Source organism: Saccopteryx leptura, chromosome 2 (assembly GCF_036850995.1).
Source record: "Saccopteryx leptura isolate mSacLep1 chromosome 2, mSacLep1_pri_phased_curated, whole genome shotgun sequence".
Taxonomy (NCBI): domain Eukaryota; kingdom Metazoa; phylum Chordata; class Mammalia; order Chiroptera; family Emballonuridae; genus Saccopteryx; species Saccopteryx leptura.
Genome location: NC_089504.1, coordinates 107,250,304 through 108,403,736, shown reverse-complemented (window position 1 = coordinate 108,403,736; position 1,153,433 = coordinate 107,250,304). Strand labels below are relative to the sequence as shown.

General features: G+C 37.2%; 2 protein-coding genes, 1 non-coding gene and 1 pseudogene across 5 annotated transcripts; 3 read left to right on the top strand and 1 right to left on the bottom strand.

Annotated features, from left to right (window-relative positions):
- The first annotated feature begins 85,246 nt into the window (after window positions 1–85,246).
- On the top strand, window positions 85,247–85,378 carry LOC136396030 (small nucleolar RNA SNORA57; annotated as a pseudogene).
- A 255,554-nt stretch (window positions 85,379–340,932) lies between these two features.
- Window positions 340,933–913,693, top strand: SYT1 (synaptotagmin 1). Of its 2 annotated transcripts, none has more exons than XM_066368502.1 (11): window positions 340,933–341,265; window positions 447,458–447,565; window positions 518,570–518,630; window positions 699,222–699,404; window positions 754,607–754,791; window positions 760,617–760,730; window positions 764,169–764,336; window positions 767,859–768,026; window positions 807,652–807,769; window positions 905,954–906,087; window positions 910,572–913,693. In XM_066368502.1, the coding sequence occupies exons 4-11, from the start codon at window positions 699,239–699,241 to the stop codon at window positions 910,776–910,778; spliced, it is 1,260 nt and encodes a 419-aa protein (XP_066224599.1). In that variant the 5' UTR covers window positions 340,933–341,265; window positions 447,458–447,565; window positions 518,570–518,630; window positions 699,222–699,238; the 3' UTR covers window positions 910,779–913,693. The 2 variants fall into 2 exon arrangements, with proteins under 2 accessions (XP_066224599.1, XP_066224598.1); XM_066368501.1 differs by having other exon boundaries at window positions 760,608–760,730.
- TRNAS-AGA (transfer RNA serine (anticodon AGA)) lies at window positions 568,993–569,068 on the top strand. Its single transcript has one exon. It is a non-coding gene; the product is annotated as a tRNA-Ser (tRNA).
- Window positions 913,694–1,032,304: 118,611 nt separating the features above from the next.
- On the bottom strand, window positions 1,032,305–1,151,945 carry PAWR (pro-apoptotic WT1 regulator). 2 transcript variants are annotated; one of them, XM_066368499.1, is made up of 7 exons: window positions 1,151,806–1,151,945; window positions 1,150,706–1,151,328; window positions 1,073,305–1,073,436; window positions 1,063,233–1,063,267; window positions 1,042,305–1,042,452; window positions 1,038,577–1,038,681; window positions 1,032,305–1,035,860 (listed from the first exon to the last, which is right to left on the bottom strand). In XM_066368499.1, exons 2-7 carry the CDS (start codon window positions 1,151,222–1,151,224, stop codon window positions 1,035,774–1,035,776), a joined length of 1,026 nt encoding a protein of 341 aa, XP_066224596.1. In that variant the 5' UTR covers window positions 1,151,225–1,151,328; window positions 1,151,806–1,151,945; the 3' UTR covers window positions 1,032,305–1,035,773. The 2 variants fall into 2 exon arrangements, with proteins under 2 accessions (XP_066224596.1, XP_066224597.1); XM_066368500.1 differs by lacking the exon at window positions 1,151,806–1,151,945 and having other exon boundaries at window positions 1,150,706–1,151,364.
- Window positions 1,151,946–1,153,433: the final 1,488 nt, after the last annotated feature.

Sequence of the window (1,153,433 nt, the reverse complement as noted above, 5' to 3'; positions counted from 1 at the left end):
TTGTTTGTTTTTGGTCTGGGAAGTTTCTTATTTCTCCTTCAATTTTAAATGATAGCCTTGCTGGATAAAGAAGTCTTGGTTGTAGGCTCTTGTTGTGCATTGTAGGTGATCAACTGCTTTTCTCTTTCAGCTTTTAGTATTCTTTCTTTGTCTCTTAGCTTTGGTATTTTAATTATGATGTGTCTTGGTGTAGGTCTCTTTGGTTCCTCTTTAATGGGATTCTCTGTGCTTCTTGAATTTGTGTGACTTTTTCCTTCATCAATCTAGGAAAGTTTTCAGCTATGAATTCTTCAGTCAGGTTCTCTACCTCTTGTACTTTCTCTTCTCCTTCAGGAAGCCGTATTATGCAGATGTTGTTCCTTTTCATGTTGTCATAGAGCTCTCTTAAAGTTTCCTCATACTTTCTGGGCCTCTTTTCTTTTTGCTGCTTTACTTCCATGCTTTTGTTTATCTTGTCCTCTAAATTGCTGATTTGATCCTCTTTTCATCCAGCCTGCTTTTAATTCCTTCTAGTGTAGTCTTCATTTTTTATATTGAATTTTTTATTTCTGTCTAAATCTTTTAAGGATTTCAATGTCCTTTTTGATGCTTGCTATCTCTTTGTTTAGGTGCTCATTATGTCCATCTATTGTTGCTCTAAGATCCTTGAGAATCCTAACAATCATTATTGTAAACTCTACATCTGGTATCTTGGTTATTTCCATCTCATGTCATTCTTTTTCTGGGGATTTCTCCTGTTGATTCATTTGAATTGCATTTCCCTGTCTTCCCATTTTGTCTCTGTTTAGATTGCTCCTTTGGATTTGCTGTTTGTGTAGCTAGCTGAGTATAGGGTTGGTGTTGTCTGCCTCCAGCTTTCAGTTATGTTGTTTCTATATCTTCTTGGGTTGGCCTCAGACATTGTTTGTAATCCACTGTGGGCAATTTGTCTGCTGTTACTGTTCTTTATGCTATTTGTGTCAGTGTTATCTATGCCTTAGCTGGGCCAGGTGTGAGGAGCCCTTCCTTAAGATACTACTCTAACTAGGGTTGTTAGGTCCTGAGCTGATGCTCTCCATATCTGGCTGCTAGATGTACCAGCCCTGGAACTCCCTGGCTGGAATCTGGCAGAGAGCAGTGGGGGTTACTGCTTATGATTGGCCCTTAGCAACCTTCTTGGTGCTACTGGCAATCCAGAATTTGTGGCTGCCTCTGCTGGACCCTGATGCCATTGTAAATATCAGCTGCACTCCTAGGCTGGCTTTTATCTACTCTTGGCCAGTGTGTGTGGCCTCTCTACTCCTGAGGTATGGTTTTTTGGCTGGCCCATGTCCACTGCCGCCTCCTCAGACACTTGGGCACTGGTACTGCCTGGCATGTGGGTTCGCATGCCAATGCTTGGGCTGCCCTGTGGGCATGCTGGATGTCTCTCTGGGCTCTGCCCCTGTGGGTGTGTGGGACACTTCTCTCTGCAGGGATCCTCCCCCGTGGGCATGTGGTACATTCTGCCAGGTTCTGCCCCCCATGGGCACAGGGGATTCCTCGCCCCACTGGGCTCTGCCCCAGTGGGTGCACTGGGGATGCCTTGTCCCACCTGGCTCTGCTCCCCATGGGCACACAGAACACCTCATTCTGCCAGGCTCTGCCTTCTGCCATCACGCGGGTTAACCACCATGGCCACCTACCCAGTTGGATCCACCCACCCTTCAGAGGTTACTCAGCAGTTTGGGGGGGGTGATATAGCCCAGACCTCAGCACTCAAAACCTGTGTCCTTGATGTGCCCCCTGCTTCTAAGCATATTTTTGCACTGACTAGAACATGATTGCCTTTAGTGGGTGGGGTAATTGCTTTCCTTTGCTGGTTTTGGTTCTCCCAGGAAAAATGGCAACTTTAGGTTTGAGGAGTGGCCCAGTACAGGGGTCAGGGTGGCTGTACAGTCTCTCCCTGTGCCCCCAAAAATACACTCCCTTCTTGCAACTCCAGTTCTCTTGGTGCTCCCTGCACCTAGAGCCCTGGGTAAGTGGCTGTGAACAAGGATTTCTGCACAGTCCCTTTAAGATGGAGCCTGTGACTGAGAGTTCTGTCTCCCTCTCACAAGCAGTAATCCAGCTCTTCTTTAAGCTAAATACTGTCCGTACACCTCTTCTAGTCTCTGGGGTTCCAGGCTGGGGTTCTGGTCCTGGGGCTGAGGGCCCACAACTCTCCAGGCACCCCACCCCACCGTGAAAGACCCTCTGGGCTGACTCTTGCTCCTAGAAGTGGGGCAGCCCTTTCTGCATCTCCACCCTTCTTACTAGTCTCAGTGTGGTGTGGTTTCTTCAGTGATGCTTGGTTATAAATTCCTCTTAGTTTAGTCCAAAGTTGGTTTTTGAAGATGATTGTTCCTAAGTTAAGTTGTAATCCACTTTGGTTCTGGGAGGTGGGAGTTGTAATGTCTGCCTACTCCATCGCCATTTTCTCTTCCTCCTTCCACCATCACTTATATTTTAAGTACCCTGAAGCAGAAAGCAGATTAAAGTGTTCATTTGGAACAACAGTTAAAAACACTTACTAAAGCCTGACCAGGCAGTGGTGCAGTTCATAGAGTGTCAACCTGGGATGCAGAGGACTAAGGTTCAAAACTCCAGGTCACTAGCTTGAGTGCAGGCTCATCTCTCTTGTAATGGGTTCACCAGCTTCAGCATATGGTTGCTGGATTGAACTTGGGGCCATAAAATGACCCCTGGTCACTGGCTTGTGCCCAAAGGTTGCTGGCTTGAAGTCCAAGGTTTCTGACTTGAGTCCAAGGTCGCTGGCTTGAGCAAGGGGTCACTCCATCTGCTGGAGCCTTTCACCTGTCCAAGACACATATGAGATAGCAATCAATGAACAACTAAGGTGCTACAACCATTAGTTGATGCTTCTCATCTCTCTCTCTCTTCCTGTCTGTGTGTCTCTCTCTTTCTCTCACTAAAAACAAAACAAAACAAAAAAACACTTACTAAAAGTGGTCAAGTGGTATTGGCATTGAAATATGACCAGGTCTTCAGTTTTCAGGTAAAAAGAGAAGAGGGAACTTCTAGAAAAAATATTTAAAGTTAAGAAACAAAAACATAGCTCTTCTAGATTTTGGTCATAAAGTGCTAGAATTTTGTCTTTATAGTTTGTCCCCTATCAACTTAATGAAATTAGAGTATTTGGTGGGTTACAATGTTTATTTTGAATTTAATTAATTAATTAATTTTTAAGAATTATTTTTTTAACTTAGAAATAAAATTTAATGGGGTGACATTGGTCTAGATGAACACTTAGGTTTTAGGTACACACCTCTATAGCATGTGAAATATTCATTTTGTTGTGTGTCCATCATCCAGTTTTATTTATTTTACATTTAAAAAAATATTAAGTGTAATTTTTCTGTTCTAATTTCAAAACCACTACATTTATTTCTTTTTAAAAAAGAAGAAAAAGTAAGGAAGATAAGAAATAGCTGGGTTGGTATTAGTTTTCTAAGCTCTACTAAAGCAGATTGGAATGGATTATGAAGTTGTTTATTCGTGAGCAACCGAATATCCCCTTCTTAGCTGAAGTGCTAGCTTTGGTTAAGTAATTGTGTTGCAGGCAGAGAACCATAGCACAAGTTGTTCACATGGGCAGTTTGAAGAATGTCCTGCTCTTAACATATGTTATATAGACTTCAGCCATTAGCAATGTTTTTTGTTGTTTTTGTTATTAATGATCAATATCCTTACTTTTTCTTATGCTTCTCTCTCTGGAATCTTTGCTAATGGAAACCTAAACGATAAGTAGTTCTCACCACAAGAACTGAATAAACAGTTCTGTTTGAAAATTTTTTTGTTTCCTAAGCTTTCGGTTTCCAGCATACCCCTGAATTCCCTTCTCTCTACCCTTGAAACATTCTCTGGCTTTCAGTTTCCAGCATACCCCTGAATTCCTCTCCCTCTACCCTTTAAATATTCTCTGGCTTTCAGTTTATGTCAACAACTCACCCTGCCTAATCAATCTCTCTTGTCTGTTCTGTTGTAGAAACTGCCATCGCAGGAGTGTTGGCTATAAAATTGGAGCTTTAATTTCCAATCCTATATGCTCTTTGACCATGTCCTAAGGAAGCTGTGAGATTTCACTATCCCATTTTTTTAAGCAAGTATTTGTTGTAAATAAGGCTGGCAGATGGCCACAACACCTGGGACAATCAAGCCCCAGGGATGGATGAATAGTTTCTAAGGTGAGCGGAATTTCCCATCTGCTCAGATGGTGCTGGAGGGGTTTAAGCAAGCCTGGGTTGGCTGCCCAGGATGTGTAGCTCACATAATCTTACTTTTTGGTCCCCCAGATACTTTTTGGCTATCCTTCCAAAAATTGGAAAAGCTGGCAAATAAATATTTACTCTATTTTACAGCTGTCTTACTGCTGGAAATGGGTAACTTAGCTCTTTTGGGTTTATTTTTAAGAAACAAAATGAATTTTAATGAAATTCCACTCACATTCTAAATGCATTACTTATTTGGTGTATTCTGTTGTAGAATAATCCACAGCCAGAATCAAATGTTAAAGAATAAATTAGCCCATTTAAAAGACAGCGGTGTATCATGTAACAGATTGTGGCTACCAACATTCTGAATCAGGCCCTCCCCACCAAATGCCCCATCATCCCTACATGCACACACACACTCATTAATATTGGATAATAAAATCTTAACCAAAACAGTGTTATGAATGTATTGTTTGGAACCTATGTTATTATTTTGATGGGTTGTTTCTTAGGATAAAGCAACAGAAAATCTTTTGTGAACTGGGCAAAGTTTTTTACTTGTTTATTTGTTTTCTATTTGAGAATCTATAATAAGTCAACTAGTACAAGGAAATTCTTACATCCCTGAAAACGTTTGTCACATCGCCATATAAAGTCATTGCCAAGTTTTCAAAAATGAGTCTGGACTGCTATTCCAATTCACCACTGTTCTGCCTCCACAGCAGATGGCATTTGCCTAGGTGGGCGTCACAGCTGAAAATGCATAGTGGCAGTATCATTCCATTGCTAAGATTTAGGGTTTTGTTGCTCTGAAGAACTTGTATGCCTGAGAGCAACAGCTTCTCAGTCTTCCTCACTTGCCATCCCTGATTGGTGTCTACTTTCATACCTGTTTTTTCTAGACTATCACTCCTCAGCATCATTCCTAGACCACCACTCTTACCTTTCTGAATTATTCCTTGTAAGCACATTGACTGATATGGTTTTCTGATAATTTCTAAATGTGCATTGTTAGCTTTGAATCTCAGTGCTTTCTGGCTTAAATATCCGTGTGATCTATGGCATTACTTGAATAAATTTTTAAATGTTGACACCCAACCTGTTAAAAAGTTGAGGCACCATGAAGGATGGAAAGAGCATGGCTCTTGGATTCAGACACACCAAATTTGAACTTCTCGTTGCCATTGCTTATCATTGTAGCTTCTAGGCATATACTTGACCTATGCTACTTATAAAATGGAAATAATAATTCTCTAGCAAACTCACATGGTTTGGAGCATTAAATGAAATTGAATCTTTATGTCTCATGTAACAAATGATAAATGTTTGTGTTCTCATTGCCAATTTCCCATTAGTTGTAATCTTCCAACATTGGAATTATCTTAAATTTTTTACTAATTTACCTTCTAAAAAAACCTATTGTCATGTTCTATTAAAAATAGTACCCCTCTTTTTCTGTGTCCATGGTTACATTAAATATAATAATATTTTTTCAATTACTGTTGGCATACAGTATAATATTAGTTTTAAGGGTACAACATAATGATTAGATATTTATAAAACTTAATAAAGTGTTATTCCTGGTAAGACTACTGCCCATATGACACAATGCATAGCTTATTACAATATTATTATAATATATTCTTATATGTTTTCTAATATATATTCCTTATGTTATACATGGTCCCATTTTTTTTTTTTTCTTTCATTTTTCTGAAGCTGGAAACAGGGAGAGACAGTCAGACAGACTCCCGCATGCGCCCGACCGGGATCCACCCGGCACGCCCACCAGGGGCGATGCTCTGCCCACCAGGGGGCGATGCTCTGCCCATCCTGGGCGTCGCCATGTTGCGACCAGAGCCACTCTAGCGCCTGAGGCAGAGGCCACAGAGCCATCCCCAGCGCCCGGGCCATCTTTGCTCCAATGGAGCCTTGGCTGCGGGAGGGGAAGAGAGAGACAGAGAGGAAAGCGCGGCGGAGGGGTGGAGAAGCAAATGGGCGCTTCTCCTGTGTGCCCTGGCCAGGAATCGAACCCGGGTCCTCCGCACACTAGGCCGATGCTCTACCGCTGAGCCAACCGGCCAGGGCCTCACGGTCCCATTTTTTATTGGTTCTGATCATCGTTGCAAAACAGAAGTAGTACTCTATTTTGCATCCAAAAATTTTTAACCTTTTTTTTATCCCATTTAATTAAATTTTCTTTCAATTTAGCAAACATGACTTGGAAGGTGCTATGTGCCATGAAGATTATTGCTAGGCCGTATCACAAATGAGGTTGTGGGACTCCTTTGGAAGACACTATTAGTTAAGGCTTGAGCTCTGGGGCCGCATTGCTTGAGTTCAAATTCCAGCTCAACAATTTATTGGCTCTGAAACTTTGGAAAATTAACTTAATATCTCTTTATTTCAGCTTCCTCATCTTTAATGAGGATATAAAAATAGCATTTCATATGATAATTATTTTTATAAGAAATAAATATAATGCATCTAAATATGCCTTACATGTAGAAAGCACTCATAATTGTTCATTTTTATTCTTAACTATCTTCAAATATTTTTTAGCATTGGCCTGCAATTTTGAACACCTATAATGACCACCTCTTCATTTTATATAAAGCAGAAGCTTATAGATATCAGTTCTCCATTAATTTCCTTTTATTCAATTCACACCAAGTTCTTTGCTATTTGTTAAGTACATATATTCAGGCTGCATATACACTCATTAATTTCTCCTCTGTGTGAGTCTTAGACCTCCAATCATCAACACAATTTCTCAACAATATAGACTGTCTCAATCAGACCATTCCTCTCAGCCATATTTGTTCATTTTGATTTGATATACAGATCTTACGACTCAATGCATTTACCTGTCATTCCTGTTTTACTGTTTTTATTTTTTACTAATTTTAGCCATTCTGCTCAGAATTCACTTTTCAAGACCCTTTCCCTTACTAAGTGTGCCTAAAAGAACCTCTTTTGTCTTTTTCTTTGCCTTTACAACAATTAAGTTATGCTTGTGCTCTGTTGACTATATTACTCTATAAGCCTACTTATATCTTTCTGCTCCAGCCCCCTCGGGCTCCTGCTGTTCCTGCAGCATGCCAAGTGTTCATCCATTTTAGGACCATTACATGTGCTTTTCCCTTTACCTGAAAATAATGTTTCCTGTAGCTCTCAGCATGGCTTCTGCTCTTGCTACATTCAGGTCTCTGCTCAAATACCACCACAGAGGATCATCCCATCATCCTTACTGGGTTGATATTTCTTTGTAGCATTTGACATAGGTAGTTCTAATGATGTCTTTCTTCCCCACTGGGAGCCAGAACCACGGTCTGTTTGGTTCCCTGCTCTGCCCCAGCTCCCAGCACACTGTCATTGATAGAGTAGATTCTCAATTAATATTTATTGGATGGATAAATGAGTAAGTTGGAACCTGAGATCCACCGCCAAAAATAATTCTAAATACTTAAAATGTTGGGACAATATCTTTAATTTTGTTATATACCACCATGTATTTCTAATAGAGAAAATCATGCCCAATGTATGCCAGTTTAGGACAAAACTGGCCCAAATTCTTAATTATTATCTGATCAAATCTTCAACATATTAACATATAAAATATGGTAATATCCACTCTGATGATTAATTTTGTCATCTTACCTGGAGTACAGTGCATAGTTGTTAGTCAAATGCCAGTTCAGATGTTGCTATGAAGGCATTTTAAAGATGTAATTAACATTTAAGTAGACTTGAATAAAGCTGATAACATAGTGTGGGTATTCAATCAGTTAAATGCCTTAAAAGGAACTACTAGGTTTCCTAAAGGAGAAAGAATTCTGCCTCAAGACTGCAACATAGAAACTTAGCCTGGGTGTCTAGTGGGCAGATTTTGGACTCAAGATTATAACATCAACCCTTTCCTGGACTTCTAGCCTGCTGGATTGCTTTAAAGATTTCATACTTATCAGCCCTACAATTGTGTGAGCCATTTTCTCTGTGCCTCCTTCTCTCTCTTTATATCCTATCTCCATGTGTGTGTACCTGTGTGCATGTGTGTGTATGTGTGTACTTACATATATACCTACCATATTATATTGGTTCTTTTTCTCCGGAGAACCTTGGCTAATCAACCTACCTTGCCTGGTTGAAGTTAGGATTAAATGAAATAATGTGTTTAAGATGCTCAATATGATAAATGAGTGAATAAGTAAGTGTAAGAAATTGAAATGCCCTCTGAACAAATATTATTCCAAATGACTGTAAAAGGACATATGATGTGGTCTCCATTAATCATCTCTGAATAGTCTTTGAGGCCGATGTACAGCACAATGCATTCCCAGTGAAGGTCTACGGAAGCCTGCTCATATGCAACGTAAGTCACTGGAAAGAAGTTAGTATTTCTTTTATGATGCCAAAGTTATTGTCTGAGAAGAAAAGGAAGCTGTATGCCAAATCACTCCATGAATTTCCAGCAGCTTTGAGATAAACTCCATTTTCTATATCTGAAAACACTTCCTAAGGGTATTTTGAACACTAATTAACTAATTGGGACAATGTTCTTTGAAAAAAATATGTACATGTTATACAAATATTAACTATTTTAGTTCAGATGGAAATGGGAGGTGGTGTTGCATTTTTTTTTTTTTTTTCTTTTTTCTGAAGTTTGGAAACAGGGAGAGACAGTCAGACAGACTCCCGCATGCGCCCGACCGGGATCCACCCGGCACGCCCACCATGGGGCGATGCTCTACCCACCAGGGGGCGATGCTCTGCCCATCCTGGGCGTCGCCATGTTGCGACCAGAGCCACTCTAGCGCCTGAGGCATAGGCCACAGAGCCATCCCCAGCGCCCGGGCCATCTTTGCTCCAATGGAGCCTTGGCTGCGGGAGGGGAAGAGAGAGACAGAGAGGAAAGCGCGGCGGAGGGGTGGAGAAGCAAATGGGCGCTTCTCCTGTGTGCCCTGGCCGGGAATCGAACCCGGGTCCTCCGCACGCTAGGCCGACGCTCTACCGCTGAGCCAACCGGCCAGGGCTTGGTGTTGCATTTTTAAAGTGTTTGAGCATCTGGAAACTAAGTACACAAATTTTAAGAATATATAAATTTAGATTGTGCTATAGAAGAATGTAGTATGTTCCAAAGAACTGAGAAGTTTAAAATAGTTCCTGTAGAAATTTAACAGAGTTATAACAGTGTTATAAAGGTATTTTGCAACATATGCACTTGGAGGCTTATCAGATACTCTCATATCCAGGGTCTCTTGAAGGTATCAACTAGAAGACTAAGAGGTAAAGCCATGTGTCATGGATGGAGGAACAAATACCAGGACAGTGGTAGAAGAATTTAGTGACAACCAGGAAAGCTCACCAAAACCTAGGCTTTAGGGAGCATATGAGAGTAGGATAGAGTGATTGAAAAATGCAACATGAGATGCTGGAAATCAAATTGTCTATCTTCAGTTTTGCTTAGCTTCCTGACCATATTCCTTCAAAAGAATATGGGATGTTTTTATATTACTTTGAGAGAGAAAGAGAGAGAGAGAGAGAGAAACATCAGTCTGCTCCTGTATGTGCCCTGACTTGGGATTGAACTGGCAACCTCTACGTTTCAGGACAAGCTATCCAGCCAGGGAAGAAAATGTTATTTTTAAACTCCATTGACATTCTTACTGTGGTGGATATATCCTGAAATTCAGCAGTGGTTCTAGTCATCTTCAAGCTTTAATTTAGGACAAATCTTCAATGCTACTGCCTCTGTCTTTCCAATGCTCCTTGATTTGCTAGCTGAGGATGAACACTCTAATGAGAATGTCTTATTAATCTGGATGGGAACCTGCCTAAAAAAGAAAATATCTCTACCACTTGTAAATATGCTTGTGTAGGCCCTGTCCAGGTAGCTAAATTGGTTAGAGCGTAGTTAATCCTGATACACCCAAGGTTGCAGTTTCGATCCCTGGTCAGGTCACATACAAGAATCAACCAATGAATGCATAAATAAGTGGAACAATAAATCGATGTTTCACTCTCTCCCTCTTCCTCCTCTCTCTTTTCTGATCTCTCTCTCTCTCCCCCACTTCCTTCCTTCCTCCCTTGATCTGTAAAATCAATAAATAAAAATTTAAAAGTATATGCTGATGTGATAAACCTACTTCCTGGAATAACCAGCTCCTCAAACACCATTCAATACTTACTTAAAAAACATATTTTAACAATTTTAGATTATATCAGGCTCTGTTTATTTCAACAGATGCTATAATAAACCTACCAGTTTAATGGGAATTTGAACAACAAAAAGGGGAAATGTGTAGATTTTAACTCTTTTCTTACTATTTAAATTCAGGGCAACTATAGGGTATCAGCCTCTAGATGTGTTCAAGAAGTCGGGAGTTGTTTATTGTTTGTTTGTTTTTCAATGAAAGTTACACAGATATTGAAACTATTCAAAGTAAAGGAAGTACACATTAAAGAGATCAAAGCAAGTTCACAGATTTATCCCTGAAAACCTAGGGTTCCTAAGTGACATAAAAAGTCTTGTGGCTGTGTGTGGCCAAGTAAAATGATATTTTTGACATGAATTGAAAATCCCAGTCTTGAAAAAAGAGAGATATGTCTTAGAGCAATGAGCTTACAAAAATAAGGTACCATAAGCTGAGCTGTATTTAAAATTCACACTAGCATTCGTGCCCCATACCATCAGCATGCAGGAGTTGTCCCCCACATTGTCTCTTGGTGTCATCAGTGCTCATTTGACTTGTACTGGGCAGATGGCTGGGAAGCACCAGTAAAGAGCACACAGCGCTTGGGAAGCAAAGGGAGATGGCAGTAGCAGGGTAGTAACAAGAGTGGTCTTGACAGGAAGCGCATGGAGAGGGCTGGGGCAGCCATCCTCAGAGGTAGGCGGCAATGTGAGGAAAAGGTCAGGGTGACTTAGGAAAAGCCATGGAGCATTCTACTCTAATTCAAGGGATCTATAATTTGAGTGATCGAGTCTCTGAATGTATTTTCCCAATTCCATTATTATTTTTCTCTAAGCAAAATGTAATTTGTTACAAATGACTGTTCTGTTTAATTGCACAGGTCTAAAGTGCTTCAGTCTGATTACATTAAATAAACTGTGAGACACCGCAATCCGTGTGCATTTTTTAATAGAAATTAAAATAGTTAAGGTTTTCCACTAAAGCCTTAAACAGGGAAGAAGCTTCCCCTCACCCCACATCTCTAGTTTTTTGCAAGCTCCACATTATATTGTTTTGAGCATAGCTATTTCATGGGCCTTTTCAGAAAGCCTTGTTGCCCATTAAAACTATCTGCCACTTTGGATATTAAGAACAATGCATGTCCTTATTGATATTTTTTGCTTGTTTCTTTTCACTTTTGCTAGATTGCAAATACATCATTCTCTGCACAGCTGGGCATTCTACTCTTTCAAATATTTTTCCCTTCTGAGAAACTAAAAAGTGTATATATATGCCAAATTATCTTTCTTCAAACACACACAAAAAAATCATTTTATTAACTCACTATATTCTTCAAGGTGACAGAAGGTAACTTCAGAAACCTGTCACTAAAGGGCTAGATAGCTGGCATTGCTTTAGACAGGCAACCAACATGTTGGCCACAGGCTTTATTGTCCGAATCTGCTCAGTGAATCCCCATATCAACAGTGGTCATTATGCAATAGAGCTACAGATACTGTCAGAGAATCTAGAGATCATAAAATCTGCATTCTGCATGCATAAATTTGCATATGTAATTAAAGAGTTCTTAACTCCAAGTGGGAAAACTAAGTGATTTCCTGAACTTAAAGCTTTTATGTTTCATCTCAAAGGTCATGTATGGACATCTGAACTTTACAATTGGCTGTGTCATGATGCTTAGGAAGAGGAAGGTAGGAATGAGCATGTTCCTAGCCACCAGCAGAGAATTAAGCTTCAGATGATGCATTTAGATACAAAGAGATAAAAAGGTTTCTGTTCTTATTGTCTCCTTTTTCTGTGTGTGTGTGTGTGTGTGTGTGTGTGTGTGTGTGTGTGTGTGTGTGTGTGTATCTTAGAGAGAGGAAGGGAGAGAAGGAGAGAGACAGGAACATCAATCTGTTCCTGTATGTGCCCTGACTGGGGATTGAACTGGCAACCTCTGTGCTTCGGGATGATACTCCAACCAAATGAGCTATCTGGCCAGGACGTTTTCTCCTTTTTCTACAGGGTAACTGAGGGTAAAAATTTAATTTTATATTTTTATTCATCTCATATCTCTAGTCCAACACTAGCAAGTGACAGAGAAAAAACTGGACACATGTTTCAGACTCCTATTATTTTGATATTTTCCTTCTATTATATTGCCTTAATATAATAAACTACATCTACAATAAAGAATTTGGAGACAATTCAGATAATTTTGCAAGTACTTACTAGGTTTCTCCTTCTCTAATTCCACAAGAGCTCTCTGAATGATATTCATGGAAGCTGAAGATAGCCAGTGACTTGCTCTTTATAGAACTACTTCCGAGAAAAATACATTAGGAAGAGGCTTACTCTGACTTTTCTAGCATATATACCCAATCATATCAGCTCAACATACAAAAACAATTTAATAAATCTCTTAAAGATTCACTACTCCTGGGCTTGCAGTTATATCAATGAAGATTTAATGAATTAAAAGTTTTTCAATCATATTATTGATCTTTAGTCATTTTTAACTTAGCCAAACCAAGTAATATCGACATATACTAAGTATAACTCTTATTCAGTAGGATGAGTAAAAAATAACTTATCAACAACTTTTCTCAAGAGGGATTTGCATTTCTTCCTATTCTATAATTACAAAAATTTTTATTGATTAATTTAGTATATACTGACTGAAAATAAACTGTCCCATGGGCACTGTGAAAATAATGAATATAAATAACCAGATCTTTCCCACAAGTAGTTTAAAAAGGTCTAAGAGCTTAAAAGAGACTGCAGAGAGCTTTCGATCTAGTCTGTTACAATACTCTTCACAGCTGCTGCTGCATATTTCATGGAAAGGCTGGTGGCAACAGCCCACGTATGGAAATTGGAAGACAGTTAGAATTCTGGCTCTGTTGTCTGCTTGCTGAGTAGCCTTGGATAAGTCAATGAAGAGTGACACTCTCTTTTTAAAAAAATTTTATAATTATAGTTGACATTCTATATTGTTTTACATTAGTTTCAGGTATACAGCATAATGGCTAAACACTTTTATAATCTAAGAATTGATGCACTAATAATTTTAGTACCATGTGGCACCATCCATAGTTATTATATTACTGACTGTACTCCCTGTGCTGTACTTTCATCCCCATGACTATTCTGTAACTACCAATTTGTATCTCTCAATCACTCCACCCTTTTTAACCTTCTCATCTGGCAACCATCAATTTATTATCTGTATCTGTAAGTCTGTTTCTGGTTTGTTTATTTATTTTGCGTTTTAGATTCCAGATATAAATGAAATCGTATTGTATTTATCTTTTTCTGTCTGACTTATTTCACTTAGCATAATACTATCTAGGTCCATTGATGCTTTTGGAAATGGTTAGATTTTATTTCTTTTTATGACCAAGTGTTATTCTATTGTTTATGTGTGCCACATCTTCTTTATCCATTTGTCTATTGATCAGTACTTGCTTTCATATCTTGGCTATTGCAAATAATTCTGCAGTGAACATAGGAGTACATATATCACTTCAAACTAGTGTTTTGAATTTCTTTGGATAAATACTAAGATCTTAAGCTATGCCCTAATTCAGTGGTTCTCAAACTTTTTGAAGTCGGGGCATATCTAAAACCCTACAAATAATTGTAGGTGCACTATATACAAATTTCTGAGAAATATGTTATAATTATTAAGTCAAATGTTAATGAAAAAAATATAAAGTCCAAGGCCCTGGCCGGTTGGCTCAGCGGTAGAGCGTCGGCCTGGCGTGCGGGGGACCCGGGTTCAATTCCTGGCCAGGGCACATAGGGGAAGCGCCCATTTGCTTCTCCACCCCCACCCCCTCCTTCCTCTCTGTCTCTCTCTTCCCCTCCCGCAGCCAAGGCTCCATTGGAGCAAGGATGGCTCGGGTGCTGGGGATGGCTCCTTGGCCTCTGCCCCAGGTGCTAGAGTGGCTCTGGTGGCGACAGAGCGACGCCCCGGAGGGGCAGAGCATCACCCCCTGGTGGGCAGGCCTGGTGGATCCCAGTTGGGCACATGCGGGAGTCTGTCTGACTGTCTCTCCCTGTTTCCAGCTTCAGAAAAATTAAAAAAAAAAAAATATATATATATATATATATATAAAGTCCATACGTGCTTTCATGGTAATTAAATGAAATAAATACGACAAAATTAAATTTATTTTGACATTAAAAAACATTTTTATGTTACATTTTTTGAGTGGTGCTTTTGAGAATTTATACAAAAGAGGGGTTAAAAATAAAAAAAAATGAAAAAAAGTTATCTTTTTATATATATAGATGCATTCTTAGTAAGATTTGGTAAATTTGGCAAGTCCTGGAACAAATGTGTTAAGTTTTTCCATTCTTGTGTTTATGAGCCTGATGTGTCCTAGCAATTTCTTCAATGTTTGGGCATATATTTGAAAGGCAAACTCTCATTTCCTTGACAATACATTGAAGAATTCCTCTTTTTTTACTCTTAATTGTGTTGAGTGCAGAAAACCCCCACCATACATATCATCTTAACTTTACACCAAACAAAGGATAGAAGAAACTTGCCTCCAGTCTTTTTGGGGAACATGTGGGGTAGTGTAAACAACCCAACACCACAGCTTAACAGCCTTTTGCAACCTAATCAGGCAATTGAGGTGGGGGGTTAGGCAGACTGTCAGCTTACAGCCAATTCCCCACACCTCTGTCCCCCAAAAATTTAAACTCCAAAAACCCTGTTGGTTTTTTGGTCCTCAACGGGCACATATTTCTCTGGAATACCATAGGGTGCACCTGAAAATTATCTAGGGTGCACCAGTGCACCCTGGCACACACTTTGAGAACCATTGTTCTAATTTATACAATAAGGATGTGATAATACTTACCACTTAGGGTTGTTGTAAGAATGAAGTAAACTGATAATTATGTCAAGTACCTAATATATGGTAGTTACTTGCATAGGTTCCCCATGATATATAGTAGGTCTTTTTAAGGAATTAACATCCAAATAAGGCAGCTTATTCTTTTTTACAACAGTTCTAATTGTCACAAAATTCTGAAATCCACCTTCCTGTAAGTTCCAACTACTGGAACTCATTATGCTCATTGGAACAGGTAAGCTTAATGCTCTCTTCCACATGAACACCCTTAAGATGTTGGAATAGAGCTTCCACCCATTTTATTTTTCCCAGTTGAGCATCGGCAGCAAATATGTATTGTTAACTAGCTAACTAGGTCTTAAGTATAATGAATATATTAAGACCTTCAAAAATCATTTATGCTAAAGTGAGGATCAATATAGGATAGAACATCTTATTACCTAACTTAGATTTGCTTAATTGAAATTAGAAAAGTCTCTCCTCGAGTTTCACTTAAAAGAAGATAGCTCTCATTGACTTGGTGGCTCCTAGCCCATTTCTAGCTTACTAAGCCATGTTCTAAATCCAAATCTGCTTTTCTACTCATTGCCCTAAGTGAAACCTCAGCTTACTTAGTAGAGTGGTTTTCAAACTTTATGGTGGCCTGACCCCTTTATAGCCTTAAAATTTATGGATTACTTCCAAAAGCTTTTGTTTATATTGGTTAAATTTATGTGTATATACTGTTCTAGGAACTAAAACTGGGATAAATATTTATTAATTTACTTAAAATAACAGAAATAACAGCTCTATGATATATTAACACAGATAACATTTTTTTTTATGTGCCTTGACCGCGGGCCTTTAGCAGACCAAGTACACCTTGTTTGAGCCAGTGACGTTGGGTCCAAGCTGGTGAGCTTTTGCTCAAACCAGATGAGCCCTAGCTCAAGCTGGCGACCTCGGGGTCTCGAACCTGGATCTTCCACATCCCAGTCCGACGCTCTATCCACTGCGCCACCGCCTGGTCAGGCCAGATAACATATTTTATGTAAAATAATACATTTCCAAAACAAAAAGAAATTGTGAGCAGACTGGCATTGGTTAATATTCTTGCAAATAAATATTCAATGTTTAGCTTAATAAAAATCAACTGACATTTTGTATCCGCTTCTTCATTTAGTCTGTTGTAATATGTTGTTTTGGTGGAGGTATGTGATAAATATAATATCTAACATAGATATGTACTTGGAAAATAGAATATTTTAATAGGATTTTTCAGGTAACAGTGAATATTCTTCTTTGTTACTGTATCAACTCTCTACAAATGATAGATTCTTATAGGGTATTTGAAATGTCTAATCTCAAATGATATAATGACCTTTTTTATTCTGCTAAATTAAAATATATTGGTCTAGCCTGACCAGGCAGTGGCACAGTGGATAGAGCATCGATCTGGGATGTGGAGGACCCAGGTTTGAGACCCCAAGGTCACCAGCTTGAGCGCAGGCTCATCTGGTTTGAGCAAAGCCAGCAGCTTGGACCCAAGATCGCTGGCTTAAGCAAGGGGTTACTCGGTCAGCTGAAGGCCCGCAGTCAAGGCACATATGAGAAAGCAATCAATGAACAACTAAGATTTCGCAACAAAAAACTGATGATTGATGCTTCTCATCTCTCTTTGTTCCCGTCAGTCTGTCCCTATCTATCTCTCTCTCTGTCACTGTAAATAAATAAATAAATAAATAAATAAATAAATAAATAAATATATTGGTCTAACTTGCATTTTAAAAGTGTTTATTTTTTTAAAATTTTTATTTATTTATTTTAGGGGGGTAGAGAGAGAGAGAGAGAAGGGGGAGGAGCAGGAAGCATCAACTCCCATATGTGCCTTGACCAGGCAAGCCAGGGTTTTGAACCGGCAACCTCAGTGTTTCCAGGTTAACACTTTATCCACTGCACCACCACAGGTCAGGTGGTCTAACTTGCATTTTAAAAGAAACATTTACTTATGCATGATTTTGTAATGTCATGTATTGGTTATATGGAAAATACTGGTTGATTGAGTTATACAGATATTCCAAAGGTTGATGCATTTCATTATATACTATCAAAAAAATCACATCATTCATATCACCCTAAATCTCATTTTAAAAAGTTGTAACTATGGGAAAGATTTCAAACTCAGGGTGGCAGATACAAGTTTATCAAAATTTTAATTTTCTCTAAAACTTGAATTTTGTCATTGGCAATATATATTGTCAGTTGTTTACCTTACACTGACAAGTTCACTGCACTCGTCTTCAATAAACTATCTGCCAAATTCGCCTTAGTATTATAAAACTTGCTATGAAATTATAGGATGTCTGATAGAGTGTTGGCAACTACAGGGGTCCCCAGATCACACTTTAAGAACTGCTCTCTTGGTCTTTAATAAGTTTCACTACAACTTGCAGCCTGCCTCTCCCCCTGCCCCCCAGCTTGTCTCTAATCTGCTCTGTCCTTCCCATATACCTGTTCTCTAGAACTCCTGAATGCTCTTAGTTTCCTGAATACCCTGGGGTTCTCTCATACTTCTCTGCCTGTCACACTCCGCTAAAGACTCCTTTTTCTGGCCAAGATTCATGAAATCTCTTTTGCATTGTTTCATGTATTATTGAAATATTATTAACTGCTGCTCTCTTGAATCTTTACTGTTTACCTTGTAGTTACTTTTAGCACTGACCTCACAAAATTTCATTTGTTTATATACCTATATTTTACCTTTGCACATTAGTTAACTCAAGTACTGCAACTCTTATTATCTATACATATCAGAACTGACACCTAACTCTATTATTTATTTATTTATTTATTTTTGCATTTTTCTGAAGCTGGAAACAGGGAGAGACAGTCAGACAGACTCCCGCATGCGCCCGACCGGGATCCACCCGGCATGCCCACCAGGGGGCGATGCTCTGCCCCTCTGGGGCGTCGCCATGTTGCGACCAGAGCCACTTTAGCGCCTGAGGCAGAGGCCACAGAGCCATCCCCAGCGCCTGGGCCATCTTTGCTCCAATGGAGCCTTGGCTGTGGGAGGGGAAGAGAGAGACAGAGAGGAAGGCGTGGCGGAGGGGTGGAGAAGCAAATGGGAGCTTCTCCTGTGTGCCCTGGCTGGGAATCGAACCCGGGTCCTCCGCACGCTAGGCCGACGCTCTACCACTGAGCCAACCGGCCAGGGCCCTAACTCTATTATTAACTTGAACAAGTTTCTTAATCACTCTGTCTCTGATTTCTCATCAGTAAAATGGAGTACTGTCATTTACTCTAGAGAAATATTGTGAGGACTGAATGAGAAAATGCATATATTAGCCTAAAATAGAACTATAATTATTATTACAAAATGTTTTGAGGGATTACCCCATTGATGAGAGAGTTCTCTTTCAATACAAAAATAATTAGCTAGAATTGAGTCTACAAAACTGAATCTATAAGGGTTTCTTTTTCTCTTTTTTTTCTTTCTTTTTTATTTTTGTGACAGATACAGAGAGACAGAGAGAGGAACAGATATGGACAGACAGACAGACAAAAAGGAAGGGAAAGAGATGAGAAGCATCAATTCTTTGTTATGTCACCGTATTTGTTCACTGATTGCTTTCTTACATGTGCCTTGACTAGGGGGCTACATCAGACTGAGTAACCCCTTGGTCAAGCCAGTGACCTTGGGCTCAAGCTGGTGAGCCTTGCTCAAACCAGATAAGCATGCGCTCAAACTAATGACCTCAGAGTTTCAAACCTGGGTCCTCCGTGTCCCAGTCTGATGCTCTATCCACTGTGCTACTGCCTGGTCAGGCTAATAAGGGTTTCTTGTATTATAATTTTCTATCTAGGGCCTACATTCTGGCAGTAATATATTTGGGTAATGTTTATGTTTTTATGAACTCCTCTTTGGTAAGCAAATACTTTCAGATATCATACTCCTGCCAATGTGTTTATTCCACGGAGCTCCACATTTTAGGCACATATCTGTGCTTCAGGCTGTCACTGATGTCATACAACTGGCTCTGTCCTTTGTCTGACCAGAAAGCCCATTAACCACATCCTGTTGTCTCTCATGAAATCCTTCAGCTCTTATTTCTAATGCTGCCATTTCAGTTTAGACTCATATCTTTTCTCACCTAGACTATTCCAAATAATGTCCCGTCTCTCCTATCCACAATTCAATCTCTATTCTGATTCCAGAAAGATCTTTATAAATTTGAATATAGTTAAGACTTTATTAGCTCCTTGTCATACACAAAGTGAAGTCAAAACTTCTGCAAGGGATGTTCAGGCTCCATATGCTGTCTTCTCTTTATTTCTTGCATATAAGCTTCTCTCCTCATTCCATCTGTCCCACCCCTCTCTTGCACCTGCTATATTGAGCAACTGAAATTCCTAAAGTGTGAGATATCTGTATTTTATGGCACCAGTTTTTTTTATTCTGTTCCTGAGATGCCTTTCTAAAAAGTGCCACCGAGCTTTTCAGACTAAGCTTTTTTTCTGCTCTGATGTCATTCTCCTCTGACTTGCTCCTCTCCTGAGGTAGATTAGCTCTGTGTCCTCTGATGATTTATGCCATAGCTCGCAGCACTTTATTATCTCTGTTTGTGTTCCTATCTGTCTCCCTTCATGTTCTAAGGCATATTTACAGAACCTACCAGTCATAAACTTTTACAGAGGAAAATGTTCTCCCTCAATCCCTGCTGTATAAAGGTCCATGACTTGGACCACATAATTCTGTTCTCCTGGTAAGGTTTTCTGACCAGTAATGTCCCACTGATGAGAACGTAGCTAATCCAAAGGAGGCTCATGGACCTATGACTTATGACCAGTGGCATACCAAGCAGGAATATTTGAGTGAGGCTGACTAGATTCTCTTTGGCAAATGGAATTGAAAATAACTAAATCATAACTTGAATGTAAAAGAACTTCTAGCAGTCTTGTCACTAGTGCCTACCTCCATGTCTGCTCTCCCACCTACATAGTGCTGTATCCTCTGGCTCAGGCCTTTACCACAGACATGCTTACCCACCTCGCTCACGTAAGGCTACTCCCACTGGTGGACTTGATCCTAGCCATTCGCATTCAGTCGAGAACCTCAATCCAGCAATTATTTTCTCTTTCTCCTATCTTACTCTCTCCTTCTGCTAACAAACCATTCTTATCAACACATAAATATGCTGTAATTCCTTTTATTTTTAAAAAAAGTTTTCTTGACTCCACATTCTCCTCTGGCTAATGCCCTTTTTCTCATCTCTTTTCCAGGACAAAATTTCTGGAATACAATCATCTATAACACATGACATATAGAGTCCTCTAATTCCCTGAATCTGTTTTCATGAAGCTTTAACTTCATGGCAGAGGTGACTTTTTTGGCTTCCTCTTTCTTGAAAAATCATAGTTTCACCCTGGTCATCAAGTCCTCTCCCTTAAACCACTTCTCTACCTGTCCTGCAGGAACTCCCACTTGCCTGGGTGTCCCTCTGCCTCACTGATCCTCCTTTGGAACTTCCGTAGCTGTTTTTCCCTCGTTTTCACTCATTAAGGCAATTCTTTTTTCTCTCTCTCTTTATACTGTTCCCATTAAGATATTATCTAGTCAGATGGTTTTATATAGCACCTAAATATTGAGGGTTCACAGACTTTAGTCTCCAGTTCACACCACTCCCTCAACTTCATGTTCCAAATGCGCCCTGTGTATATACACACCTGTATGTCTCCCAGCTTCTTCATCTACCTCTCCCAACAATACTTTTAGTAATGCTGAAGCTAGAGTAATCTTTTTATAAGGTTAGTCAATGGATATTACCCTTCCTCTGTAGCCATACAAAATAGAAGTCAGAGTTCTTGCTTTAATGTAAGGTCCCTACACGACCCAGTCTGACTCCTCCCTGTTATCTCCTGGACTTCAACTCCTACTACCCTTCTCTTTGGTCTCTGGACTCCCATCAAGCATGTTCCTGATTCAGAGGTTTTGCACTTGTCCTTACCTCCATCGGGAATGCTCTTCCCATAAGTATTTCCTTGGCTTAATTTTACTCCCTTCAGAATTTAGCTCAAAGGTCCATGCTTCATTCTCCTTTCTTTTTCCTATAACACTGACTCATTCAGATACACTCTTATGTCTGTTTACTGAAACTGTATTTATTTGTTTATGTTCTACAAGTATAGAGTCCTAGAATATAAGCTTTCTGAGGGCAGGGATTTTTGTTTATATTTCTCCCCCTGCTATATCTCTGACCAATAGAACTTTAACATTTCCTTTAGCTTGACTAAACTGTAGACTAGCATATTTCTGAGTATAGGGCCCTTGACCTCTGTTTTCTTAGAGCATTTATTTTATAAAACTTGAAATTATAAATTCTTTCTCTAACCCTTTGAGATGTAAATTATCTCGCAGCTTCTTGCCAGGTTTACAACCCAAAAATGTCTTTCTCAAAGACCTGTGAGCCATGCCTTTGAAATGGAAGCATCAAAAAAAAAATTAAATTATCTCCCCATCTCAGTGGGAGGGCAGGAGTCTAACTTCAATAAGTACCAATTAGCAAACACAAATGGCCTAATCACATTGACCAGCTTCCCTGGTAACTTCCTCTAGTACTTTTCTACTAGCTCACTCCAGTGAGTAAAGCTCTCCTGCTCTTTGTTTCAATAAAATGGAATTCTGTTCTATAGAACTCCTCTCCCCTACTGCAGTAACTTGAAGAATCTATCTTACCAGTTTGAATGTCAGTGCAATTTCTCTTTAACATCTTGTCCACTGTGCCTACACAACGTGTATGTTTAAGAAATGTTTGTTGAATGAAAAAAATGTATTCAAAGACTCATAACACCTATAACTTTGAAAGGGTAGGAATGAAGTATAGATAATAAAGAATCTAGTAGATAAAGGGAGAATGAGAGAATATACATTTGAAGAGTAGATATGAGGAAAGAAGGAGGGGGACAGAGAGTGAAGCCAAGATCATCTCTAGACTACAGCTACTATTTTCTCATGTATGTGTGTGTGTGTGTGCACATGTGTATATATATGCTATATATATATATACATACTAAAAGAAAGTATTAGAGCATGTATATAATATATATTAGAAAGTATTAGAATGTATATATAAATATATATTATAGTATAAAAATTAGAGTTTATATAGTATATATATAATATATAATATATATATAAAACAAAAAATTAGGGGATATTTCAAAATAAATATGAAGCTATAAAATATCCCTTAATTTTTGTGAGTAGTTATATAATAGAGATATAATAATAGGTATAGCCTTACAATAAACCTGTTTTTATTCCAGTTTTGTTGAGTGAATTTCCTGAATCACTGATCCTTGCTACTTGATGAGTTCAGTTAGAACTCTCCATTAGGCTATGATTTTTATATAAGATCTCATTTTTGAATCTTGGGTGCCTGCCTTTGCTATGTATCAGGCACTCACTGGCAAGATATTGAATAAAAATATAAATATACCAGTATTTTACTGTGTCATCCTCATAAGTAGTTCTTCTAACAGTTTATGAAGAGATTATGGACAAAATATATTCTATATGGTTAAAATTAGAAGGAGAGTTATGTAGTTATCTTATTTGGGGATAGAAATAATAACTTTGAATACCAACAGAAGCAAATCAAGTTCTTTTGGAGCTGGTAATTGTTCATTGAGTCCCTCACCAGTTTCTGGTTATTAGAAATCAGAGGAGGCAATTTAAACAACCTCTAGACCTACTAAGAGAAAAAATGCATTTAGATTCCAAGCTTCAATTTTATTATGACTTCTATACGTTTTGCCCACATAGGGTGCCTAGGTTTGCTGGAAAATCTTATGAAAACTCTCAGAGACAAGAGCCAGTAATTGTATAGCATAGACACATTTTCCACCAGCATGACCCCTCTACTTTTTCAATTCTGATCTTCCATCCAAACACCTTCTTGGATGGGCTGCCTTACTTTGCTGTTGTCTTCATAAGGCAGCAGGTCTTGTTCCCTTCTCACATATATTTTTAGTCTAGAAGATGAAAAGGGATTCTGCATAGCTTCACAGTGCCATCTTTGTCAGTTAACTTTGATGAACTTTGTGTCAACTCACCACAAAAAAAAGACTTTACCACCTGACCAGGCAGTGGCACAGTGGAAAGAGCGTTGGCCCGGGACACTGAGGACTCAAGTTCAAAACCCTGAAGTCCCCAGCTTGAGCACAGAATTGCCAGCTTGAAAGTGGGATCATAGACATGACCCCATCATCACTGGCTTGAGCCCAAAGTTGCTGACTTGAGCAAGGTGCTACTGGCTTGGCTGGAGTCTCCCGTCAAGGCACATATGAGAAAGCAATCAATGAACAACAAGATGCCACAACTATGAGTTGATGTCTGTTTGTCTTTCTCTAGCGCACATACCCATGCTAAAGTTTTTCATATACTTATACTTCTCTCTTAACCTCTAAAGCAAAACAAAAAGTATCTGAAGGATTGTTAAGTTCTTCATGCAAATTATTTTAGCAATTTGACCAAAGAGGAAGATAGATATTATGCCTTTGCTTATCTGTTTCAACTGAACAACATTTTGTGTGAAATAAATTTTTTAAGCAGCCAAGAGAGATGTTAGGAATGCATATGTCTTTGACTTTAATTCAAAGGGCTTCTTTAGAACTAGATCTAAAGGGATGTGTATCAATGATGCACAATATGTCTAAAGATACAGAATTTGCTTCTTTTCTAAGGTCCAAATGTCAAAGCCGAGGTGAGGCTCTTGTGGCAGTCTTCAGTCTTATGGCAGTCTTTTATAGGGCTCTAAAAATCAATGCTTTCTGTCCATTTCTCAGCAGGTTAGACCTGCCCTAGCTAAATGTTAAATAGAAGCCAAGCACAAACTATACATGAAGAGGAGGCTGAGGGGACATGTTGTTCCGTGTAGAGTCAAATACATGGTTCAAATCAGTCTCATGGCATCCTAGTTTCTTAGAAAAAGAAAGTATAGGTATTGCGTGCAGTGGATGGTCCAGTGAGACTATGTGTTTTATTCTGCCTCTGTAATGTAAAAGGATTCAGGGAGAGCTGGAAACAAAATATATATAAACCACCCACATGGGTGCATGCACATACATTCATTTAATCATCTAACCATTTGCTTTTATTTGACAAAAGCAAAACTATTTAATGCAAAAGATTGAATAACCCCTCAGGAGACAAGGTTTAGAACATCATTTATTAACGTTGCAGTGAGAAGCTCAAGTATCTCATGTTTTCCATACTCTTTGGGAAATGTGATCAGATGGTAGCAATAAAAATAGGGTTATATTGATTCTTACTCCAAGTTCATACTTTTCTTACTTGTTTTGCTTTAGCTTTTAATTTTATTTAACACTTCTTATTACATATTAACCATACTGAGACATATTATATCAGCTCTTTCCTAGGAGGATTTCACCTGATATTTCCAGTAAATTTAAGTTTTTTCACTTTTCATTCTAGGGAAAAATTATGGAAAGTCTAATTTATTGTTTTTCGATTCAACATTTTGTGGATAAACAAAATGTTTCCAAGAAATTATGGTTTAAGAAGTTTAAAAGGCTTTATTTATTGTATTACCTTTAGAAAGACTTAAACTATGATAACTGCTTTTAATAATTATTGTTACAATGTATACTAGCCTGAAAAATATGGTAATCAGGATTAGAATATTTATTTGTAGTCCTGATTAATATTCTGGAAATTACTAAGGAGCCTTGAACAAGGAGGAAGACTATAAAAACCTATATGCAAAAAGTTTTAGACCCATACAGCTGAGAAGTAAAAATATTGTCAATAATTTAAATATTTCTATATCAGACATTATACATATAAATATTGATTTATTTGTGCTTGCCACTATGGAGCATCACATTGGTGCAGAAAATAAAAAAAAAAATCTACTATATACCCTAAGGAAGTCATTCTCCTTGATGATAACACTTGGCATTTACCTGGTATTTCACTCACTCATGCATTCATTCAATCATGCATTTATTCAAAAAATGTCTAATAGAGATCCTACTGTCAAGCAGCATATCAGCCCTAGGATTTAAAGATGAATAAGATAGCTTAAAGGGGCTTATGCTTGCTAAGAAAGGTGAATACATTGTGGAAGTTATACAACTATGTTATTAGTACTGAAATAAGTAACCAGCATAGTCAGAGAAAGGAGAGCTCTTTCAAAAATGATGAAGGAGCCTGACCAGGCAGTGGCACAGTGGATAGAGCATCGGACTGGGATGCAGAGGACCCAGGTTCAAGACCCCAAGGTCACCAGCTTGAGCCTGGGCCCATCTGGTTTGAGTAAAGCTCATCAGCTTGGACCCAAGGTCGCTGGCTCGAGCAAGGGGTCACTTGGTCTGCTGAAGGACCACGGTCAAGGCACATATGAGAAAGCAATCAATGAACAACTAAGGTGTCGCAACGAAAAACTGATGATTGATGCTTCTCATCTCTCTCCGTTCCTGTCTGTCTGTCCCTATCTATTTCTCTCTCTGACTCTTTCTCTGTCTCTGTAAAAACAACAACAACAACAAAAACAACAAACAAAAAACCCCCAAAAAAACAAACAAAAAAAAATGATGAAGGGCTCTTCATTGCATTTAGAAGAATTGAAACTCTTTGACATGGCCTTTCTCTCTCAAATTCCTACACTTTTTCTTTTGACTACTTTGCTGCAACTGCATAGGTCTTTCAGCTTTTTGACAAGGTTCCTTCCTCTGCCTGCACCACTCCTGCCCTGCTTTCTGCATGACTCTCTCATCCTTCACCCTAGAGTGAGTAGAACAGCCACACTGTGGTGTTCTTCCACCCCCTTATCTTTGAAGGCTACCTGTCTGTTTCTTTCTCCTCCTCCTCCTTTTCTTCTTCCTCTTCTTCTTCTTCTCCTCTCAGCCTAGACAGAAATAAACACTAAGTGTTCTGCCTGATGTGTGGTGGCACAGTGGATAAAATGTTGGCCTGGAATGCTGAGATCACTGATTCAAAACCCTGGGCTTGCCTGGTCTAGGCACACACAGGAGTTGATGCTTCCTGCTCCTCTCCTCCTTCTTTCTCTCTTTCTCACTCTCTAAAATGAATAAAGTCTTAAAAAATTTAAAATAAAAAAAATATTGAGCTTAAAAAAAAAAACCACTTAAGTGTTCCAAATCACACTGTTTCCTGTTTGGGACCCCAGGAAGCTTCCATGTTCAGATATTTCATATCTGGTGATAATTAGAAACTTCAGTGTGGCATTATGCAGCAAAACATTTAAAATATTGATTTGAAAAAGAAATCTACATGACTAGGCATTATTTAGTCTAACTCTATATTTTAACTTTACAGAAATAGTGCTATAGTTTTTCTGATGAAATATATATAAATTTATAATCTCTTTCTACTTTTTAAAAGTTGTCAGAGGCCCTGGCTGGTTGACTCTGTAACAGAGTGTTGGCCTGGATGTGGAAGTCCTGGGTTCGATTCCTGATCAGGGCACAGAAGAAAAGCAATCATTTTCTTCTCCACCCCTCCACCTTCTCTCTCTCTCTCTTCCTCTCCCATAGCCATGGCACGAATGGTTCGAGCAAGTTTAGCCCTGGGCACTGAGAATGGCTCCATGGCCTTGACTCACATGCTAAAATAGCTTGATTGCTGAGCAACAGAACAGTGGCCTCAGATGGGCAGAACATATCCTGGTATAGGGCTTGCTGGGTGGATCCCAGTTAGTGTGCATGTGGGAGTCTGTCTGTCTGCCTCTCACTTAATTTAAAAAAAAAATTGTCTGAAACTTTAGAAAGCATTAAAGATTGTGAAGTTTACATATTCTAGTTATATAGGATATGCTTTTGGCATTTTTGTGTAAATTCAATCTGTTATTTCACTGTTCTTTATATTGTATTACATAAGCCTAAATTACAAATGCCTTGTGCTTCTACTTTTTCCTCTTTTCTGGTAAGTGACTTCATACTTCTTTGTAAAAATCCAATCATCTCATGCGTCCATATAAACCATTTTCTCAGAAGAGGCTATTTTGCTTTGAGAGCTCCCATCATTCTTGAAAAACTCTGCTTGTTTCTTCCTTGTGGTTAAGATAAACTGTTGTACCTCTTGAAATTTTAGCTTGTAAGTCAAATAGCAGGACACAATGACTCTTCATCCTGAGTCATAACTTCAGCATACCTGATTAGATAGGGTATACAGAATCTGGAAAATTGAAATGAAACCCCAAATAACAAGCCACTGAATGTCATTAAACTTTTGGAAAAAATTATATAAATTGTTCTGTGAGGATGAAAACTAAATTCTATCTTTAAGTGGTTTGTTTTTACATCAACACAGCAGAAGAATAGAATTTGAGAACTCTAAACTAAAAATGAGTCATGATGGTAGTTTTAAAAATCAGCATGTTACTGGATATAAAACCAATTATATAATTTCTAAAAGCCACAAAATGTTTGATTCTAGAAATAAAAGGAATCCTTTGGCCACCAAACTGGCTCTTTAGAATCAAACAGTGGAAGTGTTTAGAAATCACTTTTCTTAATTTTGTTTAAATATTTGATGCTATTTTATAAATAAATTTACAATTGCTCAAAATGGCTTTAAAAAAATGGACTTTATGAGTTGGGTTATACTGAGATTTGGGGGCCTGAAATGGGGGAAGTGGTGGATGCACAATGCAGATTTTTTATGAAAAATATGAAATTTTGTATTAAGGATTTTGCTAACAGTGGTTGCTTGCCATGGTAGCAAGTAGTAAACATAGATACAAATGGGGGAAAATGCCTTGTAGTAGTATCCGATTGGATCAGAATGGTAACAGAGAGTTTTATGTTCTTTCTAACCTGGAAGAAAAAAACAAACAAACAAACAAAAAACAAAAATGAAAAGTGAGGTTGTCTAGGACAGTTGAGTACCTCACCCATGGACAAGCCTCCAGTATGGAAGCAGGACTCCCTCTCAGGAGTTACTGCCAGGTCTCTAAATTCTTCTGTCCTGATGCTCCCACGGGGTTCTTTTGGTGGTCACTCTAGGTATTAGTTTCCTATATCTTTGGTAACATATTGCCACAAACTTAGTGGCTTCATACATCCAAAATATATCTTTTCTTACATTTCTGGAGGTCAGGAGTCCAAACTGGATCTCACTAGGTCAAATCAAGGTGTCAGTGAGGTTTTTTTCATTCCTTTGTAAAAGCTGAAGAGTCATACACCAAGAAACATAAGAAAGTTTTGCAATTAAGCAATACAGTTAACTACATTGTCAAGTGAATATAATTAGGCTCTCAAATTTCTTCTCTGTAATAAAAAGATTAAAGACATAAGTGCCCAGAGGGGTGTGTGTGTGTGTGTGTGTGTGTGTGTGTGTGTGTGTCTGGTTAGGGCGTGGGAGTGCAACCCATGAATATATTACCTATCCTAATGATCACCCACTTATGAAAGTCAAATGAAACAAAAAAATATATACCATGAATATACTATCAGTAAGGAGATTTTAGACTTTATTTCAAGAATCTGAATGAAGAACCAAAAATGAGAAATAAGGAACATGAGTATTAAAGTAAAAAAGGTGTAAGGGTCTTCCTTAACTTAGTTTTATTATCTAACTACGAATAGCACTGGCTAGCAAAGAATAGTAATGTTCTGGATGATTTTTGTTTATTACTTCAACTTTTGGAGGGTTGTTTTCCAAAGTTTAGACAATAAACATATTATTTTTACAGTATTGTATTGCTATGACCTGAATGATTATGTTTCCTCCAAATCCATATGTTGAAGCCCTCACCTCCAAGGTGATAGTATTAGGAGGTGGAACCTTTGGAAAATCATTAGGTTTAGAAGAGGTCATTGGTGTGCTGGAGTTGGCTTACACCAGTGCTTATGACCTTGCTGTTAGTAGTTTCTATTCACAACACAACTCTGTGTTCAATGGCATCATGTTGTCATCTTGAAGTCAGCCATGTGGAAGTAAAAATTAGCAAATGCTTTCCAATAGGGCATTCCTTCTTACAAGAGAGCCAGTGATTATATATTTAAACCAATGCTTTTAACAAAATTCAAGCTTGTAAACTATTGCCATGCATATATCTACCTAGAATATACAACACAGAATAAACAAAATCTTTGACTTTATGGTAATGGTTTCTAATTTACTGCAGCTATATGAAGCCAATTCATATATACTACCTCATTTTATGCCACAACTGAGTAGCGTTGATTCAACTTATAGATGGAGGACAAATGCTTTGTTTAATTCATTCAAATAGTTAAAGACATGGGCACAATTATAGAGCCAAATGACTTCTCTTTCATGCTCTTCACACACACTTTTAATTATGTAATCCATGAAAAAATTATTTTGAAATTTTATTAAAATTTAAAAGTATACTTTTACATTAAAATTATTACTTCAGCAGTTAATAAAATGACTAGAATCTTATTAACTCTTCATTTTAATGAATTCTGATATGACTATATGCTCAATTTCCTCAATTAATGTGATGGTAGTTAAAAAGTTAAGTGAAAATGAACAAAGAATCTAAAATAGGGAAGAGAGGAATTTCGTAAAGGACTTGCTGGCACCTTCTGCAAAACCGATGGAGAAACTTCAAAAATTTAAAGAGCTATTGGAATTTTTTGAAATGGATTCTAGACTGTTGTTTTTTTCCCCCCCATTGTACATCAGTCTTATTTTGAATCAGGTTATTAAATTTTTGAGATGAAATTTGATTGCAGTCAGTTCTAGTTTATCTGCAAATGTTTTTACTTTTAAAATTCCATGCAGTCACTTTCCTTTCACTCCCAGATGGGGTCCAGGCCTGGTGATAGGGGGTCCTTTCTGAGAGATCAAACCAAAGTACTAAATTGTTTAAATACAAGCACCTTGCCAAATGCTCTGCTATAGTTTTAATATCTTAAAAACTATTAAAAATTAAAACTATATCATCCTTCTATAAAATTAGAATTGTGCAAGTTTGGTTGAATAAATAATGATGCATTTACAACAAAGATCATTATGTAGCCACTTAAAAGAAGGAAACTGACTCAATGACCTGGAGTGATTTGCAGTTTTCACAAGTTGTTGCTGATTGAAAATAACACACAGAGAGGTAGGATAATCGTTTTGAGTAGACTCTTATAAATAATGTAAAAAATAACATATCATGAAAGTTTACCTATGTGTGTATGCCACTTAGAGTGTGAAGAATACAGATTCTTACGCTCAGATGATTTAGAAACAGTACATAGAACTTCTGGTACCATTGTGGTTAAAGTGAAGAAAGTGTGGGGTGGGGGTGGAGGGTTGGAAAGAAGAGAAGTAATAAGGAAGAAGAGGCAACTACATAAAAGAAAATAGTATTAAAATTATGTACATATATGAATACATTTATGTAACATTTTATATGTGTATCAGTATATATTGGGAGATAACAGAGGTATAAAAAGTTATGTTTGTATCTACTGACTAGTAAGAGAACAAATGTGAGAATATTAGCACATAAAAATATTTAACAATGGTCTCAGTTTTATGGGATATAAGGGATATATGTGTAAGGTAATATTTAGCTTTGCCTTTGAATCATTTCATGTATATTATTTAAATCAAGATATTATATATGGTAGAAGGTGTAGACAGATAGTGTTATATTGAGTTATACACTTAAAACCATGTCAATGCAATAAATTTGAAAATTAATTTTAAAAAATTCTTTATAAATGCATCATTTATGCAATCAGAAGAGGAGCTGGAGATAATTATTTTTTCTAAGCATTTTTTTATGCAACGAGTACATAAACTTAGAACTGATTTCATTTTAGGGTAATGTAATTTTAAAACCAAAGGAAATCACATCTATATCATAAAGAATACTCATTATCACATGAACATTTCTTGTATCACCTATAATCTTTTTTAGTTGTTTAATAATCTCATTTCAGTTGGATGTACATTTCAAAGAAACTAATTGGTAACATATTCTTTACCAAGTTTTGAACAGATCATCAAGTGCAAGAACATGAATATGTCATAAAATATTAGTATTATATTATTGAATGCACTCTAATTATCTCTGTGTTCGCTTCTTTGCTGGAAGCATGTTTTCTCCTTACATAGTCATTAATTTTCACAAGTATGAATTTTTAAACTATCTTAAAATTATTTTCTTTTGAAATTTCACACTCCTTACCAGCAGGGTAGCCTAATTTGATGATGTTGGCAGAAGAAACTGAATTAATTAGTTTTTGAGTAAATACAGTAACAATATACTGCTCACAAAAATTAGGGGATATTTTATAGCTTCATATTCATTTTAAAATATCCCCTAATTTTTGTGAGCGATATATTTAATTTTTAAAACAATATATAAAATCTCAGATATCAATGGTGAGAAGGAAAAATATTACCTACCTATAGTATTATTTCTCTTTCTATAAATACTTATGTAAGACCTGTAGATATTATCACACCAAAATAAATATATGCTGACTAATTTCAACCAAGGAATACTTATAAATAATTTTTATAAGTAAGAGTATATAAATTGTTAGATATTTTAACATACAAATCTTCATATTTTTATAACTAAAACTTATTATTTTATTTTGTAAAAGTATATGAACTTGAGTTACCAGTAAAGACTAAATATACAACTCCTAAAAAAACATAGCTCATTAAAATAAATTAAATATTTAAATAAAAACATTAAAAATAAAAATGTTCAGAAGTTGAAGTACATTGTATTACCTTATTATGTATAATACTGTAAAACTAGATTTTTTTTAAATCAAGGAACAAGCAATTGTTTCTATAAATTAATATAATTAATTTTTAAATTTTAGCCTTTCAGACAGTAGCTATCATGAAAAAGAAATGATAGCAATGCTATGTACATGGCACTGTATTAAGAGAGGATCTTAAATAAAGGTACACAAGACAGTCCTAGAAATGAAACATGTATCAATAGTAATGTAAATGGAGAATTTCTGATTAGGTAATTAGTATCCCATATATACTGGGGATTCTTGGCCTCTCCTCACAGGGAGAATTTCCCAACCAGTGCTTTTCTTTTCCAGTGCTTGCTTATAGAGGAAAAGGCTCCCTGGTGTAGTGAAATAAGAAGGGGCTTAGGAAGCAGAGTACCCAACAGTGAATCTTTGTTGACATTCATTCAATCGCAAGACTCTTGGTCAAGTTTCATAATCTGATTCAGTAGCATTTTTTTTTTTGCTTGCCTTCAGAATGGGAGTAAATAACATCTACCTCACATGGTTGTAAGAATTATTAAACAATATCATGTATCTGCACATAAACCTGTTATTTTTCCATCTTAATGAAGCCCTTTCTCTCCTCCATTTCCACTTCTACAACTTCTGCATTTACAGTAAACCCCTGGAAAGAGATTTCTAATGTTCATTTATAATCCACTTTCTCTTCAACTCTAATAAGGCTTGCATTCCTCCACAGAAACTGCTCCTATCATATCTGCAGCCATAGCCACATTGTTCAATCTTCATATTGTCACAGTAGGTATCTCCTCCTTCTGGCAATATGTTTACTTATGTAGCTTCTGTGACACCAAGTTCTTATCACTTCTTTCCTATAGTACAGGCTGCTTCTTCTCAATATCTTTTGCTATTTCTTTTTATCTACTCAATCTCTTACTTTTGAAGTGCCTCCAAGCTCAGTTCTTGGACCTCTTCTGCGTTCTCCTAACCACTTGATGACCACACTCTAAGACAGGGGTCCCCAAACTTTTTACACAGGGGGCCAGTTTACTGTCCCTCAGACTGTTGGAGGGCCGGACTATAACAAAAACTATGAACAAATCCCTATGCACACTGCACATATCTTATTTTAAAGTAAAAAAAAAAAAAAATGGGAACAAATACAATATTTAAAATAAAGAACAAGTTAATTTAAATCAACTAACTGACCAGTATTTCAATGGGAACTATGGGCCTGCTTTTGGCTAATGATGGTCAATGTGCTCCTCTCACTGACCACCAATGAAAGAGGTGCCCCTTTTGGAAGTGCGGCGGGGGCCGGATAAATGGCCTCAGGGGGCCGCATGCGACCCACGGGCTGTAGTTTGGGGACCCCTGCTAAGACATGGTTTTAAACATAGTTTATATGCTCATCCTTTCCAAATATTTTCTTTCTAGTATGTGTTTCCTTCTAAACACTCCAAATTTGTATATCCATTGCCCTTTGGACATCACTAGTGGGTATTTAATATATGTCTTAAAGTTAATAAGGCCAAAATTGAACTTCTAATATTCCTTCCCATACCTTAATTTTCCAATATTTCCCCCATCTCAGTTACTAGTCACAGCAGCAGTCCAGATGTTCAGGACAAAAATCTTGAAGTGATCACTGACATAGTCAATCAATTGAAAGTCAGTTCAACTTTAAAAATAGCCATGTTAGACAGACATATCATTACCTCTGCTGCTATCACTCTGGTCCAAGCCACCATCTTTCTCTGTTGGATAATGGCTATATCTTCCTAAGCAGGTTTTCTTTTCCTACTTTTGTCTTGTTTCTTCTCAACCCAAAGTATAGTAATTAAAAATAAACAAACAAACAAACTATGGCAGATGATGTTTTTGATCATCTCTGATCCCTCCAATGACTTCCAGGTCACTCAAAGTAAAAAAGTCGTTCTTAAAATGGTCTTCAAGCCCCACATCATCTGTTCTGGCATTAGTGGTTGGGCCGACTTTGCAACCACTCTTCCCCTTTCTCATTTGCCTTTAGCTATGCTGGCTTCCTTGCTGTTTAGAGAGCATTTCTGGCATATTGTTACCTAAAACCTTCATAATCTTGTTTTTATTCTCTGGAATGCTTTTCTTCCAAGTATCAGTATAGCTTGTTTCTTTGTCTTCTTAACATTTTTTCCCTGACTTTCCTCTTTAAAATGCAAATTCTCAACACATCTTTCTTTCCCTACTTGATTTATTTTGGTACACTCATCACCTTGTTATACACTGCATCATTTACTTCCCCAAGGAGACTGACTGTAAACTCAGTCAGGATAAGGATCTGGGTCGGTTTTGTTCACTACTATATTCCCAGAACAGTGTCTGTCATATAATGAGTAATAAATAAATATTAATGGAATCATTGAATGAGTAAATGTATAAGAAAGCACTTAGTGAAATATAAAGCACTTTAAAAACAAAGGTTATTATGTTTTCCCTGGTATCATAGGAAATACTCTTAAAATGACTAAACATTCATCTAAATCAGTGATGGGCAATCTTTTGAGCTTGGTGTGTCAAAATTCACCAAAAGACCAAGCATAACTCAGGTGGTGTGTCACTTTGAGAAGAAAACCCCATAATTTTGTGGTATTTATAGTTTAAATAACAAAAATGTATAATCGTAATATATAACTATCTTTAATAAACCAAAAACTAATTATTTAATTTACCTGCTTAGTGACTTCTTTGTTCATCTGTCAATCGGTTTCTTTTGTTGGTCTTGTTATTATTTACCTTATGTGGGGAGCCATGAACTAAGATAAGTGAGGGAGAGGGGGAATTCTTTAACTGACCTGCCTATTACTGACTTTTTTGTTGCTGAATTTCATTGGCTAAATCTTCAATTGAAGGTTGGTATTTTGTACACTTCAAGCCCCAGCAAGCGCTACTAACTTCATCTGTCAATCTGTTTCTTTTGTTGGTTTTGATATTATTTAACACTGAGAATAAGGTCTCACAAAAGTACATAGAGGGAAAAATTATGAGTAAAGCGGTTGCTATATTTTTCAGGGTGCTAAAAGTGTCTGGTAATCGGTCCCAGGCACTTTAAACTTCCTATTCGTAGTGGCACTCCTCTTGATTCTCCAAGGGGCACCTTTCCAGATTCTCAAGCTTTGACCTCAAATCGACAAACACCTGAGCCCAGATGCTGTCTTGAAATTCTGCAGGTTGCACCTTATGTAAATTAAGATGGCTGCTGCTATTTCTAATGGCGGGAAACAGCACCCATAGCACAGGCCCTCGCCTCTCCTAGCCTCCCCCTTACTTATCTCAGTAATGATAGTCAATTAGAAATCCACAACACCCCAGAACAGTAGATTGGATGATGGTTGCTGTGGTTATGTGGTTGCTGGTAATGGCGATCACAGGGCCCCCAGAGATGCATCCCCTGAGGCATTCCACTGCTCCCTGCTCCGCCAGCCGGAAGTGAGGTCAAAGATCCTCTAACGGCCTAACTGGAAGTCCCAGAACTAGACTCTCTGTGCTGGAGTTCTGTTGTTTTGGCCTACAGATCTCCGGCACAGAGTGTCTACACTACAGCAAATATTTTATCCTTGGCTACTGCACCTGGCTGTGCAGGAACCAAAGATGATACATCCTCCTCTGCATGCGGCCCCATACTTCTCTGGTATGCAGCCACATGCCATCGAATATGGCTATGCGTGTCATAGTTTCACTCTGAAGGATAAACAGGTATCAGGGATGAAACTATTCTTGTCTACTACATTTATACTCAATTATTACATAGAATATACATATTAACTATCTTGTCTACTATATTGGCACTCAGTTATTAGCAGTCTGCCCTTTTTTTTAGAGTATAAGCATTCTGAGAACAAGGATGATAAAAAAGAGGCCAGGTTAATGTGATGTGACAGTGTGGTGAGGTGTTGGATTTAGCTGTTGTGCCCCACTGAGTAGGATATAGTAACAAAAGTGCTCAGAAATTAAAACAAGGATTAGAAGAATCAACTTAATTCTGGAAGCAGGTTTTGAGAAAGATATGGGTGTGTTTCCTTAGAAGTCTGACTTAAATTGCTCCTTTATGAACATTAAACCTCTTTGACCTGAAACAGCATTGGTTATAACAGAGGGTTTTTGTGATGACAGTAGTCTGCGTGTTAATGGAAGTGCCCAGTGTGAACAGAAGAAAAAAGGTTCCATAGAAAGTAACCTCACTGAGTGATCTGATCCTAAATTCTTTTTTTTTTTTTTTTTTGTATTTTTCTGAAGCTGGAAATGGGGAGAGACAGTCAGACAGACTCCCGCATGCACCGACCGGGATCCACCCGGCACGCTCACCAGGGGGCGATGCTCTGCCCACCAGGGGAAGATGCTCTGCCCCTCCGGGGCGTCGCTCTGTTGCGACCAGAGCCACTCTAGCGCCTGGGGCAGAGGCCGAGGAGCCATCCCCAGCGCCAGGGCCATCTTTGCTCCAATGGAGCCCTGGCTGCGGGAGGGGAAGAGAGAGACAGAGAGGAAGGAGAGGGGGAGGGGTGGAGAAGCAGATGGGCGCTTCTCCTGTGTGCCCTGGCCGGGAATGGAACCCGGGACTTCTGCACGCCAGGCCGACACTCTACCACTGAGCCAACCGGCCAGGGCCTGATCCTAAATTCCTAATGGGCCGGGCATGTGGGTAGTCATGCCCCAGGCATATAACATTTAGTACAAGGTTTATCTTTGCCTTAAGCATGCAAGCCCTGCCCATTGTTTCTGTGCATCTAGTTTAACACATCTTTGAAATAACCCATAACCATCCTCAAAAAAGCACGTCCTATTGTTCATCCTGTGGTCATTCTCACCCCACCTTGCTATTCACACCTCCATGTAATATTTCTCTTTCCTCCTTAATATTAAATCCAGCTGCAAACTGCTATTCTCTGGAGCATTTGAAATCTTGTGTCTGGCATATGTCATCAATTTGGCTCAAACCTTTTTAAAAATTTTCTGCAGGTTTGGACATTACTTAGGATGATACTAGCAACCACATTCATTTTTTTTTTATTTTATTTATTGATATTAGAGACAGAGAGAGGGAAATACTGATTTTATGCATTCATTGGTTGATTCTTGCATGTGCCCTGAGCTGGGATCAAACCTACAAAACAACTCAGGCATATTAGGATGGTGCCCTAACCAACTGAGCTACCCAGCCAGGTCTCATATTCATATTTTTAACTGACTATGTCCTATCTGCTGTTACATATCTCTAAACTCTTCTTATCAGACATTGTGTACAGAATCGTAAATACCTTGGATGAGTGCAAGTAGTAAGTGTTGAGCAATAGACTTCCAGTTTTAGCTTATATTTACTTTGAAAGCCAGAACAGAAAAGTTTTCTGGCAGAAAATTAGCTATAACACAATATTCTGAAATACAGTGTGATAAAATTGCTGTTTTAAGAATGAGACAGAAAAGATCCACAGTATATTCTTCTTTCCCACTGTAACCACAGCAACCTCAATTGTGACTGTATTTGAAGCCTTTCAAAAACAACTTAAGCTTCGCATAGGGAAAAAAAGAGAGGGGAAGAAAAGTGGACACAGTAGCATCCTCTCTCTCCATCTCAACACCTAGTGCCTTTGTTCTGCACGCATTTTTCCAGGGCTATTGCCACTGTCTTCTTACTGTTTTTGCTGATTCCATGCTCAGCTCTTCCCATCCTCCATGATGCTGTCAGTGATTTTCCTAAAACATGAATCTGGTTTGTTTTCCTCTGCTTTACTTTTTTCTTTAAATGCCTCCTGCATATGCAGTCAGTATGAAACCTGAGCCCTTCCAGGAGCCCATTTCTCCGTGATGATGATGAACAGGATGTGGGGGAGGAGGGAAACAGCGATCATCATTGAGCACCTTATTTATCTAGACACTATAAAGATAGCTTAGATTCCTGTTTCATTTAATCATCAAAGAATTCCAACAAGGTAATTAGCATTCTCTCCTTCTAACAAATGAGACTCAGATTAGTTATTTCATATGCTCCAAGTTGCACAGCTACTTTGGAGTGGGTCAGGGCTATGACATTGTCTGACTTCAGAGTTCATATTCTTTCCTCTGTGGTCATAACTTACATAACTTATACCTCAGCCAGATGAATCTATTTGGAGTTCCCAGATGATTCTCTTATATACCACTATGTCTTTGTGCAGTTTGCTCTCTCTGTCTGAAACACTCTCCTTGATCACTTGCAAAGTCATTATTCATTCATCAGACAACTAGGGCACTCCTTTTTCTCTGAAGCCCTCCCTGCTATCCTTACTGCCTAGAGGCATTTAGGCAATTATCTTCCTTTACTGCCTTCAGTGAATCCTGCATAGAACTCTATTATAGCATCTGGGTTATCTCATTAATGATGAAGGTTTGCATATGTGACTCAAATTTTAGACCCTAATTTCACTAGGGCAGTTATTATAAATTATTTATTATGCATTTTATAAGAGTAATTTTAAGTAATTCTGACACATTATAATCAAAGTATAAGAAATATACTTTGGCAATAATTGAATTTTATATGTTTTGTGCATTGCACCATCTGCTGTTGAGAGACACTTGTCTCTATTTAGTCATGGAAACCCCTATTTATTTTTCTAAATTGACTCACTTGGTATTTCTGAATTGAATTCTTTGAGACTACATTTTCCCGCTGCTTTATGCTACCCAAGGTATTCCCCTTGTGTTATATGTTCCCATTTCTACTCCTGCGGCTGAATGACAGGCCTGATATCTGAGGTCTTCCCGTGGTTCTGAGGCTCACTGGTAAGTCTAGATTCCCTGGGCAGGGGGTGGGGTGAGAAGATAAAAAGAAAGGATGGTCCTATTTCAGTTAGCACAGAACTTTCCATAAAAACTGGGAGAATGAGTAAGCATTAATGGAGGTAGCAGGTTGTCTATTTGAATAATATCTTTTTAGGATCATGGCAGAAAAAACATGTTGAATATCTGTGCTTAGTAACATCCTGTTTTCTGCTGCTTGTCAAAATGAATAGTGATTTTAGAAGGTACATCCTGGTTCTGTTTCTTCTGACCTCACTGGCCTTCCTTTGTCCAGCTTACCCTAACTTGTATATTTCCATCGTCTCTATGTTTTCAAAAAGAATTTTTAGGTCCCTAATACCTAGGCATAAAAAATGAACACTTTCTTCTGCCCCTGTGATTTGAAGCAGGAAGGAATAGAGAGCATAACTAGGAAGACCACCCCCTATGATTGCCAGACAGAGACTATGATCGCTCTTTTGGTACCACACATTTAAAAGCTCAGTCTACAGCTGTTGAGCAAAGGATAATATAGTTAATGCAAAAAATAAGACTTGCATTCTCCTACTTTACAAAAGTAAAAAGTAAATTAAAGTTTTCACTTGAGCATCTTTTGATGCTGAGGATTAAATAGACAGACATTTGTAGTTTTAGATATGCTACATGCATTAAAGAAAAAATTAATACTTTATGAGTACTTATGAACCTAACATTATTGTAGGTACTTTAATTACTAAAATAAATAAGATTAATTTCTTCTCTCAACAATCTTTGGATTCTAGTTGATGAAACAGACATATACATAGATGATGATAATACAGTGTATAGAAAATTGAAGTCCATTATCTTATAATGCAAATAAATGCTTCCAGAACAATCTTTAAAAATCTAGGCATATTGTACTCCAGTTTTAAATCCTTGAATATTTTTCCATTGTTTAATGTATAACAGTCAAACTGTTATACATTAGTTAGGTCTTCTGTGATCCAGACCCTGAATACTTTTCTAAACTTATTCTTAAAGAACCATTTTAACAGTCCATGCCTTCGCCAAATCAACCTACTATGCTTGCAATAATCTTCTCTTCCTCTAAACTTAGTTATGGACAAAATTATTTGATACAATGAGAATATATATGTATATATAAAATGTATGTGCATTGTGTATATAAGATTTTTGATTCCACAACTAGGTTTCAAATGCTTAGAAAAATAAATCTTATATCTTAGATTCATTCTTTGTCCTGACCCAAGGGATAACATGCGAAACCAGTATGAACGTGCATGATACACATATTAGAGAGTGCAGATCAAAAGGCAAGAAAGAGAAAGGAAGGAATAGTTAGTAAAGAACAAAGGTGAGAGGGAGAGAGGATGATGTTTGGCTCCAAAGATTGAGACTATAACTGCTATAGCTGCATGCACTGGACACTACCAGTGCTACTCATTGCATGTGGATACTTCAATATAAAGTTAATTAAGAAATTAAATAAAATTCAGTTCCTCAGCTAATCTAGCTACAGTCTATGCCGTTGCTATCTATATGTGACTAGTGGCTTCAGTCCTGGAAAATGAGATTATTTTATTATTGGAAAAAAATTCTCTTGGTCAGTGCTGAGACATAATATGCAATAAATGCTGTTCTTAAGTTTAGAAATTCCCTCAACTATAAGAAACCTTTAGATATTTTTTAAAGTATTAGAATAAAAATATTGAGATGATGTCAGAGTAATGGCAGGGTAGGAAGCGATACCAATAAATCTCCCCCAAAACTCAACAAGATCTTCAACCAGAAACAGAAAAACCTATCCTTGGAGCCTCCAGATGCTTCGCAATACACCCGAAGGTATGGTCGAGTGAAAAATTGGCTAAATATATAACCAAACCCCGAAGGAAAAAGGGAGTAAGAAATGCTCCGCCTTCCTCACTAACCTAAACAGGGCGGCTTTCTCTGGTAACTGTGAATATAGAAACTGAGGCGGGCAAAGGGGGTGAATAGATCCAGGCCGCGGCACAAACGGCCGAACCAGGCTGTGGCACGGAGATCCAAGCCGAGGAAAAACTGATCCTGTGGTAACCCGGGCAATACAAGCTAACACTCGCACCAAACCCAAACAAAGAAAGACAAGCGGGGCAGCCATTTTACCCGATCTCCTGGTCGGCGCACGCGCAGTTAGTGGGCGAGAGATTTCTTCCTAAGCCCCGGGAGTGGGTGCCCGTGTTACCCCACAAGGCAGAGTCAGAGGACTTTCTGTGGGCCGAAAGCAGAATCTCTGGGCAGCCCCAGCGCCCTGGGAAAGCCGCGCACGGGAGGGAGTGAGAACTAATTCCAACGGTGGAAATTTTCCGTGCTGGTGGGGGTTGCACTCAGAGGGAAACGCAGCCGGCCTCATATCCTGGTCTGCGCGCGCAGATAGTGAGCGAGAGATTCCTCCGAGTGCCTCGGCAGTGCGCGCCCGTGTTATCGCACAGAGGGGCAGAGTCAGGGGCCTTTTGTGTAGACCAAAGTGGAATCTCGGGCCGCCCCAGCGCCTTGCAAAAGCCGCGCATGGGGACAGAGCGAGAGCCAATTCCAACGCTGCAACTTTTCCATGCAGTTGGGGGTTTCACTCAGAGCATGAGACTGCTGGCCGGATATCCTGGTCTGCGCGCGCAGATAGTGAGCGAGAGTTTCCTCCAAGCGCCCCGGAAGTGGGCGCCCGCCTGTGTTACTGGACAGAGTGGCAGAACCAGAGGTCTTTGAGTGGGCGGAAGCCCCGCCTGATTATGCTAGCAGCTCTGACTGACTGAGCCTTACCCAGAGCCCTGTGCTGAGTGGAAATAGAGTGGGGAGTTGCCAGCTCTTTGAGCCTCTTACTATCCAAGCAGAGGCAGCAGCAACCCCATAGCTGGATTATCAGGCTACAAATTGAGGAAGGAAAGACTAGGAGAAAGGCTCCAGGAACATGGACTCTCTCACTGTCGGAGCCTATAAATGCTAATGAGCCTCGACTGCCAACGAGACTAAAGCACAATACATGACATTGCCATAGAGACTTATCAACTGCAAACATCTACCTGAGCGTGCCAAAGGGGCAGAACCTGGGGTACAGAGTCACCGACCAGGAAGAGGGAGAGAAAAGAAAAAGCAAGAAGATAACCTCTCAAAATCAAGAATAATCTGCAGACTTTATAACCTATCCCATTTTATTATATTTGTTCGTTTGTTTCTCTTATCTTCATTCTTGATATTTTTTTTACTCCTCCAATTTGGCCGATTAACTCTCTGCCGGTCTTACTCTCTCCTCTCCTTGAACTACACTACCCATAAGTGTTACATATCTCATTATCTTTTCTCTCCTCTTCCTTTCTCTCTATGAGGGTTGCACTCCAAAACCCTTAACTCTCTCTCTCTCTCTCTCTCTCTCTCCTCTTTTTTCTTTTTTCTTCTTTAGTGGTTCCCTCTTTTCTCTCTCTCTCTCTCTCTTTCTTTTCTCCCTCTATATTAGTTTCTTCCTTTCTCCTTTACATCTCCTCTCATTCAAACCTCAATAACAAACAAATTATCTTATCTGGGACTCAAACTTACGTTTGTGGCATTTTGGGGGTTTTTTACTTCACCTTTTTAACTCACTAGCAGTGCTCCCATCCCTGGCTCTCCATTTTATCTAGTTCTTGTTCCACTAAATACAATAGTAATTTTTTAATTTGTCCCCCCATTTTTCTGTTTTCCTCTTATTCCTCTCATCATAACTCTTAGACAACCAACACCTAAAAGCAAATCATTTTATTCTTGACCCAAATTTTTTCCTTATTTTCTTTTTGTGGGTCCATACCCCCTTCTTTTTTCTTTTTCTTTTTTTCTTTTTTTTTTCTTTTTTTTTGCCCCTTTATTACTTTTCCCCAATTCAGGCCCTCCATAACAGGCATTGTTTGTTATAATTAACAGTTCACCACAAGATTTTCTCAAGAAAGAGGGGAGAGGAGAGGAGAGGAAAAAAGGAGGGGGGGAATAATTTCCTTTTTTTTAATTTTTATTTTATTTTATTTTTCTTTATTTCATTATTAATTTTTTTTAAAAAACAACAACTCTTTTCGATTTTTTATTTTTTTAACTTTTTATTCTTTATTAAATCTCATTAATACTATCAACAAAACCACCCTCAGATGCCATTAAGGAAGAGAAAATCGAATATCATGGATACAAAAGAAAGAGAGGTAACACAGCTAGATGAGGAAAAATCTATGGAGAAAAAATTTAATATATTGGAAACCTTGGAGCTAAATGACAGAGAATTCAAGATAGAAATCCTAAAAATCCTCCGAGATAGACAAGAAAACACAGAAAGGCAATTTAGGGAGCTCAGAAAACAACTCAATGAACACAAAGAATATATGTCCAAGGAAATTGAAACTATAAAAAAAAATCAAACAGAGATGAAAAACTCAATTCACGAGCTGAAAAACGAAGTAACAAGCTTAGCTAATAGAACAGGTCAGATAGAAGAGAGGATTAGTGAAATAGAAGACAAGCAACTTGAGGCACAACAGAGAGAAGAAGAAAGAGACTCAAAAATTAAAAAAAATGAGATAGCCCTACAAGAATTATCTGACTCTATCCAAAAGAATAACATAAGAATAATAGGTATATCAGAGGGAGAAGAGAGAGAAAATGGAATGGAGAACATACTCAAACAAATAATACATGAGAACTTCCCAAGCCTGTGGAAAGAACTAAAGCCTCAAGTTCAAGAAGCAAACAGAACTCCGAGTTTTCTTAACCCCAACAAACCTACTCCAAGCCATATCATAATGAAATTGACACAAACCAACAACAAAGAAAAAATTCTCAAGGCAGCCAGGGAAAAGAAGAATACAACATATAAAGGAAGGCCCATTAGATTATCATCAGATTTCTCAGCAGAAACTCTACAAGCTAGAAGAGAGTGGACCCCAATATTTAAAGTCCTGAAAGAGAGGAACTTTCAGCCACGAATACTATACCCATCAAAGCTATCCTTCAAATATGAAGGAGAAATAAAAACATTCACAGATACAGAAAAGATGAGGGAATTTATCATCAGAAAACCCCCACTCCAGGAATTACTAAAGGGGGTTCTCCAATCAGATACAAAGAACAAAAAAAAAACAGAGCCACAAGTAAAAGCTCCAAGAAGAACACAATAAAACCAAATTTAAACTGTGACAACAACAAAAAAAAAGAGGGGGAGAAGATGGAGATTAACAGTAGCAAAGGACGATGGAGTGCAAAAGTACTCACAAAATAGTTCGCTACAATGAACAGGGTAGGGACCTTTTTCATTACTCAAAGGTAACCATCATTGAAAAAACTACCACAGAAGCACATGAGATAAAAGAGATAGCAACAGAGGAAAGATGTATGGAATACAACCAAATAAAAACAAAAGATAGAAAAACAAAAGAGAAGGATCAAACAAGACACAAAACTAACAGAAAGCAAGATATAAAATGGCAATAGGGAACTCACAAGTATCAATAATTACACTAAATGTAAACGGATTAAAATCACCAATAAAAAGGCACAGAGTATGGATTTAATCCACAGAGAATGGATTAAAAAAGAAAATCCAACTGTATGCTGCTTACAAGAAACTCATCTAAGTAACAAGGATAAAAACAAATTCAAAGTGAAAGGCTGGAAAACAATACTCCAAGCAAATAACATCCAAAAAAAAGCAGGTGTAGCAATACTCATATCGGATAATGCTGACTACAAGACAGGAAAAGTACTCAGAGACAAAAATGGCCATTTCATAATGGCTAAGGGGACACTGAATCAAGACAACATAACAATTCTTAATATATATGCACCAAACCAAGGAGCACCAAAATATATAAGACAGCTACTTATTGATCTTAAAACAAAAACTGACAAAAACACAATCATACTTGGAGACCTCATTACACCGCTGACGGCTCTAGATCGGTCATCCAAACAGAGAATCAACAAAGACATAGTGGCCTTAAACAAAACACTAGAGCACCTGGATATGATAGACATCTACAGGACATTTCATCCCAAAGTGACTGAGTATACATTTTTCTCCAGTGTACATGGATCATTCTCAAGAATTGACCATATGTTGGGCCACAAAAACAACATCAGCAAATTCAGAAAAATTGAAGTTGTACCAAGCATATTTTCTGATCATAAAGCCTTGAAACTAGAATTCAACTGCAAAAAAGAGGAAAAAATCTCACAAAAATGTGGAAACTAAACAACATACCTTTAAAAAATGAATGGGTCAAAGAAGAAATAAGTGCAGAGATCAAAAGATATATACAGACTAATGAAAATGACAATACGACATATCAGAATCTATGGGATGCAGCAAAAGCAGTAATAAGAGGGAAGTTCATATCACTTCAGGCATATATGAACAAACAAGAGAGAGCCCAAGTGAACCACTTAACTTCCCACCTTAAGGAACTAGAAAAAGAAGAACAAAGACAACCCAAAACCAGCCGAAGAAAGGAGATAATAAAAATCAGAGCAGAAATAAATGAATTAGAGAACAGAAAACGTATAGAAAAAATTAATAGAACAAGGAGCTGGTTCTTTGAAAAGATCAACAAAATTGACAAACCCTTGGCAAGACTTACCAAGGAAAAAAGAGAAAGAACTCATATAAACAAAATCCAAAATGAAAGAGGAGTAATCACCACGGACACCATAGAGATACAAAGAATTATTGTAGAATACTATGAAAAACTTTATGCCACTAAATTCAACAACCTAGAAGAAATGGATAAATTCCTAGAAAAATACAACCTTCCTAGACTGAGTCAAGAAGAAGCAGAAAGCCTAAACAGACCTATCAGTAGAGAAGAAATAGAAAAAACCATTAAAAACCTCCCCAAAAATAAAAGTCCAGGCCCTGACGGCTATACCAGCGAATTTTATCAAACATTCAAAGAAGACTTGGTTCCTATTCTACTCAAAGTCTTCCAAAAAATTGAAGAAGAAGCAATACTTCCAAACACATTTTATGAGGCCAACATAACCCTCATACCAAAACCAGGCAAGGATGGCACAAAAAAAGAAAACTACAGACCAATATCTCTAATGAATACAGATGCTAAAATACTAAACAAAATACTAGCAAATCGAATACAACAACATATTAAAAAAATAATACATCATGATCAAGTGGGATTCATCCCAGAATCTCAAGGATGGTTCAACATACGTAAAACGGTTAACGTAATACACCATATCAACAAAACAAAGAACAAAAACCACATGATCTTATCAATAGACGCAGAAAAGGCTTTCGATAAAATACAACACAATTTTATGTTTAAGACTCTCAACAAAATGGGTATAGAAGGAAAATATCTCAACATGATAAAGGCCATATATGATAAACCATCAGCTAACATCATATTAAATGGCACTAAACTGAAGGCTTTCCCCCTTAAATCAGGAACAAGACAGGGTTGTCCACTCTCTCCACTCTTATTTAATGTGGTACTAGAGGTTCTAGCCAGAGCAATCAGACAAGACAAAGAAATAAAAGGCATCCATATCGGAAAAGAAGAAGTAAAGGTATCACTTTTTGCAGACGATATAATCCTATACATCAAAAACCCCAAAGAATCCACAAAAAGACTACTAGATACAATAAGCCAATACAGTAAGGTCACAGGATACAAAATTAACATACAGAAGTCAATAGCCTTTCTATATGCCAACAATGAAACAATTGAGAATGAACTCAAAAGAATAATCGCCTTCACGATTGCAACAACAAAAAAAAAAATACTTAGGAATAAACATAACAAAGAATGTAAAGGACTTATATAATGAAAACTATAAACCATTATTAAGGGAAATCGAAAAAGATATAATGAGATGGAAGAATATACCTTGTTCTTGGCTAGGAAGAATAAATATAATCAAGATGGCTATATTACCCAAAGCAATATACAAATTTAATGCAATTCCCATCAAACTTCCAATGACATTTTTTAAAGAAATAGAGCAAAAAATCATCAGATTTATATGGAACTATAAAAAAAACCTGAATAGCCAAAGCAATCCTAAAGAAAAAGAATGAAGCTGGGGGCATTATAATACCTGACTTCAAACTCTATTATAGGGCCATGACAATCAAAACAGCATGGTATTGGCAGAAAAATAGACAATCAGACCAATGGAACAGAATAGAAAGTCCAGAAATAAAACCACATATATATAGTCAAATAATTTTTGATAAAGGGGCCAACAACACACAATGGAGAAAAGAAAGCCTCTTCAATAAATGGTGCTGGGAAAACTGGAAAGCCACATGCAAAAGAATGAAACTGGACTACAGTCTCTCCCCCTGTACAAAAATTAACTCAAAATGGATCAAAGATCTAAACATAAGACCTGAAACAATTAAGTACATAGAAGAAGACATAGGTACTCAACTCATGGACCTGGGTTTTAAAGAGCATTTTATGAATTTGACTCCAATGGCAAGAGAAGTGAAGGCAAAAATTAATGAATGGGACTACATCAGACTAAGAAGTTTTTGCTCAGCAAGAGAAACTGATAACAAAATAAACAGAAAGCCAACTAAATGGGAAATGATATTTTCAAACAACAGCTCAGATAAGGGCCTAATATCCAAAATATACAAAGAACTCGTAAAAGTCAACAACAAACAAACAAACAATCCAATAAAAAAATGGGAAGAGGATATGAACAGACACTTCTCCCAGGAAGAAATACAAATGGCCAACAGATATATGAAAAGATGCTCATCTTCTTTAGCTATTAGAGAAATGCAAATCAAAACGGCAATGAGATGCCACCTCACACCTGTTCGATTAGCTGTTATTAGCAAGACAGGTAATAGCAAATGTTGGAGAGGCTGTGGAGAAAAAGGAACCCTCATCCACTGTTGGTGGGAATGTAAAGTAGTACAACCATTATGGAAGAAAGTATGGTGGTTCCTCAAAAAACTGAAAATAGAACTACCTTATGACCCAGCAATCCCTCTACTGGGTATATACCCCCAAAACTCAGAAACATTGATAAGTAAAGACACATGCAGCCCCATGTTTATTGCAGCATTGTTCACAGTGGCCAGGACATGGAAACACCCAAAAAGCCCGTCAATAGATGACTGGATAAAGAAGATGTGGCACATATACACTATGGAATACTACTCAGCCATAAGAAATGATGACATCGGAACATTTACAGCAAAATGGTGGGATCTTGATAACATGATACGAAGCGAAATAAGTAAATCAGAAAAAAACAGGAACTGCATTATTCCATACGTAGGTGGGACATAAAAGTGAAACTAAGAGACATTGATAAGAGTGTGGTGGTTACGGGGGGGGGGGGAGGGCGGAATGGGAGAGGGAAAGGGGGAGGGGGAGGGGCACAAAGAAAACAAGATAGAAGGTGACAGAGGACAATCTGACTTTGGGTGATGGGTATGCAACATAATTGAACGACAAGATAATCTGGACTTGTTATCTTTGAATATATGTATCCTGATTTATTGATGTCACCCCATTAAAAAAATAAAATTATTAAAAAAAAAAAGAAAAGGAATAAAAATATTAGAGTTTTAAGTACTGTCATAAAGGAATCCTACACAGAAGAAAAGCTTAATATGTGTTAAGTTAACCCTGTATTTGTGGTAACTACTCAACTACTCTTTTCACAATGGAAAGCCACATTTTATTCACATAGACTTACTTTCTAGCCAGTTGCATACCCCCCTTCATGAATATACCTACTTTGGTTTACTAAAGGTCTGATGGCCCAAAGAAGATTCTTAGTCAATAATCATTTATAACCATTTATGTTTAAAAGGTACTTGGCTATATGAAATCTAATATACCTTAAACATAAAGTTAATATTTTAGGGTAACAGATCTCTGACATACACTGCAAGTTTCAAATTCATTCTATTAAAGTGGATATTTAACCCATCAGAATAATCTGTCTATAAACAAATGAAAGGTAAAAAGTTGAAAGTCTGTTTAAGGTACCATGATGATTGTGAATGCAAACAGAAAAGAGATAAAACTATTAAATCTTATAAGAACTTTGTAGAAAACATTTATATATATTAAGGCAGGTATTCACTAAGCCAATATTTTTATTTCCTGATATATCTAAAGCTAATACCATGCTTAAGAGTGGGCATTCATTGGCCTGGTGAGTTGGCTCAGTGGTAGAGCGTTGGCCTGGCGTGCGGGAGTCCCAGGTTCGATTCCTGGCCGGGGCACACAGGAGAAGCACCCATCTGCTTCTCCACCCCTCTCCCTCTCCTTCCTCTCTGTCTCTCTCTTCCCCTCCCGCAGCCAAGGCTCCATTGGAGCAAAGTTTGCCCGGGCGCTGAGGATGGCTCTGTGGTCTCTGCCTCAGGCGCTAGAATGGCTCTGATTGCGGCAGGGCGACGCCCCAGATGGGCAGAGCATCGCCCCCTGGTGGGCATGCTGGATGGAGCCCGGTTGGGCGCATACGGGAGTCTGTCTGACTGCCTCCCTGTTTCCAACTTCAGAAAACTACAAAAAAAAAAAAAAAAAAAAAAAAGAGTGGGCATTCGTTATAGAAATCTAAGTTGTTACGGGAGGCAATCATTTTGATAAGAATAACTCAAATCTTGGACCATAGCAAATGTCCAAACATTCCCAAAGGATTCTCATCTTACTTAGAAAATGAGATTTGAATATATGTTAATAAAGTGTTCATATTCAGGCCATTGGGTATTTGAAGCACTTGTTCTTTTTTGCAGGGAGTTGTTGGAGATCAAGTTAAGCAATATTTGTCCTCAGTTACTGAGATGAATATCATTTCAAGGATCACTAATAGAAAAATGACAGATTTGAGTGAGGTTTTCTTTCTGTAAAAGAAAAAAGATAAATTAAAGCAGAATAATACTCCAAAGCATTGAACCTGAATGTTAAGAATGTGGTCCTGCTTGTTCTGATAGTTTGAAATCTGCATTAGTTGTTAATAAGGTCATACTAAATCAGATACAATTTTTAATGTTGAATGCAGCTCTTATAATTGGTATGTTCACTAGATTACAATACATATTCAAAAAACTAAAAGGGAAAACTTGTATATATACTTTAAACATTCAGGTTGAGTATGTAGAATTTGTTTTTTAAGAATTTTTAAAGTGACTTTTATTTTATATTAAAGTTCTACAAACCTTTTGTTTTTATTTGAAAAAAAATGTATTCTAAAGTAACATTTAAGAAAATAATAATGGGTGTTATTTGGGCTGTTGTATAATTTTTATAACCTTTTAAGGCATTCACCGTACACTAGCCTTCTGTACTAATTCCCTGTCTCTGAAATAGGGACAATGTTGAAAGTATTTTTTTCCTACCATTCTCCCTTTATACTTCCTTTCTTTTTAATGAGATTTAGTGAATACCTGCTCTGTGCCACAAACTGTGGTAGATATGGGGTCATCTGCAATAAGCCAAAAAGAGTTTAACCTTCTTGAAATTTATAGCACAGAAGATACCAAGTAAAAATTTATGATGAGATGCAGCTATAATTCTCCAATTCCATTATAGAGGCAAATTCATATCACAAATTACACAAGTTACAGCTGCCAAGATAATCCACCAATACTCTCTAAAGTGAGTTCTCCATTTGTATAGCTTAGTTTGCAACTAAGAGAAAATTTGAGTCCATTTGCTTTTTAAAAAAAACACACAGGGTTCCATTACCTTCATAATCAGATGTCAATGGGGCAGGTATGATTCTGTCAAGGCTCACACCTCTGCCTCAGCCCTTGCAGGCATCCCTCATGCTGTATCTGTTGCCGGACTCAGAATAACACATTACACACCCAGAGAAGAGAGAAACTTTTTCAGATGCCTTGATCAATCTTCGTATTTCTTAGCAATCTGAGTCTAGTCAAATACTCACCAACTGTTATGTCAATTCCAGGAAAATGCAAGGCACCATAGCAAGGAAGGGAGATCCCTAGAAGTTAACAGGAGTACTCCTGGTGGAATGAGGAACCCATGAAGGCTGAGGAGGCAGCCAAGATCCATTCTTTTCATCATACCTTGCATTCCACTAAACATCAAATAATACAAGTTGTGCTAACTGTGAAGGTGGGGAAATAAAGGCAGTACTTTTTGAAGACTTGGTTTTATGGTCCTTCTTTTATAGAAAAAAAAGAATATAAAATGTTATATTACATGCAATCCAGAAAATCATTCATCACTTTTTTAACATTCCCCCACCCCTAGTTCCTAAGCAGGCATAGCGTGTACAGACACTCTGGAACTTTTAGAAAATTTACAGAAACTCAAAACCAGCAGATCCTAATATTTTTAATGATTACATATTTTGCAATATGTGGTCCAAAATCTCGTTGTTACATCCTGATAAAGACTGAAGATGAGGATATATGGCCAGTGCTTCACATGTAAATGTGGTAGGAAAACGGTACATATTGGTTACTGTTGACACAGTGATTGTCCTTGTTTGTTCATTCAATAACTGCTTGACTTTGACTAATTTACTTAATAACGATGTGCCTCAATTTATTAATCTCAAAAATGAGGCTATTGAGGCTCTGTTATGTAACTGAAAACATTCTAATGGGTATGAATCAAGATTGCGTATATTGAGTCACATGGACAAATAATATACAAGTATGAAGTAGTAATATTATCTGTTGATTAGTACTACAGAGCTCTCATTGATTAGTAATACAGAGCTGTCACTCTTGCTAACAAATATTCGAAAATGGATGAAAGATTATATTTTACGTAGAAGAGTTGGTAAAAGTAGTTAACAAATAGTTGCCTTAACTATTCCTCTTATCTGGAAACTATCTGTTCCCCTTAATCTGACTCAAGTATTCACTTAATAGCTTTAGATGTTTAAGATGCAATGATATTATATTTTCAATGCAAGATATTCCATTCAAGGTGCATAAAAGCACTCTGTCCTACAGAGCAGGAAGGGCCGCAGGAGGTCAGTGCCCAGTGGTGAAGCAGGACAGAGAGACTTATTGTAGTTAAGAACTGGTTCAGGCCCTGCCGGTTGGCTCAGCGGTAGAGCGTCGGCCTGGCGTGTGGGGGACCTGGGTTCCATTCCCGGCCAGGGCACATAGGAGAAGGGCTCATTTGCTTCTCCACACCCCCCTCCCCTTCCTCTCTGTCTCTCTCTTCCCCTCCCGCAGCCAAGGCTCCATTGGAGCAAAGATGGCCCGGGCGCTGGGGATGGCTCCTTGGCCTCTGCCCCAGGCGCTAGAGTGGCTCTGGTCACGGCAGAGCGATGCCCCAGAGGGGCAGAGCATTGCCCCCTGGTGGGCAGAGCATTGCCCCTGGTGGGCGTGCCAGGTGGATCCTGGTCGGGCGCATGCGGGAGTCTGTCTGACTGTCTCTCCCCATTTCCAGCTTCAGAAAAAAAAAAAAAAAAAAGGAACTGGTTCCTAGGTCAGATGCCAGATGGGTCCATTGACTTTTGAAAATTTAACTTTGTTTTCCTACACATACCTTTTCCTTTTCTGGCATTGAAATGTTATATTCATTTCCCTAACGGACAACAAGGAAATGAACTGTGACAAATACTCAGGTCCTAGAGAATGGTAAGGGATTAGAGCAACTACTAATATTATTAAAAGATCTCATCTTTCCATTGAACAAAACTGCAGATGGTGCGATGGTTGTTGAAAACAATTATGATCTTAATATCAAATTGCCTTTTGAACTGGTTTGAGTTCTTTGCAGAGGTAACACACAGATTTTAACTGGCTAAATCCATAGAGATAAATGAATTATAAAATATTAAATGAAGGACCTGAGAAAAGGCCAATTTCATGTTCCTCAGTTGACAACATTCAGTCAAGGCTTAATACTTATGACTGATCTTTGTTGAAAACTCTGAAGCATATATCCAATTAAAATTTGCACGGTTGTATGCAAATAAATAAAATAAATTTATTCTATATTTTAAAATTTATTCATTTTAGATAGGGGAGAGAAAGAGAGAGAGAGAGAAAGGGGGAGGAGCAGGAAGTGTCAACTCCCTTATGGTCCTTGACCAGGCAAGCCCAGGGATTCAAACCAACACCGTCACCGTTCCAGGTTGACACTTGATAAACTGCATCACCACAGGTCAGGTATTCCATATTTTATCGAGTGAGAAACTTCTAAAATTTTAACTATACAGAAATAAATATCTTTATATTACCAAGTTATGAATTGCTTAAACTAATTTTGTAACAATAACATTGCTTGTCGCATATACAGAATGCCTATACCTGTTTATCAACAGTTATTATAATTTAAAACATATTCTACAAAATATTCATTGTGAAGCTGATATGCCCAAATTATGCCCCCTTCCCCTATTTTTTGATAATTGAACTATTTTTTCCCCTCAGGTATGAATACAATGCCATGAAGTTATTGTTAAGAAAATCGTTTCTTTACTACCCAGAGATAAATGAAAAATCTAAAGGCTCAAAGTTAAAGTACCTGGCCTAATTTAACCAACTAGTAGATATAACCAGGGCCAGTTAGTCAGATCACTAGTTTTTCTGTACACTTCTCTAGCACATGTCACCAGGCATAGAATGGGCCTAGAAATAATTTAAACCTATCTTTTACTCGCTATATCAATCCAGATTATAGTAGCTTCAGCATACTATCACTCATTTCATTTTTAGATAGTTATAAACTAAGTTCTTAATAATATTAAGCTGACAGTTGCTTTTGCACAACTTTGATTCATTGCTTCTGCATTTATGATGTAGTATAAAAAAGAACATGTACTTCTTTCAAACAATAAAAATCAGCTTTTATAACATCTTCACCCCCATCAACTACACAGTGCTGTCAATCATTCTTTATCCCTGGCATGCAATAGGCCCTCAAAGAAAGCCAGCTGTAATGAATTTATATGAATTGAGTTATTTATAGCTCTCACCATGATTTCTTGAGTATAATTCTTTATAATTGCCCAACAGAAATTTCTCACCTAAAACAACCAAAAGAAACCTACAGAATATACATAAAAGCAAACAAAATTATAATACAGTTTGACCAATTAAAGGATAGTAAAATGTTAAGTGTACTTAGTTTTGTATTAAGTTTTATAAATGCTCTTCTTACCTAATATCTTTGTGGCCATTAATGTACATTTGTCAGATGACTTGTTTGCAGAGATGGTCCTTTGGCATAGGACATAGAGGTTGCAGCTATGAAGTAACAACAGTATTATGTCTCCCTCAAATTCATGAGCTAAATTATATCTGTTACTTCTTAATGTTTATTACATTGAAAACACCCTAAAGTTGAAGACCATGCTAAGAGGCATGGCTTACAGGGGGTTCCGGTCTCTGTTTCTCTTCTGTAATTCCAGTTTATTGTTTCTCACATGAACTAATCTTAGCACCAAAACAGCTTGCTTGCCTCAAGTTGCTTCCCCAGTTCACTCCTCATATTGATAATAGGGTCAATTTTAAAATATGCACTTTATATTTTGGCTATAGGTAGAACTTTGGCTTACTTAAAAAAATAAAACTTAGAAAATTGGCCTTATTATATAGGGCCTTGTACATTAGGTCATAGAAAATCATATAAGTAATAGAGTCATTAAAAGTTTTAGAACATAGAACAAAAATTTTGAGCCATCTGACCAGGCGGTGGCGCAGTGGATGAACCATCAGACTGGGATGTGAAGGACCCAGGTTCGAGACCCAAAGGTCACCAGCTTGAGCATGGGCTCATCTGGTTTGAGCAAAGCTCACCAGCTTGGACCCAAGGTCGCTGGCTCGAGCAAGGAGTCACTGGTCTGCTGTAGCTCCCCCCCCCCCCAATCAAGGCACATGTAAGAACTCAATCAATGAACAACTAAGGAACCGCAATGAAGAATTGATGTTTCTCATCTCCCTTCCTGTCTGTCTGTCCCTATCTGTTCCTCTCTCTGACTCTCTCTGTCTCTGCCAGAAAAAAAAAGGAAAAAAAATCTTCCTAAAATAAAAATTGAGCCAAGAAGATTGTTCTAGTATTATCTGGCAGGAAAAAAAAAAAAATCACAAGATGTAAACTGGAAGTAAATCACACATAAAATTTACACTTGATTTTTGCTCTCTTTCTGACAGGCTAGGGAAAATAATATAAGAAATTTAACCCTCTTCTTGCTAGCCTATGAAATGGGTGATTCTACTATTGTACAAGAAGCAAAAATATGCATTTATGTGATAGTTCGATATAAATGTGTTGCACCTATAAAGGAAAGGTAAACAAAAATTATGGTGAAAATATAATGAACTACTCAAATTTGTAATATTATATAAATATGCACAGGCAGTATCTTCAACATTATAGCTTATCAAATATTCTTAGAATTAAAAATAATGAAAATGTAAGAATTATGTCCATTTTAGTTCATTGATTAAGATATATGATATTTAGCAGGAATTGCTTTATTTTTTTTTAAACATTTGCTTTTCTTTTTTAAAAAAAGATTTTATTTATTCATTATAGAAAGGGGAGAGAGAGAGTGAGAGAGAGAGAGAGAGAGAGAAGGGGGAGGAGCAAGAAGCATCAACTCCCATATGTGCCTTGACCAGGCAAGCCCAGGATTTTGAACAGGCAAACTCAGCATTTCCAGGTTGATGCTTTATGCACTGTGCCACCACAGGTCAGGAAAGGCATTGCTTTCTTTTTTTTTTTTTATGGTAGAAAAAAAAATTTTTTTATTATTAAATTTAATGCAGTGACATTGATAAATCAGGGTACATATGATGAAAGAAAACATCTCCAGATTATTTTAACATTTGATTGTGCTGTATACCCCTCACCCAAAGTCAAATTGTCTTCTGTCACCTTCTATCTGGTTTTCTTTGTGCCCCTCCCCTCCCCCACCCCTTCTCTCCTTTCTTGCCCCCTCCCCCAATGCCCACCCCCCACCCCCGTTGCCATCACATTCTTGTTCATGTCTCGGAGTCTCATTTTTATGTCCCATCTATATATGGATTCATATAGTTCTTAGTTTTTTCTGATTTACTTATTTCACTCCGTATAATGTTATCAAGGTCCATCCATGTTATTGTAAATGATCTGATGTCATCATTTCTTATGGCTGAGTAGTATTCCATAGTATATATGTACCAAAGCTTTTTAATCCATTCGTCCTCTGATGGACACTTGGGCTGTTTCCAGATCTTCACTATTGTGAACAATGCTGCCACAAACATAGAGGTGCATTTCTCCTTTTGGAGCCGTTCTATGGTGTTCTTGGGGTATATTCCAAAAAGTGGGATAGCTGGGTCAAAAGGCAGTTCGATTTTCAGTTTTTTGAGGAATTTCCATACTGTTTTCCACAGTGGCTGCACCAGTCCGCATTCCCACCAGCAGTGCAGGAGGGTTCCCTTTTCTCCACATCTTTGCCAGCACTTATTCTGTGTTGTTTTGTTCATGAGCGCCATTCTGGCTGGTGGGAGGTGATAATCTCATTATGGTTTTAATTTGCATTTCTCTAAAGATTAGTGATGTTGAGCATTTTTCCATATGCCTATTGGCCATCTGTATGTCCTCTTTGGAAAAGTGTCTATTCATTTCTTTTTCCCATTTTTTGATTGGATTGTTTGTCTTCCTGGTGTTGAGATTTACAAGTTCTTTATAAATTTTGGTTATTAACTCCTTATCAGACACATTGTCAAATATGTTCTCTCATTGTGTAGTTTGTCTTTTTATTCTGTTCTTATTATCTTTAGCTGTGCAAAAGCTTTTTAGTTTTATAGTCCCATTTGTTTATCCTGTCTTTTATTTCACTTGACCATGGAGATAAATCAGCAAATATATTGCTCTGAGAGATGTCCAAGAGCTTACTGCCTATGTTTTCTTCTAAGATGCTTATGGTTTCACAGCCTACAATTAAGTCTTTTATCCATTTTGAGTTTATTTTTGTGAGTGGTGTAAGCTGGTGATCTAGCTTCATTTTTTTGCAGGTAGCTGTCCAATTTTCCCAACACCATTTGTTAAAGAGGCTGTCTTTACTCCATTGTATTTCCTTACATCCTTTGTCAAATATCAGTTTTCCATAGCGCTGTGGGTTTATTTCTGGGTTCTCTGTTCTGTTCCATTGATCTATATGCCTGTTCTAATGCCAGTACCAGGCTGTTTTGAGTACAATGGCCTTGTAGTATAACTTGATATCAGGAAGTGTGATACCTCCCACTTTATTCTTCTTTTTTAAGATTGCTGAGGCTATTCATGTTCTTTTTTGGTTCCACATAAATTTTTGGAATATGTGATCTATATCTTTGAAGTATGTCATTGGTATTATAATTGTTATTGCATTGAATTTATACATTGCTTTGGGTAATATAGACATTTTAATGATGTTTATTCTCCTAACCATGAACACGGTATATGCTTCCACTTGTTTGTATCTTCCTTGATTTCTTTTATCAATGCTTTGTAATTTTCTGAATACAAGTCTTTAGTCTCCTTGGTTAAGTTTACTCCTAGGTACTTCATTTTTTTGGTTGTAATAGTGAAGGGTATTGTTTCCTTAATTTCTCTTTCTGACTGTTCATTGTTGGCATATAAAAATGCCTCTGGTTTCTGAGTATTGATTTTATATCCTGCCATTTTGCTGAATTCATTTATCAGATCCAGTAGTTTTTTTACTGAGACTTTAGCATTTTCTATATACAATATTATATCATCTGCAAATAATGAGTTTTACTTCTTCTTTTCCAACTTGAAAACCTTTTATTTCTTCTTCTTGTCTGATTCCTGTGCCTGGGACTTCCAGGACTATGTTAAATAAGAGTGGTGAAAGGGGGCACCCCTGCCTTGTTCCTGATCTAAAACGATTGCTTTTAATTTTTGCCTATTGAGTATGATGTTGGCTGTGGGTTTGTCATAGATGGCTTTTATCATGTTGAAGTAAATTCCCTGTATTCCCCCTTTGCTGAGAGTTTTGATCATGAATGGGTGCTGGATTTTATCAAATGCTTTTTCTGCATCTATTGAAATTATCATGTGGTTTTTCTCCTTCTTTTTGTTTAGGTGATGAATCACATTGATTGATTTACAAATATTGTACCAGCCTTGCCTCCCCAGAATAAATCCCACTTAATCATGGTGTATGATTTTTTCCATATATTGTTGGATCAGGTTTGCTAATATTTTGTTGAGGATTTTAATATCTATATTCATCAGAGATATTGGCCTATAATTTTTTTTCTTTGTGTTGGCTTGGCCTGGTTTTGGAATCAGAATTATGCTCGCCTCATAAAAAGACTTTGGAAGTCTTCCTTCCTCTTAAATTTTGTAAAATAGTTTTAGAAGGATAGGAGTTAGTTCTTCTTTGAATATTTGGTAGAATTCAGTTGTGAAGCCATCATGCCCCGGACTTTTCTTTGTTGGGATTTTTTTGATAATGGTTTCCATCTCATTTGGTATAATCGGTCTGTTTAGGTTTTCTGATTCTTCCAGATTGATTTTTGGAAGATTGTATGTTTCAAGGAATTTGTTCATTTCATCTAGGTTGTCTAGTTTTTTGGTATACAATTCTTCATAGTATTTTCTAACAATATTTTGTATATCTGTTTTGTCAGCTGTTATTTCTCCACTCTCATTTCTAATTTTATTTATTTGAGTCCTCTCTCTCTTTTTCTTGGTGATTCTAGTTAAAGGTTCATCAATCCTGTTTACCTTTTCAAAGAACCAGCTCCTAGTTTCATTGATCCTCTGTATTCTTTCTTTAGCCTCTATGTCATTTATTTCTGCTCTGATCTTTATTATTTCCTTCCTTCTGCTATATTTGGGCTTTACTTGCTGTTCTTTTTCTAGTTCTTTTAGATGCATGGTTAGGTTGTTTATTTGAGCTTTTTCTAGCTTCTGAAAGTGTGCCTGTAGTGCTATGAACTTCCTTCTCAGTACTGCTTTTGCTGTGTCCCATAAATTTTGAGTTGTTGTATGCTCATTATCATTCGTTTCTAGGAATTTCTTTATTTCTTCTTTGATTTCATTCTTAATCCATTCGTTATTTAACAACCTGCTATTTAGTTTCCATGTGTTTGAGAGTTTTTGAGCTTTTCTGTTGTGGTTCATTTCTAGTTTCATGCCATTTTGATCCGAGAAAGTGCTTGATATGATTTCAATCTTCTTAAATTTGTTGAGACCACTTTTGTGCCCTAACATGTGGTTTACCCTAGAGAATGTACCATGAGCACTTGAAAAGAAGGTATATTCTGCTGCTTTAGGGTGAAAGGTTCTGAAGATATCTATTAAATCGAATTGATCTAGTGTGTCCAATAAGTCTGCCATTTCTTTGTTAGTTTTCTTTCTTGAGGATCTATCTAGTGATGTTGGTGGGGTATTGAAATCCCCTACTATTATAGTTTTGCTGTTGATCTCGCCCTTTAAATCCAGCAAAGTCTGCTTTATATATTTAGGTGTTCCTATATTAGGTGCATAGATATTTATAATAGTTATATCTTCCTGTTGGATTACTCCCTTTATCATTATGTAGTGGCCTTCTTTATCTCTTACTATATCCTTTGTTTTAAAGTCTAATTTATCTGATATAGGTATTGCTACCCCAGCTTTTTTTTCATTTCCATTTGCATGAAATGTTTTTTTCTATCCTTTTACCTTCAATCTATGTGCATCTTTTGTTTTAAAGTGTGTCTCTTGTAGACAGCATATGGACGGGTCCTGTTTTCTTATCCACGCAGCTACCCTTTGTCTTTTGATTGGGTCATTTAATCCATTTACATTTAAGGTTATTATTGATATGTAGTTGTTTATTGCCATTTTATTATTTAAAGCTGTATTCCTTTTTTGCTATATTTTTTCCCACTTTGATCTGTTTACAACAGGCCCCTTAACATTTCTTGCAGCATTGGTTTGGTTGTAATGAATTTCTTGAGTTGTTTTTTGTCTGGGAAGCTTTTTATTTCTCCTTCAATTCTAAATGATAGCCTTGCTGGATAATGTAGTCTTGGTTGTAGGTTCTTGTTCTGCATTACTTTGAATATTTCTTGCCATTCCCTTCTGGCCTCAAGTGTTTCTGTTGAGAAGTCGGAAGTCATCCTTATTGGGGCTCTTTTGTAGGTAATAGTTTTTTCTCTTGCAGCTTTTAATATTTTCTCTTTATCACTTAGCTTTGGTATTTTAATTATGATGTGTCTTGGTGTAGGTTTCTTTGGGTTTCTCTTTATTGGAGTTCTCTGTGCTTTTTGAACTTGTGAGAGTTTCTCCTGCATTAATTTAGGGGAGTTTTCAGCTATGATATGATTGAACAAAGTCTCTATCCCTTGTTCTTTCTCTTCTTCTTCAGGAACTCCTATGATGCAGATGTTATTTCTCTTCATGTTGTCACAGAGCTCTCTAAGAGTTTCCTCAGACTTTTTGAATCTCTTTTCTTTTTTCTTCTCTGCTTTCTTGCCTTCATTGAAGTTGTCCTCCAACTCGTTGATTCGATCCTCAGCTCTATCCATCCTGTTTTTAATTTCTTCCATTGTGGTCTTTATTTCTGATATTGTATTTGTCATCTCTGACTGATTCTGTTTTAATATTTCAATATCCTTTTATATAGGTATTTATAATGACCATCCATTGTTTTTCTAAGATCCCTAAGCATCCTTACAATCATTATTTTGAACTCCGCATTTGGAAGTTTGATTATTTCCATATCACTCAGTTCATCTCCTGAAGGTTTCTCTTGTGGTTTCATTTGGATTGCACTTCTTTGTCTTCTCATTATCTGTGTGTGGGTGTTTTGTCTGTAGAGTTGGTTGAGTCTAGGCTTGGTGTTGTCTGCCTCCAGTTTTCAGTTGTGTTATTTCTAGGTCTTCTTGGGTTGGTATCAGCTATTATTTGTAACCCACTTTCAGATTTGGGCCACTTTGAAGTCTTGATTTGTTTGTTTTCTTAACAGGTGATAGTCTTGTTTACTGATCTCAGCAGAGGGCTTCCTTGAAATTATCCAGGAATGCGGTGGGTGTAACCTGAGACTCTGAAGGCCTCTTCCACCAACTAATCTCTCTGGGGGCAAGGTGTTTTCTCAGCTTCAGTAGTGGGAAGTGTATCTCAGATCTCCATGCAGACCTGAGTTACTGCCCCTCCTCCCCACTTCTTGTTTTCAGCTGTGTTTTGTTGCACTGATTGGAGATGGAGAGATGTCTGGATATCTGTGGTCCGGAAGCAATTCAGTACTGTTTTGTGGGGAAGGATCAGTCCCTCCCCCAGCTATGGCTGCCTCCAGCATGGAGTAGTCAGCTTTTTTTAGGTTGTCTCCTGCATTTTTTAGTCCCTCACAGTCTGTCCCTCTCTCTTTCTTTTCCACTTGGGAGATAAGCTGGTCTTTTCAACGCACCTCGCTCCCTGGTCACCAGGCAAGTGGCTGTGAGCAGTATTTTCTGCTCCTTTCCCTGGCGTGAGATCCCCTCTGAGCTCTCTGCCTCACCATGCCCCTCCATTCCTGTAAGCTGGGGAGATTGAGGCACTCCCTACCAGGTTTGTTGTGGCTTTTCTTTGCTCCTTGGTTTTTGAGAGCAGTTCTTGTAGTTCAGTGTTGGTTTTTCACACTGATTTTTCCTAAATTGATTTGTATTCCAGTTTGGTGGTGAGAGCTGGGTGTCTGCGTCTGCCTACTCCGCTGCCATCTTCAGGTCTATCAGGATTTGCTTTATTGATGGTGATGAGTAGTTGGGAAGTTATAGAGTCTGTATACGAGCATAATAGACAGAAAATAACCAAGATTACAGAACATCAGCCTTACAGCTTTTATAATTGCTATTAATTATTAATCCTCTCAGTTTAATTTAAAGCAATATACAACACAGTTAACAAAACCAATTCATGGTTACCATCATAAATTCAAAGACATAGAGAAAGCCAGCTGTGAATCACTATGCCAAACATTCAATTATTAACTGAATCAGCTTCAGTTAAAGAACAAATACTGTGTTACACAGGCAATTAATAACCACCACAGAAGAGCCAAGTGGTTTGCATACTTTCTCATTATTATGTGTCAGGAAATACTTTGATAGTATTACCCACATAACATCAACATACTAGGGTCACCAGAACTGCAAGTAATTTCTTATCCTAAGGTAGAAATATGTTTGAATTTATAATATAGAGTAAAAGTTATAAAATATTAATTTATTCTGTTTCAAATGTATTTTGTATACAGAATTAATAGTAATTGACAAAAATTATAGTAATTTACAAAAATTACTATTCTTTTACCAGTCTTAGTCATAGTAAGCACTATGATGTATAAACAAACTCATTACTAAAGTTGAATAAGAGTAGTAATTCAAATTTTATGACTAATTAGTAAAAAACACCTTTTATCAATCAATGTAAATGGACTGATTTTCTTTACTTAAAGGTGCCAGTATCAGTATATTGCAGAGTGTTCTCTGTATTCTGTTCTGTGTGTGTGCATGTGTGTACATGTGTGTGTGTGTGTGTGTGTGTGTGTCTTATCTGTTGACTCAGAGCAAAGGAGATAAGGCAGAAATTGAGCATCTCTAGAGGATGAATACCTTGTAGGCAGAGGTTTCTATTCACTTTGATCACTTTTTTTTAAATTCCCAGTGAGAGACAGAATAGATTCATACAAGATATCTTTATAGTGAATGGAAAAAAAAGTGTTTAATAAAAAATATATTTATGGAATAAGTAATAGTCCTGGTTCCTTTTGGGAATTATTTAAAAAATAATTAAAAAAATAATTTTAAAAAGGAATTCCATAGTTGTTTTAGGCAAAATAACCTAGTTGCATATATGGACAGATCAATATCATTTGGTTATGTAGACTCTCGTAAGTGCATTCTATAAAAATCATGTCCCATTTATATTCACACATTTAGTTAGTCTTTAAAGTCCTGAGCTTGAAAAGGAATTTCTAAATCCCTGACTGAAGGAAAAAGAAGTGATCTAGCAACAATCAAGAAGATTACCTACTCAACAGTCCTGTTGTTCAAAACAAATCCCTTTTGTTTCTTTGATATCTTCCTACAGAAAGCATCAAGTAAAAGACTCAATATATATTCTTAAAATCACATGTCTGAGTTGGAGTCAAGATTTTGATGTTCAGGAAAGCAAATACCTTTTCAGAATGCCTTTATAGCCAGAATTTTGGTGTTAGTTTCTCAATTTATTTTACCAATATCTGAACACTTAAAAAAATTTTTTTTATTTACAGTTTATTAGCTGTGGGTTTTGCTATTATTTCTAACAGTTTGAGAAATCTTTTCCTTATTTGTTTAATAAACATGTATAGACCATGTCTTCTGTGCCATCACTCGACTCGAGGATACATATTTAAGATGCTTAAGATCTCATGACCCACTTGGAGTAAGCAGGCCATAACACGTAAAGGGGGCATACTAGGATCCTGACCAGAGACATGTGGCCTAAGAAAGAAGGGTGCAAAAGGTGGGTGGTAAGGGCCTATAAGTTTGAAGTCATAAAGCTAACCAGGCATACATAATTTAAAAAATAAAAACAACAAAACTTTTTATGTTTAGATATTTTCAACAGGCAATAGTGTGCAGGAAAAGGACGTGACAACTGGTTTGATGAAAGAAAAGTTTTCTCAGGCAACACTGTGGATGGAGCAAAAGCAAAGAGACTAGAGACAATTTGACAAACTAGAAGCATATTCTGATAGATAAGCCAAAATGATGAAAGCCTGACTGAAGGAGAAGCCATGGGAAAGCAGAAAGGAAGATAACCAAGAGAGCTGATAAGCTGATATAATCGACAGCACTTACTCATCATGGAAGGCTGGTGACAAGGAATGGTCTGAAAGGAATATAAAACAACTTGGAAGACTGAATGAATAACAATAGCCTTCACTAAGAAGGGTACAACAGAAGAGAGATGGAGATTTGGAGAAGAAAAATGATATCTACTCTGGACCCTAGGTTTAAGTTGCCAAATCGTGAGTAAAAATGTCCAGGAGGCAGATAAATGTGTAGCTTTGGAATTTAAGAAAAGTCTGGGCTAGGGATCACATTTGAAAATGGTCAGCATAATAATAACCAAAGCTCTGGGACATAGGAGGTTATACTGGGAGAGTGATGAAAGGATGTTCATGTCTTTGTTTTTGTGGGAAAAAATGTCAAGAAAAATCATGTAAGGGTTACATTTTAAGAGAGTTATGTGCCTCAAATATTAGGAGTTCTCAAGCAAACTACTTAAGAAATCTGTATGGGTTTGTAGAGGGTTATGATGCAGAGGAACTTAGAGATATCTGTGCACAAAAATGGCATGCAGTTGTCTCATCCCTTCAGATTCCCTCCTTACTACAGTGTAATTTTAAACAGAAACCAAGGATATCTGTTGATCAATCAATCAATCGATAGATATGAATGTATATTAACTCTGGCTTCAAATTGGAAGTGAATTTAAAAGGTGAAAAGGTTTAAACATTTATTTAATTCTTTTATATTTGCTTAAGAATTATACTCTTCATTTTCTACACAGATGAGTTAGTACTCTTCTAGCTACAATGAATAGAAAACTAGAGTCAAAGTAGTTTAAACAATAAAAAAAAGCATTGGCTTACATCACCAGAAAATTAATGGTGGGGAATGCTTGACCCAGTGATATAGTGACATCACCAAAGGCCATGTGTTTCCATCTATATCCTCTGTCATTGGCTTTATCCTAATGCTGGTTGCCAACATGATTCCTCATGGTGGTAGGATGGCAGTCAGTAGCAAAGTTACATGTGCCCATGCTCACATCAGCAGTGTAAAAAGAGAGGCTTTCTAAACCTTTCATTTATGAATGAGAGAGATCAGTTTAAGAAGCCTCTGACTATCCTCTGAGGAGAGGTTAGTATCATTGGCCAGTATTGTACAACTTGATGGGAATTCTTTTCACACAATTCAGATGTACTCCTAAAATTGAGAGGTGAAGTCAAGTTCCCTCAGCCATATAGAGTTTTGTGAGATAAGGTAGAAATGTATACAAAATTGAAGATCTGTTTGGAAAGCATGAAGTAGTTTTCTATGTGGGTTAGTGTCAGCAATGTTGGCTGCAAGATGCTTCAGTTCTATATTATTCACATTCATAACGCTAATAGTTTTAGAGAAATGTATCAGGAAAAGTGCTAGGTATTTTATATGAATTATCACATATACTTGTCATGACACTAGTTAAGTGGCATGATTACATACATATTGCAGCTGAAGAAATGGTAGTTCCTAGAGACTGCATAATTTACTTGTAGCCTAACAAATGCAGGTCTGGATTCCAGCTTGGTCTGCCCCCCAAACTATTTGCAAGGACATTTCATTCCATCTCAAGGAGAACTCTTTATATTTCTGCCTCATTTCCCTTTTGTTGATAAATATATTGTTCCTTGGCCTGACCTGTGGTGATGCAGTCGATAAAGCTTTGATCTGGATGGAACGCTGAGGTTGCTGGTTCGAAATACTGGGCTTGCCGGGTCAACGCACATATAGGAATGGATGCTTCCTGCTCCTCCCCTCTTCTCTCTCTCCCCCACTCCTCTCTCTAAAAAATAAATGAATAAAATCTAATATAGTATATAATATAAAATTATATATAGATTATATATATATTATGTATAGTTTCTTTCCAAACAATTGACCAAGGCCTGCTTGGTGACCTAAAATCATTAGGTGTCTGAGAAATGTCACTCATATAAGAAATATCTTTCCTATTGTGACCCCTTTCCATCCTCCATCCTTGAGGTCCAGGAAAATATCTTCAAGTTGCATGCTCAAAAACAATGTTATTCCTGGAGACTCTTGTGTGCAACGAGCTCTATGCAGCAGTTATGCTAAGACATAGGCATGAAAAGAATTCCTTCACAGCTCCTGCTTTATTGTGGTGCTCAGAAAGAGGAACAAGGCTAGAGCTTTCTATTGGAAATCCATTTATATAACAAATTAGAACTAGCAGTGTGGATTTGAATTTAAACTTAGGCTGCTTCATGAAAGCATGTCTTCTAGTTTAGAAAAGCTGCTTGGGGAGTCCAGCCTTTTAAAGGTCAGGAGATAGTAGCAAAATGTTATTTTCCTTCACTGGCTATAATACATTAGGCAAAGTGAAAAAATTTCCTTTTATATCTGAACTGGAAAATGTGGATGTAGAGTTTCTTTTGTTAAACATGTGTCATTTATTTATTTATTTTTGTATTTTTCCAAAGTTAGAAGCAGGGAATCAGATTCCCACATGTGCCTGACCAAGATCCACCAGGCATGCCCACCAGGGGACGATGCTCTTCAAATCTGGGGCATTGCTCCGCTGCAATTGGAGTCATTCTAGTGCCTTAGGCAGAGGCCATGGAGCCATCCTCAGTGCGAGGGCTAACTTTGTCCAATGGAGCCTTGGCTGCAGGAAGGGAAGAGAGAGGCAGAGAGGAAGGAGAGGGGGAGGGGTGGAGAAGCTGATGGGCACTTCTCCTGTGTGCCCTGGCTGGGAATTGAATCCAGGACTTCCATATGCTGGGCCGACACTCTACTGCTGAGCCCATGGGCCAGGACCATAACACCATCACTTTTGATGGCACTTATGAGATTTATATTATATTTTAGTTACTTAAATACAAATCTTATTTTCCTATTTCACAATCAGCTACTATATGGTAGGATTCACACCTCATTCTATGGAGAGTCCTTGCCTGTATAAATATGTTTTTAAAGTAAATGAATAAAAATTGTTTCTATTAGAAAATATATTATATTGAAATAGCTTCTTAAACGAGGAAAGAATTTATTGTCTTCCTCTCCAACATTTGTCTTGGATTTTACATTTTCCCAATCAAGAATTCTATAAATACTTAGCAGTTCTAATTATCTGAACTATCACCTCCTAATTTATCTAATATGCAATTAAAATTATAATCAATTTTTGTTATATGGACTTTTGATCAGGTAATGTGAAGACCATCTTAACCAGTATTAAATTAGAATATATCATGCATCTTAAGATGAAGCCTTTGGTTTAATTTTCTTCATAGTTCTCTCTCATCTAGAAAAAAAACTATCAATAAATGACATATGGCTCTAGCTGGTTAGCTCAGGCACTAGAATGGCTCCGGGTGCATGCAGGAGTCTGTCTGCCTTCCCCTCCTCCCCCAACCCGGCTTCTCTCTTTGGAAAAATACCCAAAAAAAATAATAATGGTGTTGCCAGTGGAAAAAAATATTACACTTAATCGAATAATCAGGAAAGATTTGCTAGGCCTTGAGCCGTATTTGAGGACTTGGACTTGCAGAGAATAAAATGAGGGATATTTACAGAGTAGGATCATTACGATGATCAAAATGGGAAAGCATGAAGTGTGGATATCTGTGGGCGGGCAGATTAATTGAAACGGAGGAGGATCCTGCAGGGCAGTGTGCAGTCCTTGTTTTTTTTCTTGGAGGAGGAGCCTGATCTTATCTAAAATTAAAATTCTTCTCATCTAGGGCTTAAGAGGTAGTGAGTTATGTTTCTAATCTTGAGTTTTCCCTCCCTCAGATCCAGGGACAAAATCAACGTAAACTTTTTGTCTGAAACATGGAAGGAATGTTCAGGGTAGCAGTGAGGCTGAGCTGGGGACCACTGATGAAGTGGGCTCAGTTGTTTCATTGTGTGTGTGTGGGGGGGGGTAAAAGTGAGAGAGTTTGGTGGGGAGTGAGGAGGAGATCTGGCCATGCTGTTTCTGAAAGTCTGTATATCTGTCTTGTAGTGGATTCTGTTTACACTATCTTCCTAATATTTTCAAACATTGAAAATAAAGGTCATTTGAGGAAAGAAAAAAAAGAAAGAAAGAAAGAAAGAAAGAAAGAAAGAAAGAAAGAAAGAAAGAAAGAAAGAAAGAAAGAAAGAAAGAAAGAAAGAGAAAGAAAGAAAGAAAGAAAACTCTGTATAGCTAAATGAGTGGACCTTGAATATCCTATAAAAGAATTGGGATTACTGGCCCTGGCCGGCTGGCTCAGTGGTAGAGTGTCCGCCCCATGTGAAGAAGTCCTTGGTTCAACTCCTAGTCAGGGCACACAGGAGAAGAGACCATCTGCTTCTGAACCATTCCCTCTCTTCCCCTCCAACAGCCAGTGCTGGAATGGCCCCAAGCTCTGAGGATGGCTTACCTCAGGCACTAAAATAGCTCAGTTGTTGAGCAGCAGAGCAGAGGCCCAAGATAAGCAGAACATCAGCCCCAGACGGGAGCTACCAGAGTGGATCCCAGCTGGGGCACATGCGGGAGTCTGTCTTTCCACCTTTCTGCCTTTCATTTGATTAAAAAAAATGAATTGGGACTACTTAGGAAAAAATCAGCTCAGTGCTAAATGGTCTGGGAAAAGGGATTAAACATGTTCAGATTTCTGAAATGTTAGAGTTATAATTCATTTGCCTTTAATTCATCAGTATCTAAGTATAGCCCTATAAAAACCAGAAGCTTACTGAAAGTTTTTATACTACTCACAAAAATTAGGGGATATTTTATTATTGCTTCATATTCATTTTGTAATATCCCCTAAATTCCATGAGCAGTATATTTTGAGTTCTTGGATATATCAATGGATAGCATGTAGTGAATGGGGGAAAAAATGGTACAGGTAACTGGAAAAATGATTTAGTAGAAGGGTTGCAAGAGACCAGTATTGAACCTAACTGGGCCTTGGCTAAGGGCAGTGAGGTTGGCAATAGGGAGAGGCTATAAGCAGTAAATAGTTCAAAGGAAGAACTGACTGGTTTTGAAAACTGATGGAAAAGATGAAAGTTGATTCCTAATTTTGAACCTGGATTTTGTGAATTTGGTGAAAAAAAGAACAAACAAACATGAGGAAAGCAAAAAGAATATTTTGAAGTAAGATAAAAAGTTTAGCCTGACCAAGCAGTGGCACAGTGGATAGAGCATCGAACTGGGACACAGAAGACTCAGGTTTGAAACCCCAAAGTCGCTGGCTTGAGCACGGGCTTATCTGGCTTGAGCGCGGACTCATCAGCTTGAGTGCTAGATCACAGGCTTGAGCATGGGATTATAGACATGACCCCACAGTCACTGGCTTAAGCCCTAAGGTCAATGACTTGAAACCCAAGGTTGCTGGCTTGAGCAAGAGGTCACTTGGTCTGCTGTAGCCCTCTGGTCAAGGCACATATGAGAAAGAAATCAATGAACAACTAAGGTGCCTCCATGAAGAGTTAATGCTTCCCATCTCTCTCCCTTCCTGTCTGTCCCTATCCGTCCCCCACTTTGTCTCTGTCTCTGTCACAAAAAAAAAAAAAGTTTAGTTTTGAACATGTGTTTAAGGTGACAGATATCTTTTATATGTTTAATAATGAGTATTTAGGTGAGCCTGACTTTGGCATATAAGGTAAGGGCTAGAGGTGAATACCACAGAGGTATTTTGAATCATGGAATTGAGAAAGAAGAGACTTAAGTAGAAGATGAGAGCCAAGGGCAAGTTTTGAAGAAATCTTTATTTAAAGAAATTTGAAAAGAACCTGAAAGGCATATTTTTCTTTCTTTCTTTCTTTCTTTCTTTCTTTCTTTCTTTCTTTCTTTCTTTCTTTCTTTCTTTCTTTTTTTCTTTTTTTTTCTTTTCTTTTTTTTTTTTTTTTTAGCAAGAGAGAGACAGGAAGAAAGAGAGATGAGAAGTAACAACTCATAGTTGTAGCACTTTAGTTGTCCGTTGATTGCTACCTGAAGATATTTTTGTAGACATGATTTCAATAAACTATTTTGTGAAATGACAGTATTAGAAATTAATGAGAGAATAGCAAGCAGAAGTAACAGGACTACAGTTGAACTTCTTCCAGACCAAGAAAAGAAAAATCCAAACTCAAGCTTAAGCACCAGGATGCAAGTCCACAAGAGTAGCACTCTTTTTTTGTGTGTGTGTGACAGAGACAGAGAAAGGGACAGACAGGAAGGGAGCGAGACGAGAAGCATCAATTCTTCATTGCAGCACTTTAGTTATTCATTGATTTGCTTTCTCATATGTGCCTTGAATGGGGGAGGGGGGCTACAGCTGAGCCTATGACCCCTTTCTCAAGCCAGCGACCTTGGGCTCAAGCTGGCTTGAGAATTGAGCCTTGCTCAAACCAGATGAGCCCTCCCTTAAGCTGGTAACCTCAGGGTTTCGAACCTGGGTCCTCCGCATCCCAGTCTGACACTCTATCCACTGTGCCACTGCCTGGTCAGGTAAGAGTAGGACTCTTTATTGGACATAGCAGTTGTTCAATAAATATGTAAAGATATTTGAATTAAATAGGTCAAAAGTCAATAATTTATGGTGGAATAATTACCTTGTTCTTTTTGTTTTTGGTGATTTTCCCCTTATAATTAGAGTTATAATATATGCTTATTGTAAAAAAAATGCAGAGAAAGTATACAATAAATATTAAAAAGTAAATTACTATGAATGTTTTATATGTATATTTTTAGACATTTTATATGCAACAAAAATGTATATATTTGTTCATATTGGAATTTGCTCTTTACCCTTCACAATACTGTATATAATGGGAAATTTATCATTTTTAGTACATGTACATCTTTCTTATTATTATTAACAGCCATGTATAATATTACATAATACAATGTAGAATAATTATCTTTACCATACAACTACTAATGGGCTCTTAAGTTGTATGCAATTTTTTTTCATATTTAGTAATGATGCTACATTGCACATTCTTATAGGAATATCTTTGTACATAGGTGTTTATAATTTGTGAGACAAATTCTTTTTAGTCAGAGACTATACTCATTTAAAATTTTGTTAGTTATTTCCAAATTGTTCCTCAAGCAGACAGTGGCAATATGAACTTTCTGCAAATAAACAAGCAAACATATAAAGTAACTCAAGCACAGTTTCTTTGCTCATTGCTATTTGGACTAATATGAATTTAAGTTCCAAGCATAACTTTTATTTTAAATATTAAAAATAATGTTTGCTATGTAAAATCTGTACCAATGAACAAATATATCCTGTAGTGAAAATAATCCAGACTAGTTTTCTCCTTCAGTCCTATCTCCTGACTCCACTAAAATATTCATGTTCATTGTCAGAGTTGGGCTGATTGCAATTGAGTTGTTTAGTGCAGGTACGATAACGGTAACAGGAACAACAAACCCACATATGTCCAGGGGACAAGAAGGTAATAAAAATATGAGAAGTTGGTCATGTTTGATACAATTGATATTCTGAACAGGAAGAACATATACCTAACATAGCAGGAGCATTCAGATTTTATTTTATAGTAATTTTCATATTAATATTTCAAATTCAATGCTACTCAGTACTGTATATGTTTGTTTGTTTTTTGTTTTTTTGTATTTTTCTGAAGCTGGAAACGGGGAGAGACAGTCAGACAGACTCCTGCATGTGCCTGACCGGGATCCACCCGGCACGCCCACCAGGGGGGACGCTCTGCCCACCAGGGGCGATGCTCTGCCCCTCCGGGGCATCGCTCTGCCGCGACCAAAGCCATTCCAGCGCCTGGGGCAGAGGCCAAGGAGCCATCCCCAGCACCCGGGCCATCTTTGTTCCAATGGAGCCTCAGCTGCGGAAGGGGAAGAGAGAGACAGAGAGGAAGGAGAGGGGGAGGGGTGGAGAGGCAGATGGGCGCCTCTCCTGTGTGTCCTGGCCGGGAATCGAACCCAGGACCTCTGCATGCCAGGCCGACACTCTACCACTGAGCCAACCGGCCAGGGTGTATACTGTATATGTTTTTAAGTTATGCACATCCAACGTAGCACATCTGTGGGGCAGATTCTACTAGAACAATGCTAGTTTTGACTTGGTTCCTAATGCTAATGCCTGAGTTCCAAACTGGGTCTGAACGGATGATTCACACCATATCTCTGACCTGGGAGACCCTTGGCTACTAGAGAAGAAGAAGGGTCTAGAGGACTCATTCAGTGTCTACAGAAGGGCATTTGGATCCCCTCTGAACACCTACTGCTTGTCCTCCATAACTATATTTATAAAACAGTTTTACTAAAAAATAATGAAAAAAATGTATAAATCAGTTAAATTTTATAAACCCTTGATAAATTATTATTGACATTTTATAGATCCGAAATTGAAGAGGCCCAGATAAGTAACATGCTCCAAATTTACATGCAAGTAAATGGCACAATAAGCCTCCAACTTACATTTAACTACAGAGGTAGTGCTCTTTCTTTTTTTTTAAGATAGCAATTACTCCTGTGCGCACCTGAACTGATTTCTACAGTAAAATTCTTTGGTGAATCCCAGACCAGGTCTCAAACTACTCTGAGTTGTGCATTTAAGCATTCGAATACTAAAAGGTGTAAGTGGCTCAGTTTCTGTCCCTATGGGGGTACCTATGACTCAGGACCTTTCAGGGTAATGCATGGCCTCAGTACAGGAACTGGAGTGTTATGCAGCATTAGCAACCAGTAAAAACAAGCTACAAATAGTAAGGACTCAACATTTAAACTGTATATTTCTGTGGAAAGTGAGAAATAACAACCAAGTTACTTGAAATACAAAAGTGACAATATATATCTGAGAATGTCATCGTCCTTTAAAAGGGCAGTTATAAAATTTTGTAAGTAGGATTCACTGGAGTTAGTATTTTTCATGGGCAGTAAAAATAAAATAAAATCTAACCAGCTCAATAAAAATGACCAATACTTAAATTGTAAAAATTTAAATAACTTTAAACATGTTTAAGCTGACTTGTATCATCTCAACAAATGCACCAAACTGTTTATTTTAGTTTTACAAGTAATTTTAAACTGTTATTTTCCCAACATTTACAAAATGAACATGATTTCTTATCAGATACATTCCTATTACCCCTGACATCTATAAAATCAGCATTATTTCTTATCAGATGCACTCATATCACCCTATCCTCCTATCCAGCCACATGTACATCATATCTTTCTATTTCACTGAAATAAGAAGCAGCAGCCAATACTTGAAGTGAATTAGAAAAGCAGAATAAAAATGTATTTCATTTGTCTATGACTTGCTATGTAATTCTCTTTAAGGACAGCCTCATTTATTTTTAAACATACACTCATTTACAATTTAATACAGACTCTGTAAGTATATTTAGTCACCGTATGCTAACTGCTATAACAAACCATCCCAAAATCTCACTGACAACAGAATAAACTGGCAATTTCTTTCCTGTGTTGCCATAAACCAGTGTGGCTAGTAATTCTGGGTCTTGAGGAAGAATGTGGGAAATTAAGAAAATAGACTCACCAAGAAAAGAGGATGGGATCAGGAGGCCTCTTCAATGCTGATGGCAATATAAGAGAGCAAGCCCCCAGTCTTTGCTTTATTATATAGCATAGACAATTAAAGCCTTTAATCCAATATACAAATAGCAAAGTCTCTGCTGCAAAGCCACTCACCTATGGCATAAATTGGATTCCTCCTAAGAGTACACAACCCTACATCATGCAACAGCCAAGGCTGTGGAGAAAAGCTTAGTGTTGAAAAGATCTTAGTATAAAAAGATCTTAGTATGAAAAGATCTTAGTATTAAGAGATCTTAGTATTAAGAGAGTGGGAAAGGCTCAGTCCCAAACCAAGCCTTAGGCTACAACGACCCTGCCAGCCTACAGCCCGTCTCCCACACTGTGCATAGATGATTGTGAATTAGAAGAGGAAAGGCAATGCTCCCTGCAGTCATTTAGGGATCTGGGTTCTTTATAGTTATGGCTGCATCATCCCATGAGGCTTGCCTGTCCTCCAGAAGTTATTGTATCCAGGCAGCAGACTAGGAAAGATAACTTGGAGGATCACATTAGGGAGATGCTTGTGGACCAGGTGTGATAATGGTATACATTGCTTTATATGTGGTAATCGATGGGCCACAAAACCTAATCATGTGGTCTCACTTAATATTTAGAGAACATTTAGAAATATAGTTTGTTTTTTATGTGTGTGTGACAGAGACAGAGAGAGAGACAGAGAGAGGGACAGATAGGGACAGGCAGACAGGAAGGGAGAGAGATGAAAAGCATCAATTCTTCATTGAGGCTCCTTAGTCTGCTTACTTATTCATTGATTGCTTTCTCATATGTGTCTTGACTGGGGGGGCTACAGCAGAGGGAGGGACCTCTTGCTCAAGCCAGCAACCTTGGGCCCAAGCCAGTGACCTTGGGCTCAAGCCAGAGGCCATGGGATCATGTCTTTGATCCCATGCTCAAGCCAGCAACCCTGCACTCAAGCTGGTGAACCTCCACCTAATCTGGATGAGCCTACACTCAAGCCAGTGATCTCGGGGCTTCGAAACTGGGTCCTCTGCATCCCAGTTTGATGCTCTCTTCACTTCACCACTGCCTGGCCAGGCTAGAAGTATAGTTTTAAAGGAGGAAGCCAGAACATAGACCTAATTTTGTACTAGCAATCTTTACCACCCATAATTAAGCTTTACTTTTTATAGTCCGCCAGTCTGCTGAGAACTACCAGTGTCAGGTGGAAAAACTGCTCAAGACACAGACTGTTGTCAAGAGAAGAGGGAGAGGCAGTCATGAGAGACTAACCTCCTGACTCTCCTTCTCCCAGAGCTTTTATTGATCAAAAGTGGAACAAAGGTAACAGAACTGCAGGGAGGGAGAAGAGGTGATAAGAAGAACTGATGTACTTCTTGTTGATATAGAAAAAGGGCTAGGGTCAGTAAATTCTTTTTCTTTTGCTAATTAACAAGCACAAAGGGAGGAGCAATCTATACACCTCTAGGCTAATATCCTAAAGTCCATTCACAAGTGTTCCATTGTGTTTGCACAAAGGTTACTCATTCACACAGATTCTTGGTGTTTGCATCCAAGAAACCTGCTTCTCTGTGTTGCAGCAAGGATCACATTCACATGCCATTCACATTCAGGGCTTTTTAACTAAAGTTCCCAGTCCAGTTTATAGAGCAGGGGTCCCCAAACTACAGCCCGCGGGCCACATGCGGCCCCCTGAGGCCATTTATCCGGCCCCCACCGAACTTCTGAAAGGAGCACCTCTTTCATTGGTGGTCAGTGAGAGGAGCATAGTTCCCATTGAAATACTGGTCAGTTGGTTGATTTAAATTTACTTGTTCTTTATTTTAAATATTGCATTTGTTCCCGTTTTGTTTTTTTTACTTTAAAATAAGATCTGTGCAGTGTGCATAGGGATTTGTTCATAGTTTTTTTTATAGTCTGGCCCTCCAATGGTCTGAGGGACAGTGAACTGGCCCCCTGTGTAAAAAGTTTGGGGACCCCTGTTATAGAGGGTCCAAGATCAGATAGGTGATTCCCTACAACTTTTAACCAGGACTAACAAAGATTTTAAAAATTTATCAAGAAAGAAGAACAAAGAACATATAGATATTTTTTTATATTTTTGTAAAACAACTGCTATTTTCTCTAAATATGAAAAGCAAATACCTTTATATTTTGTTTTTCATTATGTTAATGAAAACAGAAGATTAAATATTAAATAGTTTTTAAATAGCTAGGAGAATAGTTATATAAATTATGATTTATCTATGTGATAATATACTATACGTTAAAACAAAATATTTTTTAAAATGTTTAACAAGATGAAGAAATTATTATTATTTTTCATAGTTTTATTGAGTATAACTGATATATAGGACACTACATATATTTAAAATGTACAGATTGATAAATTTATACATTTGTATGTATCTGTGAAATTATCAAGAAAATAAACAAATCTATCATCTTGAAACATTTTTCTTACTCATTTATAATCCTTGTCTACTGCTGCCCATCTCCAAGCATCCAGCTATTAGCTTTTGTCACCTCAGTTCTTGTTTATATATTTTTATACAAGTGAAATGATACAGATGTATGCTCTTTGCTTCCTTTTACTCAGTATAATTATTCTTAGATTAATCTATGTCTCAAAGTTTTTTTTGTTTGTTTGTTTTTTAATGTCGAGTAGGAGTCCTTTATATGGATATACAATAATCAATTTCTCTATTCATCTATTGATAGACATCTGCCTTGTTTCAAATTTTGGACTATTAAAAATAAAGGTGCTCTGAACATTCATGTATAAGTCCTTATATGGACTTGTGCTTTTTATTGTCTTGTCTCTATTTTATTTACTTGTGCTTTTTATTGTCTTGAGTAAATATCTAGAAGTGGGAGGGCTAGATCATATGTAAGGTGTTATGTATAGCTCTTTAAGTGAAATTTTTCAAATGGCTTTTCAAAGTGGTTACATTTTATATTCCCACTAATAGTTTATGAATTTCCAGTTCATTCACATCCTCACCAACATTTTGTGTGGTCAGTCTTTTTAGTTTCAGCAATGCTAGTAAATTCATAGTGGTATCTCACTGTGGTCAAACTCTCTGGATAGACTGTTAATTTTCTAAATCATCAAGTTCTTGTTTGTTCTGTTTAACAGTTGCTTTTTAAATGTATCTCTTTTCTCTCACATTTACTATAAGCGGAAAGAAGCAAATAGACTACATCTTCAACACTTGGATGGAAAGTCTCCTCAGCTTATTATCCAAGTGCATCCCTTAAAGGTCCACTTTGTACCCAACAGAAGAAAACAATTCAACCAAGATGTTTGCTACTTCACAAGAGACTATATATCTTTTTATGTGTTAACTATAGGTATTTTGTACATAAGTGTCATCATCATGTATACAAATTTATCTTAATTTTTTTTCCTTTGCTAATACAGTGGTACCTTGAGATACGAATTTAATTCATTCTGTAACCAAGCTCGTAAGTCAGTCAACTTGTATATCAAACTGCGGATACTGGACCCATGCGCCAATGTGCTAATTAGTGGCAGCTTCCCGAATCACAACTCGTATCTCGGAATTTCGCTCAGAACAAAAATACGAACCAAGTCACAGCTTGTATCTTAAAAAAACTCGTATGTTGGTCTGTTTGTTTCTCAAGGTACCAGTGTATATTTAAAATATTATCCTATTTTGATTCTCATACATGCATAAACATACACACCGATATAATTATTTTTAACGTTTAGATGTTATTATAATTTTTAGTTTCATGTTCTTATCCATTTCTTAAAAGTTGTTTTAGGGCAAATTACTTAATTTTTCTCTACTGCTGCTTTCTTATCTAAAACAAAACAAAACACAACTGATGCTGATAAAATATTTATCTCATAGGTTGGTTATAAGAATTGAGTTATAACCCATGTGAATCCATTAGAACACTATCTAGCAGATAGTAAGCACTAATTGTTACCTATTATTATTATTTCCAAGATTCCATGCCAGTTCTTATGCCTGTGACCAGAACTCTTGGACACAAACAGTTTCTTTTAACAATGTTAAGAATGAGGTGTTCCTTCTATGAGTAGTCTCTCTGCTTTTGTTAAGTTCCCATTTAGCCTGTGGTATAGCCAGTCACTCAGCTGATCACAAAATTGACCACTGACAATGTAGAAAGGCAGTCATACCCTGGATTATGTAATTGTCACTTTCACTATCCTAGCAGGTTTCCTCTCCATCCACTGCCTGCCAGGCCCCCTTCCACACAGCACCCTCTACCTGACAGCCTCTGTCAGTCTGCCCAGAAACATCTTGCTGTAAAGTATCTGTGACCTTCTCAGTGGCCCTCATAATCAACCTTGTAATATGACATACCAGAAAAATTTCATCCTCGAAGCAGCAAAATATTCTTTAAATTTTTTTAAATTTATTATTTTTATTATTAAGTGAGAGTAGGGGAGGCAGAGAAACAGACTCCCACATCTGCCAGACCGGGATCCACCCGGCAAGCTCCCTAAAGGCAATGCTCTGCACATCTGGGCCCGTTGTTCCATTGCTCAGCAACCAATCTACTTTTTAGCACCTAAGGTAGAGGCCAAAAAGCCATGCTTAGCATGTGGAGCCTGCTCACTCAAATTATCAAGCCATGGGCCCTGGCCGGTTGGCTCAGCGGTAGAGCGTCGGCCTAGCGTGCGGAGGACCCGGGTTCGATTCCCGGCCAGGGCACACAGGAGAAGCGCCCATTTGCTTCTCCACCCCTCCGCCGCACTTTCCTCTCTGTCTCTCTCTTCCCCTCCCGCAGCCAAGGCTCCATTGGAGCAAAGATGGCCCGGGCGCTGGGGATGGCTCTGTGGCCTCTGCCTCAGGCGCTAGAGTGGCTCTGGTCGCAACATGGTGACGCCCAGGATGGGCAGAGCATCGCCCCCTGGTGGGCAGAGCATCGCCCCTGGTGGGCGTGCCGGGTGGATCCCGGTCGGGCGCATGCGGGAGTCTGTCTGACTGTCTCTCCCTGTTTCCAGCTTCAGAAAAAATGAAAAAAAAAAAAAAAAAAAAAAAATATAAAAAAAAAAATTATCAAGCCATGGCTGTAGGAGGAGAAGGGGTGTGGCAGAAAAGCAGATGGGTGCTTCTCCAGTATGCCCTGATCAGGAATCGAACCCAAGACATCCACATACCAGATTAACACTCTACCACTGAGCCAAACAGCCAGGGAGCTAAAAAAATTCTTAAGTTCAAAAAATTTGTTTGTAATTGTTTTTTTGTTTGTTTGTTTGTTTTTGGCAGCGCAAGTCTAGTAGCCGCAGCCGCTATCACAGCCGCCTGGCTTTTGCAGGTTCGCATTGGATTCAGACAGACAGTAATGAAACAATTGAGCCAAGAACTGGTGGGCCATTTTCTTTTATTTCTAGCCTCACACTCGTCTGGCAAGTGGAAAACAAACACACAGGCACCAAAACCCACTCATTCAACACTCACAAATCTACTGATACATCTGAGTTTTCCAAGAATCAAAGGCCCTCACCAGTTTTATTCACCTCTGTTCCTCATCTCCTTCTCCTGCACAAACTGGCTTCTCCTTCAGCACTCCACCATTTTGGCTACCTCCCTCTTCTACAACCACGTGGCCTCTCCTTCTCTACAACAATGTGGTCTCTCTTCAAAAATGGCCTCCTAGCTCCTCCTTTTAAAACTATTTTGGCGTAAAAGCCCCTCCAGCACACATTAACATAACCAAGCCCCTTCCCAAGCATGAAAGGCAATTAGCTGTATCACGTGAGAGCATCATCATGTGAGCAGCAGACATCTTTAACAATAAGAGTGAGCAAAACCAGAAAATAGAGATCACATCCCAACAGGCAGAGAGAGAAAAAATTTAACATGAGATCAAAGAGTGTTGGATTGGTATAATCCTAAAAGGCAATCAACCATTACTTTGGAGAACAGAATATGATGACATGTATTCTCATTGAAAATTTATTAATAAAAATGATAACCATTAAATTTATCAATTTGTATCATCAATTTTCAAACAAATAAGTAGTTAGTAAAGCAGAACTATATCTATCGTAATCAGATAACTTAATCTACAATCAGGTGTGAGTTTCTTAAAACATCTCTACTTCAAATTCTCTAGGAAAATTGCAGTGGGCAGGTACCAAAAATATGTTTATATATTTTTGAGTCTTCATTTATAAAATCACAATGATGTTTAAGTCTGTGACATAAATTTCAAAAAAACTGAATTCACGGAGTTTGTTGTGTTTATCATGTTTTCAAGAAAGATGATATTTGGCTTTCTTTTTGAAACTGGATACAAACCCGTTAAAGGTTAAGGATGCCACACACTCCTTAGGCTTTAGGACAGTCTTCTTCTTTTTTTTTAAAGGGTTTATTTTTCAGAAGGTGGCTGCAGAAAGTGTCTCCCTTCGCCCCACAGCAGCAGTTAAAAATCCATTCAGAGGTCTTAAGCAAAGTTCACTTGATTATAGGTCAATACCCAGTGGATAAATCACAAAATAGCTTCAAATCATGTACGTGATTTGCTTTCTCCCTGCTGAGGAGAAGCTCTGAGCTGAGAAAGCATAAGGTAAGAATTGTTTCCTCACCCCTAAGGTGAATGCCCCCATCACAGCTAAAGTCACTGTCAAGGAAACAAGGACAAGTAGCTTAAAATGCAACTGTTTTCATCAATCTGCCACAGGCAGCAGAAAACAAATGACTGTGGTTCCTGTCTCAGCCAGGGGCAGGGCATTTGTTAAAGTACAAAGATAAGAAGAGAGAAAGGGACAAGAAATCCTCTGGCAAAGAGTGTGAATGAAATATGCCACAAAAGTGCAAGGCCTTTCAAAAATAGTCTTTTGTAATCACTGAGTCATGTTAGGGCAGCAGAGTAATGATTTGGTGAATGTGGTAGGTGTAAAAATGGTCCCCTTTATAGTATTAGTCCGTTGACCCCCTGCTGCAAACATAATATTCTTCAAGCACCATTTTCATCATGTCATTCCTGCTCAAGGACCCTTAGGCAAGAGCGCCCTGGTGCCTACCATATTAAATCTAAACCCTTCAGCCTGGTATCCCCAGTGGTCCTCTCCAACTGATCCTTGCCTCTATTGCACCAGCAAATTGTCCCTCTTCAGTCCATTTGAATAGATTGGCTTGCTTTTCTCTGCATGATTTTTTTTTTAAAAGAAATGGGCTTTAAGATTTACTCCTCATTCTCCTTTAGCCTTGAATGTTCTTATTCTCAAAGCTGGGCACTCTTGCATCTGTTTCTATTCCATGCCTGTTGAATTCTCTAAGATTAGCTTTGAAATTGGTTTCCCTTGGGGAGTCTTCCCTGACTAACCAGAGTCCTATTTTATTAATTTTGATCTAGAATCTCTATGTTCAATTCATACTTTATTTATTCTGCACTATGAATTTGATTTCTGTAAGTCTAGTAACCCAAACTAGAGTCAAAATACAACAATGGTAGCATGTTTTCTTTTGTTTTCCCAATGACTTGATTGACATTCATTCCCTTATTTATTCAATAATTGTTTGTTAGTTAATTACTATATGTAAGAGACATTGCTAAATTCTGAGTCCAAAAATGGACAATAACATTTTCCAGTTGGGGGAAATAGGGAATACTTATATTCTAGTTGATTTAAGAAGAAAGTGTTCTGTGAGTATGAAAAGTCAGGCAAAGATTTCTGAAGCAGCAGCCACCTCTTAATCTATATGTGAGCACACAGGGATAAACTAGGGATTTCTGGAAAGGAGAAAACAGGCTTAAGAATCTCACTAATATTAACCGTTTGAGTAGTGTGAACATTCATGTATGTCCCTGTGCCTCCTGAACATCCAGAATACAATCGTACAAAAGTTTTTATTTTAAAAATGTGTAAGGCAACATTAAAAAAGGCAAATATATGTTCTTCCTGTTTCCATAAATTAGTTATCAAACAAACACGATTTTAAGTTAATAAAACTGTAACTGGAACTAATTTCTTTCTTTTTTTTTTTTTTTAAATTCACTTCTGGGGGTCAGCGAGCATGAAAAAGACCTCACTACACAAAGGGTTAGTAATAAAAATTTGTGGGAAGTTAGAATATAAATATGATTCTTGAAAACCTTGAGTTTAACTTCATGTTAGCACAATCATTTTCTCTGTCATGGGCCGATATGCCAAATGGGGGGTAAGGGCTTTGCAAGGGAGGTGGAGGGATAGAGCAAAGAAGGACAGAAAGTATCCCAAAATCTCGTGGACAACACTGTGGTGATTGCTAGGGGAGGGGAGGTGGAGGAGTGTATTAGGGGATAAATGGTCATAGATGAAGACTTGGCTTGGTGGAGTGAACACACAATACAGTGTACAGAGATGTGTTGTAGAATTGGGCACCTGAAATCAGTATAATTATGCTAACTAGTGTCACTGTAATAAAGTCAATGAAAAAATTTGATTCCTCTAAATAAATGCCATACTAAGTATCATGTTACAGAATTATTTATAACTTACCTGGTGGTTTCAGAAATTAAAAAGTATTATGACCCTACATAGGTCATAACATTTAGATATATAATCACCCCAAATTACCTTTATTCATTGTCCTTAACCTTTCAACAACTATTCCTATTAATCATTTCTTCAGGCACAAGGTTCTGTTTCATCCTTTACCTCCCAACAACTTAATGTCTTTTTTTCCCCTTGCAAATATGGTAAATTTCCATGTTTTAGAACTTGCTCGTTTCCTTCTTATTTATATTCTCACCCATGTATGTTCTGTGGAAGAGGGTATTTTTTTTTTACTAGCTTATCCTCAAGAGAGGAGAAACTATTTCATGTAACTGATGAGAATTTGAGATATTGATTAGGTAAACCCATGTGCTTCTTTCTCTTTGCACTGCCAACTGCCTGCCTGGATGGGATGAGGAGCACTAAGAGCCCTAGACCTTTAGGGAAGATATTCATCTTGCACATTTCTACCTCCTCTGAGAATGAAAGGAGATGGATAAATTAACCCAGCATTCACTGTTCAGATTGAGCCATCTTGCTTCCCAGGGCTTCCATGACCTTGATCTTCTTCATCACCTAGATTCCTGCTGATGTTGTCTTCAATTGGAGGAAGCACTTGCCTCTCTTCTTTTCTTCTGCATGGCAAACTAATAAGGCCAAATTAAGACCAGAGTCCTAGACCAGGTAATATATAATACTGATGTGCATGTGCTATTATTCCTATATTATTGAAAAATTGTTTAAGACAAAAAATAGTTTTTCTTGAAAAGTCAGATTTTCAGTAGGTAGTCTTTTTATCTGTTTGGATAGATAGACTTATTTTTATTAAATAGTTTGATACTTATATTATTTCTTCTCCTTTAACTTGATAAAACAAGTCAGCAGGTCAACTTTGAAACAAGTTAAGTCTCACATGAGCTACAGAGTATAAATATATTCACTTTTAGGCTTAAATATTAGTTATAGGAATTTAAGTTGACAGCCACACCTTGGAAGCTATATTGATATTGGTCAAAGTTCTCCAGAGAAACAGAATCAACAGATCCAATAGATGTGTATGTGTGTGTGTGTGTTTATGTGTGTGTATGTGTCCAAAATTTACAGAGCAGTCTTGCAGGCTGGAGGCCCAGGAAACAGCCAATATGAAGTTCAAGTCCAAAGGCAGTGTGCTGGAAGAATTCCTTCTTATTGGGAAAAGAGAATTCTTTGTTCTATTATAGTGTTCAGCTAATTGGTGAGCCTTATCCATATTACAGAGGGCAATCTGCTTTACTGAATGTCACCAATTTAAATGTTAATCTCATCCATAAAACAGTCTCACAAAAACATCGAGAATAATTCTTGACAAAATATCTGAGCACTGTGTCCCAGCCAAGTGAATATATAAAATTAGTCATCACAGAAACCAAAAGGTTTCAACTTTGTCTTACTTGAGACCTCATTAAAAGTTAAGAAGGGAAAGCGGTAAGAGAGAAAATAGAAGAGAAGATGGGATCAGAGAAGGGAAAGAGATTAATGAAATTATATATACATAACAGAGCATTATAGAGAACAGAACAGCAAATCCTAGAGGGAAGGGGGGAAGGTATTGGAGGGAGGGGGCATGGGGGAGCTGAGGGGGGGTAAGGGGTGGGGGAGATATATTCGGTGGAACACTTGAATCTATGTAAACACAAATTAAAATCATAAATAAAAATTTAAAAAAAGAAGAGGAAAACTTACAAAATAAAAAAAAAAAGTTAAGAAGGGAACAGTCCAAAGCTCACCTTTTGAATTCACCTGATTTAACCATGGACTCATGAATCACAATTCTTTATCACTGCCACCCCATCACAGCTACCATAAACTCTAACATTGGCTCTGTATTATTCACTAAAGTATTCTTACTTCTGGTTAATCAACAAATAAAATAATTAAGTATCCCTTGATGGACAAATAGATAAAGAAAATTTTGAATGTACTTGTGTATGTAAGTGTATGTGTGTGTGTGTGTTTATATATATATAATTGAGCCATGAAAAAGAATGAAATCTTGCCATTTGTGATGACATGATGGACCTTGAAAGTATTGTGCTAATGAAGTGTCAGACATCAGACATATAATCTCATTTATATATGGAATCTTAAAAAAACAAGCAAACAAAGACAAGTTCATAGATACAGAGAACAAATTGGTGGTTGCTTGAAGTGGGGGGAGATGAAATGGGTGAAAATGGTCAAAAGATGCAAATTTCCAGTTATAAAATAAGTAAGACTTGGGGATATAATATACAGCATGGTGACTATAGTTAATAATAATTTATTATAGATTTGAAAGTTGCTAAAAAATTAGTCTTAAATTTTCATTACAATAAAATTCTAAATATATGTTGTGATGGATATTAACTAGACTTTTGCTGGTGGTCATTTTACAGTATACACATCTATTCAAACATTATGTTGTATGCCTAATACTAAAATGGTATATGTCAATTATATCTCAATAAACAAAAATAATAACCAATTTTTTAAAATTTTTATTAATTTTAATGGGGTGATATCAATAAATCAGGGTACATATGTTCAAAGAAAACATGTCCAGGTTATCTTGTCGATCAATTATGTTGCATACCCACCACCCAAAGTCAGATTGTCCTCCGTCACCTTCTATCTAGTTTTTTTTGTGCCCCTCCCCCTCCCTTTTTTCCTCTCCTTCCCCCCCCCCCCCCCCCCCCCCCCCCGTAACCACCACACTCTTGTTTATGTCTCTTAGTCTCTTTTTTATGTCCCACCTATGTATGGAATAATGTAGTTCTTGGTTTTTTCTGATTTATTATTTCACTTTGTATAATATTATCAAGATCCCACCATTTTGTTGTAAATGATTCAATGTCATCATTTCTCATGGCTGAGTAGTATTGCATAGTGTATATGTACCACATCTTCTTTATCCAGTCATCTATTGAAGGTCTTTTTGGTTGTTTCCATGTCTTGGCCACTGTGAACAATGCTGCAATGAACATGGGGTTGCATGTGTCTTTATGTATCAATGTTTCTGAGTTTTGGGGGTATATACCCAGTAGAGGAATTGCTGGGTCATAAGGTAGTTCTATTTTCAGTTTTTTGAAGAATTACCATACTTTCTTCCATAATTGTTGTACTACTTTACATTCCCACCAACAGTGAATGAGAGTTCCTTTTTCTCCACAGCCTCTCCAACATTTGCTATTACCTGTCTTGTTAATAATAGCTAATCTAACAAGTGTGGGGTGGTATCTCATTGCAGTTTTGATTTGCATTTCTCTAATAACTAATGAAGATGAGCATCTTTTCATATAACTGTTGGCCATTTGTATTTCTTTCTGGGAGAAGTGTCTGTTCATGTCCTTTTCCCATTTTTTATTGGAATAATAACCTATTTCTAATGAGTGGTTAGTAGGTTTCATGCACTATCCCAGGTAGTGTCCATAACTTATTTTTGTAGAGCTTAAATCCTTTCAAAGGCCATAGACAACAATAAAAAGATGATGATGATGATAGATAGGTAAATAGATAAATAGATGATAGATGATAGATAGATAGATAGATAGATAGATAGATAGATAGATAGATAGATAGATAGAAGATAAAGTAGTAATAGCTGCTATGAAGAAACATAAAACTGGGTATTTGAATAGAGAATAGTAAAAAGACCTATTTATTTATTAATTTTAAAAATATTACTTTCCTCACATCAGATTTGTCTGAAGGAAAGTTACTCTACCATCCTCTGTATGCTGAGGGTCAGGCATGAGGCCTGGTCCGGGTAATGCAGAGAGACAGGGGGAAAGGGCTTTGGACCCCTCAGTCTTCTGTGCCCAAGGTTACCAGACCTTGACTCTATCCTAAAGTGCCAGGATTTGACAGAAAGAAAGAAAAGTAATTCTATGTTGCATGCTACTACATTATAAATAAAGTTATTGGAGAAGCATCATTGTATGGTCTTTGTGTATAAATATTAAAAAAAAAGACAACAAAGTAACAGTCGTATTTTTCTTCAAGGCACCTCCTCTGTCTGTGTTTTCAGCAGTTAGAGAAGTTGGGGCAGGGCTGGGCATGGGGGAGTGTAGGAACACAAGTTTCTCTGCCTCCGTGGTGATTTTTAGCTGAGCTAACAGGTTTTCCACATTTGCCAAGAGTCTGTTCTCTCTTAACATTCAACATGTTTAACAGAAGTCTTGTAATCGTTCCAAAAATAATAAAACTGGTTCCAAGCATAAAAACGATACATACACAACACATTGGTTTTTTGTCATGGCTTTGGTTTTAAGTACTTTTAAATAATTTTACTGTCAAATCATGGAGAAATGAAAGGTTTTTCTTTACAGTAATAAAACCCACTGATGAAATACAGTCAATGACTTGTGCAGAGAGTAAGAATTATCTGCACAGAGCACAGCCAGGACAGTGTGGCCATATGGATGTCTAAGACGTCCCACGAGTGATACGTGGAAGGCTTGGTTAACTTCACTGCTGTATCCTCAGAAGAGCAAAAGCTTATTCAAAGTGTATGCTTCTGATAATTGTACAATATCTGTGAGCTGTTCTTAATCTGATGAAATCCACTTCTCACATTGTCAGACATTAACTTGAAAAAGCAATGCTAGCTTAAATTTTATCTGACCCTTCCATCACTCCTAAGACTAAGTGTCCCAACAAATCAATTTCTCTGCTTTCTAGTTAGATATTGACAAGTGAAAACATTTAGACATCTTTTTAAATTATCACTGAATTTAAATGTTATTAATATTCTTTTTATTGTTATAATTATGATGATTAAATCATCATGTTTTTCTTTAAATAATTTTTTTATTTCTCAACTACAGCTGCCATATATTATTATATAAATTTCAAGTGTACAGACCAGGGATTAGGCATTATATGATTTACTAAGTGGTCATCCTGATAAATCTAGTACTCATCTGACACCATACATAGTTATTAAAATATTACTGACTATATTCTCTATGCTGTACTTTGCATTTTTGTGACTGTTCTTTAACTACCAATTTTTACTTCTTAATCCCTTCACCTTTTCCACCTATTTCCCCAACTCCCCTCACATTTTAAAGAAGACTCTTTAAAATATCTTGTAATACTGGTTTGGTGGTGATGAACTACTTAAACTTGTTCTTGTCTGGGGAACTCTTTATCTGTCTTTTGATTTTAAATGACAGCTTTGCTGGTTAGACTAATCTTGGTTGCAAGCCCTTGCTTTTCATCTCTTTGAATATTTCTTGTCAATCTAATCTGGCCTGAAAATTTTCTGTTGAGAAATCAGTTGGCAGTTTTGGGAGTTTCCTTGTAGGTAACTACTAGTACCTGCTTCTCTTTTGCTAATTTTAAGATTCTTTCTTTGTCTTTAAAATTTGGCATTTTAATACTGATGTGTCTTGGAGTGGGCCTCTTTAGGTTTGTCTTGTATGGGACTCTGTACCTTCAGGTCTTGTATGTCTATTCGCTTTACTGAGTTAGGAAAGTTTTATGTCATCAATTTTTCAAATTGAAAAAGTTTTTCAATTCATTGCTCTATTTCTTCTTCTGGCTCCTCCATGATGTGAATGTTGTTATACTTGATGATGTCCCAGAGGAGACGCCTTATATTATCCTCTTATTTATTTATTCTTATTTATTTATTTATTTATTTATTTATTTATTTTTGCAATTCTAATTGGGTGTGTTCTGCTTCCTTATCTTCCAAATCTCTGATTTGATTCTCTGCTTCATCTATTCTGCTGTTGATTCCCTGTAATGTATTCTTTAATTAAGTTAGCATATTCTTCATTTCAGGCTGGCTCTTTTTATGTTTTCATTCTTTTTTATTTTTTAAGTGAGAGGAGAGGAGATAGAGAGACAGACTCCTGCGTGCACTCTGACTGGAATCTACACAGCAAACCCTGTCTTGGGCCAATGCTCATACCAACCAAGCTATTTTTAGTGCCTGAGGCTGATGTGCTCAGAACAACTGAGCTATCCTCAGCACCTGGGCTGATGCTTGAACCAATTTTGCCACTGGCTGTGGGAGGGAGAGAGGGAAAGAAGGGGGAGGAGGAGGGATAGAGAAGCAGACAGTCACTTCCTTGTGTGCCCTGACTAGGATTTGAACCCAGAATGTTCTTATGCTGGGACGATGCTCTATCTACTGAGCCAACTGAACAGGGATTTTGTTTTAATGTTTTTGTATCTCTGTTTTTATATTTCCTACCTCTTTGTTGAAGTTCTCACTAAGCTTATTGAGCATACTTATATACAGTGTTTTGAACTGTGCTTCTAGTAGATTGCTTGTCTCCATTTTGTTTAGTTGTTTTTTTGAAGTTCTGTTCTGTTTTGTGTCTTGAGACACATTTCTTTGTCTTCATATTTAGGTTACATTCCTGTGTTTGTTAAGTAGAACTGCTATGTCTCCCAGACTTGGTAGACTAGCCTTATGTGTCCTGTAGGGCTCAGTAACACAGTCTACCCATTCACCCAACCTGGATACTTCAGATGTGCCCCCATGTGGGCTGTGCATATCCTCCTATTATAGTTGAGCCTGATTGCTATTGGCACCTCAATGGGAGGGATTTACTCCCAGGACAATTGGCAGGAAGAACCAGCTGTGACCACTGCAGAGATCAGTCATACAGGGGTTGACCCTATGGAGCAGGACTTACTTCAGCAGGACTCTGGTTTCTCTTGAGTCTTCTCTTTAAGTGTGCCTCTTGTCAAGGAGGTTGGGTGGTGCTTTAATATGGTCTGAGGTTGTCTACCATGTGCACTGGCTCTGGGGCCTCCCAGGAGGAGCAAACCAAGTCAGCCACACCCTGTGCCTTGCCTGGACATGAGCTACAAAATGAGATGCTACTTGTGCTGGCATGGAGGTGCTTACATGAAGCCAAGCTGTGAACCAAAGCTGGCTGCTGCTAGTGCCGAGCCTCGGGCCATTTAGTGAGTGGTACAGAGTATACCAAGGCCAGATGTTGCTTGTTTGAGGGATTTTCGGAAAGTCCAAAGTATTTGTATGGAAAGTTCAGGCTATTTGTATGGAAAAGCCACTGAAAATAGTTTGGGTAGGGACTGAATGTTGGGTATGGCAGAGTCTTAGTTAATCACCAGGGCAGGACAGTGTGAGTCAGGTTAATGGAGACTCAGATATGACACCTGCCTGCCAGCTCTGTGGGCAGAGGTCCAGGCAAAGAAATAATGGCCTCTCTGCCAGTGGTTCTGTCTGAGAGGAAGTTGCTCTCACACTGTCACTTGATGCCAGATAATTCAGTTTTCCCCATAGGTCCCTGGTGCCCTTCAAGCTGCTGCCCCTTAGTTGGAACTCGGAGTTGGGAGTGGAGATTATCCTGGTCTGTATCTCCTCCTCTCTTACCAGTCTTGATGTGGCTTCTACTTTACATCCTTTGTTATGGGACTTCTGTTCAGCTAGATTTCAGGCAGTTCTGAATGATAGTTGTTCTGTAGTTTAGTTGTAATTTTGATGTAGTTATTGGAGGATACTAATATGGAGTTTACCTATGCTGCCATCTTGATCGGAAATGCTGAGAGAACTCTTTTACACAGTGTGGTTAGAGAAGCCTCTCTGTGAAGGTGATGCTTCTGTTTCAGCATGAACCTAAAGAAGTGTGGGGGAAAAAAGAAGTGTTGGAACAAACTAGCCATATGTTTGAGAGAAGTGTGTTCTATTCAGAGGAACTAGCATTTGAGAAGTCCTGAGATGGTTCTCACATTCTGTGTTCAGAAATAGTAGAGGTCAATGTGGAAAGAGCTGAGTAAGAGAGAGAGGAGAGGTAAGAAATAAGGCCAGATGCAGCCAGGAGCAGGCTGTAGCTGGCGATTTCAGGGATCCAAGCTATATATTTAAGTACATTGCTGTGGCAATTTTATTAGTGACTAGAGAGAAAAGTAATTTTGAATCTTACTTTATAGGACAAAGTTTTCCAATGTAAATGCATAGCTGGGCTGGCCACATAACAAAAATGTGTGAAACCTGTTGGTGGAACTATGGAGACCTGGAGAGTAGAAGTCTTATCAAAGGGGGTTACTGGTACCAAGTTCCAGCCAGTTATCATCATGAAGGGAATTCAGCTTGCAAATTATAAATTTGAGACTTCTGATAAAATAGTTTGGTACATTGATCATTATGTGGTTTAATGTAAAGAACTTGCATTTATTGCATCCTTTTCTATGCTAGACATTTTAAAAATAGCTTTCACATGTATTATCTCATTAAATCCTCACAATTATAGGTACTTTTCCAAGAATAATATAGCTATGTCAGAAGGTAGTTTCTAACTTACAAAAATCAGCAGCAACACTGGCAATATGTTGGCAATCTGGATTGATGCATGTTCTGTCACACAGTTAAGCCAGTGACATGATATGTTTACCTGGGACTCATCCAGTTTAGTCTGAGCCAGAAGAATGTGATAGCTGTCACTTATCAGAGACAGATCCTTGAAAGTTTAAAAATTGTTCCCTGAGAACTAGTTACTCTTAACTCCTAACATCTACCAAGGTTACAAGATAATTAAGAGTAAGACGGTATTTTTTTAAAATAAGGATTTCATTCTTGTTAGCCATCCTATGCACCCTACTTCTGGAAGATTAAGGGGTAGGGATATTGGATCATCAACCAAAAGCCTAGGAAGAAAGAATGACTTCTGTAGGATAAACTCAGGAAACATTTGTCTCCTAAATCCCATTGGAAAAATTTCAAAAGCCAGAGATAGCTGATGTGAGGGCAGAAGATAAGTAAAAGTTGCTGCTGTATTATTATTCAGTTACAGAAAACAGTGCATAGAGCAGTTGAAGTTATGCAAATAACCACAGCATCACAGGCTATATTTGGTCCTATACAAACAGGAGGAAACAAAACTATGCTAGATACCTACTGACCATAGAAATACTAAAAACAATCTGATAGAACATGTATCAAAAGAAATTTAGATAAGATGGCCCCAGTGAAGGCAGAGTTCTGGAGAACATGCAAAAATGTTCCATATGAGAAAGTCAGTTTAAATTGGCCCAGCTCATAGAACTTGATACCAACTTATGAACCAGCATTCAAGTCCGGTTTTCACTGCCCCCTTACCAGCCCCGCTTTCTATTCCCCAGCCTGAAGAAGTGCGCCCTTCCTTCATGACAATGATGTTGATGGACAGAATACACAAAACTGTGTATTTTTTAAATCAGTAATAACTTCAAGAAATGTTGGTGGTTGTTTAATCATCTCTGGATCCAACCAGTACAATTTATCTCCTTCATACATAACTTCTTTGCCTGAAGGTAACAATTCTCCCACACTCACCCATAGACATTTTTTAAGCCAGAAGTTGATAAACTTTCTTTCTGTAAAGGGCTAAATAATAACTGTTTTACAAATCTGCAAGCCAGATGGTTTCTGTCACAGCATTACAACGCTGCCATTTTTAGTTTGATTGCCTTAAGAGACAACACCTAAATGACTGGGAGAGGCTATGTTCCAACAGGCCCTTATTCACAGAAACAGGCAGCAGGGGGGATTTGTCTCCTGAGTCATGGTTTGCCAGTGCTTGCCCTAAGTGGTGGAAACGACTTTATTCCTCAGTTTTGTTAGTATTCTCATTATGTTATCCTTGAAACAGTGAGTAGTCCAATTGCTAAGACAACTAAAAGCCATTACTACTTACTCTTGCAGTAACTGAAGGCTTAATTAACTCTACTTGTCTAAACTGCTTTTTTTTGCCTCATTACTTCAAGTACAAGATTTCAAACTTTCTATAATTACTTCATTTTGCCTCTTCTCTATAATATTTGGGTGACTCTCTATAATTTTATATATTTGAATTTTTTTTACTACACTTGATATTGCTCCCTACTCCAATAAAATGAAACAATTTGCTTTTGAATCAATAATACACCTCCAGATCAATGAACATCTAGATTTCTAGTGTAAACAATCCTAGTGGATCAGTTGATAGATATAATAGCTCCATGCATGTTTATAATCTGGTAAGTAGATAAAAGGCTAGAAAAAATAGCTGTGTCCAGTAAAATCTTTATATGCCTGAAGAGTAGAAGTTTCACTTCAAGTACTTTGTCACATTGAATAAACTGTCTAACATCAAAGAAGTAGATGTAATTGTACCAGTGGTCTTTAAAATATAAGCATGAGAAATAAATTTAATTCTTGTATTTGTAACATTGCTTGTCTTAGTTTTATTCATTTATTAAATATTAGGCATAATTGGGGGGATACTAAAATCTATATAAAGACAATAAATTAAAATCAATAAAAAGAAATCTAATGAGGTACTGCTGCCTTATTATCAGCTTATGGAAAATACTGCATAGACCAATTGTAGTAATATAAATGATTATAAATAAATCAAGTAATAAATTTGATTAATTGATTTTCAGGGTGTGACTCAAATTAGATCTGTATATCACATATCTTGGTGGATGTTAGAGTAGAATTATCTCAAAAATATAGCAAACAGGTTAAGGTAATCAGAGAGTCAAACATCAAAATAATATGTAAACAGATTATCGGAGGTGATTATTTCCTCAGAAAGTAAATTTATAATATGCTAATAGTAACTTATCCTTGATTTCAGATAGAGAAAAAAAGTAATAAGGCAAATGTAATGAATTAACAAGTTATTTATTTGTAAAGAGGGGGTACCTATTAGGCTGGAAGTTTTGTGGGTTTTGTTGTGATTTTATTCTTAGAAATAGATGTTAGGTCTAGAGGTTTTCTTTCTGTAGTACTGTGGCAGGCTAAAAATATATTCTTTCCTCCATTAAAGCTTAGAAGTACTCTAAAATATAACAAACAGTCTTTCGGATGCACAGCTGAGTTTACATGAAAGGAAAGGAAAATATCCCCAGGGTCCAAAATGAAAGAAAAGTCAGGAAACCAGAATCATCAATAGAACTGAAGCAATATCTGCCCCTATGGCCTTTGTAAATCGCAGAAACCAAGAACCTGGGACTATAAAAGCCACTCAGAATTAAAAAAACAAACAACAACAACAAAACCCACCTTAGGACTATGCAAGGACCAAGAACTCAGGTTTCCATACAAACCTGGCACCCTAGCTAGAATACTGCTAACAGTGAAAGGAAGATTGGAGAAAAATATATTGTTCTAAGGACTGAAAAAAAAATCTATTTATCTCCATAAGGAAATGACAAGGAAACAACATCAGCAACACGAAAAAAAGAGAGTTCCCGAGAATTAAAATCTATAGTACTAGTCTTCTGGAAGTTTGAGGTATGTATTTGTATTTCCTCCAAAGTACAGAAATTTTTTTAAAAATTAATAAAATTGTGGTGTTCACAGTTGGTAGCCTGCAGAGATATATTTCAGAAGTAAAAGTGAATTCTTTCTTGTGAGGCACTATGTATGAGGATCATCAGAAACAGCAGACAATATTATTAAAATTCTAAGATAATATTATATAATTATAATATCAAAAAGGAGTACAAAACATGTAATACACACACACACACACACACACACACACACACACATATATGGAAAAAAAGTAACTGCAAATATAAGCAAGACCTGGCTGGGTAGTTTAGTTGGTTGAAACATCATCCCCATATGCCAAAGGTTCCATTCCCAGTCAGGGCACATAAAATAATCAACCAATGAATGCATGGATAAGGAGAATAGTAGGTTGATGTTCTCTCTCGTTCTCTCCCCATTTCTCTCTCTCTCTCCCCATTTCTCTCTCTCTTTCTCTCTCTCTCGTCAATAAAAAATTTAAGAAAAGAACAAAAGAGAATATGTAGCAATAAAAATGAAAATTTTTTAAATTAAAGCTCAATGGGTAAATTAAAATACACGAGACCTAACAGAACAGAATTAGTGAAATGTAAAAAACTAATCTGAAAAAATTACACAGAATATAACAAAAAATTAAACATTTAACAGTTAAGAAATTATATTCTTCCCAGTACACATGAAATGATGAAAAACTATTATTAACTGAACAGAATGCATCACTTTGGACACTAATAGCAAAAGAAATTAAAAAGAGCAACTGGAAAGTTTAAAACACACTACAAAAAAGTAGTTTTATAACATTTGGAAAATAATTTTAATTCTATAGCATTATATATCAAACCTATGAAAAATAGCTGAGTGTTGCAAAGAAGAAAATAAACACCTAAACTTTTGTGTTGTATAGTAGCATCAAGCTAAGATTCTAACCAAATAACTTAGAAATAAAACAACAGAATAAATTCAAATAAAGTGGAAGAACTGAAAAAATAAAGATAAAAGCAAATATTAGAGATCAATAAAGCCATGTTAGTTTAAAAATAAAAGATTGATATAACAAATTTTGACATGAGTAATCAAGAAAAAAGAGAGAAGATGTTAGTAAATGTTACTAAAAATGAAAAGGAAAATAGTATAGTTAGAGATAGAATAAGGATTAAAAGTACTAAAGCAAACATTAGGAAAAACTCTAGATCATTAAATTTGAAAACATTTAAAATAGTGAACTGCCTAAAATCAAAAAGGAACTTATATAACAATAACTCCAAAAGAAACAGAAAATCTGGATTTTTTTATTATTAACCCAATTTAATCAGATTAATTAGTAGTTATAAATCTACTTATCAAATACTATAACTATTAAACTACTAGGCCTTTATTTTTTTACAAATAAATTTTAATAGATGTTCAAAATGCAAAGAAACCTAATAGTATAGATTAGAAAAGGAAATTTTTCCACATTCTTCTAGTGTACAAACTAGTGTGATCTTGATGACTTAACTGGCCAAGGATGAAAGAATAAAATTATCAGTAAATCTAATTTGCAAAAAAATACAGAAATCTGAAACAAGTAGTATTTTTTTTTTAATAATTTTATTTTTTTAATGGGGTGACATCAATAAATCAGGATACATATATTCAAAGATAACAAGTCCAGGTTATCTTGTCGTTCAATTATGTTGCATACCCACCACCCAAAGTCAGATTGTCCTCTGTCACCTTCTATCTTGTTTTCTTTGTGCCCCTCCCCACCCCCTTTCCCTCTCCCATTCCCCCTTCCCCCCCGTAACCACCACACTCTTATCAATGTCTCTTAGTTTCACTATTATGTCCCACCTACGTATGGAATAATACAGTTCCTGGTTTTTTCTGATTTACTTATTTCGCTTCGTATCATGTTATCAAGATTCCATCATTTTGCTGTAAATGTTCCGATGTCATCATTTCTTATGGCTGAGTAGTATTCCATAGTGTATATGTGCCACATCTTCTTTATCCAGTCATCTATTGATGGGTTTTTTGGTTGTTTCCATGTCCTGGCCACTGTGAACAATGCTGCAATAAACATGGGGCTGCATGTGTCTTTACGTATCAATGTTTCTGAGTTTTGGGGATATATACCCAGTAGAGGGATTGCTGGGTCATAAGGTAGTTCTATTTTCAGTTTTTTGAGGAACCACCATACTTTCTTCCATAATGGTTGTACTACTTTACATTCCCACCAGCAGTGTATGAGGGTTCCTTTTTCTCCACAGCCTCTCCAACATTTGCTATTACCTGTCTTGCTAATAACAGCTAATCGAACAGGTGTGAGGTGGTAACTCATTGCCGTTTTGATTTGCATTTCTCTAATAGCTAAAGAAGATGAGCATCTTTTCATATATCTGTTGGCCATTTGTATTTCTTCCTGGGAGAAGTGTCTGTTCATATCCTCTTCCCATTTTTTTATCGGATTGTTTGTTTGTTTGTTGTTGAGTTTTATGAGTTCTTTGTATATTTTGGATATTAGGCCCTTATCTGAGCTGTTGTTTGAAAATATCATTTCCCATTTAGTTGGCTTTCTGTTTATTTTGTTATCAGTTTCTCTTGCTGAGCAAAAACTTCTTAGTCTGATGTAGTCCCATTCATTAATTTTTGCCTTCACTTCTCTTGCCATTGGAGTCAAATTCATAAAATGCTCTTTAAAACCCAGGTCCCTGAGTTGAGTACCTATGTCTTCTTCTATGTACTTAATTGTTTCAGGTCTTATGTTTAGATCTTTGATCCATTTTGAGTTAATTTTTGTACAGGGGGAGAGACTGTAGTCCAGTTTCATTCTTTTGCATGTGGCTTTCCAGTTTTCCCAGCACCATTTATTGAAGAGGCTTTCTTTTCTCCATTGTGTGTTGTTGGCCCCTTTATCAAAAATTATTTGACTATATATATGTGGTTTTATTTCTGGACTTTCTATTCTGTTCCATTGGTCTGATTGTTTATTTTTCTGCCAATACCATGCTGTTTTGATTGTCGTGGCCCTATAATAGAGTTTGAAGTCAGGTATTGTAATGCCCCCAGCTTCATTCTTTTTCTTTAGGATTGCTTTGGCTATTCGGGGTTTTTTATAGTTCCATATAAATCTGATGATTTTTTGCTGTATTTCTTTAAAAAATGTCATTGGAAGTTTGATGGGAATTGCATTAAATTTGTATATTGCTTTGGGTAATATAGCCATCTTGATTATATTTATTCTTCCTAGCCAAGAACAAGGTATATTCTTCCATCTCATTATATCTTTTTCGATTTCCCTTAACAATGGTTTATAGTTTTCATTATATAAGTCCTTTACATTCTTTGTTATGTTTATTCCTAAGTATTTTATTTTTTTTGTTGCAATCGTGAAGGGGATTATTCTTTTGAGTTCCTTCTCAGTTGTTTCATTGTTGGCATATAGAAAGGCTATTGACTTCTGTATGTTAATTTTGTATCCTGCGACCTTACTGTATTGGCTTATTGTATCTAGTAGTCTTTTTGTGGATTCTTTGGGGTTTTCGATGTATAGGATCATATCATCTGCAAAAAGTGATACCTTTACTTCTTCTTTTCCGATATGGATGCCTTTTATTTCTTTGTCTTGTCTGATTGCTCTGGCTAGAACCTCTAGTACCACATTAAATAAGAGTGGAGAGAGTGGACAACCCTGTCTTGTTCCTGATTTAAGGGGGAAAGCCTTCAGTTTAGTGCCATTTAATATGATGTTAGCTGATGGTTTATCATATATGGCCTTTATCATGTTGAGATATTTTCCTTCTATACCCATTTTGTTGATAGTCTTAAACATAAAATTGTGTTGTATTTTATCAAAAGCCTTTTCTGCGTCTATTGATAAGATCATGTGGTTTTTGTTCTTTGTTTTGTTGATATGGTGTATTACGTTAACCGTTTTACGTATGTTGAAACATCCTTGAGATACTGGGATGAATCCCACTTGATCATGATGTATTATTTTTTTAATATGTTGTTGTATTTGATTTGCTAGTATTTTGTTTAGTATTTTAGCATCTGTATTCATTAGAAATATTGGTCTGTAGTTTTCTTTTTTTGTGCCATCCTTGCCTGGTTTTGGTATGAGGGTTATGTTGGCCTCATAAAATGTGTTTGGAAGTATTGCTTCTTCTTCAATTTTTTGGAAGACTTTGAGTAGAATAGGAACCAAGTCTTCTTTGAATGTTTGATAAAATTCGCTTGTATAGCTGTCAGGGCCTGGACTTTTATTTTTGGGGAGGTTTTTAATGGTTTTTTCTATTTCTTCTCTACTAATAGGTCTCTTTAGGCTTTCTGCTTCTTCTTGACTCAGTCTAGAAAGGTTGTATTGTTCTAGGAATTTATCCATTTCTTCTAGGTTGTTGAATTTAGTGGCATAAAGTTTTTCATAGTATTCTACAATAATTCTTTGTATCTCTATGGTGTCCGTGGTAATTACTCCTCTTTCATTTTGGATTTTGTTTATATGAGTTCTTTCTCTTTTTTCCTTGGTAAGTCTTGCCAAGGGTTTGTCAATTTTGTTGATCTTTTCAAAGAACCAGCTCCTTGTTCTATTAATTTTTTCTATAGTTTTTCTGTTCTCTAATTCATTTATTTCTGCTCTGATTTTTATTATCTCCTTTCTTCGGCTGGTTTTGGGTTGTCTTTGTTCTTCTTTTTCTAGTTCCTTAAGGTGGGAAGTTAAGTGGTTCACTTGGGCTCTCTCTTGTTTATTCATAGATGCCTGAAGTGATATGAACTTCCTTCTTATTACTGCTTTTGCTGCATCCCATAGATTCTGATATGTCGTATTGTCATTTTCATTAGTCTGTATATATCTTTTGATCTCTGCACTTATTTCTTCTTTGACCCATTCATTTTTTAAAAGTATGTTGTTTAGTTTCCACATTTTTGTGGGATTTTTTTCCTCTTTTTTGCAGTTGAATTCTAGTTTCAAGGCTTTATGATCAGAAAATATGCTTGGTACAACTTCAATTTTTCTGAATTTGCTGATGTTGTTTTTGTGGCCCAACATATGGTCAATTCTTGAGAATGATCCATGTACACTGGAGAAAAATGTATACTCAGTCACTTTGGGATGAAATGTCCTGTAGATGTCTATCATATCCAGGTGCTCTAGTGTTTTGTTTAAGGCCACTATGTCTTTGTTGATTCTCTGTTTGGATGACCGATCTAGAGCCGTCAGCGGTGTATTGAGGTCTCCAAGTATGATTGTGTTTTTGTCAGTTTTTGTTTTAAGATCAATAAGTAGCTGTCTTATATATTTTGGTGCTCCTTGGTTTGGTGCATATATATTAAGAATTGTTATGTCTTCTTGATTCAGTGTCCCCTTAGCAATTATGAAATGGCCATTTTTGTCTCTGAGTACTTTTCCTGTCTTGTAGTCAGCATTATCCAATATGAGTATTGCTACACCTGCTTTTTTTTGGATGTTATTTGCTTGGAGTATTGTTTTCTAGCCTTTCACTTTGAATTTGTTTTTATCCTTGTTACTTAGATGAGTTTCCTGTAGGCAGCATACAGTTGGATTTTCTTTTTTAATCCATTCTGCTACTCTGTGCCTTTTTATTGGTGAGTTTAATCCGTTTACATTTAGTGTAATTATTGATACTTGTGAGTTCCCTATTGCCATTTTATATCTTGCTTTCTGTTAATTTTGTGTCTTGTTTGATCCTTCTCTTTCATTTTTCTATCTTTTGTTTTTATTTGGTTGTATTCCATACATCTTTCCTCTGTTGCTATCTTTTTTATCTCATGTGCTTCTGTGGTGGTTTTTTCAATGGTGGTTACCTTTGAGTAATGAAAAGGGTCCCTACCCTGTTCATTGTAGTGACGTATTTTGTGAGTACTTTTGCTCTCCATCGTTTTTTGCTACTGTTAATTTCCATCTTCTCCCCCTCTTTCTTTTTGTTGTTGTCACAGTTTAAATTTGGTTTTATTGTGTTCTTCTTGGAGCTTTTACTTGTGGCTCTGGTTTTTTTTGTTCTTTGTATCTGATTGGAGAACCCCCTTTAGTAATTCCTGGAGTGGGGGTTTTCTGATGATAAATTCCCTCATCTTTTCTGTATCTGTGAATGTTTTTATTTCTCCTTCATATTTGAAGGATAGCTTTGATGAGTATAGCATTCGTGGCTGAAAGTTCCTCTCTTTCAGGACTTTAAATATTGGGGTCCACTCTCTTCTAGCTTGTAGAGTTTCTGCTGAGAAATCTGATGATAATCTAATGGGCCTTCCTTTATATGTTGTATTCTTCTTTTCCCTGGCTGCCTTGACAATTTTTTCTTTGCTGTTGGTTTGTGTCAATTTCATTATGATATGCCTTGGAGTAGGTTTGTTGGGGTTAAGAAAACTCGGAGTTCTGTTTGCTTCTTGAACTTGAGGCTTTAGTTCTTTCCATAGGCTTGGGAAGTTCTCATCTATTATTTGTTTGAGTATGTTCTCCATTCCATTTTCTCTCTCTTCTCCCTCTGATATACCTATTATTCTTATGTTATTCTTTTTGATGGAGTCAGATAATTCTTGTAGGGCTATCTCATTTTTTTTAATTTTTGAGTCTCTTTCTTCTTCTCTCTCTTGTGCCTCAAGTTGCTTGTCTTCTATTTCACTAATCCTCTCTTCTATCTGACCTGTTCTATTAGCTAACCTTGTTACTTCGTTTTTCAGCTCGTGAATTGAGTTTTTCATCTCTGTTTGATTTGTTTTTATAGTTTCAATTTCCTTGACAAATATTCTTTGTGTTCATTGAGTTGTTTTCTGAGCTCCCTAAATTGCCTTTCTGTGTTTTCTTGTCTATCTCGGAGGATTTTTAGGATTTCTATCTTGAATTCTCTGTCATTTAGCTCCAAGGTTTCCAATATATTAAATTTTTTCTCCATAGATTTTTCCTCATCTAGCTGTGTTACCTCTTTTTCTTTTATATCCATGATATTTGATTTTCTCTTCCTTAATGGCATCTGAGGGTGGTTTTGTTGATAGTATTAATGAGATTTAATAAAGAATAAAAAGTTAAAAAAAATAATAAAAAAAATAGAAAATAGAAAAGAGTTGTTTTTTATAAAAAAGTTAATAATGAAATAAAGAAAAATAAAATAAAATAAAAATTTTTAGAAAAGGAAATTATTCCCCCCTCCTTTTTTCCTCTCCTCTCCTCTCCCCTCTTTCTTGAGAAAATCTTGTGGTGAACTGTGAATTATAACAAACAATGCCTGTGATGGAGGGCCTGAATTGGGGAAAAGTAATAAAGGGGCAAAAAAAAAAAGAAAAGAAAAACGAAAAAAAAAAGAAAAAAAAAGAGCGTATGGACCCACAAAAAGCAAATAAGGAAAAAATTTGGGTCAAGAATAAAATGATTTGCTTTTAGGTGTTGGTTGTCTAAGAGTTATGATGAGAGGAATAAGAGGAAAACGGAAAAATGGGGGGACAAATTAAAAAATTACTATTGTATTTAGTGGAACAAGAACTAGATAAAATGGAGAGCCAGGGATGGGAGCACTGCTAGTGAGTTAAAAAGGTGAAGTAAAAACCCCCCAAAATGCCATAAACATAAGTTTGAGTCCCAGATAAGATAATTTGTTTGTTATTGAGGTTTGAATGAGAGGAGATGTAAAGGAGAAAGGAAGAAACTAATATAGAGGGAGAAAAGAAAGAGAGAGAGAGAAAAAAAGAGGGAACCACTAAAAGAAGAAAAAGGAAAGGAGAGAGAGAGAGAGAGAGTTAAGGGTTTTGGAGTGCAACCCTCATAGAGAGAAAGGAAGAGAAGAGAAAAGATAATGGGAGATGTAACACTTATGGGTAGTGTAGTTCAAGGAGAGGAGAGAGTAAGACCGGCAGAGAGTTAATCGGCCAAATTGGAGGAGGAAAAAAAGTATCAAGAATGAAGATAAGAGAAACAAACGAACAAATATAATAAAATGGGATAGGTTATAAAGTCTGCAGATTATTCTTGATTTTGAGAGGTTATCTTCTTGCTTTTTCTTTTCTCTCCCTCTTCCTGGTCGGTGACTCTGTACCCCGGGTTCTGCCCCTTTGGCACGCTCAGGTAGAGGTTTGCAGTTGATAAGTCTCTATGGCGATGTCATGTATTGTGCTTTAGTCTCGTTGGCAGCCGAGGTTCATTAGCATTTATAGGCTCCGACAGTGAGAGAGTCCGTGTTCCTGGATCCATTCTCCTAGTCTTTCCTTCCTCAATTAGTAGCCTGATAATCCAGCTATGGGGTTGCTGCTGCCTCTGCCTGGATAGTAAGAGCCTCAAAGAGCTGGCAACTCCCCACTCTGTTTCCACTCAGCACAGGGCTCTGGGTAAGGCTCAGTCAGTCAGAGCTGCTAGCATAATCAGGCGGGTTTTCCGCCCACTCAAAGACCTCTGGCTCTGTCTGCCACTCTGTCCGGTAACACAGGCAGGCGCCCACTTCCGGGGCGCTTGGAGGAAACTCTCACTCACTGACTGTGCGCGCAGACCAGGATATCCTGCCAGCAGTCTCACTCTCTGAGTGAAACCCCCAACCGCAGGGAAAAGTTGCAGCGTTGGAATTGAGTCTCGCTCCGTCCCCGTGCGCGGCTTTTGCAAGGCGCTGGGGTGGCCCAGGATTCTGCTTTGGCCCACACAAAGGCCCCTGACTCTGCCCCTCTGTGCGATAACACGGGTGCACTGCCGAGGCACTCGGAGGAATCTCTCATTCACTATCTGCGCGCGCAAACCAGGATATGAGGCCGGCCACGTTTCCCTCTGAGTGAAACCCCTAGCAGCATGGAAAATCTCCACTGTTGGAATTAGTTCTCACTCCCTCCCGTGCGTGGCTTTCCCAGGGCGCTGGGGCTGCCCAGAGACTCTGCCCTCAGCTCACAGAAAGGCCTCTGACCCTGCCTCTCCGTGGGGCAACACGGGCACCCACTCTCGGGGCCTAGGAAGAAATCTCTCGCCCACTAACTGCGCACCGACCAGGAGACCGGGTAAAATGGCCGCCCCGCTTGTCTTTCTTTGTTTGGGTTTGGCGCGAGTGTTAGCTTGTATTGCCCGGGTTGCCCCATGTAAAGCCAGGAAGCAGGGCCACTATCACAGCAGCCCAGCCCATGCAGGTTCGCATTGGATTCGGACAGTCGGTAAAGAAACCATGGAGCCAAAAACTGGTGGGCCATAGCCTTTAATCCTACCTTGCACCCGGCGGGCAAGTAAAAATACACACTGGGCTCCAAAACCCAGTCACACTCAGTGCTCACAAAGCCACTGACTTATCCGAGTTTCCTAGAATCAAAGGTTTCTAGCTCACCAGACTTATTCTCCTCAGTTCCCCATCTCCTTCCTTATCCCAGATACAAACTCTACACAAACTGGCATCTCACTCAGCACTCCGCCATCTTGGCTGCTTCTCCTGGCCTCCTCCACGTGGCCTCCTTTAGCTGCTGGCTCTACTCTCTCCACTCTCTCATGCTAACCTCAGGAACCAAGAGCCAAACTCCCGCTCCGTTCCCATTTTATAGTGTAGAAATCCAAACCCTTAATCCAATATACATAATAGGGAAGTCTCTTAATACAAAGTCACTTCTCTGAGGCATGATAGGATTGTACCACCTTATACCAAAAAGGGTAGGAAAGGCTTAATCCCAAAACCAAGCCCCAGGCTACAAGGATTCTGCCTGCCTTTAGCCCACCCCAACACACATTAATATCACCTGGGCAACGGCCTCTTTAACAAAGTAAGCATAATACATTTTATCTGCCCAACACCCCAGGATCAGTTTTTCCTCGGCTTGGATCTCCGTGCCACAGCCTGCTTCGGCCGTTTGTGCCGTGGCCTGGATCTATTCACCCCCTTTGCCCGCCTCAGTTTCTATATTCACAGTTACCAGAGAAAGCCGCCTTGTTTAGGTTAGTGAGGAAGGCGGAGCATTTCTTACTCCCTATTTCCTTCGGGGTTTGGTTATATATTTAGCCAATTTTTCACTCGACCATACCTTTGGGTGTATTGCGAAGCATCTGGAGGCTCCAAGTATAGGAGCCTGTTTCTGGTTGAAGATCTTGTTGAGTTTTGGGGGAGATTTATCAGAATGGCTTCCTACCCCGCCATTACTCTGACGTCATCTCCTGAAACAAGTAGTATTAAACTCATCCTAACAATATACAAAAGATTAATGTATCAAATAAAGTGAAAGTAGTTTAACATTAAAAAATCTGTAAATGTACTTTTCCACATTGATATTGAAGCAAATAACAATATGACATGTTCAATGGACTGATGAAAATCATTTGATAAAATTGATTTATTAATGCTAATCATTAATGATAAAAATAAAATAATGAAATTCTGTAAAACTAGGAAGATATTGTAAAATCCTTACTGTGATAAAGGAAAATAATTTAGAATTAAAGTGTCATTGGCAAAATTTATGAGCAGTTCCTTTAAAGTCAAAAGAGCAGTGAGGCCTGTTGCTGCTACATTAATTCCCCCTGGGACTGAAAGCTTCGTGAATACTAAAATAAAGGTGGATTCAAGAGGAGAATAAAGATTATAAGTGAAGACAAATTATAATCATCCAGAGATTATTTGTTATTCACTTAAAAGGTTAAAAGCAATCAAGAAAAAATATTAGAAAAATAGGACTCTAGCAAGGTGGCTGGATGTACATTTGGTAAAGAAGAATAAATGGCTTTCCTACACAATTTTTGGAAAATATATTTTTAAAAGATAATTTACAAAATTAACAGAAATATAAAATACATAGTTATACATGTATAGGTATATATGTATATAAATATACACTTAAAAATTAGAGATACATCACATGAGTGGTAGCACAACTCATATCTTAGAGGTAATAATACCTTCCTCATTGCAGGAGCTATAATCCTGAGTTGGTTTTTTATCATGACCTTGACAAGCTAAATTAAAAATGAAATTTTTTTGGAAGAGTAAATGGCCAAGAATAGACAACTCAATATTAAAACGAATAAAAATTGAATTTTCAGTTACCAAGATTTATTGTATATTTATTATAAGCTATCAAGATTTATTATAAGTAAATCATAGACATTCATCTATGGAAATTTGATTGATGACAGTAGAAGCACTATATAGATTATAAGAAAAAATGAATTGTTTAATAAAAGTTGTGGTTAACTGTTGGTTCATCAGATGGAAAATAATAGTGGCTTTTTACCTTGAAAAATGCACACGTGTGTGTGTGCATACACACACACAGACACACACATACTGCAGATTAATTAAAATATAAATATGAAAACCAAAATTGGTAGAAAAATAATGCAATGACTTTTGTTAGAAAATAATTTCTTAGGAAACAAGAAGTAGTAACCAGGAAAGAAAAGACAGTTAAACTTTATTGCTTAAGATTAGAAACTTCTGTTCATGAAATGTGACAAATGCAAGGTAGACACAGGGAAAAAAATGTAGTAATGCCTGTAACTAAAAAAAAAATTAGTGTATAAACTACATGAAAACCATTTCCAAAGTAATAACAAAAGACAAATTTTAATGGAAATGTGAACAGAAGATACATTTTAATGGAGGAGATAATACCAAATCTCTAAAATATTATGACAATATTATTAATTATATTACTAAACTTTCTTAGTAATGGATTCCTTTGAATCCAAAATGAAACCACAATCACATATCATTTTACACTAAGTTGGCCCCCAAAATACTGGTCTCCTGATTCAAAAAGGTGGATAAATGAACACTACCCTGCTGACAAGGACATCACTAGTATAGCTTTCTGTGAGAGACTATATACAACCTGATAAATCAAAAATGAATAGAGACTATAAAATTAAATTTAGGTATATAGTTTACAGTAGCAACTTTTAGCTGCTGTGCTACAAGAATTTTTAAGACATGCAATACTTGACTGTTTAGTCAGGGGCACTAATTTATTTTCTCTTAGATTGTCAAATTAAAAAGTAACAACAGCCAATGCAACAAAGCCATCCAATACAAATGAATCAAAACTATACCTATTTTTTGTCAGATCAGCAAAAAATAAATTTTGAGGAGTGCTGCATTATTTTAGTAATTAGTTCATGTGTTCATGTGGTGCAAGTAAATGACCTCCAGCCACATGTATTAACATTAATGAATTCCACAAACTATACTGAATAAAAATTTGTTACTTATGGATAGTAAAGAGAATAAAATGTGTCTGAGAATTACAGATAAAAAAGTTTAGGTTGTTTCCCTTCTGAAGGAGAAAGGAGTACACATTATATGTAGACTACCTGGTATGTTAAGTATATTGCTTATACATTTTCTCTCGTCTGAAAAATTTATGAGTAGTTTGTATAAAGAAAAGAAAAAAACCTGCTTAAATAATTTAATCTCCTTTTCTTTATTATGATGTGGCTTACCAGTCTAGGACACCATTCCCCCACACCCACCCCAGAAAAATGTTGACTGACATTTCGTAGTAGTAATATGATATGTCTATATATAAATGATATCTGAATGGATGTTCATATATCTCTGTCTTTACTTTCTAATTCTTATGTTGTTCCAAATTCGCAATACTTCTTGAGCAAATATTGTGAAAGAGATAGTATAGTACTTACTTTACAATAAGATAAACAACACTGTAAAAATCTCTCAAGTATATCCATAAGTTCCAAAAGTGTTTGATATCAAGAAAAGTCTGTGTTCCCAGCTCTAGAAGCACTTGAGCTCTTTAGAGAAATATTCTGAACCTCAGTAGTCCATGAGTGCAGAACTAGTGAACACCTGTTTAATCATTCTCTGTTTGTAAGTGAATTAAAGCATGTGTGTACTGCATTTTCTGCCCTATTTAGTTGAGATCATAAGTATATTCAGTGATGTAAGCAAGGAATGAAACTTTGTTGGTGTAGGGGTTTAGGAAATGTGATATGATTTCCTTTTAAAATATGCATGTAAAAAATACAAGCAACCACAAATCATGCAAGTAGGAATAAGACATATATAGGCTAAACAGAGGAATTTGGCACTGATATTTTACTAGTAAAAATGGCAGTACAGTAAATGTTGCTACACAGATGAATAGATTTATTACAAAAAACTAGCAAGAAGAAACCTTAAATCAGCATCTTTGATAAAGTAGGGGGACAAACTCAAGATGTAGTGGGAAGATGCTATCCATAGTGTATGACTCTCAGAAGATGTTGATAAAATTTCTTCTTTGAAACACAACATTCAAAAGAATTCTAAGGCTTGTGTGCAATAAAATAGCAACATAGGGCTCAGCATGGGATTAGAGAATTCATTCAGTGTGTAATCACTGCAGTAGGACTTGATACAACTCAACTATGCCGTGTGTGTGCACAGGCTAGATTGTCATAAAATTGTCAAACAGCTGCAACAGGAAGAAATGAGACATCTTCCTGCTGGAGAAGCAGAAGCAAGGAAAGGATGAAGCATGCTGTGGTGCAAAGGAGCATGAGAAGACGGAGCCATAGGGTAGCTCGGAAGAGCAAACCAACCAGTTTGCTTCTAGCAACACGAAATCAAGTTGGCCCCATAAACCAGAAGCAGCTGTGATTGAGTGAACTCTGAATGGGGAACTTTGCAAAGAAATATTTATTAGGCCATTTAACTTGGGGACAAGAAATCATGCACTCCCCTAATCCTGAAGGAGGCCTTGGAGGAGGTTGCCTAGGCTGGGTCTTGAATGAAGTAAGAAATGATCCTGAGCAAAGAACGTCCTGGAAATAATACAAAGGCACTAAGCCAGAAGCACTCTGGTGTGAAGATCCAATACATACAGGAGAAACTCTGACAAGCCCAGCTTCAAAGAATCTTTAAAAAGAATTTTTAGTATTTTTTCCTTTTTTTTTTTTTTTTTTTAAATTTCAAAATCTGTGTGTTATTGTCAGGGCTGCTTTTCTTAAACACTTACTGGTGTGGTATGTTAGATGTTTCACGTCAGAGTCCCAATCAATGTCACTGCTTAGCATATTCCCTGGTTCATAACAGTAAGTTTGCATTTAGTAAATGAAATGCCAGGTGTTGTGAGAGTTCCTTTAGACTAGGTCACTGATACATATTTCTTTTAGTTCCACTGGCATCGCCACCACACTATTTCAATCATTCTCAACCCTTCTGGCAGCCACTTTGCCAATCAGTCTCACTGTCGTCTGCCACCTTCTGGGTCCATCACTGTTCAGAGCTCCCACTGAAGTAATCCACTTGAAAAGCAGTTTCATCTAGTTGTCTCTCTGATCAACAACTCGTTCTACATTGGTTACAGAATAAAGTTAAAACGTTCTTACCTGATATTCAAGGCTTTTTCCAACTGCACCCCAGCCAACTTTGAAAATATTTCCTACATTAGTCCAGCTTGAAATATCTTGCTCATTAACCATGCTCAGTGCTCTGTACCACCTTACATAATATTCTCCTCCCCCAATATAAATCTAAGTCATGTGATTCATATTTTTAAAGACCGTTTCAACACGTATTTTCTTTTAAAGACTTTTTATTACCACCACACAGCTCTCAATTCTCTTTCTTCCTTCCTAATTTCAATGACATTTCTTGTCTATAATACTAATGTGATATATACAGGCATGGCAATTATATTGTAAGTTTCTAAAAAGCAAAACAAATTACTTCTTTTATTTCTGTTAATCCCAGAAGGGTAGTTGGCTCATAACAAGTACTTGACATGTATGTTGACTGATTAAACATATACATATAAATTACTATAAATAAACACAATTCATGAATTTTTTAATACACTTGCTCTTATTTCGTTATCAGTCAAGGTTTGGCTTGTTTCGTAATACTTTTCCATTTTTCCCTGTTATCTCTCCCATTCTTTATAAAATGGGTCCTGTCTATATTTGATATATATATATAATACACACACACACATTTGTATTATACATATATACATACCACAAGTGCAGAATCTATCTATACATAACATGTATCAGATATAACATACATATGACACAGTGTTGGTTTGACAACGTTAAGTCACATTAACTGCTACAGCTTAGGTTATCATTAAATTTTGTTTCTAAGATTAAATAAACCAAGGGGTGGCAAACCAAACCTATTACTTGTTTTTGTCAGTAAAGTCTATTGAAACACAGACATGCCTATTTATTTACATATTGCCTATTGCTTTCCCCTTAAAAGGAAAGTTGAGTAGTTGTGTCACAGAGTATGTGGCATGTGAAGTGCATAATATTTACTGTGGCCCTGCACAAAAACAGTTTGCTGGCACCTGATACAAAATAAAAAATGTAAAGCTTTTTGTTTGCATAGTTCTTGAGACCCAGTTGTCCTATGTGGATTGATAATCTTCTTTTTGACTTCTTTCTTTATTCAGGTATAATAGGAAACTGACACCAGACATCAGAAACATTTACCCAAGGGGACATTATTTTGCAAATCATCCTTTTGTTGTTCCAAACATTCAGTTTGATACATACCGGTCTTGAAAAATGTAGAAAATGTTATAAGAAGAGCTCAGAAGGTGTAGTAGTTGAGCTTAATGCGGAATTATTTTCTTCCAAAGTTCCTTTGATTATGCAAGGCCTAATTAGTAATCTAAATCATAACAGGAAGAATGTGTTTGGTTTGCAAAATCAAATCAATTGCACAATTTATGTTCCCTGCAGCTGCTACTTCTGACTTTTACAGGAACAGGTTTATTCCACTGTGGAGACAAGCAGCTCTGCCTCACTGATAGTGGAGATGTTGCATACTCATCAATACAGATGCACAATCAAGGCTTTTAAGCAAATTTCTATTTTTTTTAAAAAAGGCCAGTAAGATGGAACTGCAATTTAACTACAATTTAATGTATTATAGATGTTTAGAAAGCCTGTGGGAATAGAGTTATATACACCATTTCATAGTAACATATCAATTTCAAGGTTCATTCTACTGATTTAGGATTTGAATTATATTAACATAGTAATACATCCCAAACTGACATATTAAATTACTAATTTACAACAAATTCTAAAAATATAACATTGAAAAATAGTATTTTTATTCTTTTATAACATAACCTTAAACAACTAAAAAGTGGATGTACTTCATTTAAAAGAGACAACAGATCTTTTGAAAATGAGTTAACAAATTATTTCATTTGACATTCTTAGTATGTTTCATTGACTTTATCACATTCAAGCATACATCTGTGCAGTATAAGGTATGGATTTTTACTTAGTCTTTTCTTATTATCAGTGTCTATTTTTCATACATTAGCACAGAACATTCTGCATTTTTTATTGTTATATATTTATTAATTTGTACCTTATATTTCAAAATTTCTGCTTATACTGGGATATGGGTATACTTAAGGATTCTTATCACAAATTATTGTGAACAGGAGAAAGGAATTAAAGACTATAAGTCACTGTAATGACATGTGATATTATTAGAAAGCCTAAGAGATTTGGAATTTTTACATTAGCATAACATTTTTATTTGTGCATATAGCAATTACTTTTGAGCTGACATTCATTTAAAACTTAATTTAAGAAAAAATATTCACGTGGCATGTCTTATAATGCCATTAGCACCAGCTGAGGAAATTTCCTGAACTTCCCTTGGTATCCGAGTCAGCAGGAAGACTTGTATATATGCATAAGGAAAACATTTGATGAAGGAATCTAAGAGTAGGAAAAATTCAACAGTATTGCTTCATATTTCATAAAATGTATTTCTACAGGGGAAAAGAGTGAATATATCCTCTTTTTGGAATTAAAGAGATAGAAGGTGGACAAATTTCACAGTCGATGACATTTAATTTAAAATAACTTATTAATAAAATAATATCATAGAAAATAATCATCATTAAAATTGATTAAGAAAGTTAGTTTGCATATGACAGTGCCAAATCATTAAGGTAGGTCATAAACCACAAGAAGAACTCTGTCAGATAACTATACCATCTATGACTAGCTATGGCTGGCCTTGAGTAGCAATGGCAAACTTTTTGAGAATTTACTGTGTGCAAGGCATACTTAAGTACTAGGCATACTCTTCGGAACAAGACACCGATGTCAGGCTAAGCTTCTAACAGTATAATACAAAAACCAAACACCAAACACCAAACAGCCTGACCAGGCAGTGGCACAGTGGATAGAGCATTGGACTGGGATGTGGAGGACCCAGGTTCAAGACCTCAAAATTGCCAGCTGGAGCATGGGCTCATCTGGTTAGAGCAAAAAGCTCACCAGCTTGGACCCAAGGTCGCTGGCTTGAGCAAGGGGTTACTCGGTCTGCTGAAGGCCCATGGTCAAGGCACATATGAGAAAACAATCAATGAACAACTAAGGTGTCTCAATGAAAAACTGATAATTGATGCTTCTCATCTCTCTCTGTTCCTGTCTGTCTGTCCCTATCTATCCCTCTCTCTGACTCTCTCTCTGTCTCTGTTAATATGTACACTTGAAATCTATACAATTCTATTAACCAATGTCAGTCCAATAAATTTAATAAAAAATAATAAAGAAATATGTTCTGTAAAACAAACAAACAATGTGAATAGGCAATTAAAATAAGTATTTTGACAATAAATGTAGGCAAAATGCTGCCTGATTTGGTAGGTCAGTTATTGCATTTCTGAAGGGTTTACTATGCTTAGATAGAGGGGTGAACAAAATATTCTTGTGTTTGCCCTCAGGAATTTATAGTCAGGCCCTGATTCTAGTTGTATGTGTATGTATGTATGTATGTGTGTGTGTGTATGCATATGTATGTGTATAAACATAATATATAATTTAAAGTTACCTCCTTTGTAAGAGAATCTAATCGTCTCAGTTGCTGTATATGCAGTGGTTCAGCTTCAAGACTGAAAAATGGATTATTGTAATTGTTCAGTGAATATTGTGCACATAAATCCAAACACTCATGCATTACAAACTCTCTGGTTAATACCTAGTTTGCTCGCTATTGGAGAGTTTTTCTCAATGTGCCATTCATGTTTAGGATAAGTATATGCCTGAGCTATTGCAGACAGCTTTGCCAGACTGGAAAGTTCGTCTTTTCAAAAAGTCTGCTTCCTTATCTTTGTGATTTTTTTTTACATTAATTTACTTTTGTTACTTGACTACAAAGTGGTGACCATACTCTCCAGCGCCTTTCATCACATTCTTTCAGGTTTCTTTTTTTTACAAGATGCAAGGATTCATCTTGAACACCTGAGATAGAACTCCAGAGCAGCGTTCTTTGTTGAATCTCTGCTCTCTGCCTGTTGTACCTCTAAGCAATCTTCTCGCAACACATTCCCAAGCACACGCATAGCAGTAGAGATTTCTGTTTCCAGCAGGCTTCTCACCAGTCTGTTTTAGTACTAGCTGCCATCTCAGCCAGGGTCACTAAAGAGTGGTCCATAACACTTATCTCTATGCTACTGGCATACAGATTCCCTCAGGGGAAAATGACTACATCATTTTGAAATTTATAATAGCAAATCAGATAGTCATAAATGTGCGTTAGACTTTAGCAATATAATATTTTGATAAGAGTTTTCATAATTCTTCTGCTTGGATAATCTTTAAAGAAATAGAGTTTGAGAAGTAGCAGATGATCAAAATATGAAATTTTGACTGTACCATTACAAATATTCTCAATGAGGAAGACCTGGACTGTTATCTAATTAAACTAAAATGATATTCACAGATAAAATAAAAATTTTAAGTAGATGTGTACAAACAAGTTAGTATATATAGAATAGTGGTTAAGGTCTGCAATGGTTAAATTTTTGGAGTTTCGATTTGAAATTTTTCTCTCACCAGCTCTGTAACTTTGAGCAAGTTACTTAAGCAGCCTGACACCTGCTTCCTCATCTGTAAATGGGAATAATAATATTTACCTATCTCAAAGGGGGTTTGATGATTAATTTAGATGATATTTATAAAGCAATTATCTTCATGGTTGGTGAATAAGTATTCAATACTCAATACTGATTTTTAAAAAGTCTGCTTCCTTCTCTTTGTGACAAGTCACATGATTCATCAGAAAGAAGTACAAGTGTTATCTAAAAAAAAGAAATACAAAAATTAGCATGATAAAATTAGAGAAACTGAAGCATCCAATATGGTGAAACATAGAAAATATTTTAAAGAAAATAAAAGGTTCACAACTTCACATCCTACAGGTCACTGTTCAAGTCACACCTTCTTAGGGAGGCCCCTCTCCCCAGTGGATTTAAGAATTTGAATCCCACCCTATCCCCACACTCTCTATTTTATCATCTTTCTTATTTTGTTTCTATCAAGCACCTAGGCCAGTTCTTGCCCCATAGTAGGTGCTAATATTGGTTGAATAAATAAATGAATTATAGATTAAGTACAACAAAGATAAAATAAACTCATTGCTTAGGAAGTGTGATATAAACTTAACTGATAACAGGAAAAATAGCCCACTGGTTATCTTCACATTCACCTTCCTTCATAATGAAAATCTTTTCAAAGTAAAAGAGAAAGAGCACATATTAAAAAGGAAATAATCTTTCCACATCAGGATAGACAAGTCTATGCTGGAATTAAAACAATGCCCACAGTTTTATAGTCCACTATAGGTCTGGTGTTCTTCTTACCAGGACACAGCTTATGGACTCTTTTATCTTGTGTTTTTTTGTGTGTTTTTTTTATAAATAAATTTTTATTTTAATGGGGTGACATCAATAAATCAGGGTACATATATTCAAAGAAAATATGTCCAGGTTATCTTGTCATTCAATTCTGTTGCATACCCATCACCCAAAGAGAGATTGTCCTCCGTCACCTTCTATCTAGTTTTTTTTTTTAAACTAAGCACCATTTATTTATATATCATTGTATATAAAGAAAAACATTTTAACCCCAAAATACACAAGTATGGTTCAGACCAAGAAAGAATGCTTAAGAATTTTGATGTATAGTTTTGTTTGTTTGTTTTTAAATTAATTTTATTTTTATTTTTTTAATTTATTTATTAAATTTAATGCAGTGACATTGATAAATCAGGGTATATATGTTGAGAGAAAACATCTCCAGATTATTTTGACATTTGATTGTGCTGTATACCCCTCCCCCAAAGTCAAATTGTCTTGTCACCTTCTATCTGATTTTCTTTGTGTCCCTCCCCTCCCCCCTCTCTCCTTCCTCGCCCCATCCCCCCTCCCCCCACCCTCCCACCCCCGTTGCCATCACATTTTGTTCATGTCTCTGAGTCTCATTTTTATGTCCCATCTTTGTATGGATTCATATAGTTCTTAGTTTTTTTCTGATTTACTTATTTTACTCCGTATAATGTTATCAAGGTCCATCCATGTTATTGTAAATGATCCGATGTCATCATTTCTTATGGCTAATATTCCATAGTATATATGTACCAAAGCTTTTTAATCCACTCGTCCTCTGACAGACACTTGGGCTTTTTCCAGATCTTCACTATTGTGAACAATGCTGCCATAAACATGGGGGTGCATTTCTTCTTTTCGTACAGTGCTATCTTTTTTTTTTTTTTTTTTTTTTTTATTTTTTCTGAAGCTGGAAACGGGGAGAGACAGTCAGACAGACTCCCCGGATCCACCCGGCACGCCCACCAGGGGTGACGCTCTGCCCACCAGGGGGCGATGCTCTGCCCCTCCGGGGCGTCGCTCTGCTGCAACCAGAGCCACTCTAACGCCTGGGGCAGAGGCCAAGGAGCCATCCCCAGTGCCCGGGCCATCTTTGCTCCAATGGAGCCTCGGCTGCGGGAGGGGAAGAGAGAGACAGAGAGGAAGGAGGGGGTGGAGGTGGAGAAGCAAATGGGCGCTTCTCCTATGTGCCCTGGCCGGGAATCGAACCCGGGTCCCCCACACACCAGGCTGACGCTCTACCGCTGAGCCAACCGGCCAGGGCCCATACAGTGCTATCTTGTGTTTTTATTTTAACTACATGGTTCCTAAATTCATTATGGAAAGGAAGAGAGGGAATTATACAAGGGTTTTATGGCTCAAGCTGGAAGATTAGATAGATAGATAGATAGATAGATAGATAGATAGATAGATAGATAGATAGATAGATAGATATAGATGATGATAGATAGATAGATAGATAGATAGATAGATAGATAGATAGATGATAGATAGATAGATAGATAGATAGATAGATAGATAGATAGATGTTTCTGTATATCTTACTGGTCAAAATTCAGTCATGTGGTTCAAATGTAACTGCAAGGGAGCTTGGGAAATGTTCCCCAGTACCCAAGAAGAATTACTTTGGGAAAAACATGAGACAGTCTTTGACACAATACTCAAAGTAGATAGCCATTTTAAGTAAGTTCAAGTCCACAGCCCAAACTAATCAATTATCATAAATAAGGGATTTACATGTTTAACTATAGAATTAGTAAGAGTAATAACAGTTACGTTTTGAAAAAATAGGAGTGATGCCAAAAGAATTGAGTTGAGAAATGTTTTTTCAAATTATGTGTTTAACATGGTACAAAAGACAAATTCTAAATGAATCAAACTGGCAAATATATAAATTCTTTGTAAAACTCTGGAAGAGATAATTAGGCAGATGGTTTATGAACCCTCCTGAAAGCAAGTGGTGATAGCTAGGAGTGAACATAAATTCATTAGTAAGTCGGCATAGTTGGCATAATTATCAAATAAGTTCATGACCTAAGAAGGCTAAGGTGGACAGAAATGGAGTAGACAAAATTATTAAGCTTAACAAGTCTTTTAATAAGCTGTAATGAAGAGACATAATAATTGTCCAATGTTCAAATGAAAAGAAAATAGGGACATTAGTAGACTGCGAACTCAATTTAAACCAACCAGGTAAAAATATAATCAAGTTATTCTATTTTTAACCTGTACAGTGATAGATCAAATTCCAGTAATTAGTTGTTTACAAGGCCTGTCATGTCAAAATGTGATTCTGCTTATTTTTTAACAATCAACAAATTTCAAACTAACTATATTTATTTTCTTTCTTTTATAACCAATTTCTTATGTAATCTCTAGCCTGATTCATGACTTCACTATCTAATCTCACAACTTAAAATGTGGGAGTTGTTGATTCATTCATCTGTTTTACCTTCTATATTTTATTAAAGATTTATGTAAAAATCAATATTTTATATTCTATATTTGTATTTTTATTGATTCTATATTTTATTAAAATTTATGTAAAAGTTGAGTTTATATTTTTATTTATCCTATATTTTATCACTGTGTTCTTTGATTATATTTTCTGTTTACTGCTCCCCGGGATTTATTTTCTTCTGCAGTATTATATTAGTCCCTGAAGTAAGCTGTTTCTTCCAGTGCCAACTCTCTCCAACTTAACCTCCACACTGCTGGGATAACATTTCTAAAACATACAACTTGATTAAGTTAGTCTCTCAGTTGAAGTTCTTTACCTACAGTCTATTTATTTGTAAGTTAAATTTTAAATTCCTCAGAGAGACATACAAATTATGGCATAGCGCATTATTATTAGAACAGTAAATTATGTGGTTGCAAAAGTAATTTACTCTTTTTTGACCAACATTTCTAAAAAAATTTAAATAGACTATATCTGAATGGAAATATCCAGATAATTCACACATAATAAGAATAACTAAAATTTTAGGATACTTGAAACATGCGCGCGCACACACACTAATTTATGACATAAAATACATTTCTTACGGTAGATTGCAGTTAACAAAAATTTACTTTAAAGTCACTGGCATACTGGTTAAGAGCATAAACTCTGGAGCAAGAAAGCCAGCTTCATCTTGTATTTATTAATTGTGTAACTTCAAGTAGTTACTTAATATCTCTGTGTTCCAGTGTCCTTGTTTGTAACAAGGCAAAGAATATTCTACTTTTGGGATTATTTTGAAGATAAATTAGTTATATATATATGAGAAAAATACTTGACTGAAAGTATATATTCAATAAATGTTAAGATTTTTGGAGGTTAACTTGTTTTAGTAGTGTTTAAAAATAAATTCTGGCTCCTAGCCAAGGCCAGGTAGCTCAGTTTGTGAGAGCATCATCCCAATATGCCAAGGTTGCAAGTTTGATTCCTGGTCAGGGCACATACAGAATTAACCAATGAATGCATAAATAAGTGGGGCAACAAGTCAATGTTTCTCTCTCTCTCTTCATCCTGCTCTTTCTCTCTCTGTGTCTCACTTTATCTCTCACTTTTCCTCACTCTCTAAAATCAATAGTAAAAATGATAAATAAATAAAATTTGGCTCCTAATCAAGTTTTTTTTTTAAGTGATAAGAGGGGAGATAATGAGACAGATCCCAAATGCGCCTCAACTGGAATCCAGACAGTGACCCCTGTCTGGGGCTGATTCTCAAATCAACTGAGCTATTTTTATTTTTATTTTTTTTGTTTTGTTTTTGTATTTTTCTGAAGCTGAAAATGGGGAGAGACAGTCAGACAGACTCTCGCATGCGCCCGACCGGGATCCACTCAGCACGCCCACCAGGGGCGATGCTCTGCCCACCAGGGGGCGATACTCTGCCCCTCTGGGGCGTCGCTCTGCTGTGACCAGAGCCACTCTAGTGCCTGGGGCAGCGGCCAAGGAGCCATCCCCAGCGCCCGGGCCATCTTTGCTCCAATGGAGCCTTGGCTGCGGGAGGAGAAGAGAGAGACAGAGAGGAAGGAGGGGGGGGGGGGGTGGAGAAGCAAATGGGCACTTCTCCCATGTGCCCTGGCCGGGAATCGAACCCGGGTCCCCCGCACGCCAGGCCGACGCTCTACCGCTGAGCCAACCGGCCAGGGCCTCAACTGAGCTATTTTTAGTGCCCACTGCAGATGCTGGTACCAATCAAGCCATTAGCTGCAAGAGGGGAAGAGGAAGAGAAAGGGAAGAGGGAGAGGGAGAGAAGCAGATGGTTGCTTGTCCTGTGTGCCCTGATCAGGAATCTAACAGGGACATTGGCACTCTGTGCTGACTCTATCCACTGAGCCAACCAGCCAGAGCCCTAATCAAGTCCTGTAGCCTTACGTTACTGAACCGCCCCTATCTCCCATACTTCACTACAGCCTATTTGAATGAACATTCTCTGAATGTACCATCAATTTTAGCACTTACTAAAGAAATTACTGAAGAAACTGAGACTGAGAGGAGTAACAGACTTTGCCCAAGTTCACAGAGCCAGTTCCTCTGCTGTGCTGAAAACCAGAGCTCAGCTCTCCAGCACCAGGCCACACTGCCTCTGTCACTTTCCTGTAACCATCACCATAGCCAGCCAGATCCATCACTGCCACTCATGTCCTGTGCATCACTTACTGAAATTTCCAACTCCATTGTTATAAATACCTTTTGCATTAGATTGGTTTTCCTGTACTTGAAAAGTTGATCTCTTAAAAGGTTTCCTGGAAAAAGTCCTACATATCATTCTAGATTCTTCTCACAGGCATCCCTTTCTAAATGCAACTCCTAACAGACAGAATTAATTACCATTTTCTTGTACTCTGAAAGGGCTTTGTGATTTCCTCTAACAGAATTTTTCAATTTGTGTTATAGGAAACTATAGTCTCAGGAGATGCCAAAAAATAGGTCACTATGATCAAGTGTTTGGAATGTTACCCACTATGCCTTCTTTTACTTAGGAAAATAAGAAAGTATATTGACATTTTAAAGGCTCAGAGAAGACCTGAAGGAAAGGTGGCAATTTTTTTTTTGTTTTCCAGATTTGAAACATAAGCATGGAAGCATTTTGATCTGATGATTACTGTATTAAGAAATCTCTTTGAAAATGCTACACTGTTAGCATTTATTTTCCTATGTTAAAATTACTTTCTATGCCTACACCTTTCATTTGAATATTGTAGTGGATACGTGTTTTGGATATCCAGTGGTGGAATGCTCTTTTGGTTTGTAAAAATCCTTAAATACTTGGAAAACATAGCTTCACCCACCAATATGAAAGCAGAAGAAGCTGTATTACCTTTTGGTACCTAATACGTACTTAGTTTTACCTGGGAATTTGACACTTAAGAAAATCAAGGAAGTATAGCATATTTATAACAATTATTTTTTAGCAACATCTCTGGCTCTCAGTGTCCAGTAGTACTGGGGACATTGCTTCCCTGTGCCACTCAGCCTTTGCTGCTCAACAAACAAAAACCATGGTGGCATTCAGTGCTTCTCACTCATGTGCCTCATGTTAACTGGGGCTCAGCTGGATGTGGCTGCAGGCCGTGCCTCATGTTTAGGTCTCTTCCCTGTGGCTCAGGTTTTTCTGGGACAGCAGGATACCTAGTGTGTGCACATTCCAGGCCCTAGCTATATCATATCCACCCATATCCCACTGGGCACAGAAAGTCACTTGGCCAAGCCCAAAGACAAGAGGCTAGAAAATACCCCCCCCCCATTTTTCTACCCAGGAGACCATGGCAGGGGTGTGAATCTACTGTGTAATTATAAGGGAATAGAGAAGTGAGAAAAATAACACACTCTGTTTCATATCGCAAGCATATTGTTCTGTGGCTGAATCTTGGTTGAATCTTAATTTCATTTGTTCCTGATGGAGAGTATTTCTACAGTTTTATTGATTTTGTGAGCTACATGAATGCTTCAGCAGTGACATTTCCATTAACATGACATCATATGGGCAGTTGGGAGAGTGTTTGGGTATAAAAATGTTCTCACATGACATCAGGAGCAACGACCTACCCTATAACTTAGTAAATCCAAATTCTGATTAATAAATTATTTTCTACGATACACTGTTCTATCGAACATTTTGTTATAGGAAACATTGATTATTGTATAGGACATGATTTTAAGATATATAATTTAAAAGTAATGTGTATCATCTTTATTAGGATAGTATTTCAGGTATTTTCATTCCAAATTCCTGGTTTATAATCTTTTACTTCAAGATTTTCACCAAAACACTTTCAGAATAATGAATTGGAAGTAATGATATGTATTATTTCTAATTGCTTTTTCTATTTAGAAACTAAAATTAATGGGGTCAATAAGAATACATAGATTCAGGTAAATATCTCTGTAGCATTTGAACTGAGGATTGCGTTGTGTGCCCATCACCCAAAGTCAAATCATTTTATAATTGCTTTTTACCCCCCAATTAGAAAACAAATTTTGTAGGGGAGGGTGTTTCCAAATACTTACCTTATAAAATTAAATAATTGAGTTGAGTTTCAAACAGTTAGCAGTAACTATATTTTACACAAATGTCATAATTATCTGGATTGCTAAATATGTAGCTGGTATTTAATATTACCATTAATTAGTATTAAGGCTTAATATTTAAAATAGTGCTTTTTCACTTGAGGGTAGACAATGTATATTAAACATCAAAAGAATGCTAGTTAACAAGAAAATATGGAAACCAAGTCCTGGGATGAAGAAAATTTCCATCATGTGAGAGAAAAACAAATATGCCTGATGATCAGTCACTGTGAATTATTCTCAGTGCTTTCCCTTATGGTTAGAAATTGGAGCATGCAGAGTAATGCACCTGCACATCTGTGACTATGAGAGGGAATTGAGGGAAAGCACTACTGTCTATCCAAAAAAAAAAAAAAATGGCATTTTAAAATACCTTGTAATGCAAGATAACGAGCTGATCTGATAGACCCCATTAGCTGATAGACCCCATTACATCCACAGTACCATTCTGGGGTCAGTCTGGTGTTCCTCTTCTCTCACCCCAGATGACACTCTGCTACTATTTTGTCTCCTTCCCTTTACTGTTTTTACTTCTACTTTGTATATTTAATCTTGTTCTAAAAAAGAAACTTGGTGAATGCTGCTCTAAGTTGGTATCAGGTATCTGAAAAGTAATTAAAAAACAAATCAATGCTTTGTAAACTCCAGCAAAGAATTTTGACCACCTAATAGGGAGATGCATCACTGATGCATAGTCAGTAGCGATATAGTCAGTAACCTATATGCTTGTCCTCATTTGCAACAAAACAGAACAGCTTCTTCAAACTGCAATTCATTTTTTTTTGTGGTAGGATATATGTTCCATGGAAGCTGTATCAGTTAGCTTATCAGTTGAATTTAGTTGAATGTAACTATGTATAACTATATAAAATCTATGTATAGCAGATTTTAAAAGGTGGGGTTTATTATTTTGTCAAGAAAAACAGGTTGGGGAGTAGACTCTCCCAACTTCCACTCTCATTATCAAGAATTTAACCACTTGACCAATGCTACCTGCAAAGCACTATTATTTTTTTATTGAAAATATTGCCTGACCTGTGGTGGTACAGTGGATAAAGCATCGACCTGAAACACTGAAGTCACCAGTTCAAAACCCTGTAGTTGTCTGGTAAAGGCACATATGGGAGTTGAGGCTTCCTGCTCCTCCCCTGCCCCATTCTCTCTCTTTCTCTCCCTCACTCTCTCTCCTCTCTAAAATGAACAAATAAAAATAAAAAAAAAATATTGCCACATTAAACTAAATAGTAAGGAAGAAAAGATAAAAGATATATAGTAGAATAGTAGCACACATAGTCACATACCTAACCAACAACAAAAATTCTGAAAACTGATTACATTTTAGGACACCACATTTCCAAATAAGATCATATTCTGGGGTACACAGGAGATGGAATTTCAACATATGAATGTGGGGGGAACAAAGTACAACCCAAAACAATAACAAATATCCTTGAAACCTTTTACTCTTTTTTGAATGATGTTTCTCCCTCTATTTGAAATTTTAAAATCTTTTCTGGTATTTTATGTTATTTTATATACGAATGGATCCATAAACAGCAAATATTATTTGGTATATTCTCAATTTTTATATAAATATTACATTATATTTATTACATTGTAACTTATGTCCTTTGTTCAACATTATGCTTTTAAAATGTATTCATATGTTTATAATTTGTCCTCTATATTCATTCTGTATATTATTGTTTTATTAGTATTGTGCATTTCAAATATCTTCTCACTTTCATGGCTTTTCTTAACTCTTTATTCAAGGTGTGTGTGTGTAGTACAAAAGTCTTTCATTTTAATGAAGTAGCATGTACAGCTTTAAAAATTATGTGTACTATTGGGGCATTTTATTTAGAAAAACCTATATTAAAAACCTTATAGACCTGAAGGTTGGGGGGACCTGAAGATGGCAGCAGAGTAGTCAGATGAACAGACTCCCAGCTCACAACACCGAACTGGATTACAAACTAATTTATGAACAATCAGTGTGAAAAACCAACTCTGGACTACAAGAACAGCTCTCAAAAATCAAGGAGCAAAGAGGAAGCCACAAGAAATTTGGTAGGGAGCTCCTGAATCTCCCCTGCTTACAGGAACAAAGGCGGGGGGATGAGGCTGAGAGCCCAGAGGGGCTCTCAATCCAGGGAAAAGAGCAGAAAATACTGCTCACAGTCACTTGCCTGGCAACCAGGGAACAAGGTGTGTTGAAAGGGCTGGCATATCTTCCAAGAGGAAAGAGGAGCGAGAGTGACTGACAGTGAGGGGCAGAAGAATGCAGGGGACAACCTGAGAAGTTGACTCATCCAGTACTGGAGGCAGCCATATCTGGGGGATGGCTGATCCTTCCACAAAACAAAAGACTAAGTAGCTTCCAGGTCACAGATCTCCAGACAACTCTCCAGTTCCAATCAGCACAACAAGACACAACTGAAAACAAGAAGTAGGGAGGAGGGGCAGTTACTCAGGTCTCCATGGAGATCTGAGATACACCTCCTTCTACTGAAGCTAAGAAAACACCCTGCCCACAGAGAGAGTAACTGGTAGAAGAGGTTTTCAGAGTCTCAGGCTACACCCACCGCATTCCTGGATACAGTTTCAAATAAGGTTCCTGCTGCAATCAGTAAACAAGACTATCACCTGTTAAGAAAACAAACAAATCAAGACTTCAAAGCAGCTCAAATTCGAAAGTAGATTACAAATAATAGTTGATGCCAACCCAAGGAGACCTAGAAATAACAGAATTAAAAACTTGAGGCAGACAAAACCAAGCCTAGACTCAACCAACTCTACAAATAAAACACCCAAAAACACAGACATAATGAGAAGACAAAGGAGTGCAATCCAAAGGAAACCACAAGAGAAACCTTCAGGAGATGAACTGAGTGATATGGAAATAATCAAACTTCTGGATGTGGAATTCAAAATAATGATTGTAAAGATGCTTAGGGATCTTAGAACAATATGGATGGTCATTATGAAAACCTAAATAAAGAAATATAAAGTATAAAAAAAGGTATTGAAATATTAAAAAAGAAACAGTTGGAGATGACAAAAACAATATAAAAAATGAAGACCACAATGGAAGGAATTAAAAACAGGATGGATGGAGCTGAGGATCAAATCAGCGAGTTCGAGGACAACTTGAATAAAGGCAAAAAAGCAGAGAAGAAAAAAGAAAAGAGACTCAAAAAGTCTGAGGAAACTATTAAAGAGCTCTGTGACAACATAAAGAGAAATAACATCTGCATCATAGGGGTTCCTGAAGTGGAAGAGAAAGAACAAGGGACAGAGACTTTGTTCATTCATATCATAGCTGAAACCATCACTAAATTAATCAGAAGAAACTCTCACTAGTTCAAGAAGCACAGAGAACTCCATTAAAGAGAAACCCAAAGAAACCTACACCAAGACACATCATAATTAAAATACCAAAGTTAAGTGATAAAAAGAAAATATTAAAAGCTGCAAGAGAAAAAAAAGCTATCACCTACAAAGGAGGTCCTATAAAAATGACATCCGACTTCTCAACAGAAACACTTGAGGCCAGAAGAAAATGGCAAGAAATATTCAAAGTAATGCAGAACAAGAACCTACAACCAAGACTACTTTATCCAGCAAGGCTATCATTTAAAATTGAAGGAGAAATAAAAATCTTCCCAGAAAAAAAAAATAAAAAACTCAAGGAATTCATTAAAACCAAACCAATGCTGCAGGAAATGTTAAGGGGACTGTTGTAAACAGATCAAACTGGGACAAAGAATATAGCAAAAGAGGAATACAGCTTTAAATAATAAAATGGCAATAAACAACTACATATCAATAATAACCTTAAATGTAATGGATTAAATGATCCAATCAAAAGACATAGGATAGGTGCATGGATAAGAAAACAGGACCAGTACATATACTGTCTACAAGAGACACACCTTAAAACAAAAGATGCACATAGATTGAAGGTAAAAGGATGGAAAAAAACATTTCATGCAAATGGAAATGAAAAAAGAGCTGGGGTAGCAATACCTGTATCAGACAAAATGGACTTTAAAACAAAGGATATAGTAAGAGATAAAGAAGGCCACTACATAATGATAAAGGGAGCAATCCAACAGGAACATATAACTATTATAAATATCTGCACACCTAATATAGGAGCACCTAAATATATAAAGCAGACTTTGATGGATTTAAAGGGCAAGATCAACAGCAATACTATAATAGTAGGGGATTTCAATATCCCACTAACATCACTAGATAGATCCTCAAGAAAGAAAACTAACAGAAACAGCAGACTTAAAGGACACACTAGATCAACTTGATTTAATAGATATCTTCAGAACCTTTCACCCTAAAGCAGCAGAATATACATTCTTTTCAAGTGCTTATGGTACATTCTCTAGGATAGACCACATGTTAGGGCATAAAAGTGGTCTCAACAAATTTAAGAAGATTAATCATATCAAGCACTTTCTCTGATCACAATGGCATGAAACTAGAAATGAACCACAACAGGAAAGCTCAAAATTCTCAAACACATGGAAACTAAATAGCAGGTTGTTAAATAATGAATGGATTAAGAATGAGATCAAAGAAGAAATAAAAAAATTTCTAGAAACAAATGATAATGAGCATATAACAACTCAAAATTTATGGGACACAGCAAAAGCAGTACTGAGAGGGAAGTTCATAGCAGTATAGGCACACTTTAAGAAGTTAAAAAAAGCTCAAATAAAGAACTTAACCCTGCATCTAAAAGAACGAGAAAAAGAACAGCAAGTATAGCCCAGAAGTAGTAGAAGGAAGGAAATAATAAAGATCAGAGAAGAAATAAATGACATAGAGGCTAAAGAAACAATACAGAGGATCAATGAAACTAGGAGCTGGTTCTTTGAAAAGGTAAACAAGATCAATGAACCTTTAAATAGACTCAACAAGAAAAAGAGTGAAAGGACTCAAATAAATAAAATTAGAAATGAGAGTGAAGAAATAACAACAGACACAACAGAAATACAAAATATTGTAAGAAAATACTATGAAGAACTGTATGCCAAAAAACTACACAACCTAGATAAAATGGACAAATTCCTTGAAACATTCAATCTTCCAAAAATCAATCTGGAAGAATCAGAAAACCTAAACAGACCTATTACACCAAATGAGATCAAAACAGTTATCAAAAAACTCCCAACAAAGAAATGTCTGGGGACTGATGGCTTCACAAGTGAATTCTACCAAATATTTAAAGAAGAACTAACTCCTATCCTTCTCAAGCTATTACAAAAAATTCAAGGGGAAGGAACATTTCCAAGCTCCTTTTATGAGGCTACAATAATTCTGATTCCAAAACCAGGCAAAGACAACACAAAGAAAGAAAATTATAGGCCAATATACCTGATGAATATAGATGCTAAAATCCTCAACAAAATATTAGCAGACCGGATCTAACAATATATGGAAAAAATCATACACCATGATCAAGTGGGATTTATTCTGGGGAGGCAAGGCTGGTACAATATTCGCAAATCAATCAATGCGATTCATTTACATAAACAAAAGAAAGGAGAAAAACTACATGATAATTTCAATAGATGCAGAAAAAGCATTCAATAAAATTTAGCACCCATTCATTATCAAAACTCTCAGCAGAGTGGGAATACAGAAAACATACCTCAACATGATAAGAGCCATCTATGACAAACCCACAGCCAACATCATACTCAATGGGCAAAAATTAAAAGCAATCCCCTTAAGATCAGGAACAGGGCAAGTGAAATAAAAGACAGGATAAACAAATGGGACTATATCAAACTAAAAAGGTTTTGCACAGCTAAAGACAATAAGAATAGAATAAAAAGACAAACTACACAATGGGAGTATATATTTGACAATATCTCTGATAAGGGATTAATAACCAAAATTTATAAAGAACTTGCAAATCTCAGCATGAGGAAGACAAACAATCCAATCAAAAAATGGGAAAAAGAAATGAATAGACACTTCTCCAAAGAGGACATACAGATGGCCAATAGGCATATGAAAAAATGCTCAACATCACTAATCATTAGAAAAATGCAAATTAAAACCACAATGAGATATCACCTCACACCAGTCAAAATGGTGCTCATCAACAGAACAACACAGAATAAGTGCTGGCGAGGATGTAGAGAAAAGGGAACCCTCCTGCACTGCTGGTGGGAATGCAGACTGGTGCAGCCACTTTGGAAAACAGTATGGAGATTCCTCAAAAAATTAATAATCGAACTGCCTTTTGACCCAGCTATCCCACTTTTAGGAATTTACCCTAAGAACACCATAGAACTGCTCCAAAGGAGAAATGCACCCCTATGTGTATGGCAGCATTGTTCACAGTAGCGAAGATCTGGAAACAGCCCAAGTGTTTTTCAGTGGACGAGTGGATTAAATAACTTTGGTACATATGTACTATGAAATACTACTCAGCCATAAGAAATGATGACATCAGATCATTTACAATAACATGGATGGATCTTGATAACATTATATGAAGTGAAATAAGTAAATCAGAAAAAACTAAGAACTATATGAATCCATACATAGATGGGACTTAAAAATGAGACTCAGAGAAATGGACAAGAATGTGATGGTAATGGGGGGGCTGTGGGGAGGATAGGGTGAGGATGGGGAGAGGGCTGGTGGGGGGATTGGAGGGGCCCAAAAAAATCAGATAGAATGTGACTGAAGATAATTTGACTTTGGGTGAGGGGTATGCAGCATAATCAAATGTCAAAATAATCTGGAGGTATTTTCTCTCAACATATGTACCCTGATTTATCAATGTCACTGCATTAAATTTAATAATAAGAAGAAAAAGAATTCTGAAAACTAATGGTAATAGAATATTTTATGTTAATAAAGACAAAAACAACCAGGAACTGGAATATAATTTCATTTCACAAGAACAGTAGAGTAACCAGATGACTATGGCAGCAGAACATTTCGAACTTTGAAGGACTAACTATACCATACAGAGTTAAATAGGCAGGAAAGACTTTATTCAACAGGATTACAATAGGTGAGAAAGATAGAACCAAACTCAGTTGAAACAAAAGATGGAAGAGGTTTTAAGCACAGAATGAGCTAATGGAACAGTACCAGAAAACACTGGTTTGAGAGGACCTTGGTCAGTGTGATTATGCCTTCTGTGTTTGCTGATTGGCATTTACCAAGATGAGACCCCAACCCTCCTACAGAGACCAGGAGATATGAGCCCTAGCTTTCTTGACAATTACATTTTAAAGTCATGACTCCCAAGTTCTCAAGTAAGACAGTTCTGGGTTGTAAAAATGGAAAGAGGTTAAGAGAAGATTTATATCTTAAAGGGGTAACTGTGAGGAAAGAGGGTTCAGAGGCCTATAGTCAGAAGGAAACTTTTCTAAAGTTTAGTCAAGTTGACAGGATCATTAAGGACCTCTTGGTCATTCTCACTGATGTCATTTGGAAACACTATTCTATGGTGATGATAAAAAGATTAAATTTAAGTTCATTTTGAAAATTGGTTTTAAATTCTTTAGAGTCAATATTTCCCCTTATTGCTTGTACCTCATGTAGACTGCTCTCAATACCTACTCTATCCTACTGCAGGTAAAATTAATTTTATAGACTACTCAATAACAGCTTTAAATATGTGTGTTTAGTAATCTGAAAGACACATATGAAGTCATAGTAGTCATTAAAATTAACAAAGCAAAAGTATGTAGAAATGAAACAAGATTAAGTGTAGGTAGAGAAGCAGTAAGACATGTTGAAAATGAAAATACCATTCACTGAAATAAATATTCCATCAGACTCAATATTAGAGGATAGTGAAGAGTATAGTACCAGACACTCAGCACAAAAGGGCAGAAAACTTAAGTGATTTGAATAATAATTTGAAGAACTCAAACAAATATCTAACAGGAATGTTTGAATAAAAGAATTGAGGATAGTAGAAAAGCAATATTTAACTGTCTAAATACTGCAAATTTTTCCAAATTAAAGGCACAGGATCTCAGATACAAAGTTTTAATATATATAAGTTTCAAGCAAAATTCATAAAGAGAAAGCCACATCTAAACATATACTGAAACTAGAGAACATTGGTGACACAGAGACAAATTTTAGAAAAGTAACAGAGTGAGTTTAAATTACCAACAAATTAAAAATATTAGAGGGTAAACAGAAATTTCATCAGAAGTGAAAATAAAACATCTTTAAAAAGTAAAGGACAATAATTATGGAACAAAAATATTATAGCTATAACTCATTTATTAGATTAAAATTAAAATTCAGCTGCACTTATTATAGCTGAATTTGAAGTTATACAAAATCCTGGAGAATTTATATAAATATTAAAAGTATGTTAAATCTTCAGCCAGATATTTTTCAGATAGAAAAAAAGAATAGAACATAAAAAATTAATGATTTCTATACTAACAAAGATCAAATTGGGAAATTCAATGGAAAAAAATATAGTTTTCAGAATAACTACTATAGGAATAACTCTAATATATGCAATATCATAACATAATGGAAATGTTTTAAAACATTGATGAACATAAAATAGCACCATAATAAGTGGAAATTTTAAATCAAGTGTTTATGAATAAAAAGACTCAGTACCTTAAATATGTTCGAATTTTCCTTAATTACTCTATAAATTCATAACAACTATAATCAAAATTACAAGAAGGGTTTTCATGGAACAGGACAATCTGACATTAAAAAAAGCATAGACATGTACAAAAAAAAACCCAGCTAAGGTTATTATGAGAAATGGCTAATTACTGATATTCTTTGCTAAATAGCAAGTTTTACTATCATAATGTCATACTAATTAAGAAAATCTGGTTTAGATAAACATAGAGAAGAAACAGAATAGTGAGCCATGCAACAGATTTTCATATACTATATATGAAAAGTTGGCCCTGGCCAGTAGGTTCAGTGGTACAGTATTGTCTGGTGTGTGGATGTCCCAGGTTCTATTCCCAGTCAAGGCGCACAGAAGAAGCTCCCAACTACTTCTCCACCCCTTCCACTCTTGTTTCTTTCTCTCTCTCTTTCTCTCTGTCTTTCTTTCCCTCCTGCAGCCATGGATTGATTGGACCAAGTTAGCCCTGGGTGCTGAGGAAGGATCCATGGCTTTTTCCTCAAGCACTAAGAAGAGATTGGTTGCTGATCAATAGAGCAATCTCCAGAAGGGCAGAGCACTGCTACCTAGTGGGCTTGTTGGGTGGATCCTGGTCAAGGCACATGTGGAAGTCTGTCTCTGTCCCCCCTCCTCTCAATGAATAAAAAAAAAGAAAAGTTAAAGTATGAATAAAATACAATGCTGCGTGGAAAGAATAGATCACTCAAAAACACCACCAATATTTTAATCAAATGGGAAAACATTAAAACAAATTTAAACCTTTTAATACACACACAACACACACTTTCTAATTGGAAAGTGTGTTTCAAAACTTTGACAACAATGATTTTAGAAAACAACACATTTATAATTTCAATATAAGGTTTTTTATCTTATTTTTATTAATTTTAATGCAGTAACATTGATAAATCAGGGTACATATGTTCAGAAAAAACATCTCCAGATTATTTTGACATTTGATTATGCTGCATACCCCTCACCCAAAGTCAAATTGTCTTCCATCACCTTCTATCTGGTTTTCTTTGTATCCCTCCGCTCCCCCCCACCCCATCTCTCTCCTTCCTCACCCCATCTCCCCCACACCACCCCCCAGTTACCATCACGTTCTTATCCATGTCGCTGAGTCTCATTTTTATGTCCCATCTATGTATGGATTCATATAGTTCTTAGTTTTTTCTGATTTACTTATTTCACTTCGTATAATGTTATCAAGGCCCATTCATGTTGTTGTAAAAGATCCAATGTCATCATTTCTTATGGCTGAGTAGTATTCCATAGTACATATGTACCAAAGTTATTTAATCCACTCGTCCACTGAAAAACACTTGGGCTGTTTCCAGATCTTCGTTATTGTGAACAATGCTGCCATACACATAGGGGCGCATTTCTCCTTTTGGAGCAGTTCTATGGTGTTCTTAGGGTAAATTTCTAAAAGTGGGATAGCTGGGTCAAAAGGCAGTTCGATTATTAATTTTTTGAGGAATCTTAATACTGTTTTCCAAAGTGGCTGCACCAGTCTGTATTCTCACCAGCAGTGCAGGAGGGTTCCCTTTTCTCTACATCCTCGCCAGCACTTATTCTGTGTTGTTCTGTTGATGAGCACCATTTTGACTGGTGTGAGGTGACATCTCATTGTGGTTTTAATTTGCATTTTTCTAATGATTAGTGATGTTGAGCACTTTTTCATATGTCTATTGGCCATCTGTATGTCCTCTTTGGAAAAGTGTCTATTCATTTCTTTTTCCCATTTTTTGATTGGATTGTTCGTCTTCCTCGTGCTGAGATTTACAAGTTCTTTATAAATTTTGGTTATTAATCCCTTATCAGAGATATTGTCAAATATATACTCCCATTGTGTAGTTTGTCTTTTTATTCTGTTCTTATTGTCTTTAGCTGTGCAAAACTTTTTAGTTTGATACAGTCCCATTTGTTTATCCTGTCTTTTATTTCACTTGCTCGTGGAGATAAATCAGCAAATATATCGCTGTGAGAGATGTCGGAGAGCTTACTGCCTATGTTTTCTTCTAAGATGCTTAAGGTTTCACGGCTTACATTGAAGTCTTTTAACATTTTGAGTTTATTTTTTTGAATGGTTAAGTTGGTGGTCTAGTTTCATTTTTTTGCAGGTAGCTGTCCAATTTTCCCAACACTATTTATTAAAGAGGCTGTCTTTACTCCATTGTATGCACTTACCTCCTTTGTCAAATATCAGTTGTCCATAGAGCTGTGGGTTTATTTCTGGGTTCTCTGTTCTGTTCCATTGATCTATATGCCTGTTCTTATGCCAGTACCAGGCTGTTTTGAGTATGGTGGCCTTGTAGTATAACTTGATATCAGGAAGTGTGATACCTCCCACTTTATTCTTCTTTTGAGATGGCTGAGAATATTCGTGTTCTTTTTTGGTTCCATATAAATTTCTGGAATATGTAATCTATATCTTTAAAGTATTTCATTGGTTTTTTAATTGGTATTATATTGAATTTATAAATTGCTTTGGGCAATATAGACATTTTAGTGATGCTTATTCTTCCTAACCATGAGCACGGTATATGCTTCCACTTGTTTGTATCTTCCTTGATTTCTGTTACCAATGTTTTATAATTTCCCGAGTACAAGTCTTTAGTTTCCTTGGTTAAATTTACTCCTAGGTACTTTATGTTTTGGGTTGTAATAGTGAAGGGGATTGTTTTCTTAATTTCTCTTTTTGACTGTTCATTGTTGGTGTATAAAAATGCCTCTGATTTCTGAGTATTAACTTTATATCCTGCCACTTTGCTGAATTCATTGATCAGGTCCTGTAGTTTTTTGACTGAAACTTTAGGGTTTTTATATACAATATCATATCATCTGCAAATAATGATAGTTTTACTTCTTCTTTTCTAACTTGAATGCCTTTTATTTTTTCTTCTTCTCTGATTGCTGTGGCTAGGACTTCCAGGACTATGTTGAATAAGAGTGGTGAAAGGGGGCATCCCTGCCTTGTTCCTGATGTTAAGGGTATTGCTTTTAATTTTTGCCCATTGAGTATGATGTTGGCTGTGGGTTTGTTATAGATGGCTCTTATCATGTTGAGGTATGTTCCCTGTATTCCCATTCTGCTGAGAGTTTTGATAATGAATGGGTGCTGGATTTTATTGAATGCTTTTTCTGCATCTAATGAAATTATCATATGGTTTTTCTCCTTCCTTTTGTTTATGTGATGAGTCACATTACTTGATTTGCGAATAGTGTACCAGCCATTCCTCCCCAGAATAAATCCCACTTGACCATGGTGTATCATTTTTTTCATATATTGTTGGATCTGGTTTGCTAATATTTTGTTGAGGATTTTAGCATCTATATTTATCAGGGATATTGGCCTATAATTTTCTTTCTTTGTGTTGTCTTTGCCTGGTTTTGGAATCAGAATTATGTTTGCCCCATAAAAGCTTGGAAGTGTTCCTTTCTCTTGAATTTTTAGAAATAGCTTGAGAAGGAGAGGAGTTAGTTCTTCTTTGAGTATTTGGTAGAATTCACTTGTGAAGCCATGAGGCCCCAAACTTTTCTTTGTCTGAGTTTTTTCATAAGTGTTTCGATCTCATTTGAAAACCTAAAAAGGTTTTCTGATTCTTCCAGATTGATTTTTGGAAGATGGAATGTTTCAAGGAATTTGTCCATTTCATCTAGGTTGTCTAGTTTTTTGGCATACAGTTCTTCATAGTATTTTCTTACAATATTTTGTATTTCTGTTGTGTCCGTTGTTATTTCTCCACTCTCATTTCTAATTTTATTTATTTGATTCTTCTCTCTTTTTTTCTTGGTGAGCCTCGTTAAAGGTTCATCAATATTGTTTACTTGTTCAAATAACCAGCTCCTAGTTTCAATGATTCTCTGTATTGTTTCTTTAGCCTCTATGTCATTTATTTCCACTCTGATCTTTATTATTTCCTTCCTTCTACTATATCTGGGCTGTACTTGCTGTTTTTTTTCTAGTTCTTTTAGATGCAGGGTTAAGTTGTTTATTTGAGCTTTTTCTAGCTTCTTCAAGTGTGCCTGTAGTGCTATGAACTTCCCTCTCAGTAATGCTTTCGCTGTGTCCCATAAATTATGAGTTGTTGTATGCTCATTGTCATTTGTTTCTAGGAATTTTTTTATTTCTTCTTTGATCTCATTCTCTATTCATTCACTATTTAACAACGTGCTATTTAGTTTCCATGTGTTTGTGAATTTTTGAGCTTTTCTGTTGTGGTTCTTTCTAGTTTTATGCCATTGTGATCAGAGAAATTGCTTGATATGATTAATCTTCTTAAATTTGTTGAGACCACTTTTGTGCCCTAACATGTGGTCTATCCTAGAGAATGTACCATGAGCACTTGAAAAGAAGGTATATTCTGCTGCTTTAGGGTGAAAGGTTCTGAAGATATCTATTAAATCAAGTTGATCTAGTGTGTCCTTTAAGTCTGTCGTTTCTTTGTTAGTTTTCTTTCTTGAGGATCTATCTAGTGATGTTAGTGGGATATTGAAATCCCCTACTATTATAGTATTGCTGTTGATCTTGTCCTTTAAATCCATCAAAGTCTGCTTTATATATTTAGGTGCTCCTATATTAGGTGTGTAGATATTTATAATAGTTATATCTCCCTGTTTTGCTCCCTTTATCATTACGTAATGGCCTTCTTTATCTCTTACTATATCTTTTGTTTTAAAGTCCATTTTGTCTGATATAAGTATTGCTACCCCAGCTTTTTTTTATTCATTTCCATTTGCATAAAATGTTTTTTTCCATCTTTTTACCTTCAATCTATGTGCATCTTTTGTTTTAAGGTGTTTCTCTTGTAGACAGCATATGTTCGGGGTCTCTTTTCTTATCTATGCAGCTACCGTATGTCTTTTGATTAAATCATTTAATCCAAGTTATTATTGATATGTAGTTGTTAATTGCCATTTTATTGTTTAAAGCTGTTTTTCTCTTTTACTATATTCTTTTCCCACTCTGATCTATTTACAACAAGCACTTTAATATTTCCTGCAGCATTGGTTTGGTTGTAATGAATTTTTTGAGTTTTTTATTTTGTCTGGGAAGCTTTTTATTTCTCCTTCAATTTTAAATGATAGCCTTGCTGGATAATGTAGTTTTGGTTGTAGGTTCTTGTTCTGCATTACTTTGAATATTTCTTGCCATTCCCTTCTGGCCTCAAGTGTTTCTGTTGAAAAGTTGGATGACATCCTTTTGGGGGCTCCTTTGTAGATGATAGCTCTTTTTGTTCTTGCAGCTTTTAATATTTTCTCTTTATCTTTTAGCTTTGGTGTTTTAATTATGATGTGTCTTGGTGTAGGTTTTTTTGGGTTTTTCTTTAATGGAGTTTTCTGTGCATCTTGAACTTGTGAGAGTTTCTCCTGCATTAATTTAGGGATGTTTTCATCTATGATATGATTGAACAAAGTCTCTATCCCTTGTTCTTTCTCTTCTTCTTCAGGAACCCCTATGATGTGGATGTTATTTCTCTTCATGTTGTCACAGAGCTCTCTAATTGTTTCCTCAGATTTTTTGAGTCTCTTTTCTTTTTTCTTCTCTGCTTTCATGCCTTCACTCAACTTGTCCTCCAACTCACTGATTCGATCCTCAGTTCCATCCATCCTGTATTTAATTCCTTTCATTGTGGTCTTCATTTCTGATATTGTGTTTGTTATCTCCGACGGATCCTTTTTTAATATTTCAATATCCTTTTTTATACTTACTATTTCTTTATTTAGGTGTTTGTAGTTACGATTCATTTTTGTTCTAAGATTCCTAATTATACTTACAATCATTATTTTGAACACCGCATCCGGAAGTTTGGTTATTTTTATATCACTCAGTTCATCTCCTGAAGGTTTCCTCTTGTGGTTTCATTTGGATTGCACTTCTTTGTCTTCTCATTATGTCTGTGTGTTTGGTTGTTTTGTTCGTAGAGCTGGTTGAGTCTAGGCTTGGTGTTGTCTGCCTCCAGTTTTCAATTGTGTTATTTCTAAGTCTTCTTGGGTTGTCATCAGCTATTATTTGTAATCCACTTTTGGTTTTGGGCCACTTTGAAGCCTTGATTTGTTTGTTTTCTTAACAGGTGATAGTCTTATTTACTGATCTCAGTAGGGAGCTTATTTGAAACTGTATCCAGGAATGCAGTGGGTGTAACCTGAGATTCTGAAGGCCTCTTCTACCAGTTACTCTCTCTGGGGGTAGGATGATTTCTCAACTTCAATATGGGGAGGTGTATCTTTGATCTCCATGGAGACCTGAATTACTGCCCCTCCTCCCCACTCCTTGTTTTCAGCTGTGTCTTTTTGAGCTGATTGGAACTGGAGAGATGTCTGGAGATCTGTTACCCAAAAGCACTTAAGTCTTTTGTTCTGTGGAAGAATCAGTCCCTCCCCCAGCCATGGCCGCATCCAGCACTGGATGAGTCAGCTTTTCAGGTCATCCCCTGCATTCCTCTGCCCCTCACTGTCTGTCTATCTCTCTCCCCTTTCCTTTTGGAAGACAAGCCGGCCCTTTCAACACACCTCACTCCCTGGTCACCAGGCAAGTGGCTGTGAGCAGTATTTTCTGCTCTTTCCTTGGAGTGAGAGCCCTTCTTGGTCTCAGACTCACCCCCCCTTCTTTTGTTCCTGTAAGCAGGGGAGATTCAGGTGCTCCCTACCAAGTTTGTTGTGGCTTCTTTTTTGCTCCTTGGTTTTTGAGAGCTGGTCTTATAGTCCAGAGTTGCTTTTTTACGCTGATTGTTCATAAATTAGTTTGTAATCCAGTTTGGTGTTGTAAGCTATGAGTCTGCGCATCTGCCTACTCTGCTGCTTTCTTCAGGTCCCCCAGACCTTCAGGTCTATAAAGTTTTTAATATAAAAATTTTTAAATAAAATGCCCCAATAAAACATAATTTTTTTTGTATTTTTCTGAAGCTGGAAACGGGGAAATGGGAAGAGACAGTCAGACAGACTCCCGCATGCGCCCGACTGGGATCCACCTGGCACACCCACCAGGGGTGATGCTCTGTCCACCAGGGGGCTATGGTCTGCCCCTCCGGGGCGTCGCTCTGCTGCGACCAGAGCCACTCTAGTGCCTGGGGCAGAGGCTAAGGAGCCATCCCCAGCGCCCAGGCCATCTTTTCTCCAATGGAGCCTTGGCTGTGGGAGGGGAAGAGAGAGACAGAGAGGAAGGAGGGGGGGATGGAGAAGCAAATGGGCACTTCTCCTATGTGCCCTGGCCAGGAATCGAACCCGGGTCCCCCGCACGTCAGGCCAATGCTCTACCACTGAGCCAACCAGCCAGGGCCAAAACATAATTTTTAAAGCTGTACATGCTACTTCATTAAAATTAAAGACTTTTATACTACACACACACACACACACACACACACACACACACACACACACACCAGGAATAGAGAGTTAAGAAAAGCCATGAAAGTGAGAAGATATTTGCACAATATTTATAAAACAATAATATACAGAATGAATGTAGAGGACAAATTATAAACATATGAATACATTTTAAAAGCATAATATTGTACAAAAGGCACAAGTTACAATGTTGTAAATATAATGTAATATTTATATAAAAATCAAGAATGTGCCAAACAATATTTGCTGTTTATGGATCCATTCATATATAAAATAACATGCAATACTAGAAAAGATTTCAAAAATTCCAATAGAGGGAGAAACATCATGCAAAAAATGAGTAAAAAGTTTCAAGGATATTTGTTATTTGTTATTGTTTTTGGGTTGTATTTTGTTCCCCCCACATTCATATGTTGAAATTCCATTCCCTGTGTACCCCATAATATGATCATATTTGGAAATGGGGTTTCCTCAAATGTAAGCAGTTAAATTAAAATGAATTCATACTGAATATTATGGTTCTTTATTCAATATAAGTAGTGTCCCTAAAAGAAAGAAAAATCTGGAAAGAGAAACATACAGACATGGAGAACCCCTTGTAAAGATCAGAGTTATGCTACCATATCCCAAGGAACTATTAGAAGCTAGGAAGCTGGAAACATATCTTTCTGTGCACATTCAAAGGGAGTGTGACTCTTCTGATACCTTAACTTCACACTTCTGGCCTCCAAATGTGAGATGAAAAATTTCTGTTGGTTAATTCTCTCAGTTTGTGGTTCCTTGTGAGACAGCCTTAGCAAACTAATTCAGCCAATTTTTTTTAACTTAAAAATTATCTACATCAAGTACTGCAAAAAATTTTAAACTGATGAAACTGGATGATAATTACATGCAGCCTACATGTAATTATCTCTAAACTTGAAAATGTAATGATTTTAAGAAAATAAAATAAAATTCCAATCATCAAAGACATAATAAAATAAAAAAAGATATTCAACTAAGGAAGCTAGAATGCGAGTATTAAAGACAATTTGACTCATGAACAGGAAGAGAAAAGTACTAAATAGGAGTAAATCTGAGTTAGTAAACTAAAAATTAGTACAGTTCAGAAAATTATTCATTAAACTTAAAACACAAACTGCAAAATCCAATTAAGAATAAAGATTTATGAGCAGAAAATATGTAAGTAAGACATGGATTATTTCAATATATAGAGAGACAACTTTTAAAAGAATAATAATTAGCAAACTTATATATACTAATCTATTTAAATATTTTCTTCAGAGAGAAAATAATTTTTAAAAAACTATGAATCAAAGGTGACCAACTTTTTTACAATGAAAATAGGAGAAAAATAAATCAAAGAAAACAATATCATAAATAAAAGAAACATTTTATTCATTGCAACAATAATACACTATAATATGATATCATAATAAAAACATTTGTAATATATTATAATTATGCTTACATGCCTATTAATTTTTAATAATAATTGTAAGAAAAAAGTACTCATTTAGATACAAATATGTCACATCACATGCAATGGATCGACTGCATCAATCAAATACAGACATTTACAGATTAGTCTTCCAATATCAAAAAGGAGGACATGTAGGAGGACACTTTTTGAGGGAGGAAGGTTCTTACAAAAGAAGGACTGTCTTCCCTAAAGGACCATTGGTCACCTTAATAAATCACATCACTCTGAGAGATTTCCAGTCAAGATGGCGATAGAAGTAAATGTGGTACTGGAATAATCCTAGAACGACATCAAAATTACAACTAAATTATAGAACCATCATCTTTCACAATGACCTGACATCTAGCTGAATGGAAGTCCTACAACTAGGGATTTAAAGAAGTCACATGGAGACTGGTAGGAGGAAATGAGACATGGAAAGTTGGATCCCAAACCCACATGTGACAGGTAAATATCTGGAGGGATGCTTCAACTGCAGAGGTCTTACCTAAGGAGTAAACAATCCTAACCCCACAACAGGCCCCCAGCCCAGGGTTCCAGTGCCAGGATGAGAATTCCCCATTACTCCTGGCTGTAAAATCCCATGGGGATTGTGGTTGAGAGAGAAGGAGGGCTGGAGTCCCAGGCACCTACTCTTCAAGGGCTCACAGAGTTACTAGGACATAATCCCTCTGAGCTTCAGCGCTGGGAAAGTAGTTTGAAAGGAACCAGGGACATACAGAAAGGAATAGATTGTCTGCCATTAGGAAAAGAGCTGAGAGGGCAGCTTTTGCCAGACAAAAGATGGCAGAGGCCATTGCCCTTTCTTTGAAACTACCCTCCCTCTGCATTGAGCCAGCAGGCAGGCACTATACAGCTGAGCCTCTATCAACCTGACTCACACTGTTGCCCCCATCCAGGTGATTCCCTGAAGGCCCACATCACCCAAATTGCAGGGCCACTCAAGTCTTTTCAGGTGGCTTTTCCATACAAATGCCCTTTCTTGCCATATGCTTCTGACCTTCCTAAAATCTCTCAAACAAGCAGCATCTGGACTCTGTGTACCCTGTACCTTCGTCTAAATGGCCCCAGGCCCAGCACTAGTAGAAGCTGGCCTTGGTTCACAGCTTGGCCTTTCTTGAGCACCTCCAAGCCCAGCGCAAGTGGCAGCCATCTACACATTGCCCTGTTGCACATGCCAGTGGTCCCAGGCAGTACACAGGCAGTGGCTGACCATGCATCTCAGGGGAGGCCCCAGAACCAGTGCACCTGGTGGCCAGCTTAAGACCATGCTGGATTAGTTTAAATACTGAGGTCACAATTATAACTGAAGGAAATGAGAGGTGATAGAGTATTTTGACACTCAAAAGTAGAAACATGACTGAAAACATCCTCTTTGCATTGTTCTGTATATATCCCTTTACCTATTTTTCCCACTAGATTTAAAGTATCTTCAATGCAAGGATTTGGGAAGTTTATGCTTTCATAATCCTTGGCAGTTAAGAAAAAAACATATTACATATATAAATTAGAATGCATAATGCTTGTAGTTTTAAGGTAAAAAGCAAACTTTTTACACAGTTGGGAAAAATGAACATTATTATAAGGTGACCAATTGTCCTCCTTTAGGGAGGAAAGTCCTTCTTTTTAAGTTCCATCCTCCCTCGAAAAGTGTCCTCCTACATGTCCTCATATTTGATATTGGAAGACTAATCTTTAAATGTCCATGTTTGATCAATGCAGAGTTGATCCATTGCATGTAATGTGACGTATTTGTATTTGAAATGATGATTTGTCAAGGATCAATACTGTGTGTGGAGACACAATTATAAGACACATGTGCTCCACATGGGAGACCTTGAGAGAGAGCGCGATATACTGAGCACACAAATGGCTTTGTGTACTTCTTACTAAAACAAAACATGGCACAAACGACATTGTAGACTCACGACTGTTTTATTTTCAGTGAATAGTCAATCATAGATAAGTAAGCACAATTCATGTTTTATTAACTCATTATCTATTTAATAATTTTTAAATATGTGTAAATTCTAAAAATTAATACAATGGGAAAATGAACATGTCAATATTGACAAAAGATGGGTGGAAATATTTAGCCATTTCAAAAATGAACATATTCCATGTGAATATTTATTCTTGTTCAATTTACATTGTGCTGCCTTGGAACTAATGCAGCAGTTGAAAGGGTTTTTTCAATTGCTAATGATTTTTGGACAAGTGAGAAATTGAGATTGAATGTTGATACTCTAGCTGCAGCACTTGCTGTAAAATTCAATATGAAAGATATTTCTTGTTCAGATATTTCCAATATATTGCTTTAAGATGATACATTAACAAAAAATATTTATTCAATTTTTTTACAATTATTATTAAAAATTAATAGGCATGCAAGCATAATTCCAGTATAAAATATTACAAATGTTTTTATTATACATTTATTATATTATAGTATATTATTATTGCAATGAATAAAATGTTTCTTTTATTTACAATATTGTTTTCTTCCATTTATTTTTGTCCTTTTCATTGTAAAAAAGTTGGTCACCTTAGCATTAAATACTCTGAGGAGAGGTTGAGGAAAATGGCAGTGGAGTAAGCAGATGAACAGACACCCAGCTCTCAGCACCAGACTGGAATACAAATCAATTTAGAAATAATCAGCATGAAAAACCAACTTTGGACTACAAGAACAGCTCTCAAAAACCAAGGAGCAAAGAAGAAGCCACAACAAACCTGGTAGGGAGCACCTGAATCCCCCCTGCTTACAGGAACAGAGGCAGGGGGTGAGGCTGAGAGCCCAGAGGGGATCTCACTCCAGAAAAAAGAGCAGAAAATACTGCTCACAGCCACTTGCCTGGTGACCAGGGAGCGAGGTGTGTTGAAAGGACCGGCTTATCTCCCAAGTGGAAAGGAGAGAGAGAGGGACAGACTGTGAGGGGCAAAGGATTGCAGGAGATGACCTAAACAAGATGACTCATTCATGCTGGAGGTGGCCATAGCTGGGGGAAGGACTGATCCTTCCACAAAACAACTGAATTACTTCCAGATCACAGATCTCCAGACATCGCTCCAGCTCCAATCAGTGCAACAAGACACAGCTGAAAACAAGAAGTGGGGAGGAGGGGCAGTAACTCAGGTCTCCATGGAGATCTGAGATACACCTCCCCCTACTAAAGCTGAGAAAACACCTTGCCCCCAGAGAGATTAGTTGGTGGAAGAGGCCTTCAGAGTCTCAGGTTACACCCACCGCATTCCTGGATACAGTTTCAAGGAAGCTCCCTGCTGAGATCAGTAAACAAGACTATCACCTGTTAAGAAAACAAAAAAATCAAGATTTCAAAGGGGCCCAAATCTGAAAATAGATTACAAGTAATAGCTGATACCAACCCAAGAAGACCTAGAAATAACACAACTGAAAACTGGAGGCAGACAACACCAATCCTAGACTCAACCAACTCTACAGACAAAACACCCACACACAGATAATGAGAAGACAAAGAAGTGCAATCCAAATGAAACCACAAGAGAAACCTTCAGGAGATGAACTGAGTGATATGGAAATAATCAAACTTCCAAATGCGGAGTTCAAAATAATGATTGTAAGGATGCTTAGGGATCTTAGAAAAACAATGGATGGTCATTATAAACACCTAAATAAAGAAATACCAAGTATAAAAAAGGATATTGAAATATTAAAACAGAATCAGTCAGAGATGACAAATACAATATCAAAAATAAAGACCACAACAGAAGAAATTAAAAACAGGATGGATAGAGCTGAGGATCGAATCAGCAAGTTGGAGGACAACTTGAGTGAAGGCATGGAAGCAGAGAAGAAAAAAGAGAAGAGATTCAAAAAGTCTGAGGAAACTCTTAGAGAGCTCTGTGATAACATGAAGAGAAATAACATCCACATCATAGGGATCCCTGAAGAAGAAAAGAAAAAACAAGGGATAGAGACTTTGTTCAATCATATCATAGATGAAAACTTCCCTAAATTAATGCAGGAGAAACTTTCACAAGTTCAAGAGGCACAGAGAACTCCATTAAAGAGAAACCCAAAGAAACCTACACCAAGACACATCATAATTAAAATACCAAAGCTAAGCAATAAAGAGATAATATTAAAAGCTGCAAGAGAACAAAAAAAGCTATTACCTACAAAGGAGCCCCCATAAGGATGACATCTGACTTCTCAACAGAAATACTGGAGGCCAGAAGGGAATGGCAAGAAATATTCAAAGTAATGCAGAACAAGAACCTACAACCAAAACTACATTATCCAGCAAGACTATCATTTAAAATTGAAAGAGAAATAAAAAGCTTCCCAGACAAAAAACAACTCAAGAATTCATTATAACCAAACCAAGACTGCAGGAAATGTTAAGCGGCCTGTTGTAAACAGATCAAACTGGGACAAAGAATATAGTAAAAGAGGAATACAGCTTTAATAAAAAAAAATGGCAATAAACAACTACGTATCAATAATAACCTTAAATTTAAATAGATTAAATGATCCAATCAAAAGACATAGGGTAGCTGCATGGATAAGAAAACAGGACCCGAACATATGCTGTCTACAAGAGACACACCTTAAAACAAAAGATGCACATAGATTGAAGGTAAAAGGATGGAAAAAAACATTTCATGCAAATGGAAATGAAAAAAAAGCTGGGGTAGCAATACTTATATCAGATAAAATGGACTTTAAAACAAAGGATATAGTAAGAGATAAAGAAGGCCACTACGTAATAATAAAGGGAGCAAAACAGAAAGATATAACTATTATAAATATCTATGCACCTAATATAGGAGCACCCAAATATATAAAGCAGACTTTGGTGGATTTAAAGAACAAGATCAACAGCAATACTATAATAGTAGGGGATTTCAATACCCCACTAACATCACTAGATAGATCCTCAAGAAAGAAAACTAACAAAGAAACAGCAGACTTAAAGGACACACTAGATCAACTTGATTTAATAGATATCTTCAGAACCTTTCACCCTAAAGCAGCAGAATATACATTCTTTTCAAGTGCTCATGATACATTCTCTAGGATAGACCACATGTTAGGGCACAAAAGTGGTTTCAACAAATTTAAGAAGATTGAAATCATATCAAGCACTTTCAACGATCACAATGACATGAAACTAGAAATGAACCACAACAGAAAGCTCAAAAATTCTCAAACATGTGGAAACTAAATAGCAGGTTGTTAAATAATGAATGGATTAAGAATGAGATCAAAGAAGAAATAAAAAAATTTCTAGAAACGAATGACAATGAGCATACAACAACTCAAAATTTATGGGACACAGCAAAAGCAGTACTGAGAGGGAAGTTCATAGCACTACAGGCATACCTTACGAAACTATGAAAAGCTCAAATGAAGAACTTAACCCTGCATCTAAAAGAACTAGAAAAAGAACAGCAAGTAAAGCCCAATTGTAGTAGAAGGAAGGAAATAATAAATATCAGAGCAGAAATAAATGACATAGAGGCTAAAGAAACAATACAGAGGATCAATGAAACTAGGAGTTGGTTCTTTGAAAAGGTAAACAAGATCGATGAACCTTTAACTAGATTCACCAAGAAAAAGAGTGAGAGGACTCAAATAAATAAAATTTGAAATGAAAGTGGAGAAATAACAACGGACACAACAAAAATACAAAATATTGTAAGAAAATACTATGAAGAACTGTATGCCAAAGAACTAGAAAACCTAGATGAAATGGACAAATTCCTTGAAACATACAATCTTCCAAAAATCAATCTGGAAGAATCAGAAAACCTAAACGACCGATTACAACAAATGAGATCGAAACAGTTATTAAATACTCTGAGGGAAATTAATTTGCAATATTTATCAAAAACCTTCAATTTCTTATTTCTGCACTCAATCCATTTCTTCATCCAGTCTAAAGAAATAATCAGGAATTCAAACTGATAGGGGAACTCAAGAGTTAGAAATTCAGCTTTAGTAATAGTAGTTTTTAGTTATAATCAATAGGCTTAAAGATTAATGCAAGTAAAAAGCTTTGCTTTAGGTGCTGGATACCCGAAGGGGGCCTGAATGACTTTAGGAGGCTGAGGCTGCAAGCAATCCACCTTTCTGCCCCAGGCCCAGGAGCTTCACAAAGCAAATTGTATGTAGCCCCAAGCTCCAAGGACAGAACACCCAGCTGACAGGGATTTGGTTTTGATCAGCATTTCCCTGGTGACTAAATGATGTTGAGCATTTTTGTGTGTGCTTAATGGCCATTTGAATATCTTTGAGAAAATGTCTCCTCAAATCTTCTGCCCATTTTAAAATTGACATGTTTTTTTTTTTTGTTGTTGAATGGTAATAGTTCTTTGTATATTCTTAATACTAGAATCTAATCAGATATGTGCTTTTCAAATATTTCCTTCCATTCTGAGTTATATTTTCACTTTTTTAATAGTGTCTTTTTGAAGCCCAAAGTTTTTAACTTTGATTCAATACAGTTTATCTGTTTTGTTTTCTTTGCTTGTGATTTTGGTGTCGTATTTCAGAAATCCTCTAATTTAAAGGTATGAATATATATGCCTAAATTTCCATCTAAGAATTCTATATGTTTAATTCTTACAGGTAGATAGGTAGGTGCACTTAGGCACTTGAAGTGAACCCAGCATTCTGGACATACATATGCACTTAATTCACTTCTTATCAGTATGACATGCCTACCATTAACTGTGCCCGACTTTCCTCATCTGAAGAACATCTGTTCTGCAACCTTTAGAGAATAAGTCCTGCCTCTTCTCCCAGAATTGGAGAGGGAAAGGCAACAAACTGCATGAAGTAAGGGATGGGATTGAGGCACCAATAGTGTCTTGGGAAATTTTTAACAAATGATCGTCTTTTCAGCCCTCCCTCGCCCCTACCTCAGAGGTTCCAGGTGCCACCAGAACTTAATTACAATGGTCAGGTGGCAATGTCTCTGCTTCAGGTTGGGCTGTTTCTGAGCTTTCCTCACAATAGTTTTGGGATCCTGAACCCTAATGTCTGGTAAATTGGCTCTTTTCTATTTAATTTTCCATTTAAAAACTGTGCTTTGTTTTAGTCTTTCCTTGATGTTGGTCTTATGTCAAACCCACCCTGTAGTTTCAGTAAGAATTCGAAAGCAGGCAAAAGTAAATGCCTGTATTCTGCTATCTTTACCTAGAAGTTGGAAGATGTGTTTTTATCAAGTTATCTGATTCCTGTGTCAAAAATCCAGAAACAGCAAAATTTAAGTCACCGAATAATCAAATAAACAGTAGTTAGGGTTTATTGCACATATAAGAACAGTTTGTGAACTGAGAAACTAGGAAAGTAAAAATTGACATGAAGCTCAGGGTCATGAAGTTACAAAATGGATTATAAAGTGAAAATGAAGAGGCTGTTTAATCTTAAAAATGGTTGATTACTATAATGTAGATTTCTAGACAGTAAGGTAAAGCAGTGGTCCCCAACCCCCGGGCCACGGACTGGTACAGGTCCACAGAGAAAGAATAAATAACTTACATTATTTTTGTTTTATTTATATTTAAGTCTGAACAATGTTTTATTTTTAAAAAATGACCAGATTCCCTCTGTTACATCCGTCTAAGACTCACTCTTGATGCTTGTCTTGGTCACTTGATACATTTATCCATCCCACCCTAAAGGCTGGTCTGTGAAATTATTTTCTGACATTAAACCAGTCCATGGCCCAAAAAAGGTTGGGGACCACTGGGGTAAAGAGATTGGTTAGAAGGGATTATCTCACACTATTTTTATGGTTGTCAGAAGCATTTACAAGAAATAACCTAAATTTGGTTATGTTTATAAAATAAGCAAGATTTAGTTTTGCTTACATGGCTTGAATGCTTTTGTCTGCTCAAGGAATTCCCAAGTTTGGTCTGCATTTTGTATTTATTTTTAACACCTGAAACAAAGTCAAGCCTGTGCTGTGTGAGTTTTCTCTGCATTGGTTCTATTTACGTAATAATGTTATTTCCTCTCACATACTGTTATGTTTTCTGACAGACTTGGTTTTCTGAGTTTTTCAAAAATTGTGCCTATGAATATCTTAGTAATAGATTGAGAGAAGTTGTATTAGAATCTTTTAGTTAGCGACCATTTTGAATTAGAAAGTATTATTTTATTTTTTATTTTTAGAAAATTCTTCTACAGGATTGGTTGAAAAATTAGCATTGCAGATGCTGGCTTTTGTTATTTTATTTAGGAGGAAAATAGAGCCTTTACCATATTTGCAAAAATGACTTTTCTTATCACCTGAGGCCTATTTTATTCTATCCAGGTCATCATGCATCACAGGTGCTAAAGGAGTGCAGCTAGGCAGCTACTCTCTGAGAACTTCTCTTACAGAAAAACTCCTTAAAACAGCCATCTGCACACACTTTACCCTGCTCACTCCCTGGCTAGTGTCATTCAACTTCATGACTCTAAAATGCTATCAATAAGATGATGGGTTCAAACTTATAACTCTGACCTTCTTAAAGTTTGAACTCATTTAACTGCCTACCGCATGAGTGCCTAGTGGGCATCTTAAAGAAGTCTTAATTCCATTCTCCTGCCTGCTTCTTCTCATCAAATGTTGTTTCTTTCATCAAATGACTACCATTTACCCTGTTGCTCAGGACCAAATCCTCAGTGTAATTTTTTAAAAATTGAGATATAATTGACATATATTAGTTTTAGGTATGCAACATAATGATGCAATTGTTAGTACCAATTGTGAAACGATCACCATCATAAATCTAGTTAACATCAACCCCAACACACAGCAAATGAGGTTCGTTCATGTAAAATGTGGGTCCTTTCAAATGGATGCTTCTGCCTTGGGCCCTGGGGTGAATGTGAATCTGGGAATAAGTCAGTGAAGAGTCTTTTCTCAGTTGTTCCTGACCCTGTGCTTGTCGTGGGCACAATCTTGTTGGTTTTCAAGCTAGATGCTCTGGGGTTTGTCTTAAATGTTGCAGTGATAAATGTGGGTGGGATACGAACTCTTAGCTTCTCAGGAAGAAGCACTGGGTGTTGTGTTCTCTCAGTTGTGAGGGTAGAGAGGACTGTTAGAGGCATGATGATGTTTCAGCCTTTCCTAACTGCTCGCATGTGGTTGCTTTGCTAATTTTTAGGGATTTTTCCCTCTCAGAGGAAATGGCTCCATAGGTTGATGTAGATTCAGTGTTTCCTTGAAAGGAGGCAAGCTCAGGATCTTTCTATGTCACCATCTTGAACATTTTAGGAAGAAAATTTAATAAATGAGTTTCTATCATGTGTGTTTGCTGCTCGAGCATAGAACTCTCCTGTGATTATTCATGATCTGCTTTCCAAAATCACATACTAATTTTGTGTATCGGAATGTTTAAAATGGGTAAAATTCATCTCTTCCTATATAATTTTATTAACCAGTGTCACCCTAATAAATTTAATTTAAAAATTCATCTCTTGTAAAATGGTTATAATTACATACAAATTTTAGCAAATTTACAGATCACACAGATATACAGATAATACTTTGTAAATTTCATTTTAGTATAAATGAAATTAAATGGCAGCAGTGTTGTTTTAATCTGAAATCATTCTGATTATTCAAAAAGTATCATTTTCACCATTCTTCCATCTGTGCCTTTGATCTAGATGAAGTGCTGAGCATTTTATCCCTTACAAATTAATCTCCAGTTAAAAGCTGCTCCTCGGAATGTGCTGATCATTTTAATGAGGAACAATGAAATAACTAATTTCATGTAATACTTAAATATGGTAGAATTTCATAAACTCTCAAATATACATCTTTTAAAAATAAAACAACCAAAAGCAACTGAACATATTACTTTTAAGGTAACTCAAACAGAAATATCTTTTTTGTACTCATTTTCATGCCTGCCCTGAAAATTATATGCCTAGATCTTTTCTAGTTGAACAGACACTTGTCTTTTTTTTCTTCTGTTTTACAGAAGACTGTGTCCTTTAAAAAAAGAAAGACACTGAAACACTGTAATATTGGAATATTTAAAAAAACAAAATATACAATGGAAAACTGAATTCTACAGACTACATAACTCAGGATTTCTGTCCAATTTTCTTAAATTAAAAATCTAAAAAGACAGGGAGAATTTCCTTCTCAATTATGTAGTATGTACATCCCTACTTGCATGGAATATTGTCTAAGACTGAAAGCTACTTTTGACAAACACAAAGATTCCTGGTTAAATGCCAACAGACTCTGCTAATCTCCCCACAGTAGTGGATTTAGCTGAAGACAAATGTTAAACAAAGCTCTCTCACTCTGTGACTTCCTGTTGATAGGCTTTATAAACCTCTTTCTTCCTAAAACAAAAGCCAGAGATTTACCAGGAAGGCTGCAATTCACATATAATAATAATGCCAGTTTTGATCCATCTCCTTCAGTGTATTTGTCTTTGAACTATCAAACTATACAATACACTGTTTAATTATTGGTCATTTGCTTCCACACAGGCAAGCATCGGTGATTCGGTAAATTAGATGATTGCCTATATTTTGAGAGAAATTGTAAAAACATGAACTAAAGATTTCTGTAGTAAGATCACATTTGAAAAATGTTGAAAACTAAGACAAAATAATCCTTATTAATAATTTTAATTAAACCTCTATCCACCTATTTATTTTTACATTCAATTTTTTTTTATTTGTATGTATGTATTGGGCTGAAATTGGATAATAAGATTACATAGGTTTCAGGTATACAATTCTATGATACATCATCTGTATATTGCATTGTGTGTCTACCAAAGTCAAATCTTCCATCACCATATTTTTAACCCCCTTTACTCTTTTTTTTTGTGTGTGTGTGACAGAGACAGGGAGAGAGTCAGAGAGAGGGACAGATAGGGACAGACATGGGAAGGGAGAGAGATGAGAAGCATCAATTCTTTGTTGCAGCTCCTAAGTTGTTCATTGATTGCTTTCTCATATGTGCCTTGATCTGAGGGGCTACAACAGACCAAGTGACCCCTTGCTCAAGCTATTGACCTTGGGTTCAAGCTGGTGAGCTGTGCTCAAACCAGATGAGCCCATGCTCAAGCTGGCAACCTTGGGGTTTCAAACCTGGATCCTCTACATCCCAGTCTGATGCTCTATCCACTGCGCCACCACCTGGTCAGGCTGACCTCTTTACTCTTTCCTACCCCCAGCTCCCCTTCTCTTTGGTACTCACCATGCTGTTGTCTGTGCCTGTGAGTTTTTCTTTGCAATAACATGGGTAGATCTTGAGGATGTCATGCTAAGCAAAATAAGTCAGAAAAAGTCAAGAACCATATGATTTCACTCCTGTGGGATATAAAACTGAAAACAACAAATGAACAGACAAGAAAAACAAACAAAAAACCATCAATTTATTTTCATTGTTGTTAAGTGAAGAGATAGATGCCTGGACACAGAAACTTTTCTTTTAATTGAGGTGGACTTGACATTTAGCATATATTAGTTTCAGGTATACAACTTTATTTAATATTTGTACACATTGAGAATGATCACCATAATGAGTCTAGTCAACATCCTAATAGTATGGAGTTACAAATTTTTTCTTGTGATGAGAATTTTAAGATTTGTTTTCTTAGCAGCTTTCAATATGTAATACAGTACTATGAGTGGCAGTTACTATTACATCTTCATGCCATTTATTTTATAACTAGAAGTTTGTGCCTTTGAACCCTTCATTCATTTTACTCACCTCCTTCCCTGTGCCTCTGGCAACCACTAATCTGTTCTCTGTATCCAGGAGCTCAGATTGTTTGTATTTTAGATTCCAAATGTAAGTGAAATCATGTGGTATTTGTCTTTTTCTGTCTGACTTATTTCACTGAGCATAATGCCATCACAGTTCACCCATGGTGTCACAAGTGGCAAGATTTTTTTTTATGGCTAAATAGCATTTCATTATACATTTATACCACATCTTTTTTACCCATTCATTTGGATACCTACGCTGTTTTCATAACTTGGCTATTGTAAACACTGCTGCAATAAACAGGCAGCTGCATATATCCTTTTTTAAATACACATTTAGTATAACTAAATCTTTTTCTTTTCTTTTAAATTTTAATTAAATAGTTTTTGGATTGTAGTTTACATTTGGTACTACATTGTATTAATTTCAGGTGTACAGCATAGTGCATGTACTTTTTTAAATTACCAGTTTGTATTTTCTTTGAATAAATACCCAGAAATGGAATTACTAGATCATATGGTAGTTTTATTTTTAATATTTTGAGCAACTTCCATACTAATTTCCAAAATGTTTGCACCAACTTACATTCCCACTAACAGTGTACACGAGTTCCTTTTTCTCCACATCCTCAGCAAAACTTGTTATTTCTTGTTTTTGGTAATAGTCATACTAACGGGTATGAAGTCATATCTCATTGTCAATTTTATTTTTATTTATTTATTTTTTTTATTAAGTGAGAGAAGGGGAGGCAGGGAGGCAGAGAGACTAACTCCTGCATGTGCCCTAACCAGGATCCACCTGGCAAGCTCACTAGGGGCTGATACTCTACCCATCTGGGGCCGCTGCTTGATTGCTCAGCAAATGAGCTATTTCAGCAACTGAGGTGGAGGCCATGGAGCCATCCTCAGTGCACCAGGGCCAACTTGCTCAAACCATTTGAGCCATGGCTGCAGGAGAGGAAGAGAGAGAGAGGAAGTTAGAGAAGGGGTAGGGAAGGGGAGGAAAAACAGGTGGTCACTTCTCTTGTGTGCCCTGACTGGGAATCAAACCTGGGACTTCTATATGCCGGGTCAACACTCTACCATTGAGCCAACTGGCTAGGGCCTCATTGTCATTTTGATTTGCATTTCCCTGATGATTAGTGTTGCTAAACATCTTTTCATGTACTTGTTGGCCATCTGTATGTTTTCTTTGGAGAAATGTCTGTTGAGATCCTTTACCTGTTATTTTAATTGGGTTTTTCTTCCTTAGTTACATGAGTTCTTTACATACTAACCACTGTTCCTCTAAGTACTGTGTGGCTGTGAGATCTGAATGATTCACATGGATTCTGCTCTGTGCTGGTACCTTCTGACTTCCCATCACAGATGGTCCTCTCAGGAATAATCCATTTCCTTGGTGTTTAATGGGCCACTACTTTGAAAGGGATGTCACAGAGGAGCCAAGGAGCCATCTCCCTCACACCTTACCTGGAGAAGGTAATGTCCTATAACAAATTCTACTTTTAGTCAAGCCAAAGGTTAAATGATTTTCTCATAACAAGGAAGCCATCTGGATGGAGGGAGTGAGGAAGACAGCTGTACTGGCCCCTCATGGACTTTGGAACGCTCTGCCCTGCAGCTTCTAAGAGTCTTGATGTTTCACTGGTCTCCCACATGTCCCCAAATGTTTTTTTTTTCCTTTTAATTTACATAGCAAACATCTTTCTTCTTAATTTCCAAGAAATAAAGTTTTAAAGGTCAACTATGTTGGAGAGAATATAAGGTTGTTGGATAGCTGCTTTTTGCTAAAAGAAAAATAATCTAGTATTTTTTCATTGAAAAAAAATATTTTTTATTTCTTTTAAATGTTTTACTTATACAGCTCAAAGCTGCATGGCTTCTGAGCAAACCTAAAACTATAGGGGCTAACTAGTTAAACATTAGAATGTGTGAAAAACTTTCACTCTATTATTTATTTTATATTACTGATTTTATTAGCATATGTCCTAAATTTTGAATAGAGAAAAAAAATAACAATAGGAGAAAGTTTCTACGGTAAATTTTCTGCAAATAATTCTTTAAAATTTCCAATATGGCAAAAGACTTGCTGGTATACTTTGTATTTGAAAAATTGGGGCAGGCGGTCAGAACTGGAAAATTAAACAAATAAAATATTCCCATAGAGTCAGAAGCACTGTGTTTCACAACTATGGGAAGCAGGATTAAAAGTAAACACTGGTGTTGAGGTTGAAATAATTAATTCATATGCTTGAGGTACGACTATTGAATACTGGGTGTCCTCGGGTTATGACACAGTTCCATTCCTATGACAGTGATGTAACCCAAATTTTGGTGTAAGTCAAAACACACCCTAGCCTGAGTCACTTACCTAACCTAACACAGTTGTAAAATCATAATCTAGAGCAGTGGTAGTCAACCTGGTCCCTACCACCCACTAGTGGGCATTCCAGCTTTTATGGTGGGCAGTAGTGGAGCAACCAAAGTATAAATACAAAGATAGATTTAACAATAGTAAGTTGTTTTATAAAGATATATTCTGCCAAACTTAGTGAAAATCTGACATAAAGTACTTGGTAAGTAATTATTATATGCTTTAACTTGCTGTAACTCTGCTTTATAAATTTTATAAAGTAAAGTAATTTCCCTACTTTATAAATCACCATTACTGTGCAACCAGTGGGCGGTTAGAAAATTTTTCTACTAACAGAGATACGAAAGTGGGCGGTAGGTATAAAAAGGTTGACTACCCCTGATCCAGAACAGAAAAACACTACTAAGACACAGAAAAAGGAACAGGACATAAATATACTGTGCTGTACACTGTACTGTGTATTCTTCCACCATGCGCAGCCAAACTAGTTTGCCCATCTAGTCCATTAGTACAATGCTAATGGCATAAGCCAAAACACTCAGGTCTCAATTTTTTAAAGATTTTATGAGAGTTGCCTGACCAGGCGGTGGCGCAGTGGATAGAGCATCAGACTGGGATGGGGTGGAGGTAGCCAGCTTGAGCACGGGCTCATTTGGTTTGAGCACAGCTCACCAGCTTGGACCCAAAGTCACTGGCTCAAGCAAGGAGTTACTCGGTCTGCTGTAGCCCCACAGTCAAGGCACATATGAGAAAACAATCAATGAACAACTAAGGTGTCGCAACGAAAAACTAATGGTTGATGCTTCTCATCTCTCTCCATTCCTGTCTGTCTGTCCCTATCTATCCCTCTCTCTGACTCTCTCTCTCTGTCTCTGTTAAAAAAAATAAAAGAAAGATTTTATAGGAGCGAGTGTCATCAACTTAAAATGTCATATGTCGAGACTGTCGTAACCCGAGGACCCTCTGTATTTACCAAATGTGTTAACATTACAAAAGGCTATATTGACATTTTTCCCCAGAAAATTTCAGATTGTCTCATCACCAAGAAGAGTGGAATGACAAGCTCACAGTAAATCAAAGATCAGACTATTCTTTCTCCTATCCTTAACTGTCCCAAATCATAAGTGAAGGCTAACTCTTACTATAGTCATTCTCTGCTTGGCCTCAAGCTCACCTTATTACTTTATAACCTGAACTCCTCTGTCACTCTGAGGACTACAAGGACATTGCTTTATACGGGTCACTAATGCCTTCCTAAATTGTCCAGGGTCTCACCCTAGAAAAACCAAATCTTCGGAGATCATAGCAGGTTTGCAGTCCCCCCCAAAATAGTTAAAGGGAAAGTGAAGAATCTAAGTTAGTTAAGGCACGTTGAGAGGAGTAGCCCTTTTCCATCCTATCCTTTTCACACAACCTCAGGAAAAGTGGCACTACTATGAACCAAGACCTTGATATTGTGTTAGCAGTTATGCTAATTGTTGAGCTTTGTCAGCAAAGGGGTAAAAAATTCTATGCGTACGAGGCTGCTCTCTCTTCTCTCTTCTCTGGTACAATTGCTAAATAGATGGTGGAGAACTAAAATGAGAATAAAGGGTATTGATTTTCTTCTCATAAGTCTAGCTATTTTGTTGTTTATCTCTCCTCTCTCCCTTGACTTTCACACTCCCTCCAAAATAGAGTGGCTCTTGGAAGTTTTCTCTTGGCCTTCGGAAAAAGTGCTCTGATTAGCAAGTTCACTTTCTTAAGTTTGTTCATTAGTTTTTAAATGTAAAGATAGAGCCCCAGCTTGGAATAAACACCATTCTATACATACTTTCCCCATGACTATTTTTTTCTTGGAAACCTGAAGTAGAAGTGTGGTTGATCTAGAATAAGTCTAAATGGTATAACTTAATTTTAGTTTTCATATGATGATATTTGTCTTAGACACTTATATTGAGCTATCTTTAATTTGATATTATTTATAAGTATTATTCCAATCTACTAACATTATCTAACTCATATAAGCAGAATACTGAATTAAGTTCCAAGAGAATATAATATAATCCTGCCCATAATCAAGTTATAATCTAATTGGGCAGATTAAATAAATAAATATATAAATAAATAAATAAAGTAAAAAAGTACTAATAAGTATCATCAGAACAAAAAAAAAAAAAACACCTAAAACCTTAGTCTCTCTGACAAGATTTTTTTCTTTTCGGTTATTAAGGAACTTTTCATAGAAAACTGAAAGCAGGGTATTGATGAATTAGGGGAATGCCAATAGTGAAGGTCATTTCTAATGCTTATTTCTTGTAATGAGAATGACAGAGAAAAGGCAAGAGAAGTTGAAAAATGACTGGTATACTCAAAAACTACAGTCTTTAAAGTTTTTCTGAGCATACTTAATACAACTGTTAAAATTATAACTCAAAATTGAATTGGGATCAGATCATTGAAGAATATGAATACTAACCTGAGGTCTTCACAGTTTATTCTGAAGAAAATGAGGGTCTACACTGGGTTTTGGAACAGGGATTCAATTAATGATGCAGTGGTTCATTTGATAATGTTATGCTTGCTACTTCTTCCCAGGCCAAACACACATCCTCTCTGTTCATTTAAAGGGCTACCTTGTTTGCCCTTAAATCTGTCAATACAACTTCCAGAGTAATTGCAACATGACAGAAGATGAACCATGCCCTGTCCAAACCCGTCAATGGCTCTTTGATTCTTATGGGATAAAGGAAACATGGTTCCATGTGACTTCCCAGACCCTCCATGCCTGGGAGTCTGCCTCTGCTTTAGTGTAATGTTCTAGCATTCTCCACAGGAAAAGTAAAAAATATATTTCTGTGAGAAACTGAAGAGAACTGTAAAATGTAAAACCTGTAAAATTAAGTAAACGTAATATAAGGAAAGGATATTGTTGTTGACTATATTGAGTGACTCGTAAAATGGTGGTAATCATTTAAAAAAGTTAAGAAGAAAGATGGCTGGATTAGTTAGGAAAGAGAGAGAATCATTTTGCATTTCTTCTTGTTGAGTATGAGACTTGCACAATTATCTGGTAAAAACTTCCCATGTGCAGTTGTGAGATGGGGTGCAGAACTCAGCTGTGAGTAAAAGTAGATTGAGAAATTCAACTTTGATCATTTTAGCCATAATGATGAAAGTGGAAGCCATACAGGTAATTGAAATTGACAAGGAAATTATATAGAAAGAAAGATGGCAAAGATCTATTGAATATTTAATAATGTGCACAATTAGTAAGTGGGTATAAGATGCACCCAGGAAGAGAAGTATCTGACTAGAGAAAATCCCTCTAATGCAGGGGTCCCCAAACTTTTTACACAGGGGGCCAGTTCACTGTCCCTCAGACCGTTGGAGGGCCAGACTATAAAAAACAACAACAACAACTATGAACAAATCCCTATGCACACTGCACATATCTTATTTTAAAGTAAATAAACAAAACGGGAACAAATACAATATTTAAATTAAAGAACAAGTAAATTTAAATCAACAAACTGACCAGTATTTTAATGGGAACTATGGGCCTGCTTTTGGCTAATGAGATGGTCAATGTGCCCCTCTCACTGACCACCAATGAAAGAGGTGCCCCTTCCGGAAGTGTGGAGGGGGCCGGATAAATGGCCTCAGGGGGCCGCATGCAGCCCACGGGCCGTAGTTTGGGGACCCCTGCTCTAATGTATATAATATATTTCCCCTCATTAGATCTGAGACTTTGTTTCATTTCCATTTTATTTCTGCTCCTAGAATAGTGATTGGCACATGGAAGGATTTTAATAGATCTTTGTTAAAATAGCTGAATAAAAATGAAGGCATAAGCCCAAATGACATAGACATTTTCCAGCAATACTGAGCATTCGAGCATTTGTAAATGCAGAAAACAATGGTTTACTTAGGGTCACTCAGGATTCTGGATGAAGGAATTCTTAGGAGTTATCATAGCCATTGTTGAAATGATGGGTCAATAAACCCAACTAAGAGGCAAGTAAGGCTAGAGGGGATTATAGTTTTGGAGAAAAAGAAGAGTATTTATTAGTATTTTGAAAGCATGAAGACGTGACAGAGGAGACATTGTGGAGGTTGTAGTAAAAAACAAGCAATGTTAAATTCAAGATCCTGCATTAGTTCATATTTTTCTCTCCTTCAGTAATTTATATATTTTCTATCCACTCCTAAGACTCTACCACTAAATGAAATATCTTGACCATTGGCTCTAAAGAAGAAATCAATGAAAATTAGCTATTGCCTTTTTTGTGTTGTTATTTGCTTATATGCACACAAGTTTCTGACTTCCCTCCAAAGCTCCAAGTATGTTGTTCCAATGCTGATTCAAGCAACTCAGATTTAACCCATTCAAAATAGAAGTTAGCAATCCTTTATAAGAAAAAGCTTTTTTCTTTTCCTGTGCCTCAGTAAATTACATCACACATTTAGTTGTACATGTTAAAATATTACAATCATTAATTACCATTTCCTTTCAATCAGTCACATTCAGTCACCACATCCTGCCAATTCCCATTTAGAATGTTTCTAAAACCTTATCTTCAATCATCCAAATTGCAGCCTTTCTAATTTAGGCACCCACCATTACTCTCCTAACCTATTAGTGCAACCTTTGGTTTCGCTCATCAGCTCCTTAGACATCTAGGCCATTCTCCATCCACACTATCGTCACTGCTATTTTTCTAAAACTATAATCATGTCACCACAATTCAAGATATTTGATGGTTCCTAATTAACCACAGGATAAAACCATTCATTCATTCATTATGCACTACTCACCATGCCAGATTCCTGGGGTACAATGATGAGCAGGGCAGTTGTGATTACCCTTCCTATCCTGACTTTCCCTTCTTTCTTCATGCTCATCTACAAGCATTTCCTCCCCATGTCGTCTCTTTCTTCCACACTAGGTTCTTAACATGCAAGAAGAGTATTCTGGCCCTTTTCATAATTTATTGTCTTTGTACATGCTGATGTTACTATCTAGAACATATTACCTACCTGTAACCAAGTCAAAAACTTCTCAAATGCCATTTCTTCTATAAAATATGTGTATGCCAATGACCAGGATACTTTCTCTTACCTATCCTAGGATTCTGCTTATGTTCTGGTTATAATACTTACCATGTTTCTCTTTCCCTTCTCCCTTTATTGTGACTTCCTGTAAAAATGTGTATGCCTAAAGCATAATACAATGCCTGACATGTTGTCTACACTGAGTGAATAATAAGCAGTACTGGAAAATACTTGAATACTCTGGAGACAGGATAAGGTCAAGAGAGGGTTACAAGCACAGATTTTGGAGGGAAACACAACTAATTTGAATTAGTCATTAGTTTATTTTGTTGTTGCAGCAGAACTTGAACAAGGCATTTAATATATATATATATATTTATTATTATTATAGAAATTTTTAAGTGTATACATAATCAGGGTATTATATTATGAACCTCACCTTGTGGAATCATCACCCATTATAGCTATTATCAACATATGTCTACTCTTGCTTCAACTATATCCTGTGTACTTTTTCCCTCTTCTTCTGAACATTTTTGAAGCAAATTCCAAACTTCATCACTTAAATTCATAAATAATTTATTGTCTATCATTAAAAGACAAGGACTCTATTTTTAAAAGATCTTGTAACAACTAAAAAAGTAATAACATCTTAATATCAAATATCCATTTTGAATTTTATCTCTATCTAAATATGTACCAGTAAGCATATCTATTGTCTTAACAGCTAGTTTGTGTGAATTAATATCCAAATAATTTTCACGTATTATATGTTGATAAATGTTTGAAATTTAATGTTTCCTCTTTCTCTTTATTTTCTCCCACTTTTTTGCTGTTGAAGAAACCAGTTTCTTGTTATCTGGAGAGCAGTGCATCTCAGGTATTGATGAACCTATGAATCAACTGAGAATCTTGTTTAAAATGCAGGTTCTGAGTCAGCAGTATTGGTTGAAGCCTGTAAGTCTGCATGAATAATCAGTTTCCAACCAATGTCAAAGCTGTTGGTCCATGGGTACACTTTAGAAACAAGAGCAGAGTATCTCATATTCTGGCTTTGCTAATTTCATCTGCATGATGCCATCTGCCATGTTCCTCTATATTTTGTGATGTTCTATAAACTGTTAGTTAATTCCAGAACTATGCTTTTCAACCTTGGCTACACCATAGCATCATGGAGTAACTTTTTAAAATCTTCAGGTCCAAGCCATACTACAGACAACTTATTCAGGATAAAGCTCTTGAATCTTTACCTTTATTTACCAGTTGTTAGAACAATGAGTTATATCTCTATAATCTTCAAAAGGATTTTACTTAAGTGCACTTATTTAAGTATACTACTATGATTATATCTACTTACCTATCTACACACACATATAAAATAACCAGAATTGTTACTAGAAAAGGAATCGTGTATTTTGCAGCGTATATTTTGGTGAACCACGTATATGTAAAACAGGTAGCTGTGTTTTGTGGTGGTAGTGGATATATTTTTCTTATTTCTCTTTTGCTTTTCTTCTTATTGGAAGTTATAAAAGCACAATAGTCTTAATGAAAATGTGCCACATCAGCAACAAGTACACCTTGACACTTGGCCCTGACATCTCTCCAAGGCCTGGCCTTCCCCATGCAGAGGATTCTGCCTTTCCAATTGCAAAGACATGTCCCCTCTCTATCCTGGGGCCCCAGAGCAGAGACACAGCAGGACTGAAAGATGAAGAAACTCTTATATATGTGCCTAAAGCTACCCTCACCTCTGTAGGTAGGCTGAGTATAGACTTTCATCAGGGACAGGAAAATTGTTTGTCTTTTAAAACAGTGCTGCTTTAAGCTCTGTTAAATCCCTCAAGGCAATGAAATAGTGGACCTTGATCACTGGTTAGGAATAGAGAGAGCTGGGAAAAGTATGGAGAACAGAAACTAAAAACACTTTTTCCTCTCACTTAGAATTATTGCTGAGATCTACTTCCTCACTTTCTTAATAAAGCTTCAAAGAGAGCATTTACATTAAAAATCAGTATGCTTTATTGAAGCATAACCGAAGATTTTATGGATAAGGATGGTTAAACATATATGTAGGCCACTGAAAATTTACAGTTAATCTGAAAATTTTCAGAAAAGATTTCCGCATATGTATTTGTCCATCGTAGGATTAAAGATTTTAATCTGCAGTCTGTCTACAAATTGGGTAATATTTAAGCAGTGAGCTTCAAATAAACATAATACCCTTGAATACAATCAATTTCAAGTAGGGATTTTTTTGTAGTTTACAATGGGATTTTAAAAATAAAACATATACAAGATCAGAATACTTCTGAACATTTGTGCAAACTCGCTCTGATTTTTCAAACACAGAGGCTTAAAATATGATAAGATCTAAAAACATTGTCAGAAAATAAACTATACTGTATGGTTGGTTAGAGGCTAATATTTTTCCACTGCTCCTGTTAATTTATATCTGTTCTTCTCCTCACCATAATATTATGGAATATGTGGAAAAGTGGGTGCTTTAAAAATACAAGTGGTAATATAATTATTATGATTATCATAACCCTTCATAAATTACAAAATATAGTGAATGTATATATGCTTATACAACAGTTCAAAAGCCATTCAAGCCTTATAATACCCCCAGGAGACAGGTACTACTATTATGATAACATTTATTGAGATGGGAATTGAGACTCAGAAGAATAAAAGCTCATATACAGAAATCAATCTGTTGGAAACTAAAACTTGTGTTTTCTGATTCTAGATTCTGGTGTGCTTTTTCCTTTATGTACAGCCTAGATCCAGATAAGATCTGGTATGAGAGGCATAATTATGTTTAGGACTGGTCATATCTATGATTATATCATCAAAGAAAATGGTTTGCTAACATACTAACTAAGTGACCATTTGGATATCACTTTAAACATTGGCGATACTTTTACTGCTTTATTCTCATTTTAGCCCTCTACGAAGTCTGTGAGTTAATATTTTAACACCTAATTGACAAGTGAGTCAACAGAGGTTTAGTTGAAGTTCCAGCATGCATCCCAAATTACTAATTACATTGTGACAAAACCAGAAAATCGTCCTTCTGATTCCCCAGAATGACCCTTTCCATTAGAATCAGTTTTTTATAAATATTTATGTAACCTAAAACTTACCAACAAAATCAGATTTTTTTTATAATAATTTTATTTTTTTAATGGAGTGACATCAATAAATCAGGATACATATATTCAAAGATAACAAGTCCAGGTTATCTTGTCGTTCAATTATGTTGCATACCCATCACCCAAAGTCAGATTGTCCTCTGTCACCTTCTATCTTGTTTTCTTTGTGCCCCTCCCCCTCCCCCTTTCCCTCTCCCATTCCCCCCTCCCCCCCGTAACCACCACACTCTTATCAATGTCTCATAGTTTCACTTTTATGTCCCACCTACGTATGGAATAATGCAGTTCCTGGTTTTTTCTGATTTACTTATTTCGCTTCGTATCATGTTATCAAGATCCCACCATTTTGCTGTAAATGTTCCGATGTCATCATTTCTTATGGCTGAGTAGTATTCCATAGTGTATATGTGCCACATCTTCTTTATCCAGTCATCTATTGACGGGCTTTTTGGTTGTTTCCATGTCCTGGCCACTGTGAACAATGCTGCAATAAACATGGGGCTGCATGTGTCTTTACGTATCAATGTTTCTGAGTTTTTGGGGTATATACCCAGTAGAGGGATTGCTGGGTCATAAGGTAGTTCTATTTTCAGTTTTTTGAGGAACCACCATACTTTCTTCCATAATGGTTGTACTACTTTACATTCCCACCAGCAGTGTATGAGGGTTCCTTTTTCTCCACAGCCTCTCCAACATTTGCTATTACCTGTCTTGCTAATAATAGCTAATCTAACAGGTGTGAGGTGGTATCTCATTGCCGTTTTGATTTGCATTTCTCTAATAGCTAAAGAATATGAGCATCTTTTCATATATCTGTTGGCCATTTGTATTTCTTCCTGGGAGAAGTGTCTGTTCATATCCTCTTCCCATTTTTTTATTGGATTGTTTGTTTGTTGTTGAGTTTTATGAGTTCTTTGTATATTTTGGATATTAGGCCCTTATCTGAGCTGTTGTTTGAAAATATCATTTCCCATTTAGTTGGCTTTCTGTTTATTTTGTTATCAGTTTCTCTTGCTGAGCAAAAATTTCTTAGTCTGATGTAGTCCCATTCATTAATTTTTGCCTTCACTTCTCTTACCTGTGGAGTCAAATTCATAAAATGCTTTTTAAAACCCAGGTCCATGAGTTGAGTACCTATGTCTTCTTCTATGTACTTAATTGTTTCAGGTCTTATGTTTAGATCTTTGATCCATTTTGAGTTAATTTTTGTACAGGGGGAGAGACTGTAGTCCAGTTTCATTCTTTTGCATGTGGCTTTCCAGTTTTCCCAGCACCATTTATTGAAGAGGCTTTCTTTTCTCCATTGTGTGTTGTTGGCCCCTTTATCAAAAATTATTTGACTATATATATGTGGTTTTATTTCTGGACTTTCTATTCTGTTCCATTGGTCTGAGTGTCTATTTTTCTGCCAATACCATGCTGTTTTGATTGTCGTGGCCCTATAATATAGTTTGAAGTCAGGTGTTGTAATGCTCCCAGCTTCATTCTTTTTCTTTAGGATTGCTTTGGCTATTCGGGGTTTTTTTATAGTTCCATATAAATCTGATGATTTTTTGCTCTATTTCTTTAAAAAACGTCATTGGAAGTTTAATGGGAATTGCATTAAATTTGTATATTGCTTTGGGTAATATAGCCATCTTGATTATATTTATTCTTCCTAGCCAAGAACAAGGTATATTCTTCCATCTCATTATATCTTTTTCGATTTCCCTTAACAATGGTTTATAGTTTTCATTATATAAGTCCTTTACATTCTTTGTTATGTTTATTCCTAAGTATTTTAATTTTTTTTGTTGCAATCGTGAAGGGGATTACTCTTTTGAGTTCGTTCTCAATTGTTTCATTGTTGGCATATAGAAAGGCTATTGACTTCTGTATGTTAATTAACAAAATCAGATTTAGTGGTCTATACCCATGTTAGGATGACAAAGCTATTTAAACTTTTGTGGATGGAAATATGCATACAAGAAAATGGGTAGTCTTTTTAAAACAAAATCTTCAGTTATGGCTACACTGGTTTATATGCACTACTAACCTTTACTCATTACTTTTATCCTTTTAGCCCAATATTTAGCCATAAAGTAAATTATAAAATAAATATTTAGTGCAAATGAGAGCAGACATATTTTGCTTCCAAAGGTAAGGCTATTGACCTGCTTACATATTACTCTCAGAGAAACATTCCACATCATTAAGATTTTGACTTATCAACATTACACCTTCAGAATTTTCTATCCCTCAGACAAACCTTGTTACAGAGAAACTAAACCTATTGTACAGTTGAGTCCCCAGGGCCTCCCAAGTCACACAGCTATGAAAAGCTCTTCTCTTGAAGTGAGTTGGGCTGACATAGAAAGGTTTATTTAAGCCCATATAAAAGATGATTCAGGACAGAAGTAAATTTCAGCCTGATTACCACCAGCTGAGTTGGGAAATCTGTCTTGATGCCTCTATCTAAGGGAAGAATATTTGGCTATCTGATACTTTATGGCAATGATTGAGGTGGGCCCTGATAGCTAGCATGCTAAGTATTCAACTAAGTCTCACACGAAAATTTTAGGTTCTTCTGATAGAAGGTGATTTCATTGCTTATAGTGACACCAAAGATTCAATGTGAGTCAAATATGTTTTGATGATTCTGAGAATTTGCTGGGCATTCCAGACAGCCCATCAGCAAGCTGGCCATGTGACAAACCAGAGGTGACTTAGACCTGCCAGCTTCCCAGCCAGGGAAGCTTTCCAAAGAGCCATATGCCACTAGAAATACGTCTGTCACAAGTTAGCATTTGAACCTCATGCTTGCTTTCCAGCTTAAAGAAATGGTAAAATGCTTCAACTTCCTACTATCATTTTTTCTTGCATTTAATTAAATTTTTATGTTATTTAGTGGCGAGAGGATACAATGACTAGTTATGAATATAAAAAATCATAAGTCATAAGAACAGGATCCTGAACTTCAGAAGCAAACAACCTTGTTAAAATATAGCAGTGTTGTTGTACTTAACACTGCTCTAAATTTTCCCAAATCCTCAAGGTCTTGATTCTTGAATAACAAAACCCAGGCAAAAGCAAGGTGCTGAAAATATCATGCATACTGTTATGACATAAATATGTCTGTGCTCCCAGGATTTTGCATGTTAATAGAAACCAAGAAACCTTAAGTAAAAATAATGACACTCTAGGGAATTACCCTGAGGCACCAGTGAGCTGGAGGGAGAAGTATATTTTAGGGCACAGGTCCCTGTTCAACACCTAAAAATATCATACAACATGAACAAATGACTTACCCAGTTCTATGTAAGTTTGGTCCCAAAACTGAGACTATATTGATCTGGTTGCCTATAAAGCAAGGATTTCCTTTATCCCAATAATAACAAGAAAAATATGATCACTGTGCATTAGTTGTTTATACATTAGTTTATCCTTAACAACTTTAAATTATGCAAAGCACTTTTTTTTCTACCTTTTTCAGGAAAGAAAACATAGACTCAGGGGATCTAGATTATTTCCTAATAAATGATAAGCCTTACGAATTAAAATGAACTTCTGGCCTGAAAAAGTGGAGTACTCATTGATTATGACAATATATTATGGAGGCATGCATATCCATCACAAAAGGAACGTTTTTATGAAACGGAAAATGAGAAAAGTAGCTGTTGCTACACTGGGAAATGCTATGATTATGACAGGTAGGAAAAAGCAAGTAGAGACCAGAAAAATAAAATGAAAGGAAAGGAATTAATAAAATTAAAGGAAGTAATATAAGAAATAAAAATTAAATAAAAGGAAGTAATAAAAATGTCCCAGCAATTCTGTTTCTGTAGTGGGAAAAGTGAAGAAAATTGATTATGATTTTTATATTTAAAGATGTTTCCTGACCTAGTCTCAGTGAGATATAGACTTTGCATTGTGAAAAGTATGAGCCTTCCAAAAAAAAACTCACATTCTTGAGCAAAACACTTTGCAAGCTGTTGCCATATGACAAGATGAGACAGAGACACTGGAGGAGACAGAGAGGCACCCACAGAGCAGTTTCTCCATGGACACACAAAATTTCTGCTTAAGGATTATGCCTGTTGATTTGATGACATTACCTCTATTTAATTATATACTGTAATATTAATCACCATTGAGATACATCCACTTATTCAAATGAACTTAGTGGAAGAACAGAATATTTAAAATCCTTAGACAAAGCACTTGAAGCAAGATTAGGAGTAGAATATTGAGCAGGGTAAATAGAGCACTCAGAGGTTTCTCTGTATATTTGAATATCCCACTTTCTAATAATGTACTATATTTATAATATTCATATTCAAAATCTCTCCCATGATCAAATATAAAATATTAAAATAAGTTATGTTTTAAGCCTCAATAATAATATAATATTGTAAAGAAGAGCTTATATTATTACAATGGAAACTCCCATTCCATTTTTTTCAATGTGCTTTTAGGAGAGCTCAAATATGCAGCATCATTAGGAAGTACAGCAGTAGGCTTCAGAATGGTTGACCAAAATTATCTAGACTTGGGAAAAAGATACATTAGGAAACTGTATCACATAAAATGAGATCCTTCAGTTTTAATCTCCACATGTGTAAGAGTTGGGGTAAATTTTAGGCCTCCATTAAATGTTAACCTAATCGGTTAACACAATTATTGATATTGTTCATGTTCCATTGCTTATGCTAGACTCTTAAGGGAATGAGATTAGTTTTGGGGACAGAAAATAAAAGGAGCCCTGACGGTTCATGAAACCAAGGGTAGCAGAGACAGGAGATGTTAGTTCTGGCACACCAGCTGCGTGTTTCAAGTATGGGGGTATCTGTCTCATGTCTGAAGGCCTTTTACAATTAAATCTGTCAAAGCAACAGTACCTACTAGAGCTTAATTTTTTCTCCAGTGAAAGGGCACTTACTTGACAATGTTGAAACAGGATTCTTTAGTTCACAGAAAATTCTTACTTTAAAAAAGCCTAGTTTTCTTTATGCATTCTGAACTTAGACCTTTCATTATTGCCTTCGTCAAATCTGACTACACAATCCTGAAGAAATCTGAGTACAAGTGGGGCAAACCCACTGAGAGCACCATCTACAAGAAACTCCTTAAATAGAGAAGCAATAGAAGTCCAGTATGAAAAGCTCTGAGATTACTGAGGGCCGATGGAAGACAGCATAGCCAGAGGGAGACTCTCAATCACAGTTCGTGAAGAAACCAAATATGACCGTTATGACCACAGATAAAAAACTGATCATTAGGAACCAGGTACCTGCATAGCCTTTACAAAACACAATCCTGGGCCCTTTGATACTGGTAAGGGTGTGCTAGGACAGATAGCTGCCTTTTCAGTTAGTCACCTCCATTATAGACTTGCTGAAAAAAACAATCCCAATATACACTGTATACTGCTTAAAGTAAGCACTACTTTATTAATAAATTAATCCAGAAATATTAGAGGATTAATCAAATAGCTGTAATGGAATTGGTTATCTGTTCATTGAAAATATTGACTTTACATCCTTGGAATAAAGTTGTTGCTGAGAAGCAACTCTCCAAGCAAAAGCTTTATTTTAATCCACATGAAATCAAGTGAGGAGGCATATGACTGAGTCCTGTCTAATGGAATATTGGTAGAAGAGACTTACCACACTATTAGGCCAATCCTTTGAAAAGCAGACAAACAACCTACCTCACAAGTGCAATGTACCTCCATGTTTCCTCCTTAACAACATGGCAAGGTCCAGGGAGAGCAGAAACCATGTACAGAAAATGCCAAACTTCTTTCAGCTGAATTTCTGTTTCAGTGGAGTAGAAATCTCTACCTCAACCGCTGGCAACATTTGAAATTTATGAAGTTTACAAACTGTCCAATTCTTTTTTTTTTATTTTTTTTTTTTTATTTATTCATTTTAGAGAGGAGAGGGAGAGACAGAGAGAGAGAAGGGGGGGAGGAGCTGGAAGCATCAACTCCCATATGTGCCTTGACCAGGCAAGCCCAGGGTTTGAACCGGCGACCTCAGCATTTCCAGGTCGACGCTTTATCCACTGCGCCACCACAGGTCAGGCCCAAACTGTCCAATTCTTGATGAACTGAATTTGTCTAATGTTTGCTAAATTCAGCCTATAGGAATTCCTAAACTATTTCCTTTCTCCTTTCTAAGAGTTATAGACAAGGGGTAGTCTGCCTTCCAAATGAGCTTTCACTACATCACATGGATCAACAGCTTTCCAAAAACCAATATTGGTTATCCTTTAACCTCCCACCTAACTACTAAACCAATGCCACATAGTTTAGTTTAGATTTTTTAATGACACTTCATCACATCTGATACCAATTTCTCTATCAATATAAATAAACACTAGAAGTGTAACAGATAAATCCTAGAGTCTTAGGGCTAAGACAATAACATGGTATCGTCTGACCCAAGTAAAAACCAAGTGGTAACAGAGAAGAAGGGAGTTCTAGATGAAATGCAATAGCCTTTCTATATATTGTTAGAAAAAAATTCTGTCTCATATTTTACTGATACAAATTTAAATAAAAATATTTTGGAAAGTAATTCTTTTCACCTGATCAGTTATTTTTAGAAAGTTCTTCTAAGCCAAAATAATTAAGTACAGAAGTAACACTGAATACATGATGTTTTCTAGCTTTCTTTACACAAATGAAAAATAGGAAGAAACATACATAATTTAGCAATACCAAATGGATAAACATCCTTTCAATGTAATCTAACACAAAAAATTAATGTTCATAATCATTCAAAATACTTTAATAATGTAGAAAATGCTTATGTTGCTATATAAATGAAAATACTATCCTATATTCTATCTAATATGAGCATAACTCTTATATAGCAAATTAAAAACAAAACATAATGTATAGAAAACTAGAATACACACAAATATTAATTGTGGTTATTTTATGTGATTGGAAATAGTTGCATTTATCTTTATTTTTTTAATTGGGTGTTTTTTCCCTCACAGTCTCTTGCATGGATGAATTTTATCATAAAAGAAAAGATCTGACCTTTTATTCTAATGAGTACAGCAGAGAATTATATTTGTAAAAGTATGAGTGATTAATGCAATTATCATCTGCAATCAGCACTCTGGGCATAACACCTTCCATGACCTGCTCAACAAATACACAATCATAAATGTCGATGATATGCTAAGTAGCTCCTGAAACCCCATCAGAATATGTAGTTCTATACACACTGTATTTCACTTAAAACTAGTTCATTAGTTTTTCCTATACAGAAAAGTAAAGTTCTGAGATTTTAAATTATTATAGGACATCATCATTACCATCATTATCATCCCTATTGTCATTATCTCACTTTAGATATTTAACATACTCAGAAAATCTACACATGCTGTTCCAGAGTAGAATCCTAATAAATTCAAAGACTTCAGATATACTTTTACATATTTGATGAGCTGTCGTTGAGAATTTGTGTTCAGAAGTTTCATCCAAATCTTTGGTCAACTCATTCTAAAAGGAGGGCAGAATATAATGTTTTACAGGAAAAGATGTACCTGTTTGAAGGACTGCAACACCATTACTCATTTTAACAATACTTATCCCATGAACCACTCTGCATTTACATCTGGTTTTGTTACTTTATAACTTAACTGCCACCTCCACCCTGAAAAAGCCTTGATACGAGAAGCTAATTTCAAAGTATGCTATGGGATCCTGACTATTTGACCCCCACATTGTTTATTTCCATCACCTCTTAAATAAATTATTATATCAGGTTCCTAATTCACATCTTGTGTTAGTCAAACCCTTTTTGCAATTCTGATATCAACAAAAGAGCAAGCCAGATTTCTCTCTAATAATGACATTCTATTGTTATTTGACATAACAAAAATTAAACTCAGATATTTTCTACTGTTAACAGTGCTTCAATTCACTTACCTACTAAAAATGCACATTTACTTGCTATTTTTTCACAAACCAAAACATCTCAGGTGCTACCTCTTCATGGAAGTCTTCCCTGACCCTGCAGGGTGGGTTAGTTGTCTGTGTTCTTGTCACCCCCACCCTACAAAGCTGCTCTCAGGGAGAAAGTCTATCCACCTGGAATGATAAGTTAGCATATGGCTAAAATGCTGGCCACCCAACATTGCTTCTACCGAAACCATTATTAATTAACTCAGACATAAGTCACATACAAAGGAAAATGGCCATTACTTTAGATGCACGAAAGCCTCAGCATCTAAGACCATGTCTACCTATATGATCCTCTGAAAAGTGTTACTCTGGCTTAAAGCACATCAGTGATTTGCCGTGCCTGCCCTCACTGAGAAAGCAATCAATCTCAAGGCCCTTGAGCTTTAAATCTGGTGGTACTCAATAACATAGTCCCATTATTTCCTCAACTGTTTGTCAGACATGATTAATCACCTCTACACATGGAAACCGTACACTCCTAATCTCAGGTCATGTAAACTATGCATATAAAATGTACACCCTGCAGAATTATGGAACATGAGGCAACTGGTGGAATGAAAAAGGTTTAGACTCAAAGGCAGGCCAGATTGGTTCTTTTGTCTTTTGTTGATTATAACCATTGTGAGGTCCCTAGTCCACTCCTTTCCCTGTTCAAAGGAGGAAATGGTACGAAGGAGGAATAAGGACCCTCAAATTAGGCTGAATTCTGGCTTCAGTTCCATGAAAGGGAGGTCCTTCAGGGGATGCCATGGGGAATGAGAAAGGTTGGGTAAGTAACAGCTAATCAGACCTTTGCATTGTCTAACAACATTCACAATGCAATGACCAAAATGAAGGGCTGCATTCTCTGTGCTTGTTTACCAGAATTATTAAGAAAACATTCCATCTGGCACAAAAGGGGTGAAGTTTTTTTTCAATATGGAGTATATCAGAGAAGACAGGCCCACTGAGTCACCCAGGCACTCTGCGGAGCTTCTCAGTGTGGCCAAATGGCCAAATGCATCTCTCGGGAGCAAGCCAGGGCACTGCATCTTCTGTCGGAGCTGCTAACCCACTTAGCACTCTGTGTCCAGGCCTGGCCTTTTGTTTGTCTGCCTGGAGCCTGGACCTGATTTAGTTAGACAAGAAGCCCCAGCCAGATTCTTGTCATTCAAAATAACTTCCTGGCTCTTTGTTTTATTAATATCACTAGTGTGTGTCCGTGACACTCTGGAAAGACTTTGTCAATTTTCATGTTCTTCATACATATACATTTAAATTCCAAAATAAATTTAAATAAGTCACTTCAAGTTGGATTTTATATTGAAATCCATTAAAAGCTCACTTGACAAGCTTGCAATTTAAAAGAAATGTGTGAAGGAAGTACTTCTGTAAGGCAAAGCGGCCAGAAAGAAAAGAGGGAGGACTGTGTGGTAGAATAATGAGCATTGGACTGGGAGGTAGACATTTGGGTCCCAGCTCTCATGCAGGCTGACTGTGCGATCTCAGGCAATTGAAACATCTAACCTTTCAGCTTTAATACTGTGTCTTTCCCTGGAGGACAGCTAATCTTTATGTTCTCATTAGCTTTAAAATTTTGCTAAATTATGTTTTAAATCACTACCTGAATTATGAGTATCCAGCCTCTACATAATTGTCAACACAAATGACCCATTACAGACAGCAGTCTCCAATTCAGCCTGTGAACTAGGTCTGTCACGGCACACGCCACCCACACAAAAATAGGAGGCTCTTTTTCTGTATGAAGACAATTGTAGCTCATGTCAAATTAAACATTGGTTAGTTTTCCAATCTACCGCTTTATACATATTAATTTCTCACCTTTAAAAGGTATGCTAGGCCCTATCTGGTTGGATCAGTGGTATAGTGCCATCCTGGTGTGTGGAAGTCCCAAGTTCGATTCTGGTCAAGGCACACAGAAGTGACAACTTCTCTACCCCTTCTCCTATCTCTCTCTCCTGTTTCTCTCCTCTCTCTCCCTTCCTCTTCCACATTCATAGCTTGAAGGGTTCAAGCAAGTTGACCCCAGGCTGCTGAGGATGGCTCCATGACCTTGCATCAGGTGTGAAAAAGAGCTCATTTGCCAAATAGTGGAGCAGTAGCCCCAGATTGGCAGAGCATACCCTGTTGGGGTCTTGCCAGGTGGATCCCAGTGGGGGCGCGTGTGGGAGTCTGTCTGCCTCCCTGCTGCTCACTTAATAAAACAATAAAACAAACAAACAAAAATCAATCAATAAAAGATAAGATAATTGTGCCCTTTTTTCAGAGTTGTTATAAAGATTCCTTTAGCCCTGGCCGGTTGGCTCAGCGGTAGAGCGTCGGCCTGGCGTGCGGGGGACCCGGGTTCGATTCCCGGCCAGGGCACATAGGAGAAGCGCCCATTTGCTTCTCCACCCCCACCCCTCCTTCCTCTCTGTCTCTCTCTTCCCCTCCCGCAGCCAAGGCTCCATTGGAGCAAAGATGGCCCGGGCGCTGGGGATGGCTCCTTGGCCTCTGCCCCAGGCGCTAGAGTGGCTCTGGTCGCAGCAGAGCGATGCCCCGGAGGGGCAGAGCATCGCCCCCTGGTGGGCAGAGCTTCGCCCTTGGTGGGCGTGCCCGGTGGATCCTGGTCCGGCGCATGCGGGAGTCTGTCTGACTGTCTCTCCCTGTTTCCAGCTTCAGAAAAATACAAAAAAAAAAAAGATTCCTTTAGATAAGACATATTCTGGTGCTAGTATATCTGGGGAGAAGAGAATGAGTCTGATTTTGACGTTTAGATAGAATTTCCCATAAGCCATTAGTTATTCTGGTCTAAAACTATGAGAGTAGTTTCACCAGAAGTAAAGCTGTTAACAGTCAAATAATTTCTGTCTTCTTCATTTCCCCCATACTCTTCACTATCCCTAATGAGACTTTAAATTAATCTGTAGCAAAGCTCATGCTCATAATTAAATGTATGTAGTGCCTACAGTGTTTGGCACTGTACTTAGCCCATTGTAGGGCTTCTTGTTTGGAGGAAATCACGGAGTTTTGCAGATACCCAAGAAGAAATAAGTTCAGAAAAATTCAAGTTGACCTGTTAGAAGGCTACTATAGTAATGCAAGACAAATGTTATCAACTTAGAATATATTATTAGCAGGGAAGATAGAATGATATGGGTACACTTGAAAGACATTTGCAAGGTAGAATCAGCAGCAGTAGTAGTAGGTGATTACACGTATGTGACTGGAAGGGAAAGAGTAGAGTCTGCCAGATTTTTAGTTTGAATTGGGTAGAAGATGGTGTCATTTACAACATGAGTAGAGGTTTGCACATATTAAATCTGAGTGACTGTGAACAATTCAAATGTCAAACAGATGGTTGGATATGAAAATCTTGAAATCAGAAGCAATGTGAGAGCTCTAGAAAGGAGTAGCCAGATTATAAATTCATGGAAGTGTATGACATTTCTGAGATGAAACAGTATAGAATGAGAAAATCTAGAAAAGGATCCTGACATTTTCTCACATATCATGGTATATATAGTTCATAAGGAAGGATCAATAAACAAGGCCAATCAATAGATGACAGATACTGGAGCAAAAGCTGGAGAGGTGGTACTGTGAGAGCGAAGAGCATAACGTAGTATTTCTAGGAAAAGGGAGTGGTCCACTGTACCGAATGTAACTGAGTCCTGAAAATGACAAGTCCTTAGAGTCATCCATTTGACTTAGTAACATGGAGTGCCTTGGTGAACTTAGTAAGAGCAGTTTCTGTGAAAGGGGAGGGGAAACTAAATTAGCACCTAGTCAGAAGTGAGAAGTGAAGATGCTGAGGCACTAAGTATAACCAACTTTGTTTTTTCATTGCTACATTTGACCCTTTTCCCCTTTGTATTGAGTTTATTGGTGTGACTTAACAAAAGTAAACAGGTTTCAGGACCAGAATTCTATACCATATTGTCTGTACACTGTATTGTGTGATCACCACCCTAAGTCTAGTCTCCATCCATCAGATAGAGCAGTGAGTGGAAAAGATCATGCTGATAAATAAGGGATGTTTCGTCTGCTTATCTGTTTTCAAATATAGGTGAAATGCAATTATATTAAAATGATAATTGGAAGGAGCTGGTAGAAAAGTAAGGTTTGAAAATACTATAGGAAAGAAGTGAGCAAAACAATAATGTTTTTGAGAGAACAAATAGGTGGGATTCCAAATAATGGGAGAGGAACTGTTCTTATTTCTTTCATTGTAACTAGAATGTAGAAAGATGATAACTATGGTTAAAAAAATTTTTTCTTAATATTTTATTTATTCATTTTAGAGAGAAGAGAGAGTAGGTGGGGAGGAGCAGGAAGCATCAACTCCTGTAGGTGCTTTGACCAGGCAAGCCCAGGGTTTCAAACCAGCAACCTCAGCATTCCAGGTTGACATTTTATCCACTGCACCAGCACAGGCCAGGCAAAGGAAGGTTTAATAAACACAAGTTGAGGTAGTTCCCATTTAATAGCATCAGTTGAGAGTAAGGGTAAGGAGGGGAATTCAGAGATTTGACTAGGGTAAAGAAGTATAGAGTAATCAATGGGAAGAATAAGAATATTGAAGAAGAATAGAAAGAAAAACAAAGATATTCCATGAAGAAAACAAATTAATAATAAAAATAATAAAAAAAATTAAGAGTAGAAAGCAAAGAAAAGGAGTTCTTAAAAAAACAGACCTAGCCCTGGCCGGTTGGCTCAGTGGTAGAGCGTCGGCCTGGCGTGCGGAAGTCCTGGGTTCGATTCCCGGCCAGGGCACATAGGAGAAGCGTCCATCTGCTTCTCCACCCCTCCCCCTTTCCTTCCTCTCTGTCTCTCTCTTCCCCTCCCTCAGCGAGGCTCCATTGGAGCAAGGATGGCCCGGGCGCTGGGGATGGTTCCTTGGCCTCTGCCCCAGGCGCTAGAGTGGCTCTGGTCGCAACAGAGTGACGCCCTGGAGGGGCAGAGCATCGCCCCCTGGTGGGCAGAGCGTCGCCCCCTGGTGGGCATGCCGGGTGGATCCCGGTCGGGTGCATGCGGTAGTCTGACTGTCTCTCCCCGTTTACAGCTTCAGAAAAATACAAAAAAACAAAAAACAAACAAAAAAACCAGACCTGGTCAGTCACTAGAAACAAGTGCAGGTCACCCTACACCGTTTGCCCACATGTTGCACCATTGACAGATCATTTCATTGCAGAGTAAATTTTTCACAACTCCCCATGACCCCTCTCTTCTAACTTCTGTAGTTACTGCCAGAAAATACTTTACTCTTTCTTTTTGGTCAAGGTAGTTTCTGCTTTCTTTGTTCTATTCATGAGCCTCAATTTTACTTTAGTAATGGTTTGTCAAGGCACATATGAGAAAGCAATCAATGAACAACTGAGGTGCTGCAACAGAGAATTGATGCTTCTTATCTCTCTCCCTGTCTGTCCCTATCTGTCCCTCTCTCTGTCTCTGTCACACACACACATATTCAATAATAAAATTCAATTTTAAAATATGTATCCTGTTTTCATATTAATAGTATTGTAAATAATTTGCAAACTACCAAAAATTAAAAAGAAATTCATGATCCCATTACTTTGAGATAGTTCCAAGTAACATTATACTTAGCCTACAAGTATTTGTTTGGCAGCACATCCTGATAATTTAAATATCTCAATCATAGTAATATGGATTATTTTGCTTTTTCTTTTTATGTGTGTGACAGAGAGAGGACAGATAGGAACAGGAAGACAGAAAAAGAGAGATGAGAAGCATCAATTCTTCACTGCAGCACCTTAGTTGTTCATTGATTGTTTTCTCATATATGCCTTAACGGGGGCCTACAGCAGACCAAGTGACCTCTTGCTCATGCCAGTGACTCAGGCTCAAGCTGGTGAGCTTTGCTCAAACCAGATGAACCTGCGCTCAAGCCAGCAACCTTGGGGTGTCAAACCTGGGTCCTCAGTGTCCCAGTCCAATGTTCTATCCACTGTGCCAGTGTCTGGTCAGGCTATTTTGCTTTTTCTTAAAAATGACATGTTACTACAGTTATAGTTGGCATAAAATTAAGTCAGGCATTGTAAATTTGTTTTAAGCACTGTAGGTACTTAGGCTACCAATGTGTGTGTGTGTGTGTGTGTGTGCGCGCGCGTGTGTACAAGTTAATAAGGTATGATTTAAAAAACAAGAGGTATGAATAAAATAATAGAAAAAACAAATGATTAATTCAGAAGAAGCATGATGGAAAAGTATCCTTCTTGGGTCTTCATAGGAACTGACAATCCTAGGAAAGAAGCCTAATTATTTTCCTAATTTTATAGATAATTAAACTGAGACATAGATGATTAATAACTTGTCTGAAGCCACACAGATAATATGGGATGAGACCTAACACTCTCATGGCCGAGACATCTTTCTTAATCATCAGGTGATGCTATTTCCTTTCACCAGCAGGGTCTTATTTAGCAGAAGGTATATAGAAAGAAAAGACAATAAAAGTCCACAATCTACTCAAGGAAAAGTCAGATATTTTCCCTAGTTATAGTAGAGGATTATTATAAGGTAATGAAAGTGATAACACTGGAAAAGTAGTTTGCAAATAGATTGTAAATAACATTTAAAGTCATGTTAAGGAATTTGGACCTTGTTCTGTAAGCAACAGGGAGCCATGAAGGATTTTAAGCAGGAGCAAGACATGGTTTCTGTGTAGACTTCCAATCTGTAGAATTGGCATCACCAATTTTAAAGATAGAAATCACTTGATAATTGCTTTATTTCACATCATTATATTTTTAACTTGTTTTTAAAGGGACAAAGATATCACCAAGAACATTCACAGTAATAACAGCTTAGATGGAGCATGAAATTCTGAGCCTAACTCCACAGGGAAATTGGGAAAATGTTAAGATAGGTACTATGCATCTTTGTCTAGGTATAATGAAATGAATTCAGAGCTTTTGCCACCAGCTGGAAGGTCAATCTTCCTGTCTCTTGTGTTTCTCATATAGCCTTGGTTATACTGTAGAAACTGTAGAAGGTGCAGGTCAATGAGGCCCTAGCATTAAAGGTTAAGTAGATACCACTGATTAAGTGAAGGAGTGTAAATTTACTACTGGAGATAATACCTCCGATTAGGGACTTTTCTGGTGTCTTACTAGTCACTCTTTACTCTTTTATGACTGCAAGTACATTCTTTGACTTCATCTTCACTCCTTGTGGGATACACAATCATTTTACTAAAAAGACATAATAGAACTTCAAATCGCAGATATAAGTTGTATTTTCCAAAACTGAAAAATACTGTTTATCTACTTGGGAATCGGTCTTTTGGTTTCCATTGTATTAGCTAGCATACAGAACAAGTGTTTAGGAGATAGATCACAGACTTACTTATTTTAAATTGGTATTGCACTTTCTACCTCAAATAACTCTTTTCCTAGCTCTATGAAGTGTTAAAGAGACTTGGTTGAAGCTTTAGATCTTGATTTTTCTTTTCTCTTTCCAATTAGGAGTGCCAGAGAAAACCAAAATGACTAAAAGATGTGAAGAAAAAAGGCATAAAGGATAGAGCTGAGTCATTTCAGAACACTGGTACTAATAGAATTTGTTCATGCTCTATTTTAGCAGATAGCCATTAAAGGGACAGATCATGTTTTCTTATTTAGCAAATTAGGCAATTTTCTTTCTTAGTTAACTATTAACAACCAGCCAAACTTTATGAGCTTCCTTTTATTTTGCAGCTGAAATTTGCAGAGCTATAGACTCTGCTCTTCTGCTTCCTAGAGGCCAAAGGTAATTAGTTATGGTTTGCCAAAAATTCAGTCTGAAAGCAGACTATTGAATTAAGGTGAATAAATATTTCCCCCTTACCCTGAGTTAGGAAACCTCAGCAGCAGAATGAATCTTAAAAACGAAAAGAAATTTTGCTCTACTTGGTAGATTAAGAGCTAGAATTGAGGCTTGAAATTTAGGGCCGAACTCTGTCTGCCACTCCCTTCTTACCTGTTTATGAGAAACTCTGTTTCAGCCAGAAATGCCCTACGCAAGTATCTCAACTTATTTGTCTCTTCATTTTCTTCCTTTCCTGCATGTGTTTGTTCTACACATCACCCTGCCATCACCAGCTGTTCCTTTTTAATCTAATCCACATACAAGTAACAGTGAATTGATATTGCCAGATGATGTCTAGAACAAGAAAAGCTAATCCTAAATGAACAATCTCTAATAATGAACTTCAGGCAGTATAAACCCTGAATCAGCATACTTAATTTAAAAAACAAAATTAAATTATAGTTGACATACAATAGTATGTTTACTTTAGGTGTACAACATAATGATTAAACATTTATATACCTTTTGTCACAGTACATAGTTACTACAACATATTCCCACACTGTTTTGAGGCAAATGAGTGTATTGATTCTATTGTTTCTCACAGAATCTTAATAATAGTGCAGCATGATTATGCTCTTCAAAACACAGTCATTGGATCTAGACTGCCTGAACTTGAATTCCAGGTTCACTGTGTATATACATTCGATGCAGCTGTGGAAATGTACTTGGGCACAGTGCATCATTTCTGGTTTTAGTTTCCTCATCTCTACAGCTGAAATGATAGTAAGAGTGCTTACTTTATAGGATTGTGGGAGGATTAAAGGAGTTACTGCATGTAAAGTGCTTAAAACTATTTCAGCAACAGCAAATATTCAATCATTTTTAGCTGTTACTCATTTTTACATTTTCTCATTTTTTTAAAGAAAAATAAAAGATGCTTGGCATTAATTTTGATATTATTTCCCAAGACTCATTATTAATATGAACTAAGAATCAGAGGCAGATTAAGGTCCGTTAAGGCCCTAGGCACAGAAGAAAATATTGGGCCCCTTGTCATTAAAAAAAAAAAAAAGTGTAAAGTTAAGGTTTTGCAGGGCCCTTCAGAAGTCAGGGCCCAGGGTGCATGCCCGGTGTGCCTGCCATTAAATCCTTCTCTGGTAAGAATATATGTTGACATTTTAATTTATGATTTGTGGGTTCAATTATTTGCAATTTCATCTGCCATACTTACTGTCTTACTGTTTATAGAGGCAGGAGAGCTGTTGTCTCAGGATAGCGTAGAAAAAAGCTTGGGCTTACAAGACTTATTTCAAACCCTTGCCCAGCCACTTAAATTTTTCTAGTCTAACTTAGTCCTCTGTAAAATGGAGGTTGGGTCACGGTTGTTTATCAAGGCTAACACTTCTCCATACTTAACAAAATGGAATATTAAAGAATGGAAAGAAGGTGGCCTGCCGTGGGATATAGGTCACTTATGGTAAGAATTATGTCCCTCCATTTCTACTTTATACCAAATATCAATTCCTACCAAGTGATCCCCTAATGTTAATCTAGCTGAATGGCCACCGCTTTTTTAATGTCCTTTGCGAAAGCCAATCTGCCAGTCTGCAGCATTGACTAACATTCTCTACATCAGGGGTCGGGAAACTTTTAGGCTGAGAGAGCCATGAATGCCACATATTTTAACATGTAATTCCATGAGAGCCATACAACAACCCATGTACGTTATGCATTATCCAATAAAAATTTGGTGTTGTCCCGGAGGACAGCTGTGATTGGCTCCAGCCATCCGCAACCATGAACATGAGCAGTAGGAAATGAATGTATTGTAATATATGAGAATGTTTTATATTTTTAACGTTATTTTTTTTTTATTAAAGATTTGTCTGTGAGCCAGATGCAGCCATCAAAAGAGCCACATCTGGCTTGCGAGCCATAGGTTCCAGACCCCTGCTCTACATGTTTTTCTCTTGGCTTTTAAAATATGTTTATTTTTCTCTTACTTTATTGGCTGTGCTTTTTGGGATGGTTATTGTGGGAGTATTTCTTTATAACTCCTCCATTCAAAAGTCCAGGTTATTCAATGTTCTTTCCACGTCTCATTCTATTTCTTTTGGATGATCTTAATAGCTTTAACTACCATTTATCAGCTGATTACCCACCATGCATACCTATCTCTAGGTCAGCTTTCTCTGCTGTACTTTGGACTAACTAGCTACTTATGTAACCCTCCATGAAATATTGTAATGCTGGTGACTGAAGCCATGCAGGTCCACATTGGATTCGGGCAGAGAGTAGAGAAATTGCAGAGCCGGAAAGGGTTAGGCCATTCTGTTTAATAAAGTCTTGCAACAGCCGACAAGCACACAGGCAGAGGAAAACCTCTTCTCTGACACACAAATAGCAAAAATGGCCCTTCACCATGGCAGTCAACCCGCCATTCACAATCCCCCATCTCTCTCTCGAGCGCAAGTACCCCTAGCCTTATATAGGCTATGCACACGTGCCTCTGCCAGGTGCTTACTCACTAATCAAAGTGCTTGTAGCTGGTACACCAGTGAACAAGCCTGACACAGCTGCTCCACATTCCACCCCTTTAAGGTTTCTTGCCTCAAAATGGGTACATTACATACATACCAAAAATGACAATTACAAAGGTACCCTTCACAATGTCTCCCTGAGCACTCTGCCCAAGGAGACAAGGCCACCCATCATATCATAGGTGGGAGGACTGTACAGTCCAGGGCCATGTCCATTGAAACCAAAAAGTGTCCTTGGTGTGTCTCTACAATGGGGTTAGAACAGCTTCCTGGTGCAGGAAGGCTTCCACAGGTGCCATGCCCCGCACCCCATCAGGGTCTCTCATAGTCATAGTCCAAGATCAGTCCATGGTAGACAACCCAGTTGTCTGTGTAAATCACCAAGGAAAAAGTTCATTGCAGGCAACTAGCCATTTAGCTCTTTATTAACGGACCTCAGTGCCTTTTCATAAGCGTGCTGTCCATTGCCACAAGCCCCACCCAACCCCCCAGCAGCTTTCAGGACCTGGAAAGGTCAAACATATTTGAGGCCTGTGCTGCCTTGACAGTTCTCTGCTGCCTGGCAGATGCCAGGGCCACTGCTTCCCTTGCTTTTTCAGCAGCTGAAACCTCTGTTCTGACTTAAGCTGTCAGCAAAGCTTTAATGAGACTCTGTTAGTCTTGCCATCTAATTTCTCCCTATCTGCATGGTTGCAGTCAGATCTATCCACATCTGTGTTTGGGTGACCTTTACAGGCCCATTTCTCCTGCTAGTCAGGGAACAGCATGAGAAGTAGCCCTCACAGACTTAAAGTCCACCTGTGTTCTGGAGCACATGATGCAATCCACTGCTATGTCCTGCAGCCGCACCAAGCAGGCTGCCAGAAGCTCAGTGGATTTCTGCCTGAATTTCACCCCCAACTCCATCAGCTCTGCCTAGTTGTAGGGCCGGACCACAGAGTGCTCCACTATCTGTGGAGGAGGCTGTGGATGCCCCAGAGGGACTCTTGGCTGCTGGGTCTTTCCCTTCTTGGTGACCACCAGCCGGGCTCTGAGTCTGTGAACGGCATTTGCAGCCTGAGCCTCCCCTCAGAAGAGGAGTTGGAAATGCCTACTCCCACCCACTCAGAGCCATTCCAATGGCAGGAATGCAGCTCTGTCTTCTGCGCCCGGCCTCGGCTCCTGTGGCTGCTGGCTCTAGGCTTAAAGGTGACTCTTGAGCTCCTGAACCCACAGTTGTTTCTCCAACAGCTGTCACTGCCAACATTTGGCTTCCAAGGCAAACTGCAACTCATGAACCTGCAATTCCTTTTCCAGAGACCAGTTCCAGGCGCTGTTGGTGCTCAGCCTGAAAATCACAATGCAACTCTTAGACCCAGTCAGCCTCTCTCTCCAGCACTTACTCCAGTTTATACCATTGTTGGCACTCAGTATGCAGCTCATCCTGGAGCTTTCGACCTTTCTCAGCTTCCCACACAGAGCTCCTGGTTTCTTCTCACAGGATTGTAAAAACCACCCAGCCCACAGTCCCCACCAGGAGAGTCACTGGGAACAGCCACTCCTCTACCCTAACCCTCAAGGGTGTCGGTGGCTCCATACCAGTCTGTTCTGACAATTCCTGCTGACTGTGCCTGCTGGTGGCTGATGCCAGACAGTCCACATTGGATTCAGGCAGACAGTAGAGAAACTGCGGAGCCAGAAAGTGTTGGGCCATTCCATGTAATAATGTCTCACAACAGCAGACAAGCACACAGGCAGGGAAAAACCTCTTCTCTGGTACACACACAGCAAGAATGGCCCCTCACAGTGGCAGACAAGCAACCCACCATCCACAATCCCCCATCTCTCTTGAGTGCATGCACCCTTAGCCTTAATGAGGCTATGCACACGTGCTTCTGCCAGGTGCTTACACATTAATCAAGCAAAGCGTTTGCAGCTGGCACACCAGTGAGACAGCCTAACACAGCTGCCCCACAGATATCCCAAAGTCATTTGAAAATCAATAGTCCAGTACTAAACACTGACCCCAGGCAAAAAATATTTGCATACATTTCAAAAAATGGCATGGCTACTCACCTGGTCATTCAAACCAGAAACCTGAAAAACAACTTAGCAAATTGCTCTGCAATTTGCTCTCACCTCTTACATATTCTTCTTCCTTAATATTTCTCACATCTCCATACCTCTCCCTTGTTTTAATCCATGGCTTCCTGACTGAGTATAATAGTCTTAAAGTGGTCTCCCTATGTGTAATGTTTTATCTGCAAGTCTTTCCTCAAATTGTGATCATAGTAATATCTCTTAAGGCAAAACTGAACTTGTCTTTCTCTTCCTGCTTAAAAACAATAATTGATCATGACTTAATTCCCTCTATTATAATGGCCTCCCACAGATTTTAGGATGTAATTTAAAATACCTGGGCTAGTCCATGGGTATTTCACCTTCTGCCCTTGTTTTTTTGTCTCCTCCCTGGAATGTGCATGTAGTCTTCACATTTATTACCCTGAAGTTACAGGTCAGTCTAACAGAGACATCAAAAACAGCAGTGAGATTCAGGCGGTGCAAAGAATCAAAGAATTACATTTGAGACACTCCCTCTATCACACAAAATTACTTTCAGAAACAAAGAAATAAATTAGAACTGGCTTCCCATCATTTGGGAGTTGTTGAGGATCCAGGAGATTTGGATTTGGTTACACACTATTCAAATAATGTTAGTTGGAATCTGCAAAATCATGTAGAGTAGAGGCTATGGTGTATCTTTTAAACTTTAAACACTCTGGGTGTAGGAATCATATGTTAATGGACTTTTTATACCTTGTGTTTAATATCATGCCAGCACATATCAAGTACTAATTAAGTGACATTTAGGGACTATGAGAGAAAGCATGGAGGAGGACACCATGAGCATGTATCTGACCCTGAACTCACTTCCTGTACTTCTTTATGATAATTAATTCAATGTGTTAAATGATGAAGAGAAAGGAGAATATTACCAGAAATTTAAAATATTTTTATGGAGACAGATTGACATACAGTAAATTCACATTTCTTAACTGTATAGTATGCTGTACTTTGACCAACATAGACACCAATATAAACATTGTCTCAATCAAGATACAGAAAATTTCCACCATCATCCTAGTATTTCATGATCTCTTGCAGGCAATTCCCCATTCCCACACAAACAACCACTTATTTCTAACACGATGAATTAGTTTGCCCGTTCTTGAGCTTCATGGAAGTGGAATCATGCAATGAACATATTTTTATGTTTGATTTCTTTTGCTCATCATGTTTTTAAGATTCATTTATGATGTTGGCAGTATCAACATTCTTATTTTTAATTGAACAGCATTTTATGGGATGAATATAAATATACCAAAATTTATTTATACATTTACTTGTCAATGAGTGTTTCCCCCTCCCACTCCTACATTTTTGGCTATTATAAATAAATATAAGTGGATTTTTTTTTAAGTGAGAGGAGGGGAGGTAGAGACAGACTCCTGCATGTGCCCCGATCAGGATCCACCCGCAAGCTTACTAGAGGGTAATGCTCTGCCCATCTGGGGCCCTCACTCTGTTGCAACCCAAGCCAGTATTTTTTTTTTAGCACCTGAGGCATAGGCCATGGAGCCATCCTCAATGCCCACGGCCAATTCACCATTGATTCATGACTGTAGGAGAGAAGGAGAAGAGAGAGATAGATAAGAGAGAGAGAAGCAAGAATGGGGGCGTGGAGAAGCAGATAGGTGCTTCTCCTGTGTGCCCTGGCTGGAAATCAAACCTGGGACTCCCACGGGCTGACACTCTACCACTGAGCCAACTGGCAAGGGCCTTATGTTGAAATTTTTATACAAATCTTTCTGTGGACATGTCTTTCATTTCTCTTGGGTAGAAACTTAGGAGTAGACTGCTTGCTCACATAGTAAGTACATGTTTAAATTTATAAGATATTGTCAAAATGTTTTCCAAAATAATCATTAGCTTTTATACCTCTACTAGCAGTGAGTGAGAATTCTAGTTGCTCCACATTTTCATAACACTTGGAATTGATGATGTTATAATTTTAGCTATTCCAGTGAATTTTAATTAATGGTTTCAACTTGATTTCCCCTGACTACTACTGATAATTAGCTTTTATTTAGGTGCTTATTTCCATTATATAACATTTTTTGTGAAGTATCTGTTCAAATATTTTGCTTATTTTTTTCTGAGTTGTTTGTGACTTTCATGAGTTATAAGTGAGACAACTACCTTATATAATTCTACAGGGAGTGTATATATATATTTCCTGAGTCTGTGGCTTATGCTTTTATATTCCTAATATTGTCTTTTGAAGAATAGGAGTTCTTTTTTAATTTTATGAAATCCAATTTATTACTATTATATATTGTGTTTATTACCTTTTCTTTTAATTTTAAGAATCTTTGTCTACCCAAAATTATGAAAGCATTCTTCTATTTTTGAACTTTTTGTGCATACATGAGATCTGAATTAAGGTTTATCATTTTTAAAGTGGGTGTCTAGGGTTTCAGATAATTTGTTAAAAATTTTTTTTTCTCATTAAAATGCTTTGTCACTTTGTGAAAAATCCAAAACCCCATGAGTTGATTTATTTCTAACTTTGTTCCACTGATAAACTTATTGATCCTTATACCATAGCATACCATTTTGATTGCTGTAGCTTAATAGTAATTTGTAAAATTAACTAGCATAAGTCTGTTCTTTCAAGAATATTTTCTTTATTAGATGTCCTATGAATTGAATAATTTTAGATATATTTTAAAATCAGTTTGCTTTATTATCATGAGAGAATAAAGTGGGAGAGAGGGAAGTAGAGGAGGAGGATGGAAGAAGGGTCAAAGGAGACTTGCTGAGATTTTGATTGAGATTAACCTCTTTGGGTGGAATTAACATCTTAAATATAAGGTTGAATCATACAATTAATACACTGGTATATATCTTAATTTTATATTTCTTTTGTTTCCCCTACCGTGTTTTAACATTTTCCATTGTAGAGATCTTAAATAATTTTTACTAAATATATCCTTTTTTATGGTATTATAAATGATATTTGTTTCTAATTTTCATAATCTAACTGTCCTTAGTTTATAATAATGCAGTTGATATTTGTATATTGTTTTTATGAACTATATCCTGGATTAAGTTGCTTAGTAATTTTAGTATTTTGCTTCTTTTAGGGAGGAGGTAGATTTTTAAAATCAATTATGAACAATGTTGTCTATGAAAAAATATGCATTCCACATTTCCTTTTCAATCTTTACTATTTTTATTTCTTTTATTTGTCTTATTGCACTGTATGGAAACTCCATTACAGTGTTGTTAGAAGCAGTGAAAACAGATCATCTTTCCTGGCTCTGTTAGGAAGAATTCAATCAGTAAGTAATGATTCTAACTATAGATATTTTCTCATAGATGACCTTTATCAGACTGAAGAATTTTTCTCACGTTCCTGTTTTATTGAGAATTTTTTTTATCATAAATGGGCCTGAAATTTGACCATATACTATTTTTGTTTTTATTGAAATACCTGTACAAATTCTTAAAATTTTATAAAATTCATCAGTTTAGTCACTTGGGTCTAATGTTTTATTGGTAAAAGAGTTTTAAATTATGACTTCAAGTTAATTAGTATAATGCTCTTCAATATCTCTATTATTGGATTAGTTTTAATATGATAATTTATGTCTTTAAAGGAATTTATTTTTTTCTGAGTAGTCAAATTTATTTGCATTAAATTTCTTATAATATTTTCACGTAACTCATTGAATGCCTGTAATAATTCTTTCTCTTCATTCCTGATATTGACACTAGGCATTTTCTTTCTTTTGTTTTTGCCACTACTTATCATAGCTATAGTTTGATCACTTTTGTTTCTCTTTTCCAAGACTGGTTTTTAGTTTTTCTGATTTTCTCTTTTTCTATTTTCTACTTAATAAATTACTATTCTTATTTTTAAATTTTATTTTTTCTTTGGGTTTAAGTTGATTATCTTCTTTTTACCTTCTACAAGTGGAAACTTGGATCAAATATTTTAGAATTTTTTTTTCTATGTCTATACATTTACTCTAGAAATGGTGTAGAAGCTGTCACTATATTATGCTCAATAATGAAAGCTGCTTTCTCCCTGGGACTTATTTCCTTGCAAATGCTACTCTTTCTTAAGCCAACAAAGAAATATGATTTCCATTTTGTTTTTATTTCTCTTATTTTTATTATGGAAAGTAAAGTTTTTCAAATTCTCTGCACCTTCCCTGGTAGTAGAATCTATTTAATGGCTTTTTAGAGTAGATATCCTGAACATACTGAGGTTCTGATATTGTTTTAAAACTATTCATATAAGATCATATAAATCTTTCACCTTTTAAAACTATTCATATATCTTTACCATCTTTTTCCCATTTTCCTAATTACCCCTAAGTGAAATCCTGACATACTAATTCTAAAAGACTTCAGAAAACAATTACTTTAAAAAGTGAACTGGTAGGTGAATATAAGAGGTTTAGCATTTCTAGGCAAGAAAAAAACTAGCTAATTATTTTAATTCTTTAAATGAGTTGCCGAGCTGTTAAATTCCAAGATAAAGTTATACAATGTATCTTTCACATTTCTTTATTTCTGTTTTTAAAAGTTTTAATATTATGCTTTGAGAAGTTGCAAAAGGAAAAAACATTTTTGTTATAAAATTTATCTATCAGATATTACATGTTTTTAGGTAAAAGAAAATCTTTCCATGAATAACAGCTATTACTTCTAGAACATGTATACTTCATTACTCAGAGAAATTGCCATGGACCCCCAAATACCCACCGTTAGTATTATAGATTCCTCATGTCACATTACCCTGCTGTGAGAAGCTAAATCCATGCCCACTTGATAATATTATTTCAATAGATTTCATTTTCTTTTTCAAAATTGCCATTTTACTCCCTAGTTGCTTTAGAAAAGGCACGGCAAAGAGTCCTATTGTGAAGAGAACCAGGTAAAAGCTTGGCTGCAGGCAAGAGCTAATTACCTATTCTGTAAGGACTGATCCTTGTCTATCCTTCTGTAAAAGCTAAGGGCTCGGTAGGCCCAATGCACTCAGCCATTCTAGAAAGAAGTTGATGCTTGGGAACTAGTATTCAAATGAGGATTATTCATGAGTGCCTCATTGAACATAAAAATACAATTACATCTACTTGATATAAAAGATGACTAGATTAAAAGAATTAATCCTTTAGACTTGTCAATATCACATAGATTTTTGTAAATGTGATAAGTTTTGGATGAGGTGCTCCTGAATATCAGTTTGAGCATTGTGGCAGATGATGATTTCAGCTGAAAGAAAATAAGTAAAATCTCTGACCTGGAAATCAGCCTTGTATCCCCAAGGTTCTTTGAAGAATTAACAATATTTAAGTGATGTCATTTAAATAACACAGTGACTGCTCTTTAGTATTCAGACATTTTAATAAAAGAAATAAGCTTTCCTATATAAGATGTTTTTGCCCAACATTCCCAAAGGTAAAAGCAATTTCTCTTTCATATGAGTAGTTTGTTATCTAAAGGCATTGCCATCCTCTGTATATCAAGTCTTGTAAGCGGAGAAAGGATCATGACTAGAGAAAGAAAGTGAATGAGAGGAATAAGCAGCATAAAATTGGGGATAATTAAAGTTCTTCTTTTATAGGTAAAAAGCACAGTGGCTTTGGTTAGATTCAGTGTCTCAGCTGGGCATAGCATGCCGTCAGTGTGAGCAATGTAATCAATGCAAAAAGAAAGACCTCTAAAATATCTCTCTTCACTTAATTACATACCATTTCTTTTGATGATTCATTTTAGTTATTTAAAAGAAACCATAATGTTAAATTGCTTGCAATTTTATGAAGATATTGAAGTTTGAAAATAATTTTGATTTACCAAATACTCATAATTTAAAATTATATGCTACTGTTTTTATCATTTCCAACTCAACAGTATCAGCTTTCAGTATTATTTGAAATGATATTTTGAATCTAAAGGCAAAAAGTTAATTTGTAAAAGGGATGCACTCTCTTCATGATGTGTTAAATGTAACCTTGTTTATGGGTAAGCATGTGGGGCTTTATGTAAAAATCATGCTTCACTAGATATATATTCACTTAACACCTTATTCACAAATGTGTATTATCTAGCACAGCAGTCGGGAACCTATGGCTCACGAGCCAGATGTGGCTCTTTTGATGGCTGTATCTGGCTCGCAGACAAATCATTAATAAAAAAAATAATAACATTAAAAATATAAAACATTCTCATGTATTACAATCCATTCATTTCCTGCCACTCATGTTCATGGTTGCGGGTGGCTGGAGCCAATCACAGCTGTCCTCTTGGACAACACCAAATTTTTATTGGATAATGCATAGTACACAGATCGTTGTGAGGTCAGAAAGTAAACTTCCCTCCTTTTAATCAAGTAGTCAGCTAGCTAATTGCAGAAACCCTTTTGTCAAAGAAGATGGCTAAAAGAAAAAAAGACGAGGAGTATCGTACTTTTCAGCAGGAATGGACAGAGGAATTCACCTTTGTAGAGAGAGCAGGTTCTACACTGTGTCTAATATGCAATGATAAAATTGCATCGATGAAACGGTCAAATATAAAGTGGCACTTTGACACATGCCATACTACATTTGCATTGAAATATCCATCAACGTGCATTGGTTGTCAAGAGGGAAGGTGCTCAGCCATTTTGCAGCTTGTCTGAACGAAATTCAAGACTTTTCTTGAAATGAAAAACATCAAGCATCCTGAGTTAGCTAACACTGAGTGGCTCCTGAAGTTCTACTATCTCATGGACATGACTGAACATCTGAACCAGCTCAATGTGAAAATGCAAGGCATTGGAAATACAGTCTTATCCCTTCAACAAGCAGTGTTTGAATTTGAAAACAAGCTGGAACTCTTCATCACCAACACTGAAACAGGTCATTTACTACACTTGGAAAAACTGGGAGAGTTTAAAGATGCATTCACAGCAAGTGACCCTGCTCAACATCTTGATCTCCCACTGGCTACACATCTAATCTGCAGTCATTCAAAGCGCGCTTTGGAGAATTTCATGAACGCACTCGTCTTTTTAAGTTCATCACCCATCCACACGAGTGTGCAGTGGACAGAGCCAACCTGAGTTACATCCCCAGTGTCTCTGTCAGAGATTTTGATCTACAAGCTGCTGACCTGAGGAACTCAGACATGTGGGTGAATAAGTTTAAGTCACTGAATGAAGATTTGGAAAGACTTGCACGACAGCAAGCAGAGTTGGCGAGCAAACACAAGTGGGGAGAAATAAAAAAACTTCAACCCACAGACCAGCTGATTGTCAAAACTTGGAACGCGCTCCCGTCACATACCACACACAGCAGCATGTGAGTATTGTTGTACTGTCAATGTTTGGCTCTACCTATGCATGTGAGCAGTTTTTCTCACATCTAAAGAACATTAAGACCAACCTATGATCACGGTTAATGGATGGAAGTCTCAATGCTTGCATGAAGCATAACCTTACCATGTATCAACCAGACTACAAAGCCATCAGCAAAACCATGCAGCACCAGAAGTCGCATTAATGGTAAGAAGTACTTTATTCATCATTGGTTAGCAACAGCATAACAACGTTATTAAAAGAATTCAGAGACTTATTGTACTTTAAAAGTGTTGGTCTTACATAAAATGCACACATTTACTTGTATTTAGTGTTAAACATATTGTATGGCTCTCATGGAATTACATTTTAAAATATGTGGTGTTCATGTCTCTCTCAGCCAAAAAGGTTCCCTACCCCTGATCTATCATTTGAGTGTTCTTATATATGTTGAATATTTAACAGTCTACTTATGCTAAAACAATTTTAGTTTTGGTCTAAGCAAATAGAAAGTGCACCATTATGTTTTTCTTTTTAGTATACTAGAATATATATTAAACCCTAAGAGTTATATTACTTATTGAACACTTTTTATGAAAGCTCTCTCCAAGGGCTTCAGTTTGATCAAGAGAAAAATGAGTATAATCTACATGATCTCTTATATCTCTAATAGTTTTAATATTCTATGATTGTGTGATTATAGTCATTACTTATTACAAAGGGTAAAAATAGGCATAGTTTCTTTCTCCAAGAAAGTTCTCTCCAAAAGTTTTCAGATTGCTGGTTTTGTCCCTATGCAGTTGTGACCTTTGAGAGATTTAGGAGCATGAGGAGCAATTTACTTTTGAAGGTTAAAATGCATTGCTCATTCTTTGTAAAGAATGAATTTTGACATTCTCTACAGATTTAGTTATTTGAAAAGGAACTATAAAACTAGGTGAATTGCCAATGGTAGCTATGTGGCTGAAAGACACATCTTTACTTAATTGTGGCTCCTAAAATAAAACTAAGCAACTTCACAGTTAACAATATATAATATGTATGAGCACTAAATATATGCCAAAAATTCTAAATGCTCTACTAGATGAATTTATATAATAAATTAAATAATTTCTGAGGCAGTATTATTATTTTATACCTTATTATTTTATACTCACAAGAGAGTAAGTAACTTGCACAAGACACTAGTAAGAAGTCACACTAAAGATTTCGCCCATGTGTTATGGCTTCACAACCTGCATTTCTCAACACTATAGCGTTTTTATAAAATTGAAAGGGTTGAGTTGGACACTGTCAACAATAAGTTCATGGTTATTGCTTTCATTTTTTTTTTTTATCACCAAATTGGGTGACATGGATCATCTTAGTGGTCTATGGCAGCTGAGTTTTGCTTAGAACTTCCTTTGATGCAATTATCAGGGCTTTTCCTTTCCAGATGCTGAACTATTTATGTATTCATTCAACTACTGTATTGATTTTCTATAAAAGGCCACAGGCTTAGTGAGTTTGGGTTACTGTAACAGAATACCATAGATATGATGGTTTAAACAACAGACATTTATTTTTTCACAGTTCTGTAGGTTAGCAGTCCAAAATCAAAGAGCCAGCATGGTTGTGTCTGGTGAGAACCCTCTTTCTGACTTGAATATGGCTGCCTTCTCACTGTATCCTCACATGGCAAAGAGATAAAGCTCTGCTGTGTCTTCCCTTCTTAGAAGGGCACTCATCCCATCATGGAGGCTTTAACCTCCTGAACTTGTCTAAAATTATTTTATTCAGTGAGAGGAGGGAAGGAAGAGAGACAGACTTCTGCATGCACCCTAACTAGGATCCATCTCACAAGCCCACTAGGGGGCACATTCTGCCCATCTGGGTCATTTCTCTGTTGCTCAGCAACCAAGCTCTTCCCAGTGCCTGAGGCTGAGGACATGGAGCCATTCTCATTGCCCAAGGCCAGCTCGTTCCAATAATGGCTACAGGAGGGGAAGAGAGAGGGGAGGAAGGGTTGGAAGCAGATTGGTGCTTCTCCTACGTGCTCTGATGGGAAATCAAACCCGAGACATCCACACAATGGGTGGATGTTCTACCATTGAGCCAACTGGCCAGGGCCACCTCATCTAAATTTAATTGCTTCCCAAAGACCTCCCTTCCTAATACCATCACATAGAGCAGGGGTCTCAAACTCAACTCGGCATGTGGGCCACAGAGCAAGATCATAGCCGTTCGGCGGGCCGCACTAGGTCTACAAAAGGCAACTGTTACGCAACACTTTTCTCACTGCAGTTGAAAAAAAAAAAAAATCAGTACAACAAGCACAATCGTACATGCAGTTTACTCAGTGTCACAAAACGACCAGAAACTGTAGTTCGCATCACAACTGCTGTTAACTAAGCTAATATCTAGCTAGGATGCTAGAGAAATGAAAAATACAAGTAGGCCCCTAGGCTTACTTAATTTTATCCAAAATATTTTGAACTTAGTGGATTAGTCTGCGGGCCGCACAAAATTGTTCGGCGGGCCGCATGCTGCGGCCCGCAAGTTTGAGACCCCTGACATAGAGGGTTAGGGTTTCAACATAAGAGTTTGGAGGGACTCCAACATTACATTCCTAACAGCCAGTTATTGCTTTAATCTCTGGGGAATAAAGTAATAAGCAAAGCAAACAAAAAAACCTTGCCCATGTGGAACTTATAGTCTTATGGGGGGGGGGACAGATAATAATAAGAAAGAAAAATAAGTAAAATAAATAGATAGTAAGTGCTAAGTGAGAAAAAACACAGGAAAGAAAGCTAGGTTATATAGGATGTTGAAATTTTAGATAGGATGATTGAGAAAGTCAGAGAAATTGGCTCTTCATCTGAATGAGCCAAGCTGGGGGAAGAGCCAAGGTAAAGGGTTTGAGGTGGAGAATAGATGGCCTGTACAAGACAAGGCAGGGTGCCTCAACTGGTGTGACTATGGGACTAAGTGTGAGAGATGAGCTCAGAGAAGGTGAGGCCCAGATCATGAACATTCTTGTAATTCATAGAGCTAACCTCAGATCTTATTCTGAATGAGATGAAAGCCTCTGGAGGATTTTTGAGAGGAGGTGTGACATGATCTGACTTTCATTTGTACAGAATAATTCTGGCTGCTCTGCTGAAAATAAACTGAAGAGGGGAACAAGAGCTGAAGCAGAGAGACCAGTTAGGAGGCTATTACCTGTCAAATTATTAAAAGAGATTAGGCAAATGGGTGCTAATCATGTCTCATCTGAATTGATCAAATGTTTTGTTTGCTGCACAGAGAAAATTTGAATGTGATTTTAATGCTAATTTGGGAAGACTTCCAAGAATGTTAGCAAAGTGCACAATGCATTAATCTCTTTCAAAAGAAGAAAAACAACCCAAATTGGATATAAACTACAAATATACTAAAATTGAGCAGTGGCAACAGCCCATACTTCAAATTCTAAAAGTTAACTGCTAGATAATATACAATTTAAACCTACATAAAGCACTTCTCAACTCAAATAATACTGCTTAATATCCTAATATGACCAAAAGTTTAGAAGATAAATTCTCTAGTGTGGGGGCTAATAGTGGGTGATGTTTGTGGACTGAATCTCATTCCATAGAACAGGAAGGGATTTTATCACCACACATCCCTTAAATAACCATGATTTATAATTTAACAGGAAAGAGGGCAGATTATAGCTATAGCTAGTCAAAGAAGAAATAAGGGAACGATAGTGCAGGAATATTTGGGGTCAACAAAGAATTCTTTGTCTAGGTTCAATAGCAAAATCTTATGAGCCATAGGGATTTACGTGGGATAAAAGTTTTCCAAGGTGATATTTGCTTCAGGAAGTCTAGAAATGGAGATTTCATTCTGACCTAATATTTATTTGACTACACATGCCAGGAGGAAATGGAAATCAATAAATCTGTAGGAAAAGTTGACAAGAAATTGACTGTCTAATGCCTTGTTTCCCTTAGTAACCACCCCTTCGAGCAGCTGAATAAGCTGAACAATTGGACAAAAAATAAAATCATTAATAACATTGAACCTTTTCAATTTAACATATCAAAAGGATGCTGTAATAAGAGGTAAGAAAGTATAAGAGAATCTCTGCACAATATTTAGGGACAAATATTGGCCTCAGTAAGTCATAGTAAAGGCAAAATTAAAAATAAGGGCAGCATTAAATCGATGCAAAAACTCTCCATCAAAATGGAAGAAGATAAACTTCTGTGCAAAGCCTAGGTAAGTATGGATTTTGGATTTTGAGAAAAGAATTGCTTTATACTCTCAGGTAAAGACATCAAAGGTAAGATGCAAAATATAAAATAAATTATCAATTAGAAAAGGAGCTACCAGAATTAATAAAATAGATAATATCAAAAATTGTTATATTGAAAAAGTGAAAAATTATATTACTAGAATTTATTCCATGCTATCCCAGACAGACTTGAGGAGTATAAGAAAGTACTGAGAAAAAGAGAAAAGGAATGAAGAATATTGTCAAAATAATTTTTTTTTTTTTTTTTAACAGAGACAGAGAGAGGGATAGATAGGAACATACAGAAAGGAACAGAGAGAGATGAGAAGCATCAATCATCAGTTTTTTGTTTCAACGCCTTAGTTGTTCATTGATTGCTTTCTCATATGTGCCTTGACTGTGGGCCTTCAGCAGACCGAGTAACCCCTTGCTCGAGCCAGAGACCTTGGGTCCAAGCTGGTGAGCTTTGCTCAAACCAGATGAGCCCGTGCTCAAGCTGGCGACCTCGGGGTCTCCAACCTGGGTCCTCTGCATCCCAGTCTGACGCTCTATCCACTGCACCACCGCCTGGCCAGGCAAAACAAAAATTGTACCAGACAGACAAGACTTAATTCAAGGCTGTTACCATAGGAAAGAAAAACCAGAATGAAGTCTGAACTCAACTCTCCTAGATAAAAGGGGGAGTTTTTAAGTTTGTATCTTTGTTACCAGAGATAGTTTTACATCTTGGGAGTGAGGCAGTTAGGATCCTACTCTCCCACAGAAACTAGGGAACTCTCTCCCTTAAAGACTACATTATAAAGGGATGACTCCCAGGTCCTGAAGAAAAACCCTCCTAGCTTCTAAACTAGCAAAAATGTTTCTAAAATGATTGCAATCTCAAGAAAAGAGAAACAATTTATAATGACAAGTTTTCTAAAGCAAGTGCTCTAAGGAAAAGGAGGGGTGGGACCTCTGTTGTTAGACATTTGCATTTTATAAGACAGATAAGAGGGAGGTCCGAGGCAAGGAAGAAGCCTGAGGGAACAGGGCAGGTTGTCTTGGTCAATGGAGATGATAATGTAGTTGAGATAGAAGGCCAGACAATGAAGGTGCACGCACAGGTAAACACAGGGGGAGGGGAATGTAGCTATTTGTATGGAAAATAATACAATAAGTAATAAATAATATTACAAGAATAAACATTTGTGTACTCACAGCTGTAAACTTACTTTTGCCCCACCATGTCTAGACAAGGCTTTAAAAGCCATAGTAAAAGAATAATTCCTGAAATAAATTAACACCTGGATCAGTGCATGTTCAGATCATTTTCTAGGATAATTTCACACATAGGCTTATCTTGATAAAATAAACGAACTTCAAGGATAAAAGAATATTTCATAAGTTCCAGGAAAATAAAACCATAATAGAGTTCCAAAGGAAGAGGTATATTTAGCCAGGCGATCTTCAGCCTTCAGAGATAAGCAAATGTGATCCATTGTAATTTGAGTATTTTCAGAGACTGGTCAGATTGCCGAGAGCAATAAATTTTTAGCTAAGAAAGTTTGTCTTTATTCTTTTCCCCCATGTACTTTTTTTTTTTTTTTACAGCTTTTTGAGGTATAACTGATATCCAATAAACTACATGTATTGAAATGTAATCAATTTTAATATATGTATATGTCTGTGTATATACATGTGTGTGTGTGTGTGTGTGTGTGTGTGTGTGTACACAAACACCTGTAAAATGAGTAGCACAGTTAAAATACCAAACATTTCTCTGAACTCCTGAATTCCCCAGTGCTCTTCTGAGATCCAGCTTTTGGACTCTTCCACCACCCACCTGAACACCCACTGATCTGCCTTCTGGCCGGCTGTATATGTGAATTTGCATTTTATAGAATTTTACAAAAATGAAATTATATTTTTACACACTTTTATAGGAGAAAAGAATATGATTTCTTAATACAGCATGTTTGCTTTGAAATCTTATATGAACCAATGGTTCTTTTTTTTTTTAATTACTGAGCAATATCCCACTGTGTGATTATACCACAATTTGATGTATCGGTTCATTGTCATTTGGGTTGTTTCTAGCTTTTCATTAAAAGACTCTAGCTTTTAATAAAGAATCCCAAACACATAAATCTCCCATGAACATTTGTGTGCAAGTAAGTCATTGTGTAGACTAGGCTTTAATTTATTTACCTATGGAAATGCTGTGTCATAGGTAGTTGTATATTTAATTTTTTAAGACTGTTGCCATCAGTAGTATATAAGGGAGTGCCAGTTGCTCTACAACAATGCATACAAACACTTGTCATTACTAGTCTTTTACATTTTAGTAATTCAAGTGGGAGTTTGATGGTATCACATCATGTTGGAATTTGCACTTCACTGATGACTAATGATCTTGAACTTTTTTTCTTGTCTTTAATTTCCATTTGTAAATCTTCTTTGGTGAAGTGTCTGTTCAAATCTTTTGTCTGTTTTTATAATTGGGGTGTGTATCCTTTTATTGACTTGTAGGAGTTCTTTATATATTTTGAATTCAAATTCTTCATCAGTTATACATCTGCCAACACTGTCTCCTTGTCTGTGGCTTGCCTCTTCCTTGCCTTAACAATGAGTATTAAAGAATTAGAAGTTTATAATTTTGATAAAGTCTCATCTATCAATTATTTATGGCTCATTTTAATGTTTTTTCCCTAAAAAAACTTTTTATAATATAAAACCACAAAAATTTTTTTCTAGTGTTTTCCAATAGACATTTTATAGGGTTAATCTTTATATTTAGATCTATGATCCATTCAAGTAAATTATAGCATATGGTATAAGTTAAGAGCCCAAGTTTATTATTTTGTATATAAATAATTGGTTACCCCAGCACTATTTTTTGAAAAAAAATTTCTTCCTTTATTGAAAATTATATTTACACATTTGTTAAAAATCAATTAGCAATGTATAGATGAATATTTTTTTAGACTCTCTATTCTGTTTTGTTGTTTTAGTCATCTATTTTTGTACTAAGATTATATTATCTAAATTACTGTAGTTTAATTGTAAGTCTTTAAATCTGGTAGTATAACTCCCCCAACACTATTCTTTTCTTTTTTGAAAAATATTGTTTGTTCCAGGACTTTTGCATTGTCATATAAATTTTAAAATCATCCTGTCAATTTCTATTTTAAAAAAAATCTGATATCTTGATAAGAATTATGTTGAATTATAAATCAAATGGTAAAGAATCAGCCTCTCAACAATAATGAGTCTTTCAGTCTGGGATCATGGTATATGCTGCATTTTTTAATATTTTAAATTTCTCCCAGCAATGTTTTATGTTTTCATTATAAAAGAATTATAAAATTTTATCAAATTTATCCATTAGTATTTCATATATTAATATTATTAGTTATATTTTAATTGCATTCATTTTAAAATGTAAGGTATCAATTGTTTGTTACTAGTATATAGACACAAAGTAAAGTTTTTATATTTACCTTATACCTTGGAACTTTGCTTTTTTGTGCATTTCTCACCCATTCCTTTTTTTCTAGCTTTATTGAAATATAGTTGCCAATTAAAAATTGAATGTATCGTATTTAAGGTGTACAATTAAATGATTTGATACATGTATACATTTTGAAATATTCACCACCATCTGTATTTATGTCACCTTTTCCCAAATGAATGTTCTAAAATCAATGCATGCTATATCTTATCCCCACTTTGATGATTTACTTTGTATATTAGTGCATTAAAATATTAAGATTCATACAAACATGTGTAGTTTTTTTTGTACATTTCCTGTATATATTTAACTACAAAAACTTATTTGAGGAACAACTTTTAATGTTGCCCAAACTATAGTAATAGTCCCTAAAATTGCTGCCTTCAGCCATTTGATGAAAAGAATGGCATCAATAAATGGGTGTTTGGGGGAGACTAACACAGTTACTGTGAATAGAATGGATTGGAAGCCAGGAGAGCTTACCAACAAGAAGGCCATTGAAGCTATTGCAATAAGCCAGACAGGAGGAATGAGAGCCCAGAGAGTTGTACAGAAAAAATTGATGAAATGCCTTGCTGACTTCCCTTTGCCTGAAATGCCCTCCTTTCCAACATGGATTGTAAAGAATTGCTTTTGTTCGAATAACAAGGAGAACATGGTTGTTGTATTTACTACTTAACAAATTACAATCACTATTTCCTCCTTGTGATTTGCATTCTTCTCACTTTCTTTATTTGAGTTGACAGCACAGTTTATTACCAACAGATTATCTAGTTAAAATGTACATATCAATTTATAAATATTAAAAATCAGTGTTATAAGCATCACTTCCATATGCCATACCTAAAATTATTATTTGTTTTATAACCTGGGTTAAATCCAACTTCCTTACAAAGAATTTATAAACCATGCACTCATATAGTAAAACTATGGTCTCTGAATTATTTTGGAATTTTTTTGCTATATTTCTGTAATATATTCTGTCTAATTTGTTCTTCTGTATATTCAATGGTGGCATTCAGCTGGTTTGCACTAGTTCGGTGGAACCGATACCTAGTTTTTTTTGTTGAGTTCAGCGAACCGGTTGCTAAATTGGCACTTGTTATCAGGGTTTTCTCTAAGGCGAGTGCCTGAGCAATGTGGAAATTACAAATTTACATTTCTTACTCTTTTTTAACGTTCAACTGCGCAACAGCATATTCTAAATGCCAGTAGTAATGTTCATTCTGTCCATAGGTGAAAAAAATTTAACAGAACTATGCTTGTAATATTTATTTATTCATTTCATAAAATTCATCACGCCTATGATAAAATATTATATTTTAATTTTCTCATGTTTGTTACTTCAGTAAACAAACATATAACGTAAAGAGAAAAAGTGCCAAACAACCAGGGGGTGACAAGCTGTCATATGTTTCAGCATTGTGTTATGCCCAAAATTCCCCTGAGATATTATGAGAATTATTTAATATTTTTTCATTAGTATTTTAAAAATCTTTCTTATAATCTAGTTTTGTATACCTCTATTATTGTTCTTACTTAAGTATTAAATGCATGAAATAATTACCTTATGGTATATCGTTTTTTATACTTAAAAAGGCCATTAGGGCAGAAAACCAGTTGTTAAATGATTTGAATCCTACCACTGAGTATACTTATTCTTCCTACTCATCTTTATTGTAACTGATGCTATGGAGGGAATCCTCTCTTAGAGCTCTGCTTGGCATCCCCTCTGCACCAACTATGGACCTATGAATCTATTGTGTTAGGTACAAGATAAGTAATAATTGGTTAGGTTTTAATATTCTACTTCCTTGATTTTCTATTATTTGGTTAAAAGGCTATGAATTTTAATAAAATGTTTTGTCTCTATTGGAGAGAAATGGAATGGAATAGAATACTTTCTCATGGAAAGGTAACTTTTTAGTCTCCAAAAATGTAAGCTTTAAAGGAATGTATACATACAGTTAAATTGATAGGAAATTATATTTGTGAAGTGCTTTTAAATTTATTATATTTCAATGTCAAGTAATCTAACTGAGAAAATAGCCAAATCTATTTAGCGATAGAGCTTGTTTGGAAGTAAAAAGTTGGTATACATATTTTCTCCAAAGCAGACAGAAATGAATCCAAAGTAAGCATTTAGGTTGCCTACTTAGCCTTTAAAAAAATAAGTTTCTATGGAAAAAGTATTGATACAGCATTTTCTTAGATTCTTGCTTGTGAAGAGTGGGAAGTTGAAATGAAAATGTCACATGTGCTTTAGTAATGGAGTGTGAGCCCTGGTGTCATTGATGTCATTGACTCCATTTGGTTTGAATCACAGCCTTTGTTTTGCTAGCAAAATGATCTCAGGCAAATCACTCTTTAACTGTCCATGAATAGCTTCATATTTTGAAAATAATAGCATTTTCCCCAGAGGATTGCGATGCGGCCCATGAGATAATAGTTATAAACAGTAAAGCAAATAGGTTCTATTTTTCTAATTGTATAATTTATTATAAGGTATTAGGAGGTGTTTAAGCAAAAATTACTTTTGGTTAACAGAGAAATAAAACATCTAAATTATTTTTAGGACCATTAGTTTTAGTTATATTTAAGACAATAAAAATTTGACTTCACTGAATTAATCATTCCATGTTTAAAGGATATATCATAGGCCTCATAATGATTTTAACTGAATTTTCATGAAAAAAAGAAAGTGTTTACATAGTCCAAAGCCACAAAAAAATGAAAGTGTTTATGTAGTCCAAAGCCACCAAGCTTTTTTCCTATGTTCTTTCATAGAATTCTTATAGTTTTAGGTTTCCCATTTAGGTTTATGTTTTCATCTTTACTTAATATTTTAACAGCTGCAAGGTGTAGATTGTAGTTCGTTCTTTTGCATATGAATAATCAGTTGATCCCACATAATTTATTGAAAGAATTTTATCTCACTGAATTGCTTTTGTACGTTTGTTGACAACAGTGGTCCACATACATTTGGGACTATTTCTGACTTCTCATTTTGTTCCATTGATCTTTTGCACAAATATCACATTGACTTGCTTAATGTAGCTCTATAAAAAATTAGGTAACATTAGTACTCCAATTTTTTCAAAATTACTTGCGTTTTAGGTTCTTTGAATTTCTATATAAGTTTTAAAGTTTGCCAATATGCAAAATTTTTATCTTTAAAGTTTTAATTAGGATTGAGATCAATTTGAGAACTGGCATCTTTAAAGTATTGAATCTTCTTTTTTTAATTAGGGTGACATTTTTAAAATTAGATTATATAGGTTTAAAATGTATATTTCTGTGATACATGATTTGTATATTGCATTGTGTACCAACCACTGAAAGTCAAATAATCTGTCACCATATATTTGGCCCCCTTTACTAGTTAATACCCACTTCCCATCTTCTTTTCCTCTGGTAACCACCATACTGGGTCTGTATCTATAAGTTTCAGTTTTTGTGGGGGTTTTTTGTGTGTGTGACAGAGACAGAGAGAGTCAGAGAGAGGGACAGATAGGGACAGACAGACAAGAAGGGAGAGAAATGAGAAGCATCAACTCTTTGTTGCGGCACCTTAATTATTCACTGATTGTTTTTTCATATGTTCCTTGACCGAAGGGCTACAGCGACCAAGTGACCCCTTGCTCAAGCCAGTGACCTTGGGCTCAAGCTGGTGAGCCTTGCTCAAATGAGATGAGCCTGTGCTCAAGCTGGCAACCTCGGAGTCTTGAACCTGGGTCCTCCGCATCCCAGTCCAATGCTCTATCAACTGCACCACTGCCCAGTCAGGCTAAGTTTTAGTTTTATATTTCATATATGAGTAAAATCATATGTTCTTATCATTTTTTGACTGACTTATTCTGCTTGGCATGAAATTCTCAGCATGCACTCATGTTGTTGCATATGACATTATTTCATCTTTTCTTACTGCTGAGTAGTATTCCATTGCAAATATGTATATATATTCTTTATCTAATTATCTATTGCAGGATACTTGGGTTGTTGCTACAATGAATATAGAGGGGTGTATATCTTTGTAAATAGATTGCTGATTCACAAAGTAATTCTATTCTTAATATTTTGAGGAACCTCCATTTTGTTTCTCATACTGACTATACCAGTTTTCATTCCCACCAGGAGTGAACATGGGTTCCTTTTTCTACACAACCTCTCCAACACGTGTTATAACTTATCTTGTTGATAATAGTGCGAAGTGGTATCTCATTGTAGTTTTGATTTGCTTTTCCCTAAGATCTAGTGAAATTGAAAATCTTTTCATATATCTTTGGCCATTTGTATGTCTTCTTTAAAGTAATGTCTGTTCAGCTGCTCTGCCCACTTTTCTAATTAGATTGTTTGTTAGGTGTTGAGTTCTATGAGTTCATTATGTATTTTGGATATTAACCCCTTGTTGAAGATGTTGTTTGCAAACATCTTCTCCCATTCAGTTGGTGGCCTTTTTTTTCTGGCAGTTTCTTTTACTGTGCAGAAACTTTTTACTTTGATATAGTCCCATTCATTTTTTTTTTTTTTTTTTTTTTGCCTTTACTTTAGGGTCAGATTCATAAAATATTCTCTATAATCATGGTCCTTAAGTTTGTTACCTATGTTTTCCTCTATGTAATTTATTGTTTCAGGTCTTATATTTAAGTCTTTGATTCATTTGAGTTAATTTTTGTGCATGGGGGCAAATTACAGCCTACTAGTTTCATTCTTTTGAATGGGACTTTCCAAAATTTCTAGCACCATTTATTGAACTGGCTTTCTTTTCTCCATTTTATATTTTTGGCTCCTTTGTCAAAAACTATTTGCCCATATATATATGTGTTTTATTATTACATTCTTCTCCTGTGTACATTACCAATGCAGATTATTTGTTGGAACACAAACTAGCTCTAATACATTTAAGATGGAAGTCATACTAAGCATATTCTCTGACCACAATACTTTGAGCTTAGAAATCAACTACAGAAAGCAAGTAAAAAAAACTTACAAATATATGTAGATTAAACAACATGCTATTAAAAGATGACTGGTCAAAGAAGAAATAATAGGTGAGATAGAAAAATATTAATATAAAGAGATATATGAAATGAAAATACAATATAGCACAACTTTTGGGATGCAGGGAAAGCAGAAATAAGAGGGAAGTTTGTATCATTACAGCCCTATATCAAGAAATAAGAAAAATCTCAAGTAAGCAACCTAACATCACACCTAAAAGAACTAGAAAAAGGAAAAAGCAGTCCCAAGTCAGTAGAAGAAAAGAAATAAAAATTAGAACAGAACTTAATGGAATAGAAAAGAAAATTATACAAAAAATTAATACAACAAAGAGCTGGTTCTTTGAAAAAATTAGTAAAATTGACAAACCCCTGAACAGACCCACTAAGGAAAAAGAGAAAAAAACTTAAATAAACAAAACCAGAACTAAAAGTTACCACAGACATCACAGAAATACAAAGGATGATATTAGAATACTATGCAAGAATACTACAAGCACTAAAGTGCTGAGTCTTCAAACCCACTTAGAATGTATATCTATGTAGGTCTTTAATTTTTCCCAGCAATCTTTTGAAGTTTTTACATCTTTTATCTCTTTTGGCAGTTTTAGCCTTAGGTATTCATCTTTATGCTATTTTAAATGGTATTCCTTTAAATATTTCAACTATTTTAGAAATCAGTTTGGCAGTTTTTAAAAAATTAAACATATTCTCACATATGGTCCAGCCATTTATCTGTCAGATATTTACCAAAGATAATAAAAGCATATATATGTCCATAAAGAAACTTGTAGGCAAGTATTCACAGGAGTTTTATTTGTCATAACCAAAAGCTGGAAAAAAATTAAATATCCATCAAATGGTGAATGAGTGGACCAACTGTGGTATATATTGTATTTAAATATTGGAAGAAATGAGCTATTAATTCACAGATACAACATAAAAGAATCTAAAAATAATTATATCAAGTGAAAGAAGTCAAACAAAAAAGTAGAACAATCTGTATGATTTCATTTATATAAAATTCTATCAATTCAAACACATCCATATTGGCATAAAACATATCATTGGTTGGCTAGGAATGGGGTGATGGATAAGGGAAATATTACAAAGAGACAAAAGGAAACTTTGGTAGAGTTTATTGGTTTGCTAGGTTTTTCATTACAAGAGTCTGGGTGGCTTAACACAAATTTATTTTCTCAAAGTTCTGGAGGCTAGAAGTTTAAGATCAGGGTGTGGACAGATTTGGTTTTCTGAGTTCCTTCCACATGGCTTGCAGATGGCTGACTTCTTTCTATCTTTGTATGGCCTTTCCTCTGAGTCCTCCAGCTTCCCTGTATCTCTTCTTATAAGACATATGGATACCAGTCATATTAAATTAGAGCCTCACCCTTATGAGTTCATTACCCTTAATCATCTCCTGTGGCCCTAACTCTAAACTCAGTCACGTTGGGGGAGTAGGTATGCAACATATGAATTTGGAGAGGGATACAATTTATATCCTTCTCTCATGCAAAATTCATCTGCCCCCTCTCAACAACCCTAAAAGTATTAACTTACTCAAGTATCAACTTTAAACCGAAAGTCTCATCTGAATATACCAATTAGATATGAGTGAGACTTGAGCTATTTTTCATACTGAGGCAAAATTCCTCTCTAGCTGGGTACCTGTGAAACTAGACAAGTTATGTGCTTCCCAAATATAGTAGTGGGACAGGGATGAATTAGACATTCCCAGTGTAAAGGGGAGAAATTTCTACCTGAAAGCTATATAATTTGGTTAACCAGTGTCACCCAATAAATTTAATGAAAAGGAAAAACTAAAAATTATGTTTACACAAAAAACAATAATATATTATAAATAAAAGGGAGAAATCAGAAAAAAGAAAGGGGTGACAAACCCCAGTCAAGTCCAAAACTTAACACTGCATTTTCCATTAGTGCTTAGGGGTCAAAAATAATCCTCTTTGGCTTCATGGTCAACCCTCAGGCTCTGGTGAGGAGAAAGCCTTACCCCCATGGTACTAGGTGGTAGTCCTATCCCCAAGAATCTGGGCAGCAGCCTGGTCCCTGAGGCTCTGGCCTGCAGAAAAAGAGCAGAACTGCCTAGCCTTTTGAAATCAAGGAGTAGATAGCCTCATACTCCTCCCCAAACTCAGGCTTTTGTACTGTAGACCTGAGGTGAGAGGGCAACCCTGCTGATATCTGAATCACCTTTAAGGTTCTTCTTCTTTTTCCTTGAAAGATAATGCACGTTCACACTGGACCAGCTTTATTGTTCCATCCTGTAAAATCCAAAATGTCTGATAGCCAGTTTTCATTTTTGTCCCAGCTCAGTTCCCTTTAGTCCCAGCTGCCAGTGTGTCTACTGGTGTAATTCTATCTCTATTCCTGGTTTCTGCTGAGATGACTGATTAGATCCATAAGCAACATCTAGAATCTCTTTATCAAATGATTTCCCAGCCTCATCCTAGGTATTCTCTCCAGAACACACTTTCTCCTGGGAAATTTTCCAATCTTCCCGTTCTCATTCCTTTTTACTTAACAATTCCTTCAATTTAACTCTCTCTGTACAGGAGAGAAATCAGGCTGCACTCGGACACTTTGCTTAGAAATAGCCTCAGTGAAATATTCGAAAACTTAAAAGTATATCATGTGTATCACTTCTAACTGCTTTTCACAAATCACTAGAACACAATTTAGTCAAGTCCTTTCCACTTTTAAATAAGGATTAGTTTTCCTCCCATTGCTGATAATTTGTTCCTCATTTGCATCTGAGACATCACTAGCAGCACCTTTAATATCCATATTCCTATCAACTATCTCTTTAAGTCAATCTAGGCTTTTTTCAACAGGCACTGCAAAACTGTTGCAACCTCTGTGCATTACCCAGTTCAAAGTCACATTCACATATTTAGATATTTGTTCCATCAGCATGCCACTATTTATCACTCAAAACTATATTAATCAGGGTTCTCAAGAGAAACAGAACCAATTGGGTGTGTGTGTGTGTGTGTGTTGTGTGTGTATGTGTGTGTGTGTATATATAGAGAGAGACAAAGAGAGAGAGAGAGATTTATTTTAGGAAATTGGCTCATGTGATTATGGGGCTAGCAAGTCAAAATTTTGTACTTAAGCTGACAGACTCAAGCAAGACCCAGAAAAGGCGATGATGCAGATAGAGTCAGATGACATTTGCTGAACTTGGACTTGCTCGGGAAACATAGTCTTTTTGTTCTTTAAATTTATTTATTTATTTATTTTAGATTTTATTTATTCATTTTAGAGAGAAGGAACAGAGAGAGACAGAGAGAGAGAAGTGGGGGAGGAGCAGAAAGCATCAACTCCCATATGTTTCTTGACCTGGGAAGCCTGGGGTTTCAAACCAGCAACCTCAGCGTTCCCGGTAGATGCTTTACCCACTGCTCCGCCGCCGCAGGTCAGGCTGTCTTTTTGTTCTTAATGAAGGCTTCCAACTGATTGGACGAGATCCACCCACATCATGGAGAGAAATCTACTTTACCCAAAATTCATCAACTTAAATGTTAATCTAATTCAAAGCACTCTCAATTTGAGATAACCATCTCAAGGTTAGATTATTTGTATTATCTTAATTGTGGGATAGTGTCATAGGTATATGCAAATATCATAACAATGAGCATACTTTAAATATTTTCAGTTTATTTTATTTCAAATGTACTCTATAAAGCTATTAAAATATTACTGAGAAAAACAAAAGATAAGACTTTTTTATTTGCAATGTGTGATAATCCTAATTTATTGATCAAGATCTATCTCAGGTGATATCTTTAAGGGGGGAAGCACATTGTCGGCAAACAGGATTAATCAGAAATAGGGGTATAATAAGTTTCTATATCATCAGCAGAGTCACCTAATGAGTAGGGACCTACTACAAGGAAACATCAACAAGTTTGCATCTACCTTTGTTTTTATTTTTTTGTCAAATGGCATGTGTTATAAAAAAAAACACCCAAAACCCAACAAACAAAATGCAGAAATGGTGCACTATTAGCTCATAGCTGTAGGTCTATTTTAACTAAATTTATATGTTCATTTTCTATGCTAATCTAAAGTCATGAAAAATTGTGCTTTATGTCTGAATGGTTTCTATTTGGTTTACACAACTGGTGGTTTTACATCTAACTTTCTAAAAAGAGGTAGCAAAATTAATACAGAAAGAAGCTCACATCAAGTACCATAGATCAAAATGCAATGCAAAATAGAGTTAGTGAATATCTTTGAGAATTAAGTTGTTAGATTCCATGATATTTTAAAAATTCATGACTTGCAGTTTTTGCCAAACTGTTTTACATCTGCTCTCCTCCTGTGGCTTTTGACTCAATTTAGCAATATACTTTCCAACTGTTAGTAAGCCTTTGATTTTATATGAAGTGGTTGCTTACCCAAATGGTAGGTCAGAATTATATAATACAGTAGTTAATGAAAATGTATGGACATATTCTTAAGGATTCAATTAATACATACAATAAATTTCTAAAATAATTCATAATTTGGGGAACTCTCTGCTTCTGACTACAAACAACAAACAGAATTTTTTATACACACTAATTTTTCTTTGAATCGGCTACTTTTAGGTCTAAGGTATTAGATGTAAACTTGTTAGCATTTAAGTTATACACCTACCTGGTAAAGAGAAGCAAGGGGTTACACTGTTCTTTATGAACAGAAGCTGCCACTCATAGAGAAGGGCAAATAATTGTGTGAATGAGATATAAGGCATTTTTATTAATAAATGCAGCACAAAACACTTTCCTCTCCTTCTTTTGTAGACTACCTACTTTGCTTTTAAAATGTCATCCATATTTATCAGACCACATGGTTCTTGACATTTAAGATATTTTTTTTATCAAATTGTAACTGAAGCTCTGACAACAGGAACTAATTATCATGGGACTGGAGAATAACAATTTTTTTTCAAGCAGCAGGCTACAATCAAGTGTGAATTATCGGTTATTTGAGATATTCAGTAGCTGAGAACCTTTATCATGATGTAGCTAAGTCTTTCTTAAAGCACTTATTAGTTCTTGGGACTTTCCAGAGAAAGTAATAGGAATTAAGCTAAATTAGGCAAATTATTCTCTTTCTGTTTTTCCAAGTCATCTATGTATATCATATTTAGATATTGTTTTAAAAACCTTTTGTAGAACAAACAGCTTTGCTTGAAAATAAGTATTTAATGGTACTAATTATTTCCCCATGAAAAGTGCTGGAAGAAAATGTTACATCTATCTTAGGTCCTTCAAATTAAACTTTTTAAAGTCCCATCTCTTAGTATTTTAATGACTAATCAACATTTTGTAAAATTTAAATATTTTACTAGATATATTTGTAAATTATTTATGAGCAGTAATATGATCATTGTTTTACTGCTCTTAAATGAGCCATGATAATATAAATGTAATAAAAAACATTTCAAGAAAGCTCTGGGACCAGTAGGGCAAAAGAGTATTCACTAGAAACTTGAATAAGAATAGTGGATTTATCAAAAATTATAAAGGGTTGAGATTTTATCTTCCTTCCAGGTAATAAGTTAGCCTACCACGGTTTTATAAGCGTGGTAGAAGACACAAGATAAGTTACTTCTCATAACAATAGCAGTAGACAGCATATAATTTTCACTTTGTTGCCCTAAGCCTTGGTCTCCACAGGCAGCATGAAGAGGGTTGACACCTGTTTATACCTTGGGTTGCATTACGAGAGGAACTGTGAGTGGAGAACTCCAATATTTGATGATGGGCAGTAAGTGTGCCTGACATTTGCTCTGGAAGGAGACACTATCTTTTTTTTTTTATTCATTTTAGAGAGGAGAAGGAGAGACAGAGAGAGAGAAGGGGGGGAGGAGCTGGAAGCATCAACTCCCATATGTGCCTTGACCAGGCAAGCCCAGGGTTTCGAACCAGCAACCTCAGCATTTCCAGGTCAACTCTTTATCCACTGCGCCACCACAGGTCAGGCGAGACATTATCTTTTAAGGTTGTTCTTGACAATGGAATATATAGTCCAAAGGGGAGGCAATGCCTCTTATCTCAAGACATGCAAAAACATGAAAAACCCATGGATGCTTGTTTCCCAGTGGTATTGTCTTACATATGTAACTTAATAAACTCCTCTAATGGGTATTGATCATATGACTGATGACATTTTTGAAAAGGCTCAGCATATTGAGGCCTACAAAAGTAAGCTAATTCATTTACCACAATTCAAGCATTTTATGTAAAATTTTTCAGATTCCTACATCAAGAGAAAGTTTATTGTTCTGAATAGTACATAAACCAATCAGTAATCTTTCTTTAGTTTAATAATTCTGGTTTCTATTACCAAGTTTCTTCCTTAAATCTAGTTAATTTCTTTTGTATTAAAGCTGTGATTAATGCACATTTTTGTGTTAGAATACTGAGACTTTAAAAGTAGTAAAAACAATGTATGGAGAAAGATCAATTCAATATTCTATAACCATCTGTCCCTCTGTTGATGAACTACACTTCTTAAAGGGTCTGCTGAAAATCCTTTAAGCTGATTAAGGTCTCTTAAATGTAGATCTTCAGGAGAATATTTTATTAATTTTAAGATAAAGTGGAGCAGCAGCTATGCATTAAGAAAATATGTAACTACAAAGAAATGACAGTAAAACCAAGCATATTTTAATATATATCAATAGTAACCACCCCCTCTTTATCTGTAGGGGCTATGTTCCAGGGCTCCTAGTTAATGCCTAAAATTGTGGCTGGTATGAGCTCCTGTATGTTCTATGTTTTCTCCTGTACATACATACCTATGATCAAGTTTAACCTATAAGTTAGAAATGGCAAGAGATTAATAATAATAACTAATAATGAAATAGAACAGTTGCAATAATATACTATAATAAGTTATGTGAGTGGCTTTGGGACAATTTTAAAGTATAACAAGGGTTACTTGAACACAAGCACTGTAATGTCAAGACAGTTGTTCTGATAACCGAAACAGATCCTGACTGGGTGGAATGCATAACAGCACAGAAATGCTAGACAGAGGGGTGTGGATGTGGGAATTTGGGTGTTTCTTCTCTCAATATTTTTAAGGAGAGATAATCTCACATAGGCCCAACTTGAAAATTCTCACCATGTGCACAAAACTTTGATATCCTGTATATTGCAATATTTTACATTTTTTCCTAATTTTAGCAATGATTCCTCACCTTCATAGTATTGGTTTTATTGTTTAATTAGTTTAAGACCTCTGGGCCCTGGATGGTTGGCTCAATGGTATAGCATCAGCCCAGTGTGGGAATGTTCCAGGTTCAATTCCCAGTCAAGGCACACAAAAGAAGCACCCATCTGCTTCTCTTCCCCTCCCTCTCTCACTTCTCTCTCTCTCTCTCTCTCTCTCTCTCTCTCTCTCTCTCTCTTTCTTTCTTTCCTGCAGCCATGGCTCAATTGGAGCAAGTTGGCCCTGGGTGCTGAAATTGGCTCCATGGCCTCTGCCTCAAGCACTAAGAAGAGCTCCCTTGCTGAGCAATGGAGCAACACTCCAGTTGGGCAGAGCATCACACCCTAGTGGGCGTGCCACATGGATCCAGTCAGGATGCATGTAGGTGTCTGTCTCTGCCTCCCCTCCTCTCACTGAATAAGAAAAAAAAAAGATCTTTTGATGGGTAGTCTATATATTTTTTTTTAATTTTGTACATTAAGGTAAAATTTTAGCTGTGAATTCTACTGTAGATGTCTTGGAAGAAGGAGGAAAATAAGAACAAATCTACCAGTGATAGAAATGACTTTGCTATATTTAAGATGAAAGTGAAAGTGTGATGTCAACATTAGCACTATGTACTTGTTAGATCTCAGCTGAAGATTACTTAATGCAAAATTTTTACATGCTTTTACCTTGACCTAATTTGTTAATTTTTAATAGTTTTCTAATTATTTCTTTTAAAATTAAAAGGGAAGTGATATATTTTAAAGGAAACAGTATAGACTTAGGAATTAGATAACTTGAAACTCAAAATAAGGTTTTCCCACTAATTATGTATACAAACTTGAGAAAGTCACCAGGCTCTCCAAACCTCGGTTTCATCATCAGTAATTTAGGACTAGTTTGTAGAGGCTGCTGAGATGTATGTATGAAAAATAGTAGGTCATTGTTTGCTCTCAATAAATATTATAAAAATTAACTTTGTTATATGAATGAAATATCTGCTAATTTCATACATATTGTACGTTTTTTCCTTTTGATGTTTGCTAATCAGCCTCTTAACTCAAGTCACCTTTAAAATAAATTAAGGAATAATATCATTTTTGCATTCAGGACACAACATCATTTGACATTATTTTAGGTTATTACGTTATGCCTCTATCTGTTTTATTTAGAATATTGATTTTACACCTATCACCAGAAAGATTATTATTTAAAAAAGAAAAGGAAAAGACAATACTGCATCTGTAGTGAATAATGTTTACCATAGTAGTGACAAGCCTAATATAGCAATGATTTTTTTTTATTTAGATCACATGTTAGTCATAAACAAATAATGGATCCCACACTAGCCTCTTTGTAGTTCCTATGAGTCCAAAGAGGCATTGTAAACTTGCTACTATAGTAACAAAAAGATTTAAGGTGCAATGTGTATCATAACATATTGCAGTTTTGTGATCTCCAAGGAGCCTTAAAAAATAGATTTTCTTCATGGCAAGCTTACCTATGCAATTTTTTTATTACAGTTTTCTTCTTCCTGTTTTTTAAAGTTTTCAAAAGCAGCAATAACTGCATTCACAAAACAATGTCATTGTTACTCTTTATTATGTAAAATTATAAATGAGCTTTTTATTCTCATATATTATGACTAAATGATACATCCTCAAAGTGAGACAGTTATTCAGGCCATATGCACAATTTCCAAACATGCCAGAGTTCCAGATATTTGAATATATATGAATCTTTCTGATCTTGTAAAAAAATAAAATAAAACAAAAGCACTCCCCCAAAGTAAAAGTTATCCTTCAGTCTACAAAAGTCTTTCTGCAAAAAACAGTACTCACTATCAAATCACCTTCTTAAAAATTAAACTGTGCTACTAGTATCTGGTATTGTATTAACTTAATTACAATTCCGTCTCCACACCTGTACACAACTCCTCCTTTCCTGCACCTGGAGAAAAGAGAAGGTATTTGGTGAGCTTTTTGCATTCAACATAAGTAGGACGTAGCAACAATCAAAATCACTACTTACTTAATGCCATGTATATAATTCTTGATTCCCTATAGCGCTTTTTAACAGCAGCTATCAATATCCCCATTTTATAGATAAAGAAACAAATGAGCAGAAAGGCTAAATAACTTTTCTGAGATGACAGGACTAATACATTACATAGATGTATTCCAAAATCCAAGCTCAGATTATTAAGCCATAGGTAAGAGTGTTCAATAAATAAATACTCACCATAAGATATAAATGGAAAGATCTGTAGTGATTCTGATTCAGTATATTTTTATATTAGGCTGCATTTTTTAAAATTATTAGACACCGAAGCTTCTTTTTTTTTTGACCGAAATTAACTCTTCTGTAACAACTATTTACTTAGTAGCTAAAGAAGAGGATTATCAATATAACCCTATTTTGTACTTTCAGTAATATATTTTCAGACTCAATTAGTGAGGAAAATGAAGCTGTTTTGTATAAAATAACTTTTTCAGCAGAGGAGTTATGGGCCCCACTTACGTTCCTCAGCCAAAGCATCGAATCATTTTTCCTTATGATGTCTTGCATTCACAATAAAAATAAAAACCTTGTTGCATATTTATAAGTTTTGCCTATGGAAATGATTTAGAGTAGATTTTGTAATCTCAGGCTATTCTTTCATTAAACTGATCCAAAAGCTTGAAAGAGGAATAGAATGTTTTATTTTCAAAATAAAAAACAAAACAAAACTAATCACACCCAACATAGATGTTCTACTCCTTATGAAAATTATTTTAAATTAATATCACTCATACTATAAATATTTATACTATATTTATTTGATATTAAACAGCTCATTTATTAAATTGTGACAATTCACCTGATTCTTACCTAGCATATAACTGTCTCTATCATCTATAATTATTTATCTACTTTGCTTTATTTTCCCTACTCTCTTTTATTACTCATTTCCACAATTCCCCTTTGCCTCCCATTCCTGAGTACTTATTGGTACTCTAGTCTAGCTATTGCCCTAGTCTATCTTTGGAATAAGCTTCACAACCGAGGGATTTCTGATGATGCTGAAAATAATTCATCTCTCTGTGATAAATATAAGATTTAATTAGAAGCAAGAGAATATATCCAAAGGGAAAAGATTTAAATGTCAAGGTGAAAATGATTTTTTTTTTCTGATTCTGAAGCTTAGTTTTTTGTTTTATTTTTAAAAAGTCCAGAGACAGTACAATGAGAGAGCCACTGTGTTATATATAAACAATTCTACCATTTGATTTGACTTTGATGTTGCTTTTCAAATAAACATAAACAAAAGAGATAAATAAGTCATTTAATCAAACCTAAATGTAACATTTGAGCTGATCCACTAATGCTGTATATTCTCTATAAATAACCAGTATCATATACCTATTCTTGTGATGGGGTAAAATTATATGATTTCTTCTTTAGCTTAACATGAATATTTAGCACATCATTTATGAAGGATTGTTATTCACAGAAACAGTCCACCTTGTGAAACAGGGCATCTTCCCAAATTGGGACTATTAATTGTTGCTTCAGAACAACTGATCTCCAAAAAAAAATTAATTGGTATGCAACTTTATAATTTTCTTTATGAAATTAGCTGGCGTAATCACTTAAATTTCTGAAATCTTTTGCTTTTTGAAGATAAAACATTCTCACAATTGCCAAAGTTCAGCTTTATACCAAGACAGTAAAGTGCTAAAATTAAATGCCATTCTCATTTTAAACAATTAAAAAGAAAAGCCTGCTCTTATTCAATGAATTAAATAAAAGGCTTTGACTTCAAGATCACTGAGAAAAATCCCTGAACAAAAGCATGTGCACTGTTAATCAGTAAATCCTTGAAAAGCCCTGACCAAAGACAAATCATCTTGTAGTATTTAATAATGGTGGGATTTTTTTTTCAATTTACATAAACTGGATTAAAATGGGTTCCAAGTGTAGGTGTCTTTATTTAATAGTTTACAAAAACAACCAATGGAAGTCTTACAAATCTTTGTAAAACTTGCCTTTTTGCAGACCTTCAAGATTATACAAATCTAGGCACCTCAAACAGATTGTAGGGCACAGAGACCCTTGGTCTGGCTTGACTGCACTGTAGATGAGTTATTGCTGTGGCATGGTTGCTCATCCAGCACTCCTTGCCCTCACACTGGTGTGTCCATGGCAATACAATTAGCCTTCTGAGATGAAGGACTGAAGAAACAGGCTATGTTGCTTTAACATTCTTTGCACTAGGCAGTCTCTCTCTCTCTCTCTCTCTCTTCCCTCTGTAATCACATATCTGAGATTCAGTAGGTAGAACTAAATTATCAAATAGATAGCCTCAAATAATTTAAAATTGCACTAGATTTTTTAATCAATTCTGACAGGAGCTTAGTCTGAAACTGAGTGGTATTCAACTTCAGGTCAAAAAATGAAATTTGAGAAACAGACTAAGAAACATGCTATCATTTGTTCCCTAAATTTTTAAAATTTATTCTCACATTAAATAAAATCATTAGGCAATAATTTGTTTTATTTGGATCCATGGAGGACATAAGAATTGCCCATTATATAAAGTTCTCATTTCTAGCGAACTTTATAGATTCACATTTTTATTTTTTGAAAGCATTGTCCATTAATTTGTTCATTGTTAGAGATAGCATTGAATATCAGAAATTTCTGTGAAATGCAGAATAAGAAAGTTTGGATCCTTGTCTTGGCTTTGATACATACAAGTGCTATAACTTAATCCCTCTGGGTCTCTGTTATCTCATTTGAAAAATAGCATGCTAAACCAGGTAGTTTCTACCTCCTTTCTTAGCTCCGGATCTCCATAAATTTCTAATGACATTCTCTCAGATATAGGGTGATGGCATGTATCAGTCACTTACCTGCTGTCTCTCAGCTCCAAACCCACTGCTCTCTACCCTTGCTTTGCGATGCTCAGAACTGGGACTCTGCAAACCATGTTTCTCTTTTGCCACCTGATTTCCTGTTAGATTCTGACTGTAGATGGCACTAAAGGGAGACTGCGTGGCTGAAGGAGTGATACAGAACTTGGCCCTTTCTAGGGTTCCTTTGTTGTTGATCCACGAACACTGTCTAGCGATCACACTTTGACCTAGCAGGTGGTGCCAGATTCTTTTAAAACTCCCCCCTTTTCAGCCATTTCCCAATATTAAATTCCTCATTGTAGCTTCCAATGTTTTGTCTAGACCTAAACTGGTGTTTAGAGCACAGTGCATCAGATAGAGCCATATGTGGCATGATGACAGGAGCCGTGTCTATCTTTTATACTCTATTTACTGCTGCACTCATGGTCTGAAACAGAGTGGAGCTCTCCACATAGTGACTCAGTGAAGATGGACTTTTCAAAAGAGGTGACCTTCATTCATGTTCTAGCTTTTCCAGTTAAAAGGACTCTGATCCTGGGAAATTTTTCTAACATTTCTGATCTTCAGTGAACTAGTCTAAAAAAAAGAAAAGTAGAAATTGTTTTTATTCATTTCTGGTTCCTTGCAAAAAACTGATTCAAAGGACTGAGTTTTTCCTGAATACCTTAGTGTCCCCAACATCCAATAGATTGTTTGGCTCATAGTGGATAATTCAATTAATTTGTTTTTAATGAATGATAAGTAAAGGATACATGTAATAAAATTTCTTTTTCTTATTTTAAAATTTTTATTTAGAAAATTAAATTTAACAGGGTGACATTGATCAATAAAAGTACATAGGTTTCAGGTAAACATTTCTATAGCATTTGAATTGTTGATTATGTTGTGTACCCATCACCCAAAGTCAAATAATTGTCAGTCACCTTATATTTGTTCCTCTTTACTCCCTTCTCCCATCCCTCCTTCACATCCCCCTCCCCTGTTGACAACTTCACTGTTATCTATGTCCATGTATCTCAGTTTTATATCCCACCTATGTGTGAAATCATATAATTCTTAGCTTTCTCTGATTTACTTATTTCACTCAGCATAATGTTCTCAAGTTCCATCCATGTTGTCATAAATGTTAATATGTCATCATTTCTTATGGCTGAGTAGTATTCTATTGTACATATGTACCACATCTTCTTTATCTAATCCTCTGTCTAGGGACACTTTGGTTGTTTCCATGTCTTGGCCACTGTGAATAATGCTAGGATGAACATGGGGGTACATGTGTCTTTACATATCAATGTTTTCGAGCTTTTGTGAAGATTCTCAGTAGAGAGATTGCTGTGTCATATGGTAGTTCTTAATTTTTTGAGGAACCACCATACTGGTTGTACTAGTTTACATTCCCACCAGTAGTGAATGAGGGTTCCTTTTTCTCCACAGCCTCTCCAATCCTTATTTCCAGTTTTATTGATAATAGCCAATCCAACAGGTGTGAGGTGGTATGTCATTATAGTTTTGATTTGCATTTCTTCAATAGCTAGTGAAGATGAACATTTTTTCATATATCTGTTGGCCGTTTGTATGTCTTCTTAGGAGGAGTGTCTGTTCACGTCCTCTCACCATTTTTTAAGTGGATTGTTTGCTTGTTTGTTGCTGAGCTTTGTGAGTTCTTTATATAATTTAGATATTAACCCTTTATCAAAGCTGTTGTTTGTAAATATCATCTCCCCTTTGGTTGGATGTCTTTTTGTTTTGTTGTCGGTTTCTTTTTCTGTGCAGAAGCCTTTTTAGTTTGAAACAGTCCCATTCATTTATTGTTACCATTACTTCCCTTGCCTTTGGGGTCAAATTCATAAATTGTTCTCTATGGCCAAGGTCCATGAATTTAGTACCTATATTTTCTTCTATGTGATTTATTGTTTCAGATCTTATATTTAGGTCTTTGATCCATTTTGAATTAATTTTTGTACATGGGCACAAATAAATCAATCTTTATTCTTTTGCATGTGGCTTTACAATTTTTTTTTTTTTTAGTTCAGTGAGAGGAGGGGAGACAGAGAGATAGACTCCTGCATGTGCCCCAACTACCATGGGATCTACTTGGTAAGCTCACTATGGGGCAATGCTCTGCCCATCTGGGGAGTTGCTCTGTTGCTCAGCAATCCAAGCTCTTCTTAGTGCCTGAGGTAGAGGCCATGAACCATCCTCAGTGCCCAGGGCCAACTTGTTCCAATTGAGCTATGGCTACAGAAGGGGAAAAGAGAGAGAGAGAGAGAGAGAGAAGTGAGAAAGGGAGGGGTAGAGAAGCAGATGGGTGCTTCTCCTGTGTACCCTTACCTGGAATTGAACCTGGAACATCCATATGCCAGGCTGATGCACTACCACTGAGCCAACCAGCCAGGGCCTGCCTTTCTAATTTTCTTAGCACCATTTATTGAAGAGGCTTTCTTCCCTCCATTGTGTATTTTGGGATCCTTTGTCAAAGATTATTTGTCCATACATACGTGGTTTTATTTCTGGGCTCTCACTTCTGTTCTATTGGTCTGTATGTTTGTTTTTCCGCCAATATCGTACTGTTGTGATTATCGTGGCTCTATAGTACAATTTGAAGCCAGGTAGTGTGGTTCTGGCTTCATTCCTTTTTTTTTTTTTCAGGATTGCTTTGGCTACTCAAAGATTTTTATGGTTCCATTCAAACCTGGCGATTTTTTGTTCTATTTCTTTAAAAAAAGACATTGAGATTTTGATGGAGATTATATTAAATTTGTATATTGCTTTGGGTAATATGACCATTTTAACTATGTTGATTCTTCTAATCCATGAACATAGAATATTTTTCTATTTCATTGTGTCTTTTTTAATTTCTTTCAATAATGCTTTGTAGTTTTCATAATATAGGTCCTTCACATCCTTTGTTAAGTTTATTCTTAAGTATTTTTTTCTGTTTGTTTGTTTTTGCAATTATATAAAGAATTTTTTTAGTTCATTTTTTTATCATGGACATATAAAAATAGTAAACTTTTGTGTGTTTGTGTATATTTTAACAAGTGTGAGAGAGAGACAGAGGGACAGACAGGACAGACAGACAGGAAGGGATAGATAAGAAGCGTAAAATTGTTGGGGCATTTTAGTTGTTCACTGATTGCTTTCTCATATGTGCCTTGACCAGGGGCTTCAGCTGAGCCAGTGACCGCTTGCTCAGCCAGTGACCTTGGGCTTCAAGTCAGTGACCTTTGTGCTCAAGCCAGTAACCATGGGATCATGTTTATGATCCTACACTTAAGCCAGCAACCCTGTGCTCAAGCTTGTGAGCCTGTGCTCAAGGTGCTGATCTTGGGGTTTCAAACCTAGGTCCTCAGCATCCCAGGCCAATGCTCTATCCACTACACCACTGCCTGGTCAGGCTAGACTTTTGTATATTGATTTTGTATACTTCAACTTAACTGGGTTTTTGGTTTATTGTTTCTAATAGTTTTTTGCTGGACTCTTTGGGATTTTCTATACAAAGGATCATGTCATCTGCAAAAAGTGATATGTTTACTTCTTCTTTTCCAATATGGATGCCTTTTATTTCTTTCTCTTGCCTGATTGCTCTGGCTAAAACTTCAGAACCCTATTGAATAAGAGTGGAGAGAGTGGGCAGCCTTGTAAAAAGAAATTTTTATAATTAGTCAGTCATGGTAGGCATTTGAAAATTTTGACTATACCATCTCACTAAATTTTTAAGTCAGAATTACCCCATAAAATAGAATATATGTGGTAAGCACCATCTTTTTCATAGCTCTCAGGTCTCCATGTGTAGCATAGTACCTGGGCATTTTGATATTCTGAATAGTATAATGAAGCCCATTGCTGATAGTACTTCACCACAGTAAGTGTCCCATCTTACTCCTGATTGCAGTCATCTCTATTATTAGTACTCTAACTGCCCTGTGCATGGACATGGTAGACTTGTAGTGAATGGATTATGCTGCTGGGGTTCAAAACCTATATCCTCAAGTTACTATATGTTAACTTCTCTGTTCCACAGCTTTCTCATACATAAATTGGGATTATAGTAGCACCTATTTCATGGACATGTTTTGAGAATTAAATCAGTTGCTACATCAAATTGGTTTAGAGCAATGCCAAATATTTGGTAATCACTTGATAATATTATCTGTTGCTCTAGAGACATTTATTTGAAGTTACTAGATCCTTATTTTTGTAGCAGACGAAGTATCGATTATAAATAAACCAATATCAAGTTAACTATATTCTAGAGGCATAAAAACTAGTTGTTGAGAGCATTTTTTTATCACAAGAAAATAAAATTGATACTTATTTTCTATGGCTATTATTTTATGAAGGAATAGAATATAATCTTAGCAATATTGGGCTCAGTTGAGACCCTAGAGAATGAGATATGTTGACATATTGTCCTAATCCAAGTAGACAAATATATAAAATTGTAATTCCCATTTTGCTATAGTTTAGGTAAAGAAGATACATAAAATAAATGTCACAATTCTTGAAAAATGCTATAAATGCTGTCACTGAACTATTTACACACACATACATACACACATATATTGCCTGTGTGCTTTGAAAAAAGATTTAGTTTGCTATCTCCTGTAGTGTTATAAAAAGAATGTTTGCAAAATCTAGGGAGATAATGGCATGAACATAGAATTTGGAATTCTATGTGAGTTATGAGCCAAGTAACTGACTCAAGTTATTGACTCTTTTCAACCTAATTGTTTTTTATTGTTATAGCACCTTTCTTGGAATATTTTAAGCACATACAACTGTCTCAAAATAATGAACTATGCAACATTTTAAAAGTTTCCATGGTGCAAACGGAAACTTGACTTGGGTGGTTAACACACAATACGTGTACAGGTGATGTGTTGTGCAATTGTGCACCTGAATTTTGTATAATTTTGTTAACTGTGCCACCCCAATTCAATAACAAGGACAAAAAAGAAAAGCTTTTCATACCAAAGTAAACATGTTTGAAAACTGCAGTTCTTGTCATTAAAAAAAAAAGAAAATCTGAAGTCTCCCTAATGTGACTAGTTAGTTTTATTTTCTGCCAGTTTATTGGTGTATAGTGAAAAGTTTTGCTTTCATTACATCTTATAAATGCATTTTGCACACTTGAATTTTACTGAAGCTCCACAAAGGGGTTAGATCTAAGTAGATGAATAAAGTTATGCATGTGTTTTGAATATTTTAAATAAGTATATATGTGTGTATCTAACCAGTCACTGAGAGTTATGCAAATGAACTGAAGTGGCCTCTGTTCATGATCATTAGCTTGTTTGTTTCTTCACAGCAGACTGAGACCCACTGGCTCAAAAGCCTCCTAGCACCAAATTCAAATTTTCATATATCCAATTATTTTAAAATAACCCAACCAAGTACTTTTTAGCCATCTATCTGTTTTGCATATTTCACAAAACCTAACCCCATATCTGCTGATAGAGCTTTGTATTTCAAAGACTCCAAGCTGCTATGTTCCTTCGGAGTTCTCTTAATTAAAGACTCTACCTCCGTGTTGCTGAGCAACTTTACCTAGACACATAAGCCCCCTCTTTCATTACTCTCCTCCCTGAGAGTTTGCTTGTTCTTACCTTCCAGATGGTGGCCCCCTGAGGTTCATGAGCTTCTAAATGGTCTTTCACACTGAGGGACTTTTCCTGTCATGTGGCTCCATCCAAGCACCATCCAATAAACTTTGTCCTATTACAGCATCTCATGATTATGTCTTTTTTCTTGGTCAATCCCCAAATCTCTTTTTTTCTGGTCTTTTTTTTTTAACATCTCTAGGATTGGCCCTGTATTTTTTACCCTCGCCACAATTACTGTGGTTTAAGACTCATCATCTTTAGCCTTAACTTTTAAGATAGGCTTGTTACTGGATTCTCCCCTTTCAGTTTTGCTTTTCAAACAGTTGACAAAATGACCTCAAACATAAACCTGATCATATTATGTGCTGCTTAATATTTTTCATTAGCTTGATTATAATGCTGTGGCTTTGTTGAATTTAAATGGGTAATGTAAATATCTGACTTTAAAATTTTGAGGTAAGTAACATCTGTATATAAATATAAATAATAGCTAAAAATTAAAATACAATGTTATAATAAATTATGTTACAAAGGCAGAACTGTGCTAAAGAGGGTCAAATTATTAATTAATAGACTGTAATACATAAAAAGACTTCCAAAGAAATTTTCAAAGATTCTTTTAAAACATTTCATTAGATTTATTTAAAGTATATTATAATGATTCCCAAATAGGTCTGTGTTATTCTGATGTTCATAAAGGTATTGTCACTCATACAAAAGAGTCCAAAAGGCACAGTATTTTAAAAGGAAGGAGAAAAGAACAAAAATAGTAACTGATCTTCCAAATGTGCAAATTTACATGCCCATTCTAGTGAAATATGTTTGAGTCAAGTTGGATTCATTTGTAAATTTAAGAATTCATAAATCAGTCCCAGAAAAAAATCTAGAAAAGTTCTTTTATGAAATTTTTAATCCTTTTTAACCGTATACAGCTTTCTAATATCTGCAATGTTTTATGTCTTATAGAGGTCAAATTCCAAAGCTATCCTGCAGTATATGTTCAGTTATTTAACATCTAATGTTTGAGTCCATATTATGTATCAAAATCTGTGCTTGGTGCTCATATAGAAATAAATAGAAAATATCCTTGACCAATTATGTAATTTATATGGTTGTATAGGAAAAAATATGAACAAATAATTCTATCAGTAAAACTGACTGCAGAGTTTTGTTTATACAAGATACAATGTGGTTTAAAGGAATCTTAACTAACCCTCTTTACATGAGTAGAGAGAAAGTGTGCAAAAACTAAATTTTTGCCCTAAATCTTCAAACTAAGGAAGTTCTTTTATTTTTTATTAAATTTATTGGGATGACATTGGTTAATAAAATTTTAAGGGTTTCAGGTGTACAATTCTATAATACATCATCTGTATACTGTATTGTGTGTTCACCACCCCAACTCAAGTCTCCTTCCATCATGTCTATTCACCCTGTACCCTGTTCTATTTCCTCCACCTCCTTTCCCTCTGGTAATCATCATACTGTTATCTGTGTCTATGAGGTTTCTTTATTTCTTTTCTTCTTCTTTTTATTTTTTTGCTTAATCTCTTTACCTTTCTTACCCAGCTCCTAAACACCTTCCCTCTGACCACTGTTTTTTTAAAGACAAGTTTTTTAAAAGAGATGTTGACTGACAGATCACTGCAAACTAGGGACTGGCCCTCTATAGGACTATAACTCTTTACTTGATGCTTAATATAAATGTCACTTTTATGCAATACATTCAATGTAATAACATTTCTCTGGCATGAGATTTCAAGCTTAGTTAAGTCTATCACTAGAAGTTTAGAGATATTTCAAAAAGAAGAAAAATGTATCTAGCCATTTTACCTATATAGTTGTCTCTGGAAAAGTGTTGGGTTTTTTTCCAAGTGAGAGGAAGGAATATTGAGAGACAGACTCTTGCACGAGCCCTGACAGGGATCCACTCAGCAACTCTCACCTGGGACTGATGCTCTACCCATCTGGGGCTATGCTCTCAACTGAGCTATTTTTAATGTCTGAGGTGAAGGCTCCATGAGCCATCCTTAGCACTCGAACCAAATGAGCTATGTCTGCTGGAGGGGAGGAGAGAGAAAGAGAAGGGAAAGGGAGTGGTGGAGAAGCAGATGGGCACTTCTCCTGTGTGCCCTGACCAGGAATCAAACCCAGGACATCCACATGCTGTGCCAATGCTCTACCACTGAGACAACAGGCCAGGGTGGGAAAATGTTCTCAATGCTATCTCAAATAGGTTTACACCATTGTACTTCACCATAAAATGGGTTGTAAAATTCTCACAGTTTGTAGTTTAAAGGAGAAAAATTTATGTACTGTACAGATTAAATATAGAAAATAAATTATCAAGGCCTCAGTTTCTTCATCTGTAAATTAGGAATATACTGCATACTTTAAAGGGTTATGAAAGGATTATTATATATGTAAAGTATTTATAAGAAAGCCTATCAGACAGTAAATCTTAAGAAATGTTATCACCACCATCATCATCAAAATATTCTGAACAATCATATGTATTTTTTCAATGACTCTTTAAATGAGACAGGATACACTGACAGTAATTTTTATGTTATGTTACTTTTATTATATTTCTTGTGTTCTTTATGGTTGGGGAAAGTCCCAAAAGTCTAAATTTAGAATTGATTCTGAAGAACTGACATATAGCTTTATTCAAATCCATAAGAACTTCAATAGGGAAAGTTACATACGCCCTGGCAAAGCAGCTGCTGCTTCCCAGTGGCAGTGGGCTGGGCAAAATCCATCTCCTCCAAGAACAGGGGCCCTTTTTATAGAAGGTTGATAGAAAAACCATATGGCGGGTAGTCACATAGACCACCAGAAAGAACAGCACATTTCTAAGTTAAAAGATAATATCAGGTAGGTTTTACATTCTATATGTTCATTAACTTCCTCCTGGGACATGATATTTGTCTTTGGGCAAAAGCATTCCAACTTTTGGCTTTTGAGCAATCAGCCCAGCATGAAGTTGCAGAGAGGCACAGAGAGCACAGCACTTCCCAGACACCTCTGCTGCTGGTGCCATATTGCATCTCTATAGTGAGTTTCCCTACATCAATATAGAAAAGTACAATAATAGTTATTCACCATAAATAGTTGATAAATTGTTTTTGAAACATATTACTTATGGGTTAATTTAAGGTGGTCTGAGATACTTTGTAATTAACCTATCACATCCTGCATAAAAAGCCAAAGGTGTCGGAACAACAATGGCTCCTATGACTTCCAGTGCTGGTAGCATGGGAAAGTAGAGGAGAAATATGAATTGAAATATGCTATTGAAGAAATGTTCTGTGAAGTCCTTCCAGTATTACAGTCCATGCATGAAAAAAAGACAAATATTTCCCAAATTAGAATATGATTCTAAAAATCTATGTGACATGGCCAATCATGAATTATAAATCTAAATCCATCATTTCTAGACTATCAATAAAAAGCTTCAATTTACTCTGGTAGAACTAAATTTGTTTTATTCTCTATAGAAAATGATTTACAAAATTACTATGACAGAAAAATGCAACCAAGAAGTTGACAGCCTACATTTGTAGGAAAGAAGCATTATAAAAGGAAGTGCCAGTTAAGAAACACAGCTACGATTCCCGGCCAGGGCGCACAGGAGAAGCGCCCATCTGCTTCTCCACCCCTCCCCCTATCCTTCCTCTCTGTCTATCTCTCTTCCCCTCCCACAGCCAAGACTCCATTGGAGCCAAGTTGGCCCAGGCGCTGGGGATGGCTCTATGGCCTCTGCCTCAGGCGCTAGAATGGCTCTGGTTGTAACAGAGAGACGCCCTAGATGGGCAGAGCATCACCCCCTGGTGGGCATGCCAGGTGGATCCCAGTTGGGCGCATGCGGGAGTCTATCTGACTGCCTCCCCATTTCCAACTTCAGAAAAATACAAAAAAAAAAAAAAAAAAGAAAAGAAAAGAAACACAACTATCTTTATTTTCTCATTTTTGTGATATTTGTGGGCTCAATCAGCTTTTAATAAATTATACTTTATTTCATTTTCTTATTCTCAATAAATAACCCTGCTGCACCAATTTTTACTCTCAATTTTGTATTTTGTTTTTAACAGTGCCCTGTAAATTGCTTTGGGGATCTCTCTTTGAATACTGTTGTTATACTATATTTGGTTGATAGTGGAGTAAACTGATGCACAAAGCTTTAAGTCCCAAAGCTAGTGAGGGAAAAATCAATGTGTTAGATGTGATGAGAAATGCAAGGGTTACAAAAGCATAAGGAACCCAGGGAAACCAGGTCAAATGTCCAATATGATGTAGAAAAATAAAATAAAAATAGCTTACACATATTTGCAGCTCAGATGGGGCATGTCTTTGTGTACTGAGGAGGTTGATGGGTGGAGAGGGGCCTGGCAGAAATGTAAAGATTAATGAGGAGATGCTCTGAGGGCAGTTGGGGAAGAAGGGGCAGAAGTGAAGCCAGGAGAGGGAAGGGAGAAGAAGGAATAAGAAAAAGATGAGGATGAAGGGAGAGGAACACTGAGCAAAATATAAATCTTTTTGTTTGGCTGAATAATCTGCTAGGATTCTGCCTCCAAAGAATAGACGCCTACTTGAAAGTTTGTTTTTGAGTAACACTATGTGAGGAACATATGTGAAGTATCTAGTGAAAATTTATTATTTGGCTCCCTTAATTTCGGCTTATAGCTTAAGAAAAAAAAGAAATAAAAGCTTGAATACTCTGAAAGATGAAATAAAAATAAGTTATTTGAGGTCTAAGTAAAAATTATGTATGATTACTCCACACTTTGTAATATACAATGAAATAACCTCATTATAGCCAAATGGAGGTTTAAATCATACCTCACCAGTTATTAGAAAAATGTTTATATTGGGATACTAATTAATGATATTCACCCAGGGCACCACTAAAATAAAGATAATCTGTTGACATAAAATAAATTTGCTAGATTGCTTAAATAAGTGTACAATTGTATCCTATTTTTTTCACCCTAAATTAGTTAACATAAAATACCTATCTTAGTCAAAGCCTGAGCTGTGAACCAGAAAGCTGTTTATAATGTTGATAATCATTCCTTCATTTCTTCATTCATTCATTCAAAATATATTCCATACCTGTTGTACCCAAGCACTGGGCTTTGTGCTGGACAAACAATGGCTGGCAAAACCAGACACAGTGGCTGCTCTCAGCAGAGACAGACAATAATCAAATAATTACACAAATGAATATATGAATATATACATTATGAGGGAAATACTATAAAGGGAAGTTATGAAATGAGTGAAGACATTCCTGAGAATGATCTGTCTGAAGCATGAGTGATGGAAAGAATATTTTAGTAGAGGGAATCCATCATGTTAAAGTAACTGTGCCTTAGACTAAGAGCAAAGAAAGTAATTTTGGCCCTGGCCTGTTGGCTCATCGATAGAGTGTTGGGCCAATGTGTCATGTGGAAATCCCGGGTTTGATTCCTGGTCTGGGCACACAGGATAAGTGATCATCTGCTTCTCCACCTCTCACTTAATAAAAAAACAAAACAAAAAAAAAACAAGAAAAAAAAGAAAGTAATTTAAAGGTGGAGAATGGTTCAAAGAGGGAAAAGTATAAATGAATCAAAAGTAGTTGCTGGTGAGTAGTGAAGTAGAGCAGAAAGCAAACAGTATCAGCTTGGGTTTGGTAGTGTTGAAGATTGGTAGAAATGGAACTATTCAAGAAATATTTAAGAGATAAAATGTAAAAGATTAGGGATAAACTGGATATGGGAGGGATGGTGAAAGGAAGTGTAGTGTCAAGAATGACTCAGATTTTTATTTCTGGATGAAAAACACCAGAAAGGTGAACTAGAAGGATGGTGGAGATGAAAGAGGTTATCTTATCTTTGGACTATTCAAAGATTCACTGCTAATGCAACTTTACTCTAGGATCCAACTCTCTAAACTAAGCAACAATTACCACTATTGATAAATGGCTATTAAAGCATAAATCGCTTAGTAGTGAACAGTATTTTATCATCTTCACAGATAATTTTATAATATACCAAGGGAAGTGTAACAGCACAGACTACATTCTGTTCTTTAATTAGGTGATTTCTTTTAGCTTATGTAATTGTTAATTTGGTAGCAGAATGGAAACAGACTTTGTAAACATATATGCAAAAACAAAGTTGTCCTTTTAAAAATCTATGCTAATCGCTTCTCGGTCTTAGGCTAAGATCAAGTGTAAAAATCTATGCTAAATGTGTTTTTCTTTACATTATTCCTAAATAGCCTTCCTGGAAAATGTGGTCAGTTGACTGTAATCAGTTTCTTGACCTCATCTCCCAACATAACTTCAACCAGAGAAGACCATTTCCACTTAACAACAAAACAAAGATCTAGTTAGTCTTCATATTTGGCTACGAAGTTGTTTGTTTCTAAAGAAAACCATAACAAAAAAACTATCCTTGCATATCCCAAACTGCATTTCTAGACAATTCTCATTTTTAATATTTTTGATAATTGATATATAAAACATGAGAAATATGTATCTCTATTTTATATTTGATAGATTTCAGCTTCTGTCAGAAGATAATGTATTCATTATATATTTCTATTTCATATTTGATAGATTTCAGCTTCTGTCAGAAGATAATGTATTCATTAGTATGTTCTTCTGAACATAATGCTATTATAGCCCCATGTCTTTCCAAATTTATTTTAGTTCCTTAAGTGTGGATTCTAAGAACAGATGTTGAAAACACGTCAGATTTTGATTCAATCGTCTTATCCTCCACAGTGTTAAAAATACAAAACTCATAAAATTTTAAAAATTAGAGCTAATTTCAGATGAGAAAATCAAGGCCAAAGAGTTGCAGCCAGACTCACATAATCACACGGGAAGTTCCCAGTAGAGCAGAGCTCACATTGGGGCTGCCGGGTCCCAACCACTGCTTTGTCTCCTGTACTACACACTGCTTCTCTACCAATGTGAGTTCCCAACATCACCTCATTGAACACTTTCTAGATACTGTATACATTCCTGGATAGTAACTCCCATGTTTGGTCACTCTTATCATCTCATTTTTACAGATAAAGAACCTGAGGTATAATTAATACTTTGCCCCCAAAAAGAGTAGAACTATATTTCAATCCATGAAGTTCGAGTTCTGCTTCTGTACAGTTAACCAAAATACCCTGCTGCCTTTTTAGACAGGCTCTCAAAACAGCTAACCCTGACAGTGCTGTCCTTTTTCTAATTACTTATATATATTAATTTTATGTTATATAAAAATATGTATACTTTAGTCTGTTAATGAGAATTAATTTAAACATTTTCAAGGATATTTTTATTGTTAAAATATAAGAAATTATTATGTAACTTTAGTAAAAAAACATCCCCAAAACTTAATTTAACATATTTACCTCTAAACAGATGGACAACTTTATGTTTTTCAGAAGAATTCTTGTTGCTATGACAATTGAGCCAAGTGTCAAGTCAGCACAGAATTTCCTAAAAGCCTTGAGTAGTAGAATAATTTAATTCAATAAAAGTTCCAGTCTGGTAATTTCATTCCTTTTTATAGTAAGAAAGTGGTAAAGTCATAGAGTCTAAAATGGCCTCATTACAAGTTTATCATAATATACTTATTTGAAACACATTCTAGCCTGCGTTTTTTTAAGCCTTTCATTTAAATATCATTTTTTGTTGCTGCAAAGGTGCATAGAAAGAAATTTTGAATAAATTGAATTTAAAACAGTTGATGTTTTGTGAAATTTTCTACCATGATATTCTCTGTAGAGATTGAGCCTCTATTAGAATTATGGAGGGGTAAGGTAAGGGAGAAGAAAAATTACTGTTGAACTAGGTGCTAGATATTTGCACATAAATTATTTTTATCCATGCTCTAAGATGGGTATATATTTTCTTTACATATAAGAAAACGAAAGCACAAGGAGGGAAAATTGTATGTATAACACACTGAGATTATAGGTAAATTCAGGAGCCACTTCCAGATATACCTATAGGATAGTTGAGCTTTCCTCACTGCTTTGTGCCAAGTGGTCTGCAGGTGCCTAGCTAGCATCCAATATTTTTGATGGAAAGAGAAGCAAGGGAGAATTTTTGTTTAAGGAATCAGGAGCATTTTATGGAGTATGTGTAGAAGGGGAAGAGGTGATGTGGAGAATATATGGGTTCAAAAGAACACGAGAGAGAGAGAGAGAGAGAGAGAGAGAGAGAAACTATACAATGGAGAAGATGAGGAATGTGGGGAGGACAGGTTGAAGTTCCAGAAGAGGGGAGGAAAAATGTTTTCCTGGAGTTACTGTATGGCACAGGGGAGAGATAGAGAATATCTAATGATGACATGTTAAATACTGTCTTCATAGTTAATTGACTTTTGAATATCTTTAAAGCCCAAGTGAAGTTTTAATTTTTTTCTGATGGAATGTTATTATTTATTTTAATGGAATTTTTCATAAACTCTGGACCATGTGGGACTTCAATTTTATTAGAGTTACACATTAATGATCTATACTTATGATAATTTTGTTAATGGCTGTTCCTACATATTACCTCCTGTGTTTTCCCATTTCTTTTTACTATGAGGAAAGGGCAGAGAAGAAAATGAAGAATATCCCAGACTTAGAAATGTATACAAGTACCTTTTTACACTATAGGAATCAATGCACATACAACATACTAGCATTTTGGCTACATTAAAAAAAAGCTTGTTTTAGAATATTTGAATTGTATAATTTAAGTATTTATAATAAAAAGTGTATTAGCTACTACTGTCCATATGAATGGACATGGAAAATACACCTAATTCCCCGACATTCTCTTCAGACACCCATCTCTACACTATTTCTTTTTTCTCCACCTTGAGATACTCTTCATTTATTCACTTGCATATTGTTTTTTGGCCCCCAAATTCCCTGATTATATTCATCTATCCACTTACCAGAAGGAATAGGTACCAGCTATATGCCAAATTCCCCATGAAGAATTGCTCTACTCCTATCCTATTCTTACGTTGCCACGTGAGCAGGTTATCCTGGAATTACCAACAGAGTCAATAGAATTACAATGGATCTTAGTGTCCCTTTCCTCTCCTAATGCAGGACTGCTTACCATATCATCATAGAGAGATGGCCAAACAGCTTCCACCCAGGAAGATACGTTCTATTTTTAAGCAGAAAATCTATAAACTAGATTTTAGGAACTTACTCCTTTTCAAATCAAACAGCATCTCTAGCCTTAGGCTTAAAAGTGGCTGAGGACTTTGAAAAGAGCTTTTAGTATAAAAGAAAAATGTAGAAGACTGAGAAACTTTTCTCAAATTGTGTGTTATATGGGAGATTAGAAATATCTGAGCAATGAGATCTGTAAATGTCTTTAGTTTACTCTTGGCCACTTCTCATTAGTGTGCAAGGGAACAGAATACATACCCCTCCCCACCAATGTTGAGAGATCCCGCAGGATACTAACGAGGGTCAATTCTTAAAGAGAAAGTGTGTTTTTTACACATAGCTGTAGGCAGTTTTAGACACTCTAAGAAAAAAATATGAAAGAGTAATAGAGTCTTTTAATGATATAATCAGGAACTTTGATACACTACTACAATTTTGAAAATATATCAGTAAAATATTTAACATTGCACTCACAAAGATTATATATAACTTTTTCAAATATTCATAGAATGTTTTTAAAGGCTGATACAACAATTACAAAACAAGATCTCATACTGAGCTAGAAAGAACAGTTTAGAAACTTACCCAAAGCAGAAATTTGACTAGCTCGAGTACAATCTTTAAATTTAAATAACAAGTAATTATAAAAACTTTTAAAATAGTCTTTAAAAGAACTCAAATTATGGTGACAAACTGAAATTTAGTTTTAGAATACTACATGTAAAATTTATGAGGTGCCATTAACATTATCTATTTAGACCATAGTAGACATCAAGGGCAAAAATGACATTTTTTAGTAATGCTGTCCAATTGAACTTTCTGCAGGGAAGAATCTCTTTATTGTTCAATATTTTAGCCACATGTAGCTAATGAGTATTAGAAATATGACTAATGTACAATGAAATTGAAGTTTAGTAAGAAAATTCACAGTGAAAAATGCTTGTATTATCAAACATAAAAAAATAGAAACAAATAAACTAAGCACTCAGTTCCAAAGTTAAATAAAAGACATTAACATGTATTCTGCACTGTCCTGTATGGGAGCCAAATGTGACTATTGATCAGTTGAAATGTGACTAATGATACTGCAGAACTGAATATTTAATTTTATTTAATTTCTATGAATTTAACTATAAATTTAAGTATCACAAGTAGCTGGTGGCTACTATAATAGAAAGTGCAATTCCAGACATGTTTTTTTACAGTATACTTTAAAATTATTTCCATTTTCATTAATATATTTTATTTTTTAATTTTTATTATTTTTATTTATTTATTTATTTTTTTAATAGAAACTTTTTTTTTAAATTTTTTCTTCATTTTTTATTTATTCATTTTAGACAGGAGAGGGAGAGACAGAGAGGAGAGACAGAGAGAGAGAAGGGGGGAGGAGCTGGAAGCATCAACTCCCATATGTGCCTTGACCAGGCAAGCCCAGGGTTTCGAACCGGCGACCTCAGCATTTCCAGGTCAACGCTTTATCCACTGTGCCACCATAGGTCAGGCAATTTTTATTATTTTTAATGTATTGTTTTAACATGGATTCAAGTGTCCCACTCAATATAACACCCTGCCCCCTGCCCCCATGACTCCTATTACACCCCTATGCCCTTTCCCCAAAAATACAAACAGATGGAGAAGTAATGTTTTTTTTTTCATAACTCATAATGTTGGATTATGATACTGATACTAAATTATATGATTATACTGATAAGATAAATAATGTAAGAACAGATATAATAAGATTTCCTTACCCCTGATTTACATATAAGACTACATCAGTTAATCTCATGAGATTGCTCCATACATTTAATAAGGTGTGCTATAGATGTTAAAGAGCCTTTTAACATTTTCACAAAAGCAATATATTTTAGGACTCCCTATTGCTATTAATTACCAATTTTATGTTACTCTAGCCAAAGTAATTTGCAAATCAAAGGGAATGATAATATATTAAATATTATTATAGTTAGAATTGAAAGAGATTTATGTTCATTCAATAAGTTCACTAAATACTTAATTAGGAAAAAAGAAAATGGAAAGACAAATTAACAACTTAGTTGCGGAGGTTGGTTCTTCTTGAAGACACAAAGGTCTGGACACCGTGAGTGCAGATTCATGATCCCTAAGGCATAGTACAAGGAGAAAGGCTGTGTTTTAGAGTTAGGTTGATCTGCGTTCCAATCCTTTTTGTAACTTTTAGATTCATCATATATAAATTTTCATGATAATAATAATTTACCATAATGGCATAGAAGTTAAGTAAAATATTGATACAGAACACTGGCTTTGAGTTTAACACGTATTCAGCGCTCTTAAATGCAAATTACAACATGGATATCAACTTTGCCTAACTAGTGTCTCCCTATACTTTCTGTGGGGGGTTCTGTTGTTGGTAGTGGTAGTGGGTTTTTTTGTTTGTTTGTTTGTTTGTTTATTTTTGAGAGATAGAGAAAGACAAGGAGGGAGGTAAGAGAGTGGCAGGAGAGAAGCATCTACTTACAGTTGCTTCACTTTAGTTGTTTGTTTATTTATTTTTTGAGAATTCCTAGACATTTTGAAAAGTGATTTACTTTATGTTTATATAGCATTTTGCATTGCTATGCCAGGACAGTTGTTTTCTCACATATACCCCAAATTTCATTAGTAGCACATTGAAAACAGGTGATAATTTTCATAGGAACATTATATTTGCTAACATACATATTAGTCTTTTCACTGTCTTAGAACCATTTGTTATAAAAAGTTTCTTCTTTTCTTGAAATTCTAGCCAGTGAAAGTGAGAATATTTTTTGCCCTTCAAAGGTTGGTTATGGATAAGTTACAAACCAGATCATATCTATTATAGTTTGATAGAACTTTTTCAGTGTAATCAGAGGAAATCTTTTCATGTAACCCACATCTCTTGTCCTTCTGTAAAATAAAGGAACTATGTTCATTCATAAATATTATTTATCAGCGAAGTTCTATTTATACTCACTCCTTTTGAAGAATTTTCATTTTTGACTCTGACTGACTCTTGCATTATTCCCACACAATTCTTGATTGATCACAGAGAAAAGTAGGTTGGGGACGGAAAAATGAGAGGTGAAGTAGTTCAAAGAGAACATTTCGGCCCAATTTTTACTTACGCTCCTGTTTCAAAAATGAAGTTAAAACTGTGACATGCCAGAGATTCATTTTCAATAGATTTTAATGGAATAATGAAAGTACTTTGTGGGTAACATTTTATTAAGATGTAAAGAAAGTAAACGTGAATATTAAGAGTGATACTGAATGGCCCCTTGTAAGTTTTTTTGTTTTTGTTTTTGGTTCTCTCTTGAGCGTGCATGCACGCACGCTCTGAGGTTGACAGGAGAGAAAAAATAGAATATTTTCTATATTTGATTATGAGATGTTCTGTTTGATTTTATTCTAGACTCAGTTTTGTTTTAAGATTGAAAATATGGTTTAACTTCCCTGTGTATTTCTTCTAAAAGCAGAATACAAAAACAGCATTGCAGTATTGATTCATTCTACATGGTTGATAATGTGGTTGTATAATTAGAAGAACTGTAAAGAAAGCTTTCACACCTCTTCCCTGGTTGAAGAAATAAATAGCTTCATGGGATAAATCTTTAAAACATTAAAGGATTTAGGAAATAAGTGTTGCAGTGGTGATTCATGCAGCCCCTGATAATGTGGGTCACATTTATCATTTAGTTATGCAAAGTGATACTTGAGTGAACAATTCCTTCCTTGGAGAAAGGTAGGTTGCAGTATTTCTTATCTTAATATAGCTGGTAGCAAAAGTTGATGAATGTTAAACAGAAACAGTAGTTCTCAAAATGTGGTATATATAGCAATCATCTGGAGATCTTATAAAATTTATATTTCTATGCCCTACTCCCTTATGTTCAGTTTTAGTAGGCAAGATTTGGGCCAAGGAATGTGCATTCTGAATCAATCTCCAGGTTATTTTGTTACAGATGGTCTTAGGACCACATTTGGACAAACAATGACTAGAATAGAACACAGTCTTTTTTTTCTAACCTATTCTAAAAAGAGGTATGCGTCTATAATTCACCTATCATGTGCATAAATCTTTGTCTTTACATCAGCAGAGACAACTTTTATATCCACCTAGATTTAAAAGGCACCTATAATTAATGGGGAGTTTAGCTTGCTTGTTTGTTTTTTGTTCTTTTAAGTACTAGGGAACAATCAGATGACACACAGACCATTGAGGACATAAATTACTTCTTCAACACAGAAATGAGAATTGAGGCCTCACTCAGAAATCCAGGGAACATGACATAAAGAGCTAATAGAGAAGAGAATGAAGATATAGCTTCTGCTTTAACAGAATGCAAATCATAGAAATAAGAAGAAAAATCAGAATACAATGGTCTGGAGAGGGTTGTTTCAGTTGTTTCAGTGCCAACATGTATAGAGCTTGGAAGTCCTTACTCTCGTCGTTTTAAAAACAAGCAACAATGGCCCTGCCCCGTTGGCTCAATGGTAGAGTGTCAGCTGGCATTTGGAAATCCCAGGTTCAATTCCTGATCTGGGCACAGGAGAAGCAACCATCTGCTTCTCCAACCCTCCCCCTTCACTCTCTCTCTCTCTCCCTCCCTCTCTCTCTCTCTCTCTTCCCACAGCTATGGCTCCAACAGTTTGAGAAAGTTGGCCCTAGGTGCTGAGGATGGCTTCGTGGCTCACCTTAGATGCTAAAATAGCTCAGTTGCTGAGCAACAGAGCAGTAGCTCCAGATGGGCAGAGCATTACCCGGTAGGAGACTTGTCGGTGGATCCCAGGGCACATTCAAGAATCTGCCTCTGCCTCCTCATTTCTCAGCCTCTCACTTAATGAAAAAAGAAAAAAGAAAAACAAGCAGCAACAACAAAAAAGCAAACAGAAAACCAGTGACTTTTTTAGCCCCATCACAGAAGTAAAGTTGCAGGCAGAACGAACACTGAAATCTGGAGACACAGAAGCATTTTGAGAGTCATATTTGAGATATGCCAACTTGGAGCAAAAGAGTCGTATACTAACTGGTAGAACATAAATCATAATTTTGACATTGTTAGAGACTCAGTTGGACAACATGGGGGTGAGAAATTCCTAGGATTCCAATCTCAAGGGTCCTCCACTCCATTGTTGGCTTTACCTCCAGGAATCCCATTAGGTTCTATTAAACAAAAAAATTTAATAAGAAAGTTTATTGAGTCATATGCTAGCCAGAAAACTACCAGCCCCTGGGCATAAAATATGAACTACCAGCAGTAGGATTAGGTAGTAAAAACAAACATGTCCCCTGTCCATGAGTTAATAGCCTCTTTTATGGAAACAGCTTTGGAAAGGAAGATGTAAGTTGTTTTGAAAGAATTTACATTGGCCATAGATAAAGGACAGGAGAAGTTGAAGCAGGGCTAGTTCTAGGATAGGTGCAGAGCTCTTCAAGGTCTTTGGCCCTTTGGGTTGGTGGTGGGCAAGAGTTCACAAAGCTCATGCCATCAGCAAGAAGCAGAGGCACCTGGTGGTTAGTGGTGCTTGCCTATCCTCTTTATTTTATTTATTTCATTTTTTTTTTAGAAAATTAAATTTAATGGGTGACATTGATCAATAAGAGTACATAGGTTTCAGGTAAACATTTCTACAGCACTTGAACTGTTGATTATGTTCTCTTTAGATAATTACAAGAATAGCTTCGTGGAAGTTAACTCAAAGCTTCATTCAACATGCACTCAGGAATGTAAGCAGTCTTCGGTTGGTTTTGCTCTGCAGCTGCTCACCTCTCCTGTCCCTTCCTTCCTCTGCCTGCTGTAATTTTATTTGGGGCATACCAAAATGTCTTTTCTTGTCAGTTCTCATGTTGACAGTCTGAGAAAGGTCCTCTCCTGGGCCTGTGGGGGGGGAGGGAAGAGTAATCTTTATGAAATACATTCAGCCCTGCTGTCCAAGGAACAGCACTTTGTGAGCCTTATCTTATCTAAAAGGTCTTCCCATTCCAGCCTCCATACTCTCTCTGTTTCACCTTAGGGGTGGGAAGAGAGAACAGGCAAACAGAATTATGGTTTCAAAAAATAAATTAGAAGTGTTTCTATAAAGCATGGGAGTGGAGGGAGGTATACTTCTGAAAAAACACTTGTGAAGGTCACAATCCACACAGCCTACTGAAAGACTGATCTTCAGCCATTAGATTTTGGTAATATCTCTCTCCCCACACTTTCTCCCATACCAACAGAACTCCATTGTAATAATAATAAGGCAGAACTGAGAGAACTCAAGACAGACTGTCTCTGAGGAGGAGTATGTATATCTGTCTTCGGTATATTGAAATACTTCTAAAACAAGTAACAAGAAAATATTAACTTGGAGCAAAATTTTAGAGCAAGAAAAATCTTCAGTTCTTTGGCTTGCTTTTTGACATCTGCCTGCAGTAGATGATACTTAGTTGTATATCCTATTTAGGAGCAAGAAAAATATGTTTATCTTCTTTTTTATCATTTACTGAAGGGAAACTATGAGACTATCTCCAGAAATTTCCAAGATGAATTAGTCATACTTCTTTTTCTTAAATAGGTCAGTATAATGGAAGAGAAGTACAAGTAAAAAAAAATAATTATTACTCTCTGGCAGATGTACACAAAGAAATTTGGAACTATAGGATGTATCACCTAATGTAACGACTAAGGGGGTTCTTGTTACATGCCTTTTCTGAGCTGTAAGACAAAGTTTGAGCAGGTAGATAGCCTCCAGAAGCAGGCACGAAGAATATAGGATGTGAGGCAATACACTGCAGAAAGCACATGAGCAGTGAGCAAAGAAACAAAATGGAATATGCAGGGGGATGCATGCGTTTCCTTCTGAGAGGAGGCAGGACTGTTAGGAGGTGAGGCAGAATTAGAGAAGCTTAAACTATGCTATGGAACTTTAATTTGTTTCCTATGAGGACAGCACCTGGGTTTTTAGATGAAAAATGATGCAGTCAGATTTAGAAGTGAGATCTGCTCTTCTCTTTAAGAATCACAAGGCTGCAGAATCAAGTTTTTCTTCATCAGACATGCATTGATTTTAGTTCTTGAAGAAACCCGGAGTTTAGGGATAAATAAAGAAATGTTTGACATCATAATAATGCCAATGAGAGATACCAAGAGCTCAAGAAAAATAAATAAATACAGTGAGAGTCATCTTAGTAATTTCTTATTCTTCTTTTTTAACAAGAAAGTTGGGACTGCGAAATCTGAGTTCTTGAGGCTGATCTTTAGAAATGTCTATTTTAAGGGCTGTAACATTTAAAGAGCAAAGATATATCTCTAACAGGGTAACATGTGTAGGAAGAGTATATTTTGTATACTCTGCCCAATCTGATCAGGATCACTTAAGTGGTCACAAGAAAGGGATAATCATAATTGAGATTAACCTTCTGGTTTCTTCTTGTTAAAATGTGCCTTTTTGTTGGCATTATAAAATGCCACATGAAATAATGCAAGAGAACACCTTCCTTTCATGTTGCTACAGTGATCACAGGAAAATATAACTTTTCCTTTTCATGAACTAAATGAAGCAAATTATAGCAAGGGCTGTAAAGAAGAAAATTACATGTTGTCATCAGTTTAGGCAAAAGAGTAATAATTTTAATAAAAACTTTTCCTATTAATTTTGTCAGTCACTTTCCTTCTGTGGGTTCCTGTTGAGTGACTAACCCTCCCAATATTCTAGACAGGCTCACATTAAAAGTTTTGTTCTTAGGCAAAAGTTTTCTAAGCGGTCTCAGAGGATGTAATGCTCTTACTCATTTGCCGAAAAGTATAGTGAAAGTGTCACATAATAAACTCAAAGGTGTTGAGAAGAAAGATAATTTGACAAAATGTGACAATGCACTGGATCTCAGATTTTATGTGCCACGGAATCATTTATTATGATAGTTTAACATATAAATGTTCCAATCTCCAGCTCTGCTGGTCACAAGAGGGAAGGAAACATACATTTTTAACAACCTCTGTGGACATTTCTGGTGCACCCAAAGTTTGAGAATCAGGGTGAGTAGATAACAAAAACCTTCCTGCATCCATATGGAAAACTGATTTTAAATTTTATAGCAAGAACAAGAATGCTTCTTTGCTGCATACTTAAAGATAAAAATTTCTAAAATGATAAATTGTCTGTTCAAGGACACATGTCATCTAGATGACAGTTCACAAAGATGAACTGATAGTAACTAAAATATTTTAAAGACTCGAAACAATAAGGGTGAAGTTAATGAAAAGTAAAAATTACTGTTGTCTTTTATAAGAATGCCAAGTGCAAATCAAAATATGCCTGTTGTGAAGGAAATGAGATTATGGCTGTGCAGTGCTCTGAAAATAGTAAGTTTATATATATATATATATATATATATATATATATATATATATATATATATATATATATATATATATATATATATATATAAAAATAAAGGATATGTATATTGGAGTAATATATTTGGCAAGTATGTAAAAAGAAAAGGTATCAAAATCATGTGAATAGGTTTTTCCTGTACTTCAATTTTCTGAAACCATTGGTAGTTTTTCTTTTTTAAAAAAAAACTTGTATAAAATGAAAGAAACAATTCTACACAAATCAAGCACGTACTTTAAGTTTTGAGTAAAAAAAATATCTCTGTCAGTGTAATTCAGATATTTAGCATTGATTGTATATGTAATTCAGCGTTTATGGAAAGGGTTCTGTCCCCTTATTTAAACTTTTCTTGGTCACACTGTGATATTTTCACCTGTCTCCTCATAAATAGTCCATAAAATTAAATAACTAAGAATCTATTTTAAGAAAAATATGCATTAACCTGTGACAGCTGGTATGCTTAAGGAGGCCATAAATGCAGTGAGCCTATCCCTTTAACTGATGAGGTTTACATAATTCTAGTTGAACCTTCAGGGCATTGCAGAGTAGAAGGGGGACAGGAGGGACTGGAAGGCAAGCATTCCACAGCTAACTCCTGCTCGGCTCTCTAGAAAAGGCAGTATCCTGTCAAATTTTTGTGGATGTGTGCCTCCCTGGGGCTATTGCAAACTTCCAGCCTCTGCTCTTCATATTCAGTTGTACAACTCTCAAACAAATACAGTGGATAACTTTCAGAGGGCACAGGAACAAAATATGGAGTCTGAAACTTTGCTAAAATTTTTAAATGTCAGAATGATTTCCCTCAGGCCTGCATATTCTATGACTGTAGCAGTGAAATGCAGCCAGCCTTGTGTTTGTATTACAGTGGCCAGAAGAAAAACACCATAGATGATGCATCTGAGACTGCTGAGAAAGGAGGCACAGTGGGCCAAAGCATCAGGTCCTTGTTAAAACTGGGGTCAGTTTCTGACACTAGTACTCATTCTGTATGTGGCCTTCCTTAGCTATTGTCTCATCTGACATTAGTTAGCATTATCCTCATCAGAAAATGGTGGCAATATGTATCTTGATGGAGTCTTGTGATGACTATTGTAATTCACATAAAGTACTGAAAACTGTTTAGAAATAGTATCTATGAATAAAGAAATATGTAGCCAAAATGATTCAGTCAATATATAGTTAGTGATTACCTCCTTTGTGTAATGTGGGTGACAGATTATATCAAAATTGTTTGTGAGTACCTGTAAACATTTGAGAAGCAATTTAAAGGGACCTAGAGTGCCTATAATTCATATTTAGGTGTAATTAAGTATTAAGGGAGGATTGGGAAAGGGAACTAAACTGTTTCATATGCAAAGATTTCCAAGTCATTTTTGATGAACTGTAACTTTACAGTAGTTAAAGATGATACAATTAAGTCACTTTCTTAATTGTACTGAGAATCCCAAAGAAAATAGAGATGATAAAATGTTAGAATTATTCAGGATTAGAAAATGGTTGTTTGGTTTGTTTTTCAAGGCAGGTATAAAATAAAAGTAAACAAGGTCTTTGATGGTATTGCAAGAGCATAGCAGAAGGAAAAACAATCTTTAGAAAGAAGAACAAAGTTGGAGGAATCGCCCTACTTGATATCAAGTTATAATACAAGGCCATGGTAATCAAAGTAGCATGGTGCTGACATAAAAACAGACATATAGATCAATGGAACAGAATAGAGAGCAGAGAAATGAACCCATGCCTTTATAGGTAATTAATATTTAACAATGGAAGCAAGAACATATAATGGAGCAACGATAGCCTTTTCAATTAATGGTGATGGAAAATTTGGAAGGGTACATGCAACAATGTAACTAGATAACCTTCTTATATTATACACAAGAATAAGCTCAAAATAGATTAAAGACTTAAATGTTAGACTCGAAACCATAAAAATCCTAGAAGAGAACATAGGCAGTAAAATCTCGAACATTTCTTGTAGCCATGATTTTTTTTTGATATATCACGTCAGGCAAGGGAAACAAAAGAAAAAATAAAATTTTGGGACTGCATAAAACTAAAAAGATTTTGCACAGCAAATGTAAACCATCAACAAAATGAAAAGACAACCCACTGAATGGGAAAACAGAACATACTGTATTTCCCCATATATAAGATGCACCCTTTTTCAAAAAATTTGGGATCTAAAAACTTGGTGCATCTTATACAGTGATTGTAGATTTTTTACTTGCATTTCCCACTTTTTTTGCACTCATTGTTGAAGACAGTGATTCGTCATCAGACACAGGTGAGGACCAGCTAATGGATGAGAGTTTTGATAGTGATGAAGAGTTGTATGAATTTTAATATTAATAAAACTTGAGTTCAATAACTTTATGTAGTACATTTTTTTTCAAATTTTGGGCCCCAAAATTAAGGTGTACCTTATACATGGGGAAACACAGTATTTGCCAATACATCTTATAATGGCTTAATAGCCAAATTTATAAGAAACTTATAAAACTCAACACCAAGATATCCAATTAATAACGAGCAAAGGGCCTGAATAGATACTTCTTTAAAGAGAACATACAGATGGTCAATAGATGTATAAAAAGATATTCCACATCATTAATCATCAGAGAAATACAAATTAAAACCACAGTGAGATATCAATTCTCACCTGTGAGAATGTCTATCATCAATAAATCCACAAACAACAAGTGCTGGCAAGGGTGTGAAGAAAAGGGTACACTTACATACTGTTGGTGAGAATGCAGATTGGTGCAACCACTGTGAAAGCAGTATGGAGTTACCTCAAAAAATTAAAAATGAAACTGCCTTATGCTCTAGCAATTCCACTTTTGGGAATATATTCAACAAAACCTGAAACACTAATTTAAAAAAATGCACCACTATGTTTGTTGCAGTGTTATTTATAATAGCCAAGGACACTTGACACTTGCTTATTTATTTAAGCAGCTTAAATGGCCATCAGTAGGAGAGTGGATAAAAAAGGTGTGGCACAGTGGAATACTACTCAGCTGTAAAAAAGAAAGAAATCTTACCTTTTGGGACAGTATGGATTGACCTGGAGAGTATTATGCTAAGTAAAATAAGTCAGTCAGAAAAAGACTACTGCCATATGATTTTACTTATATGGGGGATCTAATGAACTAAAGAAAGTAACAAATAAAATAGAAATAGATTCATAGATATGGAGAACTGACTGACAGCTGTCAGGGGGATGGGGATTGTAAGGCTGGGTAAAAAAATGTGAAGGGATTAAGCAAAAAAAATAAAATAAAATCTCCTAGACACAACCAACAGTATGGTGATTAGAAAAGAGAAAGGGAGTAGGGGAAGTAGAAAGAGTAAAGGGCGGATAAATGGTGTTGTAAGGAGACTTGACTTGGGTGGTGAACACACAATAAAATATACATATGAGGTATTACAGAATTGTACATCTGAAACCTATAAAATTTATCATTCAATGTCATTTCAATAAGTTCAATTTTTTAAAAATTAAATATTTCTAAGAGAATACAATTTTATAGTTGACAATTTGGAGGTAGAACTATTGAGGGAAAATGAGCAATTTTCAATATTTGACCATAGGTGTGGTTGACTTGAGTCAAGAAATTCTATGGAAAGCAAGAAGGCTAATTATGAATTCACATAGATGTCCAAGTCACCCAAGATTGTGTCGAGGCTGGCGGTGAAGGGACACACTCTGGGTCAGCTTGCTATAGCCATCAATAGTTATAGATATAACCAGGTTGGCAAATAATGGTATCACAGAGAGATAACAAGGTTATCATGGATATACATGATTAACAGACAAGGACAGATACTGGAAGAAGCAAACTGAAATAGTTTAAGTACGTAGGAAAGTTTGTTCACCATGTAAAGAACATTTCAGAGGGAAGAATTAGAAGAAAAAGGAACAGTGAAAAAAATAGAGTTAGGAAGCAGTTGCACAGAAAAGTGTGATGAAGAGATCACGAGAGAAGATAGGCATCCAGAAAAGAGGCATTTGAAAGATGATCTAACGATGAGGAATATAGGTATTGTTGGATGCATTGATCTCCAAGATCCCAACAGAATTCTGGTTTAATTTCTTTCATTATTTCTGAAGTTCTAGTGGTTCAAGTGGCTTGCTTATTGACAGGAAGTACATTGTATTAGATGATTGGATTGTGGAGTCAAACCACTTAGTTACAAATCTTACTGAAGTGCAACTTTAGTAACTTACTTAACCTCTCCAAGTCCTGGTTTTATCATCTATTAGATGGTCCAAAATTTGTAGAGTTGAACAAGGTAAATTGTGAAGTATTGAGGTTTGAACATAGCACAAAATAAGCACTCACTAAACATTGTGCATTGTTTTTACTATCACTATTTTGTATGCATAAGATAATGACTTTTATTTATGGTTTAAAACAGAACACTTAGTAAAAAGTTTTGAAGTTTTAATTTCTCATTCATAAACAGCAATATTAGTTTTAATTGTTTTTAGAACTCTCACTTCAAAAAAGAAGAATTAGGAGATTGTTCAGTAAGAGACTTCAGGTCCTTTGTAGAGCCAATCTTGGTGCAGACTGTCCACGTTTGCCTAGGAAAGCAACTTAGGGAGAGTGAGGGGGTACAAAGAAGAATTATTAGTTTCCAAGACTGTTTTCCTTGTCTGATGCTACAAAACAAACTACCCTAAATTTAGTAGCATTAAAAACATCTTTAGGCCTTGGCCAGTTGGCTCAGTGGCAGAGTGTTGGCCCGCTGTATGGAAGTCTCAGGTTTGATTCCTGGTCAGGGCACACAGAAGCAACCGTCTACTTCTCCACCCCTCCCCTTTCTATCCTTTTTTCTCTCTTTCTCTCTCTACTCCTCCCACAGCCATGGCTTAAATGGTTCGAGCATGTTGGCCCCAAGTGCTGAGGATGGTTCCATGGCTTCACCTCAAGCACTAAAATAGCTCTATTTCCAAGCAACAGAGCAAGCTTTCATAAAAGGCTTGCCCAGTGGATCCTGGTTGGGGTGGGAGTTTGTTGCTCGGCCTCCTCACCTCCCACTTAATTAAAATAAATCTTTAAAAATTGTTCTCTCTCAGAGTTCTCGTGTTGACTGGTATCAGTCAGGCTTCTCTCCTTTAGGGTTCCTCAGGTGACTGAGGTCATACAGTGGCTGAAACTGAAGTAATCTCAAAAGCTTTTTTTCTTTTCTTTTTTACAGCAGTTTTATATTTACAAAATTTTTACAAAGAAAGTAGAAAGTTTCTATATACTCCATACTCAGTTTCCATTGCTATTAACACCTTACATTAGTATGATACATTTGTCACAAAAATAAACCAATATTAATATAATTATTAACTAAAATATGTAATTCATTCAAATAGTCTCATTTTTACCCTAATGTCCTTTTTTTCCTCCCAGGATTTTATCCTGGATAATACTACATTACATATACAGTGATACCTCGGTTCTCGAACATAATTCGTTCCGAGAGAACGGTCAAGAACCAAATTGTTCGAGAACCGAAACAATGAAACCCATAGGAAATAATGGAAACTGGATTAATTTGTTCCAAGCCCCAAAAATATGCCTATTTACTGGTGCTTTCTCACAAATAACGAGTTCATTGATGCTGTCACCTGCTAACTCTTTTTCTTTAATGAAAATAAGAAGCAGCTTCTCCATTTCCTCCATTATCTGAGGCCTTTGCTTTGTTAACAATGTAACACCTTTGGCAACATTGGCAGCCTTTATAACAGCTTTATTCTTAAGGAAAGTTGAGATAGTAGATCTTGGCATGCCATACTCAGCAGACAGATCTGAAACACGTGTGCCCTGTTCATATTTGGCAATGATTTCTTTTTTCAGCTCAATCGTTGTTCTCACAGCTTTCCGCTTACCTTTGTCTGCATTACCACTTCTGGCTTTCTTTGGACCCATGTCTAAGGGTTAAATTCAGTGTACAAAGCGTGCACAAAGCGTGAGTCTCTCCACAAAGCGTGAGTCTCACCACAAAGCGTGACTCTCACCACAAAGCGTGACTCTCACCACAAAGCGTGACTCTCTCCACAAAAACGTGATTCTCTCTCTCCACAAAGCGTGACAAAGCGTGACTCACACTGATGACGCAGGCAAGGCGCGCTCGGCCGAATGAACGCCATTCGGCTCAACTCGGCTAATCTCGGACGTTCGAGTTCCAAATATTTGTTCGGATTCCAAGACAAAATTTTCTCAAATTTCCTGGTCGAATACCGATTTGGTCGAAAGTCAAGGCGTTCGAGAACCGAGGTATCACTGTATAATCACATCTCCTAAACTCTTCTTGGCTACAACAGTTTTCAAATTTTCTTCGCTTTTGATGACCTGGTCCATTTTAAGAATTGTTGGTCAGATATTTTGAATAATATACCGCAACTAGGATTTGCTTGATGTATTTGCCATGATTAGATTGAGATAATATGTTTTTTGGGAAAAGACCACAGAGATCAGATGTCATTCTCATCACAAAATGTCAGATACACATATATTATTAATATGACCTCTCATAACTGATGTTTCCTGTATTCCATTTCTACTACTGCTGTAACATTACAACAAACTTAGAAGTTTAAACAACAAAACATTATTATCTTACATTTCTGTAGGTTACAGATCCAACGTGGATCTCTGGAGGCTACAATTAAGATATCAGATGAGCTGTGTTCTTTTCCAGGGGCTCTGGAATAGCATCTGTTTTCTTGCCTTTCCAGCTTCCCACAGTCCTTGACTACTGGTTCCTTGCCTCTGACTTTAAAGTCAGTATTGATGCATCTCTCTGTGCCTTTCTTTCATGGGCGTACCTACCCCTCTGACTTTTCTGTTTCCCTCTTTTGTTCCCTTGTAATTACACCAGGCCCATCTGGATAATATGGGATAATCAGCCTGTCTTAAGGTCAACTGCTTAGCAACCTTAATTACATCTGCAACCTTAATTCCCCTTTGTTATGTAACATAATAGATTCACATGTTCCAGGGCCTGGACTTAGATTTTTGAAGCCATTACTCTGCTTACCATAATAACCTTGATCACGGGCTTAAGGACTTTATTTTTTTTTCTTACTTTCCATAATATATGCTCTGGAAGAAAGTCACCATGCGCAGTCCACACTTATGGAGTGGGAAATGACACTATACCTTCATAGGGCATAGTGTCTGTGTAGGTTATTTAGAAATTTTTATTTGTTTTCTTCCATTTATTATTCATTATTACTTATCACTATTGACTTATGACTTTTTATTTTATACTTTAGACTATAATCCAATACTACTTAGTTTACTTTGTTTTTCAAGTTTTTCCAGCTTGACAATTGGGAGCATTTTCAGATGGCTCCTGGATCCCTTTGACATATTCTTATAATTGTGTGCTTTTTGTTGTTTTTTTTTGCTGTTGTTGTTTTTTTGGATTTGTTTTTCTTTAAAGAACTTTTTTTATTTTCTGGAAATACAAGACAGTCCAGGCTGATTTGATACAGGAATAAACAAAAAGTAGCTTTACAGTTTTTCATATGAAAATGATACAATAATTAATTTTTAAAATAGTACAAGAATAAACATTCACATACAACTGTCAACCTACTTATGCCCACCCATATCCTTTCTGCTCCATTCCAAGAATCAGCCACTTCTCTAAGCAGCTTTTGATCCTCTTATTGAAGTTCAAAATCTGGGAGCTGGGTATGCTTGTTACTCTTTGGGCGTCATTTCTTATAGGGCCTCTCAGCTGACAGATCATGGAGATATACATATATGTGTATACTAATCTATGCATATACACTTATTTACAAATATTTTTATATTTAACAACCTATATCTATATTAAGCTGAGCTGATACTGATGTCTCCAAGACTGATCAGTTACTACCTGATTTGATCATTCTAACTCCCTCTCTTTACTTGCCACTTCAACATTGAGAAACCTTATGCGTACCAGCCCCATTCACTTCCTTAATTGTTTAATCCCAGTAATTCATATAAATTAAGTTCAAAATTGTTAACCCATTAGCATGGGAAATAACTTTATCAACTATAGAGTACAGAAGTTGTGGGCAGTTCCTATTGCTTTTAGTCTAACACACTCCACTCATTTCCAAAGTTACCTAGGTCAGCAATTTGTTCTCCCACCCCACCCAGTGAAGTTTTTTATATTTGTAATAGACATTTTTGATCACATGCAACATTTTATCCTGTGATTCCACCTAACCATTGACTAATTTCACAAACATCTGCATATGTTCAGGTTCACTGTTGGTATTGTAAGCTTTGGTCTGAATTGACAAGTGTTTAATATCCTGTCTTCACATATCAGAGTCACAGAGAATGTTTGCATACCCTAAAATGTTTCCTGTGCTTTACCTGTTCTAACTGCTGCCCCTTGAGCTCTAGACAACCAATAATATGTTTACTTTCTCTAGTTTTGCCTTTTCATAATGTTATATAATTGATGTCATACAGTATGTAGCTTTCTCAGACTGGTTTATTTATTAGCAATATGCATCTAAGATTCATCTATATCTGATATGGTTTGACAGCTCATTCATTTGTATTGCTAAATGATATTTCATTGTATAGATGTACCACAGTTTGTTTATCCATTCACCTATGATAAGACATCTTGGCTGCTTCTGGTTTGGAAAATTATGAATTAATTTACTCCAAGCATCAACCTTCAGGTTTTTGTGTAGGCACAGGTCTTCCTGTCCACGGGGTAAATACTTCGCAGTATGACTGCAGGGTTGTATGGCATGGCTATGTTCACCTTTCTGAGAAACTGTCAAACCATTTTATAAATTCATCATATGATTTTGGATCCCGAGCAGTAATAAATAAGAGTTTCTGTTTTTCTAGACCTTTGAAAATATTGATGTTATCAATAGTATTAAATTTTGGCCATTCTAACAGATATGTAGTATTACCTCACAGACCTTTTCATTTGTGGTTCACTAATAGCAAATGATAGTAAGCTTTGTTGTTGTTTTTTATATGTGTGTATTGCCATTTTAATATCTTCTTTGATGAGGTGTCTGTTCAGACTTTTGCTCATTTTTTTAATTGAGTTATCTGTTTTCTTGTTGAGTTTTCTAGTTCTCTGTATATTTTGGATACAAGGTCTTTGGCAGATACGTGATTTGCAAATATTTTCTCCTAGTCTACGGCTTGTCTTTTTATTCTGTGTAAAGTATCATTTGCAGAGAAGAAGTTTCGGTTTTTTTATTTTAACAAATTACAACTTTTTAACTTTTATTTTATGAATCATGCTATTGATACTGTATTTAAAAATTCAATGCCAATGCAAGGTTATATAGGTTTTGTCTTATGTTTCCATCAGAACCTTGATGAAAAAATTTTATGTGCCCATCAGAAATTTCAATTTCACATTTAGCTCTGTGACCTACTTTGAGTTTGTGTGAGGTATAAGTCTGTGTTTAGGTAAAAAAACTTTTTTGCATATGGATCTCTATTCTAGCATCATTTGTTGAATAAGACCATTATTACTCTATTGAATTGCACTTATACCTTTATCAAAGGTCAATTGACTATATTTGTGTCTATTTCTGAGTCTTCTATCTGTTCCATTGATCTGTATGTCTTTTTTTTCTTCCAAAGCATTGCCATCTTGATTACTATAACTTTATAATAAATCTTAAAATAGAGTAGTATCAGTCCTTCAACTTTGTTCTTTTTCAGCTTTATGTCAGCTAATCTAGTTCCTTCTCCTTTTCATATAAACTTTAGAATAAGTTTGCTGCTCTTTAAGATACTGCCTGTGGGGAAAGTTAACTGGGATTTCATTGACTCTATAGATCAAATTGTACAGAAATGATTTTTTAACAATCTATATTACCTAGTAATCCAGGGAGGAGAGAAAACATCCTTGCATTTTTCGGTCTTAGGAAGGAAATGTCCAGTTTCTTATCAACAGCTATGACATTAGGTATAAGTTTTTTATATAAATTCATTATGTAAGGAATATAAATGAGGAAGTTTTCTTCTATTTATAGTTTGTCACAGTTTTTTGTTTGTTTGTTTGTTTTATTAACATGTCTGCTGGATGAAACCTGTTGATTGAGATTTGAACTGAGGACTGCCACAGGAGAACATACATGTGACCTCTCCATGTGTCCTGGGCATTCTCACATTTTGTTTGCTGGTTTATAAAAACAAGCAGCCCAAACAAGAAAGTGGTGTAAGCTGTCTCAGCCTATGTGGCTTCAGAACGCATGCAATATTATTTCCATTGCATTCAGTATATTATAAGTAAGTCACTAAAGTCAGTTCATAACCAAGGAAAAAGAGATTAAACTCCATCGTTAATAGTAAAAGCATCAATGAATCTGTGAAAATCTTTTTAAAATCTCCACAATGTCTCAGCACAAAAGTGGAAACATTAATGTTAGTACTTTCTAAAGAATGAAAATATTGACTATTCTAGAATAGACTAGTCATGGTCTAATTTTAATTGTGCCTCTGAGGCCTCTTAGCACATGTGTCTGAGTTAGGCTCTGTTCATTTGCTTCAAATCAGATGTGCTCAAGACCACACACAGGGCACAACCCTAGGAAGTGAAAATGCTGGAGAAGGATGCAGGATAACCAAAGAACAGGAGAAAAAGTCAAGGACCAAGGAAAGCTCCTTGGGAAATTTGAATTCTGGTACCAACTATGCATTCTCGAGTCCCGTCACTCTTCCTCCCAAAATAAACTTATAATGCATACTAATTCCTTGACTTGGTGGTGAGCTAGTTTCTCAACCGTGTTACTGTGAGACAAGATTCTTTAGCTAACATTGCTCCAGAACAATCTCTCAAATACAATTATAGTAGAATAATTTTTATACAAGAACTCTTCCAGCGAAGAAAGATAAGCAGTATTCTCTTAATCAATTGTATTATTATCATCAGTACAGCCATTCACCTGTAGAGTTCTACGACAGCAAAGTGAAGATGTAACAGACCATCCTCAATGACTTTTTACTAACTAGAGTGGCACTGCATACATAACAGAATAGCTGAGGGAGCATAAGTAAAGTCCACAATTTATGAAAAGATAATAAATAGAATGGGAATTTTCAGGAGGAAATAATTTAGGAAGGCTTTGTATACACAGACATAGTGAGTTATTGAGAAGGCAGATTAGGTTATAATTTATTTTTCACAGCTGCTGTGCCAACTTGAGTAAATGACTTCACCTCTCTAGACCACCTATTTTCTAAACTATTATACAAGCTGGTGTTACAATTTAAATCATGGTGCTGTGATAATTGTATGTCATGCCATATATGAAAAGCCTACTATGGTGCCTGGAACATGCAGTTAGTGTTCAATTAATGCTGGTTTCCTTCTCCTATTTTTTCATCTTCATACTGGGGAAGGAAGAAACACAGTATCACTACAACTAAGGAGAACATTATAATCTTGCACAATATTCTAGGATAGGGATTAATTAGCAAACTTTTTCTGTAAAGGGCCAGATAGCAAACACTTCTGGTTTTGCTGATCAGATAATCTCTGTCACAGCTACTCATCTCTGCTGTTCTTACTCAAAACAGCCATTAACAATAGGGAAATAAATGAATTCTGATAAAATTATGAAGCTGACTTATGAAAACAGACAATAGACCACATTTGGCCAGTGGATCTAGTTTACCAGCTTCTGGTTTAGGACAACAATATGAGTTAGTTGCAAGAAGTAAAAATTCACAAATTATTTTTTTTTGGTAATTATGTAAACAGGACTCATTGAGTGATGTTTAGGGATATGAGAAAGTACAGAGTAAGTAAGATTGCGGAGAAAGCTATGGACATTTGAATGTCAGAATTGAGAATTTAGAATGTATTTGTAAAATACAGTTATAATATTCAAAATATTTAGTTGATTACTTTTTGTTCAATAATATTAAAACAAGGTAAAGAACATTTCAAACACCAACCACAATGTCATTTCTTTAATGCAGTGGTTCTGTGAATTTTGAAATATTCCCTCTGTGTTCCCATAGCTCTCTGACTTTCTCAGGCTTACAGCAACCTGTTACAGACCATCTGGTTTCCCACATTTGAGAATATTTTCTTCGTCCCAACAAGAAACCCCAATCCCATTAAGCAGTTGCATCCGACTCTTTGTCTCCCCCCCAAAATACCCTTTTTTATTTTTTTAATCTCTCTCTGTTCTCTTTCTTGGACTCCAAGTATGCAATGACAAACTCCCTGACATTTTCTTAAAAGCTGATGAGGCTTTATTCCTGTTTTTCTTCTTTTTAAATTTTTATTTATTTATTTTTATTTTAGTGAGAGGAGGGGAGGCAGAGCGACAGACTCCCACATGCACCTACCTCAACTGGGATCTACCCAGCCAGCCCACTAGGGGGTGATGCTCTCCCCATCAGGGGCCATTGCTCTCTTGCTCAGCAGTGAGCCATTTTTTAGCACCTGAAGCGGAGGTCATGGAGCCATTCTCAGTGCCTGAAGCCAACTCACTTAAACCAATCAAGCCATGGCTGCAGAAGGGGAAGAGAGAGAGAGAGAGAGAGAGAGAGAGAGAGAGAGAGAAGGGGAGGGGTAGAAAAGCAGAAGGTTGCTTCTTCTGTGTGCCCTGACTGGGAGTTGAACCTGGGACATGAACACGCTGGGCTGATGCTGTACCACTGAGCCAACTGGCCAAGGTCTATTCCTGTTTTTCAACCTTTAGTTTCCTGGATTGTCTGATAGAATTATTTTTATTTATTTGTATAAGACCCTTTTTATTTAGTCTGTCATCAGCTGTTAAGCTCAATTTAGTACTTAAACATTTTTCAGACACCATAATTATTAGTACTAAGATTTTCATTTAATTCTTTTTTTATATTATTTCTCTGCTGAGATTTCCTATCAATATACTGACTGTATCTATCTTTTATTTAAATTCTTGAGCTGTACATTTACCCTAGGTAATATATATATTAGGGGCTTATTCTGCTAATTCCCACATCTAGGTCATCTTGAAGATCCATTTCTATTAACTGCTTTTATCCTAATTTCTTGCTGTCTTTCTTGCTTCTTTATATTTATGATATTTTTAAGTTATAATCTGGACATTGTGTTGATGCTCTAGGGAATCTCCATGTTGTCTTCCTTAAAGGATATCAGATTTTATTTAGTCAGGTAGATCAATTGCTCCAAGATAATTAATTGTAATTAATTTTAACTTGTCACACATTAAGTGTGTGTGTTGTTTTTACATGTTTGTACATGTCAGCCAAGGACACATGGGGAACATATAGTGAGTTCTGTGCCCACCTCTCTGGGTAGCTTTCTCCTCCTTGGTGCCCTGCCCAGTAAATTCCAGTCACTTCAGCAGCATCTTGGGACTTTGTCTCCTTTGCATAGAAAGACTTGGTGCTCTGCTTGGACTCCATGTTTTTATAGCAAAGTCCAGAAAGAGACACAGGCAGAAAGCAGGGTAAATGTACAGTTCACCTGGCATGTTTCTCTTCTCTTGAGAATCAAGTATCACTGCTTGTGTCTGATATCTGTACACAGTTTCCTCAAATATTCTGTTTAGTTTCATAGTTATTGGCAGAGGAATGGCAAGCCTAGCATTAGTTGTACATAATGAGTAAGAGAAGCTTTTATTATTTAACAATCACACTGTATTATAAAATAAAATTGATATTCATAAAATACTGTTTTCTCTATCCTTGCAATACTTTTGTTCAAGTGAAATGCATAAACATTTTAAGCTTTGTTGTATATTTTTTATATTTTCCTATGTAGCATATTGTTGGCTAGAAATCAATTTAGAAAGTAACTTAGAAACTCCTTGAAGGGCAGTAATTATATTTGGTAGCAATAGAATCTTAAAAAGATATTAAATATTGGAGTAGTAAGTTAAAAAATGGATGATAACAGGGGAAGTAATGTGAAGGGAAATGATACATCGAAAACCTACTGAGGGGGACATTAAAGTGTGGAGGTTATGGCAAGGTCTAAATGACATAATGATGTGGGAATAGAGAAAATTAGATGGTGAGAGACAGGAAGGATCTGCTGGCTCAATGTTTTTATTTATTTACTTACTATACTTCATTGCTAAAATCTCTTTTAGATAGTGGTTATGGCAAGTATAAGGGAACATAAAAGTGAGGTCAAACATTAAAATCGAAGACCATGTTAAAGCAGCCACGAATTTGTGAGATTCCCAGTACACAAGGGAAAGAAGAGAAATGAACATAGTATTTGTTATGCTGAAAGAAAATGTAGATGTTTATAAAAACATCGTTGGTTAATTAGTTAGTTAATGTCTTGGTCCCAGCAGCAAAGAGATGTCTCTGATGGATTCTTAGAGAGAGAGCACATGCTCTCTGATGGTACCGTTATGTTAAAAACAAGGATTCAGCTTCTCCAAGTAATCTAATTACAACTCTTGCTGTTCAGATATAGTTTTCTTTCCTTCAAACTGCTTATCTCTTCTAACAAAAATATATTGACATATATGTTTACTTATAAACACTGTTATCCTTGATCTGCTGTATTTTGTCTTAATATTTCTTGTTAATACTCCAGTTTTGTTTGTTTTTGTAAATTGCATATTCAGCAATATTTACTCTGTCTGTTTAAATCTATATATCAAGAAGATATATGATTGGCTGACTGAGTGATTAGAAGCATCGGTGATTTAGGAGGAAGAAAAACACCCAAATCTTACAAAATAACTTCCTATGATGCCTACAAAATCTATTTTTTGCAATGACAAGCATTAGTTACCAGTGTGCCAATTGGCCAAATGGGAGATTTAGGAGGAGTAATCTTCCAGAAAAATACTGTATCATGGCTTAAAATTGACCTTTTTGATATTTATTATAGTTCAGTCTTCTCGCTTCCTAGCTTTCTTTAAACTCTGAAATGTTGGGACGAGGCTAATCTCAACAGGAACTTTAGAGCTTTAGCTCGCCCAGATATAAAAGCATATTTGCATACCATGAACTTTATAGAAAATCTTGTATTTCCTCAGATGTCTTTGATATATTTAAAAATGAATAAAATCCATCTCACAAAACTGAGATGAAAAATTAAAGAAAAATTCTATATTCACTAGTTCTAAACTTAAAAGGCATCATCTTGGTAGAACAAAATAAGTTCCAAAACTTTTCATTCAATATCTCTTGATCATGGTCCCTAAATTGGTAATCATACACTAGGAAATAGTAATGAACATTAATTTTAATTATTTGTGCATGCATGTCCTTATTTCTTTTATTATCTCTCACACATGAGTATGAATTAGTGTAGTTTATGAGGAAAAATTAAATGACAACCTGAGTTAGCAATACTATTAAAAAAATCAGGTAAAAAAGGAAATGGAGGATTTTAGTAACTGAAGAAAGGTTTTAATCTACAATTTTATATACAACTTTCTATTAAAAATGTGCTTCAAATGACCTAATGCTCATAATTCTATAAACTAGATATACCCTTTATATATAAAAAAAACCTACAAAGCTGTCATGACAAAGTGACTAGACAAAAAACATGGGAGAGAGACAGGAGTTATAATTTGACACTACCATTGATATTATTCCTGGTTGGATTAAATAAATGTGATTGTTGAACCATTTTTTCTCTGGCTGATTGATAGGATAATTTATATGAATACATTTCATAAAATCTAAGCAATATTTGAGTATATGATAAATAACCCTTCTTTGTCAATGATTATTTTTTACTATCCTCCTGAATATTTATTTAGTATTAGATATCTGTAAGGCAGTAAATAGATTTTGGTTTCTTTATTATTTTTTATATCACTGGTAGGCAATACTCCTAAAGTTAACTGGGAAACAACCTATATTTTCTATTTCTTGGAATAGTGTCTGGGCTTTCATTTCAAATAATATCAGTTTATTATATTAATAATTTATTCATTACACAAAAATCACACAACATTAATTCAAATGAGCCCATGAAAATGTCAAAGTTGTGGTTGTTCTAGGTAAATATATTTAAAAAGAGAGGCATGAAAGAATTAAAAATTTGCAAAGAAATATTATCATTGTTAATTACATCATTTTAAACTTCCGTCGACTTACTTATTTTGCCTGATTGGTCTGCCTAAATTTGTATATTTTTGAGCACTTCAACTACAGTCACTTTTCCTTCTATTTTTGTTGAATTGATAATTATTTTAACTTTAGAATGATTGACTCATTCATTCATTCACATTTCTGTGGGTGCTGTGGATATACTAGTTATTAAAAAAAAATACAAAAACTCAAAAGTCCCTGACCTTATTGAGTTCATCTTTTAGATTCACAGTATCATCTTTGATGCTTGAATATTTGACATTAAAACATAATGTGCCCTGGCTGGTTGGCTCAGTGGATAGATCATAGGCCCTCCAGGGGTTCAATTCCTGGTCAGAGCACTTAAGATAAGCAACCATCTGCTTCTTTATCTCTCCCTCTCCCCCTTCTCTCCCTCTTCCCTTCCTATAGACAGTGGCTCAGTTTCTTTGATCATCAGCCCCAGGTACTGAGGATAGCTCGGTTGGTCCCAGCATGTCAGGCTCAGGCACTAAAAATAACTCAGTTGATATGAGCATGGCCCCAAACGGGGGTTGCCAGATGGATCCCGGTTGGGGTGCATGCAGGAGTCTGTCTATCTCACCTCATCTCAAAAACAAAACGAAATAAAACATAATGAATGATATATATTCATTTTGGCTTCTTTTTATTAGTAAACCCATTAAGTATAAGTTGTCATCTTGTAATATTTACACTTCTGCTTCAAGTGTGTACTGCCTGGCAAAATTTTACTAATACTTTGATTTCACTTCTTCTTTTATTTCCTTGTTGTTTATCTCATTTATGGAGAACATGGCATTCTTTTATACCCCAGATAGTATTATTTGTTCTAATTTTATCTGTTTATTCTCCATCACTATTTATTGGTACTCAGCCCAGAGTAGTCAGCTTTCTCATTTCTCGGGATAGAGCATCGTGAAACATATTCAAGGTTACCACTTTACTAGAATCTTTCTCCAAGTGGGAGCGACAGATGCCATTTTAGATATTAATAAGTGCTAATAAGATAAGAAAGCATTTGAATGAGATAAAGGAGGTGTGAGATAATCTTGGTAAGGATGCTGAGAAGGTTTCTCTCAGTGGTTTGTATTTGCTAATTTCCACATGAAGACCTGTCCTAGAAGGGTTTAAGAGCATAGTGTTCTGGGGAGAAGAAAGAAAACATTCATAAGATTTTGGCATTGAAAGACATTGTAGATATGGTGCATGGAGCAAGTGGGATTGAGGTTAGATGGTATGCAGGAGCCAGGCTTCTGGTTTTGTAGATTGAGTATTTAACAGAATGTCAAAATAAGACTGCTCCCATTGTCGTCTCCCCTCCATCCCAGAAACAACCAGTGCTAAGTAACCCATAATTCTAGATAATAGAACTTCTATGCTGAATGTGGAAAGGTAACCAAAACTGGCCCTGCCCTGTTAAACCATCTCCCACCACATTATTATATGAACACGGGCTAAGATTTTCTTAGGGCAATTTCTATGGAGAGAATAAGGAATTTTATGAAGAAAACGCTCATTTCCCCCTCCCTCCTCACAGGCAGACCTGTTACTCTCTTTCAGCCCTGAATAAAAAGCCTACAGCTGCCTGACCTGTGGTGGCGCAGTGGATAAAGTGTCGACCTGGAAATGCTGAGGTTGCAGGTTTGAAACTGGTCAAGGCACATATGGGAGTTGATGCTTCCAGCTCCTCCCCCCTTCTCTTTCTCTGCCTCTCTTCTCTGTCTCTCTCTCTCTCCCTCTCTCCCTCTCCTCTCTAAAAAAAATGAATAAATAAAAAACAAATTTAAAAAAAAAAAGAAAAGAAAAAGCCTACAGCTGCACGCAGAGAAAGGTGGATGCGTGCCCCAGGATTGGAAAGGCACCGCGACTGGTGCCTGCGCCGAGCCTGGGGAGTCCCTGAAGGGCCGGGGCTGGAGGAGGGCCTGGCACGGCAGAGGTGAGAGACAGGTGCGGGAAACAGTGAAGTTCGGAGTTGGGTGGGTGAGGAAGCTGTGGAGGTTTTCCTGGGGAGCACATCTGAGGAAGTTAGCTACATGAAAGTCAGCCTGAAGAGGAACAACACAGTCACCTGGACCTGTGTGGCAAGGACCTTCTGAAGGCTTCCGGACAGAGGAGGGCCAATATGTTCACCAGAGAATTAATGCCAGCATCAGGGAGATACAGGTGAGAAGTGCCGGTGACAGCCCCCCCCCCCCCACCATACACACACAAAAGAGTCTACAAGAGCACCCCAAACACAGAAACAAGTGGGTGTTTAAATATCACACAAAAATGGTTCTGGTTGCTAGACTACAGTAGCACCTGCTCATAAGGTTGAGCACTCTGGTGATTTCTTACTTCTGTTGAGGCTGCAGGCTTAAGGGGAGTGAGAGAGGGGAGGCCGGACTGGGAAGCCATGCCCTTTCCCGTTGGTAGGTTGTGCCAAGCAATGAGGATAGAAGGAAAGAAGCTTTGTAAAGGAAAGAGCAAATCAACTTTTGTTTCAGATCATAGTTTATAAATTTGGAACTTTTTAAACTAGAAAATGTGGCTTTCAGTCAATGTCTGAGAGTGGCCAAAAATCTATGAATTCTAGATTGTATGCAAAAAGTTTATTTTAATAATTACATTCCTACAAATTTATTTTGTTCAATAAATTGACTGCCAGAGATTTAGTATAGATACATATATTTTTAATCTAGATCCACTTATCATCTTAATTTCTGCATATATATATCTATTATTATTGATGTTATCTGAGAAATACATCATATTAATATTTTTAAATTATTTACCTTCCTATTAGGAATAATGTTTAATGTTTACCTTACTTTTAGCCATAGGAATTACTCTTTAAACCAAGTGATTCTGTCTCAACTTAAATCATTTTAAAATCATGATGTCTTTGTTCTTCCTTTCTTCATGTTATGTATCTCTGTCATCTTTGATTGGAGTATTCCTTTGATTAATATTTTTAAAGAAAGCATATTGGCCTTTATGTCTGAGAATGACTTTGTATTGCTTTTGTTTAAGATGACAATTTGATTGGATATTTTCTGATTGTGCACTTGTTTTACCTTTAGATCTTTTTTTACTCATATTCAATATTGCACAAATGTCTGCAGAAAATTTAATTTGGGTTCTAAGAGTATTTGCACAGTTTTGCTTTGTTTTTCTTATCCTTTTTATTACCAGACTTTGTTTGGAATAAGGTCTCTTTTCTTTAGATAAATTGCTTTAGGAAGAAGTTCAAAAACTTTTATTTTCAGGTCAAAATGTTTCCTGCTTTCATTTACTTGATCACTGCTTCTAATCCATCTCTGCAAGTTTCAAACTCCTATCTTATATTAGTGGTCCCAGGAACAAGCATCTGCTGCTTCAAATCTGCAGTCATAGTGATGTCAACATCTTCCCTACTTGCTTTGGCAGCATTTCTGCTTTTGTGAAAGGAAGCTCATTCTGTCTGCATACTAACCAACATTAATTCATCAAAGCTTCAAAAAGCTGATGATTCTTTTCCTAGTTTTCAGCACTGATACAGGTTTTTCCTTCACTGTTTCTTCTTTTTGGCCATTTATGTGAAAATTTGGTAGGAAGTTACATCCGCTTGTATTCTAATAACAAGCTTTTCCAGACAGCCAAAGCACTTGTTTTATGCAATGTAACAGGTTGCATCCTTATAGAAATGTCTGTATTCATATTACTGAATGTGGTGTCTAAGTTAAATTTATATAAGTAGAATTATTGACTCAAAATTATGAACATTAAAATATTTTGTTGCATATTATTGAAGTATTTTCCAGAAATGTACTGTCAACTGATAAGTCTTCTAATAATAGATGACAAATGTTTTCACTTTTCTCTTTCGATAAACTAAAAATCACATCTCACTATTTAAGTAAATTTAGGTTTTCTTCCAATGAGATTGAATATGATTTCACAAAATACCATTTTAAAAATTGTCTTTTCAGGATTCTCGTCTTTTTAAAAGTGGGTACCAATATAGGTCACATATAATTTGAAATAGTTTTCTGTATATTAAGTATTCTGTCAGATTATATTACAGTAACCACTATAAAAGAGTTACTGGACTAAAAAACATATATTAATATATTTATATATTTGTTATAGGCTCACCACTATAATGAATAGGCCCTTAAAAGAATACTCTTATTGCTATGACTCTCAGTCTTTGTCAGGTGGCCTTATGTAATAGATGTCCTGTGGGGTCCAGTGGTGCAGTCTCCTTGATCATCTGAGCAGGGTGCTTCAGGAATGTTCCTTGTGTGGGATATGTGGCCCTTCTGGTAAACTTGACGTTTGATTGATATTGACCCATTTGTGCATGGGATCCACCCTCAGGCTGGCTGACTGTGAAGCTAAATCCCGACCATGCATGTGAGCTGCTGAGCTGATGCTGATCACACAAAGCAGAATTTGCCTCAGCAGGGTATGGTGCCTGCCACTATCTCCTTTTGGATATACCGCTTATGAAGCTTATTTGATCCTGCTTATATGCTGTCTGAAGCTGGCCACTGGGTGTTTTGGTTCTGGGCCTCTTGGGAATGACTCTTCCTGCAGGCCAATAGAGTGGTGCTGCCTATGACTGGCCCTCAGAGACCTGTTTAGTGTATTAATGTGCCTTCTTTTGTAAATCTTGCATTATAGGACTTCTCTTCAGCTATCTTCAGTCTGTTATTTAGGATGATTGTTCTATAATTTGACTATAATTCCAGTTTGGTCCTGGGAGATGGTGAGTGTAGCTTCCATCTACTCTGCCGCTATCTTGATCCACTCTTATGCCATTTTTTACTTTATACAGTTGAGATTATTTTACATATGATATTATTAACAATGATCAATATAAGAATATTTACAGGTTTTATCTTTGTCAATGATCCCTTTTTTGGAGAGGATAAATCATATAATTTTTTGTTTAGTTTTTTATTCAGCACAATAATTTCAAGTAGTTTTATAAAATAGGACAAGAAATTTCATGGAAAATGTAGGATTGTAGATGTGACTCAAAAGTCATATTTTCCCTTACAGAGTATAAAAATTTAGGATCGAAATTTATCCAATCCACGTAAGAAAATCTGAACAAGTGACATGAATTTGCAGTCATTTAAGTATTAAAACTTAAAAGGTTCTTTTTTAATGCAAGTTTTTTATTAGGCTATGATCTTTCCTGTGTTTTTTCTCTGTAAAGCTCCATGAAGATAAGGGTATACCTCTATTTTTAATCACCAACTTACCCCAGTGCTTGGCAGAGTATCTGACACATATTGTAACCTTAAAATATTTATTGACTATATAACAAGAAAATCTCAAAGTTGTATGTGAATGTGTGCTCTTTGTTTGTATTTGTGCATTAATAGTATATTCAATAAGAATACAAAGGTGGTATTGTTTTTTGAACCTTATATACCTGGACATTTCATTATCTTCTAACATGGAAGAAATTTTGATTTTCTATAAAATTCTTTAGCTTTAAACTTGTGGTCAATAAAATACCACTGCTTTTGTTATTTTATTATATATGAATATAAAATTAAAAGTGTTTCCTTTTGTCCTAAGTTTATAGTCTTGATCCTCATCTCTTTTTGAAATTGAAGATTTTTACCAAGACATGTCTTGATATGGATCTTACTTGACTAATTTGGGGAGGACCATAGTGGTTCTCTTCTATCTATATAGTTCCTATTTTACCAAAAACAATTTTACTCATTTTATTACCAGAACAAGCTGGGGTTCAAATTGCTCATCACTGCTGAGTTATGGAACCAGGGTTCGAGTGGTTCAAAAGTGTTTTTTGTTTTTTTTTCATAGATTGCCAGCAACCTGAGAAGGCAGAGGACTCATGTCCAAAAGAATCACCTGTAAATATTTTTTGGGAGAGGCTAATGATTTATCATAGTGTATGCAGTTGGTCACGTAGCACTGTGTGTGGGCAGTGCCTTCCTAGAATGTCCCTTGATGCTGACACAGGTCTGTCTGGTATCCTTGATGTTGCTCCAAAACAATCAGGGTTGCAATGCCTCGGGGAACTTCTACAAAATAACACCCTGTGTTTCTTCAGTAACAAAATAAAGATAAAGATTTGTGAACTAAGCTTCTAGTTATCTACAGTGCCTTAACTCCTTACAGGAAATTCTGTGACTCAGCCCTTATAACAAATTATTGTAATTTAACCCCTTACAATTTGTTTTTAAATATTGTTTTTGTTCTCATTTATTCTTTACTCATATTTATAATTCTTTAATCTCCATTTTTATTCTTTTATATCGACTACTACTTTGTCCCTTGTCATTTTCACTTGTTAGATTTTCTTTAATAATATACATAATAATAAATAATAATAATTAGAAAAAAAAGGAGGAGGAAAAGCAACAAGTTTCTGTCACTGGACAATAAAAGCATCTCTTATGCCAAGAAAAAATGCAAAATTAAATTGAAAACTTCTTAAAATCATAATAAAGATTATCAGTATCTGTGGGAAGTTGCTAGAGCAGTACTCAGAGTAAAATTTATAGCACTAAATGCCTATATCAACTAAGATGATAATACATAAATTAAAATTTTCATTAAAAATTTAGGAAATAGAGTAATAACTAATAGAAAAATGTAAAAGTAAAGAACTAAAAATGATAACTCCATAGATGATTAAAAACAAGCAGAAAAGTGCTAAAATAGAATAGTAAAATAAATAAATACATTTTCTTAAATAAGCAATATAAATACAAAACAGTATATTTATTTATTTATTTTTTATTTTTTTATTTATTTTTTAATTTTTCCGAAGCTGGAAATGGGAAGGCAGTCAGACAGACTCCCTCATGCGCCCAACCGGGATCCACCTGGCATGCCCACCAGGGGGCAATGCTCTGCCCCTCTGGGGCGTCGCTCTGTTGCATCCAGAGCCATTCCAGCGCCTGAGGCAGAGGCCACAGAGCCATCCCCAGTGCCCGGGCCATCTTTGCTCCAATGGAGCCTCGCTTCGGGAGGGGAGGAGAGAGAGACAGAGAGGAAGGAGAGGGGGAGGGGTGGAGAAGCAAATGGGTGTCTTGCCTGTGTGCCCTGGCCGGGAATCGAACCCAGGACTCCTGCACGCCAGGCCGATGCTCTACCGCTGAGCCAGCCGACCAGGGCCAGTATATTTATTTTTAAGAAAAGATAAGAGTATAAAAATTAAAAAATATATGGGAAAAGAAAAATATTAGTGAAACATTAATAGAGTGAAAATCATGTCAGCTAACTTTGAATAGTTATTTGTAGGTAAACTTAAAACATGGATGAAGTATATACTTTTATTAAAAGTTGTAATTATCAAAAATGACACCAATAGAGAGAAAAATTGAAACAGAACAATATCATAGGAATAATTGAGAAAGTAACCAAAGAGCTCGTGTGCAAAACAATAGTAAATAAAAAAAACAACAAAATAAGACTGGCAAAGCATTTTACACTATACAACTGTTTTTATTTTGCTTGTTAGTTTATAATTTTCTTAAATCAAATTATAGTGAAAATAATTTCAGATTTGCATTTAAATATGATGACAACTGTTCTTCATAGTAAGTGACCTATTCTTAATTTATATTGGGGATTTTCTCTGATATACTATTATTAATACACACATTAAAAAGTGGGAATTCCTGTATATCTCTTAGGAATTCATTCCAATAATTAATAACTCTCATTATCAGGAAATACCTTTATACCTCACTTAAATCCCTCATGCTTTAATTCAAATCAACTACTTATACTATCCCTCATGAATTGAGGTAGTTCATTATCAATGTTTTTTTATAGCTCTGTGCTCATTTTTCTTCTATCAAAATTATTGCTTCTATTTCAATTCTCATATATGCTTTAAAATATTCAATGATGTCTATGATCATCTGAATATATATATATTATATTTTATATATATTATATATTTTATATTTTAAAATATTTTAAAATATTATATATATATATACATATATATATATATATATATAATCATGGGATACATTTCAATTACTGCTATTACTTCCAATTCCTTTTTATGACCTTATTTATCAATTCTGAAAATGTTTCAAGTGGCCCTTGGCTTGATGTTTTAAATTGTTTAGAAGTAATTTTTAACCTTATTGCTCAGAAAAAAATTTCATCAAGAGATTATTCTAATTCTACTCTAAACAATTATTAGATAAAGAATAAAATGAGATTTCTGATCAAAGTAAATATACTTATAAAACTAATTTAGATATATAGAATTTTTTAAGCATTTTGCATTTTCCAAGGTTATATTTTCCAACCATCAGTTTTCATGAAGTTTAGATAACAGACTAGTAAATAATGTTAGGTGATTAGTCAGAGGTAAATATGAATACTGGAAAGTATATATGAATTAGAATGCACTTTGTCAAATATATAATGTCAGTAGTTAAATGTATTGCAAGGCAATAAAAATATTTATAATGTAAAAGGCTTTTCAACTTACATCCAAGACTATATGGTTTGAAATTTGACTTTAGATAATAAAAGGAAAAGTTTTTGTTTTAAAAGAGCACTATTTTACTAGTTAAAAATTGGGTAGCACAACGAATATTAAAAATGAGGACGTCATTGATATTATTATTATTATTATTATTATATATACTTGGAACATTGCTTTTGGAAGCAAGTGTCAAGATTTGAGACAAATATATACTTCTATTTTAATTGATTGCTACTTTTACTGTGGCATAATAGATTCTAAATAAAAGTTTGTTGAATTAAAGAATAAGTGCATCTACCTGACCAGGTGGTGGTACAGTGGATAGAGCAGAGGACTCAGTCTCGAAACCTGAAGGTGACTGGTTTGAGTGTAGGGTCGCTGGCTTGAGCGTAGGATCATAGGCATAACCCCATGGTCCCAGGCTTGAGCCCAAAGATTGCTGGCTTGAGTAATAGGTCACTGGCTCAGCTGGAGTCCCCTGGGTCAAGGCACATATGAGAAAGCAATCAATGAACAACTAAGGTGCCGCAATGAAGTATTGATGCTTCTCATCTCTCTCCCTTCCTGCATGTCTGTCCATGTCTGTTCTTCCCACTCTCTCTCTCTCTCTCTCTCTCTCTCTAAAAAAAAGTATATCCATTTATTAAAATTAGCTATTTTTTTTTAATTTAATTTATTTATTTATTCATTTTTAGAGAGGAGAGAGAGAGGCAGAGAGAGAGACAGAGAGAGAGAGAGAGTAGGGGGGAGGAGCTGGAAGCATCAACTCCCATATGTGCCTTGACAGGCAAGCCCAGGGTTTCAAACTGGCAACCTCAGCATTTCCAGGTCGACACTTTATCCACTGCGCCACCACAGGTCAGGCGCTAGCTGAGTATTTTTTATGAGAGAAGTTTCTGAATCAAACTATCAATGAAAGATTGTTTCACATTAATTTTTTTTGTTTATTTCAAAATTGACTGATTTGTTTCTTGAATATATATAAATTATGAATTCCTGGAATTTATAACTATAATTTTCAGTTATACTTAATGAATAAAAAGACTTTTTTATCTTGATAGTCTTTCAGATATGGCTATGGTGCTTCAAGAACTATATTTGTCAGTAGAAATATAAACTTTTATCCTATACTAACACAACTTTCCCTGGGTCAAGGTCTGTGAAGGACAACTATTTCTTCTTCATAGATTGCCAATCACCTAAGGTTTTGAACTTCTAAACACTGAGTCTACTATGATTACCTGTCATGATTAAAGTAGAAATCTTTCACATGTCACTAATTTAAATCGTATTTTGTTATCTTATAAAATCTGATGGACCATTCAGGAATGGCTGAATTAACTTTTTGCCCTTACCATTGCACCAGTGATGTAAAGCCAGAAGCCAGGGCTGCTATCACAGCAGCCGCCCGGCCCATGCAGGTTCGCACTGGATTCGGACAGTCGGTAAAGAAACAACGGAGCCAAAAACTGATGGGCCAACATCTTTAATCCTAGCTTGCACCCAGCGGGCAAGCAAAAAACACACACTGGGCTTCAAAACCCACTCACATTCAGTGCTCACAAAGCTACTGACTTATCCGAGTTTCCTAGAATCAAAGGTTTCTAGCTCACCAGACTTATTCACCTCTGTTCCCCATCTCCTTCCTTCTCCCTGCATAAACTGCACTAACTGGCTTCTCACTCAACACTCTGCCATCTTGGCTGCATATCTGGAACATATGAATTTTAGGTGGGCTCTGTATACTCATTTATTCAATGCAAATGTATTGAGTTCCTATTATGTGATAATTACTGATAATATGTATGGGATACAGTAATGAACAACAAAGGTAAACTTCTCGCTCCCATTGGGGCTTATTCCTAGAAAGAGGATGTTGGTCAAATAAGTTTGTAAATATGATATATATGTTTGCTCACTTATGATTTATATTGGGTTGGGGGATGGGCTATAAGCAGGCAGGGTCATTGTAGCCTAAGGTTTAGTTTTAAGACTAAGTTTTCCCCCACACCCTTGACTGATTGTATGATCTGGGTGGTGCACTCTCATGAGGAATCCAATTATGCCTCAGATAAGTGACTTTGTATCAGAGACTTCCTTGTTTGTATATTTTGGATTTTCTACTCTATAAAGTGGGACAGACCGGGAACTGGTTCACACAGTTCCTGCTATCACGATTGCAGGGGCTTCCCTGATCCCTTGCCCTTCATCGGAAAAGCTGGTTTTCTGCTTTTCCCTTGTCTTCTTTTGTGGTTTGCCTATCTTGGTGAGACACCAATAAATAGGATGGCCCACCATCCTCCAACTCCACCATTTCTTTACCATCTGCCCGAATCCAATGGGAACCTGCATGTGAATGGCCACGATGGCGCTCCTGGCCTTACAATAGACAAAAAATTAACAAATAAACTAGAAAAAGTGTTATTTAAATAGACTTCTAAATTTGTATTTAAAAACTAGCCTAAGAATGGGGTAGGTTATAACAGACAAATGCTCTATCAGAAAATAAAAAGAGAAGCCTTTAAAAAAAATGTTTACAATATTATAGGCATTGGAGAAAGCAGTTGTAAGTCTAAGTCAGGGGTCCCCAAACTACTGCCCACGGGCTGCATGCGGCCCCCTGAGGCCATTTATCCGGCCCCCACCGCACTTCCGGAAGGGGCACCTCTTTCATTGGTGGTCGGTGAGAGGAGCATAGTTCCCATTGAAATACTGGTCAGTTTGTTGATTTAAATTTACTTGTTATTTATTTTAAATATTGTATTTGTTCTCATTTTGTTTTTTTACTTTAAAATAAGATATGTGCAGTGTGCATAGGGATTTGTTCATAGTTTTTTTTTTATAGTCTGGCCCTCCAACGGTCTGAGGGACAGTGAACTGGCCCCCTGTGTAAAAAGTTTGGGGACCCCTGGTCTAAGTAAAACAGTATTTTCAAGTTATTTTTTTCCATCAGGATTCTAAACACAGGACAGGACCCAGAGAAAAGGCCCCTACTAATAGAAGAAGAAGAAAAAAGAGCTTTTGGCACCTATGGGGATAGAAAGGCAAAATATAAAAACATAAGGAAATAGGATTTCAGTAAGATAGGTGGTACAGGGAACTGATATCAGTATTATGTCAGTTTTATCAAGATATTTGCCAAAATTTAAGTCTTCATGGAACACAAGATTGATAAACCAGGCACAAACTCTTGAAAAAATCAAGAAACTTTTTCAGTAGTCTCCACATGTTGCAACCGGAATTAGGATTCACGACTCACCATTGGACACCACAGATGCAGTTGGAGGGCTATATCTAAGGATTGTGGATAAGTCTAAAGTAGACAAAGCCTTAATAGTCCTGACATCCAGCCTTAAACAGAGCTCTGATTGAATCATCATAGCCATCTACACTCCATATGCCTAGCAATAGAAAGATTAAATACTTTTTAAAGAACCTCCGGATTCTCTATAATTTTTCATGTGTAACATCTGATATTCAGTTTTAAAAATTATGCATTAAAAAAAGGGTAGAACTTTGGCCAAACCAAAGAGAAAAATTAGATAATAGAAATGAACCAATGAGTTACATTAACTTTGGAATTGGCCAACAGAACTTGCAAATAGCTATGACTCATTGTTTGAGAAAATAGAGGAAATGTTTGCAAAAAGTTCTGAGATTGTTGGAATTTATGAAGAGATAAATTAAAGTGAAATCCTAGAACTGAAAAATAGGGCATGAATGATACTGCTCTCAGAGGTTGGACTTTTAAAAAATGGCCAGTGACTCCATTGGGAACTGTTCAGCTGAGTTGGTGTTTCTCTGTTTCTAATGTTACTGGGCCAAGGCAGGTTTGGGGCAGTTCCTCACATTCAGCCAATCAAAAGAGATGAACTGGACTGAGTATATAAGAGTGTCTTTAATTTAGAAATGCCAGTACGCTGTAAGGCAGGGGAGTCCTGTCCACAAAGCTGCCTTTACACTCTCCTGGGGCAGGCAGTTTTTATAGGGTTCATTGAAAAAAAGAAAAACTCCATGTAGTCCTGGGTGGCAGCTGCAGAAACATCTCCTCTGCAAGTTCTTCTGATGTGGGACAGGCCTAATCAAAAGGGTCCTCTCTGATGTACTTGGTAAATCTTCAAGACAACGGGATCAGGTGACTTCCAGGAATAGCTGGGACCTGGTGCCTGAGGACCATCTGCCTTTGGAAATTATCTGCAAAAACAAAAACAAAAACAAAAAACCCTCCCTGTTTTCTTAGGATATAAAGTAAAGATTTAAGATTGGTGAACTAAATTTTAATTAATTTCTAGGCCTTAACTTTTCACAATAAGTCCTGTGGCTAGGCTTTTACAAACAACTATTGTGATTTAAACTCCCCTAATTGTCAGGTCCCTCCCCAGAGTAAGCTTTCCCTGACATTCATACAAAGGTAAATGTTTTGCTACATTTCAAAGTAAAGGCCAGGGAGCCAATAAGAGAGACTAGCAAGCAGATTAACTATTTATTAATTCTTACATATCTCCTATTCATTACAACTAAAAGTCTACTTATTACTGAAACCAGATTTCTCACTTTGGGGCTCCCCTATCATTACTGTACACATATAAGATAAAAATATCAGACTGTGTAATGTTTTATTAGTTCAGCATGAAGCACATGTGCATACAGGAGTACCTGGGTCGGTATTTGAAGGAGGAAAAATAGGAAGAAGACAAATAAGCAGATTAAAGGAAATAAATCCTATATTGGCCCCTGTAATCAAAGCAGAAGGGATCAAGGTACTGAAGGCTGCAAGGCAATGGGCTCCTCCTGTCATTGCCTTTCAGCAATGTGAAGAAGATCTTTTGTAAAACTTTTTTCAGTTTCTCTCTTATTATTTTTGTATTGAGTTACAATGACATATATTAGTCTCAGGTGTGCAACATAATGATTTAATATTTGTATATATTGTGAAAGGATTGTCATAATAAATCTATTTAGCATCTTTCTCCATAGTATTACACAGTATTTTTTCTTATGGTAAGAAGTTTTAAGATTTACTCTCTTAGCAGCTTTCGTATATAACATAGTATTTTTAACTACGGTCACCATGCTGTATATTACATCTCCATGGCTTATGTTATTGGAGGTTTGTAGCTTTTGACATCTTCACACATTTTACCCCTCTAACCCAGGGGTCCCCAAACTTTTTACACAGGGGGCCAGTTCACTGTCCCTCAGACCATTGGAGGGCCGGACTATAAAAAACTATGAACAAATCCCTATGCACACTGCATATATCTTATTTTAAAGTAAAAAAACACACAAAATGAGAACAAATACAATATTTAAAATAAAGGACAAGTAAATTTAAATCAACAAACTGACCATTATATCAATGGGAACTATGGGCCTGCTTTTGGCTAATGAGATGGTCAATGTCTGATTCCATATTTGTCACTGCTAGCCATAACAGAGATATAACGCACTTCTGGAGCCGTGACATGTGCATCCCACGTCACTGGAAGTAGTGCTGTACATGAGCGATGCAGTGCTTTGTGGTGCTGTCACATGCAGTACTCCAGGAGCACAAGATGCACCTCTCACTGACCACCAATGAAAGAGGTGCCCCTTCCAGAAGTGTGGCAGGGGCTGGATAAATGGCCTCAGGGGGCCGCAGGTTTGGGGACCCCTGCTCTAACCCCACCCCATTCCCTGCCTCTGGCAGCCACTAATCTATTCTCTGGGCAGGAGGTACGGGGGTGTGAGGAGATTATACAATATTTGTCTTTCTGTCTGACTTATTTTACCTAGTATAACGTTCTCAGATCTATCCATATTCTTGTAAAAGGCAGGATTTCATTCTTTTTTTATGTCAAAATATTTCAGCGTGCATGTGTGTGTGTGTGTGTGTGTGTTTCTCACATTTGCTTAATTTTCTTAATCCATTCATCCATCAGTGGACACTTAGGTATTTTCCATGTCTTGGCTATTATAAATAATGTTGCAGTGAACACAAGGGTGCAAATATCATTTCAGGTTAGTATCTTTTTTAAAAAAATACATATGCAAAAGTGGAATTGCTGGAACATATGGTAGTTCTACTTTTAATTTTTTGAGGAACCTGTATATTTTTTTGTTTGTGACTGAGTCAGAAAGAAAGAGAGAGAGACAGAGAGAGGGACAGACAGACAGAAAAGGAGAGAGATGAGAAGCGTCAATTATTTGTTGTGACACCTTAGTTGTTCATTGATTGCTTTCTCATATGTGCCTTGACTGGTGGCTGGGGGGGTTTACAGTGACCTGAGTGACCCCTTGCTCAAGCCAGCAACCTTGAGCTCAAGCCAGAGACCCTGGGCTTCAAGCCAGTGACCTTTGGACTCAACCCAGTGACCATGGGACCATGTCTATGATCCCACGCTCAAGCTAGTGACCCCACGCTCAAGTTGCTGAGCCTGAACTCACGCCAGTGACCTTGAGGTTTCAACCTGGGTTCTCCACATCCCAGTCTAAAGCTCAATCCACTGAACCACCACATGGTCAGACTTCTGTATACTTTTTTCCATAGTTAGATATACCAGTTAATTCCCACCAACAGTTCACAAGGATTCCCTTTTTCCACATTCTTGCCAACACTTACTTCTTGTCTTTTTTATAGCAGCCATACTAATAGGTATGTGGTGATTTTGATTTTCATTTCCCTGTACAGTGCTGTTGAGCATCTTTTTATGTCATTGTTGACTATCTTTATGTCTTCTTTGAAAAAAATATCTAGTCAGATCATCTGCCCATTTTCTAATTGGTTTTATTTTGCTATTGAATTATATGTGTTTTTTTTAAGTTTTTGATATTTATTCCTTATCAGATATATGCCTTGCAAATACTTTCTGCTGCCCAGTAGGCTGCCTTTTCCTTTTACTGATTATCTTATTTCTTGTGCAGAGGCTTTTAGTTTGATGTAGTTCAGTTATTTTTATTCACCTTTTGTTGCCTTTGCTTTTGATGTCAGATAAAAAAAAAAGTCATCCCCAAGACTGATGTTAAGGAGCTTGCCACCTATGTTTTCTTCTAGGGCTTCTATAGTTTTAATCTTATATTGAAGTCTTTAATCCATTTTGATTTGATTTCTGTGTATGGTATAAGATGATGGTGTGGTTTCATTCTTTTAAATGTGGCTATCTAGTTTTCCCAGTACTTTTTATTCAGGAGACTGTGTTTCCCATTGTATACTCTTTTTTTTTTTTTTTTTTTAAGATTTTATTTATTCATTATAGAGAGGGGAGAGAGAGAGAGAGAGAAGGGGGGAGGAGCAGGAAGCATCAACTCCCATATGTGCCTTGACCAGGCAAGCCCAGGGTTTTGAACCGGCAACCTCAGTGTTTCCAGGTTGATGCTTTATCCACTGCACCACCACACGTCAGGCCCCCATTGTATACTCTTGGCCATAGATGTATGACTTTATTTCTGGGCTCTCTATTCTGTTGCATTAATTTATGTGTCTGTTTTTATGTCAATAGTATATGGTTTTGATTACTATAGCTTTGTAATATGGTTTGAAATCAGGGAGCCTGATGCCTTCAGCTTTGTTCTGTTTTTTCAAGATTGTTTTGGTTATTCAAGGCCTTTTGTGGTTCCATACAAATTTTAGGATTGTTTTATCTATTTTTGTTAATAATGCCATTGGAATTTTGAAAGGTCTTGTATTGAATCTGTAAATTAATTTGAATTAAATCTTAAAACCAGATTGTATTGATTTTAGACAGATAAAACAATGTGACATTCATCTTTCTCAGCTGTCACAGAGAAAATTTATATTCATTAGGGAAACATTGAATTATTATATATTCCAGAAGAAATACTAGACATTTTTACTTAAATTATGTCATTTAATCTTCAAAGAAATCTTCTAAGAGGCAGCACCAGGGTTGAAATTCAGGTCTGCTTGATTATGGAGCACAGAGAATATTGTCAGATATAATGTTATGAAAGATTGTGTGGGTAGTTAACCCAATAGAACACAGGGTATATCCCAATAATACATTGTCTACTTTGTTTACCTAAGGGAAAGGGTGGAAGAAGCAATATTAAATGCCAAAATGTATGCATAAAAAACTACAAACATATTATTATTCCCATTTTATGGAGGATAAATACAAATATAATGATGAGATGGTCAGTCACAAGGCCACAAAATTTTAAAAAAATAGTTTCAGATACCCAGATTTCTGTCTCCCAATAAAAACAGGTTAGGAGATGAATTTGGCTTAAGTGTTAAAATTCAGGTTTTGATTTCACAGCTCCAAATGTGACTTGGATTCTTTGTTTCTAAAGTCATGGGTGATACCGTCACTACAGATTATATTCTATATTTTGAGTAACAAGAGCCTAAAGTTCAAATCCAAGATATTAAAAGGGTGATAAATGCAACATTAGCCTGTTTGAACACTTGGAATCATTTCTAAAAGGAAAATTAAGCTCTGTTTTTTAGAGTTTGGCCATTTATCTTCTCCACAGACCAAGATACCATGTTGCAACTTGAGTATATCAATATTTGGAATATAATCCATTCATGACCAGGTGCTTTAAAATTTTGTTAAATTATGGCCCTGGCCAGTTGGCCCAGTGGTAGAGTGTCGGCCAAGTGTGTGGAAGTCCCAGTTTGATTCCCAGCTAGGGTACACAGGGGAAGCACTCAACTGCTTCTCTACCCTTCCCCCTCTCCTTCCTCTCTGCCTCTGTCTTCCCCTCCCATAGCCAAGGCTCCATTGGAGCAAACTTGGCCCTGGGCACTTTGAATGGCTCCACTGCCTCTGCCTCAGGCTCTAGAATGGCTCTGGTTGCAGCAGAGCAATGGTTCAGATGGCCAAAGCATCACCCCCTAGTGGACTTGCCGGGTGAATCCCGGTCGGGTGCACATGGGAGTCTGTCTCTCTGCCTCCTGCTTCTCACTTCAGAAAAACACACACACAAAATTTTGTTTTTGTTAAATTATTTTTTCTTAATTTGAAGAATATTCATTTGACAGTAGCTAATGATGCAGTATTTAAGAATGTTCTTTAGTACAACTCACTACTAATTTTATGATATTCTACATTATATTGGTGCTTCAGTAAACCTAGCTTTTAAAAGTTATGTTTAGTTGCCTTCAATAGTTACTTAACAATAAATATAATTAAGGTTTTTAAGAAGTATATATGAATTTGAAAATATTTTTGAAAGAAAAAAACAGTGTTTAGATTGTTTTTAAATTAAGGACCTTATTTATAATTTTTCTGATTGAGTTATTCACATGCAACTAAAAAATTAAATTTATTTTCCTTCACTGGTTATTATAGTCAAAACCACAAAGCCATTATTTTCTTTTTAATTATAGTCTTTTCAGTTTTCTGCATTCTATTTCTTTTGATGTATATATAGCTCACTGTGTCAGTTTTCACCCCAGGGTGACAGTCTCATTTTCTAGAACTTCTGAAAACTCATGAACCATACTTCTTCATGAGTTTTTGAAACATTATTTTCTTTTGACCTGTCATGTGTAAATATTAGAAGTTAGTAATAATAATAAGCCCATTTCTACGGAAATGGTCTAGATGTTATTTAATCAATCTTGCTAGATGCTGAACAATTCATGAACTGCCTGTTGAATTTCAATAAGCCGTTCATGAATACTTGCATTGAGAGATTCTGTTTTAAGAAAATCAGAAACTGATAAGTTCCATCAGTGACAAATGCTATCCCATCCAATTCAAACTGGTTCTGAAACATCTCAGTTTCAAAACTGAATAAACAGGTTGTGACCACAAGGTAATACAATTCATTTTCTTGGGTGGTCTGTAAAACGTCCTCTCTGAACACAATTCCAAAAGATTTCCAAACTGTTTCTAATCCTGACAGCATCACTGTAATCAGCCTAAGGTCTCCAAGGGCAATTTTAGAAGGTCAACACTCATGTAGTATTTGTTAGCAATCATCCTTGTTATTTTGTTGTCGCACCTTTTACGATGGAGTAAGGTACTTTACAGCTGGAAAAATACCTTTTAAAATTTTTATTGAATTTATTGGGGTGATATTGGTTAATAAAATTTTATAGGTTTCAGGGATACAACTCTGTAATAAATCATTCAAAGGCCCCTGGAGTGGGTGCAAGGAGCTGTTTTTATATTTGAAGAGTGTTGAAAAAAAAATAAATCCCATTCCTTTTTCTATCAGTGTATAACCTTATCCTATCATGGATACAATTTTAATTGCATTTCTTCAAAGCTTGATCCAAAAACCTTGGATGTAAACAGCTCTCTACCATTATCCTATTACAAGTGAACAGCCTCTCAGTCTTGCCCTGATTTTCAAAAAGGAAAAAAAAAGAAAGAAATTGTTCTGAAATACAGTTTCTACAAATGTCTTCCTATGGGTGACCTTACTAGCCTATTAAATATTTGTAATCACACTGAGATTAAAATATGGAACTTCAGGCATGTTAGCACAGTGGTAACCTCTGTGCTCAGAAGGTATCCAGCACTCACAGTGAGCTGATTTCTAGAACGTGGCTGCACCAGCTTTCCAGGGAGCTGAAGCTGCCATTCCACCCTCCTATCTCACTGGGAGGAGAATAAGTGGTAGCAACAATCCATGTGGGTGGAAACTGAGGAAATGGAAGAATAAAGTGGAGGAGGAGGTGGCACACACAAGGCAGTAATGGGATAAATGACACAGCTTGTATTCAGCAGTGCTTCTGTTCCTGTTTTTAGACTGATGATGTGTATAGCTTTTTTTCCCCTCCTTTTTTAAATTAGCAAACATAATCCTTACTAAGCACTTGGCTGCCTTGCTCCTAGACCGCATCCATGTCTGTCTCCTTTCATCTGTCATTTTAATGCAAAATATAAATGCAGTTTCACTGCTTTAAGAGATTCACTGGGAGCCAACTGATATTTTTCCAAGGACAAGAACACTTAAAGTACATCTTCTTATCAGAATTTCAAGCATTGGTATAATAAAGGAGTGATGGCAAGAATAAGCAAATAGGGAAATTCATCATCTACTTTCTCAAAGTAACAGTTTTAAGAATTGTATTGTTAGCACAGGTCTTGATTAACTCTATAAATAACTAAAATGAAACAATAAATTATCACAACTACATGTTATGCTTTCAGTTTTTCTTCCTCAAAAGGTGGGAAAAGATATAAATTACAGCATCGTTTAGGATCACATGACTACCCCAATTACACATATATTTCCTATTGGTTTGGTGAAATATTGAAATTTTCATTATATCAATATATCAGCATGCCATTTTTTTTCAACAATACAAATGTTTAAATCTTTAGTGGCTGTTCATGTGAATTTAACCCAACCACCAGTTTTATTCCTGGTTGAAATTAGTGGTAAATATAGAACTCACAAGGTAGATTAATTAAGGCTGTGTAGAAAGGCTGTCCTTAGTATTTCTTAGATACAATCAGATAGGTTATTGTTCATATCAGGGACTATAAGCCCTCCCACACAAGACATGCAACAATACTAATTTCTGACTCTAGCTATAATCTTCATAGAGTGGTACACTATTCTTAATCATTATTTCAGTTGAGTCTAAACATGAAATAAGATGAGGTGTGAAAGCTTTAAGGTTCCATTTCTTTTGGGACCTGAAGACAGTCTCCAGTGGTCACTCAGCAAGGGCTATGCATATGGCCAATACCATGAATCAGAACTACCCACTTCATGTCCCCCCTTTCCCTGAAGTGTATGTGAAGGCTTACATATATCTATATGGAGAGAGAGAGAGAGAAAAAGAGCTATACAAAAAAGAGGTCAGGAAAATATAAACATAAAAAAATAGTTAAATTGAATGTACAGCTAATTCTTTCACAATACTTAGCTATGGAATAAAATCAGAGTGTAAAATTGATGGACTTAAGAAATAATTATTCATGGAAGAACATGTCCAACTATGTGGACATTTCAAAATGCTTTTGAGCGTTCTCCAGTACAAGTATAGGTATAGACACCATTTTAGTTGGTTTTGGTGAGTGTTTTTACAAGTTCCACATTTCAAGTGTGTGCTAATGTCTGCTACACAGTTCATGTAAAAATAGCCTAATTCTAAAATTATCCTCCTGTTGCTATTACGGCATGTATCTACTTTTGAGAATAATTAGACTGCTTAATATCTTAAAAACTTATGTTGAGAAATCTCATGAATAAAACATTCACCTGGAATTCTATATTTGACAAAGTGTGAAACAATGGAAGCCAAGACCATAGTTGTTACAAAATTATAGTGTCATATTTGACAAAGAATTTTCCAAGTACCTCTAAACAACTTTGGAACACTTCATTATGTTGAATGTATTGACCATCACCAGATCATCATCAATTTTTACAAAAGTTGATTCAGTTACATATCTGGCTCTTAAAATAAAGATTGTAGTTGATTGAAACTTTCAAAAAACTCTTGAAGGATTACTTCAGATTCACACACACACAAAATAATGTATTTTGATTTTCAGAGAAGTTTGCTATTTCTTTTTTTTTAATAAATTTTTATTAATGTTAATGGGATGACATTAATAAATCAGGGTACATATATTCAAAGAAAACATGTCTAGGTTATTTTGTCATTAAATTATGTTGCATACCCCTCGCCCATAGTCAGATTGTCCTCCGTCACCCTCTATCTAGTTCTCTGTGCCCCTCCCCCTCCCCCTAACTCTCTCCCTCCCTCCCTCCTGTGTCCTCCCTCCCCCCACCCCTGGTAACCACCACACTCTTGTCCATGTCTCTTAGTCTTGTTTTTATGTTCCAACAATGTATGGAATCATGTAGTTCTTGTTTTTTTCTGATTTACTTATTTCACTCCGTATAATGTTATCAAGATCCCACCATTTTGCTGTAAATGATCTGATGTCATCATTTCTTATGGCTGAGTAGTATTCCATAGTGTATATGTGCCACATCTTCTTTATCCAGTCTTCTATTGAAGGGCTTTTTGGTTGTTTCCATGTCTTGGCCACTGTGAACAGTGCTGCAATGAACATGGGGCTACATGTGTCTTTACGTATCAATGTTTCTGCGGTTTTGGGGTATATACCCAGTAGAGGGATTGCTGGGTCATAAGGTAGTTCTATTTTCAGTTTTTTGAGGAACCACCATACTTTCCTCCATAATGGTTGTACTACTTTACAGTCCCACCAACAGTGGATGAGAGTTCCCTTTTCTCCGCAGCCTCTCCAACATTTGCTATTACCCGTCTTGTTGATAATAGCTAATCTAACAGGGGTGAGGTGGTATCTCATTGTAGTTTTGATTTGCATTTCTCTAATAACTAATGAAGCTGAGCATCTTTTCATATATCTGTTGGCCATTTGTATCTCTTCCTGGGAGAAGTGTCTGTTCATGTCCTCTTCCCATTTTTTTATTGGATTGTTTGTTTGTTTGTTGTTGAGTTTTATGAGTTCTTTGTAAATTTTGGATATTAGGCCCTTATCTGAGCTGTTGTTTGAAAATAACATTTCCCATTTAGTTGGCTGTCTGTTTATTTTTATATCAGTTTCTCTTGCTGAGCAAAAACTTTTTATTCTGATGTAGTCCCATTCATTTATCTTTGCCTTCACTTCTCTTGCCATTGGAGTCAAGTTCATAAAATGTTCTTTAAAACCCAGGTCCATGATTTTAGTACCTATGTCTTCTTCTATGTACTTTATTGTTTCAGGTCTTATATTTAGGTCTTTGATCCATTTTGAATTAATTTTAGTACACGGGGACAGGCTGTAGTCGAGTTTTATTCTTTTGCATGTGGCTTTCCAGTTTTCCCAACACCATTTGTTGAAGAGGCTTTCTTTTCTCCATTGTGTGTTGTTGGCCCCTTTATCAAAGATTATTTGACCATATATATGTGGTTTTATTTCTGGGCTTTCTATTCTGTTCCATTGGTCTGAGTGTCTATTTTTCTGCCAATACCATGCTGTTTTGATTATCGTGGCCCTATAATATAGTTTAAAGTCAGGTATTGTAATGCCCCCAGCTTCATTCTTTTTCCTTAGGATTGTTTTGGCTATTCGGGGTTTTTTATAGTTCCATATAAATCTGATGATTTTTTGTTCCATTTCTTTAAAAAATCTCATAGGAATTTTGATGGGAATTGCATTAAATTTATATATTTCTTTGGGTAATATGGCCATTTTAATTATATTTATTCTTCCTATCCAAGAACAAGGAATATTTTTCCATCTCATTGTGTCTCTTTCTATTTCTCTTAATAATGCCTTGTAGTTTTCATTATATAGGTCCTTTACATTCTTTGTTATGTTTATTCCTAGGTATTTTATTTTTTTTGTTGCAATCGTGAAGGGGATTATTTTTTTGAGTTCATTTTCTAATATTACATTGTTGGCATATAGAAAGGCTATGGACTTTTGTATGTTAATTTTGTATCCTGCGACTTTACTGTATTGGTTTATTGTTTCTAATAATCTTTTTGTGGAGTCCTTCGGGTTTTCGATGTATAGGATCATATCATCAGCAAAAAGTGATACCTTTACTTCTTCTTTTCCGATATGGATGCCTTTTATTTCTTTGTCTTGTCTGATTGCTCTGGCCAGAACTTCTAGCACCATGTTAAATAAGAGTGGAGAGAGTGGACAACCCTGTCTTGTTCCTGATTTAAGGTAGAAAGTCCTCAGTTTTATGCCGTTTAATATGATGTTGGCTGATGGTTTATCATATATGGGCTTTATCATGTTGAGATATTTTCCTTCTATACCCATTTTGTTGAGAGTCTTAAACATAAAATTGTGTTGTATTTTATCAAAAGCCTTTTCTGCATCTATTGATAAGATCATGTGGTTTTTGTTCTTTGTTTTGTTGATATGGTGTATTACGTTAACCGTTTTACGTATGTTGAACCATCCTTGAGATTCTGGAATGAATCCCACTTGATCATGATGTATTATTTTTTTAATATGTTGTTGTATTCGGTTTGCCAGTATTTTGTTTAGTATTTTAGCATCTGTATTCATTAGAGATATTGGTCTGTAGTTTTCTTTCTTTGTGCCATCCTTGCCAGGTTTTGGTATGAGGGTTATGTTGGCCTCATAAAATGTGTTTGGAAGTATTGCTTCTTCTTCAATTTTTTGGAAGACTTTGAGTAGAATAGGAACCAAATCTTCTTTGAATGTTTGATAGAATTCACTAGTATAACCGTCTGGGCCTGGACTTTTATTTTTGGGGAGGTTTTTAATAGTTTTTTCTATTTCCTCCCTGCTGATTGGTCTGTTTAGGCTTTCTGCTTCTTCATGACTCAGTCTAGGAAGGTTGTATTGTTCTAGGAATTTATCCATTTCTTCTAGATTGTTGTATTTGGTGGCATATAATTTTTCATAGTATTCTACAATAATTCTTTGTATATCTATGATGTCTGTGGTGATCTCTCCTCTTTCATTTTGGATTTTATTTATTTGAGTCCTGTGCCTTTTTTCCTTGGTGAGTCTTGCCAAGGGTTTGTCAATTTTGTTGATCTTTTCAAAGAACCAGCTCCTTGTTTTATTGATTGTTTCTATAGTTTTTCTGTTCTCTATTTCATTTATTTCTGCTCTGATTTTTATTATCTCCTTTCTTCGGCTGGTTTTGGGTTGTCTTTGTTCTTCTTTTTCTAGTTCCTTAAGGTGTGAAGTTAAGTGGTTTATTTGGGTTCTCTCTTGTTTGTTCATATAGGCCTGAAGTGATATGAACTTTCCTCTTATTACTGCTTTTGCTGCATCCCAGAGATTCTGATATGTCGTATTTTCATTTTCATTTGTCTGTATATATCTTTTGATCTCTGCGCTTATTTCTTCTTTGACCCATTCATTTTTTAGAAGTATGTTGTTTAGTTTCCACATTTTTGTGGGTTTTTCCCCCTCTTTTTTGCAGTTGAATTCTACTTTCAAGGCTTTATGATCAGAGAATATGCTTGGTACAATTTCAATTTTTCTAAATTTGCTGATATTGTCTTTGTGGCCCAACATATGGTCAATTCTTGAGAATGTTCCATGTACACTAGAGAAAAATGTATACTCTGTCGCTTTGGGATGAAATGTCCTGTAGATGTCTATCATATCCAGGTGCTCTAGTGTTTTGTTTAAGGCCACTATGTCTTTGTTGATTCTCTGTTTGGATGACCGATCTAGAGCCATCAGCGGTGTATTGAGGTCTCCAAGTATGATTGTATTTTTGTCAGTTTTTGTTTTAAGATCAATAAGTAGCTGTCTTATATATTTTGGTGCTCCTTGGTTTGGTGCATATATATTAAGGATTGTTATGTCTTCTTGATTCAACTTCCCCTTAATCATTATGAAATGACCATTTTTGTCTCTGAGTACTTTTTCTGTCTTGTAGTCAGCATTATTAGATATGAGTATTGCTACACCTGCTTTTTTTGGGGTGTTGTTTGCTTGGAGTATTGTTTATCCAGCCTTTCACTTTGAATTTGTTTTTATCCTTGTTGCTTAGATGTGTTTCTTGTAGGGAGCATATAGTTGGATTTTCTTTTTTAATCCATTCTGCTACTCTGTGTCTTTTTATTGGTAAGTTTAATCCATTTACATTTAGTGTAATTATTGACACTTGTGGGTTCCCTATTGCCATTTTATAAATTGCTTTCTATTAGTTTTGTATCTTGTTTGATTCTTCTCTTTTGTTTTTCTATCATTTGTTTTTGTTTGTTTGTGTTCCATACTTCTTTCCTCTGTTGCTACCTTTTTTAAGTCAAGTGTTTTTGTGGTGGTTTTTTCAAGGGTGGTTACCATTAAGTAATGAAAAGGGTACCTACCATATTCATTGTAGTACCCTATCTTATGAGTATTTCTGCACTTCATCGTCCTTTGCTACTGTTAATCTCCATCCTCTCCCCCCTTTTTTTTCTTTTGTTGTCACAGTTTAAGTTTGGTTTTATTGTGTTCTTGGTGGAGCTGTTACTTGTGGTGTTGTTTTCTTTTGTTCTTTGAATCTGGTTGGAAAACCCCCTTTAGTATTTCCTGGAGTGGGGGCTTTCTGCTGATAAATTCTCTCATCTTTTCTGTATTTGTGAATGTTTTTATATCTCCTTCATACTTGAAGGATAGCTTTGATGGGTATAGTATTCTTGGCTGAAAGTTCCTCTCTTTCAGGGCTTTAAATATTGGGGTCCACTCTCTTCTAGCTTGTAGAGATTCCGCTGAGAAATCTGATGATAATCTAATAGGCCTTCCTTTATAAGTTGTACTCTTCTTTTCCCTGGCTGCCTTGAGAATTTTTTCTTTGTCATTGGTTTGTGTCATCTTTATTATGATGTGCCTTGGAGTGGGTTTGTTGGGGTTAAGAAAACTCGGTGTTCTGTTTGCTTCTTGAATTTGAGGCTTTAGTTCTTTCCACAGGCAGGCTTGGGAAGTTCTCGTATATTATTTGTTTGAGTATATTCTCCATTCCATTTTCTTTCTCTTCTCCCTCTGATATACCTATTATTCTTATGTTATTCTTTCTGATGGAGTCAGACAATTCCTGTAGGGCTTTCTTGTTTTTTATTATTTTTGAGTCTCTTTCTTCTTCTCTCTGTTGTGCCTCAAGTTGCTTGTCTTCTATTTCACTAATCCTATCTTCTATCTGGGCTGTTCTGTTAGCTAAGCTTGTTACCTCGTTTTTCAGCTCGTGAATTGAGTTTTTCATTTCTGTTTGATTTGTTTTTATAGTTTCAATTTCCTTGGTAATATATTCTTTGTGTTCGTTGAGTTGTTTTCTGATCTCCCTAAATTGCCTTTCTGTGTTTTCTTGTATATCTCTGAGTATTTTTAAGATTTCTATTTTAAATTCTCTGTCATTTAGCTCCAAGGCTTCCAATATGTTATGTCTTTTCTCCATAGATTTTTCCACATCTATTTGTGTTACCTCTCTATCTTTTGTATCCATAATATTCGATTTCCTCTTTCTTATTGGCATCTGAGGGTGGTCTTGTTGATAGCACACAGGCGCACTCCCTCCGCGGCTTGAATGAACGTCCCTGTGGTAGTTAGCTTCCTCCACACCCTTGTCTCTCAGATTCAAGTGATAACAGTCTTTTCACTTTCAGTTTGTGTGGAACTCCGGAATGCTCCGAGGATAAATTTTTCTGTTTCTAGTTGATAAATTTGTTGAGATTTTGGGGAGATCTGTCAGACGCGCTGCTCACGGCGCCATTTCCGTGACGTCACCAAGTTTGCTATTTCAAAGACAATCTATCTATACACTTTTCATAGCTTTTGTTCAGCAGGAATTTTTGTGAAGTCAGCCACATAACCTGTTGGTTAATATCATAAGAGATGGATTTAGATTGACCTGAATTTCATACTATGGTCTACCACTTACTTGCCTTTTGTGCCAAACCAACCTCATAAAGTGACAAAGTCTTGGTTTTCGAAATGTATTAAATGAAGATGAGAAAAATTTACCTCCTAGGAATTTTTAGGAGGACTTAAAAAATCTAAGTAGTTCATGACAGTTCCTAGTACATATGAAGTCCTGCTATTATTAGAAATCAAAAGTAAGGTTTAAATAACAAAGGATTAAATTGCAATATAATTAGAAAACATGAGACTGTTTTCAAACTAAATATAGAATATCATTGTAAAATTTAAGGAAGTTAACATATGCCTCTTAATAATCTATGCTTCTAATTTTCAGGGTGGCTAGGTAGCATTATTAAACTTGAAGGCACAGATTTAACTGACAAGTACATAATTTGAACTAGTTTTTGTTAGACAGTGGTATTGACTTAAAATCAGCAAGTTTAATCAGTTTATATTCAAAAAAAGCAATGAAAGCAATCTAAAATATAAAGTAAACCAATCAAGAGAAAAAATTGTCTTATTTTCATGAAATGAAAATAAAAAATGTCACAGGTATTTGAGATGTCTTAACCTCCACCAACAGAAAATATAAAGAGATGGAGAGAAAAGGACAGACTAGGTATTACATGATTCAGAATTTCATATCAGAAGTTTTCATTCTTCAAGTCAATAGATCAACTATTATCTCAGGCAGTACAAAAAGTCTCTAAATGTACCGGTTGTTTCTTCTGTGGAAAAGGGTGTAATTAAACTCTCATTCTACTCAGGTCCACACCAGACTCAGAAGATTCAACCTGGAATGAGTCACAGCTCTGACGCAATGATTGCCCTGGGCAGAGCTAAAGCAGTGATTAAATAGCTCAGGACTTTGGAGTTGAAGGGAACTTCTGCATTAATTGTCTTTTATGCTTAAATTAAGGCTGATTCTGTAGGATATCCAGTGATTGCTAGGAAATTAGGAGGATGGTCTTCTGCAAAACCATCCACAGGAACAGTGGCCAATAGGCTCTCCCCTGAGCGGGGCAGTGCAGGCTGAGGAGCTCTTGGGCTAATTTCTTTTTCACATAAGATGAATGTTTTAAAATATAAATTATTAATTGTACTTTAAAAGTTAACTATATTAAGTGAATTTCAGTTAAATTACACTCTAAGTGGTCTGCAACAATTGAGCAACTAAAGATACAAAAACATTTCTTTACTCAAATTACTAAGTTTTACAGTGTGTCCGTAAAGTCATGGTGCACTTTTGACCGGTCACAGGAAAGCAACAAAAGACAATAGAAATGTGAAATCTGCACCAAATAAAAGGAAAACTCTAAAAAGTGCACCATGACTTTACAGACACACTGGTATTTACATCCCCACTAATAGTGCACATGATTTCCCTTTTCTCCACATCCTTTGCAGCACCTGTTGTTTCTTGACTTTTTGATAACTGACATTCTAACATGTGTGAGGTGATATTTCATTGTGGTTTTTATATATATATATTTCCCTGCTGATTAGTTATATGAAATCATGTTGTTATGGACCTAGTGGCCATCTCATGTCTTCTTTAGAAAGATGTCTATTCATATATTCTCACTTTTTAGTTGGATTAATTTTTTTGTTGTTATTGAGTTGTATGAGTTTTTTAAATCTATTTTTGAATATTAGCTTTTTATCAGATATGCAATTTCTAAATATTTTCTCCCACTTACTAGGCTTTTAATTTTATTGATTATCTGCTTTGCTGTGCAGAAGCTTTTTAGTTTGATGTAGTTTCACTTATTTATGTTTGCTTTTTGTTGCCTTTGCTTTTGGTGTCAAATACAAAAAAAAAATCTTCGCTAAGACTGATGTCAGGAGTTTACCATCTATGTTTTCTTCTAGGAATTTTATGGTTTCAGGTCATACATTCAAGTCTTTAATACATTTTGGTTTAATTTTTGTGGATGATGTATGATAGTGGTCCAGTTTCATTCTTCTATATGAATGTCCAATTTTTTTAGCACTATTTAAAATACTGTATTTCCAATTGTATATTTCTGGTTGCTTTGACCAGATATGCATAACTTTATTTCTGGGTTTTCTATTCTCTTGTATTGAGCTATGTGTCTGTTTTTATGCCAGTACCATAATGTGTTGATTACTACTGCTTTGTAATACAGTCTAAATTGTTCTTTCTTTAGATTACTTAGGTTTTTTGTGGTTCCCTACACATTTTAGGATTCTTTGTTCTATTTCTGTAAAAACTGCGATTGAAATTTTGGATTGTATGAACATGTTAACAATATTAAATTTCCTATTCATAAGCACAAAATATATTTTCATTTATTTTTATCTTATTCAATTTCTTTAATGTGTTATATTTTTCAATGTATAGGTCTCTCACTTTCTTGATTAAATTTATTCCTAGGCATGGTATTCTTTTTGATGTGATTGTAAATGGGATTCTTTTCTTAATTCATCTTTCTGATAGTTGGTTATTAGTGTATAAAAATACAACAAATTTTCTTTTCACTGATTTTGTATTTTGCAACTTTACTGGATTTGGTGATTAGTTCTGTTTTTTGAAAGGGTTTTTAGGATTTTCTATATCTAGTATCATGAGTTACGAAAATAGTGACAGTTTTACTTCTTCCTTTTCAATTTGAATGTATTTTATTTCTTTTTCTTGCCTAATTGTTCTGGCTAGGACTTCTAATACTATGTTGGCTTAAAATGTTGAGAGCAGTCATCCTTGTTTTGTTCCTGATCTTAGAGAAAAAATGTTCAGCTTTTCATTATTGAATATGATATTAACTGTGGGCTTATCATGGCCTTTATTATGTTGAGGTTGTTCCCCTATACTCACTTCATCAAGAGTTTTTATTATCAATGGATGTTGAATTTGGCCATTTGCTTTTTCCTGCATCTATTAAAATGATCATATGATTTTTATCCTTGTGGTTTTATCACATTAATTGATTTGGGAATGTTGACCATTATTTTGTTCATGTAATAAACTCCTCTTGATTATTATGCCTGGTCCTTTTAATGAATTGTTGAATTCAGTTTGTTAATATTTTGTTTAGGGTTTTTGCATATATGGTCATCAGGGATATTGGCCTGTAATTTTCTTTTCTTATGATGTATTTGTCTGCTATTTGTATCAAGGTAATAATGACCTTGTAAAATAATGGGAAGTATGCCCTTCTCTTTTATTTTTGGAAAAGTTTGAAAAGAGTTGGTGTTAATTTTTCTTAGATTCTTAGTGGAATTTGCCAGTGAAATAATCTGGTACAGGATTTTTGCTTGTTGGGAAGTTTTTCATTATTGATTCGACCTCCTTACGAGTCATTAGTCTATTCAAGTTTTCTATTTCTGTATGAGTCAGTGTTTGTAGGTTGTATGTTTTAAAATTTTATCTATTTCTTTTAGATTGTTCTATATTTTTTGTGTGTGGTTGTTCATAGTAGTCTCTTATGGTCTTTCGTATTTCTGTGGTATCAGGTGAAATTTCTGCTCTTTCATTTTTGATTTGACCTATTTGAGCTCCTTTCTTTTTCTTGGTGAGTCTGATAGTTAATGGTTTGTAAATTTTGTTTACTTTTTTAGTTGTTTCATTGATCTTATCTATTGTCTTTTTAGTCTCTATTTATTTCCGCTCTGATTTTATTATTTTTTTTTCCTTTTACTAACTTTGGGCTTTCTTTGTTCTCCTTTAGTTCTTTGAGGTATAAAGTATATTTGAGACTTTTCTTGCTTTTTGAGGTAGGCATTTATTGCTCTAAACTTCCTTCTTAGAGCTGCTTTTGCTGCATCCCTTAATTGTGTCATGTTTTATTTTTATTTGTAAAATAAAATATTTATTTTATAAATATTTAACTTTTTAAACTAGATTTTTTAAAATATTTTTTTGATTTTGTTGTAGTTGTTGTTGACCTTTGGTTGTTCACTAGCATATAGTTTAATGACATTTTAGTGAATTCTCCAGTTTTCTTCTTCCAGTTGATTTCTTCTTTCACTCTATTGTTTGGAAAAGGTACTTGACATGATTCCAATCTTCTTAAATGTAATAAGGGCTGTTTTTTGGTCTTATATAATGATCTATTCTGGAGAATGTTCTATATGCACTTGTAAAGAATGTATGGTGTGCTCCTTTTAGATAAATTGTTCTGTATATATCTGTTAAATCTATCAGATCTGTGTCATTTAAAGCCAATGCTTCCTTATTAACTTTCTGTTAGATTATTTATCCACTGATATAAAAAAGGGATTATTTATTTTTACTATATTAGGCTACATATTTAAATTTTAAAAGTAGCTCTTAAACTTGTGATTACCTTTAAAAATCAAAAGTGGGTATTAAATAACTGGCTAGTGTGAAGAGTTCAACATAAAACATATTGGTAAGACATCTTAAAGGAATAAAGTACTTCAGCAGTTAACAGAAATGGTAGATTTTTTATTCCTCTAGTGTATTTATGTAAAGCTTTTAAAATTTTATAACTATCATTGTACTTTTTGTGATAAATATATGTATTTACAATCTCAAACCCTAAAAAATAAGTAGTAACACCTAATGGAATTTTCAATAAAATTTACAGATTTTTTTCTCTACTGCTTACTTATGTCATTCAGTACCGCATCAATTTCTTTTCTGTCACATAGGATATTGCAAATCACTTTTACAAGTGAATTTTCATGCTTTAGATTAATTATAATTTCTATATTCTTATGCTATTTAACTGAAAAGGCCATGTTAATTGGTAGAAATTTATTGAAAAGTTTTATTAAATATTTTCCTAAAATTTTTCAGCCTTTTATGAGAGCTACAAATTAGGAAACAAACTTTATTTTTGTTTATGTCTAATCAAATAGTATAAAGTGTAAGTAATGATAATTTGCACATCAATTTGGAATATAATACAAATTGCACCCATATGGAATATTTATCATTTAAATTAAATACACTAATAAATTAAAATTCTAAAACTGTGTATCTATGACTTACACTTAATAAATAACTTAGTTTGAGACATAAAAAGAATACAAAAAATGAACTTTAACTCAATTCAGTAAAATAATGCAATATAGATACATTAACTTCTTAAATTTGGGAATTTTTAATTTATTTTTATGGTCACTATTGATTTCTAGTTCTTGTTTCCATATTATATTTCTCTTTACTGTTCTCTTATTTGTTCAGATGTATGACTCTCTAACAAAAGTCATGTCTTCCTCAATTGGTATTCCTATTTAGCTCACTATTTTGTGCTTCACATAGTGCAGGATAATTTTGCTCATTAAAATGAACAAAGTTAAATAAGTAATACTATCGGTATATCATAGCCTATTATGTAGATTTTAAAGAATGTGAAAAAATATATTTTAAATAATCTTAAAAAGCCAAAATCAATCATAAAGATAATTTTAATGTTATAAAGAAATATATACAAATACATAGAAGAATCCTGGAGTTAAGTTAATACAAAAATAATAATTGCTGAGGTGTTGGGAACTAGAATGTGAAATTAGAGAAATATTGCTTTATATATTGAGAGTGCTGAGAGATAAAACATGAGATTAGAGATAATATTACTTCCTTGTATATTTCTTTATATTTTTCAAAATTTCTACAGTGACTATGCATTAATTTTATTATTAGTATGCATTTAATCAAGTCTTAAAATATATTTTCTGTGGGTGGAGCACAGAGCGCATTCCTAGCAGCTGTGGCTGATGCAATGCAGTGAGAATACTCCAGCTCCCAGAACCCTCCTAGGCATACCCAGTAAGGAAGCTCGCCCGCTTTAAGGAAGTGACTCAGCACCAACCACACAGCTCCCTGATCTTTTCAGCCATTGGCTTTGAGGAACACGCTATAATACCCTATAGGCTGAACCCATGTATATAAGCTTGCTTACTTCCTGAATAAAGTGGATCTGCGTCACTGAACCTGGTCCCTCGAGTGGGTCTTTGCGTCTCCATTGTCCTCACCCCCAGCAGGATTTGTCCACAACTGGTGCCCAACATAGGGCAGGGACCTAACTGGCATCCAAGGGATGGGTGAGTGACCCTTTGCAATGGGAAACCTTCTCCCCCACTCTCGAGCCCCGCACACCCTATTGCAGAGTAGGCGAGTTAAAGTTAGTGAAAATGATCTTTGTACTTACTGGGAGATCCTCTCTGGTTTCAATCTTGGCTCTGGGATGTGGCTCTCTGGGACCCAGATACTTGGGCCCAAGCTTTTCAGCACATCTGTTCTGCTGAAGTACATGGGGGACAAACCTTCCCTCTCGGCATCATTCCTGCCCTGCTAGCAATACATGCCTGCCTGACCAGTGCTCCTCCTGGGACCCTCCACTGGTGCCAACGATATTGCAGGCTGCCTCTCTCTATGAGGAGCCCCCACCTTCCTATTTACCCCCCTACACTGAGGAGGAAAGTAGTTTAGCCACCGAGTTTGATGGACTTGAAGCTGAGTGCGCAGAAACAAAACCAACCGAATTACTAACTGAGCCATCAGCTCTGCCACCGGAAAAAGTGGAAGTCACTACTTCTGCATTCCCTGCTGGGGATCAGTGCCCCACCCCAGCCTCTCAGATGCCGTTTTCTACCCCAGCTTTAACTCCAACATGTGTTCCTGCTGCAGACCCATGGGCCAGCCTATACACCCCCATGTATCTTTTTTCTTTCTTTCTGTCTGTCATGTCTATTTTTCTGTATCTCTCACTCTCTTTCTCTCCCCTTCCCTCTCTCTGAAATGACCCTGGAAGGACCCAGCCATGGTACAGTGGGGGGGATCACACCCTCTTCTAATGCAAGGGAGAGGTTATGCTTGTGTTTTTCAGCCAATTTGGATCCCAGGAACCCCCAACCTGCTTCACAGGGTTTCTTGGGTACCCACTAAGTGGTTCAGTCTTCACCTGTCCAAAGCCACAGCCCGGGCCTTCTCCACACTGACTACACCTGAGGGGGGGAGGTCCTCAGCGCTCCAGAAGAAGACCTCGTGGCCAGCGTGCACGCCACATCACCTAGGGGGATGAGGAGGCTTTGGCGAGGCGGGCCCAGAGAATTGCCCCTGACGGGCCCCCAGGCCCTGGTGTTCTGTTCTCACTTATGTGTGCTATAGTAACTGCTGACTCCCAGACACAGGCGGCAGCAGCCCAGGGCTCAAGCCCAGCAGTGCGAGCTAGTGTTTTCAGTTCATTTTTGGAGGATGAGGAGAATTGGGCCGGAGTTGCGATTCACAGACTCCAGAAGGTAAACGGCAGCAGTTGTGGTGGGAGGATGAATGGAAGCCAGGCTTGCATCACCGAGTGGCCACTGGAATGGCAGGGAGTGCCTGCTAAACTGATGGTGGGTTTGCTGACATTTTGGGACATAGGGGTGGGCCCCATCATGCTCTCCAGAGCAGAGATGGAAATGCTGACTGCCATTACCATATGCTCTTCTTTGGGACAGTGTAAGACCTGCCAGGATGGCAGGGTTGAGGCGGGTGGCTGGTGCCCCATTTGCGTGGACTGATTTCCTGGACTACGACGGGAGTGGGCACTGGCTCCTTTGTTGGATGGACTTACGGATTTTGGACAATGTGAAATACCCTGATGGGGTGGGGGCAGCTTTGCTGGAGACTCTTTCCTTGCCCCGGGAAGCTTTTTCCATGGCTATAATGAAGGCCGAGGACATTTTGTGCTTTTGGCAAAGTACTCAGAGACTGGTAAAATGTACCTTTGTAATTGTTGAAATTGTATGATTTGTCATGTTGTTGTAATTTGTGTAATGTGCCTTGCAACCATATGCAGTATGCAGCCCATGGCAAGCCATCCATTCTGTGTTTGGACGCTGGGACCTTTGTGGGAAGGGGGCATGCATGGACCTACGTCCATTTTTTACAATCAAAATGGAACTTTGTTTAACGGCACCTGGAAGGTCTCTGTAACACAATGGGAGGAAAATGACATCCCAACCCCTAGGAGGAATCCCCTGTTTAAGACCCCCATTCTATTTCCTAACTAGTCAAACATTACAGAAGCTTGCCTCATTATTTAATCCAGCTAATCTATTAGCATATAGTATAATAGGTATTATAGTTGTTTTAGTTTTACTAGAGTTCCGTTGCATAATGCTTAGCATTCAGAAGCTACAACAGCAACAAGCTGTCATTCATCAAGTCCAATTGGCCTTAATTAAAAGAGAAGGGGGAACTGTGGGTGGAGCGCAGAGCGCATTCCTAGCAGCTGTGGCTAATGCAATGCTGTGAGAACACTCCAGCTCCCAGAACCCTCCTGGGCATACCCAGAAAGGGAGCTTGCCTGCTTTAAGGAAGTGACTTAGCGCCAACCACACAGCTCCCTGATCTTTTCAGCCATTGGCTATGAAGGACACACTGTAACACCCTATAGGCTGAACCCATGTATATAAGCTTGCTTACTTCCTGAATAAAGTGGATCTGCATCACTGAACCTGGTCCCGGAGTCAGGTCTTTGCATCTCTGTCATCCTCACCCCCAGCAGGACTTGTCCACAATTTTCAATAATATATTTTTTTAAAAAGACCTAACAGGTTTAGTGTAAAGTTTTTGAAGATCATTGCCTTACTTTAATTCATATTCTGCCGGAATCTATTCCCAGAGACAATAATGTGCTTTTTATTACTCTACCAAGTTCAGCTAATTTCCTTGTTTAGTATTACTAAGTGAGAAACAGTTAATTAGTTAATTACTCTATCCTCCTTTGATTGCTCTCCAATTTAAAAATCATGTATTCTGAATAGGAAAACTATAGTGGAAAAGAACTAGCCTGTCAACTTCAAAGTATTTCAGTATGAAGATAATGTCAATGAAATTTTACCCTAGAACAAGTTACTGGTTTCCAGTTCTGTAGCCAAGAAAAATAATTTTTTGTTGTTGTTGTTTTTTTTAAAACAGAGTTGAGAGAGCACAGATAGAATTGTGTTTTGATTATGTCTTTTGAACTTTTAGTGTGGACTTTAAATCAGTGCACAGAACTTTTTCAATTTTTTATATATTTTTTCTGTTGTAAAAGTAATAAATGTTGAAAGCTTCTGTAAAATACAAGTGCTGCTTGATATGTTGATAAAACAGAGCTACAAAGAGCATATCGCACAGACAAGACCCAATTGAGTGTGAGCTTTAACTGTAATCTTAGCTGACATTTATCTAAAATTGTCTCCTACTTTGTCATTACACTATTACAGGTACAAGTTTGAGTGGTTCATAAATCAGAGGTTCTCTAATTCTTTCTGAAAAATCAAAACTGATTTATTTAAATGTATCTGAAACCCCAAGGCCATTAGAGAATGGATTATTAAAGAGAGATGTATGGCTCTGTGCAAGGTAGCAGACATTGTTCTATGGTCTTTAAAAGCTCTAGTCTTTTAATATATCGTGGTTCTCTAGTTCAGAATAGAAGTATGAAAAAATTATCTTCACTATATTGAAAAGCTTCAACCAATCCTGTAAAATTTATCTTAAACTGACCTTGAAGAGATTTCTTAGAGAATGGTTACTATTTTTTTCTAATGAAATCTTACATTTAAAAATTCTACCCTGGAGCTTTAGAGATGGTTTTATCCCTGTGGTATACATGATTTTCCTATATATTAAGGTACATTTTCTAGTCCATTTTATGCATTAGTGCCAGATTTCTGTCTTTCAATTTACTGCTATCATAGTATTATTTATTCAGAATGCATGGTTATAAGAGGAAAATGATGTATATTTACATATATTAAATTGCTGCCAGCCTTTATTATATTTACATCACTAAGTGTTTAATTTGTAAAACAAAGGACTCAAGCCCTTTAAATTGCATAAAAAACCAGAGAAGGATCACAAAACTCTAGTTTTATCTTAAGAAGCCCAAAACAAATCTGAAATTGAATAACTGTATGTCTTTAAGCCTAATGTACTCTTATTTTATTTGAAAATTTGAACCAAATTTAAAATTATTTGCTATGCAAAATGTTATATGAAGAGTAAGCGCAGTTGCTTTGCAATTTATTTAGTGCCTTGGTAAAACAAAATTTGGCTTCAGAGTTTTCAGGAAGCACTGGCTTTTCTATTTCTAATTGTACTTATAAAAATTCAGTGCATAAATTACCCTTTTGATAGAAAATTCAATTTAATACTTATTTACCAAGATTCCCTACTAACGCAAATACATTTGTAAAATAAACATTTTTTATTTGAAATCAACTGAAAATAAATTTTCCAAAATGTATATAATTTATCTCTATCATTAATTTCTTTTATTAAACTAAATGTTAAAAAATTGCTCTCCTAAAAGTTTCAGGAATATGTTAGTTGCTGTAATCCTTCATAAATGTTATAGAGACTTAATGTCTTTATTCTGTGAAAGCACCATTTCAGAACTCTCCGGGAGGCAGATTCTTTCCTAAATATTCATGTGAAGTAGTAAACAAAAACAGGTGAGAAAATCCCACAAAGCCTGTAGGAATCTGTTTGAACTAGTGTGTTCATCTTGTGTCAGGGGGTTGGATGAATGGGCAGGGAATAGAATTTTGGACTGGGGACAAGGCAATACTACAGAATGATAAAATGGAAAAAAGAAAGAAAGAAAACAAAAACCTTGGCATTGTGTTCTTACTTCTCCCTGCCACAGCCTTGGGGCAAACAGTGCCTGCCTGACCCTGGTAATGATTTAGAGCGCTGGTCAAGGATGAAATATGAAGCCCTGTGTGTTTAAGAATCTGGTTAATATAAGTGAAAATAACTTAATTTAGGCAGTGCTTCCCCAACCTGTTTTCTTTCCAAATTTACTAAACTAATAAATTATAATCTAGAGTGGGTTTCCTCCTCATGTTTTACAGAGAAGAGGGTGGGGACAAAGCCTTTTCTGATTGTAGGTAATGAAGAGTGAACTATCCGTGTTTTCTAGTGATTCTATATCTTCATCCTAGGGCTCATTTGCTCTCTGTTCCTTTAGCTCTTGGAAGCTGTCATGGTCTTCCCACAGTGTCTGATAAATAACTCATATACTAAGAGCAAATGAGTTCACTGGGTTATATAAAATAAAAAATAAACTTTCCCAACACACCATTTATTAAATAAACTTTCAGTATGAAAAAGGTAATTTTGAACTAAATAGACTAAATCACCCAAATGCTTATATATTCCATCCACCCAGAGCATAATCTATTATTGCTGTCCAGAAAAATACTATAACATTTATCAACAACAGTAAAAGGAGCCGGGGCTGGGGCACTTGGGGGAGGTGGAGAAGGGTAAGGGGGATGAATGTGATGGAAGGAGACTTAGGGTGGTGAACACACAATACAGGGTACTGATGATGTGTTGTGGAGTTGTGCACCTGAAACCTGCATACTTTTGTTAACCAGCATCACCCCAATAAATTCAATTTTTTAAATTCAAAATTTAAAAAAAAATAAAAGAAGCTCATCGTTTATAAAAAGCTATTGAAAGAAGAAAGATAAGTAAAATTACAAGTTTTTAGCCAAAGAAATACTTTAAACCATGAAACAAAGAAAAACTGGTATATAAAATAACATCAATATAAATTAGTGAACCTAATTAAATGACTATTGAAGATAAAGTATGTCACAATGAATTAGACATTTAAAAACTGAAAATAATAATGGAAAAAAAACATGATTCAGAGATTTTATTAAAGAAAAATAGAAAATCAACTCATAAATAAATATCAAGATAAAAATGCCAAAGATAGAATAAATATGACTGGAAGTGCAATGATAGAGACAATATAAGTAAAAACATAAATAAAATAAAAGGAACAAAATCTGAAAAGTAGGTTAAATATGAAAATAATGATATAAAAGACAGACACAGGAGATCTAACATACACACAATTAGAATTAAAGGCTTAAAACAAAACAAAACATGACAACAGAGCAGAGCTAAATATTTTAAACTTCCTGAAATTAAAGCAAACCTGGTTGTTTTTGTTGAAAGGCTCCATCTCTGTACCTAGAAAAATTAACTTGGATAGGTTAAGGCCAAAATATATCTGAGTGAAATTATTAGAAAATCTGTGCCTCCAGACAAAATTAAAAACCCTAAGTCATTTATATAAAGAAGGCATTTAGGCATTTGTATGAATAAAACATCTTTTGTGAAATGTCTTTTCAAAGCCATTTCTATTGTGTAAAGTAGGACTGTTCTCTCAATATTGAGTGAAGAGTTTTTTGTTAAAGTATTTTATCAGATATATGTTTTCAAATGCTATCTTCTATATTGCTTACATTTTCACATGCGACTATTAAGTAGTTGATATGTGGCAAGTGTAACTAGGGAATTTAATTTAAAAATATTATTTAAGCTTAATTTAATTACAAATAAACAAAAGAAGACACATGAATGCCCAATCGGCACATGAAAATGTATTCAACACATTCATCATTTGAAAAATGCAAATAAAATACATTTAGATACTGCTATAAACACATTAGAATGGCTAAAATGAAAGACATTGACAATATCAAGTGCCTGTAAGAAAGTAGAATAACTGGAAACCTCATATCTGGCTAGTATGAATTTCACTTTACAATAAACTTGGGCAGTTTCTTATGACCTGTAGATTCCACTTCTGGGTATATATCTGAAGAAACCCAAAACACTATTTTGAAAGACTATATGAACCCCTATGTTCATTGTAACATTATTCACCATAGCCAAGTTATAGAAGCAACCCAAGTGCCCATTAGTAGACAAGTGGATAAAAAAGTTGTGGTACATACTGTATATACAGTGAAATATTACCCATAAAAAGAACTTAATTTTACCATTTGCTATAGCACAAGTGGACCTTAATGGCATTACGCTAAGTGAAATAAGTCATTCAGAGAAAGACAAATACCATATGATTTCACTTAGATGGGGAATTTAAATCACAACATAAACAAAACAGAAATAGACTCATAGATACAGAGGAACAGACTGATAGTTGCCAGAGGAGAGGGGAGTTGAAGGACTGGATGAAAAAGGTGAAGGGATTGAGAAATACAGATTGGCAGTTATAAAATAGCCATAGGGATGTAAAGTACAGCACTGAAAATGTAGTCAGTAATGATATAATAACTATATATGGTGCCAGGTGGTACGGGACTAACAGGAGCAACAATTTATAAAGTATATTATGGACTAACCACTATGCTGTACACCTGAAACTAATATAAAATAATATTAATATAAACTGTAATTGAAATAAATTTTAAAAATTAATACAATGTGAAAAAAAAAGAATATACTTTGGCAGTTTCTTATAAAAGGAAATTTCACTTACCATATGACCCAGCCATCCCACTTTCAGATATTTACCCAAAAGAAAACTTATGTCTACTCAGTGATTTGTATAAGAATATTTGTTAAGTTTTACTTATAATATCCACTAACTGTAAACAAGACAAATGTCCATCAACTGGTTAAACAAATATGGCAAGTCTATAAAAATGGAACAAATTGCTTATTCACAAGAATAAGGATGAATGTTAAAAGTATTATATTGCCTGGCCTGCAGGGGTGCAGTGGGTAAAGCGTTGACCTGGAATACTAAGGTTGCCATTTCGAAACCCTGGGTTTGTCCAGTCAAGGCACATATGGAAACTGATGCTTCCTGCTCCTCCCCCCTTCTCTCTCTCTCCTCTCTAAAATAAATAAAATCTTTTAAAAAAAAGTATTAGGTTCAGTAAAAGAAGCCTAAAACAAAAATTATATACTGCCTAATCTCACTTATACAAAATTCCACAAAAGGGATTTTAATAATAATCATCATTGTTGTATTGGGTGTGTTGAGGGGATTTACTGCAAAAGGACTTGATGTAACTTTTGGGGACGGTGGAAATATTCTTTATCGTGAGTGCAGTGGTAAGTTATATAAATATATAGATTTGTCTCACAATTTCCAGTATATGTAAAATTGATCTGTTTTACTGTGTGTTTAGTATACCTCAGTTAAATTGATTGTAATATTACAGAAATGAATGATAATAAAAATTGTACTTAGAAAAATCTGTAGTATTCAGCAAAACCCATACCTTGTGAATACCTTAAAGCATTTAATATTGATTGATTGACTAATTTTATTAGGAAGAGCAAGGGGGAGAAGAAATAGTTGCTTCACTCTAGCTGTTTATTGGTTGCTTATCATATATGCCATGACCAGAGAAGCCCAGGGATTCAAACCAGAGACCTCAGCATTCCAGAGCAGCACTCTAACTACTGTGCCACCACAGGCCAGGTTTAAAGCATTTAATATTAATAGGAGAAAGCTAGGCAGCGTCAAAATGAATGAGTTTAACATGCACCTAAAAAAAAATGTTAGAAATTACTATGGAATATACCCGAAAGAAGTGGAACAATAGAGATAATAAAAGAAAAACAAAAAGCACAATACAAAAACAAACATATGAAAAAAGACATTAAAACAGCTAAAAACTAAACATAGGCAAACTTGGCAAGATAAACCAGGTTTTCCATAATGAACTTGTTGGTACTTATTACACTATTAAATTTATTAAAATTATCAGATAAGTAATCAAACAAAAATATGCCAAGGACTGACAATAATGGATATGTCCAAATGACGGGACTTATTGTTCATCTGCCTTCATGCTTTTCCTTAACAAACTCAAATAATAATTATAACCTAACATTACTTTTTAGCTATGTGTATATTTCAAGATGATATTATATATTTGAGTTTTCTACATTGAACTGTCCAGTTAAATTTTCTAGAGAATATCTTTTTAAGGAAATATTAAAATTATTAATCATACTAAATTTTAAAACTTTCATTGAATTTTTGAAAAATAAAAATGAAACATGATGTATATTTGTATACAACTGAAAATAAATAATATGAATGTGTATGTGATTATAAATAGGTACTGTCTAGAAAGTGCCTTGTAGCATATATGCATACATAGACATCTATGTGTTATATTTTATGTGCTATATATCTTATGATATATTATATATAAATGTACATATATATTTTTATACCTTCAATGCTCAGAATAATAGTAGTAAATAAATTTTAAAAAACCTACTGATATGAGTACTCATTTCTACCACTATAGAAAAATATGGCATATTCAGACTTTATACAGTTTATGAGAAAATATAGACTAAAATATTAATAAGGTAAATTCACTGGAGAACATCAGTGTTAGCTCATTAGTTTTTTTTTTTTAATGTATGTGATTACAAAACCAAAAACCTAATGTTATTGCATCCTTTATTCTTTGAGAAATGTAATTAAACCCCTTCTTTTATTGTCAGACATTTATTGACAGTTTCATAAGAGTTGACAAGAGCCAAAAGAAAAACCACAGCAACAACAAAAAATGAACTTCATAGGCCTATACTAGTTGGCACTTCTTTTATAGAAATATTGCTCTAGAACTTTTTGATTATCAATTAGTCATGGAATAGCAGATGACTAAATAGAACTGTCTTCATACTTATAATTACAATTTTGTCCTCATTTTTTAAATGAAAATCAGTTTCCTCTCTCATTTAGCCTTTCCTTAAAAATGCATCTGCATGAATTTCCATTGGAATAGTCACTTCGGGTGCTTAGGTATTCAGATTCTGAGAATAAGAATACCAAATGAGATGTTATGCAAAACTGTGGAAACAAATCCATCAACAATATTCTAGTGACTCAAGGTTAAGAGACATTCATTCCTTGCTCACTTATCAGATCAAGGTGTGAATCCTATTCTTGGGGAAGCTCTTCTTGAAGTCCTAATTATGAAACCCAGGAACATCCATCTAATGTCCTACTATACTGTAAATTCTCATTATTATTTGCATTCAGCCATTGGAGAGGGGAAAAGTGGAGTTGGCCTATCCATCTTTTAATCCTTTTTCAGATATAGCACATAACACTTCCGCTGTATCCTGTTGGCTAGAACTCAACTATGTGTTCATACCTAACTGTAGGAAAGGCTAAGACATGTAGTCAATTTGTGTGCCCAGGAAGAAGAGCAAATAGACTTTAGTAAACCACAATCTCTAATATAATTAATTCTATGTTATATTTGTATTAACATATGAATGCTGTTACCTAAGATAGTAGAGTTCCTAAGGTTAAAAATATATAGCATGGTGTAATAATAAGGTGACAAATTAACAGTCATTTTACTTGGCTCCTATGCTGTCTCCACCTTTAACAACTGAGCAAATCAAATCATTAAGGTTCAGTAAAATTCCATTTTGAGGAGTTTTGCAATTGGATTATCTCTAAGATTAGCTACAGCTCAAAAATGCTATAATTATACTTTGACAGTTTCTGATGAATTGAGTATAACTTAATGTATGAAATTCCAGCAAATTAAAAGGTGAAGAACACTTTCTGAGATGAATATTACGGTTCATACAGATGACTTTTATTATATATCAGAGTTAAGCTATTCTTTTTCTAATAATTAAAGCAGAAGTCAGTAGCTATATTCCATACCAGTTGATTTTAGTTATGGTTTTTAAGAAGTACATATTTTTTCACTATTACATCCTAAAACCATTATATCTGGAACATTGTAGATATTCAATAAATGTTAGCTGAATCAATAAATGGATGACATGAATGAAAATGAAATTTAACTCAATCTGAATCGGTGACAAAAGTATTTCTTACTCTATAGATCATTTTTATGGTTAATTGAAAAAATAAATAAAATATGCATAAGAAAAGAGTACTGTAACACTTAACACTTAAATGCAATGTTCTTTTTTTAGAGCATGTTGTAAATGAAATTTTAATTGGTCTAATAATTAAACTAACTCTAGCAAAAATCTAAAATTGTAATTCTACAACGGGGACTGGTAAGTGCATAGATGTTATACAGATCATATGAAAAAGACTGCTTTTTCCATAGCAATTTATATACCAGGATTGATATTCTGGAAGGAATTTCCTAAGGGAAAGAACTGGAGAAGGAATGTAATAAAGAAAATATGAATAGATTTAGATTCTGAAGCTGGCAGAAAGCTTTACAACACTGTGGTACAATGAACAGATTTGGTCCTTTCATATTGTTGAATACAACTATCACCCTGCTCCTCTACCAATTTAGAAGAGAATTTTCCTTTCTCTAGGACTTATGGGAGAGATCTACTTATATTTATAGGTAAATGCCACATTTTCTTTATCCATTTATTTGTCAGTGGTTTTATGTTGTTTCCATATCTTACTCGTTATAAATAATGGTACAGTGAACATGAGAGTACAAATATTTTTTTCAAGTTAGTATTTTTTGAATAATATCCAGAAGTGAGATTAATGGATCATATGATAGTTCTATTTTTAATTTTTTGAGAAAATGCCATACAGTTTTTCATAGTGGTTGCGCCAATTTACTACATTTCCAACAATGCATATGGCTCCTTTTCTCCACATTTTCACCAGTACTTGTTATTTCTTGTCTTTCTGATGAATATACATGATTTGCAAATATCTTCTCCTGTTCAGTAGATTGCCTTTTTCTTTGTTGAGGATTTTCTTTACTGTGCAGAAGCTTTTTAGTTTGATGAAGTCCCACTCGTTTATTTTTACTTTGGGGCTTTTGCTTTAGTGTCAAATGCAAAAAGTCATCACCAAGACCTATCTCATGAAGATTACCTTAGATGTTTTCTTCCAAGACTTTCCTGGTGTTAGGTCTTATGTTCAGATCTTTAATCCATTTTGAATTAATTTTTGTGTATGGTGTAAGATAATGGTCCAGTTTCATTCTTTTGCATGTCAGTTTCCAATTTCACCCGCACAATTTATTTAAGAAACTGTCATTTCCTGAATGTATATTCCTGGTTGCTTTGTCATAAATTAATTGACCATATATAGAAGGGTTTATTTCTGGGCTCTCTATTCTAATGCATTGCTCTATGTGTCTGTTTTTATGCCAATGCTATACTGTTTTTATTATTATGGCTTTGTATGTAGTTTGAAAACTGGGAGTGTGATGCCATAAACATTGTTTTTCTTTCTTTGGATTGCTTTTGCTATTTGGGTTTTTCGTAGTTCCATCTTCAACAAATATTTATCAAGTATTTTCATGGGTAAAGCATAGCTCTAATTCACTGTATATGCTAGAGAGATAAAGACACATAGCACCTGCCCTCATGAAATGTATAATTCCCAATAATAAACCCCACATTTACAATACTGGGTTGAGTGAAAGAAGTACAATAGATAGTTTGGCATTCACTAATTATAGAAAAGCAAAACAGTAGAAAAGGAAAATTAATATAAAGAAAAGATTAGTTACATGTAAAAAATAAGTGAGGTATTGGAGAGTTTACATCCTCTTTCCTCTTCCTTTTAGTGTCTAAGATGGTATGGAAATAGTAGAAAACAATATTACAGATGTAAAAATAGAAACTAATTTGGAAGGGATATATTGTGAACTTCATTTATTTATTCTGAAAATACTTATTTAGTTCTTGTTATGAGCACAACATACAAAGGTAATATAACCTCTAGACAGAAATAAATAATTATAATATGGTACAATAGAACTATAAAAAGTATCACAGTGCTATAAAGAATATATAAGGGTCACTTAATACAAATGAACATACTTCTTGATTTAGGAGAACCTGCACTTGTAAGAAAAAATTTCCAGGAGTTCATTGTCTAAAACAGAATGGTACAAAATAGGGGCTATATTTTGACTAATGATTCAAACCTGGCAGCTTACTGTGTGACCTTGGCCACATGACATCAATTCTCTGATCCTCAATTGCCTCATACATGTCAAGGGTTGTTGGAAAAATTTAAAATATAAGCAAAGGGTCTGGTGCATATGAGATCTTATGTAAATGGAAATTAGTGTTAAGGTTATTTATGAAGTCTTAAATTCAGTAAGATTACTCAAGGATGGTCCAGAGAAATAAAAGCACAAATAGCATAGGTTAGGATAGTGGAATGACTTTATAGTCGGTCTCCAGGTAACAGTTCAGAAGCTGGTAGGAAGTGGACTGAATAGTAAACAGATTAGTGGAGAACGACTCCAGAGAGGTAAAGTGGTAGATAATGAAGGATTTGTGTCATGTACAAAGAAATGATACATAATCAGATTATTGTTACAGAAAAATATTTGGTGGCCACTGGAGGGTAAATTGGAGTGGAGTAATATTGCAGTTAGAGAGATCAAATGCAAAGCACAAGGATAGGTAATATTGATTAGTAAATAAAGAGATGCCTATTTTTAAATCCAGGGGAGAAATTATGAGGCTTATAATGGTGGAAGCAGAGGTAATGAGTGAACAATGGATTTGGGACAACTTTGGGGGTGTAACTGATAAGAATATGTGACCAAATAGATGGAGAATATGAGAGACAGAGAAGGGTCTGATGATTCTCAGGCTTCTGATTGATGCATCTAGGTGGGTTTGAGGCAGCACAGCACTAGATGGAGGGCATGGTATCTAGAGAAAAGGCTATTTGGGTCAAATCCTGGCTTCATTCTGTAACGGACATAACTTAAGTAGCAACTCCACTTACTAGGACTATGCCTGGGTGGAATAGGGGACATTTGAAGCTCAGTGAAGTAGAGATGTATTCCTAGAGTAAAACTTTTTATAATATATTAAAAAGCTTGAGGTCAAAACCTAAACAATGTGTGTAATCAATGGTTTGGCTGCTGCACTGCCCAATGCAGTAGCCACAAGTTATATTGGCTATTCATGCGTAAATTAAAGTTTAAAAATTTAGATCTTTAGTCACATGTATTTTAAGTGCTCAGTAGTTCCACATGTCCAGTGGCCATCATATCAGACAATAATTGTGTAATATATTTTCATTATCACAGCAAGATCAATTGGAAAGTACTGAACTCCTTCAAAGATTTATTGTAGAATGAGCTAGATTTTTTTTAAGAGACTGTTGGGGGGAAAAGGATATTTCTGTATCTTTTAGAGTAGGCCTAATGTGCAGAAAAGTTTTTGTTCTATGTGAATGATTAATAAAAACTTCTCCTTACTGAAGAAAATCTTAATCCAGGGTACCAGTTCACCTGGTATTTGTATATCATTCAGTCTCATTCTAGTCACCTGACTGTTTATCTTATGGCCTACTAAACAAAGTTGTCATTTGATAGTAAGGAACAATCTTCATCACTTCATCATCACAGTCCTCCACTCAATCAGGGCTGACATAGCTCTATCACATATAAGAATCCAATTTTTCAGTAACAACTCTCTCCTCCGTCCCCAATTCGATAATATACCACAAGGGGTGCAGCTAACTAGACACCTGGTTTTAAGCTTATGGCATTGGACACCATCCATTAAGGAGAAGGAATGGAAGAGACATATAGTCTATTTTAGATTTTTTTTTCTGCTTATAATTTTGTGGCAGAACATATAATCATGGATTTGCTAAATGCCTTGTCCACCTTCCTGGGATATCATTGCTTTAAAGGAAACGTGCCATGGAAAAAGTAAAATTCAAAACTGTGACTTGTTGGTCTGATCAGTTTACTGATGATGAAAAAGGAGCTGGTATTATACAATGGTTAAATTTCTGTTAAATTTAATCTCTCCAGCACAAGGAGTCAAATAAATTTTAAGTTTGGATACTATTTTATACCTAGAGACATGGTAAATGGTCTCTCTATATAAATATGTAGTCTCTGTCTCCCAGCTAGAACTCATATGTCCGGTACCCTAGTGTAGAATTTGACATGGTGCCTGCCCTTAGGAAACCAAATGATTCACTTAAAAAAATCTTAACTGGAAAACAATATCTACACCAATTAAAAACTGATAGACCTACTTGCATATTTGGGGTTCTTTGTAGATAAAGAGTTAGTAAATAATCCCAAACTGAAGATTACAGGGTTTTTATGGACCTGTTTTAAAGGTCCATAAAAGGTCCTGGGTTTAATGTCCTCTATTCCAAGAATCCTAACCCTCTTTGTGCTACTCTACATATTCTCTCTTTTATACTTACTTACTTCGATATTATATAAAATATATTTATTTATGTGTAATGTTTATTATACATCACCTCATGCTTGCATGTAAGTGACTCAAGGACAAAGATATTTGTTTTGTTCATAAATGTATTCCACTGTATCGAACAGCGCCTGGAATATATCAGTTATGTAACAAATATAAATTGAGTGAACTGAAGCCTGAAAGGAACCAGAGACTCCCCTAATATCACCTGTTCAGTGACAAAAGATAATAGAGGACTATTACAAGTAGAATGACCATATGACTCAGATCCCAAAAGAATATTCTGAGACATCCTTCCAAGTTGAAACAACCAAACGAAGCAAACATAATCAAGGTTCTGGCTAAAGGCAAAAATAATAATGAACTGGCAATAGAGTTCAAAGTCATAAATACAACTATGGCTTCATGACAGAAGGGGACTATGCCTAAAGAAAAAGAGGACGAATGTTTGTGCTTGATTTTTTTTCTTTTGTTCTCTCTTTCTTCCTCTAGCATTTATAGATCATTTTTATTGAGATGGGATAATAATAGACTTAAAGAAATAAAAGTTGTCACCTTGAAGTCTTAGGCTTAGACACCAGAGTCTTGCAGCTGTCTGCAAAAATTAATAAGATTTTGGATTGTTTGCTTTTGTTGAGAAAATTAGATATGTTTGCAGTTTTAAGGTTGATTTTGTTATTATAGTGGAATGTTATTTTTAGAAATATAGTATAGGTAGAATGATGTCTGAGGAAATCAAAGGCATCCAAAAGAGTAACTGTATAACCATTTTATGATTTGGGTACTGTTAACCTTGAACTCTCTTTTCACTAATAAAAGAGGAAATAACATATAGAATATTTGTTCCATTTCTCACTATGCATACTGAAGAAAATGATACCTAATGGCAGCAAAGGTATATGCAAGTGTTAAAAGCTCAGCCTTGAACATTGTATCTGAAATAAATGATATAAAGGCAATATTAATGCCTTTATATATCATTTTAAAATGCCTTTTAAATAATATAAAGACTGTTGAGTTATTACAGTTAACTGTAACTATGTCCAGACAAAGATATACACTGGCTATTAATCTTATTATTTAGGAAGAACATAGTTAGGTCTTTCTATGTGCCAAGTTCAGGCCTAAGTGTTTTACAAATATTAACTCATTTAAAAACGTTTATTATTCATTGATGCTCTTTGGCAAATATTCTGGATTCATAGTAGGGTTGCATTTCCTGATGTCCTTTTGTTTGGGTGTAATCAAGTGATCAGTTTTGGCCAGTGAGCTGTCAATACAAGTCATGTATGTCATTTTTAGTCCTACTGACTAGTTGCCAAGATGATAGCCTTTGGTCCTTTTGTTATGGCCATTGTCAATACTCCAGGGAATGACTCCTCCTTCAGCCTGGGTATATAAGTAAGGATAACAATAACATAGAGCTATTATTCAACCAATCCATAATGCACATGTACCATGTGCATTAAATGAATCTATATTTTAAAGAGAATGAGATTTGGGGAGTTGTTTGTTACCAGACCACAGGTATCTCTAGTTCAATAATCCAAACCATTATGAAGAAGGTATGTTATTCCCATTTACAAAGGATTCTGAGCCACAGAGAAGTTAAGTAACTTACACAAGGCCACATAGTAGAAACAGAAATTCCAGGATTCAAAACCACTTAATTTGTCTTCAGAGTTCACATTCGTAACTGATAGGCTGTGCTGCCACTATTGACAGTCATTTATAAAGGATTTCTGTCTTCTCTAATTTTTGCACTTCCAGACTTGCCTTGTTCCTATGTGTTTTCTAAGATTCTCCATTAAGTACTCATTATTAGTGTGGGTCCTCCAGTAAAATAGCCAGAATTGTTTTGGTGCTTATAACTAAGAACCCTGAAAGAAACAAATATAAATGCATACATAATTGTTTATCTTAAAAGCAATAAGTATTTCCTAAGGCAGTTTAGGCAAGAGAATTACCTGATCCAATGGTGTTAAAATGTCAAATATTTTTATTTATTTTGTTTTATAAAATTAGAAGTATATTTTATAAATTATAAACATATTAAAACAAATTGATTAAAATAGAAATATTTGTAGAATATTTTTAATTAAATTGATCAATGAATCTCAGAAACTTAACTATTAGAAAATATAATAAAGTCATATTGTATTCTCATTATGATGCTAACCTTAAATAAATCTCAACTCAGATACAACACATTTTTCCCCATCCTTAGCAATGATTCTATAATGGATAGCCAAGAAATATATTCTGAAAATCCCACAGAGTTACTTTTCTAAAATATTGATTTTAAAATGTTTTCAAAAATTCTAGTTAAACATTTGGAAATCCATTTTAAAGGTAGCAAAAGAAGCTCTGAAAAAAACTAAGCCTGGATTTAATGTTTAATAAAACTGCCCATTGCTTTTCAATTTAGTAGTTGAAAAATATTTAAACAGTAAATTGAAAAATTTTATACCTATTATTGAAAAGTGGTATTGGACTCCAGGATGTCTAAAATAATAATATGTGATCACGCAGAGGCCTGAGAACATTCTTATTTACAATGACTCAAACTCAATACCTATCACCTAGAAGTGAGACAATACATTTTGCCAACTTGGTCTTACATTGTTTCTGTAGTTTCTAGACTCGAGTCAAATTTTAAAAATCAAAAAACAAAGCAAAATAATCATATCACATATTATACTTGAGAACTGCAGAGGAGTTTTTTTTATTGTTTATATATTGAGCTCTTTCTTAAGAATATTGGACTACACCTGAGCAGGTGGTGGCGCAGTGGATAGAGCGTCGGACTGGGATACGGAAGGACGTAGGTTCAAGACCCTGAGGTTGCCAGCTTGAGCGCAGGCTCATTTGGTTTGTGCAAAAAGCTCACCAGCTTGGACCCAAGGTCACTGGCTTGAGCTAGGGGTTACTCAGTCTGCTGAAGGCCCGCAGTCAAGGCACATATGAGAAAGCAATCAATGAACAACTAAGGTGTCGCAAAGCACAACGAAAAACTAGTAATTGATGCTTCTCATCTCTCCGTTCCTGTCTGTCTGTCCCTGTCTATCCCTCTCTCTGACTCTGTCTCTGTTAAAAAAAAAACAAAAAAGAATATTGGACTACCTATTATAACACAAAACCAACTATAATTTTTAGTTTTTAGAGTTCGTAAGATTAAAAACGACTAATAGAATGCAAGAAAGGTAATTTTATAGGCTGTATGAAAGATAAAGGTCATTTCACTTTTTTGTTCCCCTTTTTTATTAAAGAGCTGGGTGTATTCATTTATATGTGTGTGTTTGTTGTGATTTGCTATCATGGGTAATTTTTTTTCCCCATAATCCCAATTGCAAGGAATTCTATGTGAACAGAGAATATTAATAAATTTAGGGCCATTCTTTCTAAGTAAGGTTTGTCAGAAGGTCAATTCATTCTTTTCTGTGAAAATACATATGCACATCCTATCACCTGTTTTTTATATTGTAGATCTTGCTGCATGACCCTGTTGTCTCAATCTACTTGGAAGTTTGTTCCTTCGTTAAAGGTCGAATAAGATTGCTAAGCAAGGACCTTTGCCTAGCAAATTCTCTTGGAAATAAAATCCAGGGATGCTGTGAATAAATCTTTGTCTTTAACATTACTTAATCATGCTATACATTTTTATCAGAACCTCTCTCCAGTGGTGGAGTATAATGGTCTGGAGTTTGACTGTTTAAGCAAAACTGTAGGCTACAAACTACCTCAGTTTGCCCCAGTATGAAATAACCCTGACAGCTTAGATGCCCAGAACCATTTAGACCTTGAAGGTGTCAACTAATAGGCAGAGACATAAAAGTCACCATGGAACAGTTAGGTACTGTCTGGATCGTACATTTCACAGATAAAATGTAAAGTATAAAATTGTCATGGCCTGACTCATAGAAGCAGAGCCTCCTCAAATTTGGAGGCCCAAAACAATGAATTGAAAGTATCTATTTAGAATCCAGGTAAAAAGTATATGAAATATAAGGATTAGGATGATTTCAACATTTGTGTACAATATTTCTCCAATCATGAATATGAAAGAACTAGGCTTGTCTTGTTTGTTTTCTGAATTTGAGTCTTCTCTTATTAATCTCATTATCTGTCTAAATATTCATTTGTGATTGTTATTTGGACATGAATGTAGCAATGAAAATAATGAGCATTAATTCCAAAATAAGTTTATCTCTGAAGTCTGTCTACTGAACATTCTGCTTATCCCAACATGAGGGAAAATATGATTTATCACTGTAGTATTTATTTACCTGAAAGAACAGGAAGATCTAAACATATGGTTCAAAATCACAATTAGATGGTTCCTTGCAGAGAGCTCAGTAATCCATGATAATTTGATACAAACTGACATTTGGTTAAACCTGTGACAAGGAAAAAAGCAAATTTCCTTTGGAAAATGAGTGAATAACTCCTAGGATCCTGAAATGGGGAAAATAGGAAGTCTAGGCTAAAATGTAAGGCTTTCTGGCTGAATATGAGCTCACAAGTCCCTTAGCACTTTCCCTCCTCTGCGTTTTCAGCAAGCCCAATCTTTATAATAACCACTTAGATCCCTTTCTCTTTGCCTTGTGCACCTGTTTATTTATTTATTTATTTTTTTGAAAACTCCCCAGGGACTGCACACATTTTTCTTAACAGGTAATTTTTCAATGAGATGTCATTTTGGTTTTGTGAGTATCCTTAGTGGCATGTACCAAATGACTCATTTCATTTGTGACCAGAGCCAAATTCAAATTTAATTTTCGGGAGAAGACAAGTTAATGTTTAACCTATTGTGCCACCTGGCATCCTAAATTAAATTTCCTGAACTGTTTTCACCGGGGACAGAATCAGGTATATTATTTTGGTGAAGGCATTTTCAGCAATCAGCTGTGACTCCAATCATTTTTATAGTTATATGATTACCCATTTGTTATCATTAATAACTAATAAATATCCTGGATTCTTTATTTTGAAACAGACAATTAGGTTATTTAGTTAATGGCACTGCAATAGCTTATACTCTGAACATTAAGGAAATGTTAAAGCCTCTTACTTGAACTTCCATTACAAATTGTATCCTGGATATTGTGCCCCATGCATTCATACTATCACAGTGAAAGGTTGATTGGAAATTCAAACCCAAGCCAATTTAATTTCAAAGCTCATATTCTCTCTACTACGTAATGGTAGAGTTACAGATGTTTTGTAAATTTTTATGAAAAGCATGAACAGTATAAAATTAAATATAGATAGAAGTTTTAGACCACTTCAAAATGGCATTTAGACACAAAGAAAGCCCTAATATTATATTTTTACACACACACACATATCTCTAAATATTTAAGACTGAAAAAGGCTCTGTATATACCGAGTTCTGAGTTATTAAGGTCTAAGTCTTTCCAACGTATTCTGGCATGTCACCAAAATACTATAATTATGATATGTGTTTCTGCAGCTCACCAGTTCACATTCTAGCAACAACGTGCCCATTTATGTCCAAATATTCAAGATCGCTCTACATATCTGACTAATCCCAGAATGAGCCACTTTAAATACAAAACAATACCTTTTATGCTGCTTTGTTTTAAAAATATAAATTTATGAATGAAATAATATTTTCTCCCATTTTCTTATTTCATAAAGTTATTTTCTTTCTTATTCTACATCAGAAGTTTTGAAAGTACAGTTTTGATAAGTACAAACTCTTATCAAACAGGGCTTCAAATTTCAGGTCCACTACCTATTAGCTGGCTAACTTAAGGAAGTAATGTGACCTCTCTGGGCTATATTTATATAATGGAAATAATAACAATAATAATGACCATATTTAAGTAATTTTGAGAATTGTACAAATTAATTTTTGTAAAGCTCTTTAAATAGTACTGCACAGTGAATACTCAAAAACATTGTGTACTGTTATTAATTATTAAAGTCTTCCTATTTACAGTACCTTAGCATGATAGCTGATCTTTCTAATACTACTATACTTTATTCCTGCTTTCCTTCCTGCTAGCGTCATTTCTTCTGAACACAGGTAATAAATAATAATTGCAAAGTATTTAGAAACCAAGAAAATACATGATTTGTCTACCCAAGCATGTGGATAAAATACTTTTTCTTCTGTCATTTTTTCCCTTTATTTTTTTATTTTTATTTATTTATTCTTTTACAGAGACAGAGAGAGAGCCAGAGAGAGGGATAGATAGGAACAGACAGACAGGAATGGAGAGAGATGAGAAGCATCAATCATCAGTTTTTTGTTGCGACACCTTAGTTGTTCATTGATTGCTTTCTCATATGTGCCTTGACTGTGGGCCTTCAGCAGACCGAGTAACCCCTTGGGCTCAAGCTGGTGACCTTGGGGTCTCGAACCTGGGTCCTCGGTATCCCAGTCCAATGCTCTATCCACTGCGCCACCGCCTGGTCAGGCATTTTCTTTCCTTTAGGTATACATCTATATAGACTGCTATGGTCATATTGCATATTTCATCTAGGTCTTGCTTTATTCACATAATGTTACAGAAAAAAATCTATTTCAAAACAGACATCATTTTAATGATTTAAGTTATAAATATTTACTAGGTTATACAACAACTTTCTCATTGTAGATCATTCAGTTTACTTTCATCTCTCTTTTTTTATTTTTTCATCATTATAGCTAATGCTATGATTCATTCTTTCACCCAGTAAGAGTCTTGTCCAGCCAGAGGATACAGTATGAAACAATAGAGGCAGAATCTCTTTGTGGAGCTACTGTTCTAGCTGGGGAAGGAGCAATAAACAGATAACCTCTACATACATATAAAGAAATGACATGTGCTATAAATAACACTAAGGCAAGTTATGGGTATAAAAGGTGATAGGAAAGATTTTTTTTTTTGGAAAGCTGGATTTCAGAAGCCTTTCTGAGGAAGAGATATTTCAATAGAGACCAGAATGAAATGATGATTAAATCATAAAATTTTAGTGCACAGAATTTATTGCAAATCTTTCTGAATATTTGTATGTCTATAAATGGATGAAAATCAGTAAATGCAAAAAAAAACCTAAATAATTTCATGGCATATTCTAAAGTGACTCCCCAGCAAGCATTTAGCATTGAAAAGTAATATACCATAGTAACAATAGCAAAATAAGCATATGTGACTCAGTAGATAATATGTGAGGAGTTCTAAGTATCACTTAGACAGTTACATTATTATTCATGCCAGTTTTTGTGTCTGTGAAGTCATAGATCTGAACACCTACTTTGATTTTATATTTACCAGAAAATCCCTCTTCATCTATTTGTAAAAGAAAATATGATCAATATCTATGGGTATGATTTGAACAGGCCTGTCTCTTTGGGTTCAAATTATTGGAATCAGCATACCTATGTATTTTATACTTTTAAAACAACTCAAAATCACCTTTGCAATCCCAGTAGACAGAAACCTGTTATATTTAGCCATATGAAACCTGCAAAGGATTCCTGATACTTCGAGTGCATGACAGAGGTTGCCTTTACTTAGTTTACATAATTACTTACAGTCAGCCTTCCTGCAGAAGTTCCCGCATTCAGCACTACAGCCCTTTGATCATAATATAGTAGGACAAATGTCAGGAAATACATTCCCATAAAGTGAAATATCTTGTTCTTTAACCTAGAAATGACTATAAACATTACCATCATGGAAATTTTACTTATATGCATATTTTCAGCTCCTGTAAGAAGAACACTGAATGACAATTAGGTAGTAGTGGTACTTTTAATTGAGGACAAGATCAAACCTTACTTATCAGATTCTCACAAAGTGTAAGCTAATCATTTGAGTCTATTTGCTACAGTAAAATCATGACATAATGACCTCAAAGCATTTTGAGGGTTGTTCAATTTCCTTTGACTAAAAGAAAAAGGAAATGGATTTTGAGGAGTTATCTTGGTGAGAAAAAAATTATGCAATATTTATATATCTGTTCTTTTATTATATATTTATATATTTGGAGGAAAACCAGCATTTTTCTTTAATTTTCTTTTTTTATTACATAGCATAGGTATAATATAACATAAGTATAATGCAATATAGGCTTCTATTTCACACAGATTGGAAGTTGCAGAATTTTAAAAACCTAAACAAAGAATTAGGTACTTGTTCAAGACTCAAATTGGAGACACATTAAATTCAAGAGCATAAATAGTGAGTAAAGAAAAGAAGAACAGCAAAATGAAAACAGATCTAGAAATTTTAGGGGAGAATGACATTAAGAATAGGACAATATGGGTGAAATCTACCATGAGAAAGAAAAAGCTAGTAATGAAAGAGACATAAAGCCTGGGTAGAAATAAAGACACAAAAGGGAAAGGAAGAGCAAGTGTCACAGAGGATTATGTCAGGACTCAAAAAAAAGAAAAAGAAAAAGGAAAAGAAAAAGAAAAAAAGAAAGATGAGTGATATCAGAAAGGGCAGAGAAATAGTAAAATATATATATATATATATAAAGAGACAAAAGAAATCTTAAGTCAAGATTTTTTTTATTTTTTTTTATTTTTATTTTTTACAGAGACAGAGAGAGAGTCAGAAAGAGGGATAGATAGGGACAGACAGATGGGAACGGAGAGAGATAAGAAGCATCAATCATCAGTTTTTTATTGCGACACCTTAGTTGTTCACTGATTGCTTTCTCATATGTGCCTTGACCGCAGGCCTTCAGCAGACCGAGTAACCCCTTGCTCAAACCAGTGACCTTGGGCTCAAGCTGGTGAACTTTTGCTCAAACCAGATTAGCCTGTGCTCAAGCTGGTGACCTCGATGTCTTGAACCTGGGTCTTCCGCATCTCAGTCCGTCGCTCTATCCACTGCGCCACCGCCTGGTCAGGCTTAAATCGATTCTTATGACTAAAAGTTACACAATCCCACTACAATGATGTTGAAATTAATTAATTAAGAAGAAAATATCTCATGAGGATATACAGGTGTCTCAGAGAAGCAGCCATGGAAGTTTGATTATGTCTTTCCAAAGACTAGCACTAGGTGCTGGAAAGCTGACAGTGTCAGAATGTACAGTGTTTACTTATATCTTCCCTTTTAGTCAACTGGCTTCTGGTTGGAAGTCTGGTTTCCTTACAGTTCCAGTTTTTCATCTACTTAGTACAGTCCATATGAGAGACTGATTAGAATTTCTGAATTTCAGTCACTAATTATCAAAAGACTTTGTGTGATCCAGTTGGATAAAGGATTCATCCATGACAATAGGTTTAATCAGCTTTCACCAAAAAGTGATCATGGAGATGAGTCTTCCACCTATGTATTGTGGGACAGTTCTTAGGGAAGGAATTCATGGAATAAGTAGAAAATTTCAAAGATACCAACTCCTTAGAAGTCAAGACTTATTTAATGAGAGTAATGAGAGAAGAATGCCTGTAGGTTAGTAAAGTAAAAAAGACTGTTAAAGGAAAAAAAAGAGGGGTGAGGGAGAATGTAGTAGAGTAAATAACATGTTAAAGAGAAATGTACCCAGTTTCAACCATCATGCTTCATATTGACATTTGCACTTGTAAAAACCCTATAGCACCACAAAAAATGGTTTCTAGACTTACATTTTTAGGGAGAATAAAATATTTGCTCATAATTCATATAAACTTAGTTTTCTACAAGGGACATCTCTTGGGTCAAAGACTTGAGATTGTCTCTGTGGATGTAAAGAACAATTAACACAAGATCTACCATCTTAACAGATTTTTAAAGGTAGAATACAGTACTATTAACTACTAGCATAATGTTGTACATCCATTCTCTAGATCATCTGTATCTTGAATGATTAAAACAATATGCCCCTGATTAGCAATACCCAATTCTTCCTCCTGGCAACCACTATTCTACTCTCTGCTTTTATGAGTTTGACTATTTTAAATACCTCATACAAATGGAATCATGCTGTTTTTGTCCTTCTGTGATGGGTTCATTTCATTTAGCATAATGTCCTCAAGGATTATCCATGGTGTTACATACGGTAGGATTTTAAGGCTAAATAAGATCAAACTGTATGTATTCATGCCATGTTTTCTTATCTATTCATACTTGCTGGACATTTAGGTTGTTTCATATGTTGCCTCTTACAAGTAGTGCTACAGGCTCCAGTCTGTTAGCTCAGATGGTAAAAGGTGTCATCCTGAAATGCCGAGGTAGACACATGGTCAGGGCACATATAAGAAGCAACCAATGAATGCACAATTAGGTACAACAATAAAAATAAATAAATGCTTCCCTCCTTCTCTTTCTCTCCCTTCTTTGTCTCTCTAAAATCAATCAATCGATAGTGTTATAATGAACATGGGAGTGTTAATATCTTTTCAAGATCCTGATATTAATTTTTTAGAATAATACTCAGAGGTGTAATTGCTGCATCATATGGTAGTTTTATTTTTAAGTTTTTCATAAAGGCTACCCCACTTGAATCCCTATCAACAGTTTAGGAGAGTTCAAATATCTCCATATCCTCACCAATATTTGTTCTTTTTTTTTTTTTGTGACAGAGACAGAGACAGACAGACAGACAGGAAGAGAGAGAGAGATAAGAAGCATCAATTCTTTGTTGCGGCACCTTACTTGTTCATTGCTTGCTCTCTCATATGTGCCTTGACCCAGAGGCTCCAGCAGACTGAATGACCCCTTGCTCAAGCTAGTGATCTTGGACTTAAGCTGGTGAGCCTTGCTCAAACCAGATGAACCCACGCTCAAGCTGGCGACCTCGGGGTCTCGAACCTGGGTCCTCTGCATACCAGTCCGATGCTCTATTCACTGTGCCCTCGCCTGGTAAGTGTTCTTTTTTCTTTTTGATAGTAGATGTTCTCATGGATATGAGGTAGTATCTAATCATTATTTTGATTTACATTGTCTTGATAATTAGTGATGTTGAAATCTTTTTCATATACCTGTTGATCATTTATAAGTCTTCTTTGGAGAAGTGTTTATTAAGTCCTAAATATATATATATATTTATATAAAAATATATATATATATTTTTTGATAGAGATAGAGAGAGAGTCAGAGAGAAGAACAGATAGGGACAGATGAACAGGAAAGAAGAGAGATGAGAAGCATCAGCTCTTAGTAGCCGCACCTTAGTTGTTCATTGATTGCTTTCTCATATGTGCCTTCACTGGGGGAGCTACAGCAGAGCAAGTGACCCTTCATGCAAGCCAGTGACCTTGGGCTCAAGCCAGCGCCCTTTGGGCTCAAGCCAGCAACAATGGGGTCATGTCTATGATCTCATGTTCAAGCCAGCAACCCCAAGCTCAAGCCAGGTGAGCCCATGCTCAGGCTGGCAACCTTGGGGCTTTAAACCTGGGTCCTGTTAATAATAGCTAATCTAACAGGTGTGAGGTGGTATCTCATTGCAGTTTTGATTTGCATTTCTCTAATAACTAATGAAGATGAACATCTTTTCATATATCTGTTGGCCATTTGTATTTCTTCCTGAGAGAAGTGTCTGTTCATGTTCTCTTCCCATTTTTTTATTGGATTGTTTGTTTGTTTGTTTGTTGTTAAGTTTTATGAGTTCTTTGTATATTTTGGATATCAGACCCTTATCTGAGCTGTTGTTTGAAAATATCATTTCCCATTTAGTTGGCTGTCTGATTTATTGATGTCACCCTAGTAAAATTAATTTAAAATAATAGATAGATAGATAGATAGATAGATAGATAGATAGATAGATAGATAGATAGATAGATAGAAACCCTGGGTCCTCTGCATCCCAGCCCAATAGTCTATCTGCTGTGCCACTGCCTAGTCAGGCTGTCCTTAACCTATTTCTTAAATCAGGTTTTTAGGGCTGATTTTGCTATTGAGCTGTAAGAGGTCATTATATATTTTGGAAATTAACCCCTTATCACAAACACGGTTTGTGTATATTTTCTCCTTTTCTATGGGTGGTCCTTTATTTTATTAATTGTTTCATTTGCACTGCAAAAGCTTTTCAGTTTGATGAAGTCCCATTTCTTTATTTTGCTCTTGTTGCCTATACCTTTGAGTGAGTGGAAACCAGAATCCTTTTTGTATGTTTCTTTTGTATCCTCCAACTATGCATTTATTATTTCTAGGATTTTTTTTTTGTGAAGTCTACCTAGCATTTTATTATGTAAAATTGTCATCTGCAAACAGAAACAATTTTACTTCTTTTTACCCACTTTGGATGCTTTTTATTTTTTCTTCTTGCCTAATTGCTCTGGATAGGACTTCTAGTACCATGTCCAATAGAAGTGTCTGAAGTGTTACACTTACTTTGTTCCAGGTTTTAGAAGAAAATCTTTATTTTTCACCACTGAGTATAATATTTAATGTGGGCTTTTTATAGATGGCCTTTAATATATTGAAGTAATATCCTACTATCTGCAGTTTGTTGAGAGTTTTTTTGTTTTTTTGTTTGTTTGTTTTTGTTTTTGGGTTTTTTTTTTTTGTATTTTTCTGAAGCTGGAAGCGGGGAAAGACAGTCAGACAGACTCCCGCATGCGCCCGACCGGGATCCACCTGGCACGCCCACCAGGGGGCCACGCTCTGCCCACCAGGGGGCGGTGCTCTGCCCCTCTGGGTCGTTGCTCTGTTGCGACCAGAGCCACTCCAGCGCCTGGGGCAGAGGCCAAGGAGCCATCCCCAGTGCCCAGGCCATCTTTGCTCCAATGGAGCCTCGCTCTGGGAGGGGAAGAGAGAGACAGAGAGGAAGGGGTAGAGAAGCAGATGGGCGCTTCTCCTGTGTGCCCTGGCCAGGAATCGAACCCAGGACTTCTACACGCCAGGCCGATGCTCTACCACTGAGCCAACCGGCCAGGGCCTGTTGAGAGTTTTTACGATGAGAGTGTTGCATTTTATTTAATGCTTTTCTGCATCTATAGGGATGACTTTGTAAATTTTATCCTTCATTCTATTGTTATGGTATATCACATTAATCAATATTTATATGTAAAACCATCCCTGAATTTTGCATATGGTGCAATTGTATCTCTTGTGTCCTTGTATTTTGTGTATAGTGATGGTATCCTTTGCATCCTATGCTCCTGGTGTCCATTGTTCATGGTGTATGAAACTTTTAACGGTCTATTAAATTTGGATTGGTGCAATTTTGTTAAGAATTATTGCCGGTGTATTTTTCAGACAGATTAGCCTGTAGTTTCTTTTCTTGTGGTAACTTTATCTGGCTTTGGTAATATGGGTTTGAAAGTTTTCTGCCTTCTTCAAATTTTTTGAAAAGTTTTAAAAGGATTAGCATTAATTCTTTTATAAATGGCTGTTCAAAATACATTGTTTAATTTTCACATGTATTTGAATTTATTTTTTCTAGTATTAACTTCTAGTTTTATTCCTGTATTTGAAGACAAGTACTACATGTGATTTTAATCTTAAATTTGATAAGACTTGTAAAAGTGGAGTTATCTAGACTTTGGCTTTTCTTGTTGGGAGGGTTTTAATAACTGATTCATTCTCCTTACTGTTTATAGATCTTTTCACACTTTCTATTTCTTCATGATAAGTTTTTTGTACATTGTATTTTTCTAAAAATCTATTTATTCTAAGTTATACAATTTATTGGGCTTTTATTTTCATAGTAGTATATAACCCTTTTTACTTCTGTGATTTTATTGAATGTCTCACATTTAATTTCTGATTTTTTCGAGTATTTTTTCTTATTTGTTGAATAGTCTAGATAAATTTTGTCAGTTATATTTTTCTTTTCAAAAAATCAGCTCAGTTTCATTGGTATTTTTCTACTTTTTTTAGTCTATCTTTTTATTCCTGCTCTGATCTTAATATTTCCTTCTTTCTGCTAATTTGAGCTGTTTGTTTTGTTTTTCTAGTTCTTTAAGTTATAGAGTTTGAAGGTTCATTTAATTTTTTAATTTTTCTTCTTTCTCTTTTTAATATTTATTATTTAAAACCTCCCTCTACTATTCCTTTTGCTGTACCTCATAAATTTTAGTATGTTCTGATTTTACTTTCATTTCCTCAAGGTATTTTCTAATATCCCTTTTGATTTAATTCTTTGAGCCATTGGCTGTGTAAAATGCTTTTAAATTTTTACATATATTTGAACTTATTTCTTCTGATATTAACTTCTAGTTTCATTCCTGTGTTTGAAAAAAGTACTTGATATGATTTTCATCTTTTTAAATTTGATGAGACTTGTGACACAGCATGTGATATATCTTGCAGAATGTACCATGTGTACTTGAAAAGATTGTTGCTCCACTGCTTTTGAGTGGAATCTGTTAATTGATGTATAGTGTTCAAATCTGCTATTTCTCTATTAATTTTTTTTGTGATTTTTCTATTCATTCTTGAAAATGCAGTGTTGAATTTTACTGTTTACTGTATTGCCCTGTATTTCTTTCTTTAATTCTGTCAATGTTTGCTTTACATACAGGGTTGCAAATGTAAGTTTACAGTTGTTCATATGTAAAATACAATAATGAATAAATAATAATTCAAGAATAAATTCTATATTTCATGTACTCACAACTGTGAATCTACTTTTGCCAACCCTGATTTTAGGTGCTCTGATGTTGGGCACATTATATTTGTAATTGTTATATCATCCTGTTTAATGTTATTATTTTACATACTTCTTTATTTCTTATGACGATTTTGACTATAAGTCTGTTTTATGTGATATAAGTGCAGCCACTCCTGCTCTCTTTTAGTTACCATTTACATGGCATAGTTTTCTACCCTCTGACTTTCAGTCTATGTGTATTCATAAGTCTATAGTGTAGCATAATTTTGGATCTTTAGCTCCTCTATGTACTTTGATTGGAGACTTTAATCCATTTATGTTTAAACTAATCATTCATAGGAAAGCAAAGCATATTAAAGTTGCTATTTTTAATTTTTTTCTGTTTTATCTTGTAGTTCTTTTGCCAATACTCTCCTTTCCTACGGTCTTTCTTTGGGTTTCATTGATATTTTTGTATTGATATGTCTTGCCCTCAGTAAATTTTATAAGTATTTTATTTGTGGTAAACATGGAACTCACATAAAATATCTTATAGTTAGAACAGTGTATTTTACTATGAGAACAACTTTAATCTCATACAAAGTCTCTATACTTTTATTTTCCCTGACATAAATTCTTTATTGGTGTTATAATTTACATATATTTATTATGTATATCTATTAACATATTTTAGTTATAGTTATTTTAATACTTCTGTTTTTAACTTTTATACTAGAATTTTAAATGTTTTACTCATTTCCATTTTATATTTTATATTACTGTGTTGTTGTTTAGCTTTTTTGTTTGTTTCAACTTGGAGAACTATTGCATCTCATGTTAGGTAGATCAAGTAGACATGAACTTCTTTAGCTTCTGTTTATCTGCCAAAAATCTGTATCTTTCCTTCAATTTTTATGAATGGTTTTGCCAATATAGTGTTTTGGGTTGGCAGTCCTTTTTGTTCCCAGCACTTTGAATAAATCATTCTATGCCCTTCTGCTCTACAAGATTTCTGCTTTAAGATCTGTTAATACTATTATAGGGAAGTCCTTATATATGACAAGTTATTTTTCTCTTGCTTCTTTCAAAATTTTTTATCTTTGACTTTTGATAATTTGATTATAGAGATGCCCTCAGCTTATGATAGTGGTTATATTTTGATAACCCAATCCTAAATTGAGTATATCATGTCAAAATGTATTTAATTCACTTAACCTACCAAACAGCATAACTTAGGCTAGCTTACCTTAAGCATACTCAGAACACAATATCTAAGAATGCTGGCAACATGGTACACTGTAGAGCAGGGGTCGGGAACCTATGGCTCACGAGCCAGATGTGGCTCTTTTGATGGCTGCATCAGGCTCACAGACAAATCTTTTTTTTTTTCTTTTTTTTTTTTACAGAGACAAAGAGAGAGTCAGAGAGAGGGATAGAGAGGGACAGACAGACAGGAACAGAGAGAGATGAGAAGCATCAATCATCAGTTTTTCGTTGTGACACCTTAGTTGTTCATTGATTGCTTTCTCATATGTGCCTTGACCATGGGCCTTCAGCAGAATGAGTAACCTCTTGCTTGAGCCAGCAACCTTGGGTCCAAGCTGGTGAGCTTTGCTCAAACCAGATGAGCCCGCGCTCAAGCTGGTGACCTCGGGGTCTCGAACCTGGGTCTTCTGCATCCCCATCTGACACTCTATCCACTGCGCCACTGCCTGGTCAGGCAGACAAATATTTAATAAAAAAAATAACATTAAAACTATAAAACATTCTCATGTATTACAATCCATTCATTTTCTACTACTCATGTTCATGATTGCGGGTGGCTGGAGCCAATCACAGCTGTCCTCCTGGGCAACACCAAATTTTTATTGGATAATGCGTAACGTACATGGGTTGTTGTATGGCTCTCATTGAATTACATTTTAAAATATGTGGCATTCATGGCTCTCTCAGCCAAAAAGTTTCCCGACCCCTGCTGTAGAGTATGAGTTGTCTACTCTTGTGATTGCATGCCTAAATTGGAGCTATGACACAGTGCCACTGCCTAGCATCATGAAAGAGCATTATACCACGTTTTACTAGTCCAGAAAAAGATCAAAATTCAAAGGACAATCTCTACGGAGTGCATATCACATTTGTACCATCATAAAGTAAAACATAGGAGCACTAAGTTAAAACATAAAAAGTCAGAGACCATCTAAAATGTGTCTCTGTGGAATTATCTGAGTTCATCTTAATTGGAACCCTTGGATTTCCTGGATCTAGATGTCCATATATTTCCCAGATTTGGGAACTTTTAGTCATTATTTCTTTAAGTAATCTTTGGCCCTTTATTTATTCTTCTTTTGAAACTCCTATAATGTATATATTGGTATTTTAGTTGATATTCAATAAGTCCCTAAAACATTTTTTAACTTTTTTTCCTTTTTTGCTCCTCCAACTGGATAATTTCAAATTACTTATCTTTGTATTTGCTATTTTTTTTCTGCTTGCTGTATTCTGCTGTTGAAGTTCTTTTATTGAATTTTTCAGTTCAGTTATTTTATCCTTTAACTCCAATATTAATATTTTGTTCTCTTTTAGAATTTACATCTCTTAGTTGAAATTCTCACCTTGTTTATGCATTATTCCCCTAAGCATACTCAGTACTGTTATGCCAGTTACTTTTCATTTTATTTTAAGTAATTTGTGTATCTCTATTTCACCAGGTGTTCTGGTTTCTAGATTTTTTCCACTTCTTTTTTAGATCATGTTTACATGGTTCTTCATTTTTCTTCACTCTCTGTGTCAGTATCTACACATTTTAAAACAATGCCACCTCTCTGTCTTCACAGATTGACCTTAAACAGGAGATGACATTACCAGTCAAGCAAGCCAGAGCTTCTTTAAGCCTTTTAACACTTTTGCAAGTCTATATCACTATTTTTATTTTGAATGGCACCTAGACAGAGATGATAGAAGCTAATCCTTTGGTGACTTGAACATTAATGTGCAGTCCAACTTTATTCCTCCCCAGGGAGAACTTTGGAGCTAAAGTTTTTCACTTGCTTACTCTTAGCTAGACCAGAGAGAAGAGATGTGGTGAGTGACTGTGTGATAGCTGAAACCAGTGGTGGGATTCAAATAATGTAACAACTGATTATCTGTCCTAATGACCATTTTAAGTTAAAAAATATATATATACTTAAAGGTGGTTTATTATTTTGTGCATTTAATACTTAAATATGAACAATAAAAGAGGTACACAAAACTAGATTATAAGAAAGAGCTTTAAAATATTAACAAAAATATTAAATGCCTGACAAAAAAAACCCAACAAAACTATTATTTAACATATTTCCATATTGCCTCTTGATTGGCGTCCTCACTTGCACTTTTTTTCACCTATGGACGGAATGAACATTCCTACGGGCACTTAGAATACACTGTTGTGCAAATGAACATTAAAAAGGAGTAAGGGATGTAAATTTCTGATTTCCACATTGGACGGTTGTCCAGGTGCCCACCTTAGAGAGAACCCTGATTACAAGTGCCATTTTAACAACCAGTTCACCAAACTCAACAAAAAATTAGGTATCAGTTCTGCCAAACCTTTGCAAACCGACTGAATCCCACCACTGGCTGAAACTACTTTCTTTATTCTCAGTAGCTGAGGTATCTTTATTACATGCGGCTTAAGTGTCTGTTTGTTGCCGATAGCTTATTGGTTGCTTGCATAACTGTACTAGCCAATGGGGTGAAGTTGCCACGGCTGAATGCAAATTGAGCAGGTCAGGGGGAAGGTGAACATTTGTTTGCATTGGCAATCATCTGCTTTTGAAACAATTTAAGGCTGAACACAAATTGAGCATGTCAGGGGGAAGGTGAACATTTGTTTGCATTGGCAATCATCTGTTTTACATAAAAACTATGTCTTAACGTAATTTCTTTTAAGAATGCCTCCTAGAAAATACAGCACTGAAGAGGAGAGAAAAGGAGCTAAAGCTGCACAAAAACGGCTTTCTCGACAAAAAGAAACCACTGAGCAGAGAAAGACAAGGCGTGCTTCAGTTGCAGAGCAAATGCATCTTTCTCGGCAAAATGAGACTGATGAGCATAGAGAAACAAGGCTTGCCTCAGATGCATGACAAAAAAGCCTGTCTTGACAAAATAAGTCCCTTGAACAAAGGCAGGAGAGAAATGCAAAAAAACGACAGAGTAATGCTGACCGAAACGCAGAAAGGATTAAAACAGCTTCAAATGGAGAAACTTTAAATTTTGAGCATTCCTCTGGTGACATGAATATTAAATGTGAACACTGTCAGTCCTTAAACTTCAAGTTAGAAACTAATCGATTTGACCATGGCAAGAAAGGATTTTCTCAATGTTGCAAGTACAGAAACATTGTAGTTCCACTAATTGAAATGTTGTGTACAAAGAGATCTTTGACATGTGAATTAACATTTTATTATTTAAATCACCTTTATTTATTGAGCTAGCGGTGGCTCTTAAGAAATGTACCACCAGTGGTTTCTTTCATTGCACTCTACTTTAAGCAATTAAGCAAGTAGAAGGGGGAAACCCCATGGGGCACTAAGCAAAGGGGCATCCTCGCAGCCTGCCCTGGGTAATTCAGTTTGAATTAGCAGACACCTTTGCACAAATCATTTTAATTACAATTTATAATATCTAGAACAGCGGTCATTTCATATGACCGCCAGGCTTTCTAGTCTAAAATATGCCAGGTCCCATCGTGCTCTGATTCATGCAGGACAGGCTAATCTTGGGCAAACCCAAGAAACTAAAATTTCTGATGCACCATAAACAAAAGCTGTGAGCTGGAGTTTTTGCTGGCTTGTTTGTTGTGAAACCGAGATGAGCTATAGCAAGCAACCTTCCATTGTCTTTGCTTTCTGCAGTATCCAAGGGTTGACATATGCGGGGCCCCATCAGCACTCTCAGACGTGCAAGGCAAAAGTCAATCCCTCAGGTAGTACTCAGAGAAGTTGCAATGTTGATTGAGTGGTTCAACTCTTTTCCTTCCTTAGGAAAAGCTTGGATCTATTTTTGCTTTTGTTTTCTTGTGCTTGCTCTATGCTGAGCTGAGAGAAGCAGCTGTGGGTAGTGCCTACACACTAGTTGAAAACACTACCTTTGTTCTTGGCAGCCCTACCGGTCTAGAGTATACCAGGTCCTGTCAGTGCTACAAATCTGATGAAAAAGCAACCATTCCCTTGGATGGCACCCCAAGAAGCTGAAATTTTGGATGTGTGGTCTAACTTTTTTTCTTCTCTAGACAGAAGTTGGGAACTGGGTGTTTTGGTTTCTCTCCATTGACTTGCTCTGTGTTGACATAGAGGAGGAGCTCCTGGTGAATGCCTGCCTGTATTGTAGTACAAACTTCTGCCTTTGTTTTCTGTAGTCCTAGGAACCTAGTATACATTGTTCCTATAGTTATCCTGCAACAGGCCAGATAGAAAGCAGTCCCTCAAGCAGCACCAAAACAGTGGGATATCGTACGTGTATCATATAACTCTTTCCTCTGGGATAAAGTAGGAGCTGTGGGTTTCCTTCTGACTGTGTGGCACTTATCATGAATGAGATTTGTGGCAAGAACTTATCTCCAATTTTTCTATCACTGCCATGTGGCTGGTTTCACATTTTCCTTGACTAAAGGAGCCTCTCAACTATACTCCTCACAAGAATTAGGGGATATTTCAAAATGAATATGAAGCGATAAAATATCCCCTAATTTTTGTGAGCAATATAGTTTCTGGAAACCTCACAAAGGGAATTGAACTGTGTATTGCTGTTGATTCAATTTGTCCAATCAAAGGAAAGAAAGTCCCAGGCTTCCTGGTCTGCCATCTTGCTAATGTCACACAAGTCTTATTTGTTTTTATGTCAGCAGTTCACAGACTGTCAGGCACTTAATCAATGCTTATGAATTGATGATAAGAAATCACGCAAGTGAGATATTTGTGCTATTAATTGAATCACTGAATCATGTATTTATTCAAATACTAATTGAGTCTCTTCTAATTACTAAGTTCTTTTTTTCTAAATATGTAAGATTATCCATAGGCAATATAAAGATAGAATGGCCAATTTGACTTATCTGGTGCACAACATGGTTTGGATTAAATTTTTCTTGAGAAAGCCAAATAAAACATGTCTTTTTTACCTAGATCCTGGACAAATTGAGAGTCAAGATAAAAGATCAGCAGATGGAAAATAAAATATCTACTTCATTAATGGAAAATCAAAATTGCTTTTTTTCAGCAGACCCAAAGAAATCAACTGGCTACTAAACTGCTGTTTTGCATTGGGCCAGCCTCCCTTACAAAAGAAATTCCCACCAGAGAAAAAAGAGAAAATATGGTATTTTTGAGCACCATCAAAGAGAAAAAAAACAGGAGTGATTTACCCCTAAAGCTTTCCAAATTAGTGTACACAAATTTAAATTATAATGAGTGAGATGCATTAACTATAAGACCAAGAAATCAATGAATTATAAAAAAATAAAAACCAAAGTTTTACTAAATTTGTTATGAAGATTTCATTTCATGTTATGAAGATTTCATTTCAATTCATGATGTCATCAATTTCTGCTTATAATTAATTTATTATCACAATTTTTAATTTTTAATGACAACAGCTAAGGCTTTGGTTATAATTCTTCTATGTCAATTCAGAGGAAGCTTTCAGTGGCAACTTATTATACTTTTCCCAGTTAAATTAGCATGATAGACTTTAAATAGATTTTTTTTTAATTTTGTTTAGACAATTAATTTTAACGGGGTGACATTGATCAGTTAGAGTACATAGATTCAGAGAAAACATCTCTAGATCATTTTGACATTTGATTATGTTGTATACCCATCAACCAAAGTTAAATTTTCCTCGTCACCTTTTATTTGGTTTTCTTTATGCTGCTCCCCCCAACCCCCTCTCTCTTCTCCCTTCCCCTCCCCCTGGTAACCACTGTACTCTTATCTATGTCCATGAGTCTCAATTTTGTGTCCCACCTATATATGAAATCATACAGTTCTTAGTTTTTTCAGATATACTTATTTCACTCAGTATAATATTATCAAGATCCATCCATGTTGTCGTAAATGATCCCATGTCATCATTTCTTATGGCTGAGTAGTTTAATAGATCTTTTAATAAACATTATGTTGATCGAGAATATTGCAAAATCAAAATTACTCTCAATTATATTTTTGACTTTATGTGGAAACAGTGCTCAGTCATTGATTCTGGTCCTTTGAGAAATAACTCAAAATGTATTACTAATATATTTCTCTACCATTAGCAAGAAAAGTGACAAAATGAACATATAAAAAGTTTTTTTAATAAAATAATTAGCTAATGTAAAGTTTTATTTTATTGTGATTCTCTAGCTCTGTTATATTTTTAGTAAAATACAGATTTAGGATATGAGATTTGATTTGGAATTAAAAGAGTAATAGGATGGGACATCTATTTATATCATGAACTGCAAGTCTTTGGGTCATGTGTTTAGATCACCTACAAAGGTAAATAAATCTTGAGTTTAACTTAATTTCCAAGTGGCATTTCCTCTGAATTCTTTGAACCTTTATATTTGTGGGTTGTTTGATCTGTGGAAACAAACACACCTCTAGACTCCTTGAATTAGTGAAAGTAAGAAAATTTTAATAATTTAATCTGGTTTGTATTTTTAAAAAGGGCTAAATTTTCCTAGGACATATTATAAAGACATATCTGCAAGCAGTTGAGAGTTGTTCTTTATGCTGCTATGGTAGCAGAATAAAAATTGCTTACTCTGGGAACACTGACTCTATCATCCTTACATTTTTGGGCACTAGTTATATAGTGTACATTGAAGTAGTGATAGGAAGGCTTGCAGTTACATTTTTGTCCTGCCACCATCATTGCCTATAAACATTGAGCATTCAATGCAAGCAAAGCAAATTGTAGCCATATTTTTTTATCTTAAACTTGTATTATATTTTCATTGCTTATGTAATATATTGTCATTTTTTAAAACGTAAATATACATAAAAAGATAAAAAGGAACAGACCAATTTTCTTGTAATCTAGCACTTAAATATAAATACTATTAATATATTAATTAATAACTATTCAGATATATTTATATGAGCGTGTTTTCTTTTCCCTCAAATATTTATGCACATAGTCAACAATATATTAAGAATATTTTATATGCATTAATTTTGTATTTTATAATTGAATACAAAAATAGAAAATTATGAAAAAGTGGTAGATACATATAATAAATTGGAAATACTACAAATCCTCCCAGATGCAACTGCTGGCAATATTTTGAGATATGGCTATTTATTTTTCTAATTTGTATACTGAATAATTGGCATAATTAAGTAATATATTAGGAACATATTCCATGTCAATAAATGTGAAGAGACATTAGTAACACATTGATCAAAAGCATTGTCTCTTGAATCAGATTGCCTGACCTTCCAATCTATGCTGCCACATTGCTGTTGTGGAACACATGGCAGATTGCTTAACTCTATTAAACTGCATCTCTTTATTGGGGAATAACAGTACCACCTATCTCATATGGCTGTTTTAAAGCAGCTACTAGAAAGCATTTTATGCAACATAACATTATATAAAATCTTATAATGCATTTTATACTATTACTGTATAGTTTGCCAAAGTGAGTAGCTAACCAGAGACTATTTTAACACGTTTTTGATTTTTTTTTTTAATTCAGTGAGATGAGGGGAAGCAGAGATAGACTCCCACATGCGTCCCTAACTGGATTCACCCAACAAACCCACTAGGGAGCGATGCTCTGCCCATGCTGGACTTTGCTCCATTTCTCAGCAACTGTATTCTTCTTAGCACCTGAGGCAAGGCCAAGGAGCCATCCTCAGCACCTGGGGCCAGACATGGAGTCATCCTCTGAGCCCGTGGACAGCATGTTCCAATTGAGCCATGGCTGCAGGAGGGGAAGAGAGAGAGAGAGAAGTGAGAGGAGGAGGGATGGAGAAGCAAATGGTTGCTTCTCCTGTGTGCCTTGACCAGGAATCCAACCTGGGACTCACACAGCAGGTTGATACTCTACCACTGAGCCAACTGGCCAGGGTGTATTTAACTCTTTTAATGGACTTTCATCACATTTCCAACTTATCACTATGAAAAATAATGTCTGCCATGAAAATCCTTATGAATATATCTTTATATATTTGTAAAATTATTTTTTAGAAACATTGCATGATACGGGAAGTTAAGGCAAAGATGCTATTATTTCAACTTGCAATGAAGAACAAAAGGATTTGTCCAATTTGTTGGCATTTTATTATTCATAATAGTTTCTTATGATTCTTTGTATTTTGGTAATATCAGTTGTGATGTCTTTCCTTTCATTTATAATTTTATTTATTTAAGTACTTTCTCTTTTTTATTGGTGTCTAGGTAAAAGTTTTTCTATTAAGTCAAAAAACCAATTTTTAAGTTTTATTGATTTTTTTCTGGTTACAAATTTAAATTTCATTAGTCTGTTTCACTTATTTCACTGATATTTATGTTCTTCTTTCTGCTAACTTTGGATTTTGTACTTTTTATTCTAGTTTCTTGAGGGGTAAAGTTATATTGTTTATTTGAGATCATTTTGTTTTTTAATGTAGGTATTTATTGCTGTTACCATCCCTCTTAGAACTGCACCCCATAAGTTTTGGTGTGTTATATTTCCATTTTTATTAATCACAAGAAATAAAAAAAAAACTTCTTTTTATTTCTTCATTGACTCATGATTGTATACTAGCGTGTTGTTTAATCTCCATATAGTTGTAAATTTTCTAGTTTTTATTTTTGTAACACTTCTAGTTTCATACTGTTGTGGTTGGAAAGATATTTGGTATCATTTTAGTCTTCTTATATGTTATGAACTAACATGTAACTTCTTGCTTAGTTTCAATTCCAGAGAATTTTAGAAAATTACTATTGTTATAGTGTTACTGTTTTCTGAATTATACCATAAAAATTATCAAACTTAATACTAAAAGTAACAGTAATGAGTTCATAATTCTATTCCTGAAAATTAATGTCTTATTTTTAAATATCAAAACAAAAACTTTATTGACATTTAAGAACCTTAATAATAGTTCCTTCCTTTTTGGATTGCATTCATGACCACAGGAATAGTTTTCATTATCTACTAGTGAATTCCTCATCTTAAAAAGGAAAAAGCAAGTCTTAAAGAGAAAAGCAAGTCTTGATTTCATGAGGAATCATTTTGTTTGGTGATTTATGCACTTCCAAAATGATTAAACAGTCTAAATTTCTTTTGTTTAAAAGTTTAAAAAATGGTATATGAGAAAAATTCATTATTCCAATTGCTATATGAAATTATTAATTTTTTGTTTCCCTACAATGAGCTCATTTAAACATTTATTGAAATGTTAAGAGGGCCATATGCCCTAAAACCTAAAATTTGATTGAAATGTTTTCATTATTACTCTTTTTCTTGAAAATGCTTTTTTCCCTTTTCTTCATTTTGCTGCATTTCCCATTTTTTCATAGAACTTTACCAGTGTATCTTTTCTTAAATAGAAAAACAAGTGTATCAAAGATTTTTTAAACTGTTAGACTTCCAGTTTTGGCAATTAATACCAATTTCTAAAATTTGTATATATTTTTCAAATATAAAGAGATAGTTTTCTAAGTTCAAGTAGAAGTACCAACTCAAGATCATGGTTTTATTACTTTTTTTCTATAATTATTTAAAAATTACAGTATCAATATTTCCACTTTAGGTCATAATGATAATTAATTTTATAAAATATCAGTATAAAAATTTACTTTTATTTTACAGTGATATTTTATTAAGTGAAATAAAGTATGATGTGCATAGTACCATCACTTAAGATGCTCAATAGTCATAATTTGACTATTGCTTCCAGATGATTAAATAGTGGAGGTTTGTTTATTTGGGAGCCTAAATAAGAAGTACAAAGTTTCAAGTATCATAATCATGCATAATTCAGTATTTTATAGAATGAAAGGGAAATATAAATTAATCATATCGTTTATATCACTTTTACACTCTGAAAAATGTAGGAAGGGCTTTTAAGTCACAAGTACAGTGAACAAATAAAATATTTTTATGCTTTTAACAACTAAAGGTATTCTGGTGTATAAAACTAAGCTTGTTCAAGAAGACACCGAAAGCTCTTACTGTAGAAAATGCTTCGTATTAAGTTTGAATCAAAAAACCTTCCAACAATCCATTGGAATATAAACAAAAGAAGTGAACTCCTACAATATTAGAAGTTTGAGAGTGATGCAATCTCATCAGTATAAGCATTAGTATGATTTTGAAAGTTTATATAAGAAGACAGTAGTAGCACGCTTTAAAAATGAGCTTGTTACACAGCAAAATTAGCATCATATATGTGCTGCTCCATCTTTTCTTGACTCTTACCATATAAAAAATACTCCATCTGTATAATCCTGGAAAGCTGGAACTTGTAAATGCAGAGGGTTGCAATTGTTTGAACTAAAAATAACGTTTAAATAGCCCAGAAATGAATGTTCTACTCTGACTTGGATTTAAGCTACTTAGCTTCCACAGTTGATGGACAGTTCGCTGTTTAAAGCACATAGAAAATTTAGAGGTCTGAGGGTGATTAAGAGATTATAAGAGGAGGCTAAAGGAACAGGGTTATTATGTTAAAAAAAATAAAAAAGAGCCTGACAAGGCAGTGGCGCAGTGGATAGAGCATCGGACTGGGATACAGACAACCCAGGTTCGAGACCCCGAGCTCACCAGCTTCAGCACGGGCTCATCTGGCTTGAGCATAAAAAGTTCACCAGCTTCGATTCAATGTCGCTGGCTCCAGCAAAGGGTTACTTGGTCTGCTGAAGGCCCATGGTCAAGGCATATATGAGAAAGCAATCAATGAACAATGAAAAACTGATGATTGATGTTTCTCATCTCTCTCTGTTCCTGTCTGTCTGTCCTTATCTATCCCTCTGACTCTCTCTCTGTCCCTGTAATATATATATTTTATATAATAAAAAATAAAAAATAAAATATAATGAAACACCCCAGATTAAAAATGATCTTGTAGTTCTTCCTTAGCCTTAATTTGTGTAATGTTGTAAATGAGGGAGTTCACAGATATGTTACTGAGTCAGGGCATCTTTATTGTGATGTCCTGAAAACATCTCAGATTCACGAGGGGATCATAGAAGCTAAATTCAGGATAAAAATGTTTCCATAAATTTTACAAGTAAGTGCTACACTGCAATCAGCTCTCTTAAAGAAGAAACTTCTGTACAGCACCCAATCAACATTCACTTAGAATGCATATTCCTATAGTCTCATAACTATTCCATTGATTTCTCTTAACCATAGTACAAATGGCTGTCAAAATCAATATTGTAACACATAAAACATATAATGTCATTCTCTTGACCTACTTTTGCCTTCTGGGCACACCGGGGATAATGTCTTTATCTTATCGATGGTTTCATTGTAATAAAATATTGTATATAAAACATAACATAAATTTACCCTTAAACATTTTTAAAGTATATAGTTCATTGGCAGTACATTTCCCATGTTGTTCAATTATTCCCATTATCTAGTTCCAGAACAACTTCATCACTCCAAAAGACATTCTTGTACCCATTAAGTAGCAGCTCTCCATTCATCCCTCTTCTCAGCCCCTGCCTAATGTGCTTTGTCTCTACAGATTTGTGAATATTTTAGGTAAATAGGGTTGTAGAATGTGTGTTTACTGTCCGGCTTAGTATATGTTTTCAAAACTGATCTATGTTGTAGCATGTATCAGTACTTCAGTACTTTTTTCTGATGAACAGTACACCATTGTGTGTTGATACCACAGCTTGTTTATCCATTCATCAGTTGATGGAAATTTAGATTGTATCTGCATTATGGCTATTGTGGATAGTACTGCTATGAATATTTGTGTACAGTTTTTGTTTGAATGTCTGTGTTCATTTCAGTGTACATTTGCTGGGTTTATAGTTTTTTCATTTTTTATTTATTGAGGACTGCCAATCTGTGTTCCACAGCAGTTGCACTGTTTGACATTCTCACCAGCAATGTATGAAGGTTAAAGTTTCTCTACATTTTTTGTCAACACTTATTTTTGATTTAAAAATTATTATAACTATCCTAGTGGGTGTGAGTTTTGCAGCTTTGATTAATTAAAAACCCTATTGATGGGTGATATTTAATACATCATATGTGCTTTATGTCAGTTCACATTTCTCTTTTGGATAAATGTTCATTGATTATTTTGCTGATATTTTTATCGGGTTGTTTGTCTTTTGATGAGTTGTATATGTTTTTTATATATTTGGACACAAAACAGCCTGATTAGATATATGATTTGCAAATACTTTCTACCAATCTGGTAGTTGTAGTTAACTCTTTTGATAGTGACCTCTGATATACAAAACATTAAATTTGATGAAGTCTGATTTACTATTATCTTTTGTTGCTTATGTAGTTTTGTTATCACATCTAAGAAATCATTGACAAATCCAAGGTTATAAAGATATACCTGTTTTCTTCTGAGTTTATAGTTTTTTCTTTGGGCCGCTGGTCCATTATGAGTTAATTTTATATATGATGAAAAGTAATGGTATAATTTTATTCTTTTGCACAGGGCTATACACTTATCCCAGCACCATTTATTGAAAAAACTGTCCTTTCCTCATTAAATGGTCTTGGCACCCTTGTCAAGAATCAAGTCTGTTTTATCCATTTATATATTCTTATTCCAGTGCTACACTGTTTTGATTACTGTAACTGTATAGATACTTTTACGGTAGGGAATTGTGAGTCCTCTGATTTAATTTTGCGTTTATTTTGCAAAGTTGCTTTGCCTCTTCAGGATCCCTTGTAATTGTATAATAATTTTAGGATCAGGTTTCCATTGTGCAGAATGGTCATTGGAGTTTGACAGAATTCCATTAATTCTGTCAATTCCTTTGGAGTGTATTGCCATTTTAACTGAATGAAGTCTTCCAGTCCATGAACATGAATTGTTTTTCTATTTACTTAAGTCATTTCTAATTTCTTTCAGCAATATCTTTACAGTTTTTAATGTACACAGTTTATACTTCCTTTCTTAAAAATATTCCTAAGTATTTTATTCTTTTTGATGCATTATAAATAGAATTGTTTTGTAAATTTTTCTTCTGGGATTGTTTTTTGATAATATATAAAAATATAAGAAATATTTGCATGTTGATCTTGTATCTTGTAGCTTTCCCTGATATTTTCCCCCCTAATGGTTGTGTTGATAATATTTCAGAATTTTACATATTTAAATTTCTGTTATGTTAAAATAAATATTGTTTTACTTTTTCCATTCCAATTTGTTTTCTTTCCTTTTCTTGTTGAATATTATTATCATAACATGATGTTGGATTTTGTTTTACTGCATCTAGTGAAATGATCATTTTATTTTTTGTACCTTCCTTCATTAATGGGGCATATTACACTGATTTTTATATGTTCAACCACTTGTATTTTTGGAATAAATCCCAGTTGGTTATGGTGTATAATTCTTTAAATAGACTACTAAACTCAGTTTACTAGTATATTGTCCAGGATTTTTGCATCTATGTTTTAAGGATATCAGTGAATAGTTTTCTTGTGATGTCTTTGGCTTTATCAGACTACCCTCATAGAAAGTATGAAGAGTATTTCCTCCCTTTCTAGTTTTTAAAATAGTTTGAGATGTATTTGAGTTAATTATTTTTGCAAAAGTTTGATATGTCTACTCTTTTACTTATCTCTGTTGAAAGGTATCTCTGTCAAGTGGTATTAATTTCCAATTTTCTAAACACTGATGATTTGAGCACTTTTTCATGTACTTATTAGTCATTCATACATTTTCTTATATGAAAGGTCTGCTGAAATCTCTACCCTATTTTTAATTGTTTAGCTATCTTTATATTATTGGGTTGCTGGAATTGTTCATCTACATTGGATATTTCTATCTTAACCTTGACCTAATTTCTTGACCAAAGTATAATTGACCTAAGTGTCATTACCATATCTCTTTTCCATAGGCACCTTAAACTTTAAAACCCTACACTGAACTCAAATTCTTTAAAAATATATGATTTCTACATTTGCTCTCTTAGTGATTCTAATAATTAATTACTCATTTAACCAACTCTGGAATTTGGTATCTTGTCTGGATTTCTCTCTTTCCATTATCTCTGACTTCAAACCTGGAAAAAATTAAAAAAAAACCTTTAAACATCTCCCAAATGTATCCTATCTTATGTATCTTCTTTTTTCTTTTTTTATTCTTTCTTTCTTTTTTTCTTTAATTTTTTAACTGAGAGAAGGGGAGATAGTGAGACAGACTGCTTCATGCGCCCCACCGAGGATCCACCCAGCAACCCATCTGAAGCTGATGCTCAAATTAATCAAGCTATCCTCAGTACCTGAGGCTGACACTTTGTACCAACTGAGCTATCCTCAGTGCCTGGGGCCACACTCACACCAATCAAGCCACTGGCTGCAGGAGGGGAAAAGGAGAGAAGGAGGAGAGGGAGGAGGAGGGAAACAGATGGTCACTTCTCCTGTGTTCCTTGACCAGAAATTGAACCCTGGATGTTCATATACTGGACCAATGCTCTATCCACTGAGGCAACATGCCAGGGCCATCTTATGCATTTCATTATTAGCAATTTCATTCAGGCCTACAACCTGCCTAAGCCCAGGAGTCAGTAAACTTTTCTCTGTAAAATTTTAGGCTGTGTAGTTCACACAACCTGGATGTGCACCAACTGCTTATATCTGCTATTATAATGTGAAAGTCAGTGGAACCAGTGTGAATTGGCTGAATACCACCACTGAGAAGAAACAAGAGATTAAGGGAAAAAAAAGAAAACACCTCATAGACAAAACAGTATGGTGATTACCTGAGTATAAGGAAGGTGGGGAGATACAAGAAGATAAAAGGAGAATAAATGATGACAAAAGGAGACTTGGGGTAGTGAACACACAATATTATAGAACAATATTATAGAACACACAATAATACAGATGGCATATTATAGAATTGAACACCTTAAACTTATATAATTTTATTAACAAATAGCTGTACTCAGCCATGCATTGCTGTGGCTCAGTCTGGTTAAATGGTAAAGAAAGAAAAGAGAAAGCACATGTTTCTAATACGTTTAATTTCACAATGCATGTGGGTATACAATATTTTTTGTTGTTCGATTGTCTGTGCAGATATAGAGATTGTCTGGTTTGCCGAGTCTAGAACACACAACATGTAATTGTCCATGTGAGAAGCAATCTGTGTGTAGATCTAAAGTGCACAATTCTAAAGATTGGCCCTGAGCTTTGTTAATGGTGATTGCAAATGCCAATCGAATTGGGAATTGCAATCTCTTAAATTGAAATGGCATACTCGTTGGAATCATAGGAATGCGAGAAATGAGGACATCTTCACCTTTGAAAGGTCCTATCAAGACTGTTGCTATTCCGACGTTGCTCATTAATTTTTTACAGCACACAGACCCAAACACTTCATGTTTTACCATAAAATCCATCAGCGATTTCAGCTTCTGTCTGAAAACACGTGCTGTGATGTCATGCCTATCCACTGGCAATTGGCTAGTAAGTAAGAGCTGTTGTATATTGTTCTAAACTGGATAGCATGTGAATGTAATGACTAGGTCTGGATGCCCGTAGTGATGAACATACACAATTGCATCTTGAGCATACTCATGCATATGACATGGACTGCCTGTATATGAAGATGGCAAAATCGTTAGTCTTCCAACGTTAGTTGTATTATCGTGATTTTCAACTGCATCTCGCAAATAAACATATTCTTCAGAGCAAAGCTTGGTCTGATTCAAACAGATGAATATACAATGTTCTGTTTCAATGTCTGCATACATATCTACGATGTACTGGTGTAACAATTGAGAGCATTTCAAAATGTGATTGTCTTCTTCTCTCGAATCATTAATCAGTATGAATAATAGTTCACTGCGCTGCATTTCATATTTGTTTCTTTGCCACTTTATCATCTTAACATTGAGGTAATATCCATCGGCACTATCCCAAAAAATGATTGGATATTGCAGGTCGTCGTAGCATTGATGAGTTTCTGAAAGTTTTGTCAATTGATTATTTCTCCAATGAAGAATAATATCTCTAGGTTGGAATTGGTCTCCGACTATAACAATTGCCACTTTGTCTATAGTTGGAGCATTGAATGTTTGCACATGTTCTCCAGCAGCCGTTTTGTCAGCATGAATAATAATCCTGTGTGTATCAGATGACATCATGTCAATTGCTGTTTTGAACAAATGCACTAAATTGTTTTTTTTTCGTGAAGAAGCTCTTGCAGGTAGGAAACAGTGGACCTTTTTATGCTGGTAGAAATTCTGCAGCATGCATTCAATTCATCATTGCCATTACCAATGAAATACATTTATAGGAATTTATGTTGACCATCAGGGAACAGAAGCTGGGAGCCATCTTTATGATAAATTTGTCCTTTTACCTTGAAATTTGGCATGAGTTGAGCTGTTATGATTTCTGCACCGAACGACGTCATTTGGAAGCATGAGTTCTATCTCCTGATGTTAGATAAGAAGTGCTTTGATTCGGCGGTATATCCAGCAAGCAAAGTTTTTAATGGCTCTGGCGGTTCTCCAAGTTGAGGCAGTTTAATTTTTCTGGCGGCACAACACATTCCTTTTGTTTCTCCATTAAATTTCAAAACCTTGCAATACGGACACACTTCAGTCATAGTGCTGATGAGAACATGCTGGCTCAAACTATAATCATCAGCTGGGTTGTACCAGAATGCAAGGTGATTGTAATTGCATGATTGCTGAGCATAGAGTCACATTTGATGCTGATCTGCTATTTCTCATTGACATCTTTCAGCCACTCTCAGCCTGTTGTATTCATTATGTTGAGAACGAAGCAGATCTGAAGCTGCAGAACGTGATCGCCATGCTCGCAACCATGCATCCTCAAGTCTTCCTGCACATAAATGGATCATAAATCAGAAACATTGAAATGGAACAATAAAATATTTAGTATAGCTTGTGTTGCTTTTACGTCCAACAGATGGTGCTGTTTTTCAAAAAAAGCATGCTTTTACCTGTCACAGGTGTGACATCTATAGCTATATAATAGTAGGTATATAAAAAAGAGTGTGTATTCAAATGCAACATTGTATCAAAATTTCAAAGCAATTGGTGAAGAACTTTCAGAGTGTTACAATTTTGAACAAACGAACATTCACATTTTTATTTATATAGATTTCACCTGAATAAATTCAGTAAAAAGAAAAAAAATGGAAAGAGGAAAACTTGATACATAATCAGAAAGAAAGTCAATCAATTTAAAAAAAAACAGAAATAACAGATGATAAAATTAACAAAGAATTCCAAAAGAGTTATTATAAATTAAAGTGTTTAAAGGTAACTATAAACATAACAGAGGGAGAAAGAGAAGATACAAAACAAATGAACATTCTGAAGTGAAAGCACAATATTTGAAATGAAAATTGCTAAATAACAGATGAGATATTGGAGGAAACAAACAGTGTTTCTAAAGACACAGCAATGAAACTATTGATACAGAAGTAAACAGAGTAAAAAGGAGGGGATGACCTGAGTATTGAACACTGTGAAAAAATATTAGGCAGTCTAACAGCAAAACCCTGGAAAAAAGTAAAGGAAATTAGAATAAGCAGAAGTAATATTTTAAAAATTAGTGGTCAGAATATTTCCAAATTTGATCAAAACTCTAAATCTACAAATTAAATCATCTAAAAAATCCCGAGTAAGATAAACACAAAGAAGCTTGCACCCAAATAAATAAATGAAATTATTAAAACAAACTAAACAATGAGTAGAAGTCCTAAAAGCAGTCAGAGAAAATGAACACATTTTGTATAGGCCAAGAAAGAAAAGAATTATCACTCTCTTCTTATCAAAACAAATCCAAACTAGAAGATACTGGTATGAAGTTTTTCTAAGTTCTAGAAAAAACACACATATTATCAGCCTAGAATTCTATGTTCAATAAAAACAACCTTCAAAACTTAGATATTTTTTTTTTTAAAAATTAAACTCAGATAATTTGTGAATAGCCAACTGATACTCCAATAAATATTATATTTTTTAGGCTGAAGAAAATAAACCAAGATAAACCTAAAACTGCAAGGAATAATGCAGAAAAACAAAAGTTTGTGGGTAAAGATAAAAGAATATTGTACAAAGCTCATGATAAAATATAGATTTAAAATATTTGGATAATTAAAATGAATTGCTAGAGTTATGCTATTGATGGAATGGGAATAAATGGACTTAAGTGTTCCTAATTTATAGCCTTACTGACAAAGTGGTAAATATAATAATGTGAATTAGATAGTAATAAATAAAGGATATGTGTTCTGTAAAGCAACCACTAAAAGAATAGCAAAAATAATGGATGAGTTAACTAGTTATCCATATGAGAAAAAAAATGAATCTTGACCCCCAACCTAACATTATATATAAAAATCAGTTCCAGATAAATTATGTATTTAAATGTTAAAAGTGACAAGCAAAGCTTTTAGATTAAAACATAGAAAATTGTCATTATAACTTTGGAGTCAGCAAAGATTTTTTATATGGGACATAAACCTATTTTTCATAAGGGAAGTTGTAAAAAGTTGTACTACACAGAGAAAAAGAACACAGGCCCAAGGTATTTTATTTAAACTACAATGACCTTGATATCAAAACAAGCAAGTACAGCTCAAGTACAATTTCAAGAGGAAATTATAGTTGTTAGTCAACAAAAGGAATGCAAATGTCTTACCAGAGTATCATCAAACCAAATCCCGCAATTTATTTTTAAAAGTATATTATGAGTTAATTTAGATTAAAAGTACAAGGTTAATTCAATATTGAAATACACATCAATATAAAGCACCACATTAAAAAATGGAAAAAAAAATTGTCTTCAACAGATTTAAAAAAAAAGAAAACCTAGAAGAAAATTTAAGATCCATCCCTAATTAAGAAATAAAGATATAAACCAGAAATAAGAGAGAATTTTCCTGCCTTTATAGAGGACTTGGTCACAAAGTCTACAGTAAACAATATACTTATTGGTATCATATTAAAAGTGTTTTCCTTAAAGTAAAAATATGTAATAACGACCTTTATTTTACGTGGATGTTCTACCCAATGTACCAATCTAGCAAAAAGTAAAAAATAAAGATGATAGCTATTGGCAAAACTAAGTCATTATTCATAGTTTATATATTTGTCTCCAGAGAAAACCTAAATAATCTGTAAATTATCATTATTATCAAATATACTGCTCACAAAAATTAAGGGATATTTCAAAATAAATATGAAGTGATAAAATATCCCCTAATTATTGTGAGCAGTGTAGTTTGGCAGGATTACTATAAAAGTCAACTTCAGTTTTATTAGAAATAAAAGCTTTAAAATAATAGAACTGACCTCAACAATAAAAACTGGTATTTAAATTAAATCTAAGGAAAAAATACATTGCCTTGATAAAGAGTCAAAATCATAATGATACCAACTTTCAAACCCCAAAATTAATTTTAAAAATATAAGAAATGTAAAACATATATATATATATATATATATATATATATATATATATATATATATAAAATGTCAATAGTAAAATTAACAGAGGTTTTTTGTTTTGTTTTGGGTTTTTTTTGCTGGAAATATACAAAAGGATTCTAAATTATAGATGAGAATGCTAAGATAAAGAGCAGTCAAGATATTTGGGGAGTATAAGAAGGAAGAAGCAGTGGAGGAGGAGTGGGAAATGTTGTTTTATACATCAATATCTATTATAAAGTTACATAATTAAGACAGTGTACTGTTGATGCAGGGATAGATAAAGAGGCCAGTGGAATACAATAGAGACTTCAGAAACAGATATGTGCATATATGAAGGAGTGATCCAGACAGAGCTAGTGTTACAGATTGATGGGGGAGAGGACAGGCTCTCAGCAACTATGCTGGTAAATCTGGTCAGCTCTGTAGGAAAAAAATGGAACTAAATTCTATCTTAGGGCATGTACACAAAAAATAATTTTAGATAGATTAAAGATTGAAACATAAAAAACATCAAACTTTATAAATTTTACCAATATTGAGAATATAAAGTAAAAGATATGGTTGAATAACACTGAAATTAAGCATTTTTTCATAAAAAGAAAACAAAAAATAAAATGAAACACAAGCCACAGGCTGAGAGAAGATATCTGCTATACATATAGCCAACAAAGTATTCATACAAAGAATCTAGAATGAACTCGAATGAATCAGAAGACCAAAAAGAAATAATGCATGGGCAAAAGATTTGTGAAAGGTCATTTCACAAAACAGGTAACATCAACAGCCAATCAACAGATATGATTCTAAAATGTGTCAGTAATCAGAAAAATATTAATTTATAATATATCACTGATATCCACCAAACTAAAAAAAATTATTAAAATTTTATTATCACAATTTGTTGGGATTTCTTTTCTTAGTCTAAACAAATATACACTTCCATTCTTAATTTGGACTATTTTTTAAAAAATAAGATTCTTAAATTAAAGCTACAAAACCTGGAGCCATTTTCTACCCTAGGTGTGTACTCAAGAGGAACCTGTGCACGTGCAGAACAGCAACCTGTATGAGAATGATCACAGCAGTGCTGTACGTAAGAGCAGACACTCGAAACAATGCAAATATCTACAGACAGAAGAACGGGTAAAAACAATGATATATGCATACACTTGAATATAATGGGTAATGAATAAACTTTAGCTGCATGGACAAATCACAAACCTTTTAAGAAAGTGAGTTAAAGAAATATAGCACAATTATATTTATAAAAACTTAAAGAACAGGAAAAGCTGAAAATAATATTTTTAGTGACATATAGTTATGTAGTAAAACTATAAAGAATAGTTAGTTAATGGTAAACATAAAACACTGAATAGTGATTACCTTCGTGGTACAGGTACGAAGGAGTATCAGATGCGGAAGAGTGAAAGAATAAGGGCAAAGGTAGTTTTTAATACTTAATTTCTGAAACTGGATGGTGGCTATTCATATGGTTTTATTAATGACCTTTAAGCCATTCATACTATTTCATAATGAAAATTTCTATGAGTTCTAAGGCCGACACCTAATATTTAGTAACCTCATTCATTAAGAAGAGTGGCGAGCAAAATAACCCTGTTCTGGTTTCATGCATTTCCCTTGGTGATGATGAGACAATTATATTAGTATTAAGTCTTGGGAGTTGAGACGTGAAAGGAGAAACACCTGCTGTGTGATATTTAAGTTACTTAACATTTCTGTTTCTCAAAAATGTTATTATCTAGGCCTGGCCAGGCGGTGGCACAGTGGATAGAGCGTCAGACTGGGATGCGGAAGACCCAGGTTCGAGACCCCGAGGTTGCCAGTTTGAGCGTGGGCTCATCTGGCTTGAGCAAAAAGCTCGCCAGCTTGGACCCAAGGTCGCTGGCTCAAGCAAGGGGTTATTCAGTCTGCTGAAGGCCCACGGTCAAGGCACATATGAGAAAGCAATCAATGAACAACTAAGGTGTCGCAACGAAAAACTAATGATTGATGCTTCTCATCTCTCCGTTCCTGTCTGTCTGTCCCTGTCTATCCCCCACTCTGACTCTCTCTCTGTCTCTGTAAAAAATAAAATAAAATAAAAATGTTATTATCTATATACCATTAACTTCTTGATACCCAAATCTCTTCTTCTATTCCTGCTTAAGATAGAAAGTATGGGAACACATATAAATGACAACGCTGTTCTAGGAGATGTCATTATCATTGTACCCACAATCTGCTACAACTACCTGGAGTGGGAACATGCTCACAGACAAAAATACCAATCACTCTACCCCTATCATCTGTCAAAATTCTTAAATACCCAAAAGAGAAGCATGAGACCCAAGAGAGACTTCTATGCTGGGGCTAGATGTAAAAAATCTGGTGTCTTTTTCTCCCTTTTGGTTCAAGATCCAATAAGTGAACTTCTTTCCTTCAGAAGCATAATTTTTTATGCTTAATTTAATATTAGGTGAATTGGGGACAAAGAGTCCAGGATGCATATAAATTATTGAGTCAAACTCATGTAATCCTTTCTGCAAAAAGCCTTCTAGGAATGTCTTAGAATAAACCAGACCTAGTTACATTTTTCCTGTCCACAATCAGAACACTGAAGAACATTGCAGAATCAAATTTTGAAGTAGTAGTCTTGAGTGTCTGATATGCTTTTCTCCCAAAAAATATTATTAGAACATTTTAGCTTTTTGAAAAGACAATATCCTCCCTCCCCCATTCCTCTGTACCTTAACAATCTCTCTGTCTTTCAGTAAGTGGATTAATCTCTCTGGAAACACGTTTCTCCCCACTTACATTATATGAAACAGTTGAACTATGATTCTCTATATGTTCACTGAAATAGAAATCCTCTCTGATTTTAAAGGAAATTAAAACAAAATTTAAAGTTGCTCTAGCTCTATTATTAGACTTGTTTTTGCCACTGTACATTCTTTATACAATAGAGTATTTGAAAGATATATCATTTGTTTTCTTTCTAAGACCTTTGGCTAACATTAGCTCAAACTACTTTTATTTTGCCCTTGAGATAGATTCACCTAAAGCATATTTTCCTTGCTAACCTCAACAGCCTGACACAGTATATTACTTTTTGAGTCACTGTCCTCCGTTTCATTTCCAATATTTTCTTAGCCATAACTTTACAAAAGGGCTTTTTGTCAAGCTACATTGAATACTGCTGGCTCTTTATTTTCTTTTCTTTGAAAATTGTAAAGTATTGTAGTTCAATTATGGTGCTCTTACTCTCTGCCCCAGAGACTTGACTCCCATCTGTATTCATTTTCTTTTTTTTTCTCTCTCAAGTCTAGATTCTCTTTATTTTCCATTGTGGGTGTTCAGTTTAAAAGTTCATGTGGTTAATTTCCCTTTACCTAATTCTGATACCAAGAGCCCTGATTTTTTTTTCTTTACCAGTTAGCTAGAAAATGATTAGTAGTACTGCCAGGCCAAATGATCTTGAGAGAATAAAGGGTAAGGAAAACCAAAATGGATGGCTCCTCTGTCTTTAAGTGTCTTTAAAACAAGTGGATGGCTCCACTTGTTTGTTAGAAAACAAATATATCAGTGCTTATGATTTTTTTAGCACTAGAATTTGATTTTTCTAATGTTCAAAAGTAATAGAAACTCAACTTCAATGATAAAACAACACTATAAATGCAAATTCTCTAAAAGTCAAATTATTCATCTCTTACAAGTGTGTAGTCTAAGACCAACACATGCAAAAACAAATGACTTGACATTTTATGTATAAACAAATTCTTATAGATTAACTCTTCTAACCTCATTGCTCATAGGTTAAGAGTATATTGTGAATATACTTCACTATTGGCTTAAATGGATTATGTAATAAGAAGAAATTTCATCTCCTAGAAACCTGAACAAAATATTAGCAGTTGTAACAGCAATTATAATGACAAAATAATAATAATGGTTAATATCATTCCTTGCTATGTGCTTAGAAATAACACATGTGCACTTAATCCTCTCAAAAACAAAACAAAACAAAACACCTAAGAATATATGTTGTGTCCTTATGTACTTAGTACAAATGAAAAAACTGGGTGGTACTGTACACTTTTCAAGATCACATAGAAAATTAGTGGTCAAGCTAGAGTTTTTTCCAAATTCTTTTCCCAAAAACAAACATTTAATTAATCTTCTGTCTGTGCAAAAACTGTATTTTGAAAAGCAATAGCAGAAAATGTATTGGTATAAAAAATAATAAGTCATGAATCTATATAAACAATAAGCGATATTTATAAAAGTTGATTATTGTTTTTATTTTTTTACAACCCTGGGTAATGACATTTATGGTTAGATTTTACCAGAGCACTAGGGAGTTTATTGAAGATATAAGGTTTAATGGCATATGAGCGTCTTGATTAAATGGAACTTTATAATACCATTGAGCAACTAGAATAGGAAAGATTTTTCACCAACATGGAGAATTTTCTTGGTACCTCTCTCATGTATTCTTTCTGTGGTCTACAGAAAACCTTGGCTAAATTTGCACTTAATGAATTTCTTGTTTCTAAAGTCTCTAATTCCCACTCTTGCCATAAGACACACTTTTCTCCTCAGTGTCCCAACCCAATTTAGTTTCTATTCTGATCCTGTAGCCTAAAATAGATGGCAAAGGGAACATTAAAGTTGTAAATAGATGAATCCATTGGAAAAGGAATAAAGAAAATGATGACAATGGGATTTCAATCAGCAAAATGTGAAGGAAAAACTGACAAAAGTGTTTTTCTTTAATCAAAAAATGAGAAAGCAAAATATTAAACAATAAAGCAGATGAAAAGAATTCAGAAAAGAACAAATAATTTTTTAAAATACCACACATCCAGGGAGTGAGTTAAGTCTTCATAGCATTAGACATAAAGATTCTAGATTTAAATGTACCTGAGAAATGAGATAAAGGTGATTTGACTTTGGGTGGTAGGCACACAATGCAATATACAGATCATGTATCATATATACTTGAAACCTATATGATTCTATTGACCAGTGTCACCCCAATAAATTTAATTTTAAAAAAAGAAAAGGAAGGACAATTGACTTAATCTTTCTTTTAATCAAGGGGAGTCTGTTATCAAGGGCAGAGAGATGGTGTACACTCTCTAAAACAAAAGTATGATGTGGCAACCCAGTAGGACCAGGTGGAGGTATCCTGCCCATTAATTGAACTTGGGTAGTACACCAACATAGGAAGAATAAAAATCTTAGTCTGATAAAAATAAGAGTATTTCTACATCTAGTACATAAGTAGAGTCTTCTTAATATTCATGAACAGAAATGTTATTAATTCTAAATTACTTACAATATATATGTAAACCCCATTTCTTATGTTAGCCAGTAGTCTTCCTCAAGTAACTTTGGGATGTGAACGTCTACCATCACTCATGTGTAGGATTCTGACCACTGACAGAGAGTGATTGTTGTGTAAGAGGTGAGGGAGACAGGAAAAAAAAATTGGCTAAAATATTGATGACAGGATCAAAGTCTGGAACAGAGATAACTAAACTGAATCCATATTCTACTTACTTATTTCTTCTAAAATAAGGTTAATTGTTTCTGCATGCTGCCACTGGATGTAACTTTTAAAAACACCAGCGTTTAGTTATTGGAATTTACAGAATGTACTAGAAATATATGTAGAATAAAGACGTCTATTGGGCGGATATTATAATAAACTTCTCATACAAAGACATTTATTGGAAAACAATATTAGAGAAATAATTGTTTTTTCTCCTTCACCTCTCATTTTTGTTCTTTATCAAATACTTAAAATTGATCTTAAACTAGCATCTATTATCATCTTTCTCCAATAATTTATTTTGAAACTATTCTAAAATAAAATTTGAGGAATATTTTAGAACACGATTACATTAAGTTACAATTTTAGCAAATACACAATTATTTGTCATTAAAAGTGTTAGTTTATAATTAAGGTCGCTCTCTTTTCCTTTATACTTATAAGGATCTTCATCTTAAACATTACATAAATAGGAGAGATTTAATTAAAACTTGAAGAAATGTGTTACTGTTAATTGAATTTTTGCTACAGTTACCTTTGCAAACCAATGTTAATGAAACTCCAGTTCAAAGTGGATGGGTTTGGGGAATTGAGATAGTTATTTATTTCCTTACCTGAGATGCCATGATAATGTTCTCAGTAAAATAAAGAACACAATTAAGAGAACTCTCATTAGTAGTTATTGGTCAAGTTTACACAAACTGCTAGATTTCTAAGCAAAACAAACCAGAAGTTCAAGGTCCATTAAATAAAGTCAGTGAATGAGAAAGGGGAATACTTCTTTGCATTTCGAAAGCCTTTCACCTGTGGAGCAGAGAATGGACTTGCTCCAAAGCTAGCTAGGTTCGGCTCCGCCCCTTGCCTAGCGCGCAGCCCCTTCCCCCACCCGCTGAACCTCCCAGTTTTGTGTGTCTCCGTATTACCAAGCTATAAATTGCTCTAGAGCTTAGAGACAATCAGGTCAGCACCGCTCTCACAAGGGAAAAGCTTCTTACTTCCCAGCAGAATCGTTCAGGCGAAAGAGAGGTGGGAGGGAGGGGAGGAGGGAACCCAGGCTTTAGTCGTCACTGTGCTGGCAACGGGTGGAGAGAGGTGGGGAGGAGAGAAGCTGGCAGAAACTGCATGCCCAACAATGTCGCACTTGACCTAAGTCTACAAACTTATTGGTCGCTGCAGTGGAAACTCCCAGTGCACTCTCCACTGCCTGGCAGCCTCCACTGCTGGGTGGAGTCGCGCTCCCCGGCCCCACCTATGGGATGCAGCTTCCCTTGCATCTCTGGTCCACAGCGCCCTTCACAAAAAGTCTCCAAGCATCTAGCAAGGCTCAGATTACTTTACCCTCACTTCCACCCCCGAACCCCTCCAGGATTAAATCGTTAACCTTTGATAGCTCGGAGGGCCACCTCCCTGTGGCTCGGGTTGTGGACGCTCGCTCGCTCGCTCGTGGGGAATCCTTTCACATCCCCTCCCTGCTCTGCTTTCACAACTCCGTCGGGTCAAACGGCCAAAGACAAACTTCTGGCTCTTCTTCCCTGATCTCAGCTTTTAAAAAACCCACTGCCCGAGAACCCACACACATCGGAACTCCTAGGGCGCTGTTGCAGTCTGGGCATGCTCAGTATCAGGGCAGGTTTTGACTGAAAGTAAAGAAAAAAAGAAAAGAAAAAAATAGCTTTGTATTACGCTGTCTCCTCCTGTGCATAGGGCTTGCTGAACAGGTTGCGGGGCATCCCAGTGCGCACCCAAAGGGTTTATCGGATGCCCTTGATTGCGTCTCCTTGAGATATGCCCCCCTGCTAGTTACCTCCCTCCCCCAGCCCTCCTCAACCCCCCTCTCCCGGTCCCTGTCCGCTGTGGGGATGGAGAGACACTAACAGAACTGGGATGGGCGCTGTTGGCTGAGCGGATCCACCTATTATTAGTGCGCCCGGATTGGCTCCTTGGCACAGCGTACCCGAGGTGGAACCAATCAGGTAGCCGGGGCTGGGAGATGATGGGCGGCCGCCTCCTCACTGGAGGGATTCCTGGAGAAGCTGCAGTGTGGGGATGCTCTAAGACCGAGTACTGTTCCCAGTGTCTTTCCACCTCCTCCTTCTGCAGCGGCAGCGGCAGTACTTAGCAGCGACAACTTGAGACTGCAGCCGGGCCAGCCCCCCAGGGTGGTGCTCAGCTGAGAGGGGGGCTCAGCGCCCCGAAGGGGTGTGTGTAGGGTGGGGCAGCCAGCTGGGACCAGCTGGTGGCCCTGGAAAACCTCCCACACACCCACACCCACACACCCCTTTTGTGTTGCAGGCTGCCCCAGGGAGAGCAGTGGGAACGGAAACCGGCACCACCTCCTGGTCTTCCCTGCAGGTAAGGCAGCGAGAGTGGCGGTGCGGCCACCTCAGTGGTACCTTTTTGCTCGGATCTGTTTGCAAGATTTTGTTCTGGGTACCTTTGGGTTTCGGTGGTGGGAGATGAGACCTGGGGAGGGAGCCCCGGGTGGCCTATTGTGAGAAATATAATGAGACCACATGTGCATCTCCTCGAAAAGCACTTTGCACAGCACCCGGGATTTAGAGCCTGGAGTTGATGTTGGGCATCCCCCATCTTCTGGCTCCGTCTTTCTTTCTCTCATTCTCTCTTCTTCATCCTCCACCCTAATCTCAACCTCTCACCTCCACTCGCCCCTTTCTCAGTCTCTTTTTCGTCTTCGCCCTCCTGCCATCCTAAGCACACACAGGATTTCGTTCTCCTCCTGGAGAGGACATGCCTGTTCTCAGAGGAAAGAAGGGGATAGTGAAGAAAGGAGAATGATTTCTTTCTGCGGAGGCAGAGGGGCAAGATAGAATGCAATCTCTGTGAAAATAGGAGTACAGAAAGCAATTAAACAAGTTATTCCAGCCTCTGCTGTCAGAGAGGGGAAGCATCAAGTTTGACTCGACCTCCTCTTTGCAAGAGACTATGTATCTCTCACTTGATTCATTCCAATGGAACAAAAATAAACCACTGATCCAACCCACTTTCAACTGCTTAATTGCTGTTGTCTTTAAGTGCCAACCCCCTAACTTCTCCTGTTTCCATCTGTCTTGTGGGCTCTTCAGTATTTGCCCACCAGTGGTAATGTCTGAACTTTGAGGTGTTTCTTGTGTAAAGAAAAAAAAAAAAATTTAAACAGGTTATTACTTTCCTGAGGTTCTCTGGTATGGCCTTTATGTTAGAGGGCAAAAAAAATAAATGTAAAGTTTCAAACATTTGTAAGGGACACCAGTATTATCAGAAGCCATGAGTTTGTACTTTGAAAAAGCTTATCTAGTTAGCTTTTCATACATGTTGATTTTCACTTCCGTGGATATTAACCCTTGGGTGAAATAAAACCACCATTTAACTCTTCTATTAAAACTACATTTGTGTATGATTTAACCATTTCATTCTACTTTTCTGCTGTTTGTGTTTTATTGCCTAGATATCAAATTAATACATTGCCTTATTTTCTTATAATAAGAATATTTCATAGATGTAAACATCTATTAAAATTGTATGTTTATACAATTTCAGTGCTCCAGTTAGAAGGCATATGGAAGCTCAGTTGGCCAAGAATCCTCTTTTACTGGAACAAAGTTTAGAAAGTAATGGAAGGAAGATAGCCTCAAATTTTAAAAATCTCAAAGGGAAAATGTTTTTGTTCTCAAGAAAGAGAAAGGTATAAAACAACTATGTGCCTTGGCTGCCTGCATAATAGGTCAAATAAAAGGTACTTGTTGAACAGACCTTGTCGGCAGCTTCAGCAATTTCTAACTCCATCTTCAATGATATAAGCCTTCTTTTCCTGTTATGCATCAGAGACAGCTAAGTGATTACTGTCAGTTGAGAGGAGGGACAGAAGTGCCTAGATGAATGTGATGGAAAAGCATTCCAAGTAGGTCCTACATGAGTGCAGAGAAGCCAGCAGATGCTAGTGACCAGATAAATTCTTTCCTTATATTATTTATCAGAGGAAATACCAAGTCTTACATTTTTCTACATGTCCATTTGGGATAAGAAGAAGGAATCTCCAGTCTCAACTCTGTCTGATTGTCCACACTAATGTATGCATCTCAGAAAGTATTTATTTTTCACCTCATATCTTAGTGTATAAGTTTATACCCCAACTTAGATAAAAGCTGGTTTCATTTACCATCAATGTAATGAATATTATTGTCTAATTTTCCATTTGAGGCACTTATCTCTTCTATCTAAATAGAATTACCCAGAGTCACAAAAACAAGATCTTCTTTCTAGGGCTTTGACACTTGAATGCCTTTTTTCCTTTTTAATGAAGTATTTCTGTTGAAAGCTAACTCTAATTTTTAGAGGTGCCACCTCTTGGTTACAAGGACAAAAGGACAAGTCGCTTAATTGCCTCATGGCTTTACAACTAAATTAACAAGTTTAGACATAAAAAGATGTATAAAAAGGAAACCAACTATTTTCTATGTAAGCAAAAGAAGATTTTGTTTGCTTATTTATTTCTCCACTGGTAAAAGTTTAGGCTTCTTGGCTTGTGACACTTATTTTGATGACTCCTTATGAATGTTATTTATAGCAAATGGTATGTAAAAGAGCTGCATCTGAATATTAAGTTTTAATATACTTCTGAAAAATTAAGTCTATATAGATACTGGAAGCCAGAACTAATTCCAATATATAGTGAGTGGATTGAGGAGGAACTTGAAATTATTACCGGTTATCTCACAAAATGTTGTAATGGAACAATTTCATACAATCTTCATCTTTTCTGTTTAAAAGAATAGTTGTAAAATCTAATAATTATTTCAGAGCATATATGATCATTAATTTTTAAAGATATTTTTGTCAAAAAATATTGTGAATATACAGGAGACATCCTAAAACCTTAATTCCAGGAAATAGCATACGGTGGAGAGTTGTTTCAGACTAGTTTTGAACCTCATTGCGTAACAAAGAATATTAGTTATTCTCTTTGGTCAAATTATCAGATAGTTCTAATCAAGAAATGTGAAAATGGGTAAATTGGTATTTACATTATCAGATATACATATAACATATAACATGGTGCTAACTTAAAAACAAAACTGGAATATAGGGCTTGACTTAATTATATTTGCAAAATGAACTGGAAGATGAATAGATGCAGAATGTGTTAGAAATGTAATCTGAACTTTCCGTTAGCCTAATGACACCATCAACATAATATCAATTCATCTCTTTGAGATCAGTATATTAAATCAATGTAGAGTGAATTCCCCAAACAAGTTTGAGCCATCTGATCTTAAAGAACGCACACTTGAGATAGACATTTACATGAGCCTGCAATACTTGTAGCTCTTGTGATTTCCAGTATGTGCAACAGCCGGGAAGAGATAGCATTAATACCAAATTGGAACATAATATTTCTTTTCCTAATGGCAGTGATTAAATAATTTGGGGATGGTAAAAGAAAAATAAAGTTGGTTGATTACATAAGGGAGCAAATTTGGTCCACTATTAAAGAAAACCAAGACCAAAGTTAGACTTTCTGTCATAGGGCAATGATGGTGTGGGTCCTACAACATTTTTTAAAACAAATAATGCTTTTTCAAAACTAAATATCTACTTCACTTGTAATTAAAATATTTTAAAAATTATTTGCTTGTCGTAAGTGTATTTGTATCAAAAGTTAAAGATATAAGAGATGCTTTCTAGCTGAATTTGTTTTCCATAGAAGTTCATCAGAGCTATTTAGGCAGGGATTAAGTAAGTGACAGTCTAAATGAATAAGCTGTAATGAACTAACATTTAAGGATATATGCATATGTGTGTGTATGTATATATATATTTATTTATACACATGTGAGTATGTATATATATGTATATATGTATATATTAAAATTTTTAAAATTTTATAAAAGGATTATAGACTAATGGACAGTAGGATATAACCTACTGAACCTAAGGGGTACTCCTGAACAAAATATCAATCAAAGAAAGATGACAGTGTCTTGAATTGCTTTTAATAGTTTTTTGGTTGAAAGACTAGGAATACCCAGAGGCAAAATTGATGGGTTCTAGTTCTTTCCCTTTAAACAGCTCTTCTATGGCTTTGAGAAGAAATGATTTTTATTTGAGTTATGGATGGTAAAACCCTCTAAGTAACAGAAAATGTACTTTTATATATGAGTAACAAATAAGATGAAATCATATTTTTATATGATATGATCATAATGAGGTGATAAAGTTTCTGTCTTTCTAAGATGTATTAGATGTTTTCATGTTTGCATAAAAGTAAACTTAATCTTTTAAATAATTGAATGATATGGTTATCATTGATTTTTCAAGTAAGGGGGGTGGATTGTATCTTTAATAATTCCTCTAGGAATGATTAATATTTTTTCATAGTATTATGGTAAACTTGATTCAAACATCTTTATTAAATATGGTCATTTTTTTAAAACAGGAATTTACTCTTTCCAATTTGAAGAAAACAAGCTCTCCTTCAGCTTCTCTGTCATTTTAAGAGGGTTCTCGAAGAGCTACCTTTATATTTATTTTAAGATAAACTGTGGTAGCCAGTTCATTCTACTCATATGTGATAGTATTAAAAGATAAACTTATTCTAAAATATATTGCTAATATATTCATGCTATCTATTGCAAGTAAGACAGCATGCTGTTTTTTTCTGTATACATGAATAGAAATTGAACCTTTGCTTTTTTATTTTTTTAAAAAACTTTAAAGTGAACAGGTAGAAATATTGCTATGTTGTAGAAAGAAAATACAACCAGAGATGTTTTTTTTATTTTAAATATAACTTCAGAGGTTCTATTGCAAAGAAGCCTCCTTTTAAAATATCAGTCTCCTTAATTTAAAAACAATATTTAAGAGGGTTTTAAAACATAATTTAGAATAAAATAGCACATGTATAATAGTGTTAAAAACAAATTTCTGCCATGTCTTTAAAAAATGCAAAGAAGGTCTTTAAAAAATTTTTGCAACTTTTATAATTTTAGTATTTAATTAAACCAGAAGTTCAGGTTGTTTAGAACTAGTTCTGATTCTCTTTGGGTTTGTTTTGTTTCTACAAATACATTCAGTTCTTGGAATGGATGTGGCATATCGGTCTCCGTAATTTAGCAGTAGTGTAAATGAGGGGAAGTCAGAGTTCATCTTTTTTGGTTACTGATGTTGTGAAGACACAAAGAAAAAATACTGGGGATTCTTGTATTGGTCTCACATATAGTATGTCCAACATAGGGAGTCATTTTGTTAAAGAAGTGCTTTGGAAAATTATAAAGCCAATGAAGATAATAAATACATCTATTTCTTAGTTGTTTGTACAAAATGGGTGCTGGAAAATTTCCATGTAGAATAAGAATGGCTTTTTTCCAGCTAGTATAAAAATCTGGTGCAACTATTTGGTTAAGATATATTTTCTTAAATTTCCTAACAGTCCTGTCAGAGAATATTTCATCACACATACCAGATTACAAACCTGGTACAGCAACCTCAAATTCTGTTCCTAAAACAGTTAGCTAAGTGCTTCAGTCAGGAATTAATTTTGGGTTGAAATATCCATTGAATCAAATCTAGGAATGGTACTGATACTTGGTCTTATCCCAGTGAACCTGTTTCTCTATGTAGCTTTACTTATTTTAATGTGCTTAGAGTTCATATAATTAACTATTGTATTTGTCAAAGGGTATTATATAAGTAAAAGTAGTTGTTGTTTCCTGAAATAGATAAATGTTTTTATTTCTTTCTAGATAATTTGGAGATACTCAGAGATAAAGTGCACTTAAACACAAATAGAGTTATTTGAAAGTGAAACATTCTTATACTGCAGGTGCTCAAATGAGACAAGACATATTATCTCGTCCTCTTCCCACACCCTCCCAGATTTCAACCATCTCTTCAGTCATATGGCAATAGAAGGAAAATGAGTCAAACTCGCTTTGCACTTCAACTGGGAGTTGCCTAGGTTTGGCCTCCTGGGGACAGCTTCCTCTTTTTACCTGAGACCCATTTCCTCTCTCCTTTCTGGGCCAGCCTCCTTGCTTGTCACCCTAGACCCCACTGGAGTTTGGAAGCAGGTCATTGGATTTACTAATTGCTATAATTGAGATTCATCATCAAGAAGGCAAAAAGCACATGAAAATACTCGGACAAAATGTATACAGTTACACCAAACTTAGTATTAATACTTACAAAATGGGATGTGGAATCTTATGAAAGTTTAGAATAATTGATAAAATAGCTTTTTGATTCAAAAAATTGAGGTTATTAAGCCAAGACTCAGTATAACTTTTTTTAAAAAAACTAATTTACACCAGAGAATAAAACTGCAATAATTGTTAAAGAGAACTTCAAATCTTTGGATTGGCTTTAGTACTTCCCAAATCCATTTCTATCAGTCAAGTGTCCATTTAGAATTGTTTGCTCTTCCTTGAAAAGGAAAAAAAAAACAATTGAGTGTATTTTTTTTTTCATGATGTCCTACACCCCAATATTCTATGCAGTATAACCAGTGGATGGGTCCTTGTTCACCAACCATGTAATATGGAAATTACTTACTTATGAGGAAAAAATAATCAAAAAATGCTTTTTTAGAAAAACTACTCAATGGCCTTTGAAACAAGGACAGTGGTATGACAGGTTACTGAGGCCCAGCGAGCTCCTCCAGCTCATGCTTTGAGTTAGCAAGATTAATAATAAGAAAAACTGACACAATCTCTCAGAAAAATGACAACATAATGGAGCATTGAATCTGTTTCTGACTTTGAGCGTCAGCCAGATCCTGGTTTACATGGCTGGCTTTTTGCCTAACCCATAGCGTTTTTATCAGACTTGAGGAATTGAAAAGAGTGTGAGCCATTGGGCATTAGAGACTATTTCTAGAGCACCAAATCTCTTCTATAAATAAAATAACATAACTATCCTATTTTCACCAATATCCAAAATCCAAGGCCACAGGTTTTGTATTTAAATATAAATAAACCAGACTGCTATATGCCTAACCGTGCTTGAGTTTTATCTGTGTACAGGAAATTCGTATATTGAAAGCTTAGATAAGAATACGATGTTACAAGTTACACATCTATTTTGAGTGTTTTTTATTAAATTATAATGTTAAATTTTAAAAGCCAAGCCATCTCCTTGCGATACATCTGAGTTTAATAATTCAAGAAAATGACATTTCAACAGAAAGCTACCATACTCCTAAGTTAAAACCAAAACAGCCCTGCTTCTCAAGTGTGGGGAACCCCCCACAAAACAAAAAGTACTTGATATACAAGTTTTCAATTATTTTTTTTTCAAGCTAATCATAGACAGTTTCTGAATCGTGCCTAGACACCACAGAATGAATATTGATGATCAGAGAAAGCCAATTCCTTGGTGTTGACAAGTGGTGGCAACAAGTTCCATGATGCCTTTGAGAATCAGTTTCATCATTTATATATTGAATGCACAGAAATAATTTTATTTCTCTTGACTTCTGGACTTTTAAACCTGTATGCATTGAAGCATGTTACTACTCACTGCCAGAGCTGATTTTGTTTGCTCTCCTAAAAAGAGTAATACAGCAATTTTCTTTCTCCCCCTTTCTTTCATTGCATTTGCTTCTTAATTTCTTTCTTTCCTACCCTCTCCTACTCTCTCCTACCTTCTTATTACTCTTTCCTTTTTTTTAATTCTCTTAATGAATTATCTTCCTCTAATCACTGACTGGGACCCTAGTATTCCAGGCCCCATACTAATCCTTATCAGCAAGATTTTTTTTTTGTCAATAACAAAGAAATTTTATTCTTAGTGTTTGTACATTTTAGTTTAGCTCTATGAAACACACAGCTATAGATAAATAATGGAGAAACTTCTTACTTAGTTTATATAATTGGTATATTTAAAGGGAAGATGCCATAATTTGAATGTTTTTTAAGGTTTTAAGTATAAAGACTTGCCTGCCAATCATTTCTGGAACAAAATTTATCACAGATAGATAGTAAAATATGTTTTAAAGTCCAAATAACTGGCATGTACTATTTGGTACCTTTTTTTTTTTTTCTGTTTTATCCTTCCAATGACAATGAAACCATTGTTTTCATGGCAGTTGAATCTCTCTCTCTCTCTCTCTCTCTCTCTCTCTGTATATATATATATAATATTGATTTTAATTTATTGTGTTTACGTAGATTCTAGTGTCACCCTGAATGCATCCCCCCTCCCCCATATGCCCTTCAACATCTCCCTTGTCCCCCCTCCCCACAGCGCCCTCCCCCTATTTTTTTTTTTTTTTTGTATTTTTCTGAAGCTGGAAACGGGGAGAGACAGACAGACAGACTCCCGCATGCGCCCGACCGGGATCCACCCGGCATGCCCACCAGGGGCGAGGCTCTGCCCACCAGGGGGCGATGCTCTGCCCCTCCGGGGCATCACTCTGCCGCAACCAGAGCCACTCTAGCGCCTGGGGCAGAGGCCAAGGAGCCATCCCCAGCACCTGGGCCATCTTTGCTCCAATGGAGCCTTGGCTGCGGGAGGGGAAGAGAGAGACAGAGAGGAAGGAGTGGGGGGGTGGAGAAGCAAATGGGCGCTTCTCCTATGTGCCCTGGCTGGGAATCGAACCTGGGTCCCCCGCATGCCAGGCCAACGCTCTACCGCTGAGCCAACCGGCCAGGGCTCCCTCTATATTTTTTAAAAATTAAGTTGCTTTAATTGATTTTGATAATCAAGAGCGTTACCATTTTACAAATGCAATAAAGATGATTCAGCAGTTACCTGCCTGCATTTACACACTTTTTATATTTTTTATCTATAGAATCATAGTATCTTAATATTTAATAATGGGGGAAAAGTTGTCTTTTAATTCTCTCAATATATAAAAACTAGTTTTCTATTTCTTACCAAAAGAAAAATCTAACATCATCACTGAATACTGAATATAGTCTTTATTTTTCTCATTGAAAAGATAAAATTTTATTATGCAGTCATCACATGTTACCCTAACTTTGAAATTAATTATATTTGCATTTTAAAATGATTCAAGAAACAGTTCTCAAATCTATAAAAGAAGTCACCAAGCCTGAGTCACCAGGCTCAGTTGCCCTTCAATAATTTCTATATCACTGTGATATTAGATAGTATCTCATTAGTTTCCTTAGTATAAAGTACGTGGTTCTAAGCCATTTCCTTGAGTAGACACAGATGTGGTTGGAATAATGTGTGTTGTAGCTTTACTACAAGGTCTCCAACCTTATCTCTCACTATTTTTCTCATTGGTATTGGTACTGCCGCATGTAATTTCTGTTTTCCAAACCTAACATTAATGTTGGAGTTGTTGAAACTACTGAAGCTTTTTCTCTTCTCTATTCCAAGGTAAAAAGGGGTAAACAAGAAGTATATCCAAGCTCAAATTATTAGCGCTGTGTGACATCCATCAATTGGCATTTTTTGTGTGTTATTATTCAAACACAGTTGGGAGTGATTGCTAGTTGTTATACACATTGCAATGTAGAAACCATGATCTGTTTTTCCTATGGGTCAGGTACTTTTCTGTGTACTTTCCATGCTTCATTCCATTAATATTCCCAATAATGTTATGAGATTGATATTAATTGACCTAAGATATTTAAATGAGAAAATCATATAAAAGAAGTAACTTGCCAGGGTCACACAAATGTTATGAAGTTAGATGTGGTGTCAAACCCAAACAGTCTATATTTATAAAGCTATTAACCAACCATAAGTAATCATATTAAGCTCCTCTCTGGCAGAAGAAGAGGAACATATGGTATCAGATAGAGGTGACTTAAATGAGAGTGAAAAGTGATAAGCAAACTTTATCCACTCTATAGCAATGTGATCAAAACATTAAATTTGTATTCTTATAGACCTGAGTATAAAGACCTACTCTGGCATGGTAAGCATTGGTAAGATAGTTCACAACTAAATGTTTCATTTCACCAGAAAGGGAAATGAAATAACGTTTTCAAATTGTCTCGTACTCTGTTAAATGGCCGCTATTACTACTCTGGCTTCCCCTATTTTTAATTAATTAAAAAGCTTTTTATTTATAAAAATACTACTTAATTCAAAATGGTTAAAAAATTGGAGAGGAGATTTTAGAGGTCATGTTACCATAAAGTTCAGGAATATTCTGTATTTGATCATAGCGGGAAATGGGAAATCAAAGCATCTGATCAGAACCAGGCCTATCATTTCTCATCCCCACCTTGTCCTCACCTCCTATGATGAGCTTAATAGTTATATGATTACTTATGGTTGACTACTTGGGTTTAATCCAGATTCTACTACAATTTAGTTCTACTTTTCTCTACCATTGCTTTATTTAGAGTCACATTCTTTCCAAAAATGTGTGAGAATATTTCCAGTGACTGTAGGTTTAAACACAAAATTGTGTCAAGTTAATAACTTTTTCCCAAAATTCTCTAGGATAAGTTTGATTGGAACAAATTGGATCACTTGCCGTGGACTCATCCCTATGGTGAGGGCTGTGAAATACAATTTTTTTCTAAGCCAGGCCCTGTGTGGTCTCTGGATTTGAAAGTTGGACATAACATGACTCAACTATATGGTGAGTCCTGCTGTTACAAGAAGGAAAATGATTAGATTTAGGACAGGCAAATCAACTAATGACTACTCGCTCATAAGGTACAAGCCCTGACCCATCAGAAAGGATGCTGACTAGCGTTAATACTAAAACAAGATGGCTCAGAGGAAGATTCTGGGAATTCTAGGGAGGTCCATAGAAATTGAAGATGTGGATAGAAGTGGCATTCCTAAGATTTAAAGTAATGGCTGTTTACAAACAAGTGTGGAAATACTCAATAATCTATACCCAATATGACTCTACTGGTGTGAAAAGGATGAATATGAGAGCATGAGGGCCATGTTGAGTGTCATTTAACTCTAGTTGAGTCTTTGCCTTATTGCTTTGACAAGGAGAATATTAGGACTTGAGTATTTTTAGTTGCTCAGCTCAGAGAGCTGAGAACAGCCAACTAAAAATACATATATATATATATATATATATAGGGCCACCAGTATTTTGTTAGTTTTGTGTAGGGAGTATTATTTCAAGGAGTTTATAAAGTTTTATTTTATAATGGCCTTAAGTACATATGCATTGCTATAGATGCAACAGAATAAATTTGCACAAAAACACTATACATTTTCTCTTTGCCGTGCCCCAAACCAAAAAAGAGTAATTTAGAAGTAATGCATTTCTTCAATAGGGGCCATGATGTGCCTATTATATGGAAGGCGCTGTCTTGAATGCTGAGAATACAGAAGCAAACATAGCAGAAACTTCTTTGCTTTTATGGCACTTGCATTGTAGGGGAGGAGACAGACAATTAAAAACAACAACAAAAACAACTAAGGTAATGTCAAACATTGAGATACACTATAAAATAATAAAACAGGTTAATAAATAAAACAAAGTGATACTAGGGACTCTGGCTAACCAATAATATATAAGTTGAGACGTAAAAGGAAAAGAAGCCAGCAATGTAAATATCAGGGGGAATGCATTACAGATAGAGGAAACCCCAGTGTGGTAACTGCAGTGGGAGTGAGTTTGGTCCTGCGTCAGTCCACAGTTTTGCTTTGCACAGTTTCAATTAACCAAGGTCAACTGCAGTCCGAAAATATTAACTGTCAAATTCCAGAATAAACAATTCGTAAGTCTTAAATGAGTGCCATTCTGTGTAACATAATGAAGTCTCGTGCTATCCCACTCCCTCTCGCTCAGGATATGAATCATCCCCTTGTCTAGCATATCCACACTGCCTGCTTGTGTGTTACTTTGTAGCCACGTGGATGATCATATCCACTGTGAAGATATTACAGTGGTTGTGCTCAAGTAACCTTTATTTTACTTAATGGCCCCAAAGTGCATAAGTAGTGATGCTGGCAATTCAATATGCCAAAGAGCAACTGTAACGTGCTTCCTTTAAGTGTACAGGTATGCATGCTTAGGAAAAAACAGTATATTTTAGGTTTGGTACTATCTGTAGTTTTAGGCATCCATTGGGTGGTCTTGGAACGTATCTCATACTTACAGAAGAGACAAAGGGCAAGTTAGCTGATTGTAAAGGTACTGGTTTCATGAATTTGACTCTGCTTTAATATTTTAATTAAAAATAATGTATAAACATTTTTAAGGAAACTTTCAAAACAATATGCTCATATTTAAGCATAACATTTAAAAAATATATGTGGTGTCTCATTTCTGCCTAATATGTTTTCAGACTGTTCATATATTTACATTGTTTTCATGGTTACAGTCATGGAATGCATACTATTTCTACCATGACTTTCAATGTGTATTCTCAGGAGTCTTATAGGTATATATTTTTCACCCTCCATTTTCACCTATAGAAGAGTAACTCCTTTTCTTTTATGGTGTATATCCCATAAACCCATATTGTATACCTTTTGTTAAATCTTAATAACCTTTCTCCTTTTGCCCTCATTTCTAAGTAAGTGGAACACACCACCTATCCCAATTTTTATTATTTCTCTGAATTACATGAACATCTTGATTTTTTTCACTGTAATTTCCTTTTGAATATATATTTGATAGTATCCTACAAAACTCTAATTTAGATTTCAAAACAAAACTAAATAAACACTGAAAACATAACAAAACAAATCATTTTGTGTTGATTATTATTTGGACAACACAAGTCTCAGAGCATTAACAGGAAATTATTTTTCCTCTATCTAGTTTCATATCCTGGTTTCAAGAACTCAATAACCCAAGTCTACCCAGGTCACTCTGTGATAGTAAACTAAGTGCTTCCCGAAGCATATTAACTTTTGTGAGGCTGCAGTACCACTCAGTATGCTACAGCAGTAATGAAGCAATAATTAAAGCGTCAATCTTAAATGGCCCTCTTTCCCCCCCAAGGCTCCTATAGACATTATACTCTGATAATAATATATTTTAAAAATAGAGTTTTCTTTGCTGAGTTCAGACAAAACCACCTATAAGTGAATATAGCAAGAGTGTAATAATGGACTATTTTGGTCAATAGTGATATGCTCAATATTTTCCTTATCTGTAGGATCCAGCCTCTTTTCTATCCTAAATATCTTGTTTTAGATATACCGACATACACATTTGCACATATAGTATATTTGAAATTTTTAATGTATCTGATGACTTCACTAAATGCAAGTCTTCAGGATTTTGCAATGCTATTTTTTATATCTCTGACTCTCCAGTGCCTGAGAGATAGTAGGAAGAGAGCATTCTGTAAAATGTTAATTGAATGAGTGAATGAATCTACTAAGTCTATATTTTCTAATGTTTTCAATGACATCCAGATTCAATCCACAGTCAAGCACACATACACAAGATGAAGAGAAGTTATATGAAATATTTCTTACCGTTATATCAATATTTTTTCCATTTCACTCTTTTTTTTCGAATTCATTGAAACACACTAGTCATAACCAATCAAGTTAATGTAATAACCTACTAATGGGTAACAATCTGTAGCTTTAAAAATACTTCCCTAAAATGTATTAACAGTTTTTAAAGAACTACAGTACATTTAAAATGCCACTAAGCATACGTAAGTAAAACCAGTGAATATATAGAAATTTGCAGTGGATTATTTTGAATATAAGTTGTTATACTATAAATGCATAATATTTAATAGAATTTCCACATCAAAATTATAATGTTCTTGCCATATTGACATGTTAGTGATTTTTGTGTAAATTTGCACTGAATTTTTCTTTAAAGCCCACAATGAATCTGGCACCAACACTCGTACTGGCCATTCTGAATCAAGAAGATTGATGTTGGTCTGCTACCTTCTGAGGAATTCAGTTAATAGCCATTTGTTATAATAGCTATCAATGAAAAGATATTACATTTTCTTTTTGTTGAAATGGTGTCAATATATTGCATTTCTATTTTTGGTTATGGATAAATGTTCTTGTAGAGTAGAGGAATATACAGTGTGTCCATAAAGTCATGGTGCAATTTTGACTGGTAACAGGAAAGCAACAAAGACGATAGAAATGTGAAATCTGCACCAAATAAAAGGAAAACTCTCCCAGTTTCATACCTATTCAGTGCAGTTTGATGTGGGCTCACACACAGATTTTTTAGGGCTCCTTAGGTAGCTATCCCGTATAGCCTCTACAGACTCATCACTGACTGATGGCCTACCAGAACGGGGTTTCTCCACCAAACTGCTGGTTTCCTTCAACTGCTTATCCCATCGAGTAATGTTATTCCTATGTGGTGGTGCTTTATTATAAATGTGCTGATATTCACGTTGCACTTTGGTCACAGATTCTAATTTAGCGAGCCACAGAACACACTGAACTTTCCTCTGTACCATCCACATCTCGACTGGCATGGCCATGGGCTAATCCACTGTATATACGGTGTTATGTCATCATCTGTGCATGCGCACATCATCCTACAGAAACTGGGAGAGTTTTCCTTTTATTTGGTGCAGATTTTACATTCTATCGTCTTTTGTTGCTTTCCTGTGACCAGTCAAAAGTGCACCATGACTTTACAAACACACTGTACACAGATAGATAAATTATTTTTTTGCCTTTAAAGTAATGAGTAGAGAGCCAGTCTATGGAACCAATAGACAATGAAGACTGAGTATAAGTGTTTAGAATTTTGTGTCCTAACTAAGAAACAAATAATACAAAAACTCTCAACCTGTCACTAATTTCACAATGTGGAGATTTTATTAGATACTGTATCTCTGACACCATTCTGTGCTAACATGTAAAGATCTGTGACTGACCATGGCATTTTCAAGCAAGTTAATTAGATATACAAGTGGCTCAGCACCAGAAATGCTCCTTTGACTTCCCTACTATCCATATGAGTTTTTTCATAATGGTGGATAAGGTTGGAGATTATGTCTTCAATCTTTCAATCATTCATTAACCAGCTCAAAAATATTTAAAGAGTATAAATTCCCAACATCAACCATCTATAAAAGAATAAAGCATAGTTTTTATTTTATTTATTCATTTTAGAGAGGGGGAGAGAGAGTGAGAAAGGGAGGGAGGAAAAGTGGGGAGGAGCAGGAAGCATCAACTTCCATATGTGCTGATCAGGTAGGCCCAGGGTTTTGAACCAGCAACCTTAGCATTCCAGGTCAATGCTTTTATCCACTGCACCACCACAGATCAAGCAAAATAAAGTATAGTTTAGTTAAGAAGTACTGTAAGCAGGTAATGATAATATACTCAGATGTGATCTGTGGAATAGTCAGGGTAGGGTAGGACATGTGCTAACAAACAGTACAAACACCTCAATGGATTCAACACCTAAGTCTTACTTCTTTCTCATACTAGGGCTTCAAGGACTTATAACACTGTCATTTCAACATAATGTTTAAGATTTGCAGTAGGGAGGAAAGTACTGGAAGTTTTCTCACTGGCAATTAACTACTACAACCCTGATCATAGACCATTAGCCAGGCCCAATCTACATTGCCTGACTACAAGGGCATAGACAGTAGAACACACTTTACCCCAACCCTAGCCTTGGAAGGAGAGAATATAACCAAGTTCTTGAAGCCTCTTCTAGAGGTCGCAACAGGAAAGTGCAAAGCTTTTTAAAAGCACATGAGAGTGAATGACCAATTAGTCAAGACAGTGATGGCTTCACAGAGAAGGTGATTCATGTGTTACACTTTGAGAAACCTTTGTATTATTATGAGAAATGCATAGTACATTCTTTAATGAAACTTTTCTTTTTCTTTCTGAATCTCAAACAATGTGTTTAGGGTAAACTAAATCATTTGCGTCTGACTAGGAACCTAACAAGTAATACAACTGCCAGTTTAATAGATCTATTTGGATGTCTTAAAGATTTCTCAAATTTACCTCGTCCAAAACTGAACTCATTCTCTTCACCAACAAATCTAGTCCTTCCCCAATATCTTTGATCCTAATGAATGATTCTGCCATTTGTCTAGTTGTGTTATCTAAAACTCTGGGAGTCGTCTGTTTTCACATATCTCTCATCTTTAACCCCACATTCCAAATATATAATGTTTTAATCATTTTTATCACAAATATCTAATTTTTTAGGCCTCTATTACCATAACATAATCAAATCAACTTGTCTTCCTAATTCTGCTGTTTTTAACTTGACTCTCAAATCCAGGCAACATTGGCTCCTCCTATTCACCATCCTATCTCAGATCAGTCCTCTCATTCTCCTGTTCTGGCCACATTGGGATTCTTCCAAGTTTTTAATATTCCAAACGTCTTCCTGCCTCAGGGCTCTAGCACAATCTGTTCCCTATGCTTGGAGTACCATGGAATGTATGTACTACTGGCATACAATGACATTGTAAATTCAGTTTTGTAACATGGCTGGCTGTTTAAAAATAAATTTCTATTATGTATGAGAGTCAATGTTCAGTTTTTCCATATTATAAGAGTATGAATATGTCACTTTTGAAAATGTCTGCAGAAATATCAAGAATTAGCAAACTCCGTATTCAAGGAGGGAGTTGAGGTATGATTGAAACTTTTTTCATATTTTGAGAAATTCTAAGCAGAGTTTCAGTTTAAGATATTGAACACTTACCTGCTTTTAAAGAAGAATTTTATTTATAAATTCTCAGTTTACAGTTGAGAATAATGATGAGGCTAAGTAGAAGGACATCTTAAGTGTGATGCAGAGAAGTACTTTTTAATTACAGTGTGTCCATAAAGTCATGGTGCATTTTTGACCGGTCACAGGAAAGCAACAAAAGATGATAGAAATGTGAAATCTGCACCAAATAAAAGGAAAACTCTCCCAGTTTCATACCTGTTTAGTGCAGTTTGATGTGGGCTCACACACAGATTTTTTAGGGCTCCTTAGGTAGCTATCCCGTATAGCCTCTACAGACTCATCACTGACTGATGGTCTACCAGAACGGGAGTTCTCCACCAAACTGCCGGTTTCCTTCAACTGCTTATCCCACCATTAATGTTATTCCTATGTGTTGGTGCTTTGTTATAAATGTGCCGATATTCACGTTGCACTTTGATCATGGATTCGAATTTAGCAAGCCACAGAACACACTGTGCTTTCCTCTGTACCATCCACATCTCGACTGGCATGGCTATGGGCTGCTCCGCTGTATACACAGTGTTATGTCATCATCTGCGCATGTGCACATGCTGCCACATCATCCTACAGAAACTGGGAGGGATTTCCTTTTATTTGGTGCAGATTTCACATTTCTATCATCTTTTGTTGTTTTCCTGTGACCAGCCAAAGTGCACCATCACTTTACGGACACACTGTATATATTGCTAAATTTTTAACCTTAGGATATTTTGCAAATTATTTTGGCATCGTGTTTTCTCTGAATCATGGCATCATAGATCTTTGTTGCTGTTATTTGTTTTTTCTTTTTCCTTGTAATGAGAACACTGTGATCTTGCATCCTGTAGGTGTGAAAACACATTTTCAGAAAATGTCTGAAAAAAATGCAGCAAAAAGTAAATCTTCCTAAAGCTAAAATAGTAAGACTGTAACAGCAATACAAACTGAAATTATTTTTTTAAATCTCTGAGATTTATATTTTTATACTTCAAACAATATGCATTAAATTATAAAACTATAGCAATGAAGAATTAATTTTTTTTTACATTGCAAATAGTCATATTGAACTTAAATGCTCTGTGCATGCGGAAATCATTTCAGTATTGTTTCCAATTATATCCTCAGTGTCGACTGACTTGGCCATGCTTCACAGTTTCTCAGCAAGCACTTAAAATCTTCAATGAATATTGCTGGATAAACTATTCTTTTTTAATTTTTTTTTCAATTTGGTTTCACTCATTTCTATTTTTCTTCACACTAACATAGTAACTTAATGCGTGGCCTTGATATTAAGAGTTCATGGCCTGGAATTAGTTATGGATGACTCATTCTTATACAAGGGATAAAAGAAAAATATAGTATATTGCTTAAAGAGTAGTGTTTTTAAAGAAATGTTTTACTTGATTTTTAAATGAAAAAGTATTTCTTAAAAATATTTAAAATATTCAGATAATCCAAAAAATATGTAAATTGAACAATAAGTCTTCTTTCAGAACCCTTGATATCTTCACAGAGGCAACCACTCAACAGCATCTAATACCCATGAGCAGAAATATTATGGGTAAATGCGAAGATACATCATATTTAAAATTAAATCTCAGTTATACATACAATGTTCTATATATTTTAAACTATTAGATAGCTGTATTTATATTGAATATTTTATTTCAAACAAACTGTAGTTATTTTGTAATATATGCATTTTACCTATTAAGGAGATATCTATTACTTTTAGTTAACATAAAATAATTTATAATATATATTAATTGCAAGTGATTGTTTACTTTAACTTTTAGCTAATTTAGTTTTATGATTTTAAGTATTTTTTGTATAATTTGTGATGGTTGTGACAATATACATAAGCTATAGTAAATTATTCTATATATTTTTGTAAAGTTTTACTTTCTTTTTATTGCATTCTCAGCTTATCAGATATAGATTATTACAGTATCTTATTTAAAATTAATATTTTCATTAATAATTATTATTAGAGGTCATGATATTTTATAGTATTTTTAATGTTTGAGTTCCTGTATAAGTTCAGACACAATTATAAATAAAAATTTATAATCATATTTAATAAGTACTTGGTTTTGGCTGTAATGTGTTAATTTTAAGAATTTTAAAGTATTTCAAATTTAAAATTGTTAAGAATACTCGCATATTTTTGCTACATAACAAATATTTTAAAACTAAAATAAAAGATATGGAAGATGTGTCAAGAATATGAAGATTTAAGGTTCTTTACAATATTTATTTAATAGTAGCTTACATGTAGAGATGTCAGGTGGTATTATAAGTATTTTTGTGCTTTACTCACTTAATTCTACTTCAAATTCTCTGTGAGCTTTGTACCATGACTAATTTTGGAAACAAAACTAGTCAGAGAAAGGATGTTATGTGCTTATAGCAGTGGTTCTCAAACTTTTTGAAGTCGGGGCGCATTTAAAATCCAACAAATAATTGTAGGTGCACTATATACAAATTTCTGAGAAATATGTTATAATAATTAATTCAAACATTAAAGAAAAAATATGAAGTCCAAGCATGCTTTTATGGTAAACAAAATAAATACAACAAAATTAAATTTATTCTGACATTAAAAAACGTTTTATGTTATATTTTTTTTGTTATGCTTTTTAGAATTCGTAAAAAAGATGGGTTAAAATTTTTTAAAATGACAAAAAGTTATCTTTATATATATATATATATATAGATATAGATAGATACATTCTTAGTAAGATTTAGTAAATTCGGCAGGTCCCGGAGCGAAAGTGCTAAGTTTTTTCATTCTTGTGTTTAGGAGAAATGTGAGCCTGATGTGTCCTAGCGATTTCTTCAATGTTTGGGCATATACAGCGTGTCCGTAAAGTCATGGTGCACTTTTGACTGGTCACAGGAAAGCAACAAAAGACGATAGAAATGTGAAATCTGCACCAAATAAAAGGAAATCCCTCCCAGTTTCTGTAGGATGATGTGGCAGCATGTGCACATGCGCAGATGATGACGTAACACCGTGTATACAGTGGAGCAGGCCACAGCCATGCCAGTCAAGATGTGGATGGTACAGAGGAAAGTTCAGTGTGTTCTGTGGCTCGCTAAATTCAAATCCGTGGCCAAAGTACAACGTGAATATCAGCGCGTTTATAACGAAGTGCCACCATATAGGAATAACATTACTCAGTGGGATAAGCAGTTGAAGGAAACCAGCAGTTTGGTGGAGAAACCCCGTTCTGGTAGGCCATCAGTCAGTGATGAGTCTGTAGAGGCTATATGGGATAGCTACCTAAGGAGCCCTAAAAAATCTGTGCGTGAGCCCACATCAAACTGCACTGAATAGGTATGAAACTGGGAGAGTTTTCCTTTTATTTGGTGCAGATTTCACATTTCTATTGTCTTTTGTTGCTTTCCTGTGACTGGTCAAAAGTGCACCATGACTTTACGGACACACTGTATTTGAAAAGTAAACTCTTATTTCCTCATTAATACATTAAAAAATTTCTCTTAATTGTGTTGAGTGCAGAAAACCCGTACCACACATATCATCTTAACTTTACACCAAACAAAGGATGGAAGAAACTTGCCTCCAATCTTTCTGGGAAACTTGAGAGTACAATCCAGCACCACAGCATAACAGCCCTTTGCAACCTAATCAGGCAAGTGAGGTGAGGGGTTGGTCAGACTGTCAACTTACAGCCAATTCTCCACACCTCTGTTCCCCAAAAATCTAAACTCCAAAAATCCCATTGGTTTTTTGGTTCCTAACAGGCACATATTTCTCTGGAACGCCATAGGGCACATCTGGAAATCTTCTAGGTATACCAGTGCGCCCTGGCGCACACTTTGAGAACCACTGGCTTATAGTATATAGCTGTTAAGTGTTACAACTGGGTCTCAATGCAGAGGCCAGGGTTGGGTGGATGTTGGTTGGTTTTAGAGCCAAGGGGTCTACATTTATTGTCTCAAAGTTCAAAAAAGTGAGCATTAGTTCTAAATTACTCACTTTCAGTAACTTCCAGATCTCAAAGAACTTACCTTTTAGTGGGAATACTAAAGAAAAGAGAGAAGGAGAAAAGGAGGTAAGAAGGGGAAGAAACTTTGCTTTATTTTGTCAAGTGCTATCAAATGTGTAAAAATGTCAAAACAAGAAAAGAAAGTATATAGTTCTAGGTTGGTGGGACAGGAATGAATGTAGAATGCATTTTTAAATAAGGCTGGTGAGTGAACATTACCTTTGAGTGCAGATAAGGAGGAGGTTAAAATTGAGCTTTAGTAAGAGGTGAGATCTTGCCTGGTGATTTGAAGAGAGCAAGGAAGCCATCGTGGACCAGTGTACTGGGCTAACAATACCAACAGCTTATTTCTGAGCAATGACATGGGAGTAAATGGTGCAGGACCTTGAGATGACTTTGGCTTTTGTTCTGAATGAGATGAGGACCCATGGGAGTGTTTTGAGCAGGACGGCACCATGTTATCCTTAGAGTTTCTAAAGGGTCATTTTGAATAAATGTTCTTGCTAGAATAGCCTAAGTGAGGTAAGGATAGAAATAAAACATTTTGCTCTTTGTAGGTCTATATTAAGCAAACCTCTCTCTGTGTTTCTTAAAGTTTTGTGGCCTTAGGTACATTAAAAGAGCAGTGAAAACTCAGAAATATGTTACCATAAAGTATTTATAAAAAAATGGGTGAAACCTCTATCATTCAAGCAAAAGTTTATCATAACACTGATTTTATGTTACGTTTTTAGGACGTTATGCGTGCATTTCCCAGCCACATCGCCAGGTAATGCATTGTCTGGAAACAAGCAGATACAAGTTGAGCTAACTTCAAGACATCTGGGAAAGTGACAGAAAATTTTTCCTTTTTCTTTCTGTGCTTGAAAGACTTAATAATAATGCACTCGCAAATGTCAGAGGGAAAGAAGCATTAAGAGTTCATGAATATAGAATGAGTGCAATTGGTTCTAAAAGCCTTCCTCCATAAAATACCTGAGTTGGCATTGCTTTTTAGGGAAATTGTTTTCAGACAACCTGCTTTTGCTTTTCAGTATTTTAATTTTAGTTGAAATCAAAACATGTAAATGTCAACATTACAAATGATACACATTCAGTTGGAGACTGATTTTGAAAGTGATAAAATATACTGCCCACAAAAAAAAATAGAGGATATTTTATGGCTTCATATCCATTTTGAAATATCCTCTAATTTTTGTGAGCAGTATATTTTGTGTAATTCCCTAAAATTAATCATCACCTAAATGTTGTTGGTCATAGTCAAATGCATAGCAACAATTTAAGAATTAAAAGATATGTGTAGCCTTTATAGCTGTGATAATAAATATTTTAGTTAGTACATACTGCTGTTTTAGCTCCACAGTCCACAGCTATTATTCTGTTGCTTCCTCTGAGATGAGCATTCAGTTGGATAGCCTAGATTTTTTTTTAAGGGCTTTGTTTTTCAAGAAGACTATACTCTCGTTAAAGTCTTCAGAAAAACACACAAAATACTTTCAATGAAAAGTATAAGACAGTGTATTATTTGTTGCTAAAGTAAAGAAAGGCAATATTTAAATAAAGACTGGTTGGATAAACAGATATAAACTGTATAAGTTTAAGTCATTCAATAAGATTTTATGTTCTGTAAGTGTATTTAGTCATATAATCTAGGAACCTCACTCGTCAGGAGGAGAGAATGCCAGTAGATGGAATTAAGAAAACTGATCTCCTATGACACATGCACTTTGCACTTATAAATAGTTGCGTATATTGTTAACCTTCCCTACTACACCGTGAGCTCCTTGGGCGTAGACCTTTTGTTAGGAGAAACAGATTATTACTACTTGTTTGAGAACACTGGTTATATTTCTTAAATGTGATATTCTAGGCTTATTGAAAGAAAGCTTAACTTTTTGAAGCAGAAATGTTTAAAACTAAATAAGCTTTATTTCCAAAGAAGATTGCTCAAGTTTTCTACTGAAATCTATTGTTAATGAATTTAAACGGTTAAGTTGAGAATATAGTTGGCAATCAAATTTATTACATGATAAAAGTGAAAAGTTAATTAGAATCAGTAGTAGTAATAGAAAGTCTAAATTAGAACCTCAAATATAAAAGTATTTTTAAATGGTTTTTTGTTTTCAACCTTTGTGAGTTGAGAAGGTTAAGTATTGCCCTTTCTAGAAGACCACGCATTTGACTGTGTACCACAGGTGTAAGGAGGTTGCTTATTTCCATTTTACTTCCCCTTTCTGGAAATTCTTGTATATAATACCCTTGGTAGGTTGATAGGCTCATTTCTTTTCTTTTCTTTTTTTTTTTTTTTTTGTATTTTTCTGAAGCTGGAAACGGGGAGAGACAGTCAGACAGATTCCCGCATGCGCCCGACCAGGATCCACCCGGCACGCCCACCAGGGGCGATGCTCTGCCCACCAGGGGGCGATGCTCTGCCCCTCCGGGGCGTCGCTTTGCCCCGACCAGAGCCACTCTAGCGCCTGGGGCAGAGGCCAAGGAGCCATCCCCAGCGCCCGGGCCATCTTTGCTCCAATGGAGCCTTGGCTGCAGGAGGGAAAGAGAGAGACAGAGAGGAAGGAGGGGTTGGGGGTGGAGAAGCAAATGGGCGCTTCTCCTATGTGCCCTGGCCGGGAATCAAACCCGGGTCCCCCGCACGCCAGGCCGACGCTCTACCGCTGAGCCAACCGGCCAGGGCTCATTTCTATTTTTTTAAGCTTTAATGACATATAGTTAAGCTGCTGAGATAATAAGAGATATTCACCCTACTGAGAGCTGCTGCATGTAAAGTGATTAGTACGGTAGGTGACACAGATGTGTTTAATAAATGATAATTAGATCTATTATTATTCTTACTTACCTTGTTGGAATTGTGCATGTTTTGAAATGCATCAGACGTCACTTTTCCAGCCACCTTCTGAATCCTACTTCACGCAATTCAGCATACCTCTGCCTGGTGAATGCTTAATATCTCCGGTAGCTTCTGAGTCAGGCTTCATCAGGAAATCAAGGCTGTGATTTGCATTCTGGCATATCCTCCTCCTTCCTCCTGCTCACTGTCACTTTTATTTTTGCTTTGGAGCGCAAAGTTCTTTAAGACATCTTGTATTCTGAGGCATCCACATCTGCAGATTTTACTACTTGCTTTTCTAAAACAATTATGTACTTGGTAGCAAATCTTTACTAGAAAAAGAAAACTGTAGCTGGATTAATACCTAAGGCCAAACTTTTTATTTTCTCCTAAAGTCTCTACTCTTTGCCCTCCTTGGAATATTATCCATTTTCTGTTTCTTTTTTCATTTTTTTAATTTAGAAATTAAATTTAATAGAGTGACACTGGTTAATAAGAATACATAGCTTTCAGCCTGACCTGTGGTGGCACAGTGGATAAAATGTCAACCTGGAATGCTTAGGTCACCAGTTTGAAACCCTGGGCTTGCCAGGTCAACACACATCATGACAGGAGATAAATGAATAACTAAAGTAAAACAACTGTGAGTGCTACTTCTCGCTCCCAACCCTACATCTCTCCTCCCTCTGTAAATTCAATAAATAAAATCTTAAAAAAAAAAAAAAGAGTATATAGTTTCAGGTAAACATCTCTATAGCATTTGAACTATTGATTGTGTTGTATGCCCATCATTGAAAGTCAAATCATCCTCCATCACATTATATTTGTCCCTCTTTACTCCCCATTTTCTGCCCCACTTCTCTCAGAGCTCCTGGTCCAGTTAATTTTGTTAAACAATTAAAAAATAATTTGAATACCTGTAGATAATCTGTTGACAAGCATATATGGAATTCCTAGTTTATCCAAGGATGTATGTTAAACACTAACTCAGGATGTTTTATCCTGGTATCCATGTTGATTCAAGGGTTTGAGAATATTTTACCTGAAATTATATGCAAAAATGTAGTACGTATGTTTGCATATGCATTTTCTGGGAAATGAGCTCATAGCTTCCATTACATTGTTAAAGGGTGAAGACTCCAAAGAGAGGTGAAAAACCATAGAACGTATTCCTCTGGTTGAGGAACTTGCAATATAAGTGAAACTGACACAGTAAATGGCAGTATAAAAATAAGGATGAAGTGGGATACAATACAATAAATAGGTAAGAAGAAAAAAAGTCACTTGGTAATAAATTAGAGGGAAGAACTGGGACTTGATCTGGGTTTAAAAATAAGTAAAATTTCATGGGACTTCCATCTTCTGGGGAAAAGAGCATGATCAAGGCCTTGTTTGAGAAGATAATGAAGAGCCTGTGTTTTGAATATTATTGGTTTATTAAAAAAATTATTGAGTGCATGAGATAATTTTCATGGTTTACAATGTTGAATAGTAAAATGACTCATGGTTGATCATCTTTCAGTTAATCTTCTGTAGATTTAAAGGCATTTAGACTCCGAAAATCTTAATTCCTCTTCAAGAATTTTTTTTTTGTAAAATAACTCAATAGCACAATCAGCATATCTATCATTAAGAAATGATAGATACTGCGGTTCATTTCACAAAGACACTAAGTACAGTTCTTGAATAGCAAATTACATTATAGCAATTTATGCTGACCGAGAGTGAATATTTATATTTCAGTTTTCTTAGATATATCCAGAGCTTTTTGTTGCTAAGCTTCTGTTTGTTCAATTAGACAGAAAAAAAAGTATTCAAATTTTATGACTTAAGGTGGACATATCCACTTGATATCACAGTATATTCAGAAAATAAATACAGCTTAAACTGGACTGTTCACGACCTTCTTATTTTTTCTACTTTTGTTACCTTCCTTTTCTTTTCCTTCTTTTCTGAGCTTCGTAGTTTTTATCAATTGCAATCAATTGTTCTCCAACTCATTCTTCTCAAAATTGAGCCCTTATCCCTGGAAATCTTTCTTCATCTTCTCCTTATGGCATAATTTTAGTCTTTACTCCCCTCTCTACTTGCGTTTTCATTACTCTGATCTCCTATCCAGAGTCAGACTCCCTTTCCTTTCCATCAATTTAAATATTGCCCTACCTTCAAGCTTAGCTGAAAAACCATCAGGAGAACAGCGGTTTTCAACCTTTTTCATCTCATGATACACAAAACTAATTACTAAAGTTCTATGGCACACCAAAAAAATAATTTTTGCCTATCTGACAAAATGAAATAGGTAAAACTCTGATTCATTCACACCAACAGCTATTGTTGTGTTGGCTGTTGTCCTTTTTTAAATTTGACAGTCTAAAGGGAAAGAAGTCAATGTACCTGACTAAGTAATCAAGTATTGCATGTTTTAAAAATTCTTGCAGAACACTGGTTGAAAACCACTGAGCTAGAACATTATCTAAGTAAGAACTAAGCAGTGGTAATAATGCTCTAAACATGAATGCTTCTAGATTTTAGGACTCATAAAAATTAGGTGATCAGGGAACGTGCAGATACTCCAGTACTTTCAGCCTTTTGTATAGTGCATTTTCACCAATGAAATAAAAGTGGGTTTTGCATCGCATTTGCATAATCAAACAACTCTGACTTGTCGTTTGCTTTTCTGATATTCCTGTTTAATTAAAAAAAAAAAAACCCACAAATGCTTCTTTTTTATTGCTTCATATTAATTTTGAAATATCCCCTAATTTTTGTGAGCAGTATATTTTATCTTTTTCTTATGGATTTCTTTAGAATTGATCCTACTGATTTTTCATGTATAAGTTACTGGTCTTTGCCCCCAAACTATAATTTTCCTACTGAAAGAATCAAGTCTCTTAATGTTGGCTTCTGTTTGTTTGCTCTGTTTTGTTTTAATCCACCAGATTAAGCACTGACTGGGCTTTCACTATGTAGTTGTTAAAACATTGTCAAAATGTTAGGCAGAGAATGACACAGGATCAATACCAACATACATTTTAATTTACAGTGTATAAAGCATTTTTTATGCTTTCTCTTTTTCCTTATTCATAGCAACATTATTATATATCTTTTTATTTTGCATATAACGTAGCAGATTTGGTCAAGAATGGGAAAGTATAAATGGCTAGGCTGAGCATTAAACTCACTCTTTTTCCCCATACCCAGCTTTTCATGGTACCATAGCTGCCTTCTAAGGTTGCATTTCATTAAAAAAAAAGAAAAAAGAAAGAATGAAAGAGAGAGAGAGAAAGAAAGAAAGTAAAGCTAAAGACTGAATAGTTTCTAATATCCGTTTGATCAAAGGGAATTAGATCTGGAACCAATTTGTCAAGAGAGCTAACAGAAGTTCTGGATGTTACTAAATTTTAAATAACTCACTATGAAATGACAGTTATTTGATACTTATACATAGAAGAAGGCATTTTCAGCAGTTTTTTTAAGGTATAAAATGTAAAGGTACAGTAGACCCTCCTTATCCACAGTTTCACTTTCCACAGTTGTACATGGTCAACCATAGTCTGAAAATATTAAGTAAAAAGTTCTGGAAGTAAAAAAATCAATAAACAATTAGTAAGTTTTAAATCGCATACCATTCTGAGTAGTGGGATGACCTGTTCTGTCCCTGTCTATATTCCCCACTCATTAGTCACCTAGTAGTTGTCTGGATTGTCAGATCTACTGTCTCTGTACACCATGCTTACGTTCAGTAACCCTTATTTTACTTAGTGATAGCTCCAAAACACAAAGGTAGCAACACTGACAATTCAGTTATGCCAAAGAGAAGCTGTAAAATGCTTTTATTTTTAAGTGAAAAGGTAAACGTTCTGTACTTGAAAGAAAAAAAATTGTATGGTGAGGTTGCTCAGATCTACAGATAGAATGAATCTTATATCCATGACATGGTAAAGAAAAAAATATTGTACTAGTTTTGCTGTTACACGTAAAAATGCAAAAGTGAGAGCCACAGTGCATGGATAAGTGTTCAGTTAAGATGGTAAAGTCATTAAATATGTGAGTGGAAGTCATGAACAGAAAATACGTTCCAACGGTTGGTGACCTGTTGTGCCAGAAAGCACTGAGCCTGTAGGAAGACTTCAGCAAAGGATCCCTGGCCTGTGTGACCTCATTCATATAACTTACTTATTATAGTATATTGTTATAATTGTTCTTAGTTGTTGTTAATCTCTTAATGTACCTAAGTTATAAATTAAACTTTATTTATATATAGAAAGAAACATAGTATATGTAGGGTTCAGTACTATCCACGGGTTTAGGCATCCAGTGGGGATCTTTGGAATGTATTCTGCATGCAAAAGGGGGAACTACTTGGTCTCAGACCATGTAGGATGAGAGGAAACTTGGTCAGAAAAGTCCCTGGAAGCCTGTGGCAATTTGAGTTACACTCAGGAGGAAGGTCAAAAATCACTATAGTGATAATGCATTAAGTTATCATTCCTCTCTTTAAATGCTAATTATCGGGTACCAAAATAAACAAATCTCAAAATGACATGCATGTCATCTCATGTGTGTTTTCATAGATCCACAAAGACTCCGCAGCTAAGCTTAAGTGCTGAGAGTTATTCAGGTAAATCCTATGTGTGACAGATTTTCAAGAAATGATAGATCTAAGACAACTTTACATAAGTTAATGTTATAATTTTATCTATTATTTTTTTATTCCTCTATATACGTATTATTTTGTCCTAGTGCTTGTGAATAAAGGTTGAAGTCTGTCAGGTATTTTTTCTTACCTTTGGTGATGTACCTGAGCTCTAGAGATGGTGAATCTTTACTGAACTTCAACTATGCTAAGTGGTTTACATTGGACAATACTTTGCATGATTTGATTGAAACGAAGTGGAATCCTTAACTTCTTGAATTTGCTAATATGGAAAACACCACTTTTCTGTATTTTTAACAGGAAAACAACCTACCTACTGCCTACCACTAATTTTAAGAACAATAACTTGATTATTTTTCAAATTATAATACATTTTGAGCTCTACACTTCTTTTCTTTAATGTAATGTAATTTTTAATTTATTGTGTTGACATGGTTTCAAGTGTCCCACTCAATATAACACACTACATACTACACCATGCCACCCCTCCCCATGCCAAGCCTCTTTCCACCCCCGCGTCACTCCTTTTGCCCCCTTCTCCTACATTCACCCCCCTGTTCCCTCTGGCTATTGCCACCCTTTTGTCTGTATCTATGTGTTATGTATGTATAATTTAACAAATCCCTTCACCTTCTTTGATTTCATCCCCTCTCCCCCCCTTCCTTCTGACAGCTGTCCAAAATTTGCTCCCTGTGACCCTGCCTCTGTTTCTATTTTGTTCCTCAGTTTATTGTGTTCATCAGACTTCTTCCCAAGCTTCATGACTCCCTAGTTGCATGACATCAGGCAAGTCACTTACTCTCTTATTCCCTCTGAGTCTCATTCTCTCACTGTAAATGGGTATCAAATAATAGTGCTCTCATCATAGATTTATTGTCAAGAGTAAATGAGATGGTGTATTATTGTTAAGTGCTGATGAGAAAACTTGGACAACAGTAAAACCTTATAAATTCTTAAAATTAGGACTATTTAAGTCAGAATTTATTAGGTACCTTCTGTTTAACTTTCTGTAACATTCTATAGAATACCTGAAGAATAAATATATACTCAAGTGAATTATTCATAAGAGAATTGATTATTTTGAAACAGGATCATTTTGAAATGCAAAATGAGAAAAAAAACCAAAAAATTTCTTGTAAAACTAATTTATGACATTAAGGATTATACAATTAATTAATCAACACTTTAAATACAATAATAAAAATTCTTTATAATTTTATTGTTAAATGCTTAATGTAAAATAATATTTGTTCTAGCTATTTCTAAAATGTTGGCATTCCCACATAATAAACAGACTCTAAAAAACACATTTGGTGGCTTGCACTATGACATTTTAATATGAAAAATAAAATATGTTATCATACAAATCTTTTCACTTCTCTGTAATTAATATTTACTTAAAATATTTTTGAAGTATTCTATAAAAACACTCCATTTGTTTTTGTTGGTAACTTTTTGCTAAATCCAAAATATTTTTGGTAAGAGCATATATTTCAGGTCAGAGGACACAATAATGTATGATTGTAATATCTGCAAAGTATTTGAGCAATGAAAAGTAATTCTAGTCTACTAAGGACATAAAAGATGTAAGAGTAACAGTAACTGTGGCAAATGGTTTCCTAAATTTGAGTCTATGGACTACATTGCAGGTTATAGCCTCTTTGACTATTTAGAATTCTAAGCTAGAGAAATCTGGCCTCTTACTATACGAAGAACCTTATGAAATATGTAATGGTATGTGATAAAGAAAATGCACAAATTACCTTAAGGACAGGAGCCAAGCTCAGCTATTTAGTTATCATGTGATGGGCAGTTACTCTTACTTTTGAGCCTTTTTCTCTAATGTAAAATGAAAATACTTAATTATACTGACTTCAAAGATAGATGGTACATAAGACACCTAGGTCACTTTCTGGCATATAGTCAGTAAATGAATAAAAGAATTTGTTTCTAGAAACTTAGTTGTATGTATCACAAAATCCCTTTGTTATTCTCTTTTTTCCTAAGCATTTAGTTTAAAGTTAGAACTGTATTTATTCTTTTCTACTAACTTAAATTGCCCAACCCTGTTTGGATGAAGAACTGGATATCTCTACAGTTGTGCTAAATAGTGAGTAGTATCTTGATGGGAATCATAAGAAAATATGTTGGAAAATGTACTTGAAAGAAAAGGCCTGGCCAGTTGGCTCAGCAGTAGAGCGTTGGCCTAGCGTGCGGAGGACCCGGGTTCGATTCCCGGCCAGGGCACACAGGAGAAGCGCCCATTTGCTTCTCCACCCCTCCGCCGCGCTTTCCCTCTCTGTCTCTCTCTTCCCCTCCCGCAGCCGAGGCTCCATTGGAGCAAAGATGGCCCGGGCGCTGGGGATGGCTCTGTGGCCTCTGCCCCAGGTGCTAGAGTGGCTCTGGTCGCAACATGGCGACGCCCAGGATGGGCAGAGCATCACCCCCTGGTGGGCAGAGCGTCGCCCCTGGTGGGCGTGCCGGGTGGATCCCGGTCGGGCGCATGCGGGAGTCTGTCTGACTGTCTCTCCCTGTTTCCAGCTTCAGAAAAATGAAAAAAAAAAAAAAGAAAAGAGATATGGAAATATATGATAAGTAACTAGGATAATGCCTAGGGATTAATTATGAAGGTCATATTGTCCCTATCATTTTCTGTTGAATAAACAAGAAAATGTCACTGGAACAAGTATAAATCTCTTAGAAAAATAAATTCATTTGAGAAACCCCAATTTTTTTTTTTTTTTTTTTTGTATTTTTCTGAAGCTGGAAACAGGGAGAGAGAGTCAGACAGACTCCTGCATGCGCCCGACTGGGATCCACCCGGCACGCCCACAAGGGGGCGACGCTCTGCCCACCAGGGGGCGTCGCTCTGTCGCGACCAGAGCCACTCCAGCGCCTGGGGCAGAGGCCAAGGAGCCATCCCCAGCGCCCGGGCCATCTTTCCTCCAATGAAGCCTCGCTGCGGGAGGGGAAGAGAGAGACAGAGAGGAAGGAGAGGGGGAGGGTGGAGAAGCAGATGGGCGCTTCTCCTGTGTGCCCTGGCCGGGAATCGAACCCGGGACCTATACACGCCAGGCCGACACTCTACCACTGAGCCAACTGGCCAGGGCCAAGAAACCCAAAATTTTATCTGGAACTTGTTCTTAATATGAGAGAGAACAAACATTCGGAAACGAAGATGAAATGAGCTTAATTTGAAATGAACAGCAACCAGCCTCCTCAACAAAAAAAATAGCTCCAAACTAGATATTCTCACATAAACAAAGACTTTGCAGTACTCTATTTGGACGTCAAAGGTATTTCTATTAATTGCTTATAATATGAATACCAAAGCCATTTAATTTTTTTAAACAGTATAAATAAATATTAAGGTACTAAAAATTATGGGCAAAGAAGCTATCTCTGAATTAGCTTTAATTCTCTTTGAGAAATACAAAAAGATACAAGTAAGTAATTTTATGTATTTTACAAAGAATAATATACATTTTAAAGGTCAATGTCTAAAAAATTATTTTCTACATAAAAATTAGATTAATTTCAACTACCAGAAAAGTATAATTAGTAAATTTACCTTCCTTAAAACTCAGAATCTCACAAGAAGGTATTTAAGTTCTTTTGACCTATATGTAGTATCTAAATAGATCTATGACAATGTCAGCAATCAACTAATAGGCAACATGTTTAAAATTTTATTTTATATTTTTATATATTTTTCACCTATAACTTCACATTGATTAAATTAAATGTACCATAGAGTAGCTTTTGTACTTTTTTTTTTAACAAGAGAGAGAGAGGGTCAGACAGGAACAGACAGACAGGAAGGGAGAGAGATGAGAAGCATCAGTTCTTTGTTGAGGCACCTTAGTTGTTCATTGATTTCATTCTCATATATGCATTGACCGGGGAGCTGCAGCCAAGTCAGTGACCCCTTGCTCAAACCAGCGACCTTAGGCTCAGGCCAGCAACCTTTGGATCAAGCCAGTGACCATGGGGTCATATCTATGATCCCACACTCAAGCCTGCAACCCCACAGTCAAGCTGGCAACCTCGGGGTTTTGAACCTGGGTTGTCAGCATCACAAGCCAATGCTCTATCCACATGCCACTGCCCCGTCTGGCTGTATTTTGTATTTTTGAAATATTATTTGAAAAATATTTAGGCTCAATTTATATATATATAATAAAAGTATATATAATTACATAAAATTATATAATTAATCAGATGCCAAATATTAAGATATTATTGATGATTTCTGAGTTTTACAGGAATGTGACCTTTCTTTCTATGAAGTTCAATGATATCAACATAGAAATTCTGCTTAATAAACTCCTTAGAGTGCTTTGGGTATTACTGAGTATTTGGTGACCAGAAGTTAAACTGCTTTTTATTAGACCGGGGCTTGGATGCTGTCCCAATCCTGGAGGGTGAATCATCATCATTGCATATAACTATAATACTGAACAATGACAGTACAAGTTGTAAAGAGGCATATGTGGCAGTTTGTCTTATCCCTTAAAAAGAATGGACAGATGAGGCTTTGACTCTGATTCAAATTAGATCCATCCATTGATTTACCCTGTACAGCCAATAAGAGTTGATACGATTAAGTGCTATAGAGCAGATCCTGTGGTAGGGTGTGACATCTGTCATCTCACAGAAATCACACTGGATCTTTTGATAGAAGTATACTAAATATTTTTACTTTAGTAGGGAGGGGGGAATTTTTGTTCCCAATGTTTTTGGAATATTATCTTGACCAGGGACTATAGTGCCAAGACTCTGGCACTCTCAATGGTTTTTATTTTATGGAATTAGTCCACATATGTCTTCTGCCTGGGTGGAGCTGAAATTCCCAAGAGAGTACCCATTTGGAGCTTGTGCAGAGGCAGCCCCCATCTTCAGCTCCCAAATGGATAGAACATCTCAGACCAGCGATTTCCAACCTTTTTCATCTCATGTTACATATATATTAATTACTAAAATACTGCAGTGCACCAAATAATATGTTTTTTGTTGATCCGACCAAAAATTAGGTATTATTTTGATTCATTGACACTGAACAATTAGTGTTGTCTTGGCTGTTGTCATGTTTTTATTTAACAACCTAGGGGAACAAGGGTCAGTGCCCCTGACTAAATAGTCAGGTATTGAGTGTTTAAAATATTCTTTTTTTTTTTTTTTTTTTTTTTGTATTTTTCTGAAGCTGGAAACGGGGAGAGACAGTCAGACAGACTCCCGCATGCGCCCAACCAGGATCCACCCGGCACGCCCACCAGGCGGGGATGCTCTGCCCACCAGGGGGCGATGCTCTGCCCCTCCAGGGCCACTCTAGCACCTGGGGCAGAGGCCAAGGAGCCATCCCCAGCGCCCGAGCCATTTTTGCTCCAATGGAGCCTTGGCTGTGGGAGGGGAAGAGAGAGACAGAGAGGAAGGAGGGAGGGGGGTGGAGAAGCAAATGGGTGCCTCTCCTATGTGCCCTGGCCGGGAATCGAACCCGGGTCCCCCGCATGCCAGGCCGACACTCTACCGCTGAGCCAACCGGCCAGGGCTGAGTGTTTAAAATATTCTTGCAGCACACAAGTTGAAAATGCTATTAGACCAAAAAAATAAAAATAAAATGTCCCACTAACCACAGCTTCTAATCTTAGTAGCCAAAAATTTCTTTAAGGCATGTATGAATGCTTGAATGTCAATGATTACAGTTTCTAAATCTTTTACTCTATCTATATGGTCGAATTATTTGGAGTTTGGTTCTTACAGTAACATGGCACTTTTAATAACTGTACAACGCTGAGCAAATTACTTAACCTTGCTATCTCACATTTCTTACCTGTAAAATTGGAGTAAAAATACTACTGCCTCATAGACTTGTTTGGATGATTTAAATGACTTAATAAATGTCAGTGTTCTTGGAACAATGCCTGAGAAAAGCTAACAATAAATGGATAATTATCATTATTGTTATTAGAGTTTTTTTTGTTTTATTTTGTTTATTTGGTTTTTTTTTTTTTTGCTCTTATATATAGGCTGACCTATACCATGCCAAGACAACTCAATAAACTTGAGGGGGGAAATATCTGTCAAAATAATGAGTTGGTGCTAGAATATTTACTTTCCATCTGGTTGTTTTATCATTGTGTTAAAGACTAACAAACAGCATAATCTCTATTCTCAAAACTTATTCAGCCTTCTGATCTTCCTGGAGTCATGGAAAGTAGGATTTGAATGGCTTTCATCTAGTTTGTCTTAGTAATACACCCACAGTCCATCAAGAAACAAATGCCATTCTATGGCCCTAGTTAAACAGAATCCATGATTGTTCTCTCCCCCAGGACTGCATTGCAACCACAGATGACAGTGGCAGGCTGCCAGCAGGCCCCGCCAGCTGGCTCGCTGCTGCGCTCTGGGTATCAGAGAACAGAAGCACAGATATGTGTGATCTGCAGGCCAATTCAAGCACAACTTACAATGAGGAAGAAAACCTTTAACAGTAATTGTACATGAACTGAAGTTAGGGTTTGAGCATTAAAAAAATGCAATTTTTTTATAGATAGTTATACTTTTGAAATGGACACTGGTCAATTATCAGCTAAAATGAACATGGGTAGAAAAGAATGTTTTCCAACAGTTAATACCATGTTCAGGAATGATACAAAATGATATAACTGTTGATAATGAAATTTTTCATTCATTCCTTCTACAGTGTGTCCGTAAAGTCATGGTGCACTTTTGACCGGTCACAGGAAAGCAACAAAAGACGATAGAAATGTGAAATCTGCACCAAGTAAATGGAAAACTCTCCCATTTTCATACCCATTCAGTGCAATTCAATGTGGGCTCACACACAGATTTTTTAGGGCTCCTTAGGTAGCTATCCTGTATAGCCTCTACAGACTCGTCACTGACTGATGGCCTACCAGAACGGGGTTTCTCCACCAAACTGCTTGTTTCCTTCAACTGCTTATCCCACCAAGTAATGTTATTCCTATGTGGTGGCGCTTCATTATAAACACACTGATATTCACATTGCACTTGGTCAAGGATTCGAATTCAGTGAGCCACAGAACACACTGAACTTTCCTCTGTATCGTACACATCTTGACTGGCATGGCCGTGGGCTGCTCCACTGTATACACAGTGTTCTGTCATCATCTGTGCATGCGCACATGCTGCCACATCATCCTACAGAAACTGGGAGGGTTTTCCTTTTATTTGGTGCAGATTTCACATTTCTATCGTCTTTTGTTGCTTTCCTGTGACCAGTCAAAAGTGCACCATGACTTTACGGACACACTGTATTATTCATCTCTTCAATACATAGTGCCTGCTATGTGCCCAGCACCTAGCATAAGATTGCATTTGCTTCTCATCAATAAATGGCTATGATTTGGCAAATTCTGCTATGATATTGGTAATTATCCTAGGCTAATACTAGAAAATAAAGTTCACTATTAACATTCCTAATAAAATTTGAGTTAAGTTCTCATCTAACTCTCTTGATATTTGAGGTTGTTGATGAATTCTTCATGAGTATCTCTAGTCGTAGAACTTTGCCTTGACCTCTAGTATATTTCTGGAGTCAGAACAGCCTGGCACAAGAAGAAAAGAACAATGCAATAAATAATTGAATGAATACATATGGAAATCTAAGTAATACAGAATGTCAAATAGAATTAAGCAATGATGAAAAGTTGCAAATCCTAGAGAAATTTTATTTTAAAAGCTATGTGATAGTCTTCAGATATAATTTTCTTTATATTTAAAACCATTTTATATATTAAACATATGTTAATGTAGTATATTGTAAAATATGTGTGAGCAGGTGGATACAGTATACCATTTAAATCTTTAAAAATATACTGATTAAATATTAAAATTGTTTTCCAAGTACAGTGGGTTTTTTTTTCTTCTTGGAAAAATTCAAGAACATTTTCTTTCTTTGAACTTTAATATAGCTCCTAAAAATATTCTGTTCTCTGTTTAGTCTGCAAACTTAAAATAATTGGATTTTTTGAAATTGCCTCTTAAAACACTATGAATACTTTCCCCCTAATATAGTTAGTTCAATATGCTTTATGGTTTTTATCAATACTTTTTAATGAAACTCCAAAATAGTTTTATACCTAGATTATTTTATAACCAAGACAGACTACTCTTTCAATATGAAGACCTTTTTTGAAGGAAGGCATTCATTTTTTTATACAATCAAATTTAGCTCCTTGGTTTTTTTTAAGCTAAGATACATTTAGAAACACAAATTATAAAAATTGTATGAATAGAATAAATCCTTATCTCAATTAAAAATATCATTATAATTATAGTGTAGTAATATTAAATGCAAGTGTGACAAAACAAGTTAATCAAATAAATGATCATTGACAGTTGTTAAAAGGCCCATTCGTGGTAAGTGAGGCAGTGGATAAAGATAGCTATATGTCCCATAGTTTATTGGTAAAATAATTGTTTTGATGGGAAGTGAATTACTGAACAGATGTTTATATGCTTATTTAATTTTTTCATTCAACCAGTATTAATTTAGACATTTGGTCAGGCATGCTCCTGTTTATTACTAGGGCTAGACTGGTGAACAAGCAATATAACCCACTGCTTTCTTTGAACTTATATTCAGAAGAAGACAGATTAATAAGCAAATAAATATGGTAAAATCAGCCAGATTTAATTGTGTGAAGAAAATCAAACAAGCTAGAGACTAACTGTGGAGAAATATGACCAATTTTGATTGAATAGTCAGGGAAGTCTGGTTTGAACGAATACCTACATGACAAAAGTATACCAGATCTGTGTCCGATAATCTAGACACAGAAAAGAGCTGAAGGCCCCAAGGGAGACACTTGAACTTGGTGTATTTGAGATGGAAAGAAGGCACATTTGACTTGAACATGTAGAACTAGAGGAAGGAGAGGAGCGGAGGCTTAGATAGTTTAAACAAGTAACACCTATAGAATCTGGTAGTTCATGGAAAGACTTGGACTATACTCCAAGTGCAGTGAAGAATTAGAAATAGCATAGTGGCCTGACCAGGTGGTGGCGAAATGGATAGAGCATTGGACTGGGATGCGGAAGGACCCAGGTTCGAGACCCCGAGGTCTCCAGCTTGAGTGTGGGCTCATCTGGCTTGAGCAAAGAGCTCACCAGCTTAGACCCAAGGTCGCTGGCTCCAGCAGGGGGTTACTCGATCTGCTGAAGGCCCGCGGTCAAGGCACATGTGAGAAAGCAATCAATGAACAACTAAGAAGTTGCAACGCGCAACGAGAAACTGATGATTGATGCTTCTCATCTCTCTCCGTTCCTGTCTGTCTGTCCCTGTCTATCTCTGCCTCTGTAAAAAAAAAAAAAAAAAGAAAAAAAAGAAATAGCATAGTGTCACACTCTTACTTATAATTTCAGAAGACAACTCTTTTATATGAAAGAATATTTGATCCATACATGGATTTGGATCCATGTTGGTGATACATTCTTCTTAGTTTAAATACTCAACAGTGTCAAAATGCAGGTCATTTTTAATGTAATGTGGTTCATCAGAACAAAACCATTCAGCATATTTTTCTTTTCGTGTATTTGCACAAATGCATTTTTACATTCTTTAGAATAAAATATTTCAAGTAAACATTAACTAACCCATTTATTTAGTTATAGCCTTCCTACATAAAATCTTCACCTGTTATTTTTAAAGGTGTATGTATATGTGTCTGTCTGGCTGACTTGATACTAATTCACTGCTTTCCTAACTAGAAGGAATAGTGATAAAAAATGTTTTTCAGTCCAACTATTTAACCAGAAACATTTTTTTCCATAAAGATAAAATCACATCTTTTACAGAAACAAACTTTGAAGTTAATTTGGCCCTCTTAAAATAATTTTTCCAAAAAAAGAGATAGTCTTCTTCCTTGATTAATGAAGATTAGAGTTGATTATGAGTGCTTGAGATTTTATTTTGGTGTAGTGTTTTTCCTTTTCTTTATTTTCTAGATGTGAATATCTGCCAAGCAAATGCTCTATTTAAACCCCTGAGAAGTTCAAAAGGGTTTGGAGACAACAAAGAGAGTCCTTTTATATTTCAATATCCTCTGTAATTAACATTTCTGTCTCTGTATTAAAGCTTGTGCCTGCTTCAGATTTTCATGTTAGTGGTTGAGGCCATTATTATTTGTGCTAAAGGACAATCTTGCTGTTAAAAGTAACAAGTGTAAATTGGAGAGTAATTGGAAAAGATAATTTGCTGTTATTAACCATGTCCAAATATTTGTCCTTGTAGTTGTCGACAAAATGGTGATCGTCAGGCCAAACCGATTCTCCTTTGCAGGCACCAACTGGTTGCTGTTGAGTGTTTGGCCTTCACTATAATCCTGTGATTACATGCTATCATACATGCTTGAGACAGTATCTTTCAAAGGAACAATAGTCTTAATGTAAGAAATGGGGACAATGCTTCTTTACCTCTATATCTTAAAAAGTATTCGAGCAATATGCTTTCACTAAGAAACCTGATCATAAAAAGACACAATCTTAACATTAGGTGTGTAACTGTGCCCACTGTTTCTTGGAAAAAGACAATTTATTTTCTTATATAGATTTTAAGGACCTGTCTGAAGTCATATTTGACCTGTAACAGTAGTCAAAACATAAAGGGTACTTTGGGGACCGCTCTGTGCCCTCTATACCTGGCAAGTAATTTGTAAGCCTTTATATAAAGCTGTCTACCAGAATGTTATTTATTTATAAACTATGAAGCAAAGTGGCACAAGTAATATAAACTGGTAGACTACCTGAAGTTATGGAATAGTAAGAAAAAACTTATCAGTTATAATACCTGTTACTCACTGAAATTTAGCCATACTATTAATGAATTTTCTGTTTTTCTAGAAAGTGGAAAATTGTGAGTTTGTTAGCAATAAAATAAAAATTAGTATAAAATTTAAATTTACTTTTCATTTATGTAGGCACATACACATTAACCATAACAAAATAAATGATAGTTGACTGTTATAATTACAGTGGTCCCTCGTCTATCGTGGTGGTTAGGTTCCAGAACTCCCTGCGACAGGTGAAAATCTGTGAAGTAGAGACCTTATATTTATTTTATTTTATTTTATTATATATATATTTTTTAAAGCTTTATAAACCCTCCCCACACTCTTATAAACTTTTCCCACACTGTTATTAACCTTTTCCACACTCTTATAAACACTTCCTATGCTTTCCACTTTCTGCACTCTTAAGCCTACGTAATTTTAACAACATAAAATTCTATATAGGTACTCACCTGTGAATATACTACAACTTGAGTGATGAAGGTGATGATGAATTAGCTGTGCAGTACTGATGACGATGAAGGTGATGATGATGAGATGAATGTACTGCACAGCCAAAAAGAGCATTACAGCTCTTCTGAAGGTGCCACTTCATCAGGTGCTTCATCAGATGGTGCAGTATCTTCGCCCTCATCTGTAACTTCTGTTTTTGCTAAAGGCATAGGCATAATTGGTATCTTCTTCCAAGCAAGGAACATAGTTATGGGGAGTTGCTGGCACTGCTTTTTCTTCTGGGTGAGAAGGTGTTTATAAACCGACATGCCACCCTCAATTGTATTTGAGAACTGCAACGAACGAAGCATCTGGGGGTCCTGTGGACAACTGCCAGGGGGTGAGAATGACGGAGACACAAAGATCTGACTCTGGGGACCAGGTTTGGTGATGCAGATCCACTTTATTCAGGAAGTAAACTAGCTTATATACATGGGTTCAGCCAATAGGATGTTACAACGTGTCCTTCATAGCCAATGGTGGAAAAGATCAGGGAGCTGCGTGGTTGGCACTAAGTCACTTTCTTATTGTGAGCGAGCTCTCTTCCTGGGTATGCCCAAGAGGGTTCTGGGAGCTGGAGTATACTCACAGCATTGCATCAGCCACAGCTGCTAGGAATGCGCTCTGCGCTCCACCCACAGGGTCTCATTCTTGAGCCACTTGCTGAAGTTCTTTGGCCATTCTGACCATGGTTGTGAAACAATTGAGTGTTAGGCCAACCTCCTCTTCTTCAACCCCTAGTTCCTCTTATTCCTCTTTCTCTTCAGGCCTATTAGCCCCCTTTCTCAATAATGGTTTTGAAAGTGTCGTTCACATGCTCCTTGGCTCCAGCTTTATCCACACAGGCAGCTTCTCCATGCAGAGAAATGCTCTTAAGTCCAAAGCATTTCTGAAACTGTCAAACCAGACCTTGCTGGCATTAAATGGGGTCAGTCTGGTGGGAGAAGCACTCATTGGTCCTGCTTCTATGTCTTTGTCCTTGTCCTTGTCACCGTCGCAAACGCCATCACTTTCAGCAAAAGTTTTGTAAAGCTTCTTGGCCTTCGTGTGGATGGTGTTGGTATCCAGAGAGATATTCTTCTTCCTTCAGTCACTGATCCACAGGGCCAATGCAGACGCCATCCTCACAATGGCCTTATTGTGGAAAGTTACCTCCCTCTTCACAGTCTTGTTAAAAGACACTGCTGCTGTCATCCTTATATTCTTTTCATCCTTCTTTATGTAGCAAACCAAAGATTCATTGATCCCGTAATGGTGACCTACAGCCGCGTAGCTTCTCCTTTCCTTTAGCATGTTGAAGATTTCTAACTTTTCTGTGATGGTAAGCATCTTCCTCTGGCTCTTGGTTTCAGTGCCAGAATTCTTGGAAGGCACAGAACATTTGGGCGACATCATAGGGCTTGAAATAAATTCAATTTTTACGAAAATTTCACAGAAATACAACACTGCAAAACAAACACTACATGCAGCAATCAGAGGTAGATATGAAATGGACAAGGCACGATGCTAAACTCACGCTATACACGGGAGACAGAGGAGACTGATGCTACTGTCACTGAGCCAGTCAGTACCCAGGATACAGAACATAGTGCTCTGGTTGGTCGCCTCCCATCCATCAGCCAACAGTGTGCCATGTACCATCTCATGTTGGTAAACTAGCTTAAGCGGAAGCAGCTGTAGCTGCGTTTTCCATACATGCAAGTCTTTGTCTCCTCATCTGCTGTATGCTACATATTTTATTTTAACATTCTTTTAATATGTTTAATTAATATTTTTAATATTATTTTCATTCTTTAGGCTATAAAATGCTTATTTTACAACAAAATAATTAAAATAATAAATATATAAAAATACCTATGTACTGCAAAATCCTCACAATATAGTGAAAAATCCATGTTACAAAATTAGATATATACAATTTAAAATTCCACGATATAGTGAGACCATGAAAAATAAACCACAATATGGAGAGGGAAGACTGTATTTGTTTTGCTTGCTTTTGAATTTTTAGGGAAATAATATTATTTTCTCTAATGGTCATGGGATTCGTAGTCTGCTCAGAAAAACTCTTATCATAAGACACTATTAACAATTTGAAGTCTCAAATAAACATTGGATGTAACCAGTATATAGTATCTGATGTATCCAATTTTTGAAAGTAGTTTGTGGGATTATGTCATAAGACAAGGACCTTGAAATTCAGATTTTACTATTTAAAACCTAGTAACATACTCTCTGGGAGGTAAATTGGTGTTAAAGTAATCAACTGAATTTAGCCACAATTGTGCAGAATCGATCTTAAACTCAGAGAATTCACGACAGTTATTTATATTATACCTATTTATTAAAGTAATATGGTAGTTCAAAGTTGGAAGTGATATATAAAATTGTTAAATCTTAAATTTATCTTTCAAGGTAAACATGGATACATCTTTTGCATTTTATATCAAAAAAGTAGGAAAATTTTAAAATATATAATATTTTATCTGTAATACCTGTATTATAATTGTATATAAATATAATAGATTTTTAATTCTTTCTACATATGTTAAATTTTTATATTGTTTAAAGACAAGCATATATATAACAATTTCAGAAATTACTGAATGAAGATATTTTGGAATATTCTGAATACTTAGAGTACAGGTATATGTTTATATAAACACATATATTTAAAATTTTCATAATCTTGAATGATAAATAGCCCCTCATTTCAGAAGTTAATTCAGTTGAAAATACATAACAAATAAGCCCTGGCCAGATAGCTCAGTAGAGTATCATTCCAAAGCACAGAGGTTGCAAGTTTGATCCTCAATGTTCCCCCACCCTCTCTCAATTGGTTAGAGCATCCTTCGGAAGCACAGAGATTGCCAGTTTGATCCTCAATGTTTCTCTCTCTCTCTCTCTCTCTCCCTCTCTCCCTCTTTTATTTGGTTACAGCATTCTTCTGAAGCACGGAGTTGCCTCCATAATGTTCTCCCCCTTTTTCTCCCTCTCTTCCTCCCTCTCTCCTCTCCCCATTCTGCCTTCTCACCCCTCTCCTCCCTCTTCCCTTCTCTCCCCCTCCCGTTCCCTCTTTCCCCTCCCTTTCTTCTCCCCTTCCTCTCTCTCTAAAAGCAGTAAGTAAAAATTAAATAAAATACATAACAGATAATAATAATTAGTTATATATAGATATGTCAAGAAATTTTTTAGTCTCCTAACCATATTTTATATAACAAATTCTTTGCATTTTTAACATAAGAGATAATAATACCTCATTTGTTTCCTATAAAAAATTACAAAAAATAGCTCTGGCCGGTTTGCTCAGCGGTAGAACGTTGGCCTGGCGTGCGGGGGACCCGGGTTCGATTCCCGGCCAGGGCACATAGGAGAAGCGCCCATTTGCTTCTCCACCCCCACCACCCTCCTTCCTCTCTGTCTCTCTCTTCATCTCCCGCAGCCAAGGCTCCATTGGAGGAAAGATAGCCCGGGCGCTGGGGATGGCTCCTTGGCCTCTGCCCCAGGCGCTAGAGTGGCTCTGGTCGAGGCAGAGCGATGCCCCAGAGGGGCAGAGCCATCGCCCCCTGGTGGGCAGAGCGTCGCCCCTGGTGGGCGTGCTGGGTGGATCCCGGTCGGCGCATGCGGGAGTCTGTCTGACTGTCTCTCCTCGTTTCCGGCTTCAGAAAAAGAAAAAAAAATTACAAAAAATACATTACATCCTCTCATTATATATGACATAAAATATTCTCTCTAAATAATAGAATCAAATACCTATTGTATTATGTTAAATTATTTAAATAGCTATGTATCATTTGTCTATCAGGTTTCCAATTAACTAAAATTTAGTTATCAAATTTATAAATGTCTCTTTTATAATAGAATTACAATTTGAAAAGCAGACTATAGGGGGGAGGGGGGAATGGGAGAGGGATAGGGGGTGGGGAGGGGCACAAAGAAAACAAGATAGAAGGTGACAGAGGACAATCTGACTTTGGGTGGTGGGTATGCAACATAATTGAACGACAAGATAACCTGGACTTGTTATCTTTGAATATATGTATCCTGATTTATTGATGTCACCCCATTAAAAAAATAAAATTATATAATAAAAAAAAAAAAAAAAAAAGGGACAAATATAAAAAAAAAAAAAAAAAAAAAAGAAAAGCAGACTATAAACACTAGTGTATATTAAATCTTAATTAATCTTAGAGAAGTTTGCCTATAAATATTGTAAGATTTTAAATAAATCACTATCTGCAGGTGACTGAGTCCTGAAGATAATTGTGTGTTAATTTGCATTTGTGTTTCATCCTTTAGAAAGCAAATGCAAAACGAAAGTGCATTATAGAGAGTCAACATTAACTACATGAAAATATACAATTTTAATTGTTTAGTCACTATTTAATACACATTCATCAGGGCAACTCAATTTATTACATCTATGGTAAAGAGAATCAATGAATGTAATTATTGGTATGCTGCACTTATTTAATGGTATGCGTTACTCTAAAAATAAGTGATGAAAGGAAGGTAGTAGATGTGTCTGATACTGTAAGCAACTAAAGATGCTTCCAGAATTCCATAAATATTTTGGGGCTGGTGAGAGAAGAGTATTGACTCTAACAAAACCTCATTTTAACCATTTATTTCTTATTTGTTTAATTTAAATAATAAAGATAAGAATATGACTATATATTTCTGGCTCTCTGAGTACTTTATATAAGCCAGTGGCTGCTCTAAACTCATTGTTGTTCAGGACACTTTATAAGATAGATGTCTATCAGGAAGCATATAGAGCATGCAGAGTTTAGGAAAAGTTGAAGCAGTTTTCAAAATTAGGATGCCATTATGCATTGCAATTAATTCAATTTGTATATGGTAATCTAAAGAACAATCTTTTATTTCCTCCAAATTGGTTAAATGTTTTATAAATAGTTTATTTTTATACATTTAAAAGTTATTTACATTTGGGATGATTAATAAATCATTTTTTTCAGCTTTTTGTAAAGTCCTTTAGATACTAATGAAATCTTGCAAATCATAGTATAATAAGTATATATTTTATTAAGAGAAGATTACAGGTTATTCAGATGTTTTTACATTACTAAAATGTAAAAACTAATAGATCAATTTTTGTTATTCTTTTTCTAAAACCCTTTGGAGCCTAATAATATATTGAATAATGTAATATAGTAAGTAATGTAGCAAAATGAAAATCATAAAAAACCTGTGGTTATTTTCTTATTTCTCTTTAAAGTGATTAAGAACTTCAAAGTGAGGAAGCAATTGCTCTCAATTTTCAATTATAAAACAGACTAAATAAACTGTTAATTATACATATAATAAAATAATTAAAACTACTTTCAATACTTAAAAGTAAAACATACTATAATATAATGGAGATTTTCAAAGAAATTTGCTATCACTCACTTATAGTGATTTAGGTTAAGGATGTCTTTACATCTATCAGCTAGATATTACATTTCTTTTTCTGTATTTTGAACTCCATGAGAACTTTACCCTTTCATCTATATAAAACATGAATCACGGTTTTCTCAAAGGCGGTTTCCCTTTAAGTATCCCAAATAGTTGTTTAGCTTCTCTTGGGGGAATCATCAGCAGGGTCCTCTGCTTCCCTTAACTAGAAAAATAAAAAATTAGATTTTAGCTGCTGATGATAATAGTGTGAGGTACATTTTGTTTAACATGAAATATTGCACAAGCAACTTTGTTATATGAAGCAATAAATTCTGTAACCATCACATGGCCTCTGGGAAACTGCTGAGCAGATCAGCTTTTATCATCAAGTTCTTTGAAAGTCTGGTTTCTTGAAATTATAATTGGCACAAAAAAAAAGTATATCTGTGTTATTCATTAATTTTTGTTTTTATTGTTTAAACATGCTTCCACAGGTGACATTCTGATCTGGAATGAAAAATAAAAGACAAGTTGCCATTGTATTGGAGTAGATGGCCTTGCTCCCAAAGAACTGGCTTGAAAATAATAGAGTAGGATTCAGAAGGGGCACTTCTCTGATGGAAAACTGACAGGGGGGGTCCCTATATTGCAGTTGTGCTCTCAGAGAATTATCCCTCTCTAAGTGAACCTAAGGTATTCTTTAAAAGACAAAGAACAGATTCTCCAGTACAGGAAATTCAGTTAAAATGATGGCACATTAAAATATCAGTTGAGACACTACAAAATTTAGGATCCATCCTGGAGGTGTAAAAGTTGAAAGAGATATAATGAATATTTATAAAATGATTAAGGTCATGAGGAGTAGATAGACACACTATTCACTTCCCTCCCCAGTATTGATAAAAGGACAAAAATAATTTGGGGGCAAATGGAGAAATTAAATGAAATTATATATAATCAAATGGTTAAGCTATGAAAGTGTTCCAACACACAAAAAGACTGAAAGTGTATATTAGACTAGAGTGTTGTATTAAAAATGGGGTATTAAACTCTAGTCACCAAGCTGTACATTACATATTCAGAAATTATGTATCTTATAACTGGAAGTTTGTACCTTTTCATCCTCTTTATTTATTTTACCTATGCCCAGCCTCTGGAAACCACCAATCTCTTTTCTGCATCCATGAGTTCAAGATGTTTAGATTGCACATATAAGTGAGATCATATGGTTTTGTCTTCTCTGTAGCTTCACTTAGCATAGTACTCTCCAGGTCCATCTCTGTTGTCAGAAATGGCAGTATTTCCATCATTTTTATGGCTGAATAATACTCCATTATGCATGTTTGTATTTTTTTTTTTTTTTGTATTTTTCTGCAATGAGAAGCAGGGAGGCAGAGAGACAGACTCCTGCATGTGCCTGACTGGGATCCACCCGGCAAACCCACTAGGGGGTGATGCTCTGCCCATTTGGGTCATTGCTCCATTTCAACAGGAGCCATTCTAGTGCCTGAGGTGGAGGCCTTGGAGCCATCCTCAGCGCCTGGGCCAACTTTGCTCCCATGGAGCCCTGGATGCAGGAGGGGAAGAGAGAGACAAAGAGAAAGGAGAAGGGGAAGGGTGGAGAAGCAGATGGGCACTTCTCCTGTGTGCCCTGGCTGGGAATCAAATCTGGGACATCCACATGCCAAGTCGACACTTTATCACTGAGCCATTCGGACAGGCCTGCATGTATGTATTTTTATACACCACATTTTCTTTATCCATTCACCCATCAATGGACACTTAGGTTGTTTTCAGCACTGTCAACTATGTTGCAGTGGTATGGGGCACAGGTACATTTTCTTTTATTGAGGTACAATTGACATGTAACATTATATTAGTTTCAGATGTAAAACACAATTCAATATTTTTAGATATTGTGAAATAATCATCACAGTAAGTCTAGTTAACATCCTTCACCATACATAGTTAAAAATTTATTTTCTGCCTGACCAGCTGGTGGCACAGTGGATAGAGCATGGGACTGGGACACAGAGGACCCAAGTTTGATATCCTGAGGTTGCTGGCTCGAATGAGGTCTCAAGCTGAGCACAGGCTCACCAGCTTGAGCATGGGGTTGCTGGCTTGAGCATAGGATCATAAACATGACCCCATGGTCACTGGCTTGAGCCCACATGTTGCTGGCTTGAAGCCCAAGGTCACTGGCTTGAGCAAGGGGTCACTTGCTCTGCTGTAGCCCCTGGTCAAGGCACATATGAAAAAGCAACCAATGAACAACTAAGGTAGCCCAATGAAGAATTGATGCTTCTCAGCTCTCTCTCATCTTGTCTATCCCTCTCTCTGTCTCTGTCACCAAAAAAAGACAAAAAATTCCTTTTTCTTGTGATGAGGACTTTCAAATACAAAATGCAGTATTATTAATTGTAGCACCATGCTGTATGTTATATTCCATGGCTTACTTTTTTATTTCTATCAATCTGTTCTCTGTATCTATGAGCTTGTTTTTTTTTTAATTTAAAAAATATATGTATTTATTTTTTTTGGATTTCACAGATGTGGGATCATACACTATTTGTCCTTCTCTAGATTATTTTACCTAGAATAATGCCCTAAAGTTCCACACATATTATCATAAATAAAAATAGCTTTTTATGGCTTAATAATATGTGTGTGTGTGTGTGTGTGTGTGTGTGCCATTGATGGACACTTAGGTTGTTTTTATGTCTTTGCTATTATAAAAATGCTGCAATGAACGTGGAGTTGCATATGTCTTTTTTTATTTAGTGTTTTGGGGTTTGTTTTGGAGAAATAAGCAGAAGTAGAATTGCTGGATCATGTGGTAGTTCTATTATTTTAATTTTTTGAGGAACCCCATACTATTTTTCATAGTAGCTATACCAATTTACATCTGACCAAAAGTGCACAAGAATTCTTCTTTCTTCAAATCCTCACCAACACTTGTTATTTCCTGTCTTTTTGATAACAGCCATTCTAACTGGTGTGAGGTAATATCTCAGTGTGGTTTTCATTTGCATTTCCTTGATGATTAATGAACATCTCATCTTTTGAAATATGTCTTCTACAATATATTAGATTTTGCTTTGCTTATTCTTGTTTATTTTAAGTTCAGTTTTAGTAAAATAAGCAGAAATACCTGAAATAGTAGTGTTATTCTTTATAAGGGAAATGACCTTGGAAAAGGAAAGATAAACTTCTTCACCTATTTAAACAATTTAAAAATTATAGCACATTACAGTGCTATTAAAAATGTTGTAAATAGCCTGACCTGTGGTGGCGCAGTGGATGGAGCGTCGACCTAGTACACTGAGGTTGCTGGTTCGAAACTCCTGGCTTGCCTGATCAAGGCACATATGGGAGTTGATGCTTCCCACTCCTCCCCCTTCTCTCTCTCTCTCTCTCTCCTCTCTCTAAAATAAATAAATTTTAAAAAATTGTAAATAATGTAAAACCTAGTTAAATTTCTAATATAGAGAAAAATAGTTCTAATTATATGTTATGTTGCATCATGAAAGTATTTTTTAGAAAGTTTCTCATATTTTATAAACACTGATGATTTCTTTTCCCTAAGGTAAAATTTAAAATAATATTTGTAACTTAGAAGTACTCCTTCTTGTTATGTATTTTAAGGAATCTGAAGAAATTAAAGGCTATTATTGACATACTCCCAATCAAGTCAGTGAATAAAATTTGTATATCTAATAAGTATATCTGCTTATTAAAATTTTGTATATTTATTAAGTATATTTATAGCTATTTCTTTTAATAAAAGAATGGGATGATTAAATTATTTTTAATGAGTTAAGAAAGTCTTTTATAATTTAGAAAAAAAATGAGTCATACTAAGTGCTAATGACTGATTTTATTCTAGACGTTTATACATACATCCAAGAAAACAGAAAATAGTTATAATGTAAAAATGTATTTCCCCATGATAAGTGATGTTCAGACATTCAACAAATAGCTATGCGTATTTACTAAGTGCCATGCTAGAAGTGCTGAACATATCGCAGTGGACAAAACAGATAAAAATGTCTGCCCTCATAAAGTTTATATTCTAATGGGGGGGGGGGCAGATAGACAGACCGAAAAGTAAAATATTTATCATGTGAGATGATAGAAGTGCTATGGAGGAAAAAAGAGGGTGGGGGGAGGCATGCCAGAAGCAGAGTGTGAGGTGTCCCTGACCACTCACTCAGACAGTCATTAACATCAAAGAGGAATGACAAAAGTGAAGTTAGAGCAGTCAGTTCTGTCTGTCTTGATGTAGGTAATGATGAGAGTAGGAGTACTCTGAGCTCCATCTTCACTCTGCCAGAGCACACAGTATCCCTGGGTTATATTTTATTTCATCTCATCACTAAAACACAAATTTTAGTGCCTATAATACCAGGCATTATGCTAGATTTTGTGAATACAAAGATGATTAAAACTTCATAACTGCACATGAAAAGCTTAAATTCTGGCATTTTAATACCTACTGGTATAACTATTTGATGTAAATTATTTCGAGATTAGATGTTCATGTTTTGATTCATTAAAACCTGAATTATGGTAAAGTGTTATCAGAAAGGGAATTTAACACATATTGAGCACCTTCTCTTATTCAGGTTGGGGGGTAGAGGCTTCATATGCATATATTACTTTAGAAAATCAATAAAATATTCCCAGGACTTGGCTATTATGATCGTTATTTTATGATAAGAAAGAGAGGTATCCCTGTTCATGTGGCAGGCAAGTAGCAGAGCAGACAACTAAATCCAAAGTTGTTTGTTCTATCAAAATATGTGCATAAAACCACCACTTGAATGAGATTCCTTTTTATAGCTCAGTGATATAATCATTATTGTGTAGACAATATAGAAAAATCAATAAATTATGTGAAAATGTGTTAAATCAAAATATAATATATGTATATGTATATATATGCCTGTGTGTGTGTCTTTGTGAACAGAGATGAGAAAAACAAAAAAGTAAGACTATAGTGTTGACTATGTGTGTGTGTATATATATATAACAATTCTTTAAGGAAAGACCAAGGGATCATGCTCCTCTAAGCAAAGTAATCAAGTTTAGGTGATGATGCTTAGAGATTTACATTCTCAGAGCAGTTCTTTCCAGGAAAAGCATTCTTATTAGAGCATTAACTACTAAATTCTTCTTTTATGTACTGATGGAAGTCTCAAAAGTTGAGCTGTCTGATGCCAAAATATAAAATGCCATGTGCAGTTAGGTCAAACACTCTGATCTGCCTCCCAGTTATTACTGTCATGAAGCTACTTTTTATTTTGTCAAATGAAATAAAAATGTGAGCTTGTCTATGCCTTACAACCAGAAAAACGCCATCAAAACTGCAAGTTCTTAGGAATTAACAAAAGCAAAATGATCAAGATGGCTGCTGATACAACACTGGTCCAGTCTCTACTGTATGGTTCAAAGAAAAGGAGTAATTTAAATTGCTTGTTAGGTATAAAGGGAAAAAAGGTTTCCCCCCACCATTTCCTACATTTCAAGATACCTATAATTGCTTGGTCAGCAGCCATGTTGTTCCATGGAAAATGTGCAAATCACTTTTTACACCCAAAGGTATAAATAGTTGAGCTTCTTAGAAATAGAAATTTTCAGATTATAATCTTATTTGTTTTGTTTTTGTTTTTGTTTTTTTGTCATCTCCTTGTTTATACAAAGAAATGTATTTTTGCTTAAGTCATTCTCTCTCATATGTGAAGTCATTGTGCACCTGGCAAATGACAGAGAGAAGGAATCTTCAGAAACAGAAGGAAAAGAATCTGTCAAAGATTCTCTGGATTTAACAACTAGCATTCACCAGCTAGCTGTTCATTCTGGAGCAAATTACTTCAACTCCCTTAGCCTCAGTGTCCTCATATTTACAATCTCCAAATTGTAAATTTGGAAATTCTGTTTACTCATTCAACTAATATGCATGAAATTTATATTTTCCAGGCCCATGCGATTTTTCTCATTCCATCATTCTAGTTGAAATACTATATTTAAACTAGCAGTCTGATGATTAACAAAGTAGATTTTTTATTTTTAGAGTATTGGTAAATATAATTTCTAAATATAATGCTACCTTAAGGGCACCTGGTTCATTTTCAGAGATACCATAAATGTGGGCAGTTTAATAATTCTATATCTCTACAATATAAAACTGAACAATTCACTCAGACCAGAATCTTTGCCAATCATCAGAAGCCATGATATTTCCCCCTAATCACTAAAGCACAATTGTACCATGTCCCTATGGTTCTTTGATAATGTTCCTAATTTACCTGTGGTATAACACTCTTTATTTCTGTAAATAAAATAGGATCAATAAAATGTAATTAAAATGAATAAAGAAGGATGCATGGGCAGGTTGAGGGCAAAGTCCACTCTTTTGGCCTCTTGGACAATTTCTACTTGTCTAGGTTGAATCTTTTATTTGGCATTTCCAAGAAGTCAATTTCATTACTTCACTTAGGATGATCAAGTTCTGGGACGACATTGATCTATATTACACATTTTCATGAAGAATTGATTTAAAAGTGAAAACACAATATATCAATGTATAACTAAGGCCATTTCTGTCAACCAAAGATTCATAATCTCTGCAGGACAAAAGATATTTTATGGCACACTCCATGTTTCTCCTTCATGCCGATACAGAATGTTTTCATTCAAAAAGATTATCTTATTGGTATAACACTCAATAAATACAGGTACTTCTTTTTTTTTTAGCTTTTATGTGGATTTCATCATCCCATCTGCATTTTTATGAACTCATTTTAAGTATTTCCAAAGTGAGTGATTATTTTATATAGATGTGTGATTGGTTTAGTGAGTATATTATTATTTCCTATCAGCTATTCATTTATATAGAATATCTCTCAGTGTGAGTTATTTCTAAATTGTTATTATTTCATCTATTTGTTTCCTTATTTTTCAAGTAGAAAAGATTTTTTTTCCAATATTACCTTCAAATTTTTTCAGAATATGTCATTCTAAACCTGACCTGTGGTGACACAATGGATAAATCGTCAACCTAGAATGCAGAGGTCACTGGTTCGAAGCCCTGGGCTTGCCTCGTCAAGGCACATATAGGAGTTGATGCTTGCTTCCTGCTCCTCTTCCCTCTCCCTTCTCTCCCTCCTTTCTAAAATAAATTAATAAAAATTTTTAAAAAAATTCTAATTAAGCTCTGACTACAAGAAAAATCACAAATATAAGAACTTGTTTTACACATAAGAAAGAGAATTCAGAGACAAATTATATATATAATATAATATAATAACATAATATAATATATTTATATATATATATTTAATTCTTGTATCCCCAGAGAATCATTCAAAACCAATCTAACCAGGTTTATTTGCTGGCATATTTTTCTTATGTAAGTTAAACCAATTAGATGTAGTTTATAGATATAGCTATAGATGTTATAGATAGACATAGACATAGATATAAATAGACTTGATCTTTTTGTTTTGTGGCAGAGACAGAGAGAGTCAGAGAGAGGGACAGACAGACAGGAAAGGAGAGAGATGAGAAACATCAATTCATGTGGTTCCTTAGTTGTTCATTGATTGATTTCTCATATGTGCCTTGACTGGGGGGCTACAGCAGACCGAGTGACTCTTTGCTTGAGCCAGCGAACTTAGGCTCAAGCTGGTGAGCCTTGCTCAAACCAAATGAGCATGCGCTCAAGCTGGCAACCTCGGGGTCTTGAACCTGGATCCTCCACATCCCAGACCGATGCTCTATCCTCTGCACCACCGCCTGGTCAGGCTAGACTTGGTCTTTGTTTTCTTCCATAAAGGAAAAATATAGATAATGACTGTAATGAATATAATATTTGTTTTCTTAAATATTGTTATCAACAAAATGCAATTAAATAACACGTACTTCAGTATAATTCATGTTACTTTTGATTCTTCTCTATTCTGATAGTATGTCATTTTTAATTTTGTAATATCCAAAGTATCAAACAACACATATAATAGGTTGTTACTGTAGTTTTTAATAAATGTGTTCTCTCTTCAAACCATAGTCATTTCATAGAGTCATCCAGAACTGCTGATACACTAGGACCATCTCCAGTGTTGCTGGTTGAGCCCCTCTTTCCTCTGCTGTTTACATATATCCAGCGAGAGATTACCATCCTCAGCTCTGCCATTTTCTGCTTTCGTTATGTGTGTCCCAGAATTATCGCAATTCAGATCTAGAAACAGATTAGAAGCTGCTTCTTCACCAGTAGGTAGTCCTCAGAGCAATTTATCTACTAAAGTGAAAGCTTCCTAAGGGCAAGGTTCACATTATCTTTGTAGTCATAATACTTACTATAATCCACAGAACATAATAGGTATTTAATCAATGTTTTTTTTTAAAGTAAATGGATGAATAACTAATTGAACAAACAAAACCTGACTTCCTTTTCTAGTGCTGGCTAGTTCCCTCAGGGTCTCAGTTCCCAAATATTTGATCTCTGCCTAATACCTAACATTAAGCCTGGATAAATTTTTTTAGATTCTAGATGTCATACAGTAAACTCCTCAGGGATTTTTTCCACCCATCTTAATTCATTCTTTACCCCAGCTTAAATCCCTGTATATTTACTCCTGTGTACCTTATGCCACATTCATTTTTTTGTTTATTCAGTTGGTGTTTATTGATTTCCTCCTATGTGCTGAGCATATTAGATACAAGGAGGAGACCAAAAAATTACAGGCTTTGCCTTTATGAAAACTAGAGTCTAGTAAAGCAGAAAGGGAGTAATAATCATTACTGCAAAAAAAAAAAATGTAGCTACAAGTCTGTAAAATGCTACAGAAAAGAAGAGTAAGGTCTACAGTGTTCTGAGAACTCAAAGTAAGGGAATTTTACCTTATTGAGTAAGCGAGGCTTTCCTGAATAAGGAACATATGAGCTGATATCTGACAACAAATGGGAAATTACACGATGAGTATGGAGATGAGAATACAGGCAAATTCTTGAGCAGAAAAGGACCTGAAAAGGCCACTATGCTCAAGTACAGGGAAGGCAGAAAAGCATGGTGTAAGAAAAACATTTAAAAAGTAGGGATAGTTAGATTATGTAGGGGTTTTAGGTCATGTTGAGATCTATCCAAGAGTGATGAAAGGTCACTGAAATGTGTTAAATAAGGGAGGGAAGTGATCAGATTTTCAATTGTAAATGATCACCAAAGCTTCAGTGTTATGAGTGAACTAAAGAGGCACTAAGGTGGATCTGGATAGATTAGTTTGTCGTCAAGATGAGTTTTCTGGCTGGTACAACTAGAAGAATGTGGGTGTTATTCACTGAGATAGAAAATACATCGAGTATGTGGGAAGATCATTAATTTTATTTTGGACATGAATGTGTATTTGGAAATAAATCCTAGGAGAGATGTCTTACAGGAAATTGAATATATTGGCTTAGGGCTCAGAAGAAATCATTTGTGTTTAGATAGTAATTCAAGCTCTAGATGTGGAAAAGAATAAATATATATAATAAAAAGAGGAAAAGGCCAAATATGATCTTTGCGGGACTCCACTGTTCAATGTCTATGTGCACAAGAACAAACCTGTAGTGACAAAGAGCTGGCGCAAAGGAGGGTGTATTTAATCCAGCAAGTGTGTGACAGAGACCAGGGAGGAAGGAATATGTTTCAGCAGAGAGAAAACATTGTTAAGTGTAAAAAAGAAACAAAAACAAAAAAACACCAATACTGGGATATCACCTGAAATTTGAAAAATGTTTATCATATGAAAATAATTGGAAATCTCACTAAGAGTTGTTTCAATAGACTCATTAGAACAGAAACCCGGATAATACATGAGGAGCAAGTAGAAGTTAAAATGGAGATATAGAAAACTCTAGCCTCTTGAAGGCTCTGTTATAATGTGTGCAACTTCCTGAGGAAGTGAGGTGACTTAATTCCTGGAAACCCTTTTGCCATTGTCTTATTTCTTATTCTTTTTTGTTTTTGTTTTGTTTTGTTTTTTTATTCTAAACAGCCTACTGATAGAATCCTCTATTGTCTTCTCACTGGGACTGGCCATTTTGTTAAATTACTAAACACGATTAATATTTGCTCACTATACTAATTGTATTAATAGAATCATAAAGTCTTTAATAAGGCCCAAAGTACAGGGTAATTGATGATATTTACCTGACTTCTTATTTCCATGACTTCCTGGGTGAGTTTCTAGGATATTTCTATAAATTTCCTCTGTATCATTTGTGAAAAAGAATTTAGAATTCGGTTACATACAAAAGGTAATATCACGGTGGAAATATTAGGTATGAATCAATGATTGATATCTCAGAAAATAAAAATGGATTTATTATTATACCTTCACTTCATTCACTTCTTCCCTCCTGCCCTCCCTCCTTTCCTTCTTTATTTACTCTTTTCTTTCCTTCTTCCCTTTAAGAAGTGAACACCTAGTGATTAGTCTATACTATACAAGTCACCAGTTGATTAATGGAAAAGGTAAATGATACACTGAAATTGCTAAAATAAAGTCTATGTCAAAATAAACAAAGATTAATTTAAAAAGATAAAAGAGAAATATTAAGAGAATGAGTATGATAGATATTTTTGATGTAAGGGTACATGAAGTGTGGTGATGAATAGAACACTATTAAGAAAATATAACTTGCCCTGGCTAGATAGTTTGGTTGGTTGGAGCATCATCCCAAAGCACAGAGATTGCCGGTTTGATCCGCATTAAAGGCGCACACAGGAACGGGTGTTCCTGGTTCTCCCTTCCTCTCTCTAAAATCAATAAGTAAACATTAAATTTCTTTAAAAAGAAAATATAACTTAACAGAGATTATTCTAGAAGCTCTGCACAGGCCTAAAAATAAGGAGACATTGGTTACTGTAATAATCTAGATATCCATTTTAAGGGTTGAGTATAAATGAAAGGCATTATGTAATGGAAGTCTCTCAAGACTGAGTAGTTACTGGGAACATGACAAGGGGAAAGAAGTCAATTTGGAGTCAAAAAAAGCTCTATATACAACGTACTTTAAAAAGGAGGTAATTTAATAAAGTAATATTTTTGGTTTATTAGGCATCATGTGTTGTTAGAACATTCATGCATACATACACAAAGGAAGAAGAAAATTCAAAAACATTTAGAATTTGACATACTAAACCACTATCTATACATTTTCTCAAGTTCTGGCCCTGACACATACAAGATTTAACCACTAAATGCATAAATGGGTGGAGCAACAAATTGATGTTTCTCACTCTCTCTCCTTTTACTCTTTCTCTCCCTCTTCCCCTTTTTCTCTCTCTAAAATCAGTAACCAACATTTTTTAGCATGCCCTAGATTGATAAACACAAGTGAGAGAATCCATTGATTGAAAATATGTTATAAATCTACTTAGTTATATTTACTTAGATGAGACTAGAAAGTTAAATTTTAGTTGTACTTGTTAGGAAAATCATTTTAAGTTTATTACTTTCCAGTATGTGTTGTAGAGTCTGTTGTTCTTAGGTAACATAAGTAAAACATCTCATCTTTGTCTTCAGAAAGTGTACACAATATTTTGATTTCTTGTATAAGCTCTTATGAAAGAAGGTTTATTTTTAAGGAACCAAAATTTATTTCTTTACTTTTAAAAGATGTCTGATATATGTATTCTTTTCTTTTATTAAAAAAAAAAGAGTTTAAGGGTATTTGTTTTAGATTAACAGTAACCAAAAGTTATTATGTAATTTTAAAGTAAGCCCAATACAATTTTTTTCTCATATTAGTTGAGTAAATGCTTGAGTAGAAACTTAAAGTTTGAAGAATATTTCTTTAAAAATTATTAAATTTCTATTTAATGTTATATATTAAACATTATTTTAATATTTAAGGAACATTATTATTATGTTATATTTAAGGAACTTTATATATATATTTTCTGTATTATTATGTTAATATTTAATAAACATTATGTTATATTTAAGGAACCTTATATATTTTTTCTGTAGCTCTTACAATGATTTAAAATTCATACATGCTTGAAAACTATTATATTATGATCATTTTCTGGATTGTTTATCTGAAAAATATCCTCAAATGGTGGTAATTAAGATGTTTATAAAATGCAGAATTTCTCCTTTATTTCTTGCTCTGAAAAGTTCTTTATGTAGATTTTCCTAAAATGTGAGTTGTTAGGTTTCTTTTGTTGTTCTTATTGGGTTTTTGTTTTGTTTAGTTTTTTTTACTTCGCTTGATTAATCAAATCTTTTGCAATATTTACTCGATTTAGTTAAATGTATTATTTACTTGCCTCACAGTGGTGTACATAGGATGTGGTTAAACTCACCATAATTGAAGTTTAATTATTAAACAATGATCTAGATGAACAAACTAGCCTTTTGCATTGCTAGTCATATACATAAGGATATTGAAGGTGTATAATAGTATCTTCCTATCTAAAATATTGATTGTGACTTTAGGAGTCCCCTAAAAATGTATGTATCTTTGTAAAAATCATGTGCCTTGGAAACAGCACTGAATGGATTTGCCTTGGGAAAATAAATTAATCTTGCTAAGTTTTTTTATTTGCAAAATGCAGGTAATTTTTACTTATCACATAGATGTTCTGACTCAAGATAACGTACGTGACTATTTTGAACTAGTACATTGACATTAACCTTCAATGAATTATTCTTATGATCACCTACCAAATCCACCCTAGTAAAATTCTGAGAAAATAGTTATAAAATTAAATTTTCAAAGGGGTTTTGGGGTAATGATTGTGGAAGTTTGACACAGGAGTAATGGGGACTGTAGTAAAGACATCCTGGAAAGTATTTCTGTGGATGGAAAAAAAAAGAAAGCTGTGCTTATATTGAAGAGTGAGGTAGATACCTAGAGACTAGAAACAAAATAAAAAGAAACTTCTATTTTCTGGTCATGTCCCTGGAATCTATTCAGATCATAACCTCCGATCTTCTGCACCAGATGTGTTCATGTCTTAACCACGAAGTAGTTTAATGAGTTAAGCCGCCCTGGCCGGTTGGCTCAGCGGTAGAGCGTCGGCCTAGCGTGCGGAGGACCCGGGTTCGATTCCCGGCCAGGGCACACAGGAGAAGCGCCCATTTGCTTCTCCACCCCTCCGCTGCGCTTTCCTCTCTGTCTCTCTCTTCCCCTCCCGCAGCCGAGGCTCCATTGGAGCAAAGATGGCCCGGGCGCTGGGGATGGCTCTGTGGCCTCTGCCCCAAGCGCTAGAGTGGCTCTGGTCGCAATATGGCGACGCCCAGGATGGGCAGAGCATCGCCCCCTGGTGGGCAGAGCGTCGCCCCCTGGTGGGCGTGCCGGGTGGATCCCGGTCGGGCGCATGCGGGAGTCTGTCTGACTGTCTCTCCCTGTTTCCAGCTTCAGAAAAATGAAAAAAAAAAAAAAAAAAAAGAAAAAAAAAATGAGTTAAGCCTACCTTAATAGCAATAATTTAGGGAGTAATTTGTTTTCTTCTATTGATGCACATGTTATATACGTTTCCACTTTAATGTCCTCATTTGCATAAGTTTAAATAGGCATATGAATTACAGCTCTGAGGCTGATGTGCAGTAGTTTATGGGTCCCTACACGTGGTGATACCTGCTTACACACACATAAAGCTCAAATGCTGATTAGAAACGTTTCTTATTTTTCTTCTTATAAAATCTTGGAACATAACTAAGAATTAAGATTGCTGTTTTGTTTTCTGCATCTTTTCATGCATTAATTCATACAAATGATTATCTACTTTTGCGAGCTATGATGTAGTATGAGATTTGTACATATATCCTCAATTTACATGCAATCTAATGCAAAAATAGAACATGTGCACATATCATTCATAATATACAAATGAAGGTTTTAAGTACTACGTAGGGAATACAGAACGTATGGGGGTTCCAAACAAGGAGTGATGACAGTCTGCATGGGGAGAGTGAAAGTGCACATCTTGGAGGAAGTGTATTTTCAGCCCTCCCCCAAAAGATAACTGGCAATCTCTTGTTTGATTGTTTTCTGAATTTTTAAATAACATTTTAGGCCTGACCTGTGGTGGTGCAGTGGATAAAGCTTCGACCTGGAAATGCTGAGGTCGCCGGTTCGAAACCCTGGGCTTGCCTGGTCAAGGCACATATGGGAGTTGATGCTTCCAGCTCCTTCCCCCTTCTCTCTCTCTGTCTCTCCTCTCTCTCCCTCTCTGTCTCTCTCCTCTCTAAAAATGAATAAATAAAATAAAATAAAAAACATTTTAAATTACAATTTGTTTTCAATAGTATCTTATATTATTTTTAGGTGTACAACATAGTGGTTATATAATCATATACTTTACAAAGTGTTTCGCCTGATATTTCTAGTACCCAAGTGGCACCATATATAGTTATTACAATGTTATTGATTTGAAAAAGATAGAATAGAAACAATTCATGCACTACTGAAAATTTTAGAGTATGGAGGAAATATCATCAGAGACAAACATTAAAAAGATTAAACTGGCCTGACCTGTGATGACACAGTGGATAAATCGTTGACCTGGAATGCCGAGGTCGCTGGTTCAAAACCCTGTGCTTGCCTGGTCAAGGCACATATAGGAATTGATGTGTCCTGCTGCTCCTCCCCTTCTCTCTCTCTCACTCTTCTCTCTAAAATAAAAAAATCAGATCTTAAAAAAAAAGTTAAAAAAAAAGATTAAACTGGTGGCTTGAGCCAAAATTCTTAGAAAGCAAGGGGTGATTCTGCAGATAAAAATGCAGCTAGGGCACTATTTTAATAATAGGTCAGTAGTTCCCAAGCACTGAGCCTCCTGCTACAGAAGAGGCTGCAGAGATTTTTTTTTAAACAAATGTCCAGGTTCCCTGAGACTCTGATTCTGGGTAGAAACCCAGAAACCATATTGAAAACCCTCCTAGTGGTTTTTACCCAAAACGAGCTTATGAACCATAGGTTGCAATAATAAAGTTTCTGGCCTCATTAGAAATTGTAACTAAGATAAGATAATGGGGCAGTAAAGAAAGAATTGTAGCAATGACGTAGAAGGTATTATAGTTCCTATTAATTGCCCAAAAATCAAGATGAAAAAATTTCCTATTTGTATTTTGCAAAATGCACTTATGAAAAAAAAATTTTCTTGTTTTATTGCTATATTGATAGTGCATTTAATATGTTTCCTGTCACAGTTTTTATCATTTTACAACAAATTTTGTCAGAATGTGTTTCAAAAGTGTTTCTCCCTTCCACTGGTCCTACTATACTTACTTATTAAATTGCTGATTATAATTCTGAAGTTATTTTAAAATTTTAAGACATTTTACAATTTTATTGAATATTTAGAATTGCTTCCTACAATATTTTTTCAGAAAAAATAATCTCAGCTGGTTAAGGAGAGAAACCATTATTTCTGAAATAGTTTTAGGGCTTGTTATTTGCTTTGCATCTCAAATTTTATATATTTTTATTAAGACTCCCGAAGGCATAAAGATAGAAACTGTGATTTATTTTTAAATGTACATTTAACATATTGGTATTTAATTATGCTATGTTTATAAGGATGTTTTCTTGTAGAATTTAATCAGATGTTTGTGGGTCTAAATTAATTAATTGGTAAACTATGCTAAGAATTATGAGAAAAGCTAAAAAAGAAGGAATCTCAATTGAAAATTCAGGTTTCAGAGTTTGATGTTTGTAAATGTAAAGTAACTCAGCTTTCTAGATGAGCCGATCAGACAAGATTTGAAATCATTATAGGACCCATTTTTTGAGCCAGAATTTTCTCTTAATTTTATTGAAATATGAATAAATCATTTAGCCATATATATGTTTTTCTATTGAATAATATCAGAATCATGACAAAACCAGAATTCTTATATGATAGAAATTATAAAGGTAATTGCCATTAAGGTTATTCAAAACTTTTTTTTTAACTAAAGAATATTTGAGGAGGGCTCAGATGTGGTAGAAATCACTATTCTTTTTATGATACTTTCCTTTTTTATTCCAAAGTTAGTCAAGCTAAATCTATTTATTTCCCTTTTATCTTAACTTTTCATTTATTGGCAACAAAATGTATTTGTTTATTGCTTACTATTAATCTATTCTCTTAAACGATAGTTTTCTTTTTCTATTGATGTGCATAGAAAATGGGCATAGGACCTAGGTTAGTAGTACCAATAAAACTAGGAAAACTCCTTTTTCATTTAGAACTAATTTCTCTGTCCAAATCTCTGGTCTTAATATTTATGAAAAAATAATTTTCAATTACTGCTTTGCTACCATATTTCTTTTCAAAAAATGTAAACTAGAAAATCTTTATACAGTTTCAGCATAAATGCTCAAAGAAGTTGCAACTGACCCTGGGCTTTGTTAGAAAGTTCTTTCTTATATTGAGTTGAAATGTTTTCTTAGATCTCCACATATTGTGCAATCCCTTGTGGCTATACAAAACAAATCTTACTCCACATAACAGCCTTTCAAGTACTTGAAGATGGTTATTTTCATACTCCTACATCATCTGTGCTCTAGGTAGTTTTGCATAAGTCATGGCTTTGATTTCTTTATCATCCTGTCTTCTGAGTATAATTCCAATTAGTCGGTAAACCCAGAGTTTGCTGCAGGACCTTGGCATTAGTCTGAATAACACAGAATAAAGTAGGACCTACACTAACTAACCTTGATCTTGAGCATATAGTTCCAATAACACCCCTTGTCGCCCAGCCACACAGAAACTAACCTGATCAGATGAGCTTTTAAGATGATTGCTTCATAATGTTGGCTTATATAGTAAATTTGAAGTTAACTAGAATTTGAGCCTGAGATATAACTCAAGCATCAGTAGTTGTATAAACAAAAAATAATTAAATCTTAAGAATGCCTGTTTATATTGAGCAAATCGTTTAGTAATTTTTAAAACTATGTATTAAGAGACTTTTAAATCTTCTGTAAGGTTTTTAAGTACTCATCTCATATTCTATATAAAATAATTGAGCCAAAAATGTACCATTAATGCTTACAGATTTTTTTTTCTTTAATAAGACGGTGCACCCAGACATGCTCTGATTGGGCTGGACTCTTGCACAGAAGAGACCAGGAAAGCATTGATTTGAGAAGAGCTTTTCCCTTGCTCTCCTCTCCTTTCCAAGCAGGTTGCCTGCCAAAGCCTCCAACCTGCCTGTACAACTGCCAACTTCCGTTCATGCAGTATGCACGTGTAATTTCCTTTGCTGGGTGTTATATCAGGGCTGGGTTGACTGATTGAGAGAGTTGAAAGCTACAGACTCTGGGACAAGAGGGCTGCCCAGGAGGCATGTGAGCTAGTTACATGTTGGTCCTTTTTCAAGCTAGGGAGATAAAGCTCTTGGCAAGAAAAAAAAGGCTGTGCCGGCCATACTAGCAGCGCTCTCCTGAATAGTGCAAACGACCCACTCACAAGTGCATTACTCAATAAACAGTATTTCTTAGAATACCACCTAGACAAAACAAACTATACATAGAGAGATCAGTTGAAACCAAATTTTATATAAAGGATAATTCTTATAGAAGTATTTATAAAGGGAAGAAAACCTGATATAATTTTAATGGACAGCAATTATATTGTTAATTATAGTACAGCCATACAAAAAATAGGCATCTATGCATGATGATATCAAAGAAAAATCTTCAATATTTACATAAAATATTGATGAGATACTAAGTCAAAAATAAATTTTCGATGTACAATATATAGTAATATCTCATTAAAATACATAAGTGATACAATTGGAGGAAGATAGTAATCAAGACTGAAATGTGAAGACAGGAGAAATGAAAGATTATAAGCCAAAATCTTAAAAGTTGCCTGACCTGTGGTGGCGCAGTGGATAAAACGACCTGGAAAGCCAAGGTCGCCGGTTCGAAACCCTGAGCTTGCCCAGTCAAGACACATAGGGGAGTTGATGCTTCCTGCTCCCTCTTTCTTTCTCTCTCTCTCATCCTCCCCCCACCTCTCTAAAATAAATAAATTTTAAAGAAAAAGTTTGTGGCTTCAAAACAAAGCCAAATAAATAGAAGAAACATAAATTTTGAAAAAACTGAATTTATGAGACAGCAATCTCAGGAAATCTGAGAATGTCCTTGGACATGTCATGTTATTATTGTTGTACTAAAATATACAGTGGATTCTAACACATTCTGAATCATAAATCCAATCACATGGGGTTATCTACAGTGTGTCCGTAAAGTCATGGTGCACTTTTGACTGGTCACAGGAAAGCAACAAAAGACGATAGAAAAGGGAAATCTGCACCAAATAAAAGGAAAACCCTCCCAGTTTCTGTAGGATGATGTGGCAGCATCTGCACATGTGCAGATGATCACGTAACACTGTGTATACAGCGGAGCAGCCCACAGCCATGCCAGTCGAGATGTGGATGGTACAGAGGAAAGTTCAGTGTGTTCTGTGGCTCGCTAAATTTGAATCCGTGACCCAAGTGCAACATGAATATCGGTGCATTTATAACAAAGTGCCACCACATAGGAATAACATTACTCGGCGGGATAAGCAGTTAAAGGAAACCGGCAGTTTGGTGGAGAAACCCTGTTCTAGTAGGCCATCAGTCAGTGATGAATCTGTAGAGGCTATACGGGATAGCTACCTAAGGAGCCCTAAAAAATCTGTGCATGAGCCCACATCGAACTGCACTGAATAGGTATGAAACTGGGAGAGTTTTCCTTTTATTTGGTGCAGATTTCACATTTCTATCGTCTTTTGTTGCTTTCCTGTGACCGGTCAAAAGTGCACCATGACTTTTCGGACACACTGTATAAGGAGTACCCTAATGTAGCACACTTCCATTTTGAGAACATAGTATATATAAAATCCAGTGTTTAATTTCTCTTGTGATCATCTGAAAATATGGCAGATAGTTTTAATCCAAAATTTCCTGTAGAAGAATGGACTAAAATGGAAGTAATGCTCATGAAGCTGAGGCTCAAATACACCAGCCTGAATCAGGAACCTAACAGACAACAGAGATGTCCTTCAAAACCCCAGAGCTATAAAATGAAATGTTATCATTCGGATTCTGTCAAATAAACTGGTATTATTTTCTCAGAATAGTTCTAATTGATTTATCCATAATATAAACATTGTACTTTGTGTTACTGCCTTTTATGCCTACATAAGGGGCCAACAAAGAGGGATCATTTGATATTACACCCCAACTCATCTCTAATTCAGTTCTATTCTGAGCATGATTTAAGAGAGCATCGGTTAGTTTAAGGTGGAACTTAGATTTTAACCTAAAAAAAAATGGTTGCAGAAATTACATAGTTTTATCCTATGTCTGAGATAATCACAATGTCAGGAGATTTATTATTAACAATTATAGGAAAGTTATTAGCAATTATTTGGGGGAAGATATAAAGATATTTAGTAATTTTAGTTTCTAATTCAACAACATTGTGGTGTTTGAATAATTATTAATTAACAGTTGCTACCTATCTGATTAGAAAAAGATAGTTTTTCAAAAGATGGATTTTATATAAAAATGCAATGCTATAAGGTAAAGTCATAGAACTTACTGTCAGAATACATGACCACTATTTAGTCATGTGACTTAGGAGATGTCATATATCCTTTCTGAGCAATAATATTATCTGTAAGATAAGTTTAATAATTAAGTTTTCAAGCTAAGAGGTTGTTGAGAAGATCAAAATGCAATATATGAGAAATATTCTAAATAGCAAAATGCATTTAGTAGTTATATAAATATGTAAGATTGTATACTAACTTAAAGTACTTTAATTCAAGCATAATTCAAAAGAAAGAGAGAGATTAGGTAGACCTATTTGTAAAAAAGACTAAAATCCTATAAAGAAAGTTGAGACTGACAAAAAGCAGAGATGGAATGGAAAAAACGAAGAAAATGTATCAGAACACATTTTCAAACAAGGCATAGCTATGCAATCCTGGAAATAGGGAGGGGAGAAACTAAGAAAAAAATTAACACATAAACAAAAAAGCCAGAAGTGAGGGAGAAAAATGCAGACCTACTGATTGGAGAGACTTAGAAATAGCAGTAAATTGTGAAACCTAAAATGGTCATTAGATTTGGGAAGGATGGTTTAGGTCAGGGGTCCCCAAACTACGGCCCGTGGGCCGCATGCAGCCCCCTGAGGCCATTTATCCGGCCCCCCGCCGCACTTCCGGAAGGGGCACCTCTTTCATTGGTGGTCAGTGAGAGGAGCCTAGTTCCCATGGAAATACTGGTCAGGTTGTTGATTTAAATTTACTTGTTCTTTATTTTAAATATTGTATTTGTTCCCATTTTGGTTTTTTACTTTAAAATAAGATATGTGCAGTGTGCATAGGGATTTGTTCATAGTTTTTTTTTATAGTCCGGCCCTCCAATGGTTTGAGGGACAGTGAACTGGCCCCCTGTGTAAAAAGTTTGGGGACCCCTGGTTTAGGTGTTACTTTCTGATAATGACTAAAGAATAGCATGAAAATGTTTTCTAAGACTGTTGATGTATATGTTCTATAGCTAGAAGTTGGAGAGTGGTTACACCTTAAACATAATTATATTATTTAACTGAAATTTGATCTACTAAACACAATTTATATCTCCAATTTATATCTTCAGGTTAAAATGAGCAGCAGATAAAACCAGGGTATAAGATTTAGAGTGAGACAGATTAAAACTTGGATTCCAGTTCTAGCACTTTCAAAGCTATGTAACCCTATGCAAATTACTTATCTTCTTGAGTCTCATTTCTCTCATCTTTTAAAGGAGAATAAAAATAATATCCATTTCAGCTTGCTGTCAGGACAAAAAAAAGTGTTGTAATATTAGGATTGAGTAGATAGCTATGAAATGGTCAAGAAATTGGATATTCAGAGAGATTGCTTCTATCTGTAGAACTGAGAAATCAATTTACATCTTGAGAATTCAAATTGGTTGCTTAGAAATGAGTGAACCAGTATGTGGGCGTGATGTAGATTAATATTTTCTCTTAGGGGTTACTTTAAGGATTTTCTTCTAAGAATTCTAACAGACTTTCTGTAGATTTCCTACCAGCTTCAAATGTTCTGTGCCTCTTGCTGCCATCTCCTTCCTCCCAATAGAGATGGAACAATTTATTTGATGTTGCCTCTGTAAGAGAAAGAGCCCCTTTGGATGCAAAGTGTACCTGTCACACAGATGACTTCCCTAATCTATTGAGGTAGAGAACTGAGTAGTCCAAGAGGAAAAGTAGTTGCAGGTAAAAGCAGAGTCTTTTCTGTCCTCACCTCTCTCATCCATGGAGGAATAGCCACACAAGAGCCACTTTTTACAAGAATTCCTAATATTTGACATGACTCAAGAAGGATGCCTTTCATAGATAAGATCATGAGTCTGTGTGTGGCTAAATCTGTCTGTGTGTTTGGACAAGCACGTCCTCTCACTGTGAGGTGTGTTTCCTTTGATTCCCAGTGGTATTGTACAGTATATGAAATCTGCCCTTGTTTTGGAAGTTATGAAAGGCTAAATTGGGTTTTTCTTCTAAATCTACATCTTCAGAATATAATCTGAATATACAAATTTAGGTTTTGATTCTGTTTTGTTTCATCATTCATTCATTACCATAATGGTTTCTGAATGAGAGAGTACTTGTAGCTTGTGCACTGCTAGCCTGAGAGTGACAAGTAGGAGAATTTATGCCTGCTGCTTTTGTGCTTTTTTTTTTTTTTTTACCTCTGCTTCTTTATATGTGTTAGTAGGAGAGACATCAGTATTTTTTTACTTGTCTCATAGGATTCTATTGAATGTCAATTATGTTTGTTTTAAAAATATCTACAAAGCTATTTGTTCCTCCAAAATTACCTAATTTTGCAGAAGTACTAATTTTAAAAGGATCCTTATGGTAATGAGATTTAGTTTAGTTGTCATATTTTGATTTAAATTTTACTTAAAAAGTATAATCCACTTCAATTTAAGTTTGTTATATGAAGTGTTTAGACTTTGTGTAAATATTACCATCACATAGAAATCGCATTTTGTTCCATTTTACAGCCATCATTTACTTTTTAGCTGACTGTCCTTGTAATTTTCATTTTAGTTGCCTTTAGGGAACAATATGCAAACTCTTCTAGAGCTAATTTAACTCCTATCAATTCTTACCAATAAAAGTCAAAGATTATAAAAATTTATATAAACATTTTATTCACTTGGATAAGAGGCAGCCTGTTCAATTGCTAAACTGGTTCTTATATTAAAACAATTATTCATTTCATTTCATCACTTCAATTATAGGCTAATAAACTCTTACAGCTTTCTGAATCACAAAAACTCAAAGTCTTGCTCATCTAAGATTTACCCTTACAGTGTAAGAAACATTTTTAAAAGTTCTGCATAAAGCAAATCTCTGTTACATTAAGATGTCCAAAATTAGAAAGGTTATTAGGCTTTACTTTTGGTATCCTTAGAAATTATTTGTTGGGTTATGAGAAAAGCCTCTAAACAGGCAAGTTGAGTAATATTTTTAACTTAGTTCCCTCTGCTTGAAAAGGGTACACTTGTAAATATCTAGGTCACAGATAATAAACTCATCTCTCTTCTCCCATCTTGTTTTATACTCTGTGGGCTGGGATGCATATGGTTAGATGAATTCCTATGACTAATAGCAGAGCAATCTTGACCCCAGTATATTAACTCCTTTAAGCCTGAATATCTGTATAAATATTTATCAGCTATAAGTTATAAAGTCTCTAAAAACCCTAACTTGAAAAAGGAAAATTAAAATGAAGAGGTAAAAAAGAATTCCTATTATTTGCTAAACAAAAAATTTGTTATGTATTATCAAGAGTAGTCCAGAAAAAACAGTCTTATGACTTCTAAGCCCTTGAATCTAGCAATATAAAAGCTAAAAATTTATTATAAATTTAAATGTCCTGTTTCTTATGATATCATTATTTTCTAACTGAAACTACTTGTCAAGTTGAGACCATGAGAAAGAATATTAGCATTTTTATAAGACAGTTTATGGAATTCATCTGTTTGATAAATAGATATATGGCTCAAAATCCTCAACTTTATGTTTTGGATCATCCTGGAGACTATCCATTTAGAAATCATTTAATACTTTTTGAATACTTGTAATATAGTTCCATGAGAGAAATTCACCAAAAAATCTTGAGGAAAGATTTTCTTTATATATCCTTGTTTTGCCTCTTCAAGAGAGAAAAGAAAAGAAAAAGAGAGAGAAGCGAGAAGAATACCATAGGTTGAAATTTAATGAAACAATCATGCCTGGTCTGTGTGTTTCTTTCCAGAAACAGGAAATTCATTAGAAGAAATGAAGAATAATCTATATTTAAGAGATGCAGTTTAAATGGTTTATTGGTCAAAGAAAGAGCATCTAATTCATTCTAATACATCATTTTAAAGTAAATAGATATTTTAAAATGTATATATTTTATAAAATATTTTCTTTGATTCTTATGACAATCCTTTGGAATGAGTGAAAGCAATATTATTATGTTTCTTTTTTGTGTTGCTTCTAACCTGGTTTTCTGACTCACAGTTAGTGCCAATCTATTCTACTCATGCAAAACCTAAGAGGCAGCTGAACAAGCAGATACTGAGATACAGGACCACTGGTTTTATTGCACATCTGAAATTCAGAAGGCCCATCAACCATTCAAAACATGGATTAATTGCCGGTGCGGTAAAACAAACAAATAAAGGCACTAGAAATTGAAGTGAAAATCTAAAGAGATAAATATATAGATTAAAATTAAATGTGAGCTTTATTTATTTTTTTTAAACACACTGAAATTTACAATAGAAAGAAGTTGTGTTACAGCCCTTGTTTTTAGAAAGTAGTATAAGCACAGGGAGCCGCTGCAGGAACCTCGGATTCTCTGGCAGTAAAGAAGAGTTCCTTCAATTTATAGATTCTAACAAGTCATACCAGCTAAATGACGTGTGATGTACCAAAGGACCATACTCTGGCTTGTACTCCACAGAAGTCATGCCTTGCTTAGGAAGTTTAGATTTGGTTGGTTCCATTTCCAATGAATGAACATAGAAGCCTAAAAAGTCCTAAAATTGAATCTCTAACAACTTTTAAAAAATTAAATCCTAAAATGGTAGTGTCAAGGCCTAGATCATTTGGAATCTGCCTTTGAACAGAAAGGCAACCATGGGGAACAATTAGGCCTGTTGTGGTGACATCAGAGATATCTTATCCCCAGGGTAGGACTGGGTGCATTTCTCATAAAGGTTGCTCTCAAGTCTGAAGCAGACTCTCCTAACACAGTTTTAAAAGGCAAGTTTTGAGTCTCATTGATTCACTGAATTATTTATTCAATGAATAGATATCTGAGCTCTTGCCATGAGCCAGTCACTGTGCTAGGCCGTGCAGCGGCAGTACAGGCATGGCTCATGTCGACAACTACCTAGGTTTTATTGATCTGGTAAAGATAACAATACTCATGAGAAGGCAGGCTACATATTATAGGAAAAAAAGGTCCATAAAAGGAGGCAAATACACAAGAACAGAAAATGAATGTGGTTTCAGGTTGGGTAAATGTGAAATTAATTAGCTCTTATGTTGAGAATGAAGGTGGGAGGGAACCTCTACATTGTCAATCTTTTCTAAGACTAACATGCATTTATTCTGTTTTCCGTTTGTCATTTGACACTGAGGGCTATTAGATAGCAGTTAAGAGAAATCTGTATAAATCAAAATAAAAAAGAGGCAATCCTTCGTAGTATATCAAATTGTTAGAGCTAAGAAAATACATAGACTAAGAAATTTGCTCTAGCCCACCAGGCGGTGGCGCAGTGGATAGAGCATCGGACTGGGATGCGGAGGACCCAGGTTTGAGACCCCGAGGTCGCCAGCTTGAGAGTGGGCTCATCTGGCTTGAGCAAAAGCTCACCAGCTTGGACCCAAGTCACTGGCTCAAGCAAGAGGTTACTTGGTCTGCTGAAGGCCCATGGTCGAGGCACATATGAGAAAGCAATCAATGAACAACTAAGGTGTTGCAACGTGCAACGAAAAACTAATGATTGATGCTTCTCATCTCTCCATCCCTGTCTATTTATCCCTGCCTATCTTTCTATCTGACTCTCTCACTGCCTCTGTAAAAAATTAAATAAATAAATAAATAAAAATAAAAATAAATTTATTCTAAATCCCTTTGAAATGGGTGTACTTATCTGTAACCACATTAGCTATATGTATCTCAGAGCAGAGTAAGCCCATCTTGATCTTATTACCTAGACACCAGTATTTTGGTAGCCTCATAAAATTATTCAAAGTATAAAAATTAAAATTTCCTTTGAAGTAAATAAAGATATAATAAGTAGTCAAGACTTTGGATACATGACTGAAAAAAAGTTGTAGAAAATTATTTTATTATATCAAAATTAATTATTGAGTTCTCCTATATTTTTGTCACTGCTTTGAGAAGAATAGTTAAGAGAAAAATTAATCTTTGTCTTTAGAGAATGTACAAATTAAAAGAAAATTTTCAGTGTAGATGAGTTCAACTGATGAACAGAACATATCTTATTTGGAAATGTTCACTTAGATACGGATATAGTATTCATGCTTCTTTGTCTGTAATCATAGTTGAATCAGCATTATCTCTAAGTTTCCTAGTAACTTGAACACCATGATTTGAACTTAAACCCTAAAATATCAAGTTTAAATAATGACTTGTAGGCTTGCTATTATATAATTAGAACATTAGACCTTGGTCATTTATGGCTTATTATATCATTACATATATGTTACACCTTTTAAAGAGCTTTTAGTATAGTTCTTATGAATTGGCTTTGCGGATATGCATATATATATATGTATATATATATATTTATATATTTAAATAGAGTATTTGTAGGTAGCATTAGGAGATATGTTTAATTACAGTTTTTTCTTACAAAGAAGCCAAACTTTCATTTCACTAAATAACAAAAAATGTAAATTATTATTATTATTATTATTATTATTTTGTGGCAAAGACAGGGAGACTCAGAGAGAGGGACAGACAGGGACAGACAGATTGGAAGGGAGAAGATGAGAAACATCAATTCCTCATTGCAGTTCCTTAGTTGTTCATTGATTACTTTCTTATATGTGCCTTAATGGGGGGCTACAGCAGAGCGAGTGACCCTTTCTCAAACCAGCAACCTTGGGTCCAAGCTGGTGAGCTTTGCTCAAACCAGATGAGCCCATGCTCAAGCTGGCGACCTCGGGGTCTCGAACTTGGGTTTTCCGCATCCCAGTCCAACGCTCTATCCACTGCGCCACCGCCTGGTCAGGTAAATTATTTATTAGTATATGTAGAACAATAATTTTCTCTGAATGTCACTTAGTCTGAAAACTCTGCATGAACAAGCAAAGAGGCCTTGATGTGAGGTTATTGCAACAGGAGAAAGAAGCCAGAAGTCATTCTGAGCTGTACACCTCTGGATCAAAGGGCAGAAGAATTGTTAAAGGTGGGTTTGTGTCTCTCATGCCCTCTGTTTGCTGATTGGCTTTACCAAGAAGAAAAGGAAACTTCCTCATATCTTCAGGACTGGAAATTGTTTCACAGCTTGGAGCAAGGCACCAATCAAAGTTTGTCTCCTAGCCTCACACAAACATTGAAAAATAGAGGTGCTATCTTTCTTGATGTTTATAGTCAAAGGGGTGGTTTTCAGGTCCTTAAGAAAGACATTTCTGGGTTGTAAAACTGGCAAGAAGCTTTTGAAAGATTTACATTTCAAAGGAGCAAAGAAGAAAAGAAAGAAAATGACAACTTTTCTAATGTAAATGCTCTAAGAAAAGAGGAATCCAGGGCCTAGAATTGGGAAGCAGACTGTCTAAAGTTTAGTCAAGCTGAGAAGCATGAGGAGCTGAGGCCTGAAGAAATATATTATGGTGTAATTGTGTTATAATATTGACTTCTTTCACAAGGTTCTTTGACTGTAGACCTCTGAGTAGCATGACTCATTTGACCTTTAAAAAGGGGGACAGTGCTTTTGGTGCTCTTCTTTATTCTCCATTACCTACTGTTCATTTCTTGGGGAGTTGCCTTTGTAAACTTTAAATTTTATAAGTTGAAAAGAAATTAGGTATTTAACCTGGTAAGAATTGAAAATGAAATTGTATCTTAAATTACTGAAATTACCCCAAAGAGTATTGTCATAGAAACTCAATTAGTAGGAATATTTTTAGTACTTTTATTGAACATATTCACCATGATGCATAAAAAGGGGTGTGGTTTTATTATAAAGATTAAATAAATTAAGCTGTGATGAACAATTAAAACAGATACTCAAATTCTTGGGCTAGCTGCTTTCTACCTTCAAACTTGAATTAAAAGAAAGGTAGTGTTTGTATGTCATTTTTGTAAGGAGACAGCAATAATCATAAATTCTCTTCCTCTTTCAGTACCTTTAAAAAAAAGCCTTACTTTTTGGAAAATTCTGTAGCGCTGTAATGCTGAAACATTATTCAGAATAAAATAGCTCATAAAAAAGTTGATGAGTTGTACCCAGATAATTCTTCGTCTCTGAAAGATAGAGCTCTCTATTATTATCTTTTTTAATACTGTTCAGGGTAATTAAGCATTGTTTTCCAGTTACTTGGGGAAGAGCAGAGTGCCTGGTATTCCTGTGATCACAATTTCATGTACTAACATGGTGCTGATGATACAAGGGAATATGTTAACAGAATATATAAAGATTTGGTACTGGGAGTCTTTAAACTATATTTGAGAGAATTATAGTAAAGGCTAAAAATACATTTATTTTAGCATTCCTCTTTTTCTTTTTTCTTTTTTCTTTTTTCTTTTTTCCAGCTGAATTCTTGGGTTCTCTCTTCTCTCTCTTCCTTTCCAACCTTTCCTTCTTTTTCTTTCTCCTTTATACTGCTCTTCTCTAAACTAATAGGACTCTGAAAAAATATATATCTTCAAACAGCCATCAGGGGTAAGTACTAATAATTCAAGTACTCAGTAAGCCATGTCTGAAGACTCAGCTTTTCCTCTGGGTTTAACAGGATAAAGCAAATGATGGAATAGGAATTGCAAAATGTGGCTCAGCTGATAAGGAAACCTTCTCATAAAGTATGAATTAGCAGCATTTCACCAGATTTACTTCTGGAGTGTTTCATTGCTATCATAGTGCCTACTTTATTCTTTGGCTTCTATGGACCTATCAGCTACGATCATGAACCTCCATCTATTTGCATAGGTGCAAGAGAAAAAAAAGGGCCTAAAATGTACACACGGACTCACGCATAGACGTAAGAATGCCCAAGCATACTAAGTCATAGAAAAAGAATAATGCATACTAAAGTAAATGTTATGAAGTCCTGTGACTTATCATTCATGATTTACTCATAGCACAAATTAAAAAGTAATTTTGAAGTCAGTTGACAGATTGGACCAGAGGCATAAATCTAAGCCATCCAGGAGCTGTACTCTGTGTGGCAACATTGTGGGGACAGCTGCCAGCTTCGTGTCGCTCACACGTAGGTTGTCTTTATAAACACTAATGACAAAACCAATTAGCAGTTTAGAAATTGCCAGAAATCAGGGGTAACTTGCTTAAGAATCACTAAAAATAAATAGTATTTTAGCTAATTGTATTCTTTGTTCACTTAAGTGTTTATAGACTAAGAGTGTTTTGTGTGTAAACATCTGCTTCAGGAGAGTACCATCACTCAGTTGCCAAATGATATGGGCAGTGGGCACTTTGTACATCTGGGAAGACTTTAAGATCTGTAGCACTGCTGAATTTCCAGACATGGATGAAAACTTTTAATCAGGTGTTTGTTTTATTTTGTTTTGTTTTTAGAGAGAGAGGTGGGGGGGAGGGCAGACAGGGACAGACAGGAAGGGCGAGAGATGAGAAGCATCAATTTGTAGTGGTGGCACCTTAGTTGTTCATTTATTGCCTTGTCATATGTGCATTGCCCAGGGGGGCTCCAGCTGTTGCTCCAGCCAGAGACCGTAGAGTCATATCTATGATCCTACATTCAAGCTGGCGACCTTGGGGTTTTGAACCTGGGTCCTCAAGCATCCCAGGCTGATGCTCTATCCACTATACCACCGCCTGGTCAGGCTTTTTTTCCTTTTAAAGTAAATAAACCTAGTCTTTAAAATAAACTGTTGAATAGTTTAATGTAAGACAAAGCATTTCAAATGGTATTTTATTTAAATGTAAATGTGAGCTATAAGTTATTAAAAAATAATGTGGCTTTTCATATTCTTGTTGTTCTAACACCTAGGATCAAAGTCACCTTTTGAACTTGCAAAGTAAGCTTCTAAACTTAAATCTTACTATTAGGAAAATTTAAGTTCTTTTTTTCCCCCTGCCAAATGCTACCTAAAGCTTTATCTGCAACATCATTTTCCTATAAAGACAGGGGCACTGAATTAACAGGGAAAGGGGAAGACTCTGGAACATTTAGGCCATGGCTTTGGAATCAAAGCTCTCAGTGCTTTCATGTTTTGCGGATAATTAAAATCGATACAAGATAATGACACAGTTAGAAGGATCTTCTGATACTTAATCCAGTCCCTTGCCTCTAAGAGAAACTCACTGTACTCTACCTCTGCATGGGCATTCAGGTTATATGTGAAGAATGGGAACCCTGGATTCACTTCCTGCACTTACTAAGAACATTGCATACAAATATCTCTTGGTAGCTAACAGGTGTTTAGAAAAAGATTATTGGTTTTGTAAGTGTGATGTAACATCATAGTTTCCCAAGATTAGCAATGGGAGGGAGTGATGCCCAACATCGTCCTCATTTTTCATATTACATTGACAGAGATTTTTAGGATTTTTGGCAATGTCCCATCAGTTAGGTGGTTTTGCCATTTTTAGTGTCTCATGTCATATCTTAAGAGACCATATCAAGTGCAACTTTCTCCATGAAATCTTTCTAATATCAATACTAAGTAATTATTTTTATTTTTTATTTCTTTACTCAGTAAGACTTTAGGATATATACATAACTCTATAAGACAGATACAAGTTACCATATAAAGCAGCATTTGCTACCTCTGTACCTTGAGAAGCCCCCAAAGCCCAGCACAACACTCTCTACTTAGTCATTAATCAGCAAACGCTGGTTCATAATATTTTTTCTAAATCTAATTGAAACTAATTTTTTTTTTTATGGTTCTGTCCACAGGAGAGATGAGTACAATCATGAGAAGTGTTGAGTCTCCTGGCTGATTCCAATTCTCTATTCCAACATAATGTCTTAATTGATTTATTTTATCCTAAGGCTTCATTTTTATTTAAGGTCAAATGTCATAAAAACAAAGTAAAACAAGTATTTCTAAGTATCATTAATTTTCCCCTTTTTCAAATAAAATTTAATATGACAAAATTAGTATACAACAAAAGAATTTGGATGTTCATTAGAATTCAATTGTACTTTTTAGAAACACTTTTCCTTAAAACAAAGAGAGGGGGGTGTAAATGATTCTTTAAGTTTTTGTAACATAGTAGAATTCAAAGACCCTAAAGTAATGTGTCAAGTTAGATTGGTGGATTAGTCAGGATATTTGAAAGTTTAAGTCAAACTTTCTTTGAAAAACCAAAAGAAGAGAACTTTAATCAGTATTCAACATTGGGATACTATAAGGAACTGCATCTCATTCCAGCTCATAACATTTTATTTAATCCTGTCATCTTTGACTACTGAAAAAAATACAAGGTTTCTATTACAGGAAATATTTTCAATAATTAACTACAACCAACTGCCTTCACAATCTCTTTTGTATATTCTGTGACCTACATCCTAAATATCTTCCAAAACAATCCCTTCTTTCTCCTTGAGCTAATAAATATCCCAGTTACTTCACTTGACAAGAGAGAGAGGCAACCCAAGTGGCAGTTGTTCATTCCATCATGCCTGGAGGAGAGTAAAGAGGTAAAGAGGGGAGGGCTGCAAGTGAGGATTACATTCTAAATTCCCATTGCCACTTGAAGACCATCAATTTCTTCTCATGCAAAACTCTTCTTCTGCACACACATCTAAGCACTGTCATTAGGATCCAGTTTATTACCTTCCTTTTGACCCCAGTCTTAAGCACCCTTTTGTACAACTTTATCTTCTTTACAGAGGATCCATCATTTATCCCAACACCCTTCAATGACACTCCACTCATCAAACATCAGCAAAGCTCAGGTTCAAAGAAAAAAATTAATTTTCATTGGAGTCCTATTAGAATCTTTTCTTTCAGTACTCATGCCCTTCAATCCTATCATTACTAATTTGATCTTCCCAAAACACTACAAGAATTTATGCCATCATGATTCCCATTGTCACATGTCTAGTCTTATTCTGGTATTCAAAGACCATAAAAATTGGTTCTTAACCTATGTCTCTAGATATTTTATATTACTTTTACAAGATTATATTTAATCTAACAGTTCTCCAAATATGTCTAATTTTTCAGACTCCAAGGTACTCTCATGGCCTTTCTCCTACTCTTCCCTCTGCCCTCCCCCCCAAAAAATAACCCTTTCCTTTAGGATTCAAATTATCTGTGAGCTCTAAATATGAAAGTGGCCATAGCATCTTGGAAGTTACACAGATTTGTGTCCTACTATTTGAAACCAACCTTTTCGGTTTTGTGGTTAAGTCTATATTTTATCTAAGTCCCCTTAACTACTTAATAAATGAAATCAGATTACTGTGTTAGTAAAATAGGATATTTTTAGTTCAGTGTCTGCCCCTAATTAACTCCAACTTTTTATTACACTGAACTATAGTTGTAAAATATGTATTACAAGAATGGCAGTTAAAATGTCTTAAAATTTATATGCATTCTGTGAAATTATCAGAAAAACTGACCAGGACCATCTGTGGGTTGTTTTATTCCCACATTATTCTTTGTATATTGGCCTAAAAATAATATATATTCAATATATAATCACTAATATTCATTGAATAAGAAAGAGATGAATACTTACTAAATATTTTAGAAAGAAAGAATTTACTCTTTTTGTACAGAGCACAATACTATTTAAAGAGTTAGTAATATACTTAAGGATAAAGTTCTCTGTCATCTACCACTTCTTTTTATCATATCTGTGACTAAATTTCCCCCATGAGCTCTATCTTCTTGATCATACTTTTAGCCTATGGCAAATATTAAAACTAATATAAAAAGCATAGCATGCCAGGTTTAGAAAAACAGATTTTAAGTTTTAGTGACAAGTTGTACAATGTTACAGTTCATCCGTTTCTTTAAAAAAATTTTCAAAATCTCACAATTACACCTCATCATTATGATTCTTGTGCCTTCTTGGATATTTTTCTAATAAAACTGGATGAAGTTGACCTTGTTATTCATCACCAACAAAGTCCCATCATATGGTTTATCTTGTTTGAACCTCATAATAAATCAGACATTATAACTTCTTCCTGTTGAATTGACTGCCTATAGAATTTTGCATAATTACATAGATTTTTCTTCAAATAATGGTATCTTATAAACATGGCAAGTTATATCCTGCAGAAACTTGTATCTTTTGGAGTTCATACATTAATGAGAAACATTTAAAAAGAGTTATTTTTATAGAGACTTCATAATTTTGAGAATCTCTGAGAAACGATGTATGTCAAAAGATGGTTAATTTTCAGTATAGCCCAAATACATATTATGCCCGGAGAACAGTTTTTAAAAAAATTAAATAACAGTTATCTTGGCAAATGCCAACCTTTCACTCCTCCACCTCCAATGTATAGTACAGTAATGCTTTTGTCTACTATTAAAGAGATTATTTTCATTTGTCTTTAAGACTAAATAAAAAAGTAATATTTTTAATAAATAAGTTATTACAAACAGCATAGTTTTTATTTAAAAAGTAAAAATAAGTCCTGGCCGGTTTGCTCAGCAGTAGAGCTTCAGCCTGGCATGTGGATGTTCTGGGTTCAATTTCCGGTCAAGACACACAGGACAGGCAATCATCTACTTCTCTACTCTTCCCCCTTCTTCCTCTCCCCCCCCCCAACTTGCTCCCACAGTCATGGCTCAAATAGTTTAAGCAAAATAACCCCAGTTGCTGAGGATGGTTCCATGGCCTTCGCCTCAGGCACTGAAATAGCCGAGTTGTTGAACAACAGGGCAGTTGCCCTAGATGGGCAGAGCATCGCCCTATAGGGGGCTTGCTGGGTAAATCCTGATCGGAATACATGCAGGAATCTGTCTCTCTGCCTCCTTGCCTCAAGTAAAAGGAAAAAAAAGTGAAAATAAGCACTAATTCAGCCTCAGGGCTTTAATTTTATTAATCTATCATGTACTATTTATAAGTAAACTTCACTTTATGCTTGTTTATCTTAGGAGTCCAGAATGCAAACATAACAACAAAATTCCTGAAAATGTTTTAGCAGATTCAAACCTACTAAAGAATTATTTAAAAGATAGATTATTTTCTTTATAGCAATAAATAAAAAATTATTATGATCAAAATGTGAGGTAAATTAAGTTAATTTGTACTCAATATACAAAGAAAATAAAATAAACTTGTAATATTCAAAACAAATGTACTGTATTTATAATTAGCTTACCTTATTTATATCAGTATTTGATTTTTTTAAAGATTTATTTGGAGAGCCTGACCAGGTGGTAGCACAGTGGATAGAGCATCAGACTGGGACGTGGAGGACCCAAGTTCAAAACGCCAAGGTTGCCAGCTTGAGCATGGGCTTATCTGGTTTAAGCAAGGCTCACCAGCTTGAGCCTAAGGTCACTGGCTTGAGCAAGGGACCATTCGGTCTGCTGTAGCCCCCCACCCCCACCCCCCGGTCAAGGCACATATGAGAAAGCAATCAATGAACAACTGAAGTGCCATAAAAAAGAATTAATGTTTCTCATCTCTCTCCCTTTCTGTCTTTCCCTATCTGTCCCTCTCTCTGTCTTTCTCTGTCTCTGTCAAAAAAAACAAAAAACAAAAAACAAAACAAAAAAAAACACATTTCTTTGGAGAAATTGTGTTTTTTGGCTAAAATTTTATTTCAATAAACAAAACCATATGTTGTTGACAATATGGTCCTCATCATAACTGAGATTAATTTCTAGTTGCAGAAGTTTTGGGGATTAAAATATAATAATTTTGAAACAAAAGTGGTTATTTCTCCCTTAGATTTGGCACATGTTTCAACATTTGAAACTGAAAATTTCCCTAAAGATATTGCAGAGACAAATTGTACTCAAATATAAAATGAAAATTTCAGAGCAATTTCTGTTTTAAATGCCAAAGTCCAGAAATGTTTGCAGGAAGTGATGACTTCACTCACCTCACCCCCACATTACTTCTCCTTCCTTGATAATTTTTTACTAAAACAAGTTAAAATGAATGCATAGCCACAGATATGTGTGGAACAGAAAGGCATTTGGAAATAATACAGCAATCTAGCTGTTGGATTTCTTTCAGAACCAAAGACTACTTCATATAATATGTACATATTATCCATATGTGTATATACATATGTATTTATACATATCTAACCTATATATTATTATATGTTTTCTTTCTTTGTAGAATTGTACAATTTCTGGTTACACAATGATGTACTTAGGCAAATGTTACCAAACCAAAGCTCTCTGCTCTGTTTAGGAAATGAGACCAGCAGTGTGCACATGAAACACACATGGCATCATCAGTCTTTGGTGCTAATATTGTCGCATTAGTGTTGTGCTTCACTAATAATGAGGGTTTGGGCAGTGTAAGTCAAATAACACAGATCTAACGATATGAATGGCAAATCACTTCTCTTTGTATAGAGAGAGTAAAGGGCATGTAATTTTGCTCAGTCTGCCCTTACTCAGTCCTCTGCCTACTCTTTCACTGCCAGCATACCTCCAATTTTTCTAATATTCCTTAGCCTCGTGGAGAAAGATCTGAGGAGCACTAAAAGAATTTCAAAACACCCAGCTTCCTCTTTAATGTCCCTATCTCCTTAACATTGTTCAAAGAAAAAAAATTTAGATCCTTTTTTCTAAAAAGTAATACCCATGAGATAGTTTAGGCTAGAACTGGTAGATAATGTTACAGTAGATTTATATGTACATAGTAAAGAAGTCTATATATTTGTGTGTTAGAGGCTGCTAACATTGAAAACTCATTTATTTTTATTTCAGCAAAATGTTCTTTTAAAAATAAAAATGTATGTTTTTCCCAATAATTATCTTTCTTACAAGGAGGGAACAAATTTATTCCTTTTGTAATAATTTGCTGAGCATCTGGTATATGCAAATCATCTCCTAACTGGAGATGCAGCAGGAAGCACGAAAGGCAAGGTTTCTGCCCTTGGAGCTTATAATTCAATAATAATTAGCGGATAAAAGCATTTATTAAAGCAGGAGATACTCTTCACACCACTAGACCAGTGGTTCTCAAAGCATGTGCCAGGGTGCACTGGTGCGCCCTAGAAGATTTCCAGGTGCTCCCTATGGTATTCCAGAGAAATATGTGCCTGTTGGGGACCAAAAAACCAACAGGGTTTTTGGAGTTTAGATTTTTGGGGGGCAGAGGTGTGGGGAATTGGCTGTAAGAGGACAGTCTGCCCAACCCCCCACCTCACTTGCCTGATTAGGTTGCAAAAGGCTGTTAAGCTGTGGTGCTGGATTGTTTACACTACCCCCCATGTTCCCCAGAAAGACTGGAGGCAAGTTTCTTCTATTCTCTGGTGTAAAGTTAATATGATATGTATGGTGGGGGTTTTCTGTACTCAACACAATTAAGAGTAAAAAGAGAATAATTCTTCAATGTATTGACAAAGAAATGAGAGTTTGCCTTTCAAATAGATGCCCAAACATTAAAGAAATCTCTAGGACACATCAGGCTCATGTTTCTCATAAACACAGAAATGAAAAAACTTAACACATTTGTGCTGGGACCTGCTAAATTTATTTAATCTTACTAAGAATGTGTCTATATATATAAAAAGATAACTTCTTTGTCATTTTTTTACTTTTTGACTCCTCTTTTTTATGAATTCTAAAAAGCATAACAAAAAATATAACATAAAAATGTTTTTTAATGTAAAAATAAATTTAATTTTGTCATATTTATTTCATTTAATTACAGTAAAAGCATGCTTGGACTTTTTTTTCTTTAATATTTGACTTAATTATTATAACATATTTCTCAGAAATTTGTATATAGTGCGCCTACAATTACTTGTAGGATTTTAAATGTGCCCTGACTTCAAAAAGTTTGAGAACCACTGCACCAGACTCAGTAATTCCATAGTGCCCAAAACATCTTTAATTGATTACATAATAAATGCTTGTTTGGTGATGGATTTATTTATTTATTTATTTTTTTGAGAGAAAGAGAGAGAGAAAGAGATGAGAAGCATCAACTCGTATGCATCACTTTTAGTTGTTTTTTTATTCTTTTTTCTTTTTTTTACAGAGACAGAGAGGGATAGATAGGGACAGACAGACAGGAATGGAGAGAGATGAGAAGCATCAATCATCAGTTTTTTGTTGCAACACCTTAGTTGTTCATTGATTGCTTTCTCATATGTGCCTTGACCGTGGGCCTTCAGCAGACTGAGTATCCTCTTGCTCGAGCCAGTGACCTTGGGTCCAAGCTGGTGAGCTTTTGCTCAAGCCAGATGAGCCCACACTCAAGCTGGCGACCTCGGGGTCTCGAACCTGGGTCCTTCCGCATCCCAGTCCGACGCTCTATTCACTGCGCCACTGCCTGGTCGGGCTTGGTAATGCATTTAGTCACCAGACTGGAAGGCCCATGAAGAAATCCTTTACCTAAAATGTCTCAGCTTTGGAGTGAACAATCCAAAGCACTGGATTTAATCAGAATGCAGCATAAAAACACTTGGTATGAGTCTGCCTCTTCGTATAAAGGACATAGAATTATTTTACACCTATTTTCCAAAAAAACCCAACTTGACAAGTTTTGTTTACCAAATTTTTAAATGATGTTTTCTTATTAAATAAGTATGGTTCATTAATGTATTTTATGGATTACTACCTAACGCTTTTTTTGTTTCTTTGTTTTTCATTTTGCTATTCCTGAAAAATTTGTAGTTACTTGCCTCCACCAGCTTGGTTTCATCCTCTTCTCCCTGGAGCCCTACTTTCCTGGTAGATAGAACGGATGTTATGGATTTAGGAATTAGCCTTCATGATGGTGCTTTAGACAGTGATGTTTCTGTGTGCTGACCAACACTTTAGCCTCTCGCTGGGCACAAATGAGCAACCTGAAAACACATTAAAAGATAGAAAGAGGGAGGGTATTTTTGTTTTGGAAATTTTTCACTGGTGAAGCCCTTCTCTTAAAAGAAACATCACTCACATTTAGGCCAGATTATCCATCATACCCTGGAATTGGGAATCCAGCAGCTGGTGAATTGGGGATTTTCTGACAGAGAAGCCAAACAATTTAAGGTAGAGCCATGGCCTCTTCACACAGGATATCAAATTCAGTGGGATGAAACAGGGCCTGATAACAGTTGAATCTAGAAAAGAAAAACAGGTTTACTTCTGAGAAAATGGCTGATAAGAGATTACAAAATTTAAATATGTACTGAAACTGCTGCTTTCATGCTATTAATTTTCTCAGTGGAGACAGACTATAGAAAAGCTAGAAAAAGCTGGTGTCTCTTTGGAGAATGACGAAGATTTTGTTTGATTGGTTTATGTTTCTGTAGGTTATTCAAATTATTGTGGGGGTTTTTTGTTGTTGTTTTGTTATAGAATCACTTGGGTTGTTTTTATTTAATTGGTAAAACTTGCACCTTTTTTCAAGGGATACAACTTAAAAAATGATAAAATTTAAAGTTGAGTCTCTATATTAACTAAGGTAGGTCTTTTATATAAACTGATCTCTTAAAAATGTTCATCAGTATTTTGTTTTAATCTAATAAAATATCCCCGTAGTCCAGCAGTGTTTTAAAATATTAGTTCTAAATTTTCAAATTTATTTCTTTTTGTATTTTTTAAAAAACCATAGAAATAAAGTTCTATGGAAAAAGTGAATACATTTAACTGTAATGATAGAAAATGACACAAATAAAATGCCTACACATCCTGCAGATTATTTTAATCATTTAATTAAAAATACAAAGAGCACTAGTTTTCACATGATTTTTTAAAGTCAATATTATTATAATTCATGATATTAAAAGCTCTGGAGATAAGAGAATTAGTCATGGAATATTTTCTACGATTAATGATATATTTAATATTCTTATTTAGTCATATATCTATCTTTACTCCTAATCAAAATATAATTTAGAGAATATATTATTTGATCTAGAAATTAACAGCTGGCTTGCAAAAACACTCATGTCAGGCTAATTACTGCCTTTTTAATTTTTATAATATACTGCGACAAGTGCTTAATGATGCACACGGTATTTAGCATAGTTCATAACCTATATTTTAATGAAAATATATACTGTTATTAGTGATACACAACCTGAAGGAATACATCAATGTCTGTTTGTGTAATTCTATTAAATAAAGCCAGATTCATTTTATTTATAAATATGCATTTACTATATTCATATTGTATAGGATAACCTGAATTTAATCAAACCAAGGCATGACAAGAGGTGTTTGACTTACAGTTTTTCAATATTCTAATCTGGTCAAAAATTTGTTTTCCTTTTGTTTTATCAAAGATATATAGCCATCTTTAATTAGACAACACTTTTACATTTTAATTTTTTTTTTTCTTTTCTGAAGCTGGAAACGGGGAGAGATAGTCAGACAGACTCCCTCATGCGCCGGACCGGGATCCACCCGGCACGCCCACCAGGGGCAATGCTCCGCCCACCAGGGGGCGATGCTCTGCCCCTCCGGGGCATCGCTCTGCTGCGACCAGAGCCACTCTAGCGCCTGGGGTAGAGGCCAAGGAGCCATCCCCAGCGCCCGGGCCATCCCTGCTCCAATGGAGCCCTGGCTGCAGAAGGGGAAGAGAGAGACAGAGAGGAAGGAGGGGGGGGGGGGATGGAGAAGCAAATGGGCGCCACTCCTGTGTGCCCTGGCCGGGAATCAAACCTGGGTCCCCCGCACGCCAGGCCGACGCTCTACCGCCGAGCCAACCGGCCAGGGCCACACTTTTACATTTTAAGTAGTATCCACTCCATTCATGTTCACTGTGCCAAAATGGAGAAAGTTCTTGCATATTGTCCATGGAGAGATACTACCATAGCATGCACTGATGGTTAAATGCATGATATCTCCAGTTCCAGTGTCTCAAACATAAGTTTGTTATACACACTAAAATCCCTTCTTACTGCACTAAAAAGTAGCATCTCTTACATTATAGTACCTTAATCATAAAATCCCAAATTCTCAAATAGGGTCACTTCTTTCTTGCCTCAGTCCCACTGAATTCAGTGGTGGTCTTTGTATTGGGGTAGTGTTTGGTTAGGACTTCTCCAAACCAAGAACTAGAGTTAACAGGAAAGTCATGTATATGCCTGGGCTAACATGGAACCAGTTATTTTTGGAACCATAAATATAAAATATCAGTAAGATTGTCATAATAGTTTTGGAAATATGGATTTGCTATAGAATATTTTCAGGAATATTGATAATATATGAATAGTCAAGATATATACATTAATAATTAATATAAATAAGGTTCATTATTTTTATATATCTGCATAGCTATAATAATGAGTAAAATGTGGCCCTGGCCAGTTGGCTCAGTGGTAGAGTATAAGCCTGGCATGTGAAAGTCCCAGGTTTGATTCCCTATCAGGGCACACAAGAGACGCAACAATCTGTTTCTTCACCCCTCCCCTCCCTCTCTTTTACTCTATCTCTCTTCCCTTCCCTTAGCCATGGCTCAAATGGTTCAAACAAGTTGGCCCTGGGCACTGAGGATGTTGCTGCCATGGCCTGCCTCAGGCACTGAAATAGCTTCGTTGCTGAGCAACAGAGCAACAGCTTGACATCAGCAGAACATTGTCCCCTAGTGGGTTTGCCGGGTGGATCCTGGTTGGGGTGCATGCAGCAGCCTGTCTCTAAGCCTCCCTGCCTCTCACTTAATAAAAAAAAAAAAAGGTTAAAAAAAAGTAAAATGTGTACTGGTTTCAAGATACCTCTGAGTTTAGAAGGTGTGAGTTGTCACAAAATAAGATAGTTGAGTTTTAAAAACCTTAAATAATACTCAGTTTGAGAGACTTCAATCACAACACAATTTCATTTATAAATCACTTTTAAGTGTCTATGTTCTAGAGATTGATTGTCAGCAGTGGATGTTTCTGAGTCATTGCTAGAGAAAATATCTAAGATAAGATATAACAGACAAAAGTTCCTCTAAAAGAAAAGTATTAATAAGAGCCATCATTGGAAATTCATTTTAATTGAATTTATTGAAGTGACAACTGGATAACATAATTGTTCAGATTTCAGGTGCCTAATTCTACAACACATCTCTGTGCACCGTGTAGTTTGTTCACCCCCATTGCAAATCTTCATCCATCTCCATTTATCTATCCCCCCATACCCTCCTCAACCCAACTCCCCACCCTGGCAATCACCACACTGTTGTCCATGTCCATGAGTTTTTTCTTTTTTGTCCTTTTTTGCTCAATGCCTCCACCCCCCTCAGCTAGCCCCCCAGCCTGACAGCTGTCATCCTGCTTTCTATGTATGAGTCTGTCTCTATTTTGCTTGTTAATTCATTTTGTCATTAGATTCACATATGATTGAAATCATATAGTACTTGTCTTTCTCTGACTGGCTTATTTCATTTAGCATGACGCTCTCTAGGTCCATTCATGCTGATGCAAAAGGTTAGATTTCCTTCTTTGTTATGGCTGCATAGTATTCCATTGTGTAAATGTACCACAGCATTTTTTCCCACTCATCTACTGATGGGCACTTGAGCTGTTTCCAGATCTTGGCAATTTGTGAGAAAATACAACAGATTTTAAAATATTACTTTTTGGCATATGTCTCACATTGAAAAGGACGCATATGAGAAAAATAGAGGAGCTAGAGAGAATAGTTTAGTTAGTTTTCTCTCATTAGTTTCAAAGATGAAACTGGGCAACCTAAATTACATGGAATTACCTTAACTATAAAAATCCTTTACAAATAAATTTGCCTCTAATTAAATAAGAACAGAGTAGATGTAAATTAATACTATAATCAATGTTTGTACATAACAGCAACACAATATTTTTTCAATAATTACAATTAATTTAGCATTTTTCTGTTACATTATAATTCTCAAAAAAATTTCAAACACAAAGAAAATAGAAGCCTCGATGGAGTTATACCCCATTAAAAGTAACTATAATTTTAGTTTGGTGTAACTCCTTTTAGACTACTGATAGTATATAAAGATATACTTCTACATTGATGGGTTTTTCTGTAATACTGTTCTGAAGATTACATTTTACTCAATCATATAAAATATAAAATAATATATCAATCATACAAACCTACTTTAAATTTTTTGTCTCCATATTGTTTCATTAAATGCATGTATATTCATTCTTATGATGATAATATAAATAATCAAGACTGACCTGTGGTGGCACAATGAATATAGCGTCAACCTGTAACGCTGAGGTTGCCAGTTCGAAACCCTGGGCTTGCCGGGTCAAGGCACATATTGGAGTTGATGCTTTCTGCTCTCCCCCCTTCTCTCTCCTTCTCTCTCATTCTCCTTTCTCCTGTCTCTATAAAAATGAATAAATAAAATTTAAAAACACAATCATGTTATGCACATATTTCTAGTGTAGTTTACATTTTGACACAGTTTCTGATAAGCCCCAGTGATGATAATGGAGCAATTTCACTGGAGTTTAAATATATATACACAAGATGCCAGGTACCTTTTAACATAGCGCTTCCTGTTGTCACAATCATATTTGGAAGTAGAAATTGTGGGCATCCTTTTACAGCACAAGATATATATTTCAAAAAGTTTAAAAAGTTCATTGGGATACACATAGCTAGTGAATGACAAAGCTTATCCAAAATCAGTGATTTGAATGCCTCCTTGATCTTGCAATGCCACAAGCTGTGAGAAAGTCACTTCAAGTGTGTGCATGGTTTAATTAGATCTGCCCTTTGACTCTCAAATCGTTTTCTTTAACCGCAAACATTTGGCTTCATTTTTAAGACAATTATTGAACAAAATTCTGCCATTCTATTTTCCCTCTAATATTCATAAAAGGAAACCTTGATGCTCAGATCAAAATGGAGTAGCCATGGCACTATCATCAAAGTACCAACTTATGAATAATTTTAGGAGGAATCATGGGTTTCTATATGTTTACCTTTTAAATACAAAGTAACATCACACACATGGATATTGACAGAGAATGTTTTATGTCCATCTTTATATTATTTTGGAGGTGTTTAGTTTTTATGGGAAATGAGGTATCTTCTATGTAAATGGACAATATGTTTCTTCCAGTATAATAGTTAAAACCAGACTCTTAGTATACAGATTGACTCTTTCCTGTAGTTTAGTATAATCCCATTGTTTTTACAATAAAGCCTCACATTTACCTTTTTTACAAAATAGTTTTTACTTTGGATAAAAAGTTTTTATGATCTATATGTCAGTCACTTGTGGGACCAGGAGCTTTATTCATCTATTTGTTAAACAAAAATTTATATTACTTACTGGGTTTATGCAGAACTCTAGGAATATAAAAACAAATTAACCATAAGACCCATGTCCTCAAGTACTGTATTTCCCTATTTTAAGACGCACTTTTAATCCAAAAAATTTGGGGTCTTAAAACTGGGTGCATCTCATACAGTGGTTGTAGAGTCTTTTTACTTGCATTTCCTGCTTTTTCATGCTTGTTCTTGCGCTCATTGTTGAAGAAAGTGATTCATCATCAGACAGAGATGAGGACAAGCTAATGGAGGAAAGTTATGACAATAATGAGGAGTTGTATGAATTTTATAGTGAATAAAACTTGAGTTTAATAACTTTATGTAATACATTTTTTTTTTCAAATTTCGGGTCCCAAAATTAAGGTGCGCCTTATACATGGAGAAATACTGTAGGTACTAATGTAGTAGGTAGGAAAGGTACATGGGTAGGGAATGGATAGAAAATGTGATAACAAGATTAAAATGACAGCCCAGTGATAATTTTGTGTTTTAATACAGAAGACGTGAGCAATGCTGTTATTTAGGTTTCAGGACAATAATATGAGATTTAATAATATAAAAATTTTAGAGTAAATAGGATTCTATAAGAGAGGAACACGGTAGTTTAAAATATCTTGTTTAATATGTGATATCAATTTGTAACTATATAAACAAATAAAATGTCTGGTTAACATTAAAAAAGACTCAGTCTGTACAAATCAGTGCAATGAACAAGTGAGTCAACCCACCATTCAGCATCATGTTTTAAAAGCCAGATGAATGAGCAGATTTTTGCCCACCTGAGTGGATACTTTGTTGTAGTCTGGTCATAAAGGCAATGCAGCTCCCAACGTAGGGATTTGGCTACGAGAGTGCTTGCAAAAACTCACGTGTCACTCAGGATGTTTCTAGCCTCCATACTTTTCTGTCTGTTCTAATGACCACACTCAGCAAGCCCGAGCTTTGGAAGGAGACTCCGCTAATTAGCTCAGTCAATGTAGCATCTGGTAACTGGTTGGTGGGATAAACAAAAAAGACTCCTGAAGTGACGGATGGAAAAAATGAATTCTCCAGGCCGCAGAGACCAAAATGAAATTAACCAGCATACAACCCAAAGCCACAAGAAGCCTGGTCATTTACATGAGCTGTGTCTTTAACATTGCTTGGCACTGAATCCCGGGCCCAAATGTAGATAATTGGAATTACATAATGCTCAGCGCTTCAGTTTGGCATGAGTTTTATAATATAATAAAAGTTAGCATTTGTAAGCCCGTCTAATTTTTTGAAAAAAGACCGAGAACAATTTGATCCGTCTTGCTACAGCAGACATAGAGGCAGGTGGTTTAAAAACAAAGCATTTAATCAGGCAGTGTTTTTACTTAAACTGCTTGATGATTCATCATCCAGCCTCTGCTCATTGTCACTTGTGCTTCTCTGAGCTATTCTTTACAGAATATTTAAAGAGCCTGGACTACATGTGCCTCTGTCTTGGGTTCTATTGTGCTATAAATTATAGCTCCCATTTGTTTTAAATGCAGCATGGACTGTCAGGATGCCATGACTCATGTTCCGTTCAGATGAATACTGTATACTAGTTATACCAAAAAGCACTGTTGTCATTACTAATTCACTGGTAATTCTGAAATATTACTAGACTACAGTTTTGTCAAGTTTTAGGACCATAAAGTCATGCTCTTCTGCTTTCTTGGGTTCTTTTTTTTTTTTTTTTAACAGGGTAAATTCAGTAAATGGCTTAATTAAATACTGTAGATTCTGGTCCCCTAAAACAGCCCTTGCTGTTCGAGATTGCTCAGGATGACACAACCCTTTCTCCACCATGAATGGAGACTAACATATATGGTATCCTAAGTTTAGACTGCATGTATTTATTATACCACAGTCTACATTCTGAGGGTTTTTTTTAAAGCAACTATTAAATACAAAGCAAATCATAATTGGATTATAGAAAGGAAAAGTTAGCCTCAAATGACAAAACCATGAGGATGGAACTTTTTTACTTGTCATGCTTAGCATTTAATAATTACAATGCAATAGATATTTAATTTAACACATAGGCTCCCTAAAAGTGGAATAGTCTGTCTTCACTACTGTGTTCTCAGCATTTAACTATGCACTAGTAGGGACACCAATCTTCAGATTATAGCAGAAATTGATGCATGAATGAATGACTCTGGAAGATACATTATGTGGTTAGATCATCTGAAAGCTGGAAAAAGTTAGAAAAACTAGTAAATATGAGAATACGTCTGAGGATATTGAGACAATCTGGAAAGGATCTATATGTACCCTAAGATTGCATCTCTATCTTCCTCCATTTGGGCTGCTATAACAAAGCACCAAATGAAGAACCATCTTGCTGTGTCCTCACATGTTGGATGGGCCAGGGAGCTCCATGGGGTCTCTTTTAGAAGGGCACTAATCTCATGCACGTGGGATCTACTCCAAAGAGCCCACCTCCGATACCATCATATTGGTGGTTAGGTTTTCAAAATATGAATTTTGAGAGGCACAAACATTCAACCTATTTTAATGTTAACATGAGCATCTTCTCACCTGACCAGTGGTGGCACAGTGGGTAGAACATCAACCTGGGATGCTGAGGTCCCAGGTGCAAAACCCTGAGGTCACCGGCTTGAGTGAGAGCTCATCCAGCTGAAAGTCCAAGGTTACTGGCTTGGTTGGAACCCCCTGGTCAAGGAACATATGAGAAGCAATCAATGAACAACTAAAGTGACACAACTATGAGTTGATGTATCTCATCTGTCTCCCTTCCTGTCTTTCTCTCTCCCCCTCCTTCTCTCTCTTACTCTCTTTCACACTAAAATAAATAAATAAATAAATAAATAAATAAATAAATAAATAAATAAATAAATAAATAAAATAAGCACCTTCTCCTCAAAGCACATATTGCTCTTGTGCTGCTATTGCTCCCAGTACATTTCTTTGTTATAGTTCCTGGGGGTATTTAGATGGAATTTGTTCTTTTCATTTCCAGCACAGAGTGTGGTACTTTAATAAGTACTTAGAGAGCATTTACAGATGGACTGAACCAGTGTCCACACAATATCATTGTCGTTACAGCCTCAAGTCTTGTCTGGTTTAGTTTTCTGTTGAGAATTTATGCAACTTGTATAATCTACCAGAAGAAATGTCTCAAAGAATTTAGACATCCAGCCAACAAATTTTAATAAAATTGAAAATTCACACCACAGTCTGAGGATAAGAAAATATAAATAATACTTTGCCAAGGAGCAAGGTTTTCGAAATTTTTCATAAAAAAAAAATTAGAAGAAAGGACAGTGGAGCATGGAGAGGAAGAGTAAGAAGAAGGAATGTGTGAGGGACTGGAAAGGGTGAAGACAGCCAATCAGATTTCACATTAGCTTCAGCCCAGAAGGTTTTGTGCTCTTAGCCAACTATGATCTTTAGTCAAATTTCAAAAACAATCCTTAATGATATTTCAATAGCCACTAATATTTCAGACAGTTATATTTTAGAGTCAGTGATATGCAGGAGAATTATTAGGATGTGTATGGCAAACAAAGGCACTTAACAGAATTTTTCAGCTATGTAGATATGTAGACAGAGAGAGATTTCCTCTAGCTATTTCATTTGCGGCCTTAGAGAAATAATGCATTAATCTGCAATTAGATCATGTCATCTTTCAGGATGTTTAGCTAAGGTGAAATGTGTAATTAGACATTTTAAATTGCATGTCACCTCCACCCACAGGGTTGACACATGTTGTTTTCTCTTTGCTACAGTTCTGAGTAAGGATTCACTCCATATATCTAGAAGTCACCTTGACCATGAAATAAGGCTATTGCAAATTACAGCTTCAGAATTAAATGAAATACGATCTTACATTATTTGTGTGCTCCAGTGTGATTAATTTGATAAATCAATTTTCCTTTTATTTAACATAAATTTTATATTTAAAGATACCATAATAATTAAAAATTTAAAATAATTAGCAGATAATGAATGCTATTGTACCCTATCCACCCTTCATTATGGTAGAAATATACATGGAAATAGATAACACACAGATAGAAAGAATATTAGTAAATATAAGTAAATATTTTAATATTAAACCCAATTTAATTTAACTACTACATGTAATAATTACCCTAGAGCAATTTTTTTCAATGATGGTATGCTTGCTAATTATTATAAATAACTTTAAAAATGTATTTTTTGTTTAGGATTTTGCTAAATATTAGCATGTGTGGGAAACATAAAATATGTATTTCACCCATATGTGTATAGTAATAAATGCTAAATGTTAAAGATTTACTTGCTAAAGTTCACTTAAACTCATGCAATATTCTGTACTCTTTTATTGCATTGTTAATCAGGAATTTAAATTCTATTTTGGACATGGTATCTTGAGTACTATCTGAAAAGAAAGTGATGATGGAATTTCTATTTTAGCATTAACAACAGTTTTCAAGGGAGCTAATTAAAATCTTTATCTGAACCTTGAAGATGGGAAAACTGTGAATGCATGTGCTGAGTTCATATGTCTTTTGAAATTTTTCTTTTCAATTTTATAATTTCACATTTCTGGTTTTTTATTCATTCTCCTATGAAAGCAGTATTTTTTGATAGCTTTAAATGTTGCTTCAACTTAAAGTGGTAGTTAAACATTTTTTAAGATATTTTGAAATAGCTTAAAAGAGGAAAACATTATTTTTGAGGTTTAACAATAATTTAAGCATTCCATTTAGTCTTGTTCAGCTGCTATACAATATGTTATTTTAAGGTGATGTCTGGTTATCAGCAGAATCAGAATTCAAAAGATGAGGAAATTCTTGCTTGAGTAATTCCCAAACACACTTATTCAGGCTTTGTCAATATATCTCAAGTGAGGAAATAATGGTTGGACCACAGGGAGTAATAAAGGTTTGTTATGTAGGTGTTCAGTTGGTCTCATTGGTAGCCTTAGTGTCCTTGAACTACACCTTTATAATGACCTGGAAGAAAATAATCTTTCTATGCCCTTTACCTAAAAATTTTATGGGAACATACATTTATTTTTTGATAAGATATTATGATATTATATATATGTATATAAAGATAAGGAGTGTGTGTGTGAGAGAGAGAGATACTCAAATGTAGTGTCTGTTTGCTTTCTGGTCATCTTCAAATGCATTTTCTTGTGTTTCAGAATTTCCAGGTCAAACTCATATATTTTTTTTTATGGAAATGAATAAATTTTTCATTGTAGAATGCATAGTATAAGGTCAAGGTGTGTGGTTAAGGATAGAAACTCCAATAATATTAGAAATAACAACAAAATAAGGTTGCTTTTCTCTATATTGAACTTAGGTCTTATTTTCCTTAATGAAAACATGGTATATAGTGAGTTGGAAAGGAATACCTAATGGAGTACTGTACAAACATTGCTAGAATGACAAGTTTTGTGTTTATGTGTGTTTAATAAATATACAAGTAAAGTAATATCCTGAGAAATCTCTAGAACAATTTAACATAACAGATTAATACAAAGTCCATAAATAAGATAGAGACAAACCATTTGAGTTTGAATCCTGACTCTTCTACTTGTTTTATCTATGATGAGCAATTTATTTAACCTCCTGTGTCTTAGTGTTCCTGTCAGTAAAATCGGGATAATAACAGCATCTACATCATTAAATTGTTTTGAGAATTAAGTGAGTTAATATCCTGATTCCTCCCTTTGTTAGAAAGGAATCTTCAGGAGGGTTTTTTTGTGTGTGTATGTTTTTAAAGGATGTATCCTAAATACCTGGAACAATGGTGGCCGTCATTTTAAACTTAAAATTTCTATCCAAATTGAGTAAAGTGTTTCTTGTACTTAACTAATGACAAAAACATTTATGTATGGGCTCTGTCTTTTAGTAGCATTTTAGTTCAATATTGCTCTGTTACTTACTGAGATCTGACCTTCTAGTTAGTTGAAAAATTAACTAGTAAAATATAACTACAGATTATCATCCTAATTAAATTTTGCCTATTATGGTGAATTTCCTTTTTCTTTCATAAAGAAAACATCAATTTTGAAACTAGAGATGGAACATTATCTTAGCATCACAGTTTACTGGTTTAAAAAGTTTGAGATTTGTTTGGTTTTTTAATGGCAATTTAAAAGATTTCATTGTTTGGGACAATGAAGTCCATTATAATACAAAGCTAATCATTCCTTGAATAATGTTTTGATAAATACTAATGTCAGTTTATGTAAGCTGGATAGTTAGCTTTATTCAACATTGACTCCATAACATTCAAAGTCCTTACTCTCCTGCTAACAGTACATCCATTTTGTACTTTGTTTCTGATATATTTCCTTAATCAAAGTCTGTCTTCATTCTCTTGTCATCTGCTTGTAGACCAGCAGGAGGTAACTCTCTTCATAGCTGTGCCTTCATAGCTAACACAGTGCCTGGCGCATGGTATGCTATAAATAAATGGTAGATGGATGGACATTATAATGAATGAAAAATGTTAGTACGTTTTAATTCTACTATACTGTGCTTAATTTTAAGAAGTAATAAAATTAATATTCAGACTCTTTCACTAAAGGAACAGTGGTGGGAAACCTAGGAGCTGAGGTATGATTGAAGAATTAAAAGGTGATCCAGGACCGTCATCCCTTAGGCATGGTGTGGTCTGTGGAAACAGACAGCTATTGTGGAGAATTATGCACCAGTGCCATTTACTTACACATGGTAAATATGATTTCAAATTTATCACCAATCAGGTTTTTACCTTGAGAAAATCACTGATTACTGACAACTTAGTAGTTAAATTAGAAAATAAAAAGAGTAAGTAAAGAACATAGCTAGAATAAAATTAGAAAAATAAGTAACATGAAATAAGTAAAAAGTGAGGAAAAACACATTTTGCAGTAAGCTATGTATGAGATAACCATACATTTCAAGATATATGGAATTTCTACTTAAGATTGTACCATATTTCATTGATAAACAAGTCTTCTGTTGATGACTTTGGTATTCAGATATAAAAATCCTAGAATTATGGAGTTATTCTGAAATCCATTCTGGATATCATATTTTATACTTCCTAAGTGTGTCACTTCTCGTGTCTGCATGATCTGCCTCTATTCTCAGGATATTTGATGGTTTCCTACTAGCAGGCATTCATTTGCTAGAACACATTTAGCCTATTTTTAAAAATATGCCTGAAAACCTTCAAAGCCCTAAAACCTTTCTGAACTAAAAAGAGAATTATCAAATAGAAGTCCCAAACCAGTGATTTTTCAATGCAAGTGTCCATTAGAGTGAACATGGATTCTATCTTTGGGCCACTATATCAGAAGACTAGAAAGATAATGGCAGGAAAGACTTGCAACTAAAGGTTGCCTATGCTCAATTCACCAGCTATCTACTAATTGAGGGAAAGCAATGGATTAATATCTACTTATTTATCTATCAATTGTTAACTTGATGGAGAATATATGCATATACCTTGATTATTGGGATGAATACCTAATTAAGTATTTTCTATTTAAAGGAAAATGTTTCCTAAGCATTTTTGAGCAAACTCTTCTACTCTCTCACTCTACCACTTGATGAAGCACTTACTATATTTAAGTATTGAGCTTTACTCTTATTTCACTAAATACAAAAACACTATTGGGTTAACTTTATTGATTGTATTTTGCAACTACAAGGACTCACATGGATTAAGTAGGTGGGTAAAATAAGAATTGGATTCTGTGTCTTTCTACATGAAAAGTCTGCATTCTATGTTTTTCTTTGAGAGTCAAAAACGAGTCATAAGAGACTACACTCTTTCTTGGACTAAAATGAGCATGAAAGGTCACATGTACATTTGGAAAAAATAATAAAACACCAAAAATCTTAATCTTGTAAGGTATTTTAAAATAATACTCCCTAAATAAATAAATAAATATAAATAAAAACCCTGAAAAAATGTGGAGAAGCAGTGACATTGTAGCATATAATTTGGTTAAGAAATCATTTAAGATTCTGAGTTAATTTATCCAACTTGCATTTTTATTTACATTCCAGCATTCAGATAAATTTTTAACATCATTAGAAACAACTTAGAAATTTTATTTCCCTCAATTCCCCCTCTATATCCTCTAAATTCTAAATCCTTATATAGCATCATCATTTGAGATCATACTGTCTTCTAAATCTGTTCAAATTATAATTTTTAAGAAAAATTAAGGCCATATTAAGTGTACTTTTCATCTTTCCTTGTGAAGAAAATTGTAGTTAGAGATTAAGGTTTATCTCTCTTCTCCAAGTACCCTTTGATAAATGGATTATTATTATCCTTTAATAAATGGATTATGTTTTCAAGGCCCAGGAATTTCCAAACCATAACAAAAATACTACATACAAGAGCTGTCACTTAAAAGCCAAGAAATCAATGGACAATTTAAATTTCTTTTTCAAATTTATTTTACAAACCCAAACACAGAAGTTTGTTGATCACTTCTTTGCCATGTTTTTTTTCTCCTTATTTATTCCAATGTTATAATTCTTGCCTACTCTCTACCAGGCAAGTTTAGGTATATATCAAAGATCTTTTAGAAGAGTATATATTATTCTTTCTAGTGATTGACTTTTATTACTTGAAGCTATCATTTAAATAAAGGAAAGTGCACTATGCTTTTATCTCATTTTGTATCAACTGTGCAAATGTTAAAAACATTCAAGATCTATTTAATATCAATTTAGAAGTATATTTGCAAAGCTTAAAAGTCTATTCTATATAATAGATGTGAAACTAGTTTGTATGTAAACACTTATTCTTATAAATGTCAATTTTAAATTTTATTCTTTATTTTTCAGCAAATATTTAATTCATTTATTTAGTTACCATTTTAATAAAAAGATAGGAAGCTATATATATTAACTAGTATAAGTTTTATTTTGTGGACCTTAGGCAGTGTTCCAAAGAATTGAATCAGTTGGAAAAAAGGTTTCTTATTTAATACATACATTATAAATTTATTTAAAATAAAATCATATGTAACTTTTTTTCTTAGTGAGAGGAGGGGAGATAGGGAGACAGACTCCCCCATGTACCCAAACGGGATCCACCTGGCAACTCCATCTTGGGCCAATGCTCAAATCAACTGAGCTATTTTTAGCACTTGAGGCTGACCTCCGACCAATGAACTATCCTCAGTACCCAGGGCTTATGCTTGAATCAGTCCATTCATTGGCTGTGAGAGGGAAAGAGGGAGAGAAGGGGGAGAGAGAAAAGGTAGAAGCAAGTGGTCACATCTCTTGTGTGCCCTAACCAGGAATTGAGCCTGAAATGCCCATATGCTGGGCCTACACTCTATCCACTGAGCCAACCAGCTAGGGATCATATGTAACTTCAAATGCAATATTTAAGATGTTTGCTTAGAGTTATTGAAAATATAATCTTATTTGAGTAAATATAGTAAAAAATAACTTCCATAAAACATTCATTTTATTTTTTTGTTGTACTTCAAATGGCCTTAAATCCTTCTGCACCTAGCTACTACAAACACATTTATGAATTGATGCTGCTGCCTTCAAATGAAAATGAGGGTGTATTCCACTAGAGAGACTTTTCTATATGAACCCTAAGGAGTTGTAATAATTCTGATGGATAATCTTACAAGAAGCACCTAAAAAGAAACAATCAATCGAACATATACTTTTTTTTCAAACATATAGGTTTAATTCTTATTATGAAACAGTAGATATCAGGGCTTAAGAAATTGTGTACTCATCACAAAATGCTGCTGAGTTCTACCCTGTTTCAAATGAAGAAAAACATGGTGGCTGTGCCAGCTACATCAGCTAGGGAGGAACCAAGTGGAAGAGTGAGATAACAGTAGGAAAAGCTTCATGTCCTTTGGAACAGTCAGTGTATTTGAATATTATGCCATGATCGGGGAGGGTACTGAAGTCATTTTTGTTTCTGAGGGATGCAGTTCTAAAAAGTTTGAATGATGAGATTCGAAAGTCAAGAAACAAAGAATACTGATGATTTTGAAAAACTCAAGTCCAGGTTTGGAAGAACTGCATTCTAGAGTGATTTAAAAAACAGTCACATGATTTCAAAGTAATTTAATTTAAATGATTATAACTCTTGTGTATACTTTATTTTACACTCTAATAGTCAATGTGTCAGTAAAGAAACCCAAAATAGCAACTTTACTACTTGCAATGATTTGTGAGTAGTTTTGCTTATTATAAAGAAAAATGGGTAAAAGAGGAAATCTTAATAATTTGTGTTTTACCCCAATTCAAATCTATTACTTTCAGTTGCTTTCTAATCTTTAGCTTTTCCAGATTTTCTTGTTTAAGTAATGCCATAAATTTTAGGAATTAAAAAATATTTTCTGTTATAATTTAAATATATACAGAACCTGGAGGTACAGTGATCTGCAAAGTCAATGCTCATTTTTTAAAATTAAATTTATTGGAGTGACGTTGGTTCACAAGACCATAAATTTTTCAAGTGTACAACTCAACAAAACATCTGCACACTGCATCATGTGCCCATCACCTCAAGCAAACTCTCTTTTGTCCCCTTACCCCCCCCTTTGCTGACCTTCACCTTTCCAACCCCCTTTTCCCTCTGGCTATCACCACACTTGTCTGTGTCTGTGTGTTATATAGATATATAGTTTGGTGACCTTCACCTACCCAACCCCCTTTTCCCTCTGGCAATCAACACACTTGTCTGTGTCTTTGTGCTATATAGATATATGTTTTGGGGTTTTTTGATTAATCCCTTTACTTTCTTTCATCCAGCTCTCCAAACAAACCCATCCCATCTTCTTGAGTGAATAATGTACTTAATAGTTTGGAAAATAGAAACACCTTCTTAATCAATTTTTCTCACCTAGTTCTTCATTAAAAATAAAAAAGCAAGTTCCTATAGCAGTGAATTAAGTAATTTGATGAGGTAGGTGTAATAGACACATGCTCCCTGCCTCTGGAACATCACAGTCTATTAGATAAAAACAGCAAGCAGTGCAGAACAGCAGAGTTAGTGTCCCATTCATAGAGGGAACAGGATGCTCTGGGGTACAAAGGAGCGTCCCTCACTCAGATCAGTGGAGTCAAGGATGGCTCTGGGAGGTGAGGGTTGCAATGAAGAGCACTTTTAAAGAATTTCAATTGAGAAAAAGCAGGCTAGCTAAAATTTTAAAAGAAGGATCTGCCATAGTTTTCCCTTTAGAATTTAAAATATTAGTTTATAATTGAACTAGGGAACACAAAATAAGAAAAAGCTCAGAGAAGCAAGCCACATTTCATTTAAGGTTTATGAGTTTAATATACCAGAGGACATTTGTAAGTAGATAACCATCAGGAGAAAATTTGGGTCTAGATTATTATAAAGAGGTAGAATTAGGAGTAATCTGCATTGCAATAATATTGACACTAGTAGAGTACATAGAAAAATATATGGATAGAAAGCTGAGCATAAAACCTTGGGGGTTTAAATGCAGTTATGATAAAGGAAGAATAAGCAGAAAAAGATACTAAAATAAAATGCAGAACTACAATATCCATAAAGTGTAGGTATTGACACACAACCAAAGTTTCAAGACAATGAAGTGGTACTTAATAATCACACTGACATACAGAAATTGAAAATTGAGTTTTAGGTGTTGAATTTGACAGTTCTGAGGTTTATGATGACTAGTAAAATGAAAGGGAAAGCTAGATTAGTCAAGATTTAATAGATATATGAAAGTAAATGCATAAAAGTTTACAATGAACGTTTCGTACTAAAAATGAGGAAGGTCAGTATAGGTTAAAAGGGTAAGTGATGTGGAATGAATATTTTGGTTTAGGATGGAGAAATTTAAACCTTTCTGTAAACTGGAAGAAAACAGAAATAAAGAAGGAAAAGAGTAAGGATTCTTAATTAAGGTCCATAGTGGTCAGCTATTGGTTGCTAGTGTTGCTTTTATTTGTTAGCTAGTCATTAATATACCAGTAACAATGGTCAATATAAAAATAGATCATGTGAAAATAATGGTCAATAGCTTATGTGCATGATGGCTATGGCTACTTTTAGTAAATCTCTGGACTAGATTTCATTCATGACTAAATTTATCTCACAGAAAAATCTAAACCTCTTTTCAATAATTTAAAATCAAACCTGAAAATAAATTTAGAAAAGAAAAAAAAGAAATATATTCATTTGTCCTAACAGAGGGATAGAGAATCTGAAAAACAATTAGTTGAACAATAATAGGCTGATTAAATTCACAGTGTAGTCTATGCTGAGATTTTTAGAAATAAAAAGAAAAAATGAAAGTAGATGCATTGTTTTGTGGATTAAATCAGACAAGAGAGCCAAGCTTTTCAAACTCACTTTTTCTGATCAATTCACAAAGAAAAATTATATAAAATTCACAAAGAAAAATTATATTGATGTAAAATTCTAATGGCTCTCATCTCACATGGACTAGTTATGGTCAAGGATTTCTTTCTCCTTGACATGTTTGCTTTAAAGAAATCGGAACAAATCTTAGTGTAGTAATAAAGCAGAACTTGATTTCCTGAGTATTTTATAGTTTAATGTTATATTCTTAGAGAGAAGCAAATGCGATGGCGATTTGACTTGTACCATGCACTATAGCAAAGAACTTGAAAGTCCATGATAAAAATATCACTTTTCACATACTGGATTGAGAATCAAAAGATAAGAATGTAAGAATTTGATCAAGTAAATTTCTGTTTTTGAACATTTTATCAGGGAGGGAAATTATTGATTCATTTTGAGAATCTGGTAAAGATACACAAATACATAAATGCATATAATTCTACATAATGTTTCATGGGTAGGCAGACTTGAAGCTACAGCCCCTGCCAATAGATAATGAAACCAAGAACTAGATACTTCCTAAAGGGCTTTTGCATTCTATGCTTCTAATACACTTTGTAAACATTTTGTCCTAAAAGACTCTTTTAGCTGAGAAAAATTTTGAATGTAGTGAGTAAAAGCCTAGCTCTGCTCCTTTTCCCCCCACTTCTTGCTTTTGCCAATTGCAAACAAGATTCATCTTATGCAATATCCTGTGGGTATCTTGGCCCAAGGAATATTCTAATGTAATTATCTTTAAATATTCATGTCTTGGGTAATTTACTGTTATATCATCTGATTTACTTATACAGAAGGTCAAAAACCTGAGGTAATTTATCATAAACTAATCATTTATATTTTCTTTACCAAGGTTCACTGAATATTTTAACCTACACTGATTCCTATAAAGTTAATTTTCCATATTTGAAGATTACTCAAATTAGCCCTTTAAATTTTACACCATAAAAAATAAAGATACATAAGGAAAAATACATAAGGCATAATAAGCAAATAATCTTTGGCAGTTTTTCTTGGAAAAGCATAGCTTAAGCACATCCTCTAGATTATTTAAGCTTTTTGGTATATTAAAACAATTTTTATATAACTCAATCAAATTTGTAGTCATATGTTCAATGAAAGAAAACAATTGGTAAATTAGAAACATCTCACTCTGAAGAAACAGTACATTAAAATTTCTAACTTAGATATTAGTATCACAAAATTTTAAGAAGATGCATTTGGTTTTAGTATATTTCTATAAGTTCCTTATCAAATAAAGGGTATCAGAGAGTTCTGTATCTGTATCAAACTCTAAATTGAGCCTGACCAGACGGTGGCGCAGTGGATAGAGCGTCGGACTGGGATGTGGAAGACCCAGGTTCGAGACCCTGAGGTCACCAGCTTGAGCGCGGGCTCATCTGCTTTCGAGCAAAAGCTCACCAGCTTGGACCCAAGGTCGCTGGCTCGAGCAAGGGGTAAGTCGGTCTGCTGAAAGCCCGCGGTCAAGGCACATATGAGAAAGCAATCAATGAACAACTAAGGTGTCGCAATGCGCAATGAATAAAAAAAAAAACTAATAATTGATGCTTCTCATCTCTCTGTTCCTGTCTGTCTGTCCCTATCTATCCCTCACTCTGACTCTCTCTCTGTCTCTGTAAAAAATAAAAAACAAAACAAAACAAAAAAACCTCTAAATTGATAATAGCAACAGAAACTATAGTTTATGAAAAATATCAAATATTTACTAAAAATGATTAGATCTTATTCTATAATGATTGAACCCAAAGTCTAAGAAAAGTAAGCTAATTAAGACAAAATGTATTTTGTTTTCATCTTTTATTTTTTTATACTTTGCTTTGCCACATTGGTTTATGTATGCCTTTTCCATTAGGAGCAACTCTAAATACTGTTTTGGGGGGGGGGTTGCTTTTGTTTATTTGTTTTTGTTTGTTCATTTGTTTGTTTGTTTGTGAGAGAGAGAGAGAGAAAGACGAATAGGGACAGACAGGAAAGGAGAGAGATGAGAATCATCAGTTCTTCATTGTGGCACCTTAGTTGTTCATTGATTGCTTTCTCATATGTGACTTGACTGGGGAGCTACAGCAGACTGAGTGACCCCTTGCTAAAGCAAGTGACCTTTGGCTTAAGCTAGCAACATTTGGGCTCAAGCCAGAGTCCATGGGCTCATATCTATCACCCCACGCTCAAGAGAGTGACCCCTTGCTCAAGCTTGTGAGCCTGTGCTCAAGCCAGTGACCTCAGGGTTTTAAACCTAGGTCCTCAGCATCCCAGGCCAATGCTCTATCCATTTCACCATTGCCTAGTCAGATAGTAAATACCTTTTTTTTTAATGACAAATCAGCAGGAACACATTTTATCAGTCTAATTAGCCGTATTTTACCATGTCAAGTTGACCTCTTATGAGAATAACTTAGGAGGGAGAATCACATTAAATGATTGCTGGCATCAAGAGACCGTTTTCTTAATTATCCATTCATTTATACATTCAAATGTATTTGTTGAGCTGCTACTATTCTGTGCCAAATGATGTTCTACGCCCTCGTTATGCATCAGTCAACCAAAATGAAAAACTTTAGCTGTTACAGATTTTTGAAGAAGTGGTAGAGGAGAAAAGAGGAAACAAGCATAAATGAGGAACGATGATAAGTCCTATGAAGAAAAGTACAGTGCTACTTATAAGTTATAAGCTGACTAAACATCCAGGAGCCAAAACATTAATTTTGCAATCATTTGTAACTCTTACTCCTGAGAATAGATAAAAGAGTTATATTTGGGGGAAGTGGAATCATGGTAAATATCTCACCCACCCCCAACCCAAATCTATTATTGAAAGAGTAACTAAAGGGACTGGACCGTGCAGTGGCTTCTCCTGGCTCCCTCACCTAGGACCCTCAGCAGAGGCTGAGCCAGGCCTGTCTCCTGCCTTGACATTCTCTGTGTTTCTCCGTGCTCACTGGATTATAACTGCATTGACCACTTTTGTTGTTGTTTCTCAAACCTATAAAGCTTCTTTCTGTCTCTGGACTTCAAACACATATTGTTCCACCTGGAATCTACCTCTTTACCCAGTGATGGGATTCAAATATTTAACAACCATTTTTCTGCCCTAATGACCATTTTAAATATGAAAAACCAAAAGGTAGTTTATTATTTTATGCATTTTATTTATTTATTTATGACAGAGATAGAGCGAGGGACAAATAGGGACAGACAGACAGGAAGGGAGAGAAATGAGAAGCATCAATTCTTCGTTGTGGCATCTTAGTTGTTCATTGATCGCTTTCTCATATGTGCCTTGACTGGGGTACTATAGCAGACCAATTGACCCCTTGCTCAAGCCAGCGAACTTGGGCTCAAGCTGGTGAGCCTTGCTCAAACCAGATGAGCCCATGCTCAAGCTGGTGACCTCAGAGTTTCGAACCTAGGTCCTCCACATCCCAGTCCAATGCTCTATCCACTGCGTCACTGCCTAGTCAAACTATTTCATGCATTTAGTACTTAAATAATAACAATAGGCCCTGGCCGGTTGGCTCAGTGGTAGAGCGTTGGCCTGGCGTGCGGGGGGCCTGGGTTCGATTCCCGGCCAGGGCACATAGGAGAAGCGCCCATTTGCTTCTCCACCCCCCCCTTCCTCTCTGTCTCTCTCTTCCCCTCCGCAGCCAAGGCTCCATTGGAGCAAAGATGGCCCGGGCGCTGGGGATGGCTCCTTGGCCTCTGCCCCAGGCGCTAGAGTGGCTCTGGTTGCGGCAGAGCGACGCCCAGGAGGGGTAGAGCATCGGCCCCCTGGTGGGCAGAGCTTCGCCGCTGGTGGGCGTGCCGGGTGGATCCCGGTCGGGCACATGCGGGAGTCTGTCTGACTGTCTCTCCCCGTTTCCAGCTTCAGAAAAATACAAAACAAACAAACAAACAAACAAAAAAACAATAAAAGAGGTACACAAAACTAGATTATAAGAGTTTTAAAATATTAATGAAAAAATATTAAATAATACCTGACAAAAAACAATAAAACTGTTATTTAAGATATTTCCCTATTGCTTCTTGATTGGTGTCCTCACTTGCAATTTGTTTTCACCTATGGACGGAATGACGACTACTATGAATGCTTAGAATAAAGAGTAAGGAATATAAATTTGTGATTTCCACATTGGGCGACTGTCCAGGTGCCCACCTTAGAGAGAACCCTGATTACAAGTGCCATTTTAACAACTGGTTCACCAAACTTAACAAAAAACTAGGTATCAGTTCTGCCGAACCAGTGCAAACCAGCTAAATCCCACCACTGTCTTCACCTGCCCCCAACCCATCTCGAAACCCAGATAATTATAAATGTGATTTCTACATTCTGGATGAGGGTCCCAGCTTTCAATTTACTAACCTCTTTATCTGTCCTTTTTGGAACTTATTACAATTTAAATTGTATAATCACATGTACTCTTTGTGTGTGTGTTTAGCATCCATCTATAGCTTTCACTAGCCCGCAGGTTCCGTGGGATACAGTGAGGGGGTGCCGAGGTAGCTGATGCTTTCTTTCACCTATGAACTTTCAGTGTCTTGCACCCCACCTGACACACAGGCATTTAAAAAATTGATTCTGAGAAAAAAGATTGAATTTCCATTAAAAAATATCTTCAATGTACAAAACATGGTTTTATGCAACTCATGGCAAAGTGGGTTCTGGTGGGAACTAGTAATAGCCTGTCAACCATATGACTGAGCAAATGAGTCTCATTGAATCTTGTGTTTTCAAACCTGTCCTCACACTGTTCCTGCCCCAGACTCTGCTGGAAGTCTAGTGCTTGTTTGTAGGCTCATAGTCCCAATGACAGATGGTTTTTAATCTTTGCTATTTGGCTTCCAGAATGGTAGTATATTTCTAACTCCTGTATTCCTTCCAACATGTAGAAAATGACTCTGGTTGGCTGCGCTTTCTGAGTAATCAAATACTTTTTAGTACTTGTAGCCATGGGAAAAAGTTTAAAATGCTTTCTGGCGGGAAAATCTACTTTATGCTTGGAAACATTGTTGGAAAGAATTAAATTGTGAAAAGCTACTGTTGTGTAAATCATTAAATAATTTCAGGACTTTATCGTTTAATCACCCCATGCACAATACTCTGAAGGACACACACAGTTATGCACATAAGCACAGTGTCAGTGATGTTTCCTACTTCTTTTGAGATGAGAAATTAGAATTCTCCTTGAGGACAGAAAGAATAGAATCCTCTCCTTCAGTGCTTATCCATTTGTAGTAATCTATTTTATTTCTATAGCTGTCTCCACAACTCTTTTTTTCAGAGATAAGAAACTACCTTTCCCCTTTTTTATCCCCAAGATTTGGCCAAAACATGGAAATAAAAGTTCATATAAGCACTCAATTAAAGTTCATTGATTGACTCACTGATAATAAATAAGTACTTGTAATGGAAAAGGCCTGAGCTGAAACCAGCCCTCCTTGGTTTATCAGCCAGGCAAAGTATAGCTCAGAAGCCACTTGGGGAACAATGTTCCCTTATGCAGCACCTACTTCTTAAAAGCAACAACTAAGGTTTTCCCAAATCCTCAGATTTCCCTACATGGATTGGTGCCATGATGATTCGGGTCCATTAGTGGGCAAATAGGACTCCTTCATAACTGCAAAGAGACTCTAAAATCCTATTCAGAATAGAATGAAGGCTGCAAGGGATTGTGTGTGCATTTATTCTGTAGTAGGCAAACCTGAATCCTCAAATAACAGGGTGTTGCTATGTTAGCTTCCTCCGGAGAATTGAAACTGAAACTGGTAAGAGAGCAGAATGGACTGATTAGTCTAAGAGCCACTGGAAGATGCAGAGCCTCCATTCTTAATTGGAAATACAAGATTCAGCTGATAACATAAATCTCCTGACTTGTGTTACTACATTTGTGAAAGAATTATGCCCTTGTATTGTAAAGTTTTGGGATTTTATATTCTAAAAACATTTCTTAAAAGCCTCAAATAGGACAAAGTAGTTTGCTCTAAATCAAAGCGTAGATAAATGCAATAAGGAGCACATTAAAGAATACAGAATAAAAAGGAAGCAGGAAAGAAAAGAATGGGAAAGAAAGGGGAGAGGGAGAGAGGAGGAAAGGACAAAAACAACAAGAAAGGAAGGAACTGTGACAACATGTGACAGAGCGTCTCTGCAATTCCAGTGCTTTTGTATGGTCTGTATTTCAAAGCCCTTCCTAAGTAAATAGTAATACCTTTTCTTTTTATTAGCACTGTGGCAGCTGCTGTTGCTTACAAAGAGATTCACAAATCAAAATAGACTCGGTTAGCTTTTCAATAATTCTAAAAGGTGGAGAACATTGCCTGAGAAGGATAGCACTTCAGCATCCTAACAAGTAGTCTTGTTAGCAAAACAAAGTGTGAATTGCTTAGAGATAATTCCCCTGATGGGTCATTCCACTGGGCTCCTTGTGTGGCAGCACATGCTATTTCTCCATTGAACAGACTGTGTCAGATGAAATGTGAAAAACTTGCTCTTTAAAAACATTTATTCATCTAGATTTTTCTGTGTGTCAGCATGATTCGCAGGTATTGATTCTTAGCCTGGAGCACCTAGCACAATCAGGAATTAAGGAAGCTAGAGCAGGACGTGAATAATGAATGGGCTGATAAGCAGGGTTCTCTATGCCCAGTGAGTAGTTGCCGACTAGCATTGTGATTGATTATTTCTTTTATTCTCTTTCAAGGAAAAACAGGAAAACAAGAATTAGCAAGAACTTGAGTGACAAACGCCTGGATTCAGATAAGAAAGACTGATCACATCATTCCTGGAAATTGCACTGCAACTGATTAAGGTACTTGGAAAAAGCAGAAACTTTAATAGGTTTTGTTGATAACCACCCCCACCCCATATTTTGTGGTTTGTGGAGGGGGGAAGCATTTGTATAGAAGGTTAGAGGTTTGTATCTCTTACTTTAAAGTGCTTTTATGATATTAAAATAAACATCTTTTGCAATTATTCCTAGTATTAATGGCTTTGAAGTGCTAGTTTAGTGGATGGGGTACTGGTCATTTATATAACAGTTTTGCTCTCTCCGACTTTCATTTTATACTTCTTCACATTCAAAGTTGTCATGGTTCATTATCTGTAGACGATCTTGAGCTGCCTTGCATTCTAAAAGAATATGCCAGGACATCTGCCTCTGTGCTTGTGTGCCCTGTTGTACAGATGATATTTGGGTATAGCAGTGGGAATGGAGGCGGAATTTGTCTCAGACTGATGTTACTTTCTTCCATATTATGTCTGACTCTCATATATGCCAAATGGACAATGAAATACATATATCACACTGTGAATATTACATATGTTATCGTACATAATTGAAGTTGTAAAGTGTCTGCTTGAATGTCTTAACTAATGAATTCCATCAAATTCAATTATCATTCTTAGACTCTTCATTAACCAATCAAATTGCTTCTTTGGTCTAAGTCCTTTCTAGCATACTTTCACTAGACACAAATACTGTTCTATCAAGTAAGTTGGAGGTGATTAAATGATCTTACTGATCATTATTTGAAGTCAAGTGTTATCGAAGTTTTGCATTTCTAAAGAATTGTCTTTCATAGTATTCTCAATGTATCCAGGAGAAATAATGTTACAGTATGAGCTGTATCTTAAAAACTTTATTTCACAGTTTGCATCTTAGTTGTTTGTTTGTTTGTTTTTTCCTGAGGAAGTTGGCTACGTTGGTCTCCGACATTAAAGTTACTTAGAAATAAAGCAACTATACATCTACACCTACAAATTTACCAACTTATTAATCAATCTGTCCAGTAGGCTTGTGTTATATTTTATTTTCCTCATCATTTGGTAATGAACTATTTTAATACTAGAATTTTCTCCTATTTCTCATGCACAATGGTACTACAGAGTAGGATCACAGTTGTTACTGTTGAAACACGTGCTTTCTTTTTTTCATAATTTCTTTGTGTGGATTATTAAAACAAACAAAGTGGTCTAAAAATGCACATAGTCAAAATCAAAAGTACAATAGTTTCCCAGGAAATAATTATCACAGCGCTAATGGCTGTTTCAGTCATTTTATAATGAAGGGCATGTGCTGATGTTCTGACTGTCTAGTAAGAGAATGACAGAGAATGTGGAACCCATAAAATTAATTCTTGCTTTCTACAAGGTAGACTTCACTGAGACAAGGGCTTTTTAAAAGGTCAAAATTTTTAGGTTTTTAAGTTATACTTACTTTATGAAATAATTATGTCCTGAAATGATTGGAATAATTTAAATTGTTTTTAAAACCATAAAAATTCTTTATAAACTAAAAACCTTTGATTTTCAGCTAATTCTAAAAGTCATATTTATATACAGTTAGGTACTAACTTAAATTGGGTTGTGTTTCAAAATTTTATTTTATAAGTATTTAGAACTAAAAACATATTTTCATACACAAACAATGCTATAAGTGGTGTTTGATGCTCAGATTCAGTTTTTCAAAATCCACAATATTATCATCAAATCATGATGTATAAAAATAGATCTTTGAAGTGAAAAATGGAAGAAAACACTACTACATGATTCTAAAAATTAGACAAATTTAAAATCCTGTTTATTTTGAATATCAGTGCTAAAAGAAAGCAGATTTGATTATAAGTAACTTAGAAATTTAAAGAGAGAGTAGGACTTTTCTCTAAAACACAGAGAAAGTGGTTATAACATAAGCAATATTCTCCTGATCAGAGGACAGGGAAATGGAAGGGAGAAATTCTGGGTCAAGCTATGGTATAAGTGACAAAATGGTTTCAAGTAGCAATAGCCATGCAGTAATAAGCTAGCTCTTAAATAGAGGGGATGCTCATTAATACTTATGTTTCTAATTCAGGGGAGAACGGGTATATTCAATTATTATAAAATTAATGGATACATATAGTAATTACATATCTATTGAGAAATCGTGTGAATGGAGAAAGTACTGAAACAGAGACAATGAACATGAATGCTAATTCAGTGAGCTGATATCAGGGAATGGTGTGAAGACAGAACTGATGGGTCTCATAGTCTTCTACCAATGGCTTTTCCTCCGAGTTACTCAACTCACTACTCAAGACTTTATTCAACTTTATTTTCTAAAGAATTCTACTCACTGTATTTTAAAATGATTAGCATCAAGTATTTTAGTATTCCAAATTTACCAAATTGCTGCGTATATCCATATAGTTATATTCCTTTAATTTACCATATAAATATATTTATTGAATACTTATTGTGTATTAGATACTATGTTAAATTTGTTACTTTTGCCATGGACATTAGACTACAATGAACAGTATTTGAATTTTAGTATTTTATGTTTTACAATTTCTCTCTATTTTCTGTTCATTAAATTTGAATGTTTTGTGAGAACAGGCAGCATCTGTGCCTGGGGATGGAAGAACAGGAGTATAAATAACTCAGGTAGTAAGCCCAAATACAAACACATCTGTCTTATTCCTTCTCTAGTCTTTGGATTTCAAAAGGTCTAACATCTCAAAGTAGAGACCCACATACTCCTGTTTAACCTAAAGAGCAACTGTTACAGTGCAAAAGCAAATAGAACTATTTCCTCAAGACTAAAATTCTCCAAAGAAAAATTAAGTTTAAAATAAAGGCCAGTAAATATATCATCTCCTAATTCAATATAAGCCACAATAGTAGGCTAATCTGCAGTATAAGAAAAAATAGTTTGAAACTCATTCTGGAAAAAAGGCCCATAATGCTTTATCAAATCTAATATCCAGTAAAATAGAATATCTAAAAGAAAAGTTCCCAAAATCTCTATTACTCTTTAGGTTAAAGCACAGCACAAGTAATTTTATAATTTCCTAAAGTAAAGTCCCTTTTTATCCTGAAAATTCCACTAGGGAAACTTTTTTTTTTCATTGAAGATAATAGTTAGAAGGATTTTTAAATATAAAATACCTCTTTTCTATTCTATTCTCAAGACACAAGAGCAAGGGATAAAATGAGGTGTTGACAACATTCAAACGGGAGTCTTAGAACAGGAATGGTCAATGCTATGTTGAGTTATCTCAAAATAAATTTTTCAGTTCTCAAAAAACTACTATAAAAACCTGGGCTTAGTGATACCACAATGGTATCACCACCTAACTTTGTGTGAATTTCCTAAATCATTGTGCTCTGCCATCCATTTGAAGTGATACTTTAAAATTCCCTGACCAATGCTATATCATCAGTTATCTTTCCATATAAACTGTGTTAGAAGTTCTGTAGAGTTAGGTTTTCAGTCACTATCTTTTGTTTCCTCTCCTCTGTTGACATGACAACCCTTGTTCATTGAGGAGCCTGATTTCACACATTTATGTATTCAACAGTGATTGAGTTAAGTGCCATCTATGCCAGTTACTCTTCCAAGCCCTCTGTGTAGGCCGTTGTTCACATGAAGATTTTATTTTAGTAGAGAGGCCAACTACTGACCAGGAACAATTACATAAATATTTAGACCCCCTAAAAATTTGGTCATCTAATAACTCTACTCACATTTTTCTCTGCCCTTTTCCTCCAAGTTTTGCTTAGTGATCTTCCTCTTTATTTTCATCTCATTGATTATTACGGTTGTCAACCATGCACTAAAGTCAGTCTGGTCCACTTTAAATTTTTAAAGGGTTTTTATTTTCTTAAATAGAAAGAACGAGATATGCATAAATTTATATATTAGATAAAACTGAATTGCCTGAGATATCTAACCCATCTACCTAGGCCCCTGGTCGGCAAACTGTGGCTCACGAGCCACATGCAGCTCTTTGGCCCCTTGAGTGTGGCTCTTCCACAAAATACCATGTGTGGGTGCTACCTTGATAAGGAATGTACCTACCTATATAGTTTAAGTTTAAAAAATTTGGCTCTCAAAAGAAATTTCAATCATTGTACTGTTGATATTTGACTCTGTTGACTAATGAGTTTGCCGACCACTGACCTAGGCCAAAGAAATAGAGTCTGGTTGGGGAGAGCCACACTGTGACCATTGCAGAATCAAATACCTACAGCCCATGCTTCAAATGACATCTTTTCTGAGCCTTAGATTTTTCTTAATTACATTTTCCAGTGACTGAGTGTCTTTTTCTGGGACACATCAAAATAAATCTTCTCTGTTGCTTTGCCCATCTGGCAAAGTAACTTTGGTATGAATTAAGTTGGACTTGCCACTCCTAAATTCATTAAGGTTTGTATGTATCTAGTCAACATAAAAAGAACAATCATTGTGGTAATAAATAGGGGGGAAATTATTTAATTGAAGTTACTGTCTATGAAGCACAAAATAGATTAAATATACGTAGCAACTAAAAGTTTATCTAGTGTTACTTTAAAGTTGATTTAGTGATAATTTATATTTTATTTGAATGTACTTTTTGTCAATTGTTAGGCATTTAAAAGAGTCTTCATTTGCTAGACATTTATGCCTTAAGTTCTGTGTAGTTAAACATATGTTAAACATATACCCAGGAGAATAAAGTTCACACAAACATGAAAACTTGATATAATCCTATAGAGAAACAGAGCAAAGTAGGAAATGGATAAAATAGATGAAAGGATGTTTTCAAAAACCCAGTAAGAATGGGAGGCAACAAAGGGATATGTTGAAGGACAGAAAATTGTTTCTGGGGCTACAGTAATAAAGTGGACAGCTGTTCTTTCATAATATTGTAAAATTCATATTAAACTACTTGAAATATAGTCTAACTTCACTATCTGCATTTATTGTAGATTACTCACTGATTAATTTAATCAACAAATTAAGCTAATTTGTTTCATATTAACAGATCTGGTAGATTGAGATGAGGCACTCACCCACCTCCTATTTATGTGTGTGTGTGTGTTTGTGTCTGTATGTGTGTACATGTACATTTGTGTGTATGTACACATGTATCTTAACAGTAATATTATTATTAATATTTGTAAATATATAGATCAGCAAAAAATAAAAACTAAAAATCCTCAAGGGTCAGAAAGGAAGAATTCAAAGGCAGAGGAGAAAGACTCGGAGCTGATGTCATGACTAAAAAGGGAGAGGCCTTATCTAGTCTCTCGTGGCTAAATAACTAGGATCCAATCAGGTTAGAAATCTGGAATTGAAGACTTCACATAAATTCAGGACCCTGGAAAAGCTGTTTCCTCCTTGATGAAGCAGCAAGAAAATTGTACCCACTGATCCAGGGAAGTGACAAGAGCTTGTCTTACTAGGAACCTAGATGAAATGGGAAAAAAAATAGCTCTACTCTAACAAATCAAAATGCTAGACCTTTGCATGTACCAGCCCGAGGCTTAAATTTATGTTATCCACAGTACATGAATCCCCCATAATATAATGTATGTAAAACATAATATAATTTATGTCTAAAACTAAGACATGTTTTGGTCAAGGCATGCAGGACACTTAGGGAAAAAAAGAGTTCTTAATTAAATAATGACAAACTCCCACATGAGAATTAGCCAACATAATAAAAAATAAGCAAGCACCAAAAGTAGGAGAATTAAAATCCTAAAAATTTGAGAGAGCTTAACAATATGGAAAAAGCATAAACTAACCACCTTAAATTATTTTTAAAAAAAGATATAAAAACCATAGGATGCTATGAAAACAAATTATCAGATTTGTAAAAGAACCAAATAATTTCAGGAAAAAAAATATGTAGTATACAAATTTAAATCTCAATGAAAACTTTTAGGAGGAAAGGAGATATGTCCTTAGAGAATATTAATGGAGTGTGAATTGTATCTGTAGAAATTCTCTAGAATGAGCATAGAGTGTTGAGATGGAAAATTTAAGAGACATAAAGAATAAAATGAGAAATGACATCAAATGTCTACCAAGAATTCCAGGTGGATGGAATTAAAAGATGATAGCTGAAGATTTTTCATATTTGAAGAAAAATATGAGTACTATATAGAATTATTCCCAGACAAATAAAACATACTGAGATACATAGACATTTTAACAAAGCCACAGACTCCAAAAACAAGGCAAAGATATTTAAAATCAGAGAGAACAGACAACATATAAAGGAACAGGAAAAAAAAATATTTTGTCATCTAAAATTGACAAAGTGACAAGTGAAAGAAAATAATTTCAGGTGTTGAAGGAAAACAACTAACAATGAGAATACAATAAATGCATTTTTTTAAAAAAGAAAATGACTAAAGTTCACTGCTCATAACTAATTTTGAGTAACAAAATATATATTCTCTGCACTTTAGTGAAACCTGGTTATAAATGTTTCTCAGGCTTAAAAACTTGGGTCATTCTAGGATTCACCAAACTAAATTATCATTAGAATAGTATTGTTAAAAACCAAATTTATTGCTGACATATTTTTTTATATATTAAATATTTAAAATATAAAGGCATCAGGGAGATACCCTTTTGACAGCTAGTAAAGTGGCCTGGAATAACCCTGTATATCCTGATCACTTAACTTCTTCACTCCTCTAAGTTTTGTAAGCTGTAACATTGTCAGTCTTAACAGCAGCTTCAATATGCAATCTTATGTTCTCCTAATATCATTCTTCTAGTTCTTGAACTGTCAGAAAATACAGTCTATTGCATTTCAGAATGCACATCCAGATGTTTAGATGTGTAAAACATGTAAATGCCTATCTTGCTCAAATATTCTGAAATAGTGTGAAAAATATATAAATCATTTGGTGGCTAAGCCTTCATACCATCTCTGTGCCATGCCCACTTAGTAAATAGAAAATAGCTAAAGACACAGGAAAAGGTTTTAGGGGTAATTGAAGTAAGCTCTTGCTAGAGAGCTTATGATCATTAACAACTCCGTACTGGAAAGTGATTCTTTGAAGAGCAGAAGGGCACCTGAGAAGGCTCAGATAGAGACAGACCTACCAGTGACGGAGTGGACAGAAACTTAAGTACTGCTAGAGACAGACCAATTAGTAAGAGAAAGAAATTTGCATTAGTAACTTCTATAATCTTAAGTTTGAACATTTACAAAACAATTATAACCTTTCATATACTTGTGATGCTTTCTTATGTTCTGGACAGAGTTTAGCAAGATAATTATAATTTCAGAGCATCCTAGCAATACAACAGTATATATCCATTAGATTATTTCCATTCTGTTTAATTCTTGAAGCCAATGTGTTTATTAGATAATCATTAATTAGGAAATAGTAAAGAATAGAATTTAATAGAAAAAATATTAAAATATATTTATGTGGGACAAATATATATCCCACATAGGTGAGATATAAAACTGAGATACAAGGACATAGATAAAAGTAAAGTGGTTACCAGGAGTAGGGGGAGAGTGGGGAGGGAAGTAAGGAGGGACAAATATACAGTGACATTGGGTAATGGGCACACAATGCAATCAACAGTTCAAATGTTATAGCCTGACCAAGCAGTGGCACAGTGGATAGAGCATCAACCTGGAATGTTGAGGACTCAGGTTTGAAACCCTGAGGTTGCTGGCTTGAGCGTGGGCTCATCCAGCTTGAGCTCGGGGTCACAAGCTTGAATGTGGGATAATGACCCCATGCTCTCTGGCTTGAAGCCCAAGGACACTGGCTTGAGCCTAAGGTCATTAGCTTGAACAAGGGGTCACTGGCTCAGCTGGAGCCCCTGGTCAAGGCACATATGAGAAAGCAATCAATGAACAACTAAAGTATTTCAACTATGAGTTCACGTTTCTCAACCTACTCCCTTCCTGTCTCTGTCTATCTCTGTCTGTCTCTTATTAAAAACAAACAACAAAAAAACCCAGTTCAAATGCTATAGAGATGTTCAATTGAAAGCTGTGTAATCTTATTGGTCAATATCACCCCATTAAATTTAATTTCTAAATTTAAAAAAAATTCATGGAAGAAATGCATTGTATAAAGGTGAATTAGATTTTCTACTAAATATGTAGATAATTAGAATGAGTTCTTGGTTTTCAATAGCTGATAAGTTGGCAGTATGCTGTTAAAAACAAGCATTCTCATTAGGTATTCAAGTAATTATTCAACAATAGTTCTGGGTATGATTACTTTATTAGAGACCTGAGTTCAAACTTAGGTTTATAATTGAAAAAATTATATCAAGAATTAAAAGAAAGATAGAGCAATGAAACCAAGTTTATTTAAAGTTTGTGACATAACCTTGTAAAAAAAAATAAAAAATTTTTGAGATGTTAAATGGGATAAAAAGAAACACTTAAATGTGTATTTAAAGTAAATATATGCCATTGCAAGAAACATTGTAAACCAAGGACTTAAAGAGAGAGAAAATTTCTTTTTGAATTATTGGAAAGAGTGATCGATGAGATGATGTAATGTTCTGCAGAAGAGAAAATTAGAATTCTAGTCTTGAAAAAGTTTTAAAGATAATTATCTTTTGTGACACAGTTTAATACAATTCTGCCAGATGATGGAGAAATACATTTTTTGATAATCCCTAACTCTCATATACAGGATGGGGCAAAAGTAGGTTTATAGTTCTGAGTACACAAAACACAGCTTATTCTTTTATTATTATTTATTAATTATTGCATGATTTTCTATATAAAAAAACTGTAAACCTACTTTTGCCCCACCCTGTATTTATAGATAAGTATTGAAACTGTACTTAGAAGGCTTAGTGTAATAAATTAGAAAGTCTTCTGAAATATGAGCTCAATATCAGTTTTCTAGGTGATAATTTATTTTAGAGTTGTTTTATTATGCTCTGAATGAACAACGGAGTCTGGGGAGAAAAATCTGTTAGGAAAAAAAAATATCTTTCCAAAATGGCTTTCTGTCAAGATGGCAGCTGAGTACAGAGAATGGCCAGATTAAGCCTTTGGATTTAGTGGTTGTTAGATGTTAGAGAGAAGGAAAAATGAACATCTATGGCATACAAGAAAAACGCTCCTCTAGGTAGAGAACAGAGCCATTGTGCTCACTTTCTCTCACAAACCCCCTACATACTACTGGGCATATTCTAAGTAGACAACATGGTCATGAATTCTTTATGTTTTTTAGAACTTTTAATTCTAAAAATATTGGATGTTCCTATCTGTGCTGTTTACGTCTGAGTATAAATTTAAGGGAATTCTGTTTCATAATTTAGACTCTTGAATAAGATTGTATTAAACTGATTAAAGGTTTGTATGCCTTAGGGTTTTTTGTTTGTTTGTTTGTTTGTTTTTAAGATTTTATTTGTTCACTTAGAGAGGAGAGAGAGAGAGAAGGGGGAGGAGCAGGAAGTATCAACTCCCATTTGACCAGGCAAGCCCAGGGTTTCAAATCAGCAACCTCATTGTTCCAGGTCAACACTTTACCCACTGCACCACCACAGGTCAGGCCACATGCCTCAAGTTTATTTTGGCAAAATCATCTTTATGTAGAATCTACTGAAATCAACAAAGGAGATAATTTCAAAAAGTATCCATTCAGTAAAAGTTTTCTGTAGTTAGAAAATGTATATTAATCTATTTTTATTTACCAACATCCTTTTCCTTTTCTCTATAAAAGTACTTTGGAAGAAGGAAGGACATTAAAAGAAAATAAAAGGGAGGAAAAATTATATGCAACTTTAAAAATTATATTCAATTTTGCCTGCTTTTTATGTAGCATAGTGTTCAATACTTATCTTGTCTTCTCTGATTCCATTATGTTATGAACAGGCTGAATAGTATTTTCCCACTAGTTTCTTCTATATATGTAAGGGCATTCAAACCAAATATCTAATTTTGTATTTTTCTACTGAAATAAATATCTCTGGTAAACAGGAAAGATGATTTATGTGCATATACCTGACCTCATAAAAAATAACTTGTGTTTTTCATAAAGTTGAATTTATATTGCTCTATCATTATTTACAGTTTCCTCTTTGTGTATCTCTGATATACTATTTAATTTTAGACATCTGATACTTTAGAATTTATAACAGTTCAAAAATAGTTTTTATTTGGCAGTTTTTCTTTATTTAATGAAACAAACAAATTTCATTCATGGTTACAACAATTTTTGCTAGGTTTTAGCTATCATAATGTAGTGACTGAAAATTGCCGTTGCCTATTATTTATTATTCAGAAAGTAAAAGCTATATATTAACAATTATATCTGTAGAGTAAAGGTTATTTGGTTTTTTGTACTAACAATTCCTTTTTATATAGAATAAAATATAGATTTCTGCCAAAAAGAGAAAGATTATTCTTCCACATTAAAAAAGTCTTTTCATTTATGGCCTGAAACTACACTTTTTTTGCTTGTGGAATATAAATTATTCATTTATTCCACATGGACACAAAAATTTAGTTTGTGAAACAGAATATCTATCTGTTTATATGTCTCTCTATAATAGGATTTTAGACCATGATTACTGGTTTTTCATATACACATAAAGGATTAGATACATATATTTTTTCTTTTCAGAAATGACATCAGTATTATCAGCCTCTGAATATAGGTGGAGAACTGCCTCAGTGTTTCTGATATTTCTAATGAAAGTATAGTCACAAAGCAGAATGGAAAAATACTAAAATTTTATGAAGCATGACCATGAAATAACAAACTCCTTTAAAAAAAATTCATATGCTGAAACTTCTGTCCAAATGAGAGTTGCCCGTCACTGTGTTCACCTTGGATTTCAGAAATGCTGCCATTGTTCAGAATATTTTAACACATTTTGGGGAACTGTCTATAGAGCCAGTTTATATACCAGAAAGCATTTCTCAACAAACACTGGGGAGACATTGTGTTATTCTGACAAGTGAAAATGTGGGGGTAGCCTTTCTGAAACATTTCTTTTCTTTTTCTTCTTTTTTTTTTGTGTGTGTGTGTGTGTGACAGAAACAGAGAGACAGATAGAGAGAGGGACAGCTAGGGACAGACAGGCAGGAAGAGAGAGAGATGAGAAGCATCAATTCAATGCGGCTTCTTTGTTGTTCATTGATTACTTTCTCATATGTGCCTTAAACAAAGAGCTACAGCAGAGCAGAGTGATCCCTTGCTTATGCCAGCGACTATATAGTCATGTCTATGATCCCATGCTCACAGTCATGTCTATGATCTCATGCTCAAGCAGGTGAGCCTGTGCTCAAGCCAGCGAACTCGGGGTTCTCCGAGCCCCGGTCCGACACTCTATCCACTGTGCTACTGCCTGATTAGGCTGAGACTTTTTTTTAAATGAGTTTATGTTTTTCAAATGGAATAGGTATCCATTAAGTGTATTTTTATTTCACATGGTGCCTTTTTTCTAGACAGAAAAATGTATCTATCACAAAAATGGAGAGTTCCGAGGCTGATGGGCTCATGGGGTCAAATGTTGAGTAAAGGGCTTTATTGACTATGTCCAGATTATTACATTTAGACTCTTTGAAGATTATTTAAAAACACAATAGGAAACACAAAGTTTCAGGCTAGCTCAATGAGTGTGGGCTTACTGATTTATTCACCTCTTATTATATTATATCATTTACTTATATTCTTATTTCAGACAAGTATATAAGGTCCTTACTAGAACATATAAAACTATACATGACCTGCCTCTGCTATCCTCTACAATCTCTTCCAGGAAATAGAGGCAGGGGAAATACTTTCTGACTGAGTTTATGAGGCCAGGAATACCTGAATAACAAAGCTCAACAAAGACCTTTCAAGAAAACCGCAGGTCAGTAACATAGAGGCAAACGTCTTCAACAAGACACAACCCACTAGCTGTCTAAGAGGCATTCATATATAAAAGGCTGGATCTCATGTATTTAATAAGTCTAACTTTACGGAATGCCAGGGTTAATGTGACAGAATGGATGCAGAAAACCCGAGTCAGCCTGTTTGAGAGTTTCTGGGCTTATCTCCCAGGTTGGCAGTATTGGTGCAGAAATCCAAGCATCATGTCTTCACATGACAACAGAGAAACAAGGCAGATGAAAATAGAATGTGTAGCAGAAAAAGACTATGTGGTTGTCATTGTCATTGTTGTTATTGTTGTTAGCTCTCTCTCTTCTGATCAAGAAGTAAAATCTTTTCCAGAAAATTACTAACAAACTTCTTCAATGTGTTCAAAAGAGTATTATCTAAATTTGATAAGACAAGTGTGACTCATTCTTATGGCTGAGATTATGTCATTAATGAAAAACAAGGGTGCATGGGAAAGGTGGCCATCCATGTTGCTGCAGAAGGCATTGACTTATAGATGGTACAGAAAATCAGAATGGGAGGATGACCCCAAATGTGTCCACTGTACACCCAAAATATTTTCACTGTCTCTCAATAATACCAGTTTTATATGGTCACTGGAAGAACAGAAATGTATATTCACTTAGTCTAGAGGAAAGAAAACCATAACCCAACAATCCTAAACTGCCAATAAAGAGAATTCTTTCTCTGTCTCTGGCTTTCTATCTTTCCCTCCCTCCTTGATTTCTAGTCATATCATGTTTTTAATGTAGCTGAGGGAAAAATGCAGCCTAGACTGTAATAATCTTAAATAATTTATTGTGGACTTAAATTCAGCAAATCTTTATAATTGCCATTTTACCTCTATAAGCCGTATTTTTCTCATCTTCATAACACCTCAGGGCTTTCACCCTTTCTGTCCATTCTGCGTGGAGAATGAGAAGAAACCAAGTTCCAGAAATGAGTCTGAGTTTGTGCATGCTTAGTAAAAGGGTCATAATATTTAAACATGACCTTGTGTATGAGAATATGTTAGGTGGTCTGCAGATGTTGCCATACATCGGCCACCTCTATGAGTAGGGTAATAAGTATTAACTGTTTGTTTGTTTACTGAGAATCTCCCATGTGCCAAGCACTGCCGCAGAAGCAAATAAAAGACAGTGAGGCGTCTGTCCTCAAAATGGTCATAATTTGTAATGGCAAGAGAAAGTAAATAAGCGATGAGATAAAATATATTTACCACAACTCTCCTATTATTGCTGTTTTGTTTTGTTTTGTTTTTTCAATTTTAAAAACTAAGCTAAGCAATCTACTGGCATTTAAATCATGGCTCTCTGGTTCACACTCTTCTTCCATTCAGTTACTTTGCTCTCTGGTTCTCTTTGCTCTATTACAGAGAAAACAATGTGAGTTGATATCTGCATATGCTTTTAAGTACAAATTCTTATCTGTGTCTGCCATATCACACTGTATTATGAGAAATCCAAAATTTAGGTTCTTTCTTAAATTTAATTATCTGGTACTTTCCTACAACAGTCTGTCTCCTATTGACATGTCAGATTTCATTTTGTTCACATATCTTTTGTGTGTGTCTCCTTCATATTGATAACAGTGGCTGGTGTCAGAGCTTATCTGCTTTTGATTTGGAAAATGTAATAAAGAGGGAAAATACACAGTAACAGCCCCATGTACTAGTTCTTTAAACAGCTTCTGTATCAATATTGGAGGAATCTGATATGCATGCTGCAACTCAGTCTAGCTGGTATCAGAGACAAACACCCAGAACAAGAGATAGCACCTCTTTCACAAATACATGAAGGAATAAATTGTTGAAACAAAACAAGCCAAGACTTTGTTTTATATTCAAGGGACAATAATTTCATAAATGTTGCCCTTTGTATTTCCTTACTCTTTTTTTTAAAGATTTTATTTAAAGGGGAGAGAGAGAGAGAGAGAGAAGGGGGGAGGAGCAGGTAGCATCAACTCCCATACGTGCCTTGACCAGGCAAGCCCAGGGTTTTGAACCGGCAACCTCAGCATTTCCAGGTTGACGCATTATCCACTGCACCACCACAGGTCAGGCTCATTACTCTTTTTTATTTTAGGACATCACCATTCTTTTTCTTACCTAACAATTTATAAATTGAAATGATTTAAATTTAGGAGAAATTGTACTCTTTACTCCATTTTGGTTTTTCACTCCACCATTTACTCCATTTGAATATATCTTAAATATCAAAAGTAAACGGATATTTGAGAGAAAACATAATATTAAAGAAATTCTAAGTTATGTAGTTCTTGTCTGACCCAGGAAGATTTTAATTTGTAAAGGACTTCTAAAAAGGGAAAATTATATCTTATAGAAATTACATCTTTTTTTAAATTTTTATTTATTTAATTAATTGTGTTTACATAGATTCTAGAGTTGCCCCGAATACATCCCCCATCCCCCTTATTCCCCTCAACACCTCCCTTGCCTCCCTCCCCATAGCACCTTCCCCCCTTCCCTCTAGCCTTATCCCATCCTATCATCCCCTTTCCCTCTGTCCTCTTTTCCTCTGGTCCCTTTGATCCCTCCTCTGTCTCAATTCCGTTCCTCAGTTCTCATTATTCCTTGGGTTCCTCAAATGAGTGAGGTCATATGATATTTTTCTTTCTCTGCCTTGCTTATTTTACTTAACATAATAGTTTTCAGGTCCATTCATGTTGTTGCAAAAGGTAGTATTTCCTTCTTTTTCATGGCCCCATAGTATTCCATTGTATATATGTACCACAGCTTTTTAATCCACTCATCCACTGTCAAACAATTGGGTTGTTTTCAGATCTTCACTATTGGGAACAATACTGCCATAAACATGGGGGTGCATTTCTTTTTTTCAGTCAGTGATATGGTGTTCTTAGGATATATTCCTAAAGGTGGGATGACTGGGTCAAAATGCAAATCCATTTTTAATTTCTTGAGGAATCTCCACAGTGGCTGCACCAGTCTGCATTCCCACCAGCAGTGCAGGAGGGTTTTCATTTCTCCACATCCTCACCAGCACCTATTGATATAATGTGTTGTTTTGTTAATGAGCACCATTCTGACTGGTGTGAGGAAGTATCTCATTTCAGTTTTAATTTGCATTTCTCTAATGATTAGTGATGTTGAACATTTTTTCATCTATTGGACATCTCTATGTCCTCTTTGGAGAAGTGTCTATTCATTTCTTTTGCCCAGTTTTGGATTGGATGTTTGTCTTCCTGGTATTGAGTTTTACAAGTTCTTTATAAATTTTGATTATTAACCCCTTATCAGATGTATTGTCGAATATATTCTCTCATCATGTAGTTAGTCTTTTTATTCTGTTCACATTGTCTTTAGCTGTGCAAAAGCTTTTCAGTTTGATATAGTCCCATTTGTTTATCCTGTCTTTTATTTCACTTGCCCATGGAGATAAATCAGCAAATATATCGCTGCAAGAGATGTCGGAGAGCTTACTGCCTATGTTTTCTTCTAAGATGCTTATGGTTTCACGACTTACATTTAAGTCTTTTATCCATTTTGAGTTTATTTTAGTGAGTGGTGTAAGTTGGTGGTCTAGTTTCATTTCTTTGCAGGAAGCTGTCCAATTTTTGCAACACCATTTGTTAAAGAGGCTGTCTTTACTCCATTGTATGCTCTTACCTCTTTTATCAAATATCAATTGTCCATAAAGGTGTGGGTTTATTTCTAAGTTCACTATATTGTTTCATTGATCTATATGCCTGTTCTTATGCCAGTACCAAGCTGTTTTGAATACAGTGGCCTTACAGTATAACTTGATATCATGAAGTGTGATACCTCCCACTTTATTCTTTTTTTTCAAGATTGCTGAGACTATTCACGTTCTTTTTTGGTTCCATATATAAATAAATTTTTGGAATATGTGTTCTATATCTTTGAAGTATGTCATTGGTATTTTAATTGGTATTGCATTGAACTTATAGATTGCTTTGAGTAAAATAGACATTTTAATGATATTTATTCTTCCTAACCATAAACATGGTATATGCTTTCACTTGTTTGTACCTTCCTTTATTTATTTTATTAATGTTTTATAATTTTCCAAGGACAAGTCTTTAACCTCTTTGGTTAAATTTACTCCTAGGTACTTTATTTTTTATTTTGTTGTTGCAATAGTGAAGGGGATTGTTTCCTTTATTTCTCTTTCTGACAGTTCTTTGTTGGTATATAAAAATGCATCTGATTTCTGTGTATTAATTATATACTCTGCCACTTTGCTGAATTCATTTATCAGGTTGAGTAGTTTTTTGACTGAGACATTATGGTTTTCTATAAACAGTATCAAATCATCTGCAAATAATGATAGTTTTACTTCTTTTTTTCCAATTTGGATGCCTTTTATTTCTCCTTCTTGTCTGATTGCTGTGGCTAGGACTTCCAGAACTATGTTGAATAAGAGTGGTGAAAGGGAGCACCCCTTCCTTGTTCCTGATCTTAAGGGGGTTGCATTTAATTTTTGCCCATTGATTATGATGTTGGCTGTGGGTTTGTCATAGATGGCCTTTATTATGTTGAGGTATGTTCCCTGTATTCCCACTTTGCTGAGAGTTTTGATCATATAAATGGGTGCTAGATTTTATCAAATGTTTTTCTGCATCTATTGAAATTATCATTTGGTTTTTCTCCTTCCTTTTGTTTATGTGATGAATCACATTGATTGATTCACGAATATTGTACCAACCTTGCCTCCCCAGAATGAATCTCACATGATCATAATGTAAGATTTTTTTCATGTATTGCTAGATCCAGTTTGCTAATATTATGTTGAGGATTTTAGCATCTAAGTTCATCAGAAATATTGTCCTATAATTTTCTTTCTTTGTGTTGTCTTTGCCTGGTTTTGGAATCAGAATTATGCTTGCCTCATAAAAGGAGCTTGCAACTCTTCCTTCCTCTTGAATTTTTTGAAATAGCTTGACAAGAATAGGAGTTAGTTCTTCTTTGAATATTTGGAAGAATTCCCCTGTGAAGCCATCCAGCCCAGGGCTTTTGTTTGTTGGAAGTTTTTGATAACTTTCAATCTCATTTGTTGTAATCGGTCTGCTTAGGTTTTCTGATTCTTCCAGATTTATTTTTGGAAGATTATATGTTTCAAGGAATTTGTCCATTTCACCTAGGTTGTCTAATTTTTTGGCATACAGTTCTTCATAGTATTTTCTTATGATCCTTTGTATTTAGGTTGTGTCAGTTGTTATTTCTCCACTCTCATTTCTAATTTTATTAATTTGAGTCCTCTTTTTTTTTTTTTTTTTTCATGAGTCTGGTTAAGAGTTCATTGATCTTGTTTACCCTTTCAAAGAACAAGCTCTTGGTTTCATTGATCCTCTATATTGTTTTTTTAGCCTCTGTGTCATTTATTTCCTCTCCGATCTTTATTATTTCCTTCCTTCTACTACATTTGGGCTTTACTTGCTGTTCTTTTTCTAGTTCTTTTAAATGCAAGGTTAAGTTGTTTATTTGAGCTTTTTCTAGATTCTTAAAGTATGCCTGTAGTACTATGAACTTCCCTCTCAGTATTGCTTTAGCTGTGTCCCATAAATTTTAGGTTGTTGAATGCTCATTATCATTCGTTTCTAGGAATTTTTTTATTTCTTCTTTGATCTCATTGTTAATCCATTTGTTATTTAATAACATGCTATTTAGTTTCCATGTGTTTGAGAATTTTTTAGTTTTTCTGTTGTGGTTGATTTCTAGTTTTAAGCCATTGTGATCAGAGAAAGTGCTTGATACGATTTCAATCTTCTTAAATTGTTGAGACAGCTTTTGTGCCCGAACAGGTGGTCTATCTTAGAGAACATACTATGAGCACTTGAAAAGAATGTATATTCTGCTGCTTTAGGGTGAAAGGTTCTGAAGATATCTATTAAATCCAGTTGATCTAGTGTGTCTTTTAAGTCTGCTATTTCTTTGTTAATTTTCTTTCTTGAGGATCTATCTAGTGATGTTACTAGGGTATTGAAATCCCCTACTATTATAGTATTGCTGTTGATCTTGCCCTTTATATCCATCAAAGTCTGCTTTATACATTTAGGTGCTCCTATATTAGGTGCATAGATATTTACAATGGTTATATCTTCCTGTTGGATTGCCACCTTTATCATTATGTAGTGACCTTTTTTATATTTTACTATAGCCTTTGTTTTAAAGTCCATTTTGTCTGATATAAGTATTGCTACCTCAGGCTTTTTTTAATTTCCATTTGCATAAAAAATTTTTTTATCCTTTTACCTTCAGTCTATGTTTATCCTTTGTTTTGAGGTGGGTCTCTTGTAGACAGCATATGTATGGGTCCTGTTTTCTATTCATGCTGCTTACTCAGTCTATGTTTATCCTTTGTTTTGAGGTGGGTCTCTTGTAGACAGCATATGTATGGGTCCTGTTTTCTATTCATGCTGCTACTCTATGTCTTTTGATTAGATCATTTAATCCATTTACATTTAAGGTTATTATTGATATGTAGTTGTTTGTTGCCATTTTATTCTTTAAAGCTTTATTCCTCTTTTACTATATTCTTTTCCCTTTTTGTTCTGTTTACAACAGGCCCCTTAACATTTCTTGCAGCATTGGTTTGGTTGTAATGAATTCCTTGAGGGTTTTTTTTTTTTTTTGGTCTGGGAAGTTTTTTATTTCTCCTTCAATTTTAAATGATAGCCTTGCTGGATAAAGAAGTCTTGGTTATAGGCTCTTGTTCTGCATTACTTTGAATATTTCTTTCCTTTCCTTTCTGGCCCAAGTGTTTCTGTTGAGAAGTTGGATGTCATTCTTATGGGGCTCCTTTGTAGGTGATAACCTTTTTCTCTCTAGAAGCTTTTAATATTTTTTCTTTATCTCTTAGTTTTGGTATTTTAATTGATATGTCTTGGTATAGATTTCTTTGGGTTTCTCTTTAATGGAGTTCTCTGTGCTTCTTGAACTTTATGACATTTTCTGCATAATTTAAGGAAGTTTTAAGCTATGATTTCATTGAACAAGGTCTCTATCCCTTGTTCTTTCTCTTCTTCTTCAGGAACCTCTATGATGCAGATGTTGTTTCTCTTTTGGTTGTCACAGAGCTCTCTTAGAGTTTCATCAGATTTTTTTCAGCCTCTTTTCTTTTTGCTGCTCTGCTTCTCTGTTTTCATTTATTTTTGTCTTCGAAATCACTGCTTCATAGCCCTGGCCAGTTGGCTCATTGGTAGAGCATCGGCCTGGTGTGCAGAAGTCCCGGGTTCAATTCCCAGCCAGGACACACAGGAGAAGTGCCCATCTGCTTCTCCACCCCTCCCCCTCTCCTTCCTCTCTGTCTCTCTCTTCCCTTCCTGCAGCCAGGGCTCCATTAGAGCAGGGTTGGCCCAGGCGCTGAGGATGGCTCTGTGGCCTCTGCCTCAGGCACTGGAATGGCTCTGGTGCAGCAGAGTGAAGCCCCAGATGGGCAGAGCATTGCCCCCTGGTGGGCATGTCGGGCGGATCCCGGTCGGGCACATGCGGGAGTCTGTCTGACTGCCTCCCTGTTTCCAACTTCAGAAAAGTACAAAAAATAAAAATTAAAAAAAACAAACAAATAAATCACTGGTTCAATTCTCTGCTTCTTCCAGCTTGCTATTAATTGCTTCTAGTGTAGTCTTCATTTCTGATATTGTATTTGTCATTTCTGACTGGTTCTTCTTTATTATTTCAATGTCCTTTTTGATGCTTGTAATCTCTTTATTTATGTGCTCATTATGTCCATACATTGTTGTTCTATGATCTTTGAGCATTCTAATAACCCTTGTTTTAAACTCTTCATCCAGTAGTTTGGTTATTTCCATATCATTCAGTTCATTTTCTGGAGGTTTCTCTTGTTGATTTATTTAGATTGCACATCTCTGTCTTCCCATTATTTGGGAAGTTTGTTTGGGTGTGTTATTTGTAGAGCTGGTTGAGTCTAGGGTTGGTGTTGTCTGCCTCCAATTTTCAGTTGTGTTATTTCCAGGTATTGTTGGGTTGGCATTAGCTGTTGTTTGTAATCCACTGTCGGATTTGGCTTTTCTAGTAGAGCCGCATTGAAGTCTTGATTTGTTTGTTTTCTTCTCAGTATTCTTAACTCCGTGGTAGTCTTGTTTACTGCTCTCAGCAGAGGGCTTATTTGAAACTGTATCCAGGAATGTGGTGGGCGTAACCTGAGACTCTGAAGGCCTGATCTGCTAGCTACTCTCCAGGAGCAGGGTACTTTCTCTGCTTCTGTAGGGGGAGGTGTATCTCAGATCTCCATGGAGACCTGAGTTACTGCCCCTCCTCCACACTTTCTGTTTTCAGCTGTGTCTTGTTGCGCTGATTAGAGCTGGAGACATTTCTGGAGGTGGCTCACCTGGAACCACTTTAGGCTTGTGCTATGTGGAAGGATCAATCCCTCCCCCAACTATGGCCACCTCCGCACTGGATGAATCAGCTTCTCAGGTCATCCCATGCATTCCTCTGCCTGTCACTGTCTGTCTCTCTCTCCCCACTTTCCTTTTGGAAGACAAGCCAGTCCCTCTCAGCACACCTCATTCTCAAGTCTACAGGCAGGTGGCTGTGAGCAATATTTTCTTCTCTTTTCCTTGGAATGAGAACCCTTCTGGGCTTTCAGCTCACCCCCCCTTCACTTCTGGAAGCAGGGAAGACCCACCATGCCTCAGTGCTCCCTACCAAGCTCAGTGTGGCTTCTTCTTTGCTTCTTGGTTTTTGAGAGCTGTTCTTGTAGTCCAAAGCTGGTTTTTCACGCTGATTGTTCCTAAATTAATTTGTAATCCAGTTTAGTGGTGTGATCTGGGAGTCCATGTGTCTGCCTACTCCGCAGCCATCTTGGTATCTCCCTAGAAATTACATCTTATAATGAGACAGACTTCCGCATACACTCTGACCAGAATCCACCTAGCAATCCCATCTGGAGCTGATGCTCAAATTAGTCAAGCTATCCTCAATGCCTGCACCGAAGCTTGAACCAATCAAGCCACTGGCTGAGAGAGGAGAAGAGGAAGAGAAGGGGAAGTGGGGGGGGAGGTAGAAGCAGATGGTTGCTTCTCATGTGTGCCCTGACCAGGGATTGAACAAATTCTTAATATTCTATAATAACCTTCTACAGTTGTTTATTTTTTAAGAAAATTTGTAATAGAGTATTTGGCCAATAATCATGCCAGAAATATTGCAGGTAATTGATAAAGATGTTTAAAAATTGTAGGCCCCAAATAATTAATTTTGTTTCCTTTGGATTTCATGGATGAAAGTAAAATTTGATTTGTAATTTAAATAAGGGTAAGAATTAATCATATGGAACTGTTTTATGTAAAAGAACATTTTTCATCATTGACTTAAAACCATAGATCAGACATTCTTATCCAAAAAAATTCTAGGGGAAAAATTTTGTTTTTCAAATATGATTAGAAAAGCTCAAACATTCAGCTGTGCCCTTTCTACAAACTCTTTCTTAGATTAACAAGTTTTCTTGATCTCATCATTTTTAATGCTATTTATAAAATTGAGAGTTGTATATAAGCACTAACTCTATTTATAGATTTTATAAAATCATGCTGAATTGCTTTGCGGATTAGTGTGTTTGTGCCAAGATAATTTGGTTCTATTTTTGATTTGTGTGAATTACTGCTTTAGGGAAAGCTGATAATTTTGTAGTGAAGGTCATTACATGAAGAACCATTATTTTGGGGTCACTGACTGTAGATTGGAGGCCCTGAGAAAGTTGGGGATCAAACTATTCACCAAGATCATCATCTTCTCATATTTGCCCTCTCCCCAACTCAAAATCACCCTGGGAGTTAGGAAGATTCACTCATTGAGACAAAAAAAAAATAATAGCTCTTTCTTTACCTATGCCTTGGGAGCCACAAACAACAAAAGCCATGTGGAAATCACCTTGGAAGAATGGAATATTCAAGAGTTTTATGCCTAGACCTGAATCCTATCTCTGCTAGTTGCCTGCCTATGTATAACTCCAGGCAACATGACTGACTCTGCACCATCTTGTCATTTATACACAATAATTCAAAAGATCCTCCCAATATCATCTCAAAACAAGCAGTGATGGTAGATATGGTTTTCCAAACTATTTTGTCTTCTAATTTATTAGTGGCATGAGGTTCTGTTAAGATATAACTTAAAATAGTGCTTATTAAGCTAGTGGGTCATGTAATCAAACTAGTAGTTTGTGTCTAGCATTTTTAAATAGAACAGAATAGAATAGAATAATGAAATAAAAAATAGGTGTCAAATACGGTGAGGATTAGTATTGCTTTGTGAAACTTTTGTTTCAGTTATATATATGCTCTATGTGTACTTAGTTGTCCTGTAGACTGTATTTCTTGCAGATGTTGTTACACTAAGTAAACTAGTTGAGTTACTTTATGTTCATTTGCAGGTGTTATATAAAAATTCACAATGTCCATTCAGTTAAACACTTACAGAAAGAAAGCAAATAGTGCATCCTTATTTAGTTTGAGAACTGCTTTTAGGTATCTTTCCTCAAAATTCTAATGTTAAGACTACTGTAGAGAGAATTCTCTATTCATTTCCTCTACATACTTTGATATTTGTTCTCTGACATTTTGTGAGCAACAAGACAGCTACTTTATGCCAATAAAGTCCTTGTGCATCAACCCACATCTCATCCATTCCGATAGCTCTGTATCTAATGACTTAAAGCCTATATATACTGGGTGTCCTCAGATTGTGACACAGTTCTGTTCCTACAATAGTGGCATAACCCAAATTTCGATGTAAGTCGAAACACACCCTAGCCTAACACCAATGGAATACTTGTACTTTAACAGTCCAAAATGGCAGAGTTAAGTGTACTGGGGACACCAACTGCCTCATATGCCACATTACTGCGTAGTCTTCTGCCGCACACAGCCAAAATAGATCGCCCACATGGTCCGTATGTACGATGTTAACAGGGTAAACCAAAACACTCACATCTCAATTTTTTTGAGTTTTTATGGAAATGAGCATTATAAACTTGAAATGTCGTATGTCAAGACTGTCGTAACCAGAGGACTCCCGTATATCTCTATTTTCTACAACATATTATGAAACTGTCAGGTTTAAATTATCATTTGAACCCCAATCTGTAAAAGGGCACATAATCATAGGAAAAATGTATTTGTTATTAGAACAAGCAGATGTGCTCAAAATATTGATGGAGCTGCATAATCTTTTGAGCATACTACTGCACTGAAGCACAGGAATGTTCAATACTTGTGTTTTTATTTTCTTGGTATCTTTATTTCAGAATAATCATATTCTACATTCTTGATGAAATGAGGTTGATGCATCAAAGCAGCCATCCTTGCACATCTAACGCCTGTGGCGTTAGGTCCTATAAAACAGTTTTACATTTTGCTTACTTGTGTGGATGGCCAGTCAGAGACTCTGCCATTTCACCAGGACCCCACATTTATTTTTCTAAAAACAGTTGCACATTCATAGCATCCAGCTTCTAAAAAGAAAATCTTTTAAACTAAACAAAAGCACATTTATTGTCCATCATTTTTTTTTAAGAAAAGAATAAGCCAACAATATTTAAAGGCATGTATGTGGAACCATATGAAATTGCTATTTGATTCTTTTTTACCTATAAAGATGGCGATTTCACATAGTGCAACTGATTACTGCTTTTGAAGAAGTAAAACAATATCCTGTATCCAACATGTATTTCATTTTAAATACCCAGAGTACCTGAGTTCAACAAGGATTAGATGTGATCTAATGCTTTTCTTCATTCTTGTATTTAACAAATAATCTGTTAGTTCCTCCTTTGTTCAGAACACCAGGTGTGAGATAAAGACAGAGAAAAAGCTGACAGACTTCACAGTCATGGAATATTTTTTCTGATTGACAGTAGGCTGGTGGCAAAACAATAGGTAAATGCTCCTTTTCACTTACTAAGCAACACAGAACTTGATAACCGATTAAAATGCATTTTTTTCTTAAATAGTTCCTTAGATGGATATCACCATCATCAAATTCTCCCTCTGTGGTCCCTCTATATACTTCCTGTTGAGGAGATGCTCTCTACCATCAACCAGGCAGCGTCATTTTAGCCTTTCCCAAGTATTGTCCCCAGTCCTTAATATTGATGATCTGCTGCAAGAATTTAACCCTCTAATGTCTGCCTACGTCTTGAAGCACTGACAGAGCACCACGCTCAGTCTCTAACATTTTAATTCCATCAGCTACAGTCTATAAGAAATATAGGTGTTGCTAGATTATTGTTTCTTCATCTCCAAGAAGAGTAGTAAGTAGGTGTCTATGTACTTTGCCCTTCCCTACAATAATTAGAGAATTACACAATGGCCCCTCTGCTGCTGTTCCTAGCTCTTTCACATTTACTTTAGAAGTGGCGTAGTTTTCTGTTTTGTTTGGAGGGAGTCCTTTGTCCTGTGGCTGATATTTTTGACACTAATGCCTCCCACTGTCAACACTCAGTGTTGCAGGGCCTTTGTTTTCTTCAGAGAGCCCTCGTCTTCTTTATTCAGACTGACCTTCCACCTGCACTTGTGGCACCGATATATTGTGTGACTATAGACGGAGCACTATGGGGGAAGGCGATTATACCAGCGACTCTTAGCCTTGGCCTCACATTGGAATCTCCAGTGGGGTAGAAATATGAATACCTGGGTTCTGCTCCTGCAATTCTGATGCAATGAGTACGAATGGAGATGTAGGCATTAAGGTTGTCAACTTTCCCAAAGGAACTGTAAGGCACAGAGAAGTTTTAAGAACCACTGATGGAAGTTTTAACAAGAATCCCCAGGTATAGCTGTGTGTCTTTTGGTCTCGTTGAAGCCAGGCCCCAACTTTGGGGTAGGCTGAAAGCTAATGTCTATATCCAAAATGGGACCCATTTTGGTGATTAGCCGGCTACCATTTATAAAGTTCTTGTCCTTTGCCCTAAAGTCATCAGAGTGGAGTTCAGATCTCAACAAAGGTGAGAAACAATAGCCATCATAGCCCTTAAATCACTCTTTGGTATCCACTGCAAGATTATTCTACTCACCTGACGATCTGTGCGATCTGGGCGGTTCTCTCTTGAGGGTAATTAACATCTGTGTAAAGCTGTAATCACCTGAAGCAGCTTTGTAAGCAAGAGCAATCCCAGGGGCTTTCTCTGCTAACAGCAAAGAAATTGTATTACAGCAGCATTTCTTCCAGCATATTTTAGAGTATCTGTGTAATCAGTATTAGAATGAAGCAGTGTAAGACAGAATAACAGAAAGAGATTAATTTCTATTAAGTATCTACATCTATCGATTCTCCTAAGTAGATTAGGCTAGGAACGACTAATGGAGGATTTTACCCAATTACCTTTGAGTCTAGGCACAATTCCTAGAGTTGCTGCTGAGGTTCACCAGAAAGAAATGAAGTACAAAGTAGCCTTAAACATATAACCAGTTCCCAGATTAATTGCTGTTTGAATAAAATGTGCTGTTATTTGGGTTCAGTCTTATTTTACATCGACTTTGGTCTAGGAAGAAAGATTTCTTTAACTATGTAACATTATACACTTAGAAGTGAACACTTGCCTGAAGTTTCTGAACTGAACTTATTGTTTTTCTAATGATCTAGGTTTATCTTCATTCCTTATTATTATAGCAAGTCTACAAATATAACTAGAGGTATATTTTTACCTGTTTCTTTTCACCTTCATACCATTTATCTTAAAAGCATTGAAAGATCTTTGTCAGCTTTTGCTGGAACTTTTGTCTCCGTGCTTCATGTACATTCATTGTTATAAAAAACAGGCATTAATAATAATTTTCTTTGTGTGTGTGTGTGTGACAGAGAGAGAGACAAAGAGGGACACATGGGGACAGACAGACAGGAAGGGAGAGAGATGAGAAGCATCAATTCTTTCTTGCAGCACCTCAGTTGTTCATTGTTTACTTTCTCATATGTGCCTTGACTGGGGGGCTACAGCAGAACAGCTGACCCCTTGTTCAAGCCAGTGACCTTGGGCTTCAAGTCAGTGTGACCTTTGGGCTCAAGCCAGCAGCCATGGAGTCATGTTTATGATCCCACACTCAAGCCAGTGATCTCAGGGTTTCGAACCTGGGTCCATTGCATCTCAATCTGACACTCTATCCACTGTGCCACTGCCTGGTCAGGCAGTAATTTTCAATAAATATGACATTTCTATTCCATATCAAAGTCCAGCTACTCTAAAGAAATCCCTTGATTAACTATACAGCTATGATGTTGGCTTAGAAAAAACATTACTAAGCACTGGTTTTCACTTAAGAGGAAGGTTGGTTCCAGGATTTTATAGAAAAACCTTGCAGAATTACATTTCTTTTTGAGTAAAAGCAATGCTCTATTGATACCAATTAAGAGGAAAGCATGAAATGAGAACTCTTCCAGGGTTTTGAAAGTTCCGTTTTACTGAACTTGGTTAAAACCTTGAGGAAGAGCTTTAAACTTCCCTTAGTGGGTGTTTTTTATGCTAATAATAAAATGTATTCTTGTAGGTCCTCAAAAGTCAGAAGACCACATTAACACTCTTGGATGGTCCAGAGATTGGTTTTTAAATACTACATTACATTAAGCTGCATATGTAAGAATGACCCCAAAGTATAGTATGATCTGAGGATACTATCAAGTCTTATATCACACCCTACAACATCATCTACCTGTTTTACTCTACCCACCCAAGTCTAGTTTGGCAAATACAGAAAATGAATGAATTAGAGAAAGAGAATTAGGGACTGGGTTATTCACAAGACAAATATAGGCGTGGTTACAGTAATAAGTCAGAGTCTTTGAATGGCAAGTTAAAGAAGTTGTTTGAACTTGTATGAATCTCAGTGACATTATTAGAAAGATCCTGGAGTATCTGCAGAACCCAAGGAAGCATTAAGCTTTCACTGTTCATGGAGAGTAGGATCCAATGTACAGGCAGACATCTTAAGGACAGGAATATGTTCTTCAGGCTTCTTGAAGAACCAACAGCTTAACTCCCTATATCTCTCAGTTCAAATTCCAAAGTAGCAGCAAAGTGATTTGATTTTCCCATTTAGGGTGAAGCCGCCCCATATTAATTAGGAATAGGCAGGCTGACAGCTGTCAGAGGAGAGGGAGTTAGGGGGCTGGGTAAAAATGGTGAAGAGAAAATGAGGAAGAAATTCATGGAGGATAAGACAGGCTGTTCTTCAGAGGATACTAAGTTAAAAGAGTGTATTCCTATATCCAATAACTGAGGAGAAAGTTGGGGGAGGTAACTGCTTCAAGGAGTCATTTTAGACAATTGAGACAGACCCTTACAGTCGCCTCTGTCCCTCATTGATCCTAATATCCTGAATGACTTTCCAAGCACCCAGAGCCTTAAGGAGGAAGGATCAAGTTAATTTAAATTCAAAAACTGCTTCAAATTGACTCATGTTAAATTTTTGCCCAAAACCAAGTTTTTAAGGATTTGGAGAGAAACAGAACAGAAGAATTTAAATAACCTAGGCCCTGGCCAGTTGGCTAGTGGTAGACCATCAGCCCAGCATGTGGAAGTCCTGGGTTCAATTCCCAATCAGGGCACATAGGAGAAGTGACCATCTGCTTATCCCCCTTCTCCCCTCTTTATCTCTCTCTCTCTCTCTCTCTCTCTCTCTCTCTCTCTTCTGCAGCCAAGGCTCCACTGGAGCAAGTTGGCCCAGTGCAGAGGATGGTTTCTATGGCCTCTGCCTCAGATGCTAAAATACCTCAGTTGCCGAGCTGACAGAGCAGTACAGTGGCCCAGACGGACAGAGCATCGCCCGGTAGAGGGCTTGCCAGGGGGATCCTGGTCAGGGTGCATGCGGGAGTCTGTCTCTGCCTCCCCATCTCCCACTTAATAATAGAAGATTTTTAAAAAAAGAACAAAATAACCCAAAAAGGGAAGGGGAAAACAAACAGCACCTGAGAGTCCCCAACCCCAAAACCTTTGCTCTCTTCAGTTTGCCTGGTACTATCTTTGATTAAAAGATATTTGTATTTCATTTGACTATAAAAATAAAAATACTGAAATTAAGACCAAGCATGAAGATATTTATATATATACACATACATACATGCATACACACACACACACACACACACACACTGTATTTTTCGCTCCATAAGACACACCTTTTTTCCCCAAAAAGTGGAGGGGGAAAGGGGAAATGCCCATGCGTCTTATGGAGTGAAAAATATGGTATTTTATTAAATATTTTAACACACTATTTGGTTCAGAATTTTTTTTTCTTATTTTCCTCCTTAAAACCCTAGGTGTGTCTTATGGTCAGGAGTGTCTTATGAAGAAAAAAATACGTGTGTGTGTGTGTGTGTGTGTGTGTGTGTGTGTGTGTGTGTGTGTGTATCAACTTTCAAATTAGCTGATGGGAGAGGTAGGAGAACAAGACCACAGACTCAGGATTTCACTAGATAGGAATATCAGTCACCCTCCTGGGAAGGACCTCAGTGTGTGACTTCAGTGTAACCCTATCCTTTTTCTGAGGTCACATCTTTCTAACAAGGAAAATGCTGTGTGCTCTGTCCATGCTGTAATGTAAACTCTGTAGGGACAGCCACCATGTCTTCTCTGGAAAAACTGCATACCCAGCGCCTAGCATAGGGCCTGCACATAGAAGTGCTGAGTAACATTTGCTGAAAGGATATTAAATCATGGAGCAGTGTCTAAACAACACTGTGACCTTCGGGAAATGTGAGGGGGCAAGGTAGAGCTGGTGCAGTGGTTGAGAGTGGAGACCCCCCCAGTGAGGCTGCACTGATTCAAATCATGATCTCCATTTTCTCGCTTTGTAATCTCTGGTGATTTATTTAATATCTCTGAACTTGGTTTCCTTCTCTGGAAAATTGGGGAAATAATACGAGCTTCCTCCTAAAATAGTTCTTAAAAATAAATCAGCTATCAGACAGAAAGCAGTTAGCACATCTGCCACACAGGGAACACGCAGAAAGAAATATTAAGCATAATGAGTTGTCACGCGGAGTTATATGCAAAATTCAATAAAAATTTGTAAATACTGTGGGTTTTAGTATTCATCAAAATTTTCACTGTATCACACTCAAGAAATCAATAGAGTTGAGAGTGGTAAGAAGGTCCTGGGTTTGTACAATAGCACTAAGCCCCAGAGCAGCAATGCTCTGTGACAATGTGACCAAACATGGCTCTGTACAGTTCTCTATTCTGTCAGATAACCAACAGATAAATTATAAAATATCTGTGTAGGAAGGTCTCACCCACCAGGTACTTTCGGAAGTTTATGTTTGCTGTTTTCCTTCTAATGTTAGCATGGTTCAAGAACAGGAGCATGCGCCTGGCTGTGATTGTGCTTTGGAGCCTTCATGTTTGACAAACACCCTCTAGTCTAGAAGGGCAGCAAGTGATTTGGGGGCAATGAGATAGGGTGATTGCTAAAGAGAGGTTCTTTTGTGTACCTGCAGTTTCATTTAGTGGGGGTTAATTTTCAAAAGTCTGGCTCTTTGATTGTTTTTATATATTTTCGTCTAGAAATGGAAGATTAGCGTTGTCTATCTAAACCAGAATAACCATCGTATAAACTGCTCTAACAGCCCTTCTAGTGACAAGTTCAATTCTAAATTTTAATACCTTTCTTTTTCCATTCCCTCCAGCTTAGCAGGACTAGTTTATCTCGGATTAAATTAATGTCTGTCAGAACATATGTGCTTAATAGCAACTAGAATTAATAATTCCCGCACCCAAAATTTAAACGTTACAGAGCTGAAAGATATGTACAATGTAGGGTCTGATGTATTCCTTTTCTCCACCATATTGGAGATAATTCAGGAATCGGTCACTGTCAGTAGTTAATGTATTCAACCTACTGGTGGCGGAGTATCTTCAACAAAATGTAGACGCTGATTAATATTTCTACAAAGAATTTGCAAACTTCAACAAGACATGATCTGAGAGTAAAAGTTCTAATTACCACATACTTTAAATAAGCAGTTATACCTAATAGGTGCCAGAATTTTGATTATACAGCTGGGTATTTCATATCGAAAAATGCTGACTATTCCAATGTATCAGTGAGGTTAGTGAAAATATACCACATGTTTGGAATGTGAAATAAATGCAAGTATGGTGTTAGATATGATTATATTAAATTGGATTTGGATATGTTAAAATGTAGGACAGAGTATATTTCAAAAGTAATTCAATCTAATTCACTGTGGCTACATTGGGATTCAGATGCAAGCAAAATGGAACATAGAGTGCTGTTTTTATTTTTCAGGTAAGCAGTGGAAAAATTAAAAATGTAAATTTACTCTTTGGAAACTAAATACTTCCCTTGTTTTTAAATATAAGTATTATAAATAATCTCTTTTTAAAACTGCTGTAACAAATTCTTCATTTTGAATATATAAAACTCTCTGTCCTTAAAGAAAAATTATATATTTTATCTCTACAGTTGAAGCCACCAAGGATGACATTGGAGTTTCTAGTAATGCCTTACTTATAAGTCCTGGGACCAAAAGATTCAAATCAGTATTTTGTTTTCCACAGATAACTGTATTATCATCATCTTATCATAAATTAAATATTGTTGATGGTCCAAGTAGTTTACCCTTTCATATCAATCTCTGTTCATCAAATGTCTCTGTACAGAGACACTCCAAGAAGTGACAGCTTATATTCCCAAAGATGTCTTACTTGAAAATAATAAGCAAATCAAAAATCATCTTAGCCAAATTTTCAACATAAATTGTTTCAGATAAATTAAATAACTGAACATTAGCTTTTACAGAATTCTGTAAGTTCAGACTTTTTATGTATTTGCCCATGGAATACTCCCTCTAAGCAAAGTACCACTATTGTATATACCTTAATTCATATACTATTCTAGTATAAAACTCACAGTAAGCTCTAGGATAATTTCCATTTATAAAACCTTTGCAGTAGCTAAAAAAACCACCAGCATTATAATCAGTTTCTCTATTTCCCACATTATAGAAGATAGACTAAAATGGTGATATTTTATAAATTCTTTGCACATTATGAAGTTCACTTCAGTTTTTTGTTTTTGTTTTTTTTTTAAGTTCCCATTCTCACTAAGGAAGCCACATTTAAAGTGATGGTGAACATTCTGGAATCTCATTACTTACAAATGATTTAGAGAATATCAACTGTAGATCCTATGACTAATTGGATTCAAAAATCAATGCTTGCCTGACCTGTGGTGGCGCAGTGGATAAAGTGTCAACCTGGAAATGCTGAGGTTGCCGGCTCGAAACCCTGGGCTTGCCTGGTCAAGGCACATATGGGAGTTGATGCTTTCTGCTCCTCCCCCCCCCCTCTCTCTCTCTCTCTCTCTCTCTCTCTCTCTCTCTCTCTCTCTCTCCCCCCTCTCTATAATGAATAAAAAAAAAAATCTTAAAAAAAATCTTAAAAAAAAAAAAAAATCAATGCTTAAGGGTTGTTGTTTTTTTAATTAGTAAAAATTGTAACTCTAAGCTATTTTATAAATAGGAAGACAGTCCGAACACATTATTTACAGGAATAATGCAGTTAGGGTTGAAAAGACAAGATGTTATACAATCCATTCTGTTGGTTGGTAAGACTGTGTGCTATTAGTGACAAGAGAGAGGCTGCAAGAAGTCAGCACACCACCATTATCTGTCTAATTGCTTTGTGAAGTGCTTTTAGAAAAACTGGAACTGAAAAGCACTACCAATTTGTGGTCTATTCTTAGTGTCAATGATGCCCAAGAGAACAGCACATTGTAAAGTCTCTTTTTTCAGATAAAAATATTTTTATCAAAGTGATGTGGATTTTAAAATACTCTCTTACTGTAAGCTGCAAAGTGATCATCTTTGCAGTATGAAGTTCATGATTTGAGTGTTCACATTCTCTTCAACCTCATCATCCAAATAGACTTACTTGGGGTGAAGGTAGGGAAGATGAACAGAGTCTACAGATAAATTTCAGTGGTTGAATTGATTGAGCAGTTTCACTTTTGGTACAAATTTCAAAGTTTTTTAATTCTACCTTGAGTGTTCTTTGCTTTAATCATATGCAATATGAAACGACTAATATTTAAGGAGAAAAAATAACTACTGTTGTGGGATACAGATCATTTTCTTAAAAAATAGATAGAAATATACCTATTGTTTCTTCAAACACTTTTCAAAAAGAGTTAAAAACAATTGGACTAGAATCTATACTATAATTCTTCTCTGGTTAAAAAAGAATGGCAGAATCGCTTGGATAAAGTAAACGTAGGGAGGAAGAAGCACTCAGTGCAGTGTGCTCCCTCGCAGGCCGTCAGTATACACTAAGATTCCTCATGGCGTATGCTTACTGCTCATTTATTACATTTTTTATATATGAACAACGTATTTGCTTTCAGCTAAACTCTCCTTGGGAAGAGAAACAGCAATGTATTTGGGACTGCAAAATGAAACCTTGCTTGGCTTCCCCCCCCCTCATTGTTATGTTTCTTTTTATTATTATTATGAGAGTGATTTTGCATAGAATAATGTTGTCTCATCATTTCACAGTTTTAAAAGTTGGGTTTTTTTTTTAAATAAATGAAATTTGGCTTTTGAACCACTAGTTCGGTATCCAGGTAACAAGCGACACAGAAAATGCCCTCAGGCTGTGGTTAATGACCTGCCTTGCCCTCTTGCCCCCAGTTTATTTCATTTATATTCCATGTCTTTTCAAACTGTGGATATAGTTTAGCATCACTAAACACATTACATTTGCTTAATGACTGCATATTTCTTTAATCTCAAATTTACTGAGTAACTCCTCTGGGATCCTTGTATTGTTATACTAGGCTAGAAGGTAAAATAAGGCAAAAAAAAAAAAAAGAGGATAGGAGGCAATGTGAGGGGTGGGAGAGTGAGCTTGTACTCTTCTTCACTTTGTTTGGGAAATGGTTTTATGAAACCTACAGTATTGGCTTCATATATATATTCGGTGAAGATCAGTATGGAGATTTCTTTTAAAATGAGTAGCAGGATCTTACACTCATGCTGCACCTTTTACCCTCCTAGGGCGTGAGTTAAAACTGCATGGAGCACAGTACTTCACCCACCACTGGAGTGGAGCACAGCAGTTGTTTAATAGAACACAATAATACTGCAAAATCATTGTAATAAGAAATTGAATGAGAATACAGTCTCCAAAGGAAACTACAGGGGGTATTTAAGAAGAGCGGACTATAATTTCTCAACTTGAAATTGGCCAGGGCTTCCAGGCCAAACAAACACTGCACTCCATCTCAGTTTTTCCCTTAAACATGATAGTGCCTTTAACTCGATGATCAGTGTCTTGACATTTTAGTGTTTCTATCTCATGACTTCTTCTGGATCTAGTCCCTTGATAATTACTGGTCCAGAACTGACCCAGAAAGAAAAATTCCATTTGATGATTTTCAGTTTTCACTCATTTAATTCACCTGGGTTCCCACCTTCACACTTCCTGGCCAAATGCCACCAGCTCTACTCAATGTTAGTAATATTGCAAAGCAGATAGATGTTATTCAAAATCCAAAGGGGCAAAGTAATAGGTTAGGATAGATTTTTCTAATTTCTTATAATATAAAAAGTCACACACTTAGAATTTTGAGAAATATAATGAAGTCAAGTGAACAATATATTAGCAAACCGGATCTGATAGATGTCAGTAAGGGATCTTTTTTCTTTGTCACTTTAATTTATGTTATTCTGAGCATCCTTCCAAAGTCCTGAATGATAGTGATTACTCTAAAGGCAAATTTATATTAAATATATATATAATAGCCTATCTTCTCAATTTATAAGTATGTTGGACAGTTCCTTTTCATTTTTCATAATTATATTCTATAGAAACCCGTTTTACAAAGAAGAATGTAGGCTTTGAAGTCAGATTAGAGCTTGTTTATTATTTTTTTCAAACCTGGCAGGTTTGAATCATAACTCCCTCTAAAAGAACTAATTTCTTTTGTTCTTATTTTATAGTAACAATTGCCAGTGTCTTGAAAAGCTTCATTATGAAGAAAAACTGCCATGAGCAGAAACCATAATAAAATAGTTAACCTTTGTCTTTAGAGTAACTATGATACTACTAAAAATTTAATTTTCTCTTTTTTTAAATATCTAATAACCTTGCTTTTTTTAAAACTTAATACTCTGATCAAGAGAAGATAATCACATGTAGGTTATTTCTATATAGGCAAAATGAAGAAAATATATTTATATCTATTACATTTTTGTTTGATTTACAGTTATTAGTGGTAAAAGTTACCAGTTGTCTAAATTTCATAAAGTAATACATTTTTACATTAAAAAGTGTTACATATTTATTAAAAATAAATAAATCGGATCATAAATATAAAGAATGACAATTATAATTTCTCTCAAATAATTATAGCATGTACCTAATTCTGCTAATTCTGACTCACTGATCTGCCTAGTAAATTACAGAATTTGGACTTACAGTACTTAGGACAGTGCTGGGAAATATTAAGCTCCATATGAATTTTACCACTATTGTTTTCAGTTAGCTTAAGTGGTTGTATTTCAATAAAATTATAATAATACCTTCTATTTAAACTAATTCATTTTGTTGGCTTGGGACTAAAGATTAAGATACTTGGTATTGCTGATGGTTTTGGAGCATTTCGCTAATAGAATTTTAATTAATACTTACAAGGCAAAAAGGAAAATACAATTTGGATACAAGAGGTAAGAATTTTTCAAGTATCTAATATGTCACAATTTCCTTCAAGTGCCTTATCTCATTTTATTTCACAACAACATTATGAGAAAAATATTACTTCCATATTTAGATAAAGAAAATGTAGCAGAAAGGGGCTCAGTAATTTAGGCCACATGGTTGTAAGTGGTAGATCAATATAGCTGACTCTAAAACCATTTCACTGGTTTAGTAAATAATATGCTCATATAACTTCAAACTTTCAAAGGGGAACTTACACAAAATCATGAAGCTTAACTCAGCATATATAATAAATACCTCCATGCAAAGAAGGCTTCCCTGGAACATAACTTGGAAACTCTGATAAGTGGCATTTCAGAAAGAGTCTGGAATCCTTACTGTGTGGGCACAACCTAACTTTCTCGTAGTGCTATTTTAGCAAATAACAAGCCTCTTATGTGACTATGCTAATTTTGCTCACCTTAGCATACACACTGAGGTCAGCAGCAGAATACTTTGTTTCAAGGTCAGAACCAACATTATATGTTACTGAACAACTGTACACTTTTGAAAGGGAGCATGAATAAACCCACAATATATCTGAACCCATTTAATAGTGTTTCAGCATGACTAATTGTATTCCTATCATAAAAATCTATTAAATAGATGATAATTGATAATTCAAATATCCCATGAGATAAAGAACATGGACTTAAAAGTCACAAAAACCTAGATTGAAATCCCAGTTTTCTTCTACTAGCTCTGTATGTAGGGCAAGTCATTTCAATTCACTAACCCTTAGTTTCTTTCTAGCAAAAATAGAGCCAATAATAGTGTCTCATAGGGCTGATGTGCATCAATCATATATTAAATGAGACAATACATATAAAACATGGAGTATCTGACAAATAGGAAGCATTTCAGAAATGATCACTATTATTTTGTTTATATATGAGTATTGTTATTAATATATGTCAGGTAGCATAAAAGATCTTTAAGAGCAAATAGAGATGGCTCCTACGTAGTCATAGAGGTTATGGTCTAAAAAGATAGGCAGTAAAATAAGCATGGCAATTCAGTTTCCAAATTACTATGTTAGAAGAGGATTAAATCATGAGCAGTTCCATAGGGAATATACTCCATAATATTGTAGTAACCACATATGGTGTCAGATGAGTACGAGATTTATGAGGTAATCACTTTATAAATTATATAAATGTCCACTCACTATGCTGTACACCTGAAAGTAATATAATACTGTGTATCAGCTATAGGTGAAAATTAAAAAAAATATTTTAAAGAAGAGTCTCAAAAGCTTTCACTTAGGTTAAAAAGCCATTTCAGCCCTGGCTGGTTGGCTCAGCGGTAGAGTGTCGGCCTAGCGTGCGGAGGACCCGGGTTCGATTCCCGGCCAGGGCACACAGGAGAAGCGCCCATTTGCTTCTCCACCCCTCCGCCGCACTTTCCTCTCTATCTCTCTCTTCCCCTCCCGCAGCCAAGGCTCCATTGGAGCAAAGATGGCCTGGGCGCTGGGGATGGCCCTGTGGCCTCTGCCTCAGGCGCTAGAGTGGCTCTGGTCGCAACATGGCGACGCCCAGGATGGGCAGAGCATCGCCCCCTGGTGGGCAGAGCGTCGTCCCTGGTGGGTGTGCCGGGTGGATCCCGGTCGGGCGCATGCGGGAGTCTGTCTGACTGTCTCTCCCTGTTTCCAGCTTCAGAAAAATGAAAAAAAAAAAAAAAAAAAAAAAGCCATTTCAAATTGAGAACTGGATCTACTGAAGGTGTATATTTCATGATGCTCCTTATTTAATCCCATATTGTCAAATTCTCCTAACCACCACGCAACACCTGAGCTCTCAGAGATGGATATCAGACCCCCGGGGGAGTGCTGTGGTCTGGATGGGTATTCAGCATGCCTACCTTTCTTTTCTGTAATTGGTTTGCAAGGAAGGTTGATGATATGCCTTTGGAGCTGCCAGAAAGCATGAGTCTTAGTTCCTAACAAACAAATGTGACTGTAGGTAAAAAAAAAACCTAGAAGCATTTTTTAACTCAAAATTTTCTTTTAGGAACAAGCGAAATCTTAAAATTGACTGGAAAATACCCATTTTCATTTTAGCTGGAAGTCATGACATTCATTACTTTTGGATTTTCTAACTTGGATGAGTCTGTTCATGTGGGACCACATATGAAGATCACTTATGTAAGGCACTGGAATTAAAGTATTAGATTTTGTGCCATCAAGGGAACACATGGTTATGACCAGCCAATGAAGCATTTTGCCAACTGTTGGCACCTCTGTGACCAAAGTAGCCAAGGCCAAAGGGTGGCTATTTTACGAGGAGGGGACTTCATAGTGAATTGTAACGAGTGTACAATGAGGGAGAAAAGGCAGTGGCAGTGACCATGAAAGAGCTGCAGGCAACAGATGCTCTTTTTGGAAAACTAGTCCTGTTACTAACAATGTTGACATTGCAGGCTTGGATATTTGGCTTTTTTATTTGTTTGTTTTTTGCAGTCAGTAGGTAGGAATATTTAGTCCCATCTTATGAAAGTCCCTGAGAAGATGTCTGGCCTATTTTATTCATTTGTGTGGGGTTTTTTTCTTTCATTTTCCCCCCAGTTATCTAAAACGTACAATGTAGGGTTATTTAGATAGTCACGGAAAGATATTCTCAGAAAGCTTCAGAGCTTTACTTAGATTTATTATAGTGGAGGATAAGAGAAGGCCCCTGTAACACGTCCTACTTTCTTCGTGGTGTCCTGTTAAAGCATATGGCAGAACACATTATTATCTTCATTAATTCCTTTGAAGCACAGTTTAGTTGCAAGTGATTAAGATGTTTTGCATTGGTTATTGACTTCAATTAATATATATAGCTTCTGCTATTTTGTTGTTTTGTACATTTTCAAAGCTGCTAGGAGAAATCTAAAACAAAAAAGGTTTGTGTCTATAGAAATATGCTTTTAAGTTTGTCTACCCATTAACATTTCAGTTTCTGGAAATATTAAGCCTCAAATTATTCACAGTTAGCTTGTTGGTCATTTTTTAGCAAAAGGGCCGCTGCCTTTGACAGCTGTGGCAGGTAGCCAAGAGAAGCTGGACATAGAGGAGATGCAAATTTCCCCTTAAAATTAGGTAAGGGGAAATGATGCGACTAAGTATAGTGATAACTTCTTGTCTCTGGACTTCTACAGCTCACAGTTCATTCAGGTAGTTTTTAAAATTAAGATATATTTTATAAGCTTATATGTAAGTTAGTCATTTGGCACATGAATCTCTTTTCCCGGGGGGGGGGGTGCAAACATGTTTTATGTGGTTGTTTTATTTACATGATTATTTTAGTCAGCTTTATTGTTATTATTGGAGGACAATATTGCCTGGATATGTTCGCAGAGCCACTATCCATTACACAGCAGCAGTGACAATACTGTTGGAACTTGACATCTTAAGGACCTCTATGTCCCAATATCTGAAGTTCTCTTCCTCCTAAACTAATGGATCATCTGAACTGAGAAGGTTAAGGGAGGTCATGTTGGGAGTGGAGGGGAGACCCTAGATAAGAGTAACACTGCTTTTTTTTTAACCATATATCAACTTGCATTTCCTGGTGGTTTCAGGAAAAGGCTTTGGGAACAGCCGATGAATAAAAGATTTAGTGACTCAGTTCCCATTAGAAAGGTTTCTTTGTAAAATCTCATCAAAAATAGAGAAGAATTCTGGTAATAGATGGCTTTAGAGAAAGGAAATGTATACGGATGAGACTTCATTCATTCAACCTTCAGCTAACAAATGCTTCCTAAATATCAGGCACTGGTTTTAGGAGGTACTTTAGGATACAGCCATAAATATATTAACCAAAATCACTGCCGTCAAAAAATTTACACTCTCGTGAAATAAAAAGAAAATAGAACCACATACAGAAAGTTATACTGTGAGGGGGGGGGGAAGCCCATAAAAATATAAATGAAGTAATGAGTAGGGAGTTAAGAGTGGAAGGCCATTTATATAGAATGGTCGCAGGCCTTTTTGAAATGGTAACCTCTGCGTTGAAACATAAAAAGTAACAACAATCCTGGAATATCTGCGGGAAGGAGGATCTAAACGAAGGCTTCAGCATATGCAAGAGTCCTGATGCAGGAGTGGCCTTGGTTTGTTTTAGGGGCAGAGAGGAGAGAGCACAAGGAGTTTGGTGCAAGGCAAAGGAAAGTGTCAGATAAAGTAGAGAGCTACAAACTTGTAGGTCCTATAAGCCATGAGAAATGGTTAGATTTCATTTTAATTGTGATAGGAAGCCACTGATATGTTTTAATTATAGATATGACATAATATGACCAAATTTATATTTGAGGTGCTCACTTAGGCTATTGCGTAGAACACTGACTATTAGTATAAAAAAGTATAGTTAAATTTACTGTTAGATAAATGCTTTATCCAAGGAAAGATGGTGTTTTGGACAATGATAGTGACTATAGGATCAGTAAGTGGTGGTTAGATTGGGATCATTTTGAGGCAGTACACTAGGTAGATTTTGATAATATGGAGATTCAGGGAATGAAAGGAATCATGTGATACCCAGGATCCTAGTCTCAGCAGCAGGTTGGATGTTTAAGGTGCTGGAAACAATTCCTGTGTCGTCTTCTACTGTTCACTATTGTTTTTTGTCTGCCTTATTCCTGCAACTAAAGTCTTCATGGGCAACTGCCCCAATGTCTTCTCTATCCATAGTGTTCATCACAGTTTAGAGTATAGAGCAAGGGTTTTATAAAATGCCTATCTTTTTTTTTTTTTACTGTTTGTACAAGAAAGTGCTATTCAAGAACAATTTTTCCCCCAGAGGAAAAACATTTCAGTGAAATTTTTAGAAACTTTAGATTTTCTGTAAATATATTTATGCTTCCAAGATTACTTAGAATATTATTACTCCATGTGGAAGCTATGCATTTCATTTTAAATCTGCATTGTTCGCTTTTATTTTATGTTTAACTTGATGAAGATACCCTTCTTTGTTACCATGTGACAACTTCTGTTGTAGATGTTGTGTTGGACACAAGATAGTATTTTAAAAGTTCTATGAGTGTTCAATACTTTCATAATAAAACAAATCTTTATCAACACTTGTGTATTCTTAAATGAATATTTTAAATCTCAGTGGCTTTCTCTTTACCGTTTATCAGGGGTCCCCAAACTACGGTTCACGGGCCGCATGTGGCCCCCTGAGACCATTTATCCAGACCCCGCTGCACTTCCAGAAGGGGCACCTCTTTCACTAGTGGTCAGTGAGAGGATGTGGATGCATCCTGTGCTCCTGGAGTACTGTATGTGGTGGCGCCACAAAGCGTGGCATTGCTCACGTACAGTACTACTTCCAGTGATGCGGGACACACGCGTCATGGCTCCGGAAGCACGTCATATCACTTGTTACGGCTAGCAGTGACAAATATGGGCCCGGACATTGACCATCTCATTAGCCAAAAGCAGGCCTATAGTTCCCATTGAAATACTGGTCAGTTTCTTGATTTAAATTTACTTGTTCTTTATTTTAAATATTGTTTTTGTTCCTGTTTTGTTTTTTTACTTTAAAATAAGATATGTGCAGTGTGCATAGGGATTTGTTCATAGTTTTTTTTATAGTCTGGCCCTCCAACGGTCTGAGGGACAGTGAACTGGCCCTCTGTGTAAAAAGTTTGGGGACCCCTGATTTAGATAAAGATTCCTTTGATTTTCTTTTGTTTTGCTTGGGGCTTCCAATTATTTCTGCAAGATCATTCACTTTGTGGATTGTCTAAAGCAGTAGGCACGCCTATTTTCAGTTTTCCCAGGACATCCAGAATAATCTTTGATTTTCCTTGCATTTTATTATTGCTGAATATTAGCAAAGGGCATCAGAGCAAACCACAGTTATTAGGACTAAATTATGTGTACGATGTTCTTGCTTGCTTCTTGGCACTGTGATAAATACTTGTATGTTCTTGTTCACTTAATCAATGTAAATACTCTATGAAGTAAATAGGATAATTATCCCCATTATACTGATAAAGTCTGAGACTCAGAAAGGAAATACTGTGCCCAAGATCACCTGTTCATCAGAAGAACTGAAATACAAATCTACAATTCAAACTCAACTGTAAGGTAAATTGCTTATTAACTTTAAAAAGTCAATCCAGTTAATCCTTTGGTTATTTTATAATTTGGGTGATTTTAAATATTTAGATTTTTTGACATTATTAATTTCCATAATGTTCTTTGTTGTCCTCCCACCAGTAGCATTCTGTTTGTCTGACTATTCTCCCATTCTTTCTTTCACTCTTCTCTTTCCCCTCTGACCCCGAGCTGGTGCTTTGCTCTGTAAGTACATGAAGCTCAGCCCAGAAAAGTTGTTCTCTATGTCTCATTACATTTTGCCCTCATTGCTGCCACAGTGCCACTCCTGGATTCACAATACTGAGCTCTAATAATATTTCAAAGATTTTTGAACTTGCGTTTCAGTATCTATGAACGGAGTACTGCTGTGTGGGGAGTCTGAGGTCTGTACCAGAGGTTGTATGGGTTTCTTTTTATTGCTAAACACTATGGCATTCTTATTACTGTAGGTTAATGTTTCTTTACCTTGTTATTTTTAATATTTTTCTAATAATGAAGAAAGATACTGAAAAATCAATAGAATTAGGATTGCAAAGAGAAGGTCACAAGATGAAAACTAGACAGAAACAAATTAAATGGTTCCCCCTCCTTAGTTTAAGGTTTTTTTTACATGGTCTAAAAAATTAATATGAAAACTGATTTAAGTGTTTTGGATTTTATGTGCATTTACAAAAATAAGTTTGTTACTATCTCTGTTACAATAGGATGAAATACTGAACTATTAATTACTAAATGAATTTGAGTTTACCTACTTTTGCCTTTTTAATACAAAGAAACTAAAGATGTTTAGGTCTGTTAATAAACATGTCTTATTTATGTAAAGTCAAAATTTCATGTTATGTCTCTGCAAAAAGAACAAAATTTTCCTGTATTGTTGGTATGCTTCATTTCATTTTTTAAAATTTTTAATTGAATTTATTGCAGTAACATTTGTTAATAAAATTATACAGGTTTCAGATGAACAGTTCTATAATATATCACCTGGTTATGGTTCTTGCTCCTTCTATCACTGACTACCTGGCTAATAGTAGACTACAAGAGTCCGAGCCTAAATAGCCAAAAAAATAAAAGTGTATGCATTCAATAGACCTAGCCTATAAGGATTACATTACCTCAGTTTTATGCAGCCAGTAAATAAATTTATGTCTAATGGACCAAAGTTAATATCCTAGCACCTGTTTGTCTATGAATTCAAAGTATATGGTTGTTGGAAACAGTTCTACATGAAAACAATTTGTTCAGAGACTTGTCAGTGGCATAACAATATTCTTATTCCATCATGGATTATACCAATAATTTTTCATGTTCATACCTATTTAATATATGGTGTCAGGCCCTGGCCTGTGTCTCAGTGGATAGAGCATTAGCCCAGCATAGGAGCATCCTGGGTTTGATTCCAGGTCAGGGCACACAGCAACCATCTGCTTCTATCCTCCCCTCTTCCCTTTCTCTCCCTTCTCCCCTCCCACAGCCAGTGAAAGGGGAAGCTTGATTGATTTGAGTGTGACCCCAGGTGCTGAAGATAGCTGGGTTGGTCCTAGTGCATCAGCCTCAGACATTAAAAATAGCTTGGTACTCGAGTATCGGCCCCAGTCCAGGCTGCCGGGTAGATCTTGGTTGTGGTGCATGCAGGAGTCTGCCTCATTATCTCCCCTCTTCTCACCTAAAAAAAAAAAAAAAAAAGACTATATCATGTTAGAGTTTATTTTTGCCAAGTGAGATAAGTCAAGATTACCTCCACTTTACAAATGAAAGGAGGTAAGGAGAGGTTAAATGACTTTGCCAAGGTCACAAAGTGAGAACACAGCAGATCTAAAATGAGAACCAAGTGCATTGAGCCATTGCGGCTCCCTTCCTGGGAAATCATTTATCAAGCCCTTATCCCAAATCAAGATTAATTGGGTCAGATGATAGCTCTTACTTCATTGAAGCACATTTAACTAATATACCTGAGGGCTGTTATTTGTGTGTTACCATTCTAAATAGAGTGTGTAATTGAAAAAACTAGAGTTAAAAACGGCAGCTCTTTTTCTGTAATTAACATCAAAGAGTTCATATCCTTTCACCATCACATCTGTGTGAAGTAGGGCATTTAGAGTGTCTTTTTTCACATATTATGTCCAGATAAAAGCTAAAAAGAATAGGTTTATAGCTCTTTGATGCTTTAATCCCATACTTGTTGTTTCTAGAATGAAGGCTGCATCACCTGTGTTTCCATAGTGTTATGTTCTTTTCAAGTCACATTGTTCCTATTTAAACAGCTGTCCTCAGTCCTACTGCTCTCATACAGGTTGTAATTATATTTCAACTAAAAACCATTGTTGCATTTTTATTTATAACTTGGCAAAGGAGAGCAACTTATACTACATAGAGATCAGTTTTTCAGAACTGGGATCAATTAAATTATTTACTAAGTGCACCGGTGTCAGAAATATTATCTTGTATTTTAATTTATATTTATAAATTTAAAGGGGAAAATATCAATTACAGAATCTATGTGCATTATATGAGTAGCAATGCTTTCTGCAACTTAATTTAAAATGGATTTTTAAACAGAGGAAAAGTTGTTTCTAATCATGTAAGGAGCAAGCAGTGATTATGTTAAGTTCCTATATAAGCTTAGGATTTAAATATCTGTATTTGGTCTCCTATTCAGTTTGTAACAGGTAAATAAATAATGCACAACTAGTAATAACTTAAAAAATATTAATTTTTATTATCAGGATAGTATGATGGTTAAAATTCACCATAGATTCAAATTTCATCATACACTAGGTAAAATCGCTTTGGACATTTAAAGACACAGAGCTGGTCTTTAATTATGTACTCCCAGATAGTGACAAAAGGCTTATTGTGTTCATATTAGTCCTCTTATTTCCATTGCTTACTTTTGAAGTTACCAGTTTGTTGGGCAGATAAAATGTATTATGCTCACTTTGTTAAAGAGGCCATCGCCCAGGTGATATTAATGTGTGTTGGAGATCGTTGTAACCTGGGGCTTGGTTTTGGGATTAAGCCTTTCCCACCCTTTTTGCTGTAGGGCGGTACAATCCAATCATGCCTCAGAGGGTGACTTTGTATTAGAGACTTCCCTGTTTTGTATATTGGATTAAGGGTTTGGATTTCTACACTATAAAATGGGGACGGAATGAGAGTTTGGGCTCTTGGTTCCTGAGGTTAGCATGAGAGAGCGGAGAGAGTAGAGCCAGCAGCTAAAGGAGGCCACGTGGAGGAGGCCAGGAGAAGCAGCCAAGATGGCAGAGTGCTGAGTGAGATGCCAGTTTGTGTAGAGTTTGTATCTGGGATGAGGGAGAAGATGGGGAACTGAGGAGAAGAAGGCTGGTGAGCTAGAAACCTTTGATTCTAGGAAACTCGGATAAGTCAGTGGCTTTGTGAGCACTGAGTGTGACTGGGTTTTGGAGCCCAGTGTGTATTTTTACTTGCCCGCCGGGTGCAAGCTAGGATTAAAGGTTATGGCCCACCAGTTTTTGGCTCCATGGTTTCTTTACCGACTGTCCGAATCCAATGCGAACCTGCATGGGCCGGGCGGCTGCTGTGATAGTGGCTCTGGCCCTGGCTTCTGGCTTTACACAGTTCTAAAGATTTGTTGACCTAGTTAAAATTTATGATTGGAATTGAGGAGAAAGTATAATGAAGTGACGATAATATTTTACAAGATTTCCAAAGGAGGTGTTAAAGAGGACAAGCTCAGACAGCTAGCATGAGACCTGGGAAGTATTATGCTTTATCATAAGTATTTGTCTACATTAAGAAAAATAGGACTTTAGATCAGGAAATAATATTAATAATAGTAGTATGTATATTTCACATTTATTTTTGTTAGGTGCTTAATTAGGAGCTAAATGTTAAAAATACAGAAGTGACTAATTGTAGCCCTTGTCTTCAGTGAGTTCCATCCACAGTAAAGCAGTAGAGTCTCTGAGGCAGGTTCATAAACCAAGATACATCACATAGACCAGTGATCCCCAACCCCAGGGCCGCGGACCGCTACCGGTCCGTGGGCCATTTGGTACCGGTCCTCAGAGAAAGAATAAATAACTTACATTATTTCCATTTTATTTATATTTAAGTCTGAACGATGTTTTATTTTTAAAAAATGACCAGGTTCCCTCTGTTACATCCATCTAAGACTCTTGACGCTTGTCTCAGTCACGTGATACATTTATCCGTCCCATCCTAACGGCCAGTCTGTGAAAATATTTTCTGACATTAAACCAGTCCGTGGCCCAAAAAAGGTTGGGGACCACTGATGTAGACAGTTTGAAAGTGAAAGTTTTATTAAAGAGATAATGGTTTAACGGTTTTTCAAAGTATTTTCTTTAAATTACAGGACTGACTGATAGAGGATCAGGGGTTGTGAGCAATGTTGTGGGACTCTACTGGAAACACAACGGAGCCTGACACGTTGTCAGTAAAGGAGTTCAACATAGTCAGAACATGTTATGAGAGTCGGAGGCCAATGTTGGAAAAACAGGCTGAAAATATAAAAGAGATTAGGCTGCTAAAGGCCCTGTAAGCTCTGCTAAGGAACTTCAGATCTTAAAATTGTTTAATCTGAAAATGGACATGATTAGGTCATCCTTTGATAAAATAACTATCCATCTAGTAATAAAGGGAGAGAAGGAGTAATGTGAGGCATTAGAAATTAGAAACTACTGGTGGAGAATCTAGTAAGGTGATGCTCCAGGCAGAGGTGTGAAGCAGCCCGTGGTAATGGTTAAAAAGTAATTGATTTGAAAGAAAATTACTTCTATTAGAAAGATAGTGTGGCATGGGTGGCTGTGGGTAATGAGGGAGGGAGAGGAGGCCAAGGTTTCTTTTATCAGTAGGAGGAAGTCTAAATTTGGAGCAAAAAGATATGGCTTTTCAAAGTTTAATATAACCATTAAATTATTTATGTCATACGATACAAATGTGAGTGGAAGCCAAGTGCGAGAGATGAAAGAGGTATTAGAAATGGATCTCCTTTTTTGGATGGGGCTAGCAGAAGTCATATGAAAACCTAGAGAAAAACGCTTGCTTTTGAGGGTGAGAGATGTCTAGAGCTGAGCAGGAGGTCTTTACTAAAAAAAAAGCTGCTTCTTATGTCATCATTTAGGTTCAATAAGCAGGACTGGGTTTTTTTTTATAGTTATGCATTTCTTTAGACTAATTTGGAAAAGATACGTGTTAATCCTAGTTCCATGAATTAGTAGGTATAGGACTTTATGGGCTCTTTTTGACACTCACTCAATTTTACTATCATTAAAATGGGAGAGTAGTACTGCTTCATATTTCTAGGACTAAATGAAATACTGTAAGGAATGTGTTTTGTGTTTTCTTAGCACATAATAATCACTTTGTGAATGGTAGCTATTTGTCAAATTTCTGTTGAAAGTAGGATGTATATCCATTAAGTAAGGAGTTGCTGTATCTCAATTTTATGTTTCTTTAATGCTTGTTTTACTTCTTTATTCATTCAGAACGTGATTTTGAGCATTTCTTCTGTATATCAAACATGTGGGGATACAGGATTGCTGGTTATGGTCTGATGGTTTAATGGGAGGAGACATTCAGTCAAATGAGGACAGTATTATATGATCTCATAGTTTATAAATATATGGGCATCATATTTCATTCATGTGTATTCTGCTATTCATGTGTAAATAATTTAATTGTCTAGGAGTGATTTTTTAAAACTATTGCAGAAATTTGAAGCCCAATTATTACTATCAGCAGTCCCATAATTATATTTTAAAACTTCCAGAGGACATAGCTACATAAATAAATTCCAAAGAGATGATTAATATCATAATTATAACAAACACAAATATTGTAACTTGAAGTGCCTACCTAACATATTTGATACTTGTATAGGTGAAATAATCAAGAATAGCCAAGATGAGAGACATTTTTTCCATGACTCATCTGCCAGGTTGCTCCTATGCTAGTTGCTCCTAAATATGCTAGGCAAAATGCAATTTGCGGTTATTTTTTATTGCTTTTCTTTTTTAGAAGCAGAGAAAACAGCATTTTTTCCCCCTACTATACTCTTTCAATGTCAAAGAAAAATTGCTGGCCAAAGAAACCAGAAGCAAAATTTTCAAGTAAAGTCAAACAAAACACTAATTAATTCTTGTAATATGTATTAAAGTACTTTCATTTTTATATCCCATTTAACAAGTATGTGTTCCTGTGATGCAAAAATACATTAACTTTTTGTTTCTTTCAATACCTCTCTACAAATTGCTTTTGTGTAATAAACTGCATCATAGTATACCTACTCAGAGAGCTGATGCAAAACCTCATTTTGAGAAACGAAGGTAGTGTCAATTTATATAGTAAGATAATGAATACTACATCCCAAGTTGATATAGGATCTAACACTTTAAATCTAAAATAAATTGCCTGGAAGACCCACTATCTTTTTTCCCCCTGACCTTGGCTTTAACAGCATTTGTGACCTTGACTGCAAATGAAGTGTAATACTAAAGATGTTCTTCATCAGTACAAATTAGTAGTATTTTAACACATGTTTCTGCAATCACCGGTTTCTTTTCCAATGTGTAATTTCTATCTCCCTAAATCAATTTAACCAGTAGCATGTTGCAAGTGTGACTCATTTCATCTGTGCTTGTGGTTCGCATTATGTTGCTGCAATAAGACCACTGGACAGATTTTTAAGCCTAGGAAGTTGTCCATTTCAATTAACAGGACACCCAGGACATTTCCCTGTCGTGATAATAAAAGCTTGCTCTCTTTTGCCTCATCTCAGAAAAAGAAGAAGATATTAAGTCAAATTTCTTTTTCTTTTTTCTTTCAGAATACAACACAATGTCTTAGCAAGAAATGGATATTCAAAAATGGAATGTAACAGATATATGCTAGAACTTAGAGAAATTTGTTTTATCTTCCATATTATAGTATATATGTCAGGAGTGCCTTTATTAAGTCTTTCAATCCTGTAGAAACATAGATGGCACATTCATGGCTTTATATTACTGATGTTACCTCCTGTTACCTGGCCATAGCAATAGATCTGGGTTTCCAGTGCTTTGGAAAGGAAAAACTTTGAAGAAAATGCATCATTCTAATGTTTTTTATTGTTTACTTTATGAACACTTAGAAGAAACCTGCAGTGTTTAATTCTTCCTAGGTCAGTGCTAAGCCAGGCTACAAAATGTTGATAAAGTTAAACACAGTGTGATGAAGACTCCAAATGGCTTCATGAAGAATTGATGCAGCTTTTCAAAAATACTTTGATGAGATTAGAACTCTGACTTTGTCTGACACTTAGTCAATGTCGATGAATGCTGAACTCTTTTTTTCTTTTTTATTCAGTTGGGGGAGGGGAGGTAGAGACAGACTCCCACATACATCCTGACAAGGATCCACCCAGCAAGCCCACTATGGGGTGATGCTTTGCCTATCTGGGGCCCTTGCTCTATTGTTCAGCAACTGAGCTCTTCTTAGTGCCTGAGGCAGAGGCCATGGAGCCATCCTCAGTGCCTGTGGCCAGCTCCCTCCAATCGAACCATGGCTGCAGGAGAGGAAGAGAGAGAGAGAGAGAAAGAGAGAAGTGAGAGGGGAATGGTGGAGAAGCTGATGAGCACTCCTCCTGTGTGCTCTGACTGGAAATCAAACATGGGATATCTAAACTCTGGGCCACTCTACCACTGAGCCAACTGCCCAGGGCCTGAACTCTTAATATAGTCATACAGGTAAACCATAGCTTTTGTTTTTCTATTCAGTTTCTCTATGTTCTATTCTTTTTTTTTATCTCTTAATTATTTAGTTCTTGATGTTACTTTTTCTGTTAATAGTTTTTGTAAACCTACATCAGAAAAAAGAGGGACAAAAAGGAAAATAAACAGAAGCAAAGCACCTTTAAACTATAAAAACATCCCTATAAATATATTCTGGCAGTCTTTAGATATACTATTTTGTATGGTTAAGCTTCACAAACTCATCTCTGCAGCAGGCTTCACATTTAACTGGGAGACAACTGAGTTATAAAATTGGTTTTGGACTACTGAGAAAAGAAATGAAGCTAAAGGGTAGAGATCCTATCATGATCCCATAAAATAGGAACTTTTTCTTCTGGTAAATTTCTTTTCCAAATACTGATTTATCTCCCTTTATATAGAGAACAGTCATTATCAATACACCTCATACTTTTTCTTTATGAACGGTGCCTCTCAATTAAAATCGTGCATGTTTATGTAGTGCTGATGTGAGCCTAACCTCTTTTTGAATAACGTTTCTTTAAAAAATCCAATAGTTACTTTAAAATCAAAGAAAAATGGCATTATACAAATTTTGGAGCTGAAAAGATGAGTATCTGACTCCTCCAAACATCATTTTAAAGAGGAAATGACTGTCCAAAGAGGTTGATTTGCTCCAAATGAGAAAGTTAGCTAGCGCTGGGAGAACAGAGTGCTATCATCTGCCCCAAGCACATTTTACCCTTCAGTGTGTGGTACAACTTCAGAACAGAATCAGGAACTTAAAAATTTATAATGGCCAAACCTAAGCTTTCTAAGGAAATAATTTATCATAACATATATAAATATATATATATATATAATAGGTTGAGTAAAATAAAATAGTCTCTTTTAAACTCCACTACAAGAAAACAAAACAGTCATTGTCCAGATAGCAGACTTAATTTAACAATATATATTTTAATAAATGTTTTTAGCACATTGTTGAGTCAAGGTGCTAAATATATATATATATATATATATATATATATATATATATATATATATATATTGAGAGAGAGAGAGTGTGTGTGTGTGTGTGTGTGTGACAGAGACAGAGAGAGTGACAGACAGGAAGGGAGAGAGATGAGAAGCATCAATTCTTTGTTGAGGCACCTTAGTTTTACATTGAATGCCTTCTCATATGTGCCTTGACCGGGGGGCTACAGCAGACTGAGTGACCCCTTGCTCAAGCCACCAACCTTGGGTTCAAGCTGGTGAGCTGTGCTCAAACCAGATGAGCCCACGCTTAAGCCAGCGAACTCGGGATTTCTAACCTGAGTCCTTGGCGTCCCAGTCCAACATTCCATCCACTGAACCACTGCCTGGTCAGGAGATATATATGTTTTTTATTAATTTTAATTTATTATGTTAACATGAATTCAAGTGTCCTACTCAATATAATTCCCTCACCCCCATGCCCTGGTCCTCCATTGCCTGCCCCTTTCCCCTTCCCTTTGGGATTTACTGTCCTGTTATCTGTATCTATGTGTTATGTATATATAATTTTACTAATCCCTTCGCCTTCTCTGATCCCATCCCCTCATCTGTCTTCCTTCTGACAGCTGTCCCTCTGCTCCCTGTGACCCTGCCTCTGCCTCTATTCCGTTCCTCAGTTCACTTTTGTTCGTTAGATTCCACATATAAGTGAGATCATATGATATTTGTCTTTTTCTGCCTGGCTTATTTCACTTAGCATAATAATCTCCAGGTCCACCCATGCCATTGCAAAAGGTAAGATTTTTTTTTTCTTTTTTACAGCCATGTAATATTCCATTGTGTATATGTAGCACAGGTTTTTAATCCACTGGTTCACTGACGGACACTTGGGCTGTTTCCAGATCTTGGCTATTGTAAACAATGCTGCAATAAACATGGGAATGCATATCTTCTTTTGAATCAGTGATTTGGTATTCTTAGGATATATTACTAAAAGTGGGATAGCTGGGTCAAAAGGAAGTTCCATTTTTAATTTTTTGAGGAAAATCCATACTGTTTTCCACAGTGGCTGCACAAGTCTGCATTCCCACCAGCAGTGCAGGAGGGTTCCCTTTCCTCCACACTCTCTCCAGCACTTATTCTGTGTTGATTTGTTGATGAGCACCATTCTGGCAGGTGTGAGGTGGTATCTCATTGTGGTTAAATTTGGTCTAAGTAGCAAACATTCATTAATATTTTTATTCTGGTGTCATAATAAGTGCATTTCTTATATATTATTATCCCTTTTACTTTTTCAAAGCATGTTAAAATTTATTATTTTGTCAGCACAGCCAACCTATAAGGAAGCTATTCATATTTCTACTTCATTTTGTTTATTTTCCCAACAGAGAACACTGGGAATAAAAGGGGGGGGTAAAATATAACCTTACCAAGTTCACAGAACAATTGATACACACTTTGAAAATATAATTATGAGTGCTAATGAATTTGTAGAAGGGAAAGAGGGAAAACTTATTTCTACCAACTGTTAGCTGATTTGTGCTCAACTATTGGGAGTAGCTTTATATATGTTATTTATTTTAATTTTCTATGAAGAAGCATTACCTTAATTCCCTGAATGATATCATGCATCTCAGACCAGGCTACTACTTCAGCTGAGGCTTTAAAACCATATAGAGGCAAAAGTGAAGTTCAAACTTAAGTCTGTCACCCAAAAACAAAGGCCGGGTCTTTTAGGTTAGTGGTTCTCCAGGTGTGGTCTGGGGAGCACTGCAAGCGCAGAGACCTTCCCAGGAACTGTAAGAGAGCAAGACTATTTTTTATAATAGTACCTTTCTAAACATTTTTATCTTCTAATGATTGTACCATGGAGTTTTCCAGAGGTTACAGGATGCATGATATATAACAAATAGACAAACTTGACTAAAGAAAAAGAAATGAGAGTTCAACTACCTTCTATTACACCAGACATTTAAAAATATTTGAGAATATGTTAAATAATAACACTTTAATAACACATTAATTATATTAACGTGTTATAGGTTTGTGATCATTGTTATTCTAATAAATTAATAATATTTAACATTTTTATTTTTAATTTCTTAATAGATTATATATATCTGTGGATGCAACTCACAGACAACAACATTCTCTGAGATCCTCAATTAAAAGTGTAAAGAGTTTTAAGACCAAAACTATTTGAGACCCAGTATGCTACATAAAGCTTCCTCACTAAGTAAAATTGGAAACTACAATACATTGTACAGCAAACAGCCTAGGACCTATCTTTCAAATAACAAGAAAATCTATGTGGACATCAGTCTAAGTGCTAGAAATGACCTTTAGATAAAACCTTGCTGCCATGTCTTTTCCTTTTTTTTAAATTTAATTTATTCATGAAATAAATTGGTAATTATTGTTCTTTTCTTGAAGGTCATGAGTTATGGATTGTCACTATATCCAGGTATTTACGGTAAATCTAACTCCTTTGGCTTAGTGTTAGCAAAGATCTCAAAAGCCCAAGGAGGAAATGATAAAGCCTACATGTTCCATTACAAGTAAGGAGTTGGAATTATGTAGACCTTTCAAAGGCAATTTTTAAAATTTGTTTCACAACACCTACCTGAATTAAGTGAAATAAAAGGGTAGAAGTGGGAAAAGCCAGGTCGCTGGAAGTTGAATAATTTCTTTAAGTAGACTTGTTGGTATGCTGAGTCTTTATGGGGGAGAGAAGAAGAAAGTTTCTCTCTCCATGAAACCTAGAGAAAGGGGTTTTAGAGAGATCATCTAAAAATTCTCATCTGTGGCTTAAAGAGCCTGTGGGGCCTCACAGTTTATGTCTGACTCAAAGCAGGAAAAACCAAACAGCAGGATGTTGTGACTGTCTCAGTCCTCAAATAGAGGAACATGAAGAGGAGGCTTTGTTGAGAGCAGTCTAAACTCAGAGAGGTTCACAGGGCCAAGGATGGGGGTGAGCATTTACTCAGGGACCAGATATTCAAGAAACAGCCTAGATTTGTGAATTCTAATAACTCTTAAATCTTCTATTATATATTTTGTAGTTTATACCAATATATTTATTTTTACATAATTATGTTTCTTCATTCACACAGAAAAGTTACAAGGATAATGCAAAGAACTCCCATATACTTCTCGCCAAGATTCATCATCAATTGTTTATATGTTGTGCCATCTGCTCTATTGTTCTCTTTCTCAATTTCTGTCTATCAGTCCCTCTCCGAGAACATACACTGTTTTATTCCTGAACCATCTGCCTGTGGGTTGGAGGCATCATGCCTCTTTACCCCTAAATAAATACTTTGCTGTATATTTCCTAAGCATAAGTGCATTTTTTTATATAACCAGTACTGTGGTTATAGTACAGTTGTCAATATAAGACAATTTTTTTTATTGTATTTATTTTTAATGGGGTGACATCAGTAAATCAAGATACATATATTCAAAGATAACATGTCCAGGTTATCTTAAAGTTCAATTATGTTGCATACCCATCACCCAAAGTCAGATTGTCCTGTCACTCTCTATCTAGTTCTCTTTGTGCCCTTCCCCCTCCCCCTTCCCTCTCCCTCTCCTCCCTCCCCCCGTAACCACCACACTCTTATCAATGTCTCTTGGTCTCACTTTTATGTCCCATCTATGTATGGAAAAATGCAGTTCCTGGTTTTTTCTGATTTACTTATTTCACTCCATATAATGTTGTCAAGGTCCCACCATTTTGCTATAAATGATCCGATGTCATCATTTCTTATGGCTGAGTAGTATTCCATGGTGTATATGTGCCACATCTTCTTTATCCAGTCATCTATTGATGGGCTTTTTGGTTGTTTCCATGTCCTGGCCACTGTGAATAATGCTGCAATGAACATGAGGCTGCATGTGTCTTTACAAGTCAATGTTTCTGAGTTTTTGGGGTATATACCCAGTAGAGGGATTGCTGGGTCATAAGGTAGTTCTATTAAGACAATTTTTCACTGATAAAATAGTATTACCTAATCTAGCTTGATTTCAAACTCTATCCAAGAAGACTTTCTGAAATGGTATCCTAACCCCATGTACTGGAAGACTTCTGATTTCTAAAGGTCAATAGAGGAAGTATTAAGGGCAACAGATGAAAACACATAGGTCTCTAACCCAGTAGTGGGTAACTAGCAAGAATTATAGGAAATGAATGTTGGTGATAGAAAGGACTCATTTCACTAAACAACAATTAAAGAATTTATCTGCTGGAAAATGGGGTTGAAAGAGGTACCTAGCCAGCAAGGCAAATTCAAGGATGGATTGGGAAACACCTACCCCAATCTTTTGCCTTCTGCCTGGTGTCAGAATTGATTGCAGAATTCAGGGCTATGTTGCTTCAACAAGTAGAGATCATTCATGCTCAGTAGCCAAGATGAGTTGCTATATTATCCAAATCCAGAATTTTATTTGACAGTATATAGTATATTAATGTAATCTGTAAGGTATCTTTATCATTCTTGAACATAGAGGTATTCATTTAATAATGGAATATTAGTAACTGAATGTCTACATGTCAAATCCTGGAGTAGGAATAAATTCCTGAACTGTCTCATCAACTAATTCATTCATACAATCGTTCAAAATATTTTAATGAGAAGTGTAACATGCCATACTTTCTGTGTGCTAGGAGAACAGTATTTGACTAAAATGGGCAAGACCCCTGCTCTTGTGGAAGTTACTTTCTAGGCTACATTTCTGTTGTCTTTGTTGAGCTTGACTATGATCTTTGCAAGGGGGATGCTGCAATGATGTTTTGTTATGTCACACGCTCTAGTTTTTATGCTGCAGGGATTCATGAAGTATTAAGATCAGAAAATGAAGCTAAAGGAGAATTTAGTCCAGCTTTATTCTCTTTAATGATGTATTGTTTCTTCAAGTCCTTCTTGTTACCTACATATGTTATTTTTTATTAGCTCTAGATATTGAGTACTTAGTCCTGCATTTATTGTGACCTTCTGATAGTCAATTGCAAAACATAACATGCTTATTTAAAATATGCTTATAAAATGTGTCTTTAGGCTGATAGAATTCATACATTCAGAAGCTAAAGCCCATGTATGTGTATACTAATTAATTACTATGAATTCTAGATGTGAGTATTGATTTTTAGTCTAAAGTACTATGCATAGTTTTACCATTTAGGTAGCTCTGATTTGACCTTAAGTATTTTGACATGACACATGTATTAAACACGCAAACCCAAACCATAGTAATTTTCTCTTAGGGGCAAATATATATATAATTTTTTTTTACTAAAATGTGAGTCATGAGTTTCATCAGCATGACTTCATTTCCTCTAAGTTGACTTTAAAAACTCTTAAATTCACAGCCAAAATATAATGGTATTTGCTTTTCAAGCTTTATAAAAGCATTGGGAAGCCTTGAAATGATGCTTAAATTATATTGAACCTCAGAGTTTCTAATAGCTATTTTTAAATCTCCAGAATCTATTTAATAGTTTGCTTTGGAAATGTCACTCTAGCCTCACAAATCTAGAGAGAAAATTCAGATCACTTTGTGTCAGCTATTATTTTTACATTGTAGAATAAAAATGTTATTTGATTCTTGACTTCTTACATACACACATAAACAGACATAACATATATGTATACACAGGAGAGGGGAAAACGTAGGTTTATAGTTTTGAATACATGAAACAATTCATTTTTGTATTATTGTTTATTAATTACTGTATTATTTATTTGTATTACAACTGTAAACTAGTTTGCCAGTCCCTGTATACATATATATTTGTATATGCATGTATAGATATAGAGTACATACATGTATGTATAGACTTGTATTTTATTCCTAAAGGGATGCATTGTAAACATATACATATGTTTATATATGTGTGTGTGTGTGTCTGATACACTCCAGAGCTTTATTTTATTTTTTTAATACCATAATATTTGTATAAGTGACATTGAAAAGATTCATAATATTGATATATACATATATGCTGGGAAGCTTATTTTAATTTTGCCAAAGAGAAGTAATTTATGTTTATATATGAGTATACAACTACTTCAAAATAAATCTTCCTCTCAGTACTAGATATGAGATACTGAAAATAAATATTTAAAGAGACCCTTGAAATATAAATGCCTTTAGCATATTATAGTGAAGAATTATACTTTAAAGCTTGATTGGTTAATTTTATGCATCATTTACTTTAGTTTCTTATACTTTTTAAAGGAAATACTACTATTCAAACATTTTAGATTGATTCCTTTTCTAATTCTAAGTTACCATATTGGTTAGAGCAATGTATGCTTCTGTTGAATACTTTCAAGATAAAAAGAAATTTATTACCTCATTAAGGATAAGATTTATATGTGTTCCATAAATATTTTTCAAGTAGAATTATTATTGTTTCCTGATTAAAGAAACTTTAATTGCTGGTTATAGAAAGTAATAAGTGAAGACTCAAATAAGTGGCTGTATTCTGTAGGCATTTATTGTGTTTGCGTATTGATCAATGGGAAAAAAAAGCTCATTCTTATCCATTTAACATGTTTTTTTCTAAAAAGAAAACACCATTCTGCTGTTAGGAAAAACAAAAAGGCATATTAAATAAACCAGTGTGCTTTTATTTTATTAAATAGGTTGGTTTACTTGCTTGTTTATTTGTCTTTATTAGAATACATTTAAAGCTATTTGAAAATCTACACAACATTAAATACTTTTGTATTCCTTTTACATATTTTTATAGATCCCTTGAAATTATTCAGAAAATAATTTAGAAAATGGCTTATTCTACTGCTGTAAAGGAACTTAAGTTCTTGCTCTTTTGCTATTTCTTGAGCAAAACCCACTTTCTTTGTCTCAGGTCCTGTGCGTCCAGCTCCCTTCACCTGGAAGGTCTTCCCTGGACCCTCACTCAGCTGTCTTCCTCAGTTTTCTCTTATCTCTACTTAGATATCTTTCCAGAGTGGCCTTTCCTGACCACCCTATTCTCCTGTGTGCTTCCTGCTTAATTCTTTTAAGTCTTACCTTCATAGACATTATTTCTTACTACCTGGAGTTATATTGATTCACATTCTCATCTATTCCATGAGGATAAGGACCTTGTTGGCTATATTAGCCTCTACTAACAGTGCCTGTCCCATTGGAGCTGCTTAAAAATTTTTTTAAGTAAAATAAAAAATATATAGATATGGGGATATATATATATGCATATAGATACAGGTACAGATATATGAATACATCAAGCCTCTGTTGAATGAATGCAGTGGAAAGTTGGAAACCAAAAGATTTAGACAAATGAAAACTACAGTCACTTAAAGCCAATTTATGATTAAATAATGTAACACCATGTGTCTGGACAAATGAATTCCTCTTTTTCTCAGAAATACTCAACTAAAATATAATATGTTATAAATATTTTAACTTGGAAAAATAGAAATAAGTTATTTAAAAGTATAAAGTTAAGCTATATTAATATAAATTCTATTTGTAACAATTAATTTTAGGGTATAGCATCACATCAATTATTTTGTATTTGCTTTAAATGAATAGAGACCAGGTTGGCATTGGAATTCACATCAGCCATTGGCTGAGCTGTCATGGTCAGTTTCCTATCTGTGGATGGATATGTACAGTCTTAGACATTTGAGCTTGTCCATCTCACTGTGTAGGTATAATATGAATTGATACAGATCTCCAGTTCATCAGGATAAAAAACCAAAAGGGGCATATTGAATATCACCAAACCTATAACATGAGATAATTGGTTCCTTGCTCAAGTACTATTGCAGAAATACATGGTTACTTTTATCATCTCAAAGATGTCTCCATGAAAAATTTTTCAGAAAGCTTTGGAAAAATGATACACTTTTTGTTAACAAGCCACTAAATTTCCTTTCTGTAGAGTTATTAGTGTTCCGCTAGCCCTGTCAGACCTTATCAGATAATTCTTTACTCCAGTAGAAAAATATACTTTAAACATAGTCTTCTCATGTTATTGTTCTTCTTCTAAAATTTTAAATTTAAATGCTACAATATAATTTAGCATGTTGCTAACAAGCCTAATGCATTAGAGATTCGAAATCCAAATATACAGAATTAAGCTAATCTGGGCAGAGCTGATTGCTGTTCAGAGCTTTTTCCAGAGAGAAAATTAGAGCATGCATGTTTATTTCAGAGCTTCTATGCTCTATGAGAATAAAATTCAGTGTATTCAGTGAGCCTTTGCTTCCACAGCACATGTGAAAGACACATAATTGACACTCAATACTTCTTTGTTAGAGTTTTTTTGATGATGCTATATTAATGAACTCCCCCCCCAAAAAAAAATAAAAAGAATTATAATGCAGTATTAGATATATAGGTATTATTGATAAATAGTTTATTTATTTACATTTAAGACCAATCTTACTTTTGGTCTAAAATAAGTACTGAACATGGTGTTGGGAAGTAATGAACTATATCAGCATGTTGATGGTATAGTTGGTTGAAGATTTTATGCTTTCCTTAAGTAAAAACTACACTTTACCCCTGACCTTGTCTCAAGAGCAATAGAGTAGTTGAAATGGGAATAAGAAATAGAAAATGTATGTTGGGGTTCCTGCCATCCAGCATGATATAATCATAGTAATAGGTTTTTCTAACAGCGTGACTTCAGAAGACTCTTGTATATTAACAGTAGTAACACAAATATTTTCTTTTTCTTTATTCAGTGGTTGGAACATTACTTTCTTATTCAGAAAGCTGCTCAAGATATATTTGACTTTTGAAGTCCTACATGATAGTAGGATACTTGCTCATTTATAGGTAATTTCTACTAATGCAGATATCAATTATGCTTTCAAACTCTCCACTATCTCGCCCTTGTGTGTCATGGGTAGCACAGATTGGTTTTGTTTTATAGCCTTTGTTAATGCATTTGCAGATTGCATTGAAAGAGTCTGAGAAAATTACTCCATACATCAGCATCGACAGTACAAATTGTTTTTTCTTTCTTTCCTTTTTTATCTATGCACTGTGCTAGAATACTATGTTGCACAAATCAGTAAAAAAAAAAAAAATTAATGTGACTAATGTTGGTTCTGGAAAGTTGTAAGGTTGGAGAAAATATATTTTTTGAAAGCTTCCCAAAACGGAGCAACAGTAAAGGTAAATAAAATAGAATATGAAACCAAACATACACTGCCTTCTTCCTACCCGCCAGGTTCAAAAACATTTACAACTTTTGACTTGGCGATTAATTTAGTGTCACTTGTAAAATTAGTGAAATTAAAGTCTTTTCCATGTATGTAATGCTATTCTCTAGCTAATGAACCTTGAATGAGGTTTATTTATATAGATGTGCTAAGTAGAAACAATGACAATTAATATGGTAATTGCAAGTTGGTTAGTTAATCATAGCTATAATAAAATTTTCTTTAAGAAGTAACATTTTGTAAGGAAAGATAATTTTATATCCAACTGTATTATCAAAATAATGATCTTCTTTACTCAGCCATGTGTAAAACAGTAACCTTAACTGCATGTTACAATTTTCTAACCAGTGCATAGTTTCAACTCCAATATGTTTAAGTGCTATTGTGTTAGTTTTTAGGTCAGGCTGGCTTCACTGTCTATACTTTTCTCTTTTCCTCTGGAGTCTAGATTGTCAGTGTCACCTAAAAGAAACTTTAGGAAATTTTGTGATTTTAAATCAAGCAAAATCTTTCTCTTCAATGTGTCATAAATTTCAGTGTTAAAAACACTTTCATGAAAGACACAAAAATGTTACATACTTAATATACTTTTCAAATTTTACCTTAAAATATTTTATTGCACAAAGCTAAAGCATTATCTAACCAAAGGAATACTACAAAATTGCTTTGCTCTATTGATCTTTTGTGCTTAATGGACTGATTGGATCTTTCATATTATCTTATTTTGTTGACACTTCTTTTTAATAAAGGAACATGAAGTCTATGTGACATAGAAACAAATTCTTATGATCATGGGTAATCTTTTGTAGTTTATCGGAACATTCAGGAGAATTTTATGTTTTGGACTTGAATATCCTTAATTCACCAAAGTCAGTCAGTTCTTACTCCCTGTTAAGGTGCTGATCCTTACTTGTTCCCTGTCATGTAACTTTCATATTAAATACATCACACAACCCTGGTTCTCTTTCTCTTAGAACCTGAAAGTGAATGAGTATGTGTAATGGGCAAGAGTCTAAGTTATGAGGTGTAGCACTGATCTACCTGGGAAAGAGAAAAAATGGGATAGTACAGAATAAGACTATATTATTCTGCTATTGGAATTTCTACCTATGGTAAATACTAGAGTCTATGCCCATACAAGGCAAGTATGTCTTGTATCCCTTTCCTTTTTATTGAGGATCACAATATATATCTAATTATGTACGCTTCATATAAAGCTTTGTAAAAATAAATAATAAATCTAAATAAATGGCAGGGGAGATCATTGAAAATTATTTCCATGTTCTATATAATAGCTAAACATCTTATAGAAGCCAAGTAATTTCTTTTACTGGAGGAAAAAGGAGAATGATTTTATTTTATTATTTATATTTTTTATTTTTTGTGCCTAGTTTATTAGATAGATTCTCAGTCTTATTTTTCATTTTTCAAAATTTAGAAATTGAATTTAATGGGGTGACATTGATCAAGAAGAATACATAAGTTGTAGGTAAACATTTCTATAGCATTTGAACGGTTGATTGTGTGCTCATCACCCAAAGTCAAATCATTTTCCATCACCGTATATTTGTCCCTCTTTACTTTCCCTCCCTACCCCTCTGGTAACCACTTCACTTTTATCTATGTCCATGAGTCTCAGTTTTATATCCCACCTATGTATGAAGTCATATAGCCTTTAGCTTTTTCTGTTTTACTTATTTCACTTAGTATGCCCTTAAGGTCCATCCACATTGTCCTATGTGGCAATATGTCATCATTTTTTATGACTGAGTAGTATTTCATTGTATATATTTACCACATCTTCTTTATCCAATCTTCTATCAAGGGACACTTTAGTTGTTTCCATGTCTTGGCCACTGTGAGCAATGCTGCAATGAACATGGGGGTGCATGTGTCTTTGCATACCAGTGTTTTTGAGTTTTCCAGGTGGACACCCAGTAGATGGATTGCTGGGTCATATGGTAGCTCTCGTCTTAGATTTTTGAGGAGCTGCCATACTGTCTTCCATAATGGCTGTGCTAGTTTATATTCCCACCAGCAGTGAATAAGGGTTCCTTTTCCCTCAAAGCCTCTCCAGCACTTATTATATGGTAAAAGTCTAACAGGTGTGAAGTGGTATCTCATTGTAATTTTGATTTTCATTTATCTAATAGCTAGTGAAGATGAGCATATTTTCATATATCTATTTGTTGTTTGTATGTCTTCAAGGGGAAATGGCTGTTCAGGTTCTCTCCCCATTTTTTAATTGGATTGCACTTTTTAATGTGCACTAAAAACAAAGAGCAAAACTAGCTAGTATTAAGTCTGTCTATGAGTAATTGTAGCTCTGATTCAACTGTGCTACCAGACTGGGAAAGTACGTAGACTTATAGTCAGGATACTGTGCAGAGAAAAGAGACTGACTAGGTCCTTCAAGAGTTGTTTTTTAACAAATATTTATTTAAAATTTCATGTATGCTAGACAATGTACTACTTGTGAGTATCTTGTAGAACTTCCACTATCATGGAGTTAAACAATAAAAACAGACTTTAACATAATGCACTAACTATTGTGAAAGAAGTATGAATTGGCATTTTATAGACAGGGACTTCCTTTATTTCTTCTTTTTATTCCACATAACTTCAAGAACAGTTCTGCACAGCCTGACCAGGTGATGGTGCATTAGATAGAGCATCAGCCTGGGATGCTGAGGACTGAGATTCAAAACTCAATGTTGCTGGCTTGACTGTAGGCTCACCAGCTTGAGTGTGAGATTATAGACATGACCCTATAGTCACTGACCTGAAGCCCAAAGTCACTGGCTTGAGCAAAGGGTCACCAGCTCAGCTGTTGCTCCCCAGTCAAAGCATGTATGAGAAGCAATCAGTGAACAAGTAAAGTGTGCAACTATAAGACTACAAGTTAATGCTTCTCATCTCTTTCATTTTATGTCTGTCTCTGTCTCTCTCACACTGGAAAAAAAAAAGAGTAGTGCTACAGAAACTTGAACACATTTTTTGAGATTTGCTTAATTAAAGAGATGAAACTGACTTTACTTGGGGTGACCTCTAGTGTATGGACAGTAAGACTGATTTATATTCAGCTAGAAAATGGTTGGTGCTTCCCATCAACTTCTGTTATCAAGTTTACTGTTCTTAACATTTGAATGATTTTTATTATGTTGACATTATAGTCCATGTTATGATTGTTAGTAAAATTGGAAATCGACATGGTAGATACTACATGTCTCCAAAAAAGTCTGTTAAAGTGAATTTTTATATGAGTATTTCCTGATTTTCCCTTATACCAAGGATATGCAAGTGACTAATAATATCAGTCTCTTTTCAAAAGTGACATGACCTTAAACTAAAACTAAAGAGAAAATGACTAGGGGATTCTATGTCAAATACTCCAATGCTACCATTAAGAAGTAGTGAAAATTAACTTGCTACAGTGTATAATTACAAAATAATTTTAATTTCAAATTGAAGTTTGGTCTCTTCAGTTGAGTCTTCTAGCAGAGGGCCAAAAACACAAGCGCTTTTAACCCCTGCCTAGAGTCCTACCTCCAAGGAAACGTGTCTGTTCTAAAGAATTAGTCCTAAGGAATTAATCTTGATTGTATTCTTTTTGTCAGTGAAAATTAGTTGCTGTTCACATTAGACATCAAAAGGATCAAAGAGTAGAAGCTGAGAAAACAGGTCACCCATGATATTGCCCCACTTTAGCTGCAGTTACTCTAATCATTGTATCATATCATGGGTGAAATGAGGGTCTTTTGAAAACACAAGTAAAATGTCAGATTTTAATGAATTTTTATTGAAATCTCCCCCAAATCTCTAAATCTAGAACACCCAACTACTTTCTCTCCTGAAAAATTTAGTATGACAACTATACATCCCCCATGTAATTTGATGTGTAGTCTCCAATTCTCTCAAATATATTTAGGTTTTTAAAGCATCTTTGAATTCTTTAAATAAACCATTAATTTAGAATTTTATAGTATTGCACTTATGGTTATTTTCAGAAAAATAATTATTTTATCAGAATTAGGTGGTTGCTCACTACTTCTGGAAAGCATCTTTTAGTATCTTTTCCCCTCTGATCTTTTCTCCTTATCAGTTTGTCTTTATCTATTGACGGGGTAATCTCGAGTCTAGTGTTCTGAAACTATGACTTCATGCATACTCACTTTCAGAAGGGAAATCGTATTGTATTCTTTGAAATTCTTAGCATTTCCAACTCCCACACATCTAAATCTAAGAACTTGCTTTTAAAATGTGTTTTCTCCAAAGCTGATGGTTTGCTCCTTTGTTTTTACTTCTAGAGCTTTTAGTAATTGAAGAAGGGCTGTTTAAAGAGTTAAGAATGGCTGTTTGAGTTAACATGGACTTTTGTGTATTCAAGTCACCACATGATATCTTTTAGCCATCCCCCTGATATGATTAACTTAACTTACCTATGCATTCAAATTTTGTTGACTCTAATTAATAAAGAAAATCTTTTTTTTTTTTTTTTTTTTACAGAGACAGAGAGTGAGTCAGAGAGAGGGATAGACAGAGACAGACAGACAGGAATGGAGAGAGATGAGAAGCATCAATCATTAGTTTTTCATTGCACATTGCAACACCTTAGTTGTTCATTGATTGCTTTCTCATATGTGCCTTGACCGCGGGCCTTCAGCAGACCGAGTAGCCCCTTGCTGGAGCCAGCGACCTTGGGTTCAAGCTGGTGGGCTTTTCCTCAAACCATATGAGCCCGCACTCAAGCTGGCAACCTCAGGGTCCCGAACCCGGGTCCTCTGCATCCCAGTCCGACGCTCTATCCACTGCGCCACTGCCTGGTCAGGCTAAAAGAAAATCTAAATCTAAATTTATCTCTGGATTTCCATGACCATGCCATTTTATTTTCTGCCTCATTCTATATGAACTATGTAGATGTTCAGAGTGAAAAATAGTATGACAAATGTCTTATGCTTTTTACAGATATATCCTGAAGGTAATCCCCCAATATTAAATCCTCTTATGTAGATGAAACTATTCTGTTGATTTTGGAATCTTGGCTTAATATAGGAATGATGATATTCTGATAAAAGTTCTAGGAGTACTGATGAATTTTTAAAAGGTTGCATGTTGAACATTTTTAAAAAAGAATTCTATTTTTAAAGACTCTTTGTTCCTCTAAGAGTAGATACATTAAATTACTTTTAGAAATCAAAGGTATCTTAATAAATCAGTCTATCTAGTCTTTTCCCTTAGGTTAGTATTGTTATCCCATTTACAGATAAAACAATTAAGATGCAGAAAACTTATTTGAATTGCTTCAGGTAATACACATCTAATAAGTATAAAAGAATGTTTAGGAAATAGCTTTTTTTACCTCATTAGAGTCAGTTCAAATGCTACAGAGACTTTGTTGCAAGAAAAAACAGAACTCAAATACAGACAGAGCTGAATCTAGATCCTGGTGCCATTTACTAACTCAGTAGAAATTGTGAACTGAGTTTGCTGATATGTAAATAGAGATTTATCACTTACTTCATCATGTCCTCATATAGTTGAATGTCATAAATATATGCAATCTATTTCAGCTTATTAAATAGCAGTTCTGATGATTTTTTTAAAACCATGCTGCTTCTCCAAAATCCTTACTTAACCTCCCATAGTGAAGCTTGGAAGAGGGCAGTTTTCACATCAACATAAACGTCCAAGACACCAATGAACCAATTTGTACTGATGTTTATATTTGTATATTCTTTTTTATTTGCTAGTAAGAAAAACAGAGATGATGTCTTGAGAGTGAGTTTAATGCAAGAAATCACTAATTTTCTATTGTATCTCTGCATTGTTCCCCAAATAAATGTCAAATAGAGAAAACTGAAGACCACTTCTTCTAAGCTATGGTTTTTGTCATGGCTGGCCCTGAACTTCCAGCCTTCTGCTAGTGCTGAACTAAACTTGAAAGATAGCAAAGCCCTAAAGTTGAACCAATCAGCATCAAACGTTAAAGATCTCATGCCATATCCCAACATCATACTTATTTGCTCCATGGCACTTTGCTGTGCTTGAATTTGCAGCATAACAAGACTTAAATAAATCATTTTTTTTTCTTTCAATCTTAAATCTATGTATAAGATTGCTGCCCCACTCTCCTCACTCAACCTAGAAAAATTGGGAAGGCTGAGTCAACTTATTTTTATTGCTTGTCATTTACCAACAGCTTCTGTCCTATTAGGAAATGTGCAGTTTTCACAGCTACCTTGGAGCCCTTTTAAAGGTACTTGTTTGGTTTTCTTTTTATAAAGCCAGAAATTATGCAAGCATTTATTTTATCCAAATATTCTCCACAGTCTCTAATTGTTGTGGCACTAGAATCTAAATCAAAATCAAAGCCTTTTGAAAATAGTCCTGTTCATTTGTGTTCTCTCTCCCTGGCAAAAAAAAAAAAAAAAATTCACCCCTTGGTGCCCACAGAGACACTAATTCTGCCACCTCTCACCTTCCAACTTTCTTATAGGGATATTACCGCAAGTAGTCTTGATATGAACACAGAATTTTAAGAAATACTGTGTTCTGTTCTGACAAAGCTAGAAAAAGTGGTCTTTGGTAATTTCTGCAATGAATCAGATTGAAATGGCAAGCTTATTTCAAGTTATAGTTTTAAATGCTTTTAAGGATACCTGACTAGAACTTTCTAGTTTAAAAAATAATAAAATAGTATCTGCCTAGGGAAATAGGATGATGAGAAGAAAGCAAAGTAGGGGCTTTCAAGAAGTCCCAGGATAACCAGCCATGCTTGATGGCCAAGAAGTCACTTTGGGTAGCTGCCAGTCAGTATTCTGGTTCATTTTCTGAGCTCCATGGACAGATGAACATTTACTGAGTGTTGACTCATTTTAAGTAGCATCTTATCATAAGGGATCACACAGAGCATGGGCTCCTCTAGTTGTCAATATAAAATTGGCATAGATGTATCTGGGAAAACTAATGAGATCATGTGAAGTGAGGGATAACTGATGTGTAACAGAATGTAAGTACTCGACAAGCTTGTGGGAGAGAAAACATGAGGAAGCCAATGTTGACTATCACAGTCTTCCTGGAGGTGTCAGCTATGGTCCCTGCAGGGTCTTGAATTAAGTTACATGAATTTAGTTGATGAAACTATGGAACCTATGAGTTTCTTCAGCTTTCTTTTCTCTAAATTGGGCAGTGCCCTTGTAAAAGAATATTTACATAAATTCCTGCCATTTTGTGGCTTCTTTTGAATACTCTTCAGTACCATTCACCTGGGGATACTAGAGGTGGAAGCAGCAAATGTGGAGAGTCACTTTGATCCTAATAAAAGAACAGATAAAGATTTCTACATCTGAATGCCTCTATCAATGGTACATGTAATTGTCACTTAATACATACAAAAACCATAAATCACGCTTTGCATTCTCTCTTCTATAGTAAAGCCTCTTTCAATAGAATTTACTGCCCATTACTTGCATCAATATATTGCTCTTTTATTCATCTTTTTTACTTTTCCCCATTTCTCTTCATTTAGAACTCATTTCAGGTTATTCTCTTCTATAAAAACATTCCCAGTGCCCATTTTAATAAACAGAACCATTATAGAAATACTTAGAGCTGAAGGGCACCTTAGAGAATCACCTTTTCTCTCTCTCATTTCACAGCTGACATAATTGAGGTCAAAATAGATTAAATGATTTGCCTAAAGTCATACAATAGATAGACGCACATGCCAACTGGGATTATATGACACTAAATTTTACTTTTGTCAATATATAATACTATTCATTCAATATTCATTGATATGGCAGACACTGTTCTAGGGGCTGGAGGCTAGGAGAGGTCCCTAGAGCATAATTTTGCTCCTGTCACAAACGTTTCTGCAGGGTTCTTCTCACTTAGGTGTGCTCACCGTGACTTCCTATTATACCTTTTTATTTCAGTAGTTTTATTTCTTCACGTTTTGATGGTGTCCTTATCTTCACTCAGTCCCAATTAACTTCCCCGAGCTTCTCATTTAATTCCCATCATCCTTTTCAAGGAACAAACTGGCTCTCTTGATTTAATGCCATTCTGCCTCAATCTCCGCCACCCCATTGAAAAATAATTATCGTGAGTATAATGAAAATGTTAAACATGGTTGAACCCAGCATGTGGTTATGGTAACTCTGACTGCTAACAAATGTTTTAGAATGTATTGACTTGGATAATAAAGTGTCACAACAGAAAAATGAGTAGACCCTCCATCTTGCCCTCCCGTTTTCAATCTTGGTTGGTAAATATTTGATTCTGTTAGAGTGAGGACAGGCTTGTAGACTTAAGCCTCCTAAATGGCTCTCAATGGTTATACACAAAAGAGAAGAAATAAAAAAATGTCTTATGCCTTAAGTATGAGGCATATCTTTTTGGCCTCTACATTCTTATCAAAGAAAATCCATATTCTGCATTATCACCTTCCTACCACAACGTCACAGGTACCTGCACTGATCGCATTTATTTATGAAACATTTGTTTGTGGAACATTTATTTGTTTACTCTAGTACTTGATGAATTCTCTTCCTTTTACTGCCTAATGCCATCCAATAGTCATCCATATAAATGTCATTATCTTTTATTGCTATAGACAGAATGACATATCTTGTGCAGATACTAAAAAAATAGCAGTTTATTTTTAATAATTAAAAGACAATTTAATAGTCTGTTTTTGGTAATGTTTATTTTTCTGTTTCAAACTCACAAAAACTGCAAATTATATAATAAGTTGTCATATGCCCTTTATCTAGATTAACCAATTGTTTATATTTAGTCCTCTGTTATTTTCTCTCTCATTATATACTATATATACACACACACTATATATATATATATTACATATAATACTTATTGATGTGCTTGTATATACACAATTCAAATATTTTCTGAACAATTTTGAGAATAGTTGGGAGACATGAGACATGATGTTCCTTATCCTAAACACTCTAATATGCATTTCAGTGTATTTCCTAAGAACAGGGCATTCTCACCTGAATAGGCAGTGGTGCAGTGGATAGAACATTGGCCTGGGATGCTGAGGACCTAGGTAGGAAACCCTGAGGTCACCGGCTTGAGCGTGGGTTCATCTGGCTTGAGTGCAGGCTCACCAGCTTAGGCAAGGGGTTGCCAGCTTTAGTGTGGGATCACAGACATGACCCCATGGTCACTGGCTTGAGCCCAGAGGTCACTGGCTTGGGCTTGAGCCCAAGGTTGCTGGTTTGAGCACGAGGTCACTGGCTCAGCTGGATCCCCCAAATCAAGGCACATATGAGAAAGCAATCAATGAACAACTAAGGCACCGCAACTATGAGTTGATGCGTCTCATCTCTCTCACTTCCTGTCTGTCTGTCCCTAGCTGTCTCTCTCTCTCTCTTTCTCTCTCTCTCACTCTGGCTAAGAAAAAGAACAGAACATTATCTTACATTACACAGAACAGTTATAAAACACAGAAAATTTATCATAGCTATAATACCATTATATAATGTATACTCCATACTCCATCTATTGTTACTATACTCTTATTAATAGCTACTTGTTTCTATTGGTTCAGGGTTTAATCTAGAATCATATGATGCATTTAGTTGTCATGCAATGCTTCATTTTTTGTTTGTTTAAAAGCTTACATTCAGTCACTAATAACCTAGATGTTGTCCCTTTTTAAAGCAACCTCTTCTTGCTGACTGTTGCTCCAAGAATAAGACTTTAAGCCAAAAGATGTCTAAAAAAAATCCATTAGGATTAGTGATATCTGTGTGGAGGAAATGGCACATCAACTCTGTAACTATATGTTAACCCGAAGTTTTGGCATTTCAGTAGGAGGGACTCTAGGAAAGAGAAAACTAGAGTTGGTCAACACTGCAGTTTTGAAATAACTTGGGAAACAGATTCTGTTGCCATTTCAGCCTGCTGTGGCTAATAGAATAGTGTTTACAAGGGACCATGTCCACAAGGATTCACAGTGCACACATTAAATCCAACCCTATATAAATGTTTACCTCAGTATGATGTTAGTGAGAACTAAAAATCAATTTATTTTCATCAAAATAAAATATTTGAGATATTTAAGACAAAGTTTGGAAGAAACTATTAGTTATTTGTCATTCTTGAAAGTAAGTCCCCGTTAAAAAAACACAGTTTTGCAATTGTTAATGCCAACATTAAATGAATACAAATAGCACCCCTGCAAAAAAAAATAATAATAATAACAAGAAGAGTCAACAGTTTGTAGTATTCATGATGCCTAAACCAGGCAGTGTTCTGATTATATTAAAAATAGAATTGTGATTAAGATTTCAGTAGTTTATTTCTGGCCACTGTTGAGCAGTAGTAATCTCTGAATCTCATCGTCTTGTTTTGTTTTGTATTTTTTCCTCCGTGCCAGGCCATCTTCAAAAACTGGGTAAAAAGAACATGAAAGAGCTTTATTGACTATGAATGCATAAAATGTTCTATGAAAACTATGCAGACCTACCTAAACACATGCAATTTTTTTAAAGATTTGTATAAACACTTAGAAGTACCAGGTCTCAATACTGGAACTTGGTCCAAGTCAGACATACCAATGCCCATTACATTACTGAAAAGCCAGATAGGTGAAAGAAGGTGTGAAATCATACTGTGCTTTTTTTTTCACTGTTTCCCTCTAAAATAAACAGAGATGTTTATATGTGCAAGAGAGAGAAATTAGCTACCAGAAAAATACTAGGCACATCTATATTCAGCACGCAGATTAAAAATAAAATCATTGTTTGTCCCTTACAGAACAGGCTTGCTCATTCATCCTTGTGATAGATATGCATGCAAAACCAAAAGGAAATCAAATCCCTGCAGATGGCTCATAAGTCAAAAAAACTGTTTAATCCTTTCAATGCATCCGTTAGGGAAGCCTGCCCCTTGGTAAGTAATAATGTACAATATATAAAATGTCAAGTGATCTCTTAATTCTTTAGTAGAACACCTTTGTTTTCTCTAATGGGTCCTCCCCCCATATTTCTTGCAAAAACCTCTGTGTCACTCTGATACCTTAATATCTACATTTATAGAATTCTGCTGTAGTTTTTGTTTTAATGAAAGAAAGGTGTCAGTAGACAGAAACTATATACAAAAATCTTATCTAAAATAGATTGTGACTCAATGTCATATTTTAAAAGGAAGCCAGACAAATCTAAGTATATTTTAATATTGCTTTTCCTAATGGATTTTACTAGAAAACTGTTGAGTTTCAAGCAGGAATTAAAATGAGAGCAGACCTTGGAGGCTTAACCATTGAACAGATGCAGTAAATACAGCTCGGAAACTAAAGCTGTCACTTCAGATCTTTTCCGCTGGGTACCTATGTCAGCCCATCGCCAGAGCTGCTGGCATCATAGCATCTTTGTTGATTCTGTGGAAGATAGACATTGTAAGAACCCTTACAAAAAAGTAGCATGCCTATTATGAATCTATTTTTATATATTTTATTCTTTCTTGGTTTCCATTCTACCTAAATTTTTTCAAGTAAAAATAATGAGAACTTATATATAAAATGGTACCTATCTCTAGCACTGTGAAAATGTTTCATTTGTGAGTTGCTAACTTGTCAAACTGAATCAGATATTTTTGACATCTTTAGTACATTAAAGCAATTCCTCATATTGACTCTTATAAAGACTTAATTTTCTAACTCTATAAAATGGAAGTTATACTTTTTTCTGCAATGATAGGAGATTGTTTTTCCCCTTACCCTTGATGGGCTTCTTTGATATATAATCTACTACCTATCTAGATTTATGTAGATCGATCTATCTATCTATCTATCTATCTATCTATCTATCTATCATCTATCTATCTATCTATCTATCATCTATCTATCTAACTATCTATCTATCTATCTGCTAAATAAATAGTTTTTGGTTGTATCTGGACACTGATTTGGCTCTGAAAATAGGCAAATATGTGTAATATATTAAAGGGCTCCTAAATTTAGTGAAAATGTAAATATAAAAGTAACATGTATAAGATTGATTTATAGTAATCATATTGATACTCAATATAGCACTAGACATTAAATTGACTAATAATTCTAAGAGTCTTCTTTAATGAATTTAATAATGTAGTGTTCTCTAATAATGTCTGACTAGATTAGTATCATTTTAGTTTTCCAACTGAAAACCTATAGTGTTGACAGCATGGTTAAATCAGCGTGTAAACTTCTCACAGATTCTTGGTCTCTAGCTCTTCAAGCTGCCTTTAAAATTCTTATCTATCAATCTAATACTAAGTATACATATGTGATATTTTACTGTATTTAGATGTATGCATTGAAAGGCTTTCAAGTAAAATATTAAATCATAAAATTTATCAATTATATTTATGACAATCTGAAGTGATTTTGAACTATGTGTAGTCACCTAACCATTGTGCATATTGTTTCCCTTTTAGAGAAAAAAAGTAACTGAAAGAAAACAGAAAACGAAAATACCCCAGAATTTCTGACAGAACAGTAAGTACTTTAATGACACAATAATTATACTAGAGTTTCTAACAATTAGATCTTACAAATTTCTCTTATAAAAAATATTTACCTTTCTATTTTCTAAGAAAATAAATTAACAAACTAAGCAAACAGAGCTTTGTACAACTCAATTTCAGTTTACTGGAGTAAACTGAAAATTACTTATCCTGTAATCCCCTTAGATAAGAAGCCAAGGTAATCCTGGTGATACATCTATATGGCGGGAGATGTTTATGTTGATTCCATCCTATCTTTTCACTAGCATCATATCATTTTAAAGTCTAAAGAAGAAAAATAAGTAATAAAATTTAATCAGAGTGCCTCACATTTTCTGTATGGGATACATTTATTCATTTTGAACAAAATTTGAAACATAATCAATACGCTTGGTGTTTTTATAGGCATTAACATAAACTTATAAAACAATGGCAACCATCTGCAGTCTTAAAATTTATAGCTTCATCTCATTAGTACATTTCTTTTCCATCTTACAACCTAACTATGATGTGTATTTTCTAATATAGCTATTATTTGATAGTAATAATTATTTTCCTAAATATATTTTTATTGAACAAGTTAAATGCATTCTTGGTATCATTTTTATGGTAAAATTTATAATATTGTAATGATTTCCTAGATGTAAATATTATAAGTTTTGATATGTGAATATCAAAATAATTTTTTTATAAGATGGATAGAAAAATCTACATTGATGACCTATTTTATATCACTTTTAATGGCACAGTTATTTTGAAATAAGTTTGCAAATGCAGTTTGCTAAAATTTTTAAACAAACATTAATACAAAATGTAGTGAATTAACAAAATGATAGAAATATAAGTGTTAAGGATATGTGATACAGAAAAATTTCTAAGTAATTTTTGTAGCCTCTAAAAAACTTTAATATATAAATTACATTTAATTTAAATGATTAAACATAATTAATTATGTTTATAATGCTGCAACTATAACTTACCTTAAATCTATTTATATCGAGAAAAATAGTGAGAGAAGAATGCTTCTTTACTTCCCTATTAATCATGTCCAGCTTCACCTTACACAAAGCAATTAACCTCACTTTTTGCTGTAGTTATGGATGGTCATACACTTTAAATATTTAAATCTGAGATTTATAAAGCCAAAAATTTTAAAAAACTGCTTCTTCATTTGAAAATTAAATTCCAGAGATGTGAAATAGTGTTTTGAGGTGACAGAGCAACAGAGCAAAATATGAATAAGTTTATACATATTCTGGGTATAAGAAAGATATTTTAATACTCAGAGTTATTTATCTTGTAAAAAAAACAAAAACAAGCTCTCCCAGTTTGAATAAATTGCAAGATATGAAATAAATTAGCAATTTTTTGACATTTTTTTTCAACATCTTACTGACCAGAGAGAGTCAAGTGTGACACTCAGCCAAAATAATAAACATTTCTCAATACCTAGCAATTATCCCACAAGAAGACTAGGCACTCTTTAAAGTTTCATTTTTGTGTGTGTCATTCAGTTGTCAAACAATTTCAATTCTGTACATTACTCATTGTAAAATAGTGAATTTGTAAATGACAGAATTTTTAAGCTCTTTATACAAGAGCCAAATAATATCTACCTTACCCCCTCACAATTTCTTAGTATCTTATGATAATTTCACTGTGAAAAGCCATCAGTAGCTATTTTTCTGATGATTTAGCAGTAAGTGATTTGGTCTATTTGTCAGGTATGACTTATAAGTTATTTTATTTGAATTGTAATTTTCATAATTGTATTTAAATTTGATTTAATCTTGCAAACTTTGGAGGGAATGGATTCCGGTGATGAGACCTGCTGCCTGGAATAACCCTAGAGATAATACTGTACATGTCTTCAAGAAAGGAACCATGCCTTCTCTTGGTGCATTGATGGTTTGAGGCAGTTTATCTTTCCAGTCTTTAATTGTCATTTATTTATCAATTACATGCTAAGTCACTCATAAATAACTACAAAGAGTAAGGACTCCCAAACCAAACCCAAATAATAAAAAAGTGTTATTTATTCTTTAACATTTTTATAAAATGTTGTTGAAGAGAGCTATGCTGAATTAAAATGATAATGTCAAGTCATAAGTGTGTGTGTGTGTGTGTGTGTGTGTGTGTGTGTGTGTGTATATATATATATATATATCATATATCTAGAATTCCAAAGAGTTCATGAGTTAGAGGAATCAGTACATTGAATAAAACATGATATAAAGTGAGAACATTGGCTAATATAGTGACTATTTTTCTTGCCTTTATCTATAGAATATGTATGTGTTGTAAGCCCATAAATAATAAATGAGTTTTACTATTTGTATTTGAACCAAACTTATGAGAGGTTGATAGTATTGAAAGCCATACATATCTCCTTTAATTTTTTCCCAAAGCCCATAGCTCAAAAACAATTAGGTAATGATTAAAATATTACTAAAGATCTTTAGAGTGCATTGACCTTGTATTACACAAAAACTTTTATGCTTAAGAAAGTTAAGGAAAATAAGGAAAGATACAAAAAAAGAAACATTGGAATTGTACTTTAAAACAATTGTTCTCTCAATGGTACTTACTTTTAAGAACTTCATGGATGGTCTCTCTATAGACTCTGAATACACTAGATAATAATAATAATAACAAAGATAATTCATTTAAAATGCATTCAGAAGCTCAGTAATACTTCTTGGAAAATATTCATATTTGAGACTTGTTAAACCTTTTAAAATACTGCTTGAGGGTTATGTTCTACTACAAAGCATGACTATTATTGACAATCTCTCTTTCCTGGCATACCTAATAGAACCAGAAGTGTACAGTAAGAAAGGTACCATTGGAAAACAGATTTTAAGTAGGAAAGTGTTTTTGTGGTTCATTAGAGAATAATTATTTGCAAATGCCCCTCAGAAGTTTAACTTAGTCAAACCTTTTTCTGTTTGAAGTAGCAAGTCCTTGTAATCAAAAAGTATAGATGTATGTATAATATATAGTAGCATAGAGCTAGGAAAATAGTCTAATAACCTCATTTTATATACATTATCTCCTTTAATATCCTTATTTATAGAGAGATAGATTAAGTCAAGTCACTTATGCTACCTCTGAATTGCTAGTGGCAGAATCAAGAAAAATTCTGGCTCAATTAATCACTCTCTATATGTTCTCTCTATCATATTAATTTATACATATTAAAAACAAGGTTCTTGAATTGGTTCAAGAAGTCCCTTAAAATTTAAACTTCTTTCAACCAAAACTCTAATGAAATTTTATATGACTAACTCTGCCTAGTCTCTATTACCTTCCCCAAACTTTATTTTGATAGCTCATTTGGATGATGTTTAAGTGGAAAGAATTATGTACACACACACACACACACACACACACACACACACACACACACTGTTAAGGAATCTGACTCTTGGCTTCATCCAACTCCCCTTCCCATAGTGAAGACTCTGATATCATAAGCAAAGGTAATGACATTCAAGATCACACACCTCTAAAACTGTCGGATGATCATAATACATACATACAGTCTGCCATCAACAACAGTTAAGCAATTACCTCTTTGATTATCTGTTTTCTTATCTGGGTAATTTAAAAAAAAGAAACCTTCCTAGTCTACTTTCCAAGACTCTCTTAGATCAAATTAGATGTATAGGGATCACTGCAGTGATGTTTAACTATAAAATTTAGCTATAGCCTTGTTATATAAAACCTTACATTATATCAGTATAGTGAGAACATTTTTGTGTGAAAATTTGCCTTTACAATTTTGGCAATACAATATATCAGTTACAAGTGTTGCTGATTGATTTCTGTTTTAGACAATAATGGTCATTGTTTGGCAAATAAATTTGTAAAATTTGTGTTTTTTGAGTTTGCTCACTTTTATTGTTAAAAATGGCACCAAGCAACCACATGTGTGCTTGCCTTCAGAGCAGGGCAGTTGATTGCGATTGCATTTCTGCTTAGGAAGGGCCATTGTTATGCTAATGTGTGCTGGAGGAGGGGTCTTCTGGGCCCAGGTAGTTTTTTAGAAGGAAGAAGAAGGAGAAGAAGAAGAATCCAAGATGGAAGGAAGGAGAGAAAAGCCAGTTTTGCAGAGTAAGAAGCCATCTTGGCAGATGGGGAACCAGAGGTGACTGAGACTGGTGGAGGCCTTTGATTCTAGGAAAAACCGGATGAGTCAGTAGCTTTGGGAGCCCTGAATGGAAAGGGAAGTCTTTTCCTGCTGTGCGTTTACTCGCCAACCAGCTGTGAGGCTAGAATGAAGGAATGGCCCACCATTTTTTGGCTCTACTGTTTCTTTACCATCTACCTGAATTCAGCGAGAACCTGCAAGTGAATGGCTGTGGGGGCCATGGCTGCTAGCCATACAATGCTCCAGGAAAAAAAAAATTCCCTTTTCTTTGAATTTATAATCTACCCTTAATCCTAATCAACTTTCTTAAGCATGGGCCCAAGTGAGTTCTTATATAAAAGGAAGAGAGTTAGGAAAGGAAAGGGGGATATTTATAGGGTTCTAAGCTTCTGTCAGATGCTCTAATAATTATAGGATTAAATTTTAGGTGTCAAAAGAAGTCCTTCTATATTATTACAGTTTTACAGGTGGTGAAAATAAGAACTGAAAGCTTTAGAAAATTAGCCTAATTAGTAAACAGCAGAGCTACCGTTTGAACTCAGGTCCCCTGATTACCCCTTCTTTTCCAAGTTGTCATTCTTAACTAAACACATTACAGCCTGACCAGGCGGTGGTGCAGTGGATAGAGCATCAGACTGGGATGCAGAGGACCCAGGTTCGAGACCCTGAGGTCGCCAGCTTGAGCACGGGCTCATCTGGTTTGAGCAAAAGCTCACCAGCTTGGACCCAAGGTCGCTGGCTCAAGCAAGGATTTACTCGTTCTGCTGTAGCCCCATGGTCAAGGCACATATGAGAAAACAATCAATGAACAATTAAGGTGTTGCAACAAAAAACTGATAATTGATGCTTCTCATCTCTCTCCGTTCCTGTGTCTGTCCCTGTCTATCCTTCTCTCTGTCCCGGTAAAAAACAAAACAGAACAAAACACATTACAACCAGTAAAGGCAAGACATATTCCACTTTGCTGTATGAATGATGGCATGGTGAGGGGAGGTGGAAACAAGGAATATAGCACTTTTAAAATGTCATTTGTCTATGCAAAATGCATGTGATATACATATGATATTACTTTACTGCTTATCGCCAGTAAATATTATATTACATCATGTGTATTTGTCCTTCAGATGCTAAAATTAAACCAAGATAGGACAATTTAATTATTATAAGACAGCTATCTTTAGATAGAACAAGTAGAACCAAAATTGAAATGGAGAGCCGTTAAGTATCAAAGGTCTTCTAAAGGAAAAAAAAATTGCATTTATTTTGTTTGTAATGTAAGTAACAATAAACAGGACATTCATTATATGTTCTTAGATTTTTATGCTTACTCCATTATCTGGACTTATTCCCTTTAAAAGTTTTGGTACAACTTTGGAAATTCATTCCTTTATATATTCCTCATTCTTTGTTCAATAGCTCAGTATGGGAATGAATAAAGAACACCCTCTGTCATCGAGTAGCTTTTAGTTAGAGTAATTACAAATATTAGACTACTCACTTGATAAAGAAAATAGTACTACTTTGACTTACTGTAGAGTAATAGACTAATTTTTAAGTTACTCATCTGATTTATTATGGTCAGAAACACTTTATGTTTTTATATACCAAATGATTGAGAATTTTGTCACTTTCTATGGAACACTGGGTAAGATAAGGTTCCCATAATTATTATTCATGATAAAGCTAAGCTATTTCATGACTACTGGTATTTTTAAAACACTAAAGAAGGAGTCTCCTTTAATCTTAGATCTGTCTTTGAAAATTCACTCTCTGTTCAAATTCCAGCTCTACTACTAATTAGAACAACAAGAAATAGGGCATTTTAGTGGACCTCTATATGTTTTAATTTCTTCATTGAGTATTTGTAATAATCAAATGAGTTAAAGATATGCAGCGATTTTTATTTTTATTTTTTACATAACAGTATCATGTTGGTAGTAGGTGCTATATTAAAGTTAACTATTATAATTATTGGAAAAAATTAGTCTATTACTTCTAGAAACATAAATCTTTAATTTGGAAACTCTCATTGATATTATTTTTTGTTTTGGAAACTATCATCTTTCATGACAATGAAATATATTGAGTTTGGAAAAGATGAAATGAAAATGCTTTAAACCAACAATATTTTTTTCCTCTTAAATTTTTTTTTATAAATAAATTTTTATTTTAATGGGGTGACATCAATAAATCAGGGTACATATATTCAAAGAAAACATTTCCAGGTTATCTTGTCATTTAGTTCTGTTGCATACCCATCACCCAAAGAGAGATCGTCCTCCGTCACCCTCTATCCAGTTTTCTTTGTACCCCTCTCCCTCCCTCTCTCCCTCCTCCCCTCCCCCCACCCCCCGTAACCACCCCACTCCTGTCCATGTCTTTTAGTCTCGTTTTTATGTCCCACCAATGTATGGAATCCTGCAGTTCTTGTTTTTTTCAAGAACATGTTATCAAGATTCCACCCTTCTGCTGTAAGTGATCCGAAGTCATCATTTCTTCTAGCTGAATAGTATACCATGGTGTATATGTGCCCCATCTTCTTTATCCAGTCTTCTATTTTTTTTACAGTGATTAAAAGCCTTTAAGCAACCAACAATATTGTTTTAAAGATATCATGTAAGATCTAAAATTAATAAGATTTTAAACAAATGAGTCAGCTATCTGAACAATTAACTAATTTTGATTTACTGTAACATTCTGGTTGATTTACTTAATTACCTTCACCGGAGCCTTATTTTGGGCTTGCATCATTCGGTTTTATAACTAAGATTGTTGGCAATGGCTGAATTAGCAATTAGCTGTGTTCAGGTTCTGTTTCGGCCACTTACTTGCCGTATGACCTCGGGAAAACAGTTTAACCTCTTTGCCTCAATATCTCATCTCTAAAAAAAAAGAAAATAAATCCTAGGTAAAGGTTTCATAGATTTCCAATACAGTTGACCTTTGAACAACACAGGTTTGAACTGCATGAGTCTACTTATTTTCCAATATACTTACAGTTGGTCCTTCACATCTCTGAGTTTCACATCCATGAATTTAACCAGCCGCAGGTCAAACACAGTATTTTCTAACCACAGTTGGAAATCCATGGATGCAAGTGGCTGGCTGTATCCATTGTTCCATGCTGTTTTATTGAAGGAACTTAAGCACTCAGGGATTCTGGTATCCGCAGATATCAGTCTCCTGTGGATTCTGAGGAACAACTACAGTTAAGTTTTTTGGGAATCAAAAGTTATATGTGGATTTTCTACTCTGCAGAGGAGGTCAGTGCCCTAATTTTAGCATTGCTCAAAGGTCAATTGTCCATGTTTATTAGGTATTTATTACAGAAGTTGATAAAATAACATCAGCAAATAGTAATTCTGTTGTTATATTTGCTATTAAAGATAACTCCTTTGCAATATAAAGGGGCATTCTTTTAAAACTATAAAACAGATTAAAGTGTGTAGGGAATAAAGAGGAAGAAAAGTGTGAAGGATGTTTAGAAATCTTGAATGCAACATGAAATCTGTGTTTTGATACAATAGGATGTATGTAGGCATGCTCTAGGAGGATTCTACCATGATCTCTCTCCTTGGAGGCCTCTTCCTCCTGAAAGTAACTACTAAAATTAGTCAAGGTCAATAGTATGACTCTTTCAAAGAGGTCAAAAGTAAGACATAACCAATTATCTACTAAATATATATATATATATTTGCAAATAACAGTTTTTAAATTTTGGAGTAGATAACCAGAAGAAAGGTTGCTGGGTTATATGATAACTCTAGTCCTAATTTTTTGAGGAAACTCTATACTCTTTTTCATAGTGGCTGTTCTACCAGCAGTGAATGAGGGTTTCTTTTTCTACACAACCTTTCCAACACTTGTTATTACTTGTTGATAATAGCCATTTTAACAGGTATGAGGTGGTATCTCATGGTTATTTTGATTTGCATTTCCCTAATAGCTAGTGAATTTGAACATCTTTTCACATATCTCTTAACCATTTTTATGTCTGTTTCCCCTGATGATTTATTAAAGATGTGGTACATATATACAATAGAATACTATTCATTTTTAAGATGAAATACTGGTATTTGCAAAAACATGGATAGATTTTCAGAATATCATGCTAAGCAAAATAAGTCAGACAAAAAAAGTCAAGAACCCTATGATTTCACTCATGTGTTATGTGTTATATACAACTGAGAGCAACAAATGAACAAACAAGATAAACAAAAATTTATAAACACAAAAACAGTATGGTGGTTACCAGAAGAAAAGGGGGAAGGGGACATAATAAAGGGTAAAGGGGTCAAATATATGATGACAGAAAAGATTTCACTTTAGGTGATAAACTCAATGCAATATACAGATGATGCATCATAGAAATGTGCACTTGAAACCAACGTAATTGTATTGACCAATGTTATCACATAAATTTGATTTTTAAAATGTTCAAAAGGAACACCTGAGACATTTTGACTGTCTTCATAGGCCCTTAAGTAAGCTGATTCAGTATGCATTTTGGTGGGACTGGTACCGAAAAAGTCTTCTACTCTTCCAGAAAAGTATTTCCTTTGGAATAAAAAATGGAGTTACTGTATTTTTATTAGATAAAATCAGCACCTAATCACACTGAAAACTGAGCAAGTTTTCAGAAATAAATTACATCTAATGCGTGTTATTACATGTACCATTTTAAAGGACAGTTTTATATCAGTTTATGATAAATAGTATACTCTCCATCAAGCAAATTAAATAAAATTTAGTATGTGATATCAGAAACTTAAATCACAAAACTATTTTCTTACCAAGAATGTCTCTAACAACAACAACAACAAAAGCTTATTTTGCTGCTTTGTTCCTCATGATAAAGAATATTTTGATTTTTCTCCTTTTTGTACTTTATTTTCTGTTAGTAGATTTCATATCCACCGCTTTCATTTGGCTCTATCATTTGAATTGTTCTTTTGCAAATACTGTAAAAATACCTTTATAATACTGAGGTGGAATAGCAATACTAACACCATGCCTCATTTCTGTGATTAATATGAATTCCTTTACACTGCTATTGTTTTCATTTTCCACTTTCAAAAGAATCCTGGAAGAGCCTATGTTTGTGAACTAGTACAAAATGTTTGAGAGTGAGGAAATAATGCCTCCAAACAAGTAATCAAATTGCATTGATTTTCTAATTCAGGGACCCCCAAAGTGTTATTGTATAAATTTACAGTAGTCTAAAATAATTTTAAGACTAATTCTTAGTAGCTGCTTTGTAAGTTGCTCAAGGTTTTTGCTTATCCATTTTATGTTTGAGTTTAGCATTGATATGATTTGCTATAACATCTCCTGGGAACTTATTTATTTTTTATTAGGTATGTGATATTTGAACTATGAAGAATTTAATCTTGGCTTTTCCTTTCCTTTTGTACTTTAAGATGTTTTTTCTTACTTCAGAGAAGCTTTTCTTTCTTTCTTTCTTTCTTTCTTTCTTTCTTTCTTTCTTTCTTTCTTTCTTTCTTTCTCTCTTTCTTTCTTTCTTCTTTTCCAAGTGAAAGGTAGGGAGATAGAGAGATAGACTCTCAAATGAGCCCTGATGAGGATCCACCCAACAACCCCCATCTGGCTGATGCTTTGCCCATCTGGGCTCATGCTTACAACCAAGTTGTTTTTAGCACCTGAGGCAGAGGCTCCATGAAGCCATCCTCAGGGCCAGGGTCAGTGCTCTCAATCTAATTCAGCAATGGCTGCAGGAGGGTAAGAGAGAGAAAGAGAGAGAAAGAGAAGGAGAGAGAAAGGGGAAGGGGTGGGTGGAGAAGCAGAGGGTCGCTTCTCCTGTGTGCCCTGTGTGCAGACCAGGAGTTGCACCCCTTACGTCTGCATGTCAGGCGACGCTCTACCACTGAGCCAACCAGACAGGGTCAAGAACCTTTTCTTAATGCCCCCCAAATTATGTCTTAGAATTTTATGTATTTGATAATTTTTATAATACCATTTTATTATGGAATACAAGGTTTTTTCTTTGTCTGAGTTATGCCTATTAACATAATTCTAGAAAAAAAAATGGTTTGCATACTGGGTTAATTATTAATATATCTATTGTTTTCAATGATGAGATTTAAACAATTATCAATGTTTCACAAAAAGCCAAGCCAAATTTGTCATTAAGTGAAACAGCTGAAATAATGGAATGAATATAGGCAGTCCTCAACCAAGGGAAGAGTTGTGTAAAAAAAAATTCATCTTAAGATGTTTTCTTTCCATTTCATAAGATGGAAATTGGCTCAGTGTAATTGCACAAATGAACCCGTGAAAACCCCCAGATGCTGCTGAGCTGCAGTGTTTACAGCACTGGAAATGGGACGGGAGGATGACCCGGGGACGGGAGCACAGTGTTGCTCCATTTTTCCTGCCACTCCATCAACCAGCCCCACATTTGAAAAGCAAATAAAGCTGGCTTTCCAGACTGCTCACTCTCTTTCTAACCTTGACTTTTTTCTTAAGTAATTCAGCTTCCCATCTAATATTCTCAAGTAGCTGTCTCTTTAAAGTGGTTTTGGCTTCAAATTTCCTACTTTTACTCTCGACCGAAATGCCTCAATACAGCTGGTATGAGAAAACATCGAGGAATAAAGGAACTGGGTCAAGTATTCAGACCAGCCCTGCACTCTCTCCGCTCGATCACCCGCTGGCGCAACTGCTAACCCAAATGAGCAAATGACAGAAAGGCCTGCAGGCGGAGTGAGGTCCTGAAGTAGGGAGCTTTGGGTGGTGTGTGTGAAGATACTTGGGGACAGGAACAACAGGCCCTGGAGGCAGTGTTCCTAAACTGCTCCTGAGGTGTGGTAGAGTTCCTCCCAATCGTCTACTTAGGAACCAGAATTTTCTTATTTTAACACCTGCAAGTTTCCCCAGTGGTGCTTGTGAGGCTTGTGATAGAAGCTGTGTCAGTGAGGTGTAGTAGGCTAGAAATTATTTTGCTTTTTTCTCCTGAAATGTAACTTATATAAGTATGTGACTAAATAATATTATTTATCTACATTTTATTTTTTTATTTCTTTTAAGCACCAAATGATGAAAGCATCAATTCATGAAGTAAATATTTGGGTCCCCTTAATATGAAGAAAATTACTTTATTTGCACCATTGCCTTATTTCAGGCTGTGCTAAGAAACGACCATAGGCTAGGTGACATGTGGACAACAGGAGCTTACTTCTCACGGTTCTGGAGGCTGGGGCTGAGGCCCCGGTGCCAGCCCGCTGTGTTCTGGAGAGCTCTCCTACAGGATACAGACTTCTCATTTTATCCTCACACGACGGAGAGGGCGGGAGAACCCTGGGGGTCACTTTTTATAATCCTAAGGGCTGCCCTCTCATGACCTAATCACCTCCCCAAGACCCCACCTCCTAACACCATCACATTGAGTGTTAAGATTTCAACATGTTAATTGTCGGGAGGGGGCACAAACATTCAGTCCGCTGCAACCGTTTATACCACTCATACTATTACATAACTCAGATCAAGGAAATCTTCAAATTTTAACTTTTAATATTTATAATTCTGGATGTAAATATAATTAATATATTTTCAGTAATAACCCTGTTAGATGTGCTCAAACAAATGCTAGGCTCCTTCTGTGCTGTGGGGCCGGCTCAGTGAGACCAGGACAGCCTGCGGCGCCTCGTCCTGGGTATGGCCGTGCTGCACAGCGGCCGGCCTCTGTCCTCGGTCCCAAGGCAACCGCAGCCACCAGTGACTGAAAATCACTTCCTCTGGAGAGCTTTACATGTCATTTCTCTGTGAAGTTTATATTTATATTCATATTGTGTAAATGTGGAGACTGATATTCTAAGAAGGAAACCTTCTTGAGGTACAAGCTTATCGTTTTCTGGGTTTTGTTCATTTGTTTTTGCCAAATAAAGCTAACCCCTGTATTCTTAGACACACAGATTTCACGAACTAACACTGCAGTAACGTTGAAAGAGCTGCTCTCTGCACGAGAGGGGGAATCCCCTGAGTGTGGCAGGCAAATGGTCTCTATCTCAGGACCTGGCACCGAGTAGGTGCTCAATGCTAGCTGAATGAAAGTGACGTTTTTTACCCAGATCTGCCACCATGGTGGCTTTATAAAATTCTCTTTTCTCTTATTTTTCCTCACTAACCTATATTAATCTACATCTTCAAACACTCCATTACAATAAGCTTTCATTTTCAAGAGCTATATCCTTAGCCTTATACAAACCTACAATTTATTTTTACCTGTTTAGAATTGTAGTAAAATATACAGAACATAAAATTCACTGTTTTAACCATTTTTAAGAGGTGTGAGTACATTCACACTGTTGTACAGTCATCACCTCCAAATTTCCACGTCCATTAAACAATCACCCCCATTCCCTCTCCTCACAGTCCCTGGAGGCCACTGTTCCGCTTTTTGTCTACCCAAACACTCTGTAAGTGGAATGATGCAGTATCCGTCCTGTGTCTGACTTATTTCACTTAGCATAGTGTCTTCAGGATTTTCTGTTTTGCAGCACATGTCAGAATTTCCATCCTCTTGAAGCCTGAACAATATTCCATTGTATGTCTCTACGACATTCTGTTTATCCATCTATCCTGTAATTGAATAGTTTAGTTGTCTGAAGTGGAATATTTTTGCCAGTTCCCAAACTAAAATGCAAATATAGACATGCCATACATTTGTGACTTTGAGGATGTCTCCTTTTATTACATAAACCCTAAAATTAATCCCAGAAAACTAGTTTTGTATAGGCAATCAGTAGATTAAATAGATGAGTTTAAGATAATTTAGGGTTTCTAAGTCATAAATATACCACATTTTAATTGCTCAGGCTAGAATTAGCCAATCTTTATTTGATTATCATATGTTCTTATATGTTTTACACATTGAGTGTTCCTTACAAGATTTGCCATTAGGGTATTTTTAAATTGCCGCTTCTCTAAAAAAATAGAATAATGGGGGGAGAGTGTTGTTGATTCTACTGCTACTATTTAACTTCTAATCTATGTATTAGGCAATATTATTATTGAAGAATTACCAGATAAACCTTAAACAAAAAGAAAATATTTATTCATTCCTTTTTATTTTCAACAAACATTACTTATGTGCTTATTATTAATTTTATAGCTAGCATTTTTTAATGCAAGATACACACACATATGTATCTGTATATATCTTGTAATACGCCCACTTTATCATTGCATTACAGACAAGAAAGCTGAGGATCAGAAAGTGAGTTTTACAGTTAATAAGTGACTGAGCTGTAATTGAGATCAGGACTTCCAGACACAGGGCTGGTGCTCTCTGCCACCTCATACTGCCCTCTACGTGCCGTGCGTGGTGTTACATGCAGTACAAGACACTAGCTCTACCTTTATAGCGTGGTTCATAATAACATTTGTTATTTTCTTACCTGTTGGGCGAGACTCTAGCTGCTTCCCAAGGTCTTTGTAGCTTTAAGTTTCTGCAGTGAGGGAATTTCACAGTATTGTTACACTTTTGGTTAATTGTTTTGTGTTTTGCTTGGGAGAGACAATACTGATAGTGTCCTATTGATTTAGATGTTTTCTGACAGTAGCTGCCTACCAGGTTTGGCTTCATTGACTTTTCAATGTTCTGTTAGAAATAAATTGCATGTACAATTTGATATTGAAAGACATGGAAGGTTCCCTACTGCGCATGAAGTTGGAGCAGCCCTGAGCTGTGGGGTGGTGAGTGCTCGTTATCATTCTGAAAATCACCTTCTAGTCCTGAGCTGTTGTTGTGAAAGACTTGCCTTTTCCTGCTTTTATTCCTCCTCATTTTATTTTTCTATGTTTCAATGCACCTATTATTCTTTGAAGGTTTAAACATTATTCTTAGAAATCCCCCATACTAAAACTTGAAATATAAAGTCATAGGTGTTGTATTATTATTTATTTATTATTTTTAACATCTGAAATTCAAGATAGTGTGAATTACAAATAATATAAATACTTGCTTTATTAATCCAATTTAAAAGAAATCTTACTTGTCTGATTTTTTTAAAGTTTGGACAATTAGAAATGTCTGTTATAAGCATTTGCACATATTATCTTTAATTCTGACAACTCTACAAGGTAGGTATCACACTCCATTTTACAGATGAGGAAACTAAGACTCTGAGAGGTTAAGTCATTCGCACAAGATCATAAAAATTACTTCTATCTTTCTAATCATATTCGACTTCTAGTTAACTAACCTGACAATAATATCATTTGGCTTTACAGAGCACTTCACAGTGTGTATTGTATTTTCACATCGGGTACTTGTATTAACCTCACAGAAATGCTAACTATACTTTGTACCCATCTTACTCTTTGTGAAACCATCTTGAAAATCTAGATTCAGAAATTGATTATGAATTTCCCTGTGCAGAAATATTGCTCTTTGTTAAGTTATCATTAATTGTAATAATGGCTTACTTTTTACCATTACTAGTTTATGAGGGGAGAGGTGGCTGTAGAACTTGATTATCAATGCCATTAAACAACTTTGGGGATTATGCTTACCTAGGCAATAGTAAAAAGTGGAAGCATAATAACCTCTTGAGACCAAACTTCTATGCCCCAGAAAACTATGTAGAAAATATATGCATACTACTATTTTTTGCTATCTCCTACCAGGATCCCAGCCCACAGCCTCCTTGCCCTGTAAAGACATTTTAGTCAATGCAGCCTATTGTCATATCTCCATATAAATCAGAGCATCCTATCCTTCAATATGAATAAATAAACATGGGGAATAAGGAGAAAAAGGACACAGACATAAGGAACACCTTACAGTATTACACAAAGATAGAGTAACATGAAAATGAGTAGTAAGTATGTTTCTTATGATTAGTTCCAAAATTCAATAACATTAGATTGTCTGAAATAACTTACAGATAAAAGTACCAATTGGGCAATGGGAAGAACAAATGAAAATATGAGAGATTAAGTAGAGAAAATATTAAAAACAAGCAAACAGATAAAGTCACAGGTATGCTACCCTCCAATCCCCATCAGAACATAAAAATACCCTACTCACTATTTCAGAAAGTACCATGTTCTTTCAAACACCAGAGTTTGGGTTTAAGAGTTTGACCCCACTTTTCTTGACCTGACCTCCTCCTAGGCTGAGTTAGTTTTTTCCTCTCTTCTATATTTGCAGAGCATCTAGGACACACCTGTACTGTAGCATCCATCTGATCTACTGGATATGAGCAAAGTCAGCCAGCAGTCGAGTAACCTAGCCACTCTCTCAGCCCCACCACTCCTGAGAACAACGCAGCACTTTGAGCACTATGTCTTGCACACAGTAGATAATTCTATTCAGCCATTCAACAGTACCAAACCCTGTGCTCGTGCTGAGGGCTCTAATCAATGTTTGAAGAAAGGAGGAAAGAAGAAAGGGAATGATGAAGTTAAGGAATAGAGGAGTTAAAGAGACATAAAAAGACAAAGGGAGGAAAGAGGGAAGAAGGAAGAAAGGGAGGGAGGGTGGGAGGAAGTAAGGGAGGCCAAAGATGTAAGTAAAAATATAATGATTTAATCTGTAACAGCATTTCTTATGAAACATTAGTTGTTTTCTTTTAGCAAAAAAATTTATTTGAAAAATATGTTTCAGAGTGCTTCAGAAATCACAGTGATATAATGGAACTGAGTTTTATATAAGACTAGAAATCTAATCTTAGATGTTTATATTTACACTAATTTGGCAATTATTTTCTTATTACTAAAATATTTTCACATTCACATATGAAAGAGCTTTGTTCACTGTTTCACTAACAAATTTTAGAAATACTCTTTTTATATGTTTTTATAATGTAACGAAGTCGGAAGGCCAAAAAATTTTATCTGCCAATCTACAAGTTAGTACATTAAAATAGTCCTAATCAACGCAAATTCACCACATACATGTGTGAGTATGAGAGTGGGTGATGTGTGTGTGTGTATGTATGTGTGTGTATGTTTTCTTTTTCATCTCTGTGAGACTGATTATGCTAATTTATAATAGTGTTCCTCCCATCCAAGTACTAACCAGGCCGGACCTTGCTTAGCTTCCGAGATATAATAGTGCTCCTAATAGGAACTAACTACTCCACCATGTAAATACCATTTACTATTCATTCTCCTGCTAAGGTATTCTGGAGTTTTAGTTTCCCATTGTTTTTACTCTTAGCCCTGCCCTCGTCAATCCTGAGAAAACCCTTGATTTTTCTGTCACTTCTAGAGCTTCCAGGGGTTTCATGCTGCCAATCTGCTGTTCCTCATGCATTCCAAATTGAAACCCAAGCAGAGAGCGTGTATCCGAGGAGATTTCCTTGCTCTGTTAATGACTGAGACTTGTTTCCCATTCTTACCATACCTCTGGCAGACAACATATCAAATAGAGCTGCTATTTTATGTTTCTTCTATCTCTTTGCTACTGAAAAGCATATATCCCATTAACAATTAGCAGTCCCTCAAGTCAAGTAGATAAACCGGAAAATAAAACATTTTGAGAAATAAAGTTACGAATGATTTTTAAATATTTATTTTATACTTTACCCTTGAACAACCTGGATATTATGAGCACTGACCCCCCCACCCCTGCTGCACAGTCAAATATCCACATATAATTTTTGACTCCCTCCCCAAACTAAACTACTAATAGCCTACTGACTGAAAGCCTCACCAATAATATAAATATCTATTTACATGTATTTTGTATGTTATATGCATTATATACTGAATTCTTACAACAAAGTAAGCTAGAGAAAAGAAAATGTTAAGAAAATCATGCCCTGGCCGGTTGGCTCAGCGGTAGAGCGTCGGCCTAGCGTGCGGAGGACCCGGGTTCGATTCCCGGCCAGGGCACATAGGAGAAGCGCCCATTTGCTTCTCCACCCCTCCGCCGCGCTTTCCTCTCTGTCTCTCTCTTCCCCTCCCGCAGCCAAGGCTCCATTTGAGCAAAGATGGCCCGGGCGCTGGGCATGGCTCTGTGGCCTCTGCCTCAGGTGCTAGAGTGGCTCTGGTCGCAACATGGCGACGCCCAGGATGGGCAGAGCATCGCCCCCTGGGGGGCAGAGCACCGCCCCTGGTGGGCGTGCAGGGTGGATCCCGGTCGGGCGCATGCGGGAGTCTGTCTGACTGTCTCTCCCTGTTTCCAGCTTCAGAAAAATGAAAAAAAAAAAAAAAAGAAAATCATAAGAGAAAATACATTTACAATGTTGCACTAATAATATTTACCAATACCGTAAGTGTACATCATCTCATCATCTGTTTAAGATGGATTGTCTGTCAGCAGCTACATAAATATTGTCTCATATGACACAAAATACTGTATATGTTATTCTAAGACATCAGAAGTGAAAAGATAATGTGAAAAAGAAATTCATATTTATTTGTACGTGTAATAAATCGTGCCCTGACAATGGAGAAACAGCAATATGATTGCTTGGTAAGCTGCAGTGGCTTTGTGTTATTGATAGTAAGGGGAGCTCTAAAAATTTTCCACTGTATTTATTGAAAAAATTTACATATAAGTGGACCCATGCAGTTTAATCCCATGTTGTTCCAGGTTCAATTGTAATACCTTAAAATGTATCATAATTACTGCCCAATTTCTGAATCAATCTGACCAACTACTCTGTTGAAACTTTAAGGACAGTCAAAAGTGTACGAGAAAGGAACATTTTTTCATTCTTTGTGTGTTTATGTGCATAGAAGATGCTGTATGAATTGGTTTGAACTTTCCTTCTTTTCATTATTTTACAGTTTAATTGACAATAAGCAGAAAATTAAAAAGGATGAGAAAATAAAGGAGAGAAAGGGCAAAAGGTAGTGCTCTCGATGAAGGGTTGCAAAAATTACAAAAGAGCCAAGTGATTATGCACAAGCTAGCAGAGGAGATATTCAACAAAAATGAATTTGGTTACGGAGAGGGAGGAAAAGACACATACACAACCACGTGCATGTGCATATCACCCACACATGACGTACTGATCACACACGCCCACAAAATCATGTGCATAGACTCCACCACACACACATCAAACACACAAAGAAGCACAGACTACACATGTGCTCATACACTCACAAACACAGATACATGAAATTTATGCTCTCAACTTAGTTAAGATTTAATCAGAAGCTAGGTATCCCACAGTAGCTTCTCTTGATCACCAACACCCTAGAGGGGGCTCACAGCCGCCTAAGAATGGACACGCAACCAGACCTGTGAAACTCAGTCATTTTTGCAACACTGCATTTCTTATATACCAGTGCATGGTATCATTCTAGGAAATCTTAAATTTATAATCTGCATACTTCTTATTAACATCTTTTAGTTCTGAAACCAAACTCAGTGACATCTCAAACTGAACTCAGTGGCATTTAGACAACGTGTCACCTAGGGAGAGAGAGCCAAGGCAGTGCTCAGGAGACATGAGTTATATTGCATTTCCAGGCACTAAATACCAAGGGTTATATTTATTCTAATACTGAATTTATATAATAAGAATAATTAGCCTTGTGATGAAGAATAAATGAAATAATGTTTGTAACACATCTAATATAAGGGTACATACAAAATGCTCAAAAAAACATAAAAAGCTGAGGCATATTTTTATCTGTTAAAATTGATGATTTCCCCCGTTTCTTGGTTTGATTTCCTTCACATAATCCAGTAATTTAGATCCTAAATAAACAATTGCATTTTACAATTTAATTACCTTTTAATGCCCTAAGAAATATTAAGGGCTACTGAGTTTACATTAATATATCTCTGAAATTGTAATAAAACTTTGAAATTTCAAGGATGAACTAGAAATACACCTTACATAAGTTGTACTTATCTGATGCCTCAAGGTAGTCAGTATAATGTGCCTTTCAATGATCTATTCATTCACAGAAACCTTCCTTCTCTGACAAGCCCCTTAAGTCGTGATTCACCCCAACCTATAAAACTAAACACGTTTTTTTTAAGTACAGAGATTTAAAAACATTCTTTGAGATGTCAAGAAGAGAATAACGTGAAAGATGTTAGTGAAAGTAGTGTTATGTTGTATGTTATGTTGTGTTATGTTATGTTATGTTATGTTTGTTATGTTATTAAAAGCATATAACTCTTGCCTGTCCATTCTTTCAGATGTTTCTCATACAAAAAAATACAGTCCTTATGTGTATTGAATTTGTATAGTGGACTTTAAATCCTGCTTCCTGTATTAAGCAGAAAAATTAAATTATGGAACAGTGGAATTGGAATTTAAAGCTATGTACTTCAATGCCATTTAAATATTAAAGATATTAGAAAACTATATTGCTATACAGGCATTTTTGAAAGTTAGTTCTAGGTCTTTCTCTTTTTTTAACCTTTAAGCTGCTTTACTTGGAGTCCCTAAGAGAAAAGATTTTTATAAAGCTAAGTATAGATGAAAACCATAGCCCTCCAAATGGCTTGATATGAACTTTGAAGCAAACAGCTAACAAGATAGGAACTCAAGCAAGGCCATGGGTGATTCTTTGTTGCAGTTAGTTTGTAAAGAGACCTTGTAATGTAACTTGCTGGGGTTTCCAGGTAAAACATCAATACCAACTGTACTTTCAAGCTCGGTCGAGCAGGAAGGCAGAGTGGAGAAGTCAGGCTATGGCAGCACTCTCTGAACTTGAAAGGTCCACCTAAACTTTCCCAATTCTTTATCCTAGCTTACAGTCTCTCCTAAGATCAAACTGCCCTGGGCTACAAACAGAGACTCAGAGAATATAACCGGTCAAGGCCACACACACCAAGTAAAATATGCCATGTACTTCCACACCTCAGGGTTGAGTGGGATCGTTTGGCAGCATCGCCTCTACACTCTTCATTTCTACAAGTGCACAGCCGTGCTGCAAGCCTGCCACAGGAAGGCAGGCAGGAGTCTGTCGTACCCAGAGCTCCTGCCATGCTTTGGATTTTGTTCTTACTAATTCGGGTTGTAGTTGCAAAAAGCCAGGCCAGAAATGACCTTTGATTATTGTATAAAACCCAAACACACTTGTCAAACCCAACCATGCAAAGCAGGACAAATTAAGTCAACTTTCACTCTGGTTTTGTGCCGATCAGAGTGAAGCCTCTGGTGGGCTGGACAGCTCTCTTTCCTGCTTTCAATTTCAGGGAGTCCAATTAGTAAATCAAACTTTAAAAAGCTGTCTAAAATAATTAATTAGGTCATAATCACTCAGAAGCATATTTTATAGTGTACCGTAATCTGGTATCTGGTCTAAATGCTTGAGAAGGGTATCAGTTTCATTATTAAAGAATTAATTATAATTGAGCCTAATCCTTGGGAGATGGAAGATAGAAAAAAAAAAGAACTCCAGGGAAAACGTTTTATATATGTGAAGGAGATAAATTCTTTCTGAGCTCAAGGGTACTATTATAGATGTGCTCTGGAGTTATGTTATGCTTACGGTATTATTTCTTTTTAAAACCTTATAAACATCACCCAACAAATGCCTCATAGGAAAAAAGGGCCGTCTATCTGAACAGGTTTATCACATGTGGACAACTGATACTCCTTCTACTCTACCTTCAACATTTTCACTGATCAGTACATTGATATAATAAAGGACAAGGAGAGTACACGTCTTCTAACAACCCCTACGTTAAGGGGTTTTTCCCACATCCCACTAAGTATAACAATATAAAATATTATATAATCCTGTGAGACATGCGTAATTTTTACAGAGCGAGTAGTAGAGCTTCAGGGAGACCGAATGGTTTTTCGTGGACTTAAAAAAGGCAAGATCTGGGAATTTAATTCAGGCCTAATTCCACATATCACCTGGTTTCTGCTGTTTCGGTGTTTGTCACGTTGGGAGCCCTAGTCGCACATTTTCTCTAGAGTCCGGGAGTAGTAAGAGATGATTTTTAAAAACTCTGTCTTTTCATTTCAATAATAATCTAAAAATGTGTATATTTTAACATCTATGAATGCAAAACATCTCTTTGGCAGTGATCATTCAAAAATGATAAACATTTCAGTTGAAAACAACTTCAGTTATTAAGTCATGATTGCTTAAACCCTCCCTCAAGATCCCTGAGTGATCTTCAAGGATTTATTTTTTGAAAGATGTTTGCATAGGACACGTGATTGTTAAATTGTGTCCTGCGTGGCCACAGAATATTTTTTACGGCTGCCTGAGTCTTCTTAACTAACTTTTCAAATTCCAGTTTGTATTTACTTTCACAAGCACTAATGTTTTTCAAGGCCCACATATTACAATGTCAACCAATGTAAAGAAACACCTAGTGACAAATTCTTGAGTTTGAGATATAGCATTGTGCATTAAGAGAAATCTTATTTGACCAACCATTAGGAGTCACTAAAGCATCTGAAGCAAAAGCAGTTATTTGATGCAATGATTCTTGGAGAAGATCATTCTTGCTGTTTTATGCATTTAATAATATTATTACTTAATTTTAACTACACCATTGAGTTCTGTTTTATATATTGTTTGCTCCTAGCTCACGTACAGTTTCATGAGTTCCCTGAAGCCTCATGTGATATCTGTGTCCCTTTCATATGCTAGTACAGCGTACTTTTATCTGACAGATGGCTTTTTTAAAACAGACATTTTAATGTCACATTCACAAGAAATCAAGCAGAAATGCTAAATACAATTTGTTTTGTCAGTGAGATGGGGTTTTAAAGAGCGCTCCATCATAAAAACTACATAAAAGAGATAATACATGAAAGATTGGGAAATATAGATAATTACCTCACATCCTAACATTTACAAAAACAATATAACTTCTTACCAATTGCAAATAGAAAAAATATTTCTTCTTTTAGAGGCAACATTATGTCATCCTCTAGAGACTGATTCTCAATTTTATTAAGACTCAATAATAGAAATTCACTCTACAAATTAACCTAAAATTTCTCCATGGAGTGACAGGTTTTGTGCATGCTTGTGTGTGTGTGTGTGTGTGTGTGTATTCTTTTCCTAAATGTTACTGTCTTTAATATAAAGGCTCTTAAGTTATATGAAGATTAATTTTCCAAATTTTCTATTTCATTGACTATGAAGAAAAATGGCAAGAGGGAAAATGTTAATATTTTTAAAGTTCCTACTCATTTATTTTTAATGTTTCTTTTAGGATATAGTAAATCAAATAAAAATTCAACTTATTATAAATAGTAATAACACTTGAGATCACCATAGCTTATCTGTACCCATTCATGTCAGAAAGAATATATAAATGTGGACCCACTTTAATACCTTTCCTGTGTATTTAAGCCAAAATGGATTATAAAACTCAAGCTATAGAGTTCAGTAAATCAAAGGCAGTTAATAATTATACTTTTATGGGTAAGCTGTTATAGTGAATTAATGTATTTCTCAGAAGCAGAAAGAGATAGGAGATGCTTATCTATAAATGGCAATACGTAACATGAGCCAAGAACAGGTGATTGACCTACTAAGGGTTTCACAACCATATAAACCACAACAGCTAAAAAAAAATCTTAGGACTGTAAATAGACAAGTAATCAAGAACATCTTTTAAGCACTGTTTCTTCTACTGCCCTTTTTTTTTTTTTTTTTTTTTTACAGAGACAGAGAGAGAGTCAGAGTGAGGGATAGACAGGGACAGACAGACAGACAGACAGGATCGGAGAGATGAGAAGCATCAATCATTAGTTTTTCGTTGCGCATTGAGACACCTTAGTTGTTCATTGATTGCTTTCTCATATGTGCCTTGACCATGGGCCTTCAGCGGACCAAGTAACCCCTTGCTTGAGCCAGTGACCTTGGGTCCAAGCTGGTGAATTTTTGCTCAAACCAGATGAGCCCAAGCTCAAGCTGGCGACCTCGGGGTCTCGAACCTGGGTCCTTCCGCATCCCAGTCCGACGCTCTATCCACTGCGCCACCACCTGGTCAGGCTCTTCTACTGCTTTTTTGGGCTTCACACAATATACTACATATAACTACAGATAATGAAGCTGTTATGCTGATTTAAGTTCTCACATAAAATATATTTTTGAAAAAGCATGAAGAAACTTTTCATTTTCCCACATAATATTTTTTATATTTGTTTCTACACATTTCTATTTTTCCACAATTGTGTTTGAGTATTGAGACAATGAGTTTTTTCTTAACATTTTATTTATGGATATTATAACATTGTAGTAATTAAAAATTAAGATAAAATATAGAAAGGAATCCAAGAATTCCTGTTCTATAGAATGATGACTATTAAATACCCTTTATATGTAACATCATTGATGAAAAATATACAAATATTTGGAATATGGACTATGGATACAGTCAGACATTAAAATTTCCTTTTGGAATTAAGTCTTCTTGGCAAACCTAAGTATTGTGTAAACTCTTTATATTTTAATTGGAGAAAAGCACTTGGATAAAGGATCATTTTTACTGTTGTCTCTTTCCAAAAATAGATACTGCTGTTTTGAGATACAAAATGGCAAACTTAAATAGAATTGAACTAAATATGTCATATCCCAACATATTCAATAAATAATAAATAAGAAAAATAAATATAAAAAGATGTTCAAATATAACCTTGAACATAATGCTTTGCAGGGTTGTACAAACTTTCAAAATACCTTCCATGTTCATCTTTTAAAATTTTTACAAGCCACTTAGGATGTCACCGAAATTTATGCCTCCATTATAACTATAGCCTATCTTAGAAAACCTGTTTATCACAAATTCCTGCTATTTTTTATAATGGATCTACCAATATACGGAATGAATGATCTACTAAATATATATATATTTACGAAAGAATAGCAGTTTGTCTAGTTTTAGGACTTCTATCTCCAAATTGTTTAAAAGGCCTCATGAAATTCTAATTGAAAAATTTTTAATAAAGAAACTGATGGCTAAGTAATTTACCCAAAGCCAAAGAAAGTATGATTAGAGTTTTTAGCCCTGAGTTTTTAAGTCCAGTTGATTGTTGGACATGCACTAACATTTTTTTAACTTCTAATTTTTTTAATTTTAGGAATGTGGCATCATGTGTTACTGCAAAATTATACTGTAGCTATACTTATACCTGAGATTACACTTCTATTTTAAATCACTATTTCTGTCACTAACAGCTTTTTAAAAGTTTTTATCCTCTTTTTATTTCAAGGTTGATTTTATTCCAGAAAATTAAACTAGAAAGTTGCATTAAAAAGCACAGAGTCTTTTTTTTTTTCATTAGTCAAATGTTGACAAAAATAACAACTGCCAATCTCACACCTAGGTTCCCCTCAAAGCACAATCTGAACACAGGAAGAAAGTTCTGCCTTTCAAAAGTGAGGATGTGTGGATGAAAGAAAAAATAAGTGACTTAAAATCCTGAACTTCTTTTTTGAAGGAATTTTTCTGAATTCTTACTAGAAAAACAACATAAAAATAGAGGGAATTCAGCCTATATTCAACTGTGCTGGTGTTTGAGAACAGACTCTTCTTAGTCAGTATATTACTGGGCTAAAGTGTAGAAAAGCTTTTGCAAATCAATACCAGTTTATTTTAAAAGTTATTTATTGATTAATTCTCAACATTTTATTTACTTCTATCTTTTATGTCAGACAATATTATAAACATTGCAGTTACAATAATAAATGATATGGACCTTGCCTTTAAAAAGTTCATTCTGAGAAAAAAAAAAAAGAAGAAAGAGGAAATATAATTTTTTTAAAACTCTATTAAATTTGTGCTAAGAGAGTATAAAAGAAGTAATTACTTTTGTGGACAGTTAATATTTTAGATTGAAAAACTGAACCCCAAAGAATGAATGTTTATTAAATTCCTACTGTATTTCTTTCGTAGAACTGCTGTAACAAATAATCACAGATTTAGGTGGCTTAAAACAACAGAAACCTGCCCTGGTTGGGTAGCTCAGGTGGTGAGAGCATCATCCCAATATGCAAAGTTGCCAGTTCAGTCCCCAGTCAAGGCATTTACAGAAACAGATCAATATTTCTGTCTCTCTCCCTTCCTCTCTTTATAAAATCAATAAATAATTTTTTTAATTGTAAATAAAACACAGACACTTATTCTGTCAGTTCTAGAAGCTAGACATCCAAAATCAAGGTGTCAGCTGGGCCCTGCTCCCTCTAGGGAAGGAGCCTTCCCGCCCTCCCAGCTTCTGGTGGCCCGAGGCAGTCTCCGCTGGGTGGCAGCCTGCTTCTCTGCCTCTGCCTGAATTCACATGGCTGTCTTCTCTCTGGGTCTGGGTCTGTTTTTCCCTTCTTATAAGTTCACCTGTCATACTGAACTTAGAACCCCTCCTACTCCAGTATGACCTCCTCTTCACTTCATTACACCTGTAAAGATGCTATTCCCAACTAAGGTAACAGTCAAAGGTACCAGGGGGTAAGACGTCAACATATCTCTCTAAGGGACACAATTCAACACACACCACTAGATACTTATTAAAACACTAGATTTCTGACCTTCTTGGTTTAAAGGATAATAGTGATCTCATTTAAAACTCAGACAATAAGATAGTTTATCATTTTTATGGCAGTTCTCTATATATGCTTTCATAGATATAATTCTCAGTATTTCAGTGTCTGTAGCATTTATTGTTCTGTTTATAAATCTGGAAAAGATTATTTTTTCTGAATAAGACAAAAGGTAAACTAGATTTAATTAGTAATTAAAGATAGCGATGAAAAGGAGCAACAACCCTTTAAAACAGACTAATCATGGATAATGTGGAATCACTCTCTCTAGTGATTTGTTTAAATAGAGTAACTAAAAAAAATCTTGTCCAGAAATGCGGAAGAGTATTAAATGACCTCTTGGAGTAATTTAATGGCAATAATTTGTATATAATAAAATTTGAAATTTTTGAAAATAGCGTGAAACATATGCAGGAATGTTTTTGTAAGACTGACATATTTTATCTGTAATAGGTATTTAAATTAATAATGCCTGTTCAACCTGAAAACATTCTTTAAAATTTGAGTTTCCTTATGTTCTCTGCATGAATGATACATAGAAATTTTTTCAAATGTTTGTTTTAATTGAATGTTGTAAATTTACTGTACTCAGCAAATTTCAAACTATATGCTAGACCAGGCATGGCCAACAGTTTTTACCCCCAGGCCAGATTAGAAAGAAAACTTTTTTCATAGGATGGATGAAAATTAAAAAATGTTAAATACAAAAATGATTCATTTAAGTAAACAAAATTTTATTTTGTAATTTATGAATAAATGTTAGTGAAAAAACTTTTAATATACAATATTATTTTAATATTTTTAATAAAAATTTAATTACATACTGTATTAATATCCAAATTGTATCGCAATTAATCAAAACAATATTTAATAATTGAATGAGCTCGAAGGGGTTATATTGCAAATAAAACAATTATTTTGTTTTACAAACAGCCTGGACACGTTTTCAATTATCAACTGCAGCTATTGTCAATGCCACTTGATTCAGCACAATTCACTACAAAAATAACGAATTGTTTGACCTTGGGTGCACACTGACAAACTCCACCTAAAAGAATATGGGTTTCACATTACCGCTAAAAATCAAACAGTTCATATTGAGTACAGACGAGTACAAAAGTTGTAAATCTTTATAATGGAATTTTTTTAAAAATAAGTATCGCAAATCCATTCAACCAATTATTGGAAGTTAACCCTAGATTAGTCACACGCGGAATTCTTTTCCGCATATCACTATCTTCTTAAATATCTTGATTTCCAATAATCAAAGACACTTCTGCTTCTGAGTAGCTGACATTTTAAAGTAGCAGAGAATATTAAAAATTTAATCGCAGGCTACATAAACCCATTACACAAGCCGGATCCAGCCCGCGGGCCATATGTTGGCCATGCCTGTGCTAGACCCTGCAGAGAAACAAGACATTTCCCCTGACATCTGGAACATAATATTACTGCAAGTGTTATATTTGTGTAAAAATGGGCCCTAAGAGATTTCACCAGGGTAAAAATTGCAGGATGGAAATTGACATTTCAGGAAAATGGAATGATTAATTTATTCTTTCAGCTAGTATATACTGAGAGCCTGCTGTATGCCAGGCACTGGTAAAGACTTAAAATTCAGCTGTGAACACACTGTGCTAACTTCCTGCCCTCAGGGCTTAAATTCTGTGGGGTTGGGGAGGAGATCATAGAGGTATCACCAGATAAAATACAAGATGCTTTGTTACATTTGAATTGCAGGACAAGAAACAAATACATTTTTAGTGCAAGTATTGATATTTAAAACAGTATTTGGAATGCGTAAATATTTATACAATGAATATATTTTCAGTATACTTAATGAAAAGTAATATTTTAGTACATCTGATGGGATATTTAGGAGACACATTCATACTAGAGAGTATTTTGTTATTAATCTGAAATTCAAACACTGGGTTCTCTGTATTTTTTTTTCTAAATGTGACACTCCTAAGGTAGGAAGACAAAGAAAAACACAAACACACCAAAAGAAGCAGTCTGTACCTGGTTATAAATGCTATGGTGAAAAATAAAGTAGGGTTAGCGGAACTGGGGATGCTGCGAGAGGGGGGTCACCATTACATACATCCAAGAGAAGAACTATCCATAAAAGAGGCATCTGACACTGACCAGAAGGATGAGAAGGGGTGAGCCCCAGCCCCATCAGTGGGAAGAGCGCTCCTGGCTAAGGAGACAAGTGAAAATTCCCAAGGCATGAAAATTATAAGGTCCCGAGGGAACAAAGAGAGTCCAGCGTGTGGGAGCAGGGGGCAGGCAAATTGTTTATCACCCTTGCAGAATTTGTTATTAGATAGAAATTATTTCTGGCATTACTCAAAATATGATCTTTAATTGTATGCCTGTTATCTCTCTGTCTGCCTCTCTTAGTCTTTCTCTTTATCTCTACCACTCGGCAAATGCATAGATGTGTGTGTGTATGTGTGTGTGTGTGTGTGTATCTTACTTATAGACCAAACACAAAGTCATGTCTGTTACAAGAAAAAATAATGAGCAACTTAATTATTCTGGGCCTTATTTACATTTCTGTTGTCAATTTTAATTATTTGCTTATTTAACTGAAATATTCTGCTTTCGTTAGTCATTAACTTCCATCTATAAATAATAATGCATTTACATTCTGCAAGTTCATTAGGGTTCTACGCATTTTTCATTTAGCAGCAAAGACCAAGGTACAGAAAGTATTTTTATTTAATGAAACTGCTAATCAAATCCTGTGAATTTAGTAGCAACTGTTTAACCTTCAAAATCACACCAGATATCAGGACTCGAGTGCCTACATTTGTTCAATTCATTCTTTGTTTTGGAAATCAGCCTCCATTTGGACATTGCGTCACACCTAGCTCCTGCCCTCGCAGCCCTTCTCTCCACACAGCTGTGGTCTGTGTGGCCCCAGCATGTGAATTCATTACTGTCTCCAATTTAATACATTAGGGATATAAACAGCTCTCAATGCCAAAGTGTCTAGGGGCACTTGTTCAACATGTGTTCAGATTCTGCCTCCATCCTCGTGACTAAATCACTGACCTCGTAACTTCCCAGTACTACAGCCCCTGGAAACTCAGAACTCTGCCTTTATCTCATTATTAACTCTTCTAAAAACCCACTCATTCTCTAATATCTGGTCTGGTTGGTGAGAGAAATTTACCTACTGATGACATTTTCTGAATTAAATGTTAGTCAGTCTTGATCCTGTTTTACTCAATCCTGAGCTAGGACATCCCAAATCAATCTTAGACTCCTGTTTCCGACTTGTCACTTAGACCTGTGTCTCCCTATGGTCGTGCTTCTTGACGTGAGTCATGGCATGTCTGATAGACTGAGCTTCCTTTGAGCATCAGCATGTGGATCTACTGTTAGTGTGTACTCAAGCTCAATTCATGAGTGTGATTCCAGATCTCACTATCCTCAGCTGCCCTGCAGGAACCTGACAGGGACAGGACACATGGGCATAAGGTAAGGTCCTCCCTTTTCCCAATAGTGGGATTGATTGCTTAGATATTGCTACTTACTTCATATTTTCCAAATAGTGGGAATTAAACCAAAATTACTACACCCTTTACTCTAAAGCCCCAAATCAAAAATATCATTATAAAGATCCCACATCTCAAGGATCTCCACTTTGAGGCACCATACACATACATATTTTTACAGACCTCAGAACCAGGCAGTAGAAGAGCCCTTAATTGTTTAACTAAAACATTTCTAATCTCTTCACTGTTTCATACTTTTAGAAAAGAGATAACATGCCTGACCAGGTGGTGGCGCAGTGGATAGAGTGTTGGACTGGGATGCAGAGGACCCAGGTTCGAGACCCCGAGGTCCCAAGCTTGAGCGCGGGCTCATCTGGTTGAGCAAAGCTCACCAGCTTGGACCCAAGGTCGCTGGCTTGAGCAAGGAGTTACTCGGTCTGCTGTAGCCCCACCGTCAAGGCACATATGAGAAAGCAATCAATGAACTAAGGTGTCACAATGAAAAACTAATGATTGATGCTTCTCATCTCTCTCCGTTCCTGTCTATCTGTCCCTATCTATCCCTCTCTCTGACTCTCTCTCTGTCTCAAAAAAAAAAGGGGGGAGAGATAACATGAATTCCTCGCTTTCTGTTTATCCAATCCCTTGCTTTCTAGCCAGAACCATCAAGACCACAGAATTTCACAGTGAATTCCCCTTTTTGATCTCTTGACCCGCTCTCCAACTTTGTTACATCTCTTTTGAGTTTCTCACCTTATTTACACCCACTAGAGTGCTTCCTTTTTTTGTACTAATCCAAGCAGCCTTTTCTCTCTGATTCTGGCAGACATTAGTGCTTTCTTCTCAGCAAGTGTCTGTCTTTGAAGTCAGAGGCATAGTTTAGCCAAAGAAACCTTTCCCAATCTAAATAAACAGATCCATTATTGACTAGTCTCAAGATGAAACACGTAATTGTTCTTTACGCTGTGGGGAAAGGCTTCTGATGCTTTAATATTTATGTTCTAGACCTAAAATTTCTACTAGGTCTTTTTTCATTTGTAAAAGAAGGATATTGGCTATTTGATCTCCAAGGTCACCTACACCCCTACAGTCTGTGAGCAGCTATTCATCACATTTGGCAGATCCTCTCCTCTTTATAAAAAAGCTCAAATCGTTGAAACCAGAGAGAATGAAAATGAGCCCAGGCATGGCTATGTTCTATAAGGATTTCTATCTTCATAGTCATGGACTTATATTTTTTAGAAAACCATAAGAAGAGGTAATCATGCAAATTACAGATAAATATATAATAGAGGATTATAAATTACAAATTATATCATTTTTAAGACTAGAGATAAAGTACAAATAAAAATCAGACTAGAGAGAATATTACTACAATTTCCTAAAAGAAAGTTCTGTGACATTGTATATATTGTTAGATTTTACTTTCTGTTCATTCTTTCCTGCCTCATTTGGAAGTGAATACATAATTTAAAATTTCTCAGGATTAAGCAGCACAGATGAAACATCACTGATTTCTGTTCCTCTGTTCTTACTCTTCATAGTGGGTGCTACAATTATAAACCATTGTGTGTGTTTCTTTATAAAAATATAAGTATGAGAAATAGTTGAATCATAAAGCTTACATTAAAGGATTAGCTATAAATTAATAATATTTAAAGAACATACTTACAAATGATTCAGCCAGTCACATTATCTGGTAGATTGCAAGTAATTGGAATGAATGTTTTTTAAATTAATTGTAATGATTTCTGAGTTTTTCTGTGTAAGTTTGCATAGATCAGCAGTGGGGGCTGTCTTCTCTATACTCTTACTTTTAAATTCAATCCTGACAAATTTCAGATGTTTTTATTAAAAGCCTTTTATATTTTTCATTATTTTATCTCACACTAATAAATTGCCTTTTTTTTTTTTTTACTGATTGAATTGAGAGAGAGAAGCATTCATTTGTTGTTCCACATAGCTGTGCATTCATTGGTTGCTTCCTGTATGTGCCCTGACTGGGGATTGAACCTGCAATCTTCACATTTCTGAACGACACTCTAAACAAATGGATACCCAGCCAGGGCCATAAATTGACTTTTAAATGTAGAAGCCATGGCTACTTTCTAAGGTACAAAATATCCTGTAAGATTCTATTTTATGCCAGAATCACTTTTTTCCAGAATTTGATATATATTTATATATTATTATATGAATGTTATATAAATATATGATATATGAAATAGCTATGCATGCACAGAGTGATGTTAATGAATACTTAACCTGCATGGTGCAACTTCGTGGAGAGTCAGTTGTACTTAATGATAAGTGATAAATAAACTCAGCTATATTAAAGGGTAAAATTAAAGTGTTATACAAATTAAAATTAAAAGGAGGAACAAGATCTTCCTAAAATTCATTTTTCTTTCTTTATAGGGTTTTTTCATTGTTTTGAGGTGGGAGGAGGGAGAGAGAAGCATCAACTCATTGTTCCACTTAGTTGTTCTGTTTAGTTATACACTCATTGATAGCTTCTCCTATGTGCCCTTACCTGGGATTGAACCCACAATCTCGTTGAGTGGGAAAACACTCTATCCTCTGAGTGATCTGGCTAGAGCCAAAATTCTTTTCTAATGTGGGCTTGAATTAGGCTACAACCCAGACCCCCCAACACATTTAGTACTTCTGAGTTAGAGCAATATGGAATACCTTACAAAATTTGAAAATAAAGTATGAATAGAAAATATTTAACATATAACCAAAGTGATACATAAGACTGATATGGAAACAATGGTCATAAACTGTAAAAAACATAAGAAGAATATCCCAACTGATTTTAACATCTCCTTACAGGAGAGATTAAGAGAATAATAATTTTTACTTTGATATATAATCATTATTAAAGACAGTGACTTAAATGGACCATCTGAAGTATGGAATAGAAGATATATCAAAGGACTCTGAGTCCAGGCTATAAAAATCTTAAGACCTTTAGAAGACAATTGTGATGTATTTGTGGAATTTTTGTTTTGTTTTGTTTTTACAGAGACAGAGAGAGTCAGAGAGAGGGATAGATAGGGACAGACAGACAGGAACACAGAGAGATGAGAAGCATCAATCATCAGTTTTTCATTGTGACACCTTAGTTGTTCATTGATTGCTTTCTCATATGTGCCTTGACCGTAGGCCTTCAGCAGACGGAGTAACCCCTTGCTCGAGCCAGAGACCTTGGGTCCAAGCTGGTGAGCTTTTTGCTCAAACCAGATGATCCCGCGCTCAAGCTGGTGACCTCAGGATCTCGAACATGGGTCCTTTCCACGTCCCAGTCTGACGCTTTATCTACTGCGCCTCCACCCGGTCAGGCTGTGGGATTATTATTTAAGAGTTGTAGAATAGGAAATTTTATCTAGCTAAATTTAAATTCCCATTAATATATATTATTTAAATTAAGATATACATGTTATTTGTATTAACTACTGATTTTATACATAGATATATCAAATAAACTTAATATATCAGAGTATGATGGTTTAAGTCAGTGGTAGTCAACCTGGTCCCTACCACCCACTAGTGGGCATTTCAGCTTTCATGGTGGGTGGTAGTGGAGCAACCAAAGTATAAATAAAAAGATAGATTTAACTATAGTAAGTTGTTTTTTAAAGATTTATTCTGCCAAACTTAGTGAAAATCTGACATAAAGTACTTGGTAAGTAATTATTATTATATGCTTTAACTTGCTGTCACTTCCTTACTTTATAAGTCACCATTACTGTGGAACCAGTGGGCGGTTAGAAAATTTTACTACTAACAGAGATACAAAAGTGGGCGGTAGGTATAAAAAGGTTGACTACCCCTGGTTTAAGTGATATTTTAAGATAGTTTAATTATTTGTTTTTATCTTTTTAAACCATATCAATGTTCTCCTTCAGCCACAGAAACTGGAATATGTATGTTATGTTGGAAACATAAAAATAAATAATCTCATTCTTTTGAAAGGTTACAATAATTTCAAAGAACCATTTTCAGTTGACATAATACATGGAAGTGATAAAATAGACTTAGGTCTTAAGGTTGTGGTGGCTCTTATTAATATTGAACAGATCCACAGTCATGAAAAACAGGCCATCTGTCCTTTGTGCTAACTCAATGAGAATATTTTAGAAACAAGATCAGTACTTTCAGATGAGTGCTGATTGTTATGGATGAAAAGAACTTTAAAATCACAATACACTATTTAGAAAAGAAAACCTTCCCTTCTTCAAAAATAAATCCGCTCTTTCAATGAGATCAAGCATGTCAATAATACTCATTTTGAATTTAATATTGTATCATTGAGTCTTATAGGAAAGCAGACTAAGGATTTAGTAAGTAGACATTTACATACATTGAGTATGCAGACATTCCAGAGCACTGCATCTATCATCCACCAATCTCCTGCCATCAGCTCAGCTCCTGTGGTCCTGGAGGTACCGCAGTGACTCAAGTGTTTGTTTAATCCCAGATGACCTATATAATATCACTCTGTGTGTGGGTCTGTGTATATGTACATATATGTATTGGCATACACATAAAATCATTGTATAAATATTTGGACCAAAGCATCATGTATATAACAACATGTATTTGAACAAAAAAATGAGAATTATGCAGATTGCTTATTTCTTTTTACATTGTACCAAACATTAGGCTATCAGGGGACATCTGGATGTTTGACAACCACCAATCTCAATATGATTAACTGAGCATTTCATTTTTTATCTAAATGATTTGACACCAAGAAAAAGGAGATTTAATGATTGTTAATTAACCTTCAGGTCCAAAGAGAGTTAGGAAATTTTCTATTGTGAAACAGAAGGCATTCACCACACTAAAAATGTGTGCCTAAATCTGAATCAAAAAGAAACCACAACTGATGCTGGTGGATATACATATAAATACATTCTCTTGGATCTTTAAGACAAAAGTAATCACAAAAAGATGGCAGGATTGAATATTTATGTTATGTCACTAGTGAAACTTGATGAGAAAAATTTACATATAAATTAGCAAGTAGTACACCAAGGAATATTTAGACTATTATTTTAAAGGAACTAAGATCTAAACAATGCCACTCAAGCCTTCTGCTTGCTTGCCACAGCTCCAAAGAGAGGCAACCCAGCAGCTGCAAGGATGATGTTAGACTAACGGAGTTGGTCACTTCCACTGTCAATATCTTATCAAGTACTTTTAAGATGACAGATGGGTCAGGGAATTGAGGAGTCTTGACAATGGACATGAGACAAGAATGTGACTACTGACAAGTTGTAGCTTTACAATATGAGCAGATTGAGGGAAAGCTATAGCAACAAAAGGAGGGAAGGGGTATTAAAATCATGCTGTAAATTTACTTAGATAGTATAGTGGTATATACAGTGTGTCCTTAAAGTCACAGTACACTTTTGACCGGTCACAGGAAAGCAACAAAAGATGACAGAAATGTGAAATCCGCACCAAATAAAAGGAAAACCCTCCCGGTTTCTGTAGGAAGATGTGGCAGCATGTGCACATGTGCAGATGATGATGTAACACCGTATATACAGCGGAGCAGCCCACAGCCATGCCAGTCGAGATATGGATGGTAGAGGAAAGTTCAATGTGTTCTGTGGCTCGCTAAATTCAAATCCATGACCAAAGTGCAACATGAATATCGGCACATTTATAGCGAAGTGCCACCACATAGGAATAACATTACTCGGTGGGATAAGCAGTTGAAGGAAACCAGCAGTTTGTTGGAGAAACCCCGTTCTGGCAGGCCATCAGTCAGTGACGAGTGTGTAGAGGCTGTACAGGATAGCTACCTAAGGAGCCCTAAAAAATCTGTGTGTGAGCCCACATCGAACTGCACTGAATAGGTATGAAACTGGGAGTTTTATTTGGTGCAGATTTCACATTTCTATCATCTTTTGTTGCTTTCCTGTGACCGGTCAAAAGTGCACCATGACTTTACATACACACTGTATACTGCTCAGAAAAATTAGGGGATATTTTGCCTGACCAGATGGTGGTGCAGTGGATAGAGTGTTGGACTGGGATGCAAAGGACCCAGGTTCGAGACCCCAAGGTCTTCAGCTTGAGCATGGGCTCATATGGTTTGAGCAAAAGCTCACCAGGTTGGACCCAAGGTCGCTGGCTTGAGCAAGGGGTTACCCAGTCTGCTGAAGGCCCACAGTCAACGCACATCTGAGAAAGCAATCAATGAACAATTAAGGTGTCACAACAAAAAACTGATGATTGATGCTTCTTATCTCTCCCTGTTCCTGTCTGTCTGTCCCTATCTATCCCTCTCTCTGACTCTCTCTCTCTGTCTCTGTAAAAAAAAAAAGGGGGAGTATTTTATTGCTTCATATTCATTTTGAAATATCCCCTAATTTTTGTGAGTAGTATATTTGAGCAGTCAGGAGGCTGAATATAGTGGGAATGGATCTCTAATGAACCTAACAAAGTTTGGGACTGAACAGATTTAAATAATAAGAGACAGATTGGAAAAGCTATTTGTTCCCATTATTAAAAATGCTTCCTCCACCAGGAAGCCATCCCTGACCCCTTCACTCCTTCCACTCCCTCAGGCAGTTTGCTACTTTCTATTCTAAGTCTCCAAAGCACTGTGTACACATTTGTGAAAGCACATAGACATTTCTGTATCCTAAGTGCCTGCTAATATCTGCTACAAATGTCTGCTGAGTTGTGGGTGGAGCACAGAGTGCATTCCTAGCAGCTGTGGCTAATGCAATGCTGTGAGAATACTCCAGCTCCCAGGAGCCTCCTGGGCATACCCAGGAAGGAAGCTCGCCTGCTATAAGGAAGTGACTTAGCACCAACCAGGCAGCTCCCTGACCTTTTCAGCCATTGGCTATGAAGGACACGCTGTAACACCCTATAGGTTGAACCTGTGTATATAAGCTAGCTTACTTCCTGAATAAAGTGGATCTGCATCACTGAACCTGGTCCCTGGAGTCGGGTCTTTGCATCTCCGCCGTCCTCACCCCCGGCAGGACTTGTCCATACCTGGTGCCCAATGTGGGGCAGACAGGGAACTTGCTCTCTCGGTTCCTGAGATTAGCATTAGAAAGCAGAGCAGAGAAAGGCCACATGGAGGAGGCCAGGAGAAGCAGCTAAGATGGTGGAGTGTTGAAGGAGAAGCCAGTGTGTGCAGTTTGTGCAGAGAGGAGATGAGGAGCAGAGGTGAATAAGGCTGGTGAGGTTAGAAACCTTTGATTCTAGGAAACTCGGATAAGTCAGTGGCTTTGTGAGCACTGAATGAGTAGGTTTTGGAGCCCAGTGTGTGTTTTTACTTGCCCGCTGGGTGCAAGCTAGGATTAAAGATGATGGCTCGCCCTCTATAAGGAAGTGACTTAGCACCAACCATGCAGCTCCCTGATCTTTTCAGCCATTGGCTATAAAGGACATGCTGTAACATCCTACTGGCTGAACCCATGTACAATATATAAGCTAGCTTACTTCCTGAATAAAGTGGATCTGCATCACTGAACCTGGTCCCCGGAGTCAGGGCTTTGTGTCTCCTCCGTCCTCACCCCCGGCAGGACTTGTCCACACTGAGTGAGTGAATGCAAAAAAAAATCGTGTATATATGTGTGTGTGTATTTGTGCAAATCTGTACACTTCACAATCCCTCATTTTTTCTCCCAGGAAAGGCCATAGACCTAAAAATAATTAAAAGCTTGTTTATAAAATCTACAAAGGAAAGAAAAAATTATATTACTACATGTTTTACCTTTACAATGCAATATAGACATTATACCTCATAAATTTACTTTTTTGTCCAAGTAACACACAGGCCTTGTCACCTCTACCTAATAATTGGCCCTTATTTCTCTCTTTATTACAGTTTATTCTATCAAATTATAAATTGCCTTCTATAATTTGTGTCTCTAATTCTTTGTCAATTCATGGATTTTGCCAGTTTTCCTTGGGAGCTTCTGAGACCTCACTGACTGCTTTACCATTGAACTCATTCTGCTATGAAGGAGTATTTCTCATTCTAAGTTTCTTATTGTCTTATACAATAGCTGAATGATTATGTGACCTAAAACCTTAATTTCTTTGAATCTCAATTTTCTCTACAAAACAGAATATAGCCCTGGCCGGTTGGCTCAGTGGTAGAGCATCGGCCTGGCGTGCAGAAGTCCTGGGTTCGATTCCCGGCCAGGGCACACAGGAGAAGCGCCCATCTGCTTCTCCACCCCTCCCCCTCTCCTTCCTCTCTGTCTCTCTCTTCCCCTCCTGCAGCCGAGGCTCCATTGGAGCAAAGATGGCCCGGGCTCTGGGGATGGCTCCTTGGCCTCTGCCCCAGGCGCTAGAGTGGCTCTGGTCGCAACAGAGCGATGCCCCGGAGGGGCAGAGCATCGCCCCCTGGTGGGCAGAGCGTCGCCCCCTGGTGGGCGTGCGGGGTGGATCCCGGTCGGGCGCATGTGGGAGTCTGTCTGACTGTCTCTCCCTGTTTCCAGCTTCAGAAAAAAAAAAAACAAAAAAAAAAACAAACAAAAAAAAACAGAATATATACATTGGATTTAAATTTTTTCCTTTTAAAACTATTGTGGCCAAAATTAATAGCATAGTAAATTGGGCCTCATATATATACATCTTGGAATAGAGGTGCCGATTCAACATAGATTTTGAGGGGAATTTTAATCTGTCTGTAGACACCACCTAAGAGAGGAAGTCATGTGGCCTTTTATCCAGACATGTGTTCCTTTGGTTAATCTATTTTCACAAAGACTTCTAACCCCATGTCCAACTCAGTCTGCACAATGTAGCTCAGCTAGGATCACAGAATAGCATCTCTTCAGGTATGACGAGGAGATGCAATCACTCACTTATTAATTAATTTAACAAATTTTCATATCCCCATTTTGTACCAGGCAGTATGCTAACCACAGGAGCATAATTCTAAACAGATGTGATGCCTGTTCTTAAGGAGCTAGCAGAAAAAGAGCAGATGTCATACAATAAATGTGTAAAATATATTACATGCACCTCAAAAGAAAACCACTTCTGCAGTGACAGAGATCACTACCAGAGAGTTCTGGGAAGACAAGTAAAAAATAATAACCATATAAACACGTACCTGATAATAAATGCTATGAAAGAAATGAAGCAGTGATAGAGAATAACGATTAGTGAATTATGACAAGAGGATGGCTTGAATAGACCTCTGTTACTATGTTAGAATCAAGCAGCTGCTGAGGCTGCGTGTGCTGCAGGGGTCTTGAAAGTAAGACTGCGCACAGGAATTTTTGCTTTAAAGCCAGAGAGGCGAGGACCAGTGAGGGTAGGTCTGGAAGGTCCTGGCAAAAGCGTGAGTGGTGAGTGAGTAAAGCCAGCCCTCAGAGTGGTCCTTTGTTGGGCCTACCACTCTCCCCCGGCCTTGAGCAGCTTCCTCATGAAAAAATGATTTTTTTAAATCAAGAAACAAGAAAGCAAACACAATAAAAGAAATGATTGTTACAGGTGACTCCACTAGGATTAGAGGGGAAAAAATAACTTGTAAATTACTTGTATAAAAAAAAAAGCCTGACCAGGCGGTGGCGCAGTGAATACAGCACCGGACTGGGATGCGGAGGATCCAGGTTCAAGACTCCGCGGTCGCCAGCTTGAGCGCGAGCTCATCTGGTTTGAGCAAAGCTCACCAGCTTGGACCCAAGGTCACTGGCTTGAGCAAGGGTTTACTCAGTCTGCTGTAGCCCCCTGGTCAAGGCACATATGAGAAAGCAATCAATGAACAACTAAAGTGCCACAACGAAAAACTGATAATTGATGCTTCTCATCTCTCTCCGTTCCTGTCTGTCTGTCCCTATCTATCCCTCTCTCTGACTCTTTCTCTGTCTCTGTAAAAAAAAAAAAAAAAAAGTCAGTCCTGGCCTGTGGTGGTGCAGTGGATAAAGCCTCGACCTGGAATGCTGAGGTCACTGGTTCAAAACCCGAGGCTTGCGTGGTCATGGCCCATATGGGAGTAGATGCTTCCTGCTCCCTTTCTCTCTCTCTCTCCCCTTTCTAAAATGAATAAATAAAATCTTTAAAAATAAAAAATTGAAGAAGCTTCTTGGTCATTCCCTTATAAAGATGATTCTGATAGCCTAGGTGTTTTATTTGTTTGTTTGTTTGTTTGTTTTTACAGGGGTGACACTGGTTCACACAACCACACAGGTTTCAAGTGTACAACTCAACAGCACATCATCTGCACACTGCATCATGTGTCCATTGCCCCAAGCAAAGTCTTTCTCCCTCTCCAATTATCCTTCTTTGCCCAGCTCTACCTATCCCCAACCCCTTTCCCTATCTATCAACACACTGTCGTCTGTGTCTATGTGTTGCATAAATACGTGTGTGTGTGTGTTTTAAAAATCCCCTCACCTTCTCTCACCCAGCCCCCTAGCACCCCTCGCCTCTGACAGCCGTCCTTCTGTTCTATGTGTCCATGTCTCTGTTTCTATTTTGTTCATGAGTTTCCTTTATTTATTAGATTCCACATATAAATGAGATCATATCCCATTTGTCCTTCTCTGACTGTGACAGCCTAGTTCTTTATGAACTATTTGTGTGTTGGCTTCCCTGACTTTGAACAAGTTAGCCACTGAAGCAGAACCGTCACCGCCAGGGTTGTCAGATATCATCGGTGCAGTGTGCCTGTCTGTGTGCCTGGCTGAGCAGCTTCTACTGACATTTGATGTGGGGCTTTCTCCCAAGGCCATGGCGTGCCGTGTGCAGCGGAATCCAAGCTGAAGGACTAGTGCACGGCCGGTATTCTTGGTAGGCCTCCAGGCCTTTCACATTCATTTATAGAATGCCTTTTTTCTACTTCAAATTAATCTTATGTTCTTTCCAATCACCATTGTGATATTCTTTTGACTTTATAATCTGACAAGCTTGAAATAACCTGATAGGATTGAACTGAAGAATAAAAAACCAGAGTTACAACAGTCAGAAATAAATGAAAAACCAATAACCAAGTTTGCAGGGTTACCTTCACAGCTGTGTTCGTGTGCAATTTGGGCCTTTTCTAGTTTTACGCCTCTAAATTATGTCTTTGTTTTGAATTAAATTGTGGGAATTATGTTTACAGAGCAGTCCATCCATCTCTAAAATTTGTAATGCTCCTGGTCGTTCTCTGACTTGATTGCAAATGGAATGCAGTGTCTGGTTGATGGGAGAGCTACTAAAACAACAGAAGGGGAACTATTACCAGTGTCTTTATGGGAGACATTAGCATGTGATAATTAATCTGAAGAGACGCTTATTTCCATCCATCTAAGCAAATCAAACTCAACCTTTTCATCCTGGGTGTATGTATGGTTTCATGCCTGTTTAGGTTCAGTGTTCTATTTGTTTAAATCATTAGTCACAACATGCGTTGTTGGGTTATCCATCATCTAATAATCATGTATTTGGCACCTCCTTTGTGTCTGGCTTTTAGAATTCAGAGGTGAATGGGACAATATTCCTCAGGTGGTTTCTAGTCTGGTGGGGGAGGAAGATGAGCTGCAAAGAATGTGTCAAGTGTGTCAAGCCCAGTGGTTGTAACATGTCCTGGGCATAGGGGCAGGGGGAGAGAATGGCAATTGAAGGACAGCTTCCTGAGCTGGACAGAAAGGAGGTAAAATGACCCTCAGTGAATGGAAGTCAGAGTTTTATCGTTTGTTAACCAGAAGGATTAAAAGTAAAAAAGAATGAAATCTTCTCCAGCACTGGCAATTGAACAGTTCGTGTGTGGCCTTATATTTAAGTAGTACTTTATGTATTTACTCACTTCTTCCTGCCTTCTTTTTATATAAGCCACTTGAGATATGCAAAGTAATACCTCTCTAATTCTCAAGTTAGGGAACTGGCTTTCAGTGTTCCCACTCAAAGACTGATTTAAATGAGATAACTCAGTAAACATTTATTAAGTGCATCCTACCTCTCTGTGCTTCAATACTTTATCTACAAAATTAGCATAATGATCATTCTCTCTCTTAGGAATAAATAAGATATGATATTCACATAGAATATTGTTGGACTCAAAATCCATGGTTCGCTAATCGTGGTATGCCAGGTGTTGTTTTAAACACTGATTTTGGGCACAACAGAAGCTGGCTTTCATGGGTTCACAGTGTGGCTGGATATCGGAGTGACAGAGGGAAAAGAGTAAAAGGAAGTGACGTCGAAAGCTTTGCTGGAGGAGAAAAAGGCACACATTATGTGGGAATTTATAATCCCTTTAACAATTTAAAATTTCAAGGAAAAAAGAACATGATCTAATGTGTGCTTCGAAAGAATTGTTTACACACCAAATAGAGTGAAGAAGGACAAAGATGGAGAGAGTAAACCAGGTAGATTATTCAGATAAGTGTGGCTTTGGGCCAGCATGGGGGAGTGAGGGAATACAGCAGAGAAAAATGGTCAAAATCTGGATGTCTTTGAAGGTTTAACAAGCACAAATCACGAATGGATTAGATATGTGGTGTTCAAGAAGAGAAATTCCAGAATTTTGGCTTAAGCAGATGGATTGAAGCTGCCATTTCTATAGATAGGGGAAGATTTGTGAGAAAAAAAATAGCATTAGAAATCAAAATTTCCATTTCAGACAAGTTAGTACTAAATAAACTGACTGAGGCATATTGTATGGTGTTGCAAAATGACCAAGGAATTGACTTGGTTTAGGAAAAATGAATAGAAGTGAAAGGAGGAAGGTATTGCAGCTTGGAGATCAAAAGTGAGAGATGGGAGACAGACAATAAGGCTCCTAAAAGAGAAATATTGTTTGGATCTGAATGGAAAGAATCAAATGAAATAGAAATGAGAATTAAAACAGGAAAATAAGTGACTGTAGCTGGAAAGCTAGGATGAATAGAGGTTTTTTGTTTTGTTGTATTGTGTTGTTGTTTTTCAACTATTTGGATGAACAGTTTGAGCTACATTTTTGATTGGCAACAGTTAAAAATTTCAAAGCAAGTTGATTTGAGCTAAGGATCTTAGCATTTATCACAATACAAAATTATATTTTTCTGTGTTTTCCTCTCTCACCAGACCGTAAAGTCCCCTTCATTTACTCACTTTTGTGCTACCATTGACTAGCACTGTGCCTGGAACATGGTCTGTACTTCATGATTATTTAATGGAAATAAATTGAAAAGAAAGGTCTTCTGCCCGAATGTGAATGCTAATTGAGATTGTAGGCTCCCTAGGTCTGCCTTAGTCTAAATTCAAACCACTCCGGCTTTGGGAACATTAAGGGTAGCTGAGAAAGTTTTAGATAATCTGCTTTAGCACCACAAAGAAAGGAAACACTCACTTCCCACAGCCTGAAAAACAGCACTGAGTTTCCTGCTACTGCCTCATTTTACCTCACACTGGTGTCCAGAACAAGTTTGAATGTTTCTCTTTCTCTTCCATTTAATTTGCTACATTTCAGATCTGACTGAACCCAGGTCGACTGGAAGAAAATACAGAGACGGAGCTAGCTGCTCCTCCCCTTTACAGGTTCATTTGTCTGCACTCTAATTCACTCAAAACTCAGAGAAAAATATCAGTATGGAGACATTTGTATAACATTGATTGCTCCCCACGCAATTATTCCAACAACAACTGCGTGGCAGCCTTAGGGGAAAAATCATCTCTGCAGCTGGTCCTGTGTGGGCTGACACCCCAGTGAGATGGACCAATAACCTCAGATGCATCGCCACTCTTCTCTGGGACTTGTCTTTTCAATAAGAGTTTATTTACTATACCTCCTGCTTGCCTTCACTGAGTGATGTATTTCTTGAAAACAGAACCAATTCTGTCTTTTTCACTTGAAAACGCAATTTTTATTGTAGTAAACTTTCCCATGAAAAAGTTTTTGAAGATGCGAGAATGTCATTTTAAGTTGGTACAAACTATTCAAATTTTGATGATAAATCAGACTAAAGTTTTATAGGATTGTACTGGTTTTTTCCCCTCTGGCTCCACTTACCAGCCAAGTGCACATTGTTCCCAAATATCTGTCTCCATCTTATTTCTTACTCCCCACAATAATTATGATCTCCTATGACAACTCTCACACTCACTCCTGCATTACCTGTCAACTCAATATTCCCTCATAATTGAATATTTGAGAACACTGAAGACCTATAAGCATTATTGAGGCTTATGGAAATAATATTTTCTGGTGCCAAGAAGTGGATCATTTGGAACAGTGTTCCTGCTCACAAGGATCTTCCAATCTGCTGAGAGACAGGACAGGTCAACACACTTGGTTAAGTGTGATTCATGCTTCAATGGATGTTGTCCAGAGGAGAAAGCTTGGACTCTTTCTGGGTCAGTCAAGGAATATTTCAATACAAAAGATGTTGTTCAGGAGTTTGCCAACCAGAGGAGGCATTTTTAGCTATTAAATTTAAAAAGTAGTATGTTAAAGAAACAAAGGAATTCATGATATGACTCATTCGAAAAAAAAAAAAGTTTGAAGTGACTGGAAAGAAGGAGCCAGCTGCTGGCTCAGCAGATATTAAAGGACTTTGAGAGGAGGAGCTCAAAACCACAGTGGAAACAACATGGAGGATGAATGGACTTAGGTACCAAGCTCAGGTGAAAGTCTATCACCACATTTGCAATGAGGTGGCACAGAGTCAATGGGATTAAGAGTCTGAGACAGAATGCAGATATTTTCATAACTCAGAACCCACATCACTTAATGACAGAGTGCAGAAGGGTAAAATGAGTGAGGAAGGGGAAGTGACAAATAATTCCCAGCTGCCATTAACCAAAATAGAAAATGAAAGAGATAATGGCTGGGGCTGAATTAGTATAAAAAGCCTGTGATATGAGCTGGGTTATATATATATATATATATATATATATATATATATATATGGAGAAATTTACATAGGCAGAAAGGTTGAAGTCACAGTTGTGGATGCAATTACTCAAGGTAGAAAATGTTGAGTATTAAGGAACATGGGATAAAGCAAAAACAATATTTGATACTGTCCCAAGAGTCTAGGTTTATTCCATGACTGCTCTACTCAAAGTCCATAAGACCCTGACCCGGCCTGTCCTCTCTAAGTTAGTCTAAGCAATATTAGCCATTCTTCTGAGAGGTCTCAGCTATATATATTAGCTGGTTTGCAAAATTAAAATAAAATATTCTCATTCTCTAATGAAGCAGGAGACTGCCAAAATGATCCATTAGCCAGAAGTCATTTGCTATCTATCCACAAGATTTAAACCTCTGAGGACTTAGTTTTTGGAGAAGCTATAAAAACAAATCTTTTTCTTTTCTTATGAATACCCATAGGAGCTGGTATCACTATAAGATACTGCAATCTTTAAAAGTCCCTCTGGAAAATCTGAACACTCATATAATGAAGCTAAGATCTTGTCAAACATAGCCTTACACAGCCCTTTTCGAGGAGGGAAGCAGTCCTTTGATCTCTGAAAAATGACTTACTTGCCTTCTCCTCTAAAGAACAGTTGAAAAACTATCACAACTCTATATGTATATTTAATAATGATAGAAATTTATAACTTTTATGAATCTTGCTGAGAAATTGATAAAGCAGGATTTCCAAAGGTACATTGCTAGTTACTAACTAGAGGAGACCCTTGCCCTCATCACCTTCTTCAGGGGGAGACCAGAAGGATAGGCATTTAAGTGTGTGTGTATGTGCACATGGACTTACACACATGCACATGCGGCACATGCACATGCTCACCTGAAATCCAACAGACATTCCACAGTCTTTTGAAATTTGTTCTATTATCCTCCCCAGTTATTTCAGTTATGTTTTTACTTACCCTCTCTGGGTTAATGATTCATCTTAACTAACGAATGAGTTTCTAAATGCTGTGCCAAATCATAGGAGTTTCCTGCTCTTTATTTCATTTCTTCTTCCAATACTTACTTAAATCAGATGTTAACATCAGGTTTTACATATAAATCTTAATCTGCAGAAGGGTAAGCAACTTGTCTAAGGTCACATATCTACAAAGAGGCACAGCCAGTGTCTGAAACTAAGTCTTTCTGTCACTAAAGCCCCTACTTCCTTACAACACTGTCGCCTCCAAATGAGGTGGGTAGGAGGTAGTCCCCACTATTTCTAAGTTGAATCAGTTAATTTCAGACCTCAGTATTTAATAACAAAATTTGTGTACCCCAATAATAAAATACAAGAATGGAAAATCCCGGCTCTGGCTGGTTGTGTCTGATAGAGTATCAGCCTGGTGTGTGGAAGTCCTGGGTTTGATTCCCGGTCAGGGCACACAGGAGAAGCTTCTCTACCCTTTCCCCTTCTCTCTCTTTCTCTTTCTCTCTCTCCTCCTCCTGCAGCCATGGCTCAAATGGTTCGAGGTGACCCTGAGCATTGAGGATGGCACCATGGCCTTACCTCAGGAGCTAAAATAGTTCGATGGTTGCCAAGCAATGGAGCAGAGGCCCCAGCTGGGCAAAGCACTGCCAGGTAGGGGGCTTACCAGTTGAATCCCAGTCAGAACACATGCAGGAATCTGTGTCTCTGCCTCCTTGCCTCTCACTTAATGAAAAAAATAAAAAAGAAAATTCCAAAGTATGGGCAACCAGACAGAGCAAGATGAAAATAAAACACTCTGCAATAGAGTTTCCATTAATGTTGGCTGGACCTAGACCTGTCTCAGTCAAACAGTATTATTGATGTTACCCCATCTCAAAGAATATACTAGAAGTTCAGGTTGTGATGATGTGGTTTCATTTACAGAGCTTAAAAATAATCTTCAAAAAGAAATTATGTTCCAAAGAGTCCAATTTATCACCAGTGACAATATTTGAGGTCCTGTCTAATGGTGACTCATGGTAATGTTCCTATTTGTGCACTCTTGGCCACTGCCATCTTACCCATGTGACACTCTGCGGTAGCACAGTAGGAGAAACTCACACACCAGCAAAAGCGCCTGCCAGGACCCCCTGAAGGGCTGAATCTCTCTGTGAACTTCTAGGCAACTCCTCAAATAAATCTGGTTTAAGCAGAACATTCACCTCCAAAGTGTTGCCTCTCCACATGTTATTTCAGAACACGTGAATAGTGCAATAAATAAAGTAGTTGAAGAGTAATTTTGACTGGTGCAATGTATGAGTATTGATTTCTTTTTGTCCTTTAGAGCATTAACTGTGGCGACTCGAGGACAAATGAGAAAATAATGTTTTTTAATGTAGCAAATGTTAACTTTTTACCTTGTGGACACCACAAAGAGGAAATAAAAGATGAACATTCTACCTGAGTGCTATCCCTTAGTAGCTCTACCAAGTCTTGGCAATGACAAATCAATTCATAAACTTTCCTAAATAAAGGCAGTACAGCCAGGAGGTCAATTTTTTTCTACTTGGCTCACACTCCATTATGTTGCTGATCCTGAGAAAAATTTTAATTCCTCTATGATGTCATTTAGTCCTCATCAAAAAGGAAATATATTAATTCAAAATATCCCATCTTTTTCCCACAAAAGAGAAGCTATAGCACAATAAAGTTCTTTTTGGCACATTATTTATTCATTGCCACTGGGAGTTTTAAAACAATGCAATTTGGAATAAACATATGCCTAGTTAATGTTATATTTTAGAGAGGAACAAAAGATTAATAATATAAAGCTATAGTTGTTAGGCATCTTGTTTGATAGTGATGTACTTGAGATAGAAGAGTGAAGAATTACTCAAAGATCATAAATATTAAAAGAATCACAGCCTCTTAGATGGTTGTCATCCTCTGTAAATCAAAAGTAGGGTTTTAAAAACCTACATAGGTTATAATTATTAATAATGTAAAGAAAAATGTTGCCTGACTTGTAGTGGTGCAGTGGATAAAGCATCAACCTGGAACGCTGAGGTTGCCAGTTCAAAACCCCAACTTGCCTGATCAAGGCACATATGGGAGTTGATGCTTCCTGCTCCTCCCCCCTTTTTCACTCTCTATTTCTCTCTCTCTCTAAACATGAATAAATAAATAAATAATTTTAATGGATACTTAAAAATTTTTTTAAATAAAAAAAGTAGGCCTGACCTGTGGTGGTGCAGTGGATAAAGTGTCGACCTGGAAATGCTGAGGTCGCCGGTTCGAAACCCTGGGCTTGCCTGGTCAAGGCACATATGGGAGTTGATGCTTCCTGCTCCTCCCCCCTTCTCTCTCTCTCCCTCTCTCTCTCCTTTCTAAAATGAATAAAAAAATAAATAAATAAAAAATAAAAATAAAAAAAAAGAAAAGTATTGGTAAATATCTTTAAAAGACTGAGCACTTTTTTGTAAATCTGTGTCTCTATGAACACTCAGACACTTTAAAATATCAGTTTTGTACTGTATCATTTTGTTGAAATCTTAAAAAACACTACTCTCTAATGGTGACAGTGGTTTGCTTACTGAATTCAGTTGGAGATGTATCAAGTTAAGCTTTTTAAAGGCACAGCACTGAGCCTCCCTGTTCTTAATCCAGATCCTCCTGCTCAAAATCTCAAGGAGTGCTTTCTCATTCAACACCCCAGTGATTCTTACATGTCATTAGATTTTAGAATTATATAATTCATATAGTACCATACAAACCCATGTTTTATCCAATTATTAAATATAAATAATTTGCAAGATTTTCCGATGTTAAGTTAATAGTATAGTATTTATAGGTGATATAGAATGGAATTTTAAAAATAGAATTTATGTTACATAATAACACTTGAAGTGCTGTTTTGGGGGGTTTATTTTATGTTGTGCCAGGTACTCTTTTAAGTAGTAATTCATTCAGCTTAATTTGTCAAGTATTCACAGCCACTGTATGAATAATAATGTTTATCTCCCTTTTAAGAAAATAAAAGAAGCTCAGAGAGGTTGAAAAGTTTGCCTAAGGTCACACAGCTATAAGTAGCAGAGCTAACTTTGACCTCATGCAATCAGCATCCCAAAGCCTCATCTTAACTACCAGATGATACCATGTCTTCAGTGTTGGTCACTGAAAACTGGACTGCTTAGAAAGTCATAATAATAAAGGAGAAATGCTCCCAACACACCATTTGTTGTAAACCAGAAGGAGGAGGAGGAGGAAGAAGAAGAAGAAGAGGTAGAGGAGGAGGAAAAGTCAGAAATGTTTTGCAAACATTTGTGAAAATATGCCTAGGGAAAAAAAAAAAGACTGAAAATGGAGAAACCAAAATACTTGTTATCTGATGATGGGGTTGCAGAGATTTATTTTGTTTTCTCTAGTTCCTGAATTCCCTGTAATAAGGTAGTGAAAAAAAATGAATCACTGTTATAATTAGAAAACAAAAATTGAGTTACTTTCCTGAATGATTACATATAATAGTGATTGTCCTATTTCATTAAATTATCAATTGATTTAGATTTTTAATTACACAATTTTAATACCTAAATTAGCCTCTTTTAGAACTACACAAATATATATATATACCTATTTTAGCTGGGTTTGTTATTCCTTTGAAGAACAGCTTAATCCTATGTTTTTATATATTTTTAGTATCTCTTGAAAGAAATTCAAAACACATTGTGGCATTGAAAATAAGTATGCTACTTCTATCTCACTGCAGTGGAAAACAATCATATCTTATTTTGTTCTCCAATTTATTATGTTCATCAAGGAATAAATAAGATTCCTTGTCAGTAGGTATTTTTTATTGCCAACAGTAATTTTTAATGTTAGAATATAGAAAAATTATATCTTAAAAGGATAAAGATAGAGAGAGAGAGAGATACATACACACACACTCATGTTCATGGCAACATTATTCACAATAGCCAAAAGGCAGAAGCAACCCAAGTATCCATCCCATTAATGAATAAGTAGATAAATAACATGTGGTATATACATATATACAATGGAATATTTCTCAGCCTTAAAGCAGAAGGAAATTCTGACACATGCTACAATATAGATGAATCTTGAAGATGTTATGTAAAGTGAAATAAGCCAGTTACAAAAGTGCAAATATTATACAGTTCCACATTATTGGAGCCATGTAGGGCAATCAAATTCATAGAGACAGAAAATATAACGAGGGTTGCCAGATGTTGAAGGAAGGGAAGAATGATGGGTACAGAGTTTCAATTGGGGAAGATAAAAAAGTTCGGGAAATGAATGGTGGTGATGGTTGTACAACAATGTAAATGTACTTAATGCCACAGAGCTGTATACTTTAGATAGCTAAAATGGTAAATTCTATATTCTGTATCACCTACCACAATAAAGAAAGAAATGGAAAGATGTTAAACATTATTTCTTTCATCTGTTATTGCCTTCAAGAAAGATCACATTCTTAACATCATGAAATGACCTATTCATAAGGGTAGGACACATAAAAATGCTTTGACATTGACATCTTTTTAGAAATAGTAGTCTTGAATTTATCTTCTCTGAATTCATCCTTGACCATAATATATCTCTGCTTTTTTGGACTCTTTTTATGGCTTTTGGTCACATTACAACTACAGTATTATGAGCTATTATCACATGAAAATAGTTTTTGTTTTGTAATATAGTGCAATATTGTGCAATCGTTTATTATTAAAAATGCTATGTTGCCATCATTCAATGGAATCAAAACAAATTTTTGTAGTTTGTTCCACTTCACTAGACAACATTCATTTCTAAATGTGCGTCAAAATTTTAAAAATTCTATTTTTCAAGTTTAATAGAGATTTATTGAGAAACTGCAGAAAACATATAAATAATAGTTTATGGTGCTGACAAAACTGAATGAGGAGACTATACTTGCCCTCAAGGAACTTTCAAACTAGGAGAGAGTGGGATTTTAAAAAACACAGCATACAATATTTACAATGCATAAAGGGCATATTCCTCAATAGTGCAAAATACTAAAGCAATGCAGAGAAAAGAGTAATAGGCAATATGATTGGGGAATGAGGAAGATACAGCAATAACTGTTTCTTAAGGAATGGCTTTAATTTAGATCCTAAAAGACTGGTAGGATTTTAATAAAGATCTCTTTGTCCATTAACAAATATTAATTTAGTATTCTATTGTGTACTTTTTCTAGGGATGGGCAAAATGGTTGAGTAAAACTGACTAAACTCAACTCTCATTCATTCTAATCAACAAATAAATGAATTAGGTAAATTTAGATGCTGATAAAATTTTTATAACACTAAAATAGGATAATATCACAGTGAGTTGGCTAAAATAGGGGAGAAAGAACTTCTTTGGAAAATAGGACTTTCTGAAAATATGGCATCTAAATAAATGTTAAATAATCAAACTGAAGCCCTGGCCAGCTGGCTCAGTGATAGAGCATCGGCCCAGAGTGTGGAAGTCCTGGGTTCGATTCCCGGCCAGGGCACAGAGAAGAAGCACCCATCTGCTTCTCCATCTTTCCCCCTCTCCTTTCTCTCTATCTCTCTCTTCCTCTCCTGAAGCCAAGTCTCCATTGGAGCAAAGTTGTCCTGGGTCCTGAGGATGGCTTCATGGCCTCCACCTCAGGGGCTAGAATGGCTCCATTGCAACAGAGCAATGCCCCAGATGGGCAGAGCACCCCCACTAGTGGGCTTGCCAGGTGGATCTTGGTCAGGCATTTGCAGGAGTCTGTCTCTCTGCCTCCCCGCTTCTCACTTTGAAAAATACAAAAAGAGCCTGACCAGGTGGTGGCACAGTGGTTAGAGCGTCATACTGGGATGCAGAGGACCCAGGTTCGAGACCCCAAGGTCACCAGCTTGAGTGCAGGCTCATCTGGCTTGAGCAAAAAGCTCACCAGCTTGGACCCAAGGTCACTGGCTCAAGCAAGGGGTTACTTGGTCTGCTGAAGGCCTGCAGTCAAGGCACATATGAGAAAGCAATCAATGAACTAAGGTGTCGCAACGAAAAACTGACGATTGCTGCTTCTCATCTCTCTTCATTCCTGTCTGTCTGTCCCTATCTATCCCTCTCTCTGACTCTCTCTGTCCTTGTAAAAAAGAAAAAAGAAAAAAAAGAAATAATAATCAAACTGAAAATAATATTAAAATAAATTTTAACAAATACTGAATCCTTTAATTTGAATATATATTAAAATGTAAAATGAGTACAATAAATAAAAACTTATATTACTAAAAGCCGGTCTTCAAAAATCCAGTGCTTAGAACATCCCATAAAGAGGAAATAGTAGCTCTTTGAAGGTCAGCAGGTTAAACTTTTGAACCATGCCTTGAGTTCAAGAAACAAAAAGGCCATTGTGGCTGGAATAGAGTAGACAAGGGTGGTGCAGCATGAGTTCAGGTCACAGAGGGAAACAGAAGACAAATCATGAAGAATCACAGAGGACAGATGTTCCAGCAAGAATAGCAAGAGCCCGAGAAGAATTCAGAAACACAGTGACAGAATGGTGGAACACACATAGGCACTGGCAGCAAACAGCTTGGCTTCAAGTTCTAGCTCTTCTGCTTCCTTATGGTTTAGCATTTGCTAAAGTTATCTATTTCTTCAAGTCTCATTTTCTACATCTTTATGAAAAAATAACAATGATGCCCACCCTGCAGTCCATGATGAGTGCTTATCCATATAAGGCATGTAAAGAGCTTAGTCACGTGTATAACAATAATGAAAGTGACTGTTTTAGAGCATCTGAGGGGAAACAATTTAATTCAGTTTGACTGTTATGAATGGAGAAGAATAATGGAAGATGAGTCTACAAATATAAGTAGAATATGGTACAATAGACTATTCCATGAGCAGGAGAGAGTCACAAAAATTTTTATCAAGGAAGTGATGTATTTGTGCTAGGCTTTGGAAGGATAAATATAGCAGTTGTTTACAAAATATTTTGATCACTAAAGATATAGAAGTAGAAAAATGAATTAGGAAGCAATTTAATGTGTTCTACAATAGGGACCAAAAAGAGGAAATGGAGTGCAGATATTATGGAGGTTAAATTCACAGAACTAGGTGACTAAGTGAATACATACAGGCATCAAAGCTGGGAGCCTGAGACAATAATGATATAGAAATGGTGATAGAAGAACCCGATTTGAGTCAGAAGAAAATGACTCAGCTGTGGACACGCTTGTATTAGATTCCATCTGATATCCAGCCAGCAGTAGAAAATGTAGAACTAAAATAGAGGAAAAGTACAGGTTGACAATATAGGTTGGAGTATCATCAACATTCAGGTTATTACTGAAGCCTTGATTGTTGGTGAATATTGTTGCCAGGAGATAATGGAGGTAGAGGAAAAGAATGCTAAGGGGATAGTCTCAACATCCAAATGTTCGTCACTGACAAGATCAGAATAGTGAGTCTAAGAAGGGAGTGGTCCCTGTGATCAAAAGAGCCAGAAGAACAAAATGAACGGATTCTATATGGCAACTGCTCTATATAAATGCTTTCCAAATAATTAATTTAACAACCTTTATTCAGTTTACAGGATGCTGAACAAGTAATTTAAAAATGGTTAATAATGCTTTTCAGTCATCATGAAAACAATGTAAAAATTTTCAAGTTCTGTGTCTTTTGTCTTGCATCCATATATCTATTTGCAAAGTCCTGGTAAAGGTATATTTTAATGTCCCATCTCTAAAATAGAGAATAAATTTCTAAAGAAGTGAAATATTCAGACCCTGAATAGCTGCCTAGAAAATAGGTCCAGTTAACAGCATGAAAAAACTTTTCCTTTGACATAATAGCTAAAGGTGATGAAATTATTTAATTTTTAAATAACTCCAGTTCTGTAGTAGCATTTAGGAATGCATATTAAATTCAGTGGCATCACAAAAGCCTTTTTTTTCTTTACTGCCCCTACTTAAATCATATTGGACACAAAATAGAAAGAAAATCAGCAAGTATAAATAAAAGTGATATGAAGTTTCATTGTAGAAGTACAGCCTTGTATAGACCAGAATATAGGTTTAAAAATAAAGTTCTTCTTCAAACAAGCAGTCTTGCTTATATACATAAAATTATAAATAAGATTTTAAAAGTAGTACAACTGATATAAAATATTGAAATACTATAACATAATACATATTAATTAGCTTGAATATAAATATAAAATAAATATCTAGAAAACTATAAATTATCAAAAGCAACAGAGTCCTATGCAAGTAATAGAGATGTAGGTCCATTTTTTTTTTTCAAATGGAAAAAAATAAGTGGGCTGACCTTCAATATTTTCTTTTGGGTTTTCTCTGTAATAAGAAACAGTGAGGAATAAAAATTAACTGAGAAAAAGAATCCGCTTGTTCAGTTCCATAATTATGGATATCAGAGGTTTGCATTTAGCTACATCATTGACTAATAAAACAGATATTTAATTTTTAAATGTTAATACTTGATCTAGCAGTCTGTTTTAAGAAATAATATTTTAAAAACTTTTATTGAATTTATTGTGGTGATATTGGTTAATAAGATTATATAGGTTTCAGGTGTACAATTCTATAATACATCATTTGTATATTTTATTGTGTGTTCACCACCCCAAGTCAAGCCTCCTTCTATCACCATTTATCCCCCTCTGTGCTATTCTATCTCCCCCATCTTCTTTTCTCTCTGGTAACCACCATACTATTATCTGTGTCTATGATATTTTTTTCTGCTTAATCCCTTTACCTCTTTCACCTAGACTTCAACCTCCTTCTCCTCTAACAACTGTCAGTCTTTCTCTGTATCTATGTATCTTTTTCTATTTTGTTAGCTTATTTTGTTTATTAGATTCTACACATAAGTTCAGCCTTATGGTACCTGTCTCTTCCTCACTGGGTTATTTCACTTAGCATAATAATCTCCATGTCCATCCATGTCATCACAAAAGGTAAGATTTCCTTCTTTTTTATGGCTGAGTATTATTCCACTGTGTAAATGTACCACATAAATATATATATATATATATCAGCTCATCCAGTCAGCTCTCTAATTAAATGTGTATAGGCAGAAATTGAATTAGAAATAGAAGTGCACAGGAAAAAGTAATTGCTTCTTATTAGTTCTTCAATAATAAAGGCTAACAATTTTGAAACTCTTCCCACATGCCAAATGATGCACTTAGTTATTAGTTACATTAATGTCCACAAATAATCTTATAATTAAGTATCATTGTCATTTTAAAATCTAATGATTATGTGACTTGCCAAAGATATGCAACAAAAAAAGTGATGAAGTTGAACTCTGCACCCATTGGTCTAACTCTACAAACAGTATTCCTCGCCATTCACGTGGGTATAGTCACTAAATATAGTATAGCAATGATATGAAGAATGTTCTTCATCTAAATCATCCTCACTTATAATGTAAAATATCTAGTTTCACTGCAAAAAAAAAATTATACCTGTTTTCATGTTCTAGTATAGTATTTCTTTACACTTACCCAGCTCCTAATTCCTGAAATTCTTACCATTTTTTCTCATTTCAAACTCGTCCTCTTCCTGGAATACCCTTCCTGCCTCGACCCCACTTGGTGGCTAAGATTATTATTCCACAGGTCTCCACACAGCTGTCACCTTCCCCAGAAAGTCTTCCTATACGCACACTTCTTTGTTAGGTGACTGTGTTCATTTTGCTATTAACACCCTGCCCCCCTCCTTCCTATCATAGCCTGTCACTCACAAACACAGTTTTCTCCTTGTCTATTTATAGCTTGGTCCCTCCTAGACAGGCAGAGCCTTCCAGAGATAATAAGTTTTTCATTCATATTAATGTAAGTAATAAGTGATAAAAATAAAAGATGGCTATTGTTTTTATCTCCAGTGACCACCATAATGCCTACCACAGACTCAACTTTCAAAAAGCCCTTACTGAATGAATGTATTTCAATGTATCTCATGGTTTGTGATGAATTTTCTCATGTGTTATATCATTTAATTTTTATATTAAGCTTGCACAGTGAGTGTAGTGTTCTTATGTTTAAATAATGAGAAACTCAAGACATAGAAAAATAAAGAAACTTATCCAAGGTCACAAGTGCTGTGACAACAACAACAAAAATATCTGAGTCTCAAACTCCTATCTTTGGACTCTATGTCCAGTGTCGTTTCTCTTACAACTCAGCTGAGAAATTGATTTAGAAAACTGCAGGACATACCTCTAGTATACCAGATTTCATGCTCTGAAAATTTTTACTACACTGACGTGCTAGCATGCCAGAGAAAGTTTTTAACGATCCATTTCAAGTTAAATGGACAAAATAAGAGTGTTTTTCAATTCAGTAACTACTTATCGCAGAGCATAGTGGTAGTAAATAATATGTACAGTCTTTGCCCTTGAGAGAACTTAAAGTTTAGTAGAGAGGATCAGAGAAAAATACAAATAACTTTAACTCAAGGCAAGAAAGAGAGACTACAAAAGAATCAATAGTTTATTGGATGAATCATTACTAAATAATTATTCTACGTGCCAAGCTTGGTGCCATGTGCTGGGTACATAAGGACTGAAGACCAGGATGGGCTCTCAAAAGAGAGAAATGCTGTCGAGAGGGCTGAACTAAAAACAGACTCATGTAGTGGAGGCATCTGAGAGGAAGCTTGAAAGGTTGACTTTCAAAGGACAAGGATAAGGGTGGTCGTGCTGGAAAGAGACTGAGACCACAAGGTAGAAACGTGTGGGGCATGTTTTGGAGAGAACCAGGTTAATTAGAGTGATAAGGGGAAAAAATGGGTAAATAAGAATGACATGTTAGGACCTTAAATGTCAAGCTAAGGAATTAATTCATAATTTGGAAAGCAACAGGGAGCCATTGTAAGTTTTGAGAAGCAGAATGGCATTATCAGATCTGGGATCTGTAAAGATTTATCTGTTGGGTACATGCAGGATGCAGTAAGACACTCAAGTTTTCCAAGCTAACTATGATGAAGTAGCATCGTTTAATTATGCCATTTTATTACAGAAAATATTTAGGTGTTCTAAAATAAACACATTCCTTTAGTTTTGTTCCCCCTCTAAAAATAGATAAAACCATTTTAAGAGAGTCCCCACTGATGAGTTTTCATACCAAACAAAATGCCTATTAGGGTGAGAGATTGCAACTCAGTACAGTTAAATTAGATTTGTTGTTTCTTGGCACTAAAGTCCCTTTGGTAGTTGTAGAGAACTTCTATTGCAGATTAGAAAAGAAACAGAAGAACATGAAGTGCACAGCAGTTTTTCATAGTTATTCCCGGTGACAGCTACACTGTCAGAGGGCAGACAAAGGAAAGGCATTTAAATTAGACAAATAAGAGACTTTCTTCAGACTCATCCTCCAACATGGACACAGGTATATAACGAGATAATGAACTTGTCTGGAGCGGCTGCTGCTGAATGAGCAAGCCCAGAGAGCTTTCAGTTCTGAAACTTATTCCACAGAAAGAGTGATGTCACTTTGGATTGCTGTTTTCAAAAGGAGTCACTTTTAGAATAATTGTGTCCCACACATAAGTTAGCCAAAATATTTTTTATGTTATATGTGTCTGTTTTAATTGTATTGATATTAAGTATATACCGCTAAATATGTTTTCAACAATTGATATCCCTACATGTCTTAGTGATGAACTTCAGTGATTTACCTTTCTGTTTGCTTGGGGTTTTATTTTTTAATCAAATAAGAAGATACTTGTCATGGTGCTGTGCCATTGAATCTGGCACTTATACCTTGTCGTTCAATGATAGATATGTTATACTAAAGAGATAAGGCTTTCAAACAATATTGTATTAGGTGGCCAAACAACTTTCTCTGGGTTATAAATTTTGAGATAATTTACCAAAAAAATTTTCATTGTCAATTATTTTATAAATTTTTTGTCTCTTTCCTTTGGAACTATGTCTGTACATTAGCATATTAAAGTCTGATATCTTCTGCCTTTAAAAAAAACAAACCTATTTACCTTTATTCAACCCAGTGCTTCCCAAACTTATTAGACTACATAATTTGTTTAGTTTCTTTTACCATCTATTCATATCCGTGCTGACTTTAGGACATATTACCAGAGAACAAGGAGTTTTAATAAAAGATCTGCTCACCATTAGCCCCACTTCCCAATAAAACTGCTTCTGAGTCAGCCCATGGGGTGCTCAAATTTGACATAGATGGTCATGGGATTCCCACAGTCCTCTTTAGTTCTGCCTCATAAATGAAAACAATATTTCTGATTATTTTGTCTCCCCATCTTTGCTGCCTCCATCCATTTGTCCAGTTAATGTTTTCTGTGTTCTGACTTTGTGAGGAAGCAGGATGTATTCAGGAGATAGTGAGCAGAACCCCATGGTTCTGACCTTCACTAAACAAGTAGTGTAGTGGAGAAAAGAAACAAGGAGAAAGCCTGGTATATCTTTGCTGAGGAAGATACCTCACCCTGTGGGAACACAAACCAAGAGCCTGCACACTGCCTTGGTGGATTAACGTAGTTCTGTGAATAATTGAAATCTGAAGACTGAGTAGGTGAAAGTTTAAAAAAAAAAAAAAATCAGACCAGGTCTTGATGTAGCCAAATATGGCTTTTAGGGGAAAAGTAAGTGCAGAGCTTTATTCCATCCATGTAGTATGGACCCCAAGGGAAAATTGTTTCCTAACTGTTGTATATCCCTTCTCAGGAAAGCTTGGGAACCCTATTCAAACCCTGATACCTGTAGGATAATCCAAAGATGAAGGGAGGTGGCTCTCTGTGTTTTAAAAGTTTGACCCTTTGTTCCTTAATTAGGTAGCTGCTATTACTTCACAGTAAGGGGCTGAGGCTGGACTCTCTCCTCTCCCCCGTGATTTAAGTCTACAGCTACAAAGGGCTACACACCTGACCCCCAACTCCTCCTCCAGGTTTCCTCCAGTTTCATCCCACTCTAGAAAAGTTCCTTCCTGCAGCATTCAACTGTATGATTTCAACCATAAGTCATGGCCAGAAACACTACTTTACTGACACAAAATATAGCTATTTGAAGTGTGTGGCAAAATATGGGATATGTTAGGATACTGATGGCCTGGCATATGTGGATCTGTTAACTTCTTATCAAAACATTGATTTGTCTTTGTGGAAACGGTCCACTGATTGTGTATGGCATCTATAAGCCAAAACAAAGAGTTTCGAAAATTGAAAATGTCAGCATTATTTACACAAACTCAAAAGCACTAAATTGGCGACATTCTAATAAAATGAAGATTAAAATGTTTTAAAGTTGAAAGGCTGGAATATGCTATTATATGCAATGATTCTATGTTTTTTAAAGAAAACATTTGCAGGAGAGTGTGAATAATTTATCATCCAGACCAGCCCACTCCCACTCTTTTCTCTTTAAAGTCAAAAATGGTGCAATTATTATGTTATGCTTCATAAAATAGTAAATTATCTCCAATTATGTAAATTGATAGTAGCAATAAAATGCTTATGTAGACCAGCACAATCCCTATGGTCATCTTGAAATGTATTACAGTATTATAAAATTACAACGTTGAAAGAGTTTCAAAAACATGTCTAGCTCATATTTCTTGCCTCTGGGCATGCCTGGGTTGCAAAATAATTCCAGAAAAAATAACTATCTAAAGAAAAATACAACAATTATTCTTGTTAGCTACAGGGTTCCATTACATTTATATAGACACAAATACTTTTTTCCCATATGGCACATTCCTTAATGTTTCCTTATATTCATATTCAGCTAAATATAAAAATATTTTTAATTTATTTATTTATCTTAGAAAGAGGGGAGGGGGTAGAAAGAATGAGAGAAACATTGATCTATTCATATATGTGCCCTGACTGGGAATTGAACCCACAATTTTTGTATATTTGGACAATGCTCTAACCAACCAAGCTATCCAGCCAGGGCTCAAAATTTATATTCTACCACCTCAACACAATTGTCGCTGAACAACAACAATTAATTAATTAACTCTGTCCATGACAGAGTTACTCTATGAAGAAAAACCCTTTCATTCCTTTGCCTTTATCATTGTTTCTGTCTAAGAGACAGCACTACCTAGACAACAGTTTAATCACTTCTGAGTGAAGGAGCAAACAAGTGTTTTAAGAGTGGTAGGTTATCTAGCCTCCTACAGAAATCCAGAGATAAAGTAAGCATGGCTTCCTCCACGGACATGTTAGTAATATTTTAAATTTAGCATTATAGGTTTGTGTTGGGAATCGGGCACACACCAGCCCACCTCTGTGAAGTTTGTGCACAGGCTCCTTCTCCATTTTTATCACAGTGTACCATCTGGGTGCCCTTCCAAAATCTGCCTTTCCACACCTTAGGGCTGCTCGGAGCCTTCCTCGAACAGTTTTGGCGTCAGGCACCAGTCTGTCCACCAAACATGTATCAGGTTCCTACACTGTCTGCCTCTTCCCCACACTCGGAAAGCTACAGGGGAAAGGGCCAGAGTCTAATGAGAAGAAAAGGATAGCGTACAACCTTTGGAGTTATAAAGGTCTCTATTTAATACCTAATTCTGTCACTAACTAGCTAGATGACCTTGGGAGTATCATTTATCTTCCCTGCGTTTCAGGTCCCTTGTCATTTAAATTGAATAATGATGCCTCCCTCATTGGGTAGAATAAGAGTGAAGTGGAAATAATTTACGGAAAACAAATTCTGTGTGACCAGATTGGCAGTCAGTCCATGTTTGAAGTACTGATTCTATTATTGTTGCTGTTCTTATTATAAGTAGTATTGCCATTTCTATTGAGAATGCCAAAGTGTGGAGGCCCCAAAAGGCCAGTGAAGAAATTTAGGATTGTCATTAATACTCACTGGGAGAAGTGGTCGGAATTTTATATTGGCAGGGACGTCCATGATGCCCAATGAAGTCAGACTGTCATGACTATTAAGACAAAATACTTTCTATATGGGGAGATGAGGTATTAGCTTAGAATACACACAAAACCTTTAATAAAGCAAGAAAACCTCTTATTAGTATCTGAATTTATAGATGGGGAACAGAAAGCTTACAGTATTAATGTCAAATTCCCAACATGATTGAACGAGCATTTCCGAGTCCGAAGTCAATGTTTTTCCCACTTGTACCATTCTTTACTTGTACCTCTGCTTTTAGGACAGCAATCCTCGCCACGTTCTTCCCCAACTAGTCAACCCCTTAGTCATTGCCTATTTTGAATTTCCATTGTATGTTATACTCATTTTATTATAGCATAATTTAATACATTTTCTCTTTCTACTAAATTGTGAGTGCCAACAGCTCAAAAAGAATTTCTTATTCATCTTTGTATCTCAAGGCCTTACTCATTCCGAGAGCCACCTCTAAAGGGCTGAGTGGCCCAGTGGGGAGGGTTGTCAGGGCTTTATCTGGACTTCTTTGGAATCCACAAGCATCTCTGCAAATGGGTAAGCAGCAATGTAGAGACTGATGAATCTAAGGATTAATGAGGAAGTCAGGGTATAATATTTAAAGCCCTTCAGATCTGGGCTAAGAATAAATTCTTCAGCTAAGGAGTTGTTCCTCAAAACTCTTGTTATTAGAGAAACTACCAGCAATATATAAGGGCAGATTAGCAAGAGAACAGGGTTTCAGTAAAGTCTTTCATTGGCTAATTAACTTTCTCTTCACTTGGTCTTACTACAATTAAAATATAACAGATCTGTTCCATTCTTGCTGCCTTGATACATGTTGAGAAATCCAGCATTTTTGAGTGAGTTTTCCCTTTGCCTTTCTCTGTGTTACTGTGATTCAGTCATTATCTGTGTGGGCCCACAGTGCTCCATGTCACATTCACCCACTGCTGTTCTGCACATTCCCTCAGCCAATTTATTTCAATTTCAGAAGGAGCAACCAACTCCACGGTGGATGACTGCTGACTGCAGTTCCATACCATCACTCTTCGGGGGTAAACTCATACCAAGCAAAAAGCGTCCCCGAGTGAGCGTGGATGTGACCGGTCCCCTGGCGCCGGTGGCAGCTCCAGTCCTGGTTTCTGTACACGGCGGGAGGGGGGTGCAGAGCTGTGGACAGCTCGCTTGCCTCTAGCACAGGACTGGATTTTTATATTTTAAAAAATACTATGGAAAATGTAAGGGGAAAGAAATAGGTTGCAAACCAGTCACTGTCCCGTGTAAAAGGCCATATTTACAACATAGTTGATGATGGCCAGGTCTCATAAATGCTTATGTTTACTCTTGGAAAAACAATTATAGAATTCTTAGAGTAACAGCTTAAAACTCATAATTTTCACATGTAAGGAATGAAGGCCTAAATGTTCATGGAATTTTCCTCTAGTATCTATCATAAACTTAAAATGGCTAGTATTTACTAAATAAATTTGCACTGAGCTAGACACATAGGGTAGGATATTAGTAGCCAATAAAGGTGTCCTTTGTCCATCTGCCCTCCCTGATCATGTCTCTGATTTTCTCTACATGCTGATTACATTAAATAATTTCATCTTTTATAGAAATGATCTAGCCTGTTATTTGACAAGATCTTTTATTGAGTGACATTTTCATTCACCCTTCACCTTGCATTTGTGAATAGCATAGCAGAACAAGCCACTTTGCTATTTAACATGTGTCCTCATAAATTATCAGATATGCATTGTCACACTCTAGCTAAAAGAAGGGTTTTATTCTAGAATTAGATATTTCTAGAAATGTATGCACAACAGTCTATTGGAGTAGCTTTTTCAAATTTGGGATGTATGTTTTCATAAGGTTAAGCATTTTTCCAGTGTAATATTACACAAAATATTTTCACACAATTTGAATAGAGAAGCCATTTCATTGAGGGCACCATGCAATTTCCATGTGCTAGTTGTAGTGCAAAAACAAATGGCATACTGTTCGTTTAAAATGATAACCAACTTTACCATCTTTACTATGTAACAAAGCAAACAACACTAGTGTAGAAATTAGGAGGAAAAAGGAGAATTTAGTGAACTTCAAAGTTGAGCCAAACCTGTTATCTAAGTTTCACAACACAAATTTGAAGTAGTTCCCGTCTGCATTTCAGGGGTATGAAGTAATTACTAAATGTATCCTGCTGGCTCTTTAAATGGGGCAACTCCACAGGCATCCGTCCTGAGCAGTGTTTTCCTATGCTACCTAATCGCCCTGGGTGCTCTCATCTCTTCATGTGGTTTCAATTGCTACTTATATACTCCCATCACTCTCAAATCCATTCCTTTTCATTGTAACCTTTCTCTCAAACCTCAGACCCATATACCCAACTGCCTGCTGTGTATCTCCCCTTCCTGTCCCTAGTCACCCTCTCCTCCAAATATCTGTTATTGATTTCCTTGTTCTCTCTCCTCTTTCCTGCATGTTCTTCTGTGTTTGCTGGTACTACTGTGCAGCCAGGGTGGGTGAGGACCTGGTCATCTTATTTCCCTCTATGACCCCTGACATCCTCTTAGAAATTTTACCTCCCCAATAACCATGTAAACTCAACTCCAGGACTTACGTCTGTCCTCTCTATCCTTACTAACCTCTCCTCATTGTGTCTCTTATCCTCTCTTGCCTGATATCCGGTCTGGTTCTCCTGCCTTCCATCTGAACACCTTCAGCACTGCTGGACAAAGCTGTCTCAATAATGCAACTATGCCCCATTCTTCCTTTTAGAAAGCCTTCAGTGGCTCTCCACTTCAGTGGGGAGGAGGCTGAGCCCTCTAACAAGACCCTCCTTGCTCTGGTCCATACTTCCCTCCATAGAGCTTCAGCCTCTTCATCCTTCACCCTTATTTTATTCTCCAGAAACACCAGCTCATTAGATTTTTTTTCTCACATAACATGATTTTTTTAATCATAATATTTCTTCAGCCTAGAAGTTCCCTCTTTTCTTCCCCCTCTATCTGACCCTTCTTTACTCTTTAAGATTCAGTGAAGGTCACCATCACCAGAAATCTTTCTCTGACCTTGTCTCACAAAAATCAGAATGATAGGTTTATATTTGAAAGTTGTGAACCGAGTGTCTTCAGAGTTGAACTGAAACCATGTGTTTGACCTTAGAGAACAGAACTGTGTGCTTGCACAGGAACTTGACAAGCCGAAGACTTGCAGAAACAAATACAGAGAAGCACTTCAAATAATTTTGGAAGATTCCCCTCCTTTCTGAATTAACTTGGAAGATATATTTTTTTAAAGCTAAATTACTTAAGTAGCTTTGTTCTCCCCTTGAGTAAGGACAGAAACTAATTAGGAATCCTCCAAGGCACAGATGGGCAGAAGACTATCTCCCCTCCTCTTTTCTTAATCCCTAGTATAACCAGATGTCATGAAAATCCCAGCTGCCTCTTAAAGACCTGCTGGGGAGCAGTAGGATCCAAGAGACTGGAGGAGCCAACCAAGCTTAACATTTGCAACTGAGGCCTCTCCAGAAGTATAAATTCAGCTCCCCATTTTACTGCCTATGGGAAATATTACCACACAAAGAAACGGGCCTGTGCATTGGGTTGAGAAGAACATTTACCCAGTCAGAACATCCTTATGTCTAATGTGGTGATGTAAACCCAGTCAATTCAGGAGAATGGAGCAATTAATTTATATATATATATATATATTTTAAATATGAATTGCAAAATTTGAGAGCAAGAGAGCTGCTTATAACAGCTTCATGGTGCTTATGTTTCTTGGATTTCAGTTCAGCAGCCAGAGTTTTATAGTCAGGTTATAATAGCCTATCGGTGGAACTTGTACTTACATGATATGTCCTTACAGTATCTTCTAAGACACTCTGTTCCTCCACACACATTAACTGAGTGAGAAAAAAGGACTCTATGAAAAATTTGCTCATCAAAAAGTTCTGTGTTTCATATGATTAAATAGGGGATTAAATTCTAAGAGAACTTCTTTAAATGGTTCATTCTTATAGCTTGGATGTAGGTAGTACAGTCATCCTCTGATTCAGAGCCCTCACTTTGCAGCTGAGAACCCGATGCATTTAGCAGTTCAATGATTCTGTGATGACTCTATGGACAAGATCAGTCTTGAATCCAAGTTCCCCGACCTGGGAGGAAGTTCCACTACACTTGAAAATGCCCCCTTTTTTCAAAAATTAATTATTTGTGAGTGTGTGCCAGTTTTCAGAGTAGTGAGCTATAATGTTTCCAACCAGCAGAAATTATCTGTGTAGTGACGCCGATTATCCTTTAAAGAAGAGTGGTGCCTTGGTTCATAATGACGCGTTGTCTTCCTTACATGTCCCATGGTTGGGGTCTGGTTTTCTTCCCTGAAATTACTCCTAGCTTGTCTTTTCCTTGCCTTCTCTTCTGGGAAACCCACTTCCCAGACCTGAGAATCCCACTGTTCACTTTCACATCGCCCACTGCATCACCTGACTCCCAGAATGTGGGGGCTGAGTTGAGCTACCATAAGACAGAGGTTTAAAGCCACCTCTTTCCCAAGCATTCCTGGACTGTTATATAAATGTTTATGGTTTGTAGTAGCAGGCAGCCTAATATGCTAATTGAAGGTGAAAACTTTGTCTATTGTGTTTCTCTAACATATTATAACAATTTGAAATAAAAGGTAGAGAACAGTTTCAAGTGACATCAAATAGACCTATAAGGGAAGATAGACTGCTATTTTATATTGGTAGCCTCGTGTTGATTTTAGACGTAGAGCCTCTGTAATGATCTATTCAACTTTACCCTTCCTTCCTTTCCCCATTCAGGGCTCATTAGCCACACACAGACCCCAGCCCCAACCTCCAGCAATACCCATAAGCTAATCCAGTGGTGGCCATCCCTGGCTACCTATACCATGGGTAGGTGTAAGGTTAGTCCAGTGACTACTAACAAGCAGTGATCCTGCTAAACTTGTGTAATGAGCTACCTGATATGCAACTAGAAAAGAAATTTTTAGTTGGCTGCTTTCAAACATTTTTTTCTGAAGCCCACATATTGTTTTTAATGGCCCTAAGGGCATACCTTACATAGAAGAAAACCCCAACCTTATTTTTGCTTGATTATCAATAACCTGTCAAGGTACTGAATACAACATAGTAGATGCCATTCAAGACAAGTAGCATTTATCAAATTCTTAATACATGATAGCCAGACATATACCAAAATGAAAAGTCCTACTCCTCCTGGTAAAAGGGAACTAAAAAAGCCACACATTTTAGTGAAACTGTTCCTCTCTCTCCATTACTTGTCACCACTTTCTGAAGTAGATATCTATCACATTTCCTGGCAAGATTTATAAGAGCCTTCAAATTATAGAACTATAGCACGTGTCTTAAGCACACTTTCTTTTTCTCAAACTCATCATCACTCATATAATTAGACATAAAAGACTGTAGGAATGAGATGAAGTTCCTTTGAAAAAGGTGAAACAGATTCACACTCCAATAAGTGTGCGAATTTTAAACTAGCTGTTAAAAGTGTTCTACCATTTGAGCTATTATGAACTTGAATATATCTAATTCAGATTCCAAATGTGATAAGTAAAGCAAATTTTCTTGTTTTTTATAAGTTCCATTCGTTTTATTCCCTATCAATTAAGTCTGGTAAGTTTGAGTGAGAGATACGAAAATATTTGAAGCATAATGATACTTAAGGTGATGGTTTATTTCGATCATATTGCTTAAGCCTCAAAGTTATCATTCTAACTATTAATCTAACTCATTCTACATTTTTAATAAATGATGACACCTTCAAAATAAGACGATCATTACCATCTCTCATTTGTAAAGGCAGTTCGACTAAAAATGAAGAACTATGATGAGAGGAAAGCCTGGTTTTACGAAAGAGATTGTGCCCTGCCTGGTGGAGACCAGTTCTGTAGCTGCCCCAGCTATAAAGCTGTGTGTTTAATCCAGTCATGAGGGAAAGAATAAAATAGCTTTCTTTTTAAAAAATTTTTATTTACTGATTTGCAGTTATTTTGGATTTTATTGATTATAGAGAGAGGAGGGAGAGAGAGAAAAAAGAGAGAAAAGGGGGAGAAGCAGGAAGCATCAACTCATAGAGTTGCTTCTTGTCTGTGCCTTGAGTGGGCAAGCTCAGGATCTTGAACCGGCGACCTTGAAATATATTTTAAAAGCTTCAAATTAGTTTGCCATTTAATCCACATGTTCCTAATAGGCACTAACACTAAGCAAGACAGACGTTCCCAGATTCCTAGGCAAAACTTAAGTTTCCATCTATCAAAAAAAAATGAGTCTTATGCCAGCTGCCTCAGCATTGCAATCCTGATCATCAGGTTCAATCCTCTGAGTCACTCCATTGTTTCTAAAAGCATTTATCTCAAATCAGTGTGTGTGTGTGTGTGTGTGTGTGTGTGTGTGTGTGTGTGTGTGTGTGTGTGTGTGTTTACAGGGCAGAAAGAAAAAAGGACAAATGTTCCATTAACAAATTCACAGAATTGACATTGATTCTATAGCAGTCCCTTCAGAAATCAGAAAGGAATATAATCTTAGAGAAAACAAAATACATAATTACAGTACAAATAACAACACCTAATGTTTATTTCATCTGATCCTCTAGATACAGGCATACCTTTAAGGTGTCCGGGGTTCAGTTCTAGACCTCCATAGTAAAGCGAATACAGCAGTAAAGCAAGTATTTCAGTATAGCGAAATATAATGGAGTACCTTGCCTTAACTTGTTTAAAAAAAATGCTAACACCTGTGAAAGGCAATAAAGTGAAGCACAATAAAATGATGTATGCCTGTAGAACATTGTTTCCATTCTACAGATACAAAAGCTGAGGCTCATGGGAATTGAGTGACTCGTTCAAGGCTGTGCTTGTAAATACAGCACTGCATTATTATATTAGAAACATTTTACTTACTGACATTTTAGAAATGTGTTTACTGCATAAATCCAGCTCCTTTGTGCACATACTTATTCCTCCTCTGGCTGAAATAAAATTGAAGCACTTTACATTTCCTTAATTACCAGCCAGTATCTAAAGGTTTAGCTTCCTATTTTTGGTGTCAGAACTCAATGGCTCAAATTAGTGATTCCTGATAAATCTGAAACAAATAAACAGGAATGCTTTATGGAAGTTAGTAAATTAAAGTTTTTTTAAGTTTTGACCAGTAAATTAATAAAAATGGGGGAAAAAATGTCTCCAGAATAGCTATCCTCTTCCCCTTAAGAGGAGACCAAGTACTTTTTCAGATGCCAATGGGACAAATGTCTTTGCCTCCCCTGCTCCTTTTTTGTTGTTGCTCTTGCCATATTTTTAGCTAACATTTACCAAGCACATACTATGCGCCAGACACTATGACAAGAGCTGCATCTTTGTATTCAATGCTTGCCACAACTCCATGAGGTTTTATGTACTGAGTCACAGCTAAATTGCCAGGATTCAGTCTCTAAAAGCCAATCATCTCTGATTCACACTTTGACTCTACCCTAAGTATAGCTGGAAGTAGATTGCCTTTCATAGTTATGTGGCCTGCCTTAAGGAATAATTCTGCAACACCATGATAATGGGACTAGCATAGATACCCAGTGTAGGAATACTGTTTGTAATTGTCTTTTTCTATGATCTTGGAGATAACACCCAACCTCTTCTCAGTACTTTCATTCTTTCATCTGAAGGAGTAGACCAAACCCAAGAGATTATCATAAGAAAGAATTCAGATAACCTATAGATAACCTGGAAATAAGAGGCATAATAAATTAATATTGTTTTTATCATCGCCATCATCTTTATTAAATGGTACATTCTTAGGTTCTTAGGAAAGAATATGAATAGGAAATGAATAGAAAATGGGAATCCTTCATGTAATAGTTGTATACACTGTGTATATACAACTATATATTATTGTCTTTTTGTATTTGGTGACTAGAAAGTCACACTTCTTTTTTTTTTCAGATTATCAACCAACTGTCCAGCTCATAAAGGTTTGAAAAGTTAAATACAGAGTAGTCTAAATAAAATTAAAGTTCTTAAATCATTTCAAATGAAGCTGAAGGGGAAAAAAACATTAGTGGTTACTCCAGGGGGAAAAAAAGGTGAAAGAAGTGATTATTGAGAGGAAAAAAAGAAAAGAAAATATGTTAGATGTCTCTTTTCCATTCTCTGCCCTTGTGGGGTTTTTTTCTAGAGAATATGGCATTTAACATATGCATACTTGATTCTTGCTATTCCTAATAAAGAGTAATCCATCCCTTCATTAATACGTGTCTTAGGGCTTAGCAGATTGCTTTACCTCAGAAAGTCAAACCACAGAACCCTCAAGAAAAAAAGGTAGAAACTATTAAAAACTGCATAAGTATAACATATTTTTTTCTGCTTAGCCCAGGACTGCATTCTTCTTTGGCAGATATTGTAAAGTAACAAAAATGTTTAGAGTTCTTGGCTTACTTATGTAATATTTACTTTTCACTTTTTTATTGAATTTATTAGGATAAGACTAGTTAATATACTTATATAGGTTTCAAGTGCTCAATTATACAACACATCTCTGTACACCATATTATTCTCTCAATTGCTAAATATTAATAGCACTTTGTTAATAGATAGGTCACATTCAGTGGTGGGATTCAAATAATTTGACAACCAGTTCTCTGCCCTAATAACCATGTTAAGTATAAAAAAATGATCTACTGAAGGGTAGCTTATTATTTTATGCATGTAATACTTAAATAAGAATAATAAAAGAGGTACACAAAACTAGATGCTGTTATAAGAAAAAGTTTTAAAATGTTAATGAAAAAATATTAAATAATACCTTACAAAAACAATAAGACTGTTATTTAAGATATTTCCATATTACTTTTTGATTGGCATCCTCATTTGCAATTTTTTTCACCTATGGATGGAATGAACATTACTATGGCAGCTTAGAATACACTGTTGCGCAGATGAATGTTAAAAAGAGTGAGGAATGTAAGTTTGTGGTTTCCACATTGGGTGACTACCCAGGTGCCCACCTTAGAGAGAACCCTGATTACAAGTGTTACAAGTGCCATTTTAACAACCAGTTTGCCAAACTCAACAAAAAATTAGGGATCGGTTTTGCCAAACCGGAGCGAACAGGCTGAATCCCACCAGTGATCACATTCCTGAATCAGGTACATTCACTGTTCCTGGAACAGGAGGTCTCCAGGACCCTTCTGGTCTCTGATCGAAGTCTAACGATGCCTTTCCTAACTTCCTCAGAGGCTTCCTGTCAATCCCTACCCTCCTGATCCAGCTTGTTCTTTGTTTCAGAGCACTGGTCACCTTGTGAAGTCTGTCTGTCATTCTCAGCCCTTTAGAATGTAAGCTCCAGGAGACCAAAGACTATCTTCTGTTCACTACTGTAGGGCATAAAGGGGGAAGTCCGTAATCATTTGTTAAATGAGTGAGTGTTGAAGAACTAGACCTTTGTAGAAGAGTAAAGCACGGATTAGCTCTCAGAGACTAGCAAAAATTAGTATCAGCACATCTGCAATAAATAGCCTATATCTTTATTTTGTAATCCTTGTGTGTGTGTGTATGTGCATATGCATGCATATGTAGAGAATAGGAGAGGGAGTTTGAGGGAGAGAGAATATAACACTATTAAAAGTGTTTTATAATATTCTAGAATTGTCACTTAAGTAACTCCAGTGAAATATTTATGAAAAAAGGTCCAGGAATTCTTGGGTATGCAGTCATAACCACCAAAGAAGAATTTTTATGATTATCAAGAAATAATTCTTTTTTAAAAATTGAGTTGTATCACAGTGAGCTTATAACTAAGTGCTATAATTTAGCATGTACTAAAGTGAGACACTTTTGACAGAGAAGATGCTAAAACAAACAAGTTCCAGTTGAAATCCACCAGGCTTTGCCATGGGTAAACTGGAACGCATAGTTACTTTAGGAATAACAGCTATTACCAGAACATCACCTGTCATCCCATGTGTAGTATGTGCACCATCTCTAAACTCGCAGAGATTTGTCATCACAGTGCTGAGAGACAGTTCATGAGTATGTTTCTGCACATCTTGTTTGTACGGCAAGCAGCTTTAGAAGCTAGAGATCTAGAGCAGAAGGCAAGCTTTATGCTTACAACCCATTATACAAGATTCAATTAGCCCTGGCCATTTGGCTCAGTGGATAAAAAGTAGACCTGGCGTGAAGACATCCTCGGTTCAATACCTGGTTAGGGCACACAGAAAAAGCAATCACCTGCTTCTCTTCCCCTCTCTCTCTCCCTTCTCTCCCTCTTCCCCTCCCATAGCCAGTGACTCAGTTGGTCTAAATGTGGCCCTAGGCACCAAGGATAGTTGGGTTGATTCAAGCATCAGCCCCAGATGGGTATTGCCAGGTGACTCCCGGTCAGGGAGAATGAGGGATGTCTGTCTCACTATCTCCCCTCCTTTCACTTAAAAAAAAAAGTTTCAGGTTTTCAAAGCTCAGGATTCTTCAGCTGTGATTCAAACCCATTATGTATATACACATTATCCACCCGGGCGATGTCGCATGCCTCGTGAGACTTCGGATGGTGAGAAGGAACTAACACAGATATAAAGTTCATGTTTTTTGCTGTGCCATGAATAAGATTCCTTTGTCTTTGGGCCAGGAGCCTCATGTCTTCTGCCTGCATCCATGAGTTTATAGCAGGCTAACTTAACAAGTAAGGCAAAATCTTAGCATCCTCATGGCTGTTAACATGCATGCATAGGGCAAGAGCAGAACAAGTTGTTGTAGTGATAATGAGCTTAGTCCTAGAAAGGGCATTGGACAGGGGTCCAGAGATAAATTGTAATCCTACTGGCCTACAACAGTTTGAGTGACACTGAACAAGTTACTTCACAAATTACTTTGGTCTTCAATTTCCTCATCCATAAACTAGCCAGGGAAGAAAAGTAGCCTTATGACTCTAAATTCATTGGATGTGTGATTCTTTCAGTATCTCTCATGACTGTCTCTCATTCCTACAGCATAATTTATATATATGTATAGCTGCATGTGGTAACTTAATCAGAGTAATGAAATGCAGACACTCCTTCAGAGGTGATCTACTCTAAAGATTTTCATAACTACATTCCGATAAACCCCAGCATTCTTCAAAGAAGATCTGAGGACTCCAAAATGCTTGATTGAGTTCATGTTCATGTAAATCTTAACTAAGATAATTTTTTATACTTTTATATCAGAACAACATGGGAACTCTTCAATGTGTTATAAGCTAAATACTAACACAAAGACCAGGAATGAGCTAACGTGTCTTCACTGACCTTACAAAATGCAAATGTCATACAATCCAATTTCTAAAAGAAACCTACACTGATGAAATATTTCCTTCAGCTTTATGTATATGAGAGTTAAGAACAACAAATCACTCTGAAAGAATGATTTTATCAATCAGAGATATGAGACATTGATGGATTGTAGGAAGACTAGTCTGCTGAAAGGGAGTATAGTGAACTGGGATAAAGAGGAAAGGAAGTAGAGGCAGGAGCTCAGTATGTTTGTACAGAGCTATTAGGATTTAATTGAAGCTTTGTTTTCTTTTGAGATAAGGACCCCATTTTGTTTCTTTTGAGGTCAGGTAGTCGAATGTTGCAGTCATTTGGAGTTTAGGTTTACTATAGTGATTTTGTTTCTACTAGAAAACTGTTTTCAAAGTTTCCTTGAACAAAAGAATTTTTTGTGTGTCTGGCTTGGCATTGCAACCCCCATGGATGAGATGATGGACCCAAACTTGGGATTAAGCAGTCAGAATGGAAAAGGGATATGTGTTAAAGGCAATATGGAAGAAGCAGCACAGAATTCAATAGCTGATTCGTGTACAGAAAGATTTAAACCTTGCTCTTCCATCCCAGTAACTGGGAAAATGATGACAACTTTGACAGAAATAGGAAAGTGGCAATTTTGAAAGAAAAAAAGTTATGAGCATAATTTTAGGAAGTTAGAGTTTGAAGAGACAGCAGGCTATCAATCCTTGGTATAAATCTCCAAAAAAACAGACCAGAATTCAGGAAAGAGGCCTGGCTAGAATTATGGATTTGGTAGCCATCCGTGTCTGTAGATTGCAGGCTTCAGCTATCACAAATTATCTGTTCTTCTTGAATCTGGATGTGCCAGTAATGCTGGCAATTTTCTGCCACTCTTTCCAGTAAAATGTTCACATTCTGATTTCACTGTGACTCAGTAAATTGCATGAAATTTCTAACACCATTTTCCTTAGTGCAGGTGACAAACCCAATTTGCCTCCATTTTAGATATAAAAGTTTAAAAATTGTTGTATATATGTAAAGTGAATAATTACATCTTCCCTTACCTGAGTAATATAGAAGTGTGAATAACATAAATCATTTTCACCAATCAATGCAAACAATTCAGGTTGACAAAGGCATATTTGAATTACTATTAAAGAAAAGGAGACCTGAGGATTTCTGTTTGATTGTGAAGTGTAGATCATAATGAAAATGACAAGGTAAATGCTGGGGAACATTTTTCTAAATGTTGGAAAAATTGCCTGGGTCTTCAGCAGAAACTATATGAAAATATCAGGGTAACAGGAAAGATGTCTCATGTTAACACACTCAAATGATGGGAACATAGCAAGATTTGACTGTGATTTCCTGAAAGGAGGAAATCAAACTTTCAAAGACCATCTATACTAGAATATACTAGAATGCTTTTTTATTTTGCATCCTAGTTTCTTTTTTTAATAGGTACTTCTTTTAATCGTATGTTCTTTGACTAATGTAGTATATGGCTCACTTATCTATATCATCCCTTGAATTGACAGACTTATATAAAATTATTGAAAGCTTTTCTCCAATATTAATAAATAAGCGACAAAGTTCTGTAAACATCTATCTCATGCCTACCACAAATGTGGGCATTATGGAAGTTTAAGTTGAAAAAATTACAGTCTATCAGTCAGGCAAGATTGGATACTTATAAAATAATATTCAACATTTCATTTTGTAATGAAGAGAAAGAGTTGGGTGGAAATACCCACTTGGTTGACATGAATGTCTTGCTTTTGATTGAAAAAGGTACTTATAGGAACATCAACCTGTCCAGATCCAGGCATTTACTTTCAGGGCCCCAGGAGATGGGTGCGCAGTGGTAAGTAGATGCCTAGCTTCTTGGTAGAAAGGTTGAGGAATTCAAGTGTCCTCTGGCATGGTTAAATTTCTAAACAAATGAGATCCTAGCAAGAGTAATTAAAATAAGCTGTTAATTAAAAGCTTTTGCTATCTGACCTGGGGGGGGGGGAGATCAAAGTGGCAAGCTCTCACACCAAGTCATGTTATTACTGTGAAGCCCAGGAGAATAGCTTGCAACAACACTCCCCCCAATCTTCCTGAATACCCAAAAAGAGTTGGGTTGAGTTTAGCTTAATCTAGAAGACATATCTATGTATAGAATAACCATGAAATTTTAAATTTAATATTTAGACAGAAAATCACTTAATATATCCTTATTATAAAAATAAAGGGCCTTAACAGATGGTGGTGCAGTAGATAGAGCATCGGACTGGAATGCGGAGGACCCAGGTTTGAAACCCTGAGGTCTCTGGCATGAGCGTGGGCTCACCAGCTTGAGCAAGGGGTTGCTGGCTTGATTGTGGGATCATAGACATGACTCAATGGTCACAGGCTTAAATCCCAAGGTCACTGGCTTGAGCAAGGGGTCACTCGGTCTGCTGTAGCTCCCCGGTCAAGGCACATATGAGAAGGCAATCAATGAACAAGATGCCATAACAAAGAATTGATGCTTCTCATCTCTCTTCCTTCCTATCTGTCCCTATCTGTTTCTCTTTCTGACTCTCTCTGTCTCTGTCAAAAAAAAAGAATAAATAAAGGTAGCATTCTAGTTAGTAGAGATCCTTACAGCTTTTATCTATTGAGCTTCTATTAACAGTCAGACATCTGCTAATAACATTATCTTGGTTAAACCTAATACAATATCATGAGGTTGTTACTTTAATTATCCCATTTTATAAAGAAACACAAAGACATGAAGAAGTCAAGGAACTTGTCAAGACTCATCATCTCACAAGAGGTTGGGATTGGAACTCAAACTTACTGACCTGAAATCTTCTTGTTAATCACCACTCTAGATTGCTGGCCTTGACCAGTAGTAAACTTCAGCCATCACAGTGGAATGTGCTGCATTAATTGGTCCTGACTGCAAACAGATATACAGTCTACATATTCCTATTATACTACTTGCCATAGCTACAAATCATATATAAAACCCTAATAATGACAATTATTATTGAAGTTGGCTAGTGTATCTATGTAATTTCATTTTTAACATGTTACCTAATGCATTTTCTTTTTTTGCTTAAACATTTCTTCTTGGCCAATAATTTATTGCTTTTGTTAAACCAAGAGAAAAAGCTACTAAATGAGGTCAATATGGGTAAATGGTAAATCCCTTATAGTTAGAGGAAAAAAATCATGGTTTTTTGTGTTTTTCATTAATTATAATGGCAACTGATCAATTTTAAATATGGGCTCCGTCTGCATATTAAAATTGATTTCCCTCTTCATTTTTAATTCTGCAGGTATTATTTATCTGAGAAGCAAGGAAAATTATCAATTATTTTCATTATTCCTTGTATGCAAGGTATGGGTAGTCATTTCTGTAGGTCATATCAAATATTTGTTCCAAAGTATTATTCCTTTGCAGCCAAAAACATGAATAACAACAGTTAGGTCTACCATTTCTTGACCGACTGATATGTTTCAGAGACTGTACTTTGAATAATTTTGTACTTGGTACTTTATATCCATTATGTCATTATTATTCAAACCCATCCCAGAAAGAAGCTATGTTTACTCACTGTTATACAAAAGCAAAGTGGCTCAGAGAAGTGAAATAACTCTTCTAAGTCATAAATAAGAAGTGACAAAAGCCATTTCCATAACCAAAATTTGCCTACGTCCTAACACTAAATTTTTGACCTCTCATTAAGGCTGCCTCCACAGTACTGAAAATTAAATCATTAGTGTAAAAATAAGATCTTGAGCTCATTTAATGTTTGGTTTTGTACGTCAGAATACAAAATACATTTTGCTGTAGTTCTATAATTTGTTTCTTTGGATATTTTGGATCCTATCAACCCTTTGTTAGCAGTGCTGACTTTTCCCAGCACTGGTGTTTATATACATGATCCTGCTTTTGTATTGACTATGGAACGTTCTTTATTTCTATCTGCACAAATCTCTTTGTTGACATATTGTTTGCAGATATTTATTTCACTCTACAAGCAGTAATGCATAAAAATATGATCTTAGGTATTCGTGTCCTTTCGCAAGCCCCAACATGTTCTGATTTAAGCATCATAACATTCATAGATATTTATTTCATCATGACCAGAAGACCAACATAAATAATTAATATTGATTTTCCCAATCTTGCTTCTAAGCCATACAGCTTTCACTAGTACTGACTATAGAGAAATATTTTATCTCTGAATCTCTGACATTTAAATGTTTAGTTTCCATTTTATAGCACACTAAATATTACTGGAGTACACAAAAAGAATTGCTAAAAACCAGTAATTTAAACTATAAACTTGAAAAATCAACTGAAACAAAACATCTGTAGATTTTGAAAAGATATCACCAGAAATTTATATGCTCAGCATCAACTTTATATTTTCAGTATCAATAAATGAAAAACATTATTGCTCTTTAATAAAAGTGCTAATGCTATTTTATTGTATTTCCCAAATGCCAATAATAATGCCAATAACTCCGACTCTATTAGTATTTATGACTTAATCTCTTTTTTAAATCATTTTTATTTTTCAATTACAGTTGACATACATTTTATATTAGTTTCAGGTGTACACCCAGTGATTAAACATTATGCAACTTACTAAGTGATAAATCTCACACCCATCTGACATGACACATAGTTATTAATTATTGACTATAGTCCCTATGCTGTACTGTACATCCTCATGACTATTCTGTAACTACCATATTGTACTTCTTAATCCCTTCACCTTTTTACCCATATATCCCCCAACCCTTCTTCCATCTGTCAACCATCAAAATGTTCTTTCCATCAATGAGTCTGTTTCTGTTCTGCTTATTCATTTATTTTGATTTTTAGATTCCATTGTTGATAGATACACATATATTGCCATTTTATTGTTTATATTTTTTCATCTTTTTTTTCTCCTTCTCCTTAAAGACCATTTAACATTTCATGTAATACTGGTTTGGTAATGATGAACTCCTTTAGCTTTTTTATCATCTGGGAAGCTGTTTATATATGCTTCGATTCTAAATTCTTAATTTACAAGCAGACCACGCCCTCTGACTTCCATTCACCTCCTTATTTTGACCGTAGCTCTGCAACTTTGGACAAGTTAATGAACCTTCCAAATTTCTTTCCTCATCTTTAACATGTAAAATAAAAACCCACAGATTAAATGAGAATATGTGCTTATATTATATAGCATATTTATAGATATAGGCATAAGCAGATATATTATGTGCTATATAACATATCAGCAAATACAATAATATTTTATGACACTGTATATGTATGGAAATACACATAAACACATATACTGTCTCATTATATGTGTAGTAATCTCACAATAAGTGCAGTTTCCTCCTTTTCCTTTTTATATGTATCACATACTATGTACATATCTGTTATATGCATTATACTTTATCACATACTGTACAGTACATACATATATAAAGTATAACATCTAAGCAAACATCTTACTTCCTCACATACTTTATCACCTGTGTACCACATGCTATTTACACATATGTGAAATACATTATATTTGCAGTGCTTTCATTCAGGATGTGACCAAAATGAGGCAAGTCCACAAAATTTAAGATTTGGGGCAAAAAATTCAGTAATCAGGTAATTGTTTTAATAAAATTTTTTAAAAATCAGAATTTATATGAAATTCCATGATGAAAAAAATATCAACATATTAATAAAAAGTAAGGTTAGTATTACTGGTTCTTCCCCTCACATGGCCCCTCCCCACATTGCTTACACCACATTACATAAGCACATTCCACAGCTCTTAGCTTCGGAGAAGAAACAATATTCAACATGTCTATGTCCTTAGTCCTGGGACTCTTGCCTGAGGTAGCACAGACACATTCTTTTTTCCCAGTGTGAGTCTGACAGGGTTAAGACCTGAACTTAGAGATAGGAATAAAGGTTGAAGAAAGGTCTGAGAACTTGAGAAGGCAGAAATGAGCAAACCCAAGGAGCCACAGAAGTCTAGTGATAAGAGTGCTTCAGTTCTAGAACTTGCCAAGGCTGAAAGGCCACAACACTGTCCCTTTGCCCTTTCTACTTCAGTCTCCTCACCCCAGATTTATTTCTGATATAACAAAGAATCAACATCCATGTTTTTGTAATAATTTTGAAAAGCACAAAATAAATTTCTGGTTCATCTTAGGTCTATGAATATAACATATACATGAGGAAATATATATTATATGCTATATATCAGCAAGTATATAATATATATATATAACAAAATCTGGCATATAGGCTCTCAATAGTTATTTTTCTTTCATTTGGACTTTTAAAAAGAGACCTTGGTGATTATAGTTATCTATGTACTTAACATATATATGTATAGAGTTCATTTTAACAGTGCTTTTGAGAAATTGGAATAATTACATTCTGTTTTGATATTTTCCTATTATTTCCTGTTGCACCTATTCCCAAATATTTAAATAGGCCTCTACTAAAATCAAATTGTAGACCAAGTTAGAATGCGTAAGATTACTTGGTTTTGATTGGTCCTCTCACTGAGACAAGACCCACTGTCCTCTTTGATTACCCCAGGAGAAAAAACTCTATCAGCAGTAGGTTAACCCAGTAAACAGAATCACCAGGCAGTGGAGCAAGAGTGGGTGACAGGGTTTCTACCCCTCAGTTACCAAATTATGCACAAAACTATCTGCAGTTAGGGTTGCCATGTACTATGGGCTATGGATTGGCAGGAAAAGATGATACAAACCTCCAGAAAGTCCTTGATTTATCTAATAAGTATGCTGAAATCAATAGACACACAGTGGCTCCCCTTAGTTGGAGGAGATAGGCAGCACATGCCTTTCCTCTTGCCCCAGGGTTCCCCGAGGGGCACAGAGCTGCTGAAAACTCATTTCATCTAGGGAAGGCCCTGCTAGCTTTGAAAACATAGGCAGCTATTTGCTATGCCTCAGTCTTCCAAAACATGGGGCATAGGACACCAGTCCAGAGGCTAGCAACCTCTGTTTCCATGAAGGGAACATTTACAAACTTCAGACTCTATGGGTTCTTCTACAAACTCTCATCACAAAGCCAACATTGTGTCTGGTACAGAAAGCATAGTCAGGATTCCCTTTACAGTATAACCGCAAATAGCATTCTGGGGTCTCCAAAAACCACTTTCTAGTGTAACACCCCTTCATATAGATTCAGTCAAGTTTTACTTGATGGTGTCAGTCACAGTCTGGTCTGAAAATAACCACAAATTAACTTCTCTGAAATACATTTAATTCTTACTATATGCAAGCTTCAATTCCTGTTGATTTCTCAGAACACAGGACTGGGTTTGAACCCCAGCCACCTGACTGACAGGAGACAGTGTCCCTCACGACCATGCATCACAATCACCTGAAATGTTTACCAAGTGCACAATTTCTGGGCATCTCCCTGGATTTACTAAACCTTAACCTTTGGATATGGAGCCCAAGAATTGTTATTTTTAGAAGCTCCCAGTTGACTCATGCACACAAAAGCTTGGGCATCACTGGTTTGCATCCCGATTGCATGGACTCCTTTAGGATTTAATTATTATAGAGGGAGATGCGCATAGGTAAACATATTGTCGGCATCCCTGTGACAACTGCTCTTGACCTCACTCAGAAACACCACATGGCCCTGGCCGGCTGGCTCAGCGGTAGAGCGTCGGCCTGGCGTGTGGGGGACCCGGGTTCGATTCCTGGCCAGGGCACATAGGAGAAGCTCCCATTTGCTTCTCCACCCCCCCCCTCTCCTTCCTCTCTGTCTCTCTCTTCCCCTCCTGTAGCCAAGACTCCATTGGAGCAAAGATGGCCCCGGCGCTGGGGATGGCTCCTTGGCCTCTGCCCCAGGCGCTAGAGTGGCTCTGGTCGCGGCAGAGCGATGCCCCGGAAGGGCAGAGCATCGCCCCTGGTGGGCGTGTCAGGTGGATCCCAGTCAGGCGCCTGCGGGAGTCTGTCTGACTGTCTCTGCCCGTTTCCAGCTTCAGAAAAATACAAAAAAAAAAAAAAAAAGAAAAGAAAAGAAACACCACATGGCTGCTTGGCCTCAGTATACTCCAGTCACTGTTCCAACCTGAGCTCAGCCTGCCCACTTCAGAGAGAACACACGGTAAGGCCACTGCCTCAGTGGCCATCTTGAAAAACTTAGGCTAGCTTTTCTCCCTCATCTTCTATCTTTCAGTTCAATTAAAACAAAGACTATATTTATCTGTAGAGCCATTAAGGCCATCTGTTTCTTTTCAGACATCAGAGTTCTATGATGTTTTTTATTCAGCAACAAGACTTATTTCACCCCTCCTTATGATGTTTATTCAGCCTCATCTCCCCTTCCATCAGCTTTCTGGAGTCAGACTTAACCTATCCATTGATACAGTAATTTACTCTTAAGCTTCATTTTATTCCCAATTTAGGCCTAAGAAATTTTATATTTTCATACCTTATGACATTCTATGGATTCCTTATTTCTTCAAAACTATACTACTTTGAAAATGTACAAAGAGTGTATATTTGTATTTTTGCTGTTTCTTAAGTTTATTAATTAGGCACGTGAAATATTACATGAAATAAACATGCTACTCTGAATTGCTTAACTAAAATAAGCAATTTGTTTATACTGTTTTATAGTTGAATACTGTTGTGGTTCTATGGGCTAACACATGAAGAACCTGAGGAAATGCTAGATAAATTATTTGGATTTTATAGGACAAGTAAAACCACTGTTTTAGTATTGACAATGAAAAGAGATCATGGCATAATTGCAACAAAGATTAAAAATATTTAGATTAATAATGATGATTTGTATGTGAAGGCTAGATATTATTTATTTAAGAAATACATGTGAACCAAAAATTGCTCTAAAATAAGTGTTATATATATATATACACTTTTCAGAAATATTTTACCTGATATAATTAAGTTGAGCCCAGGATGTGACATTCATTGCTTCTACTGATTCCATGATCTTTTTTAGTTTATTGATCCCATATATTCTAAGGACACATCACATTAGGATGCATAATTCATTAAATTAAACAGCATATGTCATTGACTTGGGTTTCTTCAGGGAGCTCCACAAGCACGTCAGGACCCAGTTTAGTTAACAAGATGCAGAATTAGCACACTCTTTCTCAGGGAATGCCCTTGAATGTGCCTGATTAGCTGTCTTGTGTAAGGCCTGAGCAGGGTTGCTGAGAGCCAGGGAGGAGGTCCGGGCACCATGCAGTAATCCTGTGTGGCTCTGCCTCCTCTGGTATCTCAGGAAAGATACTTAGGAAATGTCAGAATCATCAATGAGTGATTAACACAGAGACAGTGCAGGGCAGTGCTGCACATAGGGACTCTGCTCATTCACATTACAGAACACCTATGCAGAATTCCAAAGTGGCCCCTGTGGTGCCCGGTAAGCGACTCACCTTTAATTCTAAACAGTCTGAAGTTGCTACAGAAAGATCATTGAGAATTTAAGATCCTTCTCTGCTACTACTTGAAAATTCACATCACTCATCTTTTTATGAGGGGGCTTAAGTATATGTATGTTCTGGAAGTTATTAAAGATGGAAATAAATCAACTTTCATGTAGACCAACTATGAGAGACTTAGCAATAAGACTTTTTATCAATCTCACATGTCAGGAAACCGTCACTTTCTAAGATAGATAGAATAGAATGTTTCCATTAGGCAAAATGCTTGGAGGTCGAGAACAATTTAATCAATCAAATGTGACCATTAGTAAAATGAGGTGAAATAAGACACTGTAAGTGCTAAATAAAAGTGTATCACAGTTTCAAATGAACTTTCACTTGTCTTTTGAGCAGCAGACTAAAACGACTGTCGCTGCTTTAAATCATTTGAGAACCAGAATTCTTTTGAGTTCTATCACTAATTGTTGAATATCTGTGTGTGAGACCAGGATGCAGGGTTCTAAATCAAAGAATCCAGATTTGTGTCAGCCTCTAAAAGCTTGAGCAATATCACATTTGCTTACAGAAAATGGAAATAGACGTGATGTATTCTTATGCCTCGAGTCCATTTTAAGACAGGTCAAATAGCCCTTGGAAAATTGAGAAGCGAAAATAACAAAACTTCAAACCCTAGATTGTTTTGATATAACCATGAAGGTCTGTAATTTTGAGAAAATCTTGTGTTAAAAAAAAAAGATGGATGAAAAAGGTCTAGAGAGTAAGTAATATATAGTTTTCTCTGATGATACTCCAAAAAATAGATTCTTAACAATTTTGTTAAGATCTTTTTATGTTGCTAGGAGAGTTGTTACCATAGAAACGATGGTACTAGTAAGCATCACTTATGCATACATAGCACATAAACTGGAGAGTAATTTAATTAAAATATCTTCAGAATTTTATATTGTTGTTTTTGCAGCATTTGTGTGTATAGTACAACTTATTAAGCCCTCTTCAGCAAACATGTAAATTTGCCCATGGCTAGTTTTTATTGGTATAAATCCTCATTCATTTTGTTAAACTGAAGTTTTGTCTTCTACATGTAAGAAAAAATATTTTCTGAGATCAACTGTCATTTTTATTTGGAACACTGAGCCATATTGGTGCCAATGCACATTTAAGTCATGCTTCACCCAATAACCCAGTCATTTTATCTTGATTATTATTTGAAAAAACAAAATCAGAATAAGTAGTCATCCTAAAAATTTTAAAACATGCGTTTTATGAATTTTCACTAAAAATCACAAGCTCTGATCAAATGAAACAGTTCAACTCAAGCCACTTTGGGAAATTATCCTCTCCTTGCCATTTTAAAAGAATAGTTAGTAAAACTACATTATATTGGTACCAGTGCTGATTATGGGCCCGTGGTTTACTGTTCAAAGATGCTAGGTCACTCAGGTCACGGACCTCTCTAAAACCCACATCGTAAGGTCTGAATTTAGGACTTAAAGTGTTAGCACACTGTGGGAAAAGAAATTGGGAGAAGCCCATGTCATGGGCATGAATGTGTGCAATGCCAGTGGATTTCCTGAAATTCTGCATCTGGGGAGTTCTAGAAGGGTACTGGGGAAGGTAGAGCACATTGCACTTGACTACATAAGCTTCTGCTAATGTCACATTCATCACCACCTCTTTGAACTACCATTTTCTCCAAAATTAGCTCAGTTGTTTAATATAGATGAATTACTTTTTAATTTTTATAAAATATGCTATCAATTACTGCAGCTATACAATACACTGTCACAGCACCAAGTTATTTCCCCTGAATTCCAAAGGCAGACAGGAAAGCCGTCAGTAACACCTGTTCACAAGGATTATGCCTTCAGCAACATCCATAAAATGCTGCCTTTATGAGACTAAGAGACTTGGGCCCTAGGACATGAATCTCTTCTCTAACAGTACTCAGTGAGACTCTCTTTCCCACTGGCCAGGAGGGCTGCTTTTAACAATCTCAACAGCCCATATTAGGATGAGGGAAGAGGGCTTTTGACTGTGGGTGAGGACCTTTACCGCAGTCAGTAACACCTGTTCACAAGGATTATGCCTCTAGCAACATCCATAAAATGCTGCCTTTATGAGACTGAGAAGAGATATGGGCCCTAGGACATGAATCTCTTCTCTAACAGTACTCAGTGAGACTCTCTTTCCCACTGGCCAGGAGGGCTGCTTTTAATAATCTCAACAGCCCATATTAGGATGAGGGAAGAGGGCTTTTGACTGTGGGTGAGGACCTTTACCACAGTCAGTAACACCTGTTCACAAGGATTATGCCTCTAGCAACATCCATAAAATGCTGCCTTTATGAGACTGAGAAGAGATATGGGCCCTAGGACATGAATCTCTTCTCTAACAGTACTCAGTGAGACTCTCTTTCCCACTGGCCAGGAGGGCTGCTTTTAACAATCTCAACAGCCCATATTAGGATGAGGGAAGAGGGCTTTTGACTGTGGGTGAGGACCTTTACCACAGTCAGTAACACCTGTTCACAAGGATTATGCCTCTAGCAACATCCATAAAATGCTGCCTTTATGAGACTGAGAAGAGATATGGGCCCTAGGACATGAATCTCTTCTCTAACAGTACTCAGTGAGACTCTCTTTCCCACTGGCCAGGAGGGCTGCTTTTAACAATCTCAACAGCCCATATTAGGATGAGGGAAGAGGGCTTTTGACTGTGGGTGAGGACCTTTTCCAAGAGCACCCAGACCTCAAATATCTACAACACAGGTGACACAACTTCCACTTACAAATGACTGAGGTGGATAATACCAGGAGGTGACCCTTTCAACCAAAGCCCTTCACCTGGGTCAGACATAACAACTGCTGGCCCAGAACTGGGAACACCAGAATATATCTTAACCTTTTTAATGTATATCCCGGCTTATTTTCGTTTTGAGAATCCTGTCTCCCAAGAAAATAGCCATGCAGTAAGCTTGCAATAAGCTTTTATTTTAAGCTAGCAATATTTCTGTTTTACCTTTTCTGGGTTAAAATAGCCTTGTTATCTACCTGCATCACCAAAAACAAAAGGCATTTCTATTCCATTTAGTTCCAACCTGAGGGCACTTTCTCAATTTTGTATCATGTCAGTGTTCTCCATCATAATCATGGCTCAGTATCCTTAGTAATCAAGTGTATTGGAGTCTGACCTTGTCCTGGACAATTTGCTCTCCCTACAGTCATCATAGAAAAGCATGAACATTGGTATCAGCAATTCTTTAAGCCTGATTTCATATAGAGAAAAGGAGGAGCATAACCTGACTCCACAGTATTAGAGTACTAATGAGGAGTACAGTAAATAGTGCATATAAAGGGAGTTATCACAGTATCAGGAATATAACTCCTGAATGGATGAGAGCTTCTACCCGGGCATTATCTGCAGAACTGATTGAGAAGGGAATTGAACTAATACCCCAAATGTGATCCGTTTTACTTGAGTTTATTTTACAATTCACTGCTCTTGTAACTATCACTCATGGAATTTTTTACTTTGAAATGTAAAATTAATTCATGTTCTAGAATGGTGTTTTTCAAACTACATAAAAAAAATCTAATGAGACCACAAATACATTGGTGAAATAAAGAGAGAGAGAGAGAGAGAGAGAAATCCTGCTGTAAGAAAAAGTAACATTTATTTTTCATAATTCAAGTATTGCAATGTAGAAAATCACAAAGTCATAGAAACCAGAGATGTGAGAAGCCTAACAAGCAGTCAGTTCTGCTTGTCCACTCTCTGCCCTTTAGCTTTTGGTCGTCTTCATTGCTAATGTCCCAGATGATGAAGCTGCTTCTATTTTCCTTGGGAAACTTTCTCATAATCAATAAATTTCACTGTCAAAGACCTTTACTGAAATGCTGACCAAATTTTATATATTCATTCATTCCATTTTCTTTTCTTTGGGTTTTTTTTTTTTTTGGTTTTGACTTTTAGTTAAGACCCAGAGTATTTCCACGCTTTATAATTCTGCCTCTCAGACTTTCATATTTTGGATGACCAACCTAGTCACTTTATATTTTCATACTTTTCTATAAATTTTCCCTCACTTATTTTTCTCCTTTGATAAAAAACACCAATGCTTATTTAGATCTTTATTATATGCGGCTTAAGTGTCTGTTGGTCGCCGATAGCTTATTGGTTGCTTGCGTAACTGTACTAGCCATTGGGGTGAAGTTGCCACGGCTGAACGCAAATTGAGCGTGTCAGGGGGAAGGTGAACATTTGTTTGCATTGGCAATCATCTGTTTTACATAAAAACTATGTCTTAACGTAATTTCTTTTAAGAATGCCTCCTAGAAAATACAGCACTGAAGAGGAGAGAAAAGGAGCTAAAGCTGCACAAAAACGGCTTTCTCGACAAAAAGAAACCACTGAGCAGAGAAAGACAAGGCTTGCTTCAGTCGCAGAGCAAATGCGTCAAGCAATCAAGCAAGTAGAAGGGGGAAACCCCGTGGGGCACTAAGCAAAGGGGCGTCCTCGCCGCCTGCCCTGGGTAATTCAGTTTGAATTAGCAGACACCTTTGCACAAATCATTTTAATTACAATTTATAATATCTAGGACAGCGGTCATTTCGTATGACCGCCGGGCTTTCTAGTCTTTCATAATATAACTTTGCAATTTCTACTGTTTATGACAGTAAGGTTTTACAACTCCTACTTTCCATTAGATTGCCTCAAAAAACAATTTAATTTCACCTTACCCAGTGATGGGATTCAGCCAGTTCACACCGATTCAGCAGAACCGATACCTAACTTTTTGTTGAGTTCGGCGAACCAGTTGTTAAAATGGCACTTGTAATCAAGGTTCTCTCTAAGGTAAGTGTGCCTGGACCGCTGCCCAATATGGAAATCACAAATTTACATTGCTTAATATTTCTTAATGGTCATCTGCACAACAGCATATTCTAAGTGCTAATGGTCATTCTGTCCATAGGTGAAAAAAACTGACAGAACTATAATTGTATTATTTATTTATTCATTTCAAAAAACTCATTATACCTTTGATGAAATACTACATTGTAATTCCCTCACGTTTGTTTCTTCAGTAAACAAACATATAACGTAAAGAGAAAAAGTGCTAAACAGCCAAGGGGTGACAAGTTGTCATCAGAAATATCTTAAATATACCCAAAGCTATATACAAATTTAATGCAATTCCCATCAAAATTCCAATGACATTTTTTAAAGAAATGGAGAAAAAAATAATCAGATTTATATGGAACTATAAAAAGCCCCGAATAGCCAAAGCAATCCTAAAGAAAAGGAATGAAGCTGGAGGCATTACAATACCTGACTTCAAACTCTATTATAGGGCCATGACAATCAAAACAGCATGGTATTGGCAGAAAAATAGACACTCAGACCAATGGAACAGAATAGAAAGCCCAGAAATAAAACCACATATATATAGTCAAATAATTTTTGATAAAGGGGCCAACAACACACAATGGAAAAAAGAAAGCCTCTTCAACAAATGGTGCTGGGAAAACTGGAAAGCCACATGCAAAAGAATGAAGCTGGACTACAGTTTGTCCCCCTGTACAAAAATTAACTCAAAATGGATCAAAGATCTAAACATAAGACCTGAAACAATAAAGTACATAGAAGAAGACATAGGTACCAAACTCATGGACCTGGGCTTTAAAGAGCATTTTATGAATTTGACTCCACAGGCAAGAGAAGTGAAAGCAAAAATTAATGAATGGGACTACATCAGACTAAGAAGTTTTTGCTCAGCAAGAGAAATTGATAACAAGATAAACAGACAGCCAACTAATTGGGAAATGATATTTTTAAACACCTGCTCAGATAAGGGCCTAATATCCAAAATATACAAAGAACTCATAAAACTCAACGACAAACAAACAAACAATCCAATAAAAAAATGGGAAGAGGATATGAACAGACACTTCTCCCAGGAAGAAATACAAATGGCCAACAGATATATGAAAAGATGCTCATCTTCTTTAGTTATTAGAGAAATGCAAATCAAAACTGCAATGAGATACCACCTCACACCTGTTAGACTAGCTATTATTAACAAGACAGGTAATAGCAAATGTTGGAAAGGTTGTGGAGAAAAAGGAACCCTCATCCACTGTTGGTGGGAATGTAAAGTAGTACAACCATTATGGAAGAAAGTATGGTGGTTCCTCAAAAAACTGAAAATAGAACTACCTTATGACCCAGCAATCCCTCTACTGGGTATATATCCCAAAAACTCAGAAACATTGACTCGTAAAGACACATGCAGCCCCATGTTCATTGCAGCATTGTTCACAGTGGCCAGGACATGGAAACAACCAAAAAGCCCATCAATAGATGACTGGATAAAGAAGATGTGGCACATATACACTATGGAATACTACTCAGCCATAAGAAATGATGACATCAGATCATTTATAGCAAAATGGTGGGATCTTGACAACATTATACGGAGTGAAATAAGTAAATCAGAAAAAACCAGGAACTGCATTATTCCATACGTAGATGGGACATAAAAGTGAGACCAAGAGACATTGATAAGAGTGTGGTGGTTACGGGGGGAGGGGGGAGAGGGAGAGGGAAGGGGAGGGGGAGGGGCACAAAGAGAACTAGATAGAGGGTGACAGGACAATCTGACTTTGGGTGATGGGTATGCAACATAATTGAACGATAAGATAACCTGGAGATGTTATCTTTGAATATATGTATCTTGATTTACTGATGTCACTCCATTAAAAATAAATACAATAAAAAAAAGAAATATCTTAAATAACAGTTTTATTGTTTTTGTCAGGTATTTAATATTTTTATTAATATTTTTAAACTCTTATTATTTAATCTAGTTTTGTGTACCTCTTTTATTATCCTATTGAGTATTAAATGCATGAAATAATAAACTACCTTTCAGTATATCGCTTTTTTAGACTTAAAACAGTCATTAAGGCAGAGAACGGGTTGTTAAATTATTTAAATCCCACCACTGACCTTATCCATTTTATTGTGTTGGCACCTCTTTATTTTAGCTATTGTCCATAATTCTCTATGTTTTCCACCCTTGGGGCCTAAGATAGCTTTTTTTCTTTTATTTATTTATTTATTTTAGCAAGAGAGACAGTGACAATGACAGAGAGAGAAGGACAGATCGAGACAGACAGATAGGAAGGGAGAGAGATGAGAAGCATCAACTCATAGTTGCGGCACTTTAGTTTTTTATTGATTGCTTTCTCGTGTGTGCCTTGACTGGGGGGCTCCAGCTGAGCCAGTGACCCTTAGCTCAGGCCAGTGACCACAGGGTTATGTCAATGTTCCCACACTTAAGCTGCTGACCGCCCACTCAAGCCTACAACCTCGGGGTTTTGAATCTCGGTCCTCTGCATCCCAGGCTGTTGCTTTTATCCACTGCAGAACTGCCTGGTCAAGTCCATAATTCTCAATTGTAGATACACCTTCATGGCTCCTCATAGATGTGCAGAAAAGGACCCTTCCACACAAATGTACATACACACTGCACCCTGTGTCAGAGCTCCTTTGGAGTAGAAACCATGTCACGTAAGTCTTATTTTGTGCCTAAAATCACAGAGCTGCGCGTTTTGCACATAGTAGTTAATGAATGTTATACTGAATTCTCTTCTCACACAGCAACATGGCAAGTTGAAATAAAAGCAGCAAGTTTCTTGGGACTTGAAGGTAAGCTAATAAATTTTACTAAATTAGAAAGAATATAATAAGAAAAATTATTTTAGAGAAACTCTTTAATTCAAAAAATTATCTGAGACAATGAACAAGTAAGATTCAATTAAATTCCATTTGGGGGTTGCTACACAAAATTAAAAGCAATAAAACAACATAAGTCCCCATGGAATCCCCAGAAGTTATTTTAATCACATCTGAAAGAAATATTTCTATAAGCCATCCCATAGAGATTATTCCTTTATTGGTATTTATTTCTTCATTTCAAATACTTTTTTTTTTCTTACTCTTTTTTTTAACCTGCTTGAAACCACTTGTCATAACCAGTCTTGCAAATGCCCTGGCATTGCACTGTACTGTCAGTTTAATAATTCTTAGCAAACTTCCCATGTCAACTTCTAGATAAATATTTTAGTCTTTTAAATAAGTCTACTTAAAGAGTACTCCTATAAATTGTTTTTGCATAGATTTCACCCCTTTTAATACTTTAATAAGACCTTATGGATTCCCTTCTTATAATCTATTATGAAGGTAATTATGCAGTAATTTATTTGTTTGTTTAACATCTGAGTCTTCAGCTAAATTGCAGGCTCCATGAAGGGAATGGCTTTATCTTGCTCACGACCATATCTATCTGAACTCACTACTGCTCTGTGTCTAGCATAATATCTGGCATTTAATAGTTAAATAACAAATACTTATTAAACTAGTGAAGAAATGAATGAAGGGATGGATACAATTTTATTTTGATAAAATATCTATTAGCTTAAGCAACTGATCAATTAATCTATATACATCATTATATTCAATATTTTAGTATTCTTGGGTGGTTATGAATTATCTAGGAATACAAATATGAACTTACCTTTAGGTAATTTATGTATAAAAAATAGCTAGTGGTATTTCCCATAATGCCCTTAACAAAGATATTAGTGGGACAGAATCAATTGCATTTCCTGCTGAGTCATTTCTCACCATTGTTCTCCATTCTCCTAAAGGAGAAATACACAGCAAGGAAATAGAGACTACTAGAGTGTATTGAATTGTACCTCAACAAGGGAACTCTCTTGCCTGACCAGGCGGTGGTACAGTGGATAGAGCGTCGGACTGGGATGCAGAGGACCCAGGGTCGAGACCCCGAGGTTGCCAACTTGAGCACAAGCTCATCTGGCTTGAGCATAAAGCTCACCAGCTTGGACCCAAGGTCGCTGGCTCGAGCAAGGGGTTTCTCAGTCTGCTGAAGGCCCACGGTCAAGGCACATATGAGAAAGCAATCAATGAACAACTATGGTGTCGCAACGAAAAACTAATGATTGATGCTTCTCATCTCTCTCTGTTCCCGCCTCTCTGTCCTTATCTATCCCTCTCTCTGACTCTCTCTCTCTCTGTCCCTGTAAAAAAAAAGGGGGTGGGGGGTACTGGAGAAAATAATAGCCAGACCATTTCTACAATGATAATTAAACAACAGGTCAACTAACCCAAGTATCAGTCATTTTGGTTAAACATTATTGTAGCTGTTAATGTACAGAGGATAAAAGATCAAGTGACTTAGTTCCTTACATTTTAAGTTTCATAGAAGATTTCTTAATTAAATACAAAAATTCTAGTCACAGTCATCACCTGGTAAACACATTTAATGTTTACTATGTGCCTTGTTACATGTCTTTGTTTAGCTTTAGTACCTGTACTATAATAAACTCAATACTGAAAGCAACTGTTTTTTCTGCCCTTTTTCCAATGTTCAAGTTGCTTATGGCTCCTGCCCCATGAATTTTTGAGAGTTCTTTTCTCAATAATTATTTTGTCAATTTACTAATTATTGATTTTAGAATTTCCAGAACAATCTCTACATTAAAACATAACATGATTTTCTCTGTTCATTTTTTTACCTCAAATGTTTTAAATAGTAACAAATTCACTTAGTATTATAGAATATATACTATACATGCCTAATATACATACCCAATTTTCTAAATCTATACAGCTTTGACTCATCTTTATTAAATACCTGTTTTTCTAACTATATTTAAAATGTTAGCATTTTAAAAATTTGTTTATAATACTTTATAATTATTATAGATAAATTTTAAAGAGTATAATCTCACATAACTCATCAAAAATACTTAATGTTTGCTTTTATCTGATTCATTGAATTCTTTTAAACAAAATCATTTTGTTTATAACAAGAACTATTTAGACATACTGAATATAAGTCATTCAAGAATTGGGAAGAGTTAATAGGCATATGTGCTCACAGTGTGCAAGATGCAGTCTTAATATTTATGTATTAAAATTTACGCCTTGCCTTACCTGTGGTGGCACAGTGGATAAAGCATTTACCTGGAACACTGAGGTTGCTGGTTCAAAACCTCAGGATTGTCCAGTCAAGGCACATGAAGAAGCAACTACTATGAGTTGATGCTTTCTGTTCCTCCCCCTCTTTCTCTCTGTCCTCTCTCTAAAATCCATAAATAAATCTCTTAGAAAAAAAATTTACCCTCATGGCAAAAACCCAGTGAGATAGGCATCATAATCAACAGACCAGTTTTGCAAACAAGTCAAGAGGCACAAAAGGTTTTAAATAACTTCCACATCACACAGCCAATGATTTAAATTCAAATACAGGATGGGCACAACATAGGTTTACAGTTGTGAGTACACCAACACGGAGTTGATTCTTCTATTATTACTGATTCATTATTGTGTTATTTTCCATATGAAAAACTGTAAACTTACACTTGCCCCACCCTGTTTAGACTCCAGATTGCAAGCTTTAAACAATTATAATATCTACACTGCCTCTCTTTATACATATATTTTTGGTTATATGGAAAAAAAGAAAGGGAACTTACAAAAAACCCAAAGAGCAAATTACTACCACATTAAATAAAAACTGCTTCTTACAGCCCAATATATTAACCAACCTCCTGGTTCCATACATATTCTAACAGAGTGTGCAAATGTGCACCCTCACAGCCAATACACTTTGTACCTATACCCATATACACAATGTAAAGCAGCAAGCAAGTTTACAAGGGAATGTGTACTAACCTTTGTGTAGGACACTTAATTATATGGCACTGAGCTAACACACTGTGGAGAGACTGTAAACTATATGCCAGGCCCTTTTTCCTGTATTATGTTATGCAATCTTCATCACTCTATAGAAGATAAAACTGAGGCTTAAAAGGGCAATAAACCGAGTTCTGAGTACAAGACAGCCACCACTACCCCACAGCACAGAAGAGACAATGCTTTGAGAAGGATGAAATGTGCATCCAACCCAGAGACTCAACACACAACCCCACAGGAGACAGTAACAAGAAAAAGACCAGTGTATTCACTTTAGCGACTCTGGAAAGTAATAATCTTTAAAATACGGTTTCATGGAGTGATATAGAAAAGAAGGGACAGAGCTTGTTGAAATTCATCTGGGAATATTTTCTGAGAGTTTTTAGATCTGACCTGAGTTTTTGAAGAAAAAAAATTGTGATATAGGTTGATGACGTAAGAGAGACTAAATAGTATATCTATATATATCTATTTTTTAAATGCATAAATTTCTAGAATATAAATATAATTTATAAAATGAATCACCAAAAATTACTATTTAACTATTTGGTGCCCTCCTGCAACTCTTAGCTAATATCATACTTATTTTTAACAATTTATCTTCTTCTTTTTACCCCAAGTACATAAAAAGAAAACAAAGGTCTTTAGCAAATATACTTTTAAAAGTATAAAAATTAAAAGAAAGGAAAAGGCCGAGGTGTGTTTACTTTAAGGTCTACACCTGTTTTGTTTTAATAAACTGATTTTCTTTATCTTTGTCAGAACTGAAAGTGGAAAAATAGTTTATTATATTGTTCACTGCAATGATTATAACATAGGTTTGGATGATTTTAAGTGCCTTTGTGAAGTTAAACAACATTAGAACACCCCAAACTCAAAGGTTTGCCAACTAATAACTTAACTTTTAATTTCTTAAAATTTGTGTCTCAATACCATATTCTAGAAGCTACATTATCTAACTTGCGCAGCCCCATCACAGTGATTTAAAATATGTGAACTGATACAAAGGAGTGGTTTTACCCAAGGAGCTCGTGAAACTCTATGAGATTGACCCTAAGAATTTTGAGGTTCTAGTATTCGTGAGTCAGGATGAAAATAAAACTCAAGGATGCCTAAGGAAACCTTTATTTGGTGAAGCAGTAGTGCAGTGAATTCTAGCACAAATATATAATCAGTTTGAAATAGGAACTTTTGGTGCCACATCTGAAAATAGAATAATACAAGCCACTACAGGTAGTAATTACTGAAGGTAATTGTAATGCAGCTTGAGTGGTAAACATTAAAGAAAAAAACAGATTTCTAAGCAAATAAAATCTCAAGTATCAAAAAGACAAAAAGTTTGTGATAAATGGTTAATTTAGGCATGCAGTGCTGTGTGGGCAAAATTGGATTGCAATCATAGCCATTTCAAAAAATGAAACATTAAGAGAAAAGAAAATTGGATAGAAATGGCATGGAAATTACAGCCTTTGATCCTTTCTGAAGAACCTTTTTTTTGAAGCACCATCATGAGTGGGCAGTAAACTCCTTCCACTCTCCTGTTAAAGCCTTTATGAAAGCCTGAAGACCCTGAGGTAGAAATAATCATTTCAAGACGGACAATGGAAATATTTTTCAGTGATAACCTTTTTTTTTCCCCATACAACTGTGCAAAATTAATTCTAGTGTTAAATTGCTATCAGATTTTGCCATTGACACTTTTAATTTTGGGAGAAACTCTTTCCTGAATTGTCCTTGACCTCTCCAACTATATAGATCAGCTAATAAGCACATATTTCATGGTAAATAACAGATGACAAGATTTCATGGGGGGGAGAGTATTTTAATGTTCTCAGTGTTATATCATTGAGAATATCATGGGTCCAAGAAGCATTCTATGAATAACAATGCATACCTTTGAACATAAGTGGGTATTATTCTCCAGAAATAGATCTTCTGGCTATTATAAATGAGCCACTGTAGTTTCCAAAGACATGCAGTGCTAGGTCTGTATTTGCAGAAACTTAAATTAATTCCTACCGCTTTGAAACAATAATGATCATAGACTTGTTCAATCACTATTAAAATGTCTGTAATTTTATTGTAAGACATTAATATCAAAATTACTCATTGGCTTTCCTTATTAAATACTGGCAATTACTTGTTTCATAAGGTTTTTTGACCTATTTTGTTAAATCCAGGTTTTTAAATTAGCTACTCAGTAATCATTTAAATTCATTTTTACATATGAAATCATTTTAGATAATTATCTTTAAGAGACTGTTACAGCATGATGTTAAAAAGGAAAATTATTGGTAAATAAGTATAAGAACATTACTCTTTACATTTAAGTGAATAGCAACTCTAATCTTCTAAGAAGGCTGTTTAAATCAGATTTGCCATGCCCGAAGCAATGTCTTGATTTATTTCCTTATTTTATTTGACTTGACTACATTCCATTTTTATTAACATTTTCTATTTGACCTTTTGAGTTATAGACCACTTTGAACCTCGAAAGATATTATGAAAAAAAGTCTGTTTGTTTTATATCTTTGAAAATGAGTATTGATTTTATTCTTATTGAAAGTAATACTTAAAAGGTACAGGTGTGAAATTCAAGTGAAAGGACTAAAATATGTTATTTTCTTCCTATCAGAGGTTTTTAATTCAACTATGAATGAAGAAATTTTTTACAAAGACTTATTAGTCATATATAATTTCAGTGAGGAAAATGACTCATCTTAATGATACTTTTAAGGCTTTCATAATAATTTTTTTAAAGCATCTCTATTCAAGTTAAGTAGCATAAAACAATTTTCTAACTAAACTTTTTCTTGGATCACTGCAACATACAACAGTACTTTTAAATCTGTAAGATAGGGAAATCCTTGCCCTGGCCCTTGAAAAAGATCAACAAGTAGCAATCAATGAAAAAAGATAGACAAGTAGCGAATTATCAAATAATATGATCAGTGATATAAGGGAGATAATTAAACATACCTGCCTCAGAGACTCTAAATTGAGTTATATCCCCTTATAAAATACTGCTTTAGCACACTGAACTGTCTCTGTTACCCTGTAAAAACAAACAAACAAACAAACAAAAAAAAAACCCTGTGCATCTCATATATTACCTTTTCAAATCTGTCTTCCTGGTAGACCATAATAAGTTTATAAAAGACCCACATATTTCCCATATTTACCATAGTATTTTCAGTGCCAGCACCATTTCTGATATAATTGCTTTATGCATTCTTGTTGAATCAGTTAAAAATTAGAATGAATGAATGAAAGGAAGTTATGAATGGGATATTCTGTTACATAACCCAGACCATTTTTATGTGAAAGCTCAGCTAAATTATAAAGGAAAGTCCAATGAAAATGGTGAGGAAAGGCATGAAAGACAGTATACAACACATACAAAGGGAAAGATGTGAGAAAGAGCACAGAGCAGGTTAAGATCAACAGCAAGTAATCCAGAATGGCTGGAGCATACCTAGAAGTTGTGAAATATCAGTGATGCAGAATATTTGTTGAGATATTTTATTTTCGTCTTGACACTTCTCATGTCGAGCAAGTAACCCATGTCTTGCCTAGAAAGATTTTCTTTCCAGAGAAGAAAAGAGAAACAGGCATAAGTTAATGGCACTTCCTGATTTTGATAAGATGAAAACATTGATGACATAGGCTGAGTATCCAGGAAAAGAAGCATAAAGGAGAGCATGCTTTTGAGGGCAAAGAAAGAGCAAGAAGAGAGACTTCTTGAGACAGATCCAAAGAGCTGGTTTATCAGAACCTTAGGAATAAAGTAATGATTGTGCCAAACACATAGAAGCCACCAGCTTCACCAAAGATTTTTGTGGCTCAAGCATGGAATGGAGAAAAGAAAGCGACTGAGGTGAGAAACTCATAAACTGACAAAAACACAGTCATCATAGGGATCTAAATACTCCATTGACAGCTTTATATAGATAATCCAAACAGAAAATCAATAAAGAAATTTTAAAAATTTTAGCCTTAAGTGACACATTAGTAAAATGGATATCATCCATATTTACAAAGCCTCTCATCCCAGTATATCAGATTATACTTTCTTCTCCAGTGCAAATGGAACATTCTCAAGGATAGACCAAATGTTTGGTCACAAAACTAACTTCAACAAATTTAAGATTGAAAACCAAGCATATTCTCTGATCACAGTGCTTTTATATCAGAAATAAACTGCAAAAAGGAACTAAAATTACCAAAAATGTATGGATAGTAAATAACATACTACTAAAACAACCACTGGGTTAAAGAACAAATAAAAGGTGAAGTCAAAAGTTATATCAAGACAAATGAGAATGACAATACAACGTATCAAAACTTCTGGGATTTAGCAAAAGCTGTGAGAAAAAGGAAGTTTATCATCACAGTCCTATCTCAAGAAACAAACAAACAAAAAAAACTCAAGTAAATAATATAACATTATATCTTACAGAACTAGAAAAAAGGAAAGAACAAAAACAGCCCAAAGTCAGCAGAAGAAAGTAATAAAAATTAAAGAATGAAATAAAATTCAGTGGTTTTCAATTGCCAGTCTGCTGATTGGTGCTAGTCCACCAGAAATTTTGTGCTGATCCATAAAAAAGTTAACCACCCTGAGGTTTTTGAAAGTTATACAACACCCTGATGTTGTATGAAAATTATAATGGGTCTATAATCTCCATACAAGATCAGGGTGGTTAATTTTTTCTCAGATTAGTAGTGGTCCACAGACCAGCAGTCGAAAATCACTAAATTAGAGAACAAAGGGACTACACAAAAATTAATAAACAAAGAAATTGTTCTATGAAAAGATTAATAAATTTGATAAACCCCTGGTTAGACCAAGGAAAAAGAGAAAAGCTCACTTAAATAAAATCAGATAGGAAAGAAAAGTTACCACAACATCATAGAAATACAAAGGATCATATTAAAGTAATATGAAAGACTATAGTGCCACCAAATTTAATTAACTAAAAAATATGGATAATTTTCTAGAAATATATAACCTTCCTAGACTGAATCATGAAGAACTGAAAAATCAAAATAGGCTGACAGGCAATTAGGAAGTTGAAACAACCATCAAAGAACTATCAAAAAGTAAGTCTGGACCAAATAGCTTCATTAATGAATTCTACCAAACATTTAAAGATTTAATACTTATCCTTCTCAAACTTTTTCAAAAAATTACAGAAGAGGCAGTACTTCCTAACACATTTTATGAGGCCAACATACCCTTGATACCAAAACTTGGCAAGGACAACATAAAACAAGAAAACTACAGGCCAGTATCTCTGATGAAAACAGATGCAAAAAGCCTAAACAAAATACTAGCAAAACAAATGAACTATAGAAATGATCCCTAAAAGTACAGTCTTAGTACTAGTAAAACAAATATAGTACATTAAAAAAATAATACACCACAATCAAGTGAAGTTTATTCCAGGAACACAAGGATGGTTCAACATACTCAAATCAATCAATGTAACCCACCACAATAACAAAATAAAGAATAAAAAATCATATGATCTTATCAGTAGATGCAGAAAAGCATTTGATAAGTTACAACATCCATTTATAATTAAAACTCTCAATAAAGTAGATACAGAAGGAAACTAATTCAACATAATAAAGGCCATATAACACAAACCCTCAGGCAATATCAAATCCAATGGGGAAAAACTTAAGTTTTTCCCTTAAAACTTTCAGAACAAGAATGTTCACTCTAACCACTCTTATTCCACATAATACTGCAAGTCCTAGCCAGAGCAATCAAGCAAGAGAAAAAAATAAAAGTTGTCCAAATAGGGAATGAAAGAGAAAAGTGTCACTATTTGCAGATGACATGATCTTTATATAGAAAACCTAAAAACTCCACCAAAAAATTGTTAAAAATAAATACAGTAAAGTTTCAGTGTATAAAATCATTGTACAAGAATGCACTGCAATCCTATATACTAACAATTATATTTCAGAAAAGGAAATGAGAGTCTGACCAGATGGTGCGCAGTGGGTAGAGCATTATACTCAGAAACAGAGGACCCAGGTTCCAAGCCCCGAGGTCACTGGCTTGAGTGCGGGCTCATCCAGCTTGAGCACGGGGTCACTGGCTTGAGCCCAAAGGTCACTGGCTTGAAGCCCAAGGTCACTGGCTTGAGCAAGGCGTCACTTGCTCTGCTGTAGCCCACGGGTCAAGGCACATATAAGAAAACAATCATTGAACAACTAAGGTCCTGCAGCAAAGAGTTGATGCTTCTCATCTCTCTCCCTTCCTGTCTGTCTGTCCCTATCTGTCTCTCTCTATCTCTGTCACAAAGAAAAAAGAAAATTGAGAAAAAAATTTTTTTGCAATTGCAACAGAAAACATAAAATACCTAAAATAAACTTAACCAAGTTAGTGAAAGACCTATATACTGAAACTACAAAACATTATTAAAAGAGATTGAAAAAGACACAATAAAATGAAAATGTATTTCATGTTCATGGATTGAAAGAATCAACATAATTAACATATTTACATTTTCCAAAGCAATATACAGATTTAATGCAATCCCCATCAAAATCCCAATGAAATTTTTTAAAGAAATAGAAAAAAAGAAATTATCAGATTTGTATGGATCCACAAAAGACCCCAAATAGCCAAAGCAATCCAGGGACCAAACATTGAAGCCAGGAGCATCATACAATATGACTTCAAATTATACTACAGAGTAACAACAATCAAAACAGCATGATATTGTAAAAAACAGAAAACAAACCAATAGAACAGAGTGCAGAGTCCAAAATTAAGACCACATGTATACGGGCAAATAATTTTTGACAAAGGAGCCAAAAACAATGGAGTAAAGAAAACCTCTTCAATATATGGTGCTGGGCAAATTAAAAAGCCACAAACAAAAGAATGAAACTAGACTACAGATTGTCTCCATGTACAAAAGTCAATTCAAAATGAATCAAAGATCTAAATATAAGATCTGAAACAGTACATTATATAGAGCAAAACATAGGTACTAAACATTTGGACCTTGGTCTTAAAAAAGATTTTATGAATTTGACCTCAAAGGTGAGGAAAGTAAAGGCAAAAATAAATAAATAGGACTATATAAGATTTAAAAGGCTTCTGCAGAGTAAAAGAGATTGCCAACAAAACAAAAAGCAAACCAACTGAATGGAGAAGATATTTGTAAACATCTTTGACAAGTGTTAATATACAAAATATGTAAAAAACTCATACAATTCAACATCAAACAAATAAATAATTTAAAAATGGGCAGAGAGCCTGAACAGACACTTCCCCCAAGAAACATCCAAATGGCGAACAGATCCATGAAAAGATGTTCAACTTCACTAGCTATTAGGGAAATGCAAATAAAAACTATGAGATACCTTCTCACAACTGTTAGAATGGCAATTATCAACAAGACAAGTAATAACAAGGGTTGAAAAGGTTGTGGAAAAAGGAACCCTCATTCACTACTGGTGGAAATATAACTGGTACAGCCACTATGGAAAGCAGTATAGAGGTTCCTCAAAAAATTAAGAATAATCAGTATGACCCAGCAATCCTTCTTCTGGGTATCTACCCCAAAATTTTGAAAATATTTATTCACAATGATACATGTATTCCTAGGTTCATTGAAGCATCATTCACCATGGCCAAGACATGGAAATAACTGAAGTGTCCTTTGATAGATGATTGGATAAAGAAGATTTGGAACATATATACATTGTAATCTCAGCCTTAAGAAAAGATGAAATACTGCCATTTGTAACAACATGGATGGAGCTTGAGACTATCAGGCTATGTAAAATAAATAAGTCAGTCAGAAAAAGCTAAGAACCATATGATTTCACTCATATGTGGTATAAAAAATGGAAACTCATAGACACAGACAAGAATTTGCTTACTAACAGAAGTAAGGAAGTGTAGTAAAGGGAAAAGAGGGCCAAATATATGGTGATAGAAGATGATTCTACTTTGGGTGGTGGGCACACAATGCGATATACTGATCATGTATTACAGAAATGTATACTTAAAACCTGTATAATCTTATTAATCAATGTCACCCCATTAAATTCAACTTAAAAAGAGATATTAAAGAAAACCCTGTTATTCATTGGCAGTAAAACTTTGCCTACTTAAATAAAAATAATGTTTTATTAAAATAAGAAAAATACAATATTTCTTGTCATTTGCGTTTTTAACTTTAGATTCATATGTTCTACCTAACCAAGAGAATTAGGCTAAAGCCACTTAATGAAAGTTGTCTGTAGTGGAATAACCCATTGCATGGCCTTGGATGGGAACACAGCCAACAAGAAAAGAATGTTTTGCCAAGAAAATTGTTTTGTGACTTGAAGGTGGGTCACTAAAACAAGTCTATGTGACTGAAGACAGTTGCTGGGCTTTTCTCAGTAAAACATTCTCATAAGATTTCTGTACTTTCCAAGGTTATCCCTTGAGATAAGGAGAGGAATGTTGTGGGATCCATAGAAGCAATAGCAATTAATGCCTTCTGATATTATGTTGTTACTAAGCTATCTTGCAGTTGCACTCCATGTATCTTTAAGTAAAAGTTACACTTGATGTTATGCCAATTTCTCAGTAAACAAGCTTTTTGAAGTCTTGTAAATAAAATTAGGACACAGTGTGAACTCGGGGCCATTTGCCTGAGCGAGCGGTGGTCCTTTGCTAGTCCTTGATGATTTCGTCTGCTGATCTCTCTCTGTGCCTCCAACTCACAACAACAGTTGTCATATATGAAACTAATAAATTTGAACTTGGTTCTGAAGAGAATCAGCCATGTGTGGTTTTCCACCAGGGAAATTAGAGTTATAGATAGAAATGTTATCAATAAAACCCTAATGGCAATGGAAGTTTGGACTGGATATCAGGAAAAGACTAGTGGGAAGTTGACCCAGTATGGACAATAACGCAGTCAAGAGATGATGAGCTGATCCCTAAGATTATAAAATACAAAGGAACTAATGAGTTGAGAGAGATTTAGGATGTAAAATCATCCTGACTAGATGTTTTTGGTGAAAGAAAAAGGACTCTCAGATGACTCCCAGGCTTCTGGTTAGACTGGGGGCAGAGAGGAAGGATGATACAAGGAGGAGCATAATGTTACCATCTGTATAGAACAGCGGGGCAGGGGCACTGTGGGAAGAGGGGAGAAAATGACCTGGATCTCAGGACAGAGGAAGTGGGTGCTCACCAGCCAAGTGGAAGATCGAGGCACAAATCTGAAACACAGCCCAGGAAATGCATAGAGTAAAAGGCCTGAGAAAGATGACTGCAAAAGAGAGCAGAAAGCTAGAAGAACAGTAGAGAAGGATTTCACAGAAGAAATTAGCAGGGAAAAAACTCAGGAGAGTCAATTTTGGAAAATGTTGAATATGAGCTCTTAGATAACCTATGAAAATGTTACAATGTGAGAAAGGGTGTGGAACCAGATTTCAATAAATTGAGAAGCAAATTCTAGGTGATGAGATAGATACATAATGAAATTTGACCAGATGGGAGAGAGACATGCAGGAGCTACATGGGTTTCAGATCACGGAAGCTTGGTAATCTTGTGCTTGATACTGCTTTATGGGCAGAGGACTTCAGCCGTTTCCGTAGTGGAGAGCACGGAAAGAGCAAAGAGGAAAAGGAGAGGAAGAGCGTTTGAAGAGAAAATACCATATTTCCCATGTATAAGACACACCCTTTTTCAAAAAATTTGGGGTCTAAAAACTGAGTGTGTCTTATACAGTGGTTGTCAAGTCATTTAAGAAGTGAGGCATTTCAACTGCCATACATGGAAATGAGGACAAGGCAATATATGAAGACAGTGATTCGTCATCAGACACAGATGAGAACAAGCTAATGGGTGGGAGTTTTGACAGTGATGAGGAGTTGTATGAATTTCATGATGAATAAAACTTGAGTTCAATAACTTTATGTAATACATTTTTTTTTCAAATTTCAGGCCCCAAAATTAAGGTGTGTCTTATACATGGGGAGATACAGTAAAGAAAGGACATAGGAATGGTATTCAGTGGCAGCAACAAGGCAGAAAGGGTCAAAATGCAGATAGACATGAAGGGAAGGAAGTTAGAATCTTTATGAAACCAGAATCATTTCATGTCTTTACAGGAAGAAGTGGCTGAAAATTACAAAATGTCAAGGAAATTATTGTCTGTTTGCCATTATTTTTCTGAAAGAAAACAGAGGAGAGAAATTGTCTATTATGTGAAGACTGTTATGTGAGGCATTATCTATTTTCATATACTCTCATATTACTTAAATACCAATTGTGTCCCTTCTACGGGGAATTGTGTGGAGAAATCACCATTACTTGAAAGAGGCATTGTCTGCTGAGAGTGAGGACAGTCAGGGAGACAGAGTTTATGGGTGAGCATAGTAAATATTTGAAGAACAGAGTGGGAGGAAAGGCTGACAGGATAAGTGGAATGATTACAGTAATTTTTGCTAACAGCAAAAAGCTCTCCGTTGGTCCTAAACTATGGAAGTTAATTTACTGATGGTGGTTTATAAAAAAGAAGAAGAAAAAAAAAAACAGGAAAAAATGCAGCAAAGAAATGTGGCCAATTTAGCCCTAGGAGAAACCTTAGTTTTCATGCAGCCATACTGCTGTCTTCATTTATATATAAGGTAACTCGGAACCTGGCACATACAGAGACTTAACCTAAAGCTCGGCAGTGGCATGACTCCCGCCCCCTCACCGCCATACCTAAACTTTCCGTCCTGTAACTGCCTCTTGATAAACCGCCTTCATCTCCATGGAAAGATGGAACAGGAGGCCAATTTTGCAAGATCAGTAGAGCGCACAGAGCCTGCCAGCCATGTGTACAGACTTTTAAAACCATCATTTTCTCGGAATCTTTACCTCTGCTCAGTTTTTATGAACTAGAAACTGTGGCTTCGAGCACCCTAGTTACTAAGTATACAGAAACTTAATTTAACTAGTGAAATCTCATGACTTATTCCTTAAAAAAAAATAAATGAATAAACCTTAGTTAACAGATTCTGGGGAATTTTTTTACTCCAATCATTATTCTGTTTTCAACAAATAAACATCATTTCATGAACAGCTTATTTAGCTATCGGAGCATAGGATGATATCACTGCCTTTGAATACTTTTAGACTATATTTTCTCAGGGAAAATTTTGCCTGAAATTGTCTGTCGAAAAACAGCTTCCTCATTTAATTTCTGGCATGAAATTAATGTCCCAAATTGAATTGTAGGTTTGTTTGTGTTCTCATTTTTTTTCTAATGAGTATAAAATGCCTTTTTTTTAATCCCTAGTCTACCCTATAAGTAATCCTGATGCACCCCATTTTTTAAACCTTCTAAAAGGAAAAAATTTTGCTGCTTTTAGGCAAAAGATCACACTGTATATGTGTAAAGCTTAAAAGAGTATCAGCGTGTTTTCCAGTTCACATTTACTTATCGAAAGGAAGAACCCAGGATTTCAGAAATACTATTGAATCTCCGAAAGTTCAAAATAGCAAAGCCCACAGAAAGCTTGCCTGTAGGGAAGAAAGAAGTCTTTTGGTAGATCAATGTAATGGGATTAATTCCAAAAGAATAATAAAGCTTTTTTAATGATTGAAGAAACACTTAGCTTCATTCAGATTTACTGCTCTCTCTTTCTCTCTCTCTCTCTCTCTCTCTCTATATATATATATATATATATATATATATATATATATATATATATATATATATATATATATGCAAGATTTGAAAGGTAAAGCTACATTTATTTGGCCTATTTCCCCAATCTTGATCTATGGTTCAGCACAAAACATGAATGATCATGCATCAAGAGCAAGAGGAAGCCTTACTGTGGGAAGTTGAGGAGTTGGGGTTAGGCTCCAGTCCAGGGTCTGGGATTAGCCACTAATCCCAATAACTGAGAAGCCTGGGAAATTAAGTAATGTGGCTAATCCCAGATCCTGGGCTGGAGCCTAACCCCAACTTCTCAGTTATTGTCATGTGGAGAAAAGAAAACTTTAAACTAGAGGGTCTTTATGATCTCTACCATCAGCAGAATGCCAATCAGCCTAAATTCACCTTAATTCTAATTTAATAAACCTATGCCTCTACCTAACTTACTACAGAAATATGGGTAGAGGAATATCCAATGAACATGCAGGAAAATTCTGTTCTGTTTTACTGTCTAAAAGAAAAATTGAGCTATAATTTTTAATGGTTTATAGGCTATCCTAATGCATCCATGTTATAGAATGCCTATGATTAAAAACTCAATTTGTGAACAATAGAGACACATTAATTATGGCTAGAAAAGCAAACATAAGCAAAGATAATACATTTTATATACAAATTATCTTACCGTAAGAGAAGGTTGATACAAATTTTGTAATACTGGTAATCCTTCTTTAACCAATATGGTGTTTTCAAATGCTTTTACTTAATTTAACTTCACAAATGATAAAACTATCATAAATGATAAAACTGCTGGCAAAAAAAATTTTTTTTTTCCTGGCTGGATAGCTCAGTTGGTTAAAAGCATCGTCACGAAGCACAGAGGTTGCTGGTTTGATCCCAAGTCAGAGCACACAAGGACAGATCGATGTTCCTGTTTCTGTCTCTTTCTCTCTCTCTCTCTCTCTCTCTCTCCCCCCTCTCCCTGCCTCTCTCACTAAAATCAATACATTTTTTAAAAGATTATTTTTATTTCATTGCTACCACAGAGTCTCTTAGGAAATCTAAAAATTTGGGGGTCTTTATTTAAAATGATTCATTATGATGGTGCTGTTTGACTCTAGTCTGTCTGCCCATGTATTCAATTAGACTCTAGATGTTCCAAAACAAAGTCAAGTGGAATTCATATCAATTGACTGTAAAATATGTACCACTTATAAATGACTGCTGCTAAATATATTCTCTCCGTTTTACAGTTAGAGAAACTGATATTCAGAGAGGTTGAAGAACTTAGAGAGCCAAGCAGAATGGCAAACCTGAGAAGTGAGCCACTTGCATTTTCAACTTCAAGCCCAGTGATGTCCTCCCTGGATTATATAGTCTTTAACCACCTTCTGTTAACCATTACATACTTGACTGAGATTTATGAGCTCATGTTAATACTAATCTGATTCATGGTTAAATTTCTATGCTGTAAGCCAGTTAAAATGTTTAGAAACATGTTAAGGAGTCACTGAAAAGCTAAGATTTGAGAAATTACCCCCCAAAACTGTTATTTTAGATTACTTCAGCATTACTATAAATAATAGTTAACACTTCTTGAGTGCTTACAGCATTGCCCTGAAAACTTTACAAGGAGAAATTTATTCAGTCCTCAAAACAACTCTGTCATAGGTATATATATATATTTTTTTTTCTCCGTTTTCAACAAGAGGAATCAGCAGGATGGAGAAACAAAATGCAAGGGCACACAGCTAGTCTGTTTTGGCAATAAGCACAGAGTTAAGAGGTCTGATCCCAGAGGCCATGCTCTCCACTATTCCCAGGTACGGTGAGGGATCATAGCGTTTCATCCAGGGAGGACTTATCTAGCTCACTTTGGTGGGAGACAGGAAAAAGTCCAGAGAGTGAAGCATTGAGCAAATCCTGCTGTTAGAGCCTGGTGACCACATAGTGAAAACCAAGGCATAGGGGGATAATTACTGCTTCTGTGCCACTGAAGGTACACTGGCTGCTTAGAGGTACTTAGCACTGCATCCACCTACCAACAAACTTACCAAAGAGCCAGGAAACTCTCTCTGCTCCCACGTAAAACAGCCATGTGGCCATGGCACCACCATTCCACGCCTCTGAGCACTTACACTCAGGACCTGATGAGCAAGAAAAAGATAAATATTTGACTAACTTCATGAGCCAAGTTTAGAATTTGAAAGTATGTCAACATTAACTTAATGGAAAATTGAGATGGCACAACTTAAAACAGGGGTCCCCAAACTTTTTACACAGGGGGCCAGTTCACTGTCGCTCAGACCATTGGAGGGCTGGACTATAAAAAAGAACTATGAACAAATCCCTATGCACACTGCACATATCTTATTTTAAAGTAAAAAAATAAAACAGGAACAAATATAACATTTAAAATAAAGAACAAGTAAATTTAAATCAACAAAATGACCAGTATTTCAATGGCAACTATGCTCCTCTCACTGACCACCAATGAAAGAGGTGCCCCTTCCGGAAGTGCAGTGGGGGCCAGATAAATGGCCTCAGGGGGCCGCATGTGGCCCGCGGGCCGTAGTTTGGGGACCCCTGACTTAAAATATATGATATCTTGCTGAGAGACATACAGAAAAACTACATCCATTGCCATGGAGGACTAAACAAATGCAAGAGAGATGAAAATAGAGACTGTAAATTTTTATAGAAAAAAAATTAGTGGAGGAGGGTAGAGGGGAGCTGAATGGTGAGGAGTGCAGACTTGAATTAGGGGTGGTGAACACATAATACAGATGATGTGTTACAGAAAAATGCACCTAAAACCTGTGTGATTACATTATCCACTGGCAACAAATGCAATCTTTTAAAAAGCTTAAAATATATAATATTAGAATAAGCTGTCAAGAGGGATTATTATCTAGCTTCTGTTGCTGAATATCAGAAGTGATGCTGTGCATACTTTTTAATTAAAACAATTCAGGTATCTAAAAGAAGGGATGCCCTAGAATCTCATTATTTAATATACAAATTCATTTTCAGCTATAACCCTTGTCCCTGAGGCATCAGAAAACCAACCATACTTGAATTTCTTTATTGATTGTATATTCTTTTTTAAATAGAATAAAACTATTATTTTCATATAGACACCAAATCAACTGTACACATTTTGTTGAAAATCTGTGAATAATTATGTAGTAATGCTAGATTCACAGGGTGATTCCCCTAAATAATACAAATTATGTTTTAATGCATTTTATCAGAAACAAGCCTGACCTGTGGTGGCGCAGTGGATAAAGCGTCAACCTGGAAATGCTGAGGTCGCCGGTTCGAAACCCTGGGCTTGCCTGGTCAAGGCACATATGGGAGTTGATGCTTCCTGCTCCTCCCCCTTTCTCTCTCTCTCTGTCTCTTTCTCTTCTCTCTCCAAAATGAATAAATAAAATCTAAAAAACTATATATTCTAAAAAAAAATTACTTAAAAAAAAAGAAACAAGCCTCTGAGAATTACAATTCCATTAATACACTCTTTTGAAAAATTAAAATATCCAGTATAACTTTTAAAATAGGTATTAAAATGAAATATACTTTTCTCTGTCAACTTTTAGTGGTAAATCCATTTCAGAAGGGGAAAGAAAAAAGAATTCTTCTGTTGCCTTTAGGTCCCTTTTGAATACATCTTCTTTACAGAGTAGAACTTGATAAGTATTTTTACTAACATTCTATGGGAATCTGATAAAAATTATATAACTTAAGTATATGATCTGGTTGTCTAATCACCATTGTTATATATATGAAGTACATTACTAAATCATATACTCAGTTTTGAACCAATATTCCTAAAAGAACCACCTATTAAAATTAATTTGAGTCTAACATTTGGTCATTATTCACCTCTAAGTATTAGGTGCCAAGTATGTTATGTATGTGACCTCATACCAAGAACAACTTTGGCAAGATGGGTACTATTATTACTCCTTATATAAATGACAAAAATCAAGACTCAGTAAGACTTTACAAAATGAAATAGCAGAAATGTGAGGCTAATTTAGATAGGTCCATCTGACTATAAAGCCCTTGACCAGTGCAAAAGGCCATGCGACCTCATTTTTATTAGGAAAATCACTAGGTCCCACTTTGACACAGTTTACTCTTACAGGGTAATTACTTGTGTGTGTGTGTGTGTTCAATCTTTTGAGACAGTTGGTCTTCAGAGGCTATGCTTATCCCAAACTACATGAAAAATGCAGGCTGTTCAGATTTTTAAATTTATATGTACATTTATTTAATAAAAATTAGTAAAAAAAAAAAAAAAAGATAATTTAACACAACTTCAAGTCTGATTAGATACAGTCAGTGACATGACACAGAAAAAGGTCCTACCTGACAAGCATTTCTGCCGATTGCACAAGCCAACGCTTCCAGGTGACCTTCCCCTCACTAAGACAGGCAGGAGGTATCTAGTGTGTCACCTCCTGGATTGGATCAGGCAGGACAGACAGATAGACGAGGAGGAAGCAAAGGGAGTGGTGTGAGAGAAAGGCTGAGAAAAGGGAAATGAAGCATTCTAGCAGGATCACCAGCCAGATCATGGGGCTCAGTCATCATTCTTTCTGCCATCTCTGCACCCCAGTGAGCTCAGGACCCTGTCCTCTCCACTGTCAGGCAAGCTTGTTCTACAAGACAGAGTAAACCGCGTGCAACTTATTGCAAGAGAACATCTTAGCTGTGACCTTTAGAAGCACAATATTCTATAGGCATGACTATCATTCACCCTTTGCACTGATGTGGCTGGCTGGAGTTGTGACACCAAGTCATGCTCCTTGAGCAATTAAAACTGCAAAAGACAGATTTAAAAAAAAAAAAAAAAAAGCTACCTCACACACAGCTGTAGTCTCAGCACTATTTTTAAGACTTCTTCTTCAAAGTAGTAGGGGACCAAAAATAAAATCAAAACAAACAAAAAGACAAAAATCCTACTTTGCCCTGGCCAGACAGCTTGGTTGGTTAGAGCATCGTCCTGAAGTGCAGAGGTTGCTGGTTTAATCCCCCGACAGGGAACATACAGGAGTAGACTGATGTTCCCCTCTCTCTTTCTCTCTCTTTCTCTCTCCTTCTCACTCTCTCCTCTCAATAAAATAAACATTTGTTTAAAAACCCTACTTTAAATAGAGTTCCAAACATGTTTAACTTTCTGTGTACATAGAACCTAACAAAAATTACTTACCTGTTGGACCATACGTAATAGATTTGTGCTTCTATTCAATATTTACCTGAAGTGTCATTCAGTAAGTACACTTATGGAGTGTGGGTATGTGTCAGGAACTAGACTGGCGCTTTCTTGTCTCTGTCAAGAAAGAACTTGCTCTTTAATTGAAGAGGCAAGCAATTATAGGACGTTATACTAAGAACTGTACCTTTGCTGTGCACCAGGAACTCTCCTAAGTGATTTAAATGTATTCGCTCATATAAATCTTTCAACAACCTTTCAGGTAGTTGCTATTATTATCCTCATTTACTAATGGAGAAAATGGGGCAAAGAGAGGTTAAGTGACTACTAATTTATCGAGTTAGTAAGTGCTGGTGCTGGGACTCAATCTCATGCAGTCTGGCTTTTTAATCACCTTGATTTTAATCACCTTGCTATAAAAAAATAAAAAATAGAGAGTGGCTCTCAGGGGTGATTCAGGAAACACTTCTGAGAGATGATGTTAGAACTGAACTCTAAAGCATAGGTTTAATTTAGTCAAAGTCTTTCAAGACAGCATGTACTGATACATGACAGTTTATTGAAGGAATAATGATAAAGTCTGTGAAAATGGTTTTTTAAGTGTGTGGGAGAAATGAAGAAAGGCATGGGAATTACACTAGGACCAGATGGGGAAGGGCCTCTTATGTTAAACTGAAGAAGTTTGGATTTTTAACCTACAAACAAAAGAGAAACAACAAAGACTTCCTGAGCAGGTAAAGAAAGGTAACTGTTAAGTTAAGCTGGTGGATTATGATCTAAAAATGGAAAAAGTAAACCATGGACATTAGGGAAGCTTCCATATTAAGCAGACATATCAAATTCAGCATTTTGTTATCTAAGACTTGTTCTGGCTACTGACAGGAAGGAAGGAAAGAAGGAAGGAAGGAAGGAAGGAAGGAAGGAAGGAAGGAAGGAAGGAAGGAAGGAAGGAAGGAAGGAAGGAAGGAAGGAAGGGGGAGGGAGGGAGGGAAGGAATGAGAAAGAAAGAAAGAAAGAAAGAAAGAAAGAAAGAAAGAAAGAAAGAAAGAAAGAAAGAAAGAAAGAAAGAAAGAAAGAAAGAAAGAAAGAGAAAGAGGAAGGAAAGGGGGAGGGAGGGAGGGAAGGAAGGAGAAAGAAAGAAAGAAAGAAAGAAAGAAAGAAAGAAAGAAAGAAAGAAAGAAAGAAAGAAAGAAAGAAAGAAAGAAAGAAAGAAAGAAAGAAGAGAAAATAACCACTGGGATGTGATGATGATACAGACAGGAAAAGGAAGCCATAGAGGCTGAGAAAGCATTTAGCAAACTATTAGCATTTTATTCAAAATTCAGGGTATCCTCTATTCTAAAGTTCATGATATTAAGAAACACTATGAAGAAAAAATGCTCCAATTAAATTCAGTATATCATAAAATGCATTCTAACTTCATAGATGTAAAAATGTAGGAGTGAGTAACCTTAGAATCTATGCTATATGGTATAATAACTTAAGCAAAAGTAGATTTAATTACTGGTCCCAATTACTGGTCCCAATCACTGAAAATAATTTAGAACTTAAATTTGTGGACAAAAAAGGGGCCACATGCGAACCCAACAAGCTCAGGGAAAACCTGCATGGTGGCCTTACCAATACAGAAACCTAAAATATCCACACAGGATGGTCTGAAATTAAAACATTCTAACTGAGAGCAGTTCAAGGTGAGTAATCATGTCCTAGGGAGGTATTTTTCTCTAAGAAAGGTCAATATTTACCTTAATCAAGCCTGCCTATTGTCTTTTGCATCTACAATAACATACCTGATAACATGCCTTTGAAATGTAAGGGTCATCTTCTCTTCCTGCCCCCCTTAGGGCAAATGTCCCACCAGAGCAGAAACCAACAAACCCCCTCATTGCCATTATTATGTTAATTAACCAGCTTATGCCTGCCTACTTAAAAGAAGTTACAGTATATACACTTTCACTTATTTTTTACACTTTTACTTTTTATCCAATCCCAAAGATACCCCCCTTTGCTTTCTCCCACCTCCCTAATCCATGACCAGTCAATTTTATGTGACCCTCTTAAATTTTCCCCTTTGATTCTAATGTATAAAATAAGCAGTAAAACTGCCATTTTCTGGAACATTTTCTCAATCCATTGAGACTTTGCATTCTGGCAATTGTTGACAGTTTGGCTCAAATAAACTAAAAATTCTTACATGTTTGGATGTTTCTTAGGTTGACAAACTAATACTTATTGAACGTGGGTATATAGAAAAATAATGAAGATATTGAGAATATATGACAGTAGAGACAGAGGTAAGAAATGATCATGGATATTCAGAAAATAAAATTGGGGATCTTTGTTGTGCTACTGAATGTAAATGGTGAGGAAGAAAGCTTTAAAGATAACCTTTAAATGTCTAAGATAACTGACATGGTAATAATGTCTTTGAGACCAAAAGCACAAAAAGAAACATATATTGGCCTGTGACATCATGAGCTTGGCTTTGGACATGCTGAAATAAAATGAAGGTAAGACTTAGATGTACAGCTGTCAGCAGGTAGCTGGAATACGGGCCAGGCCCCTGATCAGAAAAGAGGACAAGGGCTAGAGATAATTGATTTAGGAAGCATCCAAGCATCCATATGGTCAATGGAATCATGAAGGTGGATTGAGCCACTGTTGGGCAAATGAGTTTGTAAAATCTGAATTTTCTGGTTTTGCTCACTTTTATTGTTAAAAATGGCCACTGCTCACATGATGATGCTTCCATGTAATAGAGCTAATTACCTTCCTGCTTGGGAAGGGGCTTGGTTATGCTAATGTGTGCTGGAGAAGGGGTTGTCCCACCCGAAAGGTTTTAAAAAGAGGAGCTAGGAGGCCATTTTGGCAGAGTGGCCACTGTGGTTGCAGAGAGAGGAGGCAGACAGCCAATATGGTGAGATGCTGAAGGAGAAGCCAGTTTGTGGAGAGGGGAGAAGGAAGATGGGGAACAGAGGTGAGGGGCTTTGTGAGCTCTGCTGAATTGGTGGGGCCTTTGATTCTAGGAAAACTCGGAACAGATTCTCCTGATTGTGGAACTGGAGAATGTGTGAATGGGTTTTGGTGCCCATGTGGTTATTTTTACTCACCAGCCAAGTACGAGGCTAGAAATAAAGAAAATGACCCACCATTTCTTGGCTCCGTTGTTTATCTACAATCTATCCGAATCTAATGTGAACCTGCACAGGCCAGGTGGCTGTGACGGCCGTGACTACTGATCATACAGCCACCTACAATGAAAAGTGGCTGAAAGATGTTGGCTTGAACCAGGTTAAGTATTAGGAATAAATGAAAGAAGTTGGATTCAAGGCATACAAAAAAAGATAAAATTTCTCAGTTTTGATATTGGTGATCCTTAAAGATTGGAAGAAAGATGACTTCACTAAAAGAGATGGGAAGTTGTGAAATACAGCAATGGAGCTGAGGAGTAAAAGTGTCAATTCTGGATGTGCTGTTTTGAAAGTGCTGTGAGGATATGCATGTAAAAATGGCCCAAGTGTAGCTGAAAATATATAAACCATTTTTCTGAAGAGGGGTCAGATCTAAGATATAAATTTGAGAGTTGTTTATTTGTAGTGACAGTTGCTCCCGGGGCATAAAACGTTGCCAAGAGAAAGATATAAAGGGACAGGAAATGATTCAACCATATATAACTTTAAAGTAAGTTCTATGTAGGTGGAAGAAGCTTATACCAAATACTACTACTTAATAAGGAACTATAAAGCAAGTATGATTTATTGAATGCTTATGTGTGTGAGATATTTTATACCTGATAGTTATAACTTAAAAATAACTTCATGATAGTACTCAAATATTTATTTTTCAAATGAGAAAAATCTGAGGTTTAGTCACTTTCTCAGGGCCATACAACTAGTAAATGGCTGAGTAGGGATTTACAACCTAAGGCTTGAAAATCCTGGAGCTTCACAACACACTGCCAGCCTCCACATAGCCCATCCTCCCGTAATTGTCATCCAATGCTCCTCTTCTTCACAGAGCACATGTAGTAAATCTAAGTGCTTACTGAGGACACAAGTAGGCAAGTGTGTGAGAGACCTGAGCTGGGTCTGTCTCTAATGGTACCTGGAACTGTATGCTTTTGCAACAAACCCCTTCTTTTGCCTATGAAGATGTATTCTTCACTTCTATCCCCCCCAAAAAAAAATTTTTTTAAGACATTGTGACCCTCTTACTCTAGTTTCATTTTTCTAACTTTTGATTTAAACATGGAAACAGAAAGATAGTTCTCCGCCATAAGAAATCAAAATGTAATGTGATAAAATGCTTGAATTCAGTACTGAAAACAATAGGCAATGGTGCGGGCTGTGTGGCACAATGGGGAGAAAAGCCCCATTCTAAACAGCTGACTACCCCACAAAGTCCTGTGTGGCCAAATCTTCAGATTTTGCAAGATAGGTAAGAAACATCAAATGTTATGTGAAATCTTCCATTTTTAATGTGATTCATTATTTGAAACACCACACAGATTAGAGAAAAACTATGAATAAATAGAACATGGAATGGTGCTGGTTTATGACCATAATGCGTTTCCACATGACAACCTTTAATATGGAAGACAGCACCATGCCTTATATATATTTTTTTTTATATAATTTTATTTTTTTAATGGGGTGACATCAATAAATCAGGATACATATATTCAAAGATAACAAGTCCAGGTTATCTTGTCGTTCAATTATGTTGCATACCCACCACCCAAAGTCAGATTGTCCTCTGTCACCTTCTATCTTGTTTTCTTTGTGCCCCTCCCCACCCCCTATCCCTCTCCCATTCCCCCCTCCCCCCCGTAACCACCACACTCTTATAAATGTCTCTTAGTTTCACTATTATGTCCCACCTACGTATGGAATAATACAGTTCCTGTTTTTTTCTGATTTACTTATTTCGCTTCGTATCATGTTATCAAGATCCCACCATTTTGCTGTAAATGTTCCGATGTCATCATTTCTTATGGCTGAGTAGTATTCCATAGTGTATATGTGCCACATCTTCTTTATCCAGTCATCTATTGATGGGCTTTTTGGTTGTTTCCATGTCCTGGCCACTGTGAACAATGCTGCAATAAACATGGGGCTGCATGTGTCTTTACGTATCAATGTTTCTGAGTTTTTGGGATATATACCCAGTAGAGGGATTGCTGGGTCATAAGGTAGTTCTATTTTCAGTTTTTTGAGGAACCACCATACTTTCTTCCATAATGGTTGTACTACTTTACATTCCCACCAACAGTGTATGAGGGTTCCTTTTTCTCCACAGCCTCTCCAACATTTGCTGTTACCTGACTTGCTAATAACAGCTAATCGAACAGGTGTGAGGTGGTATCTCATTGCCGTTTTGATTTGCATTTCTCTAATAGCTAAAGAAGATGAGCATCTTTTCATATATCTGTTGGCCATTTGTATTTCTTCCTGGGAGAAGTGTCTATTCATATCCTCTTCCCATTTTTTTATTGGATTGTTTGTTTGTTTGTTGTTGAGTTTTATGAGTTCTTTGTATATTTTGGATATTAGGCCCTTATCTGAGCTGTCGTTTGAAAAAATCATTTCCCATTTAGTTGGCTTTCTGTTTATTTTGTTATCAGTTTCTCTTGCTGAGCAAAAACTTCTTAGTCTGATGTAGTCCCATTCATTAATTTTTGCCTTCACTTCTCTTGCCATTGGAGTCAAATTCATAAAATGCTCTTTAAAACCCAGGTCCCTGAGTTGAGTACCTATGTCTTCTTCTATGTACTTAATTGTTTCAGGTCTTATGTTTAGATCTTTGATCCATTTTGAGTTAATTTTTGTACAGGGGGAGAGACTGTAGTCCAGTTTCATTCTTTTGCATGTGGCTTTCCAGTTTTCCCAGCACCATTTATTGAAGAGGCTTTCTTTTCTCCATTGTGTGTTGTTGGCCCCTTTTTCAAAAATTATTTGACTATATATATGTGGTTTTATTTCTGGACTTTCTATTCTGTTCCATTGGTCTGAGTGTCTATTTTTCTGCCAATACCATGCTGTTTTGATTGTCGTGGCCCTATAATAGAGTTTGAAGTCAGGTATTGAAATGCCCCCAGCTTCATTCTTTTTCTTTAGGATTGCTTTGGCTATTCGGGGTTTTTTATAGTTCCATATAAATCTGATGATTTTTTGCTCTATTTCTTTAAAAAATGTCATTGGAAGTTTGATGGGAATTGCATTAAATTTGTATATTGCTTTGGGTAATATAGCCATCTTGATTATATTTATTCTTCCTAGCCAAGAACAAGGTATATTCTTCCATCTCATTATATCTTTTTCGATTTCCCTTAACAATGGTTTATAGTTTTCATTATATAAGTCCTTTACATTCTTTGTTATGTTTATTCCTAAGTATTTTATTTTTTTTGTTGCAATCGTAAAGGGGATTATTCTTTTGAGTTCCTTCTCAGTTGTTTCATTGTTGGCATATAGAAAGGCTATTGACTTCTGTATGTTAATTTTGTATCCTGCGACCTTACTGTATTGGCTTATTGTTTCTAGTAGTCTTTTTGTGGATTCTTTGGGGTTTTCGATGTATAGTATCATATCATCTGCAAAAAGTGATACCTTTACTTCTTCTTTTCCGATATGGATGCCTTTTATTTCTTTGTCTTGTCTGATTGCTCTGGCTAGAACCTCTAGTACCACATTAAATAAGAGTGGAGAGAGTGGACAACCCTGTCTTGTTCCTGATTTAAGGGGGAAAGCCTTCAGTTTAGTGCCATTTAATATGATGTTAGCTGATGGTTTATCATATATGGCCTTTATCATGTTGAGATATTTTCCTTCTATACCCATTTTGTTGAGAGTCTTAAACATAAAATTGTGTTGTATTTTATCGAAACCCTTTTCTGCATCTATTGATAAGATCATGTGGTTTTTGTTCTTTGTTTTGTTGATATGGTGTATTACATTAACCGTTTTACGTATGTTGAACCATCCTTGAGATTCTGGGATGAATCCCACTTGATCATGATGTATTATTTTTTTAATATGTTGTTGTATTCGATTTGCTAGTATTTTGTTTAGTATTTTAGCATCTGTATTCATTAGAGATATTGGTCTGTAGTTTTCTTTTTTTGTGCCATCCTTGCCTGGTTTTGGTATGAGGGTTATGTTGGCTTCGTAAAATGTGTTTGGAAGTATTGCTTCTTCTTCAATTTTTTGGAAGACTTTGAGTAGAATAGGAACCAAGTCTTCTTTGAATGTTTGATAAAATTCGCTGGTATAGCCGTCAGGGCCTGGACTTTTATTTTTGGGGAGGTTTTTAATGGTTTTTTCTATTTCTTCTCTACTGATAGGTCTGTTTAGGCTTTCTGCTTCTTCTTGACTCAGTCTAGGAAGGTTGTATTTTTCTAGGAATTTATCCATTTCTTCTAGGTTGTTGAATTTAGTAGCATAAAGTTTTTCATAGTATTCTACAATAATTCTTTGTATATCTACGGTGTCCGTGGTGATTTCTCCTCTTTCATTTTGGATTTTGTTTATATGAGTTCTTTCTCTTTTTTCCTTGGTAAGTCTTGCCAAGGGTTTGTCAATTTTGTTGATCTTTTCAAAGAACCAGCTCCTTGTTCTATTAATTTTTTCTATAGTTTTTCTGTTCTCTAATTCATTTATTTCTGCTCTGATTTTTATTATCTCCTTTCTTCGGCTGGTTTTGGGTTGTCTTTGTTCTTCTTTTTCTAGTTCCTTAAGGTGTGAAGTTAAGTGGTTCACTTGGGCTCTCTCTTGTTTGTTCATATATGCCTGAAGTGATATGAACTTCCCTCTTATCACTGCTTTTGCTGCATCCCATAGATTCTGATATGTCATATTGTCATCTTCATTTGTCTGTATATATCTTTTGATCTCTGCACTTATTTCTTCTTTGACCCATTCATTTTTTAAAAGTATGTTGTTTAGTTTCCACATTTTTGTGGGATTTTTTTCCTCTTTTTTGCAGTTGAATTCTAGTTTCAAGGCTTTATGATCAGAAAATATGCTTGGTACAACTTCAATTTTTCTGAATTTGCTGATGTTGTTTTTGTGGCCCAACATATGGTCAATTCTTGAGAATGATCCATGTACACTGGAGAAAAATGTATACTCAGTCACTTTGGGATGAAATGTCCTGTAGATGTCTATCATATCCAGGTGCTCTAGTGTTTTGTTTAAGGCCACTATGTCTTTGTTGATTCTCTGTTTGGATGACCGATCTAGAGCCGTCAGCGGTGTATTGAGGTCTCCAAGTATGATTGTATTTTTGTCAGTTTTTGTTTTAAGATCAATAAGTAGCTGTCTTATATATTTTGGTGCTCCTTGGTTTGGTGCATATATATTAAGAATTGTTATGTCTTCTTGATTCAGTGTCCCCTTAGCCATTATGAAATGGCCATTTTTGTCTCTGAGTACTTTTCCTGTCTTGTAGTCAGCATTATCTGATATGAGTATTGCTACACCTGCTTTTTTTTGGATGTTATTTGCTTGGAGTATTGTTTTCCAGCCTTTCACTTTGAATTTGTTTTTATCCTTGTTACTTAAATGAGTTTCCTGTAGGCAGCATACAGTTGGATTTTCTTTTTTAATCCATTCTGCTACTCTGTGCCTTTTTATTGGTGAGTTTAATCCATTTACATTTAGTGTAATTATTGATACTTGTGAGTTCCCTATTGCCATTTTATATCTTGCTTTCTGTTAGTTTTGTGTCTTGTTTGATCCTTCTCTTTTGTTTTTCTGTCTTTTGTTTTTATTTGGTTGTATTCCATACATCTTTCCACTGTTGCTATCTTTTTTATCTCATGTGCTTCTGTGGTGGTTTTTTCAATGGTGGTTACCTTTGAATAATGAAAAGGGTCCCTACCCTGTTCATTGTAGCGAACTATTTTGTGAGTACTTTTGCACTCCATCGTCCTTTGCTACTGTTAATCTCCATCTTCTCCCCCTCTTTCTTTTTGTTGTTGTCACAGTTTAAATTTGGTTTTATTGTGTTCTTCTTGGAGCTTTTACTTGTGGCTCTGTTTTTTTTTGTTCTTTGTATCTGATTGGAGAACCCCCTTTAGTAATTCCTGGAGTGGGGGTTTTCTGATGATAAATTCCCTCATCTTTTCTGTATCTGTGAATGTTTTTATTTCTCCTTCATATTTGAAGGATAGCTTTGATGGGTATAGTATTCGTGGCTGAAAGTTCCTCTCTTTCAGGACTTTAAATATTGGGGTCCACTCTCTTCTAGCTTGTAGAGTTTCTGCTGAGAAATCTGATGATAATCTAATGGGCCTTCCTTTATATGTTGTATTCTTCTTTTCCCTGGCTGCCTTGAGAATTTTTTCTTTGCTGTTGGTTTGTGTCAATTTCATTATGATATGCCTTGGAGTAGGTTTGTTGGGGTTAAGAAAACTCGGAGTTCTGTTTGCTTCTTGAACTTGAGGCTTTAGTTCTTCCCACAGGCTTGGGAAGTTCTCATCTATTATTTGTTTGAGTATGTTCTCCATTCCATTTTCTCTCTCTTCTCCCTCTGATATACCTATTATTCTTATGTTATTCTTTTTGATGGAGTCAGATAATTCTTGTAGGGCTATCTCATTTTTTTTAATTTTTGAGTCTCTTTCTTCTTCTCTCTGTTGTGCCTCAAGTTGCTTGTCTTCTATTTCACTAATCCTCTCTTCTATCTGACCTGTTCTATTAGCTAAGCTTGTTACTTCGTTTTTCAGCTCGTGAATTGAGTTTTTCATCTCTGTTTGATTTGTTTTTATAGTTTCAATTTCCTTGGACATATATTCTTTGTGTTCATTGAGTTGTTTTCTGAGCTCCCTAAATTGCCTTTCTGTGTTTTCTTGTATATCTCGGAGGATTTTTAGGATTTCTATCTTGAATTCTCTGTCATTTAGCTCCAAGGTTTCCAATATATTAAATTTTTTCTCCATAGATTTTTCCTCATCTAGCTGTGTTACCTCTCTTTCTTTTGTATCCATGATATTCGATTTTCTCTTCCTTAATGGCATCTGAGGGTGGTTTTGTTGATAGTATTAATGAGATTTAATAAAGAATAAAAAGTTTAAAAAAATAATAAAAAAAATCGAAAAGAGTTGTTTTTTTAAAAAAAAAATTAATAATGAAATAAAGAAAAATAAAATAAAATAAAAATTTAAAAAAAAAAAAAAAAAAAAGGAAATTATTCCCCCCCTCCTTTTTTCCTCTCCTCTCCTCTCCCCTCTTTCTTGATAAAATCTTGTGGTGGACTGTGAATTATAACAAACAATGCCTGTGATGGAGGGCCTGAATTGGGGAAAAGTAATAAAGGGGCAAAAAAAAAAAGAAAGAAAAAAGAAAAAAAAGAGCGTATGGACCCACAAAAAGCAAATAAGGAAAAAATTTCGGTCAAGAATAAAATGATTTGCTTTTAGGTGTTGGTTGTCTAAGAGTTATGATGAGAGGATTAAGAGGAAAACGGAAAAATGGGGGGACAAATTAAAAAATTACTATTGTATTTAGTGGAACAAGAACTAGATAATATGGAGAGCCAGGGATGGGAGCACTGCTAGTGAGTTAAAAAGGTGACGTAAAAACCGCCCAAAATGCCACAAACATAAGTTTGAGTCCCAGATAAGATAATTTGTTTGTTATTGAGGTTTGAATGAGAGGAGATGTAAAGGAAAAAGGAAGAAACTAATATAGAGGGAGAAAAGAAAGAGAGAGAGAGAAGAAAAAAAAGAGGGAACCACTAAAAGAAGAAAAAAGAAAGGAGAGAGAGAGAGAGAGAGTTAAGGGTTTTGGAGTGCAACCCTCATAGAGAGAAAGGAAGAGAAGAGAAAAGATAATGGGAGATGCAACACTTATGGGTAGTGTAGTTCAAGGAGAGGAGAGAGTAAGACCGGTAGAGAGTTAATCGGCCAAATTGGAGGAGGAAAAAAAAAGTATCAAGAATGAAGATAAGAGAAACAAACAAACAAATATAATAAAATGGGATAAGTTATAAAGTCTGCAGATTATTCTTGATTTTGAGAGGTTATCTTCTTGCTTTTTCTTTTCTCTCCCTCTTCCTGGTCGGTGACTCTGTACCCCGGGTTTTGCCCCTTTGCCACGCTCAGGTGGAGGTTTGCAGTTGATAAGTCTCTATGGCAATGTCATGTATTGTGCTTTAGTCTCATTGGCAGTCGAGGCTATTAGCATTTATAGGCTCCGACAGTGAGAGAGTCCGTGTTCCTGGAGCCTTTCTCCTAGTCTTTCCTTCCTCAATTAGTAGCCTGATAATCCAGCTATGGGGTTGCTGCTGCCTCTGCCTGGATAGTAAGAGGCTCAAAGAGCTGGCAACTCCCCACTCTATTTCCACTCAGCACAGGGCTCTGGGTAAGGCTCAGTCAGTCAGAGCTGCTAGCATAATCAGGCGGGCTTTCCACCCACTCACAGACCTCTGGCTCTGCCACTCTGTCCGGTAACACAAGCGGGTGCCCACTTCCGGGGCGCTTGGAGAAAACTCTCACTCACTGGCTGCGCGCGCAGACTAGGATATCCAGCCAGCAGTCTCACGCTCTGAGTGAAACCCCCGACCGCAGGGAAAAGTTGCAGCGTTGGAATTGAGTCTCGCTCCGTCCCCGTGCGCGGCTTTTGCAAGGCGCTGGGGCGGCCCGAGATTCCGCTTTGGCCCACACAAAGGCCCCTGACTCTGCTCCTCTGTGCGATGACACGGGCGCGCACTGCCGAGGCACTCTGAGGAATCGCTCACTCCTTATCTGCGTGCGCAAACCAGGATATGAGGCCGGCCGCTTTCCCTCTGAGTGAAACACCCTCGGCAAGGAAAATCTCCACCATTGGAATTAGTTCTCACTCCCTCCCGTGCGTGGCTTTCCCAGGGCGCTGGGGCTGCCCAGAGACTCTGCCCTCGGCCCACAGAAAGGCCTCTGACCCTGCCTCTCCGTGGGGCAACACGGGCACTGACTCCCGGGGCCTAGGAAGAAATCTCTCGCCCACTAACTGCGCACCAACCAGGAGACCGGGTAAAATGGCCGCGCCGCTTGTCTTTCTTTGTTTGGGTTTGGCGCGAGTGTTAGCTTGTATTGCCCGGGTTGCCACAGGATCAGATTTTCCTCGTCTTGGATCTCCGTGCCACAGCCTGGTTCGGCCGTTTGTATTCACCCCCTTTGCCCGCCTCAGTTTCTATATTCACAGTTACCAGAGAAAGCCGCCCTGTTTAGGTTAGTGAGGAAGGCGGAGCATTTCTTACTCCCTATTTCCTTCGGGGTTTGGTTATATATTTAGCCAATTTTTCACTCAATCATACCTTTGGGTGTATTGCGAAGCATCTGGAAGCTCCAAGTATAGGTTTTTCTGTTTCTGGTTGAAGATCTTGTTGAGTTTTGGGGGAGATTTATCGGTATCGCTTCCTACCCCGCCATTACTCTGACGTCATCTCCGCCTTATATTTTTTAATTTTAGTATTTCTAGTTCTTTCCAGTGTTGCTCGATTTACAAAACTTTCCTCTCCTTTGAACAGAATTCATTCTGTCAGTGTTCCTCTTCAATTATGAAAACAAGAGTTAAACAGTCATGCAGCTTCTCCCTGAACTGTTCGTTCACAACTCAATAGTTCTGTTACTGTCTTTGTCCTGGAAGCATATGCTAATGCAATCACTGTGTGAGCTTTTTTCTCCTCATTTACATCATCTTATTGTTGTCCAATGAGTGTCAGTCAATAAAAACCTGCAGTTATTTTTTAACTTTCAGGATAAATTTTACACATCCAATATTTACAATAATTTTATTTTGAAACTAAATGCAAGACTTTATACTTTTCCTATTAAGTTTAATTTGGGAAGGAGGGCAATATTCTAGATTTTAGGTGTGGTTTTCAATCGTCTATCTCTTCTCACAGCTTCAAGTCTAAAGACCTACAATTCCCTCCATGGTCTATTCTCAGACACAGTGAATGTTCGAGAAGTCTTGTCCATCAGCATGTACACCATTTCAAAAGGTCCAAAGCAGAACTGATCTGTAACTAGACTATTCACCTTCAGGATGCCATCCATGCAATTTCCCACAAATACCCATAGCATCATTTGCATTTGCCTGAATTACTCCTATATGCCAAGAGCTACTGCACACATGGACACACCTGCTTACACATAGGGTGAGATTTCAGCTATTTGGCTTCTTCTGCCATTATCCAGAATTCTACCTTGTAAATTATGTCCTACATTTATTTTGATTAAAAAGTGCCTTCCGGCCTTGGCCGGTTGGTTCAGTGGTAGAGCGTCGGCCTGGCGTGCGGAAGTCCCGGGTTCGATTCCCGGCCAGGGCACACAGGAGAAGTGCCCATCTGCTTCTCCATCCCCCCTCCTTCCTCTCTGTCTCTCTCTTCCCCTCCTGCAGCTAAGTCTCCATTGGAGCAAAGATGGCCCGGGTGCTGGGGATGGCTCTGTGGCCTCTGCCTCAGACGCTAGAGTGGCTCTGGTCGCAACATAGCGACGCCCTGGATGGGCAGAGCATTGCCCCCTGGTGGGAGTGCCGGGTGGATCCCGGTCGGGCGCATGCGGGAGTCTGTCTGACTGCTTCCCCATTTCCAGCTTCAGAAAAATACAAAAATACAAAAAAAAAAAAAAAGTGCCTTGCTGATAACTGCAAATATACCTTTGATCATACATTTAAGAACATTCTCTTCTTTTCTTGTTCCTCTTCTTTGAAGTGGACAAATCCATGAGTATGAAGTTATCTGACTGATGGGAACCTTGCGGTCCACATGGTTTCCTTCAGTGAACTCTGAAGGCTATATATAATATCAACAACAATGGCAGCTCATGTTTCGTAAGGGTAGGGTCAACATTATGCCATGCAACTTATGTATGTTATCTCCCATATTCCTTAATAGCAAAGCTTAAAGAAAGACTTACACATTTTTAACAGACAAGGAACTAAGACATAAAGAACTTGAATAGTCTCAGTCAGTAGTTGCTGGTGTCAATTTTTCAACTTGTGTTTGCACTGAAATTCCTGTTCCCAGCTGTTGTTCTCGGTCCTAGGCAGGCTATCTGGCCTTTCCTTTGAATTAGACAAATAAATTATTGATGAAAAGTGACACCCAAAATTACTACAGAGCCCTGAGTTCTGTGGAAGAACTAGGCTTATTTGGTAGATGTGTAACAAACCCCCAAGTTGTAATCCCTGGTAGTCTACTGTTAAGCCTATGCTTTATAACCTTCTCACATCAAGAGGAAAACGGGAAGAACTTACCCTGTTTCCCCGAAAATAAGATAGCCCCCGAAAATAAGACCTAGTGCAATTTTTTTCAAGCTTAGAAATATAAGGCCTCCCCTGAAAATAAGATCTAGCACATCTTTAGGAGCAAAAATTAATATAAGACACTGTCTTATTTTCGGGGAAACAGGGTAAATTGTTGTACATGGAAATAGAGTCACAAGAAATTCTTGATAGAATTCAGAGTTTGGCTGGTTATGCTGATGTTTGTGATGACATGACTATAGTATATTAATATTATGTTGAATTTTTTGTTCAACAATAAATATGAATTTTTGTTCATGGAAAAAATAAGACATCCCCCCCAAAATAAGACCTAGTACGTCTTTAGGAGCAAAAATTAATATAAGACACTGTCTTATTTTCAGGGAATCATGGTATTAGAACATAAGTTCTTAACAACATGTTAGGTATGTGCTTAAGTGCCCAAAACACACCTTCATTTTTTTTAATTGAATTATTGGGGCCCTGGCCAATTGGCTCAATGAATAGAGGATTGGCCTGGAGCATGGAAGTCTTGGGTTGGATTCTCGGTCAGGGCACACAGGGCTGCTTCTCCACCCCTCCCTCTCCCCTTTCTCCCCTTTTTTCCTCCCACAGCCAGCTTGATTGGTTCAAGCATCAGTCCTGGGCACAGAGGCTAGCTCAGTTGATTTGAGCATCAGCCCCAGATAGGCATTGCCAAGAGAATCCCGGTCAGGGTGCAGGCAGGAGTCTGTCTCACTATATTCCTTCCTCTCACTTAAAAAAAAATGTTGATAATGATGACATACACACCTGGACCACACTCACAATGCCCACTGCATCCTAATCTGCAACTTTTTCCACAGAAAATAAAAAATAAATAAACAAATAAATTATCACAAGGATAACATCAAATCAGATATGTTTTTTAAAGTAGGTAATTAAGAAATTTTGGTACATTAGTATCAGTGATGAATTTTTACATCAATCCCCCCATATCTGTGGGGTATTGGTTCCAGGTCCTCCATGATACCAAAATCTACAGATGCTCAGGTTCTTTATATAAAACAGATCAATGCACACAGTCAGCTCTCCACATCCATAGATTCCCAACCACAGATCAAATTCTGTTTTTAATTCGCAGTTGCTTGAATCTGTGGATGCAAAGCCTGCAGATATAGAAATCCATGTCTTTTAGAGTGCCAAGGCACTGTTGTAGGGAATGACTTAGTTCACGGTTTTCATGGAGAATTTAGTGTGTGTTTTACCCTTTTATTTCTCTTTCTCTCTCTCTCTCGGCTTTCTATTTTCCAACTATTGATTCATCTAAACTAAACTGTTATTTCAGTCTTCATTTTTCCATTTGTTTTGCAAAAAGATCACAAGAACACATAATACAGTGTACAGGTGATATGTTGTAGAATTTTATATCTGAAATTTGCATGATTTTGTTATTTATTGTCACCCCAGTAAATTCAATAAAAAAGGGAGGGAAAAGAACATCACAAGAATTTGTGTAAAATGCCTCACTTAATTACAATTTGCATGTGTATGAAATATGCATAAAATAATCCAACCACATGATGACTAGCTGTCATAAACTAGATGAGACTAATGGGAAGGACCCACATCAGTTTTCTGGCTTGGAAGCATGCCCAGAGCAACACAATTTTAAGAGAAATCCTCAGTAATGGCTTTTCTCAGTGGCTGTAATCTCTGTTGGATTACTTTAGTTTTATCTCTGGGAATGTAATGTTTAACCATCTTTTAATATGTCAAAATATTAGTTTCTTATAAGAAGGGATATGCAGTAGTAGGTACTGTTTGCTTTGCACACATTTACATTTAATAAAGGAAAATGCCAAAAAGACAAAAGGAAATGATGCTACAGCCAGAACCCTCTTGGATACCTAAATTCTTATTGGTGGAGATTTACCCCTTCAGTTAAGACTTTGATATAAAGTAAAGAGCAATTAGAGAAGAAACCTTTTGATATCATTTGTCTTTTATAAATAGTTGGGCACAGTTTTTATAAGAATTAGGAAATGAGAAATATTGTACTTGAATTTATGTAGAAGTAGGAGAGGATTATTTTCTCATCACCTTCAAAATTTTTGCTTACAGATGTTGCATTTGTGTTTAGAAATGTAACTTTCCTTAGACAAATATTATCTAAGATTATTTAAGGGATTTTTTTTTCTGGGTGACATTTTTGCTGCATTTATCTTTAGAAACTATTTTTTATGTCATTTTTGGTTGTAAGTTGTAATTGAAATGTAAGGGGAAAAACTCCATTGATTAATTACATAGTTTACATGGTATAATATTTAAATAGCCACATTTAATACATATTTGTAGCTTGAGAGGATTCTTTACAAATAAAAGCTTTTTTTCTTTTGTAGACTGGGTACGATTCCAACTCAGAGTTAGAGTAGCACTAGAATGTTTTCACTCATTAATCTTATTCCAAAATGTCGATGTTCTATATTCCTTAAGTAAGATATGGTTGCTGATTTTATATGATGGGTTGTGCTGTGAAGATTCTTCTATTAAAATGTGTTTCGATGCAAATTTATCCTTTGAGCTAATGCCTAAGAAATTTATCTTGACTGCAATAGAAGATAGCAATTTGGAACAATTATTTATCCTTATAATAAAGGAGTTTTTATCATAAGCACTTGCTATTTGAAGACCTGACTCTCATCCCTAAATAAGTGAATATTAATCAGCTTGCTTTTAATTCTTGTAACACAACTTAATCTTCTGCTGGCCTATTCTATGAGCTAATGAGTACATATTAAATGGGAACTGAATTGTCAACCTTCTCCATAGTTTATAAAGATATATATTAGCCATACATAACAGAATGAGCACTAGAGCACAATTTCTTTTAAATAATAATATATTTTTTAATTTATTGATTGCTTTTAGAGACACAGAGAGGGGGAGAGAGAGCGAGAGAAGCATTCACTTGTTGTTCCACTTAGTTGTGCATTCATTTGTTGCTTCCACTATGTGCCCTGAATGGGGATAGAACCTGCAACCTTGGCTATCAGGACAACACTCTAACCAGCTGAGCTTCCCAGCCAAGGCTATTAAATAATTATAGGAAACCTTCTTTAGCTGTTTCAGGATAAAATTTGTTGACTGAAAGTTCATCCACTTAAGCCATCCTTACCATTTCTCATTTTGACTGACTTCTTACATAAGAACATATTACTGTTTACAACAAATGATTAGCCTTTCTTTTCCAATGGAAATAAAAACTATTAGACAATTATTAAAATTGAATACTATGACAGATTAATCAACTAGACAATTGCAAGATATTATTATACAAAACATAGAACAGTACATAAACAATTTTTACCTTTTCTGTTACCTGGAACTTAAGTAGCATGAGATCTGTCTTTGCAAAACCTCACTTTGATTTTTCAGAAGGCAACTCAGAATTCTGAAGTACATACTAGTTATCAGTCTGTAAAAAATTCTGCTGGTAATTAATTTTTCAAAATTCAATTATGGTTAATTCTATAATAATTGCAATAGACTATATCAATACTGAACATAAAAGTTTAATTCAATACATAGAATAGAACTCAATGGTTAATTTTAATAGTGGTCACTTTGCATTCTATGCAGGAGAGACCAATCTCTATGCTGATGTATAAACTGCAGAGGGTAACTGGGAGGCAAAGATGAACTTCTAAAGGAAATATTTTAGGGGAAAAACTAGGGTACTGAATACCTATCTAGGTCATTTATTTAATCTAAATGTTACTTATTTTTATTTTTGTGAGGTCTTAGTAATGGTCTCAGACCATAGTTGATAACTGTTCTTTGTCCATTTTTAGAAATAAAATTGACATCAAAATAGGTATAAAAATGCCTCTCCCAGTCTTGTGAGGATCAAATGAGATAATGTTCATAAAAGCACTAGGGATGCTATTTGAGAGTTCATTTCAAGGGGAAGGTATTTTAGAGAAAGCTTTGGTACAGGGGAGATACACATGGATTTAGTATTTTAAAAAAATACTAGTTTCATCATCTGTGTGTTGTCTTGAGCAAACCATTTAATTCTCTGGGTCTCACTTTTCTATATGTAAAACAAGTACCATAATTTTTACCACAGTGCTGTTTATAAATCACCTCAAACAAAATGAGATCTATAATGAAAGTGATTTGTAAACAATGAAACACAATATTAATATAATGTTGCTATTAGAGTAATTATTTAAGAAAATGTAATGTAAAGGAGTGGCATTTATAACAAAATAAATAATTTCTTAATTAAACATCTTATCAAATAACCATCTCAGAGGTTACTTATCAATTAACCTCTCCCTATGGAGACGGCAGAGAAATGGTGGACAAGTTCTAACATTAAATATCTTATCATTTTAAGAAAAGGTAGGGTTTACTTTGGGTCTCCACAAGATATAAAGAAAATAAACAAAAAAAGAAAACGTATTCATGTTAGCTATCACTTTAATGATTAAACTTGTCACCAGCCCCAGTAGTACTTGTGTACTGAACACTGTCCTATGCCCTGATTCATGGCTGTGGGTGTATGTGTGAGTATGCAAGGGGGTGGGAATCAAATTAAAGTATACTACAGTAAAGTATAAATCTATGTTTCCTTCCTTTCCTTCAATAAGCTTATAAATTTATGAACTTACAAAATATTATAATATAAAAAAGCATAAAATTATGTCAAATGACTTCTACAAGGATGTACAGTTGAAACATATTGAGCCTTCTTTGTAGAAGCTGGTCTTTATTTTTACAGAAAAATAAATATTAAAAGACTGAATTTACCTAATCAAGCAGTTGTGCAGTGGATAGAGCCTCAACCTGGGATGCTGAGGACCCAGGTTCAAAACTCTGAGATCTCCAGCTTGAGCATGGGTTAACCAACACAGAGTTTCTGCCTTGAGCATGGGAACATAGACATGACTCCATGGCTTCTGGCTTGAGCAAGGGGTCACTGGCTCAGCTGGAGCCCCTCCATCAAGGTACATCTGAGAAAGTAATCAATGAACAACTAAAGTGCTGTAACTACAAGTTGATGCTTCTCATCTCTCTCTCTTACTGGATGTCTGTCTGTCTCTCAAAAAAATAAAATAAAGCCTAAAATGTCAGGGACTAAATATTTGTATCTATACTTTCCTGAAAGTCCAATAAATTAGAATTAAAACTAAGAATTAAGAATGCATTATGTTGGCCCTGGCCGGTTGGCTCAGTGGTAGAGCATCAGCCTGGCGTGCAGGAGTCCTGGGTTTGATTCCCGGCCAGGGCACACAGGAGAAGCGCCCATATGCTTCTCCACCCCTCCCCCTCTCCTTCCTCTCTGTCTCTCTCTTCCCCTCCCGCAGCCAAGGCTCCATTGGAGCAAAGTTGGCCCCGGGTGCTGAGGATGGCTCCATGGCCTTTGCCTCAGGCGCTAGAATGGCTCTGGTTGCAACAGAGCAACGCCCCAGATGGGTGGAGCGTCACCCCCTGGTGGGCATGCTGGGTGGATCCCGGTCGGGCGCATGTGGGAGTCTGAGACTGCCTCCCCGTTTCCAACTTCAGAAAATACAAAAAAAAAAAGAATATATTATGTTAAGGTCTAACACACAGGTATACACTTAACTTCTTAGTCTTTCAGTAATTTCTTTAGACATACGAAGAGACAGGGAGCTTAGCTGAGTCAACCAAATCTGGCAAAAAGTCTTATTTGAATGACACTTGTCAAATTACCTCACTGAGCCAATTTCCTCATCTGTAAATTAGAAAAGTTCTAATTGATTTGGTTATAATGAACAAAAATGATCCAAACCGTGCCAGGCAAATGCTTGGAGCTCAATAGGTAAGCAAATATATTTAATAAGTCAAGAATCTTCCATTTTAATAAACCCACCAGGAGATATTTCAGTCTGGCAATAACAAGCCACCTTGCACTAAATTTAATACTTTTTCTTTTTCCCACAGAATATTGCTAGTTCTGACTGGTGAGTCATTAATATTTATAGAATAAAGAAATATCTATTTTACATTTAAATTTACATTTAAATTTTTTTCAATATAGTCACTAGGAAGAAAGGGGTACTGTTTGTTATGGTTAGAAAATAACACAATTTCCTAAACTCTTTCCATTGAAAATATTGTTTTAAACTAGAACTTTGTCCTCAATAATGTTTTAGCTTAGTTATAGCATCATGTTATTTGAGGTTAAGAATGTGATTTTTGAGGTCACAACTAGCAACTGTTTCCTAAATGTGTATAAGATAAAATGAAATGAGAAAGGCTAATTATCTATAGTGTTGCCTCAATTAGCAGATAATGTTTTCTAATTTAACTGGGCCTTAACGACAATCATCAAAAGTCAAGTATCTAAACAACTTTCTCATATCCTTTTGGGCCATTAGTTCCCTCATCTTTAAAGTCTTCAATATTCTTTTTAAGGCATCTTGAATACTTGAGCAGCAATTTTTCCTGTTTGCAGCAATCACCAGTTGAATGCTTTTTTGAATGGGAAATTAAATGGATTCGCAACAATGTAGATACTTTTAAATGAGTCCCAGTGAAATTATGGATAAATCAAGGGACAGCGGGAAGTCTGTGATTATCTGCATTTGCAAATGTCTTTCTAAAAAAATACCATCCTCAGAACTACAGATAATAACCCATTATGGCCAGTGCCTCTGCTTTTTAGATGATTCTTATTCTCTTTCTTTTCATGGCTCCAAAAATTCATACAAGAACAGTTTAGAAAAGGAACCAGCTACAGTTATCAAGTTGTATAAAGGACACAAAATATACCTGATCAACAGAGGATGCCTACAAAATATTTATATCCCTAATTTCTAGAAGTCTAAAAGTATAAATAATATTTTTAAATATTTTTTAAATCTCAAGAGAATATAGAATTTACACAGGTAAAAATATAAATAAGGGTGGGCAGAAGTAGGTTAATAATAAATAATACAATAATTAATAAACAATAATATAAGAATATGCTGTTTTTCACATACAACTATAAACCTACTTTATTAGACCCTGCATATATGGTCTTATTTAGCCACCTGCTTATTATTATAATATGAATCTGTAGGGAAAATGATTTAGAGGTTTACTGGAATGTGGTGAGATAAACTACTGTATTTTAAAGCCCTCTCTGGATTAAGATGGAGTCAGGTAAGGTTCAAAAGTGGGAGAAATTTATCCCGCAAAGGCTGCAACAGATTTGACCTATTGGTGGTTTGAGATGAAGCAAGTGTGTTTGAAAGGAGACTGTTGGATTTTGCTGCGTATGCTTCTGAGGAGTGTGGCAGGAGATCAGCATATAAAGGTGATTCTTCTTGTTACCAGATAACTGTGGAAGAGAAAGAATCACTTCATCTTATTAGTCACATTTCATACATAAAATAGGTCTTTCAAATTAATTCCCACTCACTATTTCCATATAGTCCCTCCAGAATTCAATTATTCATTCATACAGTGTAAATCTGTCAAAACTACTGCATGATTTCTCAGGAGAAGGGTGAGATTGTAGAGTGATGAGAAGGGCAGGCTCTGAAGCTGGGCTACCTAGGGTTAGATCTTAGTTCTCCTTACCAGTTGTGGGACTTGGATAAACTACTTAGTCTCTACTAACCTCAGTCTTCTTACCTGTAAGATGGGGATAATAATGTCTCCCTTTTGTTTTAATGAGACAATTAAAAATTAAGTATCAAGGAAATACTGTAAATTCTCAATATCGAAGATACATTCTTGGAAACCTACTTTAAGCAAAAGGAAACCATTTCTTCCATAGTCTACATTACATTTTTTAAAAAGTTGAGTTTCTATAGCTCATTTCTTGTCACAAAAACATCACCAAACTTCTAAATGAAGACCCAAAACATTTCTAATATTAAAACTTGAAAAAAAAAAGATGTGAGTTAGACATGCATTTAAAAAAGATTAATAAGAACAAATAAGTTAATTATTTTCTAATGTGCTTGTTCCAATTCAGGGTCTCAGGTGGCTGGAGCCTCTCCTGGCACCTCAGTGTGGTCACCCTAAATAGGACACCCTTACATCCCAGGGCACACTCACATACACCATCACTCGGACATGGACAAGTTAGGCATGCCAGTTCATCTCATAAGCACATCTTTGGGATGTGGGGGGAAACCAAGAGCTCAGAGAAAACCCACCCAGACATGGGGAAAAAAGGCTAACTCCACACAATAAGTGATTCTGGCTGGAAATTGATTTTTCTTTGTCTCATCAACACTATAACAATGTTGAACAAAATCACATTATTCAAGGACTGGCTGTGCTCACACAGTATTTAGCCTATTATAAATGCTCAATAAAGCTAATTATTTAGAAGCCACTCTTTGTAAGGTATTTTTACCACTACATCATAGAAATCTGTATTTCTTTTCTTGATTTCTGTAATAGAGAAAAAGTACTGTCAAAGCAAAAACTCAAAGTGAATTATCCAAGTACCTAAGTAATCTATAAATAGAGATGTAAACACTTAAATTCATGACATTTTAATTCACTGAAATTTTACTATTCCTTGTAAAATGTTTCTAGATGCTTGGGTCTAAATGTATCAACTTGTGTCTGTTAAATTGGTTTTTTCAAGCATAAAATTTACAGATTGGATAATCTAGATATATTAGCACTTATCTTTAAATGTTTTTTTAAAGTCTTAAGACTTTTTTAAGAACACAATAAAATCATTGTGAAAAATCATGAAGACAATATCTGGATGATGAAGTTAAGATAACTTTAATGTCTATTTAGAATCAGGCCTTTGTAAATGGATAAGATTAGTTAGATCTTTTTGGAGAGATTTTGCTGTTATCATTGTTTTTGATATTTTATTTGTTTTTTTTTCTCTGCTCTTAAAATTTTTTCTAGGTGGGGAGTTATGTATAGAAAATCTAATATGATGGTGTTTATAATGCTCTGGATTAAATTTATGAGCTAAAAAATATTCATACCATTTAGGATTTGTAAACTTTCTAGTGAACAAGAGTTCTTCATTTTAATCAGTCTTGGTTCTGAAACTTTGAGGATTTATTCTGCAACGTCACATGTCTTTACAGAGTAATGCATTTTCTCTTACACCTATGGAAGAAGCATCTTCACTTGAAAATACGGCTGTAATCATTGACAACAATACAGGGTTGTGAACTCTAGATGCCTTTCTCACATTAGCAGCATGGTAACGTCAATGAGTGTGTGTCGAGATGCTACCATATACAGTACAGACCAGTAAAAATCCCTGCCCTTGAAAAATAGTTTTGCATCTAACAAAGATGCTCAAGAAATAAAACAATATGGCATAAAGGGTATACAAACTCTTGGGATTTTATCAGACTGATTAATAGCACTCCTAACTTTTTCTTCCAAAGTCCAAAATCATATGAAAGTTAGACTGAGGAATTAAGCCTCATCAGAGTAAAATAGCCTTTTGGAGCATATTTCAGCAGTTCCCCCTCATGCTCAGGGGATACGATCCAAGGCCCTCCAGTGGATGCCTGAACATGTGGATAGTACAAAATCCCATACAGACGATGTGTCTTCCTATATATACATACCTATGATAGAGTTTACTTTATAAATTAGGTACAATAAGAGATTTAAAACAATAAGTAATAATAAAATGGAGCAATCATAATAATATACTAAAATAAAAGCTATGTGAATGTGCTACCTCTCAGAATATTTTATTGTACTGACTTTTTACTTAGAAAGAGCACTTTGTGGCTTCCCTTTGGCATATCCAAATTGCCAGCATCACTACTATTATACTTTGGAGCTGTTATTAAGTAAAGTAATGGTTACCTGAACAAAATCACCGTGATACCACGACAGTTGATCTAATAACTGAGACGCTACTGACTAATGGGGGGGAGGGCGGGCAACGTGAAGACGCTGGACAAAGGGATGGTTCGCATCCTGGGCGCGAAGGACGGCAGCAGGAGAGATTTGAATGCTACTTGGAATAGTATACAATTTAAAACTTATGGACTGTTCCAGAGGTCTCAAACTCACGGCCCGCGGGCCGCATGCGGCCCGCTGAACAATTTTTTGCAGCCCACAGACTAATCCACGAACTACAGTTTCTGGTCGTTTTGTGACACTGAAAAGTGTTGCATAACAGTTGCCTTTTGTAGACCTAGTGCGGCCCGCCCAACAGCTGTAATCTTGCTCTGTGGCCCACAGGCTGAGTTGAGTTTGAGACCCCTGGAACTTAGTCCTCAATTCTCCTTTTAATATTTTCGGACTCTGGTTAACTATGGGTAACTGAAACCACAGAAAGCAAAGCCTTGGATAAGAGGATACTGAAGTAATTGCATCATGGAGCTTAAACTGTGGCCTCAGTTTTGTTCCTTGAATTGAATTCACAATCTAAGTCTGCAATGCACCCTGGAAAGTGCTGAGTGTGGCCCTGTAAGTTCACTGCACACCCAAGAGCAGGCACTCTCTCCGTGGGTAGGCGGATGGATAGTAAGAAGCTCATGTGCCCTGGGTCAGACATGCACAATTCCTTCTCCAGAATCCCTCAGTCAGACCAGGCATTCCACCCATCCCAGGGGAGGGTGGAGGGAGTAAGGGAGCCAAAAAATAGAATTGTCACTTCTTATTCCTTATTTTTCCCTTTAAGAAGGCAGTGGAAATTTCTCCTACTTAGTGGGAATATGAGAAGTAAAAATATATATTCTTGTCCAAAAAAAGATAATATACAAGGGGTTTAAAGAAGAAAGAGTCCGGATGGTTAGAATGATGAGGAAATACTTCAGAAAGGCGACAGCATCTGAGATAGGCTTAAAAGAGGAACATAAATCAGACAGGTGAGAGAGAAGAACAGGTCTACCACAGGAAGTCTGAGAGAAAGTCCAGAAGAAATAACAAGAATTGCCAAGCATCCAGAGGGGCTCACTTAACACTGAAGTGAGTTTTTAATTGGCCAAGTCAGAATAATTTGAGACCATCTTTATTAATATTTAAAAGGCACAAAATAGCCAGTCATTGTAAGGTGTTTAAGATGAGCAAGTACATATGGTGTAGTAGACTTATGTAGATATGATATTCTATGGAAATAGTATTATTATTAAAAAGATGTGTGGAGTTTATGCTCATTAGCTGGTCAGATGGAAGTGATATCTGTCACACACTAGAATATGTAAGAATAAAGAAAATAATGAACATTTTTTTTTTTTCTGAAGCTAGAAACGGGGAAAGACAGTCAGACGGACTCCCGCATGCACCCCACCGGGATCCATCCGGCACGCCCACCAGGGGGCGACGTTCTGCCCACCAGGGGGCGATGCTCTGCCCCTCTGGGGCGTCGCTCTGCTGCTACCAGAGCCACTCCAGCGCCTGGGGCAGAGGCCAAGGAGCCATCCCCAGCGCCCGGGCCATCTTTGCTCCAATGGAGCCCTGGCTGCGGGAGGGGAAGAGAGAGACAGAGAGGAAGGAGAGGGGGAGGGGTGGAGAAGCAGATGGGCGCTTCTCCTGTGTGCCCTGGTCGGATATCGAACCCAGCACTTCTGCACGCCAGGCTGACGCTCTACCACTTAGCCAACTGGCCAGGGTCAATAATGAACATATTTATAGGGAAAAGAAAAAGAATGCTATAGTGATAGAGAAAAATGTTACAATATATGATATGGGAAATTAAGCAATGTCCAGAGATAAAACCCAAACAATAATTATAAAAATTGTTAGAATCAAAGAAAGAGGAATTTTGAGGGCTAAATGGCAGAGGGTCATTGATGGGTGTTGAAATCACTAAAGATGGCTCTAAGGATGTTGGCAGAAAACAGTCCAAGCCAATGAGAGAAGATAGACACCCACCTCATAAATTGTTGGTGACACTGATGAAAAATTGAATAGTATAGGTACAGAAAATCTGAGTGGTTTAAGTGAGAGCTGTTGTTTAGTGGTCTGAGAGGAGTACTGAGTAACAAATACTGACTTAGTCTCCAGGCATTATAGGAAAGAAAATAATAGGCTAGGAGACATCGAGGTGAAATCAGGTTTTAGTTAATAAAAGGTAAAAAGAGTTTAGAAGAAAAGTTTGAGGATTTATTACAAGGTGCAGTAAAATACAGGTAGTCAAAAACATCTGATGCATGATATACTAATAAGGGAACGGGCAAAGTACAAGTGGCTTGGAGAAGGGCAGTCTAGTTAGAAAAAAGGCTGTGGGGATTACCAATAGTGAGGATTAAGGAAACAGGGATCTGGAAGAAAAGCTCCAGGGAGCTGTTGACAATGCAGAAGGTGGCAAGATTTAATCTTTTTTCAGTCCTTTGGAATGGTATTACCAAGTCATTATGGCATGTTGAATAATTATATTCCTTCAACACTTTATAATTAGGAACAGGAACTGGCATCATCCTATTGGAGCTTGCTGCTAATGCTGTGGGGGTTTTTAGAGACAAATTCGTGATGTTAGCAGCACATTCTAATGTAGTCACAATGCCATCCAGTGGTTAGTCTGGTTGCTTTTACAGCTACTTTCTATTGCTCTTTAAGGATATGTTTTGTTTTATAATGACTATTCATCTAAGTTTCAGCAAGCTTCTATAAAAACCGTTTCAATGTCTCTTCAAAAATCACATAGGAGGAATTTGATTTGCTTTCTACTCTAAGCTAATAGAGTTATTACATCCAGCTTGTTTTCTATATGTGTTATGCTCTGGGAAACATGATTTAGCCTGTCTTCTATCGAAATTAATACAATAAGGAACCATGAAATAATGGGCCTTACACTGTATTCAATTTTAGTCCTAATAGAAACACAATGAAAAATAACATCTGCGACATAGGGCTGGTTGATCATAGGAAAATAATGGACATTTTCTGCTGCGATTTTATTGATGCTGTGGGTTTTACCCTTCATGGTGTGCTCATCAATACAGTAATAATGTCGTACATACTTTGACTGGACTTATATTTATGTCACCTTCTCTGTAAGGTCACATGGGTACATTTAGCTAGGAGACTTTAATTTGGCGGCTGACAAAGTAGGATAAATCAAGGCGCCATTAGAAGGAAACCTTCTCAAAATTTTATAAAAGCACAGCTTTCAAATTATGGCATATCTCTTTAAAAATATATTTAACAGTAATTTTTAGAGACATCACATTTGGGACATTGAAACCTTTGGCAATGAAATTCTCAGTTGCCAAGAAAATTTATTATTTGACTCTCCATGGTAAATTAACTTTATGAGGTAGCTACTTTATTTTTCTATGAAGCAAAGGCAAGAGTAGAGACAATTTCATCATCTTTGCCACCATTTGTGTGTGGAATCACTAAACAGTTCAACCACGGAGAACCTGTGAAGGCCTTTTCATTTAGCCCTTTACCACCAGGCATAAACATGTCCAAAGCACCCTAGAAAAATATACATTAGTATCTCATATTGTTTCATAAGACCTAGAGGGGTAGTGTCACCACAGTCAACTATGTTAAACTGACATAGTTTTCAAAAATCATTTCTATTTGAAAAAGATTAGAGCCATTTGTCATTTGATTATTTTCATACTGTGTCCTTAGACTGCTTAAATTCAGTTCAGAAAATACAGACTTGATATGGAGAAGAAGACAGTATCAATATATAGAGGACACTGGAGATTTTCAGGGTGCGGGAGCAAGAGATCTAATGCTACCCAGCCTGAGTGGCAAAGCTGATGACGATGACTGGAATAGAAATACATAATTTACTGCATTTGATCTGAATGCACACATTAAATACTCAATATTATTTATTTGTATTACATTAACACTGAATTTTTTCACTAAGCTGCCACTCGACAGTCTGCTTCATAAAATGCATTTTAATTGTTTCATTGTTGTTATTGAGTTTTAAATTTTTTTAATTTACCTTTGAGAAAAATCCTTAATCACAAAAATATATTGAATAGAATAATACAACGGACACACGTATATCCTTTGTTTAAACCAAGGGGTAACTTTTTGCCACATTTGCCTTTTCTATATATCAGTTTACTTTTTTTAGCTGAATTATATGAAAACAAAGAGTAGATACTTCACCTCTAAGAACTTCAGTATGTCTGTTAGGAGTAAGAACAAGAATACTGTCCACATAACCACAATACCAATATCACATGCCCCAAAATTGAACATTGGTGCAATATTGTCAAGTATATTGTCTAAATTTAAATTTCCCCAATTGTCTAAAACATATCATTGACCGCTCCATTGTAAAGGTACACTTCTACCTTTACAATTAATATCATGTTCCTCAAGATCTTCTTTTTCCCTCTCAAATACCTTTTACCTGTGGTTTGGAGATCTATGGATATTTGTCTCAATCACTTATTTTATTGGCTATTAGAAAAAAAATTATGATTTTCTAATTTTTATCATTACTTCCACATGGAGACAGTCTTCTGCTATAAGAAGGTTCTTCTCCTTTGATATAATAGTATTGCGCTGGGCTTATAAATTCTTCTTGTTATCTAACTTCATATTATCTATTACCATTATTTTTATTTTTCACGCTCACATTGTCCCAAATTTGGCTAGGGTCTAAAAATGGTCCCAAATTTTCAACCAGCTCCTGTGCTTTCTGACACATCCCAAAAGATTTGGGGATACACTTACTTTCTTATACTATAAGGTGCTCCTTCTTGCACCTTCTATCCCAGATTAGAAACAAGTCTGTTTCTTTTCTATTAGTAATTGTATTTAGAAACCAAAATATACTCATTTTTACTGGGATATCATTTTCTGGATTCTTTTGATAGACAAAGCTAGGTTATTTTTTTCTTAAACAATGTGTTCAAACTTATACCTCTAAGTCAAATCCAACACTATAGGGTTTTCCCCCATTTTTCCCCATTCCATACATATATCTGGTTTCTAACAACATTTATTAGCTCTAGCCTACAATATACCATACATTAGTTTCAGAGTTCTACACCAATAGTATTGATAGTACTAACAACAAACCTACTGTGTCAAGTTTAAGAAATTCTTAACTACTCGTAGACTATGTACCACTAAGGTATTTCACTTAACAGTGTATTCTGAAACACTGCGTATCAGTTCAAAGCGATATCCTTTATTTCTTATGGCTTTGTTGTACTCCATCTTATGGATATATCAGAATTTATTCAACTGATTTTCTCTACTTTGTTGTTTAGGGTTTTAAAAACTATTGTGTCACAGTGACTAAGTTGGTGTACATTGTTTTGTATTTTCTAAGGTGTACATTGTTTTGTATTTTCAGGGTAAATTCCTAGAAGTAGGATTGTAGCACCAAGTGTTACCTGAGATGTATAGTTTGTCAGATGTCACTGAGTTTATCTCCAAAGAAATAACACCATTTATCACTTCTGCCATTGTACTGCTTTAAAAAAAAAAAGTTTTATTTATTGATTTCAGCAAGAGAAAAAGGGGAGAAAGTGAGAGAAAAAGGGGAGAGAGGGAGAGAGAGAGACAGGAACATCGAGCTGTTCCTGTATGTGCCCTGACCAGGGATGGAACCAGCAACCTCTGTGCTTTGGGACAATGCTCAACCGAGCTATCAGGGCACCATTGTACTTCTGAAGATAACCAAAATATTTCTCTCTGAAAACATTATCAATGGTAGTTGTTTAAATAATATTAAACAATAAAAACTTTCATCAAGCAAGTGTTAAGAATTCCTTTTTCCTTATTCTACTTCCCGATTCTTAACTCTAATTTAGATTATGTAGATGGCAGATGCCACTACAGAAATAGAGCAGGACTGGCCTGACCTGTGGTGGCGCAGTGGATAAAGCATCGACCTGGAAATGCTGAGGTTGCTGGTTCAAAACCCTGGGCTTGCCTGGTCAAGGCATATGGGAGTTGATGCTTCCTGCTCCTCCCCCCTTCTCTCTCTCTCCCTCTCTCTCTCCTTTCTAAAATGAATAAAAAACAAAAAACAAACAAACAAAAGAAATAGAGCAGGACTGTAACACTGCACAAACCTGAATAAGTGGAATATCTTGAAACTTTATCCTTTATGATTGTTTCTTCTACTGGACTAATTAAAAATGTAAAATAATTCCTACAGTAGAAGTTTAGAATAGGAAGCAATCTCAGAGATTTATCTTTGTGGATTACTTAGAAGGGAAGTACTAGCAAAATGAAAATGACTGAGTGCATATTACATCATTTCTTAGAGTATGACTATATATATATATGGCACATATGCTGATTTCCACTCAATTCAATCTTCTTTGTATTATTTTTCTGGGGCTCTTTTTGGTCTCCCTAACAACCTTGTATAATCTTAGATTTTTAATATTTTTATTTAAACAGTTCTAAGGCATCACAATCTGATTTCTTATTTCCTATTCCCAAGTCACTGGGTATGAAAGACCAGCTTATGTGACGGGAACCACTACAGGTTCCCTTCAGGAGACTTAGTGGGCTTTTATAGCCACTCTGCTGTACGCCCTTGTCTTTTAGCTGGTGACCTTGGTTTTTACTTTCTGTGAAGATTAAGGGCAACCAGTTAGTGTTTCTACAAATTCTATCCTCCCTTCCGTATAACATCTTTATCTTCACTCTTGTGTCTCTTCCTTCAGGCTAATTCTATGGCTCACCCCAACCCCAGCCTGCACACACATACACATACAGACACACATGTGCAAAAACACAAACACACACATATTTGCATTTTTCTTCTGGAGCTGTTCTCCAGAGATCATCTCCATTTTAGCTTCTAATCTTTTCAACCATTTTTTCTTCTCTCTACTTCTCTGTCTATACACTTGCTTCCTTGTCTCACACCCTACAGACAGCTTCTTTCATCTTCTAACATTGAGTTATTACATTTTTACTGCAAAATTCTAAAAGTCACTATTTTAAAATCACAGCTCTGTTTACTCTCTTGCCAAGCCCTTATAATCTGGCTTCCACTTCATAAAATCTGTGTTCATAAAAGTTACTAGTAACCTCTACACTCCAATACCACTAGTCTCTTACTGGTTTCTATTCTCCTTAAGCTTATGGTGATATTTGGCACTATTGATTGTTTTCTTCCTTGGACTCCCTTTCTGTGATTAACTCCGTTGTCACAGTTTTCCCCGTGAGCATTCTTTCTCTTTCCTGTTAACTAGTGTGTCCCAAATTATAACTTAGGTACTTCCTGAAAGTTCATCTATAAGCCCTATTTGAGTAGTTCACCAAGTAAACAAGTTGGAAGACCTATTTTAAGAACATATATCCTGGATTGTGAAAATAGCATAATGCATATTGGGAAGCTTATTGTGTAATGTCTAAGAGTAACAGGTACATGCATGTGTTTGGATTATATGGTGACAGATAATAGATTGGTAAAACATATAGAAAGGTTCGTATTCTATTGCTATGTATTAGGACTTTATTTCTTGGGCCAATACGTATCACAGTAGTTACAGACTAATATTTCTTGGGCCAATACATATTAGAGCAACAATTTTTAACTGACTGAAAGCAGAAGTTTGAACTACAGTGTCATTAATAATCATGTTACTTATATTAGAAACCAGCTCTGTTTGTCCATTTGTAATGGCCTAATAGTTTTAAATATTTAAATATTTTCTACAATAACAATATTTTTATAGCTTCAATTGATGTAAGGCAATGTCTAATGTGACCTGATTTTTTAGTAATCATTCAGAATGAGAACCAAATGTATTACTTGTTAAGTTAGGAATTTAGGAAACAGTTAATTACACAATCTTTGCCCAAGTTATAACAAGTAGTTATTCTGCATCAGTTATATGCAAGTCACTGTTCTGGGCATTAGGGATTTAAGCCAAACAAAATCTTTGTTGGCAGAGCATACACATTTCATATGAATGAATTAGACTGGCTTGCATGATATGTATATGTAGCTTATACCTCTCTCTTCCTACATTGTATGGTGCTGTATAGGAGAATATATCGCCTATTAGTGAATACACTGAATTAGAGAGATAAGAAGGTATTTGTCCTCTATAAAGAGGAACTGTTCAACTCATAGATACAAAGAACAAACTGAGGGTTGCCAGATGACAGAGGGGTTAGGGGACTGGGTGAAAAAGCTGAAGGGATTAAGAAATACAAATGGTAGTTACAGAAAAGTCCTGGGGATATAGCACAACACAGCAAATAAAGTCAATAATATTGTAATAATTATGTATGGTACCAGGTGCATACTTGAATTATCAGGGGGAACACTTTGTAAAATTATGTAATTTTCTGACCTCTATGATGTACACCTGAAACAAATATAAAATAATAATGTGTTTCAACTGTAAGTAACAAATTTCAAATATATGAAATTGAAAAATAAAATAAAAATGAGTAAAAGATCTGAACAGAAAATATACAAAGGGCCAACAGATATATACACAGGTGCTCAACGTCACCTAAGAGAAATACAAATCAAAATCACATGAGATACTGTGTCACACTTGTTAGGATGGTTTTTATAAATAATAAGATATTGGCAAAACAAACAAACAAACAAAAAGGTTTGTCTTGAACAATGGTTAAAAACTAAGGACGGTCTTTACCCAGGGAGTTTTTGGCGATCTGTGGAAGCATTTTTGGTTGCCCCAGCTGGCAGAAAGAGATTCTGCTCTCCGTCAGACCAGTGCTGCTAAACATCCTACAATGTATAGGACAGACTCACAAACAAAGAATTATTTGATCTGCAATGTCAATAGTGCCAAGGCTAAGAAACCCTGCTCTATGCTAATGGGCCCTTGTGGCTTGGGTTCCCTTTCAGAATAGGACCTTGTTCTCCCACAGCCTCTCTTCACCTCGGACTGTCTAGATCTCCCCTTTCAAGTTCATGTCTGCCATCTGTTTTGTTCCCTGGGTAAGCATATGATGTTCAGCTGAGATCAGTACCTTCTATTTGTTTTCTGGGCTGTTCTCAAGGGTCAGTCAATGCTTACTAAAGTTTCTGAGTAAGCACTACAGTAGCAAGTTCTGTGCCTGCTGGGTGTAATTATAGGAAATAACTTCATTTTTAAAACCTCATAACAAGAAGTACAATTACAATCCACAAATTACAATTCTATTCAAGTGTGTTTGTGCTCTTAGCAGCTCACAGCAGGACCAAATAGCAGCCTCTGCCAGCCACTATTTTTTTAGCCACCTTCCTATAATATTAGAAGCAACAAACCTCCCAGGGTGAGGAGACTGTCTTCAGTGTTGCATACCTGACCAATATTTTCCCCATATAATAGTTATGTTGCTATGAAATAGTCAATATATTAACATTTAATTCATAAATAGGAGAAAATTAGCCATGTTAATCATTATTAGTATTATTATAAAAAAAAATGGTAGAAAACTCAAAGGAGTCTTGGTTGTTAGTCCAAAATTCCCTTGTCTTTTTTCCTTCCTCTTAAAGGCTATCTAAACCTTCTAGGTTATAATATCATTCATTCCCCTGTATAACTCTATGGTGAGATATGAACTAAGTCACTTTATAACAGTCAAGCTCCAGATGGCATATATATCTTTGCTACTTATGTAACATTAGTAGCTCATTTAACCCTTTAAGGGCTGGATTTAGTAATGCATTAAGTAAATAAGCTAGTATCTGGCAGGAGACCACTGGATTGGAATTCCGTATCACCAGTTTTTAGCCACATGACCATAAGCAAGTCACCCCAGTATTTAGAGAGATTAAAAAGAGATGAGATTAATTTAAGCATTATATCACTTGTTGTCACCACCAGATGATTATCTTGAATTGTCTTCTAGTTCTACAAACACAACTTTTTATCCTAAACTGCATCTAAGACATGATATCCAATATTCAGGCTGTTTAAATTGACCAAAATCAGGTAGGCTTTTAAACGCTATCTTTCTCCAGTAAAATAATTATACTTTCTATCTAGGAACAGAAATATAGGAGTAGCAATTTAATGTGTACCCCAATGGTTCCAAAAGTCATCTTTCTTAACACACACACTCTATTTTAGATTCAATGGGAAACTACTAGTAATTTAGAAATTGAATGCTTCTCATTAGATGATCAAAGGTTAAACATTTTCCCTGAAAATTCTATCTCAGAATTTTTTTTCTTTCCTGAGTTCCAAAATTGCATGAATTCTGTTCTTACAGCAAGAATATCTTCACTGACAAACCAAAATGTCACGTAGCAAAAAGGAGACATTGGGAGCCAGGTCATTTTCACTAAGAACTGACATTTTGGTCAGTAGCTTCAAGAGCACTGGTTACACTCAGAAGTGGGCCATTATTTCCAGATTCTGACATCATCTTGTTACCTTTGTTCCCAAGTGTCAATCACCAATACTTAAAAGAGTCACCTATTAGAATGAATATTAACTAGGTGCTGAGGGAATGTTACAATAAAATTAAATGTGATTTCATTTATACTTCACCTGTCCACCTGCATTTCAATTTATCCTGATATTTTTCTAGGCAATCCTGTATAGTATGGTCAGGCACTTCTGAGGTTGGACACACATTGAGTAATTAAAGTGTGATATTTTACATAATGACCACCCCACCTTTCAAATATCCCTTCTGTGCTACATTTTTTTTTAAAGAGTAACTAGATAACACGTGGGCACACTACATCTTGTTATAAAGGTAAACAAGGTTCCAACACCTTTATTGAGGATAAAAGACAAAAACATAAAAAAATAATGGATTCAAAAAACTAAATACCGTGATGATTTACAGCAAATTATTAGAGTACCAGCTATTTTCAAGCAGTACAAACTAAAGATTTAAAAAAGCAAGTAATTTATCATTTAATGATTAGATATTTTATAGCTAAGTTAACTATCCATGGTTTTTCTATAAAGAACATCTTAAGTTTTCATTAATTTCCATTAAAAAACTTAAGAGATGTTCTTATTTTTTTAAATCTTCAAAAATTTCAATTGACCACAATTTAAGTGCAATCCATCAGCATGTTAGTAATTGAAGTGTTTTACCTAACATTTTAGTTCTCTAAAAGTGTATCTTTTGCTATTATATCATGTTGTGTGTCATCTTCCTGTGTTTAATAAGATCCTTCCATCTCCCTTTCCTTGAAACTACAGGACTTTCTTGGGGCTCAAGGATCCACACGTATTCACATCTTCTAAAACTTTTCATTTCTTTCTTTGTCTATAATTTTCTAGTATCCCTGGATTTACCCATTAAATGTAAACTAATTGTAAATGACACACCATAAAATACTTCTACTCGCTTTATCAATTCTACACCCTCAAACTTCTTGTGATTGATTCCATGTTTTATGCATGATAACCTATATTTTGCACCTTACTTATATTTGTTGCACAAAAACCATTACTTTGAAAAAATGATTCTTACAGTCTAGTAGAGAGAGTGTAGGCGACTTGGTTTTAGCAGTACAGGTCTCAGCACTTTCTTTTCTCAAATGTAAAACAGGCATATTGGCATTGATGGCATTCCTTTCCTCATCACTTTCTACAATGTGTATGTTTTTTCATGTGCCCTCAATTTTCTTTCTCTTCCTAGGTCTAGAAAAGAAATTGGACGATTAGAATTTTTTACTTTGAGAGAAAGGAAGTAATTTTATTCATGAATTCTATTTCAGTTAGCAAAAACTTCCCTGAGCGACTGATTCCCCAAAGACTAAAAGCTCTATAAGTGGTAAAGTCAAAAGGGGACCCCAGACTCCTGATTTCCCACACTGGCACAGCTGTGGGATGTAATTCCTTGTACCACATTTCCCCGGAAATTGTAATTTCTCATTTTCTAAGTAGTAGACAATTACGGTCTGAGATTCACTTTCATTGCAAATGAATAACACTGGGGAACAAAATTTTTGTTGCATCCACAAAAACACCTGTTCTTACCTAATTCGAGTATGCTGATCTCAACTCTGACATTAGTATTTCTCTGTAAGCTACAGTTTTTTTGCAATTCAAGATTTTAGGTTTTCATCTTATTGTAAAGTTTTCAACATTTAGTTTAACATAATGAAGTAGAATGTCTTTTTGGGCATCATCTTTGTGAAAATATAATAATTTATATAATGCAGTAAATACACTAATACACTAAAAGATATGATTGCATTAGAATTTGTCTACAATTTAAAGTAGAACATATTTGATATTAAAACACTTATTTTAATCATAAAATTTGTGCAAAACTTATTTAAATTCTATTCAGGCAAAAATTTGCATTTGTAGCTCTTACATTTGTGTACTTGTTGAGGACAATCTCGTTTGATGCTCCAGTAGTAGTCTGCTTATCACTAAAAGCTCCAAGATTTTGGGGAAACTTATCAAGGTGACTGTTTATGAAGTGAATCTTAATGCTCATGTTACATCCAATGTCATGGAAAGCCAGCAGCATCCTTTGAACCAGAAGTTCATAGTTTTCTGCTTTTTTGTTGCCAACAAAGTTCTTTGTAACTGCCACAAAAGACTGCCATGCTGCTTTCTCTTCCTTATTCATCTTCCTGGCCAATTCTTCATCATGTATGAGGGTTTGAATTTGAGGTCTATCAAATACACCTGCTTTTATCTTCTCAAAAGACAAGGCAGGAAAAGCAGAAATAATATGTTGAAAGCATTACTTTCTCTATTCAAAACCTGAACAAACTTCTTCATTAAGCCAAGTTTGAGGTGAAGTGGAGGGAAAATGATCCTGTCGATTAACTACAGGTTCATTCACAATATTTTGCATCCCTACTTCCAGAGCTTCACGTTTCGGCCACTCCTTCTGTGTCCAGTGTTTCTCCTGAGCTTGGCTGTGTCACAAACAGAGAAAGCAAGGATACTTTGTAAAATCTCTCTGTTGTCGTAGCAGGAAATTTACCATTTTAAGATCCACACAAATGATCCAGTTATGCTCCTCATACTTCAGAAAGTCGAGGACAATTTTTATGTCATCCTAATCTTCATGCAGATGAGTTAAATAACCAATTGGAACTACTGCATAAACATTACCGTTGTGTAGGAGCACACATTTCAGACTTCATTTTGAGCTGTCAAGAAATAGTCGCCATTCTTTTGGACTGTAAGTGGTAACACCTAGCTAGCTGAGAAGACTACTGATATCATGACAGTAAACAAAGTGTTTGTCTTTGGAAAAAAAGTCCACAAAAATTTGTTCATGCTTTCTGAAATGGGACACTTTAGCTGACCGGTGAAGTATATTCTTTGAAGCCTGGAGGCTAATAACTCAGCTGCTTTCTTTGATAGGCCCAAATCTCTTACTAAGTCATTCAATTCGGGTTGGCTAAACTGCTGAGGGGTTAAGACTGCTTGGCATCAGAAGAAGAGCCTTCAGATTCTACAACCATTTCCTCATGCATCTTATCAAAATACACTTGATCACCATGTTCACTTTCTTCATCCTTAGAAGAAATAAAACCATTGAAAACTGGAACCTGGAGTGTCTCAGAGTGTGGGATAGGTCGTATTGCTGAAGGAATATTAGGATATGAGATCATATGTCATTTTTTCTTGCTGTTGCCCTTTGTATGGATCAGACAGAAATAACAGTCACTGCTGTGGTTCTTAGGTTCATGCCAAACCATGGGAATACCGAAAGACATTTCTTTGCATTTTCCTTTTTTCTAGTCATGAAGCATTTTCTTACAATTTTGACACACAATATGAGGAGCCCAATTCTTGTCTTGACTGCCTAGGGGAACTTGGAAATAGGCAATATATGCATGTGTCACAAATGATGAAATATTGCACCTTTGACGTTGAAGTATGTAACAGCCACATATATAACAGAAGGTGTCAGGACTATTTTTACATTTACAACTACTCATAGAAGCCATGATTTAATCTTAAAACAAAATAAGAGGGTGTTTTTATCAGATAATAATTGTGTACATTTAAAAACAACTACACTTATGTAAAAGTGATGTTTGTAAAACATTAATTGCCTTGTGATTATGTTCAATCCAAGATTCATTGCCCTTTAACTCCAATTTAGAAACCAATGCATGCCATTAACTGTAACAAAAAGAAATTAAAATTGCATAAAAGCTAGAGAATGCACCAAAAAACGGATTTCAGATTTGGAATGTGTGATGCAGAAATATATAGAAAAAGTTCTAAAACATTATGCAACAGAAAATGAAAAAAAATTGTTCCCCAGTATAGTGATGTCAATTCCTTATTCTTTCAGTTTATGCAAAAGACAGAAATAGTCATGTTAAAATATTTACCAGGCTTTTAGCTGTGATGATATACCAATTTTGGAGATGAAGAACATAAATATTATTGTTTTCCTCTTTAAATGATCATCTAAGACGGTCTCATTTAAAGTTTAATTATTATTTGTCTTCTATATATATAACTTTAGGAGTGATTTTGCTAATTAGATACAAGAAATACAGTCACCAATTCCAAACATTCTTCTATTTATAATTGGTTTTAGATTTTTTATTGTTTCTTTTTTTTCCCTACAACCCTGATTTATATCACAAGGTATCTCAAACCCCAAGCAGCTGCCATCTGTCTCATTTTACATAACTCTCTAAGCCCATTCAAGTGGCAATAAACCAGTGAAGAATAAAAAATACATGTTGGATGGGTCCCAGGAACTGCACCCAAAATAGCTTTTTAAAAGTCATTGAGCATAACAGTGGGAATAACAGGGAGGTCACAGCAGCAGCTGCGTGGGGAGCGCTGGAATAATTCTCCCATCATGGCGCTGCAGGTAGAATCCAGAAAGCTGTGTTCTCAGCACCTCCACTTCCTCCCTTAGTTTTTATGCCTGTCCACCAACAGCTGACCAGCACCTGGGATTCAGTTCCTGCAGGATTTCATAAATTCACATTAATTTTAGTAATTTCCCCAACGTAACAGTGGGAACTTTCCCCCAAATTGGGCAAGCAGCTTTAATATTTCATTGCATATTCATGTATTACCCCGTGTTATTTTAATTTTTTTTCCTGGTCATTTTTAAAAATTTTTATTGAATTTATTGAGGTGACATTAATTAATAAAATATATAGGTTTTAGATGTACAATTCTCTAATACACCATCTGTGTTGTGTGTTCACCACCCAAAGTCAAGTCTTCTTCCATAATTATTTATCCCCCCTTCACCTTCTTCTACCTCCTCCCACCTCCTTCCTCTCTGGTAATCACCATACTATTGTTTATGAGGGTTTTTTTTAAATTTTCTTTTTTGCTTAAGTCCTTCACCTTTTTCACCTAGCCTCCCAACCCCCTTAACCTATAACAGTTGTCATTCTGTTCTCTGTATCTGAGAGTCTGTTTCTATGTTTGTTAGCTTATTTTGTTCATTAGTTTCCACATGTAAGTGAAATCATATAGTACAGTGGTCCCCAACCCCCGGGCCACAGACCAGTACCATTCCATGGGCCATTTGGTACTGGTCCACAGAGAAAGAATAAATAACTTACATTATTTCTGTTTTATTTATATTTAAGTCTGAACAATATTTTATTTTATTTTTTTTAACGACCAGATTCCCTCTGTTACATCAATCTAAGACTCACTCTTGATGCTTGTCTCAGTCACATGATACATTTAACCATCCCACCCTAAAGGCTGGTCCATGAAAATATTTTCTGACATTAAACTGGTCCGTGGCCCAAAAAAGGTTGAGACCACTGATATAGTACTTGTCTTTCTCTGATTGGCTTATTTCACTGAGCATAATTATAATCTCCAGTTTCATCCAGGCTATCACAAAGGTATGATTTTCTTTTATACAGCCAAGTAGTATTCCATTGTGTAAATGTACCACAGCTTTTTATCCACATATCTAATGATGGGCACTTGGCAGCTTCCAAAGCTTGGCTATTGTAAACAATGCTGCAATGAACATAGGGCTGCATATGTTCTTTCAAATTAGTGTTTTGGGTTTCTTCAGATATATCTTCAGAAGTAGAATCATTGGATCATAAGGCAGTTCCATTTTTAATCTGCATTCTTACCAACAGTACACAAGGGTTTTCTTTTCTCCACACCCTCTCCAACACTTGTTTGTGGATTTATTGATGATAGGCATTCTGACAGGTGTGAGGTGATGTCTCACTGTGATTTTAATTTTAATTTCTCTGATGATTAGTGACATTGAGCATCTTTTCATACTTCTATTGGCCATCTGTATGCTCTCTTTGGGTAAGTATTATTGAGGTCCTTTGCCCATTTTTTAATTGAATTATTTGTGTTCTTGGTGTTGAGTTGTATAAGTTCTTTATAAATTTTGGATATTAACCTCTTTTCAGATGTATCATTGGCAAATATGTTCTCCCATTCAGTGGAGTATCTTTTCATTTTGTTGATGGTTTCCTTGCTCTGCAAAAACTTTTTAGTTTGATGTTTTAGTTTATAATAGCGAGACCAGATGCAGCTTCATGAAAAATTTGTAGGAACCCTGCAAATAGCTTTCTCTCTGTTCTTGTTGATGGTTTTTTTTCTTTTCTTGAAAGGGCATAAAAAATTATTTTTAAGGAAGTTATATTTGATAGGAAACAACAGAAAACCTTCACAATATCACCAAGAATCTTCTTGATATGTGAGACTATCTAAATTTGATTCCCCCGGGAGAGCCTACCCCAATGCCTCTGCTTAGCTATATAAGGCACCAGCTAATCTTTACATTTTGTCTCTTTCCCCACAATTCTTCCCATTTGTGTTATTTAAAGAATATGTCATCTTTTATTATTTCCACATTTCTTTCCGTGAGATATCAAGACCCCACTGGGAAACAGATACATTTTTTAAAAGAAATGTCCTACATATACAACATTTTACTCCTTTTCAATTGTAAATAATTTATTCATACCATATTGGTGTCTTGTGACTTTTATATATTATTGTATTGTTTTTAAAAGAATTTCCTGTTCTATTTTTCTTATTCATCCAGAGATTTTTATAAAATTATATAGCGTACATATAGTGAAAAGCCCAAAATACCGGAAAATATTTTTAGAATGGAGACATTCTACAAATGACAGATTTCTTTCCATTTTAGGCCTTATGAAAAATGGATTTGAAACTTATAAAAAATGTATCTGGAACATCTGAGTGCAAGATTTTTTTATTGGATTTTAGAATTCAGATCTATGATTTAAAGCAATTTTTCCCTTCCTGAAAGTGGCCGTGCTGAATCGATGTTTAAGGAGAAAGAAAGGGTGTAATTTGGATTTTGAACCCTTTTCTAAGGATTTGTATTCTTTTCACTTACGTTGGCTTTTTTTATTCCAATTGCATCCTCACAGAGTAGGGAAAGCGTGTGTTATCACAACTCCTTTACAAGGGTTGACCTTAAGTAAAGCTGTAATGAAGGCTTCCTTTTCCTTTGTTTCACTTTAACTTTTTTAGTTTCACATCTTCTATTATAGATGTAGTGTGGTTTTCCAGCTAATCATCTTTCTGCTATCTTACAGGAAGGATCTTATTATCTTATATAATCACTTGGAGAGAAAATTTGTTTTTTCCCACAAAGAGTAAAGAGAGAAAATAATCAACCCAAATGAGTGAGATAGGTGTGGAAGATAGAAATGGAAAGTTTTCAAGTCTATGAAAATACGTAGAAACTAGGGTGAATCCCACGTCATTATTCTAATGAAATCCAAAAATCTGAGTATTAAATCAGTAACCCAGTTAGTTCTTAAAATCTTGATTCTCAAACTCTAAAAGTAGTTCTCTCTCAGACTTCTTACTTCTATGAAGGTCGCATCAAACATCAACTTCTACTAGTTTTTAGTATAGGTAATGGAATAAAAATCTAACCGAATAACAAAATGATTAGATTGGAATCTAAATTCCAAGTCTAATCTGATTGGCTGCTACCTAGCTTTCTGACTTTGGAAGCAACTGTGCCTTTCTGAACATTATTTTCCTCCTCTAAAATCAGAAAGCTAAAGTATATTTTTAAAAATGATTTTGTAACAATCCTCTTTGGTTTAAGTTAGGGCTTTACCACTCTACTATCTGTGCAGTCTTATACAAGCTATTTAATCTTTTAAGACTACTTTTCTCATCTGTAAAATGGGGATCATTGTAGCATCTACCTTGTTTAGTATTTAGTACTTAACTGAGGTAAGTGTTTAGTTAGGTTAGAATAATTTTTAGACATATTTGATTCAAGAGCTATGTTCAAGTCATAACAGATATATTAAACAGCTGGCATGATGAAAAAATGTGGAAGCAATATAATTTTAAATATTTATATAATAGCTCACTGTGGGCCAAACATTGCATAAGTCCTTCATTTGTAAATCATGTTTAATCCTCTCAATAACACAGTGTAGAAGATACAATTATCCTTGGTCTACTTAAGAGAAAACTAAAGCTTAGTTAATCACATAGTCACACAAATAAAAAAGTGCTTAGGTGGTGGTAAAGCAGTTTTTCCCCCCTAGGATCTGTTATTGCTATGTATATTGCATTCCATTCTAGAGTATTCTGCCTTCAGTTTAGATGACTAATGTCTAATTAAATGCAATGCTATATCCTAATAAAAGTCTACCTTTCCAAATCATTTTTATGCTTCATGTCAGACTTACATTAATTCTTTTTCAAATTTCTCAGTGAACTTTGAGCATAATAGCTATATATTTTTTGAGCATGCAAACCCATAAAGTCAGAGTGTGTTCTCACATTACCACTTGCTATTTACCTCACTCCTGTCCTTTCAAAATCAAGTTTTGAAGGATCAAGTTTCTTGGGAAGCTCAGAGTCTAGTTTAGATTTAGCCTTGAATTCACCTAAAATTAGAAAAAAACAGATTTGAAAGGCCTATCAGAGCCCCATAGAAGAAATGACAACATTATGTACATGCACATAGCCTTCATTTCAAATATACAAAGTCAGAGTTTTAATGCCATTGTTTTCCACATATGGTGGAAATTATGACATTTGAAATTAATATATTTCAATTACCCAGTTCTCAAGGTGCAATGCTCCACTGCACTGGGAGAAAACATCTGTGTTTCATTCTCCAGGTTAATTCTCTTCTTTCAGAGAAATAATTTTCAGCTACTTTATAGTATATGTCCTTCATTTAGGAAGCAGTTTATATTCATACATTCACAGTCATCATTCACTAATATCATGGGCTGATGGACTTAAAATGCCTAAATTTTCATTAGTTCTATTTACAAGGCTAATTTCTATAGTATATGATCATTTCACTTTCAGTTGCTCCTTTTTCTAGGATGTTGCATCTCACAATCATTCTTTTGATAGAGCAATCTGTTATATGTTTCTATCTACAAAGATGTCTGTATGCACCTACTAATGAGAGCAGGTACTTACAAAAGCAAAAAAGTTCATGTTTCTTGTGCTAATTATGCACAGCATGTACTACAATGAGATGATTAGAATGTCTGTCTTGAAACAGAGATGATCAGGAGCTTAGTTGCTTGTATAACAAATATATGATTGGCTTCTAATTTGCACTGAATATATGTAAACTCTTCACTCTATTTCTCAAGTATCCTATTACTTGTTTACTATTTCATTATTATCATTACTAAATTCAAATTAGTCACAGAATCTGTCAAGATAAAATCACTATCTCGTTACTAAAGGCCAACTATGAAAATAAGGAGTGACTTGATGATAGATATGGATGTAGATATATAGATATATCCCTGATCTCTAAGTCCACATACATAATATACATACATTTTTATCTTGTTAAATTTTACTTATCAAGAATATGTGTAAAAAATGTATTTTGCTCTTCACACTGCAAAATTTCTTCATGAATTTGTTAAGCATTTTTAAAAGATTTTATTTATCTATTTTAGAGAGAGAGAGAGAGAAGTGGGGGAGGAGCAAGAAGCATCAACTCCCATATGTACCTTGACCAGGCAAGCCCAGGGTTTCAAACCAGCAACCTCAGCATTCCAGGTCTGTGCTTTATCCACTGTGCCACCACAGGCCAGGCCCATAAATTTTTCTTTTCTTTTTTCATTTTTTTTTTTTTTGATGCAGTAGATTCTAGTACATGAGAAGCCTTGAGAATAAAGAATTCCTTGTAATAATGATTTTTAATATGCAGGAGGAACATCTCAGCTGTAAAGATCTCCCTGAGGAGCAAGGGATCCCAGCCTCACATCAGACCCCACTAGCCCAGGATTCCAGTGTCAGGAAGAGAAGTCTCTGTAATTTCTGGCTGTGAAAACCAGAAGGGATGGTAGTTGAGTAAGACAAAGGGCTGCTGGCATCTCAGGGATTCCATTTAAAGGACCTTATGCACAAACTTACTTGAATTCACTCACTCTGAACTGCAGCAATGGGGCAGCAGTTCAAAAAGCACCAGGAACTTATTGGAAGGAACTGAATTGTTTGGCTTTAGCCCAAAGGCTAGAGGGGCAGCTTTCTCCCAGATAGAACTGCTGGCAGAGTCTACTGTTTCTTTGTTAAGCCCTCCCACCATGGAGCTAATAGGCAACAATGTATCTGATTCTCTACTAACCTGGCTAACACTGTGATTCCCTGAGACCTCACCCCAGCCCTTTCCAGTGGCTTTTCTCCACAAATGGGTGTATTGGCTCATGCCTCAGATGCTTCTAAAATCTCTCAAAGGGTCACAAACTCCAAACAGGTAGCATCTGGCCTTGCCTGCCCCATACATCTTGCTAAGTATCCCCAGGCCTGGCCCTAGTAACAGGCAGCCTTGGTTCACAGGTTGTCTCTTCAGGAACCCCCAAGCCCAGCACAGTAGCAGTCATCTGCATATCACTTTGTAGCTCATGCCAGGTGGCTCTGAGCATGGCATAAGTGATAACTAAATTTGGCCTGCATCTCCTGGGAGGCCTCAGAGCCAGCTCACCCAGTGGCAGCTTCAGACCTTGTGGAAGCACCACCCAATTACCTCCAAGACTTACACACTTAAGGGTCAGACTTAGCGGCACTAGAGCCCTGCTGAAATGAGTCCTGCTCCATGAGGACAGCAGATCCTCTCCCTGCACAGCAGATCCTCTGCTGTGATCACTGCAGGTCTCACAGCCAATAGGCCTGGGGATAAATCCCTCCCATTGCCAATAGTCAAGGCTCAACTGCAACAGGAGGGTGCACATAGTCCAGCCAGAGGGTTCATTCACCTGGAGCACTCAGCCTGTGTGACCAGGGAGGCTCTGCCACTGGGCCCTACTGGACACTTACTATAGAAGACCACTCACTCTCTCAAAACCAGGAGATATCACAGCTTTACATAATACATAGAAACAAAAGGAGACAGCCAAAATGAGGAGACAGAGAAATATGAATATGTTCCAAATGAAAGAACAGAACTCCAGAAAAAGGACTAAACAAATAGAGACAAGCAATCTACCCAATGTCAAGTTCAAAACACATTATAGGATGCTCAAAGGACTTAAGGGAAGAGAAGGTGAACTTAATGAAAACTTCAACAGAGAAATAGAAAATATCAAAACAGAGATAGAAAACATAAAAAGAATGAGTCAGAAATGAATACATTATTGGGAATCAACAGTAGAGTAGATGAAAAAGAAGATCATACCAGTAATTTGGAAGACAAACAAGCAGAAAATATACAATTAGAACAGCAAGGAGAAAAAATAATCCAAAAAATTGAGGACAATATAAGGAGCCTGTAAGACAGCATCAAGCATACCAACATTTGTATCATGGGGGTGTCAGAAGGAGAAGAGAGCAAGGAATTGAAAACATTTAAAAAATAATGACTGAAAACTTCCCTAACCTAGTAAAGGACATAGACATACAAGTCCAGGAAGCACAGAGTCCCAAACAAGATGAACCCAAAGAGGCCCACATCAAGACACATAATTAAGAAACAAAAGGTTAAAGACAAAGAGATCTTAAGAGCAGTAAGAGAAAAGCAGTTACCTACAAGGGACTACCATAAGACCGTCATCTGATTTCCCACCAGAAACTTTGCAGGCCAGAAGGGATTGGTACAAAATATTCAGTGTTGAAAACAAGAACCTACAACCAAAATTACTCTACCCAGCAAAGCTATCATTTAGAATCAAAGAACAGATAAAGGGCTTCCCAAACAATAAAAAGATATAGGAGTTCATTATGACCAAACCAGTATTGCAAGAAATGTTAAAGGGTCTTCTTTAAGAAGAGGAAGAAAAAATATTTAAAATATAGTAAAATGGCAATAAATACATATCTATCATCCATATATTTGTTGCAGTGTTATTAACAATAGCCAAGATGTGGAAGCAATCTAAGTGTCCATCAGTAGTGATGAATAAAAAAGTGGTACATACATACAATGGAATATGATTCAACCATCTGCAACAACATGGGTGGATTTGGAGGGTATTGTGTTGAGTGAAATAGTCAGACAGAGAAAGACAAATGCCATATGATTTCACTTAAATGTGGAATCTAAAAAACAAAATGAATGAGCAAGCAGAAGAGAAACAGACTCATAGACACAGAGACCATTTTAATGGCTGCCAGATGGCTGAGGGATTGGGGGTGGGTGGGGCATGAAAAAAGTGAAGAGATTCAAAAGTACAAATTGGTAGTTACTGAATAGTCATGGGGGTATAAAGTATAGCATAAGGAATATAGTTAATGGTATTGTAATAACTATGTATGGTATAAGATGAAACTAGATTTATGGGAGTGATCACTTCATAAGTTACATAAATGTCTAATCTTTAGGTTGTATATCTGAAACTAACATAATATTGTACATAAGCTGTAATTGAAAGATAAAAAATTATAAAAAAAAAGAAAAACAAAAAAATTATAAAAGATAATATGAGAAACATCTCTGAAAAAAAAAAGAGTGATAAGTTATTTGTTTCTTGCTGTCAACAAATGTATATTGGACATTATATGTCCCAGGAACTTCTTCACACATACATAACATCTCATTGAATCCTGACAACAACTTGTGAGATCCTTGCTGATTCAGTATGGAAGATGAGACCTATACTGAATGACCGCAACTTAAGACATAAACTGATGACTATCATAAGCAAGCAACAGAGCTAAATAACAAGAGCTATAAAAAAAAAAATTCCCTTCTACCTGAGGAATTTTTTTTAAAAGCTCCAATATAAAGTAACATTAGGGTTAAATCTAAAGAGAAAAAAGGTATTTCTAATTTCAATTCAAATCCTGACTTTCTCTTCCCTTTAGTTGTGTATTACTTGCATGATCCTTTTAAAAAAATATTTTATCTATTGATATTTAGAGAGAGAGAGAGATAGGTAGGAGAACCTACTCAGAGTTGCTTCTCACAGGTGCATTGACCGGGCAAGTCCAGGGCCTCAAACCGGCAACCTCAGCATCCCAGGTCAACCCTTTATTCACTGCACCACCACAGGCCAGGTGGTAGCATTATTCTTGAGTTAAATAAACAAGATAAGGATAATACCTTGCCAATTGTAAAATGAAGATAAGGGTGAAAGAAAACCAGGAAGAGATAGAAGGACAGAAAACACCTGAAGTACCTAGCAAGGACTATGAGTGAGAAAAAAAAGAGTAGTGTGTGTTTTTGTAAAAAAAGAGATAATGAAAGGTAAAAAGAACCAAGATCTTATTCCTAATGAGTAAAAAATAAAGGGGTATGGGAGTAGGAAAGTTATTCTTTAAAGCTCCCTTGGTAGGACCACCAATTGATACCATCAAGTCAGTTTAGTTTATTTGTTGCCTGAGTTGACCTAACTAGTGTCAGAGGGGGATCTGTCTCCTGACCATTTGTATAGCACATTTGAGGCTCAAATGCCCATTACTGAAGAAATAATTAAATAATTATGAGGATTAAGTAAGAAGCACTTCATCTATTGATAGTCTGGAAAAGGCAGCTGTTTTGATAGTTCCGCTCATAGCCACACTGAGTGATACTTACAAAAGTGAAATATCTTGTGAAGTCATTCTGATTTGCACAGGGGCCAGCCGATTGACTGTCTCTCACCATTTTTGTAAATGCCACCACCATCAGCCCTCAGCATGTAAGAATTGATTTATATGAATATATTCAGTAGTTATCACTCGTTCAAATATTAAGATTGACCTGTGGTAGAATCAAAGTAAGCATATTTTACTTCATTCTTCCCAATAAGTCGATATCAATATCTACACTTCTTATAAATGGATTCTCCAGAATCAGGGGATTGCTTTCAAAACTGTGTCAAGTCATATCTGAACTAAGGTCAGTTCTATTAAAGTGAGGTTACATTCCATTCTATGCAATACATAACACTGGGGAACAAAATTTTTGTTGCATCCACAAAAACACTTGTTCTTACCTAATTCGAGTGTGCTGATTTCAAATTTGACATTAATTTTTCTCTGTAAGCTACAGTCTTTTTTGCAATTCAAGATTTTAGGTTTTCATCTTATTGTAAAATTTTCAACATTTAGTTTAACATAATGAAGTAGAATGTCTTCTTGGACGTCATCTTTGTGAAAATATAATAATTTATATAATGCAGTAAATACACTAATACACTAAAAGATATGATTGCATAAGAATTTGTCTACAATTTCAAAATAGAACATATTAAAACACTTATTTTAATTATAAAATTTGCGCAAAACATTTAAATTCTATTCAGGCAAAAATTTGCATTTGTAGCTCTTATGTTTGTGTACTTGTTGAGGACAATCTCATTTGATGCTCCAGCAGTAGTATGCTCATTACTAATAGCACCAAGATTTGGGGGAAACTTATCAAGGTGACTGTTCAGGAATATTAGGATATGCGATCATATGCCATTTTATCAGATAATAATTTTTACATTTAAAAACAACTACAATTATGTAAAAGTGATGTTTGTAAAACATTAATTACCTTGTGGTTATGTTCAATTCAAGACTTTGTCTTTAACTCCAATTTAAAACCCAATGCATGCCATTAACTGTAACAAAAAGAAATTAAAATTGCATAAAAGCTAGAGAATGCACCAAAAAATGGATTTCAGATTTTGAATCAGCAATGCAGAAATATATAAAAACAGTTCTAAAGCCTCATGCAACAGAAAAAGAAAATAAAAATTGTTCCCCAATGTAATCAGTAGACTACCATCTAGACCTGAAACTATTTTTTAATAGCTTGAAAGAGTTCCTATAACTTTTCAACAAACTTCAGGAAAAAACACATAGGATAATGAAATAAGTCCAAAAAATGACTTTCTAAACATGATCTTTACACCAGAGATTGTTCCAGATCTAAGGGGATGCAATGATACCACTGCCAGACTCTCAAAATGTTTACAATCTAACATAAGAAAAATATGTGTAAAAAAAAGAACTATCATGCTAAGCAGTAGGACATAAGAAGCCTACCAGAAAATATTCTGAGTGGGCTGGCTCAGAGAAGAAAGAAATAGTTAACACAGCATGTGAAGCATTACAAAGATTAGAATAGTAAATAATTAGGTGAGGGCAGAGTTTGGAGAGAAAGTTTCCCAAAACTGGGGGAAATTAGGCTCCTTTCTCTACTGTAAATTAGTTAACAGAGTAGAAATTCAGGGGTGAATTTCCATTAAGAATTTACTTAAAAGAATTTAAATTACTTATTTCCATATTTTAATTTTTTACTATTACTAAGATCCATCAAGACATCATGATCAAAATATCTTATTTTCTGTAATACATAAAAAAATGGATAAAGTTAACTTTAAATAATTTTCTTATTTCTTTAAATTTCACAGTTTTGCTTTTCTTAATTCATTTTTGTTTTATTTTTCCCTACATTTTATACATTTTAAAGTCCCAATATGCTCTAACAAGTAATCATCATAGAGCACTTTTGAATTATCAGAGCCCGCAGATTAGTTTTAAAATGGAAACTTAAGTAAAAATGTAATTGGCTATAAAATTCAGACTCTTATTATGGTAATCCTCTAACTTATGTTGAACCCCACATTTCAAGTCCCTGGTAAATACTGAGACTTATTTAAATTAATTCAGAATAGCAGTATCTTATGAATAGTGAGCATCTGAAGCAAAAGTTACCTGTAGTCTACATATCCTTTGAAAATAAGCCCACCATAAAACTCAGTAAGCTAAAATTTTCTGTCTCAGTAAATCTAGCAGTACTTGGAAAGAAGTAATGATTCTTAGTGTGAGATCTAAATGAAATAATCTCCTTGAGTTCAATGCCATGTTGTATAAAGAATTTGTCATTGTTATTATTATTTTCCTGAGTGGGTATATTTGATGTCACCAACATTTAAACATAAATGACTACAGTGTTTCTGAAAGATAAGCATGCATCAGAATCACCTGGAAGGGCTTCTTAAACCAGACAGCAGAATTCCACCCTCAGGTCTGGAGTGGGGCTTGAAAATTTGCATTTCCAAAAAGTTACTAGAATGCTGATGCTACCAGTCCAAGGACATCATTTTGGAAATGGTTGTATATGTCTGTGTATGTATCTAAGCAAATATAGATATATATACACACACATATATATATACACAAATATATATAAATATATACCATACGTACATATATACACATATAAACACATATGCAAACATACATACTTACTTTTTAAAAGGAATTATTGATTATGAAGAGTGTTTTTATAAAGATACCTGTAGGCACGTGCATCATTCAATCATTTAAATCTATCAGTCCTTTCTTAGTTTTTTGTTGTGTTTATAATCTCCTCTGTCCCACAGAGCTGTTTTGATGTGCAAAGCTGGCAAAACCAATTCTCATCCACTGGGAAGCTTTAAATGCTGAAGTCAAACTGTCAATAGCATCCTGCCTGGGAGGATTTAATGCCAGGAAGATGGATGTACAATTGGCATTTCAATAAGCTACTTTGCTAAGCTTTAATAACACAGTTTCTGTTAACCTTTGAGTCCTGATTAAAACACAAATAAGTGAGGAAATCGCTATTGTTAACTAAGCCATTTTGCATATTTATTGCTATCCCTTTTCATTTGTAAAGGCATGTCAGACTGTGTAATGAAATCTATTTTCTACTTGCTAGGTCTTTGATGTTGCCTTTCCTACATGTTACATTAGATCTAGATGCCTGATGTTACTTTAAGAGCAGCTTACCTTCATTTGCAGAAAAATGTGAACAATTTAAAAAAGTGCTGTTATTTCTTAACTTTCTAATGTTTTCCTATATTGTTTATAACTGTTTTCAGAGTCCAATAATTCTAACTTGACTTTTTACTCCACCAAAATGAAAATCATATCTACACTTATTTAACTATTAATTTTTAATTAATTAATTTATTTATTTATTTATTTATTTTTTACAGGGACAGAGAGAGAGTCAGATAGAGGGATAGATAGGGACAGACAGGAACGGAGAGAGATGAGAAGCATCAATTATCAGTTTTTCGTTGGACACCTTAGTTGTTCATTGATTGCTTTCTCATATGTGCCATGACCATGGGCCTTCAGCAGACTGAGTAACCCCTTGCTCGAGCCAGCGACCTTGGGTTCAAGCTGGTGAGCTTTTTGCTCAAACCAGATGACCTCGCACTCAAGCTGGCGACCTCGGGGTCTCGAACCTGGGTCCTTCCGCATCCCAGTCTGATGCTCTATCCACTGCACAACCACCTGGTCAGGCTAACTATTGATTTTTTTAAATGCTGTATTTTGTTAGTTTAAATAATGCATTCCATCTCCCAAGTCTTTCAGTCCAAAATTATCCCTCACACAGTCATATACCTACATTAAAGAGATAACCAGGAATAAAGATAACACAACATTAACAAGCTAAGGGTGGGGAGTATGAGAATATAGAACTTCAGAAGCATGCAAACTATTTAACAACCAAGAAGATATCAGACTTTGGGACCGATTATGGAGAGGCAAGAACATGCCCAAAGTAGGATAAGGAAAGACTGAAAGTAAAGATGTAGGTATAACAAATGAACATATGCTAACTTTATAATTTTATCACATGATCTACTTCTTTTGAAGTCCAACTGAGGAGGAACTAGGGTAGATAATATATAAATATAAATTCATTCATATGTGGGATATCAAACTGGAACTCATAGACACAGACAACAGTATGGTGGTTACCAGAGGGAAGACAGTGGGGTTGGGAGGTAAAGTGGGCTAAATATATGATGACAGAAGATGGTCTGACCTTGGGTGGTGGACACACAATGCAATATACAGATGATGTATCACAGAAATGTATATTCAAAACCTATATGATCCTGTTAATCAATGTCACCCCAATAAATTTAATTTAAAAATAAAAATTAAATTATTTACTTTTTCTCATTTTATAAGGTTATATAAAGTTATAGAAAACAGGGTTAAAGCTATATATCTCATATTTTTTTCTTTTTTGTATTTCTCTGAAGTTGGAAATGGGGAGGCAGTCAGACAGACTCCCGCATGCGCCCGACCCAGATTCACCCGGCACGCCCACCAGGGGGCGATGCTCTGCTCATCTAGTGCCTGAGGCAGAGGCCACAGAGCCATCCTCAGCGCCCGGGCAAACGCTGCTCCAATGGAGCCTTGGTTGCAGGAGGGGAAGAGAGAGACAGAGAGGAAGGAGAGGGGGAGGGGTGGAGAAGCAGATGGGCACTTCTCCTGTGTGCCCTGGCCGGGAATTGAACCCGGGACTCCCATATGCCAGGCCGACGCTCTACCACTGAGCCAACTGGCCAGGGCCGGTATATATCTCATTTTAATTGTTGTAACTATTTTTCTTGTACAGAGATGCCTTCTGTGGCATGAATAACCTAATACTACAGAGAAGAAATGTATTCCTTTAACCTTTGAAGAGGTTACTTTCCCTTTCAACAGAGAGGGGGAAGCTTCAGATCAGAACTAATTGTTCTATGATTGATTAATACTTTCCCTCCTGTTGCTACATACAGCCTGATGACATGCATTGCACACACATCAGGAGGTAAGAGAGTCAATCAATTAGGGAAACAATTAGTTCCAGTTTCTACAATTTATTTGAGCTTGTAGATGAAATTGCCTGAAAATATCAAGAACATTAAAGTTCAGTGATGAAAACTAAAGAAACAAATTTATATTCAAATTTTAGAGGCAGATGCTTAGTCGCCACTGCTCTTCCACAGATAGGCAACGCTAATGCAATCACAATTACATTTTGGCAGCAATTAATAGACTATCAAAAACAGTCAAGTTGTGTTCATGGTTTTGGAAGGCTGCTGATTTTAGCTTTGAGATGATGTGGCTGAAGTGTTCCTGAAAAGCTCAACATTATTAATTAATTTAGAAGATGCAATTCCATGAGTCCCCTTTTAATGGGTCTTAGGTTGGGAAATTCTTGGAATCAAACACTCCCTGCATCTTCTTAATTTACCTGGGATCTGTACTTAATTTATACTTATACATAGAAAAATGCAATATGTAGGAATATTTGAAGATTTGTGAGATGGATGAAACTACAACCAAGAAAATATGGATCAAATTTGAAGTGAAAGACTTTGTGGATATCCTCAGGTCACATAGAATTCTAGATTTAGTTTATGCTACAATATCACAGTATAAAATTCAGGTAGGGATACAAACCAGGGTGGTCCTAAGGTAATGGCCTGGCTCTAGGTGAACTCAAAGTCATAGCCTATGCAGAATAATCTGGAAGTCTGAACCTAACAAGACATTAAGGTCCCTGGGGCCAGGAAATGAGAAAGCTGAAAGAAAGGAAAAAAAAATGGTCAAGAACATTTCATTTATAACAGTGAGGGGAAAAAAACACAAAATGTTCAAGAACTTTAATACAAATTCTAATTCTTTTAAGCAAGATAGAAGGAGTTTTAAGCCTGGAGATTAGCCTCCACTTAATTAATGATCAAAGCTACTTCAGCCCAGAATGTAAATCCCCAATCAGTTTCACATTATCTACTAGTATGCCCAGATTTCAGTAAAGGAATAAATAAAATGCTAATGTTAATATGTGTGTCTGTATAATAATTAAAACCCAAACACATTCTGAGAATAATCATTCTAGAGTTACTCAAACTTAATCCCTCAGAGAAAATTTATTTTTTTAAAAGGTAGCACTGTTATTTTGATGAATAAATAATTTCCAGCTTAAAAAAAAGCTCTGAAAGATACAAATAAGGCAGCTTATAAATAAAGAAGGAAAATAAAACATTATTACCCAGAGAAACAAGGTATTACTAACAGAGAAAATTAATTCTAAATATGAAATTCACTTCTAGACCAAGACAGAAAACAAATTCATCTTGGCCCTGGCCAGTTGGCTCAGTGGTAGAGCATCAGCCAGGCATGTGGAAGTCCCAGGTTTGATTCCCCGCCAGGGCACACAGGAGAAGCGCCCATCTACTTCTCTACCCTTCCTCCTCTCCTTCCCTCTCTCCTTTCTCTCTGTCTTTCTCTTCCTCTCCTGCAGCCAAGGCTCCATTGGAGCAAAGTTGACCCAGGCACTGAGGATGACTCCATGGCCTCCACCTCAGGTGATAGAATGACTCTGGTTGCAACGAAGCAATGCCCCAGATGGGTGAGCATCGCCCCCTGGTAGGCATGCCATGTGGATCTTGGTTGGGCACATGTGGGAGTCTGTCTCTCTGCCTCCCTACTTCTCACTTCAGAAAAATACAACAACAACAACAAAAAATCATCTCATTTCATGCAAGTTTTCCCAAACTTTAATTAAAAATTTTATAGCCTGACCTGTGGTGGTGCGGTGAATAAAGTGTTGACCTGGGAACACTGAGGTCACCGGTTTGAAACCCTGGGCTTGCCTGGTCAAGGCATATATGAGAGTTGTTGCTTTCTGTTCCTCCCCCTTCTCTCTCTCCCTCTCTTTCTCTATCTCCTCTCTTTAAAAAAACTGAATAACTAATGTTTAAAAAATAAAAAATATATCTTTTAAAAAATAAGTAAATAAAAATTTTGTAGAAATTTGTTACAAAATGGCATTTTGTAATTTAATTCTAGGAATAAACCATGAGGAAAAGCAAACTGATACTCTCATTCCTTGTCTGTGGTGTTTGAGTACTTATATCAACCTCTGTCCTCTAAGTAATTTTACTAACCTCTTTAGTTAATGAATGAGTAAGTGAGAACCCGGGGGAAATCCATCAGCTTTTTCAGGAACAATGGTATAACATTGCGAACTCAGGAGTGACCCACTGCTCTCAAAGTCATGCTGCCAGCTTGGCGTTGCTGTCTTGTTACTACTGTAATTTCTGTTTTATTGTTCCTCATAGTGTGAAATGTCCCACAGTACATCTCTGCAGTACTTGTGTTTCTAAATGCTGAAAGACATTGATTTGGCAGTAGCCAAATATTTGAATATAAATTCATTTTCTGCAGTACTCAGAAAACAAGTATTTTATTGATATAAATGGTTACACTAAAATTTATGTTGAAATAGCATGATTGCTCTCTGGACAGTATTAGAATTTCATGCCTAACTTGGTTTTTCACACGATTTCCTGGGGGTGGGGCTTATGTAGTAGCATACTTATCTATGGTTGGAAGCCTCCGGGGAGCAGAGATGTAGATAAAAGCTTTGAGAAATAAGATGTGAGAAAGGTGACAGAACAATTGGGAGTGGGGGGTGCTATAGCTTTTCTCTCTTTCATTTCTATTCAAAAAGAAAAAAAAATTAATTTAAGAGCAGTCATTTCCTTTCAATCTAGTTGATACTAGCAGAAGACTTGGGCCTAACTTATACAGGTAACAAAGTCCATGCCCAGACGTCATGAAGACAGGCCAAATTAAACACGGGGAAAGCTTGCATGGATTTTTAGAACTACAAACCTTGTATAGTGAGTGACATGCTGAGACCTTGTATATTGACATTCTTATACTGATTCCAGATTTCCTTTTCAAAGAAAGTGTTTAAAAATCTCTGCCTGACCAGTGGTGGTACAGTGGGTAGACCCTGAACCTGGGATGCTGAAGTCCCAAGTTTGAAACCCCAAGGTCTCTGGCTTGAGGGCGGGCTCATCAGCTTGAGTGCAGGGTCGCTGGCTTGAGCATGGGATCCTAGACATGACCCCATGGTCGCTGTATTGAGCCCAGAAACTGCTGGCTTGAGCCCAAGGTCACTGTGTTGAGCCAGGGGTCACTGGCTTGGCTGTAGCCCTGTGGACAAGGCAAAAATGAGAAAGCAATCAATGAACAACTAAAGTGACACAACTACAAGTTGATGCTTCTCATCTCTCTTCCTTCCTGTCTCTCTTTCTCTTCTCTCTCTCTCTCTCTCTCTCTCTCCAAAAACAAACAAAAAATATATAAAGTATTTAACTAGCATAGCCAAGCGAACAGTCTCAAGGGCAACAGAGACACGGGAGGTTGTTGTCTCAGCTCTTCCAATCCACTTCAATGCCACACCATTCTTACGTCATCCGAAATGCTATTTCTCATTCAGAACCCTATTCAGTCTCTGATGATGGGCTTCTTCAAAGTGCCATCTTAATGAGCTGATTTCTAAGAGACTTTGCTGATAACAAACACCCTCTGCAAAATGCTGGCTGGATTTTTTCCTTGCTATAAATCATAGCATGATTTTGCAGCTCCATGTTTCCCTCTTTCCACACTGAATGCTCCACATCCATTCTCTCTGGACCAGCTGCTTTCTCTCTCTTCACTGTCAGCATTTGGGGATGAAAAGACTGAGTAGCAATGGGTGCCCAATGTTGCGTAGGCTTCAGATTCACTCAGAATTTGAAGCAGGCCTCCACTTTTACCATTGAAATGTCCTGTCACCTCTCCAAGTACCAATTCTCTCCAGAATTAAACTTAATCTGATCTAACATGCAAACCTTAGAAATGCATTCAGAACCTAATCACAACACCCAAGAAAAAAGAACCATGGGAAAATTTGCCTAAGTGTACCTAAATTTATATGTTTCACTCTGTTGTAACATACAAATGCAATATTTATACAAATATTATGAATATATTATCTTCAGCTATCAAATTCCTACCATATTGTGGTGTGGATTGAGATGTTGTGCTGAGTGTTACAAATACAAAATAGGAAGGGTTTTAGAGGCTGGTGGGCAAAGTAGATACATAAGCAGATAATTATGATACAATTCTAGAAGTTATATCATATGCAGTAAAAATGCATAAAATTCCTCCTCTTTTTCCTTTCCCAACATGAAGGAAAGGAGTCTGCTTACATATCAAAGAAAAGGGCATGACATGTTTTCTTCAGAGGTACACACAGTTAGGACTTCTGTGCCTGGTGGCCTATTAGCCACGAGAGATAGTTTATATTTCCTTCCAAAAGCTATTTGAAAAAGTAGAAAAGATATGGAAAGAAAGGGATGAAGCACCTAAAAGTCCAGGCAACACAAAGGTACCTTAATAAACACAAAATTTGGAGCCACTGCCAAAGGATCAATAACATCTTATAATAATTGGTAAAGAAACCAGAATTGACAAAACCGAAATCCAGATATTCCTGGCAAAAATGTACTCCCAAGAGAGAAACTCTTTCCCCCAGCTGGACCTGGACAGTCTAACAAATTGATCAGGATTTTTGCCTGGAGAGTAATTGCCCTGAAGTAATTTTTTAATGGAGAACTACCTCCTCACAGCTGGGCAGCTGGCTCCAATTTACACAGAAGTACTAAGAGCCACTCTGAGAGTACTCTGTGTAATATGAGGAGAATACTGGAAAGCGTTTAGGACCAAAAGAGGAGCAAAACAGGGTACTCTGAATCCTAAAGGATTAGAGAGAGTGTAAAGATAGCTCCTTTGCCAGAACGAAAGTACAGTCCACTGCCAGAGAAATGTCCTCTTTACCTTGATAATTGAGGTAATTCCTAGCCTACCTATTGCAACCTGACCAGGCATCTAGAAGGAGCATCTGCTCATCAACACACTCTAACGAGGCACACCAGGTCAACACTTTCATTCAAAGAAGAAGCTCATAGGGAAAAGAGGTTCGTCCAATTTTGAGGAAATCCATATCAGTCACTAATATACCACTCACAAAAATTAGGGGCTATTTCAAAATGAATATGAAGCAAGAAAATATCCCCTAATCCTTGTATTTCTCAACATAAGAGTCAAACATAGATGGTTTCAGAGCCCCTGCTCTTACCTAGTATGTAACTATTGTAAATATGTATTGGCCACATAACTTAGTAACAAACCTGCCCTCCAACCTGTGTTATATTTGCATTTACTAAAGAAGATTTTTTTTTGTAAGTCGAATACTGGTGAACCATTATCTGTATAAACAATGAAAAGTTAAAAAGTCAAGGAAATGTATTTTGGGACCACAGCATTACCACATGGGTCAGCCAGTCATTCCGTGGAGTCATCCTTAGATCCGTCCCTGGCTGTCTCTGATTCTCAGAACTTGTTCTTTTCTGATGCCACAGGGCCTCTAGAAATGCATAGATTAGGGGCTGACATTTGCACCACTGCACTGGAATCGCTAGTGCTAGAAAGGGTGATTCCCATGTGTGCACTACCTGGAAGTCAGGACTCCTGAATGGTTGACTACATCTGACTGTCCTGCAAAGCCTTGCCAGAGCCCAAGAGTTTCAGAAACTCTAGCCTGTTTCACACAGAATCTTGAAAAATTCCTTTGGTGACAGCTGCCATTTTATTTAAGATTAGATAAATCTGAAAATATATTTAGATCCTATTCTATACAGAAAGATGAACCACCTCCATCAAGAAACAGAATTCTACCTAACCAGGCGGTGGCACAGTGGATAGAGCGTCAGACTGGGATGAGGAAGGACCCAGGTTCGAGACCCCAAGGTTGCCAGCTTGAGCGTGGGCTCGTCTAATTTGAGCAAAGCTCACCAGCTTGGACCCAAGGTCGCTGCTCGAGCAAGGGGTTACTCGGTCTGCTGAAGGCCCACGGTCAAGGCACATATGAGAAAGCAATCAATGAACAATTAAGGTGTCGCAACAAAAAACTGATGATTGATGCTTCTCATCTCTCTCCGTTCCTGTCTGTCTGTCCCTATCTATCCCTCTCTCTGACTCTGTCTCTATAAAAATAAATAAAAATACAGAATTCTGCCTGACCAGGCAGTGGCGCAGTGGGTAGAGTGTTGGATTTAATTTTTTTAAAAATCAAATGCTTCTTTTTTTTATCACTTCATATTCATTTTGAAGTATCCTCTAATTTGTATGAGCAGTATATTAGAAGGTAGGGCATTCAATTTGAATATAAGGTACAAAAGTGGAATCTTACCTAACCTTTATGATCTTTTAAATTAGGGCACACCAATTACAAAACTAATTTTCTTGTATTTCAAATCATATTTATCTAGCACCACAGGATACAGAGCAGTGATCTTCACCGTAACTCAAAGGATGTAGAGAAGAGACAGTGCTATTCTGAACAAGAGGAGATGTAATGTTTCTTAGATTTACTAAGAGTTAAAACTAGGGGTCAAAAGCATACACAGGTAAATGGTATTAGCAAGAAAGCAAGTTGACATAGCAGAGAAAATAAGCCTACAGAAAAGTCTATTTTTTTATTGTTGTTGTTACTGTGGAAATCTAATTATGAAGTATTTGCAAGTGATTAGCTTTTTGGCTGCAAACAACAGCAACAGCAAATTCAACACAAAATGGATTAAAGCATAGGAAAAATGTATTATTTCCTTGCAAGTAGTTCCAAAGTGTGTTGTTCATAGCGTTGGTTAATACAGCAGCTTGATGTCATCATGAGAGTCATATAACTTCAAACTTTCAATTCTGTCATCTGTAAAGGTTCAGCCTTCCGCCTCACTAGCTTCTCTCATGATCTTACCAAGACCACAAGCAATTCCAAGTAGCACACACAAACACCACTACCCGCAGAAGAGACATTCTTGCCTGTATATACATACTTTTTTCAGAGTTAGAAGAACTTCCCTGCAAGTTACCCGATAGGCTTCCTTTTATATCACAATAGGCCCAACCTAGATCATACGACCTTGCCTGAACCAACCACTGGCAAAAAGGGTAAGATTGCCATGACTGACAATATAGACTAATAAAATGTACCTATATGTGGGGGGTGAACAGCAGTAGTTGCCTGAAGAAAAAAAAACAGATATTATCTTAAATCAAAAGGAAGGGACAGCTACTTGGTAAGCAACTAACACATTGTTTTATTTATTACTTTGTAAATTTTGGATATTGTTCATTCACGTCTTGTCCTCAAATTAATTCATTAGCACACAACAGGAGATAGACTTCAAGAAGAATAAGCCAAATCACCACTTTTTATACTTTATAGCTGATATATTTAGCATATAAATTTAGACTTCAGGTCCAACTACATTCAAATATTTTAAATCTCAATGGTTTTCTACATGATATATTATCTCAGAACAGCCTCTCATAATCATTTCTACTAGAACATATATCACATTAGATTTTAACTATTTTTATGTATCTTTATGCATACAAATGGTGAATAAACTACTTATCTGTAGTAGAGAGATAATAGTATTGCCTGACTCATGGGGTTTATTTTGTCGACATTAAATGATCTTTTTTGTTTGTTTGTTTTTTGCTAGAAAGAGAGAGGGATAGAGTCAGGAAAGAAGAAAGATGAGTAGCCTCAACTTGTAGTTACATAACTTTAGTTGTTTGTTCATTGATTGCTTCTCATATGTGCCTGACTGGGAGGCTCCAACCAAGTCAGTGACCTCTTGCTTAAACCTTGGGCTTAAGCCAGTGACCATGGGCTTCAAGCCAGCGACCTTGGGGCTCAAGCCAGCAACCATGGGGTCTTGTCTATGATCCTGCGCTCAAGCTGGTGAGCCTGTGCTCAAGCCAGATGAAGTGTGCTCAAATCGGCAAGCTCAGGGTTTTGAACCAGGACCTCCACGTTCTAGGTCAATGCTCTACCCACTGTGCCACCACCAATCAGGTTGTGAGCATTAAATGATCTTATATGTTTAAAGCTCTTATAAAAATGTCTGCCTAATTGTATGAGTTTATTAAATGTTAACTATTTTTAGTTATTAATATACTCTAACTGAACACTGCAGAATTTCCCATCATATATATCACATCTGAACCGTGTATAGATCGATTTAAACGCTTTGCTTCTCTGTGTGACAAAGCAATGACAGTGTGAATACAGTTTGATAAAGGATGGTTTTGAATCACAAGCTTAGATTTCCTCTCAAGTGCCTGCAGTTCAGAAACAGCAAGAGTTCAGAGCTGAGTATCTACAAAGCAATGGAGAATGAAAATGTCAATGTATTTGTCTATTACTTCCATAGAAAACATTCTCTAAGAGCCAACTGGCTTGATTCCGCAGCTGTATCTCTTTAGAACTGCCAAAAGTGTCTAGTTTCATCTTCCTACACAAAAGTTCAAGAGAAGTAACTTCAGTTAATACATACACGACGAGCATTGTTATGAAAACTTGTTAAATGGATCCATGCAAGCGTTTCATTCCATCTCTAGGCTTTCGTGTCTATCTTTTGTATCAAAAAAATAGTAATAATAAAAAAGGAAGAAGAAGAGGAGAGACTGACCCTTACTGTCCCATTTCTAAAACACTGCAAAATACACTTGAAATCTTTATAATAAATTTTAAAAGGTTATTTTTATATTTTTTCTTGACCATGTCCCTACTGTTCTTACTAAAATCTTGGGAGGTCCTTTAAAGCCATAAAAGTTCTTCACTGAGTGGTGCTTTTTTAAAAAATGACAATTTTTGAAGCTGCAGTGGTAAAATATTTCATTAAACAAACAAGTGGGTGCACAATAAATAAATTAGAAAAACAATTGCAAATTCATTGTTAAATGCTTTTAGAAACAACCTTTGTACCATAGTTTTCAAGACTTGTTTCCCTATTGTAGGTGGGAATTTTTCAATTTTGTATAATACTTTTTGATTTTTGGTATCACTATTAGAGTAAATAATCACTTGGGTTTTGGCTTAGATATGGTGCATTTGCTACCATTCTTTTACTCTGTATATTATAGGTATGAGGGGAAAAATAAGGTACAAAAATATTTTTATTTGGCTCATAGATTTATTGTTATTTTAGTTATTTCTTCTGAAATTTATATTGACTACAATTGCTAAATTTAATAGTGATTGATCTTCTGGGAATGAAAAAGTGTTTAAAATTTTATAACATTTATTCCTTTATAGCACATTATTTGTCAGCAGTGCTCCTGTTTTCTCTTTGTTCTTTAGAAACTGTGTTTCATGTACTCAAAAAAAATTATACATAAAATACACCATTATTTTATATATCATTATGTCAAAAGCTATTTAATGTCACTTGAATTTTTATTTTGCATTTACTGAAAGATCATTCAAAGTTAAACAGATTTTATTTTTGTTATCACTCTTATACACATTGAGGGAAATTAAAGCAAAGTAAATTGGTTAGTTAATTATTTAGATTTCTAAATCTGTTCCCAGCTCAGGATTGGTGATGCCTATCTTTCTTTTACACACCATTCATTTTCCTTTGTGCCATACTGTTGGATAAATCATTTCTTTAAATATTCGTCCACTATTGCCTCCAAAATCTTTCAAACTAGTTGACTCTCATTCTGCTAGTTTTAATTGTAGAAGTTGACAGTGGAAAGCTTCAGACCACAACCAGGAGCATCAATAAAAATAGCAAGCAGGGAAAGTGTGCACAATGAAAGTGGCAGAAAATGATAGTAAGATGTCACAGAGTATAAGGAAAATCCAAATCTCAGACATATAAAAATATGGGAAACTAAAATTGTGAGAGAAAAAGGGGAGAGGATGGAATTGAATGTTTTAATCACTCAACTACCAGTTAGTCTCCATGGCATTTTTCTAAGCCTATGCAGAGGAGCCCCATGTCGCTCTAGAACATTGGTTCTATCACTCTTCCATGCACAGCTAGTTATGAGTGCAGAGCAGGTCTAGTAACAAACTCACTACCACTGGCTAGAAACGCAAATATTCTAGAAACGATGAAGCCTAGTGAACCTACGCAGGTTTAACTTCTCATTATGCTTTCTTGAGAATAATGTACAGATATTCAGATTATTATCAATATTAGTATTTTCAGAATACTGCACCTCAGAGCTGAAAACCAGGTCAAACAAAACAGAACAATCAGAGCAATGGCATTGCACAGGGGTCACTGATGTGAGCCCTGAGATTAGCTGTGTTGGGAATCTTGTCTCCATCTTTGACTCTTTGATGATGAGCATGTTTCCTCTCTATGCATCAGTTTCTTCAGAGTATGCCACAGAGTAAATTCCCAAGGAAGAGAATCTTATTGGCCTCATTCACCTATCCATGCCACACAGTGTCACTGGACTTCGGCCAGCATCTAAGTGAGCTAGCTGTCATTGAATCAGGTGTTCATCCCTCCTTAAGTCCATGTGATTATGGCTGTAGGAGGTGCTCATGCAATCCACATAGACTTTCTCATCATTAGAGCCTGTGAACAAGATAATTTCATTGAAAAGAAGCTATGGCTGGGTAAGCAATGGGATTCACATCTCAAGTGTGTCTTTCACCCACCATCTGCAGGGTCCAGAGTCAGATCTTTTTTCCCTCAGAAATGTCAAAAAAAAAAAAAAGATATTAAGACTTTGAACAAGTGGGGCCACCTTGGAAATAAACCTTGGAAACAGTGATACTTTCTGGCATAAGACATTATTCTTTTATTATTTTTTTTATTTTATTTTATTTTTGTATTTTTCTGAAGCTGGAAACGGGGAGAGACAGTCAGATAGACTCCCGCATGCGCCCGACCGGGATCCACCCGGCACGCCCACCAGGGGGCGACGCTCTGCCCACCAGGGGGCGATGCTCTGCCCCTCCGGGGCGTCACTCTGCCGCGACCAGAGCCACTCTAGCGCCTGGGGCAGAGGCCAAGGAGCCATCCCCAGCGCCAGGGCCATCTTTGCTCCAATGGAGCCTTGGCTGCAGGAGGGGAAGAGAGAGATAGAGAGGAAGGAGGGGGAGGGTGGAGAAGCAAATGGGCGCTTCTCCTATGTGCCCTGGCCGGGAATCGAACCCGGGTCCCCCGCACGCCAGGCCGATGCTCTACCGCTGAGCCAACTGGCCAGGGCCTCTTTTATTTTTTTAACAATGAAAATTAGAGCAGGATGGGAACATAACTAAACTCTGCTTAGCAGCAGTGTCCTTCTACCTCTAAGGAAATGAATCTTGAAAATTTGATTTTGATTGTCTTGAGGAGACAGGGATGGAAGGGGATGAACACTGGAGAATTCATAGAGATAGGAAATAATTCACATCAAAAATATGAAAACTGAAAGTCAGTAAGTCAAAGTTTTTCTACCTCTAGAAGGAGTAGCTTGCCATTTTAAAAATTTGGCCTCTGGTTTTTAATAAAAATGTTTGCCTTTGAAGCTATTCTGTTTTGAAGACCTCACATCTGTACTTCTCTCTGCTTATTCCCTTCAGACTCAAATTTCCCATTTGCTTGCCCTGTTTGCTACTTTGTATTAATGCTTTTCATCTGCTTCCTAGACATCAGTGTTGTGTCCCCAATTGTCTAGCTATGTCAAGAAGATACCTGTGACTTGTAATCTACCACTAGTCCTATCAACAGATGCCATCCAGGGGCATATCTGAGTTTCCGTAATGGCAGGAAGAGGCAGCCATGAGAAACTCATGGGCCATCTCGATGACATGAATTGGTATCTAATTCTCTTTCTTTCTGACTCCACACAAAACACAGGCTCAGTGAACATAGATAACATGCATCACGTACCCAGCACATGATAAATGAGAGCTAACAAGAAATGAGTATTGTCTTCCCTTTTGGAAGAAATTTTTAAAATTATAAAGCAAGAAGAGAGAGAGAGAGAGAGAGAGAGAAACAGGAGGATTTTGATCAGAGTGAAAGATGAAGAGGGAAGAAGATAGGAGAAGGAAATCTGACATGACTGTAGGAGACTAGCAAAGAGACAGGTTAAAACGGAGAGAAAACACACATCACACCTTCAAAGAGCCAGAAACTGGAGACTGTGGTGATGGTTTCATGTGTACACTTATCTACAAGCTCATCAACTGTGTACATTAAATATAGATGGCTTTTGGTACGTCAATCATAACTACATACATACATATGTAAATAAGGAGTTCTTAGAAATATTGGACACAGCTGAAGAGTGTCCAGTATTTCCTTTCTCATCACAGTCTTCCTAAGGTACCCTCAGCATAATAATCTATACACCTCTTCAATATTGAAGGGTGAGGTATTTGTAGGATTAGGGAGGAATGTTGATTCTTAAAGTAAATCTAAGCAGGCACATTTGCATTTAATTTGCACAAGCACTGATGAGAGATACTGAGTGAGAATCATACTCTAAGGAAAATTTTCCCTTCACTTCTTAGGAGACTTTGTGACTAAATAAATGGGTAAAATCTAGAGGTACCTGGATCTATTTAAAGAAGAAAAGGAAATCCAGGAGGATGTACATTTTGTGGTTTGTTTGTTTGTTTGTTTTATTCAGTTAGAAGAGAGGAGGCAGAGACAGACTCCCACATGCTCCATGTCTGGGATCCACCTGGCAAGCCCACTAGAGGGCAATGCTCTGCTCATCTGGGGCATTGCTCCATTGCTCGGCAACCAAGCTCTTCTTAGCACCTGAGGTGAAGGCCATGGAGCCATCCTCAGCACCTGGTGCCAACTCACTCCAATCAAGCCATGGCTGCAGGAGAGGAAGAGAAAGGGAGAGAGAGAGAGAAGTGAAAGGAGGAGGGGTGGAGAGGCAGATGGTTGCTTCTTCTTTGTGCCCTGACTGGGAATCAAACCTGGGACATTCATATACCAGGCCTATGCTCTACCACTGAGCCAAACGGCTAGGGCCACATTTTATGGTTTTAGGAAGATAAGATGCCTGTTTTGCTTGCAGTTGCTCTAAGGTCTGAAAAACCACTGTTCTTCTCTCACCATTTTATTGGCTCTATCTCCAGAAATCAGCTCTCTTCCACTGTCATGGGACCACATGATCTCTGTATGTATTCCTCTTACTGCTTTCAAGAAACAGAATCTAAGCTGAGGAGAAGATAAACCTCAAGCCTGACATTCAAACATCCACAAACTTGTGGAAGATTTTGATAATGCTGCCATGCTTTACTTACTGCTTAAGGAGCCTTTGGTTTGGAAAGAATTTGAATAAAATTTCTAATGTGTTTTTTTTCCCCAAAAAAGTCTTTCAGAGTGGGTGCCATGCATCAGATTTCCTAGGAAGCTCCTCAGAGTCAGGGGTTGCTTATGGGGATGCTTTCCCTGTGAGGGGGGGTGGGGGAACTAGGTCTGGGCAAAGACAGTTGGCTGAACTGAGGTGCAATTAGCGCAGGATTAAGCTGATTCAACAAGGCCCTTCAGAAATGAAGCAAATTCACTGAATATGGGATGTCCTTGGGAAAGTGGGTTTAACCTTGAGCAAGGCAGTGCCCTTTGACCAAGAGAAAATCATTTTTTTAAAGATTTTATTTATTTATTTTAGAGAAGAGAGAGAGAGAGAGAAGGGGGGAGGAGCTGGAAGCATCAACTCCCATAAGTGCCTTGATCAGGCAAGCCCAGGATTTTGAACCTGTGACCTCAGCATTCCAGGTCGATGCTTTATCCACTGTGCCACCACAGGTCAGGCAATTTTTTTAGGAGAGATTCCTCAGCTATGAGATGTCACTACTCTATAAATCTAAGAGCCTCATTCCCAACAGGGAGGGATGCATATGGCATTGTATGGTTTTCATCTACACCTGCAGAAGATACAGGGAAATTCTGAAGGAGTAAAATCACCACATTCTGCCTTCCACCTCAAAAATACATTCTAACACATGCTGTGATCTCTCCCAGCCTCTATAACCATTACTCTAAACGTTAACTTATACTTATTTTATTTTTAGTAATATTTTTTCAATATCTTTTGAACTTCTGTTTGCTCTTTATTTTGCATGCTATTATTACAAAATACAATATTTCAATAGAGATGGAAATAATGCTTTCTCTGGAAATCATTATGATTATGCAGAGCGGTAGGCTATCTCACTATATAATCCGGGAAATCTTTATCAATTTGTAGACCTCACGATGCACATAATTAAAGTCCTACTTAGTAGAATAAATATAAGGGACTAAAGGAAGTTGTCATGGCAACCAAAATATCCCGACTGTCTTCCTTTACACCACAGAAGTACTAACCTTTAAAATGCCTTAATAGTTTTTCTCTATTTTATTTTAATCACTGGCTATTTTGCATACTATGTTTGCCATATATGGAGCTGAATCATTCTTTTTTGTAATTTAGCTTTTTACATTATATAGGTTTTTAATTTTTATTGAGTTTATTGGGTTGACACTGGTTAATAAAATTATATAGATTTCAGGTATACAGTTTTAGAATACATCATCTGTTATTGTATTGTGTGTTCACTATCCCAAGTCAATTATATTATATTGTTTCTACGCCAAAGGTTAATTCTTTATTGCAGATTCCTAGACAAAGAATGAGCATCTATACAGCTTTTGGTTTGTTCTGTTGCTTTTGCCTCTATTAAGTATTCTTCTAACCTACTGTCTTTCCCAATCACCCAGTTTTATGTACCCTCACCTGCATATCTATATTTAGCCATATCTACAAATTAATATATATTATCTTATTATTATTTGAACTTCCATTTCTTTGACTATTTGGAAATTAAGTGCTTTATTTGGTCAGGAAGGATTTGTGTTTCTTTCTTTGAGCATTGCTTGCTCATTTTTTTGTCCTGAACTTTCTTCTAAAAGGAAATTTATTTTTCTACTCAATAATAATTCTCTTGGCATATTCCAGGATGCTAAATTCCACTTTAACTAAATGACTATGCCTCTAAAATTAAGCAAGCTGTTACCTACTAGTAAGATGATTTGTGTTTTTCATTTACTGGTAAACCAATTCAAAGAGAATCATAAATAACTTCACAGCACTGATTCAATTGTTTAATAATGCTTAAATGTTGTTTCTAGTGTAGACTAGTGGAAAGAACCTTGAATCAGGCTAGTTCTATATAGGGCACATACTTAACCTCTTCATATCTATCTTCTTTTGTAAAATAAGGCTGAGTTACTTTTCAGGGTTGTAATGAGAATTGAGGACATTTTAGTTACATATTGGTGCTAGCATTTTGGTACATAGTAGGTTCCTAATAAATGGCATCTTTAGTTTTTATTAGCCCCCTTTAATGTTATTATATCTTAACATGTCCCTTATTAGAGTAGCTTTCCAAACTGAAGGTCTCAATTAGTGAATTAGGAAATTTATTAACACAATTTTCAGGCACAACTAAAATTTTTTAGTGAAAAGAACAGAATTGAATATGTCAGAATATTTCACACATTATAAGAGCAAGTTTTTTTATGTGAAACTTTTATTCAATGTATAACTACATTAAAGGGAATGGATAAACTGGAGCACAGTATAAAATGTACTTCTTACTATGGATTGTCATAAAAAATTCTTTCAAAAAACACAATTTTATTAGATACCAATCACAATGTATACAAGTCCCTTATACGTTAGTGGTTAAGACACCTAGATTTAAATCCCAGATCCATCAAGCACTATGATACTCCTCTGAACTAATCACATGATCTCTGTATGCCTTCATCTATAAAATGGATAACAATTATACTTTTCTTATGGGAGTGGCATGAAAACTATATAATTTCTTATATCTAAAATACTTAGTAGGTACTCAATAACTGTTGGCTGGTATTTTATCAAGACTTGAGTAAAACAGAAATTTTTTCCTGACTTAAGTGTGTAATGCCACATGCATGAAAGTGCATAAGAGAATATAAAGTCAGCCCTGGCCGGTTGGCTCAGTGGTAGAGCGTTGGCCTGATGTGCTGGAGTCCCGGGTTCGATTCCAGGCCAGGGCACACAGGAGAAGTGCCCATCTGCTTCTCTACCTCTCCCCCTCTCCTTCCTCTCTGTCTCTCTCTTCCCCTCCGGTAGCCAAGGCTCCATTGGAGCAAAGTTTGCCCGGGCACTGAGGGTGGCTTTGTGGCCTCTGCCTCAGGCGCTAGAATGGCTCTGATTGCGGCAGAGCGACGCCCCAAGATGGGCAGAGCATTGCCCCCTGGTGTGCATGCCGGTGGATCCCGGTCAGGTGCATGCGGGAGTCTGGCTGACTGCCTCCCTGTTTCCTCAGTATGTTAGATTCTTAGTTGCCCATTATGTTTGTGTATTTTATAAAAGACGTTTTGAAAAATTTCACAGTGGGATATATTAAGTAAAAGTAACATGTCTATATTTCTTTTCATCTTCTTGATTTAAAAAAAAATGATAGGGATAATAATATCAGCTAGTAAGAACTGAAAGTTTATAACTTGAATCTTTTCTGATGAAACATCTTTCAAGCATATATTATATCTAAAAAGATTGCTTTTCGAAGTTATAGAAACATTTTTCTCTTAAAAAATACTGAGTAAACTTCAAGTGTTATTTACAAAATGTTGACTCTATTTAACAACTTATTTTTTGTACAGTCTTTTAGATCATTATACTTATATGTAGAATATTTGACATTTCATAATAGATTGGTGTAATATGAAAATATTTAACAATAGGGCGGCAAAGAACCCAAATCTATGCATGCACAAAAATGTAAACAATTGAGTAGCCACTTGGAGGTGCAAATGAACATCAGTCTGGATGACTAGCAACAATAGCACGCTTCTAGAACATGACAAACATTGAGCTGAGACACAGACAGTATGCCTTTAATTTAATGATGGCACTGCTGTCGTTAGCTATTTGTATCTAACAAATCTAACACATCTTTTCCTTTAAATCCCACTGTAAACCATAATTCCTCAGATATCCTCAACTATCCTACGGAGTTAAGTAATAATGCCAATCATATCAGATGATTCTCACAATCGAGGAATAATTTAGATTTTTTAATATATACATTTTAATATTCCATACATGTGTATTGATTTGCGTCTGTTATTTTAGTCTTACTGACTCACATGAAACATGAAAGTTAAGGTATCATCAATATCGATAGCTTTATATAAGTTATGCCAACCGTAAAGACAGTACTCCACATTTTTGCAGGAAGACAAGAGCCTAAGCTAAACAAAACCAGAAAAACCTTTTGGAAAGTGACCTAGAGCTGGAAAAAAATAAAATTTTCTGACAGTCTGGAAAATTCTGGGCTGCCAAATGCTATTACAGAAGAAATGGGGGAGTAATCAATTGATTGATTGATTAATTGATCAAAGGATAAAACAAACTTATATGTTAGACATTGTACTAAGTATTTTGCATAAATGATCACATTTCATACTCATTAAAACCTTATGTATTTGGCATGATTATTCTCATTTACAAATGAAGAAACTAAAGAACAAGATCTGAGCCCATACCCTTTAGGATTATATTAGTAGCTATTCTTGGAAAATCAAAAGCTTAAAAGAGATAACTAACCTACTATAAAATAAGCATTGATTATCTATGTATCTGTATTAACCTTAGCTATCATCTCCTTGCAGGAGATCCAAACTCTCTGGATTTGTGTAAGACTTTAATAATAACCCCATACACCTGACCAGGTGGTGGCACAATGGTAGAGTATCAGACTGGGACATGGAGGGCCCAGGTTCAAAACCCCAAGGTCTCTGGCTTGAGCACAGGCTCACCAGCTTGAGCGAGGGGTCACTGGCTTGAGCCCAAAGGTTGCTGGCTTGAGTAAGGGGTCACTCGCTCTGCTGTAGCCCCCCAGACAAGGCACATATGAGAAAGCAATCACTGAACAACTAAGGAGCTGCAATGAAGAATTAATGCTTCTCATCTCTCTCCCTTCCTGTCTGTCTGTTCCTGTCTGTCCCTCTCTCTGACTCTCTCTTTCTGTCAATAAAATAAAATAACCCCATACATTTGAGATGGCTTTTCTTTTGGGTATCCTTCCACCAGATACCTAACTATGCATAATTAATTCTCAAAAGCTTTTTGAATTCTATAAAATTCCATTACCCGTTCACTGATTATCTCTATTATTTTATAAATCAAGAAAGAGCTTTATAGTTTCACAAACCTTCCTGCTGAGACAGTGTAGTTATGCATGCCCAGGCCTGTTTGTATTTGTCTATTTCAGCCCAAAGTTATGTCTCCTCTCTCACTAGCACAGCCTGAAATTTTAAGTCACACAGTAAAATTATTAAAGTCGAGAATATGTTGAAATGGGAAAATATGACTTTAATTCAACCCCTTTAGAATACCTTCCTTATATTTAGGAATATAAATATATATATATTTATATCATTATATATATTTCTATTAATGTATACTAAGACAAAACTAGGCAGGGAAGTTTTCATGTCTTCAAATTTCAAAAGGCAGATTAGTTGAGGTCAAATGCCTTCTTAAAATACACTTAGCTAGTGAAGAAGGCTAGAACTGATGTCTTCTGTACTCAAGGCTAAGATTTTTTTTCATTGACTATCTTAGGAATTAATTTGTTTAGCATTTTGGAGATAAACATGTAAAATAATGTAATGAATTAATAATTTAATAATATATTCAAACTAAATAAACTGAAGTAATTAAACAAGTTATGTTTCATCATCAGTGCCTTGATATATAGAGTCAATCATAACACATGTACAGTGGCTTCAGAAATTAACCCAGCAAGACAAGTAAATTATTGAACAGAGTATTGTTTATAGTAAATGTCAAAAAAATAACTGGGAGGAAAATACACTATCACTAGACGATATTCAAGCAGTAATTTCTGTATATCTTCGAGTAGCAAGGTTATAATACTATTCCTTATAACCACTTTAAGATTCATTAACATTTTGAATATATGCTATCACTTATCAACATTTGCAATGTAAATATTTGATCTCTCTTTTCCTTTAAGAAAATATGAAATGTTTTGAGTATGGAGCATGTTATGTTGTCAGCAATTGTTTCGTATTCCTTTCCATGAAAAGTGGGTTTACAAACTCAAATCTACACAGTAAACAATCGTCTATATAAATAACTAATAGATTGAGAATTTACATAGTATTGTTGGGAAAGAGCACTTTCAGTAACTATGTCTAGTCTTACCTTCTGGGGGCGAATTCCCACTGTGGTTCCATAAATATTTCATGAAGCAACACAAAGTCATATGCTAATGATAGGCCATTTACCCAGTGAGCAGGTGCACCCTCTGATGTTTTTTCAACTCTGGTGTACCTTTGATGTGGGATCAGTTAAGCCATTTTGAATTATTCTTTTTTGCTTCCCTCCCACCACAGTTTCACCTGAACTGAAAATGGTGAGCGAGAGTCATCATGAGGCCCTGGCGGCCCCACCTGTCACCACTGTTGCGACTGTTATACCAAATAATGCCACCGAGCCAGCCAGCCCTGGAGAAGGAAAGGAAGATGCCTTTTCGAAACTGAAGGAGAAGTTCATGAATGAGTTACATAAAATTCCACGTGAGTACTCCATATTATTACTTCAGTTAAAACAAATGGTTGAAAATCACCTTACTTGTCGGATAGAAAGCAGAACTCCTTGTAACATATTAAAAACATACATTTTATTTTTTTTATTATTGGAATAGGAGTTCTCCTAAAAGTCTTTATCTTGTGTTTAATGTGAGTTCTTTTTTACCTTCTTTAACCTCTGTTTTTCTTAAGAATATTAATGTTTATGAGTTGTACTACATTTTAGATTTGCATTTATAAAATTATTCCATTGTAAAGATTATTTCTAAGCAATAGCTTAAATACACTATCACAATTGTATGTTTGATATTATTTTATTCACTTGTTAGTAGTTCAAAAGCTTTTGCACAGTTTTTAAACTTTTCATTAGGAAATAATTTTTACCCATTTATTTGTATGAATATAACACTAAGTCCAGTCAGTGGTGTTTAATTTAAATTTTAAACTACAGGTTTATCTTTTTCTTCAGATCTGAACACTATGAACTAAATACTTTTCTAGGTGTTAGGAAAACATGTTTTGGCCCTCACAAAGCTTATATTTTAGTAGAGAAAAGAATAATACATCAAGCTGATTTGTAAAGAAACCTGGGAGATTTAGGGAAGACAGTCATAAGCTAGGAAATACAGACAGGGCTCTTAGGCAAGAATCTGCCTGGAAGAGCAAAGAGCTCTGTGTGCCTTAGGTCCAATGAACCAGCGGGGGAGGGGCAGATGAAGCTGGACTGTAGCAGAGGCTGTATCATATGGGGCCTTCCGTAGTGTTCTAAGGAACCTGAATTTTACGCTGAGTGAAATAAAATGATTTTTGATGATTTTGAGCAGAGGTGTCCCAGGATCTGACTTAGGTTTTTCTTTAAAATCACTCTTGCTATTTTGTCAAAAATGTGCTTAGAGGGTCAAGGCCAGAAGGTAAAGTAGGCTGTAGCAATAAACCAGATGAGAGATTTGTAGAGAATTATTCTCTAAGGACATTGAGAAACTGAATGAAAAAAATACAAAGAATCAACTTCTTATCCCTTAATTAACAATTTGTCGACCTGTCTGTCCTCTTTTAACAAATTCAAGTTCATCTGAGAGACACTCTTAGCACAGTTGTCAGTAGTTATCATGTTTAGTAAATAGACCCATAACCCGGTATAGATGGAGATGGAGACAGTCCCATAGTCAGAGCCCAACACTGGGAACTGCAGGCTCCCAGTTCTCTTCCTTTCTCTGCTGCTGAGCTCATGGACTGATCCAGATACTTTCAATAAAACTCAGAGCTCATACTATAGTATATAGCAGAAACCAAATACATATATCACAGAAGCAAAGTCTCACTTGAATATTTTAACGAGATGTTTGCTTTAAAAAGTGTGTCATAGGGTAGCAGAGAAAGCAATGAACAACCAGATCAAATACATATTCTGCCTTGTCTTCAGTACCATCTTGTTCTTTGGAGGAGTAAACAATATGAGAGGTATGGCAATGTTGATAACTACCACGGGTTGAATGTCCCCCATGTACCCACATAAATCATTCTCTCAACCCCTTTAGGCCTTTGCCCAAACTAGAACTTCTCCAACCATGCCATTTAAAATTATGACCCATCGATTTCGCCCTGTCTTAGCCAGCATTCCCTGCCCTTTTCTGGCTTTTTTATTTCTCACCATATTTCTTAGTACCATATGTAATGCTATGTATTTTATTTTTTGTTTTAAAATCATTTTGGTCCTCTCCAAAATAATGTAAGCTCCATGAAGGCAAAAAGATGGGTCTGCTTTTGCATAGTTATATCCTTAGTGGTACTTGTTATATAGGAGGTACTCAGTATCTGTTGTTGAATAAATGAATAAATTTCCATTTAGCTTATATCCTGAAATACCCCTCTTAGTTTTTGAGGCCTTAAGATGCTGAAAAATTAAAGCATATTAAAACTTTAAAATTTATAATACTAAGAAAAACATCATTTCAATCATTTTTAGCCTTTCCCACTCAGAGCCAGGTATTTATGTTTTCTTCCTTGTAAGAAAGTAATCAGCTGGAAAAATTATTATCTATGAAACTCTCCCTTCTTTCTTTTCTTTCCCTTGCCTGACTTTATTTCATTCCTCCCCAAGTCATTGTCCCATTCTTGTGAGCACTGGAAATGAGACCACGGTAATCAGTCTTCTCCTCTAGGGAGATTTGCTTTTGTCCAGCAACCTAAAATAACAGACAGTCAGAGGATCTGGGTAACACCTTATAGAGATATTATATTACTAGCTTAGGCTTTAATTTAATAGGAAAAAGCAAACGAAACACCTAAACTTTTTAAGGGGAATGGTAAATAAGTGTTAATAAAACTGTATCCAAGGTACAGCCGTGCATTTGCATTAAAAATATGTAACTGCATATTTCACACTTTCATTTTAATCGACTTCAATTTTACTGCCGGTGTAACTAAATTTTCTAATGGGATTTATATACAGAGAACAACACTAAACATAACTATATCCCTAAAATCAAATTCCTTTAGGAGCATATGTTATATAAAGGTGGACACTTTTGACTTGGCATAATATAGCGTTGCGCTAATGACAGGTAACAAATTAGAATATTAATCAATTTCAGTCTGTGAACTAAATCTTAGTTATCTGGCAGATGTGCTTTTTTGCAAAATTGATAGCAAACAGCTTTAGTCTGTCACTTGAAATTCCTACTTGTGAGAAGAGCGGTGTCACAATGGCAAGGAGTGTGTAGTCATTAGTTGGGTAATCTGCACAGTCCAGCATGGAACACATTCAAACCAAACTGCCTGATGATATCATCCATAACACCATGGGGCTTAAAATAAAGAAAAGGAAAAGGAAATGGTAAATGCTGAGCATTTTTATCTTTCTGCACACTGTTATCTAAATGAAGCAGACAAGGTTTCTCAGAATGTTCCTTTATTTTGCAACTTTGATTTTAATATGAGTAGGGTCATGGTTGATTTGTAAAGCATGAACTCATGTCATCCAAATAGCTGTGATTAGGTTTTGATATTCATGAGCTTCTTGAAGTTGAATGCACCCTTTCCTTAAACACAGCAGAACACCAGGTAGCCAGAACTGAATCTTAGTCCAAAAAAAAAGCATGTGGACTAGAGGTAGTTACATAATTTATGCAAAAATACTATTGAACAGACAGTTTCACATAGGGATTAAAACCACAAACTCTAGTCATAGACTGCATGGGTTCAAATCTTAACTTTACCACACACAAGCTCTGTGACCTCAGGAATGTTACTTAATATTTCTGTGTATCAGTTTATTCCTGTATAAAATGGGGACAAATATATCTTCATCATAGGCTTGTTGTGTAGAGACATCATTGCGTATAAAGTGCTTAGCAGAGTGTCTGGCACAGAGAAAGCATTTTATAAATGTTAGCTATTATTAAACTTAAGCTGTCATTTTTAACAAGTCTATTTCTATTGTATAAAAGCCCTCTATACAGGTCAGACAGACACCCAAACTAAGAAAATCTCAGAAATTTTTATGCCAAATACACATGCATTGCATTCTTTAAACCCATAACCCATTCCAACAATGCTTGTTTTAGGAAAGGTGAAAGACAAATTCCCTCTCCATGTTTTCCTATTCCCATCATCTCCTCTAATTTCCCTTAAGAAGAAAAACAAACTCCTGTAATCTCATTGCCTTACCTTACCTATTCCTTTTGCTCATACACAAGGTTCACATCGCTGAAAAATGCCTAATGAAATTCCATATACACTAAGTGCTTAAGATATGTCAGTTTTCCTCTTTCATTCTCTAAACTTTTCTTCTTACCCTACCTCCTCTGTCAACTACCATCTCTTTCTCCTTCATATCTACACAAAGTGATTAAAAAACATAACCTATATCCTGATATCTGTTTCTTCAACTGCCATTAACAACTCAGCTCCTTCCATTCTGATGTTCATCCTTCAAGTACTGTTCAAATTGCTTTAAGTCACCAGGTACTTCTTGATGCACAGTTATGGGGGTTATTATCAATGTTCATTTGTTCAGATATTGCTGCATTGTCATCACTGTCAGATGCCACCATCTGAAAACTCTTGATTTCCAGGACTATCCTCCCATTTCCTCATCCTCTTTCCTTTCCTCCATATTCTCTTTTATGACTGGCCCTCCCTTTTCATTGTCGGTCCTTCCCTGAAGTGGTAGAAGTCCTTGTTAACAAGGTCACATTTTTAATCCTTTTCCATTTGTATCCTGTGTGCTCTCCCTAGGAGCTCTCATTCACCCAGCCATTTGGATGAGAATGCTCACTATTATTTTTCATATATCTCATCTCCAGTTCCATTACTGCCCTCATGGAAGTCCTGTTCATTCTCCTACTGAAAAACTTCTCAAAACCAGCCAGCACTTGCACACTCCAGTGTCCTCTCTCGTGCTTCTCTCTTTCTGAACCCCCTTTCCCATTATCCCTGGCACTTTCTTTTCCTTTTTTTGTTTTTGTTTTGACTTAAGAAACAGTTCAAATGTTCACCTAGAAGAGAAGTTCCATAATTTCCAAAGTCAGAATTACTCGAGCCTTCCTCCAACCTTTCATAGCTCTTTTTTAAATATCTTGCATATCAGGTTTTACTTTTTTTTTTTTTGGTCTGGTTTTGCCTGCCCTTCTCACCAAGATATAAATTCCTTACAGGCAGGAACAATTTCTTATACGTATTTGTATCCTTTATATTTGAAAGTCTCAAACACCATGGTAGAAACAACTGAACAGATAATACCATATTAGAAATGTTAACATTAGACCAAATATTATATTTCTTGTGCCATGCTTAGATAAATGGATCTCCAAATCAACAGTCTTCAAATCTTTTCATCCAAGGCTCTATTTATTCAAATGAAAAAAAAAACCTATATAAAACAAAACAGAGCCACTGTGGTAAGTTAAAGGTGTCTTTCTCACTCACTCTTCCTAGATACCCCCATGAGCAGCTCTAAAGACACCTGAAAGTATGGAACACAATTTGAAAGCAGTGGTCTGAAGAAGTAGGAAATATATCCGTATTCTCTCTCCCAACAACTGCCAATGAAATTCAACAGCCAGTAGTAATATAGTTTGTTAAATATGGCACAAGTAATATTCAGTGGTGAGGAATAATACAGTCCAATAACTCTGTTTTCCCTCATGTGGCTGCAGAATGAGCATAAAGTCATTCTCATATGTCAAGAAACATATGAAGAGAGCCCTTCAGAACATACAGTAATCCATAGCATGTAAATAATTACAATGATTATTGTAATGGAAGTATATACTGTGCATTCTTTAAAATCAACCTCAGTTCTGCCTTACAAAAGCTCTATTAGATGAGAACAATTATTATCCCCATTTTACAGAAAAGAAGGCTAAAGCTTAGTAAGGTAAATGACTTGTCCAAGGAAGTTACACATGGTTAGGTTGTAGGTTCAGGAGTATTTCAGGAAATACTTCACTTTTTTTTTTAATTATGCCTTTGCAGAATATCCCAGAGGCTGAGAATGACCTCTACCTTTCCTTATCATTCCTGGCTTGAAACAGAGTTCTATGTGTCCATTCAGAGGATTGTTTGTTATGTAATATTCATCTTTTGATATTTGTTTCAAATTACTGAATACTCAGAACACAAGTTTAATACTAATTCAGAATCTGTCATTGCATTATCTGCTTTAAGGACAAGTACTTACTCACTTTATGTTTCTGCATTTGCACTCTCTCTGTTAGACTGGCATGTGAATAGCCCATTACTACCTAAATACCAAGAGCTACATTTTGTTTCTTTATATAAATGGACTCTGTATATGACTCATCTCCAGCGATCACCTGTTGACTCGGTTCTTCTCACTTCAGGAAACATTGGCTAAAATGTTAAGTGACATTATTCATTGTTAACCTCTTTAAGTTGAAATACTTTAAGAAGAAAAAGTTGCAATACTAATAAGTTTTATCTTCAGAACAAGTGCTTAGTAGTATTGAGTGACTTCATAAATGCAATGCTGAAGGAACCTATTTGGGACAAGGACACTTAGAGATAAGGTGCAGTTCATCACAGCACAGTGTAGTGATTCATGCTTACATTCAGTAAACATTCTATTTTAGCTTATTTCTTTCATCTTCTATTCAAGTTTAATTTTGATTTAAAATATAGGGAAATATATGTGTGTGTATGTGAACACTGTGTGTTGTGTGTACATGCGTGTGTGTACATGTGTGTGTGTGTGTGTGTGTGTGTGTGTGGTTAAGAGTTATAATTAAAAACTTCTATGGCAGAAAATCAGTTTCGTTCTTAATAGAATTGACACTGCTCAAAATAGTATGTTGTATTTGCTGGGCCATTTTTAGTATGCTAACCTAAGGGCATGAGAGGCAGCTACTGGCCTTTAGAAGCCATTGGCCCACACTATGAAATATTGCCCCACATTCTGCATGAATTTCAAAATCTCATGGAACATGCATGTAGAGAGAAACCCTATAAATAATCATCTGAACCTAAAAGTATTTGTCATATAAACACAAAATATTTTTGCATATCTCTGACATGAACTGGATATTCTAGCTTTGATTCTAATGTTTATTTAACCTCTGATCTTTCATTTTTCCCCTTACTTTTTGAAACTCTTCTAATTGTCTTACTTCTCTAAATCTAAATATCCCTTTTAGTGGTTGCAAGCATTTGATTACTTCATTGTCTTTTGTATAATTGTACCTGAAAATTTCTATACTGAAATACAAATAATTTTATTATAAGTTATTTTTATTTCTTTTATATTATAGTTAGCACATTTTGTTGATTTGTGAAACTTACACATGCAAGTATGTTGTATTATTTATTATTTATACTATGAGAGAGTTAGGGGAATATAAAACATATTTGTTGTAAACTGAGGCACTGTGGATAATACTGATTTTAAAGAACAAGTGTGCAATATGACCCTATCAACATTTTATATTCAATGTGAGAATCTAAGAAAAAGTACATGTTACTGATGTTGGATCTCAAGAAGGTTGTTTAAATGTGTCCTTGAATTTTGTTTCCTTCTTGAAACACTATTATGCAGAAAATTCCCCCAAGATCCATGCTTGTAAAATGAACTAGTGTTGAGAGATTTTATAAACTTCTAAAGCATTGGTAATACTGAGTAACGGTAAACACATAAAGCCACCAAGTGAATTAAGATCTCAGGGAAGTTTCTAAACCTTATTTAGCTGCACTCCCTTAGCATTTCAAAGATACTAAGCAAACACACCTGAGAAAAACAAAGGAGTGAAGCACATTTTAGACAAGTATTAAAAAAAATAGTTTAGGAATTACCTGGCTAAAACTGTACAGACATATAAATATATTTTAAAATTATATTAAACCTCTATTCCTCACCACAGCTGCAGGTCAAAATATAGGCTACCTTTTAACTAACTGAAAATGCAAATCTATAAAGAAAGCAGAATTTTAAAAAGCTGTTTTCTCTTCACTCTAATGACTCTTTAGACCTTTTATCGCATTGCCAACCTGTCAGGTTTGTGCCAGTTTCTATTAAATTGGATAAAGAATTTAGAAGTGGAAACCAGAGGGAAATTATGTGAGGTACTATTATATTTTTAGCACCTGGCTTTATTTTTCTTTGTTTTGATTTTCATTTGAGAGTATTATAACAAAGGGATTGAACTGGATACCTTCTGAATCTACGGCTCTTCAGTCCAACTTTTAAGGGAATTTAGAGAACTTTGAAATAAAGATTAGGCCCATTTAAAGGTTTCCTCACCCAGCCACAGTTTCATTGAAACTGCTGTCCTGGAGGAATTGCAGAAGTGCTTGAGCCCTTTCCCTTTTCTCATTCAAGCTTTTTACACATACAAGTAAAAACAAAATGAAGAGAAATGGTACTACAAATAATAGAGATAGATTTGACTGTTAAATATTTCATTTCCTGAGACTAGTGTGTACTGTCCACAGAAACTTAGAAAAGATCCCAGATCACAGGGTAATCAACTTTAATTTACTGAGTTATATTGCTCAGTGCTTTGAACGTGAAATTCTATTGTAATAATTTGCTTTTCATAAGACTAGGATAAGATTCTTTAAAATCAGTAAACTGTTCCAGTGGATTAAACACATTCCTGCTATAACATGTAAATATTAATGCCTAAATTCTCTGATGCACATCAGTAGCCCTGTCCTTTGTCCAGAATGCTGTGTTAATCACTCACGCCATCAGTATTGTATAACCTATTTGCTCTCTCTGTAAAACAAGAGTCATAATAGTACTCTACCTCTGGAAAGGTATAAGCAGTAAAGTACTGATATGTATAAAGTGATCAAAATAATGTCTGGAATATAATGTTGGCTATGTTCGAAGTTCAAGCTTCCAATGCATATATCTAGCACCTACTATGTGCTAGGCTGTGCACACCACGCTTAGGTACTAAACCAAAGTGCATACTTTTAACTTGTTTCTGGGCCTCAATCGCATCACAGACTCAAGAATTTTTCTGCCAGAAGAGCCTTTAAATTAAAACATCTTAGCAGGACACCAATGGCTTTTGATGAGATTATTTGGTATGGTTCTTTTATGAGTCACAGCCTCACCTACAACTATTTGCCCTCCCACAGTCTGCTTCAGCGGGACAAAAACTCTAGAAGTAACTGAATTTGTTATCCAAAGTGTCCCGTGTTTCCAAGTCTTGCACAAACTCTCTCCTGTGCCTGGAACTTCTTGCTCGCCACCGCTTGTCTATTCAGATAGTCTCTAATTATCCTTCAGAACTCTCTTTTTAAAAGGTCTTCCTGTCCTCATGTTAATAACCTCCTAATCTAATCAGGAACTGTCTCTCTGTAGTAAGTCTCTAGTTGACCAATGTTTATAATTTTTACCTTTTATTTTACTTATCTGTTTGTATTTTCTCTCCTAATACCACCCAGTCAACACAAGATCAGAACACTGTCTTTTTCATCTCTGTGTCTCCAGCCCCAGCACAAAATCTGGCTCATAGTGAGCAGAATTATTATTACACTTTTCCTCAAAAGATCCTAATAATCGTATTACCAAGAAAAGGCTTCCACTCTTAGATATAGAAAATAGATTGCAGGTTGCCAGCAGCAGGGAGTGTGTGTGTGTGTGTGTGTGTGTGTGTGTGTGTGTGTGTGTGTGTGTATGAGAGAGAGAGAGAGAGAGAGAGAGAGAGAGAGAGGTGTAGGGGTTCATAAGGAGCAAACTTCCAGTCATACGTAAGTCTTGAGGTTGTAGCATGTGACTATAGTTGACACTGTCTTGTATATTTCAATGTTGCCAAGAGAGTAAGTAGATCTTAAAAATTTCTCATCACAAAAAATATATATTTTTAACTACGTGGGGTGATGAATGTTAACTGGACTTATTATGATGATCATTTTGCAGTGTATACAAATATGAAATCATTGTTATAGACCTGAAACTAATATATAGGGGTGGGTAAAAGCAGGTTGACAGTTGTGAGTACACAAAACAGTTTATTACTGTATTATTTTTTATTAATTATGATTTTCCATGCAAACAACTATAAACCTACTTTTGCCCACCCCTGTAATTATATGTCAATTATATCTCAGTTAAAAAGAAAGAAAGAAAGAAAGAAAGAAAGAAAGAAAGAAAGAAAGAAAGAAAGAACGAAAGAAAGAAAGGGAGGGAGGGAGGGAGGGAGGGAGGGAGGGAGGGAGGGAGGAAGGAAGGAAGGAAGGAAGGAAGGAAGGAAGGAAGGAAGGAAGGAAGGAAGGAAGGAAGGAAGGAAGAAAGAAAGAAAGAAAGAAAGAAAGAAAGAAAGAAAGAAAGAAAGAAAGAAAGAAAGAAAGAAAGAAAGAAAGAAAGAAAGAAAAGAAAGCAAGCTAGCTCCCAAATGGCTCTTCCTGGAAACAGGTGAGAATAATAATCTAAGGAGAAATCACACTGGGCTCGGGTGAGCACCTTCCACAGCCATCTGGCTCCCCCTCAGCCACTCGGGGTTACACAGCCAACCTTTTCCCTTTTCCCCTCTCCTTTTATTTTTCTCTTGCCCTTTCTTGAGCTCTGTCATCTTCTGTTCTGTTTCCTTCCTCGTTGCCAGTGCTGAACAAAAATTTTCCTTGTTTGTTTTATTCTCAGTCTGACTCATAGAGATACAAGCAGCAACCAAACTGGTCCTCGGGGCAAACAGTTCTCCCCACAAGCATTTTTCTGCAGGTGGAGAACTGGGACTTAGTACCAGTTTCATCTTTTAGTTTTAAAAATAATGTATTTTATTAGAATGCCCAGGAAACAAGATGAACTCTTGTGACAATTGCTGCACAGTACAGGCCAGTTTCCTGTGCTGTCACTGAGAGAGTTCAGTCCCCTGGGTGCATTGTGTCCCTCAATGGGCACTTTTGTGAGGTTTTCTTTAGTGAGTGGATGTTTATAGAAAACTTGTATGAATTTCTCTATTTTGCCTTATCAGCCACACCAAGGGCGACAGTTTAGTCTTTCAGGGGCTATTGTTGCCGATAACGCCACCACTGTGACTGTCATTTGAAGTGCTGCCTCAAAATGCCCTGACCAGCAATCGTCTGCCCACTCTGATTGAAACTGTTCCATGTCACCTCACCCTTCCACAGCTGCTGTCATCCATGCACCTTTCTTTTCCATAACTGCTAATGTGGCTCTAATGCGATTTACCTGGCTGCCTTTCTCGTCCTCATCAGTAGAAATCTATTTTCCTCTTTTGCATTAAGTAGCCTTCAGCTCTAACAGCAATGCTACTGACAGTTACCTTCAGAGGAGCTTGAATTGAATCATCTTTCTGAAAGTTGAGGATGTCCACAATGTACTAGTTTTCAGTTATAGGAAACATACAGTTTCCCAAAGTTCTGCTGCTTTTACTTTCCTTGGGAGCTTATGCACCTTTGATTCTATCTGGATTACCTGGCCGTTTACTCAGTCAGGGACGCTGGGATCCTTATGCACCAGCAATGCCATGTACCTTACCCTTATTAATACTCTCTTCTCCCTTCCTTTCTGCTACTCTGAACTCTAATTGCCTTCCTTTCTTTCTGAGTGTTCCTCCTCTTTCTCTCTGCCTCCTCCAATCACTGACAGGCAGGTATTTTCTAAGGCTTTGTTTCTGGACATTCTTCTTCCTCTATTTCCTTATAATTTCAGGAAATCCCATCCTATCTTTATGTAAAACATACTGAAAACTCAATCTCTAGCCTTGATGTCTCTATTGAGCTCCCAACCCTATCTTGATAGATTAACTTTATTAAGGAATAGTTTATATACAATAAGATGCACCCATTGTAAATGTATAGTTCTGTGCATTTCAACAAATGTATACAATGTAATCATCACTCCAAAAATTTGTCTATAGTTCTTTTTCCTGGGTCCCTGCACAGTTTTAGGCAGTGACTGATATGTTTTCTATCACTATAAATCACTTTTGACTGCCCTAGCATTGCATAAACGTGGAATCATGCATATGTCATTTTTTTTGTCTGGTTTCTTTCATTAAACATAACGTTTCTGAAATCCATTCATGTTCTTGTATATATCAATAGTTCATTCCTTCTTTTAGCTAATTAATATTGCATTGTATGGATACTCACAGTTTGCTTATCTGTTGGACAATTAAGTTGTTTTCAGTTTGAGGCTCTTAAGATTAAAGCTGCTATAAATATTTGTGTACAAGTTTTTGATTGATATAGATGTTTTCATTTTTCTTGGGAAGTACCAAAGTGTAGAACTGCTAGGTGGTATTTTTCTTTTTTAATTTTATATTTAAAAACTATCAAACTGATTTTCTAAACTATTCATATTATTATATCACACCAGCAATGTGTAGGAGACTTCTAGTTGTTTCATGTTTCTGCCATGTTAAAGTTGTAAACTGTCTAGCAGAAAGCACAGGAGTAATTTCATAACCTTGATGTAGGCAAAAGTTTTCTTAAAAGGACATTTAAAAAATTAATTCTAAAGAGAAAAGTTGATAAATTAGACTTTTTCAAAAGTAAAGATTTATACTTTCAAAATGCTACTTTAAGAAAATAAAAAAAGGCCCTGGCCGGTTGGCTCAGTGGTAGAGCATTGGCCTGGCGTGCAGAAGTCCCGGGTTTGATTCCCGGCCAGGGCACACAGGAGAAGCGCCCATTTGCTTCTCCACCCCTCCCCCTCTCCTTCCTCTCTGTCTCTCTCTTCCCCTCCTGCAGCCAGGGCTCCATTGGAGCAAAGATGGCCCGGGCGCTGGGGATGGCTCCTTGGCCTCTGCCCCAGACGCTGGAGTGGCTCTGGTCGCAGCAGAGCGACGCCTCGGAGGGGCAGAGCATCGCCCCCTGGTGGGCAGAGCACCCCCCCTGGTGGGCGTGCCGGGTGGATCCCGGTCCGGCGCATGCGGGAGTCTGACTGTCTCTCCCGGTTTCTAGCTTCAGAAAAATTAAAAAAAAATTTTTTTTTTAATTAAAAAAAAAAAAACGCAGCCTGACCTGGGGTGGCACAATGGATAAGGCATCCACCTGGAATGCAGAGATCATTGGTTCAAAACCGCAGGCTTGCCTGGTCAAGGCACGTAAGGAAGCAATAGCAAATTAGTGCTTCCCGTTCCTCTCCCCTGCCTTTTCTATCTCTCTATTCTCTCTCTCTTTCTTCTCTCACTAAATGGGATAAATAAAATCTTTAAAAAATAATAGTAAAATAAAAAAATGAAAATAAAAAATGCAACTTGCCAATTGGGAGAGAATACATGCAAGACATATATTTGACAAATAAATTATTTCCAGAATATGTATATAAAACACTTTACAAACATATACAAAAATGACCAAAAACTTTGAACAGACACTGAATAAAAGAATAAACACAAGTCTAACAAATTCACATAAAGATGTTCAACATTTTTAGTCATTAGGGAAATGCAAATTTCCCTACAATAAATTCCATTTGAAAGCTCTTTTTAAGATGAATTCAACTGTATATGCCATTTATGATTGAAATTCCACATATTCAAAACTAAACTCACCTTCTTTTTCCCCAAACACACACTTCTCTACCCTAAAGCTTGACACCGTCGCATAATATTTGATTCTTCCCAACTTTTGTCCCCATTGCTCAACTAGTTAAAAAGCACTATCACCTCACTCTTGGTCCTCCCTCTGCTTTTTATCCCCAGTGCCACTGCTCTATTTGGGCTCTCATCTATATTACAGCTATTATAGCCCCCTGAGAGGCCTTCCCACAAACATTTTCCACTGTTGGTCAGTTCATTATGTATAAATCTTTCAGATGATTCTTCCTGAAACTCAGCTCTGAACATGCAAGTCCCTTGGTCAAAAACTTCAGTACCCTTCCAGTTGACTTTTGAACTTCTTTTTTTTGTCATCCAAGACCTTCTTTAGTCTAGCCCTGATCTTCCTTTCCTCTCTCATTTCTGCTTCTCTGATGTGAACTATTTATTCACTGTTCCAGAGAGACACCTATTTTCTGCCTTTATACTTTTGTTCATGGTTTTCCTACATATGAAATGCCATTACCCCATCTCTTTCTATCCAAGCCTTCCTATCCTGAATGATTAAGGCTCAACTCAAATATGAGCTCTTCTATAATGTTCTCCCAAATATCCATTATTTCTCTTTTAATATACTTATCTTCTACCACATAGTGTTATGATGCTCATATCTCATTACTCTTACTAGACTTTAAGGTCTTAGAAGATAGCCTTGGAGTTTGACCCATTCTTTCATACCTCAGACACATGCTATATGCCTTACAAAGAGTGGGCAGTCAATAAATGTATGTGGCATGGATTAATGGCTTAGTGATAGAATAGAAAATAAAGTAAGTTACCATTATTATAATCTAATAGGAGAGAGGAGATATGCAGAGAAACAATAATAATATAAAACAGTGATGCATGCTGAGATTCAAATATATAGAAGAGTCATCAAGGATGAGACTGAAAATGTAATTTGGAATTAGGTTAGAGAGGGCCATCAATATCAAGCTAAGGAGTTTAGACTTTATTTAATAGTTAAAGAGGAGCCAGGAACCATTCAGAATATTTAAACATGGAAGTAACCTAATTATAGTTTGGCAGAAGTGTGTTTGTAGGATAGATAGCAATGGGAGAGCCAGGAGTGAGGGACAGAGCATGAAAGAGGTAATTGAAGGAACCATGGAGATAATGAAAGCCTAAATTTCTTGGAAAGGAAAGCACTGATGAGACAGGCTCTGTGAACATGCAGTTGACAAGCACTCAGCTGGATCTGAAGGTGTTTAGGAAAAAAGAAAATAAGAAATAATTCCAGAGAAGCTGGGTAACCAATTCAGGGTTATGCCTTATCAGGAATGGGGAATGCAAAAGAAAGTTCAGCTTTGGACACTGAGGTTTGGGAATTGACCACATGTAAATTTAGACTGTGAATGTGGACAATTGTCATTAGTAAGAATATATGGGGGCAGGGGGAGAAAGCATCAATGATAAACTCTTTAAATTAATTCATGAATGACTAATGGATGAAAAGATATATGAGCTGTCAGAGAACAGTGGGTAAAGCAGGAGACAGTGTCATGGAAGCTAAGTAAAAGGAGTATTTGAGAAACAATAGCCAATTTGATTAAAAAAATAATGATTGAATGTCCTGTTTGAAGTTTGGGAAAAATAGTTAAAGTATATGATCTGTCTTTAGGGTATTTCCAGTCTAGTGGGAGAGAGCAGATATCATCATCACCATTATCAATATTTTCTGAGTGATTAGTACTATATATTGAATTATGATTTCATCATTTACCCCTCATAAGAATCCTGTTTGACATATATTATAGTTATGAACCCAATTTTATAGGGAGTAGAGCATCTCAAACATGTTAAGCAAAATATACTTCCGTATAGGACATAATGAAATAAGTATTAGAGAGAGGTACAAGTAATCAAAGCACAAAAGAGGCGGAAATGGATTACAGAAGGAGCTGAGAAACAGGTGGCCTTGAGTTTGCTTTGAAGCAGAGAAGGATTTGCCTAAACAAAGAATTGATAGGAAGGCCTTCTATACTGAATAACATGAGCTGTTGAACATGAACTGTGAATACCATCCCAGAGTTTTATGGTTAACAATTTGGTTGGTGTGATTGGATTGCAGGTTACATTTAATGACATGGTTGGAAGAGAAAGTATGTGACCCCAATTTTGAGAACATTTAATACTTTGCTAAGCAGGTCATACTTTGTTCTGTAAAATGTAATGAGCCTTTATGGGACTTAAGGAACAGAGTGTGATACAGCTAATTTTTCTTTCTTTCTTTGACCTATGAGAGGAAATAATTATCAATATAAGCATCCAAGAATGGCAAGTGCTGCAAGTAAATCGTGAAAAATTGTGCCCGAGGAAAGGCCAGTGGATTTAGTGCTCTTTATTGACCTTGGAAAGCCTTGTTTTATAGAAAGATGGAATCCAAAGCCCTCTTACAGGCTGTGAGGTGAGGACTGAGGAATTGAAAACGGAATGAGAAAGTGAAGGCAGTGAGTGTTAACTGTTCTTTCCCCTGAGAGTACAAACAGAATTATAGCTCAAGCACTTAACAGGATGAAGGGAAATTGGATAAGTGCTGAGGTAGTTACAGGATGAGATGAAAGGGAAATAAGTTGTCATTACCACAGGCAAAGCTAACTCTTTCCTGGCTACTTCTGACTGCCACCACCTATCCACACCCCTGCTGTTCTCACAGTTCTCTCCTACCTTTCACAACAGAACTTAGTTGAGAACCTGGGACAGAGAAAGTTGCTGACAGTCCACTGAGAACGTGAATGTTAGAAACTCTTTCAGACACAAAGGACTCATTCACTTTGACTCTAAAGTGGTGCTGAGACCACATAACAATATTGTTGTAGCCTGACCTGTGGTGGTGGCACAGTGGATAGCGTTGACCTGGAATGCTGAGGTCGCCAGTTTGAAAAACCCTGGGCTTGCCCAGTCAAGGCACATATGGGAGTTGATGCTTCCTGCTCTTTTCCCCTTCTCTCTCTCTCACTCACTCTCTCTCTCCCCCTCTCTAAAAAAAATAAACAAATTAAAAAATCTTAAAAAACAATATAATTTCACTATTTTTCCTGCTTCCATGATTGGTCTCCCTGTCCTTGGACCTTCCACAGGCCTCATGCTTATGGTGCTTGCCAATTTCATGTTAGAACTATTCATCTTATCCTTCCAGATTAGCCTAAATTATTTAGAAACAGAGATGGACATTCTCATATGCTATATATTGCTCCTTTGGAGTACACACTAAATAATTACTTACTGAATTAACTTTGGAAACTGTTTCACTGTTATATAAACATGCCAAACATTGCTTTGTGGAGAGATACTAGAATTTTACTGCTGCACAGAAGCTTACAACAAACACAGTGGCTTAAAACAATACCCATTTATCACCTCACAGTTTCTGCATGTCAAGGATCCAGACAGAGTTTAGCTGAGTCCTCTGGTCAGGGACTCACAAGATTGCAGTTAATGTGTCAGCTGGACTGGAGGAGGGACTCAGGACCCTCTTCCCAGTTCCTTCAGCTTCTGGGCAGAAATTCAGTTCCTTGCATTTGCAGGACTGGGAGCCTCAGTTCCTAGAGGCACCGCTGTCATTGACAGTTTTCCACAACGTGGCAGTTCGCTTCCTTAGGACTCCCAGGAGAACCTCTCTGTCAACCCAGGAAAAGCCAATTCCCTCTTGGAGGGCTTTCACCTGGTTAAGTCAGTCATACCCAGAATAATCTCACTTTTTGATTAATTCAGAATTTACTGATTTGAAACTTTTCACATATTGTCAAGATCCCCTTCACCCTTGCAATATAAAGTAACCGTACCTCAGGTTCTGCTCACGCTTAAGGACGGGATTACATGAGATGTGTACACGAGGGATGCTGAGGGGGTGGGGGGTCCTGGGAGCCATCTTAGAATTCTGCCTACTCCAGACATGGAAAGGCAAAGAGAGCTTGTTGGAGAGAGCCAAAAAATTCTTACTTAAAAGGCAATAGAGATGTTCTTTTCTCTAACTAATGCCAATTTGTACTATGTATGGTTAATTTTTTTTAACAAAATCGAGAACATTTGTACTGAAAAGCAGCACCACTCATTCTCATTTTGTTCCTATTTTGGGTGCCACTTCATCATAACCCCTAATAGCATATATTTTCACAGGGTTAGCAGCAGCTCAGTTTTAGTGGTGAGATATTACACGTCTGATTCTTTGGCGTCTGAGCAATGTCAGAGAGACTGTGAATGCTAAAGCCGCCTATTATAACTCAGCCTAGCAAATCCTCCAAGGTTATATTTTGGTAATGGTGATTAGTACTATTCAACGAGTTTCAGATGTGTATGAAAATACAATAGGTCCTAGGTGGGAGATGCTGTTCCAATTTTAAACATTTACTTTAAAAAAATTGGGTAAGAAGAAGTGGAGTTTCTCTTCTTAGTATGAACTCAGATAATACAGTTGAATTGTGAGCTACGATAAGCTATACTCAATATGATTAGAAATAGTAAGTTTGACATACCATGTTTTAAAATGATTATGTATTACACATTTCTGATACCTCCTTTGTAAGAAATACGCATATGAATAAAAGTATGAAGGAGAATACTTAAAATGGGGGTGGAGAATGTATTGATAAAAACCTCCAAAAAACTTAAAGTATACCTCACATTCTAAAAGTTGTTTCAAGCACAAATGAGATTAGCCTCTCATAATTCCTGAAACTAGTATCTCTCCAGCTAATGTGACTTTTCAAAAATATTCAGAATCTTACTATAAAAACAAATTATTTTTTAGATCCTAGCAATGAAAACTTCATTTTAACTATAAACTGAGAGGGAAAACTCATTGTTTACTTGTTTTGAAAAGTGCCCTGGCCAGATAGTTCAGTATGTTAGAGCATCATCCTCAAGTGCGGAGGTTGCCGGTTTGATCCCTGGTCAGGACACACACAGAAATAGATACATGTTCCTGTCTCTCTCTCCTTTCCTCTCTTGCTAAACTCAATAAATAAAAATAAAAAAATAATAAAAATCAAAAAGGAATAAAATGTTAAAAAAGAAAGCAATTTAATCCTAAACTACAATTAATGTCAGCCAAGTAACTATGGTTTATACACTGATACACAGTAGCCATGTCTATTACTATGCTTCATAGTCCTATAAGGAGTTTAGGTTTTTCCTACTCTTGATTGGTAAGAAAATTCTCATGAGGACAGAATCCAGAGGGGAGAATTGTTTAATGAGGATTTTTCACATTGGCAGAATTTTTTTTCCCAAAACATAATTGATGTTTTGAGAAAGCAAAAGAAAATAACTAAATAGAAAATAAGTGATGTTGGCCTGGCCAGTGGTAGCGCAGTGGATAAAGGGTTGACCTGGGGCCTGAGGTCCCAGGTTCAAGCCCCAAGGTCATCAGCTTGAACAAAGGCTCACTAGTTTGAGCATGGGGTTGCTGGCTTGAGTGTGGAATCATAGACATGGTCCTGTGGTTTTTGGCTTAAGCCCAAAGATCACTGGCTTGAAGCACAAGGTCACTGGCTTAAGCCCAAGGTTATTGGCTTGAGCAAGGGGTGACTGGCTTGGCTGGAGCCCCCCCCCCCCCCCGTCAAAGCATGTAGGAGAAGCAGTCAATGAACAACTAAAGAGCCACAACTACGAGTTGATGCTTCTCATCTCTATTTTCTCTGAGAGAGTAAAGAAGTGGTGTTGGTTCAAAGAAAGACTAATATACCTACATTAAGGAATGAAAAATATATGTTTTAAATTGCAAAAGTACAGAGCAGGTATAGTGCATTGAATTGCATCTCCTGGAAAGATAGATTTAAGTCCTGATTCCTGGTACCTGAGAATATAACCTTATTTGGAAATAAGGTCTTCAAACATCTGACAAGTTAAGATAATGCTATACTGGAGCAGGGTAGTTCTTAATTTGATATGACTGATGTCCTTAATAAGAAGAAGAGAGGCAGAGACAAACTGGGAAAACATCACTTGGCAACAGAGGCAGAGATTGGAGTGACATATCTACAAACCCAGAAACACTGAGGATTATGAGCAACACAGGAAGCTAGAAGAAAGGCCTGGAATAGATTCCTTCCCACAGCCTTCAAGGAGAGCATGTCCTGCCAACCCCTTGATTTTGGACTTTTGGCTTCCAAAGCTGAGAGAATAAATCTGTTTCACTAAGCCACCCTGTCTGTGATCATTTGTTTCAGCAGCTCCTGGAAATGAATATGGTGGGCACATTGCATGAGAATCACCTGGATCCTCGTGAGTAAGTGCTCAGATCACCTTTCCTTCTCTGCACAAGGTCACTCCTCAAGGAGAGAGATTCACTTGACAGGAGAAGAGTGCTGAGAGGCTAAGAAAGTCGGAGATTTTATCCACTCCATCATCTTCCCTCAGGCTGTTCCAAAGTCTAGGACAGTCAGGCTTGTTCATATAGCCATATAACAGATACATTCTCATTTCTTCCATATATCAATTCTTTGGATGTTTTAGCCAGCACACTGCTGTTAAAAATATGTCAGAAGATGCAAGCCAATGACTTATGCAGTACAACTTATGAGGTAGCAATGACTTTTCTCATAATCAGACTTTACAATATTGTTTTGAAACATTCTTGGCTTAGAACTAGCATACCACTGCTGGGATATATAGAGTATAATGAAAAGTAGAGCAAGCAAAATCAATGATTCACAACTCTTTGCTTTGAGACATACTTCTTAAGATGTGTCCCTGCCATAAGCAGGGCATGGCTGTATGTGAGGAAACAGAAGACTTGAACCAGTGGCACTTTTGCCCAGAAAGACCTTCCCCATGTGCTAAACTTATACAAGCACTGCTTTCTGCACCGTGCCTTAATTGTCTTAACTGCCAGCACTTGCTGAGCATGTGCCCAGAATTCCATAGGCACTGTGCATTGTCTCATTTATTCCTTACAACAGTCCTATGAAACAGATGCTAATATTACCCCCAGTTTACAGATAAGGGAGTCAAAGTTAAGGAAATTTAGTAACCAACATCATTCAACTGCTAAATAGCAGCTGAAGATGCCAACCTAACCCTGGTGGTCCCAAATCTATCCAAGCTTTTTACTACCACAAGTTGCTCTCTCCTCCCAAAATATTAATAGATGAACTGTGTGTTGTCCTTATTTGTAACTTGTATATGAGAGTGCTATAGACTGAACACCTGGGCCTTCACACAGTTGATGTGCTGAAACCTAGTCCTAATATGATGGCGTTTGAAAGTGAGGCCTTTGGGAAGTGAGTAGGTTACGAGGGTGGAGCGCTCATGAGAAAGATTGCTGCCCTTATAAAGGCCCCAAAGAGCTCCCTTGTGCCTTCTGCCATGTAAGGACACAGTGAAGACAACCAGGAGGCAGGCTCTCACCAGACACAGAATCTGCCTGTTCCCTGATCTTGCCTCCTGTGAGAAATAAATTTCTGTTGTTGGACAAGTCACTCTGTCTGTGGTATTTTGTTATAGCAATCTTAATGACTAAAACAGGGTGTTTGCCACTTTTCTCCTAAAACTGTCTACACAATTGAAAAGAATTCTTTCCCCATTTTCTCAATTTTCCATGACTTTATTTTCTCTTATAACTTGCTAAAGACAATTTCTTAAATTACTCAAGTATAACCACATGCTTTCTCACATTTCAGTATCGAGCAAAACATCAGGCAGAGGGCATTTTATTCCACATTGATACAACATTGTGGTGAATTAGATAAGAGCACCTGTTAGATCCTTGTGTCTCTATTTATTAGAATATTCTAAAACAACATCAGTGCAGCAAGAATGAATTCAAGAATCTTACTTAGGAGCAGAAAATCTCATCCTTTTTCCCATTTCTAAACTCAAGGATCATGAATCTTTGCTCTATATATGCGTTTGTTTGGGGGAGTCAAAATGGGATAATCACTAATAAAGATGCTAGCAGGTGAGCTTCCTTCCTGGGTGTGCCCAGGAGGCTTCTGGGAGCTGGAGTATTCTCACAGCATTGCATCAGCCGCAGCTGCTAGGAATGCGCTCTGCACTCCACACACACATAGGGATTTGTTCATAGTTTTTTTATAGTCTGGCCCTCCAACGGTCTGAGGGACAGTGAACTGGCCCCTGTGTAAAAAGTTTGGGGACCCCTGTTATACATGATTTTCCTCACAGTCCTCTTAAACATTTTTCCCTCATGGGAACTTTCATCTCCTGTACACGTATGCAGGAAATACCAACATTTGATCCTCAAATGAAAGAGATCTATACTATAATAACCTTTCCCCACAAGTTGCTCCCAGGCCAACTTTAGTACTTGTTGAGCTCATGAAACTGGGCATCTCATTTCACTTTCAACAGCTTTATTTCTAAACTGAGATTTCTCATTTTAGTTTTTTCAGTGACAAAAAAAGGAGAGAGCACTTTGAAGTGTCATTCTATAACTTGGTCCAATGAAGTAGGCGGCAGCCTTAGCAAGTGAATGCACTTCCTAGAAATTGTTTCCGCTGAGTGACAGTTACTATGACTGCAAAATCTCCTATGAGCAATGAAATTTTTCACCAAAGAAATGGCTCTGAAATTGTTATATCTGGGTAGAAGCCAGGCCTTAAAAAATACCACCTTGCTATTTGAAGACTCATAAGTATAAATAAATAACTTTTAACCTTGCTTTGACTTCTTAAGTGGAGCATCTTATTCTTGTGCATAATTTTATGAGAGGTAACATTTATGGCAAGAAAAATATAATTTCAAAGACAGAAGAAAAGGATTCTGAAAATAAAAACTAATCTTTTGCCATTTAGTTAATTCTTACCAAGACTAAGACAAGTTTTCCTAAGGAGCAATTCAGGAGAAAACCTTCTACTGGTTCCCAGTTTCACTGACAATGATCTTTCACAGAAATTATGCAAAAGTCTTGATAGGGGATAGATTCTGGGGACCAGAACACATATTAGTGGTCCATTGCAAAAGATGAGAGTTGGCCCCGGCCAGTTAGCTCAGTTGGTTAAGAATATTACCCAGAAACAAGCTTGCTGGTTGGATCCCCAGTCAGGGCACAAACAGGAGCAGCTTGATGTTCCTATCTCTCTCTCCCTGCTTCTCTCTGAAAAAAAAAAAAAAGTAAGTAAAATAAAGACGAGGGTCTTTTTGAAAGTACTGGACACAGTAGATATTTTAGAACATGGGGACTGTTTTGAGCATGAAAGTTAAAGATGACAATCAAAAATGATTATAACATTAAGCCAAGAGAAAGTTGAGAAAATGGAGGAGCAATGATAAAAAAAACACAGGAAAGTTTAGAGCATGTTTTTCATAAAGCAATATGGAGTAAGTCCGTAAAAGAGAATGATCACGAATGGTTTGGAATGTCAGGCCTCCCCTGGGACCTGAGCAGGGAAGCAGCCTGACCAGAGCTTCTGACAATGACTCTCTGGGCATGCATTTCAGAATGAATTAGGGAAGGGAGAAGCGGAGAAAGGCAATCATCTAAGAGGTAACGCAAATATTCTGGGCAAGATGTAAGAAGAGCCTTGCTTGGGTAATGGAAATAGAAATTGAAAGAAGGAGATCTACATAAAAATATTCTTTCCTTTTCCAACCTTGTACATATTCTGCCTTTGTTCTTTTGTTTGTATTGCTGTCATTCTTTCATCAGCTCTGCATGGTGAATTCTGCACATTTTCCATGATACTACCTTCATGAGGCCATTGCCAATTATTCAACTCTTTCTCAGAATTTCCTCTTTTTTTCTACCTTTGCCTCTAAGAAGCAATTATTATTCATTGTACCTTATATCATATCATTAATGTTCTTCCCTCTTACCTCAACTACTGTGAGTTCCTAGAAGACTAAGATGATGCTTTAGTTTCTATCACTTTTTCCCAGCCCAGTGGCTAGAACATCAGCATTCAGTAAAAAGGTGACATAGTATTCATTTGTTAGGGGCATTACATGGGTAAAGTGACAGAACCAGCAATGTACTCTAGCTGTGAAGTCAAAGAATAACAGCAAGAGTTTCAAAAGAGGAGAGATTTTACTTAATTAAATATCTAATATCTCTAATTCAAAGTGTCATTAGGGGTCAGGGAAAGTAAAGACACTAATTAAATTTACTGATTATTTTATCACCTGTGACTTTCCAGTGTATGGTTTTTATAGATAAGTTATTAAGATTTCAGGGAGGTGTTTCAAAGTCAAGGGCAGTCAGGCATCTTTGTATAACTATTTAATAAACACATACATTCTCATGTCTTCCATTGACAGGCACTTATTACCTTTAACTATTAGCTTCTGTTCTCACAATACTTTTATTAATAAGTAAAATCCCAGTATATAAATATATTCCTAATGCTCCCATCAAGGGCTTCCCTGAAATACTCAAGTTGAAGCACTCTCAGATATATCAACTCCTTTGTCATTTAACATACTTTAAATGAGAGTAATTCTCATACATAACTGTGGTATATCTCTGGAGATGTTTTTATTGGTGCAATAGTCTCTAATACAATATTCATGAATGAAATATTCAAATCAGTGACTTAGGGTAATACAATTTTGGTCATTCTGTTATGACAACCCAGAGCTAAGAGTCTTCACACAATAAAATGGCTGATATGTTTATCAGTAATCTTTTGGTGAAACCAAACTCTAATTTATGTAAGTACAGTAAGTAAAATTTTTAGTTCTTGAAACTAACAAATAAATACCTGCCTACCCTGGCATCCACAGATCTAAGTACTAGAAATCTTCGTTTTCAGTGTCCTTTTCCTTTGCAACCATTAGTTTAGATTTCTTCTATTTTGACTTCTCTCTCAGGCAGGCATTTCTACTTGGTGTCTGTCTGGAAGCTCAAGGACCACATTTAACCACTGTAAGAAGCTCAGCATAAAGTGGTTTCTCTCATTCAACAAAAATACACATTGAGTGCCTACTGTGTACAGCCTTGCTCTAAATGTTAAGATGTATCAGTAAAAACGATAGAAATATCCTGCCCTTCTGTTGCCTTTGCTAGACCCAGCATTTGTCATAGTCCCAAGTCTGACTACTATTACACTGACTTCAAACCCATACTCACTTTATGGACCAATCCTTATTACCTGGGGGAATGGAACGTTGTTATTTCCCAGACCTGACACTTGGGCTCCTTAAAGAAGGGAAGACAAGATCAATAACACAAAATCACCTTGATGAAGAATGACAAAGCAATAGTTTTTCAAAGAGGAGTTGCTGTGACTTTGCCAAACAGTAGATGTGAACTCAAGGGGGATATTTTTTAATTAAAACTCCAAAACTTGCTGGACCAGGCAGTGGCGCAGTGCATAAAGCATCAGATTGGAATGTGGAGAACCCAGGTTCGAAATCCCGAGGTTTTCGGCTTGAGCGTGGGCTCATCCAGCTTGAGTGCGGGCTCAGCAGCTTGAGCACAGGTTCATTCAGCTTGAGCGAGGGGTCGCTGGCTTGATCGTGCAATCATAGACATGACCCCATGGTCAATGGCTTGAGCCCAAAGGTCACTGGCTTGAAACTGAAGATCGCTGTCTTGAGCAAGGGTCACTTTCTCCAGAAAACAAATACAACTTTTTCAGATAAGAGAAAATAAACATGTGAGTTAAATAAGCTTCTAGGAACAACAAGTCTGGATTCCCTTTCATTTAGTCAATGAACACAAGTAAGAAAATAGTCATTCAATATAGAATATGTTAGGTATAGTCACACTTCTATGGATAATAGCTATCTGCAGTCATTTCCAAATATATGATTTATTTATGTATAGAATTTAACATCTACCAAGTGAATAGCTCTGGGCTATAGGTATTTACTTCTTTCCATAGATATTGAAAGGTATACTCAATCTTGTCTCGCTCCAGGTGAGTAGAACTCAAGCTATTAGTGATTGAGGCCTCAGGCTTAGTGATATATAAAATTTACTTTGCTCTTCTGCGACATAAAAGAAAAACTACTTCTTGTGTATTGGGAAAATTGATTCAAAATTTGTTCATCTAATATGCTTGCTCCAGCTTACTCAGTAGTAACTGATAGGTATTTTCTATAAAAGTTTTATTTTTTCAAACAACTGTGTTATATTCACTGCCTATTTATATTTTTCCTTAACTTGATAGACAGACAGGCAGTAGACATACCAAAGACAGATCATTAATAGATAATAGATAGGTATGTGTGTGTGTGCAGTACATATTTGAAAAGAAAAATTATTAGCGATTAATGATATGGAAGTTAAGAATGTAGATTTTGCAACTAAGCTTCCTAAGTTAACATCATGAGTCTGACATTAACTTACTAAATGATCTTGAGTAAGAAACTCTGAGACACAGTTTTTCATTCGAAAATGAGCATAGTACTCACATTGTAAGACTTTTGCATATATGAAATACATTAACTTGTATCAAAACTTAGAACAGCCTCACCAGGCGGTGGCGCAGTGGAAAGAGCGTCGGACTGGGATGCAGAGGACCCAGGTTCGAGACCCTGAGGTCACCAGCTTGAGCGTAGGCTCATCTGGTTTGAGCAAAAGCCCGCCAGCTTGAACCCAAGGTCGCTGGCTCCAACTACTCAGTTTGGGCTACTCAGTTTGCTGAAGGCCCGCGGTCAAGGCACATATGAGAAAACAATCAATGAACAACTAAGGTGTTGCAATGCGCAATGAAAAACTAATGACTGATGCTTCTCATCTCTCTCCATTCCTGTGTGTCTATATCACTCTCTGTCTCTGTAAAAAAACAAAACAAAACAAAAAAAAAACTTAGAACAATGGCTGGTATATAGTTAACATCCATTCATTTTAATTACCATCATCATAGTTTGGATGCCTTTGATGCCTGTAGTAAGATTCTTATCATAAGCTGATACAGTAATTATTAGTAGTGTTCAAGAAGTATTTCTGATCATGTCTCCTTTGGGGCACACAGCATAACTGCACTTCCTTACCCTCTTGTGGGTGTTGCTGTGTGACCAGCTCCGGGAAGTTAGTTGTGAGTAGAGGTTGCATGTGTCACTTCTGGGCTATAACATTTGTCTGCTGATAAGAGACTACTCAGAACATACTCTTTCTTCTGAAACAAAAACCAGCAATTTTGGGAATGTGCCTTCTCCATCAACCCATATTCTTGAATGACATCAATAAGCAGGGGCCCTGTTGACCCATAAAGACCTGTGCAGTATGCATGAGAATAAGCTTGTGTTTTTTAAGATCCTGAGACTTTGGATTGTTACTGCTGCCTAATCTAACTTATACTGGCTAACACAGCTAACATACACAATAAAGGATTTAATTGTCTCACATAAAATTAAATCTTGGCTAGGCAGTCCCAGAGCTAGTCTACAGTTTTGAGCCAGTAAGTAACTGAGCTTCCCTTGGCCTTCTCTGCATGACTGTAAGATAGCTTTGGCCCCTCTAAGCATCGTATAGAGGGTGGGGCAAAAGTAGGTTTACAATTGTTTGTATGGAAAATAATACAATAATCAATAAATAATAATGCAAGAATAAACTTTGTTTTGTGTACTCACAATAGTAAACCTACTTTTGCCCCACCCTGTATATAGCAATCCAATCAGGTAGTGGAGGGGTAAGGAAGAAAAGGCAAAAGGGATTTCCCCCTCAGTGCTATTTTATCAGGAAGGGAAAAAATATATATATACATATATATTCCAGTAGTCTTCTGTAGATTTCACTTAGACGCTATTGGCAATCTTGGTTTTTATGCCCAACTTACAACCAATCGGTGACAAAAAGAAAGGAATTATTAAAGATTTAAGTCAAATATCATTCATCTTGTTGATCTGGAGAAGGGGCCTCCTGTTTCTGAGCATTCTAATCCCTGTGTGATATCTGAACAAATCAGTGTTCTCATAGCAAAAAGTAAGGAAGAAGAATGGCTGTTTGTCTAAGAAATCAAGAGTTATCTTTCACAAGGGCAATGGTCTTCTATACGAGTTCCTGGTTTAAAAAGAACTTTTAAAAATGAGGTTCCCATGTAATTATAATATATGCTGTTGTCCCAGGAGAGCATTTTAGGTTCACTGATAAGACACTGAAATATACTATTAGGTCTGTCTGCTTGCATTTTACAGTAGATAATATAGATTTCTAAATACATTTGCTCAGCCACGTTGTTAGGCACTTGATAATTTGTTGTACACTTCAGTATGCTAATAGAGAGAATGTGTCATTTTATAAATTAATTGCCTAGGTTATAATGATCTCAACTTTAAGCAGTTCTTGAATTAAAATATCTACCTGGAATATAAAATCAATAGTGGTTTGCTCTCTTCCAAAGTGAGAGATGTGGGAAGCGTTTACCAGAGAATGGTTGTGATCTGCTCTAACAACCCCCTCATGGCTTGTAAAATGGCACAATTTATAGTTTGGAAGCCTGGATTTCAGTTAAAAGCCAAATGTCAGATGACTACCATGACTTTCATAACATGTAGGATGGTGCAAGACACCACAAAAGAAATTCTACCTTATGGTGCACATTGTCCTTACCAATATTTGCAGTTCCAACTTTTAATAGCACGGGTGTATTGAACTGCCTCTGAATATTGGAATGTGAACCATTCAGTGTTGAAAATAGCTCAGAAAGGATTCTCAGGCTTTGTTAACCTAGAGCTGCAGATTGATTTTCAATTATTCAGGGAACTGTGGTTGTGTTAAATTCCTTGCTATTGTCCTTGCTTTAGGATAGCATATAATTATCAAACCATTAGCCTCGCAAGCAGAAATGTCTGGCCAACACTTGTGATTTCTGAGTTATTTGCACTAAAATTACAAGAGTTCTACTGAACATTTTGATCAAATCTAATGATAAAAAATTTTTTTCTCATTCTGTAGTTCCAAGATCTTTAAAAGGCATTGATCAATAAGCCCAAATCGTGTTTCTAGCCAAGAGAGCTACGCTACTATTAATAGTAGGCACCCTTTCAAAAGTTTCCTAATAGTAGGAATCCATCCAAAAATGTAATGCCTGATTCAAAAGAAAAAATGCTGCCCACCCAAATTTATTGATCCACACTTATTATCTTTCACTTGAGTTTTATCTCTTTTTTTAAATTTTTTTTTTATTTTTTAGAGAGAAAAGGGGAGGCAGACAGACAGACTCTTGCATGCGCTCTGACCAGGATCTAGCCGGCAAGCCCACTAGGGGGTGATGCTCTGCCTATCTGAGGCCATTGCTCTGCTGCTCAGCAACTGAGCCTTTTTTTTAGTGCCTAAGGCAGAGTCCATGGAGCCATCCTCAGTGCCCGAGGACAACTCGCTCCAATCAAGCCATGACTGCAGGCAGGGAAGAGAGTGAGAGAAGGGGAGGGGGAAAGGTGAAGCAGATGGTCACTTCTCCTGTGTACCCTGACCAGAAATCAAACCTGGGACATCCACATACCAGGTCAACATGCTACCACTGAGGCAACCGGCCAGGGCCAAGTTTTGAGTAACAACATTACAAAACTTATTGTATAATATGAGGATATTGTATTCTTCCTTGTATATAAATCACCTTTAAATGAAGAAATCTCGAATCAAAGCTTGCTAATATAAACTTCAATGCCCTATCCAGTGAATACCATCTTACTAACAAAAATAGCTTCTAGCAACTTGTTATGAGAGTCTCTGTGTGGCCCTAGGCAAGATAAATGACCATAAAGATTTAGAGCAACAAAGACAGTCTTGTTGAATTTTACCTTAGCAGATTATTTAGCAGCATGTATCAAAATTCAATCTTACCTGAAACTGAAAAAATGTATTAGAAGTTAGAATAAGACAACAACTCACTTTTAACCTTGTATTCAAAGGGTAAAAAAAAATAGATAAATTAAGATGTGGTAAAGAAGTCAATACATATCCTTCTAAAACTGTAGATCAGCATTTTTGATAGCTGGAAGCTTGATTTGGATGATTAACAATCATGTGTTGTGAGGTTAAATGATGTGTTTATCTGATGGCTGATACTAACAATCTATCATCTTGACAGTGGATACTGCAGTGGGGTCACACTCTTCATGCAGAACAAACAGAAACCAGAAATCTAACCTCATCAACCCACTGGAACATTACTGTTAAGTGAACCAAGAAAGAAAGAGAAGCCTCTCACTATTAATGTCAAGTACTTTTGGAAATGGATGTTTGCATCAGAATCTCCTCTGATACAGTCCTTAGTTACATATTGCTTTGGAAGTGAGAATCTCTTGCTGTACAGAGTGAATACAAAAGAAGGAAGAAAACTAACTCAAACATATTAAGATGCACCACAATGACATCTCAATCTTTTCCTGTGATGTTTAGCATCTTATTTCCCTAAGGGCAAGGCTACTAAAAGGAGAATAAGATCAACTTCTAAGCCTGGGAAGCAAATTAAGCAGTTAATGTAATAAAAGATTATTTTCTTTTGCTCTGAAAATAAACAAGATAGTTCATTCTCAGAAAAAGACCAAGTTAAAGTATATCTTTATTTTGCATGTCCCTGTGGATTGCACATTTAAGAATGCTAAAGAATAATTATTCTGATTTATTTGGTTCAAAATGATTGCGAGGGTGCTGGAAGTCAGGGTTTTATGTGCCTTTTCTTATGTTTTTCTGCCTTAGCAACCTCTCTAACTTCCAGACACTCTCAATGAAATAGAATGCCAAGGAAACACGTGTGGGGGTGGGAGGCTGCCCGAACAGCTCACCTGTGTAAGCTGTGATAGTCCTTCCGTGGACAAATGCAACTGCCTCACTACACAGAACACACAGACCATGGATCTCTGGGCACATGAGATGTCTTCGGGTAATTTGAGAGACAAGTCATGTGTGGTACATTTACTACTCTGCTGTGGCTTTGAAGTTAGGCTATTTTGCTCCTGACACATGGAAGTTCAAAGACCTGTTAAGATTTTGCTGTGATGTGTGCTGTGGTTCTCCTAGGAACAAAAAGTTAGGTCTAAAAAGATGCTAAGAAGACAATCAGGTCAAAGCATAAAGAACTATGCAGGAAAATAAAATGCCTGACTTTGTGCAGTGGTTGTCTCCTGGAAAGAGAGAACGCAATGCAATCCTTTGAGGCCTCAGAAGTACCCAGGGAAACCTTTAGTTCTGCATCTTGGTGTGGGGTAAATGGATACCACACTTTATTCCTTTTTGCTTGACTTTATTTTAGAATAATGTTTGAAAGAATTAAAGAGGTCCATGGAGTAACATGTAGAAATTCATAATGAAACAAGCTGAACGGAAAATCCTATGTGTTGTGAAGGCAACTCTATCTGTGGATAGACGAGGACACGAAATGAAACTGTTTAGAGTGACGTGTTAAAGGGGTAGAGCTATGAGACATTGTGACAGAAATTAATGAGAGAGGTGATTTGAAGTTCGCTGATCAAAACAAGGGGACTATAACCTGAGGAAAATTGAAGCTTCTTTCACACAAAACAAAGGAAATGTTCAGTATAAATCAATTTAAATATTAAGTAGATAACCAATTTGAACCTCAGATTTTTCTTCCTCCTCTGTACTCACCAAACCACGTGACAGTCTTCCAATTAAAAACACTTCCTTTGTATGAATATCTAGAGTTAATATTCATAGTCCCACAAAAAAATAGAATGCAAACCTCTAAATTTAAAGCAAGGTCAAAGTACGTTTACCGTTTTCAAATATTACAAACAATAACTGGCATTAAATTGAATTTCCTACTTACTGTGCATTCTGAATTTAGAGCTTAAATTAGACATGTAAAATAAGACAATGATTAAAGAAGGAAAAATTCTCTTTTCTTTTATAACTATGTCATTAAAAAATAAAGCTTTTTCCTAAAGGACTTGATTACAGAGAGACTTGTGTAGCAAAGGGCAAACGCACCTCAGAAAAACTGAGAAAACCTATTTCTTACAGGCAGTCATGGTCAGAAAAAGCAAAACTTGCTGAGACTAATTCGCAAAAAGATTTAATTTCACTGCTCCTTATTTCCCATGGCCTTGGGTAAATTCAAATATAGCACTCTTTTGATAAAACCTAGAGTAGAACCTCTAATTTATATACTGTTGTTCTGTTGAATTGACTTTCTTTTGATACATTTCAGTCAAGTTCTCATAGTAGCTTTGAAATTGAAAAGTACCTGAAATGACTATCTCGTTATGATCGGTTGAAGTAAATAGTGAAAAAGCTATTTTATTAAACTTCAAAAAAAATCTTTAAATACTACTTTTGTTCTCTGGTCCTTAAGAATGCAGGCAGTCACAATATTAAAGAACTCCTCTGTCTGAGAAGAAATTTTTGTTCATGGGTTACTTTACACGCACGCACACCAAAATGCCATCAGATACACACAAGGTACTTACTTTCGAAGAGAACCACAAACACCAAAAAGTTTCATTTTGATGCAATTCTACTTTTACAAGAAATTCAGATTTATATTATCAAAATAATTATAATAACAAGTGTTTTCAAACCGACCCTTATACCCAGGCTTTATCAACTCTGGGCCAGTTAAAAGGCGCTGGGAGATAAAATGCCACCGTGCTCTGGCAGTCCCACCTTTTTGCACTAAGACTGTGTCTGGTTTCAGGGCGCGATGAGGAAAGAGGATCTCATATTCCCAGCTCTGAACTTCCTCGTGTGGCTGAGATTTGTCTTGTAGCTTCTATATCTAATTTTATGGCTCTCTACTCCATAGTTTTCATCCAATGATCAAATCTATTCAAAAATTGTGATTAAGAATCCTTCAGTTTATATCGCAGTGTTGAATTATATTTTTTCCTAAGAGAATATTTTACAATTCTGATTTTATAAAAAATATCTTGTTTTTTCCTTTCCCCTCCATATTCAAGACATTTTGTTAAAGGGAAAGAGGGGTCATCATTTTATTATATAAAAATGTCTAAGCATATTATGAAATCAAAGGATAGACTCCTCTTGCAGATCGTACAGTGATTCCCTCTTCCTTCAGACACTCTGCGTACCTAAATCGTTGTGAACTTCTGAGGATGAACCAGCGGTCACCTCATTTGGGGGACCTGAGCCATCTCAAGTCCAACTCTCCCCTACCTGTCATATTCTTTGAGTGCTTAGTAGTCTCAGACTAAGATTCAGGTTTCTCAAACAGGAGTTAGTATACTGTAGAGCCATACATAGGCTTAAAACCCAGTAAGGCACTATAAGTGATTGCTGAGTGCTTAAAAACAAAACTGCCTGCTAGCTTTAATTGCCTGCAAGAATTAATGATATATGACAGACCGAGCCCTACTTTTTTTAAAATTGCTTCAGTATGTATCAATTCTTAAAATGAAGAAATTTCTACCTCTCTGCTCCTAATATTTTCATTGTTTTCTGCAACATACCATATGTTTATTTCCTCTCACTCTCCTCAGAAAATGGAGAATAGGTCTTTAATTCCCTTATAGACCTAGAAGATCCCATTGTCTAAGAACATAAATATCTTCTTCACTTATTCTTTTTTTTTTTTAGCATTTATTGATTGATTTTAGTGAGAAAGGAAGGGAGAGAGGGAGAGAGAGAGACATGAACATTGAGCTGTTCTTCTATGTACCCTGACCAGGGATTGAACTGGCAACCTCTGCACTTCAGGACAATGCTTTAACCAACTGAGCTAACCAGCCAGGACCTATCTTTTTAACTTTATGCTGGACTAACTCCAAATTGTCTATATTCCTTCCAGTTGTAGAAATTACACTGGCCCAATTTTTTCTTTCTTTAATTTCTTTTCTTTTTTTTTTCCGAAATGAGAAGGGGGGGCAGCAGACAGATTCCTGCAAGTGCCCGACTGGATCCACCTGGCATGCCCACCAGGGGCTGATGTTCTGCCCATATGGGGTGTTGCTCTGCTACAACTAGAGCCATTCTAGCACCTGAGGCAGAGGCCATGGAGCCATCCTCAGTGCCCGGGACAGTTTTGCTCCCATGGAGCCTTGGCTGCAGGAGGAGAAGAGAGAGATAGAGAGGGAGAAGGGGAAGGGTAGAGAAGCAGATGGGCACTTCTCCTGTGTGCCCTGGCCAGGAATCAAACCTGGGACTTCCATACACCAGGCCGATGCTCTACCGCTGAGCCGACTGGCCAGGGCTTCCTTTAATTTTAAGAAAGGCAAATAGATAGAGCCAAGTCTTTGGAGGAAATCCAGCAGGTTTTGTGTCATGTTATTGTTTCAATCTGATCATTTTAAATATGATAATGGGAAATGCTTATAAAATAAAGAAAATATTCAATTTTGGAAGAGAATTTGATACATATTTCTTATTACTTACAATGAGAAAGAGAATTAGCATTTATTAAACTCCATCTACGTGACAGGTGTTCAGATGTGTCAACTCATGTAGTTCTCACACTTGTTATCACAGTAATACTTTTCCCACTTTTCAAGGAGAGAAATAAAGGCTCAATGTAGAAAAAGATTCACTGAGTTAGAAAATCAGGGTTCTTTGACTCCAAACCTCTAGTACCTTTAAGTATAGCATGCTGAGTTAAAATAGTATGTAACATTATAACTGGTTTTCTATGATTATACTCTTTTCATTATTAAGTTCCACAATTATTAACATTTATAAACATTCATTTTAACTAAAAATCAAATTATATTAACATCATGACAAAATACCTGCTCTATGAGGCCAAATAATCTAAATCTACTCTGATCTAGAAAGGCAAACACTTGTGTATTACTTTATAACAATTACAAAATAATCATTATGTTTCAGCCATTTCAGAAACTTATTTTCCATACTGTGTGTTGATTATGAGTCTGATAAATTGTGCTAATAAGACTTTTCCTGCTTATACTTTGCTTTTTTCCAAGAAGCCTATTTTGTTTTATACCATAGCTGGATCTTTGCCTAAAAAATTACAAAATCACTCAAAATAAACAATATTTATCCAAACTTTCTGAAGAAAAAGAAACTTTTCCTATATAATTACAACCTCGTGACTCTTGTCTGGTATTTTTCCAGCCGTAGGTGTTAGCATCTGCTGTTATAAAATGTTTGGTTTTGATTGGGGGGGGCTGGGGTGAGGACTATAGCCAAGCTAGCTTTTATGTTAAATATTATATAATTATGCCACATGTCCAACTTCACAGATTGCTAGAACTTTCTGAAAGGGTATGCATCTTTAAACTCATTTTAATCATATGCTAATTTGTATTTTTGAGGTTGTACCTGAGATTCTCACCTATACAGCCCTTAAAATAAAACAATTGACACCCCTCTCACCATATAGGGACATGGAGATGCCAGCTGCTTCTTCGGCCACCTACTGAGCACTGTGGAAGCTGAGAGAGCTCTTTGCTTCTTCCCCTGGAAATGTACTGTGGCGCTCATACCATTTACCACCTCTCCTCCCCATTTCACAGATTAGATGGTTGTTTAAAGACAATCAGAAAAAGTGCCAAAGAACAAAATAGCTCCAAATAGCTTCTCCAACTCCATACTCTATTCCTCCCCCTCTTGACTCCCTCACATGTCAACTAGGCATAAAGCAGCCCACAGAGGAGGTAAACGAAAAACCCAGGCATGAGGCAGCACTGTGTACTTCAGGGAGGATCAAGAGTGAAGTTTGAAACAAGAGGGTTCAAGGAGAGAGCAGGTCCAGGTTCACATACTCATAGGGCCACTTATTGTCCCTTTACAATGCCCATTGAATGCCTTTCTCTGTTTCCTTCCATTTGGCTCAAATACATGATAAGACTTCAAAGAGCACTGATTAAAGAACTGCTTTAGTGCAATCAGTCACCACTTACAAGTCAATGAGCTCTCCCTCTGATGCCAGCTCCTACTGTCAATAGAACATAGCACTTTCCACTCATTTCTTGTTTTATTTCTCAAGATCATTCTCATGATTTGTTTTGCCAAGAGCTTCTGCTAAACTTTCTTTCTTTCTGTCCATCAATATTTAATTTAAAGTAAACATATTTGGGAGAAGATATTAGTTTAACCCTTAGTCGAAAAGATTTATCCATTTCAATCCACTGAATTATCTATTTTTTATTCTCACTTAAAAGCATTAAGATGAACTTCAAATATAAAATTTTACATTGCTTGAAAAGCATTTGCTTAAATGCTCATAGATAGATACATTACTTAGCTCTTCAGAGAATCTTAAGAGACTACTAGTATAGTAAAATAACTCTATTTCTTCCAGGCAATATCTGCATGTAATGATCCTAAAAGAATGTAATAAGCATTACAAAATTTGCACAGTGACCAGATCCTTGACATTGATGGTTACATGTAAATAAAATACTGAAGGAAAACAAAAATCACAACTATCCTTTCTGTTAAGTTTTATAGCTCTTAATCCTTAAGGAAAAATCCTCCAGCTATTTCACTATTTTACTAAATCATATTAAAAAGATAATTTTCAGCTAACATTACAATTCTAGTTAAAACCACCAAAAGAAAACTATAGCTTCCTAATCTTTTTTTCTTAAAAATTATGAGCAGAGACAGCAGAAAATGAATATGACATATTAAATGAATATGGCATTGACATGATCTAAATAGAAAGGACCAAAAATTGTGATCCTAGGTAAATTTAAATCCTATCAACATTGCTTGATTTGCAACAGGGATTTTTCAGAGATTAGATTAACAGAAAGAGTTTGAAAATTCAAATGAATAAGCTTGACCCCAAATTGGGTCATGATTTTTCTCTAGAATCTTTGTATAGTCACATTTTTGATACCTTAAATTTATTATCTGTGAATGAAGATACTATTATATAAATGAAATAATAAACCCAACTATTTTATCAATTATTCAGTAGAAACAGATGATATAAAGTTAAAGGTAGTTCTTAAATTTAAAAAAAAATGATCATTATAACTTAAATGTATACATAAATAATTATCAAATAATAAATACTGGATTTGAAGCAGCTATTTTAGGCACTTCAAAAATTGGGAAACTCTGAAAGGAAAAAAGCAGCCACATCCAAGAGCGTGTTGTTGTAATGCATAAGTGCTACAGAGCTGAGTACGCGTTCAAGCAAAACCTACCATTCTGCCAGTGGAAAGAGAATGAAAATCTTACCACTAATATCTTTGCTGCTGTGTGAAAACATTTACTGGAGGAAGTGTTAGCTAGGACGACTAATTATTTAAAATACCAAGTAGTGCATATTATGTTTATTTCCATTAGAACATATTTAATATTATTTTAATGCTACTTGGATTATTTGAATAACAAATCATTTTTGGCCACTGTGATTTTAAAGGACTATTATTTATTCTCCCCGAAAGTGTGATTTATTCATGCTAGTCTTTACCCATGAATAGCTTGAGCACCACGAAAATGCTTTTCCTTTCAGTTTTCTGACAGCAATCTCTTTTAGAATGTTACCCTGACACTCTGATATATTGTTAAGGCAGAACATGTTGAGCATAGTGGGAGTTGCATTATATTCAATACATACAAAATTGCATGCATTTTATCTTTTATCTACGTAACTTCTAGAGTTTGTTCTTTCAGTCAAGTTTTAAGCATTTTCAAGTTATGAAATTTAATAGGAATTTCTAACAAATCATAGTAAATGGTATTTAAAATCCTCCTTCATTGTTACCAACCATGCTAAGAGTTTTGCATATTATAAATTTAAAATTTATTTATTTATTTATTTATTTATTTATTTATTTATTTATTTCAGAGACAGAGGGAGAGTCAGAGAGAGGGATAGATAGGGACGGACAGACAGGAACAGAAAGAGATGAGAAGCATCAATCATCAGTTTTTCGTTGCAACACCTTAGTTGTTCATTGATTGTTTTGTTATATGTGCCTTGACCATGGGTCTTCAGCAGACTGAGTAACCCCTTGCTCGTGACCTTGGGTCCAAGCTGGTGAGCTTTTTGCTCACACCAGATGAGCCTGCACTCAAGCTGGCGACCTCGGGGTCTCGAACCTGGGTCCTTCCGCATCCCAGTCCGACACTCTATCCACTGCGCCACCGCCTGGTCAGGCTATAAATTTACATATCACAAATTACAGAGTTTATACCAGTCTCTCCTCTTTTCATTTACCTCCTTTGTTACAGATGGTGAATGAAACTGAGGTCCAGAAAGTTTAAATAACTTTACTTGTGTCAAAATTTAAAGGAAAGATCCATGATCTATCTAATATCAGATATGGCAGTGTCACTGGGGAACAATTTTTTTATTTTCTGTTGCATGAGGTTTTAGAACTGTTTCTATATATTGCTGCATTGCTTATTCCAAATATAAAATCCATTTTTTGGTGCATGCTCTAGTTTTTATGCAATTTTAATTTCTTTTTGTTATAGTTAATGGCATGCATTGGTTTTTAAATTGGAGTTAAAGGGCAATGACTCTTGGATTGAACATAACCACATGGCAATTAATGGTTTACAAACATCAATTTTACATAATTGTAGTTTTTTTTAAATGTAAAAAATTATTATCTGATAAAAACACCCTCTTATTTTGTTTTAAGATTGAATCATGGCTTCTTCGAGTAGGCGTAAATGTAAGAATAGTCCTGACACCTTCTGTTATATATGTGGCTGTTACACACTTCAACATCATACGCACAATATTTCGTAATTTCTGATACGTGCTTATATTGCCTATTTTCAAGTTCCCCTTGGCAATCAAGACAATTGGGCTCCTCATATTGTGTGTCATAATTGTGAGGAAATGCTTCCTAACAGGACAAAAGGAAAACACACAAGAATGCCTTTTGGTATTCCCATGGTTTGGTGTGAACCTAAGGATCACAGCAGTGACTGTTATTTCTGTCTGATCCTTACAAAGGGCATCGGCAAGAAAAAACAGCATATGATCGCATATTCTAATATTCCTTCAGCAATACAACCTATCCCACACTCTGAGACACTCCCGGTTCCAGTTTTCAATGGTTTTATTTCTTCTAAGGATGAAGAAAGTGAACATGGTGATCAAGTGTATTTTGATAAGATGCATGAGGAAATGGTTGTAGAATCTGAAGGCTCTTCTTCTGATGCCAAACAGTCTTAACCCCTCAGCAGTTTAGCCAACCCAAATTGAATGACTTAGGAAGAGATTTGGGCCTATCAAAGAAAGCAGCTGAGTTATTAGCCTCCAGGCTTTAAGAAAAGAATGTACTTCACTGGTCAGCTAAAGTATCCCATTTCAGAAAGCATGAACAAATTTTTGTGGACTTTTTTCCTGAAGACAAACACTTTGTTTACTGTCATGATATCAGTAGTCTTCTCAGCCAGCTAAGTGTTACCACTTACAGTCCAACAGAATGGCGGCTATTTCTTGATAGCTCTAAACAGAGTCTGAAATGTGTTCTCCTACACAACGGTAATGTTTATGCAGTGGTTCCAATTGGTTATTCAATTCCTCTGCAAGAAGATTATAATGACATAAAAATTGTCCTTGACTTTCTGAAGTATGAGGAGCATAACTAGATCATTTGTGTGGATCTCAAAATGGTAAATTTCCTGTTAGGACAACAGAGAGGTTTCACAAAGTATCCTTGCTTTCTGTGTTTGTGGGACAGCCAAGCTCAGAAGAAATACTGGACACAGAAGGAGTGGCTGAAACATGAAGCTCTGGAAGTAGGGATGCAAAATATTGTCAATGAACCTGTAGTTAATCGAGACAGGACCATTTTTCCCCCACTTCACATCAAACTTGGCTTAATGAAGCAGTTTGTTCAGACTTTGAATAGAGAAAGTGAATGCTTTCAGCATATTATTTCTGCTTTTCCTGCCTTGTCCTTCAAGAAGATAAAAGCAGATGTATTCGATGGACCTCAAATTTGAACCCTCATACGTGATGAAGAATTTGCCAGGAAGATGAATAAGGAGGAGAAAGCAGCAGCATGGCAGTCTTTTGTGGCAGTTACAAAGAACTTCGTTGGCAACAAAAGAGCAGAAAACTATAAACTTCTGGTTCAAAGGATGCTGTTGGCTTTCTGCGACATTGGATGTAACATGAGCATTAAGATTCACTTCCTGAACAGTCAGTCACCTTGATTAGTTTCCCGAAAATCTTGGAACTGTTAGTGATAAGCAGACTACTGCTGGAGCATCAAATGAGATTGTCCTCAACAAGTACACAAACACAAGACCTACAAACGCAAATTTTTGCCTGAATAGAATTTAAATAAATTTTGCGCAAATTTTATGATTAAAATAACTGTTTTAATATGTTCTATTTAGAAATTGTAGACAAATTCTGATGCAATCATATCTTTTAGTGTATTAGTGTATTAACTGCATTATATAAATTATTATATTTTCACAAAGATGATGCCCAAGAAGACATTCTACTTCATTATGTTAAACTAAATGTTGAAAATTTTACAATAAGATGAAAACCTGGCCCTGGCCAGTTGGCTCAGCAGTAGAACGTCGGCCTGGCATGCGGGGGACCCGGGTTCGATTCCTGGCCAGGGCACATAGGAGAAGCGCCCATTTGCTTCTCCACCCCCCCCCCTTCCTCTCTGTCTCTCTCTTCCCCTCCCGCAGCCGAGGCTCCATTGGAGCAAAGATGGCCGGGCACTGGGGATGGCTCCTTGGCCTCTGCCCCAGGCGCTAGAGTGGCTCTGGTCGCGGCAGAGCGACGCCCCAGAGGGGCAGAGCATCGCCCCCTGGTGGGCAGAGCGTCGCTCCTGGTGGGCATGCCGGGTGGATCCTGGTCGGGCGCATGCGGGAGTCTGTCTGACTGTCTCTCCCTGTTTCCAGCTTCAGAAAAATACAAAAAAAGAAAAAGAAAAAGAAAAAAAAATAAGATGAAAACCTAAAATCTTGAATTGCAAAAAAGACTGTAGCTTACAGAGAAAACTAATGTCAGATTTGAGATCAGCACACTCGAATTAGGTAAGAACCAGTGTTTTTGTGGATGCACCAAAAATTTTGTTCCCCAGTGTTATGCTTTTTATCAATCTTTCTTTGAGCAATAACTTTATTCATTAGGCATAAACAATGAAAAATTATTTCAGTTAAAGAAAGTCTAATACTAACACACAATCATGTTCACAAAACTAAAACTCTTCTTAGCAGTAATATAATTAGTATGTGCTCAAGTTTCAGTGTGGACACCAAAAAAAAAAAATGCCAGAATATATGAAAAGAACATGAAAACTGAACCCCAAAGACCTAGGTCTGATCTTGACCTCAACAAAAACCACATTACAGAAGAGACATTTCAGATTCTCAGTGTTCCGGTCTATAAAGGGAAGGCTATAATATCTACCTTTGCTATAATAGAATTTGATTTTTAGGATCAAATCAGAATGTGAACAAGTCTCAAAGTCATAGAATTATATAAATGAGAAATTGAAATATTAAATACAGTAGCCCCCCTTATCTGTGGTTCCTCACTTTCTTTAGCTTCATTTACCTGTGGTCAGCTGCAGTCCAAAAATATTAAATAGAAATTTCCAGAAATAAACAATTCATAAATTTTAAATTGTGGGCCCTGGCCGGTTGGCTCAGTGGTAGAGCATCGGCCTGGCGTGCAAGGGGTCCTGGGTTCGATTCCCGGCCAGGGCACACAGGAGAGGCGCCCATCTGCTTCTCCACCCCTCCCCCTCTCCTTCCTCTCTGTCTCTCTCTTCCCCTCCCGCAGCCGAGGCTCCATTGGAGCAAAGATGGCCTGGGCGCTGGGGATGGCTCCTTGGCCTCTGCCCCAGGCGCTGGAGTGGCTCTGGTCACAGCAGAGCAACGCCCCGGAGGGGCAGAGCATCACCCCCTGGTGGGCAGAGCGTCGCCCCCTGGTGGGCGTGCCAGTGCATGCGGGAGTCTGTCTGACTGTCTCTCCCCATTTCCAGCTTTGGAAAAATACAAAAAAAAGAAAAAGAAAAAAAATTGTGCATCGTTCTGAGTTGCATGCTATCCCACTCAGTCCCACCCAGGAAATAAATCATATCTTTGTCCAGTGTATCCCCTCTCCTAGTTACCATAGTATCATAGTGCTTATATTAAAGTAACCCTATTTTACTTACTAATGGCCCCAAAGCACAAGAGTAGTGATGCTGGCAATTTGGATATGCCAAAAAGGAAGAGTAAAGTGCTTTCTTTAAGTGAAAAGGTAAAAGTTCTCCCTTTCATAAGAAAAAAAATCACACACTAAGGTTTCTAAGATCTACAAGTAAGAACATATCTTCTATCTGTGAAATTGTGAAGAAGGAAAAAGAAATGTGTTCTCATTTTGTTGTTGTACCTCAAACTACAAGAGTTAATCCACAATGCATAATAAGTACTTAGCTAATATGGATAAAGCATTAATTTTGTGGGTGGAAGTCATGAACAGAAAACGTGTTCGACTGACAGCAACATGTTGCACTACAAAGCATTGAGCCGCTGGGAAGACTTCAGCAAGGGATCCCCTCAAACAAGTGACACGGGATGGTTACACAGACTCAGGAAGAGGTTTGAAATGGAAAATATAAAAATAACTGGAGAGCCCTGGCCCAGTTGCTCAGTTGGTTAGAGCATCATCACAATATGCCAAGGTTGTGGGTTCAATCTCCAGTCAGGACACATACAGGAATTAACCAAGGAATGCATAAATAAGTGGAGCAACAAATTGATGTTTCTCTCCCTACCACCAATTAAACAAATAAATATACAAACAAACAAATAAATAAATGGAGAGATCACATTTACATAACTTTTATTATAAGATCATTATAGTTTGTTCTATTATTAGTTACCATTGTTGATCTCTTATGTGCCCAAGTTATAATTTGAAATGTATCATAAATTATGCATGTATAGGAAAAGTCATAGTATATATCAGGTTCCATACTATTTGCGGTTGTAAACATCCAGGGCAGGTCTTAGAACATATCTCCCTAGGGAAAAGAGTGACTACTATAGGGAAGATGCTGGATGTAAGAGAGGGAAAACTATGTCAGCATTACTGAAACAATTCTAAGAGAATCTTTTCAAGAAACTACTATATATAACACAAATTATTTAGAAAAAATAACAGATAGGGGAACAATGAGCCTGCTGCTTCTTCTATAGTCTGGCTGTAATAAAAAATAAGGAATACTTGCATAGATTTTCTAAACAATCTGGATAGTTGATATATTACTGAAGTTTTATCAGGATTTGATCTGTAGTGTTACCAAAAAAAGTGTCATTCAGTTTTAACAATGTTTTTAATGAGGTCATGTCTTCACTTATGTGTGATCAATATTTGGAGAAGGTTTTATCTACCTTGACTTATCATTTTATTTATGCAAAAAGCATTTACTTACGACTTACTATGTACCCAATCCAATCCAACTGAGACTTCATGCAAAAGAGGCAAAGGAAAAGAAGATAGCACTATTCTTCTTCAGGTATCTTTCCCCTGTGAGACAAATCACAAAGCCACTTATAGGAAACAAGGATCTATATGATTACACAAGTCAGAGGACATAAACAAATGTGGGTAACAGACAAAAGAAAGGGCTCATGTGTGTTATTCCTTGGGTAGATATTGAGAGGAAGTCAACTGGGAATTTTTTAAAGGAAGAAATGACTGAGTTTGCCAAACAAATGAGAATAAAGGGAATTCTATATTCTTAGTGGAGATCTGTGAGAATCTACAAAAACAAGTGAGATTCGTGCAGGGCCTTGAGATCATATGTTCACAGTTGCAGTGCTTAGAAGTATAAGCTGTAAACAGAAGAGGGATAGGATTTAAAAGGAAGGAAGAAAGAAAAGGCCACTATACACAAAGTTGACCAGCATAAGGAAGCCCCTTCAAAAACAAGAACAGAAAATAAATCAGAATCGTGGGAGCTACAGAAGAATAAAGATGAAAGTTCAAATTCAAGAACCAGGAAACCAAAAGAAGAAATGATGCAACAAATTGGAAACTGGACAGATAAAAGTGCCATGGAGAGAAACAGATTGAGAGAAACAGAAAAAAACAACAGAGAAGAAAATTAATGTTGAGTCTGTAGCTGCAGGAATCCATTGGATAATCAAGGAAAAATGTCCTGTGGATAGCTTGACAAGTAAGGGATTTTGTTTTCACTGTTGCCTACCTGTCACTTTGTATAGTAATGAAATTAATGAGCCTGACTCTTTCCTTTTATGACTGGAAAGACTCAAACACCCTGCTCTTCCTCACTCATGCATAGCAACCACACAGCAATCCTGTCAGAACAATCAAATCTCTCCAAGTTACAGGGAATTTTTAAAATGTGCCACCTGCTCCTAGAATACTAAACAGAAAGTATGTGGAAAAAATATTTTTAGAAAGCAGGTAATAAGACTAAGTGACATTTTTGTTTGTTTGTTTCTTATAGCTATTGGCCTAAAGCTGTAAAATAGCCAAGAGAATCCAGGAATATATCTGCCCCTTTAACTGATAGGCGTCCACCATTTGATTAAATCACAGTAACATTAAATTACTTAGCAAAGACACATGTATATACTGAAATATTAAATTATCCAAAAGTCACCAACAGGTGCTATGTTTAATTATTAGAATAGATTGTTCCCCTTGGGCATCTTTGATAGAAAACAGATTAGAAGAGCCCTGGGCAAGTATCTCAGTCGGTTAGAGCATTGTTCCATATGCCAAGGTTGCGGGTTTGATCCCCAGGCAGGGCACACACAAGAATCAACCAGTGAATACATAAGTAAGTGGAATAACAAGTCGATGATTCTCTCTCTCTCTCTCTCTCTACCCCTCTCTCTCAAATCAATAAAATAAGACCAAAAAAAAGAGAGAAAGAAAACAGATGAAAGAAATTGCTAACCAAATGCAACCAAATACTAATTGGTTCAGAAATCAAGAGATGATTATTTTGAAGATCTCTAATGTGGAAGCCAAACCTCAGGTATAAATCTTTTTTTTTTTTTTTTTTTTTTTTTTTTTTTTTTTTTTTTTTAGTTTTGAACTTTGAAATCAGAACTCAGGAGAGACATACTGCAAATTTTATAGGATAAATGGATTTCCCTTTAACCACGAAATTGTGCTGTCCACAGCATGATGGAAAGCTGTTACAAACATCCAAAGGCTTCAGAACTGATTAGCCTGTGAGCAGCCTTCGCCTCTGCCAACCTACCTGGCATCCCTTTATATTTACCATCACGCTCTCCCTGGAGCCTGCACACAGCCAGCTCCGGGTGGACTGAGCAGCCTTATCTAAATCCTCTGGAAGTTGTGCTGGGGCTTATCTCTGCCTGGAGACCCATCATCGTTTTCCGCGTCAAATTTTAGACGTTCAATATTGTGAAGATATGGATGACTTTGCCTTATCATTGAAAGCAGGCTATTAAAGACACTTTATAAAGTTAATTATTGGACTTATACCTGTACAAATAAAATGGCCTTCGGTCAACTAACTTTTGTTATCAAGACTGATCGTTGTATTCATCAAGAAACATCAATAACCTTAGTAAGTTATTCATCTGAAGCTGTAAATTTGTTTAATAGTGCAGTACATATTGAAATCAGATCAACAGACAGGTTCTGGTAAAAATTTATCAGTACATAGGTTGTGATTCTGTGTATATCAAACCAATATATTTTACTGAAATCTATGTATTAACAAGTTTAAGAGTTTATGAACAAAGAGAGGCAGATTTCCCATTTTATTAAAGTTTAAAGTTTTTAAAAAGAATTCTGAACAAGAGGTCATTTGACAAAAAAAAACAAGAATTCTGACTACGTAGTAGAATCAGAATCTAGCAAAAAAACACATTTAATTTGGCATTTAACATGCTTTCTGATGTTATTCACAATTTTCTTCATGTATGTTAATTAAATCTTCCCAGCTGGACTATAAACTGTTTAAGTAAGTAAGTTATTTCATACTTGTTCACTCTTCTTCCGATGTGCTGAGCATTAATGTATTAAATAGACACTCACAGGAATGACTGAACAAGTGAAGGAATGAGCCTTTCTCCTATACTGTGGTCTATATGGTCTATCCACCTTAAAAAGCCACAGGTAACTGACTCAAGTCAATTGCTTGGATTATTTTTATGGCATATTTATACAGAAACATCTCCCAGTTTGTTTTTTTGTCAGAGGCACATATGGAAAAGCTAATCAGAACTATGTAAGAGGAAAATGTTAAATGGATTCTTAAGCAGGTAATTTTAAAGATTATTAAAAGAAGACTATATATGTTTACTACAAGCAAATGTCTTCATTGACTATGATTTTAAAAAATCTAAGTAGATTTTCTTAAGTCTGGGTCTTACTGAGAGCTTTATTTAACAGGTAGTTACTGTGATTAGGTTTGATTAAAGGGAATCTTAAAACCAAGGAAAGATGGGAAGGAAGAAGAAAGAAAGAAAGAAAGAAAGAAAGAAAGAAAGAAAGAAAGAAAGAAAGAAAGAAAGAAAGAAAGAAAGAAAGAAAGAAAGAAAGAAAGAAAGAAAGAAAGAAAGAAAGAAAGAAAGAAAGAGAGGAAGAAAGAAAGGAAGAGAAGAAGGAAGGGAGAGAAGGTAACAGACAGAAAGGAGATGGGAGGAAAGTAGGAGGAAAAGAGGGAGGAAAGAACCGGAGTCCCCAAAAGGCTATATTCACTGTGCTAACCAGCCAGGCTGCGAAGCTCACCTCCTCCAAGAAGGCCTTCCTTAAACTCTAGGACCCTTTATTTTGTCCTTCTTCAACCTTCTACCTACATAACCCACCTACTCCCCTGAAATTTGTGCTTAATTTTGTATTGCCTCCTGACTCTTTCTAGTTTTTATCCTGGGAGTTAGTCTTCAAAAGCTAGAGAAAGACTAGTCTTCTCTGTACTACTTCCCCACAACCTCTAGCACAGTATGAGGACACAGCAAGAAGAAATAAATGAAAGGTTAAATGACCAAATGCAGGCGGAAGTTTTCTCTAATTCAATAATCTTGGTGAATTTTGATGCTCTGGGAAAGGAGTTTCTAATTTGGAGTTCAGTGGAGTTCTAGGCTTGGAAACTGTAATCTTCACAAGGTAACCCACACTCCCAAGTATGTGAAAATTTATACATACACAGAATACACACATACACCCTTCCCATCAACAGCCCATAGCATGCCCTATTGTAAAGGGCATGCAATTCAAAGGAGGCTTAGAACTACCATTCTAAAGAGAGAGGAAAGGTAAATTTGTTTAATACTCAGGAGCTAGAAATGCATGGTCTTTGAAGCCATTTCAGTCTATAATGAGAAATTCTTCCTCCTGACTTTTAACTGGTTTGTTTAACCACATTCTGTATGACTTTGTGCATTGTTTTAAATCTTGCCTCTTTGTTCTGTCACCAATGGTGGTTAATGAATATATTAATCCACATATTTCTACTGCGCCACCGCCTGGTCAGGCTAATCCACATGTTTCCTAAGCTTTAAAATGCAAGGATTATCTTTTAACCATTATTTGAAAAATAATTATCCTCATTTAAAAAAATTACTAATAATTTAAAAGCAAAACTTTGAAATACAGATTATTTCCTTCCTGTTAATTGAAAATTATTTTTATATTTTATTACATCAATGCATAGTGATCTAGAGAGATGGTGGATTGTTTTGAATAAAACTAGAAGTTGGCAAAAAGTTCAGTAATATAAGAATGAAGACTATAGAGCTCATTTGTCAAATGAGTAATAGACATTAGTGCCGTGGTGAGCACACCTATGACAAAACAGATATGTCAAAGGTAGAAAATGCTTGATGTTATTGCTGGATTTCTGCAGTGGTTACAGCAACAGTTTCTTACCTGTGTTATCTTGAGGTTCTTGGCTGAAATATCTAGGACAGATGTAAATGAATGAGCTTATATTTCTCAGAGAAGAAAATGCAGCTTGTCTTATGTAAGAGACACGGACTTAAGGTTGTTTCATAACATGATGAATGGTAACGAAACTGATAGATAACACAGAGCTGCCCTTGGAAGTGAAGTCAAGACAGGAACTACAAAACCAGTGAGTTCTGTCCTGGATTAAACCCTGAACCCCATGAGTAAATTTACCAGAAGGTTGCCAGCCTAGGAGACTGAAATAGGGAAGTGGGAATAAGGCGGGAGAGAGTTAGAGCTAAGGAAGTGGGATTGAGAGCAGACCTAAGGAAAACACACTTGAGAGAGTGGTGTACCTTAGACTGTCCACTCTACTTCCACTTGACCTCAAAACGGTCTTCAAAACATGGCCATGTGGGTTTCTCTTGAGCCACCTAACAGTTACTGAGCACTGTTAAGTTGATAGTACTCAGTCAGGCATTTTAGAAAATGGGGAAGAAAAACCTATTTAGAAGTGAAAGCTTAGAATCAGGAGAACCCGAGCAGGGCTCCCCTCAGCCATAAGGCACTTAGCATGAATTTCCAAAAACTCCTCTCTCCAACTGCTCATTCTGTAGATCTGGATACAATGTGTATTTGATGTGTATTGGATTTGGGAACAAAACCTGACACACAGGTCTGCTATTCAGTAATATTAAAATTTTCCCTTTTATAAGATATACTCACAAATACCTTTGTTCTATGTGACACTTTTATCTTGGACTTCAGAATGCTCTATTAAAGAGAAAGATATTTGGCCTGACCAGGAAGTGGCGCATGGATAGGGCATCGGACTGGGACACAGAGAACCCAAGTTTGAAACCCTGAGGGCACCAGCCTGAGCGCAGGCTCATCCAGCTTGAGCATGGGCTCACCAGCTTGAGTGTGGGGTCGTGGCTTGAGCCCAAAGGTCACTGGCTTGAAAGCCAAGGTCGCTAGCTTGAGCCTAAGGTTGCTGGCTCGAGCAAGGGATCACTCTGTCTGCTGTAGCCCCTTGGTCAAGGCACATATGAGAAAGCAATCAATGAACAACTAAGGAGCCACAGCAAAAATTGATGCTTCTCATCCCTTCCTGTCTGTCTGTCCCAATCTGTCCCTCTCTCTATCTGTCTCTCTATCACACAAACACACACACATGGAAAAAGATATTTGCAGTGTGTACATTTTTAATAAAATGTGTCAGAGCTCCTTCAGTCTATAATTTTTTTAAAAAATTGCTTAGTACCAAAATGGCCTGGGAGAAAAAATAATGGTGTTTTTCAATCTGAGTCTTACATTTTTATTGTATAAAGAATATTTACTAGTTGATTTGATCAATAAATGTACCTCTAGAGCATTAAATTTATAGATAAGAGCATATTAAGCCATGGTAGTTTCCATTTGAAAATGTGACACATTATGTTCTGAGCACTGAGTTTGGCAAATATAAGAAATTTACTTCTTTTAAAAAAGATTTCAAGATGGCTGCAGGGTAAGTAGAAGATACATGCACCTGCTCCTGGTTTGAAACTGGATTTACAGCTAATTTAAAGAGCAATCAACCTGAATAACCAATTAAAGACAGTACAAAAAAAGAAAACTATAGGCCAATATCCCTGATGAACATAGATGCTAAAATACTCAACAAAATATTAGCAACCCAGATCTAGCAACACATTAAAAAGATCATATACCATAATCAACAAGGAATGCAAAATTGGTACAATATTCACAAATCAATAAATGTGCTATATCACCTAAACAAAATGAAGGACAAAAATCTCATGGTCATATCAATAAATGCAGTAAAAGCATTGATAAAATTCAGTACCCATTTATAATAAAAACTCTCAGTAAGGTCAGAATAGAGGGCTCATACCTCAACATAATAAATGCTATATATGAAAAACCTATAGACAACATCATTTCCAGTGGGCAAAATTAAAAGCATTTTCCTTAAGATCAGGAACAAGACAGGGATGTCTGCTTTCACCACTCTTATTCAATATAGTTCTAGGAGTCCAGCCACAGCAATCAGACAAGAAGAAGAAATAACATCCAAATTGGAAAGGAGGAAGTAAAACTGTCATTATTCACAGATGACATAATAATAGACATAGAAAACCCTAGAGAATCCACCAAAAAACTACTAGATTTAATAAATAAATTCAGCAAAGTAGCAGTATACAAAATTAATATCCAGAAATCAGTTGCATTTTTGTACACCAATAATGAACTTCCAAAAAGAGAAATTAAGGAAACAATTTCACTTACTATTGCAAAAAAATAATAATAATACTTAGGAACAAATCAAGAGGCAAAAGACCTGTACTCAATAATTTAAAAAAACTGAAGAAAGAAACTGAGGAATAAAAATAAGTAGAGGAATACAAATAAGTAGTATACCATGTTCATGGATCAAAATAATTAACATCATACTACCCAAAACAATTTATGAAGTCAATGCAATTCCTGTTGAACTATCGATTACATATATCACAGATCTATAAAAAAATATTTCAAAAATTTCTATGGCACCACAAAAAATCTCTGAATAGCCTCAGCAATATTAAGAAAGAAGAAAAAAGTTGGAGAAATCACAATACCTGACATCAAACTATACTACAGAGCCATTATAATCAAAACAGCCTAGCACTGGCATAAGAATAGGCATATAGATCAATGGAACAAAACAGAAACCCAGAAATAAGTCCATACCTTTATGAGCAATTAATATTTGAAAAGGAGGCAAGAACATGCAATGTAGTAAAGACAATCTCTTCAATAAATGGTGTTAAGGAAATTGGGCAGGTACATACAAAAAAATTAAACTAGACCACCAATTTAACCCTACAGAATAATAAACACAAAATGGATAAAAGATTTAAATGTAAGTTGCAAAACTATAAAAATCCTAGATAAAAACATAAGCAGGAGAACCTCAGATATCTCTTATAATAATATTTTTGCCAATATATCTTCTCAGTCAAGGAAAACAAAGGAAAAAATAAACAAATGGGACTACATGAAACTAAAAAGCCTTGACATAGCAAAAGAAACCATCAACAAAAACGATACATCTGATAAGGAGTTAATTTCCAAAATATATAAAGAACTTATACAACTCAACACTAGGAAGACAAACAACCCAATTAAAGAATGGGCAAAGGACCTGACTAGACACTTCTCCAAAGAGGACATACAGATGGCCAATAAACACATGAAAAAATGCTCAACTTCACTAATTATTAGAGAGATGCAAATTAAAACCACAGTGAGATGTAACCTCACACCTGTCAGAATGGCTACTACCAATATATCAACAAACAAGGCTAGTGAGAATGTGGAGAAAAGGTGGGGAGACACTCTGGTCCAGTCACTGTGGAAAAAAGTATAGAGTTTCCTCAAAAAAATATTAAAAATGGAGCTGCCATTTGACCCAGCAATCCCACTTCTGGTAATATATTCTAAGAAACAAACACTAATCCAAAAGAATATATGCATTCCTATATTCATTGCAGCATTATTTACAATAGCCAAGAACTGGAAATATTCCAAGTGAAGAATACCATTAAAATTAAAAAAGGAAGAAATAAAAGAAAGAAGTATACTTGAGGAAAACCAGGGGATAGACTTGAGCAAAGAACAAGCAATTTCGTCTAATGATACTGGAGATGGCTGTAGGAGGCCATGAGGAAAAAAAAAAAAAAAAAAAAAAGATTGACAAGTAGGGTAAAAAAATGACACTTTAAAAGCTCTGTACAAATAATTGAAAATTATGTTAGAAATTTGTGTCTGATGACCATGAATGGGTAAAATAAAAAGAAGTTAAATTGAAGGGAAGGGAGATTAGGTAGGAGGCAATGTCAGGCCCACCCCTTACAAATGGAAATAGGTGTAAAAGAAATATAAAACACATCAAAGAAGAAATGGCTCAACTTGCCAATCAGTTGGATTCAGGAATAAAAATTTTTACATAGTTTCAGTGTCTAAGAGGCAGAAGATGATAGAAGCACAGCCAAAAGCCATATAGTTGGTTTGGAGAACTGGTTTGAGAAGATGAAGGATTCTTAAGAAACATTCTAGAAGTGGTGAAGAATACAGTCTGAATGTGTAGAAGAGGGAACAGAATTGAATAATTGACCTAAAAGGTTAAGGCATGGGAAAGGACATGCTCAACAATGAGTGAATGGGAAGATGAGCAAGGGGCTAAGAACTTGGAATAACTCCATTTAAGAGTTGGAAATGGGAAGGAAAGAGAAAAGAAATCAGAGATTTAGGAGACGCTGATAAGGGTAGTAGAAACAAAACCAGAATAAAATTTTAATAGGGAATGTATGATCAAGATTTTTTCATACCACAGACAATGTTGTTTGGGCTATCTTTGACCACTGGTTATCTTTGCGAGTTTTTGGCACAATGTTGGTATTGTGAGAAAGGTTGCAGAAGGAATGGTAAAAGGTCAGGTAAGAGGAAAAGATCATGGAAAATACAGAAATAGCCCAAACTAATATTCCAGCTGTATAATCATCTATATGTAGCAAATATTACAGACCTTCCAACGTCTGCTTTGTGGGTCTTGAGTTTCCTATTGCTGCCATAATGAATCACTACAAATTTATGGGCACTGAATAAAACAAATTTATTTTCTAGTTTTGGAGGTCAAAAGATTTTAATAAATTAAAATCAAAGTGTCAGCAGGGCTGATTTTTTTTATTTTTCAACTTTGAGATATAATAACATTTTGTAAATTTAAAGTATATAACGTGATGATTTAATACATGTGGTTGAAATTTACTAAAATAGTATATCTTTAATGTTCTCACCACACACACACAACCACATCACCTCTCATACTTTTGTACCACCCCTGGTAACCACCATTCCACTATTTGTTCTTGGATTTATCTGGATAACCCAGAAAAATTTCCCTATCTCAAGAGCCTTAATCACATTTGCAAAGTCCTTTTTGCCTTGTTAGGTAACACATTCACACTTTTCAGTGAATAAAAAAAATATGGACATTTTTGAGGTGTCATTATATTGCCTACCACAAAAGCTAAGTTAAAATATTAGACACAGTTTTAAATTGACTTTGCCTTCATTCTCATCTATCAGTTTACGTTTGGGTTAAATAATATGAAATTAATTTATTAACTAAAAAATAACATTTTCAACAAAGAGTTTTTACACTAGTCTATTAGTTTCTGCTGAAAGATTTTTAAGTTAAATGTTAAAATTCTTGTTACAAAACTCCATTTAGTAATAGTTGGTAGCAGTAACTATAAGCTGATAGCTCTCTTCCAGTAGCACTATTTTGATAGGCTCTTTTTGTTGAAGCAGTATTCTATATTATAGAAATCACTCTTGGCAGCATCTTGTGCTATTATTTGCTTAATGTATTTTTAAATATAAAATGTTCTATTAAAGAGGCTTCAAAGCTCGATAAGGGTGTTTTCCTTTGTATACGTTTAAAATATGTTTGTTTTAACCTGATAATGTAAAGATTTATTTGCATTTCTCAAATTATTCAATCTATAGTTTTTTCCTCTATATATAGTTATTTTCTGTACAAAAATGAAGGAATAATGGGTGAAATAGCTATAAGATTAAATCAGATTATGTATGTAAAACAATCACCATGATAAGTAAGTCTACAATAAATTTTTAGCCTAATCCAAAATATATCTCATGAGATTGGCTCACTAATATTCAAACATATTTCTATAATTACTACAAATGAATAATAATATAGGTGGTGTTTCTTATTAAACATCATTTTATTTGGTTACTCGATACTGTAGAATAAAATTACTTTTTTCTTAAATAAGAAGCAGGGAGGCAGAGAGACAGACTCCCACATGTGCCCAACCGGAATCCACCCAGTAAGCCCACTAGGGGGCGATGCTCTGCCCATCTGGGGCTGTTGCTCCATTGTAACCAGAGCCATTTTAGCACCTGCAGTAAGGTCATGAACCCATTCTCAGTGAAGAGGGGGAAAGGTGGAGAAGCAGATAGATGGTCACTTCTCCTGTGTGCCCTGACTGGGAGTCAAACCCAGGACTTCCACATGCTAGGTCAAAACTCTATCACTGAGCGAAACAGCCAGGGTCTATAGAATCAATTTTTAATATGAGAATTCAATTCAAATAACTTCATTTAATTAAAAATGGTGATTTATATTATAATTGACTATTCGGTCAGATTTTCATATGGGTACACAAAATAACATTTTTTAAATTAATTCTATCTAAAGGTGCCAGGAGGTTATGAGTATTGACTGAAAGAAAATATAGAAGACAGCAGCACTGAGAGACAGACAGACAGGAACAGACAGGCAGGAAGGCAGAGAGAGATGAAGAGATAAGAAACATCAATTGTTCATTGTGGCCCCTTAGTTGTTCATTGATTTCTTTCTCATATGTGCCTTGACCAGGGGGGCTACAGCAGAGCAAGTGATCTCTTGCTCAAGCCAGAGACCTCAGGCTCAAACCAGTGACCTTAGGCTTCAAGCCAGTGACCTTTGTGCTCAAGCCAGTAATCATGGGGTCATGTCTCTGATTCCACGCTCAAGCCAGCGACCCCATGCTCAAGCCAGCAACTGCACACTCAAGCTGGTGAGCCCATTCTCAAGCTGGTGACCTTGGTTGTTTCAAACCTTGGTCCTCTGCATCCCAGGCCAATGCTCTATCTACTGCGCCACCGCCTGGTAAGCCAAAGGCAGTAGAACTTTAAAAATGCCACAAAATAAGCTTTCCAGTGGTTATACTTTACCTTCAAGTGGCACTATTTTATATTTCTTGCTGTAATCCTAACCAGAGAATAATTTACAAGTTTCAAAATGAATGATCATTATTAAAATACTGTCTCACCTGCAATAAATGCTTAGGTGCTCATACTGCTTGCTAGGATTTTAACTAAATCAAAAGAGGTAAGAAGCTTTTAACTGAGGTACTTTGAATGATATTGATCATATAAACTTAATTTAATTTACATTTTCTTTTAAAAAATTATTGTTGAGATTACAGAATGATAAGAAAATATATTTTTTGTCTAAGCTTATCTATAACATTCACACAAATATTTCTTTGGCTGAAACACAATTTTGGAAGTTGTGATTTTATACATCCTTAAGTTAACATCTAGTAGTCAATTATGAACTAGAATAATAATATGCACAGTTCTCATTCTACTCTATGAAGCTAAATACAGAGACAGCAAAAAGAGTGCGTTTTCTCAGTTTTGAAAGAAGTTAATATTTGTATTACTTTGTTAATTTATCAACATACTCCTGACTTGTGTCTAGCTGGCACACAATGTCCTTTCAGATTACAACAAGAAAATCTAATTATTTCTTCAGATTAATCTCAATAGTTGAATAATTCCTTTCCAGACAAAGTAAAGTCTTAAATATTTCCACAAGAACTTATTTTTCATAAGCATATGTGTAGGGGGTGCCAAATAAGAAAATGCATTAACTTTTAGTAGACAACTTGTATTAAAAATGTTTCATGGGCTCTACTGTTTGAAACAGAGCCTGTAAATCTGAAGCCTTTCTTCATCTAAAAATCATCTCTTCCCTCCCTCATTCCCACTCGCACACCCCCTGAACTCTCAGTGTATTCATCTCTTTCTTTTTATATGTCTTTCTGTGTGCATGTTTCATGTTCCATATTTACTCTAGCTCTCTCCACAACACTTAGTTCCATGTCTTGAATATAAAGAATTAGCTAACATTGAGTTCTGGCTGTGTGCTGGACGCCATTCTAAACTTGTTACTATGTTACCTCCTTTCTTCTTCAAAAGAGATGAAATGGGGGTGGCTCTCTATGGGAGAGCCTTTCTCTGGGTGCTCTCCCTCTCTTCCCCTCTCTCTCCCTACCTCTCTCTACTTACTAGCCTTCACTACCATTATGATATTACATTTGTTTTCATGTTTAATATCTGCCCCTCCCATTGTGCCCAAACATAATAGAACCCCTAGCATTTAATAGATGAGTAAAAACAGCCAATATTTATTAAACTTTTACTACGTACCAGGCATTGCTTCTTATTTTAAACTTCAAAAAAGACTGTGAGCTACCTACCAATTTATACCCACTTTAGAGATAAAGAAACTGAGGCAGAAAGATGTTAGACAACTTGCTCAAGGCCACATAGCTAGAAAATGGGGGAGCCAGGATTTAAAATAAAGGTCATACTCCAGAGCTATGCTTTGAATGAGTGAAGGAAGGAGTTAATGAACATAACAGCTTGGAGGGGCAGGGAATGCCATAATGAAGAAATGACATTTGACATATCTGGAAGGGCAACATAAAAAAATATAAAAAATAAAAACCCTAGGCAGAAGAAGCAACTTGGATAAAATAATGCAGAATAGAGCTTCTAGAGCATAACAGGTGCTCAATAAATAGGAATGAATGGGTGACTATCTATATAGTCCAGGAGGTAAAAGTTTTGCATATGTAAGCATTTTACTGCTCATGTTTTCTGCACGTGTTTGTTTGTTTTCTTTCAGTGCCACCGTGGGCCTTAATTGCCATAGCCATAGTCGCGGTCCTTTTAGTCCTGACCTGCTGCTTTTGTATCTGTAAGAAATGTTTGTTCAAAAAGAAAAACAAGAAGAAGGGGAAGGAAAAGGGAGGGAAGAATGCCATTAATATGAAAGACGTGAAAGACTTAGGGAAGACCATGAAAGATCAGGTAATGTATTCATTCTATATTTCCTCTTAGGTTATATTGGAAATTAACAAGTGGTTTATTATTTTTATGCCAGATAAGTATAGAAATAAACAATTTTGGCACATACCTCATTGTTGTAGAGATACTTCGCAATCCTTTCAGTCATTTTTTCAATATCCCAAGTGCAATGAACACATGTGACAGGGCTTTAGAGTCTTCTAAGCATATAAACCAAAAAAGGGCATCCATGATGGACCCATCCTTGAATGAGACCTGAATAGTCTGATTGCATCTACTTAGCTAGTCTTAATTGTGTTTAGAGTTTGAGAAATATAATAAAGAATGTCTGAGTGTCATCCTTCTCAGGTAGATCACTTTTCTAGCATTATCACTGTTCTTGATCATTGTTAATTAACTGAGTCTAAAGGTGTTTATCACACTTGATGAAAGCTACCCATCATATGTATCTATCAGCTCAATAACTAGTGCTCAGGAATAATGAGTTATACAGGGAAAGGTAGGAAAGTATGAGCTGGCCCTAAAGAATAGCACAAAATTTAAAGGCAAAATTCTTACTTCCTCTCATAGAGACAATTAAAACCATAACACGGATTATAAAATCTATCTGGCTGGGTTATTTACCCAAGCTTAAGGAAGATGTATTATCTATTTTTGCTAAATTACCTGAATGATTTGGTTCAGATTAGCTTACTATTAATAATTATAATGACTAAATTCCTCTTTATTTTTTGGAATCATATTTCTGAAAAATATTCTGGATATTTAAAAATAATATTTAATTAATATTTTAAAATCTAGAAAGACTTTTCAAAGAAATAACATTTTAATTATCAATATTTCCCTTCAAATAATTCAAAAGCTCTAGTCCCAAATAGCAACATATATAGACAGTTTTGTAAATTCCTCTTATAGTATTACTTTCTATTGAGTAAACTTTTAAATATGTGAGCCTCAGGAACAATTTAATCAACAAAGTCATTTTAGTGTATTTACATAGTTTCCTGGTTAATCACTCACTCAGGGCAATAACCTCTCTCCCCAGCTTAAATTTTAAACACTTTTTCTCAAAGACACAATTGTGTCTATCAAAACCTATTTCATGAAGGCTCATTTTTCACTCTCTGAACTGTTGTTTGGTTTCAGAGTTAGAGAATAAATATAAAGCTAGTGCTCACACTCAGAGAGCTGTGTCTTGAGCTTGGAGTAAGAAGGGCTATATTTTTTCTAAAAGTTTTTAATTACAGCAGCAAAAGCCGATGCACAAACATTCACCCACACATGTCTAATAAGGACTTGACTCTTTGTTACATAGAAAATGAAATTTTAAATCTTGTCTTGCTTTCTTTTAATGTTTCCGTAGCAAGCAGGACTTCATACAGATTCCTTTAAAGAACTAAACAACTTAAAAAAAAAAGCCAACAACTAAACAACTTATTGGAATAAGTGAAGAAACAAAACAATCTTCTGAACATACATGAAAGGAATAACTTCTACATGAGTTTAAGCTATGTAAAACAATATGTTGAAAATATAATACTATCATTCTCATAACTATGATAAGATTTAAATTCCAGTATCCTCAAATTTAAAAAAGCATGAAATAATATTAAATAACTATACTATTTCTAAGACAACAGATTTATATTTTACATTGTGAAATTTGTTCTGTATGATGTAAGACTATCGTTTGTAGAAGAGGAGTGGTTATTATCCTTGTTCTGACCTGGATAAATGACCATGATCTCAAAAGTTATAAATATAAGAATTGATTATAGTTCATTTTTCATTGATCACCTATTCCTTTGAAAGGGAAGAGAAGAAAAATTGAGTCAAATAAGGAAATACTAAGAAGTCAGTGACAGTTTGTAGTGATCTACTGTCAGAACATAGCATTTAGGATCTCTACCCCAAAAGGTATTAATTACTTTAAGTAGATCAGTTTGTCTATGTAGGATTTTATGTGTCTTATTTTGATATATGAACAATTAAATTAAATGTTTGGACAAGTAAAATTAGGCCCCCTGAGTAAGCAATTACACAACAGTAACTATGATACTTTTAGTCAGGCAGGCAAAGTAGCTAATAGTGGGTTCTTATCATTTTGTGAAGAGAAAAAATAAGGAAGCAAAATGTAATTCAAAGAGTTTAAGATGCTATATCACTTTTGATCATCAAAATTCAAATATCATTTGATCATACAAATTAACATAGCCTCAACACAAAGTAAAATTATTCTTAAAGATTTATATTTTCAGAATATTTTAAACAGAATATTGATATGAATATGGGAAGGCAATGTGCCTCTCATTTAAAAACAGATGTGAGAGGCGTTTTAGATATGACTACTTAAGAGACCTAGGCTCTAGGAAAACCAATAAGTTTGTACTATTTCAATTCATATAAAACTCACAGAAATTCAATTTTAGTGTTCATGCATACATGTCACTATGGTAAGATTTTTATAACTAAGGAAAAGTTTTTATATACTCTGCAATGACAATAAAAAATTAACTATAAATAGTGTCTGTCTACAGCAAAAGATGTATAAGATTTTTTGAATGCCTAAAAACTTGAGAATACTAAAAAGACAGAGGAACAATATCAACTCAGAAAGTCGTAGGACTGGAAAGGTCATTTCTCCACCATTTTTACTAATGTGTGTAGATACTTTAATTTTTATTTCTTCCTTCTATGTCCTCTGTATCTGTGTTGTGTCTCATGACTGTCTGGACTGTCCCTGGCGGTAGGTTTCCTCTGCTACTTAGATACACCTAAGTCCATGCTCGGATATATATATTTAGTGGCCTGGCCGCTGGGACTCTCCATCGGAGGGTGTACCATTCTGACACACATCAAGAGGCTGAACTAAATTGATTTTTTTTTAAGATGAAGGGTTCTCATATTAAATACTACTAACTGATTAAATAAATATTATTAGAAAGCTCACATTTTAAATTGATGGGCACAGAAAGATAATTCAGTCCTTTGTTGCTGTCTTTTTCCTGTGCCTCATCAAATCCAAATCTGAACAATTTAATTTAGAATGAGCAAGCGCTCCTTTTGATGGTTGTGAACTAAGCACCTTTTGAATGTTGAAGCAAGTCGGAAGCGTGTGCACTAAATCTTTGAAATTTAAAACAAGGTCGATGTTCCCACTACAGCTTTTTCTACAGCAATTTATCAAACTCGAAGAACTGAGTTTACAAGCTTTTTCCTCTGCATTTTGTTCCGTTGCGAGGAAAGTGGTACTGCTTTCAAGATATTATAATAGCTACTGATTTAATAGGCCTGAATTTAATGTGATAGTACAGAAAATGTCTTGGTTAGACTCGGCCTTTGGGACAAGAATAGACATAATCACTTCAGTGATGAACAGTGGCACCAAGAAATTATCAAAAATCTAGCCCTATTTCATGCAGAATAATTGCCGAGATGGTCCTGCACCTTTTATTAGGGCAAAACCCACTTAGGGAGAAGGAGATTTAATATCTCAGCTATTTCAAATTGCACTGGGCTGAAACATGATATGTAAATTGTCAGTTCTGAAAGAGACTTTTGAAAAAAGTATTTTAGTCCATGAAATTTTCCATTATGGTAGAGTAACATGCAGACTTTTCAGACAGAAGTGTATTAGTTTGCTATCACTTTCAAAAAACTAAAATCTGACAGGAAGGAAAATTCCTGAAGCTTCAGTTTTCTAAGCACATCCTCTGTAAGAGCAGTGCAGACTCCCACACAGCTCAGGTACTGAGAGGGCAAGGTGGCTTCCCAGTCCCAAGTCCTCGAACTCAGCTCAGGAGTCTTGTCTCGTCACTCTACTACCATATTTCTTTCAGTGATACCCCCTCAAGTTAAAAAAAAGTAATACAAAATTTTAAATAATTATATTGTTTCCTGCCTTTGGCTGTCAGTAAGTCAACATCCAAGTATAAATTACAATTTCCAAATTAAATGATATGCGGCTAACCAGACCTTTTAAGGTTTCTACACTGAAACATTCATGGTACTTTTCCATTTTCCCTACTCATTGTAGGCTCCTGAAATACTCTGAAGAAGCACAAAAAAGGAGCATCTCTGACTACAGCTCAACTCTCTGTTTATGTGATCTTTCCACCTAAACCGGGTCTATTAATGTGGTGCCACCGAGTCTCAGTATTGGGGGGTGAAATTGGAAATACTTGTCAGTTGAGGGTCTGAGGGTGCCAGTATGAAGCGCCACTGAGAGTCTCTGTTAATGGAGAAGAGAAAAATCTCTCAGCAGAGAAAAAAGACCGTGTATTCTGGGAGGAGGGGGCCGTGGAGCTGTGGTCTGATGATTCTGATCTCTTTCTGAAGGCTGGTTATTCTTCCTGCATTCAAGTTCTATAAGAACAGTCAGATTTCATTTGATTGCTGACAGGAGTTAAGATTCCCTTACTTTGACAGAGATATAAAGAAAGCAGTTACCACTCATATGTCTTAACTTGATTCCTGTTCAGTTCTAGAGTAATACACAGCAATGAAAATGCCATAACCAAAAACTAGGAGAGAATATTTTCTACATATTAATGCAACAGAAAGGTTGAAACCACTAAAATACAAAGTCTACAAATTGTTAAGAGGCAAACAATACAATAGAAAAAATAGCAATGGCTATATACTAGTAGTCTCCAGAAGAAAAAAATAAAAATGGTTTATATGAAGATTTAAAATGTTTGAAAACCTCACTAGTGGTTAGGAATATATAATTATCATTTTTAATTTTGAATAATAACCGTGCATTGATTTCTAATTCTTTTATCGATCCTTTAAAGCAATAAGAACACATATCCCTGGAAATAAAGATTTTAATATTTATAATCTTTATAACCTTTGATTATTTAGCAAATATTTGCACATATTGGGATAATATATTTTTTAATTTTTTAAAAGAGGGACATTTGAATATATTTTATGGAATAAGGAGCTTTCTAGTATTTCAGTTTATATTAAACTTAAGTTTTAGGTTATAAAAAATATATTCAACTGATATATATGATCTGAGCTTCGAGTTCAGCCCCATGATTTTTGTTTATTGATGAAAAATAAAATTTTATACCAATTTCAGTTTGGCAAAATTGTACACATAACTCTTTTTATCTTTTGATATCAAATGGACCCATAAATCAATTTAATTCAGCCTAGCTTTCTTTGGAGCTGTTATGAAAATAAAATGGTCAATTTAAATGGAAATGGGTAGATTTTTCTCTAAACATGCATTTGCTGGTAGCATGTTTTTCTTCTTTTCCAAAAATCATATAAATGTATATGCGAAACACAGGAAATTAGAATTTTCTGAGAATCACTTATTCAACTATTTTTTTCACAGGAAACAAGGCAAGAAAATGCCACACATTTCATATGAATTACTCCACTGCATGTAACAATGGTGTTTTACATGATGGTTAGCTTAAATCGCTTTAACGTACATGAATGTGAAATCTTGCCTGGTTAATAGCATGTTTTTCATACATCTAAGATAAGTAGTTTTAGAAGAGCCAAATATAATACCAAGTTGACATTTTCTTTGCAACAACTTTACATTTTTTGCTTGCAATATTCTCAGGGGCTTCTTCCATTGCTTTCATGTTGCTTGCTGATGGGGGGAATTCCGTGCACAAATGGAATTTAACAAAATATGTAAGCAGCAAATGTGAATGTGTGTCAGACAAACTGAGATTTCCAGCATCTTAGTGCTTGCTTCTGACAGCTTGGAAGTATGACCACAGGCCCAGTTTAATTTGGATTTTGATGAAAATTCTCTTGAATTCAAATACAATCCGTTTCCCTGCTCATAGGCCCTAAAGGACGATGATGCTGAAACTGGATTGACTGATGGGGAAGAAAAAGAAGAACCCAAAGAAGAGGAGAAATTGGGAAAACTTCAATATTCATTGGATTATGATTTCCAGAATAACCAGGTCTGAGGGGGGAGGGAATGTTTTCTAATTCCATTACATTTTCTGAAATTAGTAAGTAGAAATCAAAGCAAGATACTTCTTAAAACATTCTGTTGGCTGCAAGGGGGAAATGCAATTATCAAAGCTATTGATGAGAATTTCTAAGTACAGGCAGTTCCCTACTTGCTAATTTAACTTCTGGTAATTAGCATTCATAGTATTCAACTGATCACGTCTAACTTGTGATCGGCGGGCAGAATACAAATTAACTTGAAGCAGTCAGACTCATTCTGAAAGCTCCCAGCCACAGCTTGTCCACAACAGGTCCCTTAGTCTGAGCCAGAACACCCTTCCTTGCCCTCCATGAATTTAGATCCAAACAGGGTGAAGGGCTCTTTGACCCATTCAAGCCAAAGTTTTAAAACATAATGTAACAGTTTGATAAGGAATTAAAGATGGAAAATTGTAGTCCCTGAATTTCAAAGGCAGGAATGAATGACTTATCTAATAGCACTATTCTAGGTCTAATTCCTGATGCTAATGAGATAACAGTTCTAAAAGAGTAGAAAGACCAGAAACTTAATTTCTAGTGCCTATGACTGCTGCCCAAAGAGTGACAAAAAACTAAAGAACGTAACAAGATAGGCATTCAATTGGCTTCAATTTCTCAAGGAACCATGAAGTAACATCCAGATTAACAACATTATCTGCCTTTTATTGACTGCATCTTACAGTGGTCACACAAGGATAAATTCTATGGCATTGATGAATATATTCCTTGGCCTCCTGAATTGTTCAAAGAAATTTAAAAACTAGACAAGAATTGGTGGAACTGGCTGAGTTAGAGATCTGACTCTAATTCTCCAATTTGTTTTGCTTCCCTCATCATTTTGGGTGAGGAAGAACTAATAAACATGAGATAAATACAATTGCTACTAATTAGCATGTGTTAATTATTTCCAGTGTGATGAGAAATAGCCAAGAATAAATCAAATTCCAAGGTTCAGTTTTGGTAGCTAATGTCCAAACTCCATAAAGCTTTGAGAGCTCTCAACAGTTGCAGAAATTCTGGGCTTTATTTAGACAGTGACAGTTCAGATAATGTCTTCACTTTCTGAAGTTTCCAGGGGACTTCTCATGAAGAATAGGCTGATATGTTCTAACATATTAAAAATAATTTTATTTGATCAGCTTCATTACAGTCCTGGCTAGGTAATTCATAATACATTTTAGAAAGCTGCATATTGGTTACAGATACAGGTTTATAGCAATGGATTGATACAGATTTATAGGTACAACTTTTATAGTCAATAAAATAGGGCATTTGAGATCATTTCTATCACTTATACCAAAATTTGATCATCAGGACTTGGTTGGAAGCAAAACTTTTTTTTATATATTCTAGAGATGGTCAAGGTCAACTTATATTATCTTAGCATGTTACATGTTGTCCCGAAATTTAACCTGCCTTTCCATATGTATCCAATATTTTTCTGCCGGTTTATTCTAATTTTACATTTTCCAGTAGAAATCTGGTGGTATCTCATCCTGGTTAGTAATAACTTTTAAATTTCTAAGTTGGCTTTGAGTACTATAAACATCATTTTATAAAATGTTTTTAAGAAAATAATACACTGATGTTTTTTATCACCCAAATATATGAGCATGTTTATTGTTCCTTTTCTAGCAAACATAAAATTCAAAAAGGCATTTCATTTTGAGGATCTAGAAGATTCTAGCTGGTGAAACTTTAATATTATACACTGATTTTCAAAATGTTCTCAACTAATCCTACTTATAAAATGATTTATATGAATCATGGAAGATAAAGAGTGAGGATCTTCCCAGATAAGGATGTAATCAAATATATACATCTGTTACCAAAACTAAAAGACAACCCGGAAGTACTCTAATTCAGACCCTTCCATGATGGAGGGAACTGCAGTACATATCTCTCAGACAGAAGTCAGAGGGGGTTGGAAGAAGGGATTCCAACCCTTATCAACAAAATATCCCAAAATCTGAAAATGTAGATGATCTAGTTTTAAAGAGTTCAGGTATATTTCTAGAGCTTTCCCTGCCCAAAAGAATCTTGCTTATTCACATACAATCTAAAGGCAGATACTAATTTCTAATTTGGCAAAGCAAGAGACAAACTATTTGATTTACTAAACATGCCTGTATTATCTGATCCCTGTTTTAGCTGGTCTTTGATCATCTGTCTCTGTTTTGTATACCTACAATCTAGTACTCTTGTTGCTATTGTTGTATAATGATATTCCAAAGATACTGAAGCTTAAAAATGAAAACATAATCATTCAGGGTATTAATTCAGGTAAAAAAAAAAAAATAGAGCCAACCAAGCGAAATGCATTTAAAAACATGGTGGATCAGTTTTACATAAAATAGCTGGCTGAGGCAAGGGGTGAATTGTTTGCTTTTCTACTACATTGGCTAATAAGTCACAAACTCAAATTTTCAGGATCTGATGTAAAAATCTATGGTGTGACTGCAGTTACTATTAGTATATATCTTGAATAACAATAAGAGAGTCTACTTTTGTTTCCCATATGGGTTGAAAGCAGTCTGTTGACAGGAAATGTCTAGCGGCAGAACATCTAGAAAAGTTCACTCACAGCTTTGTTTTGTTTTGTTGCAAAAATATTAAAAATGCCAACCTATGCTCTCATTCATAGCAAGACATAGGAAGGTATCATTAAGAAAACAGACTTTAAAAAATGCTGATATTTTTGTATTTGAAAGAAAAAACAGAAACTTAGTCACACCTTTAAAAACCGTATCTGTTAATACTCCCTCCTTTTTTTGAACTACACTTCGTTGACTCCATGTCTTATAATAGCACACAGAATTTAATATATAGTAATCATTTTACTGACAGTTAAAACAAAAGTAGTCAGCACACAAGTAAAAGCTAGATATGATTTTTAAAAAAAAACTTGAAGATCTTATTTTTATCTCAAAATGGTACCTAATCTCTAAGGAATTTTTATTTAGTTGGTCTAAGGCTTTGGTTCAGAATAAAATTTTCCTACTTTATAATTATACACTTGGGATTGTTTAACAATTTATTCCTACTTACAAATCATGCCCTAGAAAGAAAAATAATGCACAAGTGCTTTTAGCAACTGGAAAGTTATTTGATTGCAAGTCTTTTGCAAATATGAATTCCATAGTTAACTGTAATCAGCAACCTTTTGAAAACCTCTTTTGTGTTTAAAATCAGGCTCTCTAGAGCCTGCATCTGTCATAACTGGTTTTCTGAAGTCTATATAGCTCACTTCATTTGCCTTCTCTGTTCAGATGCATAAGAGAAAAAAAAAATGTTTATTATAAGCAAAGAGAAAGAGGGAGAAATCACAATATGCAGCAATGTGAACAAATAAATCTTTTCCAAAATGCCCACCAATGTTTGTGTTTGCTGTATGCTGTTTATTTCAGCTGCTGGTAGGGATCATCCAGGCTGCTGAGCTGCCCGCCTTAGACATGGGGGGCACATCTGACCCCTATGTGAAAGTGTTTCTGCTGCCCGATAAAAAGAAGAAATTTGAGACAAAAGTCCACCGGAAGACCCTTAATCCTGTCTTCAATGAACAATTTACTTTCAAGGTATTGTTTTATACTTTCTGATACTTTTTCCTCTGTTGTTTTCGATAAAAGACTGATCTCATCCTGACACATACACTGAACAATCACTTGTTCAGAGGTTCAAGTGATTCTATTCAGAATTTTTACAGTTCTTATACTCCATCCACTGAGGATTTCACAGTGCATCTAGATTTGGTAAAAGGAGAATTCAGCTCGGCCATTTCAGAATAGAACGATGAACTGGAATATGACTCAGATGTCATATGCACATCTAAAAAGCGAGGTCAGCTTCAAGAATGTGCCAATAGGCTTAAGTATTTTCCCCTCTATAAAATAAAGTCAAAGAAATAATGAAATTATTTTTTTAAGTTGCAAAGTTCCTGAAAACAGACAAACCTTGTTGCAATCACAAAGGAAAGTGAGCTCTATTCATTGTTTAAATGGTGCAAATGGGTATTACTCATTGCAAACTTCTGTATCCACAGGGGCCAGTGGAGCACTCTAAAACCATTCCTCTTAACCTATCAATAAAAAGACAATGAACATACTGTCTTTATGCATTTATACTCTAGGTTCTTCCCTGGTGTCCTTTATCTTGTTAAGACACCTCAGTGGACAAACAGTAACAAAGAAGGATTCTGGCCATATAATAACTTGACAAGAAAATGTGTTCTGCAGGCCGCAGGCATCTCTACGTCCGCAAGTTCTGGAGCTCTTGTCTAGAAGTCATGCATAAAAATAGTGCTTTTGTGGATATATTGAATATGTGAAAAGTTTTTGTTTTGTTTTTATGACAGAGAGAGAGGCAGGGAGACGGACTGATAGGGACAGACAGGCAAGAAGGAGAGAGATGAGAAGCATCAATTATTTGTTGCAGCTCCTTTGTTGTTCATTTATTGCTTTCTCATATGTGCCTTGACCAGACGCTCCAGTAGAGCGAGCAACCCCTTGCTTAAACCAGCAACCTTGGGCTTCAAGCCAGTGACCTTTGGGCTCAAGCCAGCAACCATGAGGTCATGTCTATGATCTCACACTCAAGCCAGCGACCTCGCACTCAAGCTGGTAAGCCCGTGCTCAAGCCGGCAACTTTGGGGTTTCAAACCCGGGTCCTCTGCATCCTAGTCTGATGCTCTATCCACTGCACCACCACCTGATCAGGCAATATGTAAAAAGTTTTCAATGCATTACTTGAAACAATACATTTCTGAAAAATGACATGTATGTGACTACAACAGTAGGTCTATTCAAAGTGTCCTTTCCAAAGGCCAGCAGGAGAGAAAGTATGTGCCTCATGGTAGCAAACAGTCTGGTATGAAAGAAATGAGTGAAACTGAGGCCATGAGTCATTTCTTAGAACTATGTTTCCAATTTTATAAAGAGCAGTGTCTCTACTCACTGAAACTTTTGAGTTTTTAAGACAGAATTCCCTAATGTAAGTAATCCTATTAAAAGTTCAGTTTTCTATACCTAGAATAGTGGATTGACGATAGCAGTGTAAACATTCTGGACATACCTTATGAAGAGCTAATCAGTACAGTTGTTGTACCACAGAACATAAAATAAAAACTAAAAAATATTCCAAGTGTCGTGAAAAACTATTTAGTTGGTTATAATTTATAGCTGGGTTCATCAGTTCACAATGTAAAATGAAAGGAATTAGGAGTCAACTGAAGAGACAAAGACACTCATAACAAGCTAAATAACATAGACTTGAATTCACTCACAGTTAAGATGAGTGGCCAGCTAAGTCTAGGTTCTCACTTCAGTGGGGCCCCGAATGAACTTGCTTGGAGAGGCAGAGTGCTTCGTGGCAGTTGCCAAATGGTCATGGTAGGCAATGTGGAGCCTGGGTTGAAGTATCAGGAGACTGAGGATGGTTCCATGGCCTCCACCTCAGGCACTAGAATGGCTCCAACAGAGGCAGAGCATTGCCCCCTGGTGGGCTTGCCAAGTGGATCCCAATCAGGCGCATGCCGGAGTCTGTCTGACTGCCTCCCTGCTTCTAGCTTTGGAAAAATACAAAAAACAAAAACAAAAAAACAACTGACCTCTGGTGGTGCAGTGGATAAAAGCGTCAACTTGGAATGCTGAGGTCACCAGTTCAAAACCTCAAAGCACATATGGGAGTTGATGCTTCCTGTTCTTCCCCACATTATCTTTCTCTCTCTCCCTTCTGTCTAAAATGAATACTTTTTAAAAAAAACTCTGAGATTTCAGGAACAAGATAAAATGTTCAAGAGTTTATCCCTACTCTTAAATATCTTTCTTCCTTCCTTTTTTTCCCTTCTAAAATGGAAAAAGCATCGTGCCTACTTCTTTACTGTAGTATTTTAATCCGATTCCAAATAGATAACAAATGACAGAAAATAAAAAATTTTTGAAAAGCTAAAATTTCTTATACATATATCATCGAATATTCTTCCTTCTCCTTTCTTTCTTAATATGCAGAGTTGATTGACAAATGTTTGCTGGAGCATAAGATAACCATTTACACTGATAAAATAGAAAGTGTATGAAATTGATCAAACCTTCAATACAAGTCTAAACAATTTCTTAATTAGGCATTTCTATCCAGTTACTGAAGTGTATCTCACTTGGATTGCACTGCTTTCTCTGAATATTAAAAATGTCACTAATAAACCTCCCAACCCATAGCATCTGTCCCACATATATTTGAACAGCTGGAGACTTCATCAGTTCTTGACCCTTTGCCACCTCTCATCCTAAAGTATGTCACACCTAAGAATGAAATTCAAGATCTATAGTATCATGTATCCCTGATATTCAAAACATCAATATTCTAGTTAGCCCTTGTTAATCACTAAATTATTTTAGGGAGTACATGAGGTACCTTTTGAATTTCATTTAAATCCTTTTAAACTCCTAGAATAGCATTTAATTAGTCATTGCTACATTAAAATATGGCATCCAAGAGGCTTGAACGTTACCTAGCCCTGAGTAAGTAACACCCTAACAATATAACTTAGTCAAATAGCCTACAAGAAAAACTTATTTATATAATCAGATTGGCTTGGTTTGTTCTTATATTAATCTTAAAGTACTTATTTCATGACTAATAGTAGGATCTATTACTAATAATACTAACAGCTTATAGAACTTTGGGATGAAGTGACAAATTACTAAAGGAAGTCCCCACTTTCTCCCAAGTTATTTAAGCCGCAAGCAGTAAGTCAAATGATTCAATTTTTTAAAATATTTTATTTATTGATTTTACAGAGAGAGGACAAAGAGGAGAGTAGCAAGAAGTATCAAGTCATAGTTGCTCATTGCTTGCTTGTCATATGTGTCTTCACCAGGCAAGCCCAGGGTTTCCAACCAGCAACCTCAGAATCCCATGTCAATGCTCTACCCACTGCGCCACCACAGGCCAGGCAAATGACTCAATTTGAAGAAATACCCAAAGCATAATTATCTCCCTGATCTGTTTATCCACTATAAAACTAAGATTAAATACTGCACACAAGTAACATGTTCTAGGTATTTTTGTAACCACATTTTTATGCTCATCTTTTTTCATTTAAGGTGCCATACTCGGAACTGGGAGGCAAAACCCTGGTGATGGCCGTGTATGATTTTGATCGTTTCTCTAAGCATGACATCATTGGGGAATTTAAAGTGCCCATGAACACAGTGGATTTCGGTCACGTAACTGAGGAGTGGCGTGATCTGCAAAGCGCTGAGAAGGAAGAGGTAAGAAAAATATTAGTATTACTAATATAACAAACTACTCGCCAGTTCGACTCATGTAACCAACTGTTGAGAGATGCTCTTTACAAAAAGTGATATGTCCCCCAGCTGCTGACAGCTGGCAAAATAGGGTCAGGGGACTGCACAACCTCTTTAAAAAGTATATAGGTGTTCTGGGTGTTATTTGAAAGAAAAGAGAAAAGTTTGTGTATCAGGTCTATGGACAACTCCCTGAAGAGACAGAAAAAGAGAAAAAATAATGTTTCTAAAAGCTTGCCAAATGCCATACACACACCTGCTTCTTTGAAAGGAAAATAAAAATATCATTCTATTCTTTGTATTTCGCCACAATCGTTCTATACTCCTACATAGGTTTTATATCCATTAAATAGAATAAAATGTCAGTCTTTTCTTGATTATTTCTGTGTATCACAGACAGTTCATTGTTTCCCCTGAAGATATCAAAGCATGATGGGTGAAACATCACATATAACTCACAGAGTCTGATATTAAATCCACTTCTTAAATAACTCACATTTTTATCATAGTCTTCATATTGTTTTCTCCCAGCTTTAATAGTTCAACCCAGGATTTTTCTGTGACTTAAAAAGGGAAGCCCACTATCCTTAGTGCATTTAAACTGCATCATAATTCTATTTGACTATGAGATGCCCGCCTGGCATCTGCGTTTTCCTTCGAGAATGTCTCAGGAGGCCGATATCAGCTTCTCTGAACTCTTAAAGCAATGCCTTATGCAGTCATTTTTTTGGATCCTGACATACATTTATAATTACCCAAGCCTCAGAGAAACTGTCCCAAGTTCATCACCTGGAAACTCTCTCAGTTCGAGGTTTTCTGTGACCAGTATAATGATGTGAGGTTTTAGAACAGACTTGTGATTGTGGTACCAAAGTGGAATTTTATTAGTAGCCTAAAATTATTTGGTCATACAAAAGGAACTCAAATTATTGGAGTTAAGCTCTGCTTTCTTTCTGGAAGAAAAATATATATAACAATCAAATAGGTTAGTCAAAATTAGATCCTGGGATATTGAGTTAGATTTAGTTCTACTATGGACTTTTAAGAACAACCCAATGATCATATTGAATTTTTAAATTTTACGAGTTTTATAAGTAGTCCTTCCCTATGAGTAAACTAGTATCCACTTTAAGTCGAATGTCTGTATGAAAAGAGAAGATTTAATAATTCGATTGTAATGTTTCTAATTGTTTAACAAAGCAGTGAGCTGTTTCACTGAACTTTCATATTTTACTGAAATGTTTGGCTCTGTGTAAATTCCTTGCAGCTTAGGGAGATGGCGCAAAGTAGGACAACTAATATTTACCAACTAATTGGTTTTTTTTCGTTGGCTGGTTTTTGGTTGGCTTGTTGGTTGAATATCAGAATATGATTGACTTGTGCTTCACAATGTCCACCCGGCCAGCCTGCGTGGCTCCTGCTACTGACCTTGACCTCGTTACTATCAGTGGCCTGAAATTCCAACATCGCACACCACTGGGTTCCTGAAAAGTTGTTATTTTTGCTTGAGTGAAGGGGATGTATGCCATCAAGCAAGTTTCCTCTTTCAAAAGTTCTTTGACTATGGGCAGAGTTTGAGGCTTGATGCTAAGCTGACAGGTTTGGTAAGACTCTAGGATCTAGAAATAGGCCGACTGCCCAAAAAGAATCACATTTTATTCTCATCCCTTTAGTTGCCCTCTTCTCTTTCTTCCATGTCTTATCTCCCTAAGACATTTGTCGCCCAACTCAATTCAAAAATATTCATTAGCAAACATCTTCTATACCTGCTATATTCCTAGAACTGTACTAGGTGTTTAAAATAAAAATGAAAAGGGTCATCAACATTGCTTCTATTTTGTGGAGTTTAGTGTTGTCTCATTTTTCCCTCACTCCAATCTTGGCCTTCCTTATTGACAGCTAGACTGGTTTCTGGAAAAAAGTCCTGTCTTTAAAAACAAACACTCCTGGCTTTCGAGCCTGACCAATCTATTTACAGGCTCAGAGACATTAGATAAATCACTGAAGCTCTCTAAAATTCAGTTTTTTAATCTAGAAAGTGGACTTATTTTACAGATTAAGCAGGCTAGTTTCCCGTATGTAGTTAGTGCTCGGTAAACAAGGAAGCGCCGATTCTTTCTTCTGGGCCCACCTTATTGTTCTCTTTCTCTCTATTTCTAGATCTGCTTCTCTAGTCTTTATCTTATCACCTCGGTACTTATTGACTATCTCTCAGTTGTTGTTGTTGTTGTTGTTTTATAATAATTTTATTGTTTTAATGGGGTGACATCAATAAATCAGGATACATATATTCAAAGATAACAAGTCCAGGTTATCTTGTCGTTCAATTATGTTGCATACCCACCACCCAAAGTCAGATTGTCCTCTGTCACCTTCTATCTTGTTTTCTTTGTGCCCCTCCCCACCCCCTTTCCCTCTCCCATTCCCCCCTCCCTCCCGTAACCACCACACTCTTATCAATGTCTCTTAGTTTCACTATTATGTCCCACCTACGTATGGAATAATACAGTTCCTGGTTTTTTCTGATTTACTTATTTCGCTTCGTATCATGTTATCAAGATCCCACCATTTTGCTGTAAATGTTCCGATGTCATCATTTCTTATGGCTGAGTAGTATTCCATAGTGTATATGTGCCACATCTTCTTTATCCAGTCGTCTATTGATGGGCTTTTTGGTTGTTTCCATGTCCTGGCCACTGTGAACAATGCTGCAATAAACATGGGGCTGCATGTGTCTTTACGTATCAATGTTTCTGAGTTTTTGGGATATATACCCAGTAGAGGGATTGCTGGGTCATAAGGTAGTTCTATTTTCAGTTTTTTGAGGAACCACCATACTTTCTTCCATAATGGTTGTACTACTTTACATTCCCACCAACAGTGTATGAGGTTTCCTTTTTCTCCACAGCCTCTCCAACATTTGCTATTACCTGTCTTGCTAATAACAGCTAATCGAACAGGTGTGAGGTGGTATCTCATTGCCGTTTTGATTTGCATTTCTCTAATAGCTAAAGAAGATGAGCATCTTTTCATATATCTGTTGGCCATTTGTATTTCTTCCTGGGAGAAGTGTCTATTCATATCCTCTTCCCATTTTTTTATTGGATTTATCTCTCAGTTTTTAATGGGAAGTCATTCTACACATTTTTAAACTGGAGTTTCTCCCCATTGCTATCTACTTGGGAATAATAATTTTGGTTTTCACTTGAATGACTATTTCCTTTTTATCATGATTTGGAAAACCTCCTGAAATAAATGTCTCGCTTCCTAAGTATCTTTGGATGACTAGAGCCAGGTATAAACTTTCTCATAATAAATGAAGTAAGATTCCAATTACATTTTATAGCTGGAAAACTACTTATTCTCACTGATATGTCTGGTAACTTTTCATACGACCATTAACTGCAGAAAATAATAGTTGTATGAAAAAATGAAGTCTTGGATTGACTTTAATCCTCATAGTTTTAAAGAATTTTTTTTCATTTTATTTAAGCAATTCTGTTACTTGGCTTCCATCTAATAATGTTAAATTTTATTTTTAACATTACAATGAGTGAAAGATATTAAAGAAATTTTAAAAAAGGAATTTAAGAAACAATTTTGGAATACAGAAACTGAACCACTAACCATAGCAGTCTACTCAAGTGGATTTGGATTTAAATGGTTAAATCCGAAGCAGTAAGCTCCAACCCTATGATTATGATAGAATGGGGTAAGTAGGGTTCTGTTGCCAGAATGTTGAAAAAGATCAACTTTCATAAGATGATAAACATGAGTCATAAGATGATAAAGCAATTATGTAAGTGAAAGAAGTGTGTGTTATTTTAATGGTCAATTAAATATAAGCAATTTAGAAAAAAAAAAACAGGAAGAAACCTTACCTGAAAGTTAAAACGGGTTGTTGAAGAGATAAGCTATGCCAGAAACAGCCCTAACAAGCTCACAGTTCTAGCCCCTGGCGAAAACATCTCTGGTGAGGTTTGCATTCTGACTTAATAACATTTCTCTGTGAAACATAATCAAAGCCATCTTCCCAGCTGCAGTTCACTTGCCGTTTTTATGTTGCTTTGTTAACCACTTTCTGTCCTTCTACCTCCCCATCTCCCAGCAGATGAACATGGAATTGGACCTTACAGTTATACCTGTCTCTTCCTGTTTCTTTAAAACAGAAATGCATATTCTCTGAGTTTTGAGATAGTTACATGTAAAACTGTTTTCCTAATTTTTCCCTTCTCACTAAAGGCCCTCACAAATCATCCTTTATAATCACTATATATAGTTCTTCCATCCTCCATCCACAAGTCAAACCTGGAACCAATCTTCAGACTTTTAGAATAATCCATTCACTTAATATATTCTCTTAATTACTTTAAATCTTACAATCAATAGTTATGCTCTATTTTTCTTTATTTGTAAATTTTATTTATAATCATTTTAGAAAGTGTCTCAGTTCTGCACTCCTACATCAAGCACCTCATCAGAGCATTAGGATACTGTTTCTATTTTTATCCCCTTCAGTACTACTTATCTTAGTATTTTTAATTTAGTGTTTTTTTAGTATTATTTTCCTATTTTTGTTTTTTTTATTTTAGTATTTTGTTCCTATTTTCTACCTCCATGCCTTCCAGTACTACTTCTTAGTTTAAAAAACAAACAAACAAACAAAAAAAAACAGCATAAGAAATAGATACCACCAGAATACAGCTTGGGTCCTCTTTTTCTTCTTTTTTTTTTTTAATTTTTTATTTTCTGAGAAAGTCTGTCTCATACCCTGTCCAATACTGTTTTGTCTCTATGAGAAAATATGCCAATCACTTCTGCTTTGTGTAGAATTCATTAAAGACTAATTTTTAAATGAGATTCTGTAATCTAGTGCAAATGGAAAAAAAATGATGGCTGAATTAAAACAGGTTGGGACATAATTTAATTAGTACCCAAGCAGAAGGGAAGAGAAACTACTTTAGTGCCTTAATAGAAAATCAATTTTGCAAGAAAATTTCACATTTTTAAGCCTAATTAGAAAAACATTTATTTCACAGAAAAGCATTTGGAAAATACATATTCAAACAAATGGCAAAAGTTTTTTAGCTTCCACTGGTCAATTACTTGATACTTCTTTAGAATGAGTTAAACTCATTATTTCTTATAGCATCTTTTTTGTCCAAGGATCATGAAAGAACTGATGTTATTTCTAAGTGTACTCAGCAATCAGATGGTAACTCATGCCCTCCAAGAATCTGCAAACAAATCAATACTCTGAATAGAAATCCTTACAAAAGGTTAACTGCTGGACCATTAAACATGGATGCAGTAAGAACCTTCCTTTCATTCACAATCTATCACATAAGAGAAATGCAACAAAGATGCTGATTTTGATCCATAGAATTCCAAGAAGGCTCCATCTCGGCAGGGTCCCATGTTTATAGTTTCTCACTGTGAAACTAAGTTTGATCACAGAGGCAAGCATGCAATAGGTATGCAAAAATATTTTTGAATGAAAGAGGAAAAGTGATTATTATCCTGTGAGTGATATTTCAAAACTTCCTTTTTAAAGTTCATATTAATGATAGTAATTGTATTGTTTTACAGATGAAGTCTAGAGTATTCTGAAAGCCTGTCAACAAAAATAACTTAGCACCCAAAATATAAAAATGGTTTAGCCTTTTTGGGTTTTGGCCTATTTCTTTAAAAAAAAGAAAAAGAAAAAGAAAATAAAGCAGTATATAGATGCTTAGCAAAATCATTGCTATTGTTTTCTTTGACAGTCATGAAAATGATGATAGTCCTCTAACTTTTTTATTATTATTATTATTGTAAAGGCTTACTCAGTATCTCCTCTGTGTAACTCTTTTTCCATCCTGTTTCCATGATGCACAGAGTGCTTGGGGCTTAAATTAACTTTTATTTAAAGTTAAGCTTTAGTTAAAGAGATGATGATGTAAGTCTCTGCTTGCATCATGGAACTGTACCCAGAGGGAAATGAGAAAGAATCAATTACAAGGAAACTTCAAATAATCTGAACAAAATCTAAATTTATCATACCCAGTCAGATTTATAATATAGTAGATATGATATACCAGGGGTCCTCAGGTGACGACAGTCTCAACGTATATGACATTTAGAGTTTACGATGCTCACTCCCATAACAATTTTAAAAAACTGAGATGTAAGTGTTTTGGTTTATGCTGTTAGTATCATACTTACAGAAGTGGGCGCACTATTTTGGTTGCACACAGTGGAAGAATACGCAGTACAGTGTACTGTGCAGTATATTTATGTCCTCCTTTTTCTGTGGCTTAGTTGTGTTTTTATGTTCTGATTATAATTTTATAGTTGTGTTAGGATATGTAAGTGACTTAAGCTAGGGTGTGTTTTGACTTACACCCAAATTTTAGTTACATCACTGTTGTACAAACGGAAGTGAGTCGTAACCCAAGGACACCCTAGAGTAGGATTGAATTGTTTTAAAACATATTAAGTTCATGACATATGTTAGTGAACTCACTAGCTATATGTCCATTTTGTGGAATTGGAACATAATGACTTTCCTGTCAACTATTATAGAAGTTGCATTTGATTTTTTTGATGTGTCTTTAACCATAACTATGGTTTACTTGATTCTGAGTGTTTGGTCAGAATTTCAATCATCAATTATAGCTACTGTTATGCATAAGTATTGCCTGCTTCATGACGCGGTTTCTAAGAACATCATAGGAGAAAGCAAATAACCTAAAATATCCCTCTAGAGTACAGGACTGTAATTAGATTGCCTTTCTCGTTAAAAAGACTTTTCAGGGACAAATGGATGAAACCAAAGTCTTACTTCACTGAGTTTCTAAATGAAAATTTCATATCATTTTATGTTTTGTTGTGACTTCCCTAAAAAAGTAATATAAATTAAGACTCCAGTTTACAGAGTTAAGTGAGAGGAGAGACCTTGGGCATTTTCAAAGTGCCCTTTGACAAGCACTCGGTTTCCCATTGTCATATCTGAACCTGCTACAACAACTTCCTTTCACAAATTGAACCACCCAAAGGACTGTGTTTCCAGCCCTGCTTCCTTGTTTCCAAAATTCATTTTCATTAAACTTTAGTTTTTCTACCTAAGCTATAAACACAAATAAAAGCTACCAATGTCTAAGAGTCTACTGTGTGCCAACAAAAGGAATTCTCCTGACATTCTTTAAAATTGGCATGATTAAATCTGTTTTAGAGAATGAGGGGGAGACAGACGAGGAGAAGCCCAGGAAAATCTAAGTAATTTGTGCAAGTTCATGGAGCCAATGCCAGGGCTAAAATTCAAATCCAGGTCTGCAGCCCACACTCTGTTTCATCACAGCATCTTCTTACACAGTCTTTCTAACCGCAAACAAACAAACAAACACCTGAGACAAGCTAGTTCCTCTTAATTTGGGCTTTTTTTTTTTCTTTTTCTGGTTGGGGGTAGGAAGCTTAACATTTGGTCTGCTTGCTTTGACAACTTGCAACTGGTTAACATCTACATCTACATATACATTTTCCATTCCAAATATTATCACACATTGCAGATATATGCAACATAGCAAAGAAAAGCAGGACTAGCTGTGACATTTTTGTTTGTTTCTTCTTAATAGTATTTCATAAACACTCAGCATGAATTTCTGCCCATGATACAAAGTCCTAAAATTTAAAGGTATTCATTAATACAAACATGTTATTATTCACTCATGAGTGCTGAGAAATTTAATAAAAGCAGATGGATTCTGCTTTCCATTAAAAAAAAACTTCATTAAATAGAATATAAATTTCCATTTATTTATTCAAAACATATATTGAATATCTGTGAAATTAGCACTGTAAAGTGTATATAATGGAAGATTAGGATTCACATATGGGACATAGTGAGTAATGGTAGCAAAATTTTATGATGCAAAACATTATATTTGAAACACAGGTTTACCAGAAGCCAGATGAATTCCTATTTTGTGCCTGGGGCCAGAGGTTTAGGGGGATATCCACTGCTTCCAGTGCTATTTAATAGCTTCAGGAGTCTTTTCCTCTCGCTGGTCCTGGTCCCTATCTTCCCCCCACTCCCGTCCCCCTTTCGGGATTTCAAGTGCCTGAAGACAAAGAGGAAGAGCACCAAAGCTTTAGAGAAAGCTGATAGGAAAATACTTCAAAACAGAACAACCTCTGGCACTTGCCATCTCTGGCTCACCTTATCTGCTCTCCTCTCTACCTCTTCAGAAGAGGAACTCAGGGAACAAATAAACCATTTAGCTTACTCCTTTGCTCCAGATCAGATGTCCTCCAAGTTGCTAATACCGTGCAATTATTTTCTCCCTGAGATGGACAACAGCAAGACTGTGAGTCAGGGATGTCTGTCAGGATGCTCCCTGGGGTGTCCTCTGGGCTCCCTGGTGGCAGACTTTTGGCTTGGAAAGCAGGAGAGACTTAGGCAGTAGGAAGCCCAGCACACAGCAAATCCTGCCTGGGGCACACCACCCACCTACACCTTTACAATGCTTAGAGGGCAGTGCTCATCAGGGCGCTGGATTTCATCCTAGGATGAGCCCCTGCTTTCAACATCCTTTTTTTTTTTTTTTTTTTTTTACAGAGACAGAGAAAGAGTCAGAGAGAGGGATAGATAGGGACAGACAGACAGGAACAGAGAGAGATGAGAAGCATCAATCATCAGTTTTTTGTTGTGGAGCTTTTGTTGTTCATTGATTGCTTTCTCATATGTGCCTTGACCGCGGGCCTTCAGCAGACTGAGTAACCCCTTGCTCAAGCCAGTGACTTTGGGTCCAAGCTGGTGAGCTTTGCTCAAACCAGATGAGTCCGCACTCAAGCTGGGGACCTCTGGGTCTCGAACCTGGGTCTTCCGCATCCCAGTCTGACGCTCTACCCACTGCGCCACCACCTGGTTAGGCTCAACATCCTTTTTGAAAGTACTTCTCAATCAGGATTTTTCTCTTCATATGGAACATGATTAGTTCATATGCAAGAACAATTTGTGGACTTCAGATAACACTAGAGAGTAGAGATGAGCATTTGTGAGTAAATCAGTAGTCCCCAGGAACAATTTATAAGAAAGGGGGAAAAATACATACTCTAGTCAAGTCTTCTCATTCTCTTAGCTGCAGAACACTCTGGAATGTGGTGAGACGTTGTGGTTTATCAAAGTTAACCAACTGCTCTTCACTTTAAGGTGTTACTTCTACAAAAATAAATCAATATTCTGAGAAGGTCCCTCCCTGAATTGACACTTTTGGCTAGTGTTCAAGAGCAGCGTTGGGGAAAATGCCTTTAAGGAGCCAGCATAGCGTCAGAAATAGTTTGTTCTTAATTGTATCTCAGTGTCAAAAAACAAAATCAGAGTGAGATTAGCATATTTAAATAGGTCAAGGGCCTGGAGTTTTTGTTGTTATTTTAGAATGTAATTTTGGATGGCTTAGGCTATAAAGAGGGAATACAGACCACTTCTGAAATGCCTGCTTGATATAAAATCAACATCAATGTTTAACTTAGACTCTGAGGAAAGATGGATGCTGCTCTTTTGAGGTCACTGGCTTCCCCAGCACTATCATACTGTCACTTTGTTTATAGCGAGGCCATGTTTGAAAATGACAAAAGGCTATGGAACCTGAATGTCACCAGAGGACACTCAGTAATTTTAGGGGGGAGGGGAACGCCACTTTTGTTTCTTTTTGGTAGACAGTTTCCAAAGCTCTGTTAATTAGAAAAATCAAGTAGGGCACAAAATTTGCCTTTAACTTTGTTTTAACTCATGTCTGTTGAGTGTTTGAATGAGTAGGCCCTGTGCCAAGTGTGGTAGCCCATTTACTTCTTGTACTAACCTGTTATTATTGCACTGTTTTAGATAAAAAAAATAAAATAAAAAAACTCAGAGAAAATGGAAATAACACAAAGCCACATGGCTAATGGCAGGGCTAAAGCTCAGACTTTAGTCTGACTCCAAAGACACAACCATTACTCTAGATTCCTCTGAAAGGTAGGTTACAGGGCCTGTGCTAGGAACAGCATTTTGGTCATCAAATACATACTTTGCACACGCCCTATGTTTTGTTTCCCTTGCTCTCAGTTCTTCCAACTCCAAGGCCGCCGCCACGCTGTGCATGTGGAGGGCTTCCACAGCCTGCCTCGATTCGATACCTCTCCCGATTCCCAAGTCTCTTTGTTGCTTCCAAACTTTCTGGGTCAGTCTTTCTATGACATGGATATACCTGTGGAAAAGCCCAAATAAGATTCACATGTCTCTGTTTCCAATTCTCTCGATTCCCCATCCTCTGATTTGTCCTGTTTATTATAAGTTTCTGGAAGGAGGAAATAACACTTCCATCTCTCTCATCACCTTTCTTTATATCAGGTATGATGATAAACATAGAGTAGGACATTTTACCTTGTAATTATATCAAGATAAAACACCAAAGATCCTTGAAACATTTTAATGTTCTCCAGACAGTATTTAATTAAGTATACTTGAACATAAGAATAATTTCTATACCAAACAAAATATCTCTGTATGCTTAGAGTTTTCTAAGCACCTATGTTTCATAAAACTATCAACACCCTATTGGAAGAATAAGATGTTGAGTTCTGCAGAATTATCCAATGTTTGTCATTACTAAAATAATTTTAAACAATTAATCTGCCATAAATGGATGATCCCCTTATAAAGTACTGACCATGAAATATGGCAATGACCACCCTCACAGATGGCCATTCCAAAAGTCTGCAAGAAAAAGAGAGAAAGGAGAGAGAAAGCTTGAGCTACATCTGATAAAACCAGATGATAACTAAATGCATGTCATCTGGTCCTTAACTCATCCTTTCTTCAAATCCAAATACTTAATATTTTGAATAAATTACAGCATTCCTGCCTGGTGATTTTTGTTTCATCTTTATATGAACTATTTCAACAGCTTAGCCAAATTGTTAAACACTTTTTATGTCAGGTCTGAATTTTTAGCAGGATAACTAGGCTTTATTAAATGAGCAGTTGTAATTTTCAATGACTTTCAAAGTCTTGGTGCTAGATCGGCTTTCCGGGACTGACAGCCTCTCTCGGGTGACTTATGGAGACCTTTAGTGTCACCATGACTTCAACAAGGTCCACCTCTTTCACCTGCTGGTTATGTTCCCTTTTCAAAAATTTCCCAATTTTGTAATTCTAAATGGTAGTAAATTCCCTTAAGAGAAAAAAACAAGTTATAAATTTAATTTAAATCTTAAATAATTAAATACATAGCTCAATTAAATCTCACAACCTGTGTTATAGATGGTATTAAGCCAAATTAGAAAATGAGGAAACTGAGGCACACAAAGGTTAAGCAACTTGTCTGAAATCACATAACTAGTAAGTAATAACCGGACATTTAAATCAATCGTTTGCTTCATTCCAAAGTCCACATTAATTACTATTCATTTAATCTTTAAATTCCTGTACAGCAGGGACTTGACATCAGATACTGAGCATTGGGAGTTAGGAATTGTTCAAGAAAAGTATAGGAGACCATGGTTATTTACTTATGAAAAAAATGTACCATGTGACGATAGTGACCTTTTACCAAATGGATTGGGGTTTTTCATGAAGAAATGGTCAGGATCAGAAAGATGTCTGTATAAATGGCATACAGGAATTGTGAACTCTTGTTTGTCTTCTGTTGGTGTGGCGGAGGAAAGGAAATTGTTTATCCCAGTGACTGTTACTCCATACACAAGTGCTGAATCTGAAAACAGGAAAGAGATGGACATAGCTGAATTTTCATGAGAGTGAGTTAGGCCAGTGAAGCTGTTTGGGGGCATCTGGTTTGAGTCTGAGCTACATATTTACCAGGATGTATTGTGCAAGGCACCAAGGGATGATTTTACAGAAAACCCCAGTACACGAAAGCAAGGATCAAACCTTCTTTCAGATCCTGGTGTATAATTCACATAATAAATTCAGTGCCCTGGGCTAGAACTTAGTAACTGGGAACAAAAACCAGCTCATCATGTGTAATTTCTACAGGAGGATAATGCTTGAGTCTACGTGTGATTTCCTCTAAGTGGAGCATAGAGCCACATGTCCCCGCCATTAGTTCCAGTGCCAGGATGGACGGTGGGAAGCGGAAGTGGGAGCGGAACAGGGAGAGTGCAGCGGACTGATCACTCCTGGGGCTGATGCAGCGACCGGCTGTGTCCCACTGCGTCTCTGCTCTCAAAATGTCAGCCCTGCTAATGTCCTCTAAGAAAACACTTCAGGATGCCTCCATTCCAGATAAAATTACATGCACTTGATTTCAGAACTGAGAATGGGAATGATTCATTTCCTAAATGCAAGTTCTGGCATACCTAAACAAAAATTTGTAAACAGTAAGCAAAAATCTCCCAAAGAGTTTAAGACATCAGTTATTCAAACATATTCTGAGAATGGGGAAACTGACATCATCTTTTATGCTTCATCCTTCCTATGAAAAAGCTCTGAGATTACTTTCTTTCTTCCTTAAAAGGCCCAATCTGTTCAGATTCTTTCATTTTCCATGTATAGTGCTCACAAAAATTAGGGGATCAGGGAATATGCAGATACTCCAGTATTTTCAGCCTTTTGTATAGTGCATTTTCACCAATGAAATAAAAGTTGGTTTTGCATCTCATTTGCATAATCAAACAACTTTCTTTGATTTGTCATTTGCTTTTCTGATTTTCTTGTATTTTAAAAAAAATCAAATGCTTCTTTTTTTATCACTTCATGTTCATTTTGAAATATTCCCTAGTTTTTGTAAGCAGTATATTTCAACGTTCCTGTGTTCATATTTATCCCCCAAAATGTAAATCATTAACAAAGTGATGTTTAAGATTTGCATTATCTTGTCTGACCAGGCAGTAGCACAGTGGATAGAGCGTCAGATTGGGACATGGAGGACCCAGGTTCAAAACCAGAAGTTGCACCGCCTGAGCACAGGATCATCTGGCTTGAGCACAGGCTCACCAAATTGAGTACAGGGTTGCTGGCTTGAGTGTGGGATCATACACATGACCCGATGGTCACTGGTTTGAGCCCAAAGGTCACTGGCTTGAAGCCCAAGGTCACTGACTTAAGCCCAAGGTCCCTGGCTTGAGCAAGGGATCACTCACTATGCTGGAGCCCCCCAGTCAAGGCACATCTGAGAAAGCAATCAATGAACAACTAGGGTGCCTCAACAAAGAATTGAAGCTTCTCATCTCTCTCCCTTCCAGTCTGTCTGTTCCTATCTGCCCCTCTGACTCTCTCTCTCTCTCTCTCTCTCTGTCTGTCAAAAAAAAAAAAAGATTTGCATTTTCTCTGTTTTTATGAATGTAACATTGCCTCACATTTTCATGACACTTGCACGTGCTCCAAAGACCCCTGGCTCCTAAACCAACTCCTCTCTTCCCTCCAATCATTTCTCTAATCTCAGGGCTGTGGCATCTATGATCATTGCAAACCTGCTTTGAGTTCTCATGATAGAAAAACCAGAATCTTGTTCTCTGAATAAGAAAACTGGGTGTTGAATTTTCTTAGTTAGGGGCAAAATATTCATTTGAATCAGCTTAGAATGACCTTCTGAAGTCACTGAGGTTGAAACAAATAGAAAGGCGTTCAAATTGGGCATGGAAACCAAAGATGACCTTCCTGTCAGTGTTAAATGTTGAAACAGATATCTAAAAGAGCCTACCTCTCTAGAGAGTTTTTAAAAAATAAGATCTGGGGCATGGATGTGTAGTCCTGCTTCAGGGGAAGGGAATAGCCAAGGTGATCTCTCGTGGGATCAAGCTGCCCTGTGATTCATCAAAGGTGTTTAAAAAGCAAAGCCATAAAAGAAAAAGAGCTGCAGCATCCATCTAAATCAAGCTTTATGTGTACTTTCTCATTTTTTTTTAACTTCTAATCTCTCCCTGCATTTTCACAGGACCTATCACAGTAGGATATACCCTCTCCAATTACTCTGACAAACAACGGTATCAGTACTTCGGTTTTTAGTCTCCTTTCAAAGTAATCAATTTTCTGACAGTGAAAAAGAACAGAAACTGATTCCCAAAGCTGTGGACTACAGTGATAGATGTGGGGAGTTGATTTAGCTGAGGGGGTTTCCATATAGCAGCCCCTGGCTAACTTTCTTGAGCAACTGCCCACAGGCAGCAAAGTCTCAGTGGAAAAGGCAGATAAATTTAATAAAACAATAATTATATCATGTTGAGATACCTTCTAAAAAAATACCAGATTTAAAAGCAATTTTTTTTTATTTTTAATGAGAGTTACTTACAGCAAAAAGAAATATTCTATCAGAGATAAGAAATTTCACATGGTGAAGAATCCTTACAAACAAAAGGACTGACAAGTGGAGCCCCTGACCTTCATATCTACACTACGCAAACATTCGTGGATACCAACTTGCTCTAACTTCTGTTTTCACACACTAAAGTGGGCTCCATGTTCGGCAGTAAGAAAATGATTAAATGATTACTTATATTACCACTTAGGGAAATACTAGCCTTTAGACATCATTAGATGGAAAGTGCTTTAGTATGTTAAGCAGAAAAAAAAACAAAGTATATTTTATACACATGCATGTTTTATTGTAGGTTATAAAATGGCTGCATATGGACAAAGATAACTTGGGGATCTATGAAAATTAGAATATTGTCTTAGGATGCTAAGATAATATGTTTGGTCCCATTTTTAACACACACACACACACACACACACACACACACACACACTGGATGTAACAAATTACCACTTTCTAAAATTCAGTGTTGTATTTTCTGGTTTCAGAATAGGTTTGCTTTCTTAGGTTCTCTACCATGAGTTATAAGAAAGTGGGGCTAAACCCACATGAGTCCTTCCCCATTCCCTTCTCTGCTCCTATGCTCTCTGCCAGCTACGATACATCCATACTGAATGGGTTTCCATTTTAACTTATATTCGGCTGATGTTTTTTTTCCTTTTTCCAGAATAGCTGGCCCTAGAATTTCCACATACATTATTCCAAAAAAAGTCTTTAGTATTTTCCTTTTAAGAAATTAGAAAATATGAAGGTCAAAACAGATTAACATTTAAAAATAAGACCAAGAACACCCCTGCAGTGCTCCTCTGGGGGCTGAGACGGGCACTTTCACACGTCTCACGCCACTGGGAATGCAAGAAATCTGGAGAGCTAAGAAAAGCGGTGTGGCTGAAATAAAACCTTGACTGGCAAAAAGAAGTGGTGAATGTTTTCATGCCTTACAAGGAAGTGGGGAAATGTATATAAAAAGATAACAACTGATCCCTTGGATTATTGCAGCAGAAAATATATTGTTGAAGGGATGTCAACCCTTTTGAGATACCATCAAACAATCATATTGATCCAAATATTTCCCCGAAGTGTGGATTTTGAAACACTTGCATTTTTAATGCCAGCAAAATTTTCTTATGAGTGGCCATCAGATTTCCATTCCCTTCTCCTGGCCACCGCAGGAACTCTGGTGGTTGGCGGCTTTGCTCCACTGAAATAAAACCTAGTAACCTTTGGATGTTTTGCTGTAATATCTGACTCCCACTTAAGTGAGTATCCCCCGGGGGATCACGAGGCCTTGGGAAGACAAAACCATCCGCTCATTTCTGCACAACCTTTGGCCTGCTTCTGACAGCCAAGGAGACTTGACGTCGTGGCTGACTTATTAGAAGCTCGGAACTGAGACTTCACAGTATTTCCTGTGTCACTTTCTAAGTCATAGTTTCAGCTTGTGACAGAGTTCACCTACTTGGTGGGGAAATGCTGTGTTATGGCTGAAAAGAAAAATATCATATAAACCTCCTTCTTGGTAGATATGGAAAAACATCTCATTAGATACTGAACAAGAAAAATAAATACTGTTACGCACTAATTTCATACCAAAAATACAGGAACTTACTTATGAGCTAGCTGTTGCCTTTTTAGCACCGAATTCGGGTCTATTTATAAATACCAGCTTTGAATAATTAAAAAGAAAATGTATATAAAGTCATTTTCATGAAACTTACAGCTTACAGAAAGCAGGGAAAGGGTCGGCCATTTCATGTAAGGCCTACGATTTCCTCTTTCCATGCTGAGTTGGTGCGGCTGCAGAGGGGACTCGTGGAACATGAGGGGTCTTTGTCGACAGGCGGGCCTGGGTCAGACTGCCTCTGCCATTCGTAAATTGTGCAGACTTGGAGAAGTCAGCTGAGCTTTCCTTGTGTCAATTTCCTTATGCAGAAGATGGAGAATACAAAGCCCCATCGTAGTGTTAATTACGTCTCAATTAAATTTAAAAACCTCATCACATACTATTATAATAAAATGTAATACGTGAAGACATCCAGAACTAGTTAACAGGCAACGAATACTCACTTCCTTTTCTCTTTCTCATTCTTCCACTCACAATAACTAGTTAATTATATTACTTAAATTTGCTATTACCTCCTTAAAAGATAAAAACTAAAATGTGTTCGTAGAGAAAAACCATATAACGCTTAAATCATGCACCAAATAATATTTTCTTATAGAGTATTCCAACAAAATGGGACAGATTTTCTGGCCATTCATAGACAGTTAATTTTAACATAATTATTAAAAAAAAAAAAACGATTGCTTTGACTCTTTACAATGTCTGGCAGTCCCAAAAACGGTCAACCGCCTTCCGTCTCCGTCTCCGTGCTCTAGTTGGGCTGTTTAGTCTGGGAGGCCTGTGACAAGCTACAGTTAATAAGTTTTCTGTGGTGTCAAAAGTAATAATATTAACATGCCGTTGTGAGTTAAATTAATTTTGTTTTGTGCACTGGCCTGCAGAAACGGGCCTGACATTTCGAAATGTGATGAGGCAGGAGCTGAGAGGGAGCCAAATGGCCTGGCGGACTGAAACGCACTCCCTACAGCAGGGCGAGCTGTGGGGGCGCAGGAAGCCGGGTGCAGGGAACATAATTGGGGGGATTGTTTTAGCTCCTTTTGCCCTTTAAAAAAATACCCTGAGGAGAGATTCTGTCTTTAGAGAAACTAGAGATGTTTGACATCTCAGCTCCCTGTTTGGAAATGAAAGAGCATCTCCCTGCTCATCTCTGATTTCAAGTGTCTCCCACCCACATTTTTTTTGCCTCTGCCTGCAAGAGGCAACTGATTGGTAATAGCTTTTAAGTGGTTAACCATGGAGTGGCATTTTAAAGTCCTAATGGTGGTGTTTCTTTCAGAAACTGCTTCCTAAACCACCACCACACACACACACACACACACCGTGCCAGTGGCACAGATAAATGTGCTGTCTGTATACAATGAAAAGATACATGTTGGACCTAGAAGGAAAATATCTTAAGAAAACATCTTGTCCCCTCCCCCACATTGGAACTCTAATAATTCACTGTTGCAGCCTGAAATAAAAATATGAGGAAAATTAAGATTTCCTGATGAAGTTGGTCACTATAGATAAGAACTGTAGAATAGTTTATATTCTATAGGACTATTACATTCTACTACATTATATTATATAGACAGGAACTACATCAGAGTTTAACAAGGCTGTGTACCTCCTCATACTATAAGCCTGACAGTTTAGTCCAGGCCGCCTCCTGTAGTGATAAGCCTCTGGATCTGTTAGCATGTTTTGTTTTGTTTTTTTCATTCAGGAGTACTGTGGATATACCACCAATTTTTTAACTTGTCTATAAAGTGTCCCTATTTTAATAAAATTAAGAGCTCTGTAGTCTGGGCTGTGCACACTGTTCAGTCCCCACAGGCATCCCAGCCGACATGGAAGCACTGCTATCTTCATTGTACACAGCGGGAGGGGAGACTCCACCTGTCATACGATTGTTCAGTTCCAGACTCTACAAGTATTTTAACTCAGGTCCATCTGGCCTCAAAGCCTGTGCTTCAGGTGACACAACCACAAAGCCCCTTGTCCTGCATCTGCCCAGCAGTCAATCTACTGTATGTACTAATTGCTCGTGTAAGTAGCTGTAAGTTCTGTACATTCTACACCTAACTATCTCAAATGAAGACACACCAGCAAAGGAAATGGCTCCTTTGTGGAAAGATTTTTGTTCATCTGATGATTCGATTCAACAAACATACATCTACAGACTACTCTCTGCTGGGCCCTGCTGATAGAAAGATGAATTAGACGTTGTTTCTCCATTTAAGGAATTCAGAGCTGACGAGGAAGGGATAATGCTCTCTGGAAGAAGGAAGTTCAAAAAGCATGATCAGAAAGTGAATGTGAAGCAGGTTGTAAAGGATGATTAAGAATTTAAGAGCTTGATCATAAGAACTTCTACACAGAGGGTGACCGTTTGGAACATTTAAGGAATAACAAGATATCCAGATCTGATTAGAGTCTACTATATGTCTGAGGAACATGGTTGCCTGAGTGAGGAGGGGCAGAAAAACAAATAAGGGTCACATTTTAGGGCCTTGACTGTGGGCACACAGTTGGGAGCCAGTGGGATGGCAAGCTGCCAGTGGCGGCCGGGTGGGATTTAAAAACATACTTCAGCCGTACACAGGTGAGTGGCAGGCTTGTGCCTCCATGTCGGAGGCTATTTATAGGGTCTATGAAACTGTATGGCAGTGAAAATAAATTTGAAAAATATTTTAGGACATAGATATCAAATAGAACTTTGTTAGCAATTAGATAGAGGGCTGAAGGGTAGAGAACCATTGGAAATTATTCCAGCTCTAGCTTGGGCGCCTGAGAAGTGAACATACAGGGTAATACATGGAATTACAGAAAGATGCGTTAATTTTAAAATAAAAAGAGTAAGTTCTGTTTTGGATGTGTTGATTAAAACGAAGTTCATTTTCATTTAAGATCATATTTACTCCCTCCCCCCCACTCACACACAACTTGTCTAATTTAAATGCTTTGTATGTACTATGTAATGTTCTCCTAAATAGTATCATACCCACAATCAACTAGCCTGGCTTAATTCTTTTTTTTTTTTTTTTTTTTCCTGAAGCTGGAAACGGGGAGAGACAGTCAGACAGACTCCCGCATGCGCCCGACCGGGATCCACCTGGCACGCCCACCAGGGGCGATGCTCTGCCCACCAGGGGGTGATGCTCTGCCCCTCCGGGGCGTCACTCTGCCGCGACCAGAGCCACTCTAGCGCCTGGGGCAAAGGCCAAGGAGCCATCCCCAGCGCCCGGGCCATCTTTGCTCCAATGGAGCCTTGGCTGTGGGAGGGGAAGAGAGAGACAGAGAGGAAGGAGGGGGGGGTGGAGAAGCAAATGGGCGCTTCTCCTATGTGCCCTGGCCAGGAATCGAACCCGGGTCCCCCGCACGCCAAGCCGACGCTCTACCGCTGAGCCAACCGGCCAGGGCTCCTGGCTTAATTCTTGTTGATTCCATTATCTCCTTACTAGCCTAGGGTTGTTCTAAATGGCTCATACATAAAGCTGAAAGCCATGTACTTTAAAAGAAATCTCCAAAGGAAAAACTGTCCTGAAGAACAGAAAATATTCTTCATTCTTACAATGTAAGCTGGTATAATGTCAGGCTTCCTCATGAACTTCCTGATTTTTGTTTCAACTCATCGCAGTTAGCAGCAAGGTGTAATAAACCACAACAACCCTGACCCAAGCTCAGGGCCACTGAAGGGTTGAATGGAGGACAGGACCCAAACTGTTTATGCAAGGGTAAGATTCAGTGGACCTCAACTCTGAGAGGCCCATATGTGAGGACAGCCTGAGAATCCCTGCAGAAGGAGAAGCTAGGATGGGTTCAGGTGGTGAGATGCACCCCTCCACATAGACGTCTCACCAGGCTCACACCTGGCTGTTAGTGCGCTCCCCTGTGCGTCCAAGTAAAAACTAGTAAAAGACTTAGAGTGATGTAACTGTATAAACTTTTACGTGGCATTCTTCCATTCATTAATACCACAAAAAATATGAGCGTCTGTTATGTGCCAGGCACTGTACCTGGCACTAGCTGAGTAGGAAACACACAAAATGGAGAAAATATTCTTTTGTAGAATAAGTCTTGTTTATAAATAGAAATAGTTCTATACCTACAACAATAAAATAACTAGCATGCATTGTGCACTTACTGTATTCTCGTTACTGTTCTAAGCATTTTCCATAGCTCACCTCATTTTATCCTCACAATTAGTTGAGATCAGTACTATCATTATCCTCATTTTATACAATAGGAAACTGAAGCTTAGGGAGATGAACCACTCTGCTCAAGGTCACCTAACTAGTAAGTGGCAATTTAGTGTTTCTAGTCTAGGTCCCTCTGACTTTTGACTTCAGCTCTACATGTGGCCCCATAGGGCCAATCTCTGCCCTATGTCCACTGACCGCTGGCCACCTGAGGACAAAAAGTAAGCACCTATCAGCTGTTTGGAGAAGGTGACTTGCTTTCCTGTTTGTCTAATTATCTGCTTAAAATATCCCCTTTCTTGCATTTATCTCCTCATTTGCAGAAAGGTTCTTGTTCTGGTTTTCCTTATTTGACCTCACAAAAAGCCAAAGAGGAGAGAGAAATACAGTTTATTATCCCTTTCGAGTCAAAGTGATGTAATACATCTCCTTTTAGTCCGTGTATTTAACTAAGGCAACCTCAGAAACATAAAGAAAAGTTGGGAGCTTGTATTCGGGTATGTTTCTGCTCCTATGAGAAACCCTTTTCACCTCCATAGTCCGCAGCACCCGTGGAAGACCTTGATACGGGCATTCAGGAATTGGAGCCTGCTGATGCCTGTGCATTCATGAAGACATGAAAGCAATTACAAATTGCTTAACAGATGATGCATAATATTAGAGATGAAGAAATCTGGCCGTGAAACTTGCACCAGGGAAATCCTGCTGTGTGATTTTTTTTTTCCACTTCAGCACCTTGTGCTAAAAGGACCTTACTGACATAGTGCTAAATACTTCAATACTATTGAATGATGATCCAGTGTTTTAAAAAAGTTAAAAATTCAGAAGTTTCACCACCTAGAAAAAAAGACAAAAAAAAACTTTGATACTTAACAGACCTTGGTTCTGGTATGAATAACCGTTGTACTGTAAGAAAGTTACTTCACAGGACAGAGCCACGATTTGTCCATTGATGAGATGGAGAAAGTGATAATCTCTACTTCATGGCTGCAAAGGTATCAAATAAGTTACATGAAGTATCAACACATATAGGCTGACCCATAAATAATAGCCTGTTATTAATAGGTAATATTTATTGAGCACTTACTATGTGCCAGGTTCTATTGTATATACTTGACATTTATTAATTTTGCAATCTTCCCAACAGTTCTTTGATTTAGCTTTATTTGTTGTCATCCTCATTTTACTGATGAAGATACAAAGTCCCAAAAAGAATAGAAATATTCCCAGATAGAATATAGTCAACGGTGTTATAATCACTGTGTATGGTGCCAGGTGGGTACTTGAAACACCAGGGGGAACACAGAGTAAAGTATATGATTATCTAATCGCTATGCTGTACACCTGAAACTAATACAAAATAAGGTTGAATGCAAACTATAATTGAAAAATTTGGGGAAAAGTAATAAAAAGTAAATAAAAGAATATTCCCAGATCACACAGCTAGTAAATGATAAGCCAAGATTTGAATACAGCAGTCTAACTGCAGTCTTAACCAAGACATTAACTGTCACTAAAATTATTTTTCAGAGCCTAGCATTCCTTTTAGGAATACAGACTTTAAACTCCAGTCCATTTTTTTTTCTTCCCGGATGTCCTTATTGGTAAGCATTAAACTTTCTCAATAACCCCAGGAAAAATTGGCCCAACTTACTTCTATAAGCTGTTCAATTTTGCCCTTGTGCATAATCGAAGAGTATTCTTAAGTTTAATAGAAATGGCTTCTTAGCCTGACCTGTGGTGGCGCAGTGGATAAAGCGTCGACCTAGAAATGCTGAGGTCGCTGGTTCGAAACCCTGGGCTTGCCTGGTCAAGGCACATATGGGAGTTGATGCTTCCAGCTCCTCCCCCCTTCTCTCTCTCTGCCTCTCCCTCTCCTCTCTAAAATGAATAAATAAATAAAGAAACGGCTTCTTTCAGAAAGCTATCCCAGCTAACTCTGTACCATTCTCAACCATAAGCAACATTACTGGCTCATTTCTCTCCTGTAAGTTCTTTCTGGATACACTGATTGTTTCCAATAGTACATATTTTCTGTACATTATTCTGGTTTCCCCCATAAGCTTAAACCTATGAGATTCCTCTATGTTAGCATCTCCCAAAAGTAGTCACGTGTATCTCTGATTCACCTCCTTCAGCCAAATGTTTAAATATTCAAGGACTCTAACTGCCTAAAGTCTTTTTCAATAACAGCTTTATACTTCTTCTTTTCAACTTCAAATTCAAAATGCTATCCCTCAGATTTCTCATCTCACTCCTAGTTGAAAGATTTTAAGGGGGGATCAACTGAAATTTGTGATGTTTTAAAATTTATTATTTTTTATATTTATTGGCCAAGAATTAATATACATTTTAAAGCAGAGGAAATATGGATTACTTCAGGCTCTTAATTTGTCCATTTGCAGAATTTATTGAACAACAATGGTTACTAGTTTTCTGAGATTGATTTTATGGAAATCTGCAAACATACTTGTATGGAATTTCACATGTAAAAACATCTTTTTTTAAACAAATTTTAGTATTGGTCTCCATTAATAAGGTATCATATATTAAAATTATATATAATAACAAAACCCTAGTAAAATGATATAAGCCATCTGGTGAAATTGACCAGAAATTTATGGATCAGTTCTCACATTTTCTAGAAACTAAATTTCCTTCAAAAAAATATGATGCTCAAAAGTTGAAAGCAAGAATGTCACTATAAATAAAGAGGAAAATTAAAGTACATTGAGATACAATTGCATAACACATGTCTTTTAAAAATAAATCTTACATAACTCAGCAGGGTCATTCTGTTGTCTATGTGAATGCATGCAAAAATGAAGCAAATAAGAGATACCTGTGTGCTTTCTTTGTCTGAAGAAATTGCTGTCTATTCAAATTCACATCATACTGATTTGAGGATAAACTATATTTTTGCACCTTGTGATTCAGTGACATCCATATTTCCATGCAAAGGGCTGTTGAATTCCCTAATGATGTTCTGCTTTTCTTAACAATAAACACCAGTGAACTTTCCCCTAGGCAAACCAGATGGAAACTAAATTGTTTCTGGGAAAAGAGCAATTTATGAACTTTTGGCAAACTGATTTCCCAGTCTACTTAGAGATGATCTTGACTTCCTCTGTAAGTCAGCCACACATGTAATATGTTTAAGGCCTATGTGAGAAATACACTGATTAGTTGCATAACCTTTAAGTATGCAAGAAATGAATGAGAACTGAAGATCACCACGGAAGAGATAAAAGTCAAAAACTGAAAAAGAAGTACTACACAGATGGGACAGCTTCACTAAGAAATGGAGATTAATGTAGGTGTTGTTAGAGTTGTCCCCTAATTACTTTTGAATTGGTGATGTGTTTTGTGCAAGAGGAAACCAAAGTTAGGCAAATTTCTTCATATTGCTTCAAGTCAGTTATATAATCAAGATGGAAATCTAAATCACATTCCTAACCTATATGCTTATAATTTGCTGCTCCATATATTCTACATCAGAAAACAAATTAAATGGACTGTACATGAGAAAGATTTGTTTCTATTACCCACAGTATGATTATAGTATTTTCACAGTGACACCAAGAAGCTCTCAAGTAGATACACCATGCTTGTGGCACGAAAGATAGATTCACTTTCTTTTTTATTTCAAGTAAAGAATTCTTACAGTTCTTCTAGCATGACATCTAAAGAGGGTTATAGTTCTTCTGGAAATAACTAAAATGGTCATAGTCATAATTGGGATTTATACCTATTCAGAAATTCAAATATTCCACCCCAGCTTATGTCATCAAGTAATGAGGTTCATTTGCATGTTTACAAGATTTAGCAATATCTAAATCTAAATTTAAAGAGGAGGTTTTTTTTTTTTGGGGGGGGGGTTATTTATTTATTTTTGGTTTTGGTTTTGTTTTTTTTTATAAATAAATTTTTATTAATGTTAATGGGGTGACATCAATAAATCAGGGTACATATATTCAAAGAAAATATGTCCAGGTTATCTTGTCATTCAATTATGTTGCATACCCATCACCCAAAGTCAGATTGTCCTCTGTCACCCTCTATCTAGTTTTCTTTGTGCCCCTCCCCCTCCCCCTTCCCCTCTCCCTCCTTCCCTCCCAGGCCCCCCCCCACTCCTGGTAACCACCACCCTTTTATCCTTGTCTCTTAGTCTGATTTTATGTCCCACCAATGTATGGAATCTTGTAGTTCTTGGTTTTTTCTGATTTACTTATTTCACTCCGTATAATGTTATCAAGATCCCACCATTTTGTTGTAAATGATCTGATGTCATCATTTCTTATGGCTGAGTAGTATTCCATAGTGTATATGTACCACATCTTCTTTATCCAGTCTTCTATTGAAGGGCTTTTTGGTTGTTTCCATGTCTTGGTCACTGTGAACAATGCTGCAATGAACATGGGGCTACATGTGTCTTTACGTATCAATGTTTCTGAGGTTTTGGGGTATATACCCAGTAGAGGGATTGCTGGGTCATAAGGTAGTTCTATTTTCAGTTTTTTGAGGAACCACCATACTTTCTTCCATAATGGTTGTACTACTTTACATTCCCACCAACAGTGAATGAGGGTTCCTTTATCTCTACAGCCTCTCCAGCATTTGCTATTACCTGTCTTGTTGATAATAGCTAATCTAACAGGTGTGAGGTGGTATCTCATTGCAGTTTTGATTTGCATTTCTCTAATAACTAATGAAGATGAGCATCTCTTCATATATCTGTTGGCCATCTGTATTTCTTCTTGGGAGAAGTGTCTGTTCATGTCCTCTTCCCATTTTTTTATTGGATTGTTTGTTTGTTTGTTGTTGAGTTTTATGAGTTCTTTGTAAATTTTGGATATTAGGCCCTTATCTGAGCTTAAAGAGGGTTTGTTCGCATCTTTACAAAACCCAGCCCTCAATGTCTGAAAAAGAAATAATGAAGCGAAAGGGAAAACTGTTTAAAAATTGTTACTGTACTGACATTAAGCCAGCAAGAAAAATATTAGTACTTTCCATTCACAGAACAGGTTTAGTATTTCAAGGTTCTTTCCTATCTTTGATTTTACTTTATTCTTGCCAGTTCTTTATTTTAAAAGGTAGTTGCATTATTACATACAGATCTAGTTTCAATTTCTCTCCAACCACCAAACCAGCCAAATTCCCAGTGTTACTCAAATCATTTTTACAACCTACTCAGTCCTCCCAAATTGTGATTTTCTTTGCCTCTTTTATATTTTTATTCTATCTAGTTATTCTCTCAATGATCTTTATACATTGTCTTTGCCATGCCTACTCTCCCAGAAAGCTTGATCCCCCAAATCCTATTTTCATTATTTTTGCTTTTAATAAGAAACTCAAATGATATCTCTAAATAACTCTTTAGATAACTTTTTTATTTTTAAGACTTTATTTATTCATTTTAGAGAGAGTAGGGGGGAGAGAGAGACAGAAAAGAGAGTGAAGGGGGGAAGAACAAGAAGCATCAACTCCCATATGTACCTTGACCACGCAAGCCGTGGGTTTCAAACCAGTGACCTCAGCATTCCAGGTCAATACTTTATCTACTGCATCACCACAGGTCAAGCAAATAACTCATTTTTGTTTTGTTTTGGTTTTTTGTTTATTTGTTGTTGTTGTTTTTATTCAGTGAGAGGAAGGGAGGCAAAGCCAGACTCCCGCATGCCCCCTGACCAGGATCCACCCGGCAAGCCCGCTAGGGGGTGATGCTCTGCTCATCTGGGGTGTTGCTCCATTGCTCAGCAACCAAGCTCTTCTTAGTGCCTGAGGCTGTACCCATGGAGCCATACTCAGCACCCAGACCAACTCACTCTAATGAAGCCATGGCTGCAGGAGGAGAAGAGAGAGAGAGAGAAGTGAGAGGAGGAGGGGTGGAGAAGCAGATGGGCACTTCTCCTGTGTGCTCTGACTAGGAATCAAACCGGGACATCCATACACCAGGCCAACATTCTACCACTGAGCCTACAGGCAAGAGCCCAGATAACTCTTTTTTAAAAAGTATTATCAGCTCTGTGCTAGACATAGTTCTTTATTTATTTTTTGTATCACTAGTCCATAAACTATAGCTTTCCATTTTTTCCTCTCATAGATTTTTTTTCTCCTCCACCTTGTAGGGGTGCTTTACGGCATAAGAGGCAGGACCTATCAAAGAACCAGGGGTTTCCTCCTGTACCCTGCTATAAACCTCTCAGAAGGCAAAACTTTTTACCTCTGTCATTTAACCCACATTCCCCATCACAGCAGATGACTTTTTCTCATAGTGTTGAGCAACGAATTTCAAACTTTTCTTACTTTAGCACAAAAAAACAAGAATTGCCATTTTGCTCTGTCCTATGCCTTTCATAAAGTATGATATAGTCTCTCTTGATCTGTAACTTTATACTGACCTTTAGCTACATGGTAGACATGGGGCTCGGCAAAACTGATTAACATATAGGCCTTGTTTAATGAAAGAGGCTGAGGGGTGAACAGATACCTGGAGTATAACATTGCAAATGCTGTACTGAGAGCTTGGAAAGGTCTTATGGAAACACCAAGAGGGAAGAAGCGCCAGACTCATGAGGATGGTCATGGAAAGACTCAGTTGAGGTGACAGTTGAGAAATAAGTAGAAGTCCAGGAGAAAAACAAACAGAGGGGGTGATACCAGGCAAAGGAAGCACCATGTTTCAAGACTGGAAGCTACAGTAGAACATGGTGCAGTCAAGAACACACAAGTAGTGCATGGAGTCGTTCTTGTTCCATTTCTTGCAACTCTCCAAAAATTTGTTTTCATGTAGTAATGTCTCTACTGTATAAATATATATATATATCCTTTGATATTTCTTTGTATAATAATTTTACCATTTTCTTTTTCATGTCTATGGCCTTGATCCTCTACTCTGGCATCATCTTTATAGCTTGCCCTTATATTTTCAAACATCTTTTCAAGTGAGACCACCCTTTCTAATCTGTCAAAAGGGCTGTCATGTTTAACCTGGGTCCTCCCTTTTCTGCTGCCTTAATTCTTCCTGCTTGTAAAGATAAGGAGAGCAAGTACCATTCACAAAGCTGGGGGGGGTTCCCCATTCACAATCTAACCCAGGTTCTCCCTTTCCAACAATCCACACACCACTGTGTGGTGTTCTTCCCATGTCCATAAGTATCAAGAACCCCAACTTAACTCCTTCAGGAGTGTTAACTTCACTCTAATTTGCTGTAAAGCAGTGTTTTTCAACTGCCTGTCCACAGACTGGTCTGCCAGAAATTCCATGCTGGTCCATGAAAGAGTTAACCACCCTGAGGCTGTATGAAGATCACAGACCCAATTCTTTTAGTAGAATTCACTTATGCCCAGGGTGATTTCTGCCTTAGCAGTCCCCCAAATAATTCTCCTATTTTCACCAATCCCCAAGTGTAAAAAGTTTGAAAACCACTCCTGTAAAGTACTTGTATTTTGTTGTAAAATTTCATTGTGCTTATAAACTTTTACACTGTCTTTTATATTACATAGTCCTACCGTAAGCAGTGATTTCTCTATACCTGTGTGGGTAGTTTTGGGCTTCCAAATCTCTCTAAATTAGCCACTTTTGTTTTCCAGTTTTATTGATATAACTGACTATCCACTTTCTAATCCCTCCTCTTGTCTTAGACTCTACTGTATTCTTTTTCTGGAACTTGAATCTCATCTGTATAAAACCTGTTATTTTTGTCTCTCTTTTTTTTTAATCTTTCCTTGAATCAGGCTCTCTGGGGACTCTCCTTTACTCACAATTCTTTCCTTATTCCCCTGTGGCCCTCAAACACAGGCCTCTCCTCTTTGGTAGCCATGTCTTTCCTCAGCAAGAGTCATCTTCTCCAGCCACTTTTATCATAGCTCTTCCTCTTTCTGGCAAACTTACCTAAATTTCTGCTTCACCTTCAAATCTATTTTTAAAGAACTATAAATAATAATACGTGACACTGATGATACTGTCTTCTATTCAATCAATAATTGTGTTCTCGGCCTGACCTGTGGTGGCGCAGTGCATAAAGCGTCGACCTGGAAATGCTGAGGTCGCCGGTTCAAAACCCTGGGCTTGCCTGGTCAAGGCACATATGGGAGTTGATGCTTCCAGCTCCTCCCCCCTGTCTCTCTCTCTCTCTCTCTCTCTCTCTCTCTCTCTCTCTCTCTCTGTCTCTCTCTCCCTCTCTCTCTCCTCTCTAAAATGAATAAATAAAAAATAAAAAAAGAACACACCCTTTAAAAAAATAATAATAATAATTGTGTTCTCCATCTTCCCCGAGAGTAGACTAGGGCAACTTTTTTGAGGGGCTATCTATCCAAAAACACATACCTTCCCTTCTTGCTAAACTCCTCATGCTATTTTGCACTTACATAAGACTTTTTTTCTTCGGGCATTCTTTTGCTCATAGGATTTGTTGACACTCAAGGGAAGGACATCTCTGGCTGTTCCAACAGCAGCCAGAAGTTGTCTCTGTTCTGGATTAAAAGCAGACATTGCACAGGGCTCATGTTCCTCGCCACAGCTTTTTATTTCATACATTTCCCTATCCTAATGCCAGATGTCTCTGCTGATGTTAATGGAACTTCAACACATTATAGTAATTTTTTTCAATGAAATTTCCATATGACCTATATCTGCCTTCTCAATCCCGAAGAGGATGAACAGTGTTGAGCTTTAGCTTAGGGAAATCACCACAGTGCCTTGTGCTTTTCCTTCCGATACAGTCCACAAAATATATCCATTTTCTCTGTCAGTGGAGGTTCACATCAAATTCTTTATTTCTGTGGGTTTGAATCACTGCAGATGCATCTCCTGGGCTCTTCCCAATTCAACTAATAATTAGGGCTCCACTACATAGTCCCTCTCCAGGCAACAGCTCTCGTCTCTTATAAAGTAAATTCACATAAAATCCTCTTTCAAAATCCTCCCACTGCTTCCCTTGCTGTTCCCAGTTGTTCGATTTTTGCATCTGTCTTCTTCTGCCCTCTTTCTAAAGGAAGATAAAATAGACAGACTGGCTTTTTTATTTTTCTCTCCTCATTTCTTTCCTCTCCTCTATTCTCTTTCCTGTGTTCTCCCACTGCCTCACTTTCCCAACCCCGACTCCAGTTCTTCAGGGCTTCATTTGTTTCCTGTCTTATCTCTTTGGTAAAGGCTCCCATTTGCAGTGGACCCACCCCATGGCCACTGGAAGCCAGAAGGAGAAGCCGGGTTTGGCCCCTCTGACCTCTCTAACCTTGTTTTTCAGTAGCTTTTCTCTCCTCACCAGCTGGTGTGTGACTTGACCCAGTCTACAACATACTCTCTTTATCACCTTTTTTTGGTTTTCGATCCATGATTTTGAGCTCCCCTTGGCTCACAGATGGATCTCATGTAACCCTCACCTAAAGATAGAGAAGGTATTACTTACCTAGTTTAATGGTGCAGGAAGAACTTTCTTAGAGTTCCCCCATGAGCTGGTTGGTGGCAGAACTCGGGTCTGCTGAGCATTCACCCTCTCCACGTTTACCCAGCCCTCCCTGAGAAGGAAAGCCGTCCCAGGCGCATGGCATGTTGTGTGGCAATGCCCTTTATTCTGGATTTCCTCTTAATTGCCATCATCCCAGAATGAAAAAAGGGAGAACAGCAAGAACAGCACCCTGGCTTCTGAGCTTCTCTGTCAGGACCCTATTCCCCCAGTTTCCTCTCAAGATAGGATGCACCAGTAAGTGTAGCTACAAAGTGATAAGTCAATGTATTAACTCTTTGCAGTGGTTGAATATGATAAGAAAAATTTTAATTCTGCTCTATCAGGAAGCCCATGTATAAATCATTCAAATGCACATCTCTGCCACTAGAGATGACATGTTTAAGGGTTAAAAGTGCCTTCCAAGTATCACTTGGCATTGTTTGGCACAGATGCTCCAAGACCAATGGCCCACATATGGCATAATATATATATTTCTTACAATGCTTCCTTTATAACTGTATAGGTCAAAACCACATTTTATTTAGAAGTATATGTTGCCCGTATTTCAAAATTACTTGGTTTCCATATTTCCATTTTAAAAGAAGGTAACACTGGTTTCCTATAATCCAAATAACTGTTTGGGAATGGTGACTTTTACCTCAGAGCCTTCAAGTCACATGAGGACAAGAAAATAGAATATTTAAAATTGGATTTGACCCAGAAATGTCAAGGACATGTAGTTAACGGAGGGAGAATGTTAAAGGAACAAAGTAACTTGGTAAAGGCTTGTCTTTGGAAATCTTCCATGGACTGTTCTCCATTATTTCCCTTCCTCTTCACAAGTGCTTGTAAAATTGGTCATTTCCCATGTCCCACTTAGGCCCTCTATTAACTGAAGCAGCATCCCAAGCTTTGGGGAATACCCTCCATCTTCCCCTTTTTTGCCCATCTCCACCCATTTAGATAAATTTTTCATAACTCAAGAAACTGTCAACTAAAACTGAGTACCATGACAGATTGCCATGCTGTCCACTAGGGGACAAAATAGTATTTTATGTTATTTTAAAGGCCTCCTAGAGATCTAGAGCTTTAGAGAAAGGGAATGAATAGTGGAATTTCAAACACCCACAGCAAACTAGAGCATAAGAAATATTGACAAGGGCACTTCTGGGACTCACTTTCCAGTTCACAATCTGTTGACATTCCCTTAACCTCCACTCAAAATGTACATATATGGAATTAACCACAACAAATTTCTCTAGCTTCTCTCTAGTGATCCTCCATAATACATGTGTCTATAGTGACACCATTTTATATTGAACTTTTGCTTTTATCTGTTATTCCCAGCACAGAATAAGTTTCTTAAGGGCAAGAACAAGTTTGAATCACCCTTTGTCCCCAGTACAGTACCTTGCATCATGACATATTTATAACAAAAAATTAAGGGTTTGGTAAACTGAATTAATGAAGTATAAGACTAAGCATTGCCCATTTTCTACAAACCACACAAAATGAAATAGATCACTAATCATACTTTTGAAAACACCATTTAGAATTCATTCACTTATTTGTGTTAAATATGTCAGACTATGCTATAGTAGCAAACAGACCCAATAGTGATGGTTTAGTAAAAGAGAAATTTATTTCTTGCTTACTCAATATTACGAAGTGCTTCCATGTTGGTAGGTATGGTTCTGCTTTCCCTCTGGAACCATTCACGGATCCTGGGTGATTGAATCTCTACCATCTCCAGCTTGTGACTTATGAGCTCACTCTAAGATCACTGCCACAGTCATAGAAGAGAGAAGGACTTTGGGGGAATTAAATTTGGAAGCGATACATTTCACTTCTCTAGTAGACTCTACCAGAGTTCAGTATTGATTCTTCGGCTCAAAAACAGTATACTACTCGTCTCTTTTGTGCTAGGTACTATGCTTACAGTTAAAGGGTACTATATACAGATGATCAAACTCATAGAAGTGAGATACAATCCAGTAATCACAAAAGCCAATATATTGGTCCTGTACATGATTACAATTATTGTACATGATTATAATATATTATTAATGTAATCAATACTTCAAAAGAAGAGTACAGAGGGTTACTAAAGAATATACAAGAAGGACCTTGTTTAATCTGGTGATTCAGGTAAGGCTTCTCTAAATATATTATGTTTGAGGTAAGGTATTAAAAATGAGTAGAATTAACATGACATATTTAATGATATAAAAAAAAACTGATAGGGGTAGAGCACAGAGGGTCAAGTTGCATGAGATGAGGCTGAGGAGTAAGCTGGAACCAAACCTTGAAGAATATTGTAACTGATGGTAATTACTTGGATCTTTATCTCAAGAGAGACAAGAGACCTACTTGAGGATAGTAAGCAGATTTGTTACTTCAAAGGTGACTGCCCACTCTATTTCAAGAGTAAATTTAAGGAATCCAACTAAGAGACAAGTGAAATAATCCAGATGACAGATTACTAAATTAGGGTGGTAAATGTTCTAATATTGGAATATTAGAGATTTATAGAATAGGGATGGAAACAAGTAAACCTACTTGAGAGATTTCTAATAGATTATATATAAGAGCTCTACAGAACTCAAAAGTAAGTGGTAATTCCCAGTTTTCTGGCCTGAGAACTAGCTGGAGGCTGGTGCTAATCGCTGAAATAGAGTAAAGCAGATTTTTGAGAAAGATAATTAATTCAGATTGGGTCATTTGAGTCTAAGGTGTGTATGAAATATTCTAATGTGGAAATGACAAGTAGGCAGTTAGATATATGCATCTAGATCTCAGATAAAAGATCTAAACTGAAGATATAAACCTGGGATTTCCTTCTAGGTTATAACTAAAGCCATAGACAAAGATATTAGTTAATGAAAAACGGAAATGGGCTAGGCCTAACCCTTGAAAAAAGAGATCAAGAGTGAGTGGACAGAGGCAGATAAATCAAGAAAGCACTGATTAAAGAATCCGAAAAAGAGAGAGAAGGCAACAAATTCTGCTGAGAGTTCAGGTCAATGAAACCTGAAAAATATTTGTCTTGCTAAGATGGATATCATTTGAAACCTTAACAGAAACCATTTCAATAAAATGATGGAGGGAAATCAGTGGAACATATATAATAGGGGCAATGACTGTAGCCACTTCATTCAAGAAGTTTGACTGAAAAGGAACAGAGGAATTTGAACTATCTAGAGAGGGTGGATCAAATAGGATTTCTGTTATAATAATAGCAAACACGCATATAGTACCTTCTATATGCCAGGCACTCTTCTAACTACTTTACTTTGTCTTATAATTTACTATATTTATTTTGTTCATTGATTTTGGTATGCTCTATTGTGTCCCAGTGCCTAAAACAGTGCCTGGCACATAGGAAATGCCCAATAAATATCTTTAATGAACAAAGAGTGAGTTAATGTCCATGCATCATTCCAGTGTTCTTCTCACTCCTGTGTTCTGTACATGACTGTTACTTCTTTTTTTTTTTTTTGTATTTTTCTGAAGCTGGAAACGGGGAGAGACAGTCAGACAGACTCCCGCATGCGCCCGACCGGGATCCACCCGGCACGCCCACCAGGGGCGACGCTCTGCCCACCAGGGGGCGCTGCTCTGCCCCTCCGGGGGGGTCGCTCTGCCGCGACCAGAGCCACTCTAGCGCCTGGGGCAGAGGCCAAGGAGCCATCCCCAGCGCCCGGGCCATCTTTGCTCCAATGGAGCCTCGGCTGCGGGAGGGGAAGAGAGAGACAGAGAGGAAGAAGGGGAGGGGGGGTGGAGAAGCAAATGGGCGCCTCTCCCGTGTGCCCTGGCCGGGAATCGAACCCGGGTCCCCCGCACGCCAGGCCGACGCTCTACCGCTGAGCCAACCGGCCAGGGCCACTGTTACTTCTTAATAAGCATTTTGTTTGTCTACTTTCATTATTCTTATTTTGACCATTTCAGAATATCCACTTTTCTGATGTTAGTTATTATTTCTAATAGGACTATAAGTGTATCTTTTAATCAAAACAGAAGTTAAAGAAATGAAGAAGTTTTAAATGCCTAAATCATAAATAGAAATTTATATTTCATTTAATTACATAAATGTTATGCTTATTGATGACTAATTTGGTTTAAGCTCTTCGGGACTTTGCATATGCATTCCTGTGCCTAGAACATTCTTGCTGTCTTCTTCACTGGGCTCACAGTGACTCCGCCCTCTGAACCTTCGCATCTCAGCTCAGATATCAGCTCCTCCATGACCCACATCATGTCTCCAACCTCCCCCCATACATGCCAGTTGTGATTGAAAGAGGAGAGCTAGAGACTATCTCAAAGCTTCATTTACATGGAAAGCATGTTAGTTTTACAAAGAACATATATTTGAGGTAGCCGGAGAAGTCGATAACTATTGGGGTTATATATCTCCTATTAAGCCCTGCTCCTTTCAGTCTGATTACCAGACCCTGCGATGTTTCAACCTTCTCCTGTTGGCTTCCATAGCATCTGTGCTGTCTGTACAGTGCAGTTAGAGCACATTACGTTGTTATTTCTCTATCTAAATCTGTCTGTCCACTATATTCTGAAAATCTTAAAGTCATCTTTTTTACCTAGGTATAATGGAGTCTAGACTAGAATCTGGAAGAAGTCTATGGTGGAACTCAACAGTTGCTTAATGATAATAATGAATAATTGAACAAATATATAAAGTTAATGGCTTATATAGTAAAAATAAATATTCAAAGATATAACATATTATCTTATTCAACTGAAAAAAAAAATACTGTACATTTGTATTACAGCCTTTTTAGCGTGGGTCCATCCACAGCAACATTTCATACTGTGACCATCTGGACCATTTGATGTAAATACCGATTTGGCAGATACTTCAGGGCAATGAAAGTAGTTGTGGGAATAGAGTGAATTTGAAGATACTACCACACGAAGGGTATATTTAAAGCCACCCATTTAGTTATTAAAATTAATAACCTGACATTGTCTTTCTTATAAATGAATAAAGTCTTGGTATTTTTACAAGTAGAGACTATGCATAGTCTGAATTTTCATTTTGAGAGATTATGCGACTGCCATTTAGTACTTGTCACCTCCAAATAGATTCCCAACCTCAGAGAAAAATCCTTTACTCAGAGAACCTATCAACAACTTAACACACAGAAAAATCCGAAGATGAATATAAATAGAGCATGTCTTTTTTAAATGTCACAGCATTAAGTCAATTCATGTACCTTCAAAACTCACTCAAAAGTACAGCATTTCCAACAAACGTGTGAACTTAGCCCCATTTGCAAAGGTCATTAAACAAACCCCTCTTTTTACATACAAAACGATGCATGGTATTATAGAAGCGATCCAATAAATGTTCATTTTAAATCGAACTTTGTACTGATCCATTAGATATGACCTCTGTTCTGATATCTATCATGCTTTACAAAAAAAATGGTATTAGAGTTGTCTATTAAATCAATAATTCATGTGTACTCTATTTAGTGGCTGCATTAAAAAAATAATGGGACTATCACACAGCTCAAAACAAAGGCACTTTCTGATTTTCAGCTCCCCGTTCTAAAAAAGCAGGTTAATTTCTCTAACTCTCACAGTTGGAACTTTCTAACACTAACTGGTAGTTTCCACCTAGTGATCAAGGCAATTGACTAAAATAAATTATACATAAAGCTGCAATTCCTAATAGTAATAAGGCCCCTTCGTGAGATAATCACAGCAGCAAAAGCATTCATCTGTCTGCTGCAACTCTACAGGGTCTTGAAATGATTTCTTAAGAACTATACTTCTAGAAATGTTCTCATTTCTGGTTTCATGATTGGCTAAAGTGGCGTGAGAATGGACTATCCAATGGGTGGTCAGGTGGAATATTGGTTTGTCATTCCATATGGCAAGCTGATGGTAAAGACACTGCATGACTTTGAGTCAAACATCTTGCTTCAGCTTCACATGGAGGCACCTACATAACCTTTTGTAACCTCTGAGGATCAAAGTTCTCATTTATAAAATGGGTATAACAGTACCTACCTACTTCACAGGGCTGTTGTGGAGAAGACTAGACTGAATCATCAAGGAGCAGTAAGGATCTGAGATGTAAATCTGAGTGTCATCTGTCTGCATAAATTTTCCAAGACCACTTTTCTTTCCCATTGCCATAACTCCATTTAGAAAACATTTTTAAAATTTAAAAAATTTTAGTTTCTAGAACTTTAGAGTGATATATAAAATGTTTAATATTAAATCTGTATATATACTACCCGATTATCTTTTCTTCCAAACTGACATGCGAAAGCTATAATAGTTTGATGTGAAAATATCCACATAAAACTACCAGATCATTCCAATTCTTTTATGTAGATAACAAGAGCTACAGTAAAACCTTCACACACTGGAACCAGACTCTAGGGACAGGAGTGCATCTCCATTTAATCAAATGTCCCAAATCAATTAATCAAGGGTAAAACCAGAATGTAATAGAAGAAAGTTGCCCCCATTCTCAAACTCTTCATTTTAGAAAATTATTAAAGCTGATTTTTTTTTAATTAGAAAAAGAGGCCCTGGCCAGTTGGCTTAGCAGTAGAGCATCTGCCCGGCAAGTGGAAGTCCCGGGTTCGATTCCCAGCTAGGGCACACAGGAGAAGCACCCATCTTCTTCTCCACCTCTCCCCCTCTACTTTCTCTCTATCTCTCTCTTCCCCTACAGCAGCCACGGCTCCATTGGAGCAAAGTTGGCCCGGGCGCTGAGAATGGGTCCATGGCCTCCACCTCAGGTGCTAGAATGGCTCAGATTGCAGCGGAGAAGTGCCCTAGAGGGGCCGAGCATCGCCCCCTGGTGGGCATGCCAGGTGTATCCTGATTGAGCGCATCATGCAGTAGTCGGTCTTGTCTGCCTCCTGCCTGCTTCTCACTTTGGAAAAATACCAAAAAAAAAAGGAAAGAAAAGAAAAAGAGTGTATTTATACCTTAGGTAGTTACAACTCAGAAAAAAAAAAAAATTTTTTTTTTGTTCAGTGAGAGGAGAGGAGGCAGAAACAAACTCCCACATGCACCCTGACCATGATCCACCTGGCAAGCCCATTAGATGTTGATGCTCTGCCCATGTGGGGTATTGCTCTGTTGCTCAGCAACTGAGCTCTTCTTGGCACCTGAGGTGGAGGACAGGGAGCCATCCTCAATGCCTTGGGTCACCTCACTCCAATTGAGCCATGGCTGCAGGAGGGGAAGAGAGAAAGTGAGAGCAAGAAAGAAAGAGAGAGAGAGAGAGAGAGAGAGAGAGAGAGGTGGAGAAATATATGGCTGCTTCTCCTGTGTGCCCTGACTAGGAATCAAACCCGGGACATCCACATGCCAGTCCACTGCTCTACCACTGAGCCAACTGGCCAGGGCCACAACTCAGAAAATTTAATAAACAAGATAAAGTTTCATATGAATAGGGTGTTTATCTCATCTCTTTCTAGAAAATGAGTTTTTCTCTATCTATCTGCTTGGTGCCATAAGGTCATGAAATCCAGAATAAACAAGGACTAGCTTTCAGATGGCTTTTGGATCCAGCAGTATTAAAATTTTAAAACACTGAAAAGTAAATTCAGTTGGTTTAATATCAAAATACATGCTTAAATTGTCATACCAATCATGATAATTTTATGAGCAAATGAAATTTTACGTTCAAATCCCTATATTAGTTAAATATAGATTTGCAAAGGGTGCTAAAATACTTTTCCTTATTTTTTTCTCCAAAAGTTTTCATTTTTACATTTTCTTCCTTTTAAATACTCATTCTTTCTCCATTCCATAGCTTTAAAATTACAGAAAACTTCACATATTTCTCCTACTTGAGTTATGGTTTTTCAAACTCTGTAACTGCTCCCTTCTAGAGCTAAATATTATGATGTACAATCTTTAAAATTCCCTATGTATCATAAGATTGAATAACAAAAAGATACTAGAAGATAGATAAGTTGTGACATTTCCTTAAAACCATGGAGATGCCCATAAATTAACTGTAGAATTAAATTATGGGCCATAAAGAGATATGTCATTTAAGAGAGAACTGTCCTGTCTAAAATGTCTAATTAGAACTGTTACAGTAACCTGGGTCTGCAACAGAGTTCCCAAGAGAGGGTATTGTAGCAAAAAGACAATCTGGCAAAAAGAACCGTCCTCCTAATGAGCATTTTTGAACAGCAATTTTGTTCATTTACATTTCTCTTATTTCATAAGGTTCAGATGAATTTGTCTACACTTTGTATTAATTTCTATAATATTGACTCCCATTCTGTATTTTCAAAGACTATGAAAAGTAATTTATTCCACTAGATTCTCCTGATGTGTCAATTAATTTGTAGGGGTGAATAGGCACTTCAGGTGAATATAGCACATTAGGAGTAACTATTACCTACACTAATGGAAGTGAGCTTTGACCTAGATAACTCAGAATGCAAGTATTATCTAAAATTGGCTTTTATTTGCTTCTTGGAAATGCATGGGAAGTAATCATTCAGGCAAGGACCCTGTTTTCAAGGAGTTGACAGTCATGTGGGAAAACTTAATATATGTGCACAATAAGACATAAAATAAGTCCTTAGTAACATAAGAAATTATGAGTAAGATGCTAGGGGGACTCAAGAAAGGAAAGAATTGGAGCTATAAATACACATGGTGATATTCTCAATAAAAATGTTACTTAAGCAAGGAGAGCACCACTCCTCACACGCACTTGCACACACTAAATACGTTAATTCTCACCTACAGATGCATCACAGAACAAGTAGATACGCTTTTGTCTTTTAAAGATAGATAGAATGAGTACCCTAGAAAGGAATTACATTTCCTTATATTGTTAACTTACATCTAGACAGTCATTTCCACACTGGAGACTCAGGCTGATTGAATATTCATGAAGCTATAGATAAAGCTGAACACAATCATTATAAGAACACAAATGAGAGGACTTGAGGATATGGCTGCCTGTACCTCATTCCTGTGTTAAAAGTCTATCTGCATAAGTCTGACACAACAATTAACCTTCTTTGTAATCAAGATTCACTTTTGGGGGGTAGGGAGGCAATAAGAACTAAACCCTAATTTGTCATTTACCTAATTCCCGATGTCAGAAAATAGGTCCCATTCCATCTCTCTCATGGTTATACATATGAATGCAAAAGTTCTAATACCATGGTTCTTAACTAGGTATAGCAAAGAGGAAAACACTTAAAGTGGGAGAACCCAGCAGTCCTTTCTGAAATAAATAAAGAAATAAAGTTTCCTACACCATCAACCTAAACTCTGACTCACTTGTTCAGAAATGCCTGGGTCCAGGATTGGTGGATGAGCTTTGGGCTTACAATGTGGTATCTATCCATGAAACACCATGATGGGCTATAGGGTGCTTTGTTTTATATCACTATGGATCTGTCTTCCAACCTGCCACTTTAATTTTTACCAATATTAGGATAAGGAAACAGAAAATTAGATCTCACTTGAAAGAAGTAAAGCTGAAAGTGCAAACACTTGTTGCCTTTCAGCAAATAGAAATTCAGAATTCCTCATCAATAGATAGAATTTAGTGGAACACAAATCAAAGTATTCTTTCCAAAAACCTAAATATACGGTATTAGACATAATCCTATTGGAAGTATCAAGAGACCAAAATTTAAGTAGGGGTGATTTTACTAAAAAAAAGTTTTCGTCTCCTTTCAAAGGCATGTAATAAAGTTACGAAAGTCTGCCGAGAGTATTGTGGTGCTATTCAGAGTGGAGGCTCTAAAAAACTCATCTTGGTCTCATTTCCTGAATCACTGAATAAGGAATCTAGTTTGATGAATGTTAAACTATAAATGAGCAGATTAAAAACTGATGTGGGTTGCAGTCACTCTAAATGTGAATGAAGAAGCACTGGGTAAGTGCCAATGAACTCAAGAGGTTTCTAGTTCTGGCTGTCCTAACCCTCCTCCTACGGAATTTGCAAGGTATCTGTACAAACTCTATTCATCTTTCTCTGAAAACTTACTTATATTTTCATATTGGTTTTTGTAGCAAGAGAAATTGGGTGATATCTGCTTCTCCCTTCGCTATGTACCTACCGCTGGCAAACTGACCGTTGTCATTCTGGAGGCCAAGAACCTGAAGAAGATGGATGTGGGTGGCTTATCTGGTAAGTCTGTGATTTTCTTTTTGTTGTTTTTAAATACTGTTACATCATGGTTACCAAGGGCACAGCACACATGCTGTGACTCCTCGGTTCTTAATTGATCACTGTTCTCTGTCCTGCGGAGACTGGAAGCAGTCTCAGAATTTATCCCAACAGTTGCCCCAGGAAGCCACTCTCAATTTATTGGAATTGGCACAGAAGATAAAATCTATTTTCCTGCTTTGGAGCAAAAGTATCAGTTGTCAGTTCTATAACTCTGAAAGCTGAAAAAGTTTGCTTCTCTTCTAAAAGGCAATGCTTATGGCCAATTATAATTTTGTTGAGTTTTGCAGTTTGGGTGTGGGTGGGGGATTGGCCAAAATTCTCCCATCATATAAAAAATGGTTTTTATCTAAGACTTGTTAGGTATTTGATAGTCTGAACATAGTTTTTAAAGATACTGTTTTGTTAAAGATTCTGCATTTCAAATGTATGTGAATGATAAAATCTGTTTGAGGGTGAATCCCCATGGTAATGCATTTATTTTCTATAGCTTATATTGGGGATAGGAAGGACTCTTGGATTTAAAGTTCAATAAAGCACAACCTTAGCTGTTGTTTTTTTTATGTGAATAAAGTAGTATACTCTGGCTCAAAAGCAAAGTCAACTCAAGGACTTGTCATTTCCACAGTTGAATGTAATTTTATTCTTCTCTGTGCGATTAAATCAATTATATTTAATTTTCCAGTAAATTATTACAGTGTGAGAAATTTTCTTGATATGCCACAAGGTCATCATAAATAGACTATAGCTGTCATTGTCTGTGGCTATGACACTAGAATTAACATTACTGGTTATTCAGTGCTTTCTCTAATAAAAATATTGCAAGCTTCAAAAGGTCACCCTACAGCAACCTAGTGATTTTATATATTTTAAAGCAGCCATTTTCAACTGGTGTGCCACAAGAAATTTTAAAACATGTAATACCTAACTATTTAGTCAGGGACACTAACTTCTTTTTCCTTAAGTTGTCAAATAAATAAAATGACAAAAGCCAACACAACAATAGTCATCCTGTGTGAATAAATTAATATTACCTATATTTTTGTCAGATCGGCAAAATATATATTTTTAGGTGTGCCACAGAATTTTAGTAATTGTTTTATGTGTACCATGAAATGAAAATGGTTGAAAGTCACTCTTCTAAAATGTAACAGCTAAAAAAAAAAATGCTGAAGCCAAATGTCATTAACCACTAATTTGTTAATGAAATTCTCCTGATGCTTAAGTTTCTTTCTCTTTACAAGTCGCCTGAGGAAGCTGCACTAATTCTTTCTTGACACTAAGACTTCATTGAATAACTTCCTGCTTGCATTGCCTAATATCATAACAGAGAAGATTTAAAGCAATGAGCAGTTTCCTCTGAAAATGCAGAGTACTTAATGGGCCTAAGATGCAAAATGTATGCATATATGTGTATGTATGTGTCTCTACACACACACCTTTTCTAGCTCTGTCCACTGAAAAGGCCTAGAAACAGACCGATCAATTATCCATGAGTACCCCTCACACCAGATCTGGTTTGAAAATATAATTTCTCACCAGAAGAATCTGGGCCATATGAGAGGAATGGGAGATTCCAGGTGTGCCACAGAAAGTATTTAAGACAAAAGCCTAGACCATTCTGTCATACCAGCAAGCAAGGAAGCTATCAAAGACTAGTGGCATCATGTCAAAACACTAAGAAGACAACTAGAAGAGGCTTCCAATGATAAAGATGTGATCATTTGAGTTTCAGAGTGATAATAGCTGTGATGCATTTAAACCTAAAAACATAACAATAATATAGGATGTCTGTATGTGAAAAGATTCAGAGAAATGTTTAACTACAAGAACAGTTCAATACCAGATCGCTACCTAGTATCCTGAAGTATGATTTCAGACACCTCTGACCTTTACCCTTCCTTTGGTTCAATAGCTAGATACTATTACATTGTCCATTGTACCCTCTCAGTCTCCATTCGAAACTCTCATGCCAACAACATCGTCTTCACTTGTGTCTGTCATTCCCCTAGCTTGCCTTCCAGTTCATCTTATTCCTTTGATGCTACCATCATTTTTTACTTAAGGCATTTTCCTTCACCTGGAATTCTGTCCTCCCAAACATGCCTAGCTAAAGCCTATCTATTCTTCAAGCCCAGCTCAAGTGTTATATTCTCCACTCATTAAACAAATGTGTATTGTGTCCCTACTTGGTGTTAGGTATTTCTGAAAATAGATTTGCATCAGTAGACACAACAGACAAAACACCCTACCCTCATGCAGCTTACAGTTTAATGCGGGAGATGGGCAGGAAGTCAATAAATAAGAAAAGCACAGCATCTGCCAAGAGGTGAGAAGTGCTACAAGAAAGCAGAGCAGGAGGTCGGATAGGGAATGTCGGGGTGGAGTTGGCAGGGGGCTGTCAGAGAACGACTCTGGAGTAGGTGTCGTTTCAGCAAGGACCGGAAGGAGAGGAGGAAGTGAGCCCTGGGGTGTCTGGGAGAGCCTGCTGCTCCTCTCCCACTGGGATGTGCCTGTGTTTCTGTGTTTGTATCCCCCACCATGCCCTCATGGGCTGGTGGCTCGCAGCAGAGCTGCTGAATGAATGATGAATTATTTACAAAGGAGCTGTGGCTTGAAAACACAAGTCCTGCATTTCAAATGTGTTTAACCTACTTACCATCACACTAACTTTAAGCACTTGGATGGTCTGTCTCAAGTAAGTTGACCTATGCAGGTCCTATGAGACCAAAATTACATAATGAGAGCATTCCAGGTGATTCAAATGTCAGACTACATTTGCTGAAAATGGCTGGTTAACCGGAACCGAAGTGGATTGTTGCACCCAGGTGTAAATCCCACTTGGCCACTACTAGCAACTTGACATTGGACAACTTATTTAAGCTTTCTAAGCCTCAGTTGCATTGTCTGTAAAGTAGGAGTAATGAGAGAGCCTTGTTTATAAGGTTCTCGTGAGAAATAAATAAAAGCACTGGGTCTGTCACACCCAAGATCTCACGGAATATCACTGTAATATTTTCCTATGAGTAACTTGATCAAATCTTGGGTTAAATATGCAAAGTGTGAAAGCAACCAATGGACAGTTTAACCAATTGTTTGATTCAATGGAAAAAGGAAGTTCATCAGTTTGTTGGCTGGGGTTGCCTGACCATTCAGAAAACATATCAGTAGACCATGTTTTACATAAACCCAAAAGTGAATTAAGACAAGGTATGGAATTAATCAACAAACAAAACTAAAGAAAATAAGAAATGGAAAACATTTTAAAGATAATTTCTTTTCTCTATTCTCCCATGGGGTCTGTTTATTTCTTCCTTTCTGTGTCGACTCAAAATACATTGCACCAAGATTTGGTCTCTATCGTATACCCACATAGCAAACCCCGCAAATTCCAACCCTTCTTACTTTAAAATGTAGAAATCTTTTCCTAACTTGGTTTCTTTATGTGGCCCTCATGATAGACCTGTGAGGTAGTTTCTGATGGTCATGGCCTCAGAAAATTGAAGTTTAGAGACATTAGATAATGTATGTAAATCATCTTGTTTCAGATCTGGCATATAGGAGGCATTCAATATTGGCCATTGCTTTTGTTTGTTAGTATGAATAAAGTCACCTGATCTGTAGGTGCTATAGCTAAGATGGAAACCCAGGCCCTCTGATTCCAAGGCAGAACACTTTCCAATACACCATTCAGTCTTCCCCAAACGCACCACCTTCAAGGTGGGAGAACAGGGGTTCCCCAGCTCTAACATACTAGAGGTGGCTTCCCTGCCTGGAGCTGAAACACCAGATGAGGTCCTCAGAATTCATAAAGCTAGAAATGAAGCTTCAAGGATTTCTTGAAAACTGCGGAAATTTTCACATGTATAAATCCCTATGAATACCCCCAGAATCACAAAGTCACTTCACTTGTGGTTTCTGGCAGATTTCTCTTCTTGCATAACCCATATGAAACAAAATGTAGCCTCATAAACTATTCAGTGTTCCTCTTTCCCCCAAGCTAGCACATAGTCCTTTTGAAATGCTTCTAAGTGTTCCTACTGCTAGGAACAATGGCAAATCAGCAAGGGTGAAATGTTTGTAGCCTGCTGCCTAAGTTGTAAAGAGAACAGCAGCAGAATGTCAAGCCTGGGAAAACCTACACAAGAAACTAAAACTATATGCACTTGATCCAGCAGTCGCCTGGACACCAAGGAGCTAGAGAGGTGTCCAGGAGGTGGAGCCAGGTCAGGAATGGCCCCAAGGCTGGTTGGAAAAGTGTGGTTCAGACTTCTCCCTCATCATCTCCTCTCTTTTACTCCCCATCCAGTCCCCACCTTCAGTCTTCTTGGCCATCCCCAGTCCTATCTTTTCTCTGTGAAACCTGTACAATGAAGAACAAAGGGTAAGGCTGTAGGAGAGGTCCCCAAGAGCACCTAAATGTCCCAAAAAGGGGGGGGGGGGCAATGAAATTTAGAAATGGCAACAACTGCTTGAGGGAGATGATGGATGAAGAAAGAAGTGGGCTCACTGTAGTCAAGGACTCAGCACCATCTGATACATCAGACTGCCAGAGTATTGATTGGCCTCTAAGGCCTACAGCAGTAGGGTTGACTTCGCCCACCTGCCCAACCCTACTACCCCCACACACATATTCTCACCTTACTATTAGATGCAGTTGTTAAAAATTGTTCATGGGGCCTGACCAGGTGGTGGTGCAGTGGATAGAGCGTCCGACTGGGATGCAGAGGACCCAGGTTTGAGACCCCGAGGTCGCCAGCTTGAGCGCAGGCTCATCTGGTTTGAGCAAAGCTCACCAGCTTGGACTCAAGGTTACTGGCTCAAGCCAGGGGTTACTCAGTCTCCTGAAGGCCCATGGTCAAGGCACATATGAGAAAGTAATCAATGAACAACTAAGGTGTCGCAATGAAAAACTAATGATTGATGCTCATCTCTCTCCTTTCCTGTCTGTCTGTCCCTATCTATCCCTCTCTCTGACTCTCTCTGTCTCTGTAAAAAAAATTTTTTTTTAATTGTTCATGGGTTTGTATTTCCTCATTTCTACTGTCCTAGAATTATAACTTGGGAAATACAGCTAATTTAAATATTTGAATTCATCTAGGAAGGAGCAACACAAACAACCTTAGGGGACCATGAGATTCCATGAGAAACCAGGAATCAGCTGAGACAGATTATTCTTCTAGGCATGACTTATCAAGATGTGATTTTTAGCAAGATTAGAGCCCATGCTAAAATTTAAGGTTCCAGGGACAGCCTCAAACTGAACTATAACTAGGTATCTCAGAGTGGGAACCTAAATACTTTATATTGTTAAATCCGCTCATGTTATTCTTATGCATTTTAATTTTGAAAACTATACTTCATAGAGAGTGTTTTCTGAAGCTACAGTGTAATCATCTCACAATATATAAATTTATCAAACTTACACAATATTTTATGCCTTAAACTTACACAATACTATATGTCAATTACATCTTATTTTATATTTTATTTTTTAAATTACTAAAAAAAAAAAAAACACCCTACATTTTAGAGGCTTAAATGCTTCCTCATAATTTGAGCGGACGACCTAGACAGCCAAATGCCAAACCAGAGCTTTTTTGGTCAGTGATGTAGAACACATCCTTTGCCTTATAAACTGGAGTTTTTCTTTAAACAATTCTTTTTCTTTTATCAGCCCTGTATCTTCTTTCCTGAAAATTACCTTCCCTACATGTCTAAATTATTGTCTTTTTTTCTTCAATCGATTCCACTGAAAGAGAAGATAAAAGCAATAGATGGTTTCTTTATACAGTTGTAACCACCAACCACTCATCTGTCCTCCCATTGGTGCTGAAAGCATGACAACCCACTCCAGATTCAATTGATTGGAGCTAAAAGCCACTAGTCTGGGAGCTGGGCCAATAAATAAAGTGGCAAAAATCTTATATGAGCCAATTAGATATGGATATGCAAATTAATTGGCTGTGATATCAGGGTCAAACAATAATATGCAAATAAACTGGCATCTTACTGAGCTAACAGGGTAGGAATATGCATAATAAGTTGGCTGTGATGTCAGAAGGCTTCATCACGATTTAAGGCTTGAATGTTAGAATATAAAATACTCTGACACTTCAAAGTGTTTAAGTACAATGTTAATAAAATATTCTGAATCCCTAAGATGTGAATAAATTGATCTAAAGAAAATGACAAATCTTTAAACTGGAGCATCCTAGAAATTGAGTTACTAGGAATGGTTATCACCAAACCCTATGCAAGTTGAGACCACAGAATGGATAGAATGTTATGCTTCAGCATTAATAATGGTTTTAAGAAAATGAATAAAGAAGATGTGGGGTACAGGCTACATTTGAAATCAAGAGAAATGAGCAATAGGCTGAAATGTGTTAGTTAGAACAGTTAGCACAAAAATTTCTAAATTAGTCCTTTAGCTGTCAGGTCCATGTCCAATCGTTCAGCAGACATCATTTGAATACACACTCTGGGTCAGGCACTGTGCCAGTCCTTGGGCACACAAGTATAAGTCACAGCAGACATTGGCGCAGCATGGCATGAGCCTGAACACCGGTCCAAATGCTTTACATATGTTAAACGATTTAATCCCTATCACAGCCCTATGAGGTAGATACTATTTTTAATGCTATTGTACAAATGGAACTAAAGCACAAAGAGGTAAATAAGTTTCCCAAGGTCACAGAATTAGTATTTGCAGAGGTAGGATGTCAACCCAGTCTGTCTTCAAACTCCATGAATAAAACATATAACTTCTAAGCCCTTATCCTTTCTCAGCAGGTTCAACCTGGAGAGCAGATGGCTAACTATACAGTTACAGTTTGAGAGATGGCCAAAGATTCTAACCTATTCCAAAAGTCCTTTATACCCAAACTAAAATTCTATCATGGAAGTCATTAATATATATTAGTTTGTTGATTATTTAATTAGTTTTTGGCTACATAAACAGCAAAGACAAGATCAATGGGTCCATTAAATCAGACATCAAAAATTATTAGATTTTGCCTGACTAGGCAGTGGTGCAGTGGACAGAGCATCAGACTAGGACGTGGAGGACCCAGATTCAAAACCCCAAGGTCGCCGGCTTGAGCATGGGCTCATCCATCTTGAGCGCCAGGTCACTGGCTTGAGTGTGGGGTCACTAGCTTGAAACCCAAGGTTGCTGGCTTGAGCCCAACATAGCTGGCTTGAGCAAGGGGTCACTCGTTCTGCTGTAGCCCCCCAGTAAAGGCACATATGAGAAAGCAATCAATGAACAACTAAAGAGCCACAATGAAGAATTGATGCTTCTTATCTTCCTTCCTATCTGTCTATCCTTATCTGTCCCTCTCTCTGACTCTCTCTGTCTCTGTCACACACAAAACAAAATTATTAGATTTCTAGGCTGAAAGGACCACCCCAGATTCTTCCTTGTGTAGAGATTGGCATGTTATTTCAGTGACTGATTCTTTGTACACTAAAGAGGATGAGGCACAAAACAGTGTATCAGTGACAGAGGTGAAGGGATGTTGCCAGAACATTGTGGAAGCAAGTCCAAGTCTAAGGGATTAATGCCTACTAGTTGGTAGAGAAAAAACTAGAAACAAACCTTATATACTGTACAGTTTTATCAAGGGCTAACTTTGGAAGACAATGTGTGATATTGTGAGGTCGGGGTGGGCAGTAGGTGTAATAGCACAAAGGTGTTACTACCACCGTAAAATGCTACGGGCCTCTGTGGGTCAAAATTAGATATTTAAATATTAAAATTGAAGAAATTGCAATTGCAATAAACAACTTATCAGGAAAATAGAGCTCAGCTGGAAAATATTAACAAGAGAAATTCACAGATGAAGGCATGGAATGCCAAGGAGGTCTGGGCTAAGGCATTTTTAAATCTAGTTCCCATGAAATTCCTAATTTTGAAGGTGACAAATGCTTTCAGCCATTGAAGTGGCAAGTTCAGAGGATAAATGAAAATAACTTGCTAGGCTGAGGGAGCCAAAATGTGGCAGACGAGCTGCAGTGTGGGCAAGCTTAGAAACAATCCATTAAAAAAAAAAAAAAAAACCAAGAGTATAAAATAGGGCCAATTATAAATCAAGAAAAGGGTCACACTGAAGACATTTACCAAGTGAGCTGCTACAACCAAAAAAGGGGTTGTCATAGAAGATTTTATAAACACATACAAGAGGGGGACATGTCCTACCTTTGTCCTAGTCCAAAGCTCATCCACATGTAGAGTATATGTAGTTATAGTTACGTACCTCACAAAAGATTTTGTGGTATCAGATGATCAGAGAAGGGTGGCTATGACCAGGATAAAGGCGCTGTGTGTGAGGACTGGCCAAAACTGGGACTCTGTAGTCTGGGAAAGGAAGGCTGAGCAGAGAAATGCTAAAAGTGTGAGACATCATGAAAGGTTAGCTAGAGTAATACCTCTCTGTGTATCGCATCCCACAATACCAGAACTAGGAAGTGACCTTGATGTTTGAAAGAACAGAGATAAAAGGGAGGGTCATTCAGAAGGATCTCAAAGCCACCTTCCTACCGAAAATTCTCTTTCAGATATTGCTACTTTACAGTCGGGTGAGTAAACATGTGTTACTGTAAAAGATGGAACATGTAGAGAGACATGTATAGGCTTATCAGAGGACATAGCTCTAAACCTCTACTTTGTGTTATGTTGTAGGACTGCCAGGCCTTTCCATGAGTAACTATCAGAAACAGACCCCATAGTGGCACCCTCAGAAATCCAACCCAGAACAGGTACATTCCCATCCTTGAATTGACCAGTCCATCCTCTGCTCTCCATTCCTATAAGGAAAGGAGTATAGACAGTCAGATTTTCTAAGAGGTAATTGTGTGGGCAGGATTAAAGCCCCCAAACAATCCTGTTTTTAGACCTAAATTTGGTGGGGTTCTTAAGAGATACTATCCATATTTGATAATGAGGTCTTTTCCCTCTAATAAAACTATTAAAATTTTATAGCAAGTGAATATGCCGTTTTTCTCTTCCCTTTATGAAACTACAAGATTCCTATTAGCCCTGCCACAGGAGACAACAGTAGGAAATACCAGTGAGTCTCAAACACTGTCAAAATGCTCAGAGAAATGGAAACATTAAAAATGACCTTTTAAAGAAATTGTACTTTCTTATAGTCACCTCCACTTTCAAAAGGATAGCTGGGTTGGATTTGATCCCCGAAGCCCTTATTCCCAGTGTCTGTTATAAACTACCACTCGTGCCCCTCTGTTCCAGAGTCTTGCACCTGCTGCACCAGGAGCTTCTGAGAGCAGGGCTGTGTCACCTTATGCTTGCCTTCTCAGAGCCCCCAACACATACATACATCAGGGGAACAGATCTCAATGGTCCCTGACTAAGCAACCAGTTATCAATTTTAAAATTCTGCCAGTCTAACTGGTTATTTTTGTCTTCATCTTCCAATTGCTCTGACTTTATTTTTCCACTTAATGAAATTCTTTGGCATCATATAGTAACCATATTATAATAGAAATAGCAGTCTCAAAAATAAGTGGAGTCAAAATAACATAAATGTCATTCTTGAAGTGAACTGGTTATTTAGCTGTCATTTTCAGACTTTTCTTCCTTCCTTTATTCCTTCCTCATTCTCTTTAGTAGAGAAACAAACAAAAACAAACAAACCACCAGAGTACCTCCAGGAGATAAAGAATGAAGAGTCTGACCAAGAAATGTATATGCCCTGGCTGCTTAACTCAGTCAGAGCGTCATCCTGAAATGCCAAGGTTGTGCGTTCAATCCCCAATCAGGGCACATACAGGAAACAACCAGTGAATGCACAACTAAGTGGAACAACAAATGAATGCTTCCCTCTCCCCCCGCTTCTCTGCGTCTCTCTAAAATCAGGCAATAATTCAGCATCCTGTTTGTTCACTGCTTTGTAGACTAACTCCTTAAGAAAGGGAGTCCAGGAACCATTGTAGCTGATTGCCTTTTTGTAGCTGATTGCATTTTTGAATTACTAATGACCTAACTTTTTCTATTCATCATTTACATGATCCCTGGAAAAGTAGGAGGCTTCCTATAATTTTTTTCTAGGAATAAATAATTTTAAGCATTTACTTAGGAAATTAATTTTTTCATGTAAAAGTATGCAATAAAGATAATTTTTATATTCTTAGGAACACAAAACTGCTCTTACCCAAAATGAAAGTAATATGTGGTTGACTGACAAGAAATTCATTGATTTCAAACTACTAATTTTGGTCAACAGGATAGTGTAATAACTTGTCCCCTGTGAACCAGATTTGCTGCATGCACTGTTAGTGACAGTATATCTGCAGAACTGATCCTATAGAACTAATCCCTGTGGCACTGTCAGATGTCACAGTTAGCTCCTGATCCTACAGCTGGCATTTGTGAATGTGATGGACTCTCATGTACTAATTAAGGAAACAAATGCTTTTACAATATTTCCCCAGAATTTTTTAGTTTCAAAACGTTAGAGAAGCTTAAGAAGTTAATATAACCTATAACTCCATCGCTCATTTTAATATGTAAGGAAGAAGTTAATGCTCCAAACTGGTTCTTCTAATCCAGTGGTCCCCAACCTCTGGGCCGCAGACCGGTACCAGTCTGTGGGCCATTTGGTACCGGTCTACAGAGAAAGAATAAATAACTTACATTATTTCCATTTTATTTATATTTAAGTCTGAACGATGTTTTATTTTTTAAAAATGACCAGATTTCCTCTGTTACATCCATCTAAGCCTCACTCTTGATGCTTGTCTCAGTCACGTGATACATTTATCCGTCCCACCCTAAAGGCCGATCCATGAAAATATTTTCTGACATTAAACCGGTCCGTGGCCCAAAAAAGATTGGGGATCACTGCTCTAATCCCTTTGCATTCAGACATAGTTCATTGTCTCAAGAAAACAATTTGAAATTTCATACCAAGATTTTCATCTGCTTTATACACACACATATGCATTTTATAAAAGTGGAGTTATATCAAAGATATTCCTCTAATATTTTTTTCACCTAGCTACATAGAAATCCTTCCTGCCCAGTATATGTAGATGTCATTATTTTTATACTCGTTGCATTTGTTGGGATGTATCATCATATATTTATTAAGTCCCTTATAAATATAAAACTCTGAGGAAATCTAACTGCACCAAAGGACTTAAAGCAACACCTAAATAAATAGAATAATGTGCTCCTCGATAGGAATATAATGTTGTAAAGATGTCAGTTCCTCCCAAATTAATAGAAAATGCTATAAATGGGCCCTGGCCGGTTGGCTCAGTGGTAGAGCATCGGCCTGGCGTGCGGAAGTCCCAGGTTCGATTCCCGGCCAGGGCACACAGGAGAAGCACCCATCTGCTTCTCCACCCCTCCCCCTCTCCTTCCTCTCTGTCTCTCTCTTCCCTTCCCGCAGCCAAGGCTCCATTGGAGCAAAGATGGCCCCGGCTCTGGGGTTGGCTCCATGGCCTCTGCCTCAGGCGCTAGGCTGGCTCTGGTCGCAACAGAGCGATGCCCCAGATGGGCAGAGCATCGCCCCCTGGTGGGCATGCCGGGTTGATCCTGGTTGGGCACATGCGGGAGTCTGTCTGACTGCCTCCCCGTTTCCAGCTTCAGAAAAATACAAAAAAAGGGGGGAGGGGAACAAAGAAAACTAGATAGAAGGTGACAGAGGACAATCTGACTTTGGGTGATGGGTAAGCAACATAATTAATTGACAAGATAACCTGGACATGTTTTCTTTGAACATATGTACCCTGATTTATTGATGTCACCCTAGTAAAATTAATAACAGGAAATAAAAGAAAAGAAAATGCTATAAATGAAGTTAAAAGACAAGTAACAGATTGAAAGAATGCAGATAAGACTTAATGTCCCTATAATACAAAGAGTTCCTACATTTCAATAAAAGAAAGAAAAACAATGGAAGAAATGTCCTATTTTTTTAATGTTTCTAAAAATGTTTTGCTGCTGCTTCTACTGTTGGTTCCTGTTGATGAAATGAAAGGTATTACATTTATAGAGTCTCATCATGCCTCTAAATAAGGAAGGATTTTAAAGTAAGATGCAATTACCCTAAGTTCAAAACCTAAAAATGTGTTGGTTTAGAAAGACAACTGCAATTGATTGCAAAGAAAAAAGAGATCTGGTCATTAGCGTGTAGGCTTTCATCAGCTATATTTGCAGGAGTTTAAATCCGTTAAAACACTCAATCCAGCAGCATTGTTGTGATAGCAAGTTGAAGATTTCTATGACAGTCACTAAGAGTCAATGCAAAAATACACACCTTTACAAAAGTAAAAACGAACCTTTTTAAGAGAACTTCTCAATTTCTAGACTTTGCAAAACTACTTAAACATTTGAAAGCTGCTTATGCTAAAAGTTGTCAATTCATCTAAAAAATATTCAAGTGGCATAGCGCCTTCTTTATATGCAGTGATAACATTAAAAATGAGGCTAGCCTAAAGAGCTATGTTATAGTGCAGCTTCAGTTTACTTTTTAATTGGAAAACTAATTTAATCTTAACTGAAAGATGTGTTCATGTTTTATATAAGATTTTCACTGAAAATTTTTTAAAAACAGTTTAGTGACAGAGATTTTAGAAGAAGCAGTAAATGCTTATGAATTATATAAGTCTGAACTTCCATTTTAATAACTTCATTAAAATATAAAACCTTAAAAGCCTCTCCACAAGAATTTAACTTTATAGAAAAGCTTTATATGTGCCCTAACCTTGCCAAAAGGCCTGCCTAGAGCATGATTTGACAGTTATTACAGGGCAAAGCCTAATAATAAAGACCTATCTGGAAAGGTCAGCGTTTGTCCTTGTCTGCACGATCTTCAACAGAGTTGCAACTCAGCCATAAACAGGCCCTCTCCTGAGAGACAGCAGGATGCATCGGAAAAGAAATAGCAACTGACACTGGAAACCCTAGATCTGAAGCCTTTAACCTTTCTGCTCCTCAGTCTGTTCACTTATATAATTAGGGTGTTAATGATGACATAGCTGGGTTAGCAAATGAAGTACAGCCAGTCCTCAAGTAATGTCATTTCCATTGTAATGTTAATGAGAGGCTCTGGGAACTTAAGGGGTTTATAACAAATCAGCATATACAAAAATTGATTTTGTTAGTTATACTTCGTTGCACTTAAAGTCACAGACTGAACTGGAATGTCAGATGGAAACCCTAAGATAACCAGCACTGTATAAATGATGCTTGTTTCTAAGCACAGGACAGCTCTTGGTTAACTTTCTTTCTTACCTTTTCCCAGTTCCTAGAAAATATGTTCCTACGTGGCTAATATAAATAATGCACATGTGTATGCATGTGTCTAAAGAATTCGCTTTCATTATTTGGATGGCAATCATCTGCTTAGATTCACCTGTCCTAGGAGAACACGCTAAGGTTCACCAGCAAATTCTGCTCCCCTCTTCTGTTACTATTTGGTCACAAAACTCAGCATATTTTATTAAAAATAAGATCAGTAGTATATGTCTGAAATACTATATTTTTACCACTTTCAACTTATTATCTATTTGAACTTTCTAAGATACCAGACTTCTTTTCGAAGTGGTTTTTGTTTTTTTTTTTATGACAGCAAGCCCAAGACTAAAGTAGCTCATCGGGCCAACAAATAGGGATAAAGAGGAACAGAGCTCTGTCACCCGAGTTACCAAGTTGGTGCCTGGCTGCTAGACAAACACTGCCTCTCTCTAAGTGAATCACGGGAGATGGAACCTGCTGTTGTTGTGTGTATTTGACTGGACGTGGCAGGGTCTGCTCCCAAAGCAACCACCATTTGTTTTCTCCAAATAATGGTGTCCCAGCAAATGAATACCCAATTGGACACAATATGAGCCAGCACTCATTGTCCATTGTAGATGCCTAACTGAGTGGTCAAGATTCCAACTTTCATTTAGCTAGCTATACAAATTCTCAAATCTTGACAAGTGATAACGCCGAAACAAGAACGGTTCTCACGTAGACTTGCACATTATCACAGAACTTCAACTCTCTTCAGCTTGTTTTCCTCCAGCTGATTTCCTTTTCTATATGAATCATATTCCCAAGCTGTGTTCATTCTGAAAGTTTTTTGGGTGTTTTTTTTTTTAAAGAAAAAACTCTGGCTGGATTATGCACCTACACTACAACCTCCATCTTGAATCAAATGGATTGCTCCACTTGCCAATAGGAAAAGCAGCTCAGTTAAAATATTAAGAAACTAGGTAAGAAATGGGAGAAATGGTTGTGTATGAGTCCTACAGCAGAGATGATTCCTCGATGCCACTTCGATTTGTTACTTATATAATTGCTAATTGCTAAATTTTCCCGCCTCAGTAATGTTGAACTGGGATTCTCTCAAATAACCAGCCAGTCTGACCCAAGGTTAACCCAATGGATTAGGAAACATTTTTTGTTGAAACTGAGAACCTGGAGACTGTCTCTATTCCAGACTCCAGGGATTTTAAAAAAAAGTGTCAGAGTGTCACAATATGCTAAGGGAGAGATAAGCATGACACTAGTGTGTACATTCAAGCCCAATCCTCAAATTTTTTTTAAAAAAATCTCTTCACAAACATATATTGCAGTCAGGGCTGCTTTTATTTTTAATAAAGTGTCTTTAGTATTTCTGCAATAAAATTCAAGAAAATAGAATTATCGTATTACATAAGTTTAGCCCAAAGCTAAAGAGAAAGATTATCTTCTAGCCAAATTATATAGATAGAAATTTTGATAGATGTACCTTTTAAAATCAACTTGCCCGTACACAATTATAGCACCAATTTTGATTCTTACAACTGCCGCATGAATTTTTTTTTAAGTGTAAAGCAGTTCAGTCCTCCTTAATGCTATAAAGGGAACTAGTTATTAAAGCTACTAGAACTCAATATTTGCTTGCAAGAAAGATACAGGAATGGGATTTTTTTTTTCATCTTGGGTGGGTCAATGAACAAAGGGATGTTTTATTTTATTTGTTTGACTGCTCTTGGTATGGGTGGTGTTTTTGTCATTGCCTCTCCAACTTTCCATTTCAATTTCAAAATAATTTAATCTGACATGTAAAACAGCAAGCAATCTTATTACCAACTGAGATTCTTCATTTCAAAGGTGAGAGTACCAACAGAGCTCCTATACTCTACACTGGAGGTATGGAGCACCGCACTCCCTTCTGGAAAAGCACTTAAGAGGAGAGATGTTGACTTCCTAAAGCAAATCCAGAGGGAAATCAAGGTCAGGCAGAGGGCAACCACAGTCTCAGTTAAGGGAGTATTCAAGGAATTAGAGATGTTAAAGCTGCAAAAGAAAAGGTTAGGGAGGGCACAGTAACTGCCTGCAAATATGTGAGAAAGGGATTGAATTTACTCTTGTTAACTAAAAAGATCTGAACTGGGATCAGTGGGTATAAGCAATGAAGATGCATACTCGGTTCTTTCCATTTTCTTAGCTAAGCAAAGGCTAGAAGTGAGCTTAGCGGAAATACTGGGTAAGGGTGATGCCTTCCCCATCTCCATGGTTAGAGAGTTAATCTGTAAAATCCCTCCTGTCTCCCAAAACTGTCTCATTCTAAGTGAGAACTAAAGCTCTAAAACATCATGCCCAACTAGAAGCTACAATAGTATTAACACATGGAAGAACATGTCTATTAAAAACTAATTTACCCTCACCAAGAGCCAGTTCTTTTCCTTAAATAAGAATGAAAAACGCCCTAACTGGAGAGTTCAGTTGGTTGGAGCGTCATCCCAAAGCACAAAGGTTGCCAGTTCAATCTCCGGTCAGGGCACATACAGGAACAGCTTGATGTTCCTGTCTCGCTTTCTCTCAAATAAGAATGAAAGACTACTAGTGATGATAGTAATAATAATAAATAGTTATAATCTACTCAATGCTTTTGGTCTTGTTTAATCCTAATTATAACCTCATGAGGTTGATATTATTGCCATCTGCAAATGAAGAAACTAGGGCTTGGGAAAGTACAGTGACTTGCTCAAGGTCACAGAGTGAATAAATGGCATGTCCCAGAGCCTCACTCCAAAGTCTGTCACTTAAGCCTGTCTGCTTACCCACCACCTTCTACTGTCTAGACTGTGCACACTCTAATGTCATTTGGCCATAATCCCCAAACCATAGAAACCTCAACCCCAGAAGATAATAAGTGTTTTTAAGCTGCAAAACGACCATCCATTGACTCACAGTTAATACCCTCTATAGATTATTTTTACAAAGCAACAATATCCAACGGTGCCTGCAAATGCCAACACATGCAAATCCCTGTGATTTCACAGATAAACAGCAAATACCCCAATGAGCAAAAAAACAACTGCTCTATCCATTTTTTTCCTGTGTATTTCTTATTTCTGCTGGAAGATGATGCCCGGAAGGAAACTGTGTTCTTTACAAAGCCTAAAAAAAAGAAGAGGAAAGGTAGTGTTTACAAGTTTACCTAATACAGAAAGGGCAGCCCTGAGACAGCGACTGGGCTTCCCAGTGGGTGCAATCATAGGCAGCCAGAGAGTTCCTGGGCAGTTTTAATTTACTTTTAATCATTTCAGAAGTCGTGCTTCAGAAGTATGAGCTGAAAAGTTTCATAGAATCTCGCCATGTTTTTTTTTTCCTTTCTTATTCCTTCTTTTTAGTTTAGCAAAAAAAGTGCTAAAACAAAACAACAAAAAACTGGGTAGAACCAATTTAAGTATTTGCTTCTGGAAAATTATGTAGCCTAGCCCCATCTTCATGATGCTTTGTCCTTTACTATCCACATAGTTCACTTGATCACAGGCTTGACATCCTTTGTGTCCTATGAAGGCCTTTTCTCATTCATGAGGCTGTGAAGTTCTTTCATCATCAGGGTTGCCATGCACCCCGCATCTCCCATTTCTGCGTTTCCATGGCCCCCTGGAGTTATTTCTTCCCGCAGCTTATCACACACTATAGGAGTCAGTGGCTCTTTCTCTGTGAATTGCTTTTGCCTGAAACCTGACTGAATTGTTTTTTACATGGCCATTATCTAGCATTACCTAGCATATAGTTAGATTTCCATAAGGGTTGAAATTTAAATAAAAATGAGAAAGTTTTTTGCCCCGCTTTGGACTTACAGTATGAACTGAATTGAATCAGAACAAATCAAATTGAACTGAATTGAATGTATTAAGAGATTATGATATCACAATAAATTTATCCAGATTATATTTATAGACAAATTGATTAGCACAGCCTAGCTATGATGTGATTCTAATGACTGATACTCCTAGTGTCCCCTATTATGTTACGGCAGGAAATGCAGTATAACCCTTAAGCATACTATTGTAGCTAGTTCTTTAAACTGAGACCAAAATGGTAGTAGACACAGACCAAATCCACTGTGTTTTTAGAGAGTAGCTAGGAAATGTGAAACAAACCTCTGGAAGGTTGACAGTATTTCGAAAAAGGCAAATGATGTATAAAGTAACAGGAACGGACACTGTTGTTTATAATGGGAGGATCCCCAAAGCATGTCAATCTCAAATTTCATTTGCCAGGCTAAGTCACCTTCTTGGTCCAAGGTTTGCTGTGATCTCAGAGAGAGAGGAATCCAATCACCATCTGCCCCTCAACCCTGCACCTTTCTTATGAGCTCTGGTGTCTAGAAACGAGTCAGTCAGCAAGTCAGTCACTGTCCAGGCTAAACCCTGAGTTAGTTGCTTGAGATTCAGTCAATGAGGTGATCATTGCCCTTCTGCCTATAGATCCCACAGTCTCAAAGAGCCCACAGTCTCAACAATACACAAGTACAAATATAAATAATTATAAATCCTATGTTAAAAAAATCAACAGAATGTTAAATGAAGTTTTCCTCATCCAAAAAATGTAGTAAACTGATTTAGGAGTTATAGATAATTCTTTTCTCGAAATTACATTCCTTTTTATCAAAAAACTATCTGTAAAGCAGATTTAAATTTTTTAAAGATTTTATTCATTTTAGAGAGAAGAGAGAGAGAGAGAGAGAAAGGGGGAGAAGTAGGAAACATCAACTCCCATATGTGCCTTGACCAGGCAAGCCCAGGGTTTCAAACCGATGACCTCAGTGTTCCAAGGGGACGCTTTACCCACTGCGCCACCACAGGTCAGGCTGTAAAGCAGATTTTTATTTATTTATTTATTTATTTGTATTTTTCTGAAGCTGGAAACGGGGAGAGACAGTCAGACAGACTCCCGCATGCGCCTGACCGGGATCCACCCGGCACGCCCACCAGGGGCGAAGCTCTGCCCACCAGGGGGCGATGCTCTGCCCCTCCGGGGCGTCGCTCTGTTGCGACCAGAGCCACTCTAGCGCCGGGGGCAGAGGCCAAGGAGCCATCCCCAGCGCCCGGGCCATCTTTGCTCCAGTGGAGCCTCGGCTGCGGGAGGGGAAGAGAGAGACAGAGAGGAAGGAGAGGGGGAGGGGTGGAGAAGCAGATGGGCGCTTCTCCTGTGTGCCCTGGCCGGGAATCGAACCCTGGACTTCTAGCACGCCAGGCCGATGCTCTACCACTGAGCCAACCAGCCAAGGCCTGTAAAGCAGATTTTTAAAAAACATTTTATGAATATCAAAGTGATGGCAGGTGGGGGATGGAAAGCTATCCTTTCTTTACAATCTCTACTAAAGTAGCATAACGTTATATAATGATGAGATCGGATTCTTCAAATTTTGATGATGTTCACCTACCAGTAAAGCTTTTGGAGCACATTCTACCTTATACGTTTATTTGTAGGTTGGTAAATTTTGTACATTGACTATTACAGTAATATAAAATAGACATTATTAAGTTATTTAGAAGTAGAAAATTATAAAGGCTAAATCAAATATAAAATACTTATTTCACAATGTTTTTATTTCATGAATGATAAAAATGTTATTCTCCCTTTAAAAGAGTTTCTATGTCTATTGTTAGCAAATACACCTCATTATATTTGAAGACATAGTTTTAACTTTACAGGAACTCTCAAATACATGATTCTGCGTTTCCCTTGGCTTGTGTCACATCTGCGAAAATACTTCGCAGGGCACAATATTGATATTTAATAGGGACTTAGTTTGAGATTCGTAGTAAATACAAACCAGTATATCACATTGACTGAAGTTTCTAATGTTCTCAAAAAGATTTTTAGCCAACTTCTCACACCTAAAATAGATCATTATTTTTTTAGCTCTAATCATGACAAACACCTCTCACTCTAGATGTCAAAGAAGGGCCAACTCTTGGTCTTGTTTCTCGCTCATGTGGAACATATTTGCATTATTAAATTATTAAGCTACCATTGTTTTTCTGGAATCATTTCAAGGAACATGCTCATTTTGTAAGCATTAGCTTGTTACAATTAAGTCATATAATCCAAAAATCAGTACTAACATGGCTCATGTGAACTGAGAACATAACAAAACAGCAAAATCAAATAAATTAGTGAGGGTCCCTGCATACCCCTCCCCAGTGGTGGTGCTTCCTGGCCTCCTTCAGAATCCCTGAGTCCTGGGTGTGAATCAGTCCAAACAAGAGCACTACTGTGCTTCTAGACTTCAAATCTTAGTAAATCTGAAATCCTTTATTATTTTTTAGAAGACAAAATATATAAAGTAGAAATTCTAATATTTTCTTCCCTGTGGGGAAGAACTAATTCCTCACTAGAGACTACAGAAGGCTGTATGTTTCTAGTTTCTAAACCCAAAATCTGCCAGACACTCCATTTTTATTCTTTTCTTATACTGCAGGCTGCAAAAATATGTTGTTTCAATTTTTTTAATCTTATTTTTATTAATTTTAATGCAGTGACATTGATAAATCAGGGTACATATGTTCCGAGAAAACATCTCCAGATTATTTTGACCTTTGATTATGCTGCATACCCCTCCCCCAAAGTCAAATTGTCTTCTGTCACCTTCTATCTGGTTTTCTTTGTGCCCCTACCCTCCCTCTACCCCCTCCCTCTCCTTCCTCGCCCCCTCCCTACCCCTCCACCCCACTCCCTGTTACCATCACATTCTTGTCCATGTCTCTGAGTCTCATTTTTATGTCCCATCTATGCATGGGTTCATATAGTTCTTAGTTTTTCTGATTTACTTATTTCACTCCATATAATGTTATCAAGGTCCATCCATGTTATTGTAAATGATCCAATGTCATCCTTTCTTATGGCTGAGTAGTATTCCATAGTATATATGTACCAAAGCTATTTAATCCACTCGTCCTCTGATGGACACTTGGGCTATTTCCAGATCTCCGCTATTGTGAACAATGCTGCTATAAACATGGGGGTGCATTTCTCCTTCTGGAACCATTCTATGGTGTTCTCGGGGTATATTCCTAAAAGTGGGATGGCTGGGTCAAAAGGCAGTTTGATTTTCAATTTTTTGAGGAATCTCCATACTGTTTTCCACAGAGGCTGCACCAGTCTGCATTCCCACCAGCAGTGTAGGAGAGTTCTCTTTTCTCCACATCCTCGCCAGCACTTATTCTGTGTTGTTTTGTTGATGAGCGCCATTCTGACCGGTGTGAGGTGATATCTCATTGTGGTTTTAATTTGCATTTCTCTAATGATTAGTGATGTTGAGCATTCTTTCATATGCCTATTGGCCATCTGTATGTCTTCTTTGGAGAAGTGTCTATTCATTTCTTTTGCCCAGTTTTGGATTGGATTGTTAGTCTTTCTGGTATTGGGATTTTCAAGTTCTTTATAAATTTTGGTTATTAACCCCTTATCAGACGTACTGTCAAATATGTTCTCCCATTGTGTAGTTTGTCTTTTCATTCAGTTCTTATTGTCTTTGGCTGTGCAAAAGCTTTTTAGTTTGATATAGTCCCATTTGTTTATCCTGTCTTTTATTTCCCTTGCCTGTGGAGATAAATCAGCAAATATATCACTGCGAGAGATGTTGGAGAGCTTACTGCCTATGTTTTCTTCTAAGATGCTTATGGTTTCACGCCTTACATTTAAGTCTTTTATCCATTTTGAGTTTATTTTTGTGAATGGTGTAAGTTGGTGGTCTAGTTTCATTTTTTTGCAGGTTGCTGTCCAATTTTCCCAAAACCATTTGTTGAAGAGGCTGTCTTTCCTCCATTGTATGCCCTTACCTCCTTTGTCAAATATCAGTTGTCCATAGAGCTGTGGATTTATTTCTGGGTTCTCTGTTCTGTTCCATTGATCTATGTGCCTGCTCTTATGCCAGTACCAGGCTGTATTGAGTACAATGGTCTTATAGTATAGCTTGATATCAGGAAGTGTGATACCTCCCGCTTTATTCTTCCTTTTCAAGATTACTGAGGCTATTCGTGTTCTTTTTTGGTTCCATATAAATTTTTGGAATATGTGATCTATATCTTTAAAGTATGTCATTGGTATTTTAATTGGTATTGCATTGAATTTATAAATTACTTTGGGTAATATAGACATTTTAATGATGTTTATTCTTCCTAACCATGAGCATGGTATATGCTTCCACTTGTTTGTATCTTTTTTTATTTCTTTTATCAATGTTTTATAATTTTCCGAGTACAAGTCTTTAGTCTCCTTGATTAAATATACTCCTAGGTACTTTATTTTTTTGGTGGTAATAGTGAAGGGGATTGATTCCTTAATTACTCTTTCTGACTGTTCATTGTTGGTGTATAAAAATGCCTCTGATTTCTGAGTATTAATTTTATATCCTGCCACCTTGCTGAATTCATTTATCAGGTCCAGTGATTTGTTGACTGAGACTTTAGGATTTTCTATATACAATATCATATCGTCTGCAAATAATGATAGTTTTACTTCTTCTTTTCCAACTTGAATGCCTTTTCTTTCTTCTTCTTGTCTGATTGCTGTGGCTAGGACTTCCAGGACTATGTTGAATAAGAGTGGTGAAAGGGGGCACCCCTGCCTTGTTCCTGATCTTAAGGGGATTGCTTTTAATTTTTTCCCATTGAGTATGATGTTGGCTGTGGGTTTGTCATAGATGGCTTTTATCATGTTGAGGTATGTTCCCTGTATTCCCACTTTGTTGAGAGTTTTGATCATGAATGGGTGCTGGATTTTATCAAATGCTTTTTCTGCATCTATTGAAATTATCATGTGGTTTTTCTCCTTCCTTTTGTTTATGTGATGAATCACATTGATAGATTTGTGAATATTGTACAAGCCTTGCCTCCCCAGAATAAATCCCACTTGATCATGGTGTATGACTTTTTCCATATATTGTTGAATCGGTTTGCTAATATTTTGTTGAGGATTTTAGCATCTATACTCATCAGGGATATTGGCCTATAATTTTCTTTCTTTGTGTTGTCTTTACCTGGTTTTGGAATCAGAATTATGCTCACCTCATAAAAGGAGCTTGGAAGTCTTTTTTCCTCTTGAATTTTTTGAAATAGCTTGAGAAGGATAGGAGTTAGTTCTTCTTTGAATATTTGGTAGAATACACTTGTGAAGCCATCTGGCCCAGGACTTTTCTTTGTTGGGACATTTTTTATAACTGTTTTGATCTCATTCGGTGTAATCGGTCTGTTTAACTTTTCTGATTCTTCCAGATTGATTTTTGGAAGATTGTATGTTTCAAGGAATTTGTCCATTTCATCTAGGTTGTCTAGTGTTTTGGCATACAGTTCTTCATAGTATTTTCTTAAAATCCTTTGTATTTCTGTTGTGTCAGTTGTTATTTCTCCCCTCTCATTTCTAATTTTATTTATTTGAGTCCTCTCTCTCTTTTTCTTGGTGAGTCTAGTTAAAGGTTCATCAATCTTGTTTACCTTTTCAAAAAAACAGCTCCTAGTTTCATTGATCCTTTGTATTGTTTCTTTAGTCTCTATGTCATTTATTTCTGCTCTGATCTTTATTATTTCCTTCCTTCTACTACATTTAGGCTTTACTTGCTGTTCTTTTTCTAGATCTTTTAGATGCAGGGTTAAGTTGTTTATCTGAGCTTTTTCTAGCTTCTTAAAGTGTGCCTGTAGTGCTATGAACTTCCCTCTCAGTACTGCTTTTGCTGTGTCCCATAAATTTTGAGTTGTTGTATGCTCATTATCATTCGTTTCTAGGAATTTTTTTATTTCTTCTTTGATCTCATTCTTAATCCATTTGTTATTTAACAACCTGCTATTTAGTTTCCATGTGTTTGAGAATTTTTGAGCTTTTCTGTTGTGGTTGATTTCTAGTTTCATGCCATTTTGATCAGAGAAGGTGCTTGATATGATTTCAATCTTCTTAAATTTGTTGAGACCACTTTTGTACCCTAACATGGGGTCTGTCCTAGAGAATGTACCATGAGCACTTGAAAAGAATGTATATTCTCCTGCTTTAGGGTGAAAGGTTCTGAAGATATCTATTAAATTGAGTTGATAGTGTGTCCTTTAAGTCTGCTATTTCTTTGTTAATTTTCTTTCTTGAGGATCTATCTAGTGATGTTAGTGGGGTATTAAAATCCCCTACTTTTATAGTGTTGCTGTTGATCTTGCTCTTTATATCCAGCAAAGTCTGCTTTATATATTTAGGTGCTCTTATATTAGGTGCATAGATATTTATAATAGTTTTATCTTCCTGTTGGATTGCTCCCTTTATCATTATGTAGTGGCCTTCTTTATCTCTTACTATATTCTTTGTTTTAAAATCCATTTTGTCTGATATAAGTATTGCTACCCCAGCTTTTTTTTTCATTTCCATTTGTAGGAAATGTGTTTTTCCATCCTTTTACCTTCAACCTATGTGCATCTTTTGTTTTAAGATGTATCTCTTGCCCTGGCCGGTTGGCTCAGCGGTAGAGTGTCGGCCTAGCGTGTGGAGGACCCGGGTTCGATTCCCGGCCAGGGCACATAGGAGAAGCGCCCATTTGCTTCTCCACCCCTCCGCCGCGCTTTCCTCTCTGTCTCTCTCTTCCCCTCCCGCAGCCAAGGCTCCATTGGAGCAAAGATGGCCCGGGCGCTGGGCATGGCTCTGTGGCCTCTGCCTCAGGCGCTAGGGTGGCTCTGGTCGCAATATGGCGACGCCCAGGATGGGCAGAGCATCGCCCCCTGGGGGGCAGAGCACCGCCCCTGGTGGGCGTGCCGGGTGGATCCCGGTCGGGCGCATGCGGGAGTCTGTCTGACTGTCTCTCCCTGTTTCCAGCTTCAGAAAAATGGAAAAAAAAAAAAAAAGATGTATCTCTTGTAGACAGCATATGTACTGGTCCTGTTTTCTTATCCATGCACCCTATGTCTTTTGATTGGATCATTTAATCCATTTACATTTAAGTTTATTATTGATATGTAGTTGTTTATTGCCATTTTATTCTTTAAAGCTGTATTCCTCTTTTGCTATATTCTTTTCCCACTTTGATCTGTTTACACCATGCCCCTTAACATTTCCTGCAGCATTGGTTTGGTTGTAATGAATTCCTTGAGTTTTGGGGGGTTTTTTTGTCTGGGAAACTTTTTATTTTCCTTCAATTTTAAATGATACCTTTGCTGGATAAAGTAGTCTTGGTTGTAGGTTCTTGTTCTGCATTACTTTGAATATTTCTTGCCATTCCCTTCTGACTTCAAGTGTTTCTGTTGAGAAGTCTGATATCATCCTTATGGGGGCTCCTTTGTAGGTGATAGCCTTTTTTTCTCTCGCAGCTTTTAATATTTTCTCTTTATCACTTAGCTTTGGTATTTTAATTATGATGTGTCTTGGTGTAGGTTTCTTTGGGTTTCTTTTTAGTGGAGTTCTCTGTACTTCTTGAATTTGTGAGAGTTTCTCCTGCATTAATTTAGGGAAGTTTTCAGCTATGATATGACTGAACAAAGCCTCTATCCCTTGTTCTTTCTCTTCTTCTTCAGGAACCCCTATGATGTGGATGTTATTTCTCTTCATGTTGTCACAGAGCTCTCTAAGAGTTTCCTCAGACTTTTTGAGTCTCTTTTCTTTTTTCTTCTCTGCTTTCATGCCTTCATTCCAGTTGTCCTCCAACTCGCTGATTCAATCCTCAGCTTTATCCATCCTGTTTCTAATTCCTTCCATTGTGGTCTTCATTTCTGATATTGTATTTGTCATCTCCGACTGATTCTTTTTTAATATTTCAATATCCTTTTTTATACTTGCTATTTCTTTATTTGGGTGTTCATGATGACCATCCATTGTTGTTCTAAGATCCTTAACCATCTTTACAATCATTATTTTGAACTCTGCATCTGGAAGTTTGATTATTTCCATATCACTCAGTTCATCTCCTGAAGGTATTTCTTGTGGTTTCATTTGGATTGCACTTCTTTGTCTTCTCATTGTGTCTGGGTGTTTGGGTGTTTTCTTTGTAGAGCTGGTTGAGTCTAGGCTTGGCGTTGTCTGCTTCAGTTTTCACTTGTGTTGTTTCTAGGTCTTCTTGGGTTGGCTTCAGCTATTATTTATAATCCACTTTTGGATTTGGGCCACTTTGAAGTCTTGATTTTTTGTTTTCTTAACAGGTGATTGTCTTGTTTGCTGATCTCAGCAGGGGGCTTATTTGAAACTGTATCCAGGAATGTGGTGGGTGTGACCTGAGGCTCTGAAGTCCTCTTCTGCCAGTTAATCTCTCTGGGGGCGGGTTGCTTTCTCAGCTTCAGTAGGGGGAGGTGTATCTCAGATCTCCATGGAGACCTGAGTTACTGCCCCTCCTCCCCACTTCTTGTTTTCAGCTGTGTCTTGTTGCGCTGATTGGAGCTGGAGAGATGTCTGTATCTCTGTGACCTGGAAGTACTTTTGTACTTTGCTTTGTGGAAGGATCAGCCCTTCCCTCAGTTATGGCCGCCTCCAGCACTGAATGAGTCCACTTTTCATGTCATGACCTGTATTCCTCTCCCCCTCACCATCCGTCTCTCTCTCTCTCCTTTCTTTTTGGAAGACAAGTGGGCCCTTTCAACACACCTCATTCCCTGGTTGCCAGGCAAGTGGCTGTGAGCAGTATTTACTGCTCTTTTCCTTGGAGTGAGAGCCCAGCCTCACCCCCACCCCTCTGTTTCTGTAAGCAGGGGAGATTCAGGCGCTCCCTACCAGGTTTGTTGTGGCTTCTTCTTTGCTCCTTGGTTTTTGAAAGTTGTTCTTGTAGTCCAGATTTGATTTTTCATGCTGATTGTTCATAAATTAGTTTATAATCCAGTTCGGTGGTATGAGCTGGGAGTCTGTGTATCTGCCTACTCCACTGCCATCTTCAGATCTCTGTTTCAATTTTTCTTCCTTTAAAAATCAATTCTTCATGAACTAAGAAGAACAATGCTTTATCATTTATCAATGCAACGTACAATTTTTACGTGAAAATTTTTTTACCATTTGGTAAATGGTAAACTCTTCATAAACTTTGGAGATATCATAATCTGTATATAAAAACACATCTAAAGGAGCATGAAGCCAGATTAGTTTCAGGACTTGTGATGTCATACAAGCAATATGATGTTTCACCTATAGAAAGGAAAACTGGCTGGTCACAGGATGGCTGATGGCAAGTATTTGAAAAATCATCCTAGGGACAGAAGTATAAAATCATGCATTCAAATATGCATTAAACAGCTACCTGCAAGCATCATGGTGCGCTAGGAGCAGGAGAGACAAGAGCTGAGTAAAATGTGATACCTGCCCTCAAGCTTTGAGCTGGCTTCAGAAAGCCACTTAGAAAGAAATATTGTGTGAGATTTAGATTAGGAGTCCACAAACTTTCCCTGTAAGTGACAGCTAGTAAATATTTTAGGCTCTGTAGGTCATGTGGTCTCTTGCAACTATTGAACTGCGCCCATGCCACACAAAAACAGTGACAAGCAATATGCAAAGAATGGACGTGGCTGCATTCTAATAAAACTTTATCTGTGGACACTGACATTTGAATTTCATATAAATTCACATCTCATGAAATATTATTCTTTTATTTTTCAACCTTTAAAAAGGTAAAAACCTTCTTGCCTCGTGGCCTACAAAAGCAGGCAGCAGCCACATTTGGTCCATGGTAGTAATTAACTGAACCCTAAAAAAGCTTAATGGAAATTTACAGAAGCTCAGAGGAAGGGTAGGTCACCCCAACTGGGGTGGGGGGTGTCTTGGAGGCTTCCCAGAGAAAGAACTGAGTTAAGGGAGTTTGCAGCTCAAGGAGACAGGCTCACAGCACCGTGTAAGCAAAGGCCTGGCTGTATGGACCAGACTGGGCAGTGATTATAAACCGCAAGCAATGTTGCTCAGCAGAGGAGCATGAGAAATGAAGTTGGACAGATAAGCAGGGTCAATCAGAGAAACTGAACTGGATGCTGCGGAGGTGAGGTGGTGACGAGTAGCCCCTGCGGGGTTTACGCAGGGAGTATGTGCTGGAACGGTCAGCGGTGGTGGGTCTAGCGCCGCATTTCCAGCTGCGTGTCAGCCTGACTTGGGTCAGGATCCCAGCTCTGCCACTTGCCGAGCATTTGACCTCCAATCAGTGCTCTCTAAATCTCAATTCCCTCATTTGAAAATCAAGATAATACCTATCTTAGTGTTTATTTATTAGTGCACCCTCTGCTTCTCTTATTACACATACTGTCACAAGTAAATGAGTTTCATTGCTAACTTGTTTGACTGACATCCCTTCCAGATCGCAGAAAAGTGTTCATATCAATGTACACCAAGTACCCAGCATTGTGTCTGATAGAGCAGGTGCTCAAAAGTAATTAATGAATAAACAAGAAAAGCCATAAAGCCAATATTCTCCCACCTTCTCTTTCTATTAGTCCCCTATGCTGATGAATTTTGCAAGTATAAATATGTTGCACCATTTAAAACTTGGCACAAGGACAAGGAGAGAAAAAGGATTAATCATTCTCTATTCAACAATCTGATTAATAATAAGTTTTTCTGAAAGAGTTCTAACTTCATTATATTTTGTTACATGTTCTTTTATTTTCCCCCTCTTCCACTGAAATGCATTTTTTTTTTTCAGAAATTCTCTTATTCTAAATAGGCAGTTTTCTAGTTTACATTGCATTGGACATGAAGTAAAATTTTTTTTAATGCACAATTCATCCGATTTTTAAATTTAAACTAAGAGATAGGATAACAAGTAGCCTATTTCATGAATGATCCACAAATATCTGTATTCCACCTTGTGTAAGTTCCCAAAAGACCGTCATATTTTACTACCCAATATCATATCACATTGTAAGTTGTACCAATATGATTTATCTGATCACAAGACTTCTAGGACTCTTGTTCCAAGGCATACCAGAAAGCAACATGTTGATTTTTATGTCAAATTACTTCTTATTACTTGATTTTATTCATTCATTTAATAAATGTCTATGTACTATGCACTGTTAAATTTTTACTTTTAGAGATATTTATGGCACATGTTAACATGCTTACTTTCTAAACAGCTTACCTCTTGACTAATTTTTCCTATTATATGTATGGGCAATAAAGATTTACTTGGAAAAATTCTAATAATTCTAGTGATAGAGAAAATATACAAAAATTCAAAAGACTATTTAAATTATAGAGATTTTAAAAAGCACTACCTTCAGTTTCTGTGATCCTTCTATTTTCCAAAAAATTATGTCTGCATTCTGAGAACTAACTTATGGAACTTTTTCACTTACATCTGAAAGAGTTGCTTTTGAAAATTCAGACACTGGCCATATTGCCATTCCTGCATAAACCACTTGGTTTCTTTTCTCCCTTCCGGTTCTACAGTCCTCTAGGAGTGACTAGAAATCAAGGATATCCAGAATGCTCAAGTGATACACAATCCATTCAAAATCCCTAATCTGTAATGTAGAAAAACCCTGTCATTCTCTACGAGTGCTTTATAACTGTATTCCAACACATATGTTGTCATCACTCTAGCCCTGAATAAGATTGAACAGGAGACAGTATACGTGAGACAACAGTTTAATATATTTCCAAAAATGAGTTTTTTCCAAGAAAACTCTGTCCAAATGTGATAAGATCCCTGGGATTTTTTAACTTTAATTTTCAATTACTAATTAGCTGAAATAAGTAAGGAAATATAGATTCATTGTATCATAAACATATATTCTGACTAGATATATTCATATATATATATGTATATATGTGTGTGTATACTGGCATTATTATTTTATCTAAAATCCTAAGGATAGCTTAGAATTTTAGTGAAATATATATAACATACAGTTTTAAAGGCTTCATATTCAAGCAGGCAAGTATCTAAAATAGCTGTTCAGTCTAATAAGAGTAGATCTAATTTAGTGTTTGTTTCCCCTTCTTCCTTAATAGTTTTATTCACTCATTAATTCAAAAATATACCACACCAGCCAAGTGCTAGGCAGTTCTGGAAGCTAAGTATATAGCAGTGAATAAAATAGGCAATTCTTCTTCAGGAGGCCAACATTCTAGAGTTGGGGACGGGGGGGGGGGGGGGGAATACTAAACATCACTAGTAAGTAAACTAAAACATGTTTTAGGTAAATGTTTATAACAAAAATGGAACAGAGAATGTTTATGGAAAATGGTCAAATTCTGAATATATTTTGAAGAAAAAGCCAACAGGATTTACTTCTGACTGTGAATGAGAGAGTAAGGAGCCAAGGATGGGTGCCTTGATTTTGACCCAAGTAACTGGAAGAATGGAGCTCCTATCACTGGGACGCGGAAACCTGAACAAGTCTGGTTCGGGAGAGCGGACAGGATGGGCTCCCTTTAGAACGTATTTATACGCCAACTAGAAAAGCAAATAGAGATGTCTAATAGGTAGTTAAGCTTTGGTGGTTATTATACCAAGTGTATTTGAAAGCTATGGTATCTTTCTCATTTTCTTCAGATGTCTAATTCTTAAAGCCATTAACTATATAAAATAGGGACCATACACCATAGAACTTATCCCCATTCTCATACTTAATCCTCAGCCTGGATTTGCATTTCTTATTGATGCCACACACCATACTGAAAATACTTGTCTCTCAGATTATCAAACTCATATCCTCCTTCTCTTATAAGTCTTTCCTTCACTAACTTGAAGATGCTCAAGGCTTTAATCCTTTATGAAATCCTTCCAACTCAGCCCCTATTTCCTGATGCATGCATTTCTTTGGGACAGATCTAGAAACCTTTAAAAATATCACGAGTATGACCTATTTTAGAAAATGTTCTCTTTTTGTTATGTAATCATGACATATAAGTACCAACTCTTTTTTTTTAATAATTTTATTTTTTTAATGGGGTGACATCAATAAATCAGGATACATATATTCAAAGATAACATGTCCAGGTTATCTTGTCGTTCAATTATGTTGCATACCCATCACCCAAAGTCAGATTGTCCTCTGTCACCTTCTATCTAGTTTTCTTTGTGCCCCTCCCCCTCCCTCTTTCCCTCTCCCTCTTCTCCCTCTCCCTGTAACCACCACACTCTTATCAATGTCTCTTAGTCTCACTTTTATGTCCCACCTACGTATGGAATAATGCAGTTCCTGTTTTTTTCTAATTTACTTATTTCACTTCGTATAATGTTATCAAGATCCCACCATTTTGCTGTAAATGATCCGATGTCATCATTTCTTATGGCTGAGTAGTATTCCATAGTGTATATGGTACCAACTCTTAACACTTCAAAAAATAGTCTATTGGAAACCATCTTTTTTGGTCCTTCTTACTACTACACAGGTTGAATTACATAGCCTCCTGCATCAATTTACAGAAATAGATTTGTAAAAAAAAATGTCTTTAAAGAATCAACTAATAAGAAGTTTAATGGGCTCACAGATTTCATTTAAAAGCAAGTCTGACAGTGCAGTGATAGGTGGGGGGGTGAGAAGACAAAGGGGATAGACAATAGCAGAAAGACAGCTGACTTTGGGTGGTGAGTGCATGATGCAGTGTGCAGATAATTTATGATAGAATTGTACACTTGAGGCCCTGGCTGGTTGGCTCAGTAGTAGAGCACTGGCCCAACATGCAGAAGTCCTGGGTTCGATTCCCAGCCAGGGCACACAGGAGAAGCGCCCATCTGCTTCTCTACCCCTCCCCCTCTCCTTTCTATCTCTCTCTTCCCCTCCCACAGCCAAGGCTCCATTGGAGCAAAGTTGACCCAGGCACTGGGGATGGCTCCATGACCTCCACCTCAGACACTAGAATGGCTCCAGTTGCAACAGAGCAATGCCCCAGGTTGGCAGAGCATCGCCCCCTGGTGGTCTTGCCAGCTGGATCCTGGTCAGGAGCATGTGGGAGTCTGTCTCTCTGCCTCCTCACTTCTCATTCCAGAAAAATACAAAAAAAAAAAAAGTACATTTGAAACCTGTATGATTTTATTAACCAAAGTCACCGCAATAAATTAATTAAAAATAATACTTTTTAAAAAGCAAGTCTGGTTTCTGATTTGTGGTGGTTTCCACACCACTCTGATCTAAGAACCACTTGTGAAGGTCAAAAGCCCAATTTTCCAACCTTACTGACTATAAAAACAAACAAAACATGACCCCCAGTTGGGCAAATGTTTTTGATAAGACACTAGCATTAAATCATGAACTCATACCGAGAACAAAAGTATAAAGATTGGAATCCAGATCAAGAGTGATTAACCAACAAACATGCTGGAATGCCCACACACAGATGCAACCTAAGACCTCACTGAGGAAGATCTAAATAGCATAACTAAAAATGGTCATCAGATGAATTTACAGCCCAAATTAGGAAAGCTCATCTATCAATTACTTGCATACAGAACCTAGAAAATTTGTGGAAGTCATGACAGTGACTTCCTAAATCATTACAAAAATGAGTGTGTCCTTGAAAACAGGGCTCCAGTCCAAGTATTTCTTTTTGAAATGGGTGTAGGAATCAGGGACCTTCTACTTGCTTCCATGGCAATCTCCTCCTAAGAAAAGAAATGCATTTAACTCTAGTGTTCCTGTTGTATTTCTAACAACTTACATCCTTATTTTCAGGTTTGAGATTACAGTTTAGCAAATGGTTTTCAGACCCAAAAAACTTTATCAGCAGGGAATTTTTTAGCAGGCAAGACAATAAGCAGTGCTTGAATTAACAGATCACTTGATTGTTTAATTAGGTTAGCAAGACCACCACAAAACAAAGCCCTGTCATTTTAAAAACCTCAGTAAAAAATATTTCTGGGTAATGGCATGTACATTTTCAGGAAACAGAGAAGACTGACCTTTGAAGGTTACCAAAGGGGCCAGCTGTGCACTGTTACATCCTGGCGAGATAGGCTACAGCAGACACAAAGTAAATTTTATAAGTTTTATTGCAGACCTGCACAGGGACTGCAGGCAACCCATGCAAGGGAGCACTGCAGCCCCCCAAACCTGCGCAGGGGATGCAGGTAACCCACACAGGGGAACACTGCAGCCCCCCAAACCTGCACAGGGACTGCAGCCAACCCACACCTCCGAAGAGACTGGAGCACTGCAGCCCCCCAAACCTGCGCAGGGACTGCAGGTAACCCACACAGGGGAACACTGCAGCCCCCCAAACCTGCGCAGGGACTGCAGGTAACCCACACAGGGGAACACTGCAGCCCCCCAAACCTGCGCAGGGACTGCAGGCAACCCACGCCTCCAAAGAGACTGGAGCACTGCAGCCAACCAAACCTGCGCAGCCAACAAACTGCGCAGGGACTGCAGCCCCCCAAACCTGCACAGGGACTGCAGCCCCGAGCTTCTAAAATGGCTCCTTTTTATAGGGTGGCTGTCTAGGATGAGCAAGCATCATACAGAAGCTGATGTGGCTGTTAGTCATTGGCTAGGGAGGTCGTGCGCAGTTTCGGGGGGGGGGGGGGTATTGCTTAGCGGAGAATTTCAAACATAAACTTCTGATAAGGGTCTCTGACTCAATGCAGGATGTTGCTGAACTCTTTGTTCTCAGTGTCACAGGGACCTTGTACACTCTTGGCAGCCCCAGCATGTCAGTACTCCCTGAATCTAACATGCACCACTCCCAAGAGTCCTCTGAGGACCCTGAAAATACATATGCGTTTTGTTAATCACCTTAAAATCTCAAAGAGCCCCATTAAAAAAATAAAATTAAAAAAAAAATCTCAAAGAGCAGTCTAAGCTCCACAATACAGTGGTCCTCCCCTTGTGTGAGGTTTTGCTTTCCAAGATTTCAGTTACCTATGGCCAACGGTCTAAAAATATTCAGTGGAAATTTCTAGAAATCATTGATGTTTTAAATCATGACATTTGGAGTAGCCTGATGAAATCTCACACCATCCCACTCCATCCCACTCAAGACATGAATTACCCCTTTGTCCAGAGTCTCTACACTGTGTACTACCAGCACATTAGTCACTAATAACCATTAGGTTAAAAGATCAACTGTCCCAATACTTGTATTCAAGTAACACTTATTTTACTTAATGGTCCCCAAAGCACAAGAGTAATAATGCTGGCAATTCTGACGTGCCAAAGAGAAACTGTAATGTGCTTTCTTTAAGTGTAAGTATGTATAAGAAAAAACCCTGTATAATAGATAAGGTTTGCTACTGTCCATGGTCTCAGGCATCCACTGGGGGTCTTGGAACATATTCCTTTGGACAAGAGAGACTACTATAATACACTGAATCCACATAAAGTTTCCTGGGTTTTAGGGAAAGTCCTAATTAACTCAAACTTTTGAATTGGTTGAAATCTTTATTTCAAACCTCAGTAATCTTGGAACCCCTGGAAAGATGAGATTTCAAATAAACTTCTCTGTTGTGTCTTTTGCCTCTTAATATAGTAATCATAAATATGTTTGTATACAGAAACACTGTCTAATAGAACTCTAACTTAGACAAATATGTTTACCAAGAAGATACTAAACCTACCCAAAAGGGAATATTAAAAAAAAAAAAAAGCTATTATTGAGGGTGTCTATCTTCCACTCATTGTGCTCAATACTTTACATGCATATGCATTGTGGCATCTTATTGCCACAACAAACCTGAGATGGGTATTATATATTTACCCCCATTGAAAGGATGGGGAAACAGACCTGAGGAAATTAAAATTACTTGCCAAGATCCTGCCAGAGACTAAATGACTCTCCCCACAATCCACATCATGCCTGCTCACTCCACCTGGATCATGTATGCGATTTGGAAATCTAAAACCCCTTTCCAAAAACATGTTGACCTCTTTGGAAAATTTCTTTAAGACTTGACCTATTTTTTTAAGACTCCTCTTGCTGTGAAAGTTAATCTAAGATTTTAACTCAAATCTTGGCCTTCAACACTCCATCTCCCCCTAAAAAAGAGGAAGTAACGCACCTGTCATGTAGATCTTTGGAGAAAATATTAACAGCAGGAACTAATTAGCATACTCTGAAAGACAGACAGGGCTGGGAGTTCAGAGAGACTCTTTGGCAAACATCCAATTTGCAATGTGTTCCTGGAGCGTGTTCACATTCATACCTTATTCAGTCAGCCCATCAGCAAATATCTATCACTCCTCTTTCTGTGCCTGGGGTCAAGAAAGCGCCTTCCTATAAATGAAAAGGGCTCAAGCAGATTGAAAGAAGCTTTCCGTGCACTAGCCCGTTGGCTCTCCCCTCAACCTCAGTATCTCCTAGAAATACCTGAAGTTAGTGCCTTCTTTCATCTTGAAACCCCAAATTTCCTGGTCCTCGTTGAGCAATCCTATATATAGGATCCCACAGAGTGAAGAGGGTAGCGTGTGTCCCAGAAGGCCAAATACACAGAAAGGGATTATCACCAGTAATATTGTAAAGTAGAAATAACTGTTACCTTATTCAGAGCTTACCTTGTGCTGGGCACTGTGATAAATACTTAACAAGTTTTGCCTCAATTAATTCCCATGATATTTCTAGGGAATATATCTATCAATATCAACAGTTTTCAGTCAAGATAACTATGGCTTAGAGACCTAAGGGATCTGAAGTCTATGCCCTTACATAGTGTACATATTTTCTCTGAGGATTTAACGGTTTCCATTTCTTAAACAGTTAAAGATCTGTGGCCTTAATGAGCTACAATAGTGTTATTCTGATGTCCCTAAATTCCTGTCTAAAACAGCAGCTTCGATCTTTTCAAGGATTATACCTGCATTTCTTTTGCTCTCCCCAAAAGAAACTATTCTTTGCTCACAGGTAAAACTGTATCCCTAAACTTTATAAAACTCTGTAGTTGAGACTTAAGATTCAAGTCCCCATTGAATCAGATAGTTCTTAACAAATTTCCTTGAAGATAAAAGGATCTCCGCGGTTATAACGTGCAGAACAACCAAAGCCCAGGTCCAGGTGACAGCACCCCATTGACATGCGGGAGCGTTTCTATAGACTTACTCCCCATCGTAGCACACGGCATGGCAGGGGGTGCAAGGATTTGAATTCTGAATTTCTGTTAGAATAACAGCTGCCAAGAACAAGCCCTGAATGTACTATGCGTCCCTGTAGAGAAAAATGAGGAGCTTATCATGCAGGTCTTTGTTAAGGTAATAACTACACCTGTTGTCAGGCTAAAGATTTAGACACTCCTGCATGAAATGCCAGGGCTGCTGCGAGCGGGTTAGGGAGCATGGCTGAGCTACAAATTGCTTGGAAGCAAGCTGATTTAAGGTTGCCATGGCAAAGGTAAGCGGACAATGAAAAGCTTTTACATTAATATTTTCTAAGTCCTGTTATGATAGGATTGTCCAGCTGAGGGGCACTTTTTTTTTTTGTACTTCCACTGACATGCCCAGATAAAATAATAAACACTAATTATAGAGTATTATAATGATTTCTGGGCTGCGCCTCAGAGGGGCGTATATCTGGCGAGGTAATTACTTCTCTGACAGATAGGTTTTTACATGAGAATTGAGGACTGATGAGTCTGGTTTATTGCCTGCTGATGAGACCACGGGGGAGGAAGGTCATGAGGCATGCTTATTAAGACCATTTTAGTCAACGCGGTTTTCAATCAGTTGTCAAGGTACCCTCCCCTCCCGGTTTAAAGATGTACTTTATGGAAATGACTCTGTGATGCTCAGTGGTGGGAGTCTGTTACTTCAGGGAAGTGACTAAGTGATAAGAGATTGTTCTCAGGTTGAAGTGGAGTTCACATTTCTTAAAAATATGACTGTCTAGAGTGCTCTAAAGTTTATTCCTAGTACAAAAGAGAGGGCCAGGTTTTTATTACAACTGACATTCCTTGAGAGATTATTTTCCCCCTACTAATTCAAATTCGAAATCCTATAGAATTCTGGATAATATAGAAGATACTCTGACCCCAAAGAATTTATTTTCAGTAGCATTTTAAACATTTTTTTTACAGTACATGTAAAATAGTATTTGTTTCAGGTGTACAACCCAGTGATTAGAAATTACACCAACTTACAGAGTGATCACCCCAATAAATCTAGACCCATCTGACACCGTACATAGTTATTACAATATTAATGACTGTATTTCCTGTGCTGTACTCTACATCCTCATGACTATTCTGTAACTACCAATTTGTACTTCTTAATCCCATTACTTTTATCACCCAGGAAATTTATTATCAAAAGTAACAAACACACATGCTACATGTGTAATTGGAAGAGGAAACTACATGGTGTGTGATATTTGTATTTCATCAATACCTAGGAATTTCTACTTAGTATTTGGAGTACAAATAATTTACCATAGTATTAAAGAGATAAACCTATTTTATTTTTTTCTCTGAATCTCTATACTTGTAGTATAGAGATTTCTTCCCCCTTGAAGAAATCATTCCTTTCCTCACTTCCTAACTGATTTTGCCAGGAAAACAGGGTGGTAATTCTCTCCCCTTTTTTATACATAGATAGCAAGGCATCTATATGTGGGAAATAAAAAGTCCAGCAAGTTAGAGAATTCAGAGAAGAGAAAAAAGTAAAACAGACCTAAGCAAAGCTTTATCAAAAATTTGAAAATGTACACATGCACTGTCCTTCTGGAAATGTTACATTTATTAAAATAATAGTTTTAATGTCTCCCCAGTAAGTTCAATTTTTTAAAAAATATGATTTCAACACTTTTCTCCTATCCCCACTACAAGTATAGAGATTCAGAGAAAAAAATAAAATAGGTTTATCTCTTTAATACTATGGTAAATTATTTGTACTCCAAATACTAAGTAGAAATTCCTAGGTATTGATGAAATACAAATATCACACACCATGTAGTTTCCTCTTCCAATTACTAAACAAAATCAGGTACTCTTCAAAAATAAGATTTTCTCCAAGTAGTCTGTGATGTTCAGGCCTATGGATAATCTAGGATCACCTGCCATGTCTTCTATAAATGCTCTGAGGGAAATTTATCCATATCAAATACAGCTACTGAAACATTCATTCTTGGCATGCTGACAGAGGTCTTTATGTGCTTTGTTGAACAGACTGTATTTCCATTTTGCCCCTGACAAATAGATACCTTTATCCTGTTCAATATGGTATAATAGCAAAACAAATTCATATGGTACAGATGGCTATTCAAAATACAGGGATTTTTTTAGGCCTTTTCAAACCACTCCCCAACTCACCCCCACAAAAAAGAAAAAACCCTTTGCTTTTTTATCTTTTAGAAACAGTTTGCTGTTGCCCTTACAGAATTTACAAAGTTAGACAAAACACACAGTGGAATGAACAGAATTTAATCAGGTTTATTTGTTGTTGCAACAGCTTTCAAATTCTTTCCACTTATGAAGGAGTGAAATCCCTAGATTCCTCACAGACACAAGAAAATTAAAAGAAAAGAAACTACTACAGAGAGGAATTTTTATTTGCGCTTCTGAGTTAATCATGTAAAGCGCGCCTGTGCTTTTCTCAAAGCTGCAAATCCTTCTTTGTCTTATTATGTTGAGCTAACAAGATGAAGTCACCTCTAGAACACTATAAAAACTAAAGTGTGATAAATGGCCCCAAGACTATCACCTGTCCTGGATCACACCTATTATTTAGAATTCTCTGGGGAAAGCTGGAATCTTACAGAAGTATTATTTGTGTCCTGGTTATTCAACTAGAGGGTTTAGCCTTTTCAGGAGAACTTAATATTGAGAGCAGGCTGAGAGCTGATCAATGTAGTCTGGGAGAGTTTTCATAGATAAAGGAAACTGAGTTTCAGTAATTGAAGCAAATTTTTCATATGCATCATGTCTTTTTTTTTAATTTCAATAAGCACTGAACTATACAGTAAAGAGCAACTAAAGGAAAGTTTCCAGCTTTGAAATTACCCAGCAGATTTAAGTACTATTGTTTATACCCTGCTGAACTCTTAAACATATGCTCACTGCGATTGTTAATATAAAAGCTTTTGTGTAAGTCTTAAAAAATTTATCTTATACACAAAATAGAAACCAAATTTTATATTAGTTGTCAATTACAGCCAACATACAATATTATTACTTTCAGGTGTATAACAGTGATTCGACATTTGCATATTTTATGAAGGGATCATTATGTAAGTCTAGTACCCATCCTGCACCATACATAGTTATTACAATATTGTTGTTTATATTTCCTATGCTGTACTTTACGTTCCCCTATTATTATAACTGGCAACTTGTACATTTTAATCCTTTTCACCCTATTTGCCCCTTTCCCCAACCCAAAATAATCTTTGGACAACCTCTTCCATGTCTATAGCTCCCTAATGCTTAGGTATCAAGCAAGATTTATTGAGCAGTTGAGTATTAAAATAAGTAGGGGTCTCAAACACGCAGGGGTCTCAAACTCGCGGCCCGCGGGCCGCATGCGGCCCGCCCACCAATTTTGTGCGGCCCGCAGACTAATCAAACTTCGCGGATTAGTCTGCGGGCCACTCTGCGGGCCGCACAAAATTGGTGGGCAGGCCGCATGCCGCCCGCGGGCCCGAGTCCTATAACTAAAGTAGCCTATATCTAAATTATGTATAAAAATTGTTTCATATTCAGCTTGGCATTGGCATATAAAATTTATGAGTTCAACAGAAAAAAAATGTAAGTGGCTTTATATCACTTGAACATATGGTTATAGACAAAAATGGTATGGCACGGAGGTGAATGGCTATCTTGACAAACATTTTTGACACTATCCTGGGGGACCTGAAGCACAATATACTTAGAGCCAAGATGATGATTTTAATTTATAGTTTCATCCTTTCCAGTTTTGAATAGAAGTGTGGCAATAAATAAGAAAAAAAGTTAGTTCAGTATTGTTGGTAGATGTGAGAAAATAGCATCACTTTATACAATAGGCTTAATTGGCTTTTGCCTGAATCACACAGACATGTTTCTAATCTGTTTATATATAGATGTTTAATACCCACATCTTTAAATTATTGTTGGTTCTTTACTCTTTTCTAATAATGGTTATTCTCACCAAACAGTTTGTAATAAATGGATACAGTGGGGGGTCAGAGAGAGAGAGTTTTCTGAACTCTACAGAGACAAGTGCTATATTTCTGATATTCAGTTATCAGAAATGAATTCTGAAAATTGTGTATTTTTTTGTTTTCTAGCTATTTATGAATGCTCAATCAAGATTTATGTATATTCATTGATTTTTCAAGTCTGATTAGCTTTAAGAGCAACTTGAGTCTTTATGCTCCCCCCTCAAAAAAATGTCACCCACAATTAAAATTAAAATCCTGATACCAAAATTACTGGTGGCAGAGCCAGGATTTACAATTCAAATAGTTTCAGGACAAAATTGTAAACTAGTCTACATATGCAGGTGATTATGACTTTTAGAATAAATTGGTGTATTCGACCAAAGATAACAATTTGAGGTAAGCATCAATCAACTGTGGTCAGAAATTTGATTACCTGTTTTTTAATTCAGGGAACGGAATTGTATATGAACATACTAAGTGAAGGAAATAAAGCCATGCATAGAATGTGCCATCTGGTGCCATAGGTGAAGACATACACAGTGATACCTAACTCTCTGAAGATTTGGTTTTTTCCTGCTTTTGTCAGTTAGCTGGATAAAGTTGTCTTTCAGTAAGTGAACAAGCTAGAAAAAGCTTCAGTTGAAAGGGAAACAAACTTTGTTATGGGCAACTCAGATAAGCTTGAGCTTATGGTAGTGCAGGTGAATATTGTTGCCTGTGGTCTCTAATTCTGTTCTGACAGTGTCAAAACTGCTACTTTACATGACAATGTCAAATACTAGCCTTAAAATAATCCCTAAGGGTTGTCCCTTAGGGGTCATTTCATCTTGCTATTAGATAAAATTGCTTTAAATCATTCAGATACCACATTTCTCTTCAGAAAAGAAATTTGATTCTTAACAAAAATATATATTTATATTTGTTATACATATATGTTGTTATAGATATCTGATTTGTGTATAATACGTGACAAGTGTTTGGAAATGATAAATTTTCAATGGAAAAAAAATTCACAAATATAAGATTCTTTTGGAAATAGACACGCTTTTCCCCAAAATATATATTTGGGGTTTTTCTTCTTCCCATTTTATTCTTGTGTTTTCTATCAGATGAGCAATCCTCCATATCCATCGTGCTTTTAATAAAAATATTAATAACTACTCTGCATTCCTAGAATTCCCTAGTGTTTGGGTCTTTAAATATCTATTACAAACATAATCTTTGTAACCTATTAACGACTCACAAAAATTCTCAGTGCCCTTTCTTGAAGTTAGTAGTTTCCGGGCATCCGTGAAAGAGTCTTACCCGTCCCTGGGTCTGTATGCGCCTGCAACGTCCTCACGGCTGCTCAGTCTTTACGTCTCTTCTCCTGCCGCCTCATACGCAGCCAATGTTTCTGTAGTTCTGCACTCTTCTCATTCTTCTGACTTTCTCTCGCAGCACTAATCTCACACGTGTTAAAGACATTCTACTGGGAGAGTAACTACTGCGGTATTGTATAAAGTCATTCTAAACACACTTGATATAAAGATGTCTGCCTACTCATCTGCCTGTAGGGATTAAAGGAAATAAGTTTGAGAGCAAAGGCATATGTATTATTGCAAGTCACAATCATGGCTAATATCTTAACCTGTCTTTTTTTTTTTTTTTTTTTTTTTGGTATTTTTCTTAAGTTGGAAATGGGGAGGCAGTCAGACTCCCACCTGCGCCCGACCAGGATCCACCCGCATGCCCACCAGGGGGCGATGCTCTGCCCATCTGGGGCGTCACTCTGTTGTAACCAGAGCCATTCTAGCGCCTGAGGCAGAGGCCACAGAGCCATCCTCAGCGCCTGGGCCAACTTTGCTCCAATGGAGCCTTGGCTGCGGGAGGGGAAGAGAGAGACAGAGAGGAAGGAGAGGGGGAGGGGTGGAGAAGCAGATGGGTGCCTCTCCTGTGTGCCCTGGCCGGGAATCAAACCCGGGACTCCCGCACGCCAGGCTGACGCTCTACCACTGAGTAACCTGTCTTTATCTTATCTTAATTTATGCTTATTTTCAGCACTTCTGTTGTCTCCACTCTCCTATCCACCTTATAAATATTTGAATATGTTATCTAACTGGTATCCCTCATAAGAGAAATATTTCTGCACATATTATACACTTTTGCTTGAAGAGACAGTAATTTTCAGGGACAGCAGCGGAGAAGCAACTGGGAATCTAGTGGTAATTCTTAAGTAAAAATATGCCTCTTTTTTCTACTGCAGTTAAGTCAAATTGAGAACTATAACCATAGGCAGTTCACATAATTTGTACAGGCATCTATCTGATGAAAAAAAATCAAACTACACTCACAAAATTAGGGGGTATTATATCACTTCATATTCATTTTGAAATATTCCCTAATTTTGTGAGCAGTATATTTGACATCTAAGGCCGCTTCCTTCTTCAAAAATCAATGATGCTATACTCTCTTTTTTTTTAATTAAGTAAGATTTAGAAGGCTGTCCTATCAAAGGAAGTCACTGTGAAAGATAAAAATTATAGTGAAATATTTCAAATATGAAGCTATTTTAAATGTCAGCTGTGTGGACATTTTTGGAATAGTTCTAGCCAGCCATAACCACTGCTTTCTTTTTTTTTTCTATGTGCATTTGATTAAAGATGATACATAAAATTCTTTTATATGCATTCTATTGGCAATGCCAATTAAGATTTAAATTATTTACTTTAAAAGTTATTTATAATGTCAATACATTCTTAAGAAATGCCCAGATATAGCTAGGAAAGAGGCTAAAATGCTAATAGATGATCTTGGAAATTTCTGTAATATCTAATTATGTATAGATCTAGAAAACTCACATTTGGCACACAAGTAACCGGTGAAAATTAGAATGGTTTGACCAACATGTGCGGTTAAGCAGACATGCTTGAACCTTTAGAAAGTAGCTTTTTATTATGAGCATTTTAAGTGATATATTTCATCCAAAATCTTTGACATGTCGTGAAGACCATGAAGTTTTCAAACACTTAATTTCATTGTCACATTAACATGAAAGAACCTCTACATTCCTTGCGCACTCAGTTTTTCTTCTACGTCATACAAGTATGTAAATGTGTGTGTACAGCTGTAGAGGGAGCTGGGTCAGAAAATAGCTGCGGGGACCATGTAATATTTTTCCAATTCCTTGGTCACTGTCTTTCAACACCAGGACCTTTCCCTGTGTCCTTTTTCTCTTCAACATATATACATACACACTGAATCTTCTTTCAAAACAAAACACCTGATGATTTCAAGGAAGGATTCTTCTATGCTTGAAACAGTATGAATTTTGTAATTGTGGAAACTTTTAAGAAGGGTTTCTCTGTTCTATTCACAGGAAAACTTTATAAAAGAAGCAGATATTTTAAATCCCAATTTCTGGAGCTAAATATATTATAGAAGCTAGTAAACAAGGATATGATACATACATACATGATTTTGGCCCTCTTTTGCTAAGCCTGTGACGTATCTAAGTGCTATAATTTAACAAACTCTAAAGGAATTCATCTGTGAATGTCTTTAAGGATGTGTATCTACAATGCAAGAGAACTAATTATTTCATAATGTTAAGAGAAAATATGCTTTGGAAGTAGATTTAGCCTACTCCTCCTCCATTACTCCCCATGACTATCTACTTCCAACAGAATTGCATGCAATCAAGTTATTCTTATTCACATTTATAAACCCTGACAATAAAAATGTGAAAATATCAGTTTTCTGACTCAAGGCACATTTTGAATAAACTATAGATTATCTTTTAGCAACATAAATGTCAGCCATAGTTTTTGTATAAAGACACTGAATCTATCACATTGTTAAGTTCTGATACAAGCTACCTATACTTCTCCCAATACTGTGTCCTTCAATGGACCTAATAAACTCTAAATTAAATAAGACAGCCCATGAAAACTAAGAACATTTTTAGTTTAAGATACTGCCATTAACCAAGTGCTTGATGTGAATCAGGCATTAAGCGTTTCACAGAGAATAGCCCATTTCACCCTATGAGGTCAGTATTATAATTACCATCATTCTGCAGATAAGGAAACTGGAACTATAAAAACTTAAATAATTGTTCATAATTATAGAGGTGGAGCTAGAATTCAAATCAAGCTTATCTGGCTCCTGAGTCACTAGTCTACACTGCAATCTCATGGTATATTTTTATTCAGATTTTCTTTGCTCTCTTACCATAAAAGACTGTCACCCATCCTAATGGTTGAAGTAATTCAACTCTAATTTCTAGCACATGTAATAGCACAAAATTTTAAATGTAACTCTGGAAGTGTCCAAGAATATTTTGCTCAATTTCCAAGCTCTTTACATGAATTCAAAGTCTTTAATGTGCTTCACTCTAACTACTCAGTGCAAATTATGTCACTAGGAGCAAGGCAATAATCAGTATTTTCGAGATCAGTCACAGTCACCAGGCTCAGTGGTTAAAAGATTGTTCTCAGTCACTAGCATGTATTAGAATTTCCTGGGCTACATGTTAAAAATACAGCCCTGGTCAGTTAGCTGAGTTGGTTGGAGCATCATTCCAAAACACCAAGGTTGTGGGTTCAATCCCCAGTTAAGGAACATACAGGAAGCAATTGAAGAATACACAGCTAAGTGGAACAATAAATGAATGCTTCCACCATCACCCCCTCCTCCCTCTGTTCCTGTCTCTCTAAAATTAATCAGTTAAAAAAAATGCAGGTGGGCCCTGGCCGGTTGGCTCAGTGGTAGAGCGTCGGCCTGGCGTGCAGAAGTCCCGGGTTCGATTCCCGGCCAGGGCACACAAGAGAAACGCCCATCTGCTTCTCCACCCCTCCCCCTCTCCTTCCTTTCTGTCTCTCTTCCCCTCCCGCAGCTGAGGCTCCATTGGAGCAAAGATGGCCCGGGCGCAGGGGATGGCTCCTTGGCCTCTGCCCCAGGTGCTAGAATGGCTCTGGTCGCAACAGAGCGACGCCCCAGAGGGGCAGAGCATCGCCCCCTGGTGGGCAGAGCGTCGCCCCCTGGTGGGCATGCCGGGTGGATCCCAGTCGGGCGCATGCAGGAGTCTGTCTGACTGTCTCTCCCCGTTTCTAGCTTCAGAAAAAAAATACAAAAAAAAAAAAAAAATGCAGGTGCCCAGACCCACCCCAGTGATTCTGACTCTATGGTTCTGGGATGGGAGGAACTCAGATATCTACTGATTAACAGTCCTTGGTTATTCTGCTGCAGTCTGGAGAAATCCGCCTTCGAGAAACACCAGCCAAAAGAAACACAAGAAAAACAAAGGGCAACGATGGTTTTGGAACACAGGAACAGCAGCTTTCAAAAATTCTTTCCCAGTTCTGAACTATATATATCTGAGGATGACAGAATCATTTCACTCAAAAATTTAAAAGCCCCTGGAAATAAAAAAAAATGTTTTTAACTAATTTAATAAAGAATGACACAGTCTATAGGTCATTAACTCCAAAGTGTGTTTTCAGGAGATAGCCAAGAGCTAAAGTGGCCCATTTTCATTATTTTCTGAATGTGGAAAAGATGCTGCCAAGAGCAAAGAAAAGAGGACATTATCTTTCGTAATCATTGTAATAGAATCCTTAGTTGATCCCCCAACAGCTATGAGTAGACAGTAAGAATCACACATGATTGCACCACTTATGAAAGTGAGAGGAACAGATAAATTTATCCTTATTCAGGATGGCTGATTTGTTGTAAAGAGTTTTTAAATACCAAAGAGTGGTATTTAACACTGCATGTGAGGTCTGGGAGACAATGGGCAGAATGCAAGATGTCACAGCTAAAAAATGAGGCCATAGATACAGCCAGTCTTGCAAGCTAGATAGTAAATATCAATCCGTTGTTGAAAGCTTTCCAATTTGTATACATTCTAAACTCTTACTCAAAGTGTGTCACATCCACACCACATGGACAACACACAACACCACAAAAAGAAATGCTTTTTGAAGAGTAGTTACCAATAGATGATGCAAGAGATAGGACAACCTGCTATGAATCTAGTTTCTCCAAAGCAGAAACGATTTAGATATTGTTCTGTGACAGAATCTCCATGGCTGCCACATTTCATTCTTTTAAAACCTATGTTTGAAATCCACTAAATAGTCAAGTTTCCATGGGAATACTCTGGACTATTTGCAAACAATCACAAACCGTTTTCTAAAAGATGTTTTCATTCCCTAGCATACCTACAAAAATCACATCAACCTTTTGCACTGTGAAAAATTACATGTAATAGGATAAATAAGTCATGTACATAGATTTCATGATTTATAGTAAAACTGTTAGCTGGACAAAGACTATATAAGAATATAGCAAATAAGCCCAGGCTGGTGGCATAGTGGATAGAGTATCATCTGGCTCAAGCAACTGGTCAGGGCACGTATGAGAAGCAATCAGTGAGTGCCCAATAAGTGGAAAAATGAGTTGATGCTCTCTCTCCCCCTTCCTTCCTCTTTCTCAAAGAAAAAGAGAAAAAGAATACAACAAATAATACAGATTGATGCCTGACCAGGCAGTGGCACAGTGGATAGAGTGTCAGACTGGGACATGGAGGACCCAGGTTTAAAACCCCGAGGTCGCTGGATTGAGCATGAGCTCATCAGGCTTGAGCGCGGGATCACCAGCTTGAGCGCGGGGTCACTGGCTTGAGCATCATCATAGACATGACCTCATGGTTGCTGGATTGAGCCCAAAGGTTGCTAGCTTGAAGCCCAAGGTTGCTGGCTCAAGCAAGGGGTCATTCGCACTGCCGTAGTCCCCCAGTCAAGGCACATATAAGAAAGCAATCAATGATAAGAAACCAATCAGGCCTGACCTGTGGTGGCGTAATGGGATAAAGCGTCGACCTGGAACGCTGAAGTCGCCTGTTCGATACCCTGGGCTTGCCTGGTCAAGGCACATATGGGAGTTGATGCTTCCTGCTCCTCCCCTTTCTCTCTCTCTCTCTCTCTCTCTCTCTCTCTCTCTCTCTCTACCTCTCTCTCTCTCTCTCTCCTCTCTGAAAATTGAATAAATAAAATCTTAAAAAAAAAAAAAAAGAAACCAATCAATGAACAACTAAGGAGCCGCAACGAAGACTTGATGCTTCTCATCTCTCTCCTTTCCTGTCTGTCTGTCCCTGTCCCTCTCTCTCTCTGTCTCTGTCATACACACACACGCGCACACACAAAAAAAAATACAAATTCTTGAATACATAAGTGAGGATATACACTATTTACAGCAAATTAGAACAGAAGGATGGAGGATAAGCCTTTGCTCCCCACCTCACCTCACCTTTGACATACAATTTACTTGGAGTATAAGGGACAAAGAGTACAAAAAGAATATCAAGAGAGATGAACCAATTTAAGCTGATGCAAAAAAAATTTTTTTTTAATATATGTCTGATATACATAAAATAGAGATGATTCAGACAGTTTAAGCAAGATTAATATGGTCTATAGTTAATAAAGAAATCTGAGTAAATCTAGTCTAACCAAGTCTGGACAGATGATTCTGAAAGCATATTTTTAGACTTCTCTGTCAGCCTCCTTCCAATTGTCCCGACCCTACACCTCTCTACTTGCCTCTGACCCTTGGGGCAGGAACAGACTGAACAACGTCACCAATATTTACCCCTCCGCCAAACCCTAACATCTTTATGCTGTTACATTCTGGGAGAGTGAGGACCAGAAACAGCTGCCATTTTAATGTATACCTGGTTTCTGACTACCTGAAAGCTATAGCAGGGACTGCACTGAAGAGGTGATATATTATTTGGCTGTAATGTGCTCTAATGCTTTAGCATCTGGTCACGTTATTATTTAAAATCAGACAAATACATAACCTGTTCATGTAGCCCAGATAGCTGGGTGATAAACACCTGGTAAATGCTAGGGGAATAGGGCTGGGTATTAACTTGAATTGCAATAGACCCACAGATATATGATTTGGGATATCACAGAAGCGGTTATCAAAATGGAAATAATATTGCTTTTACTGGGAAGAAAAAATTGAAAACAGTGAAAATGTAGCTAAAAAAATTACAGAGAGAAATTCAAACAGTGTGTCAGGTTTAACTTGTGTAGGCAATTGATACACACTGATAAAGATAGATTCCTGCAACCATATATAAAAGTCTATAGGATGATTCAGTATCAGATATGAACTCATTTAAACTCAATGATCAATACCAATCAGAAATTGATACACAATCTAGCCTTTATTCTTATGTCTCATCTTAAAGGTTGACATTTCAGAATTTCATATATTTTTAGATGCTTAACTATTGGGATAAGAATTGATCTATTTGGTTTATTTTATATTTTAAAAAAAGAACTTGTTTCAACACACATGAATAAACTAATACCTAACTAAAATTTATCAAAACATTTCCACAGCATCATTTAAAAAAATATAGATATGTTCTCCTCTTATCATTCAAATGCTAAAACATCTGGACCATAAATTTATTTTACCAATGACATATCTACACGAAACTGGTTTTGCTATCGACTGTATGAATCCCTAAATGAATTACCCTGTGTACATAAAATTATCTTCATAATTATCAACAGAATTAAGGTTAAATAGATGAATATCATGAGAATCCTAATATTTGAAAACATTTTACATGCCATACACACACAAGTTTATAATATCATTTTTAAATGCCAAGATGATTTTTAAGAACCTGATACATAATAGGCATTAAATGCATTTGCCAAATAAATAAGGGGAAAGAAAGGAAAAGAAGGTAGAGAGGACGGCTGGTTAGTTATAGAAGAGACTTACTCATGTCTGCCTTACAAAAATTCCTGACTGATTCAGTCGTAGATTAGCAAAATAGAGAGCTCAACATGCGTTACAGACTTTGGTAGTCATCTTTGATTCATGAAGTAGAAATGTTCCTTCTCCTGGTCTATATGTAGTATATACTTTATTGAAAATCTGTAATGGAAGGAGTAAAAAGTGCAGGAAGAATTTTATCAAGGGGGAGAAAAAACAATTTAAGTTGAGATGTTATCATATCAAAAATAAAATGTAACAGTAAACTTAAAATGTCATCATTCCACACTCAGTAAAGAAAGTGAGTATTCAGATTTCCCTAAGTTAATCATCAGTAATACATTTAGGAAGATGTATTCTTATAGTCCACAAGACAGGCTTGAACTATTTTTGTTATATTATGGCTGCAAAATACTCAATACTTTGTATATTGAATTCGTTACTACATCTAGGAATATAATTCTTAATTAATTCATGCTCATATATAAAGTTATCTATAACCATTTCTAAACCAAGTGTTTTAATGCTTTAGAAAGTGAGGTATTTATTATGTTGACTGTCTTATAGGTTCCAGAGTATGCTACAGATTTCAAGTTAACTGTGAGGGATCTCTAGAATAATGGCTAGTTGACATCTGAGATCACCTCACTACAGGAAGACTGATGTGGTTTCTGCCCTAAATTGACACTTTGCATTTCACTTGAATGCATATAAGAATATATTTGATAATTTTGTAGCCTACTTAAAGTAAATTATTAATATCGAAATATTAATTTAAATCTTAGTCGTTTTTCTCAACCCTCTCAATGTGTTAGAGTCATCTTAGGAGATTTTAAAAATACAGATACCCCGGCTCTAGCCCAAGAGAGACAGTTGGTTAAAGATCACAGGAAGCAACTATTTTTTAAATTTCCTCAGGTGATACTAATCTAGTACAAAAGTAGATTAAATGAAGTTATCCTTGTTTTTATGATTAAAAAAGAAAGAACAGAGCTCCATGCAAATTTTATAAATCATATATGCAGCAAAGAGAGGCTATCACAAGATAAACGGAGAGAGTGTGGCTCAAATACTTTGTGTGGGACTGTCTGAGGATATTTTCGGACAGTCTGTCAACAAATATTTGAGGATTTATTTAGTGCCACGTAGCACTCCAGCTCTCTGGGAACTACCAGTGTCATGTGGAAGAAACCTACTCGACACAAACACTTATGTCAAGAGGAAGAAAGGGGGAGGCCTGACGAGGGAGGCAAAGAAGACCTCCCGAATCTCTCTCTCCCTGATCTTTTGTTATCAGAAGTAGAACAGAGGTAACAAGATTACAGGGGAGGAGGTCAGGTGATAAAGGGAAAGAATGATTAATGGCTATTTTGCTGACATGGAGAAAGGGCTAATCTGGGTCAGTACATTCTTTTTCTTTTGTAAATTAACAAGCACAAAAAAAAGGGGCAATGCAGAACCTCTAGGCTAATTTTTTTAAGCCTGTTTACATGCATTCCTTTGAGTCTACACAAAGGTCACTCACTCACACAGCTTCTTAGTGTTTGCATCCCAGAGACACTCACTCAGGGCTTTTAACTAAATAAAGTTCCTTGATCCAAGTCATAGAGAATTCAAGGTTAGATGGTGATTCCCTACAGTGCCAGGCTCTATCATATAGATACTGGGGATAGAGAAGTTACCATCATCTTAAGGAATTTATAGTAGGGAGAGAGAGATCATAAGAATTTTAAAAAATAATAAAAACAAGAAGAGTTTGCTATTACTTCGGTACTGGCAAGCACCATGAAGATGGCAGATAGAATAAATAACTTATAAGATGAATGCAAACACTTTGCTGGCTCTGGTGAACAGAGACATTTGAAAACCTGGGTGGGAGGTGTTTCCAGAGACAAGAAAAGTGAGTGCTAAGAGATGGGAAGAAACTTTGTACACGTGAGGGCTATCTCGGAGGCTGACATGGCTAGCTAGACATTGGTGCACCAGTGGGAGGGGGTAGGGAGTTAGGTCTGAGAGGCAGGCGGGCAGGAGTCAGCTCTTGCAGGGGCTTGGAGTTCATGGGAAGGAGTTTGTTTGCATTTCAGTTGCATTGGAGAACTAAGCGTTACATGTTTTTAAATGATAAGGAGCTCTGCCTGCACCTGGAATGTGATGCTGGTTGCTGGGTAGAAGGTGGCCTGAGAGTGTGTCAACACCAGAGGTAGGACTCACACTGCCGCAAAATGACAGTGGCCTGTCCTGGCAAGATTCTAACTGACCCTCTACACATCACAAATAATGACTTTTTTTTTATCATTCTTTTAGGTCAAAAACTCCATAGTATAAATCTTAAAGATGAAGTGGAGTGGGACGATGTGATTCATAGTCAGTTCCTTTTTATAAGTGTATCTGATGTTCGAATCCCAACAGCTTCCCATCTAGGAAAAGCTTACACCGTGTTTTCTGCTAGCTCCCATACATTCTATGTTATTATACAAAATTTATATCTCTGAGGTTTTTATGTCATAGAAATCTTGGTGAATTTTTAGTCTTGTAACTGAATGAAGTTAGGTTAATGTTAATACTATAAACATTAGATCCCAAATGCTGTTCCAAGCTGAAACTTGATCTTCTGATTAATTTCTAAATATAAAATACTTCTCCTGTTACTATGAACTATATTCCGTCTGTCACTTATTTGGAAAGCGATCAGTATACAAGGTTGGTCTGACCCTGAGAACAAAGAGAACATTGGGATAGGAGGGCCCCCGTTACAACATAGGCTGAGCTTCTCTGAACTACCTGGGGAAATCTGTCCAAACACTACTGAAGGAATTTCATGTTTTAGGTAGAATGCTAAGGACTGTGCTCTGAGTTCATGGCAATTGTTATCTGGTATTTTAATAATTGATTTGGCTTTTAAGAAAGTACTGTCAAGAAATCTTTTGAATTATTGTGTTCAGTTCTTAACTTGCTCTGGCTGTGTACTGTCAGCCAACTTAATATTCCTGATGAACAAGGACCAGGTGTTACACGTGGCACATGTGTCTTAATGTCTATTATGTTGGGAAATATGTAATAGGAAGTCATTAAATATCTGCTGAACAAAATAAACAGTTAATAGAATATAGCCCTCTACTCCAGAAGCCAAGAATAAAATAAAGTACTGGCAGGCTTTAAAATATTACTGAATTGGCCCTGGTTGGTTGGCTCGGCAGTAGAGCGTTGGCACAGCGTGTGGAAGTTCTGGGTTTGATTCCTGGCCAGGGCACACAGGAGAAGCGCCCATCTGCTTCTCCACTCTTCCCCCTCTCCTTTCTCTGTCTCTCTCTTCCCCTCCCACAGCCAAGGCTCCATTGGAGCAAAGTTGGCCTGGGCACTGAGGATGGCTCCCTGGCCTCCACCTCAGGTGCTAGAATGGCTCCAGTTGCAATGGAGCAAAGCCCCAGGTGGACAGAGCATCACTCCCTGGGAGGCATGCCAGGTGGATCTCAGTCGGGCACATGCATCAGTCGGGCACATGCAGGAGTCTGTTTGTCTGCCCCGCCCCCCTTCTCACTTGGGGAATTAGGGAATATATATATATATATATATATGGTCTACTGGAAAGTTCTGTCCATTTTTGGAATAAAACAAAATACAAATTTTTCTTACCGTCAATAAACTTTATTAAATAATATAATTGCCATTATTATTAATGATTTCTTGCTAGTGTGAGGGCAATTTGTATATCCCATTTTTGAAAAATGTTTTATCTTTTTTTTTTTTTTTTTTAATTTTTTACTTTTTTTATTAATTTTTAGAGAGGAGAGAGAATGAGAGAGAGAGAGAAGGGGGAGGGAGGAGCAGGAAGCATCAACTCCCATATGTGCCTTGACCAGGCAAGCCCAGGGTTTTGAACCGGCAACCTCAGCATTCCAGGTTGATGCTTTATCCACTGCGCCACCACAAGTCAGGCTGTTTTATCTTTTGATGCGAAAAATTGAACCAGTGCTTGTTTGATATCTTCTTCATTTTTGAATTTTTTGCCCTTCAAAAAATTTTGTAAGGACAAAAACAAGTGATAGTCGGAGGGTGCTAAGTCCAGGGAATATGGTGGATGCGACAGACATGCTTCTGTAGCATTTCTTCCTTGTTGAAATTTGTAAAAACTACAGTGGCATAAATGAACTTTATCAGTAGCCATGGGTACACTATCGCTTCACACATAAAACTAACGTGAATCAATGTTGTTTTAGTTAATTTGCTACATCAGTATATATACATTAAGTGCTAAAAATAGAGAGGCATACATGCACCAAATAAACATGTGCTTACGTGTCGAAACTTGTTGTGATAGAAACGGACAGAACTTTCCCGTAGACCATATATATATATATTAATTATTGAATTAGTCCCTGACCAGGTAGCTCAATTGGGTAGAGTGTCATCCCCATATGCCAGGGTTTTAGGTTTGATTCCCAATCAGGGCATATATAAGAATCAGCCAATGGAGGCATAAATAAATGGAACAACAAATTGATGTTTCTCTCTCTCAAAATCAATAAATAAAAAATTTAAAAATTAAATGTTATTGAATTAATGTTAACATATTTTCAAACAGGATTTATTGATGAGGAATATTTTTCTGGGAAAACTCATCCAAATTACTATCTCAAAAGAAAATGTTTAATTATATGAAATGAGCATATTTTATAAACAATGAAGTTTGAATAGAAGGGAGAGCTTGATATTAGGAGACAAAAACATTTTTTTCTGTTTAACAGTGATTTCTTTAACAATATTTTTGTCACTGCCCTTCTAGCTAAGCTTTCTCCAGACCACCACTTCAAATCACTGATAACATGAGCATACAAATAACCAGCACACTGGATCAAATCATGTCATTTCAGAAAGTCTTCTCTGTATTTCCGCCTGCTTAGCCAATGTTGACAACATTAATACATAGTCCCATATTGCTATGCCTGGTTTCCTTTGATATTCTGTAATCTTAGAATCCTATTATTTCAAAGATAGGGGATTATATAGGACATTCCTCACAAGTCCCCAGGGGATACTGGTGTTGATGCTACTGACAGCCACTGGAATAGAGGATGCTTAGCCATCCCCTGCTTTTTATGAGAAATTTTTTAATTTGTTACATTCACAAGAACAATGGCTTAAGAAAGGCCTTTATCAACCTTTCATCACATTCATGTACAGCTCCACTAGACAAACCAAATTAACTTGAATGGAGCCAAAGAGTTTATTCAAGTATCTTTCTCTTTAAAGCCAAGATGACTAAAACATACCTAGTACCACTTTTTTTCTATTTTTAGATCTCTACTTTTCCTCCAAGAATACTAGTCATACTTCCACTCCTCCATGCCTAACATATCCCTTATCTATTTACCGACAGGGTGACATTATAGAAAGAAGTGGGTTGAGTTCAGCCACAATTTCTCCACTGAAATAAATACCCACTCCTGCCAGCTATCATTAATGATTAGATGAAATGATACAGCTATCATGCCCAGCACACAGGAGGCCTCTCTTCCACTGCCTGCAATATGAGTTTCCATCTTTTCAGAACTTCCAGCCTCTACGTGTCATTACATTATTCTCCCTGTCAATGGCACTTACACTCTCCCCAGTATCCCAGACTGTACCAGGCAAAAAGTGAGAGAGATGCCACTCAGGGTTTTCAGTTTTTCAAAATAAGGGAAACACAAACATAATGGATGGATGGTTGCTTGGAAGCAAGCCAAGGACCAGAAGTCAGAGCTGTAGAACTTGTAGCCATCTTGATCACCTCTGGCTGAACAGCTTTCATTACAGGCAATGGTGCCATCTGACAGAACCCAACAGGTGGGACCAAGAGTCCATTGCTGAAAGGCAGGCATTCCTTGGTTCACCTCGTTTTAACTCACTGTTGTTCATACTAGCACCGTATGCCCAAAGAACACACTAGTGTGTTCGGTTTCCACGAAGTCCATGCCTGAACCTAGAAGAATCACACTTCTAATCCGTAAGTGGAACAAATGTCTTTCTTGGATTTTCATTCACCCCTATAGACAATATCAGTAATTTATGGACTCAAGTAATCAACCCAGTAAGTTTGAGACATGCCACCTAGGTGCCATCTCTAATAAACAATGTGACCTTGAATACAGCTCTGCAGTTTCTCACCTGTCAGATGAACATTATGAAACACGGCTTTGTTTCATAACACATCAAGTGCTTTGAAGGTCAAACAAGAGTAAGCGTAATGCTGGTGCTAAGCTGAACTATGTATATTAACTAGAATCAAATCAATCCTCAACGTTCATCTATTCTATACCATGTATCAAGAGTGTGCTATTGCCCTGACCAGTTAGCTTGGTTGGCTAGAGCGTCATGCTGAAGCACAGAGGTTGTCGGTTTAATCCCCGGTCAGGCACATACAGGAACAGATCAATGTTCCTGTCGTCTTTGTCTCTCTCTCTCTCTCTTTTCCTCTCTCTAAAATCAATAAAATAAACATGAAAAGAAATTCTTTTAAAGAGTGTGCTATTGTCTAACAGTATTTTCACTCAGCATTCACAAAGCTAGTACCATAACCCCCCTAAAGATAGAACCTGTGACAAAAATCCAGGTTTGCCACTTTTTCCAGTTTGGAATAAATATCTTCTCTGAATACTTTTGTTGGGTAGGTTATTTCTGTAAAAAAAAATTTACTTTTCAAAAATTTATTTCATGTGTTAACAGCAGATTACCACGTGGTAGATAGATATTTAAAAATACTTAAATAACAGAATTTTTAGGAAGAAAGAGAATAAGCAGGTAGGCTTTCTGGCCTCTTGTCATAACGCTGGTGTATACTCAGCCCTGTCTGCAGAGTGAGTACATTCGCACTCTCGGAATGGTGGGCCCTTCACAGAACCTTCTGACCCTGGGGTTGACCCTCCAGCTTAAGTCAGTCTACACACCACCCTTCACAGGCTGACATAATCAGAATTCCTCCCACAAAACGCCTCTGTAATACTACACACGAACCCTGGGAATAGCTCCTCTCTCGCCTGGAAGTGTACACGCCTCTCTAGAGCTGCCATATCTCACTTGGCCAGTAGGTGCTGCCATATAAACACGGGTGATTTGCCTTCCAGTCTGAACTCAAGTTCAAGGTTTCAAGTGTTGGGAGATAAAAATCAGGGTTTCAAGTTTGATCAAGTCTTTTTTACAGTCGTCACCTAGGATTGATCACTTCTGAAGGCTCTAATTTCTGTGCAAGCTCACTTAAAACAAGGCAGCCTGAGAAACACACCTGTGGGACAGGCAGCTTAAGCAGCAGATTTTCACAGGTGTTTCCTCTGTGCTGCAAACCAAAAGAGCCCCCTAAGTTCAATCACATCCATGCCGGAGGCAGAAAAACACTGCAACAAAAGATGAAAGGACAGCAAGCTCAGTTAAAGCTCATGGCTCCCCCAGAGCTGTTTTGATGTCGAGATCTCTGTGAATGCTCATTAAATCCTCAGTGTGTGAGGCGGGACTCTGGCAAAAGTTAAAATGATGATACTGAGACATCCTATCTACCCATACTGACATATTTATAAAGCATTCAAAATACTGCAAGGAAATTTCACATGACTCTCCAGCCTATTAAGGGCCTGAAATAGCTCTGCTAGATAAACCACAGTCCAGATAAACAATCACATACTTGGGAGATACAGTTTGTTTTGTTAGAACATTGACCACAAACAGAGCCACTGAAAAAGCAATTCGAAGAATGGCCTCCATGATGGAGAGCCAGTCAGGTCCTCTTCAAGAGCAAGGAGTAGCCCCCACGTACCACGCATACTCAATACATCGGCATGAATGACGAAAGGCATTAAAGATCAGGTGTATAGGAGGAAAGCCAATTAGGTATGTATTTCCAGTGCTTTACTTACTGGAAAATATTCATAAGGTTCATCCTCAGGCTTTAACCGGAAACTGAATGGAAATGAGACCTTGTATTATTCTATTCTCCAGAGAAACAGAACCAATAGAATGTATATGTGTGTCTGTAGGGAGAGATAGAGATTTTAAGCCATTGACACATGAATTTGTAGAGATTGGCAAGTCTAAAAGAGGTTGGCAGGGCAGGAAAGGAGGCCGGAGACCCAGGGAAGAGTTGGTTTTGTAGGTTAAGCCCAAAGACCGTCCGCTGGTGGCAGTCATTCTTCCCCGAGGGAGGTCGTTCCTTTTACATTTAAGGCCTTCAGTTGGCCTTAATTACCTACTTAATGATGTATCTCAGAATACATACACATTCCTGTGTACTAGGGCTTAGGTCCTCAACATATGAATGAGGGAGGGCATGATTCAGCTCATGACAGGCCTGAATGAGTATTATAATCATCTAGAGATTTAAAAAGAGAAAGAAAGACATGGGGCTCTCCCCATCTCTTTGGTAAAAAAACATGTTTCTTGGTATAGTGATTCTCTAAGTGTGGTCCGGACCCAGCAGCCTCAACAACATCTGGGAAGTTGTTAGACTTGCAAATTCTCAGACCCCACCCAAGAGCTCTCGCAGCTGTGAGTGGGGCTCAGCAATGTGGTTAACAAGCCGTCCAGGTGTTTCCGATGAAGGCTGAAGTTTTAGAACAACTTGCTTAGAAGTTGATTGATTACAAGAGCAATGCCACCTGAGAAATTTTCCAACAAATGTGGATCTAAGTGTTGTTTAATTGCTGTGTTTTATTTAAATATTTAAGCTGAATTATATTTTATAAATGGGCCTTGGCCTCCATTTTACTCATAAATTGGAACTGGAGCCAGAGCTCCAAGGATAAGCATGATAACAACACTGCGGAGGACCTTGGCCCCTGAGTACGGATTTCTGACAGGGTAAAGGCAAAGCTGTGGGTACCCAGTAAAACTAATTTATCAAATACCAGAGCAGTTTAATTGCTGTGTCTGGTTGGAGACCTCAATTACCCTTATGCAATTCCCATGAAGAGCAGACTAAATTATAATGGTTCAACATCTACTTTCCTTAAAAATGAAAAACTAGAAATGGATCTGTTAAGTGGTCACTTCTGAGCAAGAATCAAATTTATACTGTGGGGAAAACAGCTGACTTAGGCTTGCTTGTACTTTGCCTGATTAGTGCATGAGCACATGGCAGAGCCATGTTTGTATAGCCTATGAAAGGCTACGGGTGCTTTCCTTTGGCGGATTGGGGATTGCCCGCCTGCCACTGTGAGGGGGCATTTTGCTGTTCATTCACCTGCTGCCATGAGAAACGGTTTCCCCTGCCTCTTTGCCTGTCTGCCTTTGCAAGACTCCAATAAACGGGAATGGCCCAATGCTTTCCGGCTCCGCAGTTCCTCCACCATCTGCTCGAATCCAGTGGGGACCTGCCTGGTCTTGGCCGCCAGCATTACATAGACCATGCTACAGTTGGCCACAAAATACTTTCTACACCCTCACAACCTTAGCAAGCACACTAGCCAGTAGAACCCTGGCCATGCCTCTCACCAGGCCCTTTGAGGATCTACGCTGAGCATCAGGAGCAAAATGATTGAATTCACCAGTGAGGTATTTCCAAGCCTCAGTGGATAGTAGATAGTCAGATCTACAAATAAGGATGCATAGAACCAATTTACCTGAAGAAGTCAGCTTTATCTGAGGCTTATATGCTATGTGGAGGTCAGGTGCATGCTGCTGAAGGTGGAGCTTATATCCAGGCAGCGTCCTTGCCTTGTCTAGCACAGTGCTCAGAACAAACATAAGATGCTGCATCACACTGCATAATACAACCAGATGCGACCCTCATAATTATTGCATAATTTATGGAGCAAGAATTTCCCGGGCCTTCAGGAAAAATGAAAGATCTTTTGTAGAGCCTGTTTTATGTTGGCTATCAAGAAAAAGGTGTCGAATGGTCCTTTTGATTGGACGTGGATCTAACTCTACCCTCTTGGTGACATTCTGTCACAGAATGACAACTGTGAGCTTGATATATTTGGGCAGGACCGGTGTGAGTAAGCGTTAGGACTACATAGAAGGCGCAGTATTTAACTGTGTCCAGGTGGAATAGAGAGTGTTTCCACACGGAGCGGTAACACCAGCCACTTGCTGATTGAGAAGTTGATGTTTGTCTGGCGCCTCAGAATAAGGGTTGTCTCTCTGCTGGAAGCTCATGTTCCAGACAAATCGTCAACAATCTGTACTCTTTTTCACTCCTCCGTGACTCACTCTCCTCTGGGTTTATCACTAGAACTCCCCTTGGGGTGACTTGTTACCTGTGACTAATCACACTGTGTGGGTCACTCCCATTTAATAACAAATGAAATCAACTTAAATTTAGCATCAGGAACTATCTTGAAAGGCAAATAGATTTATAATAGTAGCCTAAGAAAAACAAAAACTCATGGGCACAGACAACAGTCTGGGGATTACCAGGGGGACGGGTGGGGAGGTAGAAGAGGGCAGTGGGGGATACTGGTGATGGAGGGAGGCTTGACCTGGGGTGGTGAGCACACAGTACAGCATACGGATGAGGTATTATAGAATTGTGCACCTGAAACCTATATTATTTTATTAACTGCTGTCACCCCAATAAATTCAATACAAAAGTAAAAAATAATAGTCTTACAAAAAAGAGTGCTTCTTATGGTTTTGAGAAGAGGCCATGCCACAAATATAAGGGACTTGATGATGGGAGAGGTAGGGTACTGTTACCTGTCACCACTCTTTAGCACAAGGTAGTGGCACTGCCACCTCCTTGTTCCACTTCCCCTCCCACAGCCCAGCGACCTGGCTGCTCCCTAGAGCTGTTTGCCAAATATTAGCTGGGAAAGATTGAGTCCTGGAATAGGCATCCCTCTGTGCTGGGCCACTGGGATGGCTCTGGCTGTCACACTCTCGGGAATGCCAACACTAAGCTGAGCCCTCTGCGCATACACCGCCATCCCAAATGTTGGCCCCGCTTGTAGGTGGGATGTATCTATGGCACAGCTGTGACTCTGAGGAGCATCAAAGCTCCTTTGAGGGTCCTTCCTTACATCAGAATAGGATCCGATTTTCTACTCTTTCTGGTCACGGCCAGGCAGAGGTTTCAGTTTCATGGCGGAAGAGTTTATCCATTTGGTATACTGGGAGTACACTGCTATCTTCTTTCCCTCCACCTCTGACCACGTCTTCTCCTTGCAGAGACCTCTTCTTCCCAGCTCCCTCCTCCCACAAACAATAGTCTTCAGGCCCTTAATGCCGTTCATACTGTCTCCTAACACTGCTGCCAAAGGGTGTTGCTTCCAGAACAGGTTGAATGGGGAACCTCAAATGCATGGGGAATCTTCCTGATTCACCTGCAATCAGTTTGGACTGGGTACTGCACTTGAATTCAAAGCACATGCACGTAAATGCAGTTCCGGGTGAGGCGCTCTGAACAGGAGATGGCAGTAGCGACCGCGGTATTTAGGCACCCTGTCCCACTTCTAACAAAGGGGATTTCCTATCTGTCACTTGTCAAGTCTGGGCATAATTTTGCCTCACCAAAGCCAAAGTGGCTGAATAACATGCCCAAGGTCCCAGACTGTGGGGAATTCCACAACTGTTTCAGAACTAAAAACAGCTCAGATTGAAGACTGAACAACCAAATGAACACGTTGGAGAGCCGTTACCAAGTCTCACTGCGAAGGAAAGCGGGAGCCCTCCCCAAGGCAGATATTCCACTGAGACTGGCGTTGGTGCGGTTTGGGGGAACACAGGATTTGAGATCTAATGCACATTCTTACTAAGACTTTAAGCAAGTTATGTAACAGAGGTGACTCAGTAACCATACAAGGAAGGCATTTTGTCTGTTTCTCTCTGCACTTCCAAATGTCCTAGACCACTTTCTTTTCTGTTGTTGTTTTTTTTCCTTTTCTTCTTTTTTTTGCCTAGGTAATATGGCCAGAAGCATTTTGGCCATGCATGGGTCTATTATTTCTCTGATAATTATAATTCCCAGAGAGTTATGGCACACAAATTACTCTGTAATAGCTCTAAATTCTCTGCTTCATCCTGAGTCTACAATTATGCTCCCACCCAGGCTCCTGTCATCTGCTGTCTTGATTTATGAAACCTTCTGTCCTCTGATCTCCTCATTTCTTACCTCTGCCTCCTTTAAAACTTACAAAATGTGGCGGCAAGGTCAGACTTCTCCTCGTTACAGCAGGACACTCTCAGGTGTAATCATTCCTGTCTCAATAAAGCTGCAGCGCCAAAACAGTCTGTTTAATTCACTAGACAATTGCTCACCCTTCACTGGGTAACCCCCATCCTGTCCCTCGCTAGGATTCCAGAACCGCTGTGTTGTGGCTTGAAACATCTATTAATTTGGCTCATGTATTAATTAAAATTTTATTTCTAGTCCCGTATGTAATAGATCAAGTGCTGTAATATAAATAAAGAAGCTATAACTAATCATAACCAATTTCTCTTGGAGAACAACGTAACCAGAAAGTTTTCTGGTAAATTTCATATATTTACAGACGCTTTGCAAAAGTTAGGAGAAGTAGCTAACATTTAAAGTATTGCAGAGTCAGTTTGGTATTCTGGTAGAAGATCTATGAGGCATGCAACCGCATAAAATCTTTGATGTAGTTAATAAGGCAGAGTTCCCTTTGCCCCACTTGTGACCCACAGTGAGGTATAGCCACAGTAAAATTAGACCCAATGAGGCGTTGGTATCTGCATGGCCAAAAGGGATAGAAATTTCCAGCACAACTTTATCAGTGAGTAGGATATAAGAAGCCCATAATCTAAAGCCAGTCCTCGGTTTTATTATTTATTTTGCTGCCTTGATAATTTTTCTGCACTCATTTGGCTTGAAGGCACAGACATTCCCTGTTGATTATCTTGACTTGGCAGTGGGTTTCTGCTACACATTTTGATTCCTAATATGGTAGCAGGAGAGGGTTTTGTATGAGTTCCAGCAAGTTTCTCCAGGCTTGTGGAATGCAGCGAGGAAAGAATCCTACAGAGATGGAAACATGGACATTTGCATTGATGAAGAAAAAAATGAAAGAAAAAGAAAGAAAGAAAGAAAGAAAGAAAGAAAGAAAGAAAGAAAGAAAGAAAGAAAGAAAGAAAGAAAGAAAGAAAGAAAGAAAGATATGTCTCTCTCTTTTTTAAAAAAAAAATCTTTTTTCCCCCTCTGACCACTTTCATTTCTTAATGTCTTTCACTTGGGGGAGGGGAGGAAAAATTAATGTTAATGTTGTGTTCTTTAATCGCCTGTATTTTCAGGACCATTTCAAAAATCATTTTGAAATGCCTGAGTGTCTCTTACAGAAGCAATATTAACAAAATACACTTGTCATCATTATCAAGGTTTGCCTCTTTGAAGCATCCACTCACACAACTCTGTAAATTGGCCACATAATTATGATATCTGAGAGAATTCAGTTTCATGTCTCCAAAAGAGAGCAGTGGAGCAAGCTGTCTCCTCAGGATGCAGATTACACGACCCTTCTTCATGCCCGTTACGGTCTGAATTCATGCTCAAGAATCCATGTATTGATTGTTTCAGACTTCAATACAGTTTTTCTCTCAAAGTCATAAGTTAGTAGTGCACAGCCATGTTGATTTGGTAAAAAAAATTTTAAACAAAACATCCCAGGTGACAAACTTTCCTTTAGGAATGGGCTCCTTTTCTCCTAAGTGTATTTATAAAAGGCCTCTATACTCAATAAGTCACGTTTGCACTGGTATAAAACCATCAAAATAGAGTAAAAAAAATTTTTTCATGCAAGTTCTTAAAGTCCCACACAGTATTTTCACTTACATTTCAATATACAGAATCTAGTCTTGACTGCCTTTCCTACAAAGAAAGCTGGGAAATGAAGCCTTTTCTTCTGGGTAACAGTGTGCCCAGCTAAAAATTGGGATCCTAAACTAGGTAGGTATGAAAGTAGGCAACACAGTCCCCACCATTTTTAGGTTCATGCGCTTCTTGATATGCTGTCATTGTCAGGGTCATACAGTGATTTAGCTTCTCCATGTATATTCGTCTTTACTTAATTAAAGTAGAAATTGTGGGGGGTTTTGTTTGTTTCACTAACATAAATATGTAAATCATAAAAAGTATAAAAATTCAGACAATTAGAAAAAAATGATAAACAACTTTAAAATTTACCACTCAGAAATAACTGAGGTTGGCTTTTTTTTTTTTTTGGTCCATACTTTTAGACCTGTCTTTATGCCCCTGTATACTTATATACAGTACTTTCCATAATAAAGATGGAATAGACAAAGCATTTCCATTTTTAAGCTTTTTTAGCAACACAATATTATGAACATCTATCTGCATCAGTAATCTTTCAACATTCAACATTGTTTTAAATGGCTATAGGTTATTTCATATGATCATACCATAATTACTTAACCAATGTTTAATTGTTGAACACTTTAGTTATTTCAAGTTTTTCTGTATCATAAACCACATTGCAATTAACATCTCTGTTACTAAGTCTTTGCTCATATCTTAATTTAGCTTTCTTTGGAGGTAGATTTTCTGATTGAAGAATATGCATACCGTATAGCCAAATTCATGCCAAATTCCTCTCCAGAAAGACTTGACATTTTACATTGTTACCCTCTCATCTGAATATATGATGGTGCTCTTTGAACAACAATGAGTGTTATATCCTTTTTTAAGTTGTGGCCAATTTGATAGACCAAAATGTGAAGTCTCAATTTATTTGTATTTCTTTGATTACTGTTGAGGTTGAGCATTTCTTTCTGCCTTAGAGTTAGCCTTTTCTATTATTTTGAAAAGATATGGCAAGAGAGAAAGAGGTTCACGGGCTCGTATTTGGAAATACTAACTTCAGACAGGAAGGAAACAGTCCCTGGTTGTTGGATGTCATGGATGCTGACTCATGAATGACCGCATAAGAGAAGAAGTGAGCCTTTCATTTTACATGGCACTCAACAAAGATACCACCTAATCACTTCAAGTAAGGCACCCCAATTTGTTCCTTTGTTGTTTAAGAAAGAAGCTACTGCAATCTTGGTTCGAGTTGTGTTGAGCCTGAAGGACAATGCTTCATATGTGATTTATGGGTTTTTTCCTAGCCCATTGATTCCTTCAAGTTTACTGTCAAGCTCTTGTCTCATCAGAGTAGCAAAATATTTAGCGGGGCTCAAATTGAATTCAGGTAGTCAATGAACCACAAGATCTGTCTACTCAACCATTTCCATACCAAATAGGGTATCTTTTATCTAAATCTGTAACTGAGCTAAAACTTTGTGCCTTTAAATATCAAATGATGTGTCACATTCAGTGGTGGGATTCAAATATTATAATTTAACAACCAGTTCTCTGCCCTAATGACCGTTTTAAGTGTAAAAAAAGGATATACCAAATGGTAGTTTATTATTTCATGCATTTAATACTTAAATAAGAACAATAAAAGAGGTACACAAAACTAGATTATATTATAAGAGTTTTAAAACATTAGTGAAAAAATATTAAATAATGCCTGTCAAGAAAACAATAAAACTGTTATTGAAGATATTTCCATATTGCTTCTTGATCGGCATCTTCACTTGCAACTTTCTTCACTTTTATCTGAGCATCATCAGCTGTGTGATTTATCCTTAACCATCTTTCCACTGTAGGAGTAGGATCCCATTCCTTTACCTATGAACAGAATGAACATTACTACGTCAAATTAGAATATGCTATTGTGCAGATGAACATTTAAAAAGAGTGAGGAATGTAAATTTGTGATTTCCACATTGGGCAACTGCCAGGCGCCCACCTTTGAGAAAAGCCTGATTACAAGTGTCATTTTAACAACAGGTTCACAGAACTCAACAAAAAATTAGGTATCAGTTCTGCTGAACCGGTGCAAACTGGCTGAATCCCACCATGGGTCACATTTCACTTCAGCTGAAGCCAGGGTGATGTCCAGAAAGCAGTCAGACCACAATTTGCCAGTTAAACAGCTGTCTGTCTGCATCATTTCCTCATGTTGGCTAAGTAGAGAACTTCAAATACCTTAGGCACATGCTACCTATGAATGGGATTAATATATTTTTTTGCTTGTGTGTTGTATAAATTACTCTAGAGTGGTTTACCTCTGTAGCTTTTTAATCATCTTGTACCCAAAAGCCAATTAGTAAATCAAGAATTAATATAAGAGATAGTTTGAACACTACAGGATCATTTCTAATTAGGCCACAAGGACAAAACTTCAGATAACTGAATACATAAATACTGAGGTGCAAATAAATATAGGAGGGATTAAAATTAAGGTCATCCTCCACCAGCAAAACCGAAAATTAAACATTGAACCAGAACTATCTCTTTTTCTCCGTAGGCCTAAAAATTCTTTTCCACATATGTAAGAAAGGCAAATATGCATTGTTTACCATTTAAGTGGAGTCTTGTATAGTGATTCACAGAGAGCACACCCTGATGAAGATTTAGTGGGCAATAACATGGAACAGTACAAGCCCGCAGGAACGTAAGATGCCATTGGGATGCGCCCCTCCTCCAACTGTCTTTCTGCAGTCTTCTTTTCTCCCTCTGTGGGAGAAGCTATTTAGAGTCAGGCATCATTAAGTCAGAATGCAAAGGAAGGAGAAAATGAATATGGGTTCATTGCATTCTGGATGCCACTGAACCACACACAGTTGGTACAAATTAGTATTGTGGTATAAAAATTCATTGTGCATTCCAGGAAGGCAAATAATTTGGTGAAGCTGGAGTATGGGTCTGTACTAAGAAGGGGACTCAGATGAGGGTTCTGTGTGCACGTGCGTGCATGCACGGGCGTGCGCGCACGTGTGTGTGTGTGTGTGTGTGTGTGTGTGTGTGTGTGTGTGTGTGTGTTGGCTGAGGGAGAACGCATATAGATCCCTGTGGTTTATGCTAAGAAGTTGGGATTTTGTCCTGAAGCAGGAATTTCCCAGGAGACTTGCAGCTACTGTCATTATGTGCAATTTGGTGCATTCTGTGTAATATTCTCCCATTTGCTGCACAAAGAAGCCATGTGCCTGTAATTCTGGTAGAAAAGTGAAGCCTTTTTCCCTTATCAACAGATCTACATGGTAAGGAAAGGGAACACTATGATGAGAGCAGCTGTAATTGAGCTGAAGACCTCTTCCTGCCATCAACTTCAGGCAGATAAAAGAAACAGTCAATATAGGGCAGACAGGCACCAACCCCCAAAGCAATGAATTTTTTGTAATAGGAATAGAAAAAAGGTAGAAACCAATGAGGGTTGTAGGAATCACCGAAGGCTTCTTGGAGGAGGTGATGTTCCCTACCCCTGTTAGACTTAAAGCATAACCTTTAGGGTCCTGAAGAAACAAATGGCAGTATGACTCCAGGGAACCATTTCTTCAGTAGGAATATGCTAAATAGACGTCTCTGGTCTTGTGGACCAGCACAGAAACCATGAAGACCTGTATGTTTTGCAGGACCTTGTCTGTGTGCCTGCGCCCAAAGATCTTAGATAACAGCCCCTTTTCATTGGCCTTTATTTATTTTTTCATTTCACTTATTTATGTAAAATTACTGTTCAAAATTTATCTTTTAATTATAAAAGTAATATGTGTTGTGGCAAAGCAGTAAAAACAGAAGTACAAAGTCTTTCTCTCCACCCCCATCCCTAACCCTTCCATCCAGAAAGAACCGCTGTTTCAGGACTATCCTTTCAGAACTTTCCCATGCATATATATGCATAGATTGTGTATTGTGTATAAATATGAACCTATTTTACTTTTTAAATGTAACTACGTTATCGCGATGGCTCTTTAAGTTTGATATAGAAGGCACTGGATGACAGCAGTCTGGTTGGTAAAAAGATGCCGAAGCTCCGTTGTAATACACTTTATGTAAAATAGAACATCAACTGTCTACATCAAAGTGAGGGGGTTCTAAAATAGAACATCAACTGTCTACATCAAAGTGAGGGGGTTCTGGGAAGAAGGGAACACTAAAGTCCCCCCAGTCAATTCCTAGGCTTTCATCACCTGGACATCTTTGTGTAAGAACACATAAATGGTTGCCTACCATTCCATTGTGTGACTGTACCATAATTTTTGAATCATTCCCCAGTAGTAGATCTAAGGATTATATGTAGGATTTTTCTTTCATGAACAATCCTCTTTTGAATCATGATATACATTTGTCTTTGGATACTTGAACAAGGGAACCTATAGCATCCCTCAGTAGAAGGGAATGTGCACTTTAAGTATTGATAAAATATTGCCAAATTGCTCTCCCAAGACAACTGTCTTCAGTTGACAGTCAGTGGGAGAGACACTTTATATTTCAGGCTTTCCTTGTAAAAGATGTGAGCTATGCTGATACAGAACGAGTTCTGCAAGATTCCAAATCGACCTACCTCTCTGCACCTAGGATCCCAGCCATGTATGGGAGCTCAGCTTTCTCTGTCTGACATTTTACTGTGTCAAAGCCATTTGCATTAGTAGTACAGATAAATTATGGAGTAGCATAGTCCCATCCACATTAAGAACCATTTATACTTTAACTTTCTAGTGTGTGAATAGCTATTAGAGCATTCTGTTTCAAACCTATTGCAAAAGCAAACTAATGAGAGAGGAAGTTGTGAACGCCAGGTCTGAGCTGCCAGTCCTCAGGAAGGCAGACAAAGAATCGAGGCAGAGAGGCCCTGGCCGGTTGGCTCAGTGGTAGAGCGTCGGCCTGGCGTGCAGGGGTCCTGGGTTCGATTCCCGGCCAGGGCACACAGGAGAAATGCCCATCTGCTTCTCCACCCCTCCCCTTCTCCTTCCTCTCTGTCTCTCTCTTCCCCTCCCGCAGCCGAGGCTCCATTGGAGCAAAGATGGCCTAGGCGCTGGGGATGGCTCCTTGGCCTCTGCCCCAGGCGCTAGAGTGGCTCTGGTCGCAACAGAGCAATGCCCAGGAGGGGCAGAGCATCACCCCCTGGTGGGCAGAGCGTTGCCCCCTGGTGGGCGTGCCGGGTGGATCCCGGTCGGGCACATGCAGGAGTCTGTCTGACTGTCTCTCCCCATTTCCAGCTTCAGAAAAATACAAAAAAAAAAAAAAAAAAGAATCGAGGCAGAGAGACAGGTTCAGGAAATTGAATAAGGAGCTAGATGGCAGTCACGTGACCATTTTGGTCTCACAAAAGAGAAGGTACAGTAGCTATTGCCTGAAAGTGCCTTGAAGAGGGGGTGACAGCTGGCTGAATGGCAGAGACCAAAAGTTCAGCTCCTTGGCTATTTCTGTCTCAGGTTCAAATGCTTTTCGGAAACATACAACTTCATCTTTCTTATCATTTTGATGTTTGGGTGTATAAATCCCCTTCTAAAGAGATTTTGGGTTTATAGTCATGCCTTTTGTGGTAAAATAACAGACGATCACTGTTTTCAAAGATATAAAAAATGTGACAGAAAAATGATAGCACTGGTAATTCAATCTCAGGCTTTTGTCAAATATCTTTTTTACATGTAGTTAATAATATGCTAAGCTTTCTCATACATAATTTATATTATTGATGAAAATCTAAAAGTAAAATGGAAAAGACTGAATTTATTTTTATTTTTTGGCTATAATAATTAGCTGTGTTAATATTTCAAACAGCAAAGTATTGGAAACGTTTCTGCTCTTAAAAAAAACATTTGGGATTAATAAATTCTATTATACATGTGCTGTTGATGAAGAAAAGAAGTATGAAAGATACAACATGCTCTAGAAAATGATTATAACTTCAATGAAACACAAAAAGAATAGCTCCTTTATTGGTCAGAAAACATATTTGAAACCTCCCATAGTCACAAATGACAAAATCCTATTATGTGTGTGTGTGTAGATATATATATATACATATATATATATATATATATATGTTTTCTCTCTATTCTTCAAATTTGATATTTTTAACTTAATCTAAATTGTAAATCATGTATCAGTTGTCAATCATCAAGAGTGTCTGTTCAGTACAATTTGTGGAAGCACAAAAACAATGGGACAATCCACATTTTCATTGTCTTTCCTGCTTCTAAAATTTGTGACAGATACCAATTTGTGTTTTCTTCCTAATCACATTTTTTTTACATTTTACTTTTATTTGGTATTAGTATTTTAACATGGTGGTGGGGGGGGGGGGACATGTGTTGGTTTTTCTTCTTACATACAATGTATTCCTTAAAGGATATTCAAGGAAATGTCTTGTAGTAATAAGTCCTGTTGCTCAGAGCTCCTGTCTTCATCTCTGCCTCCTCTACCAGGCCGGCCTGGGGTTGGGTCCTCACCACCTCCCCAGTGATGGAAACAGCCTCCCAAAGCCAGCTCTCCCAGCTCCTGCCCTGACCTTACTTCCACCCTCCACACTATTCTCAAAGGCGTCTTCCTAAAGCAAAAATCTCCTTGCACCACTCCCCTATTTAAAATCCTTAATTGGTTTAATTAGCTTCCCACTTCCTTCATGATGAAATCCAAATTCCTTAGAATGTTCTACAAGCCCTTTCATGAGAAGGCGCAGGCCTGCCTCTCCAAACAGCATCCCTTGCTCCTCACTCACCTTATGCTAAGGCCATAAAAGCATCACACCATCTCATACATGGGGGCTTTGGGGGTGTCATCACTCAGCTTTGAAGGTCACCCCCAGCTTCCAACCTGAGAACCCCTAAAATGGTGCTTCTCGGGACTTCGTGTCCCTATGAATCTATGGAGATCTCTAATCTGCAGATCTAGGATATGCCTAAGGGTCTGCATTTCTAACAAGTTCCCAGGTGATGCTGAGGCTGCTCAAAACACAGGTTGACAACAAAGCTCTCAACCATCACTGTCATCCCTCTCTTGCAGAAAACTCCCCTACAAAGCGGATCTGCACAAAGCTTCATCCTTCTTTTGTTTTTTTCTCTTCTTTTTTTTTAATTTTTATTTTATTTATTCATTTTAGAGAGGAGAGAGAGAGGGAGAGAGAGACAGGGGGGAGGAGCAGGAAGCATCAACTCCCATATGTGCCCTGACCAGGCAAGCCCAGGGTCCCGAACCGGCGACCTCAGCATTTCCAGGTCAACACTTTATCCACTGTGCCACCACAGGTCAGGCGCTTCATCCTTCTTAATCTAATAATGTGTGTGCAGAATATGCGCACATTGTCTTCTCTGTCACACTCTGGTCATGGCTTAGTTATATATCCACCTGTGAATCCTCTAGGGCTTCTTCCTTGTATTCACAACGCTAACATCAGGCCGAATGTATAGGCATGTCAAATATTTTGAAAAGAAATTAGCAAAAATGTTTGAAGTAGTGCCTAAATGACCATCTGACAAGGAGTTGCTAAAGATATCTAGGCTGGATTGAAAGATTGAACTGAATTCTTAACTTCCATATCATATCATATATTTTTTTATGTTACTACCATTATCTCCAATGGGAGTAGGGGAAGTCTAGAACCATAGTAAGTCCTCACTTAATGTTGTTGGCAGGTTCTTGGAAATGACAACTTTAAGTAAAACAACATAGAAGTAAACCAGTCTTATTCTAGACCAGTGGTTCTCAAACTTTTTGAAGTCGGGGTGCATTTAAAATTCTACAAATAATTGTAGGCGCACTATATACAAATTTCTGAGAAATATAATAAGTCAAATATTAAAGAAAAAAATATAAAGTCCAAGCATGCTTTTATGGTAATTAAACAAAATAAATATGACAAAATTAAATTTATTCTGACATTAAAAAACATTTTTGTTACATTTTTTGAGTTATGCTTTTTAGAATTTGTAAAAAAGAGGAGTTAAAAAATAAAAAATATGACAAAAAGTTATTTTTTTATATATATAGATATATTCTTATAAAGATTTACTAAATTCGGCAAATGTGTTAAGTTTTTTTATTCTTGTGTTTATGAGAAACATGAGCCTGATGTGTCCTAGCAATTTCTTCAATGTTTGGGCATATATTTGAAAGGCTAACTCTCATTTCCTCGTCAATACATCAAAGAATTTCTCTCTTTTTACTCTTAATTGTGCTGAGGGTTGAAAATCCTAATTCACATAAATAGAATGTTAAAAATTATAGTAAAATGTTCAAAGCTTTTTTAAGATAATGCCACATATTCTTCTTTTATAGAAATCCAAAAGGCTTCAAGAGACAATTCCTTATGTTTAATCATCAATCCAAAACCCCCACCATACGTATCATCTTAACTTTACACCAAACAAAGGATAGAAGAAACTTGCCTCCAGTCTTTCTGGGGAACATGGGGGGTAGTGTAAACAATCCAGCACCACAGCTTAACAGCCTTTTGCAACCTAATCAGGCAAGTGAGGTGGGGGGTTGGGCAGACTGTCAGCTTACAGCCAATTCCCCACACCTCTGTCCCCCAAAAATCAAAACTCCAAAAACCCCATTGGTTTTTTTGGTCCCCAACAGGCACATATTTCTCTGGAATACCACAGGGTGCACCTGGAAATTTTCTAGGGCGCACCAGTGTACCCTGGCACACACTGCTCTAGGCTAATTGACATAAACATCAAACTTCTAAACAAAGGCCCCCAAAACTTCTAATGTTAAGTATTGAAATAAATGTTTAATACATACATTTATTATACATACATTTAAGAAAGATTAATAAAAACAAGTAAGAGAATTATTTTACAACCTAGTGATTTTTCAGTTCAGGGTAGAGGGTGACTCATGCCTCTCCTGGCAGCTCAGGGCACAAGGCAGGACCACCCTGGACAGGACACCCTTCCCTCGCAGGGCATGTCTCTCTCTCTCTCTCTCTCTCTCTCTCTCTCTCTCTCTCTCTCTCTCACACACACACACACACACACACACACTCACATACACACTCACACACTCACACACACACACTCACACACTCACACACACACACACACACACACACACACACACTCACATTAGGACAGTTCAGACAGGCTGATTCACCTCACGTGCGTGCCTTTGGGAGTGGGAGGAAGCCACCCAGGCATGCGGAGAAGGCATTTACTCCTCACAGACAGTGGCCCTAGCCAGGAACTGGTTTTTTTTCTTATCCATGTTACTACTAAAAACACATCGACTGAAACATTTTTCGAGGATCTGCTGTACTTGGTTTCTAGATTTTGAACTAGTATTAAGTCTAGAGGCTGGTTGAAAGTTGGAAGAGCCCAGACCTGTTAGACAGTAGAACACACTGATGATCTCTGTGACCTTGTGGGCAGCTTCCTCCCTCCCACTGCCCGCCTTCGCGGCAGGCTCAGCCCCAGCCAGCTGCCTCACACACCGTGCAGAGGACAGCCAGGGCACCGTGAGCCACCTCCAGCCCAGCGTCCTGGCAAGAGGCGGCACATCAAAGGCCTTTGCAGGTCTGCGTAGAGAGTTAGCCGAAACAAACATCTTTCCAAGGTTTTTTTCATCCTGTCACAAGCATGACAGGAGAGCCAGCAGTAAGTGTCCCTACAGCGGTAACCTATGGCCCCCTAAGCTGATCAACAGTATACCAGCGCCGCACAGATAACATCTGCAGCACAGTGGTTCTCAAGGCCAGCTGTATATTAGAGTCTCCGGGGTGGTGATATTTATCAAATATGAACACCTGAGCCCGTCCCCACACCATCTAAGTCAGAATCTCTGGGGCAAGACCTAGGGGGCAGTGTTTTTAAAATTCTCCAGGTGATTATCGTGTAAAGCCAGAGCTGACAACCACTGAGAGAGGGCATCACCTCATTGGATGCTTGAAGTCCCCTATAGTTGCCTCAGAAGCACACATCTAGCCTCAGCATAGGACCCCAACTAACTGGCCTTTTAGCTTCATCCATTATAGCCCAAAGAAAACCTTTACCCTTTTCCTCATGCAGCACGCACCAATGAATTATAACTGAGAATTTCTTCATTTGCACCATACCTCCTGTCACAGTTTCTGTTAAGAAATTGGTAAGCTTAGCCCTGGCCAGGTAGCTCAGTTGGTAGAGCCTTGACCTGAAACAACAAGGTTTAGGGTTTGATCCCCAGTCAGGGCACATACAGGAAGCAACCAGTGATGCACAACTAAGTGGAACAACAAATGAATGCTCCCCCACACACACCTCTCTCCCTTCCTCTCTCTGTGTCTCTAAAAAAAAAAATCAATTAAAAAAATAGAAAGTTGATAGAGAATGTGAACCACAAAAAGAAGGAAGCTGAACTCATTTGAAAAAGAAAATGCCAAGTCAGCTTGATTCTCTTTCTTCTGTCTTAAGCTACCCTGCTTTCTCATCCCCCTGCCACCTGCACCCTGTCTCCAGGAATCCAGTCACGGGGGTGAGGCTGGGCTCACAGCGCTGGGCAGGAGGTCAGGCAAGAGTCTGATTGCCGGGTGGGGAGGGGGTCGCACTGTCTGGATCTGAAGTTTCAAGATAATGGGACTTAGTTACACTTTTAAGCACAGACCCTTTGGAGCTGGCTATCTTACTGGCAAATGTGAAAGGTCACTTGCTAGGTAAATGGCAGGAACTTTATATTGTTTTGTTGAATCTGAATCAGAACTCCTGAATTTTTTTAAATGAAATACTTCAGGCCTTACAATAATATGTCTAATATAGTGAATAGTTATGTACCCAGTGCACAAAAGAAATAAAATATTATATATATGTATATGTATAATCAATGTAATATAATCAAGACACCCTGTGTATCCCCCTCCCCCCATCCCTTTTTCTCATTCTCCCTAAGAGGTATCTGTTAGCTCAAATTTGAGTTTACGATTCTCAGGACAATTTTTGTGTTTTCCGTTCATCATTCCTATGCGTGTCTTTATTACAGATACACAGAGTTCTGTTTCGGCACATTTTCAGTTATATAAATGGTATTAACTCCATGTATTGTATGTTTTCAAACTTTATAAATATAGTATATTATGCAGCTTGTCTTCCGTTTTATATTCTTGAGATGCAGCCATGTTGATTAATATAAACTTGTTACTTTTTAATTGCTGTATAACATTTCATAGTAGGAATACAACTCAATTGACGTTTATCTTTTTCTGTTGATGGATATTTGGGTTGGTTTCAATTTCTTGCTGTCATGCTCACTCCAACATGTGAGAGAGTATTTCTAGAATGTTTACATAAGAGTGGGATTTCTGTGTCATAGTGATAGGTTTTCTAGACATTCCTGAAGCCCCGACCAGAAGAATATGACTGATCCTCTCATTCACATTCTTGTTAACATGATATTGTTAACTTTTTAAATGCTTAGCCCATTTTAACTAGTGTGTTTTCCCCTAAAAGTCCTGTAGAGGGCAGCATATCCTGGCGATTACAGTTCTTTCTAATTCATCCCAGTTTATGGGTTCCTTCCTTCTTTACTCCTGAAACAAATTGACCTTTGAGTCAATTACTCCTCAGCCCACTCTCTTACCTCAATCAGGTCCTTGGCACTATCTTCCAAGGACAGACAAATATAACACTATCTGAAAGCTGAAGCTCCCTCCTATTTTTTCCTCCATATTTCTGGCATATTTCTGTCTTCTGACAAGATGGGAGGAGAAGAGGGACAAGTCAGCATTGAATTAAAATACTTTTTCCAGTTCAAAGACGCAGAAAAGAGGATGTGAGTAGACAGCAAAGTCCTCCGCGGTTCTGAAGCAGTGGCACGTGAGCTAATTAGAAGGCACTGCACACTGTCAGAAACCATTTATGTAAATGAAGAAATACTGAGAAGTAGAGAAAGGTATTGTGAAGCGTGGTAGCTTTGTTTTTCTTGTGGAATAGAAGGTAAATATTCCCTTGCCCTCTTAGCTACATTGTTCCTGGTTCCCTAAAGAAGAAAAGCAGTGTTCAGTTTCAATACACCTCCTTCAGTTTCTCTCATTCTGTACTGAGCTGAAAAGTCCTGCCACGTCCAGACTTCCATGGTGGAAATGCAGCCTTCAAAGATGCATTCTTTTCAATAAAGCAAATGTGGAACTGAGCTAGCTGTGCTTACAGATTTAAAATGGCTGCTCTAAGAGCGAGTTTGTCAGGACTTTCAAAGTGGTGCTACAACCACCATTGGACTAGGAGTACTTTTTCCTAGCTAAATGGGATTTTAAGATTTTAATACTTTAAAATGAATGAATGAATGATAAGATTATATTGTTGTCCTTGAGGGGAAATTAGACAAATATAATTTGCTTTTGGATTGATTACTGTTTTGAGTTACTAAATCTTTTCTCCTCTCTTAACAATCGATCAAACTTTCTCCAAATGGAATCTTTCAAACATTCTTTCAGCAAGATGGTATGAGGCATTCTAGGGAGTAAAATTCATTTCAATGAAAACATTGGGTTAAAGAATGTTTTTTAAAGGAAAATCAGATTTTTCTATTGTAAAATGTCTTAAAGGTATTTACATACTGATATGTAATATAAATCTCTAAAGTGGAGACTTGGAGAGATTTTGTGTTTCTCAGTGGTTGACCACAGTTCCCTTTTTCACAAATCATCTGACAGGATTACAATTCCAATGACACACTTTGGAAAATGCTAGGGTATATAGTCTAAGGTTGGTTATACCATCTTCCCTAATCCTTAAGACCAGAAATTCATAAGACCCAATTATATGTCTCCCATTGACTGAAATTCTTTCATGATAGGATGTCTATCTTGATGTGTTGGTTGCTAGACACATTGCTTCTGTGTTGGGTGTTATTGTGAAGATATTTGCTTCCTCTTTACTGACCTTTTTCCTACTTCATGCCTGAGAAATGTCTATATTCTTGAATTTCAGTGATTCAATCAGCAGTGTTTGTAGTGTTGAGCATTCTGTTATCAATATTTCCTAGAACATGGTATACTCTTTCAATCCGTAGATAAGACTATTCTTTACCCTTATACAATACTTGTGGATGCTTTTCCTGTTCCATTTATTGGATCCTCTTCTTCAGAAACATTCATTTTGCCTATGTTAAGTCCTTTGGAACTTCAACTTATTATAATATAATTAATTCCTTTGCTCCCTTTGCATTTACAATCCTTCCCTCTAGACCAGTCATTTTATTTGGCAGCCATATTTATTTTATTCCTTGCTATGTCACCCTTATTTGTTCTATAATATTGTTTCTGTCCTCCACCTCCTTAATTCTGCAAACTTCCTGTTGTTCTATCATCTTATCTTTGAGCTCATATTTTTCTGAGTTCATGTTCCCATTAACTTGATTCATAGTACAAAGCACATCTGAGGAATTTTGTTTTGTTCTTTGGATTATGTTTTCTTAAAGAGTGGAAGTTTTATCATTATTTTGCATGCTATGTTCCTATTTTTAAGGGTTGAGTGCTTCTGTCTGTTTTTATTTGAGAGTATTACCTTAGCATGTTCAGATATTTGTCACTGTTTTCTCCCTCCTCTCTCATTATTCCCCGAATAGCTATATCCAGACCTTCTTTTTTTTTCTGATCTAGCGTAGATGACTTAACCTTGACTCCATTCCCATTGACTCTAACTTGTTTCCCCCTGATACAGTTGAGCATTTGGTAATGAACACCATCCATTTGACTGGAGGTTAATGAAGAGGGTTGACAAGCAAAGGGAAGAACTCTTTGGAAGCTGTGTGATATCTGTGTGCATTAGGACTCTTGGTTCCACGTTCTTCTTTGGGAGTTACTAATGTTTTCAAATAGGTTTCACTCTGTTATTTGTTATGGTTGGCATCTTCACTAATACAGTGTGGCATCAGAAAGAACCAGCCAACTTCTACATAATAGCCATTCCACTACCTTTCAAAGAGAGGGGAAGAAATAAGGATAGTCATTCAGTTTGTCTCTAAATTTGAGGGCAATAGTGAAGATTTAAGATCTGTCAGTCCACCAACAAAGCTTCAGAGGGGCAGAGAGGGAGGTCAGGTTGAGGAACTGCACTGTCACTCCAGAGTTTTTTTTTCTTTTCTTTTCTTTTGGTTTTTTTCTTTTTTCTTTTTTTTTTTTTTTGTATTTTTCTGAAGCTGGAAACGGGGAGGCAGTCAGACAGACTCCCGCATGCACCCAACAGGGATCCACCCGGCATGCCCACCAGGGGGTGATGCTCTGCCCACTAGGGCGTTGCTCTATTGCAACCAGGGCCATTCTAGCACCTGAGGCAGAGGCCATGGAGCCATCTTCAGCACCCAGGCCAACTTTGCTCCAATGGAGCCTTGGCTGCAGGAAGGGAAGAGAGAGACAGAGAGGAAGGAGAGGGGGAGGAGTGGAGAAGCAGATGGGCGCTTCTCCTGTGTGCCCTGGCCGGGAATCGAACCCAGGACTCCTGCACGCCAGGCCGACGCTCTACCACTGAGCCAACCGGCCAGGGCTCTTTTCTTGACCAGCAGTTTGCATGCATGCATGAAGGCATACATGATTATTAAGCTTTGGTGTCCATATTATTAAGTTGTACCCCTGATTGTACTTGGTGATTGAATTATTGCTGGGGAGGATGGAGCTAGTGTTTCTTACTGTTGGCATTCATAATTTTAGTTATATGAGAGAGAAAGGAAGGTTCTATGATCTATTGTCACTCCATCACCTTGAGGACCCAGCTCGCTCTCTTAGCTAGTTCTTTTGGTCTCAAATATAAGATCGCCATGAAATAACTCCTTTGTTGAAATTTCCCAAGTATTTTAAGACAGAGATTACAAAAAGACAAACAAATAAACATAAAGCTGAAGTGGTTTGGTTACAATATGGGCCATCTCCTCTTGGTTAAAAAACATTTCAAGAACTTGAACTTCCAAGTACTTCTAAGAAATTGGGCCTGAACAGGCAGTGGCACAGTGGATAGAATGTTGGCCTGGGACATAGAGGACCCAGATTCGAAACCCTGAGGTCGCCGGCTTGAGCATGGGATCATGGACATGACCCTGTGGTTACTGGCTTGGGCCAAAGGGTTGCTGGCTTGAGCAAGGTGTCACTGACTCAGCTGTAGCCCCCCGGTCAAGGCACATATGAGAAAACAATCAATGAACAACTGAGGTGCCACAACAAAGAACTGATGCTTCTCATCTCTTTCCCTTCTTGTCGGTCTGTCCCTGTCTGTCTGTCTGTCTCTCTCTCTCTCTCTCTCTCTCTCACCAAAAAGAAAAAATAAAAAAGAAAGAAAAATAAGTTGGTTAGTCTTATCCCTGGACACTGAAGATTGCATTTCCTTATATCTACAAAATATAGTTGTCAGAAGAGTTCTTCAGTTTCATACTTTATGTTCAAGATTGTTTTTTTTAATAAAATTTTTGATGTTTATTTTATTTATTTTAGAGAAAGGAAGGAAGAGAGAAAGAGACAGGGATATCTATCTTTTCCTGTATGTGCCCTGACTGGGGATCAAACTGGCATCCTTTGTGCCTTCAGACAACACTAACCAACTGAGCTATCTGGCCAGGGCTCAAGATTGTCCTTACACAATCCTGTAAGACTCTGAGCGCTCTCCAGAATCTGTCAGACCTGTACAGGTAGTGACAGGCAAAAACAGGAAGTGAGAATAAGTACCTATTCCTAGACTTTCACCACGGTATGAGATCTGAGTTAGCATTAGAAACATCAAGCACCTAGATCTATTTGCTTACCTGGAACAGTAAAAATAATCCAATACTTGTGCCTTTTATTGCAAACCATACAAAAGTATGGTTTACCATACTTAGCATTACCTACAAAAATCTCCCAAATAAATCATACTTAATTCAGATTATGAAGAGAATAGCTGCTAAATGTGATGCTTATAAGGGAATTTGAATGTCACTAGATTGTATCTCCTTGTGTCACTATCGTGCCTCTAATATAATACATTTCCCCATCCAGAAATGTAATCCTTAGCCAGTTGCCTTGAACGCTGGTTACCATGGAGATGATTATCAGTATTATGATGACCTATTTAGAGGAATTTCTGCATTGCCAGAAAACAAATAACCATAGAGAGCACCTTGCAAATGAACAATGCTTTTCCCAAAAGTGCCTTTACAAACAAATGCCACAGATGTAGTGTGTGTGTATCTGTGTGTGTGTCTATTTGTTCATAATTAGGACTTGCAAATGTTTTTGAAAAGTGACAGTTGTCCTCAGGCACTCCAAGAGTAAGGAAGGCAGTACAAACAACAGCAGGTATAAGCATATAGACTCCTCCGCTTCCTGCAATTTGAGATGCATGGCCATGGCTGCTTTGATTTCTCAGCAGCATTAAGATAGCACAGTTCTTTTTTCTTGCTCGGTCCATTTCTTGAGGATTTTCTAGGGATGCTGGACTGTGGTTGACAAGTAGTTGGTGAGGATTGACTGTTACAAACCAATTAATTGGCCATTAATAGTTTCTAAATAAGCCCTGGCTGGTTGGTTCAGTAGTAGAGCATCGGCCTGGCGTGTGGATGTCCCAGGTTCAATTCCCAGTCAGGGCAAACAGGAGAAGCACCCATCTGCTTCTCTACTCCTCCTCCCTTCTCTTTCCCTATCTTCCTCTTCCCTCCTGCAGCCATGGCGTAATTGGAGCAAGTTGGCCCCAGGTGATGAGGATGGCTTCATGGCCTCCTCCTCAGGTGCTAAGAAGAACTCAGTTACTGAGCAAGAAAGCAATGCCCCAGATGGGCAGAGCATCCCCCCTAGCAGGCTTGCCAGGTGGATCCCGGTCAGGGCACATGCAGGAGTCTGTCTCTGCCTTGCCCCTCTAACTGAATCTAAAAAAAAAAAAAAGTTCCTAAATAAAACTGTGACTACTTAAATGGCTATTTTTATTTCTTCAGAATTAGGCCACCAAGTTTGTACTCTAAGCTGTTTTGGTCTCTCATTTTCCTCTAAAACTTCTGTTTGTGATTATATGCAGATCTGGCTTGAGTTTTTAAGTTTAAATGTTTTTCATTGACCATTGTGCTATCTACTGATACAGCTTCCTTTTTTATATTTATATATACTATTCTAATATGCACATGTAAAAATTCCAGTAATAAATATTCAGAGAAGCAGTAACCACATAAGCCAGCATTATTCCAAATAAAAAAAAAAAAAAACAGACCTACTCTCCTCCTTCTAACCCAACAAGGTCATATGTTATGTCATTTTTATATTTGTTCTAATGTTTTTAGGTGAATTCCTTTTTCTACTCTCATTGCTCATTGTGACTTCCCCTTAGGTAAGAGCAAGGGATCTGTATTTTCTACCATCTTCTCATATCATCTAGCAAAGTGTTGGCATAGAATGAATGTTCAATAAATCTGATTTGACACATAATATCCCCTCCAAGAACTTTTAAAACCTCTTTAGCCATGTTTTCCAACTCAGTTTTTATCTGTTCATGATCACAATGGCCTTGCAGTGAAATCATGTCAAAATCTCTTTTTCAAAACCATGTACAATGAGTCGATGTTCCACAGAGCACCTTGAATCAAGGTCAGTTAACTCATTTGGGCTCTATTTTTAATTTCTATACTCCAGACCCATGCTTAGGCCTGGAATCACATTGCTCTGAACTGAGGACAAATATCAAATTCATGTTAGTGACCTCACTAACTCCTTTAGTCTTGCTGCCATGTTAAAAATGCTATTGTGAGAAATTTTTATTTCATTTGACTAAAATGTAATTCTTTTTTTTTTAAGTTTTATTTATTTTTATTTTTATTTTAGAGAGGAGAGGGAGAGACAGAGAGAGAGAGGAGAGACAGAGAGAAAGAAGGGGGGGAGGAGCTAGAAGCATCAACTCCCATATGTGCCTTGACCAGGCAAGCCCAGGGTTTCGAACCGGCGACCTCAGCATTTCCAGGTCGACGCTTTATCCACTGCGCCACCACAGGTCAGGCCTAAAATGTAATTCTTTCAATATTTTTGAGAAGGAAATACATGGATATTTTAATTAACCATTTATTAGCTAAATTTTAACTCCAGAAAGTCTAGCAAAAATTGACCTTGTAAAATGTTGACTTCTCTCCATCTAACAGAGTTGTATAGGAATGGTTGTACCTATCAAGCATTAATGTAGCCTTTGACTCATTTGAAAACACAGAGAGCTTTGCTATTTAATGCAGGTAGTATCTCTTAGAACGTAACGTCGCTCTCTTATTCATTTGTTCAATAAAGATATTTAACTGTCTCTTTAAAATGGCTTCCAGATTAAGCAAGTTGTGAGGTTTTTGAAGTTAATTCACATCTAGCATGGCTTGGTAAGAATTAACCCTTGTGAAACTAGACTTGGAATCCTAATCATCCAGAATTTTTCTGGAAAGGTTCAAAACCAGACCCCGACTCTAAATGAATTCACTCTGCACTCTCTCGGATGGCCTTCCACGGCAAACCATGAGCTTGCTTTAGAATATTCCCTCCGTGCCTAATCTTCACTCCTGGAGAGGACAGCGCTTTGCATCTGGCACTAGCCACCCTTCCCGCCCTGGAGCTAAACTGGGAAGAATGAGAAGAGAATGTTCTAACTTCAACCATACCACAGGCAATAATTCGACAGGGGGAAAAAAACACATATTTCAGAGCCTTTTGCTAGATAAACTTGCTTTACAAATAGGGCACAATCCTCTGAAAAATGATGTGGAATACCTTTTCTCCACAAAGATTCCATGGCTTCCTTCTCTCTGCTCTAAGCAAACTCCTGTCCTTAACTGCTAGCGATCCAATGCAAATCTTTATATGAACTCAGAACAATTATTCCAGCTGCTAATTTCTGATCACACTGGAGCAGCACCTGTTGAGTATTTCTGATGAGAAGCTCAGGGAAGGGTTGTTGGGTAAATCAGCTGCTTTCACTGAGCCCCATTCACCATCCTGTTGGTGGAGTGTAGCCTCCCTCTGCGAGGATTGTAGGAGATGCTGCCTTCCGGTGGAGAGTCAGAGTTTCTGTGAAGAAGTGGTATCGGAGCTGAGCTTAATGAGAGAGGTCTGAAGTGGTGATATGTGACCCCAAAAGGGCATGAAACACAGTCTATTCAAGGCACTAGAGGGACAGGGTGGCCAGAGCAGGGATAGCAACGGGGAGCATCCTGAGAGGTAGGTGTGAGCCAGATTGTTCAGGATCTGGTAGTCTAGTTCAGAAATGTGAATATTGAAGTCATAGTATCATTATTGGGTAGAAAATAATATAAAGTTATATCATGTTTTAATCATCCTTTCTTCTATAATGTATATAGACTAAAATTGATAAAGTTTATGAATGCTGAATTAGGATAAATGTTCAAAGTCATAGGACCTCTGTCATAATATTAACTGTGTGACCATGAACTAAGTAGTTAATCTCAGGTTCCTCCGCTGTAGAACAAAGGTGATAGTATCTACTTCTCAGGTGGTCATGAGGAATTAATGAGACAAACTACAGAGAGTGAACGGTGCAGTGCCTGCTAAGAGCTTTTCAGAAATTGTAAAGAATATGCAGTACAGCCTTTAGATGTGGGCAAGAAGGGACCCTGCCCTGGAACCCAGAGTTTAGAGGGCCCCATTCTGGTCCTCCTCTAACTACACTTCCAGGGGATGAATGGTCCACAAGGCCAAAGGATATACTCACCTGGAGGCTGCCCCAACTCCATTCTAGAGCAGGCTCTGGGCCCGAGACCCAAGGTTCCCTGCCACAATGATCCCAAGTTGACCCACAAGGTCTTTGAAGTTCTTTTCTCTAAATCTGACCCACCTGAGGGCAGATGCATACCCCAGGGCTGAGCGGTGGCAAAGGAGCACCTTTTGGGGACTGGATGTGCAAGCTGGGGCATCCCCGTTTGCACACATGTAACTTCTGACTGTCACACTGGAGCTGACAGTGAGAAGGAAGGGGAGACAGGGCAGGGCTGGAAGCAAACTCGCCCACACTGCTGGTTTCCACTGTGGAACCTCAGGGAGTCTGAGAGTTCTCAGTTTACAACTGGATGTCCTTGTCATTATGAATGTCTGTTTGTGACAATATGAGACTAGAAAATAAAATTTAGCCATATGGTATATGGACATGCTTTTGTAGTCTTACCTTGGGTCCTAAAACTGTTCCAGACAGGGTCATAAATTTCTGCATAGCACACAAAATTCCATTTTATTTAAACCATCTTAAAATGCTTGGATTACCTATTTATGAAAGTCACATTAGGGTAACCATGGAGTTCCATTATGTGCAGGAAGACTAGAAAGGCCAGAGAAAAGAACAAGTTCAAAGTCCATCTAGTGACCTCTTTCCCTCTCTACACAAGCCTACACACTATGCAGATATCACTGTATTTGCTCTATGAAATTGCACATCTATCTGGGGAGGTGGGAGAAGACATGAGAGTTGATGATTCTTTTTAATTAACAGAAGGTTAGTTCTCTCTTTATGACACTTGTTTGGGCTTCTTAAAGTAGAGCCTTGAATTCAAACTAAACATTTCCAGCTGAGTGAAGGGTGTCTGTCTGCTGGGAATTCCTCTCACAGTCATTGCCATACAAATCACTTAGCAAGAAAACACAGGCTGCCTCATGCTATCTTTCCTACTACAAAAATATGTGGATTGACTTAAACTTAATTCTTTGGGAACTTATGTCTGCTCTTCCCAACCGAACAGTAAGCTCTTTGAAGAACAAACTGGTTTCTATATATACTGCTCACAAAAATTAGGGAATATTTCAAAATAAATATGAAGTCATAAAATATCCTCTAATTTTTGTGAGAGGTAGTTTTCTGTATCTCCTCTCTCTCTTCCCTAAGAGTTGCTCAATATATATTTATACTCACTGATTCATTCAGTCATGTAGCAAATGTTTCCTGGATGGCTACCACGTTCCAGGCTCTGTGTCAAGCATAAGAAGACAGGACTGAACAGGACACTGGCTGAAAGATAAATACCTAGCACGGAGTAGGCACTCAGTAAATGAGTGATTACATAGATGAATGGACAGATGGACGAATGGATGAATGGACAGACAGATGGATAGACAGAAGGATGGATGGACAGACAGATGGTTTAATGGATGGATGGATGGATGGATGGATGGATGGATGGATGGATGGATTCTGTATGACACAGTAATACCAAGAAAAATGGAATAACCATTTAAGTTATCTTAGACTAAAATCATCAAGGTAAAAGAAATATGCCAGCCTGTAGAATGTCCGTGATTCAAGAAAGTGGAAAACTAGGGGGCAAATAAGGCCAGCCCTAAGTTGTACCTCTAGGCCATCTCTATGGCCATTTAGTAAGTCATTATGGAATCTTGCAAAGAATCAAACCATTTCATGAAACCAAATTTCCTGTCTAAAGAATTTGACTAACTCTAACACCCTAACTCTCATTTCTCCCAAGTTTAGGGAGGAAGGATTTATCTTGGGTGATGTTAACTCCAAAGAAATCAGTGTATACATTATTGTGAGTTTTTATTCACAGTACTGATACCTGAAATACTGATATGCAGTGATTGATTTTAATCACAAATTTGCTTCATAAAAAGTGTTGAAATCACCAGAGTGTTACTCCATGTCGTTTTCCTATATGCAGTATAATAGTGAAGCCATATTTTATTTTGATTTTCTCCTTACAATATTATAAGAAAACCAAATTACCAAGCTAGAAGTTGATCTCTCCTGCAAAGCTACTTATCTTCTTGACGTGCAGAGCACCAGCTGATTTCAAGCAGGGTTTCATAGCTTTATGGAAGACAACTATATTTGGTCATCAATGAATTAAAATGAAATCTCTCCCTGGAAGGATAAGGGAAATCAACATTCAAATAAAGAAACTTAATAACAAGCTGACCAGGCTGTTCAGAGTTTTTGTTGTCTTCTTTTTAAACAGGACATGCATTATTCATATGATAAGATCTCAAGCCAAAGGTAGAAAGAATGGGTTATCCACAATATTATTATTCTTAAAATGACTATCTCTTTTCCCAAAGGGGAAATGAAAGCCGCAGCATTCACCCTTGTCTAGGTTCACAGGCTCAGCAGTGTCACCTAAAGGTAGGGAAGACAGCAAAGAAAAAGACGCCTTCCTGAAAACAGTTAAAGAAGTTTCTTTTCAAGCAGAAAAAGAAGCACTGACATGTTTCCGGATAAGAAAACTGAGGGGCCATTCCCTCACTCCCGAGGGGACATATTCAGACCTTTGACAAGTTCTAGAAATGATTCAAAATGAGGCCATGGAGAGGGATTCCTCCAGTCCATCTGGAAACATTTCAGAATCTTCCCTTCACTTATTCTAAGACAGTCTGATTCCATAAACTTTGTGTTTAGGTGGCTGATTGTTTGGAAGACACAGACACCCTCAAGCAAATACCTGCAAGGAATAGGGAGTTACTGAGAGTCAAGTTGATTCTGGATAAAACCAACCAGAGAACTGGGTGAGCCTGAGCTAACTCCACTAGAGAATACTAAAGACCTACTAGTCATATTATGTGTGAGAGCATCTGGGTTCTCACATTGTTTTTATTTTGTACTCAAGTTGAAGTGCCTGGAAACTATCTTTGTCGATAAGAAGTAGCATCCATTTGTTATATTACATGGCTTAAAAGTCCTAGAAATGTTACCAAGTAACAATGATACCAATGTTATTTCATCAAGTAGAAATGTCTCATTACATTTTAGAAAGGGAAATATCTGACTACTGACCCTTCACTTGGCCTGAATAAAAGGCTAAGCCCAAATCTCCAGGAAAAATGAAGTCAAAATTTGCCATTTGCAATTTTGTCTGCTTTTACTAAATCCTTTGACTGGTTTTTTTGTCAAGCAGCTCATACAAACAGTTGAAGGTTGGTCATTCCTCCAAACTCTTTGTAGTCATCAGGAAAGAAGCAAAATTAATTACTACTGCTGCTGCCCTCACAAATTTGCCCTTCCTGAATGATTTTCCAAAGTACAGGAAATAGAGGGCTGAATTACAGACAAAGAATGTCACCTTGAAAACTGTATAGAAAAGACTGGGATTTTGCAAACAAAATATACTTCTTCCTCTACTAAGTGTGGAGCTCTTCTCACAGAGTCTTTGACTTGCCCAAAAACATACTGCCTCTGTGACCTCTTTCCTGGCCGTACCCGGTTCCCGAGTTTTTGCACATGCATTCCTACATTTTGGGGGGGGGGGTATTTTTCTGAAGTTAGAAGCCAGGAGGCAGTCAGACAAGACTCCCACATGTGCCCAACCGAGATCAACCCAGCATGCCCACCAGGGGCGATGCTCTGCACATCTGGCCGTTGCTCCATTGCAGCCGGAACCATTCTAGCGCCTAAGGCAGAGGCCATGGAACCATCCTCAGCACAAGGGCCAACTTTGCTCCAATGAAGCCTTGGCTGCAGGAGGGGAAGAGAGAGACAGAGAGGAAGGAGAGGGGGAAAGGTGGAGAAGCAGGTGCTTCTGTGTGCCCTGGCCGGGAATCGAACCGGGACTTTCACATACCAGGCTGATGCTCTACTGCTGAGCCAACCAGCCAGGACCCCTACATTTTTAGTCAAGAGGATGGCAGTCACATACAGTCCATTTGGCAATGTTTGAAATGATTTCTGGAACTCGGCGTCTTCCTCTACGATGACCAGAAATGTTTTCCATTTAATTCATAATAATAGCATTTTGCCTTTATGTTTTTGTCTTCTCAAAGCACTCTGATACCATTAATGAACTAAATCAGCCTTTGCTATATTATGATGTCTCACTAAAATGGGGTTAATTTTTTCTGTAGCAGTCGCTTATGTAATGTTGTTTCCTTTTAGCAAACACTGCATTTAACTAATGTAAATTCATTTTCAAATTGTGTGCTCACATAGAAAATTTTCCCAGAATGTATTTTTAATGCTACATCCTTACTATAACATTTCAGGGAGCATTTTAAACTATAAAGACACATAGGCTCTGCAATGTAGTCTTCTGTAAGTACTTGTAAATGACCTATTAAAAAAAAAACTCAAGTAAATGTGTTGTAAGTGCCAGGAATGGAAATGGAAATTGTTTGTTCTGTGAACCCTATTACTATTTAATTATCTGTACACTGTTCGATGATTGACTTGCTGATGAAATAGACTTAATAAGTGCCCAAGAAAACGTTGCAGTGGCAAAGAAACTCTGAATCCTAAATTCACTGTGCTGTAACTCAGCTGACTCTGCCGCTGCTGGACCACTTTATATTATACAAGTGCTCGGTGGCTCGTTACTGGAAATTTGATCTCAAGAGGGAGGGAATTCTCTCCACAAATAAAGGAATGCACACTTCCAAGTTTAGACAGAGGTAGGGCCCTAGAGACCCTAGGTTGAGAAACTCTATAATCATTCCTTGGTTGTCTCCCAACTTCCGTTCCCCACTATCTAATTCCTGCTTAAGGAATCACATTTTTATTCTTAGCCTTGTGCTTAGAATAGAATTGAACCTACTTTCAACTCCAAAGGTAGGTTCCTGGCCCTACTGATTGGTTTGGGGATGAGCACGTGACCCAGGACTAAGCCAGCCTAGCTCATCCCATTCTCTTCACCACAGGGATTAGTATAGAGTAAATGTTTCATCCATGTCAGTCCAACCAGACTGAACATGTGCTTTTCCTGGGAACTCTTATGTAGACCATTTTTTCTCTTCGATGGTGTTGTATGAATATATGAGACTTATAGCTGGTACAGTATTTACATCCCTAGGAGAAAAGCTTGGGGTGTCCTGGGGAGGCCACCATGTGTAATTTGAGGAGGACTTCCTAGTAAACAAAACAGAGACACAGGCAAACCTGGGGCCTTGCTGATACTATTGAATCTGTACCAGATAGGGAACAGACTGAGCTGCTGTAACAAAGAGTACAGTGGCTCAGAAAGATCGAGTGTCTGTTTGAAATTCTTTATCACTGCCATGTCTGTGTTTAGGTGTGTGAGTGAGCAAAACCAGCAGATAGCTAGGGCTGTGAGGTCACCTAGGGACCCAAGGTCTTCCTATCTTGTTCTTTCCCCAAGAGCAGTGATTTTCAACCTTTTCATCTCATGACACACATAAGCTAAATGCCAATATTCTGTGGCACACTAAAAAATACAGTATATTTTTCGCCAATCTGACAAAAGAAAAAATAGGTATAATTTTGATTCACTCACACCAGATGGCTATTGTTGTGTTGGCAGTTGTCATTTTTTTATGTGACAATCTAAGGGAAAAGAAGTCAGTGCCCCTGACTAACTAGTCAGGTGTTGCATGTTTTAAAAATTCTTGTGGTGTACCAGTTGAAAATTGCTGTCCTGGAGTAATTGTCTTCATGTCCTAAGTAAAGGCTGGGTCACTCTACTCTCTCTTCACATTCAGTTGCAAGAAAAATGATAGAAAGCATAGAGGGCATAAAGCTTATTTTAAGGCAGAGTTTATCAATTTCAGCTCTATTGACATTGTGGGCCTGAGAATTCTTTACTACTGAGGACTGTCCTATACATTGTAGGATGTTTAGCAGAATCCCTGGCTTCTACCCTCTGAATGCTCATACCACTCCCCTCCAAGTTATGGCTATCAAAAAGGTTTCCAGACACTGTCAAATGTCTTGGGGTGGGAGGCAAAGAGCCCCACGTGAGAACCACTGTCTTATGAATCTGCTGTGGCGAGAACACACATCACTTCCACTCACCTCCAATGCCTGCAGTTCTGAGCCATAGAGAGCCTGGGAGAAATATTTATAGCTGGTGCCCAGGTAAAATTCCAGGAGTTTTATTGCTAAAAAGAAGGGGGAAAATTGATTTTAGGGGACAATTAATCTTTTCCACACTGCCCTACTTCTGGACTTTTCCAATTTCAGTTACCTTTATAATATACACCATTTTGAAAGGGGTTTTCTTTCAGTCACTTGGAATTCAGAACCCTCACTGATACAAGTATTACTTTCCTCATCAACAGCGTAAATTGAAATTTAGTGAATATTATATAAAGGAAAAAGGATGAAAGGAATAACACTTGAAGTTACTCAGAAGCTGGGTACTGGCTCAGAAGGATTGAACAAAACAGCTAAAATGAGGCTATTTTGTATCAAGGGAAGTGTTTGGTTGAAATGGAAAGGCCATGGTTCTAAGGGCCCCCGGTCATTGTGATAGTTAAGAAAGAAGACAGAATAATTATGAAAAATTGTCAAAATGAACACTGCAGGCATCTTGCATTATCCGGCTTTGAACTGCCGCTTTCTAGTTGTCGTGGCAAATGCAAAAAGCCTTTAGAGGTTCCTTTATCTCTCACACAAAAGGATCATTGCTTACCTCCAGCTGTTTTGCAATTCTATTCCTGTAAAGTTAGTATCATTTGACATTGGAACTGCCTCCGGGAAGAAGGGGGAGAATGTGCGGGGGCATTGGAGTATGAAACAGGAATGGAAGAAGCTCTCGTGTTAACCAGCGCGGTCTTCCCGAGATTCATCTTGAGGCCAATAGTTCTGAATTCAAAACCTTTTCCCACAGGAATATTGCTTTTATGTTATTATGTTACTGCAGAAGGCCTCCAATACCAGAAAATAAAGATGTGTGCTTGGCAGTCGCACAAGAGAAAATGCTGCCGGGCAGAGGAAGGCCGGGCTTTCACAGAGAAAGAAAGTTTCTAACTGAGGAAATCATCAATAAAATCTTCAGAGAAGCAGTGATTTTTAAAGCACACCTAAGATGGGGAGAGGAAGAAATGGCATTTTAGACTAAAGGACACGGCATTTTAAATTCTCTGTGAGGAGCAGACTGTGCTGGGAGCATGTCAGGGGTGGGTCTGGCTGTTCTAGCAACACAATCCCATGTGGTAAAATATTCACTCACCTCTGGGTGTGCCTGCCAATTCTTCTTTTCTTTTAAAAGGGCCGATAATGCTCCAAACTTTCCGTTTCCTTTAGAGAGACACAAGACTGGATAGGTGCTGGACAATAAAAGGGTTATGTTCCTTTAAAAAAATAAAAAGTAAATAAAAATAATTATTTGTGAGGAATAGTGAGTATTGACCATGAGACTAAGTGTGGAGCATATGGTTTGTGGAAAACAAGGCCCTGCCCAGGTGGCTCAATGGATAGAGTGTCCTCCCTGCACACCAAGGTCACAGGTTCAACCCCCGGTCACATTACATACAAGAGGCTACCAATGAGTGCGCAACTAAGTGAAATAACTAATGAAACAACGAGTTGATGCATATCTCTCTCTCTCTCTCCACCCCCTTCCTCAAATCAATGGAAACATTATTTAAAAATGAGACAAATAATTCTTATCCGTCTAAGGATCTTAGTCTCATCATCAATACATTGGAGCTGTGAATGCCACAGTAGAGTCTGGACTATCAGATGTAGGTGAATGGGATGGCATATATGTTTAAAAGATTCCTAGAGCTAAATATTGAAGCATCAGAGCCAGATCAGGCTGCTAGGGATTGGCCACTGGAAGAAACCCTCCAGAAAGGAAACTCTTACCAATTCCTATAGGAGATTTATGTGAGAGGTCTTCCATGAACATGAATGCTGAGATAGGGACAAAATAAACAAAAATATTGGTGCCAGATCATAGGCTGTCTACTCCATGAATAATATTCCAAAGGAGCTGCCCAGCTTGGCAGAGCTAGAGAACTGCCCTTCCATCTTCAAAGTTGCTCCTCTGCTAGAGCTGCCCAAGTAACATGCTTACCATTTAAAGTCAAAGGAATACAGCACAAAGAGGTTCAAAAACTTATCCAGGACCACACAGCTAGTGGCAGAGCCAAGATTCAAGTTAGTCTGGCTCTGGAGTCTGTACTTGTCAACATCATACTAAAGTGTTACTCTAACATATCACAAAGAGCAACAGATTCAGAGTCAGAAGACCCTGATTTGACTGCTTGGAAAGGGCGGGAGGGGAACAGCCTTTCTGAGTCTGGTTCCTCACTGCGCTTGTTGTAAGGATTATAGGAGATGATATAATTTTATATATATATCCTGAGGCCCAGTTGGTTCAGCAGTAGAGCATTGGCCTGGTGTGTGGAAGTCCTGGGTTCAATTTCCGGCCAGGGCACACAGCAGAAGCGCCCATCTGCTTCTCCACCCTTCCCCTTCTCCTTTCTCTCTCTATCTCTCTCTTCCCCTCCTGAAGCCAAGGCTCCATTGGAGCAAGGTTGGCCCGGGCACTGAGAATGGCTCCATGGCCTCTGCCTCAGACACTAGAATGGCTCTGATTGCAACAGAGCAATGGCCCAGATGGGCAGAGCATCGCCCCCTGGTGGGCATTCTGGGTGGGTCCTGGTCGGGCGCATGTGGGACTCTGTCTCTCTGCCTCCCTGCTTCTCACTTCAGAAAAATTCCAAAAATAAACATATATATATATATATATATATATATATATATATATATATATATATATATATATATATAAAACCTTAAAGTACTATACACATATAAAGGAACATTATTATATTAACCTTTTGAATGTACTTTGCTTTAAAAATTATTCTCAGCTAACATTCTATTCCTTTTTACTAATTTTACCATGGATTCTGAAAAACCTGTATATATCTATTATATGCTCTAGTTAACATTTTTTTAATTAAAAAGACAAACTTTTTGAAGGTTTTTACTTTAAAGAACAGAGTAATGTTTTTTTAAAAGAATGGAAAGAATAGAAATTATTTCCAAAAGGTCATTTTCTAGACCTATATAAACTTAACTCTTATCCTCAAGCCTTGCTACATAAGAAACTTTTCTCTTTAACTTTGGTTGTTGTATTAGTCTTGTATTGCTGCCACGTTAAACTACCACACACTTAGATTTAAAAACAGCACACGTTGCCTGACCTGTGGTGGTACAGTGGATAAAGCCTCGATGTGGAAACACTGAAGTCGCCAGTTCGAAACCCTGGGCTTGCCTGGTCAAGGCACATGTGAGAGTTGATGCTTCCTGCTCCTCCTCCTTCCTCTCTCTCTCTTCTCTAAAATGAATAAATAAAAATATTAAAAAAAGAAAACAGCACACGTTTATTATCTTAATAGTTCTGAAGGTTAGAAGTCTGACACAGGCCTCTCTGGGCTAAAGTCAAGGTATCAACAGGTTGCATTTTTTTCGGCAGGCTCCAGGTGAGGATCTGTTTCCATGCCTTTTTCACCTTCTAGAGGCCACCTGCGTTCTGTGGCTTGTGGCCCCTCCTCCATCTTCAAAGCCAGTGGTGTAGCACGTCTCTAACCCTCTTCTCTTGTCACATCTCTTTCTAACCACAGCCGGGAAAGGGTCTCTGTTTTTAAGGACACATGTGATTAGGTCAGGCCCTCTCTGATGAGCTAGGATCATCCTCTCATCTCAAGATCCTTAACCCTTTGAGTAGTACGAACGTGCATGTACGTCCTCGTACCTCCTGACCATCCAGAGTATGATCAATTTATTTTAAAAATGTGTAACGCAACATTAAAAAAAGGCAAATGTATGTTCTTCTTGTTTCCATAAATTGGTTATCAAACAAACATGATTGTAAGTTAATAAAACTGTAACTGGAACTAATTTCATTTTTTGGGGAAAAAAAACCAAAAACTCACTCCCAGGGGTCAGTGGGTATAAAAAAAACTCACTACTCAAAGGGTTAACCTTAATCACATTTTAAAAGTCTCTTTTGCCACAGAAGGGAACATGTTCACAAGTTCTAAGGAAGAGAATGTGGACATCTTTTAGAACAGCTATTATTCTTCCTACCCCAATTGTGAACATTAGAAACAAAGCCCACAATTTTGTATATTAAAAAGACTTGTCAACATATAGAGGGTTACTTTATTTATTTTTATATTAAGTGACAGGCAGGGAGTCAGAGAAAGACTCCTGAATGCTCTACCAACCAGGATCCACCTGGCAAGCCCCCTACAGGGCGATGCTCTGCCCATCTAGGGCCACAATTCCGTTGTTAAGCAACCCACCTATTTCAACACTTGAGGTAAGGCCATGGAGCCCTCCTCAGTGCCTCCTCAGTGCCCAAGGCCAACTCGCTCCAATCAAGCCATGGCTATGGGAGGGGAAGAAAGAGAGAGAGAGAAGGGAGATGGGGAGTTTTGGAGAAGCAGATGGTCACTTCTCCTGTGTGCTCTGACTGGGAATCCAACCCAGGACTTGCATACGCTGGGCCGATGCTCTACCACTGAGTCAACCAGCCAGGGCCTGGGGATTACTTTATTACAGTGTCCTGAGAAACCTCCAAGTCATAACAGCTGTTATGACAGAAAGGAAACAATGTCCAATGAAGCTAATTGCAGATAAAAAGGAAGTCTGACAGATGGCGAGTGAAGGGTACCATGCCACCTTGAGAACAAAACTACATGATAGACCTGAAAATCATCGAAAATGGGATGCAGAATCTGAACTCATTGTACCCACAGTTTATTACTGGGAATGAAGAATCTTCTTTCTGACTCCAGTTCATCATTCTCCAGAAGTGAAAAGTCACAGCCAACCACTGTTATAGAATAGGCAGACAGCAAGAGAAAGACCTTCCTCTCTACCAACTTAGAAAAATCAAAAAGGCCCTACCTTTTTAAAGACAAATTAAACAAATTAAAGAAGCAAAGTGTCCCAAGATTTGCACCTGTTTCGATGGCAACAGGAATTATCTAAAAGCTGTGAACAAGGCTGTGGGTATTTTGATGATAGAGTCCATGAGTGCTTCTTCCGGGATGAGACTAAAGCAATTCAGCCACAGAGAGGGCATCCCTGAGGACAGTGGCCCAGCATAATAGCTTGCATCATTCCCCATGCTATTTACATGTTTACAAAAACCTAATGGAAGTTAGATGCTGCACCTGGCGTCCAGCATTTGTACTCAGGAAAAGCAAGAACAGCATTAATGAGGCTCATTACAGCCTGTTTTATCATTTCCATAAAATTATATCCAGTTAGGCAATGACCAGGACTCCTATGCCACTGTGAAACTCCAAACTGATGAGCCCCTAAACCAGAACAAACCTGATTATACAGAGTCCTACTTTGCAGGAGAGGTGATCCTTACTGTAAATGTGCATCATTCAATCATGGGTGTGACACATAGTTAGGTGAGTATATTTCCATTTGGAAGACTCTGCAATAGTTAGGGAGACAGGAACAAGATCTAGAACCCAGAAGAAGTTACTAATGAGCTAATCAAAGTTTTAGTACCATCTCCAAAAGGAACAGAATTAAGGACAAGACTTCAGTACAATGAAAGAACCAGAAAACACTTAGGAAGTCAAGCCAATCAAGGAGTGGATGAAAATATAAAAGACTGGAGAAGACAAAGAAGCAATCAAGTACTTCAGACACCTGGACCAAGAAGATACTCAAACATGCCCACCTCACATTTATACCAAATCAGACTTAGACAGTCAAGACTTATCCAGGCACAAAAGTTGATAAAGAGTAAAACCTATAACAACCTATGGAATGGGAGGGAATATTTGCAAGCCATATTTCAGATAAGGAGTTAATATCCAAAGTATACAAGTAACTCATACATTTCAATAGCAAGGAAGGGAGGGAGGGAGGGAGGGAGGGAGGGAGGGAGGGAGGGAGGGAGGGAGGGAGGGAGGGAGGGAGGGAGGGAGGGAAAAGGAAAGGAAAGGAAAAAGAAAAGAAAAGAAAAGAAAAGAAAAGAAAAGAAAAGAAGGGGGAACAAAAACCAAATAATCAGTTTTTTTAAATAAACAGAGGATTTCAATAGATTGTTTTCTGGAAAAGACATGCAAATGGCCAACAAGCACATGAAAAGATACTTAAAATCACTAATCATCAGGGGAATGCAAATCAACACCATATGAGATATCACCTCAAACCTGTTAGAATGACTATCTTCAGAAAGACAAGAGATAATGAGTACTAGCAAGGATGTGGAGAAAAGGGAACCCTTGTGCACTATTGGTAAAAATATAAATTGGTACAGCCACTAGGGAAAACATTATGGAAGTTCCTCAAAAATTAAAAACAGAACTACCATATGACCCAGCAATTCCACTTCTGGATATTTATCCAAGGAAAATGAAATCACTATTTTGAAAAGATATCCCCATGTTTATTGCAGCATTATTCACAATAGCCAAGACAGGGGGAAAAAACCTAAGTGTCTATCAGTGAATAAACAAATAAAGAAAATGTGATATATACACACACAAACACATACACAATATAATATTATTCAGACAGAAAAAAAATAAGGCAATCCAGCCATTTGCAGCAAAATGGATGGACGTGGAGGGTTTTATGTGATGTAAAATTAGTCAGACAGAAAAAGACAAATACTGCATTATCTCACTTATATGTAGACTCTATAATAAAATTTTAAAAAAGCCAAACTCATAGAAAGAGAGTGTAATGGTGGTTGCCAAGAGCTGGGGGGAGTGAGGGAAATGAGGAGATGTTGGTCAAAGGGTATAAACTTCCAGTTATAAGACAAATAAGGTTTGGGGATCTGAGTCAGCAATGCTGTATTTTATACTTGACAGCGAGTAAGAGAGGAGACCTTGAATGTTCTCACCACACACAGAAAAAATTGTAATTACATGAGATGATGGATGTGTTAACGTTATTGTGATAGTCACATCACAATACATATGCTTTCAAGTCAACACATTGTACATCGGAAACTTATACAGTGTATGTCAGTTATAGCTCAACAAAGCTGGGTGAAAAAGAACAGGGCCTCTGCATTATGGCCAGTCTTGGTCACGATCAAAGCAGGAGTTTTGCCTGCAGTGTAAGTTGCTTTGGTCCCTGTCTCAGAATGAACTTGCAAAGGCAAAGACTGACACTGCCTATTCAGAACGGGTCCACACCCGCTCCTCTTCCAGCCCTCTGGCCTTTTAAATGTATCATGAAATTACGGAATACTCTGAATCACTGTCAGAACCGTCCGATTTCGCTTATGAAAGTCTCAGATCAGCAGATTTAGCTCTCTGATCTCACAACCTACCTCTCTCCTACTGCCTTCTTTTTGTTCCGCGCGTTTTTTGTTCCACGTGCAGGTGGAAGCACGTGCCCCTTAGGGCCTTCACACATGCCGCTCTGCCTGGCTGGCACAGCTCCCACCACAACCTCAAGTGTGACCTGCCCCTCCCCATCTTTCCGTTCTTAGCTCAGGCCTGGCCTCCTCCACGAGGACGCTGCTGATCACCCTTTCTAAATTATCCTGTTCTCCCCGAGGCATTAATCACATAATATCAGAGCTCATATTGAAATCTGAAATGATCTTGTTGGGTTTTTAATTTGCTTATTCAAATGCACAAGGAATTTTCTTGTCATTTTCTGTGTTCAATGAATAAATAAATAGTCATTGTGCTTTTCTTGAGAAAACCTATGCCTTAGGTTGAAGTTTTAGCACACAAACATAGAATGCATAAACATTGATTTGGGGGTACTTAGTAATTGGGTATCAGCCGTGCCAAGGAGCAACAGGAGACTCAACCATTTTATAGAAGTACAAAGGGTTGGGATGGGAAGCCAGGAAACTTCATAAGCAAACAAAGTTTCTGAACCAAAAATCAATCTTGGCTGTGAATAGCAAGATAGATTATCATTAAAAAGCCACATTTTCCCTTTTCTTTGCAACAGTTTACAGTGAATATCTTTAACTTACCAACTAGTTAGTTAGCAGAGCTGGTTTCTTATCTCTAGGTCTGGTTTTTAAAGATATTCATTTTGATGAAAACCTTCCTCCCAAGTCCCTTGACTGGATGTAGTATGAATAACAAAAACAAACCCAAAAAGCCACCCAAGTAACCTGTGCTTTGAGGCAATGGGAAGAAGGCAGGACTGACAGTAAGACCCAGAGTATGAGGCCCTAAAGAAGTTCCACTTATTCATTCAACAAAAATTAAATAGTGCCAGGTACTGTTTAGAAAATTCAGTTAGTGAATGTGGAGAACCAAGTTTTTCTGTCCTGCAAGAGTTATTATGTTCTACTAGGAATAGGAAGAGGGAGATAAGAACATTTTCTGGTCTGCAGTTTTATCTGCTAAAAATATGTGGGTAGACTAGATCATCTATAAAGTTCCTCCCAGCTGTACATGTTTTAAAGAGAGGAAAGAAATTTTTAGAAGGTTTAGCAGTGGTTACTTTAGAGGAGTAATCATGGATGATTTGTTCCCTTTTTCTTTTTTTATCATTGCTATCTGATGTTTTTTCTAAAATGAACATGTGTTATATATGAAGTAGAAAATGATTAAGAAGAGAGTAGATTTTCCTATCAAACGTGGGCATTGGTTCTCGGTGACTTGAAGGTATGTCATTTACCCATTACCAATAAGAACTGCAAATAGGAATCATTGTACTCTTCAGTGACTTACTTTTAGTCTTACCTTTACCTCATGAGGCCTGGGGAAAACTGCTAAGGGAATCTTTCTGCTCCTTTCCTCGTTACCTCTGTGTGCACTGGCTTATTCACTGCTCCCTAAACCCTGAGAGCTCTTCTCTGCCCAGGGATGTGCAGGCACAGCTCCTGGGTCCCTGTCTCTTTCTCTCTCTCTCTCTCTCTCTCTCTCTCTCTCTCTCTCACACACACACACACACACACACACATTTACTCACACATAGAGACTCTTCTTATCCTTCAACCTTTATATCTCAGTTTAAATGTTATCTCCACAGAGAGGCCCTAGTGATCCAAGAATTTCATTCCTGCCTTAGCCTCACCATACTAACCCTGGTCTCCCTAACAGATCTCTGTTCTACTCTTTCCTCCAGAACACTCTTCTCCACTTGTACTTTCATATGCATTTCTTTTCTTTAAAACCTGTTGTCTATTCCCCTCACAAATCCCAAGCTCCTTCGTGAAAACAGGAACATCTCTTTTGTTCACTCTGCTACCCCTCACGCCTAACTAACACTGGCTGAGTAAATAAAAACTCCATGAGTAAGGTGGCTCTTTTTGTCCTCTCCTTTTCAAGAGTTATTCCCATAAAGTAGGATGCTGCAGCCAGCTCCCAAAGCCATTTACTAAATATTCAGAAATTTAGTTGTTAAATTGTTTATAGCTTGAAATCAGCTATGTTAAGAGTATTTATACCACAGACATAGCAAAAGTTATATGTCAAGTCATTTTTTTAATCCAAATACCTGGTTTACCAGCACACCATGTCTCTAATCTCCTAAATCCAACTATAAATATTGATGATACCATAGCAAAAAAAACCACAGCCTGCATGTTGCTTAAAATATTTCAGTAGGCCCTGGCCGGTTGGCTCAGTGGTAGAGCATCGGCCTGGCATGCAGAAGTCCCGGGTTCGCCCATCTGCTTCTCCACCCCTCCCCCTCTCCTTCCTCTCTGTCTCTCTCTTCCCCTCCCGCAGCCGAGGCTCCATTGGAGCAAAGATGGCCTGGGCGCTGGGGATGGCTCCTTGGCTTCTGCCCCAGGCGCTAGAGTGGCTCTGGTAGCAACAGAGCGACGCCCCAGAGGGGCAGAGCATCGCCCCCTGGTGGGCAGAGCGTCGCCCCCTGGTGGGCATGCCAGGTGGATCCCGGTCGGGCGCATGAGGGAGTCTGTCTGACTGTCTCCCCGTTTCCAGCTTCAGAAAAATACAAAAAAAAAATATTTCAGTAAAAAATGAAAATTTTAAAAATACTAAATATATGGCCTGACCTGTGGTGGCACAGTGGATAAAGCGTCGACCTGGAAATGCTGAGGTCGCCGGTTCGAAACCCTGGGCTTGCCTGGTCAAGGCACATATGGGAGTTGATGCTTCCAGCTCCTCCCCCCTTCTCTTTTTCTGTCTCTCTCTCCCTCTCTCTCTCCTCTCTAAAAATGAATAAATAAAATAAAATAAAATAAAAATACTAAATATATGGTTATACAATTATTTTTCCTGCTGGGAATACTTGGTCATTTTTCTTCTTTTCTTTTTTATTTGTGTGTGTGTGTGTGTGTGTGTGTGTGTGTGTGTGTGTGTGTGTGACAAAGACAGAGAGAGGGACAGATAGGGACAGACAGACAGAAAGGGAGAGAGATGAGAAGTATCAAGTTTTTGTTACAGCACCTTATTCACTGCTTTCTCATATGTTCCTTGATGGGGGCTACAGCAGAGCAAAATGACCCCTTGCTCAAGCCAGCAACTTTGGGCTTCAAGCCAGTGACCTTTGGAATCAAGCCAGTGGCCATGGGGTCATGTCTATAATTCCATGCTCAAGCCAGCAACCCGTGCTCAAGCAAGTGAGCCCATGGTCAAGCCTGATGAGCCTGCATTCAAACCAGATGATCCTGCGCTCAAGTTGGCGACCTTGGGGTTTCAAACTTGGGTCCTCTGCATCCCAGTCCAATGCTCTATCCACTGTGCCACTGCCTGGTCAGGCTACTTGGTCATTTTATAAGCTAAATTATAATCTAAAATACGTGTCTCTGATTGCCTGCACTTTTTGTTTCTGTTTTTCAGACCCTTATGTGAAGATTCACCTGATGCAGAATGGCAAGAGGCTGAAGAAGAAAAAGACAACAATTAAAAAGAATACACTCAACCCCTACTACAATGAGTCATTCAGCTTTGAAGTACCCTTTGAGCAAATCCAGGTAATGTCAAACATAATATTGTCTTCCCATTCAATTTCACTTCTTCAGACCACACAAATTAAACATGCAGATGTTGTAGATTATCAGAGCACATGCCTTCATTAGAACTGCCATTCTTATTCCCATGCACATATGATGTTCAAGTACATCAAGAAGGGAAGGAGAAAATACACAGCACAGGATGTGCTGAGTCATCAGCCAAAAGCAGTGGGTACTCTGTTAAGCAGAAATACAGTAGGATAAAGAACGTCAACAGAACAACTCTACTAACCCAAAAAGTACATCTATAAAGATTAAAAAGGCCAAGAACAAATGACCTTTCACTATTTACTCCTGGACCATACTATGTAATTCTTCTCATCACATCTAATAGCAAAAATAAAAAGCAATAGAGGTAAGAGAAGTATATTGGTTGATGCTAAATACACGGTATCTTTGAACTTTATTATCAAAAGACAGTTAACAGTAGAAAAATTAGGCCACATTGTATTTTTAATTGTTTGATAGTTTCTTGTTTCTGAGTCTGAATGGACAGGTAGTTTTGTAAAACTGGAAACTTAATTTGCTAGATAACAATTGTTATGATAGGAAAGTACTCTATTAGACGACTTTGTGGTTAACATGTTTGAAATAGAATGCTATATGTAGCCAAAATTATAGCATATGATCTTATTACTTAGCCATTTTTAAATAAGGTTTAACCTTAATTTTTATCTAAAGTTTTCTTATTCCATATCCATAGTTAGGTTTTTAGAATCCAAAGCTCACATCCAATAATTATGGGTAATTTCTTGCTAATTTTTAATGGGTATCAGAGAGTCAGAATACTTAAAGCAACACTACTCTTTATTTAATAATTGATGTGAGTCCATCTTTTCATAATATAAAGTTATCCCATAATTTGAAGAAGAAATGAAGGGTAGGCATCAAAACAAGTTAGAGCTCTATACACAACCACAATAACAAGTCAGCTTTATTCTTCAGTTGCATATTTTTACTATTAATATATTCTTAGAATGCAGAATCTTATGAATAAATCACACCTTTCTTCTATAAAGAAAGCTAAGAAAATAGCTACATTTATTGTATACTTATTGAGTGCCTAGGCCTAAATTAAGCACTTTAAATGCATAATCTCATTTAATCCTTACAATAACTATATAAAAGAGATTCTATTATCCCAATTTTATATATAGGGAAACTGAGGCTTAGTATTTTTTATATGTAAAATAAGAGTAATAACAGAATCCATATCAAAGTGAGATTATGCATATAAAAGCACTTGTAACAGTGCCAAGCACATAGGACCACTCAGTAAGTGGTTCCTACCATTATTATTATTCATAAAGCCAGTGTTGTCTCTTTTTCAAATTAACATTTTATTATAAAATAGACCTGACAATAAAATTAAAGCAATATATAAATCAGTACTATCCAATAGAACTCTCTGTGAGGATGGAAATATTTGATCATCTGTGTTGTCCAATATGGTAACCACCAGCCACAGGTGGGTAGTGAGCACTTTAGTCACCAGGATGATCACCTTTATTTATTTCATTTTAATTTACTTAAATTTAAACACCTATATGTTTAAATTTATGTAGCTAGTAGCTAGTATATTATATAGGGCTGTTTTTTTTAATTAATAAACCCTCCATGTTTCCATTGGCTTAAGGGTTTTATATAACCTCTCTCATACACATCTTCACATGGCAGCAAATTGTCCATACTTATTTACTTTCAACAGCTGTTATATAAGTAAACGACATTGCAAAGAACACTGATTCCCTGCCCCCAGTTACTTGCTCACTGGTCCAAACCAGTGAGCTCTGTGCTTTGGACCCACTGGCAAACCCCTAAGACATCCAATTTTCTCCAACACTTTATTTTGCAATATTTATTCAGTGAATTCTTCTGATTTCTAAGACCGTCTTCCTATGGAAACTAACAACTCCTGGCATGTTGTTTTTTACTCTACAACACAAGTCCAGGCACTGAGATAAAAAAAAATCCGATTGAAAACCTTCCCCTTTAAACTATAATCCTATACCTGTTTAAAAAAAAAAAAAAAAAAACAGTTCCTTTTCAACTATAAATTGCAGCAAATGCAGATAGAGTAAAAATGAAGCACATGGAAAACAAAATATTTGCTGGGCTTCTGGGGCAGCATGTTGGGGATGACATTTTGTCAGGACAGAGAGAGCCTGAGCCCCGTGTAGAGTACGTGAGGCAGGGAAATGATGGGCATGCCTTTGACTACAGCCCTCCTCCTTTGCTCCTGAAGTCAATGTATTCTTTTCTTTCTATCCCTCCCAGGAGGCTCTTTGCCAAGTCTTTGCATTTCCCTAAAAAAGTAATCAAGCATTTCATATGCTATAATAGGGGTTTAGGTTTCCTTTACCCCAAGGTTATAAAGTTATCTGTGCTTCTGTTTTTATTCATATGAGATATGAGAGGAAAAAATTATGCTGATTTCCAAATGCCCATGAAAATGTTGCATTCTTTCTCCTAGTCTCCCTCCCCATATGTATAAACTATATACACAGCTGGAAAAATTAATTCAAGGCCTTCATAAGAGTATTTTGGGCCCTGGCCAGTTGGCTCAGCATGCAGACATCCTGGGTTCGATTTCTGGTCAGGGCACACAGAAGAAGTGCCCATCTGCTTCTCCACTCCTCCCTCTCTCACTTCTCTTTCTCTCTTTCTTCCTCTCCCACACCCATAACTTGAATGGTTTGAGCAAGTTGGCCCTGGTTACTGAAAATGGCTCCATGGCCTCTGTCTGCCTCAGGCACTAAAATATCTCAGTTGCTGAGCAACAGAGCACCACCCTAGATGGGCAGAGCATCGCCCCCTACTGGGCTTGCCTGGTGGATCTTAGTAGGGGCACATGCAGGAGTCTGTCTCTGCCTCCCCTCCACTCACTAAATAAAAATAAATAAATTAATAGGATATTTTTGTCTTGAGTTTTACTAATCAATACATTCCTAGTGCATCATCAAAACTCATTCCAACCATCCACTCCAACCTCCAAAAACCCTGTTACCTTTGTGCACAATGTCCCCAATGCCCTGCCCCTCTTCCCTGCAATATGACTGCATTCTGATGAATTTATGGGAAAAATTCTCACACCCAAGCTCAGTTCCAAACATCATCCAGAGGACAGGTAATTCCCTTGACAAGGGGAACAACCAAAGCTACCCAAGAGAAGACAAGTTTGTTTTCTTTCTTGACACTGTGTTTCATTTTATATTCTAAATCTCACTTTGAGAAGTGATCATTCACTCAGATCTGAAGCTGTAGCCAGGTGCCTCCTCCCACACATTGGTGCAAGAACGCCGTCCTCACAGTATGAAGTCTACTGAAGGGCCACAGCCCCTCTAAAGCACCATGTGCTCCCGACTTTCAACTTATATTTTCTCCTCTTTTTAACTCTGGCCACCAAATGTTATACGTTTCACTTCACTCAAAACTCTTCCTTTATCTTTGCACTCAGCTTCTAGATCAGAGCCAGTGCATATTTTGACTAAACAAATTCATGCCTTAAGAAGCAGAACTAAAATCTTCTTTTAAAAAGTATTTCTTTCACATGATAATGGCATGGATTGGCTTTCATCAATTTGGTCAGTTCAAAAAAGTAAGTTATTAAAGAAACCCTCAAAATCTAACAGAATTGCTGCAATAAATCACGTGTAGCCTAAGAGGGCTATTTCCATTTGATGTCAATGCCAGATTCATAGTAGCAGTTGCTCAATTAATGTTTATTGAGAGTGTGCATGAGTGAAAAAAATAAAATTATCTTTGCTCTGTGACTATTTTTTAAAGACTTTTATTCTACTGTCACATTTTATATTCACAACAATTTTGTGATTAGCTGAAATTCTATATTCACTTTATGAAAATGTTGCCCCACCACCACCAAGTGGGATTGTGGTGCATGGTTGCTTAGTGAATTGTAACCCATAAAAGAATGGTCTGGGTACCAGTGTCAGAAACTTCCCTGATGAGACTTGAAACAGATGGATTTAAAGATGAACGCCAGCGGACACAGGCAGCAGAGCAGTGGTTTACAGCATGCACTCTGGAAACCAGAAGACTCATTCCTTACATGACCTCGGGCAGGTTTCTGAACTTCTCTGCACCTCATTGTCTTACCTGTAAAATGACAAAATAAATAGGATCTATTGTGAGCAGCAACCGAACAGTGTATGTAAAAGACTTAGAATAGTGCCAAATACAGAATATAAATGGACATTTACTGAGTATTTTGAAGAAGATAATGACAACAACAGTAATGGTGGTAATGATGGTGTAATAATGGCAAAACAGGAATGACATGTTTCCATAGTCAAGTCATTTGCAGCCTCATCCTTGAGTATGGAGATGGATTCTTCCCATTTCCAAATCCTTAGACCTCAAGGAAGCTTTGTAACAGGGAGGCCTCTCTAGAGCTGAATTCATGTTTATTTTGTGTCCTCTTTCAGAAAGTGCAAGTGGTGGTAACTGTTTTGGACTATGACAAGATTGGCAAGAACGATGCCATCGGCAAGGTCTTTGTGGGCTACAACAGCACCGGGGCAGAGCTGCGACACTGGTCAGACATGCTGGCCAACCCCAGGCGACCCATTGCTCAGTGGCACACCCTACAGGTCGAGGAGGAAGTTGACGCCATGCTGGCAGTCAAGAAGTAAAGGAAAGAAGCCTTTCTGCATTTGCCCACTAGTGCTCTTTAGCCAGTTATCTGTAAATACCTCAGTAATATGGGTCCTTTCATTTTTCCAGCCATGCGTTCCTAACACAAGTCAGTGGTACTTCAGATCCTGTTTTAATTTGCACAAATGTAAACGTAGAGAGCCCGAGTCCTTCATTCTACCATTGCCCTCCAAATCTCCTCTTCTTTTAAGCAATATGATGTGTAGATAGAGCATGACGGAAATTATTTATTGTATCACAACAGTTGTACATAGCAGTATGCTAAAGATTTATTTCTAGTTTGTGTATTTGTATGTTGTAAGCGTTTCCTAATCTGTGTATATCTAGATGTTTTTAATAAGATGTTCTATTTTAAATTATGTAAATTGACTGAGATATAGGAGAGCTGATAATATATTATATGGTCAATATAGTATCGTCTGCATTCCAGCAAAAATATTAACTTGCAAGGCACTAGTACAGTGAAACTGACATCTTAAAGGACAACTTAAACCTGAGCTTTCTATTGAATCATTTGAGTACCAAGATACACTTACACCATGTATTTGGTGAGTGAATCCAATTTTGTAGAATTTCTTCACAGGCAAATTAGCATGATCTGAGCAGCATCCAGGCTGACCTCCAGGAAGCATAGCCACAAAACAGAATAGCATCTGTCTGTACATATCTACAGAGCTAAAATCAGGGCTTCATCTTACATTTGAAGGAGCAACTGAACAGGAATCAATGATTTCATATTACTCCATATATAGAGTAACAACTTGATGGTGTTCCGTGTGTGTGTGTCTGTGTCTGAGTGTCCGTGTGTGTGTGTGTGTGTGTGCATGCGTGCGTGCATGCGTGTGTGCATTTGTTTAGGGATGGGGGTGGGTGGGAAGAAGCAAGGGGAGAAGTCAGCATTTCTGAAATATTGCCTGACTATTTAAAAAGAAAAAAGTAGCTCTCCGTTACCACCTTTATACAAATGTGCATCCTGTGAATTCTGTTCCAGATTTCACAACTCTAATAATTCCAAAACATTTGCACACTAGACTTTGTAACAAAATATTTTATTATACAAAACCAGATTAGAAGGAATGCAGAATATTTTTAACACAGCAATCTGTGTTTATTACGCAAAGTACTTTGTGGTAAACAGACAGTATTGTAGTCCCATCAAAAGATGAAAAGTAAACAATTAGCCATAGTTCTGAATGCACTTCAATTAAGCCAAAACAGACAGCTAGTGATCTTTTTATATATGCTCTTTTTACTTAAATAAGTTTTAATTTGTCCTTTAAAAAAAAAAGGTGAAACAAAACCAAGAACAAGTTCTAGAAAACTGAAGCAACCTCTTAACGTATTCTAGATGCTTGATTTAGGAGGAGTTTTTAAATGTTTTCAATGTTATTATGTAGTAAATGGCACTATTATAAAGCTACTAGTCATTCCATAAGAGTCTTCAAGGACTGCTCTGTGTAACACTGTGACTGCCGTGTGTGCTTAGACACGTAGTTTCCTCAGTGGATAGCACTCAATTTATTCCGTAGTGATATTGTAAACAATACTGCCATTCCCTTCTACTGCACTGCCCACATGTGTGTAGCACAAACAGTTCTCATTACAAAGGACCAATTAAGAACTGAAAAGCTATGCATAGGACAAGGAAGATACATAGAATGGGGTGGGACACACAGCATCTTGTCAAACACTGTGCAATCTTCCATATTTTCCCCCACGATGGCAGACGACCACTCTGGAAGAGCAGCCTGTTACCATTCCACAGCCGGGCTTTCCCCCACTTGCGTCTGTGGCCCACGTTCACTCCCAGGCCCAGAGAGCAGGGGTGCTCTGAGGTGGAAGTTGATCTTCACAAATGCCAAGATAAAAGGGAGGGAAACGGAGCACTGGCCTCATGTTCAGACTTTAGGGTGTCATGCCACACTTTTCTAACAACTCAAAGAGAATTCAAAAAGGGCTGGTGGAGGCTTCGAACATGGGGTTACCTGTTTCCTGATAAAACGAGAATTCCTATCATTATTCTTTCCTCGTCAAAGAAAAGGCATGCCCTTTGACGTTTCAGCCCAGTGATAGTAAACTCGAGAACTGGGACAGACCAAAAGGACAAAAGAAGAATAACATCTCCCTCCTCTGAGGATGGTCTATACTTAAAAAAAAAAAAAGAAAAGAAAAAAAGAGTAGAAAATGCGCAAGTCATGACATAAGATTAGACATGAGTTTGAACAAAAGAGTCAAATCAGAATCTTTCCATTGTCAAGGACCAAAGCCTACCAAAAAGAGGGAGTTGATTGACACGTAAAAGGTCCTGAAATACCAGAAGCTGACATTTAATTTTACTGTATTCAGCTTTGAGTTGTTTACACTAAAACAACACTTTAGAACGAGCAGGTTCGAGCTGTCGAAGACACATTATTTCTTGCATTAAAGTACTATTAATGCATCCTCTTGCAACACTGCCAGACATGGGATATTGTCACCATAGAAGTAGTTGGTACTATACCATCTGTCACTAGTCAGTGACCGAACCTGCGTTAAGACCAAGATTCATCCTCAGACAAGCCACGTGTACCTTTCTGACAAAGCTGTGTGAAGTACTAGAACCTGACGCTCTAGAAAGATCCTAGTTGCCTTTGTGTATATTTACTGCCTGCTTGAGTGTTTCTCTGTGTGGGTTTTCCCTGTATCCTGTAGAACTGTTGGGGTGTTCTCTTCTGCCATATGGCTCGTGGCCCGCGAGCCAACTACTTTAGCTGTATTTTACCTTCATTTTTGATGAGGTGGTTTAAATTTTGTTTCACTTCGTGTAGTGAATTCCACAGTAGTTTTCTGATTGTTGTTAAAAATAACTTAACATAGTACACGGATATTCAATAAAAATGTTTTATTTCCTGTTGATGCTGCCAGTGTTCAGCTCTTTTTCTTACGTGACTCTGGCGGGGGGTCACCGGCCTGGTGACCTTGGGGCGTGCTGGAAGCAGAGGCAGTAAGGAAGAGCTTGCCCTGGGTGCCAGGCTGACCACATCCCGTGTGCAGAACGGCTGGAGGGAGAACACTGCCCACGGCACCGCTGGCCGTCACTGCCCAGCGTTCCTGGGCAGAATCATTGTCAACAGGTGTTTCTCTGTTCCTGCTTATGAGCAATTTCACCTAGCGGAATTTTAGGACCCCTGCTTTGCCCAAAATAGGTCCTCCAGGGTTTTCACTCTACAGCCTAAGTCTCCAGAATGGGACTGAAAATGATTTTTAAACCCCATTTTAGGAGGGCAGCACGACATTAAATTTCTTACCTACTGTATTGCTAGAGAAACAAGTAACCATCTTTCCTCCACTAATTTCAATATTTAACAGGTGCCTACTGTGTACCATGTTTTTAACTGGATACTGGAGGGACAATGAGTGATGTAATAATGTGCACCCGGCCCCGGAGCCCACAGTCTCAGCCAGCTGTGTAAATGTGCTATCACGATACACTACAATGTGCCCCTTGGGTCCCTGAGAACTTTCACTAGGCCACTCACAGTGGACATCACGGTGTGCGCTGAGGCGCCCAACCTGCAGCGGCCAGAAGCCGTGCCCACTGAAGGCTCCCAGCTGTGGCCTTCTGACCCTTACTGAGGAAGCTGCCTTACCTCAGAGATCCTGCACTCTCCTGGCAGCCCACATCCCAGGCCCTGGCTGCATTGCTCTAAGATGCTATCTCAGTTTCACAGCCCCAGGGTTAGTTGAGAACACTTTTGCCACTGCAGTTCAAAATCTTCCTCTGCCCCAGCAGTTTTCTTTGCGTTATTCCTAGAGCGCTCCCCGGTTAAATCTCTTCTTCCTAGAATCCGCATCCTGGGAAACCCAGCCCATAACACGGTCTTTGGGGTGAAGGAGAGATATCAAGAAAAGTTTGCCCTGGCCAGTTGGCTCAGTGGTAGAGCGTCGGCCTGGCGTGCGGAAGTACCGGGTTGGATTCCCGGCCAGGGCACACAGGAGAAGCGCCCATCTGCTTCTCCACCCCTCCCCCTCTCCTTCCTCTCTGTCTCTCTCTTCCCCTCCCGCAGCCGAGGCTCCATTGGAGCAAAGATGGCCCAGGCGCTGGGGATGGCTCCTTGGCCTCTGCCCCAGGCGCTAGAGTGGCTCTGGTCACGGCAGAGCGACGCCCCGGAGGGGCAGAGCATCGCCCCTGGTGGGCAGAGCGTCGCCCCCTGGTGGGCGAGCCGGGTGGATCCCAGTCGGGCGCATGCGGGAGTCTGTCTGACTGTCTCTCCCTGTTTCTAGCTTCAGAAAAATACCAAAAAAAGAAAAGTTTTCTAGAGAAGACAACACTAGAGGATGTCCTAAAGAAACTGGTAGGAGGCTTCCCAGTGAGTAGGCAAGACTGACAAAATCTACCTCATTTACCAAGGTTTGGGATTTAACCCGTTGCAAGGTCTTTGACAGCTGGCTACCTCAAACTCTCCTCAGCCAGCTCGTACTGGGCACTGCCGACGAAAGACAGGGCTGAGCTAAAACTGCTTAGACAGCCAGGGAGGGACCGCGCAGTCACCGTTCACTCTGAGGAAGCGACAGGCGGGGTTCTAAATGTAAGCTGAGAAGAAGAGACGTGAGGCCCACTAAGGTTAGGTGCAAAAAATACATAAACAATCAGTGTTCTTAGTATGTTGGTTTAGTCTTCCAACAGTGAGCATTTTATTCTTCTTAACTAGTGTAATTCCCGTGGCTGAGGCCAGGCAGGTCCACATTGGATTCGGGCAGACGGTAGAGAAACTGCGGAGCCAGAAAAGGTTGGGCCATTCCAAACGGCGGACAAGCACACAGGCAGGGGAAACCGCCTCTCAGGCCAACAAACAGCAATAATGGCCCCTCACAGTGGCGAGCAGGCAATCCGCTGTTCCTAGTCCCCCTGAGCGCAGGCTCCCATAGCCTTCCATAAGCCACACACACGTGGGGCTGCCACGTGCGCACGCACTAGTCAGGCAAAGGGCTTGCAGCCCGTAAACCAGCGAGCAAGCCTAACACAGCTGCCCCACAGCTAGCTCTTGGCATTATGTACAAAACTAGAATATTTCTTAATGAATTACTAGGAAAAAAATTATCTCATCCTTCTGTCACTGTTTTCCCAAAATGTGTTTAGGTCTAAACACATATATACTTAGATTTTTTAGGTGTTCTAGTCAGAAAAACAAAACCACCTCAGTTGTTTCAAAGAGGGAATTTTATAGGAAATTGGCCACAAAGAGAGGGCTGAGAAAGCATGGCAGAGACAGTGGGTTAACCCAGAGAGTAGTAGATACCACCTGTGATTGGATGCCAGGGCTACCCTAACAAAATGCCACCCTCTGGGTGGCTTAACAACAAAATGTGTTTTCTCACAGTTCTGGTGGTCCGAAGTTCAAGGTCAAGGTGTTGGCAGAGTGGGTTTCTTCCGAGGCCTCTCCTGTTTGAAGACAGTGTTCCCTCTGTGCCTGTGTCTTAGCCTCCTCTTCACGTTACAGACTTAAGTCATTATGGATGACAGTCCACCCTAAAGACCTAACTTTAACTTAATTACCCTTTAAGGACTCTCTCTCTCTCCAAATGTATTCACATTCTGAGGTATTGGGGGTTAGGACATCAGCAGATGAGTGGGCAGGTGGATGTAGAGCACATCAGCCCATGACACCACTGCTAAGTCTGGGAAAACAAAACGGAGAACAGAGCATTGGCACTGCCCAGAACTTCAGGGGAGGGGCTAGAACCTGTGTGAGCTCCATTTTCCTGGGACCACTAAGGGTTTTCTGTTGCTGGAGGGGGCTCCCCCTGAAGATCTGGGACCACCAGAAAACTCAGATCCGGTAGCAGCTCCCTGTGGCTAGAGGAGAGCTGGCAGAGCTGGAAACAGGGTCAGGGGTGCCTTCTCCTTTCCTCCTAACCCAGCTCAGCGGGATCCTCGCATGGACAGACCCTAATCTGAGTCAGCCGGAACAGGAGCCTAGGAAACAGCCTGCTGGGTCTTAGAGTCCGCCCCAAGCACATAGTAGAGCACAGACAGGTGGGAATGAGGGCAGCCAACATGCAGGCAGTGACCAGTGTGATCCTGGACAGGAGACCTGGCTCTTCGGGTCTGCCTAGGGCCAGCCAGTAGTGCATGGGTTCTTGACTCTGTGCAGAAAAAAATTCACATCCAGGTGATCCTGAAACAGGGAAGAGCCTAGAATAAAAGAAGGAACAGTAGGGTGCCTCGACAGGGCCGCCTCAGCTCTCTAAAAACCTTACGGGAAAGAAATAAGTAGAGAAAAGGAGGCCTTGGAGACAGGCTCAGGGGGATAGCCCTGGACAAGCTGCTGCTGCCCACTGCTCCTGGGTTGCAAGTCCAATGAGGACCCTTAGACTTTAGGAGAGGCATGCCTGGAGGGGGTGGGGGGCAGGGAGAGGCAGGGTGGGGGAAGGGGAAGGCTTGGATGTACTCACACTGGGATCTTTGCTTTGAGGGATTTTAAAGACTGGGAGTTTAGAAGAGGGTTTCAATAGAATATTCACCAGCTTTACCAGGTGTGACCCCAGGGTTCCATCAGCCTGGTAGTCGCCCACCTGGGCCTGGAGCCAAAACACAACTGAGGCCTAAATATCATCTCTAAGGAGGTAACACTCTGCATCTGGCTGTAAACTGCTCATTTACAGTTTATTCAGCTCTCTGCCTCAGTTTCCTCATTCTATTTGACAAGGAATTCTCCTAGCTTCTTCTTCCTATCCTGTCCCAAATGCACGAGGTGTCTTAGTCCTTTCAGGCTGTTCTAGCAAAAATACCGTAGACAGTATAACTCAAACACACATATTTATTTCTCTCTGTTCCGGAGGCTGAGAAGTTCCAGATCAAGGCACCAGCAGATTCCATGTCTGGTGGGGGTTGCGGGCAGTCTTCTTTCTCCGTCCTCACAAGGTAAAAGAGGCAAGAGAGCTCGCTGGGGCCTCTTTATCAGGGCACCGATCCCGGCACGAGGACTTCACCCTCGTCACACCATCACCTCACAAAGGCCCCACCTCCTCATGAGGGTGTTAGGGTTTCAGCATAAAAATTGGGGGGTCCCAAGCTTTTTAGCAGCTGCACAGACTTTCTGAATACTCTGTTTCTTCCTCGAAGAATTTGGGTGCACTGTATCTGAGCCGTCGCACACCTGACGGAACATGCACAGAAATCACATTCTTACTCTATTTCTGCAGAGTTTACTGTTGCGGATTTGAAGATTCCAGCCATGATGCAGGTACCCCCTCACTGCAACACGTCTTTGTTACAGGTGCACTGGGCCATCTGATGTTTAGCAACTGATTTTGGCTGCACACACATCTTTACCGTTCAACAGTCAGAAGGCAACTTTGAAATAAAAAGGTAAAGAATCAGGAAAATAAAAATGAGATATAGCCTGATACTAAATGTACAAAGAAATTTTCCAAAGCCTGCAGTAATGATTATTCAGGAGGAACCATCAAGAAGGAACAGCAATAAAAATAAAAACACCATGCGCACCTGCTGATGATTTGTGTGATCTAACGCCTGAGGCCGGCTGAAAGTTACTTGCACCTTAACATCTGCATTTCAGCCGTGCTGATGATTCCACCATCCCCACCAATGCACAAGCCTAAAGTTCCCACACTGATCCTTCTTCTTCGACAGGAACCCTCCTGCCAGCAAACCTTTTCCCCTGTGCAGAATGCCCCTGCCCCCAGCAGGGTGCATGCAAGATCAAACAGGATTCTGCGCTGACCAAATCGGGACTCACTTCCTTCTCCACTGTCCACTTTACTTCTGACCCTTACCTGCCTCCTCTGACTGGGAGTGCAGCCAAGCGCTGTTCTTTACAGGAAGATTACTGAGTTGCCTGTGGAAGGAACTCAATTCAAGCTGAATTAGGAAAAGGAAAAGAGAAAAGGAAGGGTGGGGAGGTAAGGTGACAGAGAGAGGAACGATCTACTGGCTCATCTAAGCAGGACGTTCAAGGTATGATTACATTCAGGAAGAGACCGCTCAAGGACCTCACACACTGTCACCACTCCCAGTCATTCTCTCTCACTTCCTCTTCCCCAGTGTCTCCACGTGACAGCGCAGGGGGGCCCTAGCCCCTCCAGACTTGTATTCTTCCAGCTTAACATGCTTGCAGAGAGCACTGCTTTCCCAGTTATGTCACCAAAATTCCCAAACCTAATTAATATACATGCTTGGCTCACATGCCCTCCTTAAAATAATCACAATGGCCAGATGATGCAATATTCGCTTTGGCCAAGCCTAGGTCATGTGAATTCATAAAAAGTTATTGTTACAGGAGCTTAAAAGAAAAGGAAAAGGGGAGAAAAAAATCACTCTATATACCCTTTCTGTTTTGCCAGATGGCCTGACAGTCTTGGTCCAGTAAACCATCACTTTTTTGTGTGTGTCTTTTTAACATTTTTAAAAATTGCAGTTGATATGCAATATTATATTAATTTTGGGTATACAGCCCCGAGATTAGACATTTATACAACTTCCAAAGAAAACAAGTCTTTTCTGTTGTTGTTGCATCATAGTCTTTATAATTTTTATTTTTAATGACTTTTCTTCAGGTAGATAAACAAAAACTTACTCAACTATTTCCCTAATATCAGATAGTTATTATGAATTTATTTCTTACACAAATAACATTGCTATGAAGATTTATTATTCTATTGCTCTATTACTATCCATTATTAAATAAATTTTATCTATTTTCTTAAGATAAGTTTCCAGAGCTTTCCAATTTGGTTTCTTGGAAGTTTTCACCAAAAAACACTGCTGTTGGTGGAATGTGAATGTGTTCCTGTTTTCCCACAGCCTCCCCCGCGTGGGCACCATGCCTTCGCTGTCTGACAACTGTAAAGGCCATGGGCCTCGGCAACTACAGGTCCAGAGTGGAACGTGAGTCTGTCCCGCCACTGTCCTCTTCGCTAACCCAGGCCGCCTGATTAGAAATAAATGACGTGAGACAAGCGCCGGCAGCGAGTCTGAGTAAGGGGCGTGGCAGGAGAGACTCACGGAAGGAGTGTGTCCAGACGAGGCAATTTGCTCTCCTTCTCCCTCACCTTCACGTCAAGAGCAGCAGGCTGAGTGAAGGGTTGCTCCGGTCCGTCCCTGCTCTCTAAGACTTGACACCTCTGGTGCCACAGACGCCTCAGGACTGCCTCCCAACACCCCGCTTATGGCTCTGGCTCTCACCTTGGAGTGGAAAGAGCTCCCACTTGAGAGCTGACAGCCTGTGTTCCGGTCCTGCTTCATTCACTTAGCTATAGGGCCCAGGACCAGCCCCTGAACTTTGTGTATTAAGATAATAGATAGTAAGACCTACTATAAAATAATGAGTCAACAACTGGCAGTTTTTGTCTTCTAAATGTAGCCGCGGCTCTGCAAACTTGATCCATCAAGTGAAATATTAGGGGCTTTGTTGACAATGCATTCTCTATCACATCTTCTTTCTACTATCCCACAGCCATCCATACTTTCTTTTTTCTGAGTATGTAAAAACCATTGTGGGGCAGCTGTGTTAGGCTTGCTCGCTGGTTGACCGGCTGCAAGCCCTTTGCCTGGTTAGTGCGTGAGCCCCACATGTGTACGGCCTAAGGAAGGCTATGGGTGCCTGCGCTCAGGAGGGTTGCGGATGCGCGGATTGCCTGCCTGCCACTGTGAGGGGACATTTTGCTGCTTGTTTGCCTGAGAGGCAGTTTCCTCTGCCTTTGTGCTTGTCCACCGTTGAAAGACTTTATTAAACAGAATGGCTCAACCCTTTCTGGCTCTGCAGTTTCTCTACCGTCTGCCCAAATTCAGTGTGAACCTGCCTTGCCTCGACCGCCGGCATTGCTACCGTTATGCTTGCTTCCGCAGCGCATACACTGAAAATGAAAAGGCTCTTGTAGCCCACAGCTCTTACAAATACAGGCAGCAATAGTGTGTGGACTAGATTCAAGTCACCTCACTCTGCTTCCTCAAAACCTCCCATGTTTCCTCCTCCTTACAGATTAACATTTAAATTCAAGCCCTAGCAGGTTAGCTCATTTATTTGGAGCATCGTCCTGATATGCCAAGGCTGTGGGTTTGATCCTGGGTCAGGACACATAGAAGAATCAACCAACAAATGCATAAATAAGTGGGAAAACAAATTGATATTTCTCTCTCTCTCTCTCTCTCTCCCCATCTCTCTTTAAGAGAAATAAAAAATTTAAAAATTTCTTAGCGTCCCATTCACCAGTCTCCCAAGATCCCTAGATATTAACCACCTCCCTCATATTCCTTCAAGCCCCACCCCATATGCTAATCACACAATTCTTGACCCAATCTGTGTACGCTCACCTTTCTATGCCTTCACTGAGGTCATTCCCTCCCCCTGAAATTTCCTGACAAAATACTGCTGGTTGGTGTGTGAAGTGGGAAGGGGAGAATGGGTTTGTAGACACTCAGGCAATTCAGGGACAGAGAGAGGTGACATTTATTTCCAAATGGAGTCCACTGTCACTCTCTCCTCTCTGAAGCACAATCTAAATTTTCAGGCTTAGTTCATTATTGCTGTGTGCTTCTAGACCACACGTGGCCCGTTCTATCCCCAAATGCCTCTGGCTCTCAGCAAAGGACAACGCTCTGTAGAGTAAGACTGCCTGACTCACCAGTTTTCTTTAACGTATTGAAGAATTTTATTTTAATTCATGGGGGAAAAAAAAACCACATTTCAGAATATTAAAGCAATGCTTAATCCAGCAAATGTGAGAAAGTAAGATGATTTATAAATTATAAAGAGGAATTGAAAGATAGGTCCCTGATTGATTTCCTGTCATGTCACAGTTGCTTCATTTTCTCACATTCCCCTAAAATATGTGCCTCTAGGCTGGTTTTTCACAGCCAGGACTCAGACCCAGGTGACTCAAATTAGACAGGCTCGGGACTGTAATTTATGGGCTGGGTGACTCATTAACTTCTGCTTTGCCTCTAGCCTGATCACTGCTTATGTCAGATAGCTAGGAAGGAACCGTGGGGTCTCTGTTGCCTCCCCAACCCTGACACCCACTGTGACTTCAGACCCACCCCGACCTGCATTTCTATCCCAAAATATTTCCTACTTCATCGAGAGTTCTTTAAGAAGATGTGTACCATCTCTACATATTTATTCAGTACTTCCTGTGAACTGAGCACTAATCTTTCAGCTAGGAGTCTGTGAGGCAGAATCGTATCTCCCCCAAATTCATATGTGGAAGCCCTAGCTTCTCAGAATGTCACTCTATCTGGAGATAAAGCCTATAGGTGATCCAGATAAAATGAGGTCCTTTGGGTGGGTTGGCCTTAATCTAATCTGACATATATCCTTTTTTTTTTTTTTTTTTTTTGGATTTTTCTGAAGCTGGAAACGGGGAGAGACAGTCAGACAGACTCCCGCATGCGCCCGACCGGATCCACCCGGCACGCCCACCAGGGGGCGATGCTCTGCCCCTTCGGGGCGTTGCTCTGCCACGACCAGAGCCACTCTAGCACCTGGGGCAGAGGCCAAGGAGCCATCCCCAGCGCCCGGGGCATCTTTGCTCCAATGGAGCCTCGGCTGCGGGAGGGGAAGAGAGAGACAGAGAGGAAGGAGAGGGGGAGGGGTGGAGAAGCAGATGGGTGCGTCTCCTGTGTGCCCTGGCCGGGAATCGAACCCGGGACCTCTGCATGCCAGACAGGTATCCTTTTTGTAGTTTTTTTTTTTTAATCCTCTTTGCCCTTTTTATTGTATTCATTGGGATGACACTGGTTAACAAAATTATACAGGTTTCAGGTGCACAATTCTACCACACATCTGTACATTGCATGTGTGCTCACCACCCCAAGCCAATTCTCTGTCCATCACCATTTATCTCCCCTCTACCCTCCTCCACCTCCCCCATTCCTCCCTCGGGGCAGTCAACACACTGTTGTCCATGCGCATGAGTTTTTCTCTTTTTTCTTTTCTGTTCAATTTCTCCATCCCCCCAGCATCACCACACACACACACACACTCACAGTTGTCAGCCTGCTCTCTATGAGTCTGTCTCTATTTTTCTTATTTATTCATTTATTCATTACAGTCCACATATGAATGAAACCATATGATACTTGTCTTTCTCTGGCTTACTTCATTCAGCATAATGCTCTCCAAGTCCATCCATGCTGTTGCAAAGGGTAAGGTGCACTTCTTTTTTATGGCCAAGTCGTATTCCATTGTGTCAATGTACCAGAGCTTTTCTATCCCCTCACCTACTGATGGGCACTGGGCTCTTTCCAAATCTTAGATATTGTAAATAACACTGCAGTGAAGATGGGGTGAGTATATTCTTTTGAATTAGTGTTTCAGGTTTCTTCAGATAAATTCCCAGAAGTGGGATTGCTGTATCATAAGAGAGTTCCACTTTTAATTTTTTGAGGAAACGCCACACTGCTTTCCACAGTGGCTGCACCAGTCTGCATTCCCTTTTCCCCACACCCTCACCGGCACTGATAGTGTCCTTCTGAGAAGAGGAGATTAGGACCCACAGAGAGACACCAGGGGTGCACACACCCACAGGAAAAATATAAAGAGGCAGCAAGAGGGGCAGATGTGCCAACCAAAGAGCGAGGCCTCGGAGGAAACCAACCCTGTTGGCACCTTGATCTTGGATTTCCAGCACCCTCAAAACTGTGAGGAAATCAATTTCTATTGTTTAAGCTCCCAGTCTGTGGTATTTTACTACAGCCGCCTCGCCAGACTGACACCGGCTCCGCACAGGACTCAAAACGCTCCCGCCCAAGTGAAGCCAGCCTTCCCAAGACTGCGGGTCAGACCGCCAGTCCTCTCTCTGACGTGGACAAGAATATGCTCTCTCTTTTCAAAGTCTGTCCCAACACAGCCCTTCCCCCCACACTCCCCTCCTCTCGTCTTCCTTGACATTCAGCAACGACCCTCCTGCCCCGTGTATCTGCTCCAGTTCACATCTTTTTCTATGTCCAAAATAGCAGCCACTAGCCATAAAAGGCTCATCCACCTTGACACGTACTGTAGCTGTAACATTCACAGCAAGTTTCAAAGACTAAGTATAATAAAAATAATATAGAATAGCTTGCTAATTTTTATATTGATTTCACCAGGAAATGCTCACATTGGGGGTGCAGTGAGTAAGTGCCTTTCCTATAGATGCCATGCACATTGTTGCAAACTTTGTGGCTTAAAACAAAACAAATTCGTTATCTCTCATTTCTGTAGTTCAGGAGCTTGTCTCAGGTCTCAATGGGCTCAAATCAAGGTTTCCAGCCTGACCTGTGGTGGCGCAGTGGATAAAGCGTCGGCCTGGAAATGCTGAGGTTGCCAGTTCGAAACCCTGGGCTTGCCTGGTCAAGGCACATATGGAAGTTGATGCTTCCAGCTCCTCCCCCCCTTCTCTCTCTCTCTCTCTCTCTCTCTCTCTCTCTCTCTCTCCCCCTCTCCTCTCTAAAATGAATAAATAAAAAAAATTTTAAAAAAAAAATCAAGGTTTCCATAGGTCTGGGTTCCTTCCGGAGGCTCTAGATGAGGTTCTGTATCCTGCCTTTTTTAATTCTGTAGGTCAGTAGTCCCCAACCTTTTTTGGGCCATGGACCGGTTTAATGTCAGAAAATATTTTTGCGGACCGGCCTTTAGGGTGGGACGGATAAATGTATCACGTGACCGAGACAAACGTCAAGAGTGAGTCTTAGACAGATGTAACAGAGGGAATCTGGATATTTTTTAAAAATAAAACATCGTTCAGACTTAAACATAAATAAAACGGAAATAATGTAAGTTATTTATTCTTTCTCTGCAGACCGGTACCAAATGGCCCACGGACTGGTACCGGTCTGCGGCCCGGGAGTTGGGGACCACTGCTGTAGGTTACCCGCATTCCTTGGCTAGTGGCTCCCTTGCTCCACCTTCAAGAGCCGGCAGTATCTGCTCTCTTACCCTTCCTTCCGCATATCTCTCTGGCCACAGCCTGGGAAAGAGCCTCCATGTTTCAGGACTCATTTGATTAGGTTGGACCCACCTGAATAATTCAGCATAATCTGATCCCAAGTTCCCTAACTTTAATCACATCTGTGAAGTCCCTTTGCTGTGTAAAAAATATAATCACATTTTAGGGATCTGCCTAATCACATTATCACATTGTGTTAAATAAATATCATTAGAATTAATTCCACATTTTTTATCTTTTTTTTTTTTTTTTTTTTTTTTTTTTACTTAAAGTGCTTACTGAAAGATTTAAATTACATTTATGGCTCTCACTTGTGGCTCACAGTTTTATTTTCCAACACTGTATTAAAAATTGAGAACACAGAGATCAAGGAACTTGTCAAAAGTTATAGATCAAGTCAATTATGATGCCAAGAACTGTGAAGTGCCTCAGGGCTTAGACCTCTTTCCACAATCATCCTAAGTGATCTCATCCTGTCTAATGACTTTCATGCTATTTATGTGCTGATTAACTCCAAACTTTTTGTCTCCAGACCAGATCTCACCTTTGAATGCATATATCCAACTGCCTACTCAGTACCAGTATTTCCATTTGGATGTCTAATAGGCATCTCAAATGTAATGTCTCAGACTAAATAAACCCTTGCTCTTCTCCAGCTCCAATCCCATTCTCCTTCCCAGCCTACTGCTCATGTCATTTTCCCCAACTCACTTTTTTTTTTTAGGTGAGAGGAGGGGAAATAGTGAGGCAGACTCCCGCATGCGCCCCAACCAGGATCCACCTAGCAACCCCACCTGAGGCTGATGCTCCAGTACTGAGCTATGTTCAGCACCTGAGGCCGATTCTCTCCAAAGGAACTATCCTCAGCACCTGGGACCACACTCAAAACAATCGAGCCACTGGCTGTGGGAGGAGAAGAGGGAGAGAGGGGGAGAGAGAGGCGGAGAGAAGAAGATGGTCGGTTCTCCAGTGTACGCTGACCAGGAATTGAATGTAGGATGTCCATATGCTGGGCCAACACTTCACCCACTGAGCCACTGGCCAGGGCCTCCCCATCTCATTAAGGCCCAAAACCTCCAAGGTAACCTTGGCTATTCTTTTCTTTTCTGACACACACCCAATATATCAGCAAATTCTTAGTTTTACCTTTAAAATACATTCAGTATCTAATTATTCTCAACATCCTACAACCTGATCTAAGACACCATTGCCTTTCACCTTGGTTAACTCAAGAGCCCCATAATTGGCTTCTATGCTTTAATCCTTCTCTCTCTCAGTTTACTTTTAGTAGAGCAGCCAAAGTTGTCATGCTAAAACATGTTATTCATGTCATTCCTCAGCTTAAAATTTTCCAATGGTTTTCCATCTCACTCAAAAGAAAAACTAAATCCCTTACCATGTTCTCCAAGGCCTTCCATGACCTTGCCTCTAGCTACTGCCTGGCCTCATCACCCACCACTCTCTTAGCCTACTCCATTCATTCGTACTTGCCACCCTGCTGTTCTTCAGTTACGCCTCACATGCTCCCACCTCAGGGCCTTTGCTCCTGCTGTTCCCACTCCTTCAACAGTCATTCTCCAGAGATCTCCATGTCTCATTTCTTCATTTTCTTTCAGAATTCTCATGCCATTACTCTCTCTCTCTATTATCCCTACACTGCATTATTTTTCTTCATAAAACATCAATATCTGACATACTGTTTACTAGTTTATCTGTATATTGGCTACTTCCCCTAAATGAAATGTATCCATAAGGACTGAGATTTTCATCTGCTTTGTTTATTCCTGTTCCTCCAGCATCTAGAACAGTGCCTAGCACATAGTAGCCACTCAATAAATACTGATATATATATATATATATATATATATATATATATATATATATATATATATACTAATTGACTCAGAAATGATTAGCAATGTTAAGCTGACTGACTAAGAACAAGCTAAAAAAGACCCTGGCTGGGTAGCTCAGATGGTTGGAGCATGTTCCTTATCTGCCAAGGTTGCAGGTTCAACCCCAGGTCAGGGCACATACAAAAATCAACCAATGAATGCATAAATAAGTGGGAAAGAAAATCAATGTTTCTCTCTCATCCTCTCTCTCTAAAACTAATAAATTTTTAAAAGAATAAGGTAGAAAACTGTGTTTTCAATAATATTCTTCCAGAACTGTTCTAGCAGCTCTTTAAAGACATCTTTCAAGACTTAGCAACCACATTAGCCAATTTCTAAATGAGAATCTTATTGTTCAAAAGCAAATGGTTTCAAATTCTACTGCCCTTTTGCCATCAAAATTAGTTTTTCTTACATGGATAATTGTTCATATCTAGCCTTTAGAATGGCAGAAGAAAAAAATGCAGATACTTGCTATTACAATAAATGGAAAAGGAGCAAAAATTACTGATATTTTCAGTTCATTTAATCCCTAATCAACTGTCAAGCAAAACATTCTTCCCACTGACAGCTTCAGTTTGCAAACTAAAGGGACTGCATTTCTCAGCTCCTATCACATCACATGTCTTAGAAAGCAAACTAATTGCTTATCACTTAAGCAGAGAGAGAACAGGGGCATTATATTTTCTTGTTACTGTACAACTAATTTCTTTATTTGCTAATGCTTTTGGTACTGTTGATTTCATCTTTCAAGGTGAATTTTTTTTTCTCAGCCCATAAAGAAAGCAGCTATGTATAACTTTAAAGTAAATTTTTTCTCTGCTTTATTTTTGCTTAAAATCATGCTTCACGTGAAATTGCTTACATGCAACACTGTCATGTTTTAAAGAAACTTCCAAAATGCCAACGGCCTTAATCTTCTTTTCTTAAAACTTTGAGGGAATGTCTACAATGCCCTCATTTTTTTATTATTTTATTTATTGATTTTAGACAGAGAAGAAGAAGGGGGAGAGAGACGGGAAGGGAAAGAGAAAGAAACATCTATTTGTTGTTCCACTTATTTATGCATTTATTAGTTAATTTTTGTTTAATTTTAAGTGATAGGAGAGGAAATAGAGAGACTGACTTTCACCTGCACCCCAAACAGGATCCACTTGGCGACCCCGTCTGGGGCCAATGCTTACACCAAGCTATTTTTAGCTCCTAAGGTGAAGGCTCCACAGAGCCATCCTCAGCGCCCCAGGTCCAATGAGCTCCAATCAACTGAGCCATGGATGTGGGAGGGGAAGAGAGAGAGAGACAGAGAGGGGAGAGGTGGAGAAACAGATGGTCACTTCCCCTGTGTGCCCTGACCGGTAATTGAACCCAAGACTTCCATATGCCAGGTCGATGCTCTACCACTGAGCCAACTGGCCAGGGTCTTATTGGTTAATTCTTGTATGAGCCCTGACCTGGGATCAAACCTACAACCTTAGTGTATCAGGGGAATGCTCTAAACAACTGAGCTACCCTGCCAGGGCCGCTCCCAATCTTTACTAATCTCATGATCCTTAAAAGTAGAAAAGGTTGTTCTGCTAAATCACTTTAACAATTACTAGAAAATTGAACCTAATAAGAGTATTATAAAGTTGAAAAGAAATATATTTTGGCCCTGGCCAGTTGGCTCAGTGGCGGAGCATCGGCCTGGTGTGCAGGAGTCCCGGGTTCGATTCCCGGCCAGGGCACACAGGAGAAGCACCCATCTGCTTCTCCAACCCCTCCCCCTCTCCTTCCTCTCTGTTTCTCTCTTCCCCTCCCACAGCCGAGGCTCCACTGGAGCAAAGTTGGTCCAGGCGCTGAGGATGGCTCCATGGCCTCTGCCTCAGGCGCTAGAATGGCCCTGGTTGCAACAGAGCAACGCCCCAGATGGGCAGAGCATCGCCCCCAGTGGGCATGCTGGGTGGATCCCGTCGGGCACATGCGGGAGTCTGTCTGACTGCCTCCCCATTTACAACTTCAAAAAATACAAAAAAAGAAAAAATATATATATATTTCATAAGTTAAGGGCAGGAGAAACTCTTGCCTTACATAGATATACCAACAGAATAGAGTAGAAAGTCCACAAAGAAACCAAAATATATATAAGAATTTAGTATATGAGAAAGCAGTTGTTTCAATATTTTAAAAATAGAACGTCTTATGACTGTTCAATCATTTGGAAAACAGATTTAACTCTACATAGATTAGGAATGCTCTGGCTATAAGTAACAAAACAACAAAAACAAAAAGAAACTTACAAAACAAATATGTTGAGTTTGACATAACATGAAAACCAAAGGGAGGCAGTCTCAGGATTGGTTTAGTACCTTAAGGTTGTTTTTAAGTACCCAGACTCTTTTTATCTTTTCTCCTCACCATCCTCAGTAGGTCAGGTTTTTGTCCTTGGACATGTTACCTCATGATCTAAGATGGCAATCCTAACTTAGGACATCAGGTGCTCACATACCCAAGGCAAGAAGTAAACGCAGGCCAGGCTAATGAGAGAGCACTACTTCAGTGTCTTTTCTCCTTATATCAGAAAGTGATATTGTCTGCAGAACACTCCCAGAAGAATTTCTCTTCTGTACCCACTGGCTAAACTAGGTCCAGAACAGGACATAGGTAAAACCCGTATCTGACTTTCTCAGCCTCTGCAGTTGGGAGGAAGACAAGGGGAAAGTGGGTTGGAAATGGATATTGGGCAGCCAATCTGACCCTCCACAATGCACATCAACTACATGCTTCCGGCCATTATGAGAGTAAATGCTGCTGGACTGGTCCTTCCCTAACATACAGCTACAAAGCTAAAGAACTATGTGAAGAGACTGTTTTCAGATGTTGGACAACAGGATGAACAGAACCCAATTCACTGAGAAAGGGAAACAAATGAGGTGAATCTGATGAGCATCCCAGTTTTCTTCCCAGAGAAACTTTCATACTGAAGACGGAAGTAGACCCCACACAAGGTATGGGGGGGGGGGGGGCTTGCTGAGCTGAAGAAGCAGAAATGGAAGCACACAGCTAAGGTGGACAGAATTTGGGGGACAGGGTACCAGAAAAAAAGGGAGCTCTGCAGAGAAGGAAATCCAAAATCTGCATAGAAATCCCCTTGAATCTTTGGCAAAATATTCATTGTGTGTGTACAAACTGAGGTTCTGGAGGCTGGGCCAGAAAGAACTGTGAGGGGAGGAACAGCCACCAGGATACCGAGAGCTGAACAACCAGAGCCCGCATGGCCTGGGAGACATCTGGGTTCCACCAGTCATGGTGAGCAGACCTTGTTCAACACCCTGGGCATTTGGTAGAGACTTCCAGGAAGGCTGTGTTTAATATATGGCTAAGGTAACCTTGAAAGCTACTACTCTAGACCCGCCCTAACAAAGCTGAAACAAACCTGGAAAGAATCATGCTGATACACAAGGACATTAACTACCTGCTCAACAAAACTCACTATTATAGAAGAAAATAATTCTGGACAACCAATTACATAGTATTCATCACATTCATATATACAAGCAAAAATTACTAAATTACAAGAAAGAAAAGTGTGACCGATGACCAAGAGAAAATCAGTCATTTAGATACAAAATCAGCCGACCTGTGGTGGCATAGTGGATAAAGCCTTGACCTGGAATTCTGAGGTGGCTGGTTTGAAACCCTGGCTTGTCCAGTCAAGGCACATATGGGAGTTGATGCTTCCCGTTCCTCTCCACCTTCTCTCTCTCTCTCTGTTTCTCTTCTCTGAAATGAATAAATAAAATAAAATAAAAAGATACAAAATTAAATTTGTATGATTAAAATTTATTTAAAGGCAAAATAAAAAATACAAATGTGACAGAAGAAGATGCAGGTGGAAATTTCCAAGCTCTACACTAAAAGTAAAAGTTTAAATAAAATGATTGCTAAATTTAATTACCTATGAACTTGAAACACCTGTGAATCAACAACAAAACTCTTCATGAACTGTGTTAAAATAAGCAGAAAACTGGGAGAACAAAACTTTTATGGAAAATGGCTAAAATGATTAATATACAAAGGCTTTTCAGAGTAATAAGAAAAAAGAATGATTTACAATTTTTAGAAAGCAACGGCTATAAAAACACTGATGATGGTCAATAAACATAAAAATGTTTGTCTTCATTAATAATAAAATAAAATGCATTTCAGGACCAAAGATTTATTTCACATAATAGAGTGGTGAAGATCAAACAGTCTACTATCTTGCTAACAACGGTAAAGGGAAACTTTCTTCACCACTAATGGGGAAGAGGACATGGGTCCATTATAAAAAGTTAATTTGGTAGCATTTATCGACAGCTGAAAAAATTTTATCATATCCAGTCTTGCAATTCTACTCCTAGGAATATAGCCTAAGAATATCAGAATATAGGCTATATACCTAGATAAGTGCCCAGGAAATTTCTATGAAGATGTGCATCACAGGGTGGTTTAGAGCAAGCAGTGGCTTCTAAGGACAAAATGGCAGCAGACCTTTGAACCCTCACTATCGGGGCTACCCTGGCCATGCATGTATGAGCTAAGGAGACGAAAGGCCTGTAGGTGACAAGTACATGCTCCATCTCACCTCTGCCATACTGTAGGGCCCAAGAAACCCTTCCCACAGCCATCCCTAACTGACGGGACACCGAGGAACAAGCTTGCTGAGGCTATACCAGGGGTCAGGAAACTTTTTGGCTGAGAGAGTCATGAGCGCCACATATTTTAAAATGTAATTCTGTGAGAGCCATACAACGACTGTGTACTTTACGCATTATCCAATAAAAATTTGGTGTTGTCCCGGAGGACAGCTGTGATTGTCCCCAGCCACTTGCAACCATGAACATGAGCGGTAGGAAATGAATGGGTTGTAATACATGAGAATGTTTTATATTTTTAACGTTATTGTTTTTTTATTTAAAGATTTGTCTGCGAGCCAGATGCAGCCATCAAAAAAGCCACATCTGGCTCACGAGCCATAGGTTCCCGACCTTGGCTACAGAACCATGAAGGTCAAGGACAGAGAGCCAGCTAGAAAGGTTGGCTTCAGAGCAGCAGAGGCCAGCATGGAATTTGTGTCACATAAAATGTACTCATAGATCCTTCCAGAAGTACTCATGTGAGAGGACTGGGGGGTCAAGAAGGAAGCAAGAGTAATTAGAAGCAAGATTAAGGGGATTTGAGTTTTCTAGTGAACATATCCAGCAAGAAGTGATGTGTGGGAATAAAATCCACCTTCAAAATTATCTTCTCTTTGACTAATAGCCTAGTCCAATCCACTTCTGGTCTGGAGTCCAAAACACTGGAGAATTTAATTTCTCTAACCTGGTTTCTAAATTCCTCCCCCTTACTTGTTTGTCTTCTTTCTCTGAAGGACATTCAGTTATTGCTTTTACCGATCATACTTTTTAAAAAGTATATATATATATACATATATATATACACACATATATATGTATATATATATATGTATATATACTTTTTATAAACTGACTTTACTTTTTCATAAAGTCAGTTTACCAATACTATTATTTATTAACAGATTTTTACTCAACTTAATTTTTGGAGATAGTGGGATCATGAATACCTTTTTTACCTTTTGTTTAGTGTTTTTTTAAAAAAATAAATATTACTATGTTTTGAAATTTAAAAGGAATGGGGTGAAAAGAGATAAAGATAACCCTACAGGAAAGCAGCAGTGGAAACCACTCCAGTGAGGTTCTGAATGAGCACTTAAATGCTCTTTTTATATTTTTACCTTGTATTTAATTTATTCTTGACATACTCCTTCCTCATCTCTACCAAACTACATTCCAAATAGTCTATATCCAGGAAAAAAGTTTGTAATTTGAGCCTACTGAGAACAGGGACTTTTCCCCAGTCATTCTTTTATTTAACAAAAGCAATTACTGAGTGCTTTAAAATGCCAGACACTGGGTTTTGCACTGAGTTTATAACCTGAACAAAAGAGATACAATTTGTTCCAAAAAGAATTTTAGGTGAAGGGATTGTGGTTTGTTTCTTTGTATTCAGGGGCCTCACAAATGCCAGCAATGAAAGGGACTTTGGATAAATGTTGCCTTAACTGTTGCTAACTGCTTTTGGCACGTCTTTATTCTAATCCCCCCAAATCCCTGAGGCATTGTACATTCAACCATCCTTCTTCTTCAGTGTTTCAATCTCAGCTGTACTTTTGCAGACACGCTGCTGCACAAGACAGGAAACATAAACCACATTAACAACCCTGCAAAATCGAGGTGGAGGAGGAGAGAAACAAATGGAGTGATCCAGATGGGTCCACAAATCACTGTCTCCGGTAAGACAGAATCATTATTATTATTAGTCTGTTTATGACCACTGTAGGAGCCCAATACATAGAGACTTTTCATCTTGGATGAAAGAGTTAATGAGTAGATATGTGCTATGAAAAAATAATATGCAACAAGAAGATAGAAATTAATATGCTTGGTTCTTTAAAAAAAAGAAAATCAGTGTGTGTGTGTGTGTGTGTGTGTGTGTGTGTGTGTGTGTGTGTATGAACAGAGGAAGAATATTAATAATTTTGCTACTGCTAAAACATTTTTGAAATTTCTTTCGGTAACAATATTCATTAAAAATATCCTGGGTTAGAGTTTTGGAAACAGCTAAGATTAAAAAAAAATATTCTTTTGGTTAATGATAAGATAAAATTCTACTCATTATTTCTCAAATTGGAATCCCTTTTATACTAGTTTCAAAAATAAGTTGGGGCCCTGGCCGATTGGCTCAGTGGTAGAGCATCGGCCTGGCGTGCAAGGGGTCCAGGGTTCGATTCCTGGCCAGGGCACACAGGAGAAGCGCCCATCTGCTTCTCCACCCCTCCCCTTCTCCTTCCTCTCTGTCTCTCTCTTCCCCTCCCGTAGCTGAGGCTCCATTGGAGCAAAGATGGCCCAGGCGCTGGGGATGGCTCCTTGGCCTCTGCCCCAGGCACTAGAGTGGCTCTGGTCACGACAGAGCGACGCCCCGGAGGGGCAGAGCATCGTCCCCTGGTGGGCGTGCCGGGTGGATCCCAGTCGGGCTCATGCAGGAGTCTGACTGTCTCTTCCTGTTTCCAGCTTCGGAAAAATACAAAAAAAATAAATAAATAAAAATAAGTTGGCCCTGGCCAGCTAGTTCAGTTGGTCCTCCCGATACACCAAGGTTCAAGGTTTGATTCCTGATCAGGTAACATACAAGAATCAACCAATGAATACATAAGTAAGTGGAACAACAAATCAATGTGTGTGTGTGTGTGTGTGTGTGTGTGTGTGTGATTCTCTTTCTCTTTTCCTTCCACTCTCAGGAAAATAAATAAATAAATACATACATACATACATACATACATACATACATAATCAATAAAAATAGTCAAAAAGTTGAGAAACAATTTTATTTTATTTATTTTATTTTCCCCCTTGGAGATTTACAAAGCATATTTCTTTCATATTATTGGTTCCTGTGGCATAATTGTAGATTCTCAAACTAATTTGACTTAGACATATTTAAAAAAAAAATAATGCATTTAATATTTCATAAAATGCATACTGGGAAGTCTTATTTTAAAGTAATGCATGGTTTTCTTCTTTTTTGTGCAAGAGACAGAGAAAGGAACAGACAGGGACAGACAGACAAGAAGAGAGAGAGATGAGAAGCATCAACTCATAGTTGAGTCACTTTAGTTGTTTATTGATTGCTTTCTTATATCTGCCTTGACTGCAGGGCTTTAGCTGAGCCAGTAACCCCTTGCTCAAGCCAGTGACTTTGGGTTCAAGCCAGCAACATTTGGGCTCAAGCCAGCAACCATGGGGTCATGCCTATGATCCCATGCTCAAGCCAACAACCCACACTCAAGTCAGCAACCTCGCATTCAAGCTGGCACTTTGGGGAGGGGGTTGTTTGTTTTTTGTTGTTTCTTTTTCCCCAAAGTTAGAAGTGAGGAGGCAGTCAGACAGACTCCTGCATGCACCAGACCAGGATACACCCAGCATGCCCACCAGGGGGCAATGCTCTGCCCATTTGGGGCGTTGCTCCAGTGCGGCCAGAGCCATTAGCGCCTGAGGTGGAGGCCATGGAGGCATCCTCAGTGCCCGGGCCAACTTTGTTTGCTCCAATGGAGCCTTGGCTGCAGGAGGGGAAGAGAGAGATAAAGAGAAAGGAGAGGGGGAAGGATGGAGAAGCAGATGGGCACTTCTCCTGTGCACCCTGACTGGGAATCGAACCTGGGACTTCCACATGCCCAGCCAACACTCTACAATTGAGCCAACCAGCCAGGGCATGACCTTGGGGTTTCAAACCTGGGTCCTCAGTGTCCCAAGTCGATGCTCTATCCACTGCACCACTACCTGGTCAGGCAGTGCATAATTTCCTTGTTTGTTTTTTTTGTTTGTTTTTTGGGGGGTTGTTATTTTTTTGTTTCATAGGAGTATTATCTCTTAAAGCATTTTTATTGATGTATAATATATAATACATTATCATATGAGTTTCAGGTGTATATTATAGTGATTTGATATTTATATACATTACAAAATGATCTCATAATGTCTAGTTACTATCTGTCACTAAATGACTAAATGAAGTAATTACAATATTGTTAACTATACTGTTCACAAAAATTAGGGGATATTTTATCACTTCATATTTATTTTTGAAATATCTCCTACATTCTGTTAGCAGAATATATTCCCTATGCTTTATATTACATCCCCATGACTTATTTATGTCATAACTGAAAGTTTGTACCTATTAATCCCCTTCAACTATTTCACCCCACCAACCCCAGGTTCCCACCAGTTTGTTTCCAGGGTCTATAAGTCTGTTTGCATTTTGTTTTGTTTTTTAGATTTCACATACAGGTGAAATCATATGGTATTTGTTTTTCTCAGTCTAACTTACTTCACGTAGCGTAATACCCTCTATGCCTATTCATGTTGTCACAAACGGCAAGATTGTATTTATTTTTATGGCTAAGTCATACTCTATTGAATATATATATATCACATCTTTATATATTTATCAGTTGATAAACACTTTGGTTACTTCCATATCTTGGCTATTATAAATAACGCTGCAGTGAACATATAAGTGCATAGTCTTTAAATTAGTGTTTTTGTTTTCTTTGGATAAATACCCAGAAATAAAATTGCTGGGTCATATGTTAGTTCTATTCTTAACTTTTTGAGAAACCCCATACTGTTTTCCATAGTGGCTGCACCATTTTACATTTTCACCAACAGTGCACAAGGGTTCCCTTTTCTCCACATCCTTGCCAACACCTGTTTTTGTTTTTGTCTTGTTTTGTTTTTGTCTTTTTGATTATAGCCAGAATTGAAAGCTCAGAAATAAACCTATGCTTAATGGTTAATTAATCTATGTCAAAGGAGGCAAGAATATACGATGGAGAAAAGAAAGTTTCTTCATAAAATATGTTGGGATAAATGGTCAGCTATATGCAAAAGAATGAAACTGGGCCACTATCTTACACCATATACAAAAATAAATTTAGAACAGATTAAAGATTTGAATATAAGACCTGAAACTATAAAGCTACTAGAAGAAAACATAAGCAGTTAGCTCATCAGTATTAGCAATATTTTTTTTTTATAAATCTCCTCAAGCAAGGTCAACAAACACAAGAATAAATAAATGTGACTGACCCTGGCTGGTTGGCTCAGTGGTAGAGCGTCAGTCCAATATGTGGATGTCCTGGGTTCAATTCCCAATCAAGGCACACAGGAGAAGCACCCATCTGATTCTCTACCTCTCCTCTCCTGCAGCCATGGCTCAATTGGAGCCAGTTGGCCCTGGGCACTGAGGATGGCTCCATGGCCTCCACCTCAGGCACTAAGAAGAGCTTAGTTGCTGAGCAATGGAGCAATGCTCCAGATGGGCAGAGCATCACCCCCCCCCCCAGTGGGCTTGCTGCCTCCCCTGCACTTGCTGAATAAAAATATTAATATAAAAGTGACTCCATCAAACTAAAAAAGTTTTTGCACAGTTAAGTAAACCATCAACACAAAGGTAAAGGCAACCTATTGAATGGGAGAAAATATTTGCAAATCATACATCTAATAAGGAGTTGATAACTAAAATATATAAATAACTTACACAACCTAATAGCTAAAAAAAAAAAAGCTGATTTAAAAATGAGCATAGGACTTAAAATTTTTTCCACAGAAGGAATACATACAGATAGCCAACAGGCACATGAAAGAGGCTCAACATAACTACTTATCAGGGAAATGCAAATCAAAACCACCATGGAGCACTTCTGGGCAATATAAAAGTGTAGGTAAATGTAATAGTACATGCTTCTTCCCACAACCATATCAAAATTACAACTAAACTGCAGAGCAGCCATCATTTAGAATCATCTGAAATCTGGCTGAGTGACAGTCCTACAACTAAGAAATTAAAGAGAACTACATCGAGACTGGTGGGAGGGAGGGAGACACAGAACGGACTGGTCCCACACCTACATGTGGTGGATAAAAATTGAAGAGAGGTTCCTCCTGAGGACTAAGGGGTCTCAGTCCCACAGTAGGCTCCCCAGTCCAGGGTTCCAGTTCCTGGGGAAGAAGTCCCCATAACTGCTGGCTGTAAGAATAAGGTGACCAATTGTCCTCCTTTAGGGAGGATAGTCCTTCTTTTGTTAAGTCCCATCCTCCCTTGAAAAGTGTCCTCCTACATGTCCTCCTTTTTGATATTGGAAGACTAATCTGTAAATGTCCGTATTCGATCAATGCAGAGTCAATCCATTGCATGTGATGTGACATATTTGTATTTGACATGACAATTTGTCAAGGATCAGTACAGTACAGCGAGACACAATCATGAGATGCATGCGCTCTGCACAGGAGATCTTGAGAGAGCGCGCAAATGGGTTTGTGTACTTCTTACTGAAACACGACACAGCACATACGACATTGTAGACTCATGATTGTTTCTTTCTCAGTGAATATTCAATGATAGACAGGTAAGCACAATTCATGTTTTATTAATTCATTATCTATTTAATAATTTCCAAATACATATTTTATTTACAAGTATTTTCCCAAAATTTGAGTTTTAAAGTGGAAATCTAACCCCAAACCTTATCTATTAATAACCCATTTTGATTAAATAGTTGCATAAAACAGATATTTTTTAATTAGAAAATGATAAATATACCCGAATATCACTCCAAATTAGTGGTTTTGTTTGATATTTAGTTTTCTTACAATTATTATTAAAAATTAATAGGCATGTAAGCATAATGTAAGTATTTTTTTCTTACAATTATTATTAAAAATTAATAGGCATGTAAGCATAATGACAATATAAAATATTACAAACGTTTTATTATGCATTTATCATATTATAGTGTATTATTGTTGTAATGAATAAAATGTTTCTTTTATTTATGATATTGTTTTCTTCCATTTATTTTTGTCTTTCTTTTCACTGTAAAAAGTTGGTCACCTTATGTAAGAACCAGCGGGGATTGAGGCAGAGTGAGACAGAGGGCTGCTGGATTCCCCGGCAGTTCCTCTCCTTAAGGGCCCACGCACAGACTTACTCTGACTCCCTGTAAGCTCCAGTGCTGGTGCAGCAGCTGGAAAGGCACCAGAGGGGAGGAATTGAATTGCCTAGCATCAAAGTGAGAACTGGGGGGACAGCTTTCTCTCAGACAGAAGTGTTGGCAGAAGCCATTGTTCCCCACAGAGCCAGCAGGCAGGCACCACACCTGAGACTCCATCAACCTGGCTCACACTGTTTGCTCCACCCAGGTGATTCCCTGAGACCCAGCCCCACCCAACTTGCGGACCCACCCAAGCTATTTCCAGTGACTTTTCCATACAAACGTCCTGTCTTTGCTCATGTTTCTGACAAGCTGCTTCTGGCCTTGGTATTTATTCCCCGCACCTCTTGCTAAGTGGCCCCAGGCCCGGCACTAGCAGCGGCCAGCCTTGGTTCACAGCTTGCCTTGCCTGGGCACCTCCAAGCCCAGAACAAGTAGCGGCCATCGCAGATCGCTTCGTAGCTCATGCCAGGTGACTCTGGGAAGAACAGAGGCAGTGACTGACCTTGGTCTATACCGGTGGTCGGCAAACTCATTAGTCAACAGAGCCAAATATCAAGAGTACAACGATTGAAATTTCTTTTGAGAGAGTTTAAGTTCTTTTAAACTTAAACTATACAGGTAGGTACATTCCTTATCGAGGTAGCGCCCACACGTGGTATTTTGTGGAAGAGCCACACTCAAGGGGCCAAAGAGCCGCATGTGGCTTGCGAATTGCAGTTTGCCGACCACTGGTTTATACCTTCTGGGAGGCCAGAGCCAGTGCACCCAGTGGACAGCTTCAGACCATGTTAAAGCACCACCCAACCTCCTCCACAAGAACACACTCAAGGAGCAGAGGAAGCAGGCACCAGAGCCCCACTGAAGTAAGCTCTGCTTCATGGGGTGGGCCCTGCGCAGCTGATCCTGCACAGTGGTCAGAGGTTGATGGTCAGGAGCTACAGCCAGTCCTTGCAGCTGATTGGCCTGGGAGTAAATCTCTCCCATTGACATGCCAACAGCAATCAAGGCTCAACTACAACAGGGGGGTGTACACAGCCCACACAGAGGTGTGGGGGGTGCACCTTGAGTGTCCAGCTTGGGTGATCGGGAGGATGTGTCACTGGATCCTAGACAACACATCCTATATTAGGCTGCTCTACCAAGCCTGGGAGACATAGCAGCTCCACCTAATACGTAGAAACAAACAGAGGGAGGCTGCCAAAATGAGGAGTCAAAGAAACCTGTTCCAAATGAAAGAACAGAATAAAACTCCAGAAAAAGAACTAAACAAAATAGAGACAAGCGATCTAGCAGATGCAGAGTTCAAAACACTGGTTATAAGGATGCTCAATGAACTTAGTGAGAACATCAACAGCATTAAAAAGGACCAATCAGAAATGAAAGCTACACTAACTGAAATAAAAAATAATTCACAGGAAATCAACAGTAAATTAAATCAAGCCAAGAATCAAATCAGTGGTTTAGAATATAAAGAAGCAAAAACCACTCAGTCAGCCTGACCAGGAGGTGGCGCAGAGGATAGAGTGTCGGACTAGGATGCTGAGGACCCAAGTTTGAGACCCTGAGGTTGCCAGCTTGAGCATGGGCTCATTTGGTTTGAGCAAAGCTCACCAGCTTAGACCCAAGGTCGCTGGCTTAAGCAAAGGGTCACTCAGTCTGCTGAAGGCCCGCGGTCAAGGCACATATGAGAAAGCAATCAATGAACAACTAAGGTGTCACAATGCGCAAGGAGAAACTAATGATTGATGCTTCTCATCTCTCCGTTCCTGTCTGTCTGTCCCTGTCTATCCCTCTCTCTGTCTCTGTAAAAAAAAAAAAAAAAAAAAAAAATAAAAAAACCACCACTCAGTCAGAACAAGAAAAAAAGTAGTATAAGGAGCCTCTAGGACAGCGGTTCTCTAGGACAACTTCAAGCATACCAAAATTTGCATGATGGGGGTGCTGGAAGGAGAAGAGAGAGAGCAAGAAATTGAAAACCTATTTGAAAATATAATGACTAAAACATTCCCTAACCTGGTGAAGGAAACAGACATACAAGCCCAGGAAGAACAGAGTCCCAAACAAAATAAACCCAAAAAGTACCACACCAAGACACTTCATCATTTGCCCTGGCTGGGTAGCTCAGTTGGTTAGAGCCTTGTCCCTAGATGCCAAGGTTGCAGGTTTGATCCCCAGTCAGGGCACATATTAGAATCAACCAATGAATGAATAAATAAGTGAAAAAACAAACTGATGTTTCTCTCTCAAAAAAAATCAATAAGTCATTTTAATAATTAAATTATAATTAAAATGCAAAAGTTTAAAGACAAAGAGAGACTCTTAAAAGCAGCAAGAGAAAAGCAGTTAGTTACCTACAAGGGAAATCCCATAAGGCTGACTTCTTAGCAGAAGCTTCGCAGGCCAGAAGGAACTGGCAAGAGGTATTCAAAGTGATGAAAAGCAAGGATCCACAACTAAGATTGCTCTACCCAGCAAAGCTATCATTTAGAATTGAAAAACAGATAGAGTTTTCCAGACAAGAAAAAGCTGAAGGAGTCCATCACCACCAAATCAGTATTATATGAAATATTAAAGGGCCTTCTTTAAGAAGAAGTAGGGGAGGAGATAAAAAATATAAACAATAATATGGCAATAAACATATATCAATTGACAATTGAATCTAAAAATCAAAATAAACAAGCAGAACGGAAACAGACTCATAGGTACAGAGAACATTTTGATGGGTCCAGATGGGAGGGCAGTTGGGGGGCTGGGTGTAAATGTTGACAGATTGGTAGTCACAGAATAGTCACGGGGATGTACAGTACAGCACAGGGAGTCCAGTCAGTAATATTCAAATGACTATGTATGGTGTCAGATGGGTGCGAGAATTATCAAGATGATCCCCTGGTAAGTTATGAATTGTCTCATCACTGGGGTGTACACCTGAAACTAATAAAATAATGTATGTCATCTATAATTGAAAAATAAAAATGATTTTAAAGTGGAAAAAAAACCCACAATGAGATATCACTCCACACCAAAGAAAATGGCTATTATCTTGGGCCAGTTTAATTTTTTTTTTTTCTAAAAACACTTGGACCTATAGATTTTAAACATATACCTATTTTTAAAATCAGTTACTATAGCAAACATGTTATATTTTTATATCCACTTTTCCCCTCTACCTTTACAAAACAAACCTCTTTTATTCAATTTGTCAATGTGCTCAGCTAAAAACACTCAATCCACATCCCCTTGGCCCTGTGACCAAATTGTAGCAAATGAGATCTAAGCAGAAGGAGGCTCTTTAAGAGGCACACATTCTGCCATGTGCCCATCTGCCTTTTGGCTCCGTCCCTATATCCTGCCTAGAGCAGTCATGACACCCGAGGTGTAGCCAGCATCTTGCTACCATGACACTGAAGCCACACTCTAAGGAGAATAGAGCAGGAACACAGGAGCAGCCTGGGTTCCTGACGGAATGATTGGGCTGCCATAAGCTCTATATCTGCTTTTTGTTTTAAAAAATAAACTTTCTTGTTTAAGCCATTGTCTGCCACATTTTCTTTGAATTTGAACCAGCCACATGGTCACAATTCACATATCTTGCAAATAACTTGTGTTTTAGGCTATTGTTCTTGTACCTTTATTGTAAATCGCCTCAAACCCTCCCTGACATCTTTTTATGAATCAATAAAAAGATGTGTGTTTGTAACGACTGCAAGCTCTGCATTGAAAACTTCAGTAGGTCAGCATTGAAGACATAGGGGTCTGCAAAGATTTTTTCTAAACCTGACTATTAATCAAAGACTCTAAAACCATTAGTTTTGTTTAATATCATAGCAATCACCTTCTATAAATTCTGTTTGTCATATAGTTCTATTCATAGGTTAAATAAGTGAAAATAAATTTTTTGTGATGAGATATTTTTTACTTCATTCTTTGTGAAAATTATAAATGCCTTTAAGTATTATGATCTCAGTTTGGTACCCAGTTATGTATCTTTGACTTGACCTTGTTCTCTTTGCCTCTAGAGAATTTGACATCACCTCAGCTCCCAGCCCAACTGCATTTCACAATGCTAAGAAATGAATAGCTCTGAAATATGTGGGGAAGATGAAGGGGACATAAAATGCTCAAGATTATCATCATCTGGATGGCATTGTAGTTTTTTTTCTCTCTTCTGTAATTCAGGGACTGGGAAGAGAGATACAATTGAACTTGGCAACTCGACACAAGAATGAAAAAAGGCAGTAACCCTAACCACTCTCACGATTCTATTGAAGATGGGCTGCTTTGCCGTTGTTGCAAATTGCAAATCTCAAAGGTAACTATGGAGACTTGAAATTTTTATCTGTGAAAAAAGTGATGAGGCAGAATCAAGGCTTATTTAGGAAGTCTCACCTGATTGCAAAAGAGCCAAAGAAATTTAGCCTTCTTCCAGAATTTCCCATGTATATTAGTTCTTCATAATTACAAATGGAATTCTATGGAGTGCTGAGGCTGTCACTTAAAGACCTTCTACACAACCTGCCATAAGAAAGATATACCAAGGAGGATATACTTAATCTGTGGCGAGAGCTAACCGAGATAGATTACAAAGAAAATACACTCGGCTTTGCATGCAAAAAATTTTTCCCTTAGGTAAGTAATTAGTTAACCCAAAAAAGACCCCAAACAATTGATACATTTAACAAACGTTATTAAAGGCTTATCATTGGTTAACACGGAGATTTACACTGAGGATACAAATAGCATTCATATATTAAAAGTATATAACCTTAGCCTGACCTGTGGTGGCGCAGTGGATAAAGCGTCCACCTGGAAATGCTGAGGTCGCGGGTTCAAAACCCTGGGCTTGCCTGGTCAAGGCACATATGGGAGTTGATGCTTCCAACTCTTCCCCACCTTCTCTGTCTCTCTCTCTTCCTTTCTCTCTCCTCTCTAAAATGAATAGATAAAATAAAACTAAAAAAAAAAAAAGTATATAACCTTAAATAATTTACAACTGAATAGGAAATATAAGATATATATTTACACACACACACACACACACACACACAAAGATATCTAGACTAAGTATGCTACACCCAACTGACACAGCCAACAGTCTACAGGAATTCCAAGGGATAACAAGAATGTCACGATTTAAGGGGTTTTGTAAACTGGCAGAATGGGCTTGAATCCCTCTTCTACCACACTCCACCTCTGTGACTCTAGGCATGTTATGTAACCTCATCTGTAAACCTGTTTCCTATTTGCAAAGTGGATTTTATCACTGTACTTACTGCACAAGGTTGCTTTAAGGATTAACTATAACATGTAAAGTGCTAAGTATAAAGTCTAGCAAAAATAAGTACATAATAAATATGAGCAATTATAAATAATTATTGGAGAAATGATTGCTGATGACTGGCTCCGGAACTGAACTAAAAGTCTTTCTAGGAATGTTCTGAAGGACCCAGTTTAAACAAACAGAGGACAGGGGAAAGAACAACACAAAGCATAGATCAACATGACGAAACACAGGGAAACAGAGTGCACAGGGCCCAGTTTGGAATCAAATTTAAATGCAGCTGAACACTAGTTCTTAATTTTTAAAAAATTAATATTGAAATCAGTAAAAAAGCAACAAACGTGAGCAGCAAATTCACATATTATTAATAATTAGTAAACAAATATATGGGAAAATATTTAGTCTTACTAGGAATCAAAAAATGCAAATTAAAACAATGAGAGGGAAATTGACTCAAGAAGATGATTAAGCACACAAATCTAATTACTCTCTTAACCCCAAATCCCCAAAATGACAAGAACGTTATAAAGAAAAGAGAACAAAGTATCATCAGAAGGCTAAAAATGTGGAATTCTTGAACTACAAAATATCACACTGTACTAGAGTGATGGAGCAAACCCAAAAGAGTGCAAAACATAAAAATAAAAAATAAAGATTACCACAGTGATGCTAGCCATTCTGGAGGTTAGCCAAGTTCACAGGTAATTAGAACACGGAGGAGGTAAGATGATTAACTGGGGGAATAATCAGGTAGCTGCTGTAACAGATATATCCTGCGACCTCACTGGTGTCACCCAGGAGATCTCTTCCCTCTCTCATCCTGTGCCATCAGCAGCGGGGATGGGAGAGGGTCCTGGGGAAAGAGGCTGCTGCAGTCTGTCCTTCAGGGCAACGGAAGCTTTACCATCGTCCAACTACAACACGAAATATTTCCTGGGATAAGAAAGAGGGTGGATGCGATCACACCCTTAAACTGGAGGCAAGTGGGGCCTCTGTCCTATGTCAAGTCTCTCAGATGTCCCTGTGCTTCAGAGTATCTCCCTTCAAATTTCCTAAGTCCGGTGTCTGGAACTGCTTGAAGACAGCTGTGTCATCCACGCAGAGAACAAACTTAGACCTGGTCCAGCGTGGGTCACAGTCACCAAAAGCCCCTTTCTGAAATTTACCAAGCTTTCTCCAGTGCCTGGGAATGGCTGGGCTCTAGGAACATTCTTTGTTCCTCTTCCCCTCTTTCCTCTGGGAGTCCATAATTACTTGAAGAGGCTGCTTGATGTTGTCCCCACCACCACCACCACCCAGGGCATGGTGCTCTATGTAAGGTGTTTAGGCTTCCTGCTCTCTGCTTTTGTTTATGTGGTTTCTGTTACTGCCTGGAAGTACACCGACCCTGTCTTCTCCAGTGCCGAATTTGCTGTTCATCTCATCCACACTGTTTTTCATGACAGATATGGTATTTTTCCTCTTTAGAAGTTACTCTGGGCCCTGGCCGGTTGGCTCAGTGGTAGAGCATCGGCCTGACGTGCGGGAGTCCCGGGTTTGATCCCCCGCCAGGGCACACAGGAGAAGCGCCCACCTGCTTCTCCACCCCGCCCCCTCTCCTTCCTCTCTGTCTCTCTCTTCCCCTCCCGCAGCCAAGGCTCTATTGGAGCAAAGTTGGCCAGGGCGCTGAGGATGGCTCTGTGGCCTCTGCCTCAAGCGCTAGAATGGCTCTGATTGCGGCAGAGCGACGCCCCAGATGGGCAGAGCTTCGCCCCTGGTGGGCGTGCCAGGTGGATCCCAGTCGGGCGCCTGCGGGAGTCTGTCTGACTACCTCCCCATTTCCAACTTCAGAAAAATACAAAAATAAAAATAAAAAAAGAAGTTACTCTGGGAAATGTATATATGTATATCTTTCATTTATTTTCTCAACGTGCTCATCTTCTATCTTCATGAAGATATGGAATATATTTATAGTAGAAGCTTTTGTTTTCTGCTAGTTCTATCATCTCTAGAGTTTGTTGTATTCCTTGAAATAAGATTAGATTTGCAGGGAGTCAGTTGAATGCTTTCAAGAGTTACTTTAAAGCTTGATTATAATGCGTTCAGAGCAATCATTAGTCAAGAGCTATTTTATTTCCAGTCTGTCTTCTACTACGGCAATATTCTTTGGGGATTTCTACCCAATGTGTTTCATATAACGAAGTTGGTGAGAACATGAACTATTCCCAGCCTTGTTTGAATTTCAGTAATTGTTCTAACCAGTACTTTCTGATGATTGTTTTCTGTTCTCAGTTTTCCTCTCACACATGCACAAAGCAGTACTGGGCTAAAAGCTCAGGAGTGCCCTTGACAGCTTGCTTGCCCTCTTTCTTTTTTCCCTCTCATATTTTGAGAAATACTGACTACTTGCTCTCCTAAAATGGTGTTATAAATTTATATTCCACCAACAGTTTTTGAGAGTGCCTATTTTCCTCCATTCATGCCAATACTAATGGTCGCCAATCTTAAACATTGGCTGAGGATACCTGACCAGGTGGTGGCACAGTGACTACTAGAGCATCGGCCTAGGCTGCTGAGAACCCAGGTTTGAAACCACGAGGTTGCTGGCTTGAACACGGACTCACCAGCTAGAGCTCAGGATCGCAGCTTGAGCATGGAGTCATAGACATGACCCCATGGTCGCTGGCTTCAGCCCAAAGGTCTCTGGCTTGAGCAAGAAAGGGGTCAGAGGCTTGACTGGATGGAGCCCCCTGGTCAAAGCACATATGAGAAGCAATCAATGAACAACTAAAGTGCTTCAACTACAAGTTGATGCTTCTCATTTCTCTCCCTCTCTGTGTGTCCCTGTCTGCTCTCTCTCTTGCTTGCTAAAACAAACAAACAAAAACATTGGCCATCGAGAGACAGTAACCAGAATAGTAAACACAAATGCTTCTAAACATATAAAAATATGCTCAATCCTGTGTAGAACACAGAGACCTAAAGGAAAAAAAAAAGAAAGGAAAAAATAAACTTAGTAGAAACAGAGACTATTTTAAAGATAAAGCATCAAACAATATCATTTAATTAGAGAAGATATTACAATCATTAACATAAAAACAGCATCCTATTTTTTTTTTAATTTTTATTTATTGACTTTAGCCAGAGGGCAAGGGAGAAAGAGAGAGAGAGAAACAGGAATACCATCAATCTGCTCCTATATGAGCCCTGACTGGGGATCAAACCAGCAACCTCTGTGCTTCCAGCTGATGCTCTAACCAATGAGCTATCAGGTCAGGACTTCACAGCACCTTATTTTAAAAGAGATTTTCAGAAAACAAAAAAAGGCTCATAGGCCCTGGCTGTTTGGCTCAGTGGTAGAGCATTGGCCCAGCATGCAGATGTCCCGGGTTCAATCCCTGGTCAGGGCGCACATGAGAAGTGACCATCTGCTTCTCTACCATTCTCTCTTCCCCTCTCGCAGCCAGTGGCTTGACTTGTTTCAGCATTGGCCCTGGGCACTAGGGATAGCTTGATTGATTAGAGGGTCAGCTGCAGACCGGGGTTGCAAGCAGTGATGGGATTCAAATAATCTAACATCTAGTTCTCTGCCCTAATGACTGTTTATAAAGTATAAAAAAATGATATAATGAAAGGTAGTTCATTATTTCATGCATTTGCAGTAATACTTAAATAAGAACAATAAGAGAGGTACACAAAACTAGACTTTAAGAAAAAGTTTTAGCCTGCCCAGGCAGTAGTGCAGTGGATACAGCGTCAGACTGAGACGTGGAGGACCCAGGTTTGAAACCCTGAGGTTGCCATCTTGAGTGCAGGTTCATCCAACTTGAGTGTAGGCTCTCCAGCTTGAGCACAGGGTTCCTGGCTTGAGCATGGGATCATAGACATGACCTCATGATGCTGGCTTGAGCCCAAAGTTTGCTGGCTTAAAGCTCAAGGTCGCTGGCTTGAGCAAGGGGTCACTTGGTCTGATGTAGCTTCCTGGTCAAGATACATATGAGAAAGCAATCAATGAACAACTAAGGAGCCACAACAAAGAATTGATGCTTCTCATCTCTCTCCCTTCCTGTCTGTCCCTATCTATCCTCTCTGTCTGTCTCTCTGTCTCTGTCACACACAAAAAAAGTTTTAAAATATCAATGAAAAAATGTTAAATACTTGACAAAAAAACAATAAAACTGTTATTTAAGATATTTCCATATTCTTGTCATCCTCACTTGCAATATTTTTCATCTATGGATGAACATTACTACAGGCACTTAGAATTCACTGTTACACATTTGAATGTTAAAAAAGAGTGAGGGAGAGATGGGAAGATGGCAGCAGAGTAGGCGGACACACAGACGCCCAGCTCTCACCACCAAACTGGAATACAAATCAATTTAGGAAAAATCAGCGTGAAAAAACAACTCTGGACTACAAGAACAGCCCTCACTCTCTGGCCAGTTGGCTCAGCGGTAGAGCGTCGGTCTGGTGTGCGGGGGACCTGGGTTCGATTCTTGGCCAGGGCACATAGGAGAAGTGCCCATTTGTTTCTCTACCCCCCCCTTCCTCTCTGTCTCTCTCTTCCCCTCCCGCAGCCAGGGCTCCATTGGAGCAAAGATGGCCCAGGCACTGGGGATGGCTCCTTGGCCTCTGCCCCAGGCGCTAGAGTGGCTCTGGTCGCGGCAGAGCGACGCCCCAGAGGGGCAGAGCATCGCCCCCTGGTGGGCAGAGCGTCGCCCCTGGAGGGCGTGCCGGGTGGATCCTGGTTGGGCGCATGCGGGAGTCTGTCTGACTGTCTCTCCCTGTTTCCAGCTTCAGAAAAAAATAAAAATAAAAATAAAAAGAACAGCCCTCAAAAACCAAGGAGCAAAGAAGAAGCCACAACAAACCTGGTAGGGAGTGCCTGAATCTCCTCTGCTTACAGGAATGGAGGGGAGGGGGAGGCTGAGAGCCCAGAGGGGATCTCACCCAAGGGAAAAGAGCAGAAAATACTGCTCACAGCCACTTGCCTGGTGACCAGGGAGCGAGGTGTGTTGAAAAGACCAGCTTATCACCCAAGTGGAAAGGACAAGGAGAGGGACAGACTGTGAGGGGCTAAGGAATGCAGGAAATGAACTAAAAAAGCTGACTCATCCGTGCTGGAGGCAGCCATAGCTGGGGGAGGGACTGAACCTTCCACAAAACAGTACTGAATTGCTTCCAGATCAGAGATCTCCGGACATCTCTCCAGCTCCAATCAGTGCAACAAGACACAGCTGAAAACAAGAAGTGGGGAGGAGGGGCAGTAACTCAGGTCTCCATGGAGATCTGAGATACACCTCCCCCTACTGAAGCTGAGAAAACCCCCAGAGAGATTAGTTGGCTGAAGAGGCCTTCAGAGTCTCAGGTTACACCCATCGCATTCCTGGATACACTTTCAAGGAAGCCCCCTGCTGAGATCAATAAACAAGACTATCACCTGTTAAGAAAACAAACAAATCAAGACTTCAAAGCTGCCCAAATCCAAAAGTGGATTACAAATAATAGCTGATACCAACCCAAGAAGACCTAGAAATAACACAACTGAAAACTGGAGGCTGACAACACCAAGCCTAGACTCAACCAACTCTACAAATAAAACACCCAAACACAATGAGAAAACAAAAAAGTGCAATCCAAATGAAACCACAAGAGATACCTTCAGGAGATGAACTGAGTGATATGGAAATAATCAAACTTCCAGATGCGGAGTTCAAAATAATGATTGTAAGGATGCTTAGGGATCTTAGAACAACAATGGATGGTCATTATGAACACCTAAATAAAGAAATAGCAAGTATAAAAAAGAATCAGATGGAGATGACAAATACAATATCAGAAATAAAGAACACAATGGAAGGAATTAAAAACAGGATAGATAGAGCTGAGGATCAAATCAGTGAGTTGGAGAACAACTGGAATAAAGGCATGAAAGCAGAAAAGAAAAAAGAAAAGAGACTCAAAAAGTCTGAGGAAACTCTTAGAGAGCTCTGTGACAACATGAAGAGAAATAACATCCGCATCATAGGGGTTCCTGAAGAAGAAGAAAAAGAACAAGGGTTAGAGACTTTGTTCAATCATATCATAGCTGAAAACTTCCCTAAATTAAAGCAGGAGAAACTCTCACAAGTTCAAGAAGCACAGAGGACTTCACTAAAGAGAAACCCAAAGAAACCTACACCAAGACACATCATAATTAAAATACCAAAGCTAAACGATAAAGAGAAAATATTAAAAGCTGCAAGAGAAAAAAAAGCTATCACCTACAAAGGAGCCCCCATAAGGATGACATCTGACTTCTCAACAGAAATACTTGAGGCCAGAAGGGAATGGCAAGAAATATTCAAAGTAATGCAGAACAAGAACCTACAACCAAGACTACTTTATCCAGCAAGGCTATTATTTAAAATTGAAGGAGAAATAAAAAGCTTCCCAGACAAAAAACAACTCAAGGAATTCATTACAACCAAACCAATGCTGCAGGAAATGTTAAGGGGACTGTTGTAAACAGATCAAAGTGGGAAAAGAATATAGCAAAAAAGGAATACAGCTTTAAAGAATAAAATGGCAATAAACAACTACATATCAATAATAACCTTAAATGTAAATGGATTAAATGATCCAATCAAAAGACATAGGGTAGCTGTGTGGATAAGAAAACAGGACCCGTACATATGCTGTCTACAAGAAACACAGCTTAGAACAAAAGATACGCATAGATTGAAGGTAAAAGGATGGAAAAAAACATTTCATGCAAATGGAAATGAAAAAAAGCTGGGGTAGCAATACTTATATCAGAAAAACTGGACTTTAAAACAAAGGATATAGTAAGAGATAAAGAAGGCCACTACATAATGATAAAAGGAGTAATCCAACAGGAAGATATAACTATTATAAATATCTATGCACCTAATATAGGAGCACCTAAATATATAAAGCAGACTTTGGTGGATTTAAAGGGCAAGATCAACAGCAACACTATAATAGTAGGGGATTTCAATACTCCACTAACATCACTAGGTAGATCCTCAAGAAAGAAAATTAACAAAGAAACAGCAGACTTATTGGACACACTAGATCAACTCGATTTAATAGATATCTTCAGAACCTTTCACCCTAAAGCAGGAGAATATACATTCTTTTCAAGTGTTCATGGTACATTCTCTAGGATAGACCACATGTTAGAGCACAAAAGTGCTCTCCACAAATTTAAGAAGATTGAAATCATATCAAGCACTTTCTCCGATCACAACCGCATGAAACTAGAAATGAACCACAACAGAAAAGCTCAAAAATTCTCAAACACATGGAAACTAAATAGCAGGTTGTTAAATAATGAAGGATTAAGAATGAGATCAAAGAAGAAATAAAAAAATTCCTAGAAATGAATGACAATAAGCATACAACAACTCAAAATTTATGGGACACAGCAAAAGCAGTACTGAGAGGGAAGTTCATAGCCCTACAGGCACACTTTAAGAAGCTAGAAAAAGCTCAAATAAACAACTTAACCCTGCATCTAAAAGAACTAGAAAAAGAACAGCAAGTAAAGCCTAAATGTAGTAGAAGGAAGGAAATAATAAAGATCAGAGCAGAAATAAATGACATAGAGGCTAAAGAAACAATACAGAGGATCAATGAAAATAAGAGCTGGTTCTTTGAAAAGGTAAACAAGATTGATGAACTTTTAACTAGACTCACCAAGAAAAAGAGAGAGAGTACTCAAATAAATAAAATTAGAAATGAGAGTGGAGAAATAACAACTGACACAACAGAAATACAAAATATTGTAAGAAAATACTATGAAGAACTGTATGCCAAAAAACTAGACAACCTAGATGAAATGGACAAATTCCTTGAAACATACAATCTTCCAAAAATCAATCTGGAAGAATCAGAAAACCTAAACAGACCGATTATACCAAATGAGATCGAAACAGTTATCAAAAAAACTCCTAACAAAGAAAAGTCCGGGGCCTGATGGCTTCACAACTGAATTCTACCAAATATTCAAAGAAGAACTAACTCTGCCGGGGTCCAGCCCCAGGGGGGTTCCAGGGGTCCCACAGGAGGAGACGGCGTCGGCGAAAATGGAGTGAGAGAGCCGAATTCTTTTCTTTCTCTTTATTCTCTAGTTAGCATTTACTGCCAGGCATCTCTCTCAATGGCTGGTCTAACATTACTTTTTATGCACACACACTAAGTTACAATCACATGGTATTTTGAATACATCATTGTTTTAGTTTCACTATGGTTACATATTTTTAGATAACAGTTAATTCATATCTAAGCTACAAGTCAGGTGGTAAGTTATTTAAAGTACAGTTATACAATAGTAATATTGGTACAAACTTCTAAAAGATTAGTACTAATTAATAACTCTATTTTACTCTTGTTGTGAGTCAAGGGCACAGAAAGAGATAGCAGACGAAATCATCAAGGACTAGCAGAGGACCACCGCTTGCTCAGGGAAATAGCCTTGAGTTCATGTAGTGTCCTAATTCTTTTCTCACAAGACTACAAAAGGCTTGCTATTAAGAAACTGACATAGTATAAAGAGTCATTTTTACTTAAAGATACATAGAGTGCACCTGCAAGATAGCTAGTAGCAACATAATATCAGAAGGCATTAGCTGCTATTGCTGCTATGAATCCCACTACATACCTCTCCTATTCTTGGAAAATATAAAAATCTCATGAGAATGTTTTACTGAGAAAACCCAGTAACTGCCTTCAGTGATAAAACAAGTCTTTTAACAAAACATTCTTTACTAGCCAGCTGCACTCCTATCCAAGGCCATGTAACAGGCCACTCCACTACTCTTTACCTAAGATTCTAATGTCTAGTTAAACTTTATTTATTTACTATATTCATATACTAGCTAAGTTCTAACTATATTCTTTCTAACATGATTAATATAAGAAATTCTCCTACAAACTTAACCCTTTATGAGGGATATCATGGCTAGCCTCTTATGTTTATGAGCCCAGATCAAGGGGCTTACAGGCTTTTCTGTGGAACTTACACCTTCTGTCTCATTTCCAAAGAAATTACTACAAATCTACAGGGAAAGTACGGTACTATTATCCCTGTGCCACAAATAATAGCACACACCCAGAAAAAGGGGGGATATAAGGCCAGATTAATTCAAAAGATTAAAGGGGGAAGTATCGTGCCTTTCCTTGCGGTGACTTTGTCAACCCGCAGCTGTTGGTCTTACTGCGGTGACTCTATCTTCTTTTGCTGTGACTTTGTCAGCCAGCAGTTGTGGATCTTCTTCTGCTGTGACCTAGTTAGCCAGCATTAGTGGATCGGCTCCCGACATAACTCCTATCCTTCTCAAACTATTTCAAAAAATTCAAGAGGAAGGAAGACTTCCAAGCTCCTTTTATGAGGCAAGCATAATTCTGATTCCAAAACCAGGCAAAGACAACACAAAGAAAGAAAATTATAGGCCAATATCTCTGATGAATATAGATGCTAAAATCCTCAACAAAATATTAGCAAAATGGATCCAACAATATATGGAAAAAATTATACACCATGATCAAGTGGAATTTATTCTGGGGAGGCAAGGCTGGTACAATATTCGTAAATCAATCAATGTGATTCATCACATAAACAAAAAGAAGGAAAAAAACCATATGATAATTTCAATAGATGCAGAAAAAGCATTTGATGAAATCCAGCACCCTTTCATGATCAAAACTCTCAGCAAAGTGGTAATACAGGGAACATACCTCAACATGATAAAAGCCATCTATGACAAACCCACAGCCAACATCATACTCAATGGGCAAAAATTAAAAGCAATACCCTTAAGATCAGGAACAAGGCAGGGGTGCCTCCTTTCACCACTCTTATTTAACATAGTTCTGGAAGTCCTAGCCACAGCAATCAGACAAGAAGAAGAAATAAAAGGCATTCAAGTTGGAAAAGAAGAAGTAAAACTATCATTATTTGCAGATGATATGATATTGTATATAGAAAACCCTAAAGTCTCAGTCAAAAAAACTATTGGACCTGATAAATGAATTCAGCAAAGTGGCAGGATATAAAATCAGTACTCAGAAATCAGAGGCATTTTTATACGCCAACAATGAACAGTCAGAAAGAGAAATTAAGGAAACAATCCCCTTCACAATTACAACCAAAAAAATAAAGTACCTAGGAGTAAACTTAACCAAGGAGACTAAAGACTTGTACTTGGAAAATTACAAAGCATTGATAAAAGAAATCAAGGAAGATACAAACAAGTGGAAGCATATACCGTGCTCATGGTTAGGAAGAATAAACATCATTAAAATGTCTATATTACCCAAAGCAATCTATAAATTCAATGCAATACTAATTAAAATACCAATGACATACTTCAAAGATATAGATCACATATTCCAAAAATTTATATGGAACCAAAAAAGAACACGAATAGCCTCAGCAATCTTAAAAAAGAAGAATAAAGTGGGAGGTATCACACTTTCTGATATTAAGTTATACTACAAGGCCATTGTACTCAAAACAGCCTGGTACTGGCATAAGAACAGGCATATAGATCAATGGAACAGAACAGAGAACCCAGAAATAAACCCACAGTTCTATGGACAACTGATATTTGACAAAGGAGGTAAGGAAATACAATGGAGTAAAGAGAGCCTCTTCAACAAATGGTGTTGGGAAAATTGGACAGCTACCTGCAAAAAAATGAAACTAGATCACCAGCTTACACCACTCACAAAAATAAACTCAAAATGGATAAAAGACTAAATGTAATCCTTAAAACTATAGGCATATTAGAAGAAAACAGACAGTAAGCTCTCCGACATCTCTCAGAGCAATATATTTGCTGATTTATCTCCATGGGGAAGTGAAATAAAAGACAGGATAAACAAATGGGACTATATCAAACTAAAAAGCTTTTGCACAGCTAAAGACAACAAGAACAGAATAAAAAGACAAACTACACAATGGGAGAACATATTTGACAATACGTCTGATAAGGGGTTAATAACCAAAATTTATAAAGAACTCGTAAATCTCAACACCAGGAAGACAAACAATCCAATCCAAAAATGGGCAAAAGAGATGAATAGACACTTCTCCAAAGAGGACATACAGATGGCCAACAGGCATATGAAAAAATGCTCAACATCACTAATCATTAGAGAAATGCAAATTAAAACCACAATGAGATATCACCTCACACCAATCAGAATGGAGCTCATCAACAAAACAACACAGAATAAGTGCTGGCGAGGATGTGGAGAAAAGGGAACCCTCCTGCACTGCTGGTGGGAATGCAGACTGGTGAAGCCACTGTGGAAAACAGTATGGAGATTCCTCAAAAAATTGAAAATCGAACTGCCTTTTGACCCAGCTATCCCACTGTTAGGAATATACCCCAAGATCACCATAGCACTGTATGAAAAGAAGAAATGTACCCCCATATTTATGGCAGCATTGTTCACAATAGCGAAGTTCTGGAAACAGCCCAAGTGTCCGTCAGAGGACGAGTGGATAAAAAAGCTTTGGTACATATATACTATGGAATACTACTCAGCCATAAGAAATGATGACATCGGATCATTTACAATAACATGGATGGACCTTGATAACATTATACGGAGTGAAATAAGTAAATCAGAAAAAAACTAAGAACTATATTAATCCATACATAGATGGGACATAAAAATGAGACTTAGAGACATGAACAAGAATGTGATGGCAATGGGGGTAGGGGGGATGGGGCGAGGAAGGAGAGAGGGGTTGGGGGAGGGGAGGGGCACAAAGTAAACCAGATAGAATGTGACAGAAGACAATTTGACTTTGGGGGAGGGGTATACAGCACAATCAAATGTCAAAATAATCTGGAGATGTTTTCTCTCAACATATGTACCCTGATTTACCAATGTCACTGCATTAAATTTAATAAATAAATTAAAAAAAAAAAAGAGTGAGGACTGTTTCCAGATCTTGGCTATTGTAAACAATGCTGCCATAAACATGGGGGTGCATTTGTCCATCAGTAGACGAGTGGATTAAAAAGCTATAGTACATTCACACAATGGAATACTATGGGGCCATGAAAAAGAAGAAAATATTACTTTTTGCGACAAAATGGATGGACCTGGAAACTATTATGTTAAGTGAAATAAGCCAGGCAGAGAAAGAAAAATATCATATGACCTCACTCATCTGAGGAATTCAACGAACAATATGAACTGAGGAGCAGAATAGAGACAGAGGCGGGATCAAGGGATCCAGAGGGAAAGCGGACAGAGGGAAAGGGGATGATGGGATGGGATGAGAGCAGAAAAACAAACCCTGGAGGGAAGGGGGAGGAGGATGTTACAAGGAGAGGGACAAGGGGTATGTACTGGGGAACACGGTGGAGGGGAGGATGCATTCGGGGAACACTAGAATCTATGTAAATACAATAAATTAAAATAAATTTCATATTAAAAAAATAAAAGAGTGAGCAATGTAAATTTGTGATTTCCACATTGGCTGGCTGCCCAGGCACCCACCTTAGCAAGAACCCTGATTACAAGTGCCATTTTTAACAACCCATTTGCTGAACTCAACAAAAAATTAGGTATTGATTCTGCCAAACTTGTGCAAACCGACTGAATCCCATCGAGGTGGATGGGTGGATCCCAGTCGGGGAGCATGTGGGACTCTGTTTCACTATCTCTCTTCCTCTCACTTAAAAATTATAAAAACAAAATAAAAATGCTCACATAAGTGAAAATATGTTTACAAAAGTGAAAAAAAATAGAAGGGTTGAGGAAATTTCCAACAGGTGGCACACCGACACAGAAAAAGATGAAGCTATGGCAAATAGGAGAAAAAGATAAGAAGAACTAGATAACCAATCCAGGAAATCCAATGCTTATGTAGTGCAGGCTCCAGAAACAGAGAAATATAGAGGAGAAAATAATCTACAAAATAATCGAAAAACTTTTCCCAAAACTGAGATGCTAAATTGAATGGGTCCACTAAGCGCCCAGTACAATGATGAAAATAAACCTATTAGTGCTGGAGTGGCTCTGGTCGCGGCAGAGCGACGCCCCGGAGGGGCAGAGCATCGCCCCCTGGTGGGCAGAGCATCGCCCCTGGTGGGCGTGCCGGGTGGATCCCGGTTGGGCGCATGCGGGAGTCTGTCTGACTGTCTCTCTCCGTTTCCAGCTTCAGAGGGATACAAAGAAAAAAAAAATAAACCTATTATGAGGCACAGTATCATGAAATTTCAAAACAGTGGGACAAAGAAAAGATTCTAAAAATTTTGAGAGAGAGAGAGAGGATCACAATGAAAAAATGGCTTCAAATTATATCCAATCTACAATTCTATACACAAGCAACCATCAGTCAAGTACAAATCAAATACAGTCATTTTAAGACATTCATGATCTTAAAAAAAAATTTCACCTGACCAGGTGGTGGCGCAGTGGATAGAGCGTCAAACTGGGATGCGGAGGACCCAGGTTTGAGACCCCGGGGTTGCCAGCTTGAGCGTGGGCTCATCTGGTTTGAGCAAAGCTCACCAGCTTGAACCCAAGGTCGCTGGCTCGAGAAAGGGGTTACTCGGTCTGCTGAAGGCCCTCGGTCAAGGCACATATGAGAAAGCAATCAATAAACAACTAAGGTGTCCAACGAAAAACTGATAATTGATGCTTCCCATCTCTCTCTGTTCCTGTCTGTCTGTCCCTATCTATCGCTCTCTCTGACTCTCTCTCTGTCCCTGTAAAAAAAAAAAAAAAAAAATCTACCTCCCATTAATTCATTCTTAACTAAAGCTGATTAATGTGTTCCATCAAAATAAAGAAGTAAACCAAGAAAGAGACAAGCATGAGATATAGGGAAACAGGAGGCCCCAACACAAAAAAAAGCAAATGGAATGTCCAAAAGAAGAGTTTAAAAAAGGTCAGATGATGGTAGTTATATAACAAGCTTAGAGAGAAACTAGAATAGTCTTATTCAAAAACTGACACACTGAGAAGCACCATTAGCAAGATCCTTTCAACTTTGTCATCATTTTCATCTGAGGATAGAATGCCCAAATGAAATCTGGTCTAGATTCTCAGATGTGCCTGGCTTATCAAAACCATATGATGATAAACCTGATGATTTCCTTCTCCACTCTATATGCTGACTCTTTTTTTTTTAATTTTTTTTTTTTTCTGAAGTGAGAAGCAGGGAGGCAGAGAGACAGCCTCCCACATGTGCCCAACTGGGATCCACCTGGCATGCCCACCAGGGGGTGATGCTCTGCCCATCTGGGGTACTGCTCCATTGTGGCCGGAGCCATTCTAGTGCCTGAGGTGGAGGCCATGGAGCTGTCCCCAGTGCCCAGGCCAACTTTGCTCCAGTGGAGCCTTGGCTGTGGGAGGGGAAGAGAGAGATAGAGAGAAAGGAGAGGGGGAAGGATGGAGAAGCAGTTGGGCGCTTCTCCTGTGTGCCCTGGCCGGGAATCGAACCCGGGACTCCTGCACGCCAGGCCGACACTCTACCACTGAGCAAACCAGCCAAGGCTATACCCTGACTCTTGGATCAGCTGTCAATAATCATTTCTCTCTAGAGCAGCGGTTCTCAACCTGTGGGTCGCGACCCCGGCGGGGGTCGAACAACCAAAACACAGGGGTCGCCTGTGAGAAAACTCACTCCCAGGGGTCAGCAAGCATGAAAAAAAACTCACTACTCAAAGGGTTAAGTGAAATAAAACATGGAAAGCAATTTACTATATAACCTAGTACCTAGGGAATAATACCTGTCACGTATCAATAATAGCAATGTTAATAGTAAGGATTAATTAGGTAGTTGAGTGCAATATTTTTTATCTAGGTATTAGGCATACAAGAATGAGTAAGAGCTCACTGTCCAGCAGGAACAATTAACTTTAGGAACCTATGGAAATGGTGGAGGTATATGTTTGCATGTGATGCTATGAGAACAGAAAGGAAGAACACTTGGATTGGGCCTGGCAAGGCAGCTGGGGCAGGCTTGCTTAAGGAGGCATTCCTCAGAGATATATATTTGACTTGCAAAAGAGTCTATGAGATTATGTCCAGCCCATGTCCTTGACCTTACCCGAGAAAAGGAAAAATGATGATATTGAAGTTAAGGCAAGGATAACTCCATACTTTGAGTTTACTACTACTCTACTAAAAAGTTCAACAGTGACTGTTAAAACAAATCAAAAGACTAAAGACAAAAGTCATTAATTTTGGTAATTAAAAGATAAAGAGTATTATGCCGAGGTTGCGAGTTCGATTTCCAGTCAGGACACATATAAAAATCAACCAATGAGTGCATAAATAAGTGGGATGACAAATCAATGTTCTCTCTCTCTCTGTCTCTCTCTCCCTTCCTTTCTCTCTCTAAAAGTTAGTTCAAAAGTTTAGAAGATAACTAGAATATGTACTGAGAATTAGATGATATCAAGGAATTGTTAAGTTTGTTAGGTATGATATGGTGGAGATATATATATATACATATATATATATGTGTGTGTGTGTGTATATATATATATATATATCTATATATGGTCTACTGGCAAGTTCTGTCCATCTTTGGAATAAAACAAAATACAAATTTTTCTTACCATCAACAAACTTTATTAAATAATATAATTGTCATTATTATTAATGATTTCTTGCCAGCGTGAGGGCAATTTGTATATCCCATTTTTGAAAAATGTTTTAGCTTTTGATGTGAAAAATTGAACCAGTGCTTGTTTGATATCTTCTTCATTTTTGAATTTTTTGCCCTTCAAAAAATTTTGTAAGGACAAAAACAAGTTTTTTTGGATAGTCGGAGGGTGCTAAGTCTGGGGAATATGGTGGATGCAACAGAATTTCCCAGCCTAGTTCTGCAATTTTTTGATGAGTCCCCAAAGCAGCATGTGGCCTGGCATTATCATGATGCAGTATGATGTTCTTCCTATTGAACATCACTGGCCTCTTTTCTTGGACTGCTGTCTTTAAATTATCCAGTTGCTGACAATACTTCTCTGAATTGAGCTTTTCATTTGGTTTTAAAAGCTCATAATGTACTGGTCCTCAAATGTCCCACCATATACACAACATTCTCTTATTCAGAGTCAAATTTGGTTTAGAGGTGGAAGGGCTAGGTTTTCCGGGTTCACAATTTGCCCTTTTCCTTACGATGTTTTCGTAGGTAATCCACTTTTCATCCCCAGTTATCATCCAGTTCAAGAAGGGCTCAATTTTGTTCTGAGCAAGCAGAGATATGCATATGATGACTCGATCATCCAAATTCTTCTGACTTAATTCATGTGGCACCCATCTTGAATATTTTCACACCAACCCTATCTTCCGAATATGGTCCAAAATGGTTTGCTGAGCTGAATTAAGCCTTTCTGTGATCTCCGATGTTGTCAGAAAAGGATCTTGCTCTAACATGGTCTTAACAACATTGTCATCGATCAAAGATGGTCGCCCAGAACGTGGCTTATCAGAAAGGTCGAAATCACCTGTTTCAAAGTTTTTGAACCATCTTCTGCATGTCCTATCAGAAACTGTACCTTCACCCAACACTTTCAATAAATTTCTACATGCTTCTGTAGCATTTCTTCCTTGTTGAAATTCGTAAAAATTACAATGGCGTAAATGAACTTTATCAGTAGCCATGGGTACACTATCGCTTCACACATAAGACTAACGTGAATCAACTTTTAGTTAATTTGCTACATCAGTATGTATACATTAAGTGATAAAAATAGAGAGGCACACATGCACCAAATAAACATGTGCTTAACGTGTCGAAACTTGTTGTGATAGAAACAGACAGAACTTTCCGGTAGACCTGATATATATATATATATATATATATATATATATATATATATATATATATAGTGTCCTTCTTCTCTGTTAAGATATATAGAGTTAAATTTCCATAGTTACCTTAACTTACACAAGTGGCCTACAATGGGAATGTGATGGTGTGATAATTATAAGAGAAAGTGTCATAAGAAAGAAATCACCAGGAATTCAATAAGAGTAATCTTATCTCTACTTTTATGTATGTTTGACATTTTCCATAACTCATGAACATGGACAACAGTGAGGTGACGGCCAGGTTGGCAGAGAGGCGGAGGAGGGTATAGGGGGAATAAATGGTGATGGATAAAGACTTGACTTGGGGGAGAGGGGTGAACACACAACACGATCTACAGAAATACGTTGTAGAATTGGGCACCTGACCTTGTATGATTATGTTAGCCAGCATCACCCCAATAAATTTAACTTTTTTAAATGTCACTAGTGATTTGAAGAAAGCTGTTTCAGATAAATGTCATGGGGAGAAGACAGATTGGAAAGGGTCAAAGCATAGATGGGTGATGAAATACGAAGGCAAGGAGTATAGCTCGACTCGAGAATTTTGGTCAAGCTCAGTGGAGTATCAGGTAGAGATAACTACATAGATATATACAGAAATAAACATGATTTGGCTAATTATAAGGGAAATCTAAATATATTTTTGGGTCTAAATGAAGAAGCCAGTGGAGAGAGCAAGATGAAAAAGTAAAAGAGAAGAGATGATAGATTGAAATTCCAGATGGCAGGCAGGGGTCCGAGGAGGAGAGGCGATTTAGTCATCAACAAGAGAGAAAGAAACTACTTTCAAAGCCACGTCAGATGGAGCAAAACCCACAGCTCTCCCACAGGGCCCAGGCTCCCACTTGTGTCAGGAAGACAGCAGGTACCACCTTCAAAGCTGGGATGGAGCTATTTGGACGGAAAGCCCGACACTGGAGGGCACACAGGCTACCACCAAAAAGGAAGCAAAGGCCGGTGAGAAACAGGTGCAAAGAACAAGCAGGAGAGCTACTCAGAGTGAAAAACCCGATGTTAAAAAGAACCTAAGCCAGTCAGAGAAAGACAGATACTATATGATCTCACTTATATCATATGTGGAATTGAAATGTAGAAACACCATAGCTCTGACCATACAACGAGTTTGGCAAGATTTGCAGATGAGTAAATGAAAAGAGTTCTGTAAAGGCCATAAATGTTCACTAATGTCTAGATTCCGGAAAGCCCTCAGGATGCTGCCTTAACCACCTCAGTAAAAGGCCAAGATGACCGAGCACATTCTTTTGCTTTTTGTAAAATGCTTTGCTGAGCACTCTCTCCCTAAATTGTCCCACCGATAACCGGAAGTCTGTACAACTGCTTTGGCTAGGTGCTCACTCCTCCCCTCTCTTCTTTAGGCCTGTAAAAGCAAACCCTTAAGTTTGTTTGGGGCCGCAAGTTCTTTAGGATGTGAATCTACTCGTGGTAGCTGGCATTAATTTGGCTACTTAATTTTGTGTGGCAAAACGTTTGTTTCCTCGCTGTTCAGATATAACATTTGGGGGCTCATCCAGGTCGTGTCCTCTGGACACTTTTGGTCTTGCCACACACGGGCAACTGGCCTCCTCAGCCTGACTGCCGGAAGGAAACCCAGCAGGGGAGGCGCCACCTGAGACCTGCCAGGGCCCTGCCAGTCTTTTTGTCTGGCCAACCGTAAGACAATCAGCATGTCCATCCACCCATTTGGAGTCATCTAGAAAGCCTCCAGAGGTGAATAGAGCAAATTTGCAACTTGCTCAAATTCCCAACTTGCTTGTGGCTAGCCGTCTTGCAGCTGTTGTGATCGAGGATCAGACGCGATCGCACTCACACAATGGGCTCTTCAGGGCCAAGACCTTGGCGGAGAGTAAGTGTGCGCTCAGGGAAGACATTGCAGGGACTAAGTTAAGTCCCACTTCAGGCTTCCCAGGACACATCTATTTGTGCTGTCTGTTCTTGCCAACACCTCGTTCTTTGCTCTTGCTTTATTATTTTTGCACTGAAAACCCCTGAGTGAATGGTGTGTGAATGGGGATCTTTGGTGCCGGCGCCTGAGTTTACGCCATCAGGCGAGCACCTGAGCAGCTCCTGACGGGTACTCCCATTTCTTGTTCATTAAACTGTGTTGAAAAGTCAAGTGTAAATGTAAATAGTGAATTGTCTGTTTTGTAGGTTCCCTTTGTTTGTCAGGAAAATCTCTAGTGTAATTTTAATTGGAAATTTCTGGCTTAAAACCAGAGGGCAAAAGTGAAGGGAAATTCATAAACTCCATATAGTTTAGTGGCTGTCTGCCAGAAGCTGAGGGAAACCTCTTCCACCTCTGGGTCTGACCTAGTCAGGGGTGTATACTGACTGGCCTATACTAAGAAGAGCGAATATCCCAAGGTGGACTCAGCAGATGGTTGTCACTTTTGAAAGGCAACTCTGAGAAAACCATTTTAAAGCCCACAAATGATTTTTTAAAAAATAGCAAAATAACAAAGCAAAAATCATAGAAATATTATATTGCTTAAAGCTAAAACTAACTAGAGACCTAAGAGAGTGCTAGAGGAATTCGGGGCTGCCACCCCTTGCTATAGCCCCCCACCCCCACCTCCTCTGCTTTGGCTCTGGGGAATTATCGCCTCATACCTAGAGCCAGACCTGAGGAGAAGAGTTAGGAAACACTGCCCCTTCTAAACCCATTTTGCCCCTGAGGGAAGCCACCTTTCATAGTTTAAATCACTTTCTCTTCTAGTGACTTGTGCAATTAGAAGGCTCAGAACCCCCTTTCTCGGGGAAGCCTCAGGCCCTAACAGGACTGTTAGAATCTGTACTGTATACACATCGCCCCACTTGGGATGATTGCCAACAACTCCTAGTCACCTTATTTACTGCTGAGGAGAGAAAAAGGATAACATCAGAGGCGAGAAAAGCTGCTATGTTAGGAATAAATAGGTCTGAGGAGGATAACGGAGACCACCTCGAGAGGTGTTTCCGGCTGTCTGGCCTGAATGGCACCCTAACACCACAGCCGGAAGGGAAATGCTGAACACTTTTCACTAGTTTATGTTAGCCAGAATTAGGGGAGCTACTAAGAAACCCATGAATTTGTCTAAGGTGTCAGAAGTTATTGGAGATCCTCAGGAGACTCCCGGGGCTTTCTTGGAAAGACTGCAGGAAGCCTACAGGGTCTATACACCTCTAGACCCAGAGGCTTCAGAAAATGCTAGGGCAGTTAACTTAGCTTTCGTGTCCCAGTCAGCTCCAGATGGTAGGAGGAAGCTACAAAAATTAGAAGGCTTCCCGGGGATAGTAATTTCCCAACTGTTAGAGATAGCTCAGAAAGTTTACAATAATAGACTTATTGTAGAGAAGAAACAAACTGAGAAAATGACTAAGGTAGTTGTAGCTGTTCTAGAACACCAAAATAAAAAGAAAAGGAAGTTAAAAGGGGAATAACTCCCCATATTAAGAGATTTCTAGAAGCTGGTATTCTTGTTCTTTGTCAATCCCCATGGAATACCTCTTTTCTGCCTGTTCAGAAGCCAGGCACCGGAGACTAGTAAAGAATGCTTTCTTCAGTATTTCCCTGGCACCTGTAACTCAGTCCATCTTTGCCTTTGAGTAAAGTGACCCAAAAGCAGGCATCTTAGGACAACTAACCTGGACCAGATTACCACAGGGTTTCAGAATTCACCGACCTTCTTTGATGAGGCAGTACATCAGGACCTGCTTGCCTTCCACCAGGAACATCCAGAGTGCACGCTGCTGCAGTACGTAGATGATTTGCTTCCAGCTGCGGAAACAGAGGTAAGCTGCCGGACAGCCACTGAGGGCCTTTTACAAACACTGCAGACTCTGGGTACCAAGTGTCAGTAAAAAGCCACAACTCTGCACCTCCAAGGTGACCTGTCTAGGCTACCACATTGAGGTGGGGAAGCGTACTCTCTCCTCCAGCCATACAGAGGCAATCCTTCAGGTCCCAACCCCCACCACCAAGAGACAATTCCAAGAATTTCTCGAAGCAGTAGGATACTGCAGGTTGTGAATCCCTAGGTTTGCAGAGATAGCCAAGCCTTTGTACTCCTGCACAGCACAAAACCAAGAATTAATTTGGACAGATAAGAAAGAAGAGGCTTTCAAAATCCTCAAAAAAAGCCCTCACTAAGGTTCCTGCCCTGGCTCTGATATTACAAAGCCTTTCCAGCTTTTTGTTCATGAGAGCAAAGGAATCGCAAAAGGGGTCTTGACCCAGATGCTAAGGCCATGGCATAGGCCTATTGCTTACCTTTCCAAGTGGCTAGACCCATTGATGGTCACCTAAGTGACTGCTCATTGATCAGCCTCGCATCAAGTTTGTTCAGAATAAGGCCATCAACTCTGCTAGCCTGATGCCTGACAAGGATCCTAGCATCCTCTTGCATGACTGCTCTGAGGTACTAGACTCTGTTCAAACTGCAAGGCCGGACCTCACTAATAAACCCCTAGCTGAGGTTAAAGAACAGTGTTGGGCAGATAAAATATATTATGCTCACTTTGTTAAAGATGGCACTGCCCATGGGGAAGCCCGTCACCCAGGTGATATTATTTGCCCTTCTTCTTGGGATGGGCATGATTATATTAATGTGTGTTGGGGGTGGGCTGTGGGCAGGCAGGATCCTTATATCCTAGGGCTTGGTTTTAGGACTAAACCTTTCCCACCCTTTTTGATGTGGGGTGATGCAATCTCAGGAGGAATCCTATTATGCCTCAGATAAGTAACTTTGTATCAGAGACTTCCTCATTTGTATATTGGATTAAAGGTTTTGATTTCTATACTATAAAGCGGGGCTGACCGGAAGCTTGCTCTCTCTCGGTTCCTGAGATTAGCATTAGAGGAAAGAAGAAGATAAGGCCATGTGGAGGAGGCCAGGAGAAGCAGCCAAGATGGTGGAGTGCTGAGGAAGAAGCCAGTTTATGCAGAGTTTGTGCAGGGAGAAGGAAGGAGATGGGGAACAGAGGTGAATAAGTCTGGTGACCTAGAAACCTTTGATTCTAGGAAACTCAGATAAGTCAGTGGCTTTGGGAGCCCTAAATGGAAAGGGAAGTGTCTTCCTAGGATAAGTCCGTAGCTTTGTGAGCACTGAATGAGTAGGTATAAAGCCAGTAGCCGCAGCCACCATCACAGTTGCCTGGCCTTGCAGCTTTGCATTGGATTCGAACAGTCAGTAAAGAAACAGTGGAGCCAAAAACTGGTGGGCCACTACTTTTAATCCTAGCTTGCACCCGGTGGACAAGTAAAAACACACACTGGGCTCCAAAACCCACTCATTCAGTGCTCACAAAGCTACTGACTTATCCGAGTTTCCTAGAATCAAAGGTTTCTAGCTCACCAGCCTTATTCACCTCTGTCCTCCATCTCCTTCATTCTCCCTGCACAAACTAGCCTCTCATTCAGCACTCCACCATCTTGGCTGCTTCTCCTGGATTCCTCCACGTGGCCTTCCTCTGCTCTCCTCTCTAATGCTAATCTCAGGAACCGAGAGAGAGCAAGCTCCCGGTCAGCCCCACTTTATAGTATAGAAATCCAATATAGAAATAGGGAAGTCTCTAATACAAAGTCACTTATCTGAGGCATGATGGGATTCCTCATGAGAGTGCACCACCCCACATCAAAAAGGGTGGGAAAGGCTTAGTCCTAAAACCAAGCCCCAGGATACAAGGATCCTGCCTGCCCACAGCCTGCCCCCAACACACATTAATACAATCACGCCCATTCCAAGCAAAAAGGGCAACCAACATCATCACCTGAGCGATGGGCTTCCACATGGGCAGCGCCATCTTTAACAAAGTGAGCATAATATATTTTATCTTCCCAACAGCAGGTTTTGGAGCCCAGTGTGTGTTTTTACTTGCCCACTGGGTGCAAGCTAGGATAAAGACAATGGCCCACCAGTTTTTGGCTTTGTTGTTTCATTACCATCTGTCCGAATCAAATGCGAACCTGCATGTGAATGGCCACGATGGTGGCTCCTGGCCTTACAAACAACTATTCACAGATGATAGCAGTTTTGTCTTGGACAGGAACGACATGCAGGTGCAGCTGTAGTGACTCTTGATAAGGTCATCTGGGCCCAAGCCTTGCCCCATGGGACCTCGGCTCAGCGAGCAGAACTTGTCGCTCTCACCTAGGTGTTGAGGTGGGCCAAGGGAAAGAAGGTCAACATTTATACTGATAGTAGGTATGCTTTTGCTACTGCTCATGTTCATGCAGCAATCTATAAGGAGAGAAGATTTCTGACATCTGCTAGTAAGGATATTAAAAATAAAGAAGATATTTTAGCCTTACTAGAAGCCATTTGCTGACCAGAGTCTGTAGCTCTCATTCATTGCCCAGGGCACAAGAAAGGAAACTCACTAGAGGTGAGAGGAAATCGGGCAGCTGATAAGAAGGAGCCCTGAAACCAGGAGGGCCTAAACCTTGTTGCCAGAGGCTCCTTTTTATAACCAACTAAAAGAAGATTTTGCTAACAAGAAAGGAATGTCTAAAATTAAGGGAGAATAGCTAGAACTACCAGATAAAAGGACTTTCTTACCTGAAGCCTTTAGGACAGTGGTCGGCAAACTCATTAGTCAACAGAGCCAAATATCAACGGTACAACGATTGAAATTCCTTTTGAGAGCCAAATTTTTTAAACTTAAACTATATAGGTAGGTATATTCCTTATTGAGGTAGCGCCTGCACGTGGTATTTTGTGGAAGAGCCACACTCAAAAGGCCAAAGAGCCGCATGTGGCTCGCAAGCCACGGTTAGCCGACCAGTGCCTTAGGATTATCAGCCAGCTATTCTAGGCCAAACTAAGCTAAGAGAATTATTTAAGAAAATTACTATTTGCCAGGCTTAGACTCTATTATAGAAACATGGTGTCCAAGTGTTTAGTCTGTACTCAAGTAAATGCTAAGCAAAGTAGAGACGTTGTAAAAAGAAATGAGGAAAGAGGAGTTTTCCCAGGAGAACATTAGTACAGAGATGTAAGTACCTCTTAGTTTTTATTGACACCTTTTCAGGATGGGTAGAAGCTTTTCCTACTAGAAATGAGACTGCAGTAACTATTGTTAAGAAATTGATGTATGAAATTATTCCCAGATTTAGCCTGACCTGTGGTGCTTCAGTGGGTAAAGCGTGGACCTGGAATGCTGAGATTGCTGGTTTGAAACCCTGGACTTGCCTGGTCAAGGGACATATGGGAGTTGATGCTTCCTGCTCCTCCCCGCTTCTCTCTCTCTCTCTTTCCCCTCTCTAAAATGAATAAATAAAATCTTTAAAAGAAATTGTTCCTAGATTTAGCTGGCCCATTAATATTGGGTCTGATAATGGGCCTGCACTTGTATCCAAGATCTCACAGGTAGTAGGAAAGGCACTCCATATTAATTGGAAATTACATTGTGTTTACAGGCCTCACAGTTTGGTTCATTCTTTCAACCTGTCCTGAGCTCTGAAGTCCTAACTAAATTCATTTTAGAAACTGGTGAAAGCTGGACTAACTCCCCCTAGTTTTGCTAGAGGCTAAATATACCCCCTACTGGGAAAAAAATTCACCCCACATAGAATTGTATTAGGGAGGGCAACGCCCCTTCTCCCTAGCCTGAGAGAGCCATGAACGCCACATATTTTAAAATGTAATTCCGCAAGAGCCATACAATGACCCGTGTATATTATGCCTTATCCAATAAAAATTTGGTGTTGTCCCAGAGGACAGCTGTGATTGGCTCCAGCCACCCGCAACCATGAACATGAGCGGTAGGAAATGAATAGATTGTAATACATAAGAATGTTTTATATTTTTAACGTTATTATTTTTTTTATTAAAGATTTGTCTGCGAGCCAGATGCAGCCATCAAAAGAGCCACATCTGACTCGCGAGCCATAGGTTCCTGACCCCTGCCCTAGGCTCACTTGAAGACCCCCTCAGAGACAGAGATGATGTAAACGGATCCCACCAACCCCTGTAAATTGACCCTGAGAAGGATGATATGCCCTGCTCCAGCCACAAACCAGAAGCTTGCTGGTCTATGCACAGCAGAAACTTGAGCACCCTCACCGTGTGGGACTCCTTTATAATTAAAATTTGGGAAGGGGGGAGAGCTTGGGTCGAGGGAAAGCCAGAGCGAGTCATCTTAAGATTTAATGTATGTGCTGCTATAAGTCATAAAGAAGGGGGATACAAATCCCTTGCTAAGAAAGAGGCATATTTTAAAAGAAAAATGTTTATTACTAACTTAAGTTGTCACGGAAGGTTAAGATCTTTAAAATTAAGAGGTCTAATTAGAAATGAATTCTATAGTTTTAATAATGAAAGGTATAGGTACAGAGATACCTATGAAAAAAAAAGGGAGAAAGTAGGTTGTTAAAGTTGAGGGTTTATGTAAGTTGCAGAAGGTTTGTGCAGGTTATAGGAGGTTTTTACAAAGAAAAAAAAAGGTTTAGAGAACAAAATAAGCCTCTATTGTATATTCTAGTATATGTTATGCCTCAAATTTATTTGTATAGAAGAAATAGTTTTACAAAATAGAAAAGGTTCAGATCTACTGTTCCTCCAACAGGGTGGTCTATGTACAGACCTAGGAGAGACTTCTTGCTTTTATGCTAATAACTCTAGAATTATTAAAAGTTTATCTTTAGTCAGGGAAAATATAAAAAAGAGAAAAATGAATTTGTGTTTTTTTTTGTTTTTTGTTTTTTTTAAATAAATTTTTATTAATGTTAATGGGATGACATTAATAAATCAGGGTACATATATTCAAAGAAAACATGTCCAGGTTATCTTGTCATTAAATTATGTTGCATATCCATCACCCAAAGTCAGACTGTCCTCTGTCACCCTCCATCCAGTTTTCTCTGTGCCCCTCCCCCTCCCCCTAACCCTCTCTCTTCCTCCCTCCTGCGTCCTCCCTCCCCCCACCCCTGGTAACCACCACACTCTTGTCCATGTCTCTTAGTCTCGTTTTCCCACCAATGTATGGAATCATGTAGTTCTTGTTTTTTTCTGATTTACTTATTTCACTCCATATAATGTTATCAAGATCCCACCATTTTGCTGTAAATGATCCGATGTCATCATTTCTTATGGCTGAGTAGTATTCCATAGTGTATATGTGCCACATCTTCTTTATCCAGTCTTCTATTGAAGGGCTTTTTGGTTGTTTCCATGTCTGGGCCACTGTGAACAGTGCTGCAATGAACATGGGGCTACATGTGTCTTTACATATCAATGTTTCTGAGGTTTTGGGGTATATACCCAGTAGAGGGATTGCTGGGTCATAAGGTAGTTCTATTTTCAGTTTTTTGAGGAACCACCATACTTTCTTCCATAATGGTTGTACTACTTTACATTCCCACCAACAGTGGATGAGAGTTCCCTTTTCTCCGCAGCCTCTCCAACATTTGCTATTACCCGTCTTGTTGATAATAGCTAATCTAACAGGTGTGAGGTGGTATCTCATTGCAGTTTTGATTTGCATTTCCCTAATAACTAAAGAAGATGAGCATCTTTTCATATATCTGTTGGCCATTTGTACTTCTTCCTGGGAGAAGTGTCTGTTCATGTCCTCTTCCCATTTTTTTATTGGATTGTTTGTTTGTTTGTTGTTGAGTTTTATGAGTTCTTTGTAAATTTTGGATATTAGGCCCTTATCTGAGCTGTTGTTTGAAAATAACATTTCCCATTTAGTTGGCTGTCTGTTTATTTTGATATCAGTTTCTCTTGCTGAGCAAAAACTTTTTATTCTGATGTAGTCCCATTCATTTATCTTTGCCTTCACTTCTCTTGCCATTGGAGTCAAGTTCATAAAATGTTCTTTAAAACCCAGGTCCATGAGTTTAGTACCTATGTCTTCTTCTATGTACTTTATTGTTTCAGGTCTTATATTTAGGTCTTTGATCCATTTTGAATTAATTTTAGTACACGGGGACAGGCTGTAGTCGAGTTTCATTCTTTTGCATGTGGCTTTCCAGTTTTCCCAACACCATTTGTTGAAGAGGCTTTCTTTTCTCCATTGTGTGTTGTTGGCCCCTTTATCAAAGATTATTTGACCATATATATGTGGTTTTATTTCTGGGCTTTCTATTCTGTTCCATTGGTCTGAGTGTCTATTTTTCTGCCAATACCATGCTGTTTTGATTATCGTGGCCCTATAATATAGTTTAAAGTCAGGTATTGTAATGCCCCCAGCTTCATTCTTTTTCCTTAGGATTGCTTTGGCTATTCGGGGTTTTTTATAGTTCCATATAAATCTGATGATTTTTTGTTCCATTTCTTTAAAAAATCTCATAGGAATTTTGATGGGAATTGCATTAAATTTATAAATTGCTTTGGGTAATATGGCCATTTTAATTATATTTATTCTTCCTATCCAAGAACAAGGAATATTTTTTCATCTCATTGTGTCTTTTTCTATTTCTCTTAACAATGCCTTGTAGTTTTCATTATATAGGTCCTTTACATTCTTTGTTATGTTTATTCCTAGGTATTTTATTTTTTTGTTGCAATCGTGAAGGGGATTATTTTTTTGAGTTCGTTTTCTAATATTTCATTGTTGGCATATAGAAAGGCTATGGACTTTTGTATGTTAATTTTGTATCCTGCGACCTTACTGTATTGGTTTATTGTTTCTAGTAATCTTTTTGTGGAGTCCTTTGGGTTTTCGATGTATAGTATCATATCATCAGCAAAAAGTGATACCTTTACTTCTTCTTTTCCGATATGGATGCCTTTTATTTCTTTGTGTTGTCTGATTGCTCTGGCCAGAACTTCTAGCACCACGTTAAATAAGAGTGGAGAGAGTGGACAACCTTGTCTTGTTCCTGATTTAAGGTGGAAAGTCCTCAGTTTTATGTCATTTAATATGATGTTGGCTGATGGTTTATCATATATGACCTTTATCATGTTGAGATATTTTCCTTCTATACCCATTTTGTTGAGAGTCTTAAACATAAAATTGTGTTGTATTTTATCAAAAGCCTTTTCTGCATCTATTGATAAGATCATGTGGTTTTTGTTCTTTGTTTTGTTGATATGGTATATTAAGTTAACCGTTTTACATATGTTGAACCATCCTTGAGATTCTGGGATGAATCCCACTTGATCATGATGTATTATTTTTTTAATATGTTGTTGTATTCGATTTGCCAGTATTTTGTTTACTATTTTAGCATCTGTATTCATTAGAGATATTGGTCTGTAGTTTTCTTTCTTTGTGCCATCCTGCCAGGTTTTGGTATGAGGGTTATGTTGGCCTCATAAAATGTGTTTGGAAGTATTGCTTCTTCTTCAGTTTTTTGGAAGACTTTGAGTAGAATAGGAACCAAGTCTTCTTTGAATGTTTGATAGAATTCACTAGTATAACCATCTGGGCCTGGACTTTTATTTTTGGGGAGGTTTCTAATAGTTTTTTCTATTTCCTCCCTGCTGATTGGTCTGTTTAGGCTTTCTGCTTCTTCATGACTCAGTCTAGGAAGGTTGTATTGTTCTAGGAATTTATCCATTTCTTCTAGATTGTTGTATTTGGTGGCATATAGTTTTTCATAGTATTCTACAATAATTCTTTGTATATCTATGATGTCTGTGGTGATCTCTCCTCTTTCATTTTGGATTTTATTTATTTGAGTCCTGTGCCTTTTTTCCTTGGTGAGTCTTGCCAAGGGTTTGTCAATTTTGTTGATCTTTTCAAAGAACCAGCTCCTTGTTTTATTGATTTTTTCTATAGTTTTTCTGTTCTCTATTTTGTTTATTTCTGCTCTGATTTTTATTATCTCCTTTCTTCGGCTGGTTTTGGGTTGTCTTTGTTCTTCTTTTTCTAGTTCCTTAAGGTGTGAAGTTAAGTGGTTTACTTGGGCTCTCTCTTGTTTGTTCATATAGGCCTGAAGTGATATGAACTTTCCTCTTATTACTGCTTTTGCTGCATCCCAGAGATTCTGATATGTCGTATTTTCATTTTCATTTGTCTGTATATATCTTTTGATCTCTGCGCTTATTTCTTCTTTGACCCATTCATTTTTTAGAAGTATGTTGTTTAGTTTCCACATTTTTGTGGGTTTTTCCCCCTCTTTTTTTGCAGTTGAATTCTAGTTTCAAGGCTTTATGATCAGAGAATATGCTTGGTACAATTTCAATTTTTCTAAATTTGCTGATATTGTCTTTGTGGCCCAACATATGGTCAATTCTTGAGAATGTTCCATATACACTAGAGAAAAATGTATACTCTGTCGCTTTGGGATGAAGTGTCCTGTAGATGTCTATCATATCCAGGTGTTCTAGTATTTCGTTTAAGGCCACTGTATCTTTATTGATTCTCTGTTTGGATGACCGATCTAGAGCCCTCAGCGGTGTATTGAGGTCTCCAAGTATGATTGTATTTTTGTCAGTTTTTGTTTTAAGGTCAATAAGTAGCTGTCTTATATATTTTGGTGCTCCTTGGTTTGGTGCATATATATTAAGGATTTTTATGTCTTCTTGATTCAGTGTCCCCTTAATCATTATGAAATGACCATTTTTGTCTCTGAGTACTTTTCTGTCTTGTAGTCAGCATTATTAGATATGAGTATTGCTACGCCTGCTTTTTTGGGGGTGTTTTTTGCTTGGAGTATTGTTTTCCAGCCTTTCACTTTGAATTTGTTTTTATCCTTGTTGCTTAGATGTGTTTCTTGTAGGCAGCATACAGTTGGATTTTCTTTTTTAATTCATTCTGCTACTCTGTGTCTTTTTATTGGTAAGTTTAATCCATTTACATTTAGTGTAATTATTGACACTTGTGGGTTCCCTATTGCCATTTTATAAATTGCTTTCTGTTAGTTTTGTATCTTGTTTGATTCTTCTCTTTTGTTTTTCTATCATTTGTTTTTGTTTGTTTATATTCCATACTTCTTTCCTCTGTTGCTACCTTTTTTAAGTCAAGTGTTTTTGTGGTGGTTTTTTCAAGGGTGGTTACCATTAAGTAATGAAAAGGGTACCTACCATGTTCATTGTAGTACCCTATCTTATGTGTATTTCTGCACTTCATCATCCTTTGCTACAGTTAATCTCCATCCTCTCCCCCCTTTTTTTCTTTTGTTGTCACATTTTAAGTTTGGTTTTATTGTGTTCTTGGTGGAGCTGTTACTTGTGGTTTTGTTTTCTTTTGTTCTTTGAATCTGGTTGGAAAACCCCCTTTAGTATTTCTTGGAGTGGGAGCTTTCTGATGATAAATTCTCTCATCTTTTCTGTATTTGTGAATGTTTTTATATCTCCTTCATACTTGAAGGATAGCTTTGATGGGTATAGTATTCTTGGTTGAAAGTTCCTCTCTTTCAGGGCTTTAAATATTGAGGTCCGCTCTCTTCTAGCTTGTAGAGTTTCTGCTGAGAAATCTGATGACAATCTAATAGGCCTTCCTTTCTATGTTGTACTCTTCTTTTCCCTGGCTGCCTTGAGAATTTTTTCTTTGTCATTGGTTTGTGTCATCTTCATTATGATGTGCCTTGGAGTGGGTTTGTTGGGGTTAAGAAAACTCGGTGTTCTGTTTGCTTCTTGAATTTGAGGCTTTAGTTCTTTCCACAGGCTTGGGAAGTTCTCGTCTATTATTTGTTTGAGTATATTCTCCATTCCATTTTATTTCTCTTCTCCCTCTGATATACCTATTATTCTTATGTCATTCTTTCTGATGGAGTCAGACAATTCCTGTAGGGCTTTCTCATTTTTTATTATTTTTGAGTCTCTTTCTTCTTCTCTCTGTTGTGCCTCAAGTTGCTTGTCTTCTATTTCACTAATCCTATCTTCGATCTGGGCTGTTCTATTAGCTAAGCTTGTTACCTCGTTTTTCAGCTCATGAATTGAGTTTTTCATTTCTGTTTGATTTGTTTTTATAGTTTCAATTTCCTTGGTAATATATTCTTTGTGATCGTTGTTTTCTGATCTCCCTAAATTGCCTTTCTGTGTTTTCTTGTATATCTCTGAGTATTTTTAAGATTTCTATTTTAAATTCTCTGTAATTTAGCTCCAAGGCTTCCAATATATTAAATCTTTTCTCCATAGATTTTTCCACATCTATTTGTGTTACCTCTCTATCTTTTGTGTCCATAATATTCTATTTTCTTTTTCTTATTGGCATCTGAGGGTGGTCTTGTTGATAGCACTAATTAGAATTAATAAAGAATAAAAAGTAAAAAAAAAAAAAGGAAAAAGGAAAACACCCCACAGAAAAAAACGGTAATAATTTATTATTTCCCCCTTTTTTCTTTCTTCTCTTCCCCTCCTCTCCCCTCCTTAGGGAAATATCGTGGTGACCTGTGAATTATATTATGCTAAATGGAACAAAAACTGCCTATAACGGAGGGCCTGATTTGGGGTGAAGAGTTCAAGGGGCAAAAAAGGGAGTAGGGACCTACTAAATGAAAAAAAAAAAAAGGAGAAAATCTTAGACAAGCATAAAATGATTTGCTTGTAAGTGATGGTTGACTAAGAGATATAATGAGAGGGATAAGAGGGAAACAGAAATAAGGAGAAAAAATAATAATAATTAAAGAAGAAAAAAAATAAAAATAATAAGTAAAAATCTGTTGTATTAAGTGGAGCGAAGACTAAATACAATGGAGACCTTGGGTTGGGAGGAATGCTAATGAGTTAAAAAGCAACGTAAAAAGTACCCAAAATGCCACAAAAACAAACAAACAAAAGATAACCAAAAACAAAAGCAAAAAAACAAAAATACAAAAAAATAACTTGAGTCCCAAATTAAATAATTTGTTCGCGATTGAGGATTGAATGGGAGGAAAAGTAAAAGGAGAAAAGAAGAAACGAATAGAAAGGGAAAAATAAGAAAAAGAGAAAAACGAAGGAAGAAAAAAAGTAAAAGGAAAAAAAAAGGGGGGAGAGAGTGTGTAAAGCCAGGAGCCAGGGCTAGGGCCACCAACACAGCAGCCCAGCTCATGCAGGTTCGCATTGGATTCGGACAGTCGGTAAAGAAACAATGGAGCCACAAACTGATGGGCCATAGTCTTTAATCCTAGCTTGCACCCGGTGGGCAAGTAAAAATACACACTGGGCTCCAAAACCCAGTCACATTCAGTGCTCACAAAGCTACTGACTTATCCGAGTTTCCTAGAATCAAAGGTTTCTAGCTCACCAGACTTATTCACCTCTGTTCCCCATCTCCTTCCTTATCCCAGATACAAACTCTACACAAACTGGCATCTCACTCAGCACTCCGCCATCTTGGCTGCTTCTCCTGGCCTCCTCCACGTGGCCTTTCTCTGCTCTCCTCTGCTCTCTCTTCTAATGATAATCTCAGGAACCAAGAGCGCAAGGTCCTGCTCCATCCCTATTTTATAGTGTAGAAATCTAATCCCTTAATCCAATATACAAAATAGGGAAGTCTCTAATACAGTCACTTCTCTGAGGCATGATTGGATTGTACCACCCCACATCAAAATGGGTGGGAAAGGCTTAATCCCAAAACCAAGCCCCAGGCTACAAGGATTCTCAACACACATTAATATCACCTGGGCAACGGCCTCTTTAACAAAGTGAGCATAATACATTTTATCTGCCCAACAGAGTGAGAGTTAAGGGTTTTGGAGTGTAACCCTAAAGGAGAGTAAGGATGAAGAAAAGAAATAAAATATAACACTCATGGGTAGTGTAGTGCAAGAAAAGGGAAGCATAAAATGGGCAGAGAATAAAAGGACTGAGGTGGAGGAAATAGAAATAATAATAATAAAGGCAATAAGATAGAAGAAACAAACAACAACAACAAAAAATTAGTGGAGCAAGTTATAAAGTCTGTGGATTTTTCTTGATTTTGAGATGTTAACTTCTTCCTTTTTCTTTTCTCTCCCTCTTCCTGGTCGGTGACTCTGTACCCCAGGCTCTGCCCCTGTGTTACGCTTAGGTAGGGATTTGCAGTTGATGGGATTCTATGGCAATGTCATATAATTGGCTTTAGTCTCACTGGTAGTCAAGGCTTGTTGGCGTTTGCAGGGTCCAACAATGAGAGAGTTTGCTTTCCTGGAGTCTCTCTCCTAGTCTCCCCTTCCTGAATTAGCAGCCTGGTGATCCAGCTATGAGGCTGCCACTGCTTCTGCCTGGGGAGTAAGAGGCTCAAAGAGCTGAGAAATCCCCACTCTATCCCCACTCAGTGCAAGGCTCTGGGTAAGGCTCTGGCAGTTAGAGCCTCCAGCGTAATCAGGTGGGGCTGGGAGTCAATTGTTGTCAAGGTGACTGTTCAGCGCCTAGCATTCAGTTGGACCACTCAACCCAGGCTTTCCACACTTTGTAGCCTGTTTTGGCTGGGAAGAAGAGGCACTAGTCGCTGCTTGCTGTTTAGATCTTAATATCTGCCAAGTCCCTCTTGTTAGCATATATCCCTGAATATGGAGGCTCTGTCAATCAGAAGTTGCCCCCGCCCCTTTAGCGAGAGGCACTAAAAAATATCATGCCTCTTGTCTTGGATCGCTGAACTGAGAGAGATCTTATCAATTAGAGCCCCATGGGTGCGCAGTTTTCGTGGGTTAAGCTAATTTCAGTGATTGGATCCGCAGCTGTGCTCCAGAAAGTATTTCAGGCTGCCCGCGTGCCCTTCCCCCAACGCTTTATTGTTAGCTTGAATGGCTAGGTGAGGTGCCCCGCCCATGGAGAGAATATCCAGAATAGGGAAGACAGCCTTGGCGCCCCTCCTGCTCGCCTTGCCGCTGGCGGTTGGGGTGCACTGGGCACGGGAGAATGGGGCACTCTGGGTGTGCAGGCAAGTGGGATGCTCTGGGCGTGTGGGCGCGTGGGACATTCAGGGCACGTGAGTGAATGGGGTGCTCTCGGCACCAGTGGCTGGGGACTCTCACTCGCAGTGCGCGGGCCGCTGGGGACGCTGGCGGTGCAAGGGAGCTTGCTCTGCGACCGGACCGCAGCACAGCGTGCGCGCGCGGTTTCTCACGGCACGCCAGCGGCTGCTCGCAGCGCCCAGGCTGCCGCTCCCCGAGTGTGGGCAGGCAGTTGCACGCGTGGGTTGACTCACCACAGGCGTACTCCCTCCTCGGCTTGAATGAACGTCCGTGCGGTAGTTAGCTTCCTCCACACCTTCAGCTCTGAGCCGTCTCTCAGATTCAAGTGATAACAATCCTTTCGCTTTCAGTGTGTGTGGAACTCCGGAATGCTCCAAGGATAAATTTTTCTGTTTCTAGTTGATAAATTTGTTGAGATTTTGGGGAGATCTGTCGGACGCGCTGCTCATGACGCCATTTACGTGACGTCACCAGAAAAAAGAATTTGAACAGTCAGAAAACTGGTTTCAAAGAATGTTTAATTAGTCACTCTGGCTAAAAATCCTGTTGTCCGCGGCAATTAGTCCTCTTACTTTAATATTGCCTTGTACCATGTTTAATCAATTTTATAGCAAGGTTTGTTCAAGAAAAGGTAAACTTTATTAAATTAATAACAATCAGAGGCTAACATACGATTTTCTAAGACAATAGCGATGAAACTGAATCAAAGATTTGATTAAAAATTAAGTATAGGCCCTGGCCGGTTGGCTCAGCGGTGGAGTGTCGGCCTGGTGTGCGGGAGTCCCGGGTTCGATTCCTGCCAGGGCACACAGGAGAGGCGCCCATTTTCTTCTCCACCCCTCCCCCTCTCCTTCCTCTCTGTCTCTCTCTTCCCCTCCCGTAGCGAGGCTCCATTGGAGCAAGGATGGCCCAGGCGCTGGGGATGGCTCTGTGGCCTCTGCCTCGGGCACTAGAATGGCTCTGGATGCAACAGAGCGACGCCCCAGAGGGGCAGAGCATCGCCTCCTGGTGGGCATGCCGGGTGGATCCCGGTCGGGCGCATGCGAGAGTCTGTCTGACTGCCTCCCCGTTTCCAGCTTCAGAAAAATGAAAAAAAAAAAAAATTAATTAAAATCAGTAGAGAATGAAATGTAGAAACACCATATCTCTGACCATACAATGAGTTTGGCAAGATTCAGATGAGTAAATGAAAAGAGTTCTGTAAAGGCCATAAATGTTCACTAATGTCTAGATTCTGGAAAGCCCTCAGGATGCTGCCTTAACAACCTCAATAAAAGGCCAAGATTGGCCTGACTTGTGGTGGCGCAGTGGATAAAGCGTCGACCTGGAAATGCTGAGGTCGCCGGTTCAAAACCCTGGGCTTGCCTGGTCAAGGCACATATGGGAGTTGATGCTTCCAGCTCCTCCCCCCTTCTCTCTCTCTCTCTGTCTCTCCCTCTCCTCTCTAAAATGAATTAAAAAAAAATGTAGAGGCGGGATGAAGTAGAATTTAAAAAAAAAAAAAAGGCCAAGATGACCGAGCACATTCTTTTGCTTTTTGTTAAATGTTTTGCTGAGCACTCTCCCTAGATTGTCCCAACAATAACCGAAAGCCTGTTTCACTTCTGTAAAATTGCTTTGGCTAGGTGCTCACCCCCACCCCTCTCTTCTTTAGGCCGGTAAAAGCAAACCACTAAGTTCATCTGGGGCCATGAGTTCTTTAGAATGTGAATCCACTCGTGGTTGCCGGCATTAAATTAAAGACTCCTTAATTTGGCTATTTAATTTTGTGTGGCAAGCCTGACCAGGCGATGGCGCAGTGGATAGAGCACCGGACTGGGATGTGGAAGATATAGGTTCGAGACCCCAAGGTCGCCAGCTTGAGCGTGGGCTCATCTGGTTTGAGCAAAGCTCACCAGCTTGGACCCAAGGTCGCTGGCTCGAGCAAGGGGTCACTTGGTCTACTGAAGGCCCACGGTCAAGGCACATATGAGAAAGCAATCAATGACCAAAAAGATGTCGCAACAAAAAACTAATGATTGATGCTTCTCATCTCTCTTTGTTCCTGTCTGTCTGTCCCTAACTATTCCCCTCTCTGACTCTCTGTCTCTGTAATAAATAAATAAATAAATAAATAAATAAATAAGAATTGTAAAAAAAAAAAAAAAATTGTGTGTGGCAAAACGTTTGTTGCCTCACTGTCCAGATATAACAGAATCAAATGAACTCAATAAACTGATGAACAAAATAGACACAGAGGCAAGGACACCTGGAACAGATGGACAGCTGTCAGAGGGCAGAGTGGTGAGGAGATTGAATGAAAGGTGAAGGGATTAGCCAAATATGTATATATACGTAACACATAGATACAGAGTGGCAACAGCCCAGGGAAAGGGGCCGGGGATGGGTGCAGGACGGCAGAGGGAGGGGCAAGGGGCTGGAAAGGGACCTCGCTTGGGGTGGAGGGTGCACAATGCAGTGTGCAGATGGTGTTATATTGAGTTGTATGTGTGAAACCGGTATGGTTTTGCGAACCAATGTCAGCCCAATAAATTCATATTTTTAAAAAAAAGAGTCTAGCATGGAATGGATTATACCATTCACTCTCAGCTCTCCTGCTCCACCACAAACTCCAATCAGATTCCAGCAAAATTTATTCACGGTCTCAGGTCTCCAGTTCAGGAAAGGCAGGTGATCTGGACCAAGTTGAAGTTAGTAACCTGAGGGGTTAATATGTGCTCAGCCTGAAGTAAAGGTGGGGGAGGGGGGAGAGATGTGCAGGAGCTGTGTTTATGTTAGAGAAGTTACAAGACCTAGATTCAATAGGTCCCCTATTGAACCGAATCTCCAGTGTCAATTCAAACCTGAGCCAACCATTTTGGTTTGAACAGCAGCAGGCTGCTTAAATGGCTACTCACTATCAGAACCCATGCTATAATATTATCCAATACTACATTTAATGACGAGGAATCTCGACTCACCACTTCTCTGAAGTTCAATTTCTACAGTTACTCTTAAGTTGGCCGTGCAGGAGAAAACTATTCCAAGATAATTATCATTAAAAAAAATTTAAATGGGAGGAATAAAATTAGTTCTCTCCTTCATGCAAACCAATAAAACATTTCCTACCTTTTCCCCTGCACCCATCCAGAGAGGCACCTGAATCAGTGGTCCTCTGAGAACCAACCATAACGGCCAATTGTTAAAGAACTGGAATTCCACCAGAACAAGTCATTTTCTCAACAATGCCAGCTCAGGAACTGTGAACTGTTTGTTACACTGTTTAGTTGCCTTAATGGGGCATCATTAAAATTCCCTCTTCCATTCACTACTTGAGATGCAAAGCCAGGAAATGGTCCACTAAGTGCAAGTACAGACATTCTAATTAGTGACACTGTAACCAAGGTTTCTGCCCACCAATATGCTAAATTATGTGAATCGCATGAATAGGGAAACAGAGTGGCAAGTCTTTCAGATCTGCCTTCTGAGCTGAATCCATATTCTGCTTCTAATTAGAGCTACAAAGACTTCCTCTATAAAAGCTCACATTTCTAACTCTCCATGTTATTGACTCTTCTTTGGCGCCACCTCACCCACCATCCTCGCAACAGTACTTACTCCTGTGTGTTTTTTTCCTCCCTGGGACACCATCCATTTCCCCTCACCAGGAATTCTCACTGACAATACCAGGAGACCAGAGTTATTCTCAGAGAACAGCTTGCCTAGTGCCAGGCTTCATTTGTCTTTCCCCATGGGTCATTTGTCACAGGGAGGTGGCCTGTTGCAGTAAATCCTAATTGAAAGCCTGTGTGTTCTCCTGTGTGCAACCTGGATGTCAGCATCAAGCAAAATGAATTGCTTTGCACCCTGCAGAGAGGTGCGCCAGTATAGAACTGGGCAAAGCCCTGCAAGCCAGCAATAATATGCCCTAGCACTGTCTTTGGAAGAAAGAGTCTTCCAATTCTTAGAGAAGAGTAATTATATAGTATTGCAATTTACATATATAGGGTCAATATTGGACATGGCCCTTCCCCCACCCCCGCCACATGGCACCATGGTCACAGATCCTGACAGTGGGCCATGAGATAAAGGGTAATAAAACTGTAACTAAGGTTTTAGTAAGAACAATGGAACTGAATCACCAGATATGTATCAACGAGGGACAACACAGAATGGTGTGTACCCTTCCACCTACCCCCTACTCACCAGCTTGCCTACACACAGGCAACGAGCTTAACTGACCAGGGGTTAGTTATTTAAACTGTGACCCCACCCATCAGAACACAGAACTTTCACCAACTGGCTGCCATTGGTGCTGCTCCTGTATGTACAATAAAGGTTATGTCCACTCCATCTGGTTGTCTTTGTGGTTTCTTTGGGATCTTGCAACAACACCAGATTCATTTTTCAGGTCTGGGCCTCCTGCATTACAATATGCAATCTGAGATTTCTCTCATGCCAAGGACTTTGTTTCCATTGAATCTTTAACTACCTTAATATCAGAACCCAACAGGAAAAGGTTGGTTCTAAATATGGGTGTGTTCCCATATTGCAGAAATCAGAGGAGGACAAAAACGCCCAGACAACTTGATGAAGAAAGTAGAATTTATTTAGCCGACAGAGCAGCATGACTCCAAAAGAGGCAAGCCAAACACGTGCTCGCCAAAGTTATATTTCTTACATCTTATATACCCTTTACAGAACACAGGTTTACATGCAAGGGGCTCGTGATTCCTTTGTCTAGAGGTACACATCAGTCACACAACTGGATGGAAGGGTGAGCTTAGGTGAGGTCAGAGAATAAGCATTGGAATTTGTTTAAGAAAATAGAAGAGGAAGGGGTTTTCAGATAAGTTCATCTTCCTTTCACTCTTCAAAACTTTCTTGGTGTGAAAACCTCTCCATTAGCAAAATAATGTCCCTTCCCAAGCAGGAAGGTAATTTGCAATTTCACAGATGACATTTAGCTGATGCTGTTCAGCCCCCATTGCAAACTATAAGCGAGCAAACATAAAAATCATATTTTACAAACTTATTTGACCAACATTTTACCCTTTTTGCTTGGTTTGCAATTCACACCACAGGCATTCCTGTGCAGAGAATGAGGTACATTAAAATGTCCTTGAAGCTTCTCTCCAACAGGAAGAAGAGCTTCCTGGTTCAGGAGGGCTTCGTTCCTTACCCACATCCATTTCCTCACTCTGCCCCCACCCTCTTTCCACCCTGTTAGACTTGACATTACATGTAGAATCCATTTATAAGAACAGGAGGCACATTCATTCATTGAGCAAACACAAGTGCCTGTTGCTCAACAGGCACCATGGTAGGCATATTCAAATCACTGGAGGAAGACAGAATTTTCATTTTGAAAAAGAATTATACTCCACTGTTGGGCAAATGAGATTGTAAAATTTGTATTTTTTTAGTTTGCTCACTTTTATTGTTAAAAAATGGTACTGGGCAGCCACATGTGTACTTTCCTTCAGAGCAGGGCAGTTGATTACAAATTGTGGATTGCATTCCTGCTTGGGAGGGACCATTGTTTTGCTAACTGTATGGCCAGTACCCGCCACCATCATGGCCATTCACATGCAGGTTCTCATTGGATTCAGGCAGACGGTAAAGAAACAGTGGAGCCAAAAAATGGTGGGCCATTCCTTTATTCTACTCTTGTACCAGCCAACAAGCAAACACACAGGGCTCCAAAACCCTGACACATTCTCCAATTCCACAACAGAAGAATCTTCTCTGGTTTTTCCTAGAATCAAAGGACCCCACCAGTCTTAGTCACCTCTGGTTCCCCAGCTGCACACCTTCTCCTTTCTCTTCTCTGCACAAACTGGCTTCTTCTTCAACACCCTGCCATCTTGGCTTCTCTTCTCCTTCCTCACTCTGTAAAAACTGGCTTCTTTCCTTCCTCCTTTTAAAACTTCTTTGGCACCAAAAACCCTCCTCCAGCAACATTAGCATAACAGTGGCCCTTCCCAAGCAGGAAGGTAATTAGCAATTTCACAGACCAGCACCATTTTTAACAATAAAAGTGAGCAAACTCAAAAATCATATTTTACAAACTCATTTGCCCAACACCATTGTTAGCTGGAGGAGGGGTCTTTGTGGCCCCAGCCAGTTTTGCAGAGAGAGTGGAAAGAATGCAGAGTGCTGAAGAAGAAGCCAGTTTTGCAGAGAGAAAGAAGGTGAGCAGATGGGGAACCAGAGCTGAGGGGCTTTGCAAGCTCCTCTGAGACTGGTGGGGCCTTTGATTCTGGGATGAACCAGAGAAGATTCTCCAGGTTGTAGAACCAGAGAATGTGTTAGGGCTTTGGGAGTCCTGAATGAAAGGGAAATGTTTTCCCTGCCTGTTTGCTCATCGGCCAGTGCAAGACTTTAATAAAGAAATGGCCCATCATTTTTTGTCTCCACTGTTTCTTTACCATCTGTCCAACTTCACTGTGAACCTGCATGGCCATGACAATGGCGGCCACTGCCCATATACCCACAAAATATAAACACTGACTGTTGATGAACAGAGCAGAATGTGAATGGAGGACAAAGAAATGATGTAAAAGCACAGATGACAAATATTGGGCAATGAAAGGGAAGGAAGATTGCTGAGGGGAAGAATTGAGGACTCAAGAAATAATAGAGTCTGTAGAAGACTTTAAAAAGTATAAATAAACTAAAGCTACCGAGTTATTATAGTGAACATTCCTGGGGTCTCGCCTACAGCCACCTCCCCTAATCTCCCCGCCCCCCTGCTTTTACTTGTTAGCAGAGCCCAGATTATATTTCCTTGTCCACATTATTCTTTGGAACCATGTGCTCAGGAACGATCAAGGGTAAATCATGATTAATCTAAATTGTGGTAACTACACCCCCTGTCAGTCATTAGTAGTAGGTTTGTGGCTGGTTTTAGCCAAGGAGGCATGGGGAGAAGTCTGCACTGGACTCCAGGGAGAGATATAAAGGAAGAACAGCCTCCCACATTATTTTAGACATTATCTGAATTAATTAACCTTAGAGCTGATCTATCTTAGGACATCTTATTGTGGGAAAATACATTTTTCTTACTGCTCAAATATTTGGAATTGATTTTCTCCTACTAGAAGTTAAAACAACCTAATGTGCAATTACCCATTAAGGAATTTTGTGTGTGTGTGTGACAGAGACACAGAGAGAGGCAGATAGGGACAGACAGACAGGAAGGGAGAGAGATGAGAAGCATCAATTCTTCATTGTGGCACCTTAGTTGTTCATTGATTGCTTTCTCATATGTGCCTTGACCGGGGGGCAATAGCAGACCAAGTGACTCCTTGCTCAAGCCAGCGACCTTGGATCCAAGCTGGTGAGCCTTGCTCAAACCAGAGGAGCCTGTGCTCAAGCCGGCGACCTCGGAGCTTTGAACCTGGGTCTTCTGCATCTCAGTTCAATGCTCTATCCACTGCACCACTGCCTGGTCAGGCCACCCACTAAGGAATTTAAAATGATGATTTAATTGTACTGGATGGAAGGAAAAAGGAAGGGAGGAGGAAATATAAGTGAAATAGTTCTCACATATAATAGCAGGTCAATAGATTATATATATGTATAAAATTAATTTTTTTTTAAACAGAAAGGAAGTAGCAACATAAGAATTCTCTTTAGACAGCTGGAGGTAATCATCAGAAGAAACAAGTTAAAAATGGGAACTGAGGCCCTGGCCAGTTGGCTCAGTGGTAGAATGTTGGCTCAGTGTGTGGATGTCCCAGATTCAATTTCTGGCCAGGGCACACAGGAGAAGTGCCCATCTGCTTCTCCATCCCTACCTCTTCTCTCTCTCTCTCTCTCTTTCTCTTTCTCTTTTCCCCTTTTGCATCCATGGCTTGATTGAAGGGAGTTAGTCCCTGGCACTGAGGATGGCTCCATGGCCTCTGCCTCAGGTACTAAAATAGGTCTGTTGCTGGGCAACAGAGCAACTCCCCAGATGGGCAGAGCATCCCTCCTAATGGGCATACTAGGTTGATCCCAGCGGGGCACATGTGGGAGTCTGTCCTGCCTCCCCTCCTCTCACTAAAAAAAAAAAAAAAAAGGAACTGAGCTGAGGAGGAGAGAGGTAGGTAAATACTACTTTTCATTATACGTCCATGTGCGTTATTTTTAAACTATATGCATGTATTATTTTTGATTAAAAGTTTAAAAATTTACATAAAAGAGAAAATGAATTCAAAATCAAAACTAGAAATTAATTTCTTCTTCTGGAGGCACTGAAGAAAAAATAAGATTTTTTTCTCGGAGACAAATCAGCAAGTTAATAGCACACTTTCCGCCCAGGGAGGGTTTCCAAGGCCCTAGTGTTCTCCGTGTACTGTCTGCGAGGGGTGTTCTCTTTCTGCAGGTGTGGATTAGGCTTTTGGCAGCAAAAGTGTTTGAAATAGGAGGCAATAAGAGAGCCTGGAGGGCAAAGAAAGGGACAAATCCTCCAGCCACAGAGGGCCAGCTCTCCTCTGCCTCCAAACAATGCAAATGACATGACAGAACAACGCAGACGCCCCCATGCCATCTTGTTAAACCTGGGAGCAGCTACATGACTTGGATCACTCAGCATGCTGAATTCCTCCCATAAAAGTTAAGACAAGTTTTCTCCATGCTGATTCTACTCTTAAAAGTGCCCAAGAAAATTGCTTTGGTTATCCTGACAGCCTCCTCACGGATATGAACAAGGGTCACACGCTTCAAACTGCCGTCTCCCACACTTCCTGGACGCTGTTGACTAAAAGGGCCCAATGACACAACTTGAACCACATGGCTTTAACAGCTAAGGACATTCCTTTACAACAAATCACAAAACTTCAAAGCTACAATTTTATTCCAGGGGATAAGAGTTAAATTTTAGGAAGACTACAATCTTATCATTTCCAGAGTCCAAGAGAAATAAACATTTATTTTTAATCTTATTCACCTAATGTCTCACTAAACTGGTGGTCAATAGACCACTTTTTAAAAAAGCTGTTTCTTAGGAATATAAGCCATACATATTATTTTGAAATTGATTAAAATAAATTCTAACCTGAATCTAGTAGTCTTTTCAAAACTAACCTATTGCAATATTAAATATGCATTGACCTGGCCATGCATATTTCTAGGACTATATCCTACAGAAATAAAACATAGAAGGTTGTGTACTGCAGCACTGTTTGTAATAGAAAAAAAAAATCTAAAAGTCAAACAGCAGGATGGAATAATCATGCCATATCCATACTGTGGAATATCATATAGCTATTATAACAAAAATAGCAATTAAATAGAACTCTGTGAATTTTCATAGGGAGATGTCCATGATGCACTGTTATATAAAAAAGCAAGTTACAGAAATATAGGCACAATATAATGCCCTATTTATCCCCCAAAAAAGGTGTGTGTATATATTTATAGGTATGCATTTGTTTTTTTCCATGTAATGGGAAGAATAGGAAAGGGTATACATCAAACTCTTCATGGGGATCCTCCAGGTCTTGGAATTAGAGAAGAGAGTTTTACTTTATATACTAGTAAAGATTTTGAATTGTCCTATCAACCATACATTCTTTTGTATTGAGGGAAAAACAATATAAAATTTCTTCCTTGGGATTGGGGAGGGTTAGTTATCAAACTCCCTTTTCCAGGACCACACCTGATATAACACTTTAATGACAATCTCTCCAGCTTGTCAATACCTTCAGGAACAGAGATTTTGTAACCTTCTTCTATAACTTTGACATTACAGTAGTTCCCACTTATTGAAAGACATACCTGATATGGTAGCAAGTTCACAAGATATGTACTTACCTAATCTTTCAGTAACAAGATGAGCTTTGTTAGGCCCACTCTACAGGTGAGAAAACAAAATAACTAAACAAGATCATGCAAATGCAATAAGCAGCCTCCTTAGGATCCCAGAGCAGATCCAGCTGGAGAGTTTGTTTTCTTCCTACTACTGCACCATATTTATTAAGCACATGCATCTTAGTTAAATTACCTTACTTCAAATTCAGCTACTTTTGTAAATGGACACAGCACCCAGTAGTCCTCCTTTATCTGAGGTTTCAGCTACCTGCAGTTAACCATGGTCTAAAAATATTTAATCAAAAATTCCGGAAATGAACAACTGATAAGTTTTAAACTACACAGCGTTCGGATTAGCGTGATGAGTGAGTCCTGCTCTGACCCGGCCAGGCTGTAAATCATCCCTTCGCCCAGCTCTGTGTTGTGTACGTTACCCACCCCTTAGCTGTCTTGATTATCAGGTCTACTGTTGCAATACTGCAGAGTTTGTGTGCAGATAACCCTTCTTTTACTTAACAGCCCCGAAGTGCAGGAGCAGTGATGCTGGCAACTCAGGCATGCCACGGAGAAGCCATAAAGTGCTTCCTTTAAATGAAAAGGTGAAAGTTCTCAATAAGGCAAGAAAAAAAAATCATACACTGAGGTTGCTAAGGTCTACAATAAAAACAAATCTATGCATGGACTTGCCTAATATACAAATTAAACTTTACCAAAGTTTGTATGTATAGGAGAAAACATAGTACACTGGCTGTGGCAAAAGCAGGTTTACAGTTGTGAGTACATGAAACAGCTTATTTGTGTATTATTGTCTATTCATTATTGTCTTTTCCATAGAAATGACTGTAAACCTACTTTTGCCTCATCCTGTATATAGGGCAGGGGTCCCCAAACTTTTTACACAGGGGGCCAGTTCACTGTCCCTCAGACCATTGGAGGGCCGGACTATAAAAAAACTATGAACAAATCCCTATGCACACTGCACATATCTTATTTTAAAGTAAAAAAACAAAACAGGAACAAATACAATATTTAAAATAAAGAACAAGTAAATTTAAATTAACAAACTGACCAGTATTTCAGTGGGAACTATGCTTTTCTCACTGACCACCAATGAAAGAGGTGCCCCTTCCGGAAGTGCGGCAGGGGCCGGATAAATGGCTTCAGGGGGCCGCATGCAGCCCGTGGGCCGTAGTTTGGGGACACCTGATATAGGGTTTGGTATTCTCCGCAGTTGAGGGCATCTACTGGGGGTCTTGAAACATATTCCCCAAGGATAAGGGGGACTACTGATACTATGGGAGTCTAAAAACCTACCTCTTAGAGTTGTTCCAAAAGAATCAAAGGAGAGAGGCCCAACAATTCCCTCCTAAAAAAAACTGTGGTTCGCAAGCCACTATGTCTACTGGTACTCAAAACCCCTCCTAGCCCTATCTTCTACTGTCAGCCGATTTTGCAAATTAATTCTCAGTGAGAGCTCTCCAAATTCTCTAATTTTCTCTAGAACTGAAATCTGAACAAGATATCTTCAATCTTCAATGCTGAAGATTATCTCACAGCTTCTAAAAGCTAAGATTTTACTCATAAATCCCCATAACCTGCAGGCCTGGTCTTATGTTTTCTACATTAACAAAAACAAAGATACTGCAGACTCACAATCACTTGACTCATATACCTTTTTCAGCTCTACTTGCACATGGGTTGCTGTTCCTGGCCTTGAATTTGGACTATTTGTTAGCTCTGTGGGAGGGATGGTGGTCAACAACTTTTAGAGGGAAATGTTCATTAGAGCCAGAGAGGAAAGCTCGGTGGGGTTTAGATAACACAAGGCATAGTAAATAGAAAATGGGCAAATACAATAGACATTGGAGAGCAGTGGCTCTGTCTCCTGTTGTGTACCCCAACACGCGGCTGGGTTTATCGCTGATTACATATTCTCACCCAGTCTCAGTGACCTGAAAGTTCTTTCTTCCCATCTCCGCTGGCCCAAAGATCATACTCCCCAGGGACCTCGCACTTCATAATAATGACTCATTATTTATTCTAGCCCCAGGATATTTCAAACCACTGCTGGTTAGTATATTGGATTTAACTCTCCTGATGCATTTACGAGCACCACAGGCACCCCTGAAATGCAGTGGTCTCCGTAGCTCTTTGAAAATTGCATCTCTATTTGTTTTTTCCATGAATCCTAAAATCTAGCATAGTCTTTCTTACCATAATTAACCAAAAGAAATGTATCTGCTGAATAAATTAATAAATAAATTTTTAAATAAACTAGCAAAGTAAAAAGCTAATGATTTTAAGGTTTTAAGAAATTAATTTGTGTTTTGTTTTATTTAGAAACTTAAGTTTAATGGGGTGACATTGATTAATAAGAGGACATAAGCTTCAGGTAAACATTTCTATAGCATTTGAACTGTTGATAGCACAACTAACTTTTCCCAAGCCTGTGCCAAAAATAACCATGAGGGGAGGAGCCGTATCTGGCATTGCCTGGCAAACTAAGGCACTCCTATAAAATTTGCTGAGGAAATGAATGTCAAGCTGGATTACCATAATGAGTTATTCTCATTCACTTTCTTGGTATCTTATTTTTTTTCCTGATGGTATTATATAAGTTCCGTGGAATACAAGTTGCAAACTTATACCTGCTCTCTTTATTAACTTTTTAAATTCTCTGCCTGGACCCACTACTACCTGAGTCATAGTGTTTATACAGCCTACAAATAGAAGGATACATAACCCATTGGAGAGAAAATTCAGTGGGCTACTTCTAAGATATTTCCAAAAAAGAACAAACAAAATAACAAACAAACAAACAAACAAACAAACAAGAGGTACACCCCAAAGTATAGATACAGCTAATTTAGAAAGAATTTTTTAAACCATGGGAGAAATCTCACTTGAATTCTATTACAAGTCTTCACAGTTGCAATGGTAATAACCCTCTGAGTAGTGAGTTTTCTTCATGCTCACTGACCCCTGGGAGTGAGTTTTTTTTCAAAAAATAAAATTAGTTCCAGTTACAGTTTTATTAACTTAAAATCATGTTTGATTGATAACCAAGTTATGGAAACAAAAAGAACACACATTTGCCTTTTTTTAATGTTGCCTTACACATTTAAAAAAATAATAATTTTATTTATTCTTTTTTTTTTTTTTTAGAGAAGAGAGAGAGAGAGAGAGAGAAGGGGGGAGGAGCAGGAAACATCAACTCCTATACGTGCCTTGACCAGGGAAATCAGGGTTTCAAACCAGCAACCTCAGCGTTCCAGGTTCACGCTTTATCCACTGCGCCACCACAGGTCAGGCTGCCTTACACATTTTAAAAATAAATCAATCATACTCTGGATGGTCAGGAGGCACAAGGATGTACATGAATGTTTGTACTACTTAGAGGGATAAGCCCTCCCTAGCTTACCTCATTTGCTTGACTTCATAAGAAAGGGTTTAGAGGAATGAAAAGAAGAGGCTGGCTGGTGAGGTGAAAGGTCAGCCATGTACTTCGTTGGAATGTCCTTGAATTGGAAAACAACATAGTGATCACATATAGTAAAGCAAGTACATTACGATGAGATTAAAAACCTACTAGGATTAACTGGTTTGGTATTTTTCCTACTGTGGTCTAGAAGTATTTGCTTATGAAATTTCAAGAAGGCACATATTTTGAATCTATTTTTTTTAAGAAGCACTGAATACATCAATGGTGGCTTAGTAACAAGCCTATGTGTATGGAGGGGCCTGGGAGGGAAGGCAGAGGTCTGGGGGACAGGTGAAGGGTGCTCCTGTTTATTTACATTTCATTTCCATGCTGTTGCTTTTTAATATGCAAAGCTAGACGAAGGCACTCCCACATATAACATTCATCAATGGCTCCCCATTGCCCTCAAGAGATCTCCCTTCACATGACATACACAGCCTTTCAGGACCTGGCACAGATTATTCATCTAGGACCTAATCAAACTAAACTTGTGGCTATTACTCATTTTAACTATAAAAAATGGTTAACATTAATTGCCAATAAATAAAAAGTCTTTGTATCTATCTACAAAGTCTAAGATAATGCTTAGACTATAGTAGATGCTTGTTGACTAATGGATGAATTAATAAATAAAAGAAGAAACAAATGAACAAATTAGATATAATTCTTATAAGATTCTGTCCAGATGTTTTGATCCAAAATTGTGAATGTTCCTGCCTTCAATATTAAAGGTTGCGGATGGTGGGGGTAGAGAGATTATTTTTTTCTGTGAATATTGGCACAGAAAGAAAGATCTCTCTCATTCTACATATATACAAACACACACACATGTATACACATGTATGCATGTTTATATGTACATGTGTGTGTACAAACATGCTACTACGTTTTTGTCCTAAGCAATGAGTAAAGTGTTGGTATTTTTGGTACATGTGTATATATAAATATACATGCATACATATCCATATATCCATATATATTTGATAGCCCATCAAAATTAGGCATTTTAAGTGAAGTATGGTTGCACTCTTCAGTGGGGGTTGTTGAGCCCAACAAAGGGAGGGATTTACTTATGTTCCTTCACTTCTTTATCTTCAAAGCTAATTTTTATCACTCCCTTAACATTCCAAAAGCCCATGAAGCTAATAAGCAAACCATCTGATTGAAAATAAAATTATAACCTGGTTCTCTATTGCCTGGAGAATTAATTAGACTCCCAACTCACTTCCTCAGTACCCTGTTAGTCTGGAGGAAAACCTAACTAAAGAAATCACAGGTTACTGGGATTACTGCTTCACCCAGGACACAAATCACAGGCCACTGCATATTGGGAAGCACACTGTCACCTAAGAACGTTCCCTGTGGACATCACTAGCTAGAAGTGTTACTGCAGCTTCCATAATACATCCAGAGAGCCGTGTGGCACGGAATGCCTGATTCCTTCATACCAATATGAATGGTCCCCTCTCGGAACCTCATTTTCTCCGTCCAATCCCCCCTCCCAACGCCAGAGGCCCTAGTCAGCAGCACCAATCCTTACTCATTGCTCAGGACGAGAACATGGTAGCCACCCCTGATGCGCCTCTCTCATATTCCACACCCAGTCCGACCACAGCCCTGATAGCTCTGAGGACAGTAAATAGCTCTGAACCGACCACCTATCCCTTCACTGCTACCCCCTAGTGTGAGCGCACTTACAGGTGTCCATCGCCACCGCACGCGCCCCATCTGTCCATTCTCTCCACAGCAGCCGAGTTCACCTTTCTAGTTCCATCAGCCGACATCCCTTCCCAGCATGAAACTCTCTCCGTGGCCTCTCACTACAACACGAGTAAACTCCAAACTCCCAACGAAGGCCCGCAAAGCTTCCAGGGACCCAGCCTCTGCCTCCTCTGCCTCCTCTGCCTCCCCATCTCCCTCGCGAATCTCCAACCTTCGCATTTCTTTCATGGTTAGACTTTTATTATCGGTGTCCTTCCGCTAAAGCGGAAGCTCTTTAGGACAGAGACCCTCCTGCTTTGCTCTCTGCTGTATCCTTGAGGACAGATCTCCCTTGAACAGTTCCTGCCTCACAGTATGCATTAATAAATATGAGTCTCTCACACACACACACACACACACACACACACACACACACACACACACACACACACACACACACGATAATCTTGTCCACATACCAGATGCTGGTGTTCTGCCAGAATTAGCACACCTGGAAAGCACTATAGTTTGAAAAAACAAACAACATTGAAAGGAATATTTCAGACCACTATGCGATGAGATTCATATCTTGGAGTAAAGGAATAACTTGTCAGAAGCAGACACTAGAGGTAAGTTCATCTTTCATTCTCATTGGATTAAGATCTAAATGTCTGATTTCAACAGCCTGAGATCTTTCAATGAAACCTGATGAGTTATTTCCCCTCGCCTGTCAATTGCTAAACAGAAACTTCTGGTCATTCTCCCTGTCATGTACTCAATCTCTGATCTTTGGGATGCTGTGTGCTTCCTCTCTGTGCAGTCACAGCTCCACTCTGTGGAAAAACAGGGAAGACAAGCCATCAACACAGGTACGTTACCCTCCAGGACCACCGAAGAAGTCTAGGGAGCTATGCTACAGCGTGTAAAAGCACGCACAAAATATCAGAATGATAAAGTGTATTTTATTCTTATTTTAGATTGGATATGGCAATCTCTAGTAATTGAATATGAATCATGACCTATTGATATTTGATGATTGACTTGCTCTCTTCCCCATCTTCCAACCTTTGATTTCCAGATCAGGCTTGAAACTGCTCCTAACTTTCTCTTCAAGGTGATGCGTCTCTGTCAGTAGAGGGTTACTTGGTCTGCTGATGGCCCATGTGACATGTAGAAAAACACAGGTCCACAACACAAAGTTTATTCTGGTCAGAAGGAGAAATGAGAGAATTAAAAGCAAATGATTTCCTTTATCCAGATGTCCAGAGATGAAGCCATGGAAACTAGCAAACACAGCACTGCTTGTTGTTAAAATGAAAATGTTATTCACTAACTAGCATCCCTTGACCCTCGTGCAGGAAAAAGGTCTTTCATGAAGCTGCCAGTACTTATAAGCAACATAGAAGCAAGACCAAATCCACATCCAAATGGCTCAGCTTTTAGACCAGATGCAGAAATGACTTAATGATCTCTCCTAGAAAAAAATCGAAAATATTTTTAACATTTCTTAGCATTTAAGACATTGCAATTTGAACTGTCCAAGACATCAAAGCAGTCTGATTTCTAGTGACACAGCAACACTCAAACAGGAGCCACACCCATCCCACCACTTTACCCTCTAAAAATTTAAAACCATTTCAGACCCATTTTCCATATATGATAGATGTCTACAGCATTAATCTCCCCTTCTCTGGCTTCAATGAGTTGAATTCGAGCTTTGCTACACACTGGGCTTTTTTCATTGGGCTAACTCATTAGGAGGCTTCAAGCTTCACTGAAATTAGAAACTGGGCACAGTTTCTCTTTAGTGACTCAAGATACACACTTCATCTCCACTCTCCCCATCCTCCTGTCTCTCCTTAGTTCTTTCCTTATCAGAGGTTGTCCTCTAAGGAAACCACTGCTAGAAGCTTCAAGGATAACCTTTCTCAAGGAACTAAGGGAAGAAACAGGAATCAAAGCTTTGAATTACACTGTTTCCATGACTCAGGGAACAGGTAGGGAGGCTACGGAGCTCTTTCTGAACTCATGAAATTGGACCACAGAGCAGCTGCCCACTTTGCCTACATCAATTTTAGTTAAAAATGTCAAAAATAGACCCTTCCTTCTATTAGTTCATAACTAACAAATATGCAAATAATTCATTTTCATTCATGAAATAATTATAAGAATACCTGAAGGATAGGATTATACATAAAATGGAAAGTTCCATCAAGGACCATTTCACAGTTGCAAAGTTGCACAGTGACTGAGTTTGGTTCTCAAGGATGAGTAAGAATTTGTCAGCAGTTGAAGTCAAAGGACACTGTAAGCAATGAGCGAGTTAAAGCACTAGAGGAGTAGTGTAGTTTCTAAACACCTCTCTCACCTCCAGAAGACCTAACTTTAGGGATTATGAACTCTATTCACAATTATCGGCACTCAGTCTTAAAAAAAAAGATAGGTACTGAGATTATTATTGATGGATGTTCCCTATGTGGAATATAATGATGAGTGAGACACTGACCAATTACCAACCAATTCACAATATCATGGGTTTAGATAGAAATGTATGCATGTAACATAAGACAATAAAGACTGACCAGGAGGAAGAGAGAATATAGCATGAACTGGATATAAAGTTCATCATTCAGTAGCTTCCAAATCAGGAATAATGGTGCATAGATGCATAGATCATTTAAAATCCTATTGAGCCTGACCAGGTGGTGGCGCAGTGGATAGAGCGTTGGACTGGGATGCGGAGGACCCAGATTCCAGACCCCGAAGTTGTCAGCTTGAGCGCGGGCTCATCTGGTTTGAGCAAAGCTCATCAGCTTGGACCCAAGGTCGCTGGCTCAAGCAAGGGGTTACTTGGTCTGCTGACGGCACATGGTCAAGGCACATATGAGAAAGCAATCAATGAACAACTAAGGTGTTGCAACGAAAAACTGATGATTGATGCTTCTCATCTCTCTTCGTTCCTGTCTGTCTGTCCCTATCTATCCCTCTCCCTGACTCTCTCTGTCTCTGTAAAAAAAATAAAAAATAAATAAAATCCTATCAAGTGGTGATGTGAATGTTACAAAGCCCAGCCTGAGTTGGAGAGACGAGGTAGGTGGAAATGGTTGCTTTCTGCTCCGCCGCCTCGTTTTTCCAGTTTGTTGGATAAACCCGACTTCCAAAGATCAAGTTATCTCAGCTAGGGACAGAGACTGAAGAGTTTGCATTTTCCATATCTAGTAACTTATCGTGGAAGAATTCTTGATCGTGGGAGAATTCACCGATGGCACATATCATGCGAGAGTGTTCTCAGTGAAGAGGGCGACCACTTCCTTGCTTGCTTTAACCACAAAACCCATTTACTTGAAGAAAGAGATGAAACCTCAACATCCTGCTGATACTTCAAAACCGTGCCTCCGCTGCTAAGGGCTGCATGTCCCTGTCACCTGGCTGCCTTGGACGCATCACCTCCCTGCCTCGTCTCCGTGGTGTGGAACTGCATCTAGAGATCACTCAGAATGAAATTCCGGAAACCCCAGTCGCAAGCACAGCTCTCTGTACGGCTGCCAGACGCCATCTCTGCCGAGGCCAGCCTTCACGCGGCCCACAGTCCACAGGCCACCCGGGGCAGAGAGGCTGCTGACGGCGCAGGCTCTGACTCAGCTCTCCCCGTGGCTAGGTCAGCCTGCCCTGTCCTCTGTGCCGAGCGTGAGGTCACTAGGAGGCCTCTGATCCCTGTGGCCAGACATCCAGCTGATTGTTTTTAGACAGTTATGAATTGGGTAAATATTTTCTTAAGGCTGAACGTTTTGAACAGTTTAAGTGGATGCTCTCCAAAGTTTCAGGTGCTGGGCCAGCAGTACTTTTGCTTTGAAGAAAATGTCTCATCCCTTTTCTTTGTACTTGAGTGGGCATTTTTTTTTCTGGAGTGAGTATGGAAGGCCCATGTTAAGAGGGTCTTGCCCCTTGAGAAAGCGTCTCAAGTCCAATCACATGCCTTCAGATTCCCACCTAATGACATGAGCCCTCAAGGTACAAGGAATGCACGGATGGGATATGAAAGCAACCTCAGTAAGCACTGAGAGCCTTATTACACGGATAAAGAAATGAATGAGGTGTCTGGCAGTTTAGAGGCATAGGAGCGTAGACTCAAGAAGACGTCAGCGCCCATCTCATCTCCTGTCTCATTTTATGATTCGGTAAATTCATTCTTATGTACTCATTCATTCAGAACTGCAGAGGATTGATCCCAAGTCAGCATTAATTCCCGTGATTTTCTAAGTGTGGTCTCAGGACCAACAACAACAGCCTCACCAGGGACCTTCTAAATAGGAAACTCTTGAGGCCTATCACAAACCTACGGCATCAGGAACTTTCTGAGGCAGATCCCAGCAATCTGTATTTTAACAAGTCTTCCAGGTTGTTCTAATGCATGCAAAAGCTTGAAAATCATATTTCTACAGCCGATAAGTGGAATGTATGAGTTAGGGCTATTTATTTTAACTAAATTAAACACAAAAGGGGATCTGTGGGTCCTTGCAACTGAAAAGTCCAGGGAGTGATACTTTCTCCAGAATAATCTGTGAAAACACGTTTTGCTTTTCTCTAATGGCTACAAATTTCCATCTCTGCTAACCACATACACCTCTGTTAGGGTTATCCATATGGTGTCTCAAACCACCTGTCTGTCTAACTTCCCTTTCTACTGCTCAATAGGCAGCTCAGCTCGTCTTTGTGGCCGCCTCTGTGTGCCGTGCCCCTACCATGCCCAGTCCCCATTCTCATTACACCCATCAAGTTCCCCTTGATTAAACACTTTTATTTCCTCAGCCCATCAAAAATACTGCCCAGACTTTAAGATCAAGCTCAAGTTTTACCAATTCCATGAAAACTCCGTTGTCTCCAACAAACCTCTTACAAACTTTCCTGCGATCCTACAGCATCCAGTGCCTGACTCATACAATACAGCCCTTAATTTCATTTCTGAGTCAGAGACCCTTCAGTTGTAAGACAAACCATCAGCGTCCATTTAAACAAATGGAGAGCTGTAAGGATTCAGAGGCATCTCCTATAACACAGCTGCAGCCTGACTAGCTAACCTCAACAGGTGTGAAAGGTCACAAGTCCATTAGAAATAAACACCCATTTTGCATGTTGCAATATGGATGGACATAGCCTGGCCTCACCTTCTAGGCCTCAGTTAATTTTGATCAGGTATATTAGTGAGCTTGGAAGAAGATAATGCACCCGTTTCCTTCTGTGGAAGCATTAAAGGGCAGGTGCCCATGGCAGGGAAAGACAGGCGTGGGAGGGGCAGCTGCAGTTTCCAATTCTGCCCTCCCTGGGCAGGTAAGTTCCTTTCAGGACTGAAGTTAGTGAGTCCCCTGTTATGCAGGGTTGAAGTTTCCCCCTCCCCCCCAACAGATGAAGCAGCAATCAGGTTGACACTTTGATCTCTGTCTGCCTGACTTATTTCTCTGTCCCGCAGTTTGTTCCAACTCAGGAGAGAAAGAAGGGGTATTATCATTAGTCACCCTAAAATTTAAATAATTGGCAGCTCATCTCTCTCTTTGTCTGAGGCTGCATATTTATCATCCATGCTAGAAATCCACTCCAAGTCTTCTCACTCTGAAAACTTCTTTTTAATTTGGGCTCTGCCTCCTCATTAATGTGGGCATTTATGTGGAACTGGCTTTTACCGTTAGTTACAGAGACTGCTAATGTTTCCCCAAGTGTACTCCACACACAACCCCCCTCTCTTTTTTTTTTTTTTTTTTTTTTTAGCTAAAGAAGACCCTAATCTTAGTTGAGTAAAGGGAGCCCAGAAGAAAAAATATATTTCCCAAGTAGATGTGGTCATGTGATTAAGTTCTATGTCCAGTGGGGTTTAAGTCGCTGTGCACAACTTCTAGAAGATACCCGAAAAGGGGAGGAGTTTGCAGTTCTCTTTCACTCTCCTCCTTCCTAGTAGCTGAAATACAGTTCGAATGTCTGGAGCTGCGGCAGCCATTTTGGACCATGACGCAGAAGCAGGGTATGCTAGACGGAGCCGGCTCCTAAAGGCTCAGGGCAGCAGATTGTTAAATGTTCAGGAATTTTGCAAGCTGGTTATTCAACCACTGGTAGCTTGAAATTGGCCCTAGTGGGAATATTTTCACTGTAGGAATCAGGCAAATCCCACCCGACGCCCACCCCCACCACAGTCAGTTTACCAGCACACCGCTAGATGGAAGTACATGTTGAAAATGGCAGAGCAGGCCTGACCTGTGCTGGCGCAGTGGATAAAGCGTCGACCTGGAAATGCTGAGGTCACCGGTTCGAAACCCTGGGCTTGCCTGGTCAAGGCACATATGGGAGTTGATGCTTCCTGCTCCTCCCCCCCTTCTCTCTCTGTCTCTCTCTCCTCTCCCCCCGCCCCCCGTAAAAAGAAAAAAAAAGAAAAGAAAATGGCAGAGCAACAGTACATTGTGTCTGCATCCCCAGTGGCCGTAAAACAGCCTGCCATGCAAACCCTGCACTGCCCAAGTTTATAGGAGAGAAAAATGAGTTTCCATTTTGTTTTGGCATCCTAATTTTTACTTTACACCTCTCAAAGCCAAACCTAATCCTAACTAACACCCATCTGGGGCACTGGGCCTAACTCAACATCACATGGCCGTCGTTTTGGGGTCATTAGGAGCTAAGAAAGAAAATATATTTTAGCTGAGATCAGGTTTCCATATCCGCAGCACAATCTGTGAGGACAGGGTTGCATATATGGGTCCCATGGTTTAAGCCTGGCCACCTAGACCCAGCCTTTTAGCAGGGACTGTAGGGTTCCCTCTGAGAAGAGAAATACGGGCAGAGCAGGAGCCCCAAGCTGGTTCACCGTACGCCCATTTAATGTATCAGCACACAGATGCCTTTTCACACATCATTCCATGGAGCATCTACTCCCTTTTAGAGTATTTCTCCGAATAATTTGCTGAAAGCATCTTATGATTGCCTATGTGTGTTTTCCCCATAACTAATGGGCATCTATTTTCCCCTCGGCTCTGAGTGCAGCCGCGTGCACCACACACTCAGCCACTGAGAGCTCGGCCACGCTGCCCTGAGTGAAGTGTCTTGTTTATTCCAATGTGGTCTCTCTCCATTTATCTTGTGATCTGTAAACAGTTCTGATCAATGATGCCTGACAAAAGCTGTTCAAATGGCGGTGCTGTACCTGCCAGAGGAACAAGGAAGAGGGCCGCAGGAAACCTGCAAATGTCTGTTTTATTGCAGCTCTAGGCACCTTCTAGGAAACAAAATAAAGTTCCTTAGAAGCAGTAGGAGACTCATAGAAATCCTTTGACTCTATAAAAAGCCTCATAAGCATTACTGCATCTAGAGCAGATTGATCAACAATAAAAGACACAGCTGGACTTCAGGGGGTCTAAAGAGACCAAAAAAAGTTATTGATAATCTACTAAGTAGAATTGCATTTCCAGGGGACTTTCCTATAACAGCCTTTTATAATGCTGATTCAGTGAGAGCACCCAAATTCAAGAATACACTGATATCACTAAGTGCAGTATGCCTCCTTTTTTTTTTTTTAAGTGAGAGGCTGGGAGGCAGAGACAGACTCCTTCATGTGTCTGAGGGAGCGGACAAGCCCCCTACCAGGCAATGTTCTTCCCATCTGCTCTATTGCTCTGCAATCGAGCTATTTTAGTGCCAGCGTCAGGGGCCAACTTGCTCAAACCTTTAGATTCATGGCTGTGGTAGGGGAGATGGGGTGGGGAGAGAGAGAAGGGAAGGGGGAGGAGTGGAGAAGCAGATGGTAGCTTCTCTTGTGTGCCCTGACCCAGAATTGAACCTGGGACTTCCACATGCCAGTCCAATGCTCTACTGCTGAGCCAACCAGCCCGGGCCATGGTATACATCTTAAAATATGTATGTGTGTATATGTTTCATTTGTAGGGTAATATCATATTTCTAACCAGATTATAAACTTCTGGAGGACATAGAAAGAATAAGATGAATGAGACAAGCTCCTTGTCCTGGCTGGGTAGCAAAGTGGATGTAGAGCCAGTAGCCATGGCCACCATCACAGCCGCCTGGCCCGTGCAGGTTCGCATTTGATTCGGACAGACGGTAATGAAACAACAGAGCCAAGAACTGGTCGGCCATTATCTTTAATCCTAGCTTGCACCCGGTGGGCAAGAAATACACACATTGGGAAAATACTTCCCTTTCCATTCAGGGCTCCCAAAGCCACTGACTTATCCGAGTTTTCCTAGAATTAAAGTTTTGTACCTCACCAGCTTTATTCACCTCTGTTCCCCATCTCCTTCTCTCTGCACAAACTGGTTTCTCCTTCAGCATTCCACCATCTTGGTTGCAACTCCTCTCCTCCACGTGGCCTTTCTCTGCTCTCCTACAGCATGGGCTCCTCTGCCCCATTTTATAGTGTAGAAATCAAAACTTTTAATCCAATATACAAACAAGGAAGTCTCTGATACAAAGTCACTTATCTGAGGCATAATGGGATCCCTCATGAGAGTGCACCACCCACATCATGCAACAGTCAAGGATGTAGGGAAAAGCTTAGTCTTACAACGAAGCCTTAGGCTATAACCACCCTGCTTACAGCCTGTCCCCCACACCCAATAACAAACTATAAGCGAGCAAACAGATATATCATATTTACAAACTTATTTGACCAACAATGGACAAAGCCTCACCCCAGAGCACCGAGATCATAGGTTCGATCCCTGGTCAGGGCACACACAAGAAGCAATCAATAAGTGCACAACTAAGTGGAACAACAAGTTGATGCTTCTCTCTCTCTCTCTCTCTCTCTCTCTCTTTCTCTTTCCCTTCCCCGGTCTCTCACTTTCACTCTCTTACCTCCTTACCTCTCTCTCTTGCTCACTCCCTCCCTCCTTCCCTACCTCTTTCTCTCTCAAATCAATGGGAAAATTTTTTTTTTAAGTTTAAAAGAAGAGCCTGACCTGTGGTGGTGCAGTGGGTAAAGCGTCGACCTGGAAACGCTGAGGTTGCCGGTTCAAAACCCCGGGCTTGCCTGGTCATAGGGCACACATGGGAGTTGATGCTTCCTGCTCCTCCCCCCTTCTCTCTCTCTGTCTCTGACTCTCTGTCTCTACTCTCTAAAATGAATAAATAAAATCTAAAAAACAAAACAAAAAAATAAAAGAAGACAAGCTTCTGGCCCCTTAGAGAAAACAGCCAGGTGAAGGGAACACTGAGAAGAGCGAGAGCAGTCCTAGGAGAGGAACAAGCAGCATGCAGGCCCTGGGTGGCCGACTCTCTGATATCGATTCTACTCCGTTGAATAATCTCATCCACCCATGAGAATCCCAATGACCTCACTGGTCATTGGTTTTAAAATAGACATGAGATCAATCTTAGTCACCAAGCCACAGAAAGAAGTGAAAAGTTTCTCACTCTTAAAAAGGAAACAGAAAAAGAGATGCTCCTTTTCCTCCTCTGGGCATTGGGGGGTCAACCCCCTACCCGGTGGGCTTACCTTCAGGCACTAGGCACTATGTTAACAGGTGAAAAGAAGGCTGGAAAGAAAAAAAAGCTAGATATCTGAGTAGAGAGACTTAAGTACTTGGGCATTGTTCCTCACAGCCAAGAGCTAAGCCTCTTAAACCAGACAGCTGCTTTGCATGGTAACTATTTGTGGAGAGCTCATCCTACCCCTCTGGTCTCTACGATGTTCTGGGACAAGGACTATATCTTAAACAAGGGCTCAGGCACAGTGCCCTTGTGCAGCCCAATAAGCAGTATAAAGAAAAACTCCAAACCCTAGCCATGTGGTTCAGTTGGTTAGAGCATCGTCCCAAAGTGCAAAGGGTTGCAGGTTCAATCCCCGGTCAGGGTCCACACAGGAACAGACCAATGTTTCTGTCTCTTTTTTTTTTTTCTCTCCCTTTCTTTCTCTCTCTAAAGTCAATTTAAAAAAAAAAAAATATTTTTAGTCCAAGAGCAAAAATCCCAGTAAGTCTATCTCAAGGAGATTGGGTATTTGATGGTGAGAAAAACAAAATGATCACAAAGGAAAGTTGGGTTGGGGGCCTAGAACTATCCCAGGGTCCCCTACACCAAGTCTTCGTCCCTCAGACCGTCCACGCAGCATTGGCTGGCTGCATGCCAGGGGCCACAGTTCTCGTGTACTCACTTGCCGCTCACCGCAGAGTTCCTTCTAACAGCTGTCCCTTCAGTGCTACATTCAGCCCTCCACTAGTCATGTACACTTATTAACCCCGGCTGTGTACCAAAACCACTAGGGTTTTTTTAGCTACCAAGGCCCAGGCCTCACTTCGAGACTGGACCTAACATGAAGCCAGGGCCGAGGACCATGACATCACTAAATAATAGGAATCCGCTGGGTGCCAAATGTCAAGGATTGTTGAGGAAGGCCGAGGGCTGAGAACGAAGCTCCACATTCCACATCTGGACAAGGTACAGGTGCAGGAGACAGGCACCTTCATGCAGGACTCGGAGAGGGTCCACGTGTCAGCGGGCTCACTCCTCTCAGGAGAGGCAGGATGGAAGGGCTGTCTCACCTCGTGGCGGGGAGCCTTCTGCAGAGTGGGAACTCTCCCTGGCACTGGCCCTCACTGTGTAGGTGAGAATCCGAGCAGGGCCCCCTACACAGGAAGACTGAGACTACAATGTTGTTCCCAGCAGCAGCCCCGTTGAGGATTAGAGAGGAACTCTGGCTGGATGGCAGCCCCTCCTGGGTCCGGCACAGCCCCGAGGGCCATGGGAGCAGAGCTGCAGGAGCTGGTAGAAGTGCTAGAGGGCAGGTCGCATCAGCACTCTTTGGAGTAGCAAGAACACAGGCTGTCACAGGGCTCTGCAAGGAAGGTGCTGGGCAGCAGCCACCGTGCCTCCCACGGAGCAGTGAGTGCCATAGCATAAGGAGAACGCAGCACTGAGAGAGCACCACCTGGAGCCCGGCCAGGAGCCGCCAGGAGAGCCCCCTGGAGAGCCAGCGTGTGTGCCCCCCACAACGGCATCCAGATTCCTTCCACAGAGAATTAAGCAAAGGATAGTGTTGGCCAGATAAGCAGCCACAGAAAAAGAGTTGAGTATAAGACACCCTCATTAGAAGCAGGCAAGTAACAGAAGTCAGTGCTGGCTTCATTCCCTACATCAGAGGGTAAGCATGGGGAGAGGGGGTGGGATGAGAGGGAATACATCAAGATCCCCATCCCATCTGACCAGGCGTTGGCACAGTGGATAGAGCAGGGGTCCCCAAACTTTTTACACAGGGGGCCAGTTCACTGTCCCTCAGATTGTGGGAGGGCCGGACTATAAAAAAAACTATGAACAGCCTGACCAGGTGGTGGCGCAGTGGATAAAGAGTCAGACTGGGATGCGGAAGACCCAGGTTCGAGACCCCGAGGTTGCCAGTTTGAGCGCGGGCTCATCTGGCTTGAGCAAAAAAAAAGCTCGCCAGCTTGGACCCAAGGTCACTGGCTCGAGCAAGGGGTTACTCGGTCTGCTGAAGGCCCGCGGTCAAGGCACATATGAGAAAGCAATCAATGAACAACTAAGGTGTCGCAATGCGCAACGAAAAACTAATGATTGATGCTTCTCATCTCTCGGTTCCTGTCTGTCTGTCCCTGTCTATCCCTCACTCTGACTCTCTCTCTGTCTCTGTAAAAAACAAAACAAAAAAAAAAAACTATGAACAAATCCCTATGCACACTACACATATCTTATTTTAAAGTAAAAAAAACAAAACGAGAACAAATACAATATTTAAAATAAAGAACAAGTAAATTTAAATAAACAAACTGACCAGTATTTCAATGGGAACTATGCTCCTCTCACTGACCACCAATGAAAGAGGTACCCTTTCAGAAGTGCGGCCGGGGCCAGATAAATGGCCTCAGGGGATCGCATGCGGCCCACAGGCCGTAGTTTGGGGACCCCTGGGATAGGGCGTCAGCCTGGGGAGCTAAGGGCCCAGGCTCAAAAACCTGAGGTCGCCTGCTTGAGTGCGGGTTCAGCAGCTTGAGCGTGGGGTCACTGTCTTAAGCAAGGGGTCACTGGCTCAGCTGTAGCCCCCCAGTCAAGGCACATATGAGAAAGGAATCCATGAACAACTAAGATGCCACAATGAAGAATTGATGCTTCTCATCTCTCTCCCTTCTTGTCTGTCTGCCCCCACACACACTCGCTTTAAAAAAAGACCCCTCATCCCACCCTCCAGCACCTACAACTGCTGATTTTTCTGGGGGTACACAAGAGAAGGAAGAAGATCTTTGAATAGAAAAGTTTTTAAACTAAAGCAAACACTACTGTGGGCAAAAAAAAAAGGGGGGGGGGACATATACTGAACCTGACAAAGGCCCTGGCTGGGTGGCTCAGCTGGTTAGAATATCATCCCCATACGCCAAGGTTGCGGGTTCCATCCCTGGTCAGGGCACATACAAGAATCAACCAGTGAATGCATAAATACGTGAAACAACAGATTGATGTTTCTCTCTCTCTCTCCATTCCTCTCTCTCTAAAATCAATCGATAAATTTAAAAAATATATTTTTTAAAATAAAAAATGCACATGACAAGCCCAGGGGAAGCCTGCATGGTAGGTCTTACAAACTCAGAGACCAAAAATAACAACATAGGATCTGAACATAAAAATTCAGACCGAAGAACGAGCCATGCCAGTCACATTCTAGGTCAGCAGCTTTCTTGACAAAGCTCAATCTCTTTTTTTTTTTATAGAGAGAGAGTCAGAGAGAGGGATAGATAGGAACAGACAGACAGGAACAAATAGAGATGAGTAGCATCAATCATCAGTTTTTCGTTGCAACACCTTAGTTGTTCATTGATTGCTTCCTCATATGTGCCTTGACCGCGGGCCTTCAGCAGACCGAGTAACCCCTTGCTCGAGCCAGTGACCTTGGGTCCAAGCTGGTGAGCCTTGCTCAAACCAGATGAGCCTGCGCTCAAGCTGGAAACCTCGGGGTCTCGAACCTGGGTCCTCCGCATCCCAATCTAACGCTCTATCCACTGCACCACTGCCTGGTCAGGCAAAGGTCAATCTTTAAGTGAACTTGTCTATTGTCTTTTTGCATCTAAGATAATGTACCTTTGGAATGAACGTCAGAGTAATCTCCTTATTCCAGACTCCTCAGGGCACACTCTCCCACCGGAGCAGCTGAATCAATATTGAATCAGTACTGGAGAGAGCGCAGACCCCGTCCTTGTTAGCGTGTCCCCCGTGTACCACCTCTAGGAGCTGTATCTGGGCACGCGCCTGCACCCACCCATGTGAAAGAGGGTGTGGCTCTGTCTCACCTTGATTCAGTCCAGAGATCTCCCCGCGTTGCTCTCCCACCTCCTGACCTGCCACCAGTGGGTTTTGTGTAACCCCCTTACGTCTTCTCCTCTGCGTCTGGTTTATAAAAGAAGCTATAAGACTGTCCTTCTCCAGGGCATTTTCTCAATCTATTGAGATTCTGCTTCCCAGAATTTGACAATTCTGGCTCAAATAAACTCTAAGACTTTTTCTTAGGCTGGACGTTCCTTTGGTGACATTACTGAGTCTTAAGACTCTGCAAGTCTTTACAGCACATTTCTACATAGATGTGCTTCAGGTAACAGATAAATGATCCAAAACAGGAGCCTCACATTAACTGAACCAATTAAATCATGTTCCCCATGTGAGATTCCCCTAAATGTCACCATGTGAGATTCCCCTAAATGTCACAAGGGTTGTGTGTGGGGGGGGGGGGGGGAGTGTTCAGTGGTCACCCTTATACTCATGTGAGTAAAATGCAAAAATAAAAAAATAACCAAATGAAAAAGTTAATGTGGACAAAGCCAGAGGGACTCGGGTGACAGTCCTGAGTCAAATCCCTGCCATTTCCCCTTGTTTCCTGCAGTGACATAAGACTCCAGAAGCTCCAGGATACAGCAAACCCAGGAACTGATGTCCAATTCACCCTGAAAGGACTGATACGGCTACAAAATTGCCTTACTTTGTTTGCCAGTTATGTTGAATACAACTAAACAAATAACTCACATTTTGCACATCTGCAGTTTGCTACACAACAACTACCTTTCCCAGAGGCCTCTGTACCCAGGTCAGGGGCAAGGAAGGACTGCCAGATGAGACTCTAGCTCCAGGGCCAGCTCCTTAGCCTGAGGGAACCCTGATCTGAGGCATTTTGAAGGTCCACCCCCCCAACCCCCACCCCCTGCTAAAACTTTCTTTCCCTTGGTCTGCAAAGTAGCGCCTGAAATTCTCAGCATTCCTGTCATTCCCTAAGGACTGAGGCAGCTCTCTAAACATTCTTGCCCACAAACACCTGAGGAATTAGGCCCAGCGTTCTTAGCAGGAAGGCAGGGGGAAGTAAAGTGCAAAGGGCAGCAACAGTGTTTGAAAAAATAACAACAAGGCCTCTTGGGAACACAAAAAACGTGGAGGTGCAAGAAAAACTTGCAACACATGGTTCCCTCACTCGGTACCGTCAGTGACTTACCTCAAAAAGGACTGTGGGCCAGGGGAAGCTGGTACAGAGCTTTGTACAAGTGCTCAATGGAGCCTTGTAGCTAGCATCACTCGCCGGAATCCTGGGGTGGTGGTGTGTGTGTGGGGGGGGGGGGGGCTTTTCACTGAGGCCCTAACTGGATCTCAGGGACCCTGTCCAGAAAGCCTCATCACTATTGTCTGAGTGTGAGATGAGTTACGTCGGTCAGCAAGAATCCGCTTTCTTTTTCCTCTCTCCCTCTCTCCCTCCATCCTTCTCCATTTCTCCTCCCCACACACAATCTGGGAATTTTATCCAAGTGTTTAGGAGAACTGGGACACCTGCAGTTAATTGATTTAAGCCTCAGACTAACCACTAGAGGGCAGCGTCATCACTAATCATGTAAACTGATTTCTGCTGGCTTTGTGTTCAGGCAGGCTCATCCGCACGTTCAGTGGCAGGATGTCTCATAATTTCCCCTTCAGTTCTCATTGTCAATAAACAAACCCAGGGTGGGTACAGCCAGATGTACATCACAGCGCAGCATGAATCGCCCAGGCCAAGTTTCTGGTATAACAATCTTGCTCAGTTTTGTAGCACAGTTCAGAATCCAGAGTTTTTAAACTTGCATTTTTGTCTTTCTGCCTGAATTTTGGAAATTCTCTCATATGCTATCCTCAAAAGCTAAAGGATCTTTTCCAGGAGGTAAATAATCCAGTATAGCCTGTTTGTACAGATTCTGTTTTGTTTTGTTTCCATGTTCAACTTACAAATGTTTGGCTTGCTCAAATGCAGGGTGAACCAACTGGTCAAAAGCTATCAGTAGATGAGTTATGTGTGCAAACACGGGGACCCAAAGCCCCATATTTCTGTCCGCTGGAGGACTGGGAATGTAAACTTGGTCCTCGTTAGTATGCCAAAGAAAGCAAAGTTACTAGAAGCTTTGGGCACATTTTGGCTTAAGTCCTCTTCCTGTGAGTTCAACTAGCGTTCCTAGGCAGAGATCTTGCCCCTTGTCCAGAGGCAGGCTGGTACGCGATTTCTCAAAGATTGGTATTTTAAGAAGCCATGCAAACTCACCTACTGACTCAAGGCCTGGGTGAAATTATACATCAGGGAGTATTAAAGAAATCAGGTCAAGGACAGAACACGGGCATGGATATTGCTGCCCCCACAACTCTGGTGCTGGCCTTCTTCAAACCGCTGACACCTGCTGATAGCAAGCTCATCCTCTGTTTATCAGCAGAGGCAGATAAGGCGAGGGAAACATTTGCAGCCAGAGATTTCTGGAATTTTCCTACAGTGCCACACTATCCTGAGTTCAAGTGGGCCGTATTTGGACAAAGACTGCTACGTTATTTTTCCTATCTTTTGCATTTTCACTGGTATATAACATTAGAACTCTTTACACAAGGTCCGTGTTATTTACCTAAGGCTTTCCCACAGGCCTCTCCTCCTTTCCTATCCACTCCCCTCAAGAATCAGGAGTAGCCTGACCTGTGGTGGCGCAGTGGATAAAGCGTCGACCTGGAAATGCTGAGGTCGCCAGTTCAAAACCCTGGGCTTGCCTGGTCAAGGCACATATGGGAGTTGATGCCTCCAGCTCCTCCCCCCTTCTCTCTCTCTCCCTCTCCTCTCTAAAATGAATAAATAAAAAAAACAACAACAACAAAAAAAAACAACAAAGAATCAGGAGTACACACTATGCTTTTATTTAAAAAAAAAAAAAGATTTTATTTATAGATTTTTAGAGAGAGGGGCGAGAGATAGGGAGAAGGGGGTGGGAGAAACAGGAAGCATCAACTGGTAGCAGCTGCTTCCCACATGTGCCTCAATTGGGCAAGCCCAGGGCCTCGAACCAGTGACCTCAGCATTCCAGGTTGAATTCTTTACCCACTGTGCCACCACAGGTCAGGCAGGAGGACACACTATCCTTTTAAGGGGAAAGGTAAAAGAGAGGAAGAGTTCACTGAAATGAGTCTGTGGTAGCTCAGCAAACACACCTTCACTGAGGCTAAGACGGACTGAAAATGAGTTCCGAGGCCTAACGATTCCATTTCAACAGGAGGCTCCCAGGGCTGGGCCAACAGTGTGTTTCACAGCAGGTAAGAGAGAAAAAAGTACAGAAAAACAAAGACAGATTATACTCCTGCCGGAGCAGACTCTGACTAGGGGGAGTGTTGACAAAGGGCGGAGATGGACAGGAGCTCAGCAGATGGCACTCATGACATCCACCCACCTCCCAGCCCCAGGAGGGCGTCACGCCCAGAGGCGTCAGGGCCTCTCCTTGTATGGGCACCTCCTTTACTGGACTCGGTGCCCAGGAAATCAGGAAAGAAGCACCTCTTCGCTTCCAGCTCACCTTCACAAAGACAAGCTCTAGGCACAGCAGGGCAGATAAAAACAGAGAGCCAGGAAAGGAGAGAGAGCAGATGAGACAGAGCCCAGCTAGAACTTGGCTGAACAGAGTTGTTTCAGAACATGACAACTTGGCTTCCATCCGTATTATTCCGAATGAATAATCTATGTGGCCCGTCTGTTTCCAGCAAAGGAACTTGTTGTTTTGCTTTTTTTTCTTCCCCACTTTCACTCAGAATGAATGGCTTTCTCATTAGGCAATGTTCACATGCCCTGAGAAAATGTGTTTAGAATAGAAAGACTCCCTGGAATCACAGATTAAAATGCCAGCCGAGATGAGCCCAGTCTTCCCTGTTCTGAGCAAGTTAAGTGAGAACGCATGCCGGTGTCCGTGCAGGAAACTTCTCAGGTGAGACTATTAAAGCCACGGAGCCATCCACTTAGTGTGGTTATTAAAATCCTGCGGCACGCTGCAGAACAGTGTGGACTGGCCGCCAGAACACCTTCCCACATCCCAGCCCCTGTTATCTCCTGGATTTACAGAAGCAAGGGTAATAAGAAAGGTGAGGCATTGTTTTTTGGTTTTTGTTTGTTTTTTGCAGATGTTAATTGAGCACCTACTCAATGTACATGGTGCTGGAGTATACTAATCAACAAGATCTAGCAAAGTTTTTGCCTTCGCCGAGTTTAGTGTCATGAGGGCCAGTTGTAAGACAATTACAACTTCACATCCACTAGGAGGGTTATCATAAAAATGAAACTTTCAGAAAGTAGTAAGTGTTGCCAAGATGTGGAGCATTTAGAACCCTCAGACACTGTTGGTGAGAATGTAAAATGGTGAGGCTGCTGTGGAAAACAGTTACCTAATGACCCAGCAATTCTGTTCTTACATCCATATCCAAGAGCACTGAAAACACATTATCATTCAGAAACTTGTCCACAAATGTTCATAGAAGCATTACTCGTAGTAGCAAAAAACAACAGCAACTAACAACTCAAATGTCCATCATCTGATGCATGGATAAACAAAATGTGGTATATACATACAATGGAATATCAGTCAGTCACGAAAAGAAATAGGGTGCTGATACATGCTAAACCGTGGATAAACCTTGAAAACATTATGCTTAAAGAAGTCAAACACAAAAGGACAAAAACTGTGAGTCCACTTACAGTAAACGCCTAGAATAGGGAGATCCATGGAGGTAGTAATTAAATTAGCAGTTGCCAGTGGATGGGGGAATAGGGGCGTGGGCTATTAATGGGCATGTGGTTTTTGGGGGGCTTTGAAAATGTGCTGAACTTATCTAGTGATGATGGCTGCATAGCCTTGTGAGTCTACTGAAAACCACTGGATGATGCACTTTAAAGGGGTGAATTTAATGGCATGTGATGTGTACCTCAATAAAATGAGGTCATTATAAGTCAGTGGAAAAAGTGCCAGTTTAGAACAGAGAGCTGTTTGACACATTGGGAGCTGGATGAAGAAGGGGTTCAGAAAGGCCTTCTCAAAGAAGTGATCTTTAAGCAGATCCCATAAAATAAAAGAGTAAGAAGAACAAATGGGGGAGAATGCCCAGTGCTAAAAGCAGGTGCTGAGAGGAGTGGACACTGGTACACTGGGGCACCTGGAGGGGTCCTGCTGAGAGGAGTGGACACCGGTACACTGGGGCGCCCGGAGGGGTCCTGCTGAGAGGAGTGGACACCGGTACACTGGGGCGCCCGGAGGGGTCCTGCTGAGAGGAGTGGACACCAGTATACTGGGGCGCCCGGAGGGGTCCTGCTGAGAGGAGGGGACACCGGTACACTGGGGCACCTGGAGGGGTCCTGCTGAGAGGAGTGGACACCGGTACACTGGGGCACCTGGTGGAGTCCTGCTGAGAGGAGTGGACACCGGTACACTGGGGCACCTGGAGGGGTCCTGCTGAGAGGAGTGGACACCGGTACACTGGGGCACCTGGAGGGGTCCTGCTGAGAGGAGTGGACACCGGTACACTGGGGCACCTGGAGGGGTCCTGCTGAGAGGAGTGGACACCGGTACACTGGGGCACCTGGAGGGGTCCTGCTGAGAGGAGTGGACACCGGTACACTGGGGCACCTGGTGGAGTCCTGCTGAGAGGAGTGGACACCGGTACACTGGGGCACCTGGTGGAGTCCTGCTGAGAGGAGTGGACACCGGTACACTGGGGCACCCGGAGAGGTCCTGCTGAAAGGAGTGGACACCGGTACACTGGGGCACCTGGTGGAGTCCTGCTGAGAGGAGTGGACACCGGTACACTGGGGCACCTGGTGGAGTCCTGCTGAGAGGAGTGGACACCGGTACACTGGGGCACCTGGAGGGGTCCTGCTGAGAGGAGTGGACACCGGTACACTGGGGCACCTGGTGGAGTCCTGCTGAGAGGAGTGGACACCGGTACACTGGGGCACCCGGAGGGGTCCTGCTGAAAGGAGTGGACACCGGTACACTGGGGCACCCACCCGGAGGAATCCTGCTGAGAGGAGTGGACACCGGTACACTGGGGCACCTGGAGGGGTCCTGCTGAGAGGAGTGGACACCGGTACACTGGGGCACCTGGTGGAGTCCTGCTGAGCTAACGCCGTGTCTGCTGTGGGCATGTCAGAGGCTAATCAGCTAGGCGAAATAATTTGTACTTTATCCCAATAGTAACAGGAAACCCTTAAAAGGGTTAACACTCAGGAGCAACAAAACCTAACTCGTTCTTCACAAAGGTTGTTCCAAATGCAGTGTGAAGAACGGACTGGAAGTGGATCAAAAATAGAAGTCTGGAGATTAATTAGGAGGTTACTACACTCATTCAAGTCAGAACTGCTCAGATAGGGAGGATGGGCAGGCACAGAGAAGTGCCTCCCGGCTCCGTGTGCGCTCTGCCAACCCTCACAGCGCCCGGCACCACCGGAAACAAGGCGCAGCTAGTGAGGAGGTGGTCCTGGTGCTGAGGGGCCAGCACACCGCCCGGCAGGCCCTCCTCCTGCCTTTTGTCTGAACTTTATTATCAGTTCCCTCTAGAATCGGCTTCCCTTTTCAGAGCTCAGGAGTTCAAATTTCTCCTCTGCCATTTCCAAGATATGTGACCTTGCTTGGGTGAGCCATTTAATCTCTGATCTCAGTTTTCTCAGAGATGAAATAAGGCAGAAAGTACGATCTCAGTTTTTACTAAGGGGCTACATGTGACTATGGATGTTAAAAAAAAAATAAAAAAAGGCCCTGGCCAGTTGGCTTGGTGCATGGAGTGTCACCTGTATGATGTCCCCATTAGATTCCCAGTCAGGGCACACAAGAGAAGGGCCCATCTTCTTCTCTCCCCTCCCTCTCCCCTCCTTCTTCCTGTCCCACAGCCAGAGGCTTGGCTGGTCCAGGCATCTCCATTCCCGGGAGCTGAGGATAACTCGGCTGATTAAAGCACCGGCCCCAGATGGGGTTGCCAGGTGGATCCCGTCAGGGCGCATGTGGGGGAGTCTGCCTCACTATCTTCCCTCCTCTCACTTGGAAAAAAAAAAAAAGCCTTGTAACAGGCCTGCCCTGTAGTGGGTACTCCATAACTGTGGTTTCTGTACTATTCAAGTCCTCCAAGGTTGTAAGTCTGTAGTTAAAAGTCACAGTCACAATTCTTCAGGGCATGCCAAAGGATAGGTAAGTACGCCTCTGGCCCGGGCTGTCAACATTTCAGCAAGCTGGGGAAGAGCTTCCACTACCAGCCTGGAAACAGGCCTTTGCCCAGATGACAAACAAGGCTCCCCAAATACCACTTCGAAGTCAAATGTATTTAAATTAATTCCTAAAAAGAAAGACCCGAGGAGCTGCTCAGACAAGTCATCAAATGAAGCCTGTGTACGCTCAAGCGGGAGGGGAAGGCCGAAGTTCCAGGTAAAAACCCTCCTTTCCGGAGCTCACATAACTCCCAGGCAGCAGACCGGAGAAATAGTTCGAGGCACTGAACAATTGGAATGTTGTCTGGAATGATAATGTGGAAAGAGAAAAACAGTTCCTGTAAACACAGCAGGCAATTTAATTTAAAGAAACACATTTAACAAGCCCCCTACAGCCTTCTAGGCACAAGGATCTGGTCGAGGATTTTAATGCAGAAAAGAACACATTTAAAGCACAGGCAAGGATAGACAGTATCAAGGGGTTTTAAAATTTTACCTCAGGAGCCTATTGCTACCAGCACTAAAACCAAGGTCTTTCTCTCTCCCGATGATAAAGCGTCATTTTAATTCTGATGTAATCTAGTCAACATGTCAGCCCCAAACCTTTGGAAAAGTTCTCTTCCTCTTCTCTTTCTCTCTTTCTCTCTCTCTTTCTCTCTCTCTTTCTCTCTCTCTCTCTCTCTCTCTCTCTCTCTCTCTCTCACACACACACACAAACACACACACACACACACACACACACACACACGTATCTTCCATGCATCTGAAATGTGTCTCCCTCTCATCCTGCTCCTACACGATGAGAATTTCTCTCCAAAGGAAAAACCACCTTCCCACATGCTGCTGCTTCGCTGGTCTCTGTAATGGGTTTCAGAAAGCACACGGTGGCAGAAGCACCCTAGAAATGAAACTGCAATAAGCTAGTGGCCAGTGTGGAAACTGCAGAGACAATCTATTTTTTTTTCTTAAATAAGAATAAGAGAGACTTTTCCATGATAAGAACAGATATGCTTAATGAAGTTAAGAAAATATAACAGTAGAAACAGGAAAGAGAATTCTATTCCCCACAGATTTGGGGAAATGTTGCTCATTTTCTTCCATGATTAGTGGTTGTGATTATACTAGATTGCAACTTGATATCCTCCCTTTTAAACTTTAATAAGCTGAGCCCCGGCCAGGTAGCTCAGTTGCTTAGAACATTGTCTTGATACAGCAGTGAATGTATAAATAAGTGAAACAGCAAATCTCCCTTCCTTTCTCTCTAAAATCAATTAAAGAAAAATTTAAACTTTAGCAAATTGGGAGCACCTTCAAAGTACTGTCCCCACTCCCAAAATTTACATTGTTTATAGGTACATCTCCTTGTCTCAAAACACATCTCAGGCATCTACAGGTGTCCATAGTTTATAAAACCTTTAAAAAGATCATTTATTGGAATATGGCTTATTTATTCTAGAGATTTTTCTTTTAGCAACACTTACATTAGGTGAAACATTATCAAGTGTCTAAAGCAGTAAATTTCCGTTTTTAAGATGCCACTTCTAAAAAATAGAAACAAAAAAGCCATTTATCGAAGAGAATCAGAACTGAACAATGAAATGGTAACCATTTTCCCTTTTTTCTAATACAGAACAAAATGAAGACGTCCTTTCTGTTCAAAGAGCATTCACTCTAAGCCTTTTGCAACTCAAATGAAATTTAAAAAACAGAATATATTCCTTGAGCATATACTTGGGATCTTCATTTTCTCATTTTCCAAACCTGTACCTATACTATATGTATGATGTATAATACATGTGTATGTATTATAGTATATATTACGTTTGTGTATAATTGTATACATATATATATATCATTTTATACATAGAAAACATTATAGCCTGACCAGGCGGTGGCGCAGTGGATAGAGCGTCGGACTGGAATGCGGAAGACCCAGGTTCAAGACCCCGAGGTCACCAGCTTGAGCGCGGGCTCATCTGGTTTGAGCAAAAGCCCACCAGCTTGAACCCAAGGTCGCTGGCTCCAGCAAGGGGTTACTCGGTCTGCTGAAGGCCCATGGTCAAGGCACATATGAGAAAGCAATCAATGAACAACTAAGGTGTTGTACCGCACAATGAAAAACTAATGATCGATGCTTCTCATCTCTCTCCGTTCCTGTCTGTCTGTCCCTGTCTATCCCTCTCTCTGACTCACTCTCTGTCTCTGTAAAAAATAAGTAAATAAAAAAAAAAAAAGACATGTCATTCTTTAAAAAAAAAAAGAAAACATTACATGACAAATTATTTTTTAAATACTTAAGTATTGCTAAAGCAGGCAAAAGTCATTTATATTTTTAGAAAATCACAACTAGATTTGCTTCTGGAAAATTAACCAAAGCCAAAATTCATTTGCTGCTTTGGAATCATTAATCTGAATGCTAAAAAGAACTGAACAAAATCATTTGGTCCAAACAAACAGTACTGTTCCCCTCTGTTCCGGCAGGTGAAGCCTGCACCAACACCAGGGGAGAGACCGCGTGGAAGACAGGACACTTAGATTCCTGCAGCAAGTAGTGGGAAACTCCAGATTGCCCCATGATTCATTACCGCAATTTATACCTTATATCCACAGGTCAAATATGAGAAATTAGAAATATGAAGACTCTTCCTGTTTAAAAAAGTTTTTAATGTATTAATTTCAGAGAGAGGGGGATGAGGAGAGACAGAAACATGGATCTGCTCCTGTATGTGCCCTGACTGGGGATCAAACAGGCAACCTCTGCACCTCATGACAATGCTCTAACCCAGTGGTCCCCAACCTTTTTTGGGCCACGGACCGGTTTAATGTCAGAAAATATTTTCACGGACCAGCCTGTAGGGTGGGATGGATAAATGTATCACGTGACAGAGACAAGCGTCAAGAGTGAGTCTTAGACAGATGTAACAGAGGGAATCTGGTCATTTCTTAAAAATAAAACATCGTTCAGACTTAAATATAAATAAAACGGAAATAACGTAAGTTATTTATTCTTTCTCTGCGGACTGGTACCAAATGGCCCACGAACTGGTACCGGTCCGTGGCCTGGGGGATGGGGACCACTGCTCTAACCAACTGAGCTATTCAGCTTAATCTGCTCAATTAAATGAGCAGAGTACTCTCCCATGGGAGGATTTGTCAGGAATAAATATTATTACATTCCATAAACTCCTGAATGGTAAGTCTTGGTTGGTTCTCTCCTTTGTAAGAACGTAGTAGGTAATTGCACGAAATTCTCTTCAAGGAACAATCCCATTCACAATGCCCCAGGTCCCAGTCAAAACTCCAAATAGAAGGGCTCACTCTGATGGCTTCACTTGCTCCTTCCTTCTAGCTCTGCAGAAACTCCCCATTTTATTCAAATGCTCTCAGCCAGCTCAGAAAAGGGACTTCCTGAACTCTGAGCACCAAGGTTAAGTCTTCGGTGGTCAATACATTGCATATTGGAATTGAAGAGGGGAAAATATCAGCTTAAAGAAAGTAACTGAACTTCAGCATTTCTCCTCCATAGGACTTCATAAGAAACTGAAAACTAGATGACTTGCCTATAAACTCAGTGTCAGAAACTTGTTTTGTCTCCCTAGTAGCTGAGGCTTCGCAAAGATTGGGTTTAGCCATTTCCAGAGCCCTGGAGAAGATGACAACACATAACCTTCATTAAGTAACACGACTTGTTTGTGAAGCACCTACAGTTTAAAAGCTGACAGAGTCTGCCTTGGGAAAGCTGGAAAAGTAAACAGCAACTGTGATGAGTGGGGAAGTTAATTTTTCCTTGAGTCTTGTCCCCAAATTCTTATAAAAATAATTTTAAAAAATAATTTAGGTTTTGGCCCTTAGAACTATTTTTTACAGAAACTGTTTATCATCATACAAGAATAGTTTCCCCTATTTCTTGTTTATTTGTTTTTCCTCTATTTCTATTTTTTCCCACATAGATTAAACCAAAATAAGATTAACCAGACCTAATTTGATTTGAATCCAAGCCACCCACCCTATGTATTCCATTCCAAATCAAGTTTAATTTACTGACTTCCTTGGGTCCCAACTGAATGACCTACTGGAATTCATGAAAGAGGTCACAGAATAATACAGCAGGTCAAAAAAAGAATGTGAAAAACACAAACAAGCTTGGAAACAGATTGGCTCAAAGACATGACTTGGTTAAAATGTTTCTTGTGGAATTCAAGTGATAAAAGATCAAGTCTTCCCACTGGAAAAGCAGCTAGCAGAGAAGCAGATGCATTTATGTTTGCTCATCATTCATTCGTTCAACAAACAGCTACTGACCACCTATTTTACAATCAGACCTGGCGCATTCAGACACCAGAAAAGTAGGATGGACTTCAGGAGAGGATTTGCTTTTCTGGTCCCCAGTTCTGCACAAAAGCCTGTCTCCCCTTGGCCTCCGGGACTTTTTCTGTGTATTGTGCAATCTGTGCCCATAAACTTTACTTTGTATCTCCTTTTATCTTTTGGTAATTTAGAAGCTGAAATAACCTCCCCCCTCCCCTTTTGATTCTGACCACCAACAGCTTTGGGATTCTTTTAATCCAAAAAATTTTGGCCCTTGATTTTAAACCTTCTTTTAAAGTCAAAATTTACCTCTAAAGGATAAAATCAATTTCATTTGCTAACAGTATAAGAGGTAATCCTGTAATAGCTATATATAGGGTTTTATACTAGTGATAAGCCACTAAATATTGTCATAGTTAATGTTGCAAACTTTCACAATATCTTCGTTCCTCAAAATCACCTTGATGTTACAGGAAGAGAGATATTATCACTATCTGATTAGTGTTCTTTTGTACTTTCCTTCAATTTAAATTTCGCGTCCAGTGTAAAGCTTCCGTCTCCTTTACGTCAGGGAGTGGTACTCCGTTAGGTTACAAACACACTGAAAATTTCTCCTCATTATTCAAAGCATTCCTGCCTCATTCCTAAAGCTTCAGTTTTGCTTGGATAATATAACATTTGTCCACATTGTTTAAAAACAAAACTTAAACACATGATAACAGCCGACTATAGATATATCAGACTTCCATCAATAAAACAAAAATGTTCACTTCTTAGAGCAGGTCATTTTGGTGAATAGAAAAACCAGAAAAACTATTTTCGTACCCATTTCAACATTATTTAACTAGTTAACCGTGGGCAAGTACCTCACACTCTGGCCACAGTTATGTACACTACTGTGTACATAAATATTCTACTACTGTCTAAAATATTTTGTACATTACTCAATGCTACTGGCATACAAATTCCAAAAAGAGAAAAAAAAGTCATTTCCATTTTCATCTCATGCAGCCCCTTAAAGAGAAAAAGATCCCTTCTTCTGAGGTTTCTTGTTTAGTATCTAGAATATTGTTTTCACATTCAGTGAATTCTTTAAATTCCTTCTACTGATATCCCTTTGGACCATGAATATAAAGTTATGTAGGCATTCTCTCGATTGCAGGAATAGACAGACTGGTTTGTATAAGTACATATTATGCTAGTGATCAAGGGTCAAAAATCTCTGATCGATGCCCTAGCCATGCCAAGATCATTAGGTTATACCTCCGCTAACCAGATAGAATTGTAACCCTCTCTCAGTATCATCAGAATTCTCGAAACCAAGACTTACTTTGGCCATCGGTTCCTTTCAGTTCCCATCCTAAGCCTTTTTACCAGATCTTCCTCTTTCTCTTTCTCTACTTATGCCTAAAAAGCAAAGAAACAGCTATAAAGAAAGCTGTAAGTGTAGAGCAAAGAACCTGAATAACCCACAAACCAGAAAAACCTGAGAGTTAATCAAGTGGATTTTCCTACAGTTTAGAAAGTAAATTTTCTTAAATCATATAATGAGTCTCAGGGCATACAGAAAGGTACAATATGAGTTTGAAATAAAATTTTATTTTCATAAAAATTTTTTCATGGAGTCACAAAATGGAAATGAGAAAATGCATAAATTTATTTAAATAAAAGGAAAGAAGAAACACCTGCTGGAAGCCTGTTATGAGAAAAGGTAGTCAAAGAAAAAAAATTTTTTTTATTAAGTGAGAGGCAGGGAGGCAGAGAGACAGACTCCTGCGTGAGCCCTGACTGGGATCCACCTGGCAAACCTCCTATGAGAGATCTGCCAGTCTGGGCCACTGCTCTGTTGCTCGACAACTGAGCTATTTTAGCACCTGAGGTGAGGCCATAAAGCCATCCTCAGCACCCGGGGCCAATTTGTTCCAACCATTTGAGCCATGGCTGTGGGAGGAGGAGAGGGAGAGGGAGAGGGGGGGGGGGAGAGAGAGAGAAAGATGGGGATGGGGAGGGGTGAAGAAGCAGACGGTCGCTTCTCCTTTGTGCCTTGACCAGGAATTGAACCCAGGACTTCCACATGCTGGGCAGATTCTCTATCCCTGAGTCAACTGGCCAGGACTGACCCAAAGAAATTTCTAAATTGGCTGGAGATCTCTGAAAAATATAGACACAGTCCTTACAGATTAGGAAGAAATGTATGGAGTGGGCAAAGAATATGTGGAAATAACAAAGCCAACAGTTCTGTATTTACCATGTATCACATATTGATCTGAGTATTTAAAAAATCTTAATTCTTACAAATGCTAGATTCTTCAGAATTTCACCAGTCCTTTAAGGGCATTAATCTCTCCTTTCCCTGTGCCCATTTACATTATGTCTATCCTTCAAAGGTTATTATTACTGCCTTAGGCCCTGCCCAATAAATAGTAGAGTTTAAATGAGTGTTTTTCAAACTTTGGGTTAAGAGTCAACAATAGATTTTGCAAAAGGGCAAATCCCCAGACTCCAGAAAATTTGACTCATTCTATTTTATTTAAATTTAGTGATTAATTCAGATATTCAACAAATATGTATTAAGTACTTTATGTGGTAGGTGTTATTAAATCCACTTTACAAAGAAACAGAGCCAGGGTAGCCCGCTAAAGGTCACAATAATAAATAAGAGTTTATGTATATATACACACACACATACACTAATAAATAAGAGAGAGAGTGTGTGTGTGTGTGTAGGAATAAGTTATAGTAAGAGTCAGGGTTAGGCCAAAATAGCAACCAGTGTCTTTCATTCACTCATTCATTCTTATATTCAACAGGTATTTGAAAACCTCCTATGGGTTTTCAAAAGGAAACGCACAAGACACCAAAATGCCAATTATTCTGCATGGAAAGGCTTCCTCCAATCAATGTAGTCCTGAAATAGCCATCATAAAGGGTGCCTATCTAGAAAGGGGTTGCCCTAGTTTTATTTCTAGAGATAGTATTTTATTATTTTAGAAATAGCTCTTTTCTCTGTACACTAAATATTTTTAAGTGACAGGAGTGAGACAAACTCCTACATGTGCTACAACTGGGATCCACCTGGCAACCTCGTCTGGGGCTGAGGCCCATGCTCGAACCAAACACCCTCTTTTTAGCACATGAGACTCAAGTGCTCAGACCAACTGAGCTATCCTCAGCACCGGGGCCATGCTCAAACCAATTGAGCCACTGGCTGCAGGAGGGGAAAAGAGAAAGAGGCAGATGGTTGTTTCTCCTGTGTGCCCTGACTGGGAATCAAACCTGGGACATCCATACGCCAGGCCAACGCTCTAGCCACTCAGCCAACCAGCCAGGGCCAGAGGAATATATTTTAAAAGGTACCATTTCATCTCTTCTTCTCTATTCAGTGGCTTCACTTACCATCTTTTAGATGTTAAGAAAATACATATATCTCCTTAAATCTATATTACTATTGGTATCCCCCCACCAATTTAAATTGAGACCCCAAATATTTTTAGTTGAAGAGTCTATTATCTACTTTAACCTTCCTCATCAATCTCACTCATGGGAGAAAAGGATGCTACTATTGCTAACCTTATTTAAAATAGAAATTAAACGTTCTTTCTTATATTCTACAAATTCTATATAGTTACAAGTAAATCCCACGTTCAAGCTGATATGTAAGGTCTAGGAATGAACTAATATATGATCCAGTATGCTATCTGAGACAATACAACAAAAAGAGTTAGACTGTGCGTGCAATTTCAACTAATACATGTAATTGGACAAATAAAAGTCCACATTCCAGTTAATATTCTTTTTCTAGGTCAAAAACAAACATTACTTTAAAACTTGCGCAATTCAAGAGTGAAAATGTTTTGTTCTAGCCCTTTGAAGTACTACTGTGGCATTCTGTCCCAGTAATAGAAAAATCATCCCCTGCTACCAACACCTACAATTGCCATCCTCTGTTTTGCTGCCTTATAGTATCTGAATCAACAAGAACTGCTTCTTGTTACACAGGAACAGGTCAGTAGACAAACAACCTCTTGCTTTGATACGCTTCCTGTTCTCTGCTATCAGGACATACGGGTCACTAGAAATCAGGTACACTGAAAAAACAAATGGAGAAGTAGAGAAAGAAATTGACTGGCTGCCAACCTTCATGAATTCAAGCTGATTCACCGTGTTTGTTTAGCTCCGTATCACCTTGGTTAATGATACTGCCATGGAATATATTTGCTCAGGAGTTCAGGCACAGACATTTCTTAGTCGGAAAACAGGCCCAGGTTGAGCCCAGTGATTTGAGAGGAAGAGAGACCTCACAGGGAAGTATTCTGAGCTTCTCAAGTAAACTAACTCAGGAAGCTCTTTCTTTGTAAAAGATGTTTTCCTTTACCCAAAGCTCTGTTCAATGGTTTTTAAAATTTTTTTACTTATTGATTGGGGGAGGGTAAGAGAGTGAGGAGACTGATGTTGTTGTTCTGCTTACTTAGGCTTTCATTGGTTGATTCCTGTATGTGCCCTAACCAGGGATTGAACCCCAAACCTTGGCATATCAGGATCCTGCTCTTACTGAGCTACCTGGCCACGGCTGTTTAATGTTTCTTGAATAGCCACAATTTAGCAGGGGCCACAGCCATAACATGGCATTTGTACAGACACTGCGTTATTTTTAAGCCAGAGCTCCGACTTGCTGCAGCCGGACTTCGAAGGACAGAGCCTCACCAGAAAAGTGGGAATATAAGACAGGATGGTGGTTTTATGATGTATACAGAGCTTCTTGGTAAGTTTCTTTTTTAATTTCAGGGAAGAAAAGAAAACCATTATAATTTTCTCAAGTTCTTCGTTGGTACAAATCACAGTATAAAAGGTCCATCTTTTCAATTCTCCTCCCATCACAGCTAAAAACCGACACTGTGTCACACATTTTACATGCGGTATCTCATTTATTCTCCACAATAATCCAACACAGTTAGGCACTGGTTTGTCCTTGATGCAATGAGGAAAGTATAAAGCAACTTGTCCAGGGTCAGAGAGCTTATAGTGAGTGGTACAGCCAGGATCTGAACTCACATTGGTCTAGCTTGGGACTCGAGGCTCAGGTGAGTCTAACCTGGAAGCCACCACACCGTCAGGCTGTGATGTGTAGAAGAGCCTGTAGCCCTCAGGCAAAATACCATAGTTCATCAGACATTGAATAGATCTTCCTAAATATTTCTGACTATGACCGATACCAACCCTTCTTCCACAATTCCTTCAAAGCTTGCCTTAAATGATAGGTCCTAGAGAGTCTCCCTCCGTCCTTTAAGGAATTAATCTCTCTCCTCTTTGCACATTCTGTCTATTCTTTAACCATATGTAAGCTGTTTGGGAGCAGAAACAGCCTGGCTCACCTAAGTACTGCTCTGGATCTGGGTGGTTCTGACTTAGGGGTAGAAGGGCTCACACCCTTAAAGAACACTGCCCTAACTGCAACACTGAACTGAAACCATGTTCTAGAAAGGCAAGAATAAAAGTGAAAATTTCTATGCTCCATTCAAAAAATAATTTTTTGTGTGTACATGAGAGAGACAGAAAGAAAAACAGATAGGGACAGATAGGAAGGGAGAGAGATGAGAAGCATCAATTCTTCGCTGCGGCTCCTTAGTTGTTCATTGATTGCTTTCTCATATGTGCCTTGACTGGGGGGCTACAGCAGACCGAGTGACCCCTTTCTCAAGCCAGCGACCTTGGGCTCAAGCTGGTGAGCCTTGCTCAAACCAGATGAGCCCGCGCTCAAGCTGGCAACCTTGGGTTCAAACCTGGGTCCTCCGTGTCCCAGTCTGATGTTCTATCCACTGCGCCACCACCTGCTCAGGCTCAAAAAATAATTTTATAACATCCTACATCTGTAACCTTCCCTCTAATCAAACCTGTTGCAGACCAATGTCATTAGTGGTTGGACACTTCAATTTTCAGGTACTGGCAAGAGAACAGATTCCATTTATATTGCCATGAGACCTCTTGAGTAAATAAAACACCCTCCCATTCTTATTTCCCCATCTAAACAGAGACAGTCAACTTTTTAAAAGTTAGAAAGATGTTATAAACCCATCTGAGGCCAAGAGAACCTTCTTAGGTATCCTGGGGAGGGGAGACAGCTTTTACCAACTTAAGTGTCTTTCAACTAAGTATAAAAGGATAAATGCTACTCTAAGTTTATAAGGGGTAAAGCCTCAAAACTGGATCGAATTCTTCTACATATATCCTTCGCAAACAAAATAAATCTTTAGGCAAGAATCACAAGAAAAGAAAAAAGTCTTCTGATGACTCAATTACACAGAAAAAGAAAAGTGAATGGACGACGCTCTCCCCACAGGGGAGTGTCTCTCAAGTAAGTCACACCAGGAGCTTGTACAGCACGCTGTGCCTAGTTCCACCTCAACTGCAGAGACAGAGCAAAGAAAAACACAGGAATAAATAGTTTTATTTAACCATGGAAGACTGAGAACTTTATGAGCTATAGAAATACAGATATTTGGAGATCCATTTTACAAATAAGCATTGATAGTGTGAATAATCACAAATGCTTCTAATGATCAGAAACTACTAAGCATCTGAGGCCCTGACCCCTACTGAGGATACAGTAGCACTGCCCAGAATAATATATTTTGGGGCAAAAAAAAAAAAAATTCATGTAACAAACTAATGAAAATAATTTATGCTCCAAATCCCCAATTCCTTTCAATTTCTCAAGATTAGAAAAATAGACCTGGCCCTGGCCAGTTAGCTCAGAGGTAGTGTCGGCCCGGTGTGTGGATGTCCCGGGTTCGATTCCTGATCAGGGCACACAGGAGAAGCGACCGTCTGCTTCTCTCTACCCCTCTCCCTTCTCTCTCTCTTCTCTCCCACAGTCATGGCTTGACTAGTTCAAGCAAGTTGGCCTCACGCTGACAATGGCTCCATGGCCTCACATCAGGCGCTAAAATAATGGCTCCGTTGTTGAGCAATGAAGCAACAGCCCCAGGTAGGCAAGAGCACTGCCCCCTGCAGGGGTCCCCAAACTTTTTACACAAGGGGCCAGTTCACTGTCCCTCAGACGGTTGGAGGGCCGCCACATACAGTGCTCCTCTCACTGACCACCAATGAAAGAGGTGCCCCTTCTGGAAGTGCAGCGGGGGGGGGGGGGGGGATAAATGGCCTCAGGGGGCCACATGCGGCCCGCGGGCCGTAGTTTGGGGATGCCTGCAGAGGGTTTGCCGGGTAGATCCCGGTTGGAACACATGTGGGAGTCTCTCTGCCTCCCTTCCTCTCACTAAAAGAAAAAAAAGAGTAAGAAAAATAAACCTGTCTTTTTCAAACACTAGACCTATCAGCATGACTTTTATAACACAAACCATAGCCTATGATATGTATTGAGGTTACTATCTCTGTCAAAAGCTAAGTGAATTTCACTTTTCATCTTTTGGATAGGTCCAAAGGGCAGTCTGAATAGTTACCACGCCTCAACTCTATGTCAACACTCTTTTATGGGGCAACAAAGAATAAAAGGGGTGTATTATAGAATTTGTCTTTTCATTCCCTGCTATGTCCCCAGTACCTAGAACAAAGCCCAGCACAAAATAGTATATAATAAGTATTTGTAAACCAATACAAGACACAAAACACAAGAATTCTAAGCTAAAACTTGTTTTTATATTCTAGGAGAAAAGGGCTGGTATTCCTTCCATATGGAGGTATTGGCAGTAGAGGAACAGTTGTTGCCAATATTAATCATCAGGTAGTCCCCTACCCCTGGTTGGCACACTGTGGCTCGTGAGCCACATGTGGCTCTTTGGCCCCTTGATTGTGGCTCTTCCACAAAATACCACATGCGAGTGCTACCTCGGTAAGGAATGTACCTACTGTATAGTTTAAGTTTAAAAACTTTGGCTTTCAAAAGAAATTTCAGTCGTAGTACTGTTGATATTTGGCTCTGTTGACTAATGAGTTTGCTGACCACTAACCTAGGTAATGGCTGCCAGCAACTGGGCTTTATACTAACCACCGCAAGAACTCTTGGTGGTTTAGTCACAGGGCAACTTCACAATGTGCTTCAAGCTGTCACTGAGCACTCCTCCTCCTCACACCCAGGTCTGCGTGCAGTCCTGGACTGCCTCACAAGCAGCTGTGAAAACTTACCAGTGGCTGGTGCCTCTGCATCGACCCTCATTCAGGTGTGACTGGAAATGGAAATGTCTCATCTCTATTAAAATCCATACTGTGAGTCTGGGTCAAATTTTAATGGGTAGGGGCAGAAATAATTTGGGAACCTCTTTTTATTTTTTGTATTATGAATTTAGCTTAATTACCTTATTACATGAGCTCTGATATCTGTTCACATCCAACCCAGGAATACCTACACATTTCCCATAGTTCAAGTGGCTGCATTCTAATTTGGACCTGCGTTAAAGCGATTTAATCCCTCAAAAGAAAAATCTTGACATGTATAACCAATCTCCTGAGTTTCTCAATTAGCATACATAGTTAAAATTTCCCCTCCCCCCAAAATATGTGGATACATCTAAGCTCTGTCTACCATTTGCACAGAAAACGAGTCAGAAAATAAACGAGAAGTAGCAAAGAAACAAGCAGATTTCTGTCATCTCCTTAAAAACTTCTGGTAAAGCTACTAGCTGGAGAATGTTATTAGCTTTCACAGTTAAAGAGAACTCTATAACCGCCCTCTGGTTTTTATGGCATCTGATCATTTAGATGGCTGTCAAAGCTTTAACTTTCTACAAAGGAAGGTAACTCTTGATTCCGGGTCCTGAAAAGGAAATACACGAGATGAGGCTGAAACACCTTATGTCAGAAAACAAGGATGCTATCTATGAATGGAAGGACACAGGAGCCAACTTGGAGGGTGCTTCCACTGGCCAAACCTGTGACAATTTGTGCATAAAAAAATAGTGACTGCAAAGTGAAACAAATTAAATACATAAAACAAATGTATGACTTACATTTGGAGGCTGCTTGGGCTCTGGTTCATTATTGCAAAATTGGTAAATAAAGGGAAAGAATCAGCATGATCTTATTCCTTGTATCTTAAGGAAACCAAGTAATCAATGAAGGAAAGTTTTTCTTGAAAGAATTCCAACTACCAGTGTAAAGAGAATGATAGAATTAGCCCTGGCCGGTTGGCTTAATGGTAGAGCGTCGGCCTGGCGTGCAGGAGTCCCAGGTTTGATTCCCGGCCAGGGCACATAGGAGAAGCGCCCATCTGCTTCTCCACCACTCCCCCTCTCCTTCCTCTCTGTCTCTCTCTTCCCCTCCTGCAGCCGAGGCTCCATTGGAGCAAAAGATGGCCCGGGCGCTGGGGATGGCTCCTTGGCCTCTGCCCCAGGCGCTGGAGTGGCTCTGGTCGCAACAGAGTGACGCCCCAGATGGGCAGAGCATCGCTCCCTGGTGGGTGTGCCAGGTGGATCCCGGTCGGGCGCATGCGGGAGTCTGTCTGACTGCCTCCCCGTTTCCAACTTCAGAAAAATACAAAAAAAAAAAAAAAAAAAAAAAAAAAAAAAAGAGAATGATAGAATTAGAAAACTATCACTTTCAATACCTAATGATGTATTGAATCTGGGCAATAATTATCAATGTTTGCTAACACCATTACAATGGCTGAAGGGAAACTTTAGAATAGAGCAATCAAGCTAATAGCACCGAATCTGTTCATCAATTGTATCATTAGACAACCAGACATTATGTACCTTCTGATGTGATTCAACTGAAAGTACATACAAACCAACTACGAAATATTGAATCTAATAGCCTTTATATGAAATGAACAACTTACACAAAATATTGGGGGGGGGGCTGTAGAGGGTAAGTTAAACCATAAAGATGCAATCAGTCACATGCAAAATATAGGAAATTCTATAGAGCAAATAATCTAATTTCTTCAATTTGAAAAATGGCATTAAAACTAGGGTGCCTGACACTTATAGCAATGTTCCCGGCAGCTGGAAAACACTGACTTATAGGCTTAATAAAAGACTTAAGGGACATGTTAACCAAATGTAATAAATGACTCTCATTTGGATGTTTAACTCAAGTAAACTTACAGTAAAAGGGCATCTTTGAGGTATGCGAGAGAATTCGAATACAAAGGATTACGTGATGTGGCAGTCATAAAAATGAGCCCCTCTAGTCTCTGTCGTTCAGCCGACAGTGCAGCTGCTGGGGTCTGAATCCACCACCAGCGTCCAGCGGAGGCGCCACTTCCCACTGGCTGCTCCTGCCAACCAAGGAGAGAGCAGGAATACAAAGACGCCCACTTCTGCAAGATGTGGGTCTCTTGGGAACTGGCACTTTTGGTGTGAGGACTTTGACAGCCTTGCTAAAACCTTCTTTGAACTGTACTGTGGATGGAGACTGCTGTGCAACCTCCCCTCCCCCGTCCTTCCAATCACCAGACCTGTACTGAGGTCTCCCACCTCCCCCAGCTCCTGCCTCATTTTTCCTCACAGGTGCTCTCTCCCAATAAATCTCAGGCAGGCCTGCCTCTCAGAGGAAACCGAACTAAACAGATATTAAGAAATTGGCATTAGTTTGTTAGGTATGATAATATTGTGGTTATTTTTAAGTCTTTATTAGAGATACATACACAAGTATTTACAAATTAAATGGTAGAATAATTGGAATTTAACTTTAAAATATTCCAGCCCAAAAAGGGGGGGGAGGGGATTTGAAAAAAAAAAAAGAAAAAGGAGGGATAAAATAAGATTAGCAAGATAAGGATATTTTTTTCTAATTTTTGCACATCTGAAAATGTTCATGAGTGGAAAATACCTGACAAGTAATCTTCAAAACTGTCAAGGTCTTTGATGACCTTGACATAGGTCATCACTAGGAGGAGATATCCCTTCTAAATGTAATGTGGTATCTTTGATTGGATCATGGAACAGAGAAAGGACAGTAGGAAAACAATTAGGAAATGTGAATCAAGTATGGTTTTCAGTAGATAATAGTGTATCTATATTGGTTAATTATGACAAATGCACGACTGTAATGTAAGATGCTAATAATAGTAAACTGGTTGTGGGGTTATTCAAGTACTCTGTGTTATGTCCATAATAATTATATAATCTAAAACTGTTCTAAAGTTTTTAAAGACTAAAAATAACCTTATTTTTCATTTTATTACAAAAGTGACAAAAAGACTTAAATTTTTTCTTTACTCATTGGGATGCATTATTGTGGATTTCTCCTCACTGATTAATTAGCTAGAAAAGGTTATTGATTTTCTGAGTTCACAGAGAGTAAACTATGAAGATTCCATCTATCCATGGACCACCCAGTGTCCACACATGCAAATACAAACAAACAAATAAAACTATAACTCCAATGAAACATATTTATTTGTTTTAATAGTTTTAAATTTTAACAAAATGCATTCTTGTTAGCAAAAGCCTTCAGACAGTAACAGAGATCGACCTCAACAGAAAAACAAAGATTTCATTCCATAGCCTCTTGGACTTAAGAATTCATTTGCGTTCCAGAGATAATACTAAACTAATGGGTTTATGTCAAACTGCCAATATCCATGCTGAGGATTTTCCTGATACAACCTTTTACAATGTAAGCAACAATAAAAAGATCACTTATCTTTTTTTTTATAAGTTCATGTTATATTATTCATATGATGTCCAAAAAGAAAAACCAAAATCTTTGCTTAAAAAAAATAAAAATGCATAATGCAAATCTGCAGGCTTGGTCCTGCATCAGGATCAATTACAAGCTTGTTCAAACGGTGATAGCTGGGCCTCACCTCCTTCAGGTGTTGGGTTGTTCACAGGAATTTGTATTTCTAACAGGTTTGTAAGAGAAGCCAAAGTTACTAGTATGGGGACCACACTTTGAGAACCATTGGCAAAGTATTTATTAGGACAATGACTATGTCATAGAAGTATGTCATAGCGTAACAAATTACTGAGCAAATTACCCTTCCCAATCTGTACCTCGCATAAGTTCTAAAGAATCAAATAAAAACCGTATTTAAAGCACTTAACAGTGCTGGCACTATCGAATGTTTTGATGCTATACCAAAGTAGGTTTAGAGTTATTATACTCAAATAGTTAACCAAATGAGTCGCTATGCTTAGCTCTACCTCTTAAGATATATTGGTCTTTAAAGTGTTACAAGAAATAAGAGGCACTTTTCAGCCTCCTATGATCATCAATGAGCATTTCTGAAATCTCCCATTTACTCATCCCATTACAATTTTTGTTGATTCTCTAGTTTACTTAAAACAGTAAATAACACAGCTAATATAAAAATTACTGGCATAATTTTACTATAGACTTAGTGATGTTGTTCACTGTCCTGAATCATTTGTACATGAAACTTTCAATCTGCTATGGAAGGCCAATAATTGGCCAATTTTTTTAGCACATTATGAAATCACTTTTTTTTAAGCACAAAGTATCCTTATCAAAAAGTGATTTTAAGTTCTTCAAATGGGATCTGCTATGTCTCTAACCGATAGCTTTGTTTATACTTTTGCACTAAAAAAAGTAAATCAGATAACTTTCTATTAATTTTTTTAAATTTGCTTCCATAAAATTAAAATGTCTGTTGATGATAACCACAGTGATAGTTCACACTTTAAAGGAATACAAATATTTCTATGGATAAGTCTGCAACATTATATAAAGATTGTGAATTTCATGGCCAATGAAATATCTAAACAAGGATAGCAACCAATGATATATGAATTATTACTGTAATTTATACTGAATAATATTGCATACTTTAATGTGAAAAAAATACATAGTAGGCAAAAGTCTTTTTTATTCCTCTACATATATAAAGTCAAAGTCCAATCTACCTTTCCAGATGGCTCATCTTAATTTTCTTCAATTGCTCAACTATCTGACACCAAATCAAGAGCTTTTTTCCTTTTAAAAGCATCTTTTTTCAGTTACAAATGTTTTTTGAAAGGTAAAATTGTACCTTTGGCCCAGTGTTAAGAGGAAAGTGTCAGTCTCTGGCTTCCTTTTTAACTTTATCAGGTCAGACATCAAATTAAAATGAATGGATTGTAAAACATATCTTTTTATCTCTTTACATGAAGGTCCAACATTACATAAATTCTTTCCAAGAAACTCAACCAGAAATAAAACCTCTTGTAGAGGAAAAGACAGAAACTAGAAGCATGAGATTAAGAAAATATGTGCGTATCTTACAGCCTATGATAGGATTGTGTGTACACACAGAGTAAATCTAGAATTAATTAAAGTTATTTGATGAAGTCTAAGATAAATGGCTCCAGTGTCAATTAAGACTAAGAGACCTTGCAAATTTTTTCAGTAAGTTTGCTCCAGTAATGGAGTATGTTCTTATGAAAGGACTTGAGACATTATCTAAACATTCTGACTGAAGGACGCTTGTTCACTTGTTAGACATGTATGACATTACTGAAAAGATTAATTTAGAGTTCTACAAGTAGACCAATTAGCTTGTACAGGTGTATGAGGAACAGCACATTAGCAAAAAGTTATGTCAACCATTTACTAAAAAAACAAAGACTGGATTTTAACATTCTCAGACCTCTCCTTATCTTTTTCAGATTATAAAAGGCCTGAAATTCTTTGAACACCATCAGATTAAGTTGATAACAGTTCTAATTTTGAATTAAGAAATTACTGTGTAGTTTAAAAAAATAATAATTAAAAATTTCAGTCAGGTTAAATATGTGTATACTTCCTCACTTATTCAAGAAGCCTTACCATTAATCTATTCAAATTTTATGCCCACTATATTTCTGTTTTTTAAACATTATTCCTTCTACAGTAATATACTAAATATTATAATGTACTATATACTGTTTCAGTATGAAGCATGTAAGTTAATTAAAATATTAGCTTGTAATTTCAAAAGTAAAATTCATGGTCAGGGTTTTTACTGACAGTACAGAAAAAAAATAATTAACCAGTGTATAATAAATGAAAATTTACTTTTGTATTGAGTATTTATTTTACATGCAAAGCATATTAAAGTGAATTAAGCTGACTACTCCACAATGAAAATTTACGGAATGGAAACTGTGAAAGTTGTCTACACAATACTAATGTGATCAATAAATTATCCAGATGTTTTTCTACAAATATTTGGATTACCTAAATTAGCTGATTTTTCAACAGTAAATTTTAGCGTTCACATGGTCTTTGCTGGTAGCAGCAGATATCTGACACTTAAATTTAGAAAAAAATAAAATAAAATAACTGAATAGCATAGCCAAATCTTTCAAGAAAAAAGTTCACCCAAAAGAAGTACTAAACACGTATTTGGGATCCAGAGTCAGGAAGGAAACAAAACACATACAGTAAAAGTCCATCAGTTGATCATCACTAACATTTTATTATTACCACAGTGACTGCCCATACGACAACTGTTTCTTAGACTTAAATACCTAAAATAAACCAGTAATCTATAATATCATAAAAGAAAAACTAACTTAAAATTATGTTTGATGTATCTGACATACATGGAAGTCTTTTACTTCATTATTGCTATAAGTTCCTTTAAAATGTTCTTTTCACAATATGTAATTATCTGAAAGAAATATGGTAAGATCTTTCTCAATATGCAGCAGGCCTTCTGCTCCAACATTCAGCAAATGCTGCACACATTAAACCATACCTATTAACTAGACCTAAAAGACAATGACTGAGTAAGAAGTACAAAAAATACTTCTGAATGACCTATTCAGGTAAGACTAGTTATAGCTACTTAAGACTGCACTTTGTGCTGACCCACACTACATAGCTTGTACACTGCTGGATGAAAGGGCTGGTCCATGACCATTTTAAAAAAACTTTTGTAGTATCTCTAACTGTAAATCCAGTTGGCTAACAAACAGTTGCTGAAAAAATGGGTATGATGATTTAATGCAACCCTCTTATCAATATTCTTCTCACACATTCACTACTCATAAGTATTTGGGGGATGAGGATATGACCTTAACATGATATGAGATTCTACCTAAAAAAAAAAAACCAAAAAGAAAAAAACAAAACTATGGGCTAAGGTTTTCTTGGGTAATCATTTAAGTCCTTTTAAAATTTTTCTATTGATTTGAGAGAGAAAATAAGAGGGGGAGAAGGAGTAGGGCAAGAGAAAGAGAAGCATCAACTCATTTCACTTCATTGTTCCATTCAGTTGGGTACTGACTCATTGACTGCTCTCCTATGTGCCCTGACTAGGGTCAAACCTGCAACTTCTGGTGTACCAGGTCGGCGCTTTATCCACTGGACCACCCAGCTAAGGCCTTAATAAAACCACCAAACAACCAACTTAGAAACATCACTGAGAAAGTTATTGGCATGGTGGAAGTGCCTTTGTTGATGATGAGCAAAATATTCAGTTTATTAGTATTATGCTTTCACTTTAATGGAACAACAAAAGAAAAAGTGTCACTAAGTTCTAAGTAATTTAAATCACAATCTTAGTTGATGGGATGTCCTTTATTTGAGACCAAGCACAATTCCAATACAGAAGAAGTTTACTGTTACATATTAGGAATGGTTTAGATACAATAACAGAATGTTTAGAACTGACGCTAAAAATGTTTTTAGTTCAGACTCCTGAATGCTAGTTCTTTCTCACTTCACATACTCCCCCCAATGAAATCCTGGTATATTTGGTGTCTAATATTACAAAATAAAAATATCTGCCTGAATCTTGTAATAGATTATTAACAAAAACATGTGAGTGCCAACATTGCATGAAACTTACTGGACACAGACTCAAGACCATAAATCTACAAACAGGATGAAAGACTATCACTGTACATGTGAGTATTGTCAAGAACATCAGATCTATTATCAAATGCAAGGTCCTTCCAATTTTGTCTCATGGTGTTGAACATATATATGGACATGGCTAATACACTGACTTGTATTATATTTAACAAAATATTAGTGGATGCAAAGTCTTGCTTTTTAAAATCTAATTATAAAAATCCAGATTAATCCAGAAAACATAAAACACATATAATTGAGGTAGGTTTTACCTTAAGAATGCATTGTTTCTACCACAATTAGTTATTTTAAAAAAGAATACATTGCTTCATGTATCTGCCCCTGAAACTTAAATTTTCTATGTTTTAAACTACTTGATCAAGTGTGACAATGCTAACCTACTATATTTAGTAAATTCCCTTAGAAATAAACACCCTAACACCTTCCTTTTCCTCTCTAAAGGTAACTGTAGTGCAATAAAATTAATAACAAGTCTAGAAAAATGAAAAAGATTACTTCATTAACTCTACATGTCATTAATTCATTAATACATGTCAAAAATCAGGGAGTTAAGTCATGTTCGTTTTAAAGTTCATAACCTTATTGTTTTGAAAATAATATCATATACACATAACAACTTTGGATGTGTTTTATTATGCCACAAATTCTCAGGAACAATAAGAAATATTACTTCTGAGGAGAACTAATACTTTCACAAATACTAGGACTTTATTGACAATAGCCAGGTTTTCTAAGGTGGGATACATATATTTAAGCTATTTTTTCAAAAATATTGGGTTTTTTTTACAAATTTTAAAGGGATGTTGGAGACCCTACTTTATATTTAATATTCAGTGTAAAAATCTATATGTGATATAAATTTGTATTTTAAAGAACTGCATGTGAAGGCTTTGCCAAGTTCTCAGGCGCTGCATTTGCTCTAGGTACTATTATATAAAATATCATTGTTAGAAATGTTCTGATAAACTAAACAAAAGAAAGCAATTTAAAACAGCTGAATCTTTAAAAGTACTAAAAACTGGTATAATTTTAAAAAGAGAAATGGAATATTCCTTTACTTACATTCAGATTAAATAGAAAATTCAAAATACCTTTTTACTGAAAAACCAATACAATCATACATTTTAAATCTAGATACCTATTGACAGCTTTTTCATAACATCCAAAGTGTGAATGGGAAACTAGGCAATACTGATTTTTTTGCCACATACCTAAGGGTAACTAAAGGGAGATGCGTACCTCCCAGCCAAAGGCAGAAACTGAACCCAGCAAATCACCCACCGTGTGGGTAGTGGATCACTGTTCCCATGCTGGGAATAGTCTCCAAAAAAGGATGCCCTTATGCAGTCTTTACGCAACTGAATCAATTCTGGTAACCTAACACTGAACCTGTTGGTAAGTATATATGGACATATGAAAACTTTCCCGGAGACCAGAGTATTAAATAGACTAAGAGGGGGGAAATGCTATTAGCTAAATTATGTTAGGTCCAGAGTCTCCAATGGAAGATGTAGAAGGAAAAGAGGCAACAGCAGCTGTTTCCAAACTTACGTTATGATCAGAAACATCGATGGAGAGCTTTAAAAATTCTGTCCAGGGTCTCAATCGAAACCCCTCTAGAATCTATAGCCATGGAATTCTTTTTATACAACCCAAGTGATTCTGATGATCAACCAAGGTTGAAACTTCTGAAGCACAAAGTGGTGGGTGGAGAGGGGCAATATAAGTCATACAGATAGTTTTAGAATTCAGCATCTGATTTTTATCATTTAGTCTACATTTTTTCCAACTGTCCCACCCTTCCTATTTTTTCTAACAGTGAATAATGAAGGGCTTGGCAAGTGAAGAAAAAAGAACGAGCGGGGTACCCAAAATACATTTTACAATATTTGAACCACTTAGTATATTAACCAGATAAATGGGTATCAGTATACTGTTGGGATTCAGCTATCAAGTAGACATTTCTTAGTATTATTTTAAAGAAAGGGGTTTCCTTATTCAACACACAATTGTAATATAAAACAACCCTAAACACTAATAATGTTTGTCACTAATAATGACAAAATGAAATTTGTATAATTCTTCAAAATAATTCTATTTTAAAAATCCAATGTTAGGAGGAAAATCCCTTAAATTTGAGGTAGGGCAGTAATTCTCTCTAGTGAAATAACTGTGCCAGTGTTATTCTCCAAGTTAGAAAATAAGCAAAGCATTTCAGTACTAGCTCTATTTTATGTACGCTTTTGTAATGTAAGTAATAAATGTTTTAAGTGTGGATAAATATTTTGATTTTGATTTTAATGTATATGATAATTAAAAATATGAATTTTTTTTCTTACACACTAAATCGTACACTGTCTCCAGGCTTAATGAATAAGCAACTTTTTAAATATCCCATGTTCACTTATAAACCTTAAAAGGTAGTACCTACATAAGAAATTTTATATTAAAATTACAAATGTATGCTCTTCAGAAGCTAAAGTGATTTTAAATGCTTTTCAATATTCAAATACAAAACAGTACATTTTAATTTACTATAGCACAGTTCAAGTATTCTCTTAAATTCTGTAATTAGCCAACTAGAACATGATATTAAGTGACTTTATGACTTTATATAATAGCTTTCCTTTTTAAAGAAGACTTATACAAAATAGTGTGACTCTGTATTACTCTGAATTTCTTAGATTAAGTTGAAAGAATAAGTGACAGCAGACAAAGACCTTTAAGATTAAATCATCTACACATGAAGGCTGCACACCTCAGTAACAAGGCATTTGCAGGTAACTCCCCAAAAGTATCTGAATTCATGTAAACAAAGCATATGTATATTCCTTTAGGGAGAAAATACACTACCATAGATAAAATATATTCAAACAGTTATGACTTTAAACCATATATTATTTGAATACCACACAAAACCAAAGAGACATATCCTATCTTTTTAATAACTGAAAAATGTTACTTATTTGTGAAATAAAAAGTAGATACTTTTAGAAACCAATAATGAAAAAGAAATGTTTTTAAAATAAACATCCACTGTTTCCTAGAAATAAATATACATACTTAATGTATTGCAGCATAGGAATATTGTCCTAGCATTAACCGTAACATTCAATCAGTAGTTTTAAAGTATTTTTCCAACTGAGCCTTGAATCTTCTACCTTGTTAGCTGCCCAACAACTTTCAAAAGAGTTTTATTTTCCTGCTTTAGTTGTTCATTTTCATCTTCTATGTCATCTAGGTCCTTAAGAAAACAAAAAGGAAAATAATGTGTGAGTTTTTAAAATACTTTAAATTATTCTAATTTATACATACAAGCAATTAGTTCATACAAGCAATTAATTTGGAAATAAGAGCAAGTTTTGAAACCAGCTTTACATAGAATATGTCCCTCCTGAACGGAGCCCTACTTCTCAGCTCCTTCTCATTGTTAACACAATAATCTGAGCCAACTCTTGCCAGATCTTTCTGTTTTTACAGAGATTACATTATTTTAGCAAGCAAGACAGACAGGAATGGAGAGAGAAGGGAAGCATCAACTCACAATTGCAGCACTTTCGCTGTTCATAGATTGCTTTCTCATACGTGCTTAGAACAAGGAGACTCCAGCCAAGCCAGTGACCCCTTGCTCAAGCCAGAGACCTTGGGGTCATGTCGATGATCCCAGGCTCAAGCTGATGGGCCTGTGCTCAAGCCGGATGAGCCCGCCCTCAAGCCAGCAGCTTCGGGATTTCAAACATCTCTATCCATTCTGGCACTACTGGTCAGGCTAACTTAATTTTTTATTTAAAAACAAATCCCTCTTTCCCCAAAAACAATACACCTGGGGGCAATATGCGGTTCAGGGGTTCAGATTAAAACCTGTGTCAAATTAGGCATCAATAGATCCAGGTCCAGTTCCAGACAGACTCCTACGACCATGTGATCTTTGCCAGTGTGCATGTAGTGGAGTGGCAATCTGAGGGGCTGACAGACTGAGGCTTACAGAAGAGTGGATCTGGGGTAATTTATACGTTAGGCTTCTTTATGACATTTTGTTTGAGTGAAAGACTTCATAGCTTAAAAGTAAAAAATGAAAGTCACTAAACTAGGTAATCAGCATCCAACTTTCAAGTTATGTGATTCTGGCTCTATGTTCCCTACATTAACCCTAGTGCCTTACATACAACCATTCCGTAAATATGAAGACCATCTACTCTAAATTTTAGTTAGAAGAAATACTATTTCAAGGCAGACTATTTACTAGTGGTTGGAAAGCAAATATTTACAGGTTTATCCTTGAAATTCAAAATACTTAAAACTTGGAGCAGTCAATATATATATTATGTGTGCTATTGGATAGCAGCATTCGGATAAATTCAGTATACTGTACTGTGTATCTGGACAATTAGGTACATGATTTAAAAATCTACAAAAACAAAATTTATATTTACTCACAAACTGAATGATGTTGAAAAACTAATCTGTTGAGAACAATAAATAAATATACATGATTCCTAAATTACTAAACTGAGACTTACCTAAGATTTAGAAGTAAATGATTTATATATTATATATCATCACTAGATTATGAACTCTGTAAGTGCAAGTGTCTTATTCTCTTTAATGCTCACAGTGCCTAAGAAAATGCTAATACATCATCAACACCAAAAATGTGCCCTGGCCGGTTGGCTCAGTGGTAGAGCGTCGGCCTGGCGTGCAGAAGTCCTGGGTTCGATTCCCAGCCAGGGCACACAGGAGAAGCACCCATCTGCTTCCCCACCCCTCCCCCTCTCCTTCCTCTCTGTCTCTCTCTTCCCCTCCCGCAGCCGAGGCTCCATTGGAGCAAAGATGGCCCGGGCGCTGGGGATGGCTCCTTGGCCTCTGCCCCAGGCGCTAGAGTAGCTCTGGTCGCGACAAAGTGACACCCCAGAGGGGCAGAGCATCGCCCCTGGTGGGCGTGCCGGGTGGATCCCGGTCAGGCTCATGCGGGAGTCTGACTGTCTCTCCCCGTTTCCAGCTTCAGAGAAGAGAAAAAAAAAACAACACCAAAAATGTTGGCAGATTTTATTAAATCATAGTCCAGATTCAATAGATAATGCTTGTTTCTAAACAAAGATGAAAGACAGTTTACAGGAATGAAAGAACTTACTTAGAATTAGGATTCTCGAATACCTGAGGTCAAATACTGGCTCAGTGGGTTACTATGTGATTACAAATATGACCTTGAACAAGATAAACTCTGAGTTTCAGAGTCCACATGTGTAACCTGTAGTTATGCCCTACCGTTTTAGTATTCTGCACAAAATCAAGACTCCATTTTCTCTTCTTTCTTAGAGTTAAGATTATTTAGAAATCTGTTCCATTTGTCCCCGAGGCAAACATTTCCTTCCTCTGTCTTTTATCTAAAGTCATCTAAAAAGCAAAACTATGGAATCTCTGCTCATCACCATTACCTAAGTATGGTCTAGCATTAAGACCTGTTTCTTAAGCAGGAAGTAAATTCAAGGACTAAACACACAGGGGGTAAAAAGTTGCTACAAATAATTTCTTGGGGTAAGGTTAAATCTAAAGTGGAGGATACATATATACAATTGAAGAAAAAGAAGGAGTGAAAATACAAAGAAATTTGGAATTTCCTATGGCAAGAAAGCAGCAACTGTTGGTCTTCACTGAGGAAATTACGTTCCTTTTTTATGTAGAGGTGATTAAGTTGCATCTCACCTCTGGACTAACAAAACACAAGCAAACCCATTCCTCAGTCTATTTCCAAAAGAATAATATTAAGTGAATACAACTGATAACTGGGCAGAGGAAATCAATTTACAGAATGAAATGATAGTTCTTACTACCACAAATTACTATCCCATTAACAAAAAAATGAACTAAAGAATCAAATTAAATAATTTCTGCATATTTATATATTTCATCCAATTGCCAGAAAAAAGAAAACCATAAAACTGAACTATATAAATACTCACTCTATTTAACAAATCAATTTCTTCTTTGAGTTTTCCAATCATTTCCTCTTTATCTTGCATTAGTCTCACAAGTCGTAAGTTTTCTTGCCTTTCTCTTAATACTTCCTGGTAAACAGAATTACAAAGTTTATTAATTGGAAAATAATTGGTGGCTTATAAACTTTAGTGGCATATATCTAACAAATTTGTTGAAGAACCTTAGATATATAAAGCTTTCCAATTAATTTTCTTATGCCACTTTTCTGGGATGGGTTTTTTCCCATCCCAGAAAAGAACCAGAGAATCAGAAGAATACAGGAGTTACAAGGTATGTACCTGATTAACTTTAAATTTATACAAATCTTTAACAAATACTAATATTCAATGCAATGAAGTCCCTCTTTAGCTTATCACCAGTTAGTAATAAAATACTTTTAATGGTAATATCTGTTTGAGGAAATTCAAATTTATTAAAAATACAAAGTTTAAGAAATTTACTTTGTTGTGTACCTGAAACTAATATGATGTTGTACGTCAACTGAAACTGAAAAATAAATTGATTTTTAAATAGTATTTTTTAGGCCCTGGCCGGTTGGCTCAGCGGTAGAGCGCTGGCCTGGCGTGCGGGGGACCCGGGTTCGATTCCCGGCCAGGGCACATAGGAGAGGCGCCCATTTGCTTCTCCACCCCTCCCCCTCCTTCCTCTCTGTCTCTCTCTTCCCCTCCCGCAGCCGAGGCTCCATTGGAGCAAAGATGGCCCGGGCGCTGGGCATGGCTCCTTGGCCTCTGCCCCAGGCGCTAGAGTGGCTCTGGTCGCAGCAGAGCGATGCCCCGGAGGGGCAGAGCATCGCCCCCTGGTGGGCAGAGCGTCGCCCCTGGTGGGCGAGCCGGGTGGATCCCGGTCGGGCGCATGCGGGAGTCTGTCTGACTGTCTCTCCCCGTTTCCAGTTTCAGAAAAATACAAAAAAAAAAAGAAAAGAAAAAGAAAAAAGAAAAATTAAAAAAATAGTATTTTTTAATAAAAAAGGAAAGGAAATAATTTTATGAAAATGTATAAACAGAAAAATAAAAACCAGCCCTCTCAGTTTTACTTCTGGCTCTGTTAGTTGACTGACAATGGATACAATAAAGGAACTAAAATAGATTATTGGTTTTTAAGCTTTAAACAACAAACAAACAAAAAACCAGCCCTGGCCACTTGGCTTAGTGGTAGAGAGTCAACTCAGTGTGTGGATGTCCTAGGTTTGATTCCTAGTCAGGGCACACAGGAGAAGCGCCTATCTACTTCTCCATCCCTCCCCTTCTTCCTTCTCTATCTTTTCCTCTTGCAGCCATGGCTTGATTGGAACAAGTTGGCCCCAGGCACTGAGGGTGGCTCCATGGCCTATGCCTCAGGTGCTAAAAGGAGTTTGGTTGCCAAGCAATGGAGCAACACCCCAGATGGGCCGAGCATCGCCTTCTAATGGGCTTGCTAGGGGATCCCAATAGGCCACATGCGGGAGTCTGTCTGCCTCCTCTCACTGAATAAAAAACAAACAAACAAAACACATACACACACAAAAAATGATGCAACACCTTTTTCAAAGAAAACATTTAAAATCGAGGGACCCAGTAGCAAAAAAAGAAGCAGAACGGAAAGGTCTTACTCAGAATGAGGCTTCTTCCCTCCTAACCTCAGTCTCATTAACCAGCTGCTGTCAGCCAACAAGCCAATCTAGACTCTTGTGGGACTCCAAAAGCCTTTCGGAAGAACCCCATTTAAACCTACAGAAGTATGTATATATATAAGGTCTACCGGAAAGTTCTGTCCGTTTTTGGAATAAAACAAAATACAAATTTTTCTTACCATCAATAAACTTTATTAAGTAATATATTTCCACACCAATCCTATCTTCTGAATATAGTCCAAAATGGTTTGCTGAGCTGAATTAAGCCTTTCTGCGATTTCCGATGTTGTCAGAAAAGAATCTTGCTCCAACATGGTCTTAACATCGTCATCGATCAAAGATGGTCGCCCAGAACATGGCTTATCAGAAAGGTCGAAATCATCTGTTTCGAATTTTTCGAAACATCTTCTGCATGTCCTATCATTAACTGTACCTTCACCAAACACTTTCAATAAATTTCTACATGCTTCTGTAGCATTTCTTCCTTGTTGAAATTCGTATACAATACAGTGGCGTAAATGAACTTTATCAGTAGCCATGGGTACACTATGGCTTCACACATAAGACTAACGTGAATCAACTTTGTTTTAGTTAATTTGCTTTGTCAGTATGTATACATTAAGTGATAAAAATAGAGAGGCACACATGCATCAAATAAACGTGCTTACGTGTCGAAACTTGTGATAGAAACGGAGAGAACTTTCTGGTAGACCATATATATATATATATATATTCCTTCAAGTTTTTAATTTAGAACTACAGAAACAAGTGTGAAAACTCAGATGTAAACTAAAAGTCATGAAAATGTTATAAACACCTTTAAAAAGTAAATCTTTACTAAAAGCACTTTATATCAGGGGTGATAATTTCAGTTCAGCAAAACAAAACATTTTTGCAATAAGATAGTAATTTAGTACCATAATCAATTTTAGAGGTTGAATGTCTACAGAACAAACCTGAGACCCTATAGTTCAGGGGTAGTCAACCTTTTTATACCTACTGCCCACTTTTGTATCTCTGTTAGTAGTAAAATTTTCTAACCGCCCACCGGTTCCACAGTAATGGTGATTTATAAAGTAGGGAAGTAACTTTACTTTATAAAATTTATAAAGCAGAGTTACAGCAAGTTAAAGCATATAATAATAATTACTTACTAAGTGCTTTATGTCGGATTTTTGCTAAGTTTGGCAGAATAAATCTTTATGAGACAACTTACTATAGTTAAATCTATCTTTTTATTTATACTTTGGTTGTTCCACTACCTCCCACCATGAAAGCTGGAACGCTCACTAGTGGGAGGTAGGGACCAGGTTGACTACCACTGCTATAGTTAATAAACTTTTGCCAATATCCTCTGAGTTGTTCTCAAAGATACTACTAAATAGATTTACAGTATTCTTAAAATTATTTCAAGCATCATCTGTGTATTGCATTGTACTTATTAACCAATGTCACCTCAATAAATATAATTTAAAGAATTTTAGAAAGCTGTTTCAAACAGCAAGGATGGCTCTGGGCTCTAACTCAGAACCCAGAAGAAAGTCTACAAGTGACAATCTGTATAAATAATATGATAAACACCGAATAGTACACACTTCTAACTATTTCAAAGGCAAGGACCATTTTCAATATATTAAAGCACTTGGCAGAATGGGAGAATATTAAATATTAAGAAATACAATTCTGAGGATGTTTTATCTAAATCTATGTACTCTAGCTGACCAATGTCAGCTAGACATTAAAATTAACTGTCTAAATAAAATTTAAAAAAGAAAAACACAAGAATTGGCTCTACTTCTAAAAGTTTTAACATCAATAGAACTGGATACAGAAAGTATTAAGAAAATCAGAAAATGCCTAGCCACTATACAGCTAGACAATATACTTAAGACAGTGCTTCAAAGCTGCTATTTGACTCCATATGGAAATAGCAATTAACACTAATGATATCTTCCATTTAGTGCCTCATTCTTTTCCCTTTTTTGGCACCGTCTCTCTCTATAAATTTCAGTTTATTTTCTCTCAGCTGCTATGCAAGTAAAAAGGAAATTTTATCAATCTTAAATAATTTGTAATTCGTACCTTTTCAAGATCTTCAATTTTCTTTTCCAATGTGCTACTTGAGGCCAAATTACCTGAAGCATTTGCATCCCTAGTATATCTGCTGAACCCACTCCGATCTGTTCGGGGATATCTACTTGAGATATCTTCTTCAGAGGCAGTGGTTGTACTGCGGAAATAAAAAAAAAATGCATTTTTTAAAATACCTGATATATTCAGCAAGAATTCCAAAAATAATTTCCATTCACCATAAACAATTACCATTCCCCCGAGGACACATGGTCATAGTAATGAACTTATTCATAACTCAAGAAGGTAACCATTATTCCAACATAATAAAAAACTTTTCATTCAACACAATGAGAAGCACTAGTTAATTCCTTTGACTAATATATAAAGGGTAGCTGCTAAGCACCAGACACTGTTCTGGGTACTGAAAAATGTAACAGTAAATACAGATATGGCCTCTGCCCTTCGACTGAAAAGAAAGTATAAGTAATCATAACCAAGCAAAACAATCATTACAGTAAGGTAAGTATAGGGTACTGTGACAGGGACCAAATATAGACTATCAATGCTGAAGAATCACCTTCCCCCCCCCCCCTTTATATATTAAAAAAAAAAAATCTAATCCATCTTAGATGAATTTTTTTTTTTTTTTTTTACAGAGACAGAGAGAGTTAGAGAGAGGGATAAACAGGGACAGACAGACAGGAACGGAGAGATGAGAAGCATCAATCATTAGCTTTTTGTTGCGCATTGCAACACCTTAGTTGTTCATTGATTGCTTTCTCATATGTGCCTTGACCATGGGCCTTCAGCAGACTGAGTAACCCCTTGCTCGAGCCAGTGACCTTGGGTCCAAGTCCAGTGAGCTTTTGCTCAAACCAGATGAGCCCGCGCTCAAGCTGACGACCTCGGGGTCTCAAACCTGGGTCCTGGGCATCCCAGTCCGACGCTCTATCCACTGTGCCACCACCTGCCTGGTCAGGCTTAGATGAATATTTTATAATATAAATAACTATTAGAAAAATAAAAAGGCCATAAAAATCCAAATCCAAATGTTTTATTAGATTCAGACTCATAAAATTATATTTCAATAATATAATTAGAACAAAAAGGAAAGAATTATATAAAATCCCATGTTTTTCATTGGAAGTATGCACATAGGCAATAATAGGCCATTGCATTAGTGAGTCACCTGAAGGCTTGACTGGACTGGACACCTTGCCTCTAAGCTCACTCACATGTCTGCTGGCCAGAAGCCTCAGCTCCTCAGTATGTGGGCCTCTCCACTGGGCTGTTCACCATATGGTAGCTGTCTTCCAGAGAGAAAGTGACATAGCAACCAAGGAGCTGTTCTGCCCCAATCTCAGAAATGACGTACTATCACACCAAACTAGGTTGCAATGGGGAAGGGGATTACATAGGTGTGAATACCAGGAGGTAGGGCTTCCTGAAGGCTCTCTTGGAGGCTGGCTCCCTTAAATGTTAATTTACCTATACTAGGTTGGACTGATGATTAAGCTGCTCACAAGAAATAAGGGATCTCTAAACTACATGTATGTTTTGTTTAAATAGTACTCGTAACAGAGAAACTAGTTTCATAGAAGTATGCTGACAGGAACAGAAGATATTTTAAAGCAATTCCAGCAAGCTCAGGATATTCATTTTAGAGAGGAGAGTCAGTGAGTGAGTGAGTGAGTGAGAGAGAGAGGAAGGAGGAGGAGCAGGAAGCATCAACTCCCACAGGTGCCTTAACCGGGCAAGCCCAGGGTTCCGAACCGGCGACCTCAGTGTTCCAGGTCGACGCTTTATCCACTGTGCCACCACAGATCAGGCCAGAGAACGATGCTTTTCAAAAGGTCTTCAGATCCTTCATTAGTAGTCAGTTCCAATCATTTATTCATCAAAATTACAGTATAATCTAAAGTAGGTTTTGATGGAAAAAAAAAAGAAAAAGGATTCCTGATCTAGTAATTTCTTACACATGGGTTTTCTTCTGATAGAAAATAAAACTTAAAGTGTGTCTTAGCAAATGGTATTTGATTACATTATGCAAATGTACAATACTAAAATCACTAACTTTGTGGATAATTATTACTTATACGGTGGAACTCATAATTTGTAGAACTTTCCCCCAGAATTTCTACATTCATTTTTGTCCTTTGGTCTTATATAACAGTGAAACCATTTTACATTCCTCCCCTGCATGGAAGACTAACATCTCACACATATACAAATCTATCAAAGAAATAAGTCTAATTTACATATATATATATATATATATATATATTAATTTTACAAAGAGAAGAAGAGGGGAAGGTAGGGAGGGAGGGAGAGAGGGAAGGGAGAGAGAAAAAGAGGAACATTAACCTGTTCCTGTATATGCCCATACCAAGGATTGAACCAGCAACCTCTGCGTTTTGGGATGACACTCTTAACTAACCGAGCTATCTGGGCCAGGGCATAATTCACATATACAGTGTGTCCGTAAAGTCATGGTGCACTTTTGACCGGTCACAGGAAAGCAACAAAAGACGATAGAAATGTGAAATCTGCACCAAATAAAAAGAAAACCCTCCCAGTTTCTGTAGGATGATGTGGCAGCATGTGCGCATGCGCAGATGATGACATAACACCGTGTATACAGTGGAGCAGCCCACAGCCATGCCAGTCGATATGTGGACTATACAGAGGAAAGTTCAGTGTGTTCTGGGCTCGCTAAATTCGAATCCGCCAGGCGCATGCGGGAGTCTGTCTGACTGTCTCTCCCTGTTTCCAGCTTCAGAAAAATACAAAAATACAAAAAAAATAAAAAAAATAAATAAATTCGAATCCGTGACCAAAGTGCAACATAAATATCAGCGTGTTTATAACAAAGCGCCACCACATAGGAATAACATTACTCGGTGGGATAAGCAATTGAAGGAAACTGGCAGTTTGGTGGAGAAACCCCGTTCTGGTAGGTCATCCGTCAGTGACGAGTCTGTAGAGGCTATACGGGATAGCTACCTAAGGAGCCCTAAAAAATCTGTGCGTGAGCCCACATCGAACTGCACTGAATAGGTATGAAACTGGGAGAGTTTTCCTTTTATTTGGTGCAGATTTCACATTTCTATCATCTTTTGTTGCTTTCCTGTGACCAGTCAAAAGTGCACCATGACTTTATGGACACACTATATAAAAAACGGTGACCCACCTGACCTGTGGTCGTGCAGTAGATGGAGCATCGACCTGGAATGCTGAGGTCATGGTTCAAAACCCTGGGTTTGCTAGGTCAAGACATACAACAAGCAACCAATGAACAATTAAAGTGAACCAACTATGAGTTAATACTTCCCGCTACCCCCAACCCCTGTAAAATCTAAAAAACAAACAAACAAAAAACAAAACCTGAGGACCAACCTGGTTGCAAAAACACTGAGTTCATCTCAAAGTTCAAATATTTTTGTCTAAAAATTTCCCTTTGAAAATTATTGTTTACCTAATTTGTTACTCAACCTAACCATATGAGTAACAGTTGATTGGTTCAGCTTTTCAATTATCATTTGCTGTTTTTTAATCTCAAAATTTTTTTTTTTTGTATTTTTTTTTTCCGAAGCTGGAAACGAGGAGAGACAGTCAGACAGACTCCCGCATGTGCCCGACCGGGATCCACCCGGCACGCCCACCAGGGGGCAATGCTCTGCCCCTCCGGGGCATCGCTCTGTCCCGACCAGAGCCACTCTAGAGCCTGGGGCAGAGGCCAAGGAGCCATCCCCAGCGCCCGGGCCATCTTTGCTCCAATGGAGCCTCGCTGCGGGAGGGGAACAGAGAGACAGAGAGGAAGGAGAGGGGGAGGGGTGGAGAAGCAGATCGGCGCTTCTCCTGTGTGCCCTGGCCGGGAATCGAACCCGGGACCCCTTGCACGCCAGGCCGACGCTCTACCACTGAGCCAACCGGCCAGGGCCTTAATCTCAAATTTAATGCGTTAGTGTTTAAGTAATTCACACTTTTAGTGACCCACTGTTAATTTAGCTGATATAACAAATATACTATTTAATTCAGCTGAGGTAGCAAGATTTTTTCAAAGAAAGAAGCTGGACATTAATTTCTATTCTGATACAAGTTCCAGCATGTTTCCCCTGTCACTGTGTCATATAATTAGAATATACTCCTACAAAATAAAAGCTAAACTCCAAACTACATTTGGTTTGTTAACCCTTTAAAGTTTTATATACTTCAGAGCAAGTTGTTAAGTCAGCAAGGAAGGTAAAAAATAAATTATTCTTTCATATCACTGTCATGTTAGGAAAAGTACATGTGTCCATCAAATATTAACAAAAATTCCTTTGCTATCTTATTTGTTGAAGAATTAGTTTTCTGTAGCACTACACTGTTCCTAAATATACCAAGTTCAGTGTTGTTGGGAAGTATTACATAAACTACCTTATTTGCTACAGATTCATCTAACATCTCCAAGCAAATATCTTTTGTCTTGTCATTTGTGTGTAGTTTTTAAATATTAGCAACCTGGAGTGAGACTTTAAAAGAAATTAACAAAGCATTAATGACTACATATGAAATCCTGAAGATCTGCCTCTGTCAGCTTCTTAAATGTAATAGTCTTTCAAAAAATGCATTTGTCTCCCCTCTCTCTCCCTGTTCCCCTCCTGCAGCCAGTGGCTTAATTGGTACCAGTCTTAGCCCTGGGTGCTGAGATAGCTCAGTTTGTCCAAGCATCAGCGTCAGGCACTAAAAATACATAGTTCAGTTTATTCAAACATCCGCCCCAGATGGGGTTGCCAGATGGATCCCGGTTGGGACGCATGTGGGAGTATGTCTCACTATCTCCCTTCGTCTCACTTAAAATTAATAATAATAATCCATTTGTGGTTGTGAGTTAGATTATGCCTATTATAAATGCCACTGAAATTTTGATGGTTTTATTGTTTTAGTCGACAGGACATCACTGCAAAAATCCACTGTGGTTTTAGCACTTCTCTGTCAATTACAAACTAAAAACTGAACTCAGTATAGGAAAGGTAATGCTTCCCAACAAAACCAGCACAAAGTTTTTTGTTCTGTATCTCTTTGAAATGACTTCCATCATCATTACTTGGTTTACTAGTCCTGTCACATTCAAAAAAAGTATATCTTTTCTTATCAAAAAAACTTTATTAGCCCTGGCTGGATAACTCAGTTGGTTAGAACATCATCCCAAAAGATGAAGGTTGACAGTTCAATTCCTGATCAGGGCACATACATATAGGAAGAGATCAATGTTTCTGTCTGTGTGTGTGTTATATGTGTATGTGTCTCCTTTTCTTTCTCTAAAATCAATCAATAAAAAAAATTTTTAAGTCCATTAATGCTTGGTGTTTTTTTGGGTTTTTTGTGTTTTTTTTTACAGAGACAGAGAGAGAGTCAGAGAGAGAGAGAGAGATAGGGACAGACAGGTGGGAACGGAGAGAAATGAGAAGCATCAATCCTCAGTTTTTCGTTGTGACACCTTAATTGTTCACTGATTGCTTTCTCATATGTGCCTTGACCGCAGGCCTTCAGCAGACCGAGTAACCCCTTGCTCAAGCCAGCGACCTTGGGTCCAAGCTGGTGAGCTTTTGCTCCAACCAGATGAGCCCATACTCAAGCTGGTGACGTCGGGGTCTCGAACCTGGGTCTTCCACATCCCAGTCCGACGCTCTATCCACTGCACCACCGCCTGGTCAGGCAATGCTTGTTTTATCTTAAATAAATTAAGGTTAAAATAAAAAACATAAAATTTACTCCCTGAGTTTAGATAATACTAACAAAAGCAAAAATTGAAAACAGGTGTGGTTTTTTTTTAAACTTTTTGTTTTATTTAATTATATATTTGTTTTTAAATTATTTTACTCATGAAACAAGACTAAATCTCATTAAATCTGACACAATATTTTTAAAGTAAATAAATTTTTACACTTTCTTCAGTTCTTAAACATTTTGGGTTACAAATGACTAATATAAAAGTAACACATGCACACCAGAATGTGAACTCTTTTCAAGCCCAGGTGGTACAATCACCAACACAGAGCAAATTCTTGGTCATAAAACACATCTTCACAATTTAAAAGAAAAATCATTCAATGCCTACTCTCAGACCACAACAGGATTAAACTGGAAATCAGTAACAGGATAATTGGAAAATCTTAAAATACATAGAGATTAAACAACACACTTCTAAATTACTTGTGGATCACAGAAGAAATCTCAAGAGAAATTTTTAAATATTTTGAACTAAATGAAAATGAATCCACAACTTAAAATTTGTGGGATGCAGTGAAAGCAGTGATTAGAGGGAAATTTATAGCACAGAATATATGTATCAGAAAAGAAGAAAGATCTAAAGTCAATATTCTAAGTTTCAACCTTTTAAATCCAAAGCAAGAAAACAAAAAAGAAAAAGAATGAGAACAGAAATCAATGAAATTGGAAACAGGAAACATATACATAAATACATTTATATATAAAAGTTTTTGGTTTCATTGATTTAAGTATGTAGTTGATAAACTTTATATTTATATATCTAAATCAGTAAAACCAAAAGCTATTTCTTTGGAAAGAAGAATAAAATCAACAGGCCCCTACCCAGGCTAACTAAGAAGAAAAAAGGACACAGATTTCAACAGCAAGACATGGTAGAAAAAGAACTATGGAGAGAATAAAAAGATCAGTAGTTGCCAGGGGTTAGAGTGTGAGATAATGGGGGGAGGAATAAATAGGTGGAGCAAAGAAGATGTCTAGGGCAGTGAAACTACTCTGTATGATACTATAGAGATAGATGCACACCGTTATACATTCGTCCAAACCCATAGAATGTACCACAATAAGAGTAAACCAGGCCCTGGCTCAGTGGTAGAGCATCGGCCTGGTGTGCAGGAGTCCTGGGCTCGATTCCAGGCCAGGGCACACAGGAGAAGCGCCCATCTGTTTCTCCACCCTTCCCCCTCTGCTTCCTCTCTGTCTCTCTCTTCCCCTCCCGCAGCCAAGGCTCCATTGGAGCAAAGTTGGCTCGGGCACTGAGGATGGCTCTGTGGCCTCTGCCTCAGGTGCTAGAATGGCTCTGGTTGCAACAGAGCAACGCCCCAGATGGGCAGAGCAGCACCCCCTGGTGGGCATGCCGGGTGGATCCCGGTCGGGCGCATGCGGGAGTCTGACTGCCTCCCGGTTTCCAACTTCAGAAAAATACAAAAAAAAAAAAAAGAGTAAACCATAGTGAACACTATGGACTTTTGGGTGATGATGTGTTAGTGTAAGTTCATCAACTATAACAAACATGCCTCTCTGTCGGGGAATGTTAATAATGGGGGAGGCTATGCATGAATGGGAACAAGGGATATGTGAAAATTCTTTATACCTTCCCCTCAATTTTGCTATGAACTTTAAACTGCTCTAAAAATTAAACTTATAAAAATTTGCACATGTACCATGTACTTGATCTAGTAAATACTGTGTTCAGAAAAGAATCCACTGGTCATGCAGCTGGATGTGATGATGACAGTATCAAAATGCAATTCAACCATCTAAATATTTACTCTCTAGTTTTTATCCAGTTATGGATTGGTAATAACCAACAACAGTTCAAGGACCATTTGAACAGCAGTTCTGCTAGAGAACGTTTATACTCAGAAGAGAAATACGAATGTGCAAACATCTAACAAAGAGCATGTGGCGTATTTGAGAAACAGAAGTGATATGACATGAAACTGGAAAAGCAAGCGAGAAATTTGAAAGTTCTGTTATAAAAGAATTTAAATAGTCTTCAAATTTTATGCATACATTCCCATATTGAATGCATGTTTATTTATCCACTATTATTATGACTTATAATATAACCATATGTATGTTATGCACCATATTATATGACTATATATTATATATACATTATTATACAAATATACAAATATATGTAATATATATTTCATACATATAAATCAGTGATTTATAATATAATCATATTAGTAAAGTAATAAATATCTGTATCACAAAAATAGAATATAAAGGGATACAAAGAACTTAAAGCTTATGTTTTAATTATGGTAAAAAAATTTTGTTTTCTCAAAAAATTGACTAAACATTCAACATTCTTTTTTTTTTTTACAGTGACAGAGAGTCAGAGAGAGGGACAGATAGGAACAGACAGACAGGAATGGAGAGAGATGAGAAGCATCTATCATTAGTTTTTCGTTGTGACACCTTATTTGCTCATTGATTGCTTTCTCATATGTGCCTTGACCGTGGGGCTACAGCAGACTGAGTAACCCCTTGCTTGAGCCAGCGACCTTGGGTCCAAACTGGTGAGCTTTTCTCAAACCAGATGAACCCGCGCTCAAGCTGGAGACCTCAGGGTCTCGAACCTGGGTCCTCCACATCCCAGTCTGACTCTATCCACTGCACCACCGCACGGTCAGGCTTTTCTGCTAATTTTTAAGAAGAGATCTAATTTTGTATATCTTGTCAGCTAACAACCATGTGATCATCTCTGTCTTTATATACTTGGTTGATATTCTCCTTAAATTCCCCTCATACTTACCAATTTTCCGCTATTAGTTAAACGAAAGAATTCACAAATCCATTTAACTTTCGAATTACAGTACGGTGCAACATTCAGAAAGTGAACAAAGCATGCTTCCCTTAGGATACCTCCAGGACCAAATGACCATCTTACATACAGAGCAAGGGTAATGAATAAATAACTAGTACACAGTACACTAGTGCACAGTACTAGCTATTAATGTCTTAGAGTTTTTTTAGATTAAATGGTAAATACAAATAGAAGTTTTATACATTATCTTGTGTATCACCCTACTTTGGAGAGCAGTGGAGACATGCTTTGGAGACATGAAATCTTTTAAAGGTCATGAGAGCCATTAAAGCAAGAAAAGTGACAATCATTTAACAAAATGCACTGGGGATGAGCAATCTGGAGGCAGAGAGGACAGTTTGGAGGCTATGGTATCATCTATGTAAAAGATGATGGTGTCCTAGATACAGGTGAAGTAGTGAAAAAAGGGGTCATAATGAACATCCAGGTTTCTGGCTTGAGCAAGAGTGGATTTTCATGCCAACTACTGATATTCATCAAATTTCATAAACTTATTTTTTAGAACATGCTGAGTTTAAGATACCAAGTTGTTGGTTATACAGAGCTAATAATTTCAAACCATCAGAGTATTTATAGATAATCAATGACGTCATTGGAGTAAATGACACTTCTGGCAGAAATACAGAACAAAAAGGGAAGTCATTTTGCTTGTTTCCAACTATGAAACTGGCCAATGTTGAACTTATTCTAAAGAAATAATCAATACTCTTGTTGACCAATGTCACCCTGTTAAATTTAATTTTCTAAATTAGAAAAAAAAAAAGAAATAATCAAGACTGTACAATTCCTTATCTACAAAGATTATGATTCCAGCATTTTTAAATCAAAAACTGGGGAAAATCTACATGTGTAATACAAGTAAGACTGCTCAATTAATTTTGGTACATACTTTGTTGCTATTAAATATAATACGGTAAAAGACTAAAGAAAATAAAATGTACAAAGCTATATAGAAAAAGAGAGAATAACCTCCAAGAGAGCTTATACCAACACAGAAAGAACAAGTACAGGAAAGGAAGAAGCACAAACGAGACTGGGAAATGCCAACCAAATGGCAGGAAAAAAACCAAGAGAGTTGAGTACTACATATAAGAGTATTAGAATCATTTTAAAGGATCTCTTTTCACTTAAAAAAAAAAAAAGCCCAATTATATGCATCAACCACAAGATCAGTCAACTAAAAACCACAATGTTGACAATGCAAACAAAGATATAGAAATATGGATATCCTTAACAGTGTTATATTTGCTTCATGTTCCAGCTGAAAACAGTATCTTTTTAAATTTAGAATATTAATTTAAAATTTTTTTCATATTAGGTTTGCTGATACATAAATGATACTATATACAAACTAAAAAACAAGGAATAATCATTATTGGAAAACCAAATTAGTGCTCTACCCCCTTCCAGATTAGGTTTGTAGAGAATACTGTCGGAATTGTGAATAATTGTGTTACTTAATTTTATTTGCTAAATTTAGCTTTGTTTATTCTAGAAACAGAAATGTTTTTAACCTATTTTGAGGGCCAGTTCATTACAAAATATTTAGAATAAATGATTGTTTCATTATTCCAAAAAGTTTATAACATTCTATTCAGGAACGTTAACAAAAATGTATAATACTATCCCAAAAAAGAACCACCACCCTGCCCGTGGCTACAAAATATTAACTATAATGTCAGGGAAAAGAAAAAGAATAAACAGTATCATTAACGATAAATACTACCATTTACGGAAAGTTTTCCCTCCCTGGGAATTTTCACATCTTCTGTGGAAAGAGGAGGTGTTGTGTGTGGGAATAAAACACTGTTCTTCTAAAGCTATCATAAGAACAAGATTGGCAGCATTATGAGATTACAGCTAGAGGAATTTTCCACTAAAATAGATATTTTAAAGCTTAGCAATTAGAAGAAATACAAGACTCATGAGTAAAGTCCTACTTTTAGAATAAATATCAAATATTTAGGAGTGCTGGATGAATCATGAAATTCCTAAGTAACCAACAAGTACATAATGGTCAGTCATAAATTTAATGTTTTATTACCTTGTTTGCCACAACCACTCCCACTCCTCAAAACGGTCCCTAACTCAGCATAAGCCTTCTCTCTTCTTCCTTTAAATGCACACACAATCCCCCCCCTACAAAGAGCAAGAACTAAAGATTAAAATCAGCTGAGTCTTTATTAAAATTGCGATTCTTGTTTACTTTAAGAAACAAAAAATATGAATCAATATCATCATTAATCCCACCAACCTAGAGATAACTGCCAATACATTTTACTGTAAAATTTTAGCAGTTCTTAACCTTTTTGGATTGCAGACCTTTTTAAAAATGAAAAATACAGCTCTTTTCCAAGATAAATATTATATTCCTTTAAATAGAATTTTCGCAGGTCATCAATAGATTTCAAGTTAAGAACACTTTAGGATATTAAGTTAGACCTTGTTTCAATATTATATTTTTTGTAATATGCTTTCCTTCATCCCCACTTAACATAAATAGGTAACAATTTTCCTATATAATTAATGATTTTCTACTGTAAAAATTATAGTTTAATGTCTGCACCAGAACAGTTTATATTAATGTTATAGCTTACAGCTTATCTCATTAAGAATTTAAGTTTTTCCAGTTAGGGGCTATCGTATATGGTCATTTCTGGTATAATGAATACAGTATAGTAAATTATCCTAAAGAGATCAAATACCATAGTTATCTCTTCAAATACAGTGTGTCCATAAAGTTCTGGTGCACTTTTGACTAGTCACAGGAAAGCAACAAAAGATGATAAAAATGTGAAATCTGCACCAAATAAAAGGAAAACCCTCCCAGTTTCTGTAGGATGATGTGGCAGCATGTGCAGATGATGACATAACACCATGTATACAGCGGAGCAGCTCACGGCCATGCCAGTGGAGATGTGGACAGTACAGAGGAAAGTTCAGCGTGTTCTGTGGCTTGCTAAATTCGAATCCGTGACCAAAGTGCAACGTGAATATCGGCACGTTTATAACGAAGCACCACCACATAGGAATAACATTACGCGGTGGGATAAGCAGTTGAAGGAAACCGGCAGTTTGGTGGAGAAACCCCGTTCTGATAGGCCATCAGTCAGTGACGAGTGTGTAGAGGCTATACGGGATAGCTACCTAAGGAGCCCTAAAAAATCTGTGTGTGAGCCCATATCAAACTGCACTGAATAGGTATGAAACTGGGAGAGTTTTCCTTTTATTTGGTGCAGATTTCACATTTCTATCATCTTTTGTTGCTTTCCTGTGACCAGTCAAAAGTGCACCATGACTTTATGAACACACTGTATATCCAGTTGTTCAAATTTCACTACCTGAAACCTAGACAAAACAAATGCAGAAAACAAAACATTCTTCCAGATTTAGGTCACTGTATTTGGTAAAAAGAGCCAAAATTATACACACCTCATTATTGTCTTAACATGCATCTCCTAGACAGTCATAGTACCCTGTGCCTCAGAACTATTCAATAAATATTTAACATAAAACATCCATTTTCTTTTTTCAGAAAGACCTTCACCTAAGCAATATAAAAATAGGAATCACATAAAAATTTACACATGCATATTCATAGAATATTATGTTCTGTATTCTAACATAATTCATATTAGCCAAAAGGTGGAAACAACCCAATGTCCATCAACTGGTGAATGACTGAACACAATGTGGTATATCCAGGAATGGTAAAACATGGATGTTGGGCAAACCAATGTGTTTCAAGTATAAAACATGTATGTTAGGGTTGCTCGCTTATATTTTGCCTAATTGTTGCTTTGGCACGGGGCAGTGCCATGTGTGTACAGTCTATGGCTGTGGGTGCTTGCCCTCAGGGCGACAGATTGCAAATTGTGGATTGCCTTCCTGCTGGGAGGGGCCATTGTTTGCTATTGTTTGCTGGAGAAGGGTTTTTCTCTCCAGCCTGTTTTTGCTGGAGAGTACAGAGAGAGTCAGTCCTGAGAGTGAGTAGGTAAATGAGTCCAGGCTGTGGAACCGGAGAATGAGTCAGGGCTTTGGGAGCCATGAGTGAAAGGGAAGTGGTCTTCCCTGCCTGTTTGCTCATCTGCCATTAAGAAACTTTAATAAATGGAATGGTCCGCCATTTTCTGGCTCCACTGTTCTTCACCATCTGCCCGAATCCAATGAGAGCCTGCATGGCCAGGGCAGCAGCCTCCGGCCTTACAATGGATAAACCTTGAAAACATTATGCTACATGAAACAAGCCAGATCAAAAGGACAAAAATTGTATGACTCCATTTATATGAATTATCCAACACAGGCAAATCCATAAAGACAGGTTGCTCAAGGGCTGGGGGCAGGGGTAGTTCTGGATCTAGACAGTGGTGACGGTTGCATAACACTGTCAATGTACTATAAACTGGTGAATTGTACATTTTCAAAGGATTAATTTTATGATATCTGAATTACATCTCAATAATGTTCTTTAAAAAAGAATATACAATTGCATGTTCAGATCAGTGGTTAATTTCCAAGAAAATACATAAAATGTACTTAAAAATAATTATACCAAATATTATTAATATAAATTCTTTTTTCATAATTATGAAGATACTTTAATCTGTTGGACCTCAAGATCACAAAAACAAAGTTATTTTCTGATACTGTACTGTAGCTAAAGCAAAGGAAAGACAGATGAGTAGACTCTATGGCCACATATGTAGAAGTAGTTTTTGTGGTTGGTTCCCCCCCCCCCAAAAAAAAACCCAACAAAAAACAAAAAACTCCATGTTAAACAAACAAACAAATCCAGTTACTGGTACTTTCCAAGATACGTGAAGTCAAAATAAGCTGAATTAAATTGTAAATCAAACATTCTACATCCTACCCATACCAGGCAAATTACTATTACTTTGAGTAAAGAAAGATGCTGACAAAATCAGCCAATTAGTATCTGTCAATCTCACATAAGTTGTTAAACCTCACTGTGCTTCAGTTTCCTCAACTGTAAAATGGAGATAATAAGACACCACCCTCATGAGGTTCTTATAGGAGAATTTGACGAATTAACATATATGGCAAGTAGTTTGAATAGTGTCTGGTTCATAATAAGTACCATATAAATCTCAGCTAATATTTACAACACAGAAAAAAATTCACAAAGCCACCAAAGAAGAATTCAGTCCACATATGTACCAGGATAATTTTTAAATTATCCTTTTGTGACTTTCATGTCAATCTGCAAAATCCATTAACCGGAAGAGCCACAGCTATTGCATGCATTATAGCATTTGATAATACAGAGTATGCTAATATATACATAAAATATCTTGAGAAGAAATAGACTTTTTTAGAAAAGTCACAGCCCAAAAAACTGGAAGATACATTGGTCTTTAGTTTGAAATTTCTTACCTTTCAAGAATTTGGATGATTTTTTTTGTTTGACCCCTGACCTACAAGTCAAGGAAGCTTCTTGTGACTAAGTGGTTCCCTAAACACATGTGCAAATAAAATAAGAATGACTGTTTTTAAAACTGTAGTTATAAAGAAACGTCAATTTAGAAAAAAAGCTAATAGTCATGTTACAACATCTTAAATGTAGGTATGATTATGCTTCTAAGGGTCTACTCAATTACCTATGAAAGAGCTTAAGAAACAAGTGACAATTAAAAGGTCTAAACTTCTCTGTATATTAAAAACAATAGATCTGACATAATTCAAGATATACCGTATCTTTTAAAAGACTCTTGTCTTTTTCTTACATACTCAGTTAAGCATAAAAAGGAAGGTTATCTGATATTGGACAGGAATTTCTTTTAGTACCACATGTAGACAGCTGCGGTTCACACTGAGGTAAGGTGGCGGAAAGTATACAAAATGCACGCCTCAAACATCTGTGCGGTGCGGCTTGGCTGAGCTAGGTGCAGCTTTCCAGGTGTACCAACTCTCTCTCATGAACATAACTGCATTAGCAAACTCAAAATTTGTGTTATGGTCACATTATTCCCTAATATAGCAATTGGGACAAATTCAAGTTATCAAAATAAACATTTTAGCAGAATTGACTTTGGAAGGGAATGCTGACCCTTAAGGAAAAGATTCATCATCACATTATATCAAAATAAAGAAATTATGGAAAAACAAAATCAGACCAAAAAAAAAAAAGTACAGGTCCCCCAAAGAGTTACAGTGAGGGTCTCTGGTAGATTTTTGCTACTCTTCATTGAAAAGGAGAGAAGCAGAGCTGCTCAGTTGATAACAGCCACTCTATATACAATTTAAAATGAAAATTGAAGATACCTGTCTTATATTAACTAAAGAGCAAAACAGAATGCAAAATTGTCCATTATGTCCAGTTGTACAAAGAAAAAGCCTATGAAATAAATTAAAAGTAAAAAATAAAAATGTTAATAGTGATTAATTTGGGTAGTAGGGTTTTGAGTGGATTTTTCTAATCCAAATATTCAATAGTGAGAGTTGCTTTTAAAATAAACAATTTTTAAGTTGTATAAAAATTCTAGCCCTGATCATTTTCAGTAATTGCAAAAAAGTTATAAGGGAACAAAAGTCCTGAAAAAGCTACATGAATTATTGCTATAGAAACACAGTAATAATATGAAACATTACAGATATAAAACAGAATTTTGCACCTAAATTTTAGTTAAGATATTTTTCCTAACATTATAGCCTGATGTGTCCAATACTCTTTATACAAAAATTTCCCCTTTTTATAGCTTAAAAAAATTTCCTCTCTTGTAACTTAACTAATTTCTGCTCAGAGGGAATGCTGCATAATAAAGAATTCATGGAACACCTTTTTCCTCATTTTAGAAAGAAGATGCCTATCCCGGCTCCTTGATGGGGTTGATGAGGTTATTGTTGCATAAGGTACATGAAGGTGCTCTACGTGTCATTAAAAGCTACATAAATGTTACCTATTAATGTAACTGGAGGGGAAGATGACTTAGAAGCACACTTACGACTTTGCAAACATGTTACTTAATAAAATAATTAATACTGCATTAAAAATATTTGTGAAAACAAAAGGGCCCGTAATTACTATGTGAGAACGATAAAACTTAGTATCTGTCATAACTTGCTCCCCCTGTGTTTTAATCAGTGCCATTCCTAACGGTTAAATTACATACTTAAATGAGAACTGTAAATTATACACCCTGGCTAATTCTACCCTTTTGCAAGTCATTCAGACGGTCTTGCTTTTTTTTTTTTTTTTATAAATGTATGAAGGTTTTACTTAGGTACTACATCAAGCAGGATATCCATAGCCACACATTTAACAATCTGTGTTGGCCTTTAAGTATTTTTTAAAAAATTTAACCAATGCATTATAAACTTAAGCAAGTAAACAATCTATTAAGAAAATTACACATTGGAAAAAAATACTACAATTATATAACATTAATCCATCTTTCCTAAACCTTGAAGCTTCAGAAATTTCACAACACCCTTACCCCCACCCCCACCGCCACCACCACCACCACCACCACATTTCAAAATACAGAGGGGCCTTCCACATCCAAGGGTTCCACATCCGCAAATTCCACCAACCATGGGTAGAAAATGTTCAGGAAAAACATGTTATGCTGTTGCTGATGTATACTAGGTACCATAGTTAGGCCCATGCTCGTTTTATCTATACTAAATATGTGTAGACTTCTTGTCACTATTCCCTAAATGATACAGGATAACAACTACTTACATAGCATTTACATTGTATATTAGCCATTATCAATAATCTAAAGATGATTTAATGTATTCAGCAAAATGTACACAGGTTTGTATAAGGGAGTTGAGCATTCCAAATATTGGTATTTGAGTAGGGTCCTGGCATCAATCCACTGAGTATACCGAGAGATGACTGTAGTTCCTCAAAGTTATTTAAACATTTTAAAAAGTGAATGTGAGAGATGCTCTGGAGAAAAGTAGATTCAATAAAATACAGGATTTTACCTCTAACATTTCACTTCCAGTTTCAGTTACCCACGGTCAACCGTGTTCTGAAAATATTAAATGGAAAACTCTAGAAATAAACAGTTCATAAGTTTTAAATTTCAAGCCATTCCGAGTACTGTGATGAAATCTTGCGCCCTCCAGGATGTGACTCATCCCTTTGTCCTGTGTATTCACACTACCTGCCCTGTCACTTAGTAGTCATCTCAGTTATCAGATTGACTACTGAGGTATCACAGCACTTGTGTTCCAGTAACTCTTGTTTTACCTAATAATGGCCCCAAAGTGCAAGAGTAGTGAGAATGACAATTCAGATGTACCAAAGAGAAGCTCTAGAGTAATTGTTACCAATCGTCAGAAGGTCAATAGCAGCCTAATGTTATGTCATAATACCTACATCATTCACCCATCTCAACATGTAATGTAGACAATGTAATCTCACATTATCACAGAAGGATGAGTATAGAACTGTAAGATATTTTGAGAGACTATATTCACATAACTTTTATTATAGTACATTAATTGTTCCAGTTTATTACTGTTGTTAGTCTCTTATTGTGCCTAATTTACAAGTTAAACTGTATCACAGGTATGTAAGTATAGGAGGAACACAGTACATATAAGATTCAGTACCCATGGTTTCAGGCATCCACTAGGGGCCCTGGAATATAATCCCTGTAGCCAGAGGGGCGGGGAATGAGCGACTGAACAGCATAACTAGAGTGAGTGCTTAACACACTCAATGCTCAAAAAGTACATTCTTAGTATTTGTAAGAAATATTAAATATTTAATTCATAACAGCACACACACAAACTAGTCTTTGGATGTTTGTACCCTTCTAATGAGTTTTTAACTTAGTTTAGTTGTATATATGCTATTTGGTTTAATGATAATATTTTCTAACATAAAATGCCAAATTTCTAATTCTTTAGCCCATTTCTCCATTTTTTGATCTTCATTACTCAGTATACACCTCACCAAAAAATATCCATGTGTTAGTCATTGCTACAACTTGCTGAGGGATTAATAAAAATAATAAGCTACTGGATGTACAATATAACAAATTCTTCGGATAAGGAATTGATCATTTCAGATCTAGATTCTAAGGTTTTATCTTTTTTTCAGCGTCCTTTTTTTCTTTTTAGACAGTATTCCAACTACGAGTTGCTGTGAATCATGTGAACACTGACTAGAAACTTTAAAAATTCTTTTGTTTTTTTTAACAGTATTAAATAGGGCTAGACCTTTGAAAGCTGAAAAGTAACCATATACTCTAAGTTACAAAAATATAAAGCAAAAGTATACAAACAGGGCCTGACCTGTGGTGGCACAGTGGATAAAGCACCAACCTGGCATGCTGAGGTTGCCGGTTTGAATTCTGGGCTTGCCTGGTCAAGGCACATATGGGAGTTGATGCTTCCTGCTCCTCCCCCTCCCTTCTCTCCCATCTCTAAAATAAATATAAAATCTAAAAAAAAAAAAGGTATACAAACAGGTCACAAGTAAAATGATGGTCTTTTTTTAAAAAAAAAAAAAGCTTAAAACCAAAAACATACACCACTGGAAACCAATTTTCTTCCTGATTTGATACCTTAATATGTAAATAAAGTTTCTGATGAGATTTATAAGAAAATTATTCCCGTACTGATTCCAACTAACAAACACAAATCTGATGTTTAGTGTCAGATCACTCTGTTAGGTAGACAAATGTCTAATCACTGTAGTATACACTGAAACTAATATATTATATGACAACTTAATTGAAAAATAAATTTTTCAATTAAAAATATACTATATATTGGCCCTGGCCGGTTGGCTCAGTGGTAGAGCGTCGGCCTGGCATGCAGAAGTCCCAGGTTCGATTCCCGGCCAGGGCACACAGGAGAAGCACCCATCTGCTTCTCCACCCCTCCCCCTCTCCTTCCTCTCTGTCTCTCTCTTCCCCTCCCGCAGCCAAGGCTCCAGTGGAGCAAAGATGGCCCGGGCGCTGGGGATGGCTCCTTGGCCTCTGCCCCAGGCGCTAGAGTGGCTCTGGTCGCAGCAGAGCGATGCCCTGGAGGGGCAGAGCGTCGCCCCCTGGTGGGTGTGTGGGGTGGATCCCGGTCGGGCGCATGCGGGAGTCTGTCTGACTGTCTCTCCCCATTTCCGGCTTCAGAAAAATACAGAAGGGGGGGAAAAAAAAAAAAAAAAAAATATATATATATATATATATATATATACACTATATATTAATATGTCAACTTAATTGAAAAATAAATTTTTTATAAAGAGAATACAAATCTGAAGAGTGCCAATCACAACTTAAAATTTATTATTTGATAAGAACTAAATATGTATACAATTCATATAACAAACTCAGTAAGTTACTGAAATTTATTCTTTCTTCCTCAAAACAAAACTGATAAAAACTTCTGAGAGAATGTGACTGCAAAAAGGACAAATCAAAGCTATTTGATTGGCAGTAATACCTTGCAAAAGGAAAGAGATTCTTTCCAATTTAAAACTATTCATGTTATGTAAAAATTACCAAGCAATGTATCAAATCAATGTGAGAAGCTTAAAAGTGCCCCAGGTTTAGTTATACCTAAATCAAAATTACTCAGAAATGAAAATAAAAGTGGTAGCAGAAACAAGCATATTAAGTGTTCAATGGCAATGGTTTCAGACCTAGTTATTTAGTTACTGATTACCCTGGTCTTCTTATATCTTTCTACCACTAATAGATATTATGTATGATCCATGGTAAAAATTCAAAATTATATTTTACTTATATATAACTTACTATTAAAATTAGAGTTCCTTTTAACCACTGTTTCAATTTTAGATGGAGTATAATAATTAAAACTTTTACCAAACATTTTAAAAAATTGTTAACATGCAAATAGAGGAAAACCAAGGTGTCACGTGTATAAATCTAGAGAGATGGTGTAAAGCATGAGGGTTTGGAGTCAGGTTGCCTGAGTTCAAATCTATATTCTCCTGACTAGCTTTGTAATCTCAGGAAAATTATTCTACCTCTTTAACCCCTCATCCGTGAAAGTAAATATTGCACCTTATAAGATAATCATGAGAATTGAATGAGATCTCTATCTAAATTACTTTGGGCATTATAAGTACTTGATAAGATTTACAATTATTCTGTAATTATTAGCACAAATATGATCACATGGTTCTACAACCTTTACAGCTTCAGCAGGGCAAAAGGAAGCTAATATCCTAGGCATCACCATTAAACTTCACATACCTAATTCTGATTTTCTTCCTATACATGTGCACATGCACTCAAACATATTTTCTGGTAAAAGCATTACTCATTGTGCAGAGGTGGGGTTATGAATTTGTATGGTCTGAATATCTGTGTTCCCATCCTTCGCCCAAAATTCGTATGTCAAAATCCTAATACCCAGTGTGATGGTATTAGGAGGTAGGGTCTTTGGGAGGTATTTAGGACATGAAGGTGCAGTCCTCATGAATGGGAATTAGTGCTCTTATAAAAGAGACCATACAGAGCTCTTCAAGCCCTTTCCACCATATGTAGACAGAGCAAGAAGTTGTCAGTCAGCAACCCAGAAAAGAGCCTTGACCAGAACCTGACCAAAATAGCACTCCGATCTCTAACTTCCTGCCTCCAAACTACAAGAAATAAATTTGTTGTCTGTATGCTAACCAGTCTATGGTACTTCTGTTAGAGGGGCCTGAACAAACTAACTGAGCTGTGCAACCCCAAAGTTTATATGCTGAGGCCATAACCCTCGATGTAATGGTGTATTTGAAAGCAAAGCCTTTGGGAGGTAATTAAGTTTAGGTAAGGTCTTTAGGGTGGGGCCCTCACAATGGATTAGTGCCCTTATCAAAAGAGAGTCAGGAGAAACACACACACACACACCCCGTAACAGGACACAGAAAGAAGGCAGCTATCTGAAAGTCAGGAAGAAAACCCTCATCAGAACCTGACCATGCTGGCATTCTGATCTTGGGACACTACAGCCCTCCACAACTGTAAGAAAATAAATTTCTGGTTAAGTCATCTGGTCTGTAGTATTTTATTATGGCAGCCCAAGCTGCTGGTATTTTCAACGTTTAAATACATAAGGGAAAAAGAGTCTAAATTTTTATTTTGCTATGTTCATCAGGCCCCTACAAATTCACGGTGTGCATGTGCAGTTTCAAAAACTGAAAGGTACATCAGACTATGTCACGGATAGAAAGACATTACACTCCTGCCTACAGTGTAATTTCTTTTTAAGAACACAATATAAAGGTTTCTTATTTTTCAAAAAGCTGCTGAAAACAGTTCTAGTTAGTTAAGCCATGGAGACAGACATTACATTCATATCTACAATATAAGTCATAACTTAAGGATTCTTACCTTTTGTATCTGCCTGAAACTGTTCTAGATGGCTCCTGTGAAGTAAAGATAATGACATATCAGCTTGGGAGTGTGTGCAAGTACATAATTCCAGATTATATAAAACAGTTCATACAGAATATCTAATTTTGAAAGAAATAATTTGGAATAATTACCACTACACTTTTACAATTTCGCTCTGCTGGTCAAACAAAACAAAACTACATCTAATATTTCAGACAAAACCAATCACTTTTTAAAAACTGTATTTTTAAAAGTATATTTAAAGCTAAGAAAATGGACAAAGGAAGCACTGTTAATCAACCATCAGCCTTATATATTTTTGGTAGTCAATGAACATTAAAATACACAACAATTATAATCCCTTCCAGTCCTTTTAATGTCCTCAATTTTAAAAAAAAACCAACAATTTAGCACATATACAAAAATAAACATTGTTTATTGTTCAGGATAGCTAACAGTAAAAAGTGAGAGTATTTTTTATGCTGATTCTAAAGTACCCCCTCCAAATTGCTCTAAGTTAACATTAATCATTGGGGTGGGAATAATTATTATCTTGCAAACTAACCAGTCTTTTCTCTGTTCAGTCTTTAATAATAGCCCAGGCTCTCCCAGTATTTTCACAGTATCATTTAAATAAAACCAGTCAAAATTAAATGGTGAGTCCTTTCATTTATTTTTTTTTAATTTATTTATTTTTTACAGGGACAGAGAGAGAGTCAGATAGAGGGATAGATAGATAGGGACAGACAGAAAGCAACGGAGAGAGATGAGAAGCATCAACCATCAGTTTTTCATTGCAACACCTTAGTTGTTCATTGATTGCTTTTTCATATGTGCCATAACCACGGGCCTTCAGCAGACTGAGAAACTCCTTGCTCAAGCCAGTGACCTTGGGTCCAAGCTGGCGAGCTTTTTGCTCAAGCCAAATGAGCCCGCGCTCAAGCTGGCAACCTTGGGGTCTCGAACCTGGGTCCTTCCACATCCCAGTCCAACGCTCTATCCACTGCGCCACCGCCTGGTCAGGCCAGTGAGTCCTTTTAAACATTGATAACTTTTCTTCCTAGTTTATCATTAGACGCCTGCAAGAGAGACCCTACAATTAAAGAATTTCTGATATGATTAAAGTCAGAGAATAATCTACCTTTATAAAATCATCAGGTTACAGACTGTCACAGAAAATAATGACTCCCTAGGGCAATGAAGGACATACCAATGCGGGGAAACAGTACAGCAAACCTTGTGGCTAAGAGTAAGACTCTGCCCCAAGTTCCAGTACTACGGGTAAGTTATCTGATTCCTATCAGTCTCAGTTTCCTCATTTTCAAAAATGAATAACAGCAGTGTCTATTTTACTGTATTGTTATGAAAATTAAATTACCTAAGTAAAACAATTAGCACAACTCCTTTGTAATGAACCAATTATGGGAAGTAGCCAGGTGACCGGATATTTCATAGCTTCATATTCATTTTGAAATATCCCTTAATTTTTTTTTTTTTTTTGTATTTTTCTGAAACTGGAAACAGGGAGAGACAGACAGACTCCCGCATGCGCCCGACAGGGATCCACCCGGCACGCCCACCAGGGGCGACGCTCTGCCCACCAGGGGGCGATGCTCTGCCCCTCCGGGGCGTTGCTCTGCCGCGACCAGAGCCACTCTAGTGCCTGGGCAGAGGCCAAGGAGCCATCCCCAGCACCCGGGCCATCTTTGCTCCAATGGAGCCTTGGCTGCGGGAGGGGAAGAGAGAGACAGAGAGGAAGGAGAGGGGGAGTGGTGGAGAAGCAGATGGGCACCTCTCCTATGTGCCCTGGTCGGAATCGAACCCGGGTTCCCCGCACGCCAGGCCGACGCTCTACCGCTGAGCCAACCGGCCAGGGCCGAAATATCCCTTAATTTTTGTGAGCAGTATATTTAGTCAAGGGCACTGATCGCCTTTCCCTTAGATTGTCAAATAAAAATATGACAAAGCCAACACAACAATAGCTGTCCAGTGTGAATCAATCAAAACTACACCTATCTGTTTTTGTTAGATCAGCAAAAGATATTTACATATTTTTTGGTGTGCCACAGAATCACAGTAATTAGGTTATATGTGCCATGAGATGAACAAGGTTGAAAATTGCTGTTTCAGAGTTGCTTTCTCTGCCCGTCATTGATGTGGCAGCCCCTAAAGGTAAGGCAGATGAATCCTGGAGCTTTGTATACCAACATGTAAAGTAGATCTCCTATTTCTAAAATATAAAATCTCTAGTGAATACGAACAAAGAATATACTTTATAAAATTTAATTTTCAAATTATTTTGAAACCATAGTAACTAGATTAAAATGTTTAACCACTGGTTATTCAGATAAAGCAGAAAGAAATACTGAGCTGAGCTTAAGTGTATCCACTCAAAATTTCACTGAACACTGATGACAATGATTTCATGTGGAACTTAATCCCCTAAAGTTTCACAAACAGTAGTAGTTCAACTAACATTTTATAAAAATTTTCTTTGATAAAACTCCCTAATCTTCTTCTATATAAACTAAAACAAGGGCATATACCTTAACTGATACTTGTCTAAATAAGCATTAGAAAAAAATGCTACTAATGCCCTAAATTCCAAAACATTGTATATCTCGTTTTAATTACAACTGAAATATTTCAAAGCACGGTATCACCCTGACTACCCTGATCACATCTTACTGAAATGTAGGAAGCAGAGCTGCTGATGAAAATAGCCTTCTTGGACGTACTGACTTGTGGGTTACTGAAGTATAGGTATTGTCCCTAATGTGGTAAAACTTGGACGGATACAGTTTTAGAGTAGAATTTTAACAAATATAGAAATGTGAAATGGAGGGCATTTTCAGCAACATTTAAACTATAGTGGCATTGTACTAATGTTATACTTTGGCACAATTGTGAATGAAAGTCTTTATCAGACAGATTTCCAGTTAAGTATACCAAGAGAAAGTTAGATATATATCAGTTTTCTACATTTCCTAAAGCTTAAAAAACAAAAACAAACAAAAAACTGGTCACTTACAACATATTTCAACTAAGTTTTATACTGTATTTTCTATAGATCTACAAGTTAGAACTCTAACACGCTTAATCAAGTCACTCCATGCCCATGTCCAAGATGTGAAAACAATTAGAATTTAAGCTTATTTCTATATAACTAATACTTCAATAGTTAAAATATTGATGCAAGCAGACAACAGTTTCTTCTTTATTGGCAGATTTGAATATAATCTTCCATTAAATTATCCATTTTACAGTTCAATGTTACTTCAGTGATTCTTATAATTAAATTACATTAACAATGAAATGTTCACTAAATTGTATAGACTATATTAGTATTAATATAAGTATTTATTAATATTAGTAGAGATTGAATGGGGTAGTAGTTTATTTATCATGTGTTTTCAAAATCAACAATTACAGCTGAAGTTTAAAATGATCTCTATACCCTTTCTAAAAAGAGAAAGCTGGGCACATCTTGAATAAGAAATGTTAGATAAAAACAAAATCAATCTCTAAGTGCAGCAAAAAAGTCCCTATTTATAATTTTAAGAAGGAAAATGCATGGTTTCTACACAATTCTATAGAAATATAACACTATATTTTTAAACTAGAAGCCTCTATATTTCTGTGGCCACAAAGATTTCCAAGCAAAGAGTGACAACTTATAATTACTATTCAAGTTAATCTGATTCTAAATGGGAGTGGGGGGGGGGGGGGTGCCAGAATTGCTGAAACTCTTTGTAAAAAATACAATTGTTAAGACTGATATTGGTCTTAAAATTTTGTTTCAAAGACTATTAGACCTTCAAATAACCCCAAAGCCTGTTATACAATTGATTTAAAATATACTTTTCCTGAAACAATCTTCCTTGCAGTAGAATGGTTTATATTACTAACAGGAGAGGGAAAAGACATATGTAGGGCTTAGAAGATGTTGGCGAAGCACAGGCTGTTTTGTGTAAGTTGAAACAAAACATTCCATTATATTCAAGCTGAGAATGGTCAGTAAGAAAATCCCATAAACATTGTCTTTACAGGTGCAGTGGCTGATCAGAACAAGTCTAGTATAAACAAATACAAAAGCACATGTGACATAACATCAGACAAATAAAGGCTCAACAGAATGTAACCAAATAGTACTTAAGTTATTAAAATGAACTAATCAGCAACAAAGCCAGAGCCCTTAGCAAAATTATAGGGTAACATGCTAACTGGCCCTCCAGACGAATTTAAAATACCTATACTGTTATACAAAGGTAGCAAGACAGATTTTTGAAGAGAAATACAGAACAAGGTATCTGTGAGGTACGTAACTGATAAATTAACTAAGAAAATGAAAAGTAGTAAGTATGTAAATCTCATAATGTTGGCATCAGCACTTGGAGGACACTCATTAATTGGGTAGCTCCATTCAGCCTCCAAGTGGTGTGTACAGAATGCCTCAAAGAGCCTGCCCTGCCCTGGACGGGAGCTCATTTGGTTACAGCTTTGTCCCTATATGCCAAAGTTGCAGGTTAGATCCCTGGTCAGGGCACATAGAGGAATCAACCAATAAATGTGTAGATAAGTGGAACAACATATCAATGTTTCTCTCTCTCCCTTTCTTTATTTCTAAAATAAATTTAAAAAATAACAAAAACAAAGAGCCTGCCTTTTCCTGAATATGACAGATTAGAAAGTCAAATGAAAAATACTACACAAAGTACAGTCTGAGACATGTAGAAAAAAGAGCTTTGGTGGTTGAGCCCAGACATAAAGAAGTGGGGGCCTGAGATCAGAATCATAGAATCCCAGGCCATCACAGATAAAGGCTGAGGGATACAGATAATGGCAGTTAAAAGCAGAAAATGTTTCTTAAAACTTACTCTGCATGGGTGTTGGGACAGATACTTTGTCTGTATTATCTCATTTAATCCTCCTAGAAGCCCCATGGGGGAGTGGAGGGTTATCCTTATTTTGTAGAGGAGACTAAGATGAAAACTTGCAAGGACACAAAGGTCAGGTGCCAGGACTCCTGAAGCCAAAGTCAATGCTCTAGGCCAGGGGTCCCCAAACTTTTTACACAGGGGGCCAGTTCACTGTCCCTCAGACCATTGGAGGGCCGGACTATAAAAAAACTATGAACAAATCCCTGTGCACACTGCACATATCTTATTTTAAAGTAAAAAAACAAAATGGGAACAAATACAATATTTAAAATAAAGAACAAGTAAATTTAAATCAACAAACTGACCCGTATTTCAACGGGAACTATGCTCCTCTCACTGACCACCAATGAAAGAGGTGCCCCTTCTGGAAGTGCGGCGGGGGCCGGATAAATGGCCTCAGGGGGCCGCATGCGGCCCGCGGGCCGTAGTTTGGGGACCCCTGCTCTAGGCTCTTAATTACACCGTCGAGTTGCTCTAGTCTAATCTGAAGAGTTGCTCTAGTCTAATCTGAAGAGTTGCTCTAGTCTAATCTAACACAGTAACTTTACAGAGAGGCTCAGGGAGGGGATGTGTCTCACCCAAAGTTTTACAAAAAGGAATTATTATTTGAGTGCCCCTTCACAGTAACATCTGGTCAAGAAGTCTGCAGAGAAATTCAGATTAAGGAACATTTATTGCCTGACCTGTGGTGGTGCAGCGCATGGAATGTTGACTGGAATGCTGGGGTCACTGGTTCGAAACCCTGGGCCTGCCTGGTTGAGGCACAACTGAAAAGCAACTACTACAAATGGATGTTTCCCACTCCTCCACCCACCCTGTCTCTCTCTTCTCTCTCTAAAATCAATAAATAAAATCTTTAAAAAAAAGAAAATGAAAAGTAAAACAAGAACTTTATTATCAAATTAATAAGGATTAAATAGGAAAAAACGTTTAATTCCCCTTCCTTTCCTGAACAATTCAGAGTTAAAGCCATGAGGAGGGGCCGAGCAAGGTGGGGAGGAAGCACAGTGACCCCAACCTAGGCACCGGCGTGCTGAAATCCTTTGTGAGGAAGAGTGCCTGGCAGAGTCGGGTCCGAGCTCACTGAGGGGTGTCGCACAGCAGGGTACACGTGCCTGGCCTGAGAAATCACAGGCTGATCAAAAAGGAGGGTGTCTACAAAGCAGGAAAGGGAAGGCAGGTTTTCAGCCTGAGAGGGAATCACATGAAGGAACATCAAGAACCCCAAGCAGAGCGTGATGGTCACCAAAAAAAATAATTCAAACACAAAATATTTACTCTATACAGATGTTAATTTCAGTATTATTTACAATAATAAAAAACTTTAACCACCCAGAATTTTTATTAATGGGAAATTTGTTAGCTATTATACATATTAAAAAAGAAACTTCTATACCTCTGAAAATAGTACAAAGTGTTTTTTTTGTTTTGTTTTGTTGTTTTTTTTGCATTTTTCTGAAGCTGGAAACAGGGAGAGACAGTCAGACAGACTCCCGCATGCGCCCGACCGGGATCCACACGGCACGCCCACCGTGGGGCGACGCTCTGCCCACCAGGGGGCGATGCTCTGCCCATCCTGGGCGTCGCCATGTTGCGACCAGAGCCACTCTAGCGCCTGGGGCAGAGGCCACAGAGCCATCCCCAGCGCCCGGGCCATCTTTGCTCCAATGGAGCCTTGGCTGCAGGAGGGGAAGAGAGAGACAGAGAGGAAGGCGCGGCGGAGGGGTGGAGAAGCAAATGGGCGCTTCTCCTGTGTGCCCTGGCCGGGAATCGAACTCGGGTCCTCCGCACGCTAGGCCGACGCTCTACCGCTGAGCCAACCGGCCAGGGCCCAAAGCGTTTTTAAATAACATGAAAAAAAGTTCATGTGGCAACATCTACAAAGAACATTTTGGAAATATCAAAATTGCAAATGTACCTTTCCTTTGCACCCAGAATATTAAGTGCTTGGATTTTCTTTTGTAAGCAAAATAACATACTGAAAGTTTTTCACTACCACAGTTTATACTAGCAAAGATTTTACGACCATCAACAGAAATTAGAAAAATCAGAAAAATTGTGGTACACATATAAAGTAGAATATTCTGCATTTGCTAAATATGAAAGGGCAGCTCTTTATTACATCCTATTATGAAGGTCTCTCCACAGTAGTAAGTGAAAAGGGCAAGATGCAGAACAGTGTGCTTAAAGTCAGAAACACGTGTACACATATACACATATGGATACCTCTGGAAGAATAGACAAGAAAAGAATGCACTAGTTGCCTCCAAGGAAGGTAACCAGGTAGCTAAGGGAGATTTTTTTCCATATACCCTTCTATATTTTTTTACCCTGTGACCGTATTTTTAAAATAAATAGAGCTTAAAGTTTAAAATTTAATAAACAAGTTCATAAAAACATGCCAAGTAAAGAAACAAACCAATTAAGTAATTTTTCCTTTCTTTACATTTTTATTACTTTTCAAATTTTCCATTGATCATGTATTATTTAATCAAATAATTATATTACTTTAAAAACTGGCCTAATCTGTGGTGGCACAGTGGATAAAACCTCAACCTGGAATGCTGAGGTCGCTAGTTCAAAACCCCAGCTTGCCTCAGTCAAGGCACATACAAGAAGCAACTACTACGAGTCGATGCTTCCTGTTCCTCCCCTACTCCTTCTCTCTCTCTCTTTCCTCTCTCTAATAAATAAAATCTTTTTTAAAAAAAAACACAAAAACTGGTATGATTATAGAAGTCAATATGGTTAAGTATGTGTAAAATCATAACTAAAACTAGAAGAACTATTAAAATTATTTTTATTACCACTACTACACATTATCTGAAAAGTGTCAAATAGAAAATTAAAATACTCTAAACTTTTCCAAAGTATATTAATAAGCCACATTGCTGGCCCTATTTTATTCTTCATGTTTGAAGATTTGTTTCACTGAATAGCTCAGACTCACAGAAAAAAGCTAAGAAACAAAGTCTCTCTGTCCCATCAAAAGAACCTTAAATCAACCAATGATGCCAACCAATCAAAACATTTGTTTTGTTTTTTCAAGTTGGAGTTGCAAATAAATATCTTCTATAAGTAGCAAAACATGTGACTTTAGGTAGTAACTCAGAGAGAAGTCAACCATGTGGTCGTCAGAAGTCCTGTCCCCCTCCAGCTTCACGGAGGCAATCTGGGCTTCATGAAAGAGAGACCCGCCTTCTTTCATCCTCAGCACCCAGACTGGCAAAACAGACACTTGGAACCAAGGTAAAAAGCGAGTCACATCTTAACTGCTAATGAAATCCGCAAAGAAAAATGAAAAAAATAAAGAGTGGGCCTGAGAAGAGATTAGAATAGCTACAGGAAATAAAAGACAAACTGTGTGAGGTGGAAAGCTGAGACCGTTCCATATGAGGTTATATAGCTGGGAACAAGCTCTGTGTTCTAACACAAGGCACCCCAGCTTTGATGGGCTAAGGGCTTCATTCTGCAGAAAGACATCAACTCTCTTTCTATAATCTGCTGCCTGATGTTATCTGAATATGCCCGAGTAAGTGGCATAACCAAGAAATCAAACTGGGTCTTAAAATGCTATATTGTCTCTATCCCAACAAATGAAGCTCAGATTTTTTTGTTCCCAGATTAGTGTTCTCATCCTCACCTCATGTTTCATGTATTTTTTCATCACTGCTCCATTCTAAAAACTGGGTGTTTACCATTTAAGTCAAGTCTGACTCCATTACCATTTATTCCCGCTTTACCCATCTACCTCCCCCAACTCCCTTCCCTGTGGTAATCACCACACTATTGGCTGTATCTACACGTTTTTTCTTTTATTTTTCCTTAATCCCTTCACTTTTTTCATCCAACTCCCACCCCACCCCCTGACAACTGTCAATCTGTTCTCTGCATCTATGAGTTGGTTTCTATTTTGTTTGTTTGTTAATTTGGTTCGTTAGATTCCACATATAAGTGAGAGCATATGGTACGTGTCTTTCTCTGACTGGCTTATTTCACTTAGCATAATACTCTCCAGGTGGAACAGGCCCAGATTTAATTTTATTAGACAAAGGATACAAAGATATTTTAGATTACCAACAGTCACAGAGATGCAGAAACACTGCTTGTTTGTTCACACCATTTTATTTATAATGGGTGCTATTTGTCTAGTAGCAGCAATTTGGGTGCAGGGGAACAGAAAAACCAGTGTCACTCTACAATTCTTCATGTCAATATACCTGCCTCAAAGAGCAGAGGAGAAAGAAGTTTTGTAACAGCATTCCATCACTTCAAAATTTGGCCTCTCTCTGCCAAATGCCTTTATAGCATAACCTTGTAAATTAATACACAAGTTATATTTCATTTTTTCCATTAATAAAATGGGGAGCTGTGTAGTACTGCTTGGAAACTCCTTTTAAAGCGGTATCATTAAAAAATTCATTTAAAAAGTTAAAACTGAAACTTTGAAAATACAACTCAGTAGCTTAAGATCTCAAAATGTTATCAAATTAATTTAAGATTAGATTATATCAAGGTCATTCCCAAATTACAGCTTATATTAAATGATTTTGCGAAATGATCTGCTTTATACTGAGGCATCCCAATATAATCAACTCAATTTTCGGTATCATAAGAATTAAAAATAACAGTTAATTTAAAACTGAGTTAAATTTTATTTTAAAAAGTATTTATAATTACACAGAAATACAGATGTTTCTAGTAATTCATAACTTTTCTATTATTTTAGTAATAAAATGTTGAAGCATTTGACTTCATAGAAACTTGTTCAACTCTTTATTTGCTATAGAAATTCTAAAACAAGTATCAACATAAAACTGAACTCTACACTTAAGCTAATTCTTACTTTTTAAAAGCAAATAGGTAATTATCGTTCTTTGTTGTCTTTACACTTGATACTTCTTATACCTGATTAGTCAGTCAGGAAATAGTCATCAATCAGGAAATAAAGACCAAACACTGCTAAGTCAAAAACATTTAGGTATAAGGAAAATCAGTGGTAAAATCCATTGAAAATATTTCAGTGCAGCTGATGGAGCCAAAGTGATACTAAAAAAAAAATGATTAAGAGTAACTTACAAATTATCATTAAAATAGCTAGTGACAGCCAAGCACTTGTAAACACTCACTTGCTGCAGATAGGAGCCGCCTGGCTCGGGCACGCTGGTGGCCTCGTTCTGCATGGTGTTCTGCTGGGTCACTGCGTCCTCGCGCTGGCGCTCCTTCTGCCCCGCTTCATCGTCCTCGTACTCATCTAAGCACTGGAGAAAGGACAGTCTGCATTTTATCTCACGTAATATGACAATGTTTTGATAGTATATGAAGATATATTTGATATTAAGTATACATTTGTTCATTCAGAAACTAATTTACACAATAAGGGTGTTCTTTTCAGGAACAAACATATTCAATTCCTATAAATTAAATCACCTGCATAAATAAAACCCAAATGCCCACATTCACACCCCTGCCAGTATCTTCCCTAAAGGTGTCCTTAAAGATAGGGTTTACTCATTCTCATTCATTCAAGTGACAACTGTGTCTGCCTTAAACAAGGCACCTTTTACAGGGTAACAAAAGACACAGCATATAAAACTATGATAAAGGCCATTTTTCTAGCTTATTAGTACCTGTGAGTATATACAAAAAGAGTTTTTTCCTCTTTGGAGTAACTCTTCTACAAAGACTCCGTAGAAGAGATTATAACTTAAAGGAAAGATAGAATTTGGAACTGCAGATACAGTAAAGAGAGAATTTCAGATGGCAGAAAAAGCACATGGAAAAACTTACAGGAAAGGGTGTTGCAAAAAGCTGAATCAACACCAGCATTATCTATCTCCAGACTTTTTACATTAAAAATACAACAAAACAAACCATCCATACCCAGAAACAAAACTCTATCCATTACACCCACTGTAAAAACGGGTTATCTGTTCCTTGAAGCTGATCGCATTCCAACCAATACACGACCCTAAAGGGTTCTGTGAGACAAAAAACAAATTTAAAATGTCCCTGCAGGCACTCTGCAAACACTAAAACACTGACCAAAGCAAAGAATGGCAGGAAAGACAGCAGACCTTACAAATTCTCCAAAGAGAGAGAGAGAGAGAGCGAGTGAGAGAGAGAGAGAGAGGCACTGAGGCCACTGTGCAAACCAAGAAGAATCACTGGAGTGTCTGGAATAGGAGAAACCTAGTACACACGCAGTACATTCAAAGACACAAGGTCCACGATGAGGGGTATAGAAGCTTAGATAGAGTCTTAAATAGGGATGATTGGGGGGGAGGAGTCAGGAAATAACAGGAAGGGCAAATTAAAGAAACAAGCAGGCTGAGATTCCAGAGAATATTCAGGGTCCTCTGCTGTAATGAAGCTGTGTGTACTGGTGTCACCTGGCCCTAGTCGTGTAACCTTGTGGGAACTGGGGCTAGGGTAACCAGTTCAAGAAAAATGACACTGTGGCTACTGCAATTGCTATGAGTAACGTCCTTGACTGACGCAGGCAACTCACATCTTCTGCCAAGATCCATAAAACTGTAGAGCAGGCTAACTTGTTCGCCTGCAGAAGGGTAAGATCTCAGATCCTTCACAGTTTCTGACAAAGGTGAAGACTGGAAAGGCATGTGCTCTGAGCCCAAAAGCATAAATAATAGGATAAGTAGTCTGAGAAGTCTGGACTTTTCACTACCTAATATGGAAAGATGTAATAGGGCTACAATTTCCTGGAATACAAGTAAAACATGATCAAACTGACTTTGAAAATACAACCTGTATACAGCAACTCACAATCCAGATTAACAGAGACAAGGACCAAAGGTGGAGAGACCAGTCAAACAACATAGTAGTTAATTTGATCCTATGAAAGTGGTATTTCCCAGGTGGAGAACAGAATCAATAAAAGACAGTTTAGGAAATCAGTCCTGATTAGTCAAAGAAACTCTCTTGGGACTTCTTTAAAAACCTTTTCAAACCAATCAAGTATCATGTTTAATGGTAAAGTACCAACAAAATTTAAAAACCAAATCAGATTTAAGACACAAATGTCACACAATCAATAGTTGTTAAACTAGTTAAGAAAAATAAAAGATTTCCATATTATCAATAGAAAGAATGCAAAACTCCATCTCTTCAGATAACATGATTTTGTCAATAATATAATCCAAAACTATTTTAGAAATCAGAGTTCCTTAAGATGGTTTTTCAATAAGAAAAAAAAATAGCTTCCCAAAGGAACATCAATAGCCAATTTGATTACATAATTTTAAAACTAAGCATTTAAAATAAACTTTCGCCCTGGCCGGTTGGCTCAGCGGTAGAGCGTCGGCCTAGCGTGCGGAGGACCTGGGTTCGATTCCCGGCCAGGGCACACAGGAGAAGCGCCCATTTGCTTCTCCACCCCTCCGCCGCGCTTTCCTCTCTGTCTCTCTCTTCCCCTCCCGCAGCCAAGGCTCCATTGGAGCAAAGATGGCCCGTGCGCTGGGGATGGCTCTGTGGCCTCTGCCTCAGGCGCTAGAGTGGCTCTGGTCGCAACGTGGCGACGCCCAGGATGGGCAGAGCATCGCCCCTGGTGGGCGTGCCGGGTGGATCCCGGTCGGGCGCATGCGGGAGTCTGTCTGACTGTCTCTCCCTGTTTCCAGCTTCAGAAAAAAGAAAAAAGAAAAAAAATAAATAAATAAAATAAAATAAAATAAACTTTCATAAAACACTTTATGAAAAGAACTATAAAACCTTACTGAAAAATAGAAATTAAAACCTATTCTTATATTGAGAACTTAATATTGTGAAGGTGTCAGTAATCTGTAAATCAATTTATAAAGTAAATTAAAATGTCAATCAAAATCTTAAGGAAACTTATTTGGAAGGCAGGATGGATTAACTGAATGCACAAATGCGTAAGACATTCAAAAAAATCACTTAAAAAAAAGGAGTTATGGCAGAACACTCACTCTGGTTAACATTAAAATGTATAAAACCACAATAATGAATATGGTAGGACAGAGGTCCTAGAATAGAAAACAAAATTAAGTAACAAAGTTCTTAAGTACATTGTATGAAGATGAGAGCCATTCAATGTACAGTAGGGGCTGAGGTGCAAGAGTACAAAACCTAGAAAAAGTAAAGAGTGGTCTCAGCTCCAGTCTTCTACTCTATGAAAGCAATCATCCCTCTTCCTTCAACACCAGGACTGCCGAAATCTCTGGCTGCAGGATCGCATGTCAGTAGCATAAAGCCAGAATTCTTAAATCATGGAATAGTATTGATAAAAAAAAAAGTTCACAGTGGCCAAGACATGGAAATAATCAAAATGTCCTTCAATAGAAGACTGGATAAAGAAGATGTGGTACATTTATACAATGGAATACTACTCAGCCATAAGAAATGATGACATATCACCACTTAAAACAACATGGATGGACCTTGAGAACATTATATTGAGGGAAATAAGTAAATCAGAAAAAGCTAAGAACTATATGATTTCACACATAGGTAGGATATAAAACCGAGACTCATGGACATAGCTAAAAATGAAGTGGTTACCAGGGAGAGGAGGTTGTGGGCAAGGGGGAGTAAAGAGAGACAAATATACGGTGATAGAAAATGATTTGACTTTGGGTACTGGGTATGCAACACAATCAACAGTTCAAATGCTATAGAGATGTTCACCTGAAACTATGTACCCTTATTGATCAATGTCACCCCATTCAATTAAATTTTCTAAATTAAATTTTTAAAAATAAGTTGAGGCAGGTAGCCATGAACTCCCAGAGAATTGGGATGTTGTTTATCTTTGTTTTCATCTCCTCAGAAATTAATTTCCAGCCCTTCAACACTAACCTTCCCTCCTCACACCTTCAGTAAATGCAGACTCCCTTACCAGCACATTTAAAGAAAGAAAAAAACTCTTCAGTAAATGTTTGATAAATGAATGAATAAGTGACTAAGATGAGAGAAATCAAGGGAGATGGATTGTGGCACCCCAAGTTAAAATTCTGAATGTCCTTTTCCATGGCAACACCACTACCCACTGACCTGGAAGCTATTCATCACACACACTATCTCTGCAGAGAGGGTGCATCTTACGTTCCAGGCAGCCTTCCGAGTAGGAATTACTTGATGAGTCACAACTTCCCTCTGAAGATCCTCCAGCAACCAGTACAGTTCTTCTCACCAACAAGCATTCTAAAACTCTTTAAAGCTATAAATACACCTCGATAAATGATTTGGTAGAAATAGTGAGAAATAAGAAAAGAATGAAAGCAAGAAGAAACTGAATTAATGGACAAAGGTGAGCAGACATTTTCTACTTCTGTTTCTGTCAAAGGTTAATAATTCTCTATGCACATAGCTGATAGGTATCCTTAAGGAAGAGAGAATTGTTTTTAAATAAGTACTAGCAATAAAGAAATCTAAATATTTTCTAAAATTTCTTTTAATGAATTGAAAACTTTTTTATATCTAAGGGGAAAAAATGAAAACAGATACTGATTTTATATTATACTGATATCAATGACGTGAGAATGAATTTCTTCTCTTCCCTGCTCTCATTTCTAAATAAATGTAAACATCTAAAAGTTTTTCTCTCCTTTCACATGGATTAGAAAATTGCATGAGAACTAGGTTAACATGTATTTGAAAAAGAAATGCAGTCAGAAGTTATGAAGTAACATCTTTTAGACAGAGATGGTAATAAGCATCAGAATTTCACTAAGCTCTGCTTTGCCCAAAATTGTATTCTAGAGCATTAATATTCTAAGAAGTAAAACCCCTGACCCAAGAAAAAGAAGATTTTGATTGCTAATAACTAATGTTGGAGAAAATAGATACGCTATAAAAATTATTCAGATCACTGCTATAGATCTGAGAAAGTAACCAAATAAAAAGGAAATTAGGATATTGTTAAGGTCCTATCAGTTAGGACTGAAAAAACTATTAATTCATAGGAATAGGATAAAAATTTTAGAAATATATCCAAATACACAGACAAACTGAGTTTACAGTAAAAGTGGAAACTCACATCAGTGGGAAAAGATGGACTTTTTTAATATGTGGTTTGGGGATAACTGGATAGCTGTATTAAAAAAATGACACTGGATTTATTCCACACACCACATACCAGAAAAAATGTCAGTGTGTCATTAAAAATAACCAGAAGTTTGAAGACATTCCACCAAAGAAAATACAGGAATGGCAAAAATACACCAGAAAAGAGGCTCATTATCATTAGTTATTAGGGAAATGCAAATTAAAATCATAATGAGCTATCACTACACAGGTACTGGAATACCAAGTGGGAACGAAGATTAGAAACGACTGCTGGTAGGAAGTGAAAATGGCACTACCGTGCAGGAGAAGAGTTTGGCACTTTCTTATACTTTTAAATATGTATACACTTAGCACATGGCCCAGCATTCTACTCCTATTATTACAAGAGAAATGAAATATGTTCACTGAAAACTTGTACCAAAAAAAAAAAAAAATTCTGCTTTTTCCTAATAGTCAAAAACTAGAAATAGTCCAAATGTCCATCATCTGGTGAACAGATTAACAAATATTAGTATACCCATGTAGTGGAGTACTACTCAGTAACAAAATGAATGAATCTTGAAAGTGTTATGCTACAAGAAAAACACCAGAAAATGAAGTCTATCTACTATATAAGCCCACTTATATAAAATTCTAAAGCAAGTGAAATCCCAATGCCAGAAAGCAGACCAGTGGTTCTCAGGAGCTGGGTGTGAGGGGGGAACCGACTGGAAACGGATGGAAGGAGCGATGGAAATTTAATCCTGATTCTCACAGTTTCCCCAGTTGTGCACATTTGTCAAAATTTATCAAACTGTATTCTTCAAACAATAGCATGTTTTATATGTAAATAACATCACAATAAATATGAAAAAAATATAATGGAGATACTGAACAAATGAAATGAGTTAAAAAAAAGAAAAAAGACGACTAACCCTAAAACGGATTAGGCCTCTAGCTGCAACTACTGATCATAGGAAACAGAGGGCACGGAAGAAGGTCTGAGACAACACCATGGCGTGTAAGCACGGAGACCCAGACTGAGAGACTATAAGCCTGGCTCAAAAAACTGTAAAAGACCATGGAGCAAATATTTAGTCTTCTGAAGCTACGTAGGACTGCCTTTTAAGATATAAGAACAGTTTTTAGTTCTCCTTCATATAGAACCAAGCTTCTGCTATAAAAGACAAACAGCTAGCTTATACAACTAACAAATCTGAAACTTAAGAGGACAAGGGTACCAATACCGACATACTGACCTCATTTGTGTCCTTAGTCAATGAAACTACTTTAAAACTCTTTTTTTAAAATATCATTTAAGAGACAGTTTGAACAATGAATATATGATGAAATTAAGCCCTTAAGAGTTTCATGAGATTAAGAAATTACTTTTAACTTTTTTAGGTGTGACAGTTATACTGTCCTTTAGTTTTAAAAAAAAAGGTTCCTTCTCTTTCAGAGATATATACTGAAATATTTAAGAATGTGTATGTCATCTGAGATTTGCTTCAAAATGACACAGAATGGGCAGCGTTTGCTGCCACGGACAAAACTGGATAGTTGTCGTCAGCTGTTGGACATAATGGATGGGCCCCATGGGGAACTTCAGCACACTCTTCTCCTTTGTACATGACTGAAATTCTCGTCATAAAGTTTTTAAAATAGCAATAAAATTTAACTGTGTATTGACTAAATCTAGAACTAGATATGTATCTTATTCTAAGTAGCCTGACACTTCTGACTCTAGAGAACAAAGTGTTGGAATATTATTTAAAAACTGTTTTCAAAGAAATAGGAAATGTTTGTAATTTCATGTAAAGTGAAAAAAAAAAACTATGTATGAATGATAGAAAATGCACATTAAATATCTCTAGACTGATTTCTTTTTTTCTTCATACCTGTGTGCATTATATTAGAAAATTAAAAGCTAAAAACTCAGACTTTGGAATCAAAGAGTCAAACCCCAGTTCTGTCACTTAAAATAGTAATAGCAACTACGATTAATTGTTTTCTAGGAGGGTAGGGCACTGCTAATAAGCACTAACACCTAGTACTCCATATAATTCTCATAAAAACCTTAAGCGCTACCTACTTCATAGAGAGGGATTTGAGGATTAGATTTAAGTAACAGGCTTAATTTAAGGACACAAAGTTGTTGAGGGGCAAAGTCAGCACTACAACCTAAGAAGTGTAACGACAAATCCTAAATTCAATTTCCCAACTGCCAGGTACAACACAGTCATCAGTCATGAGATCCGTGTGCAACAATTTTTTTTTCTCAACCACACTTTACATTCAATACCACTCTGCACCAGCTTCCTGTGTACGGCAAACTGGCTGGAAGACCAAGCACCCCTCTGGCCCCATACACTGTTATCTTGACACTATGGACTATGTTTTCTATGTTGCGATACGCATCTCTGTAGCTATTCTGCAACTACCAATTTGTATTGCTTAATCCCATCACCTTTTTCACCCAGACCTCCAAGCCCCTCCCCTGACAGCTGTCAAGTCTGTTCTCTGTATCTGAGAGTCTGTTTCTATTTTGTTCATTAGATTCCACACATAAGTAAAATCATATGGTACTGTCTTTCTCTGACTTGCTTATTTCACTTAGCATAATGCTCTCCAGGTCCACCCATGCTGTGGCAAAGGGTAAAATTTCCTTCTCTTCTACAGCTGAGTAGTATTCCACCATTGTGTAAAAGTACACAACTATTTTATCTACTCATCTACTGATGGGCACTTGGATGGCTTTCAAATCTTGACTATTGTAAATAACACTGCAATGAAGATAGAGGTGCATATAGTCTTCTGAATTAGTTTTGGGTTTCCTCAGATACATTACCAGAAGTAGAATCACTGGGTCTTAAGACAATTCCATTTTCAATTTTCTGAGGAAGCTCCATTCTGCACCAGTCTGCATTCCCACCAACAAAAAGTACACAAGGGTTCTCTTTTCTACACATCCTTGCCAACACTTGTTGATTTATTGTTGATAGCCATTCTGACAGGTGAGAGGTGTTCTCTCAATGTGGTTTTGATTTGCATTTCTCTGAGAATTAGAAACGTTGAGCAACTTTTCTTGTCTATTGACCATCTGTATGTCTTGGAGAAGTGCCTATTCAGATCTTCTACCCTCTTTTTAATTGGGTTGTGTTTTCTGGTGTTAAGTTGTTTGAATTTTTTAGTACACTAAATTTTTATAAAAAACAAACAAACAAAAAAAAAAAACAACTCTGGCCAGGTAGGTCAGTTGGTTAGAGCATCATCCCAATACCCCAAGGTTGTGGGTTCAATCACTGGTCAGGGAACACACACAAGAATCAATCAATGAATGTATAAGAAAGTGGAACAACAAATCGATGTCTGTTTCTCTCTCTCTCTCTCTCTCTCTCTCTCACACACACACACACACACACACACAAATCAATAAATTAAAAAAGAAAAAAGAAAAGAAACAAAAGAAAATACCAGTGAGCACTTTTGTTTCACATTATGTTGAGTGTACTGAGTCACTTTGTAGGACACAGAATTACTGGAAGTTGCAGGAAGAGAAGAGTGACCATGAGGTGATGACTTGTGGCTAGAGAACAGTTATGTAAGGGTTCATCTGCACTGTAGTTCTGTGTACGTTAACATTTTTACTTCTTTCTTTTTTAAAGAGATTTTCCACAGGGATTCTATCAGGTCTTATTTCCATGTTTTCTGTCTCTGACAGCAGACCACGATTTCCCAGTCTCAGCCATCACTGTGCACACCCTCACTTCCATATAGCTCTGTACATTTCCTAGTGTGACCCAATCCTGCACACCTTCTCTCTCCCTTCCTAATCATTCCATGCTGCCCCCTGGAATTCCTTGCTGATTAACATTTTTGTTCTCCTCAGCGACAAAATGAAACCTAGCTAGCACCTAGAAAAAGCTTTTTCCCCTGTAGTCCCCTCAACAGGAAGTTGTTTTTAAATTTCTCCCAAACCTTAGAGCCTGGTGGTAAGGTTAATGTCTTCTCTGGCTACCTACATGGCACAAATTTCTCTTCTGGCCACTATGCTCCAGCCCAATGACTCCCATTCAGTCAAATGCCACTCTCTTCAAGGCGTGGGATTTCTGGACGCACTTTCGGTAACACCGCTGACTAAAGGATGCTACTGGTTTATGGATCAAAAGCATGAATGGATATCTTGCAACATGAAAAATTAATCCCCCTAAGAAAGAACTTACTCACACCCTATTCAAATATAAATTGTAACACTAAATAGTCATGCAGATGAAAAATCTATACTTATCTGAGCCTAAACACATATTACAGTTAACGAACATAAGGGGAGGGCTGGTTCCAGGGTTTTTAAATATACACAGATTTTTCTAAGAAGACAACTATCCTGTAATTCCAGGAAATACTACAATATTTTGGTTGTTAGTAATTGCATAAAATGTTGCTCAACATTTTGAAGAATGTGTCACTAATAGCAAAACTATTCATGTTATTTAAGCGCACTTTTATCAATCCAAATAAAGTGTGAAAGTCACTGTACTCTGTTTCATAGTTCTAAGACCTTGCTTGAAGCAACAGGCTGCACAACACAACAGTAGCATTACCACAGTACACCATACTTTTATTACAAAACATGGCCTCCACAGTACACAGTCAATAAATGGATGCTGAACTAAATACTGGGATGTACAATGGAGAGACTAGACTGACTGGACCAGACTCCAAAGAACACTGAGGCTAAGAAGGAATTGGGACTGGATGTCCTACATACAAAGAAAAAAATCCAACCATTTAATTTTTTGAAAAAAATGAGAGACATAACATACTGCTTCTGAAAGACTAGGCTTAGGGTGATATGCATGTAAGATATAAAAATAGCCATGGCCGTATAGCTAAGATGGTTAGAGCACTGTTCCCAAATACAGAAGTTATCGGTTTGATCCCCAATCCTGGTCAGGACACATGCAGAAACAGATTAATGCCCCCCACGCTCAAATCAATAAAATATATATTAAAAAATATATATGCAAATAAACATGGCTTGGAAATCATATAGTAGTAGTTTCCTACTACTAAAATTTCTATTACTACAGCTCAAAGGTTTCTAATATATCAACAATTAACAAGTTTACTGATATCATTAAAAAGGATCCATTTAATGATTGCTTTTCCCTATTAATTTTATAAAGAATTACACTTAGTTCAGTAAAAGCAATCAACATACCATTTGCCAATTTAAACACAATTTGTACTGACAAGTTTTTTGGGGTTCTTTTTCAACAGAGACAGAGTCAGAGAGAGGGATAGACAGAGAGGAATGGAGAGAGATGAGAAGGATCAATCATTAGTTTTTCCGTTACTACACCTTAGTTGTTCATTGATTGCTTTCTCCATATGTGCCTTGACTGTGGGCCTTCAGCAGACTGAGTAACCCCTTGCTCGAGCCATCGACCTTGGGTCCAAGCTGGTGAGCTTTGCTCAAACCAGATGAGCCCACGCTCAAGCTGGCGACTTCAGGATCTTGAACCTGAGTCCTTCTACATCCCAGTCCAACGCTCTATCCACTGCACCTCCGCTTGGTCTGGCTATCATACTGAATAAATTACACCTACTAACAACTTGGTAACGTACTAGTGTAAGTACTCTGATTTCATGGTTTCAAAAGCTGAGTCTGCAATAAAATTAGCATTTTAGATCCCAAAAAGTATCTTATTTTTAAAGAATCTGAAAAGATAACCCTCCAAAGACAGGAAATAAAAACAGAATTTCATTTTTTCCCCACAATTTTACAGCACCTTCCCACCATTAAAATTCTACACCAATACAATAAGAAATGGCTCAATCATGGTCAGGTCCAACCATACAACCTTGTGTAAGGATCCCATCAGATTTGAGAGTTAAGCGGTGTTGGCCTGACCTGTGGTGGCGCAGTGGATAAAGCATCGACCTGGAAATGCTGAGAGTTAAGCGGTGTCAAATTCTCAAGCAAAATTCAAGCACTCTTATTTCAGCCATTTCAAACAATATAATAATTTACAAACTAGTCTGGAATTTTTTTTTAAGTGAGAGCAGGGAAAATAGAGACAGACTCCTGCATGTGCCTGACCAAGATCCACCCAGCACCCCCCGTCTGGGGCTGATGTGGACCTGATGCTCTGGCCATCTGGGGCCACCACAACCACTTGCAACTGAGCTCTTTTTCTTTTTAACACCTGAGGCAGAAGTTTGAGGGAGCCATCCTCAGCTCTAGGGGCCAACATGCTCAAATAAATCGAGCCATGGCTGCAGGAGAGGAAGAGAAATAGAAAAGGGGATGAAAGAAAGAAGGGGATGAGAAAGAGAGAGAGAGAAGTAGAAGAGAGAAGAGAGAGAGAGAGGAGAAGCATATAGTCACCTCTCCTGTGTGCCCTGACTGGGAATAGAACCCACAACTTCCACACACCAGGTTGATGCTCTATAGCTGAGCCAACTGTCCAGGGACAGAATTTTTTATTTAAACAGAAAATGGTATTTTTCCCTAATTACAAAATTAATATACATTAAAAAAAACTTTTAAGATAGAGAAAGAAAAAGAAATAAGAAAGCCTCCTAATCTTAAACAACTGTTACCAGTTTGGTACAAAAACCTTCTGCTAGAACTTTAATTCAGGTAATTGCAGGCATCCTGTTTTGAGTTTCAACTTGTATTATCTCTTTGTTTTCAACAAAACTTTTAGTGGCTGTACAGTATGGTATCAGCTTAATAAAGCATAATTTATTTAATTGGATCTTTGTGGGGGACATATACATATTATAAGCTAAATAAAATAATCTTTCATATACTATAAATTTTTGTATACACCTCTATTTTTAATGCTCTTTAAACACACTGCCAAGTTTTCCTCCAAAAAGGTTGTTCTACCCTTATTAATTACTTTCTAGCTCTCCTTAACCATATTAGACAAATATGATTTCACTGAATCCTAGCATCAGAATAAACTTGTGTTACTTTTTTATTGGGGGTAGGGTTTCTTTCTATCTTCATTTTCTTCACTGATGTCCTCTCTCAATTTTTATAATGGTTTCCTTCGTATTTCTAAAAGCTCTTTATAAAGTAAGATGGTAACTTTTGTTATCATATATTGCCATTTTTTTCTTTTAATTCTATTTAAAAATGTCTTCTTTTTGAGATTTTTCTCCCTGTGGTTTTATGTTAAGAAAATATCTTTTCTACTCTAAGATCTAATAAACATATAGACTTTCTAATTTTTACTATCTCATTGATAACTTTGTAACTCATTTCATATTTAATTTATTGTATATTAAGGTTGGAATCTGATGATTTCTTTAAAAAATAGCCACATGTTCTAGCAACATACAAGGAAAAAATTCAGAACTGCCACCCCGGCACTGGGTTGTGGGAGGGTCGGCTCCCGGGAGGTCAGCACCCTTTTCTAGGAGCAGTATCCAGGGGTCTGAGCAAAGCTTCCCACCACCAACCCAAAATGCTCTTTATTATATTATATGGCTACATTTTTAGCTTTATGTTCTACTCATCTATCCATATAATGCCCAAATCATATTATTTTTATCATTATAAGTTAACAGTAGATCCAGTAATATTCACAGTTCCCTTCAATATTATTCATTTTTAAAGCTCTCTTGGCCATTCCCAGTCAAGACTAATTATTTCAGAAAATTTAAATTAATGTATAAATTTTTTGGAGAAAAACTACTGACATTTATTAGCTGTATAGCTTTGCAACATGGGGACAACAGCAGTACCCACATAAAAGAACTGTTGATATACAGGTTAGCAATGAGGCAGAACTAAGAAAAGGAAAGTTGGCATGGACTGTGAATAGACAGCAAACAGAGGTGGAATCTAATTAGATTGGGGAAAGCCAACTATATAGAAAGGCAACAGCAGTTACAACGATTCCTAGTTTTCTAGCTCATGGTATAATTCACATACACAGACAGTTTAAAAAGAAGAAAAATAATGAGGAATTTCATGTTAAGCATTTAAATTACTTGCGAGAATACAAGAGGAAAGAAAGGACCTACATACAGATCAAAGGCTAAATCTCTTTTCCTAACACTGTAGGGAGGCTCTGAGGATGGCTCAAAATACAGGTAAGTTTGGGGAGGAACAAAAGTAGGTTTACAGTTGTTCATATGAAAAAATATAGTAATAAATAAATAATACAAGAGTAAACTATGTTTCACTTACTCACTGTAAACCTACTGTTGCCCCACCCTCTACAGGCAAACAGAAATTGAGAGAGTTCTGAGGTTTTTAGTTTTTCTGAGAAATAATTGTGCTCTTCTACTGCCAATTCTGAGTAGAAATTTAGGACGAGCTAATGGGTGTAAGGCAGATTAAAAGTTTCAATTACATATTTCAGGAAATATAAAAGTGAGTGAAAATGTAAAGGATTTCCAGACAAGTGCTAAGGATCTTGCTAAGAATTAAGACCCTAACTTCAAAATGATGCCAATCTGAAATAACAGCTGTTACTAATTTAGAGTTCATTATTGCGTGAGTCCAATTCTACTATGAAAACTAATTCATTAATATTTCCATCAAGCTGCCTACTTTTGGAATGAGTGTGGAGGAGGGTTTTCCCATACATCTTACTTAATTGTTCAAACAGGTAACTCAGAAGCAAGTCCTGACCAGCAGGATTTTAATTGTGCAATTATACTTGATCATAATAACTATGTTAAAATTATTCTCCTTCTGGAATTTTTAAATTACTAAAAACTTACTAAGAAAGGTTCCAGGATCATACTAGTTTTAGATGAACATTCTTTCCACAGTTTTATATATTATTCTTTATTAAGTACAAGCCAGGTTCCAACTAATTAGACTTGTTTTTACACTTTAGCATTTGGTAGTAGTAGGCCGGGGTATTTATAACATAAAAATTCCTCAACATGAATCACAAAATTAGTGCTAGGGAAACAAACTAAGCATCAGTATAAGGGTAAAGACTATCTTCAGAAAGAACTATCAAAATAGACAAATATATTCTATCTTCAATGTTATCAATGATGACTCTTAAGCATAAGGTATTGAAGTTAGAAATATAAACATCACCCCCCCTTCAGCTCAATACTTCACAAATTATTTATTGTATACTCCTAGAAATGCAATGATATAAATAATCAATGCAAACCACCCCAAATATCTATATTTAGTAGCTTTCAACTGCTATCAGATTTAAACAATCCAGTATTTAAAGCCTTTCTTTAGCTACACCCATGATACAATCAATTTGATGATAATTATTCTTCAACTAGATGTTTGGGCAATAAATATATTTAACCACTCGCCTGACCTGCAGTGGCACAGTGGATAAAACATTGACCTGGAACACTAGATAACCAGTTTGAAATCCTGGGCTTGCCTGGTCGCAGCACATGTGGGATCTGATGCTTCTAGCTCCTCCCCCCCTCCCCCTCTCTAAAAAATGAATAAAATAAAATTTTATTTATTTATTTAACCACTCTATACTTCACTTTTCTCATCTGTAAAATGAGGATAATAGTTATGGCTCCATAAAATTCTAAGAAGCATATGCAAAAATAACACTGGTGCACACAGCACTTAGTAAATGGTGTATTATCATTATTACATCAAAGAACATTCACATGCACATATAGGCATGCTAATAACAGCTAACTTTTACTACATGCTATGTACTAGGCATTATTCTAATACCTTATTTGGATTATTTCATTTAATCCACACATAGGTACGTCTATAGATAATTTGGTCAATGTTTCAAGTGGAATAATTTTTTCCTTACTTCTCTATATAAATCCAAACACAAGTATCCAATTCTTCCACATAGTAGCTACTCTGAATTTATTGACTATTTATTGAATGAAACCTTATTTGACTATTTCAAATGTAAAACTCAGACTATAAATTCTCAATTTCTTAATCTTTAATTCATTCTCATTTTTACATAGTACATAGCATTGCCTCCCTCTTTTATGTCTGCAAATCTCACCTACTTAATTAGATTTTATGGTTCCCAAAGGCAGAAACCTCATCCACCATTGCTCATGTATCCTTCCATTTTTTACCTACACAAAGCAAACTTAATAAATACAAATGAATGCTCCCTAATTTAACATTTCCTAAAGCTGTAAAATTTTAAACAATTTCAAAACCAAATTTATTCACTTAATCAAAAACATTCCTTCTGCTTAAAAATACAACTTGAAATATACTCTCAGGACTTCCGGTCAAGATGGCAGCGTGGCTAAACGCAGTCCTCACCTCCTCCCACAACATCAAAATTACAGCTACAGGACAACTGTCATTCAGTCTCCTGAAATCTGGCTGAACAAATGTCCTACAACTAGGGAATTAGAGAAGAAGCCACATCAGGACTGGTAAAAGGAGCAGAGATGGGGACAAGCTGGTCTACACCCAAGTTTGGTGGGTAAAAATCGGGAGGACAATCTTGGCTGCAGAGGTCCCCCCTGAGGAGTGAGGGGTCCCAGGCCCACACCAGGCCCCCAGCCCAGGGTTCCAGTGACAGGAAGAGAAGTCACCATAACTTTCAGCTGTAAAACAAGCAGGTACTGAGGCCGAGTGAGACACAGGAATGCTAGAGTCGCAAGCAGTTCCTCTTGAAAAGTCGATGCACAGATTTATTCGGGCCCATTCTCTAGTCTAAGTTACTGCACTGGGGCAGCAGCTCAAAAGGCACCCAAGACATATGGGGAGGAACTGGACTGTAGAGCATCGGCACAAGAACTTGGAGGGGCAGCTTTCTCCCAGAGGGCTGGCAGAGGCCACTGTTCCACTGATGAGCCCTCCCCACCCCAGAGTCAGCGGACAGGCGCCACACCTGAGACTCCATCAACCTGGCTCACAATGTTTGTCCCACCCTGGTGATTCCGAGGCCCGGCTCCAATCACCTTGTGGGCCCACCCAAGCTGTTTCAAGTGGCTTTTCCACACGAATGGTCTGCCTTGGCTCATGTTTCAGATTTTCCTAAAATCTCTCAAACAAGCAGCACCTGGCCTCAGCGCACCCTGTACGTCTCACTAAGTGTGCCCAGACCCAGCACTAGCAGCAGCCATTTGCAGATTACTTTGTAACTCATGCGAAGTGGCCCCAGGTAAAAACGCAGGTGGCAGCTGACCTTGGCCTACACCTCGCAGAAGGCCCAGAGCCAGCATACCCAGTGGACAGCTTCGGACCATGTCAAAGCACAACTCAACCACCTTCACAAACAACACACTCAGGTGTTGGAGCAGGGTGGATGGAGCAGGAACCAGAGCCCTGCTGAAGTGAACCCTCTACTGTGGGGTGGGCCCTGCACAGCTGATCTTCCACATTGCTCAGAGGTCGATGGTCAGTGGTCAGTGTTCCAAGCCAGTCCTTGCAGCTGATCAGCCTGAAGGTAAACCCCTTCCACTGACATGCCAACAGCAATCAAAGAAGCTCCCATAAGACTGTCAGCTGATTTCTCAACAGAAACTTTGCAGGCCAGAAGAAACTGGCAAGAAATATTCAAACTGGTAAAAAGCTTAAGATTACTCTACCCAGCAAAGCTATCATTCAGAATTGAAGGACATATAAAGAGCTTCCCAGTCAAGGAAAACCTGAAAGAATTCTTCAAAACCAAACCAGTATTATGTAAAATGTTAAAGGATGAAGAAAAAAGAAGAAAGAAGAAAAAAGAAAAAAGAAGAAAAAAATGAACAATAAAATGGCAATAAATATATAGCCATCAACAATGAATCTAAAAAAACAAAATAAGGAAGCAGAACAGAAATAGACTCATACATAGGATGTTTTGATGGTTCTGTGGAACATGGCTGGGTGAAAAAGAAGGGATTAAGGAGCACAAATTGGTCATTACAGAATAGTCATAGGAATGTAAAGTACAGCATAGGGAATATAGTCAATAATCCTTTAATAACTATAACTATGTCAGATGGGTGCAAGAATTATCAGGATGATCACTTAGTAAGTTATGTAATGTCTAATCACTGGGGTGTATAGCTGAAACTAACAGAATAATGTATGTCAACTATAATTGAAATAAAAAGTGATAATTGATAAAGTTTGAGAAGCACTGGTCTAGCCTACACACTGCAAATATTTTTGAGTGAGCTTATCCCAGTACAAAAGTACAGGAGCAAACACAATTCTCAGTCTTTTATGGGATGCATTTGAGTAATAATAAAAATAAGAAATTAAAAATAAAATAAATGTAATAAAAAGAATGTAAACATCCTTTTACAAAGCATAATCACTACTTGACTTTCAGAGAGCTTCTCCCTCATCTGTTTTTTTTAAGCACGAGAGAGACAGAGACAGAGACAGAAAGACAGGAAGAGAGAGATGAGAAGCATCAGTTCTTCATTGCAGCACCTTAGTTGTTCATTGATTGCTTTCTCATATGTGCCTTGATTGGGGGTCTCCAGCAGAGCTAGTGACCCCTTGCTCAAGCCAGCGACCTTGGGCTCCAAGCCAGCAACCATGGGGTCATGTCTATGATCCTACACTCAAACCAGCGACCCTGCACTCAAGCTGGTGAGCCCATGCTCTAGTCAGCAACCTCAGGGTTTCGAACCTGGGTTCTCAGCATCCCGGGCTGACATGCTATCCACTTCCCCACTGCCTGGTCAGGCTCATCTGCTCTTTCTTAAATATAACCACCCTAAAATAATCAATATCCCCAAAGAAGCAAATTTCTGGAGTGGCAAACTCTGTTGCCCACCATTTGAAAGACAGTTATTGATGATAAAACAAAACAAAAAGATACCTCTGGGAATTATGCTAAGTGAAATTTAAAGAGAAAAATAAATGAAGGAACAAACTGAAACCAACTCATAGTATAGAGAACAGACTGATGGTTGATAAAGAAAAGAAGTGTTGGGGGATTGGGTGGAAAAGGTGAAAAGATTAAGAAAACAAGATTGGTAGTTACAAAATAGTCATGAAAATATAAAGTACAGCATAGGGAATATAGTCAATCATATTGTAATAACCAGGAATGGTGCTAAATGGGTACTGGGGATATCAAGAGGAATAATCTGTAAAGTATCATATATGATTGTCTAACCACTACACAGTACACCTGAAACTAATACAAAATGATATTAAATATAAACTGTAATTGAAAAATACATTTCTTTTTAAAGATAGGAAAAACAAAAAGAAAATCAAATATTTCAGCAAAAAATTTGAAGCTGAAAAAAAATTCCTCTCATACATAGAAATAACTTCTGGTAACTCCTATTTCCTATTTTATCCCAATTTCACTATAGTTTCTAAATGAGAAATGTGGATTTTTAAAAATTGGTTTCAAGCCCTGGCCGGTTGGCTCATTGGTAGAGAGTCGGCCTGGCGTGCATAAGTCCCAGGTTCGATTCCCGGCCAGGGCACACAGGAGAAGTGCCCATCTGCTTCTCCACCCCCCCCTCCTTCCTCTCTGTCTCTCTCTTCCCCTCCCGCAGCCGAGGCTCCACTGGAGCAAAGATGGCCCAGGCGCTGGGGATGGCTCCTCGGCCTCTGCCCCAGGCACTAGAGTGGCTCTGGTCGGGACAGAGCGACGCCCCGGAGGGGCAGAGCATCACCCCCTGGTGGGCGTGCGGGGTGGATCCCGGTAGGGCGCATGCGGGAGTCTGACTGTCTCTCCCCGTTTCCGGCTTCAGAAAAATACAGGAAAAAAAAAATTGGTTTCAAATAGGAGAGGAAGAGGGAAGGAGAGGGGGAGAGAGGGAGAGAGAGTGAGAGTGAGAGAGAGGGAGGAAGAGGGAGAAGGAGAGAGGGAGAGAGAGTGAGGGAGGGAGGGTGGGAAGGAGAGAGGTAGCAACATCCACCTGCTCCTGTATGTGCCCTGACTGGGGGACCAAACTGGCAACCACTGGCAAGCACTGAGCTTTAGCAAAGCTCTACCCAATTGAGCTATCTGGCCAGGGTGAGAAACAGAGGATTTTGAACTCGCACATGTGGCATGTTTTCAGAAACACTCTATAAATGCAGTAAGGTCTCGTTTCTTCAGTACTAAACAAATAAAACTTTTCTATGTCTTAAGTAATTGACATAGATGACCCTCAATTCCAAAATCCCTCCCCCCCAAATAATGAAAAGCCATAATTAATAAATCCAGAAAATCTGAAATTAAGTCAAGACTACAAGGATTGCAGGCAAAAGCCCAGAAACTTTTTTTTTCTTTTTTTTTTTTTGGTATTTTTCTGAAGTGAGAAGCAGGGAGGCAGACTCCCGCATGTGCCCTACCAGAATCCATCGGGCAAGCCAACAAGGAGGCAACGCTCTACCCATCTGGGGGGATGTTCCATTGCAATCGGAGCCATTCTAGTGCCTGAGGCAGAGGCCACAGAGCCATCCTCAGCGCTCAGGCCAACTTTGCTCCAATGGAGCCTTGGCAGCAGGAGGGGAAAAGAGGGATAGAAAGGAGAGTGGGAGGGGTGGAGAAGCAGATGGACACTTCTCCTGTGTGCTCTGGCCGGGAATCGAACCTGGGACATCCACATGCCAAACTGACGCTCTACCACTGAGCCAACCAGCCAGGGCCTCCTTAAATAAGTTATGTCTTGCCATTTTTTTGTGGAAATACCTGTTTATAAAAACACAAACTTTCCTATATGTATTCAAACTACCTATTGAGATTAGAGGTGGCAGGGAGAGAAAAGACTCTAGAATAAACACCAATCGACTGTACGTTTAAATTTCTCCAATGCAATATACTTTTTTCTGAGAATTCAGAAATATAGGGATAAACACAATGACAGAATGATTTATGTGCATACTTGAACAAAAGCTATGGTAGCAACGAATCCTTTGGAACTGAGAAGTTATTCTGGAATCTGTTTTATACTTGGAGAAACAAAACCACCAAACAGTTTCAATAGAGAGTAATACTCTCTATTGAAAATTCTGGCCAAAGAACATGGTCACCAGTACTACAAAGAAAGTACTAAATTAGGGAGGGTTACAGGAAACGGGATCCCAGAGAAGAGCAGTATGAGTCAGAGTTCTGCTAAGGTTTCACCAGCACAGCCCAAAGGTCTGTAGAGGTTCAGCAGAGCACTACCTTTTTTGGTTTAGTGGCTGAAAAGTTCATCTTCATTGCTTTTCCCCCTTAGGAACATCCATCTAGCCCTTCTCAAAAAACTTTACATTCTGTTTTAAAGATTTATTTTTTATTTATTCATTTTAGAGAGGAGGAATAAAGGTGGGGGGGAGGAAAAGAAGGGAGTAGGAGCAGGAAGCATCAAATCCCATATGTGCCTTGACCAGGCAAGTCCACGGTTTTGAACTGGCGACCTCAGTGTTCCAGGTCAACGCTTTATCCACTGTGCCACCATAGTCAGGCTACATTTCTGTTAAAACTTCCTTGTCCTCATGCACATCTTTTCTCCTACACCTCATACAGTCATTCCAAAAATAATTTATTTTGAACTTATCATAAAAGTTCGTATTAGGCTCTGGCCAGTTAGCTCAATCAGTTAAGAGCATCTTCTCGAAACAACAAGGTTGCAGTTCAATTCCCGATCGCTGCACACATGGGAAGCAGCCAACGAGTACATGACACGTTGAGTGGAACAGATGAATGCTTCCCCTTCTCTCTCCCTTCCTCTCTCTCAAAAATAAATAAATAAATAAGCCCTGGCCAGAGAGCTCAGTCGGCTGGAGCGTCATCCCAGAGCATGGAGGCTGCCAGTTCAATCTCCTGGTCAGGGCCCTCCATGTTCCTGTCTCTCTCTCTCCCTGCTTCTCTCTCTCTCTCAAAAAAAAAAAAAAAAAATCATTCATATTAATACAGACTTTCATTTTTAAGAATAGTTCCTCTCACAAAAAATAAAAATTTTTTAGTTACATAAAACAAACTAAACCCGCTTTCGAATATAAGCTAGCATTTAGCACAGAGGCTGGCACACTAAAGGTACCTAAATATTAAGGAAATGAATGAATAATTTAACAAGTAAACTACTTAGTCTACTTTAGCCTAGCATGTTCCCACCCACCAAGGGTCTTTCCTTAGCACTCCCTTAGTCCTAAATCCTCCACTTCTCAGTCCCAAAATTCCGTGACGCGTTCCTATATGCTGTACCTTCTCCGTCTATCTGGACATGCTTTACAGTGTGACCCAAGTAGGCAATTCAATCTGGATGACCAAGAGACAGTCTGCTTCTCAAGCTGTCTAATAATCTGGATACGCACATCTTGGGTATGAAAGAGAAAGAACCTAGGAGAAAATGGATTAGTTCAGAGCATAGGAATGCAGCTTAAAGGAACTCAACGGCAGAATAGTCTGACGGGAAGGGATTTTGGTAAGATCTTAATGGCATGTACATGGGTATCCGAGAGTCTGAGGTTAAAGGGAATAAGCAACTGTACTGCTGGTGGCTAGACAGTATAGAAAGTAAAGGTAACTAAATTTAATCTCCATTTTATCTACTATGTAACACCTATCTAAATGGTAGATTCATTTTACTTTAACTTTTATTAGATAACATTAAAATATATGTGTGCCCCTAATTCTCAGGGTTTTTTTGATTATACAAAGATAGTTAATTGGTATTTAAAAGAAAAATTTAGAGCGAACACTACTCATGTTAACGCAAATATAGTAACAACAGCAGCTAACAATATATAATAGCATTTATGTGCCAGACACTGTTCTATGTGCTTTTTAGAGCATAATTCTTTTAACCTTCACAATAACCCTACTAATAGGTACTATTATTATCCCTACTTTACAAACTTAAAAATAAGCAACCTGCCTAATGTCACACAGCTAACAAGTGATGGGACTATAAGTTGAATTCTGACAATCTGGTTACACAGCCCATGGTTAAGAGGCCACATTTACTACTCTGTGGTGATTAGTCTGTCCTCTGCTTTTGTTGATATAAGAAGGGTCTTAAATAGTGTGGATGTTTTATGCAATATTTATTAACAGGATTAAGAAAGTCTAATGACTTACCAAGGGAAAAGGCATATTAAACTCCTTTCCTAAGCATTTTGAAGAATCATAAATACCCAAGATGCTAAACAGCATAGGGGAGGGCATAGTAATAATGAGAAAAGATATCTCATTGAATCTAAGATGCCACGGATTAAAAACATCATTATTTCATGTGCTACTGATAAAGAAAATACTGTCTCATTTTAAAACAGAACTGAAGTAAAATAATAAACAAAAGTAAAACTAAGTCAATGAACTATAGTCACTTATCAAGGATCCCTTCAATATATGGCTCCTTAATAGATGAGACCAAGTAAAAGAAAATTGGCCTTTCTTGAAATCTGCTATACAATTCTGGAAATCTGTGTATTCGGAAGAAAGTAAACACTTGAGAACCTAAAACTGGGGTTTAAAAATCTTGGTTGTAGAGAACTTCAATACAACACTAGAAATTGGTTTACCAAACACACCCTAGCTTAGGGCACGTGCATTAGTTTGCTGGGGCTGCCATAACAAACACCACAGACTGGGCAACTTAAACTACAGAAATTTATTTTCTCACAGTTCTAAAGGTTAGAAGTCCACAACCATGGTGACAGCAGGTTTAGTTTCTACTGTGGCCTCTGTCCTTGCTTTGCAGGCAGCTGCCTTCGCACTGTGCCCTCACACACCTTTTCTCCAGGTGTGCACATCCCTGGTGTCTCTTTCTTCTTATAACCATGATGGCGAGCCTATGACACTGACACGCGTAGCCATTTTCAATGACACACAGCCGCATACCAGAGAGGTATGGGGCCACATGCCGAGAAGTACGTTCATCCTCGGCTCCTGCATGGCCAGGTGCAGTAGCCGAGGATAAAACATTTGCTGTAGTGTAGACACTGTGCCAGAGGTCTATAGGCCAAAACAACAGAACTCCAGCACAGAACGTCTAGTTCTGGGATTTCCGGGTAGGCCCTTAGGGGATCTTGGACCTCACTTCCAGCTGGCGGAGCAGGGAGCAGTGGAATGCTGTGGGGGATGCATCTCTGAGGGCCCTGTAATCGCCATTACCAGCAACCACATAACCACAGCAACCATCATCCAATCTACTGTTCTGGGGTGTCGTGGATTTCTAATTGAGCATCATTACTAAGATAAGTGAGGGGGAGGCTGGGAGAGGCGAGGGCCTGTGCTATGGGTGCTATTTCCCACCATTAGAAATAGTGGCAGCCATCTTAATTTACATTAGATGCAACTTGCAGAATTTCAAGACAGCATCTGGGCTCAGGTGTTTGTCGACTTGAGGTCAAAGCTTGAGAATCTGGAAAGGTGCTGCTTGGAGAATCAAGAGGAGTGCCACTACAAACAGGAAATTTGGAGTGCCTGGAACCGATTACCAGACACTTTTAGTACCCTGAAAAATATAGCAATGGCTTTACTCACAATTTTTCCCTCTACGTACTTTTGTGAGACCTTATTCTCAGTGCTAAATAATATCAAAACCAACAAAAGAAACAGATGGACAGATGAAGTTAGTAGCGCTTGCTTGGGCTTGAAGTGTACAAAATACCAACCTTCAATTGAAGATTTAGCCAATGAAATTCAGCAACAAAAAAGTCACTAATAGACAGGTTAGTTAAAGAATTCCCCCTCCCCCTCACTTATCTTAGTTCACGGCTCCCCACACAAGTTAAATAATATCAAGACCAACAAAAGAAACGGACTGACAGATGAACAAAGTCACTAAGCAGGTAAGTTAAATAATTAGTTTTTGGTTTATTAAATACAGTTATATATTACAATTATTCATTTTTGTTATTTAAACTATAAATATTGCGAAATTATGGGTTTTTTTCTTGAAGTGACACACCACCAGAGTTATGTTCAGTTTTTTGGCGAATTCTGACACACCAAGCTCAAAAGATTGCCCATCACTGTCTTATAAGGACACCACGCATGTCGGATTAGTGTCCCACTCTTAGGATATCATTTAACTTTAATTATCTCCTTAAAGGTCCTATCTCCAAATACAATCATACACTAGCTGATCTTACTAGCACCAATTCCTAGAATACAAAAACATCATATCTTGTTACAGTAAGCTACTACTGAGTTAAAAGTATTCAATACAGTCATCTCTACATTAGGATCAACAACTCCAAAAAAAAGTCTTCACTTGAGACTAACATGAAATTACTCTATGGAATTTTTAAAAGTTGTTTAAGGCTCAAGAAAACCCTTATTTTTTAGCTCTTGCTATATTCTTTATTTTTTTAATTTTATTTATTCATTTTTAGGGAGAGAGGAGACAGAGGAAGAGAGAAAAGGGGAAGGAGCAAAGAGCATCAACTCCCACATGTGCCTATGAGTTTCGAACTGGAGACCCCAGTGTTCCAGGTCCATGCCCTTATCCACTGCGCTACCAAAGATCAGGCTCTTGCTATATTCTTATACTAGAATCAATACACATTTTATATTATAAAGGGAAGTTTTGTTTTCAGGCAATTTTTGCACATTATTCTCTGTATTACTTAAGAATAAGAACCACCACTGTTCACCTGACTCACCGGCACCTCACAGTATCTGGCATATAGTGGCTGCTCAACAAATATGAGAGGGAGACAGTGGAGGGAGAGAAGAAGGGAAGAGTAAGTTAGATATTTATTAGTTCAGGATATAGCACTCCAAACTCTTATCTGCTTTTAGTTTGATACCCTGCAGATTATTTGAACCAAAATACTTAACATTCAAAGAAGGTATAAAGATATACACAGCAAGTTTAAGAACATAGAGTTTGCCTGGTTCTTAGCTTCATGTCACAGCTCATAAAAGTAGAAAGCAAGGATATCTTATAAACAAAATGTCTAGCTCCCCCTGAAGAAGCACTTAAATGGTCCTCGAAAGCAGAAAACCGACATAGTTTTAAAAACCTTTCAAAGCTTATGGGGCCTGTGTAATTGCCAGGAAGTCTAATAGTTCAAAAACAGGCTTTTGAAGCCAGCTGATTCTGCTATTTAAACAAATTTTTAAAAAATTTTATCTCCCTCCCCCAAAAAAGGCTTCATAAAAAACAACATTTATATAGAATACCTCTTCTAACCCCTACATATTCAAAAATCATCCAGGTGGTCAACTCATTCAGGGTTTATCATCTTTGTGGCTGCAATCTCCAGAGAGAAAAGTGGAAGCACTGAGTAAGCTAAATGGGCGTCTGCTTTTCTCAGCTGTCAAGGAGTGTCACGACACAGCAAAAACTAGGCAAGGTCTAAATATCTGACTGCGGTCTCAAACACATGAAAAATATTTCAATGGCACTGTACTGATTAACAGTACATGAATAAAAGTGGGCAATTTTTGGCCTAATATTTGATTTGCGTCCATGCTTCTCTATACATTGAGACAATACAATATAAAAGCAAATGGTAGGATAAGTAATACTACTCTGATGTGACACATCTGAACCAATGAACGTTAATGCAAAATAGATACTTAGAAAGGAAAACATTCCTTCCGTACAAATGTGCTTATGATGTGGTTTCTTTTCTTTGTGATTGAAATTTAAGATTTGTTGAAATTTCCAAAATCCCTTATTAAGTTTTACTTTAACTGAAAAGGATCCAAAGTTCTTGATCTCATGTGTCAGAAGAACTGTACAAGACTTTCATAATGAAGGCAAAAACAAAATACCTACAGAAAATGGCAAGTTAGTTGTGTCTTAATTCTGACATTTACTGAAAAATGCTCAATTGAGTAGCATACTTTTCCCCGCCTTTTAAGGAATGATGATAATTGTACACGTAAAACCTGTATGGCTTTGCAAACCAATGTCACCGCAATAAATTCAATTAAAAAAAATTTTTAAAGAATGATAATAATATGCCTTTCCCATTACATAGTTCAGATCAAATTATATGCCTAACAATTACAAGCATGAAGCATTCATTTACATACCTTCCTTCCGTGTTTAGAACATGTTTACTGTTGACTAAATTGCTTACGTGAAAGATTTAAATAGGACACTAGGTAACAAAGATTCCACTTCTCCATACCTTAGTTGTTTTTCTATTCCCTTTATCAAATAACTGGCACTGAGACAATGCTTTTCTTCAGAGAGTTTAAAAAAACTTTTATTTAAATCAATGATTCACTTTTTAGAAGTCTGTGAGCTCTGTATACAAAGAAAGGAAGCTCGTATTTTTATTTTATTTGTAAAAATATTGTCACTTTAAAGATTAAAAACACAGGTGAAAAAACAACTTACTTGAAGTCTAAACTAAAACTAGGATTAAAATTCTCTTAGACTTCAAATAGATTTGAATTTATACATTCTATCCATAACACTTCTAAAATAAGGACAATAGTTCCCAAACAATGCACCCAGGTGCACTGACCTCAGGGCGACAAGTGACTTCTGACACCCACAGACACTGCATAAGCCACTACAGCTCACAGAAGGTCAGTTTCAAAATTAGACTCTGCTGAATTCTTTTTTAGGCCATCATATCTTTGTAAAACTAAGTCTGTAATTTTTTAAAAGGTAAAAAAATCAGTGTGGAATACAAAATGACAGTAAGAAGTTCCCATCTGATTCCAAGATTAAAGAAGTTGTGCAGTACCCAAGAGATGCACATATTCCATTAGAAAAAATAATGTAGTCACTTAAGGACAAAATATAATAGTTTTCAAGAAGAGAAGTCAAAGAATTCATATGCATTATTTATTCAAGTTGTTAGAACATAAATACTTAAATTGTCTGGCCCTAACTGCTAAGAAAATGGAATTATTTGGTTTCTTTGGATCTAAGGCTGTCATGAAAAAATTAGTGGCACACTAAGAGTTTGGTGAATTGAGAAAGTTTGGGAACCTTTGGATATGAGTATAAACTAAAATACCAAAGAGGCTGTCACTAAACTTAGTAAAACATTAACTAACCACTTTGGTCACTTTGGCTTACATTATCATCAAAAGACCACATACACTCAAGTTACTGTGTAAGCTCCGACATACTCTGTACAGGGGGTCTTTGGGTTACGACACAGTCTCTACATACAACGTTTTGAGTTTATGATGCTCCCTCCCATAAAAACTTTAAAAAACTGAGACATGAATGTGTCAGCTTACGGCATTAGCGCTATACTTACTACGGACTACGTGAGCCAACTAGTTTGGTTGTGCATGGTGGAATACACAGTAACGCGACCTGTTTGTGTTTTTACGTTCTAGATTATGATTTTACAACTGAGTTATGATTAGTAAGTGACTTAGGCTAGGGTGTTTTGACTTACACCAACACTCTGATTACATCACTGTTGTAGAAACAGAACTGTGTCCTAGCCTGAGGACCCCCTGTACAGAAACATGTGAAGTCCTCACCTTTTCAGAGAACATTCTCCATCCCTCCTCCCTCTTGCAGGGGAAAACACTTCTCTGTCTTTATTTGGGCTTGCACAAATTCATCTTCCTCTTTCGGTACTTAGGTAAAACAACTAGCATTCTTATGATACAGACGAAAATTCTTTTTTTTTTTAAAAGAATATATCTTATTTTTATTTTATTTATTCATTTTAGAAAGGAGAGAGAGAGGGAGAGGAGAGAGAGACAGAGAGAGAGAAGGGGGGAGGAGCAGGAAGCATCAATTCCCATATGTGCCTTGACCAGGCAAGCCCAGGGTTTCGAACCGGCGACCTCAGCATTTCCAGGTCGACGCTTTATCCACTGCGCCACCAAAGGTCAGGCCAGACCAAAATTCTTCAACAAATGAACACAGGTATTGGTAACAACATATACAAGAATAGTGGTAACGTTAATATTAATTATACAGAACTTCTCCAAAATACTTTCAGAGCCGTATCCTAAAATATCACTATCCTCGTTATCCCACCTATAAAGTTTCTTTGTATGACTGGAAGGCCCACACAGAACCAGCTCAATGTTGATTTTGTTATAGCAATTCAAAGAGGCAGCAGCTTTCAGAACCAAATCCATGATCTCAGTAAGAACATGTGGGTTGCAGTCAAGTTCTGCTACCTCTTAACATGAAGCTAGTCCTCTGACTCCCAGTATCCTAACCATAAAAAGGGTCATTTTTATATAACCACATTTAGTGATGTTCCAATGAAACTATGTTACTTGTTACACAACTTAATAGCTACATCATTCTTTCAAATATTTATATTTATCTGCCAAGCACTGTATGAGTAAATGGAGTTACACCCCAATAAACAAGACAGACATCATCTCTCCCCTCATGGAACTTCAATTCTAATTGGGGAAATAATTATTATATTTAATCTCAGTCCTCTTCCATTAAAATAAAAATGAAGAAATGTTAAAAAGAAACTAGCACACAATAACCCCCCCCCCAAAAAAAAAACTGAAGTGACAGATGACAGAATAGGAGATGGCAACAAAACTTCAGCATATAGAGAGCAGATGGACAATTGCTGATTTAGCAGACCAGAGAAAGTTGAAAGCTACATGTTAACCAAAAAAAAGAAAAAAGAAAAAAAAGTATACCAAGGAACTGGAGGAAAGGCTTAGGAATTGGAAATATCAGAAATCCCTAAAGGCAAGAACAAAGGAGGAATAATGAAGAGTCTATAGAAAAGAAAGTTATTAACATCTGACTTCCTACCCTCCTCAGTCAGGCAACTAACTATACTGCTCACAAAAATTAGGGGATATTTCAAAATGAATATAAAGTGATGGAATATCCCCTAATTTTTGTAAGCAGTATATTTTATACCCACAGACAAGATTTATTCTCTACAAATATTGAAACAAAAAGGTGCCTGAATATGAGGTATCAGTAGTAGTCAAGGGTGGAGGAGGTAAGGAACAAGAAGTGAACGTCTACATATAAAATCACGGTATTCTTAGTCTCTTGACCCCACACAATCCCAAACATTAAAATGAAGAAATGTGTAACAAATAAGTATTCCCCATATTTTTGAAACATCAGATTTGCTACATACAATAATGGTTCTTATTCATAAAAAAGCCATATTTTGCCAGGTGGATCCCGGTCAGGCGCATGCGGGAGTCTGTCTCTCTCCCCATTTCGAGCTTCAGAAAAATACAAAAAAAAAAAAAAAAGCCATATTTCACTATTAAAAAAAAGATTTTATTATGTTCAAGTTTACACAAAAAAGAGAAAAGGAGAAAGAAGGGGAATTATTTTTAGAGGTTAGATTATCATCCTCAGGGCTCCTTTAGGCAATAAGTAAAAAGGTAATTCAATGCAATTTTAAATATATCTTATCCTGGCTGAGGACTTAATTACATTGCTAGCTCAGCCAATGAAGAGTCATAGCAAAAGGAATGCCCCAAACTTCTTTAGATAGTCACATTTCCACATAACAAAGTCAGAAGATATTAAGCAGCTCAATAAACAACAACAAAAAACCTGTCATATATTTTCTCCTTCAATGATTGTACCCTTAAAATGTCAAAGGATGTTTAGCAGTTAAACTTAAAATTCTCTAAGTTTCAGAAATCCTCCATATTCATATGATCATAAAAAGTAGTAATTTTGTGCAACTGAAGGAAGACTGCTATTCATCCTTTTAAAATGTGCTTTTAATTTCCCTGACTACTAAAGACTATAATAATGTCACTTGGAAAACAGAAGGCTGAGTAAGTATCTGAGGGTAAAAAGGAATGTTTTCACAGGCGCAGTTGGTAAATACCACTGGCTCTATGAACATTCTTCCTAACTAGAAGGCAATCACAATCTAACTTTAAAAATCCCCTTGTTACATAGAGCAATGAGAGACTGCTATCTCAATTATCCTTTCACATACAACTCAAGGATTGAACTAATACTTTAAACATCACCATCAGCTCCTTTTTTACTGTTTCCAACTGAGTTCCTACTCAGAATTAAGATTTAGCTGAACTAGTAGTAGTCAACAGGCTTAGATGTTAGTTCTCTAGTGTGAGTACTACAAAAAGCTGTTTTCTATGCTGATGACAATTGAGACCCAATCCAAAACTTGAATGTCATATCAATCTTTCACTGGATTGCAGCACAGCAGTATGAATAAGGCCAGTGAGATGGGCAGGAGTAACTCTATACAAACCCCGTATGTAGTAATAAATAGATCTGCAATCAGTAAATCTACTTGGATGCTGGAATAAATAATCTAGAACAAAAGGAACTAGGTGTCTAGGAAATATATAAATACTACATTTCTGAAATTTAACATAATTTTTTATTGATTGATTTAGAGAGAGAGGAAGAGAGAGAGAGAAACAATTTGTTGTTCACTTGTTTATCCATTCGTTAGCTGATTCTTGTATGTGGCCTAACCAGGGATTGAACCCACAACATCAGCGTATGTGGACAATGCTCTAACAAACTGAGCTACCTAGCCAGTCCAATTTACTGTATTTTTTTCTTCACACTTAAATTTTTACTCTTAAGTGACTAAACAGAAGATACAACATAAACATGAACAGGTAATTCAGAAAAAATAAAAATAAAACACCCAGTAAGTATAAATATGTACAATCTCTAAGAAAAGCAAATTATAACCAAAAGGGAGAACTGGCTACAGAAATTGTGGCACATAATTTGCTTTTGAAGCTTTCCCTTACAAACTTGAAACCTGGATCCCAGATTACAGTCTTCCATAACTCGGCTCAATCTGTCAATATAGCTGCCTCATGTGGTATCTCAGGTTAGAACTGACCAGAGGATCAGGCTAGTCTCAGAGCCTAATGGTCTAACAAAGACTTAAATAACAACAAGGAAAATCAAGAAATAGTCCTAAGGCTCAAGTCCCTTAGTACCTTCTACTACAGTGGATTTCTGAACCATTTGTAAAACACTAGAAGATACTAATAAAATCAGTATTTAAAATTTATGCCATTAAAAAAAAAAGCAACTCAGTGTCATTTGATCAATAAATGGTTAAACAAGTCGGTTGTGTGTGTGCACACACTATGTATCAGCCCTAAAAATAAAATTCTCTGACACACACTACTGACATAGATAAACCTCTGAATACATTATGCTAAATGAAATAAGCCAATAACAAGAGGACAAATACACAGTAGTATGATTCCACTTCTATGAAGTACCTACTTGTCTAATTCAGAGAGAGAGAAACTAGAATGGTGGTAGCTGGCGGGGAGGGGGGCAGGGAATTACTGTTTAATGGCATTTTAGTTTGGTAAAATGAAAAAGTGGTTTCTCAACAATGTAAATGTACTTAATGCCAATGAACTGTACACTTTAAGGTAATTAAAATGGTAAATTTTACATTATGTACATTTTACCACAATTAAAAAAAAGGGATAGGAAAAGATTAAAAACAATTAAGCTCACAATTGCAAAGACCCTAAAAGACTTTCAACAGCATTCATGGAATTGAAATATTTAACTTACTGAAGTAATACAAAGATACTCATTAGCTAAATATACCTCAACCACAACCTGGTGAATGTGAGGATTTCAGCTGATTAAAGAGAGGCTTTCAATACAAGTCACTTTCAATCTTTCACATGACAAAGCTTCAGATTTGTGATGCTGGAGAGAACATCTTTTCAAAAGCTCTTTGGAAAAAGTTCAATTATAAAATAAGATAAAAAAAATATGGACTATCATGCACTTCAGTTTCCAAACTCTCTATTAACCTGTTCCTAATGTGTATTTACAAAGAATGCATATTCTGCTGCAAATCTTTTCATCAATCACCGTGTGAAAACCTTTGGCAGGGACACTGTGCATTCTTGAGAGGATTTAAATTAGTGAGAGAGAGTGTGAAACCTGGCTTTAAAGCAAAGCACTGGATTTAGCACTTGACAAAGAGTTTCTTTTCTGAAGAAGTTAAAATGTTCTGTTGTGAGTTTTCCCATTTATGTTCTCCATCACTAATAAGGAAATAAAATATAAAATTTTAATTAAAATTATATTTTATAGTTTTCTCCACATTATTGTACTAGCTTTTTGTCTACAATACTGCAGTATTTAAAACCATATTTTTATTATAAGCAAAAACAAAAAACAAACAAAAAAAACCACACACACACAAAAAAACAAAACACCGAAATTAAATATTCCAACTGCAGGAAATCCTGTGTCAATCGCATAATTTAAAAACTCTAAACTGATCTATTTTTGAAGTAGAGAGAACAGATATTCTCTACTAGAAAGCAGGATAACTTTTTTAATTGATGAAATGTTCAATCTCCTTAAACTCTTTCCATTGGAATATATCAATGCTCATTAAAAATAAATTCACCCTCGAAATTTCAAATTCTTATTTGTTAAAAAAGTTAGTTTAACAAATTATGTTTGTAGACAATAGCCACCCATTTAATTCTGCAACTTTTAGTTTAGGCCTAAAGAATTTAAACTGCTCTAAATGATCATTATTTGTAGTGCTATAAATTATAGAAAATCAAGTAGTAGAACTATCTGAAGGATCTGACATCTTCCTTTAAAAGCCAAATTGACAGATCAGCTTAATTTAAGCAGCCAAACATGTTACAACAACTGCTGTAAACCTGACTAAACGAGATAAAACGATTAACAAAAATGAACCAACAGTTCTTACAGGACAAGGGAAAAACCGAAACGTCCTTGTGACAACACTGGAAAAACATTCCAGCTCCTTGACTCAAGAATGTAGCATCCTTACTGGCACGACAAAATTGATTAGAATTGGATGAAAGTCTACTCACAGTAACAGCACACTTCATTTGTATAAATAACATAGTTGGTTAAAAATGACTGTAATCTTAATTACAAATACTGTTCCACTAAAGCACCAGCAAAATGTGTGTGCATAGGGGAAGAGACATGAACTAGTCAACTCCATAGTACAACCAATAATATTATAATGTTGCATCTGTGATCAATATATTGAAAGCAGGGGATATATTACCATGTAATTAAGTTTTGCATCAATTCTAAGACAATAGCTCAAAAAATAAACCTCTGTGCAAGATCATTGTGTTTGTGTTTCTCCTTCCCATAAATCAACCAACAAAGGAAGGGAGGCTCTGGGAGAGTTTGCTTCTCCCCTTAACTTGGAAAGCTACTGCAGAAGCCTAGCTCCGGTGGTCTTTCCCACCTCTCAGGAGGAGCAGTTACCGCTGGGGTACTGGGAATGGCTGGCACTTAAATGCCCTTTCTTCCGTTCAATAACAATCAAGGAATCTTTCAGTTTGTAAAGTCCTGCTACTGTATCCTGAGGAAATCCTAAGGAAGTAGAAGTATGAGTTTGTTCCTTTTTTTTTTTTTTTTAGATTTTTTGATTTATTGATTTTAGAGAGAGGACAGATGGGGAGGAGGAGCATCAACTAACTCTTAAGTCGTTGCTTCTCATATGTGCCTTGACTGAGCAAAGCCCAGGTTTTGAAGAGATTGTTCTTATTAAAGTTACGTAACATCTCTATTAGTTTTCTAATGCATTTCATCTTGCTAAAAATGCAGAATCTCAGGCCTCATCCCAGATTCTTTCAACAAAAATCTGCATCTTACAAAAGCCTCAGGGGATTGGCATGCATATTAAAGTATTTGGTAGACAGGTCAACCACATCTGCCAACCTTACAGCCCTGATTAGCTCTAGGCCTAATTACCTATCACTAGTCTCCAAACTTTTTAAAAAAAATTTTCCCAATGATTGAGTGAGAGAGAGAGAGAGAGAAAGAGGAAGGGGAAGGGAGAAGCAGGGGAAGAGAGAGAGAGGCAGGGGAGAGAGAGAGAGAGGCAGGGGAGAGGGATGGAGAAGCAGGGAGAGTTTCCTCTCTGTGAACTCAGAAAAATCAATAACGTTTTCTAGCTAACTGATCAGTGAGAAGAAATCCACAATAATACACCCCAATGAGTAAAGAAAATAATTTAAACCCTTTAATCATTTTTAATATGAGATAGTTAAATAACCTACATTTAATCTTTAGAAACTTTACAGCAGTTTTGGATTACAGAATTAGGAAGACAATTGAGTACTTGAATCACCCCACAACCAGTTTACTCTTCTTCATGTCTTACATTAGAATCGTGCAGTTGTCACAGTTAATGAACCAGTATAGACGCACTACTGTCTATTAAAGTCCATACCTGATTCAGATTTCCTCAGTGTTTTCCTACTTTCCTTTCTTTGTTCCAGGACATAATTACACATTTTTTAAGCTTTAAATTAAAATTTTGAAAGCAGCTCAAAACCTAAATGTGAACTGACACTTTTTCCAGTATTAAACCAAAATAAGAGAGGACATGAACTGAAAGTGTAAGTTATTTTCCTGGCTCTCCTTAGGATCTCTAGGTGGTGTGACAAAATACCTATGCCTAGCACCCACATCACATGATTAAACACTGAGCATCAGAGTTCCCTATGTCATTCTAACATATGCTGAAAAAGATAATCAATAAACTAGAGCTTGACTTCTCACAGGTTAATGCACCCATGTACATCACCTGTGGGTATGTGAAAACGTAGAGTCTCAGTAAGTCTGAACTGAGGCCTAAAACACTACATTTCTGTCCGCGTGATCTAAAAACAGAGGAACAGGTTGTCAGAAACACAGAGTTTGAGTATTTTGCTCTTGACTTTTTCTCAATAGTCAAATGTGAATATGGTCTCCAATTCAGAATATTCACACAGATCAGATGTTTTCTGAGACAAAACCAATCCAAATATTAACAAAATACATAAAACTCCCACCCCATGGAACATACCATTAATATGTGAAGGAGACCAGTAATTAAAATAGAATGCTAATGGAGCTACCTAACCTAGACCTGAGACAGAGGAAGTTTTCTTAAGTAACATATAAAAGAGGTGAGCACATTTGGGATGGAATTCCTTCAGAAGCGGAAGGCAATATGTGAAGGTCTGAAGGTGGACAGCATTCCACAGTTGAGGAACCAGTATTCACTACAGATGCTCCTCAACTTATGGTGCAATTCCATCCTGAAAAATCCACCCTAAATTGACAAAGCATTTAATACATCTAACCTACCAAACACCATAGCTTAGCCTAGCCTACTTTAAACATGCTCAGAACACAATACCCAGAAAACACTTGGCAACACAGTGCAGAGAATGTGACGGGGGCTGACGGGGAGCTGCCGCGGGCTGCAGCAGCCTGGCATCACGGGAGAGTGTCGGACAGCTCATTGCTGGCCCGGGGAAAGAGCAGAATTAAAAATCTGAAGTACAGTTTCTACTTAATGAATATCCTTTGCACCACTGTAAAGTTGAAAAATCCTAAGTCAAACCATCATCAGTCAGGGTCCCAGTGTGAAGGACAGTGGATCTGAGAGATGAGCCTGAGGGGGCAAGTGAGCAAAGGCCAAAATATAAAGAATCTTGTAACTAACTGCCTTAAGGAGTTTGTACTTTTCCAACTCCTTTCCAACAGGAAAATTGTATGAATAGGTATGTTTTGATATCCAGCTCTGACTACAAGATGGAGAGGATACTGGAAGCAGATAAATTAATGAGGAGCTACTACAGTGATCCGAGAAAGTAATATTGGGAGTCTGAACTAGTGAAGTAATAATAAGGATGGCGCCCTGGCGGGTTGGCTCAGCGGTAGAGCGTCGGCCTGGCGTGCGGGGGACCCGGGTTCGATTCCCAGCCAGGGCACATAGGAGAAGCGCCCATTTGCTTCTCCACCCCCCGCCCCCCTCCTTCCTCTCTGTCTCTCTCTTCCCCTCCCGCAGCCAAGGCTCCATTGGAGCAAAGATGGCTCGGGCACTGGGGATGGCTCCTTGGCCTCTGCCCCAGGCACTAGAGTGGCTCTGGTCGCAGCAAAGCGACGCCCCCGGAGGGGCAGAGCATCGCCCCCTGGTGGGCAGAGCATCGCCCCTGGTGGGCGTGCCGGGTGGATCCCAGTCGGGCACATGCAGGAGTCTGTCTGACTGTCTCTCCCCGTTTCCAGCTTCAGAAAAAAAAAAAAAAAAAAGGATGGGAAAGAAGTACATAGATGAATCTGAGCAATATCTAGGAACTAAAGTTGATAACGTGTGAATGAATGGATGTAATATGGAGACAGAGCTGAAGCATGGAAAATACTTCAATTCAGAACATTTAGCCTGACCTGTGGTGGCGCAGTGGATAAAGTGTTGACCTGGAAATGCTGAGGTCGCCAGTTCGAAACCCTGGGCTTGCCTGGTCAAGGCACATATGGGAGTTGATGCTTCCAGCTCCTCCCCCTTCTCTCTCTCTGTCTCTCTCTCTGTCTCTCTCTCCCTCTCTGTCTCTCTCCTCTCTAAAAATGAATAAATAAAAAAATAAATAAATAAAAGAACATTTATATCAATAACTTGGAAAAACTAGGCTGCACTAGTCACAAGTTAGCGAATACAAGAACAATGAAGTTTAGCATGAAAAAATTATGATTTTTAGAAAAAAACATGTTCAGTAGGCAGTCTGGCACACAAGTCTCAAGCTCAAGAGGAAAGCAGACACTAGAAACAGAGACTCATAAATAACAATAATGACATCCCACTTCAGGCCAATTAGAGTAATAGGGACCAGATTTACCTTAGTGCCTGAAACAAGAGAATAGATCAAACATATGAAATAATGGTTTTCAGACTATGAACAGAAGGCAACACACAATAACGACCCGAGAGACAGAAAACTAACAAGGTGAGCTCTACAACTACTGCCAACAGTCATTCCCAAATGCAGAACGTTGGCAGGGCCCAGAAATCTCCCTGAATTGATAAAATTGATGTGGAAGTCCAGGAAGGCCAGCGGAGCTCGAGTCTGCAGGGCAGAATTCTGAACAGAACACTGCACAGAGCTCTCCCCAGATGTGAAAGGGTCCCCTTCTCTAGATTTAAACTAAGCATTGCCCACTGCATGCATATAAGGAAGCACCTCAAAGCTGGGGTGTGAACCATTTGAAAGGGTTACGGGAAACAAATCTATATAAAGGTGATACAGGCAACACAATATGCTGAAAGAAGCCAGATTTTAAAGAGTCCGTACTGTATGATTACATTTATGTAAAATTCTAGAAAATGCCAAATAATCTATTGTCACAGAGAACAGATCAGGGGTTGCCCTGATTGGGGGTGAAATTACAAAGGAGTATAGGTGAACCTTTGAGGGTAAGAGGTTCAATATCCTGAGTGCTGTGACAGTTTTGTGGGTGTATACATGTCAAATTGTACTCTTCAAACTTATGCAGTTTATTGTATGTCAGTTATATCTCAGTAAAATAGACTATTGGCATACACACAGAAAGGGAAGCTATGGGAGTGGTAGAGATTGCTGAGGAATCACACAGAGGTCCAGAAGGTGGCCTAGGATAGGACCATAAAGAGTACTAACACTTAAAGAAGTTATAAAGCAGAGAGATTCTGAAGGAGTGTCCAGAGAATCAAAGGATAAAAACTGGAAAGCGTGTCATTATTAATGCGAAGGAAAGAGTGTTTGCTTTCATAGACTCTTTCAAGGAAAGAAGCAGTCTACATTTTCAAATGTAAAATAAGGCCTGAAAAACATTCAGTGTACAAAAGAGGAAGATTATGAGGCAGGAAATAAGTATGTTGTAGCAGAAAGGGTACCATGACAGTCACTCTTTATCCAATAATTTGTATTATTTTTAACCAGAAAGATTAAAATACATACAGTGAAATTTTTATTTAACATTTGTCAGTGGAGAAAAACCATGACTCCTACACCTACATGCCAACAGATTCTTGCCTTTTAACTAAAAAGCTATATTCAACATAATGACAATTGTCCTTAACTGAGTCTTTAAAGGAAACTAAATCAGAATCAAGCTAAGAACTATGAATACAAACACTCATTAAGCATGAGGAAAACTCCAATTTGGAGGTCTATCTTCTAATCTAAATTTAATAGGAAACTAAATACTTGAAATTCTTCCAGTTTTTCTTTTTTAATGAGTAATAGAGTTATTTATGTTCTTTCTACCAGCCAGCCAAACGATAAATTGTTTTTGCCTCATCTTAGAATAAAAATTTGTTTACATACAGATACACATCATCAGTACTCATAAGAATTTAATTCAGCAAATTTAGTGAATATTCAAAACAAATGCAGATTTATCTGTTATATAACACTAAAATTCCAAAAGAATAAACTAGCTATCCTTCAAAGTAAATACCAAAAAGCAGTTATGTTTAACTGCCTCTTCTAAATATTTACATTCAATTAACTAAATATTCCAATTTTTTTAAGAAGTTATGAAATAGTTTCTATTTGTTAAGTCTCTTGACACACATTTTAAAATATATATCTAAACCTAAAATCTTGTAATACTTTTTAGTAGGGGCATTTTAGATATAGTAGATAAAGTAAGCCAAATACAGGCATGTATATTCACAAATACGGACAGGCTTTATTTGTTCTTGTGATTAAAAACACTTCCCTCCTCTTAGAAATCTCTTCTCCATTACATCTCCATACCACAGTAATAATTCATAACTGGAGAAAGCCCATCAGTTCACGTACTGTCCAGACCAACCAACCCCAAAATAAGACTAAAGTAAATTCCATCTTACCATCATGAGTACTTTCTGTCTGCAATCACTCACAATATTCATTACAGAGAAAAATAAGGTATCATAGCTTGAGGCTAGACATTGATTTAAAACTTGTCAATGATAAAGACAAATATCGAAATTTTTTAAAACTCGTTTTTTGTAATACTTAGAAAGGATTACTTCTGTGGCCCAGCCTGTTTCCATTTTCCTTTCCGAAATTTATCAAATAAAAATATTTGTGTTTAAAAAACTGCATACTCCCAAAAGCAGTTTTACAAATTATTCAAAAGAAGAAACATTAAAGTGGGGGATGGGGAGGGTCAGGATAAGACATGGAAATTTCAAACAGATCCACTCTTCTTTACCAACTAACTTATTAGACAAAGCTGCAAGAAATAAGTTTTTTAAAATGCTGAAAACAAGCTATTCCTCCTTATGTTTAGTGCTAAACCTAGGTTAACAGTTTGGCAGACATAGTGGGCATTAAAAGTAAGTCTATCACAGACACAGTGGATTATAAATACAAGTGCTTGCAGCTTTACAATCAGCTCCAGTTTAGCAGCCCAAAGTCTCCAATGGATTCACCCTGATCAGAAGCAGCCAGCAGCCAGGGGAAATGAAATGAGGCAAATAGGAAACAACACAGATAAAATGTTTATTCCTAGGGTAAACTTAAAAGTGTCTTTGACAGGAACGTGGTCCTTTACTGATCAACTGAACATGTCATGAGACAGAGAATACAAGCAGTTATTAAATACCACAGGACAACTCAAGATCAGAAGTGCTAGGAGGATGCCTTGAGAAAAGGAGGAAAGAGAAAGAATAAGCTTTAAAAACATTTCCTGGGGATAACCTTCACATACACACACCACAACCACCACCATCACCACTTCACAAGACAAAAATACTTGTCTCTGTTACATACTTTCATAGTAGCCTATACCAAAACTCCTCAAGCTCTAGCATTCATTCAACATTACCTGGAGAACTTGATAAAACAGTAGGTCAGGGGTGAAGACCAAGATTTTGCACTTCTAATAAAGTACTAGGACTAGGTGATAATACTGCTAAACTCAAAGCCACACTTTAAGAAGCAATGCTCAATCCTTATCCCTTTTATAACACTCATCACACTCATGACCACTTACATGATATCTGTTGTCTAGGAGGGGAAAGACGCTGTTAGATCCATCACTATTTGTGTAAGGTGGTCAGCAATGGGGGAAGGTCACGTGAGGAACCCAGACCCAGGAACTTTGGCTGGAGCCGCCCACATCCATGAGTGCCAAAAGAAACTTCCCAGGAGTCCTTTGGAAAAGAGCAACTATTTGCCAGCCAGTGAGATTTCACCACGTCATATTAGCTCAACCACCCTAGAGACACTTTAAATATCCCCCACGCGGATCACCCCATGCGACTTCCCTGGCCCGTGTTCCCCGGACCAGGGAACATCGTCCAGGAAGCGTTCTGTACTCAATAAAGCTTTTGCTTATCCACACTTCGTGGCTACGCCCCTTCCTTCTTCCTCGGCGGGGAAAATACCTTACAGTATGCCTATCACCTAGCAAGCACACTGCCTGATACATCATAGTCTCTGAACAGTTACTGAATAAAGACCTGTGAAAAACATGGAATATACACAGAGCAGCAGTGAATGTGGTGAGGGAGGGGAGGGGCACTAAAAAAAGAAACAAAAATACAGAGACATAAAAGAGAAGCACAATATAAATTTATAAGTATTTACAGGAACTGCCTGGATCTTAATTAGAATGACAGTAACCGGATAGTAATATAATTTCACAAGGAGGTCATAAACCAGGGAAATGTGTGTACAAAACCCAGGAACAATGAGGTACCAAAAAACAAAAAAAGTTAGAAGTAAATGAAAAAAAAAAAAGGGCCCTGGCCAGTTGGCTCAGTGGTAGAGGGTCAGCCTGGTAGAGCATCAGCCTGGCGTGCGGAGGTCTGGGTTCGATTCCCGGCCAGGGCACACAAGAGAGGCATCCATCTGCTTCTCTACCCCTCCCCCTCTCCTTCCTCTCTGTCTCTCTCTTCCCCTCCCGCAGCTGAGGCTCCTTTGGAGCAAGAGATGGCCCGGGCACTGAGGATGGCTCTATGGCCTCTGCCCCAGGCGCTGGAATGGCTCTGGTTGCGACAGAGCGACGCCCCGGATGGACAGAGCATCGCCCCCTGGTGGGCATGCCGGGTGGATCCCGGTCAGGCGCATGCGGGAGTCTGTCTGACTGCCTCCCCGTTTCCAACTTCAGGAAAAAAAAAAAATGAGTATTTTATATCATTAAAAGGATATTTTTAAAATAGCATAGTAAATTCAAGTGGAGAAGAGAATTTGTTGTGAATATACTACCATCTATCATACTTATCATCATCATCACTAAAATTCATGAAATAAATATCTATGAGTTAGATGTTACATTAAGCAGTTACATTTAGTCAACCACCCCAGATAGCTATTCTCTACATTTTACAAATACGTAAACTGGGCTATAAGTGTTGCAATCATTTGCCTTTGAAGTATGATGGAGCTAGCTAGGCTTGAATCCTAGTTTTTCCTACCTCATCTTGTAGTAGAATGACCTTAAGCAAATATTTCAGCTTTTTAATCTCTTGCTTAACTATTATTACTCTTTCCAGTAAGTCAGCCTTTTGTTATAGTTGTTTTCTTTTGTGTTTATTTTTAACCTACAATTTAATGAGTACCCTGTGTGCTAAGTAACATAGTAGTCAAGGGCGTTCAGGCTAGCAATAAAACCTAGCTTCTATTCATTACCATCATTACTCCTACTAACCCATATACCAAACACAGAGATGAATATTATTACCATTTGACCAGTGAGGAAATTGAAGCTAAAATAGATTAGGGCCTGATATCTGTAATTAACTAACCTATTGAGTTTAAATATTTATTGAATTTGGTTATTTTATCTATACTCAAAGTTTTGTTAATTAAAATTTTGTTTATGACAGTGGCAATTTATATATAAACCTTACAGTATTGAGTCTTCTCATTTATAAGAAAAGACTGTGTATATGTGATGGAGGGCAAGGGGAGAGACATCAACAGAATTAACCTCTGCAGAATTACAGTTAGTTAGGCAGTGTAAAGGAGAAAAGAAAGCAAAGGGCAATGGCTCCTATGTTATGTCCAGAACTCATAAAATAGGCCCTCAAGATATACTTGATCTGATCTCATTTGTTTCTTTTGTTTCCCTTGCCTGAGGAGATGTATCAGAAAACATACCGCTATGAGAAATGTCCAAGATTTTACTACCTATGTTACCTTCCAGAATTTTTATGCTCCAAGTCTTATATTTAAGTCTTTAATCCATTTTGAGTTTATTCTTGTGTACGGTGTAAGAAAGTAGTTTAGAGATCACTTCTTGGCCTTTTGGCTAAGATCAAGTGTAGAAGGTTTCTTTTTTTCGCATGTATCTGTTGAATTGTCCCAACATCATTTATTGAGCAGACAGTCTTTACCCTACTGCATATTCTCGTCTCCTTTGCCAAATATTAATTGATCATAAAGGTGAGGGTTTAACAAACCAAATACTTATTGCACAGCAAAGGAAACCATCAACAAAATAAAAGGACAATTCCCTGAATGGAAGAATATATTTGCCAATGATACATCTGATAAGGAGTTAATATCTAAAACTTATAAAGAACTTATATAACTGAACACCAAAATAACAAAAATCCAATTTAAAAATTGGCAAAGGTCCTGAATAGACACTTCTCCAAAGAGGTCAAACAGATGGCCAGTAGATATATGAAAGGATGTTCAATGTCACCAATCATCAAAGAACTGCAAATTAAAATCACAATGAGATATCACCTCACACCTGTCAGAAGGACTATAATCAATAAATCAACACACAACAAGTGCTGACAAGGATGTGGAGAAAAGGGAACCCTCCTGCACTGCTGGTAGGAATGCAGACTGGTGCAGCCTCTGTAGGAAGCAGTACGGAGACTCCTCAAAAAATTAAAAATGGAACTGCCTTATGGCCCAGCGATTTCACTTCTAGGAATATATCCAAAGAAACCTTAAGTACTAATTCAAAAGAATGTATGAACCCCAACATTCATAGCAGCATTTACAATAGTCAAGATTTGGGACCCTGGCTGGTTGGCTCAGTGGTAGAGCATTGGCCTGGTGTGCGGGAGTCCTGGGTTGGATTCCCAACCAGGGCACACAGGAGAAGCGCCCATCTGCTTCTCCACCCCTCCCCCTCTCCTTCCTCTCTGTCTCTCTCTTCCCCTCCCGCAGCCAAGGCTCCATTGGAGCCAAGTTGGCCCAGGCACTGAGGATGGCTCTGTGGCCTCTTCCTCAGGCGCTAGAGTGGCTCTGATTGCGGCAGAGCAACGCCCCAGATGGGCAGAGCATCGCCCCCTGGTGGGCATGCCGGGTGGATCCCGGTCGGGCGCATGCGGGAATTTGTCTGACTGCCTCCCCGTTTCCAGCTTCAGAAAAATACAAAAAAAAAAAAAAAAGATTTGGGAGCAGTCCAAGTGCTCATCAGTAGGTAAGTGGATAAAAAAAAAAAAAAAGCTGTGATACATTTACACAATGGAATACTACTCAGCCATAAAAAGAAAACCTTACCTTTCCCAACAGCATGGATAGACCTGAAGAGTATTAGGAATCCTAAGTGAAATAAGCCAGTCAAAGAGAGACAAGTCCCATGATATCACTGATTGTGGAATCTAACCAACAAAATAAACAAACAAAACAGAAACTGACTCATAGATACAGAGATCAGTGACAGCTGTCAGAGGGAAGAGGAATGGGGGGGCTGGGCGGAAAAGGTTAAGGGATTAAGGGAAAAAAAGAAAACAATTCAAAGACACAGACAACAGTATGGTGATTACAGGAGGGAAGGGGGTGAGGGGAAAGGAGATAGAGAATAAAGGGGGGATAAAGTGATGAAAGGAGATTTGACTGCAGGTGGCAAACACACAATAAAATATTATACAGATGATGTATTATAGAATCGTACACCTAAAACCTATGTAATTTTATTAGTCAATGTTACCCCAATAAATTAAATAGTATTTTTTTAAAAAAACAAAAAAATATATATTTGATCTGATAAGTTTCCACTTTCTTAAAAGCTGTACTTCTCATTTCAGCATACATATACCCTTCCTGAAAATACAGACTATACTGCAACAGGCGGGCGCCCAGTGCAGACACGCCTACTCTTAGAGCACACAATGTACTTACTCAGAGACGGGCAGGAGGGCAGTGCTGAAGACAGAACAGGAGACTTCAAAGAAGGAAGGGGTTACACCAGAGCCTGTCCCTTTCCAGGCAGGCCGGGGTGGTCTGTGTGGTCTCCAATGCAACCCCTTCCTTCCTGCCCTCAAGGCATGCATACAGAACTTTTCTTTAAAATACATCATCCTTTCTCTCAGTAATTTCTTAAAGCTTTTATCATGTTTGTGTAGATTCTGAAACTTCCAAGAAAAAGACATAAAATGAAAAGTTTTCCAAATCATTTTATCTGACTATATGAACTTTTCTCCTCCTAGCAAGGGCCTCACCCTACCTAACCCTTTGCCTCCATTAGCTAAACGTGCTCAATCCTCCGACCTCTGCTCTTTTATAGCTAAGCTACCTCCCCAGGTGATATAACTACTTTCACATGGTTTTAGAAAAGCACAGCCCATTAGTTCACAAAATGTGGTCCCCAGAATAGCATCAGCATCACTTGGGAACATTATTAGAAATGCAAATTCTTAGACACTAACCCAGACCTACTGAATCAAAAACAGGGTGAACCCCAGCAATGTGTGTCATAACAAGCCCTTCAAGTGATGGTGATGTGTGCTCAAGTTTGAGAACCATTACCATAGACTGACTCGTAAACTGTTGTCTCTAGACCAGAACTCTTTGCTAAAATCCAGACTCAGCCTCTCTAACAGGACAACCAAAAAGCATTTTATTGTACATGAAAAAAAGGGATAAAATCAAACAATAAAAGAATGTAAATAGTAAATATATACTTATACTTAATGAAAAAATCTTCCCTTTAAGGCCATGGTCAGGTGCTCAGTGGATTAAGCATCGTCCCAATGCACCAAAGTCACGGGTTTGATCCCCAGTCAGGGCACAAGAAGCAATATGAGTGTACAACTAAATGGTACAACTAAGTGGAACAAGTTGATGCTTCCTTCTCCCCTTCTCCTTCCATCAATGGAAAAAATATTTTTATCAGCACTTAATAAACTTTTTAAAAAATTTTTTTTATTTCATTCTGAGAGAGAGAGAGAGAAAGTGGAGGAGCAGGAAGCATCAACTCCCATATGTGCTTTGACCAGGCAAGCCCAGGGTTTCGAACCGGCAACCTCAGCATTCCAGGTTGATGCTTTATCCACTGCACCACCATAGGTCAGGCTATATTTTAAACTCTCAACCATAATACATTTTGAACTAGGAAACTTATTAACAAAAGATATCAAATTCATTAGTGTTCATTAACAGCCTTAAAAGGATCTGGAGGGATAGCCATAAGTATCTGCTGGTAAAAGCAGAGAATACCTGTAGAAGGTACACAAGAAAATATCAGCCTGACCAGGCGGTGGCGCAGTGGACAGAGCATCGATCTGGGATGCAGAGGACCCAGGTTCGAGACCCCAAGGTCGCCAGCTTGAGCACGGGCTCATCTGGCTTAAGCAAAAAGCTCACCAGCTTAGATCCAAGGTCGCTGGCTTGAGCAAGGGGTTACTTGGTCCGCTGAAGGCCCACGGTCAAGGCACATATGAGAAAGCAATCAATGAACAACTAAGGTGTTGCAACAAAAAACTGATGATTGATGATGCTTCTCATCTCTCTCCGTTCCTGTCTGTCTGTCCCTATCTACCCCTCTCTCTGACTCTCTCTCTGTCCCTGAAAGAAAAAAAAAAGAAAAAATATCAGAGGTCATCTCTACCATCTGAAATTTTATCATAGGCATATAACTTATAAAAGTTAATGTGTTACATTTAATGTAATATTACATACTATTTCACTTCTAGTTATAAAAACACAGTTTTCTTATTTACTGCCTAAAATCTTTTTATTTTAGTAATATTAATTTCAAGTCCTATTAAAATTGTAAAAGTTGTCAACTCCAAAGCTTGATCCTGCCTTTGCATAACCATGTAGGTTAAACCAAAGCCTCCTCCCCATGAACATGTTCCCCTCACCCTTATAAACACTATTTTCATAAGTATCTATGAAAAGCCCATCTGTCATCAGTAAAAGTTAGTATGATCAGGTAGTGCCATACCTTAAGCAGGGCTCAAAGACTATGAGACTCAGGGAACTATAATAGAGAATTGCAACCTGTTTAATCATATTCAGAAAGTAAAATAGAAAAAAGCAATTTAAGTAAAAAAAATAAAATAAAATAAAAGCACCTCAAACAACATTTCAAAGTTGACACTTGAAAAAAAAAAGCAAAAAAAGATTCACAGAAAAACCCTATTGTAATGCAGGAAATGTTACGTGAATTACAGAAAAATCTCAATAAGTATAGTAAAGTTTAAAAGATCCAGACATTCAGGAAAGGAATAGTGATAAAAATCATTTATAGGGATAATACTTTTCACTAACAAAACAGTTTTAAAAGATAAGCTTACATTTGATTCTCACATCCTGTAAATAGGCTGTGATATCAGAACAACTGGACTATGACATATTCTAACAAATAAATTAAAGATTAGAAAGTTAAATAAAACTTAGCCTCTGACTTTCTACTGTAGCTCTGTATGGAGAAATACAGAGAGCCTGTTCAAGATTTTGTATCTCCATATGCGGAAACCTAGATAGCCTATTAAAGATTTTGCTTACATTAATTCTGTTATCAGTTCAATGGAGACTCTGGCCAAGAAGAAAAGGCTGAGACTCCGAAGGGCATCAGTGGAAGAATGAGGAAAGATTATCAAGAGCAAAGATGTGTCGTTAGGGACCAAGGCTAAGATCATCCACACCCTTGTAGTCCCAAATACTATGCACAAAAAGTTGGACAGTAAAGAAGGCTAAAAGGAAAAAAAAAGATTCGTTTGCAATACAGTGTTGGAGAGGTACTCTACGTATACCCCAGAGACCACCAGAAAGATAGGTCCTAGAGAAAATTAAGACCCGAAACATCATTGAAGGCAAAAATGACAAAACTAAAGCTATCCTACTTTATCATATCCTACATCATGAGAAGACAGGGTTCCTTGGAAAAACAATTGTGAGAAAAATAGAAGGCAGGAACAGAGGAAGACCAAGTGAAACAGATTAACCCCATAAAAGAAGTAGAGGCTTGAGTCTACAGCATGAGCAGAGCTGCTGAGGACAAGACAGGACACTGTGGACATCACTCATTTACAGGATTGCTAGGAGTCAGAGCCAGTTCAGTGGGCATGTAACACACACAGACAGCCTTAGATTACATCTCTCTCATTTCCTTTCACATCCTTTTTCTGCCACTCACTAATGGACCACGCTGCCAAGTTGGAAGTAAAATTTAGGTCAGCTTGCTTCCCTTTATCCCCTCTGCAAGGTAAAAGTATCATTCACACATAAAGACCAAAGGAAGTTCCCAGCTCTTATGGATTCCAGACTATGAAACCCACAAAGGTTTAAACCAAATCACATAAAGTACATTAACACATCTGCCAACTCTTAAGTCATAAAATGGCACCAATACCCATCAGTCTATTTCTACAGGGGAGAAAAGAAAAGATACAGAAATAGTTCTAAAATGAGGGAATCAACACTTAAAAACATAAGAGAGTTAAGAAAAATAGTCCAAGAGTCTCAGAAGATCTCTATATTCCACGTGAAAAAAACAGTAAATACAGAGTGACTGGGGTCCTGGCAACACCAGGAGGCAAGCCTCACATTACTAAACACTTATCCACTCCTCATGTGCCCATTACACAAATTACTGTTAATTTAATGTCATTAAGAATTATCCATTCTCATTTTATCCTTTACATTATTAATTATTATTAAATATTCTTAATTACTCATGATCTGAATTATTAAGAAGGATGGGCTTGGGAGTGCGATACACCGGGATCTCCCTCTCAGCATCATCAGTTACTAGGTGTGCAAATGGAACAGGTGCACAGGTTTCTCATTAGTAAAATGACACTCATGCACCTATCTTTAGATTCAGAATTAAATAAATTAAAAGTGCTTCTTCAAATTACCTGTCATTTCAGCAACCTAAGAGAAGTGGTAGCTATTTTTACTTAACAATGACAACACATTTTCATTTCATTACTTACTCATGATTAGTGATAAGCGTTTTTTAAATAGTATTTTCTCAATGCTTTCTCATTCCATCCATCACATGCCAAATACCAAAAGCTTAAAAACTCTAAGAGAAAATAGAATTTTTAAAATGAAAGTAAAGAGAAATAAGCCAGCCTTAATTTGAGTTATCTTTTTTTAGCTAAAACAAAGAAAGCTATTAATAAATTCTCTAAAATCAATGTTTCTGAAAGGTACTGTTGATGGTCCACTTTCATCAATCATCTACTGATCTCTTTAAAATACAGATTCATGGGTCCTATCCTAGACTTACTAAATCTCCATTTGTGATTCTTTGGCAATTAAAGTTTAATAACATTTGCTTTAAATAGACTGCTGTGAAGTTCTGATATAGCAACTTACTTACAAGAAATAAAAGTTATACTACATGTAGTGATTTACTAACATCCTAGTTAACTTAAGAATATTATGATTAACTAGGCTTTGTGTTTATAATGTAATAATTGACAAAAATAAATCTAACGACAAAACATATGCAAAACACACATCCCAGGAAAAGTACTAAGCATTGGCAAACATGAAATTGTCAACTGGAGTAACAGCTCATGTCTTAGTCCCATTGGTCTTCTATAACAAAACACCACAGGCTACATAGCTTATAAGCAACAGGAATTTATTTCTCACAGTTCTGGAGTCTAGAAGTCCAAGATCAATGAGAGACTGGGAATCTGGTGAGAGCCCACTTCCTGATTCACTGATGGAAGTCTTGCTCTGCTCACTGAGACCCATTTATAAGGGCATTAATCTCATTCCTTAGGCTTCTCCCTCATGACCTAATTACCTCCTAAAGACCCCCTACCTCCAAATACCAACACACTGGGGATCGGGTTTCAACATTTACTTTACAGCAGTTTTTAATCAAGTAGTTCATTTTATGTTCTAAACAAAAAACTACTCATTAAAAATACCACACCTGTCTGACCGGCAGTGGCACAGTGGATAGAGCTTCAGCTTTGGACGCTGGCTCAAAACCCGAAAGTTGCTATCTTGAGCTCAGGGTCACTAGCTTGAGCATGGGATCATAGACATGACCCCAAGGTCGCAGGCCTGAGCAAGGAGTCACTTGTTCAGCTGAGCCCCCCTTCCATCAAGGCACATATGAAAAGCAATCAATGAACAACTAAGGTGCAACTATGAGTTGATGCTTCTCATCTCCCTGCGTGTCTGTCAGTCTCTCTCTTCTCTCTCTCGCTAAAAAAGTTAAATGAAAAATAAAACACTTTATCTTCAATTGTTCCCAAGTTTAAAAATAAATAAAATAACCAGACTTAGTGGAAAAGTTAGAACTATTTACCTACTTTTCATAAATTATTTTCTAAAGAGCTATATAAAGCCAGTCTCCTTAAAACAGTTCCAGAGACCCCCTACTTCAAGAGTTGGGGGCTGCAACTAGCAACATCCCTTTTTTGGTTTTCATTGCTAAAAAAAATTGAAAGATTAAAAAAAGGACAGGAAGATCAGAATGCTCTTCTTTCACTACACCTCTGCAAAACCCTTCCTCAATTAAAAAAAAATTTATGTAATAAATTAAGCAAACCAAAAAAAGATTTCTCTATTGTCTTGTGTTCTCTAAATTTTGGCCATTTAGACAGACTCCCGCATGTGCCTGACCAGGATCCACCTGGCATGCCCACCAGGGGGCAATGCTCCACCCATCTGGGGCATCGCTCTGCTGCAACCAGAGCCATTCTAGCGCCTGCGGCAGAGGCCATAGAGACATCCCCAGCGTCCGGGCCAACTTTGCTCCAATGGAGCCTTGGCTGCGGGAGGGGAAGAGAGAGAGAGAGAGGAAGGAGAGGGGGAGGGGTGGAAAAGCAGATGGGTGCTTCTCCTGTGTGCCCTGGCCAGGAATAGAACCCAGGACTCCTGCACGCCAGGCTGACGTTCCACCACTGAGCTAACCGACCAGGGCTAGAATCATATCATGCTTTTATATTAATTACCATAAACGACAATAACCAAGTTTAACACTAAACCATATGTACTAGAACATGCCCTCGGAGTATTTTTTTTTTATGTTTTTAAGTCAATGGCATTAGCCTGGTCATATATTATTTTCTGGAAAGTCAACATTTTTTTATTTATTTACTTTTTTTACAGAGACAGAGAGTCAGAGAGAGGGACAGATAGGGACAGACAGACAGGAACGGAGAGAGATGAGAAGCATCAATCATCAGTTTTTCATTGTGACACTTTAGTTGTTCATTGATTGCTTTCTCATATGTGCCTTGACTGCGGGGCCTTCAGCAGACCGAGTAACCCCTTGCTCAAGCCAGTGACCCTGGGTCCAAGCTGGTGAGCTTTGCTCAAACCAGATGAGCCCACGCACAAGCTGGCGACCTCGGGGTCTCGAACCTGGGTCCTCCACATCCCAGTCTGACGCTCTATCCACTGTGCCACCGCCTGCCTGGTCAGGCAAAAGTCAACATTTTTAAATGAAACATTAAAAAGGAGTCCTAAATGTGATACCAAATTATTTCAAGACATTTTTATCTGAAAGCTTGCTGATAACTATGTAAGCATAGTTAATATGTAGCCGTTATTACTTAAATAAACCAATTTTTAACTCTGTAGTGAACATTCAGTCACTACATTCATCATTTACAAGTAGACAGCTTCTCTTCAATTTAACCCTCTATGAGCCTGTATAATTTTCAAGTCACATACTAATATATCAATATTTTATTAAATTTTTTTAATTAAGTGAGAGGCAGGGAGGCAGACAGACTCCCACATGCGCCCTGACCAGGATCTACCTGGCAAGCCCCCTACAGCGTGATGCTCTACCTACCTACAGCCACTGCTCTGTTGCTCGGCAACCGAGCTATTTCAACACCTGAGGCAAGGCCATGGAGCCATCCTCAGCCCCCGGGCCAACTTGCTCGAACTTTTTGAGCCATGGCTGCAGGAGGGGAAAAGAAAAACAAAGAGAGAGAAGGGAGGGTGGAGAAGCAGGTGATCCCTTCTCCTGTACTTGCCCTGACTGGGAATCAAACCCGGGACAACCACACGCAGGGCTGATGCTCTAGCACTGAGCCAACCAGCCAGGGCCTTATTAATTAATTTATTTTTTACCACAAGATGGTGTATACACCTTGTAATATGTCTTCTTAGTAACTAATAATATTTTTGGTAGTTTTCAACTACCAAAAGGCATCAAAGTGAGTGCTTTTGCAAGCTGTCTGTAGATAGAGGCCACAGGAACCATCCTGTGCAATTGTCATTATTTTTTCTTCTATTGGTGTTTGGTAAACAAGAAAAAGCCTACATAATAGTTCTTGGTTTATATATCAATAATCTCTTTTTTTATTGCATTTCAATGGTCATTTTGTTATTATTTTCATTCAATATAGCTTTGTGACTTTGAAGTCACAATGAGCTATAATGGTAGGGGTCAGTGTATTTGCGTTAACATTTAACGCTTATGTTTTCTTTGCTCTTTAGTTTTACATACAGAGTCCTAAGATATCAAAACAAAAGCCTACAAAAATAAAAGAGCAGTAAGAATAAAAAGCATTAGCGAAGAAAAAAAAAAAAAAAGCATTAGCGGTAACAGATCCAAAGATTCTTCATTAGAATCTGACTTGGACAAAGATCATCCAATAGTATCTACCCGACGATACATTAATATTATTGACAGCGATAATGAATCTAATGGTAAATCATCATCAGGTTGGGAAAATTCAGGACCACAAAAAATTTCTTGGCCATTAATATCCCGCATGAAAAAATAGTTTTTTTCATCAACCTCAGAAAAGAGATGTTTACCTCCAAGTACAAACTGTTTTATGGAATTTTACCCTTTAGCTTTTATACACACAAGTCCAAATGTTGTAAGCTGTTCAAAGTTACAAAACATATTCGTCATAATAAATCGTTGAAACTGCTGAATTCACTAATTTATATTTATAGGTTGATATTTGTTGCTATCACGTTATATAAATTTTTTTATAGTCATGGGGAAAAAAATCAGCTCATAGAGGGTTAAGGAAGAAGAGGTAGTAGTTCACTAAATTTTTCAAAAATCGACAATACTTATATTTTAAGCTTCAACTGTAAAGGGTTGATATATACCCCTAAATAAATCTGAAAAAAAATAAAAAGAAAGAATGATGGTGGTTACTCATAAAATTCTCAAAAAATAACAATATTTTTAAAAGACTTTATTGACTGATATTGAGAAAGACAAGGAGGGAGAGTGAGAAGGTGAGAAGCATCAACTCTTAGCTGCTTCACTTTAGTTCTTAATTGATTGTTTCTCATATGTGCCTTGACTGGGCAAGCCCAGGGCTTCAAAGAAGCGACCTCAGCGTTCCAAGTGAATGCTCTACCCACTGCGTCCCCACAGGTCAGGCAAAAATATATTTTTAAAAGAAATTTTATAAAGGCAGTAATTATTTAAATTTTTTGTTGTTCTTATAGTCTACAAATACAATACCAAAACAGATACTTTCAAACCATAACTATGCTATTAAATTCTAATCTCCAAAATAATTTTCATCAGGTCCAAAAACAATAAGAGATTAAGTCTAACTGGAAAAGATTTATTTTGCTGACAGATTATTCTATCTGGTTCAGCTTCCTTCCATCTTTCAACTCATATCCTTCTCACTTCTAACTCACATTAAATAACTATTTAAACTGTCAAATAGTTTAAGATCTATAGATAGTTGGCTCAATAAACTCATCTCAACATATTTCTATTGTATCATAAAAATTCCAAAAGTCATTTAAAATAAAAACTGTAAAGAACAGGAATATTGATTCAACATTTCATCTCAAGTATACACAAGTAAGGAATTATTTCGACCTCCTCGTTCTGTTTGTGTTTAGGAACAAGACTTAAATTTTTATTATGCCTAATTAATCTATTGCTTACACTACTCTGACACACATCTTCTCTCTCCAGACTTCATTCCATTCCAAGTTTAAGTCTCTGGGTTTTATCATTTATGACAGTTTACAACTTCCAGTCTTGCTTCAAGAATATTCAAATTTGGAAGCAACTCTGGAAGTAGATGAGACAGTTGTTTTCTAAAATCAAACGCAGCAAAACTTAACAACCCACAACAGAGCCAGAGTTTTCTTTCTATGGAGTAAACAAAAATGTATCTCACAACATAAAAGAGCTTGAAACTACCAGCAGACATTATCTTGTTAATCTTCACAAAATTTCTATGAGGAAATAGACAGGTAAAAGCATCTGATAACCAATAAGCTTCCAATCCTTTTTAGACTCAACAGTTTCTTAAAGAGATTGCAATGTTATTTGATATCCTACTAAAATAAGCAACCTGTAAGACACAAACTGCATCTTAATAATTTAAGAAGGCAACTCAAGCATATTAGCAGAGAGCTTCCTTTTCTTTGTAGCAGTCTCTAACAGGAAGTGGTTTCAGTTAGTACAAAGGGGCTTCCCCCCCTCCCCCGTCCTCTCTTCTATCTCCCTAAAGGGAAAGAATCAAGTGTTTAGCCTACCTTGTTGGTACAAATCATATCTCAGAGTAACTAAATAGTTGATAAAAGAAAAGTTGTCTTTATAAAACACACTGGCTAATAAATTATAAGAGAATGACAGAATTAGAATATCATCATTATGTAACCCCTAATAAAATGGATCAAGACTACCAGTTCCCAAAGCATGGTCCAAGCACCCCTGTGAGTCTCCAAAAACCCTTTAGAGAATTTGCAAAGTCAAAGCTATTTTACAAAAAGCATTCTGCTTTTTATTTCCCTCTCATGTTTTCATGAGAGTCCATGAAGTTTCCAGAGGCTACATGACATACAACATTTTAACAAACTAAATGATAAAGCAGACAGAAAATCCAGCTGTCCTCCTTTAAGCTGGACAATAAAAAGATTTACAAAGACATAAAACCATGCAATCTTATATCTAAGTTTTTCTTTTGAAAAACAGTTTTCACCCTGGTCAGCTGACTCGGTGGATAGAGCGTAGGCCCAGCGTGTGGAGTCAGGGTTCAATCCCAGTCAAGGGACACATGAGAAGTGACCATCTGCTTCTCTTCCCCTTCTCTCCTCCTCCTCTCACAGCCAGTGGCTCAATTGGTTAGAGCATTGGCCCTGGGCTCTGAGGACAGCTTGGCTGATTTCAGCACCAGCCCCAGACAGAGTTGCTGGGTGGATCTCAGTCAGGGTGCATGCGGGACTCTGTCTCACTATCTCCTCTCTTCTCAGTTAAAAATAAATAAATAAAATAAAAAATAGTTTTCACAAAAATGTCATTTATATAAACATGCAATGGGTTTATCACTATTTTTAAATAAATATTTCTAAAATTTCTCAGTTTTATTTTCTCATAAGGTAAGCACCAATAGATATACTAAAAAATTTGAGGATAGCTAATCTAGGCAATTAGCAATAACTGCTAAAACCGTAGAAAAAGCTGTCCAGACATTTCTTTCTCCTAGTGGAAGTATTTCTCCATATTAAGTATTCTTACTCTCCCCCCAAATGGAACATTAATCTGATGAAACTTCTAGATTAAAGCAAATTCTATCAAGTTACAGGAAATACAGAAATCAGAGGACTATATTAAACACCTCCACTGGGATCCAATCAGCAAAAGCCAGACTATAGGAAAGTAGACAACAAGCAGTCAGCTTTATTTAACAAACAAATTACAAATAAAAAAGAGAGAAAAAGATTAATGTAAAGGTTAAAGAGACAGAGCAACCAAATACAGTGAACAGAATTTATTTGGGTTAAATAGAAAAAACACGTATGAGACAATCACGGAAACCCAAACACTGGATATTTGATATTAAGGAATTATGATTTACATGTAATAGTGGTATGGTTATCATTAAAAGCTCCCTTATTTTTTATAAATTTATACTATTTACAAACAAACCTATATAATTCTAGGATTACCTCAAATAATAGGGATTGGGGGAACTAGATGAACTAAGATTGGCCACAATTGATGATGACTGAACACTGGTAATACAGGATTCATTATACTATTTCACCTTTGTTCTTTTGATTTTTCTGTAATTAAAGTTTTTTAAATGTTTATTTATATATTACAGAGAGAGGAAGAGAGAAAAAGAGGGACACTGATTTGCTGTTTCACTTATTTATGCATTTATTGGTTGATTCTTGTATGTGCCCTGACAGGGGATCAAACCCATAACCTTGGTGTATCAGGAGGACACTCTAACCAATTAAGCTGCCCAGCCAGTTCATATAATGCCAAAGGGCATTATTACCATGTTTCCTTCAATTAAGCTAACTCACGATGTGTTATTTCTGCTTCACAAGGCAGGCCTAAGCAATATGTCTTTGGTTATTCCAGCATCTTACTTCTAAACTCTTCGCCTCCAAGAATGTTAAAAAAAGGGGGGGGGGGGGGCAGAAAAAAACAGTAACAAAGGAAGGTTATAGAAAGGTCAAACATAAGGAGAGAAATCATGACAAGTTGGGGACTTCACACTAGAAGGAAATATAGTCTCATTCCAATAGAGCAAACAGCATGCTTCCACACATGCACTTTTGAGTGTGTGATCTGGCCCAGACCCTGAAATGAAGGAAAAGTTCAAAACAAGTTGAGAGAAGGAAGGAATGACTGCATCTTAAAATAATTTCACTCCTGGCTCTGGCTGGGTAGCTCATTTGGTTAGAGTGTCATCCCAATATGCCACGGTTGTGGGTTCAATATCCAGTCAGTGTACATATAAGAATCAATCAATGAAGAAATAAATAAATGAAACAAGTCAATGTTTCTTTTTCTCTCTCTTCTCTCCCCTTCTTCTCCCTTAAAATTCAATCAATAAATTAAAAAACTAAAATAATTTCACTCCTGTTTTTTCCTATTTCAGATACATCAAAGACTTTGGTCCTCACATTTCAGTTTGATTTTGAAAGACTAGCCCTAAAATTTATGTCCTGAGTTTTATACAGGATTTCTCATCAAATAAAGGCTATGAAAAGATTAAGGATATAAAACCTATAAACTTAAATTGAAAATTTCTTGCAAAATGATCTTAATAGAATTTTTAAGTAACTTGCATAATAGATTTATGAATCACAGAGGTCTCAGAATTATCCCTGCATGGCAGGAAAGGGTAAGCTATACACTACAGTGGGGCCATGTCTATTCTCCCAGGATCATCTATTAGCCAAATATCTATTGGTTTGGGAAATATAGTTATTATATGCATAAAATTGAAGCAACTAAGAAACTTTTTTTTTTTTTTTTTACAGATACTGAGAGTCAGAGGGACAGAGAAAGATGAGAAGCATCAATCATTAGTTTTTCGTTGCGACACTTTAGTTGTTCATTGATTGCTTTCACATATGTGCCTTGACCATGGGCCTTCAGCAGACCAAGTAACCCCTTGCTCAAGCCAGTGACCTGTGGTCCAATCTGGTGAGCTTTGCTCAAACCAGATGAGCCCGCGCTCAAGCTGGCGACCTCGGGGTCTCGAACCTGGGTCCTCTGCATCCCAGTCTGATGCTCTATCCACTGTGCCACCGCCTGGTCAGGCCTAAGAAACATATTTAAGTATAATAATATCTTCCCACCTAATATTCATCTTAAATTATACTTCAAGTATACATTATTCAAGTCCTCAAAATGGAACAACTCTAACAAATAAAAACCTTGATAATCTATACTTAGTTGAGTAAATTTCAAGTGTTATTTTAAAAATAATAATAAATGGAAATATACTGATGCTATTAAATGTTATTCTATATTGTTAGCAGTTATTCTTTGTTTTTAATAGATTACTTCTCTAAGGAAAAAAGTTAATTATTTTTAACTTACAGGTACACAGAGAAACTATGGATGGGTATTTGTTCAAATAGGAAAGAAATAAGGTTGTTAATCACATTGTTTCATTCCCTGCACCAGAGCAAATTATAATTTTTCCCCATTTTAATAATGTAAACTGTTTTAACAGCAACAAAATGTTTTAAAGATTAAGTAAGAACTAAAAGAAAAATATAGGTAAGATTCCTAAATTATAAAGTAGATAGTTTTTTGGGGGTTTTTTTGTTTGTTTTTTTACAGAAACAGAGAGTGAGTCAGAGAGAAGGATAGACAGGGACAGACAGACAGGAACGGAGAGAGATGAGAAGCATCAATCATCAGTTTTTCCTTGTGACACCATAGTTGTTCATTGATTGCTTTCTGATATGTGCCATGACTGCGGGCCTTCAGCAGACCGAGTAACCCCCCGCTCGAGCCAGTGACCTTGGGTCTAAGCTGGTGAGCTTTTTTGCTCAAGCCAGATGAGCCCGCGCTCAAGCTGGCAACCTTGGGGTCTCGAACCTGGGTCCTTACGCATCCCAGTCCGACGCTCTATCCACTGTGCCACCACCTGGTCAGGCTACATGATTAATTTTTAAAAATCAATCATTTTCCTATCTATAATACAAGAATAAACAAGTGGAATTTAAAATTAAAAACAAAATATATTTACATTACCACCCTCCAAAAATGAAACACTTGGTTTTAAATCTAACAAAATATGTAAAACATTTATGTGAGGGAATATATAAAACTTTGAAGATAACACAAAAGAACTAAATAAATAAACATTTCCTGTTCATGGCTAGGAAGACTCACTGTCAAGATGTCAGTAATTCCCAACTTTAGGATTCAATGAAAGCCCAACCAAAATCCCAGCAAGTTATTTGGTAGATATTGACAAATTGATTCTAAAATCTACATGGAGAGGCAAGAGACCCAGAAGAGCCCACATAATATTGAAGGAAAACAATGCTGGAAGATACTATCCAACTTCAGGACTTTAAAGCTACAGTAATCAAGACAATGTGGTACTAGTTTCCCAATGTGAAGTTAGAAGCATAAGGGGAAAATATCAAGAGGCAAGAGCAAAATTGATAGCTAATTGCTCAGATCAGATATTCAATATGGCTTATCCTCTCTGTGCCTCACTCTTCTCATCTGTGAAGGAAGTAGGAAGAGCACTGGCCTCCTTAAGAGTTTTTCTAAAATGTAATGTGTTAATACCCGTAAAGATATTAGGAGAGTGCCAGGCCAAGTAAGCATGCAGATGTTATCTATTTATGAATATGGCTTGCTTATCCTGAAAGAGAACCCTTTTTCACCCATAATCAAAATAATAAAATATTCTAAAAGCCAGCTTATAGTATAAGTGATTTCTGGTCTTTGAAATTATGTCATTCAAATAAGATCCCCAAAGCACTGCAAGTGAGGACACAAAGTCAATTAAACAAGACAGAAAATCAAAAACATGCTAATGAACTATCTTCTACCATGGTGTTCTAATGACTTTATGTCTCCCTAACTAGTGTGTGACAACCTCCCAACTCATCTCTGCCTGTTCTCTCCTTCCTCTATCCTATTCTGCACACCACTGCCAAAATGCTGATCTCGCTAAAATTATGATTTCACAAATATTTGCTCAAGTCCTCCTAAAGGCTGTCACATCAAGCCTACAATCTCAACCTAGTTTTTAAGGTCCTTCACAATTATGCTCCCCAAGTCTACCTATTATGATTATTTCCTAATATAAACCCTCTATCCCAATCAGGTTGCTCTCACGTTTGTGTCACTTACCACTCTGCTCTCTCAGTCTGCAATATGAGTCTCTTATTCATCTGTCCATTTATCAGTCTTTCATGATCAGCTCAAACCTCACAATCTCTCCACAAAATTTCCTGGACTATTCAGTAGTCCAAGGATCTCTCACTGTACTCACAGAATGGCATAACATTTAACACATTATTATACATTTATTAAATTTTTAAAATTGTCTTACTTCCCCAAATTAGGTTATAAATTGCTCAAAGACAAAAATATGAGTTTGTCCAAATCCTGACAGTGCTGGTACCAGAACAGATATAGCAACTCCAATGCCTAAAAGGCCCAGTTCAGTGTCTAACATCCAACATGTACTAATAAGAAGCTAGTAAATGTATTGTAATATTACTGGAATATCCAAATTATGAATATTCTGTAGTCATTAAGAATTACAACACAACTATATTTACTGATATATAAAGATGTTCATAAGATATTAACAACAAAAAGGTTATAATATTTGTAAGACAATTAAATTTATGGATGTATATACTTATTGTATATCTATGTGTCAAGAAATATCCTTAAGAATTCTATACCGAGGCCCTGGCCGGATGGCTCAAGGGTATAGTATTGGCCTGGGATGTGGAAGTCCCAAGTTTGATTCCCAATCAGAGCACACAGGAGAAGTAGCCACCTGCTTCTCCACCCCTCCCACTTCTCTCTCACTCTCTCTATTCCTCTCCCACAGCCATGGCTCCAATGGTTTGAGCATGTTGGCCTTGAGCACAAAGGGTAGCTCCATGGCCTCACCTCAGGAGCTAAAACAGCTCAGTTGCTGAGCAAGCCCCAGATTGGCAGAGCATGCCCTATAGAAGGCTTGCTGGGTGGATCCCAGTCGGGGTGCTAGCGGTAGTCTATCTGCCTCCCGCCTCCCACTTAGAAAAAACAAAAAGAGTTGCATATTGAAACTACAAGTAATAGTTATATCACTGAATAATGAGAATTATGTTAATGAAACAAAAATATGCCGCAATTAACAGCTCTACTTTCAAAAAAGGTTTAAAAGGAAATAATATTTATCATAACATCAAGTTAAAAGGGAGATTTTAAAAATGCAGAGAATATAATCCCCATGCATAAAAATTGGCCTGGGCAGGTTGGTTCAGTGGCTGGAACATCAGCCCAGTATGCAGACATCCCAGGTTCGATCCCCTGTCAGGGCACACATGAGAGGTGATCAAATGCTTTCTTCCCCTGCCTCTCCCCCATCTCTCTCTCTTTCCCTCTGGCAGCTCAGTTGGTCTGAGCACTGGCTTCAGGTGCTGAAGATAGCTTGGTTGATTCAAGCATCAGCCCCAGACGAGGGTTGCCAGATGGATCCCGGTCGGGGCTCGGGGTGTATGCAGGAATCTGTCTCTCTATTTACCCTCTTCCCACTTTAAATAAATAAATAAAAAGATTAAAAAATGGAAGCATGTATTTCAATTGATAAAATCTATAGCTGATCTTTGTACAATCCTTTTTTTTTTTTTTTGCACAATCCTATTTTTGGTATTTGTTTTAAATTTTCTACAGTAAGAAGCATTACCTTTATATGATCAAACATAAACAAACACCATTTCTAAAACATGCTTTGGAGAAGCACTTGACTTCCTCTAAGATAATAGAGAGCAGAAAGAAGGGAGGGGTGGAACCTGTGGGGAAGTTAAACAAGTATGTGGAAAAAGGTTCAAAGGCAATGCCAATCTTTCAGCACCTGTATTCCAAGATGAACTGAGAGAATATGGAAATGGAATAAACACCTGCTTTTATATCAAGTACAGGGCAAAATCTAAACCCAAGGATAACATTGAGCTACAGATTTCTCCATGGTTACTCCCAGAACAGAATCTCGCAAGTTAGTATCACCATCTCTACACGCTCCTGCTCCGCCAAAAAAGTCATTTCCAAACTGATCTTCAATACAGAATTACTTTTGTAATAAAAAGAATCACTTGATACAACTTTGTTTAAAGGCTAATTCTCTCGATCCATTTTAACTCAGGTGGAAATTCAGATTTATTTATTCTATGTATTTTATTTTTACAGGATTTTGTATTATTTACTATTCTTGAAGAGATACCTGATTCTGAATAAGAAAATCCTCTTAATGATTTCAAGTTAGGCAGGCAAAACTGTTTCTATTCCAGAAGCTGTCAAAGTTACTGTATAAACAGGTATGGACAGAAGGAAATGCCCAGCCAACAACACTAACAAAGAACAGTAGAACAAAGTCTGAATTCTTTGGCATAACATTTAGATCCATCACAGCTGGTTTGTATCATTCCTCTTTAGCTGTTCTCCATTCATTCCCACTATAAAGTCTCTGCACATCAAAGTTTCCTGTTACAATATCCCTCCCTCTTTCCAACGATGATAACCAATGTGGGGGCACCAACTGGCAGCCACACAAATCTGTAGTCAAATCGAAGTTCTGCCAGTATGGCTTTTGGGCAAGTTACAACTTCTTTGAGGCTCAACTTCCTCATGCTGTAAAATGAAGAATAAAAAAATCTACCTTGTGAGTTAATGAGAATAGAAATAAGGCATGGAAAGCCTACAGCTGGCATGCAATAGAATCTATTATCTCCTGGCTCTGTGCCCTCATACATGCTTTCTGTTCTATCTAGGATGTTACTGTGCCCCCTCTCCACTAGGGAAATACTTATTGGTCAAGATGCAGGGCTTAGTACTTTCTCTTATATAAACCTTCCTTGACTCCCTTATGTTACTGGTAGCTTCCTTTTCTGAGTTAGTTCAGCATGTTGTTCTTTTCTCTACCATAGTACTTATTACACTAAATTCTAATTATTTGTTACCCATTATGGCCTGAATATTTGTGCCTCCCACACATTCCTGTGTGACAGTATTAGAGAAGGTTGGGTCTTTGGGAGAAGGTTAGGTCACAAGGGTGGTGTCCTCATGAATGGGATACTGCCCTGATAAACAAGAGCCCAGAGATCTTCACACCTTCCACCACAGAAGGACACACAATGAACTAGGAAGCAAACCCTCACTGGACAGCAATTCTGCTGCTGCTTTCATCTTCAACTTTCCATTCTCCAGAACACTGAGAAATAAACTGCTGCTGTTGATGAACACCCAGTCTATGGGATTCTGTTATAGTAGCCTGAACTAGAAAGACATTATCTTCTTCTCTGAATGTAGACTGGAAGTTCCTTAAAGACTGGCGAGTTTGTAATTCATTTTTGTATTATCATTTAGCACTAAGATTGGAGCACTCAAATGTTTCTGAATAAACCAATCACAATAAAAAAAAACTAACAAAACTGTTATCGTGTCCAAGAGAGAGAAGAGCAAATGGCACAGGAAAGTCAACTAGGATGAAAATACAAAAGATGCTGTCACATTTGGCATTTAAGTCAAAAGCAGCCCTGGAGAAATCAATTTCAATAAAGTAGCAGGAACTGAGCAGTGACATGGGAGTTAGCAGGTGAAAACAGTGCCTCTAAATTGAGCAATTAAGGAAAAGAGTAAGTTGAAAGTGAGGCAGAATTAAGGGAACATTTCTTTATGCAAGATGAACCAAAAAGGAAAGGACAAATATTTTTAAAAGAAGGAATAAAATAACAAAGATTCCTGGTAGGACTCAGGCAAGTTGGCTAGGGTTGGGGGTCGCGGGGGGTGTACTACACTTAGCTAAAGGTAAGAAGGTTGAAGAGATACAACTTAAATTTTGAGATAGACGTAGTCTGGGAAAACCAAGTTAATACTTTTTTATAATGAACTAAATGATTTCTAAAGATCTTTCCAGCTTAAAACATGCAGTTACATAACCTTCTACTACCAATGAAATACCTCTCAAATCCATCTATTCCTTCCCTTTCCAACTGACACTGCCCAAGCCATCAGGATTAATACACTCTTAAATAAACAGTATTGTCATCTCTAATCACTGTCTGCTCCCTAGCCCTTTTACCATTTCATTACCTGAACTGACCTCTCCCAAGCCACTGTTTCATGTATTTCAGATAAATGAATATAGATGTGCATATGAGATGTATATATTTGGGTATATATTTGTAATACTTTAACACTTGTTTAGAAAACTGGGTTTGTTTCAAGGCAACTAATATATTAGGAAGCATGCTGAGCCTATGACATATTTCTTATTTGCTCATGCACAAGTGCAAGAAATAGTAAGTAAGCACAGAAAATGCAATCCAGCCACACAGAAAGATACAAAATGCACATGCCTCAAGTATCTGCCAGGTAGCACAGTTCACTGCATGTGTTGTGAGCCACACCCATCCATATCCGGTGCTACACTTTCCATCCAATTTCAGATAACCCTTTCTCAACCACATCACAAGTTGAAACTCTTTTGACACACACTTCTACAAGCAAATTTTATGTCTTTTTTGAGGTCGTCATATTTATTACAGTATTTACATATTTCTTCACAATTTAATGTGTAAAATTGTATTGGTCTTTGTTAGGCATCTATCCTTTTTACATGTCAAAGTTTTTTCAGTGTTATGCACCTAAGCCCTATTTTTCCATAGGTCCGATGGTTTTTTGTGTTTGTTTGCTTGCTTTGTTTGTTTTTGAGAGACAGACACATAGAGCTGCTCCTGTATGTGCCCTGACCGGGGAATCAAACCAGCAACCCCTGTACTCCAAGATGACACTCCAACCAACCAAGCTATCCAGCCAGGGCTTAGTTTTTATTAATTATTAGAGAGATAAAGAGAGGAAGGGAGAGAGAGAGGGGAGGAGGAAGGGAGAGAGAGGGGAGGAAGAGAGAGAGAGGAGAGGAAGGAAGAGAAAGGGGAGGAAGGAAGAGAAAGGGGAGGAAGGAAGAGAAAGGGGAGGAGGAAGGGAAGGGAAGCATTTGTTGTTTCACTCAGTCGTGCATTTTTTGGTTGCTTCCCTTGTGTGATCTGACTGGAGATCAGACTTGCAATCTTTTTGTTTTGGGATGATGCTCTTAATCCACTTAGCTAACTGGCCAGGGTACCCTATGGTTTTTATTGTGTGATTCTGCATGCCACAGTGAGTTTTAGAAACTTTATGTTGAGTTATAGCTTACCCATACTTTTATTTACTGAAACTCTGATGACCAATTTTCTACCAAAATCAAAGGTATAAAGGACAGCCTGACCAGGCGGTGGTGCAGTGGAAAGAGCATCGACCTGGGACACTGAGGACCCAGGTTCGAAACCCCAAGGCCTCTGGCTTGAGTGCAGGGTTGCCAGCTTGAGCATGGGGTCAATGGCTTGAGCACAGGGTCACCAGCTTGAGCATGGGGTCAGTGGCTTGAGCGCAGGGACACTGGCTCAGCTGGAGCCCCCTAGTCAAGGCACATATGAGAAAGCAATCAATGAACGACTAAGGTGCCACAACGAAGAACTGATGCCTCTCATTTCTCTCCTTCCTGTCTGTCCTGCTCCATCTCTCTCTCATGTTAAAAAAAAGGGTGGGGAGAGGTAATAAAAGGACCAAAAATAACCTCTGGGAGTTTTTCACAATTATCTGAAGGACCTAATACCTGTGAGATATTATGAATGACCCAAATAATTTTCTTGAAGAATCCTTCAAGATACACTGCTGGTGGGACTGCAGACTCATGCAGTAACTGTGAAAAACAGTATGGAGAGTCCTCAGAAAACTAAAAATGGAACTGCCTATGGCCCAGTGATTCCACTTCTGAGTGTATGTCCAAAGAAACCCAAAACAGAAATTCAAAAGAATACCGGTATATGCACCCCTAGGTTCACTTAAGCATTATTTACAATAGCCAAGATAGGGAAGCAATCTAAGTATCTATTGATAAACAAATGAATAAAGAAATGCTGCATATATACAAAAAAATATTAGTGATAAAAAAGTATGAAATTTTGCCATTGGTAACAACAGTGATGGACCTAGAAGGAAGTATGCTAAGTGAAATAAATCAGAGAAAAATAAATACCATATGATTTCACATGTATGTGGAATCCAAAACAAAAACAAAAAAAACAAGCAAACAAAATAGAAACAAGCTCACAGGTACTAAGAACATTTTTATGGCTGCCAGATAGAGAGAGGGGTAAAAAGTAAGAAGATTTAAGGTATACAAATTGCCAGTTATAAAAATAGTCACACGGATATAAAGAGCAGCATAGGGAACATCGTCAATAACACCGTAGTAAGTATGTATGGTGTAGGATAGGTTCTAGACTTATTGGGGTGATCACTTCATAAGTTATATAAATGTCTAATCACTACGTTGTACATCGGAAACTAATACAAAACTGTATGACAATAATTAAAATTTTTTTGAAAATATTTTTAAAAAGCATACATCGTGACCAATAAAAATTTGTTAAAGAAAATTTCTAAAGACTATCACAAAATAAATATCAGCCAAATCACAGGCTAAGTTTTGATCTTATTGGAGCTATCTCTACCTTGGAAGAAAATACTCTTACTGCTTTTAGAAATTACATATTCTTACAGTTTCATTACATTTCATGGTGCTTAGTGAATTAAGTAACCTAAGGAGAATTGGGCTGAGGTTTGACTCTATACCAGCAGGTATGACTATAAACACAAATGTCTAGGATTCAAACTGAAAGTTGCCTCAGCAGAAACCAAACATGTTAAGAATCAATTGGCTAGTCAATCCTGACCAGGCAGTGGCACAGTGGATAGAGCATCTTCCTGGGACGCAGAAAACCCAGGTTCAAAACTCCGAGGTCACGGGTTTGAGCATGGGCTCATCTGGCTTGAGTGCAGGCTCACCAGCTTGAGTGAGGGATCATAGACATGAGGCTGCATTGCTGGCTTGAGCCCAAAGGTCACTGGCTTAAAGCCCAAGGTCACTGGCGTGAGCCCAAGATCACTGGTTTGAGTGAGGGGTCACTCGGTCTGCTATAGCCCCTGGTCAAGGCACATATGAGGAAGCAATCCATGTACAATTAAGGTGCTGCAACAAAGAGCTGGTGCTTCTCATCTCTCTCCCTTCCTGTCTACCTGTCCCTATCTGTCCCTCTCACTGTCTCTCTTTCTCTAAAAAAAAAAAATCAATTGGCTTGTCAAGGACAGTTGTAGATCTAATATGTGACAGTAAACAAAAGGAAAAAAACTCTTGCACTTAAGCATGACCTGTGGTAGCGCGCAGTAGATAGAACACTGACTTGGAACCCTGAGGCCGCTAGTTCAAAACCCTGGGCTTGCCTGGTCAAGGCACGTAGGACAAGCAATCAATGAACAACTAAAGTAAAGCAACTATAAGTTGATACTTCCCGTCCCCCCACCATCTCTCTCTTCTCTATGTAAAGTCAATAAGTAAAATCTTAAAAAAAAAAAAAAAAAAAACAGAAAAACTCTTGCACTTAAAAATACATATTCTGATAAGATGAACAAAACTTGTCTTAAGATTTTGAACTTCTAATTAGTAAATGCTGTAGGGCCAAGGGCCACCACCATGGCCGTGCAGGTGCACATTGGATTCAGGCAGACAGTAAAGGAACTGTGGAACCAGAAAATGGTGAGCCATTCCGTTTATTAGTCTCCTAATGGCGGACAAACAGGCAGGGAAGACCACTTCCCTTTCTCTTAGGGCTCCCAAGCTCCTCAGCACACTAGACTTAGCCAGACTCAGACGGACTCACAGGTCCTCTGCAGGGTTCCGAAGCCCCTAAGCTCTCTTTCCTTCTCTCTCTGCTCTCCCAGCAAAACCAGCTGGGGTACAAAACCCTTTCTCCAGCAAATAACCGCCCCTCCCAAGCAGGAAGGCAATCCACAATTTGCAATCTGCCACCCTGAGGGCAAGCACCCACACATTTCCACAGACTAGTTACTATATATACAAGGCACTGCCCCAATAGTGAGCAAATTTAAAAAACATTTGTTTACCCAACAAATAACTTTATAAATATAATTATATACTTTCTCTTAAAGATATATAAAAGTGAAAATAAAGTTCAAATTACACATTAAGTGTTAGAGGCTTTTTTCAGTAGTCAAAGCTTCTAACAAATTCTAGACAAGAAACAAGGTAAACATAACATTTTACACGAAATATATGACATTATATAAATGCTTATAAGGGAGTTGGAATTTCCAAGTAGATCAAGTTGTCTGTTTAAATATCTATATTTTAAAATATTATAAAATATCTATATAAAACTGAGACACATGGGCATAGATAAAAGTGAAGTGGTTGAGGGTAGTAAAGAGGAACAAGTATATGGTGATGGAAAATGATCTGACTTTGTGGATGGGCACACAATGCGATCAACAGTTCACATGCCATAGAAATGTTTACTAAAACATATGTACTGTCCTCTTATTGATCAATGTCACCCCATTAAATTTACTTTATAAATTAAAAAATATATATCTATAAAGGTTTAATTAGAAGGAAAAATATGAGAATGCTTAATATCCCAATAAGAAATTTCCATTAATCAAGAACCAGCTATCAATGTAACCTATACAGTAACTATACTTTATCATTTGGTCATTTAGAACATTTTACAAATATTATTTTATTTGATTCATATGACAATCCTGTTAGAGAATCAGTATCAATTTCATTTGAGATATCAGTAAACGAGTATAGAGCATTTAAGTCAGTTCTTCCCAAAACTTAGTGTGTACAAGAATTACTTGAGAACATGTTAAAATGCAGTCTCAGGTAAACACTACCCATCACTAGACTGAGACGAATCTCAGAAATCAGCATTTTAAGTAAACAGCCAATATTTAAATACTGGTACAGGTGGGTTCCTTCCCACCCAGACACAGCTTTTAGGACAATGAGCTAAGTAACACACTAACGCTGTAAGTGGTCTGAAACGCCATTTGTACACTGAATTACAGTTCCCAAACGTTTAGATCAGCAATTTTCAACCAGTGTGCCATAAGAATTTTTTAAACATGCAATACCTGACTATTTGGTCAGGGGTACTGACCTCTTTTCTCTTTGATTATCAAATAAAAAAATGGTAACAGCCAACACAACAACAGCCTTCCCATGTGACAGCCCTGTCTTGAATCGTGTGTAATATATATATATATATATATATATATATATAAATAGAGTTTCACCGTATTGATCACATCACAGAATAAGATTGTGTCTGATTGGTTAAATCTTGGTACCAGTAGTACAAGTACAGGTACCTGATTTCTTAAAAAGTCACTTTGGAATAGGCCCTGGCCGGTTGGCTCAGCGGTAGAGCGTTGGCCTGGCGTGCGGGGGACCGGGGTTCAATTCCCGGCCAGGACACATAGGAGAAGCGCCCATTTGCTTCTCCACCCCCACCCCCTCCTTCCTCTCTGTCTCTCTCTTCCCCTCCCGCAGCCAAGGCTCCATTGGAGCAAAGATGGCCCGGGCGCTGGGGATGGCTCCTTGGCCTCTGCCCCAGGCGCTGGAGTGGCTCTGGTCGGGGCAGAGCAACGCCCTGGAGGGGCAGAGCATCGCCCCCTGGTGGGCAGAGCATCGCCCACCCGGGTGGATCCCGGTCTGGCGCATGCGGGAGTCTGTCTGACTGTCTCTCCCCGTTTCCAGCTTCAGAAAAATACAAAATTTTTAATTTAAAAAAAAAAGTCACTTTGGAATAAAAAATAAAAATAAAAAGGAGGAAATTACTATTAGTATTATTTTTTGTAACTCAGATCAAATTATATCTATTTTTTTTGGTCATATCAGCAAAAAATATATTTTTGTCATGCCACAGAATTTTATTAATTAATATATGTGCCATGAGATGAAAAAGGTTGAAAATCACTGGTTTAGACAACAGAGCTTTGCAAATCTCCATGAAAGATATATAAAATTTTAAATAAAATATTACACTCAGTTAAATTAAATACCTTACACTAAACTACAGTACAAACAAATGATGGTAGGTGACCAAGTTATGAATAACTTAAAACTAAGTAGATTCTACCATTAATTTCATTTTCCCTGTGAAATGCTGATTTTCTCTGTGAAAATCTAATTAAATTATTTTAATAGCTTTTCATAGTTTGAAAACTGTTGCTCTTTACTGAGTGGGGAGCAATAACTTAAGTACCTTAGGTTCTAGGAACGTAATAAAAAATTAAGATGAAAGTACAAAAGCACTTAGAGAACAAATCTGTGACTATACTAAAAACCATCAAACACTTTAAAAGCCTGGCCTGCGGTGGCACAGTGAATGAAGCGTCGACCTGGAGGGCTGAGATCCCCAGTCCAAAACCCCAGGCTTGCCTGGTCAGGGCACATACAAGGAGTGACGACTGCTTCCTGCTCCTTCCCCACCCCCCTTCTCTCTCTCTCTCTCTCTCTCTCTCTCTCTCTCTCTCTCTCTAATAAACCAATAAGTAAAATATTTAAAATAAAATATTTAAAATGGTATGTTAATTAAATATCTCACTTTTAAAAAGGAAAATAAGAACTTAGGAAATTTCAAACTAGTTAATTTCCCCAAAATTTTATACTTTTAAACTTCTAAGACATTCCATCAGCATTACTATTTTTTTAAGTATTTTTTTATTTTATTAATTTTAGAGACAGGAAGGGAGAAAGAAGGAGAGAGACAGGGACACCAACCTGCTCCTCTATGTGCCCTCACTGAGGATCGAACCAGCAATCTGCATTTCGGAACCAAACTCCAACCATCCAAGCTATCCGGCCAGGGCATCAGCATTACTATTAGGTAACGTAATTACTTTCCAGCCTATTTCACAGATGGTAAAAACAATGTAGAAATAATTTTAAAAAGCACAAATAAGGCCACTAGCTTACTAATAATTTTAAATAAGAATTTTAATGCCAATGTTTTTATGTTTATTTGCTCAAATCTTTCTAATGGAGTCTCACTTCATCTGCCTTTTACAACAGGCTATTTTCATATTCTACAGCAATGTATTAGTATCCTATATTTTACCTGTATTACTGTATTTCTTGAATTGGGTATATATTATGTAATACACTAAAATATAGTAAGATAGGTATTAAGCACCAGGCTGTGAAGGCCAACTATCTCTACTCTGCTACCTACCATAGGCATACATAACCTCAGACAAGTAAGTAACTGACCCTCCCTGACCCATTTTCCCATAGGGATACTGCACCAACATATGTGAAGTGCTTAGAATAGTGGCCTGCCACCTACTAAGCATGCCATATATGTCATCTACTTTAATTATATAATCATTATTTTTATGGAAAAAAGCATCTCACCTTAGACAACTCATCACAAATCATGATAATATTAAAGTTTTTATTTACTTTATCAATGAACTCAAACATTTAGGAAATTGACTTAATACCTTATTAAGCAGCTTCAGAGCTGAGCTTAGGCTTATCACCCTATCCACACATCCAATTTTTCCAACTCTTAGTCACTACTTGTTTGTTCCTTCCCTGAGTCATCACACAGAAAGGTAGACAGTCTGGAATATAATGGGCATACCAAAAGGCATTTCTTAATCTACCTGGATTTACAAGGTTTACTAAGTGGAACTTGTCCTATATCATGTTCAACAAGTATGCTGAATAATTATGACTTAAATTTTGTTCACTTAAAAATGCTTTCTATGTATCACGTGTTCCTTCAAACTATGGAGTAGGTCTTAAAACCCCATCTTGACAGAAAAACAAGACATCACTAAATTAAAATCAAAGACTCACATTTCCTGACTAACAGCCAAAAGTAGATTTACCTTTTTGCTGATGGCCTAGTATTCAAAATTTTGTTAAGCAAAATCTAGATTAGAGAGTCAGAAGCAATCTCTAAACCTACCAACATGACTTTAAATTCCATTCAGTTTCATACTTCCACTATTTTCCCCATTTAGATGTAAATTATTGAAGATACCCTGTAGTAAAAAGTTATTTTAAACATCTAGGACAGCTAGCGGTTCTCAACCTGTGGGTCGCGACCCCCGCCGGGGTCGCGACCCACAGGTTGAGAACCCCTGATCTAGTGAAATAAGCTAAATAAGGCAAGTATGTTACTCCTTTAAAACTCCCCTTCCCTAGACACACACACACACACAAAAAAAAACATTTAAAATATTGTTCTATCACGGATTCACTGTCTGTGTGATCTTGAGTCATTTTAAACTCTCTAAGCCTCCATTTTCTCCTCTGGAAATGGGGATTAAAAAAAAAAGCAGGACAGCTCAGTTCCTTAGAGGAACGGTTCTCAAACTTTTTTTGTGTGTGTATTTTTCTGAAGTTGGAAACCAGGAGGCAGTCAGACAGACTCCTACATGCGCCCGACCGGGATCCACCCGGCACGCCCACCAGGGGGTGATGCTCTGCCCATCTGGGGCATTGCTCTGCTGCAACCAGAGCCATTCTAGCACCTGAGGCAGAGGCCATAGAGCCATCCTCAGCGCCCAGGCCAACTTTGTTCCAATGGAGCCTCGGCTGCAGGAGGGGAAGAGAGAGACAGAGAGGAAGGAGAGGGGGAAGGGTGGAGAAGCAGATGGGTGCCTCTCCTGTGTGCCCTGGCCGGGAATCGAACCCAGGACTCCCGCACACCAGGCCAGTGCTCTACCACTGAGCCAACCGGCCAGGGCCGTTCTCAAACTTTTTGAAGTCGGGGCACATTTAAAATCCTACAAATAATTGTAGGCGCACTATATACAAATTTCTGAGAAATATGTTATAATAATTAAGTCAAATAGTAAAGAAAAAAATATAAAGTCCAAGCGTGCTTTTATGGTAAACAAAATAAATATGACAAAATTAAATTTATTCTGACATTAAAAAACATTTTTGTTACATTTTTTGAATTATGCTTTTTAGAATTTGTAAAAAAGAGGGATTAAAAAATAAAAAAATGACAAAAAAGTTATCTTTTTATATATATAGACGCATTCTTAGTAAGATTTAGTAAATTCGGCAGGTTCCAGTATGAATGTGTTAAGTTTTTTTATTCTTGTGTTTATGAGAAACATGAGCCTGATGTGTCCTAGTGATTTCTTCAATGTTTGGGCATATATGTATTTGAAAGGCAAACTCTCATTTCCTCATCAATACATTGAAAAATTCCTCTCTTTTTACTCTTAATTGTGTTGAGGGTAGAAAATCCTAACTCACATAAATAGGATGTTGAAAATTTAGTAAAATGTTCAAAGCTTTTTTAGATATTGCCACATATTCTTCTTTTATAGAAATCCAAAAGGCTTTAAGAGGCAATTCCTTATGTTTAATCAGCAATCCAAAACCCCCACCATACATATCATCATAACTTTACACCAAACAAAGGACAGAAGAAACTTGCCTCTAGTCTTTCCCTGGAACATGGGGGGTAGTGTAAACAATCCAGCACCACAGCTTAACAGCCTTTTGCCACCTAATCAGTCAAGTGAGGTAGGGGGTTGGGCAGACTGTCAGCTTACAGCCAATTCCCCACATCTCTGTCCCTCAAAAATCTAAACTCCAAAAAACCCTGTTTGTTTTTTGGTCCCTAACAGGCACATATTTCTCTGGAATACCACAGGGTGCACCTGGAAATCTTCTAGGGCACACCAGTGCACCCTGGCACACACTTTGAGAACCACTGGCTTAGAGCGTTGTCCCAAAGCACAGAAGCTGCCAGTTCAATACCTGGTCAGGGCAAACATAGTAATAGATCAATGTTCCTATCTCTCTGTCTCTCTCTCTCTTCCTCTCTAAAATCAATAAATAACAATTGTTTTAAAAAATACCCAAGCATTATATATATGTAAAAAAAGAGTAAACATAACTACCACATGGGTTTGCTGTAAGCAACTAATTAAGACAACACGTCAAGTACTTGAGCCAACCACTATAAAATCAGTGAGTTTAATAATCAGTGAATTAACTTTTCTATTTAAATTAAAACCACAGTGTCATTTGAGTTCTACCTATTGAAAGAGGTTATTTTCCATCTGTTTATTAACCATTTCTGTTAAACCATTCATGCAAACCTACTAAATAGCAGTGACTTTACAAGCACTCTGAAAACAGGAGTATATAACTAGAGTATCTACAAGCCTCCTCAACTATCCCCTCCTCCTTGAGTTAGGTATCCTGTTGGTGGGCAGAGGATAGGCTGTATTTCAACACTCTACTTAGCATAATTGCCTATATTACCTGAGAGCACTGTGGCAAGGCCTGTGTCCTATTCACTTCTGTACCCCAGACTGCAGCTCAATAATTCTTAACCCTGACTCACATTAGAATCACATGAGGAGCTTGTCAAAATATTATTGCCTGGGAGCCATCCCAAACCCACTAAATCATAAGGGGGTCAGGGAGGAAGACAACAAGTATAAAAATACTTCAGCATGGGGAAGTATTTTTTTAAGATCCTCACATGAGCCCTGGCCAGTTGGCTCAGCTGTAGAGCGTCGGCCTGGCGTGCAGGAGTCCCGGGTTCGATTCCCGGCCAGGGCACACAGGAGAAGTGCCCATCTGCTTCTCCACGCTTCCCCCTCTCCTTCCTCTTGTCTCCCTCTTCCCCTCCCGCAGCCGAGGCTCCATTGGAGCAAAGATGGCCCGGGCACTGGGGATGGCTCTGTGGCCTCTGCCTCAGGCGCTAGAATGGCTCTGGATGCAACAGAGCGACGCCCCAGAGGGGCAGAACATCGCCCCCTGGTGGGCATGCCGGGTGGATCCCGTTGGGGCGCATGCGGGAGTCTGTCTGACTGCCTCCCCGTTTCCAGCTTCAGAAAAATGAAAAAAAAAAAAAAAAAGATCCTCACATGATATTAATGTGCCACCACAGTTAAAACCACTATACTCTGACATTTAAAATACTATACAGCCGCCTGACCAGGCGGTGGCGCAGTGGATAGAGCGTCAGACTGGGATGCGGAAGGACCCAGGTTCGAGACCCCGAGGTCGCCAGTTTGAGCGCGGACTTATCTGGCTTGAGAAAAAAAAAAAAAAGCTCGCCAGCTTGGACCCAAGGTCACTGGCTCCAGCAAGGGGTTATTCAGTCTGCTGAAGGCCCACGGTCAAGGCACATATGAGAAAGCAATCAATGAGCAACTAAGGTGTCGCAATGCGCAACGAAAAACTAATGATTGATGCTTCTCATCTCTCCGTCCCTGTCTATCCCTCACTCTGACTCTCTCTCTCTGTCTCTGTAAAAATAATAATAATAATAATAAAATACTATACAGCCTTGGCTGATTGGCTCAGCAGTAAAGCGTCAGCCCCATGTGTGGAAGTCCGGGGTTGGATTCCTGGCCAGGGCACACAGGAGAAGTGTCCATCTGCTTCTCCACCCTTCCCCCTTTCTATCTCTCTCTTCCCCTCCTGCAGTCAAGGCTCCACTGGAGCAAAGTTGGTTGGCCCGGGAGCTGAGGACGGCTCCATGGCCTCCGCCTCAGGTGCTAGAATGGCTCCAGCCTTAATGGAACCGGCCACAATGGAACAATGCCCCAGAAGGGCAGAGCATCGCCCCCTGGTGGGCATGCCAGGTGGATCCCGGTCAGGGCTCATGCGGGAGTCTGACTGCTTCCTTGCTTCTAACTTCGGAAAAAGGGAAAAAGAAAAAAAGAAAAAAATACTATACAAATAGGTATGTATACATGTATGTGTGAATATATAGGTATAGAAAGATAAGCCTTAGCTCAAGACCCTAATCTTCAACAATCTCTCTCAGCCCAATCATCTCCCCCCTTTAAATACAACAATATTCCTAGTAAACAATTAATTACAAACTGTTAGGATGGCTTTTAGACTGTTAACTTAAGGTTTTTCATGTATCAATAATTATGTCTTAGCCTTCTTCCTAGATTCCAGTCTTGCTCCTATTCTTCTTTTTTTTTTTTTTAATTTTTTTTTTAATTCATTTTTAGAGAGGAGAGAGAGGGAGAGAGAGGAGAGAGAGACAGAGAGAGAGAAGGGGGGAGGAGCTGGAAGCATCAACTCCCATATGTGCCTTGACCAGGCAAGCCCAGGGTTTTGAACCGGCGACCTCAGCATTTCCAGGTCGACGCTTTATCCACTGCGCCACCACAGGTCAGGCCGCTCCTATTCTTCTTGTTTTCTTCACAGCACTTACCGTAGTACCTTCAATTCAAACACACAGTAAATATTTAACTCAACTAATAAGCACACAGTAATTACTGGCAGAAAGTATGTTTTATCCAATATCCAATTTGAGCTATTTCTCCCCCAAAAAATGTAAAAAATAAACATTTAGAAAAAAAGCTTTAAAAAAAGACTAACTTTGTAAATGAGAATTAAAGTTTATCTCACTAATAAGCATCTGTATATTTGCATTCTGTATCCACAAAGTATTTTACCCTCTTCCACCACTTTTATTTTTGACCTGCTTCCTTCCTAAAACTACCTTCTAGCTACTTTTGATATCTTAGCTGCTGTCAGGTACCGTTATAACAATTTTATAATACTTGGTAATTAGTATAATAAGTTAATGAAAAGTCACAATGCATGTATCATACATATGAATAATTCTTCAAGGAACTTACTGTTTATTAACCACTAAAACAGGCTCTTTGCATACAAATTACATGCTAATCTAATATAAATCTGGTTGGGAATAGGGTCTGAAAATAAGCCTTATTCAACATGAAATATAACACAAGTCAACTTTTGAATATTGACAGGTTGGTGATTTTCTGCTTTCATAATATTTTCTACCTGAAAAGTCTGTAAAATATTACATGACTTTTTAAAACAGGAATGCTAAATAGTATTACCAGTAGTATTACACAAGAAGCCCCACAGCAACTGCCATTCTCAATGTCGAACTACTAATAGCAATGAATGACACGCAATCCTATAAAAGCAACAACCAAAAGATATGAAAATGGTTCACCTTCAAAGTTCTGAGTCATATATTTTACCACTACTAAAATAATCCAAGCCTGAACAGGCGGTGGCACAGTGAAGAAAGTATCAAATTGGGACGTGGAGGACCAGGACCCAAGTTCGAAATCCCGAGGTCACCAGCTTGGGCACGGGCTCATCTGGTCTGATCAAGGTTCACCAGCTTGAGCCCAAGGTCGCTGGCTTGAGCAAGGGGTCACTCAGTCTGCTGTAGCGGCCCCAGCCCCCCGCACCGGGATCAAGGCACATATGAGAAAGCAATCAATGAACAGATAAGGTGCCGCAACGAAGAATTGATGTTTCTCATCTCTCTCCCTTCCTGTCTGTCTATCCCAATCTGTCCCTCTCTCTGTCTCTGTCACCCAAAATAAATAAATAATAAATAAATGAAATAAAATAATCTAAGATGTAAATTGTTTTTTAAAAAACAAAACATTGGGAGGAGGCACGCAAGAAGCATGACTGCTAATTAGATACTATGGTAAAACATTACCATGTTTTGTTGGGTCCTACAGCATGAAACAGAGCCATTGTAACCACAAAAAGAAAGCAGTTCTCAATTCCCTATTCAATAAAAAGGGTTCAAATTCCACAGACAAAAATGGTACCCTGGGTTGTTTGTTTTTGAGGAAGATTAAATTTAGGAGTTGCCAACACCCAAATGAAAAACATTCCAGAGTATTAAACTCAATTGTAGTGGGGAGTCATCTACATTCTCAGCACTATGTTCCTTACCCAGAGCAGAAGGATTAACAAAGGATGTTTCTTAGGCTCTCACAAGATACACCCTACTTATTTCCCCCAGTAAGCATTACCCTTACTAAAAAATAAAAACAAAAAGGTATTTTAGAAATAACAACTTCAGCACAAGCAGCCAAATAATGAAGCTTAACATCTGCCAAAATACCTCCCAAAATAAGAGCCCTGTCAGATGAATAATGAGGAAAAGACTGAAAAATGGCAAATTTTTTTATTTGGACCGCCAGCAACATTTAAAAATTAAGTTGAGAAATGTAGTTTTTACAAAACCTTGTTTTCCCTTAATCTTCATATTTTTTAACTAAACAACAACAACAAAAAAAACACCTAGAAATTCGATTACCACTCTTAAGAATCCCTTCTAAAGCAGTTTAATGAATAACAGATCTTTTGTGCAAGTAGCAAACCACAGCAGACAGTTTTGCTGGCTGATAAAAATCTCTCTGAAACACTCATAAAAATACATCCTTCAAAGACAAACTGATTTCCCAGGTACGGAAATCATGTTAATACTTAAAATTTTGGGAATGTTTGACATACACACTAACTTATTGCCAATGCTTTTACTTGACCCACAATTAACATTAGCAAATTCTTATCATTTTCTTGGTGTCAAAGTTGAATAAACTAAAGACCAGGAGGCAGAAAAAAAAAGGGCAAACATAAAGAGCCAATGAAAAAAAGATGCAACTACTTTGGGTGAAACAAGGTTGTTGAATCACTTCCCAAAACCGGTGAGCTACTATTAAAGTAACCAAAGCTTGTTCAGGATTGTTTTGTTCTATTGTGGGTAAAGTGGTTGCAGTTATACACTAAGCAAATATGTTTCACGGATCACTCTAACAAGAAGGTACTACTGGCTGCAGAAATGTTTTGAGACTACTAAAACAAACAAACAAAAAACCCTATCACAAATGTTTTTCCAGAATACACAAAACCAAATACTTATATATGAGGAAAAGTTGTCTTGGCAAAAATTGTGAGCTGCCACAGCGTTCCTATTGTCCTAAATATGACTCAGAAAAAAGCGTGCGTGTGTGTGTGTGTGTGTGTGTGTGTGTGTGTGTTGGGGAGCGTTATTTCCAAAAGTTGGTTCATATATGAAATAGGACACACATTCATTTGGATATATTTATCTTGGGTTCACTGAAAGATAAAGCTGCCCTGGACAGTGCTCTAACCACGTTTCCTTTACAGGTGCTATTAAACACTGTTAAGAGAGAAGAGGAGATAAACAATCTGATAACTTGAGATGGACACGTGGGAAACTAAATAGAGTATGTCGTCATCACCATTAATCAATTTTTCTAACTGATCAAGCATAGAAAAACAAGTCAGTGAGCAAGTTCTGGAGCCAGGAGCTGCCTTTCCACCACTGCAAATATGTATCCTGGGTCTGAAACCTTAGCCAGGAAGCCTGAAAAGCACGTGCCCGGCTTTGGGTTTGGGGAACTTCCCAGAAAGCATTTGTTAGGAGTAAAACTCCATCACGCTCTGCCTGCCTGAAAGGATAAGGAGTACGAGGCTACAGTGGGCAAACTCTGGGCTCGAGAGCGGCCGGGAGGCAGACAGACACGGGAAGGAGGCAGACACCGGAGGCAGCAGCCCCACCCCCAGGTCCCGCCGCCGCCCGCCCAGCTCACCTCTGCCGCGGGGATGTTGACCACGCCGGTGGAGCGCCGCTTCTCCCGCAGCTTCCTCTTCTCGATCTGTCCCTTGCCCTTCCTGGCACTGGGGCCCGAGCTCTTGCCCTTCTCCGGAGCGCCGTCCGGCTCCTCCTCGTCGCCCCGGGCCGGCGGTGGCCCCGAGGCGCAGGCGGCGGCACCGGCGGGGGGCTCTTCCTCCGACCGCCGCGGGCCGGGGGCCGCCCGGGTCAGCGCCGCGGGGCCCGCCGCGCAGTTCACGCCCCCGGGGGCGGCAGGTGCGGCCGCGACGCCCGGGAGGTTGTTGTTGAGCTCGTTGGCCGCGGCGGTCGCCGAGGTGCCCAGAGCCCCGGGCGGGGGCTTTCCGGCCGCGTCGCTCCCGCCCGCGCTCGGGGCGGCCGAGCCCGGGGGGTTCTGCTTGGCGCGCAGCTTCTCGCGCTTCGCCTTCCACTCCTCCAGGAAGTCGGTGGTGCTGCCGCCGCCGCCGCCGCCGCCGGTCCGGTAGCCACCGGTCGCCATATTCCCAGCGGGCCGGTCGGGCTCTCACCTCAGGCCGTCCACCGGCTCCTCCTTCTCCGGCCCCGAGGAGACGGGCGCACGGCGGCTGCCCAGCCGCCCGCGGTCTGCGGGGAAACACAAAAGGGGGCGGGGAAGGGAAGCGTGAGGTCCTCGCCCGGCCCGGAGGTCTGCCCCGCGGCCGCGCCCCGCGGAGCCCCGCACCCGGAGTGCGACCACCGTCCCGGCCGGCGAGTAGCTGCCGAGTCCCCAACCTGCAAAGTTTCTCCGGCGCACCTACACAGCGGCCGGACGATCGCCGCCCCTCGAGGGGAGGAGAGAGGGACTGTCCCCACCCCCGGCCCCCGCCCATCCACACCGGGGTCGCGCCTGCGGCGGTCGGGGGATCGGCCGGACCCCGCCACCTGTCGGCCCGCCGCATCTCCTGCCCTCGCTCCGGCCACTGCCGGTCCCTGGTCCCCGCCACCGACACTCCCATTCCCGGGCTCGCCGCGGGGCCCCAGCCGCTCGCGGAGGAGGGAGACGCGCAGACCCCAACGGTCCGGTCGATGCGGGGAGGGACCGGGGTGCGGACGGCCCCTTACCTGGGAGAAGCCTGGGGAGCGCGGCGCGGCGCGGCGCTGGGCCGGGCGCACAGGTAAACCCGAGCGGCCGCGCCAAAGGAGCCGCTGCCAGCTCCCCGGCCGGAGCTCAAGTCTACCCGGCCCGGAGGGAGGAAAGCGGGAAAAGAGGGAGGGAGCGCGGGGCGGGAGGGGAGCCGAGCGACGCCGAAGCGGGGCGGAAAGGGCCGAGACGGCGCGGAGGGGCGCGGCGGTGTTGGGAGGGGGGGTCGCGCCCGTCGCTGCCCCGCCCCCGGCGCTCAGGTGCGCGGCGCCGCGGCCAGCCCGCCGGTCGGACGGCGCATTCCTGGGCTCGCGGCCGCGCGGCGTCGGGCCTCGGCGCCTCAGTCCCGGGGCGGGACCGGCCCTCCACGCCCTTAGCCCGCTCCTCTTCTCCGCCTCTCCCTTCTCCCACCACTCTTCCTTTTAAGTACAAGACAGAGTCTTCGAGGGAAAGTCTCGAATGCAGCTGGCTGACGGAAAAGTGCAATCAAGTGAGGATGATTCAGGGCCTGCCTAGCCAAGACGGGAAAACATCCGCGTCACTGTGCCTCCTGGCTGCCCCTTTGCCAGATGCATTGGGATGGCAGGTAGAGAACAGAAGGAACTGAAACAAACCTGACCTCCTTGCAAGAAACGTTTGTGGTCTCCTGGTGAAAGGGTCACCTAAAAGGGAGGGGCTTACGTTGACGGTGAATTATCAAGAGTTTACTATTATCTTCAGCTTACAGGAGAAAATTAAAAACATTTCGACAATGTGTATTGGCTATCTCAGTCGTATTTGGAGATTTCCTCTTAAGCTTTTGTCTTTACACCTCTTTGCATATAGTGAATTTAGCAACAAAAGCTCCCTACCGAAGTACATACGAGAGCGGCATTGATGTTTTTTGATAGGAGCTGGGCAGTGATCGGCTCTATTTTTCTAACTTTTTTTTTTTAATTGGTTTGAGAGAGAGAGAAATATCGGGTTTTGTTCCACCCACATACCCGCAACTCGGGTGCAGCCGATGACACTACAACGAACTTAACTACCCGGCCAGGGCCTTCAATTTTTACCCTTACGGCGCCCTAGGGTAAATCTTATCTTCAGATGCAAGTCTTCTAAGATTTCTGGGTCAGGACTGGGTGGGCTGCCGCTGACAGAGACCTGAGGAGACTGAACTCACCTTATCCAAGTAATGCCAGGACACACCACCTTCATAAGGTATAAATGTCAGGTCAGCATTTTGCAAAAAGTAAGCGAGCCCTGATTCACATTCTCACCTAACATCAATCTTTCTACTAATGCCTATTTTGCCCAGGTGACACATGGTTGGTAGGCAGTCAGTGTGTGCCTGCGACAGGAATGAGAACAGGAGAAAGTGATTCACTTGTTTTTTATTCCTCAGAGGGAAAGTCACACAGTTCTGGTCCATGGTCTGGCTGTGGGTGTGACCATATGGGTAACCAGAAGGGAGCTCTGGAAAAATTCTTAGAAAATTAATGTCCATCCTAGGGAATGGGTTTGAAAGTCTGAGTCTGGCTGGTACCAACCTGGGTGCAACCACTGAAATTCCTCATTACAGATTCATTAGTTCGCTTCCTGAGTTTTAGGAAAAGAAAGGGAGGTTTTG

Bases quoted from the DNA above. Each gene is read 5' to 3' on its own strand.
- PAWR (XM_066368499.1), bottom strand. From the start codon at position 1,151,224: ATGGCGACCGGTGGCTACCGGACCGGCGGCGGCGGCGGCGGCGGCAGC. The intron at 1,073,437-1,150,705 runs GTGAGCTGGGCG...TCCTTTCTCCAG, and splicing joins TCAACATCCCCGCGGCAGAG to TGCTTAGATGAGTACGAGGA. The intron at 1,063,268-1,073,304 runs GTGAGTGTTTAC...TTTACTTCACAG, and splicing joins GCGGCTCCTATCTGCAGCAA to GAGCCATCTAGAACAGTTTC.
- SYT1 (XM_066368501.1), top strand. From the start codon at position 699,239: ATGGTGAGCGAGAGTCATCATGAGGCCCTGGCGGCCCCACCTGTCACC. The intron at 768,027-807,651 runs GTAAGAAAAATA...TGGTTTTTGTAG, and splicing joins AAAGCGCTGAGAAGGAAGAG to CAAGAGAAATTGGGTGATAT. The intron at 807,770-905,953 runs GTAAGTCTGTGA...TCTGTTTTTCAG, and splicing joins GGATGTGGGTGGCTTATCTG to ACCCTTATGTGAAGATTCAC.